Source organism: Apis mellifera, linkage group LG7 (genome assembly GCF_003254395.2).
Source record: "Apis mellifera strain DH4 linkage group LG7, Amel_HAv3.1, whole genome shotgun sequence".
NCBI classification, from domain to species: domain Eukaryota; kingdom Metazoa; phylum Arthropoda; class Insecta; order Hymenoptera; family Apidae; genus Apis; species Apis mellifera.
This window is the reverse complement of record NC_037644.1, coordinates 8111958-9093449: the sequence shown is the minus strand read 5'-3', so window position 1 is coordinate 9093449 and position 981492 is coordinate 8111958. Positions and strand designations below refer to the sequence as shown.

Genomic DNA, 981492 nt, shown 5'->3' with positions numbered 1-981492 from the left:
CGCTTGAGATCGCGGAAACGCGTTTAAGGTCGTCTTACGTGTACACGGTACATATGTAGATAGAGGCAGGAACGGGAGGGAAATCGTTCGATGAATTGTAACGCTTACGTTATTGATTTTTCTTTTTTTTTTTTTTTTTTTTTTTTTTTGCGAAAAATTGGAATGCGAATAATAGAAATAGTAGGCGGTCGATAACTTGGATCGAAGATATTTTAAAGATATATATTTTTTAACGATACGTTTAATGACGCGATTTGAACGAATATCTGAAGAGTATGTGATTATTTCTTAATTTTTTAGTAACTTTTTAGTAACTTTTGAAAGTGAAATGTAATAAGAAAATTGATCAATTGGCAAGACGTTATGATTTGCTTTTAAATATTGTACTCTTACAGTATGATCGAAGAAATAAAAATAATTGAATGTAATTGAAACGAGATTTCTCGATAGGATCATGCGATCTCTTTTATATTTGGAGTTTTGATACACGGAAAAATGAAATTCTTTTCCAATTCTAATCGATCTTAATTCTATTGCTATATATGTCGTAATCGTTTTTTAACTTTCTCTTTAACGAAATTTCATTATACGAAGAAAAGCCATTATCGTATGTAAATATATGAGATATTATCTAATTTAAGATCAAGATTTAATCGAGTGTAGGTTAATCGATGTTTGAGAGTTTCCAAATTCTTCAAATTCTAACCTCATATTTCCATTTCAAATTTAGAAATTTCTTTCTTTTCTTTCTTTTCTTTTCTTTTTTTTGCTCGAAATGAAAAATCTAACTCGTCGAAATTATCCAAAGTCTAAATTTGCGTAAGTTTCTTTTTTTATTTTTCATTTTTTTATTACTCTAATAAAATTGAATTAAATTAATTTGAATTTCGTAATATTGGTTTGAACAATATTACCAACAATATTATGGTATCAAATAGCAGTAATCTGGTATAAACGTAATAAGAATACATCTACATATATTTATGCAAATCGATCGCATTTTACTAATGTTTCTATTATAGCACAATAGACGAATAATCTTCTCTTTCTTCTTCAGGCGAGAAAAGTTCACGAATTGATAAGATTTTTATTATAATTTATCTATTGTATTTATTTATTACCTTTCCACTTCAACTTCTCTTTTGCATTTTTTTTCTGCCACTTTTTGTCACTAATGCGATCATCGATTTGCCTTACAGGATATGGAGATCGCATTCATGTAGCGTTTCTCGTGCAAACAAGAAACTTATACAATAGATGAATAATTAATTCTCTAATGCAGATCGATCGTCTATGAGCGAGCCTTGATCACGGCGGAACTGTAAACGGAACGTACAGGGGCTCGATTATGGTAATTATATCGGTAATAAAGTCGTCCATTTGTCATTTTACTTTTAATTTTTACAATTGGTTACGTAACTCGCTAAGTCAGAGTATCGTTTGCATTTGTCGTACGATATTTTGATTTATATTTGTAATCAATGATCGAGAATTGCAATTCAATTGTTTGTTAAAAAAATATCAGGATGGACGAATATTAATTTTTTACTCTTCATGATTGATTAAATTAAATAAGAACTATTAAAATTTATATAGCCTTTCGATTTTATAAAGTTTTTTCTCGTAAAATTAAATTCTTTACGAAATTGTATATTATTTCTTTTTTTCTAAATGTTTCATTGAAAAAAACAAGAATTTCTTATCAATTATTACGTACAAATTGAATTCAAAAGTATCCAATCTCTTCATTATATCTCATATTTAATTTTTAACATATGAATTTTTATCATTTATAATATAACATATTATAGAATAAAATAATAAATATACAAAATGATGTTAAAAATTCATATTTCAAATTTCATATTTGCTTTTTCGTATTAATATACAATTTATACAATTCGATATAGATTTTTGAAACTAACACTATATCAATTTAAAAATATATATTCACACATCTAAAACTTGCCAATTTTATCAATAATAATAAATGTAAAATCACAAAGCTCTGTTAAGAATGTTTAAAAAACAACGAAAAATCGAAATTTACTTTACAAAGTGAGAAGATAACTTGTCCACATCAAACCTAACCTCGAATGGCGCTGCAATCGCGTTTCACGTAAAATTACACCGCATTTCTTTCACCCCATTCCAGGACATAAATTGAAAAATCGACTTTTCTTCGTAAAACCTTCGTAAAACTGAACAAACAAATACGTAATCTTACCGAGGAAACGTTTAAACCGCTATAGCTATGATGGTAATCGACGACAAATACCTTCGATCAGGTGATTTGGAAAATAGCCGATGATCATTACGACGAATGACGGCGCGCAACTTTGACGTTCACGGGTAATCACGTTCGCAACAACGTTCGTAATCAACGTGATGCGCAATTTAAATCGCAAGCGCGAAAAGTGTGCTGACCGTGTTAAGCAACGATACATTCGCTACTTTGTTCCAAAGGGTGGAATAAATCTCGTAATAAAGTTAACAAGTTTAAATTAATCATAATTCTGAAAATGCGTTTTTTAATATTTAAAAAAATGTTTCATCGATATTTCTTCAAATAATGAATTTCAATCGAAACACATTAACCTTCATATAGAAGATTATTAAATTAATATATTCAATTATACGATAATCTTCCTCGTCTATTTTCGACATTAAATACATCAATTAACCACATCTTGCAATCTTTGCAAAATCCATCTTGCAGATCAAACGATATTTAATTTTTCCACGTGACTCTTTATCCTATCTTATATCGCTTGGTAAATTATAAAACGTTTTGTACGTTCGAAAGAAATGCGAAATAACGCGAACAATCCCCCCCTCCCCGTGCACTCAGCCCGTTTCGAGATAAGCGAACGACGTTTGTTTCATACTCCAGCCATTTTCAAACGAGAACCATTACCTGTTAGGCATATTTAACATCATCTAGTCCAAGTGCTTGCCGTATTAATTATTCATCATCGAGGGTGTGTAAAACCGAGATTCATAAACGCTTTACATTATACATATATATTTTTAAACATGTGGAAACGAATCGCTGCGTAATGTCGTTTGATGGCCAACAGATTAATATCCAATGCGTCATCCAGTTTCATAAATCGGCGATACAATCGGTTAGAGTTATATCGATCAATCGAAATTAGGCCGGCACTGAGCATCGTAATTGTTGCTGATTGATCCGTGTCGTTTTCCTCGAAGGGATTAAATCGTTTCGATAAACGCCCGAGATTTACAAATAAATCTTACGTATCGAAAAAAAACTCTCGATTGATCCATTGTGACATATCATAACCGTCGCAACTTGGTCGATCGATTGACGATCACATGCGCGACGAAAAGAGAGAGGAGGCGTGCGTTTCATTTGTGCGATTGCACAAAGAAACGGCGCGTGTGGTGTCGACGCGGATCGAATCGAAGCGGAACCGCATAAAAATCGCAACGAGTCTCGTGAAACAGAAATATTACCAACGATACCACATTCCTGGTGGAATTCTACTAGATTTCAGTCGCAAGGTCGAGAATTCGTGACATCGCGCGCGTGCTCTCGCGATCACGTAGGTTTCGTTTCTGCATAGAATTACTGTGAAAAAAAAAGAGAGAGAGAGAGAGTAAAAGGAAAAGTAAAAATTCGATTTCAGGGATATATAAAAATTACACACGATCTATCTGTGTTTAGATTGCTGTGATCGAAGTAGAGAAAGAGAGAGAGAGAGATGTTGAATAAAAAAAAGATAAAGGTATTAGCGTGAAACGAGCGAGAGTATCACACGTGGACCTTTCCACGAAAGAAACGAAACTTTTTTTCAACGAATGAGGTCTGGGTGAGTTCAATGCCTCTACCTCTCTCTTTTCATCCGTGGAACAGACGGATTGTGCCGGTCGACCACCGTGTAACACATGCACCGATTGCTGGACGATTACTCACGCCCAGGCTGGGGCGGATCAACGTAGAACAGAAAGCAATTCGACCTCGGCCGGAACCAAACTCAAGGACCAATTATCTAGCGACTGGTAGACCGTTTTGCGATCCCCGGGTTGCCGGTGGGTGTTTAACGAGGAATTTGTTCCGCTACTGGAATAGAATTGGGTTCGTTCTTTTCTAATTTCTTTTTTGGATTTGTTTTGTCTTTTTTTTGCAAAGAAATGTGGTATCGATACAAATCGATCGATTCGTATCCTATTGAGAATACCTTGAACGCGTTCGAGATGGAAGGAGGATGTGTAAGGAAGTGATGAGATTCGAAAGAAGTGATTTTTGCATTTTGATATGTAAGATACGTTGATATGTTGAATTTTATTTACGTTTAGAGACAAAGATCTTTTCTACTTGAATGAATATTGCGTATCTTATTGATTTTTATAAAAAAAGTATCTAAGCACGAACAATGGAAGAATGAGAAAAAATTGATCAGTATTTATTCATCAAGTGATTAAATTAGATTTAGTTATTTTCTAAGACAAAGATTATAAACTTGTTATATTTCTTCTTTAAGATTATCGATTTATTATTTGTTTCGAACAGAAAAGAAATTTTATAATAAAATTAGAAACTAGATTTAGAAATGCTATCAAATTTAAAATCCATGATTTATTGTACATTTTTACGTTCATTCGTATTTTTTATTTTTCGAAGAATGTTTTATCAACTATAGACAACTAATTACAGATCTATAGACGATTCAAACGTCATTGATGGGATAATACATTTACAAAGTTGCATAGTTTCACTGAGAAAATAGAATCCAAGAAAATCGTGTAGCACGGTGATTTTGCTTTGCGGAAGGTCGTCGTATTGGATTCTTTGTAATTCTTGCGTGAAGAAAAATGTTGGCGCGAGTCAACAACCGGGTATAAATGTCGTAAGTAAATCTCGCAGCTCTACGCGTGAACGATATTTGCATTGCCTTTTTCATCGTGCTATATTTAAATACCTCTGATCTCGTGAATCTCCGTTGATTCATTCCGATTGATTTTTCACGTCGACACGTCTGTCCAGATAATATGGAAACGTGTCTTACAAGTGTCAGACAATGTTCTGCAATTGTTAACACACTTTTCGAATTCTTACATTTTAGAATCAAAAAAGAAGTTAAAAAAGAAGAAGTAAACTTTTTAAGATATTGTAAATATTGATGAGAAATTATGTTAGAAATTATTTAGGATTATGTAAGATTCTCAAATTATTTACAATTATTTTCAATATTTTTAAATAAATAAAAAGGTCTAAGATATAGGATAAATATAAATTAATAAAAAATTGCAAATATTATATGGAGAATTTAAAAATTCAAAAATATGCATGAAACAAACATAATATGCAAAAATAAGATATTGAAATTAAATTATAATATTCATTATTCAATATTTCTGTATTCAAATTCCGTTTCTTTTATATTTTTAAAATCATTAATTTGCATAAATATTCAAAGGCTAAATATTAAGTGATTCAGATTATCTTTATCCCTCAAGAACATTTTTATTAACATAAAAAAAAAAAATGATCATACCGATACTTAAATATCCATTTTGAATCACAAAATAAAATTATACGTATATCTATGACATATATTAAAAATTGCTTCATTAAAAAAAAAAAAAATCCCACCAATTTAATTATCAAACATGCTTGCTTACAAATATAAACCATCTTCCACAATCCTTTCTCCCCAATTCTTCCTTTTTTCCCTCCCCCTTCCCTCTCCCTTTTATTATTATTTTTTTCACTCGTTTAGAAACATCTTCACGGTCGATACTGCGTGTACAATCGGAGTCAAACACGGGTTCCAGAACGCGGGAAATTACTCTGAGATTGACGGGCTAACAATGAGCGTGCCAGTGGCACGAAGGCCACTCTGTCAGGTCAGAGAGGTTTTTAATAATTACGAGGGCTCGCCATCGTCGGCGATCCACCACCGACACCGACACCGGATATTCGAAAATGGCCGGATCTCTGAACAAGATATACGCGTTCCTACGATGCGCGTCATATGGGATGGAGGAGGCGGCTACAAGCCTCCAAGCCTATATCTCGAAGGCAGTTGCAATTAAAAAAAAGAGAGATATATATTTATTAATGCGTTCACATTACCCGGTTTTTCGATAAATCTGTCATTACGATCGTCGATACGTCGATCTTTACTGGCCTATTATTAGAAAATATTAATTTATGTTAATCGGATCTCTTCGTAAGAGAGAGATGTATTCACAATCTGACCTGCATTCGAGGTATGTACCTTTTTAAAAACTGGAATAATGTACAAGGACGTTCGTTTAAGGATTATTATTGTTATTGTATGCATTCCAAATAACGTTAATGATACAGGTTTTACGATCATCGGAGTCATCGTTCACCCTTATTGAACGTAAACGGTTGGATCATTGCTCGCGTGAGCAAATGATATTATCTGGATGATATTATCTGTTGATTAATCATGGAAAATATTAATCGAGCTTTTTGATTAAAATGTTTGGACAACGAATATTCTTATGTGTTTTTCTTCGATATCGTTGCAGTTTTATTAATTAAATTAATATGAAAAGAAGTGATAAAATATATATATAAGGAGAATTTTTGGATAAATTATTGTGTGTCTTGCTTTAATGCAAACTATTAATATGCAAATGTCATTTTATATAATTAAGCATCAAATCTTCAAATAAAATTTTTATTTGAGATGTCAGATATTGATTATTTTATTTTTTCCATAGATGAATAATATGTTAAATGTATAGTGAATCGTACTCTTAAATATTCGATTGGATTTAATATAAAAATATATATCAATTATCATTTATCGATTGTTAGATATCATTGAAATATGTTACGTCGTAAAGCGAAATTTCAATAGGTTTTTACTGTGAGAAATAAACAATGAGTTTTATTTCACATTGTCTTATTTCACAATCGAATAACAGAAGAGAAAACACAATTTATTGTTCATACGCATTATTTTCAAGGAAACTATTAACACGATGAAATGAAAATACGATAGCATAAATTTTCTTATAACGCAATATTAAATGTAGAAATTAATTTATTTAAAAATGACATAACTTTGAAATATTATCTCTTTGTGATTTTCATTCTATCTCTCGGATAATTCCTTGTGATAAGGATTTATTAAATTTTTCTTAAGTACATACATATCTATATTTTAATTATTACAATAAATTAATAAATTAGTACATATTAAGATCTGAATTCTATTATATTCATCTCAAATGAAGGTGTAAGAAAAGGAAAATCACGAGATTGTATCTAGAAAATTTTTAATGATACACAAAAAAGATATAGAGTAATTTGATTAACACTTTTAAAAAGTTCCTTAATCTCTTTTAAAAACTGTATTCTATTATTCTATTCAATTTCGACGATGCAAAATAAATGAATTAAAAAGAAAAAAAAAGACAAGCAAAAAATCTACTCGTATAAAACGATCAATTCCTTGACATTTCTTCTTTTGACGAATATATATGTCAAATTTGCTTCCATTTGTCCTTGATTTTACATTTGCCCGTCATTTCTTATAAAAACCCCGCTGTTACAAGTTCTTCCATTCTTTCCAAATGTCAATGAGTCACAAAATTTCAAAAGTCGATTTTTAGGTTAAGACAAGCGTTCTAAATCCATTTCATTCTCGTCAAAACCTACGTTACCTTGAAACGTAGGCTTTAATCGAGCAAATTCTAGTACGAAACAAGATGAAACAAAGAATCGATTCGAATTGGATCGAAAAAAAATAGAGGCCGTACGACTTTTTATGTAAAACGATCACACATCGATACACAATGATTTTTTTATGTTTATATTTTCGTTCAATTTGTCGTTGTGCTGGTCAAACCTAGATTGTCCTTTTTTTTTTTTTTTGTTATGCATTCAATCCGATCAGTGGTTGTAACAAGCGATTCAGCGAGTTCAAGGAACGCTCATCCTAGTTCTAACCTCTCATTGTCTTGCGTGCGTTAATCAACGTTAGCATCGAAGCGTGATTATTTTCTCGATTGTTTAGATCGATAGTGATCTGACGGGCGTGATTTCCATATTTCGACTTCGATGATCGAATATTCGTAGGAAAGAGAAAGAGAAATAGAAATTGAACCAAGTGTATTTCATTGAAATTTTACCTGTCTTAAAGGTCAAGCAGATGGAGCAATAATGCAACTTTCATATTTCGACAATAATGGAGAACTCGAAATAAAAAAAAAAAAATAATAACAAACCAGATATTTTCCATCGAAATTCGATTCAATAGCAAGCAGTTATAGCAAGACGTCGATCAAATGAAAATGGAAATAAATTGAACGATAATCTAATCAACAGAATTTTTACACCTCGACCATGATCAAAAAGTTCAAAGGAAAGGGGAAAGAAAAAAAGAAGCTAGATCGGATATCTTTTATCTATCTCTCTTTGAATTAATACAATTTTCACATTTAGACGATGATCGAGCATTAAAAGGAGAGAAAAAGAAACTAAATTAAAGATTTTCCATCGAAATTTAATCCGAGATCACTTACAGCGAATAAAGCGATAATCTAACCAATATGACTTCTATATTTTGACGATATTTCGAAAGAATAAAAAGTCCCTAGACTAGGAATTTTTTACTAACATTCGAGACTAATTACAGCAAGAGCTCGATTAAATGAGAATCGAGAGATCAAGCGAGAAGAGAAGAGAGAATTTTTATTCGTGGGACGATCTTCTCGAAATTGTTTCCATGATTCGACGATAATTCCACTCTGGTGACCGAGTTAAGCCGTTGGAACGCCGGCACATTTTATGGCCGACATGGGGTTAAGACTCGACATATTTCATAGGGAATCCAGTCTTGGAATCCTCGCGATCCACGAACCACTTATTCTGGATAAGCAAGCCGTATAAAGATTTCTGTGATTTGCGGTGACGAAAAGCAGGCTGTCTTTATTCTCCATTTAGCCAGCTGAAATCAACGATTTATTTCCGAAGTGATAATGCGAGGCTAGAAGGTAAGGCTACATGGGATGAAGAAAAATATACGAAGGGTGAGGGGGAGAGAATAGTGATACGTGGTTAAAATTATCATGTTGTTACGTAGAAACGAGGAAAAATATGAGAGGATTTATCCCGATCGTGGGAATTGCGGTTATCGATTCAAGTTTCAATTTTCCATATCAAACTAATTATACAGATAACCAATAATAATACAAATAAAGTTTTATAATTTTTTTTTCCCGTTTGCAATATTGTTGCATATAGGAGCCCTTATTATTTACATCACATTTCACCATAATAATTTTACAAATAATATTTTTTTAGCACGTCTCAATACTTTTTTTTTTAAATAATTTAATTTAATATCCAATAATATCCAATAATATATATATTGGAAATATATATTCAATATCGATTAATAACTTAGTTCACAAAAAACATATCTCTTTTCGTGATAATGTTACAATGTTTACTTAATATCTTCAAATCAATCAATGTTAATTATCAACATAAAAGTATAATAGTCGAAATATTTCATCATAATCAATTTCGTATTAGCTTTGAGTAGATTTTTCTTCGCTATGGCCAACGAATCAGGATTCTACGTCCAAGGTGCACCATTTTCTATTTCCTCACCGCTCCAACGATTTTTCAATTGTTTCGCGTTTTCTTTTGTTTCGCGATCGATCCGATATTCATAGATATATAAAAACTCAGATTCTACGTAGAATGAAAAATAAGACGCGGATACATTGTACCGTGAAGTGATTGCGAAAGAGGGAATACATTATTAGAAACGATGTTATAATCGGTGACTAATAATGTTGATATCGGTATATTGCGATATCTTTTCGTCAGTGAAAACCTGGGACGGTGAAGGCGTTTAAATAATCCGAACATTTCAATTTCAATTTTCAGAGAAAGACAAAGGGATCGTGCAATATTTTCTCGTGTATCGCTTTTGGCTTGGTTTTAAATTAACGCGCGTGAGGTGAAACGAAAACTTTCCTAACGAATTATAGAATTATCGATTTATATATAAACTTAATTAATTATAAATTAAAATTAAAATAAACGAATTTTTGACGATAAATTTAATAATTTTAATAATTCTAGTATTAAATTGAATCTAATAGATTTACAATTCTATGCTTTGGTGCAAGAACTATCAATATCAGTCACAAATTATGAATTTAACATGTTCTTGCAAAAATATACACTTGTTGCACCAAGCCATAAAATTTATTCAGCGTTCAAGATTTTCCTAGTTCCTTCAATTACGTGTAAAAAAATCATACCAAGAGATTAGAATTATTCATAACAATTGATAATTACGTTTCAATATACATAATTCATGGCAAATATTTCCTTCATTAAAGTAATTTAAAATTACCGATGATAAAGTGTTTGATGGACAATCTTGATGGACAATCACTACTGTGCATCTCGAATAATTGCTGAAAAAAATCTTCTATTGTCCATGATTTATATTGTCCCTATCTAAACTCAATCGATGAAGATGTGATAAAAAAAAAGAAAATATATATAAAAATCGATCGATCAACAATAATACGAAGAATCACTAAAAATTAAAATCAATCGCTTATATCATTACTCGTACTCGGACAAAAATGATTACAGAAAGACAATGAATCCCTACACTTTTGTTTCTTCTGTTCACTGTTCGCGTATCGTGATCGTGATATAACGAGACACGCGTGCTACGTGTGCTCGGCGACCTTGCGTGGATCTCGAGTGAAACTCAAGACAGGGAGGGATGCAAATTGATCGTTAATTATTGTAATTATTTAGAACGTGTGTAATCGTGAAGCGTTACGGCACGATCCGATCGGTTAAACGTGAAACGAACGAAGTGGCAGTTGAAAAGTTCCGTCACTCTTCCAACGATCAATGAACAGTACCTGTTAATCTAACCTGTTGGATTATTCGAATTCTCAACATTCAGAATTATTTATTTCGAACATTTAAATTAATTTACTTTAAATTAGATGAGTTAGAAATCAAGCGGATTAAGTTAAATGACAGATATATTGACAGGAACACGATCGAAAATCGAATATGATCTATATGGTCTATGATAATTGCGATCACGATGACATACTTCGATCGAGTCGGAAAAAGGCGATTCGGAATTGTAGCTCGTCGTTGGTATTCGAACGGAGAAACAAGCGCATGTCCAATTAAAGAGATTCGTCAATGGGTTATTTATACAAAACAGGTAACTGGGTAATTTAGAAGTTGATAATTGGATCTTTGTCGTTACGTTAATTGAGAGAAAAGAAGAAAGATGTGAATAATGATAAAAATCCATTGTTATTTCACGTTATAGCGTAGAGGAAGAGATGAAATTTATGAAAGAAGAAAAGGGGGGTGGGGGAAAAAAACGATGGAAATTAACAGAATTAATTGCCATTCGAGAGTAAGCTCGAAGAACTCGATTGAATTATATTATTGCTTTTATTTTCGATCGTAAATGAAAAGAATATCGCGTAATTAAATGTTCTTGAAACCTGGTTCTTGAAACTGGAACGCAAAAATAAGATATTTAATTAATTTATCGGTGCTTATTTTAATTCGCTGCAAGAATTTGATAATTGTTTCTCTATTACCATTAATATTTCATGAAAAATTTAATTGAAAAATGATCTATTTTTGAAATGATACAAATATTTTATGAAACATTTCACGTGAAAGATAAAAGCTAATATATTTGCTTTAAAAATTAAACGATTTATTTGTCGTTTCATTTAAAATAAATTACTTGTTATTTGATTTCTTAATATGCAATGTTTGTTACTAAAATATTATTAAATATTTAATATGATTATTAATATTATACATTACTACTCAATCTACTCATTTATAATTTATTCTGAATCTCATTACAGAAATAAATTTTCAATCGAGAAATAACCTAATTCTTTTCTCAAACAATCGATTACCCGATCAATTTTATTTATTCGATCAAATAAAGAACACAACATCAATTGAAATGTACGAAAATCCATAGAATATCCAAGATATGCAAGAAAAACAAGAAATACCCAAAGCATAATACTCATTACGATATTTGAAGATGTACAATTTTTATTTAAACTCTATCTCCTTCGATCTCCTTATTTTAAATTACAAAATTGAAATTAAATATTCTAAAAATTCTATTTAAGTTTTATTGCAAGTTGAGTTAGATAACATTCGTATTCGAAATAATTATTCTTTAATTATTAAAATAAATTCCGTGTGATTCTTCACGTGTGTTTCAAACGAACGATTACGAAACGGTTAAAATAATCGATTTTAAGAAACGCTTTATTAATTTCGCGTTACGAAATGTTTGATAGAATTGATCATATGTCATCTGACAGGTGAATCTGATCCGTACAATTACTCTTTCCACGTACTCGATTTCGAGATGTTTACGTTCTTTCGCCAATTCACGATGATTTTATTCGTTGAATAACACATATGGAATAACACATATTTAATTAACGATTCCTAGGATGGGAATTAAAAACTGCATTTATCAATCAAGGTGAATCGTTGCGGTTAACTCCTGAAGATTTTCATCCTTGTCCGTTGGGCCTTGTATCCTTGCCAAGGATTTTTCAAACAGGAATCAAAAAATAAAAACGCGACGATTTATGTCTTATGACAAGATTCTAAAGCATCTTGAATGGAATGCGAATAATTTTTAATAATAGGGTTTCAATCAATTGAGTTTTTATCGTTTCTACTTTGGGTCTTGGGATTTTTCAATATACACGTGTAATAAATGACACGTGTTTTTGAAAATGCGCACTTAATGCGAATTTTTGCATAAAAAGATTACTCGATCGTTACTTCTGTTGCTTCTTTGAAGATTTTTATTACGAGTTTAACGAGAACTAATGTTATCGAAGCAAAGAGCATTTTAAGGTAGAATGTATTAATATTCATACAAATCGTAATAATGATCACGAATATGGGTTTGCCCAATTTTTGAATAAAATTTTGTATTAAAAAAGTTTTTGCGCTCGAGGAACAAGTTTTGTCCAAAAAAAAAAAAAAAGAAAAAATTACGAAAAAGAATTTCAAAGCTGTTATACACAGCTCTGCATCTCAACTGGAAGATATCTACAGATATTTAGCAACACGTATAATTGATATCAAACTCCATTTGTCTTGTACTGTTTATTCAAAGATATTTATCTTCTTGATCGATCTCAAAAGGTTTATTGCTATTTTACTAATGGTATTTATTCGAAAATTAAATATTCTTAGGAGGAATGTAAAAAAGCGTATAGAACTTGATGCGCAATGCAAAATATTTTGATTTAACGAAGGATTGCAAAACTAGGTGCAATATTCCTTAATACGAAAAAATGCTTCGAAGAAACGATTTAAAATCGATTGACGCGTAGAGGAAGTGATTTTATACACACGTAAAGTGAAGAAGGATTTTTTTTCTAGAATTAAAACACTTCCAAGTAACGTAAGAAATTGTGGCGCCCTTCGTCCAATCAGTTGCTATTGCAAAACTCGAAGGGATAATTCCATTTTCCTTAGACATAAGGAAGAGAATCGCAATTGGTGGTTAAAGATCGTTAACAAGCCTCATGGAAAAGCCAGATCAAATAAAATGGGCGTGTATTATTACCATTGGATTTAAATGGTTTATTCCAATGTTTATTATTACCAGGAATCCACGTTTGAGGAAGTGGATAAGGTAAGGTAAGCATGATCGATCGAATCGGCATCGATATTGTTCAAGGATCAAGCGAGCGATGTGTTTGGATTAGATCAAAATATCATTGATAATCAACACTGAAGCGTGGAAGAATTTGTAATAATAATAAAAGAGATAGGACAGGAGAATAAAATGAAAGTATAATTTCGCATAAATTTATATCATCATTAATAAATCGATTACATCTTGTTTAGAAATTAATGAGATTAATGAGACGATTCTAACTGCACGCATTTAATAATTATAATAAATGAATCGATATAGTTCTTCTTGCACTTGTTGTACTTGTTAATTAATTGTATACAAAAATTATTTACGAATATTTGAATTTAATTATTTAACATTTGTATCCTCGATTCAGTATATATCGACATATATGTAGCATAATGAAACATAAGAATTTAATATAATATAATATTTTCAAAATGATATTATTATTATTGTTCATTAACTTGAGTTTTAAAAATCAAAGCTCACTATTATTTTTACTCGTGAATTTTAATGATGATTTAACGATGATGTCATATATGGATAATTTGATCATTTTAATTCATGCTATAAAAAGAAAAAGAGAATTTTAAAAATAACTTTTCGAAATATCAAAAATTTCGGATATTTTTTTTACGTTACATTCTGCGATCAAAGTATTCTTTTACATATTTTTTTGATTAAACTTAATTTTACAATTTTCATCATCTATCTACGTCATGCTACGCGATTATGTCTTTTTTCAAACGATATAATGACACGTGAACCGGTCAAAGAACGATTTTTTTCAAATGAATGAGCAAGGTGTAGATAGGTGGTATTCTCATTTGGAAGATCGGGCATCTAATAAGGATAAAAGAATTCAAGGTTCGCAAGTGGTTCGCGCAGCTGGATAAGATCCATGGCCAGATTGTCTCGAAATCACGTGCGCCAACCGAAGGAAAAGAAAGAAAGAGAAAATATATCGAGATATAATGGATTGTCACGACATTTTATTCTTATCGATCGTTATGGGAAAATAAATCAATTGCGCAACATTTTAGTTGTTACCGATCAACAGGTTCAATACGAATTATTATCAGACGAATTACATCGGAAAGATTTTATTTCAGATCGATCATATCTTTGTTTCAGAAATGTTTTTTTTTTAAATAACGGATTCAAGAAATTCATTCAGAAATCGAAATAAAATTTTATTTAATATCAAGTAATACGAAGTATGAATTATTTTTGTATTGACACTTTGAAATATTTTCAGATCTTTAAATTAAGTAATTAAGTATATAATTAAATTTTTTGATTGTTTGTAAAATAAAGATATAAATGATAAAGGTATAGTAATAAAACTAAATAAAACTTCAATATTAAAAATTTATTTTAATCATAATTTTTTTTATCATATCTATTAATTGTTAAATAATCATATATATTAAACAAATATCAAAATTTATAATTAATTCAATAATTATTAATCGCGAAATTATTACTCTTTTGATTAAATCAATTTGAGTCAATTTTCAAGAAATATATAATAGAATAAATTAATCATCTCCTTTGATATGCTAGTTTAATTTTTAATTCTTTCTTTCAAATATGTGATAATCCAGTTTTTATAATTCTATTATTTCTATTCTATATAAAAATAATCTCTTAATAGAGGAATTGAAAAAGATAATAGGTTGTTATATATAAAAAAAGAAGAAAGAACTATTTTTATTAATGGATATTGATCGAGAATATTTTAATTATTCTTGAAATGTAATATTTCCAATTCCATTCTAGAAATAGATTTGCTTAATTGATTTGAAATTATTTCTATTGTTTTGGAAAATTTAAAGTTGAAAAGTTATTATTGAATAATAATTACAAATATTATGCAAGATTATTATTCTCTGTTATGGTTATTTGATAATTGTTCAATCCTGAGATAAAAATACAAATAAACGACAAGAAAGTAAGAGAATACAAGTTTCGTTAAGCTTATATTCATAGATTGTTCCATTGCGAATTATAATAAGGAAATATCATTGAAACGTGCAATTACAAAGTTATAAAGAAAACGTCAAATAATGAGTTTCATTAAGAAGTGTCCTTCTGAGAACATTGCGGAAATAACATTAATATTGTGGCCATGTTACTCGGAATATAATGCAGCTGTTTTACGTTATCAAATTTAGAAGAAAAGCATTGATAAATCAATCGAAGTTTATTCGAGAAGAAATAAGTTTATTTGTAAAGAAATGATTCCACGTATTTACAATATATCCTATATATACAATTATATTAACATTCGAACTCTTAAATATATGAATCATTATTATGTCAATTTCTTTTCAAACTAAAAAATGAACAGAGAAAATTTATATTATATATAATAAGTAGAATAATACTTATTAATTCTGTTATATTAAAAATAATTTTTAATATTGTATCAAAACAAAATTTCTTCAAAATAACAAATTCAGAGATACATAATTTCTAATACGATAAAATAAACAAATCGAATCGCTATTCTTCACCATGCAAATGAATATACATTATACTTGGTATTCAATATTTCCTTCCTGGAAGTTAAGTGAAAAAAACTAGAGTTAAATGAATCACTCGCGCTATAGTCACGAAACAGGTGATCACCCGAGGCATTTAACGCGATCAGGGATCATTATCCAAGAAAAATCAAACCATCCTGGACCAGTTGCACAGAAATCGATCTTTAAGGTCGTATCGATCCCCCGACCATCCCTCCTTCCACCCCTCCTCTTCCAATCATATAATCGTCGATCGTTCCTTCCGTTTTCCGTGGATCATGTTTAGTTAATTGTTAACAACAGTTAATTCACGAAGGATACCGGATACATTGTTAAAAACAATTTATTACGCGTGACGTACGATCGATTGCGATAAAAAAAAAGAAAAAAAAAAGAAAAAATACGAACTTGAAAATAAAAATTTCGTGTCGTAATAAAATGTTGAACGAGCAAAAAACAAAAAGGAAAAAAAAAAACGGCAAAATGTATCGGGTTCTGCATCGACGAACAATTTGAATGAATTATCAATTATCGACGTTTAATTACCGTGATCGGTATGCAGATATGATTTCTTCTATTCATTCTACTACGATTCCGTGTTGTTCATATGCGATATCATAACAATTATTTTACATGAATTGCTAGAAGGGAGGGGAATTGTCGATTGCGTAATGGAGTAGTGTGTAGATCGATTTAAATCTTGTTGACAATGATGCTACGTATTGTGTAATTAATTGTAATTTAAAAAGATTGTTCTCTGAGAAATTATTAGATACATATATTACGAGGAAAATCATTCGTCGAATATTCGATGAAAAAAGGGGGGAAAAAAAAAGAAAAAAGGAAATCCCCTTTTCAGAAAGTAAAATCGTGATTTGTTTCAGTTTCAGCTCGATCCTTATCTGATTGGTGTAATTGTGTTGGTGTAATTGAACGTCGAGTTAAAGAATACTAATGTTCATGGCGCTGTGCGAAATAGAATTCGTTTTTCGATCGTTCGTTGTCCGCCATTATCTGATCGTGTCAATGAGCACGGTGAATAGAATCGTGGATTGATCCGATCAAGATATCGAAAAATGAAGTTACACGGATGTTAAATTTGTTTTAAAATGATAATTATTGAAAGTTATAGTGCTTTGTCTCTCTGCCTGTAATTGAAATAATATAAGTATTTCTAGATGTGTGTGATAATCTAAGAAAGGAATTATTTTTAAAACTATATTATGAAATTTTCTTTTTTTATTTTTTTTTCGTAATTTTTTAGATATTTCAATAAATATATTTAAACGAAATAATTGAAATAGAAAAATAATTAGAATTATTTCAATCGTTACGAATATTTTAAAAAAGTATATGGGTCTGAAAATGTAAAAGAAAGAAAAAAATGTTGATAATTTTATTTTGTTCCCATTCAATTACAAAATATATATAAAATCATCTCATGTTAACACTCAAGATTTTTGAATTTAATAATATTTTTTTTAGTAATAAAATTTTAAATTTAAAATATATATCGATGTCAAATAACAACGAATTCAAAGATTATTTGACAAAGAAATAAAAAATTTTTAATTTTATTATTTCAAATGAAAAGGATACTTGAATATTAACATAAGGGATAACAAATTATTTCATAAGATTTATACAATAACATTATATATAAAAAATATAACGACGTGAAAGAAAGATATTCACACGTATAATTAATTATAAAAAATATATGTAATGTTATAATTAAACGCATCCACTATTTATTTTTATCATTATGAAATAAAATTATCTAATAAGATTTATACGGCAATATTGTATACAAACAATATATTCGTATAACATGTGCATGTATGGTCAATTTTAAAAAGTTTCGAAATCATTGAATGAATAGAATGCTATATTAAAAAGAACTTATCATTACTCATCTTCCTAAGAAAATAAAATTATTGTATAAATTATATATTACGTATACGTATATGTATAAAAAATATAACAATGTATGTCTTTTCCTTTTCGTTAATTTCTGCTACTCAACCTGTGATTATACAAAAATTAATAATTACATGTTTAAAGATAATTACAGGTATAGAGATAAAAAAAAAAAATAATTCTCAGTATTGGAAACAGAATTAAGAATCTTAACCGAGATTCTTATTCTGATTCTCAGAATGAAAAATAAATTATTTTATCGACTAAATGTCTTCTTAAAAATTCTAAAAGGATATCGTAACCTTATTATTATTCAAGGATTTCAAAAAGTCAATCAGTATAAATAACACCTCTCGTTATTTAAACTTTCAGTTGATTGGTATCAATTAAATAACTATTTCTATAATCTAGTAATTTAGAAAGTTTAAACAATAAAGAGATTTTTTTTTTTTAATCCATTTTCGGAGAATATGATTTACAACGATTGGTTTTTTCATCATCGTTCCTTTAACTTTTCAACAAATTCATCCGAAACATTTGTTCGTGGAAATATTTTATTCGAGGATTCGTGCTCCGAATCGTTCTGCATCCTCGAGTAATCGGAGATTTGAATATGAGGAATCGATCTTCTCCGCGATTCGAATTTAAAAATCGACGAATCCTCGAACCTTTGACGAAAACTTTTGAAGAAATTCATCCCGAGGCATTCGTAGAAGGATGTGTCCCTACGAGACTCTTCGTTGCTGGGTTGTTGACGGTGAAACCCGATGGAAATAATCGAGGTCTCGTTGGTCGTTACAACGGACGTCGATATCCCTTTGCACTCGATGAAATCCAACACCTCCGACTCGTCCATCCTTATATCCCTGATCGTTATGTCGCAGATTGCTTTCGGCGATCGCTTCGAATTTTCCCCGATTTCTTCGTTACGATTTTTCGAACCATTCGCGTTTATTCTTGTCGACGTGGACGCGTCGACAAGTCGTGTCTTCCTCAGCATCGTCGAATAGGCGAGTGGAGAGAGTTGATTTCCAGCCCTCGTAGTAATGTTTTGCCCGTCTTTCTCTGATCTGGAAATTTTTGCAATGTGCGTAAGATGGTAGATAATACGAATTGAAAATAATGAATAATGATAAAGATTAAGATTTTCGATTTTCTTAAATAATTAATATGTCAATGTATATTTACTTATTTTTTTTTTAAATTACTATATATTTTTCCATAATATTATTTTAAATATAAAGAAAGAATTGTTTCGATGTTACGAAATTAATTTTTATTAAAAATTGTTATCGAAGCAATGAATCTTATAAAGATTAGCAAAAAAATTAACTGTTCATATTAAAATTTAATTAAGATTGGTTAATAATATATTGCTCGAAAATATTGGATTAGATTTCAGAAATTTATTAGAATCTTTGGCTTATAAATTATAAATTATAAACCTCGAACAAATCAGCGTGTTCTTGAAATTCTTCAATTTTTCTACGACAACAGATTTCCTGGAATTTTCACCGATCGAATTGTCTTGATTGGGAGAATGTTGTGAAGATTTGTCGTTGGGAGAGGCAGAAAAGCTATTCGATTTAGGATTCTCATGGATTTGATATCTCTTCGAGCAAGAACCAGCAATGTTTAATTGGTTTTTCAATTTAGGTGACCAATACCACTTCCTGTAACATTTTGTCAGATTAAGCAATACAAATTTCTTGTTGTTATATTTGAAGATTTTTTTTTTTTAATTTAACAAATTTGTATAATTTTGCTTAACAATTATGAATAATTGTTATGAAAATAATTAGATATATTCAATGTTTTATTTCAATGTTTGAATAGAAATTAATATTAATTTTGCCAAAAGCAAATTGGAAAAAATAATAATAATAGTCTATTTGATACAATTTAATAATTCTAGTTAAGATTTTGTCTTATCTGTTTTATAATACGTACAAAGATGATATAAACAATATAACGTGTAATTTAACTCTTAGTCACACTTATTTCGTGTTTGTACGCTTGTTACGATGAATCAGAGTTAATGATTGATTGAAGATTATGATTAATGTGAAATCGTATGATTATTAAATAATTAAATAATCAGTAATAATTGTATTAATAAGATAAATAAGAGAAATAATCAAAGTTATAATCAATAATGCTCATGATTAATTTAATAATCACGAAATAATTACACTTTTGATAATGACTGAATCGACAATTCTGTGAATATTTTTTTAAGATATGTTTTTTGTTTACACAATTTTAAGAATAATTACTTTGAATGATAAATTATCTCAAGATGGGTGTATCTATAATTAGTTTTTATATATATTGTTTTATATAATATAGCCTTCATTTCAAACATTTTATATAATAATTTATGCTTTTGAATGTTTCGTATGTTATATATGAGAATAATCTATCGATAACATAATAATATGATAATATGATAGCATTATATAAAAGAAGAATTATTTTCATCAATTATTGGTCGAGAATAATTAAATTTTATTATTATAAAGTATTTTAAAATATGCTTTGAACGTTATAATAAATATATATTCTAATTAAAGTAAGTAATTGAATCCTATTATTTCGTTTCTAATTAACAACTAAGGTTTAATATAATATTCCAATTCTATGATTATTCTTTTTATATTTTTTTGATAATCTTAATTTAGTTGCAAAATAAATAGTTTTATTATTTTTTTTGAAAATATATATATAAAATTTTCTTGTACATGTTTAATGTCAAATTAATTCACTAATGAAGATTTATAGACTTGTTAACAAAATCTAATGATTGCTTAATGATTGAATAAGTACTTACGGTATTACCTGTTTTGATTGTGAGGTAATATTATTTTTAAGATTTGTTGTTCCTGTTCTCTCTCTTGCACAATCGATCGTTTCGACCTCTTATCTTCGTTCGAATCGATAAAATGTTTGTTCTCATTATCAGATGCATTTCTATTCAAAGTTTCCTCTTTAAATATGAAGCGCGCCAAAGTTGATTCGCTGTCCGTTGATTTATTTCTATCTAATTATACACGATTATAAATTAATCAATTAAAAATAATAAATGAGTTACAACATTGATATCACTTTAATAATATCACTTTCGATTCGATTTGTATCTCATTTTCTTTCTAGAGATTCTTATGTATAAAAAGAAAGGATGCTTACCATGTTGTGTGCAAAATTTTTTGCAGTATGGTCCAATATAAGTCACTATGACACCGAAAGCTAATAAAGCTCCCAAAATCACGATCATTATTACGTTAACGTTCCTCTAAGCACGATTCACTCTCCGATAAATGACACGACAACAGAGGATCCTACGATTATCAGTCGAAACAGACAATGTCGAATTCATAAATATTATGAAATATGTGTAATATATAGACATTAGACAGCAGATAAACTTTGTATACGAAAATTATAGGATATAAAAGAGGTATAACAAAAATATGTAATCCTTTTTTTTTCTGGATGAAGAACTTTTAGAGATTTCATTCTTCAAATGGTTGGCTATAATTTTTTATTCTTTCTAACAAAACAAATATTTAATTCTTATATAGCGATTATTTTTAATTTGTATTTTTCAGTGTTAGATAATCGTTCGACAAATATAACAAGATGTGATTTTAATTTCTCATTCATCGATTTATTATAGAAACTTTAACGTGAATAATAAAAAATGATCTGATATTGATTACTTTTGTCAATCAAACTGTCAGTCAATTAGACAGAAGATTAAACGAGAGAAAAGGTTATTTTTCAATCTTTTATAAAGTAGAATTATTTTATAATAATTTATAATAATTAACTTAATATCGAACGATCATAGATTAAAATTCTTTAAAATCATGTGAACATTTTCTATTTTACTATTAGTCATTTAAAATAATGATTGCAACTTGATATCATATAAATTCTGTTTATAACATATGTTTTATGTAACTTATGCATTTTATATATAAATAATTTAAAAATGGCAGAATTTGATGACTCATTTTATTCGATAATTACGATAAGTTGTTACTTGAACTCTTATTTTCCAAATGAATCAAACGTTTTATTTTGATCAAACGTTTCATATCGAGTTTTTGTTGTTGTATAAAATATTATTAAATTAATAAAAATATTACTAAATAAAAAAATATGATATGTTTGAATCAAATTTATTAAATTTATTAACGTAAATGCTATTTTAAATCAAATATAATCATATGCAAATATTTTTCTTATCCATTATACAACTGATTATATGACATCATAGTTGAATTTCATATATTACTACAAACATATATTACATACATATATTACTTCAATTACTACAAAACAAATATCATTATCGAGGATTATACAAGAAAAACAAAGAAAACATAACATGTGGAAAAAAATTCATTAGAAATTTATAGAAAGAAAACATAAATAAATTTGCATTTAATTCACAACATTGAGTTCTTGATCGAAATCTCTGGAAATTTTCGACGAATCAATGAACGTTTCAACGATCATTAACATTTGAGATCGTTTATCAATTGATGATAATTGACGCAATTGCAAACAGGAAAATATATATGAAATTTAAAATGCAAATTATTTTATTTTGATTAAATATTATACAATGTGGCATGATAATAAGTACAATATGTTTTTTAATTAATCAAACAATTTTGCACAACTCGTGTGATAAAAATTAACAAAAAATCTATAGCTTGTTTATACACATACGTGTATAAATGAAATGATCTTAGTACCTTAAGTCATCTTTTTTATAGATATCGGTACATAATCCATGTAAATTACACGGTGTACTTTAACATTTACTTAGATTAATAAGTTACTTTCAAAGAGATTGTTCAATCTGTTGAATAGGATTGTGACGTTAAAAATAGTAAAAGAAATATGAGTTTAACGTAATAATTCATTTTAAATATGCCCTTAATTACTTCATTTCAAATTCACCTTTCTATTTCTAGATCAAATTCACTCTTTCACACAAATAAAATTCACACAAATTCACACAATCATATTTCTACTTTAAAATTTTTTCTACAGCAGCAATGATATTAGTTATTAATTAGAAGTTATTGAATTGTATAAATCCCATAATTTACTTCATATTAGTAGCCTAAAATTATAAATTTTTCAATTTTCAAATTAAACAAATTCTAATCCATCCCTTTCTCTCTTTCTTAGTTCTTAAATTATTCATCAATGTCTCGAACTTTTATCCTCAACATTTATGATTTTATCTCGAGTCGAGAGAATGGTACAAAAGACCACCCATTGTTTCGTTTAAGCTTGAGGTCAAGTTTGAAATCAAAGAACGAATTTTACCCATTTAAAAATCATTATATGTTTTTCACTTTGTATAGTGTCTATGATTCGATACCGGATAATATTGACAGAAAAGAGGCACGTGGCGCGATAATTAGCATGATCGTGCCTTCAACACAAGGCGTATCGAGAAACGGTAGGCTTCGCTTTCAAAGTTCAGATTTATGCACTGGAAAAGGAGATAATTTTTATAGAACGTAGCGCGATAAGACACACAATGAGAAGTGACGAAAGGGAATTGTACCAACGGAAGCAACAATGGTGATGTAATTATGTTATTCTTATTTTTCGTTTTCTCGATCTCACTTTCATTTCCTTCTTTAATTCTTCGCTAATTTTTTTTGGCTAAAAGAGTTGAATGACTATTTGAGCTAGTTTTAGATTTTTGGCATTATTGTTTGAAATAAAAATCTAATATTTAAAAAATATATTATTTTCAAATGATTTTAGTAAATATTTGATAATTTTACAAACGATAATTGGATGTAAAAGGTTGCAAGGAACACAAGTTTCTTCTCAGATCTAATAAAATATGAAATTTCTTAATTAAATTCAGTAAGTTGTAATTTTATTGATTTAGTTAAAATATATTGTTAAAATTATAAAATGCTTTTATTAATCAATGCAAACGAATAATTATTTTCGAAATCTTCAAAATATATAAATATTGATATGCAAATTAATAATTTTATATGCAATAAAAAAAAGATTACAAGATCAAAGAATACAGGAAAAAGGAAAAAAATATATTTGAAAAATATAATACGTATAATAATAATTTTTTTAAGTTTAACTTATATTCTTTCCATGCTATTGGTTTTTAATGAAGGTAATTAAAAAAATAGAGATAATTAACGATACAGTTATTATGAATTACAAAAAATAATCGTGCAGGCTTTCTAAGTGTAAAAAGTCCTTGATTTATGTTCTACATATCTACGTTTATACTCCAAGGACTATACGTACTAAGGATAGCGTTTCTACATTTTCTAAAGTTTTCGAGAATTTTATTTTCAAATCTTTGAATTTTCAAATTCTTAAACTTCAAAAATATTCAATTTTTTAATTTTAAAACTATAAACTTAATTTTTAAATTTTTAACAATTTTTCTGGATTTACATATTTTAAATTTCCAAAATATCTATAAAATTTCTTAATAATTTTGAAAATTATAAATTTTGTAATCTTTCAATTTCATTTTCAATTTATTAATTTTAATAAATCCGTAAAATTTCAATTTTTTATTCAAGCGTTAAATTTTAAGTTAAGGATAAATTCGTTTCCCTTCTTTAAATTATTACGAACCGACGTTTTCTCTGCAAATTCATTAACACAAATCGTTATGAATAGAAAGCCGAATGTCTGAGGTGATCCATCAACCAACTTCGATGAATCATTGAACGTCTTAATTATTTCTTAAGTTTTCGTGTTACACAAAACAAAGACTTATGATTGTCGAAATCTTTGCATAATCTTTCGATACGAAAGTAGGTACGCTTGTGAAAAAAGAAAAAAGAAAAAAAAAACAAGAAAATGACAATCATTGATCAATGATCAATAGAAGATTTATCGTTAATTTCATCATGCAATAGATTTATTTTATTTAAAATGAAAATTTTAATTTTAGTTTTAATATTTTTTCATCTTTGGATATAATCTCATTTATATTTTTTTTAAAAATAAAGTAATGTAATATTAAAATCTGAAAATTTATATATTTAAAATTTTATTTTTAATCTATCATTACAAGATTATATTTTAAAAAATATATCGGAATTTCAGAAAACAATTTCACCTTCTTCAGTGAAAAAGAATAAATTTGCATAATTTATATAATCTCGATGCATGTATCTTAATTTATTGTTCCAATGTTAATAATTTTATTTACTGTGATAATTCGAATTAGAATGTTTTTGTGAATTACTGTGTGCATAATTCCATGATTCGATGATTTCATTGAATGAAACTAAACGATAAAATTAAATTAAAATTATTAAAACTACATCAAAAAAGTAGCGATTTGGAAAAAAGAATTAATTACAACTTGGATTCAATTATTTAATTATTCAAATTGCATTGAAAAACTGTATATAAATCAGCAAATTAAAATTGTAATATTTAATTTGCATATCGCTTATTTCAAGGTACGGATAAATTAAATCATTAGATTTTCTAAAGTACACATTCCATTAAATATACGTAAATATTACTTATATATGTATCATATTATAAATTATATTTTTAATAAATATTTTATTGTTTTACATTTTTTTGAATAAATATAAGATAAATATAAGATAAATATATAAGGAAAAATTAAAACGTGATCTATAAATATCATAATTGACACCTAAATAATTGAATATCTAATCTAGTGAATTATGAATTATTATTATCAACATGTTTGCAATATTGTGTGTATATCTCAACGATTATTTTGTATATCTAAATACTTGTTTTTTTTTATGCTAAATAGTAGTTTCTATTTTACATAATCATCGGCCTCGATGTTTTCAATGTGTAATAATTATCCTGATGCACTCTTCAGTGGGAGGATCTACATATCTAAATTCTTATGATAAATAAATTGGAGGAGGATATGTGTATATCTAAAATCACAAGGCGGTCTTATAATATGATAAATCGACTTAAACGACTTTATTAATTATTAGTATTAATATATTCACGAATAGGCACATTAATAATTTCATAATCAATCGAAGAACAGTGTTTATAAAACTTGTTATCTCGTATTACTGTTATTATATATAAATACACATATATACGTTCAATTTTTTGATGTTTTCGCATGTATAAGTCTCAATTATTAGTAATTGCTACGAGTTTCATCATTGTAGACAATATTTTTCCCCTTCTATCGGAGTGTTTGGCCTCCACTTTTGCTCGAGGTTGAACATAGACTGTTCAAAGAAACGATCTAGAACAAGGGCAATATTATTGCGCCACGAGATATCCTTCTTTTCTCCAAATCTTTACTATATTGCTGGAAAACTTTTTAGCCAAGTCTAATTTTCCGTTCGTTACTTTATCTTCATAAATGTTTTTTTGCCAATCGCGCGTGCTTAATCAATTTGAATTATGATCTGTTTTTCGATTGGTATCAATATAATTAATTAATTATATCATGCGTAAAGGTTAAAAAACGATGGAAGAAAAAAGAGAAAGGGAAGAAGGAAGAAAGATAGAATGTTTTAGCGTTTACAGGGAATTTGAGTTGAATGTTAATTGCAGTGCAATTTTCGAATTATTATTCGTGAACGAGCGAGAATCGACTGATAAAGTCGTCGTTACTCATATCGCGGCAACACCGTGAAACCAATGTAAAAATTATACTACTAGACCACACCTGCGATGCAAGGCTAGATTTTTATCTGATTGCCAATATGCCAATACGTTGAATTTATTTTACTTTATTTTACTTATTTTTATAAATACTTTTGTAAGTATATTCTCTGACAAAATGATATACGATTTTAATGGACAAAATTATATATCTCAAAAGAAAAAAATCATATGATTATAAGTCAAATTTGATTCATTTACTACGAAGAAAGATTAATATATACGATACAGTTAACAAGAATGTTGGAAATTATTTTTTGAGTATTTTGTTAAATATAGCAAAACTTGATATATTTTATTCATTTATTTCTTACATAATACTTTTGTGATTATATTTAAATTCAGCATATAAAAAATTTTTCATTGTTAATAGATCAAATTTGTAAAAGAAATTAATAAAAATTGAATATATTCCATTAGTCTCAAGAAATATTGAAAATCGTAGAATATTATCATTTTATCATGGATTTTAATTTTGATGATTCTCCGCAATTATTTCATTCATTAACAATATATTATAAAAAAGATTATTATCAATTGTTTATGACTCATCACGATTAAAATAAAAAAATTGAATAATTCATTTAGATTTATTCGATATACCATGAGTAATATACACCATTGTAATTTTAACTATTAATTTGATTAATCATCGTGTGTAAAATTAAAATTTATATCGATGGTTAATTGTTAAACACTTTTAAGTTATGCGCCATTGTTTCTCTTCTTAAATCACCATATAAAAACACGTTCCGCATAAAACAGGGATATGGTTTTAACGATATCCATCATAAACCCGTTCTTCCCAAGTGTGAAGTTCTCTCACGTGCTAGTAATTTATTATCCTCGATTTCATTCTACGTTTAGAGGCGTGACGAACGAACACATTTACATTGCATGTTTATTTTTACAATACAACTGCAGAATAACGAAAGTATCTCATTCAATGACAATATCACTTTAATACGGAGGTAAGATTAACTTGGTTACTTAAGTTTAAACGGAATTGACAATATTCAACAGGTTTCATTAATGTGTTAAATGTGATTGAAATAAGAAACAAAATGAAAAGTAAAAAAGTTAATTGTTGGAATAATTTTATATTTCAATGATTTCTTGACCTTTCTTTTTTTATTCAGAATTTAACATCTTTGCAATCTTTTGGGTATAATTTCGTCCATTCGTTTTCACCCTCTTTCCGAGATCTTGAATCACTTTCTGGTCACGTGGCTAACCTACTTTCCAAGCTCTTACACGGTAAGTGATTCTGATTAAGTTATTCTGAAGTAAGTTTGTATTTATAAAAATCATTATACTTTGTTCAGTTTAATAAATGAATTGATAATTAATTTTGTAAGTAGTGTTGAAATTGAATATTTGATAATTAAAATTAAAAAAAAATTTAATGAATATATATGTAGAATATAATAGATTACACGTGTGAATAATTTTTTTATGGAAAGTGAAATCAAATTTTAAATACAAATTTGCCTAGTAATTTTTCTTTTACTTAATATTAAATTCTGAACACTCTTTTTAATTCAAAATTTTAATTTGAAATTAAAAAAATTATTTTATATCATACTATTACAAAATTATATTTAAAAAATTGAAAATATATATAAACTGAAATTTTCAGTGTTGATTTTCCAAAAAATTGCTCAATATAAATTCCATTATGTTGTATACACTTACAAAATTTCATTAAAACTAAAAACTATCCATTAATATTTCATTAAATAATAAAGAATAATAAATTTAAACAACTACAAGTCATCATACGTTTGATAAATGTTTAATGCATAACATTGTGCAGCATTAAAAATATGTATAAATTTCTTAAATATTTATTAAGATTGTCATATAATACTTAACTTACAAAAAAAAAAAAATGATTTGAATACATATCGAGAAAACAATCAAAAAAACATCATTATGCATATTTACTATAATTATTCTATAATTATTCTATATCACGATACTATTCAGAATATTATTTACATTTTTATATAAAAATTAATATTGTTTAAAATATTATTCTAATATTCTAATTAAAAAATAAGATTATAATTATAAAATACTGATTGATATGAAATTGGAATAAAAAAAATTGAATTAATATAATTCAAGGTAACAGATGAAGATCATCACCTTTGGTAATTATCGATTGGCAATCATGTGAATCGTTCACACCTATGGGCGTGTCATTATTTTTTTCTCGCGTATTATCAATTCAAATAAGATTGCCACAATATCATGTACCGGAGGCCTGTCTGGCTAGAGACCAATAAAATCATCGATTGTTGAAAAAATCGTTCGGCTGAATACGCGTTAATTGTTCATTTAAGAACTATGAAAGATGTTTGTCAGAAAATGCATAACATTATCAGATGATTAAAAAAAAAAAATGAATATCCGTATACATAATATATAATATTCTATTGTTCTATTCATATATGTATATATTATAATATATTAGCTATATATCACAGAATATTATATTGGATATATTAGTTACTTAATAAAATAATTGATTTGTAAGAGATTGTGTAATTATCGTTCTACATGGAGGAAAATATAATCTAAAAGTAAGTATGAGAACTATCCCTGGAAAGGATGATATCGAGAAGAAGGAATGAAAGAACGATAAGAGGATTTTCTTATGGATTTATTTTATTCCTGGCTTTGTGTAATTAAGTTCTTCCTAAGATATGACGTTCATTGTTTTATATTTATAGAAAGTGAAAAGTTCATACAGTTATTTAATCCATCTTTCAAGTTCTTTCATGTTTGTGGAAATAATTAATATATGCATAAAAATATTCAATATATTAATTTAAATTATCAATAAAAAAGAATTTTATCTTAATTAATATATTTTCAATAAATAATTAATATAATAAATAATAGAAATGCATATGTAAAATTAAAATATATAAATCAACAAAATTGATTAATTATGGATAAACCTTGAAGAACTAATAATAAAATAATTACTGTTAGCGTTGCACTATATATAATTGAATCTGAAGGTAATCTATCATAAAATAACACAATTTCCATTCTATGCATATATAAAATAATTTTATGCAATCGGAAAAATTAAAAGTAAATAATATTCAAATAATATGTAGAGTATAAAAAACTAATCTGTGAAATAGTTAAAGTTTTTTCATTAAAAATAATGTTTCATATGTATTTTATTATCTTAATAATTATAATATGTAATAATAATATGTAAAATGTAACGTTATTGTAATAATACATCTATAATCTAACAGTGTATTTCGAAAAATTAAAAATCTAAATTTATTTGATTTTAGAAATCAAAATGATGATTATATCGTAAACATAAAAAAAATCTTATAAATATGTAAAAATTCTTAATTCATTTATCATAATTAATAATTATATATCAAGTAATAGATATTGATTATTTTTTCAAAATGAAAAGATAGCATATTAGAAAATCATCTTAATCATGTTCATTATTTTTTTTATACAAAAATTTACTGATTTTCGAATAAATTTCTCTCTTGATAAATATTCAAATTTCTCATAGAAAAAAAGGAAAATCATTGTGGAAAGCTAAATTTGAAGATAAAATTTAAATTTAATTTTAAACTAATTGTATAATCTATTAATTCTATACAAAACAATATTTTACATATTTATTTTCTTGGAAAATAAAATAATAGAAAAAAAAATTTATTAATTAGAAATAAATAGAAATAAATTATTTCTTATTTATTTAAATTCTAAAATCAATAAAATTAATAAATGTATTTTTTTGTAAATAGTTACATAAAATTATTAAATAATTATTATTTATAAGAATGATTTTAAATAAAATTAATAAATTTAATGAATGAACAGATTAATCATTTTATTAGTATTCATTAAATTAGAAATTAAAATTAATAATTACAAAAAATATAAATATTTCATACTTAAATATGTATTCGTTCGAATATCTTGTCTGTGATCATTCGATGCAAGTTAGATAAGGACAGAAAATAATGAAACAAAGATAGATAGTAAAAATTTAGCAATTAGCGCCATCTTTAAAATGTCACAAATTAATTAAATGTAGAAAAAGATGCAAACAATAAGATAAAGATAAAGATAAAGAATCAACTTTTAGCGCCATCTTTTGAATATTCTATTTGTTTTATTTGCGGCACTCTAGAGATGGCGCTAATTTCTTAATTTTTATTCTATCTCTATCTTTTACTCTATTATTTGCTCTGTTTATTTTATCCTTTTATCATAGCTGTATATTGAAAAATTCAAACGAACATTTGAATATGAAATACTTAAATGTTATGATATTTAATTCTAACTTCTAATTATAAATAAAATGATCTAATGAAATAATTTATAATTAAATTATAAAATTATAAAGAATTTAAAAAAAGATATATGCATTTTATTCTCATTTCCATATTCTTTTTTATAATTTTTATTTTATCTTACATCATCTAAGATCATCATTATATTTTTATAATTATAATATGCATAAATTTAAAAATCTAAAAATAATAAAAATTTATAAATTTTTGACTATTATAATTGCATATTTATGATTATTTTATGACCATTCTTCTCATAAAATACCAGATAGAATATTTTATCAAGAAATGTAAATTCAAAATTAATCAAAAAACAGTAAATTTAATTTTACTCCATAAAAATATTAATTACAATATTAATTATTATATATAGCATTGTAATAAATCATTAGATTTATTAATTAATAATAAAAATCTAAGAATTGATAAATTCTTAATCATTATATTAAAAAATTCGATTTTAATACATTGACTTTTGATAGTCGCGTCGATCGTCGATATAAATACTACATAGGTTGCGCGAAAGTAAGTCATTCTTAACGGAGCCTTCGTAACATACAGATCGCAATTATAATACATTAATTAAATTTTTATAACATAGCAATAAATTTTCAATATTTAAAAAATTTTTTTTAACATTTATTTTCAATAAATAATATATAATTTTTTTATAAATTATACATATATTTAATATTTATTTATTTTAATTTTTTATTAATATTTATTGTTTTACTTACATATTCATTAATTTAAACATTTATTTTTTAGTTTATTTATTTCTTTAATTACATATTTATACATATATATTTATTCATTCATATATATTTTTTTTATATATTTCTTTATTTATAAATTTTATTTATTCATTTATTTTTAGTTCTCTTAATTTATTTTTTATTTAACTTATACTTTCATTTATTTAGTTATAATTTTTATAATTATAAATTTGATTTATTCATCTATATTTTTAAATTCTTTATTTATTTATATTTTTATTTCTTACTTATTTTTTAATTATTAATTTCATTTATTTATTTATAGATTTACTCATTTATATATTTATTTATTTATTTATTTATGTAATGTAAATATATTTTAATAATTAATTTTTATTATATTTTTTGTTATACGAGTCTCGATGCGTAATCATCTCCTCATCGGTGAGACCCGGTAATTGGTATCGCTTTTCATTTATTTTCCTTCTTCAAAATTTTATTACGTATTATTTTCAAATTTTTAATATAGTATAAAGTTAAATAAATTTCATTAAGACGTTAAAAAATAATGGACGACGATGGACGACGTGGGAATCTTGAATTTTATTGTATATTTCTTGTAATTAATTATAATGTTTTATATATATATATATGATATACGTATAACACGAAGCGAAAAAGGTAAAAATATTTTTGTAAAAATTTATTGCATGTTTATTAATTCAAATAATTGTAATGATTAATATTTATTTTATATTTCAAATATATTTGTTGTTATATAATATTTTTATATACTTTTTATTCTTATTTATTAATTTGTCTAATTTAATCATTAATTTTATTTTTCTTTTTTTTTTTAGCTTTTTAGATCTCGATATATACAAGATTTTCTTTAGATTATTTATTGGTTATTATTTATTTATTTTATTTAGGTTATTATTTATTTAAATATCATATGATTTCGGAGTGATTTCGGAATATAGACGACGAAAACAAATTGAAGAAGAACAGGTATTAAAAATTATGGGATTATCTTTAAGGTACTACAAATGAAGCACAAAAATGAATAAAAAATTAAAAAAACAAATAAAATAAAATAGAATAGGAATTAAACATTCGCGCTATCTGTTGATTATTTTGTTTGTTTCATCCACGGCACTCTAGATAGCGCTGATGCCACAATTTTTATCTCTGTCTTTTTTCATTATTTGCTCTTCTTACTCTGCATAATAAAATATCGAATAAATTTATATAATAAATTTTGAATACAAATTATTTTAATTTTATAACTCTAATTTCTAATTTCTAATAATTCATTATAAAAATAATAATATAATAATTTACAAATTTATTAAATTTGTAAATTTAATTATTAATTAGCAGTTAAAAAGAAATAAAAATCAACAATATAAAAACAAATTCAATATTGTTGAATGCTATTTATAAAAATAATTAAAATTTAATATAAAAGAAAATTTATTGGTCTGATATTAGAAAATTCCTTTTATCAGAACATTTTTACCTTTTTATTAGTACAGATATTTATTTACATACAAATTTACTTATATACACAACAAGGAGAGGAGAAGGATACAATAATGAACAAAAGAAAAAATCAAAAGTACCGTTTGCAATAATTTAATTCGCAAAAAAAAAAAATGATTTTTTACAATATAACGCGAAGTATGCGACACGCAGTTGGTGAATGTTGCTGTTGTTCTTGCACCTATATTTTGTTACGTCTCGCGACACCAACCACGCGTGGCATTCCCTCGTTTTTTCTAGTCTCTTCAAATAACCAGTCGCACGAGCATCAGCAATGATGCCGATCACATTAACGAACAATTTTAATTAATTAATTAATTAATAACGGTAATGGTAACGTGTAACAATTAAACATAATATTATACATTTACGAATAAATACTAAAAATAATCCTCGCAAACTCGGGTAGGAGTAATACGAACGTTTTTTCCGTTCGTATTCATAATATAAATAAAAAAGGTGATGGATAGGGGGATAACGAAAGGGATAATAAAAGGATTGGTGGAGAGAGGGTTGTTCAACTAATCATTCTTAATCATTCTTGTAAATCGCTTCTTTACACATGGTACTCGATCGATTCCGATCGTTTATCACATTCACCGACGAATCAAGTCTCGGGGGAGGTTTAAAATTTTCTCGTCGAATGATTGATAATAAAGCTTCTCGTTTACCGAAAGGAATATCTCGAGGAAATCAGGATATTCTTTTTTTAAATACAACATATTTAAATACAATTCGATGCGACTGAAAATTCGTTCGCTCGTGATTTGCGTGATTGAAAGATAAAATTTTAATATTTTACCATCTTTAATAATTCAAAAAAAAAAAAAAAAAAAGAGAAGAAACGTTATACCTTATATTCACGATATCGATTGATATTATTTATTTAAAATTAAATTTAATTTAAAATTAATTAATTTTAAATAATGATTATATTTAACGAAATTTAAATTAATTAATTAAAAATGCTTACTTATTAGATATCATGAAAATTATCGATAAAGTTTCTTAATTTTTTTTTTTTTTTTGACTTACGAATTTTCAGTTCACACAGTTATTAAATCGTGGCGATTATTTCGTGAATCGGAAGAAATGTAACTCTTCCGTTTGTGTTTGATTTCAAGTATGCGTGAGGAAGTCTTGGTCCGTTAAAAGATGAGAAAGAAAATAATAATAATAATAATATCATTATTCTACGCTGACTAGATTCTACACCCATCCAATATCGATCCTTAAAATAAATCTAGTCTCTATACGTGTGATTCTAAAAGAGGAACGATGTAACAGTGTCATTAATCTTTTGTATATTATACGTATATGCGGTGTTCACGTGAGAGATCAAACGTCGAAAATATCTACAATAAAAAGAAAGTGAAAGAAGAAAATAATTTTTATAGAAATACGATTCTCTCAAATTTCGTTGAAAAAAAAATAGAAGAGAAGAACGAAATATCTCGAAAAACGCGTTAAATTAATAAAAAAAAATCTGTCCATTATTGTTTCGTTTTCTTTATCTCGCTAACGCGTTAAATTATATGGTCCTCGATAAGACGAAGAAAGAATGTGAATTTCGTTTTTCGTTTTTCACGCCGTTAAATCGTAGAAATGCTTATTCGAAAAGTTTCTTAGCATAATGCCAAATGCGGAAGAAGTACTCGTCTTGTCTAAGAAGTCTTGCTCTCGCGTACGAATGGATGTCGGCATCCATGTTGTGTTCGCGTAGCCAAGAACTCGTGTTCTCTGTGCTGAAACTGACTGATGCGGTTTCACCCTTTTCTGTCATTTCTGCGATTGGCTCCACTACGGCTAATTCTAGAAAATTAAATGAGAATATAACGTTGAAACATTTGCAAAAATTTGTATGCATTGGTATATAAATTTTTGAACATTATTAAAACATTTTTCGAGCATCTTTTGTTTTTGAAATTTATGAAATTTGAAAATGGAAATATTTTTCAAATAATTCAAAATTTCCTTTTCAATGTTTCTAAAAAATTTCAAATATTTTCCAAATCTTATTAAAAATGTGGATTCTTAAAAATCAGTAAAATAAAAATATTGGAAGCTCACCGGAAGCTGGTATGATTTTGACAGGTTCATCAGACTCTAGAGGATCACTGAGACCGACTTCGTTTTTGGCAAAAATCCTGATTAGATACATGTGATTCTCCTGAAGATCCCTGATATTCAATTTCTGTGTATCTGCATTCACTCTGCCTACTTCCATCCACATGGTCTTCTTTGCATCTCTAATAGCAATTTTGTAACTTTCCAATGGCGCACCGCCATCTGATTCCGGCCTGCCCCACGAAATAACGACCGTGTTTGCTGCAATCTGCCTGATTTCTAATGGTGCAGTTGGTGGTGATGGAACATCTGTGAATACGGGATTAGATTAAAATTTATACGTGATTTTGAAAAGCAATTTTGAAAGAAACGAAATAAAAATTTTAATTGAAATTAAAAAATTCAAAAGGAAATAAAAATTTTATTAAATAGTTTATATTTAAAATTAAATATTATTCAAAAAGGATAATGAATATTTACTGGCATGTGTCATCAAGGTAACTGGTTCTGAGTTTGTAGGTAAACTGAGTCCCATGTTGTTCTCAGCGAAGATTCTGAAGATAAATTCGCTCTCTTTCAAATTCTCTATACAATATTGAAGTGTGGTAGCGTCCAAGGTGACAACTTTCGTCCATCTTGCTCCTTTTCCAATCAATGGCCTCTTTTCGATTATGTATCCTATTGAAGTAAGTGAACATTGTATTATTTTTTTTTGCAATTCTATACGTACAATTTTAATATTATTTAATCATTGATTGTATGTATATTTATTAGTTGATGTTTTTCAAGAAGTATTAATTCTTAGTAAGAATGAATCACGGCATTGCAAGTATATAATTCTGTGGCTATTAAATGAAAGATAAGTAATATTTATACGATCGTTTCGAATTTTTATAAATATCTTAAAAGTAATCGATATCGATACATTAGCATTTACTATTTTGAAGATACAGGTATTATATTTTCACTCTATCCTTGTTTCTCATACTTGATATCAGTATAAACATAATACATGTGAACTTGTGATTTGATTCTTTTCGATTTCAATATTTTTCTTGTCTTTCGTATTAATTTAATGAAATTAATAATTAATACATTAATAATTTTTCGACATACACGGGCTAATTTTTTTTTTTAGAAAATGTCGAGCTGAATCAAATAACATGTATAAAAATATGTGATTCTATTTTAAAAGATGGGGCTTGAAATCTCCAAAACTTCTATAATTGTAGAAAAATCCAAAAACAATATTAGTAATTCAAATTCTATATATTATTTGATCACTCAAATATTAAAAAATTTAATTAATTTAAATACGATAACATTGATACAATTTAATATTACAATATTAAATAATATATCAATTCTAAATCCTTATTCTTTTGATATATAATAGTGAATCTTCAAATAAATACTTGAAGAGTATTTAATAATTATACATATTTTATATATTTTAATTACCTGTGAGTTCTGTTCCTCCATTGCTGGCTGGTGGAGACCAACTGAGTGTCACGCTCTTGCTGGTAACATTTATTACTTGCACATGTTGCGGACTCGATGGTGGTGCTACAAATCAAATGTTATTTATTAAATAGATCGAACGATGTTTAATAATAATAAGTTTAATAATAATGAGAGTATGTTTTGTGAATAACTTACTTTTGCTGATAATTATTTTCGTCGGCGGAAATATACCAAGCAGAGCGTACATAGTGCTTTCGGTCATTTTTGTTATTTCTAAGCGATAGCGAAATTAATAAATAAGCAGTAATAAGCAATTGAAATGCTGGATGATTTATATTTGAAATTGTTAGAAATGCTAATTAAAACATGTAATAGATATAGAGTACTTCGAAGCTTTGCAAAATTACTGTATTATTTTTATATTATAACCCCTCGAGTGATTACGATTATTTGTATCATTACATAGTTAAAATAGGAATATATTTAAATTATAAAAATTATCATATTATTTATTTTATTCAATGTATGTATCAAATAAAAAAAAAAGAATATGATAAGAAATATAACAGCAGTATAATATAATAATATTATATAAAAATTAAATAATTAATAAAATAATTTCTAACAGTATGGAATCTAATTTTAATAATGATTTTCGAGAGGTTAAATTTCAATTACAAATTATATCATTAATTAAGCTTAGGCAATTAATATTATAGTTTTCTACATGATTAATTTGACTGCTGCATGACTTACTGATTCGTCTGCCTGGTGCAATTGGTTCTTCAGCTACATAAGGAGGTCCAGTGCCAACGCTGTTTTTAGCTGTTATCCTAAAGTTGTATGGCACATCTGTCTTTAGATTCGATACGCCGAATTGTGTCGTTTCGTGCTTTGTGCTGCCAATCTGTAAAATATTTTAATGTGAATAAAACAATTGAATTTTAATTTCTAAGAAAATATTCGTCAAAAGCGAAGAATTTTTATCGACTTTTTGCCAAGCTTTCTTCGATTCTTCTTTAATCTCGATGATGTATTCTGTTATTGGTGTTCCACCATCGTTTTCTGGAGCCTGCCATTTTATCGTGAACGATGTTTTCGTCATTCCTGATACTTCCAGAGGTCCTCTTGGTGGTCCAGGTGGTTCTGCAAGAATATATTGTTCGTAATATTTGTACAAACTTCAAACAATCACTGCTTATTGTTTTAAAAAATTTAATAGAATTATAAAAAGCAAGGAAAAGAACGAATTAAATATAAAATAATATTTATGTGTGTATTAAAATTTGATCCATGTATTGTTTAAAATTTTACTAAAAATATAAAAATTTAATTTACCGAAGGAAGTCCTCATCTTGACCGTTTCCGATTCCAGTGGTTCAGAGGCTCCAACAGCGTTCCTGGCGATGATTCTGAACTTATACTCGGCATTCTGTTGCAATTTATGCACGCAGAAACTTTCTACTTCTTTATCGATATCGACCACTTTCGTCCAAGTCTTGCCAGGTTCGTACTTTTCGATCGTGTACTTCTCGAGTTCGATTCCACCATCGTCTTCCGGTGGCCGCCATTCAATAGTGACACGATCTTGCCTGATTTTTTTGAAGACCACTGGTCCTTGAGGCTTGCTAGGCTTATCTACGATAATTTGAAAGAAAGAAAAGTAGGAAAATTACGAATTAACAATTTATAATTAAGATATTAATTCCATTCCATTTCTTCTTAATAATACGATCAATGAACCGAATTAATTGATAATCAATATAATACAATAGTATATAATATATAATAAAATACTATTAAATAACAGTAATACCTATTACTCTAAGATGTAATTCAACTGAAGAGCTGCCAGCTTCATTCACAGCCTTCACCGTGTAAGTGGCGCTATCTTCCCTGCTAAGCGAAGAAATAAAGATGGTAGATGTATTTTCTACTGTTTCAATAGACACACGTTTGTCGACTATCTTCTTGTTGTTCTTCAACCACGTTATTTCTGGTTTTGGAAATCCGCTCATCTGAATCTCGATCTTCCATTGACCGTTCACGGGAAGATTTTGGCTTGCCAATGTTTCGTCGTAAATGATCTTAGGCGGCTCTTGCACCTTCAATTCACACGTTGTCTCCGCTGTTCCTATGTCGTTCTTCGCTTTCACAGTGAAGCTTGCCGATGAAGTTTCCGTTGTCCTCGTGATGGTGTACTTGGACACACGGTTTTCGTATGTGATATTGATATCTTCGAAAATTTCTCCATTTCTTAACCTGATTGAAATTATTAATTTTATTGATTGCCATTTTAAAATTTTACTTCTTTATGGAGGAAAAATAATTTTGACTGATATTCAATTTCAAAATAATAATTTAATAATGAGTAGATTGTCTGATACGGATGCACAATCAAATTAAAATGTAAAAATATAGAATGATAAATAAATGAAAGAAAATTTAAAAAATACAGACACATATTTTCGATTCAAAATTCATACCAAGTAATCTCAGGAGCCGGTGTTCCACCAATGACGCAAGTTAAACTGACGGTTTCCCCAAGGCCAACGACAACACTCTTCAGAGGTTCTAAGATAATTGGTGGTTCTGCAGCCGATGGTTTTGTTATTTTTATGTATGGAGAAGTTGGTGATGTTTCGCCTGGTCCAGCTTCGTTTGCAGCTGTTACACGGAAGGTATATTCTTTGTTCGTAGTTAATTTTGTTACTTTGTGAGTTGTTTCTTTTATCGTTTCTGCAATTTTGGTCCACCTTTAAATTACAACATAAAAGAATGTAATCTTTGCCATTTACGTTCATCATTATTAAAAATAATTTATAATTTAAAAAAATTCATTAAGTAGAATTAATTCATAGATTTATTTTATTGATATTTATAAATATTTTGTGGAAATTAAAATAATTAATTAATTAATTATACTCACGTAGTTTCAGTCTTTTCTTGGTGCTCCAGAATGTACTCGACAATAGGTGAGTTTCCATTTGAGTCTGGTTTCTTCCAGTGAAGCGTGACACTGTTCTCAGTTATTTCCAATGGTTCTGGTGCACCTGGTGCACTTGGTACCTCTGCAAATACATATATAAAAATAAAAATAAAAATATAACATAGAAGCAGAATTTCTCGATAAAAACACGATTGTTTAATTTTAATTTCAAAAAAAGAAAAGAAGAAGAAAGCAGGAAAAAAAAACGTAGGATACTCACGAACGATGACGACGTTGATTTCTATGCTAGCCTCTCCAACATTGTTCACCAGTTTCAGAGTATAATCACCAACATCTTCTTCTTGGATCTTTCTGATAGTTAAGATCGCGGATTCTTCATCGATCGAAGGCACAACACGTTTCGATTTCGTAACCACATGGCCATTTACTGTCCATTCGTCATTTGGTTTCGGTGTTGAGCTGAATTTCACCACTATTTCGACGTCTTCACCTTTTCTTACCTTGTATTTCTTGGGTGTGTCTGGATTAATCTTTGGTGCCACTTCAATGACTAAAATTTTAAAGAAATCATGATAAGTGTTATTTCAATTGATTAAATTACTTAAAAATATTAAAAGTGCCATTTGACAAAGAAAGGAATATTTAAAAACTTAAAATATTTAATTCTAGATATTACCTTCGACTCTTAATTTCGATGATGTTTTCACATTTGTTACAGCAGCTGTGTATTCTGAAATATCTTTAGTGGTACATTTCTTCACTATCAGTTTCTTTATTGTGCCTTCATCGACGATGCTATATTTCGATGATTCCTTAATTACTTCTGATTTTCTGTAATATTATTATATTTTATTTAATCTTCTTTATATATGCATATATATTTAATTAGTTTTATTTCAATAAATAATATTTTCTGAATATATTTAAACGAATCTCAAATTTATTTATTATTATTTTTTCAATAAAATAATGTATATCATTTATAATTCTCAATGAAATTTCTTTTATACGACAAATTTTACAAAATTCATTTTTTAAAATATTTAACCAAATGATTTTTATTTTATGAACAAATTAATATTCATATATAAAAATACTAGATCGATTAACATAATATATAATACAATTTTATTAGAAAAAAAAGAAAACTAATTTTATCTTCACTTAATATAAATAAAAGAAAAACTATCAATATTCATGGAATAATCAAATTGATTCCATTTACACATTTACGTGTTTTACCTTGTACATATTGAAATTGCTTCTTTATTTGTCATTATAATATTTCTTCTTACCTCATCCATGTAACTGGAACGTCCCGCGATATTTCAATGAGGAAAACGGCATCTGCATTCAACGGTACAAGTGTGACATCTGGTAATCTAGTGATGAAGTCCACGCCTGGTTCTTCCACGATCAATTTGGCAGATGATTTTTGTTGACCGACTTCGCAGGAATAAACACCTGCGTCTTCTGGTTCTGTATCATATATTTTCAATCTCTGCCTCTTGCCATCTATCGACAGTTGTACGTGTTCGGAAAATTGTAATTCTTGGCCATCTTTGAACCATCGAACCAAAGCATCTCCTTTCGTCAATTCTATTTCGAAAGTCGCTCTCTCGCCTCTTGCTATCGTCACGTCTTGCATCTTTGTGATGATTTCTGGTGGTAATTCTAAAATAATTTATAAAATATCGATAAATTATTATAAGAATAAATGATAATAACAACGGAATCATATTAATTTATGAAAAAAAATTTTGTAAAAGTAAAATGGAATTAATTATATTAGAATATTTATTCTAAATGCCAATTAAATTCTATTTATTTTTTGGAAAAAAACAATAAATAAAATTGGAAATGATTTAATAATTTTGGGATAAGGAGAAAAAGTTTCAAAATTTCTTTATTGTGAAATTTTCATTTTTCATATTAAATTTGAGATTGAGTTTTAATTCTAAATTTTAGAAAAAATCCAAGAAGAATTTTAGTAATTTCGTTGATTAATGAAAAGGGTAAGCATAAATTTAGCTTTATGATTCATTAATTTTTACAATAAATTAAATAAAATAAATAGAAAGTTAATTCTTACCAATAACAGTGACTTCCGCTGTACATTTCTCATCCATAAGGGTGCACGTGTATTCTCCTTCATCATGGACGGACGTGTTTCTAATTAGTAATTTTCTAATAGTGCCATCTTTCACGAATTCTAATTTTTCTTTACTTGGTCCCAAGGACTCGCCATCTTTGAACCATTTCACATCTGCTGTCTGTGACGTGATCTCAACTTCCAAAATGGTGACGTCACGCTCCTTTACTTCGCAGTCTTGTAACTTCTTCACGAATTCTGGTTTGGTAGCTGTAACATTATATGTTTAAATCATATAAATGTTATAATTTCTTTTGACAAAAATTGTTCAAACAAATTTTAATCAATTGTATTACTATTTACTATTATTATTTATTTATATTACTTCTATGAAACGCGTATGTATCAATTAAAAAATATTTGTTTAATTAATTAATTAAACAATTCTCACCTTTTACAGTAACTTTGCTAGATGTTGATTGATTCTTTACAGTGCACTTGTAAGTTCCTTCATCAGTAGGACTAGTTCTTTTGATCACCAATTTGTGCACTCGTCCTTCTTGAACAATTTCACGATGATCCATTCCACTGATCTCCTTATCGTTGTGCCACCATTTCGTCGATACCGTGTGCGATGTTTCGCAAATTAATTCCAAAGTCTTGTACTCGTCGACAATCATTTCCTTCTCCAGAGTTTTCGTGAACGTTACCTTTTCTACATCCACCGTAACTTTGGCACCATGAGAGGCTTTTCCAACTGGATTACTAGCAATGCATTTATAATCTCCTGCATCCACCTCTGAATCCGCGTTCCTGATCTCCAACACGATGTTCTCACCATCATAAGTTTCAATGATATTCGGCGATTTTTCTAAGGGTTTATTATTTCTGTCGAAAAAAAATTAAATAATGTTTTTTTTTCTAACTTTATATAATGTTGCATATTTTATTTAGTTTTAATTTTCAAATTTCAAATTTCGATAGAATTTTGAACAATGAAGAAACAAATCAAAGTCATATTATATAAATTTCGGGATAATCTTTTAATTAAAATTTCTTATTCTAAGATCTTTCTTTTTAAATAATACCTTTGTATTTTTTTGTTTTTTCCGGTTATAAAGGATTAAAAATTTGATCTTTAAAGATAATAAAATAAATAATAATACCTTAACCACGTGACTTCCGGTACAGGATTTCCAGTAACTTTCGCGACCAATTTGAAGGTACCTTTTTGCGGAACAGTAAGTTCTTGGAATCGTTCCGTGAAAAGTGGCGGTTCTGGTGCTCCGCTTGGTATCTCTACAAAAATATTTATATATTTAAAAATTTCCAGAATTATTCAATAAATGTAGAATTATTGAAATATTAAGATACACAATGAATGCAAGCAGAAGCATATCCTACCCTTGGTTAAAGTGTAGTGTTCGTACGCATGTTGTTGGAAGCTAATGGTCAGCGAAGGATTCAAGTTTACTGAAAAAACGATGTAGCGAAGCAATGAATTTTGCAGCATTAATATATTATAAGCATGACGTAATATCCTTTAAATTGAAAATTTAAAAAATGTTAAAGAAAATTTAAATAGACTCTCTAACAGAAATATGAACCATTCAATATCTAAATTGAGCAATTTTTTGATTTTTGTATCACAATATATGTCATGTTAATATATTTCAATTTTTTAAAAATCAAAGGAATTAATTTAATAAAAATTGATCAGTTTGGATATCAATGTAACTCGTATATTGAAATAATTTTAATATGAGAATAAAAAGCGAATAAGTAAGCTTTTTATAGCAACAGGTTAGCATTAACATGTTCAATGTTCTTACTTTCAACTGTCAATGTAGCTTTCGTTTCAACCTTGCCGAGATCGTTAATAGCTGTGACAGAATAATCTCCACTGTCAGATACTTGAGGTTGAATCAATGTTAATGTGTTCACGTGGCCATCTTGTTTCGGGATCAGATCCTTCAATGGTTTACCATTCTTGTACCAAGTCACTTTAGGAGCTGGATTTCCTACGATTTGTGTCGATAACACCACGGTTTCACCCTCTCGTATCACATATGATTGCAATGGCTCTAAAATCTCTGGTGGTTCGTGTTTACCAGTCTTCACCTGTGTGATGTTAAATTTAAGTTATTTCAAATTTTGTACCTTTAGAAAATAGAATTATAAAAAAAATTATTATATATTCAAATTTAAAGAGAAATTAATTTAAAAATATTATATTATCTTAAATTTTTGTAAATTTGTGTATTTTCAAAGAAAACTAAAAAAAAATATATTTTTGTATATTATATTTAAATAGAAAAAAACTTTTAAAATATAATAATCTACTAAGATATATAATATATAAGATTAATAGATAGACATATAAAAAAATTAATTGGAAAAGAATAAATATTCAATAATAATATTATCAAATTAATAATTATTGTATTCGAATTACAAACCTTCATAGGAATCTCAATGGTAGCTTCACCTTCTCTGTTCTTAGCGATGATGGTGTACTTTCCTTCCTGTTTCTTTTGTACTTTGGTAATTTTAATCACGCTGCAGTACATATGCATATCACTTTCAGTAGCAACTACGATGTTCTCTTTGGTTGTGATCTGCATATCCTTGTAGTACCACGTTATTTCAGGTTCCGGTACTGCTACCAATCGACATTCCAGAATCACATCTTCACCTTCGTTGACATATTTCGCTTTTGGTTTTCGAGAGAATGTCGGTGGTATTCCTTCCAAGATATCGGCAAGCGATGATTCTCTGCAGAAATTGTACAAAATGTAAAATTCGGTTTCCATATATTTTCAAAAAATAAATAAATAAAGTTAAATAAAAATTTTGAAAAATATTCATCAAAATAATAGATGTGAAATAATTCGTAAAAAAAACTAATGTGTGAAAGAAATTAATTTTTATTTTATTATATATTTTATATTAAAAAGAAGATTATAAAAATATTATAATATTGTATATTAGATGTAAATCAGATACATCAAAAAAATTAAATATTAAAGAAATAATGTAAAATAAAAATTATAAAATTTATTAAAAAAAATTTAGTTTAAGAAAAAAATTAAGTTCATAAAAAAAAATTGATGTTTAAATTAAAATAATTTCCATTTATAAAAAAGAGTACCTTGACAGACTTTTTCTGGATGGACCAGTCAGATCTGATCCATGATCAGAAAGAGGCGCTTCCACGATCAATTCCGTAGTACTGGAAGCAAAACCAGCAGCGTTTTTGGCGACACAGGTGAAAGTGCCAGCATCTTCAGGGAATACTTCCCTGATTATCAGAGTTGCTACATTATCATCATCGTAGTACATTTGGAAGTCAGGGGACGGTTTAATGATGGCAGTTTGTCGGAACCATGTGATTTGAGGCCTTGGTAAACCTTCCACTTGACATTCAAATTGAACCGTGTAACCATCTGGTGTATGAATTGGCTGCAATTTTTCGATAAATCTCGGTGCTGATGTTTTCTCTCCAGGACCAGGTTCTGTAACATTAAAGATTAATTTATCATCAAATTTATCTAATTAATTAATATATTACGCATGTATTAAAAAAAAGATAGAAATATTTTCAAAATTGTTTTCTTCAAATATATTTTTTTTATATACGCATAAATAAAATACGACATACTTTCAAATACAGGTAATTTGTCAATTTTTTCATGTAATTTGCGTTGCAGATAATGAGTATAATGGACTTCGTTGAGAAGATATTGCGCTGGAACCCAACCTTTTTCTTCTGTCAAATGTTTTTTCACGAACCACCAATCCTGATTCGTGTGATCTGGAAAAAAATATGCACAACGAATAATAATAAACGTTGACCCAATTCTATGATATTATACAATATTATTTTAACGCGTAAAAAGATAAATACTTACCGATAATGTAAACTCTTTCTCCTTCAACGAGGTTAATAGCTTCGTCGGTTTCTGCCACATACGAGCAAATCGAGAACATTGTGTCGCCATCGCGGACAACATATTCGATTTCTTCTATAACATTTCGATCGTTTTCAAATATTTATTGATATTCAAAATAAAATAACAAAAATAAAAAATATTCCATGTGTTTTATGCGAACAATAAAAATACATACCTCCCTCTGAAATATCTTCTTCTCTGGTGATACTAAGTGACGCCTCTTCTGCAACGCGTTAAACGAAGTATTATAATAAAGGTAAGCAGTATTAATCATACAAATTGATTAACACAATCTATTGACATAACAATTAAAATTGAAGCGGCGATATACTACACAATATTAATCATACTCGTTCTCAACGAGGTATGAGTATCGTTAGATCTATAACTATTCTCGCTAGAAATTCGTTACAATGTTCTAATGCTGTTCAAGTACGTTATACAAAGTACCGATATGCTTTTCATTCGCAATGGATTAAGAAGCAGGACATTTTTAGGCTTCGTTTCGATGGCATAGGGATATTAGGGGCAAGCATACTCACTAAATGCACCTTATAGCCTGATGAAGCATGTTAATGTTTCTATATTATAGCTGAAAGCACGTTATATCAGATTAAACGTTATCTGCAAAATCGGTAATTGTGAAATCTCTTCCAACCTTCTTCATAAGTGGACACGCGTCTTTTGGCCTTCAATTTCAATGCCAATGTTTCGTCAATTTCCTCTATGGAATATTTTCTTTCATGTTTCAATTTCAGTTTCACATCACCCTCCTCGACATCTTCCACTTTATATGGTTTAGGTTCCTTCTTCTTCCTCTTTCTGAATGGAAGCCTCATTTCATCAGTTTCCAATTCCTCAATACTATATTGATCCTTGGCCTCTTCATCCGATTCTATGATCTCTTCTATGATAGGTCCCGAATCATCCTCGATTTCCTGTATTATTTTGATCGTTTCTTCTCCAGCCTCTTCAGAATATGTCATTGGCCGTTTCTTGGGCTTTAGTCGAACTTTACCGGACATCGAAATATCTTCTTCTTCGTAGGTGTTCAATGAGATCTTGAATTCTTGTTCTACGTCTTCTTTGGTCTTTGTGGACCGTGGTCGGAACGTTACGTTTTCCACCTCGGTTACTTCATTGATATCTGGCCTTGGTTTCCTCTTTGGACGTAATTTTCGAAGAGTAACATCTTCGTAGATCTCTTCGATCGGTTTAGGGGGCTGCTTCGGAGGTTTTCGTTTCACGGTGAATTCTTGCACCTCTTCCTTTTCTTCAGGTTCTTTCAATTCTTCGAATTTTTTAATAGTTAACTCTTCAGTCGCTTCTTCTTTGACTTTGCGTTCAGGTTTCTTCTTCTTTATTTGTATTTCAGTTGATACTTCCCCTTCTTCTTTTCTTTCCTCGGGACCACGAACTTTCTTTATGGTTATGGCAGTTTCTTCGACTTCCTCCGGGACCGTCGGTTTCTTTTCTGGTTTTTTCTTTTTCTTGATAGTAAATTCTTCGGGCACTTCCTCAGCTTCTGTTGAAATCAACTTTTTGACGGTTACATCGGCAACTTCTTCCTCAACAACCGGCTTCTTCTTTTTCAGAAATACTTCAACTTCTTTCGATTTCTTTTCTTCTTCGACCGGTTTTGGTTTTGTGATGGTTACTTCAGTGACTTCTTCTTCTTCTTCTACGATTGATTTCCTCTTCGATTTTGGTCTTAGTACAACCTCCTCAGGAGCCTCCTCTTCTTTCGTTTCTTCTTCAACGATTTTTTTGATCGTTACTTCATCGGCAGCTTCTTCTACTATCGGTTTTTTCTTCTTAGATTTTTTCACTTCTATTTTTTCAGTTACTTCTTCAAGTACTTTTTCTTTTTCTTTTGGTTTTTTGAGTGTAATTTCTTCCGTTACTTCTTCTAAAACTGGTTTCTCTTTAGGTTTTTTCTTTTTCAATGTAATATCCTCTGTAATCTCTTCTTCTTCTTTTTCTACAAGCTCAGGTTTCTTGATAGTAATTTCATCAGCTGCCTCTTCTTCTACAGGTTTTTTCTTTTTCGGTTTCTTTATCTCTACTTGTTCGGTTACTTCTTCCGGCACTTTTTCTTTTGGAATTGGTTTTTTCAATGTAACCTCTTCCTTCACTTCTTCTAAAACTGGTTTCTCTTTAGGTTTTTTCTTTTTCAATGTAACCTCCTCTGTAATCTCTTCTTCTTCTTTTTCTACAGGCTCAGGTTTCTTGATAGTAATTTCATCAGCTGCTTCTTCTTCTACAGGTTTTTTCTTTTTCGGTTTCTTTATCTCTACTTGTTCGGTTACTTCTTCCGGCACTTTTTCTTTTGGAATTGGTTTTTTCAATGTAACCTCTTCCTTCACTTCTTCTAAAACTGATTTCTCTTTAGGTTTTTTCTTTTTCAATGTAACCTCCTCTATAATCTCTTCTTCTTCTTTTTCTATAGGCTCAGGTTTCTTGATAGTAATTTCATCAGCTGCCTCTTCTTCTACAGGTTTTTTCTTTTTCGGTTTCTTTATTTCTACTTGTTCGGTTATTTCTTCTGGCACTTTTTCTTTTGGAACTGGTTTTTTCAATGTAACCTCTTCCTTCACTTCTTCTAAAACTGATTTCTCTTTAGGTTTTTTCTTTTTCAATGTAACCTCCTCTATAATCTCTTCTTCTTCTTTTTCTATAGGCTCAGGTTTCTTGATAGTAATTTCATCAGCTGCCTCTTCTTCTACAGGTTTTTTCTTTTTCGGTTTCTTTATTTCTACTTGTTCGGTTATTTCTTCTGGCACTTTTTCTTTTGGAACTGGTTTTTTCAATGTAACCTCTTCCTTCACTTCTTCTAAAACTGATTTCTCTTTAGGTTTTTTCTTTTTCAATGTAACCTCCTCTATAATCTCTTCTTCTTCTTTTTCTATAGGCTCAGGTTTCTTGATAGTAATTTCATCAGCTGCCTCTTCTTCTACAGGTTTTTTCTTTTTCGGTTTCTTTATCTCTACTTGTTCGGTTATTTCTTCTGGCACTTTTTCTTTTGGAATTGGTTTCTTCAATGTAACTTCTTCCTTCACTTCTTCTAAAACTGGTTTCTCTTTAGGTTTTTTCTTTTTCAATGTAACCTCCTCTGTAATCTCTTCTTCTTCTTTTTCTATAGACACAGGTTTCTTGATAGTGATTTCATCAGCTGCCTCTTCTTCTACAGGTTTTTTCTTTTTCGGTTTCTTTATCTCTACTTGTTCGGTTACTTCTTCCGGCACTTTTTCTTTTGGAATTGGTTTTTTCAATGTAACCTCTTCCTTCACTTCTTCTAAAACTGGTTTCTCTTTAGGTTTTTTCTTTTTCAATGTAACTTCCTCTGTAATCTCTTCTTCTTCTTTTTCTACAGTCTCAGGTTTCTTGATAGTAATTTCATCAGCTGCCTCTTCTTCTACAGGTTTTTTCTTTTTCGGTTTCTTTATCTCTATTTGTTCGCTTATTTCTTCCGGCACTTTTTCTTTTGGTATTGGTTTTTTCAATGTAATCTCTTCCTTTACTTCTTCTAGAACTGGTTTCTTTTTCTTTAAAGTCACTTCTTCTAGGATTTCTTCTTCTTCGTTTTCTACAGGCTTTTTAATGGTGATCTCACTAGTTGCTTCTTTCTCAACTGATTTCTTTTCTTTAGGTTTCTTGATTTCTATCTGTTCTTCTTCAGACACTTTTTCCTTTAGTTTCTTTAATGTAATCTCTTCTTTTATTTCCTCTGGAATTGGTTTTTCTTTTGGTTTCTTTTTCTTAAGTATTATTTGTTCAGGAATTTCCTCTTCTTTCTTTTCTTCCACAATAGATTTTTTTACAGTGATTTCATCACTAGTTTCTTTCTTCACAGGTTTCTTTGCCTCAGGTTTCTTTATTTCTTCAATTATTTCCTCAGATATCTTTTCTTCTGGTTTTTTCAATGTTACTTCAGTAATTGTTTCCTTTTCTTCTATTTCTTTTTCCTCTACAACTGGTTTTTTAATAAATATTTCTGGAACTTGTTCCATTGATTTCTCAGGTTCTTTCTTCAGCGTGATTTCTTCAATAACTTCTTTCGGTTTCTTTTCTTCTGGTTTTTTGAATGTAACCTCTTCCTCTTTAGTAGCTTTTTCTTTAGGTTTCTTTAGTTTTACTTTGCGCTTCAGAATAATCTCTTCTGCTTCTTTTTTAGGCGCTGTAGGAGCTTCTTCTTCTTCTTCCTTTGCAGGAAACTCTTTGATATCTTCATCCTCAGGTTTATCTTTCTTCCAGCCTTTCAACGTTATTTTTTCCGGTTCTTCCTCTGGTTTTTCTTTCTGAGGTATTCTAAACTTAACTTCCGGTTCTTTATCTGGTTCTGGTAGTTTAGGTTCTCCTTTTATTAATGGAATTTGTTCTATTTCTTGATCTGGTTTTTTCTTTTTTTCTCTTTCATATGGTTTTGGCATTGGTTCTGGTGGTGGTTTTTCTGATTCCTCATGCTCTTCAGGCACATATTTTTCGAGCTCTGATTTGTCAAATTCCAATGGTCTCAGTTCTTCATGTTCTAATTTCATCTTTGGTTTCTCCTTCTTTTCTGCCTTAATTTTCTCTTCAGACTCTGGTTTGACTGGTTTCTTCAACGGTTCTTCAATTTTTTCCGGTTTCTTTTCAGGAATCTTTTTTAATTTCATCATTTCAGGTTCTGCTTTCTTTTCTTCTGGCACCTTGCCTTTTCCAACAACTAACTTTTGTGGTTCTTCTGGTTTTTCTGCAGGTTTCTTTGGCGGACGTTCATATATCAATTTGTCCTCTATTTTTTCCAAAGGAACCTTTTTCAATTCTTCGAATTCTTGATCCAATTTTTCTAATTCTGTGACTTCTTTCTTGGGAAGTTTAATCTTCTTCACTTTCCTTTTTAGAATTTCAAGAGCTTCTTCCGTATTTCTAGACAGAATACCCGTTTGAACTGGATTTACTTCCAGTTCGCTTATCTTTGGATATTGTATTTCAGGTGGATAATCTCCGACAAATGTAATTCTACTTCGTAACATAATTTTCGGGAACTTGGATTCTTCAATTTCCTTCTTTTTCGGAATCACTACTTTCTTTAATTTAATTGCAGCAAACTGAACAGTTTCTGTAGGTTCTGAATATTTTAACTTCATGGGTTTGATCTCTTTTCTTTCGATTTTCTGAGGTACCAGTTTCTGCAAGGATTCTGGTAAAGGTTTCTTTACTTTCTTCTTTTTTGGTTCCCATTGTATCTTTTCAGGCATAGGTTCCAGTACAGGTCGTTCATATTCTGGTTCTACCCATTCTTCAATATTTTCTTTCTTAACTATCTTCTTTTTCTTCTTCTTCTTTATTTCCTTTGGTTTCTCATGAATTTCCTCGATCGATTTTTCTTCTAATATTTCTTTCTCTTTCTTTTCTAGATCTTTTTCTACTAAGACTTCTTCAACCGTAAATTTTTCATCTGATTTTTCTTCGACAGATATTACTTTATGTTCCTCAGGTTTTCTCGTTGATAATTCTTCGGCAACAATTTCTGAAATAGTTTCTTTTGATATAATTTCTTTCTTGGGCTCGACTTTCCTTGGTTTTTCTTCTACTATTTCTTCTATTTTTTCGTCGAACTGTTCCTCTTCCGTAATAATAGGTTTCTTTTCTGGTATTTTTTTCTTTTTTAATTTCTCTTCCTTTTCTTCTGGTTTTATTTCTTTTGGTTTCTCTTTTTTGAATTTTTCTGTCTTTGGAGCTTCTTTTAATTCAGGTCTTTCTTCAGGAATTTCTTTTACTTTTGGCTTTTCTCCAATCTCACCGTTCGTTATAATTTCTTTCTTTTCCTCTTCTTTGGGTACTTTCTTTACGGAAACTTCAGTAATTTTTGCCTCTTCTTCCACTTTCTCTTCCTCTTTAGGAACAGCTTTTTCTTCTTTTGGTTGTTTCTCTTTTATCTCTTCTGTTTTAATTTCAGGAATCATTTCGGTTATCTGTATCTCTTCCTTAGGAAGAATAGTCTTTTTAGCTTTTTTCATTTTTAGTTCTTCTGGTGTTATTTCTTCTATTATTTCTTCTATTTGTTCCTCTTCAGCTTCCGTTGGTATAAGTTTCTTTTTAGCCTTTTTCACAATTACTTTCTTCTCTTCTACTTTACCTTTCTCTTCCTTTTCTTTGATTATTACAGCTTTATCTTCTTCCGGTTTTTTTACTTCTAACGCTTCTTCTGCAGTTGTAGAAATGACTTCGGTAATTATGATACTATCTTGAGACATGACTTCTTTCTTTGCTTTAGTTTTCTTTAGTTTCTCTGTAATTAATTCTTGTACTTCTTCTTCTAGCTGTTCTTCTGTTTGAGGTACAGCTTCCTTCGGTGCTTCCTTTATTTTTATTTCCTTCTTTATTATCTTTTCTTCCGTTTCCTTAATTTTAGTAGCTTTCTTTTTCATAATTTCTTCAGGAAGTTTTTCTGTTATTACTTCAGAAATCACTTCAGTTATCTCAACGCTTTCTTTCTCAGTTGGTTTAGCTTTTTCTTTTTTCATTTCAGGCTTTATTTCTTCTATGATCTCTTCTTTGTCTTCTGGCTCAATTGTTGCAATTGGTTTTTTCTTCTTTGGTATTTTTTCCATTTCTATCTGCGTGATCTCTGTTTTTTCTTCTTCCACTTCTGAGACTTTGCTCTCTTCTGGTTTAAGTTTCTTTTCAGGTAACTGTTCGATAGAAGTTTCAGCAATAATTTCAGTGATTTCTATGCCTTCTTGAGGTACGACATCTTTTTGGACTTTTTCGTTAACAGGTTTTTCAATCACGATTTCTTCAACTTCCTCTTCAGGGGTTTTTCCTTCTGTGAAAATCGCTTTCTTCTTCTTGATTATTTTCTTTGTCGGTGTTTCAATGATTTCCACAATTTTACGTTCCTCCATTGCCTTTGCATCTTCTATTGTTTTCTGTATAACTTCTTCCACTATCTTCTTCTTTTTATCTTTTGATTTCTTTTTAATGATTTTTTGCATTGGAGTTTCAATAATTTCAATTATTTCTTCTTCTTCTTCAACTATTTCTTCCGGTTTTTTGGGTGCTTGTTTCAGATCAATCTTCATTACTTTGACCTTTTCCTTTTCTTCTTCAATAATAGATTTCGCTTTTTCTTTCTGTGGTTTCTCAATTACGATCTCTTCAACAATCTCTTCGGGAACACCGTCATCTTTTACTACCGCTTTTATTTTCTTCACTACTTTCTTTATAGGTGTCTCGATCACTTCTATTATTCTTTGTTTCTCCATTTCTATTGTTTCCTCGCGTGGTTTCTGAATTATTTCTTCCACCACGATTTCTTCTCCTCCTTTTTTCATAGGACGAATCTTTTTTCTAATAATTTTTTGAGTAGGTGTCTCGATCGTCTCGAAGATTTCTTCTTCCTCTTTAATGACGACCTCTTTCTTTTTCTTCGGTATATTTCGTACATCGTGTTCAGTGATTGTTACTGTTTCTAATTCTTCCATAATTGGTTGTGCCTCTTGTTCATCAGGTTGCTCTATTATTATTCCTTCTACGACTTCCTCTGTTACTTCATTTTTAGCTTTAAGAGGTTTTTTCTTAATAATCTTTGGTTTCTTGATTTCCTCGACAGCTTTCTGTTATTTATAAAAAATCAATTTCAATAAATTTTATATCCATAATTAAAATAAAAAATATAAATAATTTTAAAATCGATTATAAATCTTACCTGTTCTACAATTTCCTCCGTGATATCTGTGAAAAGAATAAAATGCTTTAGATTTGATCTTAAAATAAAATATCGTTCCAAGCTTTTCTTTATAACATATCATAAATTATTTAACGAATAAACGAAGATAGAAAATAATAGAAGCATATAAACAAAATGCTTATAAACATATACATCGATTACAAGTTATGTATATAGTATAACATCAAGTATATTTGTCCTTCATGTCTTTGTATTTTGTATTGTTTAAATCGTATATCATTTATGCTCGATAAGTGAAAACTGGCGTATATATATAATATAATTGTAGACTATGGTGATGGTATAATTGTAATAGGTAAGAAATGGGCTTACCTTCCGTCACTTTCTCGTCAGCTTTTGGTTTTGTTGGTCTTTTGTGTTTTGGTTTTTCGTGTATTTCTTGTGTAGTGTCTTCGTGAAGTTCTGTTGTTGCTGTTAATGGTTTTTTACCTTCCTCTTCCACGATCACCTCTTCGGTGATCTGTTCTTTACCTTCGCGTTTTTTCGTGACGCGCTTTTTGCGCACCGTTTTCTTTGCTCCGTCCTCGCTCATGATCTCGCTCGTTACTATTTCTTCTTTGATTTCTTCGATAGGCACAGGTTTCAATTCGATCGATACGGCTTCGAGTTTATCCTCGACAATTTCTTCGACCGTCACCATAGGCTCTACACCCTCTTCCTCTATCGTTATCTCTTCGATAACTTTCGGTTTCTCGTCTCCACGTTTCGTTGTGGTTTTCTTCTTTTTGATCTTACGTTGTTTCTTTTCTGGTGTTTCTTCCATGTTCACGGTTGTAACAATCTCGACAGTCTCGACAATATCGTCGTCTTTGGGAACGAATTTTAAATAATACTCAGGTTTCTTTTCTTGCTCTTTTTCTTCTTCAGGTTTCTTCCAAGGTTTTAATTTAATTTTCTCTGGCTTTTCTTTTGAAGCTTCAGATTCAGGAATTCTTCTTTTAATTTCTTCTTCTTCTTGAGGTTCTCTCGGTTTTGGAACACCGGGTACTATTGGAACAGCTTCAGTTTCTTGAACTGGTGTCTTGTGTTCTTTCTTCGGTTTCTTAGTTAGCATTTTCTTAGGCACTTTCTCTGGTTTCTTTGGATATTCTAATTCTTCTAGTTCTTCTAATTCTATTTCGGTTGTTTCTATTTCGTATGGTTCGAATGGTTTTAATTTAGGATATTCTTTCTCTTCTTTCTCTTTTTCAGGCTTATCTACTTCATCTTTCTTTTTTGCAATAGGAGCAAGCTTTTCTGGAACACTTGGAACTTTTTCCGGTATTTTTTTCAATTTGATTATTTCTGGCTCTTCCTCTTCTGCAGACCGAGGCTTTCCTTTACCTATTTTCAATTTTTTCGGTTTTTCTTCTTCGGATTCTTTGGATTTAGGCTTACGTTCGTATGGTGCTATTTCTTCTCCTTTTTCTAATGGAATTTTCTTTAATTTCTCGAACTCTTGATCCACTTTTTCCAATTCTGTTATTTCTTTTTCTGGAAATTTTACCTTCTTGTGTTTCATTTTCTTTAATTTCAATGCTTCTTCCATTGTGCGAGATAGTTCACCATTCTGCACATAATTAGGTTCAAGTTCAGTAATAATACAATATTTGATAGATGGTGGCCATTCGTGTTCCGTAATCCGACTGCGTAATAAAACCTTAGGGAACTTGATTTCATCTTTGTCTTCTTTCTTTTTTGGTTTGACAGGTGCTTTTTTCAGTTTAATCTGTGCAAACAAAGGAGTAACTGATTCCTCAAATTTCGGTTTGATAGGCTTTTGTTCTTTGATGCTAATTTTCATCAACTGTGGCTTTTCGCCTTTAAGCTTTTCAACAGGCTTCTTTTTCTTCACTTTCTTTTCTGGTTTCTCTATTAGAGGCTCTACAAGTTTTTCCAGAGGTAATTCTTTTTTCAATTCCTCGAATTCTTGATCCAGTTTTTCCAGTTTGGCTATTTCTTTTTCCAAACGTTTTACCTTTTTCTTTTTAGATTTTGATAAAATGGCAGCTTCTTCAACATTGCGAGACAAAATACCATTTTGAACTTCGTTCGGTTCAAATTCCTCGATTTTCAAATATTTTATAGCTGGAGGCCATTTTATGGGTATAATTCGACTTCGAAGAAGAACTCGAGGAATTTTTTCTTTCTTTTCCACGGGTCGTTTCATGGTTGGAGTTTTACGCAATTTAATTTGTGCAAACTGAGGTTTATCCATAGGTATTTTTTGTACTTCAAGTTTCGTGGCTTCGACTTTAGTTACTTTGAGACGTTCAAGTTTAACTGGTTTCTTAAGTTTTCTTAATGAAATTTCAGGAACTTCTGGAATTTCTTCTTTTTCTTCTTTAGGAATAGACACTTTTTTAGAAACTTTTTTAGGAATTTTCCTCTTAACGATTTCTGGTTTACCTTCCTCGGTAACAATTTCAGTAACAGTTACTTCTTCAACTACTTCTTCTACTTTTATTGGGTCCACACGTTCTACAGTAGGAAGTGCTCTTACAGTTTCTTTCACAATTTCCTCGATAGGACCTTCAGTAATAATTGTGACAGGAGATTTGCCTTCCTCTTCAACTAGTACAATTTCTGTCACTTGTTGTTTCTTTCCTTTGCGTTTTATGGCCTTTTGCTTCGTAATTTGTTTAGATTTGCCTTCCTCGGTCATTTCTTGTGTGATAGTAACTTGTTTACGAATCTCTTCTAGTTCATCTGGTTTAGCGTATTCTGGAGCAGACAGAACTTTCAAAGTTTCTTCAATTATTTCTTCTGTAGGACCTTCAGTAATCGTTATAACTGGAAGCTTTCCTTCTTCTTCAACAGTGATAGTTTCGGATACATGTTGTTCTCTTCCTTTTTGTCTAATTTGCTTTTTCTTAGTAATCTTTTTCTTAGGTTTGCCTTCCTTTATTTCTTCAGCAACAGTTACTTGTTCATGAACTTCTTCTATCTCTGTTGGTTTCATTCGTTCTGAAATTGGTAAAGATTTTATCATTTCCTCAATCACTTTTTCAACAGGGCCTTCAGTGACAGTTGTAACAGGTTCCTTTCCTTGTTCTTCAACAGTAATAACTTCAGTTACTTGCTGTTCTTTGCCTTTATGTTTGATAATTTTCTTCTTAGTTGTCTTCCTTGGTTTATCTTCTCTGTTTTCCAAGGAAATGAGAAGGCAAAGGTACAACGACTTCTCTCGACGAGAAGGCAAGAGAAAGGATTCGACACCCGTCCCACCAAGTCTATTTATACGTTACCTGATAAGAATTTTTCGAGATTTCAAGTGGGAATCGGTCGAGTCGTTTATCGCGCGATTCGTTTAGATTTATCAAGCTGGTGTACGGGTTTACCTTTGCGCGACTTTTCCGATCTTAGGAAATGCCCACTGAACTTCCACCACATTGCGATTATCGTCTGGCGACTATTTTGCAATTAATTCGACCATAGGTCCTCGACCTTGAGATGCGTTTTGCAACTCGTTCTAAGGAGTTCTTAATCTTATCATTTTCATCGACGTAATAACCGTCTTAGTATTCATGGGTAATCACCTTTTGTTCTTCTGCGCGTCACTTGTTCGAGTATTTTCAACTTCATGGATTTAAAAGAAGGAAGGTTGGATCGATTCAGAATCCTTGGAAAGGACTGCAAGAAACTTCAATTGTATTGTGGCGGACATGCCAACGGAGGGCTTAAGTACCGGAGGTCGTACCTCTCGTATGAAATTTCTCGTAATTATTCGTCATTTTCCCTTCCGTGTTCCTCCTCGTGGCGATAATTTCTTCAGAACACACAGGCCGGGCGCGTATGCCAACGACTTTCGCGGCAAGCGTGTGCGCCCATAGCTCCCAGATATTGTAATAGGCAGGTTTTCCTTTTGTTCAATAGAAACTATTTCTGTTACTTGCTGTTCTTTGTCTGCAGATTCAATTATCTCTTTCTCTTTCGATTTCTTAATAACATCTTCGGTAACGATTATGTGCCTCTGCATCTCTTCCACTTCTGTAGGCTTGATATCCTCAAGCACGGGAAGCGATACTACAATTTCATCAATTATCTCTTCTAATGGAGTTTCAGTAACAGATGTAACTGGAGCCTTTCCTTGCTCTTCAATAGTAACGAACTCAGTAACCTGTTGCTGCTTTCCTTTACGTCTAATTACTTTCTTTTTCGTGACTTTCTTAGGTTTGCCTTCTTGGGATACTTCCTCAGTGACTGTTACCTGTTCCTTTACCTCCTCTACTTCAGTAGGCACCTTTTCTAAACCAGGAAGAGGCTTTATCGTTTCTTCAACTATTGCCTCTATAGGCCCTTCTGTTACTGTCGTTTCAGGTGCCTTTCCTTCCTCTTCAACTGTAACCACTTCTGTAACTTGTTGTTGCTTTCCACGTCGTTTGACAATTTTCTTCTTGGTGGTCTTCTTTGGTTTGCCTAATTTTGTTATTTCCTCTGTGACTGTTACCTGTTCCTTTACCTCCTCTACTTCAGTAGGCACAACTTTTTCTAAAACAGGAAGAGGTTTTATCGTTTCTTCAACTATTTCCTCCACTGGCCCTTCTGTTACTGTCGTTTCAGGTGCCTTTCCTTCCTCTTCAATTGTAACCACCTCTGTTACTTGTTGTTCCTTTCCACGTCGTTTGATAATTTTCTTTTTGGTGGTCTTCTTTGGTTTGCCTAATTTTGTTATTTCCTCTGTGACTGTTACCTGCTCCTTCAACTCCTCTACTTCAGTAGGCACAACCTTTTCTAAACCAGGAAGAGGTTTTATCGTTTCTTCAACTATTTCCTCCACTGGCCCTTCTATCACTGTCGTTTTAGGTGCCTTTCCTTCCTCTTCAACTGTAACAACTTCTGTTACTTGTTGTTCCTTTCCACGTCGTTTGATAATTTTCTTTTTGGTGGTCTTCTTTGGTTTGCCTAATTTTGTTATTTCCTCTGTGACTGTTACCTGTTCTTTTACCTCCTCTACTTCAGTAGGCGCAACCTTTTCTAAACCAGGAAGAGGTTTTATCGTTTCTTCAACTATTTTCTCTATTGGCCCTTCTGTTACTGTCGTTTCAGGTGCCTTTCCTTCTTCTTCAACTGTAACAACTACTGTTACTTGCTGTTCCTTTCCACGTCGTTTGATAATTTTCTTCTTGGTGGTCTTCTTTGGTTTGCCTAATTTTGTTATTTCCTCTGTGACTGTTACCTGTTCTTTTACCTCCTCTACTTCAGTAGGCGCAACCTTTTCTAAACCAGGAAGAGGTTTTATCGTTTCTTCAACTATTTTCTCTATTGGCCCTTCTGTTACTGTCGTTTCAGGTGCCTTTCCTTCTTCTTCAACTGTAACAACTTCTGTTACTTGTTGTTCCTTTCCACGTCGTTTGATAATTTTCTTCTTGGTGGTCTTCTTTGGTTTGCCTAATTTTGTTATTTCCTCTGTGACTGTTACCTGCTCCTTTACCTCCTCTACTTCAGTAGGCACAACCTTTTCTAAACCAGGAAGAGGTTTTATCGTTTCTTCAACTATTTCCTCCACTGGCCCTTCTATCACTGTCGTTTTAGGTGCCTTTCCTTCCTCTTCAACTGTAACAACTTCTGTTACTTGTTGTTCTTTTCCACGTCGTTTGATAATTTTCTTTTTGGTGGTCTTCTTTGGTTTGCCTAATTTTGTTATTTCCTCTGTGACTGTTACCTGCTCCTTCAACTCCTCTACTTCAGTAGGCACAACCTTTTCTAAACCAGGAAGAGGTTTTATCGTTTCTTCAACTATTTCCTCCACTGGCCCTTCTATCACTGTCGTTTTAGGTGCCTTTCCTTCCTCTTCAACTGTAACAACTTCTGTTACTTGTTGTTCTTTTCCACGTCGTTTGATAATTTTCTTTTTGGTGGTCTTCTTTGGTTTGCCTAATTTTGTTATTTCCTCTGTGACTGTTACCTGCTCCTTCAACTCCTCTACTTCAGTAGGCACAACCTTTTCTAAACCAGGAAGAGGTTTTATCGTTTCTTCAACTATTTCCTCCACTGGCCCTTCTATCACTGTCGTTTTAGGTGCCTTTCCTTCCTCTTCAACTGTAACAACTTCTGTTACTTGTTGTTCCTTCCCACGTCGTTTGATAATTTTCTTTTTGGTGGTCTTCTTTGGTTTGCCTAATTTTGTTATTTCCTCTGTGACTGTTACCTGTTCTTTTACCTCCTCTACTTCAGTAGGCGCAACCTTTTCTAAACCAGGAAGAGGTTTTATCGTTTCTTCAACTATTTTCTCTATTGGCCCTTCTGTTACTGTCGTTTCAGGTGCCTTTCCTTCTTCTTCAACTGTAACAACTTCTGTTACTTGCTGTTCCTTTCCACGTCGTTTGATAATTTTCTTCTTGGTGGTCTTCTTTGGTTTGCCTAATTTTGTTATTTCCTCTGTGACTGTTACCTGTTCTTTTACCTCCTCTACTTCAGTAGGCGCAACCTTTTCTAAACCAGGAAGAGGTTTTATCGTTTCTTCAACTATTTTCTCTATTGGCCCTTCTGTTACTGTCGTTTCAGGTGCCTTTCCTTCTTCTTCAACTGTAACAACTTCTGTTACTTGTTGTTCCTTTCCACGTCGTTTGATAATTTTCTTCTTGGTGGTCTTCTTTGGTTTGCCTAATTTTGTTATTTCCTCTGTGACTGTTACCTGCTCCTTTACCTCCTCTACTTCAGTAGGCACAACCTTTTCTAAACCAGGAAGAGGTTTTATCGTTTCTTCAACTATTTCCTCCACTGGCCCTTCTATCACTGTCGTTTTAGGTGCCTTTCCTTCCTCTTCAACTGTAACAACTTCTGTTACTTGTTGTTCTTTTCCACGTCGTTTGATAATTTTCTTTTTGGTGGTCTTCTTTGGTTTGCCTAATTTTGTTATTTCCTCTGTGACTGTTACCTGCTCCTTCAACTCCTCTACTTCAGTAGGCACAACCTTTTCTAAACCAGGAAGAGGTTTTATCGTTTCTTCAACTATTTCCTCCACTGGCCCTTCTATCACTGTCGTTTTAGGTGCCTTTCCTTCCTCTTCAACTGTAACAACTTCTGTTACTTGTTGTTCCTTTCCACGTCGTTTGATAATTTTCTTTTTGGTGGTCTTCTTTGGTTTGCCTAATTTTGTTATTTCCTCTGTGACTGTTACCTGTTCTTTTACCTCCTCTACTTCAGTAGGCACAACATTTTCTAAACCAGGAAGAGGTTTTATTGTTTCTTCAACTACTTCCTCCACTGGCCCTTCTGTTACTGTCGTTTCAGGTGCCTTTCCTTCCTCTTCAACTGTAACAACTCCTGTTACTTGTTGTTCCTTTCCACGTCGTTTGACAACCTTCTTCTTGGCGGTCTTCTTTGGTTTGCCTAATCTTGTTATTTCCTCTGTGACTGTTACCTGTTCCTTTACCTCCTCTACTTCAGTAGGCACAACCTTTTCTAAACCAGGAAGAGGTTTGATCGTTTCTTCAACTATTTCCTCCACTGGCCCTTCTGTTACTGTCGTTTTAGGTGCCTTTCCTTCCTCTTCAACTGTAACAACTTCTGTTACTTGTTGTTCCTTTCCACGTCGTTTAATAATTTTCTTTTTGGTGGTCTTCTTTGGTTTGCCTAATTTTGTTATTTCCTCTGTGACTGTTACCTGTTCCTTTACCTCCTCTATTTCAGTAGGCACAACCTTTTCTAAACCAGGAAGAGGTTTGATCGTTTCTTCAACTATTTCCTCCACTGGCCCTTCTGTCACTGTCGTTTTAGGTGCCTTTCCCTCCTCTTCAACTGTAACAACTTCTGTTACTTGTTGTTCCTTTCCACGTCGTTTGATAATTTTCTTTTTGGTGGTCTTCTTTGGTATGCCTAATTTTGTTATTTCCTCTCTAACTGTTACCTGTTCCTTTACCTCCTCTATTTCAGTAGGCACAACCTTTTCTAAACCAGGAAGAGGTTTTACCGTTTCTTCAACTATTTCCTCCACTGGCCCTTCTGTTACTGTCGTTTCAGGTGCCTTTCCTTCCTCTTCAACTGTAACAACTTCTGTTACTTGTTGTTCCTTTCCACGTCGTTTGATAATTTTCTTTTTGGTGGTCTTCTTTGGTTTGCCTAATTTTGTTATTTCCTCTGTGACTGTTACCTGTTCCTTTACCTCCTCTACTTCAGTAGGCACAACCTTTTCTAAACCAGGAAGAGGTTTGATCGTTTCTGCAACTATTTCCTCCACTGGCCCTTCTGTTACTGTCGTTTTAGGTGCCTTTCCTTCCTCTTCAACTGTAACCACCTCTGTTACTTGTTGTTCCTTTCCACGTCGTTTGATAATTTTCTTTTTGGTGGTCTTCTTTGATTTGCCTAATTTTGTTATTTCCTCTGTGACTGTTACCTGTTCCTTTACCTCCTCTACTTCAGTAGGCACAACTTTTTCTAAACCAGGAAGAGGTTTTATCGTTTCTTCAACTATTTCCTCCACTGGCCCTTCTGTTACTGTAGTTTCAGGTGCCTTTCCTTCCTCTTCAACTGTTACCACTTCTGTAACTTGTTGTTGCTTTCCACGTCGTTTGACAATCTTCTTCTTGGTGGTCTTCTTTGGTTTGCCTAATTTTGTTATTTCCTCTGTTACTGTTACCTGTTCCTTTACCTGATCTATTTCAGTAGGCACAACCTTTTCTAAACCAGGAAGAGGTTTGATCGTTTCTTCAACTATTTCCTCCACTGGCCCTTCTGTCACTGTCGTTTTAGGTGCCTTTCCTTCTTCTTCAACTGTAACAACTTCTGTTACTTGCTGTTCCTTTCCACGTCGTTTGATAATTTTCTTCTTGGTGGTCTTCTTTGGTTTGCCTAATTTTGTTATTTCCTCTGTGACTGTTACCTGTTCTTTTACCTCCTCTACTTCAGTAGGCACAACCTTTTCTAAACCAGGAAGAGGTTTGATCGTTTCTTCAACTATTTCCTCCACTGGCCCTTCTGTCACTGTCGTTTTAGGTGCCTTTCCTTCCTCTTCAACTGTAACAACTTCTGTTACTTGTTGTTCCTTTCCACGTCGTTTGATAATTTTCTTTTTGGTGGTCTTCTTTGGTTTGCCTAATTTTGTTGTTTCCTCTGTGACTGTTACCTGTTCCTTTACCTCCTCTACTTCAGTAGGCACAACTTTTTCTAAACCAGGAAGAGGTTTTACCGTTTCTTCAACTATTTCCTCCACTGGCCCTTCTGTTACTGTCGTTTCAGGTGCCTTTCCTTCCTCTTCAAATGTAACAACTTCTGTTACTTGTTGTTCCTTTCCACGTCGTTTGATAATTTTCTTTTTGGTGGTCTTCTTTGGTTTGCCTAATTTTGTTATTTCCTCTGTGACTGTTACCTGTTCCTTTACCTCCTCTACTTCAGTAGGCACAACCTTTTCTAAACCAGGAAGAGGTTTGATCGTTTCTTCAACTATTTCCTCCACTGGCCCTTCTGTTACTGTCGTTTTAGGTGCCTTTCCTTCCTCTTCAACTGTAACCACCTCTGTTACTTGTTGTTCCTTTCCACGTCGTTTGATAATTTTCTTTTTGGTGGTCTTCTTTGATTTGCCTAATTTTGTTATTTCCTCTGTGACTGTTACCTGTTCCTTTACCTCCTCTACTTCAGTAGGCACAACTTTTTCTAAACCAGGAAGAGGTTTTATCGTTTCTTCAACTATTTCCTCCACTGGCCCTTCTGTTACTGTCGTTTCAGGTGCCTTTCCTTCCTCTTCAACTGTAACAACTTCTGTTACTTGTTGTTCCTTTCCACGTCGTTTGATAATTTTCTTTTTGGTGGTCTTCTTTGGTTTGCCTAATTTTGTTGTTTCCTCTGTGACTGTTACCTGTTCCTTTACCTCCTCTACTTTAGTAGGCACAACTTTTTCTAAACCAGGAGGAGGTTTTATCGTTTCTTCAACTATTTCCTCCACTGGCCCTTCTGTCACTGTCGTTTTAGGTGCCTTTCCTTCTTCTTCAACTGTAACAACTTCTGTTACTTGCTGTTCCTTTCCACGTCGTTTGATAATTTTCTTCTTGGTGGTCTTCTTTGGTTTGCCTAATTTTGTTATTTCCTCTGTGACTGTTACCTGTTCTTTTACCTCCTCTACTTCAGTAGGCACAACCTTTTCTAAACCAGGAAGAGGTTTGATCGTTTCTTCAACTATTTCCTCCACTGGCCCTTCTGTCACTGTCGTTTTAGGTGCCTTTCCTTCCTCTTCAACTGTAACAACTTCTGTTACTTGTTGTTCCTTTCCACGTCGTTTGATAATTTTCTTTTTGGTGGTCTTCTTTGGTTTGCCTAATTTTGTTGTTTCCTCTGTGACTGTTACCTGTTCCTTTACCTCCTCTACTTCAGTAGGCACAACTTTTTCTAAACCAGGAAGAGGTTTTACCGTTTCTTCAACTATTTCCTCCACTGGCCCTTCTGTTACTGTCGTTTCAGGTGCCTTTCCTTCCTCTTCAAATGTAACAACTTCTGTTACTTGTTGTTCCTTTCCACGTCGTTTGATAATTTTCTTTTTGGTGGTCTTCTTTGGTTTGCCTAATTTTGTTATTTCCTCTGTGACTGTTACCTGTTCCTTTACCTCCTCTACTTCAGTAGGCACAACCTTTTCTAAACCAGGAAGAGGTTTGATCGTTTCTTCAACTATTTCCTCCACTGGCCCTTCTGTTACTGTCGTTTTAGGTGCCTTTCCTTCCTCTTCAACTGTAACCACCTCTGTTACTTGTTGTTCCTTTCCACGTCGTTTGATAATTTTCTTTTTGGTGGTCTTCTTTGATTTGCCTAATTTTGTTATTTCCTCTGTGACTGTTACCTGTTCCTTTACCTCCTCTACTTCAGTAGGCACAACTTTTTCTAAACCAGGAAGAGGTTTTATCGTTTCTTCAACTATTTCCTCCACTGGCCCTTCTGTTACTGTCGTTTCAGGTGCCTTTCCTTCCTCTTCAACTGTAACAACTTCTGTTACTTGTTGTTCCTTTCCACGTCGTTTGATAATTTTCTTTTTGGTGGTCTTCTTTGGTTTGCCTAATTTTGTTGTTTCCTCTGTGACTGTTACCTGTTCCTTTACCTCCTCTACTTTAGTAGGCACAACTTTTTCTAAACCAGGAAGAGGTTTTATCGTTTCTTCAACTATTTCCTCCACTGGCCCTTCTGTCACTGTCGTTTTAGGTGCCTTTCCTTCCTCTTCAACTGTAACAACTTCTGTTACTTGTTGTTCCTTTCCACGTCGTTTGATAATTTTCTTTTTGGTGGTCTTCTTTGGTTTGCCTAATTTTGTTGTTTCCTCTGTGACTGTTACCTGTTCCTTTACCTCCTCTACTTTAGTAGGCACAACTTTTTCTAAACCAGGAAGAGGTTTTATCGTTTCTTCAACTATTTCCTCCACTGGCCCTTCTGTTACTGTCGTTTCAGGTGCCTTTCCTTCCTCTTCAACTGTAACAACTTCTGTTACTTGTTGTTCCTTTCCACGTCGTTTGATAATTTTCTTCTTGGTGGTCTTCTTGGGTTTGCCTAATTTTGTTATTTCCTCTGTGACTGTTACCTGCTCCTTTACCTCCTCTACTTCAGTATGCACAACATTTTCTAAACCAGGAAGAGGTTTTATCGTTTCTTCAACTATTTCCTCCACTGGCCCTTCTGTCACTGTCGTTTCAGGTGCCTTTCCTTCCTCTTCAACTGTAACCACTTCTGTAACTTGTTGTTGCTTTCCACGTCGTTTGACAATTTTCTTCTTGGTGATCTTCTTTGGTTTGCCTAATTTTGTTATTTCCTCTGTGACTGTTACCTGTTCCTTTACATCCTCTACTTCAGTAGGCACAACTTTTTCTAAACCAGGAAGAGGTTTTATCGTTTCTTCAACTATTTCCTCCACTGGCCCTTCTGTCACTGTCGTTTTAGGTGTCTTTCCTTCCTCTTCAACTGTAACAACTTCTGTTACTTGTTGTTCCTTTCCACGTCGTTTGATAATTTTCTTTTTGGTGGTCTTCTTCGGTTTGCCTAATTTTGTTATTTCCTCTGTGACTGTTACCTGTTCCTTTACCTCCTCTACTTCAGTAGGCACAACCTTTTCTAAGTCAGGAAGAGGTTTGATCGTTTCTTCAACTATTTCCTCCACTGGCCCTTCTGTCACTGTCGTTTTAGGTGCCTTTCCTTCCTCTTCAACTGTAACCACTTCTGTTACTTGTTGTTCCTTTCCACGTCGTTTGATAATTGTCTTTTTGGTGGTCTTCTTTGGTTTGCCTAATTTTGTTGTTTCCTCTGTGACTGTTACCTGTTCCTTTATCTCCTCTACTTCAGTAGGCACAACTTTTTCTAAACCAGGAAGAGGTTTTATCGTTTCTTCAACTATTTCCTCCACTGGTCCTTCTGTTACTGTCGTTTCAGGTGCCTTTCCTTCCTCTTCAACTGTAACCACTTCTGTAACTTGTTGTTGCTTTCCACGTCGTTTGATAATTTTCTTCTTGGTGGTCTTCTTTGGTTTGCCTAATTTTGTTGTTTCCTCTGTGACTGTTACCTGTTCCTTTACCTCCTCTACTTCAGTAGGCACAACTTTTTCTAAACCAGGAAGAGGTTTTATCGTTTCTTCAACTATTTCCTCCACTGGCCCTTCTGTTACTGTCGTTTCAGGTGCCTTTCCTTCCTCTTCAACTGTAACAACTTCTGTTACTTGTTGTTCCTTTCCACGTCGTTTAATAATTTTCTTTTTGGTGGTCTTCTTTGGTTTGCCTAATTTTGTTATTTCCTCTGTGACTGTTACCTGTTCCTTTACCTCCTCTACTTCAGTAGGCACAACCATTTCTAAACCTGGAAGAGATTTTATCGTTTCTTCAACTATTTCCTCCACTGGCCCTTCTGTTACTGTCGTTTCAGGTGCCTTTTCTTCCTCTTCAACTGTAACCACTTCTGTCACTTTTTGTTCCTTTCCATGTCGTTTGATAATTTTCTTTTTGGTAGTCTTTTTTGGTTTGCCTAATTTCGTTGTGTCCTCTGTGACTGTTATCTGTTCCTTTACCTCCTCTATTTCCGTAGGTTTAACTTTTTCTTGAGCAGGAAGTGCTTTTATTTCTTTTTGCTCTACTTCCTCTGCCTCTTCTATTCTGGTTGGTATTATTTCTTCTACATCTATTGTTGTCGTTACTTCTTCAATCGGCATAAATTGTTTCTTTGGTATTGATGGTATTTTTGGCTTGATATCCTCCAATTCTTCCTCAATGACGACGACATTGTCTTCTTCGTTCTTTGGCTTTTTCTTACGTATAATTGTTTTCTTTGTTTTAACTGCTGCAGTTTCATCTTCTTTGCTTCCGCGTCTAAATTTCGTCGTGTATTCTTCTATTACCTCTGTATCTGATTCAATCAACTGTGGCGTATCGTGTTTTGTTGTGTGTTGTGTGATTGTGATGTGATGTTGTTGCGCTGGTACTTCTGTAGTTTCTGAAATGTATACAAGAACAAGTGTGATATGATTATTGTGTCGTGATATAATCGTTTTTGCTCTATTTGCTTTTTTCGTTATATTTATCCTTTTTTTTTGGTTTGACTTCTCACATAATCGCGAATATGTTTGAGCCAAAGACTCATTGAGGGCTTTTAAAATGCTAATTGTTAATTGTTTCTCGATTTTATCCGATTTTTATACCCGTTACGTAATAAAACTGTCTCGATACATTGTTTGCAACTTGTAATAGGATTGAAGTATATATAGAATATATACTGTGCATATATATTGGCTATATGATATTTACTTCTATATGTTGTTTTCTATTTCCATTTTATTTTGCTTCTATTCCTATTACTAGTCTCATGACATGTCTCGATACAATTTTCATTACATAAAGGATATTAAAGAAAAATTTTTTAATACGTTGCTCATTAAAATCGTCTTATGAATTATTTGTTTTATGTGTGTGACATGAATGAACTGTTGTGTGTTCTGTATGTGAAGGATTAACTTGTGTTGTTTTTTGTTTCTTTCTATATAAAGTTTGACTGATTTATGTTTGATTTTGTTGTGTTCACATACTTACCTTACATAACATTTTACAATTCTCATTCTACAATCATTATCCTATTCATCACGACCCTATCAAATTCACTTAGATTCACGTAGATACGAATAATCATTTTTATCAAGTTGATCGTTCATCTGCTTCGATTGAACTATTCCTTGCGACCTCATGAATCAAGTCAACAATCGATATGTCAAAGCGTCTCCTGGTCCATTCCTAATTGTCTACGTGCTCGTCTGTCTTGTCCATGCCAATCGCATACCTTGATAGCAATAATACTCACCCATAACGTGTTCCAGGTGTTCTGCTTCGACAATAATGTTCGCTAACTTTGCGGAAGGTAATACAGACTCGGACATTTCTGACTCAATCTCACCGGCATTCAGTGGTTCTGTAACGATTACACTCTGTTGAATCTCATCTACACCTTTGGCCATTTTGCCTTCCGGTTTTATCACTTTGAATTCATCAGCTACGTCTGCTAACTGGACTTCTGTTTTCAAAGCAACCTCGTGTTTGATTACATCAGGTTGAGCAGAAACTTCTTTGGCAACGCCTTTAATCACCTCTTTTGATTCTTGTTCCGTAGCCATTACCTGCGTCACTTCCACGCTTTCAGACACGCGGAACGACATCTCAGCTTTAACTGATTTGCCTATTTTTTCCACAACAAAGATATCTTCGCTTTCCTGGGCCACTGCTTGCAATTGCTCAATACTTTCGAATGGTATTTGTTCAGGAATTATTTGTTTGGCAGCTGGTTTCATCTCTTTTTGCAATTCTCCAGCCGTGACTGATGGAATTACTTGAGATTTCTGAGCAACTTGGATGCCTATTAAACTAGGCTTAGCTGTTTGAATAGTGGGTTCATCTGGAGTAGCGAGATTCTTTTCCATTTCACCAAATGCAATTTCTGAGACAGATAAAGAAAGCAATTCCTCTAATTGAGGTTTTCCTTTTTGTTCTTCAGGAATTTTAGATTTTGGAAGTTCTTCTGTATTTGTTATTGTTAATATTTCAGATGTTTCTGCTACTTCGATACTATCCAATTGTGGAAGCGCTTTATGTTCTTTGGGAGCTTTTGGAGTAGGTAATTCTTTTTCTGCTTCTGTGGACACCACTTCGGAAACGGTGAGAAAGCTTAGTTCCTCCACATCCGGTCTTCCTTTTTGACTTTCTGGTTTCTCCGATTTTTCCAATTCTTCGACATTAGTCACTGTTAAAATCTCTGTTTTCTGAGCTACTTCTCTGCCAGCTATCTGCGGTTGTGCGATCTTCTCGCTTGGCTTCTCAGGAGATGGTAATTTGTCTTCTAACTCAATTGATACTATTTGAGAAATAGTTATGGATGTAAGTTCATCCAATCTTGGTTTTCCCTTTTGCTCTTCGGGCAATGTACGTTTTTCTAATTCTTCTATGCTAGTCACCGTAAGAACTTGACTAATCTCAGCAACCTCTCTTCCTAATAATGCAGGCGTAGCTGTCGCTGCACTTGGAACTATTTGTTTCTCCAATGTCTCTTCTGTCTCATGAGATACTGTTTGAGAAACTGTAATAGAAGTCAGTTCCTCCACATTTGGTTTTCCTTTCTGTTGTTCCGGTAGTTTATCTTTTTCTAATTCCTCTGCACTAGTCACAGTAAGAATTTGACTGACTTCAGCAACTTCTCTACCTGTCAGTGCAGGTTTAGCAATCACTGTACTTGGAACTATCTGTTTTTCCAATGTTTCTTCAGTCTCATGAGATACTGTTTGAGAAACTGTAATAGAAGTCAGTTCCTCCACATTTGGTTTTCCTTTCTGTTGTTCCGGTAGTTTATCTTTTTCTAATTCCTCTGCACTAGTCACAGTAAGAATTTGACTGACTTCAGCAACTTCTCTACCTGTCAGTGCAGGTTTAGCAATCACTGTACTTGGAACTATCTGTTTTTCCAATGTTTCTTCAGTCTCATGAAACACTGTTTGAGAAACCGTGATAGAAGTCAATTCCTCCACATTTGGTTTTCCTTTCTGTTGTTCCGGTAATTTATCTTTTTCTAATTCCTCTGCACTAGTGACAGTAAGAATTTGACTGACTTCAGCGACTTCTCTACCTGTCAGTGCAGGTTTAGCAATCACTGTACTTGGAGCTGCCTGTTTTTCCAATGTTTCTTCAGTCTCATGAAACACTGTTTGAGAAACTGTGATAGAAGTCAGTTCCTCCACATTTGGTTTTCCTTTCTGTTGTTCCGGTAGTTTATCTTTTTCTAATTCCTCTACATTAGCCACAGTAAGAATTTGACTGACTTCAGCGATTTCTCTGCCCGTCAGTGCAGGTTTAGCAATCACTGTACTTGGAGCTACCTGTTTCTCCAATGTCTCTTCAGTCTCATGAAACACTGTTTGAGAAACTGTGATAGAAGTCAGTTCCTCCACATTTGGTTTTCCTTTCTGTTGTTCCGGTAGTTTATCTTTTTCTAATTCCTCTACATTAGCCACAGTAAGAATTTGACTGACTTCAGCGACTTCTCTGCCCGTTAGTGCAGGTTTAGCAATCACTGTACTTGGAGCTACCTGTTTCTCCAACGTCTCTTCAATTTCATGAAACATTGTTTGAGAAACCGTGATAGAAGTCAATTCCTCCACATTTAGTTTTCCTTTATGTTGTTCAGGTGGTTTATCTTTTTCTAGTTCCTTTATACTAACTTCAGTAAGAACTTGACTGACTTCAGCAACTTCTCTACCTGTTAATGCAGGTTTAGCAATCATTGTACTTGGAGTTATCTGTTTCAATATCTCTTCAGTTTCGTGAGATACCGTTTGAGAAACCGTGATAGAAGTCAATTCCTCTACATTTGGTTTTCCTTTTTGTTGTTCTGGTAGTTTATCTTTTTCTAATTCCTCTACATTAGCCACAGTAAGAATTTGACTGACTTCAGCGACTTCTCTGCCCGTCAGTGCAGGTTTAGCAATCACTGTACTTGGAGCTGCCTGTTTTTCCAATGTTTCTTCAGTCTCATGAAACACTGCTTGAGAAACTGTAATAGAAGTCAGTTCCTCCACGTTTGGTTTTCCTTTCTGTTGTTCTGGTAGTTTACCTTTTTCTAATTCCTCTACATTAGCCACAGTAAGAACCTGACTAATTTCAGCGACTTCTCTACCTGTCAGTGCAGGTTTAGCAATCACTGTACTTGGAGCTACCTGTTCCTCCAATGTCTCTTCAGTCTCATGAAATACTGTTTGAGAAACCATAACGGATGTCAATTCTTCTATATTTGGTTTTCCTTTTTGTTTTTCTGGTGCACGATCAGCTATTAATTCCTTAGTAGCCATCATAGTTAATATCTGCATTGTCTCTGCCACATCGTGACCGGTCAAACTCGATTGAGCAATTTTCTTTGTCGGTACTTTAGGACTGACTAACACGTCCTCCGTTTCCGTAGAAATCGTCTGTAATACGGATAAAGGAACAAATTCCTCCAAACCAGGAACACTTTTTTGTTCTCCAGGCTTTTTATCTTCAGCTAAAGTATCAATATTTGCCATAGTCAATATTTCCATTGTTTGTGCCACATCTCTGCTTATAAGGCTGGGTTGGGCCTCTCTTTCGACCGGTATTTCCGGTGTAGGTAATGTTTCCTCCGCTTCTTGAGAAATTACTTGTGAGACAGTTAAAGGTGCCAATTCCTCCACTTGTATCTTACCTTTCTGTTCTTCCGGAGCCTTAGATGCTACGAATTTCTCGACACTAGCAATAGCCAATATTTGTATGATCTCCGCAACATCTCTTCCGGTCAAACTTGGGTGAGCTGTCTTTTCTTTTGGAACTTTAGCCAATGATAATGTTTCCTCTGCTTCTTCGGATACCACATGTGAAACTGTGAGAGATGTCAATTCATCTAATGTAGGTTTTCCCTTTTGTTCTTCGGGTCTTTTCAATGCAAGATCTTCTGTTTCTATTATAGTGGTTACTTGAGACGTTTCTGCGATTTCATTGCCTAAAATATTAAAGTTTGCTTTCTGATCTTTAGGTATGGTTTTCAAAACAAATATATCTTCGGTTTCATTAGAGATTACTTCAGAAATTGTGACGGAAGACATCTCTTCCATTTCTATTTTGCCTTGCTGTTTTTTCAATTGAGTTACTTTTTCGAATTCTTCAGTAGTCGACGCAGCAATTACTTGTGTTACTTCTGGAACTTCTCTGCCTGTAAGAATAGGCTGAGCCTGTTGTTCTTTGGGTGTAACTGTTGCTGGTAAAACATCTTCAATCTCATTAGAAACAATTTCCGTGACAATGACAGTGCTGAGTCCTTCCATCTGAGGTTTGCCTTTTTGCTGTTCAAGTTTAAAGTTTTTTCCTTCGAACGTATCTTCTCTTTCGCCAACAGTTGTCTCTATTTTTACAGCTGTTTCTATCACAGTTTGAGCCATTGTGGCTTGAGACGATATTCGTTTCTCTTCGTGAATTTCCTGAATACTCTGAACACTTTCTACTAAAGATCCAATCACGGTTTCGTGCAAACTGATGTCCTGGGTAGCTTTGACCTCTTCTCGTTTAGGTACCACATCGAAAACACTTTCCTTATCTTCCGTGATTGTTTCTGATACCTGAAGAGATGTCACTTTTTGTATATCGATATCTGCTTTTTGAGTCTGAGGTTGGAACACATCTTCGAACGTGCGCTCGCTTTCTTCCACTATATTTTCGTTCACTATGATGCTCTCGAAAGTATCTTGTTCAGGAACAGCTACTTGAGGCTTCATGCTTATTTGTTCTATTTTATCCGGTATGCTAATTTGAGATTCGATCATAGATGTTTCAACAATATTACGTTCCATAATAAGAGTACTATTAGCTGTCTGCGAAATATCCATTTTCTTTTCTTTCAGCACAGACTCTACTTCCGCTGAAGTGACTTCCGTTATCGATATTCCATGATCTTGCTCGAACGTTTGTATTGCTGTAGAAAAAACTGTTTTTGGATATTTGTCAAAAACTCCTTCACTTTCTGCACTTGGAATTTCTTCCACAATAATCGGTTCTAGAGCATCCTGTTTATGATGAGCTTGTACTTCGCGTTTCTCAAATGGCTGAACCAATCCAGTGCTCTGCTCAATAAATACCTGAGCTTTTTGTGCTACATCCATTCCAACCTTTGTCAGAGTCATTTCCGCTGTGCTCTCTTCACGTTTTTGTATAATCATTGTATCTTCCTTATCTTGAGAAATAACATGAGAAATATTAATGCTCTTTCCTTCAACAAAGCTCACTTTCGCACTTCGTTCGTCTACCTTCATCTTTTCTTCGAATACTGTGCTATGTTCTTGAGGAATAGTCTCACTGATATCAACGCATTCTAATGTGATTTGCGTCGGATATGCTTCAAATGTTGTTGGTCGTTGCGCTACAGGTAAGTTTCCCAATTCTTCTCTGAGACTTACTTCCATTTGTTCAGCAACTTCTTTACCCTCCATCGATGATTTTGCCATTTCTTCGCGAGGTTTCTTAATTATCGACATTTCAGCCTCGACATCTTGTGCTGTGGTCGCTTCTGTGATAGCAATAAATCTGTTTTCGTCTACGGTGATTCGAGCATTAGTCTTCTGTGGTGATATTTCCTCGACCTTGTCTATTTCTTTTTCTGCTAGAACTTGTTCTATCATCTCGATCGTTTCAAATGGTTTTTGCCCTACTTGTGCAGTGGCTGTGGTAGGCTTAATGATGTCCATTTCTCCAGTACTCAAATGTGGTATAATTTCAGATCTTTCCGCTACTTCGTGTCCAGAGACAATAATCGGCACTACTGATCTTATTTCTTCTTGGACTGTCTTTAATATCTCTTCTTTATCGGCTGCGCTAACTTCGATAACATTAGTCACACGTTTGCCTTCTTCGATAGATACTTCTATCTTTTGAACAGTTGGCTTAAACTTCTCTTCAAAGGTATTTTCTTGATCTTGAACGATGTCTTGCGTGACCAACAAGCTTTGATACAATTCTTGAGTAGTTGATGCTTTCTTGGTGTCCGGTTTCTTTAATTTCACTTCACTTATTGAATCCTCTACAGAGATAGTGGTTGTTTCAGCAATTCCATGAATGGTGTCTAATCCAAACGAGGCTGCATGCTTTGATGGCAGTTCTTCAGAAATATATAAAGATTCTTTGTCTGCTGGAGTTACTTGAGACACAATTACGATTTTTTTACTCTCTTCAAGATCTACAATGGCGGTCTTGTTTTCTGGTAATTGGCCTGGTATGAATTTGTCTTCGCTTTCCTGTATAATTGGTTGAGATTCTATCAATGAAATGAACGGAACATGTTCTGATATAGCAATAGCACCTGATGGCTTTTCTTGAATGAATTCTCCAGTGCTGAAATCTACAATCTGCATAGTCGTTTCAGCTACTATATGACCAGAAACAAGGCTCTTTCCAGCAGTCTTTATCTCTGGTAAATTTTTAGACTTGTATTCTTCTTCTTTATCTTCCATGATCACGGCTGATACTTGTACACTTTGCTCTTCTACTACAGATAAGTCTGCTATAGCCTTCAATGGTCTTTTATCTTTGATAAATGGTCCTTCAATTTCAGTTGGTTGAATTTCCGAGCTAATTACAGCTTCTAAGGGGATGCTAGATGGCACTGCTAATGCGGAGACCGGTTTTATCTTCTTCAATTTACCAGCACTGGAATCGACAGTTACTTCAATCTTTTCCGCAATCATGTGTCCAGCGAATTGTACACTAGCTTGTTTCTCAGATGGTTTCTCAAATATCTGAAGAATATCTTCTTTATCAGCTGGAATCTCAGTAGTTGTCGTTGCACTAATGATTTCATTGATAGAAACCTCCGCTTTATTAGTAATTATAGGTTTATCCTTAAATTCCTTTTCAGTTTCAGACACAATGGTTTCTGTTTGAACAATGCTTTCAAATGGTAATCGTTCTTCCTTAGCAGCTACTGTAATTGGAGCAAGCATAGTTAAATCTCCAGAAATAGAAGCTGGATTGATTTCTGTTAATTGTGCAACCTTATGTGCATCGAAGCTTGCAGTAGCCTGTTCTCCTTGCATTTCTAGCTTCTTGAAGTACTCTTTCTCTTTATCTGATGCAATTGTTTCAATGACTGTTATGCCTTCTTCCTCCTGGAAAGAAACATCGATCATTTTCTTCTCCGGTTGAATGAAGTCTTCCATTGGTTTTTCAAGATCACCAGTAGCTGTTTCAGATGTAATCACACTGCGGAATGTGATATGATCAGTTATAGCTGTAGCTACATGTATTTCTTCTCGTTTAAATTCGCCTACATTGTCTGTAGTAGTAGTCTCGATGGTCTGAGCTACGAAATGCGTTGGAATGTCGAAACTGGCGGATTTGGTTTTTGGTTTTTCAGTTTCTGGAAGTAGACTCTCCTTATCTTCAGTTGTAATCGCTGAAATAATCAAACCTTCGCCTGTCACAAACTCGAGATTCGCTTTCTTATCGTTAGGTTTAATTTCACTGAATGGTGCCTCTGTTTCTCTGGTGTGTACTTCTTGAGCAATTGCAGCTTCGATAGGTAATATCGTAGTTTTAGGTTTCATCTTTTGAACCGTTTCATCCGGTAAATCACTCAAGCCTGTATCACTCAAAATTTCAAACTTGGATGCTACTCCTTGCGTAATGATATCTACTGTAGCTTCTACATTTTTTGGTTTTTCTTCTGGAGTGAATATTCCCTCTTTATCCTCAGGATGCGTTATACCTACCACAATACTCTCCCCTTCTTGGAATGTAACTTCAACGATTTTGATATCAGGTCTTATGTCTTTTTGAAGAGGAGATTCTTTCTCAGAGATTGATATTTCCGTCTGCTCTACAACTTCTAATCCACTTTGTTGTTGATTAGCGTGATCTTCTTTGATTTTTTCTTCTTTTAAAATGTTAACATTACTTGCTAGAACAGTTTCCTGCATTTCAGCCACTTCATGTCCTCCAGTGATACCCAGAACAACTTTTCTTTCCTTTGGTATCTTTTCTATTTCTAATTTTTCTTCTTCCTGGATACTTGTCACCTCGATCACGGTTAATTTTTCAGTTTTCGATTGAATTTCAATCTCTGCACTTTGGATAGTTGGAAGAATATCCGCTTCTCTAATCTTTTCAGTCTCAGCAATAGTTGTCTCTGTTACGATCAATTCTTCCAAAATATCTCGTTGTGGTATGGCCTTTTTTGATTGAGGTTTATCGATGCTCATGTTAGCAGTGCTTTGTTCCACTAAAGTCTCAGATTTTAATGCAACTTTATGACCAGACACTAAAGTTTCAGCAGTGTAATCTTGTGGTTTTACATTAGGATTGTACACATTCTCACGATCATGAGAAATAACTTCAAGAATAATTGGACCAGGTCTAGGTTCGGTCAATTCGACAATCGCAATCTTCTTATTTGGTTGTATTTCAGTCATGTACAAGTCTTCCTTTTCTGCCAATTCTTGCATAGCAATTGTTACACTTTCTAATGGAATGTGCGACGATTGAGCCACGCTGGAGATTGCTTTCTTTTCCGAGATATATTCTTCTGTAGGTGAGTGAGTTCTAATCTCTTCGAAAATTGGCGCTACCTGTGTAGTGAATTCTGTAGTAGCATAAGCTCCTTTCATTTCAGAAATTTCTATATATTCAGCTTCTTTTTCGCTAGCTATCACCATTGTGGTGTGTAAACTCTCGATCTCGTTCATCGTCACTTCGGCTATCTTGAATTCAGGAACTTTGTCTTTTTGAACCGGTGCCACATCTTCAGCGATCACAGTTTCACCTATTATGGTTTCTTGCAAAGCAATAGGTTCTATTTTAGCGATACTAGATGATGGAACTTCCTTTTTTATCATACCTAAATTATCTTCCGGTTGAGTCATTTCGATTTCCAATGAAACAACAGGATGAGTTGGTACTGTCTTTCCACGATGAGATTCTGGCATTTCGAAGATTTTTAGATCAGCTTCCTTCTCTATGGATGTAGTTTGGAATACTTCGACACTTTTAATGGCGTCATAACTTGTCTTTACAACACGTTCTTCTGGTTTTATTAATTCCTCCATCTTTGCTTCACGATCATGGGTCATAGTTTCCTGGATCATTTTAGCCTCTATTAATTGTACAGCAATTGTTCCACTTTCTTGCACATATTTTAATTCTTCCTTAAAATCAGATGGATAATCCGCTGTTTGAATCTCAGATATCTGCACATATTCTTCAGGTTTGATAGAAGTTTCTGCCAATACTTTAGTTGGTTTCTGATCAGGATGATAAATTCCTTCAGACTCTTGAATAATAGTGCTCGCGATGGAACCGATTTCCAATAAGGAAATAGACGTCTCAGCCGTTTTGATAGCAGGTTTGTCTTCGAGTTGATATTCTTTCTCTTTCTCAGATGGCACAGTTTCACTCGTCACTGCTGATGTGATCTCAATGATGTTCAAATCAGCTACTGCTTTCTTCATCTCTTCAATCGTTAAGTCGCTTTCTATATCTTGAGCTTGAACTGTGGACACGGAAATTCCTTCAAGTACAGTGACATTGGGCGTAGCTTCAAAGGTGTCAGTTTTTCTTTCTGAAATAAATACCCCTTCACTTTCCTGTACGATATTCTGCTGAACTGTAGCAGTTTCGTTTCCATAAGATATTCCAACTTGTGCTTTCTGACTAGGTGGTAATCTTCCTGGAACATACATGCCCTCCTTTTCAGGTGCGTACATTTCCTCAGTCACTCGTTGTCGTTGAGGAATTACGGTCTCAGTGGCGACCTCTGTCGGAACTACAAGTTCTGGGTAATACTTTCCTGGTTTGTCCTCTGCTCTAACTTCTTCCACAACTAATGGTTCAACCGCAGCGATGTTCACTCTAGGTTTAGTTGGTAAAGTCTTCAAGGGTTCTAACTTATCTTCTGTTAATCCTTCCTGAATCTCATACACAGACAATCCTATTTGAGGAAGAATAATGTCTTCTGCTCTAACAGTCAATGGTGACACGAAATCTTCTGTTGGAGCTTCCTTTTGACTTACCATGGTTTCATAAACAGTCGTGGCTTCCTGAAGAGCCACACTAACATCTGCAGTTTTACTGATTTCCTGTTTATTAATGATTAAACTGGATAATCCAGCGTCGTTGGCCAGAGTTTCGCTGATTACCAAACTTTCGGATGGCACGATACCACGTGTCGCTTCGTAGAATGTAGGTTTAAAAATACCCGCGAATTCGCCAGTAGAAGCTTGGACGGTTGTTTCCATGATGGAATAAGGTTCTATTGGCGAAATAGACAAAGATGCTTTTCGTTCTATAAGTTTAATTTGGCTAATATCATCGATTTCTTTCTCTTGAATAGGGACAAAATGTTCAGTTAACGGCGTAATAGTGTCCATTGTTAGTTTGGCTTTTTCCAATTCTGGTTTACCAGGTGCTTGTTCGATGGTACGATCCAAAGGTATTATCTGATGACGTTGGCTAGGAACATTTAATATGAGGGAAGGCATAGATCTGTCTTCTTTTATCTCGAACTCTTCGATTTCTTCCATTTCAACTTCATTTCGTCTAATATGTGGCCGTTTAGGTATCAATTCCTTTCTCTCTTTTTCTATGATTTCCTCTTCTTCTACATCCACGCGTTTCTTTTCTTTTTGAGCCAGTTTGTGCTTCGAGTCTGTTTCAATGATAATTGTCTCGATTTCTTCCTCAATCTCTTCCGCGTCCTTTGTCTTCTTCCTCCCAGTTTCGGTTTCCTCAATTTCCTCGATTTCTACAACCTGAACCCCCACGCCCCTATCTTCTTTTTTCTCCTCGATTTGTTCCTTCGGTTTCGTTAATTTTCGTTCGCGCAGTGTCGTGTGTGCCTGCCGTGTGTCCTCGTATTCTGTGGAAAGTATGTGAGAATATTCGTGTCATAATCATGAACGCGATTGCTCTCTCTTTCTCACGTTCTGCCTTTCGCTCGTTCGCTCGCTCGCTCAATCTCACTTGCCGTTAGATGTGAAAATATCATTCCTTTACTTTTAATTCTCTCTCTTTTTTTTTTTTTGCAGCAGCAGCGTTTCATGCGACGAACCATTGATGCAGATGCTGCTTGCTCAGACAACATAATTCAACGTGCTTCAATACGATACAGGAGTGAGATAAAAAACCTACTATTACGTACATTGCACGCCGGACGGAACTTGTGTAAAAGGTAAAAAATAAAATAAAAAATAAAAAAATTAAAAGAAAACAAAAAAGAAAATAAAAATAAGTGGATTACAGCGGATAAAGTGTGAACAGCGTGTTTTTTATTTTATTCTACGCGATTTCCAAAGGTATCGTATAATTTCCTTTCATTGTGCTTTCATTATGCTGATATGAAGTGTTGGTCTTTTGAGGAGAATATTTAAATATTAAACCAAAAAATATTAAACCATAAAATAAACATTTTATATATATATATAGGATATTTCATTGTGTATTCTTGAAATGAAATCTTTGAGATAAAATGAAAATATGTTAAAATAAAACAAAGCTTTACAGAATGCAATATACTCTTCATTAATTTTTAGATATTCATTCATATAAATTCTACATAATTTTTGTCAAACTAGAATATTATCTTATTATAGAATTATCTTTTACAATAAAGTTTACTATTTAGAGTTTCAAATTATTTAAAAATTATTACAATTTAAAATTTGCTAATTAATCAATTAGTAATAGAAATAAACATAATTTATATTTTAAAGAATAAAGAAGACATAAATAATAATAATAAATAAAGAAGACATAAAAAAATATTCTTTCATTTAAACAAAATATATTCTATATCCTATATCCTATATCCTATATAATTTTATTGATAGCGCAAAACGAAATAATACAAAATTACAATTTTTTATATCATCTTCAATAAGTCAGAAGAATATAGAATAAAACCTTATCTGTCAAATAGTATAGATAATGTGCTCGTTTGTACAGTGGATGGATCGTTTTACAGTGTTTCTATTATGTCATGGTACAACTTATTATATTGAGAATTGAATATTGGGTTTTATTTGGTTCGAATTACGATGTCTCTGGAATGTTTGCTGCGGTATCTAAAAGAGTAGTGTGACTAGTGCTTGAGTCGCAGGCACCCGGGGCATGCGTTGTTTAATAACAGTGATATGCGGTATGTAAATATCGTGTAGTGGCAGTAAAAATAAATATATATAATAGCCGGCCAGAAGTCAAACCAACATAAACCACAAAAAAAAAGAAACAAAAAAGGAGACGCTTGTCTGTTACACATCGTGCTTTGCTACTACGGCGATAAAATTAAGAAAATAAAAAAAATTGCAAAAAATAAAAAAAAAAGAGGGGAAAAAATAAATTTTTGGTATAAAATAAGTCGCTAATATATCTTGTATGCAATATTGTTATAGATTCATGTGAGTGTGTAACTTGAATGTGTAACAGTAACAAGAAATACGGTACATTCTAATATTACAATATTAATTATTATGTAGAGAATATCAATACAAATGGATGATGTGTTATACGTTGCATCTAGAAACTATGAAATATTACAAATAATTTGGATAAATTTCTCAAAAATTGAAATTGAATATTTTATAACGAAATTCTTCACTTATTAATTATTTCAATTCACTTATCAATTTTCTTAAAAATTATAGATGAAAGAGAAAATTTAAACTTCTTAAAAAATATAAATATTGCAGATAAATAAAATTTTATCGCACAATTTCATAATGACGTTTTATTTTATTTCATAGTTCCTGAAGAAAAAATGTAAAACGAAATACGAGAAAGATACAATGAAAGATGAAACGAAAAATAGAAAAATTATGATAATTTCATTGCCAAATGCATATATGTGTATATAAGATACAATGAATCGAAGCCGAAAACAAGTTCTACTTACATTGAAATTGTGATTAGCAGAGCGAAGCTCAAAACGAGAAGCTTTATGATGCTGGATCATTGATTTGGTCATGTGGATCGGATTATATGAATAATTTAGGCGATTAAATAATAAGGAATAGGGAGGATTTATATATAATAGAATAAAGATGGATACGGCGCGTGGAAAGCATAGCGGCATAAGCAGAACGATTTTACTGCTATTATTCGATCAAGTAAAGCTTCATGCATCTGAAAGAATAATAAAATATAATCATTACGTAGAGACCGTATCGTATAATTGATCACGCACATTTTTTTCTCAACGATTTTTTTTGATCTACAATAACCGATTAGTTAGCATAAATGAGGTTTAAAAACACGATATGAATTTTTTTTATCATTAAACAATTAAGATGATCGATTCAAGCTTATAGCGGAATGTTTGATGAAGAATTTTGTATCCATTCAGAATCACCACATTTTTTGATTTAATGAATTTTTGATTAGCATCATTGAATCGTGATATTCAAAATTAAATATCACGAAAATAAATAATTTAATTATTTACAATTATGTTATTTATAATGGTAAAAATTAAAATGAAGTAATTTTTTTTCTTTAAATAAATACAAAATATTGTCGCAATAACATAATTCAATTTATATTGAAATTTATTAAAATAATATTTAATTTTATATTTGTTTTTATATCATTTTATATTTAAGCATTTCATTTCGATGTTTATTTTGTATTATACATAATAAACAATTCAATCTTGATTAAATATTTTAAAATTATATAATATTAATCAAGCATTAAAAATTATCTCTAAAAATATTAATTTGATTATATATAATATGAATCATAATATAAAACTATGAAAAGAAAATATATATCATAAATTTAAATTCAATTCAATTCAAAAAAATTGAATCTACAAGGAATATTTTAAATAAAATTAAAAATTGAAAAATAAATAAAAGAATTGAAATGTCGATGTGGTGTCGACTGTCTGGACACTGAAATCTTAGCGTTGAAGAAAATGATAAAAGATAGTATTAATGATGGTATCCATTCGTGATTCGAATTCCGAATAATACGAATGTATATTCCATGCATTGAAACTCGTTGCTTCAAACCTTTAATGTCTCGAATATCCTGCGTGCGGATGGCTTTTCTTTCGTCCCTCCTCTCTGCAATCAGAAAATCCATAGTTTCTTTCGTAGGAGTTTTTGGGATCGGGGTGAAGACAAGTGAAAAGTGCGAAAAAAACGTTCAAAAGAAAAAAAAAAAGAAAGAATACACACAAAATTATGGCACGTGGTAAAAAAATGTCTTTTATTCAATATTATTCAAGATGTACAATACGTAAAATACAAACATGGGAAGAAACGTTTAGTTTCTTCTTTTCTATTAAATTATATTTACAAAAAAAAGAGGAAAAAGAAAAAAAACGAAAATAAAACGCATGCTTATTCGAGCTTATATTAGCCTTGGACTATATACAAAAAATTAAAATATAAAAAGAAGAAAACATGTACAAGTTTGTATATAGGCAGCCACGCAAGCACACACCAAAATATGATAATAAGATGCTTTAAATGTTTATTAAAATGGAAAAGACAAGCTGCAATGATTTCGTAACATTGCATTGTTCGTGTTTTATATTTTTTATTTATTTATTTATTTATTTATATGTTTCAAACTTCACACCGCATTCTCCACTTACCCATGAAATGGACTTCCGTTTTGTGTATGACATCCACTCGTTCCGTAATCCGTTCCTCCGTTTCAACCTATAAATAATTAGTATGCTTCTAATTAAAATTTATTCAATAAAAATTGTCGATTGTACTTAAATTTTTATTAAAAAAATTTTTTTTTAGTTGTTGTAGAAAATTGTTTAAAAGATCATTTCATAAATAATAATTTTTTTAAAATATTAAAAACAACTTACTAATTGATACAACTTTGAATTAAAAGAACATTAAATTTTTAAAAAATCCAAATCGAATTTCAAGCGATTCTAAAATCTTTACGCATAGCAAACATCGCATAAAGAAAAAAGTAAAAAAACAATTTCCTTACTTCCGTGGCTTCTGTGACCTCCCAAGCTCGCGGTCGAAAGTCCTCCGGTGCGAAATGAGTGAGGACTTCTTCAACGGTGACGTGTTGCAACTCGATCATTCTCATGAAGGCGCGGAAGCCGACGGTAGCAGCCACCACACTTTCGTCAGTAGTTGTTTCTTCTGTCAGAACTTGGGTAATCAATGGCCCATGACCCTCCCTCTCGACCAATTGGACAAGCGCATTCTGAGCCTCGGGGGTTTTCAACGCAGGGAAATTGTCCGTTTTGTATAAGCTCTCGTTGATCTCGTTCACAGAGACACCCTGGCGTACCAAAAAACCGATGGTGGCCAATTCTCGAAGAGGAGCCTCTCCTGGCCCGAACTCTTTCGCGTGAAGTGTTTCCATAATTTCTTCTACCTCTCTCGCGATATTCTCCTTTTGTCTCTCCACTATTTCCTCGATGGTCACTTCTTCCCTCACTTTCAGCTTCTCCTTCTTCTTCTTTTTCGGCTTCTCCTCAACTACGATTTCTCTTGGAAGCTCCTCCTCCTCTGTCACCACGGTTTTCTTTGCTTTCCTTTTCGTGTCCACTCGTCTGATCTCTTGAACGCTGGCCTCCGTGTGCACTTCCGACACGGAGACAGTTTGCAATGTCTCCGACGTGATCTGTGCACGATCGACCACCGATTCTATCGTGAAATCACGGGCCGTGTCTTCGATGGCCATTTCTGAAACCACCACTCCTTCTCGCTCCTCCAACACCCTCTTTGCGCGTTCTTCCGTCTTTAGTATAATTTCCCGCGCTTTTTCATCGTCGATTTTCTTCAATGACGCGGTCGCCTCTGTTATTAGTGGCTCTTGGATCGGCATCACTTTCTTTGCTCGTGTTACCTGCATCGAATAGGATTATTTATCGATTTATTCGGTTAGAGGAGAGGGAAGGGATGTTGATTAATTAAGGGAAAAGAAGAAGAAAGTTGTGGAAGAAAAAAAAGAATCGATTGGAAATTGAAATTTTTTTTTTAAATGATGTATGATTTTTAATATACTTATTTTCATTTACCTCTGTCGGTTGTTCTTCAATAATTTCTGTCGTTTCAAGCGTTTGAGTTTCTTCGATATCCACAATTTTCCTGAACAACAAATTGTCAATGTAATTTGCACATATTTATGCTCGTTATAAATATTTAATAAGTAATTCAACTAACTTTTCTTCTGGCTGTTCCTTGGGAATCAGTTTCTCTTTATGCAACTCCTTCTTGTCTATCTTTACACGTTCCCCTTTCACTTTTTCCTTCGTCTCTTTAGCCTTCTTCATTTCTGGCTTCTTCTTCTTGTGAGGCTTCTCTTCTTCCGGTTTCTTTTTAGGTTTCTCTTCTACTATTTGCTCTTCGAATTGTTCTTCGTCCATGAAGATTTTCTTGCCAGTTATTTCTGGATAATTATATATTATAATTAAAAACGATATTCGTATGCTATTTATTAATATAATTATTTATTAATATATTCGTATTCGAATTTATTAAACTTAAAAGATGAATTTAAAGAACAGTTACCTGTTACATGTAATTTAGCTTTCGTCGTTGTTAAACCTATCTCACTTGTAGCTTTGCACACGTAAGTGGCATCGTCTTCTTCGGTCGCATGTTTAATTGTCAATATTGTCTTTTTCTCCTCGTCCAAGAGACGTATTTTCACGTTCGGGGTATTGGTGATCATCTTATCGTTCTTATACCATACAACGTCTAGAAATTATCGATGTTAATCAGTAAAGATAAACTAGAAGTTAAGATTAATATATTCATTTTTAGAAATATAAAAAAATATAAAAATCGAAATTATACGAAAAGTAATATAAGATATTTTTATAATACCTGGAACAGGATTGCCAGAGTATATGCATTCGAACACCGCGGTTTCACCTTCCTTCGCATAAACATCGGTAATCTCTTGAATGAATCGTGGTACAGATTGCGTGGCTAAGAACAGAATACATCAATTAAAATCATTAAAATGAACAAGTGGAAGAAGAAGAAAAAAGAGTATATAATACACAATCAAAAATCTCCCACGAATAATTTACCTGATCTTTTGATTGGTGATTGTGCGACTCGCGTGACTCCGATGTCAGTAATCTGGTTAGAAAGAAGAACAAAAACACACGTACACAAAAAGATTCATCATGCGAAAAAAAAACAATCCCGTGAAGAAAACACAGAAAAAAAAATCGATATTAAATTATTAATGATTCGATCGACAATAATACCTGACATGGTGCCTCTTTCATCTTCGCTATGATGCTCGTTGCACGATACCTCGGAAGTTGACATATTTCCAGCTAGACCGAGGTTTCCGCTGCACTGACTTTCCAGCAACAAAAATTCTTGCAACTCCTCTTGGCTATCCGCCGTATGCAATTGTTGGAATGCCTCCAAATCGATCTCTCTCGGCTCCAAAGGATACATCTTCGGGTCCATCATCAAGTTTCCGAAACGACGTTCCTTTGACCATCTGGCCACGGGTATCCTCGATTTTGGATAAGTGTGATACTTCCTTACATGATCATACTCCATAGACGTTTCCATCATTTTTCCATAGTGCTCAATAACTTGTTTGCTCTGCCCACTTCCGGTCGAGGCTTCACTGTTCTCCTCGATAGGCGAAAGATAAAAACCAGCCTCTTGGATGTTCGAAAGATCGGATCTAGCCTGATTCTTCCTCTCGGATTTCGGAGGCGGAAACTCGTTGAAATCCAACACGATCTTCTTTCTTCTTTCACTTCTATTCTCACTTTCAATCGACATTTTGTTCATGCTCTCCATTCTTCTACACGCGACTTCATCGTTAATTATAGAGGCCTCTTCTTCTTTGAATTTCGCACATTTCGTCGCGATCAATTTATCATTGGATCTTACTTGCCTCGATCTCGTCGGTGAAGAAGACTTCACGTTTCTGTGTTTCTCGCTCGATTCGGTCATCTTTGAATACTTCACTTGGTCAGGGGATAGAGATCTAGCTTTCACGTTTACATTCGTTCCCTTTATCGATTTTTCCACTGTCAGAGGCCTCGACAATCTCATCTTGTGCACATTGGAATATTTGCTACTCGTACCACTTGCAGAATCTCGCCTGTTCTTCACAGGATGCGATTTCGTTTCTGTGCATTTTTTCGTGACAGTCTTCTCCTCCATACTCTCCAATTTCTTCTTTCTCACCACTTTACTTACCCTCTCGGTTCTTGTCTTTTTATCCATTTTGCCTCTCTGCTCTCCATTTTTCGATTCGCGTTTCGTGTTTTCGAACAACGCATTTTCTACGCATTCGAAAGAAGAAGTTTCTTTGTTAGATGCGCTCATTTCCCACGAATACTCGGTGGTGGTAATCTCTTGCTCGATTTCCAGAGAGTCTGAGAATCTTCTCGACAGGAAGAATCCTTTTTGGTGAGGATCTTCTTCCTCGAAACACCTCTTACCTTCGTCATCGATATTCATCAAGGTTCTTGTCGAGGAGAATTCACTGATCATCGTCGAGCTGTCCCTTTGAGAACTTTCCTCCCTAATGGCTCGATCCAGGCTATCCGTGGAAAAGCTGCACTCCGCCTCACTCAACATGCAATCGATCGCCTCAGATTGGCGACTCTTACCTCTTAGAGCTTCTTGCATCTCCTCCATCTGGGTGACCCATGATGGCTTTCTGTACTCCTTCGTTCCGACGATTCCTAAATGATAAAACTGTTGTTAGACACGTGTGTAACGTTTCGACCCTTCCAGTTCCATCTTTCAAACGGTGCTAAAATTTTTTCAAGCTTTCAAGTTATACAAAGCATTTTCTCTCGTTTCTTGACTTTCGAATTGTTACGTGAAATTGTTTAATATTTCATGAAGTTTTTTTAGAACATATTTGCTAACAATTTGTGTTGAAATTTGGTTTGGAAATTATTGCTATAATTAATTGCAACAAATCTCGAAATTTTGCTGGAGAATATTTAAAACTACATTTATATAACTTATTAATATTTTATAATTAATTTTATAAAGTTTAAAATTATTACTGTAAAAATTTCAAAAATATTAGGATCAGAAAGTATCGATATTTTCGTTATTATGAAATTTTGCATGAAAATAATTTTCAAAAGTCTTAAAATTCTTCAAAATTTTAAAAAAATTATACGTAGAAATTTCATTGTACGAGATATTTTTAAAAATAAATTAAAAATTTTTTTAAATTTGAAATTTCTATTTTTTGGGAATCTTAAAATTTTTCATGATTGTAAAATTTATATCTTTGATCACAATCGTTCAACAATCATTCAGGGATCAATTTTACGCAATGATTCGATGGCCAACAGATGGAACTTAAAGAGTCACAGCTAGTTGGCGGAAATTTTAACAAAATAATAGAAAGAAAAAGAAGTGTAAATGATAGGATGTAAGTGTTCAGTGTGAGTTTCAAGATATTTATGAGGAAGGTTTGGGGGAGAGCGTTGGGGTATTCTCGATGACGATTCCGATCGAAGAAGAGCGCAGCTGAAAATAACTTTTGTCAAGCAGATTAGCGAAGCATCCACTACTTTTTTTTTTTTAATATCGTCTTTCACGTTCAGGATTAATGAATCGTTACCTTCTACCGATAGATAGGTAGTCGTGGTCGATACGCCGAGTGGATTGTGCACCTCGAACACAATCTCACCCATGTCGTCTGGATAAGTTTCGGCTATCGTTAACACAGAAGTGCCATCCTCGAATTCCTCGATCAAGAATTCTTGGGACGACACGATCTCGACGCCCTGCTTGTACCATTTTCCTTCTGGTTTTGGTTTTCCTTTCACTTTCACTTCCAACCTAAAAAAAGAAATAATGCTGCAATTTTTGAAATTATTTGAATTTGATTAATTTGATTATTAGGATAATCAATTTTTAGGTATATTATGTATATTATGTATGTATGTTTTTGATGAATTATTATTAAAATAATTTAAGAAGGTTTTAAAATAACTGAATAACAATTAAATACATATTAATATTGTGATAACGTTAATTTTTAATATATTTAGTAGTTATTAAAAATATTTTAATAATATTTTTTTTTTAATCTTTTACCTAGTTAGTTCTCCAACTTTGGTAGGAATTAATTGAGGAAGTTTTTTCACTATTTCTGGCGCAGATTCCTCGTCCGTATCGAACAAAGGTGTTTCCTAGAAATGGAAAGAAATGATTACGAATTGTAATCAAAGAAATATTGAGAATATATTGAAATTCATATAAAATACCTTTGGAGATAAAAGATCCTCCTCTGAACCGCTTTGCCCTGTAGTAAGAGATGTTGCGACAATCGAAGAAGCGATTTCTGAATCCGGTACGTACTCGTATGCTAAAAATATTTCTCATTATAAAATTTTTTGACATTCACTAATAAACAACAAATTCTTTTCTCCTATATATTTTGATACAAAATCTAACCTAATCATAATTAATTAAGAATCGATCAAACAAATTCGAAAGTCGATTTCTTACCTTCCACGATAAGTGACGATGTGCAAACCGCTTCCCCAACAGGATTCACGGCACGACAAGTGTATTCTCCAGCATCCTCTGGAAATACTTCAGTTATGGCCAAACTGCAAACACCTTCTGTGTCTTGCACGATCGTGATCTCCTTGCCCTCCTTGATCGGTTTGTTATCGTGATACCACTCGACCCTAGGTGTGGGTTTTCCCTGAACGATGCACGTCAGGTTAGCGCTTTCACCATCCATGACCCTGACCGGCGACAATCGTTTGACAAACGTCGGTGAAACCAGCTCCACAGTTTCCTCCCAAGGCGTATCCAGTAGATTTATGGTTGCCGTGCAAGTGACAGATCCGCCAACGTTCTCGGCACGACAAGTGTACGTACCCGAGTACTCGGGCTTGATCTCCTTGATCATTAGGATCGATTTGTTCTCTTGAGTTACGATCCTCACCTGTGGCGTAGACTGCGACAGAAAGTTATTATATTTTTATTATATTATTATATTTGCGTGATAAATTGTACAATTAAATCACACTTTTTGTAAATTTTTGGCATGATTTTAGATATGAATCGGGACTTTTCGTATTTCTTATTTTTAAATCAAGTATCGTTTTGTTATATTTATGTTTGTACATTGATATCTTTGTACATGGATATAAAAAAAATTTTTCGTTATTTGATTACACAATATTTTTCTAGATTTATAAAAATATTAAATGTAAATGAAATAAATGAATTCTAATAAACTATTATTGTAAGTATATAAAAATTTTGAAAATAATAAAAATATCAAGAAGTAAAAAAATTTATCAATGCAAAGAAAATTTATACCTCCAGAGGACGAGTATCGTGGAACCATTGGAAAGAGGCTGTCGGATAGGAATCGACACGTGTTTCCATGATCACGACTTCTCCCTCGGTTACGATTTGCGGTTGCAGCGGCTCGATAAATCTCGGTGCTTTCACCTCATCCGTCTTGTCCTCTCGTTTCTTCACCGTCACAGAACCAGAACTTCTCGCCTCACCTACAGGATTTTCCACTCGGACCTCATACTTCCCTCCATCCTTCTTCGTCACTTCAGGAATGTACAACTCCGTCGTATTTTCGTAAATCTTAATCACACGCTTGTCAGACGGTACGATCTCGGCTCCGTTACGGTACCATTTCACTTCCGGTGTAGGTTTGCTCTCGAAATCAGCGGACAACGTCAAAGGCTTTCCAAACTCGGCGACCAAAGCTGGCAGAGGTCTAGTGATCTTTGGCGACCTCAGAACTTCCGGTTTGCTCACCCTCACCACGTTACTAATGACCAGATTCGCTCTGCATTCAGCGCGTCCGAATTTGTTCACGGCTCGTACGCGATATATTGTCTCATCCTCCTCGGTCGGTTCCAATATGTGCAACTTCGCCTCCCCAGTTTCCGGATTGAACGTGATCTCTCTGCCCTTTTCTGGTTTCAGCTCTTCTTCACCACGGTACCACTTCACTTCCGGCATCGGTGTGCCAGTGACGATGCATTCGAGCAGAGCTGGCTTGTGCTCCTCCACCATGAGAGGCTTTATTGGTGTCGCGAAATGTGGCGCTATGCCCTCTTCTTCTTTTTCTGCAGAGAAAGAAAACGTTATGGTAAGTTTATGCCAATTATGGGGGAATAGTTGATACTGTAAAACTTCGTGCAAATTGTATATGGGATTACAGTTTATTATTTTGATTATAATATTGTTGCGAGTAGCTGAGAATTATTTTTATTTACAATTGAAACTGGAAAACAATTACAAAAAACAAAATTATCAATAAAGGTAATGATTAATTTTTTTTATGAGGTGCAATCTTGACACTTGAAAATTTTTAATTTTAAAGTGTCGATATGAAGTATATAAAATATTATCCTGTAATAAAAAAGAAAACACGCAAGCGCAAAAAAAAACAACATTTAAACATCTCTCTAAAATATAATAAATTTAAATATATTAAAAAAAAATTGAAAACGATCACACAGACGTCACAACACACAAATCTAGTACCAAATATCACGAGATTGACGGTGGACGTAGCTACTCCAGCCGGATTTGACGCTCTGCAGGAATACATTCCAGCGTCCTCTTCCTTCACCTTCGTTATCTCCAACGATGCGGTCGTTTCGTAGATAGTCATTATGTACTTCTCACTCGCGTGAAGTTCCTGCTCGTTTCTGTACCAGGTAATTTCAGGGAATGGATTGCCAAATACTGTACACGTGAATTTCGCAGTTGTTTCAGGTTGCGCGATAACGGGTTGAAGTTTCTGAATAAATCTCGGTGCAATTTTCTTATCTTTGTCCGTGATAGATATCTCGACTTGCGTACGTTGCTTGTGTTTCCTCCTACGATCCTCGACTTGGACCTTTTTCTTTTCAACTTCGACTACATCTTCAACAATCTTTTCTACTTTAGTCGCTTCGATTACTTGAACTTCTTGCGTGGAAACTTCTTTTTCTACAGGTACAGGTATCTCTTCTGGTTTCTTCCATAACATTTCGGTCACTTTCTCTTCTTCTATCTCTTCTTCTTCAAGTTTCTTTGGTTTTTCTAATTTAAGCGGTTTCAATTCTTCCTCCTTAGGTTTTTCCTCGAATTTCTCTTTTTCGACAGGTTTGAGAACAATTTCTTCTATTCTTTCTACGAATTCCTCGTGTTTTTCGACTGGTTTCAATTCAACTACTTCTTTCTCTTTTTCCGGTTTCTTTGGTTTTCGCCTCTTTCTCCAAGAAACTTCCGATGATTCAGTGACATCTTCAATAACTTCATCTTCTTTGAGTACCGTTTCAGGCTTAATTTCTTCAACTACAACTTTCTCTTCAATAATCTCTTTTACTTCTTTTGTTGTTCTCCACGGAAGTTCCGGTTTCTCTTCTTTGAATTCTTTTATCTCCGCTTGGACTATTTTTTTAGCCTCCACTTTTTGTTCCACAATCTTTATCTCTTCGTCGTGTATCTCTGTAATCACTTTCTCTTGATCGATTGGTACCACTGTGACTTCTTCTCGGAAATCAACGATCTTTTTCGTCTTCTTGCCACGACGCCATGGTAATATTTTTTCCGCCTCATCTTCAGGTTTCTCTTCAACTTTTTCAGAAACAGACTTTGGAATTGGTTTTAATTTCACTTCTTCCGGTTTCTCCTCTTTTGGTTTCTCAGGACGTTTGACTGGTTTTAATTTAACTTCCTCGGGTTTCTCTTCCTCTGGTTTTTCTTTCTTTATTGGTTTCAGAGTTACCACTTCTTTTTCCTCTTCTTCCTTAGGAAGACGTTTCACAGGTTTTAATTTCACTTCCTCGGGTTTCTCTTCTTCTGGCTTTTCTTTCTTTACTGGTTTTAGTGTTACCACTTCTTTTTCCTCTTCTTCCTTAGGAAGACGTTTCACAGGTTTCAATTTCACTTCCTCGGGTTTCTCTTCTTCCGGTTTTTCTTTCTTTATTGGTTTCAGTTTTACTTCTTCAGGTTTCTCTTCTGTCGGCTTTTCTTTCTTTACTGGTTTTAGTGTTACCACTTCTTTTTCCTCTTCTTCTTTAGGAAGACGTTTCACAGGTTTCAATTTCACTTCTTCAGGTTTCTCTTCCTCTGGTTTCTCTTTCTTTATTGGTTTCAGAGTTACCACTTCATTTTCCTCTTCTTCCTTAGGAAGATGTTTCACAGGTTTTAATTTCACTTCTTCCGGTTTCTCCTCTTTTGGTTTCTCAGGACGTTTGACTGGTTTTAATTTAACTTCCTCAGGTTTCTCTTCTTCTGGCTTTTCTTTCTTTATCGGTTTCAAAATTACTTCCTCTTTTTCTTCTTCTTCTTTTGGCAAACGTTGCACAGGTTTCAATTTTACTTCTTCAGGTTTTTCTTCCTCTGGTTTTTCTTTCTTTATTGGTTTCAGAGTTACCACTTCTTTTTCCTCTTCTTCCTTAGGAAGACGTTTCACAGGTTTCAATTTCACTTCCTCGGGTTTCTCTTCTTCCGGCTTTTCTTTCTTTACTGGTTTTAGTGTTATCACTTCTTTTTCCTCTTCTTCCTTAGGAAGACGTTTCACAGGTTTTAATTTCACTTCCTCGGGTTTCTCTTCCTCTGGTTTTTCTTTCTTTATCGGTTTCAGAGTTACCACTTCTTTTTCCTCTTCTTCCTTAGGAAGACGTTTCACAGATTTTAATTTCACTTCCTCGGGTTTCTCTTCCTCTGGTTTTTCTTTCTTTATTGGTTTCAGAGTTACCACTTTTTTTTCCTCTTCTTCCTTAGGAAGACGTTTCACAGGTTTCAATTTCACTTCCTCGGGTTTCTCTTCTTCCGGCTTTTCTTTCTTTACTGGTTTTAGTGTTATCACTTCTTTTTCCTCTTCTTCCTTAGGAAGACGTTTCACAGGTTTCAATTTCACTTCCTCGGGTTTCTCTTCTTCCGGTTTTTCTTTCTTTACTGGTTTTAGTGTTACCACTTCTTTTTCCTCTTCTTCCTTAGGAAGACGTTTCACAGGTTTCAATTTCACTTCCTCGGGTTTCTCTTCTTCCGGCTTTTCTTTCTTTACTGGTTTTAGTGTTATCACTTCTTTTTCCTCTTCTTCCTTAGGAAGACGTTTCACAGGTTTTAATTTCACTTCCTCGGGTTTCTCTTCCTCTGGTTTTTCTTTCTTTATTGGTTTCAGAGTTACCACTTCTTTTTCCTCTTCTTCCTTAGGAAGACGTTTCACAGGTTTCAATTTCACTTCTTCAGGTTTCTCTTCCTCTGGTTTCTCTTTCTTTATTGGTTTCAGAGTTACCACTTCTTTTTCCTCTTCTTCCTTAGGAAGATGTTTCACAGGTTTTAATTTCACTTCTTCCGGTTTCTCCTCTTTTGGTTTCTCAGGACGTTTGACTGGTTTTAATTTAACTTCCTCAGGTTTCTCTTCTTCTGGCTTTTCTTTCTTTATCGGTTTCAAAATTACTTCCTCTTTTTCTTCTTCTTCTTTTGGCAAACGTTGCACAGGTTTCAATTTTACTTCTTCAGGTTTTTCTTCCTCTGGTTTTTCTTTCTTTATTGGTTTCAGAGTTACCACTTCTTTTTCCTCTTCTTCCTTAGGAAGACGTTTCACAGGTTTCAATTTCACTTCCTCGGGTTTCTCTTCCTCTGGTTTTTCTTTCTTTATTGGTTTCAGAGTTACCACTTCTTTTTCCTCTTCTTCCTTAGGAAGACGTTTCACAGGTTTCAATTTCACTTCCTCGGGTTTCTCTTCCTCTGGTTTTTCTTTCTTTATTGGTTTCAAAGTTACCACTTCTTTTTCCTCTTCTTCCTTAGGAAGACGTTTCACAGGTTTCAATTTCACTTCCTCGGGTTTCTCTTCTTCTGGCTTTTCTTTCTTTACTGGTTTTAGTGTTACCACTTCTTTTTCCTCTTCTTCCTTAGGAAGACGTTTCACAGGTTTCAATTTCACTTCCTCAGGTTTCTCTTCTTCCGGTTTTTCTTTCTTTATTGGTTTTAGTGTTACCACTTCTTTTTCCTCTTCTTCCTTAGGAAGACGTTTCACGGGTTTCAATTTCACTTCCTCGGGTTTCTCTTCCTCTGGTTTTTCTTTCTTTGTTGGTTTCAGTTTTACTTCTTCAGGTTTCTCTTCTTCCGGCTTTTCTTTCTTTACTGGTTTTAGTGTTACCATTTCTTTTTCCTCTTCTTCCTTAGGAAGACGTTTCACAGGTTTCAATTTCACTTCTTCAGGTTTCTCTTCTTCTGGTTTTTCTATATGTTTTACGGGTTTCAGTTTAAGTTCTGGTTTTTCCTCTTCTGGTTTTTCTTTTTTTATTGGTTTCAATGTTACCACTTCTTTTTCCTCTTCTTCCTTTGGAAGTCGCTTTACAGGTTTCAATTTTACTTCTTCAGGCTTTTCTTCTTTTGGTTTTTCTATGTGTTTAACTGGTTTTAATTTAATCTCTGATATTTCTTTTTCCTCAGGTTTCTCATCTTTATGTTTAAATATTATTTGTTCTTCGACACTTTTAGATACTTGTTTTTCAAGTTTTAGTATTTGTTCAAGTTTCACTTCTTCCTTTGCTAATTTCTTTTTACCACGTCGCCATGGCAATTCAGTCTTTTCTTCAAGAATTTCACCATTTTCGAATGTTTCTGGTTTCTCCAATTTTTCTGATTTAAGTGTCACTTCTTCAATTATTTCTTCCTCTTTTGGTATTTTCTCAATCGGTTTCAATACTACTTCTTCCTTTTCTATCTTTTCATCTGGTCTTTTTTCTTTTCTTGCTGGTTTCAATTTAATTGCTGTGAAATCTTCCACTTTTTCTTTTTGTACTTCCTTCATAACTTTCTCCCGTGGTTTTCGCCAACTAACTTCCACTTGTTCTTCTTCTACTTTTTTCTCTTCAATTGGGATTTCAGTAACTTTTTGTTCGATAGATTTCTTTTTGTCACGTCGCCAAGGCAATTCTGATTCAATTGGTTTTTCTTCTTCGATCAATTTCAAAGGTTTCTCTTCTTTCTCTTCTATCTTCTTCTCTGGTTTCTCTACCGGTTTCAATTTAATTTCCTCAGTGCTTTCTTCCTCTTTCTTAATATGTTTCACTGGTTTCAATATAATTTCCTCCTTATCTTCCCGTTCTTCAGGTTTTTTCTCTCGTTTAATTGGTTTCAAAGCTATTGATTTGAAATCTTCGATCGTTTCTTCTTCTTTTTTGATTACTTTTTCCTCCACAATTTTTTCTGCTACTTTTTCAACAGGTGATTCTTCAGAAATCGACGGTTTCTTTGGTTTCCTGCGCCATGATATTTCTTCAACTTCCTTTATTTCTTTTTCTTGTGTTTTTTCCGGAAGTTTTTGTGAGATTATAGTTAGTTTTTCTTCCGGTTTTTCTCGTTGGAATGGTTTTAACTGTACTTTTTCCTTTTCTGGTGCTTCAGGTTTAGATTTCTCGAGTGGTTTCAATTCTGGTTTCTTCGATTTCTCTTCTTCCTGTTTCGGTTTTTGGAATGATTTCAACGTCACTTCTTCACGTGGTTTCTCTTCAGACTTGCGTTTCGGAATGGGTTTCAATTGCACTTCCTCCTTCTCTTCTTCTTCACGTGGAATGCGTTTGACAGGCTTCAATGTTACCTCTTCTAATTTCTCCTTCTCTTCCGGCACATGTTCGCGCCTGACTGGTTTCAATGTGACAGATTTGATATCATCAGCCAGTTCCTCTTTCTTTTCTGGTATTTTCTTTGTCATCTTCTTATCTCGAAGCCATGGAACTTGCATTGTCTCCAATTTTTCTTCTTCCTCTACTGGCTTTTCTTCCACTTTCTGTGGAACATCTGATTTTTCTTTCTTTGCTTTCTTTCCTCGTGCCCATGGAATCGGCACTTCCTCTTTCATCTGTTTCTCAGTCGTCTTTTCAGTCTTTTCAATATCAAGGAGAGTAGTATCCTCTTCTTTGTGATAAGGAACTTTTTCTGTGAGCTTCTTCTTGCCTCTGACCCAAGGTACTGGCATTTCCTTCTGCTTCTCCATGAATTCGATATCTTTCTCTACGTCCAATATCGTTTTATCCTCTTCCTCGTGATATGGTTCCTTCAGTTTCCTTTCTTTTCTCCAAGTCGCTACTTTCTCTATTTTGTCTTCTTCGATTTTTTCTTCTCTGTCTATTTTCAAGACTTTTGTATCTTCTTTCTCTACGAATTGAGTCTTGTCAGTTACTTTTTGCAAATCTACTTTCTCCAATGTTTCTTTCTTTATTTCTCTTTTTTCTGTTTTAGTTGGTTTCAAAATCACTTCTTCCAAACTTTCCCTTCGAACTTCTTTTTGCTCGACTTTAGCTTTCTTCAAAGTTATTTTTTCTTCAGTCCAAGGTTTAGTTTCCGAAGTTTTTCTTTCTGTTTCTTCCTTTTTCTTCACTTTTTTGTCGATCTTGACAGTAGTTTCGGTATCCTTGGCGACCTGAAGAAGAGTTGTGTCATCTTTTTCAACAACCACCTCTTTTTCTTCAGGTTTTTTAGGAATTTCTTTCTTAGGAATAGGTTTCAAATCTATCTCTTCGAGACTCGATTTTTCTATATCTGCCTTTTCTGGCTTAGATGGTTTTAATTGTACAGTCTCGAACGTTTCTTTTGATATTTCTTTCTTTTCAGGTTTGGCTTTTTTCAATGTTATTTTCTCTTCTGTCCAAGGTTTAGCATGTTCCTTTTCTACTGAGATCGATTCTTTCCTTGTTTTCTTCACTTGCGTATCCTTGGAAATATCAAGCAATGTCGTGTCTTCTTGTTCTATATAATCAGTCTTTTGCACGATTTCTTTCATCGTTTTCTCTCTTTCCTTTTTGACAGTTTTAAGATCCACTGTTTCTAAACTTTCTTTTCGAATTGAAGTTTTTGTTATTTTCGATGGTTTCAATTCAACTGTTTCTATTGTTTCCTTTTCAACTTCTTTTTTCACAGGCTTAGTCTTCTTCAATGTAACTTTTTCTTCAGTCCAAAGTTTAGGCTTCTCTTCCGGTTTCTCTTCAACCTTGTCTTTCTTCATTTTCTTCAGTTCTTCAGTCTTTGATACCTCTAACAAAGCAGTATCCTCTTCTTCAAAATATTTAGTTTTTTCAATGATTTTTTTCTCGGTGATTTTCTCAGTCACTGCTGTTGGAACAGGTTTTAAGTCCACTTTCTCTAAACTTGATTTTCGATCAGGTAATTTTTCAATCTTCGATGGTTTTAATTCCACAATTTCTATAGTTTTTTTCTCAATTTCTTTCTTTTCTGGTTTAGATTTTTTCAAAGTGATCTTCTCTTCGGTCCAAGGTTTCGTTTGTTCCATTTTTTCTTCTATCTTCTCTTTCTTTAATTTTTTCACTTCTTCAATCTTAGTCACATCTAACATCGATGTGTCTTCTTGTTCAAGATATTCACTCTTCGAAATCGTTTCCTCAGTAATCTTCTCAGTCACTATAGGAATAGATTTCAAATCCACCTTTTCCAAAGTAGCTTTATCGACTTCCTTCTTAACAATCTTTGAAGGTTTCAATTCCACAGTCTCTAAAGTCTCTCTAGGAATCTCCTTCCTATCAAGTTTCGATTTCTTTAACGTAACCTTCTCTTCGGTCCAAGGTTTAACTTCTTCCTTTTTCCTTTGAACAGTTTCATCTATTCTTTTCGAGGTTTTGACAAATCTAGAGTCCTCTTCTTCCACGTAAATTTCTTCCGTAGTCTTATCCAGTTGAGTGATCTTCTCTTCTTCAGTTTTTATTTCTTTTGTCATTTCTCTAAGAACAGGTTTCAGATCAACCGCTTCGAGACTAGCTCTTGCAATATCTTTCTTCTCAATTTTTGTTGGTTTCAACTCGACTTCCTCCAATTTTTCCCTCGGCATTTCACGAGGCACTTGTGGAGTTTTCTTCAACACTACCGCTTCCTCTGTCCAAGGTTTCACTTGGCCTTCCACGGCCTGCAATTTGTCTAAAGATGTGTCGCGAGATTTTGATTTCCTCCATGGCGTCACGTCGCCAAGTCGAGGTCGATGATGAACCCGTCCCTTTCTCCAAGGTAACGATTCATCACCAGATTGCAAGGGTAAACTTTCGAGTGGCAATCCATTCTCGTCTAGAGTCAATGGCTCTAGGATAATATCTCTTCCATAATTTGTCGATGATTTTACACCTGGTCCCGTCTCAGTAGGAACCTCGTAATACGCTCCTTTCCTCTCTGCAATGGTACACACGCGCCAGAATAATTTTAAATCGCATTTCAGGATGGCAATCGTTGAATCATCACTCGTTTCAGGGAAAGAGATATCTGATTATCATGCTAAAAACAAACTGGCAGACTGGTACGCGAAATGAAATGTGGATCGGGTAAGTGATTTATTAGTGTATGTTAAATTATCATTTTAAAGATTTAATGATTCGTTTCTAGTAGAATATGGAGTAACGAATTATCTTTAATTAGTTATAGATAGATATAATCATATATTTATAATTAATTAGTTTGTTATATTAGAAATTAATTTATTATGTTATTTGTATTTTATTGTAAGTTAATACAATACATACTTAAGATTAATTGGTAATATGTAATAATGATTTTCAATAATCATTTTGTAAAAACCATAAAAAATTTAGAAGTTATATTATTGATTGATTTTTATGAAAATAATTTACAAACTTATATAAATAATATTTAAATCATTTACTATATAATAAATTATTCAAGAAAAATTCAGTTAATCAAGAATTACAAATCATTTAATCATTTTATTTCTCTCATAATATCTTTCATTGGAACTAATTTTTTTTATTTGCTATTGTGACTCTCCGAAGAATCAAAAATATTAAAAAATTATTTTCTAGAGTAAAATTATTTCAATTTTGAAATATCATATACAGAAGAAATAACATATGTCATTATATGAATCATGCACATGAATCATAAATACATATATCATTATTTAATTAATATTTTATAGAATATGCAAAATATTGTATTCATAATTACAATTATAATAATTATGTATCGTTTGTATACAAATTCCTATTTAATATTCAACGAATAATTACTTAATCGAATTCAAAAATTGAAGTGCCGAGTAAAACGATATCAGGATTAGATACGCATAAAAACAAAAGATTTACTTCCATTTGTAAATCATGTTAAAATTCCTTTACGGATCCAACAATAAAAAATTCTTTCTTTCTTTTAGTTTACAACTCTACACTAAACACAACTTGTCAACTGTGAAATGGAAAATTGAAACAATCCAAAATGATTTATTTTCAATTTCTATGCTCCCCTTGTATCTCGATTTCATGAACAATGCCGTCATTTGTGCTGTAACATGCCAAACGAGAGCCCATCCAAACGGAGGATATTTTTAATTATTACCACCACAGCCACTGAACAACTCGAATAAAATGAACGAGTCTGAAGGAAGGTTGGAATAATTAGACTAACCGAGATTGCAAACAGGAAACGAATCATGTTTCATTTTAATATGATACATATAGTTAGTCACAGAAGTCTTGACAGACAAATCCAACTAATAAATTGTATTATCAAAACCAGCAATAATTCTGTTTCATATGAAACACTGTAAACAGATCACAATAATCTAAAACTCTTCTTTTATTTCTTTCTTTATTTATTAAATAAAATGTTAAAATTTCAATCAAATAATAATAATAATAACTTTTGTTAATATTAATAAAATTTTTGTACATATAAATGATTTAATACAAAATTTGTCATAACTATAATAGTAATATTAAATTTAATTATAATATTATAATTATAATATTAAATTTAATAAATCTATAAGACGATGAAATTTTTGTTATATATAAAATTGCAACATAAATAAGATGTAAATAATTTAATCAGATCTTGGATAAAATAAATAATAAAATTGGCAGTAATAATCAAAATCTAATATTATTCATTATTAATCATTTTTATTCGTTTAATAACTTTAAAAGGATGAAATCAATCTTTGAAATATTATTTTTTTTTCTTTTTCAAAGTAATAAATTTTAAACTGAAATATTCAAATTTTAATACTCCTTAAAAAATATCTCGAAAGAAAATTCTACATACGAAATAAATTGTTTCGTGTATATAATTTTATACAACAATAAGTTTTCATTAAAATCCAATTTTTCAAAATAGGCGAATTCCCATTACAATATTTGAAAATACTTTTGTGATTGACTGTAATGTAGAAACAATGAATGACGACACACGGCCGGTTTGCAAAATAAATTTGCCAATAAATCACGATTTCAATTAATCATAATACGGTCATACGGCAATGTAACCCGGGTCTTATAAATTTTCTTTGGTATTCGCGTGTAAATGCACTTGAAAATTTACGTTTCGCAACGTCTGGATGGGGCCTATGGACCGGGGCCAAGTCGACCTCGCAAAAGAGAAATCAAGGCAGATCGCCAACGGATCGGCCTTCGAAAAACCGAGTTATTCGGATTGTTAATATTCTGACGTGGAATAATAATCTTGATGAAGCGGGATTTATTTTTAAAAATAAATCACATCTGATTCCACGATTCTCCATTTCAAAACAGGCTATACCTTTGCGTAACGAATTTACGGCATCGTAGTTATACGAATCAAATAAATTTCATTAAAAAATCATGAAATTTGTTTGTTTTAATGCCATGATTTTTTCTGTTTTCTTTTCTTCTCTTTCGTTTTCTGTTCCTTTTTTTTTCAAGAAAAGAGATTGAATTTATGACGATAGTTATTTTCAAAAGGGAGGATTAACTGATTCTCGAAATTGGTCGGCTCAGGCACGATGGTTACTTTGATTTCTTTTTCATCCTCAGCGGGAGGCTTTGCCGTAATATCAACGAAATCGTGGAACACAGTCTGGTCTTAAACTTTGCGTGACTTTATTTTTAAACACGACAAACGAACGATTCGTCATCGACTAGGGAGAATCCGAATGAAACTTTTTCGCAGTTCTATATATTTTTTTTTTATTTTTTGTATTTTTTATGAGTATTTTTGAGTCATTTGTGTTAACCATAAACAATCTTTCCTATAGGAATGAATAATTAATAAAATTCTTTCTTGTGTTGAATTAGTTTAATAAAACTGTATGAATAGATATTATTAATTTTATAAATTGCATTTCTAATATAATTTACAGATTAATTGGATATAATACTGAAATATGATCTGATATATCACGAATATAATAATATTTTATTCGATTATTTGCTATTGAATTTCGAATCTTTAATTCGAATAATAAAATATGCAATTTAAAGATTAAATTGAAAGTAATTTGTTAGATATTTGTGATTTAATGATATCAACTAAGCGTTATTTCTAAATTTCTAATTTTTTTGAAATTTTTTTTCATTATAAAAGAATTCCTTTCTTCATTGTTGAATTTTTTGGTATTCATTTTTAATTTATATTAAATTATTAAGGAATTCTTTTCTTCATTGACAAATTTTTCAATTCAAAATATATTTCATTAACATGCAACATGTACGATTTTCTTTTCAAATCACAAAGAAATTTCTTAGCATCGAAATCGTTTTTATTATTAAATTCTCTATGTTACTATTTATTATTAAACTTATTTTCTAAATTATTTTTAAATTATTCTCTACTTTCTTCAACTATTTCAAAACTTCTTTGAATAACTTTCATTAACAAATTTCAAATTTTTTAATCATTATAATTCACTGTTTCTTTCAGTCATAATCGCAGAATTCTCTTTTAAAATTTTTAATCTTCTTAATTTTTTACAAAATATTAAGAAGTCCTACAACAATTCTCCAATTCGAAATTTTCTTTATTTATAATCCCAACATTTGCAATTTTTTAATAATTTTTCTTTTTCAAACTTTCATATTATCCCTATCAATATCTTCTTCCAAAATCCCTTTCAACATCGATTCTCTAACTAAATCTTTACAAATATTAAAAAAAAAAAAAAAATTATTCAATCAAAATTCTAATAATTTCCTCTCCTCTCGAATCTCTATCTACAAATTAAACGAAATCAAAAATAAAAAATTTTTTTCCAAAAATTTCAACAAAACGAGTGCATTCCAACAAAGTGCACAGCCAGAGTTGGACATTGACTCATCGAAAAAGTAACTAATTAAAATTTTCGAATAAAATTACTTTAATCGTAATCACTTATTAAAATGTTTGAACTACATTTATTCGTAGCTATTATAATCGATTCGTTTTTCGTTATTCAAATTATTAAATTTATTCTGCCCATCGCTGTGCACAGCCTTCCAGCACGCAAGTGCACGCTCCCCGTCTCTCGTCTGTTAGACACCAACGTTTCCACGGAGAGTAGGTGCAACGCGGAAGCATCGTCTAGCATTCCAAGCTCGCTAATAACCCGGCGGCGGGTCATTATTCTAGAGAAGGAGGTGACGGCGGTCGCCACGCAGTTTCCCACTCAAAATGAAAAACCCGAACGCGAACACGTGGAGGGGATGATGCATGCAGAGGCTACTTTCAGTGGCCGACGACTTCAGTGTACGTTGGTGGGGTTGGACTCTCGTGTCTCACGCACGCACACTCTCTACCCCGAGCTTAGTCTAGCCTTAATAGTCATCCACTGGAAGCCGGAGACGATCGAATCTGTCCTCCGCCACAATCACGCGTCCGTCTTCTCTGAATTTTCCATCGTTTTCATCTTCGATCGTCGATCGTTCAAGGTTCGGTGAATACGTTCGAAGAAATATCGTGCGGTGTTTCAGTGATATACGGAGGGTGAATTACTTAGTGCTTAGTTAGTTTCGTTGTATCAACATTCGGTCTTGTTGACAGCTGGCTGCCTTCGATCGGATCGCATCGGTTTGTTCTCGAGACGAACTCGAGAGAGAAAGAGAGAGAGAGAGAGAGAGTTGGTTCGATCGAAGTGCAGCCGCGATTGAACTGGACACGTCTAACTCTTTGCTCGGATCGAGCGTCGCGAAGGTGGTGTGCTAGTTTTTTTTTTTTTTAATTCATTCGAGAATTTTGTGATTTCGAGATTTTCGAATATATACAATTATACGTTGTATAATCTTGGTAGAAAAGTGAAGAAAAAAGAGAGACTCGCCGGGTGGAAATATACAAGTGGTGGTTCTTCTCGTTCTTTCTGTGTATTTGTTAAATTTTTAATTTATGGGTGATATATATATATAATATATTCTTGTGATAATAATTATTCGCAATTGAGATTCGTTTTTTTTTTTGAGGTATGAGACTCGTTTCATACGTAATTGCTCAAGATAAGGACAATTATGATTATTCTTTTCTTCTTTTTCTTTTTTTTTTTTTAGGAGCGTGATTCATGATATAGGTGGGCAAAACAATGGTTGTTTATTATGCCGAGTCTCGTTCCTCGGTTGACACGTGATGACGGATGGAGTGATACAATAACGCTACGATTTAACGGATGACACACGGAAATTTATTCGATGAATCATTCGATTGGAGTGGTCATGTACAGAAATAAAAATAAAATCAACGTTTAGCGAGACGTGGTTGTCCCTGACCTTCTTCTTTCCCTCGTTCACGCTAATTTCATTCAATTTCTATTAATCTCTTTTATGTATAACAATGTATATTTCTAAAAATTTATGTTTAATTCAACAGTGTATCAAGGGATATAACATATCGATTTATAATATATTATAATTATATATTTAAATTCCTATTAATTCTTATTACTATTTACAAAAATTTATTAAGTTATAGAAAAATGTATGTATTCTTATATTTAAAGATATAGATTAAGTTATCTAGGATAAAATTCTACAGTATATATATACATATCTTTATTATTTATTACTACAATTGTCAAAAATTTTTTCCAATACTTTTTTCAAAACGATTGCCTACTTTAAAATTCCTTCCAATCATATCCCGCTAAAAGTTAATTCCTCGAGGCGAGAATCGAGCCGATATATTTCACCGATGTATCGTCGAAAATAATAAAAAAAAAAATACAAGTTCAAAGTCGAGGTAACGATAACAAGGGATTAACATCGATTCAGCTCGAAGCCAAAGCTTGGAAGCGGAGCCGGAGCAAACCGACCGATCCGTGACGACGGCCAACACTGTGACCGTGTATCTCGACGTTTCTCTCGGGTGTTGAATCGAGGGCCTCCCTCGCCGCCACGCGAGGAGCGATCGAGGGGCCGCGGATCAACCAGAAATAATTCGTTCCCGTGTTCCAGAGTGCGCTGACACCCGCTCCACCGTATTATTTCTAGCGGGTCTGAATCACTGAGGCAGCTGGGATGGCCGAAATAGTCGGCTTCGTCGGCGGCTTCTGCCTCCCTCCATCGACGCCTGGCCGAACGGGCAAACAGTCGTCGACGATCGAGCAACGGTTGGAAGCCGCTGTGGGTGGAAGATGGAAAAGAAGGGCCCGAACACGCACGCACAGGATGAATCATTGCCCGTTTCTTTTTCTCTCCCTCTCTCCATCCCCCTCCCCCCCCGCCGTCCGGCAGACGAGATGTTTGGCAGTTTGTCTTCTTCTTGATGGCGGTTCAGGTGGTTCGGTCGTCGTTGATTCAAGGTCGTGCGAATAAATCGATGGAGGAGAGTAAATGATGTGGTTGGAGCAAAAACAGGAATTTGTTCTTCTTGGAGAATCCTTTTGGAGAATGTGATTAGGGAGGAGGGAGGGAGAGATGGATGATTATTGAACATTTGTGAAACGAGGAATCTAGTTTTTATGGAATTCTCCGAGGATTATATTGGAGATGAAGAAGATTGAATTAATTTTTTTTTTTTTTGAGGGGAAAGATATTTTGGAATTTGTTTTTTTAGAATATTGGATTGTTGAAGGAATAAAATTTGTATTTCTGTTCTTAAGATTTGGATTTGAATATTTGTGTGTAAAAAGGAATTTGTTTTAGAAACTTTGGGGGATCGTTAGTAGAATTCAAGGAATTAATCTTGAAAATGCACGATGAGAAATTTATGGATTTCTGGGATTCTCTAACGATGCGTTTTTGTATACGAGAAGGTATCTTGAATAGTAGATGGAAAAATGGAAGATGAAGAACGAAGATCAAGGGATAAAACCAAGGGATGGAATTTATTTTTCTTTCGAGGATTCTGGATTAAAATTAAATATCGTATACAATAGGAATTTGTTTCGAGAACGAGAAATATCTGTTTCAGATTCAAGAGACTGATGTCATCATTGATTTTTCAGAGAATCGTTTTGTCTCTTTTATGATAATTAATACAAATAAGCATGGAATATATTTTTCATAAGGATTATAATTTTGAAAAATCTTTTATCATAGTCAGTTTCTTGATCTTTATTCTTTGTGTACACATGTGAAGAGAAATCTATTTTTAAAGAATTTTAAATTCGACACGTGGCCTTATGCTTCTTATGATCAAAGCAATGGAATTTTTCTTCAAGAGAAATAAATTTCTACTTGATTCTACTATTCAAATAAGAATCCGTTCTTTTTTAAAATTCTTTAACGATTACATTACATTTTGTATAAATAAAATTTTAAAATTTCTCTCGATCTAAAAAATTCGTGTACACAAAGAATTTTGTCCAGGACGCGTGATATCATGGTGGATGGAATCTTAAGGGTCTCTGAAATTCTCGAAAAAATATTTCGCTAAATATTTCGTCCGACAATCTTCTGTTGTTGTCAAGTTGGTTATTTCGGCATCTCGAATTCATTAGTTCACAGGGACGATAATTACCTCTCGTATAGCGGCTTAACAGCCTTGATCTCATAGCACGATCACTCACACACGCTCGAAATAATCTCATGCACGATGTAATTTTCTTGGTTCATACCCAGCTAGGCCGAATCTAACATTTATTTATGATCGATGAAGATGCCAGGATTGTTTCTCTTTTTCTTCTCCCTTTTCTATAATTATTTCTCATCGATAATTATTAGAATTCGATTTTTTTTTAAAATTCGTAATTGCCATTTATTTAAAAATTTTTTAATTATTCATTCTTCATGAAACGTTCCCCATTATTTTCCTTGCTTTGTTCCATCTTCTTTCTCAAAATGAATTTTGAATGAAATGAAATTTTTTCCAAATATTAAATAAAAATGATTAAATAAAAATGATCCGAATAAATATGACAGATTAAATAAAATCAGATTAAGAGAATAATCCATGCATAGAAGAATTTCTTATTCCATTCCATTTTTATAAACGATTTGCATCGATAATTTCAAGTTTGGAACAAATCATGTTACAAATATATCATTATATTCCTTCTTTCCCTCATTGAACAGCATATTACAATAAATATCTAAATTAAATGTAAGAAAAATTCTATAACAAAATTACAAATAATGCCATTAAATTATACCAAATACAATTAAATTCCAGCTCGTATCTAACGATATAATTCTCACGTTAAGAACAAAATTAAAGAACGTCTTCGAGACTTTGGCACGTTGAAGAAGATGGCGGATTCATTACGACGGACCCGTCCCTACCCTCCCCGCGATTAATCAAACGGCCGTGCAGACCGGATTCACGGTCTAATTTTGCATCAGGTCGTCGGTTCGTAACGGTGTCGTGCGAGGACCGGTCAAGTAATATGACGATGATCCTCCTCGCAAGGCTGAAACGCGCTGGGCAACACGAGAATACCACCGTTCCGTACACGGAGCATCGTGCGCTGGATGCAGGCCTGGTTCACGCAATGGAACGCGAGGGAATCTTCTTTGTTTCCGGTCACGCGCGCTGATCATGGAGAGTTACGGATCTGCTCCAGTTTTAATCTTTCTTTAAGAATAATTTCGAGACGGGGATAATCTTTATTCTGCGCTTTGAACGAGAAGAAATTATGAAATTGTTTGTACGAATCGTAGAATTTCGTTTGTTCTTTTCTTTTTTTTTAAAAAAATTTAGAGAAGACGAGGACTCTATTATGATTCTTTTTTTTTTTATTTTGTGAAAAAATTACTAGATTTTAAATATGAAATTAATTGTATTCGTGTAATAAATTTTTATATAAGTTATATATATATTTATTATATTATTGGTATTTAAATTATGGTTTAATTCTTTAATATTCGTGTAATAGAATTTCGTTTTTAAGTTGTAAAATGATTTCAATTTTTAGAAAATTATAGTTGATTATTTAAGAAAACTTTTATTTAATTGTATCCATATTTAATAAATAGTCATCTGTTTTCAACTCTCATTTCCCATACAAATTTTTTATTCAACTTATACTTGATTTGTTAAAAATGTATTATTATCATCCTTTATTTTAAAATCAATTTTTAATTCATTACTAGATTTTTCATTATTTGTTATTATTAGATAATAATATAATGATAATAATTTCAGTTTCATCAAAGAAATTAAAAAAAAAAGATATAGTTAAAATTTGAATCGTATTATAGCATTAAATTTATTTCATTTAAACATCAGGAAAAAGTGAGCAATTAAATAAATTTTCCAGTTGGCACTAATTATTGCTAGATATTTCTTGAGTTTTATTTTCACTCTGCACTTTCTATAAATTATTATAAAATATCTTTCCATATTTTAAAAATTTAAAAAAAATTTCCTCAATTAATGTATATCTAATTTATTATTATCCACTGTAACATCTAATTATCATAATTTCATAAAATCAATCATGAAATAACTCGAATCGAGGAATAAGCAGCGAAAATGTTGAAAAACCGATAAAAAACCCAATATTTTTTTATAGAAAATTTCTCGAAAATAAATTTAATTGTCATGTCATTGAATATAATAGAAAATTTTGCAATAATATAATTTTATTTATTAAAGATCAAAAGTCAAATCAATTCGTAATTTCTCAATTTTTCAAATTAAAATAACAAAATCTAACTAAATTAATCTTCAAAAAAAATGTGTTGCATTTCTCAACTATTATAATAGTATTTATCTTAATAATGTTACAAAATAAAATCATTTAAAATAATTGCAAGATATCATTCAATTAAATTCAATTATATTTATTTCTATCGCAGAATAAATTCAACTCTTTCTCATACATGATCGTGTCGCATTATCTATTTAAATACGAATTGCAATGACAACAAAATTATAAATTGCACTGTACCCCATCATTCAGATAATTCATATTTCAATCACAAAAAAAAAAATTGAAATTCTCCTCACAACTATATATCCTCTATATCTCGAATGACAATATGAAATAAAATAATTCGTTGGATCGAACTCGATGATGCTCAATAACGATACGACACGAAGAATCCATCCAATCGAATCGTCTCTCGAGCAAAATATCGAAAAGTGGTATCGTGCACTCGTGTGCACGATATCGAAGCAAGAAGATTCTAGACCCCACGTGAATTTTGCCGTATGTTCGCCGAGTTCTTCATCGGCGACCAAATATAGCCGGGTAATGTTATACACGTCACGTGGTCAGAAATAGCCTAAGAAGAGGGCCTAGCCGAGTGTGCACACGGCACTGTGTGCACCCTCCGCCGTCCCTCCGTTTTGAAACGAGGCGGACTACCAGAAGCGATGAGGAAAATACGTTTACCTCTTCACGCTCGTTAAACCAGTTACCAGAGAGAAAGGTGATACCGGGTACAGACAGAAACGTGGATCGTAAAAGACGAGTATATAAGCGGTATACATCGGTGGAAATCCTTCGCGTCAACGAGCGACATATAACGAGGGAGCCGAAACGAACATTTTTTTTTTTAATCCCTTAAGACTTAAGGCGGCCATGATTGTCGAATGGAAAAATAAAAATTATACGAGAAAAAGATTTTTGTATTATACTCTCTAAGAGGAATACATTTTTTTTTCCTTTAAATTATTTTATTATGTAATATAATGAGGAAATATTGAGATAGAACAATGGAATTTAGAATAACTGGATCTTCTTAATTGTTTAAGAGTTTTGTAATAAATTTTTAACTTTCGTTGTGTTATTTGATTAATTTTAAAATTGGTTTTAAAATTGGATTTATTACTCTATTTGTAATTGATATCAATTAATTTAACTATACATGATTATAGATTTTTTATAGATTGATTTTTATAGATGATATAAGTAAAATATACGTAATTAAAACTATTTTTTATTTAATTTTATTTAAAATATATTTGATAAAGAATTAAAAAATTGTGAATATATTTTACTTTTATATAGAGAAAAAGATTCTGATCGAAATATTTAATGTTCAGATTGTTTATTTAAATCAATATATAATTATTTTTATTATATGTATGATTGATTTGCAAGCAATATGAAAATAATTTTATTTAAAAAAAATATATTATCGAGAAAATTTGTTAAATTCAATGTTAATATACAATTTTAATTACTCGATTATTATTATTATTATTATTATACATGCTGATTATTTTTTATCAAATTTTTAATTTTTTTTTCTCTTTCCAAATTTCCCACCTAAAATAGATGCGAACCAATAAAATTTCAATTATTATGTGCCAAACATTTGTTATCAAATTCCTAATTTTATCTTTAATCTACTATTATTATCTATCCACGAATATTTTTCATCCAATTGCTAATATTCTCTTTTCAAAAATTCCCGCCTCGAATAGAAACGAATCGGTGAAAGGTGTTATATACTACCCCGGCCCGTAACGTCGTCTTAATATACACGGCCAACTCTGAAACAACTTGAACCTCCTTCCAAGAACCTCCCGAACCGGCCTAAACTCCTAAACTTCGCACGTTTCTACACTCTTCTCGAACGAAACTCATCGGATTTTGCTTTCGTTTTTCGATGTCAAATATAGCCCTGCATCTGGACTCGGTTTTCAAAGCAAAGTAGCAACACTTCGGCTCCTTCTCTCCCCTTATTTTAGCCGTGTATAAATCTGCCAAGTGTTGCACCGTGGGGATCGCTCGTTAACAATCCTCGCGACTCATTGTCCGATCGATCGTCACGCTGATTAAGAACAGCCCGTTTCTATTTCTATCCACCTCGATTTTCATCCAACGATTCACCCACCCTGTTACGAAAGTTTCATATTATTTTCAAGGTGGTGAGCCGGTTTACGAGCCGTGATTCATTCCGTGTGTACCGCGATGTTCTCGGGTACACATTTCGTAAGCAAAACGCGGACAAATTTATGACGCGGGAAAACGTGGCTGGCAATTACGTTGCGGACTGCAAAAGTCAATTTACATTCGCTGCTCCTATATTTGTCCGCAGCCTGGCGCATTCGTGCATTCCGAGACGATAATCTTTTATGCGGGAGAAAGGCTTTCTTTCGGTTCAGAGTTTTGATTATTCTTCTGATTTTTTTTCTTTTTCTTTCTTTTTTTTTTTTTTCTTTGATTTGGGATGATGCTTGATGATTTTTTTTTGTTGATTTTTAAATTTATTTGGAATGATTTTTAGAATATTTAAGATCTTTCGTGAAAAATTCTTTTGAATTTATACGATGATTTTTCTATTTTTGGGATAAATTTTGAAGTGTTTAGTGTGTTTCAAGAAAAATTTCTTTGAATTTAATTGCGTTGACTGATTTTCTTTTGTTTGAGGTAATTTTTAGAGTATTAAAGTCACTCGTGGGAAATTCTTTTCAAATCTAATTTCCTTTCGACACCTTTTCTTCTGTTTCGAATAATTTTGAACATTTAAAGTATTTCATAAAACATTTCTTTATCCTCACTCTTCTTAAAATTGTGTTTATAACATTCTTTTTCAATAATATATTTTAATTTTGATATTTAGAGAAATTTTATAATTCAATTTTTCCTTACAATTTAATTTTTATGTTTAATATTTCAAATTTTCACTTATATATATATGTAACTATGAATTTCGAGATGCCATCAATGATAAACATTTCAGTAGACCCTTAATCAATCCTAATGTGATGTATGCAATGCTAGATCGTATCGAATCGGCAACAAACGAGGCTTGTATTTAAAACATTGGTTTTTATTGGCCTTTCCATTGTACAATAATAAATAATCGATTAGTAAAACGTTAAAGGAGAAATTATTTGCGTGTAGGCTGTGTAACTAAATAAACTTCATCATCACGTCGGTGTAGAACTAACTAACAAATCATTCCTAATATAATAATATATTTAATGCATCGTGTGAATAATGTATACACTTATACGTATATATTATATATATATATTTTTTTACGATATATATATTTTATCATATTTTTTTTCCTTTTTTTTCCTTTTTTTTTTTTTTCAATGAACATCGACACTAAATCGAACGAGTAAACGAGTTACGTGTTCGTTGTACCGTTTCCAAAAGATCAAAATTTCTCTTTTCACCCATATTTCCTTCACCACAATATTTTTTTTTTTTATCTCGATTCCATAGTCGATATTGTTCGAAATTCCCGCCATTGAGATTTATGTACAAAGCGGAGCAAAAGAGGAGAATTCGCAGCGATTCAAAATTCTCAAAATTCTCAAGCGATTCTTATCCAAAGCACCACCTCAAATATCAAAATCAATCAAAAAGAATCGAATTCGACCATTCGAAAAGACGCTCGTAGTATTGTGTGTCTCGCTCTCGCACCTTGGATGGAAAATCGGCTACGCTCGTCTTACAGGTCAAATTTCGACACGTTTCGATTTTTTTTCCACCTTAAACGAGTTCAATTCTACAAAACATTTCACCATTTTTTTAAATTGAAACCGATCTCATTTTCAGCACCACCTCCGCGATTTTTCATTTTTAATCTTAATTTTAAATTTGTTGCATCTAATAATTCTTTCCCTCTTACGTACGTTTATTAATTATAATTATATCTATATTTCTATATATAATTATCTATTTCTTTTTGTTCTGTGAAACAACACGTACACTCGAGACAAAAATTTTTTGCCTCTCTGCAAAAACATGTATCACTTTCCTCGTTTCACTCGCTCGTCTACTATTTTTCTGTATTTTTTTTTTCTATTTTATTTTTTATTATGTTTTTTTCTTTTTGAAAAACAAAAAGAACAAAAAAAAAACACGACGAGTTAGTACAAAACTCCCCGAACTCGCTCGTGACTTTGATTAAAAAAGGGTCGAGAGCGGGTAACAAGGGGTTGAACATTGGTAACAATTCGCTTGGTGGATTAGGTATCTTCTTTTTTTTTTGTAGAGAAAAACAACAAAAAAGCGAAAAAAAAAAAAATAAAAATACGCACGGATGTCCTCGACGAACCGCGATCGACGAAAGAACACGTGATTTTTGAAACGATTTATTGTAATTAATTCGTCACAAGATTAATTATTTCTACATATATATTTGTTAAGTGATTCAATCCATATTATCAATCCATACAATTATTCAATTTTTGATTTCAATAATTCTTTGATAATAAAATTTTAAAAAATAAAAATTCTAATGAGAATATAAAAAATTGATTTTAAAAAAAATTATATAAGATTTATATAAGAAAAATTATTAATGGATATTATAGGTATTGATTACATAAGAGTTAAGTGAATTAATTGAATCTTTTGAAATTAATCATTATCTCATCAGATTATTATTATTAATATTAGTAACTTTTTGAATTTTTCTTCTTTTAATTTTTTTTTTTTCTCTTCTTTTCCTATTCATAACATGGAAGAGAAATCGTTTCACGTATGCACGTGTTCCTCCGTAACAGTCTAAAGGCAAATCCCATAGATTCAATCGCGTCTCGTGTTAGCAATTGAATTTGTATCTTTTATTCAATTCTTACTTTTTACGATGAGTTTGGCAGATGTTTCTACGGTACCGGCTGATGTGGTAGCCCGGCAGGTGAAAGTGCCAGTGTCTTCTTCGTACGTGGTTGCTATCAGCAACACGGCGTTGTTACCTTCGTGAATCATCTGAAAAATTCAGACGTTTTGATTTATCGTTAAGTTCGAAATTGAATCGAAATTAGAAGAGAATGAGATATTTTATTGATTTTATATTCAAATTTAATTATGAATATTTAATATTTCATTGTTTAAGAAGAATTAATTCGAGTTTGAAGATTAACTCACCTGGAAATCTGGTGACTGAGGAATTAGGGCACCTTCGCGATACCATTGGATCGTTGGCTTTGGTTTAGCTGGAGTAACTTGAGTCTTGAATTGTGCCGGTTGTCCTTCAAACACTATTTGATCTTTCAGTGGTGACAATTTGGGAAGAACATCAGTTGCATCAGGGGCTAAAGATAACGATTAATTAATATATAATAAGTAAATATAATTTATAACTAATTTTTTAAATTTAGAATTAAATTTAGGATTTCTTCATATCGTATTTATTTTGAATGCTATACATAAGCGTGATATGCCTGAATCACAAAGTTTCTAAAAATTTAAGAGATAATTCTTTAAACAAAAAAAATTAGATTTATAATTTTGTTCGATTAATTCTGAAGATAATGATCTCTCGTCAATCAATAAAAAATCATTAAAAGCGTGAAACTTTGCTCTTTAAGATGCCTTTTTATTTATCTAAATATGACTTTCGATTCCTGAGATATCGTCGTGTAAAGAAAAGATAATTCCTAATCATTTACTTTAAAGATAGATAAAATGTTTTATAAAATCTCAAATTTATTTAATTTCACATTTTCATTATTTAAGATATAGAGTTGAGTTAAAATGTTATTGAAATTTTTGCATTAGTGTGTGCATGAATGATGCTAAATTTCTTACCAAGAACTCTGAGGTTTGCTGAGGTGGTGACATCACCAGCTGGATTTTTGGCAATGCATTTATAAACTCCCTCATCTTCAGGGAATGCCTCAGAAATCCTCAGAGTGCAGAGGTCACCATCTTTCTGCATTTGGAAATATTTAGATGGTTTGATAACCTGCAACGATAAATCAATTTTAGTTTTCCGGACAAATCATCTTTTAACTCAATCCTATTATTTTATCATGCATACCTTGTCGCCTTTCTTCCATTGCACCGTGGGTACTGGTTTTCCAGTGATCCTACACGCGAATGCGACGGACGTACCCTCTCTGATAGTTTGATCTTTCAACGGCTCCAACACTTGCGGCGCCTTCTCGACGCCAGGTGTCGTTGGTTTCGCAGTTTTGGCGGGAGATTGAGGGCCACGGACCATGCAGTCGGCATCGCAACGCGCTTCTCCAGCGCTGTTTATTGCAACGCATTCGTATTTGCCTGAATCTTCTGGTATGGTTTCCAGAATCAACAGAGTGTAAGTGTTGTCCTCTTCGAGTGTCTTGTAACGAATGTCTGCCGTCACTTTCTTGCCGTTCTGTAATTGGTTATAATTCGTTTTAATGTTCTGAATAATTTCTACATTAGTGATATATAATAATATAAAAATGTGTCTTTGTATAAATCTATTATTTAAATAGTACTATAAGAAAAGAATTATTTGTAAAATAAAATTGTAAAAAGTTTATATAAAACTTTTGCAATTCTTGTGATTATTCATTAACATGATTAAAGAGTCCCTAATTTCACTAATTAAATTATTTGTCATATTATTGTAACGAAAATTTAGCTTCGATATTCGATATTTTTTATTGTTTCAGATCATAATTATAAATTATTCCATTATATTAAATCAAAAAGAAGAAGAAACGTCCATTACCTTCAACCAATAAACATCTAAAGGCTTGGTTCCGGTCACTTTGGCATCAAATCTAGCCAGTTGGCCAGTGGTGACGGAGGTGCTTTGAATGGTGGACAGGAAGCTAGGTGGCACCACTCCACCTCTGCCCGGTTGCCTTCTACGCTCCTCGACTACCAAATTCGCGCTGCATTTCGCCTTCCCACCGCGATTCTCAGCGATCACGGAGAACACACCGGAATCCTCCATAAAAACTTGGCGAATGATCAACACTGATTTCGTGCTGAATGTGTAAATCTGAAGATCCGGAGAATTTTGTATGGGGAAATCCTCGCGGTACCATTTGATGGACGGCAATGGATCACCGTCGAATTCGACCTCGAATCGTGCTTGTTCCTGCTCAAACGCTCTGCAAGGTTGAATCTTCTTCGTGAACACAGGAGGTTTGGCAGGTTTCGTTGGACCTTGAACGATGCGCTCCTGAGTTTTCGCTTTGTGCTCCACCTCGGTCGTTTCCGTGGCCGTTATCTTTCTGGTGATCTCCAGATCTCCTTTGACCTCTTTCTGGATCTGCTTTTGTTTAGCTACGTGCACTTCGCGCCCGTGCACTGTGGATTCCGACGGCTCTGGAGGATACCTTCCTTTCACGCGCTCCATATCGATGTCCACTTCCGTCGTGTGTGGCTTCTTCACGAATTTCGTAGTTGTCTGTTGGGTCTCCTGAATCTTCTCGTCCTTCTTGTCTTCCCTGGAAATTTTCAATCGTTTATTTATTCATTTTTGAATAATGGTTTCGTAAATTGAATTAGAAAATATAATTCGTCCATTTTTTAATATGTAAGAACGAGATATAAAGTATTTGAACTTAATCAATTAGCGTATAATATGTAGTATGTTATAACAAATAAATAATAATGTACATACATTTTTGTGATTTTATACAAAATTAAAGGAAAATGGAAATGGTTACTTACAGCGTCTCCTCGTATTGTTGGGCCATTCCCTTCGCCACAGAATGGGCGACAACTTTTTCGCCAGGAATGGCGAACTGGTGGCTGGATTCTCTCAATCTACTCTCCTTTAAGACTTGCTCCTCCTCGAGGGTCATCAGTTTGTTGTAATAGTCCTCGTTTTTCTTACTCTTCACAGACTTTTGCCATTCGGTCTCTGGTTCCTTGTAGACCTTCTGTCCAAGGTGTTCGGTGGCGATCTCGATGCCCTGAGAGATATTGTGATGCCTCTCGTCGAAAACTCTCTCGAGCTCTGTGTTCTGTCGCTCCGTTTGGTATTGGGTCAGCCCGTAATCATACCAAGCTAGGGAAAATATACGTTAGACTTCCATCCGTTTCTCGAATCTATGTCACAACGTATGCCAGACGAACTTCGGAAACATTCAATTTTTCGACTGAAAATATGGCGTCTTCTCTTTGAATTTTTATATCACTTTTATAATTTCAAGTAAATAATTGAGAAAAGAATAATTTCTTTTTAAAATATCTTAATATTTTATTTCATTCGAATATCAGCAAAAATTTTTTAAAAAAATGTTGAATGATGTATAAATATAATTTCAAATTTTTATTAAATTATTAAAAAAGGATTAATTATTTATATGAAAATAATAAATAAAGATTAAATTATAATTAAATAATTATTTATCAAACTTGAATGATATCGAATAAGAGACAAAGTGGAATCGAGGAGGAACGCTATATTTTAGACAGAAAAAAAACCACGGGGAATACGACACAGTACTTCATTGGCGATGCAACACATAACGACGCCAGTTGCGCGAGAGGGACAGGACGCCCGGAAACCAGGCAACCGGAGACAGAGGTGGACATCCGGATGATTCAAGTTAGATCACGTGGAACCACGGTTCCAATCTCGTTGGAATTACATCGAACAATCAACAATACTGAACATTTCTCATTGACAAATACAGAGATCCAGTAAATACTTATTTCTAAATTGCAAAATTTATATTTTAATAAATTAAAATGATTAAATAAAGACGATACTTTTTTTTTTTATAAGACACTGAATCTCTGCTGTTTGAAAATATCATTTTAAGGGTAACGAGGGGTTTTATATACACGTTTTTTAAATAAATCCATCACGCGACGAATATTATTTACATCGATATTGAATAGCACTTTGAGAAATACGGACCCTGCTTACAACTAATTTTACAAAATTAATAATAATGAAACCTATTAGATGAATGAATGTTATGTAATGAATAATACATTAAATAAAATTGATTAAATGAAATGATTTTTTAATATATATATATTTAAATAAATACAAAATATTAAAAATAATAGTTGAGCAATACACCCGTTTTCTCCAGTGCAATAAAAATTGGCCACACGGAGGAAAATATATCGTATAAAAAAAAAATACAAATTAATATAAAAAATAAAAATAAATTTGATGATCCACCGTTACTTCTATTAATGATAATCAATATTTTTCTCCGTGCACAATTCATTTCATGTTTGGTAAAACATGAAAGAAAATGAAAGACAATGACAATATGTGTGTATACACATACAGTATACATGTGTATATATATATATATTATATATACAAAAGTAAGCAAAATAATCTATAATAACGACTTGGTTTCTCTTTGGTTTTGTTTCTCATACCTGAAAACGCCGAAACGAAGATACCTTTTAGCCGAGATTGCTCGAATATGCCCGTCGAAATCCCGAACCCCAAAGACGAACAGGAAGAAGAAGAAGAAGAAGAAGAAGAAGAAGCTGCTTGTGTCGCCCGAGGACGATCTTTCGAATCCTTTCGTAACATTTTCTTTCTTTTTTTTTGGCGGAAGAAGGAGAAAAGGGACAATACATGGGTAAGGTATATATGGTCGAGTGTTATTATTGTACTCGAATGGAAATGTATGTGTCGTATCGATATCTCATGTAGGTACTGTGTTGCGATTGTCGTTTATATAATATCTTTCGATTGCATATATACGTAATGCCATACTATTTTATTTAATTTTAATATTATTTTATATTTATATTTTTTTTTCGTGTAGTATTATATATAGTGCCATATGTTTGATATATTGACGAAATATATCTAACATTGTTCTCTGTTCTATGTGCGTGCATTCTTTGCGAGGTGGTGGATCGATCGATCAATTTATTTGTTCGAATAATTGATTATTGTCTCCATGTATTATAATATTCATGTGTTCAGAAGTTCATAATAATAGAATAGAATATTATGTTTCAGTGAGGTATAAATAGGTTTGATGAGACGCAAAGAATGCGACGACATGTTCATGTATTGGGATATATGTTTCGGGATAGGTAACTTACGTCTTGGCGAGTTCTTCAACACGCCACGATAATCGTCGCTTCGTGGTTTCACTGTCAATGTGGTTTCAGTACGTGCCTCGCCTACTGAGCTTCTCGCGATCACTTCCACTTTTCCGTGATCGTATTGCCTCGTTTTCGGGATGTCCAGGTGGTACATGCCGTCATAAGTCAGTTTATAACGTGATCCCTGTGAAAATTTATAGATAAAGGGAATTTGTGAATTACAAAAATTTAATATATTATTACAATCGTAATTGTAATTTAATTTTAAATATAGAATCTTATATTATAGAAGTTCACGAATGGAGGATTTTAATAAAGAATCCATCCAGAAATTAAATAATTTTTTTCCTTTAAGTTCGAAAATATAAAAATATTGATGCTCACATTGACCACAGTATGTCCATTGATGATCCACATGACACGGGGTCTTGGATGACCAGTGACACGACAGCAGAATCTGGACCAATCGCCCTCTTCGACGGTTACTGGTTCTGGTTTGCTCACAAATGTTGGGGGCGCCCTCACCTTCTCTTCTTCACCTTCTTCCTCAGGTACTCTGTGCAGAATATTCATGCATAAGATAATGATTCAATGCCACTAAAAGTGTACTATATATAAAACTATTCCACACATTTCTTGAAAAAGAGAAATATTGATTAATAAAAAAAAAAATGTTTATTACATTTGCCATGCAGCTTCCATTTCTCTGATCTTTTCGATACTCTTCATGCCCTTCGGTAATTGGGACTCGTAAATAATTCCAGGCTTGCCAGCCGTTCGAATCACCGCCCGTGTCTCGTCCATTCCATAAAGATTCGTGGCCCTGCAAAGGTATTCGCCGCTGTCTTCAGGATAGACCCAGCCGAAGTTCATGGCCACATAACCAAAGTCGTAAATAGGGGTAAATCTGTTCTTGTGCGGTAAAGGTTTGCCATTGAAGAACCATTCGACTTTCATGTTTGGATCGCCAACAGGAGCCAATTGACATTCGAATTTAGTGCTGTTCATCTCGACCAGCTCGGTTTGATCTTGGATCTGGGTGACGAAACGAGGCGGTTGTTTCTTGTCCGCGTCATAAAGATCATCCTCCGTAAGATGGACTTCTGAGGTGTATTTCTTGATAGTTGCTTCCATCTGCATCAACGCTTCCGACTTTTTCATACCTTTTGGCACTTGGTTCTGTAGAATGATGTTGGGCAACTCTGTGAATAAAAGAATTAACGATTTTTGAAATTCTGTTTCATAGAATGTTAGATAAGTTTTAATAAAAATTTTTAATTTCGTATTATTGAAGTAAGAAGTATCAAAAAGTAATTATACTTTTTGAAAATTTAATAGCAAACTTTTAAAGATTTAAAATATTTTATTTGATATATTTTTGACGACGAAAAAGATAATAAAAATTTTTTATAAAATATTAGTAAAATTTATAAAAGATATACAATATATAAACAAATTTTAAATTTTTCTGAAAATAAAATCTTACTTTTGCACGATACTGATGCCCTAGTGGTGTCTTCTCCGAGATCATTGATAGCTTTGCACACATATTCTCCTGAGTCTTCAGGATAAACATATAAGATATCCATAGACACGAATCCCATGTCATACATCGTTCTGTATCTGTGTCCAGCTGGGATCAATTTTCCATTTCTGTACCATTCGATACGCAGATTCGGATCGTCCTTCGGTTCCACGCGACACTCGAACCTGACCGCTTCCGATTCGTCCACTGTTGCTGATTGAATATGCGTGATGAATTTCGGTGGTTGACGTGGTGGTTCTTCAGCAGGCGGTGGTTCGCTGACTGGACCACGTTCTAGTTCCTTCAGTTTCTCGCCACTCATGCCTGAAGGCAGCTGCGAGTCGAAATCTATGGTTTTCTTAGCTGGAATATTTGAAAATTGATATATTATTATTTGATTGGAAAAATCTTGAATACTTGTTTATTTGATTGACGAAATTTCGAATACTTTTAATATCTAGAAATGTTAATTTTTTAAAAAAAAAAAGTCTAGAAAATAAGTGAGTAACTATTAATAATTCTACTTACATTTACAAGTTATGGTAGCTTTAGTAGTAGCAGAACCCCACTTATTGGTAGCTCTGCAAATATATTCGCCGCTGTCCCTGGCATAAGTATACGACATATCTAACGAGATAAAACCAAAGTCGTTTATCTGGTGGACGCGAGATCCAGTAGCAAATGATCTTCCATTGTGGAACCAATCGATGCGCATCGTAGAATCGCCGACAGGTTCGACTCTGCAATCGAAATGACTGGGTGCGCCTTCTTCTACCTCGATATCCTTTAATTCGACAGTAAACTTGGGAGGATTGGGCGTCTCTTCTTCGGTCAATATCTCATCCTTCTTGTACAAAGCCTCTTCCAACTTTTGGATACTCTCTGTTCCGGTCTTGAAATTGGTAGGCAGCTGGGGTTCCAAGATGATTCCTTGTCGTCCACGGACTTGAAGTTTGCACGACACCGTTGCTTCGCCATGGCGGTTGGTCGCTTTGCACGTGTACAGGCCTGAATCGCGTTGGTAACAATTGGCCACTTCTAGGATGACGAAACCAAAGTCGTGGATAGTCTTGATCCTGGTTCCAGCTAGAAGAGGTTTTCCATTGTGGAACCATTCCACCCTCATGCTAGAGTCGTTGATGGGTGTCAATCTACACTCGAAATGCGCCAAGGAATTCTCAGTTAGCGTTAAGTCGGACGGAGTTGTGATGAATTCCGGTGGTTTCCCCGTATCGTCGTCTGGGATCACTTCGCCTGGTTCGTTTCCAAGACCTTCTAGCTCAGCTATCTTGTCGATGGTGCCCTCCATTCCTTTTGGCAATTGGGATTCGAGGATAATGCTTCGTTTCCCTGTGCATTTCATGGTACAGGTGGTCACTGCTTCGCCGTAATCGTTTGTTGCTCGGCAACTGTACTCGCCAGAGTCCTCTGGATAGATGGGCGAGATTTCGAGGATCACGAAGCCGAAGTCGCAGAAGGTGCGGAAACGAGTACCTGTTCGTAGCGGTTTACCGTTCCAGAACCATTCGACCTGTGAATAGTTTTTATTTTTTTTTAATTTATTTTCCTTCTTTGTTTGAAGATATTTAAAATTGATTATTTTAAATATCGAGATAAACGAGAATAATAATGAATAATACAGTTACCTTTAGTTTTGGATCGTCAGTGGGTGTAAGTCTAGCTTCAAAGTGCGCGCTCTCTCCCTCGCGAAGGCCATCGATATTGCTCAAGGGTACGGTGAAGACAGGAGCCTTTCCTCTTTCCTCGACGACTTTTTCGTCTCTTGTACGAATCATCGAATCCTCCAAAGTCTGGATCTTCTCCAATCCGCCTTCCATTCCCTTGGGAAGTTGAGATTCCAAAATGAGACTTGACTTGGAGTAACATTTCAAAGTTGCCTTAGTCGTGTCCTCGCCGTATTTGTTGAAAGCTCTACATTCGTAGACTCCAGAATTTTCCTCGTAACAATACAATATATCCAAGATAACGATACCAAAATCGTGGAAGGTTCTATATCTATGTCCATGAGGCAGTTTCTTTCCATTGTAGTACCATTCGACTTTCAAGTCTGGGTCATTGACGGGTGTAAGTCTGGCCTCGAAGTGAGCGGATTGTCCTTCGACTAATTTCGTAATATCAGAGATTTGCGTGATGAATTTAGGTGGTTCTGCCACTGGTGTCGTTGGCGTGGTAGGTTGTTCACCACCGTAACTCTCCAATTCCCTGATTCTGGCTAAAGAATCGGGTTGCAATGAGTCGAGGTACACTCCGCTCTTTCCAAAGCATTTCAACGTAGCTTTGGTATAATCTTCGCCGAATTTGTTGCTTGCCTTGCACACGTACTCTCCAGTGTCGTGAGCCATCACGCCAGCAATGTCCATCACGACGAATCCAAAGTCGGACACCATCTTGAACCTGGATGAGTGTCTCAGAGGTTGTCCGTTGTGGAACCATTCGACCTTCATATGAGGATCTCCGACTGGGATCAGAGTGCACTCAAAGTGCGCCGATTGACCATCCTTCAAACCCTCCAGAGACTGAATATGGGTAGTGAATTTTGGTTTCTGTCCTTTAGATTTGTCCACGCATTCCAATTGCACGCTGATCTCAGCCTGGCCCCATTTGTTGGTAGCCCTGCAGGAGTAGGTGCCAGAGTCCTCTATCTTGGTTCCAAGAACTTCAAGAACGACCATGCCAAAGGCGTAAACCGTTCTCGTGCGATGACTGGCCTCTAATGATTTTCCATTGTAGAACCACTCGACTACCATTGTTTGATCACCAGTTGGCGTAAGAGATGCCTCGAAGTGAGCTATCTCCCCTTCAGATAGATTGGTCAGGTTCTCGAATTGAGATGTGAACACAGGTGGATGACCTTCCTCGCTCTCCGGTGGAGCTCCTTCTTGTCGTTTCAATGATTCTTCTAAATCTTGAATGGCTTCGAGACCTTCCTTGCCTTTTGGATGTTGGGATTTCTCAATGATGTTCTCCTTAGTCGAGCAATAGATCGTGGTCGAAGTGAAGGCCTCTCCCGCTTTATTGTAGGCCTTGCAGGTGTAAATTCCAGAATCACGGTCGTATACATCGGTCAAATCCAATGTAACGAAACCAAAGTCACTGGTCATCTTGAATCTGGACCCATGCTCCAGAGCCTTTCCATTGAAATACCACTCGATCTTCAAATTTGGATCATCCTTGGGCTCAACTTGACCTTCCAGATGAAGAGGTTCAGATTCGCCCAGTTTGAACTCCGGCTGCAGAGGCACTGTCCACACAGGTTTCGGATATTCTTGTTCCGGTCCAGCATCCGGTCTTTTCAATTTGGACAGATAAGCGTCTTCCACTTCTTTCACCTTCTCCAGTCCAGCCTCTCCTTGGGGATGCTGAGTCTGTAGATAGATGCTCTGCTTGCTAGTGCATTTCAAAGTGCCTGATGTTTGAGCCGATCCCTTCGAATTCGTAGCCTTGACGATCACCACTCCCGAGTCCTCCTCGTAAGCGTGGGTAAGGTCCAAAGCTACATATCCAAAATCATAAGTCGATTTGAATCTTGCTCCAGTTGGAAGCGGTTTTCCATTGATGAACCATTCGATCTTCATCGTTGGATCTTTGGACGGTTCCACGTTACACTCGAAGTGCGCATTGTCACCTTCCACGCATTCGACGTTGTTTAAATGAGTGATGAATACTGGAACTTCGTATATTGGCTCTGGTTGCTCTACTGTGGTGACATGAGGTTGTTCCAAAGCATCAATCTTTGGAAGTGCATCAGGATGAAGAGTATCTCCAAGCAACCAATGGCGATCGACGATCTTCAGGCTGCAGGTGGACACAGCTTCACCGAGAAGATTGGTGGCTTTACAAGTGTAGATGGCGGAATCGTCGGATCTGAGGCCATTGATGGATAACGTGACGAGACCAAAGTCGAAGGTACTGCGAAGTCTGGTTCCAGTTTGAAGAGCAATCCCGTTTTTGAACCATTCTACGCGCAGATTTGGATCTGCTCTTGGTTCTACCTGAGCCTCTAAGTATACATGTTGACCCTCCACGAGTTTATCGTAGCTTTCTAGATGTTTGGTGAATACTGGTGCTTGTTGAGGCGTCGTGTCCACGAACATTTCCGGCACTTTGTTCATCTCTGCCTCTTTCAGTTGGATCTTTTGCCACGCATCTGGTTGCAAACTTTCAGCATCGATGGCCGAGCGCGCTTTCACTTTCAAGGATATCGAGGAAACCGCTTCACCGGCTTTGTTAATCGCTTTGCAGGTGTACACACCTGAATCCTCCGTGATTACTTTTAGAATATCTAAGGTTACGTAGCCGAAATCGTGGCTTACGTGGAACCGAGATCCTGTTGAAAATATAAATTGATATTGAATTATTGGAATATATATTTTGAAAAAATATTAGAATATTTAAGTTTTATCTAATTTTTTAACAGTATTTTGTTCAAAATACTTTTAAAAAATATGTGTATAATAAAAAAATTATTCTTTGCAGAACAACTTAATAGATTATTTAATCCTTTCTTATCGTTGCAAATAAAGTTCTTACCCATTTTTAGTTCGACACCATTTATGTACCACTCGAATCTTAAACTGGCATCACCAACTGGAACGACTCTGCATTCATATCTAGCCGTTTGACCTTCCCACAATTCTGTGGGTCCAGTCAATAATTGCGTGAAGATGGGTTTGTCGAATACTTTTTCTGGCTCTTCAGTGCGACTCGGTCCTTTGTCGGCTTCAAGTTGGGCGATCTTACGTTGCGCTTCGGGATGTTGGGTATCTAATTGAATACTTGCTTTACCTAAATATGAGAAATCGAGAATAGAAATTAATATAGATTTAGTTAAAAATATATTGGTAAATGTAGAATTAAATACTGACTTCTGATCTTCATCGAAGCAGTTGTAACTGCTTCACCAAGTGGATTGGTAGCACGACACATGTAGACACCTTCATCTTCCTCTCTAACATGAGTAATATCCAACGACACGTATCCGAAATCGTGAACTTTGGTTATTCGTGAACCTGAACAAATAAATGTTCATATAAATTTTCATATTTAATTTTATTTTTACAATTTTAAATTTAATCTATGAATTTTAAAATATATACATATATTAATTTATATTAATTTTACTTAATTTTCAACTTCAATTTTCGAATTTTTAAATTAAAAAAATGAAAGAACTTACTTGTCTCAAGAGGAATTTCATTTCTGAACCATTCAACCTTCAATGTGGGATCTCCAACAGGAATCAATCTGCATTCGAAGTGAGCTGTATGTCCTTCGGGAATGGCATCGATGTTCTGCAACGGTTGAGTGAACACAGGTCTCTGCCTGGTTTGCGGTTCTGGCACTTCTGGTCTTTTCCAAGGTTGCTGAGCTTCCAATTCGCGGATCTTGTCCATTCCTTCGGGCCGTTGCGAGTCGAGAATAATATTATCTCTTGGAATTACCCTCAGCTCGATCGAGGATACGCATTGGCCTAGAGCATTGATCGCTCGTACGGAGTATTCTCCTGCATCTTCAGGGACAGCATGGCCGATATCCAGAGCCACGTATCCGAAATCAAACGTCACGTGGAACCTGGAAGCTGATGGAAGCGGCTTGCCATTGTGGAAGAACTCAATTCTCAAGTTGGCATCGTGAAGAGGTTCAACTTGGCACTCGAAATGGGCTGTTTGTCCTTCGTAGACTTCAGTGGTACCCTGGACAAAGTATTTTGGAATTTGAAAATACTCGTCAAATATGCCAGATCGTATTTTCATTATATAAAAAAAAAATTTATTATATTTATTGAATATTATATATTTATAATTAACTGTACAAAAAATTATTGATTGAAAATACAAAAAATTTGAAATAAATTTCTGAAAAATATTTACTCTGAGTTCTGTAACAAATCTCGGTGGCGTCACTGGAGGTTCTTCGACCTCTAAACGGGCTGGACGACCTTGGGCCTCGAGTTCACGAATCTTTTCAAGGCCATCTGGATGTTGCGTATCTAGAAGTATGCTACGGCGAGCTATGGAAAAATAAATTATTATTAAAAACAATCACACCAATAATAATAAGAAACGTAAGTATATAAATTACTATTTCAATTTATCAATCAATTATATCCTTCTCTTATTGTAAGCACAACAAATATCGACTGCTTCTATCATATTTTCTACATTTACTTCTACATTCACTTCGTGGTCTGTCTTCCAATCCTTCAAACGTGACACGTCGATTAATATGACGATATTTCGGTTGTTTACACGTATTACAAAATTCATCTTTCTCACAATCTTTATTATCTCGAAAATTTAATTCAGATTTTCTTCCCCTTCCGAAATAAATTTCATCACCGGGACATGATTTATATGAGGAGTTAGCATACTCGTATTGATTCTTGTCGTATAAACGATTTTTATGCACTTTACCAGAATCCATGAATTGCTTGTCACATCTAAACGTGGTTAAAGAAAATGGGCCAAATCTAGGTTTAACGGCCGATGTGTCTCCTCTTCGAAAGTATGGCGGTGAATATATCTTTCTACTCTCGTAACGTTTAACATTGCAAGCTCTTTCGGGAGATTTCAAAGGTAGGAAACGAGGGGGGAACGATCGTTCTTTTTTTGCTAAGAAAGATACAATTTTTCAATTTTTAAATCTTTAAAATTTATAAATCTACGAATTTTTTTTTATTCGATATTAAATATTCCCTATGATTATAAATTCAAAAAAAGATTGCTTACAGCCAATTTTGATGGTGCATGTGTTAACAGCCTCGCCAGCCAAATTTGTGGCCTTGCACATATAAGTGCCGGCATCTTCAGGATAAGTGTAAAGAATATCGAGAGCCACATAACCAAAATCGTGTGTTTTGCGAAAGCGATGTCCTGTCTTTACAGCAACTCCATTCACGAACCTTTGATTGTAAAATCAGTTCAATTTTATTAAATCTAATATTTTTGCACGATTCGATTAAATGGATAATTTAATTAATTCATAATATCAAGTTACCATTCTATTTTTAGATTTGGATCGTTGATAGGCTCGACGCGGCATTCCAAATGAGCGTGTTCACCCTCCTTTAGATGATCCAGATTGTTCAATGGTGTCAAGAACACAGGTTTTTGGTGTACAACCTCTTTCTCAACTTCTTGCTTCACCTCCACGGTTTCTAACTCGCGAATCTTCTGTAAACGCTGAGCGTCAAGCGTGTCCAAATATAGGCCTTGTTTCGCTGTTTAAAAGAGCAGATAATTTTTAGCTCTGTTATTTCTCGAAAAATAATTTAATATATAAAAACAATTACTCGACAACTTATAAATTTGGATACGAATCGAAAGGTTATAACGCACGTTCTGACATATACGAGATTGTCAAATATTTATAATTTTTTAAAATTTCGAATAATTATGACAATAAAAAAAAGAACTATGAAATTATTTCGATATCATTCTTTATTAAAATCTCTAGATTTTATTATTCTCCAACTTTTTTAAAATTTTTTTATCAAATTATCACGATATTTTTTAATTTCCAAAATTTCTTTCTAATTTATTTAAGAAAACGTTATATTTAATTTCATATAAGAATTTATTTAAATCTCTACTCACAATCGACGCTGATGACGCAAGTGGTAACAGCCTCCCCAACAGCGTTTCTTGCCTTGCACATGTAAGTTCCAGAATCTTCCGGATAAGCGTAAAGAATATCGAGAGCGACGTATCCAAAGTCATATGTAGTCTTGAACTTGTGTCCTTGAGGAATAGGTCTCCCATCCCTAAACCATTCCACCACCATAGTTGGATCATTGACAGGCGTCAGCGTTGCCTCGAGGTGAGCGCTCTTCCCCTCGGGCAAATGTTCTATGTTCTTCAATGGCCGTCCGAATTTCGGTCTCTCGGCGACGATCAGATCCTCTTCTTCTACCCGTTTGTAACGCGAGTCGTCTTCAAGGTATTGTATTTTCTTCAAGGCGCTTTCGTGTTGCGTTTCGCGAATAATCGAGGAGCGAGCTGTAATTTAGCGTTTTTATTCAATAATCCTAAATTCCTTTTTTTTTTTACATATATTAAATATTGCGCTTGGAGGACAGAAGGGTCGAGAATAATCATCGAAAGAAGATTATTCGTTCCTTGATGAATCGTAAATACAAAAAGTGAACGAATATAAATAAAATAAAAAAAAATATAGAAAACAATAGGACAAAAACAACACGATGAGACATTCAAAAAGAAAAGGGAGAAAAAAAAGGTGATTATACATCGTGTATGCATGTGTGTATATAATATACAAAAAAGCAGAACTACATTTCGAAGCCACGTTTAACTAATAAGCATTACAAAAACAGGGATGTCTAGGTAACACAAAGTGCCTGGTTACATCCACCTGCTGTCCCCGTGCGTGATTTCTTTCTTGGAAGTTTGTGGAAGTATGATCGATTTCAAATTGAATTTTATATTATATTCGTCTTATCACGATATAATAATAGTTTAGATAATAACAATATACGAGAGAAGATATTTCAAACGAGATTGGAATAAAAAAGTCTCTGCAAATTTTCGTAACTTTCAGATTAACCAACAGTTTCTCTCGCGAGATAATATTTACATAACTATAAACTCAAAAAAAAAAAAAGATACTAAATCAAAATTTTCTAAATCACGATTCTTCCATTCCTTCCTCTTTCTCTCCCTCGACTTACACACGGTGTACGAAAATCCTCGAAGGCAAGAAATCCTCGTTCCACAACTTCACAATTCGGCTTACTTACATTTCACATCGAGATTGATCGAGCTCTTCGCCGATCCCAGTCTATTGGTTGCCTGGCAGGTGTAGGTGCCAGAATCCTCCGCGTATACCGTGAGCACGTCCAACGCGGCGAACCCAAAGTCACAAGTGGTTCTGTACCTGTGACCGGTGGACAATGGTTTCCCGTTATGGAACCATTCCACCTTCATGGTTGGGTCGGGGTAGGGCTCGATGCGGCACTCATAATGTGCACTTTGACCCTCGACAAGAGCGGTGGGCCCGTTCAGTTGGACCGTGAACGATGGCCTCTCCTTAACCACGATCTCCTCTTCCTCCCGCCGTTGGTATTTACTTGTGTCCTCCAGCGCCTGGATCTTCGACAAAGCGCTCTCGTGCTGCGACTCGAATTGCAGGGCCGCCTTGGCTGTGTTTGGGAATAGGTTTTGTCAGAGTGTCGTTGTACACGTGTCGTGGCATGAGATATATGGCGAGATATGGGAATTTATTTTTATAGTGCGTGTCTCTCTCGTGGAAATTGGATTTTGTTAGGGGTGTTTTTGGCTCTGCTTAGAGTGGTGAGGTTAATTCTTTCGCTATTTGAGTTTGAGGTTGTTTTAGATAGTAATTATGTATCGTTAGTTATTTCTTTTTCTACTTATATATATATATTTTTTTTTGTAACTCTGTGTTTCGGTTTAATTTCTTTATTGATTTATATTTAGAATTTAGAATATTGTCTTGTTAGAAGTTGATATTAAGTTGATATATTTATTATTGACAAAGATATTTAATAAGATTATAGGATATAATATTCTCGTAGAAAAATCATATTCTTATGAAGATTTCTAGTAGAAATAAAAAGTAATTCTGAGGTAACAAGTTATAATGTAAATTGTGAATCGTGAGTTTATAGCAAAAGGATTAATTACGATTTATCATATGTAATTTAGTTTTATTGCAAATATCAATCAATCAACATTTGAAAAATATTAAGTCTTTTTAAAACATGGTTATGCATATGAATTATATGATATATTGAGAAAATTTTACATAATTGCGATGTGTGATTGGCACATGTTGATGTACGTGAAAAAGAAAAAAAAAAAAAAATAGTTGAAAAATGTCTGTTGCGGCCAAGATCAAAAAATCTTCTTCTGCATTTCTTCGCGAATTTCATCGAAAGAAAAATCCATCGAAATGTTAAAAAAAAAATCTAACACCAAAAAAGCGAAAAAAATCGCTGCACACAAAAATACAAAAAAAAAGTGATCTACGTAAGCTACGTTGCTTCTACGCATTTCGAAAGCTGGCTCATAGCTTACGAGAAGCAAGATTGAAGCCTCATTTTCAAAATGATTCTGTACTTTGAGTAGATTTTTTTCGACTTACATTGAACGAAGAGCGTTGCTGATGTTACTGCCTCTCCAAGATCGTTCACTGCACGGCAAGTATAAGTACCTGAGTCTTCAGGATTAACGTACTTCATGTTCAAAGCGACGTATCCGAAATCGTGCATCGTTGTTACACGATTAGCTGTTAAGATAGTAATTTATCATATTAGAAAAGATTTTTTGAAAAATCAAATCATTTCAAAGTTTTAATTTTAGCTTTGCAATGATAAACTGTTCCTTCAAATTATTAAATGACATTCTTGAGTTCTGAATAATTTTTTTTATATGTGATTATTTTATCATACTAATAATGTGAATATACCAATATAAATTGCAGTTAATAATATTATAGATTTTTTTTATTTTATAAATATGTAATATTTTAAAAAATCAGGTATATAAAAATTAAGAATTTCTTAAAATTTAGAACGAATCGAGGGAAGAAAAATAATTGCAAAATTATAGATTGGAAAGTAACGTCTATTATATCACTTACAAGCTGCAATCGGAACTCCATTTCGAAGCCATTCTACTTTCAGCTTGGAATCACCGACAGGGATTACACGAGCCTCGAAATGAGCCGCTTGATTTTCAGCAACTTTCAGGTCCTTGATGGGCATCGTGAATACTGGAGCTTGAGTAATGATCTCTTCAGTTGTGGTTTTGCGTTGGTATCGCGAGGTATCCTCCAAATAATGCAGTCTTTGAAGAGTCTCCTCGTTTTGGGACTCGGTGTAGATTGATTTTTTCGCTATTTAAAAAAGATTAGATGTGTAATAATTAGACGTTAATTGGATTAAAAGTAATTCTATTATCGAATCCTATATTTCTTCCAATTAATTCAATTTGAATAATATACATATAATTTCTTTTTAACAATTTAAGACACTACAAAGCATTATTGATGAATAAAATAATGAAACTTTTTAAAAAATTATCCAACAAATCAAATTATACATCAATTACACTTACTTATTTTTAAATAAAATTTCTCAATTCAAAAAGAAAGGTATAACAATAAACTTGTTAACGAAACATTTAAAAATCACAAAATAATTAAATGATAAAGAAACTTACAGTGTACAACTGCGCTTGCCGACGTGATAGCCTCTCCTATAATATTCTTTGCTCTGCAGGTGTACGTGCCGGAATCTTCAGGATAGGCGTACATGATATCCAACGCCACGAAGCCAAAGCTATTTGTCTCGACGAATCTGGAGCCGGCCTTGACCGGTTTATTGTTGTGGAACCATTCGACTTTCATCGTTGCGTCGGAAACCGGAATCAACCTGCACTCGAAATGCGCCCTTTGCCCTTCCTTGATCTCGACGTTGTTCAAAGAAGTGGTGAAGATAGGGGCTTGGGTGGTCGTCTCTTCAACGTCCTCTCGTCGTTGATATCTGGATCTGTCCTCAAGATAATGAATTTGCTCGAGGCCAATCTCGTTTTTCGAATCGGTTAGAACCTGTGCAGTTGATCGACAGGTTAGAGTGCAGGATACTTCGTCGCTGCCGACCAGATTGACAGCGCGACAAGTGTAGGTGCCCGAGTCCTCGGCGATCAGGTCAATCACGTCCAGAGCAACGTAGCCGAAATCGTGTATTGGACGGAATCGGTGTCCTGTAATGAAATTTATTGATCCAATTTATGATTGTTTTAAAAATTTTAAATTTTCATTTCGATCCATGATGAATATACTTTAAAATCCGCGCATACCTATCGTAACCGGACGACCATTTTTAAACCATTCAACTTTCAAATTCGAGTCCGTCACTGGTTCCAATTTGCACTCGAAGTGGGCGTGTTCCCCTTCGCGGAGATTCTCTTGACTTTTCGGAGCCGTGATGAATCTCGGTTTAACGGTGACAACCTCGTCGACCATCTCCTGCCTCTTGTATCTGGAAGCATCCTCCAAGTATTGTATTCTCTCCAAACCCTCGGGATGTTGGGACTCCAAGAGCAAATCTTTCTTCGCGTGTACTCTCACTGAACAGGATGTGACTGCCTCCCCCAATTGGTTCCTCGCTTGGCAGGTGTACACGCCTGAATCTTCCGGATAGACGCCCAGGATGTCGAGGGCGACGTAGTCGAATTCGTAGGACGGTCTGAATCTGTGGCCCGTCTTCACCGGCCTCCCATTCACGAACCATTCCACTCTCATTGTCGAGTCGCCGACAGGTTGGAGACGACACTCGAGATGCACGTTGGTGAGCTCCACCGTTTCGATGTTGTGCAGGGGGCGAGTGAATTGGGGTGCCTGCATCACCGTCACTTCTTCTTGTTGGGTCTTGCGATATCTGTACATTATTGAGAATATATCTCGTTATTTAGCAGTTTTTTTTGATCTAAAATCTAGAGATTGATTTCAATTGAGATGTATTAAACTATATATTTTATTATTTTTTTGAAATTATAATTAAAAAAGTTTATCTATTATTTGTCTAATGGAAAGAAATCAATTGCAATATAGATGTATATCTTATTTTTGCACTAGGATTAAATATAAATATAACAGATGATTGTAATTAAAATAGTACGATGAAAATAAACGTAAGCGTATAATACATTCTTATCGTGATAAAAATAAAAAATTAGAAACATTTGTATATCATACATATGTATATATTAATAATTGCAAAACAAGAATAAATATTATTTATCAGTTACTTACTATCGAAAATGATTAACCATTTTTCATTTCTTATTTCTTTCTTCTTTTTATATTACACACATTACGTTAATACGATTTATATTATTCCAACACTTGTACAAATACTATTTCAAATATATCAAAGAAATGATTTCCTTCACTCCGTAAAAATATTCTCTGTCATTTTGACAAATATCTAACTTAATCCCAATTCTCCAAGGTTCAAGGTTTAAATATCACCAACCTTGACGAATCCTCGAGCATTTGAATCTGCTCGAGGGACTGTTCGTGCTGCGTTTCCGTGACGACGTCTGACTTTCCTATCACTCTGACGCAGGCGGAAGTGTGAGCGGTGCCAAGATGATTGGTGGCTCTGACGGTGTATTCCCCAGAGTCGAGCACTGTCGAATGCACGATGTCCAAAGCGACGAAACCGAAGTCGTAGTAAGTCCTGAATCTGGAGCCAACGGTGACCGGGCGGCCATTTTGGAACCATTCGACCCTCATTGTTGGATCGCCCATCGGTTCCAAACGGCACTCCAAATGGATGTTCTTTCCCTCGCTCACCGGCTTAGGATCGCTCAACGGTTGGACGAAAATCGGCTTCGATTTCGATATCTCCTCGATGTGATATTGGGGCTCGACGAATTTCGACTCCTCCAAACGTTGCGTTTTCTCGTAGGAAGTGCGGTGCATGCTGCTCGTATCGACGCTTGAACGAGCTGAAATTATTTAATTTGATATTTTTTTCTTATTATTGAAAAATATTTATTGCAATTTATTCAATACGAAATTTTATAAATTGTGTTAATCAATTATTCCAATTAAAAGGAAAATTTTTAACAATTTTAATCAACCTCAATCTATACGCCAAATCTACCAAAATTTAAATATGATACGAAAAAAAAAAAGAAAGACTCTCTTGATCTTTAAAAAGATTAAAGATGATGAACTTACTTTCTACAACCATGGTGGCCGATAATCGAGCCTCTCCAAGAGAGTTTCTAGCGACGACAGTGTAAGTGCCAGCGTCCTCTGATCTCACTTGAAGAATATCTATAGCCACGTATCCAAAATCGTGATAAGTTTGAATTCTATTGGCCGCGGTGATCGGTTTTCCGTTGTGGTACCATTCGATGGCCATGGTCAAGTCGCTCTGAGGTTCGACGCGGGCCTCGAAGTGGGCGCGTTGCCCCTCGACGATCTTGTTCGTGCCCTTCAGGGTGCCCAAGAATCGCGGCGCCTGTGTCACTTGCGTCTCCTCTTGGAGCTGCCGCGAATATCTGCTCGAATCTTCCAACGTTTGGATCTTCTGCAATCCAGTCGGATGTTGACTGTCGTAAATAACATCGTTCTTGCTTATCACGCTCAACTGGGCGGTTGTGTGTGCTTCACCGACGCGGTTGTAAGCGCGACACGTGTAAATACCGACGTCGTGAATCGTTACGTATTTGATGGTAAGTGCTACGTAACCGAAGTTGAAGAATGTCGTGATCCTTGAACCTGTGGAAACGATTTGTGATAAAGTCTCGGTTCAGTAAGATGTTCACGAAGAAAGTAATCGAAGAATCGATTTATTTTTCAAGCGTGAAAAAGGGCACTTACTCGCTTCTACAGGGCGTCCGTCCTTGAGCCACTCGACTCTCAAGTCGGAATCGCCAACTGGTTCCAGACGTGCTTCGAAATGAGCGAATCCTCCTTCTCGTATGCTGTTCTGATCCTTGATAGGAGATTTGAATTCCGGTGGGCTTGTCGGTTCAGGCTGCTCCTGCACGTATTTCTGGTGCATAGCCTGTTGATAGGCTTCCAACTCCTCGGCAGCCTCGATGTACCTCTGTTGCTCGGGGATTCCCAGATCTGTTGTAACGCTTGTGCGTGCTGCGATAATTTCAATGTGAAATAATTAATGTATTTCGAATTAATTGAAATACGATAAATTGTATTATTCCATCTCATCTTTCCAATTCTATCTTTATCGATTTAAGATATATATTTATTTATTTTATTTTACAGATAATACTCAAAAATGCGAAAATGAATTATTAGTTGGAAAAAAATAAGAAAATAAAATAGCGAGTCGAAATAAAACGTTTATAAATATAAATAACTGTGCATAGGAATAATTTTTCGAAGATATTCACCAAAGACACGAAGAGATGCGGAGCTGACAGCCTCTCCCAAGCGGTTCACAGCTCTGACAGTGTAAGAACCCGCATCTTCAGCTCGTAGGTGCAATATATTGAGCGAGACGTATCCGAAGTTGAAGATGGTTGTGATTCTTGAGCCTACAAGTAATCGTTATTTTATCAAACGTTTTTCAACAAGAATTAAAATGTTAAATATAAATCTGAAAATTATAGTAGCTAAATAAATAAAATTCGTAAGAAATTGAAAGGCTACTTACTAGCTGTGATCGGTCTACCATCCTTGAACCACTCCACTTTCATCGTGGGATCGCTTACAGGGGTCAGTTGCGCTTCGAAATGAGCGTTACGACCTTCCTGCAACTCTCCTAGATCCTGGAGTGGCCGGATGAAGACCGGCCGCTGTGGAGAGATGTCCTCCACACTCTCCTGCCTTTGATACTTGCTGTAATCCTCGAGCTGTTGGATGTACTGGAGACTGTCGGGGTGTTGGCTAGTCTGTTCGATTGTTGCGCGTGCTGGAATAAAATTATTTATCTCTATCGAATCGAACATTCTTTTCAATAATTTCGTTGAAAAGCAATAGAAATTTTAATTTTTAATTTTTCTAATATATAGGGAGAGATAGAAAATAGTTTGGATTATTAAATTAAATGATTAAATTAAACAATATTAAATTAAAACTCACGTGTCACGCTGAGGGTAGCTCGAGATTCAGCGACTCCAGTCGAACTTACGACGCGGCATAAATATTCGCCGCTGTCTTGGAGAACGATGCTAATTAAGTCGAGAGAGATGAAGCCAAATCGAAAGATAGAAGTCGCCCGGGAACCTGAAAGTTTTTTATTTCGATTGAATTTTAACAAATTTGTAAAAGAAGAATATCATATTCAAAAAAGTAAACGATTTCTTCGATTCGAAAAGATTCAATTTAAGATGTTGAATAATTGTTCCAATATTATCAATTATTAAAATGACCGATGTTATTATAATTAAGAAATTACTCACTCGCGTCAAGAGCTCTTCCATTGACGTACCACTCTACCCTCATAGTGGGATCACCCACCGGTTCGATTCTGGCCTCGAAGTGGATTCGTCCACCCTCGATCTGATGGACGTCCTTCAATGGTATGATGAAACGCGGCGGTGGATAAATTCTGTCCTCCTCGGGTGGAGGCAAGTATGGCTTGGCGCGTTCCACGTGTCTCAAATAAATCACTTCGGGGCCAGGCGCTGGTCTGCAATCAATCTCATTTTTATCTCGTTTCCTCGTAAATGGAAAGTAAGTTTGATCCTTTCGTTTATTATATCATTTAATTAACACTAAATTCTGATCATTGAAACTTTATCGAATAATATATAATTATACATTAGTATATTTTAATACACCATACGTTTTATTCGATAAAATTTTATCACTATTAATTGAGGATAAAATAATTGATTCCTACCATCTTTGTTCCTTCGGCTCGCGTAAAATGTAAAGTATTCTTATTAAGATTGTAATCATAACTTTGATATCGAATGATATTACGTATGATGCAGATGATTGAATTCAATCTTTGAGAAACAAATGGCGTAAAAACTCACTCTGGTTCGATGACTTTCGTCGGTCGGGGTAAGTTCAGGCGTCTTGGTTCGGGGGCTGCTCCTTTCGGTGTTTCCACGAAAAGCCGCGCTCTGGTCGCAGTAGAGCCGGCCACATTCTGCGCCGTGCACTGGTACCAAGCTGCATCCGATAATTTTGCGTAAGGTATATCCAAAGTCGAAGCTCCGCTGCCATCCGTTGATATACGCACATCCGGTCCAGGTGTAATCGGCACTCCATCCTGTACCAATGAATTTCAATTTATATCTTATACATCTCGTTAATCAAAATTTATTTCCTAAAATAGAGAATTAAAATTCCACTATCTAATTGAATATTTTATTTAATATAAGAATTAATTTTAAGAAATTTTTATCACTTTCTTCATACATCCTTTTTCTCGATTTCTCGAAATTCTTAAGATATTGTATTCATTATTAATTAAATTAAAACATTTTATAAGAACATTTTATAAGAACATTTTATAAAGAAAAGAAAATATAAGAAACTGATGACAATTTTATTAGATCAAAAATCCATATGAATCAAAATAGAATTTTAATTATAAAACATTAAAATTTCAATAGTAAAGATATCCTTGCTGAGCTCAAATATATTAAGAGAATATAAATCGTCCAACTAATAATTCACGTGATAATAAATATCAATTATCCTTAATTTTATTTCATAAAATTTTCATCAAACCTTTTGCCAGGTGATACGAGGTACAGGAGTGCCAACCGCACGGGCCATGAAAACAACCGGTTCTCCTTCTTTCACGTTCGTGGTCGTGAATCGTTCCACGAATTTTGGCGCGACCACTTGCTCCTTCTCGATCACGTTCAAATTGCACTGAAACGAGGTTTCGCCAGCCTTGTTCCTTGCGACGCAGGTCACGACTCCGGCGTCCGCTCGGCTCACATTCGTGATCATCAAAGAGTTGTTACCAGACTCGTTCACGAGGATCTTGTGGGTCAGATCATTGGCCACTTGTTGGCCGTTTATGTACCATGTCACTTCGGGGTACGGGCGGCCCGTTACTCGACAATCAAACCTGAAAATCACGTTTACGTAATCGTTTCCTTTATCTATTCTTTGAGGGAAACAATATTGAAATGTTAGAACGAATTTCGTAATTTATAATTGATATTGTTCCATCTATTAAAATAGTAGCCTTTCAAGTGCAAGGAATTGAGACATCATCTATCAGAATATTGATATCAAAAAGTCAATTATTCATTATTGTCAATAATATTAATCAAACTTGGTAAATTCTGATGGAAATTTAATATTCATGATTTAAAAAAAAAACACGTCTATAATTATTTTTAATATAAAGATAAAGATTATTTTAAATATAAAGACAAAGATAAAGACACGAAAGATAATAAAATTTATTATTTTAATAGCGTATAAAAAGTGATCTCGATATTGATAAAATTTAGGGAATTTAATTTAATCTTTTACCTGGTCATTTTTCCTTCGGTGGCGTCACGGTCGGTACAGGTGCGAACGAAATTCGGCGGCAGAACTTTTCCAGAATCGGTTTCGCCGATCGTTTCAACTTGCTGAGTTTTGATCGTCTCTCTTTGGGCCTGATAAGCTTGATCCACCTGATCGCTCGATTCGATAGCCAAATATGCAGAACTGACGGTGCACCCTTGAGGATTTTCCGAGAGCAAGGTGTAATGGCCACTGTCTTCAGGCAGGGCGACTCTGATCCTCAAAGAGGCTTGTTGATTCGAATAGCTCATCTCCACGCGTTGCGATTCGCGGATCCTCTGGCCGTTTTTGAACCAAGTTAACTGGAATAGAAAAATAGAGGAGGAAATTGAATTTACTTTTCTATTTTAAAATTATATATATTTTATTGACTATAATTGAATTAAAAATGCTCCTTTGAATGCGTCGTCGAAAAATTTACTCTTCTTGTCCTTTTTTTAAATATTTGACAAACGATCTTTTGTAATAAAATTAATAAATCCAGGTGCATATGAAAAAGCACATGTCTCGATTTCTCTTCTTGAAATATTTTTTAAATTCTTTGCAATTTTCATCATTTAATCAATCGTAAATAATTTTAATTTTAATTTTGTTATCAAATTTTTCTAGAAAGATACATCATTTAAATTATTTCTCTTATCAAATCATCCATTAATTCCACTTATTTTTTTTCACGTCGAAAGAAAAGAAGAAAAAAAGAAAAATATACGAAGAAAGTTTGAAACGTTAGAGGAAATAAAAAAAAATATACAAATTAAGAGTTTGCTTACTCTCGGTTTAGGATTGCCAGAGATTTTCGCAGTGAAAACGGCGTCGGATCCCTCGACGAGCTTCGAGTTTCTGGGCTTCTGCGTGATTTGCGGAGGTGCAACCGGTCCCAGGTTACGATCTACCACCGTCGAAATTTGCACGTCGGATTCGCCCACGAAGCGGCGAGTGATCGACTCTCGAAACTCTGTTTCCCGCAATAATCTGTATTCGAACGTGTCCACCTGCAAATTAATCATGTTATTAATCCTTGTTCCAAAAAATAAAATTTCCGAAAAGAAATATTGCGATATGCATCATTTATAAAATATATATCTCTCGGCCTCCTTTTACGGGCAGTTGATGCATGATAATAAAAATCTTGTAACAATCAATTTGCAAAAAAATGAAACTTGTGTTGGAGGAAAATATGTAAAAATAATTTGAAATAAAGAAATTTAAAAAGTCGAGGAAAATGAAGGAAAAATGATATTTTCTTAAAATTATAAAAAATAAATAGAACGTGTTAAAAATTATTGCGTAATTGAATGAACAAAGATATATTAAAAAATTGTATAAGAAAGTAACATGTAAAAAAATAGATCCAGATATTTTGTTTTGTATTTATTTTCTTCTGTTTAAATGAAAGATATAGAAACCTTGAAATCTTCGATGCTGACGGAAGTTCCATTAACGTAGCTTCGTTTATCGATTGTTTGTTGATAGCTACGTTGTTGAAAGCTCTGTGTTCCCGTTTGGGTCTTCTGTTCGGTGGATTGGAAAGTCTGCGCGAATTCCTTCCTGTAACCACCCATTTGCTGTTGCGGAGGAGGTCCAAATCCTTCTGGTTGAATGTAAACGGAGCAGATTGCTTCGCCTGGTCAACAGAAATCATTGTACTCTTTTTTTTTTTTGTAATTTTATGAGATAGTGAAGTGACAGACAAATTCTTAAAATATTCATTTAATAGAAAACAAAATCAAAGAGTGAAAAGAACAAAAAACATTTATAAAAAAATAATAATCGATAAGCTTCGATATTTATATTCTTGTTCTTTTTCTATTGAAAATTTTAAATTTGATTTTTATGAGTCACCAGTATTTTACAAGATAGAAAATATATAAGAAAATTCAATTTCTAGATTTTAAAAATAAAATAAAAAGTATTCATAATTACTAATATTAGAATGCAATGGAATTTTTATTAAATACTTGCAAAATTTCATATCTTATAAATCTATTACGTATGGAAGATTAAGATTATTTTAAGATTAAATATATCTAATTAACAGGTAATTATTCATGTTAAATAAAAATTAATATTATTTCCAGATATTTGAAAAATGGTTTACCGTATTGATTTTTGGCACTGCACGTGTATTCACCCTCGTCTCCAGGGCCAATCTGGTTGATTTGAAGCGTGACGGCCCCGGTCTTCTCGTCGTAAGACATGTGAATCTTCCATGACTCCAACAACGGTGCACCCTTGTGCGTCCAACAGACGATAGGTTTTGGATTTCCTCTCACGCGGCCTTCGAAAATTGCGTTTCCACCCTGCGCGAATCTGGCGTTTTTGAATATCTGTTCGAAGACCGGCGGCGATGGATCGCCTGGTCTGCCGGTAAATCTGTGTCCAGAAAAAGGAATTCAAATTTAATCTTCTATTTAAATTTATTAAATCTCCAAGAAAAGAGAATTAATATTCTGAAAATTTCTCTTGATTAATTTTTTTTTTTCGAAATCTTTTCGATGTACGAGTAAAATTAAAATTTAATTTTTCAAAATTTATTATACGCAAGATAAAAATATTAAATTATATTAAATTTTTTATATAATTAGATAATAATTCTTACGTAAATTATTGTATCAAATTGTCTTTTAAAATTCTAGAAAATACAGTTTGAATTACTTCTTTCCTTTTGTAATCTATTTAGAAGAAAGGCAAGGAATATATACCATAGGGATAGGAAATCGTTAAAGTACTCACGTTGGTACGGTGGGCGTCGTCTGCATCACAATCTCCCCTTGAACTGCAAATAAGAAAACAAACGAGTCATTAATCCCTTTCGCACATCTCAATTCACGAATAAAAATAAACCTGATGACAGTCAGACTTTCAACGCATGGTCATCGATCTGATATTTCTAATTTTTATCTCCCTTTCACGTGATGAAAAAAATTTTCGTCTCTCTTTCGTGTAATGATAAAATAATTTCCGTATGATCTTCGACCATTCGAAGAAAAATAAAAATACGCTACGAGATTCTATTCATTCGAAATTCGTCGCTTTTGTTTCCTGCTGGTTTATGGGATACTTCCTACTAATGCATTTCCTCTCGTTCTCCCTAACTGGGCCAGAACGAATCGAGGAAACGAACCGTTGACGCCGTTTTCTTCTGTCGTCGTCACGCCCCATGTCGACGTGCAACTTTTTTATTAGACTTATCCACGCTGGAACCCGACGCAATTAAGTCTATTTGCTAATTAAGCTTGTGATCCGTATATTTAAATTAATATTTTTGTTATTATATTAATTTTATCCAAATAAATCATTTTGAATTTTAAGTTAGAATACTTTTTAAGAAAAACTTTTTCTTCGAAAGATTTAGATCCAATAAGTGTTTGAACATATAAGACTATATAAAATTGAAGAATCTACAAAGGGAAAGAATGAAATATTTTTCTTCGATGTGGAAACTGTCAATACAATAGAAATATGTACAAAGATATATTGCATAATTCTGATTCTTCATCACACAAATCTAAAGAAAAGAAAAATGTTCTTCTTTAAAGATTTAAAATTATAAGAAGATTATTATATTCCTATACATAACATGAATGAAAGAAATATTAAAATCTCCTTTTCCCTCTCTTTCTAAAAAAAAAATTTACATCCATCAAATCCAAACATCTTTGCTTACAACGCAAAAATTCGAATATAACCGATCTTTATTACCGCAAAGTTTATTCTCACGGATTCCTGGATTAAGTAATTTCGTCTTTTACCAAAACTCTCGCCGACTGAATCATCCGCGCCAACATCTGTGCCGCCTCACCACCCGTGGAAAAATAAAGGATCGATCTTCTTCTAGATCGTGTTTTCTTTCCGCTGTTCGTCGACGAAGAGAGGCCAAAGGACTCTCTCGATCGAGATTGCGCGGCCAATATACTCGACGATTAACGGGCGCCAGCTACAGGAAATTAATTGACAGAGGGTGGAGGGAGGCGAGACTTTCGAAAATAAACTTCCGACAATAATCTCGCGCCTTCGAGCCACTCTCGCGTTATCAATGGTTTCAAAGAGGTCTGGAGCGGATTCTGGAGGCGGTGACGCGATCGTTCAGAAATTTAAGCCTCGCGGATAAATTTCGAGGAAAAAGAGGGAAAGAGCGAAAGGAGAAATGTTAAGATCATTATAAAGATGATGGCAAGAAAGTGATGATTAATAATGAAAGTAAAAATAAAGAGATGGATAATTTGTAAAATAATTTCGAATTGTTATTCTCGTTTATCAGATATTTATCAATTTGGAGGAAAGTTGTATTGATTGAGTGAAAAAATAAAAGGAAAATACAACAGTTGAATAAAAATTATTAATAAGTTAAAGATTTAATTATCTTTCAAGACTTCTCCTATTTAATTTTTCTTTTAAATTTATTTCAATTAAATATATATGCAGCAGCTAATTTAAAGAAATTTTTCAGATTTTGAGAAATTTTTCATTTTTTTTTGAACTATATTTGAGACGAGAAGCCTCTCGTACATTAAACTTTTTATACCTGATACCATTTCAAGACGCCATATTAGTCATCCAACAATCAGTTAACCTCCATTAAGGATTCGTGTTAAGATACCAATAAGAACAGTTGAACTTTGTGAGCCAGTAAAAAACGCAACTCGATTACTCACGCCACCCAGAATATGCAAATCGATCATACCGAAACCGAGCAGAGGAATCTATCCTTAAATCCATCAACAGCTCTGTTCAGTTCGTGACAACGAGCCATTCATAACCTTGCCAGGAAGAACTACTATGAGGTCACGTGTGCGAAATACATTCTCGGTCAAAAAGTCTTTGGAACTTTGATTTATTTTTGAATTTTTAAGGAACTTTATTTTTTATCGTAATAATAATAATAATATCTATTTTTAATCCTTAGGTCAATCGTTGAATTACAGTGATCTAAATTAGATTGATTTTTGAATAATTTTAATTCAGAATGGTCAATTGGGATAATTTTAATTCATATTTCATATTTTGTGAAACGAATAATTTGTAATTAATTTGTAAAAATATAAATTTGCTAAATTAAATTATAATTCAGATAAGAAAAAAAAATGTTAATTACAATAAGATTATTTTTTTTAGAAAGAAGATTTTTTTATTTTAATTGAAAAATATTTTAATTATTTATATTTTAAATATTATATATCTTAAATATTTTGTTAAAGTATCTCATAATATCAGTAAAATATATTAGATACATTAATTTAACTTAAACTTTTTTATTTTCAGATTCATTTAAACATTCAAAAATACTAATTAAGGAATATTATACTAGATTTCATTAACTCTATTAAAAAATACTATCGCAAAGATATAATATTTTCACAGTGATCAAATATATTTTTCAAATTACAAAACAAACATTAAAAAAATACTAAATCAAAGAAATAAAATTTCTTTCTTCGCATTTTTCGATATCAAATACTTTCCAAATTCAAAACAGAAATTTAAAGAGTATCATACACACAGATTAACCTAAATAATTTTAATTCACTTTATTAAACTAACATAATTCTATTTCTTCGTAAAATAATATTTCTTCTCATCAAATAAGATTCAACTTTAATATCAATATTTAAAAAAAAAATCAATTCTCAAATACTTCAAATTCAACAATAAAAAAGCCTCGATTAACTAATTCCAAAAATTTATTTTTTAACAGGAATATACGCATACGTGGTGCAACAACAACAAGAAAAGGACGATGTATAGACTATAGCCGAGAGAAAAGGAGATCGGTACCATTCTCGCTTGGAACAAACAAAATGGGGGCGGGGGGGCAGACAAAGAGGAACACTACCTAGGGAACAGAGGTGGCAGAGAGAGAAGGATACACATACATAAAGAGAAAGAGAAAGAGAGAGAAGGACGTAACGTGGTCGGATAACCGCGGGATCCTATTTTTGCATCGAGATGGGGATCGCGTTACCGTGGGCCATTTTAGGAGCAACTATCTTTGCGCGGCGCCCAGCGCCGCGACGCGTCTACTACATGCACCTCGACCAATAGGCGGAGACGTTACGCAAAACCAGTCACTGACCAAAATAAAACAGCTCCAAACGCTGTATTACATCCCTCCTCCTTTCATCCTACCCCTCGCGAAATCTTTCTCCGATCTTGTCTTGGAAAATATTTATAAATCGTTTATTGCAAATAACAGTGGGAACAGGTTAGGTTAGGTTAAAGTGAGAATATTATATATACACGATTTGGATGGATGTTTTTTTCGTGGGTATAAGTTAGATAGAGTTAATTTTGATGATTTTTCGTTCATGCATGTTGATGGCGTGGAACCATTTTCCTTCTGGTAGTGGGTTGACTGATCGATGGTTGGGTCAGGTTATTGTTTACGAGGTCGGCTGACTGCTTCCGGCACGATCAGCTGATTTCGAGTGGGGGTGGGGTGTTTCGAGTGATGTAAGAAGGTTGGCCGGTTTTGAGTAACGAGGTTTGAGTACGGTTGTGGTAATTAGATTGGTGTTGAGAAATGAATGATAGGGAGAAAAAGATTTCTTTTTTAGGGTTTATTAATTAGGGTTAATACTAGTATCAGTCGTGTCATATTTTTGTGATTTATAGTATGAAATGAAAAATCTTATGCAATAGTATTTTATAATAGACGATGTTTGTTTGGTTGAAAAATGTGTAAGATGTTTAAAAGATAAAGATGTGCTTCTCTTGATTATTTTTCACTTTAAACGTGATAAATGAGAGATAAAATTATAATAAATATAAAACAATTATACGAAAAATATTATAAATATTTCAATTTCGAGGAAATAAGTGACATTTTGGAATTAAAATTAAATTTTACATGAAATTGTATCTATATACATTGTGCATTTTGTGTTATTAAATAGTTATTCTTAGATAATTACTTAATTACGATCTTTAGACTAAGTAGAGGAAGTGACATCTTGATGGATGCTTTAATTTATGGATTGATGATACTCTTTACATTTAATCTTTTGATATATTTAGCATCATCATAATCTAAATACAATTATTACTTGTTTAAATTAAAAATTCTACAATCCACTATCGATTATCAAACTACAAATTTTCATGCTAATTCATATTTTTATAAAGAAAAACTTTTAAAGAACTTTGAAAGAAGAATTTATATAAACGAGAACGAAAATTTTAATTAACTCCACGTCCTCGTATATAAATAAACGTAACCAATCAACCGACCGTATTTATTATACAAGTAGCATTTCATCGATTCGTTAATGGATTGTTAACTATCGAAGATTAACGATCGAAACTTCGTCGTTGGAACGTTCGCAGATTTTAAGTTCGTGCAACTTAACTCAAGGTATCGCTTTATTAATAACGATGATTTAGCATTTTGAAAAATGCGAGTTTGCCATGGTTATGAGTGATCACGAATTTGTCAAAGTCGTCTAGGATCGTTTTTCGCGTGCGATTTCACGCATCCCACACGCGACCAGTATTTTTCTTTTTCTTTCTTTTTTTTTTTTTTTTTTTTAGACGTGATATTGTGGATGCCTTCTGGCACTCCTCTAATTCGACTGCGCGAGACAGATACGCTTTGTTGGCAGACACAGAGAGAGTCAATGTCGAACGGATTGAAGGAACAATAAAGGGGAGATTATTCGTCCGTTGACATTGCTTTGGGACGATGCAATTTAACGAATTCTCGAGAAGAATTTAAAATTGTTTGAGATATTTTTGCGAGAAGATATTTTGTTATTTATGATTGAGTGTAATTGAAATATTTATATCTTTTTAATTGAATATTAAACTAATAAATGATATATTAAAAACTTGCCCTCTTAAACACTGAACATTAATTATTGATTATTTTATACAATTTGAATATTATTTCGAGCTCTGACACTTTGAAATTTGTTTATTTTCTAATGAAATATTCTTTTTGAAAATAGTATTTATATAATTATATATTGGTTTTAAATATATGTTTGATACTTGATATTATTATTTATTCATGTAGCTATTGTTTAAAAAAAAGAAATATAAAAATTATTCAACGAAAATAAAAATATTTATTTCAAGAATTTATTTTTCTCGTGCTGTTATTGTTTAAAGTGAAAATTATTTAGGTGTGTCATAAAAAGGATTGTTTGTTGAAAGTTATTGTATTTCTTAAGGGATTTACATACAACCAATAACGTTATTTTCAACACATTTCAATTTTCTTCGCACGTATTTAACAATATTACTAAAAGATTTCTGGCAATATTGTTGAAATGTTATTAACACATGTTTGTTTAGAATTTATTTTAGATTTATTGCAACCAATTTACGAATGGAAATTTAATAATTTGTTCATTGTTTTTTTGAAGTTGTAAAATTTTAGGAAATGTTTTAGAATTTAAAAAAATTAAAAAATATGATCCAAAAATTTGTTGCAGTTTATATAAGACGATTGAAAGAATTATTTAAATGTTATTTATATATTAATAAATATATAAATCGTGATCTAATTAGCTTTTGTTTAAAAATTCGATTTCTAAATTATTGAAAGGAATTTTTATAAAAATTCATTTGATTTCGAAAAAAATTCATCGATTTAATACGAAAATTTCATTTCTTTCATTTTAAAATTTTCCAATATAAAAAATTCCAAATTCGAATTCTTATATCGTATATTATATATTTTTTAATACGTCATAATTATAGTTCATCTTTCTTTCGTTTCGAAATTCGATCTTTTATACGAAAAATTTCCAGAAAAAATTCATCGAATGATTGAAACAACGCAAAATGCTTTAAATTCTCAAGACGAATATAAAATTACAGATATATCAACTTCTTTTTACCATCTTGACAAAATTCTCCGAAATTCTTAAGTTAAGTCGACTCCGCTGTTCAATATTTTATTCATATTTTAACAATATTTATTCATATTTTATCTAAATTTTATTATAAAGTTTCAAGTAAATTTGAAACGTATGCAAGGTTGATGAAAAGATAGATTTTCGACTCTCCAAAAATATCGTGTATCAATCATAGTTGATGCTCAAGCGTTTAAAATTATAAGTGTTTCGAGGATGCAATTATTGTTTTTGAAAAGTTGGTCGGAAATTTATTATAATTAATTAGTTTGGTTTGTTCGAATGTTGACAATTTAAACGATGACAATTCCAAACACGACTTGTTGGATCGCAAGAGGATGAATCGAATTGGCGAGAATATCACCTGTATAAGAAGGAATGTTCAAATAAAATAAGAGGAAAGCTGCTGGTGAATACGTATGTCGTTGTTGTGACATTTGGATTATATATTTCTTTTCTTTTATATTAGGACAGAAGAAAGAATTGATACGTAGTAAACCCGTATTTATCTTGAATGGTAATTTTATTAGAATGCACGTTTGTTTATTTTGTTAAGATCTAGTTAAAGTTTGGAAACTTTATATGTTGTTCAAGTTTGCACAAACATTTGTACATTCGTTTATTTTGATGTTGAAAATATTTATCGAAGGAATTTTACGAATCTTATGAAGAACACTTAGTTGATAAATTTATAAAGAAAATTATCTTTTACTTTCTACTATATGTATATCATAACTTTCAAACCATAAATCACTCTTGGAATATATGAATGACAATATATGAATTATTGCTTTATATTCTAATTTTAACTTCTTCGAAATATTCAAATAATGACAAATTACTATACTTACTCGACAAATAAGCAAATGATTTCAATATCCCCCTTCAATATCCCGCAGTATCCTGGCTATTTCCATTAACTTGCGAATAAATTAATACACATAGATATATAAAAATATCAATGCCTATTCTCACTTACTTCTTAATGTTTCATTATTTAAAAATTAAATTATTTCCTTCTATCCTTCGATCTATGTTAAAGAAAGTAACGTAATCTTCAATTCACACGATGTGGATTGAAATTACATAAATAATTAGAATTCAAAGAATTTTTGTTCGCCAATAAAAAAGAAATAAATATTCATAAAAATATGTCTAACTAAAAATTCGTCTTGAAATCAATGACAGGATCAAATATATCGAACAATGAGTATTAATCTCTCCTGTTTCTGTATAGCATATAAACGTGAAATTCGTTTTTAAAACACGTTATAACGAGGCCAACAACGTTTATATACGCAACACGGATGATGCTGTCGATAGCTACTATGATCTCTTATTAAACGAAAGCGCGCAGTTGGCACGGGCATTGTGGCTGAACGCCTTAAATCGCGTTTAAATTCACAGTCGTAAGCTATAACCGTGACTCGTGGAAAATTACGTTACTTTCTTCACGGTTGTTCCACCCGCGTGACCGGCGGAAGAAATGCGCAACCACTTGAAAATTCTTACATCAACCGCACCGTGTGCGTGTCACTCGATATTCCCTCTTGGCCGAGGCGGTTTCTCACGTTCGCTATCGATGGAAGCGAAAAAAAATTTTACACGAGAACGTTACATAAAATGTTGTACAATTTAGAAAGATAAAACTTGACGAATGTATACACTGGATGTACAGATCGTTTCAAAATAAATGTCACTTCAAGCATTTGTTCTAATAACAATGGCATTTGTTATTTTCTTTCATTTGATTATTTATTTATTTATTTTTTATTTGACGAAAGATGAATGATTGAAATTTCAAACTGCATAAAATTATGTTGAAGATAGAAAGAAAAAGATAATTATTTTTCTATATTAATAATTTAAGAAATTGGAATTTTAGCTGATGACTATGATATGTACAGAATTTAGTTTTATAATACATTTATATGTTATGTAGTTTCATTTTATTTTTTATGTATTCTACATTAATTCAAGGTCAAGTTTATTGTTCATAAAATATTTTTAATAAAATAATCTGATAAATAAAGAACAGATTGTAAAAAGATTATTTTACATAAAAGAAATCTTTATCATAAATATCATACAGGAAAGACGCTTATTTTGAAGCAGTCTGTATTCATAAGACCTTGAGAGAATAAATTTATGTCAGTTTTTATTGGCCATTTCATTATGATCTCTTAAATTTCCTGTCTTTTTATACTCTACCACTTTTATCAAATTTCTAACATTCATATAATATCTCACATTATTTTCAAAATCCTCAAGAGAGAGAAAAATTTACAAAACAAATAAAATATCCATTTTCATTTTTTCTAATCAACCAAAACTATTTCTAATAAAAATATCTTTCAAATATTTATTGCAATAATATATAAATTATATATAATGTAATAATAATAATATAAATATTTAATCATATCAAATGTCAAATTGGAACAAATTGAAAATATATATTTTCAAGATTCCACGATAAAAAATACAAATAAGGTTTCTTCTGTATAAATAATTGTAAATTTTCTCATTAAATGTGCACAAAATATCTTTAATAGAATTCTGTCAAGGTAATTATGGATCAAAACACGATTCTTTAATTTAGAATACAACACGAATCTATTTTCCTATCAATTGTCAGAACAAGGCTCAAGATCATGGACGAAGAATTGAAAAAAGTGAAGATTAGTGGCTCCATTGCTGGTGATTAAAGCGACGAAAATATTGCGTATGAGAACAGCCCTATTTTGACCAAATGATTCACTGAGAACGACACGTACACAAGTTCAACCATCCCTCCTAATCTTCCTTTTGTCCCTTTATCCGACACACAGAGGATACTTCATTTCTCTTACATTTCCTTTTCCCTCATATTTCTGGCAACTCGATTTTTCTTGCATGGGATCGCGCAACAAACGTAAACAGGGCAGCAATGAAAAGATTTTATTTTCATCCCCATATTGGACCGCCTCCAATCTTGTCTTCCGCGGAATTCGCTTAACGGCGATATAGAATCGTTTTATATACAGTGATTCATGAAACTGATCATATTACTAGAAAATTTAGTTAATTAGAAAATTAGTTTTTTGTTGCGGAAAATTCGAAAAATCTATTGAAACTCTGAATTCTTGATTAATAAATGTTTATGATCATAACATCAAGTTGAATTGAATTTTGACTGATGGTGTTTGTGCAAATTAAATTTTTGTGAACATATATGTAAAAATAAAATTGAAATAAATAAATATAAACTCTATGGATAATTTTCTTTTTGATATTTAGATATCATTTAAATTTTCTATTAATGCATAAAAAATTCGTAATTTAATAATGATAATGCAAAATAATACAAACTCAATATCTGAAGAAAAACTTTCTTTAATTTGTATGTACGATTAGTACTGATCACGCAAGTATGAGTATTTCTATGTGAAAGAGGTTTAAATGGCTCCGTCATTAATTTTCGTTACTTGGAATAACGATCCTGCGTCTGGCAATACGAATTAAACACTACAGGATAGCTATATTCGAAATGTTTTGAGAAGATTTCACGTGCATGGATAGTTTGTGTATACGTTGAATTCTCTTTGACGTTTTGTTGCAGAACTGTCAACTCGCGTTTCTAGCAACATGCGTCACGGTTTGTATTTAGAGTTGCAGAAGATGCAAAGTGAGAATATTGAAGGTATTAGAGTTAGTCGAATATTTTTGTCCCGAAAGGAAACATATGTAAGTACTTACTTTAAGAGAAATAGGAAAATATGTTGCAACGAAACTTCTGTATTTTAAAGATCTATAATTCATTTTAATCTCAAAAAATAAAATATTATGTTAATAAAGATAACGTTATTAGAATATTAAATTATTATCCAAAGCATCGTTTATATTTATTGATATTTATTGAACATTTTAAAACTCATTCTCGATGGAAATAAATGTTTTAATGTAATTTTTGAAAATAAAATATTACGAGAAGTATTTGTAAATCATTATATATGTTTTTGATTATTAATTTCAAGATATATTTATAAAAATGAATCGAAAATTTCTTATGAAATTATTAAATGTCTGTTATTTTTTATCCTTATAACTTTTGTTTTTGAAAAATTTTGTTAAATTGAATTGCGATTCTTCTAAAATTATTTTCGTTCGACGATCTAAGTTATTTAGTTTTTAAATTTTACACGAACTTGTTATTTATGCGAAATTGAAATATCCTTTCGAGTGTTTCCAAGTGCAGTAGAAGTTCTTTGAACTTTGCCTGTCTCGAAATATGAAGTCTAATGGTGTGAATGGACGAACAAGTGTAAACTTGAAGTAGTGATTACAACCATAGAAATGAATAAGAATAAGTGGAGCAACGATAAGATTAGTAATTTACAAGTAACGTGGTGTTCTATGAAATAACCAAGACTTCGTTTATAAAAATATTCACATTTTCTAATTTTTAATAATTATACTCCTATTTACTTCATTAAACATAAAAACGTTGTAATAAATTATATCATTTATGACAATAAATCGAAAAAATCAATCTAAGAAATTCAAATACGAAATTTAAATGATGTATTTTTCACTTTTTTGACCCAAGTATAATTTTTCCATTCGTTGAAACATTCTCGAAAGAATCGTCATCGATATATTTAGTTCCCTGCCTCGATTTTGCTCTACACATTGTTAAAGCATAAAGAAATTGACGATACAAAAAATCAAGGGCCATTATCAACCAAGTGTCATTATCAAAATACTTATTACTCTGGAAAACAGCTGTTAAAGTTTTCCAAATCAGACGAACATAAAAACGATAAACTACAATCCTCAAAAAATTCACTCATAATTGTCAACATATTTCATCAACTACTTAGCTCTTTTAATTTTTACTATTTTTAATTTTTTCCATTCAATTATATATCCTTTCTTCCATCATATTCTCCTTATTTTTCGATTTTAACGAACAATATAATAATTTATATATACAAATATTTCAACTAATTTCAAGATTCTTAATCGGATTCATGCAATAAAATAAATCACCAATAATAAAAATAAAACATTGATGATAAATAAAATTATTGAATTTCATTCAATAATTCTTCATTCCTCACATTAAAAAAAAAAATCTTTTGGCAATCATTTTTTTTTCCACGTAATCCTTCAATTCCCGAAATTCACCATTTCGACGATTTCATCTTCGATAGCCGCCCTATTTTCCCCAATTAGCCATCAGCCATCATCATTGAGGAGCACGATTCTCGAGGTAACGAGCGCTCGGCAAATGGTACCCCGTGAAAAGTGTGTCTGGCCGAATTTAGAAGCCGCATTTTTTTTCCTCCCTCCTCCCCTCCTCGCGCCGGTCGAGCGTGCGCGCGCGCGAGAGAGAGAGAGAGAGAGAGAGGAACCAGGACGCGATCCACGGGCCAATGACAGTTATGCAGGCGAGCGAGATGGCCTCGACACGGCGGCGATTTTGACAGCTGCACCGCGCCGGGTTTTTACACGATCCTCCGGGCAACCCTCTTCGGGGAGGGCTGCCCTTACGGAGGGGGAGGGCGCGTTTATGCGTCGCGCGTGCAGGAATTTTCGAAACGTTGGCGTCGAACAACGTGGAAAACTATCTTTAGAGCTCGCGCAGGGGCGGTGCTCTCGCTCGAAAATAGAATATTCGTCGAGGGGATATAGAGCCTCTGCTGAGAAATCTTACGGTTCCTCTGGATTTCGTTCCTCCCGTTTTTCACGTCGAAAAACGGTTTCTTTCATCGGGGCAAATGAGAAAAATTAAAAAGGATTAGATAGATAAGTTGAAATTTTTAATTTTGGTATTGAACCTTTGATCTTTTGTCAACAACCGGTTCAAACCGGTTATAGATATCGTTAGACTTGGTAGTTGATTGATAGTGGATGAAAGACAAGGAATTTTTAATTATTAAGCAGAAAAATATCTGGATGTGATATGTTAATTTCTAAACTGTATTAGATCGTTGCAGATGAAATAATCTTGATGAAGAAGAATTTTGATGATAACATGTTTAATACATTTTGCCCAACAAAAATTTTATCAATCAATCTTTTTTGATTGCAATCATTTCTTAATTAATTAATATCATCATGTGCAACAACCTATTTCTACCAAACTTCTATTAAACGAGTTCTTTTAAAATATATCCCAGATCTGTCAATCCTGTTAAACGAATCTTCGAATCTTCTAAACCTAGATTTAGAAACGACTATTTAAACGATTCTTGCCACTAATTTCCCTTGATGATTCCGAGGAATCCCGAGTTCTTTTCCACTTCGAGCCATATTCTTTCTTACGCACAGAAATTTCGAAAGTGGATCGAACAATATCGCGATAAATCATCGGCAAACTGACCTCTCTGCTGACTGGTGATCTGCTGCCGAGTGACGTGTCGTTCGGTCCTCTGTTGCATGCTCATTTGCTGCTGCTGTTGTTGTTGCTGCTGCATGATCGTCTGTTGTTGCTGCTGCTGTTGCTGCTGCTGTTGCTGTTGTTGCTGGGACGTTTGTCGCTTCATCTTGGATCAATCGATGGAATCCAAGTCGTTCGGTCGATTCTTCGTGTGGTCGAGCACAAAAAAAAAAGATTGTACGCAGAAGGGGCCGGAACAATCTCACCCCGTACTTTCCTTCCCCCTCTTCCTTCCTTACTTCCCTCTTTTCCTTCTCCCCCCAGAAGAACTTACGTCTACGAACTTCCGTCACTGGCCACTCAACAACAACAAAAAATATACGCAACGCAGCCGAGAAAAAAATTCGAAGAAAAGGAAACAGATCCTCGCGTGTCACTCGCGAATATATATATATATATATAGTATATATATATATACTCGAAATAATTAAATCCTCTTCTTCTTCCTTATCCCTTATTATTCCCTCTTTAGTTATCAATATTTCTCTCGTCTTATCGTCTTCAATGTAACTATTCCTTCTTTCAGTGTGTATTTGTGCTTCGGTGTGTATTTGTGCTGCCTGAGGCCGCGGCTCACTCCAGTCGGCAGAAGTCAAGTCATCATCGAAAAGTCTTCTGTCCCCGAGACTCTTTAAACCAAGACGTCGGTCGAATGCGAATTGCCGGCTGATGCTGCCGCGGAAAACGAACACGGCCTTCCACGAGGACGTGGGTCGAGTTGGTGGGGGTGGGGGTTTTTAGAGATGGAAAAGGGGTAGGGTGAACGTCGAGCGTCCCGACGCTTGCAGAAGATGCGCGAGTTCGTGGAACGAGGACGGGACTATACGAAATTTTTCACACCCTCGTCATATGTTTAGAGATTAATCGTTTGGATGGAAATAGAAACGCTTTCCCTTTTCCACTTTTCTTTCCTGGTCCTTTTTTTCTCCCTTTTTTTTTCTTTTTTTTTTTTTTTGGTAAGTCTGCCGGTCTCCCTTCTTCTTCCTTTATGGATGTTTCTTCGTTACGAAGGGAAGAAGAGAGTTTTGGGGGAAACTTTTTTCTTTTCCCCTCCCCTTTTTTTATGGAAAGAAAAGAAAAGAAAAGGAGAGAGCTTTTGATGAAAATAGAACATTATTAGATTATTCGAAGGTTGTTTATTCAAATGATAGATGAATCTCATAAATGTCTAATAATTCTTACATTCTGAATATTGTTTAATTGTTAATCGTTTCGTGACAATTATAGACAAATTTGATGATCAATTATCCAAGAATTAGATGAGTTTGTTTCTCAATTAATTTGAATAATTGATATATAAGAGAAGATGTTTAAAAATTTTGTTAAAGATATATGAAAATTCGTGGAAACATTATTCAGAGTTGGAAAGTAGTAATTCATTATTGAAATTAATTATAATAATTATAATAGGGAATAATTTAATAAGCACGTATAATATTTATAACCTGTAATTTGTGAACTTTCGTGTGATAAATAATTATTATGTATGCATATTTTATTGTATGCATTTTTTATTATAATGTTAAACCTTAAATATAGATTTTCAAATAAGTAGTAGTAGTTTATGTAAAGCTTTTTAAAAGAATAAAATATAAAAGCAAACTTTATATAATATTAAAGTAAATAATTTACTCTATTTTAAAACTATGTAAATGATAAGTATTCTAATATTCTAAATTTTTAAAAGAATACAATTATTCGTTATTACAAATGAACTTATGATTACAATCAAAAATATGTTTCATATATAATAATGATTAAATTATGATTAAATCATGAATCTTTTAATTACAATGAATTAACTATTCATTCTATTCATTTACTAATTTAAATATTCATCGTTATACAATCGTTTGAATTCAATTTCTCATATTCTGTTTTCTAAAGTTATTTCGAGAAAACTTCGTCGATGCTGCTTGATATATATTTTTTTGGCATGATGAGCATTTGATGATAAGTGTTTATACTTGCAGCGACTTAGATCACAAGATTGATTAATGATGTAAAGATGCTCGAAAGTTTTCCAAAGAATTTAAAAAAAAGGAAAGGGAAGTTATGACGATATGATGATATATTCAATGGAACTAAATCACTTTTAGAACTAGAAGAACTTAGAATCTAAGAATATACAATTATTCAGGAAAGTTATTTTGAATTCTATAAAAAGATTATTTTTGTTCAAATAATTTTCAATTGTGCAATTAATTTATAGATGGATGTTCATTCTTGCCTGAAATATCTTTTTTTTTGTATGAATATTTTTTAAAAAAAAATTCAAATGATTGATGTATAATATTATAATTGAAATAAAAAATCAAACAGACGATTGTTGAATAATTTTAAATTTTATAAATTTTTATTTCATCGTAGGAAATTAAATGGAGAGTAGTTATTGAAGAGTTTTAAATTTTAATAAAATAAATAATATAATTCTATATAATTTTTCAATTATTAAAACTTATTTATAAAACTTTTTATAAATTTTTATATATAAATGTATTAAATTTGAATAAGAATTATATTAACGACAGTAGATACAAAAATATCGTGAACTTAACTGTTCTTTTAAATTTCTTGTACAGTGTTAAAAATTTATTCATCTGACTTTCACGTTGTGTCGGTCTTTTTAATGATAAAACGTGTATTATGCTAACAGTATCATGTTGTCCTAGTTATTTGAAAACGTCGCTCAAAATATACATTTCTTATTCAGGAATTTCAATCTGATAATCTTGAATTAATTAATCCTTAAAAAAATTCAAAGCTCTTATATGTATATATAATAATTAACTATTGAGATTGATTTGATGATATTGATATCTTAGAAAAATAAAATTGATATTATTATAATGAATTAATATTCATAATATTTTTATTTTAAGTATATTTAGAACATTTAAGTATATTTAGAAAGAAAATAAAGTAGAGAATCTATTATTACTCTCTTACTATTAATATACTCTTTGTTCATCAATGAATAATACTGAATAAGGTATTTATATAAATTCTCCTTGAAACAGTAAAGGTAATGATTCAATTGTCACCAGCAATTGCTTACTTATTTCCCTAAATAACCTATTGAATTAAACATTAAATTATAAATCAATTTTTTCTTCACAAAAAACACACAAGTGTCTGCAAGTCATAATGTAATTTCATCTTCAAATTGATTTTTATATTCTTAATGATTCATATTCATCTAACTTTCTAATCGTTTAAAACCAATATTCAAATAACAAATTCCTATTATATTTTATTTGTATTATTATCAATAACTCTATTTCTAATTTTCCAAATGAATCTAAATCATAAATCAAATCAACTTCCTCAAAAAAATTTATTTAATTATTAAATCTTGATATTTCAATATGAAATATTTTTCTTTCGCGCATTTTAATATTAAAATAAATTCTCACTTCAAATTACTTATTAAATTGTAAAAAAAAGAAACCCTCAATTGGAACAAACTACGATCAACAAAAAATTTGAAACAAACATTTCTCTTTACAATACCAAACACGTAATTTATTTCAAAAGTTCACTGAATCACCCCCAATTTCAATCAGAATTCCTCGAATCAAAACTTTCTTTTCTAATCCTCGTGGAAGACCATGCTTCAAACAAAATTCGCATTCGAATCTCTTTCACCGTTCAAAAAATTCTCTCTTTTGAAAAAAAAAAATCTCCTTTATCGATCATTCCATCGAATATGAATACCTGTTACTCGTACCAAATGAGAGAATGGAAAAATCAATTAATAATCGTCGTACTGCGATAAACGATTAATCGAAATGAGAAACCCGTGGCACGAGCGGAGCCGCAAGTCGACGCGCGGCTCACGCAGCGTTCTCGCGCTCACTGACAGACGCCCACGCATCTACGCACTTCTCACACACCTCTGTCCCCTCGAACCGTTCCACGATCGCCCCAGCCCCTTTCTCCTCCGCGTTCTCCTTCCACCGCTACTCGTGTCTAACTTATACAGGGTGTTGATATATTTTTGGGCACGTATTTCGAAGCTATAAAAATCGAGGAAACATACAAAAATTGGTGCGTAAGATATGGATCGATTTATGAAATTGTAAATCATTTAGTTGGATGAAATAGCTTTATCTTTTCAAATTAGATTGAGTATTATTATTTAATTTGAATAGAAGTTGAAGTAGCTATGGAATTTTAATTATCAGGATTGTAGGAAAGTACTGTTGGCAATTATTATTTTTATAACAATGCTTCGATTTTATTTATTTAATATTTTTAGGTCACAGTGATTCTAATATTAATAAATAAGAAATTTATTTTAATCGATCGAAATTTTTGTATGTGATATATTAACCATCTTATAATGTTTCGTATAATTTCAAAGTAAGACTTATGCTGATAATGTATTATTTCGTTATTAAGACTTGGATAAAAATATATCTGTATAATAAAAATATGAAACGAAATGAAAAATATTGAAATAATTTTTGATTAAAATAAAATTAAAATTTGAATAATCATAAGAATTTCTCAAATACTTCTAATGAATTACAAATAAGCTAAAAGAAATATAAAAATTGATATATAAAATGTCGATTGATTATTTATTTAATTATAAGCAATTTAGTATTAGATGAAGTGAAACAGTACAGTGTTTCTCTGTCTTACCTCATAGCACTTATAACTTATTAAATAATTCTCGACATTTTTACATACGAATTTTTTTGGCTTTTAAAATTGACCTTTGAAGTTATCCCACACTGTATAAACATATCAACACACTATATAAAGCGCGTTTCTCTCAACCGCTTCTCGTATTTTTCTCCATCTCCCTCTTTCTTTCCTTACTTGTCTCCCCGTTTCGTTTTTTCTTTCATTTAATTTTCCTGCTCGCACGACACCAGTCGACCACGTCTTATTCCCTCACAAAGCGTTGGCGTATGAGTTTTTACAAGTGACACACCAGAAACGCGTGTCGTATCGAGAACACCGTTGCTGCTGTGTCGAATCTGGGGCAATTGTGATCATACAGATGCTACGAATAAATAATTCCTTCTTAGACTGAAGATTTTCTTGATTTTCTTGATTTTAATGATTTGACGAATGTTATATCTCCGCTCAATGGTTGAAGAAGTCTTAATTTATGTGCAGACGTAGGAACAAGTTCGTGAAGAGAATAAATGTAATTGAGGAAGTACTTAAACTTAGAAAAGTAAAGTGTGAGATACTTCCCTAATGTTTTTATTGTTTTACCTATTATTTTCTTATTTATATATAGATATTAAAAAATTATTCAAGGAAATGTATATGAGTTGATATTAGAGTGGAGGATAGTTGTTCAAGATCGAATTAAAAATATTTTATTTTTAAAAAAATAGATATTGTATATAATTATATCAAATTTCCTTTGAAATTTCAAAATATTTTAAAAATTCTTTTCTATCAAATACTTTCTATTCAATCAAAATTCCTTTTGTAAAAAGAAAGTGGAAGAAACAAGTTTTAAATCAAGTCAAATAAAGGTGGAAGAACAAATATGGAGTGAATAACTAGTTGGTACACTACTTTCTTCTATTCTTCTTTCAAAATCTTCAAGTGATTTTTCTGATAAATTTTTAATCATAAAATGATCCATTTAAAATTCGTTATTGTCATACGTTTTAAGCTCCAAAAATTTCTTGTTTCATTCCTCTCTATTCCAACGTCTCACGAAAATCATTTATCCCGCTTATACACATTTCTCACCTTTTCTTGAATTTGTACGTATAATAATACAAATCATTCAAACAGATTAAGTTTGAACAACCTCTTGTTCTCATGCATCTGTGTCATGTATGAAATTTGTGTCTTCTAAAATTATATAAGTTACAATCAACGATAATCTCAAGCAATATGAACGAGTTCACTTTCACATTATGAATAATGAATTGCTATGGAGTCGTTTGATAAGAATAGTTACAATAAATATAAAAAATTTAAAAATGTGATACACATTTAAATTTTTAAATGAAATGAATATATATATTATTTTTTAGTTAAATTTTTAATTAAATTTTAATTTTTTCTTATATAATGTAAAATAAAATAGTTTTGAAAAATGTACAATTTTAAAAATCATTTCATTTAATAAAATAATTGAATTATATTTTTTGAAATTGCTAATTGCAATTTTAAATATTAAATTACATTTTAATAATAGAATCAATTCTGAATCATATATTTCTTATCAAGATTCAAGGTAATTAAAATTTCTATCATAGCATTCCAAATATATTTTAATCTTACTGTTATCTCATGCATAAACTCAAAAAAAAAAAAAAAAAGAATCAACTTTCAAGAATTTTAAAGAAGAACGAAATTCTTATACGAGAATTCATTACGTTTGAATAAATTTTGTCATCATTGAACAAATTTGAAATTTATTATCTTCACTTATATCTCTCATAATAATATCTGCATATAAATAACTAAAACTGATAATAAACTAATAAACTAATAATCATTCCTTTTCTAATCATTTTTTTACCTACAATTCAATATTCAAACAAAGTAAATGAAAAATTAAAAATTTAAAACTTAATTTTAGATATAAAAATTGATATACAAAAATCTTGGTCATCATGTAAAGAACAAAACTGTCTTCTCTCTTCGAAGCAAATTTTTTAAAACTATTTCAACGTTATTATTTGACTTTGTTACTAGTGATAAATTACATAAATTTTCGCGAGTGAAACAGATCGAACGAATATATATAATGTCGAAGGTCAACTTGTCGAATATTTCCAACCGATATTCTCTCTTCGCACCGCCAATAAATTAAAACGCGACAATGAAACGATTTATCGGTTTCGGGCGGGCATTGTACGTGCCAGACACGCTATTAGCCCGAGTCGAACGTTTAGATTCGTCGAAGCAACGGTCGTAAATTCGTTTTCATTCCTAAACTCTTCCCTAGAATTATATCCCGAATAATATCACGAGCGACCAATTTGTATTAATTGTTCGTTACGCCGGCCACGTATACGCGAAAAATTCTGTCCAACCGTTATAGCGTCGAGACGAATCGGAGCGAGACTCGAGCGGGCAATAACGAAGGTGCACGTGTGTTTTTCGATGTAATACAAAATTTTCATATTAATAAGAATGGAAGAGAATACAATGTTCGAGGAAAATAACGTTAGAAAAATTTCTTTTCGATATTCCACGTTTTATCGATAAATTTTATAAAATATTGATGTACTGTATAAATATTTAACAACAAAATATCCGAAGAGGATAATACGATAGAAATAGGAATAAAGAATCCAAAGATGATAATTAAAATAATATTACATTATTCTAATTTTTCCTTATATTTTTCTCGATGCATAAATCTATCAAAATGTAGTATTTCATGAAAATTAAACTCATATTTAATTAATATAATCGTGTTATCAAAAGAAAATTTTCAATTTCTTTCATAATCTTCTTTCAAAAAGAAATATCAATCGACGAAGAAACAAAAATTACATTGAAAATAATATAATATTTATTAATTTTTAAACGATTCTTCAAGGAGATATGAATGAAATTGACAAAGAAGGTATTTATATCAAGAAAGTACAAAATTCTATAAGATCGATTAGGGAACAGAAGAATGATCAAACGGTAACCTCTGCATAATCCGACACTGGAGGCGCGAGTTGTGGGTCAAATGCAAACCGCGCGACCGTGTAATTCAGACATTACGGCAAGCAAGAATCGTATAAAGCGTACAATGCGTTCGGTTTCACGTTACGAGGTGAGAGAGGCACACGCGTGAACACACGGACTTACGCGAAATACGGTGATCTTTTGCAATCGTGACAAAATAGAATATTCTCTGCCTCGTTTAATTGTTTGTTTTCTGAGCGTTTCTCCAGTGTTTCGTTGAAAGAAAGAAAGAAAAAGAAACGTTTTTTTTATTAAATTAATAAGTTAAATAATGATATTGGTATCTCGTTTAACAAATCCATATTAAATTTCTTAAGATCTCTGCAAATATTTTATAAATGAACAATGTTAAAAATTATTGAAATTTGTTTATTATTTAATAATTAGCAAATTTTTGTATAATTATTTCTGAATAATATACATAACTTTGTTATATCTGTAAATTTTTAAACGATAAAATGTTATGGTATAAATATCGATATGAAATAAATATTTAAATCTCTCTTTAATTTACCAGTTGATAATTTCAATGGCAATACAATTATGTGCATGAAAACATTACAAAATATTGGAATTAGAAAATAAATTCAAAAAATAATATTTATTTCTTTGCGAATTCACAATAACGGCTATTTGTTCCCGAAATTACGAGTTGAATAAATATAATTTCTAATTTCATATAATATTTCATATCTTTCACTCGTGAAACTATCATGTAACGACTAGATCGTGAAAGATCGAGAAGATGAGTCTTGGATTTTGTTTCGTTTATTTCTGGCTTGTAAGTACGCGTAACTCGTCGAGAGTTATGTTCACGCAGGACACTTTAGAAACTGGCAGTGTTCACTCGATAGAAATATTCGTGAAACGTTTTGACGCTCGTTTGTCCTCGGGCGAAACTTTGGAGGTTAGGTTACCTTAGGTTAGGTTAGTAAAAGTTTAAAAAAAATTGTCGGGAGGGTGAAAGTGAAAATAAAATAGAAAGAAGGGAAAGGGGAGAGGGACAAAGGCTCGAAATTCTCGATGGATGGATGGACAACGGAGACGATCCACTCGAAAGATGGGTCATCAGATGAATCATCGCGTTTCGCCAAGGTAGCGCATAGCGACGCGTCTATTTTCGAGTTCTCGATGGATTTCTAGGGACGGAGTGGCGGAAAGGGGTGGTCCTGGTTTGTGATTCAACGATCACCAGCCTCACCAACAGAAAACTTGTGCATCGTACACACCATCTGCCCTCTGTATATACGCGCGAAATCAGCAACGATCGGAGGATACCCACCTGGCCACGACACGTATGCTATTTTCGCGGACGGCCGAGAGTAATCGCTCGAAGGACCCTGAATGTGGGTTAGCCAGCTACTCTGCAACGTTCCTCCGTGTTCGAGGCAATGGAATCGAGATTAATGGTCGCGACATCGCGAGCAGGTTGACGATGCTCGATGTCTTTGGGAACCCGTGGTCGATGCTCGAGAACGAATGGCGTCGAACTCTTTTCGTTTCGATTATATTACACAAAAATGCACTTTTAATTATTTCGAAATTGAAATGAAACGAATCAAGAATAATAAACGTTTGACATTTGGTGAAAAGTGTTGTGTTTCCTAACGTCTTTCATTGGTTGAATAACCTTTGATCTAATGATTAGATCACAAAAATGCATTTTTAATTATTTGACAGTATAGTAGAATTACGAAATTATGAAATTAATGGAGATTAATTGATATTTCTTGTTCGATGGCCAAATAACTTTCAATGTCTTTCTCTCATAATTACGTAAAAATTAGAACTAGCATTTGATTTAATGCTTTTGTTACTTCGTGATACTAATGAACGAAATTTAAAATTTTCTACATATAATTATAAATAATTGAAATGAAGAATAATTCTAATTGAAAAATAATCATCGTTTTAAGATTTACGATTCAGATTTAGAATCTATGATATAAGATTTAATGAGAATGGACGTTGTTTGAGACGTGGGTGGATGAGTTTGTTCGAATTTTTCCGATTCCAAGAATTATTCGTTCGTTATTAAGATTTTGAGAAACAAACAAGAAAAAAGAACGATTACGCGAATAAGTGTAACGCGTTGAGTGGTATCAAGATGTATTTTTGGACCTTCTGAATTTGATTCGCCATTTTGCGGACGCATTGAATCTCTTTTACAGATTCGTAGTCGAAAGAGGTGTGATTTTTTATGAAATTGAGGAATTTTCAAAGAATTTCTCCACTTTCTTCGAAGCAAGTATAATTTAGATCACGTTCGTACTTTTGCAAATATTTCCCTTGGATAAGACAACTTTCTAATTAACATAAATATATATTTGTCGAATATTTTTAACTGAACAAATATGTGTGTCTGTTGTAGGTACATTATCATTATAATATTGAAATAAAAAAGATGCATTCTTTTTGAAAAATGATCAATGGAATTTAATTTCGAAAATTAGAAACTAATGAAAATCCAAATAAATAATTATTTTTCCCAAATCGTATTTATATACTTATGTACTTTATAAATATTATAATTATATATGGAATAAAATATTTCTTGTTTCTTTTAATTAATAGAAAAGATACATTATGTAAAGATCATCTTTTTCAAAAAGTGTTATAGATTTTTCCAAATCAAAAAATCTATACTGATTTTGCATATAGAAATAGAAAAGAATACTATTTCTTATTCAACAACAGTTAAAAATTAGAAATTTCATATTCATAAAAATCATGAACTCAGTTCATAAAAATCTAATTTAATAAAAACATGATAAGAGCCTGATAATAAAAAATATCATCCCGTTTCTTTAAATCGAGATAAAGTATTCGAGATAAATTTACATATGGTAAAAAATAAAAAACGATAAGAAATTTTACATAGGTCAAGATTTTCCAAAAATCGAAGAGAAAAAAAATAATCTCGTTAAATTTAAATAAAATATCATAGAAAAAAAAATACAAATTCGAATCCAAAAATAATAATTCTATAAAATTAAATCGTGAATCAAATTAGGGTACACATAAAGATTAACCAACAAAATACAACGAAAATAATAATTCCATGAAGGAATGGGAAGCGGATAAATAAAAAGCTTACCTCCGTCCTCCGTCCTCGGCCTCGCGGAGCGGCAATACTCGCGATCGAAGCAGAAATCATCGCGAAACGAATCGTTCGCCTCGAAATCGGAATACCCGAGTCGCCGCGCTATCGTATTTCGATCCGTTATCTCCTCGCATTCTTCCGTCGTAATTCGCCTCTCGCGATAGCCGCCACCTGCGCAACTAGAAATCAACCAGAACACGTCTCGATATTAGTCGAATGGACGACGACGACGACGACGTTCAACGATCGATCGCGATCGATCGCCACCTACCTGGGATCCGCGTTCAAATTCCACGGGACCGAGTAATCGTGTCGCGTAGAATGTTGACGATCCGCAGGTATCGATTTCACGTCGTTCTCTTGCGGAAGAAATAGGTCTTTGAGAGCCACGTACCTGGGCGGGCTCTCCATAGCCCTCTCGTTGATGTTTTGGTCCCTGTACGTTCCATAAAATGGCGAAGGTACTCCTGGAATTTAGGTTCAGGCGTTTGTTGTGAAACGAGAGATTGAGAAGTTGAAAAGGGGAAGATTTTTGTTATTTAATTTCGTGCGAATTTTATAAAATGGTAATCTTGGAATTACAAAGAAGAATTTTTGTCATTTTGTAGAATGGAGAAGATGAAATTGGAATTAGATTTGAGTGTTTGTTAACTGAACTTTGTTATTGAAAGAGATTGAAATTATTTTATAAAATGGAAAATGCTTGTTGAGATGTGGTTGAAAGAGGTGGAATTTTTATAATAAGCATTGTATGCTGTATTTGGAGGCACGAATGTGTATATTGTTTGTTTGAATTGAATTTTGAAGGAAATATTAAAATAAGTATTTTTTTTTATATTTCACATTTATATTTTAGATTTCTATAAATGATTGAATTGCGCAGTATATATTTTGACATACAGGAAAAGATATAATACAAAAAAATTTATTTTGCAAGAATAATTAGATTGGTTATGATAGACTTGTGTGAAAAAGTCAACTATCTTTATTTGTGTTTAAATAAGATATTATGAATATTTAAGAAAAAATTAATTTGTATAAACTAGATTATATATTAATTTCATAATAACATAATAACAATTATTTTATATACTATTATGATGAGTATTATATTATATTTAATATTATGATTCTACTTTTAAAAAAAAAGGAAAATGTTTTAAAAAATAGACAAATTATATATTATTTAATACAATATAAATAGAGATTGTAACAGAAAAAAATAAAAATTTCTTATATTATTGATTAGATAAAATTAATATATATTATCCTTGACACTCTTTTGAAGAAAAGTGGACAAACTTATTATTTAACTTTTTAAATGTATGTAAATATATCTTGTGAATTATTTAGTTTCTTTCCAATAATATTTTCCTTATTATTTCTATTACATTGATGCAAAATAAGAATACATGCAATGAAATTTAACATATAAGCAACTACAAGCAATGATATTTATAGAAGAAAACAAATATAAATCATATATACATAAAATAACATTTGAAGCAAGTGTATAAATAAACATGCATTTTTCTCACACAGATTAGTTAATAATTATAATTATTAATAAATAAATTATAAACAAATATTAATTTGAATAAGAAATCCATTTCAGCACATGAAACATAATAGTTTTACGTTTTTTAAAATCCACAATAATTGGATCATAAACTCTTATTTTCATTTTTATTTAAAATTCAATTATACAGCAATAAAGTATAAATAAAATTAGATAAAAATATTTATTTCATCGAAATGTTGAACGACAGAAACATCTTAGTCGATAAGAATCATATCAAGTGTTGAATTAATTGTCATTTCATTGGAACAGAAAATTTTTATTCGCAATTTCCGATCAAACAAGAGGATGCAACAACGTTTTTGCTCGATGAACAAGCGTTTTCGTAAAATTTAGTCGAACCAAGACTATTTTTATCCAAGTGTTGCATGCCAGACCTCCCGGAGATTTGCGATCGCATCTTATTACGTTTCCTTGAATTCCGTGCGGAACGATTAAACGAAACTTCTGTTTTGTAATTCGAACAATGACTTCCGCTTTCGTTACGTCACTCATTTAACGAGAGAATCGAAACGAGACAATCTGTCAACATGAGATTTCAATCAATATGTTTTTCGAATTATAATGTAAAAAATTATTAAATGATTTTATAGGTTCACTCAACTGAATATAATATTAGATATGGACAAAATTTTCAAGAGATGCTAATTGAAAGGAAATTGTAAACTTCCATAAATCTTTAATTTTTTTTATACGTATTTTTAAATTTATAATAAATATTCTTTAGATGCATAAAATGTATCTTGTGTATTCATTTTCTTTGTTTGTCTCACTTTTGAGAATTTATTATTTGTGTCATTTTTCTATTGAATCTTTTAGACAATATTATATCATTTTTAATGTGAAAATTGTATAATTATATTATGCGTAATTTTTCTTGGATAAATTCTTTATTTATTTTATATTTATATGTTTTTGTTCTTTATACTTTATCGGCCTTGCAAAAAGAATTGCATATCAATCATTTTTTTCAGTTAAATCGACTTTGATGTTAGTTCGATCATAAAGTATCTATCTATGAATGTACCTATTAAATTTAAAAGATTGGAAATTTTTTATGACATAGCTTTATTGTTAGTACATATCTTTAAGCACTCTGTTATCTTTATAGCCTTATTAACATTCCTTAAAACAGTTTTTAAATTATATAAGGTGTTTAAAAATTCCTCTACTATATTTTAATTAAATATTTCTTTTTTTTTTTTTTGCAAATATATCGTTCATAAAGATGCTAAAATATTTCATATCCTCTTCATCATTTTCATGAAAGTATTACATCTCTTAACTTCATATTTCTATACTATTCAGTTAAATAATAATTTTTGTATAGAATCAATTACTAGGTCATAAATAAAAAAAATAAATTATCATATTAATTATAATAAATATAAATATTTTTATGTTAATAATAATAATTTTCACGCACAACTAATTTAACAATTCTTTGAAAATCATGGGGAAAAAAAATTTGACAAGAATCATGCAAGAATCGAGCAGACGAGATTTAATAACACGAACGAACAGTTATGACGCGTTTTTTTTTTTGTGAAAAAAGAAAGAAAAAAGAAATAGTAACAGGATCTTTAACAATCGCAACCGCTTGTTTTTCTCTCGTTTATTCTTGGATCGTCGACTCATATTTTCCATCGCATTCCGGGATTACCTTACCGTCTATTTTCATACCGCATCATCCAACAATCGTTCATCCTGCATACGAATGTTCGAGCATTCGAAAATATTAATTTCTCCAAATCTCTAAAAATATCTGTCGTTACATTATGCAATTAAATTGCAGTTTATATAATTATATCACACATCATTTTCCTTATTATCTTCTTTCATTATTTAGCTATCAAATTTTTATCTTAGCAATTTTTTTTGATTTGGAAGAAGAAGTATTTTTACATTTTGAAAATTTGATTAATTTATTTTTAATTTTTTTTTTTATTAATTCGATATTGAATATTATCTTGCCACGTTTCATAAGGAGCGCGTGAATTTCATCACTTTTGAACGTAATAGTATCCTGCTTTATATATTACGAAATTCGAAGCAATACAGCAGAATAGCGTTTCCAAACTTACGGACAATGTAACGTGTGTATATATATCGAACGTTGCTAATTTTAAAATTAGATATATTATTCGAAGAAATATTACGATTCGATAATAAAAATTTTATATAAAAATGAAATTTATCTATATTGGTGATTTTAAAATTCTTTTTTTTTTTTTAAGTTAATATTATTCCCTTACATTTCCATTTTTAATAAAAGTAATATGGAACTTATATTTTAAACAAATTTTTTTAATTTTACGAATTTTATAAATCTAAATTTTATATTAATTTTTTTCAAAAAAAAAAAAAGAATAAAAGGCAGATCATTGATTATGAACTAATTATCATTTTTTCGAAAATATATGTACTCAAAAATAGATTAAATTTTGTTTCTTTGAAGACATTTAAAATATTCACAAATACAATATTAAATTTCATCAATTACGAATCAATTACTATTTTTCCAAAGATATTCAACTTCAATAATAATAATAATTTTATTATAAAAATATTTTTGGACAATACAGTCGATCATTCAGAAATATTCTATATTTCTATTCTATATTTTCTATATTCTATATTTTTATATTTTATTACAAATATAAATATATTGATTCCACGATGTGATTAACGAAAAGCTTAATTAACAAGCTTTATACGGAGCCACGATGATGTTAGTAATCCGAATGTTAAGCAGTGACGTTGCGCTCTATATATTTCTTTTACTTTCCGAAAATAAGTGGATGCCTGAAATACGTATGACTAATCGTGCAACAAGAACATGAAGACGGAAAACAATGCTTTTCGATACATTATTGCGAAGTTCTGTTTATTTACGACATTTTATTTTCTCGATTGTCAAAGTGAAAATTATACTATTCTAAATTACGTTAATTCTTAACGCAATATCTTGTCAAAAAAAGTATACATATTGACAGTTTATACATTTGAGAGTTTTGACAGTTAAAGTACTGTCAAACTGTATGCAAATAGCTCGTAAAATTATTTGAACATATTTTATAAGGAAATTCATTCGATCTCAAAATTTTGACTTGTTGAAGTATGTAGAGCATAATAAATTATATGTAGAGCTATTTTTTCTTTGTCGACGAAAAATCTCTTGAGGGGATGAAATTAAAAAAAAGAAAAAAGAAGAGAGAAAATATCATATCATCTTTTTCTATTTTGAATACAATTTTATTTTTTTTATTTTTTAAAATGATAGAACAATATAAATTATGAATACTTCGTGATTTTATTTTATTTTGCAAAGTTATATTTAAAAAACAAAAATTTGAACGTTGATTTCATCTTCATGAAAATGATATTTTAATTAAAAAAAAAATTATTTCATTTATATATATACTTATAAGATTTTAAAATAGAGAAAATTCGAATTTCATTAAAAGTTTAAATAATTTCACGAGCTATATATCGATGCTTATTCTTCGAATTAGAATTGTTCGTAAATTTTCCACGTATATCACAGAATAGAATAATACGAAAACTGTATTATTACGTACGAAATTTACGTACGATTTAATGTAATCAAGAAATGATTATTTTTTCTTATTATTTCTTTTTGTTTCTTGAGAGAGGATACTTCGGTTTATTTGATCCGAAAATATTTTCGATTATTTATGAATAAGAAATTTCTGGAAAAAATTTGATTTGGTTTTCGCTTTCTGAGAATTTTTATTTGAACTCTATTTTTATTATTATCGTTTTATGAATTGTCGAGAAAAACGATTTTAGAATTTTTAGAGGAGCCACTCAGTAAATGTAAATTATGATTGAGTAAGAGTTTGGAACGAATTGTTTTTGTTGGTTCCAATATCATGACTAATTTGTTGTTATTTAAAATATAATATATACAGTTTATACTATTATTACCAATTTATGACTGTACTTATATTTATTATTAGTGATGATTACTTGTTAATGCTTTTAATAAATTTTATTAGATTTTGTGAAATTTTATCTGACAATATTTCAACTGTTTTTAATGTCCTGTAACTGTAATTTAATGTAATTTACATTAAATTAATATTTTTTCATGCAAAAAAGTATATATAAATAATAATTAATTGAATATCATAATTATAATAAATATACTATATTAGAATCTTTATCTCATAATTTATTTAAGAATTTTATATTAATACTTCTATCCTACTGCAATAGTTTTTCTTTTTTTTCTTCTTTTTGAAAAATATTCAAAGTATAAAATAAATTCTTTTAATATGAAAAATTAATTATTGTCGCAATATTAGAACGAATTTAAAAATAATACGAATACATTATAATTAGACTGCAGACGTTTATATTATTACAAATAAATGGATCTTAAACAAAGATTTGACTTCCTCAAATCTTCAAATAGAATACAGAATATTTCTGAATATTTTATGGATATTTCTCTTCTCGTATTACGTTATCTATTCCACGAATCTTTGTGCATTAAATTTTTGCATGAATTAATAAACATCCGCGATACACTTATAATTAACAAATTAAAAATAAATTTGAAACGGAACGAGAAAGCGTTAATTACTCCACTCCCTTACTGGCTACATCATGCTGATACCCAGTTAAATTAGCATAAAAACACCTACCATTTCGTAACCATAACCAACGATGCTCAATCACGGCATCGTGTGTATAAAAAATCGCACCATTGCCATAAGAAATAACAATCAGCCATAGAAATAGAGATAGAGAGAGAGAGAGAGACACAGAAGAGGAGCAGTGGGAAAGTAACAGGGGATGAGAAAATAATTCGTTACACCATAGTACCCAAGTTTTTTTTTTGTATTGCAGAGGAAGCACACGTTTATTTACACATTATACCAATAAATTGTTTGCTGCGATGAGTGACAAGTATATGATAACAATAAACGAATCTTTTCGTTCTTGTGTGTGTATATATATATATATTTATATTTATATATCTTTATTTCAAAACTGAGCAACGAAGCGTTTTTTCTTCTTCTTCTAATAATAATAATAATGCTATATATCTCAGACTATAGTTGAAAGAAGATCGATAATCGATACCTTCCCTTGAACGTTTCTCTCGCTCGTTTGATAAATAAATTAATCGTTCTCTTGTTCGAGGACAGCTTGACTAGCATCTGTTTCGTGGAGAATCACGGTGTATATTGAATAATTTAAAATTTAACATTAACATCGTACATTTCAAATTACTATCACTTCGAATTATTATAATTTATAGAAAATTAATTTCTCGTTTCAATTGCTCGATTCATAATAAATTGATTCCTGTATCCATTGAAAAATTTATATACTCTTACGTAATTTGTCGTCACGATTAAAATTTAAATTTACCGCGATTCTAATCTATAGACAGGGCGGGCGAAAAAATTTCAAAAAAAGAAGAAAAAAAAAAGAAAAGAAAAAAAGGAAGAAAACGGGGGAATAATTATAAATACGTATGCTACATGCCTAATAGAGAATGATAGATAAAGGGGATAGAAGTGCTCGAGAATGAAAGAGGATGAAAAGGGGTGAGAGGGAGTAAAGAGTGAAGAGAGGAGGATGTAGAATAAAATCAGTCAAAGAGAAACGACCTACTGAAAGCGTGTTCCACGGCAACAACGACAGAGAAAAATGCATTCGAGAAAGCTCACTACGCGCTGATCAAAGAAAAGAAAGATAAAATTAAAAAAAGGAAGAAAATAAAAAGCGTATCCACCAGCGTTCGCGAAATTATATTTCTTCAACTTCTCACTATTCGATTATCGTACTTTTGACTAGTTCTCCTCGCCCTTGTCGTAAAATCATCTCGTGTTTTCACGTAAAAAAAAAAAATGCAGGAAAAAAAAAATGTCGCACTCTTCGAAAGAATAATGATATATTCTTGCTTTGAAATAAAAAATTCTCGTTTTTTTCTCTTTTTTCTCTTTTTTCTTTTTTTTTTTTTTTTTTACGCTCGCATTTTATCTCATCGACGAATAATGAATAATTTTTTGCTTATATACGAGCGTATATTTCTACTTTCCTCGATTACTTTCGAATAATTTTTTTTTCATTTTTTTTCAAAAATTGAAAACTTTCTTCTCTCTATACGATAATAATGCATACGATAATAGGAATATATATGTATTCGTTGAATTCGTTTATTCGATGTTCATCGAAGATGGAAAAGATCGATTAAGCGAAATGATGGAAAGTCATGAGTTCGGTTGAAGTTAGAGGCTTAATGTTCCACCACCTTCGTATTAGATTTTTCTTTTTTTTTTTTTTACTTAATCCCTTCTCGATCGTTATATTTAAATAGGTGCGTATACTGATCGTCTGTTACCTGGCACCTGCAAAGTGGCAGAAGTTACTGTCGAACCTAAGCTATTCGTTGCGGTGCACGCGTAAGTGCCAGCATCCTCTGGAAAAGAAGAAGAGAAATTCGTTTCGTAATTAATCAATAATAATTAAAAAAAATTCATAAATGTTTTACATAGAAATCCCTAATTAATCCTTAAAATTCTAAGAAATTTATTAATTTTATTATCTCGTGAAATTTTTTTAAAAGAATTCTAATACTTTATTTTTATCACTATTTATAAAATTATAAATCTTTACTCTGTTTATAAAATTCTTATCATAATGATTTTTGTTGTACATATAATATACATATAAGTAGCACTTGCATTAAAACTTTTATTTATTTTAATATTCCTCTCAATTCTTGGAAATGGAAGCAAAAGAGTGAATTTTTAAAATACCAAATCAAACAATCAAAAATCATCTGTCTTTTGGATGCTCAAAATTTCTCGAAATTTTATAAAATATAAAAGTTTCTAATTTAAAATTAATTCAATTTCTCTATTAAACAATAAAATTATAATCGTACCAGGAAAAGCTCGCACTATGGTCAGACGACAAACGCCATTTCGATAATGGATCTCGTAGCACGAAGAATTCTCAATAATCCTCCCGTCCTTGGACCAAAGGATGTTGGGCTGAGGTTCAGCTTGAACGATGCACTCGAATCTTGCTGTTTGTCCGCTCACCACCGCTATATCTTTTAAAGGCTAAAATTTGGTGAATAATTAATCAATCGTTGAGTCAACGACGAAAAATGTCACGTTTAATTGTGGATACGGTACCGTGATGAAAAGGGGTGCCTTTTTCGGTAGTATTTCTAGGTAAGGCTGAATCACTTCTTTGCTCGAGGCCACTCCATTAGTGGTTGGCCACGGTGATCCTAGAATAATCAGCTCGATTTAACTCGATTAACTAGAACAACGTACGAGTATATATCTCGAGTATAGTGGGAAAAAAAGTAGTAGTACTGAATCGAGATAGATTCAAGAGTTGGCAGGAACTGGAAGAATTGCTTTAAAGAAAGAGAGAGAGAGAGAGAGAGAAAAAAAACTGAAATTGTTTTGCACGTGTATATTTATGCACGATACTCTTTCAATGAGAAAGAGAAAAGCAGAAGAAGAGATAAAGATTGGAAGATGCAGAGGAGTAGAGAATAAAAAATAGTTGATCAAAAAGCGGGTCAAAACTCGAATTTTTTCAACACGAGGAAAAACATCGAAAAAAGCAAACAAACAGAAATGTGAAAGAAACGAAAAATAAAACATTGCGTTCCATGTAACGTTTTCAAATTCATACATCAAGATAAATCCACAAATATTTCTTTTTCTTTCTCTCCAAGTGTAACACAGAAGAAATTGGAACAGACAAGTGAATTTCTCAAAATCGTTTGGGGTAAACAAGAATAAGGTGAAACGAAAAATAGAAATAACACCCTGAATAAATCATATTTCATGTAACACATCAAACACCAGGATGAATCATTAAATGATACGTGAAATCAAATCCTCGCAAGCGAAGCCTCCAAACAAATACCAAACTCCTTTTCAAACCCAAAAAGCGATCTAAACCAAAGCCAACATAAAATAGTACATACATAACTCTTTAACACATTCAATGCAGCATCAAAAATCGAAACAATTCTCGTAGTAGATATTTAATTTTGATAAATATAAAAAAAGAATAATAAAAAGTGAAAAATCCAAAATGTGAAAATGAAAAACTCCATCCTTCGTGTATCATATATGACGTGACCATATGCACCATCAACCGCCATGAAATAGATCTCTATGACGCGTACATTCACGTCATCCGTCATATAATAGGGGATCTCCATAAATTCGCGTCCCATTGAACGTGTTAAACTGAAAGCAAATACTGCTGAAACGAACGATGCAAATGCAAAGTGAAAAATACCCGAATGAGCAAATAATGAAAAGAGATAAAGAGCTCGGTAGACAAAACAAACGCGAGAAAATGAAATAATAGGCTGATTAATATCGGCGCAGAAGCAGGTGAATACCTGCGGAATCGACGTTGCTAGGTGGTCCCGTGGCACTACTGTATCTGGGGGAGAGACTTGGTAAGCTTGGGCTCAGGGAAAGTGGACTGGGCGTCGTGTGGTCCCATCTGGACGGCGATGGTGAACAGGGTATAACGAGGCTAGGTGGCGCCATTGCGCTACCGCCATCTTGCTGCCTCTTTCTCGCGTTTCTCACGTCCTCCGCCTCGGAGAACTCGCTCTCGGATGTCGGCTCCCATTTCACGGTCTTTGAAGTGCCGAATTTCCCGGTCGGTTTGCCCTGACGCGTCGAGGATGACGTCGAGCTGCTCCTCTTCGCGAAACCGTTCTCCCTTCTGGTTGTGGTGAACTCGTGGACGATGGGCACCTCGATGTCGCTTGCTCGTCGTTGACCTTGGATGGTCCTGTTCGTGCTGGTCACTGTTCTCTTGCCCTCGCCGGGGAGCACAATCCCGAACTCGTAGCCGAAGTCGTACTTGAAGTATATGAGGCCGGTGTCTGGATCGATGTGCTTCGTTCCTGCGTTTTTTTTTTTTTTTTTGGTTTTGATGATTTTTTTATTGCGTTGTTTATGATATTTTTGTAGATTGTTAGCAGCGGTTCTATTCGAAGATGTTTTACTTTGAAGATTCTTTTTGAAGAAACGAGGAGGGAGGGGCCATTGTTGAACTTCTTTTATGATATAACAATATAAATATAACAATGTAATAAAGATTCTTTTTTCGAATCATTGAAGGGCATCGTTGAGATTTCTTTCTAAATGTTATTTTAGATAAAAATTTAACGTATTCTTTGATAAAGGGGAGTGGTTTTTCAAGATAATATTTCCTGAATCGTTTGTGGAAATCAGGGATTCGATTGTACCCTTTCTATTTCTCGATAATTTTAATCGTACATCATAATCCTTTATAAATTTAATTTCTTATTCTTAAGCAAATGCTTATTCGGTTTCGTTTATAATCAAATAATTTCTGTTACATTGATTAAAATTTACACTTAATTTCTACGTTGTAATTGGAATTATACTATAGAGTCTAAATCGATTACCATGTTCCGAGTGTCGAGACTCCTCTCTGTAAGTTCTGGGCTCGTCGCCATCGCTTGCTCGACTGTCGGCCGGATGTTTCAGGATCGGCTTGCCTTGCTTCAGATCTGACTGGATGTCGCTGACGAATTTCTCGGTTTTCGACTTGAAGCTGGTTGTCATGTCGCTCATGTGTCGCGACGCGACGTCTGCGGATGTGTCAGATTTTTCGTGTTACGGGATAACAATGCTCGCCAGCGGGATATTCTTTATTTTCGTTTCTTTTAGAAAGCGCGCGAAGGAAGAGAGACGGTTAGAGAAGAATGATCAAAGACAAAATGAAATTTTCTTTGGATATGAAAATGAATATGAATTTTAAATAATTGAATTCTCTGATGTGAACAGTTCTCTAAAAAGTTATTGAATATAAAAGTTTTAGTTTGAACTATGAAGAATTATGAAAATATGAAAATAGATATTTTTTAATTATTAGAAACAGATATTTTGTTTCGATATCAATTAACATTTATCATATTGTTTTATTTTATATATTAAGAATGTAATATTAGATATGAAAATAAATAGATAAATTTAAAAATTAAATTGTCGCGTCAAGTCATAGAATCATTAGACAAAAGCCCCAAATTTCAATAAATTATTCAAATATTTCTATCAAATAAACTCTTTCCTAATATTAATCTTTTTAAATCCTTTCACAATAATTATTCTTCAGAATTTTAAATTATTGCTTTTATAAATTAAAGCTTCTACAATCCATTTATAATACATACGTATAATATATCTAATCCTATCATTTATCAAGTATTTCCACAACAATCTCTTCAGAAACACTATAAGATATCATCAACAATATTTTCAAAACAGTGTCAAGTGAAATAAAATATCTTATTATTCTATAACAAGGATTCTTCATCAGATTTCCTTTTCTCCCCTTTCCTACTAAAATAATTTCTTCTTGAAGGAGTTAAAAGCAAAAACTTTACATATACAACGTGTACAAATTCTCTCCGAATTGTCAAACAACGAAAGCAATTCCCGCCGGCAAGCGTGCGCAAAAATATAGACATCAATCGTGATCCTTACGAGTAGCCGCTTTCTTCACATCGCTCCTCGAGATAAAACCGAATTCGGGAGGCGAGCCGGGCTTCAGCACTTCCTCCTGCCCCGAGCAAACATCCCTCTTCACCTGAGTTGCCCTGCCCTCGTCCCGAAGTTGGGTCATCGAGGTCTGCCTCTTCAACACGGGTGGCCCGGTGTCAAACTCCAACGGGGACACCACGTGTTCCTGTCTGACAGGGGCGCTGGCCGACCTTGGCGCTTTCGTCGTGGGCGCTTGGACCTTCCTGTACCTTGGCTCCTCGGTGTCGCTCTCGGGCGGAGCCCATTTCGCCCTGATCCTCGTGTCGATGTCGCTCTCGTAATCCGATTCCCTGAACTGACCTTGAACGAACTTCTTCGGGGTCGGCACCTTGAACGCCGCCTTCTGCCTCTGATCGGAGCCCTCGAAGCCTGTGAAGTCGGTGGCGGTGGGTTTCTGATCGCCGAACTTGATCACCCGACTCGTTTGCTCGACAGTGACGATCCTTCTGCTGTTCTCGGTCGACTCGTCCATCCTCACTGTCTTCTTCGTCTCTGTACCGATCGCGTTGTGGAAAGGTATGCCCGATCGAGCCTCGTAGTAGGTCGGTTGAGGGGGTGCATAGGCTATCTCCGGCGGAGAGCCGGGAAGAAGAACTGTTTTCGGTTTGGTCGGGGTTGCGACCCTGTCCTCCTTCTTCTTCTCGAGCTCCTCGATGAATGGCGCTCGAGGCTCCTTGGGCTTTCCTATCGGTACAAAATGATTGACCCCAGCTGACCTCGTCGACGAGGCGAAGACATAAGCGGAGAGGGCGCGCCGACTTTGGTTTCACTCATCGTTGATCGAATTTTTCCTTTTTTCATTCTCGATGGACGATCGAGCTTCCGTTATCCATGGTGTTGTGGTTTCAATTCTTTTTTCTTTTCTTTTTTTTTTAATTTTTCATTTGATTTTGCGCGAAGCATCGTGCGAAACGCGGGTGTCTTGAAACGAGGGTGAAACCAGCGTGATATAGAGTGGAAAAGAAGAAGAAGAAAAAGAAGAAGAAGAAGAAGAAGAAGAAAATGAAGGTTAGCCACAAAAGATGATGGGAGAAAGACTCGGAGAGAAAGCTGGGGTACACAAAGTACGTACTTCGAGTGGCCGAGAAGAAAAGAGAGAAGCAAGCGAAGCAGGAAGAGAGGAGAACTTGTCTTGCGAGGTAAACAACGAGAAGGGAAGAAAGCTTGCCAGGAGGACTACTTGTTGTAAGCTGGAAAAAAGTCGTAAAGAGTGAGAGACCCATCGATATTGGCCAGTCGATTGTGTTCTGTTTGACGCTGTTGGAAAGCAATTCTTATTTTGACATTTCCCATAACCAATGTTTTATAAATGTTAAACTTCGTTTACACCAAATAACAAAATACTATTATTTTATAATATCATTTATAATTGTAATTTGGATACTCTTGTAATAATTTCAGAAATGCAGAAATATATTATTTAACACAACATATTTTGAATTAATTTTTGATAACTTTTTGTTTCAGTCAATACGAATTATACACATTTCATTTATAATTAAAATTTTACATACATTTTCTTATACAAAAGATTTCGTTACTTAGTGTAGACGTAACTTTATATGGTATTTATGGAAAAAAGAACTACTAGTGTGATTGATACTATGCACAATTTTTAATAAATTCGAGTGTATTCAATAATAATCGTAAGAGGAAGTTCTTGTTTACGTCAGGATTTATAAATACCTGGACCAGCGAGATTCGGTTTCACGGATCTGAAAGATTGGTCGTCGCTTTCATAGCCTCGCGGTTTCCAAAGGGGTGGTATTCTGCCGTCGTAGTCGCTCTCGTAGTCGCTTTCGCGAAATTCGCCCTTCACGAATTTGGAAGGACTCGGAGAGGGCGGCAGAATTTTTTTCGTTGTCTCTAACTTCTTGTGCGATTGATCCGTGGTATAAATAGTTTCCTGGAAAAAATTAAAGATGTTATTTTGATGTAAATACATTTCAATCGTTCACAAAATAGTAAACAGTAACGAAAAACACAAAAACACACAATTAGTTCTCAATCAGTTTTTGCACAACTAATTTTAGAAATATTTTATCTATTATTTTCTATATTTTAATTTTTTATTATGTAAGTTTCAGTATGAAATATATCGCCATATTGAATTTATATATGCGAAATAAAATGGAGGCATTCAAAACTTAGAATATCCATCTCGAATAATAAGAAACTTAAGCAAAGCATTGGAAATTATTATAGAATAAAAAATACGTATCTCAGAACAATTTCAGAATTCTGTTAAAATTAATATTCTAATATAAATTTCATTTTAATAAATAATCAAAATATCTACCGATTGAGAACTGATTAAAGCAACAGAACTATATATTTAACTTTTCGTGTGTATGTGTATAAATAAATTGGTTAAAAGTGCACGACATTACAAAAATTAGCTTAACACAAAAAATTAAAAAAAAACGACATTTGTTAGACGCATCACTTCATTCGATTAAACAAAGAACCGTTCTTCTTCGTTCCAAACAAATCTACTCCGATCACACTGCCCTCTATGTAGATCAAACGGTGCAAACACACTTCTCGAACCTTCGTGGAACTGAATCTCGATGGAGACGTGGAAGATATGTAGCTCTTCTCAACGAACGAACTACGTTGTTGTTGAACCGGTGGTTGTACGGGTTGTTTCGTAATCAAGGGAGCGGGTGGCGCGATGAACGATTCTTTCTTCTGTTGTTGCTGTTGTCGGCTGTCGTAACTTTTGCTCTCGAAATATTCCGATCGACTTTCCGAATACGATGTGCGAGATTCCGTGTGCGAGGTCATGGATGATGAAGATTCGTGTTTGCCAAAACTTTTCTGCACTGATTGAATCGATGACTTCTGTTGGAAAGGCTCATCCGTGTCTGCCATGTAACCACTTTCCTGTTGGAACGTTTTCACCTTGAATTTAGGAGATTCTGGCTTTTTCACAGGTGGACTCTTTGGAGTTGGACTCTTCACTGGTTGGACGTAGATAGGTGGAGAGCCTGGTTTCAATTCGATAGCAGGCGGTTGACCCACTTGGAACTTTTGTTGCTGCTGTTTTATCTCTCTCTCTTGCCTCTTGACAGTGGTGGCGATAGTCTTCTTGCACACTTTTTCCTGTTGCTCCTTGGTGATCACCGGTCTAGGTGGACCTACAGTCGATGGTGGCACCTCGAATTTAGAGGGAGGAAGTGGTTCAGGCTCGGTCGATCTAGGTCTGCTTGGCTTAGGCACTGGAGCTTGAACTCTTCTGTAACGTGGCTCCTCGCTGTCACTCTCGTACGGCCTCCATTTTGCTTTCATGTGACCGTCCATGTCCGATTCGTAGTCGCTTTCCTGGGTGAAACTTCCTTTGACGAATTTCGTAGGAGTTGGTGGGGGAGGCACCTTCTTCATCGGTGCAGATGAAGGAGAAGGCTTGAATGGAAATGGTTCCAGAGGTTCGATAGGTGTAGGTTGTTTGGCTGGAATCGGTGGTGGAGTCATTTTGACGTCTTTCGGAGGCAACGCTGGAGGTTCCTCCTTTTTCGGCACAGGAGGAATAGTTCTGATTCCTCCTGGAGGGATCTTAGCTGGCTGATGCTCCAACGATACTTCCAAGTTCTTTTCTATCTTCTCGATCTTCTTCTCTTTGACTACTGGTGCTGGAATATATCCGATTTCCGGAGGTGGGCCAGGTTCTAAAATAATTTGCTCACTAGGTGGAGTAAGATGGTACAATTGAATCACGGGTCTTTTAGGTGGTTCCACACTTCTGACAAGACCAGGAGCTTTTAAATCATCTGAGCTTGTCCATTTTTTCGAATATTTTTCTTCGAACTTTTCAGACTTTTCCAGCTTCTTAATGTCGCTCTCACTAGTGTACTTCTCATACAGAGATTTCTCTTCCATCTTGTTCACCACGTGATCTACTTTAATTGTTTCCGCGTTGTAGATGATCGGTTGCGTTTTTAGTGGTGATGGAGCTCTCTTCGATTCGATCTTCTCCATCGATTCCTGTTTCGAACTCCAGGATCGCCTCTCAGTCGTGCTGGACGATTCCATGCTGGTCTTTCTGATACCGCCTTCAGGCGTCTCTTCGACTTCCTTCCTAAACTCCTTCGACGAACTCTTGTACTCTTCACCAGGGGATTGCCATTCTTGCTTGAATTTCGACTCTTCCTGCGGAGGCCACGATTTCCGACTAGACTCGGCACACTTCTTTGCCCAGGATTTCTCCATAGCCAAGGCGTCAGCCGATGGTCTTGGCGACGTAGATCTGAGTATCTCTTGATGACTCGACGCTGCAGAGTGACACCTGTATTCTGACAGATCAGTAGATACATGCGATCTGGTTTCCACGTCAGACGACGATGACCAAGGTCTGCTAGGAGACATAGCTCTGAACGAAGACACGTAGTCCCTTTTCTCGTGGATTTCCTTTCTCACGCAAGGCTCCTCGACTACCTCTTTCTTCTCGAGCTCAAAGGATGATGGTGGCATGGAAAACATTGGGGCCACTTTTGGAGAAGGCGTGGGGAAAATCTTCACACCGCCAACAGGCGCATCTATCGGGGACAGGGTTCTATCAAAGGATTCTTGGAGCTGTTTAGCCTTAATCGACACTTCAGGGCGTTTTTTTTTTAATTCTTCCGGCTTCGGCATGTAACCAATTTCCGGTGGAGGCTCTGGCACCAAATTAAAACCCTCCAATAATTCTGACTTGCTTTCCATTTTACTTTCCACTTTGCTCTCCATTTTTGACGACATTATCAGAGATCCTTGAACGGATGACGATCCTGAGCTAACTGTTTCTTCCACGACTGTCTTCTTGATCTCTGAAGGTGGCTTGTACGGCTCGTACGGAAAATCGAACAGTTTATTGTCAATTCCACGAGAAGCTGTACTCCCTTGCTCCAATTTCGTGAATATCTCGTGGACAGCTTTCTTTGTCGTTTGAATCTCCGCAGGTTTCGGTTCAGGTTTCTTTACCTCTTGGAACGTAGTGGATCTTTCGTAGTTCTTCGTCAATTTTCCAACCTTCACTTCGTGCCCATCAGCATCGTCCACTAATTTAATCATCTCTTTGGGACCTTTAGGCGTAGTTTCCGTTTCCTTCGTCATCGATTCGAAGAAACTCAATGCATCCTTTTTGGCTATCGTCGATGTTTCTATATTTTCGTTCTCGATCTTCGTCCTCTCCTCGATCACTGTAGCCTTCGGCTCGGCGCCTTTCTTCTCGACTTCTTCGCGAATCACTTCCCTCGTTACCATCTTTTCTTCCTTCCTTGGCTCCGGTATGATTGGCGTCTTGTGCTCCAGCTTCATGTGGAACTTTTGCTCCGATTTTGATTGCGATTGATGTGATTCGACCGTGGACGAGATTGTTTCCGAACGACTCATCCTGCTTTCCGGCTCCTCTATCTTTTCTACGGTTTTGGTCGTTTCCGATATCGAAGTGGATGACACAATAGGTGTCGTTTTTAACGGCGGAATCTGTTGAATTGTCGTTGATGGAGGAAGTTTGCTAGAAGGAACCTCTTTCTTCTTTTCGTCGGACTAAATACGAATACAGTGCTTTATACTTTGCCTCGTATTGAAAATTTTAATAAAATTTATTATTGTGGATTTTTAATTATTGCATTCGAGTTTTGTTAGTTTTTTTTGTAAATAATTAGAGGGATTTGATCTTACATTTATAGTTGTTTGTTTTATTTCAAATTAAATATTAATTTAAAGATTGTATTCTATATTTGGAAATACAAAGTTGACTCGAATCTTTCTTTTTTTTTTATTAGAAAATTAATTATATTGAATTTTATATCGAGAAATATTGGAAATTTTTATTGAAAGATTAATTAATCAGAGGAAATAATTACCTGAGTGACTTTCTTGTCTTGCACATTCTCGTAAATAACAGTTTTATGAACTTCTGTCATAGTATCAGGCGTTGGCTCGAAGACAGCAAAGTCTGCTATACTTTGGGCTTCACCACCGGCATTTGTTGCTCGAACCATATATTTTCCTGCATGCGCTTTTTCAGCTAAAAATCCATTTCATTTAAAATTAATAACTTTAAAATTGTCAACGTAAATAATAATAACTTTTTAAAGACAGAAATTACCTTTGTCGATAATGAGCATGTAACAATTTCCTTGCTGTTTAATCCTCAATTCAGGTGGACGTTCTTTGATAGGGACATCGTCCTTGAACCATGTAACCGTGGGTTCCGGCGTTCCTGTGATTTCTACCTCCATGTTCACTCGTTCTCCACGTTTCACAACTTGAGCTTGCAATCTTCTGCCAAATACCGGCGGGAATATCGTTTCTGAAATTTATGGGATAACATTAATCATGTTGCAGAAATTAAATTAAATTGAAATAATAAAAAGAATAAATTTATCGATAAATTAGATCAAAAAATAAGTTCAAGTTCAAAATATTAAGATAGAAATATTTTTAAAATTCTTTAATAAGATTTCTTTCAATTGAAAGTACGTAATCATAAAATTGTATACTTTTTACGACAAGATCGGCTGTGCTACTAGCAGAACCGACTTCGTTGCTCGCCGTGCAAGTGTATCGTCCCGCGTCCTTAACATTTACTTTCTTCAGTTCCAAACGGACATGATTATGAGCGTAAGTGATCGTTATTCCATCTTTCGTTTTCAGTTCTTGCCCGTTCTTCGACCAGCTAATTGAAGGTTGAGGAAATCCTGTAATTGAAATAAAATTTCCTAATTTATCATTCAACTTGCCAAACTTAATCCGTTAAATCCATTTTTATTTTTCAATGTAATTAGAGAAAATTATATTAGTTCAAAATTAAAAATAATCATATTAATTAATTAATGCAAGATGATTCTTCCACATTTTAATTATATAATAGTGAAATATAAAATTTCCTGAGGTGATTTATGAATTAAGATTTGTATATATTTACGATATACTTTTTTTTTTATATATATAATTATTATCACAAGTTAAGAGAATATGATTCTTATTTTTTTTTTTTTTTTACCATCGATAATTCCTTCGAGGATAATATCAGTGCCCTGATCCACGATCATCCCTGTGAGAGGCGAAACGAATCTCGGCGCAGTCGATTTTCTGGTTGGTTTCGATATTTGCGCAGCTTTGACATCCCTTTGTTTAATCCCTTCCTCGTCTTGAGATACCACCACTGTTTTTTCTTGACGAATCTCGCCTGGTTGGTCTTGAATGATCTTTTCGTGTTCCTCGACTTTGTACGACTGTTCAAACAAAGTAACATTCATCGTCGATATTCCTCTTCAAAATATATATATATATTTCTTTGCCAATCACAGATTGTATATTTTTCAAAAATAATAGAATTCACAAAATAAACTATTCTTATCCTTTTTACTTGAAAAGAAAAGAAATTTATATCTTGTTATACATTAAAACAAAATTTAACGATGCACAAACAGAATATTGAATTTCCTTCTTATAAATCTTTTAAATTACTTTTATTAAAAATAATTATTATATATATTCTCATTTTATTTTAATTTAGATATCCACAAAAATTTCACAACTGCTTCGATTGAAAATCCAATATTACTATTTCGTACAATCTACTTACAATTTTTAAAAATTTTTTAATTAAAATTCAAATAATTATTACACGAAATTAATATTGAAACATTCCTATTTTATTTATTGTATACTTTAAAATTAACAAACCTGCACAACAGGAGGCGCTCCATTCTCCGAGGACGATTGTTCCGTGCTATGTACAGTAGTCTTCACGGACACGCTGGTGGGTTCCTGTCCAGGTTTCGACAAGGTGGAGGACGTAGTAGATGAGATGTACTCCTTCTTGGTCGTCTTGTGGGTGGTCGTGGACTCGGTGATGGTCTGCGACATCTTGGTCAACACCTGGCTCTCCCCCTCGCCCTCGGACTTCTCCGAGGAGAAGTGTTTCTCGCTGCTGCTCGCTGCGTGCATTTCGTCGGCGGGCGATCTTTCGACTAAGTCGACCACCCTCTTTTCCCCAACTTTTCTCACCTCCTCCACTGACCTGCCACCTGACGAGCATGATTAATTCGGATATCAATAGATCGCCCTCTGATTCTTTCTTCTTTTTTTAACTGTGAGACTAAGTGTGGCTCTAAGAGTCAGGGGGTTCGTCAGCTCTTTGCCATCCGGAAAAAGGAAGTTGCGTGTGAATTTTAGTTAGTCTACGTATGGAACCAGTAATGGTGTCTATGTAATTAATTTAAAATGGACAATTATTATTTTTTTATATTTAATTTGTTAATTTAGGCCAAGTTTGATTTTATTTTTTTTTCTGCTTTTGATTTATTGACTATATATATTATTGAATATATAAAGTGTCACGTGAAAGAAGTGAATCATTGAATCATTGAGTTGTCATGCCAAAAATGATCTCATAGAAAAATTTGCTATTTTATTGTTAAGATAAGATAGATATTAATTATTATTTGTTTCATAAAAATAATAAATATTTATAATATATAAACTATAATACAATAATTCAATAAAATATATGATATAAAAATATATGTATAATTAAATATTTTATAAGTATTTGTCTTATTAACCGATTTCATCAGAATAAAACTATAATTTCTGTATACACATAGAATTTATGTAATTATAGTAATGAATGAAAAAATAATGGATTTAATCTTTGATTAATATTTTGATTGTATAATATCTAGTAAATATATTTGCAAAATATCTTAAATATAATAATTTAAAGTAATAAAAAATGAAATAATTATTAAAAATAACAACACTATTAAACAAATAAGAAATAGAAGTATAAAAAATCAATTATAATCAATTATTGCAATTAGTGTGATTTTATAGTCCAAGATCATTACACAACAAATCGTATGAAAATAACTTAGCTACAAAGTAAACGTGGAGCATAAAGAGGTTTAAAATATATAAGGCACAAGACGAATGTCATCGAAAAATGCCCCGAATTTCATTCACGTTCTCCGGTCAACCTAAACTCCGGACAACTTGGCATCGAAGGAAGGCACGCATACCAAATATAATTTCACTCAACAAAATGGAGCACATTTGTCAAAAGAAAAAAAACAAGTCGTGTGAAATACACAAATATATTATACCATGTTATAAAGACAGGAACAAAAGGTCATTAAAAAAATATTGAATATTTCTTTGAATACTTTAAATTGGTGGATTTTGATCAATTTTTATTTTTGTCATGATTTTTGAAAAATATTCAAAGCAAGACATTAATTTTTAACTTTCTGTTAGAAAATAGAATAATAAATTCATATTATAACTTTTTAAATATTTTTTACTATTTTGAGAATTTTAAACTTGAATCTTACTGCATTACCTATTTGAGAAATTAATCATTATACATATTATTAAGCTAAAATAATGAAAAAAGTTCTAATTTATCTCAATCTCCAAAAAAGACAAAAGCCAGAATTATCTTAAAATTCTCCTTAACTGATTGAAAAAGAATTTTTAATAATATAAATTAACAAGAAAAAAAAATTACAATGCATCAATTTATATAATTGAAAAGAACCCAGAATTTTTATAAGACTACAAAGAACTCTCTTCTTTATTATTAAAATTATTATTAAAAAAGCGATGTAAATATATCGATCGAAAATCACAAATGTTCGCAAATCGAGTCACATTAATATATTGAATCATGGATGTATTAATAGTTGGCCCGTTTTAATGCCACATTAGAATCGTCGAATTGGAATCCGCGTGGATGGTGCAACAAGAAATTACCCTGCAGAAATTCCGCGCCTATTCGATTCTGAGCGGCAACCGGAAACGGAACTACGAGGATTCGTAGACGTTAGTCAAAGCGTGAGCGAATGAAAAAAGTCGTGTCGAACGTGGGAATAGGTCTTCGATCCCCTTTTAGAAATATCTTCACACCTTTCTCTTTTTTTTCGAAAGATAGGAAAAAGGTGTAATTGGCGTGTAAACGAAAGAAACATCGAAGAATCTTAATGAGAATCGCGTGTTTTATGGGCATGGTTATGGAGAGTACTAATTCTTTTTTTTTTTTTTTTAATGGAAATTTATTCCTTTGAAATTTTGAGATAATAAGAATGACCTCGATCTCGTATTTTTCTTCAAAGAAAGAAGCAGTTTAGTTTCATACGGTTATTAAAAATGAATGAGACTCTATTACAAATAAGTTAGATACGAGCTAATATTTTCTTTTGTAATATTAAATTACACTTAGAAAATTGTGATTCTATAAGATTGTATTTATAATGAAATTTAATGCTGCTTTGCTAATTTAATTTATTTGCATTAATTTGATCTAAGATAAACTCTTAGATCTGAGAGAAAAAGAATTACTAATACATGTATATTTATATATTATACTACACAAAGAAAGAATTATACTATTGTTATACTATTAATAAATATTATTACCAAAATGAAAAACAAAATGTTAAAATTTTTATCTTATTTTTATCTTATTTTTATCTCTTTAAATTTTGCTCGTTCAAATAAAATAGTATTGTTATTCATACATATCTGTGATGTTATAAAAATTAAATTTTTGGTACACGAAGAAACAAATATATGTATATTTAATGAAAAATATATAAATTTATAACTATTATCCGTATTTATAATTCCACTTATAAATTGATAAAATGAATTTTTTAACAATCATTGCATTCTTTTTTCAATTATGATTAATAAAAAAACACGAATAAAAATTTTTCCAACTTTAATTAATTTATATTAAAATAAATAAATTAAAATAGTTTGCTAACACACTTAACTTATTCCTAAAGAAAGAATTGATTAAAATTTGCAACAAGTTTCACGCTAATCGAAAGAAGTGTGTGTATATTGGCCAAGAACCAAAAAGCGATACTCTCGAACCGAGAATTCATCCCGACATATCTGGACCGCGAAAATTCGGCACAACTCGTCCTGAATTTATATACGAAATCACGAAACATCCGAGTTCAAGTCATTGGTCCAGCGAAAGCGTTATTTACGGAGGATCTAAAATTTATTCCCTCGCGTTCATCGTTGAACTTCTCTCTTTCTCTCTTTTTTCTCTCTCTTTCTCTGTCTCTGAGAAATTGGAAAAATTACACGATTTTCGAACTTTATCCATTTTGAAAGATCGTAAAAATTGTGTATTTGAACTCGTATCGCCTGTTTTTTCTGTAGGAACCCTTCGCGCGGGCAGAGAAAATACCTTGCCCGCGAATCAAAGACAGAAATAGTTCACCTAGCAGACGAGATCGAAATCCACCGGGACATCCGATTTATTAATCCGGATTTCGAATGACATTTCGAATTACGGTCACCTGTTTCAACGTGAAAAGGATTAGATTAAATTCGAGTTTCGAATAAATTTGATGAAAGCTTTTGCGAATAAATTTAATAATTGTTGAATTAAAAATTCAGAAAGAAAAAAGAAGACTTGGCAAAATTCTCTATATAGAGAGAGATAAACTCGTTCTAAATTTGCAATAGTTAATCTCCTATAAAGTTATAATATATTTTGACCTGCTAGTAAAATTTTTAAAATATATTTTGATTAAAACATATAATAAATATGTATTCAACGATTATATATAATTCTATAATAACAATATTATTTTCTTTTATAAATTATCACAATATTCTTATATTTTTCTGATCAACCTTAAACACTATATTAATAAATATTACAATATTTACAAATTAAATCACCAAAAGTCCAAGATTAATTATAATTTTTGATCTAAAATTGACCAAAAATTGCGACGATTTAAACTACACTCGAAACATCACAAACCGATCACAAACTCCTCGTTCCATTTACCTTGAGCACAAGTTCTAGATTCGTAAATCACCCGCGGCTCGAACAAATCTCGTGTCGATTTATGGGGTGAGTCGATGGTCGAGTCGAATGGGCACGATAGGAGCGAGGCTCCCCGAAGAAGACGCGCTCGAATTCCCTGGGTTAGCGACTCTGGACTAGGCTACGCGCCGGGTATTCGTGTCGACAAAAATAACGCGCTTTATGCGTGTGTGCACAGACCGAGAAAGAGAGAGAGACAGAGAGAGAGGGAGGGAAGGAGGGAGAGGGAGAGAAAGGGAGAGACAGGCCTCCTCTTCGTCACACGGGGGCTAAGAGAACACGGAAATCGAATGGACCTGACCTGTCCTCGAGGGGATGGTGCATTTCGTTCAAGTGATTTCGTTGATAATTTGGAAGGAGATTTTTGTATTGGTAATAGGAGAATTGTGTGTTTTTATCCTTGATGAAATTTTGGGAAAGAAGGAAGGGTGAATGAATTTCGTTGTATTTTTAATTTGTCTAATTTCAATTTTCGTCACGGTTTTATGAATTAATTAGATGTGCATTTAGATTATTTATACGTATTTTAATAATGTATTATAATATGTTTATTAAAGGAAATTTAATTCATTAAAGTGTTTTAAGAATTGGCAAGGTTCATACATTGTATACACTTTTTAATTTTGTTATTTATATTATCTGAAGATTTTATATAAAAGATAAATATTGATAAATTGAAAGAGTAGATTATATGTCTGTTTTAAAAATAAATAATTTCGTTGAAGTAATGTTACAATTTTTAATAAAGATTTTGCATTAGAATTTGTCAACATTTTTTTAATCCCTGTTAAAAAATTAAGTTCTGTATGATTTAATCTTGTTATTTTTGGAGATAAATGGAACGATATCTCATTAAAAAATAATAATGTTTTATAATAATCAAATATTTTAACTTAAAAGTTCCTTCAATTTTCATGATAAAATGTTCAAAACAGTTAGATTAATGAAAAATACAATAACAAATGATATGATATATTCTTGGATGTTAAATTCATCCTTATGTTTTCCTTTGGAATGTTGAATCAGACTGAACCATAATGATGTTATTTCTGGAGTTCAAACTTTGGAGGTACACTAGCAGTTTGATGGTCACGTTGCTACTAATTCAGTAACATTGACTGTTTACATTACAGAAATTAATCCTGATTCATAAGCATAAACTTTCTAAATATTAAGAGTTCAATGTGATCCACGTGAAACAATCGTTACTCTTATGTTATCGATAATAACTAAAGTATAAAGAGAAATACATATATTCGTACAAAACTATGTACATTATTGAAGGATTTAGAATCTAACATTTTCTATATCAAAATCGGAATCAAAAATTTAAGAAAAAGAAAAAAGAATTAGAATTCTTTTAAAAATATAAAATCTAAAATCTTAAAAAGAAATTAATAAAATACTTCTTACTGGTAATAAATAACTCATAATAAATAACAAAATTATGAAATAATATCATTATAAAATATGCAATACACAAACACAAGTTTGTTTATCATAGATCAATGATCTGTATACACTTACTCAAAAGTATTACAGGATGATAGATATTTGCTGGAGATTATAAGCATTAAGTTGGATGAATATTTTCATAAAATTATCACAGAGAATTACACAATTAATTATTAGAAAAATATTTCTTCACATCTAATAGCTACTTAAATTTTACCTATTTTAAATGAACAGTACAACAATTTTTGAGTGAGAATGTACATATGAATGTTTATATAACAGATTGCATGCATAGAATGTTTTGGCCACTATTTTGCCAAATTTTGGAAACATGTGAATTACATATGAAAATTAAAAAAAAAGTTATTTATACAAAAATTTGTGTATAAATGCTTTATTGCAAAATTATAGGACGATATTAAAGTAATCTGAATCTGAATATAGCAGTGAATCCTGCTATTGCATTAGAGAGCATGAAACAAATAAAAATATGCGTTCAATATTTGTTTATAACAAATTTGTTTAATAACAAATCATACTAACAAATTTATATAAAACACGTTTTTCTTATTCTCACTTGTACACCATGCTCCTATAGAGCATGCAAAACTCTAATCACTCAATAAAACTCGATCAAAAAACTCTCTCACTGTCAGATATACATGTCAATTTGAAACTAGCACTTTGAAAGAAGGAAAAATCAATCGAATCGAAGTCATTATCTTCACGAAACTGTGAATATTGCAAAAATCACGGATTTCACGGATAATTTGCGGAGCATACGTTATAAAATCAGGAGTAAAGCGAGTCGATCGGGCAGACTAATGTTTCTACACGGATCGTGTTCTACATGGACACGTACAGGTGGGCGTAGAAACGTCAGATTTAATTGCCGCGGCATGTGCACCGACCTAATATTAGTCGTGACTCAAAGTGACTTTTCGTCGGTGAAAGAAGAGAAAAGAGTTTGTTTAGTCGCCCTGGTTAAAAATAAGACCCTCCCTTCTATATTACAGGCTGGTTCGCGGTAATGGATCATGGGATACGGGCGTACCCCGTCGAAAAGAGTTTACTCGATGGCGAAACGGAAACCAATATTTACCATTTCGGTCCACGCACGAGCCGAGAAGAAGAATGGCGCTACCGTTCGCTCATGTTATTTCGATAGAAAAGTTATTTCCCGTGAGAAGATAAAACATTATTTTGAAAGATAAATGTAATGCGTAGAAAATATTTAAAAAAAAAAATTAGACGGAAAGAAAACTATATTTAAAATAAACACGGCAAAGAGAAAATGAAAAACAAAGATTTAGATATAAAGAATTAAATTTATTCGATTTTTCTATGGATATAAAATATCAAAAACAATCTAATTATACTTGCAAGATAAAAAAGCACTTGGATATTAAATTTTTTTAAAAATACAACATTTGATGGATGGTAATAAATGTCGTGCTTAACCTTCTAGAAAAGTAAAGAATAAATGCGGCCCTGAATTTATAAATAAAGAAAAATTGGGGAAAAATATTCGTATTAAAATATCGAAGCACAACACGAAAGAAAATTAAAAATTCTAAAACCGAGGAAACGGAAGAGATATCAAAAAAAATTGCTCTCAACAAAAGAAACCGAATTTCCAAAGCCGTGGGTGGTCGAGCTAATTTTTCACGCCAGGAGAAGAGAGAGAGAGAGGTGTCGAATTTCAGATAGTTCGTCGCTGTCGCAACATCTCGCCGCTGCTCTTATCCGCGCCTACGTGAACCATCCATCCCTTTCTCGATCATCGAGGTATCTCGCTTTCGCTATGACAGCGCCTCGTAGATCGGCCAGCTTGGTGAATGAAGCTGCCATTCGACTTGGATAAACGCGTATTAATAACTCCGTGGCACCGTTGCCGGTCTCGACCGATATTTTGGCAACGCGCGCTAACCAATTTACCGTAAATTGCGGCTGGCAATAAAAAAAAAAATCGTAATCGTCTCCCGCGAAAAGATCGGGGATATTTCTATATTGTATCGTGGAATTTGTTGATTTGTAGTCGAGCATAAATTTCAAAGATAGAGTGTTGGTATTATTTTTATTTTCGAGAGAGAAGCGCGATACTCGTCCACGTGGAAGAGTATTTATAAGTTAATGTAAGTTAGGCGTACGAAAGAAACAAAAAAATTATTAAATTGAGAAGAAACAATAATAACAAGATAATTATGGTAAAAATATGGGTAATGAAAAATAGGTGGGGAAACAAAATGATAGAGATGATAGAGAAAAATTATAATAAACGAAAAAGAATATTTTTCGTTTTTAATGAAAAACAATAGTTGAAGAAATGATTTTCGAGATTAAATTAGATTAAGTATAAATTGCTTACCGATCTCTAGACGAGCACTGCAAATCGCTTTTCCAGCAGCGTTCTCGGCCACGCAGGAAATCGTACCGGCATGCGTACTTCCGGTCTCTGGAATCGTCAGCACTTGTCGATCCCCGCTGACCGAGACCAAGAAGTCCTTGCCGTGGACGGGGCGATCGTTAAATAACCATTGAATCTGAAATTACATTCTACATCAATTAATATCCGATATATTTGTACCATAATTGTACCAAATATGTATGTAAAATTACACATTTTCACGATTAATAAATACATTACATAACGATAATTAACAAATATCGTCACTGCGAATCACAAATTGAATCGAAAGAAATTTCAGAGCTTTTTTTAATACTTCGTGAAAATAAAATTAAACAGTTAAGGAAGATAAAATCGAACGCGTTCTCGTACAGTTACAAATGAGAGCACGTATTCCAAACGGATTGCATCACAAAATTCTGAAATATAAACTACTACGATACTCGACCCACGAGTGGCACAGAAAATTCCACGAAATGGTACTCGACGAACAAACCAGTTTCCACGTACATCTTCGAACTACGTACAACTTCTCATAGAAGATCGATATCCACGAGAAGTTCTATCGATACTGCACGTACTACACAAATTTACTAATAATTTCACGAAAAAGATGTCTCCTGCCATTACTCCTTAATTTCTCTTACTCTGTGAAAAGTATATTTCGAATAAAGAGAGAAAAAAAAATCTTCCTGTTATGAAATAAAATCGACAATTGTTTGACAAAAGATAAAAAGACGCAAAGGTGAAAGTTCACGTACGATATATCGATACCTGTTCAACTTATGATTATCACTGAAAATTTCGCGGAGAACCTCGCGGCGCGGCTGCACCCGCGAATTTCCACATCAGGTACATTGTTCCCGTTTAAATATAACCCGGAGGCTAACGAAATTACTCTTGGTTGGCCACCTCCTGTCAGGCTGGCCAACTCTGAGACCCATCTTCCCTCGAAAAACGATTCAACAAATTCGAGACGCCTCGATTCGATTTAATAGAATAATTATTGCTCATCGATCTGTAATTGCGAAATGTTTAGAGACGTTTAACGCGTTGGTGCGAGTTTGAACGCGTGTTTTGAAGGTTGGTGACGTGATGCGTGTTTGTTTGACAAAGAGTTTGAAGTTTTTATTGGGTATCGTTTTATTCGGATTACGAAGCTTCCAAATTATGGTATCATGATGCTCGTTTCGTGGATAAATTTTGTAAAGTGGAATTGTACGATCTCTTCTGTTTCGAAGATTATCGTTTTTCTTTTCTCAAGAATGTTTGCTTGACAGAAACTTCAACGTCTCTGTGTGTGATTTTGCTTGTTTTTTTACTGTTGTGAATTTTCTTTCTTTGGAAGATTGTATTCTTTCCTCGTTTAATTTACTGTCAAGTTTTGTTTTCTCTTTTGATTGATAAATAATTTTTCTTTTTACGATCGAGAATGATATATAGTCAAATAATAGTCAATATTGATGCAATGATATCGATATCGAAATGTTTATTATTTTGTCTAAATAAATGTGACAAATTGTAAAGATAAATAATTAATTTTATAGCAGCTTGTAATTAAAGAGATTCTCAGTTGTATTAATTTGTATATCATCGAAAATATGATAGCTATATATTTGTACCTTTGTATTAAAATTTTTTAGAAGCAAAATTTGTTAAATAAAAACATAAAACATATAAGGCTTTTTTATGAGCCTCAATATTTGTTGATAAATTGAATTAAGAAATAATAATTTCCATGTTTATATATAGAAATTATTTTTATAAGTATTCATTCTAATATAAAATATAAATAATTAAAAGATATTCTATATTCTTTATACTTGTGCTTCAAACTTATTTCTTATGCATACAATTCACATCCATATAGCTATTATCTATTTTCTACGCCTATATCCTATATTCTTTTATCCCACATATATTTGTTGTTTACCCAAGTGTCTCATTATTAATAATTATGATTTGCACGATCGAAAATAGAACGGAAGAATAATAATATCTTACTTTTGGAGATGGTTTTCCAACCACGATGCACTCAAATTTCGTGGAGACACCCTCCATCACTCTTCTGTCCTCGAATCTCTCCTTGAACGTGGGGGCAATCAGTTTCTCCTCCATCTTTACAAATTCTTCCTTTCTTCTAAAGTCACCCAACGATCTGATGACCAGTCGAGCGAAAGCTTTCGCTTCTCCGTGTTCATTGAACGCTTTGACCACGTAATTTCCCTTATCCTCGGGAATCGCCGAAGAAATCTTCAGGATGCTCGTTCCATCCTCCTTTCGCTGGATCTGAATGATGAAACAAAAATTACGATTGATTTAACGACTGCCGTTAAAGAAGAAAAACATTGGAGATCGAAGAAAAATAAATTTTGAATGGTGGAAAATAAATATGTTATTGCCTTTTCACTTTTCAATTCTTTGAAAATATTTTGAACTTCCTTTAATTTCCCAAAGTTTTGTATATATACTGATATAATAGTTAAAACAAATGCATATTTTAAAGAATATATTGAATAAATTATTATTTATCTCTTACTTTCGTCAAAAATTAATTTAAAAATAATATGTATCAAACAAATATAGTATTTTTATAAAAAGATTTTCATATATAGATCGTAAATTTTAAATTGATAAATTTTTTTAAAACTCGATTAATGTATTAATTACCACGTATTCATTTTATTCTGTAAAAATAAATATTTTCTAGAATGATTCATACTTTTCTAATTTTAAAGAATACGATCCTTCTTTCATTTTTAAATTATATAATAAACATACGTTATCTGTTTCGAATCGTACAATACAAAAGAAAAAGCAGGAATTTAATGAATTTTATTTCAGAGAACACTCACCAGAATACGTTCATTCTCAGTGACTTCGCCACTGTCGGAGAACCATCTCAGTTCCGGTTTCGGCTCTCCAACCACTGCGCATTCGAAAATGGCGGTCTCGCCTTCCGCTACGAGAGAATCGGTCGGAAGTTTGACGAATCTTGGCGGCGAACCCGCGACGAATGTTTCTTCGATCTCTGTTCGCGCTCTATCCAATTTCTCCGAAACAGTAACCGCTGAAATATTTTATCGTTATTTATTCAGAGATTGAATAATTATACAAGATTAAAACGAGTATGAAATTTTTAATTTGTAAAGGATAATTATTTCGTTTGATGAGCTTAGTAGATCGAATTTTGAAAATTATAATGTATGAGTTATTAAAATTAAATTTAAATTTATTTCTTGAAAAATATTTCAAATAGAAAAAATTGATACACGTCATCAATGATCATTCTTTCCTCGTTCTTTGTTCTTTTTTTAACAGTTTAAAGTATTTTTAGGGATTATTTACGTTTCATTGAGGAATGGATATTTTTAAATATCACTAATAATCAAAATTTACGATAAATATAATAATAAATCTACAATTATTGTAATAAAGATAATTTTAAAATTTATTAAATATCTACTCAATGATTACTTACGTGTCACTGTTAATGTGCATTGACTAGATGCTTCACCGCCAGAATTAATGGCGACTACTTTGTACACACCAGCATCGTCTAAGAAAGCTTCGTGAATGACCAAGGAACACTTGTCACCCTGGAACAACAACTGGAAATCGGCCGATTCCTTTACAGGTTGATCGTCGTGATACCAAATCACCTGTCCCAACAGATTTAACAAATATTCTGTTATAAAAATAGATTCAACGAATAATTCAATAATAACATTTCTCTCGAAAATTTAAAGTTTATTTTTTGCGGCAAATATCGAAAAAACGAATTCTCGAAATATCTCAATACCTTTCTATAATGAATATATAATAAATTACACGAAATCCAATTTTCAAAATAATAATTTTAATGGAATATTATAGTATCTGAAAAATTGTAAAATTCTCAAAAGTTATTTTATCTCTTCTTATTAAGAATCTAATATCTTAACCCAATCAATAAAGACTTTCAAGAGAAAGAGACTTTCAAATCATTTTTAATTGCGAAGAATTCGAATTCGTTTCGATATTCCCCAATAAAACAAATGGAGAATAAACCTCTTCGAGCTAACAAAACACTCACTTCCGGCTCAGGTTGTCCAACGATCACGCAGTCAAGGCGAACGGAGAGGCCCTCCTGAACCTTGAGGTCCTTCAACGGCATCTGGATCTTGGGCACGACGGGCTCCATGTCGCTGCAGGCGAATTCCGAGTCGCTCGTCTCGTGCGGAAGCCGCCCCTTCACGGACACGTTGCAAGTAACCGTTGCCTCGCCCGCTTCGTTCTTGGCGACGACCGTGTAACATCCGGCATCCTTGGCGAACGCCTCCGAGATGACCAAACTGGTCCGTCCACCGTCCATTTGTATCTAAAACAGCGAATCCCTGAGCGCACAAGTTTCAATTCTTCGTTTTCGGATCGCGTTGCTTTATTTCGAATTCGGCGCGTGCACGATCCGGCTATAATTAACGCTGCTTCGTTAGGTCGCCTCGCCTCGAATGGAGGAGATCGTGGAAGCGAGAGAAGACGAGGAAACGAAGACGATGTTTCCGTTGAAAAATTGCGTCGTTTTGTTTTTTTCTTTCTTTTTTCTTCTTTAAGATTGATTTGTTTATTTTTGCAGACGGTATTGGTTTTGTTTGTAATTGGATTGGTTAATGGGCGAGTTGCTTTTATTATCGTGGTAATATTAAAATGTAAAATAAGTTGAAAGGGAGTGGAGATGAAGGAGATCATTGAAATTAGAAGATCTTAAATTGAAGTGAAATGAAAATATTATTCTTTGTCAATTGTTTTTGGATTATATTAAGATTGCAAGACTATATTAAGCTAACTAACTAAAGGTATTAATAAAGAAAAAATTCAATGGATGTCTAATTTTATGAGAAAAAAAACAGAAATTTATATTAGTAATAAAAATGAAAACAAGTTTTACATTATGTTCAAAATTCATTGAAATTGAAATGAATATTAAAGAAATTTTTATATTTTGCTTTTGAAATTAAAAATATTTATTGCATGTAAATCAAATATAAAATTTTGTGTAAATTTTAATTATTATTATTAAAATGAATGCATTACCTTCAAATTCATGCTTTCTTCAACGGGTCTTCCATCGTGATACCAAGTTAAAGCGGGCATAGGATTCCCTTTTGCCTCGCATTCGAGTTTCACCCTTTGACCTGCTCTTCCCATGGCATTCGAAAGAGGTGTGACAAAATATGGTTTCTCCGAAGTGAATTCCGCGGCTGCAAGTAAAATAATAAAATAAATCTTATTTCTGAATATACAATTTTTTCTTCAAACACAAATTTCAACGATAAAATGTATAATTCCTCACGTTCAACGTCGAGAAAAGCGGAAGTGGAGGCTTGGCCCAATTTATTCGTGGCCTTGCAAGTGTATGTAGCTTTGTCTTCTAAGAAAACTTCCTCGAATTTTAATACAGCCTCGCCATTATTATAAGTGATAACGTAATCGGGAGAATTATCGATGTTCACGTCGTTCTTGAACCATTGGACGGTTGGCAGTGGATTACCTTTGACGGTGCAGTTCAATTGATGAGAAGAATTTTCTAAAGCCACTGAGGCCATCAACTCTTTCACGAAAACTGGAGAACTCGGTTGCTCTTCAGGTGCAGTTTCTAAAAATCAAATCAAATTTATAAATCGATAAATGTATAAAAATCAGCAAGTGAAAATTAATTTTGAAATAAAAGAAAAAAAGATTGTAATACACATAGCTTAAATTTAGAAAAATAAGTTAAAATGAAACACTCTCGTTTACTATTTTATGATATAAATAATTTTCTTTCGAAAAGAGCTTTTATTATTTATATTTTTCGCATGATATTACAAAGATAAAATTTTAAATTATTACAGAGGAAAATAAATTTTAAAAATATTAGAAACAATGGTTCAATATTATTTCATATCAAAATAGATATTCAATTTCTCATAAAAAATGAAATGTTAAAAATTGCAAAATCACCTTTGACAGTCAATGTGGCGGAAGTTTCCGCTGATCCAGCTATATTGAAAGCTTTGCAAGTATATTTCGCAGAATCTTCGGCAAAAGTTTCTTCGATCGTCAATGTGCAAATTCCGTGAATGTAAGTGGTCAAGTAATCAGGATTATTCAAAATCGAGATTCCATCCTTGTACCATATTACTTCCGGTGTTGGTTGACCAATGAGATTGCACTGGAAGGTGAATTTCTCTCCTTCCTGTACAGTGGCGTCGTGTAAAGGAATCGTAAACTCTGGTGCCAATGGTGGAACACTTTCCTTGTGCATTCTTTCAACTGATTTTTCGCGAGTTTCTTCGGTGATGATTTTCTTTTGTGGGCTCGGTTCGCGAGACGGTACTCTTTTCTCAATTTCCGTCTGGAATGCAAATTCAATATTTAATTTATATGAAACAATTCCAATATATCATCACAATTATCTTCAAAAATTATGAAATATCAACATAATTAAACACAAATAATTTATTTCAATTGAATAACTTTTTTCTTTAAAATCTTCAATATATCATTGATAAAATAATGTGAGCAATGTTCTTCCAGAAATTAATATATTTATACAAGTAATTTACCTCAAAAATTGATTAAAATTCTTATTAAAAATTAGAAAAACTTTAAACCGCTATAACTTTAAAGATAATGACTTCCAATCAACGAATAAACGATCATTAGAATCGCGAAAGCTTGCCCTTTAAAATGCTTTTTTATTTATCTCGATACGACTTCCGGTTCCCGAGATATAATCTTGTAAATAAAATGATGATTTTTAACCGTTTACTTTAAACTTGATAAAACGGTATTAAAATTAAAAAAAGTTTAAGTCGCTATAACTTCGAAGATAATGATTTTCGATCAACGAGCGAAAGATCATTAGAATCGCGGAAGCTTGCCCTTTAAAATGCTTTTTTATTTATCTCGATACGACTTCCGGTTCCCGAGATATCATCGTGTAAAGAGAAAGGTAATTTTTGGTCGTTTACTATTTCCATCCTTTTTCCTTACTAGGATCTCTCGCTCGCGCCTCGTCTCACTGACCTATCCCAAACCGCAGACAAGCGACAGACGCGATTCCTGGAAAACGTAGTACGCATTTCCAGGAAAAAATATAGGTCACTGACTCATTCATAATCTCCGCGCAGTATTAAAGTATTACGATAACTTTGAGTGCTTGTATCTCAACGACCGATTGAGATATCGAGATAAAACAAAAAGGAGATTCAATGGTATGGATTTCTCTATTTCTCGAGTAGGTTTTGATGACAAAATTCCTAATTTCTTTTCATTTTTTTTTATGTGAAAAATCGATATTTTGTTTAAATTGTTAAAAATTTTGTATTAATGATATGTTGTAAAGATATAATTTGTCTTACATAATGTTATACATTTTCTTTATATTAATTGAATAATTGAATATGTTTGAGCTCCATAAAAATTGGCAGTCTATTGTATTTGATATAACATCATATAATAAATTGAAAATATATTATTTTCCTTTTAGATTTTTTGGAAAAATAATTAACACTTATTTTAAGAATCTGAAGGTCGTATCGACGATTAAAATTGTTCAATTAAAATAACTTATTATCGATTGTCACCTTCTGTAAGATGTGTATTTCTTTTTTGATGGTGGCTGAAGTGACCATTTCTTTGACGTAACTTTCGTCGGTTTCGATCTTCTCCGTTTGTGCCGAAACCGAAAACGACGGAGGAGCAGAAACTTTTTGAATCTTCCTCTCTTCCTTCAACCTTTTCGCTTCTATCGTTGCTTTTTCCAATGTTTCAGCTGCTAATTTCTCGGCAATTTTCTTCGCATTCTCCGCTTCTTCCCTCGCTGCCTCCGCGGCAGCCATTTCCATTTTTGCGGCTTGTAATTTCTCATCCGCTTCCCGTTTTTCTATTCTCAATTTCTCTTGTAAATCTTCGGCATTTTTCAAATTTTGGGCCAGCGTTCGAAGCTCGGATGAAATGACGGCAAAGGAATCCAACATCTGCCGATTCTCGACGACGACTTCGTTGAATTGTGGTAATCTATCCGTGTCTAATAATATAAAACAATATTAAAAAAGAAAAATGTAAAAATTTAAATCGAACATTTTTCTCGCTTACCAAAAACAATCGTAGACAATTCTTTTAATTTTTCGATTCTCTTTTCCTGCATCTCTTCACCTGGTTTTAGATAATTCTCAATTTCTTGAAGCAACACCATCGCGTCTTTAGGGGTTTTTACCGTGGTCGCCTTCCTAGCTATCACCACCAACAATTTACTACCCTCCCTATTCCATTCCTTGGCTTCCTCCAAGAGCATGAAATACTCTATGGCCAAATTCGTTCGTTTCCTCGTTTCTTCGATCTTCCTCTTCAAATTTCTCCATCTTTCTCTCAACGAGGAAATATCCTTGATGATTTGAGGCGTCAGAACATTGATCGACTCTTCTGTCGTTCTCACAAAAGTCTCGATCCTCTCTTCCAAAATCTATAAAACAAGAAATAAATTTAAATTACCTTTCAATTGTTCTATCAATGAGAAAAATCGAAAATATATAATATTCCATATATTATATTCGTTTCATTTATTTTAAACATTTCCTGCTTACCATTCCCATGTATTTGCCTATGATAAGCATAAAAAAAAATGTTGATACTATTAATTACATTAAAAAAAAAAAGTTAGTAAAATATTACTTAGCAAAATGTAATGTAATATGTTTATAAAAATTATTATAGTAAAAACTTGCAAACTTAAAAATTTTAGATAATATCTAATTATTATTAATAATTATTAGACATTTTTTAAATAAATTGACAAAATAAAAGAATCAGTTCATTAAATATGAAACGTTATTTCCAAATTTAAATTATCTATTTGGATAAAATATTTCGTGAAATCTCAATTTATATTTCAACGAAGAGAATTAGATTGGATTTCTACTACATGAACAACTTGATTGTATAAATCTTATCTATCTCTCTGATTTATACAAACAAAATTCTATTGTTATCCATATCCAAATCTGAATTACCAGAAACAATAATTTAAAAATAAAAGAAACATTGCTAAAATTGTCCTCCACTCCAAAAGAATTATAATAATTCTTACCGTGACAGTTTTCTCGAACTGCACGAACGAAGAAGCGGCGGCCCTTGCCGTCTGAAGATTCTCACCGATCTTCGTATCCACCTTTTTCAAATGTTCGTTCAAATCCAGCAGCTCATTGTCGATCCTCTCCAGATCCTCGGCAAAGGTGTAAGTTCGCCGATACTCTTCGATTTTGGTAGTCGTCTGTGACCAAAACACTTCGAAATCGGTGGACAACGAGTCCAAGGCGCGTCTCAATTTCTCGATGTCGTGGACACCAGCCTCTCGTGGTTCCTGCCGCTCGATTTTAACCATCGTTTCTCGCACCTTCGATCCGATCTGACTCTGCCTCTCGGAGATTGACCATCTCATCGCGTCGAGCTCGTTGAACAGAGCTTCCACTTCGGATAATTTTCTCAGGGACGTTACACGCGATGCTTGACTCTTCAGCTGCTCGATTTTGTGCTCGACCTTTCGTGAAAAATGCAAATTTTGTCGAAATTAATGGATAATTTAAAATTTACTTACTGCTATATATATATGTATGTTAGAATGGCTAAATTTGTATGTGACAAATTCTTGAGTATTGTTATAAAAATATAAACGATATATTATACCTCTTCAATATTCTTGAAGATAGAGATCAACGATTCGAGAAGATTTTCATAATCCCTCGCGGTCGTACGAAGATTCTCGTGCATCTGACGAAGTCTCTTCAAGATTTCATCCTCAATTTGCACTTCGCCTTTTCAATATGAAATTTCATTTAAGATTTTCGAATCATCAGAAATATTATTAATCATGTATCCTTAAAATTACGTACCTTTTTGTGCCAAAGCATTCAACCCTTTGATCCTCGAATCCAACTCGTCCACTGCTTTGTTCAACTCGGGGAGGATACGATCTTTGGATCCAGCAAGATCTTGAAGAATGTTCGCCGTTTGATGAGAAACAGACGTGATCACTGGATACAATTGCTCGCTGAATTTAGACACCCATTCCATCGTCTGGAAGAAATAAATAACAATTAAATAATATTCGTGAAAATAAATATTAAACGATAAATTTCTTTTCTTTCTTCGAGCATAAAATTCGAGAAAAATTTACCCTCGTGCTTTCTTCTATTTTTCGTTCATGCTCGATCCGTTTCTCCCTCAAAATCTCTATCGTGGTTCGCCATTTCTCCCACGATTCCGTCACGGTCAACTGTTTATTGGCAAACTTTTCTAAAAGCATCTGAACGCATATGCAGGCCCTCTGCACATCCAAATAGGGGTCGTCGATCTGGAAAATGAGATTATTTTAGAAAAAGAAGATGGTAAAAGATTAAAAAAAAATTAAACGAATCTAGTACCTTGACAGCAGCATCCAAGAACGCCTTTCCTGTACCAGTTAATCTCACGTAAAGTGGTTGAAGATCCTTCCAACGTCTTCCAATCGATTCGATCCTTCCCTCGTCCAAAACGTCAACGTGCCTCTTCAACTCGGCTTCGATGGACTCGATCTCCTTCGTCAACTCCTCGACGACCACGTGGAATTGAAGGTAAAGGGATCCCAAATCGATTCTTCCCGCCACCAAATCCTTGGTCTTCGACCAAGAGTTCTTCAACTCCTCTACCTTCGATTGCAATTCCAACTTCTGCGACTCGTCGAGCCGTTCCCTGATCGGAAGAATTTCGAACTCGAGATGCTCGACCTCGACGGTTCTCTGCTCGAGATCGGTCAACAGTTGGCGGTGAAGCCTGCAGAAATCCTCAGCCATTGTGACGTCGCTGCCCATGTCTTGGTGGCCCTGAAGAAACGCTTCGGGTATGCTCATTAACCACTTTCTCAGCTCGTCGTGCTTGTCCAGGAACGTGTTTATGATCCTCGATATCTCGAGATTCTCCTTCTCGTGGGCCGTGCACCGTTCCATCAACCGGATCTTCCGGTTCTCCAACTCCTCCACCGCCCGTTTCACACCCTGTTACGAGAGGAAAATTGTGAGACGCGATCGTTGAAGTTGAGTTTTCAAATTCGAACGAGAACAAGAGTGAGAATTTTTGAAAATTAAACTCGATTGTTATTTTATTTGATTAAGATCGATACTCTTGATTGATTTCTCGTGATTTTTTTTATTATACGTAATGAGATTCGTGAAATATATTTTGAGAGTCAATTTTAGAGATCGAAGATTCTAGGAGAAGGTTGGCGTGCAAAAATCGTAGATTGACGTTTATTTATCGAGTTAATAAGTAATTTAAGCTTGCGTTGTTTAAACTCTGTCTTCGTCTCGCTTTATCTAAAGCAAACGTAAAACGTATTTATAACTTCGTAAATAAGCCTGAATCGGAATTTTTGTACACCAAATTTTCGCGTTTGTTTTAGAATCTACTCACCAAATCTGTGTCCTTCGAATATATTAATACCCTGTATATTTTCTTTAATCTATCTTTTATACTTATTGTATTTAATAAATTCTGTATTTGTATATTGAAAATTATATAATTTTATTCAAAAGAGAAATATATGCTTTGCATAAGAAGTAAAACGAGATGTATAATTCATTTTCATCCTCTGACATTTCTTTCGTCTCTTACAATTTTAATAAACGTGAAGGAATTCTCATAATTCATCCATCATTCTCGATGATGACTATCCTCAAATATATTCAATATTAATTAATTAGATTCAGAATCTTAAATTTAAGAAAAGAAAATATACAGAATATCTTCAGAATTTAAAGTAAAATTTTTAAAATAAACTTTTTAAATTGCTTAAAAGTTATCGAAAAATAAAAAAATACAGACTTGAAAAATAATACTGATTAAAGACTGCCAGGAAAAACTACTAGTAAATCGATTGAAAATTCATTCTCGGACGATTTTTATTCACTATGCATGCTGCGCGTGTGTCGCAATTTCAACTGTCACGGATTAATCTCTCGATCTCTAACCTCAGCCCCAGGCGCTCCTCTTCCCGTGATGTCCAAGAGGGCGTATCCTTCCGCCAAAGGTTTCGCTGTAACGTCTTCGATGGTGGCGACGGTCTGGGCATGGAAACGAGCTAATCTCGTCGAATACGGGGGATGCTCTGTGGTCACCAGTTGAATCTCCAATTGATCTAGCTTCGTGATTGCCTTTGAAAAAAAATAATTGCAAAATTTTTAAATAAAAGAATTATTTTCCCCATAAATATGATTCTTTTTTAAAAATTATTTTCTATGCATAATTCTACTTTTTCTGAATAACAAAATTATTCTTTATATTTGGTGATAATTATAATTTTGATATTTTTCTTCTTTTTTTTTTTTTTGTTCTTTTTGCAGGCGATGCGTGACAAAGTATTTAAATGGAACAAATATAAAAAGGTCAATGCTCACCGATCTTGCCGAATCAAAGAAGGCCACCGCTCTATTCAACAACGACTCATACTGATCTAAATCATTGACATAATCAGCCGCGGCGCCAAGGATCGCATAAGCTTGTTCTGTCGCCTGTTCACCGGCAAAGTGTCCCGATGACACTAATCGTTCGGTCGATTTCGTTATTTTGATCGATCTGTCTTGAAATTCCTGTGATCATTACATAAATGGAATACATTAAACGATATTTTTTTTAATTCAAACTTCTCTTCGAATCTAAATATCTTTCTCAATTTATATATCTGTAAATTTCAATATGATTAAAGATTAATTGGACTAGAAAAATCGTGACAGAAAATTAATAACAATAATTGTATCTTTAAATGAAATATATAACAATAAATTCAATAAATTATTCAAATCTGTCTCTCTGTCCCTTTCAAAAAATATTATCTCATAATTTCAATTAAAATAAATTTAAAAATAATTACTAGGAAAGAAATTATATATAAGATAAAATATGTGATAACAATTCCTGATATAGATCTTTTATATCAGATTGTAAAATAAATAGAAAAGAAACTAGAAATGTGGTTGTAAGAAAATACCTTAGCCTCAGCCTGTAATTTTTTCAATTCGAACAGGAGCAATTCCGCGCTCGACGCGGAATCTCCCAGTTGATCGCAGCTGCTCGACAGAGCAGCGATCCTATCGTTCAAGATCTCCTCGAGATCGCGTAGATCGGTCGCTAGCAGAGCTAAAGCCAGACATTGCTCCAATTGTGTCTTTCTACTGCGGAACGACGCCTCGATCAACCGTCTCCTATCGTGGAGCTCTTCCAACCATTTCTCAACCTTCAACACGGCTGCAAGATGCGAAGAGATTGATTTTATTATTTAAAAAAACAATATAATAGACTTTGCTGAAAAGAAGAATATTTTAATTATAAAATTTAATTATTGAATATACGTGTCTCTGAATAAGACGATTCATAGATTTACGATTAAAAAATCATTTTGAGAAGAGATTATTATTATTTTATTGTTTAACTCTACAAAAACAAAAGTGATAAAAATAAACACGTTGTTAACAAGCCTTATCTTAAGAATGAAAATATAATCGTATTGATTCGAGAACTCGTTAAGTATTTCTGTAATTATGAAAAAAATATAAAGATTCTTAAACAGATTTTTGTATACAGATTTTAATATATGTATTGTTTAAAAAAAAACGAATATTATTTTTCATGACGTTAACAAATCTCAAAAATTTTTTTATCTCAAAAAATCTCTAACTCTGTCTCTGCTGATTATTAAGTATCAATCTCACGTTACGTTACTTCTCCCGCATACCAAAACGGAGGCGAAAGGAACACACGTCGGTTGTGTCATCAGTTAAAAGCGAAAGGTGTACGTACAATGGATACGTGTAATTGTGTTTCACGTAACAATTAATCGCGACAACTAACCGTGATCAGCTTCGAGCTTAATTCTCTCGGGCCTGGAGTCCAATGTGCCTTCGTTCGCAATCTCCTTCAGCCGGTCCAATAAATTCTTCCCCTCTTGCAACGCGCCCATCAACGCCTCGAGCATGTTCTTTCGAAGATCGTGGATTTTCGACAAGAAATTCTTCACCGCCTCGATCTCGATCGGCAACAGCGTGTCGTTACAAGCCATCTCCAATGCCCTCATGCTCTCTCGACACTCCTCCGCTCGACTGTGTAATAATTTTATCAAAAATATTTTCTTCTATTTATTTCATACTTGCGCTCAAGGAAGAATCTTTTACTTTATGCGTACAAAGATTTAGAATCTTTAAAATTCAATCAATCAATTTTGAGATTATGAGACATCTCATTTTCAAAAATTAGTAAGCCACTTTTGATTAATTTTATTACTATATTAAATATTTAAATAATTATATATTATTTATTTATATATATATATTATTTATATATTTATTTATATATATATATAAATATTTAATAAATATAAATAAATATATATACTTATATATAATTATTTATAAATATATAAATAATATATAATATATATTTATTTAATTATATATATATAAATATTTTATTTGCAATAAAAATAAATATAACAAAAAAAAACAATAATACATATATATATATATATATATATTATTTTTAATCAATAAAATTAATAGAAAATTAAAAAATATTTATAAATTTAATAATTTAATTTAAATTTATGTTAAAATTTTATATTAATTAATAAAATTGTAAATTTGAATATATGAATAAATAGATAAATAAAATTTAATTTAATTTTTGAATTAATGGTATTATTATTAATTTTATTATTAAAATATATTTATATTATTATTATTATTAATTTTATTATATACTCCTATATTAAATATTTCAACAACTTTTAACAATGTTTAATATATATTATGTGTATAGTTTGTTTTATCATTAGACTGTTTATATATGTTTGTATTCAAGATGATTGGAATACGAACCATTGGAACAATACGTTCGAGTCGAGGATTTGTTTTCGACGTTCCAAAAGCTCGTTCACATCGCGCCAAGCTTGGCCCAACGTTTCCGCCATCGCGGCGTACACTTCCGCTCTTGGCCTTTGGTTCGAGATCAACTGATCAGCCTGCCGGAGCAATTCCTCCACCGGGCTCTGTTTGCTCTTGTGTCGAGAAAAGAAGAAAAAACTTATTTACTCTCTGTGCATAATAATCACAAGATCCGTTACGATCTTCATTTCATTTTGCATTTAATTATATTATATATTTAATTATATTATATAAAAACAAAAATATATGAAAGTTGAAATTCAATATCAATGAGAAATTGTTGAATATAAAAATTATTTATAAGAAATTGAATTTGAGAAATCTCTTTATAATTTCGTGATCTTCGTGAAAACATTATTTTCCGATAATACGATTAAATTTTGAATAATTAAACTTGCATGTAGATACAATAAAATTAACGATGAATTTTAAAATGCAAAGAATGAAACGAATTTTCTAGAAGAGTTACCTGCAATCGAAGCAGAACTTCGTCGTGCGCATTCGAGAGCTCGGTGGCTTCCTCCACCGTGGCACCGAGCTTCGTTAGTTCTGGTTGAACCTCCAGGACCTTCAATCTCAGCCATTCTCCGCTCTAAAAAGGAAACAAACGAAAAAAAAAAGACGTAAGTTATTAACATAATAATTATTATCACGAGTGATTTCGTTATACACAAATAATATTTCTCAATAATTCGCGGTCGTGATACTCGTAATAAGACAGATACGCTGGGATGCGCAATACGCGAGATGTTATTGCCATTTTAGGAAACCTCAACGCAAGATCCAACCTGCAAAAACCGACTAGTCGTTGGATCGAATTGGAAAATGGGAACACGTTTCATTGAGCTCTACGAACGACCTCGTTTCCAACGTTATGAGATTCGATTTTTCTTTTTAATCCCTTACGAAGCGAAAACTATAGTTTAAATCAGTTTCTTTGATACAAGAAAATATAAAATATCTTTTCGAAAAATTATATATAGAAGTTTATATTGATCATTGTGTTTTGTAATTAAGATTTTAATATATACTATATGTAAGATATAGTTAGAAAGAATTGTAATCAAAAAATATGATTAAAAGAAAATTACGATACTTTAACTCTAATTGTAACAAAAATTTCATTTCCTATCTTCTTTTAAATTAAATTAATTACGTGCTCCATTGATATTTAGATTTCTATGTTTTAATTATTAAATTTCGTGTCTAATTATCTAATTAAAAATTATCGTGTAATAAGCGATTGATATTTAAAAATAGAATTAAGTCGATGTATAATAAAAAGTAGGATAAATCTACGAGAGACGAGACGCGTCAAGAGTCCGTGGAATTTTCCTTTTGTACCCCGGATCTATTTCAAATCGTTTTCAAGAGACGTGAACGAGCATCCAGAAACCATCTTGACGACGCGTTTGTTTATCCAACGTGCTGAAATATCGTCGACCCAATTTTTTTCTGCCTCGAGGAGCGAGACCGGGGAGATCAATCTTTCGCAAATCTCAAGGAGGACCGTAAAATTTCGATCGTGTTTGCAAATTCGTGTGTGCACAATGACGGGTTAACGAACGATAAGATAAGCAAAAGAACGAATTAACGATTCACATTAAATTAAAATATCTTTGTTTATAAGTTGAAAGATTTGATTTTAAAATGATCGAAATGGAATGAAGTTAAGAAGATAATATAAAAAAGTTTTAATAATAAATTTGTTGTATGTATAATAAAAAAAAAAGGTGTTCGTGTGTCTATTATATCTATATGCAAATAAGTCTATTTGTAGAGTCGAAGGTGTACGTTCTACTTCGTTGCGACAAGAAAAAATATGACGAGCTGAGTCGAACAGTGAATCTATTTTTATTTGTTTTCTTTCTTCTACTTTTCCTTTTTTTTTTTTTTCAAAAGAATTGTAACGTGATATGAACTATTGATAACGATGAATCCTCGTTAATAATAGCCTCGAGTTATTAAAAATTATATTTTTTAAAATTATTATTAAATTTAGTAAATTTATTAACAGAGATTTATAAACAGAGAGAATCATATATTTAAGAATAACCACCGAGATTTACATGCAATCAATGCTAAAATATCAATCGAATGCATTATTGATCGAATTGTAATGTTTTCTCGATTTTAATGCATCAAATTATGAAGAGTTTTTTTTTTAATTTTCATTTACAGTAACAGTAATTTGAATCATTTATGAGATTTCGTCACTGAAGGTCGATAAGAAAAAGCATCGATAAGAAAAAAAGAAAAAGAAGATATTTCAGATATGAATTATGATAATTGTATTAAAAATAAACGAGGAGGATTAAAACTTGAGACCTTGTGTTCTACAGGCTTCGTTAACAACGAAAATAAAGTTTCTTTTTTGTGTAAGTTTTTTTTTATAATTTATCATCGAGAAAATTTAGCATTATATTAATTATAATAATAATTTGAATTTTATACGTTGCGTATACATGTAAATTTATTCGTTGGTTGCAATATGATAATTTAACGAGAAAAATTGTTACATTATTCGTTCATTATAAAATTTTTCATTTTAATCTTAATTGTAAACTAGTTTTAAAAATATCGAATAATATAAATGCAAAATTTATTTTATCTTTGTAATCTCTGTTACACTTGTTGAATTAGCAATCAACATGTTAGAATCATCAAAGGTATAATTAAATAGGTAGATATAGTTAACTTTTACGTGTGGAAGAATTGAGTAGAGAATACGTACGTGTTTGTACTCTTTATGATTAAAGTCCATCGATTTATGAATGTATTTTGAATATAATTTAAAATATATGAAAGAAAATTATCTGTTTGTCTATAGAATATGCAAAAGCTTTACACATAGATAGATAAAGTTTAATCTAACAAAACTATATATTTTGTGAAATTAAAAGATAAATCTAATAATAAATATAAATTATTTACAATTATTCAATATTCCAGTTATAAAATTAAGAATTTCATTAATTACAAAATAATCTATGTGGAAAAATAATTAATGTAATAATCCAAGATATGTTCTCATATCAAATATCTAAATACTGTAAATAAAAATATCATTTTACCCTTATCATATTAAAAAATCCAAAATATTTTATTATTCAACTTTAATTGTAAATTAAACTATTCCCAAACATAAGGAATAAATGTAAATTTAATAAAATAAATTTTATTATATCGTTCACCATGTTATATATAGAATCTTTTATGAATTGTATAATGTGTTTTTACAACGAATTACAATTTCGTTCTAGAATCTCGTTCTTCACAGCATCCATTCGTCATAGCACACATAGATATTCACGTGCATGGATAGATACATGGTATTTAAAGATATACACATTCCAAGCCAAACAGATTATAGCACAGTTACTACACTGAATACAATGATTTCACATAAACATAAGAACATATAAATATTTTAGAAATTTAATTCATTATGTTTAAATTTCATACATTGTAAAATGTGAAAATTTATAGAAGCTGGATAGTAATGCAAGTGTACATTTAATCCATGTTAATTTTAGATATTGTGAAATAAAATGTAGAAGATTTTATTGTACTTGGAATAAATTATAAACATTTGAACTACTTTTTATTACGACCTATTTATAAATTAAAATTTGTAAATTACAATTAATTCGAAACGCGAATGAGATTTAATTTGTTCTAATCCATTATGGTTCATTAATCTAAATTAGAAAATTAAATTATTTTTGAAAATATTCGATGATCAGAAATATTCTTTGAAACACAATATTAAAAATTGAAATATTTTTATCCTGCAAATACTAATATTTGAAAATATTCTTTAATATGCAAATATATCGATTATTTATTAAAATTATCCAAAAGTTACAAATTTCAATGCAAGAATGAAAAATTTATATATTAATTTGAACTTTGATATATTACTGTACTATAAATACGTACACAACTTCAAAACATCATTCATACGTATCAATATAAATAATATACTTTTGAAATATTGTATCTTTGCTTAAATACTATTTCATTTTCACTTGATCATTTGGACAAAACCCACTTTCTTTTTTTTTTTTTTTGGAATAATATCAATAAAAGTTAATCCCCAATAACTACTAAATCCAATATCTATAACTAACTAATTTCGTTTCATCGCTCGGACAAGATCCCCGTGGCGCTACTTTCTAATTACATTTTAAAATTAATTAAGAGACATCTGCCCGACACAATTCAAATGCAAATTTCTACGGATGAAACGTGTATAACATTTTTCATACGAGATAACGGAACTTTCCACAGAGGACAGAAGAATAGAAACTGCGGTTATCCTCGCGCTAGGCTAGCCGCGAAATTTTATTACGCGCAAACGACATTGGTACTCGTTCGGTGGTGACATCACGCATCTCTGCCTCTGCCAACGAGTTTATTTGTAGCGAATCGTCGTCGTCGTCGTCGTCATTCTAAATCCTTCGTTTACGCGCCGCTCTCTCGGAAGAATTTTGCCGCCCACGATCCCGCCACTTTTTTTCCACGTCCAAGTTCAACCGTTACATCCTCCACCTCCTCCTCCTCCTCCTCCTCCTCTTCCTTCTTCTCCTCCTTCGAGATTAAGTTTCAAAAGGGGGAGAGGGAGAGGTATTTTCAATTCGCCTGAAATTTTCTCACGTATGCTCGACTCTGGAGGAATCACGTCGTTCGAGTGATAATCGAGTTATTGTTCCATCATAATTTTTCTAATTATCGATCGTGACTTTCGTTATTATTATACATTTGTACGTATTCCATGTTTTAAAACATTCTATTCAACTTGTTTATAATAATTAAATCCATTGGTAATTGAGAGTAATTATAATCAGGTATATTGGATAACGTTTTTTTTTTAATTCTTCCTTTTCTTGGAAGCACAATCGTGGAAATCTGAACGGTCTTTTATCGAGAAACGATACCCAATTTCGTTCTAATCAAACTTGAAACTCCAGGTGCATGAGAATCCTTCGAACGATACAAAATATATCATCAGAGGCCTCTCCGTCGTTTGGTGGAGGAAACATTTGGAACGAGAGCGACGACGGATTTCCGGAGCGGCCAGGGATGGTTCTAAATCTAAATGCGAGCTCGCGGGTAAAATGCGCGAAGAGAAAGAGGAGAGAGAGAGAGAGAGAGAGGAGGGGGAGGGGAGAAAGGTGGCGCAGAAACTAGAGAGATCTGTGCTGGGTTCGTCGACCCGGCAGTTGGGCCACAGAAAGACGAGATATGCTTCCATTTTCATCTTTGGCAGCCTGCCAAAATTTCGTCCGGGCCGATCTCATCTCTCCAAACTGTCATCCGTTTGCGACAATATTTCTTCCCTCCTCCCTTCCCCATATCTTTTTCTCTCGTTTCTTCCCCTTTCTTTATATCGGCCCCCCCATAAGAAATTTTTAGAATACAGGCTAAAGTTCGGTTACCTCCTTACCTCTATTTATACTAGAGACAAATGCAAGCAATTTTATGTGCAATGGAAATCCATCCAATCCTTATTTATGATTTTTCGTTAGATTAATAATAAGATTTTGTTTTCTAATCGTAAAATTTTAATTAATGTAATTAAAATTGTCACGTATTAAAAAAAAAACTTATTATCGTAATTCCTTTTCAAAGATTTCTTCTAAATGTTGTAGTCAGTTGAGACTCATAAGTAAAACCTGGTAATATCTGTACAGAACTGAAAACAGCATTTATCTCTGCCAACGAACTCTCTCACGATCGAATAATCAATTCAACTCGCTAAACCTCCATAATCCCCTATTACTTATGAGGAACGCATCCCTCTAAGAAACATCCATCACGAAAGAGCACCTATCGCCTGGTTCACGCGAGAAACCACGAAACAAATTGCTCGAGTCGCAAGGAATAAACCGAGGTATCCTTATCTAAAAGCTAAACGATCCTAATCCATCATCGTGGCGATCTCTCCTTGGCGCAAAAGTGATCCTTGAAAATCATTTCTCGATTTTTCTCAAAATCGGGCCGGCCTCTTCGTCGAAGAGGGAAATTTATCACGCCAATGTGATGGATTTAATTTAAAAATAATTTATTTCACGATTTTCGAATTTCTTTTTCTTTCTCTCTCTTGAACGAATCTTTTTTAACAATTTCATTTTCTTTTAGATAAAAAAATTTTTGAAGAAACCATTGATCAATTTGACGGAAGAAAAATTTTCAAAATGTGTTTTAGAAAGATTGAAGAAAATTGATTAAGAAAAATTTTTAAAAATCTATAATTTAATCATCATTTATTCTAAATAATAAATCTTCAATTGATTTATTCAATAATAATATTAATAAATTCGATATATTCGAAGTTGTTTCGATAATTTCAAACAAATGGTGTAAAAATCTATAAATTTTTGACGTCTCTGTGCATAATCCACGCACACGCGGATGCGAGAGAGATTTCAACAGAGGAGCATGCTTGAGGAGGTAGTTCACTATGGACACTAACTCTTCGGCAAACCACCGCAATTTCTCTTCCAAAGGCGTTGGCATGCCACGACGAGGAGCCCGATCGAGATACCCCGCCGAGATATTATCGCAAAACGAGTTTTAATATCGGCCGATTCGGATCGCGCGAAAAACCGAGCGAAAAAAAATTCTGCGGGAAACACTTAACACTGTGACGTGTCCACGAGTTGTTTCTTGTCATGTCGCGTTATCGTTCCTTCTTATCTTCTTTGGAGATTGTTTGTGTTGTGACTTTGATCCGAGTTGTAAATAATTGTCAATTTTTTTTCTCTTTTTTTTTTTTTGAAAATGAAAAATCGCGTCATTTGTTGCAATGTTGTTATTATAATATAAAAATCAAAGGATTTTAATAAAGGATAATGAAATTAAAATTTCAAATAAGCTCGTTTTTTAAATTTTATTGACAAAAGATATAGGCAAAAAGGATTTCTTCTTTTATATAAAATAATTAAAATGTTGCAATTATTTCATTATTGCAACAAATGAGTGATATGTTAAAATTGTAAATACGTGAAAAAATTATGTCTACTTGTATAAAATTATAATTTCGAAAATGGAAGGATGTATATATAATCATTTATACATGTATTATATAAGAAAGTTTTGTTTTTTGTTCTTTCTTCAATTTGACTATGAAAAGAAAGAATGCAAATATCGTTATTTATAAATATGTAAATTTTTTCTTTCTTTCTCGAAAAAAAAATTGTTTTCTATAGTTTGAAGCGCATAAAACTTTTCTTATTTCTTCTTGATTGTTATTTATGACACGACATTGATTAAAATAAAAACAAAAGAAAAAATAGTATTTGTTGTCTATAAATATGCAAAATTTTTCTCTCTTTTTTTTTTTTCTTTTTTATACGCTTGAATGTAATATTATATCATTTACAGGTTTATGGAATTTTTTGCAATTGTTTTTTATAATTCAGATATTAATTATTATGCACGCGGGTCAAGGTAAGAGTTAATAATATCTCTCGTGAAAAATAAGTAATACGGTGATCAGACGGAATATTGAATTACTCCAGTTTATACTTCGTAAAACAGTAGTGAAACTAGTATTATCAAATTACTCCTTATTTGACATACTGAATACTAAATCATAATGCATAATGTATCTTTAAAAGAGCAAAAATCCATCTTTTAAATTCATGTGATACTATAAAAAAATATGTTTAAAAATATTGTAAAATCATTATTATTATAATTAGTAAAATGAAAGTTTTATCCATTCCATTTTTTATCAAAAAACTTTTTCAAATAATATTCAATTTTATATAATTTTTCGAAGGAGCATAGAGAATTTTACGGAATTAGAAGGAATTTTAATATTTTCATTCAGGAAGAAAATACATATAACACTTGTATAAAGGAAAATCATATAAACATAAAGAAAATAATTTTTGAACGAGTTATTATATAAGTAATATTCGTTGTAAAATTAAAAAAAAATTATAAATCGATATAAATTATTATATGCATTTCTTATAATTGTTGAAAAATTATTCACAAGGATAAGGTAAATGTGATCGTAACTCGACATGGAGAAATCGGGTCACGTGCTATGCGTCAGTATAATACATATGTATATATATATATATACATTATAAGAAGGAATTACAGAACTCGAAGGATTACAAATCAATAGAAATCTAAACCTTCAACTATCTCAGACTACGCTATAATCTAATAATCAATATTACTATTCATATATGATTTTATCTTCACCACCTGTTTTATTATAATAAACGATGCTCAAATAGAGATCTATTATAATACATATAATTTCCCCCTTTTCTATTCTTCTCTCTCGTACAAAACAAGAAACGATATTATTAACCATTAAATGAGATCAATAATTGTCGTTGATGATCAAATTCCACGAAATTCCAAATTCTTCGATAATTAAAAAAAACGTACATATTTCTCACGAAATATTCCCCCAAATGAAAATCTGTATACCATTAAATAAATTTATCAGATCAAAATCCAAAATCATCTCCTCTTGATACCTCTCGATCTCGAGAAACGAAACCCTTGGAAAACGACCGGCTCAACCTTGAACCCCGCGAATTTTGTGTTCAAGCGCGTCGAAACGTAAGTGTGCATATGCATACATCCGCGTTTCCACGCGACGGCGATGACAATGAAAACGGATTCCACGGCGGGCAGAGTGAAAGTGAGGGCTTGCAGCGAGTCGGATTGCGCGCGGTCTCGCAAAGTCACGCGTGCACGCCGCGTGTACCGCGTACAGCCGCGCGTGTCCTCTCGAGAGGGAACGATGGAAGACCAGTCGAGCTGGACCGCGGCCATATTCGGCGGCCAGAAAATTAGGACGAGCGGGTCTGCGTGATTACCGTTCGCGTTCACGCTCTTTTTTATCCACGCGCACGGTTCCCTTCCTTTAAGTAAGAAGCGGCCCGGAAATCGAGCACTTCTGGTGACACGAATTCCTCGCAAGATTGAGAAAGATTCTTGTTATGCGAGTGAAAGTGAAGGATCTTTGTTAATTTCGTTAAAGTTTATGGAATATTTTGGTTGCAATTCTTGCGAGAATATATCATTGTCCATAGTAGATTTATATTATTCGGGGTAAAAATTTATTCTGTTGCGATCTTAAATGAATCTAGGGGTAACTAGAATACTTTTTCTTACATATTATTCTTAAATATTCATTTCTTACGTGTGAAAAATTTCTACATGAATTATACTACCTTTCAAGATCTATATCTATATTTTTTTTCAATCAATCGAAGGATAATCTTTTCAAAATTTCAATTTTCGAAAAATAACTAATCTACATATAAAATACTAATTTAAAAAACACTGAAACATCCAATTCAATTTTTCGAAATACTCGAAAAATTTCTAAGAATAAGCTTCAATCAAGGCTAAATTAAGACGAAACTCGTTTTCACGTCGAGGGAAACGAAATCTACGGATGAATAAAATGGAGTTCGACGATCAGGTTGTAAGGGACGAATTAACATCGAAAAGAGGCGAAGGTACAACGTCCTCGCGCGGCAGCACGAGGTTGGAACCCAGCCTCTATCTCGATCCCAGATCGAAGGCGGTACTTGAAGATGACTGTACCGCCACCATGGGGTCCCGTCTTTGGGCCGTCCACCTTATTTCCCTTTTTCTTTTTTTCTTCGGCCCCTTCGGAGGCAGGAGTCAGTGTCGTAAGATCGTAGCTACGATACAGGCGGAGGTGCGGAGGAAGGATCACGCCCGCCATCTCCTATAATACCGGTTTGTTAGATTACACGAGAACGTACAGCGGATCCATACCACCGGTAGATCCTCCTGGATCGATCTCCAACCACCAACTAAACGTGTCTTCCTACCTGCCTGTCCTTTTTTTTTCTTTTTATGTGACAAGTTTCGTTGACAGAATTAATATACCAATGGACTATCGTATAAATATTTTCACCTCTTCTTTTTCGAAATCTAAGTATTTTGTACGGAATTAATATTAATATTATCAATAGTAATTGATAATTATAATTTTTCAATTATTTTTTCTAATTCGAAATACGCTGTATTTTTGAAATAATCATAGTTTTTCATCTCTTTTTATGTATGCTATGTATACATTTACTTTGTAAATTTTGTTAGAAATAATATATTCATTGAATTGTCGTTGAATCTTTGAGTTTATTTTTTCTAAAAAAAAGAAAATGTTATAAATAGGTGTAAAATATTTGTACAATAAATCATTACGGTACAATAAATCGTATGAAATAACGATAAGATTGTTTCATTATTAATATCTGTAAAATAATTAAATGAAAGGTTGATAAGAATCAGAATAAATGTAACAAGTGTAAGTGTCAAAGTACGTGTTGATTACTTCACTCGACGGAAGGAAGTTATAAATTAACGCTGATTTATGTCGAAATAGACACGCCGTTATAAAAGAGAAGAAAAGTTAATAAATACAATAATTAAGAGTGTATAGGTTTATAACACTTCTTAAATAGTTATACTACACTGTTATCTATATAAGTATAATAATAGGTAATATAATTAACAGTAGGTATTTAACTTCCATAAAAATACAACCATAAAAATATATATGAGTAACACCGATTTCCCATCTTCCACAATTCTGTCTTTTTTTTTTCTTCTTCCTTTTCTTCTTCTTCTTCTTCTTCTTCTTTTTTCTCTTCCTCCTCTTCCTCTTCTTCTTTTTAATACTTCTTCGAAATAATAGTTAATAAAACATCGACTATTAATGCTAACAATCTTGCTAATCACCATTCCAAGATCATCCAAACAATGACCAGCTAATTGCTCTTCATAATTATCCGACAATTCGTAAATTACCCAAGCAAAGTAATTAACTGATCCACGGCTAATCCGGCAAAATCCGCAAGAACGAGCGAAGTCGTGAAAACAATGAGTCATTATTTCGACACGAGGAACTATTCTGGCTCGAAATGCAAATGAATATTCCGAGAGGCGTGTAATCGATAACGTTGTGATGTAACTTTAACCGTGATACAATATCGTGATGAGAAGCAATGAACCACTTGTGCCTCTATTATCACATGTTTTCGCGATAACATCGTTCATTGTAATCCATGAAGATGTAGAAAAGAGAAGGAAATGAAGGAAAGGAAGAAACGGGAGAAAAATAAAGAAATCTTAGAGAAAGATAAAAAAAGTGAAGAGGAAAAGGAAGATAATGAAAAGAAGAAAAGAACGTAACGATGAAGAAAATAGAAGAAAGATGAGAGGAGTGAGGAATGAGAGAAATGAGAAAAAGGAAAGAAGATCCCTCGGCTGTCGTTCACTGCGAGTCACCCCTTATCCTTGCATCGTCAGATAATATCTCTATCGAGGCCGCGAATCAACCGCCACGAAACAAATTGGTAAATTGCTCGGCCGTAATCCAACGCGTCTTAGACTAACTGTTCGAATAAACCAGTGGATGCCAGTCCTTGGTCTGACATGTTCGTTTCACGAATCAAAGTTGTCTCGGAGAGTAAAGGAAATCCTCTCGATGGGAGGTGGTAAGGCGTGACAGACAGATTCCGTTGGTAATATTTCGTATACTTCAAAGCGACAAGCTAGGATAACGATCGAATATAAATTTCTTTCTTTTTTTTCTTTTCTTTCTTTCTTTTTTTTTTTTTTTTTTTTAACTCCACCCCTCACGATTTATTTTACGGCCACGGCCGTTAAACTTATCTACGTATTTGCATTGAAAGCGCTGTGACTAACACGAAAATCACCGAGATACCGTATTGTAATGTAATTTAATGCCGGGTTTAATGATTTTCAGTTTTATCGACTGAAACGAAATTTGAGAATAAAGATTCAATTGGTGTATAATTTTTGTTTAAATACGTAAGAATGAACTATTACCGATTCATTTTATAAATACGATGAAAACCTGTTGCAACTCGATCCGTTTCGGATCTATCCTTAAAATTTCTCTGCACTCGTTGGAAAGGGGCGATAATTAAAATTAGAAGAGCGAATGGGACAGAAAGATCCAATTCAAACTTAATTCAAACCAAAAAATAAAATACTCGGCCGGTTCCAGGTCGACGCGAAGAGATAAAACCCCGACTTTCCAAATCCCCTCCCAACCTTCCACAAACCTCTTCAAACCTATTATAAAATTAACCACCGCCGTGTTCGACACCATGAAACGACACGAAATCCTTCGAACCGAATCCCTGTCCATTCCTGAACGATCGACAACGCGCCTCCAAAAAGAAAAAAGAAAAAAAAGAAGAAAGAAAGGTAACCATGCCTATAAATACCTGGAGCAAGTACGCATACGCAACTCTCGAGTACCTACCGTACTCGATCCGTAATCCCCCCCAGAGAATATTACATAATCGCGTGCAACAAGTGCGTTTTCTCCATACGAATCCTTTCGACGAGCACACTCGTTGGACGAGAGAAGTTTCTCTCGCGCGAAACGCGCCCCGGCGGCAATTATTTTCGGTGGCGTAACGAAGACGAGACCACGGGTTGGCGGCCACGCTTGACGATATGGCGGCGCGATTTCACGAAGGGTAGGAACCGTAGCGGTTAAATTTATCCCTCGCGGGGTTTCCAAGAGCTCGTTTTGCTCGATGGGATGCCTAAAACGCTCACGGTTTCGAGAGGACTCGGAAATAGCTATGGACTACGGGCTCCCGAAATATCTAACGCCATAGATCATGGACGCGTGTGACCGGCCACGTCTTTCCTCCTCCCCCCTCTATATATGTCTACCTGAATAGATCGCGATCGAACGGGACTCGAGATCATCCCTTTTGACTGATATGATATCGATAACGCGTGTCTTTGGCAAAAATAAGGTCAATGAGGAAAATGGCGTCCCGAGGATTTAATGGGTTTCGTGTGGATTCGAGAGGGATGAAATGAAGGTATTCCTTTTCTGACAATGATTTCGAAATTGTTGTATTTTGCAATAATAATAAGCTGGCGTTGATTGTGAGATGATTTAAGAAGAATTTTGGAGGTTAGGTATTTAGATTTTTGCAGGAATTTTGTGTTTTGTAGGAATGAGTAAATTGATTCTGAGGAAATGATATTTCTTATTATGTAATGTTTTGGAAGAAAGTTTAGAAAAGATATATTAAAAATTGATGAAAAGCACGTTTGATGTCATATTTGATGAAGATAAAATATGGTTGGAGAACAATTAAAATGGAGCATTAAGATAACAATCGTTAGAAGGGAGAATGGACTTGATATGCCTTTGTTTAATTGCCTTTACGAAAATTATAATCGTGAATCATCATTATATTATCGGGCATTATATTCCATTGTATATGTATATCTAAATTTGATACAGAATTGATCCTTCATTTTTTTACCATCGTCTATCAAAGGAATGATATCCAGTGTTAACAATAAGCTATTTTAAATGGAAAATGTTGCATTGTCTTCTTAATCGTTTATTTCTATTGTGAAAAATATATTTTCTATTTTCATATATGGATAATACGCAATAAAATTATTATAGTCATTGCATTATATACACGATACCTAAAGATATGCAAGAAAAATAGATTCTAATTTTATTTATTAAACACTGATACAAAATACGAATAAACAGGACATCAACTTTAAAGATAAATCTACAATTGTTATCGACTATTCATAACTTTATCCCAATTATTTAACAGATTAAATTAAATATCAAAAAAAAAACAAAAACAAAGACTGTGTGACTTATTTGTAATTATAATTGGATTTGTATCTAATCGAATCGCCAATTTATGGATGGATTTTATAATCGAAATTGAACAGAAATAACAGAGCAAAGCGATAAATTTTCGTTAGATCTAGAGTTTACTTGGGATACACCTATTATTTCTTCGACGTGGAGATCAAAATCTGACGAAACTGTGTGAACGGATTTCATTACCATATTTTCGCACTTTTGATGGACAACGACTCATCACGATGCAACGTTTCTCGTGTACACTTGACGATACTTAACCATGCGATATGATACGATGATACGCAAGTGCAGACGTATCTTTATCAAAATTGCGTTTTCTGTTTCGCATAACGTAATGAGGGTACGTGCAGAAAATCACAATGTATCGTATCACTGGCATAATGGTATATTCTGTCTTTATGATTCATTCGAGATTGAGATAAAGCTTATAAAGCTATATTGTAATTTATAATAATATATGTAATAGATATAATAGATTATAGAAATTATTTATTCGCGTTCAAATGTGTTAAGAATTGAGAATTATTTGTATAAAATAATTGTCTAAATAATAAAGATAATTATGAGATTTTTTTATTTTCATTATTATAGAATGAAAATAATTTATATAAATTTTTTCCAACTTAAAAAATAATAAACTATTTAAAATAATTCAATTATATATTACGAGAGATAATTTTTTTATTTTTATTTTGGATAAAAATTATATACTAGAGAATCTAATAAATCTTAGGATAAAAAAAAATGATAAGATATGTTTATCATTTGTTTTTTTTTTTTTTCGAAATGTATAATCAAACGTCTACTTCCAATGAAATATGAGTTTACTTTTATATTCATGTTTCTTTATGACTTTTTTGTTATATTATATTATGATATACTATAAAATATCCGTATTTCATCCAATTTCAAAAAGCAACAGATAATAACACTCAAATAATTAATCTTAAACGAGGGAAAAAAAGCTAGCAAAAAGCACATAAAACTATTCTACATAAAAATCACCCAAAAGTCAATCAAAAAACCCATAAAAATTAAACTTAAGCAATATTTTTGGATCCATTTCCAAAATCATAAATACAATATCTTTTTTCTAGACTTTTTCTAAATTTTCGTAAAATCGTAATGATATATAAATGAAACGAATCCAAGAATATTATAAAAAAAAAAAAAAAAGATTAATGAGCAAATAGATTGTTAGATGGTATTAATTCTCTATTTAAAAATATTCCAGGAAGAGAGATTTTTTTTTTTTAGAAAAAAAAGAGAGAAACATTAATACATTAGTCGTGTACGATAAGGTACGATGCCCCTTACTTGAAGTAGAGCGATCACCAGACGCGTTTCACCGCTCTGCACTGCTATGGTGCTTATGGTGGTGGTCGGGCTGGTGGTTTGTTGGGTTCCATCCTCGTTGCTCTCCACCATTGTTCGTGATTCCTTCTCACGAGGACCCTCGCTATTCTCCGCCGTTTCCATCGAGTCGTGCCCGTCTACCATTCTCGCAACTCTTCTCTTTCGCGGCAAAACAAAATCGTTCGAGATATGGGTGTGGATCGATTCGGTGATCGACTTTCGTTCTTTTCCTGACCCCGTCACTTTAATCGTATCGAGAGTGGGGAAGAATAATATATGGGCGAAGAGGATTAACAAGGCAAGATTTGGATTTCACGTTGAAAGGATGAGTTAATTTTTTAAATGTTTGGACAATTAAAGTCGAACCTTTCTTTTTTTCTAATTCGAATTTCTGTAATTTGTAATTTTGTGAGAGAGAATAGCTGAGAATAGATGAGATTAATGTTTCGAAAATATAAAGTTACGATGATGCAAATTATTTTATAGTTCGATTTATAGACTCGTATCTCGAGATTTTTATAACGAAGAGATGATCTTATTATAAATGAAACTTTTATCATTGATGTTTCGTAGAATTCAAAGTAATTATGTGTCGTAATTTATTAATATTTATTCTTTAGAATCGTCTCGAATAAAATGAATTTTTCTTTCTTCACAATTGAAAAAATATTAAATTTTGTGTATATATGGATTTATATCGAAATTTTTTGTTAAGCATGTGATATATATAAAAATGTAACAACTCGAAGTTACTTTCATAATTTTGAAAAGATATTAGACAAAATATTTTTGAATATACATATACATAATATTTAAAATATGAAATTTGAAATTTGAAATTTCGAGAATATTCAAAACATCTGAAAATTTAGACTTCATTTAATACATCAAATCCAATTCTCACTAACCCTTCAAACGTTACATTATCGACTCGAGCAGGACAAGTTACTTACGTAACTCAACCCGCCACTATAACATTAATAAATTGTTAATTCGCTGTAATGATATACGATATCAATTTCTCTTCATTTCTAGCAATATGTCAACTATACAGCCAATCTGGTAATTTGAAATCAGAAAAACAAAATTAATAATCTCTTCTTTCTCTCTCTTTCTCTCTTTATGTATACATTTATTTCCCTCTTGTCCAACTAAATTCTAAAACATTATTCTCGAAGAACAAAAGAGACGAGATAAAATTTAAAATCGAACAAATTTCCTTTATCTCTTTAAAACTACTCCCCGTACGACGTATTACGTTACACAAAGAGGGCAGACATTTTACACCCACGAATCGCAGTTCCGACTTTCTACCTTTGAGATATATCAAAGTTCGTGGCGGGGGAATTCGACCGGCAGTATTTCAGCGAAAACACGGAATTCGATTGGCCTGTCTCCAAACGGTCGGATGGATATGCAAAAGGAACGGGCGAAGGTTTAATAGCCAAAGCGTCCATCCACCACCGAATTAATTTTGATCAACGTTCCGCATTCCGTTGAGGGGCCGCCTTTATCACGCGGAAAACGTTTCGAGACCGAGATCGAACCCATCTTCCTTTCCTTTTCGCGATCGGCGAATCGTTTACGTTCTCCTCTGATTAACGTTATTTTTGGCGATTCGCCAAACGCGCCGAGAAAGTATCGAGTCGGTCACGCCGACTCGAGTTATCTCTCGAATTCTCGGAGAAGAAAAAATCGTCTGGGCGGATGGATGATTCGAAACGACAACGGAGAAGAAATGCATTGAGAATTGAGCGATGGAAGAAATTTTTTGAAGTGGAGAACGAAAGAGTTTGGAAATTTCTTTGTAAGAATATCTTTATTTAAGGAAATATTTGAGCGTAAATTTTATAAAACGATTTTGAAAAACTTTCATTTCATAGAATTTTGTACTGAAACTTGCTTTTGTACTTTTTGAAATGGAAGGTGAAGAGGTTTTCAAGTATTTCTGATTTAAAATTGGAAAAAAATTGAAGGATTTAGAAGAGATTCGAAATTATTTTGTCCTTAAGATGAATACTTCCATTCAGAAATATTTTAATTTATTTTAAGTATTGGAATAAAAGTTTGACAGATGAATGGATTTATTCATGAATCTTTCAACTTATTGATCGAGATTAAGAATTTTTAAAGGAATTATTTCAATTTTTCCAGTTTAAAATGAATGCCTTCGTTCAGAAAATTTTGAACTTGTTGTTAAGAAGAAGTCATCATCAAACAATCTTCTTCGATGCTTGAACGAAGATTCAGAATTTTGAAGATATTTTGAAATTCTGTTATTTTGAAATGAATGCCTTTATTCATTATTTAAATGTGGGAAGCACAATGATTGTAAATGATTGTACGTTCAAACAATCGAGACTTTCAAATAAATCTTGAAGCTTTTTTATTTTTAAGATGAAATACTCTATTCAAGATTTTTTCGATTTTCCTTGGATATTCGAAAATAAATGTCTCTCGAGTTTCAATATTTCAATATTCTGAAAGAAAACTTTGTCCGAACGAAGCATTTTTCCTTAGAATTTTTCCATAAATATCTCTACTTCAAATTTATGTTACGTATTCTCCTATTTACCTATCAAACGAAACTCAATGAAAACAAGTGTAATACCTAAAATTAACTCCAACATCTTTCAACGAAAATAAGTCTAACGATCCATCCAGAAATCAATCTTCCGTCCAAAAGAATCAAAATTGAAACGAGACTGATAAAACCAGTACCCAATTATCATTAACTATATCGATCATGATTAACTATTTCGATTCTGATCTAATAGTTAAATATATCCGTTACTCATCCCAGTCCACCCAACAAACTACACCAACATCTTTACAAAAAAAAAAAAGAAAAAATTAAACTCCATCCAAAAACCAAGAACCGGAGGAACCTCTCCGGTTCATCACCTCCGGTCATTATAGAGGCGCGCCACTAATCACTGTGGCGTGTACGATTAAAACGCGTTTTCTTGGATTAAAAAAAACGCAACGAGCGTACAGTACCACGTTTTCGATCGAACGTCAATGTGTTTATGCCTCATAGGTATCTTTGTAAGGTGACGTCACCGACACGGACGAACGAATGGTAGGATAAAACCGGACTGACTGGTGGCGTTCTCCGAACGGTGAGGTTCGCCACACCGCGACCCACGGGGATCGGAGACGATCCCTGGTTGAAAAAGAAGAGACGAGAAATTAAGCGAGATCGCGCGTGTACAGTCAGGTTAGAATCGTGATTCCACGGTTCGAGGATTTCGAGGACCCCTCCCCCTCTCCCTCCGGAAATCGCGCGTACTCTTCCCCTCTCCCCCTCATCCGCCTTCTGCGTGTAACAATGCGCGATGCCATTGTTGCTGTTTATGGTATTATCGATGGCGTTATGTCAGGCTAATTACGCGTTATCTGGCAACCAAGCAGTCAAAGTGCTGCTGAGAGATTAACGAGTGGAGAACGGTAGTTACGTACATATTATGTATATATTATTCTCTTTCCTTTCCTTTTCTTTCGATGTGTCTTTTTTTTTTTTTTTTTCGTAAGTTGGGCAAAAAGACGATGACCACTTTCGCCGAGTTTCCTTTCGAGACAGAAAGAAGAATTTATTTCGAACGAGACGGGAATTGAGTTTTGAGATGGATTACGAAAGAAAGATGATATTACGATCAACGTTTTCAAGGTAAGACGAGCTTCGTGAGCAGAATATATCCAAGGACAGGATGAAATCGAGGTCGAGGGAAAATCGTGACAAATCGGACGGGTTTTGGGCAATATTTTGTTGCTCTGAGTATAAAAAAAAATTCAATCAAACCGAGTACGTAATATTGGGGAGAAAATGGGATACTACGATTCGTGGGATCGATGATTAAAAATAAATTTTACTTCGTTGATCAATACTGGTCTCCATCTAATTCTAAGTGATTTATATAAAAATTGATATCTACGATTACGAAAGAAGGCGTATATATATATATGGGACACGAATAAGTATCGAAAAATATGAAAGATTCTCTTATGCTATTTTATCTGATTAATTATCGGGCAATCACCTAAATCGACCCACGTTCAAGCAATGACAGCCACAACGTAAACCGCAGCAGCAACAACACTCGCGTGACACATGTCACAATCGTGTCACATCACCGGTCGATCGGTCGTAGAAGCCAGTCGACTCAAGACTGACGGATCATCCCGTTTCGAATGCCGCCCAAGTGTTTTGCCGCGCATGCGCGTTCTCGAACGCGCACGAACGCGACCGAATATCGCCGATCATCCGCGAAGAGGTAGCCGATTACCCGTGACCCGCTACATTCGAAAAAACATCAATGCGATAATAAGAATCGCCTGTTCTAATTGTCGATAATTTTCGTTCCTTTGAAATACGACGAGTTTCCTTTATGTTAGGGTATAAAATACATGTTTCCTGACTCTTGGGTAACGCTTTTATTTACAAACGTAAGCCATGCACGCAACGTTATATGTTTGTTATAATGGTTATACACACTTTAGCCTAAGAAATTTTGATTCTCTAATATTAATCGAGAATGAGTTAAAATAACAAGTTTAAGATAATAACAAATTCAATATATTTGTTATCTATAGTATAACAAAGTAAAAATCGTGTACACGTATTCGAAAGTAATTTTTGGTTCGTTATTAATATAATAATTATAGGAATGTTTTTATACTTCGGGATATTTTTGATTATGCATACAATATTACTTATCAGTACTTTATAGATTGCGTTTAACAACATTTAACGAATGATAAAAGTATCATCAGACTATAATTAATTGGTAAAAAACAATTACAAAGTAATGTATACATACTTTCGTAATAACTTATTTCATTCTTTTATAAAAAAAAAAGAAAGAAAATCGATTGAATGTTGAACGCACGAAACATACGTAAAAAAAAGAAAAAGATACATTCAATCCAAAACATAGAAACACATAAAACACATAGAGAAACACAACTAGCTTGCGTTAGGTAATGGCAAACAACGATTGTCATTGACACTGTTAAGCTCGATAAAATTCTGTTGTATGGAAAAACGATCGAAGCATGCAGCTTCGTGGTTACAATTACAGTTGCAATATCCGTTCCTTCGATCACCATTTATCGAGATAGCCTCGATCGAACTCACCTTCCTCGCCGCTTCGAGGAAATCTTGGCCCTCGAGGTTTTCGTCTTTCTTCGTCGGCGACATCTCGATCCCACTGTCCTCGTGACGTCGCCTGTATTCCTTCAAGGACAGAGCGATATCCTTCGCCGATGTATCGACAGAGATCGTGCGCGATTCTTGATTTATTTCGCAGATCTTCGCGAATTTTACCACGCGCTCGATGTCGTCCGTTTTCGTGGACAATTCGTCTCTGCGACTGTACGACTCCGCTGTTGAACGATATAAATTTTTAACAAATATTATAAAATATGACAAACATATTTGTTATTATAAATATCATAATATCACTTAAATAATTTCATCGAGAGATTTTCAAATTGGATCATTAAAATTAAATTAAATTAAAATTTAATAATGTAAACAATTTTGAGCATAGTAAAGATTAAATTATTTTTATATAAATATAATATCACAATGATTAATTATGATGCCAATGAAATAAACACCAATGCAAATTTGAGATTTTAGAAATTATAAATCAAGAAATCAGAAATCAATAAATTTAAAAGATTAAGAGATTTTAATTTGAAAAATCCTTAAATCCTAACCTTTAAATCGTGTGCAAAAATTTGTTTCAAGATATTCGTGTTAAAGAACAGTATAATAAAATAATTTACAATATATATTACAATTATTGTTTTGTAATTAATAAAGAAAATATCGATAATGAAGTATCTCACATTTGCTAACGGAATCCATCTCGTAGTGCGATCCATTCGTTTTCTCGTGGACATCCGGCAACACGATGCGTTCGAGATCCTTGATTTCCTTAACATCTACGTTTTCTCGATGATCTTGCGTGGTGTTGGATATCACCTTGTAAGACGCAATATCTAAACGAGTATCGTGAGACACTCGTAAAGTCGTCGTTTCCGTAACTTCTTTCACTATCTTCCCGGATTTCTCCTGAATCGACGAAAGATAAAACACAACGCATTAAAACAAAATTCAAATTCGCCAAAACTCGTATCACTGTGTAATTAATCTGCACATTCTTTAATACACACTTCGACTCTTTTTTCCATCGACACGAGCTTCTCACTCTGTTTTCCCTCGTTCTCCGTCCCCTCGACTTCCGGTTTTGGAATATCCATCGAAGCGTCGATTTTCTCCGTTTCCAAACTTTCCGTCCGTTTAAGCTTAGTTTCTTCGATGTTCCACCTTTGTAAATTAATGAAAAAAAAAAGAGAGAAAAAATTGAAAATTGCGATATCATGAAATTTAATTAATACACTTGTTTTACAATGATACGTTTCTCACCCAGTATCGCAACAAGTATGTGTCACGGATGTTGGAGCAGCGAGATCTTCCCATTCTGGAGACGTAACGAAAGATTCGCTCCTCGAACGAACTGTCGGAGTGATTGAACATTCAGTCGCAGTTACGTATTCGTCCATGTTCGAATCTTCGGCTAGATTATCGTCGAATGACTTTTCGATCACGTCCTGCACCCAAATCAAATATAAATACATTATTGCATAAGATATTATTGCATAATATATACATCGTAGAATATCATCTAATATTTTAAACTTATATGAACTAGAAAATATTCCTTTTTCTTTTTCTTCCTATACTTTTTGAATTATAAATTATATTATCAAGATGTATAATATTTTGTATTTAATTCATTGTCTTTTTCATTTTTCTATTTTTTACAATTACTATAACTGTAAAAATAATTATAAACATATCTACGAAATTTATACAATCAAATAATCAAAATGAAGTTGTTGCAGACCGAATTAATTAACGAAACTATTAATATCGATCAACAAGATTTAACTATCACAATTAGAATTGCTCGTTATTAATAACTTGATGATTCATTTTTAATATTTTAAAGCCTGTTTCGAAAATTCTACTACTCTTCACTGACCATTTTACTAAATTTCTTCTTAACAATCTTTCTTCTTAACAAGTTGTACTACATCTTTACATAAAATAAATTTCAAAATTTCAATTTTCACTCACCTCCACAACTTCTCCCTTCAACTTCTCATCATTCATCCCGCTCAAATCATCCTGTCTATTCTCTTCCCCTGTTCCAGCCTCCCCCTCATCCTCCACCTTGCTCTCCACCTTTTCATCACCAACTCCCGTGCCATTCACACTCTGCGCCGAATCTTTGGTCGTCGTGCCAACGTTCTCGTTGCTCGTCGCCGAGGAGAGTATCGTGGACACGCATTTGGGCTGAAGCTGCACCGTCGAGGAGCTGATCAACGGTGCTGTGATCCCGATCGACGAAGTTGTGACAGCGGAAATCGTGTGGATTTGACCCGAGGCGGAAGTGGGGGGCGCGCTCGAGGACGAGAGGGGGGAGGGGGTGGAGGAGACGGCGGACGAGGACATCGGGACTGGACGAGTCCTGGCGCCAGCCTCGCAAAGTTTCGCGTCCAACTTCTCGGCGAGACGAGTTACTTCCGCCAACCTCGCCGAGATCGCCTCCACCGCTGTCAGGTTACTGCCTTTGCCCGAGGAGGCATCCTCGGCTTCCGACATTCTAGAAAAAATAAATGTTCCTCGTTCAAGCTATTAATAAACTTTTTCCGGACCGACTACTGGCACATCGACTCCGTCTGAAAGAAAGATTTCGAGTGTGGGGATAGGCAATCAATCGTTGGAGATCGTTTTTCTTCTTTCATTGAATGAATCTTTTTTTTTCTTTATTATTATTACAGGATTAATCAAATGTTTATGGATATTTCAACGTGTGTGTGAAATATTATTGGAAGATAATTAGACGAAGAATTATTTTCGTAATAAATATTATATATTTTGAAAATTAGGGTTGTAGATTAAAGGAAAATATATCTAATGAAATTAATTATAACAGTTATAACAATTTTGTAATCTTTGTAAATCTTATCTTGGAGAGTATTGCATATAAAATATTCTGAAATTTTCAATTTTCATCATGAAGTATATATGATATCGTTATGATTTTATGATTTTCTATGGTATATTTTCTTTTTTTTTTTTTCCTGTATTTAAAAAGGCGCGAAGAAAAATGGATTGAGTTGATAGAATATTGAGAATTTATCGCTGCTGTTATTTTTAACTTTGTATATGCGTATATATCTTTACAGAAATACATGTAAGGGATGGATGTATTTATATTGGCTTATGTTGGAAACAGTGTTAAAAGCAAAAATAAAACTGATACGTTAGAAAGTTAATACAACATCTCTCTTTTGCTTCAAAACAATACTTTTAACAGCCTGTTAAAAGTACCATTTTACGACCGTGTTTCTTTTCTTAACTCAACCTAAAACTTGAACCAAGATTGCCTACTACGAATTATTCTTAAGCCATCAGCGTACAATATAGAATAAAACCTATTCACTTTTCTAAAAAAGAAAGAAAAAAAAAGAAAAAAGTGAATAATTTGATTTTAATAAACCATAAATAATTACCAATATAATTTTTCAATCGTTTTCAAATAAATATTATTCACAAAATTAAATTTTTATATATATATATCATAACAAATGAGAAACTAAAACGATTATTTTCTCCCTAAATTTTAAAATTAATTCGTCAACTTGTTTTTTTACGCACTAAATAATGCATCATCATCCAATTCTATCCAGTTACATAATACAAACAAACAAATAGTCAACATGCATCAAAATATGCGCGACTCCATATCAATATACGAATCAATCTCGTTTCGCTTGGTCGCAATAAGAAAATACAATCGGTGCCAAATTTCTTATTCGCGATTCATCGATGCACAATATCGATCCTAATGCATCGGCAAAATTAGCGTGGAGAAAACGTCAAAATTTCTAAGGAATTACGTAATCGACAGTGACAGCGCCACGACGAATGGTCGAAGACCAGATGGTGGCTTCAATGTGGGGCGAAGTTCTAATTTCGGTGAACCAAGAGCCGGCGAATCTGCAAAGCGTCACTTTTAACCGGTATTTTCAATCTTTGCCGCGCACGTCCAACCAATTTCGAATCAATTTAACGTTAAATTATAGAAGAGCGACACTTTTCCTTTCCTTTCGCGAATAACGTGAAATAGATAATTTGATGCACAATATATTGCGATAAAAATTGAAAGAAAATTCAATTGCAATTTATAAAGTAATGGAAAAAAATATATTTTTAATCCCTTGTACGTGTTTGTGTTGTACCAAAAATTATATTTTTGATATCAAAATGATGTTGTGATGATGGATATTATAGTTTGGATATTTTTCATATTACATGCATTTTGTATATTTTTATTCAGTAATATCTTTGTTCAAAATAAATTGAAAAAGACGTATCTTCCAAGATATTTAATCGATGAAAGACTGCATAACCTTTCTTTCAATTTATGCAAAAATTTAATGCATTAACACGTCAAGATAATAATAAATAATGAAGAAGAAACATATCGACATTAAAAAAAAAACGAAGTAATTTTATTTCAATTTTAATTTCTTTCTCTGGAATGAAACAAGGAAAAGAAACTTTAGACAATTAACTCTAAATTTCCTTTAAAATTTAAATAGGATCAAACAAATCAAAACATGCAAGAACGTTCAAGAAAAGAATCTCCAAATACTAAGTTCAACGAAATGATCGATAATCCTTACGTAAAAATTACGCGAAACAGCATTTCGAAGATCCAAAAATAACGAGCGGAAATCGAGCTTCGACCGATCGAACCTCGATTCTGTTCCCGATCAAACATTTCGAGGTTCGTGGACCGCGGCCAACCGCGTTTCACTGACAATGTCTGTTGAGCCGCGCACGTGCGCGAAACGAGAAACATTGGAGAAACGTTGGAGAAACCGAACCCTTCCCGATAACAATTTTCAACAAACGGGCCGATATTAATATTAAGAGAAAAGGTGGAGGGAAATAAGGGAACGTTTTGGGGCGAGATTTATTTGTTTTGGCAGGATGCCGGATGATTGCAATTTTTTTCCAGCAATCGGAATAATCTATCCTCGCCGCTTTTCGAAGCGCGGGATCTCGAAACGAATTCTCGTGCGCGTATATTCGAAGCGGTGTACGAGTTACAATTTCTTGGCCCTGACCACAAGTCCCTCGTGTGGGTGAAAATAGGATAGTATTCGTATCTGCACACGCAACTGACCCATATTTAACATGTGGGTGAAGCTCGAATGAATTGCATATTTATAAAATTTCGACGAAATGGAAAAAAGAAGGATCGATTCTTCGAAATTTAATCTTTTTCTTGCAAACGTGATAATTGATTTTGACATTTCGATGCATAAAATATGTCGTAACGAAAAAAATATATTTCTCTATCTGGTTTTCTTCCTGCGTGTTCAACATTCATTCACGAGTTATAACAAAACAAATTTCAGAAATTGTATTAATAACAATAAATATTTATCTTCTTCACTTATTACTTCTTGTGTGGCTCGCTCGTCGGATTCCGGGCGTCACAATTATTTACACGTTCGCGGCCAGAAAAACCGACGAGCCATCAGCGTGCCATCAGCCATTTTGGATTTTCTCTTTCGTTTTACAACATAATCGAAAATCAAGATCGACGATCATCGAATCTCTTGGATCTTTTTTGAACGCATCGAATTATCCCCATCTCCCAATTATTCAATTTCACGATCGAAAAGTGTAATGTTGTTGACACGAGATTAGTTTGAAAAAGGGGAAAAATTTTTATCAATTATTCGATTCGATTTCATAACGATCGACTTGGAATCGAGTCTCGATCGAATTGGTACACGGTTCTAGGAACAGCAAGATCGAGAGCAGGGCCACGTTTATATCGTATTTCGAAACTGACTTACATGCAGCGATATCAAGGTGTAGGTATCTGGTCGACGTGCAGCCATGGACTGACACACCGCCTCCGTTAAAAACGGAGGTGGCCGTCCACGTTACAGTGCCCTCCTCGCCTCTTATATTACTCTCGATCTTTCTCTCGACAACACCGTCTCGAACTCTTATCCTGCTTTTGCGGTGCGCGCTGTTTTATTGCCCAATTGCACCAGATATAATGGCGGAGGAAACGCCAAGGACGCGTTAGAGGAAGCTTGGAAGCGGGAAACCTTGCCAGAAGTGGGTTCGATTGAAAGTGGGTTATAAAGACTGATTTCCTCAACGACGGACATAGTATGAGGTTATTATGTTTTTAAATTTTTTAAAAAGACTAGAAAATTATTTGAAAAAAATATTGATACTGGAATTTTTTTGATTCCATTGAAAGAAAATCACTCTGCATTAGGGAATCTGATTGATCTGATAAACACAAACTTGTCATAATTAGTCGATGATGGAACTTTGATCATATTGTATATAAAAGTAAAAATTATCCTTTTCAACGTGAATTGAGTCCAACATGGACGATGCCACTGCCTAAACATTATGGCAATGATTCATTGTTTTTGTATACATTGCTGTATACAAAAGTTTGTCTACGAAGAGGGGTGAAATTGCTGGCTATATTCGCATTCACAAACATTTACAACATCTAATGGGGTCATCTTCGCGATATTTAAGTACTAATTTCAAACTCCAATAGAATTCGCTTACATCCATAAAAAATATTATTGTCACGTTGATTTGTAAATAAACAGACTAATTCCGAAAAGAAAAGAAAGAAATGGGGATTTTTTATCGATTTACTAATTTTTTTTTATCCTCGAACCCAATCTCTTTCGAAATAATCGCTGTCGTACTTGCCGTTGATGACACAGTGGCTCCTTCAGGCGTGTCCTCAACAGGCGGCCAAGCCTCACCATTCGACCGACTTCGAGGAGGAGCTTTTCGCGATTGCCCAGGATGTTCCTTATTTCGGCCTTGGCTCGCGCCTCCGCTGCTAGATCCTCGAGCCTCAACGAGCGACGCAGAGATACCACGGTCTCTATCAAGTCGTGCAGCTTGGAACAATGCTTGAATAAGAAGAATAAAAATTGAGGAGATTGTAGAGGAAATAGAATTTCTTGAATTTAAAAAAAAAAATTGTGAAAACAAGAAGCTTGTTGTGTAATGGCGATTGAATTCTGTGATGAAAATTTAATGTAGTTAGGAGGATTAAATTTCTAAATGACGGTCACCGTGCGTACATCTTCGACGCTTCTGTGGAAGACGGCGCACACTCTCAGTCTCGTTAATTGTTCCTGGCCAACGGATCGAAGCCGTTTCCAAGCTTGTCTCAACCTTGAGAACAGACTCGCGTTACTTTCCAACGGCAGTCTGCACGACAACCTCAACACTCGTGCACCATTCACCAATTGACAACCATAGTCGTACGTTCCCTGGAATTTTAGAAGATATTAAAGATACGTAATTTTAATTTAAATAATTTGTAGAATTCTTTACACTGTTTACTTTGTAAAATAAATTTCTGATCTCTGATAAAAAGTCTCGTTTCATTGAGAATCTAATAATAGTTTGTATGTTTTATAGAGAATTTAATTGATTTTATTTTTTTAAATAAATTTTCAATTTTCAATCGCGAATTTATATTATTTTATTCCTCACCTTAGCGGTTTCTTGAAAGGATTGATGTTCCTCTTTCTGAGATTGTATCTCGATCGCGTTGCAACCAATCTCCATATGATTTTTCAACAAAACATTGTACAAATCGTTCAACCATTTTACAGCCTGAAAATTGGAAAAAAAATTTTTTTTCATAATACGAGAATTTTATTAGAAATTTGTTCTAAATTGCATTCACCTGTTCGCCATCGTTTTCGTAAATGTATATCAATGCTGTCTGCTTTAGGGAGAGTTTCTGCAGCTCGACGCTGTCATTGAAAATATTCTTCCTGGCGTTCGTCGCATCCAAAATATCTCTGACATTGACTATATCTTCGCCATAGTCAACATGCACATCGCGTCCAAGCGCGTCCTTCACTGGCATCGACAAAATGTCCGATAATTTTTCACCTTCCTTTACCAACTCGCGTTCCAAAGATTCTAAAATAAATGAAATATCGTCGTACACATTCTTTTCTTCTATCGTTATCTGTTATTGTATTCAATGATTTTCAACGTAAATTTTTCAATATTTTTACTTCCACTTTCGAGTAAAAATGAAGAAAGAAAAAAGGAATATTATTTTTCTTCGATAATTGGAAAATTTATAAAAATCATCTTCAAATTTCTAAATTTTTTTATTTTCATTATAAAGCAAGAAAGAGAAAACGACTTCTTTTTGGAAATTAGACAGAAATTTTTAAAAAATATAATATATTTTTTCGTGTTATAGAATTTTAATGAAATTTAATAATTAATAATAATTAAGAATATTGAAAATCATTAATTATGTACGACAGAAAATTATTTACCCAAGATTCCTTGGCTTTGTTGCAACTTCAAAAGATTGACTCCAGCTTGTGAAAAATCGTGAGTTCTGTTGCCCATCACTAATTTATCGAAGACCTCGCTCGTTTTGTCAAAGTACTGTAAATAACAAGAGATCGTAATTCGTTCGTAAATTCGACTCTTCTTCGTTGCCTAATATTTGCCTAATATCGATAATACCTCGGAAACTAGTCTGAAAAATCTTTGCGAAGTGATTAACACGTTTCGCCGTCTCTCGAGCCTGTTTGCAAAACTTCTGCACACGAAATCCATGAAATCCCTCTGAGATTTCAAATCCTCGGATAAACGCGTGCTTGGTAAACTGTCGATCTTGTGAAGCAGTTCCGCGTATCGTCCATAAGTTTCCTAAAAAATTGAAATTAACGTTTCATTTTCATTCCTCGAAGAATTTTTTAAATTCTTCGAATCTTCTTTCACAGAAAAATTTGACACATTATGATTAAAAAATTGCAAATATTTACAAGATTTTTTTTCGTAGTTTATAAATCCTCAAATACATTAGAAATTTATCAATGAATAATTATGATTGAAAATGTAACAGGATCAATTAGTTGAATTCATGAATTTGATTCGAGATAACGAAATCATGAAATATGTATATAAATGGAACTAATTATTAAATATGTAAGATAAAAAAAAAGAAGAAGAAAAATTTAATAATAATTCAAATTTTATTTCTACATATTTAAAAGCAATTGAAATGATTAGAAAATTGAATGAGAAATACAAACAGGAAATACAAAATAAAATAATAACAGAGTTAATGAAAATTGATTGAAGTAAGAAAATTTGAAACTGAACAGTAGAATGAATATTGGACAAAATCGTTAAATTTTGGTTTAAAAGTATTTGTATTATATATTCGAAAAATTCTATAATTTGAACAGTCATCTCTTGCTTTGGTTTGGATAATAGAGAGAATAATTTGAATAATTAATATTTTTTATATTTTTTTATATCATTCGTCTTTACCCTGCATTCTAATTCGAGTTCCTCGTGACGTCTGCGAAGCTCTTCCGAGGAAGAGACGTCAAATCCAACCTGGCAACAAGAGTTCAACATGGCGTCAGCTGGTCCCAATATCCAATCTGTAACACGTGACACACCTTTCTCGAGATCACCGATCACCCTCGCCGTATCCAAATTCTTCTCCATTTCTGACCAAGAATTTTCGATGTCCAACTAAAAAATAACGTTATTTAATCCTCTTTGAAAATATATCTCTGTTCTTTTCTTTTTCTTCTTTTTCCTTTCGCTTTTCATTTCCTCGTTTTTTTCGAAAACGATACCTTCTTCAGCTCGATGGAGTCGATAAGCTCGTGAATTCTTTTCGTACTGTCCAATGTATCTTTCGAAGATTCTCTGGCCATCGAACCGACTAAATTTCTTCCTAAAATCATAATAACGCACGATCTTAATTCTCTATCTGAAAAAATGCTATCAAAAAAATTTCTTCGATTAATGTAAAAATGTGTTGTGATTATAAAGTCTGCATTGTTTGATCACGTTTCCTTTTCTTTTTATAAATAAATCTATTTGCTAGAATTGAAGACAATTATTTTTAAGAAATTATTCAATATAATCAGTGTTACCAAATTAGATAGAAAACAATTTTATATACAAATAATACAATATGATTACTTGTATCATTTGTATTATTGGCTTGAACATAAAAATAAGTACAATAAAATTCCCTGTGAAACTCTCTACTACTATTAATACTATATAATTCATTGTATTAAAATATTAAAATCCAAATTCCTCAAAATGATTGATTTTCATGAACTCTGTAAAGTTTCTTTTATTTTTGCAATTATTACTAATTATACTTATCATCCCTTACTTAAAAATATGATACACCAAAAATTCAATGATATAATATAACAATATACACAACGTAGAATATAGAAAACAATTATTTATTTCTTCTATATAAATTCTGTCATCCAAAAATCTCTGCCAATAATCGAATTACGAGAAAGAGATAATACATCTCTATAATAAGATTCATAGCGGTATTCTATGTCAGAAAAAATGACAGAGAAGTAAGGGATAAAAACGTATACGACACGAGCTCGGCATTGTCAATGTTTTTACACTCTTGCGCGATCCATCGAGCACGCGACTCGATTCCAAAGAAATCCTGTCTAACATCCGGTTAAGCCGGTTTTTCAATTTTTCCGGCCAATCTATCCATATCCGAGTGTCGATCCTTCTGCACAACTGGTTGATTGTATCGTAGGCCAGGAAATAGACGTTCGAGGGATCGATAACGATGACACATGTCAACCTTTGAGCGACTGGCAGTGAATGGGATTTTTTGATCGATAATCGGACGACGATGGATAAATGGATAAATGGAATTAGTTGAATTGATCATAACTTTGGATTATTCTGTCGATTAAAATTTCTTCTAAAGAATTTTTGCAATAAATTTCTGTATCTGCAATCTTATTCACTTTCTATAACGTTTCATCTAACGTGTATTTGAGGTGTTTATAATTTAATAAATAAATTTCAATCGACAATATTTTTATATAATAATTTTTCTGGAGCTTGATTTAGCTCTACTAGAATTGATCCTTTAAAAATGTCCAATATAATTAATATTCTGTATATATTATAAAATGAATAATATAAATATCTCATTTTTTTTCTTTGAATTATTTATATTGATTTTTTACAAAATATAAAAAATCAATGATAATTATTCAATTATTTAATTAAATTATATATCCATGGTTTTCAATTCTTCCTCAATAATTTTCAATAATTCATTATATAAATCATTTCCATTATTTTATTATTTTATATTATAGTACTCACCTGATTGAAGAATGTGTCGTGCATGAGCTGTTAATTCGTTGCTCATCCCCCAATAAGATTCCAAATCGTCGTCCGACTCTGACATTCGAAATCCATCCAAACTGATCAATCTTCGGTGCAGATCTGCCATTTTAGTGATGAGATCGGATGCATCCTTGGTGTAATCCTCCACTTTCTGTGAAATCGACACAGAAAACCGTGTGATAGAAAAGGAAAATAGTGAAAGCGATATAGAACTTCCGTTTCCTCGCAAGAAACTTATTAATACAATGGTTGCAAAAAGTAATTGTATACCGATTAATTAATTAACTGAACCATAACCAATTTCTATAATCATATTCGACTAAACTGCATCAAACTATAGCAAAATTCAATATTCTACTACAAATACTTACACATATATATATACTTTCATTTCACAATATCATCATTGCTTCATTATCTTACATCTATAGAAAAGAAAATAAATTAACTAATTTATTTTCTATCAATTTCTATCACAGAAAACCTATATCCATTCCGAATATTCTAAATTTATTACATTACAATTATCCATCTAATACTTTTATATAATAATTAAAATATTAACACCACCCTTACTATATATATTTTTTATTACACATATATTTAATACTTAATATATAATCGATAGATCTTCGTCCAATCTTCTAAAAAAAAAAATTGTCCAAATAAACCGTGATGAGTTCACACAAATCCGAATCCCCGAATAAAGTTTCCACGATTTAACACGGATTCCCCCGACACAACGGTTCGTTTGAGCATGAATTATAGATCGATGAGAAGATTACCACGCGCTTCTGGATCCAATCCACGTGATCGTAAAGTTTGTTGCCACCCAGCTCGTACGGCAGCTGTGCAAAGTCGACGTGGAGCTGGAGCCTCGTCAGGGTGAGGTACGTCGGCTGAAACAACAAACTAATTAATTCACGTCACGTATATATATATATATATATATATATATATATGTATGTTCACAAGCACGCTTGCAATTAAACCCATCGCGCGAATATATGTACATTTTCGTCACACGGAACGATTTTGACAAGTAAGCGTGAATATTTCACGCGATAATCGAGCGTGAATATGTGCCTCGAATCGGCCAATGCACCGAGCGACTCTTGCCGGAGGATTGATTAAACGGCAGGGAATTATGGGTTGGAAGGAAGGAAAACTAGTTTGTCGGGTGGGTGTACATACGATTCGATAAAAAAGTCGGGAATTATGTAAATAAGAATAAAATTAGAAACGTTCCATTTCACCGGTGTTTGAATGGTATTTTATATATCTTGATTCTTGATAGTACGTGTGTGTTAATACGTGTGTGTGTGTAACGTTGTGTTAGCGTCGTGCGATTTCTTTTCACGATCGATTTATGATAGTGGCTTCTTAACATTTCGAAGAAATTTATGCGAACATCAGGATAAATGGATTCTGGATTTTTTTTATGCGGATTACGTGATTTACGTATGGAAATATATTTCTTTTTTTTCTTTTTTTTTTCTGTTTTGCATATATTATTTGAACAACCATGAATGGATCAGATATTTTTCTTCTTATGCTAATTCATATATATATATTCGTATGATAATTCGAAGAATATATTTGAATGTAAATTATGCGTAAAATAATTGTAATTCAAGAGTATTATGTAATGAGAATAAATAAGGATACGTATCGATAATGCATCGAAAATCATAATCCGATTATTTGTAAAATTATGAATGAAAATATATATGAGAAATATGAATATTCCTTTTAAAGTAAATATCCTAGCGGCTTTCATAATTTCGTGAAACAAGTTATTGTAACAAGTTATGTTTACTCTAGTGACAAGTTCATGGAATACTAATGTTCCAATGAATATCAATCAAGAATCACTAGCTTAGATATTTCAAGAATAACTTGCATTTGAGTTTTAGAGACTCAACTTTCGAAATGAAAATAAATATTTGGTGTACATTTTGATATAATTCCGTTTATATTCTTATTCTAATTTTTGCAGATAACGAACCTCTCCTTCCTTGTGCGATTTCGTGCAACTGTCCACCCTTTTGTCCCAGAAGCCATCAGGGCGCACCACGATGACGGATGCGGCAGAAGCTCCCAGAAGTACAGTAGACAACCTGATGCAAGACCTCGCCACCCTCCACGCGCCCTTTCTCGCGTCCACTATCAAAACCAATCCATTCTTCTTCGTCTCCTCGCTATAAGGCCATTAAAACACACGACAAGTCATTTGCATTCCAATTACGCAGAACGTCATCTTATATCTGACAAAGTATTTAAATTTGATTTTAATTAATCGTAAAAAATTATTGTTTGTATTAGAAATCGTGCAAATGTATCGATACGTATTAGAAGTTAATTTCTGTTCCATTACTTATGTAAAAAAAAATCATGCGAATTTTGTTCTTTTAATATTCGAATTCAATATATTTAAATATCAAATGATGTCGAATGGATTGATTTAATGGATGAGAATCGAATAAAGTTGGGTTGAAGTAATCTCTATGGATTTTTTGTTTTAATGGAATAAATAAAATATTTTATATCTCTTTGCAAAGTGAAAAATAATCTTTTGCTCTCAAGTTTATTACTTTTTTACCAATCGATGCTGATAGCGATACACCATTGGAATAAATCACTACTATTCAATTCGTATTTTGCAAAAGAATGCAAATATTGCAAAATTTTAAATCAAACTTATATAAAGATTTAATGTAGAGACTTCCAGACTTGACTATGTTATAATAAACTGATAAATATTCATATCTGAATTCCAAAAAAAAAAAAAATTACCTAAAAATGGACAAAAAATAGGCGATCAATACTTCCAACCTTGGCTTCGTGGTCGGTTGAAGTTCTGAGGGAACATTGACCACCATCAAAGGTCTTCCTTCCCGATCACGTCCTCCTGGAATGTACGCGAGCTTCGATTCGAGGGCTTCTAAAATATCCACCACCTCCAGATTCTTCGTGGGCATGGCTGAATCTCTTACTTCATCGTTCAGTTTTCGATTTACATTAAATTTACATTTCGAGGAAATAATTCCACAAGAGGCTCCAAAAATATTAAAATAAAAGTGACATCAAGGATATTTTTTTAATTCACGAAAACTAAACTATCATCGTTTCAATATATTTGTTGCATCATATTTGATGCGATATCTTTCTGCTTTTTCACGAAAAATATATAATAATTTCCATTAAATTAATTAATTTGCAAATTCCATTAATTTGCATTCCAATAAAGATGGAGAAAGTGACTCGATCGAATCGATCGTCGAACGAGACGAATACTTTATTTCTTTCCTATTGAAGATAAACTTGCTCACGAGTGTAACAATCGATTCTCCTGATTTATGGAAAGTAGAGCATCGTGTAACACGTAACGCGAGATGTATCGGCCGGGTGAACGATCGATTTCACAAACGATCGGCGGAATTGTGTTACGCGCGATCAGGTTCGTTGACTGCGTAAAAAAAAAAAAAAAAAAGGAAAGAAAAAAAAAGCAACACCTCGTGGTTTTGCATACCGCGGCACGTTCACAGTAACACGATCCTGATTTATCTCGCCTGTCGGGGAGACATTTCGTTGCTCCCCCTCCTCCCCTCCTCCACCCTCGGATTAATAGTGCGTTTCGAATAGTGCGTCTCGAGTAATTTGCATGCTCGAAGAAGCATAGAGCACAGTGAAAGTTGGAACGTGGTTCGTGCTTCTCCTTCCCTCCAAAAACCTTGACCAACGGATCCTTCTCGAACTTACATATTTATCGGTCGGATCGAATCAATTGAAAAAAGAAAAAAAAAAAGGATGGAAGAAAGAAAGAAAAGGGAGCGAGCAAATAGATTGAAATTGGATCCCAATGCGTGAAACATGCGAGAAATATCGGCTGACAAAGCTAAACGATAAAGCGCGCGATTAATCAAACCATCGATTGCCGGTTTGAGAAACGAGAAACGTTTGTCCCGAAACCATTTCAAAACCGGTCACGTCGTGTCACCTTACGAAACCGCGATCCTTCACTTTTGTCCTCTTGCACTCCACTTTTATCCTTCACCTTTCAAAATTCAGGAAAAAACTTCACAAACTCACAAACACCTCGAAATTATTTCATCCATCCTTCGAAACTTCCTTGGAAGCTCAAACCCGCCTTCAAACCATGATGAAACAAACATAAGGGTCCCGAACGAATATCTTCCAATTTTTGGAAGATCGGCCGAGGATCGATGCACAGTCGTTGACTCACGGACAAGGTCTTTACAAGGCGAATGATAAGTCGGCCAAACGGGCTAGCAGCTGTTGGTCTGTCCCCGGGTGCAGGTGCACGTGGTTGCCAACCCTCGATCGAAAAAACGGAGGCGGATATGCGATTCCTTAGCCCGATTCGGGGAGTGGAAAAACTGTGGCGCGCTTTCGCGTGTATACACGCGCGGCAGTCACGTGTTCCGGTGTTCGAAGTCGCTGGTCGAAGAGAGCGGAGCTGCAGCTGCGACGGAGGCTGCAGGGAAACCGAAAGCCATCTCGCTGCTCCATTCAGGTACAACGGTACTCTGGCACCGATTAACCGTCTTCCCCTTCTCCTTTCTCTTCCTCGTGCTCTTCCGTCTCTTTTTCCCGCCTCGACGACCTCTTTCTCCGCGCGCCTCGTCCTCTTTTGTATTCCGCGCAGCGTTCGGCCGCGAAAATGCCGGGTGAAACAGGAAAAAATGGCTAATCCTTTGTAAATTTTATTGGACGCACGGGATCGGGTTTCGGAATTAGGCGTCTGGTTGAATGGGAGTGGAAGGTAGGGAATTTTGTGAAGGTTGAACGTGGTTTGAAGGTTGGTTGGTTTCGTTTGATTTGGTTTGACGCTGTGGTTCGCGAAGTGTTGTATATATTTCTTCTTCTTTGTTTTTTTTTTTTTTTTTTTTTTTTAGATGAAAAGAAGGTTCTCTGAGAGGCTAAGAGATTTTTGTTCGATATTGGAATGTGTATGTGTATGATATAATGGATTTTTATCAAAATTTTTTTAAAGGGGTGAAAGTTTATTCTCAAAGCATTCACAAGAAAATGATAGAATAATAGGTGAAAGAGGAAATAATGGCTAGTTTTTTGTCAATTTTATTGATTACACGAGATCAGATTTTAAATTAGATGTATAACTGATTGGAAAAGTTCTGAAATGACCGAGATTTGGAGATGTTTTCATTTGTTTGATTTGGTTTAATGGTTTAATGGAATATCTCGTTGAATTATTTGTATATTGTTTCATGAAAGAAGTTTGTATATATGTAGAATATAATGAATTGTACAAGAAGCAATCTTTTTTTTTTTTCAAAGAGAATTTTAATCTCTTCGTGTTTTGAATACACGAGTTTGAAAATATTTATTGTAAGAAAAAGATAGAATAAAATTTGAATATTTTATAATTTTAAAAGGAAACATTAAAAATTTATAAATTCATTTCAACATAGCAATCATATTGATGACTCATTATATAAATAATTTTTTAATATTCATTTTTTATTGAAATTTGAGTTTTTATACGCAACAAAAAGTTGATTTGATTTTTCTTTATTTTGTATAAAAACCACATTATTTTATAAATTTGTTAAGAATAATATTTTGGTTTATTTTATAATACAATATTTGTATAATCTATCGATATCGTACTTGAAATTAAAAATTAAAAATCCTTTTGAATATTATTTAAAAATTGTACCAAATTTAAATATTGATAAAATCAAAGATTGTCGCGAATTCCATATAATTTTTTTTTTATTGAAAGCTTATATCTTTTACAACATTTTCCTTTCTAATAAATTTTATATCCGTAAAAACATTAAATTGCAAATTATTTTATATTCATTTTAATCGTTCTTACGATTAATTGAAATCATAAATTTCTAAAAATTTTGTCTACTTACTCCTCTATCGAAATTATGAGAAGTCAAAGGAAGATGGAGACCATGACGTTCGCAAAAAGAGAAGATCGTAAGCGATGAAATCACCACTATCCAAGTGACGATATGTTTCTCACAGTCGTGGAGAAGAATATTTCTTCGCAACGTGATTTATAGACGCGATTAACCTCTCCTACTAAGGTCACGTTACTAAAATATTTCCACTTCCAGATAAAACTTCGAATATCTCCAAATCCATTGTATATTTGATGAAACCAGAAAACAAAGTAAATCAACATCTACTATTATTATTAATAATTATTATATCTGTAAAAATATTAATTAAATAGTTAAATTATAGAAATAAATCAATATCTCATTACTTATTAATTAAATAATATTATATGATTAAAATAGTAATCAAATAATCGTAAAAATAAATTAATTTTCGATTAATAATTATCGTGACAAGAAGAAAAATTATGATTTATCATAAAATTAAAAAATTTAATAAAACGATTATATTCAAGTCACGCCTGATTGAAATTTTATCAATTTGTGAATTGAGCACAAGGACAAAGCAATTTTCTTTAATATTGATTTCAACTTGATTTTTTAACTTGAAGAAATTAATTTTGTTTTTTTTTTTTTTATCATCTTTGTTTATAGGTACGAGATACCACATGGCCTCTCGATACCTACTTCGAGGCATACAAGATGACCACGAAGGATGATCAAGGCTTGTTCCCATATCCAGTATACGAAACCTCAAATTCTTTCAACATTATTGAAGAGAGAAGCATGTACATCGATACCTAATTATATATCGTGAGATATCGATATCCCTATACACTTTTTATCAATTTTAACCTTCCTTTTAAATATTTTCTTCTCAAATTTTTTAATAAAAATCAAATCGATCCAATAAATTTTGAAAATTTCTGAAGGAATAAAGAAAAGATAATCAATTTTTAAATAATAATTATATTTTACATAACATAATAATGAAATGATTAATTGTATAAAAAAAGAAGATAGAAATGAAGAAAATATAAAAATAATCAGAATTTTATGTTTCAAGAAAAGGAAATAATTAAAGATTGCCTTTTAAACAATGATGATATTACATTACAGAATGATTAAAGCTATAATTAATTGTAAAAGGAGAATATAAAAAAGAAAAGAAATAATCAGAGTTTCATGTTTCAGAAAAAGGAAGTAATTAAAAATAATCTTTCAAATAGCGTTAATGCTATTTTACATCGCGGAATGATTGAAGTTACGATTCATTTTCAAGCGGAAGATAAAAATGGTAGAAAAAAATGATAGAAGTAATTATACAGTCTCGTGTGTTACTTTGAGAGATAATTAAAATTATGAACGGAAGAGGAATGAATATATTCTCGTTATTTCGCATTGTTCCTTGATTTGAAATCGTTTAACAATTAATGCATAATGCATAAAAGTATCATATCTGTTTGATGGCTCGCGCGAGCTGCAAGGTCGGTGACCGGCGTTGACCAAATACCGTGAAAAGCAAGGTGTGCCTTCGTAAATATAAGCATATGATACATTCCAGTGGGAGTATCGGAGAAAACGAGAGAGAGCCAAAGAGATCAGATAGTTAAAAGAAGAAATATCTGACGATGATGACATCACGATTCATCTTTTCACCAAAAATTCGAGGACCTGTTATATCTGATTTTTGATTCGTTCTTTGATTTGAAAATATTTCAATACACCATTTTTCTTCACAGTTTTGAAAACTCTAAATTAATTCTACACTTTTTCATGCCACTATTTATATATTAACCAGCTATTTATTCTTTGAATAAAAATCCTTTCCCACTCTAATCAGACTTTATTTAACTATGATGCATTTGGAAATTAATTTTCAAACCTGATACGAACGAATTTTAATCTTCGTCACTCGATTCGATAAATAAACTGTGCTTTGCTACATATATACATATAGTAAGAAATTTATTCACACAACAATAGTACTACAATCTTCAACTACTACAAACTTCAATTCTTCTTTAACTCTCTTATTCCGCAGGAGGTGTCAGCAACGGTCCATTCCGGCCGCCATCTTCCCGAATATCACTTACATAACCCCAAACAACAACAATGGAAACAAAGTTAAATTTCAATCATCCCGGGCGCAAAATGAACGACAGACACGTTTCCCTTCACGTCTACGTGTATTTCGTGAAATTTAGGAAGCGCGCCCGTTCGAGGCGGGACGAAGCGAGCGAGAGACAAAGATAGCCCGACAAGAGGAAGCCCAAAGAGGCTGGCGTCGCCACGGTCGTCGGCCACGAAGAGGTCCGCCAGTACTGCACCGAGCCTCGTGCTATATCGAGCCGAACACGCTCTCTTTCTCTCTCTCTTTCTCTCTTCCCTTATTTATCTCTCTTTCTCTTTTTCTCTCTCTCCCTCTCTCTCTCTGTTTCGACTTCTGTTCAGCCATCGTCGAAGACAGTTCGCCGTGGATACACCTCGAGGCTTTCCTCCGATCGATCCGTAGGATCATCCGGTGATCGATGAGGATATTTCGAAGCTCGATGATCGTGGAACGGTGGAAAAGGTGGCCAGCAACGGAGTGATCGTCGAGCGAGGCTCGACGTGGAAGAGGAAGAGGAGGAACGATCATGGGCAACGCCACCACGAAGAGCCACTACTCGAAGAGCCAGCCTCTGGCCGCCACCAGGAGGCCACGTTGGGAGGGATCAGGTAGAGAGAGACACACACACATACACTGATACTGATTTTCGTTTCTGCTTCTGTTACGCGTCGTATCCGATACTTGTCCACGCATCTCGATCCCTCGAAGGGATGATCAGGATTCGATGCGTCATCCGGGACGGGCTGTCGATCGCCATCTTGATCGAGCCTTCGATTCCACTCGTCAAAGTTTCAGTTTCAGTTTCGCGCGAATAATTATATATATATATACTGTTCCCTATGTATTTGTTTCGCCTCGAATATTTTTTTGCCTCGAAAGAAAAGGATATTGTTATTTCGATTTGATCTCTAGAGATCTATGGGATCGAAATATCGTGGTTCAGCTCTCGTAGAAACGAAGGGGGTGTAGGTGAGACGTGACGATCGTAGGGCGCGTCTTTGATGGGACAGAGTTTCCGGTATAGAATGATGTAGATGCCTCTCTCGTGCCTGTCTCTTGATTGGCTTGCCCCGATAGTGGGATGATATCTAAAATTAGGCTGCTTCTGCCGACATATCTATCAAGCCCGCGCAACGTTTGAGTGATCGTTAGATGGACGGGGAATTGGGGTAATCGGCAAGTTCATTGGGTCAGTGGTGGAGATGGGATGTCTAATGTTGTGACGAGAGGGAGGAAAAGGAAAGGGGAGGGATGAGGAACGATCGAGTTATTAAATCGGGAAATTGGGAATTGGAACGATCGTCGTTGGAAATTTTCGTGGTAAAGTCAATGAGGGACTGTATTTCTGTCAGTGGAAGATGGTTCTATGGTTTATTCGAGGAGATCGTGGATTTATTTACTATCAAATCAACCGGTAATCCAAAATTAACTTCCTCCGCGTTGGGGGCGTTTATTTTAATAGACGATTGGTTGGTCGGCCGGTTGAACGATGGAACGTTGTGCCGTTTGTGAAGTTTCTTCGGATTAAAAATATTCTTCCATTATATTCCTATTGTATTTTACTATGGTGGATTCGGTATAACTTTAATTGTTGACTTGTTTATTAACATCTTTTTTTGTCAAATATAATCATTCGATGGTTCAAATGAAAGGAATATTATTAGAAATAGATGTATATGTAATTGCAACTATTTTTATTTTGATAAAAGAATTGGAAACAATCCTTCTTTCGCTTTAATAGAGTTCTTCTCTTGAGTTCTTCTCATATTTTTATTTTTAGAACGATTAAAAATATTCAAAAGAATGTTGGATTCTAGATTTTAGATCTGTAAGATAATTATATGTAAATGGTAACACTATTGTTACTATTAATCTCTATTTTATTTTTCTATTTATGCATTTATTTGGACACTTTCTTATTTTTTAATTATATTTTAAGTTTTTAATGAAACTTTGTATAATATGAAGAACATAATGAATTATATATCATAAATAATTTCTTTTTATTGAAACATTTTAAAGAAATCAACAAAAATTTTCATTTCTTTAAAAATATAACTTTATAATAATTTTAAAATATAAACCAAAATTTTAATTTACAAAAAAATAGATTTCCAAAGAAAATTGTTTGCTTATTCATAACAATTGAAAGAATCTTACAATTTTGATTTGATTTCATCCTCTATGCTCCACAAACATTCATCAAAATCATAATTTTCTAATTAATTTCCAATAAATTTCTTTTGTAAAATAATATTGATTTAAATACTTCTTTGAATCTATTATGTACGAACATTTATTACAAATAATTTTTTCTTCTATTCAATCCACATGTTCGATACGTGATTGATTGGCACAACTTTTAGATAGGAATCAGAGAATCGATTCAAAAACGATAGACACGTTGTAAAAGAGTGACGAAGACATATCGGGCCGATGTCTGATATCGAATTCTCGCATAGTGCCCTCAGAACAGCGAGGCAGCCGCCCTAGGATTGCCAAAGAGTTTCAAATTTTATTTTGGGAGCACCACCTGCGTGTATTTCGTTCGCGTGTGAGCATCGCCCTGGCACGTGCTAACTTTCTGTGAACTTATTAACCAGTTAGCCCCATTTCACGCCATTTCTCGAGTCGAATAGACGTCGTCTTTCTAAAATAGAACGCATCGCCTCCGATCTTTCAACATATTAAAAAGTATATCGAAAGTAGACAGAAATTAAAGATTGTTGAGTGAAATAATCAATGAGAAAATAATTCGAGATGTTTGTCCGTTAACCATACGGAGCTGTGGTACGTTCGAAATTAAATAAACAGTAGTCTAAAACTGGATGTCTTATTGGATTCTTTTCGTATCATCCGAATCATTGGAGAAGTATGAAGGAAAGTGGATTTTAAAATATCTCATTTCTTGATTAATACAGAGGGAATAATTATATCTATAAATATAAATATTGAAAAAAATTTAACAAATTTAATTGAAAGAAAATAATTGCTTGAAAATAATTCAACAATTGTTATATATGTTACAAAATTCCACTCTGCACAATTGTAAATCTCGAAACATCTCTGTCATTTTCATCATTTCAATATCCAAACGAATCTCGAGAAAAAAGAAAATAAATAAATATCCACAAAAAAAAAAGGGTGAAGCATTCGATTCGGCTTCTACAGGACTTCCGGCGCCACCTGGGAAGCCAATTTTGATACCAGGAGCGGACGAGTCTCAACCGGATGTTGTCGCGATTCGTTGGGAGAGGTCACCGAGTAACGGTGGCTCGGCGATCGTCGGCTACCTGGTGGAGCATCGAAGGCTGGGCTCGCAGCATTGGGTGCGCAGCACGCCGGGTCTTTGCACCTTCCCGGAACTGACCTTGAGCGGCCTCGAGCCAGGATGGCGCTACCAATTCAGGGTCAGGGCCCAGAACGCGGTTGGCCTGTCCCGGCCCAGCGAGATCTCCGATCCTTTGACCGTCACCTTGCAGAGATCTGTTGCGTCCGCGCCCCAGTTTGACCTCGAGGTCAAGGACACCACCGTTCTCGAAAACGAGCAGGTAATTTCTCCCCTTTTTCCCCCTTTTTTCGCGTTTTTAAAGAATAGCGTTGACTAGATCATTATGTTACTTTTTTTTGATAAGTTAATAAGTTTAAGTATGAAACAAATTATCTGGAGGAATTTTGGAAGATAAATTTATTCGAATGAGCAATATAGCTGGTAGGAAAAGAAATGTATTATGATAAATTAATTATTTCTATTTTCAGACACGATCTGTGTTCTGATATGAATCTTGCTCAATAATAATTTTGAATAATCGACGTTTTATTATCAATTGATGAATAGAATTCCATAAATATCGATTATGTTAAACGACATTTCATTTTGAATATACAAAGTTATATTTCTTGTAACAAATGAGTAACATATTCCATGAAATAATGTTTTTAATAAAAATTAAAAATCTTCTTACGATTGAAATTCGTACACAATAAATTTTACAGAAACTAAATCATCTAATTTTTCGATTTCTTCCTACTGATTTTCATTTATATAAAAAATGATAATTCTCTTGATCAATCCTTATTATTATTTCATCTTAAATCCAGGCCGAATTTGTGGTTCGATTTACGGGATCGCCCCTGCCAAAAATCGCATGGTTCAAGGATGGTTTCGAGATCTTCAGCAGCAGGCGAACGAGGATCATCACAGAGAGTGGAAAAAGCGTTCTTCTCATTCATCAAACAGCGCTCAACGACGAGGGAGAAATAAAATGTACAGCGACGAACCGAGCTGGCCATGCTAGCACCAAAGCGAGATTAATCCTAGAAGGTTAAATTTTCAATTTTTAAAAATTTCTCGATGATGAAAATTTCCAATAATATTTTCTATTATCCGGGAACAGCACCTCCAAAGATACGACTTCCGCGCCAATACGAGGACGGCCTTCTCTTCGAGCAGGACGAAACGATCAGATTAAAGGTGTCGTTAGCTGGAAGGCCTCCACCTTCTGTGATTTGGTACCACGATGGCGAGGTGGTCTCAAGCGACGAGAGACACGTCTTCGAGTCGATGGACGGTGAATCGATCTTGAAGATACCCGATGCAAAACGAGTCGACAGAGGAGAATACGTGGTTAAAGCGATAAATAAGCTTGGGGAGGACACGTCGTCGTTTCTGGTGACTGTGACAGGTTGTTATTATATTTGAGAATAAAAATTAATAAATCGTTTTAAATTAAAAAATGAAGATAAATGTGAGTGTCGAGTATATGAAAGAAAAACGTATTTTATCTAATTTCGAAAAATGTATTTAACAAGATACGAATTACAAGAATGAACTTGTTAAATTTAACAATATTTTATTATATAAAAATTGCAAGACAAAAATTTTAATTTTTTTGATAAAATTTTATTCAAATTGATAAATAGACGTTTCTCTCTCGAATATCGTTACAACTTTCAATTTCTTCGAATTTTTCTATTCTTCTTCACAATATAAGCAGATGATTTTACATCGTGAAATCGTGTTATCGTATTATAATCCAAATATAAAAATAAAATTTCTTCTTATTTGTAGATCGACCTGCTGCGCCTGGAAAAGCGACAGTTACGATGACGTTGGGAAGATCGGTGTCATTGACGTGGCAAGAGCCGGAAGACGACGGTGGTTGCAAGATCGGCACATATATCGTCGAATATTATAGAGTTAGCGATAAAAAATTGCAATGAAATTCTTCTTTTCAAATTTTATATTCTTATTCTTCGTTTTCACTGATTATCTTTGAAACTTTGTTTTACAGATCGGTTGGGACGTGTGGTTGAAGGCGACCACGAGTAGGCAAACTAAAGCAACGTTGTCCGAACTGATCGAAGGATCCGAGTATAAATTTCGAGTGAAAGCAGAGAATCCGTATGGAGTTAGCGAGCCAAGCGAGGAGAGTGATGTAATATTCATTCCAGATTTGAAAAGAGGGTATGTTTGTTATTCTATTAAATAACATATAATAGTGTGATGTAGATATCGATACTTTGTGATATATTTTTAAAAAAATATAATTGTCAATATTTTAATTTTGAATTTAAAAAAAAATTTCTTTAACGAAACATTCATTGTAAATAATGTATATTATTATTCGTTAGTTATATCGCAAAAATCATGGAAGATGTTGATTGAAATAAGAATCATTTTCATTATATAAATTTCTCTTAAAAATAAAGTTTCAAATTTTGGTCACATATATTTTATCAGAACTATTAATATTTTTATGTAAAAAAATATTTATCAAAAAACAAACGTGTCATTTTTATATTTCTACTTCACAATATTTATACCTCACTTAATTTCTAATTATAAATAAAAATAAATAAAAATAAATAAATTTCTTGGAATATTCAGTATAGTGGCGCCCTTGTTGAGCGGAAAATCGCAGAGTCAAAGAGAAATTAGATCGCGAGAGAAGCGAGAAGTGAGTTTCGCCGTTCCAACCCAGAGAACCAGAAGTTTGACGAGAGAGGAGGCCCGAGACGACGATATTTTTGGGCCGGCTAGTCGTTCGATATCGGCTCAAAGACTAACAGGAAGGCCGTCCAGAGCTGACAGCAGGGTGACTTTTGCTTTGGACACAATGGATAAGTCGAAGCCACCTATTCCACCGGCCAGATCGAAGGATCATTCCAGTTCGAGGCATGAGAATCAGGTTGGAAATCACGTGGATCGTTCAACTGTTAACACGAATCTATCAAACACCGAGGCAAGTAGTTTTACTGTAACAATAAAATTTAAGTAATATAAGTAATAAAGAATATTGATTCAAAATCATTAGATTTTAACATAAAGTTCAAAGAAATTAGAAGCTTAAATTTGTTTAAATTTTAAAATTTATTACAATATAAATTTCTTTTTTTATATGACTAAATTTAGTTTTTTTTTTTTTTTACTTAATATTAGATATAATTAAATATAAGTGATTAAGTAAAAGAAAAGAAAATTTTGCGTTTAGAATTATTTTTAATTATATCATTATTGAATCATCCATAATATTAATTATATGTTTCGTTCCTTTAAAAAAAGTTTATTTTTTTTCATATACAAGTTCAATTAATCTTCAAAAATTAACTTCAAAAAGAGATTTGTCATAAACATTTCATAAACATTGTAATATAAACGTAATATAACAAAATATTGTTGTAAATAGGTTTTAATTCAAAATAAGGAACCTCCATCAATTCAAATACCACTGACAACTGTGACAGTGACTCCACCTACAATGGAAGAATCTAACAAGCGTTCAGCGTTCAGAGAATCGCGTTCCCGATCAGTTTCCATGTCCAGAGAGCGTAGCATGTCGCCATTGTCGATGCCCAAGATTCAAGAACAGCACGAAGAAGAAACATTCAACTATTCGCGTCCATCTTTAAGTTTAACTTTGAAGAAGCAGCAAGCCGACGAGGTTGAAACACCACGAATAACGAAAAGTGATATTTTGTACGACAAATTAGGATTGCCCATCTCCCCTAGAGAGGATGATGTCACCGTTATGCACGGAAGTTCGGAATTTATGCTGGTTTTGTACCCAGAAGATGAAGAGAAGAAAGTGGATGACACAACGCGAAAAGATTTAGGTATTACAATATTATTTAATTGGAAAAGAATATTCGTTGCAATTTTATTTTTCAGATATGAATTGAAATTACGTGAATTCGCCATAAAATCATATGAAAGTAGTACTAGTATTTTTAAATGATCATACATGATCAATAATACTAACATTAATATTTTGAAATTACATTGCTATGAAGATTTGAAAACTGATAAATGAAAAATTTGTAATTGATATAAAATTTATATTGAAAATATTAATTTAGCTTAAACAAATTGAGAGCTAAGAGGAAATTTACAACAGAGAAAATAATAAAATATTTGTAAATGATCTCACTTCGTTTCGATTAAAAGAACACTGAAAATATCAATAATACATTGCTCCCATTATCAGAAACATTTGAAACGATAAAAATTAATTTCCTTTCCGATAATTTCCCAATTTTCAGAGGCAAAACAGGGTGCAACAGAGGGGGCAGAGGATATCGAGGACCTGATACCACCACCTATGTCCCTCTCCCTCCCAGAACTGTTCAGCGCTGAGCACCAAGTGGTAGAAACCCTGAGAGAGGCGGTTAGCTCCACTGAGCTCCTTCACGAGCGTGCCATGGAACGTTTCTATCGTGCAGTGGCGGCTGAAGAGGCATCGGAACTGGCTAAAAGAAAAAGCCAACTCGAGAGAAGAACCGGGGAGCTGGCGACAACGATAGCGAACAAGACAGGCGCCGAAGACATCTCGGACAGCCAAAGATCCTCGTTCAAACGGCGACTCTCCAACCCGAACGTTCCATCCTCGAATCTGATTACCTGGCAGTCTAAGAAGAATCGTAGAAGACTGAGCGACAGCCAAACGGAAACCATCAAAGCGCCTCAGAAACTCTTGACCCCTACCACCTTCTTATTGGACGTGGAGGCAAGGTCTGATCCCAATATACCCAGCGATTCCGAGTCACCGATCGCGACGCAATGGGGATTGGAGAATAAACCAATTTTGGAGGACACGCCATTGCGCAGGTGGCACGACACCAACGTCTCCTCATTGGTCGAGGAGAGGCAGGAAGAGAAATCGATAGGCTGGCAATCAGCGAGCAACGAGGATGCGCGCATCGAGGAACCGCCTCGAGATCAACCGACTCAACAATCTCAACCGGGAACGAGGCGAGAAGAGGAGGAAAAGGAAGAAGAGGAGGAGGAGGAGGAGGAGGAGAGTGTAGAATCGTCGGAAGAATCCTCGGAGGAGGTCAGCAGCGCCGACAGCGAGGATTTGAAGCTTCTAAAAGCAAGAATCCTTGCCAGACAGGTGCTCGACGAGGAGGACACTTATCATCCAAGGGGGAAGCCGATTCTTCACGTTGAAACTGAGCAACCGATCCGATCTGTAGCCCTCGTCTCTCCCAGCACCGTGGTTCCAAAATCGATCCTGAAGAAGCCCAAAGAGGAGCTCCCGATCCCCGTGAACAGTTTCGGCAGACCTATCCCGCCCGAGAAACCTATTAGAAGATCATTGCCTCCGAACGTTCATCCGTTGAACAGGAACGAGCAGGAGGAGGAGGAAGCTGGCGAGGAGAGACAGGTCACTCCAGAGCCTGCCAGGGTACCGGTTATGTCCGAGTCTGACACGGACAGCGTGTTGTCCGCGGGCGAAGCGGCCAAGAATCGCAGGATTCAGGCAAAGATGAGAACAGCGACACCTGAGGAGGAGGTGGACGAGGAGGACATCGAGGCGAGGATGGCGGTGGTCAATCACTACACCGAGATAGTCAGGGAGCACTCCTCCCTCGCTCGTTATCACAATTACAGAAACTCCGAGGAGAGGAGACAGTTTGGAGGGGAGACAGCCGGTTCTAGGAGATCCTCGATCTCGGACGATCAGGAGGCAAGTAATCGAGGGAGAGATCGTTTCGAGGGAAGGCAGGAGAGCGTCGAGGGGAGAAAGAGAGTTGAGGAGAGGCAACAAACGAAAGTTGTCGCTGGTTCTCGAGGTACGACTCCGGCCAGGGACACGAAGGAGAAACGATCGAGCAGGCCGTCGTCCAGGAATCAGTCCCCGGTTTCGAGGTCGAGGAACGTGTCCACCGAAAGAGGAGGAGTTTCCTCGAGGTCCTCGTCGAAGAGCAGAGTTCGTGCACCGTCCCAAGACAGAAGGCCACCTTCGAGGACCGGGTCTGAGGAGCAACGATCCGTTCGAGAGTGGTCCGTGGAGGAGGGTAGAGGTGTGAGTGGTCGATCGAGGAGATCCTCTTCGAAGACACCTTCCAGATCTAATTCGAGGGACAGGAACAGAGCTGGGACTCCCGTCGAGTCGAAGATGGAACGTCTCCAGAAAGCTTTGGAGAGCAAGAAGTATCGATCCTACTCTAGACGTGGATCCAGCTCACGTGGCAGGGATTATCAATCTGAGAAAGGTTGGCGGGAGAGCCGTTTGAACGAGGAACAACTTGCTATAGAGGCGAAACATAATGTGAGATCGACGGTGGAGTACATAACTGATCTAACATTGTTGCTTGCCGCTGTCTACGTTTATCTGTTCAAGAAGGAGACCCTGGCGATTCCCTTCATAGCGCTTCTGTTCTATAGAAGAATCCAGCATGAGATCAAGGGAAGAGTATCGAAAGGGTGGTGGTCGTCGAAACGAAACTCATGATACGACAAAATTTTACATTTTGAATGGGGAGGAATATTTATGGAAATTTTGGAAATTGTACGTACATATGTATATGCGTCGAAGAGACATTTTTGAATCTTTGATATTGGGGATCGTCGTGCTTACTCGTGATGATCGCTCGAAGAACAAATTCTTGACCTTCGATTCGACGGCATTGCAACATGCCGATTCTCGATCTTTAGGGTTGTAGACTTCGAGATGCATTCGTATGGCAATCTGTCAAGTGCAATCACGGTGCATCGATTGATGGGTTGTTCGATGACAGGCCAATTGTTGTATTTCATTTGAGAATTTCACACTGTCAACGAGTATCAAAAATGATAGTATATGTTTTACAAGAGAAATATATTTAATAGTGTATGATTATAAATTATTATTATTATTATTATTTGTTGTAACTATTATTTATTCCTATTTATTATGGATATTCTTACGTGCAATAAATGTTGTACATAACTGTTGAATTTAAATTTATTCTTCTTTCTGTTTTATTTTTAGATCTTTCTTATGATTTTGAATTATATTAGTGTACAATAATTAACGATAAAAATTTAGGAAGAAGAGATCTTTCTGTTTATTATTATTTAAGAGTTAAGAAATAAATTGTAGAAATAAAGCGATCGGTTTACAATTTTAGCCAAGACGTTTATTGTATAAGCCTTACATTCTATTTTAATTTCATCTAGATTTTAAGCCTCTCTACCGATATCATGACCACGACAATTACGTTTCTGTTGGCCAAGAATCTACTCTGTTCCTTATTTAAGTCTGACGCTCCACTTTAACACAAAAGCAAGTCTTAAGATAATAATCATGATAACGGAATTATTGGTATCCGTACTGCTCATACTTGAATTCATTAGTTTCAAATTTTTTTGATTAAATTTTCACTTCGAGAAATCTTGCAAAAATCTATCAATCACTGAATTCGTATTATTAGTCAAGAATCTCGAACCTCCTGTTCCAAAATTAACATCCTATTTCATCATTATTACTATATATTAGCTGGCAAATCAATCATTCCATTTTAGTCAATTAAATATTATCTCTTCCAAATTCAAGAAATTCATCCCCTTCGTTAGAAGATAAAATGATAAAAATGGCTCGAATATTTTATATTCGATTCAAATATTTTTAATTTAGCTTTAATCAGAAATATATATTTATTTATACTTAAAAAATGGTGGAAAATTTAAAATATTGTTATATATTGTAGAATGATGAATTAATAAAAAAATCTTTTATTTCAATTAATAAGAAAATCATTCGAAAACTCGACAGATATAATTACAGAATAGGAATATTATGCAAAGAAAATAACGAATTTGGATGAAAATTAAATAAATTAATTCCTCATAAATATTATGATTTAAACAATGTAAATTTTGTGTAAATAATTCTCCTAAGATTCAGTAAATTATAATTCTATAATAATATTTAAGCTGTTAATTTTTTAAAATACTCCAAACCGTTTAAAAATTTTTAAATTTCTCTTCTCTTTGAACTTTATTACTTAGAAAAAGTCTAATATTTTACAATTCAAAAACGAAATTCAGATCGAAAATAAAATAAAAAAAAAAAGGTCAAAGAAAGAAGAAAAGCGTAGCGCGAGACAGAGAAAGAGAAAATTCAAAATTATTCGAAGCAACGCGCCAGGTCACGTCAGGGATAGATAGGAAGCCATCACAATAATAACCAATTACCTACAATCCAAAAAGAAAAAACGAAATCGAAAAATCGAAGAAAGGAAACCAAGGAAAAAAGATCAAGAGAAAAAAAGAGAAGAAACTCCACTTTAAGAAGAAGAAAAAAAAAGACTAAAAATTATTCCAAGTTACGAAATACACCGGGACGCATTAGACCCACAATAATAACCACTGTATACCGATTATCTACTTAATCCAAAGAAGAAGAAAAAGAAGAAGAAGAAAATCCAAAACAAAGCAGGGGGGAAAAAGAAGAAACAAGGTCGAAGAAAGAAGAGAAAAAAGCCAAGTCTCGCCGCTTGTAAGAGAGAGAGAGAGAGAGAGTGAAAGTTATTCAAAGATAAAAAAACAACGATGCGCCGGGTTACATCAGGAGAATAGATAGGAGAGCGAAAGAAGAAAGAGGGGCGAGGGGCGTTCCTCTCGAAAGGGGAGAAAGGGAGAAAGAGGCGTATAGGAAGCTTGGCTCGCCCCTAGCGCGCATGTGCGCGTTTCGTTAAAACGACGAAGCCGAGAGTGGCGTGTCGAGACGATTTTAGACCGGAGCAGGGCCTCCCGCCGTCAGATTTCGTGGCGCAGGGTGTGCTTGTGCCACGGGTCACCAGAGAGGAGCACGGAAGCATCTTTGGCGGCCGAGGCGGCGTAAGCCGTGACCGGAAGGACAGGTTGTGCAGGTTGCATCCCAATTCGTCGTCGATCGAACGCGAGTGTTCCCTCCCCTTCGCGAGTGATGTCAATTCGAGGAAAAATCGGTCTTACCATCGTCTGACGAGATGACCTTAACAGGTAAGCGGTTGCCGCGTATTAGAACGCTTCTTAGATTCGCGAATATGCGTCTCAGATAGATAGAAAGTTCTCTTGAAAGTTTTTCGAGAAAGAAAAGTCTTGGAATGGAAGAGGATATTGCGTGAACGAAAATTTCAACGATTTTGTTATCTTTCTTGTAAATTTCGTTACGTAGAATGGAAGAAAAATCGGAATATCGTGAAACGTAAATTCGATACGATCGAGAAGATGGAATAGAAATCGAAAGTTTCGAACGAAACTTCTCCGTTTCCATAGAAATCGTGCATCGATGACGTTTCACGAAATTTGCTTAGATCGAACCTTTTGATTGATCCTTTCCGTGTCAATCAATTGTAATTGTAATCGTAATTCAACGAATCGTTACATAAAAATCTCGAGGCTTGCCGGTGGTCGAAGGCTCGGTATTTATACGCGGTAATAACACGCGTTTACGAATCTGCGTTTAAAAATAAGAGTAAAACTGTTTTTAACCGGGCATTTCAATCGCGGCACGGAACGACGACGCGAGTCGGAGGGAAAAAAAAAGAAAATGTGATGAGTGTCGCGTTGAAAATGGAACAAAGTGTCGCGGCCATGTTTATTTTTTTTTTTATTTATTTACAGGGATGCCGGCCGCTCGGAATTCCTTCCGATTTCGCAAATTTTTTAACGGGATTTAATAAAATGTAATACAAATTCCTTGAATGGGAAGAGATAGGCCAAGTTTTGTATTCTTCCAAAGCAATTCCCATCTTGGCTTTCACCGCTCAGACTATCTATATTTACGCCCGCGATTTTCGTCTGCGCGTACGTTTTCCGTGGCCATTTTGGAGACCACGTGAGCGGCCGAATACCAGGTAGCGATCGCGAATAATAAATTTTCGCCTACTATCGAACGTCGAATATATCGGATCTCATCTCCTCTGATTCTTCGAATCAACATATTTGAAAACCATATCAAAAATCGAAGGAGATTCCTCCAATATATGGATATTGATTCGAAATTGCAATCGATAAGATTATAAAAAAAAATTACAAGAAATTGGAAATAGTTGCACGTAAAAAGAAAATGAATATATAGAAATGTATGGTACGGTTTCCATTAAAAAAATTCATGAAAATATATAATAGTTATTCGCCATAAAATAGGAAATTTTCACGAAGTATATGTTGCATATTATTTAATTGAAAAGAAGACACGATTCTTCTTTCAAAATGTTCCTTTCAATTCATCTTCCAATAAATAGTCAATTTAATTAATTTATTATTATTTATTATGGTATCATTTTATCGATTTAACAACCGAAATAGTCTTTTATATATTTTATGAAAATAGAATTTCTGTGCAAAATTTTTTATTGTAAAAAATTGCAACTAAAAGAAGTTAGAGATTATTATTAATAATCTATTTCATTACACGTGCAATTGGTTACAGACAACATGACGAAAGTTAAAGGACCGCCACGATGGCTGGACCCGGACCAGGCACTTCCGGTTCAGGGACGCGTCGGTGAAGACATCGTTATCGAGCCGAGATTACGATGGTCCGATGTTTTCGACGAGCTACGATTTGAACTGTAAGGATTACTTCTTTATTTTAATTTATCTCGAATATATTTAGATATTGGATAAAATGATAGAATTGTTTCCAACCTTCTAACGATTTCGATAGTTTAATAATAACCAAACATTTGTTTATTGAATTATTTGTTCTTTTCGAATAATTTGTAATTCAATTTGGATTAATGATTTCTGTGATAAACTCGTTTGATATGAATTATTTTTAATTTATTAATTATTCTGCTTTTTATGTGTTATTTTTTATAACAACAAATAATCCATCCATCTTTCTTTTTAAAGAAATTTGTACATAATAAATTAATCTTCGACACATTTATTTAATTTTACAAATTTTAAAAAATTTGTTTGTCTCTTTTAAATAAATTTTTTTCTTTAAAATTTCTAGATCTAGTATGAAATTTAGATTCTAAATAAATCGATAAATATTTATTTAAAACTTTTCAAATAAATTCCACGAATTTCACAGTTTACATGATTGCAATTACAATAATAAGAATAATTATAACGTGAAAGCAGTATCTACGAACATTGCTGTTCGAATGGCGGGTTCACGGCCCCTGTTTTGTTTCGCCTCGTACTACAATGATCGAGTATCGTCGTTTACCCGTTATCGTTCATTCTCGACTATTGGCCCTAATTCCGTGGAAACCTTGAAACGTGCCAAGGATCGAACGCAGTTTATTTCGAGCTGTCGCGCACTTAATTTTCGCGAAGTTACCAAACCGCCGTCCCGTGTAATCTTTGCATATAATTCCCGGTTCAAATTTTCCAATGCCAGAAATGAAATAATCGATCGATTATTTCCAATTTTCATAATGGAAAGAGGAATAAAAAAATATTTCTTCGTCGAATTTTTCTTCAACTGAATGACAACTTTCAAATGAAAGAAGAACACCAAGAAGAAAAAAGTACACTAATTGTAATATTGTGTTGATTGAAAGTTTGAAACTGTTTTAAACATTTTAAACGTTTTAAATTATGGCTTAAGTAGGAATCTTTCAAATTGTTTCAAATAACAGAATTAAAATTTTTTTTTTAATATAAGAAGAGTCGTACAATAAGATTATAGTTTGACTTATTATGAATGTCAATTAATTTAGTTTATTAGGTATCATCGTGTCTGTTTGGGGATTATAAAGAGAATATACAATGAGTGTAATTTTTTTTAAAGATATTAATATTCAAAAATCATATTTTAATTATGAGCCTATCAATATAAAGTTACATAATAATTTTTGAAAAATATGCATTGGGTTACCAACTAACGAGTTAAATTTCAATTTTCTCAAATTCGAGATAGTTTTTTAGCAATCATTAAGATAATAAATTTCGTCTAGGAAGGTGAAAGATATTGAACGCTTATTTTGGGAACGCAAAACATGACCTCATCTAGCCTCGCCGCTTAAATAAGACAAGAAGAGTGACGGATCGATGATATTTGTCGTCTTTTTTGAACAATTTGTCATCTGAATCATGTTACTTGCTCCTGCCTCAATCTTCTTATTAATCCTTTTTGTCACAATGAAAAATCTCGATATCGGACAATTTCTTTTCCAAATTTGCCCAAAATTATTTTAGAAACAGATCAAGCAATAGCAAATTTAATAGAATTCTGGACATATAAAATTTTCTAGACACCATATATTAAATAAAGATCTAATATCGAAATATCCATAAATTTCCATTCCAAATAATTCATTAATCTAAAATATCCAAATTACATTTAAAATTCAGACTAAGTCTTATTATTACAAACATAGAGTGAAAATTATAATCACAACTCTGACTTGATCCAACGAAGAATTACTTAGAGTAGCCAAAGAGTTGGAAAGAAATTTCTTTCAATCTCAAGAATGAGATATTTCATCAGAAGAATAGGAAACCGATCGTACAATTAATTTCTCATACAAAACGTTCGAAAGAATCGTAAAACCTGCCTTCGCCAATTCCAACGAAAAATTCCTCCCATCGAAAACATTCGAAAAATCAAGCCTCGCATCTTCTTGGCAGCGTACACTTCCCCTGACCATTCAGACGCTACGTCATACCGACGACGGAAGCTTCCCTCTCGCCTACGTGGTTAAGAAAATTCCGGCAAGCATTGACGCTCCTCCACCCCCTCCGCCTAATGCAATCTAAATCTAAACCTAGCTCGAGAAAATTTTCGCGAAAAGACGAAAGTGGCGCTGCCCATTGGCGTTTCTCTCTCTCTCTCTCTCTCTCGTCTAGGATGGTGGACGCTTGCTTATAGTTTCCTTCGAACTGTAGCGGAAGGTGGCTGTTGTGGAGGTGGAAAATCGGGCGCGGACGATCCTCCTCTGGCATCTCGCTATCAGTCTTCCGAGGGAGCGTCGCGACGATCGACGAGCGGCCAAAAATCAGCTCGGACCTCTCTCTCTTTCTCTCTCTCTCTCTCTCTTTTTCCTATTCTCTTTCTTTCTCTCTTTCCTCTTCTCCTCTCTAAAAAAACATTTTACACGCATCCAACAGAGTTAATTGGAACAGAGAGAATCCGAACGAAGAGATCGAGACTGACAGATCGCTCGACGATCGGACGCTACCTCCCCCTTCCCCTTCTCTGGCATCTCTAAATATCTAAACGTTTCTTCCCTCCCCCCTTCCTCCCATTTTTGACGCGAGTGAAACGAATTTGTATTGTAAATATATCAACGCGAAGTGGAAGAAGAGACCAAGGAAGAATCTCGAAATTAATTAAGTGAAAATCGTCGAATTGATGGAACAGTGTTGAAGTGTTCGAATATTATCGTTTATCATTGACAATGGGACGGAACGATAGAATGACGATTGTAGGTGCGATGTCGCTGTTCCAATAGTCGAGGTGAAGTCATCGAGAATACGTTTCGGGCACGAGAGGACGCTTTTCTCGGTTTTATTTTTGCGACACCCCTGTCACCGTCGATATCGCGATCGATAAATAACGCATTGGCGGTGCCAATGCGTATGAGGCGTCCGTGATCATCGACGTTCACTGATCGAATAAGCATCGATGAGGGTGGGCGAGAGGAAGGATCGATGCATCGGTTCGGATTTCATCCGCCTCTTCGACCCTTGCTCGACCCTCGATCCACCCGGGACATTTCCTCCTTGGGACTTGTTGAGGTTCAAGGAACTCGCGAGTGATAAATGATTCGAACGCATGTTGTGAGTGGTGAATCTTCTTGATTGTGTGGTGGGAAAAAAAAAGAAAGGAAAGAAAAAAGTGGAGAAAAAGTGTGTGGCAAGCCTCTCGTGTGGTGGGAAGATGGGAAGCGACTGTTGCAAATGCGCCAATGGCAACAAACAACACTCCATTGCGGGATCGTTTAGGGAACGTTCTGGATACCGGTAGGACAACATTTTCATTGTTGTTTCGTCTGTAATAATCTCGAACGAGATTAATGTCACTATTTCAATTGTTTATTATTTATTTGAAATTGATCGATTTAACTTGAAATATAAAATTCTAGAAAGAATTTCAATTTCATTTATTTATATTACGATGCATCTAGAAATTAAAATTGAAATTCTTCTCTATGTATAAATATCCTACGTAAAATAAGATTCTTAAAATAAGAATCATATCATAGTTTAGAGAGTGCGCATCAATAGGAATGGTTTTATTGACATTGTTTTTACGGATCCTCATAAACTATATCGAGAGATCGATCTTGCACGTTTCCATTCTCCGTCTAAAAGCGTCTAAATAAAAATCGGTTGCACGCTTCCAACGTATTTCGAGCAAACAAATGATCTAGAGCGCCTCAAACACTTGGCATTGCTCTACTGCCCTATTTTCGTCGTCTTTTTACACGGCCGTGCAAGCATGGCGACGCAAACGTGTCGTTGGACCGCGGGAAACGCGCGGATTTTTTGGAGGGTTTGGATCAGATATCTTTCTACGATCTAGAAACATCGTCTCTTTCTTCTTTTCCTCCTCTCGATGATACGATGTTGTTCCGCAGATTTCGAGCAAAGTTGTGATCAATTGTGATAGATATAAAGATACATATCTTCTTTCTTCTTGTTGTTGTCGTCGGTGAAAATAAGATCGAATGATACATGTATAATAATATTTTTATTTATATCGAAATAAACAAATCGAAAATTGATTTCATAATTAAAATTGTATATAGATTTCTTCATTTTAAAAGAATATTATTATACAAGTTTTGTATAATATTATCTTCTTATTGCATTTTATAATAAAACAATCTCGATCCCTTGGGATACTCGGTCCCAAACTATTTCAAACTTTCTCAAATGATTCTCCATTTTTTTTATTCTTCCACGAGATCATTCATCGATCCCCGCAGCGTTGGTAAACGATCAGATCGATCACGAAACGTTGAATTTATTTAGTTAGACGAAATAGACATTGCATCACCTCGGCGAGGAGAGGCGCCTGTGCACGCGCCTCCCCGAGGTCGAGAAGGGCGCGAATTTTACAAGGTGTTGCGCGCGTTGCGCAAACGAAGATTTTCTATACGAGCGAATTGAATGAGCGGCGCAAATAATAGAATCTTTCGTCTGCCACACCGGTGAAAAAATAGAAGAAAGACGATGATCGCAGGTCCGATTGGACATCGGCCATCGCCCCGGCGGCAGGCAGCATTTGGATATTGCAAAACCGACCTCATTCCGTTAGAAAGTGTTCCTACTTGCGCTTTCTTGCTGGCAATCGAGTCGTCTGTGTTTTCCAATCGATCATTGGTCCGATCTTTTGGTATCTCTATCTGTTTCGTCTCTCTTTCTCTCTCGATTCGTTGTCAATTAATCGATCTGTTCGAATATTTCGTCGTTCATTTCGTACTTTCTATACATGGAAATGTAATTTAGTTAAAGATCGATTCATGGAACTTGTGAGTTCTTTCGTATCGAAAATTGAAACGGAATAATTAAAGATTGCACAATGTTGTGAGAGTCGTGAATCGATCAATAAAATTAAATTAAATTATCTCAGTTAAGTAATTCAGAAGATCAGATTGGATACAGAAATTTAAGATATACATACGTGTGCGATCTTTTGAGCAAGGAAAAAAATTATGATTTCTATCATGCCTTTATGATTCAAGCATCATTCATATAGCAGTGCGGTTTTCTTGAATGAATGAAAGAGAAATGTGACTGGGAATAATTTTAACACGGATGACGAAATGAAGGATTCAACGTTAAATGTTGGGAAATCGAATGTAAATTCTTTTTACGATACACGTAAATTAGTTTCTTGTTACTTGCAAATGTTACGTGACTATATATAAATAGTAGTTTATGTTTCTATTGATAATAAAAAATTTTATTCTTTCCATTATTCGTCCATATCCTTTTTAAACAATTGATACTCATTTGTTATAATTGATTATTATTAATGTATTGTCGATGTGTTTTATGCATGATTTGCATTACTACTGGACAAAAAGTTCAAGGTTTTTCTCTGATATTGATTGATTATTTGTTATTGTCATTACTGCTGTCATTCCTTAATTCTAAATAATCTTATTGCTCATTTATTCCTGTCCAAAAAAAAATTTAATAAAATTTAAAATTACCTTCTTGGAGATCATTAAAAATGCTAAAGATGTATATATCTTAATGGATATCTCTTTGAATATTCTTTCAATTTAATTTTTGTACTTTCAAAAAATTATCAAGATTAGGAAAGAATTGTTGTTATCAAACACTTTTTTCTCTCTGAAATGAAATCTCGACGAGTTGCTAGATTCGTAAAGCTAGAAATGTATGGAATGTTCGTATACATAGGATGTTAGAATTCGTTTCCATTGGTCTGTTGTTTCAAAGCAAAGATTTGTTCCACTGTTATTTATAGAACGCCCACGTATACCGAGAAATCGTAATTCACTGGTGTTATCCACGAGATCTTACCTGTCTTTCATGTGATTCCGTCAATGATCGAATGATCGAAGAAAGAAAGACGAGGGTTTATATTCCATTCTAACGAAATTGTGATTTCGATTGTGAAATGTAAATCTTACGATTTACAAATTAACAAATAGTGAAAAATGGCGTATTTAATATCTTGGGATACTTTCAACGATATATGGTTGTATTATATATTTCGTGAAGATTAAATTTCGTTTGAAATTTATTCGAATCGTTAAAAGAAATATATCACCGTGTTTCGAACAATATTGGGATAATTTAATTGGAAGAGAATTTAAAGGAAATATTTTAGTCCACCGGTGTTTATTTTAACTTATTTCAAATTTTCCTGCCTCCCACGTAATGTCTACGAATATTATAGCAATAGTAAATATCAAAGGTGGCGTGCACCACGATGATCAATTAAGTATTAAAACCGTTTCTGTTATTATTAAATAAAAAATATATTATAAATATTTCTTTTTACAATACGATGCAATTTTTAAATGTTTTCTAATCCAGAATAAATCATCGTTGAACTATTCGAGTGCAAATTATTAATTTTCAAGAAATTACGAAGAAAAATTGTTTTATCAAAAATCAAAAAACATATAAAATACTTAACTTCTTAAATTTTCAAAATGACTGTATGAATAACATATTATGAAGATTCTTATATATCATTTAATTATAATATTTAATTATAATAAAAATAGCATAATGTAACATTCAGAATCAAGTTCAATGAGGAATTTTCGATTTTCAACAACGATTTTTGATCTAATTGCAGAATACGCGGGGATGTACCGATACCGTCCGACAGATACAGGGTACAAATGAGAGGGAACGTGGTCCAATTGACCCTGAAGCAGTCGCAGAAAGACGACACTGGGCATTACGCTCTTGTGGCCACGAGAGTTGGCCAAGGATTCGAGAAAGGATCCTCGAAGAAGATTCATCTGAGCGTGGACGAGGCCATCTCGGAAGAGGGTGATCCACCGATCTTCCTTCGAAGATTGACAGACCTTGCGGTTAAAGTTGGAACCAGGACCAGATTCCTCGTGGAAATTCGAAGTTCGACCACACCGAAGGTAATTACTCATTGATTAATTAATTAATCAATTAATTTTAACTTTACTCTTAATATACTCGAGAATATTTGAATTATTAAATAAATAAATAATTAAATTTCAATTGATAAAATATAATCCTTTTCTTTTTTTTTCTAAAAAATTCTTAGATACCTTTATTTCTTAAATTACCGATCGAATGGAAAATAAATATTTGATTTAAAGCATAGAATAATTTAATAATAATTCAAGACTTGTTAAACCAAACTCATTACGATTTTTGTAAATAAACTCGCGAACGAAAATAACCCCCGTCAAATAAATAATCTTCAAATCCAGAAAAATAAACGTGCATAATTTGTAAAAAAAGAAAAAAAAAAAAAAAGAAGAAGAATTAAAACTTATAATTACAAAATAAACCCGATACGAAAAACAAATAAAAACGAATAAACTGATCAAATTGGTGAAAACACCGAGAAAAAGAAACCCTCTCGAATCTGAACTGAAAATTAAGGAGCGCCTAACGTTCCAAAATTGGTAGGCCGGGCTAAGCGAAGATGGAATCCGTGCCAACCCGTCGGTGATTAACCCGGAAGGGTTGCGATCGAAATCACCCGGTGACTTATTACGGATCTCTGCTCCCACTTTTTGCCTTCGAAGCGGGAAACGCGCGCTAAAAGGGAGCCAAGAGGTCCATGACCCGGGATTCGAAGAGACGGAAGGCGAAGAGAACGAACGGTCGTTACGCGTCGTATTACGACTATTATTACGCTCGCGCGTATACTATGGCCCCCGAGGTATGCCCCCGGATCGGCTAAATCCGCGTTAAGTCTCTGCTCTCCGCGAGAGAGAGAGAGAGAGGAAGAGAGAGACTGTTGTAAACTCTCGTTTTCCGCGATGCTCTCTTTGAGGGGATTGCGTAATCGGTCGGAGGGATTGTGGGAAGGAAGATTGGAAATTATTGGAAATTATTGGAATATGGAATAAAATGTGGCAAAGGGAATTTGTGAATTTTGATTTTTTTATAGATACAATTATTTAAGTTATTTTTTTTGTATATATGAAATAATATTTATCAGAAACATTTTTTGAGAGAAGAGATTTGGGATGGAAAATTATCGTAAGGATTCTTTATTTGTTTATTTATATTTGGTGTGAATATTGTTAAATAATATAATTCTAAGGAATCTAAAAAATTATAAATAGTTTAAGATTGTTCTTCTCCATTTTCAAAAATTAATCTTGTAGGAACTATTTATTGCAATTTGAAAATGCAAGATTTTGGATGATAGAGGAGATTGGGAAATTATTGGAATGGAAAGGAAAAAACATATGGCAAAGAGAATTTGTGAATTTTGATTTTTTATAGATAGTTGTTCAAGCTTTTTTTTGAAAATAATGTTTCTTCCTATACGAAATATATAATTCTAAAGAATCTAAAAAAATTAAAATTCTTAAAATTCTTTTTCAAAAATTAATCTTTTAAAAACTATCAAATTTTCAATTTCGATTTTTCGAATCTAACCATTATCTCAAAACCTCAACAATAATCCATCCTCCCTAAAATTAAACTTCGTTTCTAATCTTTGTTGCAACTTCTAACTATCTTAATAAAAAGATATATATACAATTTTAAAAATCAAAATTCTTCCATCCCTATCATAAGTGACAAAATGATTATCCCACAAAAATACCAATAATTCTCCAGATATTACTTATATCTTCTCTAAATTAAATTTAAAAAAATCAAAAATCGAAAAATATAACGTATCTACCGTTTAACCTGTCATTTATTATTTCCACGAGGCCGTGCTATCGTTTGACTGGTCGTTGACGTCAACTCGCCGCCGTGTTAAATCTCACAACGGTGTCCTTCTTCTTCTCGAATTCCAGATCACTTGGCACAGAAATGCCGAGCAGATACACGCCGGTACGAGATTCTCCTTCGTCCACGAGGGAAACTTCTACTGCGTGGACGTGGCTCCCGTCACGGTCGAGGACGAAGGGCACTGGACCTGCATGGCGGAGAATCGAGGGGGGCGATCGTCCTGCACGTCTCGCCTCACCGTGATCGGTAAGGATAAAGCGTGTCAAATTCGACGAGACGTTACAGAGAGACATTTCCAGAAACTCGGCTCAGTGGCTAAACGCATTCCCTTGTTGCCGAAAATAGAAACCGAGCCGAACGGTGGACAGCGTTTTGGGATTCGGAGATAGAGAGATAAATTGTGGCCGAAGAGGTTGCAAAATTCTTATAGTAAACTTGCTTCCTTAGAAAAAAAAAAAAAAAGAAAAGAAGAAATTAAATTAAATTAGTATTGGAATATTTAAAATTTTTTTTATTTATATGACGAATTTGGAAATTTATCAGAAATTTGGAAACATAAACGAATTGTGGTTGATAAGATTAGGAATGTAATTTTGTTTCCGTTGAATTTTTTTAATTCTAAAGATAAATTTGGAAGATATTGATATATTTGGATTCGTAGCTTTCTCTAAAGTATTTTTTAAATATTCTTTTATGAATTGGAATTTTGAAATGTAGATATGGTACTTTCAAGTTTTAAACACTTATTTCTTTTTATCAATTTATCACTTTTCTTATTCTTTAATTTAAATTCTTGATCTAGAAGAATTTTTATGTACGAAGAATCATTAAGAAGAATATTTGAAATAATTGAACATTTGAAAAGGAAATATTTTGAAATTTATTTTTATCCTACGTAAATTTATTTTATTTCAAATATGATCATTTTCTATTTTCCATTTCAGTGTTACACATGCAAGAAAAAAATTCTGAGTAATATTTTGTAATAAAATAATGATTGTTATTTACGTCGCACTAATAATTCTTAAGTTACTTCTTTATAACTCTTTCTGTCTTTTTTTTTTTTTATTTTAATTTACAGTCCCAAAAGCTTACAAAAGACCAGAATTCGTGGAGGAGCTACGGGCTCTCCTTACAGAGACTGGAACAGTGTCCTTGGAGTGCAAGGTAGTCGGTGTGCCCACCCCCGTGTTGAGATGGTTCAAGGACAACAAAGAAATCAAGGCTGGCGATGTATTCGCTTTAACTGCCAATCTCGACGATCCAACATCCCTTGGAATTTACACTTGCGAGGCAGTGAATTGTATGGGAATTGCTTATTCCTCTTCAAAAGTAAGTAATTACTTAATCATTCTTCAATCCATTCTCGAAAAAAATTTCTATTTTCGCCTAAATCTATTTAAACTATTTTAGATTATAATAATAAAATAGAAAGTTCAATAAATTCTAGAATATTCTCAAATTTTTTAATAAAAAAATTTTTTTAGTAAAAAAAAGTAATAAATATGCTTGGAAAGTTAAAAAAAAATTCAATCGAAACAAATAAAATTAATTAAATTATTGTGCAATCTAATTATTGTGTATTGATTCGTTTTCTCAGGTACATGTAGTCGGAAAAGGTAGCAGGGAGGGTTCTCTGAAACCAGCTGATTCCTTGACACCGTTCGGTCCTCTTCCTATCTTCACGAAAATTCTGCAAGACGAGTGTTGCAGGATTGGAGACACTCTCAGGCTTTCTTGTCAAGGTACAAAAATCTTCCTTCTTTATTTTTTTATTATACACGAATACTTTTAGCAAATTTATTCAAATACAAACATAATTATATGTTTCGATATATAATTATAATTTCGAAAATACGTATTGTAGATTAGACATTTCTGTGTTTATTGTTATTGAGTTATTTTTTTAATTAATCAACAAAATTTACTTACGATTTCAATCTTTATGCTGCAACAGTTCAAGTACCACCATGGCCGAAAGCAATTACGTGGTACAACAAGGAGGGGCGCATCGAGGCCAGCGAAAAATATCACGTGATGGAGGATGGCCTTGGTGGATACTCTATAGAGGTAAACCCTGTCGAAGCCATGGACGAGGGCGAGTGGAAGTGCGTCGCCACGAACGCTGAAGATATGAAACAGTTTACTACTTGCCACGTTGCAATGTCCAGTGAGTAGAAATGTTATCTCTTTTTAATTTAATTCGATTTATTATATATCTAAATTTATTTGAATATTAGATAAATTGATATTATATCATTTGATAAAGAATTTTTAATTTGAGAGAAATATATTTTTTCTTTTGTTCTATAATCGAAAAATTTAAAATACATTTCTTTTATTTTTTTACTAGAGATGATATATCTAATATGCATTGTAATAAAAATTTTTAAAAAGTAGATTAAATTTTCAAAATGAAATACAACAATTTCACAATCTTTATAAGAATTACTTTGGAATGTATTATCCTATCAGTCTTGAAAAAATTAAATTCATTTATATAAATTTTTCAACTATTCTTGATAAATTATTGCATTAAATAATAATAATTAAATCAAAAATAAATTTTTTCCAAGCTTTTTAGGAAAATTAGAAAATAAGAAATGATCCTTAAAAATTCTAAGATTTCAGAATTGGTAATGTTAAAAATTCATCAATTAAATAATTGTTTTATTCAAGTTCCAAAGAATTATAGGAAACCACGCTTCATGGAAAGCTTGAAAGCTGTCCTAACTGAAGAAGGTCTGGTGTCGTTCGAATGCAAAGTCGTAGGATTCCCTACGCCATTGCTCAGGTGGTTCAAAGATGGTCAGGAATTAAAACCAGGAGATGTTTATCAATTGACTGGGACTAACTCCTTAGGTATCGATTTTAAAAAATTTTAAATATCGAATTAATTAGATTGATTGTTCAACCTTATAAATTATTAATCATTTAATCTTAACACTTTTAAGAATTTTAATATACTTTTAATTTTAGAAATTTTCAATTTTATTAATCTTTTATTTTTCAGAATCTAATTAAAATGGGAAAACATTTTTCATTTCATATAAAAACAAATAAACCAAATGATCAATTATTTTATCTTTTAGATTAATGAATTATTATTTATTTTTAATTATTAATTGTATTAATTCATTAACAATTATAATTTTATGATTTTTAATATTTTTCATTTTCATTTCGATAAGGTTCCTATTGTTGCATTGCAAGAAACTGTATGGGAGAGGCAAAGAGTACAGCCGAATTAACGATCGAAGATATTCAAAATCAATTAAACGAAGAAGAACGCCTGCAATTGTTAAATACGAATCAACCACCCATTTTTATCAAAGGTCTTAGAAGTTGCGAGGCGAGGATCAACGAAGATTTTCGATTTACAGTGCAAGGTAATGATTGCAAATTTCCATATAATTTTAATCATAAATCGATTGCTAAAAATGGCAAATCATTTTTTTTAAATAATAATTGCATCATTATTATAGATTCTTTTATCAAAATTATGTATAAAAGTAAAATTTCCTTTCTTTTTTTTCAATCTTATTTATAAATAAATAAACTCGATCGAAACAAATCATTTTTTTACTCATGAAATTATAAATGATTTTAAATTAAGAAACATAAAAATATAAACAAATATCATAGATATTATTTTATTATTAATTTTTAATTATAGATTTAATATTTAATTTCCAAAGTCATTTTTATATTACTATAATTCTAAAATTAATATACTAATTTTTATTTTTATTATTTTTATTTATTTTAATTATTTCTTGTAATATACTTAAATTCTAATTTAAATATAATGAATCTATTATCTATTCTTATTCAAATTTATTATATTCATTTATCAATTCTCTAATATATAATTTCCAATTTTTTTCTAAATCTTTCAATTATTAATTTAATTATAAACATAAAGACATGATTTTTTATGAACGCAATATTTTAAGTGACATTTATCCTCCAAAATTTCGCAGTCAGTATTTCCCCAGAGCCAAGCTTCTCTTGGTACAGGGACGATACACCGGTGGAGGAGAACGAGAGATACCGAGTTGCCAAGGAAAATCTTGGCATCTGCCACCTTGATGTACAAAAACTCGAATTCGTCGATCAAGTGAGTGTATTGTCTCGTTTAAGAAAGTAATATCATAATTAAAAAAAAAAAAAAAAAAAAGAAAGAAAAATTACGAGAAATTCATTATCGTATCGTACAGGCCGAGTGGAAGTGCGTTGCTTCCAACGATCACGGTCAAAGCATCACTTCCTGTTTTCTGAAACTAATCATTCCCAAACATTACAAGAAACCGAAATTTCTTGAGAGTTTGCGCGCCATATTGTCGGACGAGGGTGCCGTAAACTTGGAGTGCAAAGTGATCGGTGTTCCGCAACCGATTCTCAAATGGTACAAAGATGGCGTCGAATTGAAGCCAGGAGACATTCACAGGATCATTTCCGGCCAAGATGGCACCTGTTGTCTTGGAACTTACACCTGCGAAGCGACCAATTGCATGGGAACTGTCAGCAGTTCTGCCTCTCTTCTTGGCTTTGAAGGTATTTGAAATTTTGAACTAAAACTTTTATCAAGTAAATAATTATAGTATAAAGAAGAACATTTATTAAAAGATATTATAGGTACAAGTGATAAGTGAAATTGATTTAAACAACACTTGATAAAATTGTTTAAAATATTCGAAATACTTGTTTAACAGATAAATTGCCAGTTCGAAAGGAGATAAAGGAGCCACAATCTCCAAATGGCCACGAACTTGCCAGAAATTTGTCGCTCTCAACAATTCATGAAGAAAGAACGTCTCAATTATACGATACACCCCAAACCGACCATTCCGTCACGTTAGATGATCGAGGGGAAGTATCATTCAGCTTCGATGGTAAAGAGGTTTCCGTCAGCCTCTACGAAACTCCTGATCTCACCGAGGAAGAAGCTCTTCAAATTGTCGAGATGTATGCTGATCAATTGTCTGAACATGTTACAGGTAAATGCATAATTTTACTATTACTTACAAAAATATATAGAAATATTTATTTTCAAATAAAATTCTGCATTATTATATAAATTATTCTCTATTATAATTTTAAAAATTACATACTATTTTCTATATCCTCCTATTAAATTCTACAAAAGAAAAAGAAGATAACAAAAGTGATTATGAATTTCAAATTTCCTCTCATTCCTTACTTTTTAGAGCACAACGTGATCGAACTTCCGCCAATGCGATTCGTAAAAGAGTCCTCTAATTCTGGTAACCTGTTGATGGAGGCAGTGGTGATCGATGTGTCTCCAGACTACTTCGTCAGCGCGGAAGACGGCGACGACCTTCGTACGGAGGCCGACTTTGAGGACGTCTCCATAATGGACGACGTGACTCGAGTGTTCTCGTCCCCGGAACAAGATTCTCGCAGCTCTCTGAAGAGATCTGCCAGATACAGTTTGGACGAGGACGACAAACCGCCAATTAAACCGCCCAGGAAAAAGTCGAGCTCCTCGTCGAAGAGCGAGAAAAGCGAGAAGAGTCAGAAGATGGAGTCGGAAAGCTTCCACAGCGCCCAAAGGGACGAGCCATTTTCACCAGTCTCTCCTATGTCTCCTGTATCCTCGTTGAAACAAGATGACAGCGACACTTTCGCCGACGCTCTCTCCTCCGCAAGATTATCCATCTCTGAGAATCAAATCCAGAAAGGGAACGAAGACATTCGAGAGAGGAAACGTAGTCTGAGCGGGGAGAAAACGACCGGTTCCAGCGTGGACGATGGGATAGGCGGCGACTCCTCTTTCGACTCTGTAACCGGCGCTGCAAAGAAGAAGAAGAAGCATCGAAAAAAGAAGCACAGACGAGAGAAAGGTAGCTCGGAGGAATCATCTATTGCCAGCGAGATCGATGGAAAACGCAAAGAAAGTGGACCGTTAAGAGCCAACATCGAGACGCTTCAACGCATAGAGTCTGTAAAGAAGATTGAAAAAGCGTACGTAGAAGAAGCGGCTGAAAAATCTGACGAAAGGAAGCAAAGCGTCGATGAATCTGATAAATCTTTGTCGAAGAGTAACAAGGAGAGATTGTTGGACAATATGAGAAAAATGAAAGAACCCGTGCTGATAGTTCGCAACACTTTGGTTAGCATCGACAGCTTGGAGGCCAAATTAAACAGCGGTAGCGAGGAAGAATGTGAAAGAATTGTGAAGGAGAACGTGATTAAACCGATTCAAACGCTGTGCGAGGAAGTCTCGTCCATAGAGTCTAAAGCATTGAAAAGTGCAGGAGACAGATCGTTGAATCAGACGGTACGAATCTCCCTTTTGGAATCCATCGGAGGCCCGACTGAGGAACTTCTTCGCGGCATGGAATTGATAGAACGCCAAGAGAACGTTAAGAACCGTAAGATGGATTTAATCGCGATTTTAGAAAGCCTCACGGATCCCGTCGATGAGATCCTGATGGGGATCACTAAGATCGAGCACGAATTGACAGGTCGTGCAAAAGGTGAGAAACCTATCGCTCTGATCAGGATGACATCCGCGGTCTCTAAGCTCGACGAGAACGTGAGAGAGGTTTTGACCGTGGACAGAAGAGCTTCGCGATTAGTGGCTAGATTCGACGAGATTCTGAACACGTTGGATTTCTTCTTGAACGACGTTTCCGTGGATCCAACTAAGGGAACGATTGAAACTGTAGACACCATTGTGGTTGAGTCTCTTTCGAGGTCTGTTGAGGACATGGCTCGAGTTTTAGCTCGTTTCTCCGCGATCGAATCAAAAATTGAAGGAGCGTCTAAAGTCATAGACGAGTTAATACTTCCGACCCGTGAACTGAAGGCAAAATTGGACACGCTGAGATCAGCATTGGAGACTTACGAGACGAGAGGAATTTTGTCTGAACATCGAACAAAACTGATAGAATCTTTGCAAGATTCTGTCGGACAGATCATCGAGGAAATTAACAAGGTGAAAGACGAGAAGCCGGTCGAAGATCATAAAATAGCGCTGAAAGAATCTAAGCAAGATGTTCTGAAAGAGGTGAGGCTCACTCTTCAAGAAGCTTTGAGATCATACGAAAACGTGGCGGGTAATCTTGATCCTCGGCTGTCTTCGATTTTCGATCGAATTGATGAGATGTATCGAAGACTGAAGACTCCTCAGAAACGAGAGATAGGTGTAGAATCGTTGGTAAGCCTGGAAAGTCTTCTCTATTCCCTCCAATGCACTCTTACGTCGACCGAGAACTGTGAAACAGTGTTTAAGCTGTTAGAACCCGCGATCTCTCAATTGAAATCGACGATAACGAACCTGAACGAAAAATCCTTGCAATCTGTACTGGACATGGTGAATAATCTTGAAAAAACTGTTCGTGGAACTGAGGACGAACAGGAAGATACGATATCTTCGAAATCGATTCAAGGAGAGCCACAAAATTTGACTGATAGAATTTTAGATTCATTGATAGACGTTCAATCGGCTCTGAGTGCTGCTCTACAGAGCATAGAAGACGTGGATTCGGTTACAAATGGTGCGACGAATTCTCAAAAATTGCTAGCTTCCTCGGACATAACTGTTTGTCTTGTAGAGCTTAGACAATATGTGTCTGATGTGGCTCACATAGCGATGACACTGAAAGAAGATCAAACATTGAACAGTCTGTTGGACGTGAAAGAACCGTTGATGGACCTTCAGGAAGCTCTTGTTTCGAAGGAAAGAACGTTCCAGGAACTTGAAATGATACGTAAAATATCGATTCCCATAGAGAAATTAAAGGTAACGGTATCGAAAGTGTTGTTCCATTGTCAATCACAAGAAGCCATCAACTCGATAAAAGATTTATCGACGATATTGGAAGAAATCGAAACTCAATTGCCAAAGACTGAAGCCCGATTAGTGGAGGCTGAAGAAGCGACTAAACATTATTTGCAAAGTTTAAACACGGATCAGAATCTTAGCAATGTTCATTTCGCTCTTTCGTCAGCCTTAGAGAGACACGAGAGAAGTTTTCCTGCACATACTTCGAGTCTAACCATTTGTGTCGAAGATCTTCGACAAAATATTGGCTCGACAGCAGTGGCAATCGCCAACTTGAAGAATCCAATAGACGAACAGATCGTAGCTCAAGTGTATTTGCTGAAGGATAGTCTGTTGAGCCTTCAAAGATCTCTGTTGACTCAGGAACACGAGCCTGAGGAGGAACAGATCTTGAAAGATCTGTTAAATCCAATCGAGAAGTTGAAGAGTTTGATTCAAAAGATGGTAGACAGCAAGGCAAAGACAGATTTAATTCTTCCCGTTTTGGAGCTTTTGGAAGAGATAGAAAAGGATACTCCATTGATCGCTAAAGAAGCGTCGAAGAAAAAAGCTCGAAGAGAGGCAGAGAAATTAATTCCTAAGAAGGAGGAACCGAAGGAAGAAAAAATTAAATCGTTTGCTCTGGCTAATAGAATCAATAGATCATTGGATCCCATGAAACACTGGCTATCTACCATATCAGATGACAGTGCAAAGGATGAAGAAGAATCTGTTCTGAGCTCAACTGTCGAGGATTTGAAACGAGATGTGAACAAAATTGCTATCGAGACCTCATACTCAGAGCCTCCTAGTGATGAAAATTTGATAGAGGCCTTGACTGGACTCCGTGAACCTTTGACAAGATTACGAAACGCCATATCGATGTATCACGAACCAGCAGACTTGTCTACTTTAGAAGGATTGAGCAGACCCATGAAATATCTTCTGCAAACTGTCATGGATGTTCTTGGAGACCACGCTGAAGAAGAATCGTTAAGGCCTATAATTGATATTGTGGAAGAAATCGAGAATCAAATACCTATTTCCATCAAGGAAGTGCTTTACAAAAAGGAATTGAAAGAGATGGTAAAATCAATGACACAAGAAGAAAAGGAAATAATTGGAACAATGACTTCTCAAGACGTCACCATTCAGGAAGAATCTATTCCCTTGGAAACCATCATCAAAGAGAAAGAAGAGATTATATCGAATATTTCTCAAGAAACTATTCCTGAAGGCACTCTAATGGAGAGTACTACGGTATTACCTGAAACACAATTCACTGAATCGATAATGGAACAGACTATAGGTGAAGAAATCAGCTCTCAAAAAACGGAACAGTTGCTTACGACGATAGAAGAATTACCAAAAGGAAAAGAAGACGCGAAGAAAATAAAGAAGGAAGAAGAAATGAAGAATTTGATTTTCTCGTTGTCGAAGACGTTAGATACAGTTCAGATGGATATGACGAGTATTTTGGAAGATTTCGAGGAGCCTACCACTGGAGCCATCATTGTTCCAGTCTCTCTGTTGGCCAATTCTTTGGAAGAATTCAGAAAAACGATCTCTTCGATGCAAGTAACGATTGAAACTCGTGGAAAATCCGTAGAATCTCGTGAAGAAATCGTCAATGAAACCGTTTCCATAATACAAAGTCTCGTGCAGCCATTAAATAATCTCCAAAAGGTTCTCCAACAATCTCATCAACATGGCGCCCGAGAGTTGGTAATTCTAAATCATTTAATCTTACCTTTGAACGTAATCGAGACAGAAATAATTAACTATGCAATTCAAAAGCTCGATCAAAACTCTGAATTGAAAAAAAATTGGGAACCAATTCTGAATCTTCTCAGAGACATCAAAGACACGATACCAATCATCGTAAAAGATATACATTCTAGACAAGAGCTTCTTGGATTTCTTCGTGAGGTTTTGAAACCCTTGAAGAATATCGAGGAACGAATGAAGATTCTTGAGAATCAAGCTGAGGACACATTAGAGACAGACGTGGCAAGAATTCTGGTAGAACCTTTAGATCATTTATTGAATACCATTAATATCACATCTCAGGAACTTGAGCTATTGGATCAACGAAGAGTTATCATCGTAGAGTTTCGAAGCCTCGTTGGACCTCTGGTGGAATTTCTAAGTAGTCTTTCAATGGTTCAAAGCAGTCGAAAAAGCTTGGTTCCAGAGGGAGCATTATTGGATGAAAGAAGAAGCGTTATTTCGAAAGCTGTGGAAGGTCTTCAAAGGCAAGCTTCGGCCATCTTGGACAGAATCTCTAATCTAGAAGGCGCCACGATGTTCGAAAGTGCATTGAACTCCTTGAAAAATGCTTCCATTTCTGTTCTGAAGCAAATTGGCAAGACTGATTATTCACGAAGATCCAGCACTGCTGAGTTCACTCTTCAATACAATCTTTCGACCTCGTTTAATCACTTGAAAAACACGATTGCAACTTTGGAAAAAAGCGTAGATAAACCGATCCATGAAATAATTATCAAATCTTTGGAAGGTTTGCAGAAACAAATTACATTGTCGGAGACGCATTTTATGCAAACGTACATCGAACAACGAGTTGACGAAGAAGCTATCGTAGAGGGATTTCTTTATCCGACTAATCAGCTTCGATCAGCTCTGAATACTTTAAAAGAAAAAATTGAAAAGAAAGAAATATCGATGGTTTCGAGTCAATCTGTGACACTTTTTCAAGCTTTGGCTAATTCTACGACTGAGCTGGCTTCTTCTTTGTCGCTTCATCGAGCCCAATTGATTCGAGAAGGAGAATCTGAAGGATCTTCTCTTGTGGAAACTTTGTCTGCCATGGTGGATGTTTTAGAAAGTGTAAAAGGTTCTATAATAGAAATCGATAAAATGATAAACGTAGAGAAAACAATGACAGAAAAAGAAAAAGTAGAAAAAGAAAAAGACCAAAGAATCGAAGAACAAAATATTTTACCGATTACTATTACGCAGATTGAGACAATTATTGACGAGATTATCGAAGTTTCGAAGGAGGAAGTGGAAAGTGTGTTAACTATCGAAAAATTATCACCAGAGAAAGAAATGGTGACGATAGAAGAAATGAAATCTGAATCTGAAAAAGAAAGAAAGAGTGTTTCAAAAATTGATGAAGATAATGAAGAATCTTTAATGAAAAAAATTGAATTAAAAGCAACTGAAAAAATTGAAATTCTTGAAGGAATGAAAGAAGAAAAAACAGATGATTTTCAAGATGTGAAAACAGAAAAGATTGACACTCTTAAGACAATGAAAGAAGAAAAGGCTGAGATAATTGAAGAAATAAAAGAAGAGAAAATGGAAACTTTGGAAGAAATGAAAGAAAAAAAAATTATTGCTCCTGAAGTGCCAAAAGAAATACAACTTGAATCGCTCGAAAAAATAACAGAACAAAAGGTTGAAATGCACGAAGCAACTCAGAAAAAAGAAGAAATTAAAACTATCGAAGAAAAAATTGAAGATATTGAAAGAAAGAGAGAAGAAAAAGTCGAAACTGAAGGAATGGCAGAAGAAAAAATTAAAATTCTCGAAGAAAAAATTACAGAACAAGAACAAGAGCAAAAAATTGAAACTATTGAAATAATGGAAGAAAATAAAATCCAATCTCTTGAAGAAATAAAAGAAAAGAAAATGGAAGATCTTAATGTAAAAAAAGAAAAAAAAACAGAAGCAATTCCTAAAACAGAAGAATCTTTACAAACTGAAAAAATAGAAATATTATCCGAAAAGACAAATGAAATAATCAAGAAAGAAGAAGAAATTGAAGCATTGATTAAAACAAAAGAAGAAATAATAGAAAAGAAAGAAATCGTTGAAGGAAAAATAATTGAAGAAGATAAAAAAATAGAAATATTAGAAAAAAAAGAAAAAGTAGAAGAACAAGTACAAGAAAAAAAAGAAATAGAAATAACAAAAGCAGATGAAATAAAAATAGAAGAGGAATCTGAAAGAGTAGAAGAAAATGAAGAAAACACTGAAAAGAAAAAAGTAATAGAAATAAAAGAATACAGTGATGAAACTGTATCTCCAAAAGTAGAAAAAGAAATTATTGAATCATTGATAGAAAAAATTGAAGAGCAGAAAGAAATAGAAGAATCACATGAAAGAATAGAAAAAGAACAAATACAAAAAGAACAAAAAATAGTCGCGATATTAGAAAAAACAAAAGAAGAAAATTTGGAAATCTTACCTCAGGAAGATGAAGAACTCACTCAAAAACAAAAAAAATTTGAAAAAACAGAACTAATAATAAAGAAAGAAGAATCTGTAGAAATATTAGCTGAAAAAATTGAAGAACTAGCAATAAAAGAAGAAAAAGTAGACATTTTATCTGAAACGCCACAGGAATTGGAGAAGATTGTGGAAAAAGTAGAAGTTTCCCCTGAAGATAATCAAATTTCATTAATAAAAGAAGAAAAACCGGAAATTCTAATAGCAAAGACGGAAGAAATAATTAAAGTTCCGGATAACCAAATGACATTATCTGAAGAGACGAAACAATTGATAAACAAAGAAGAAAAATCTGAAGTACTAGAAAAATCGCAAGAAATATCTACTCTTGAAAAAAATGTGGAAGAACTAAGCAAACAAAAAATAGAATTAAAAAAGGAACAAGAAGAAATTCATAAGCCAGCAGATGAAGAAATAGAAAAACAAACGAGTAGTGAAATAGAAATAGAAAAATCTAAAAAAATAGAGGAAATATTAAATCAAGAAACAAAAATAAAAGAATCCAAAAAATCAGAATTATTAACGGAAGAACAAAATATAGAAAAAATACAAATAGAAAAAAAAATTGAAGAATCTTCTGATAAAATAAAAGATGAGATACAAAAAGATGAAAGCACAGAATTAACAACCAAAAAAGATAAAGAAATAGTAAAACAAGAAGAGATGATAGAAACTTTGACCGAAAAAATAGAAGAATTGACAAAAATTGAAGAGGAAGCAAAACAAGAAAGGAGAGAAGAAGCAAAAATAAATTTCATACAAAATACAGCATTGTCGATCAATATTATGCAACAACCCTTCAAAGAACTAACTAATCTCGTATCTGTAGCTTTAGAAGAACCACTCTCTTCGAGATCTGAAGAAGAAAAACGAAGAATACGAGAATTAACTGCCCTGATACAAATTCTTTACGATTTAAAAGCAACGAGTACATCGACTCGAAATACATTATCTTCTTCTTCAATCCCAGAATTAGAAGTGCAATTTATTCGTCTATTAGATACCTTAATAAACGTTGAACAAGCCACAGAAAAAATTCTTTATTTAACTCAAAAAGATTTAGCTCCAGCATTGAAGGAAAATGTGATGGTGTCGCTGCAAGTACTTTTAGAACCATTGAAATCTCTTCAACATGAACTTTCTTCTCTTCAACAAACAACTTTGCAACTTCCTATGGAATATTTCTTCTTGTCTACAAATGCACAAAGCGTAAATGAAATAATTTCCGAACTTGTAAAAGTGATACTAAAGACAGCAGAAATGAAGAGTATGAAGGTAGTCGAGGAAATCAAAGTAATGAAATCGAAAGAAGAAAATCTCAATATCGAAGAAACCACAGCGAAACCTCTGGAAGAACTCATAGAAGTCCTCATGGTTTCTCAGGAACAAGTAAAACCTGTCTCTCTAATTGATTCTGTTTCACCTTCAATAGAATCAGTCGAATTAATAGAGCAACAAGCATTAATTAGTGAAGAAGAAATAAAATTAGACACATATCTCATGGAACAAATAGTAAGTCCAGTACAAAATCTGCGTGAAATGATTGCGAAGATAGAGGAGCAAACATTGGAAGAGACTGAAACATTAGATTTACCTACAAAAAAGACAGCTGCTGTTATCTTGAGTAATATTATCCATCCTCTGGAAAAGTTGGAGCAATCTTTAAATGTTTCTGTTCAGCAACAAGCATTAGCAACTGAAGAAATCACGGAGGAAATAAGACAACCTGTTCAATCGTTACAATCAATTCCAATGGCTAATGTTCTAGAAGAATTGAAGAGATCTATCGTCATGATTCAAGAAGAAATGATCCTAGAAAGTGAGGAAATGAAGAATTCTGAAGGCAAAGCACAAATTACAAACGAGATACAGCAATCATTGGAAAATCTTAAATTCTCTGTTGGTGCAGTACAAAAAGTCATAATGGAAGTTGAAAATGTAAATACAGTATCCAATATAGAGAAAGCATTGGCTATCCAATCCTTCGTCGAATCAATGAAAGAATTGGGAGACAAATGTATGGCAATTGTCAATCAATCTACAGTAAAAGTAAAAGTTTCTGAAAAGATCCAAAAAGAGGAATTGGAGCAAGTTTTAGAAGTGATGGTCCAGCCTATTCAACTATTACGCGAAACAGCTGTCGAGATTGAAGAACAGAAAGTCGAAGAAATTCAAAATCTGGACGAAACGAATAAGGATATAGTCGAGGTTTTGAAACCTCTGATCCATCCTCTAGAAGAGTTGGAAGAACTCCTGTGCACTGCTGTTCGCGAAGTGAGCGCATCAGAAATAAAAACAGCTGAAGAAGTAAAGAAAACTGCGGGAGAATTGAAACTAAGTCCTGTGTTGGAAAAACTACAAAAGTCTATTGCTGTAATAGAGGAACAAACAGCATTGCAACCGAAGAAACTCGATGTGTCTGCCACAAAAGTGGAAGCATCCGTTGCTGAATTAATAGAAAGTCCATTGGAGAATCTAAAATCGGCTGTGGCAGCCATACAAACTCTCGAAACGGAAGAGGCTAAAGAATTGTCAAATGAAGAGAAAACAACAGCTCTGAAAACGTTTGCCAAGTGCATGGAAGAGATAGCAAAAGTGTGTTCAGTTGTCTCTAGCGAACAAAAAGTTCAAGTAAGCTTGGTGCAACAGCCACAAATGGCTAAACTCGAATTTAGCCAACAAGCTTTGGAGACTATAGCAAGTCCAATTCAAGTTTTGCGCGAAACCGTTTCGAAACTTGACGAACAACAAACACAAGAGGTTGAAACTCTAGTTTTGACGGAAACAAAAGAAGCAGCGACTGTTTTGCATACTCTGATCGAACCATTGGAACTGTTGGAAAAATCGTTATCCATAACTGTTGAACAGATGAGCACGATTAAGGAAGAAGGACAAGATTTGAAGGATATTGAATCTTTAGTAAAATTAAACGTGGAGCCTGTTTTGGAACAATTAGAAAAATCGATTGCAGTGATTCAAGAACAGGTATCTTTAGAACCATCCAAAGAAGAACCAAGCGATAAATTAGAGATGTCAGTCGTAGAAGCTATAGAAAAACCATTGGAGCACTTGAGATCTTCAGTAGCGACTGTTCGAGAAATAATGTGCCTTGAAACAGAGCAAGCTGGTGATTTAATTGATAAAACATCGATTTTGGAATCATTCGCAAAATCCATGGAAGAAATTGGTCAAAGATGTCTGGCAGTGGTATCTCAACAGCAAATAAAAATACAACTGATTCCTAAACAATTGGAAAAATCACAAATAGCAATATTGGAAATGGCAATTAATCCTCTTCAAGTTTTAAAAGAAACAATTAATAAAATCGAGGAAGAAAAGCTGCAACAAGTCGAAGCTCTCGATTCTTCCAAAATGACTGAAGAAAGAATATTTAAAACAGATATATTAAACGTCTTAGTAGAACCGTTACAGAAATTAGAAACTTGTTTATCCTCCACTGTTCAACAGGCTGTCTCGATAAAAGCTGAAAAGACGGAAGAGATATCAGAAGAAACACTTTCCACGGAAAAATTGAACGTGTCACCTGTCGTAGAAGAACTTCAGAAATGTGTAGTAATGGTGCAAGAACAAATGAAACTGCACGCAACAACAATACAATCATCAGCTCCTTTCATGCAAACAGCTGAGAAGTCATTGGAAGAACTGAATTCTTCTCTTAAGATCATTCAAAGCGTGATTACTGTTGAATCGAGCGAAGAAGAAAAATTATCGGATATTGAAAAAGTGGCTGTCTTGGAACATTTTGCCAAATCAGTGCAAGAATTTGAAGAATGCTTGGCTGTGGCCAATCAGCAGCAAGTGGAGGTAAAGGAAACGGTAAGTGAGCTGAAGGAAACTGAAAAACTGGATGCACGAGTTCTTAAGACAATTATTGCACCGGTTCTTGCATTGCGCCAGACTATTATGAAGATACAGGAAGAAAGCTTGGAAGAGATAGAAACACTGGATACGAAAAAGATAGATGTGCAGACGTTGACTTCATTGGTGCATCCTCTTGAAAAATTAGAAAGATCTCTGATACATGTTGTTCAACAGGCGAGTAGACAGAAACTCGAAACTGTGGAAGAAATAAAAGAAGAAATTCCTCGAACGATGGTTCTTCAACCAATTTTGGAAGAATTGAAAGAAAGCATGGTTAATGTTCAAGAACAATTAACTGCGAGTTCAGAAATGTCTAAATTAGAAGCTGTTGAAAATATCGTTACAGCAATTGAGGAATTGAAGACATCTACCAGTGCTATTCAGCAAGTGGTCGCAGAAGAAACCGAAGAAATGAAGATTGAGAAAACATCTGTATTGGAAGCCTTTACTAGATCAATACAACAATTAGAAGAACAATGCTCGACAATAGTTAAACGACAGAAAACAGAAACGAACTTGAAAGAAGATAAGAAACAACAAGCAAAAGTAGATGTAGAAATTCTTCAGAAAATTAGTAACACGGTTCACATTTTACGAGAATCATTCACACACATCGAAGAAGAAAAGGAGCTTGAAGAATTAAAAATACCAAAAGAACAAGAAATGAAATTGAATATTCTTATAGAACCATTGTATATCTTAGAACAAGCTTTGTTGACTGCGATAGAGGAAGGAAAATTCGTAGGAGAAGAAACTGCGGAAAAATTGAAGAAAAATGAAGTGGCTATCGAAAAATTGAATTTACAACCTGTTCTGGAAGAATTACAGAAATCTATCACCATCATTCAACATGAAACGAGTGAATCAGCTTCAACTTCAGAGACTACTAGTGAAATTGGTTTAACGAAAGCGTTGATTGAAAAGACGTTGGAAGAAATGAAGTTATGTGTAGCAAGTGTTCAAGAAATCACAATTGCCAAGCAAGATGAAATGAAAGAATTGAAAACAGGAGAAGAAAATTCCCTTTTGGAGGCTTTTGCAAGATCAGTGGAAGAAGCTGGTGAAAAATTGTTGGGTGCAATAAAGCAACAGGAAGTGAAGAAGTTTGTAGAAGAAGCCTCAATAAAGAAAAAAGTAAACGAGGATTTTGCGAAAATCATAATAGAACCGATTAATGCGTTGCAAAATACGATTATGAATATAGACAAGGAAAGCGAATTATTAGGAAAGAAGACAAAACAGGAAGCTGTGATCTTATTAAACATGGTGGAGCCGCTTCGCAAACTCGAGGAATCGTTCTTATCAGCCATGAAGAAAGAAACAATAACCAAATACGAGATTATCGAAGAAATTTCTCAGGCAATTCCAGCGTTGCAAGAATTGCCAGTCAAGTCTACGTTGGAAGAATTGAACGAGCAAGTTTCAGAAATACAGAAACAGTTAATCCTTGCCAAAGAAACCATAAGCTTAACAGGTGACACCGAAGATTTCGCTGCCATAAAAAATTTGGAAAGATCGTTGAGCGATCTAAGAACGTCCGTAGCTATTGTTCAACAGTTGACAACAATAGAGAAACCTGGCCAACAAATTCTAGACGTCGAAAACGCATCCGCATTGCAGGCATTTGGAAAATCCGTGGAAGAGTTCAAGAAACAATGCACCGCCATTGTTTCGAGACCAAAAGTGATTGCCACAATTTTAGGAAAGATAGAATCGCAACAGGCAATTAAGCTCGAAACTGAAATGGCGCACATTCTTGTTCCTGCTAAATTGTTGCAAGAATCCATTTCGACGATAGAGGAGATCAAACTCCAAGAGGTGAAAGCATTGGAGACACCGGAAACGAAGAAATCTGTCACGATACTGAGCGAGCTTATACCACCACTGCAACAATTGGAGCAATTTTTCGTCGCTGCCATTCAAGGGGAACACGTGATGGAGCAAGCAATAGAGGAGATCACGAAGGTTGATCGAGTGTCGTTCGAGAAAACGACATTGAAACCAATACTGGAAGAGTTTCAAAAATCAATCGCAACGATCCAAGAGCATATAACGATCGAGGAAGGTGTGGAAAATTTGTCAGAAGTCGAAAATGCTTCTCAGTTGAAGACAATGGCGCAAACGTTGGTAGATTTGAAGACTTCGGTAGCCGCCGTTCAACAAGTCACTGAATCCATTCCGGAAATAGCGAGTGAATTGTCCAAAGCTGAGAGTGTGTTCGAGACGTTTGCCAAGTCTCTTCACGATTTGGCAGAACGCGTGGCGGCTGTAGATCATCAGCAGATGATCATTGAACCGATAGCAGACACCATATCAGAGGATGTGTCGTCCTTGAAAACTTGGGCGGATGTTGTGGAAGAATTGAACATTCAGGTGACAGAACCGATGGTGGTGGATCAAGGTACGGTGGAGTCACCCTCTGAAATGGCTCTGTCGATTTCTGAGGAGGAGACACAGGCATTAAAAGGCTTGGCCAAACCTCTAAGCGAATTGAAAGAATGTTTGGCGATAGTTGTAGAAGAACGGAAATCGATGGACGCGAACGAGGTGACATTTGCATTGTCAGAGAAGGAGGATCTATCTTTATTGAAGACTATGGCGCAACCATTGCTGGAACTAAAAAATGCAGCAGCTTCCGTTATCCTCGAGCAAACCACTATCGAATCTGCTAAAGAGAAATCGTTTGATAGTGAAGAGAGGATGGAAACTACTCTGAATCCGTTGATTGAACCTCTGGAAGAACTTTGCAATTCGATCGCGTTGATCGAAGATCATATGCTGATTGAATCCGCGATAGATCGACCTGTTGATGAAGTATCCTTGCTGACTGCTTTGGCTGAGCCTTTAATGACACTTCACAGAAGTATCTCGATACTTGAAGAACGAGTAATGTCGCCTGACGTAGAGCCAATTCCAGAGGAATCGACTAATTGGATCACGGAGTGTTTAGCGGTCCCATTGCAAGAGATAGAGAGATCTATAGCTGAAATTCGAGAATGCGTTGTGGTAGAACCAGAACCTGGAATTGCTGAAGAATTCTCGAGGATCGATACACCAGATTGGACTGTGGTTGAAAAATTAGTACAACCAGTGGAAGTTATAAAATCAACGATCATTGAAATGGAGAAAAATATTATTGAAAATAAAGAGATGGAAAGAGAAATTGAATATGAGACAATCAAAATACTGGTGCAGCCTCTGAATGATGTGTACGAAAGCTTCATGGTGTTAAAAAACAAAACTGATATGAGTGTTGAAGAAGAAGAAGCTAGTATCGATGCTATCGTAGATTCTTTGTCAAATTTGGAAAAAAGTATATCATTAATTGAGGAACAGTTTGCTGAGAAGAAACAAATTTCAAGTATGGATGAAACTATAATTGGAATATTGAGTGAACCTCTGATGCAATTAAAGGAAAAGATTATGACAGTGGAAGAATCGTCAACCGCATATCTTGAAAATTTGGAGAAACCTTTGAAGAATTTACAAGCTTCTTTGAAAATTGTTTCGACGATTCAAATTAAGAAAGAAAAAGAAAGAAAAGAAACTATTGTCTCGGTGGAAGAAGTGGCGAGAATATCGACAAAATTAATGAATTCTATTAAAGAGATGAACGACTCTATCGAATCAATTGATAATAAAATAGATAGTTACAAAGGTTTACTGGGTATAGAAATTCAAATCGAGAATGAAGCTTTGAAGGCATTAATTAAGCCTCTTGAACAATTGAAACAGGGAATTCAAAATATATTGGAGAAATCTGAAATTGAAGAAACTTCGATAGATACTTTAAAGAAACTTCGAAGAGCAATTATTATTATTCGTCATCAATCTGTTGATAAACCAATGGTTGAACCATCACATTCTGAAATATCAGATATTTTCGGAATGTTGAGAATATTAACGATAAGCTTGAATGAGTTGGAAATGTCCAGTGAGAAGGTTGAAAAATTTTGGAAAAATAATTTAACTGGAGAAGGTCTTGTGGAACTAGAGATACCCATTTCAAATTTAATGACAGATATAAATCTGCTTCGTGATAGAATATTAAATATGGAAATAGTATGGGAAAAAGATGAAGAGAAAAAAAAAGATAAGAAGAAAAAGAAAGAAAAAAAGGAAAAAGTGAAAATAGATAAAGAAGAGGAAGAACATGAACAAGAAGAAGTTAAAAAACAAATACAAGACGAAGATGAAAGAAAGAAAAAAGAAACTGAAAAATTGAAGCAAGAGAAAGAAGAACGTAGAAAGATTGAAGAAGCTGAAAAATTAAAACAAGAAGAAGAGAAACATAAAAAAGAAGAAGAAACTAAAAAGCTAAAACAAGAAAAAGAAGAGCAAAAAAGAAAGGAGGAAGAAATATTGAAGCAAGAAGAAGAGCAAAAAAAGAAACAAGAAGAAGAAGAAAAATTAAAGCAAGAAGAAGAACGTAGAAAACAAGAAACTGAAAAATTATGTCTCGAAGAAGAAGAGCATAAAAAGAGGGAAATTGAAAAATTGAAACTTGAAGAAGAGGAAAGTAAAAAGAAAGAAGAAGAAGAAAAGCGTAAGGAAAAAGAGGAAGCTGAGAAATTAAAACAAGAAGAAGAACGTAAGAAAAAAGAGGATGCCGAAAAATTAAAACAAGAAGAAGAGCAAAAGAAAAAAGAGGAAGCTGAGAAACTAAAACAAGAAAAAGAGCGTAAGGAAAAAGAGGAAGTTGAGAAACTAAAACAGGAAGAAGAACGTAAGAAAAAAGAGGAAGCTGAGAAACTAAAACAGGAAGAAGAACGTAAGAAAAAAGAGGAAGCTGAGAAACTAAAACAGGAAGAAGAACGTAAGAAAAAGGAGGAAACTGAAAAATTAAAACAAGAAGAAGAGCGTAAGAAAAAAGAGGAGACTGAGAAACTAAAACAAGAAAAAGAGCGTAAGGAAAAAGAGGAAGCTGAGAAACTAAAACAGGAAGAAGAACGTAAGAAAAAAGAGGAAGCTGAGAAACTAAAACAGGAAGAAGAACGTAAGAAAAAAGAGAAAGCTGAGAAACTAAAACAGGAAGAAGAACGTAAGAAAAAGGAGGAAACTGAAAAATTAAAACAAGAAGAAGAGCGTAAGAAAAAAGAGGAGACTGAGAAATTAAAACAGAAAGAAGAACATAAGAAAAAAGAGGAGGCCGAAAAATTAAAACAAGAAGAAGAGCAAAAGAAAAAAGAGGAAGCTGAGAAACTAAAACAAGAAAAAGAGCGTAAGGAAAAAGAGGAAGCTGAGAAACTAAAACAGGAAGAAGAACGTAAGAAAAAAGAGGAAGCTGAGAAACTAAAACAGGAAGAAGAGCGTAAGGAAAAGGAGAAAGCTGAGAAACTAAAACAGGAAGAAGAACGTAAGAAAAAGGAGGAAACTGAAAAATTAAAACAAGAAGAAGAGCGTAAGAAAAAAGAGGAGACTGAGAAATTAAAACAGAAAGAAGAACATAAGAAAAAAGAGGAGGCCGAAAAATTAAAACAAGAAGAAGAGCAAAAGAAAAAAGAGGAAGCTGAGAAACTAAAACAAGAAAAAGAGCGTAAGGAAAAAGAGGAAGCTGAGAAACTAAAACAGGAAGAAGAACGTAAGAAAAAAGAGGAAGCTGAGAAACTAAAACAGGAAGAAGAACAAAAGAAAAAAGAGGAAGCTGAAAAATTAAAACAAGAAGAAGAACGTAAGAAAAAAGAGGAGGCTGAAAAATTAAAACAGGAAGAAGAACGTAAGAAAAAAGAAGAAGCTGAGAAACTAAAACGGGAAAAAGAGCGTAAGAAAAAAGAGGAAGCTGAGAAACTAAAACAGGAAGAAGAACGTAAGAAAAAAGAGGAAGCTGAAAAATTAAAACAAGAAGAAGAGCGTAAGAAAAAAGAGGAAGCTGAGAAACTAAAACAAGAAGAAGAGCGTAAGAAAAAAGAGGAAGCTGAAAAATTAAAACAAGAAGAAGAACGTAAGAAAAAAGAGGAAGCTGAGAAACTAAAACAAGAAGAAGAACGTAAGAAAAAAGAGGAGGCTGAAAAATTAAAACAGGAAGAAGAATGTAAGAAAAAAGAGGAAGCTGAGAAACTAAAACAGGAAGAAGAGCGTAAGAAAAAAGAGGAAGCTGAAAAATTAAAACAAGAAGAAGAGCGTAAGGAAAAAGATGAAGCTGAAAAATTAAAACAGGAAGAAGAATGTAAGAAAAAAGAAGAGGCTGAAAAATTAAAGCAAGAAGAAGAGCGTAAGAAAAAAGAGGAAGCTGAGAAACTAAAACAGGAAGAAGAGCGTAAGAAAAGAGAGGAAGCTGAAAAATTAAAACAAGAAGAAGAGCAAAAGAAAAAAGAGGAAGCTGAGAAACTAAAACAAGAAAAAGAGCGTAAGAAAAAAGAGGAAGCTGAAAAATTAAAACAAGAAGAAGAGCAAAAGAAAAAAGAGGAAGCTGAGAAACTAAAACAAGAAAAAGAGCGTAAGAAAAAAGAGGAAGCTAAGAAACTAAAACAGGAAGAAGAACGTAAGAAAAAAGAGGAAGCTGAGAAACTAAAACAGGAAGAAAAACGTAAGAAAAAAGAGGAAGCTGAGAAACTAAAACAGGAAGAAGAACGTAAGAAAAAGGAGGTAGCTGAAAAATTAAAACAAGAAGAAGAGCGTAAGGAAAAGGAGAAAGCTGAAAAAGCAAAACAAGAAGAAGAGATACGTAAAAAGAAGGAGAAAGAAATTGAAAAAGCGAAAGAATTTGAGTCGGAAGCTTTAAAACAACAGGAGGAAAAATTACGAAAAAAGAAAGAGGAAAGAAAATTACAACAAGAGGAAGATGAACGCAAGGAACGAGAAGAAGCTGAAAAACGTAAAAAGGAACAAGAGCAAAGAAGACATGAAAGAGAACAGCGTGCCAAAAAAGAAGAAGAAGAGAAGCTCAAACGTGAGGAAGAGGAACGTAAGAAGAAAGAGGAGAGACTGAAATTGAAGAAAAAGGAAGAAGAACACAGGAAAGCTGAAGAAGCAGAACGATTGAAGAAGAAACAGGAGAGGGAGGAACAAAAACGGGAGGAAGTTAGACGTCGAAGGGAAGAACAAGAGAAGCAGATAAGACAGGAAACTGAAAAAGTGAGAAAAGCGGAGGAAGAACGACTAAGAAAAGAAGATGAAGCTCACGAACGTAGGAGAATGGAACGCGAACAAAGAAGGCAGGAAGAGTTGGCCAAATTGCGTAAAGAGGAAGAAGAAAAAGTCAAAAGAGAGGAAGAACGCAGAAGAAAGAGAAAAGAGACGGAAAGGCAGTGGAAGGAAGACGAGGAAGCTATGAAAAAAAGAGAGACAGAACGTTTGGAAAGAAGAAGAGCTGAGGAGCGGCAGAAACGAGAAGAAATGGAACGTTTGCGACGAGAGGACGAAGAGAGGAGAGATAGAAGGGATGCTGACAGGCAATTAAGAAGGGAAGAAGCAGCACGAACGATGAAAGAGGAAGAGGAACGTTTAAGAAGGCGATACGACGAAGAAGCGTCCAGACTTCGAAAACGAAGACAAGAACAGATAAGGGACGATACTTGGTCCCGAATGCGACAAGGCGAATCTGATCAATTGTTCCGAAAAATGACGGAAGACATGTTCAGAATTGAAAAATCAAAAATCACGTCTTCTGATATGGATCTTTGGCGAGACAAACGAGACAAATCTTATCGGTATGATTCTGGTTTCGATTCTGGACTTTCCAGCACTTCCAGATCGTACAGTTGGAGAGATTCTCTTACTTCTTTAACAAGAAAGAGGATCGACGATTTTCTCGATTATAAATTGAGGGATACTTCGATCGACAGATACTATTTCGATACAGGGACATATTACAGGAGAAGGAGGAAAAGGGACGACCGAATTACTCGAGCTAGATCCATCAGTTTGTTAAAGTACGATGACTATTCGACGGGGGATAGTGACACGACTATCACAGCTGTCAGTGTTAGCAAACCACCGAAATATGGCGGAAGACCAAAGATGACGTTACGAATGGATCTAGATGGATCGAATCTTCCCATATATTTGCCTCCTATTAAAGACAAGGTAAGAATATATAAGTTCTTTATTAACAAATAAAATAAGTTAAATATTAATTCAAAGATATTGAAAAATTACGTATATCCAAACCTATAAAATCCAAGAATGAGATTATCTCGTGAAGAATGATAAAAAAAAAACTGTCAAATATCAAAAAAAAGAGAAAATTTATTTAAAAATGATTTTCTTGTAGCTTGCTCCGCGCGAGAAAGGAAAAAAGCCGTCATTCTGCACGAGATTGACGAATAGGACCGTAGGAGTTGGTATGAAGACGAGATTGACCTGCACCGTCCTTGGTCACCCGGAACCGAGGGTTTACTGGACGAAGGATGGAGAGAAACTCGACATAACCACGAACAAATATAAAACTCGATTCGATAACGGTATGGCTTACTTTGAATTGCACGAACCACTCCCCGAAGATTCCGGATTGTATACCTGTGTTGCCGAGAATGTTCATGGAATCGCGAGCACCGAATCCGCGTTAAAAGTTTATCCCGATTTCCAACCAACATTGTCACCCCCTACTTTCACAAGATCGATCAGAGGTGAGTAATTGTGTGTTCTAACTGAATATTTGTAAGAAAAAAAATATTAAGAAGAATTAACACGTGGTGTTAACATCAAGATCTATCTTTCGACTAATCTTTTAACTAATGAATTTTGAAACTCTAGCACTTTAGAAATTTTAAAACCTTTAAATGTGATATTTACAGGCTATATAAGATTTTGTAATTGTACGTAAAATAATATTGCTAGAATTGTAATATAATTTGAAAATATAAATTTTTATATTCACAGTATATATCGTATTAATATAACAGATACTTATCGATCATCTGACAATGAGTTGATCCTGGAGTGTCGAGTTCGTGGCAACCCAACACCTGTCATCTCTTGGTTGAAAGACGGTTGCATTCTTCGAGGCGATCGTTACAAACAAAGTTATCTGGACGATGGTATCTATCGATTAGAGATTGCTGCGCCTAAATCTACGGATAATGGTCGTTACACTTGCAGAGCGATGAACGATCTACGAACCGAAGAGATATCGCACATCGTTCAATTCAATGGTAACACGATTATTCCTTATTAAATATCTTTGACTAAATTTTCATTTAATAAAACGCATATTTTTCAAGAACGAGATCGACGAATCGTGAATAAACACGAGAAATTGTTCGACGATTACTTCAGCCTTGAAACTTACAAAAGGCCAAGATTCTCCAGTTATTTGAGCGACTACAGTGTTCCCACTGGCGGCACCATTGCCCTCCAAGTTGAGGTCAAAGGTACTAATAACAATTAATTGATCAATACTAAAATTTATAAAATTCAAAACTCACATTCGTTTTGAGAAAAAATATCTAATATAAAAATATTTAAAATTTCTACATACATGAAATTCAGATTAATAATTCATAATAATAAATATTTTATTACGCAAATATTGTGCAAGATCACTCTCTTAATAATTAATTACAATTATTAATTGATTCCAATAATAATCGCCAATTTTTATTAATAAATTCTAACAAATTGTAAAAAAAAATATAGACAAATATTTAAAAACAAATAATGGATAATTGTCACAGGCGTACCGGCACCGGAAGTCAGGTGGTTCCGCGGCGAGAGGCGGGAGCCAGTCTCGATACCAAAAGCGAAGACATTTACAGAATCCGGTGTTCACACGTTGGTTCTGCCCGAAGTGACTGAATCGGAGAAAGGCACGTACATCTGCAGAGCAATTAACGCTTACGGCCACGTGGACAGCATTGCCACGGTCGAAGTAATTTCACCGAGTGCGATCGATGGCGGGAAACCGGCCATGTTCGTTTCGAGGCCCTCGGAAAAATCGATCACGGTCAATTCTGGAGAGGACGTCAGTGTCTCGTTCAGAGTCACTGGAATTCCCAAACCACGAGGTGAATCCAACCACTCTTAATAACAGCAACAACTATTACAAAGTTAATAAAATAACACTGATAATAATAAATTATATAGAGACACGTCTTGTGAACATTGTGTCTTTCAATTCGAACATAATAAATTATCGATTGACTCGATTCACCAGTTAACAATTAATATGCTTAAATTCGTATTCAGTTACATGGATGAAAGGATTAAAAGACATCACGGACGGTCTCAGATCTCACAAGGAAACGATCGACGATTACGTGAGATTAACACTGAAGAGAGTGGTGGCAACGGACGAAGGCACTTATTGTATTCTGGTTAAAAATAGATACGGTTGCGACAGAAGTTTCTTCTCGATCAAGGTGAATTTAATTCTAATTCGACGTATTTAATTGAAATATTTAGTGCAAACGTGTGTGCATTTATTATAATCGTTTGTTTCAGGTGAAGCAACGTGCCAGGTCGCTGACACCCGACTGGAGTTCTTTGAGCAGCCGCACCGAGACCGGAAGTTTTCTTGGTCTGTCCAGTGAGAGCCGCGACGAGGAACTCTCTTACGTGAGGAGTAAGTATTTGTTCTGTTTTAATTTGAAAATATGAAAAAGAAAATTAAATTGCTATAATCAATTGGAGGATTGAATCAAGTAAGAGTGTAAATTCAAGAGGTAGATAGAAACTATGTTATTTTAAGTCATTTTAATTAAAGAATCTTAAAAATATATTTTTTTTTTACATGTACAAACAACTTACATTGTTAAAATTAATGGAATCTTAAATATCTTGTAACAATCATTGATTTCCAGTTATAAAGTTTTATTAGAATTGAATAAATATATATTAACGATGATAATTCGTTTAATATTCGATATTTGTTAATAATAACAAAAAGAAATTTTGATATCGAAAATTATGCCCTCTCCATAATAATTTTTCGTGAATATCTCTTTGCAAAATCGTGAATAATTTTACGGTTCTATCACATCGAAATGTCAAGCAGTATTAATTGCATTAAAACGTATAATCAAGCAATTATAATTAGAAGTTCTAGTGACAGTGACTGGGATTTTACTCATACACTTGGCTCAGATTTAAGTGGACATAATCCAAACGAGACCTGGATCATGACTTTACGCGAAATGACGTCAATGTCTAGGCTGATCATATGTCAAATTTATTCTGCCACCTCTCAACCATCAAAAGTTTTTTTGAGACTTTGATAAAGATACAGCTAATCTATTTTAATTTCGTCAATTTCATTTTTCTAATGAATTACATATTGTTAGAAAATTTTAAATAAGACAAAAATGTAGTTATACGTTTTCTAACAATGATTTTGTATAAACAAAAGTGAAACGTTAATAATGTTTAATTATTTTTGAAAAATAATTTTCATTTCTATATATAAAATTGTTGCAAAATATTTTTTTGATCGCAAAAATGCAAGAAGATGGATGATCATAATTTCCATTCCTTTAAATTATTATTAAATTTCGAAATATTCTAACAAAGAAATGATTTCTATTAATAATTAATTAATTATAATTAAAGGATAAATATTTTGAAAATTCGCCAAAATTCTTTGATTAAACATAAAGAAAATATGTTTTACATGGGAATATGGATAGCCTTAAATTTTTCAATGACATTTAAAATAAAAATTGCAATAAAAGATAATAAGATAAATTTCAACTGAAACGTGATGATCGTTCGAATAAAATTATATAAACATTTTTCGATTCACTCGAATATTTGAACTCGATGCTGGAACAGAGCCAAATGTGACGGTTCCTTGACCAAACCTTTAAAATATAAAACGGTATACTAAATAAGTGTAATACATCACAATGACAATGAAACGGAGAAGAAACTCGGATGGCATGATTAAATGCATACACAAGGAAGAGAATTTACAGAGGTTGGAAGGGAATCGCGATTCTCAAATTAGACTCAAAGGTCTCGAGGCCTGTTGTAAATTAATTTCAATGCAAATATTTGCATGATTCTAGATTGCACGAGAGACAAAAGTCCACCCTTACGCAAGTTTGATTAACAAGCTTTTATTATTATTAAAATCGAAAATCCTGGTTTTGGTTAAACTTTGGATGTGCATGAAGCAATTTTGATTTATTTGAAATGATGAATAAAATAAAGTAATACAATTTTTGTAATTCTTTTTGGGATGCTTTAGAATATCTTGAAATAATGATACATCAAAGACATCATCTTGAAAAATTGAAAAACTCTATTGCATGATGAGCTATATTTTAAAAAAGTGAAATCAATTCTTACAGTTTTCAAATCCTTATTTTGGTTAAACTTTGGATATGCATGAAGCAATTTTGATTTATTTGAAATGATGAATAAAATAAAGTAATATTTGTATACAATTTTTGTAATTCTTTTTTGTGATGCTTTAGAATATTTTGAAATAATGATACATCAAAGACATCATCTTGAAAAATTGAAAAACTCTATTGCATGATGAGCTATATTTTAAAAAAGTGAAATCAATTCTTACAGTTTTCAGTTCTTTTTTCCATTTTTTAATAAAACTTCATAATATAGTATGAAGTAAAGTAAAATATTCAAAATTTTGAATATTAATTTTACTAAAAAATAAATTACTTATGGTCCATTATGTTTATGGTCCATAAATTTTTATTAAAAGTTATTTCGTGTGAATTTCATTATAATACTCCTATGTCCACTGAAATTGCACGTAGATTTTATTTTGATAGATACAACTGTTTGAATAACGATATAATATTTCGATAAATCTTATGTTTAGATTATATATATCAGATATTGTAACAACATTATTATTCTTTTGTATTCATGTTTATATTTATTAGTGTTTATTTATACATAAAAACAATTATAGCAAAATTAAATATTCTATAAGAAATTACAATAGATTATTTGATGATAATATGCTTCCCCTCCCCCAAAACGTGCAAAAATAAACATAGCGAACTGTAGGAACACCTGATTCCTACAAAGTAGGCCATTCAATAAATAAACATTCTAGATCGTATTACGGAACTTGTAATTTTAGAGGCAGCGCACTTTCAAATACATCTCTTCTCTGTAAATTTAAGCAAAAAAATAATAATAACAATAATAATAAACAAATTTTCGTCTCATGGAAAGAAACAATAGAAATTGAGCTTAATCCAGGTTCGATAACTGTGAATAAAATTATTTTTTATTCGTTTTAAACACATTTGGAAATTGTATCAGCAACGATCAAGTAATCATGAAATTGACAAATATTTGAATATGAAAAAAGCAACTTTTCTTTTCAAAAAAGCAATTAAACACCTTAAAGATCAATACAATTAATAAAAAGCAACGATCAGTGAAATTACAAAACAGATACTTTTCACAAAAATTTGTTCACCATTCGAATGTGGATTTAATCCAATTACAAAAGCAAATTTACCATTTTTTCTACCTTTTTTTTTAATAACAATAATATTTATCATTTTTGATGTTGAAATTATTTTATTTTTACCAATTATTTTCTATCTAAAATCATCAAGAACAATAACAATAAACTGAATAATTTCAATTTTTCTTATTTTATTAATTATTACACTAATTTTAAAATGAATAAATAATTATTTAAATTGATTATTTTAATTAAATAATTACAATAACAATTACTAAAATAACATCACATTACAAGTGATAATAAATTATTCTCCCCTGAAAAACTGGATGAAAAAAAAAAAAGAAACAGAATAACTCAATTAAAATTAAAATAATCCAAAAAACGATTGGCCAAAAATGGACGCATATGTGCATATATCGATATCTGTCCTCTGAACTGTTATTTAATTACATTGGAAACAGTTGTTGCATTAAATCATCTTCAATGCCATAATGCGCGAGCACAATTGCCAACGAGTCGACAATAGTGTAACAATAAACGTCAACTCGTCGTCAAAATCTGGCGAGAATCTTGGATACAAAGTGGATCGTGGATCGACGATATGACGATCCCATCGATCCGTGAAACAAGCGACATCAAAATTCCAACAAAGTGTAACGATCGAGCTGCAGTACTGCGGATACACCACCTACGTGTACCTGCACCGATGGGAACACCTCACTCGGGTTATTTTCGGTGATTCCCCTCCTCAACATCCTCCACCGTCCACAAATTCGAAATTCAGTCGGCGTCGGGACGCGAGTCATCCCGTACGTCATCCCACTTTTTATTAACCGAGGCGAGGCTTCAAGGCAAATAAACATACGAACGCCTTGACACTTTTCTTCCCTCGAAAAAAATCGCCACGCAAGAAAGTAAAATTCGCAGTAAAATGAATAGCGTCGACGATTTTTGGAACTTTGGTTGTTGAAAGTTACGTATACGGGATTTTTCGATCTAGTGGAGGAATAGTAACGCTGATTTCGACGAAAATGATGAGAAGGGTGTGAAATGAAGCCGCACGATCATGGGATCGTCGTGACCGACGACGAGGACATGACGATCTCCCGTCTGAGGCGGTCGTGGTCCGAGAAGGATTGCTTGATCACGGATTTTTTGGAGTGTCTTTACGGGCATAGAGGTTAGATTGTTAAATTAGAAGAATTTGGTGAAAAGTAAATTTAAATATATTGGTTTCTTTTTCTTGTGACATCGTTTACGATCTTCTCGTGAGAGAAATTTCTTAAAATTAACGCGATTTTTATCTTGTCTTGGATCTGTTTTTAAGTGGCGAGAAGATTGTAAGCAGTACTTGGTTCAAGTTAAACAGTGAGATCATCGTGATTACGGTATAATATATGGCGATGCAATTATCAGTAATAAAATCAAATTCAACGTATACTTATAAACTGAACGTAAGAGGTTCATTTCATAAGATTCAAATATTATTAGTAAGATGTATTATTCTATTTTGGTATTTGGGAGTGTTAAGTTCTCGTAGAATTCTGGTTTCGAATCAGAAGAATGAATACTTGCCAGTTTTGAAAATCTACTTCTAACTATTTTGATATTAGAATCAAAATTTTATATAGAAAAGTATATATATTACAAAAATTTATATAACAAATAGATAAAATTCCTTGTAATTCTTTCTCTTCAGAATAATATTTTTCACTATTCAAATTCAAATCCCAATTCGTCTCCATTCTAGATGTTCCAGGGCCAATCACAAGCGAGCCAGTGGTGGTCGATGGGGGAAAGAATTGGCTGTCCTTAAGTTGGGGAAAAGCTGAAAGAAGAGGGCCAGCGCCTGTCATTGCTTACAGAGTTGATGCTTGGTTGTTGGGCAGTGATGGCGGTGCACGATGGGTCGAGGTATCACAGATATTCCTTATCATTCCCTCTCCATGTATAAGATTTCGAAAAGTTAAGCAATACGTGTGCTGAGAAATTGAAAAATTAAATTAAAACTTAACTTGAAAGGTATTAAGCATTAAAAAAAAAGTACCAATAATGGTAATGCAAATGCCAATTGGTATAATGTATGCAAAGCAGAGAATCGTGCCACGCTAGAAGTAAACTTGTTGACACGTCGAGGTCTCATACATTAAAATTAGATATTCTGAATTTTTATGCAATAACATGAGTTTTTTTTTTCTTCTTATTATGCATCTTTTCAAGGAGAACAAGTAAGATATATATATATATATATATAATATTATGCCATTTCAAAAATTATATGTATTTAAAATTTTATTTTATTTACTTATCATTGATACACCTTATTTCCATGTCGTTTATTATAGTATATAGTAACTTAATCAATGTTAATTTATTATAGGTATTATCGAATCAGGATAATTAATTATTGATTTTCTCCTTATTATAGAGTGAAATTTTATGCCTCTTTTTTTTTCTGACAGAAGAAAATAATAATAGAAGACTTGCAAGAAATTTAATAACCATTTGTCGTTAACTTAAGTTCATCTTCTTTCTCTTCCTGTTTAAAAATTCCAATTAATAAAAAATTATCTCGTGCAAGATTTTAATCACAAATTCACTGTTCTTTGATTCTTAATTAACTTTTTTAATTCCATTTATTCTACTAACCATTTCTCTTCCTCTTTTTCCAAAAAAACAAATTCTTTAATTAATTAATTAATTTTATTTCATTTTTTCCATCCTCGTCTATATTTGTTCCTCTCTTTTTCTCAATTCGATTTTATCCGAATATCAGCTGGGCATGACACCGATAAACGCGTTCGACGCGTTCAATTTGAAGCCTGGAGGCGAGTACAAGTTCCAAGTGACACCGAGAAATCGTTACGGATGGGGGGAGTCTGTCACCATGACGAACTCCGTCAAGGTCAGCGAGACCGTCGACCTTCCAGAGTTCACCAAGATCCTTCCAGGACAACTGAAAGTTCTCGAGGGTAGCTCGGTCAAATTGGAGTGCGAGGCAAGTGCACTATTATTAGCCAAGCTCCGTTTCCCCACTTTTGTTTCGCCCTATTTATTATTAAACTCGACACACAGATACGATTTTCACGCGTGAGTAAAATTTGGACGTGGCGGCTAGGAACAACAAGGATAATTAATCAGATGATTGTTGAAAGGAAATTTGTAGATATTATTTTGCAAAGGAATTTTTAAATTTAATTTCTTTACCATATATATCTATACAATTATTTTTCACAATATTTTTCACTGACATATTTCTCTGTTCTGAGTAATAAACAAGATAAATCTACAATTTGTTTAAAATAATTGATCTTAATGTAAATAAAAATACAATTTGTTACTTGAATCGTAACTGTGATTATGTATCTTTTAAGAATCGTGCTTTAAATTTATTTTTTTCATAGATAAAACTGTCACATCAGTGTGTCATAAAGTAAATACATTATATACACGTGTTCTCCATTGAACAAGTACTTTTCAATAAAATCAAAAACATTTATATCAAACGCAACTTTGCCACAAATTCTTTAGTTTAAAAAACAAGTTCCTGTGAAAAATTTAAAAATTTCTTTTTTCTTGTTTTTTAAGAAAGAGAGAATATAATTGTCACCAAAAAGATTCTTACGACTGGCCACATGAATCTGTGTAAAACTTTTACAGATCCGTGCTGACCCAAAGGTGGACATAAAATGGTACTACGAGTCGATGGAAATCGACCCAAACGGTGACCCAAGATGGTCGATCTCTCGTAGCGGGTCCAAATGTTGCTTCGCGATTGAGAAAGTTGAAGAGAAAGATAGTGGAAGATACGTTTGCGAGGCGGGTAATTCGGTCGGGAAGGTTTCGTCGTTCGCCAGATTGCTCGTCGTCGATGATCCAAAGATCATCGAGGCTGATGAGAAATTTAAATCGAGGTATAAATAATCGAGATCGGTGTTTAAATTAGTACATAATTTAGAGTTGCAAATTCTCTGTAACACTTTTTAACCAATAGAAAGCAATTTTAATCCTCGACAAAATCCTGGTGGAATAAATTAAGATAAGATTAAGAAAGGAGGGAAGAAAACGTGTAACGATAAATTGAAAAGAAATATTTCTCATCGATCGTATTTTTTTTTTAAAATTAATATTAATATCGTTGTCAGTTTCTTTTAATTCATATATATGATTTAAAATTCAAATTTTAAATAAATAATATTCCAAATTAAATATTCCATAAATAATAAATAGAATAACAAATGCAAATAATTTTTGCAAGTACGTCTATGTAAAATTTTTATTCATTCGCAGAGCTTTAGGGGACGAAACGGAGGACAGGCCACCCCAATTCACGATGAGAATTCGGGACAGAAGAGTGCAGATGTCTTATCCTGTGAGACTCACGTGTCAAGTGGCAGGGCATCCGGCTCCTGAGGTCACGTGGTACAAAGACAGCGCAGAGATTCGACAAGACGGTAAATAAAACTCTTTTAATTCGATGAATAAATATTCCGATCGGAAAGAAAAAGCGTGATCTCGTGATTTTGAAGAACGCCACGTATTCTGGAACAACGACTCGAATTTCCACACGTTGGAAATCATTCACTCGATGCTCGAGGACTCGGGTTGTTACACCGTAATGGCGAAGAACGCGAGCGGCTCTGTGTCCTGCCGATGCATCCTGGTCGTGGACAAAGGAATTCGCGCCTACATAGCCCCGGATTTCCTGTGCGGCCTGGATCCGGTTTATACCGTGAAATTAGGGGAAGATCTGAGGATGACTGCTCAAGTAGAGGCGTATCCCAGTGTCGGTATCGTATGGTAAATATCTGTAATTGGAAAAGGGGGAATCGATAATAACGATAATTTTCATGAAATAATAATTACAACAAAACATTTTATTAAAATCGATTTTTAAAATCATTTTTTTTAATTTTAATAAAATGTAACTTGATGTTTTTTCTATTATATGAAATTTAAGTTTTTAAAAATTCAAGCTTAAATAAAGAGTATAAAGAGATAATACTGAATGACGTTAAATTTTTATCAAAAATCAATTCGATATATTCCAGGCATCGAGACGGAATTCGTTTGCGGCCAAGCAGAAGAGCAGTGATGACCTTGAACCACGATGGTACGGTCGAATTGTCCTTGGGCAAGGTCACAGCAAGGGATGCCGGTGTTTATTGTTGCACAGCGACGAACGAGGTTGGATGCGCCGAGACATCGACACGGGTCGCCATTATTGGCGCTGAATCGCAAAATGATGAGGTGTCCGTCGATGGTGTGCCAACTTTGACGGTCATATCGACGCCGGACGTACCGTGAGCTCGATATAATATTCATCTCTCATGACGATTATTTTTCATTCGAGATAAAATATTAAAATTAGATTCAATGAACTCCGATAATTACATCTGATTATCGTGGAGATAATAAAGTAATATAGTTCCTTTCATGTTATGTAAAAATATTAATTTCGTTAGATACTTTAAGAAATATCTAATACAATAATAATAATGGAATAATATTTTTATTTTTTGATTACATAAGATAAAAAGATCAAAAAGATTGTTTTAAAAAAAATTATTTACTTTCCATAAAAATTCTCAGATACTCGAAGGAGCCTCTCTTCGTCACAAAACCTTTATCCACCGAGGCAATCGAAGGAGACACCGTCATCATATCCTGCGAGGTCGTCGGCGACCCGAAACCGGAAGTGATGTGGCTGCGCGATTTCCTCAGGGTAAGAACTTTAATTTTCATTTTCGTCACTCGAACGTTTCACACGAATAATTTACGTGATCTTGCGTGCAATAAGTATATATATATCTCCTCTCTCAAAATCAAAATAAACGATCTTGGAATAGTTCACGAATTTTATATGATCGCACGAAACTCACGACGTGTACGTGATCAGAGTACAATTTTTTGGGAAGAAGGAGGGAGAGAAGTTTTACCAATTAATCATCGTCATTCTGGAATTTATTCGAAATTGGATCATGGAAAATTATTAAAAGAGATTCCTGTAATTTCATAAAATTGTGAAAGTATTGTCTTTGAATATTAAAAAGAAACAAAATATCAAGTCTATTCTTTAAAAATGGATGATCACAGCAATTACACATTCAGTATATGAAATCAAAAACCACAAGGCGAAATTTATTCGAAATTGGATCATGGAAAATTATTAAAAGAGACTCCTGTAATTTCATAAAATTGTGAAAGTATTGTCTTTGAATATTAAAAAGAAACAAAATATCAAGTCTATTCTTTAAAAATGGATGATCACAGCAATTACACATTCAGTATATGAAATCAAAAACCACAAGGCGAAATTTATTCGAAATTGGATCATGGAAAATTATTAAAAGAGACTCCTGTAATTTCATAAAATTGTGAAAGTATTGTCTTTGAATATTAAAAAGAAACAAAATATCAAGTCTATTCTTTAAAAATGGATGATCACAGCAATTACACATTCAGTGTATGAAATCAAAAACCACAAGGCGAAATTTCGGGTATAAACCGAACATACAGCTATGTAATAGCTGATGCTGTATGACCTATATAGATAATTAAAATACACATAAGAAGAACGCATAATTTCGTAACACTGTTACGAATCGCACATCAAAAAAGAAAACGCGTAATTAATAATAATGATAAATAAATTTGATGTAATCGTTTACATTACCACACGAAAACGGACACGTACGCTGGATCTGGAAAATTCTCAGGATCGAATAGATGATCCATGGATCGGCGGGTGGTTGATCGAACGATCGAAAGAGAGGCGCGAGATTGTGCAATTGGTGAAATGACGTGTCCCTAATGCTCGTGTTGATGTGGGTCAAGGTGATCGCGAAAAAGAAATGACAACGTAACATACGTAGCATTATACCCATAAATGGGCCAAGCATTATATGCGTCGGGGAAACGGCATTGATATTGGACGGCTCTTTAAAAGGTAAGTAAGTAAGTTACGTGAGGTTAGACACCCGACTCCAGAAGAAAGAAGAGAAATTTATTGCTCAATCGAGTGGAAGCCCTGCTCCTCCCCCCTCTCCCGATGACAATGGATACGGAATTGTTCGCTTCGAGCTGAAACTCCTTATACGTACACGGTATTGTTATTTGGGACGGAGATCGAAAGGTATTGTAGCTCGATTCGATCGACGAGCAAAAGAAAATATTGGGCACAAGCCGATACGAACAACTTACTCTTAAATGTTGTTAATTGCTCTTGAAAAGCACCATCACCATCATCAGAGAAATTTTATCTCGTTAATTTTTAACATTTGGCTGAAATTACGTCTCTTTTTTTTTTTGTATATATATATATAAAGATTGTAATTGGAGTAGTAATTGTAAATTATTTAATAATCGTTGGTTTATTTATTTTTAATTAATGAAAGTGTGTAAATGTGTAATTATATGATTTTCGAATTTAAAATTAACGTTAAAAGATAAAGATAATATTCAAGTATTGAAAAATGATAACGTTATTTAATCTACAGATAATTAATAATAATTAAAAGTGATCGTGTTATATTATAACACAGCAAAATTTGATTTTTAAACGATCAAATATAATTAAGCGACAAGGTATTATTAAATATTAGATGAAAAATAGAAAAGTCATTGTTTTTTGCAATTGCAAAGATTAATAAGTAAATTGATATATAAAGAGATACAGAAGAAAATACGATGAAAGAATAGAATCATCGTGCATAGTTGAAGCGATATGTCATTCACGTCTCCATCGCCAGTCTCGAGTATGAACTCTTCCGAGTTTATTCCGGCGATAGCGCGCGCGAAACTACGGTCAACGAATGCTAATTAATAGTAATTTTAAATACGTTGACGTCATTCTAGCGATGGATCATAATTGCGTCTGATTGTTGAAAAGCATACCTGAAACGAAAATCATCGAAAGACGTGAACGTAATATTGACAATTTGTGAAATCTAGATTCATTTGTTATGAGTATTACGTGTGCAGATTTTTCCAAGATATCCAATCTTTGCTAGTAATCTTTGCTTCAATCTTTTCTACGAGTAAAAGTAAAATAATAATTAAAAATTCGTGTAAATTATTCTATTAGTGATATAGATACTTATATCATGTTAGTATCAATATATTATTTATTGAGATGTGAGATCTTGTAATTGATATAGTTTACAAGATAAATTAAAATTGTACGTATAAAACAATTTAATAATAAGATATATATAATATTCAAAAAGATAGGAAAAATTAAAAAAAGTACATAATATTTAACGAAGAATAGAATAAATCTCTGTTTTAAAGTCGATATTGTTAGTGATGTTGATAAAAATTTAAATTTGCATAAATATTCGTAGATATATTTACTTATATAACATATTTATATAATATAACATAAATATTAAGTACGTAGCTTGCTGTATAGCAAGTAAGAAAAATAATAATTATTTTTCTTAATTTTTTATATATTTTCCGTATAATTTCTTAATAAAAAAAATTTTTTATTACATGATATAAAAAAACATAGAATATCCATATATACGTAGTGCTATATATTTCAGAATTATTTTCACGTAATATAACATACGTTTAATTAAAAATATTAAAATAAAAATATTTTAAATACGAGAGAAAATATTTTTAAACAAGTATATTTCTCATTTAAACAAGTATTTTCTATACAAAAATATTTCACAATTATTTTTATAGGTTCGTTAAATATACATACGATCACGAAATAAAATATTTCCAATGGAAGGAAAGTTAATTGTCGATAAATAAATTAGGCCTATACGTAAAAATCGAAAAAGAAACCGGAAGCGATCGGTGACCGGAAAAACAGGCGCGTATTTGGTAGCCGCGTCATTAATATCTGCATTATCGAAAAGAGCGCGGGAGAAGAGGCTCCCCACTTTTCCTGACGAAGTCGACTTTCTTCGTCGATGGATCGGTAGCGCAAAACCACGGGCGGCAAAACAGTCGTCTCGTGTCTTTGGCCAACGAATAGCCACTTCGTCCACCAACGATCCCTCCAGATAGTGGTTTTTACGATTGACGAGCGACATGGATATCTCTTGTCCCGACTATTCCGTGTATTCGTTGAAAAACTCCTGACCGAAGGAAGTGATCCGATCTATCAAACCGATTAAAACCCACTGATTTTTCTATTTTGGATTTGGAGTGTGTTCGATGTGGATATTTGAAACGTAAGCAGAAATTAATAAATTTTTCTTTCTTTTTTTTTTCTTTAAAATTATGGAATATTGTGGAAAATTATGGAATAAAAATTGTGTTGTATGAATATAATGTAAAATTGAATTTAATTTATAAATTTTTTTTGAATTTGATTTTTCGAATTTTGATTTTTTTTTCCCTTTTTGTAATAGATTTTTTTTTTTGAATAATTGGTGATTGGATATTTTTTTCATCTTAAATATCAAACTTAATTTTATTATATTATATGTTGTGATAGTTGAATTTTTTAAATTTCGTTCTATTAATTGTTGTTTTGTTTGAGTCTTTATGCTATTTTTTGCTAATTGATATTGCATAAGTCTGTCACTATATATAACACTTAATATTGTCTTTTCTACTTGACACCCAATTTGCAAAAACTTGTAAATTCATTTATACAATCTTATTTTTATTTGTTTTATGCACAATACTTCATTTTATTTAACTTAACGTTTAAATCTATGAATGTACGTACAACTTTCTTGTTTACTTCACGGAAGACATTTTCTTTTTTACTTGACACCTAATTGTCACGTATTTGAAAAACTTTTTATCTCGCAAAATACGTCAAATTTGATACAACCTTTTCTCTTCAAATCAGTATTATTATTCTTCTTTTTATCGAAAACTCCAATTTTTCAATTTTAACACGTGAAAACTAGCATACTATCAATCAAATGTTATTCAACTAATGATAAATCAAAAATATAAATTGAAAAACTATTAAAATTATCCAATTTAAATATCTATATAATTTTGAAAAACATATCTGATCTGCTTCAAAAATAACATCATCCCTTTCAACTACACAATTAATCTCAAAATACGTATTACAATTTATTTATCTTTATTACAATAAAGATAATAAATTTTGAATATTTCTAATTTCTCTTCTTCTTCAAAGTCAAATTAATCTTCGATAATATTTTTAAATTTCTTATTCTTATATATTATACTTTTAATAAAAAAAAAAAATCAAATCTGTGCGATTTTATCATGAAATCAATCGTTGAACAATGTTCCTTTCAAGTTTATTGAAATATCATCTAATCGGTCCTCAAGATCTCAAAGCCGCGATCTCCGCGGCTCTGAGTCATCGATCGATCTCTTAGGGCATTTATCGAGCTGGTCGACGCTTAAGCGCGAATGTCAGCGCCTGTTCACAGCAATATTGGCCGAGTTCGAGTTTCCTCTCCTCGTTCTTTCGTCGACCTGCACGCGTCTCGACTGCGAATGCGCGCCAAATACGTCCAACTTTGTTTTCAACTGCAGCTGCGGCGCTGTTAAATGAAACGATTTCGCGATATAGATATCGACGATTGATCGGTCAAAAATATATTTGGAAAATTTATTCTCCCCGTTTCCGGCCGGTGATTTGCTCTTTCACGCGAAATAAAATTCTTACACGATGGAACTTAAGTTTCTTGTTCTTCAAATATCGTGAAATTTTTCTTAAATACATAAACAATTGTTGATTCCATTTATAAATGGATAATGTAGAAATTGTCAAAAATCTCTCTGTTAAAGATCGATTAAAAATTATTATATTGGCTTTAATATATCGTTCGATACTTTAAATAAACGTAGTTTTTCATATAGATCGTAAAATTTTGTTAAAAAAAAATGAAAAGAATTGTTAAAAATAAGATTTTAAATGCAAATTTTTCTTTTATATCTTTTCTGAATTAATATTATTTTTCGAACGAATTGCATATTATTATGTACTAAAAAATATTAGTACTGCTTCTAAAAATTAATTGAAAAATTATTACAATTTTAATAAAAGAATCGTCATTCAATTTATAGTGTCAAATATAAAATTTAGAATTTTTGAAGAAACAACAATTCTAAATTAAATAAAAGTTAATTATTAATTTTAATAAAAATATCTATGTTCCATTTATCATTTGATTATTTATTGTCGATTCGTGTATAACCATGGAACGAACGTAATAAATAATACTTTTGAATTTAATTATTATCAGTGTTTCGTTAAAAATTATGAATTTTAATAAAAATATCATTGTTCGATTATTTATTGCTCAACCAACTCGTAAAAAATATTGCATACATCCCCATCTTAGAGTTTGATTAAGAATTATCACGCTGAATTTAATAATGTAATAATGTAACACGTCAAACTTTATAATTAAATGATAATAATTGAGTTAATAAATTAGTTGATAATTACGAGTTTTCTCGAATTCGATTATAAAAATTATGACGCCATTATTCATACACGTACGTACAATTACAAACAAGAGGGGAAAAAATCGAAAGTAATATTGTATCGTGATCGTTTCGTGAATTCGAGAAAAAAATATTCTGAAAAACGCATGAAGTAGAATTTCTGCTCGCAATTCAATGTTTCCTGAAAACAGATTCTCTTTTATACGGCCAGAATTATCCGTTTTACACGCGTAAATATAGATCTGTATAAGATGACATTGCAACAAGTCCTTGCAGCAGCCGGCTCTGCCTCGGTTTATGGCGCCTCTCTTCCGTAACGGGAAGTGTCATCCGCATAAATTTCATCGTAGGCGAACCGAGACAGATGAAAGACAGATGGGTCTCAGAAGGTCCATTATGTCACGATACGAGTTCTAGCATTAGAGATACTGAAAACTTCATTTCTCTGATGACAATCTCTCGATAAATCAATGCCAATTTTCGTCTTAATCGTACTCGCGTCGTTCGATATCCCTGAAAAGTATAAAACTTACAGCTGCATATAAGAAAATTAAAGGTTTAAGTTTGTACTCGATGAAGAAACGAAATGAAGATATAAGAGAAATGGATATCCTTCGAGGAGAGTTATTTTTAATTATATCGATGCGTTTCAATTTTAAAGAACGAAAGAGATAAGAAAAGTTGAAAATTTGAAACTTGTTGTAAATAAGACGAAACGAAATGGAGTTAAAGCGAGACGATAATTCGAGGATAATATTTTTTTAAATGTCAAACTGATATATTGAATAAATAAATTTCGACTAAATATTTTTTATTTTGTAATCAACTCTCTCTCTCTCGAAAAATATCCCGCGAATACGTTTATCGAATATATTTATTAGCATCCAAGAAAGGTGAATCTTTTATCAGAGACAGTGAGGAAAATTGAGGTAATAAACGAAGGCAATTAAACGCACGACTCGAAGTGCGATCGAATTGAGGATATTTATAATTGTTAAACTCGCAAAAGGTAAATCAATCGAGCCTTCCTCTCTTTTTTCTTTTCTCAAACGACCTTAATTTTTCAAGGGTTTTAAGAGGGCGTGCCAGGCGGAGAGACGTGCAATTAGTGATGAAAAACGGTAATATGCGTTGGCACTCGTGTCATACGTGCAACGAGATCAGTCTCGAACGATCCGTTCAACTTTCGCTCCCTATATGGACTAGAGACCCGACGAAGACGTTTCCCATCTCACTTTTATCACCACCCTTCCCTCTCTTTTTACCTGGTCTCTATGTATCTAGAACGTTTTTAATTCAATTTCGATCCCCTGAAGGGGATTTCAATTAATCGATGGAAATATAATGTCGTGAAAACATTGAATTATCGTGAGGCAAAAGATCCACATAGATTTTTTTACTTCTTGGGAAAAAGAAAAAAACTTCAAACTTCCGTGATTAACGAGAAATTTTAATCCTAAAATAGGAATATTACATTGATTTCGATCAATTTCGTAAAAAATATTAAAATAATTATAATTTCATAAAAGAGACTTTGGAACAAGAATGAAAGATCGATGATAAAAATATAATAAAAGTCAATCGTGGAATAAACAAAGGATGACCTCAATGTGGACTCAACAGTCACGGAAATGCGGGAATTCAGGTCGAGGCCGTAAGAACTTCGTAAGATCGTCGAAGTTAACAGGGTAAATTTTTTGGACTTTAAACTTCGCAGCGGCTCTCGTAGTTTTCGTACTCGATGGTCGTATATCACGTTGAGTATTATTTATACACGCACTCAAGTTACGTGTTATCAGCAATAAAAGTTGCGTTTGGTAGCGAAAGATTTCAGAAGAGCAAAGCGTGTTTAGAAGAGCAAAGGACACGGTGATGATTCAGGGTACGATCTCTCGTGATGTTATTCAAATCCATTTAAAATCGATCCTCCTCGTCTAAAACTTTTCTTTTACAAGTAACGATTTCAATTTTCCTCAATCATTTCAATCTTTCTGAAAAATCACCAAGACAAGTTTTTTTCTACGACTCTTCTTTTCTGAATATAAACTTCCAAGATTTAATTTAAATCACTCATCGATGAACAAATTACAATTTATATTTTGATATTATTTACGAATTAAACATCGTAATTTTATTCAAAACTTATCACACACGTACAATTGTTGAATTTGTTAAATTTTATATAATAATTCGAATATAATCAGCCATCCGGAAAAATGTGCGACAATTTTCCAATCCACGCTTGATCTCGATCGCTCTTTTCTGGCTTCTTCCAGGCCGATTACTACAAGGACGCAGCCCACTTCCGGCTGGTCGGCGAAGGATCTCAATACCGTCTGGAAATACCGTACGCGAAACTCGACTTTACGGGGACGTATTCCGTAATAGCGCGGAACTGCCATGGGGAGGCCAAAGCCGTGATTTCTTTGCAGATCTACGCGAAAGGTAAGAAGAAAAAGGGGGATGGCGATTTCGTTTGGGCGAAAATCGATCTTTCTGCTTTCAGGTCAAGGAAAGGAGGAGAAAATGAAGAAATCGGGGATCACTCACGGGTGAGTATTCTTCTGGAAATCTTTTAAAAAAAAAAAAAGATTATTACGAAAGAAGAAAAGGAATAAAAATTATACGAAAGAAGAAAAGGAATAAAAATATTCGATTGGACAGGAATGTGCTCACTTTGCCGATGGTTACGAGGGAGCTTCGAGATCTGAGGTGTTGCGACGGCGACGCCGTCACCCTTGAATGCAAGGTCCACGCTGCACCCGAGGCGCCGTTGGTACGCTGGGAACGTGGAGGGAAGGTAGGTGTTAACTCCTCTCTTTCGTAGTGAGATCCTAATTATTCTTTGCATCTATATTGAAGAGACACTTTTTGAAGTAAAAAAATACCGAAGTATTTTTATTTACCAATTCTTATTCAACTTTGAAAAAGGAAGAATTGTGTACGATTATAATATTCAATTAATTTATTTTGCAATTAATTTCTAACTCGTAGAAATATAAATTAGTACACTATTTTTATATGATGTGTACAGATTCTTCAAATGAGTGGAGATTTCTCGGCTGAATTCGACGGTGAAACGGCACGTTTGTGCATCCAGCATGTTTATCCGGAAGACGAGGGCGAGTACACCTGCGTGGCGTATAACGACCTCGGCAAGGCATTCACGTCGGCGTGCCTAATAGTGGATGGTAATTTCGCGTTTGTAATTGTTCGAATAAGGAAATATGGAAACGTGGGCGATATACAAATACACGGTGGAAACCTTCGTCTCAAAACCTGTTCGATCGCCAAGTTGCGAAGTTTGATTTTATTTACCTAAGACAAGTAGACTTGTTGTTGCGCTACATTTTCTCTTGGAACGAAATAATCGGTTGAGAAAACGAAGATGAAAGATAACATTGACTTTTTGAGCTGCGAAAATTAGACAAAAGATCGCAAATTTATCTTTCGTTTCGTTTGAATTCCTGTGTTCAGTGCCTGAAGGGAAAGAGAATGTTTTGAGCCAAAGATTGACGAGACCAGCTGGACTTCTCTCGGCAGGATCGACGCCTAGATCGACACCTAGATCGACGCCAATCAGGAGTTTGTCTCCGGCAGTTTCGCGTAAGTAACTCTTTTCCTCTTTGACAAAGCAAAGTAAAATTCACAATTCATTTTACTAAACTCTAATAATCTAATTTTACATCATTCACAATATATGAACTTTTACAACTATTGAATTCAAAGATATTACAATTTGTAACTGATCAAAAGCTTTAAAAATTCTACTTTTTATTCCAAACATTTTTTTTTCTCTCAAAAAAATCGATAATTATTTAAAATATTCTGAATATATATAATCATACTATTCTAATATACAGATTCATGCAAGAATTATTATAACTATTAAAATATAACTATTTAAAATATCCTGAATATATATCATCATACTATTCTAATATACAGATTCATGCAAGAATTATTATAACTATTAAAATATAACTATTTAAAATATCCTGAATATATATCATCATACTATTCTAATATACAGATTCATGCAAGAATTATTATAACTATTAAAATATAACTATTTAAAATATTCTGAATATATATCATCATACTATTCTAATATACAGATTCATGCAAGAATTATTATAAATATTAAAATATAACTATTTAAAATATCCTGAATATATATCATCATACTATTCTAATATACAGATTCATGCAAGAATTATTATAACTATTAAAATATAACTATTTAAAATATTCTGAATATATATCATCATACTATTCTAATATACAGATTCATGCAAGAATTATTATAACTATTAAAATATAACTATTTAAAATATCCTGAATATATATCATCATACTATTCTAATATACAGATTCATGCAAGAATTATTATAACTATTAAAATATAACTATTTAAAATATCCTGAATATATATCATCATACTATTCTATTATACAGATTCATGCAAGAATTATTATAACTATTTAAAATACCTTGAATATATATCATCATACTATTCTAATATACAGATTCATGCAAGAATTATTACAACACGATATAAGAAATATCGATTTTGTTGTGATCGATGCATAGATAAGATTTAAATGGAACAATTAAATACAGATGGCCGAGAATTAAGGTCTCCGCAGCTTCTCCCGCGGAGCACGTTGTCAAAGCGGCCAAAGATCAGCCCACCGAAATTTTACGCGGTGCCCCACAATCGTGTGGTCGAGGAGGGTGAAACGGTGCGTTTCCAGTGCGCTGTGGTCGGCCACCCGTCGCCCTGGGCCAAATGGGACAAGAACGGCACTATGGTCACCCCAACGACGAGAATCTCGATAAAGGAGAGGGACGACGTGAAGATATTGGAAATCGTCGAGGTAACACTGGAGGACGCGGGACTTTACAGGGTGATCGTGGAGAACGATTACGGCCGTATAGAAGCGAGCGCTCGTCTGGAAGTTATAAGTACGTAAATTTCGCCAATGTTTCTTCTTCTTTTTTTTTCTTGTCGTAAAACTTTTTTTAAACCTATCCTATCACGAGAATTTTATTGTCATCCTTTACTTTTTGTGCGTTCAATTCAATTTTATTATTTAGTGGAAAGAAAAAAAAAAATAAGGAAAACATTTCTGTCAAATATGCAAATAAGAATTCACGTATTTGAAAAAAAAAAAAAATAAATGAGATATTGTTCTAACGTTTAATAATTGCATTTCTCATTTTAAAATATATATAATGTTGAGATTCTATTGTTACTTATTTATTGTTGGAGAGAGAGAGAGAGAAAATTAAATGCATGAATTTACGTACATTTACATATATTATTTGCAACGTAATTATTAATTATTGTGTTATTATTGTTACGCGCGCAAAAGAGAATTAAAATAATATAATAATATTTTTTAAAATTTCGAAACACACTCCTCTTTTCGAAAAGATCGTCAATTACTCGGATCGGTTGCCCGCACGATCAGGATAAGAAGTGCGTCGCCGAGAACGTATCCATCCTTCAGCCGAAGTCTCCTGGACACGAGCGGCAGAATAAACGGGAGGCTGTACCTCGAGTGCGGCATCAGAGGAACGCCCAATCCGACACCGACTTGGTTCAGGTATGAAATGAAAAAGGAGGAAAAAATTAATCCCAGTTCTCCTCCTTCTGATCTTTCTTCTCTGATCTTCTTCTTAAAAAAATATAACAACGCGATTTCCAGGAATGGAAGGCCGTTGGAACGATCGATCCGAATAAAAAGATATTTCGACGGGAAAACTGCAAAAATCGAGATATCAAAAGTGAAATCGAGCGACGCGGGCGAGTACACGTGCGTGGCAACGAACGTACTTGGCTCTACGAAGAACACCTGTCAGGTGATAATCCTATCCTATTTTTATTTGCTTATTCGTCTGGAAAATTATCTCGTTTCTTTTTTAAATCGTTTCTAATCGTAACTAGGTGACCGTTCTTGGCCCCTCCAATCTATCTACGAGCGACAAGGATCAGCCGAGATTTCTTCATCCACTCGCCGAAGAATCGATCGTCGTGGAAGGTCATTGCTACGAGCTACAGACGAGACTCACGGGTACAGCGTGGCAATGAACGATAATTACTCTAATTAATACTAAAGGAATTTCACAGCACAATTTTCCTTACAACACTTGAATATTACATTTTTGATAAAATTTAAAGTATTTAAAATATGTAGAAATAAAATATCAGCTGTTTCGTTAATATAATCGTTTCTATCTTTCTTCTTTCTTTCGTGAATTTATTTATCAGAATGATTAATTTCATTCTTCAGGTACGCCGCCCTTCTCGATGATCTGGTCGAAGGACGGTCGCGAGATACTCGACAATGATGACCACAAGTACGTCGTGTACAGCGATGGCGGTATCGCTCTCAGATTATCCAACGTTCGTCCGCAAGACGCTGGCGAATACACTTGCCTCGTTCGTAACAATTTCGGGGAAGCATCCAGCAATGGCCTGTTTATCGTTCAAGGTATATTTTCTTTAAGAAAAAATAGATATAGTTATTTACAATCCTTAAAATTTAAAGATATACTTGAAGGATTATCTTGAAGGATTATATAAAACATTAAATGTATCGTTGAACACATCACTTAAATGCACAGATTACAAGGGTACAACGAAATTGGCGCCACAATTCACGAAGACTCCGATGTCAGTCGTCGTATCGAAAGGAGACACCGCCTGTTTCTGTGCTCGAGTGCAATGTGGAAAACCAATGGAGATCGCGTGGACGATGAATGGAAAGGACGTTAAAGAAAATCCAAGGTGCAAGGTGCGTCGAACAATTTCGAATAATTTCGAAATATCTCTAAGAACATATTTTATTAAACTTCTTCCTCTTTCCACAGATCGAGAAAGACGACAGCGTGAGTATTCTCAGGATACACGACGTGCAACCTCGAGACGTTGGCGAGATTCGGTGCACAGCATCTGTGAGTGGAAAAGGGCCGTCGATCAGTTGCGCGGCCGAGTTGAGATTGAATCGAGCAACGAGGAATCCCAACGAGGATTCGATTCAATTCCAAGGAAATCGAAATGAGAAACCGGCCAATCGCAGCAACTCTCTACGAAAAACGAGGAAGAACGTTCCTCCCCTCGTCGAGCCTCCTGCGCGAGCCTCGAGGTCGTCCTCGTTACCTCGAAGATCCACGCCGAGTCCCAACCTGTCCCCTTTGCCCGTGAGGAGGAACATCCCTCGAAGCCCGTTGCTACTCGACTCGAGAAGGGCGAAACTGGCCGAGAAGAGGAAAGATCTGAGTGCGAAAAAATTCTCGCGCAAAGCTACGCAACGGGTGTACAGGGAACCGGGCGATCGAGTGTCGTCGGACGAAGAGGAGGCGAGGGAGGCGACGTTCGAGGGGGGGCGACGTTGCGAAACGACGATCTCCAAGTTGTTGGAGAACGAAGGGGAAACGTTGGTAAAGGGGAACGTTCGTAAGACTGATAAGAACGACACGAGACAAACGCAAGATAACGTTAATAAGCACGATAACACGCCGATAATATGCGTGAAGCACGTTCCGGAAGAGATGGGGGAGACGGAGGAGGAGTGCTCGATTCAGAACGATGGGATGGAGAGGGAGAAGGAGGAGAAAATTGTTGGCGGAGAGGAGGAGGAGGAGGAATTGGTGGCGGCCTGCATCGCGAAGGTACCGGCTGATGTCACCGTTTTCAGAGGAAACAGGGTTGTCCTCAGGGTCACGTATCGAGGTCATCCGGAACCGGCGGTCAAGTGGCTTCGAGCGGTGAATATCTATCGTTTATCTATGTGCAGTCCCTCGTTCATTCTCCCGTTTTCCAGATATCGAAGGTTTGTTTAATCGAGTTTAGAAGAAGAGAAAAAAAAAAATACAAGAAATTCTTGTTATTAAGGAAGGATTAAAGACGTTATTGTTTTGGACAAGAGAGTCATTATTCCTATTTACATTCATTGAATCGGTTATAAGTTTAATATCGAGTTTAAATTCACCTTGATAGGACATAATTGCAACTTAATAAAAGTTAAAATGACGTATTTAATTTCGTAATAATCGTTTGTAGTTGGGCATGATTTATATATAGGGTGGACTGAAAATATAAGTGTTGAAGTATTTTTTTAATTTTTTTGGGTTAGATAAAGAAGATTAATAATTAATAATTAAATAATAAGTTTTTTTTAACTATGAAATGGATATAAAATAATAATATTGATCAATCTATTAATAATAAAATTAATTAAAATTTATTAATATAGTAGTATTATATAAGATTATACAAAATCGAGATACTATTGAAATTTACTTATTAAATATAAAATTATTTATAATTGAAATAATTTATTTGTAATATGTCAGTGTTTCTTAAAAATATCACTCGAAAATATATCAAGAGGCAATCAAAACTCGTAATTCGTTGCAGAGTGTTAATCAATATTAATTAAATTGAAATACTAATCTTTTTATTTTTAATTGAATAATTTTCAACTTTATCGTTAATTCAAAAAAAAAACTAAGAAACTATACTGCATGTCCATACTTTTATTATTCTTATTTTTGACCAAAATTTTTAATTAGGATCAAACGTTATCAAAATGAATATTAATATTAACAAGTTCCTTTTGATGACTATTTAATCGAAATTTCTTATCTAATCTTCTATAAAGATTAAATCTACGTTTCTTATAGATTTACAAAAAGCCTCATTACTTACCTTTTATCTTCTACTATTGAAACATTTGATAAAATGATAAATCGATTAAAATATAATTTTATTTTTCAAATCAATTTTTGAATATATATATATTTCCAAATTTTATTTAGAGTTTTAAAAGTCATTCAAATCTACCTCTACATAAAACTTCGTCCCATCCTATACATATATCTATAGTCACTCACGATTAAATACACGATAAGTATAATGATACGTGAGCGATTATCAGTCGCTGTCAGTTCACTGTTCTTCAATCGTGCATGGCCGAATCGAATATATTTAATCGAATATATTTTCTGTTGTAAAGGGGCGAGAATTAATTCCAAACAAAAAGACTGCGATCACGTATGGCGGAGGTGTATCTTGCTTGATATCCGACGATGTGACGGCTGATAATGCCGGGAAATACGAGGTATCCGTGGAAAATAAACTTGGAAAAGATCGACGATGTTTCAGCGTTGCCGTTGAAGGTACGTACAGCGAGATATAAGAAATTATTAGCCAACGTTTGTTAGTCATGTAAAAAAAAAAAAAAAAACCAAACAGAAGTGATTCTAAAAGAAATTATATTGGCATTACGTAAGTGGGTCTCGAGTAATAAGAAACAAGATATAAATTCAAGCAATATGCATATGTGTTTAAATACGGAACACGAACACTAGAGAACGATTCATGTTTACAAAGCTATGAAATGAGCTTACATCATTCGCTTAACTTGTGTGCGCGCGGCGATATGCGCTCTCGTGTATGACATAATATCCGTATTTGTGTGATATAAAAACTGTGCGGTATAAATAGATAAATATAAAAAAATGTCGGTAATTAGAGTTATCGGTGTATATGTAAAAATGTGTAAAGAAAATCGTAAAAATTATGTTATCTTTACCAGAAAATTAGTCTAATTAAAAAAAATGATCCGATTTGAAAATTTGTTCATGTAGAACATAATAAATTCATAAGTACTTTATCGTATAGTAATATGATGTATTATGTAATAATTTTTTTTTTTGATAAAATATTTATTTTTTATATAATTTCTTCTGAGATTTTTTTTTACAACAGAACATTACAAAATTTGAAAATTTATAAAATTATATCCATTTTTAAAAAAATGGAAGAAAATACTGAAATTTTGAAGTTTAATTTTATTTCTTCAAAATGATATTCCAGAATATAGAAAAATTATTCCATGTAGATCATTTGTTTTATAAAATTTATAAAATTTCATATAATGCAGAATTGTCGTTTATTTTGATAACATAATTAGATGAAATTATAAAGATTTTGACTGTGTAAAAAAAACTGGAAGAAAACAATATCTTCTTCCAGTTCTTCCATGATAGTAATGTAAAAAAAGATGAGATAAAACATGAGATAGCAGATATATAAAGCATCTCCCTTTCAAACCTGAATATACACGCATAATCTAAGTAAATGTAAGTAATTGTTCGTTGAGAATCAGTGCATGAAACAAAAATTTCTTCATTAAATTAGTAAAATTGCTTATGTTATTAATAATAATAGACTTGTTGGTGAACAAATTTCATACGGACAATAAAAGCAAACAATTAACAATGCAATGATTAATCGTGCCAATTTCAGAGTATAAATAAAATCGTGAAAACATAGAAGCCATAGAAACAGAAAAAAAAATTAATTTCAATTTCTTGATCAAATCTATTTTTTTTTTAATTTGTCGCATTTCTTTAAACAGCTAATTTATTAAAAGTTTAAATATTTTATTTTTTTTAATGTACATATCGTGACTAATTTCAAAAGAATTTTTATTCGACAATGATAATAATCTTTTCAATTAATCTACCATTGTGAGAAGAAGAAAAATAGAACGTTTTAAAATTTAATTCCTCGTAAAAAAAAAATGGCATGATTCTTTTCTTCGTCGTTCCACAAACCCAAGTTTAAAGAAATCAAACAAAAACCAAACGTTTTAAATTAAAATCTTTATTTCTTAACAAAAGTGAAAATCCTCAGAAAAGAAAGAAAAATAAAAAAAAATTCTAAACAATATTAATTTCGAATAAAATAAATTCGAGATCTGTCAAAATTTTGAATTTGAAGGAAAGAATCAATCGATCGTGAGATTGGAAAAGGTACAAAGCTCGATAATATTCTCTCACTGTTCCGATATAATGCCTAAATAACGAATGATTATCACGTAACTCGGCGTCGCCAAACGCAATTTAGAACGAAACAAGCATTGTTCCACGTGCGTAAGCGCGTGTCACACGGTCCAGTTCCGCTTCTTATGTACAAGGTAGACGGCAGTCTCACGTGACGTATCGCGCAATAATTCCTTTCCTCGTTTTTCGCTGCGTCCCCACCATCTGTCTCGCGTCTACGCTTCCTCTTCGCTTGGGATCACGGGAGGACGAAACAGTGGTGAAAAAGTACGTGTACCGTGTACGTGAATCGATATTCGTCTAGAATGACAGGAGGCAGTGAAACGACAGGGGGATTTACACTACGTGTCTGATATTCTAATTTATTTTAGATTGGATTTGAGCGATTGTAAGGAGAAGAGACATTCTTGACGGCAAGAATGGGTAACGGCAAGTTATTTATTATTGGTAATGTAATTACTGCTGACAAGATGAAATAATTTATTATATAAATGTTTTTATCTTTAATGAACGATTGTCACGGTATATAAATAGTATAACGATTTTAAAAATGTGACGTTTTGATAAAAATTGATGTAATTAAATGGTTTTTACATAGTGCAATAATCAAAGAGTTTCGTTTAATTTCATAAAGATAAAGATAAAATAATTCGTAACTTAATATTCATCCTCTTCTAATTTTACAGATTTTAATCGATGTAATTAGTAATTGATGAATCATCATTATATTCGAGGAAAAATAACTGTGCTTGTTTATATAATTTAAAAGGAATCGTTGAACAAGAGGTCTTTCATTTACTGTTTATCACTGATTGCTTTTAGAGGGAAAAAAAAAAAACTAGTCGCTTGAAAAATAAACGATAGGGAAAAAAAACGCGTTCCACGTGTTTCTAACAAATCGTCTTACTAATAGATCTCATTAAAACCTATTTACATTATGAATATACATTTAAGTAACGTTTAAAAAAAAATCTAATCAATGTTGCTTAATATACAAGTACAATTATACAAGTTAATTAGAAATTTAAATGAAAGTTTTTAATATATATATATATATCAAAACGTTCGAGAGATAAATACACGATAAATAATCTGAAGAGAAATAAAGTAATAAATTCATCGATTATTTTCAGAAAATTTATATATATATACATATACGACGTTGCTTAATATAAACAAAATAAATTTTATTAACAATTTTCTTATCTATTTCTATTTTTGTTAACGCAAGATATAATTAATATTTTTTTCAAAATTTGTCAAATATATTCGACATAACGATATCCAATTCAAAATTTTGATTTCATATACAACAAACGACCTTTCTTTTTTTCTTTTTCCTTTCTTTTTTTTTTCACAGGTCCACCTGACCCACCGGCAGGTATTCCAAACATATGTTGTTCCACGGGTACAGCGACCATCAATTGGCGGTCATCACCTTACGATGGCGGTTGCACGGTTACCGGTTACACCGTGGAGATGAATCGTGCCGGTGAAAATAGCTGGGCAACGATCGCTGAATCCTGCCTCTCCCTCAGCATCACGGTTCCTTCCGTCGGATCGGGCACCGTGATACCTGGTGAGAGATATCGTTTCCGCGTGAGAGCCGAAAATATCCACGGGGTTAGCGAACCCGGTGACGAATCTCAATTTGTTCGAATTCCGAAAGAAGGTGAAATGTGTCTCGAGGAGGATGAAGAAGGTAATTGTTCGATCAATATTCCAAGATATAAACTACTTTATTCGTAAATTATTTCTCAATAATTTCTCGTTAATTCTCATGATAAATCTTTGAATATTTTCATCTCATAATTCGAAGAAAAAATATTCTTCTTATTTTTCCAAATTAATAAAATTCTTATTCCTACGTATTCTCTCTGAATTATCTATTTACGAGAATGAAAAAAAAAAATAAAGAAATGTTTCGTGTGTCGAAGAATTCGAGCCACCGTTCGAAGCTCGAACAGTCGAAATGGAGGATGGACATTTGTTCAACGATCGATACGAGGTGTTGGAGGAACTGGGGAAAGGAAGATACGGAACCGTGAGGAGGGTAATCGAGAAATCTTCGAATACGAATTTCGCGGCGAAATTCGTGAGAACGATTAAAACGAAGGATCGTGAACAAGTTCGAGAAGAGATCAGGATCATGAACATGCTACGCCATCCGAAACTTCTCCTATTGGCCGCCGCTTTCGAGAGCCCTCGAGAGATCGTGATGGTCACCGAATAGTAAGCATTGAAATTGAATAAAATTTGAGGATTATTATTTGGGGAAATTTATCGAAATATTTGTGTACTCGCCAGTATTTCCGGTGGAGAACTTTTCGAGAGGGTGGTCGCCGATGACTTCACCCTGACCGAAAGGGACAGTATACTGTTCATGAGACAAATCTGCGAGGGGGTGGAGTACATGCATCAGAACAAAGTGGTACACTTGGATCTGAAGGTGAGGGAACGGAAGATGCTGCGATGAATTTTTTTATAAATATAAATATTCTTTCCGTTCGTTATTTCTTTAACAAACTATATGAAATTAAAGCTTAAAATTTTCTATTCGATCAAAAGATTTGCAAATATAATTGGATCAATTGTTCACTCAAATTTTAAGAAATAGAAAAACAATTAATCACAGTTGCATTCCATTTTGCAAGAATCCAATATCTCTCGTTTTGAAAATATCTCTTCGAATCTCATCGAAACAACATAATTCACGATGATTCTCAATCTGTATTATTATAAAGTCAATGAAATTTAATCACAGAGTAGACTCTTCTTTCTTTCTTTTTTTATCTCATTGATTATTAAAATTTGAAATAAATCCTCTTTCCAGCCAGAAAACATAATGTGCAGGACGCGAACGTCCCATCAAATCAAGCTGATCGATTTTGGCCTGGCGCAGACGCTCAAACCTGACACGCCGATCAGAGTTCTCTTCGGCACCCCGGAGTTCATCCCTCCTGAAATTATAAATTACGAGCCGATAGGGACCGAGTCGGACATGTGGAGCGTCGGTGTCATCTGTTACGTCCTGTGAGTGGATTAAAGTCTCGTATACTTTTAGGAAGGAATAATTGAATTAATAATCGTGAAACGATGATCAGATTAACCGGTTTGTCCCCGTTCATGGGCGACAACGACGCCGAAACCTTTGCCAACATAACTCGAGCCGACTACGACCTGGAGGATGAGGCCTTCGATGCGATCTCGAACGACGCTAAGGACTTCATCACCGGTTTGCTCGTCAAACGAAAGGAGTACGTGATAAAATAATATTCTTCGATAAGTAAATAGTTTGTGACGATACTTAAAATTTGAAAGAAATATTGAATTTGAACGTACAGGATATTGACACACTCGTGCAACATTTTTAGAAAAATGAAAAACTGATTAAATATCTACATTTGAATATCGTTTAATTTTAATTATTTCATAATTTAGATAAATTGAATAGTAGTCAACTATTTATTGAAATACAACCAGAAATTATATAGTTAAGAATATTTCTTTTAAGTGTTACCATTATTTAACATACGAATGGATGATTTATAGATCGCGAATGTCGGCTAGACAGTGTTTAGAGCATCGTTGGATGGCGCAACACGCGGAAGCAATGAGTAGGATAGCCTTGCCGACTGAGAAGCTGAAAAAATTCATCGTACGAAGAAAATGGCAGGTAAGAATTGCTTCTTCGTCATTGAGAGGAGACAAGATCAAGAGCGATCTCTGTACATTCTCACGCCATCTTGCTTATACTTACAATATATTTTATTGCATTGCTGTGTTTTGAGTTTTTGTCTAAACACATTTTAACTTTTCTCCTCAAACCTTTCGATTATTTTTCAATGGAAAACAAACAGCATGATTTTTTTCTTACCTCAATCATAGTTTCTGATTTATTAGAAAAATTTGATGTAACATTGTTTATTACTCGTTCCTTTAAAATTTATTTCAAAATTATCGAGAAAGAAATATACAATTATAAAAATTCTCAAATAACTTAAACCTCGAAAAATCGAAAAATATTCCACCCGATCCCAGCCAAGCATGGATTTGACTCGTGTATTTGCGTTTCGTGTGCGCTTTTCGTCTGTTAAAACAGAAAACGGGAAACGCCATTCGTGCACTCGGAAGGATGGCGATCCTTTCGGCGAACAGCAGACGGGGCCCGACCACGATAGGATCCTCGCCAACCTCCTCCCCCGGCCACCCCTCTATCGAACCGCCTTCAACGATCGATTTCGAGGGCGAAGACGAGTCGAGATCGCCGTGCATCTCGACAGCGGAAGAGAAGAACGGCAGAGGCGCCGTTTTTCTCGACGCCTCTCGTGTCGAAACGAACGTGTACTCGTTCTGTTACAAAACCGAGATGAACATCCTTCCGGAAGAAAGCGAAGCAAACTCTCCTCTGGATGGATTCTCGAACGTGATCTCCTCATTGAAAAGCGAAGAACCAACCACGGAGGATGTATCGACGAATGGAGAAACAATCCGGGAAACTGATACCTCGAAGGAGACGAACGGCTTGGTCCAGAAGACCGATGGCTCTCCTCGGCCCACGGAAGAGTCTGCGCGTCCTATGGAGAGGATCGAGGAGGAGGAGACAGAGATTCGTATCGTCGAGGAGCGCGTGTCGAAGAAAGGAGAAGAGGCATCGTCGATCGAGAGAAGTTTGATCGATGACGTCCGCCCGAAATCCGTATCCTCGGCCGAGGAGGGGATCGATTTCTCGGGGACGAGGATTTCGTGCAAACGGGAGTCGTGGAGCGTGGAGGACGAGGACGAGGACGAGGATGAGGAGGAGAGGAGGAAGGAAGAGAAAGGGGACATCGTCGGGGAGATCGAGAGGGAATTGAAAGAGAAGATGGACCAGGAGGCAGGGGGCAGTGCGAGCTCGCAGAAGATCCGCCGCGTTTTCAGGGGCGACTCCCGCGATTCTGGAATAGGCGACTGCGCATCGAACTTGTCCGCGTCTTCCCAACAGGTGAACGAGTTGGGTATATCGGCGATCAAGGAGGAGGAGGCGGACAACGAGAGTAATAATAATAATAATAATAGTAATAATAAAGGATTGTTGGAAAAGTTGGAACGGTTCGAGGATCGAGGAACGTTGCTCGTCGATATCGGGGAAATATCGGCGGACGTTAAAGTTTCGGATCCAAAGAGGCACAACAAAGGGAGTATCGAGGTAGCTGCGCTGAGCGGTGTGAATAAAGCTTCGCGTGAGATTAATCGGCAGCATGAAGGTGTGTTTTTTCAATGTGTTTTTCCATTTTTTCTTCTTTTTTCTTTTTTTCTTTTTTCGATCACGTTGGATCACGAAAGGATTGAGATCGGTTTCTTTTTTTCAGTGGCCGGCGAGATTGAGGACCCGAGGCTATTAATCGGAAGAATTCGCAGCAAATTCGTCCCGACCGGAAACGTGAGTCGTACTGCGAAATTGTTCGAGAAAGAGGCGGCGGCCGCGGCTGCGGCATCCACCAAGTCGGCATCCGGCAACGTTCCGCAAGCGTCGGAACGCGGTTATCCCTCGATCGCCGCGAAGAAACCGAATAACGAAAGGATACAAAAGGCTTTCGCTTTTTGGAATAAGTAGATTGTGAAAAGAGACGAGTCGGAAATATTCTTGGCGGGTAAAAATAATTCGAGGATGATCAAAAATCGTTCGACTGAAAAAGAAAGAAACTCTACGCGGTACCTATTAATTACACTTGAAAGTGTAATTTTCTAGTTCTTTTCTTAAGGGAAATATAGTATATACGTAATAAAGTAAGTTGTTTTTTTTTTTTTTTTTTAATCTCGAAACGCACCGTACGTTGTTAAGACAGGTTAATTTTAAAAAAAAAAAAGAAGAAACACGTGCACATACGAGAAAAAAAAATGTTTAAGCAGTTCACTTTTAGATTCAGTAAAAAGAAGAAAAAAAAATTATAGGTATTTAATTTAAGAAAACGTATAATCACGCTGTACTTTCAATCTTGTATCTCGCGAAAATAAGACTCGATTTAATTTGAGATTTACATTTTCTTCTCCAGTAGATTCTTGTTGTTTGACGATTTCGAGTTTCGTTGTTGTCAAATGTTTATCGGGGCGAACGAAACGAGATCGATGACTCGTCTGCTTAGTCGATGCGTGTAAATAGCTGTCAAATAATATTTTACAAGACAAGTAGAAGTGTAACAAGTGTATTTATTTATATTATCCTTTGCATCATCGAGCCATTCTGCGAGGGCAAGAAAGAAGAAAATTAAAAATTAAAAATATATTATATTTATATATATATATATATGCATTAAATTTATATATATATATATAAATAAAATGGGATAAAAATTCAACGAATCAATCCTAAAAATTATAAATTTCGTTCGAAGAATAATAAGTGTTGCGGGACGGGAAGAATTCGTAATTCCTCTCCAATGTCCAAATAAGAGAATTCGTCCGTGGTTATGGGATTCCAATCTATATTGACAAACTCGTCTTTAATGGAGACGGGATCTCTGGAATTGAAAAAAAAATATATATATAACGTAAGAAGAAATACGTAACGAAATTTCAAAATTCACAATCGTTTACCCCGTTTTAGCGAAATTCGTCCACATCCTGGTCATTCGTTCCAACGTGATCCTGTCTTTCGTTCCAACCGCGGGTGGATCCGGATTCTCAACTTTACACTTCGGCAGATATAACAAGTACGCGATATCGTCCACGTGAGATGTTCCTGAGATAAATCATTTGATGTGACATGGATGAATCTCTTTCTCAAGATATTTAATATTACTTTTAATATAATTGTTTAATATTATTATACTTTCTCGAGTTAAATTAATATTTTTAAAAGAAGAGATTAATTTGCCACTTGAAACACGATTATCGTGGAATAGTGACGAAGATATATAAGGTTAAATGTGAATAATTTGGAAGAAAAATATAGTTACCAGAAGCTTGGCGTTTCACTAGCAAATCGGTGGGTGTCTTCTCATTGCCAACGTACGAAAATTTGCAAAAGTAACTAGGCGAGGTTACCCTTCTTACTCGATCCTGCAGCCACACGATCGCGGGAATGGCGAAGTAAACGTGGCCCAAAAATTCCGTCAATTTGTCGAAATCATTGGCGGTGATCGATTTCCCGTTGAAATAACGCTTCTTCACCGATACGTATAAATTTTTAACCTTCTCATCGTCCAACATTTTCAACGATCCTAAGTTTCTCACGTGCGTCAATAGATATAAATTGAATATACGTACGAGTTGTTCACTTTTATCTGAAAAAGAAAAAAATATACATTATATATACATATGATTTTATTACCTACAGTCGATTTAACTCTTCTGTTTAAATAAAAAATTACTTTGCAAAAACATGATGAACTCGTTGGACGTATGACTGGCCATCACAGGAATGTCTACCTCTTTTTCGATTAATTGTTCGATGGGCTCTGGTAAAACAGGATTCTCCGCTATTTCGTCGCTGTTCATCCCAAAAGCAAGATTGAAACTTAATTTCTCCTAAAGAAAAAAAAAAAAGTAAGATATATTTTAAGGATGAAATCGATAAATTATTTTTGATAAAATAACAAGGAAATAGAAAGAAAGAAGATATTAAGTTTCGAAAATTTCAAGAATTTCCTTCGTGATTGTTGTAATGATTAAAGAAAACAATTAAGAGGTAAATATGAAAGGAAGAATATATTTGCCTCTTTGGACAGGAGAGCAGTCTGAGCGCGTGCTATATCTTCAGCTGGTACTGTCCGCAGGAATTCGACCACCTCGACAGGATCGTTTGACAAATTTCCAAGATACTTGGCCAAATTGAAGCCACGCTCGGGAAGGCTTTGATTAACCGCCCAAAAGCTTTTCATCGATCCACTTTGCATGATCGCCTTGTGGAATAATCCTGAAATATTGGAACGACCAATTGAGCCAATATAAGCTTGACGAACAAAGATTTCATCAAATAGAATTACCCTTTGCTCGCGGCGAAATTAGCAAAGCGTGGGTTAAAGCTGCTCCTGCGCTAACCCCAAAAATCGTCACGTTGCCAGGATCTCCACCGAAGCTGGCGATATTTTCTCTCACCCATTCCAACGCCGCGATTATATCCTTCAACCCTTGATTACCTGGCGCCACTTTGTCACCCAGATTTAAAAATCCTTCAAATGCATACGAAAATTAAACTCTTTAACCTTAAAGATCATTTTTCTTTTTAATTCGATTGGATATGGAAACTTTCTTTCGATTTGAACAGATATTTGGATTCTCGAGCGGCTCGATTCTCTTGAATAAAATCCAACAGAGAGAAATTATTCCAAAGTTATCGAGCCACTCGAATCTGTATGATTTTAGATCACTGCAGATCCGATAAACGGATGAATGATCGAGAAAACTGACCGAATGCTCCGAGCCTGTAATTAGTCGTGACGACGACGACATCTTTAGCGAGCAAATAGTCAGGTCTGAAGTGTTGAAAGCTCGAGGAGCCTATCGTAAATGCACCGTCATGGATCCAGAACATGACTGATTTCTTTGATTGGGAAAGGGAGTTAGTGTAGACGTTCAGATACAGGCAGTCCTCGTTGCCGATAATCAATGGTGGAGCATCTTGGATCTGGGAGCAGATGTACTCGTTAACGTCGGACGTGTCTTTCACCCCAGTCCATGGTTCAGGTGGTTGCGGATCCTATATTTTTTTTTCTTTTTAATAAAAAATATATTCTTGATTGAAATAATATCGCAATTACAATTCGAAAGTGTATATTTAAATTTCAATAAATATTCTCGACTCGACAATTTCATTGAAATAAAATTCGTTTCCAATAATTTATTGGTTAAATATATTTTGCATATAATAATTCTCTTCAATTCAAGAAGGAAATTATTATACGTAATATGTATAAAATTCGAATCGTAAGATGAGATTAGTTGTTTGATTATTGATGATGATTAAAAAAAAATTGTTAAAGAAAAAATTATTGTTATCATACCTTGAATCTGAGCTCTCCAACGGGGGATGCAGCGAAAGGTATTCCTCTGAAAGCTATATATCGAGAGCCTAGGCTACTTTCTAACTCGGCACCTTTTAATTTGCCTTCTTGTACGATTACTATTAAATCACTCATTTTTTTTTTCTCACTAAAATTCTTACTCAATTATTATTATCGCGATTATTATCGTTGTTATCTCGTTAAAAAAAAAAAATGTTCACAAATGTTTTGACGAGAAATAGGGTTCGAATTAATTCTAATTTTTATAATATAATTTTAATTTTTAAGATTGCGTATTTTTAAATCGTTTTAATTTCTCTTTAAATTTGGATTCACTTTAAGCCAAACCATCACTATTGTAATTCTTAAGAACTTAACTGTTAATAATGCGTACTCTTACTAATGTAAGATTAGATTATTCTCGAATCTTATATTTATATAAAATTTACATAAAAATATAATATCTAAATATTGAGTTTTATATACACAATGAAACTTGCCTCTTATATACATTAGGTAACCAATTAATTTTAATGTCGATTTATACTGGATTAAAAGACGTGCGTTTGTTATTTATAATCTGTTTATCTTCCATCTTTTTTTTTTCTTTTTTTATTCTTATCGCGTACTTTTTTGTCCATTTCCATTGTAAAATGAATATATAACCGACTTGTAAAGATTTTAAAATAGTAAGTAAAAAGTTGAATAAATTGCAAAAAAAGTAATTATAGTTTAAAAAAAGAGAAAAAAATAGGTAGACGACCGATATATACATCAAATCGCCAAATAAAAAAAGAATATTAAACGCGGAAACACAATATAGATGCAGAGATGCCGATGTCGCTTATGATGTCATCGATTACAAAAAAAGCAATATATCACTTATTATATTAGCATTTAACATCTGAATAGGCAGCATTCAATATATTAGTCGTGTCTGTATATAAAATATTTTATTATATCGTAAACTTTTTTAACATTATTATTTTTTTTTTCTTTTTTCGCATAAAAGAATACGCGTGTAATAAATATATATTGTTACTTCGAAGCTTTTTTTTTCTTCAGAATTGAATTTATATTTTTGCATAATTCGTTTTATGCAGCAATGATACTCTTGTATTTAATAAACAATTTCAGGCTTGATTCTTAATAATAAATATTCCGAATTTAATTAATTTAATTATTTGAATAATTCATTTTCAATACTATCTCGATATCAAAACGATAAAGAGATTTCTGAAAAAAAATACTTATTTACACATATTCTAGATTTGTGCAAATCGATTATCGTTTGAAATGAATCACAGCGATAAAATGATGAAGAAATTTTCAAGATTTTTTTTCAAGATTTCTTTTCAAGATTCGAATTTTCGATTTATCAAGAAATTGCAAAATTACATATATATTTTAGAGAGGAAACGATTTCTTACAAAAAAATTATTGAAATAATTTATCAAAAAAATTAATTATGGAGCAGACAAATGTGGTCTTTATATGATCGTAAAAATCATGGATGGATTTCACTTACAAATTGAACGTGAATGATTTTCATATGTCGATGATAAAATTTAAAAGAAACCTTGAATTTTAAAAATATATCTATCAATTTCACAAATATAGGTGATATATAACACTGTAACATTGTTAACAACTTTCACGATGTACTACTTCATATTGATAACTTCAATGAATGACTATTACTTTTTCTTTTTTTTTAATGTACAATTATTCCAACAATTTTGACAACAATCGACATAATTTTTTTTTTAAATTTGTTTCATTGATAAAACAACGAAAGCATTGGAAAAAAATATCATTTCGTTCATTTTGTTTATTACAGTTTCGAAAAAATAAGGAAAAATTAATATAAAATAAAAAATAAATATTATTCGATAATTAATCTGAATTCCTTTGAATGCTTCACACATTGAATGTAGAATAATAAATAATATCAAATTGTAATTTTCAATATGATATAAATGAAATCAAAGCTCAAAATTTCAATATTTTTTTGTTCTTTTAATTAAACTTGACAATTGATACATTTTATAACTATTATATATTTAATGATAATAACTTTTTTATATGATAATTTTGTAATAGTATGAGATAAAACAAAATTTTAAATCAAAATATTTTTTGAAAATGATTTATCACTTTGTCGTTAAAAAAATATTGTAATCATTCAAGTTGTAAATATATTCAAAATTGAAAAAAAAAGACTGAAGACTGAAGAAAAAAAAGACTTTTCGAGGACTTTATTCGTTTAAAAAAATTTTTCATCGATTTAAAAAAATTGCTTCATTAAATAAATAATGCAACAATGTCATCATATTTATACAAATTTTCGAAAAAATTTTAATTGAATTTCCTTACATTATAGAATATTATAGAATATTAATTTGGAATATTTTTTGTTGCTGGCTATATCTTTAATGAAAATAATATTAATCAAAGTTTGATCAAATTCAAATTTAATTTTATCCAGGATGCGAAAAACAAAAGTTAAAATTGTTACAATTTGATTTGATTAATTTTAATTGATTATTAATAATTCCTTTGTTCATCTTTTATAATTATATTTTCCAATCGAAAATTGTTTAACTCTTTAATGAAAATCTTTTCTAATAATAAGTCGTTATTAATAGCAATTTTTTGCTAATAGCAATTTTTTATATCGTTATATTGAATTTTAAAATCTATATAGATCGATAAAATAAAAAATATATGAGTATTCATCTATTTTTAAACTTTAAATTGACACGTGCAACATGTATTATTCAACTTTTGAATTATTTTTTTTAAATTAGTAAAAAACTGATCGTTTCATAATATAATAACTTAATATGCAACAATTACTCGAGTGAACAATCGAAATTACAATGAAATTATATTATAATTTATATATAAATTATAATTAAATTTTAATAATATATCTATTTTGATATCTATTCAATAAAATTCTGTTAAGATATACTTTTTGCCGATTTTTATTACTGTATTGTAGCAAAAAAAATAACAAGTTTAAATTTACCTTTTAATTAACGGATAAAATTTACAAAAGTCTCTCCATTGGCTTAAAAAAAAAAACTTCAAATCTAATATAAGTCAAAATCTTGAAAATCAAACCTTTTAATGCGTATAATACAATACATACACGTCACAATACACATACAATACGTGAATTTCTACATGAGAATATAATAAAAAAATCAGATTTTTTTTTACTTTTATTCCCTTCACCTTGATGACTCTACATGCACCAAATCAAGTGAAAAACATTTCGAAATATATGATTCTTTCGCACTTATTTTACATTTATTTCACACGATATGTCACACGAAATTTAAATACTAGATCTATCCTACACCTCGTCTACGATATAACTAATTGCAGCGATACGACTACGGCACCATTTTACCATACCTTTTATACCTTAATCTATACTTCTCTAACGGTTTAGCAAGATTAGATATAATTATTTACAAACAAATCGAACGAATCGATTTCGATGATTCTTAGAAAACAACATTTTGGATAATTATTATACATATAACCGCATAATTTTCGAAAATATTTTCAAATAAAATAGATTGTTTTGTTACATTTCAATATGATATTATATTAATAATTTAATGTGTATTGCTTGTTACATCAAATCGATCAAAATTTAAAATGTAAAATAGATCAATTAAAAATTAACTTTACGAGTTTTAGGATTATCTGTCTAATTCCACCTGAGAAGAAAATAAAATATAAAATAATTCTTGGAATTATTCTTCCGAAATAATGACAAGAATAAAAAAATTTCTGTCATTTATTGCAATTTGTTAGTCAGATTAATTTTTTTGATCTGATCACTTTGTTATCGTAATGTATTCACATTGAGAAGAGATAAATAGTTACATACTTGTATTAAGAATGATACAGATGAAATTCTAATAATAGTATAATTTTATTATAAGTAATTATAAGTAATTTTGTTTTTTTTAAAGGAGCACTTTAGATAAAAAATACATTACCACTATCAATACTTTTCCTTCTTAATACATTTATCATTTTAATACTTAGTTGTGATAACTATTTATAAAAAGAATTTGATAAAAAAATATATTACTTTATCAATCTTTCCCTTTCATTTATCTTTTTAACGATAAAATGAAAAACTTATTTAAAAAAGGGATATAATAAAGGATGAAATAATAAATAAGATCGAGAAAGATTACTAAATTGCACACAAATGTTTGATGTTTCGATTTTGAACTCACTGGATTCTGATTTTAAAAACATAATTATAAAATATAATTATAAACTCAATAATTTAAAATTTATAATTTAAAATTATATGACAAATATTTTTTATAACAAATCGTTAAAATATTGAATATTTAAATACATTTGAATGAATAATAAAACGATATATTAACAATGTGCATGATTTAATAATCAATATATGTAACTAATATATGAATATGAAAATATATGTAAAATATATTTGTATATATTACATATATGCTGAAAATAATATATATAAAAAGATTATTTATAAAAAGATTTAACATTTATTGTTTAAAGAAAATTAAGAATTAATCGATTCTTAATTGATAATATAATTGATAAATCTTGATTAAAATCTGTCAAAGAAAATATGAGAAAAACAATCTTTGCAATCTTTTTTTCAAATGATCTGAAATTTTAAGGAATAGGAAAAGAGGGGGGAAAAAAAACTTGAATATAAAATTTTAACTTCGAATCTTCGTTAATTTCTGAGATATTATCAAAAACTTTTGATATGATACCCTTGGCAATAAATGCCTCATTGCGAGCTTATCTATTTTTTTATAAAGATTTATGTATTTTCTTATGAATCAACTTCAATGTTATCAACTTTCTAAGTTTACGTATTATACATATTATTTACGTATTGTTTTTTGCAAATTGCTTGGCCATTTGAACATAAAAATTCTTTGCTTTATTATTTTTTATATATAATTAATTCTATAATATAATAATGTGTATTTCGTTATTAAATATTACATTAAATAAACACATTTCTGTAATTTTTATTAGAATTGCTTTTTTAACATTTCATTTTTGCATTATTTTTGCATTATTATACATTGATATGATTCCATTATATTCTCGAAATAAGATATAATATATACATAATATAAATGTATAAATATATAATAAGTGTGTAATATTTGTTTTATGTTTATTTCCATAGAAAGAAATACATAGCAATATAATTTATTTTGATAGCCATGATATTAATTTTAAAAATTTTTATTTAACCAGGATTTTTTTTATATGTAATGGGCAAATAAATCTTGTCAAACAACATATTTCTTTTTTCTTGTTCCATATGAAATTCTATATTGGGCAAAATATCGATTCTCTAGGACCATCACGATGAAATTTTAATTAAACAATCTTTATTAGATATCTTTAGATATAATAAATCTTGAAAGTTAATAATTCAAAAATGATTTGTAAAAAAATACACGTCTAAATGTTAATTATAAGAACATATAATAAAAAATAAATCCAATTTTTTATACATGTAGAGTTTTCTATCTGAAACTTTAATTCTAATTTTTCTAAAATTTTCCAACAACTTATATAATATTATGATATTTTCTTTTTCACATAAAATTTTTCATTTGATAAATATTAATATTTTTTTTTTTTCATATTTCTGATATTTTAATATCATGTTTAAACACTTAAAACTGTTATATTGTATACAATATAAAATTAGATAATCTAGATACTTTTAAAAATATGATTACATATTATTCCATATACATAATGAAATAAAGAGAAAAATGAAATTTATATAAGATTAAAAATATGATTAAAATTTTAAAATATATATGCATAATGAAATATATTATATATAATAGAATATTAATACCATTCAAATTCGAAGATAAATTTATTATATTATATTTTCTATTTATATTTATATTTTTTTTATCTTCCTTATTTAATTCCATCTCTGCATTAAACAAAGATAGAGATGCAATGCAATCACTGAAATAAATAACAGTGTATTTATTTTTTATTTTTTATTTTTTTTTAAGTTAAAACTGATTTAAAACATCAAAAGAATCTTATTCTCAAGAATGATTTTAGATCCACCTATTGACCCCTATTAAATGACAAAAACTAATAAAAAACGGAATTTATAATTGAGTTGAATCGACACAATGTTTTTTGTTTAAAGTTTATCATCAAATGAACCTATTATGTATTTATTATACCATAAATCCAAAATAAAACAAGATTTTGATTAATCAAACAAATTATATGTGGATATAAATATAAATAATCTTGTTGTTTTATAATTTATTACCAATATATTTTTAAACAACGTAATTTTTCAAAACATCTCATCATTTATGAACAGATATATTCATTAATTTGTAATTATGTTTTTTTTGCCATGGTTCAAGATTGTAAGTTTTAAATTTTTTTAATAAAAAATAATATTTCACGAAGAAATTAAACAACACTTATGAAATCGATAATGTAATCTTTCGATATAAAGTATTATTAGCATTATTATTATTTAGAAATACATTATTTAATTAAAATATCATTATGTTGCATAATTTATAATTAAAAATGATAAAACATCAATTAATATGATAACAGTTTTGCTTCATAGTTTTGATATAAATGGAAATGTATAATGTATATAAAAAAAATAGATAAAAATACAAATATAAGAAAACGTATTGATCAAAAGCAATATTTTATTATTTGAACGTTTTATTAATTGAACATAATAAAAAATTTTTCTTTGAAAAGATTACTAGCATCATATCAATTTATAATCGCTTGTGAATTATATATTATTGCTAGAAGATTTTTTTTTTTAATATATTAATAAGTTATTACATAAAATTAGAATTAAATTCTATTTTATAATATTTAATAATAAAAATTTAAGTTTTAATTGATAAAATATTATTGTATATATAAGTTATAAGCGTTTAAAATTTATTTTTTAATCTTACTTTTAATCACTTCATTCCTAATTTGTTGAGTTAACAGATGATTAGAAATTTGACATCAGTGGGACAATTTGGATGAAAGAATTAAACAATATTTACGACATAATTAAACGTAATTCAATTTAATTTATCTTAATAGAATCTAAAGAGGACAAAAGGAAGATCAAAAATTTATAAAAGAAGATTATATACTATAAAAAAAAAAATATATATATATATATATATATATATATCTATTATCTATCCATAACAAAAATCAATTATTATTTATTATCTTATGAATATATAAGACATAAATATATAAAGACAATATATAAAGACATAAATGTTATAATTAATCATTATTATTGCACATTCAATATTCATAACTGTTCATTTAATATATTTTTTCATTTCATTCATCATGATTGAAAAGTTATATGTTATCTTAAATGAAATATATTGTATACATATAGTGAAAAGAATCTATCTTATCATTTACAATTCTTTTAGAGATGTTTTTAATATAAAAAGTTTTTAATATAAATGTTTTCATGTAAAAAGCATTCCAAGTATTGATAATCAAAATAATCTAAATCTAATAATGCTTTAAAACTTCCTTATTTATATATATGTGTGTGTGTGTGTATGTATTTTATATATATATATATATATATGTATCTAATTAAAATAAGAAAATTAATACAGGTACATATATATATATATCTAATCAAAATAAGAAAATTAATACAGATACATATTGTTGTAAATTATATATAAAATTAAAAAATTAAAATTATATGAAGGAAAAAAAATTAAAATTTGAAAAATATTAATTTTTCATTCATTAAGATAATTTGGATGATAAAAGATGGGATGGAAGAGGCAATAGGCACAATTCATTTCCTATATCCAAATAGCAAAGATCATTCGCCGTTGCAGGTTTCCAATTGACATTAACAAACTCGTCTTGAATCGAGGTAGGTTGCCTAAATTAAACATACAAAATATAATCGTTAATTATATTTTTTTCACAGGACATATTTTTGTAATTTTTCTTTTTTTTTTTTGTAAAATCGATTCAAAATATAAATATTAATATATATAAAAGTTTCAATTGAGATTCATCTATTAAGTTAGCAAATAATTAAAGCGAGAAGAAAATAAGATAAGATGAAAAAGAGATAAAATTGTCTAACTCTACTTCGTATCACTTCTAATGCAAATTCACAATGAAAGAAAAAAATTACGAAACGTTAGAAGATATTTAGTATTTATGTATACGTGTCTTACGCAAATTTAAGATCAACTTTTATAAGAACTATCATTTGATAAAATATTTATTAATTAATTATACGATTAAAAGTAAGTTAAAAACAAAAAAATTAACAATTCTTTTTTTAATTTGTTTTTCAAAAAAGTGAAGTTTTAACAATTGAAATAATAATTATGCAATATAAAATACAGTCAAATTTCTTTATCTTTTTTTTTTATGTTGAATATAAAATAATAAAAGAAGATATTTGATTAATGAAGAATGATTGAATAAAAGAAACATGGATAATATTATAAATTATTCTTCATGATGATAAAATTTTTCAAAAAACATAGGAAAATTTCCATACAAGTTTTTCGAAATATATGAATTATACATCAGGCAATTATATATAGATACTTCTACGTCTTTCTTAATGTAATGTAAATATTTTTACATGTTGACGAAAGATACATACTATTTTGTAATGTAGATGATCGGTTCAAGAGTTCAATAATAAAATTTCAAAATTTTCTATTTGCTAATCGCTCATTAAATAATTCTTTAATTAATAATTTTTTAGTTGAATAATTTTTTATGTTAAATATGAAGGTTACATAAACGTTCGACTTAAGTAAAAAATAAAAAAGTTTAATGATTATGTTAAAGATAAAAAGATCTTATAAAATATTTATAATGTATAAGTTTCTTTTTTTTCTCATCTGATTGATCCAATGTTTAATAAAAGATAGAAGTATATAATATTAATTATCCTATTTTTGAAAATTCAACAATATATACTTATTAAAAACAAAAAGTATTTATTCTGTAAAACTTTGACAATTTTTTTGAAAAATAAATTTATCAAAAAATTATTAATTCATTTATTTTAATAAATAATTAATAAATGTTTCATTAGACGATTAATCCTTATAAAAAAAAAAAACAATTTTTGTCTGGAAACTTTCTCTGTATTTCTTATTTAGTTTGCGAATTGATTTCATTGATTCCCCTTGAAATAATTTTCGATAGCAAAAAAAAATTAGGTAATACATATTTACAAGTAATATTTACATATTCTAAGAGTTTTTGAATTTCTTAGAATTAGGGATATTTACTTGTTAAGACTTAATAAATAAATTTTTAATTTTAGATATTTTTGTATATGTAAATTTTTCTTGTCTCTCCGATCTCTATTAATATCACCAAAAATAAATTAAAATTTAAAATCATGTTTCACATTTACCCTGTTTTAGCAAAATTTGTCCACATCCTGGTCATTCGTTCCAAGGTGATCCTGTCTTTCGTTCCAACCGCAGGTGGATCCGGATTTTCAGTTTTACATTTCGGCAAATATAACAAATACGCGATATCGTCCACGTGAGATGCCCCTAAAAATTCAATATCTTTTAATATCTTGACACAAAAATTAAATATTTTGCTTTTCATGAAAAAAAGATCATAATGAATTGAAAAAAAAAAAAGAAAGAAAAATTACGGCCTCACCAGAAATGTGACGCGTCACTAGGAGATCCGTGGATGTTTTCTCGTTGCCAATGTATGAAAATTTACAAAAGTAATTAGGCGCAGTTAATCTCTTCACTCGATCTTCTAACATTAATATCGCTGGAATACCGAAGAACGTATCGGTCATAAAATTTGATAGACCGTATAATTTCTCTTTATCGATCGGTTTCCCCTCAAAATATCGATCTTTCACCACATTGAATAAATTTTTTATCTCCTCGTCTCCTAACTTCTTCAACGTTCCCAAAGTTTTCACGTGCGTGGGTAGATATTCGTTATAAATGGACAACGATTTTTCGCTTATATCTGAAAACAATAAAAAATAATAATAATAATAATATCGATGCTCGTGCATTAATGATTTCTTAGAACAAAATTCACCTTTCATAAACATAATGAATTCGTGCGACGTGTAACTAATTATGACCGGGACATCGGCATCTTTCTTCAACAATTGTTCGATGGGTTCTGGTAATACAGGATTCTCTGCTACCTCGTCGTTATTGATTCCAAACGCAAGATTATGGGATAACGTTTCCTACAGAGACGAAATTTCCCTTCGTTTTAATTAATCGTTTCTGATAATATATCGAGATATAAGTTAAAGAAAAAAAGAAAAAAAGAATTGTTTGCCTCGCGCGTGAGAACAGAAGCTTGAGCCTTGACAATATCCTCGGCTGGCACCGTTCGTAGAAATTTCACCACCTCTTCAGGATCGCAAGAATCTTTTCCGAGAAGAGAAGCCAGTTTAAAGCCACGTTCAGGAAGACTTTGATTCATGGCCCAAGAGCATCGTATCGATCCACTGTGCATAATCGCTTTGTGAAATAATCCTAATAAAAATCAGCATTCCATTAAGAAGAATTAATTAAATTAATTTTTTTTTCTTTTTTTTTTAGATAGAAATCATTTACAAAAATCATTTATATAAAATTAATTAATCGAAATCGATTGTTACCGCGTGCACATGGCGATAAAAGCAAAGAATGAACTAAAACTCCTCCAGCGCTGACGCCAAAAATGGTAACGTTATTAGGATCTCCGCCGAAGTTGGAAATATTCTCCTTAACCCATTTCAAAGCAGCGATTATATCTTTCAGCCCTTGATTTCCTGGCGCGACTCGATGGCCAAGATTTAAAAATCCTTAAATTAAAAATTTTTAAGTGAAAAATATTTTTTTCGCTGTTTTTCTTTGTTTTATACTTTTAAAATTTGAAAAAAAGTATATATATATATATATATATATATATATATATGAGTAAAATAAAACTAACCGAATGCCCCAAGTCTATAGTTAGTTGAAACAACAACGACATCTTTCGCGAGTAAATAATCAGGTCTTGAACCTTTTTGAAAACTTGAATTGCCTACTACAAATGCGCCACCATGTATCCAAAACATAACTGGTTTCGATTGATTAAGGGAATTGGTGTAAACATTTAAGTAAAGACAATCTTCATTGCCGAAGAATTTGAAAGGTTCAACCTCCTCTTGCTGTGAACATATATATGTTTTCAATTGGGAGGTGTCCTTGATACCAGTCCATGGCTGAGGTGGTTGTGGATCCTAATTTAAAGAGAAAAGAAATTAAAAATCTAAAATTAACAAATATTACTTATAGTGTGAATTATTAACTATATTACTTAAATATAGTGTGTATTATTAAAATTAATAAGGGATTAGAAATAACAGAGAACATATTAATCGTATTTTGCTTTTTATCACGAAAAAAATAAAATATATCAAGAATTCGTTAAAAGATTATTAGAATAGAAGTTAAATTATTATTTTATTTATGAATAATTCAATAATATGATGTGTACATGAAAACATAAATATTTTCATACTCATCACCTTTTCATATTCAAATAATATAACTAAATTAACTGTAAATTAATTGTAAACTGAATTTTTAAATTTTTTTTAAAGTGTCTAAATGAATTTTTGAAATATCAAATATCTAAATTATTTAAAATTATCAAATTATTGGATAAATTTCATTTTGGAAGAGATTTTGAAAAATTCATTTTTTTTTTTTTCTAAGTTTTATATTACATATATATATTTAATGTATTGTATAAAAGAGATATTGCAAAAATAAATTAAAATTAGAAAGTTATTTTATCAAGTCAATTATGAGTTTTAATGTAGAAGAGTAAGTAAGTAGTAGTAAGAAATCATTTTATCAAAAATTATAAATGTTTAAATATAATTCAATGTCTAATCTTGTCTATTTTTAATATAAAGCATAAAACCTTCAAAAGATAAGATTAAATTTTACTAAAACAATTCTTTGATAAATTGTCTATAAATTGTCTATTTTTAATGTAAAGCATAAAACATTCAAGAGATAAGATTGATTAAATTTCATTAAAACAATTCTATGATAAATTAAACCTAATTTTAACAATTTTAATTTTATTTTGAAATGTTTTGTGCCAATTTTGTTTTGAAATGTACATTGTTTTGAAATGAGTATTTTTTTAAAATGTACATATTATTTTGAAATGTACATAAAAAATTACAATTTCAATAATGCGCCGATGAATATTTCCTTATCAAGATAAAAACATCATTTACATAACATAGACCTATTTATCAAATTTTAAATGATGTAAATAATATGAATAAAAAATTGAAGTTTAAAAATTTTTAAATGTAAACAAATAAAAATAAATAAAATTGGCTATTTTTTAGAATAAATAAGAATAAATTAATCATAATTTATTATTTATAACATATAAAGATAAGATAAAAATATGTAGAATAATTTTACAAGTAATATTTACAAGTAAGTTTCCAAGAAATTTAAATTTGAAAATTCGCTTACTTACAATTCTTTTTTTAAAATTATATATTATTATAAACAATTTCAAAAGAATATAAATGATAAAATTATATTTTACATTTTGCTTATTTTTATTTAAATTAATCAATAATTTATTCGTATTTAATTTGTAAATAATCAATTTTAATTATACTTAAAAATTTTTCAAAATTGTTTTATTTGAAAAAAAGCCTCAAATTTTAAAAAATTTTATTTTTACTTTTTTTTTATCTCAAAACTCTATCATTAATTATAGAATATTCTGAATATAAATAATCTGTTATTCATAAAAAATTCAAAAATATATTTTTCTAAATATAGTGATACATGATACAAATATAAATATTTTCATAATCAACATTTAAGTAATATAATATAACTATAAATTGATATAAATTGAATTTTCAAATTTTTTTGAAATGTCAAATATATATATCTTAAATTAAAAATTCATAAATCTTCCATGAGTTTTTTTAATTAATTAATATTATTATAATAAATATATAAATAATATAATTAATATATACATTATATTATATTTAAATACATATATATAATAATATATTAATGCATAAAAAATATAATTATATTAAATTTGTATATATAAAATGTATATATTATATATATTAATACAAAATAAAATATATTTCGAATTTCTGACAAATATTTGAAATATGGCTGCTATCATAAGCTCTAGCAATGTGAAGCAATATAAAATATAAAATATATTATATATATATATACCTTAAATCTGAGGTCTCCAATAGGAGGAGCTGCAAAAGGTATTTCTCTAAAAGCGATGTATAACGATCCTAACGCACTTTTAAGCACTGCTCCTGCTAATTTCCCTTGTTTTACAGTTACTATTTGTTTGTTCATTGTTAACCAAGTTTCTTTCTTTCTGTTCCTCGATATCTTCTGCATAAAAATTACACATTTAATAGAAAATATGTTTTTATTATTATTACAAATTTTATCAATTATAATCTCACATTTAGAAAAAATTTAAAAATATTGAAACGTTATAATATACTGCACATATATAAAGAAATAATACAATTAACTACGTATAAAATATAAGATATAATTATATAATTTCCATTTGTTCTTATAGATATATCAAATTGAAGTTTGTTTAATATGTTGTTGAATATGTTATATAAGAACAGAATAGAAGATAAGAATTGAAACTAGAAATATACTTACAAATCGAGTGGGGAGAGGGATAGAGTGGGGCAATAGTAAATTTTGATTAAATTTGATTATTTTCTATTTTTAGAATTAGAAGAAACTTCATATACTTCATATAAACTTCATATTCATGTGAATTTTATGTCTTTATGTATATTAAAAAAAGATTCATAATGTGAAAAAGATCTTTTTGTTATAAGTAAAAAATTCTCAAAAATAATTTCGATTTTTTTTTAAATGCTATATTTTTCTATTATAAATAAAAAATAATAGTAATATAAATGATTTCAATGATTCTTAATATAAATTCGTCAAATAATAAATTTATATTATAAGAGGTTTTTAAAATGATATAGTTTATATTGATACAATTAATATTGATTGAAATCATCAAATTATTAAAGTAAACTTGTCATTTTAGCGCTAGAATCACTTCAATCTTTCATAATTTTTTTTATATATCTTTTCATTATTTATGTTTCTAATATTATTTATATATATTTTTAGATATTATATGTATTATATAAAATATAAATATATTTATATATATATATTTATATATAAAATCAATATAAAAATTTATATTAATTATAATTGTATAATTTTTCATATTTATTATATTAATATGAAACAAAATAATAAAAAATATTAATATCAAGTATATATAATATCAACACTATAAAATGACAAGAAATTTAAATAATAATTGATATTAATTAAAAAATTTTTATTTCTATTAATATTAATTTTATTAATAGTATTAATTAAATTTTTTTTAAGCAATGAAATATTGCTAATAATTTTATTAACAAGTTAAATTTTAAATTAAAATAAAATACTCACTAGAACAATGAGATGCGTGTTTTATCTTTCAACGATTTCGATGCAAATGTACTTTGACCAGCTATTATAGTCCAATATATAAGTATTATAATGTAAATTTTTTTTATTATTCGCTAGGATAAAATTTTACTAGGAATAGAAAAGTATAGTACATTGTTTACAAAGAAAAAAGTGGCTTTGAAATCTTTAAAATAATTCCAATTAATAAAAAAAATTTATTTCTATATCATAATTTTCGTCAAATAACTTTATAAGAAAATTTTTTTGATATCTTTAATCTTTCAAAATTATATAATACGAATCTAAATAAAACAAACATTCTGTAATTTTATTCGTTTTAATTTTATAATATACAATATTTTAAAATTACAAGATTTAATATTGTTTAGATAAATTTTTAACATTAATATAATATATTAATATAATATAAGCTGGCCATATTTGAAATAAAATAATCCAAGAAAATTGTTATATTAAATATGCAAACTTATATAATTAATATTCAATAAACGGTAAATAAAATTAATAACTATATAAAATTGATTATTGTAATATATATATATATAAAAAATGAATTAATATTTATTTCAAAAATATGAATATAATTATAAAACATATATGGACGTTTTAAATAATGAACAATATTGCTTATAATATATGAATATTATATTATGAAAGTTTTTCAAGGCACATTATTTATTCAAATACGATTGTATAAAAATATACTTCAGTCATTTTAATCGAAGCAATGAGACAATCTGACACAGATTAATTGAAACTAACAATCGAGACGTTTTATAAGCGCAATCTGATTAAGCTCTTTACGTTTCTTTGGAAATATATAATTCTTTTCCTTCTTTTTTTAATTTAACGATATAAAAAATTTTTTGTTCAAAAATTAACGTTTCATCTTATCGAGTATAGGAACGACCATATCAAAAGATGGACGTTTCCCTGGATCTTCATTCATACAAATCCTAATAAGCTTAGCAAGATGTGGTGAAATTCCTGGAGGTATACTAACGCGTAAATCTTCTAGTGCGATCTATAACAAATGCAAGAAAGAATTTATACTAATAAAGATTTATATAATAAAATAAAAACTTAAATTAATTATGTATAAAAATTAACCAACTTTCATGCCACATTCCATTGGCGAAAGATCTGCAAATGGAACTTCTCTAGTCGCAAGTTCCCATAATAAAACAGCGAAACTCCACATATCACTGGCCTCGAGATTTATATCTGCTGGACGTTTACTTAAAGCTTCTGGAGACATCCATGCTGGCTCATAAATTCGACCTACTTCTTGGAATGAAAATTTCGAGTCCGCCATATTTACGCGAGCTGTTAAATCTTCATCTATCTGCAAATAGAAATATTTTTATTTTGATTTTTACATATTACTAAAATATCGTCATTAATAAAATATGTACCATTATATGTTTACTATTGAGATGAAATCTGCATCTATTTTGTCTTTCAAGCCCATGAAGAAATGCCATAGCTCTTGCAACATCAAGAGCAAGCCTAAGTGCACGCGCAGTATCAACAACGACACCTGTACCTCCATGTAAAAGCCTATGCAAACTTCCACGTGCCATATATTGCGAAACTGTAGCCAATTTTGGTGGTTGATTAACACAACCAAGTACAGGTAGTACATTGGGATGTGAAAAAATTCGTAATTTCGGAAATTCTTCATTAAAGTCCCTTGAAATTCGAGCCGTGCATTCACGTATATTCAAAATTTTTGCTACAATATCATTATTTTGCCAACGTCCACGCCATGTTTCACCACTTGGTGTACTAGCTAATCGAGTATGTAAAGATAGATCTGCCATGTTTATTCCTTTATGTCGCGATAATGTAGCATCACCTGAATATAAATAAAAGTTATTATTATAGATTAATAAATTTATTATTATAGATCATTAATTATATTATTTTTTGATCTATTCTCTGATTTAATATAATCATTACTTACGACTTCTAGTTTTTAGACCTAGCCAGCTTTGATCTTTAAATTGAATTTTCTTTAAATCTTGTCCATATTCTACAGCTAAATCTAAATAATCAATAATGTAATAATTTGTTAATCACAAATATACAGAATATCCTGTAAGAAAATAGATTAATTTTATATAAAAAAAATAATCTGAATATCTAAAATAATTTTACTTATAATACTTATAATATATATACTATATTTACTATATAAATTTTTTAAATTTGATCTTGAAAACAAAACTTCAAATAAAAAAATTTTATTCTACATTTTTGACTTATTTTCTCATATACAATCAATTAATATTAATTACAGTATTATAAGAGATTGTGTATAAGTAAATAATAATTAATTTATCATTTGTGAAATTAGTCAAGTTCATTGAGACTAATAATTTCCTAAAATTAAATATTAATTATACATTTTAAATTTTAACTATTAATCATATATTTTAATTTAATTTTTTCCAAAATTTATAATTTAAAAAAATAACTATTTTTTAAAATTTAAATATTAATATTTTTACCATGTAATCTTTTGGCTAAGTGACCTCGTGCTTTATCTAAAGGAGTATCTCCATCTTTATTTGCAATGGATACAAGAGCACCAGCAGCTACTAATTCTTCAGCAACTGCTTGATCACCCCAAAAGCATGCATAATGAAGAGCAGTGTTACCATGTTCATTTGTAACATTGACATCTGCACGATTTCTAAGCAACTATAAATTTCATTAAATTTTTAAAAATTTATTTTTAAAATCTTTTTTCATTTTATTTTATGCATTAAATATATTTTACCAATTGAACTATTTCTTTGTGTCCATGAGCAGAAGCAAGATGAAGAGGAGTATCATCTCCTCTATTAGTGGCATTAATACGTGCTCCTCTACTAACTAATAATTCTGCCAATTTTAAGTGTCCTTCTTTGCAACACCAATGGAGTGGACTAAATCCATGATCATCTCTATATATAAATAATGAATGAAATTAATCCTATATAATTAATTAAACAAATAAAAATTAAAAAACAATTTAAGTAAGAGCAATAAAAATGTTTTTAAATTTAATCCCAAAACAAGATAAAAAAAAAACAAAAAATAACATTTTTTTTTTAAATTTCTTTTATTTACCCTTGATTCATATCATGTTCAGTGTCATCCAACCAAACACGCACTTGCATAGCATTGCCTTCACGACACCATTGAAAAATATCTTCCATTTTTCCAATTATCAGATACAATAAAAATATTGTATAAATATTATAAGGGAGTGGCACTGCTCCGTGCTCCAAAACACTGAAGTCGTCATATACTAAATATAACCATATTTCTGAGAAAACAATAATGACATAAAAACTTCATTTCTACATTATATTTAACAGATCGATTTGTAATGAAAAATAAATCTATTTAATTATCGAAATGCACATATTAATTTATAATAATACACAATATTTAATATAATAATTTTATTGCAATGAATACAATTCTACATCTGCCCATATATGACGCGTAGAATTACGAACTATCACTACCACAAACAAACTATTGGTTATTTCATATTACCCACACTATAAAAAATTCTCATACTACCATGTTTTACTAGATGATATACAGAAACTGACTGTACTCACATATGTGTAGAATATAGGTAATATAGCATAGATTATAAATCTATAGATAAGAAACAGAATATACATGACAGAAACAGAATATAATATTATGTTATTTTGTGTTATATATTCTAAAATACTCACTTCAAAAAAAAATTCTTTATATTTTTTAACATATTATAATCTAAGTGATATAAAATATCCAATCCGTGATCTAAAATTATCAAATATATCATGGACGAATACAAAATAAATAAATAAATAAATATAAATAAATCTAATATAATATGTTTTTTTAGATTTTAAAAATTTGGTAGTTTACTAATAATTCCCTTTTCAATTTCATTTTGTTCCATTATCAATTCAGTATAAAAAACAATTGAATGGCATTTAATAATAAAAACTAATTTAAAACTTTAAAACTTCATTTTATTATAAAAACTATAAATAAGATATAAAAAAAATTAAAAAATTTATTAAGATGATAATAAATAATATTTTCGTTTCAATTTTTAAAATTATGAAATATATAAGCACAAAATTTTTATTTTTTATTTCTTGAGTAATTTAATTTTGTATACATATTTAGATTATAACATATTAAATCGCGTAAAAAACACTATGATTATAAATGCATCATGTATATATAAATTATAAATAATATAAAAATTAACTATCAGCGTCATCTCTTAAATATCCAAAACAACTTTCTTACATCTTTCTAACAATCAAAAGATAGCGCTAATCCTAAATTCTTATTCTATATTACTCTATCTTTAAAGAAATATTTTTTGTGTTCAATAAAGCTAAAATTTTTTTCCCATTATTTGCTATCTTTGCTTATATATCTTTCATTTATAGCGTTAAAGATAAGATTAATTCTCAAATTATGTTTTTCTTTATGTTTATTCTTTTTCCATATTTTATTTCCCTATTATTTCCATATTAAATTTTTTATACGTATTTATACATGTCTACAAACGATGTACGAAATGTTAATTTAACGCATTTTCGATTCTTTTTCAAAACTATTACGTGTCTTATTATATACATACTTATGTGGATATTTTGATTTATAATTCTCCTTGTCAAAATTTACAGATAAATACAAAAACATAAAAAATCGAAATGTAAAAAATACTTTTCATATAATTCATATTCATATATTGTGTAATTCAAAAATTGCATATAATTAAAAAATTAGAATTGAAGATCATAAAAAATATATAAAAAAAAAATAACTTAAAATGATTAACTGTTTAACAATTATTCAAATTCAAAAAGAGATCAATAAAGATCAATAAAAAAGAATATATTGATATAATTCTTATTCTTATTTTTGTGATAAAATTTTTTTTGTTTATTTTTGTTTATTTTTTTAATTTTATAAAATCTAATATAAAATATTTTGTTATACATGTATTTCATTTATAATTTCATAAAACTTAATTTCAATCACTATCAAATTTTATAACATCAAAATGATATTAAAATGATTCTCTGAAACTTTTTTAACTATAATAAAAAGTAAATTTAAATATTGTCTATTCTGTAATATGTAATATCTATTCTGTTTGCTATCTATGGCCTGTGGCCGTACAATTTATAATAGTTCATAAAAGAATTTTTCTTTAAAAAATTTTATAATATAATAATATTATAAAAATTTAAATGAAAAATATTTATATTAAAATATCTTCAATTTAAACGAAATATTCATTATATAATAATGGAATTAAAAAAGGTTGTACGTATTTTATTTTGTGTTTTTATATATATTTTTTATTTGAATTGCAACGATGTGATTGTGATGTATATAGATTAAAAAATGTAAAGATATGTAAAATAAAAGTTTTAAAAATTTTAAAATAAAACTTAAAAATAAACATTATGAATAATATATATTTGAAATTATATTATAGTATTTGGTTATGAATAAAGCTTTTTAAGATTTTTATAAAAAAATATATTAAATATATTTAATTAAATATAATATTAATATTTAGATATAAAAATTACATTACATATAAAATTGTTTATATATCTGATTTAAATTTTAGACACACATGTTTAATTTTTTTTTTTTTAATTAATGACAAATTTTTAATACAAAAATGTCAGATGAAATAAAAATAACTTTAAAAGAAGCTCGTGCAGCATTTAAAGAAAATAAATATTTAGATGTGATTAAAAAATGTAAAAAGATATTAAAAAAAGATCAATGTAATTATGGTGCACTTATGTTATTGGCGGCTGCAATGAAAGAAATAGATGAATATAAATCACAAGTACCATTAATTCTTCAAAAAGGTATACAAATTCAAGCAGATAATCCATTAGCTTGGCATGGTTTAATAACTTATTATGAAAAAAATTTGGATGATAATGATTGTTATAACAAATTAATATTGGCTTATTGCAAACTTTTACAGATTGAAAGGTATAAAAATATTCTATATATTTCATAAAATTATTCTAAGATTTATTATTAAATAATATTTGCATATAATTAATTAATATAATATTAAATAATATTTAAAATTATATTTATCTTTTAAATCTTATATTTCAAATGTATTATTTAATAATTTATTTTCAGTGATTCTAAGTTTACATTTATTTTGAATAAAATCTCAGAACTTTCATTACAACTCAAAGATGTTGCAACTCTAAATCAATGCATTGAATATTTAAGTGAATTACAAAAAGAATTGGATGATAATAAAATTAAAATGATTGATAAAGTACTTGGAAGAATTTTATTAGATAATATTAATAAGTTAGATAAATATCAAGATTTATTAAAAAATGTTTTTAAATCTTCAATTACTGATCTTGATGCAATTGAACAACAACATTTTTATAAAAAATATTTGAAAATATTATATGACAAAGATGAATTAACTATTTTAATGAAAGAAGCTATAAATATGCATCAACAATTTCCACAAGATATAATATCATTAGGTAAAATATTCAAAATAATACATTAACTTTTTTAATAATTAATGTATAAAAATATAAAAATATTTTTTATTATTTTTTGAAAATTTTTACATAGATTATATTAAATTTATATTGAATATTTTAAAATATTATTGTTATAGTTTTGTTTACAATTAATATATATTATAAACACAGAATAATTTTTTTTAACTTCTATAATTTTTAATTGTATATTATTAAATATCTCATTATTCTATATTTTTGAAATATAAAATTATAAGATATTTAACAATTCAAAAATTCAGTTATAATTGTTGCATTATTATTTTTATTACAAAAATTATACACAGATACATAAAAATATATATATATATATATTGGCATATTCTATATTTAAAAATTTAAGAGATTATAAAGAGAAATGAAATAAAATGAAATTGAAAATTTGAAATCTAATATCAGACTAAATGTCTATTAAAAATTAAATCATTTTTATAATGAATGTTATATAAAAATATGTTTAAAATATATATAAAAAATATTTGTTTTAAAACAAATATAACAAAGAAAAAAAGAAAGAATCTAAAATTTATAAAATATTTAATAGTTATTTTGTGATTTCTTTTAAATTTTAAATTAATTATATATATGTAAGAATAATCTCATTATTTTTTTTTTAATTTCAGAATATATATGTCTTATTTATTGTGAACAAAATATATTAGGTGAAAATTTTTCTGATATTGATATGACACAATTTTATGAATGTCTTCTGAAATTAAATAAAGAGTCTGAAATTGCTACAGTTACTAAAGCAATATATTTAAAAAAATCAAATGACTTGATTACAGCACGAGAAATATTAAAAGATATGCTTGTATTAAAACCGCATTCAATACATGGTTGGATGGCACTAAGTGAAATAAGTATGAAACTTTATTGTTGGGAAGATGCAGAAATAGCTGCTAAACGAATATTAGAAATCAAGGAATATAAATTAAAAGATGAATTAAAATATAAAATGGAACTAATATTAGTTGAAGCAATGAGTAGGTGTAATGATAAACATAAATGGGAAACTGCTTTGCAAATATATGAACAAGTAAGAATTTCTTCCATTTACAAAATTCATTTTTAATTGAATTCTTGATTTTCTGAATTTATTAATTAATACCCAAATATAGGGTACAAATGGAATATTTGTAGTATTAAAATCATACTGAAATCATCTTTAAATTGAAATAATTTAGCAATTGATTGTGAAATAAATTTCATTTCTAAGAAAGGAAATAATAAAAAATCTCTTGGAAACAAAATATACAATTTTTTAAAATGAAAAAGTGTCTTTCGGCCCTTTATAATAAATTTTTTAATATTTATTTATTATCCGTTTATATGCACTTATGTATTTGTTTAATTTTTAATTAGCATTTAAAAACACATACTTCAATGCAGTTGGATCTTATTCATGCACGTCTCAGTATATTATTAAATCAGCCAAATGCATATATTTTGTTGAATAATTTGGAATCAAAACATGAAACTAAATCACAAGCTAATATTCTTCGAGCGTTATATTTAAAACAAAACAAACAATTAGATGAAGCTGTGAATGTTCTTGATTCAGTCTTAGAAACTTCTGAAACATGGTTATTTTTGGGTATAATCTATTGGGAAATGGCAGAATATAATTACAGCTTGATGGCTTTTTTAAATGGAATAAAAGCTGATCGTTATAATTGGAAATGTCTAGTTTATTTAGGTCATTATTATCGCGAATATGGTAATGATATGGAACGTTCTAGAAAATGTTACCAAAGTGCATTACAAATTAATCCAAATTCTGAAGAAGCTGGTATTGGTCTAAGTACAGCATATAGACTTCTTAAAAATCAAGTAAGCGCAATGAATTTTATCATAAAATATATTTATTAGTATATTTTTATAAATATATATTTAATGTTTATAAATATTTATAATATTTATAATTGTTTATTAATATATTAATGTACTAATATTTTATCATTTTTAAATCAATTATTATAATGACATGTTATTTATAAATATATTATAGGATGCAAATATCAAATTGCTACAAGTATTAACTGTACAAGGTAGTGGTCCTAGATGGGCATGGTTACAATTAGGCTTGCAATATCTAGATCAAGGAAATGCAGAACAAGCTATTAAAGCATTTCAACATGTTATTAGAGTTGATCCTAATGACAGGTAATTTTATAAATTAGTAACTTTCAATATTCATAAAATAAACTATTAAAATTAAAACTAAAAAATTCCAATATTATTAAAGTATTTTATATACAGAAACTTAAAATACAATTACATAAAATTTTGTAATGACAATATTATAATTCTGTATATTTCTTTTCAATATATTGTAAAAATCTTTATAAATTTTAAATTTCCTACAAATTATTTGCTATATATATATATATATATATATATATATATATATATATATATAATTAATTATTTAAAAAAAAATACAATAAAATTTACTAAGATAGTTTTATTAATTTTATCTTAAAGTTAAATATTTCTAATTTTATTAATATATCATTTATTTCAGTCATTGTTGGGAATCACTAGCGGACGCGTATTTTATACGAGGTGCTTATACATCGGCATTAAAATCTTATCAAAGAGTGTTAGAATTGTGTCCAAAATCATTATATCCAATGATACAATTAGCAAATATAAAATTGGTTAGTTATAAAAATTTTACTTATTGGTTGCTTTTAAAAATTTCTTTATTATATTTATTGCATTTATTTAAAATATTACGGAATTTTTAACAATTATTTTAAAAAATATTATTTTATTATTTTATAGATTATTGGTCAATATAATGAAGCAAAGAATGATTTTGAACATATATTAATATATGAATCACGTTATATTCCTGCTTTAAAAGGATTAGCTGAAACTTGTTTAGCACTAGCAAAAGAATATACTGCAAAACAATTTCTGGGTCGCGCCAATGATTGTTTACAACAAGCAATGAATAGTTTGATTGTAGCTATTAAAGAACGTAAGGATACATCCTGTATTTGGAAGTTACTTGGTGATATATGTTATAGAGTAGCAATATTACCCGAGAAATACAGTTATTTAAAAGTATCATCCATTTTAATAAAATATGAAGATATAGAAAATATAATATTGCTTAAAAAACAAGATATGTTCTCCTTATCTATAAGGTATATATAAAACATTAAGATTTTTTATATTATATTCTAATTCTCTGAATAATATTAGTATTCTATGGATTATCTGATGTATTGTTTGTTGCTTATATATGTGAATTTAGGAATTTAATATTGCAAATTAATAATATGAAATTGTATATTTCTACAAATATTAATATATTAATATTGAATTTTTATATATTATATATGAATAATTATCAAATAATTTTAGCATATAAATTAAATTTTCAGTTAGTTTTATTTTTCTTTGTGCATTCTTTTTCTTTTCTTTTTATATATTTTATGGTAATGTTTGATAATATCAATCAAATAATTTTTCTTTATTGCATGTATATCTATTATCTATGAATAATGGAAATTCAACATAATATTTTTTTGAAATTATATACTTTTTTTCTTTCTTTCATAATTTGTTTTAGTGTAGGATTTATTTTACTATTATATTCTGGCATAATCTGTGTCAGCACTTTCATTTGGCACTATTGGTATTTTCGGTATTTTTTTCTTAAATATATTTTATGTACTATTTCTTATGTAATATTTCAATATTTTGTAACTCCATCTTTTGCTTATATGTATAATTGCAACAAATGTTTATCTATGGATTTAAATAAATTTTTAACAATGTTTAAATCTAAAATATATATTTTAAATATAAATAAAATATATATTATATTTTTCAGATGTTATTGTTGTGCACTATCTCTTTCTCCACAATCAGCTTTACTATGGCATGATTTAGCTTTGTGCTACTTAATGCAACTACAATATGATCCATCAATTAATCATAAAAATCTTGCTAGTAAAAGTCTTGCTGCTGCAAAACATGCTATTAAATTAAATCCTTCAATATGGATACATTGGAATCTCTTAGGAGTTATTTGTATGTCACCATATATAAAAAACTTTGCATTAGCACAACATGCTTATATCATGGCAATTGATACAGAAATAAATAATGCCATAGTATGGTGTAATTTGGGAACATTGTATCTATATACAGGTATTTAAAAATAATAATATTTAAAAATATAATATTTAAAAATAAAATCATAATATAAACTTTAAGATATGTAGATTCATCAGATTTCTTTAAGATATGTAGAATCATCATAATGTTTTTCTCTTATATTAAATAAATTGCAATTAAATGTTTAAATAATAGTCTCTATAATTATATTTTCATGAATAATTCAATGATATAATTGTATATACTTTTTGTAACAGAAAATTTATATAAAGCAAATGAAGCTTATTCTCGAGCTCAGCGTGCAGATCCAGCATACATAAATAGTTGGATAGGACAGGCTTTAATTGCCGAAATGATGCATCGAAAAGAAGCAATGGATTTATTTAGACATGCAACACAATTAGGATATCACAGTCAAGCTGCCATAGGATATACTCATTGGGTACTTGATATGATTTTAAATTCTGATACCAAAAAGAACAGTTTAAATATATGTGTTACAGAAAATGCTGTATTTGCTGCTACTGATGTTATGACATGGTATATAGGTAAGTTTATATTATTTATAATATTAGAATATTGATTAACAATCGATTATAATTATTGATAAATTCGATTATTCGAATAATATCATTAAAAGATAAATTTGTCAAATATCCTTTTATTATATTATTATCTTTATATTTTTATTTTATTTTTCTTTTAATTATTATTTCATTATTGTTTGTTTTATTTATTAAAATTTAAAAATATAAATATTAGTTTTATACATTCTGTTATATTATATATATATATATTTGTATTATATATTATAGAAAATCATCCAAATGATTGTTATGCTCGAAATGCATATGGATTACTATTACAAAGACAAAAACTTTATAAATCAGCTGCAGAACAATTTGCAGTAGCTGTATGTAATAGTATTAATAATAAAAAAGATCTAGTCTGTGTAAATTTAGCACATGTATTAATAAAACTTAAAAAATATAATGAAGCTATAAAATTATGTCAAACAGTTCAAAATATCAATTATAATTCTCAATGTCATTTAGCATTGGCTTTATTCAAAGGTAATTATATTTTTATATTAATATGTATTTATTAATATATTAGTACGTGAATGATAATATTCTGTTAAATTCAAAATAATACTTTTAATATCATATTTGAAGAGACTTTAAAAGATTTAATAAAATTTATTTTATTTTTAGCTGCAAAATATGAAGAAGCATATACCACATATGAAACAACACTGCAATTTTTGGCGAATACAGAAATAGAGAAATCATATGCACTGTGCGCAATGGGTGCAATAGCATATACTTTTCAAAAAGTAAATGATGCAAAAACTTTACTTTTTCAATGCATACAAATACAACCGCCTGTTATAACTGGCCTTTTAGCAGCTGCATCATTAGGAATATTACATGGTGATATCAATTTAACTACATTGGTATTAAATGAATTGCAATTATATGAAAATCATCTTGAATATGGTTATCATGTTGTGAATTTATCTGCATATTTTTATTTAATTGGAAATGATGTTAAAAAAGCTATTACTATTCTTTCTAAAGCAATTTTTACACATCCTAGTAAGTAATATAGTATTATTCCAAAATTAACAATTCGCTCAGGATTGATTAATTATTTATTACAAGCCAAAAATATAATTTGATTTGTTTTTGTTCTCGAATAGAATTTTTTATTTGCAGGTAATGTAAAAAATTGGATTCGATTACTCAGGATATTATTGGAAACTAATGTACATATGTTTAGCAAATGTGCTCAGAAAGTATTGTTCCTTAATAAATATATTACTTCTGAAAATCATGCAAATGTTGCATGTGCTCTATCTTATAGTTATTTTATGCAAAATTTAGTACCAGCCAATATTATAGCTATGCAAAAACTTGTTTTCACTTATCCTGGTAATATTGAAAGCTGGGCTATGTTTATTGCAGTATTTTTATCAAGGTTTGTAAATGAATTTCAATTTTTGAATTTTTTTTATTTAATTTTCTAATTAATTTTTTTATTACTAAAATACCTAAAATTTCGATAAAATATCATAAAATATCAATTAAAATATCATCTTTTATAAATATATTTTTTATTTCTTTCACTTTATTATTATATATGTAAGCGACGACATAATTTTTAAGAATTGTTGGCATTACCCTAAGCTTATTCAATTTAAAAAATTTATGATTATGTGCAAATATGCAATAATAACTAACGATTTAGAATCGTATAGTTGTCGAATATTGATTGTTCAGAAATAAAAGATTTTAAATTATAAGCGACAAGCAATTCACGTTTTCACTATCTTGAAAAATAGAAATATTGTTTCTGAAAGATTTAATAATAGAATGAGGAAACTGAGAATATCTTTTCTAAAAAAGAATTATGAAAAACTTTAACGCGACATTTATCTCAAAATTTTAGAATCATATATAAACTTGAGTAATTGACGCATTATTTTAACAAAAATTATGTTCTAACATATAAAATATTTGAACAAAATAATTTAAGGACTAATCCTTAGAGATTTAAAATAAACATGAAAATTAATATGCACAAATGTTAAATCTTACATATTAAATTATTTTATTATAATATATAATTTTATTTTGTATTAAATGAAGGAAAACAGAAATAAAATCGTTTAAAGTTAATTCTATCTGTGAATAAATTGATAATTTGAATTTTTGTTAAATCAAATTAAATGGATCACTAATCTCTTAAAATATAAAAAATTTTTGAAAAGGGAGGTACTTTTAAGGGTGAAAAACATATATATATATATAAACAATTGAATTATATGATAAAGCAAAGAATGAAATGATTGTGACATTTAATTTAATCTCTATTTTACTTTAATGCAAATTTAAATTTCTTTATAACTTAATAAATAAGTCTTAAATAATAAAATCCAAAATTTTTGTATATTAATTTTTGTGTTTGTTTTAATCTCTAAAATAAAAGAGAAAAATATTGTACAAATATATTAACATCGAGTATATTTAGATTTCATCTCATTTGTACACTTCCAGATATTTTTTTTCTTTTCATTTATGAAATATATATGCTATGTATATTTATATTCATATATGTTTCAAAAATTTTAAAATTGTTTACAGGTCTGCAATTAAAAGCCATAAAGTTGATATCAAATGGCTCACGATGCTCATAACTAGCATACAAAAAAATTATGAATCTACAAACTTGATGGCTAAGTGGTTAAATGACAGCAAAAAAAAATTAAAAGAAATCTCTATTAAATAAGACAAATTTTTTCTTATTTATAAATTTTAAAATAAATATAATATAAAATGTAAATAATTTGATACATAAAAAAAATTTTATATATTACGTTTATTATATTATGTTTTAAGATTGATTGAAATAAAGATATATATTTTCTTATTAAAAATTTAAAATATTATAAAAATGTTACTTACATATAATACTTTACATATATCTATATTATCGATTATTTTATTACGTTTTCATGTTCTTAAATAAGTTTTCTATTTATCTCATTCCTAATTCAATTTATTTTCAATTTATAAATTTAAAAAAAATATAAAGTTAGTAAAATAAATAAGTTAAATTAACAATATATCTTTATATTACGTATAAATAATTTGATATCTTATATCGAAAACTCAACAAGACCAAATTTATTTTGATATATTTGTATATTTGGTATATTTATTTCTTTAAAAAAGATTCTTACAATTTGATATTTCTTATAATATTTGTTTCGAACAAATTGAAATTTATTGAACTTATATATTTAAGTGTATATTTATTATGAATTTTATTTCATGTGAAACTGTTTTAAAAGTTTAGTTATTTCTTCTAAATTTTTCTCAGCATGTTGAGCAATTTTTCCTTCTGGCAGAATTTTTGGTTCATATTTTAACAATTGATAGCCATCAATTAAATATTTTTTTGATTCCTGCTATAAAAAGAAAAAAAAATTTTTTTATTTAATCTTGAATTCAAACATAAATAACAGTATTTATACTCGTCCATAAATTAAATTTTTTATAAATGCATTAATAATTTTTTTTTTGTATTTCTATAAATATAAAATGAATGTTTCTTAATTATCCAAGAAATATTTTATAGATATTATAATTATTAAACTATGAACTTTTATGAAAATACATATTTTTGATATTATGTTTTGCATATTTTACATAATCAATATAAATATAATATTTGCGATTTGTTCGACTAGATATCTAAAAATTGTAGAAAAAAACCACAAAAACCTGTTTAATTAATTCAGATAAATCAGAAAAAATATTCGATTAAACAGAAAATTGAAGATTCAATTTACCTCAATCAGGAGGTACTCCATCAAGGATTTCTTAAACTAATTTAAAGTCTATAATATATTATAAATAAAATTATGTTATAAATAATATTTTTCCAGAAATAAAAATTATTTTAAAATTATTTATTTTGTAATTTAAATCACGATTAAACCCTATTAAATTTAAATATTATATTTAACTTTAATATTATAATTTTAAAGATAATGATTCTTGATCACTGAACGAAAGATAAAATCGCGAAATCTTGTTCTTTAAAACGCTTTTTTATTTATCTTTATATGATTTCCAATTTCCGAGATATCATGTAAAAAAAATTTTTTAATTGTTCACTATTCTATTTCTGTCTTTATCATTTCTTAACATTGATTTATCTCAAACTCCATATGAATGATAGACACAATTCCTAGAAGAACGTAGTATTTCCAGGAAAAAATAAGTGAATCACAGAACCTATTCATGATCTTTGCATTATATTAAGTGCTATGGATATTCTTTATATAGCGGCAACTAATTGAAGTATAAAATATTAAAAAATATAAAAAAAAATTTCAGATATAATTTTCCTGAATTTAATGACAAAATCATATTAATTAAATATATATTAAATATATATATTCATACCAGTAATGATATCATGGTTTCCTCGTTTTTATATCGTCTACTTAATTCTGCAAGAGCTGCATGCAACTCGAAAAGAATTAAACCACGAATTCGATTTTCAGCTGAAACAAAAGATACAAATTATTTGTCAATATTAATGATATTTTACATATCAAATATATGTATTTGTAAATTGATGATTCATAGTGTAAAAAATATGAAACAAGAATAAAATTTTCTTTGCAACTTTTGTTTTGTATTGATAATTATTAAAAAATTTTAATTGAATATTATCTGCAATTATCTGCAATATTATCTGCTATTATAATGTAAGATTTATTAACAATATTAATAAACTGATATATGAATATTTATAATCTATTTTTACAATTAATGGATCCTTATACCTCTATTTACCGATAGCCAAGCATGTTGTGAGATCGGTAAGACGATTGATTGACGTCCAACTTCGTTCAGTCGTCGTAGAAATCGGTTTAGAACGAATAGGGTTTTCGAGAATTCTTCACCTAATATAATATATTAGGTCAAGTATATTTATATACAAGGTGATCCAAATAAAAACTGACAAACTTTGCCGATATAATTATTTTAAAATAATGTTATATATAGCATGGGTCGATTAGTTATCTTCATTTCTGAGATATAATAAAATGAAGAAATGATAAAATTCGCAAAATTCACACACAAATAATAGCATGCATTTCTACTATTAATTTTTAATGATAATCGTACGTTTTAATATATTTTTGATAAGATGAAATAAAATAAATATTAAAAATTTGATACAGCAAATATAATTATTCAATATGACCATATAATGAATCTTTAATATTTTTTCTATTTATTGTATTCTATATAAATGATTATATTGAAATTACCGAGAATTTTTATTATTAAATTTCGTATATAAATAATTACAAATAAAAATAATTATAATGATCCAAAATTCAAAGATCAATTTGTGATCCAAATATGGAGGATTCATGCTTTAAAGAGATATCAACGATTAATTCTTAATTCAATAAATTCATTAATTCAAAACACAAAAGAACAAAATTCATTAGTAGTTCAAAGTTTATGAGTATAGCTCAACTTTCACATTAAGTTACAATGACGAGTCAGACCCATCATTCGAGAAGGTATCAAAGTAAAAAAGTAACACGAACCAAATATGGGAAAAATCTATAGGCTGGTCCAAACAATTATACAAAATTTCATCAAAATCGGCGTGTATCAGTCACCGATATCATTTTCCTTGTAAAAATGGAATTCGCATTCGAGAGAGTGCACAAATAGTTTTCTTGTTACTTCGTCACAATGTAGTAGTGACCTTAAGTGTCCAATTAAAAATAGGATTAATTTAATTTTATATTTATATTAGTTATTATATTCTGGAAAAACTGTATATCACATCTCATATACCTGGAACGAGTAATTTAAGCAAAGTGTCCAATTTTTTGCATAATTTTATTTTCTCAATCAGAAGATTTTCCTCGATTACCGCCAATCCACCAGTTTGTTGCCCGATCAATTGAGCCAAGGCGATCGTTACGTCGATGTTATAATAATGATTTGGATGAAGATCATTTTTATATCGGTCTAGAAATTCTTTACATGCAACAATATCGTTTTTCTTCATATTTGATAGGTCTATACCAATGTCTTCCAATACTTTTTCAATCTCTGTACAAGAAACGACTGATTCACAAATTTTGCATATGTAATCTTGTTCCTGTTCAAGGAAAGTTTTTGGCAATATGTATCCCGAACAATTTCTGAAAATAAATAAATCAATTCTTATACAAGATTAGAGTAGTAAAATAAGAATAATTTATTCTTCAATTTCTTATGGAAATTCTATTAAATGTTTAATTTAAAAGTTTGACAAATTTTTATTATTTTCTTCAATTTCTTCAACTCTATATGCATATGCATATATTTTATTAAAAATATTCTTAATAATTTATGTTATGAAATTAACATTAACTTACATATTATTGCATTTTAAAGCATTAAACATAGTTTGAAATTCTGTAGGATCTTGACATCGATTACAAATACATTCAAAAAATTTTGTTTTAAGAAGGTGATGTCTTCTGTTTGCAGTACCCCATAATGGATCAGTGTAACATATAGAAATGTGATCTCCTAAAACATATTTTTTACAATTATAATATTATATGTATTTATAAACAATTAAAAATAATTCGTAATAATTAATGAATTAATGAATTGATCTCTGAATAATTTACAAAAAGAGAAAATCTTATAAGTTTTATAACATACAATCGTTTACCAAGCATCGATTTTTTCGTTCTTTCTAAATTTTCCTTTTTTTTATTTCATTCTATAAATATAACGTATGAACAACAGGCTTTATTTCAATCTAAAAATACATAAATACACGAATCTATTTATATTGCATTCTTATAACACGAAAATATTAATTATTAATTATTATTATAAGAGAATATAATTAAATAAATTATCTGAATTTTATGTAAACATAATCACCCTTCGTAATAGGTAGTGCAGCACGAATAATCAATCCTCCCATATCAGTGAAACTTTTTGAGCAATTGGCTCTACAATTATGCTCAATTAATGATGCCATTTCATAAACCGCTACATATGGTGAATCAGTTAGTGGAACTTCGTGACCATTAACCTGTAATTTAAGAAAAATCTATTTATTATTTATTTTTAAAAAACAATGATTGACTATTCAGAACTATTAGTCTTTCAGCTTCCAAATATAGAACATAAAAATAAAAATGAAATTTTATTGTATATACCATTGGAATATATCCTTCAATCCTTCAGATCATCAAGAAAATAAATGGCCAAAAATTTTGATATTACAGTATTAAATTTTTACCTGCAAGATACCAATGATTGTTGCAATTTCTTCTTCCGATATGTCATCTGCCTTGAAGAATCTCTTGATGAAATGAGCAATATTTAATGGCTCTTTAGAATTATTCATTTCATTGCAATGACTTTCGAGGGATATTAACTTTTTATAAGATTCTGGATTAGTATCCTTCAATGACAAAGCTCTTATAACATTTATGCATTGGTAACTCGGATGTGGATAGCCAAATTCGGTTATTGAAATCTGCGATATTACGTATATTTCTTCTCAGTGAATTTTAACAATCTTGAGGATAATGATTACCTTAGAATCTCTGCGAGAAGAAGAAAATTTACATTCCAATCCATGTTCGTTACAGTTTTGACAAAGAGGCCAGCCACATTTTTCACAAGGTATTGCAATCTCTTGATTTAACACCGTATAACATTGAAGGCACACAGGGACAGTGTTGTACATAAGACCTGTTATCAAGGGTTGATCGTCCCGTAGAATAATTTCTCCAACTTTGATATTTCTCGTAGCTATATAATGACGACCCAACGAAGGATTTTCTGCTAACTTTGAAATAATAAATGTATATATAATTAATTGATCATAAATTATAATATAATTTACGAAAGATAAAATAATTGCAATATTTCATGAAAAATAAAATAGTTTAATAAATAAAATAATTTTTAAATTTTTATTTTATGTAAAAAATATAGTGGTAATATGAAAGTAAAAACAAATAAAATTATGATAGAGACTTATTTTTGAACAAATGACATTATATGACCTGCAATAAAAAATATTGAAGATTTAATAATTCAACTCAAAAAAATTATAATAGGATTAATATATGATAATATGGGTTGTTGGAATTATTTAGTAAATGTCGTAGATCAAAAAAATGTTTTAAAATTTGGATAGTGTTATTAAAATAGTATAAAAAGTTATCGAGCTCTATAATTAGTCATGATATTATTTTGTTATATTTTAAAATAATAATAATGAGAAATTGATTAATACAAAAATATTAATAAAATATTTCTAACCTTAAAGGATTTGCAAATTTTTGAATGTTTTTTCCAATCTTCTTTTTGATGTTTTTTGCTGCAGTAATAAACATTTTCACAGGCACTGCATTTATGAACTGAATGTCCTCCACAAATCACACAAGTTTGAGATTCCATTGCTTTTAATAGTTTTGTTTTGTACAAAGATATTCATATATTAAATTAATTATATATATATATAATTATGATGAAGTAATCTATTATATATATTAAAAACTTTAAAAATTTGTAGTAAAACTTAAACAAATTAATTAAATAATTATTAAATAATAATTTAATTATACAAAATTGAGCAACATTTTTAATAAATAATTAATAAATTCATTTCATACATATAAATATATTATCATTATGTTTATATATATATATATATCATCTAATAATATAATTTACAAGAAATAATACATTTTTTTTAATTATTCCAATTCCAAGAAATTCTAAATTCTAATAAATAAATTTTCTTTATTTAGAAGAACTTTCAATATAATATAAAAATTCGATAAAAATATATTTTTAATATTATAAGAATTATAAAAAAATTTTAAAAAACTTTTAAATGTAATATTATTACTTATTCCTATAAAACAAGATTAGTCAAAATCATCTACTTAAATTAAATAAAATTATAATGTTCAATGTTTTATAACACACTGAATAAAAACTACTTTGTAAAGTAATAACTATCCGTCTTTACAGTGAAATATATTCTAACTGCTAAACGTACCTAACAATTTGCTTGAGAGCAAGTTGAATTCCAGAGTAAGATCTATTTATAGAAGAATAAGTACTTGTGCATATATCTACAATTATATATGCCTTGATAGAATGTATACAATGTATTATCTTACATGATTTAACGTTAATTCATAACTGTTATAATTTTTCATACAAGAAACATATTTTGAATATAATAATTTACGTGGATCAAGATTAAATTCGTAAATCTTAGAGGAATCTAAGATGAGAGATTATGAAAATTATAAAAAACGCTTCAATAAAAAATAAATAATATTCTTTATTATATATATTTTTATAATAATATTGTGAAGTAAAATATTAAAGACATAATTACATAAGGATAAATAAATCAATATTGTTAATTTAATTCTTTCTATTTTATTTACACAATGTTTAGAATCAATTGGAATTAATGTCATGGAAAGATCAGATCCATTTGGACGTTTCAAAAAATTCAATTCCTTCAGCTTTTAATCGATTCAATATAGGCCGATAAATGTCCGGAGTAAATGGAAGGATCACGCCTCGTTTTTGAATTTCACCTATTATTCACGAGACGAAAAATAAAATAAAATAAAATAAAATTTATTGTTTCGAAAAATTCCGATTAAAAAAAGAGAAAGAATAATACCGTCAAGGATCATTTTAACTGCGATTGCTGTCGGATATCCGACCGTTCGTGCCATAGCAGAGTAACCTTGTCTGTCGCCGTATAATACTAAATTAATTTCTCTGTTTTCTCTCTTATTGTCGGGCCAGAGTATACCCACGTCATGCCTTAAAATTACCAGATCCCGTTCGTTTTGATCGTAGCACAGCTTCTTCGATAAGTAATGGGTTAACGTGTCGAGCGGAGTATTTAACTTTAATACTAAATCTTCTTGAAGAAGGCCTAAATCTTCGATTGCCTTCACCCCTTCTTCCGAATTTAACACTTCTGCCAATTTTCTCTTTAAATTTTCGTAAAAAATATTGTCATTTGCCAAACCAAGCAGGTTGCAAATTAATACTCTCTGGAATAATAAACACGATTTGGATATTAATATTAATATTATTCTTCCACATAACGATTCTAAACATCGAAGCAAAGACGACGAGTTAATATACAAAAATATTAAAATTTATGTATCAAATAATTGAAATTTTCCATTGGAGATAGAGATAAATTTAAATATGTTTGCAACTTGATAAATCAAAATTTTTAGATATAGTAAATTTTGTCAGCCTTTCAAATTTATTTTTTCCATGATTATAGTGATACTCTGTACATATACACATACCCATGTAATATCTGGACCATTTGGATGTAAACTTGGATGTGGATTGGAATCGGTTAACCGAAGATATTGTAAAGTTCGTATGGTATTGGCGAAACCTTTGAATCTTAATGTGCCTCGTAGAATCGTGTGGACGTTATTAAGTCCGTATAAATCTTTATAAATCGTACTGTCTCGATTCGGAAAACCTTCCAGCGCAAAACCGGGCAAAAAATCTAAATCTTGAACCGCAGACATGAGACTTCCTCCTGATTCTATTTCTACAACCTTTATAAATGGGAATAAAATTTCAAGATTTCTCTTCATTGAGGGAAATATTCTGATGATCAGGTAAATGTTTGACGAGCCATTTTTGTTCGAAGATATTTTTTCAAAATTGTTAATTTTTGCTTACTTGTCTATTGGAATAATATTTGGCAGATGCCAAAGTATTGAGCAACACTCCTCTTGGCGACCAATTGAATTTATATCGTAGAGGATTGGATGAACATTCTGGTGCAGGTAAACCGCCGCACCAGGAAATGAAAGACTCGATTTTCCCACCAGCTTGTTTAACATTGTCGAAACATTCTAAAGCTAGCAAGTGATCGATACCAGGGTCTAAGCCTATTTCATTAAGTATAGTTACTTCTGCTGCTACAGCCCTAATGCAATTAACATGTTAATATATTATATATATATATATTTTTAATTCTATCATTATTTGTATTCATATCAATGATGTTTTTAAATATATAATATATTGTATAGAGAAAAGAATGGTAAAACGAATCTCCAATTTTATATTTTTTAGTAATTGTTAATTAATTGTTCTTAATATTCTGAAAATTATTGACAATGTCTTCCAATATCTTCAACATATTGCAACCATTGATTCAAACAATAGTATTAAATAAATAGCTACACAATACTAGAAATGATATTTACACCAATATTTTAATTCAGTTTCAATGAGCTATTAACTGAAATTCTTTTGATCAATGTTTTTTATCTATCTTTATGTGTCTCAAAAAGTAGAATTCCAATTCCAGGAATAAATAATTAAATGAACAAAAAAATTTTTTAATTCAATTAACCAAGCAACATCTAATAAGTAACATCATTTGGTATTAATACAGATATGTCTTTATTATAAATAAAAATATAAGAAAATCATGAAGGGATCAATTTATGAATCAGAAGATCAGAATACCATCCTTTTCCTCATTTTTGTTAATATATATTAAAATTATTTATTTATTTATTTAACTTACTCTTCGTGTAAGGATCTAACATCTTCGTTCATGTAACTTGCTGTTACCAAATGAGTTTTGGCGTGTATACATGCATTTGCAACGACGTGGTGTAAAGAGTAAGGCAATAGGGAAACCACTACATCCGCCGATTTAACAACGTCGTTCAACGTATCGGGACGTTCAACAACGTTCAATAAAACTGGTTCCACGCCAGGGAAATTATTTGCTAAAATGTCTGCCTCCTCTTTCAATTGAGACGCAACAATTAAACGTATGTTGTTATCTCTGTGTAAATATTCGACCAACGGGCCGGAAACATGTCCAGCACCAAGGACAACAACCTATTCACAAAATAATATATTTTAACGTATCACAATTAATTATTAATTGTAATTAGTATCTATGATATATCTAATATTAAAATATTTTGTTTTTTTAAATAAAAAATTTAATTCAATATAAAATATATACATGTGTGCATCGATTTTCAAAGTAATTAATTTGAAAATGTTGCTTCTTAATAAAACTTGCTATATGGAATAGCAATTCTTAAACAGAAATCTATAGACTCCTAGAAGTCTTCAGAATTAATTAATTGATGCAAGTGATTTTTCAAATTAAAATTCTTTTTTATTTAATGATATTATGAAAAAAATATAAAAGAAATATTGTTCAATTAATCTTTCATTACAACCAGCCAATAATATATTTTTTGTAAATTCAATTTTTAAAAAACTTGATGATCAGGTCTCCAATTATAAAAATTACTTTTACACTTGCAAAAATATATTTTTTGAAAGTGAAGAATGAAGATTTTGTTTTTAGTTTACCTTTTTAGTTTGTGCTTTATCGTCTGCTTTATGTTTACAACGATGATTCAACAATCTTAATTCTTGAATATATTCAAAATTAGGTGTTAGCCGCCCGTTAGATGCGATTATTGCACCGTGTACAGCCGGATTGAAATTATGTTCCTCCAACGGAGCCTTTGCATCCGACTGAATAATATCTAACGCATAAGGATACAAAAGATTTCCAAAGAAATCTGTAGATTCTTTTGGTAATTGAGTTGGCATGTTGTCGATTGAACAGACTAACACACCGGGTCCTTTGAAAGATTTCGTATCCTTGTTACGATCAGCATCGTATAAACAAAATGGTGTGTCAATAGTTGTGCATTCGTTCATGAATCTAGGAAAATTTTAGAAACGAGCATTTACATTTATTTAAGTTCTAAAATCTTCTAAGCATCTTTATAAATTATTGACGTTTCAAACTTGATGAAATTTATTATTACTATTATACTATTCATATTGCAAAAAAAAAAGAAAAGTTTTAAATTAATATTGATATTGATCTTACTCACTCGATACTGCCTCCAGGGTCTGCAGATATATCACAGATAGCTAACATTCTGTGAGGTAAAGAAGGTGCACCAACGCTTGATGGTAGCCAAGGTGTATAAGCTGGTCTTAACAAGTATTTTGCATCTGGTATTGTTACTAATTTAGGCGAATCAACTGCCCAATAAATACCATTAATTATCACTGATGCGTATGGTGCAATCGTTTTGCTGAAAGTCGAAATATATCTCTCAGGATGCTTGTCACATTCTTCAGAATCAAATCCACCTCCATCTTTCCTTTCTAGATGATGTCTTCGCCTTACCTCACATCCATATATCTTTGTCGTATCTGAAACAATTATTTTTAATGTTTTAATATAAAAAAAAAAAATATCCATAAAATAGTTGCAGAATTAATTTGCATATTTTATAGAATGTATAATATCAATGTATATTTTCAGGGAATCAGAAATAAATACTTGCAATACTTACCACCATGTTCAGCAACCTTTTTTAACATTTCAGGTGGTACATATTCGTGTGGAAGCTCTTGAAAAACTTCTTGTCCTCCTTGACTCACATTACCGCTACCGGTGAAGATGAAAGTCAATGGTCCAATTGATTTTGGCATTGCACCTAATGCTATTTCATATCCTGCATCTCGTATAGCTTGTCGTGCCATAGATGAATCTCTGTAATTGTGCGCTGGTCCAATATGCTGTAAATAATAATTATTAGTTATTTAGATATGTATAAATTTATACGTATAATTTAATAATAATAATTTAAAAATATACTCCTTTATTTTATATAAACTATAACAATTATGCTTTACAAAATATATTGATATTATTTTTGATAGTGTTGATTTTTTTGTTATATAAAATTATTATATTATATTATATTATATAATATATTATAATAAATTTTTATTCCATATTATTTTTCTCTTTCTTCTATTATTTATCTCTCTTTATCTATATTTATGTTTTATTTATAATACTCTGATCTGAAAGATGATGCTAATTTCACAATTTTTATTCTATCTTTATTCTTCCTTCGCAATTTACTCTCCTTATCTATATTTAAAGCTACAAAATTTGTGCACTTAAAAGACGATTCCAATATCTGACTAACATTATATATATAATTTTTAAAATAACAAAAATATATATAAAATATATTAAGATATATAAAAATAATATATATATATGTGTATGTGTATGTATATGTATTGATAAATATCAATATAATTCTTATCATGATAAAAAATATAATTAATTATATAATTATACAATTAATTAATTTATACAGGATATTCCAGATAAAAACTATCAAAATTTAATAATAATAAATTTAAGAACAAAAAATATTATTATGATATATATATATGAGTCTATTCATCTTCGTTCTAAAGATATGGAAAATGAAGTAATATAAATCATAAATAATCAAATGCATTCAAACTCTTAAGGAAATATTTATTTCTGATAATCTAATAATTGTTTACTTAAAATAATGTTTTAGATTAATTTACATAACATAAATAATAATTATGGTATGAGCAAGAAGATCTCTTCTCCACATCTCTTTCTATATCCATTGACCAGAAAAAATTTCATTCAGAAATGTTATATTTCTCTTATTAATTATTATGTAAATATAAATATAAGTTCATTAATCATTATCAGTATAATGTAAAATTTTAAATAAATTTCAAATAAAATCATTAAAAACTGAAATGCATTTAATTAAATCATTTTATCTTTCATATTTCGACAACAAAGACTAGAACTAATGTAAAATATAATATTTTTTGTTCAAAATATAACATTCCAAATTTGTTAAAAAATTATGTTAGAAATTGAACATTAAAACACATCAGAAATCAAGATTTCTTTCTTTTTTAAAATTGTATAAAAATATGAAAAGCGACTCGATACAGTTCTCTCAAAAAAGACATCCTTTTTCACATTTCACGATTAAATCTTCTAAAAAAATTAAATCAGCATTTCTTAATTTAAAAAATCGTTTCGTTATATTATTTATTTTGACAACTTGTAAATTTTGTCATTTTCAATTTTAATTCAATTATTTTTCATAAAAATCTCTGTAACAACTATCTATAATTTACAGCTGTAAAGATCCAAAATGGTCATTTAGAATCTTTCTATAATAATTAAATCTGATTTCATCCAGGACATCATATTCATTAAATTCTGATTCCTATCATAAATCATTCGATGACAAAATAAGAATAGTCTAATTTCTTTTGATGTCCAAAAAAAATTCAACGACTTTTAAATTTCCCGTTACTAACTTCGGATATTTGGAATACTCTATTTTAAAATCAATTTTAAAACTACAAAATATAATAAAAGTTAATTATTTATATAATATATCAAATATAAACAGAAGAAATAATTTGAAAAAGATATCAATCAAAAATATTTAAAAAATTCATTTTATTCTTAACTTGACTTAATTAATTTTTTAATTTGAATTAATCTTACCATGAATGGTGTATGATGTCCTAATGCAAGTAATCTTAATCCAAGTCCATGTAATATATTTACCATGCCTGCTACACCAGCATATTTTCCAAACGCAACCACTCTTTGCCCGTTAATATCTGTTAATTTTTCATAATCTACCAAACGTATATTCTTTTCAAGTATAGCATCTAGAAGTGGCATATTACTTTCTTGTGCCTTAATGGTATGAGAAAAAAAGCAATAAGTTTTATTGGAAATAAGTTGATCCACAGGAACTTGTTTCACTCCGAAAATAACAGAAGCAGAACTAATATCCTCTTGCAATATAGCGCCTGCAGCTTGATAAGAATGTGCAGGATAAGCCCTTCTATTACTAGGTTGTACAATTACTTTTACCCCTGCTCTAATTAATCGACGAACATTCGCAGGTGCTAAAGGAGCTCTTCTTTCCCATACTGACTGATCTTCTCTTCTAATTGCTATTATTTTACCTTTCAAGTTCTGTGAAAAATATTTTTAATTAAAATATTTTATAGTACATTTTATAAGACTAATTTTTGTCTATTATTAATCATAAAATATTATGTACAATATTTATTTATTTTTGTATTATATAATATATTTCTCTTACATTAATACCACGAATTGAAGACATATTATGTATTCTCAATAAATTCACATTAATTTCACAATTGCGTAATTAAAGAATCTTCAATGTTTCTATATATAATGTTTTTATATATAAGGCATATAAAAAAATTATAAAAACAATATTTAATATTCACTAAATTCATTAAAATCGCGATAGTAAGACAACAATTATACAAAATGTAATATGGTTACTTCTATTTTAAATTAAAGTTACTGTATTACTATGTGATAATAGTTGGGTCAGTGAGGGCAATACTGCAAAAACTCAGAATTATAATATCACTGATAAGCTCAAAGTCATAACTTTATCAAATGATTTAAATTTCTTCGATCATGTGATTTCTATCATTTTTCATTATAGATTTGAACTTCATATATTAGGCGTATTATTATATAGGCGTAGCTTAGTTTTTAGCTTCTTTTAACATAATAAAGAACATAATGAATGAAATTTTTAATTATTCATGTGTTAATAAATTACCATTCATTATTTTTGTATAAATAATAGAAATTTGATTTCATATTATCATGGATCAATAGAGAATATATTAATAATAATTCGTATTTGCAAAAACTCTTTCGCCTTGTGTATATTTTTCTGTTATTATAATTATCTTATTTAATTATAATTAAATATTATAATAATAAATTAAATAAAAATAAAATAAACTAGAATAAAGTAAAAATTAATGGTAATTTTAATCATAAATTTTTGTATAACTTTAATTAATATTAATATTGAATTATTTATATAATTATAATAAATTAAATTAAAATTTTTTTTTCTTATCCATAAAGTGATTTATTTTTATACTCTCTGCATTCATTTTCTTCCTCTTTTTTTATCTTTTATCCTCCTTTTTTTTCAAAAATTTCCCGCCATTTTCTTTCTTTTCTTTGAATTTTTTTACATGCTTCCATTTTTTCTCATTTTTGTATATTTTTTTTAATTAATTATTTTTTTTTTTAATACAAAATTAATATTGTATATTTTTTTTAAAACATTCTTTATTTATTTCATTTTTAATCTAAATCTAATTAATCTATCATTCTTTATTATTTAATAATAGATTAATTATTAAATAAAAGAAAAAATATTTTTTTATTCCATATATTTTATTCTTATACAAAGTGTTACCTTTACATATGACATAAAATAAATAAGATATTAAGATTTAAAATAGAAATTATGCTATAAATTATTTTACTAATATAAAAATATTAAAAAATATCAATTAGATTGTGTTTTAATAGATAAGTACATTTTATTTTTTATTGTCTGTTTGGTTGGATTAATTTTTTTCAGAATTTGAGTCATTACGTTAACTAACTGCTCAGAAGTAAGACCAGTTTTTTTCGATTTGAACTTTTGTAGAAGTTCCGTTGTTGTCATTGGTTTGCGCATAAGATATCGTCGTACTGCATCTTCAGTAATTCCAGATTCACTGCAATTATATTAAAAAAAAATTATATATATCTTTAAAATTATAAATATTTTTCTAAATTATAATAATAAAAGATTTGTCATGATATAAGAAAAAAAAATAAAAATTCAATAAATATGCTTAATCCAAAATAATATTATGATAAATTATTTTATAATAGTACTTTGTTAAAAATGATATTTTTAAATAATATTATAGAATAATATCTGAAAAACTTACAAAATTAAGAAGTATTGTTATAATATTTTTATAATTTACAATTATATTTATATTAATTAACATACCTAACTCCTGGAATGTAAGAATTTACTGGCACTAAATTAAAATTATCCAATTTTAATTTTTTTGCTTGTGATAAATCTGGAGATCCTGATTGTTTTCTTTTTAAAGAATCTGATATTCCAGCAGGTGTAGGTGTTGCAGATCTTGAGCTATGTGCACTATTAGATCTTTTATTATCTTTTTCTTTTACTGTATCAGATTCTGAATCTGAATCACTAGAAAAATCACTTGAAGAATCTTTTCCTGATGTAAGTTTTTTTAAATCCTTTTTCTTAGATTGTTTTTTCTTTTTCTTTTTATCTCTTTTTTTATCTGTATCTTTATTAATCTTATCTTTATCCTAAAAAAAATCAGTAGATAAAATATTTTATTTAAAATAAATATTATTATATTCAAATTTATTTTTTAATTTTACCTTCTCATCTTTATCTTTATGTTCATCATCATCATCTTTTTCATCATCACCATCTTTTTTATCTGTTTGTTCTTCATCATCTTCGTCATCTTCATCAGAAGCAAGCAATTTTCTTAATGCATCTTCTTCTGCAACTGATTTAATCTCTTTTTGTTGTTCCAATTCTGATTCAGAATCTGATGAATCAGAAATATAATCACATTCTCGACCTTCTTCATCCCCATCATCACTTTCTTCAAATGCTTCATCGTCCGAGGCATTTTTCTTCTTCTTTTTCTTAATATCAACTAATATAAATATTAAAATTTATTATTAAATTAAATTATAAAAATATGGAAAAATTTATTGCAAATTTTGTTATTAAAATAAATTCATAATACAAACGAATCTCAATAACTCTAATTTTTATAATTCGAAAATTTCTTTAAAATTATAATAATGTTCATTTTCTTTGGTTCAGCTGTGAAAATCTTAACATGTCTAAGTTTAAACTAATTTTAATTCAAACGGATTTTTGCTACGTAATTTTATTCGATTATTTAAAATTATTTAAAATAGTTTAATTTCTATAAATCGAAATTTACTTCAATGATTATTATATTATATTATATTATTATTTTACTCTATTATATCATATTATAATTTTAATTTGAAATTTTAATTATTTTAATTATATATCACAAACATAATCAATAAGTGATCATGACTTCATTTTTTTTTTAAATTACCTAAAAAAATAAAATAATACATACAAATTTTTTTTTCTTACAATGAAGAGAAGAAAATATTAACTTTTATATAATATCTCTATATATTAAATTTTCATTTTTTAAATTTTTTTTACTTAAAAAGTTGAAATCTCTACTCGAAAATTTTAGTTCTTTTGAAATTTGAGTTATTGAGATTCAACTGAATATCTATTTGTATAAATTGAATCATATAATCTGTTATAAATTATTTTTTTCAAGATTATTGGACATATCAATTTACTATGAAAATATTAATACTATGCAAATGTGTAAAAAGCATAGAAATAGAAATTAGATAAAAGTTTTATATGAAACATCATATAATAATCATATAATAAAAAAGAAAGAAAAAAAATAAAAGAGAATAAATATTGTAACTCTATTTTTATCTGTTTTCAAATGCATTTTTTTGCATAGTAAAAATATTAATTTTATAAATATATAATTAACAATCTTATCATATTATTATATTAATAGCAAAAATAAAGAAAATGTGGTAATAACTAGACAGCTATTAAGAATAATTACCACATGCATTTCTTAAGAGTATCAGATATAACATCCACCTTTGCCTTTCTTTTTCTTCTTAGTATCATCTTCTTCATCAGAATTTTTTTTACTTTCATTATCATCACTAAGAGAATCATCATCGTCGCTATCCATCCACTCATCCATTTCAGATATTTTTAAATCTTTCTCTTTCTTACTCGGCTTTTTACCCTTCCCACCTTCTATTATTTCTTCATCATCTGCACCTTCTTCATCATTTCTAAGTCTTTTCCGTAACATTAATGAAAAATAATTCATTACTTTATTTCTACGACTAAATTCTTGTTCTGCTTCTTCTGCACTCAAAGCTTTGTATCTTTGAATTGGTTGAAAATTATACCTAAATATAAATTACATCCATTAAAATTTTAATAAAATACAGTTTAAATAATTCAAATAATCAAATCACCATTCATGCAATGGAAAAGCTTCTATAGCTCCATCAGCAGCATGTGTAAAAACATAATATGCAGCATTTTCACTCACACCACCTTCCCTTATGCCTTTAAATTTTTTTCCAGTTTTTCCTCCAGATTTTAAAATCCAAGGTTGATCTTCTGGCTTATATTTTCTGCTTGTAATACCAAATTTTTTCCTTCTTGCTTCTTCTCTTGCATCTCGTCCAAATTCAGATCCAGCTCCAAATTTTGGCATTTCCTCTTCTATTCCTTTATATTCCTTCATATTATTTTCACGTTCCATTTTCACTTGAGTCCATTTTGAAAAATCAACATTTAATGTTGCATTAAAACGCATCACATTGTGTTTTTTTTTATTATTTCTAAAATAACAATATAATATTTTATTTAATAAAATTAATTCTATAAAAATATTTATAATTAAAAAAAAAATTACATACTTTGGTACTCTGATACTAAATTCTTGGATGGAAGGTGCAACTGAAACCTAAAATTATAGTATATAGTTATAGTAAATATAGTTATAATAAATAATATTATTATCTAATTTTAATAATGCTTTTTTTATTTATATATTATTTATATATTAAATTATATTAGAGATAAAAAAAAGTATAATTTTTTTAAATATACATAATACTATTGTTCAAAATTAATATTTTATCATTTATAAAAATAATTTTTAACTTATGAGAATAATGATGAAAAAGAATTATATTCTAAAAAAAATTAAACATAAGCAAAATTAAATGTAGGAATAAAAAATTAAATAAATTAAAGTTTTGAAATGTTAAATATTCAAACTTTGATTTAATAATGTAAAATTAATAGTAATAAATTTTATTAATTGAATATTTTTGTTTTTAAGATAACTTTATATAAATTTATAAAAAAATTTATTTAATCATACATTTAATAAAATAAAATAAAAAACATAATATTTCATGCTTTATGCTGTAATATATTTTAAATAAAAAATAAGTAAGGTTTACAATCAATTATTTACATAATATAATAAAATATAATAATCAATCATTTTATTAATATATAAGTAAATAATGAAAATGTAAATAATTTAAAATTTATATTTATTATTTATTTTATTTATTTTGTACAATAATAATTTCTATAAAGCATTTTGTTTTGATTCTATATAATATCTATATAATATTATAATATATAATATCTATATAATATTTCCTCTTTAATTTGATAAAATATAAATATATCTATAATTTTAGAATTATAAAATATACCTTTGAAACTGCAGGCGATGTCATCTTGATAATTGATTTTAATTCAATAATAACAATTATAAAATCATCACGTCATATTAAAATCTTCATATAAAACAAATATGCAGGTTATTTACTGTTAATTAATAATTCTTAATAAAAACTATATTATATTTATGCAAATATATACGTTTTGAAAAGTTAACAACTTTTTTAAACCAATACTTTTATATAAATAAAAGTACGAAAATTTGTCACATTGATATGAACAAAAAAGTAAGGTAAGTACATAGCATAATTTAATATTAGATAGAATTTACTCAAATATTACAAAATATAACAATTGCCAGATATCAGAATAAAATGGCTATCAATAACATTAGAAAATAGCAACGTGATGCAAATGATGTTCCATTGAACAGAGAAATGATAGTTATTTTGTACTCGCGTTGTTCTCATTTATTCTAAATTAATAAAAATGACGAACTTAAACCATATATATTTATAGACACGACTTCAAATAATTCTAAATCTTGAAATAAAGATAAAATCATTTTCATGATATTACATATGAACAAAAAAAAAAAATTATAGAAGTTTTTATTTTTAAAGCAATATATAAATATTTATAAAATACAATTTAATCACTGTTAAATTTGAAATATATATTTTTTTATTTTATTATGTATTAATTTTTATTTTATCTTTAATTTTAAATAATATATCTTATAAATTATCATTTCGAACGAATTCAATTTTAATTAATAATATTTAATATTTTATAGATTATTTATAAATAATTATTTTCTTATATCTTATTAGTTTAAAAAAATAGCAAAAATGATAAACACATGTTCAGAGAAAAATAAATTAATTAAAAATAAAAAAATATTTATTTTATTTTTTATATTATATCTTTTTTTATTCTATTAAAATCTATTAATAAATTATTTTCTTTATAATATAATCGTAATTGCAAATTAATAATGTTGCATCATTATTAATTATTATTCAAAAATTATTTACAGATATATATGTAATTTATAACTGCACATAGTTATACATTAGTATCTGAGGTTTTAAATTTTCAATATATAATTTACATTTTTTCTTATTTTTATTTCAATTTGAATTTTTATATAAACTCATAGATTCCTATATATATATATATAATTCTAAATAAGTATGCATATCTAAAATCTAAATTATCTTAAAGTTTTAAGAAATATGATCATACAGTGCAGCCAACAAAACGCGGGAAATATATAACAAAACTTGATATATTTGTGTTGTCAAGATTTGACATGTTTTTGTAAATTTGACACAAATTTTCATACAAATTTACTATCAATTTATTAACATAATTTGATAAAAAATTTTGTAATCTTGTAATAAATTTTAATAATATTTTTATAATCAAATTTGTATAAAAATAGACAAAAATAAATTTGGTTGATAAAATATATATTTTTTTGCATTTATTATTAAGTATAAAATTTAAAAATATTATAATTTAATGTAATTAAATTAATATTGTTCTTATAATTTGTGTTAATATGTTCTATAATAATAAAAAATATATAAATGTATTTAAAATTTATTATTATAAAATTTATTAAAATAATACGTAATTTACAAATATTTAATTAAACAATGTAAAATGTTTAAAATCAAGATATTAAATTTATATAATTATTTTTTTTATCAAATTAATTTTTATATATTAAAGTTTATTGAAATAAAAATTGTTTATTAATATATTTATTAATATATAAAGAATTTCTTATTGAATATTAAATATTGAATAATATGTAATATATACTATATATTTAATATGTATATATTTATATATATATATATCAGCCTTAAATTTAATCTAGTAACAATTCAAATATAAAATAAAATTTTTGTAATAATATATAATTTTTTAAACATAACAATATTTTTTAAAAATGACATGTGATAAATATGTGCTATATAAATAATATTACAAAATTATTAATTAAGATATTTATTTAAAATATTATTTAACATTTCATATATTCTGTATTTTTTTTTCTATTTTATTATAATTAATATCACTATCATTAATCTAATTTTGAAAATCAAAAATAAAATGTTTATATTTTGTATACGTTTGCGTATATTTATTGGGGACATTAAAGATGTAACTTAAATGTTGATCGGTCAGCCATCTGCTGATGTTGCAGCCAAAGCCACGTCATATTTTGTATGCTTTGTGACTTAGGAGTGTGGAGTATTTCTCGATCCTCTTATAAAATTTACTTTTAAACATCCGAAAATATGAATATATTTCGACTCTTAGGTGACTTATCACATCTTCTTGCAATTATTATTCTTCTTCTCAAAATATGGAAGACACGAAGCTGTGCCGGTATATATCATTGATATAACTTATGTGTTTATTATATCTAAAATTGTTTATATTTTATTAAAATAATCATCAATTATTAATAGCATATTTTTAATAATATTTTTTGTATATTTTATAGGTATTAGTGGCAAATCGCAAATTTTATTTGCAATTGTATATACAACGCGTTATCTAGATTTGTTAACAACATATATATCAGCATACAATACATTTATGAAAATCATTTTTATTGCAACTTCCTATACTACAGTTTTTTTAATGTATGTGAAATTCAAAGCTACATATGATCATAATCATGATACTTTTAGGTATGTTCTTTTTATATAATGCATGTACTTATTAAGTAATATATAGTAATATATTAGTATAATGTATATATAACTTTTAAAAAATTTGTTTATAAAATCTAATCATATTTCATTTCATCATTTAATAATATCTTAATCATTTTCAGAATTGAATTTTTAATTCTACCCACATCACTGTTGGCATTATTAATTAATCATGAGTTCACAATTATAGAGATTCTATGGACATTTAGTATTTATTTGGAATCTGTAGCAATATTGCCACAATTATTTTTGGTATCAAAAACAGGAGAAGCTGAGAGCATTACCAGTCATTATCTTTTCGCTTTGGGATGTTATAGAGGCTTATATCTGTTAAATTGGGTGTATCGTTACTATGCAGAAAATTATTATGAACTAATTGCTATAGTTGCTGGTTTAGTGCAAACAATTCTTTATTGTGACTTTTTCTACCTCTATATTACCAAAGTATTGAAAGGCAAAAAATTACAACTACCTGCTTAGTTGTATAAAAATATTATCATGAAAAATTTTATATTGCTCAAAAGAGCAATATCATCATTAATTAAATTTATATAATATAAATTTTGGCAATCTTTAAAAAATCGAGGAATGCTCGTGTACAAAGTATACATTTTATTAATTGTAAAGCATTCCATTTTGTTGTATTTTCATCACAAAACATCCATGTATAATTTTTCATCTTTATCCTATATAGTTACATTTATATTTTAAACTGTTATTTTCTCATTGGTTTTTCAGCATATTGCATCTTTAAATAATATATAATGTATGTGTGATACTTATTTCATTTCAATGATAAATAACATATTAAAATACAAAGTACATAATTGGAAATGAAGATTATCATTTCAAAATTTGTTACATGTCCTAGGAATTAGAAATTATAATTATATTAATAATATATTTTCAATTTTTGATATATTAATTTTATTCAAATGATCATATTAGTTGGTTAACAACGCAGACTTATATATTTTACTAAATCGGTTACATGTATTGCTTCACTTAGAGTTGTTACTCTATCTTTTATATATATAATGCCATTTTCAAGACTAGTCGTATTAACAGAAATTATGAAAGGTACCAAGCATGTATCTATAATTTTTTCTGAACTGGTTAATATTGTATTCAGGCCTTTTGTCCTTAAGATGTTATTTAAGTAAAGTACAAAGCGATTTAAATCATCATTTTGAATGTTCTCTTTATCATTTAATTTTTTTATATGAAATGCAACTTTGTGTGGTGCTAATTTGGAATGAAGATGCATTGTAGTCGAGTTATTCATATCACATATGTCACAAAGTAGTGCTAAACATCCCCAATCTAAAGACATTCTTTGTTCAACCATTTGTATGTTGATAAAATCTTTTTTACTATTAACCTAAAAATAAAATGGTCCATAAAAATAATTGTTATTTTTAAACTTGTTAAACTTGTGAAAGTTAAAACAAAGTTACTTAAAAAAAAAGAAACAAAATACCTGAGAGAATAGTTTTTGAACATCTGTATGGTAAGTTATTCTTTCTAATATAAGATTGCCAAATGAAAATTGTGCTTCAATATCAACTATAGTATAATTTTTTATTTTTTTTACTTCAGAGAGTTTAAATCTAGAAGGATTTTGTGCTAATTTTCGCCACCAAATTTTACGTTCTTTTTGTATTTTATAAAATAAATCTTTTGTTTCTGCATCGTTAAAAATAGCTGTTTCTGCAACTCTATGAGAATTTGATTTTTGTATTGTAGTTGCTATATTAGAATCCCATTGATATTTTACATTTTTTATTGTAGCTAATCCAAATGGTATATCACTCATTTTAGTTTTTGTAATAAAGTTTATAGAATCATTAAATTCATCTGATAGAAACATATTATAACGTGACATTGTAATACAATGTAAAAACCATTGTTCTTCAAGGTTTTTCAATAACATTTTGCCTTGAGGTCCATATTTAAGTCCTTGTGTTGTAAAATTAATAAAATGTGGACTTAATTCTTTTAATATATTTGCTATATTCATTATGTTTTTGAAATAGTTTGCAATGGTGTTATAAAATATTCTTCTTCTAAAACAGCAGCATTCTTTAAAATTTCTTGTTTAGATATATTATTTTCTAAATTATCATTTCGTAAAAAAATTGATTTTTCTTCAAGTGGATTGTACATAGGTTTGATTTCATTATCAATCTTTGTATTGCGTAAATGTTCTGTAAAAATAATTGCAGCTTTTAAAACAGAAATGCTATAATCTCTATCAAAATTAAGTAAAGATAATTGTTCTATTTTCTTTATTGTTTCTTGTGTTATAATTGGCATTGTTGAATTTGAATGTACATATTTTACATGAAAAGAAACTGAATTCAAAAATGTTGGTAAAAATATATAACTCAATTTTTGAGTACGTCGAATAATTTCCATTTAAATAATGTTATTTATAATTAATATTTAAAATTACTATTTAATTAAAGAATTAAATTCTTTTCAAATAATTATTTTATAATATAAATATTTTATCACTTTATAATTAATAAAATTTCACAATTGTTTTTAACAGTAACTAACTTTCACAATTCATTTTCAGAATATGAAATATCAGAAAGTTTAAGATGTATTTTATGGTTATGTAATACGATATATATATACTTAATGTGAAAAACATCACAATGAGATATATAGTGACATTTCACGTTCATTATTAGAATTTTCGTTAGTCATGGAAATTTTAAAAAATAATACTAGTTAAATAATTGATTGAAATATATATATATATATATATATATATATATAAATGTAAGTATTTAAGTATATATACACGTATTTTATTCTAGAAGTCAAATTATATATATTAGTACCAATATTTGTTTGAAAATTTTATTGAAATATTATTGATAGATCAACAAATTTCTATAAAAAAAAAAATATATATATATATATATGTACATTTATTTTTTCTTTTAATTTATAAATTATTAGGTTATGCCACTTATATTTATGTGAAAAAAATTATAAATAAAATGAAATAAAAGTTGCACTTACATATTATTATTAATTTAGCACAATATAAAATTATAATATTATTAATAGATGGAATTAAAAAATTATATGTATTAATGAAATTATAAATGAAATATAAGATAGATGTAAACCAATGATATCCATCTGTGATAATAATAAAACTAGTAATATACATATACGATCTTTTAAAGTTCTCATAAAACCAAATATATATAATTATTACAAATCCTTTTTGTTATATAACTATATTTTTAGAAACAAATTTTAACTAATAAATATTTCGTAAAATATTTTTTAAAATTATTAAAGAAAATTTATTTAGTTACTTTTAAATTTCTATATATTTTTTCTAAAATATGCACTTAGTATTTAAATAGAATTTTATTTTTTAAAATTTAAAATTCTTATATTCTATATATTTAATTTTTTATTATAATGTTACATTTTTAAATATATATATATATTTATATTTATATATGTGAAATTTTTATCTTTTCATTATATTTATCTTTTGATATATTTACAATTTTTATAAAAGATGTAATTTTTGATACATTCTTTGAAATTATTATTTTTCATATAATATAATTTTTTTATATTTATTTAAAAATTTAAGTTTTATAAATTATTTTTTAATATGAAAAATAATTATTATTATATTATTATTACATATATATTATAAATTTGTATTTTTAATATTATTGTTATAAATAATTTTTTATTTTGTATTTTTTATTATATAATATAAAAAATTTATAAGAATAATATTATATTTCTTGAAATTTAAAATTTGATATCATATAAATTTGATTTTATGAATTTATCGATTTAATACGATTACTATATAATATCATAAAAAATATATTATACAAGCAATTATAATTACAAATTTCAAGAAATAGTATAATATTTCATAAATTTTTATAATGTCTTTTTAAAAAGTAAAATAAAATAAAAGAAAAATATAATTGTAATTTTCACATAAATTAAATCAATTAAATTATTCATAGAATGATATACACATAACAAAAAATACATTGATATTAACGTTACATCGCGCATTAAAAAACTTTACAAAATGTTATGTTAAAATAAAACAAGATATTCAATAATTTCAATTAATCTTTCATTGTAATTAGCTCCTAATATTTTTCATATATTCGCATATAATAATGTAAAAATATCATATAATATATAATAAATATATAATTGTATAATATATAAAAAAATCTTCGAACTCATGATTTATTTTTTAGCTTATTTTTTATAAATAAAATATTAAACTATATATATATATATATATATATATATATATATATATATATAATAGCAACTGTGTATTTATAATATATATATTTACCTTTTTAAATATAGATAAGACAAAGTACTTTTAATTATTTATTTACAATTATAACATATATTTAGATTGAATATTAGTAAAATCCATATAGTATAAGAAATAATAATCCATAAGAAATAATAATATATATATATCAAAAACAATCATTTTCGTCTATAATTAAAATTAAATAATTAAATGTAGATATTCAAAATCAAAATTGAAGATGATGAATAATATTGTTGTTACTTACTTTACTTTTTCTATCATATTTTTGAAACTATGTTGAGGAATGTTGTAAAATTGTTCAATTTAATAAGTGATTGCAATATTTTGATGTTTTTGTTGAAATTCTTTTTTTTTAAATATCAAAAAAAAATGTAATGATTTAAATCTTTCATGTTTTAATATAATATCCTTTTATATTTTCACTGTATGCTATAAAATATAATTCAAATTAATTAATCAAATGATACTTAAGGAAACACTTTAATATATAGTAGTATACTATTTACAATTCTATATTTTTAAAATTTATAATTTAAATTAAATAAACATTTAATTGTAAAAATGAAATTAGTTTCATTTTGTATTTATAAAAAAATTAATATCATTGTTTTAAATAGTTATTGTCTCTTATTTATATATATTGTCTTGATAATACATAAATTTTACTTTGTAAATGTATTGTTTAATTTGAAAATCAAATAAAGAAACAAAAAAAGAAAAATTTTAATTCAGAATCTCTAATTCTTCTTCGATATACGAATTTTATATTAAATATATTTAATATATACGTGTATATATATATTTATTAGAATTATATAATATACGTTAAAATAGTTAAATTTTAAGAATAATTTCATGATTATCTCTTATCTTATCCATCTTCAAATCTATGTTATCTTTATATACTTCTTATAAAAATAAAGCGTATTTCTTTTTTATTAAAATTTTCAATACATCGATATAAAATCGATAGATCGATATAAAAATTTTAATTCAATACTTCCGATTTGCAACACATTTCGATTTGATAATGAGTGGCATCGATGATCTCGAGAAACTGTTCCTTTATTTCTTTAGCTTTCACGTAAACATCCTCTTTCATTAAATCGTAACACATAGCGATGAGTCCCATACCGAGTAACAAATAAACAAAATTAATTATCAATTTGGTTTGACTGTCAGCCGTTAGATCACCGTGCGTCCAACCAGGTACAAGATCGCCCATCCCAATTTTGCATAACGATGTCACGCAGAAATAAGCGCTGTCCAAATAATTCCATCCTTCCCACTCGGCGAACATTATGGAACCGCTCAATACGTATCCGAATATCACCCAAAGGCAGGCTGTCGACGGTACCGTGATCCTTTGGCCAGGCTTTCGTTTACCGGTGCATTCGTGTAACCACGTGTACAACGAACGAAATGTCTGCGCGAGCACTTTTCCCATGTTAAGAAAATATAAAACGTAAAGTGGGATTCCCAATACGGCGTAAATAACGGTGACTACCTTTCCCCAGGTCGTTTGAGGCACCAGTGTTCCATAACCGATCATCGTGAATACGGAAAGACAAAACATCATCGCAGCTGGAAATGACCAGAGATCGGACGGAGAGGTTAACCCGCTACAATTCTCTTTCTTATAATCACCGGTGAAATTGTCTTGATACCGGCGTAGAATTCGATTTGACACCGAGTGAAACGCCGTTTTATTGAACACGTTTATGGTTTGATTGCCGGCAGTGCCAAGCCATAACTCTTCGGCGAACTGTTTTCTTATTAATTCGCGGATGCAAACTGTGGACGGCGGCGAAATCTGACCTTGAGATTCGATCATCATAAAACCGAAAGCACCTATTATAGCGTAACCAACCACGAGCCCACCAACGCCAACCTGAGTGCACATAAACGCGACCAATTTTCGGCAACAATCCTTTATTCGCTCTCTCAGATCCGGATCGGTCAATGTCGAACTCGAATCTCGACTTTTCAACGAGGATCTTATCGGGACTCGCGTCATTTTATTCGCGCATACAATACGGAATACGAATTAAACGAGGGACACAGGGAACTGGGGTAGCGGCACGTTTGGCTAACACTAAATGATTTTCGTCCCGCTTTTCTATTTTCGTACGAACGCGCCGTGTTCATTTTACATTCTGTCCTTCTCTGTTTCATTTTCTTGCTTTTAGTATTTACAACAGTTACATATACACTTGCTTGCGCGAGTTCGGAGGTATTTCGAACTTCCTTAATAGATAAAATGGTAAATATTCAATCATATATTTATGTTATATAAATTCTTAGAGAAATAATGATAAATAAAATGAATAATAGGAATCAATTAAAAAAAATTTTTATTTAATAATGATGATTATTCTCACATGCATGTATATATATATATAATTGAATAATAAAATATACTGTGTAAACATAAGAAAATTTGCTTGTAATTTCGTTTCGTTGTATGGAAAATACTTATTTGTATAAAATTTAAGTAGTATTATCCATTCATTGAATCGACAAAAATTTTAATGTAATATTTTAAATATATGAATTCTATAAATTATAAGATAATTTTTTAAAATTAAATTTTATAATCTATTTTTATTTGAAATTATACATATTTATATTTACATAATTATTTGCCATAGTATAATCATTTGATAAATTAGAATTTAATAATATCTCTTCAATTGTGTTTAAGAAATAATCATAAATATATTCTGTTAAAGCAAGCAATAGTAAAACATTGTTTTAATATATTCCACTTTTAAGGGAAAATAAAAATTTATTATGTACTGAATATTTAATAAAGTATAATGCATTTCATTTTATTATATTATTAATATGACATATATACATATACATATATTAATATACATTTTTCTATAATAAAATTATTTTTTTAACACTTTATTTAAATGAATAACATATTTTTATATGATATCATAATATTCAACATTGCTTTATAATTTAATTTAAAAGTATGTACATAAATATCAATCATTGGTTTGATTGTGACAATGAATAAAACAACACATTTATAATTTTGTATTTTTTATCGTTAGAAATATTCTTTAAGAAGGAAACGAATATTTTTACGACATCTTTGCTGCAAAATGTAACGAAATCGTTGAAATATTTATATAAGTACTCTGTATTTATAACTTTGCCTCAGATAGATAGGAAGAGCATAGTCTATTAATTCAGTAGCTTGTGCAAACTCCGTCTAATACTCTGTCGACGTTATCAAGAAATTTGCGAAAAAGTAGAAGTTGTTGTTAATGTTATGTCATTAGATAAAAACAATATTCGTGTTGTCTGTGCATATATTTACAATGGATTTAAAATATTCCATCCTTTTATTGATATTATCTCATCATTTAGGTAAATTGATATCTTTTTCAATAAATTAATATTTTTACTTGCATTCCTTTTTAGAACTCAGTCTTGTCTTAAAACATATCAATTGCTCAAAAACATTGTCAATATCGTTTTATATTTGAATAAAGATTTAGAGAAGATTTATCTTATTATATTAGGAAAAGAGTTTATCAGATGGAATCGTCCATCATTGAACTACAATGACATTATATTATATTATATAATATAATATAATTTATTATATAGTCTTATGGAATTATATAGTTATTATATAGTCTTATGGAAAATTTAAAATAGAGAATTATCTAATCTTTATTTTTAAATTAAATGATTGAACTTTTCCTAACTTTTTACATATTGATACTATTTGTCTTTGCACCCTGATTGTCTTTCAAAGTAATCCCTTTTTCATCTCCTGTTTTAACATTCATAAAAAATATGTTGGATGGATTAATAATAATTAATCAAGAGATGTTAATCTAATTTTCTTTTTAAATTATATGTATAATGAAAAATGACAAGAATTCAAGATTTATTTTTTGAAATTTGACTCGATATCACATAAATAACATTAATATCAAAATTTAGCATGCTTGTGATGCTGAAAGAATAAGAAATTAATTTTTTATTTATACATGCTGTAATCACAATGCTTAACACAATGCACAAAGTAAATCATACATAGTAGGGTCTCGTCAATCTCGGGGCTATCTAGCTAAATTAACGTCGTGTACACCAGTTGTATGCTCATCGCTATCACGTTCGTGTCATCGAGTTCTGACAGTTCCAGGTAGCGTTTTTTACAATGAAGAATTTTTACATAATCTTTACAACTATCATAGGTAAGGAAAGAATTATGTTTAGATCGTATAATATTATAACTTTCACTGATATTCCAATAATTTTCATAAAGGAATTAGTTTTTCCTACACAACGTTTGAACATTTGAACTTTTGCAATCTAAATACTCACATTATAGAAATTTCTATTTATACGCTCTTTACAATGTAAAGTCTGACTTTACTGTTCAAAAGTTTGGAAGCAATAAGGAATTTCAAATAAAAACATCATCAAAATCACATTAAACTTATTTATTGCAATTGAAATTTGTTGAATAGTAAAATAATATATATTAAAATAAAAAAAATAAAATGTTGAGTTGACTTAAAATTAATCTTTTGCTTCTTCAATATGATGATCATATGAATGATCACTTTTCTTTTTTAACTGTTTCTAAACAAATTTTTTTTCTTTTTCTAAAATAGTTATTAATAAATATTTATTACGTATAATTACAAGAGATTTTTTTATGCAAAAATTTAATTGCTTCCAAATGTATTAAGTGTATTTATTTAGAGAAGAAGAAATCCAACTTTTATTCTTCGAGAAAAATCCGAATATAGAATTTTTTAAATTACTTTTAACGAAGAACAATTTTACAACACAACAATAAAGTTCAGATAATAAAACAAATAAAAACAAAAATAATGTAACAGTACCAAAATATAGCAAATAGATTTTTCTTTATATCGATCATTTTTCACTAATACAACTTTGAGATTAATTAAAATAATTAGGGAAGAAAATTATTGAAAATACAATTGACTCTAGGAAAATCCTTTCTACAATAGCCGGAAGCTTAATTTATGCTCATTACAAGTCATTTAGATTCTTCATCAACGTGAAAAACAGCAATTTAAAAGCACCAACACTCATTTAAGGATCGATCGAGTGTCAATTTTTGGAACGTGCATAAATCATCGCATAAGTTTTCTCAGAATTTCAGCATCATTTTCCATTCTAATCGCGTCATTAATAGAAACGTAAGTACATATAGTAGTGCTTACTTCCGTAATGTCCAGTTTAGTCAACGATCATCGAGGTTAATTTTATTTCCTGCCGCACGCATTACTTATCGAATTTATTGGGTGATGAACTCTTGTAACACATTCATAATACAATAATATCGAATTGTACAAGAAAAATATATAAATAAATACATCCAATGCGAAATTAATATTTTTAGAAGGCCAAAATATTTAAGAGATTTTAAAATCCTTTTATACGTAATGTTTGCTCCAATGTTCTTATATTATTTTTGTTAATCTGATACTAATAAATATTTCGAAAGTAAGAATTAATTTTTAATTGCAATATTTAAAATTATAAAAGAATATATATTTTTATTATCTTGATATAGTATATTTTTGATTTTATAGCATTGTAGCTGATGTCAAGGCGAATTTAACAATAAAAAATTTTGTGAAAAGTTGTAAAAGAAAATTTCTTCAATTTCCCTAATGATATGCTTAATATGATATGCTTATTTCGTTTACTGCAAATTCAGCTATGATTTTTGCTTTACATATGAATATATATTATTTATCGACAATCTTTGATTATTCTATCAATAAACGTTCCCCTCATGATAGATTGTAAATACTTACTACTCTGTTCTACGAGTATTTCAATGTACATATACATATATATATGTAGAATAGGATGTGGTACATTAATAATTTGCTTCATATACTCAATCATTGGTTTCCGGACCTCTTATTTCCGACACATCGATGAAATTATAAAATTGAGGACCTTACAGGAGGGAGTGAGATACATTTTTATCAGATTTTAAGTTAAATATATTTAAAAAGAAATTCTATATCAAATAATTATAAATGCAGATGTATGATAAAAAAGTAACAATTTATTATTACAGATTTTAAATTTTTATGAAATAAGGATGCAAATAATTAATTATTATGTGTAATTATTAAATATATTTCACTTTTTTTTACATATTTCTTTTGAAAACAAAATTTTGAGAGAATTAATATTGTTTTATATTTTTTATTTACTTTTTACATATAAAATGATTCATCACTGAAGCAAAATTTAATGTATAGAAACATTGGTAGGGGTTTATTTTTCAAGTTATAGTTTAATTTTGCCCTAGAAGCTTCTATACATAGGCAAACTGACGACCAGGCTCAAAATGATTAGATTTTTTTCTATAAATATCATTTTTATTAGCATGCATTAGAAGAATTATAATTCTATAGAGAAAAATTTTTATTTTATCTATCATATGCTTTATCTTTTTCAATAAATTTTTGAAATTAAATAATTGTAATCAATTTTGATCATGTTTAATAGATGTTAATAAAGTCTTTCTTTTATTTTGAAAAAGATCAAAGATTAGTAGGATATATTATGATTAAATGATAGTAGTAATAAATATTATAACAATTATAAGAAAAGAAATATTTGGATAGATTATAAAAAAACATATTCTTTTATTATAATATATTTACAGAGTTGGGCAATAATCAATAATCTAAAGTAATTATCTAAATAGTATCTAAAGTATCTAAAGTGATCATAATCATAATCATTAATCAAATAATCAATACTATTAATCAATACTCTATTATTAATAGTAATTATTTGAATGATTATCATGCATATTATTATTATTATACAATCAAAATTTTCAGAATTGGAAATATTACATTTTATATGTGAACAAGAATAAAATTTAAATAAAGATTATTTTTATCAAAAAAAATTAATAATAAATACACTGAAAGTAACTTTATCAAATAAAATATTTGAGAGATATAAAAATAAATGAGAGATATATTAAAAAACACTGTATTATCATATCACAAAATAAATAAATAATTGATTTAAAATTATAAATAATAAATGATTAAAGATTATTGAAATAATTATAGTTTTCAATTTTACAATTCTCGTTACTTTTCTTCTTTTTATTATTATTTTATTTTTTCTTAATTATTGATCAATAATTATTGAGAATTGATTAACTATTAGACTGAGGATTTTCATATATTATTCATACTACTTATTCATACATGTTTTGCATATTTTACATAAATAATATTAATATAAGACATTCGGTTACAGTTGTTGCACGTCCAGAAATTATGGGACCTGTAAAAACCAGTTTGAGCAATCAATATAATTAAATCCGAACAAGTCGATTAAATACAGATCCAACTCATTTTCATCAAAGGACTTTTTAAATCAATTTGAAGTTTACAACACGTTATAAGGATATATTGTGTATAAACGATAATCTTACAGAAATAAAATATGTTTATCGCGTAATTCACATTAAGCTCTATTAAAATTAAGAAAAATTTAAACTGCTATAACATCGAAGATAATGATTTTTGGTTAATAAAAGATCATTAGAAGCGTGAAACTTTCTCCTTTGAAGTGCTTTTTTTATTTATCTCGTTATCACTTCCCGAGATATCATCTTGTGAATGAAAAATATTTAATAATTTATTATTTCTTTATTTCAACCCCAAATTCCAGACAAATAAAAGATACAATTCTAGGAAAAAATATAAATAACTAGATCTAGATTCAACTTTGAGTGTTTCTATCTCAACAACCGATTGAAACATAAAATAAAAAACTACTTCAATGCCATGATTTTCTCTGTTTCCTGACAATTTTTAACTTCTTTTCACGAAAGAAGTTATTACATGAAAAGTTGAAGTTTCATTCCTGTGACTTTGCATTAATAGAATGATTTGTTATCACGACACAAAGAAGAAATTATTTCTATAAGATATAATTTACGTTTTATATAATACGACATGTTTTTGCACTTAAATATTTGAACTTAATACAAAAAAATCTACAGTCTACTATTTAATCATCAGTAATTTATGACTTTAATTTAATCAGATTTTGCCCAATTCTGTCTACGTTGATGTATGCATGCTATAATTTTCGATAATGAAAGAAGGTAAGTAATTTTCTTTCTTTTTTTTTAAATCGTATTTACGTACCTGTTTCATTTCTTTGGATACAATTATCTTGTCATTATATGTTATAACCATAAGTTTGTCGTGTTAATGTTAACATTTCATTAGAAGCGACCTGTCTTTAATACGAAGCACACGTCCGGACGTATTTCAGAGAGTTACGTCACGTGCGGCAAAAACACAACTTCAACCTTTCTAATTCGAAATTTTATAGGGATGCGTTTTGATTTGCTCCTGCGGATTTCGGCAAGTAGGCAGGTTGACTGTTACACAACGATTCGTCTATGGTTTTAGATGACTTTTATGTAAAAGTCATCATACAATGCTGAATGTCGTGGAATTTGTAGTAACTTACTCTTCCAGGTAAGATTTTTTTAAATAACAAATTACATGGATTTCATTATTAAATATTAATACAAATGTATATACATTACATTGCATTCAAATTCAAAACATGATTTCAAAATCATGCGTTTTAAAATAATATGGTATTTGTTGTTGAAGAAGAGTCTGGCTTGCCGTATAGTTTGCCAAACAGGCATTTTTAATCAGAGAAATTCAATTGCTCAGAACTTGAAAAATAAACCAACCCAATAGAGATTTTTGAATATGTTAGTTTTCATGATTTTTTTTTTTTTATATCTCAAAAGTCCATGTAGTCTGATATGAATATTTTTCTTTCAGGTGGAATAAATTTTCACAACCATATCGTTCTGATTATTCTCACGAAATAAAAATGTTCTTTTTGATACATGATAATGATAGTATATATAACGTATGTGTTTTCTATTAATGCAAGAGTATTTTTTAAGAGTTCTTGAACTTGATTGTAATTTAGTATAAAGTTGTTATCCATTTTATCGAAAACCGGTTTAACAGGTTCAACATATACGACTAATTCTATCTAGGATCTCTGTTCAATTTCAAATCTATACAGTTTCGTTTCTCTTTTGTTCATTATCATTAAAGGATGAAAATGAAAATAATAATTAACAAAAATTACGACGTAACGCTTTATAGGATTTCGTACAGGGCGTTGTTGCGTGCGAACATTTCTTGATATTTTGCTCGATATTCAAAAAGTTTTAAGATACTTTCGCTTGATTCATGTATCTTATATATATATATTATTATCACTATTTTGCTATTATAGTTTCAAACGATCAATAAAACTAGGAATAAATTTTCAATTTGCTTAAACAGCTTAAATTTCTTTAAATAGTTATCCAATTCAAATAATAGACATTATTAAGATTTCAATTTTCAACTTTTTAATTATTATAAATTCGTTTTGTTCCAGTTTTATGCGCGGCTAGAACGTCTGATTGGTCGTATTCGGGGGAGCATGGTAATTATTTTTAAATTTACAAAAAAAATTCCAAATATTAAAAACAAAAATTGAAGTTTATATTTTAAATTACAAAATAATTTGATTTAAAACATCACATAAAGTGAGACGTTTCTATCTCTATTTCTTCTTGTTTCACCTTTTTTAAATCTTCTACTTATTTCGTCAAAAATAGTGTCGAATCCTTAATCCTTTTCCATTTCTGTTCGTTTAGGTCCGACATATTGGCCAGGTCTATGCGTGACTGGAAAGAAACAATCACCGATAAACATCGTCACTGAAGATACCTTCAATACAGACATTGGTGAACTTAAATTCATAAGATACGATTTTGCGTTTGAATGCAAAATCACGAACAATGGTCATTCTGGTAAGTATCAAAATTTAAAAAACATATATCTCTAACTTTCTTTCTTTATAAATTTCTTATATTTATATTTATAAATTTCTTTCTTTAGCAAAGCAAAGATTTTTTCAAATTCATTAAAGAATATTATTATCTTAATGAATAGAATAAAACTGTTCAACTTGAACTTGTCCAATTATAAAGATTGGACCTCACCTCCAAATAATCCTATACAATTTTCTTTATTATTATTATTTTTATCAAACTCACTGAAATATCTTTTTTATAGTACAACTTCAATTATCCGGTGTACCGGTTCATCTCGAAGGGGCAAATCTTGAATCCACATATATCCTGGAGCAAATACATTTTCATTGGCCTGCCGAGCACACCGTGGATAACAATCGCGACGCATTAGAGTTACATTTCGTGCATTACAAGGAACAATATGGGAATACAAGCGCTGCGTCCAAGCACGAGAATGGAATTGCCGTTGTCGCCACGTTATTCGAGGTATGTATGTTATTCATTATTAAATATTTATTACGAGTTTCCTCATTGTTATTATGCTTATAACTTGTACATATATATATATATATATATATATATATATATATATATATATATGTATAAATAAGGATTATTTTTGCTCACAACCTGAAATTGCCATTTCAGTTGGATAACGAAGACAATATGGAGATAACGCCAATACTGAAAGCAACGGAATTAATATCTAACGGAATCGGGAAGAGTGCAGAGTTAAATGAAAGCAAGTTTATCCCTTCTCTATTTTTACCCAAGGATCATACAACGTATTATCATTACGATGGATCTTTAACTACTCCTGGATGCCAAGAAACAGTGATGTGGTATATCCTTACTGAAAAATTGTCGGTATCGGAACAGCAGGTAAATTTAACAGTGATATAAGATTCGGTTGTATATATTTGACGCTTGGCATTATTAATGAATATTTAAATAAGCAACGAGTGTAAATATTAGAAAATTAGAATCTAATGTTGTTTTTCTAGAAATTTTTTTAGAAAGAAAATTAAAAATCGAATATTTTTAATTTTTAAATTATTTTTCTTCATTTCAAGAATTTTTGAAGAATTCCAGAAATTAATAGAGAGATTTAAAATTCTAATTATTGACAAAATAGATTATGAATTTTAGGAAATTTCAAGAAGAATTGAGAATTTCGAGTACTTACTGAATTTCTTTCACGAATGTAAGAATCAAGCGACTCATCTCTGTTTTCACTTGTTCCGTTTCATATTTATGAGAATAATAAGAGAACAAGAACTTCTATATCGTTTAATTCGAGAAAAAAAGAAGCATTCTGAAATTTATTGCATCCAAAATAGTTAATTGTTATTTAAAAATTAAAAAAAGTAAGTTGATATCTGATAATTTATTATAAGAAAATATCTAGACAAATTGTATATATAACATATTAGTAGACTTATTTTTATCTATGAATCTTGAATATGAAAAAGGAAATCTATATGATAATCAAAATCATCGTTCTATCATTAATTTTTTTTTTTCTTTTTTTCGTTTGCAGTTAAACGTTTTTAAAAGTGTAGAAACAAGCAATGGCACTTTGAGTTTCAATTACAGGCCGACTCAAGCAATTGGAGAAAGGACAATTTATCACCATCTGCTTGGATATTCTACCGCAGGTATTGTTTCTTGCAATTTACTTAATGTACACCTTGGTCTTTTCCTAACTAAATTTTTATTGTACAATTAAATTTAAAAAAAAAATTTTTAATCAATCTTACAAGTGACAAAATTTAATGAATGTTTATTACTGCGTACATATACCATTAACCATTTGAAAATTCTTTCTCACATCATGCAGAATAATAATATATTTTTTATAGCGTATTAAATTATTATTCCTAAAAGAAATTGTATGTATTCGTTTGTATATATTATTATTATATTATTGTATATTATTTGTATATATACTATGTATAAGTACATGTATTTATGAATGTTTAAATAATATATATATATATATAAAAATTAAGCAATATCTATAACATAAATAATATAATTCAGTGCTGTGTTGTAGGTATATATATCTATACATGTGTAATATAATGTATAAAATGTTTAAAACAAAATCAACAATAAACAAAATATGATAATTGTTAAAAGAGAATATTTGTCCCTATAAATTGATTATGAAACAAATAAGGAGAAAAATTTATTAAATTCAAATGGAGACATTTAAAGTCTCCATTTGCAAGTCAATTTTAAAAAACACATCTTTAATTAATTTTCCATTTTGTTTTTTAGAATATAAGAGATTCTTTTGAAAAATCCATTTTCATTTCAACGAGCAGGAATTGATTATCATAAAAATTTTAATACACGACAAAAAAATATTATTTATGTAAAAATATGTACAACTTACTTCGTGAATGTTTCCATGATGAATGATTAATACAAAGAGCTCTGAAACACTTTAATGAAATAAAATAATTGGCACATTTAAAATTGATTTAATCCACTTGAGAATTATATTTATCAGACTATCGTTGAACAATGTCAAGTTTTATAGTTCTTCTTGATTGCGTGCTTCTGAAAGAAATAAACTGCCACTTCAATCAATAATATATAATGACAAAGATGAAAAGAAACTTCTACTCTTTCTTTTCGCACGATTAATCTCTTTATAAATTCATCATTTTAATTTCTACATCAAAAAAATGGGAAACCACGAGACTATATTTTAAGCAATTTGATAATAATTTGTATATACACACAAAGATTCTTTCTTTATATATAAATACAATTAAAGAGAAAGATATTAAGTTCAATTGTATGACTAACGACCGATAATTATATACTGAAAGAATTTTAAATTGCACGATACGAGATATAGTCAGTGTATAGTAAAAATAAAAAAAGAATAAACAGATGAAGAATGAAGTGACAAGCAACATCTTGAATTGATAGAATAGTCTTAATAATTTTACCAATATATATGTATATAATACAACATTAAAAATAAAAAAAGATCCTTGTATATCATTTTTAGTGCTACTAAATTCATTATAATATAATAATTATCCAAAGTTTATTGCTACCTGAATATTTTTAAATTCAAGATTTCTCATGAATTTTTTCAAATTTATTAAAAAAGATACATAACAATTTTCCTTGCAGAATTTTTCTCGTTTCATTCATTCAAAATTATTATATTTCTCTATCCATGAAAGAAGATTAAGTAAGGAGGAAATGAATTTTCAAAATTTGAATCGTTTGAACGCCCTAGCAAACGTGGTCTCGGGAAACTTTTTGCCGATGACGAATATAAATGAGAAATCGTCCGTAATTTCGAAAATCTATTTCGTCATCGTTTGGATAATACAACTGATGTACCTGGCTTCCTGCACCCTCGGACTTTTCAACGTGTCGTGGGAAAGAGCGTTGAAGGATGGCACAGTGAACATGGTGCTCTTGCTCGAAGTGATAATCTTGAACGTATATTTGCACAGTCGTAAAAAGTTGTTGCGTGAATTGATCGGCAAGTTGAATCAGATTCTGATCAACGAGGACGAAATATTTCGTAACGTGACAATCAGCACGACGAAAATGTTGGAAAAACCTTCGAGGATATATATAATTGTTAACGTTATTTCGATTATCGTTTGGATATCGTCGCCTTTGATCAAATTGTTTCAAAAGGATGAGTTTTATCACGAGGATTTCGTAATGCCAGCCGTTTTCTCCAACCAACCTTTCTCAACGGGTGTTTTTATTTCCGGCGTTTTCCTTCAGTTGTTCGGCGGTGAATATTTGTTGTTTAGGAAGATCAGTCTGGACCTGTACACGATGCATTTGAACCTTTTAATAACGTCACAATACAAGTATCTTAGAATCAAATTTGCTACTATACTCAAAGAAAATGGTGAAAGTGCAAAGGACAATGATAAAACGATCAGGCAGGAAATGAAGTTGTTAATCCGCCATTTTGAAACTGTAATCGAGTAAGTATCCATGGAAGTTTGAATTAATTTTATTGTCTATATTTCGTAGAATAAGCAACGTTATTTTTCTCCATTATAATTAACATGTATTTTAAGTGTAATTAATTCTTATACTGTAAATAATTTAATGTATCGATAATTAATCATATAAATCTTTAAATCATATCTAGATACATAGAGATAGATATATATATATTTTTTGGTTGTCATAATGTGTAATTACATTGGAAAAATGATAATTTACAAGACACAATTACAATAATTTAATTACACAATTTACAATAATTTAATTAATTTACAAAATGATAATATACTTTAATTTATTGAAATAATAAATTTATAATTATTATAGGATGACTGGTATATTGAAGAAATTGCTTTCTCCGAATATTGGAATTCTTTACTTAAACTACGTTTTTCGATTCTGCTTTCTCAGTTTTATGTTCGCAACGGTATATCGTAAATTTTAATTTTTTAATTGCATTTTCTGTTCTTTTTCGTCTATTTGATCGACAGAAACAGAATTGCACTATCTGATCCTTTTTCTCGTCTATTTCATTCAGTATTAAAATCAGTATTTATCTTTTCAGACTTCGCTTTCGGAAAAACTTACGTATACGATAATTGTTTCATATACAACCGGTGCTTTGATACAATTTTACATATTGTGTTATTGCATTCAAGATTTATTTGAAGCGGTATGATTTATTCAATTATTTGCAAAAATATTATCAAAGAAATTTTTATTGTAATAACAATACAATATTATTTTTATTAACAATAAAATATAATTGTTTCAAATTATCAGAGTACATCTATAGCAGATGATGTGGTGTATGAAAAATGGTACTCTTACGACGTACGCTTTCAACGCGTAATTCTTATGATAAGTTTGGCTAACGAATTAAAGTGTAAAATATCCAATTTTCAAAATATTGATTTAACGTTACCATCTTTTATGTCGGTAGGTCTTTATGATTGTATTATATTAAAATAAATTAATTAATATTATATTTTAAAATTTTAGAAATAATAAAAAATGGAAAGAAAAAATATTATATATAATAAAAACATTTAATAACAAATTATAAATATATAAGATGTTAATATAGAGATATATTAAGATACTTTTGAATAACTGATTTTAGAAGCTAAATAAAGAAACAAAAATATCGAGATTTATTTATTATGTTATAAATAAATTAAAGTTCAGTAGTTCGATTTTAATTATCTTTTTCTATATATGTATTAGTTTATTCATATTTTTTCTTTCATACAATCAATCGATTTAATTTAATATTGCTAAGCTAATCTAATAATTTTGATTACTAATATTAATAATTTTTCAGATTCTAAACCAAGCATATTCGATATGTTTATTATTTTTGAAAACAAAACAAGATTAAATCAAATTATTATAATATAATAACATAATATAATCAATATAATATATTCTTTATACGATATATGATATTAATTATTGAAAGTTTCTTACATTATGGAATTTTTATTTAATTATGATACATGATGAAATCAATTTCCAAAATAATTAATAAATTTAAAGATGCAAAAATAATCTCGATAAATGAAACTATAATTTCTAATATAAATTTAAATGTAAATATATATATATATATATTGAAATAACTGATATGAACTGGATAAATAATGAATTAATAATTGATAATATCATTTATATTAAAAATATATATAAAACTTACTTTAAGAATATAAATCTCGTTTTACAATAAACGAGAATAACTATAAACAATTTCAGAATTTCTTAAAGCATAATTATCACGTGTAAAATCCATCTCAAAGTTGTACAATTTTCCATTTATCAGTCGATGAATAATGTTAAGCTTCTCTCTTAGATTTTTGAAATGTTTCTAGAAGTAACATAAATTATCCTCTTAATAATACAACGAAAGAAAAGAAACTTAGCCTCTTTCTTTTCATGTGGCTAATTTCTCTATAAATTTATGATAAATTTCTACATCAAAAGGGAACAACTAAGTAGATATTTTAAACAAATCTACAATGATATACATTTATACGTACGAATGTATACATACATAGGGATCTTTTCAGATAAATAATTGTTCAAATTAAAGAGAATGATACCGAGTTGTAATTGCAACTCGACTAACGATCGATGATTATACACTGAAAGAATTTTAAATTGCATATGATATGGTGCACTCTGGTGGTATAGTAATACTGGTAAATATGAAAAATGAATAAACAGATCAACAATGCAACGACGAGCAACAGTTGCATCCAACATGTTGAAACGATAGATCATTCCCAATAGCAATAACTACACTAATAATAGAAAAACTATAACTTTAAGCAATAATAAATTAATACTAATGAACTCACCAATGAATTGTATCAAAACCAATACAATATTATATTATTTTTATACCGATAAAAATTATTAAAAAGAATCAATAATAATGAAAATGAATTTTCAAAATCTGAATCGTTTGAACACTTTCGTAAACGCTGTCTCTGGGAACATCTTACCAATAACCGACATGAAAAAGAGATTATCTATCGTTCTGAAAATCTATTCGATCCTCGTTTGGACGATAGAACTGTCATATCTGGCTGCCTGTATTCTCGGCCTTTTCAACGTGTCGAGGGAAAGAGCGTTGAAGGACAGCACGGTGAACATCGTGATCTCGTTGGAGGTGTTCGTCTTGATCGTTTATCTGCACAATCGTGAGAATTTGTTACGTGAATTAATCGGAAAGTTGAATTGCCTTCTAATCGTGGATGATGAAACGCTACGCGACGTGACGATTGGTACGGTGAAACCGTTGGAGAAGCCTCTTAGAGTGTATATAATAGCCAGCGTCGGTTCGCTTATGATTTGGGCATCGTTGCCTCTCGCTAAAATCTTTCGAAAAAGTGAATTCTATTACACGGATTATCAAGTGCCTGCTGTCATATCGAACGAACCTTTTCCAATCGGTGTTTTCATTGGCGGAGTTGCCCTACAGATTTTTGGCAGCGCGTACACGTTGCTTAGAAAGGTGAGCCTGGATCTCTACACGATGCACTTGATACTTTTAATCACGGCGCAATACAAGTATCTTAGAATCAAGTTTGCCGCGATACTCGAGCAGGAAACACCGAAAGATTTCTTCTACGGCGGTATTATTTGGCAAAATGTCCCCTGCGAGTACGATAAAATGGTCAAACAGGAGATGAAGTTGTTAACCCGCCATTTTGAAATTGTAGTCGAGTGAGTATATTATATTATACGATTAATATTGAATATTTTGAATTATTAATTATTTATATATTAATGTTATTCATGTAATTAAATTTCATGTGTTATATAATAAATCTAAATACTATTGAAAATATAATAATAATTTAAAAGATAAAATATTTTGTGACAACTTTAAATTTTTGTAAAATTTTATTATTATTGAGTGTATACAATAATAATTATATAATCTCAAAATTATCCACAAATATTTTTTTTTCATTGAGAAATGAAATTGTCGATTACCAATATATAATTTCCAAATTATGTAATTTAATTATATAATTTCATAATAAAAATTTATTATTATTATTATTATTATTATTATTATAGAATGACTGTCATGTTGAAGAAATTACTTTCTCCAAATATTGGAATTCTTTACATAAACTACGTTTTTCGTTTCTGCTTTCTGAGTTTTATGCTTGCAACGGTACATATTCAATTCTTTAATGCGGAATCACGTTTCCGTTGTCGTTTATTTATTCCTTTATAAAGAAAAAGCTATTTATTTTTTTTTTTCCAGAGCTCAGGCATGCATTTTGAAAAATGTTTGCTTGTATCGTATACAATCGGTGCATTAATACAATTTTACATATTGTGTTATTGTATTCAACAGTTACTTGAAGCGGTATGATTTTTTTTTTTTTTAGTAATTTGCGAAACAATTACAATTTAATTTACATTATTATTTTTGTTTAATGAAAATGCAATACATAAAAGAAAAAACTAATTAATTACGTTTAAGAATTTAAATAATATAATTTCTTTCAAATTGTTAGAGTACAACTGTAGCAGACGATGTAGTACACGAAAAATGGTATCTTCATGACGTAAAGTTTCAACATATAATTCTTATGATAACTTTGGCTAATAAATTAAAGTGTAAATTATCTAGTTTTCGAAATATCGACTTAACATTACCGTCCTTTATGTCGGTGAGTTTTTATCTTGAACGATTATTATATCAAAATATAAATTTTTTTTTTAAAATAATATTTATATTAAGAAATCTCAATGTGAAAAAAAAATGTATTTCGATTCTTGTATAAATTTTTTCCTATTTTTATTCATATAATAATATAAAGTTTAATAAGATTCTTCTTTCACTTTGAAACTTTCTTTCTATAAATAATTTATTAATTTTGATTATAGATATTAATAATATTTCTGTATTACTTTTTCAGATTTTAAATCAAGCATATTCGGTATGTTTGTTATTTTTAAAAGCAAGACAAAGTTAAATTAAATTGTTGTAATAATAATCAATACATCCATATTTTTTACACAATTTTATGGTTAAAAGTTTATTATAGAATTTTTACTTATACTTATAGTACATATATTCTAAACGAATAAGAATAGATAGAAACCATTTTTACTATAATTTAACAAATTTAAAAATGCTAATATTTCTAATATGTATTATAATTTGTATTTAAATGTGGATCAATATATATTAATAATATCAAAATAATATTTAATTATTAAAGAATTTAATTTGAAGTGAATAATTAATGAATGAATAAGAGAATGTCAAAATATAATTGATACATTTAAAATACAATATATTATACAAATATGAATAAAGAGAATATTAAGTTACAGTTATACAGATAATGATTGGTTGATGATTATATATTGGAACAATTTCAAATTGCACGATATGAGACATGTCTGTGTATAATAATATGGAAATTGGAAATGTTTGAAACAAAATCAACAATAAACAAAAATAATTTTTAACAGATTAAATTGTAATAATGATGCTTACCTTTATAAGTTGTGAAACAAATAGCAAAAGAAATTTATTAAAGTTTATATAGAATACTTTTTATCTTTCCTTTTCCATTTCTTTTTCTATGATAAAATGTGCCTGGAAAATGCATGAAAACAGAGATATATTATTATTATATTTCAAAACAAATATTATATATTAAATAATATATTATACAATATTTCCTTGGACAATTGGATTCCAATCAACAATAATATTAGAGATATTGTGTACACATAAAAATATATATAACTTAAAAAACTGTTTTATGATGAAATGAGAATAGAAACATTAATTTAGCTGAATAAGCCAGCTGTAGAACACACTTTATAAAATATAATTGGCACGTTTAAAATTGGTTTAATTCGTTTAAGAAAGACGTATTTTCCATTCACAAACAGATATAATATCAAGTTTTATAGTTCTCTTAGTAATCCCATTCTAGAAGAAATAAACTATCATTTCAATCAATAATATTAATGACAAAGGTGAAAAGAAACTTCCACTCTTTCATTTCACTTGATTAATTTCTTTATAAATTCATCAAAAAAAAAAAGAAGAAGAAAAAACTATGAGAAATTTTAAGCAATTTAATGATAATTATGTAAATTATACATTGCATACACAAATTCTTTCTCTCACATAAAGAGAAAGATACTAAGTGGTAATTATAAGACTAACGATCGATAATTATACACTGAAAGAATTTTAAATTGCAATCTGTATATAGCAATGGTGGTAAAAATAAAAAAAAGAATAAACAGATGAAGAATGGAATGACAAGCAACAATTGTATCCAACACTTCGAATTGATAGAGATACTCGTAAGCTTTTAGTGACTTGTATATCATTTTTTAGTGCTACTAAATTTATCATAATATAATAATTATCCAAAGTTTATTGCTACTTGAATATTTTTAATTTTCCAAGATTTCTTATGAATCAAATTTATCAAAAAAGATACGTAACAATTTTCCTTGCAGAATTATTTTTCTCGTTTCATTCATTCAAAATTATTATATTTCTCCATCCATGAAAGAAGATTAAGTAGTAAGGGAGGAAATGAATTTTCAAAATTTGAATCGTTTGAACGCGTTCGCAAACATGGTCTCGGGAAACTTTTTACCGATGACCAATATAAATGAGAAATTGTCGACAATTTTGAAAATCTATTTCGTCGTCGCTTGGATAATAGAATTGATATACGTGGCCGCCTCTTTCCTCGGACTTTTCAACGTGTCGGGGGAAAAAGCGTTGAAGGATGGGACGGTGAACATAGCCATCTCGTTTGAAGTGATAGTCTTCAACATATATCTGCACAGTCGTAAAAAATTGTTGCATAAATTAATTGGAAAGTTGAACCATCTTCTGATCACGGAAGACGAAATATTTCGAAGTGTGATAATTGATACGGTGAAACCTTTAGAGATGCCTTTGAAAATTTATGTAATTGCCAGTGTTGCCTCGCTCATGATATGGATATTATCCCCGTTGATCAAATTGTTTCAAAAGGATGAGTTTTATTACGAGGATTTCATAATGCCAGCCGTTTTCTCCAAACAACAACCTTTCTCCAACGATGTTTTCATTTGTGGGATATTTCTTCAATTGCTCGGCGGTGAAGATACGATAATTAGAAAAATCAGTCTTGATATCTACACCATATACTTGTGCCTTTTAATTACGGCTCAATACAAATATCTTAGGATCAAATTTGCGATTATACTTAAAGAGGAGCGTGAGATAACGAAAGATCATTACAAGAATATTATTTGGCGAAACGACAATGTCAGACAGGAAATGAAGTTGGTAACCCGCCATTTTGAAACTGTAATCGAGTAAGTATCCATGGAAGTTTGATCAAGTTAGTAGAAATTTTTTATTAATCTTTAATTTTTATTAATTTAAATTTCGTAACACGAGCAATATCATTTTTAATTTGCATCATCGATGATGATGAATGACATAAAATTTTTAGTTATATACATAAAATAATATTTAAATTGTCTGTATGTGTTTATTTTATTTTTTTCGATATCATAACAATGTTTTAATAATAATTTATATGAAAGGAATTAATTTATAATTATTATAGGACGACTACTATATTGAAAAAATTAATTTCTCCCAATATTGGATTTCTTTACTTAAGCTACGTTTTCCGGTTCTGCTTTCTGAGTTTTATGTTTGCAATGGTACATTTTATATTCCAATTTTTTAAAGTAGAATCGTATTTTTTTTTTTTGTTCTTTTATCGTTTTTGTTTTTATCATTTATTTCTTAAAGAGAAAAGCTATTAATAATTTTTTCAGACCACGGCCAAGTATTTTGAAAAATGTTTGCTCGCATCGTATACGATCGGTGCATTAATACAATTTTATATATTATGTTATTGTATTCAACGTTTATTTGAAGCGGTATGATTTATTCAAATTATTTGCAAAAACATGCATTACATATCAAAGAAAATTTTAATTTAATTTAATTCACAATAACATTATATTTCTCTTAATGATACAAATAATAATTCTTTCAAATTATCAGAGTTCATCTATAGCGGATGATGTGGTGTATGAAAAATGGTATTATTACGACGTACGCTTTCAACGTGTAATTCTTATGATAAGTTTGTCTAACGAATTAAAGTGTAAAATATCCAACTTTCAAAATATTGATTTAACGTTACCAACTTTTATGTCGGTAAGTTTTCATAGTTATGATTGTAATTATATTTAAAAATACAAAATTAATTAATACTATCTATCCTAGAAGATAGATAAAAAAATAGTGAAATGAAAAAAAAAAAAAAAAAAAAAAGGAGAAATATCATAAATATCAGGATATTTGTGAAGGTAGAATATCTAATGAGAGATTGAGTATATAAAAATATCGTGTAAAAGTTGTTTGGTATGTAGATATAAATATAGAATGTTAATATATTCGTGAGATATACCTTTATAGATAGCCTCGATTCTAGAGACTAAAATAAATACAAAAATTTGTGTTCAAAAATATCAATCTTATTTATTATGTTATAAGCAATTCAAGTTTGTGTTATATAAACCTAGGCAAAGAAACAAAACGATATAATGCAATGGCATGCCGGAGATAGAGCCGTTTTATTCTATTTTTGTCTCGTTTCCTTTATAACGAAAATTTCACTTGTTTACAACTTAATAATTAAATCCCATTTTTAGTAATTAACTTTTGCGTTTATTTCTGAAGTCTTATTTTGTTCAAAGTGTATATTGACATCATATATATTGCATACAGAAAATAGCAATAATGATAAAGATATATTCATATATGTTAATTAAAATTTTTATTTTGATATTCTATCTACACTTATAATCATTTTATTAATATTAATAACATAGCTGTATTGTTTCTTTTTTCAGATTCTAAATCAAGCATATTCGGTATGTTTATTATTTTTGAAAGCAAGACAAGATTGAATCAAATTATTGTAATATCTTGTATTAATCAATAGTACATGTGATACTTATGATTAAAAAGTTTCTCATATTATAATATTTTTATTCAATTATAACATGATATTTTATTTAATTATAATTTTATTCTTTTTTAAATAATTAAAATCAAGAAAGAAAGGGAAGAAAAATAAACTATTTTATATTTTACAGCATTAAATTATATTTTCGTATTAATTGATATAAACTTATAATATCACAATGAATATCTTCTTTTTTTTTTTTGAAAGTAAATACTCCAAAAGATAAGAACTCATTACAATAATAAAATATACATATATATTCTCTAAAAAACAATTATGATATATGGAATATAAAAATATAATATATGTTTATGTGTAATATAATTTTTTATATACTATTTAAAGAATATAATCTTAAAAATCTAGCTCTTTATTATAATAAAATCACAAAATTATTAAGATGTAATTGTAACATATAATATGATAGAGAAAGAGAATATTGAATAATATTATATAATGTTTTATTTGGAAAAATAATTTATTAATCTAACGTATTAAAAATTCTGAATATTGTAGAGAAAATAATATCAATCTATATAAAAAATTTGAAATTTTGAATATAATTACAAGTTGAGAGATTATTATTTTTACAAAGAATGTAAAATATAAATTTTATCATTTCTACACTTGTGATTATTTTATATCTATATATTTTTCCAAATGAACATTGTTTCCATATAGTAACAAATGTTTTAACAAAAAAAAAACAATTGATCACATTCAAAAATATCAATCAATATAGTTAATTTGTTATCAACACACACAATGATATATTATAGAATAAGAATCTTGTTTATTATGAATGAATTAGCAATATATGATGAATATATGGCTTTAAGTATTTAAGAAAAACTAACTTTTGTTCCTGTAACATTTGAACGTGTAAGATGGCAATCATATACTTCACGACATAAACTATTTATAATCAGAAATAAGTAGCATAGTGTCGTTTCCTTTTTGACAATTTACTATTAGTTTTACATTGCGTCGTTCTACCGTGTGAAAAATTGTTATCCTTGACTTCTTCTGACTCCCCCAAACAACCGGTAGTGAAAAACTCTATACTGACACCATTTTCGTCGTTACTACTTATCTCGTTGAATATATTTCGTACGTTCACGTTGTATGTGCATTCACTTTGAAGATGTTTTATTTCAAGATGGGATGTCTGCAAGGGATAAAAGTGTATCTGCTTCTCGAAATTCAAAATTATATTATATACTAATAATAATTTAAACTTTATTTCTCATAACTTTAGATTATTTTAATTAATTCCTATTTAATTAACCTATTACAACATAAACTTGATATTGTTAATTACAAAAAATAAAATATTGCAAATCAAAAAAACTCCTGTTATCATCAATGGATTATAAATATTTAAATATTGATTATTCAAATTTCTATTATTCCAATCATTTAAACACAAATATTTAATAATGTTTATGAAACATATCTTGAAACAGTGTTAAAAATATACTTATACTCTTTTACACGATTTAATAAATCATCCATATTTAATCGTAAGTTTGAAAAAAATTTCAGAAATCAAAAAGAATCGAAGCTAATTCTGATTTTAGATGTAAGACGATTAAAAAAAAATCAAGTTTCGAGATCTTATTTCATTAGATATAGATATAGATACCTGAACAACTTTCCACCAAGACTTCTTTCGATGGGATACGAGTTTTTCCTGCGATGTCGAGCAGGATGCCTCCCTCCAGGAGACGTTGTAGGCCTTTACATCGTGGTTCATCGGCCAAACTAAACGTGCCTTGACCTCTCCGCAGTGACAAGTCATTCGCCGTAGATGGAGATCGCCATGGTATCGCTCGCATCTGCGAGATCGTCTCCCCATATCGGCTTCAATGAAAGGGCACTTCTTCGTTTGTTATCCCAATTATTAGGCTCGACAGAAATACCAGTAGCAGATGGAAGAAGATCAGGCTGGAATTTTATCTTACCGTATATCATATAATCGGTGCTATTGAAAACTTTCGAAGCCTTTCGCGAAACTAATCGGCGGCCACCGTATAGCGCGACAGCTTGCACCTGAAGGAAATACTGGCACCTCACCTCCAAATCCTTCAGCTCGTAGCAAGTTTTGTCCTGAAATTCGACAAGGGGAGAATCATTTTTCTTCTCAATTTTCGTCCCATTTCTCTTTGTATTCGCCATACGTGTTTCATACACGTAGAGATATCACTTTTAATTAATCCAAAATGAGATAAACTTGTGATTTCCAATATTCAAATGTGTCACATTAAATTATTAATTGTTATTGTATCATTTGATGAAACGATTAAATTTAATTTTTAAAATTTAAAGTGGATTGTTAGTGTAAGCATATATGTGAAACTTACTTTGAGAATTGTTTTGTGATAAACAAGAATGGAATCATTAGTGGGGCCATGGACAAGACGGCTCCAGAACACTTTGTAAAACGTAATTGGCACATCTGAGGCTGGTTTAATCCATCTGAGGGTTATACGTAATTTTCCATCTACCAGTCGAGCGTTGGATAAAGTTAAATTTTGTGGCTCTTTTGGATTTCGTGGTTCTAAAATTAATATAAATTCAATAACTTCTTTATATCGATTTAGACGAGTTAATATTCATTAGAGTTGTAATTGATTCATGGAATTTAATATTAAAGAATAAAAATAACACGAGAACGAGATGAATTATTAAATATTTCTTGGAATGAAAATTAAATCAAAACAGTCTATTTCCATGAAAATAATCTTAATTTAATTTCAGTTAATCGGTTAAAATATTTCATGTGTTGATTTAATTTGATGCAGATATCTTGATTAGTTTGATTAGACGGATATTTAGCATTAAGAATAATATATCTTACCTCTCGTTTTGAACGGTCTGGACGGTTGAGAATATCCTCGAGAACCATTCCCATTAATAACTGCTACGCGAAATTGATACCAGTGTCCCGTTTTTAATCGTTCTCGTATCGTTACGTGAGATTTCGTCGATATCTGACGAACCATCCAAGAGCTTAATCTAGATTCTATATACCTGGGCCCAAGTAAATGTCGTTCTTCCACCAGATATCTTACATCTTCGTTCTCGACGGAATCATTCGTTCGCTGGGTATTCGAGTTTTGCCAAGACAATAGAATTAAATTGTTTTTCTGTTGTCTGATTTGTATATTTTCGGGGATCAGAGGTAAATCTGGAAAAATACAAAAATATGGAAAAAATGAGAACTTATAATAATAATTTATTAATTATAATATAGAAGATTAGGACTTCAAAATTTTTAATACATTTTATAAATAGTATATTCTTTATTTTAAAAATTAATTTTTAATCCTTACAAGATTTAAACAATATAGATGAAATATATATATATATTTTCAAAGTAGTTTCAAAAATAAAAAATTAATATTGTATATGAATAATCGCAGTATTAAATATTTAAGTACATTAATTAATTGATAATTTATTTTTGAAATTTATGAAGAGTTTGTTATTTTCAAGATAAATTTACAAGGAAACGTGTCTTGACAATCCTGGGAATTATTATCGCGGGTGAATACCTTTTCAAGTGTTCACTTAATGCTTCATATTGATAATATATCATGCCTGTGGCTAAAATTTTTTGTCATATGCATCTCAATTCAGATAAATGAAATGCAACGTTTCGACAGGCCTTACTTAAGTAGTTGAGCCGCGATTTGCTCATCACTATTTTAAACTTCATTTATATCTTACTTGTATCTTACATGCACAAATCTAACATCTATTCGTATTATTAATTGTATAGATTTTTATCGTTAAAATAGATGGGGTATCATTATCAAAATTTTCATTATTAATAAACCGTTTCTAAATGAGGATCAATTAGATTATGAATCTTGCACAAAAATTTGCAATCTTGTGAAATTGCAACAAATACTTCATACAATGTATATACATTTAATTTTTATGTTATATGTATATAATTTAATAAATTTGTAAGTACTTACAATAATGTGTAATTATAAATGTGTAATTGTAAATTGTATTCATAATATCATTAATATTTTAATATTAACACAGTCTATTTTAAAGTTATTTTGAAAAATTGATCTGAATTGATCATTTTTCTTGTTTATCAAATTTCTTTGAGTCTAAATCAAAAAGTAAGTAATTTAATTAATCCAAAGATTTGTTCACAATAAGTGCAAAATCAATGTTAGAAATAACCTATAATTTATGATATAAGGAGATATAAAAATAAAAAATTGTTGTATCGACAGTGACAATAGACAAGTAACAAAATCCAATGCATACCAGTTACATTGTTCAAACCGATGGGATGCATACACGTGACACCGCAATCATGCCTGCAACATTTTGTTAAATCTGGACAACGAGAGTCATCTACGCAAGCTATTAAACAAACAGCTTCGAAGGGTGTCATGGATGCTTTATCAGGACAGTAACCAGGTTTTGTATAATTGGATTCCAAGCAATTTTCCATACACTAAAACAAAGTAATATATCACAATACAAAGGTACAAATACATATACAATACATGTACATACACACATAGATAAAAGAAAACAGATACATTCATAATTATATACATATATAATATTAATATACATATATATATATACACATACATGTACACATATACTTTAAATATTATAATACATTTAATTGTACTGTTTAATATCAAGTTTTCTTTTTTTTTTTAAAAAAAACTTTATGTAAAATATTTATTTTTATTGGAAAAAAATATATTAAGCAATATATGAATGAGTAATTTTATTAATTGTTTCAATTTTATATTAGTTTGTTTTCAAAGATTGATTGAAAATTCATAGAAATTGAAATTTTGGAATTTTCGAGAGAAACTCTCAGAACTCGAAATACAATAATAAATATGTATATAGGTATATCTTTTTCTTCTTTTTATAACAGATATTTAAATATTATTAACAAATTTCCATTTCTAGAATTTTTTAAATTCTGGAAGTCAATAAAGTAATCACCATTATTTGACATGCATAAATATTTCGACATATTTTAGAAAATGAAAAAATGTTTTAACCTAGATAAGAAAAATTGTATAGAAGAAAATACTCATCACTAATATCTGCTTACAATTCTAGCTCTTAAAACTGTGATGTAAAGTGTAGAATAAATATTGTTAGCTTAGACAGCTCAATTGACAAACTTGACAAACAATTGCATAATTTTTAAAAATTAAAAAGAATTAATTTTTAAAAAATGCTAAAAAGATTAAATTTCTCTATGTTGTGAAACATTAAATAAATATAACAACAATTTATTATTGAAATTTCATATATCCAGTAATATTCTAATATCCAGTAAAAATTTTGTTTTATACTTTGATTAATATTTTTTTATTTATAAAAAAAATATATATATAATATAAAAATATATTAAACAATTTCTTACAAATCTAAATGTAAAAGAAAATTAAAATACCTTCGAATTATTTAAAAAATTTAATTCCAAGTTACCATTAAAATATTCATTAAATCAAGTATTTAATCTAAATAAATATCTATTATTAGTACCATGAAGCAAGTGTCTTTGATTTTTACATACAATGTACGATTATTTAGATAAGATTCTAGACATTTGAAATACAATGACGAGAAGTTTTAAACGTTTGAATTAATTCATAATTATACAACGTTCTATTTATTATATTAGTTAATCTAAATCCAAAAACCAAATAACTAGAAATAAAATTAAAAATTATAGCGTGTTTTAGTGCTCGTAAATTTTCAAATTTCTATTTTCTTCATTTGTAACGAAATTGTTATTTGATCTACATCAAATGTAGTTTCAACAAGAAAAGTAAAATTATTCTAGGAATTACTTTTGTTCCAATTTGTTACATTAATATATATGTTACATATAAAAAAAAAAAATCACAATTTTCTAATTCTAATAAACATTCATTTAATTTTTCTGTATAATTCCGATATTTGCACGATAAATTAAATTAAATTAATTAATGTAAATCACACTTACTTTATCAGGATAATTACCACCACAATGGACATCGCATCTAGCAATATTGATAGAATCGTACTCCTCGATGTATTTGGTCCAAGATGCAAAACATCCTGGTACAAGCAACCACCAAAGCCACCATTCTGCAAAAAAATTGGCAACAATATTGAATAACATTGTGACTGAAATAAATTGAAATTCCAATGAAACAAAATGCAATGAGCTTACATGGATTAAATTACATGCATTTGCTTTCATGCGAAAGGTTGATACTGATACGAATACTTGGTAAATGTATATAGCATACACTACTGTCCAAAAGTTTGAAAGCAATGAAGAATTCCAAATAATATCATCAAAGGTTATCTATTTTAATTTAATAAAAGATTTTTTATTTCGTGCAAAAATACGATTATTTCTAAAATTTTTTACAATCTATACGAATGTAAATGTAAACAAAATATCGGGTAAAAAACGATTAAAATTTTATAAAAAAGTTTTGTTTTAGAAAATTATTAAAAAATATAATAAAACGTTTGTGATATAACAACATAATCTGTCAAGTACATGTTCATAAAATAATTTATCAAATGGTAAATATAAAATTGAATAAAACAAAATATCTAAACGAAAATAAATAATTATATCAAAATATTTACATTTTAATGTATAGATATGCAATAATTTTTTGAATAAACGTTTTATAATCAATGACATAAATTATAAATCATATTGATGAAATTCTGATCACGTATGTACATACTTGGTAACAAGACGTCCAACGACATGCGTGATTAATATGTATAAAGTACTTACTAATACTTGCATAAACTGGTATGTGTAGCATTAACGAATGCAAGCGATTATGTACAGTAATTAATGGTGAAATCCGAGTTGCTTAAATCGAAATACACATTGTGGCATGTATGGTATGTATGTACATTCGTTACACTATCACGCAATTTTTTGCAATTAAGACCTTACATTTTTTTCATTTAATTATATTTATTTTTCATTTATAAATTATTCTCTTATTTTGAGAGATTGTTTGTGTAATTTATATAATTTATATCCATATATAGATATCTATGCATTTATACAAATATGAATATGAGTTATATACTTTAAAAAATTTATTATCTATCATCAATCCTATTACAAATGTTACTTTATAATAGGAAAAGGAATCAAATATTTTGTATTTGTACACCAAAAATAATTTTATTTCAAATGATTATATCAAAATTATTCCTTTTTGTCTTTAATATTGTGTATTGTTGTTAATATTGTGAATATATTATAGGATAAATTATTTATATGTATGGTGATTTATTTCAGGAAAAATTAACAAAAAATTCTTTATATCTTCGAGTTCGTTTGAGAAAAATAAGGATATTCAATCATTATAACATAATGATATAACTTCACTGATACTTGGTGATGCCAAATAATAAAAGATTTAAATACATTTCATATTATTTCTGGAATACTTTACGTAACTTTATGATATTTTTATAACGTAGCATTTTAAAGAATTTATATTTAAAAAAATTTATAATGTTTCATAAAGAAATGATAATGAGATTCGTCATTAGCAATGAACGAAAATTTTTACTTAATATATATATATATATAATGAAATTACATAAGATTAACTATACAAAAAATGAACAGATCTAAATACTAAAGTTTGGTAAAATAACATTTTATTAATATTTAATTGAAAGAACGATGCATTTATGTAAAAGAACTTTCACATTTTTATATTCATGGTTTTTTTTCTGTTTAATGATAAATATATTTAATTATCCATAAAATGAAATTATTCATAAGATGTTTTGTAAAATATATTTTTAAATCAATTTTTTCAAAAATTAGAAGTTTTGCATAATTTATAAATTTTAAATAATATTAATAGGGAATTAAACAAAAATAATATTTTGATTTTTTTTTTCTAAGATTAATATCTATGTCATACAGATTTTGTTATTATTTCTCTCAATATTTTTCACGTATAATTAATAATCAAACGTATTTTCAAATGATTTCTTCTATATAAATAAAATTATGCTTTATATCTTTTTTTTTGATAAAAATTTCATCAATAATATCAAACAAAAATTAAATAAATAAATATATCTTCATCGTTTTCTTCATATATATACATAAATTGTTAAACTAAAATTGATATTGTTTCACTTAATCTTGAAATAACAATCTTCACAAAAAATCAAATTATTTCTTAATTATATAATCCAAAAATCTAGATAAACAATAAATATATCAATCTCATTTGTTTTTTTTTTTATAATAAAATTATACCTAAAATACAAATATGATTCCAAACATTCCCCCTAAACATAACATTTTCTCAACTTCCCTCCAAACTTATAAAAATCTGTCATCTCCCTGTTTTCCCACGGAACCCTTCAAAAGAGGAAAAAAAAATTTTCAAAATACATCTATCACGATTCCTAACGTTGTTCGTGCCCAACTCCGACAATCCAACGTTAGAGCGAAAAGACGGTAACACGATAACGGATACGAGGTCTATTAGCAATTCGACAATACGTACGTTTGAGAATAGTCGGTAACCTAAACTCAACACCGGACAACTTCACACCGGGACTCGAGTGACCAGCCACGGGCATCAGGGGTGTCAAACGATTTCTGTACGTGAGGCGAGGCATCGTGCAGATTCCGTGCTCCGGCATTATCCCTCTTTTAAAAGGACGTCGCCTCGTTCGTTAGCTGATAAATTAAGCGGAAGGACGTCGAGCCGCGGCACCGAACCGGTAAAACCGAAGAAGACGTAGCGAACCGATCTCGGCGAACCGTTCGAACTGAGATCGGGCTTACTTTCTTGCGCGGACCGATCCTCTCCTGTACTTCTCTGGCACTTCTCCTACTACTTCGACCCACGCCATTCGTTCCCACCACCCTGCTACCACCCATCGCAATGATCGAATCATTAACTTTGGAAAGGGTCCTGCCAGTGGCGAATACAAGCCTTTCCGTCCCTCTCCTCCTTCCCTCGCTCTCTCTCTCTCTCTCTCTCTCTCTCTCTCTCTATCTCTGTCCGCGTCAGTGTGTGCGCGCGCGTACACGTGTCTTTCTCTTCCTCCCTTCCTTTTCCTCCTCCTCGCTTTGTCTCTCGCTTTGCCCTGTGCTGCTCTTCTGTGTCTCTCCGCCTCACTTTCTTTCTCCTTTCAATCTTCCTTCCAGTCCAATATTATTTCGCATTTCCTTCCTTCGGATCAACTCACCTTCGCCTTTTTTTTTCCGCTCTCAGAGATAAGAATTTCCACCCGGCGCATTAGATTATTGAAATATCGCGTTTCTTTCTTTCTTTTTTCTTTCTTTCTTTTTTAAACGAACGCGAGAATATACTTATTGGAAATAAAGTAAAGCAGGTAACGGATGATAAAAGTGGAAGGAAGGATAATGTAAGTGTCGTGCTTGTCCCAGGGATTTCTGCTTTTGTTTCGATATCTTTGGGAAACAGGTATCTCGTTAAAGTACTCTTAAATGGCTTGTTTTCGTTTATATTGTTCTAATATTTTATTTTATGATAGTCGATGAAGAGTTTTCGAATAATGTGATACGATGAATATTTTTGATACATTTTTTTTCTCTCTCTCTAGTTTTTATGGGTCAATTTTTTTATTTAGATATATTGTACATATGTAATAGTGAGAAATGGTTTAATATAAAAATCGAATAAAAGAAAGAGGTAAAACAATGACATGATATTTTAAAATTGGAATAAAAATAATTCCAAAAAATAAATCTGTAAAAATATAATTTATAAATGTGAATGAAAAAAAAATATCAGGTAAAATATTTTATATATGCTTTGATTGCAAATCATATATTTGGTATCACTAGGAATTGAATAGTACAAAATCTCATTTTAAAATAAAAATTTAAATATTTTAAAGATCCTTAAAAATTTTGAGATAACATATAAATATATGGAAAAATGATTTTTCATATTTCTTAATTTTGAATTGTTGCTACATACAAAATGTCCAGGTTGAATATTTGAAAAATAGATTTAGAAAAACATAAAAGTTCGTAAAAATATCTGTTAAAGTTTATTTTTCTACTATAAATAATTTTAGATGAAGTGAGATAACAATGAAGGAAGATTATCTCCTTTATCTTCATTTCACTTTATCTAGTTTCACAAAATTACTTATAAATTGAAAAATAAACTTCAATGAATACATTTTATATATATTTTGTATTTATTTTAGTTTTTGTAATTATTCTTTAAATTTTCTATTTATCTAAACTGTGTATATTCAAATTGTATTGTATCAATATTTATCTATAATTTTAACAACATGTTAATCGACGAACTTCATGCAGCATTTTTTTTTTCACTTGTACAGCAAACTCTTTTAATTTAAAAAAATAAAAAATTTTATTTATATTTATTTAAAAATGAGAAAATTTATGTGATAAAATATAAATCAATTCGTTCTAATAAAAATCATATAATATCCCATAAATTTGCTAATAACATTGCATTATGCAAAATAAATAAGTATTTTTTCTTTTTTAAAATGCTACTCAAACTTATATGTTTCGTTTAAGAGGATATCTGTTCCTGTGGAATTTTTATGGAAAGAAACGTTATCATTAGGAATGTTTCTAAGAAGTGTTCTTATGGAGTATATATTATAGAATCTATATAATAAAAGTTTTATACAATCAAGTTATTTTAAAATATTTATTAAATCAAATATCAGTTTTACTTATCAATATCGTATCATTAATATGTTTCTATAAAACAAAAGATTGTTACACTATTCATAATAATAGACAACTTTTTTTATATATTAATGAACAAAATATCCATTTTCAATTTCAATAAATTTTATAAATTTTATTCAAACTTTAGATAAAAAAAAAATATAAATAAAAATAAGAAAAGGAAAAAGTTTTCGAAAAATAATCCTCACCTCTTCAGCTCAAAATTTTCGTACTCAAAAAAAATAATGTTTTAAACAGAACCTATTAAGAAGTTAACTGTTAACCACAACTCTTTCGATCTCTTTACATTTCTGCAACGATTGATCTCTTTTAATCCGTGTGTACACAGCTCATGAAATTAATCTGTAAACCGAAGCGATTATTTCGTTTTTCGATTAAATGAATGAACAGCGTGGATATATCTATGCGTTCGTTGCGAATCTCTGGGTCCAAGCCTGCCGCACAGGTATTGCAACTTGCAACCTGTGTGGCATGAGAACGGGGCCTTCTCTTCTCACATAATGAACGACTTCGAAGAACGGTAGTGGCATTGACCTGAATCTATTAGGGCTTTGGTTTGGCGGTATTATAGCTGCCCGTGAATCAATCCCTTACTTAGCAACATTCGTAGACCACACGAAACTTCGTATACCTCATTATACCGGTCCTTATTCCGCCTTGTACCACTTCTTATGTCGATAAAGATACAACTTTATTCTTTTCGTATCCTTTTCATATAAAATATCGATTGTACAAGTGTTCTTGTTTCATTCTCAATGGGATACTTTGGACCTTTCATCGTGTTTCGTTTATATATTTTCGTGTTTCGTTCGTTTATTGTTTATTCTTATATGGTAGTATCATTAATTGCAAAAGTTTTTTCATTTTAATTAAAAGTAAACAGATATTTTGAATATTTCTTCTTCGTAATATTTTCATATTTATTGTTTTATATTTAAATAAAACGATTCATTATGAAAGATATTTAAGAGGAAATGGATTGAAAATTACACGATAAAACATCAATACGTGCACATATAATAATAATGTTTTTATTTACAAATTTTTAATTAAATTTTATTTTGATAATTGATAGATTAAATGGAGAATAATTTTTGAAAAACATATTCAAAATGATACTAACTTTATAATTTTTCTTTTTACTTTTAATTAAGATTTTGTTTTTTAAATTTTCAACTTTTATAATTTTGTTACATCTTTCTTAAAATCACTTTCACTGTTTTAAAAATTTTTTGTTACAGATTCGATCGAACAGAATTCGTGACATTAAGATCAGGAGACATCTTTATACAAGAATTCCGTAAATAACTCTTTGTATAACTCTTTGATCGATGATTTCATTCCAAATGCAGACGACAACGCCCACTCGTGTTAAGAGATCAAATCCCTATTTCGATATACGTAATATTTCTTATTTGTTGCTGACAATTAATTGCATTCATTTTGATGATCCATAAAATTTAACAATATTCATTTATAATTATTTATTTACATATGAATAAAGACTTATTGTAAAGTAAACATTTCGCTTCGATGTTCGAAGAATCATAAGTATTTTCACTCTGTTAAACTTCTACTTTAAAGAGAATAAACTTGAATCTTCTCTAGTTAAAAATTTTAAATATATCTTGATAAAAAAAAATCTTACAATGATGAATCAAATTTAATTTTAACAGTATAATCAGATTATACAAGTTAATAAAAATATTGAAAGAAAAAAAAATTATGAAAACAATATAAATTTAGATATTCATGAAGTAATGATAAAAATATTAAAAATATGAATCTTGTAATGCATGTATAAAAAGTGACATAATTGTTTAATGTCAAATGTTGCGTCGCTCATATAATGTAGATGTGAATACATATATTTGTACAGTAATATATATAACATTAATTATGATATATCTAATAGAAAATATTCTTTCAAAGGCAATAATAAAAGTCAAAAATAAATCAATAATAAATTAAGTGTGCTTACAATTTACTGTGAGAAAACAAATGTTAATACATTATTGATAAAATATATAAATTCTAACACAATAAAGATTTGTAATGGGATAGAATAGAAGAAAATTAAATTTCTTCTTGTAAAAGGAACAAACAAATTGATAATCGTTGATAAGTATAATTTTCATGTTTTATTAATTTTTGTGACCTTAAACGCAATTATTCATACAAAAACTAAATATGGAAATGTTAAATTTTCAGTTTCATAAATTTTACACGTGTAAAATTATTTATTTAATTAATTTATATTTTGTAACTATAGTGTGAAGAATTAATACATATTTAATTTTTTTAATATTTTGGTGTCATTGCAACGAGTATGTGTAACTTCTAGCTTGATGATATGCGTATATGAATAAATGACTATTCTTTATGGTTAATGAGAAATACAGGCAGCAACTACGGATTTATATACCTAGAACGAAATTTAAACTCATCATATTCAGAAGCTTTGTGAGAAACTTGGATATCATATCTAAAAATATGTAACTATTAGAAATATCTAAATATGTGAATGAAATAAAAGTAATTCTAATAGATATTTATAGATTCATAAGTTTGAAAAGTACAATAGAAAATTTATAACATGATAAATTATTATAATTAAAAAAATTCTATTAGACTCTATGTTATTTATAGATAAAAATCAAATTTTAATACATCTGTCATGTTATAACATTTGTAAAATTTTTTCCATAACATTTTTTTATTCACAGAATTTATATCACAGAATTTAAAAAATATTATAAGAAGAAAATTCAAGAATTTATTGCTTTCTTTAATGTCCATTATTTATTATCCCCAAGTTCAATGATATATGTCACAATGATAATCATTTTTCCATAAATAATTATGCAAAATTTTCATTTATATGGATAATTCATAAGAGATTTTAAGTGGATATTTTCAAATGAATAATAATGCATTATTATTGTATGTTAATGCATTACTCATTGGTCTGAAAAAATTTTCTGAAAGAAATTGCAAGATATTTCTTATATGTATATGAATAGATATCAGATAGATATACATATTGAATGCAATCATAAAAGTATGCACATTTTATATTAGCCAAAAACATATGCAAATAATATAATATTAAAGTGCGCGACGAATTAATCATAACGAGTAAAGTATTCTCCAATCTCTACAATCAGTCATACAAAAGCATTCATTTTCACACTATCTTATGAAAAATCTTTTATTTTAATAAAAATTTTGTGCATATAGAGCATAATAAATTATACAAGATTAATTTATTTTTTAATAAGCACAAATTTTTAATATTTTTTCATTTAATTGAACAATTTCAATTGGGTATATTTTATAAAGCATAATAAAACATTAAAACATTTGAATATTTTACAATTTAATATTTTGCTTTATCTTTTATTGTTATGATTACATTTAAAAAAAGAAAAATAATACTGAAACTCTAAGGATTGATTTTCGCAGTAATGTTTTATATATAATTCTTATGATCTTCATAATGTTATTATATAAAACAGAATATATAAATATTTTTGAGAATGATATATTTATATAAATACAAATGATAAGAAAGTAATAAGACTAATAAAAATTCATGTAAATTTTTTTAAAAAATTTTTTGAAAATTCAATGCAACATCTACATCAACTATTTAATTGTTTTAAAATATTTTAAAAATTATTCTATTCGAATGTTTAATTATATTTAATTGCTTCGTTATTTTATTGAATATCAAATTGAAATTATTTAATTTTCAATTTCATTTTTAATTATAAAATAAACAAATCTGCTGATGCTAAATCTAGAGAGTAAATAAAAAAATACTTAAATATAGAAATCTCTTTTTATCTAAAAATATCATTATTGATGTATTATACATTATTGTGTAATAGTATCTATAGAAGTTACATATTGTTAATAGTAATAACAATTTTTACAATTTTTTCAAAAATCAATTTTTGTATTTAACTTACAATATAATCTTTCTTATTTTCTTGATATGAGCATCACTAATCTTTTTTTAATTAATAACTTAAAATTAAAATCAAAAGATTAATGATTCTAATCTAAAATTGATTTTGAAATATGACAAAACAATATAAACAAAATATAAATTCTAAAAAATATTATGTTTTTAATAATCTCGTTACTTTCTTGCCATAGTATATATGTAATCTCTTTATATGTATTTATTTGCTTTTTACTTACTTATATGTGTCTCCACATATTGCATTTAATAATTTCTCGTTTCATATAGAAGATTTTGATCAAACGGATGTTGAAAATATTCAAAGAGGAGAAGTCCTTTTCCAAGCATTCAAGTTGAAAAAGGAAAGTAAACAATACCAATGACTAATAGGATCTTCGTAGTCACCCTCTGAGAAAGGAAACCAACCCTCGAAAACACGAAGAACGAAGATTGCTATCCATTTTCATCGTCCCTATTCTTTCTCTTGTGTTTTCTTAGGTGGAGCCAGAATTGACTTATATACTCATTGACACAATAATGGTTGACAATGAAAAATTGTATTAAAAATACAGTGATTACATTTTGATCTATTTATTAATTAAATATGTACAAAACTTAATTATACATACAAAACTTAAGTAAAATGAAAAATATGAATGAATTTTATAGTCATCGTTTTTTTCATAAATCTATTTTTATTTAATGGACGTTTCTTGTAACAGGAAATTTATGAAATGCAAATGTAAATGAAATAAAAATTTATTCTGGCTTCTAAAGAAAAACTTCCAATAAAAATAGAATGTATAACAATTATATTTTCAGAATATATAACATTGTGTTTTTCTGTTTTTTATAGTACAGGAGCAGAAAAAAAGCAATAATATGGATTATTCATTCAAAAAAATATGTAATCATAATATATGTATATATATATTATTTTATTTTCACAGTAAAAAAAGAAACCATAATTTTAACAAAATCAATAATAAAAAGTTAAAAAATAAAATAATTAATAATATAAAAGATAGAAAAGATTGATAAATTAAAACAATATCTGATCTTTTTAAATATAAGAAGTTACTCTAATTTGAAAAATTATTACATAAAATTTTACTAATGATAATGGTCCACATGTGTATGTATATATATGTATATATATTACAGATTTAAATTACAAAATAAATCGTATTTGTGTTAGAAGCCTTAGATTTAAAAAAAAAAGGACAAAAAAATATGACCAACGTTCAAAGTAACCGAAATCTCAGAAATATCGTCTAGTTGTTTCTTCTCGTGTTGATCGAGATCTGTTCGGATTGGTTGGACTTGACAGAATAACTCTCTAACTCGAAACATTTGTCTGTCCTTTCAGCCCTACTCCATCCCCACGACTCTCATGTTCTCCAACTACATGTTTATTCGGATCTTCACTAGCCTGTCGCAGAATGGTCGTATGTGCTTGTTTGACATTTACAAGTTGGTGCTAATACAATTCACAAGTAGTGGGTGATCTTGTAACTACTTTAGGAGTAAAATTTATCTCGACTCTAGAGCCATGCAATTATTAAATATTTAATTCTTTAATTAGTGATCTTATGTGATTTTGTGAAAATTTTATAGATCTTCATATTAATCTGATAATAGGATTGTTAACACTTGTGAGTTGTGTTTAGGTGAGCATTAAAATATTTTGCTATATTTTTTTTTTCCTTCCTAATAATTTAAAATTATATATTTTACTAATTATATATTTTTTAATCATTATACATATTTATATTCATTTTTTAATTAATTTGTATAAATTAATTTTTTTGTTTTATATGTGTCAAATATAATATAAATTTTATTATATTTATATTATATTTATATTTATTATCTTGTAAGTCATCTCCTGAGTGATGTTTTTTTAAAAGGTCAATTGCAAAAAATTATTTATATGTTTTTAAAACAAAATTAAATCATTACAACTATAGTTTCTTTCAAAAAATCACAAATAATATCATTTTTCTTAAACTAATCGTACTTGTATAGAAACACCAATAATAAAAAATTAAACAATATGACATACATAAATAATATTAATACACTAAATTCATCATATTTTTCTAAACAATGTAATCACTTATTATTTTTAGTTTAAATTTTTCAAATGGCGAATCACAGAAATTAACATTAAATAAATTTTCTGAATAAAAAAAAAATAGAAAATTATTCTATAAAAATAATTATTTATATAATGATCTAATATTTTTTAAATAATTATTTTATTAATTATATATCGTATATATTTTAATATATTGCAGTTTTATTAAAAAATAAAAGTAACGTAAAATTTTTTTGATTTGATTTTAGATGAAATGTCTTGGTTAGAAAATATGACTACAACAAATCAACAATATAGCGAAAATATTTTTGAAAATCCATCAGTATCGCTGACATCATCTTCTTCCGAATTGAATATTCAGAATACTTACTTTCATGGAAATCGCGAGTCCTCGTTCACTCATGGATACTTTTGGAACAATTTTTCAAATCCTTGCAATATTTCAACATCGGTTAATACATTAAATGAAATCAATCTGTCGTCGTTTTGTGCCACAAACATCCAACATTCTAACGCAAATCGAAATTGCCGAATATACAGGTATATAAAAATAATTATTTATATTTTATTTATTTATTGGAACACTGTGATTATTAATGAAAATTTTTCTTTTATTCTTCATTTGTTATAAGATACATAATTAAAAATTAAAAATTTTTAGATTATTAATAAATACAGAAAAGATACGTCGTTATTTTAATTTTTTTTTAACAATATCTTATTCAATTGTCATTTAATATTTAGAAATGAAATTTTTAGAACATTTAATGTAATTTTCATTAATTAATTAATTAATTAAAAAATGAACAATATATTATACTATATATAATATCAGTAAATTTATCCATTTAATATAAATGATTATTTTCATTTCAAATTTATGATTAATAATTTGTTTAGATTTTATTTTAGAATTCTTCTTGTGTTATATTTCTTATTATAAAACTAATAATAAATAAGAAACATCAAATTGAAAACAATCAAATCAATAGAATAATATCCAATGATATTTTATTGAAATTAATATATTAAAACATGAAATTATTTGAATAAAAAGAATCAATTTTAAATAGAATCGATGAAAATCAAATTAAATAGATGTGACATTTTAGAAAAATAAAAATAAAAATTAAATAATTTTTAATAACTTCTATAAAGAACATCCCATGAATAACTTTAATCTATTCTAGAAAATGAAAGAAAAGAAAATGATTATGATTATCATTTTGTTTTAAATATTTAGGAATAAACAAAATATTATAATTTCAATTTTGTTTTTGCAAATTTCAATGCTTTTTTGTTTAAATTTTTATTAAAATATAATATATATATATAATTCAAATAAATTTTACTATTTTTTTTATCTATACTCAAATTTTTTTATCTATGTAATGAAAACATAATAATCAATGAGATGACAAATTTATATTATTAAATAATTAAAATAGTTAATATAGTTAAAGAATAACCAAAAAAAAAGAAAAAGAAAAATTCAAATACATAACATTCTTACAATTTTTTTAAAAATATCTTTTTCAATTTTCTCTACAATTCAATTTCAATTTTAAATTCTTCATATTATTATTAACTTATTTTATTTTTTAACTAGAAAGTGTCATCATTACATTAATCAAACAATCATATTAAAATTGGAATAACGATTTTGTTATTAAATAATTTCTTCCTCACAAGAAGATGGCAGCAATACTCGCATCAAAACTCCAGTATCGATGAAAAGGATATAATAGATGGAACGATAGAAAAAGTAAACGTAAATTCTATGGAACAATCTTTAGATTTTGTTTGCGAAAAAACTCAAGATCGTCAAATTTCTACGACCACGAAAATATTTCACGCTTGGGAGATTCCATCGTGTCAAAACTCCGAGCAAAACACTGAGAATGAACAAAAATATTATTTATGGAGCAACAATTCCTTTGAGAAAGAGGTGTGCTCTGTAGAACAAGAATGTGGTAAGATAATTTTATATAAAATATTATCAGCATGCAAGATTGAAGCAAAAATTCGATATAAACATTTTGAGAGAATGTAATTCAAAATATTGCATGGGAGGATATTTATAATATATAATTCGAACATACTCACCATTTCCAATGGTTAATAATGAACGCAATATTAACTTCATTTATGGCATTACCGTCGCCAATATGGCTATAATGGAGCCAACGTAGTCTAAATATTTATCAAGCAACATAACTACCATTCTCATTTCATATCATTACATGTAATAAAAGATGAAATTATCATAAAAATTTATCCTTATAGTAAAGAATTTAATACGATAAAATCAAATAACACGTGTAATTGTTTTAATATGTAATAAATGTAATAAGGATAAACTTTTTTTTATTTCCATTTCAAATATTTATTTAAACTGTATATATAATATTCATAAATAAGCTATATATTCATAATTTTCAAAATAAATAATATATAAAAAAATGAATTGTGATATTTTTGTATATTTTTATATATTTAAAGATGTATATTATTATTAAAAAATAATTTGTTTATTTCAAATATAATTTCCTTGAAAATTGGAAAATTTAGAAAATTCAATATTTAATTATTTCTTGAATGTATATGTTCAATCTTGATTTTCTTAAAAAATATAAATATAATATAACATATAAAACAAATTACATTTTGCATTTTTCATTTGTTTTCGCTCATAAAATAATCTCTTTTCAATCTACATATTATATCCAACCAAAAATTAAAAAAAAAAAGAAATTGATAATTATTTATTCGAAAACAAAATTTTATTTATATTATAAATGAAAAAATATTTTGTTTTTTAGACTTATTTTTCCCACATATCAATATCATTCTCTGCTTATTTGTACCATTCATCCTTAATTCCTTATACAGGGAATAAAATATATTTGTGAAAAAATGATTGATTCTTCAAAGATCAAAATAAATTTAAAAGTTAGTATACAAAAAAAAAGATCTTATTTATTAATAATAATAAAGATATTATTTATTAAGTTATAATCAATTGAAAGAATTATTAAGAATATTATATTATAAGCAATCAATATGTTTATATATCAATTTTTGTATTGTATATCTTGATATAAAATCGATCCTTCAAAGATATTTCACAAATATATCAATATATTCCATATATTTGAAATTAAAATAGACACAAAAATAAAATTGATACTAGATTCTTATTGAAAAATTATTCAATTCTTTGAGAAACTATTCTGTAAGATAAATATACATTGATCCAACAGAGAAAGAACGATATTTGTTCTTTCAAAAGTATCATATATACTTGTTCGATTGACGTCAGTTAATAAACATGGTAGATTTATTTGAAATAGAAAATAACATTGCGATATCAATTGCGATTTTCATTGAAAAATTAAATTCTTTAAAATTGATATTGAGAAATCCAATAGAAAAATATGATATTTAAAAAATTGCATATACCATACTTGTTCGATTGACGTCAGTTAACAAATATAGTGAATGAGATAGCGGTACGGAAGCAAGGCTAAGGGCTTTACCACCGATCCGACCATGTTTTATACATCATCGCCCGTAGATAATCCTGTGATTCCGACAACCTACATTATAGCGGCACGTTTATTAACTGGTACGCGGGAGCAGCTTGGTAATGACGCATTGAATATGAAGCTATTTTCATCTGACCGCCGCTTTCTGAATAAAAAACACACTGGTTAAAATCTTACTAGGATTATGTTATATATATATATATATATATATATAATAGAACGAATGCAAGAAATCATTGGATAACAATTTAATAATATGTAAAGTGAAAGTATTCGAACATTTTTTTTTATTTTTTAATGAATTTTCTATTTTTAATGAAATTTTGCAATGAGTTGTTTGAGCAATTCTTTTTGTCAAAATATTAAATTTTAAAATGATAAAATTAAAAACTCAAATTCAAATTTTTATATATAATACACTTTTTGTAATTTCATAATGATGCAAAACAGAGCAAAATTATAAAATATTCAAAATTTAATATTTTATCAAAAATTTCAAAATGTGAAAAGATATTGAAAATTTGGAATTGAATTTATCCTATTACAAAAATTTCTTATAAAAAAAATCCATGTTTGAAATTTCTTCATTATGCTGTATATATATAAGTTTTTATCAAAATTAAAAATTAAAATTCCTTAAAAATTAAAATAGTTTAAATATTTTAGAAACAGAGATACAGTATATCAAATATATGATATACAAAATGAGTCTTCTAAATAATAATAATAAAATAACTAGTAAATTAAATTAATATTTGTTGAAAAAATATTTTGTATAAATGTTACATGAAATAGAAGTTGCATGAAATATAATTTAATATTGTAATTTAATATTATTATTTTTCAAGTGAACATATAAAGAATATATATTTTATAAAAGTCAATATTTTTTTTAGAATGATATTTGCACATAAATAATACGATACTGTTACAAATTTGCAATAATAATTCGACATTATTATATTAGTTATTTTCAAGATTGTACAATCGTATACGTTGTATTATTAAAAACATCCTTTTATACACAAAGGTTGTCACATAACCTGCCGAATCGCACGATATCACTGCAATGAAATCAGTATCGTGTAACTCATTTATATTGAGTCTTAAATTCAATATCATTCGAACAATAATAGACTGATATATGATTCAGGAAAATTTTTTTATGACAAATTGAAATTTAATAAGTCTAATCTGATACTTTATTGGAAAAAAAGTTTTGAAAAATTCTATTATTAATTAATTTTAAAAAAACAATGATGAATCAAATCTACTTACATGATTATCCATGATTATTAAAATAAGATGCTATTCTTCTATAATTTAAATTTCAACTGTATCACTGTTTTCATGTATACTTATATGATCATTTTTAAAATGTAAGATGTTATTCTATTTCTTAAAAGTTTTGTATCGTTTTTAAAATCATACCTTTATTACAATTTATTATAATCATTAATTCTTATTTCAGAGACAAATAAGAGATTAACTGGCGATAAACCTCGTAAAGAAAGAACTGCATTTACGAAACACCAAATTCGACACCTTGAATATGAGTTTGCGCATAGTAATTACCTTACACGTTTACGTCGCTATGAAATAGCAGTTGCTCTAGATTTAACAGAACGTCAGGTAAATTTCTAATTAATTAATTCACTTTAATAATCTAATATTTTTAAAATGATATAAAATATTTTCAACTCATTATTAATAGAAATTGAATTGATTTTGAATATGTATATTTATTAAGAATTTAAAAATCTGTGTTATTAATATACGCGTACATTGATTATAAAATAAATGCACAGATTATAAATATACGCTGTAAAAAATTTTTAAAAATAGAATTTTCATATGCACTTCTCGAATTATATTTTTTTAATATAGAATTAAAATTTTTTACAAGAAATAAAAATTCTTATACAAATTTATAATTTTGTTTATGAAGATACAATAATTTATTGGAAGGAACTGATTCTCGAAATATCGTGAACATAGACAAAATCTTTTTTTTCTAAATCTTATAATTTTACAGGTTTATAATTAAAATAATATAATTTGAGAAAAAATAGCATAAATATTGTAAAAATTTTTTAGAACTTGATATGTTTTTATGTTTTTTTATATTATCACGAGAATTAAATTTAATTATTTTTTATAAAATTTTATGTATTATTTATTTACTTTATATTTATTCCGTTATTTTTTATTATCTTATTTATTTAATATTTAAAACGCTTATTATATATAAAAATATATAAAATATACGAAATATAAAAATATATGAATAAAAATAAATATAAAATAGATGAATATAATAAATATAATATAATATAATAAAATATAATAATATAAAAATATTTATTTTCATATAGAAATATATAGAAATATAAAGTGTATTTTAGTTATAGGCTAGATGAACAAAAATCAAAAAATTTATATATCCGTGGCTCCATCTCGCGTTTAAACATTGAAAGCTTCAACTTGTTACTAGTATAGCAGAACATGCAAGGAGGTATTCGTGACGTCACAATACAAAAAAAAGCAATATTATAGAGAGGGAAATGTCTTCAATTTTAAAAACGCAATATTGAAAATTAATAAATAATGTTTTACTAAAAATTTTTACATTTTTAAATTTATTTCTTAAAGATGAAATTTCAAAAAAGCTTCTTATAAAAATTTTAATTTGAATTCTTTTCAAACAAAATTAAAAAATTTATTAAATATTAATTAATTTTTAATATTTTTGAAGTAATATCAAAGCATAATCAAAAGTAATGATATGTTCGTTCTTCTTGCACAATATTTTCTTTGCTGTGATGTCACAAATACCTCTTTCTACATTTTGTTATACTAGTAATAAATCAAAATTTTCAGCATGCAAACACGCCATTGGTATTTAATTCTTTTATTTCTAAGTTTGTTTAAAATTCTGTCAATAATTTAAGATAAAGAAAAAAACAATAATTTTATATTTAGAGAAAATATTTGTTTAATAAATATCGTAAATAAATCTATATCTGTTAATAAATATCGTAAATAAATCTAATATCGTATCTAAATCTATTTCAAAGTGAGAAAATTGCATAAATGTTGAAAAAATTAGGAAAAGAAAATTTTTTTGAAAAAAAGAAAAGAAAAAAGATACAAAAAGTAATTTCAATTTTAAACATTTTTTTTAAACGATTGTTTAAAACAATTAAAATTTATAATAATTTTTAATAAAATTGAATAATATAAATAGAATAATAAAATTCAAATAACTAATTACTATAAGAATATTATTTATTTAATATAAGAATAAAAATAATATAAGAATAAAAAATACATAATAGTAAGAAATCCTATTTTTTAGTTTAACTTAAAAAAAAATATGAAATGAACAAAAATAAATGATTTAAGATATATAATTGCCTTATCTTTGTATTAAATACAACAATATGCACTTGTTTGTTGCATTATAGTAGTTGTATTATTCTTTTAGTAAAACATTTTTTTTTGTATATATTAAATCCTTATTTTATATAAAAAAATATTAGAATATTAACATTGTTCAAAAATAATTTGATGTACATATGTATTAGAGCATTTATGAAAAAATATAATGCAATTCATCTTAAACCATTTATTTTTTTCTAATCTCAACAAAAAAAAAGACAATTTATTATCATTATATAAATTATATATAAAAATCATAATAAAAATTATTATAAATGTTAATAAATTACAAAATGTTTATTTTAACTATAAAATTTTCTTGATTTTTTAGGTAAAAGTATGGTTTCAAAATAGACGCATGAAGTGGAAGAGGACAAAAGCAGGATTAGTAAATGAATCAAAGAAGTTTAATTTATCTTGATAATTATTTATAATTTTAAATATTTAAAATTTAATTGTAAATATTAAATTACATTAAATCATGTAATCAAATAACAAATCTCTACAATTCTTAATTATAATATGTATTATAATTTTTATTGTGTAAGTTACCTGAGATTAGAAGTTGAAATATTTTTTAAACTATTAATTATGTTGGAAAAAATTTTCAATAAAAATTAAATGAAAAAAATATAATTTTACAATTTTATGCTTTTTTTTATAATTTTTAGATACATGAAAATTGGATTTGATATTTTAAATGAAATTATAAATTTCTTAATAAAACAATCAAATATATTATTTCAAATAAAAAGCTTAAAAGTTAAACTATTTATATTGCAAAATCATTATATTTTAAAAAATATTTTATTCTAAAGTGATTTGCTATTTATAATATATAAATACGAATAAACATGTAATTATTTTTGTTTTTAATAAAAAATTAATGTTAACAAAAATATTTCTTAATATTGTTTAGAATCATCTATTGGTATAAATTTCATATCAAAACCTTTTTCTTTTAATTTCTTTTCTAAAATAGATAATTTATCTTTTGTACTTTGTACGAATCTTATATGCTTTTTTTTGTCAATATTTCCATTTCTTATCTTAGTAACTTTATTTCTATTTATTATTTTAGGATAAATTTCTTTTGTCCATGATCTACCAACAAAAAAACCACTATGTTGTTTTTCAGGTGGGATATATGTAGCTAAATAAAAAAATATTACATTAATTTAGTTTAATTAAAAAATTCATTTAATAATGTTGTGTAATTTTTATAATACCTTTTAATAATCTTCCACACATAAGATAATTATTCATTGTTTCTGCAGCTATTTTAGCAACTTCAGGATACATAAACTCCACATATCCATAACCACGACTTCTACCAGTCTAAAAATATATTATATATTATGAGATTGTATTTTATTTATTATTATTATATTATTATTATATTATTATTATATATTTTATATTATTTTTATATTATTATCATATAATAGAATCATATATTAGAAATTGAACAAAATATTATAATATAATATTTTATGATAAATTTAAACTAAATAAAAAAAATGTTTATTTATAAAATAATTGAATAAGTTATAATTTATTTTTATTTATATTATATATAAATTAATAATTATGATACTTACATTTTTTGACCGAACAACACGTACTCTAGTTACATTTCCAAATTGTTTAAAATAATCTATCATTTGTTCTTCATAAAAGCCATGAGGTATATGTCCTAAATATACTATACCTCTTGGATAATTTTTTTGGAATTTTGTTTGTCTAATTTTAGCTTTATTAATTTTATATGATTTTTCTACTTTCGGAGTTGAAGCTGTATTTATTACTTCAGCATTTTTTTTCTATAATATTAAAATATATTTTAATTTTATTATTATTTTAACTATTAACAATATTATTTAAATACATAATATATATTTAAACACCATCTAACCTTAAGTACTTTTTTAATATTTTCAATTGCTTTGGATACAGTTGATTCTTCTTCTAATTCTGATGATTTTCGTTTAATTTTTATTGCTTTTTTAAGTGGTGGCACTCTTATTGCATTAGATCTTTTTTTAATTTTCATTTTAAATTTTCAATAATATAACCTATCTAGAAATATAATGTTATAGAAACTTTTAATACAATATGGTATAACTTTTAATACAACTTTTAACCGCTAGGTGAAGACACATTAAAAGAACATTTTCATGTAACATAAATTTTGATATTCATGATATTAATTTCTCTATTTTATTCCATAACAAAAAAAGTATTTATATATCAGTATTAATATCTTTCAAATAATATATATATATATATATTATTATATGAATTTCTTTTTGCTACGAGAATTTGGAAGTCATATCATTGTGGCAGTATTTATATATTTCATTTTTATAGGTAAAATTTATATTATTTTATTTTATTCTTGAAAACAATTCTTTATCTATTATTCACGTTAAAATTTTAAACTAAACGATTTCATATTTTAATTATAAGATTTTAATAACTATAAAATCATATGTTAATCTAATATAAAACTTTATTTTAACTTTAATTTTATAGTAAAAACTATTAATTTTGACATCACAGATATAATTTTTATTAATTAATATGATAAATGTATCGATAAATTCCAGAAATAAAAAAAATAAAAAATATAGTGCATCAGGAAATGCATTTAATGTTTACTATTAATATTAATATTATACTATTAATATTATATATGAAAAATTAAGTGATGAAATCTTTATACGATATTATTCAATTATATATGTATGTTGTATATATATATGTACCATTCAATTTAATCGGTGGTTAAGAAATCATATGATTCGGCATGTTGTTTGATAAACTGCGATTCTAGGATAAATTACAAGAATTCATTCGTTATCATTATTTCGTAACTTTCTCGATATTCAAATCATAAATTCGATAAAAAATAATATCACATTAATATTTCATCATTATGTGCTTTTCAAAAAATAATTATGTTATATGTAATCCGTCAAAAATAAATGCTAATAAAAATGTTTACTATTCTAAATAAAAACTCGATTTCAAATCATAGAATATTTTAAATATTAAGAAAACCATAATAATTTGTATCCTATTTATACGTAAATAAGACATTCAATAATATTATGTTACATACATAAACATTTTTTTCATTCCATATTAAGAACTCTATATTATTTAAAAAAAAAATTTATTTAAAAGAAACAAAAATTTTTTAATAATTTTTTAATAAAAAAATTCTCATCTCTTGAGTTTACACTCGTAAAATAAATAAAAATAAGAAAATAAAAAGTATATAAAAAAAGAGTAAACAAAAAGATAATGCAATATGAAAAAAAAGTTAAGAATAGAAATGTAACTTTTTAAAAAATATAGCTCTTTCTTTAGTAAAAGCATATTAGTCGAAATAAGTTCCTTTAATATTTAGAAGACTCCTCATCTATTTCGAGCAGCTGGTTGCCTCGTTGAACATCGATCGCATGGTCAGCTTTTTCTGTGTGAAAGACACCAAAATATACATATATGTATATACATTAGGAGAAAGAGAGAAGGAGAGGAAGAGAGAGAGAGAGAAAGAGAGAGAGAGAGAGAGAGAGCAAAGAAGAGTTAGAGAAAACGAGTCAAAGTAAGAAAAGAGACAGAGTATATCTATCTTTTGTAAACGAAGTGAGGCGACGGAACCAAAGGGTTTTCAGGGTCAAGGCAAACTACTCTTTCCTTTCTCTGTCATTTTCTATCTTTCACTGTTTATATTCTTCTCTAACATACATAAGCTCAGTGTCATGTATTACTCGAGTCAGTGTCAAGGGTCACTGAACTTTTGATTCGAACTATCTTTGTCACCGTCTTTGCGTATAAAATTTGAATTTTTCTACTAATCTCAATTACAAACAATATGGATAACAGTTTTTACAATTTTTACAATTACTTAAAATTCTGGCTTATTTTAAATTTAATTAAATATTAATTGTCTAATCCCAGATAAAGATTTGTAATTAAAAATATATATAGGATTCATTTTTATTAAATTAAATTAATTAATTTTTTTATTTTTTTTAAATTTTAAAAAGGAAAATGAAGAAGCTGATAAGTTCTCCAACAAAATTTTCACAAGAAAAAAATTATAAATTATATTTTATATAAATTACTTTTATTGAAATGAACATTATAGAAATTGATAATAAATATAATATAAATATTATAAGAATGATTTTAGGAATTAAAAAAATTTTTTTATTTAATTTGGTTTTTTTGTTTTTTTTTTATTTAATAAAATTTAAAAAAAAATAATTTGAATTGATTCTGTTAATTTATTAATTTTCAGATAATAAATTAATAAAAATCAATTTGGCACGCAATCATTTTTTTGAATCATTATCAAACAAGTTGCGATAATCAATTTTTTTTGTATTAAAATTTATTAATAAATCTTACTATTGATACTTTCTTTTGTAATTGTAATTTTTATTTGTATAAATAATGTAATAATGATATACATTATATATATATATTACATAATTTTTATTTTATTTTATATTAGTCATCTTTAAAAGTAAGTTTTTATTAATTTAGATGATTCAAATATATTATAATTAAATCTTATAATTAAATTTAAATTTTACAATTTTGCTATATTTTTGCTATATAAATGAAAAGATATGATGTAATAATGAATATGCATATAACTCATTGTATACTTCAGAGATATAGTATCGATTTCTATTTTCAAAATTGATTCAAATATTTTTTATATACGAAATTATTTATTAATTGCTAATAAATCTTATTTATATTTTTAAATTTTTATTTTTAAAATTTTTTATAATGATTTATAGATACTATTTAGCTCATCATTTATATAATTTTTTATTTAATAAGAAAAACTTAAAAATTAGATATAATAATTTACAATTTATGACATTAAAATCTAATTAAATAAATTCTAATCCTATTATTCAAAAGTTAAAAATTATAATCTGTTTTATTTCTAGAAAATTCTTAATTACTTAACTTCTTAGTACTAAATATTATAAAAAAGAAAAATTTTTTTTTCGCTTTTTATAAATAATTTGCGAGTGTTTTTTATCTAGTTTATCTTTATTAACATACTATTAAGCATACATAATAAGCAAGTTATTACTAAGCATTTAAATAATATATAAATACATTTACTTCCGTCTTATTATTCTTGACGTAACAAATACAAAATTATATGGATTCATTTATTTCTATTAATAATCTCTCTTTATTGATAATATTATACATTTTTATAATCATAATAAGAAAAAAAAACATAGAATAAATGTGTAACACAACACCCTGACCTATTTCCATTGTAATAGTGATTAGTGAAAATTTTATCATTTTCTAACCGATTTATATTTTTTGATTTATATTTTTTTCCTACCGTTGAGATAATAAATTATGTTTTGTTAATAAAAATAAGAAAGGAAAGAATTGCTTTGAATGATATAGCAATCAGTTAATGTCAAACAATATCTTCTTATATGTGTATATAAATTGACCATGAACTACGAACGTTTATAAATTAAATATAGCAGTAAAGAATAAGATGGCGATACTAAGCGAAAATAAATGTAACTTTTTCATTTTTTAAATAAAAAAAAAAATTAATATTTTTGTCATAACGATCTTGCACGTTTTACAAAACAAAAATATATGTATATAAATAATTTTATAATTGTTTTTAATAAAAATCATAAGGAAACTAATTTGTGAATAAATTCGTCGTCTAAAAGTTCGTCATCCAATCTTTTAGTATTTAACCGACAATGATTGATGGATAACTGGCATCAACATATCCGTAAGTATCGCCAATTTAACAGCATCACGACATCGGTACAGAAACTTTCAATTGTCTAAACATAAATATAGACATCATATACATTTCATAATAAGATGAAATGAATAGAAAGTCGATGTCAACGTGTGTGCAGCACACGATCGTACTTTGATCGGCGAAAGATTCAGGTTGCTAGCGAAAAGATGTGAGACCATGTCGATAAATGATTGAATTGTTGCCGTTGAATTGGCGCACTGCAATTAAAATACATGTAATTAACATGAATATGCCGATACCGACTGGTTGCCGATCAATTGAGGTGCTGTCAAATGGGCGACGACCTTTACCCAAGTATTGGGTAAAATGGCGGAGGTACGGGGGTAAGATGATCATATTAATTTAATGAATACGATTTTGATATGCGAATAAGTCAATCTTATTATAGTTGGTGTAAAATTTGTATTGAAATAGTTAAAGCATTTGTATTCGGTATTCTTTAAAGATATATAATTCATATATATTCGTTATATACTTATTATATCATACTATACTAATGAAACAATAAATAATTTTAAAATATAAAGTGAATTATAAATCATGGTAAAATAAAAAGTTCATCTTACCCCATTATTTTGTTCCAACCAAACACATGGATAAATAAAATATCAATATATATATATCAAAGTAAAATTGAGACTTAAAATTCCATTGTTAATTTATAAAAAAAATATCAATGTTTTTGTGATATCAAAAATTAAAAAAAAAATATTAAATGGATTAAAACTTATGTAACGTATGAAACTGAAATCGCTACTTTTTTCAAAATATCGATTCATTTTAATACCTATGTCTGACATTATTTGGTATACAAAATTAAAATTTGTAGATTGATATTAATGATTGATAGTATCGATATGATATCGATCTCAATATTAATTATGTATACATATATTATGTATATATATATTATTGGCCATGAATATTCTGATGTTTTATTAAATTTAAAATAAGAACACTACATGAATATAATTAAAGTTACACAAATTAATAAGGTATGAATTAAAGACAAATCAATTTTACTTGTATTATTTTTTTGTCACTGTTTGAATTAGTCTTTGTATTAATTGTTTAAAAGAACAAAATCATTTTTGTAATATTTAACATACAATAAGCATACATTAATAAATATAATATTACAACATGATAGATAATTTATATGTATATATGTAGAAATTCTTATTAGAGATAATATTTTAATATTCTTATTACATATTCTATTATTACATGTGTGTACGTATACTTGTGTGAGAATACATATGTATATTAATCAAAAATAATGTATTAAAAATGAATTAAAATATAAATACATTTAATGTATTCTTACACGATCTTTTTGATATAATATAATTGTAAATGTAGTGTTGAAATACTAAAATAATAATAAAGAACCATTGACAATACTAGATACATATAGTATATATGTCATTCAAGTTAAAAAGTCAATAAGTCAACGAAAAATCAATTCAACAAAGCGTTTGGTACAGTTAAAATTTTAAAGTAAGATACCTTATGTCAACATATGCTATGTTCTTCTCAATACAAAAAAATGATCTTGTCTATATGAATATATATTGAAGGTAGGATATTTTACTAACAATATACTAACAATATATCACATTACTATACAAAATGTATTATATTTTGAGAATAATAATAATAATTCGATTGAAAAATGTTCTGTTGAATGAAATATTTCTACATTGATATTATAATAATATATAATTTATTTATATTAATAATATTAAAATATATATTTTGTTAAATTGAATTTAAAACATATAAACAAAATATAAATAATTTTTAATAAAATTATTTAAAAATTAAATAATAATTTTAATTTAATTTTAATTTTATATTAAATAATAAAGTTATGAAATTCGTATGCAATAATATTTATCAATAATAATGCGATATAAATCGTTTTAAATAGAATTCTAAGAATGCTAGTTCAAAAACGTATCAGTTCAATGAACTCCGAAACGATATTGATTTCATACGTCCAAGGGACGTTTAATATGATATTCTTAATCATCAACAGTGATCCAATGAATTGAATTATCTTTTAAAAATTATTACTAAAAGAATGTTTCATTCAAAGAATAAATATTTGAAAGGAATCAATGAAATTTTTAATAATGGAACTATATTTATGAAAATGATTATGAACTTAATATAATTTGTTTGTATAAATATAATTAAAATGATGGAAATAGAAAAATATAAAATATTTTCATATTTTCTTTTAGATAAATAATTCTTAATATTATGTGTTATAATATTTGAATACAATTATATATAAATATATTAAATATATATTAATATTATTATATATATTATTATATTAAATATATATTCAATTAAAAATATATATATATCTATTATATATATCGAAAACGAAAAAATTACACATAAACTTTATCGTAAAACTAGAAAATAAATCTTTATGAAGATAATAGATAATAAAAATAAAATTATTAATTATTAAAATATTTTTCGACAAATTTTCAAAAGATACAAGACATCGGAAAATATAATTAGAACAAAAAAGGAAAAAAATCTTGCAAGCTCATAAGAATCAATAGAATGCGAAAGAAATAAAAAAAAATTATTTATATATTAATATGAGATTAAAGAAAAAATTATCAATTTGTCAATAGGGATCGCTCGGATTAAATTAATAAGATAACAATCTATGACTTTTTCCAAATTGTTAAAAATTAAAAAAAAGATATTATGTCATAGTTTTTCTGATCACTATAAAATACAGATATTAGATGTAATGTATTAGATCAAATAAGCCAAATCATTTAATCAAATGAATTAATTAAAAAATTAATGTTTTGAAACAAGCAAAAATTGTAAAAAATTAATATGTATAACATCATTTATTAAAATGTTGATTTACATTTAGAAATATTGATGTTTTTTATTTTGTTATATACAATGGTATAATTTCATTTAAAATTAATATCTATATAATTTTCAGTATGAATATGAATAAAAAATATTTATTTATTCCATTATTATTAAAATCATTAATAAATTAATGATTTATTATTTAATAATTATTATTAAAAAATAAATAAATTTTTTTCATAATTTATTTTTTTTACTTTTTTTAATTTTCATTAATATTTTTTCTTGTTTTAATTGAAATAGTAAGCGTTAGTTTAAGTATGGAAGTAACTTTATATTGCATATTGTAATGCAATTTTAGTCGTATTTTTACTAACAAATCTATAATAATTGATTATATTAATTGTCATTTTAACAATAGTTTTCTTATTTTTAAATATTTAATATGATATAAAACTTGCATCAAGAAAGTATATTTAATTAAAATTCGTTGAACCATACAATCAATTGAACATAAATCGACCGATATCATTACATTAAAAAAAAAAAAAATGATAAAAAATAATGATTAAAGTAATGTGTTAATATTTATTATTTGTAAAATATTGAATTTATTTTTCACACGCTTTATTTAATGAAACTTATTAATTATTATAATATCTAATTTCAGATAACTTTCAATTATTTTTATAAGCATATTATATAATATTTATAATAATTATATCGATTAACAAAAATAAACTATATGTTGTAATACATATATATATATATATATATATATATATATGTAAGTAGTTTGTATTTCTCATCTCTTTATTTTTTCTAACAAATTCTATATTATGTACATAATCGTATAAATTTCGAAAAGATAATATTTCACAAAATGTAGAAATTCATTTTTAAAAATTATTTAACAATTAAGTTGATAAATATTATCTATATCAATAAGTATATAATAAGCGAATTGTAAAAAAAATAAAATGCTGTAACACAAACTGAAAATCTTAGAAGAAAATTCCAACATAAGATTTCACAGACATTTCATCATTTAAATAAAAAGATATTTAATTGCAAAAAAAGAAAGACTGCTTGCTTGCAGTTTACTCATGTCTCATGTTTAGTTGTCTCAGTGATATTCAGACTATGTTCTATGATTTCACCCTGTGAAAAGATTACGTTTCTTTTTCCTTTTCATTAAGAATTGCATGTTTATAGAATGAGATAATACAGATATAAAATAATTGAGATTGTATAAATTGCACGTGTCTTCTACAAAAAGGAAAAACCGCAAGTACAATTAGTATAATAGAATGTAATTACGTAGTGAATATGTTATAGTATCGTAAGATAACTTCAATTTGATAAAGAAAGTTGCATTACGAACATTACAAACATAAATTAAAAATTAAAAATAAAATATCAGTGATAAATTAATATGAATCAACAGTTTTAATACATTATTTAGTTTTATTATTAAATTAAATAAAATTAATAAAATAAATAATTTGAACTTTTATTATTTATATAAAGAAAAAAAATTAATACCAAATATTAATTTAAAAAAAATTATGATTTCATTTCATAATTTAAAATCTTTATATTATTATTATTATTATTATTAATAAAATAACTAAATATAAAATTAATTATAATAATTAATAAAAATTTAAAATTTTCAGAAAAAATAATTATATATATATTTATCGTAAATTTTATTGTAAAAATCTAAAAGATATAAAAGTTTCTACATATAGAAAGATTTATAAAAAATTTATTCAATTTTAAATAATTTAATGTTGATAAAATATTATTTTATTATATAATATTATTTTATTAATAGAAAAAGAGTAAAAAGATAAAGCTAAATAATGATCTTTAATTTAAATAATTCAAATGAATGATAAAATCTATTTTTATCAATTTTTCAAATAAAAAAAAAATATTAATTTTAAAATTTAAATTGATTTATTTACGAACTGAAATACTTTACAAATCGATTTATGATTAAATAATATGATGCAATAATAATAGATAATAGAAAATTTATTTATCAATCTTTTTATTTGTATATATTCAATTATTAAATTATTCCAATATTTTTTTACTATTAATTTTTAACAAGATTTTTAACAAGAATTTTTATGAAAACTTTTATAAAATTAACTTTAAAAAATAACTAAAAGAATGGAAACATTTGCATTGAAATACATTTTGAAATATATATTATATAGTATATAATATTATATATCATATATATATCAATGTTTTGTTAACGAAACATGTTTACTAAAAATAATTAAATTGTATTGATTATTTTTCATTGTTCATATTTCATCAGTTTTTACAAATTTTCTTTTTTCTTTTCATTTTCACTATTCACTTTCTTTAATTATGTATAGAATTTTTCTTTTTCTTGAAAATAACAGAATTTGCAATAAAAAATATCTTATCGCTTTATTATTTTACTCTAGGATTCTTTAATATTTTGTTAAAAACTTGTGCAATTATATCTATATATATATATATATAAATACTTACATCCTTCAACATACATTACTATATGAATGCTTTCTTCAACCCCACTCAAGTATTTCTCAACTTGGAGGGAGATGCTATAACATATAAAAGTCCGAATGATACATCTACTCAGTAGCAATTCTGTTCTTTCGAAGAAAATATACAAAACGTACAGCAGCTTGATAATTCAAGTCGGCTTGAACTCAAAGCTCAAAGTTCAATATACAATTATCCGGTTATTCTTTGAAAGTTTTCCATTCGAATAACCAGTGATTTTCTATAGAATCAAGACGCTATATTATAACGAGGTGACGAATATTTTTAATTTGATTAAGATAATGGTTAATATGGGAGATTATAAATTCAAATGAGTGTATTATCAGTGAAAATATGTGATCATTAAAAATCACGAATGTTTCGTTATATTAATTTTATTTAATATAAAAACTTTTAAACTTTTACATAAACATAAACAGTTTATTATATATAAAGCTATTTTGTTCTTACAGATACATACATTCTTACAGATTCATATATATATTAAAAAAAAAAATGTATTGATAAAAAATACAACTCTAGATAAGAGATATTTTTTTTTAAATTTTTCTTTTTTTAAATATTGAAAAAAATATATATATTTTATATTCTTATTTTTATTAATATATAATAAATAAATATAAATATCATTAATTGACATAATAATATATTAATTATTATGATATAAACAATTTTCAATTATTTTTAAAATCATACTATTAATTAAATCATTGAATTACAATTGTAAAATGTAGAATAAAAATAAAATATGATTTTTTTTTCTTACAGGAATATTAAATATCGGGATTAAACATCAAAACGTGAAAAGTAAAAACAAAATCCACACAAATTTAATCGAATTCCGCGCCGATCATCATCTCCTGGGTGATAGAGTGTCACGTGACTCGAAATTAGCCGAACGAAACGAAGGTACCGAGGTTATAAATAGCGGTCACTACAGAGTGGGGAGTCTCTTTTACTTTCTACACTGTACAATAGTGCATTTGCTCCGCGCTTGTCTGACTATTACGTTTTGTGCTGTGCTGGTGTAAGGTTCGCTCGTGCGAAACCAAAGTAGGATATAAAGTTCGGACTAAACTTTCTCATTTTCTCTAAGTATTAGCGACATCGAACGAGCTGAACGTGTCAATAAAATTGCAACACGTGGCCAAAGTATTGGAACGCAGACAAAAGAAACCGAAGTCTATATCCACGATCACGAAAAGAAAGAAAATGCCGGAGACCGCTCATCACATGAACGGATATGCTAACGGGCATACACCACCCGAGCTACAACAGGAAGGTAGTTTTCTCTTCACTTCGGAGTCCGTTGGTGAAGGCCATCCAGGTAGGAACCTTAAAAAGCATGCGTTCACCTCATGACTCTTCTGTATTTCCGATGTTGTACGACTTCGTCTTGAGTTCCATGTCGGAGAGCCGCGTGTGCCGCCATGAAACTCGATGAACGGATCATACATATATACCGTGTGCGCACGCCGCAATTCTACCCTTCCTTCCCGCTTTCTTACTTTCCTTAAAAGCTTCGAAATGTGGGGATGGTATTATATTGCGATTTATTCATTGTTCAATTATCTTTTTAATATCTATAAAATATCAAATATTGATTCATTTAGATACTAAAACTATATTTTTTAAAACTGATATCAAGCAGAAGCGAATATGTACTCCGGCGTCGCCATGTGCTTCTTAATATTACAATTTATGATTTTTAATTTTTTATTATATGTATTTTTTCTTACATATATATTAAAATTTTTTTCTTAACCTAATTGTATATTTTTAACTTATTAAAATTAAATATAATTATATTTTTATATAATTCATCAATTTTTTATATTACTTATCTACTAATTATCTTTTACACGTGTAAACTCTAAAGTAGTTAATATTTATTTAATCATGAATTTTTATTGAACTATAATAATTTTTTTAATTCACATTATTTATTTTATATAATTTAAAATAAAATTAAAATTTTTTATTGAAAAAAATAATTAAATATTGTTCGATTTATTGTAGAATAGATCTTATAATATTAGTTTCAATAATCCATTTTAATAAAATTTTGTAAACGTGTATATACCAAATTTGAATCAATTAATAATATAGCATATATTTGATTTTATGATTATGCAATTGTTTCTATGAATATGTTTTATTTATCATGAAATTCACACATATATGAATAAAAACAGTCAATTATTCATAATTTTAAAAAAATTTTATTTATTTTATAATTATAAGCTATTTTATTTTTTTTTTCTTTTTTTAGATAAAATGTGTGATCAAATAAGTGATGCTATTTTAGATGCACATTTAAAGCAAGATCCGAATGCAAAAGTGGCTTGTGGTGAGTTTTCTCAAAATGATTTTAATTTTTTTAATGACTTGAAACAGTTGGTGCTATAACCTCTATTTATAAATTAGTTACTATGACCTTGAGTTAATTTTGAATCATAGAATTCTGAAGGGACCTAGTACTTAATATAATATATATAACTTAATTTACTATTACTAAATATAAAATATTTTCATCAAATTATAATCTTTATATTTATATGTGTATATATATATATATCATATTTTTAAATTATTTAGAGACTGTGACAAAAACAGGGATGGTTTTATTATGTGGAGAAATTACATCAAAAGCTGTGGTAGATTATCAAAAAATTGTTCGGGATACTGTTAAACACATTGGATATGATGATTCTTCAAAAGGTAAAAAATATTTTTATTTATTCTTTAGGTTTCCTCTTTTCAGTGATGTATGTTTGTTAAATCCCTTATAACCCTAATTTTGTTAAATTTATTTTATCTATACATCTAAAACATTTAAAAATTTCCTTGCTAACAAAAAATTTCTAACTTATATATATATATATATATATATATGCCCTGTGGCCGGATGATATTTTTATTATCTTATCCTTCATAAAATTCGCCTCATTTGGTTCTTTAGAATTAAATTTTATAAATACACGATCGAATCATGGCACGAAAGTTTCCAGCTCTAAATATAAAAATTTTTAGAATGCTTCGTTTATTTATTAAATTAAAAAATATATTTTTGATATGTACAATATATATGTATATACACACACATACAAACGCACATATACATATATATATATATATAAAAGAATAATGAAAAATTTCAAGTTCTTATAAAAAGATGTGCTTTACGCTACATACACGTTAATAAATTGTTGGAGAAAATTCCATGACTCGATCGATTGGATGACCAATATCCTGTTCATTATCTTTCGGAAAAAATAAATAAAAGAACACGTATGAATATGTAACGTAAGCATATCATGATCGTGGCAGGATTCGATTGGCATACGTTGAACCTTTTGGTGGCGATCGAACAACAATCTCCAAATATCGCTGATGGTGTTCATTTGGCCAGGGAAGAGAAGGACTTGGGTGCAGGTGATCAGGTACATAACCCATTCTCAGCCCGTGCCGCAGAGCAGCCATATAATTCATTAACATACTCTCTTTTTTATTTTTTGTTTTTTTTTTTGTTTTTTTTTATTTTAAAAAATTTTTTTTGTCCTCTTCTTTCTTTCTTATAATGTATTTTATAGAATTCTTACACATATATTTCCTTATGTTATGTGTGAGTGAGTGAATCTGTGTTTATAAATAAGTATTATAATTATACAAATATAAATTATATATTTTATAACATAGAAATTTTATTAGGAAGTTTCATATATAAATAAATTCTATGATAATTATTATAACATATAAATATATCAATCTATATAAAAATATTTCAAAAAAAAAATATTTTATTTTGAATATTTTAGTTAGGCTTAAAATTATTATTAGCTTTAAAATTATATATAATATTAATTGTAAGAAAATTTATATGGTATTTATATATAATTACATTAAAATAACTTATATTTTCAATTTCTTTCCAAAGCAAGAAGGTAACATTATTATTGTGAAATATTATTGAAATAGCAGAATAAACTGGAATATGATACAGTGAAACATCAGTGTAATGAAAGTGTTGATATTCATGGTAGAGAATATTTATATCTCATTCATATAATTTCTGCAGGTTTTGACTTCAAGCTCTGCAGTGTTTTATTGGCGCTTGATGCTCAATCACCAAATATTGCAGCAGGAGTTCATGAAAACCGTAGTGATGAAGAAGTTGGCGCAGGAGATCAGGTCAATTAGTATTCTGATCTGTTCATTCGAGTTTTCTGTTCTTCTTTTTGTTCTATTGCCTAGCATAGTTGCTTCTTTTTAGTTTCCTGAATAATGTGTATATATTTGTTTTCCCTATTTTCAATTGTTTTCTATGTATAGCAGTAATAGAATATTCTTATATCATTATTATATATTTGTTGTACAAATATTTAATTTTAATAGTAATATTGTATAGCTTATTCTTTTTTCATGTTTCTTCTTGTTTTATATATAGGTTTATTATATCAACCTTTCATTTTTTAGTAATAGTTAATTGTTGTTCATAGTTATTATGAAAGCATGTATAAACTATTAGAACTTACCTGATAACTTAGAATATATTTCTTTTTTAATATTTCTTCTACTATCTTATTAATTTTATTTAATTATCTGATTGTTTGTGCTAAAAAAATGATTTTACAATATGTTATAATATTTGTTAATATTTACTCTTTCTTAAAAATTCTTTATAAATATTTATTAACATTTTATTTATTTCATGATTATATTTAAATTTTTTCTATATACTGAAGTAATTTCATATTGTTCTTCTCATAATTGCTGATTCAAAATCCAATATATTTTAATTAGTTTTGAAAATCTCATTTTCTCAAATTTATATTATTATTTTATTATATAACAAAAATTATTAATTTAAAAAATATTGTATATAGTTATCCCAATATTGATTAGTAATTCTGCTCTGTGTGACACCTTTCTTGTATTTTATTAAGTTTCTTATATTTTATTAAGAATCTTATAGTATATCATATATTTAGTTATGTGCATATTTCAAATGTGAATTAACATATTGAAACTGTATGTTGTGTGCACGTTATTACTTTATTAATGCTTAATCTCCTATATTAAGAATTTACACAATATTGCAAATTAATTAAAAGCACAATAAATCTTTTTCTAATTGCTTCAAGTTTATATTTTATAAATTTTAGTTTATAACTCAAATTATTATCTCAGGGTCTGATGTTTGGATATGCAACAGATGAAACCGATGAATGTATGCCATTAACTGTTGTCCTGGCACATAAATTAAATCAGAAAATTGCAGAATTAAGGCGAAGCGGAGAATTATGGTGGGCAAGACCAGATTCAAAAACACAAGTATGATTATTAATAAATTGAAGCAATATATATTTTAATAATATTTAAATAAATTTAATAATTTATATTAATATTTTCAATGATGTCACATAGTATTTGCTACTCTTGAGTGCCATGATGTAATATATATTACTGAGAATAATAATAATTATTATAAATTATATATATATTTTTGAATATATTTTATTTCTAATATTTTGAAAATTATAAAATAGGTCACTTGTGAATATGTAATGGATCATGGTGCCTGTGTACCTATAAGGGTTCATACTGTAGTAGTGTCATTGCAACATAGTGAAAAAATTTGTTTGGAAGATTTACGTAAAGTAGTTATGGAAAAAATTATCAAAGAAGTAATTCCAGCAAGGTATTTAGATGATAAAACAATCTTCCATGTTAATCCTTGTGGATTATTTATTATTGGTGGTCCACAGGTAAAGTACATATTTTTTATATTCAATTAATTAATAATTTTAAATTAATTTTTGTAAATTATATTAATATTTGTTTATTTATTACATTAGAGCGATGCGGGTCTTACTGGTCGGAAAATTATAGTTGATACATATGGTGGTTGGGGAGCTCATGGAGGAGGAGCATTTTCTGGCAAAGATTTCACAAAAGTTGATAGATCTGCTGCTTATGCAGCAAGATGGGTTGCTAAATCTTTGGTGAAAGCTGGTCTTTGCAGACGATGCCTTGTACAAGTATGAATTACCGATATTTTTATTATTATTATTATTATTAATGAAATATTTGTTTAATATCTTTGTTTAATATTCTTAATGAAAATATAAATATTTACAACAAATTTTTAGGTTTCTTATGCTATTGGAGTAGCAGAACCTCTTTCAATCACAGTTTTTGATTATGGTACTTCTAAATTATCTCAAAACGAACTTTTAGATATAGTTAATAAAAATTTTGATTTACGACCTGGGAAAATCGTTAAGTAAGTATGATATATTTTTATATCATAATAATATTTTAAATATAAATAATTATAAAATTATGATGCATATAATGATGATGCACTGCATATAATAATAAATAATTAAATTTGATTAAATATTATAAATAGCAATATAATCATTTTTTAGAGAGTTGAATCTTCGTAATCCAATTTATCAACAAACTAGCACATATGGACATTTCGGTCGAGAAGGATTCACTTGGGAACAGCCAAAAACTCTAATTCTCGATTGATGAGAATATAGATAAATCAGTTTGACGTTTCTTATTATAAAACGTCGTTCTCAATAATCATATATCTCGTAAACGTTCTTCGAGATTTTCCGACCTCCGCGCTACTTCGCCAAGTCCATCAATTCCTTTTGCCAATTTAGTACTAGCAAGAAGAATGACATATTAGGTTTTTCCACATCATGAGATACTTGGTATTATGTGGTATTATAGTACAAATTTTGTTTATCCAGTATGCAGACAAGAGCAGTCAATTTTTCTCTACTATTTGAAAACTGAATTGAAGTTTATCGATTATTAGATATAATGAAACTATTGACAATGAGGAAAAATAAACTAAACTAAACCTGTTATGAGTATCTTATCCTACATATGTATTCGTAACAGTAAAGTAGTTTATTCAGTGATGCAATTCATTACTGTGGCTTGTAAGTGGTGTGTGTTGGAAGTAAAAAATGATAAAAGAACAATAATACTTAAAATGAAAAACAATCTATATTTCAAAAATGTATAAATTGGCAACATCGGGCCGTGCCTCAAAGCAAATATTTGAGATGAAAACGTTCTCTCAAATTTTTAACAGTGTTTTAGTACTTTATATGAACGTACATGAAAGTTTGACCAACTTCCTTTTAGAGAATATTAATGTAATATTTTAATAACTTGTGTTTTTACATATTCTAGCAAATTCAATAATTAATAATAATGGTGCTTTCATGTATGTTTCTTCATTAGAATTATTTATCGTTCGAGTGCAAATATAAACTGGTAACGACTATGTACATTAATTTTAGCAAAGTGGGAAAATGAATTAATTAAAGCGACCAATTATAAACGAACTTACTTTTTGCATAGTTAAACATTTGTGACATATGCAGTATAATGTTGACGAGGAGTTAATAATATCGCATTTATTTAAATCTGATTGTTAATTAAAACATAACAAATTTTTTAATTATATTTAAATTTAAGTAATGGCGATACTACTAACTCTCATATATTTATATACATATATATATATATTTTTTTCCCTCTTTGCTTTGTTTAATTAGATAATTTTAATAGACATTTTCGATCTTGTAATGTATAGCAAATAATACAAAATCGAATGTTAGACCTTATTTTATGGAGGTCTAATACAGATCGTGTGGCGGAGCTCGAAAATTATACGATTTTTCCAATTTAGAGTGCGAAGATCTGTGACGTTATCGTATTTTGAACAACAGAAGTGTAAATGTGAAAATTTAGTAAATTCGTTCCGTTAGATTGATGTACCGATCTATCGTGTAATGGTATTGGCAGTGTAAAGATGCACAAGATTATATGCAAATCATAATAAAAAAAGATTTTTTAATAAAATATTAAATTGTCACTGATTTTATTTATTTTTTGGTCCAACTATTTATAATACCTTCTGCGATTCCTCCTGATATTTTATAATTAAATAATTATATAAAATTATTTACATATAAATTGGAGCTCTGTTGCACAGATTACAAAATTGCAAATTGCGATTAGCTGTAAAAGAAAGTCAATAAATAACTTTTGCATTTTCATAATTATTTTTCTTAACGATAATGCAAAGAATATAAAAATAACTTTCTTTATATATAGCCTATTAGTATTTATTTTCTAATATTTACATTTTAATGTGAAATATATATGATGTAGTATTTTAAAAAATTAAAAAATATAATATTATATAATATAAATTATAGAACATTAAAATTTATTGCAGATACAATAATTTAATATATTAAATAAAATATGTTATTTATTTTTACCACAATTGTATTATATAGTGTCATTTAAAAATTGTATAAAATTATTTATCCTAGATATATCTTTATTAATATATTAATTATCATTAATACTAATTATCAATTATTGATATTTAAATACACTGCCTAAAAAGCAGAAAAATATATCGATAAAACTTTGAATATATAAATAAATGATTAGTAAATTGTTATTGTACAAATTTATGTAGTATTCTTAACATTATATATCGAATGTGAAATATATCTATGGAATAAATCTCATAATTTTCTGAATATAATCCTTTCTGATAAATTGCAATATTATATTATGATTCAACATGTATAATAAATTGTAGTTAAATTTTGTAGATGAATAATGATAAAAATAACAATTAAAATTAAATAATTTGCATTTACTTTTTTCGTTTTAATAATTTCATCCATTATAAACTTTTTATGAATTTTACAAATTTATTCAATATGTTATGATAATATTCTATAATGAATTATATCATGTACATATGAAACGTAATACTATATATTCGTATCGTTATATTTTTAGATATAAGGAAAAATAAAAAAAATATATGATTTTTTTTTGTTAAAATATATTTGCTCTTTTTAAATCACATTTTTTAGATCAATTTGTTTTTAAATAATTAATTATAATTTTAGCATAAATTTACGAATTATTAATTTTATATTTTTACTATAATATGTACAATATATTATGTATAATTATATTATTTTTAAATTTAATTGGGAATAATCAAAACAATGTAAAAAGACATATAAGATATTTAATTATATTCTTATAATAATATATATATATACATAGAAATTCACGGAATTATATACAATACAGTCATGAAAATATGAATAAAGAAAAAACTTTTTATAAAATATGTTAAAATACTGTTACTGATTCATAATTTTAACAATATACATTATTGAAATATAATATATACATAATAGTATATAATGAAAAAGAAAAAATATCAAATTTGAGATACATATATAAACTTTACATTTCTTATGAAATAGAATTATATTTTATATACTTATAATTTTTTATGTGATTTTAAATATTCAAAAATAATATGAAAATAGTATTATTAAAATTCCAAATATATATAATACAAAATAATAAATAATCAAATTTTGAAATCATATTATGCTTTTCTTAAGAATAAAAAAAATCATATAAATATAGATGATATATAAATATAGTTCTTTTTTCTAGACGTAAATATTATTTATTTATAGGATGAAAAAAATACTTTGCTGAAAATTATATTTGTTTTATAAAAATACACTTTTATATTAATGTTTCATAATATTTCGAAATATTTAAATATTGTTAATTTCGTTATATGCAATATAATTTGATAACTTTTCAAAACTAATAATTATAACTATAAAATAAAATTTTAAGGTGAAAATGGGACATACAGATTATGTAAATCTTTTTTTATCATTTTACTAATATTTAAAATATTTTTAAGCAATTATTAAAAAACTCAACATATTATTGTATATAAACTAATAATTAAGTCATATTGTTAATGTAATAATGTTAAAAATTTACTTTTTAAAAAATTATATACATTATATAAATTTTTTAACTTTGAATAATGAATTTAAATAATAAATTAAAAAGAAAAAATTATGTAAAAAAAAACTGTAATATATAAAATTATAATAAATAAGAAATGTTTCTATCTTAAAACAGAAAAAATTCTAAATCTATGTTTATAAGATTTTTTTTAATTCTAAAGAAAAGCAGAATATGATATTAAATTTTGGTTTTCTATTTCAGTGATATAGACATAGAAAAACATAATCAACATAGAATATAGAAATATATCTGAAATTATAATGAACAAATTAGTGCATAATTATCATTATAGTTAAGATATGTTTTATAAATTATTCTAAGAGATTAAAAAAAATTATATTATGTATTTAAAAAAATGTTTATAGAAATATTGCATAATTTTAATTTAATGTTGACTGATATTGTAAATGAGATAATATTTATATGTTAAGATAAATTTAATTTGTTAATATTTTTTTAGGTGCGTGAATACGACTGTGTCTTAATAGTGAACTTTTGTCGGTAAAAGATTTTTCACATTCTACACATTTATATGTTCTACCAGTATGTGTAACCAAATGTCTGCTAAGTCCAGATGCATGACAAAAAGCTTTAGGACAAAGTTGACAATGATGCAATTGAATATCATTTGGATCTAATTTTTGATGCCTTCTCATATGTACTTTTAATGCTTCTCTTTGAGTAAAACTTTTATCACAATGTTGACATTGGAATGGTTTTTGACCAGAATGAGTCATGAGATGGCGAAGTAAAATTTCTTTCTGTGCAAAGGCGCGATGACAAATATTACAACCAAATGGTTTTTCACCTATATAAAATATAATTTTAAAAATGAAAATTTAAATGCATATAATAATTATTCAATTTTTAAAATAATTAAAATTACCTGTATGAGTACGTTCATGTCTCACCAAAGCTGATCTAGTAGGAAACCATTTTTCACAAGCTTGACATGTAAAACCTCTTTGTGTAGAATGAACAGACTGATGACTTTTTAACATTATTCTTCTGGTGAATGCTTTTGGACATTTATCACATTGAAATACTTTTAATTCTTCACTTGTTTCAACTATATAAAAAATTTAGATACATTAAGAAAAAAAAATTTCACAGTATAAAAATCATTTATATATATATATATATATAAAATTTGTATTACCCATGGTATCACCAATTGGTTGTAATTTTAATGTTTCTCCTTGACTTGAATTACTTGTAACTTCCATCATATAAACATTTTTATGATCAGCATTTGCAATTGCTCTTTGTACTTCTTCTGCTTCATCTTCTGATTCTTGTTCTTGTTTAATACGTGATGTACGTATTGTGCAACGTGCTTTAGCAGCACGTTCCTCTGCAGGTACTAATGTGATATTTTCTGGATCTTCTGACATTGTTTCTTCCATCTCTATATTTTCAGAATTCATTCCTATATTTAATATAAATATAATAATTTATAAAATAAACTTGGAAAAAAATTATATATTAATTAAATTCTAAAAACAAATAAAAACTTTTAATATACCTAAAATATAACCACCAACAAGTTCTTCTTCTGTCACTTCAATCGGATCTCCATCTTTTTGTCCACTATTACCTTTAATTGAAACTAAATCAGCCAATAATTGTTTAACTTGTTTAGATTTTCCACTGTTAGAAGAATCTTTTAATTCATCTCTATTGCTATCCTGACTTTCTCCTTCTTCACTTTGGCCAGTTAATTGTTGAATTAATTTCATATGTTTACGAAGTTTTGCATCAGCAGCTTCACATTTTTTCTTAAATTGATAGGATTTTTCTAATTGATATTTGCATGGATGACAAATCATATTTGGAAGACCATCTTCTTCATAAACCTACAATGTATGAAATTTTATTAATTTTCCATTAATATATTAAATACTTATATATAAACTTCTTACAATATAATATATCTTATAATATTTATAATAATTATTTAAATATTTGCAAATCATTTTTTTTCAGCAATATATAAAAATAAGTTTGTATACATTTTTATTTTAATTATGTTAAATTATATTAACTTATATTTAAATTATGTTTTATGTTTACTTATATCTCAAATCTTAAAATTTTGAAACAATGGAGATAATGAAAATATTGAAAAATTGTATAATGAATTCAAAAAAAATATTCATTATATAGTGAAATATTAGTAAAAAGAAATATTAGATATTTTGTCTTTTTTATATTTATATTTAATTTACAACTTTTATATTACAATTATTTATATCTAAAAAGAAAAAGTTCAGTAGACATATATGAAGTGTCAATATTAATACATTGGCTATAACATTACAGATTTCTATAAATCCATAGGGTAAATGATCTGTAATGCAATGATACGCCTTGTCTAGATTCCTGTAATGAAAGGGAAGGTGGCGTCGACATATCGTGAACGTAAAGTCGATAACTCGGTAAAGCCGGTAGTTGCTTTGCGCAGTGTGTCGCGCGTTGCCCGAGACCTAAAGTTAAATCATAGACGGTTCTATACCTCGTCTGTGGTTAAACGTTTCCTTTATACCTACATCGAATGTGTAAGTGACCCTCACAAATACAGAGCAAAATCAAAGAGTGGGGTAAAAATGAGAGAGAGAGAGACAAAGAGAATCTCACGCAGAGAGATAAACTAGATTCCTATTTTTCGATAAGATTCTTATGTACATACGAAAGATGATTAACTAATGCAATTTTAACTTAAATTTATCACATATTTATTAAATTAAATCTTCAAACTTACCTCCAGATTAACACAAGCCATTATTCGTAAAGATAAGGGAATAGTTTCATCGTCGTAAATCGGCACCATCTCCTCCTCCTTTGCCAAGCACAGTCGGCACAGCTCGTTCACATGAATGATTACGTTACTCGTGCTATCACCCTTTTTTCTGCTATATGTTTTCATTTTGATGTTCTTTGAAATCTTCTACACGTTTGTTACGTAGATATTTCACCTTTAATATCAAGGAGAAATAGAGTTTTCCCTGGAAAACTCTGGAGAACGAGACTCAGTCACACACAACGGAATCTATAATGGCGGCGGCGTCGGTTGCGGCGGCAGCGACGATTGACCAATGGCGGACATACGGCGCTGTAGTATAGCAAAGATGGAGAATTGTGAATTTTCTACACGCGGGAAGGAGAAAGATGGTTACGTATAAAAGAGAAACTGCGTCGTTTAGGGTCTTCGTCATCGTAAAGTCGGTAAGGCCGGTAACTATTATTGATTTTCTATTCTTCCCAACGGCGGGAAATAATCTTCCATTTGCTATTATAGCGGTATATTCGAATTTTTTTGTATTTAATGTTTTCACATTATTATATTTCTTATTTCTTATATTAAGTTGTTAATTAAAGAAATGATTATTCATAATAACAATAAAGATAGCAATAAATGCATTAATTCGTATTATTTCATAATACTGACTAAAGAAATATGTTTCGCATTGGATTGCATTCGAACAATGGTTTTCGTAGAATATCGACCGTTCAGAGATACGTATTATAAAAACTTTAATACTTTCTTCATTAATATTATTACAAATAATACAAATAGAGATTATTATTATGATCAAATATATTAATTATGATATAATTTTTATATTTTTAATGTATAGCAATTATAGATAGTAATATTAACATTTTCATTATCCGACTCTCTTGGTAAGAAATTAGATTATATATATACATATATATATATAAATGTTTAATTGCTATGTTTTATTTGTAAAATTGCTTAAATGAACATATAAACATATTAAACTTAATATACTTAATTATTTTTATTTTTCCATTAATAATTTATTTCGTAATATACTATTTGATTTTTTTATATTAATTAAATTATCGCGTATTTATAAAAATGATTAAATAAATCTAAAACTATCTCAATTATTATTTTTTTTATTTTTAGAGAGAAAATTATATATTATAAAATTATATATTAAATAATTTATTTTTCATAATTTTATATTGTTATTATAATTGAAGAGTATAGAAACTTTATTTTTTGTTTTAAAAATAATTAACGTATTTAAAAATTTCAAAATAATTATCATTGAAATTTATTTATTTAATCATAAATAACTTTATAATTAAATTTTTTTTACCCGAACTAAAAATTAAATTTTATAATAAATTTTTAAAAAAGATTTTTTTATTTTATGGTTTTTATAATTGATGCAATCGATTTTTTATAATTATGAAATATTATAATAGGAGAATTATATTTCATTAATTTTTTATAATTATGCAAAAATCTTTTATCCATTATATTTTTCAAGATGAAATTTTCTAAAAATATTAATGAGGAAGTATACAGATATCTAAAATTAAATTTCCGTTTTGACTGTAATATAAATATAAAATTTTTACTATGAGCATGTATGTGTCACATATATTTATGTAAAATTTATATATTCATTAATCGAATAAACAAGCAACAAACAATTTAATATTTAATATTGGATAATTTATATCAAGATAACATTATCATCAGGTATAAGTGCATGCTAGGTAATTTCAAAAGAAAACGGTATCCATCGCATCTGCGATGGTAAACAACAAAGTTTGTTGGAAAGTTGTCAACAATTTAAAAAGAGAGAATTTCAGGAAACGCAAAACAATTTCCTACGTTTGCCAAAAGCATTGTCAGATATGAAGATTGGTGGAAAATAAGGGTCGAAAATAACTAACAAGTCAGAAGAGGAAAGGAGAGTGATTCGACGATTCTTCCGATAGAGAGGGGATGATTCCCATTACTTCTCTCGTGCTTTCGCTTTTCCGTCCAGTGTGTTTCGCCACTGAGGAACCCGCGTGCCTTGCGTTTTAACGCGAAGGTAGGTGCTCGTCATTGTGATCCTCATGCTTCGTATTTTCGTCTTGTAAATCCAGAAATTTCATCAAGTGATTTAGGAGATGATTCATTTATATAATAATACAGCGAAACGAAATTAACTGAAAAAAAATGTGTAAAAAAAAATTAGAAAAATAATACAAGTTTCTGCTATAATACGTATTTATAACAAAAAATATATATAGATACACGTGATTTAATTATGATTTAAAATTTATTTAACAATGTATTTCGATGTAACATTATGTTTCGTAAAATATATTTGCGATGAGGTTTCATAATACAAAATAATATATGAATCGTGTTATTAATAAAAATTTTTTGGTAATATTAACGATGAACAAAGATTTTATATTCGCATAATTCATGCAAACTAAACAATGTGATATGTGAAAATCATTTAAGTGTATATATTTTACATACTTGACATTTCATTATATCATATATCATATTCATTTCATTAAAAAAATAAAAATATATATATTCAAACACATTTTTTTTTTTATTTTTTTCATAATAACTTTTCATGATTTTTGTATAAATAAATGTCAAATGATTTCCGTTTATTTTATCCGAATAAATAATTTGTTATCATACAATTCGAAATATTTAAATATTTGCGTGAAACATATGATAAGAAATATGCTCCGCCTATTCCATTAATTTATCTATACGTTCGGTTTTTTTCTATATTATACAAAAATTTAAAACGTCAAATTATTTACTTTCACTTTATGTTTTATTTTATGCTTTATTATTATGTTTAAGAATGATTAAATTTTATACTTATTATAAAAAGAAACTGTCGGTAACAAACGATTATGGAATCGACTGAATATATCAACGATTGTATATCCAGTTGCGATACGATACAATTGATTTTTAAAGCGGTCGTTGGTAACTCGTTTTAAACGATTATCGACCATGATAATATTATAATATCGAATAATATTATTTGTGTCAGACGATCGATTCGAATAACGTTTTAATTTTTATTTATCGATATTAAATTATACAATACGTAAGTATAGTTAGATAGTCAGAAAAATGCAATTTTATCTATATTATTTTTGTTTATTAAAACAGAATAAATATCATAACTTTTTTTTAAAATAAAAATCTCAATATTATTCAATCTCATTTTTTTTTTGAGTTTTATAAAATATTATTTGTAATTTAAAAAAAATAGTTATAAAAAATCATTATATACAGCATAATTAAAGATTTTTATCAATATGACATTGTAATACGTATTAAAATAGATAGTGTGTATCTATTTCGTAGCATAAATATATATGTGTTTATTTAGCAAACAAGGACAAAGTTTCAGTCAATTTTGAATATTTTTTGTCGCGTTGTCAGAGACATTATTACTATGTAAATACATATTTATAATTAAAGAAATATCAGTATAAATTAAAAAATATGATTGTAAATTTTCAGATACAATGTTAATCGAAATTTTGATATGGATAATTTTTTGAAAAACTGATACGATGTTTCATTTTACAAATTTTTAATAGCAATTTGTAATATAATGTAAGTATTGTTCAAATATTAAAAAGCTTAAATAGATATCGCTTACATAAAGAAAACGGAGTTATATAGATTGTATTTCAAAAAATAGATTTCCGAAATTAATTGTCGTCTAAATCTTTTGGAAAGGTTTGGCTAGTTTCTCGATATATTGTCGAATCCGCAATTCCACTGTAATCTAATACGATCCAGAAGTATCATTAGGTGCTTCGGGTCACGAAGTGAAAAGAGGGAGATGTAGAGATTTTGCGGACGATGTAGATATATTCGGAGGAATTTCGTAGCAAAAATAACTTCGGTAGACTACCGGTGGCTGCCCAGCAGTGACGCGTCAGAGAGAATCCGAAACTTTCATAAGATAAACGTGCGTTTTGCCCGTGTACATCTTCGTTTTTCAATTCTTCGCTGTTTTCGTTCGAGTTTCCGGCCATTAATGACGGCGTAACCGAGTTCCAGACTGACAGTTTAACTAGTACAAAGTACTTCTATTTAAATAGAAACAGTTTATTTACTATTTAAATTTTTATATTAATTTTATTAATTAATTTATAATTACATAATTTTCGTTTTAAAAAATGATTTAGATTTTTTTTTTGTATCCAAAAATTGTTTTTTTTCAATAACAGATATTAAAAACATTTTTTAAAACAGACATAATTTTTTTTTTGTTCTTGACTATTGAATAAATCTATGAATCTTGAAATTTATTTTATTATTTACTAATAAATTTCAAATTTTTTATACATATATATTACTACTAATTAAACAAGAAAATATTAATGAATAATTATGAATGATGCATTATTTATAGAAGATCAATCTATATATAAATCATTCTTTTACTATTTTATCTTACTACTATGAAATAATCTATTTCAAAATGAAAATATTTTTGAATAATAATATTGTCGAAAAAATTTAAAATATTATAGTAACAAAATATTCATTATAATTATAAATATTTTCATAATTTTTTATGAAGGAAATATATCTATCATATCTTTGAAATTCCTGAGTTATGATCAATATTATAATATAATTTCATATTTCAATTAAATTAAAATAAAATATACGATTTATTTATTATTACTTTAAATTATATTTCTAAGGAGTTTAAAAAGTTTCTATTTTAAATATAAAATCATAAAAGATTATCCGTTTTAAAAAAATTAAAATATTTAAAATATTTTCATTTTTTTTACATGTCAGTTAAATAACATAAATAAAATATTTTTCAATTTTTAAAAATCATATATATTTTTTACGTGCCAAAAAAATTCAAAATATGTCTTATGAATTACGAAAGAAGCAAATATAATGCGACAAGAGTTAATGTATGTAAAAATGTCTGATTACTGCTTTTCCATTTCATGATTCGGATCTCATTTTCATGTTACGCTCCTGACTACATTTCTTGGCACGAATTTTCGTACAACCATCATCGGTTTGGATATCAAATATCCAAACATTCGACGAACGATCCCGAAACATCGTGACGATGATTCGTGACCTACTTTTTGCGTTTGTACTTTACTTCGTTACAATATGCGATCAGTTCGACGATGAATCATCGTTGGCTAATAGTATTTATGTTACAAGATCGCACGTTCGATCCTCTTCTTATAATTATTCACGTGCCAATCCGCAGTAATGTACCGTCCAATCAAGAATAACTGTAGTTCAGTGTTTCCCAATATTTTGTCGAGCAATATTAAATATCTTTTCTAATATTAAAACTATTTGCAACTCTATTTTGTCATATTTAAAATTATTTACGATCCACTTTGCAATATTATTTAAATTATTTGCAAATAGTCAAATGTAAATTATTTATGAATTCGATATAAATCAAGAAACATTTTAAAAAAATATAATATTTTTTTTGATTGAAAAACAAACTATCTTTGAATTAACAATAATATTAAAATATTTAGTTTTTGTTATTTGCAAATTTCTTGATTTATATTTCAAGTTTAGAATTTTATTAATAAAATTGAATAATATTTTAATTATTGATGTAAAGATTAAAATTATCGATTAAAATATGTGATTCTTTTCATGATTCAGATTGAAAACTACTGCCTAGTTAATTACTGTCAAAATTACGACACAAAAGTTGGCATAAGAGATTCATAAAATTTTCTAAATTAGTAGCCATAAATGTTAAATTAAAGCTTGTTTAATAGAATGATTTAGTCGAAATCTTGTGTTAGTTTGCCAAATGATAATTATACTTTATGCCTTATTTGTTTCTCCTTAATTTGACCCCATTTATCGAAGCATATCTCAATATATTCATAATATATCGTTTTATACGTATACGTATATATCATTTGAAAAACAATTTTGTTATTTAACATAACTATACATAATAAATGTTAATTATTTCTGTTTTTACTAGTACATTAGTACGAAGGTCATTTGCACATTTTATCACAATATAAGCCGGAATGCAAGTTATTTATTATCTATTATTTAAAAAAATGAATTTTGTTCTCTAAGTAGTTATATGTAAAATATAAAATAAAATGGTTATAATAAATGGTTATATATTATAAATAAACCATTATACCATATTATAAACCATTATAAATATATTATATAAATATATAATATAAAAAAAATTATAGCATGAATAATTTAAAATTTTTATTTTATTCTAAATAATGTCTTAACATATTGTGAATAACTTGGTTGTTATGATAACAAAATTCCTTTTGACATATTTTATAATTTCTTATCATATTTTGCATTTAAAAATTATATAATAAAAATTCAATACTTCCACAATATCAATGATAAAAAAAATAATTTTTATACTATTGAAAAAAATGCAGAAATTGAAATTTTTATACATAAAAATTTTTTATATTATAAATTTGTTACTTGTTATTTTTCAGAATTAGATATTAATTATACAAAAGCGCAAGTATGTCCGCACAAAGGACAATGTTCGTGAATAAACAATTCAACTCTCCTATCAATTTGTATTCACCTCAAGCAATACAGGAAGCCTTGGACAGGCAAACTCAAGTTTTATCTAATGGCGCAGTTGGGTAAGTCGATTTTCGTATTTTTAAAAATTAATAAACTTAATGACTCATATTATCTATAATTTTATCTATAGTTATATCTACAGTTAATTTTTATGCGGAAATTTGATATGCAATGTAATTTTTAAAATTATTCTTTGTTTATTGCATATAATAAGAAGTAATTTACGTCCAATTTCCAGTTTAAGTATATAATTTAAATATAAATAAAATTTTCAAGAAACAAATAGATATATACTATATACTATTTTCATACATTTTTAATATTACTATATTTTTTTCATACATTAATAATTATATATTTATGTTTTAATATAAATTATAAAATTTTCTAATTTTATTTCAAAAAGATTGTACTAAATTGTACTAAAACAATTTTATAATGATAAAAAGAAACTTTTTCAAAAATAATTCTTTTTTCGCAAAAATCATTCAAATATATATATCATTAAAACAGAATTTACATTAAAATTTGTATCTAATCTAATTCTTTACTTTTATAATTTTTATTTTCTTTTCTTGAACATATACCTTCTCTCTCTCTTTCTCTCTCAAAATTTAATACAATTTCTTCAATTAATTAAAATGTATATACTTATGCAGGTATAGTAAATTGAATACATTTTTAGTTGAATTTTGAAATTTTTTTAAACAACGTTATTTCAAAATTACTTTTTTTAAAGTTATTTAAAAATTAATCTATTTTTTAAATAATGTAAATATTTCATGAAGTATACATAATTATTTTCAAATTATCATATATTTGAAAACTTTTTGTCCCATGTGATATGTATTATATAAACTCGGAAATGAGAATTTAAGAATCAATAGTAAAACGCATTGAGAGAAGTGATTGATATCTGAGACCACTTTGCATCAATGAAAATAGAGGCTGCACCTGGTCTACGAATGTGCCGTTCGATGGATTCATATCGATTCTCCGTCAACGTGTGGATGCTGACCGGTTGCAGGTCGATGAATCAGCCTTCTCGTCGTCATTGGCGCGCGAATCGTTATTTTCAGAGGTCCGAATCACACGAGTTAGAAATAAACCCCTCTCAGAGCCTATAGCTGTTGCGCAAAATCCACGAACACTGTCGTACTTGACTTAGTTTTGCGTTTGGTGGCCTCGGGGTGTACCGTTCACCACCGGTTTTCGCGTGTCAGTTATACGACTTCCCTTCGATATCGTGCGCCCTTCCCTCGTAACGAAGATGCTCGCCCAGACCAGGTGATCCTCCTACATATTTCATTCTTCTTTATAATCGCATCTCTACAAAAAAAAGAAGTGTTACTACAATTATAGTCAACTAGTGTTACTACAATTTTCATTTATCAAAACAATTTTCATTTTATAGAAAAAAGAGTTTGTGTTACAGAATTTGATACTAATGTTATCTTGTTCGATATGAATTTGTAATATATTAGCGAATTTTTTAATTTCAATATTTTATTTTTACAAAAAATGTGCAATTTTGTTTAAACAAAAAATAATTGATTGAATAGAAAAATTGTTAAAAAAATGCTTTTAATATTAACAAATTGATTGTTATATTAATAATTGATCAATTTTTGTTTTTAATATTATTGTAGATTAGGAAATGTATATTTATTTTTATAATATTTACATAATACATATAAATATCAAAATTTTGAATTTTTATCATATTTTTAGATTAAAAGATAAAAACGAATTTATTCTGTTAAAAGGAATAATATTTATAATTAAGTTCTATAATAAAAAAAAAGAAATATAGAGAATAGAGAGAATTTTATTTTTACAATACAATAGAATATAATATAATCAAATGAAAAGTATAATTATAAAAACTTTGTAATATTAATAATAATCATTCATGTTATTTATTTATAATAATTTGTATTTTTGTGGATTTTTCAGAATTGATTTCAATCAGCTCGCAAAACCAGCAAATTTACAAAATAGCGCGGTTCTACGAATGCTCGAAGAGGAAGAAGCTAGGCAACGAGCTGGTCAAGCTGGTAAATAAATAAAAATCCTTCAATTTCTTTCAGATAAATCGTTTCTTGCTATTGAATAAGTTCTTCTCTAATATGTAATATCTATCTTTTAAATAAATAAGCAAGTGTAAAGTAATAAACTGGTAAATGATGTTATATAAGAGAAACATTAAATAATGAAAATTTTATAGTTATATATATATATATATATACAATAAATAAATTCCACATTTTAAAATATTTTTTAAGAATATAATTAATTTGATATTAATTCAATGAATCTCTAAATTATCCATTTAATTCTTCAAAATCAACTGTATCACTTGACTTAAGATACAAATGTTTTTCTGTCGTTTCATATATTTGGCGAGAAGTCAAAATTAAGACGTAAGAAAATATTTTTTTAGCCAGATCGAAGTAAAAACTTAAATATTTTATTAATTCGTATCACTTTAGTGAAAGATACACTTAGTGAAAGACACTTAGACAAATTAGATTTTTTAATGAATTGTTCTTTCATGTTGTTTAAAAATAACATGATTTATTCGCAAGAAACGATTTTAAATTTTAATTGTTACGAAAAGACGACGTATGCATTGTATAAAAAGAAAATTAATCAAAAGATTTCAGCCACTGAAGCACGAAGTCGCGCATTAACCTAAATGAAGAAGACTAACAAGAAGCGAATCTTATGCTGCAAGCTGTTAATCATGAGCCAGGGAGACTAATATCACTTTCAGTCAAGCCAGTTTAACGTATCTACGGAGAGGTGAACACTAACAATATCACTTGCACGAAAAGCTTTGAGAGATCCTTTCTTAGATTTTGCTTTCTATCCCTGCTTGATAATTTGATCATAGTGTCATATCGCGTTGATCCAAATTTAATAATAAATAAGAATATGATCATTCTGTATTCATTTTGAATGATGACTCTTTTTGCTCTTTTAATAGCAAAAAGGATTTCATTTAATTATCATAATTATTTTTATGATTAAGAAAAGTTAAATTCCTTTTCTTTCTCTTAATAACGTTTAATAATCTCTACAAAATGTACTAGCCATTTTAAAATCAATATACATGTGATATCTAAACCATAAATATTAATTTTTAAATATATTAAAATAAAGATATATTTTTTTTTGTTCTTTTAAAATAAAATTTTTAAATTTAATAGAAAAATTAAATATTTTAAATATTTTACAAAGTTAAACTATCATTATTTTCTTATTATTTAAATCTTTGATATTTAAAAAAACTTGATACAACCAATACAACAAAATATCTTGATTAATATATTTGGATAACAGCATATGATATGATTATGATTATGATATATTATGATTTAATAGAAAATAAGGTATCACTCTTTAAATATATTAGTTAAATAGTTAAACGAAGTGTCATTCTTTAAAACTGATACTCGTTAAATTTATAACATCACTTCACTTCTTTATACTAATCCCCAGGTATTGGCCAGTTACCAAAAATTCACCAAAATCGGTGGTTAGAATAATCTGCGATAATGAAAAGTATAGGTGACTTCGGGATAGCATCAGTTGTTGGCGAGTATTCGTTTTGGCAATGTCGTTTTCATTTCTTCTTCTTTCACTTCTTCTCTGTATTTGACTAAGTGATTTTCTTGTACAAAAACGTGTAATTCTTGTAGAATAACGGTACGTTTTGTGGAGAAACATATTCGTTCCAATTGCTAGTTACCAGTGAAAGTTTAATATGTAATGTTCGGCCTGTGTATATGATTTATAAATCATGATTTCGTATGAGTGATGCAATTTTTGTGGTTTTATTGTGTCAGGAATTTAGCATTATTATAAACTGTGATTTGTGCAATGTTCATTGAGTGCGCGAGAAATTGCATTTTTATAATTTTTTTTAACATATTACATATTATACAAGTAATTATACTTCAGACTATTTTGAAATAGAAATAATATGGAAAGAATTGAAATATTTTTTATTAACAAAAGTTTATTTTATAAAGTTTGTATTAAAACTTTATATGCATATAAGTCTTTATATGTATTTGTTTCATGAAAATACACGAAACTTTTAGATTAAAGTTTCTAAAAATTAATATAACAACTTAATATTAATTCAAGTGTGATACAATACAGAGATATTATATACATTCAAAATATAATCTGTTTTTATTAAAATTATATTTATATAGAAATAAATTATATTTTTTAATTTTATAAGGATTTATACATAAAAAGACAATTATAATTATAAAATTGAAAATTATTAAATGGATAAATTTTTTATTAAAATTTACAAAGTTTTTTAATTTTTTTTTAGCTTTTTAATAAAATTTCAATTAAAATTGCTTCATCATATTGAAATAAATAATATATTTTAAATATTTAATATAATGTGTTATCCAAAATATTTAAAAATTTTATCTATCTATCAATACCGTATTTTTGAAATATATACAATCAAAATGGAGACAAGGATCTTTTAACGGTGCTAATCATCTATTGAAATCTTAAATTATTTAAATATATAAGAGGTCCATTAATGACAAATTAATTTCTATTTTTTAAAATATATTTTTGTATTCGTGTACTTGATATTTAATATTCAAGGCTCCAAAATCAAAGATCCTAAGAATATTGCAAGGTCGAGACGAAATTGTGAAAATTCTTCGGTAATAATCGCGCAAATATAAACTTGGCCGGTATCACATTGCGGTGTAGAATAATAATTCGTTTTATTGACGCAATAACTACTCTTTTCCACGGTTCTTTTTATCAAACACGAGGAATGAAATTCGATCCAACGTTTCTAGCCAAGTACGACGATATAAATATGAGATACGATGAAAAGTAGTTGAGAAAAGTTGATGAGAATTTATTATATTATTTATTATTATTATTTATTATCGATATAGTTAACAAGAATTTATTATAAAATATAATATAATAAATTGTTCAATTTACTTTTAAGATTGACGTATTACTGTATATAAGAGATACATACCGTAAAAATATTGGATAAAAATAAATCATATATGAATGTAAATACACTGCTTTCTTGTGTACATTTTTGTAACTAATATAAAATTCACAATATATATGTGTGTGTATTATATACTGACTTAATGAATTTTTCAATTTAAGTATTATAATAACGATTATTTGATAAAAATTATTTGAATTATTTTCAGGTCTCAAGCGCGTAGCTTGGCCACCACCTCCAGAAGATCAAGATTTCGACTTTGTAGAACAAGGACCTGTACAAGCGAAGGTAAATTTTACAATTTTTAAAAATCATATTGAAATATAGATATGCTTAATGATACTAAATAGAATGATTACGTATATTATTTATAATATGAATTATATCCTTAAATTATAATTATCGAATTTTATAGAATTTTTAAACGCGATTTCAATTCAACTTTTTGTCGATGTTTATTGTAATGAATGCCAATAGATTTCTGCATTTTTGTCCGTGTGATATTTGTCTTATTTTTTTTTTTTTTTACCTTGTTATTTATTCGTATATCTGTTATGCAAATGTTTCCTTTTTTTTCTTTCTTTTTTCTTAATGAATATATGTATGTACATATTTCCTTTCGTGCTTGCTGTGAAATCGTAATTAGATAAACCTAGAACGATACTGTGAAATCACTGATTTCAAGAAATTTAAAATTTATAGAAATGTAAATTTTAAACAATAAATAATATTATAAATACATATAACTCGGATTTGAATTGGATTGAAAAGGATACCATAATATCTTTGAAGTAATGAAATGTATATTCTAATTATTTTAAATATCTAAAAGTATTTAATAAAATCTGATAATATTAAATTAAATAATTTAATTATTTAAATTCTTTATGTATGACATTTTTAGTGCTTTATAAAATTAAAGTTTAAATAAAACTGAAAATAATAAGGTGAAAAGTATTAGTTATAAAATATTGAAAAAATTAATAATCTAAGACTGTAAAGACTAACAGAAACAGAACATGGTAGATACTAATGAAAATAAAATTTACTTATCTTGTATTATGTATGATTTAGTAAATAAATTATTGATAAAATATATTCTCTAATACAATAACATAACACAAAAATAAAATATAATAACATAAAATTTAATAGAATTTATTCATAATTTTTAAAGATAAATAATGAAAATTAAGTATATATAAACAAGAGAATGGAAAATAGAAACATTTTAAAATAACTTATTTATTATTTTTTATTTTTTTTACCTTTTTCCTTTTATAAAAATAATATTCTATAGTTATCGCATAGCATTTCTCAGATACATTTTTCATTTAGATTATTTTGAATCAACCGTGATCTTACACCATGCAACTATATACAAATGTTTGAGAAACATAATACAGTCTCGTTCTAGGATTTCGTGCACGTTGCTGATTCGTACGTCCGTAAAACATTAATACGTATTGTAAATGCACACTTCACGACGCGGTTGACTACACCACTGTGGTTGTCGAGGCAGATATCCCGAAATAATAAATTCTTCCAACGAAAACTCTTCGAATGTTTCGCACAAAACAATTCAAAAGGATGATCAAAAAGTAATCACCGTTCGACACAGAAATACCTACAAAAGCCTTTGTTTTTCCCTTTTATTCTTCCTTCGAAAGACCCGTGGAATCGGTGATCTCGCCTCGTACCAGAGCAGTCCTTCATCAGGTTCATCACCTCAGCCGCCCTCAACGATAGCTCGTTCCTCGATTCGGAGTGCTATACCATCCTCTCCATCCCCGGTTAGTCCTGGTGGAACACTGCGACAACCGTCATATTTCCAATCAACGCCAAAGGGCTGGCATCCGGTTACACCACCGGCAACTTCACCGATCTCGCAACAATCGATTCAGCCAAATTGGTACAATCAACAGCAACAACAGAATCAGCAATTTCAAGTAAGTAATCGAAACATAGATGTCGACTTACGTCAAACTGATATATATCGATATATATATATATATCGATATGTATTGTATAATAATAATTGAAACAAATATGAAAGAACAAAATGTGGAATAAAATTTTCTTTTATTTAATTTCGTTTACTTATCGTAAATATAATAATATATTTCATAAATGATATCATCATTTAAAAATAAGGTTACATAAAAATCAATTATATATAAAATAAAAGTGATATGCTAAAAAAATTTATAAACTATAAATGTAAGAAAAAAAATGAATATAACAAAAATTATACATATAAGATTAAACTTCAAATTGATCTTAATTTTAAAAAGTCGACACCTATGTTTACCAATTGATAAATTCAACAGGTGGCTTCGAAGAAGATATGTGCGATAAGGAATGTATTAACACCTTTCTCCTCTACTCTGGAAACAAACGTGTAGTCAACGGCTGTTAATTTCAAAATGTTTCTTTTAGATATTTAATACGTTGATCTGTCATGATTTGTTATTACAATTAAATATAATTTATAAGATTAATCTGATCGCATTACTAATTACAGCAACACTCTCAAGATTATACTTCTCTACGATCGATACAAAATCAAGCTCCTACGACATTTGAAGCACCACCATCCACAATTATACTTCGCCCGGAGCCTCCAATCTCACAGGTATAATATTATACGAATATTTCTAATTTCTAAATCTCGTATTTTCTGTACGTATCATTTAATAAATATATTTCGCTATTAATTTTATTTATTTAAAAAAGTTTGTTTCATTATTAATATTATTCACTCGAGTTATCGAAATTTAATGGGATATTAATCCTGATTTTAAAAATTGGTAATAGTGAATTAATTTTTTAAAAATATAATAAAATTATAAAAAATTCAAAAGATAATTTAGAAAATAATCATATATTTTAATATTTATTCTTTATTGATTATATTATATTAATAATTAAGATCACTTTTTTTATCAATTATTTATATTTTACATAGAGTGTTCGAAATGGAAAAAATAATTTAAAGTGTGATAATTTTAGAAATTAAAACAATATATATTTATGATAATATACATTTATAAATAATTTAATATTATTTTAGGCACCAGCGCCAGTTTATCAAGCACAACCTGCTGCAACTAAGGCTCCAATAAGTGGAAATATGAGAGGAGATCTGAAGTGGCCGCCACCATCAGTTAAAGCTCAAGCAGAAGCTGAAAACAGAGCTAGAATGGAATTGGCAAAAGGTCCTGCTTTTAGGCCTCGTAGGGTGCAGAAGGACTATTCCGGATTTTTCGCTCAACATGCTTTGAATAATACGTATCCAGGTTATCGAGCTCCACCAGGCACTCAATATTTTACTCCTTCTTATCATCATTAGCAAATTTATTCAAAAATTATTTACTTTTCTCGTAATTTTGTCCTGAGGTCGATTTTTTACAACTTTTGCAAGAACCATGACGCATATTTTGTTTCTTATTTGAATGCTGCAGAAATTCTTTTAAATTTTAAATGAAAAAACAAAAAAAATCACTCAGGATCATTCTCATTGAATTTCGAAATTTGTGCATTGAAAAAAAGAACCAAAAATATAAATATAAATATAAATATAAAGATAATTCAATGTTTGGTTAATATATATGTTTCGATTTATTTTTTTATATTAAGACTTAGAACTGTACACGTATAATTTATACGTGTTTTGCTCTTCCAGTTCTTAGTTTAAAATAATAGAATTTTTGCGAGATATATAAAAGGTTCTTAAAATATTCATATTCTGTCCAAATTTCGAATTTCAATACACTTTGTATATATTGAGACTGATGGAGCACTGGCTTTTTATTGCCATGACTTGTACTCTCATATTTGAACAATAACTGAAAATAACAATAGTACATATTTTAAAAATATTTATCATATTCTTTTCCGTCTTTCTCTTTTAAATATAAATAAAAATTAATGTTTTCAGCAGAACACTGTTATTTTCCATAGACTAATCACAATTAAATGAAATACATATTTCTATAGAATATTGATAAAAAAAAAATGTCAATTCAGATTTTTCGACGACTAACGAAGTTAATGTTAGAATAAAAATCGAGTAAAACACGAAAAATATTAATGAATAAATCATTAATATCGAAAATATTTGAAAAGAAATTGACCATGTGTCTATTAAACGATTAACGAAACTTTTTAATAATGTAATATATCGATGTGTATAAATAAAATATATTTACAAATAACATTATTAAATATAATTTTTCTTTTTTTAATAAAATTTATTTCAAGATACAACATGAATATAAGATAAAATTTTTTTACTTCACAAATATGTTGTTGTTATATTGGTTTTGCTTTGTGAAATGTTTATTTACTAACAATGTATAAATTATTTTATACAATTTATAGAATGATATCCAGTTTTAGAATAAATCATATTTTTTTATTTATTTATTATGTTTATTCTAAAGTAAAGCAATAAATTATTTAAATAAATTTTAATAATAATTTTCATTTTTTTATAATTTAAATAAGCTTTTGTCATGTACAGTAGAATAACTTCTTAACACTGTCGTGTAAGTTTTTTTTATCAAATAATTAGTACAATTAAAATAATTTAATTATATTTTTAATTTTTAAAAATTAAACTATTAACAAATATTTTTTACATATTTACTAATAATTTTCCCTGAGTTCATCTCTTTTTTGAAATCTAAATATAATATAATAATTTTAAATACTATTTTATTTAAAATAAAGCATTAATAAAATTATAAAATTAAAAATTTAGTAAATCCTATTTGAATAATATTTAAATAACATAATATAACATTTGCATGTTATTTTTTGAACCAGTTGCTTACATTTTGAAATATATATCTATTCCTTGTACAATCATGATTACAAAATATTATTAATTAGATTTAGATTAAATAAATTGTAGAAAAATAGAATAACAATAATGTAAATTTTTCCATTTAACCACTCAGATATATAGCCTCTAAAAAAAGATATAGAATGATTTATAATTTTTCAATATAAGTAAAATTTCAATTTAAGCCTGAGATAAAGTTATATATGGCATGATTACAATAGTAAGTTTATACTAATGAAAAGCCATGAGTTTGTTGAATTGCTTGTAATAATTTATATCGTAATCTTTCTCGAGTTTGATATCGAGGAAGATCAAGTAAATTAAAACATGTATGAGCAACAGGTAATAAACGTTCATCATTCATTGGTTGTATTGTAATCTAAAATGAAAAATATTATAATACTACATTAAATAATATGAAATGAAACATACGAAACGACTTACTTTGATTGCTTTCATGCCTTGTATAGGTATTCTATCACTTCCTGTTAAAAATAGTAAGAATTTTTTCTTTTCTTCCAATGGAAGTTCACGAAATACTTGCCAAAATAATATAATAGTAGGATTATCTTTTGTATATCCTTCTTTATATGTTGCATTCTTTTCTAACTCTTCCCAATCATAATCTTCATTTCCTACTACTACAGCCATAAGTTCATAACTATGAAATAATTCCAATACGCGACCACCACAAACTTTATGAAAACCTTTATAAAATGCTTGAAAATGAGGATCTACAGATTTATTTAATGTATAATCTACATACAAATCAACAAATTGTTTTCTGTAAACAAAAATAATTTCATTAAAATATAAAATTTAAAATAAGAACATAAAACAAAGAACTAAAAAAATATGCATACTTATTTTTCCATGTAACAGGAACTTTACTACCATCAGGTATGAGTTCATATATTTTCTTTTCACCAAATACTTCTCTAACTATTTCAAAATGTAAACCAAAAACTTCTTCAAAATCTGCTTCTTCATAATCTAATATATTTTGCATACTTCTAAAATAATATTAATTATATTGAATAATTATTAAAAATATTATATATTATATATTTTGTTAAAATTCATTTTATAAATTTATTTTAAATTAAGAAAGAAAGATATAATAAAGTATAAAATATAATATAGAGATATTTATGATTAAAATATAATTTACTTGGCAAGTACTGGTGACATATCTTTCATATCAATTAAACCAACTGGTTCATGTAACAATTTCTTATATAAAGCTAATGGAAATGGCAAATCAATAATAATAAAATTATAGATAACTAGTCCACAAAGGATTCCAATTAAAAAATACATATTTTCATCTTCAAGTGAATCTTCACTAAACCATATAATTCTAGTTTCTTCATATTGTTTAAACATGCCATATTTAGGATCTAAAATTTCCCTTAGTAATAGCATAAAGAATTCTTTTTTAACTCCACCTGCATCTTCTGCTTCTTCACCATGAAATTTTACCTTTATAAAGTAACTTTATCAGTTGTGTGTTACAAATAAAATATTTAGAATAAAATGATGTACTAATACTTACTCGAAGAGGCTTTTTTAAGTCACTAGAATTATATTGTGACAATTCTCGCAAAGTATCAGCTACAATATTTTCCCGCGAAACATTCAATATTACAAACTGATTATGATGTGGTATAGAAAATGGATCAAAAAACATTTGATTCATTACAGCTAGGGTTGCTGCCTCATTCATTGCTGATTGCATCTAATACAGATAAACAAATTTAATATAAAAAATATATAAATTTATTTAATATAAACTTCTATTTTACCTGAATAGCTTGATCCGTTTCAAGAAGTATAATTTTAGCATTTGCATCAAGAAGAAAAGGATAATTACAGAATACTTTTTGAGACTGAAAAAGATTGTAATTATGTAAATAAGTTATAAATATTTGATTAAAAGAATTTTTAGAGGATCAAAAGTTTAATAAGAAAACATTATAATAAAAAATTAAGAAAATTAAGAAAATTAAGAAAGTATTATATGCATAACGTACAGAAAAAGATTCTTTTTCTGAAATCCATTTTATATAATCAGTTCTTATATCTATAAGTTCTATTAATTCTGGCAAATGAAATGTAGAATAAGGTACTTTATTGCCTTCATCGCCTTCATTATTCAATTTATTTAATAAATGTAAAGAATCTAAGATAACTTGTAATGTCACATCCCATGATACAGCCTATATAACAATTTTTAAGATGTATTAATTATTTATTTATAATGATAAAATAAATAACTCTTGAATATTACCTTATTTGATTTAAACTGTTTTACATAATGTAAAACGACTGATTTATGAACTCTAACTAATCTCTCAAAATAATGGGGTGGTGTCTTAAGCCACCAACTTGTAACAGTTTTAAGAATCTCTGGCTTTAATGCTAAAACAGCTTTGCAAAATGGCTTATGCAATGAATTACAATTAAGAGGATTTACAAAACCATGATATAAAGGTAATATTAAATAGATTCTTAAAGATTCCGTACAAATTATTTTAGATGATAAATTAACAAAGGAAGGAATCAAACTGTCTGTTATGCAAGTAAATATCTGAGGAAAGAATAATAAATTTGTTGTAATTTCAAATATAATAATATTTCATAAAGTCTATATTTCTTATATACCAATTCTTGAATTGTCTTGTTATCCAACTCTCTAATAATTCCAAATAATCTACTAGCTTGATCAAGATCCACCCCATGATGCTTACTTGAACATCCATAATGAGCATCATTTTTAAGTAAGAATGATCCAGTTACACAGGACAAACTTTTAAATACAGTTTCTAAATATCTATAAGTATATTAATTCATAAAATTTATAATTTATATTACTATTTGTATATAAAAAAAAGCAAAATCATAATTTTTTATTATCACTTGAAAAAAGAAATTTGAAAAAATTCAATGAATTCTATACATCTAAAATAGCTTTAAGTACTAACTTTTCTACTCACGTCATAAGTTCATGATCAATAGATGAATTTGGCGGAACTCGTTGACATGCCATTAATTGATCTTCAGTTATTGTAAGAATTTGAGAAGTGCTTTCTAGTATTCTACAGTCATCTGGTTTTACAATATCCTGAAAGCAATTGAATATAATTATTTTATATATATATATACACACACACTATTATTACTATTAATAAATTATATTCATATGTATTTTATTATTTCTAGTTGTAAAAAAATATTTACATTCTGTGAAATTACTGTGGCAAAACAATGATCTCCACCAGTGAAAATATGTTTAACAATATAACCAATTGTACGAGAATTAAATTGCTTATTAACATCCATTATTGTTGAACCATTTGGTGCAATCCATGGACCATGTACTACTTGTGGAGTTGTTACGCTTCGAGTAGAATGATTACCTAATTGTCCTGCACCACCTAAACCCCATGCATAAACTCTACCTCTTGATGGTACTAATGCCAAAGTATGTCTTTTACCACATGAAATCTTAAAATTAAATATTTAATAATATAAACATGTTATATTAATAGATACAAGATATATTAAAACTATTTTTTTGTATAACATACTTGTGTAACTGTGCTACCCATAAGTTCCATCACTTGACGAGGTAAAATTTCATTACTATTGCTTCCATGTCCTAATTGACCATACATTCCAGCACCACATGTAAATACTCCACCATCCTAATTTAAATATTAAATGATATTATCGATAAAATTATTTTTTCAACTGAAAATACTTACTACTGTTAAAAATACAGAAAATTCTTCTCCACAAGCTGCATAACATATTTTTGCATTTTGTAATGTTTGTAACTGACATGGTAAATTTCTATCTTGTGTATCATTTAGTCCTAATTGACCAAATGTATTTTTTCCCCATCCAAATACAGCTCCTGTAGTAAAATTTAATTTTCATTATTATAAAAATAACTTTTTATGTATTTCATATCTTTATAGTACCTGATTTTGATATAGCTATGCTATGATATCCTCCACAGGCAATAAAAGCAATAGGAATTCCAATAAAGGCACTGATAAATTTAGGCTTTATTTCATATTTAGTATCAGTACCTAAACCAAGTTGTCCTTCACTGTTAGAACCCCAACTATATAATTCTCCATTATTTGTTAATGCAAATGCATGTTTCATTCCACAAGCTATTTGTACCACTACACTTGTTCCTAAGGTTTTTACCATACGTGGTGAAGATTCCATAAAATTTTTGGAATTTAAACCTATAATAAAATTATAAAATATAAAAAATAATAAATAAGAACTTTTAAATACAATATCTATGAATAACTTTTTAATATTTACAAATTACCTAGTTGGCCTTCTGTATTAGATCCCCAACTAAATAATTGTCCCCATTCATTTATTGCTAAAGTATGATATGCTCCGCAAGCTGCTTTTTTGAATACAAATGCATCCAATCCAGGTATTAATTCTAAATATAGAATTAATTTAATTTAATATAAATTTAATTTGATTATTTATATTTTTTACTTACGTAATCTTTTTCTTCCTTTTTCATGACCAAGTTGTCCATAGTCATTATTCCCACATGAATATATTTCACCAATTTGAGTAATAACTACTGTATAATTTTCACCACATGCAACTATAAAGAAAAATTATTTAAAAATATAAATAATAAAATAAAAATATATATATATATATATTTATATATAAATATATGATTCTATAAGTAAGTTTACTTTGCTGTATTTCTGCAGCTTTTTTAAAATCAAGTTCACGGGGAATCAAAATATTTTCATCTTCTATACCACCCAAACCCAATTCCCCATGTATAGTACTACCCCAACAAAACATATCTTTTTTTTTATGTAAAGGATATTCCACTGCTATAACAGGCTCGTTGGCCAACCGTCGCTTTTTATTCCAGTTTGCCTACACAAATAATAATATAAAATAGATATCTTTGCTTAATATTTTTATATATATTTTTTATATTTTTTATATATATTATAATCAATGTAAATAATAAAATAATTCATTATTTATATATATATATTCTTTTTATAATCAAAAGATAATTTTTTCAATTGTTTTCAATTGTTTTAATATCTTATTAAACTAATTTTTTTATATCATATAATTAATACAAATTTAATTATAATATTATGTATAATAATTAAACGAAAATCAAATGAATTATATTATGATTAAATCAATTATCTTTTTATATGTAACAAAAATTATATTATTTACATTGTATGCTATAGTTTTATATATAATATGAAATATAAAAATATAGAAATTTAAAAAAAAAATGAAACTGAATTTGATAGATTCAAAATAAATGATATGCATGCTTATATATACATACTTTTTGTAATATTATATTGGAAATAATAAAAAAATAATAATTAATGTTTATGATAATATTTGGGAGAAAGCAGGTATTAGTAACTAACCATATTTTTCTATTTCTCTCATACTGAAAGCATCAGAAGTGTGGATGGGATATGCTATTTATGAAAAACATGTGGTACATCCTAAAAATAACACATTTTCTTTTAAATTCTCTTATTTTTTCTTATTTAAAACTTTAAATACACAATATTTATAATAAAAACATTATTTTGATATTATATTTCTTTAAAAAAGATATGTCATTATCATCATTTAAAATTTTGTTTTTTAGAGTAAAAAGATGAATAAAATTAAATTATATATAAAATTCAATTTAGAGATAAATATTTCAATTTATCGTCTCTAACTGAAATCTGAAAAAATTTAATTTGCATTAAAGATGATTGTGCAAATATATATTAAGTTAAAATCAATATTACATTAAACTTTATTGTACCTGTTTTTCTTGTCATAAGCAGAATTTTATCAAATTAGGTTAAGAGAAATGAAAGATATTTGATATTAAATAGTTTAGATTATGATGGTATTTAATGGATTTAAAAAATAACAAATTAAAAATGAAGGAATGAAGAAGAAAGTGAAATGCAGCAAATTTCACTTGTAAGTCGATAAGAATTTATTTTAGTATTATAGTAAAATGATTTATCACTATTACAATTTTACTATCATAATTTTACCATTTACTTACATTTCTTGTGAATACAGTGTTTCAACACTTAAATATAAATACTAGAAACTTAGAATGTACTATAATTTATTTGTAAATATAAAAAAAATCTTCATTCTTACGAACATTCATTACCATAAGATCACAATTTTAAGAATGTAAAAATTTGATATACAATATTAAAACAGAGCATTAAATTTATAAATAATAATAAAATTTATAAAAATATTCATTTAATACATAAAAGAAATAATAAAGAAATAATAAAGAATGAATAATGATATTTTTAATATTAATAAAAATGCAAAAAAATATTTATATATTATATTTAAAAACAACAATTATATAGTAATTTTTTACTTTACAAATATAAATGCATATAATTTAACATTAATTATTTTTATATAAATTATTTTTTATAAACATTAAAATAAAAGTAAATAATAAATTATAAAATTTTATATGTACACGATAAAATTTATATTTATGAAATATTGCAATTTAATTTTAAATATGAAGAATATATATAATACTCTTTCTGTTATGATCTAGTAAATTTTTAATAAAAAATTTTGAAATTGAAAAAGTTATAATATATTAAAATTAAAAATAAATAATTTAATAAAAATAAAAATACAAATATTAAATATAAAATTATATATTAAAAAATTTAGGAAAAAAATGTTATATATTCTTTGATTGTATTTAGTATTGAATTATTATTTTATAGTGGATTTCATCTATCTCATATACATAGTTCGTGATTTATCCCTCCTTTTTAAGAAAATTAAGCGAGCGGGTGGGCAGGCGGCAGCCATATTATCAGTGAGGTGTCAGTATTGTCCGAACGTGACGAGATTTTTGGGTGTGGATCGTACAATTTCCTGTCATTTTCTTTAACGGGCATAGTGCAAGTGCAAGTGCCACTGGCCTACTGTGAATGTGTGGCACATGTATCGTAGAATTTATATCTCATAATCACAATAATGTAAGTTTTATATACTGAATTCTAATTCAGTATATTAAGTAGATACACATTTTATATAAATTTTAGAATAGATTGTTTTTTAATTATCTTCAAAATATCACATGTCTCAATATTAATATTTTTATAATAGTAGATATATTTGCTTTTCATTTTTTTTTGAAAATTTTTTGCTTATTAACTATATATATAGGTTATTTCTTTAAATTATAAGTTATCTGATAATAGCCTTGAATAATTTCTAATATGAATACATTTCTCATTCATGACTGACATTTCAATTTTACGTATTATATTTATATAATAGTTTCGCAAACATATTTGCCTTATAATTTTATTTATTGAAGGTGACATACCACATCCCTTTTTTTCGTATGAAGGACCATGCAGTAAACACGTCATGAAAATAAAGATTCTGTAAATGTAGATAAATAATTATTCATTATAAAATAAAATATTCAAATAATTCAATGTTACAATTACCGATATATAAATTATAGTTTCAATATAAAATATCTAATCTCATATATTGTTTAGCAATCATTTTTTCCTTTAAAGTAAAATGAGACGATAGAATACAGAAGCTTACGTTTCTGTTAATCCTACGCATTTCTAGCTAACCTCAGCAATTAGCTACACTACTTTACACAATATATAAGTATGCAAAAGTTTTTTTCCTATAATTTTTTTTATTAATTAATTAATATTTTGATATCTTATTTAAACTTTGCCTTGTATGTTATGTTAATATACATATAAAATTATTTTGATTTTACGTAAATTATGACAAATGTATTCAATGTTTATGAAATAAAGGTATATAACCTTTGTGTAAATTACTATTTACTATATATTACTATAAATTACTATATATATTACTAAAATTGTATATATTTCGCGTTAATGAGCAACCTTGAAAGTGATTTTTCGTCATAACATTTTCCTTGTATTCATCATTTTATGTGAACATTTTTAATGTATAAGATTTTTACATATTTTAAAAAAATTTTTTTTTTCATACAAATATTTTAAATTTGATCATATACATTTAATTAATTTTTTTTTTTTATAAAATTATGCTTAAAGTTAAAATAAAAATATTAAATTTGTGCAGTATTCGCGAAAGCTGCTTTAGCCATTCACATAAACAGAGATTTTGTGATGAGTATTTTGGACTTCGAACGCAGTAGTCGGAAATGGAAACTTTATTAATAGATACTTTCTATCTCTATGTTTCGTGAAAAGTTGGACATATACATCGTGCAGAGCTTTTTTACCGGTATTAACAAAAAGTTAGGAGATATCAATGGTTCAACGAACGTAGTAGTCCTAGATAAAAGGGGAATGCTAGACACAGTGCGCAGGCACTCCTTGCTGTGAGCGGATGTCGGTCACGCGGATTTACATTGTAACCTGTCTCTTCTTCCAATATGGAGACTTGTATGCAGTTCTGTGCTACTTCTTTTTTTGTTGATAAGAAATTTTGTAGTAAATTCTAATTAATCAGTTGTGAAAATTTAATTTTTAGTAATGATTTTATTATTTTTCATTATTATCAATAATTACCATTAATTACTATTATTTATTTGCAACTAGTTAAATATATATTTTATATAAAAAGTTTTATAAAAAATATTGTAAAAATATTACTGAAAATAATATTCATTTTATAAAAAAGAATAAAAATAAATTTTAAAAGCAGTATATAAAAAATATATAAAAATATTTGACATTTTTTCAAATATAGTATTTATAGTTTATAATATTTTGGAACATCGTTTTTAGCTTTTTCAATTTTATTTTTTCTGTATCGATTTAATATTTTAGAATTTACTATTAATATATATTTTATTATATAATTACAATTAATTTATGTTACAGATTGATTACATTTTCGTTGTTTGACACGAAAAAACAAAAGTGCCAATATGCCGAAAACGGTATGTATATATATTTTATGAAATGCAACAAATTATTTAAAAAAATTAAATTATTATATTTATTAGTTTTATTTTAAATTTTATTTTGTGTTAAAAATACACAATAACAAATATAATTTTGTATAATTTTGTGTAATTTATAGGAATAAAAAATTATTCTTAAAAGTTAAAATTAGTTAAATTATTTAATGTATATTACATATAATATAGTTATATAGAGTATATATAGAGTATATATACAAAAATAATAAAATTTATAAATGAATAAATATATTAATTTGAATACGAAATTTTAATAAATTTAATTTTCAGTAATTACACAAAAATAAAAAAAATGTAATCAAAAGAAGAATAGAGTGTATAACATATATAGATAATAGATAATGAATAATAATAGAATAATATCTAGAGTAATATTCTAATATAGTTTTATATATATCAATTGTAAATTATAATAATTATTTTATAATTATTATATTATATATGAGAAAAAATAATTAAACTAAAATATTAAATTTATAAATTACATATTATATAGATATTTAAGTAATTATTTTATAGTATTTTATAGTATTTTATAGTATTTTATAATTTTTTAAAAATTTCATTTATGTCAACTCCATATATGAATATAAACCGTTATTGAAAAGTTAATTCCTTTTGTACACCCGGTATTTTAACTAAACGCTGATTGGCTATGGCTACGCGCACCGGCTTCCTCACGTGATCATTTTCGTTCTTCTCCCTTTCTCTTACAAATTCTACCTATGATTCGAAAAGAGAAGAACAACGATGCACTGCTTTAAAGGAGAAAAGTGGGGGGAAAGACGCTGCCGACTGCACTTGCCCCTTAGCTCATTGTATGACTTGAGACCGGCATAAGTCGACAGTTGAACGGTTAAGTTTTGTGATATTCAGTGTTTATCTAATTTGATCAATACATCTATAAATTACAGTGCACTATTCGAATTATTCGTGTTCTGACCTGCAATAAGTAAGCATTTATCGACATAGATCGTTTTAACGGTTTTGATCTCATTTGAATTTGCGTTTACGTTCTCGTATCATCGTAGCCATGGTTGCTGGTGCTAAAATGGTAAGCGTTATTCTGTTCTGATTTTTTCAAATTTATTTTAAATGATATTTTCAAAAGAATATAATTTAAAATCATAATTTTTAATGTTCTTATTAAATTTTTATTCGTTTTTAAAAAAAAAATTTATATTCTATATAACGAAAAGAATTAAAAGTGGCGTCCTTTTCTCTATCGAATAATATTATTTATTTTAAACTTTACATTTCTTATTCTTGTTTCTTTTCTTATATGTGAAGATGAATGTGAGGGTGACAACGATGGACGCCGAACTGGAGTTCGCGATCCAGCAGACGACCACAGGAAAACAACTCTTTGATCAAGTTGTAAAAACGATCGGATTGCGTGAGGTGTGGTTTTTCGGACTTCAGTACACGGACAATAAGGGTGATTTAACGTGGATAAAATTATACAAGAAGGTAGGATGACTGGTTATTTATTGCAATAATTATTACTTATTTTCTATATTTGTTTACAATAGCTCTCTTTTATATAAAATTGAATTAAATTTGTAAATATATGAAAGCTTTTGTAGTTGCTTTAATGTGAAACATATTCTGTATAGCATAAATGCTAAATATTTATTGCTTCGTATAGATAATAATAGATATACTATTATTATTTAGAAATATAATATAATTACTTTCACGATTTTAAATTAATAAATTTTCATAAAATAAATTATTTAACTATTATATATTTTATTATATATATAAAATATAATTTACTTATCATTTTTTTTTAAATACAATTGATAAAGATTAGATTTAGAAATTTGTCATCATGATAAAAAAGTGACCTAGGTAGAGATGTGACGGCGGATGCTGATGTCATCGACTTTTGTAGGCTCGCTATGTATGACCATACGTTCAACTTTACAGTTGATCCTTATAACATCATTCGATAATTTTAATTTTTTTTAATAAAAAGAAATATTTTTATTTTTTATAATATATAGTTCATAAATAATTTTATATTTTTTTTGCACCGAATATATGATTAGGTTAATTGTTTAATCATTATAATATATTAATAATTTTATATTAGTTCATAAAAATTAAATCAAAAATAACCAAAAATATTTTTTTAAAAATTATTTCACATAAATAACTTTTTTAATTTTTGCATATAAATTAAAATTCAAACTGATCGAACTATTCATGTCATTTTATCATAAATTTCAATAATAGATAGAAAAAATATTCAAATTAAAATTTTTGAAATTTTTATTTTCAATTTAAATTTTCAATTATCTAAAAAAATATATTTTATTATATTTTAGATTTTGATATAAAAATATATGCATTTTTCTTTGTAAAATATAATTATTGTATGCAAAATATTTTTCAACTCGAGATATTTTATGATTCACATTTTAATAATTAATTTTTAAAAGATTTAAAGATTTATATGTATATTTAAGAAAGTAATTATGAAAAATGATTTTTTCGATAATTTATTTAGAAAATATTATTTGATTGATATTTATATATTTATGAAAAATTTAAAAATATAAAAATATATAAAATGAATACAATATGAAAAAATACGTAAAATCTATAATAAAATATACATCTTATATTTAGAGAAAAGAAATTTGAAAGCAATTTTTATATAGATTTATTTTTCTTTATATTGATAAAAATAATAGATTTGCATACAAATTTGGATTTTTTTTTTTAAATAGAATTTAGTATTTAGATTTCCAACACATGATTTGAAAGAACAGTTACAATCAAATGGATGTTCCATTTGCTTTCACCAAGTGGTTGATGAGACGCGCCTTCACCTTGACACAGTCGTAGTATATCTTTATTGTCTCCTTGTCGTCTTTTCTTTCAACATTTTTGCGAACCAACTAAATATAATCAATTTTAGGCGACTATAGCATTTCGAATCATCGTTTTTTTTTCCTTGTTTTCATTCCTAGAACAGGATACATATATGTAATTTCCAGTAGGAAAATTAGAAACTTGTAGAACGACATGTGGTCGCCAGGTGAAATTCGATTTGATTCGACATATAGAAACATATGCAATGGATAATGATTTTCTGAGAAAAGTTCGAGATTGGAAAAACCGTTTATAATGCATCTATTACATAAAATTATCTTTTACAATATAAGATCCGTTTGTTAATAATCTCTAAATTTTTCATCTGTGGAATCGTAATTTTCCTCTATGTTTTATGTAGACTTAATTGAATATGATTAATTACGCGCAATTACATCCGCGTTTTATTTTGTAAAAAAATATATTTTTATAATTTTATTGCGAACATTGAAGTTTGCATTGAGTAGTTATTAATGGCTTAATTAATAAATTAAAATCAATAATTATTTATAATTATTTTGTAGTATCACTAGAAAAATTGAAAGATATTAGGTTTGGATTGTAATTTTTTTTATTTTACTTATTAAATAATCATTTGATTTTGAATTTTATCTTTGAAATTTAATTCAAATTCTAAATTAATGATATTTTAGAATTGTATTTAAAAAATATTTTGAGTTTATATTTATTTTTTCAATTAACAACAAAAATGAAGATTAGATAATGTAATTATGTTATCTGCAATTGTAAATAACAATGAATATCTTCATTGTAGTACATTGATATACATAAATGAATGTGTATATATATAAATGAAAGTTATATGTAATCTTATTTTAAGTTGAATTTGTAGAAGTCATAGTATAATAGAAAAATTATATGACTATATTAAATATTTTGATTATGCATAGAAAAGAAAAAAGCGATACATTTTTAGATTCAATGAATATTTTATTAAAAACTAAATTTTAAAAATTCAAATACATAAATGAACTTTATATTTAACATTGAGATAGTTATAACATCAAATATTAAACTTTTATTTTATAATTTTTTATTTATTTATTTTTTTTTATTTTTTATTTAATTATTCTTGATAATTGCTGAAAAATTATGAAATTTATTAGTTAAAAATTTTTTCAATTGTAAAAGTAAGTTATATTTATTAAATTAAGAGAGAGAAATTAAATTTGAATATTCATTAGAAATACAAATATGATATTCGTTGAAAATCGGAGAAACAAATCCTCTAAATCAGAGAAGAATCTTAAAAATTCTAAAAAAAATATATTGTACATTTTTTATACAATGTATTTTTTTATTTCTCAAAATCTTCAAAATATTTCCAATGATCAAGTATATAAAATAAATATATAAAATATAAATACAAATTAAAAAATTAAAATTATTTAATTTTTTTTTTTTAAATTTTCTTTTTTTATATACCGACTGACTGAATCTTGTTGAAATATCTATATAGTCATAATAATAAGAATTAAAAAAAATGACGAATGTATCGCTAATTTATCAAATCGGTAGGCGAGATATCCCAGTACATAGAGAGATAGTTAAGCTAGTCAGCGTCCGGTTGAGTTGATTGGTATACTTTTGATAGAGATTTTCTTTAACAACCGACGAATGATTGCATGCAGCCGGAAAATGTGATAACGAGGGTGGTGAAGAAAGAGGTGAAAAAGAAAGTTCGAAAGCTGAGAGGTCGCTCGGACTCGGATACCGATGACGACGAGTTTGAAGATGACCTGGTAAGCGGCGGGAAAGAAGGGACTTGGTTTTCTCACGTTCCGAGATTCTTCGATGTGAAAATGAAACAAGGATTCGGATGGAGACAGAAAGAACGAGACAGAGAGAGAGAGAGAGAGAGAGAGAGAGAGAGAGAGAGAGAGAGAGAGAGAGAGATGGTAGGAAAGGCAAATAGGTCACCGTTTCTCAAACTTCTTTGATGATAGAACGTTTAGCTAAGTTGACGAAGGTACCGTTATTGTTTCGATGTTATTTCTTCTCGTAAAATTAAATATTTATCTTGTATAAAATTAATTATTAATTCAAAATATGTTCGTGTAGAAATGTAATTGTGGTAGAAAATAGTTTTTTGAATATTTTTTTTATTATATTATAGTAGTTAGTATTTAATTTTTTATTATTATTATATTATATATATATATTGTCTTTTAATATTTCAAGTAATTTTTTAATTATTATCTCAAGATTTATCTTTATAATGATTATGATACAAGATATTTTCTTGAAGTTTTATTGTTATTTTTTTGTTTTTTATATTAATATAATCTATGAAATGATATTGAGAGAAAACTCAGATATTAAAAGTATTATTAAAAGTATTATTTGAAATAATTAATTATTTTATAAGTTAGATTTATATAATATAGAATTTAATTTTTTATTAAAAATATTTTTCTATTAATATTTGATTATAAATATTTTAATATTTGAAAACAATTAAATTGATTAAAAATGAAATATATAAATATAGAATAGATAGATACAATTAAAAATTTATATTGATAATAAGATAAAAAAAATATAAATAAAACAGTAAAAAGAACATAGAGGAAATTACAGTAAAACTTTTCTTATTTAAATTAATATGCTTAATATTGCTTAATATAACGAAGAATAAATTATGTCTATTGAATTATGTATATTGTATACGCAAATTCTTTCTAAAGCAATTGTTGAAAATAAATCATCTTATCCAAGCACTTCTATATCCGCATCTATAAATTTTCAATATTTATGTTAATGTAACAACATGTATAATCTATCTCTAATAATATTTAGAGATAATATAGGAGAAATTTTTTGGAAAAATAATTTGCTTATTAATTATAGTGACAATTTAATTAAAAAATTATAATTTTAAATTTTAATTATTAAATTTTAGTTACAAAATTCATTTAATTCAACTTTATTATCTTTTTTAAATATCTTATTATCTTTTTAAATTGATTGTGAATAATAGCAAATAAAATTTATTATGTCTTCAAGGAAGTCGATTATCAAAAAGTTTTAATATAATTCTATTTATGATATTACAAAATTCTATATTAAAAAATAGAAAAATAATATTAAATTTGACAATATGAAACAAAAAAAAATTGATATATATTAAAATATATAAAATATATATAAAATTGAAATGCTTTTTTCTATAGAGCTTTTCAATTGTTTATTAAATTATAAATTATTTTTTGACCAAATTTGATTATTTAAATAAACTCATAAAAAAGGATTAATTGTTTGGTTGTGTTAGATAATTTTCAATATTTTTTTTTCTTTATCAAGATTAAATGCATTTTATGGAAAGAAATTTTCAAAAGATTATAATAACATCAAAAAAAATAATAGTATCAAATAAAAAATAATCATGTTCTTCAAGTTAAATAAATCAAGTATTATTTTTTTTATCAATATCGATAAAATCTTACAAATAGATGAGAATAGTTCATAACAAATAATTTGTAATAATTTTAAAGAAATTAAAAAGATTAACGGTAAAATTATTGCTTTATGATTTAACGTTAAGAAAAATTTTTTAAAAATCACTTATAATAATAAACAAAACATAATTAATTTAGTAATTTATTGTTTTTTTTCCAATTAAAGATATTTTTATTAAATGAGATAAATAGACTTGTGTATTATATAAAATTATATTAAATTGCTTTTTTATTGAGATCTCATCCATATCTGGTAGCTACATCATGATATAGAATATTTTTTTAGATGGCAATAATTCAAAAACTATAAAACTTTCAAACCATAAAATTTTTTTTATTGAAAAATCCTCAATTATATCCTTGTATCAAATTATATACCATATTTTACTTAATTTTTCTATATTATGTATTTATATTGTCCACGGTTTGATCTATAATCAATATATAATTTTTCTATAAAACTGTCAATCTATAATTTTAACGTAAATATATTACTAAGAAATTAGATTTCCTCGAAAAGATGTTAGCTTCTGTGAATTCTCAGCTTATCTTCGCGATATACCTGCCGATGACGTTTGCCTTTTAAAGCGCCAAGTATAAATAGCGGTGCAACACGAGGTGATGTCGTTGACTGTTCTTTAGGAGTTTTAGTAGCTTCACCGCTTATCATCAGTGTTTTACAGTGTTTGATAAGAATGGAAAAGGAAAGAAAAAGAGAGTGCACGCACAGATTGTGTGCATTCTGCTTTAAGAGAAGGGAAACTACTTTTGTTTGCTCCAGCCGCGAGTCTGTTACGTCAATTGGCATGAAAATAACGCGGCTGATGACTCATTATGTAGACGCCATTTAAGGAAACAAGAAAAGTACTCGCATCCCAAAGACTAATCATCTTTATTGCGTGGCCTTGCCGATTATGCTATTGCCCTTGGTTACCAGTCGGAAAAAGCAAAAAGAAAAAAAAAAAAAAAAAAGAAGAAAGAGTTTCCTTCCTTTTTACGAACAATGATGCAATCATATCATTGTTTTAATATTCTTTATTAATTCGCTTATCTTTTTATCTAAGCTTTTTGCGATGATATCATTTATTATGATTTTTTTACTTTTGAATTAATTTTTATCGTATATTCTTCATTTTTTTTTTTTTTTTAAATGTATCATTGCGTGTAAAATATTTTAGTTTAGTTATAATATGCTACTTCTCTAAATGATTATTCATTATTCGAGAGCGTATCAAAAGGAAGATTAAGATATATATTTCCTCGTTAACTTTCTTCTTGCATGAAATGACATTCCTTTCCTTGTCTTAAGGTCTTTTTCACACGGCAACATAAATATCTTTTGATATTTATGATGGATACTGTGTCCTATATACAAACTCAATAAGTTTAGATAGCGATCGTTTGAAAGATTCTCTTTGAATTTGTATATGCAATTGGTATTTATCATATAAATAGGACGATAATAGTATTGCCGTGTGAAAGAGGCTTAAAGTTGCATTTACAGTAAGTGTGTTTTCTAACGATTTAACGTTCTTACTTCGTCAAAAGAATCAAATAAATAGGTTTTTATGAGAGTGGTTATGCGATTCGTTTTTCAGATATTCCGTGAATTTATCCTATAAATATTTCAAGCGCAGCAATCGTTAGGATAACAAATAGTCAGAAAACGTATCCACTGTAACCATACTTTAAAGTGTCGTATGAACAAGATTGCATAAGGAGAGATATCTCTCGTCTATAGATGAAGCCAATAACGATTTGTACAATTTGAACCGTAAATCTGGAAAACTATTTTCAAAACAATTTACATTAAATAGAATTATATAATAATTCATTGAAATTATGTGCAGAATATTCTATTTAACGTGATTAATACATAACATTATATAATTTTTCAATTATTTGTGATTGTATAACAAAAGAATCATTAATGTCATTTTTAATAGGATCATTTTTCCTTATTTTATTATACAATAGTATTAACTAAAAATATATTTCAAAATTAAATTATTAATATAAACAATGAACATTCTTCTGATTGATTTTCATTTGATTTTTTGAGAAAATATTTACAATCAATAATATTGAAATTAATTTATTATAGTATAGAGTTATGTATTCAGTTTATTATGTAATATAATATACAGTAAAATTTGAAACTTCTACAAAGGAACAAAATATTTTATTAGGAAAGACATTTTGAATATGTATCAAAATAAAATATCATTTTTTTACATTTAATATTCAATTATATTATATCATATAGAGCATTATTAAATAATAACTGTTTTCAAATTTAAATTATTCACAAATAATCTGAGCTTGAAAAGCATTATTATTTTCATTATTATAAATCTTGTATTATGTTAATCAAAATATTATATAATATCTTTTTTGAATTCATCTTAATATCTTTTAAAATATAATAAAAAAAAAATATATAAATATGATTTCATTTAGAAAATGATCTTGGTTTTACTATAAAAAAAACTATTTTTGAAATTTATTATTGTTATCTGTAGAATCTTAAATACTCATAAATTTTTATTCAATTTTTTTTGTTACATAAATGCAAATTGTTCAGTTAAAATTGTGAAAAATTGTATATTTATAAATTATGAAATTGCTTATTGATACAAATAACATATATTTTATTCAATTTTATTGGTAAATATCGAATTATAAAAATTATCAAACTCATCTAAAAAGATCTGTCTATGTAATCTTATGTATGATCTGATAAATCATGTTATTCAACGTCATATTTCAAAAAAAATGTTATAAAAAGGAATTAAATATGTACATAATATGTGTAACTCATTTTATTTTTGTCACTTTTCATTAGAATTTGTATGATTATGCTTTCTCTTTAATTCTTATAATCATTTAATACAAGAGTCGCAAATACGCAAGAATAAGATGAATCATGAGTGTGTCGTACGCAGTGTTCTTATTCTGATTATATTGCACGTATTCTTTTATGAGATGAACGACGTTAATGTTTCATTTTATCAAAAGGCATTATTAAATAAGATCTTAAAATAAAACAAAATATTCTTAGTCTTTTGAGAGAATCGTTTTATAATACATATAAGTAATATTTATTATAATGATTCATATGCAAAAATATTTTTTTTATATTTAGTTAAATTTATTCTTTTTAATACTCTTAATTAATTTTATTTTTATTTTAAGATTAATTCTTTGCAAAAGAATTTTATGTATTTTTATTTAACGTGCATTATAGTGTTTTTAAATTATAAATAATTTTATAAATTAATACAATTTAAATCAATAGAAAAGGTTACAAAATTTATCTTACTAATTACGTAAATAATTCAAAATAAAATATAAAAATTATTGTGATAAAAAAAACAAATTAAAATTAAATTAAAATTCTAATTTTTTATTGAAAAAAAATTAAATTAAATTTCAATAAAAAGTTTTGAATGAAAAATATTTCAATGATAAACAACTATTATCAATAATAAACAGATATGTTCGAACGTAATAGTTAATAATATTTCATTACTTGATATGATGGGTTTGTTATTACTCGGAATAAAATTGAAATTTATTTCATTATTTTTCGAAACACAAAAGTATGAAGAAACAAAACATTAAGTAGCAATTAACATTTATCTTGAATTTATGATATATATATATATATCATGTTGGACGATTTTACACTTTGTACACAAAAATGTTTTCGTTCTTGGATCTTGCAACTTCGAAACTTGTTCATGGTATATAAATTGAATATTCGCTTAATTTTTTAATCAATATCATCATTAGAATTCATCTCATTAAAAATTTTTTTCAAAATTTTTATAGTAATTTTTTTATAATATATTGCAATTATTTATTTCCCCTTTATCGTCTTTCGAATTAAATTTGAAATATGAAAAAATTTTATTGAATATAATTATTAAATTTGAAATATTAAATTTGAATTAAATTTTAAATATAAAAATTAAATTTGAAATATAAAAAAAATTTTATTGAATATAATTATTCAAAGAGAAAAATATATTATACTTTATTATTACTTCAAATAATTTTGCTTATTAATTTGTTAACAGCGCGTCAAATATAATTTATATAATCTTTTCATTATTTTCTTTATACTTGTGAAGTTTCAAGGATATATAACGGCATAACGCTTTGAATATACATGTTTTAAAGAGTTGTTGAGTTGTTGATCAAAGATTCCGCGAGGAAATTAACTTTATCCGAGAATAAATGGTACTCCGCAACAGGCTGTGAATCGAAAATTGCAATACAGGTGCTTGTTTTCTTACATGTAGACTGTTGATTATTACGTAATGTTGCAGACTCCAGCAATTGGTCAAACGGTTATTCCTTCTGTGTGACTTTATAACCAGTTCTTCGATACGATGTCTCTTTGATCTTGTTTTTTTATCCTCGTGCTATTTATATCACTAATGTCTATTGCAAGGACAGTTCAATGATTAGAAATTTTTAAATACCAGAAATTTTTAAGTCGTCTTATTTCAGATTTTTTTATTTCGTTTATTCTTATGTATATTTTAGACCATATAACATTGTATTTTATAGTGGATTTCATTATCAAATTTATCTTTCAATAAAAAATTATCAAAAATCTTTTAATTATCATAATTATTAGAATTGATATAAATTTTTATTGATTTATAATAAATGGATTAAATATATATATACATATAATTTATTTATATCGTATACAAGAATTAAAAAAATAATTTAAAAAAATGATTCAGATAAGAATTAAATGGTTTTTGATATAAGATTTAATTAATTTCTCTGACATGAATGCATAGAGGTCATATGAAGGTGACATATGTTTTCTGAAATAGGATTATAATATATATTAATCCTACAAAAAGATATTAAAGATATTAAGCTGTTTATGTTGAAAAATCATTATAATATATGAAATTGTTGAAACTATTAAAGATTTCTTGATTCTTTTCAGCATTTTTGTTTTTCTATAAGAACTAAAACTGCTTTATCATTTTCAATTTATCAACACTATATCGTTTCCTTGTATATTTCAGTAATTGACTCATCTCATATAAATAGTAGCAGGGTAAGAATATATGAATCAATGTGAAGAATATAGGATATTTCACAATTATATTGAACTAGAAATTTTTTATTAAAATAATATTTATTTTTTTTTAAATAAAAATATGATAAAAAATTAATTTTTTCAATTATATTTCTAATAATATTTCTAATAATTTGTAAAATACGAAAAAAAAAAAATATAAAATATATCAGTAAAAATAATTTTTAAAAAAAGATACTCGATGGTCATAGTTTTTAAGGTCCGAATAAAATTTTCTTATTCAAGTTGAAGATCTTTATACTTTCATATCGATATTTAAATATCTCTTTAATGAATTTTTTTTATATATGATGTAACGAAAATTTCAAATCTTAAGTATTAAATTACACAGTTTAGCATGTTGTGGAAAGAATTTCTGTGATAAATTTGGCGATAATATTTATATTTATTTATCAAATTATTCTTAATATTGTTTTTTTTATTTTAAATGTTAATGTAAAGTGAATAATTCAAAGTGAAGAAATTTTATTACACATTTAGCAATACGTATACGTAGCTTATCTGTAATATGAGATTATGCACATGTCTTGCGTTTCAATGTTTTCTGTAAAGTATCAGCATTCTTGAATATCATGACTTGTGTCAGAAAAATTTTCTTCAGATATAATTATTCTGAAAAATATCTTTTCTATGAAATTATGATCTTTGATTATGATGATGATATTTTGATAAAAATTATTACATTATTTCAATGTATTATTTACTGAAAATATAAAATATTTTAAAATGGTATTTTTTTTTTTAATTTATCTCAATGATTGTCTATATATATTTTTTAAAATTTTATAATGATTTTGAGAAATTGTAGATGAATTTTAAGAAAAAATTTCTATATTAAAAGCACGAATATAATTAAACTAATAATTTAACTTAACGTGATCATCTACGCATAGTACAATGGAAAGGAAATATCTATATCAAAACGTTTATGATATTAACTTTATCATGGAAGATATATACTCTGCGAGTTTCGTTTCAATGTAATTTTTTTTATTATAGTTAAGTGTTAATAGTAAGATGCATGATTATACTATTTTAATATAATAATATTTATTTTATAACTTTATTACAAAGAATGAAATATAGTTAAATTCAAGTAAAATCATTATTAAGTTCAAATGACTTAAATTATCTCTGTAGTATAATTTTAAAATAATGTGTATATATCAGATTAGTAATCATATACTAAACTAATTTTTTTTCTTCATTTTCAGTTTATTCAACTAATCTTTTGAATATTTTTATCTGTTTGTCATTATAAACAGGATGGATTAAATTAATTCAAAAATATTTCAAAAGTATTTAAATATTCTCAAAATTATTTATTATGGTAAAAATATCTAAAATGGTTCTAAAAAGAAAATAATTTATTTTATTAAATAAAGAAATAATTTTTTTTTTTAATATAATAAAATTTTTATAAATTTTTTGTAGAGGACATTTGAAGGTCAATCTTGTTTTTTTTTTGATGATCATATATTTTTAATTTATTTCATTTCGTTATTTATTTCATTCATTATTTAGTTATTTATATTAAGAATTGTTTAAATTTTAATATTATATGTCTAATAATAAACTATTCTTACCTTTTTATATAAATATTTAAATTAATTTATATTCTTATATATATGAACATGAGCGCATAAGTTTGTTTTGTGAAATAAACTATGAACTTTTTCTAGCATATGTATAAAAAATATTATAGAAAAAAATTAGTGAATCATTATGAATCATTTAAGGCCCCAATAACTTTTCTAGTTGAAGATCTTTATATTATCATATCAGTGTTTAAATATCTCTTTAACAAATAGCTTAATATAAAAAATAATTGTTGAAACAATTATATTTAAAAATATATGATTTTATTAAAAAAAATTTTAAATAATTAACTTTTTATTTATTACATGAAATTATTTACAATTTATTTTTTTCAAAAATATACAATTTCTATTTGAAACATTTTTTTGTAAATAATTTTGAAAATATATAAGATGATAATACTCATGCAGGATGTTTATATATATTCATGAAATATTTTTGAAAAATTGATTTTAATGATCAAAATAAACAAAAAAAATTGTATATAAAAATATCAATTAAAGCTTATTTATTAAGTTATAAGCAATTTAAATTTTTATTAGGTGAAATGAAATAGAATTTTTTCATTTTATTTTTATCAAATCATTTCAATGCAAACTTATATTGCTTATAATTTAATAAATAAGTCTTAATTGACATTTTTATTTGTTTCAATTTCTAGAGTAGATCCTGCAAAAATAATTGAATATATATATGATTGGATTATTTTTCCCAAACACTTAATAATTTAATTCCACACAGAAATACAATGATCATGCTTAAAATAAATTCACATAACAATGGTATTTTGGTATTTTATCCGTTTTATAGATAAATTTCATACGTATGGACAATCTTTGAAATTAATGTGTTTTCGTACGATTTTTTATTGTCTTTTTGCTTCATTTGCTCTGAAGTCGATGCTCTCGAATTACACAGTAATTTCAAGGACAAGCATGTAACAAGGACGAACATCCAAATAGCTTTTTTGTATATTTAACTTTAACGTATTTTCATTCTTTGAACGCATGCTAACCGCAATATTAACAACTGGAAGAGTGGACTACTTCCGTTCTTGTCTAGGGTAAGTTATGAGTTTAATCAACAAATAATAAATCATATTGCAAATTATACAAATATTTTCAAATTATACAAAAGCATTATAGATTATAGATCAAAGATTTCATTGATCTATTTTTTACTCAAGATAAACAAGTAATACTAAGCATTTTGTTCATTATGATTAATTGATAAATAATTTCAATTTCATTATATAGTAAAGTAATTATTTTGCAATGTTATAGCTCGATTATGCAATTTTCTCCTTTTTTCTCTTTTTTTTATTTTGATTTTGATTTTATAATATTAAAAATAAAAATATGTCTATATAAAATAGAATTAAAATATATTTAATCACAATTTAATCTGTTATTCAATAAAAAATTATACATTGATGAACATTTATTTTTATTTTATATAAATTTTATACAGAATTTTATTTAAATAATCTGATGAAAAAATTCGTTTTTGAATCTAAACGAATGTAATTTTAAAATTTTGTTCTTTATTATCTTTTTAAATTATCCCCCCTTTTTAAGTAAGATAATAACTATTATATTTTTTTACTTCTTTAATTTTTTACTACTTTAATTATAACTATTATTACAATTGTAAAAAAATAACAAATTTTCAAAAATGCATTTAAATATAAAAATAATGAAAAACATATTTGTTCTACTATCTTATAACATGACTGTTAATATTATATATAATCTTTTCATTATAAATTGCAGATTTCATAAATATGCAAATATTCTAATAATATAGAGTATTGAATGAAATATGTAGTAAACATAATATATATACTAATGTAATTTGATGTGGATTATTGTGTTCTAGAAGTTACCTGATAGTTATTTTTAGTATAGTTCCATTTAATATTGAGTTTCATATAAATTGTAATTATATAAATATCAATTTATTATTGAAATAAAATAGAAATTCATAATCATATTTGTTCACCTTAGTATTTGAACGCATGCTACTAAAATTTAAAGGATAATGCTGCTAAAAATTTTAAACGATAAAAATATATTGAATTACTTGAATTTTGAAAATATAAATTGAATAATGTTTATAGAATTTACATTCATATTGTAAGAATATAAAGAATCAATTTATAAAGAATAATATTTCCAAAAAATACATTTTATGTTATTATAATGAATTTTGGAAAAGAACAATTTTTATGGTAGAATTTAAAAAAAAAAAAGAAACATTTGCTGATACGATGAAACGAAAATTATCAAAATTATCTTCAAAAGTGAAGTGTAATATATTTCTGTTATTAGTTATAGTGCGCATTCTAATACGTTCATGAATCAAAATTATCGTTCGAACGAAGTAAAAAAATCTAAGGAATGATTCTAAAGACTAAACAAATATAAAAGTTAATCTACAAAAATTATAATTTTTTAAGTTATAAAAAATTTAATGCAAAATTAAATTCAAATATTAAAAATAAACTTTAATAACATTTTGCACATCATTTTTTTTTTTTAATTTCTAGAATTTTCTCTTAAATCTTTCATCATTTATATTAATTTATTTTAAAAATTCTTTTCATTTATTTACATGTTCGGTCAAAATTTGAGAAAAATAGTTTTCATTGATATTCAATTATTTATTATTTTTTATAGATATTTAATTATTTTTTAACATTAATAATAATGAGTTTCTTCACAAAAAATTTATAGTTTTCTTACATAATAATTCACTAATTATTATTAAAAAATTAATAATAATAAGATGCAGCTTATAAAATTTTTTTTCATAGTTTTATAATTAAATATTTAATGAAATAAAAAAATGAATTGATGATTCTTAGTAAATAAATATCATTGTTTAAATGACATTATGCATTTATCTTTCAAATAAATTAATATCATAGTTTAGAAATTGGAATAAAAAAAGTTTCAGGAAAATATTGATAGATATTTATATTTTAGATTTTGTATATTGTAAAATGTAAAATCTTATAAATTTCAAATGATAAATGATAAAATATAAAAAATCTAGATTTGTATTTTATGTAATCAAAACTATTTTATTTTGGAAAACTAATATAATAAAAACTTCTAAAGGAATAGATTTGTATAAGGAAACGAAAAGAATTTTCAGAACCTAACTTAATCTAATAAATATTAATACTTTATCTTGTGATAAAAACAGTTCATAGCATTTTCTAAATGATAAATGATGCTATGTTATTTTCTATCTGTTATGTTTTTATCTAATATCCTTAGAACATTCTTTATAATTTATTTACACACTTTATTCCCAAATGAGGTAAGTGCAAAAAAAAAAAAAAAAGACCAATCATTCACCTATAATCATTTGGTGTATATTATAATAATATTAAATAATTAGTTTATATGTATTTGTATTATAATTTCACAGTGGTACGACATAACATTTTCAAATCGTGACTAGTACGATTTATCGATGTCCTTGGAACACGCTTTTAATATCAATTGTACAATAGTATAATTTCGATTCATAATTGAGCGACATGTTTTGGAAAACATATCTCGGAACAATTTATACGAAACACATTGCGCATTTATTTTTTTTCTAATTAGCATTTTTTAATTATAGTTTGTTTCAAATTAAAGCTTAAGCGTGAATTTACGTTCAAATTTTAGTAATGCGCCATTGTTGAAACAGAAAGAAATATTTGTTGAATGATATTTTTTTTCCTTTTTATAAATTTTATTTTATTTTTTTTTTGTATTTGAAGTTAAATAATAATTTCTTTTTTTATTGATTATCAATGATAATGAGTTTCTTAAGACATCGGACCAACATTTTGTCACATAATTTTTGTTAAAAATAGAATTTAGAAATTATGATAATGTCAATATATATATTATCGATAATGAATTGATTTTGGATAGTTATACACAATAGTGTTATATTAATAAAATTTTATTTATTATAGCTTTTTTTTTTTTAGTATTAGATTCTAATTATATTAGATTTTTTTGGATACATCAGGAAAAAATTATTCTTTATAAAAAGATAAATTGATAAAACAAAATACTATTTTTTTGTATACTGGGATTTATTTTCATAAAAATTACTTTTTACTTATTATATCTAATCTTTGCTCATGTTAACAAGATGCATTTAAGTATATCTTCATAATAACATATATCAACTTAATGAATGATATTATAATTTTGAATCTATTTAAATATTTTATTTCTATTAAATTAAAATTAAATTTTTATTTATGTTTATTTATTATATTGAATAATTGAGAATAAAATACATTTTTTCAATATTTTTCAATATTTGTTAATTAAATATTGAAAGTTAATTTTCTCAAAAATCTTTATTCCACTTTTTATATAATACTTTTTATATAATATTTATGTAATACTTATTTATTTTTATCATTTAATAATAATATATTAAATTTGATTGGTATTTCTACTTATTATTGATAATACTGCTTATTCAATATAAAGTTAAAAAAAAATAAACTTGTGTAATGTAAAATAAAAAATAAACTTCTTTTATACAGACATGTATGAAATATTTATAATTTTCAATATTTCAAAAGAAAATGTTCAGATAAATCAATGTTTTATTATTGATTTCTAAGTATCTTTCAATAAATCATTTTGAACTATCCTCTATCAGTTTCATTCTCGACAATAAAATTACAAGACCAAGAATAGTATGTGACAATATTGGCAAATAATTGCAGGTGCTACCGTGTGGTCTTCGAAAATTCTGGCACGTAAGACTGTAATTAAAGTTTTTTTAAACCTTAGTAGACATGAACCGTGAGATAATTGTCCCAGCGCCTAGATTAAAATCCTCGAACTAAATGATAACACCTTGATTCATTTTATGCAATAATAAATATTTTTAATGTGTTAATTTCAATTTTCGAAAAAAATTCGAAATTTTTTAGCGTGTCTTTTCCGAAGAAAATTTAATAAATTCAAATATTTTGTTTACTTTTTTTTTAAAATAAAAATTGAACCATGTATCTCACAATTATATAATTTTAACTTAAACATTTTTTTTTTTACGCATGTATGATTATACATATACGTATATACATGTGTGTAAAATTTGCGTATCATGAAAATTAACGAGTGATTTTCTACGTAAAAATAATAAGGAATAATTCATACGTGATTTAACAAATTAATAAATTGAATTATTTATCAAGATGTAAATATAATAATATAATATTTTCATAACGTTTTTCTGAGAATAACAAATTATAATTAATCGAGGATTGATCTTGGCGTTTACAGAGACGCTTGTATTATAAATTCAAATCGAACACTGCAATTAATGCTTTTTTCCATCACGTATTTGTCTAAAAAAATAAACATTTTTTTTTACTGAATGCAAAATTAACAATTACAGCTAGCAAAAATTACGCACACAGTTTTTTCTTTCGTTTGATTTTTATTTATTTCTTTAGTTTGATTTCGATTATTTGCAATTTAGGCAATTATAAATTATTATAGGAATTTATAATCTTTATTAATCTTTAAATGCATTTATTATTGTTTTTATAAAACATATATATATGTGTGTGAATGTATAACGATAATTCAATATCGAAACTATTATTTAATCTTCTAAATTTATTATAAATTAAAAAATTTAAATAAGGTAAAGTTTTTATAGTTATATAAGTTTAAAATATTTTTATTATATATTATATGTACATTATTATCATAACATATAATATTTCTTATTTGTATCACAAAGATATCAAGATAATTAAGATCATTTTTTTTATAATGTTTAAATATATTTTTAATAAACACAATTTTTAAATTTTAAAATTGGAAATTTAATTGGTAAATTAATTTATTTTTATGCATATTAGATAATTGTATTTTAATTAAATAATAATTGATAAATTTATATATATGCACTGATCATTAAGGAAGCATGCATTATATAAAAATTCTTATGTAAATTTTTAAAATCTTATTATAAAATTGTGTATATAATAGTTTTAAAAGATCTTGAATGATATTTATGTTGAAATATATTCCTTCTGAAAAAAAAGCAAGCAAAGATTTTTATTTAAGATTTTGCATTTAAATTTAGATCAAATTTTTAATATATAATATAATTATTTAGTATAATTATATTAATTGTAATTCGATAAATATGAATTAAAACAATAATTATGATTTGCAAAGGTAAATCTTGAAAAAAATCATATTTCTTTAAAATGTTTTTAATTCTCATTAGAATTAGTTTATATAATCTTAGATATATTATTCTTAACGATTTAATGTTATCAATGATATTTATATTAGTTATATTCAACAAACAACTATAAATCTATCAAAAATAAATTTTATAAAGAAAAAATTAATGCATTTAATGATTAATTAAGATAAATATAATTATAAGAAGTTGATGGAAAATAAATAGTTAATATTTACATTTATAATTGAGCATAATCATTATTACATAAACCATGCTTTTTTTTTTTATATTAATTTATAAGATAATGCATTTTTTTTTAATTTTTAATGGCCATCGATTAATAAATATTTTAAAAACTGCGATTTTTACTTAACTTTTGAATTTTATAACAAAAAATATAATAGCACATAAATTAAAAGAAGAAACAAATAATGGAATTTTATAATTGTATTTCAATTAGATTTTTTAATAATATTTTTCAGTATACGAGAATAATTTATGTTCACATTGGAAATTTCATATGAAAAAATTTGAATTAAATAGAATTAAATATTTTTGTATAAAAATATCAAATTTTTAATTTGTTATAGTCCAAACAGTATTTGACATTTCATTCGTTTTACATTATTTAAAATATTCATAAAAAAATTGTTTATGTGAATATATACTTTCATAATCATTAAGTAGTTGATTTATAACATAAAAAAATATGTTTCATATGTAAAAAGAAATACAAAAAAAATTAAATAAAATAAAGTCAAAAAGTCTAGTTAATTTGAGGATTAACTTTAAAATTCAACTAACAAAAAATGAATCCAACTTTAAACTTGAAACTTGATTACAAATGAAGTGAAATAATATAATACTAATACTGTAAATAAAATGATTTCAGATTAATTAAATTTGTTACGTCTAATTTCCACTTCTTGTTTTTCCTGACATTGACAAATTAATATAATTATATTAATATGTATTCATATCAAAATTCTCACGCTTGTTATATTTGCAATCTTAATTTCATAGTATTTATTACATTACATTACATTACATTACATTATTTCCCTCTTTATCTTTCTTTTTTTTTTTTTCTATTTTTTTTTTTTTTTTTTTTGAATAAGTTTTTTGTTTCTGACCATGAAATTATACAATCATGCTGAGATATCAATAATAATTATGAAAAAATGGTAGTACCAGCATAATGCGATGTCAGCGGTGTGATGATCAAGGCATATCCGGGAATTCGATTGGCATTTCCGTACGAGGTCTACGCATTCGTAACGCTCAACCGTGTGTTACGAAACTCGAACATGACTGGAGACCACCATAAACTTTTTTTTTTACCATGAATCTCTAAATAATTGCTTCCAATTAATATTAAATTATGGATTCTTATTCTTAAATTCTTGGATTTTTAAATTTCTTAATTGTGAAATTTTTACTTTTTTTTTTTTATATTATTTTCGTTTATTACAATAAGTTTATTAATTTTTTTTAAAATGAGTATATTATTTTTACAAATACTATAAATGAAATATTACAAATTACTTATGTATTTAGAAAATATTCCAATTAATTTATAATTATAGAAATTTTTTTTTAAATTTTAAAAGTAATTATTAAAAAAGTATGGACATTTTTTTTAATATGTATGTCACTTTTAAAAATACAAGATCGATCTTTTCTCATAAATTAACAAAAAATATATGTATATAAATTTTATTTAAATTTTCAAAATTCAGAGATTCAATTTAAATTGAATAATTTTTTTTGAAATTATATTTATAAACGAGTAATTCCTTTTTTAAAGATTTTTTAAAGAATGCAAAACAACTTTTTAGTTAAATTTTTTACGTTAAATATACTACTTTTAAAAAACAAGTTTTTTGAAATCTATTTATATATAAATGAAAAATAAATTGTAAAGAAAATTTTAATGAAACGTGAATTACGAAATATAACAGATAATGAAAATACTACTGACATACTTTTTTATAATATTGTAGATATTACTCGTATTTCTTGATGGATTATAATAATATCATAATTTAAAATTGTGTATAATTATGAAATATGTATGTTTTCTTAATTTACTTTCAAATAATATTATTATAAAGTTAAAAAAGTATTTGATTGCAATTGTTTTCATATTTCAATTTTATTCTATTGTTTGAGTTAAAAATCTTAAAATATAAAAATTTTAACTATTTTTAATATTTAAAATTAAAATTTAAAATTAATTAAGTAACTTAACTAGAGTAATTTAACTAATATTTATTATCTATTTTGAAAATTGTTGTAAAATAATTACATTTTTATAATTAAAATTGTTGTATAACAATTGTTTTATTTGTTTCTTCTAAAATAAAATATATTTTATTTTACATTAATATATTATTATATTTAATGAATGTTTTATCTGCAATTGGTTAATATTAATGTAAAAAATATGCAAATCACGATATATTTTAATTAAATATAATCTATTATTTTAAATATTTTCATGGAGAATTTTCATAAAAATATTTCATTCTAAATCTACATATTTAATTATGTTGAATAAAATATGCATTAAATAAGAATTTATTTTTATCTTTATAAAATAAAATGGTGGTCTCTAATTAAATGAAAAAAATTATATCTTAACAGATCTAAAAAGCGAAATCCTATAATTAATATTATGATTAATGATTATTTAATCAAATAAGAATATTCTTTAATTAAATTAAATCAAATTTCACATTAATTTCTAATTTTTACTAATACTAAATAACTTGATTATGAACACATCATCGGTAGTTTCAAAAAGTCTATATGTTTTTTTATATCTCATCGTATATCCCCTATTTTTCTTTTGTATCAGATAAGATATTCACATACCTGTGAAACTATAATAAATAATCTTGTCAATCAAAACGTCATTCCAATAATCACTTTCCATTTATAAAATGTTTAGATAGATAATTATCATGTTTGTATCTTTTTAATAAAAGGAAAAATCCAATAAATGTTTTAAGCATTCCATACCCTTTTTTGGACCTTCAGAAAGATATATCGGACAAAAGATATTTTAGATTATAATAATCTTATCGCAAGCTAAATCAGAAGTTCATGTGGCAATGTATTATTTTAATGCTTGTATTGTTATATCACAATATAATATGACAAAAATATTATATTTATTACTTTAATATCACGTTTATTACCATTTCTGTCATTTAATTATGCTATAAAAATGTTTACGCCGATATTTTATTTTGCATGTGAAATATCACTATTCCATCATGTATACCGATGAGAAATATCACTTTGCACGTTTTTCAAACGATGGGATGATTTAGATTGGCCATTTATTTTTTTCCAAATTTTTTGAGTATGTTCCTACCAAAATTTTTTTTTGCGTGCCTATCTAATTGATTCAATAACATTTTTAGGTGATGAACCAGGAAGTCAAAAAAGAGACTCCGTTGCAATTCAAATTCCGCGCCAAATTTTATCCCGAAGATGTTGCCGAGGAATTAATTCAAGATATCACCTTGCGTCTTTTTTATCTTCAGGTATGAGTGAATGTAATATTTTTATTTCCAATTGTGTATTATAAAATATTAAAAAATATATATATCTAAATCTTTCAAGATTTATATATAGATATAATAAAGATATAATAAAGAAATTAATCTGTAAAATATTATATTGAAAAGAAAGATTATTATTATTATAAAAAAGAAATAAGAATTACATATATTATAAATTATTATTTTTTAATATTTAAATGTATACATATATAAATAATAAAAAAAATAGTTTTTATTTTAATTAAAATAAAAAAAAATATTATTTTTTATGTTAGTTATAAGTATATATTAGTATATAAGTACATAATATATTTTATTTGACTGTGCAAGTTTAAATTTTATAATATAATAATGAAGTCAATTAAAAAAAATCAGAATTATTATTTAATATATATATACATACATGCATATACATATACATATATATATGAATTATATTTAGGTGAAAAATGCTATTCTTACGGATGAAATTTATTGTCCTCCGGAAACATCTGTATTATTAGCCTCTTATGCAGTTCAAGCGAAACACGGAGATTTTCAAAAAGGTACGCATACTGCTGGTTTTTTGATAAATGATCGATTATTGCCACAACGAGTTGTGGATCAACATAAAATGAGCAAAGAAGAATGGGAAAGTTCGATTACTAATTGGTGGCAAGAACATCGTGGAATGTTACGTGAAGATGCAATGATGGAGTATTTAAAAATCGCTCAAGTAATGATTTGATAATTTTTTGCGTTAATTTATTATATAAATATTATAAATATAATATAATTTATTCTATAATTAATGTATGTGTCTAGGATTTGGAAATGTATGGAGTAAACTATTTTGAAATTCGTAACAAAAAGGGTACAGATCTATGGTTAGGTGTTGATGCTTTGGGTTTGAATATATACGAGAAAGATGACAAATTGACACCAAAAATCGGTTTTCCATGGTCTGAGATAAGAAATATTTCATTTAATGAAAAAAAATTTATAATCAAGCCAATTGATAAAAAGGCACCAGATTTTGTCTTTTTTGCCACTAGAGTTAAAATAAACAAGCGAATTTTGGCATTATGTATGGGCAATCATGAACTTTACATGCGTCGACGTAAACCGGATACAATTGACGTACAGCAGATGAAAGTATGTTTATTTATTTGTTTCTTTAGTATCTTTATCTATTTTTTATTGCAAATAATGAGTTGTTGTAATTACAAAATATTTATAATCTAAAGGCGCAAGCAAGAGAAGAGAAAATTGCCAAACAGCAACAAAGAGAAAAGTTACAATTAGAGATAGCAGCAAGAGAACGTGCGGAGAGGAAACAGCAAGAATATGAAGAAAGGCTTCGAAATATGGCGGAAGAAATGGATAGGCGGCAAGCTGAGTTAAATGAAGCTCAAGAAATGATTCGACGTTTAGAAGAACATCTTAAACAATTACAAGCTGCTAAAGAAGAATTAGAAGATCGCCAGAAAGTATGTATGGTTTCGTGTGAAATGTAATTTTCTTATGATATACGTTTCTACATGACTTATTTTTATATGAAGGAACTTACGGCTATGATGGAAAAACTTGAACTTTCACATGAAATGGAAGCTGCTGAACGTGCTAAACTTGAACAAGAAATACGAGCCAAACAAGAAGAAATACAACGTATACAGTCTGAAGTAGTAGCAAAAGATGCAGAAGCAAGGAGATTGGAAGAAGTATTTGAAGCTGCCAAGTATATAATTTCTTTTTTCTACATTTAAAATACATAAAAAAATAATTATATTTTACATTTTAAATCAATAACTTTTTATATCTAGATTAAGACAAGAAGAAGCTGATCGAGCATTTCAAGCTAATACAACACCCCATCATCATCACGTTGAAGAAAATGAAGAAGGTGAAGAAGAAGGAGAAGATGAAGTTTCTCATGGTGATGTTACTAAAGATCTTGCAACTGATGAATCAATAATTGATCCAGTCGAAGAGCGACGTACCTTGGCAGAAAGAAATGAACGTCTTCATGATCAACTTAAGGTACTGATTTTTATTTATATTTAGTAATGGTATTACAAATAATGAATATTTTTTAAATTTATAAAACATTTTATAAATTCGACAATTTTTTTACTCAATTATATTTTTCAGGCATTGAAGAAAGATCTTGCACAATCACGTGATGAATCGAAAGAAACCGTTATGGATAAAATTCATAAGGAAAATGTTAAACAAGGTCGTGATAAATACAAAACGCTTCGTGAGATTCGCAAAGGCAATACTAAGCGCCGTGTTGATCAATTTGAGAACATGTAAATTATGTATGCATTTATCTATTTGCCTGCCCATTTCATCCTATCTTTAAATTCTCTTTCAATTTCATGTACACATGGAACTCAGTAATCATTTATTCTATGTGAAAGACGTACAGATTCGCTAATTCATATATAAAGACAATTTAGAGCTTCAACATATTATTTTATAATATTTTTTTGAAGATGTCTCAAGATATAAGTCGCTTACAATTTATAAGCGAAATGTAAAGTTTATAATATGTATTACTATTTTTTGAAGACGATTCTATAGTCTGAAGTACAGCTAAGTAAAAAATTTTTCATAATTGGCAAGGAACGCGACGAGCGACCAACTTGCGCCGTCTTCCATATATGCTTCCACGTTGATCGCTGTTAAGCAGTTTTTCGTAAAGCAAAATATTTATATATTTTTTCATAACAAGTGTAAATTTTCTTGCTGTTTTAGCTATAAAATATTTAACGTTAATTCGTAATAATTTGTTATTTTAACTATTAATATATATTATTAGCTACTGTTGTTTTTTTTTTCTAACAATATCCCTTTTTGCTAAAATGTCAAGAAAATGTGTTACATAATTTGTGAATATTATTTTATTTCTTCAAAACATTACATACAAGATTATGAGCACCGGCGCACTAGTATTTTCTTTTTCGAAGTATTACTGTCGGTCATTAAACATAACGTCACATATATAATTTCGTTTCAGTAATTATCTTCTCGTCGTGATTCTTATCATGTCGCATATTGTCCGTCCTTGGTAAGGATTTGCCGAGAAATATTTTGTATTTTTATTTGCTTACTTCTATTTACGAATTATATTATTTTGTTAATAGCGGTCGCTATGTATTTATATATACATATCAGTTTCATTTTTATTCTGATCATTTTGCAATTTACAGTAAATATTTACAGTAAATATAAAATATAATATAAATAATAAATAAAATTATTTAACACATTGACATTTTAAAACAGTACGAAATAATCATCATTATTTTTTAATGAGTTATAAGTAATCTCTAAATATTATTCTAAGTAGGTTAATAATGTACAAGCGACCGCTTGATTTAGAAAACATGAAATCAACGATATCCGTCTTCATAAAAAGTAGATATGTAAGCATTTCATCAAATCGTTTGCGAAATTATACATACTACTTAGTACGAACGAATTTGAACTAATGTTTAGTAACTTTATATTGATACACACTCGTGGCCTTTATTGATATAATGAAATAAGTATATTGAAATACTAGATATAATAATCGGTAATATAATAATATATGGAATATAGGAAAATCGCGTGACTCTTTGTATTGCATACCTTCAATAAGGTAATTGCGCGGTTCCTATAAAAATGATAGGTACCAAGATTTTTGAAAGTATGGAAGAATGAATGTAAGAAAGAATGGGATAATAAAAAATAATGTGTGTATGAAAGGTCGAATGCTTGAAAAACTATAATATGTGGCTGTCTGGTACGCCATATATAAGTTTTAGAACAGTTTTCTTTTTAAAAAAAATTTAGTACGACAATGAAATTTAATCAAGCTGATACGAGGGAAAATATATAATGCCTTATAAATGCTGCCAATTTTTTGACGGAATGCAAACAAAGAGCGTTATTATGAAATGACATAGTTTTTGCAATGAAATAAAAAAGATGATGAAAAACTTTAAAAACTGATCAATGTATCGGAATTCACTTTGTATTATCATCATCAATAAATACGAAAGGAAAAGTACAGGAAAAAGAAATATGTATAACAATAGATATTTTTTGATTATATTTAATACTACAATTTACAAATTAGTAGTGTTATTATTATTATTGTATTATTATATATTATAAATATTAATATTTACAATCTAGTACCATTATTATTAATATTATTATTATTATTATTATTATTATTAATATTAATATTATTATTATTATTGAAATAATATTAAATGAAAATTGAAGCAAAGGATTTTATAGTCGTCTATTTGTACTATTAAAAAAGATTATTGAATAGCAATAACAAAGTATTTTATATAATAAACGTCAGGCTCTAATGTTCAGACAGACAAAAATATCATTTTTATAAAAACTTATTTGGATATTCATTAATCGCTTGGTTAGCATAGCAACAAAGTTACTTTTAAAACATTCCAAAAACATTTGTAAAATACTTGATACGTTAGGATTTTTCACTGAGAAATTTTTTTATAAAATTTATTTTATAATACATATAAAAAATACAAACAAGAATTTTTTCTATATATATTTTAAATGTACTTAAATATATTTATATTGAAAACTAATATATATACATATATATATATTTTGTTTATTGACGTAAAAAATTTATGAATCATCCTAACGTAAATTGCTAAATAATTTAATTTTTTGTGAAGGTAACAAATACAAAATTATTTTAACATTTATTCGTATATTGTAATTTTATAAAAAAATTATGTTATTAAACTTTTGATTTGAAATAAAATTTAATAACCAATTTACATATATTTATATATTTACCTTCATAAAATTATTAAAAAAACCTTTAACGGTGCGCATATATTCAAGGTGTCACGGTGCTATAATTTTTTTTTTGACATATCCAAGCGTAAAAAACATGGCAGAAAAAAATGTTTTTTTATATCTTAAATAAATTTTTATAATTATTGATGCTTGACGATATTTCATAAATTTGCTACAATTGTTTTCGAATATTCCACTTTTATATTGAGAAAAGTATCTTTATAACAGTATTATTGATTAATTGAAGTACACATAAAAACACACAAGATAAGATCACAAAGCTAGTAAACATTGTATTTGTTGGTGCGAAGATATATGAAAATCTCTTGTACTTTGCTGAAAAAATTAGATATTGTTTAAATAAAAAAATCATATCATATATACTAAATATATTATTCTGATCCCGATTTATTCTTTTTTAATATAATTTTTTAGTATCAATTTTTCAACTTATTCACACTTGCCAAATTTTTTTCCAATTAGTGATTAAATTGTATGTGTAACTTTTTTTTCTTTTAGATATATTAGATATATTGAGGAATATATAATATAATTTTATAATTAATATTACTTTAAAAATTTTTCATACTGTAGAAGTATGATAATTATATATATTAAAGTATAAACTATTTATTTTGTATTTGATATTTTATATATTTTATAATGTAGTATTTATAAGTAATTATATTTTTTTATTTGAATAAAATTTTATTATCAATCTAATAACTTGTATTTTCATATCGTGTGATTTTCTTTAAACAATTATAAATAATGAAAAAATTAAATAATATATATTTTAATTAAAATATTTGTATGTATGTATATTTACATTTATCTTCAATATAAAAAAAATAATATTTATTTTATATATATTTTACATATAATTATTATATATATATATACTATTATAATTACTATTATAATAATTATTATAATTACTATTATATGTAATTATACGTGAAATGATAAATTAGAACTTAAATGTATGTATTTTTATAATTACGAAATTAAATATAAATAATTAAAAGCGATTTAAAATAATCGGAATTAATAATATTTATGTTTATGATATGTACATGAATATAATTTAATATATTCGAGACATTTCAAAATTACCCGCGCTATTATTTGATTACTTTATTTTTCAAACACCTGTTTGTCAAGTAAATGGCAACAGCGCAAGTTTATTGCATCTGCGCGAGTTCTTTAATGAATGACGACAACGTTGTCTTTGATGTGATGCGTTTGTTATGTATGAAGAATGTTGCGTTACGATAAAAAAAATTATATAGAAAATCCATTTTCAGGTCCATCTTCTGATGATGATACTGGTAATGTCAGGTAAGTTTTTTAAGTATTCATAATTTTACAATTTATTATAATATCACTATTGTTTATACAATTTATAATCATACAAAAATAGCACCGGCGAGAATCACGAGTGATACTGTGTTTACACTTTGTTTATATGATGCATTCATTATTTGATTTTTAATATTTAAAAATGGTATATTTTTATAGTAAATAATAAAATAGGCTGTAGAAAATATATATCATCTACGAAAAACGAATGTCGATTTTGAAGTGACGACATTTATCAATATTTCGTTGACGATATATTTCATTCGCCATTTATTCATAGTAAAATATTGATATTCTGTGAATAAAATGATTGCAAACTTTATATAAAAAAACAATTGTTAACTTTATTTATCAAGATATTTATTTGATTACAATGTGAATAATGATATTATAATACTCATTATTTTAATATTTATATTGTTATATCAAATATAAAATTACAGTTATTTAATATAAAGTTAATCATGGTTATATTTTTTTTATATTTATGTATTTAAAAGATTTATTTAATTATATATAATATAATATATTCGAATTAAAAATAATACTAAATATACTATATTTTTATAATATATGATTTAAAATATATAGACATATTATATTATTTTCTATTTTCATTAACTAAATTATAATTTTTTAAAAAAATAAATACTTAAAATAAAAATGTACTAAATTTATTATTGATTATTATTTTCTTAGTATCATGTTGAATATAATATTCAATATTACATATATTTGTGAATGTATATATATATAATTAGTAAATTGAGTTAATTTAAATTTAAAGATAATTGATTTGTTAAATATTTAATATAAAGATTTAAATATCTAAAGTTATTAGAATTTTTTATAATTGCATTATAAAAAATTTTGATAAAATTTTGATAAAATTTTTTATTTTATATATCGTTCATATTTTTTATGATATAGTTTTGATTTTCGGTATTAAAAAAATTTTGACTATATTAGAACAAATCATGTTTCCAGCAAGAGTTCAAAAAATCAGACAAATGAATCCGATGAATCGATTCAAGAAATGTGCGATATTTATGGACAAACACCTCCAAGAACTCGGTTAAATCGTAAAAAACGGTACTCAAGACAAAAACTCAATGGGGGGTAAGTTTATATAAAAATTAAATCAAATTAATGATCAATTGAATTATTTTTGTTTTTGATGAAAGAATTTGATTGATAGAAATTTTTTTAAAAGAGGATTGATTATAATCAAAATAAAAAAATATCATAAAACTTTTAATCATTTTAAATAATCCAATCGAGAAATATTTCTATATAAAATATTATTATGATACAAAATTTTATAAATAATTACAAATAATAAAATATTGTCTTATATTTGATTAAATAAAATATATTTTCAATTGTTCGATTTGAATTATATTGTCATTTGAAACAAATGAAATTGCATACGATGATCGAATTAGTCTCATTGATATCGATAATTGATTAATTTTTATTAGATTTTTATATAATAATGAATACTCAGAAATAATAATAAAATATATCTGCAATTTATTAAATTCGTGTGACTCGTATTATTTATTAATAATGTAGTAAATCAATCCTTAGATTTCTTGTCCAAATACAATCAATTATAAAAATCTTTATATATCTTTAATTATCAACAAATTATATTAGCAAAATAATAATTTTATTTTTTATGAAACATTTTTAATATAAAGAACGTAATGAATTATATATAAAGTAATTTTTTTATTAATAAAATATCATTTTGAAAAAATAAATTTTTAAATTTCAATATTTTTAAATATAATTATATTATAATGCAAAATAGTCTAAAATTTTAAATAGTTATATTTTAACTACGAAATATTCCTAAACGAAATCATATTTGAAATTTAATTTTATAAAAATAATGAAAATTTGAATATAGATTTCATGCATTTAAAAAGATTTTTTGTCAAAAGAAATTATTCTATATATAACCTATGTATTCTGCATATATATATTAATAATTAAGATTATTCAATTAAATAATTAAAAATTCATTAAAATCATTCATTTTATTATCCAAAATATTTCTTTCATGAACTTCTATGATCTTGAAAATCATGATCATGAGCATAAATGAAGTCATTTTGAAATATAGTTTCATATAATGTAACAATATATATATGCAACATTTCATTTAAAAAAAGTCGAAGATTATCTTCGAAAAATATTGAAAATATAAAAAATTGAAGTTATTATATAGCTAATGGAAAATAAAAAAAATGTTTTTTCAAATATTCTTTTTTTATACTTATCATTTGTAAAAAAAATGTTAGCTAATAATAATAATTTAATATGTATAAAATGTAAATATGTATAAAAATTGTTACATTGTTATAAGTAATTCATGATTAAATGTATTTCAAACTATATTATATATAAAAATCATATTTATGAAATAAAGTGGAAAGATTCTTTTAATATAAGCAATATTTAAATTTTTTCGTAAATATTTTGTTTAATATATATTATTTTAAAGTAGAAATATAAAATTGCATTAAATAACTTTTACAATTGTAAGACATATTCATTCATGATATATATTACATTATATTCTATTAATTTAATATTTATAAATTTATTTATTTATATATTTAATTATTTTTTAAGAGAAACGAAATCATGGGAAAAAGATACACAATCAAAAGTGATGATTCGCAGACGTAATACTCTAGACAATATAATTTTTAATGAGATGTGTGACAAAGCAGATAAAGATTATGAAAACGAAGCAAATCGAGATATAACGAAGGAAGGAAATAAAAAATATAAAAGAAGTTTAAAAATGTTGCGTGGAAATGAAAGAGATTTAAAATTAGATATAGAGGCAGCTTATAATTATATGGAAAAATTTAATCCTTGTGAAGTATCAACTCCTAATCATATAAAGGTACAAATAAATAGAAAATGACGAAATTATTTTAATCTATTTAAATATTTTTTTGGTTATTATTCAAAACAAAATTAATTGAAAATATTTACAGATTGAAACTCGGAATAGATTTCGTAGTTTGCGATCAAAGCCTATTGATATAGAAGAAAAAAAGATTGAAATTAAAATTAATGAACAGATTTCGGATAATAAAGAATTAACACCAAAGACGCTAAGTTTTAAAGAACGAGAAATATTTCATGATACATTTTCTTTCTTAATTAGATTGGTAAATAATTATTTTGTTACAAATAATTTAATATTTAACTTATTAATTTTCATATTAAAATTTTTAAATATTTCTTTTTACGTTTTATAGGGAAGTGTAGAGCGAAATTGTCCTCGTCAAATTACTCATGAAGAAACATGTTGGCAAAATGAATTAAAAGATTTAATATGGCTAGAATTACAAGCTTATTATGCTGATCGCAGTCCAATGGCTCAGGATGAATATTTATGTAAACAACGGGAAACTGTAGAAAGTTTACTTAAAGAAATAATGGAGTACAGGTAAATTATGTGAGAATTTGATTAATTTGATGTACTATATTATTATAGTTATTAAAACAAAAGAAAATTAAAATAAACATATATTTTTAGATATGATCCTGTTGCAAATGTAAAAAACGACAATAAATCAAGTCCAAATATAGAATTAGGTATTTGTCCAGGTTGTCTTTCAATGTATTGTAGAGCATGTGCACGAGCACAAGGTGAAGCATTACAACAAGTAGAGACATTATTGTCTAGATTAGAGGCAGCAGAAGCACTTTATCCTTCATCACAAGCTTTTGCTATACATTATCCTTTATATAAAAGTACAGAATTCACTGATAGAGTGAAAGCAATGTGTCTTTGGTATAACATGACTATACATCATCAACTCAAATTACAAATATTAGGAAAATTACTTATGAGATCACATATTAAAAGAAAACATGATGATGGAGATTCTGGAATAAGGTATCAAAAATAATTATACTCATAGAATAAAATGATTGTTAAAAAATAAAATTTATATATTTTTCATTTCAGTTCACGATCTTCAGATACAATTGATTCTTTAGATTGTAAGCAAACTTTAGTACGATTTGAAATATCAAATCAACAAAATGAAAATTCTAGTCCTTCAGATAGTAACAATAGTAATAATTCTTCTGATTTATCCTTTCCACAATCTTGGCCTTCTACACCTGAAATTTCATTTACAAGTATAGAAAATTACAAAAGCGATTTTTATTTAGTTGAATTTGATCGACAAGCTTACAGGTTAATATAATGTTGGTTAATATTATTCTTATTAACTTAATTACTTCTTTCATTTCTTTTTTTATTAATTAATAGAAAATATATTGAAGATGAATTAAAGACTAGAGGTCTAAGAAAAAGTTTATATTTTCTTGAAAGATTGCATACTTATGTCTTAAGAAAAGCAAGATTGACATTAGAAAAAAATGATATAAATGATACTTTAAATGAAGAATATGAAGGTGATGTAGAATTGCGTCGATATGGTGCATGGAGTCCTGAAGCAAGAGAATTAAATCTTCCATCATATAGGTATGAAAATAAATTTGTGTATATTATTTATATACTTTATTTTTATATTTTGATTAAATAACAAATTTTTTTAGAGCTGCTTTTGTGTTCTTATCTCGAGTTCCATTAGATGTCGTTCATGAATTTTTGAGGATGAGATTAGAACAAAAACCAGAACAACCCAGTCCTTTATCAGTTCGACAACTTATGCGTGAACTTAGAGAAGGTCTTAGAATTGCATGTATTCATCGTGATAGATTTGCTGCCCATTCTTGTGCAGCAGTTAGTGATAATAGTTGCGAAAACTTATTTCAAGAAAATGTAAAAGATTTTGATGAAAGTTTAAAAGCTGTTTTTGAAGTATATCTTGATTATCTACAACAATGGGTTGATATGGTACAACATGATAGCTTTTATAAAAATTTAATTATGGATGAATGGATATTTGTAAAATCAATAGCAGGAAATATAATAAATGGATGTGAAATTGGAGGAATTAAATTTTGGTAAGTTATATTATAATATTATTATAATGCATATTTCTCCATATTTCTTATTTTATAGTGAAATTGTGAAAACCATGATTGAGCAAGTTAAAGAATATCTTAATGAAAGACCACGAGAAATTCAAGAAACTACTGAAGATTGGAATGATAATGATTGGTCAAACAGGTAAAATTATATTGGCTTATATTAGAATAGTTTTAATTATTTCTAAAATATTCTTATTTTATTTTGATATAATTTAGATTTCAGCGAATATTTGTAGAACGTGAATGGCAAGGAATGTTTGTAGAGGCTCGAGAAAAAATAGTTAAATGTATTATCCTTGCTAAATCTATAAAACGTGATATTGAAAAATGGCCTACATTTAATGAAAAATTAGAAAAATCATTAATATCTGTAAAGGTAAATATTATTAAAAATTAAGTTAGAATTTTATATATTTGAAAAAATTTTTTTTTTTATATATATTTATAGGATTCAGTTATGAGTCTTAAACACGATATCACGACTGTAATTGAATATTTTCAACATAATCTTAAAAATATAAAAGAACCAAATTATGAATATGATCGATCTGCTATGCGATCGAGAATAAGAGAAATACTTCATCAAGCTTATCGAATGGGTTTTGATTATCATAAAGAAACATATAGATTATTTGCATTTGAAGAAAAAGCTACTTTAGCAAGAAGTTTAGTTTCTTTTGCTTTTTTATGGATGGAATTTGTTAAAACACGATGTGAACGTGGAAGAGGTTTAAGACCTAGATGGGCAAATCAAGGTTTAGAATTTTTAATTATAGTATGTGAACCACAATATACCAAACATTTAACTGATGAGGAATTTGAAGAATTAAAAACTTGTATGGATCATTGTATTTCACATGTTGTTGGAAGTACAAATACTGCTATAAATATAGAAACAGAAAGTAAAGTTTTATTTTTATTGTATATTATTTTATTAAATATTTATTAATTATTAATTATTATTGAATTAAATGTTTGATTAATTATATTTTAGATTTAAAAAGATTATCTCATTCAAGAGCGTCTTCACCTTGTCATACCAGAACTGCAAGTTTTTCCCAGAAGGCTAGAGATATTCTTAAATCTCCAGATATTCCATCCTATTTTAAAAAAGTTTTTTCGTCAAATGTTGTAGATGGAAATATAAATACAAATAATTTAGATCAAATTCTATCCAGACAGGAAAGAATCAATCGAGGTATACAAAAAATAGAATTTAATATTGATGAGAAATTAAAAAACAGTGAACTTATTGGACAAGTTATAGATAGAAAAGCTGTTGATAGAGTTTATATTAAAGCAAGAAGAGTAACTTTTACTTGGCAAAGAGGTATTAAAATTGGTAAGTTTAAATGTATATTAAAATGTTTTCATTTTAGTTTAATATTATAAATTAAACTATAAAACAATTATAGGACAAGGAAGATTTGGTAAAGTATATACTATAGTCAACAATCAAACTGGTGAATTATTAGCTATGAAAGAAGTTCAATTACAACCTGGAGATCATAGAGCAATTAGACGTGTTGCAGAGGAATTACAAATATTTGAAGGAATTCAATACAAACATTTAATCCGATATTATGGATTAGAAATTCATCGCGTAAGTTGTATATGTATATATAATATATATGAAATATTTTTATTTTTAATAACATATATAAAAAATATTGGATAATAAATATATTACAGGAAGAAATGTTAATTTTTATGGAATTTTGTGCTGAAGGAACTTTAGAAAGTTTAATAGCGGGTAGTGAAAATGGTTTATCAGAATCACTGATTAGAAAATATACATATCAACTCGTTTCGGCTGTAGTAACACTTCATTCTCATGGAATAGTACATCGTGATATTAAACGTATGTTTTATAATTTTATAACATAAGAATAGAATATTTTTAGTGTTATACATATTTTGATTATACAATATTTATGTTTTATAGCTGCAAATATTTTTTTAACGGATGAAGGTAATTGTTTGAAACTTGGTGATTTTGGGAGTGCTGTGCAAATTAAGGCACATACTACTATGCCAGGTGAATTACAAGGTTTTGTTGGCACTCAAGGTTAATATTTTTACTTAAGAATAAAAATAAAGGACATGAGTTTTAATTTGCATACTTTAGTAATATAATAAATAATTTTAAAATGATAATTAAAATAAGATAAAAAAATTATTAAAGAAAAATAATGAAAATTTGTGGCCTATATTTTAGTTGTGATATTATATTTTTGAAGATGTTTTAATATTTAATATTTGTATACAGCTTATATGGCACCAGAAGTATTTATGAAATCAGAAAGTAGCGGTCATGGTAGAGCTGCCGATATTTGGTCAATTGGTTGTTGTGTTATAGAAATGGCGAATGGTCGAAGACCTTGGTCAGATTATGACTCAAATTATCAAATCATGTTTAAGGTATATAGATTTAATCTTTTTATTTATATTATATATTATATTACATTTTTTTTATATAATATATATATTTTATAATACTTCTTTAGGTGGGAATGGGTGAAACACCAGCATTGCCAAAAAATCTTTCAACTGAAGGCATTGACTTTATTAATAAATGTTTACAACACAATCCAAAGAAAAGATTGACAGCAAATGTTTTACTTACACTTCCATTCACACAAACAGAAGATGTTAATGCTGATTTATTGTTACCGCGATATCAAGCGGTATAATTAATAATTAATAAGAATTATTAAATTAAAAATCTTTTCAATTTGAGAATATTAAAAATTTAACATTAATACCTGTATCAGGTTAAATATCAATTTTCAATATTAATTTTTCTTCATTAGAATTCTTTCTTTTAGTATTATTTATATTATTTTTCAATTTTCAAAAATATATATTAAATACATATCAAAAAGTAAAAAAATTAAGGATATAAATATTGAACTAAAATCATTGTGCATTATTAGAAATATAGCTTAAGAAAAGATATTTTTAAAATATAATTTATATTTTTAATAATATAATAAGAAAATATTATATAGTAATTAGCATATATTTTTTCCTATCTTTTAGAAAAGTACTTAAATAATATGTATAAATGTATATTAAATGTATAATTAAATGTATATATTTAATTATTGTATAATAAAGAAATCAAATTATTTCTTTTTAATTGAACATTATATTTTAATTGAATTGTATTATTAAAAAGAGAAAATAAAAAAAAGATGATGTTACAATAGTGTTTATTTTTGCACGAGAAAACTTACATATGATACAACATACTTGCCGCAAATTAAATAATTACAGAGGTATGCTGTGTATACTTTCCATATGAACAGAAAGTGAAATGTGTTTAATATTATTAGATATTATATTGCATACGAAGACAACTATTTTATGAAAATTTTTTTTATCCTGATTTTGTTATCTATTATTGTAAATTTCATCTATTTTATTATGTATTATAAGATGTACATATAATTTTACATTAACAATAGCAGTCTTCGTAAGGAATGCATTTTATTTCGAAATAATTCTAACTGAACTTAATTATATTATTTTAGTTCAATTGACGCACTCTCTCTCTCTCTCTCTCTCTCTCTCTCTCTCTCTCTCTCTCTCTCTCTCTCTCTCTCTCTCTCTCTTATAAGTACTTCATGAGTTTAAGAAGATATGTTCTATTCGATAAAGTCATCGCTATGATGGCTTTCGCTTGATATGCGCGATATTCTTGGCCGTAAAGATATTGCAATATTTCTGCAATATGCATAAATACTTTCAATGATATAATATCCAATTCTATCTTAAATATATAATAGTAATTTGTATCTTAAGAAATTAAATAATACAGAACACTTTCATATATTGTACACATATACGCGAAAACATATATAGATTTTTTTTTTACATGTAAATGTGTCTTGATATGCGTGTAAATACATTTATATGTAATCATAATTATATATAATTTTATTTAATAACAGTACATATATAAAGGAACCAGGACAATTCCTCGTATTATTCGAAGATTTATTCTACGTTAAATCAAAGCAAAATTGCTTAGACTTTGAATATAAAACTCCTGATTTAATGTAATAAGATTTCATATTTTCAAACAATCATGATTTAACGACAATATATATGAATAAAACTCTGTTTTCGATAAAACATTTACGTTTTAGCATGTGAAAACTTTGCTAAACCTCAATGACAATCCTAAAACACGTGTATTTGCACAGTGAAAATAGTATATAATTTATAACAAAGCTAACAAACAGCTTCGTAAAATATGAATAATTTCAACAGATGTGCCACAGGATGTAACATGTGTTACACTATGTATATAATGTATATAAATGTGTATATATAATTTTTCTATCTATAATAAATTACAATAAATTATAATAGTTTGATATAATAGGATGAGTGTATATAACGATGTCACTGAGAGTAGCGCCGACCAATTAATATTTCCATATCTTGGGAAAAAAATCGTATTTGACAGAACATGGTATATAAGAAAAGTAGCATTAATACAGTAGTAGTTAATTAGACGTAGAACTTTAATGTGATAGAGAGATAGAGCTATTGTCAACGTTTGCTTGCCTATTAAAGAAGAGCAAACCGCTGACCTATCTAAGAATTGGACAAGAGTTTACTGTGCGGGCGCCAACACACGAATGATTGGCCACGTTTAGAATGCGTTGCGACAGACGAGATCCGTGCGCTAGAAATTTTTTCTCTATCTTATCGAATTATTTAATTTTTCAACTTCTATTTGTATATTCTGTCTCTTTATTATGTTTTTATCATCACACCACGAAATAAGTTTAAATCATGAATTTTTAAAACTTTTATAATTGATATTTTTTGTTTTTATAATTGAGAATAATTTTATAATTTTTATCTGATATATTTATTAAACATATTTTTTATCTTAAACATATTTAAAGTTTTGTATTTTATATTTATCTTTTGTTAAGAAAAAAAGATTTTTACAATTTATAAAATATATATTCTAATAATAAAAATAAATAAATAAATTATACAAATTATATGAAAGAAGAGTATAAAATAGAGTATAAAATATGTTTCATTATAATCAAAATCTTTAAGTATTTCATTGCTACATAATATTATTATGATTTTTTGTAGTTTTAAGATACTTATTCCTAACATAGTTTCATTGATAATATTTTTAATAACTACATATTGTAGAATATTAAATATATAAAAATTGGAATTATCAGTAACATTATAGATAAGGATAAGAAATATTTGCATATTCATTTTTCGACAAAAGTGATTGAAATATTATTTTTTTGAATATATTTTTATGTATCTGTAACATTTGTAAATCTTAAATAAAATATTCACGAAAACAAATAATTTTCTATCTACAAATTGAATTAAAAAAGTTTTTATATTCCTATTTGAAAGTGTATTGAAGAAACTTTGCCAAGTAAACTTTTCTTGCGAGACAGAATATTATATTTCAAATACATGTTTTTTCATTTCAATTACATGCATAGGTAGTCAATAAGATATACGCATCATAATGAAACAATAAAACAACAATAAAATCCATAGAGAGTCCTCATAGAGAGCCAACAATAAAAGAAAATTTTAATATTTTTTAAACATATTAATATATCTTTTTTAATAAAGCTATATATTGTAAGTAAATATCTTATTAACATTTTTGTATTTCTTAGAAATAGATTCTAAATATCACTAACTAATCATTCAATTACACTTATATATCATTATAGAATACTTAAAATCTGTTAAAGCACCGATAGTTCAACAATAATCAATTAATGATTAGAAGTTAACTATTATTCAAAGTGCGTTATTGAAAGTAGCATAATTGATTTTTCTTTTTCTTTAACAAGATGAGTCAAAACATTATGTAACTCTGCGAGAAAAAGTATATTCATATATGATTTAAAAATGAAATATATCATCTTTTATCATAAAAACTATTCCAATAACAACGCACATTATTAATTTATAATTAAAATCAAAAGCCATATGAAATTAACAAAATTGTTAGATTTCAGAGGAAAGAAACTTCCAGCGCTCGGACATTACTGTTATATAAACGTTCGAGGATTTTCATAACATACACAGAGGACTAGAGTTTTACAATAACTGATTGATCTAAGTATATAGTTGTATATTGCCTACTACACGCAGCGACTACCGTTTAAACATTTTCGTTACAATTTGTTCAGGCTAGGTCGCCAATTATTAGATAAATATTTGTATGTGTGTGTGTTTTTTTTTTCAACAACGGAGAACAAGATTCTAGTGATTTGCATAATTTGCAAAGAATTCTTCAATTTTATTAATAATTAAATATTACAGATGACTATGTATTAATTAACTAATAGAGTGATCTATAAATGTGATATCTTTATTATATTGCATGTATTAGAAAATTTTATTAATTAATTTATAATTTATTAAAATAAATTGTGCCATTTTATGAAAAATTCTTTCCTCTCTTGTATTCAAACAAAATATATAATAAGAAATTTTTTTAAACAAAATACTGTTTTTAATATATAACATTTACCGAGAGTGTTCATTATAATATTTTATTATTATTAATATTTTAAAAAAGAATAAAATACATTTTATTAAGTTATATGAAAATATTTTATTTTGTGAAAAATTTTTTTTTTAAATGGCACAATTTATTTGCAATTTTTATTCATAGATATATGGATGGAATAGGAAAAGAAAAAAAAACAAAACAAAACAAGACAAAATATTATTACAAAAATAAAGAAAATAATATCTATCCGGTTTATTATTGAAATATTAATATTAAGCTAAATAAAAAGCTATTTTTTTTATTTCTAACAAAAACAAGATTTGTTACAACAAGAATTATACGTTAACAAGATTTATACGTAATATATAAATTTATCTAACAATAAAATGTATTCGTTAAAAATAGATTGTTTAAAATGATAAATTTTGGTTAAGATATTTAGATATGTCTTTGCATACTTATTTCCTTTTTTTAATTTAGAGATAATGTATCATATCTAGTAAATTGTGCGAGTTCAAATACTTACACGTAAGTTTGTATATAGTAAATTTTAAGTAGATCTAATGTAAATATATCATTTCAAACACCTACTATCAATACTACGATAAATACTTTTCATAACAAGCTTAAATATGCCTCGTTTCGATATGATTTCCAATTTGGAACATTTTTTTTTTATTCCTAACTAATAACATTTACTGCTCAACTATCGAAAAAACTAGTATATAACTATGTTTGAAGAATTCATTCGTGGCAGAGTCGACACAAATTGAATTAATTTTTTAACTTTAAACTATTTAATATTTTATTATAATATACTTTCTATGCAATTATCTTAACTGTATTATTCTAAAAACAATAAATATAAAGCGAAACAAGATGTAAAATGTTAACAATTATCTAAAAATAAAAAAGAAAATCGCTTTGAATTCTTTTTTTTTTTTTTTGCAATTATTGCCTTCTTTTATAGTTATGAATATTTTTCTTTCAAAGCTAATTCATCCTTTAATTGTCCGTTTATCTTTGATTCGCCTTGTTCAACATATCTGCCATATCCCGCAAGCTTTGTTCGAGCGTTTGAGCGAATCGTGTCGCGTTTGTTTTACCATCACTATGAAAAGCGGACACCGAAAATATGAAACCATTGCTTCTGAGATTATAAGCGCAACCATAACCATCTGGAACAACTGGCCCGTATCCGATGATGGCATCATTTTTCGAAGTTACCTACAATGGTTTTTGTCAATTTTGTATATTTAAAATATAATATAGATATATTAGAATCCATTATTTAAATTAAATGGAAGACAAATACGCAAGAAAAATGAAATTTATCATTATGAAACAGTTAAATATTAAATAATTTTCAAATATGAATATTTATTGAAATTGATTAATAAATTAATATTTACTTTGTTATAAAATCTTGTAATTTTATTTCTATTTAATAAGAAACTATTTATGGAATTATCTTAATAAATAATAATTGATCATGATGATTGTGTATTAAAAATTGTATTATATATTTATAATCATCATGTAATAATAATCTTTTTAAAAATAAGAAAGAATCCAAGAAGTATACACGAGAATCTTGAACATTGATTAATTGTTGATGACTAATTAGGTACTTACCTGTGATGTCGAGAGAGCAAAGTGATTCACTATCTTGTAAGCTTGATCCGTGAAAATATCCGGAACCGGTTCTCCAACTTCCTGCGCGGCATAACGAAGGCCCATTAAATGGTTGTCAATTCCATAACCATTTATGTTATCGTTCATTTCCTTAGTTTGTCTCTGTACTGCTAGGTCGAATAATTCCTTGATTCTTTCTTGCTGTAAATATAAATGGACCGTTTCATTTGCAAATAAAAGTAATGTATATAATATATACTGTTCAAAAGTTTGGAAACATTTTTGCATGAAATGAGAAATATTTTGTATATTATAAAAGTAATTATTTACAATAAATTTCTCTGTTTCTAAATTTTTGAACAGTGTATATCTTTATTATTTATTTTCATGCTAAATCAATCAATTATAGATCTTTATTGTTTTAAGTGGAAAATAATAATAAAATAGTAAAATTTGTATATAATGTAGTATATATATTGCAGAGAATATAGATTGTAGAGAATAATATTCTTCGTTAAAATATTACAAATCATTGTTGATTGTATATATTACTTAAAAAAATTATTTGAAACATTTAAATAGTAGCAATATATTTATATTGCGAAAAAGAAACAGAAAATGTGTTAGAGATTAATATTATAATTTATAAAGCAGTGCTTTCAAAATAGATAATTACAATAATTATGTTACAAGCGAGAGAAAAATTTCAAATTAAAAATACCATTTAAATAGAAATACTTATTCTTAATTTCATGCTGATAAAGTATAATTTCTTGCATACATGTTATCTCGTATCTAACAATTAAAATTTTAAACATAAGTATAATATATAAAAGTCGAATTCTGTAACGTTTTAATCATATTTTTTCTATTTTCAAAATAAATTTTTCACTTGTGTTATTTTGTTGAAAGATATAATAATAAGAAGAGTATATATATATATATATATATATATATATATATATACATATACGTTTCTTGATAATAAATCATTATTTTAATTTATTGTTTCTAAGAATTATGCATTACATATACGAGATATTCTGTATACAGTTTTATAGAACGAGCGTAACCATGGAGACATAGATTGTATCACCATATTAGGATAGAAAACTATACTATATATATGGAGGGAATGAATTTCATTATCGTGCATTTTCTATGAAGACTCGTGTAATTCCGGAGAACGAGATGGCTGAAATAACATCGTGATAAACGAGAAACAACAATCAACTAGCCGTGCCATTTTCCAAACGAGGGTGAATCGTGGAAAGAAAGCAAACGATAAACCCCTATGAAATTCGCCAAGGCCACTCGAGAGATCGTGCAAATACTTGAATGGGAAAAGGAACATTGGCTGATCTAATTGATTCCCTTTTTTTTTTATACTTTCTTTTCTTTATAACAAATCCCTTTTATTACTTTTATATTATTTATATTTATATTTACTATCTTTAATTGTGTGCAACACATAAAAGAATATGAAAAATATATTTATATTAACAAGTTACAGAGTATAATTATAACAATTTTGTATCACTGTTTTTGTATTTTGTTTGTTCATTCTGTAATTTCCTACTATAATATTATATATATATATTTCATTAAATAAAATTGAATCTGAAAGAAATAGAATATTCATTTCCTCTATAAATACAAAATTTCTTTCAATTTATGAATATGTACTAGTTTTCCTTTCATTTTTAGAATTATTTTCTAATAATGAAGAAAAATCATCTTATATATATTGAAATAATATATGATCTCAGATTCAATTTCAAATTTAATCAAAATTTTACGGATAAAAAAAAAGTTTATATGGATGTTTTGATTACGAGAATTAATAAGATGGATAACAATAAGATCATTATTTTCGAAATTGTCTCGTCTTCCGAATGTTATTCCGCCTTGTTATAAAAGACAAACTACAAAATACAGCCAAGTTTCAGTTACACTGTAAATGGTGAACTGAACTCTTTTGGTGCCTTCGTCTTGAGTGCTCTGTTGAGTTTGACTATCAGGATCCCCTTGGCACATTGCTTTCGCCCAGTTTAGAGCCTCGGGACTGGCCGCTCTGATACAATCAACCCTTCCTAGTGCGAATCTTCGAATACCCGCGCTTTCGTAAGTTGCTACTAAGTTTCCATGCAATCTACACGAAACGAGAAATATTTAGAAATATTAAGAACTAAAAGAAGATTCAAATTAAAAAAGTAGTACTATCTTGCAGATTTTTCGTAATATATAAAATTTGTATCTTTTCTTTTTTTATAGTTTTAATAAATACAAACATTTATTTATTTAAGAAGCGCTCACCTAAAATGTGTAAATTGTAGGGCTAGTTGTATATAAACATCCGGACTAATTTTATGCGATTTGATGAATTCCTTCGAATATTCTTGGAACCACAATATGCAAAGGTCCAAGTCTTCCACTAATCTGTATTGTTAATGTAATCATATGAAATATAATTTTAAGTATATTTTAATATAAAATGTGATAAATATTTGTCAAGCTATAAAAATAATTAAGGAATAAAAATTTATTTTCTACATTTCTTGTCTCTTCTTTTTCCAAACTTTCTTATATATATATATGTAGATGTATTGCGACTTACGCATCAAAAGATATCATTGCATCTCTGATATCGTTAAAACTTTGTTCGGATAGATGCCACTCGAGCTTTTCAGGTGCAGGCAAATGCGATGGAACGGTGTTTTCCTCGGGTGGTGACATGGCATCGACTTTCTCTGTTAATTCCTCGAATGTGATAAAAATCGCTGGACCTTCGCCAGCCGAATGTTCGTAATTCATGCCCCACATTCCGTCCTTGGATCGAACATTTTATCAAGAAACACGTATAATTGAATAAATTTGATTAAAAAGAATCTCTAATATTTAATTTATGATAGTTTTTATTATTTCAAAAAAAAAAATAAGAAATTTTAACAACAACGAAGTTAAAAAAAGGGGATGAAAAAATAATTATTACAAGAAGCATATTATAACAACTATATCCGTACAGGTATCTTTTCAAAGTTTTTTATTCACCTACGCGAAATCGACCTAGCAACTTGGATAAAAAAAATCGTTCAAATAGGAATAACTCGCTGGAACAGAAATAACATTTTATCGAGGAAAAGTTTCTGTTCCAATATTGAATTTGAATTTCCGTCTTAATCATCGTGGCTATAGTTATACTTTATATAGATATATATATATATGTGTGTGTGTATACCTTTCCAAGAATGGCGTGGAATGTTTTATCGAACCATCGATTCGCGCCCAAATGTCTGGAACCTCCGCCATGAAGAACGTGATGAAGTACGTTCGCGTAATCTCGATCATCGATCCATCGATCCTCTTTCTTCAGAGGATTGTTGAACGTCGCTGGTAATATATCATCGTCGATACACACCACGCACAGACATCTTTCCAACAATTCCAAATTGTGCCGATTTTGTTCGTCTGTAAAAAAATTCTAATACTTCTTTGCTTCTGACTATGTTTTTGTTTTTATTCATTTATTATTGCAATATTATTTTCATTATTTTTATATATTGTTATATTATTTAATTTAATAAACGTCGAAACTGGTTCAAAATCATGTCTTCACATGGTAATGCTTCATTGATAATTTTGTTATTAAGTTAATGTTGATTAATATCCTGTCTCAACATTTCTAAAAATTTTCTAATATTTCATATTACAAATTAAATATTTCTATAGAATATTTAGTAATTGAATCAATTATAATTTTTAAATATAGAATTTTCAATTTGCAAATAAATTAAATATATTTTCTAAATGCTCAATAATTTAATAAATATTTCAATAAATAATCTTTTATCAATTATATCTTTTGATATGATTATTCTTGGATAATAAATGATAATGATTAATAAAAAATTCGATGGACTTGGTTTTTGTTCGAAAAGAAGGAAGAAACTTGATGTTTTATCGGGTCATCGTTAACTCGTTTTACGTTCATTCGATTTGTAGGTCGTAGATTGTCGTTGGGTAAGATCGGGTTAGGGGGCTAATGGGAATATTGCGAATATTGGCGAGAGTAGAACAGCCGTTAATTATGGCCTAGAAGGGTACGTGGTGGAAGGGTTGCTGGAAAACTTGCAATGAGATTACTTTAACTGGTTGTAAATGCTATGAGTCACATTTTCACTTACGTGTTCATTTAGTTCATAATATTAAGAGCAAATAAACGTAAATGTATTCTTCTTTTAATAATGAGAGGAAATGAATAATTAAAATTACTTAAATAATAAATATATTTAATAAAATTTATAAACTTGTTTTATTTAAAGATTTTTATTTGCTTCATTTATTTGTGATATTGTAATTATTTTATCAACATTATTGTTGAATTAATTAATTATATTAATAGTAGAGTTATAATTAAAAATAATACGTACGTTTAAGTAATTCTTCCCTTGCCTTTGCCCAAGCTGGTCTCTTCATCGTTGTAAGGATACCAACTGGTGGAGTTCGAGGATCAGCTTTAGTTTCCATAATTTTTAAAATTTGTTGGGCCAATTCGGTTTCGGTTATACGGTCTCGATCAGGAGCTCTAACAGGAACGCTATAAAACTAAAAGAATATTATTTCGATTTATATTAGTCGAATTAAAAATTTATGTATCGTTACTCGTCGAATAAAAAACTTAAAGATGAATAATTGATGATGAATATAAATATTTTATTACACAAATTTATTTTATCGAAATTGATGTAATATTCGATATGAATATTTCAGAATAGATTCTTGTGACATTATCGTGACAATTGTCATTGTTTCTTAACGCAAGTTTCTTTCTCTTTATTTCTTTTTTCATTTTTCATTGTATATTTTTAATTTTTAAAAATTTTCAAATTTTTTTCAATTTTCTATTACTTTTAAATGAAAAATAATTTTATATTAATGAAAAACATTTTGAGATTATTAAAAATAATATTAAAAAAATGAAATGAAATGCTCGTGCAACTTACTTAATGTTGTATAATTTAAAATAAGTAAAACGTAGATGTAGAACAAATAGAACAGTTGATTTCAAGTGGTGTTTCTGTAAAATAAATATGAAATGAAATGAAATGATGGAAAATGAAAGAATAAAGAATTTCTAAACATTGAGAAATTGTTTATAAAAATTTATAATGTAATATACATACATGTGTATAACAAATAAAAATTTCAAATTCATGTTGGATATCATTTAAACAATTTTTTATGCAAAATCATGTTAAATCTTCTTATAAATATATCTTTCTTCTCTAAATAATTTTATTTGCAATTGTAAATAAATAATATATTGATAAATTTTACAAAAGGATTTAAAATAAGGAAATGTTTTTCACAAAATCAGAGAAAAACTGAATAATCTAATATCAATGAAATTAAATAACAAAAATAAAATAAATTTTTAGAAAAAATGTATACATATTTCATTATAATTTCATATTCAACTATATAGAAATCAAGCTTTAGAGTGTTAAAAACGTACCAGATTGTGATGAGCTACTATGATGTGATTCCCAGATGTAGTTCTATCAAGAATAATTTGTTCATCACCGTTTGCACCTGGTCGTCTGTATATCCGATACATTTGATAATGCTGAGCCATGCATAAAGGTTGCATACTCTTTCCATCTTTTGACTTCACTTCATCAACATCCAATTCGGATCTAAAATTAGAAAGGATTATCTTAAACAGTTTCGTTTCAAAATTCTAATTCTAATAGAAGAATTTTTTAACTTTCTAATGTATATATTTTTTGCTTTTTAAATTAGAAAGTAATTAATATTTATCTTCTATAGTTTTAAAGAAATTTTGCTATTTTGTATAAAACAAAAAATAATAAGTCCTTAAGTAGTTAGAAAAATATGATGAATATCAATAAATATCAATTACATTATTTAATTTTTTCCTTTTGCCTTTGATGCTATATTGAAAAGAATTGAAAAGAATTGAAAAGAATTTTTTAACAGCTATTAATAGAGAGTGTAATATCCTTTTCCTAGACATTCGTTCATTTTAAAAATACTACAAGTTAGAATCTACAATATTCTTTAACAAAAGAAATTTTCGTTAATTCCGGAAAAGAAAATAGGAGGCATTCGAAGTGGTTCCTTGGCGAGCGGATACAGGATACCGAGGGGTTTGAACCTTTCTGCAGGAGCATCCTTTGCGTTTTACTCGCGACGAGTCTCTTTACGGTCGTGTTCTATGGATCCTACAAGCCGGATTTCCTCGCAGACGTGCTCCCTCGTTAAATTGATTTCGGTGCGGCTTCTTTTTGTCCTCCGCTCCGCTCGAATCACCGTCTCGAATGACGGAGCTCCTTCCTTCGAGAGCTCACGCGCCTTCCATATGCGTTTGCCTTTCTTCTATCTCGGTTCCGACTGCTAAGCCTTCGTGTCGACTACGATTAGCTTAGTCAGCTTCTTCCAAGTAAGAGGGTTACGAGAAGGGTTCGAGGAGATTTTTAACAAAGATTTCGTTTCATTTCTTTCCATTCTTTCAGCTTGATTTATGTACTTATGTACTTTTAAGTAAATATATATCTGATTCTAAATTGTAAATTATACATATGTACAAGTTAAATATTGTTTGACAAAGAGATAAGGTGTCTATAGTTGTTAAAAATTGGAAATTGTTTTTAATATCTTATATTGTTTATACAATATATAGAATTTTAATATTTATGTATGAGTTGTAATATTTAATTGATTTATGATTAAATTTTATTTAATGTTATTACAATTAAATTTTTGTATGTAAATGGAAAAATAAAAATTTTGTATTATTTGTTTCAAAGATAATATATATTTTTACCTATCTAATATTTCTTGATAGTTAAGTAGCTCTGTTAGAAATCTGGCAAGGAATATGGCAGCTTCTTTTTGGTTGCTAAATGTTTTGGGCCTTGCTGCAAGGCCAGGATTACTATTAATTGGTAATGCCAGAGGCACAGACAGGTACATGTCATTTAACCACCAATCAGTTGCCTGTTAACAGATAAAAGAAGAATTTTTCAATTACAATAATGTATAAGTAAAATATAATATAATAAATAAATAATATATACAAATGGTTCATAATACAATTATCCATTTTTGTTTGCAAATTTTTTTGAAGAAAAATTGATTGTATATATTTTAATGAATATATTACATTTAATGAATATAATAATAGAATATAAATAGTTAATAATAGTTAATAAAATATGAATAGTTCTTTAAAAATTTTTTACCATTTTTTATCATTTTATGATGTATTTATTTGCCTTGATAATTAATTACAAATGAGATATAAACCATAACGAAAATATCCTGCTCTTGTTTAATCCATATTTAATGACGTGTCACGGTAATCCTCGTTGAAATTTGGAAAAAGTGTCAGTTTTGACAAGTACTGAACAGCGATTATCTTTAAATTCCCTTCATTATTGTCAGGCGACTCATCTGGTATTAAATACCGAATGCAAAATATCAGAATTATGTATTATATGATATTTATATACATATATGGAAGTCCACGCATAACATCATTATATTCAAAATTTCAAAGCAATAAAGACAATTGAAAAGAATCTTAAAAAAAAATTCTTTGAAAGTAGACAGATAAATTGTTTTATAATAAGAAGTTAATTTTTATTCCTACAATTTATTTTTCTCAATATTAGCTGTAATAAATAGCTTGAGTATTTTTCAGTGACAAAGTACTTTCAATTCATTGAAAGCCTATAATTAAGAAATATAAGTGCACGTTATATAGTATTTATATATATATGTATATGTAGCGTATAATATAGTAAAAAAAATTTACATACAAGTGCTTACATATGAGTTGCTTACCTCGCTTTAACGTTCATTTATTTTCGCATCCTGTTTTTTATTATAATCGTAAAATCATCTTAGTTCTATATTTTTTATATGTTTTTTTCATATTCAATTAGTAGCAAATTCTCTTTTGATTAAATACGATGATTCAGGAGAAGCATGACTCGATCATATTGCTGCACATTAATTAACGTACAAATTTGTTTTTTTAATGCCTTTCATTGCCATCAAATCGTTTACTTGTTTATTACCAATAAATTGAATTTTGTACACATTCGTAAAATACATATTTTTTATTATTAATACTTTTTTACAATTATTCATAATTATATATTTGTCTTCTAATAAATAAAGAGTTTAAAATAATATTTGTTTATACATATTATATATCATATCTAATCATTCTATTTTATTTATTTTTCTTTCAAGAGAGAAGAAATGTAAAAGAATAAAATAGATTTTTAAGTAATTTTTCACAATCTTATAAAATGATTCAAACTATTTTATTTTATTTTTATAATTATGTGTTAAAAATACTATGAAATGATATCTAATAATATCAGAAATTAATAAAATATTTCTTACTCTTTATTATATTATTTTTATTTTTATTTTCATCATTTTATTATTTACTTAGAATGTTTAAAATGCATTTATTTAGAAATGCTTGTAAAAATTAAAAAATTAAAAATTAATTCTGAAATTTATAATATCAGTGTTATCCTTTATAATGTTAAAGAATTGTTAATAGAGATTGAAATCTGATCTTAAATTCGTTTGAAATCCAGAATGCCTTTTTTCTTTTCATTTCATAAATTTTTTAACTCACTCACTCACTCAATTGATAATTGATTAATAATAACAATCTTATACTTTGTAAAAAAAATTCTATATATTTTTGAATATTACAATATATTTTATATATAGAATATATTTTTATCTTCTTCTTTTTTCTTTTCTTCCCAAAAATCTTCTTTTCCTAATTTTCCTAATACTTTCTCGATGTTTTCAAACATTGTTTTGTAAATAATAGAATTTCTATCACGTTTCTTTCACTACAGTAGCTTTATAAATTGTTTATGAAATCCATTTTGCCGATAAAGTAGGTAAAAATCGAAAAAATTGCAGATCAACGCCATCTCGCGTTTGGATCATCGAAGCTCCGACTTGTTATTAGCATAGTAGAATGTGCAAGGAGGTATTCGTGACGTCACAGATAAAAAAGGAGAGCAATATTGTGCGAAAAGGACAGAAAAAACGTGCCACTAACTTTGGTTATGCGGTTCCTGATACTATCTAACATGTCGGTAATGTAAATCATAGTTAATTAATAATTTTCTATTAAATTTCTATACTTTTAGATTCGTATTTCAAAGTTGAAACTTTAAATAACTTTTACATATCGATTTTAACATGAAATTCTTTCGAAATTTTAAAATTAATTATTTAATAAGGATTAATATGTTATATTAAATGACGTTACCGACACGTAACACTACATTGAAAATTAATTAATTTTTTATTTTCTATTAAAAATTTCTATACTTTTAAGCTTCCATTTCAAAGTTGAAGCTTTAAATTATTTTCACATATAAAATTTAACTTGAAATTTGTTTAAATTAATTATTTATAAACGATTAATATATCGCACGTGGAACGACGCATTGAATATTCAATTTTACATTTTCGATGTATTGAAACATATAATATTATTATTAATCGTTAACAAATGATTAATAAAAAAAGAATTTCACATTAAAATTGATACGAGAAATTTGTTTGAGATTCTAGCTTTAAAATTCATGCTTGAAAGTGTTAAAATTTTGCGTAGAATAATAATTAATGAATTTCCAATATGGCGTCTTCGATATGTTAAAACATATAAGGTATTAATCATTAATAAATAATTAATAGAAAAGGATTTCACATTAAAATTGATACGAGAAACTTGTCTGAGGATCTAACTTTAAAATGCATGTCTGAATGTGACGATATTTTCTGTAGAATATGAGTAATTAACGAAATTTCCTTAAAGTGATGGGAAATATTCTCTGTCCTTTTCGGATAATAGTGTTCTCTTTGTTTATGACTTCGCATACCTCCTTGCATATTCTGCTATGCTAATAACAAGTTGGAGCTTCGGCGATCCAAACGCGAGATGGCGTTGATCTTAAAGTTTACAACTTTATCGACAAAATGGATTAAAATTTAAAAAATTTATATTAAAATTATTACTTTTGCTATTTTAAAAATATGTCGTACATATTTTATTCATTTTATTTATAAATTGTCGCAAAATATTCACAAATATTCATCTAAATTATATTATTAAATATTTTGCTTACTTTTAAATCTTGTATATCCATCATAGTTTCGAGCGCTTAGCTGCGCATAGCGCACAATTGCGCAACCAGCGTGCAACACGATACGCTCGATGCGCGTTTTAAAGTAATTATTTCGCGCAAAAGATGGTTCGGATTATTTTTTTTCGATGTTTAATTCATTTCGCACAAATTTGTTGTAAATTCGTCGTAAATCGTAATGTAAGATGCTTAAAATTTGTAAATAATTAATAAAACGAATATTTAAGAATAATTTAAAATCAACGTTTGTAAATGCTTATTACAAGCTCATTGAAATTTAATATATGTGGTTATTAAAAAAAACAAAATAAATAATAATTTTATTATCGTATTAAAAATTTTTATATTCAAAATTTAATCAATAAAAAATTAACTTCTTCATATCACTTGTTCAATTTGTTCGTTTTCTTTTCTTTTTTAATTTAATTAAAAATACAAATTTAAGGAGAACGACAATGATTTTGACTTGGAAGAATTAATATCTCCATATAATGGAATCAATTCAAAATTCAATTCACAAATATAAATGTTGACGTGTGCAGACATTCTCCTAGGTTAAACTAAATAACTCCTACTAATCGTGTCGAGAAAGTATCATCTCGTGTATCATTGCAACATGCGCACCTGCATCGCAATGGGGATGCTGCACACGCAGTGTAAAAGCGTATCATACGCAAATCAGAGAAGATATCAATTTTTCGAGGGGAAAATTATGCGAGTAATACGTTTCGTATTTCTTATTTGACATTATGGATACATCATATCCACGTACTCTTTTAGAAACATTACTACTACTAATATCACATTGTCGTGTCACTTTGCACGCTGATTTCCGTTTATTTCAATGATTGGTAATGGATTTTGCAAGCTTTTTTCCCCCTTTTTCTTTCTCGATGTGGCAATTGAGGAGTGAAAGGTTTTTTTAATTGCTCGTATCTAACGAAATAATATGCAAATCTGATAGGGAGAATTGTTTTTATTAATTTGATTTGTAACGCATTTATCGTCTGTCGATATATGTTGGAGTTGGAGAATAATCAAATGCATTATACTCTCCTGATACAAAATCGAAAATTTACACGACAACTTTTATTTCAGAAAATTTTCCGTGCCATCTTCTGTCAATTTATATTCTTTTGATACGAAATCAAGATTTTTTTTTTTTTTTTTATAAAAAAATTTTATTCCAATTTACGATTGTAGGATATGGAAACAATAATACTTTTATATTTATATTTCAAACATAAATAATTTTAACATACAACTTCAAAAATTAATTTCAAAATAACGATATATTTACAATTTGAAAATTTATTGAAACGACGAGATTTGTATAAATACACGAATATCTTTTTACTCGATAAAAACACGTGTATCGTGATGTATCGTAATAATATTATTACCAAATACAGGAGTATTGAAAAAAAATCAAAGACTTTTATCTACAAGTTTTTTATTGTACATTTCTGCAAGAGGAATTGGTTGGTAACCAGAAAGCGTGTATTGAGACACATCTTTGGTAACGTGTTACGCCAGAAGAAGCACGTGCAACCGTTTTAGCAAAGGAGCAAGCAAAATGTAGGCGTAATCAAAGCGTTCTCGAAAGGATGTACATAAGGGTATAATAGATTTATTGGATATTCAACAGTATTCACAGAAATTATTTTAAAAACTCGATATTGGGATAAAGGATAAATCATTGTTACTACATATTGAACATACGTGTATATACTTTGTATATACTTTGTTCAAGTTTAATCCAAATGAAAAAAGAAATAGAATCATTTTAAGAGACTTTTAAAAGAATAATATATATATAACTCGAATAATTTATTATTATATATATATATATTTATACTACTATTAAAAATATTAACAGTCCATAAACGTTAATTATATTTTTACGCGAAAAAACGTGAACAATGATTTATTGGATATCTTCTATAAGATGATATAAAAATTGGTCATAAAAAAGTTTAATACTCGTCCGAAGAGTATCCATAAAACAGCGGATTATAATGGATCACAATGCTATATATTATCGTGCAAATATAATATAAATATAATATAAATATTGTATTTGTCATATAAATAACATTTCCAATAAAATCTCGTATGTAAAAAGATCAGCGGAAATAATAATAATGATAATAATTTTTATTTGCAAGTTTGATTAACGATCATCGCTCGTTGACAATGAAGCGAAGCGCGGTAAATCCTTCTTACCCGCGTTAATCTTTTCCACCTATCTCCGCTCCGGTTCTCCCTTTTGGCATCGAAACCCACGATCCATTACGAAACGAAGTGTGTTTCGTGAGGATTTGTGAGCATCTCCTCCGACTTAATGAGACGTCGTTACGCGTAGCCGATCTCGTGCAATATGAATTACCTATTGAACCAGTTTTGCGATACGCGATGCACGAGGCCCGTGATCCTTTCGATCTTGCGTCGATAAATTTCGTCATCCAGATATTCACTGACAGTTCCAGACAACGGGTAATGACGAGGATTTTTTTTTACAACACCACTTTCGCTTCCACTTTCATTTTCAGCTTTTCTATAGTTTCATCATCGGTATGATAGTTTTATTCTGTTTTATCGATCGAGCGGCGCAGATGTTGTTTTGACTAGCGATTCGCTTTTAATTTTCCACCGAATATTAGGACTGAAATGAGAACTATGATAACTTTGTATTAATTTGCATTAAATCTCTCTTTATCTTTTTAAATATTTCTTCTCAATTTCCAAATTATTAATAACATCTCATTTTATTCTATCTGATTTAAAAATGTTGATATTAATTTGATAAAAAAAATTCATTTAAATGCTATATCATTTGTATATTATTTTCTTTCTATTCTTGCCACGAGTAATTTCATATGATATGTTTTGTTATCCCATGTTAATACATCCATATCCACTTAATGCGAATGTTTAATTCATCTTAAATATGATATCATCATTAATCTTGATTGATGATTTCTCGTCATTCTTTAAATTGAGAACTTCTTTTATGAAGCTTCTTTCGTAATCGATTCGTTAACGATTATCTCTATCGCATATTTTTCTCTTCTTCAGGAAAGCATATAACATTAAAATATTAATGATATTAAGTTCATTTATCATTAAACCAACTGAAAAGTAGAGGATAATATGGAAATATCAAAGATAAATAATCTTATTGCTCGTTTATCTTCGTTCTCTTCGCGAAACAGGAAATGACAAGGCAAAAGAAATTTAATCATGTTTCCATTCGTAGCGTATAATCTTTATCTTTTTCTTCATTTTATTAAATAGCTCGACATTAATTTGATTGATTGATCATTATTAGAGATAGAAATGAAAGTAGAACGAACTCGAATTATCAAATTAAATAAGGATAATATCTTTTCTCGTGTCCGATTGAAAAATTAAATTCTCTTATTTTCTAATAATATTTTATTTCATTCTTTACGAATGAAAAATTAGATTCAGATTTCATTTTCTCTATAATATTTTTCCCTAATTCTTTTCTAATATCGATTTTTCTATTTATTTTTCTATTTTGTATTTATTTTTTTCTTTCAAACACTTAAACCTGGATTAAAATAACTCCATGGTTCGAATAAAGGCAAAATAATTTTCAAACCTGTGCTAAAAAAAAAAAAACTAGTCCACGTACAATGCGCGACATCCTGCACGTTTTAATAATAGATCTTTCGCCGTGAGAAGATTCTGCAAACGGATCGTACACGTTTCTGATGAATGTTATCCCGAGCTGGTGTTCTGTAATAGCGGGCACGAAAGTATGTAAGTAGTTCAACAGAGTGCAGGTGGAATTGTACGAGGAGAGTTTCGTGCGATGTAGGTAAGTACTTGCTTTATTTCGAAGTGCCGTGTTAGAAACGGTTAATGCAATAACCGGCGAATGATTGGAATATCCTTTCGATATCCTCCTCGATACGCGCGTATCTTTCGTTTTGCAACAATGCTTAATGATTAAATTGTCACTCGTTTCAAAATAATTCTGTCCTAAGAATCTTGTTATAATTTTGAAGAAAGAAAATAATAATAATAATATAATATTTTTCGTGATAATAAGTTAAACTTTCTATTCATTTTCTTTCTCCTTTTTTTTTTTTTGCAATTCATATCGATTACAATTAATCTAACATTCGTAACCGATTTTTACCTTGTAAAAAATCGGCCGATCGATGGATATAAATAATTATTGGAAGATCTTGTGTCATTGTTCTTCGATTATTCCACGGTGTATAATGGTATAATGATATAATGGCATATTTAAACGATTATGTAATCGCATTACAAAATCGGTTTTGATTCATCGACTATGGATCTATTGTCGAGTCATCCCCGTGAAGATTGCGGACAGCCATGAAATCTTCTTTGACCCATCTTATGGCAAATTATGACATAAGCTATTTTTGCCTATAAAGACTCTGAGCCGTGAGATAATATTAAAACATTCACAGTGTAATTCACTAAGAGTTTTGTACACGGTTCGAATCATCGTGTTACACGTAATAGGCATTATCGAGATTACAAAAGCCTCCGAAAACAATTGTGCGTTTCCTTGTTAGAAAATGCAACTTATGTATCCGTTGTTATGTTAAATAACTTCTTCTTTCGTTTTTTTCGTCTTAACTCACTATTTTATTAATATTTATTGAGTAACTAACTATCGATTTTTATATTGAGCAACTACTTCTTACTCTTCTCTTGCGTGTTAAATAACTAACTAATTTATCAAAAATTGTTGTTGTTAAATCGAGAGTATTCGTGTAACATGATTTCATCAATTGATTCTGTACAATTTTATTATCATTATATTTATAAGATAATATATTTAAATGGACATTTAAGTTTAATTCTCGATATTTATATAAGAAATAGAAGAATCAAAAGAAGACCTTTCTTTTAATCCTTTCACGAACGAATACGTGGCTTAATCGAATGAAAATACTCGAAAGCAATTCTCTCAATTCTTCGGGAAATTTCTGACTGGGCATCGAGCACAAGTGGAATCACTAAGCTCGGAGACATCAACCCTCGTTCATCGAAGTTCACGGGGGTGGGTGTCAAGTTACGGAGATTTCAACAGAAGCTCGAACACGATACCACATTCACCTCTCTCTCTCTCTCTCTCTCTCTTCAACCGATTATATCCTCCTTCTCACTTTTCTTTCCTCCTCTCTTTTTCCTCCACCCCAGAAATATTCATATATCTATCTTTTTCTCGATCGTTAACGATTAATTTTTCGTTAATTTCTCTTCTCAATTTTCTTCCTTCCTCCCGGATATTTCTCGTTTCTTTGTCTTTTGCACATGCAATACGTACGTACGTACGTACGTATTATACAATAACTGAGACTCTCTCTGTCAGCGCAAACTCGGCGTTATCGACCACTCGGCGGGACACGGCCACGTTTGTGTACCTTCGTGCCAGTGGTTTCCAAAGTGCACCTCTGCACACCTCTGCACACCTCAAACGGATTCAACGGAACGGACCTTGATAATCCTTTTGCATTTCACATTTTTTTTTTTTCCTCCTCTAGACTTTTTTTCTCTCTTCTCGTGGTTTGGAATTGTTCGTGGACCATTGGAACAGGCTCGAAAAGAAGGGGTTCTATTGTTAGGATTTATTATTCCAGATTTGTTTCTTCTTCTTGGAATTTTTTTTCGATCCAAGTAAATTTCTGGAGGACGATAAATATCAAATTCGTATTAATTTATCATTCTTCCACATTTATTCCAAAAACAGAATAAATAATAAAAAAAAAAAATGAATATTTACCTTTCTAATTAATTCTCAAAAACGGTTGAATATGTTCGTAGAACGAGTTTGTAAAACCCGCAGTTTATCGTACAGGAAATATTCGAGGGTTACGATGAGGGTTAATGATCGATAGGGTTCGAGTTTGGATTTCCATCGATTTCTGCGAAACCTTTTGTACGACAGGACACGACCCACCGTTTTCACCACGTGGCTAATGAAGTATCGCGTTAAACGGGAAACTCGACACCTCGGAGAGAGAGAGAGAGAGAGAGAGAGAGAGAGAGAGAGAGAACGTGAGCGCAAAAAGGATGGGAGACGCAGTTTGACAAACCGGGGTCGAACCAATCCAGCGTTGATTATCGGATCCTCTGAATTAGTTGCTTGACAACTTTGAGTTTCGAACTTTTTGAGTGAGTTATGTTTGGTTTCTTAAGATTTTTTTTCTTTATATCTCAATTTAAAATCAATTATAATCGAACGTAATGAAAATTTAAGTTAGGTTTTTTTTTTCTTCAAAGAAAAATGATATCTCGTGTTAACCCAATTGAATCTGGTTTTGTATCTAGAGAGAACATTGCAGCATTTTTCTGCAATGAAAATATTGAAAATTTATGCGAGGAGGAAATTGAATGTTGTATAACCAAGAACCATTTCTTGGAAGTATTGTTTCTTTCCCTCGTTGGAGAAAAATAAGAAAATGTTTGGATAACAAAATTCTTCTTGCAGTATGTATTATTCTTTGAGGAAATATAAAAACATTAAAAATTAATTGAAAAATTTATATTACAGCGTTTTCTTTTTCCCCTCCTCATTGTTATTCTTTACAGGATTCGAGAAACAACAAACTTATATTTAAAAAAAGAAAATGAATTGTAATATATTCCTTCTTTTTACTTTTAAAATATATACTTCAAACTTTATTCACTTCGAAACATAAAACGTAACGTAATAAAGAATCCGTTATATCGTTACGCAAAAGGAAACTTTTTAACATTTTTTTACACGTTTTTGATCCATTATTGCAAAGGATTAATATTGCGAGGCAATTTAAATCGTTTCGAAAGAAAATTAAATATTTTATTCGATACTTGTTCGAAATCGATTTATATTCAAATATTGTAGAACTATTTGATTTCGACGCTTTACGACATGCATTTAGCTCGAGCGAGATTGGATTTTGCGGAGCAACTGATATGCCGTAACACGGCACGGCATTTCGTATCGCACGGTTGCCTATCTACAGGCGTTTCCTTACAGGCAAAGTTAAATTACTTAAATAATAAAATAAAGCGCGTCAATTTTTGCGCGTCAACTTTTCCATTCGTTTAGAAAACTTTCCAAAGATATTCCATAAATATTATAATGATGTCTTGAATACTTTCAGTCTATGGACTTTTCAGAGTTATCGATTATTACGATCGCAGTACGTAAACGTTCTTCCATTCGAAGGAATCACTATTGAAATCACCAGCATCGCGTACGTGACGGTAATGCTTATGTTACGTGTTTCTACGTAGCAATTGGACCCACGTTGGATCGATCGTGGAGACCTCGACGAGGAGACTTCGACAGCGTTCAGGGATTCCTACTGACCCACGATGAAAACAGGATCAGAAAGTTTCTCGTTTCTCGTGGCAACTCGGCATCCACGGAGATTAACTAAGCGTGCGTCGTTCAATCTTCTTCGAAAATCTTCGAATTAATTTTCTTCCTTCCTTCCCTTCGTCTGACCATTTATTGATCCTTTTCACTTTTGTAATATCGAATTTTATTCTTCGCTAGTGTATCGTTTTAATTTCCTTGCATTTGAGGAAGTGTTAATGATATTTCTTATTGAGACGTTTGTCTATTTTATTTTTTGTTTGTTTTTTTATACGGGTTAAAGAAATATAAATTGAACACCGTGTATGAGAAATGGAAATTTTTAAATAATTCATATTTTGCAAATTTTGTACATTGGGTAATTTATACAGGTATTTGTCACGTTTATATTTTATGCAATGTATATTTTGTTCTGTAAAGATAATGTCATTGATAATAATTTATTATTATTATTAATGAATGTTTCGCATACATTTGTATTAAAATTTTCTCGAAAGATAACAAAGAGATATATAGTTTTATCCATTCATATGTAAATACATGTTTCGAGAATTTTTAATTAATTGTTATGAATTTCTATATGATTTATAAACATAATTAATTTATATTTTATGCAACAATGATAAATATTTTTGTATTATATTTCTCATAATTTTGATATAAAGTAATTTATTAGAACAAAATCTTGTAATTTTTAATTATAATTTACTTTGATAAATATTATAATTTTTTAAAATTAAAATATATTAGATAATTGATTAACATTTTCGTATAAAAATTTTCACTGCAAATGTATCGATTTTTACGTAATTCTATTTCAAAATCAAAATGTTATCACTCCCAATTTACTCAATTAATAATATTCACAGATTAAATGTATACAAGTTAAAAATTCATTTAAATTTTTTCGAATTAAACGTCAGAAAAACTAATGAATCCAAAATCCAAGTGAAATCGCAATAATCCATCCTACCACGGATTTACCACAACCGTAAGCCCATAACTCCACCCTGATATCGTACGAATTTCTTTCAGATCCTCTCGTCAAGCCGACGATCTGACTTCCATCTCCCTTCGAGGAAGCCATATGATTTTTCTCTGTTGCTGGTGAAATTTAAATCCAACGAATCCACTGATATCTTCCTGGATTTTTATGATTTTTAAATATACAAGATAACAATAAATATTTTCCAAATGATTGAATTTAATTTTCGTTTTTTTCGTAAAGAAAAATTTGCTATTTTTGTTATTTTGAAATTTGCATATTTTTGGATGCAAAAATAAAATATGAAATAATTTTTAACGAATCGAAGTGACAGACAGATTTTTTAATTTTCTTTTAAGTTATAATTAAAAATGTTTATGCATTTGAATGTGTAAAAATCTATAGAATACGCGTGATATCACGTGAAAAAGATATAAAATATTCATAGAACACATGATATTCGAGTATTATTTAATAATGAATCCAAAATTATGGAGATTCGAATCACTTTGAAAGCATAATACTCTTAAAAGTATCGATAAATCTTACAAGAATTTGAAATCTCGATAAAAGTTTCGATCAAATTTTAATAAAACAGAAACAGGCTTGAAATGACAAGGAATTCGAATCTTCTTATCCTATTCGATTCTCCAAGCGAAAAAACGTTATCATAAATTCTCAAATTCTCATTCACTCCTCGACTTATCAAGATTGTTATTAAAATTTCCAAGAATTCGAAGAAATTAAAATAATACGCGTAACAAAAACTTGTTCAAAATCTTATTACGATATACCCAATACTTTATACCGTAATATTTGAAAAAAATCGTTCGAACCTAACCTCAAAATCCGTCTGTTCGAAACAATGATCTGACAGGTGGGACGAGTTGCGCGAGTCGGGATAAAACTCGTCACCGGGTCAATCGATGGCGAATCGAGCGGCTATTTAACCGGGTCGTAACCTCTAGCAAGTCTAGCCTTTGGGACGAGGTCGTGCTGATCCAGATCAGTCGGTCTCGTGCCTTACCTGTACGTACGAGCCGCTCTCCTGCAATCGTTACCCCGGATTCTGCGCACTTATCGACCAGCCAGTGAGGACACCTTTGCATCCTTCTGTGTATCCGTAGAGTACACTATTCGCCTATACGAATTCTCTGTCCAAACAGAGGAGTAGGAAAGGTAAATTTGCTCCACGAGTTGTTTCTGATCGCTCGTATTCGACACGGTATTTCGACACCGCGTGCAAGGTATATATGTACAGCGCTGGTTCTTTGTTAAGCTCGATGATTTTCCAGGAAAGTATCGAATTTGTAACGATTGTTTGATAGTTGATTCAAGAGATTGAGCTTAACTTTGATCGCCTTTCGAGAAAAAGATTCGGTCTTTGATTCGAGTTAGGTTATGTTCGATGTGTATATGTGTGTACGTTTGCTGGAGATTTCAATTGAGCGTTTGTGATGCAATATCTTTATAATTCTAGAAAAAAAGAAAAACTATAATATCACTTTAAAAATAATATGGAAATTATATGGATACAATTAACAAATACGTAATTTAACACGTTCGTAAAATTAAGATCCAATTTCAAGCAATGATAATTATAAACACGGGCAAGCATATGATGTGATTAAAAATGAAACGAAATATTGAATATCCATTGAATAGATTCGTGCACTGTTATTCATAATCTCGAAATTGCCACGTTTAAAAAAAAAAAAGTATCGGAAATACCGTGAATTGTGAATCGAATTTACGAGACAAGAGTAAACGAATTTAAATGTCACGGTATTTATAATTTCGTAGAGAGTGATCAAAGAAATGTCAGGCTGGAAGGAATTTTTTAGTGCGTTCGATGAGAAATATTTTTGAAGCTAAATAATAGCACCGTGTATTATGGTTTATTCTTACAAAGGATCGTGGTTGTGGGAGACGGTAAAAAGGTGTAGGTGTTCGTAGGTAACCTGCATCGATCCACTTGACCTGGTGTTGACGCTTCTCTGTGTTCACGCCCAAAACATGAAGCCAGCTTCCCCCTGTTACATTCGTTTCATTTATCTTCCCTACCATGTCGATATATTTCTCTTCTAAATTAACACCGATTGTTCTATTTCTTCCTCTTCTTTCTTTCTTTTTTTTTTGTTCATCTCTAAATAGCTCTTGTTGTATTTCTGAATAGTACATCTGTAGGATATTTTCAAAAATACTTTGACATACAATATAATATTTATAAAAAATTATCGTGAATCGAAGCATAATAAATTTTGATAATGAATTGATAATGAATCTTTTACGATACTGAAAATTTGTTCCAATTTCTTCTTCTAAAATCGTTTCTCCAAAAAATTAAATATAATCCTGTACAAATCTCAATGTGATGTAATTTTCAATTATTCCTTCCTCGAAAATTTTCCACTCCCTTCGTGTAATCTTGGAAATATGACAGTACGGTTACAGAGAGAGCACGTTACTATCAGACAGAAGATCAATTTTCGAAATTTCATTTTGATCTGGTTACCGTTCGATGTTGGAACTTGAAGAGCGTTTGATGTGCACGTAGCAGACCCCTGCTCAAGGACGAGGGGGCTGTCAAGTCAGGATAGAATTAAAGGTTAATCCCGCCGGGTATACAGTGGCTGCGAGGGACGGATTTCCCTCTTCTTTCCACTTTAACTCATCTTCTGCATCGATAGAAGCCTTTGTTTTTTGCTCCAGACTTCAAGATACCATAAATATTTGTGTACTTAAGTGCCTCTGGAATATAAGAACAGGCTGTTCGACACGAAACATCTTTGTCCCTTTGAGACAATTGTTGAATTTTATTTTTCAATTTCACCATCGTGTATTTAAAGTTTTTCTTCTTTCTTTCTTCTATATTAAATGTACATATATATTTATATATTTTGAATATAATAATTGAATTCGAGATAAAATTTTATTGGTTAATAAATCTGTAAGAATTTTAGATTACAAGTGCTGCAATTAAAGCAATAGTATAAACCTTGATATTCATATCTTTTTGATTTATGAGAGTTATATGTAGATGCACAATTCAATCTTTATTTTATTAGCTTCATTATAATTTTAAATATTTGTAATAGCATTTAACTTTCGATTGCATGTTTCTCATATCAGTCAGATCTCTCAGCATTACATACGTTCGTAATAATTTCTGATCCATCTTTTAATTCGTTTAAACAAGTTTATATCACAAGTTTCCTTATATTATTGCACGATATGATAGAAAGTTATGAAATTACAGAACGATTCATTTAAATAGAATAATACAATTTACGAATATTAGAGGTTTCAAATTTAGTTTGGATAAAATATTTATTGAAATAATATTAATGCACAAATCAATTATTGCTCGTTTAATACGTTTGAATAAATATTAAGAACGTAAATATTAAAATATTCAATCAACGTTTAAAATTTTAAATTTTACTTTTAAAATTATCAATATTGCGATATTGATACTCAATGTACATTTAATAAAAAGAATATTTAATTTTAATTAATTTTTCATATCATATAAAACGATATAAAAAATATATATTATTTACAATTATTTCACATTGATCTTCATTGATGAATATAATAAAAATTATATATCACACGTGAAATTTGTCACGTATATAATAACGGATATTTTTTTCAGTATTGCCTCAGGAATTCTGGAATTAGTCACATTTCACCGTAGATTACACGAGAACGGACATTTATTCGATATTGATGCTCGTCGATTTACCACGAATCTCTTGGGTAAAATTGGCTTTCTGCTTTCTGGATTACACCGAGACCGATATCTCAGCCACCTAGGGAACATATTCGAGCAATTTCGAGTACAATTCCTTTTTGTCTATTCCAACGTTATCTCGTTTCCACGCCTCATTTAATACCTTAACTTTCCATTGTGTCTGCTTTACAATCTTATCAGCTTTTTTTTCCTCTTCAAATGGAAACAATAATTTACCATAATAAAGGAACATACGATACACTTTTACTTTAAAATCTTCGTCTCGATATAAATTTATTATTATACACAATTTCATTTGTTACATATGATATTTCTAACTTTTTTCACTCGTATTCTTGACCACTCTTAACTTCTCTTTCTTTTTCTTTAATTCTATGAAGAATTCTATGAAGTCTACGAGAAATATAATAAGAGAAGGAGAAAAGAGGAATTGGCGGCGAGAACTGCGAAAGAAGGGTGCGTAACCCTCCCAACCGTTTCTGTCGTATCGTTGTTGCAATCCCGCAGACAATCCGTAAGGGCTTAACGCTGTTTCAACAAGGGATTACCAGCGCTTCCCTAACCCGAACGATACGCGATCCTTTCGTATCCGTATCAGGGACAAACATTTAAATTGCCAAGATTACGACGTGGTCGAAACTTTTCTCTTTTTCCCCCCAGTTAAGATAAACACCTTGGCCTCCAACTTGGCAAAGCTATTTCGGAAGGATTTTCCAAAAAAAATTCCTGGATGTTTTCTAATTAAATTTAATTGATTGATTCGTCCTGGAACTGCATCAACTTTAATACCTAGGGATGGAACTGTTCATGAATGAATTACGTCTGTTGATGTTGTAATTAAACGTAGTGGAATTTTTATTGGAATTACTATTCGATTATCAGTTTCTAGTAAACGAAATTGATTTAAATTATTATAATTTAGCATATATGAATCAAATTCAATATTATTAAATTCTGGGTATTCATATGATCAATATCATTGATGACCAATTGATTTAATTGAAAAAAAAGGATTTACAATTTCATCAATTAAATATAAAATTTTTAATGATGGAAAACAAATAATTAATAAAATAATAATTGGAAGGATCGACACATGGCGTACAGCGAATATTTAAGGAAATTTATCTCTTTATCATCTAGGAAAAAATGTGTAAAAAGATATATAATATATGATGAAATATTATCAATTATTTTTTTTTACACAATGATTCAATTCAACAACAGAATAACAGAATCCAGTTCCAATCGTGTGTTTATTCGAAGGATATCTGATTATATATTTATTGTCATCTTGATTTGATTTTTCTTTCTTTTTCTCACGAATCCTGAGTCATCGAGGAAATTAGCTCTTTATCATCTAGGAAAAAATGTATAAAAAGATATATAATGTATGATAAAATATCGATTATTTTTTTTTATACAATGATTTAATTCAACAACAGAATAACAGAATCCTGTTCCAATCGTGTGTTTATCGTTCGAAGGATATCTAAATATATTTATTGCTATTTGATTTTTCTTTTTTTTTCTCACGAATCCTGAGTCATGGAGGAAATTAACTCTCGAAGGAGTTCGTATCTAGGAGTTAATAAAGGCTGGATATGGAAATTTTCTATTCAAATGCGATATCACTCTGGGCGAAGATACGTCAGGATGCACGAACGGGTCGCTTGTCGCTTTAATCCGTGTACGTGTTTCGCTCGGGGCGATCTTTCACTACAATTTGCATCTTTGAATATTATTATTTCGAGGAATACTCATCGTCGAATCGCGTGTTCGTAACGTTTCGTTTTGATCTTTTTTTCTTTTTTTCTTCGTGGGTCGAATCGACCTTGGACCTTAAGAGTCTAAGGTTTCGCGTTTTTTTTTCAACATTCGTGCTTCCTTTCGTTTCATTTCGAATATAATTTCTCTCCTATTCTGTTCTAGAAACAAGTAATATAATATTGAAAAAGAATTTTTGAAAAATAAGTTTGTACGAATAAAATTTCCATTAATTAATAGTGCAGATTAAAAATTTGTAATAATATGTGAGAAGAAAATAAATAAAGAGAGAATCTGAATGCCAGAGATATTTGTATTCGTATATTATTGTTAAATCTTGATTCTACTGTTGGAAAGGTTACAAAAGATCCATTTGTTTATTATTCCACATTATCTGTAACAAGATAAGAAGATCTATCATATATAAAGATCTGAATATTTTAAATGAAACATTTTATATTCTGCATAAAATGCACATAAATGATAAGAATTATTTATATATTATATATTTGTGTTATTCATAAATGGTTTTTCTCTCATATATTTTTTACACTTTTAAAATGTACAAATTTTTTATTCACACGATATTGTCGAATAATATTGGATTAGATTTAGAAATAGATTTTTATATTATATCTTTCTTTATATTCCTTTTTTTGTTATTCAAATAAAAAAGAACAAACAGTAAATGCGATAAATAAATTACTAATCTATTTCTATTAAATTTTATTTGTGTATAAATATTTTCTATATTGAGAGAGGATTTCATTTGCTTGTTTTTATCCATTAAGAAGAAAATTTCTAAAGAATAACGACCAAGTTCTATAATTTATTATGTATACGTTTATGGAACGTGTTTCTCGTTCACCCTTCTGTTCACTCTTCGAAGGGCAGTGTTTGCTTCTAAGATCATGCCGCAAAAGAGGCTCTCGTGAAAATACGATTCGCTTAAGATCAAAGGCAAAGGTATTGGCAAAGAGAAAGTCGCTATAATTCCGTTTGGTTGTTCATTCGACGGTAATATATTAAATACAAAGGTGATCGTTACTTAAAAGAACTTTGGTATATTATACATTTAATAATTGAAAAATATATATAAACAACGTGTTTATTTTTTTTATTTCAATGAAATTTATTGGAGAATTCCAAATATTTGATAATTTGTAATTACAAAGTTAAAATAGAATGAAGTTTTAAAACATTCCTGATTGCAAGAAATTGAAAAAAAAAAACTTTAAGAAAATTCCTACAAACCGTTAAAAATTGAAAAATATATATAAACAACGTGTTTATTCTTTTATTTCAATAAAGCAATGAAATTTATCAGAGAATTCCAAATATTTGATAATTTTCAATTACAAAGTCAAAAATATATATAAACAACGTGTTTATTCTTTTATTTCAATAAAGCAATGAAATTTATTGAAGAATTCTAAATATTTGATAATTTGTAATTACAAAGTTAAAATAGAATGAAATTTTAAAACGTTCCCGATTGCAAGAAATTGAAGAAGAAAAAAAAAACTTTAAGAAAATTCCTACAAACCGTTAAAAATTGAAAAATATATATAAACAACGTGTTTATTCTTTTATTTCAATACAGCAATGAAATTTATTAGAGAATTCCAAATATTTGATAATTTTCAATTACAAAGTCAAAAATATATATAAACAACGTGTTTATTCTTTTATTTCAATACAGCAATGAAATTTATTGGAGAATTCTAAATATTTGATAATTTGTAATTACAAAGTCAAAATAGAATGAAATTTTAAAACATTTCTAATTGCAAGAAATTGAAGAAAAAAAAAAAAAAAACTTTAAGAAAATTCCTACAAACTATTAAAAATTGTTTCGACTTATATTACTTATAATTTTTATCTCAAGTAAAATTCCTTTTTTAATTACGAAACGATATTTTAAAACGCTTCCAATGACCAAAAACCAACAAAAAATAAAAAACCTTGAAAAACTCGTAATAATACAAGTCATTAACTCGTAACAAAAAGACTCGTTAAGCTGCCAAAAAAAAAAGCGTTACGTTCCAGACATTCCGGAGGCTTCGAATAACCTATCTAATGAAGTACTACTAAATCCAAGCTAAGAAGGGGGCGCCTCATCCGACAAAGGCGGTCTCGTACCTACGCTTCTTTTTACCTTGCTTGTCGCCTCGAAAAAGGCGCGTTGGAAATTGCTCAAAAAAAAAAAAAAAGAAGAAGAGAAAAAGTAAAGTGAAGGCTCGAGTAGAAAAAAGAAGCCGTCTCTGATTCTGGAAGGATATCGATTTACTCGAGCCTTCGACCTTATCGCTTCTCAACCTATATATATATATATATATATATATATATATATATATATATATATACATATCTACATCGTTTCTTGTTGCCAAGAGGTAAGAAAGGTAGCGGCGAAAAAAGTGGCTCGACAATCTACGATATTTCCTCGCGCATCAGGTTAGGCGCGTCCTTCCTAGAGGGAACGATCGAAAGAAAGTCGTGAGAAGATGGAAAAACTTGGACCGCCGCCCCTTATTCCCCTCGCTCTTTCACCCACCATGTCCGTGGGGATTCATAAGAAAAGTTACGTACTTCGAGGTGATTTCCAACGTCGGCCTCTTTCTTCTTCTTCTTCTTCTTTTTTTTTCCATGTACAAACCCTCCTTCTGAAAAAATACCGACCACGCTTTAGCTTTTCATCCCTTCCCTTTTTACGTAAAGCGCCGTCTCCTCGTTACGGGATCAACCACTTCTTGCTTGCCTTTCGAGAAAAGTTTCACCGAGAAATTTTCAACTTTTTTCTATTGTCCAATGATATGAATTATATATATGAATTCGTTTGAAGAAAGGGAATGCGTGTATATTGAAGAAAAAGAATTTCAATCTTTTATAATTTTTTCGTTTATTATTTTAAAGAATAAAAATTATTCTCGTTTATTCTTTCCTTTTGAATAAAATTTAAGAAACAAGCTAGAAACATCAATTTTCATTTCGATTTCATTCAAGATTAATACGCAATGAATGGAATCATTTTGAATGATTCTCCGTTAAGTAATTAATAATAACAAGCGCGTGTCATACGTCGAGCTATAATTTTTCGAATTTTATGGGACGGTAAGGAAATAAGTTATATCGGTTGAAGCGTTTGGAAAGAGGATTCCTCCAAGTCTGAGGAACATTATCGGTCGAGCCATGAAACTTTATTGCCTCTTCTCCCTTCCTTACTCCTTTCCTGTTTGTCCATTGAAGGAAGTGAGAAAGGGAGCTACTTTTCCCCCTACCGCAGAAACTCCCTGCAACATCCCTCCGAGTCTTAACACACACCCATTTGCACGTGTCTACGATATTTCTGGGGAAATGTCCATCTGGTCACGAGATATCTCTTTATTTCCTCCCCTCGCGTACCTTGCGTAATAAACGTTCCAACTTTAATCGTAAACCGCTCGCGTAAACTTTTCTCGATTATTATATTTTTTTCGCTTACTTTTTTTTTTTTTTTAAAAATTATCTTACGCTGTAAGATAAATGCATTTGATGTTAATAAAAAATAATTAAATTTTTTATTATGCATCCGTGTATCGAAATAGCGATAAAATTGAAATATCATTTTATATAAATAAAAAATTATGAATAGCTCATAAGAATCTATTTATTTTTAACATATTAAACACGATTCATTAAATATTTATTAATGTATAATAACAATTTATTTTCAAAAGAAGATATTTTTACATACGTACGTATCCTTTTATCCTTTTCTTTTATCCCTTCTTCCTTTTCATTTCCGCATTTACCTTATCTTTCTTTTCGTATTTTACATTCTCTTTGAGCCTTTGTGACCATTCCTCCCTTCCCCTCCTCTAAGTACATCGAGCTTTAATACACCTTCCGTCTACATTTTTATCTTTGCCCTCCTTTCTTCCTCATATTTCTTTCAAACTTATTCCCTCTTTAAAATTATTATATATAGCAAAATCTTCAACGTTTCCTTTTTTAATAAAAAGTTTCTCTGTTTCGATGAATCATCAGAAAATTAATATTTAATTTAAAAAAAAAATAATCATAATAAATTGCACTGCAACAATTTCCAAAGATTCATTCATCGGTATTTTAATCAACCTTCCCCCTCCCCCAATTCCACGCTTATTTCCCCCGATCATCCTCCTTTGGATTCCCATTCATCCCCGGTTTTTCGTCCAGTCGACAATAGACCCGCATCCTCCGAGGCGAGAGAACCTTTCTCTCTCTCTCTCTCTCTCTCTCTCTCTCCTCTATATATATATATATATATATAAAATCGTGGGGTGGACGCCAGTGGGGGCTTTGGTTGTTGGAACCGTAAGCTAATATTACGGTGCCCCGCGGCGAGCTGGAAAATTTCATTGAAACTTCCATTATTCATCCGCGGAACGGGTCCGTCCATCCGTTCCTACCTTTCCTGGCGGTAAATTCAATTCGAATTACAAGGGCACGAATTAGCCGGCCGTCCCTTCCACCTTCGCCCTCTCTTTCTCCATTTCCTCCGCGATTTCCTCCAATTCGGATTGCGCGCAATTAGCCGACGAATTTTCCTAATTCTCCTCCTCCCGTTCCTCGCGTTCCTCCGTGTCGTTCGACGATTGTCGCGACTCGGACAATTCGATTGCCTGCGAATTTGCGCCGATTCTTCCACACCGTTGTTTGTGTCAAGCGTTGTCGCTTTAGATTTCTTTCAGATGGGAATGAAAATTTTATTAGGATAGGAAACGTTTAATTTGAAGTCTCTTCTCCGCTTTTCTTTTTTCCATCTTGGTTATGATTTGTAAAATTGACAGACTAATGTTTTTTTTTGAATGATTATATTTTATTTTATATATACATATATTTATTTAATTATATATATATAAATATTTTATTCACAATATAAATAAATACAACAAAAAAAAAACAATAATACATATATTTTATATTATTTTTAATTAATAAAATTAATAGAAAATTTAAAAATACTTATAAATTTAATAATTTAATTTAAATTTATGTTAAAATTTTATATTAATTAATAAAATTATAAATTTAGAATGTATGAATAAATATAAATTTAATTTAATATCTAAGTTAATAGTATAAATATTTGAATAAATATGATTATAATAATTTTTAAATAAATTATATTGTGGTTTTAAAATTAATTGTATTAATTAATTATATATAAAATATAAAAATTATAATTAATAGAGGATTCTGAAACAATAAATAAAAGTTTTATTCGGAAATTAATTTTAGTAAAGATAAATATAAGCCAACTATAGCGGTTAAACTTGATTTATAAATTAATTTTTTCTAATACGAATTTAAATTAGTTGTTAAAAATTATAATTAAATTTATTAATTTTAGGTGAAATTTGTAATTAATTAATAATAATTATAAATAATTTTTTTTGTCATTAAAAAATTTAATGAAAAACTAGGATTAGATATCCTATTATAAAAAAGTAATAATATTAAGTTATTAAATGTTGAACCATTAAAATTAAATGATATGGCGGCTTTTTATATCTAATTAGAGATGCTCGTCGATTAATTCGAGCTAAATAATTATAAATTGTTGAATCAAAATTTTAAAATATGTCGAAGAATAAGTTTATGTAATTATTGTAACAAATAGTGTATCATTTGTATTTTTCGATGCAAATTTGAATTGAATATGCAAGGAAAATATGATATTATAGAAAATTAAATTTTTATTTAAAGTAAAAAAAAAGCAAAATTAACTTTCATATATAAATTAAAAATTTATAAGGTGTAATAATGAAACATGTCGAATCAATTGTTCTCTCCTGCAAAATATTCGTCATCATCCTTGATCGATACGTAACACGTACGAGAGATGGACGATCGTAGATAAGGAATCGACTATATATAATCGACTCGATTTACCGGCATACACATCCGGAAATACATTTTCGTTTCTCGTGTACGAGGGGAGGGACAAACGATTCGATCCCCCCTGCGAAATGTCGCGAAAGCAATTTTCTCAACAGAATCGAACGCGCTACGAATTGCCATTCCTTCTCTCCTTCCTTTGCCTCCTCGACTCCTCGATGGCCTGATCGATGGTCCGACCGGCTGCATTATTCACTTCTTCAGTGACGAGAGTCTCTCTCTCTCTTTTGAGAATGTCCCTCAAATTTTCACGAATTTTTAACAATTTTCAGCCTCGTTTTGTGCAAATATTAATTCCAGTTAATCTTAATCTTAATCTGTTAATTTTTGTTGAGTAAAAAAATAACGATACGTCGGAATATTTGATAATATTGAAGTAGATTTTTAAGAATAGAGAGTAAGTATTTTTATTCAAAATGGAAAAGGAAATTGTATTTTAGTATATTTACAAATAATATTTTGTATTTATAATTTCAAATAAATCTTTTAACTCGAATATTACTACACTGTTTAAATTTTATCACGACAGAAGCTAAATCATAAAAAATATAACAAACTGAATAAAATAATATTTTAGAACAATATTTGTTCTTTCTAATACCTTTTAATCCATACAGCATCATCACACCGAAAATTGAACACGAGAAATAGCAATTTCAATCAAAATTGTATCAATCATTTCGGAGAAAGTCGCCCGATATTCTCGGTTTAACCCGGATATGTTAACACAGGTAATTGTTTAACGTGGAAAGTGAAGGCAGAACAAATATAGCGATTCGTCGAAACGCTCTTATTTCTCGCCTCGTATCGCGAATTTATTTGAAATACTAATAACATACGCCGCATATTTCGACTCATCGTGTATTATTTTCAATCATAACGAACGCTCCGCACGAAGATTCCATGGCGCAATTCGATCATGCAACACGGTATTGCTACCGTAACACGAGAGCCATTAAGAGAGGGAAGAGAGTTCATTCGAGCCTAGATATAACGATTAATCAGCGCTAAAAATATTTTCAGATTGCGTCGACATCCGCGTGGGCGAATCTGGATGTCGATTAATCGAGCCACGAATTTTTCTTTTTCTGTTGCACAATGCGACATATGGCGAAATAAATTACATCTAGTTTTTCACAAATTTCAATACAATTATCTCGATACGAATTTTATATAAAAATCATAGATCATAGTATTATTTTTGGTGGAATCATTGAAAGGATAAAGGAGCATCAAATGTAAATAATAAAAATGATAATTGGAATTTAATGGTGTTCGATAAAAATTGAGCGAAATTCTAAATTTCAGATCATAATAAATAAATAAATAATGTGGAATAAAGAAGAAAGAAAAATATCTGTCAGCACGTTCGAACGTTTACCTCGCTGTTTCCTCAGATCACGTATCAGGAATCAAAATACTCGATCATCGAGCTCGATTCAATTTGTTCGGTTGGAAAATTGCATGGTTGTGCGCATCATTCCAAAGATTTTACGAAACACTTCGAGGGATTAGCGCAAGTCTGCTATTAATTGCAGCATGCTTTTTTTTTTCATAGCACGCGGATCAAACCATCTTTTTATGCACGTTAAGTGTTTCACGTGATGCGATGAATCTGGTGCAACGAGATGTTGGCACATCTCTCTCTGTCAATAATTATTCTTTATTTATGAGGAAATGATAATAAAAATTTTAATGGATATTTTTTCATGTCAAATTTACTTTTATATTTTCTCGATAACAATTATACAATATATGATAACGAAGCAAATATTCCATTATATTCATATGGATATGATTTAATTTAGGTTAATAAATTAATTTTTTCAAATTCTTGTCGTTGTAATAATTTGTAAAATTATTAAAAAAGTTTTATACTTAGAAAAATAATGCATTATATATATATAATTAATATAAATATTTTCTAGTTAAATATTTAAGTTGAATAAAAATACACACATTTTAATTATTGCATTTTAAATAGCTCTAATTAACTCAATTATTATTTGATAGTTATCTGGTATTATCGTATATTATATATTCACCTGGCATTATTATATTCCTCACTAAAATTAATAGCAGTTGTATATAATAGAAACTCATAAAATTTGTCGACCAACTTTTACAAGTTTTCTTTTTTTTTTTTTTCATCCATTTAACCCGGCGGATATAACTTTCAAAAGGAACATTGTTCCTTTTATTAATATTCTTTGCAAAACGTGTCATCCATCATTAATCACACTTTGAATTAGAAAAGTCTTTTTTACAATGCGCTCATGTATTAACTCATGACTCATCTATACGTGATCACGAAAAAGAGGCACGTTTTCTCAGCGTTCACTTCTGTATTTCACACCTTCATAGTCTTGATAAATACTGTGTCTTGAATTATGCAACCTATAATATCGCTTTCCTTAGCTAAAACACGTCCTAGCTAGAAATTTGTTATTTTTCAATATATGTACATTGAGCATTTTAAAATTCTACACTGTTTCTTAAACTTTTAAGTTTAAATTGGAAAAATTTGTGTTAAATATAGAAATAAAGATTTAATTTATTTTATATGATGGAATGATATAAATTTCTTCACACAGTTATATTATTCATTTGCTTGCAATAATTGACACAATTGAAAATTTGCAATCTTTAAATAGTATTTTATTAATAGAATCATATAAGTGGATTTTCATATTGTACATTTAAAATTTTTATAAGGTTTTGAAGTATAAAAAATAATATATTTTTAATTCTAATGCTAGAACAGAATATTTTAAGATAAGTAATAAATAAAATAAGAATTAAGAATTTATTTTATAATTTCAACGAATACAATGTTTAAAGAAAAAAATCTATTGAAGATCTATTTTAAATCTATTGAACAAGCATGTGAAAATAGAATATCTGCTTTATAAAAGAATTTTGCTCGAAATATATAGGATGTTATCGATAAAGATATTGGATATGTGAACAAGATTACGTACAAGAATAAGATAAAACAAGTTTGCAAAATCTAATTTTCAATACAGTGGGATAGTGGCAAATTGTTGAAATTGAACTTTCTACGTGTTATCCCGAAAAAGTTTTAAGCTTGTTAAAAAGATAAATTTCCCTGAAACTAGCCTAGAAATTTATCCTCTCGTAAAATAGATTTATGTATGGAAAAAACTTTGCTACAAGTCCAAGAAAATATACGTACGTTAATAAATTATTATCTATTATATTTTTATGCAACTTTCATTCGATTCAAAATTATTTACAATATTTTCTTATATTCCCCAAAATATATTATCCATAAAGTAACAATTCCATTCACTCACTCAAGAATTGCAGATTTGAAAATTAAAATAAAAATACAATCGTTACAATAAACAATCTTCAACATTTCACCAATTTCTCTATTTATCCTGTAACAATAATCTAATCAAACTCAAATACAAAATCAAAAGATAAACACTAACATATTTCACTCTCGTCCTCCTAATATTACATTAACAAAATCAACACAATAAATAACACAAGTCCAAATAGAACAAATACAAACCAAAATTTCAAACGTGTCCACACACACATAAACACACACACCTCGATATCGAGACGTGAACATTGTTGTACATTCTTCAACCCTTTTCTTCTGAACATCCCTCCCCCCTCCTCAGGAGTTTGCTCGCGCAATATTTGCATTGTTCTAGTAGAACGAGGCTCTACGCGTCCTCTCCCCTTTTGCAGCGAACCGTGACGAGACGAGCCGGTGCCCGAGCCCTCGTAAATCCATTTATTTATTTATTTATGTGCCACGGGAGCTGGAAACCGGATGGTCGTGGGGACCAGAGTGGCGGAGAGGCTTATAGCCACGCATCGAGCCCTGGGGATTCCCCTGGGACCGGCTCGGATGGGGGAGATCGGAAAAGTCACGGAGAACGCGTGGATATAGGCCCGCGTTGATGCCTATTCCAGAAGAAGTAAATTCTCGGGAGGCAACGTGGGTTGAAACGAAAATGCTGTTGCGCCACTTATACGCACGCTGGGACGAGAAAAAAACCGATCGTCGCGCTTTTGTCCATCCGTAAGAAAGTTGCACAGAGATTCTTTGAATGTTTAATTTTGCATTTATTGATTGGTGATATTTGTTTTGGTGATTCTTAATGAAAAAGATATTTAATATAAATGGATTTTGTAATTTTTCAGAGTTTGTTTTGGCCTCTAGAATGTACTTTTTCAAAAATGATAAATATTCTGTAGAATAAAATTTTGGGAGAAATTGAATGTACATGTAATCGATGGGTACATTCAATTTTTGATTATTTTTACACGATAGATTAAGCTTTTTTCGTTCATGCAATGTTATGAATTGTCAAATATAAATATTAATATTTAATGAAAAAAAAAAAGATTTACGAGCGATATTTTCATATTGGATATTAAAATTTGTAACAAATTAGCAAAGGCAATTTGAAATATAGAGTAATTTTTAATTATTCTCATTTCAATGTAAATTAATGTTCTCCGCGGTATTTATGTTTCGTAACAATGTTTAACGGAATAAGAGATGAGAGAATTGTTATTGTAAGATGAACAGGATGGTTAATTTATCACTGATGTTTTATCAGAATATCTCATAAAAGATTGTCTAGAAATGCTATTTGCCTCGACCAATTCATTCTGCATTAAGTATAATCAAATCGTCGTAATGAAAACGTAACGATGCTTCAAACAACTAAGAGATATGATATTAAATGCAAGAGAAATCATTTCTTTCAATGAAATGTTAAAAGTTAAAAATTTAAATAGTTGACATTAATAATATACAAATATATTAATTTATTTCTCTACGCGAATAGAAATTATTACATACTTTGACGTCTTAAAAAAAATTACATCCACTATGTTTTTATTAATGTGAAATAAAAAAAAAAATATTGTTAGGTTAAAAGATTGATGACGTTCGTTATTTTAATTTAGGGGAAAAAATAGTTTGATTATAATAATTTTACGCGATATAAAAATAATATAAAATTTGAATTAAGAAAAAATATTTATTTATATTTATTTAAAAAAAAATAACTTCAAATTTGATTTATTATACTCGATCCAGAAAATAGGGAATAAATAAATGTTATTAATATTAAAATACTCGATTACTCGATCATTCAAATGTCCAAATTGGGGAAACGAAGCGTATTCTCACGAGGCTAACTACTATACTATAAACGGAAATGACGATACATTCAGGAAGTTTTCTTTCTCGTTATCGTTTGACTTTCGCGTTTCGTACTGAAAAACCTTTTACTTTCTGAATATTTAATGAGACAGCTTACATAAATTTCTCATCGTTTAAAGGTTTTTGAAAATGACAGTTCTATCTAAGACTAATCCATTTACGTTCACAATTGTAAAATATATATATAATGTCCATTAAATTATCATGGGAAAGGATAATAAAAAAATCGATATTCTTTTTGTGCAAAATAAATAGATAAATAAATAAATAATTTAATATCGTAATAAAATGTTTAAAATTATGATACCAAGATTATTAAAATATCCATTTTACATTTTAATACTTAAATTAATACTCATCTCAATTAAAATTTATCTATCCCATAATTTCTAATAAATCAAATTATAGTTACAATAGATTTATTTATCTATCTATCAACAGTTTTGATTAATGATATAATACAACGCACAGATTTATTACGTCTTGAAAATATTAATTCTTTTTTTTTTTCAAGATATTATATATTATAGCATGTAATTTTCTTTTGCCATATATATATTCTTTACCCATTCATGCATAAATTTTATATAAAATACTATAATTCAAACAAGATATTCAAATTAAATAAAACTAATTAGAATGTAATTAATTGGTTGAGTACTTTGATTTTACTTTAATAAAAAACATTTTTGTTAAATTATAGCATCTTAAAATAATTAAATGATTACAAATTGAAAATTTTTTTATCACCAATTCTATTAATAATTAATTTTCTAATTTCTAATTAAAAAAAATAAAACTCAGCTAATTCGTTATAAAACAGAATTATTGTTACGCAAAAAGTCGACGAATTTCGAATAAAAAAAATCGATCGAAGAAATTGGCGGAAGGAAAATGGTGAATTCACTCACCCAGTTGGTCGTCTTTTGTCGGCGTTCCAAGAGTCGTTGCTGGAGCTTCGGCCCAGGCCCAGAAAGGAAGGCTTTCACCAGACTTCTGGTCTTGGGCAAATGATTGGGTGCGATTACCTCGACCTGGGCCAAGTATTTCTGCAAGGTTGATTCCAAATCCGGAACCGGAAGGCTCGGTAGAATGGCTTCCTTCTGTAAAGCGAAACGCGGGGAAATGGATGATTATCGGGATAAGAATCGCTGATCTCGAATAGAATCGTTATTGCCAACTCGTGAGAAACGGGAAACGGAAGTGGAAGGAAGGATGAATTTATCCTCTCGAAATGGATCGATTTTCGCACAACTGTTGTTCAAAGATTAATGACATTTAACTTAATAACGATCGATCGAGTCCAAGTGCTTTGACCGTGAATGATTGCCGTTAATGTTGCAACATGTTTGGACGAAAACAAATGAGTGAGAAGGTTCGATGAGCAAAGGGCATATTTATCGGAGTTTTTATCAACAGAAACTGTGATGTAATCTTGAATTAGAATCGATGAAAATTTAAAGTTTGTAAGATTTTTATCGATCAAATTCGAGTCTCATTCATAAGAAATTTTCGAAAATCTCGAAAGATTCGAAATTCTTGGAAATCATTAAGAATGCTCGAGAAGAATGAAAAGTACATTATTTATCAATTGATTCGATCAATTCGATTAAAAATGGCAATTTAACCTTAAAAAAGTAATAAGAATCGTCGATCAATGAGTGAAAAAACTGAACTTAAAGATAAATAATCTTTTATTAAAATTAATAAATTAATATATAATAAATAAAATATAACTATAACAAATTATTAAAATATTATTTATTAAAATTTCCACATGATTTATATTTATATTCCAAGAATCAAATTCATACTATGTTGATAATTTAATCTCATTTCACAATATAGTTATAATAATTATTATTATAATTTCAACATTCGGCGAGGGATCGATGGAATCGATCCCTTGAACAAGTTCAGGGGTGCAAATTGTTGGCGCGCACACTCGAGGAACACGTTGCCCTTTACGATGTCACGGCGATTGTAAAATAAAGAATCAATCGAGAAACGAAGCGTGTCTATGGGAGCAAGGGCCCTTAAGGCCGCCACGGTTCGTTGATCAGAACCCCCCCCTTTTTACCGACCGAGCTAACAAGAGCGGAGCGAGTCCAACTCGACCCTTTCTTCTTCTTCGTTGCTTTCGTTCGAGATGTGTTTCCGGCAAGTGGAGTCGCGGGCACAAGGAAAGAGATGAAAGAGAGAAGAGCGAGGGAGAAAGAGAAATGGATTATTCGATCTTTCCACACAGTATATATATGTATATATATATATATATATACTCTTCTCGCCACGGTTGTTCGCGTATTTAGTTTCATTAACAAGCGTGGCTCGATCCGTATGCTCTCAGGATGCTTAACGGCGAGGTTGTGGAATCAACACGCGTCGCTTCACTCGTGACCAACAACGAGGAAGCGGGATGTTGGTGATTTATGTGACAACCGACGCGGCGTGAGGAATGACACGCTTTCTACGCGACAAAGTGATGGCACACCCTGTGACTTTCTGTGTCTCTCTGACACTGATGGTATCTAAATATTATATACATATATATACATATGCATGGAAAATATTTTCTTCTTCGATATATATATACATTTAAGAAAAAGATTTTTAATATATCGTTTATTTAGATTTCTTCTTCCTGTATTCACGTGATAAAATAATAGATACGAAGAAAGAAATAGAAAAATTGTTTTATTAGAAATTTCAGAAACATTGAGAAGAGACATAATGGAGGGATAATAAGTTGTAATATTTTAATCTTCATTTCTGCCAAAGGAAAAATCGAGAAATCACTGTTCAACGATCGATGGAAATCAATGCCTTCTAAGAGGATCGTTTAACAACGATGGAGGAGGAGGAGGAGGAGGCGATTGAATTTGAAGCGGAGAAAGGTGCAAACTCGTATTATTCGACGCACGAAAACGAATCAGGAGAATGCTCGTAACGAGTTCGATTATCTCGGTTGCCATGAGTCAGTTTCTGTCCCGGAACCTGGCCTCCCTCCCTCCCTCCCCCTTCGTGTTGCGGCCCAGCCAGTTCGTTCGTCTCGTACATGGAACGTAACCGGGTGTCCGGGTTCCCAGGAGGTTTTCCACCCCCTTTTCAAGCCTCATTGCTATGCACCGCTCGAAACTCTGCTAACGACCTTTGCACGCCCAACATCCACGGCCGACTTTTCGATCCGAAACAGCTTATCGGGGCCCTCTGGATTTGAAATATTCGATACCCGGATTTCCCTCGATTCGAAGGGGGCTTATTTCGGAAATGGCTTGAATCTTCGCAGGGGAGGGAAAAGGAGATCGCAGGTAGAATTTTAGATTGTTTTGCGCGACTTTATTATCGTTGGAGCTTTTTGCCTTTCGAAATTTCGCCATATTGCGATATTAATACAGGGTGTCCTCGAAATCATGGTACGAAAAAAATAAATCGTGAAAAGAATGACAGTTTGAGTGAATCAAGAAATAAGCGGAAAATAAAGTAAAATAAAATTTTATTGCTTTTATTCTTTAAGAAAATGAATATTTATTCGAGAAATAGCTTCGATTTCATTCAAAAATTTTTTTAGTTGTTCATATTATACAAATTATTCTTTGAATTGCATTCACCAAAATTGTTTTCACATATTCCACTTATATATTTTCATTAAAATGTACATGAAAATTTCACTTGTTACCTTCTAATCTCTAGAATTCTAACCATGTTAATCTACGTTAATCTTCTTGGTCAATTCGAAACGATTATTCTATCCATCTTATTCGTGCGACTTTCCACGGCAATATCCAAAGATTTTCCCTTTCCTTTCTCTCTCGAGCAATCGTTCGCTCGGAACGTTCTCAATGTTTCCCTGAGATGGATCGTTTAATTAAACGCAATTAAAATTCTCGCGCGACGGCTGGAACAACACGGCTGGAAATCGGAGGAGGATTTCGATCGAGGATGGCTGAATGGCCTCGATCAAGCGGACCTCGTTTGCTCGATTCGATAATAATCAATCGGATGCGGCTTTCATTCGAACGCACTGAATTCGAAATAATTACCCTTCCTTTCCAACCAACGAATATAACGTACACATCGAGTTCCAATTTCTCTCTCTCTCTCCCTCTTTTCTCTCTCTCTCTCTGCCTCTGGTTGCAACACAGAACATCCCGTAAACGTGATCACACGTTCCCTGTCACGAGAGACTGGTCGCTAATTGCGAAAACAAGCCGTATCGTCCTCGTGTCTGCCCATGTATATATATATATAAGAAGAAACGCAGGCAGACGTTTCGACGAGGTTTTATGATGGTTCAATTAACGAAAATTCGCTATTTTATTCAATAATATAATCACGTAATTTTAAAAATTTTGTATATTCAATTAACTGCTTGATATTGATCGAAATTCTCTTCCAATTTTTATATGCAAATGTATATATTGTATATATTTTATTTTTCTAAACAAGATAAAAAGAATGGAGTTTGAAAAAGGTTTCCTTGAATATAACAATACTAAAAATACTAAAAATTTCCAAATACGTTCCTTTAGCAGCAACTAACTTTTCTAAAATTGACCCTTCTCAAAGGGTATGCTGTAGAGCACAACACGTGAATAGAGGATTCCTCACGTACTTCCTCCGAGCGGAAATTTTACGTACGCTCAATTTCCTTGCACACAATTTCCCTCCGCTGTGGACTCCGCGCCGGATAATATGTATCCTCCATCACGGCTGCCACCTCGAGATCCAACTCCCTCCACCCGATTCCCCGCGGACCTCTATTCTCTATGCAAACAGGCCAGGAACGGCCAAAGGAGAACCGACATTGCGTTGGGGTGGGGGGACAAATATCTAAGATGAGAATAATTTTTCTGTTTTTCTTTACTTAGAAGAATTATTCATTTTCTGTGAAACTTAAAATTGTACTCGTATCAGAGAAATAAAAATTGAATTTTATCAATAATATTATTATTACTTGTTGAATTTATTCGAGAATAAAGGGGTTTCTTGAAGAAGTGGAAAAATCTGCAGGAATCTAGAAGGAAATAGGAAAGATGGAAGGGGAGTGAAAAATAATTATGGGAGGGGAAAAAAGCGAGGAAGGAACAACGGGGTTGCGGGAGACGTGGAGGGTGGTGCAGCGGGTATAAAGGAAGCCTAAGGGGGTTGTTCCTGGTCTGTGAGTGGCGAGGGGGGGTCCGTGGGTGTTACTAATTGGAGGGGTGCCGAGGGAGAAACCTTGTTATCTCTTAATTGCTACGACCCTCCGCACTGTTTTGCATCGATAAGAAGTACCAGCCACTCCCTCCCTCAACTTTTGTTTCATCTGACTGTGTGCCCCCCCTAGTACCTGGCGGCGGTGATCGATCGAAATGGAAATTGCTCGTTGTATCAAAATTGCGGTGACCCTTTGCGCAACTCGACGATATTTGCATATCCGCCCGAGTGACGAGTCATCGTTGCAAATTATTCGATCCCATTGTTTCATGCGTTTAATCCTTTCTTTTTTTGCAATTATCGAATTATTAATAATCTCGTATATGAAATTACGAATACATTACAAATTTATTAGAAATTATTGTATCGTTAAATTTTCGTTCGTGCGTGATTAATTTGAATTGTAATTGAAAAAAATTAATCCAATTTCAGAGAAATTGTCGCCCTTCCATTATTTTTAATTTAAATTAACAGTAGAAATATGGAGCTTTTTTTCAGAGTGTTATTTTGTACATTCTAATATTTATCTAATAAAAATCGTATAATAACAAAATTTTATAAATATTTTTTATTCCTTTTAATTTATGAAAAATATATTTAAATGCGTCAAATTTTAAAGATGGATTGTAAGATTGAACGAAGAAGAAGAAGTGTTGGTTCAATTTCTTTCGATGGCTAATCGGTTCGGGTCTTTGATATAATCGCGCCTGTCCTTTGGGAGCATTACATCTCACGCTTTAATAAAGTCTTACTTTGCCTCTTGTGGGGAGGGGACGAGGGATAAATAAGTTTTTCCCCGTGTTTTTGAAAAGATAAAGGGAGTTGATTCTTGAGCAGCTGCGAAAATTCGCAGCAAATATTTTCTGTTACGGAACGACGATCAAAACGCATTTACTTAGACAATCTTCCTTGTCTTCAATACATTTTTATATATATATATATATTTCATTCCAAATTAATCCAAGATTTTTCCATTTGAATTTGAAGAATCAAAAAATCGAAATATAAAATTTCAATTCTTGACAGGGATAAATAAATATTCCTGACATTTACATAAATATTTTAACACTAATTTCTTCTCCAAAATTCCTTGCAAAATTAATAAAAATTTATATATATATATATTTCATTCCAAATTAATCCAAGATTTTTTTTTACTTAAGTTCGAAGAATCAAAAAATTGAAATATAAGATTTCAATTTTTGACAGGTATAAATAAATATTCCTGATATTTACATAAATATTTTAACACTAATTTCTTCTCCAAAATTCCTTGCAAAATTAATAAAAATTATATATATATTTCATTCCAAATTAATCCAAGATTTTTTCACTTAAGTTCAAAGAATCAAAAATATAAGATTACAATTCTTGACAAGGATAAATAAATATTCCTGACATTTACAAATGTGACATTTAAATATTTCAACATTAATTTCTTCTCCAAAATTCCTTGCAAAATTAATAAAATTATATATATATTTCATTCCAAATTAATCCAAGATTTTTCCATTTAAGTTCAAAGAATCAAAAATATAAGATTTCAATTCTTGACAAGGATAAATAAATATTCCTGACATTTACAAATGTGACATTTAAATATTTCAACATTAATTTTTTCTCCAAAATTCTTTTAGCAAAATTAAATTACAAAGTGTCGTATGTGCAATTTAAATCCTCACGATACAATGCATCGTAGTTTTCTAATTCATTAGCGACAAATAAATTCCAGGCTCCCGTGGAAAAAAAAACGGTTGGAAATAATCCGGCGTTCTTCCAGCGGATGGTGAAATCCTCGAGGCGAAGGAAGAAGGGTCCGGTATTTTCAGCGGAACGCAAACAACCGGGAAACCGAACAAATTGGCAAACAGTCGGCGATGTGCAACCGTGCGAAGCAATTACGGATTTTGCGTGAACGAAGTGCGTGCAAACTCTTTATACACGCGTGGAAAGGGCCGACAGAATTTTCCCGAATAAACTCCGCGATACAATGGCGTAATCCGGTGACTTTAATTTAATTGAAAAGGGAACACGGATTTCGGGGAAACGAAAATAATAATAATAATAATAATAATGGAAAGATATAAATAAAAGATGTTACGATTTAGATTTTCAGATGAATTTGATGTTTGCTTCGATTCCATTGTGTTTCAACGGAGTTTATTCCGTAAGGAAGTTATAAATAAATTTCAGAATATTGACAGAATATCGATGAATATGAATATACTGAATGTAATAAATTGTACATTGTATTTTCGATTGCAACGTCAAATATGTAATGAAATTTATTAACAAATAATATTTGTTATCAGAAAAACGAAAAGGTCTAAGGAAATTGGAATTTGAAATCCAATGATTGATTTTCGTTTTCAAGGAAAAGTTACACTTTTAGGTTGTTAAAACTTCTTCGTTAACACTTTGTCCCCCCAGATATTGGAATCTCGAATTTCCCCTTGTTTGAACTTGGAAAAAGTTAATTTAAAAGTTTATATTATTTACATAATAATTTTTAAAACTTTCCATTTCGACTCAAAAAAAACAAGAATATATATATCTCTCCTATTCCTATTTGTCCATAATATTTATAACACATCATGATTCATGTAATACAAAAATTGTAAATAAAAGTATCTGAATATTTCCATCCTTTAAAAAATAAAAAGTACAAGAAAGAAAGATTGTTATTTTTGCATTAACTTAAAAACTTAAGAAAAAAGAAATTATACTAAATAACATAAATAACATAATACCGTTACTAATATACATACAATAGCATCATCGTAAAATACATGCACAGCATAATATCTAATTGTATGCGTAATAGCATAATCCGTAAAGATACACGTGTATTAATATTAATTAAGCGTAATATTGTTATATCTCGATTATGGTTGCCTACGCCACTGAACCTGCTCCGAACAAGGAACGAGCGAACGGTAATTGGAGAGCGCGAGCCGGTAGGGGATTATGCTCGCGTTTCTAATGAGACGACCGAGAACTTGACCCTTGCACAAGTATGCCCCCCCCCCTCCCCTCTTCCAAATTATTTTCGCTATTTTGCGCCCCAGATCGATGATACAAATCTTCTTCTCACGCTTCAACTTCCTCTTTAAGTCTAAAGTTAAAGAATTTTTACTTTAATGTAATTGACATAACTCAAACTTGATGAGTTCAAAGAAGATAAAATGAAAGAACGAATAACAAGAAAGAACTGATTGTAATAGATTGTATAAGATTATATGTATTTGGAAAAAGAAATTAAGAGAAAGAGTTGTATAAACTGAGCAAAAAAAAAAAAAAAAAAAAACGGGGTGTAATCTATTTTTACTTTAATGTAATTGACATAACTCAAACTTGATGAGTTCAAAGAAAATAAAATGAAAGAATGAATAATAAGAAAGATTGTAATAGATTGTATAAGATTGTATATATTTGGAAAAAGAAATTAAGAGAAAGAGTTATATAAACTGAGCAAAAAAAAAAAAATGGGGTGTAATCTATTTTTACTTTAATGTAATTGACATAACTCAAACTTGATGAGTTCAAAGAAGATAAAATGAAAGAACGAATAATAAGAAAGAATTGATTGTAATAGATTGTATAAGATTATATGTATTTGGGAAAAGAAATTAAGAGAAAGAGTTGTATAAACTGAGCAAAAAAAAAAAAAACGGGGTGTAATCTATTTTTACTTTAATGTAATTGACATAACTCAAACTTGATGAGTTCAAAGAAGATAAAATGAAAGAACGAATAACAAGAAAGAACTGATTGTAATAGATTGTATAAGATTATATGTATTTGGAAAAAGAAATTAAGAGAAAGAGTTGTATAAACTGAGCAAAAAAAAAAAAAAAAAAAAACGGGGTGTAATCTATTTTTACTTTAATGTAATTGACATAACTCAAACTTGATGAGTTCAAAGAAGATAAAATGAAAGAACGAATAACAAGAAAGAACTGATTGTAATAGATTGTATAAGATTATATGTATTTGGAAAAAGAAATTAAGAGAAAGAGTTGTATAAACTGAGCAAAAAAAAAAAAAAAAAACGGGGTGTAATCTATTTTTACTTTAATGTAATTGACATAACTCAAACTTGATGAGTTCAAAGAAGATAAAATGAAAGAACGAATAATAAGAAAGATTGTAATAAATTGTATAAGATTGTATGTATTTGGGAAAAGAAATTAAGAGAAAGAGTTGTATAAACTGAGCAAAAAAAAAAAAAACGGGGTGTAATCTATTTTTACTTTAATGTAATTGACATAACTCAAACTTGATGAGTTCAAAGAAGATAAAATGAAAGAACGAATAATAAGAAAGATTGTAATAAATTGTATAAGATTGTATGTATTTGGAAAAAGAAATTAAGAGAAAGAGTTGTATTAACTGAGCAAAAAAAAAAAAAAACGGGGTGTAATCTAAGAAATCTAAGAAATCTTGGAGAGATAAATATCGTAATTCTGACGTTCACTTCCTGCTCGCGCTTCATGCGATATTCCTTGGAGAGGAGACACGGTGAAGGAGCATCCGGCCTTTATCGAACGGAAACATAAATTTCCGCGCGGGAAAAGTAATTTGTCCAACAATTAAGGGAGAATGGCGAGAGTCGAAGAAAGCTACTAAATAATGCGGAGAGCCTCCCTTCAATTATCCCTGAGCGCGAGTTTTTATGGAGCGGCGCTCTCGCCATTAGGAACCCGATATCGGCGGAGGGAAACCTTTTCGCCTTTGATAGTTCGTTCGCGAGAAGAAAATCTCGACGCTGCTTCGATTTTAGAAACTTTTCATCCATTGAATTCCCATAAGTAAAAATACGTATAATAATAATTTTTCCACAATTTCTCGAGTCTCTCCTTCGATACACTTTGAATACATTTTAATATAAACTTAATATAAACTTTTTAATGTAACATTTTAATATAAACTTTTTAATGTAACATTTTAATATAAACTTAATATAATAATTTCTCGAAGAACTATATATTAATTGTTTGCGATTAAAAAAGGAAAGAAAGAGGGAATGTAGAGTATGTTAAAAGAAATAAAGATAAACTTGTGGGTGAATGAACGGGAGGAAAGAATATTGCACGGCATTTGATGCTCATCGGGAAATGGACAATCCTCTCCCATTCATGAAAACAGGCGGCCCGTGTGTGTACGCGTTGTTATGTTTGCGTACGTCCTCCGGGGCAACTTCAGAAGTTTACACTTAATCACGAAATGGACTTGGATTGGAAATGGCAAACTCTCTCTCGCTCGCTCCACCCCGAGCGTCGCTCAAACTTTAGTTAGCGACACTCGACTCGCTTTGAAGTCGAACGAGCTCCCCATCCTTGATCATGCTTATTAACGAGAATGCTTCGATTCTTCCGGTTTTGGATGGAGAAACGGGTGGGTCGTTTCAGTCGTTCTGTGCAACACTGTTTGAATAATAATTGGAAAGGGTTTAATCAGATTAATTGGAATCGATAGCAGTGTCGATTGATAATTTCGAACATTTAGAAGAATCGTAAGATGTGAATATTGATTATTGTACAAAGTAAGAATTTAGGAAGATATTGATTTATGATTTTGAAACAATTTCATTGATAATTGCAAGTCGACGAGTGGAACGCTTTGGATAAAAATTGATCACGACTCGCGTGTTCCACGGGATCCTGAGAATTTAAAAATAGTAGAAATCTCTATAATTGGTTAGATTCGTGATCGAATTTCGCGAAACTTTCCTCCAGAATGCAATTTATAGTTGGTTACAAAGAAAATTAGATAATTACACGCTGTGCAAACTTTCCAAACTTGTTACCTTATTCGACGTTAAATTCCGTATCATTTGACTTCAACTAATAATTCACCATTGCGTGAATTATATATATATGAAATTTTTTAACTTGCCTCAATGAATTATATTATATTTGAATTCTAAAGCGTCAAAGAAGAAAATAATATATAAATACACAATTTTTCTAAACAAAGAATAATCCCAATTTCGAACGAGCACAAGGCCTCAAAATAATCCCAGGAGGCTAGCTTCGTATCCCTAACAAATTAGATTAATGTTTAAAGTACCACCCCTTAAACACAATCTTTATCTCCTAAAGATAAATGTATTGGATTGGCAACTAAGTAATTGCGGATTTTTTTTAGAAAATCAAAGACAATAAATAACTTTATTCTGCAATGTGTTGTTCATTTTGATCAATGACCTTTTGCCATCTTTCAGACAGCATCATAATCCCACGTTCATAAAACTTCTGGTTTTTATTAGCAAAAAATCAGGTACGATTTGATATTATCATCATTATTGAAATTTTTACCATTCAAGGAGTTTTGTAAAGATCGAAACAAAAAGTAATCAGATGGTGCAAGGTCAGGATTATATGGTGGATGTGGCAAAACATCCCAACCAAGCTCCAATAATTTTTGCCGAGTGACCAAAGATGTGTGTAGCCTTGCATCGTCATGATGGAATACAACACCTTTTCGATTTGTCAATTCGGGCCGCTTTTCTTCAACTGCATCGTTTAATTTCGTTAGTTGTTCAATGTAGACAACAGAATTGATCGTTCGATTGGGTGGTAAGAGTTCGAAATAGACAATTCCTTTGTAATCCCACCAAACTGATAATAAAATCTTCTTTCGACGAATATCAGCTTTTGATGTTGTTCGAGCTGGTTCACATGGCCTGCTCCACGATCTTTTCCGCTTGATATTGTTGTAAACAACCCATTTTTCATCGCCAGTTATCAGTCGTTTTAAAAATGGATCATTTTCATTACGTTTCTTTAGCAAATCGCAGCTGTTAATGCGTTGCGTTAAATACTTTTCTTTCAGTTCGTGAGGAACCCATGTATCGAGTTTTTGAACATAGCCAAGTTGTTTTAAGTGGTTTTCAATGCATGTATGCGATACATGAAGCTTCTCTGCAATCTCACGAGTTGTACTGTGACAATCCAAATCGATTATTGCTTTGATTAGATCGTCATCAACTTCAACTGAAATCCGCAATTACTTAATTGCCAATCCAATATATATATATATATATATATGGAATTTTTTAACTTGCCTCTATGAAATACTAATTGAATTATAAAGCATCAAAGAACAAAATAACATATAAATACACAATTTTTCTAAACAAAAAATAATCCGAATTTCGAACGAGCACAAGACTTCAAAATAGTTCCAGGAGGCTAGCTTCGTATCCCCAACAAATTAGATTAATGTTTAAAATACCACCCCTTAAACACAATCTTTATCTCCAAAGATAAAGTAGATGTACAAAATGAATCTCTATCTGTTTAATCTTAACCCGCAGACAATTTTTTCTTTTTCTTGCCGATCATTATCTCCGAAAAAAGGAGCGAGTCATCGAGGCGTATACAATAATGAGTGGAGAGTCGATGACGATAGAGTTGGAGACGGCAGATGGCACGTGACTCACAAGCGCGAATATACACCCCCGTGATTCGTAAATAAATTAACCTCTATCGGATCTCGAGATAACGCGTTATTTATGGTGGGGCCGTGACGGTGCACCCTTAGGAAAAAGTGGTGGGCCGCAGGTAAAGCTGATCAAGCTCGGCTAGCTTAATGCAATAGAAGGGATCGAGAGACTGGATCCTCGGGGTTGGCGCATTCAGGTAGAATAAGTGGACTTTGCGGTTCGGCTTTCAACCGCCTCCCCCTTCCTTCCTTCCGCTTCCTTTTTTTTTTTCTATTGGAAAAAATTGGTTCAGAGAGTCGAAACAATCGAGATGTGTGAATTTATTATTATATAAATTTGTAAAAAGTGTTATACGATGAGATACACGATGGTGTTTGGGATTTTTTGAAGTTTATCAAAGTTTAGAGAAAATATTTTTAATTAATAATTGGAATGCTGCTTGGAAATTTTTGAAAATTAATGAAACAGGGATCGAATTTTGATTGCATGGAATGTTTTAATTTTAGTGCTTTATGAAACTTATTCTAAAATATATTTAAACCTTCTTCTAAATTCATACTAAATAAATTATCTAATTGTTTTATCTAGGATAAAAGAAGAACATTTTAGTATCGTGAAATGAATTTGTCTAACTTTTATAAAAAATTGAAAAAATCAACATATGCAGGAAAAACAGATACAATTGAATACAGTGAAAAAATCATTTGTGTTAAATGTCAATTCAGATTCGAAGGTGAAATTAGATGATGGTCTTTTTCGATGAATGGAAGAAACGAATAGCGAGAGAGAGGAGGTAACAGAGGTAGAAACTGGATAGAATACGTGACTGTAGGGGCCTCTGGTATCGATCTGCAAACCAGGTGCACCACGCCCAGCTATTAATTAATAACTGTTCAAACGGCCATGACGAAACTTTTGGCAGAAATGGGAACCACTGGTTCCTTTTTCTCTGAGAGAAATATCTTTCAGATATCAAGTTAACTCGATCATTGGTAATCGTTTGAAATTATTTTCAGTCGAAGTAACTGTTCGTATAAATAGAAGGATATCAAATTTTTAAAAAAAATAATTGCCATTTTACTTATTTTAAAAATTAAATTAAATCTCTTCGAAACTCCCCTTGTATATTTCTCTCGAAAAGTAATTGTTGTATCATTTTACTACATCGAATAAAAATTAATTTAATCAAGAAAGGAACAACTTCATTTCAACCTCATTCCTCTTATAATTAACGTAAGACGTGGAGACAATTAGTCAAGCATTAACATTAGTGTCGGTAGTATTTTTTTTTTTCAATTTAATTTAATAGCCCATTTAGATTTATCGAAGTCGTGAATTATCCGCTTTCTTCGCAATTCGTCGATCGAAATAAAAATACGTATAAATTATGATATTTCATTTTCCTTCGAGTCTCGTAAAATTATAAACGAATGTATGGGATAATATATATATATATATATAAATTGGCAAGCACGTTTATAACAAATTGTCAAACGTTTACGTAATTCAAATATAATTATTATTATTTAATTGTTACGTACTCGTAATAGCTTCATATCGATGGGTCGTAATCGATTTATCACACTGCGGTAACAACAATACTCCTTTTTTGCACGAACAGACTTACAACACGTGAAGAGTGACGTCAATGCCTGAGCATGATTAATTAAAAATGTAGCTCGAACGCCTTCGTGACCTTCGACCTATCCTTCCAATTTTTATTGGGCGATAATTATTCAGCCTATTCCGTATCGGTCTTCTTTTCTAATTTTTTAAATTCGTCGTGTGATAAAGTTTCATTTCCATTATTATTATATCTTTTTCTTCTTCGATTCAGATTGGGATTTGAGATTAATTTTTACTGTTGAAGAAGAAAATTTCTTTTGGAAGATTCGATGAATGGAATATTTCGTTAAATTTTAATCGTATCTTGAATCGAAAATTCAGGAATGTATGAATAAAGAGAAATCTTTCTTTAATGCTATGATGTAATAGTGTGTGATAATAGTAATATGTATGGTAACGTTAAAGAGAAATTTTATATTCCTCTTTTTATCTTTGCATAGAGGAGAACACTTTTTAATATTTCACATTTACATATTTTGAAATTTTAATTCCAAATTTGTATTATCCCATTTTATTTTTATTGCAGAAAGATTATACGAAAGTAATAGATATATAGATTTTTATAAAATTTTTAAAAAGAGTGTGAGGATGTGAAATATGATATGAAAGGAAGAATAAAACTTTTTCTAATAAAATGTAATATGAAAAATTTTTTTATCACAAAGGTGGTCAGCTGGATTTAACATATTAAAAATTTTAAAACGAAAGAAAAATTTATTCTATGGAATGTTTTGAAACTTCTTTAATTAAAAAGTTTCTTTGAAAATATTTTCCATATACATTGTAAAATTATTTCTTCCTCCATATTTATTTTATTTATTCTCCTTTATTTTATCCTCATACAATATTAAATTAATAGGGGAAAAATGACTGATAGAATGAAGCAAGGGAAAAAAGAAAATGGTGGAAAAGGAATAGTTTAAGTTTATAAATTTTTAAGAAATAAAAACAATTATATTTAACTCGCAAATATCATTTTATCATTTTTATGTATCAAACTGTCAAATTATTGGAGAGAATTCATTTCACAAGAATATTATTAGATACGAAATATAATATTTAATTGATTACTAGAACCAAAAAGATACAATTCTAGATCTTTCTAAGATTTTTAATAATTTTAAATTTAATTTCGATGGTATTATCATTATTAAAATAAATTGTTAAACGAAAAATGAAATATCTACTCAAAAATAAAAACACAAATCTAATTCAAATCTGCTTGCAATATATTTAATTAATAGGGAAAAAATGTGTGAAGCAAGAAAAAAAAGAAAATGGTGGAAAAGAAATAGTTTAAGTTTATAAATTTTTAAAAAATAAAAGCAATGATATTTAACTCGCAAATATCATTTTATCATTTTTATGTCAAATTATTGGAGAGAATTCACAAGAATATTATTAGATACAATGATTCGTTTTTATACTTGTGAAATATAACATTTAATTGGTTACTAGAACCAAAAAGGTACAATTCTAGATTTTTCTAAGATCTTTGATAATTTTAAATTTAATTTCGATGGTATTATCATTATTAAAATAAATTGTTAAACGAAAGATGAAATGCCTACTCAAAAATAAAAAACAAATCTAATTCAAATCTGCTTGCAATATATTTAATTAATAGGGGAAAAATGTCTGATAGAATGAAGCAAGGAAAAAAAGAAAATAATGGAAAAGAAATAGTTTAAGTTTATAAATTTTTAAGAAATAAAAGCAATGATATTTAATTAGCAAATATCATTTTATCATTTTTATGTCAAATTATTGGAGAGAATTCACAAGAATATTATTAGATACAATGATTCGTTTTTATACTTGAGAAATATAACATTTAATACTAGAACCAAAAAGGTACAATTCTAGATCTTTCTAAGATCTTTGATAATTTTAAATTTAATTTCGATGGTATTATCATTATTAAAATAAATTGTTAAATGAAAGATGAAATGCCTATTCAAAAATAAAACACAAATCTGATTCTGCTTGCAATATATTTAATTCGTCAAAATTTTTAGAATCCGTGATATGACGTTATCGTGAAACAAACTTCTGTTTTTTAAAAAAAAAGGAGAAAAATTACGGTTGTCGCGAGGAAAATCCGCACGTTTAAACGCGAAAACTGTTATGAAATTGGAAGGGCGGGGAAGAAGGATTGCAGAATTGTAGGAAATATCGTGGACCGTTGATCTCCCTACGATAAATATTATCCACCCTCGCGTCGCGTTGGTAACGAGAGATCGTATCTGACGGCGTTGCGTGTCATTTGCATATTTCAGCCGGAGGCGTCGGGTAGATCCTTGCTTTCGGCAATTTGAAATGCGCGAGGGTGGCGGCCGCGGTTCGATTTACATTTCAGTATCGAAAATGTGCTGCCCCTCCCCTTCCCCTTTACCCTCAGGTGGCCAACGTGGCACGTAGCAAAGTGGCGAGAGTAAACAGGGTTTGCTCGATTTCCATCGATGATGTTTCAATTATCCTTCGAAATTTTAACCGAGTTAATTGGGGGGAAAAAAAGGGGGGGGCGATCATCATCCCCTTTGAGCTCCCCTCTCTTGAAATTGGATTGGAGACAAGGTTTTTTTTTTTTTTTAAAGAATAACGGCAAAGAGAGAAGAAAATTTATAATTTGTTCGCAACGATGATGAATTAATTGAATTTAATTTAAAGTTTCTAAAGTTTAGAAAGATTGGGAGTTTACTTTTAAAGATCGCAATTTCTTTGCCTTTTTCTTCGCTCGAATTGTTTGCTCGAGTAAGTTTATTAAACCTACCCTTCCCTACGAGTTTTCCTACAAAGGATAAACAATTGTGATGACTTACCCTGGCAGGACATGGAGAACTGTCCCTGGAGAGACTGCCGAGAGTCACCAATAAACGACGCGAGGCCCCCAACACCGAATCCCGCCATCCCTCTGCAAAAATAAACGTAGAATCCTGTTGTTTATTGTAAAACATATATCCTTTTTTTTTTTTTTTTTTTTTTAGAATTTATGTGCAACGATTCCAACAGCGAGTGAATTTGAATACAAACAATATTATTTATTCTTCTTTTCCAATAATAAAAATTGCATTAAGGAATGTAAATATCATCTGTTTACAGTTTTATCTAATGCAAATTTCAAGAGAACTTAATAAATAAGCCTCAATTTTCTTGTGTCTACTTTATTCTCTAAAATATCCTCCAAAGGCATTCCATATTTATAGAAAACATTAACACTTAACTACCAATTTCACAATATAGAAAATAAAAATAATAAAAACAATATATATTTTCATTCATTTATCATAAAGCACTTATATATCTATAATAATACAAGATACATCAAAACTTAAACTAACAATTAGAAAATAAAAATAATAAAAACAATGTATATTTTCATTTATTATAAAACACTTATATATCTATAATAGATAATATCTATAATAGATAATCTATATATGACACTTATATATAATAAATACAAGATACATCAAAACTATTAGAAAATAAAAATAATAAAAACAATGTATATTTTCATTCATTTATCATAAAGCACTTATATATCTATAATATACAAGATACATCAAAACTTAAACTAACAATTAGAAAATAAAAATAATAAAAACAATGTATATTTTCATTCATTTATCATAAAGCACTTATATATCTATAATAATACAAGATACATCAAAACTTAAACTAGCAATTTCATAATATAGCAATGGAAGAACACATACATTTGTATACACAAGAAACAATAGGGATACATGGCAATAATTTATAATGGAACTTAGTATAGCTAAAAGTTTTTTGAATATATTCTGGAATTTCTTCCACTGGATAAACATTATTTATCCGTTTTACCACTTGGAATATTTAGCATCGCGTGGCATAATGCGAATAAGAGAGGAGAGAATACAAGGGTAGGGAGGGTGACAGGATAAGCCACAGGGGAGTTTCATATTGCTGGATTAAGCGTAACTTCCACCTTCGACTATGATTCCGTCTTTCCTTGGCCGGTGTCTTAAGCCTGCTAAGTTATGGCCACGACTTTCATTAAACGGCTAGATGACGGATCGCTTTGTCTCGTTTAGATTACGGTCGGCGATGAAAACGGATTTAATCAGGGAACATCCAATATTAGGTGGCGACCATTTCGCTCGAGCCACTTTATCGAATCACGATTCCCTTTAAAGATTGGATAATATTAAGATTAATTTTAATTTGACGCTTTATTTTCTTTTTTTTTTTTTTTTGCTCTCGTTATTCATCACTTTTTATTTATAGCGTACAGTTTGGTGTAAATTAAAAATGGTAAAAAAATATAATAGCAATAGTGGTAGTATTTTCTTACTAAAAATGCTACTAAAAATTATATCATTTTATACATACACTCAACGATGCATTCGCAACGAAGATAGAATTTCACTCGAAATTTAACTCGAAACATTGTTATTCCATTTTACTTTAAAGTTCAAAGCAATTTACTTCCTACCAATAAATTTTTCCTCTCCAACAAATTATACATTTATAACAATTTAAAACGCAGAAAAAGAAGAATCTTATACCTCTGGATTATAACTCGATGGAATTTACTTGCGATTTTAAGCACACAATGATAAAGTTAGAGGAGGATGGAAAAGATGGAGCGAGAGATATATGGTTGCAGCGTGGCCACAGCGCGGCCTCCGGATTAATAAATCTCAATTACGCGAGTTAATACCAGGAGGGGGGAATTCCCTTCCCCAGGCAAGGAACCGGATACGAGAGTGAACGCATTTCTGCCGAGGCATTGTCGGTGGAACAATGACGATGACGATTCCGGGGAACCGCCTTCGCTTGTGTAAAGTGCGCCGCGACGCTTCGTTCAAATTTATCGCCGTTTATCGATCGTCCCTTTTTCCTGTTAACGCCCTTCATCGCTACGCGATGACACGAAAAGAAAAGAACGTTGTTACGTATATTTCTCTTAGTTTAGAAACTTTTCACATAATTTTCTTTTTTTGTAATTTTATTTTCGTTATTTTAATTAAGATTGGACAAGATTGGAATTTAATACGATTTATAAAAAAATAGGGAAGCATTGATCTTCTTTGATATCTATTTTGAAGTAAATTATTTGTTATCTGAAAATTAAACTGATGAAGTTGAAAATTGAATAATAAGAAATATAGAATTCAATATTTTAAATATCATAATTAAAAAGGAAACGAGTTTAAATGTTTCTAATTCCTATAAGATAGTTAAAAATATTATTACATATTAAAATTTCAAATTCGAGGCTTAACATTTAAACTCGCTCGATAAAAATGTAAAACTCTATCGATAAAAAAGTACGATTATTTCTGCAACTAATTAACAATTAAAAAAATGCAATATTCATGTCGTTGCAGTAGACAAACGATTATACTTGTGCAAAATTTCTGCAAATATCTTAACATACATTCGAGATTCTTTCTTCAAAAACGTTGGAAAAATATTTCAATGGAAAAGTTTTTCTAATCCCGTTCCGTGCGTCAAACATCGCGGAATATAAATGCGTGCTCCCGTTTGCACGTCGAATTAAACCGAAATAAATCATAAATATTAAACGAGGCTTTCAGTCGCGGGATTACGAGGGGTGCACCCGTCCCCACGAGCATCTCTCTCTCTCTCTCTCTTTCTCTGACTCCCCCTCGTTTCCTCCATGCAGCCGGAAATTGCGCAAGTCCTTTCCTTCCTTCCTTCCTTCCTTCCTCTTTCACAGACTGGACGATTTCAATGACAATGAAACCCGATAAAGGCGCAACTCTCTCTCTCTCCACTTTGCGTTAGACCGCTGACCACAGCACGAGATGACCTTAAGATCAAGTGGCGCCACTAGTCATCCTTAAGGCTGGAACGCGCTTGGCTAACCTCAAAATTTCTTCTCGGATGTCTTTCGATCGCGAATAAGAAGATTTTATTTTCGTTTCTATAATTATTGCCAAATTTCTTTATATCCTTTTTTTTTATATATTCTCGTATATTTCGAAAAAGAATAATTTAATTATTCTTTTATTACGTGTATGTAATTTATGATGTGCATGCACAAAAATTTTTATCATTAATCAAATTTTTTTGAGAGATACGTATTCGAAATGTTATTTCGATCGTTAATTTTGATCGATTACTCGAAATGATATTATTTAATTGATCGAAACATCACCGCGCGTTATTTTTTTTTTTTATCTTTTCCAGCAAATTGATTAACGATGTTCGGTGTCAAGTTTGACGAAAAATAATTCGTTGGTGTATGCACGTCAAGGACAGACTTCTAACGAGCAAGTTAAACAACGCTTGACAAACGGATAACTGAGTGCAAATTATGAAATCACGAGTTTCGAAATTAAAGGAACATTCAGGGACTAATTTTCGATGCAAAGTTTAATTACTCTACGAGGATTAGTGGAGAAATTTTGCGATAAACGTTGTAGTGATAAATTTTTGTGACCGTTTATGAGCAAAGTTTGATTGAGATATTGTTTGATATATTGGAAGTTTTACTTTCATTTCGAATCGTTTGCATTGTATTTAATTCGTTTTGGAATTATAAATTTTCTTTTATTTTATTTTATCTCTAATTTCCTCGTTCAATCCAGAAATGATAAAATTTCAATACCAATAAATCTGTAATAAATAAATAATTGAGAATTATAGTGATTGTATAAAAATATAGCGATATAAAAATGTTAATAATAAAATTACCATTTATTTTTTAGAATTTCTCTTTCAAATATTCTTCTTCATACACGAAACTTAACTTAAATCCCAAATTATACATCTTAAAATATAAATAAACAAACAAAAATAATATAATAAATAATATATAATAAACAAATAATAAAATAAAATAAATAATAAAATAAAATAATAAAATAAAATAATAAAATAATATATAATAAACAAACTAAAACTTTACTCAGAAATTAAACGAATTTTCAAAATCTCCATTTTAACATTCTCTTCCCCCGTGATGTCGACGATAAGAAAGAGTGGAAAAAGAAGAATAATTTCGCACCTGGAAGCAAAAAGCGCAACGAGCAACTTTCTCTCTCACTCTCGAAAGCCACGAAGGAAAGCCACCCCCGAGATTGGTCTCGTGGAGGGATTTCCACGAGAGAATGGTAAGAAGAAAATCAATGGTCGTTCAAGCCGTATCCTCATTCGCCTCTTCCCGGAACGAAATGGCTTGATTAACTGACGACGCGTCGTTACTGCGGCCACCCTGCCCCCGGTCCACTATTGCCTTGCAGCTGGGGTGGTCGTCGTCGATGCTTTTGGGGGTGCACCGGCAAGAAAATGCGAGGGGGCGTAACCCCCTTCCCTCTCGGTCTTTATTCGCCTTTGCGCGGTTTTCTCGATGAGAAAAAAAAAAGAAGAAATCCCTCGTTGCAACGTTAAAAAATGCAACGATTCCCCTCTGAGAGGATCCTCTTTGACGAGCTCTGATCGATTTGATTCATGACTTCATCACGAGGAAATTTTAAATTTATCACGATTTATATTTTGAGAGACTTGTGATATGTATAGTTATCCTTTGTACAAGCTTATGGTTATATTAATATTATATAAGTCGTTTCCATTCGAGAGGAAATACGATACGATTGATACATTTTATATATATAATAAATAAATTATAAAAAAATAAATAATAATAAAAAATAAAAATAAATTATAATAAATAATATAATAAAATTCTCTGATAACAAATGTGTATAATAATTGGTATACGTATATGTATTTTGTATCAACAGACTTTAACATCATGTTATCTGAGGTTGACCACGTGGTTTCCATCTCAAAAAAAAAAAAAAAAAAAAAAAAAAAGGAAAACAATCCGTAATGCGACATGCTCGAATAAATTCGAGCATCGGGGCAGAGCATATGGGGGAAGCGCTAATACCGTTTTATGCGATGCTTGATACCCGTAACGCAATATGGTGCCCTCACGGTGTCTGGAGAAGAAGAAACTCGATGTCGGGCCGAGGATGGCCGGATGGTGGATGATGCTCGAGAGGGTGCACGCGTGCGACGAAACTTGCTACTTTATTCATAAAGTAGGGTGGGACGGGGAAGTGTATACAGGGTGTTTAAAAAATAGGAATCTAATCCTTTCTATATTTTAGAATTTATTTGGTGGATTGCTCGTTTAGTATTAAACATATTGTTATTTATTATTTATCACTTCGTTTCTTTTAAATAGATGTATTGTACTTTTTTTTTTAACACTCTATATATATATATATATTATCACGGTGATAGAAGATTGGAGAGAGAGAGAGCTCGTCGTTGAAGAAACGATTTTTTTAAAAAATGTGATTTCGTTAAAGTGTCTCGACCAGACACGATTTTGTAATTTTCAATACGAGGTTGGAAAAAATGGGATGAGAATTTTAACAAGTTTTGCACGTGGGTTGGAAATTGGGGAATGAAATGAATGCAATATTTTTGTTAAACCTGGGACGAAAAAGTTTTCCTCTATAAAACTTACGAAACGGATTCCATCATTATGGAAGGTAAACGTGTTCGAGGAAATATGGATTTGGAATTTTTAAAAATCTTCGATCAATCGTAGTAATCTATTTCCCTTTTCCAACTGTGGAAACTGTTATTAAAACTTTTATTTTCTTGACAATAGAACAAAAAGTTCTACTTAAAAGTTAACATATTGAATTGTGAAAAATTGTAGAAAATGAAGAGTTATATACATAAAGATAGTGAATAAATATCTCTGTATAAAAAATCCAATTAATAATAAAATTAACAGTTTGAGTAAACTAAGAACTAGTGTGATCGAATGTCCGGGAAGCGTGAAACGGCCGTGCTTCCGGTTCGTGCGCTAAAGTGTTTCCTCGGTATTTGGAGGGAGGGAGGGAGGGAGGGAGGCAACCCCTTCCGTCTCATCGATAGAACGCGGAGGGTAAAGGGCAACAATGCCGTGAGCAACCACTCAAACAGTGGCCTTTGTCTGAAAATCTCACTTCAAGTTTTCCTTTCTCCTCTCCCCCTCTCCTCTCGCCCCTCCCATTCTTTTCTTTCCTCTCTTTTCTTCTTCCCTCCCCTCCCTCTATCGTCGCTTTCCCCGATGACCCGGGGACACACTTTGCAAGCTTGTAATTATTCAACAACACCGTTTACACCGAGAATCTTTTGCACAATCGAGTTGTCTAGTATCATCGAATCGAAGATATTTCATTCGATGCAAATTTTATGTACTCTTTCTTCTATAATATTCTTCTAAATTTCTTCCATAATTCTATAATACTCTTTCTTCACAAGATGAATAAATTATTCACAAATTTGTTTTTGATCAAAATATATATATATATATATATTTTATATGATACAATTATATATAAAGAAAAAGATATATATAAGGAATAGGAAGATATATATATATATATATATATATATATATATATATATATATATTTTGATATATATAAATAAATTATTCACAAATTTGTTTTGATCAAAAACAAATTTTTCTTTATATATATATATCTTCCTATTCCTTATATATATCTTTTTCTTTATATATAATTGTATCATATAATTTATACAATATTTACTTCATTATACAGAACGTATATGAAACGAAAACAACTTTATTAATTCATACTTTACCTTACTGCGAAATACGAAACTTTCGTTTTAATTGGTGGTTGCACGAATCATCCTATCTAGTGACTTTTTCCTCGAAACGTAAAAAGAATCGTTTGCAAACCGAAATGCAGAGAGAGAGAGAGAATTCAAGAAGAGAAGTCTGCGGTTCCTCGCCTCGATGTACCAATTTCTTTCATCCTACCGTCTACCACCCTCCTCTCCACGCCCCGAGACACGATCTCGTTTTATCCCCACGACCCCTTACACGATCCACGTTTGTTACCGTAGGGGAGGAGGAGGAGAAAGGGGAGAAAGACCCTAACCACGGCCAGCATAGCAGCTCGCCGCTGCTATCAACCGACCCTCCCCTCTTCCCGTTCCTTCCTATTTTTCGCCCTTTTCTTCTTCTTCTTCACCCTCGGCTCGAGGGCGGCCAGCCTCGAGCTGGTCGGAGGGCTAGATAGGGCACGCGAGCAGCGCCGAGTGCATCATCTCTCCGGTAAGTGGATTCTGTTCTTCGGGGTTAATGTCTCTCTCTCTCTCTCTATCTATCTATCCGTTTCCGTCTCTTTCTTTGCGTGTCTCTCCTCGTTCGAAGGTTGGATTTCGACGCGGCACGCGATAGGAAGGAAGAGGAGGAGGAGGAGAACTAACTTTGAATGGAAAACGTCAGATACACGACTTTCGGTCGAAGTATATTAGAGGATATCTGTCGTTTGTGGGCTTAGTTAAAGGGACAGATGATGCGTTTTTCTGTTGGTTTATTATAAATGGAGAGGAAGTTTGGTGGAAAGGATGAGTGTTGGATAATTTATTTATGGAGGGAAAGGTGTGAAGAAATTTGGAAAATTTGGTTTGGGAAAATTAATTTAATATTAATTTTAAATTTGGTTTTAAGATAATTGTTTGTAATCGTTCAATAAGATTATTGTTTTTTTCAATGCGAAGAAGAAATTTAATTTAAATTAATTTAATATTAATTTTAAATTTGGTTTTAAGATAATTGTTTGTAGTCGTTGAATAAGATTATTGTTTTTTTCAATGAAGAAAAAATTTAATTTAATATTAATTTTAAATTTGGTTTTAAGATAATTGTTTGTAGTCGTTGAATAAGATTATTGTTTTTTTTAATGAAGAAGAAATTTAATTTAATATTAATTTTAAATTTGGTTTTAAGATAATTGTTTGTAGTCGTTGAATAAGATTATTGTTTTCTTCAATGAAGAAGAAATATAGAATTGAATATATAGAGTGTGTTTTATCTTGGAGAGAGAGGATATTATTGTTTTATCAAATACATAATATTTTTGTTTCTCTCGTTGTTGCATTCTACATTCTTTTTTTTTTAAATAAAATCTATTCTTCTGTAAAATAAATAAATAGCCACACTTAAAAGAAAACCTCGAAGAATTTCAAACTGATAAAACTTATACTATACCAAGATATATAAATTTTTGTTTCTCTCGTTGTTGCATTCTACATTTTTTTTTTTTTTAAATAAAATCTACTCTTCTGTAAAATAAATAAATAGCCACACTTAAAAGAAAAATTTGAAGAATTTCAAACTGATAAAACTTATACTATACCAAGATATATAAATTTTTGTTTCTCTCGTTGTTGCATTCTATATTCTTTTTTTTTTTTAAATAAAATTTATTCTTCTGTAAAATAAATAAATACTTAAAAGAAAACCTCGAAGAGTTTCAAACTGATAAAACTTATACTATACCAAGATATATAAATTGGAATAAATTGTTAAAGTTAATCGAACAAAATCTAAAAAATAAAAAATTCCAAAATACAGTTAATACATCGTGTTTGCAGAATGCAAAATTCTCCTCTTCTGATCCTGAAACGATGCTCACCCCAATAAGTGTTACACGACGAGGATTATTATCGCGGAAACAGATGTAGGCGTGCATAGACGCTTCACCCTCCACCGACAATTTGTCACATCCGCGACAATGTCGCCTCCTTCCTCGAGTGCGCGACACATCGATAAGCTTATGCTTGATAAATCGTGCGATACACGACCGCTATTACCGGACACGAGCCTCCCCTTCCCACAGTGGCGCTATCGTAGAAATAGGATAATAGGCACGCGATCGATACATCGATAGCGAGCGATGGATAAGCGAAAGTGTAAGCAGATGATCGTGATAAAATCGTGATACCCCGGTATTGGACGTAATTAAATTGTGCTTGATGATGGAATTGCGATGGACTATGTTATAATTTATTTCCTTTTTTCTTTCCTGAAGTGAAATTTAAAATTTAAATTAAAGTGTATTTGGAAAGATTAATGTGTCGAATATTCGATACAGGTTTAACAAACTTTAAACTAAAGGATGATTTATTTATTTTCAAACGAGAGTACGCTTTGTGTACGTTTATTAAAATTAGAAAGAATGAAATGATAATGTTTATCTTCTTCTATTGCATTTATCGTGTTGTCACTGATTGAGTTGATACAAATTAAAAGCTTGATTAAAAAAGTATCACTTCGTTTTATAATTCGTTTAATTTAAATAATTCGTTCGTAGCTTATAATTAAATGTATCACATTGAACGTGGACCATTTGATCGAGGCTTCCAAAGAAAGAGGCTATTCGTGTTGAAAGGCTACATCGTGCATAAAGGAAGCTTTCAAGCTTTGAAATTCCGCTAGTTCAATATCGATAAAAGCAATTTGACTAATGAACTTTAACCATCGTGTTTACAGGATCTACTGTATAAATCTGTCTGAAAGAAGTTTTTAAAATTTAATACTTGGGTTTAATTTAAAAAAGAAATCAAAAAATTCGATGAAACTTGATAATTAATTGTAATAATTCGAATAAATAATTTTCATTTACAAAAACACATTAAAATTTTAATAAAATACGATTTTATTAAAAATTCAACTTGATTAAATTTGTTAAATTATTCGATGATTTTGTTATCAATTAATCGTGAAGAATATTTTATTACCAGGATGGACGTGAATTTGTATCGAACAGGGATGAATCTATCATATCTGAGAAACGATGAGGAAACAGCGAGTCATGAACAACGCATCGACGATTTGTCATATCCTTGAACCTTTTCCTATCGCTGCAACCCTCCTTCGAGTGTACGACACATCGATAAGCCTACGTTTGATAAATCGCATCGATAGGCGACCGTCATTATCGAAACCCAACCCCCTACCTCTCTCCTCCTCCTCCACCTTCTCTTCGAATTCTCGTGATAAAAATGTCGGACAAATATTCCTGAATCGGATAAATTTACAAGCGGGGATAAAGTGTAATAAATTGAATCGAAAAAAGAAAAAAAAGATTGCCTAAAAGAAGTGATCGTGTAATAAACGTTGCACAATAAATGTGGATTAAAGTAAATTAAAAATCAACCTTTGGAATTTTGTTTGTTATCATTTAAAAATTTTACAGGAAACATCTACACGTGACATTAATTAAAAATTTCCTTTTAATATTTCATTTTTATTGAGCTAAAAAATAATTGCACGTGCACGACCTTTATTCAACGTTTCCAAGAAAAAGAAGAACAACGAACGAAGAGATTCATAAACATCAAACAATTTAAATTTTCTTTTTCCTCCACGTAATAGAACTTGAAATATCAATCCTTAATTCTATAATTCTTCAACAACGTTTCACATATCATTTATCGATAAAATACAATATTTTATTAAAAATTTCATCCAAATCAAATTTTGTAAAGAGAAAAATATTATTATTCGATACGTTGAAATACCACGATTAAAAATTTCGTAGAAAAATCGTATAAAAAGATAAAAAAGTCTCTCATAAAATTATATAAAAATATTATCGATACGTTGAAATACCACGATTAAAAATTTCATAGAAAAATCGTATAAAAAGATAAAAAAAATCTCTCATAAAATTATATATATATATATATATATATATATATATATATATATATATATTGCAGAGGTTATAAATCGATGAAGAGGGAACTGAGGGGTTGCGCCGTCGAACTCGGTGTTAGATTATCCAGATATCCGGCAAGGATGTATCTGAAAGACAAACGAGCCGACAAATCGGATTCACGGGATGCCGGACATCAGAAAGGCACGTGTATAGAGGCGAATTACGTTTTCGCGCCCCGTCTTCCTTCTCTCCTTCGAGTCCCTTCGAGATTGGCCAGCCACGATTAATTGACAGCGTAGTCCCTTCGTGAGGCTCCTCGACGTGATTCGAAACGACAGCTACGAATTCCACGAGGGTGCGAAGAAACGCATAAAGGAAGGGACAGGATTATCGAAGGAATGCCGTGGGATTGAGCCGTGTGTTTTAACTTGTTGATCGGTTAACTTGCCTTTGATGACCGTTAATTAGCAATTTCGCCTGGGAGAATTTGGATCAAAGTTTGAAGGAAGAGAAAGTTTGAAAATCGTCGACGAGTGGAGAATCTGAGGATCGAAGTTAAATGAACTATATTGAAAATATATACGAATAAAGATAATTTAAAAAATATACAAGAGGAGAACAATGGAAAAGGAGTGTTATTATTTCGAATACAGATTTGTGTATGTATCTAATTATTTGAAATTATTTATAAATAATTAATTCGTAACTTTTATTCCTTTCTCGAAAAAATAATATCTCTATGTAGTAATTTATTCCATAATTTTCATTGAAAATTGACAATCCATTACTCCGGCCGGTTTATTAAAGTGAAAAAGTGCCAGGTGTTCCGGAAGCAATTGTCAGACGACAATATGAGAGCAAAGGCTGGAGCGGAAAAGACGAGCTGCAGAAGGGAGGCATGTACGGTGGCAAAAGAAACATTGATTGAGCACAGAGGGTGGCAGGTTGGTGTTGTCGAGGACCGATGAGGCGAATAATCGGATTTAGGGATTACCAACGCTCTTCGTATTGCCTGCAACACTGTTAGCTTAGGCATCGTCATCGTTTTCAACCATCATTAACGCGATTATAGCGGCTGTGTTTTGATAATCATACGATATAACGATGATTGAAATTAACTGTTTCAAATTAACAATAATTTATATAATTTTTATATTTCTTATATCTTATTATTGCCTTCTTTAAACTATGATATTTTACGAATAAAAATAAGAAAAAAAGAAACTCATAAAACGTAGATCTGATTTTTTTTACGTACTCAGTGACGTATTTTAAAATTTATTCCACGAAAAAGCATCCATGTTATAATAAAAATCGTTAGACTACGGTTTTACGTATTTCTTATATCTTATTATTGCCTTCTTTAAACTATGATATTTTACGAATAAAAATAAGAAAAAAAGAAACTCATAAAACGTAGATCTGATTTTTTTTACGTACTCAGTGACGTATTTTAAAATTTATTTCACGAAAAAGCATCCATGTTATAATAAAAATCGTTAGACTACGGTTTTACGTAAGAAAAATATTCGATTAATACACAGAAAATACTAATTACGCAATAAAAAAAGTAATAAAAAAAATTTTCTCATTAAAATTTATTCAGAAAATAGAGAAGACCACGCCGTTGAAGCCCGTTTTTGTTTCATGCGGATATCTTAATTGGTTGCCGAGATATAAGCGTTCAAAGTTTCCGTAACGCTCGAGACAAATTACGAATGGGTCCACGACTCGGTGGCCTACATTTTTTTCATGGAAACGCGTCCTACGTTATTTCCAGGAATCGCGTCTGTCGCTTGTCTGCGGTTTGGGACAGGTCAGTGAGACGGGGCGCGAGCGAGAGACCCGAGTAAGGGAAAAGGACGGAGATGGTAAACGATTAAAAAATTACCGTTCTCTTTAAACGACGATATCTCGGGAACCGGAAGTGGTATCGGGACGAATGAAAGAGCGTTTCAAAGGGCCAACTTCCGCGCTTCCAACGATCGTTCACTCGTTGACCGGAAGTAATCGACTTCGGAATTACAGCGATTCAAATTTTTTTCTAATTTTAATAGAGTTAAATAAGACTCGAGGCAAACGCTCTTTTCTTTAAGCGGCGATATCTCGGGAACCGGAAGTCGTATCGGGACGAATGAAAGAGCGTTTTAAAGAGAAAGGTTCGAATGATGTTTCACGCGTTTGAGAATTGCCAACTTCCTTAAGTTGTGGCGATTTAACATTTTTCTAATTTTAATAACATTTTGTACGAGTTTTAAAACAAATTATGCGATGAGATTGATGTTTATTTCTGGGAAAATATTACTCGTGGAAATTTTACTATAATGATACATCAACTGATTCCAGTTTAATTGATGTAATTATCAATTAGATGATTATTAGATAATCGAAATTGAAGTAACTAATTTAAAATAATTTTTTACATAAAAAATATATCGATATATCAATATAGTATAAAATCCCAGGTTAAAAATCTTCGACCTGGTAGTATCATGAGCGTACGAATTCATTGAAATCATCGGCGAGTTCGTTGAAATCTCCGCGAACGTTCTCTCGAGCCAACGCTTTCAGATATCATCGTTTACATTCTCTTCGTGGAAATAAAATAATCGATAATACTATGCACTCTAGAACGTTCGGTGATAAAATATTCTATTTGTAGTCGAACGAAAGCGAAACTTTTCATTTATCCTTCTAAAAAGATTTTATACTCGACGAGATGGACAAAAACAGACAAATTGATAAAATTAAAATTATTAATTGTTATCCTATTCGACTAATAATAATTAATCAATGCAATTTAAAAATTATTTCACAGAAAGAAATTCATTTTGAAATAATTATATATATCCAAACGTACATTTCTAAAATTCCAATTGTACCTTTAACATCTTATCAACAACAGCAACGATAACGAATAATTAAATATATCTTTCCTTTCATCCCTATACAATATTCACAACCCCTAAATTCCCCAAATTAAAAAAAATTAACGTCTCGCTCGCTGGAAAAGATTCGTGGAAAATCGCGGGGCAAGGTTAAAAATAAAAAGATCGATCGATACCCTTGTCTCTGAGAAAAGCCAAGGGTGGAATAACTTTAATGTGGGGCAGGCATGCGATAGGTGAAACAACACCCTGGATTAAATCTGGACAGGTTGGCGAAGATCGATATCGCGCCACTCCAACGCGGATATATCGATATTATTCGAGCCTAATTACCATCGTAGATCGATATCTCGCGACATAGAGGGAGCAGAGTCTCCGCAGCTCGTTAGAAGATATCCAGGGGTGGATACGCACGTCGACCCTCGAACGCCTCCTCCGTCTCCCCCTCCCCCCTCTGCACGCACCCCAATCGATCTCCCTACCCTCCTCGCTCGGCCGCTCCCTAATATAAATATTATTACAGTTTGATGGGGTTAGGTTGACATTGGGCCCCGCAGACATCCCATCAATGCGTTCTCGCCTCCCTCTTCCGCTCTTTATACCTTCTTTTTCATTAGGCCCGAATTCCTCGCGGCGCGTGCCGCCGCTTTTCTACGGGGCTTAAGCCAGGATGGGAACACCGTGGCTCGGACGTGGAATCCACCACGTGGAAAGCCGTTTAAATATTTCATTCGGCGCCGAGAAGTTGTCGGGGGGAGGGGGGATTGCGAGGAAACTATGCACTATGGTGGAGATAACGTTGGGATTTTTGAGAAAATTTGAAGAAGAGAAGAGAAATTGAAAATTTTGAATTTTGAATTTTCGAAGGAATCTTTGGTACGATATATGGAAAATTTTTTAAAGGTAGAAATTTAAATGATATTGGAGTTTTTAGAATTTTGGAAGAAATTTTCAGAGGTAGAAATTGAAATAATGTTGAAATTTTAGCGTTTGGTAGAAATTTTTGGCTTTGTCGAATTTTTGGTTTGGTAGAAAATTTTTTGGTAGAGATAGAAGTTGAAATAATATTGTAATTTTTTAACGAAGCAAAGAAATTTTGAAAAAAGAAAAATTTTTGTAGATATTAAAATAATGTAGAAATTTTCTTTTATTTTAAAAGAATTTTTAATCTCTAAATAATATTGAAATTTTTAGAATTTTGAAAAAATTTTCAAAGGTAGAAATGTTGAAATTTTATCGTTTAGTAGAAATTTTTGGCTTTGTCGAATTTTTGGTTTGGTAGAAAATTTTTGCGAGATAGAAGTTGAAATAATATTGCAATTTTTTAATAAAGCAAAGAAATTTTGAAAAAAGAAAATGTGGAAAAATCTTTGTAGATATTGAAATAATTTGGAAATTTTTTTTTATTTTAAAAGAATTTTTAGAATATTGGAAAAAATTTTCCAAGTAGAAATTGAAATAATGTTGAAATTTTATCATGAAGGAATTTATTGTTGATATAAAATCTGAAATTTCTTTACTTTGAAGGAATTTTTGATAGAAAATTTTTACGAGATACAAATTGAAATAATATTGCAATTTTTTAATAAAGCAAAGAAATTTTGAAAAAAGAAAATGCGGAAAAATTTTTGTAGATATTGAAATAATGTAGAAATTTTCTTTTATTTTAAAAGAATTTTTAATCTCTAAATAATATTGGAATTTTTAGAATTTTGAAAAAATTTCCAGAGGTAGAAATTGAAATAATGTTGAAATTTTTTTTATTATACAAGAATGTTTGGTTTACGAAAGAAGAAATTGAAATAATGTTGAAATTTTATCATGAAAAAATTTATATGTTGATATAACGTTTGAAATTTTTTCACTTTGAAGGAATTTTTGATTTGATAGAAAATTTTAACGAGATACAAGTTGAAATAATATTAAAATTTTTTAATAAAGCAAAGAAATTTTGAAAAAAGAAAATGAATTTTAAAATCTTTATTTTAAAAGAATTTTTATTTCCGGTAAGAAATTTAAATAATATTGGAATTTTTAGCGTGGAAAAATATTGTCCAAGATAAAAATTGAAATAGTGTTTAATAGTTAGGAAGAAAATTGTTCAGATAAAAGTGGAAATAACGTTTATGTTTATCTTATCACGAAGGAATTTAAAAGTTGAAATAATGTTGAAATTTTCTGATAGCGAAGAAATGTTTAATATGAAAGAAAATTTTGCAGATTGTCATATAAATTAATTTTAAAATCAATTTTTGAAGTATAACATAACTTAAAATATCACGAAAAAATTTTTAGTTTTATGATTATTGATTTTAAAATTCATTTTTCATTTTAACGTTATTTATAATAATTCACAAGAAATTTGTTTGATAAATGAAAACGTTACCTTGTAAAAAAAAATTATTAAATGTTAAAATTTCAATACTGGAAATTGTTCAAGATATTAATGCAATAATATAATATCTGATAAGAGTTAATCGATACGAATTAAGGAACGAGTAATCTCTATCCTTGACATAAATATCGTCGTATAACGAGAATTAAACGAGGATTTTCTTATAATTTATTCATACGTTTCACGACAATCGTTCTCCTCTGATGCTAAATATCAAATCTAAAATTATCGATATCAAGAAATATTAATGTAATTTTAACAATCCTTGCGTAACTAAATTTTTGCTAAAGCGATATATATATATTCATAAAATATCAAATTTTTTAATATTGTCAAATACTTCATTCAACGATGATATTTCTTCTTTTTTTTTAATATTTTTAATTCTATATACACAACGATATATTCAAAGGATCGAGTACAGAGATAAGAGCAAAAATATCGATCGAACCTTATCCCCTAAGTTGTAAAAAAATTTAAGTTCAAACGAAGATAGAATAAGCAATCTACTTCTATCTCCCTTCACCAAACTCATAATCAAATCATTCTTATAAATAAATAAATAAAATAGAAAGAATAAATAAATAAATAAATAAATAAAAAGAGCAAAAATATCGATCGAACCTTAATCCTCTAAATTGTAAAAAAATTTAAGCTCAAACGAAGACAGAATGAGCAATCTACTTCCATCTCCCTTCACCAAACTCATAAACTCAAATCATTCTAATAAATAAACAAATAAAATAACCCAACCAACTTTTTCATCGATCTTTCAAAAATCGATTCCAAACCAATTTAACCGTTTAATCCTCCCGCAACAACGTAACACGATTAATCGAAGAAATTGGAAACTCTTTTAAATTAATTCTTTTTTTTTTTTATTCAATCAATCAACAACCGCTCTCGCTGCGAGTAATTAACCGCAACATTATCGACGTATACATGGACAACGTTTCAACGCAATCGAAGAGAAAATCAAAATCGACGGAGACACGTGATAAAACGTGATAAATCGCTACTACGGAAAAATTAATCGATTAATAAAAAAAATGGTGATCGAGAGCACAGCACAGCACTCTCGTGATATCGTTCGTTAACAATGAACATCTTTATAATAACCGGTTCAACAACATTACATAGGTATCATAATCGGTTTTCTCACAAGTAAACCGATAGCAGCTCGATTACACTTGATTCCTCGAAATATACATACATACATACATACGTGTTCGTCCGTGCGCGCGTGTGCGTATTCCTTTTTCCTCCCTTCGTGCATCTTTCTCCTCCTTTCTTATTTATTTATATATATACTCGTGTCTCGTTTCGTCATATACTTTTATAGATATAGATATACTTGTACTGTGTACTGTCATTAATGCGTGCACGTGCGCGATTTACGTATTTATACTACGCGGGCGTTTGGTTTGGTCGCAATTATTGCGACGCTTCTTCTCCCCTCCTTTTTTTTTTTTCCTAAACCGCGTTATCCCTTCTTCGTATCGTGCAATATTGCGATATATCAGATTGACGCAAGATAATAGAAGTTTTCTTCTTTCATTAGGATAAGAATAATAATAATTAAGCTGTACGATTTCTGAGAGCAAAAATATTTAATTAAATATATCGATGATTAAACGAGAAAAGAAAAATGGACGTTCGAGCAGTTCTTATAAAACAGTTCTTCGAGCTTGCATCTTGGAATCGGATTTCAAAGATCGAATTATTCATCGTACAGAATGTTTTTCGAAATTTCTATTAATTTTGCATCAATCCAACGCGATTTTCTTTCTTTCTTTCCTAAAACTCTTCTCGCACCTTTAAACACCTTCTCCTCGTCAACCACGAGAGGTTTTTCAATATATATAATTGTTTTCCTTTTATTCATTTATTTCTCATCTTCGCGCGTTTCACTCGCCTTCGTCTGCTATTCGTCACATTCGTTATAATACACATAGGCGAGATGATACGATAATTTAAATATTATTGTTACGCAGGTCCCTCGTATGGAAAAAGGGAAAGATCGCTATATATATATATAATAATTTGTTCTTTTTTTTTTCCTTTTCTCTTTTTATATTATAGTTGGCGCGCGCGTAACGTATTTACAATGAAGAAAAAGGAAAGAGAGAAACGCGCGATAACACAAGTTTATCATAACGTATATGTAAATATATATATATATATATACATATATGTATATCACGTGTATGTGTGCAATACAACATTGTAGATGTATACACTACGTTTTTATCATTTTCTTTTATTAATTAATTAATTCTCTGATATGATATAAAATATTCTTACTATACTTTCTTTTCAATCAACACTTTTTTCTTTATACCATATTTATATTTTACCAAAATTTATTGCAATAATAATTCATATTAAATATTTTATATTTTTATTAATCAGTTAATTCTCTGATATGATATAAAATATTCTTACTATACTTTCTTTTCAATCAACTTCTTTCTTTATACCATATTTATATTTTACCAAAATTTATTACCAAAATTATTAAATATATTGAATACTAATTCATATTAAATTAAATAAAATTTTGTATACATATATGTATATATATATGTGTGTGTGTGTAGGATTATTATATGTATAGAACAATTACTTGCATAATATAAATATATATTAGATATGTATAATATTATATGCACTGTTACATATACAACTTGTAACGCGATATAATATTGTACATGTAGTTATGATACAGTACGATATTAAATATAAATATATATATATATATGCAGAGAACCAGTGTAGAGAAGTATTAGAATTTCCACGTTCTATACACGTTCTATTCTACCTATTTATTTATTTACGAAAAATAGGAAAAATATTCGTTGTACTATGCGAAGATACTACAGGGACGATGTTTGAAAAAATCATTGAGATTACAATTAATGTTTAACTGTTGTTATATAACGAAAGAGAAATAATAATAATTAATATCTTTATCCTTAAGAGGCTTGACAATGCTTGCTCGTTTATTACGAGGGATACAATATATTCCGATACTTCTGCTACAACAATCTCTGCCCGTTACACTTTTAAGATATATTTAAACAATATTGCAATGTTTAATCTTGTAACGTATGTACACACACTCATCAGTAGAAAAATTCTAGAATAATCGATCGATAATTGAAAATATTGTAAAGGAAAGAGTTTTAATTCTTTTTTTTCTTTTCTTTTCTCCCCGATGCAATGCATAATTTGATAAAACAATCTTACGTATATATCACGAATTTTCATGGATTTTCGTTTCATCGACGGTTTTATTTACTCGCTTTAAAGCTAAGGATCGTTTGTTAAATGGAGGCCAGCTCATAGAAACGAAATTATCAATTATATGCTTATATACAAGTCGTGTCGTGACGAGTGGGCAATATTGAATGGAAAATAGTTGAAAGCAAAAGTGTTTGAGTAAATCCATTTTCCTTTTAATATCTATAGCAACTGCATTCATAGGTTATGTTTTACCTTGAGGACAAATATCAATACTGAGAAGCAACAGTAATTAGAAATCTTTTATCAGCAATTCTTTATAATTGGTGATGCAATTGTATTATGAATTTGAGGAGGATTTTCGATCAATAATCCTACTTTAAATCGATTTTTTACATTTCATTTTATCATTAATAATTCTTCATTTATTTGCATTACACTTAACATCCTTCAAATCCATTAGGATCAAATTTGAATAATTACAAAATCTCATTTCATCCATATTTTTCAATTAAAGATCTTTTAGGATTTTATTCATCTTTAATTTCCTTATCACTTTGGAGATCCAGATAACTTTAAAATTGCAAATCCAATAAATACACATTAAAAAAAAAGAAAGGAAGGGAGAGAAAAGATCTGTTAATAAACTATTTTCTACGAAAAATAATAATGCATCTCGAAATTAATCTCATATAATAAAAATCTTATTAAATCTTCGTTCTTTTCTTAATTTCTTTCTTAAATTTAACGAATCGAGATAAAGAAAAATCATCTAAAAATTCCAAAAATATTTATCAAAAAAATAAAACACGTGCGAAAATAAATAAAATATTATTCCCCACTTGCCACGAGATCCTCTGTACATTTATACGTGTATTATATAATTATCTACAAGTCTATCGACGAGATGAAATCTTCGTCTCTACGGGGGAAAGATAAACGAAAGATACATCCTATGCCCTAAAAATACAAGATATAATTCCTAATTCCTACTATCTGCTGCTTTTCACTCGAGTGTACACGCCATATGTTTCAGGGACGATTTGCGAATTTTCACGAGAACAAGGGGGAGAGGAGGGGAGAGGGGGGGTAAAAACTCGAAAGTTCAGGCACTGTGAACTCAAAGCACTCATTTCGAACGATTTCGAGGGATGCGAAAGGAACGAGCAACGTTCAAGGATTTCGACCTGTTTCTTCTCTTTTTCTCTTTGAATTATTCTAAACTGAAAATGCACTAATGTTGTGCATTTATTTTTCGAAAAATTTTGCTGCTTCGATCAATGGTTGGAATCATTTCGAAAGCCTTGGGCTGATCGTTTGCCATCGTTTGCCATCCCGCTGGAAATCGTCCAATTTTTTTTTCGAATCGCGCGCCGACGACACGTTCCGCTCGCGGCATCTCTGAGTATTGACGAGTAGGTACGAAAATGCGATTCGGACACGAGCGTAAAATTTAACGAGCCTCTTAAATTTCTTCTTCTTCCTTCTTTTATTTTTTTTCTTTTTTTTTTTAATTTACGATAATCTTGTGAGAGACGTTGCTCGATTTGTGAAGAAGGAAATCAAGAATATCGAATCAAGAATACGATTTATACGATTTTGGATATTTGGTATCATTTGTTTTTTAATTCAATCATTCTTGGACATATTTCTCAACAGAGTTTGAAAGAATCATAAAAGATCGAAATTAGGAATAGATACGATTGATTGATATGTATAATATCCCGTGAATGTGAGAGATATAATTTTGCACGCCTCGAGGGAACAATTTCGAAGGACTCGTGAAGCTTTACGTGCGAATCTCTGACGCATGGTATAATATTTAAATAGTTGAAATATGCATACACGTATTTACATAATAGATAATAGGAGACTACGTAATTTTGCCTAAATATTGCACGATTCTCCATCGAATCGAATCGAACGAACCTACGTACGAAACTAATTTCGTTAAATCATTTATCAACGATGATTTAAGTGAGAAAAAAAAAAAAATTCTAAACCGAGCCAACTAACTAAGCATCCCGAATACGATACTCGATATTAAAAATTATAAATATCAAACTGTATATAAAATTTCTGATAATTCTTTACAACGATTCGAAATCGAAAAAATTCCTTTCCCTAAAGAATCAACTATTATTAAAACTATGATCGACTTCGGGGTCGATGCAAACAATTCGCGATAAAGAATCAAAAATATCGACCGATGGTAATAAGGAGATGCGATGATTCGTGGATATCGATCGATTTCCAACAGTATCGATATGCATCGCGCGTAAAGGGAGGAGACTGGCTCCCTCCTCCCTTATGTACAACTATACAATTACCTACGTGAAAGCCTCCTCCATAGCTGCTAATTTGTCGCCTTAATTAGTGATATGCTTGCTTCCGTTTTTTCAGCAATTGAAACATTGAACGAAAAGAACGAATAAAAACTAAACGATTTTGCCGATCTCTGTGGCAAACGCGCAAACACGAGGGCCCTTGCTGAGGAGAAGCCTCCGATTGCGATTTTTCTTCCTCTTCTTCTTCTTCTTCTTCTTATTCTTCTTAAATTCGATCCTTGACATTTATCGATGATATCCTATTATCTCTCTTTCGTTTCGTTTCATCGAAATGTCACGCTCCTATATTATACTTCATGCTTTCCAATCACAGATGACGATTTTATATTATCCTCGATATTTCTCCGACAGCTATCCATTTGCTTCACGATTCTTTTCAGGAAAGTGTTTCGAGAGAAATTCTTATTGTGTGTTTTATCGCATTCGTCTCTCTTCGAAAAGAAAAAAAATAAAATAAAATTCGAGAGGAAAAGAAGAAGAGATATTAATCCAACAGTTTCGATTCATCGATCGTTAAATTGAATAAAGAAAGATAATTTATTATTAAAAGGATTGAAAAATAAACACTCGTCTCCCTTCAATCAATATTTTTAATTTCGAATCAAGAAACGTAACAAGATCTGACTAGATCACGGAAAAATGATAAAGTCTCCGTTTCGAATAACAATTCACGCGAGGACGAGGTGCACTTGTCGATAAAATCATCACAGAACAACTCTTTCGTAAAATTCTCGAGATAGAGATAGACAGACAGACAGACAGAAAGAGAGAGAGAGAGAGGATCGATACCTAATGCGAGGGATAATAATAATTCTTGACAAGTGGAAGCCTATCTCGAAGACTATTTCGCGATATTCCAAATGGCGAATGCATAATCCAATCACGAATTAATACATCCCTTGCCTGAACGGATTGCTATCTCCGGAGGGTTTCTGATCGACATTGCCAGGCCTCCTGAACGGATTCACGTCCACTTGATGACCTCCAGCCTGCTCTTGCTGGGCGTACGTCATCCTCTGCTGGGTGTACGCCACAGGCTGTTGGTAATTGGCCGTTGGTTGTTGCTCGTACACGGGCGGTTGTTGCTCGTAGCCTGGCTGAGTGTATCCAGCCGCGTTAATATTCTGCCCGTAATCGTAATTCTGTCCAGCCTGGTAATTCTGCTCTTGGTAACCTTGGTCGACGTTCGTCTCCATCCTCGCCTGGTTCAAATGGTTGCCCACCTCGCCCGAGAGGGGCCTCTGCTCCTGCAACACGTACGTCTGGTACTCCTTGTCGGGCGGGTTTTGCATCAGCACGTCCGCCTCGTCCTGGAACGGCTTGAAGTCGTAGATGTGCCTCAGGTACATGAGCACGGGCGCGTAGAGGAGGTTGGAGAACGCTATGCCGATGTTCAACGCGGTGAAACCGATCGCCTCGACCACGCCACCGGCTATGATGGGTCCGACGGCGTACGCCACGCTGTACGAGATGTCGGCTATGGCGTATATGCTCCCGTAGACCGAGACGTATCTCACGTCGACCAGGTAGCCGAGAGTGGGCAGGAGAGCCGTGTCGATCAACGCTATCCCGAAACAGATGCCGCACAATGGGATCATGAGGGCGCCGTAGCTGCTGCAGAACGGTATTATGAAGCAGCACATGCCCTCCAACGCCAACCCCGACGCGGCCATCAACCATTGTTGCTGGGGATACTGTTTGGCCATCTTCACGGTGATCATCACGCCGAACACGTGGGGGAAGAAGGCAGGTAACCAGATCATCCCCATCTTCCAATTGTCCCGGGTTATGTTGTCCTCCATCCACAGGGAGATGGTCGGCTCGAGGAATGCCAGAGCGACGTTCGACATCATCAGAGCTCCAGCGCAAACGGCAATGTACGGGTCCATGAGCAATCGCCAAATAGGTATCGTTTGACGCATCTCCCCTTGCCTCTGCTTCACCTGCTCCTTGACCGGCTTCATCACCAGGAGCAGCATCACTCCGTCCGCCAGGCTGATGAACGCGAGGATCAGAAACGGGACCTCTTTGCCGGCGAACTGGTAGAGGGCGCCGCCGAACGGAGGCGCGACCAGGCAGCCGAAACTGATGAAGGCCAAGGCGATCCCGAGCGCCTTCGATCGTTCAGCCTCCTCCGTGTAACGGTCAGCGATCATTGCAAGGCCGCTGGTGTCCGCGAAAGCGGAACCGACGCCCTGCAAACTCCTCGCGAAGAACAGGACCCCGTAGCTTCGGCCGCAAGCGAAAACAGCGGTGGACAGGAACATGATGCACAGGCCTATCATCATGGGTATGTCGTAACCGATCCTGTCTATCAACGCGCCCGAGAACGGGTTCACCATCAGTTGGACTATGGCCTTGGAGGCGAACAACACACCGGTGGCCGAATCTTGGCCGTGATGGGACGGCGTCCCGGTGGCGTTCACCTCGTCCTCCTCCTCCACGTCGCCGAACGCGCCCACGTATTTCAGGTAATCGGGTATGATAGGCACTATCACCATGTACAGCATGTTGTCGAGCAGCAACGCTATAGAAACGATGATCAGTACCAGCTTTCGCTGGGCCTTCGGCTCCTGCAACTTGGCCCACACTATCTCCTTGAGCTCGCTCAGCTCAATGTTGAGTATCGGTATGGTCGTCATCGTGCCCGGCCGATCTATGTATATATCTCTCCTTAATGACCGAGCCTTAACTGGCACGTCCTCCGGCAGAGGGGGGGCGGGAGGAGGACTAAATCACGCGATCACTGGATGATCGACCTTGGGAGCGATCGTGACGAAGGAATCGTCGCGATTGGGGCGGCGCGCATCAGGCCGGGCCGGGGGTAACCTACAACAGATCACCGAATTGGCACGGTTAACTCGATCATCGAAATCATCGCGCTGATATATATCTCTTCCTTCCTTTTTTCCCTCTCTCTCTTTAATCATTTTTTTCACGTGGCAAGAATTTTCTTTTCTTTTCTTTTTTCGGAGAAGGAAAGGGGAGCCCTGACCCGGCCTGATCGGTTTCTCATCAACCGATTTTTCGTGAAAACCCAACCCGATATTTTTCCAACGAGAGATCGTCCATCATCTTCGTATCACCGACGATTTCGTTTGTCGATCCGTAGTTTTCTCGTTTCGCCGCGCACTCGATTCCTTTCCTTCGCTCGTGGCGGGTATAGAAGCGAACATGACACCGGGTGGAGGCTCCCCCTCGACAAGGCAGCACGATCTGTAGCCAGGCTACCTACATACAGGCCTGGTACTGCGTATCGTGTTACGAAGAGATAAAAACACGGGGGTCTCGGCGGCGAAACGAGGGTGAAGGTCGAGTTGGTATGGACGGTATGGCTTTATTCTATAAATGGGGTGCGTGGTAATTATTTAACGAACCTTGCTGGTCAAGGAAAGAAAACACGCGAAACAACGATGGGAAAACAAATTTTACGTGATTATAGATGATGAAAATTTATTCAAAGTTGTATACGCAAGATGAATAACTGATAAGAGAGAAAACAAAGTGTTCCAAACTGTGTATTATATATATATATATATATATATATATATATATAATAGATGCAAATTAGTCGACACATTTTGAAAACACAGGGTTGAACAGAGCGGATTAATTATTTCCGTTGGAACGATTCATTCGGTAAACTGACATCCCTCCAAACATCGTTCGATGCGTGTCCGCACCCTCGTTTATTAATTAACGATGACTGGTCGCCGCGCGGGGACCACTCCGTTAACTTCGTCAACGATCGTCAACGAGGGCCTCCACGAGGACGTGGCGTGCACGAGGAAGGGGAAAATTCGTAAACTTACCGGAGTTATTGGCGAATTTCTGCCTGAGGGAAGTGGCGAGGCGTTGGGGACCCGCCAAACTGGGAAGTCCGGCGAACAAACTGCTCAGTTTGGAGGCGACGTCCGGTCCGACCTCGGCCCTCGAGCCGTTCACCGACTCCTTAGCTTCTTGCGTCCCCGGGCCCTCCACCTTTTCAGCCGAATTTCTAACCGAGCCTGAAACCAAATTTCAATTAGTTCGATTACTTCGAGAAGAGGATTTTCGATATCGTGATTATCGAAAATAATATTTCCTTTTATTCTCGAGGAATGGTGTTTGAAGAGGATCGACGATGACGATACTGGGAAAGAAAAAGGAGAGAGAAAGAGAAAAGGAAGGGACGAGTAATTTCCAGGGAAGTAATCAAAAAGTTGTCGGTCTTTAGCGTGTTCCACCTATGCCGCGCAGCCAATAATTTTGTCCATCTCTTCTTCCACGAAACCGACACAATTTTTCCTAACCTATCTATTATCTTATATACGCGTTCAACTCCCTGACCAATCTATATTTAGAGTTTAAACATCTATCTATAACAGTCCCTATACATACACCCTCGCGTCCCAAGAAGAATGTGCACATGTGCCCGACTTCCCAAGATAATTTCCCATCATTTGCCATCGCAGCAATATCATTATTTTCAACAGTATCATGACCTTATATTATTATTCACCGTCCTTCCACCATTTAACGTTCAAACAAAACAGCCGATCAATTTTCCAACGATTTTCGAATTTATCCCTCTTTCTCTCCCCCCTCCACCTAGAATTCTATATTTCGAATCATACATATACATATACATATACTCTCCAAATACAGTCCATCATCATCACTTCGAAATAAAAATCCAAAAAAAAACACGAGTACTTGCAAACAATCTTATCTTACGTGTACTTCCTCCCCTCCCCCTCCCCCTCTTTTAGAATACAAAACCTGACCGGTGACGTGAACGATGATCGTGACATCATTGATGTACGAATGAACGAATGTTGACGAAGGATAAAGGATTGAAAGAAGAGGAGGAAGAAGAAGAAGTCAGAGAGAACTCTTACTTACTGAGACCGAAGGGCTCCCGATGGCAGGGGCGTCTCGGCGTGTCTCTCCGTTGGGGTAGCTTTGGAACGTCTGCCCTCAAAGTTCTCCCCGCCACCGGCTTCTCGCGTCACCCTCTTCCCGTCCCAATCAACCCCCTCGCTCGCCGAGGAGGCCTTTGGAGGAGGCAGCGTGATGGCAGGGCGCAGCCGCCGTTTCCAGGATCCTGGGATTGGCCGCTGCCGCGCGTCAACCCCCGAACCAACCCTCCACCATCGCGTCCGCAACCCCCTCAGAGGGGAAAGGAGAGCGAGGAGGGCGAGGAGGGGAGGGGAAGAGGAAGCGCGCACCAGGTATAACTGACGACGATGCCGGTCGATGCTGCGCGGTATTTCCAGCGAGGCAGGTCGATATGTGCCTCACCTGTGCAAACGTGGGCCGCTGCCTGGAGGAGGGGAAAAAAAAAGGGGTGAAAGCGTGGCGAACACGCGAGAGAGAGAGGGGCCCCTTCCCTCCCCGATTTTTTAGCGACGATTATTTCGAGTTGGTAAGTGAGGTGTTGTAGTTGTTGGACGATAGGAGAGTTTGGATTTTTTTTAATTCTCTCGAAATTTTGAATATTTGTTAATTTAAGAAGGTATTTTTTTTTTTTCGAAGATAAGATCGTTGTGAAATGTCGATATGATAAATTAATATATATGTATTTACATTTATATTAAGGAATTTTTATGTATTTAATGTATTTATTTAATTTTAGTAAGTGAAATTAAGTTAATAGAAAGTTTTATTTCTATATTATATTTTCAAAATATATACTTATTCAAGTTCATTAACTCTTTTTTATTCAATAATTTTTTATTTAAAATTTTCAATTTTCAATTTGATGATGATTTTTATATTAAGTATATCTCATAATTTTCTTAAATAAAAGTTTAGGATGAAATATAAGAAATAAGTTGTTGTAAATAATATATTAATATTAGTAAAAGGATATTCAATTAATTGTTTTCTCAAAGTCAAGTTATTATAGAATAAAATTATTAATAAAAATTCAGTGATAAATTTTATAACTAATCCAATTACACCACCTAATTTATTTGGAATTGCACGTAAAATTGAATGTGCAAATAAAAAATATCATTCAGGTTTAATGTGAATTGTAATACTAAATTGAGAAAATGTTGTTTTTAGTCGTGATATTAAGATCGTTGTACAATGATATAGTATTTTTAATCGGATGTTTAGTTTGTGTCGAAACGAGTTGTAAATTTGATCTCACTCACACGTGTATTGGAACAAATTAAATTGTTCCCAGCTTCGACTATAGATATCTATGTTATTTCGATTGGGTTTGGCGATTCTATTTCAATTTCGTTTTTCCCATTGTTCCCTCATAGTTGGAATTTTTTAATGGATATTGTTAGATATTTTTGATCGAGTAGAATATATTATATTGCTCATTATATAATAACATAAATCAAGATATTGAAAAAGAAGAATACACTTGATGATAGGATTGTGCTAATGAATTTTAAAATTACGAATTTAAATTTTTTAACGCAATTGTTTCTCTCTATTTTTAAAGGATAATTTACATTCTTCTAATTATTTCTTCGACTTCATATCATTTGAAACGTGGAGATGCTGAGAAGAATGAAAAGAAATTTCACGAGTCTATAAAAATTGTCTCTAAGAATATCTTATAAATAAAATATTTATATTTACATTCTTGCACGTATAAATTGTCTCTTCCTATTAATAAATAATTTATACCTCGATCTGGTGGATCCAAAATGATTTGTCGTCAACAAATTTTCTTTTTTTTCTACTTTCGTATATCTCGATGAATGCACAGATATTTCACAATACTATCGATCCCCTTCTCCCCGTATTATTCTCACCAACCGGTCGACTCTCACGCTTCTCGCTGTAAGGCTGTTTAACAGAACATGAGGCTCAAAATGCACGAGCCAGGAAACTGGTAAAGCTTCTCGCGAAACTTGGTCACGAATCCTCTTCCCGTGGTCGAATCGCATCTGATTACCTGCAAATTAAAATACCAGCTTCGATGAATTGCTAAATCAAGTGTTTACACACTGGTAAAAATTGGAGTTAATCCATTGGAGATTCTTTCTTCGTTGAAACGAAATCTTCCTTCCTTCCTTGATTAAATTAATTGATTAAATTAATTGAAAAGTTATTGACTCTCGTTTTTGGAAAAGGGAATTTTTTTGCAAAATTGAGATATCTAGAATTCTAGAATTTTCTGTGTAAATATGAAACGAGGAGAATAAAAGTAGGACAAAGAAGAAAGAGTTTAAATTTTTGTGCATTTAGAAGAGAGCGTTTGATTTTGTGGATATCTTGAGAAAATTTTCGTTAATTCTTGTGAATTCATGAACAAGGGATTTCTTTTATCAATTTAATCGTGTTTCCTCTCTTTTTCTCTCTCTCGTGTTTTTTTTCTATAATGAATCTTAGATTTCGACAATTCTTAATTTTAAGAGATAATTAGAAATAAAGAAAAAATAAAGAACCTTCTCTGTGCCAATTAAAACTACTGTACTAGCATTAAAATACGTTAAAAATACAACAAACTTTCTCTCTGGTGGATGATTTAATGTAAAAATACTAACCGTCCATTCAGATATCACGAATGAAAAACGTATTTTCAAGACTGAATTTCATATAATTTTACACAAAAGGCAGAAGAGTGCATTTTCTTTTTTTTTTTAAAAAAATAATTGAATCCAACCCACGTATTCATACATTGTGATGTGCAGTAACAGCGAAGATAAAAATGCAGGATGAAATTCACTTTTCCAAATATTTTTTACATATTTTAAAGTATAAAAAAATACGAAGAGAAGAAGAAGCAACTTTCAAGAAAGGGATTAAAATAATTCTAATTTCCATGCAAATTAAAAATTTTTAAATTCCCATTTTCCCCCAAAATCGAATTCAATTTACAAATTCAATTAACTGTTAAAGATTAATTTTCATCAGATAATTTATCGAGAATCTTAAAAAAAAGAAACTAAGAATACACGTTTATTTAAATTATTATCCCAATTGAACAAAGAATTTCTCCACTTCTTTCGAGCAACTGTTTCAATTTTTTTAAACAAGATTTAATCTCTCTTCTTCAATCTCGAAGAATTTCACTTGATATTAAAAATGGAACACCCTGTACATTTAAATAGGGAATATATTTTCGGATAAATGGATCCTTCTCGTGGAAATTCGTTCTGTTACACTCTGCTCTCATTCGTTGAAGTTTCCAGCAATAGGAGATCCCTCTTGGAGTTGATCTCTCTGAAGAGACATGGTTGAAAGAAAAAATATATATATATACTTTATCATCGTTATAAATTTAAAAAAAAATTAAACCGAATAAATTAAAACACATTAAATAAAAAATTCACAAAAAATCAATTACTCCTTATTATCACGATCCCGAACAAAATTCGCATAAATTGTTCATTGTCTGGCTCGATTGCGCGGTTTACATTGAATGAACTCGGAGAAGCGTGAAACAAAGTTGTCTTCTTTCAATCGGCCCGATTTAATCAGCTTGGAAATTGCACAGCGGCGAGAAGACCTCCGTGCACCGTGTTGGAATTTCTCACATTAGTTTGTTCGTGCCTCTAGTGATTTATGGCCGTTCCTCTTAACCCGTGTTTCCATAGTTAAGAATCAAAATACAACGAAATTATGTATTTTTTCATTTATACGTATAAAAACATTTATATCATGCGAGATCGGTTGGAACTTTTTTTTCGTCGTGAGAATTAATTTAATTATTTGATCAAACTTTTAAAATCGAGGTTGAGGTCGATCTGTATTATTAATATATAAAAAAAAGTTTTAATTTATACACGAATTTATAAGTTTCGAGCAATGAATCGTGAAAAGTCAAAAGTTTTCAACTTGAGAGATGGAGAACTTAAATCACTCGTAAATAATAATCTTTAATTATAAGAATCTTCAATTAATGCTATTTCAAAAAAAGGAAGAAAAAAATTATTAAAATTATTTTCAAGCAAAAATTGAACATTTTCTGTCGTTTTTAATCTTATTGAAATTAGTTAGCATTAGTTTTTGAACGAACGATTATATCTTGCTAATAGTACAATGGAATCTCCATTATCTCAAACTTCTTTTTCTAATGAGAATCAAATCAAATCAAGAATCTTCACATTTCAATGCGTTCCTCCACCAACGATATCTTTCTCATCACGATCTTTTTACCATATTGGATTCAATTCCTGTTCCCCTTCCATTTGTCTTGAGCAATCTTCGTTAATCTCTTCAATTTCACGGAACAAAAGCTTTCTCTGATGCGTCGTTGCGTCATCGATATAAATGAAAATATTACAGAGATTTTTCGTAATGAAATCTTCAGATTCGTTAAAATATTCCGGGCGAGAGGAGAAAAATTAATTCTTCCTCGCCAATTAATCTGCAAAAATATATATCATATTGCATTATTCAAAACGTCTTCCAAAAAGAAATTTCGAAACGGTGATAATTAAATTAATTGAAATGTTGTAAACGATCCAATAATCTTTGAGTGGAGTAACATGCAAATGTTCCACGAACGGATCGTATATTTTGTTTTTTACGACAGTGGAAGATGGGCTGTAACCCTTTTTTATAACCGAAATCTCGGCCGAGATCTCACCTCGATGCTTAATTACGTCGAAGTGATAAAAGTCAAAGACTCGGACGTTTAACACCGTGTCGACGAATCAAGAAGAAATATTGCAACGACGACGTTGCGGAGATTAAAATTATTCCTGCTGGAAAGATTTAGATCAGAAGATATATTGTATACCGTATGATCTGTATTTTGGAAGGAGAAGAGAATGTTGGAAATTGGAAGAGATAGAAATTTGGAAAACGTTGAATAGAAATTGTTTTTATGGACTCGATGTCTCAAACTTTGACAAAGTTTAATTGTTATCCGAATCTTGATAATGTTACGAAATAAAACATTGTTAAATTGAAAAAATTAAATGTAATTTCTATCTCGTTACAAGATTGTTGATATATTAAATTGATATATAAAATAATTTGAAATTATTATTGAACATATTATTTTTCACTTTCTAAAATTATCTATTGTTATTATTTACCTGATCGGAATACAATCAATCGTACTTTGCTTCTTTTTATAATGAATTGTTTTAATTACACCGTTTCTTCTAATTAATAAATGTAATAAAATCTTCAATTATTGCTCAATTATTGAATTTTTCAAACTTTTAAACGTTACTTTCTAACAAGCCTCGTCGTTAATTTTACCTCGATTATAAAATTATAAAATTATAATTTTTCAATTCAGTGGCCAATATCGTTTATCATTTTATATTAACGTGAAGAGATTGTTTCGTTTAAAATATCATTTCTAAAGAAACTCGATACTGTAATGTATACTTTTTTTTTTTTTTGTTTTGTAATAAAATATTCGTCAAGTCATCTCGATCGATCGTAATTGTATTGTATTAATCATAATAATTATTTTCTACATCGAGTAATATTCAATTTGTAAAAAAAAAAAAAAAAAAGAAAAATAGAAGTGAAATCATGCGTGTACAAGAAATTACAAGATTTCACTGGTGTGTAATATTTAGAAAAAGTTCATTAGTGCTAACGAAGCGAGATTTCACATGTTGTGAGAATTTAGGATTAATTCATCAGCTATAATAAATCTTACTTATCTGGAATATAATAAAATGTCACATCGTAAGATTACCAACAATGGGTAAATTCCTTGCTTTTCTTCATTATTCGTCAAATTAAATTTAACTTTTTAATCTCTTTACGTTTTCATTGAAAGAAATTAAAACGACAACGGGATAGAAAAAATATCCATTAAAATTAATTAACTGCTTCTTTTATAAAAAAAAAAAGGCGCTAAATTTAACCCATTTTCATTTTATGGAAAGTTTAAGGATAAGTAGAAAAGATTTTATTCCTTTACAAACAATCTATATTTAAAAAATAAATAAATAAACAAGATCTTGTATCTTTTTCGATAAAACTTGCAAAGAAATATCTCTATGATTAGATTCACACGTGTCTTACCTTATAATCTCTTTAAAATCTCAGTATTTCGAACAAAACACGATAAAATCGAGAAAAATTCTCTTATCCTACCAAAATAAATAATAACAATAAGAAGAAGCCATTGTTAGAAATCACTTAATAAAACTGAAACAATTTTTGAACGACTTGTAATAAGATTACATAAACAAGATGCCACTCATTACAGACATTTAATTCAATTCTTTATATAAATATTTCCCTTCTCAAAATTAAAAACGATCCTTCGCTTGAATAATATCTGATTAACAATTAATCAACAATTATAATAAATTATAATAAACAATTAATGCAATTAATCTACGAGTAATCGAATATCGATTATTAAAAAAATAAAAAAAAAAAACAAAAAAATCTTCAAGACGACGTCGACTCATTTTTTTCATTTTTTTTTATTATCGCACGAAAGATACAGTTGGAAAAAAAAAAAAAACTCAAACTAATCCGAAGAGATACCGAAAGTATGAGGTACGCGACGAGATGAGTCACGTTCGCACCACGGTTGCGAAAATTCTTCTCTCGCGAGGAGAGGGTTTCAAGAAAGAGGAAGAGAAAGGAAGAGGAGAGAGAGAGAGAAAAAAAAGGAAGCGTTTCAGGTCGAAACGTCGTCGACGAGGCGAGCGGCCCGTGTAATTCGGTTCTGTACGATCGAATTCACTTTCAGCCACTGAATGGGTCGACACAGCGCCAAATCTTTCGCAAAATCTCGTTACAACGGAAAAGAGGGAACGTAATCCGGCAGGATTTTTGCCAGCCTCTCGTCGATCCACACATTTGCCTCTAAACTGTTTGCCTGTTTTTTTTTTTTTTTTTTTTTTCTTCTTCTCGATGGGAGAATTTTTCAAAAATATGAGAAAACAGACAGAAATTGTATTACTTTTGTTTATGACGCATCAATCATTGAAGGAACATTTTTCATACACGTGAGAAAAGATTTTTATGAATTTATTATTGTACTTGGCTTAAAAGTTCATTTACATGCAGCTCTACTCCTCGAGATTCGAGAACAGTTTTCTATATTCTTGCAAATTTCATTTTGCAAATAAGAGAAATTTTAAGGAAAGATTTTAATCGATGAACTGGGATAAAAAGAAAAAAAGAATAAAATATTCGAGTTTTCATTCTCGAATGAAACAAATTGTGAGTGATTAATCGAGAATAGAATTCATCGTTTGAAACGATCATCGAAATTCAAGAGACTGCGATCTCCAGACCATCCAGAATGAACGAATTCAAATTGTTGAACGATCTTCTCGACGAGTTTAATTTCAATAATAATTGCTCGTTAATTCGATGAAAAGGATTTAAACAGAAATGGAGAGAGAGAGAGAGAGATTGTCGCTTCCCTTTTGAATGCATCGCGACAATTTCGAGGGGAAATTCAAATTCGAAAGGAGCCCTTTTATTAATTTAGAGAAATTTCGAGGCCATTTTGAGCGAGACAGGATTAAATCAGGTGGCGTTGAACAATGCGCGAAACGAGAGGGAAACGTATTTTGGAACGAGATTATGGGAACCTGGATGAGGCAAGACTCGCATTATACGAGAGGAGAGAAGGCGCAACAGGAGAATATAAATCGCGCGATACGCCGCGTCTGGCGTTTTTCCTGGCGCAATTAAAAACTGGAACAAGCGCCTCCCTCCCCCCTCGTCCTCTTTCTCTAACGAAAAATCCTGGAGAAAAAGAAAATGGAAGGAGATTGCACCAACTAAGTGAGAAATCACACGTGGTGACTCCTCTTCTCTCTCTTCCAACTTTTGTCTTCCCTAATTTTATTATACACAATCGATGTTAAATCTTGTAATTTTCTGCCTCAGAAAAATTGAGAAAGGAGAGGAGAAAAGAAGTAATTATTGAGTTTGAATATCACAGAGAATTTTTTGTTTAAATAAATACTTTGCATTGGCTCAAATATGACGATTATCTCGTGTCTGGAAACGCGGGAAGAATTCTGGAACGAGGATTTCATCGAGCAAATATTTCCTTGCTTGAAAATTTATCGAGCTTGCCTGTCGATTAAGCGGCGGATTCCTTCTAGGCAACTTATTCTGACAACAAACACTCGGGATTCCTTGAATCATTTGGCGAATCAACAAGAGAGGTCTTGCTGATTAAAGAACATGTCGCAGTTTAGAATTGCTTTCCAAGCTGCAATCACGAATAACTTGCAATTTACACTCCTCAAGTGACGGATGCATTTGACTTGTAAATTCGTACGATTTAAATTACAGAGCCGAGCCGACTTTCTAACAGATTCGAAGAAATTTTTTTCACCAACGTTCGTTTAAGCAAGTTTCAACAAAGAACACGCACTTTTCTCTCTCTCTTTAACTATATAACTATATCACAGAAGCATCATAGCTGATCCAATAAAAAAGAAATTACGTGAGATTCCGACTAAAAAGTCAAAAATATCATCCTTGAATTGCTAAACTCGTATTTCACATTTATTTATTCCAAACAACGAGATGTGCAACACGGATAACAATGTTCAAACATTGCTGGAAAAAAAAATCTTCTTTTCTTCTACGCTTGGAATTGCGCAAGAGAACGTGCCTGCAAACGCACGTTTTTATTTATACAAAAAAAAAAAAAAAAAAAAAAAAAAGAAAGAAAGAAAGAAACAAAAAGAGTCGAAGAGAAGAGAAAATCGGCCCCGATAGATCCCCGATGCATAGACCCTCGTTTCCAACGTCTGCCATCCGCGTGATTCTCACCACCCCCTCCCCCTCCCCCCGCTCACACGACGTCTGAGCGAGCTGGTGGAGGGGGAGAGGGGAGGAGGCAGCGAGTTACGAGGGAGATGAAACGGAGTCCCTCTGTTTGATCCGCAAACACTGTAATTGCCTAGAATATTATATTAGGTAGGTGGTGGTAGGATAACGGGAGGGAGGAGGGGGAGGGGGGGAGAGGTGTACGGAGGTGGCATGAAAAGAGAGACAGCGGAGGGTTGACGGCACCCCGGCGAGCAACGAATACTGCGGGACAATAATTTATTTTAGTTTCACGGAAGGGAGGCACGGAGTGGCACGCTGCCTGTGGCAGGTATGCATTAAACAGAGTTGCACGCGTTTTTTCCTTTGCACGCGCCCTTCCTCCCATTCTTTGTCCTAGCGTGAATAGTTCGGAAGCCTTCTCGTCCGAGTTTCTTTGAAAAGTCGCTTCTCTTCTTCTTTTTGAAAATTTTTTGAGGCGAACAGCGACGATCGATGTATTAATTCGATGTATTGAGAAGTGTATTGTAAATAATTGAATTAAATGCAAATGTAAATTTAATAAGATTTAAGACTCTTTATAATATATTTGATATACAAGTTTATCGCGAGAATGTAATTCATACGTTCCGATTGGAAGAAAGAACGTGGATCAGAATCGAGGAAAGTTTGAGAAAAATAAGTTTTAACCCCGCCTTCCTGCCTATGTTTCTTCTTCTCGCGGAACGTAACGATCATTTACCACGAAGAAGTGGCGTGTTTACATCGACACGATATATAGGTAAGCGCGGTTACGTAAAGGCCCATTAGTCGGCCGACAGGCGATTACCATCGTCGCGATGTAATCGAGTCAGTCTTTGTTGGTATTATCGAATTAACGGAACGAGATTCGATGTAACGGATAGTTTCGTAATCAGTTAACACACACGATTTAATTTTGGGCCCGATTGATCATTAGGATCTGGTTAGACGTTGATGATATATTTTTCTTTCTTTTTTTTTTTTTTACGTCTCGCTCGATATCGACCGAGCCGTGTACACCATCGGTTAAACAGAATCACGATCGCGAACGCGAGCACGTCGAACGCTCGTTAGCTCTATCCCCACTTTTCTGACGCAATAAGTGTGAAGACCCTTCTTTGCTTTACCGACGGATCATAAAGTGAAAGTTAATTAAGTCGAGACGTTCGAATCTTCATTTTGCACGGTTCTTGTTCATTGTACGCGTCCGTTTTATGAGAATATTCGAGGAACGAACTTTTTTTACCGCAAGACTCTTTTTATTCTCGAGGAGGATAAATGTTATACATGTATATAAGTGTGTGGTAATACGGTAATTATTGATTGCCGAATTGCAAGAAATGGATAAGACAATGATTATTTATCCTAGAAATAAAAGTATATAATAGATTAAAAGATGGAAAGTATAACAAATTTTTACTTCCTATTTAAAAATAATAAATAATTTTAATTTTAATTAATTTTAATTCTTCCTAAATAATTTTTTTATTCTTTTTTTAATGGGAGAAAGATATATAGAGATATCAATTTTCTAATTTTTTCTTCGATTTTTTTGTAATATAGAAATCCAATTTTAAATTTCAACTATATGTTCGTATTTACGATTATCGTTATATTAAAAATTATTTATTCGAAATCAATGTTGTTAATGTTTCGATCACGTTTACATTCGATCTTTCTCCAAAAAAACAAGCAGCTTTACTTTCCTGTTTCCCGGAGACTTCAATTCTCGTAATACGTAACTTATCTCGTAGTCTCTCATCCTTCTTCTTTCTTATCCCCCATTTTCTCCATTTATCCGTTCATTTAATCCATTCTATTGTATGATAATTTTTTTTTTTTTTTTTAATCAATATACTCTTCGTTCGCAAATCACAAACAGAAAATTATAAAGCGTGATTGAATAAATGACGAGGTTAAAGTCAAGTGCAAGGAATTTTTAAAATGTTAATACCATGACCCGTGATGAATTAACGATCAGCTTGGTAAGACGTAATAAATACCAAGGTCAATACTAATTACTCTTACGACAAAAATGACAATGACATACCTCGTTGAATTAATTTTATTCGTCCAATCGTTAACATTTATTTATAGATTTTTTTAATTGATGATATCGATTTTTAGTCAAAATACGTGAGACACGTGTTTCTCTAAAGTTTTCAAAAACTGGAATTTTTTTTTTTTTTTGTGTACACATATATCAAGTGAGTATAAAGAGGTTTTGTGCAGCGATTGTTTTCGTATCTTGAAAGCGTGCTTGCAAGCGCTTCAAAAATTTCGTTTGAATAAAAGAAACTGACGTTCGAATTGTTGTCACGTTTGTCCTACGTGTCGTACAATATCTAGTTGATGTATGAGCGTGAATCTATTAGAAATGATATAAAAAAGAAAAAACTGGTAAATTTTATTTCAACAAAAATATATTTATTGATACAAAGTTGTTCGAAATATATTATTATACAGAAAAGAAAAATTAAATATTAAGAATATTATGTAGAAAATAAATTGTATTGATTTTAATTTGATGAATAAATAAAATAAATAAAAACAAAAGAGTAATTGTTTCACTTTTTGCAAATTGTTTTGCAAACTTTTTGAAATTTGTATTTTAATAATAAATTTATTTAACGAATAATTAAACGGATGTCGTGTGTTTGAACGTTTTAAAATTAAAAACGTTTTAATTCAAACCGATTAAATGGAGAAATTCGAAGATCGAGAGAGAAGGAAGAGGAGAGGCACGTGACGGGACTGTGTACGATGATTTAAACGAGTGGTTAGAAAATCAATTATACGATAAACGTGTATTCCTTCGAATCGTTACATATGCTGTACGTGTACACGAGCAGGATAAAAGTTCGTGCACTGTTCGATCGATAGTCTCACCATTTTCGGTGAGATTCGTGAGAGTTTCTCGACCTAAAAATGCTAAAAACTACGGAATTCTAAGGATAAAGTGCATTTTTATAATTTCAATCGTAGACGAATTGTTTACGGATAATTAAAATAATTATTTGTCACGTGAGTGACAATGAAATTAAATCGTGTTGATGAAGAAATAATTTAATCGAGAAAAATAAAAATTTAAAATCTATTTTACTTTAACAAAGAAGCAAAATTAGATTTTTAGTTAATCAATTAGAGAAAAATTATTTTATAGTAATTTCAATTATCTAAATATATTTAAAATATTCCTTTTCTATTTGTATATATTCATAAGGAATAAAAACAAATTATATTTAATTAATCCATTAGAGAAAAATTGTTTTATAGTAATTTCAATTATCTAAATATATTTAAAATATTCCTTTCCTGTTTGTACATATTCATAAGAAATAAAAATTGAAAAAATTTATCATCAAGGATTTGTATAAAATATTTAATATTTTTTATTATTCTCATATTAAAATATTTCTAAAAATTTTAGATCCCTTCTTTCTATCATTCTGTACAAATATATAATGTTATGATTTAATGAATCTTACGAATAAAAAAGAAAATTTAACAAAAATTATAATTTCTAATTATTCGGGTCAATTTAGATTTTATTTGCAAATAAAAATCCTTGCTCTTTCTTTCACACCTTTCTCTGCATCTGCTTTGTATGGACTGAGTCATTTCGTGATAGTATCAAAATGTCTGCGTGACAAGATTCGACAATACCAGTTTACTTTTGCTGTCTTTTCTTAAGGTTCTGTTGATTTTGAAGAAAATGGCGTTAACACACGAATCGATAACAGATAAAAAAAAAAAGATCGATAGAATAAAAGAATAAGAAGAGTGTTGTTTCTTAAAATATGAAACGTGTCCTTTTGAAGGAAATCGATTTCAAATGAGTCATGGTCATCTAAATCTATATCACAATGTATGTACATGTATCTGGAAAAATAGGAGAAATGATATTATCAATAAACGTTATTTTTCTTATATTTCTTTATTCATATAATTTGAAATTTAAAATTTTGTAATTTTTTTGTACCGTTTGTACATATTTCGATACAAAATTTCATATTGTGAAAGAATAAGAAAAAGTTTACAAATATTTTTCAATAGAAAATCATGAGAATAATAAATAATACATTTTATTATATCGTGAAAATTTTCCAATTCGTAACTACGAATTTTATTTCTTCGAAATATCTTTTTCAAAGATTTTATTAATTGCATGAAATTTTTTTCAAATTTTTTCTCTGTAAATAAAATTTAAAAAAGATATCTTATCTGTATTAATTGAAATCTATGTTATAATTTTTAATAACTTTAATAGAATATTTTATTTAAAAAGATACATATTTTTGTATTTCTATTCCATTGAAAATATTTTTGTAATGAAACAATACTGCATACTGTCATTGTTAACATCAAGTAATAAAATTGATTTATATTATTTGTAAAAATTTCTGAAAAATTATCAAGTGGATAAATAAAAGAAAAATACTAATTCAAAATTTCTTTTAAAACAGAATATTTTGTTAATAAAAAAGGTGATTTAATTGATTAATATTCAGTATTAATTGAATTAATTAAATTTTAAATTGCTGCTGACTATAACACCTAAAAAAAAAAAAAAATAAATTTGGAAAAATTTATTTCAATCTTTATATAGATACAATATTTTTTGAAATACATGATGAAATCATTTTGGAAAAAAAACTCTTCAGAAATATAATAATACAATGAATAATATCTGTAATAAATTATAACATTGAAATCATAAAAAAAACTTCGATAATTATACACTTTGAATATTAAATATAAATATTCGTACAAAAATAATTTAGGTTAAATTAAAACAAAATGAATGAAGAGAAACGACGAGAGTATTCGTGAATTTTCTAGAATTCATTAATCATTGAGAATATTTATTTATAAATCGTGAACGTACTATTAACAAAACCCAGAACCCATTAAGTCTAGATTCTCGTGAAAAATAATGTACGTCATTTCAGAATATTATTTTCGTCATGTTAATGATAATATAATTACGAGCTGCCATAGTGATTCAACAACACGTTACATTACAATACGTTGCAGGTACATTAAGGTAAAAAGAAGAAACAAAGTTTTTCGCGATATGGATATATCGTTAATATATGCAAATTTATATCTCTCTTCATTCTCGTTCCAAAAAATCGCATGACTTTTCAATCGATGGATTCGTGATGGATGACGAACACGAAGGCTAAGGATAGAAAAAAAAAGAAATAAAGAAACGTGAGGTCAAAATAACGATAAAATTGCACGACCTGTGCGTGATTTCAACTGTTTAAATTCCATCTCGTATTTTTTACCAAGAAATAAAAACAATTGCGTGATCGAACAATCCGCGTGAAATCTGTTGCAACAAGAATTATAAGAAAATGAAAAATAGTTAATTTGCCATTTGGTATTTCTTTAGTGAGAAAAAGAATTTACAAGAACTTTGTTTAGATATATATAATATATAATATTTATATAATAATTTATACGATCAGAATGATATATATTCCTTGATTTAATATGAAGTAAAAATTACAGCACCAATTATTGAACGAGAAAATGATAAAAATAACATCTATAACGTTGAAGAAACTTTGAAGTATTTATTTCAGAATACATACACATATAATATAAATAATTCAATATATAAAATCAAAATATCCAAAAATTCAGAACCATTGACGTATTCCAGAATCTTAAGTTAAAAAAGTCGTAAAATTAAACTATATTATCCTCGTAGAAAGTTTAAAATCTGCTAGAAAGCAAAAGAAATTATTATCGACCGCCATGAATTTCGAAGCAAGATAACAAAATTACCAGAAAATTCAACATAACTCGATTCAAACTTTTCTATTATCATGATTATTATCAAAGCAGAAAATAATACGTACGATCGATCGAAACGAAAAAACAAAAATAAAAAAAGGAACAAAAATGATAATCGATAACCAAACTGACCGAATTTAAAAGCGAGAAGAAGAAGAGAAAAAGAAGAGAAATAAATCTCGACAACGTTCGAAGACAAAAAAAATTATTTATCGACCGCCATGAATTTCGAAGCAAGATAACAAAATTACCAGAAAATTCAACATAACTCGATTCAAACTTTTCTATTATCATGATTATTATCAAAGCAGAAAATAATACGTACGATCGATCGAAACGAAAAAAAAAAGAACAAAAATGATAATCGATAACCGAACTGACCGAATTTAAAAGCGAGAAGAAGAAGAGAAAAAGAAGATCAAAAATAAATCTCGACAACGTTCGAAGACAATGCAGGAACCGAGACGACAAAGTGTAAACGCGAGAGAACGGGGTTGCGTGTTCAGACGTGTTCACGTGGCTGCGTGCCACGAATGAAGTCTCCTGCGTAATTCCAGAGGCCATGGTACTTTCAACGAGATGTGCAAGAGGAGAGAGAGAGAGAGAGAGAGAGAGTCACTCGCGGAGGGAGCGGGGGAGGGAGGGCGGCTGAGGGATCGATGTGGTTTGGCAGAGTCGATGCACCCCCCTCCGCTACCACCTCCACCGCCGCCGAAACCACTTTTCGTAGGCAGCTCCAACGGCGAGGATGGCGGGGGTGGTTTTATTGATCGCGTCTAACCACGCCCTCCACCCCTTCGCACCACGCCTACGCGCCTCTCCCTCCCTCGCGGGGTACGCGAGCACGCTGGTGCATCCGCGGGTGCACGACACCGTCGACCTCCCTCGCATCGACCTTACCATACCACGAAACTCGAGGTAGCACTAGGTGACTGATCGAATTCGATAAGTCTTGGAGACGATCCTCCTCCTCCTCCTCGTGGTTAATCTTGGTTAAAATTTTAGTCGAGCCAGTTTTCACCTTTATTATGGCGAGGAAGGGTTGAATGCGTAAGTTTGAAATTCGTGGAGTGCAGCAAAGGATGAAAAGAAAATTTTCGGATAATGGAACTTGTGGTTGACATTACTTTTATTTAAGATGGAGTGAATATATATTGATTTCATAAATGAATAATTTTTCGTACATGTTTTAACATTTAAGATAAAATGGATGAAAGTAAGTACAATTTGATTCTTGAAACTTCATTCGTACTGGTTTCGAAGAAAAGGATGAGATTGAAAAAGTCTAGAACTAAAATTAAATAAATTAAATAAATCAGTTGAGCAATGTAATATAAATTATTAAGATTACGAAAAAGGAAATAATTTTTAATTTTAACCAATGTAAAATAAATTTAAAACTAAATTTATATATCATTGTTATTCTTTCTCTCTCTCTCTTTTTTAATAAAAATACTTGACAATTTCACAAATATATATATAACTATATATAATACTATATAAATATATATATAACTTATATATATATAAGTTATATACTATATAGTTATATATAAACATATAACTAAGGTATATAAAAAAAAATAAATCTTAATCAGTAAATTTTTTGAAAATCGTGCCATAATCGTTTTCACAAATGCCATTGTACCTTTGCAGTTTACGCAAGTTATTCTCACTTAATTCTATAGAAACGAGAGATTACACGAAATTCTCGTGACGATTTTTATCTCGACAACAGAATCATGCAATGCTACTCTTTCTTTCTCTGTGCGTATAAAAATAACACGAAGGTGAAGGTAATGTATTCCAATGGTGCTAGATTTCTTTTTCTTTTTTTTTCTTTTGTCTTTCAACATCGTTAAGAAAAATACCGAAACCGAAATAACATTTGCGCGAGGATTATGGTAATACGTTCTCCGATCGAACGTCTGACTATAGATCGACTGTCGTTACTTATGTAAAACTAGAGAAGCCAAAGCCTCGTTCTGCGTGCAAGATTAATGCGTGTCATTAGCATTTTCTTGTAACGTTGAATTTGTAACAAATTTTTTCTGAAATATTCGAAATAAATAAATAAATTTATTTAAAATAATGAAATAATGATTACAAATCATATTCGAATACTTTGAAGAAATTGGAAAAATATTATTTCAAATCAACTTAACTTTCTTAATTAAGAGATTATATATTTATCAATTAATTGATTAATTGGAGGGAAAAAGAAGTATTTTCACATAATTTCAAATATACTTTTTACTTAATAAATGAAAAGCATTTTTAATAAATATTACTTACAATTACAATAAATTTTAAGCGATTAAAATTTTCTTCTTTTATCTGGGTTATAATTTTCGAAAAAAATATCCAAGGCATTTATTGATTATGCCAACAGAAGTTCCATTGAAGACACTATAGAGGCAAGCAATGCTTTATAATTGGAGTGTTCTTTGTCAATACCTCTATCAATAACTTTGAAGATCTGACGATATTTGCATTCAATATCGGAAATCTGAAATAAATCGGAGTTTATCGATATCTGGGGCGATCGATGAAACGACCCCATTGAGGGGCTGCTTTCTTTCGAAGTGGAAGAATTACGTATTTACAAATTCTTCGTTCAAAGCGTTTCGTAAGTTTATTCGGAGCTAATGCCAAATATTGAAACAGAAGAGGGGAAAATAAACGTTTTAATAAACGATACTTGTCCTACTCCCTTGAATGATCTAGAAATATAAATAACATCTTAACTGCAAACGTATAATTAATATTTTCTCCCTGTTTAAAAATATAATCACATAATTATATGTAATTTGATTTGATAAAAATTACGAGAGAAATATTTAAAAGAAATTTTCGAAAAAGATGCTCCATTTCTCTTTTGACAATCATCCACGATTGAAAAACATATTTTTCTGAATATCTTGCAAAACGTTTTACGATAAAACATTTTTTAAAACAAAAATTGCATCCTTTTTTTATAGATTCAAATTTTCAAAAACGTTTATTCGTTGTGAAAAATTTTATAAAATTAAAATTACTTCGTTCACAAGGAAAATTATTACAAATTAAATTTATAGTTATATCCTCGATATAGAATTTTCAATCGAAATAAATTGTTAGGGAATTTGAAAGAGAGGGGGGAAAAAAAAAAAAAGAAAAGAAAAAGGAATCAAGGCCAAGGAAACTCGCGATAAAAGCAGGAAATTCTGTGAGTATTGCATTTGTTATTAAATCATAGGTGTTTGCCATTAATTATCGCATACTTTCTCTGCTCGATCTTCGACCACCAATGGACGAACGGATTCTCCAACCGGAGAAAGTAAAATGTATTCACCCATTTCTGACTTATTGTTAGAATTGGTAAACAGATACTTACACAAACAATGATTTTCTACGATTTCTTGTTTAAGAGGATTGCTTGTTTAGATCTCACTTTCCACCAGAGGAAAGATCCTCTAACAATGTTGCAATCTCAATGGTTGGAGAGAAATTTTTTTTTTTTCATTCGTCAAATTCTTTTTAATATTTTAATAGGATGATCAATTATGTGAAGATAATTGTAATTGTAATTTTTTTATATTCGATATTCGATCAATGTTGAAACTATTTTTTTTTTCAATGAGTATCATCTCATCGAAGAAAATTTAATTTAACTTCTTAATTAAACGTAAAGCAGTATTTTACGTTTTGTTTAGTTTACTTTGAATCGAAAGATACTTGAAGAAATAAAAAAAATCTACCTTGGCAAACACAACGTATCGCAAGAATGGAGGCGGTGTGGCAAGATTTCACGTGTAATAACCCTTCACGTTTTTATATGGCTATTTTCATAAGAGCTCTTCCATGCATTTCCATGCAGCAAGACTGGTTTTTATTAATTTTTTTTATAATCTTCAATGTTACAATGGCAAAAGTAAATTATTCCTTAGAGATAAAATATATAATAATTTCTTTTCTTTTTTTTCTTTCACTGAAATTTAAAAGATACAAATTTTAAAATATATCACAAATGTATAGTTTAAAAATGTTAACAAGTAGAATATTATTAACTCGATTAAAGATAAAGAATAACTGTGTTTTAAAACTTATCTCTTCGTTTATTTTTGGTAGCTATATCTAATCATCGTATACTCTTCTCTATATTGCTCAATTCGCGAGGAATTCATCACTTTATTTTCTTTACCTTTCCTATTTGAGCCAAATGACAAATAATCAATGTGTGCAATGGCATACTTTCCTTTTAAGCTTATTTTTGTAGCTATACATCGTGGATTGTTTTCAATAATATTTGTTATTGTCAATAATCTTGTCTTGTTGCATAATACAACTCATAATATCTATTCTACACTATACTCATAATGTTTATTCTATAATTTTTAATTTTTTAATCGATGATTACATTTTTTGCTCTTTACGAAATTTCGAGAAATTTAGATCACAATGAATTGAGTATACAGAGCATTTTTTTAACATTGCATTAAATTCAAAATTATATTTTTATTTCTTTAAATGTAATAAATTTTCAAGATGGAGTTTTAAAATTTTAAATTACAAGTTTAATGCTTTTCTATTATTCCATTGTAAAATGTTCAAAATATGAAAACGTGTTGAAATTTTGGATTGATTTCACACCCTTAAAAAAAGAGTTTCACTTTGACAAAAAAAAAAAAATATCCTATGTGTGTAATTCTCTTGTAATATTCAAATACTTTCGCCAGCCATTCTATTGTACATTTCTTAAACCTGTTCTTCTCGAAAACATTAAAATTAGACATGTATTGATATTCAAAAGTTTGAAAATAATAAGAAATTTCAAATAAAAACATAATCCAAAGATGCATATTAAACTTATTTATTAATCGAAATTTGCTAAATAATAATAATGAAAGTATAATGTGACAAATAATAAAATCTTAAATGATCTTAAATAATCAAAATTAAATTTTTGTTTCATCAACTTGTTTAATCAATTATTATCTCTGAAAATTTGAACATTCTATTATTTTTTTTCTTGTTTAAATCAGTATTATAAATACAAATAATTACTTTATATTAATATGTACTTTCAAACTTTTGAATAGCAATGTGTACACACAATATTTGTGTATATGAAATGAATCATCATCTTTCAAAAATTCTGATAATTTAAACGAATATCTATAACACGTTTAGTAATTTATGATGAAATGAATTACAATTTATTAACAATAATCTTGTTAATTAAAGGGTATTCGATTGCAAAATATCTTTGGAAATTTCTTTATTTTAACATAATTAATACAATTTACAACAAGAAGAAGATTTTCAACAATATTCACTCGTCAATGTCAAAAACTTTGGGAAAACATTTAATCTCATATATTTTCCTCGGATTGATTAATTTATCGAGTTTTACAACACTTCCTCTTTCATTTATCTATGAAATCACTGGATATTGATGAGCAATAATATTTACAAATGCAAAAGAAAGTAATATCCAGATAACATTTGTTTGACTATTTCAGTGAAAGCTTGAAACATTATTTAACTTTATTCAACTTTTACCATATTTTATGATTCTTTTAAGATTTAGCTGACAGCTAAACATTCCAACGGCACGTGCGGTAAAATATGAATTGTATACACAGACATTTTGACTACAATTATAATTTTGTTCTAATAAGCGTTTAAAAAAAAAAAAGGAAAGGAGGAAAAAACTACCGAAGATTACACAGGAGGAGTCGTTTAAAACTGTTGATTGTTTGAATGAAAAATATTTAACAGGTAATAATAAATTTTAGAAGAATAGACGTGTATTACGTTCGATACATTATATTTTGCATTTTGTGTATAAAAAGCATATTGTGAAGATCAATTTTATTGATCAATCAATATATGCAATTGTGTTCCTCTAAAAAATTATTAAACTATTTATTTAGAAAAGAGTTATTAATTTGAGAAATAGCTTTGGTTTGAATTTTATAAAATTTACAAAGAATTATCCACTGTTTATATTTTTTTTTGCATTAATTTCTTATATCTGTGATTTAATTGCTTATTAAAAAATGCGTGATTCAGTTTAGAAAATATAGTTCATCTTAGTATTTTAAACTATTATTATAACAATTAAAATGATTAAAAAATTTAATTATTCAAAATTACAAGAATTATCATAACATCATGTCTGAATTTGTAATATTATTTCAAGAAAGATTTAATCTTATTATTAGAAAGGAAAGCATGATAGAATTTTATTACAGGATTATAAGATTGTATCTATGGTAAGAAACATAAAAATTATAAAAAGCTGAATACATCAGTTAAGAAAATGCAAGATCAACACCAAGGAAATTTTCTTCCTTCTTTGACCTCATTATCCTTTTAAGACCAATTATTACTTATAATGCTGACTTTAATAAGAGTAGTGGTGAAACTTAATTGATTTAGTTATTTTAACACTTCAAATATTACTACGATCATTATGATTTCATTGTTGACATAAAAAAAAAAAACCTTAAATTCACAGTTTCTCCTTGGCTAATTTATACGCCGCTTTCATATGATTAAAAAAAAGAAGAAAAAAAGATACTATTTTGATTAAACAACTTGTTGCAAAGTTATTATATAAAGCGAGCAAATTAATATTTACTCATAAGTATGTTAAATTCTTCAAGTTTTTAAATATCTTGAAATAAGAAAAAGCGACCATTAATATTTTACAAAAAAGAGCTATTTATTTCCTTGCGCATAGATGGTTATGTGACTAATAAAAAATTTGATAAAAAAGCAATTGTTAATTTAAACAAATTATTATTGCTCATTATTGCTTTTGCCATTTTTACAATCCTACTAAAACCCAAACCGTTTACACTTAAAAAAAAAAAATTCATCTTCTCTCATAAATAATATTTTTAAAAATATAATTAAAAAGAAGTCAAACGAAATTTCAAATCAAATTCAAATCAAATAGTAACTAAAATTAGGAGAAACAATCAATCAATTATTTAATACACATTTATAAACATTCCAATCTTACTCCTTTTTTTTTTTTCAAACTCTTCGATTCCACAGAATGCGTTTATTCCAAACTTTCCTTCTCTCTCTCTCTCTCTCTTCCATTATTTACTTTCCTCGTCTATACCTGCTCTGCAAAATTTATACGCTCAAGAGACAACTACGACTATCTCATTAACTTTATCGTTCTCTTTTCCCGCTTTATACACAATGTATAAATATACTTCTATACCGCACATTTTCTTAATTCTCGAACGATTTCAATCTTAAAAAAAAAAAAAAAGAGAGACCATTTCACGAAACATTTTATTATTCAAATATCCGATCTAATCTGAGGAGAACAAAACGTCTCGATCAATTAGAATTAATTAAAAGAAAAAGTTGAGAGTAAAGAAAAAAAAAGAAAAAAAGAAAACAAAACGACACGAAACCGGAAACTCGTCGCTCGCAACTGCACGCAACGCGCTGCACGTGCATAATCGCGCGCGGTTGGGATGCACCTCGTATTCGTTGGGACGCGTGCAACATGGGAATTACGATCGATCGCGCCACGAAATACACTTCAGGTGGACATTTAATTACGAGGTTACCATCTGCCGATGACATCGTGCCGATCACCACCGGTGACGTAATCGTTATTACACAGCGTGGATCGTGTCACGCTAAAAGGAGAGGAGAGACGCTATATAGGGTGTTGGTATATTCGTGGATCAGAGATCGAAAAACAAAAGAAAAGCAGAAATTGTATATAGCATCGAAAATATATATTATATTTATAATATATAGGATATTATGTACTATTGACTTGTAGACAAGGATTTTAGAATAACAATTGTCTGCACTATTGTGAAGGGTATTAAATTGTTGAAAATGTTAAAAGTATTCTAAACAAAAATGTCTAAACAAATTCAAGTTTATTTATTATAAGTTATATTGAGTTATATTTTCTTTGTCACGGTTTTTCTATTTTTTATCAATAATGTAAAATTATCTCAGCTACTATTCATTAAAAAAATTAAAATTTTGTTGCATATTATTCTTAACTTAAGAAAATACCAACTTTTGGGTGTGTATAACTGTTTCAATTTCTACAAAATATTCTACAGACATATTATTCTATGTATATCTACACAAAGTGTTCAAAATAAATGCATGGAAAATTTAAAGAATGGTTTCAAAGATTGAAACTAACAGGAAAATTTGTATTCAAGCAATTAAATAAGATGAAATTAATCTTATATTAGATGAAATATTTATCTTTGTCACACTCGCTTCATCAAATGAAATTATAATCCTACCGTAGATGTTTTAAGAATCATAATCAAGAAATTTAAATTAGATATCTGTCTTATTTCTTTAAATAATAATAATTTGAACTTTACTAAATTCATAAATACATCTCCTTAATAAGTAAATTAAATTGAATTAATACTTTTATAACATCAACATTTGTGTTTATTTTAGTTTCTAGAATCTTAATTTTTCTAGAGATGAAAGAGTACTCAAAAAGGATCCTTTTATCCTCTCAAAGAAATTTTGCTCCACATCATGCTTCACATGTACAAACACTTTTATTAAAATTAGAATTTTGAAATTAGAACTGTATTATAAATGATTCTATTCATATTTCTAAATATACTTTTAAAAAAATATTCCATCATCATTTATTATAAAAATTATCTTATCGATCAATTTGTAAAAATTGTAAAAAGTCAATCTTTATTCTTTTCCTCAATTTTTTCATCCGATAAACCAATCCTTCTAACTTTTCAAAAAGTCTCATTGTTATAATCGATTCACTCTTCTCAAAAAGATTACTCTATTTTGAACAAAACGCTTGGAGATAATAATCCTCTTCTCAAAATTTCATCGTCGAAGCAAAAGTCTATAAATTAAAGAAGAAAGAAGGGGAAAAAAGAATAATCCATTACACATCGACCAGAATAAATCAATCAAACCGACTCGTATTTTTATTTCTAGATTCGAAGCGGCTATTATGACGAAGAGCCGACCTTTTGAATTAATCGGCGATCATCCTCGCAACGATTTATGATTGCGAAAAGAAGACGATGGACGACGACAATGGACGAGGCCGCATTTTCTAGAAGAAAATCAACAAGTTTTGCGATTTACATTAATCCAAGATGTCTCCCACCTTGTCGAGTGTTCGTGGGAATCGAACGACATCTTATTTTCTTTATATGTCGTGTCGAGGTATGATCGTCATATTGACGTCGTCAACTTTCAGATCTCACGGTAAATAGGCTGTGATGGATATAATATTAAACTCGCGATTTTCTTCGGGAATTTCTCTATTAATATGAATTTTTATGATATCTTCCTTCGATTAGCAATTTATTTATCAGTGAAAGTCTATATCTTCTCTCAAAAAATTCTTTGTGTAATATTATTTCACGGACGGGATATAAAATAAATAAAGTAATAATGAAAATTATTTTTGCGTGTAAAAAATCGTACGAATCCTCAGATTGCAAATACGATATAAAATATAAAAATATAAAAATATTCAATAAGTGACGATATATTTGAAAAGAATTTTAAGGAACTTTTTATAAAAAAATTCGTGTTCTTTTAAAAAGAAATCTATAATTTCTTCACAAGATTCAAAAAGGTTAAAGAACATAGAGAGCAGACTAGTAAAAGGATCACCTTGGAAATTTTCACAGGTAATTCTTTCGATCACGGTCTGTGATTAGTGAAACATTTTTTTTTTTAACAATCCTCGAATCGAACCGTAACTGTTCGTGAATGGTAACTGTAAAAAAAAAAATTATCGACGAATTATTACTCATTAATTATACTTTGAAACAAACAATTCAACGTATTGCTTAACCAAGGAGGAAGATTGTAATTATAAAAAGTTATAAAACGAGCTTTATGTACTTTTAAATAATTATATTGTTAATATTATGCGTTTTTCTTTGATGAGAAATAGCGATAAAAATATATTTTTTGCTAAAGAAATTAATTTCTCTAAAAGATACAGTAGAGATTTTTAATATCTCTTTATTTTTATCGCTTTGAAATACAGCTAATAATATTAACCGCATACAATGCAGAAATCTCTAAAGCATTGTTTATCACCAATTTTCATTAATTTCGCGGAAACAGAGGATTCGAGCAATATTATTTTGACGATAATAACGACTGCATCCAATTAATTATTCTACATAGTTTAGCATAAATCCGTACGTTACACGAATTAAATTTAATTCAATTAACAATTAAAACTAATCTTCCACTTAATCACGAAAAAAATTAATTTTCAAAATCTTGAATAATAATCTCAATAATATCTTTTATTCATTTCAGAATGGGTTTCTATGATATCTTGTATTAACATGTTACACATGTTAAATACATTATTCAATATTTTTATTAGCATTGAAATTATTAATTAAAATATAAAAGGGAAAATTTGTATAATTAACCGTTTCTATTTATATAATTCTATTTATAAGCTTTGCAAATAACACACAATTTACAATGTTGTTTTACAATGAGTGTCGAGCTAACACTCATTGCCATTAATATTTAGTGCATATGTTATTCCATAAATGTTGGTTAAAAACGTGATTGATGATTCACTGAAATGAAAAACCGGAGAGATTAATTATGCTTTTCACTCTTCAAACTCGTGTTTTAGATTTGTAATTTCAAATGTATTTTTATCTTCATTTATTATAACAACGTATTCACCACTTTGTTAATTTGATATTAAGTACTGATTATCCACGAAGAGTATCTCTGATTATCTTTGCAATTATGAATTTAAAAATACATTTCAAGCAAACTTGTATAATCACTACATAAATTTAATCGTAAAATTCTTATTGTAATTTGTATATTATGTAAAATGGAGATGTAAAATTTTATACATTGTATACATTTTTTTCAAAAAATTAGTAGAATGTGTTTAATAAATGATAATATATGATGAGCGTATGCCACAATTTCCATTTTATCCATTTATTATTCATATTTTTTCGCATATAATGAAGATTATATTATCATAAAAACTAAACAATAATTTGAATTAAACAATTATCGTAATAGCTATTACGAGGTCTGAAAAAGAAATTAATTTTTAAAAATAGAATATTAGATTATTTTTACTTTTTCAAATGACATACAAAATTTTACAAGTAAACTTTTCTTTGAAATATTAGATTTATAAAGAAAATATTTCAAAAGCACTACCAGCACTTTAAATAAAAAACTTTCAAACACTAATTATTATTAAATAATTAATTTTTAAAAAATTTTTTATCTTAAAAAAACCAAAATAATTTTCACTCAAAAATAGAAACATTTAACACTATATTTCAATTCCATTTCATCTTTCAATTTATCCCAAATTTTTCCTACAATACAAGAAATCATAAATATCCAAAATAGATTATTTTTACTTTTCCAAATGACATACAAAATTTTACAAGTAAACTTTTCTTTGAAATATTAGATTTATAAAGAAAATATTTCAAAAGCATTACCAGCACTTTAAATAAAAAACTTTCAAACACTAATTATTATTAAATTAATTTTTAAAAAATTTTTTATCTTAAAAAATCCAAAATAATTTTCACTCAAAAATAGAAACATTTAACACTATATTTCAATTCCATATTTCATCTTTCAATTCATCCCAAATTTTTTTTACAATACAAGAAATCATAAATATCCAATAGATTATTTTTACTTTTTCAAATGACATACAAAATTTTACAGGTAAACTTTTCTTTGAAATATCAGATTTATAAAGAAAATATTTCAAAAGCACTTCAAATAAAACTTTCTAACACTAATTATTATTAAATTATCAATTTTTAAAAAATTTTTGTCTAAAAAATCCAACAAAATTAACAAAATAAATTTCACTCAGAAACATTTAACACATTTCAATTCCATATTTCATCTTTCAATTTATCCCAAATTTTTCTTACAATACAAGAAATCATAAATATCCAAAATAGATTATTTTTACTTTCTCAAATGACATACAAAATTTTTAAGTAAACAGATTTATAAAGAAAATATTTCAAAAGCACTTCAAATAAAACTTTCTAACACTAATTATTATTATTTGACACTATATTTCAATTTCATACTTCATCTTTCAATTCATCCCAAATTTTTCCTACAATACAAGAAATCATAAATAACTCCAAACACTTTTTTCTTCATTATTCCTTTCTTTCTTTTCAAATTTTCAAAAGATATATTATTCACGAAAAAATCGAATGTGCCAACGAATCGATCAAGAAAAAGAAACTAAATCGAAACAAAAGGGTGGAAAAATGATCGATTGCAACAGAAGGCGAAGAAGGCGAAGGAAATCTGCTCGGTCGAAAGAACACATCCTGCTCTCGCCGCCGGCTCTCAGTGTATATAATAATCCCTTTTAATCAATTAGCTCGACAGGAAAGTGAGGCAATCGAGGAGACGATACGCCGCTAAGGCAAAACTACAGGCCACGGATATTAATTATCTGGGGCACAAGACGCGCACAATGCTCGCCAGAGCCTCGCCGCCTCTGATTGGCCCGCCACGACTTTCGCTTTTTCCTACCCCGCGGATCACATCTATCTATCCATCCATCTGTCCGTCTATCCTCCTTTCCATCCACGCCGGGCACCCATCGTCCATCCTCCGTCGTGGCGTTATGGAAATCGCGGATCGAGGCCGAAAACGGGAACACGGCTCCCTCGTCTTTTCCTCGAACAATCGCCCTCCCCCCCTCCGTTATAGCTGGCGCCATTGTCCCGAGTATGCAAATCGGTTATAGCTGGTAAGCAACAGCGGCTCTTTCGATAAATTCCAATGGAATTAAAGGCGATTTAAATCGATTACGGATGATGGAATTATCATTGAAGTTTTGAAGAAGATGATAATGATTAATTGCCGCTTGTTAATTAATTTGAAATTTTATCATGTGAAAAAAAGGGTATATTATTCTTGAAAAATTGACGTAATTTTGAACATCTTTTGCATTATTATTATAAATGATTTCTCAGAAAATCGATTTAATTAATTCCTTTAAATTAATTTTTAAAGATATTCGTTTCATGTAAATTATTCCAATCTTTTAATAATCGTCGTGAGAAATGAAGATATAGGAATAAAACGTATAAAACTCGTCGCCACATTGTCAAACGTTGATATGAATTTTTGATAGATAAATCGAAGGAAGAAGAGAGAAGAGCCGAAAGCTCTTTCCACTCCTGAGAGATCTTATCGATTTAAGAGGTAAATGTGGAACGGTTTTGATATTTTCGTTACGCAGCCGCTGTTGCAACGGCTCCAATCAATGCTACACTCGGCGATAAACGCACCGGCGAATCTGGGCCAACAATTCATATTACCGCAACGTTGTCATAGCGGGTGCATCCCAGCAACCGTGGTACACCGTGGTGCATTGGCCACGTTATTGCTACACGGCCGATAATAAATCGCCGATTTAGCAACGTTCTTTCAGCAATCAGTGAGAGCGTGTTAAGTGTATTTCGAGAACATCGCGTTTTATATCGATTCGAAAAGGGGGAGGAAAGGGACCAAGAAAGAAGCGGAATGAGATAGGGATTATTTAGTTGGAACGTGTACAGTGAGATCATATCTTGAGATTCTCTCTGTTTCACAGAGAAGAAGATAAAAAAAAAATTGGAAGAATTCGAAACTCTCTCTTGTCAGAGGAGGGTAGTTTTCAACAATTTTTAAAAAATTGAAAAAGAGAGAATTATTATATATATTTTGCATGATAATTATACAACATTATTCTGTTTTACTTATGAATATTCGTGACTCTTCAACAATAACAATTTCTAGAAATTTCGAGCATAAAAATCTTTCTTTGCCTCCTGAAAAAGGGAAGGCAAAGAATTCGATCGGATTTGAAAGGAGACGTAAATCGATGCATCATATCGTTCGTCCAATTTGCAGCGTCTCAACCAGGCGAAATAAATTTTCGCGGGAAAGCGCAAGATGCAATCGGCCGTCGTAGATCATCGAGCGCGAGAAGATCGAGCAACGAAACGGGCGACTGGCAATAATACGTCGATTTGCAAGCATCTCGAGACGAGGTATATCGTTTCTTTCTTTCTTTCTTTCTTTCTTTCTTCTTTTCTTCTTCAGCCTCGCGTAGACAGATCGTGTCCTCGGCCTAGAAATCATCGTCATCCGTGCTCCGTATATCGCAACGGGTCAGAGCGAAACGTGTTCCGGGCAAGTGCTTGCTTAAGTAGCAACATTAATCGTGCTCACCCATGCAGCCAGTTCTTAATTTAAAGCCGCCACTTTCGACAAACCTTTTCAAACGGTTGCGCAAAAAAAAAGAAAAATATTTGCCAATTTGATCGATTGCCATTCGGATCGATCGAAACTTTTTATTTTGCGAATGATAATAAATATAATATTTTTCAGATACGTGAGAATTTGAGTTCGAAATGGGCTGGCAGCGCCATCTATAATAACTTTCCGTAAATCGATCGTGTTTGTTAAGTAAAATGAAAATTCATGTTGTATATATATATATATATATTTGTTGATGTTTCCTTTTCTCATATTATTGTTATTTATTGATGATGTTGTTATCGGTTTTGTTATAGGTTTGGTAAATTAATTAATAAATTGAACTAATAGCAAGGAAGAGTAAATAAAATGTAAATGGAATGTTAATAGAGTTTATGCACACAAATAATAATATATAAATTTTCCACAAATTTTCTGTAATTTGATATAAATACACGTTAATGAAGCAATTGAAATTTTAATAAATAAATCTGAATAAAAATTTATATCGTTTCTTAGAAAACAATCGTTTTTCAAGAATGAAGAGATCGTTACAGATAAAGCGTTACAAAGTGAAATAACATAATAATCGTAATAATTCTTCGAGCGTAAAGGGTTTCGTGTAAAAGATATGCTTATATTATTCACGTTGCTTATAATATTTATCATATCACAATTATCTGATGTAAAAGATTTCGTATCAAAATTGAAACAAGAATTCGATGAATAATAATAATAATAATATATAATAATAATTTCCTGCAATGTCTGATACTGGTACTGTCATGTTGGCCAATCTACTTACAATTCAAAATGCACAGAGCGTTCTATTAAGAATGCAACTACTTTCCTACTCGATAGTCCAACGCGCAAGAACTTTTTGGCGTATTCGAATCACGATTATAATAAACGGGTGTCTAAAATTTGACCAACAAGAATTAAAACCGCGTTCTGAATGCGATAAGATCGAAAACTAAGGGCAATGACATCGTTAATCGAATCTCACTTCTACACATTTTCACTCGTTCCAAATTTAAATATGCAAAATATATATCCATCTATCCTTTCTTTAATTTTCTATTTTAGAGGGGTAAAAAATTGTAGGCCAAATTATTCTGAAAAAAATAAAATATCCATTTATCCTTTCTTTAATCTTCTATTTTAGAGGGGTAAAAAATTGTAGGCCAAATAATTCTGAAAAAAATAAAATATCCATCTATCCTTTCTTTAATTTTCTATTTTAGAGGGGTAAAAAATTGTAGGCCAAATTATTCTGAAAAAAATAAAATATCCATCTATCCTTTCTTTAATTTTCTATTTTAGAGGGATAAAAAATTGTAGGCCAAATTATTCTGAAAAAAATATCTATCTATCCTTTCTTTAATTTTCTATTTGAAAGGGGTAAAAAATTGTAGGCCAAATTATTCTGAAAAAAATAAAATATCTATCCTTTCTTTAATCTTCTATTTTAGAGGGGTAAAAAATTGTAGGCCAAATTATTCTGAAAAAAATAAAATATCTATCTATCTTTTCTTTAATTTTTTATTTGAAAGGGGTAAAAAATTGTAGGCCAAATTATTCTGAAAAAAATAAAATATCTATCTATCCTTTCTTTAATTTTCTATTTTAGAGGGATTATTTAAAAATTATTCTAAATTTTTCTGAAAAAAATAAAATTGCAAATGTAAATATACAAAGTACACCAGTATATTCTTTTTTCTTTGCTTTTTTTTAGAATCTTCATATATATTCTGTGCCTATTCTTCTTCTCTAGAAAATAAAAAGAATTAAAACTGTTCTAAATCTATCTAAAATATAAAATTCCAAAAACATTCAAAAACATACATAATACAAATATTCAAGATATCATTATTACTTTTTTATTTTTCTAGAAAATAAAACTACGCCATATATTTTATTTTCTTTTCTTTTTTTAGAATCTTCATATATATTCTGTGCCTATTCTTCTTCTCTAGAAAATAAAAAGAATTAAAACTATTCTAAAATATAAAATTCCAAAAACATTCAAAAACATGCAGAATACGAGTAAATGAAAAATTAAAAAAATTTCCAGTTTCCAAAAATTTTAAAACTTTCTCTCGAGGGAAGAAAAAAAATAAATAAATAAAAACCCAAATCATTCTGATGCAAAGGACATCATCCCCTGTTGAAAACTCGAACGAATAAAATCAAAACGCCAAATTATCGAATTATCAAAACGCGAACAATCCGCGCAAATATTTTATACAAAATGTCGAAACATCAAACTAGCCGATGAGTATGCATGTCCGCGCCTCGGGTGATCGTTACCATCATCATCTCTCATCTGGTCGCTCTTCCATCAGCCGTGACATCAAGGCCGTATGTGCGGCTATTCATCATAACTCGGAGAGCTTTGAACGTGTTCCGTGTGACGTTGAGTCGAGAAAGGATTGAAAGGGAAGGTTAAAGAATAAAAAATGAAAAAGAACCCGCTTCAAAAAAGAGAAGAAAAAAGAAGGACAGCCTGACCAGGGTCAACCGAACAAGCGATCCCGTCAACGACCACGCGTCTCCTCTTCTTCTTCTTCTTCTTCTTCTTCTTCTTCTTCTTCTTCTTTCATCCCCTCCTTCCCAGCTCCCCCTCCCCCGTGTCTCTCACCCCCACGCTCGAGCACCAACGTTCACCAAGAACCACGGTTTGCCTACCTGGTGAGGCATCCACTTACACTCCCGCGAGGACTTTCTCCGAAAGACTGGTTAACTATATAAGCGAGATCGGCGATGTTTGAAGCACGTTAGACGAAATCTCACGGATGCGGCGGGAACAGGCCTCCGCATCTCATCCGCGCAACCAATTCTGTCACAGAGTTGGTTTCCGTTTCGTACGATAAACACGTGATAAAGAAAAAAAAAAGAAAGGACCAGCCCAGGTGATAGCCCCTCGAGAGGGTTCGTGCATGTGATTCGGCCTGCGAGAGTTTGAGGGAAAGAAGAAGAGAAGAGACTCGAATCGGGGATCATGAGGCCCGGGAAGAGCTGGGCCCCCCTGGCAGCGACCGTACTCGCTACGGCACTGCTCCTGCAACCTATCCACGCCGATGGTAAGAATTTGAGAATTTCTGGGGGGAGTGTTACTTTGTGATTATACAAAAGATCGAGATTAATCTTTCTTCGTCGAGATTTTGGCTTCTCTTAATAATTAATCGAATTTTTTGTGCAATATATATATCTAACAATTGCTGTTCGAATTATACAGAATATCGAATATTTCTCTTCTCGCTGGTGTTACGATAAACAAAATTGAGAATTGATGAAAATTTCCTTGATATCGTGAAGCAATCTCTGTTCTGTTTCACTTGCCCTCGATAAAAGACGAGAACTAAATGACGAAAAATTACGTAGGGGAAAGTACGAAATATTCGAAAGGATTTCTTATTATCGCGTAGAAAGTGGAGAGTCGCGAAGAAAAAAAGGTAGAAAGTGTCAAAAAAAGAATTGAAAGCAAAGTGATACCGTGATGCTCCCTGACTAGGTAGCACTATCACTCTGCACCGATTGATGAACCAAAGTGAAAGATGGATTTTCACGCCATGATAAATTTCTCCCAATCGATCTCCTGGATGGACGATGTTTGGTGAACGAAAAATCGGTGAAAAATCGAGAGAGAGAGAGAGAGAAAATAGAAATCGCGATCACTTCGAGAATGAAATATTCAAACGATGAGACGCCGTGAATTATCGATACGAATTTCTTCGCCCGGAATAGCGGACGGTGTGCAAATTGAACCGATATCTCGTGATCTGACACACATTTTCTACTTATAGCTGCTGAATTTAAACTGGACTCGGTATATTCTTTATTTTTATTTCCTTTTATATATATATATATATGAATGATTTTGTAATAGAGAAAAAAAATTTATATTATCCTTATTATATATTTTTATAATAGGTTTCTGCAAAAAAGAAAAAAAAAAAATGAAAATTGTAAGAAACGTTCATTTTCATATTCTGAATAAGCGTGTAATTAAAAAAAATATTATAGGCGAATATTATAGGCTCGTTCTAACGATGGATATTACGTTACGATCTAATTACGATTGTGTCGTAATCTATACTTTATTTCAGAAAAATTAAGAATTATCTTTAATGAACCACGCCGCTTAAGTATTTCCGCGTTTTGCTTAATTACCTATTAAAATTTACTAGTTTTATGTAAGGAATTACGATACGTATATTATATACGGTTATGCAATAAAAATGAAAAATTATGAAATAACAAAGTATAGAGAGAGAAAGAGAGAGAGAGACGAGGCGAGAGGCATTTTTCTAATTTTAATCGCGACTAAAGAATACATTCAACGGAGAAAATAAATTTGAAAATAAATTAGCGAAAAAAAACGACAACTTTGTGTTTAAAATAAGTAGAATTAAACATTTTGCAATTACTCTAAAGAAAGCGTATTTCAAATTGTCCTTTTCATCTTTTCGATTATATTCATCCCGAAAGGGGAATTTGTTGTGGTTCTTAAACAAGTCATTAAGAGAACCTTGAATATTCAATTACAAATATTCTTATTCCTTATAATGGAACAATAAAGAGAGAGGATAAACAGGGAGGGGAACAGTCACGAACTTGATTAAAGACAATGCGAACGGATCGTGGCTCTTGACCTCGTGGCAATTTCAAAGATGGTCGTCACATCTCGGCAAATTTGCCGAAGAGAACGTTGTATAAACGGGTTTAGAAAACACTCTTCGAAGTCGTAAACTATGAATCTCACGGGACGGAGATAATGTCCCGAAGACAATGTCATCTCCCACACTTTCACCGACTAATAATGAATACACAAGGACAAAAAGGAGAGTCATCAAGCAATAGACAAACTCGTCCACCGGCTAATTTTACCACAAATATGAAAGAAAAAACTCGAGAGAAATACTCCTTCCTTAAATTTCGAATCGAAATTATTTACTTCTCTAACCAGATTAAAACTCATTCGAGTTTCAAATATATTAACCTAACGAAACGTTTATTTACAGCGCCAATATCTGGTAGCTACCTGCCACCGTCAACCAGTTACGGGACACCGAACTTAGGCGGCGGAGGTCCGTCCTCCACCTACGGTGCCCCGTCGGGAGGCGGCGGTGGCCGTCCGTCCTCCAGCTACGGAGCCCCGTCCAGCACGTATGGGGCGCCGTCCAGCACTTACGGCGCGCCTTCGAACGGCGGTGGAAGGCCGTCGAGCACTTACGGGGCACCGTCGAACGGGGGCGGCAGGCCGTCGAGCAGTTACGGTGCACCTTCGAGCAGCTACGGTGCACCGTCCAGCACTTACGGCGCGCCTTCGAACGGCGGTGGAAGGCCGTCCAGCAGCTACGGCGCCCCCTCCTTCGGAGGCGGCGGCGGGTTTGGCGGTGGTAACGGGCTCTCCACCAGCTATGGCGCACCCTCGCGCGGCGGCGGCGGAGGCGGCGGCGGCTCGATATCCTCGAGCTACGGTGCACCCACCGGGGGAGGCGGTGGTGGCCCGTCCACCACCTACGGTGCACCCAACGGAGGAGGCAATGGATACTCGAGACCATCTTCCACTTACGGTACACCTAGCACCGGTGGTGGCAGTTTCGGAGGGTAAAGGATCTATCTACTTTTTTCTTTCTCCCCCCCTCCCTTCGTAGATTTCAATTCACGGCACAGCATAGTTCTGGTGAAAGAAGGAATAGATGCGTGGATTATCTCCTTTCTCTAAAAATGAGCCATCCTAAACACCTATCTGTATCTATTCAAGTCTCTTCCATTTCTTATCCATTTGAGAAAGATGAGCACACGATAATAATTCAGTTTACTTGAAATTATTCTCATAGTGTTCCTATCTCTGTCTCCCATCTTCTTATTAATTCAAAGGTACTTATATTTCACGATTTTCGATTCCAGCTCCGGTGGATATTCTGGAGGCGGAGGTGGCTACTCTGGAGGTGGAAATGGGTACTCTGGAGGCGGCGGTGGTGGCTACTCTGGGGGGAACGGGGGTGGATATTCCGGGGGCGGTAACGGGGGTGGGTATTCCGGGGGCAACGGGGGAGGCTACTCTGGAGGCGGCGGAGGTGGTTACTCTGGAGGAGGCGGAGGTGGTTACTCTGGAGGTGGAAATGGCTATTCTGGAGGCGGCGGAGGCGGCTATTCAGGGGGGAATGGCGGCTATTCAGGGGGGAATGGCGGCTACTCCGGAGGCGGAGGTGGCTACTCCGGAGGCGGAGGTGGTGGTCAAAGCTACGCTAGCAACGGTGGTTACCAATATTAATCGCGAGCAGCCTTCACCCAGCGCGGCCATCCTCAACCGGCATGTTGTTTCACCGCGTTTCATCGAGACGAGGAAAGATCTTCCACCCCCTCTTCGTCACCCACCTCCGACCAACTCGTCCGAGAGGAGCGGCGAGCCTCTCTGCCCTCGGATCGACGGGCAGACGGCAGTCGATGAAACGACGAAGGGGGGACGGATCGAGGATGGATCGCGAGGGGATCGAAGACCGTGGATCGAACCTCCCCCCTCCTCCCAACAAGCGTCCAGGAAATCCGGTAAAGTTAAAAAAACAGTTTCGAAAACAGTTTGAGCAGCGGCGAAGACCGCCCCCCTTCCGTCCCCGTGAAGAAAACAATCTCCGTAACCACGATGACGCGGTTCTGATATTCCTGAAAGTGAAGAAACGAAAGAGGGAGGAAATCACAATTTGCCTTTCTTTCCTAATTGCTTTTTTAAGGAAAATCGTCTGCTAATAATAATAATAATGATGATGATGATAATAATAATAATAATAATAATAACGATAATGAATAATAATAATAATAATAATAATAATAAATTTTCCATCGAAACGAAAGGAGCGGAATTGGAAAAGCGCGAACCGAATCAACCCCCCCATCATACCCCTCGAAAGGAGGAGCAAAGTTTCGCTCCTTCGTTCTTCAGAGCCTGTAATTTATTTATTTTGTAAAAATAAATGCTTTTTGTACTAATAATAAAGCCGCTACGCTGAAAAAAAAAAAAAGAGTCGTTGGATGGATGCTCTCGTCACTGCCTACCTTTTCTTTTCTTTTTCTTTTTTTTTTTTTACAGCTGCACACACATAGGGACGAACAGGAGGGAGGACGAGGGAGGAATTGTCTATAAGACGATTCCGACTACTCGTCGAGTTGACTGGGGAGGGGGGTGGTGTGTACGTTCGGTGTGTGGTCGATTTATCGATTCCCCTAACTCGAATACCGGGAAGGCATGAATAAGTGAGAGCTCTTCCTATTTCCGTCGTAACCCGGCTAAAAACACCTATCAATATCACAACCTACGTCCCCTTACGTCGATTCGATGGAATTACAACACCTGTGTGTCCTGACCTATTTGCCCATTCCTTTCTTCGAATCCATTATAATCCCCTATATTTAATTCAATTTTTGATATTAAGAAATAAGTCAAGTTTAAGTTTAACCTCAATATATCCTTTTCTTCTTTCTTGAACATCAAAGATATTCAAGATCTAACCGAATATATCTACATCTCACTATTTGAAATTTTTTTTCTTAAATTATTCTCAAATTATTCGTTCGCCTCGAGGTAATTTGATTGAAGAGTGACAGAAAGTGCGTTTTTATACACTGTTTTTATTTTTAACATTTACAATCAACATCGCGTTCACTTTCTCAATTATACACGTATAATATGTCGTATAATACAATATAACGCTTTCGTGATACATATACATGGATATGCTCTTATGGGGATGAAGTCGGGCGTTTTTTTTTTTTTCTTTTTTTCTTTTACACATAGTATAATACTCTCTCTCTCTTTATATATATATATATATATATTTATATATATTTATACATACATATATATATATATATAATAGATAGGCGTCCCAGGCTTGCGAGATAGGACGAAATAGGTATACAATTAACATTAGGTTTCGCGAATTCAAAGCGGTGGAGCGTTGAGCTCCATGCGTAACACCGGATTTTTTTAAATTATTAGTTTCGCGCCCATCGATCAGTTTCGATTTCAGCCATTTTTTTTTTGTTCGGCGTTCAGGCAGCCTTGTTCATTGCTCGCAATTTCTCCTTTCTTTATCTCTCGATCTTTCTCACGATCCTGCCACCCACGAATCGTTCGGTTATTAAATTAGGAGGATACTCGTTCGAAAAAAAAAAAAAGAAATTGAAAACTAGAGAGGATCCTCCTAATTCCCGAAATAAAGCTTCGAACCCCATCGATCCCTTTTTTCTGCGAGAGGATATTAACCACGTTTTATATATATATATAATACGTATATACATATCTTATATATATATTTATCTTCTTTTTTCTCTTCTCTCCCTTATCTTATCTAATTATATTATACCTAAATGTGTATATGTAGAGCACGCATCGTGATATAGGTTTCCCGTTACATCGTTACAACGCACGATATTTGATATGTATATAGTAACCGTTATAGTGGCCGTTTCTCTCTCTCATAATTAACACTTTATACGCCACTACGAATAATAACGGATGCTTTATCGCACGGATGCATCTAAACGCAATATTTGTTCGCATATCGCGAGACAACTGTTTTATCTCCCCATATACATGATGATATATATATATACGATACACGACGAAAGATGGAAGCGTGGATAAAAAGAATTATTTTTCTTTTTTTTTTTTATGCTTGCGAATCCGTCAACTTGTCAACTCTGTTTGAGAAATAATATCACCTTTCTTCCATTTCTGAAAATTTCAGAGAAGTGAAAGCAAAATAAATTTCACAATCCGTATAAAAACTAGTAATTTATATATATATATATATATATATATATACTTCTTCTTCGATTCGACGATATTAAATGTATCTTTGAATTTTTCAACTGTTTCCTTTTATTATCCCTCATCGAGAATTTTTCCATCGAGCAATTTCTCTCATCAAAGAAACGTTTTACGATCATCTAGCTCTACTTTTCATTATATGTATATAAAAAGAATAATTGTTGACTATAAAATGTTTTATGTTTTTTTTTTTTGCGCGTGGAAATGTTAATAATTTCCAACGATCTCGATATCATCGAGTGAAAGTCTTTCGTAACAACCGCGATCGAATAACAACACATATCAGAAAAGGAAGATGGGTTTGCGAACGCGCGAGACGTACACACGTGATACATGAGATCCTTCGTATAAGTCTGAACACGGTAATTTCACCGTCGTGCCAAGACGCCTCGCTTAACAAGCGACGAGACATCACTTCCGTCCGGAACTAACTCCCTCGTTTTCTTGAAAAAAGAAAAATCGTACGTATTTCTCACGAGTTGACAAGTTGAGACGGCAAGACAACGTGTGTATACACGTTTACTTTCAATTTCTTTCTTTTTGTGAATTTGTAACGATGAACAATAGATGAGAATTTAAAAAAAAGTAATTCTTAATGCAGTTTCGATTTAGAGAAATGAAAAGATTTATTCTTCTTTCTTTTTTTTTTTTTTTTCTTTTCATTCTCGTACGATATCGTCAAATAATTTGTACAATACAAATGCAATGCATTCTTTCGAGATTCATCCATGGATAGAATATTAACGAAAACGGGGTAGGTGAGAAATTTGTTGTTAAAAATTCCATATACTTTTTTTCATCCGCGAACGAGAGAAATATAATTCGGAGATCGAATAAGTAGGTGTCTTACCTACTCGATTAAATAATACGCCACAACTTGGATTTCTCTCTGATACATTTTTCTTATATATATATATATATTTTTTTTTTTTCTTTTTTTCTTTTTGGTAAAACAGATGGGATGAGCAACTCTATGCGACGAGCAGTATAATACCACTACATAGGCGTTACGATCGTTTCGCGAACAATGTGACGGCTACGTTTATTAAACGATATAGTTACATAAGTCATCTCTACTCTGATAAACCAATTTCTCGAAACCAATAACAGCAGCGATAATTCGTATCTTCTTTCACGTTAAAAACTACGGAGTTTTAGTCTTCTTGTATGTACGTGTGTGTGTATGTATGTGTATGAGAAATCACTCGTCTCGCCGATAATGTCAATTATATCGTACAATGTGTATGTATGTATGTATGTGTGTGTATGGATATATATATGTATATATACTATATAATAAACACAACGAATCCGATGCAACAACCGATTCGTCCGTGAATCTCGATCCTTCACGCCGACTCACACGCATCGTGATTCATTATAGAAAAAAATTTATAGTTGAAGCAATATTTGTACAAAATTGTTCAACGCGTATTATCGAATAATGATATATTTTTAAGGATCGATATTATTTCTGTCCAAAGTTTATTTATATTATTTTATTATTTCTGTCAAAAGTTTATGCGATTAGACTCACACGTGAGTTCAATTTTTTAGAATTGTTTTAGAGTCGGGCGAAGAGTCTCGAACAGCTTGGACGAGCGGCTAACTTCGTGATAACGTAAACAAAAGGCGCGTACCACCGTCGCCTTTTATCTCCTTCGCGCGTGACCAGAAGCAGAACGGGAAGAACGATCGATCGCAGGTAGTAGAAAAAAGCCTGTTAATCGTTTGTTATCACTTTGTCCACTTTCTTCCTCTCCCGCTCACTTTTACCACAACTCTTCCATAACCGAGACTCGACGCAGTCTCGAGTGATAAAATTTCACATGGGGGATGCGACATTTATTAACATGGTGCGAAGATGAAGAAGATGGAGTCGAGTCGTACAATGGAAGAGGTTCAAGTGAATCTAACAATCGTTAAAAACAACAATTCTAAAAATTCTCGATATGTATAACATTAATTTATATAAATCCCTATACGTAAAATATCGATCGAGTAAGCCGCTCGCCACGATTCAACTCGTAGAGGATTCTTTTTAATTATCTCTCTTATCATTAATTGTAATAAATCCTCTGGGATATGGGGAAGAGGAGGGAGGGACGGATCGGTCGTGCATCAAGACGTTAGTTTTTCTCAAGCAATTCGATAAAACTCTAAATACATGGCGTATACGTGTATATGCGCGATTACGTGTGCGATTACGCCCTCGTAATTGCGTATATATATGTACGTGTTTGTGTGTATGTATATATATATATATTATATTTCTCAAAAAAAAGGAAACAGATCACTAGGCCTAATTGGCGGCACAGGGGACAAACAAAACCTCACCAAACCGTCCAAGAAGCTTCGATTTCTCTCTCGAGTATTGCACATTTCCCCTCTTCCAGTTCCAGTTTTCGCTCATTCATCCCCTTTCACGCTTCTTTTCTCTCACAGTCGTTTGAAGAGGACGAATCAGCATTTTCGAACGCAGGTACATGAGCTACACAGAACTGTGATCACTTAAATTACGCGTAATTACGAAAGGAAAATTCGTAGAAGAACTTGGAGCAGATATTGGCATATGTGTTTCGTAGCTTCGTGGACGTAAGGGGATATATAATAAGAAATGTAATACGAAAAAATAATTTGAAACTATTGAATTCAACTCGAAGATTATTTTTTGAATAAAAAAAGAAAAAAAATAGAGACACGCGAATATTTCTTCCATCTGTTTCTCGATTTAATTCCAATATTTCTCCTTTTTAAATTTTCTCTATAAATTATTCTTCAACTTCGTCTCTTCCCAGAACTCAACAATGCGAAGACAGAGAGAGAGGATAAGAATGAAAGAAAACTATTCGATCGACGAAGAAAAGAAAAGAAAAGAAAACAGACCTGCACCGCCGCACTTATTGTTGGTCACAGCATCCGAACACGGAACCAGGGATTAGAACGCGGTGCTGGATTGCGGCTGTCGTGGCACGTTCGGGCCGTGGGGCACCAGGTGGGCCCCGGCCCCGCCGCCGCCACCCCCGCCGACAACAGCTTCCGGTTCCCCGGCCGCCTTGTCGCATCCCGGCTCCATGTCGTAGTCCGGCTCGAGCGCAGGATTCACTCGGCCGTTCGATTCGTCCTTGCTCCCGTACAGCCTGCCTATACCGGCCGCGAGCACCGCCATTTGCTCGCCCTCGGCCGGGTCAGGGCCGACCCTCTCCACGTCCTCCGGTATGTTGACCACGCACCTGAAGAAGTCGTATCCGGGCGCTAGCCTGCCGGTAAGGAAGGCCACCTGGGTGCCGTACGAGACGCCTATCAGCGTAACCAAGGACATCAGCATGGCCATCGTTCGGAACGGGAACGCTTGAGTGTTCGTCTCCTCATCGTAGCCCGGATAATGGATTAGGGCAGGTAAACCCATCAATGGCTCGCCGCCGCTGATCCTCACGATGAACGCTATTATGTAAGCGGCCAGGCTGCCGTAAGTGTTGCAGTACTCTTTGAAGTGGACCACCATCAACAGTTGGGGGAAGAGGATCACGTAGACAAGGTCCGAGCACATGGACCAGAGGCCGTAGATCGAGGGTATCGTCAACGCCATCACCGTGCTCAGCACCCCGACCACGCCTATCCCAACTCTCATCACCCAGATGATCTCCATCTCGGACGCCTTCGGGTGGATTCAGGAGCCAGGATAAGAATTCACGTACAAATTGAGCATCGTATGTTCGAGTTTTTCGAAATTGTGTGCGTGTGACTAGAGATTTCTTTTTGATTGATGATGGATGCGAGATCCTCGATTCCTCGAACGGAGTTATAATATTTCGAAGGGATGAGAGAATGAAAGGATGAAAGCATGATAACGATAGTGAATGACGATGGTACGTGTCTCTCGACACGCATACGATGTTTGTCGAATGTGGAATGCCCGGCCGTCTGTGCAAGAACTTACCCTCTGGCGGAAGATCAATTTATAAACGTTTCTGGCGAACATGGAACTAGCCGAGAGGATGCTACTGTCCGCCGAGGACATCACCGCAGCTGACACCGCACCTAACCCGAAAAAGGAAACGAAATCCGGCGTCAAGTACTGCAAGACCATTGGCAGAATCATGCTCGTCTCTGCCTCGGTGAAGGGATACGGGCCTGTGTACCCTGTCTCGTTCCAAGCTGGAACAAAAATTTTTTAACGCCTCTTATTTCCTAATTTCTTTCAACTTTAATTTAAACTTAAATTGCACGAATCATTATAATAATTAATCAATTTACATGTTAAGTAAATTGTTACTTAACATTTAACAAAAGAAACCTGATGGTATCGTAGATAAAAGAAAACTAGGAGATAAGAAACTATTTGTCTTTGTGCCCGGTGAGTAAAGAAAAAATAAACGCGAGATAGCGATACAGTGTGTTCCGCATTAGTTCCAGCGGTTCCATTGTGCTCAACTCGTGTAGCGCACGAGCCGCATTATCACCCTCGCCCTCGCGCCATATGACAGGATCCCACGCTATTGTACACGCTGTGGGATATCAAGCCAACCCTCGCCCACACACCCTTCCGTTACAACACCGGCCCGCTTAGACCCGTGGAACCTTGTAAATACCAGTAGTCCTCTGTCTGCAGTGCCACCAAATGTCAAGTAGGCTACGAGCGCGAGTTAGGTAGAAGGGGATGACGAGCAAACCGGGTCTAATTCAATCCCCCTTCAACTTCGGGAACCCATGAAAACGTGTTTCTCTTCCCTTCTCCCTGGTCGAAACCAGCCAAGTAGGAGAGAGAGAGAAAGAGAGAGGGGATGAGTCGTTTATTATTAATACAATGAAATTGGAATTTACTACTCCTGAGCGTAGAAAATGAACAGCTGGGGGCGTACCTTTTGAAATTTTTATTCATCAAGAATCTTTTTCTTTTCGGTTCTTCTTTTCGTTGGGAAAATTCTGTGTGAATTATCTACACGTTTTTTTTTTTTTTTTGATAGGGAGAAAGGTGAAAATAATTTTGTTCGAAGAAAAATTTAGAGATTCTTCTTTTTCTTTTTCTTCCTTCTTTAAATGACAATTTCAATGTGCAGAAAGGATGTTATAATGTGAATTTTATATTTGTGAAAAGTATATCTTTTTATCCAATCAAGATAATTTTGAACGAGCAATAAGAGAGATAGTTGATTAAAATTTGATAAAATGGAAAGAGATGGATACTCACGCGTTGCTTTGGCGATTGCACCGATCAGGACAGGTGGTATGGCCATGATAATGCACCCTATCGCGGCTACGTAGCTCAACACTTGCGCTCTTCCAGCAGTCTTCGAGGACAGGACACGTTGAAAGTATACTTGCCAAGGGATACCACCGAATATCAACAAAAGACCATAATCCACGTAAGACCAGTATTCCCCAGGCTTCACTTCACCGATCCAATCCACCTCCATAGACTTGAGAGATTGCACCTTTGGATTGGTCCAAGCGAATGGAATGCACATCCACTATGTAATGAAAATTACACGTCTTTTCTTATTAAATATACTTTAGAAATTTATATTTTTAAACGATTAATCAATTTCGCAAGCTATCACATTTAATTAAATGAAGTTATGAAACATATTTCTAGATTTCGAATTGAATTATAAAAAATGTAAAAATAGATGTAAAGTGAATATTACAAGTGATTGATATTTATAATAGTTATCTCGAAAAACAACCTAATTTTTCATTACAGCTAATGAATGATTGCCAAAATAGATATAATTAAATCAGAAAAAATGATTTTTAAAATGGAGGAAAGAAATTTACAAGAAAAATATGCCGAAACTTTGGCGAAAATTAAATATAAGATAAAACAAAAAATCGATAAGAGAGAATAAAAAAATTCGGGGGAGGGGAAATATTGTAACGTTTCTGCGAAAAACTATATCTAATACGAAATATAAAATGTTACATTGCTCGTAAATTCTTCAATCTGATGAAGTTCGAAATAAATTGATAATCTGATAACGTTCTGGAAGAAAGAACTAGGTCACTGTCTACACGGAATGAATTTGGTAATATATAAATACTTCCAGTACTTGAGCCTCTCTATCGATCTGCAAAACCAACTTTTAACACAAGATAATCAAAGTACAACATTTCGTAATCCAATGACACTTTTCTCTCTGTTAGAAACGAAATTTATTTCTTTTTTTTTTTTCAGACGATTCGTGAGCTTATTGAATCTTAAAGCAAAGAAAAGAAAGTATAAAGTGTTCGATTCGAAATTTTGAGATGAACTTGGCTTACCAATCCTATGAAGATGCAAAAAAGTTGAATAACATCGGTGTAAGCGACAGAGTAAAGACCGCCGAATAGCGTGTAGAAAACGGCGATACAGGCGCTCAAAATAACCGAGGCACTCTGATTCATGTCGATGATGACTGCCAGCGTCGCGCCCAGAGCTGCGAGGATACCAGCTGCCCAGAACACCTCACCGCAGAGCGCAGGAAGGAAAAGAAGACCTCCCATACGCTCGCCGAACGCGTCTTGAAGAGGATCTAACATCGTGATGTACCCCTGTTCTCGCATTTTGTTCGCGAAGAATATTCCACCTGCGTTGCAATCACCGATTGAACTTATATTAGAGGATTAAAGGTATTTATGGTATTAGGATTTTTTATAAATTTTTCATTTAACAATTTTGGATAAAGAAAATGGTTAATTGTTAAAGCAGATATTATATTATTTTCGCTGTTATAGAAAATTGTCATACATTTTTTACACGATTGTTCTGTAAATAGCTCGCACATAGTTTCAACTATGGACTATGGTTGTAGTCACATGTTTATTCTTTCTCGAGGCCACGTTGGAAAGTTAGTTGCACGTACAAGTCTTGATTGCAAGTGTTCTATACTACGCCGTTAAGAATTATCAAGTTCTCGAGCGACTATAAACTTCTTCCAACTACGAAGGAATAAACATTGGGAGATGTTATCAATTTATCCAACGTTTTATCGTTATAATAGAATTAAATTTAAATCGAAATTCTCGATCAACTTTGAACCAGTATTAATTGCAAGCTTTAAAGAGAGAAGAGAAGTGAGAGTTCTTTTATTTATAATATAACCATATTGGATTCTTTAAAATGCATTTTTAATAATTATTTGCCTTTGTATCTAATTAAATATCATCACAAAAGTACTTCTTCGAACAAAGACAAGCGACAATCAAAACAGCTTCTTATTTTAATTCAATGCAATTCATCAAAACTTAAAGAACCTCTTTAAATTTCCTCTATCAAGAATGAATATGCACAACAAATAATACATAAATTTATTTTTTATAAGAAAAATACCAATGTTACAGATCGATATTTCAATCTTCTCAACACAAATATATATCCACGAGGATATAATAAATAATTTCTAATTTCAATAAAAAATAATAAAATAAAATAATAAATAATTTTTAAAGAGAAAATCGAAGAAAGGAATCGATTGCTTGAAGGAGATTTTAAAAGGGAACTTACCGAAAACGAGGCTGAGCGCGTATCCGAAAGGCGCTTGACACCAGACCAGGCCCCTCGTGTAGATGGCTTCGGCGGTGCCGTTGATGTACCCGCCTCCTACCCAGGTCGCCGTCATCGTGAATATCCCTACGAAGAGGCCGATCGAACGGCCGGCAAGCATCACCTCCTCCTCCGAGTCGTTGCCAGCTTCCTTCTTCCTTGCCGCCCATATTCCGACAGCCAGGATGAGAACGTAGAAAAGGACGATTGACACGATACCGGCGAAGTTGATCATCTTCGGTGAGTACGGGTCCACTTGCGTGAACTCGAACTGGCGGAGACGCAAGTCCGGCAGGTATGGCGGTCGATCCGATTTTGGGAGATTCGGATACCTGCCACCACAATAATGTATCGATCGATCCTCGTTGAAAATTATATATTTGCATTTCGAAAGGGAAGGGAAGAGATATTGGTTGCAGGATCTTTTATTAGGTATATTTATATTAAGGTTGATTCATAAGGGTTGCAATTGGTTGGTCGAAAGAATTGTTCAATTATTGGTGAGGAGTAGAGTGAACAATGTGATATACAGATATTTAAATTTTCTTTATTATTAGCTTTATAATGTTAACTGCACTATAAGTTTTCTTGAATTTATATTTTTATTTGTCCTGAAATATCTGTTTACTCGTTTCATAATTTGTGTACTTTATAGAAATATTAATTAATTCTGTTAAACAATGAATACTTACAATTTAACGTAGACGATGGAAGTAATTTTTATTGTTATTTAATATTGCTGTTTATACTTATATATTGAATTACTAAGAGTATTGAATAAAAATTTTATTCTTTTATTGACAATTTACAATTTGAAAAAGAAAAATATTAGAATATTAGAATTGGATCTTTCTTTCAATTATCATTCACTAATCCCAAATTTCAAAATGAAGTATAATTCTCCCATTTCAGCAACATAAATTAATATAATCCCAAGGAAATTAGATTTGCTGATTGATAGTGAATTGATAAAGTTCAAGGTCGAATATAGTAGTGAATTTAAGTCAACTAAGTGTCTTAAGAACAATACATTTTTATTTCTTTCATCATAATTAATTATTTGTTCCACTTTGAGCATTCGAATGTCATTGGACGGATACCATTAGAAAGAATCTATATATTTTTATTGAAGGATTCGATCAGCCTGGTGAAATTACATTCCGCTTTCCTAGTCAATTAACGCGATCCACTCGCGTCTAATGCGTGCAGTTAACTGTAAATTCTACGTTCTTACCCAGAAGGCATTTAATCGCTCGGTTGAGTTCACCCTCTAATCCCATTAGCCCTGCTTCACACTATGCAGGGTTAAATTTTCTATTTAAAAAAAAAAAAAAAAAAAAAAAAAAGGAAAAAGAAAAAAATACTCACAGCTTGCTAACGTAAAAAAGCATGATAACATAAATAAAAGAGAGAAGACGTTCAAGGCCTCGCCTATGGATTTACAACGAAATTAATTATATTAATTTGCGTTACGATTTAATTAATGGATTAATTTAAGGATTAATTTAAAATTCCTATGCTACAGTATAAAGATGATGATCGATTGGAATTAAAGGAATTGAGAACTCTTTGCTGGGATCATCAGCTTCAGATCGTTTTAAGAAAGTATATAGTCTTCATACAGTTCGAATTATATTGAGAGATTTTATACAGGGTGTTAAAATATTTGAGAGGATTAAAGATCAAAGCGAATGTATAGAAATATATGTTAGATAAATCGAGGGGGATCTCGCTCTAAACTTCGATTACTCGTAACTTTGTAATAAATAAAGTTTAATCGTCTATTTTTGCTTGCAAACTTTTTCATTCGTTTTCAGTCTCTAGAATCGATCTTTCAAGAATATCTCTACAAGTCTGCGATGATGAAAATATTTATAACATAGATTTTTGCTAATTAAAAAAAAAAGTAGTCCAAAAGGAAAGGATTCTTTAAAAACCCTCGTTTAATTTAATTTAATAAAGTTTCATTATCCCCAATCGTTTAATTACTTCCAAAGTAGAAACCTTGGTTAATGATAAGATCGTTCTGATAAAGAAAATTTCTCTTAAATTATTTCACATTTTCCAAGGAAATTAACAATTAAAAACCACCACCAAATATCTCTTTAAATTTCACGAAACTGAATAAAGTTCATTTCAAATTCCAAATGATCGAATCTAATTCCACCAAATTACGCCTAATTAATTATTCTATTTACAAATAATAAAAAAAAGAAATATTAATCCAATTCCATCTCTCGAGTCTTGGACGATCAAAAAATCTTACAGATTCCTTTATCCTCGAAAAAAGAGAGGGGGGAGGGGGAGAGAAGGCCACGTAACAACAAGTGAAGCTTATAGCAACGAGACATGCGTGATTAAATAGAATCTTCGTAGAGGGATAGAGATAGAGACAGAGAAACAAAAAGAAAGGAAAAAGAAACAGGTGTGTTTCCGTGCTTGGGTTGCAAGAATGAGCGAACAGTACCTCTGAAGACCCCGCGGGGTACAATCACGAAGTAGTGGGGGACAGCCTCACACGGGTACCGGAGGCATGTCCTGATGACGGTCCTTCCAGACGGCCGACGACGACGGAGGGTTGGGATTTGGGGGGCAGCAGTCACCCCACCGTAGCGAGGTCTTCTGGGAGGGGCTATTCCTTGTTCTAAACGCGAGGCCGCCCATGGGCGCTGATGGCCATCGATTTTCACCCAACTCACCAAACTTGCTGCTTCCCTTCTGCTGCTTTTCCTTCCTCCCCGATATTTCCCCCTCGGTTATTCTTCCACCGGCACCGATCACGGTACGGTCTTTCACCTGAAATAGATCGAGCTGGATCTTTCCACTTTATGCGTGTGTGCGCGCGTGTGTGTATTTCTGAATGTATTTCATCTCTCTTTAATTTTTTGCATCATCGAAATTGTACACGAGGAAGATCAATCGAATTTTATCTTCGAATTAATAGAAGCTCGTCTTACGTAACTATTGGATCGCGAAAAACAGAAAAACTATTTTCGATATACTCTTTTGTTCATCTTAACGAACTCGTGTACACAAAGAAACAATTCTATCCAGATTTCAAAGCCACAAAAGGAGGGAGAGAGTGGAGAGAGGGAGACTTTTATGGAAACGTCATTCTTCGAACAAGTCATCGAATTTGAGGAGGAAAAAAAGCAAGAAAGAGAGAGAAAGAATCATTACTTACTCGCTTTGCTGTTCGACGAACGAATCCCTTTCCAAAAATTCCCTATCTTCCACCACCTTTTCCACAAATAATACTTTCCCGCAACATTCAGAGATCAATCACTTCGACTCAGCGCGCGCCAACGGAGAGAGGGGGAGGGGGGCGGAGGGGAGGAAAAAAGCCGAGCAAATTGTATTGGCGCGAACGATATATCTCGTCGAATTATTATTCGCGTGATTTCGGTCGACGAGGATCGATGGATCGAGGAGGACTGACGGAGGACGACTTTCCTCGCCCTCCTCTTGCTCGTCGTCGTCGGCGGCGGCGGCGGCGTGGTCGGCGGCGCGCTCTCTAAACGCGTCGTTAACGGTCGTGGAGGCCACCCCGTACTGAACTGGTCTGTATCTCTCACGTAGTCAAGGACCGGCGTCGAAGGTATGGCTCCGTTGATATTGATTCGGCCCTCGTGACGTCACGCGGCCCCACGGGGGGCGCGACCCACCCTCCTGTCTCGCTCCCTCCGCGCAACCTCTCTCCCTCGCCCCACCACCACCACTCGCCCCTCTCCAACCGCCCCTGACGTGATCGAAGTCGGGGGGGGCGTGGACTGTGGAGACGGAGACGAGCCTGCGCCTCGAGTCGTCACTCGGGCTCCCCTTCTGGTCCACGCGTCCACCACCTGGACAGGTATCTCGGGGGTCTGCCAAGGTGAGTTGGGATAATTGTTGTTATGGTGTTATGCAAGTTTGGATGAGATTCGTCCAAGATTCGTTCTATTAGAGATTGTTGTTTGGTTGATTGAAACTTTGGCGTCCACCACCTGGACAGGTATCTCGGGGGTCTACCAAGGTGAGTTGGGATAATTGTTGTTATGGTGTGCAAGTTTGGATGAGATTCGTCCAAGATTCGTTCTATTAAAGATTGTTGTTTGGTTGATTGAAACTTTGGCGTCCACCACCTGGACAGGTATCTCGGGGGTCTGCCAAGGTGAGTTGGGATAATTATTGTTATGGTGTTATGCAAGTTTGGATGAGATTCGTCCAAGATTCGTTCTATTAGAGATTGTTGTTTGGTTGATTGAAACTTTGGTGGTGGTGTGTTTGTACAACAATGAGTATATATTTTCTAATTTTCATCTTGGTGTGGAGGTCGAGTTTGAAGGAAAGGTATGGTATTTTTAATAGGAAAGAATTGTTTTTTTGTAAGGTTGATTTTCTTTGACCTTTGAGCTGAGAGGAATAATAATTCTTCTAATTATGTAAGATGTATTTTTTCAAGTTTAGAATTTTTAATATTGAAAAATTTTTAAAAAAGAAGAATCGTATTGTATAATGGAAAAATTATTTTTCCTAGAAATTAAATGATATTTTTCTTATTCGCGAATTTATTTATACCGTTGGTGTGGAAAATAAGCAAGTTGGGCGTCATTGATCAGCTGTACGGGTCCTCCAGGTGAGACTGCGCGTACACGTAGGTAATGGTCGAGGGACGCGTCAATGAAGGTGAAGAGGCATATGACCTCGTAAACGAAACACTGTAAAACGCACGTTATATGATAATCGTTTTATCATAACGATGAATGAATCGATCGAAATAAAGTTTGATTGAATAAAATTTCGAATTTCTTTTCTTTTTTCTTTCTTTGGCAAACGAAAATAAAATGGAAAATAAAATTCATTAAACATTATCTATTTTTTTCTGCTAACGAAAAGAATCAGAAAGTAAACGAAATTGAAAACTTTTCTGTTCGATATTGATTAATTTGTCTTAATTTACGAATAAAAAAATATTCAAAGTATAATAATATATACACGATATTAAAATAATTTAATAAATTTAATTTTAATAATATATTACAAAAAATATTACTTTATTTCATAATTGATAAAATTACGTACTCGATAACTCGGTTCGTTCACCACGATTTATCACATCTTTCTCGAATAATCTGTCATAAATCTTTGCAACAATGGATAATTCGAAAAAAACGTGACGTAGCATAAATTCATCGATGGCGTAATTGCAAGGTAAACTCAGTGAAAAAAGTTCGAAATAGAACCGTTAACCGTATAATCATCGAATATGAATCATTCCGAATTGACGTACGAGTTTCATCGGCAAAATTCGTTCAAGAGACAATGCTTGGATGTGGAAATACAGCGAGGAAAGGGAAAAAGAAAAATCTGGGAAAAGCTATTAATGGTTGAGCAACGAATTGCACGGTGCTGTGAGCCAACAGAGGCAAAGTATGGACAAATATAGTTTGCCTTCTATGGTTCTATGTCGTCTCGATGGACGACAATGTCGAAGAGCAAATATAGCTGAACAAAGATGAAGGCAGAGAATGAAATCGAATCTTCCTGTATAACTCTTCTCTGCTTCTCTGCATGGTCGATACCCACTTGACCCACTCTCTTCAAAATCTGAAAACTGTACCTTCTGCCTTTTACATCACATCGCCCACTTCATCCCTTGTATCATCCCCGAAAACCCGATTTCATCGTAGATTAGATGTGCTGGAATACGGATTGATTAAAAGGGAACCTCCATTGTTCCAATTGTACATCAGATTATTTCGAAATAATATTTTTCGCGAGTTTTCCTTTTGTTTATTATAACAATAGTGGAAATAAAATTTAATTCTGAATAAGCAATAATAATTTTGATATTTAGAATATTTCTTCGAAAATGGAGAATTGGATGGATTTTTAATATTTCGAATACCTGAATATTCGAAAATTGTGTTTCCATTATGTCACCATTTCTATTTGCGACAAAATGTAAGCAAATAGAATTTTCTTTATCATAAATAGAATTTAATTTGAAATTTTATTTCTCAATGTTACTTTTACTTGTTGAAATATAAAATCAGAATATTTTTAATAATCGAATTCATTAATTTAATCCTATCCAATTTTTCCAACCTGTTACTACTTATAAATCCAGGAAAAAGATTCATGCATCACTTTATCCCTAACAATCTAAAATAAAAATCAATAAATTAATAATTAAAATAATTCTATAATTTTTCAAAATATATACTTATTATATACGCGATACACAATTTAAGTAATGCTTCGATTCATTAATTTAAAAGAAACCTTTAACCTTTTTCCATCATTTAAAAAAAAAAAAAAACTAGATTCACTCCGATATAAAATTTCTCGTATCATTTCCCTTAATCTCGCCCTAATTAAAAAAAAAAAAAAAACATGAAACAACGCGGCCCTTTTTAGGGAAGGGGTTGAAGCGAGGTCACCTCCTCTGTCAAGTGTCACATCAAAAAGTCAAGCAGCCCGCGTCGCGGCAACTTGGGGAATTGAAAATTGCCACGTGTCAGGTGAAGCACCGGACGACAACAACGAGGCACGTGCACGTCCCGAAACGTGGTAACTGGATACGTTGGAACCGGGTTCCACCGTGGTGGATTCGAGGGGTGATTCGAGGGTTCATGGCTGTTGGCCCATGCACGATGCCCATGCACGTAGAAAGGGGTGTTCTGTTTCAAGATACGAATCGCAAGTACACCGTACACGCTTGTAAGGAAGGTTAGGAAGCGTTGTTACTAAATTTCGTTCGTTGCGGATCGTCGTGTTTATCGTTGGGATTGTTGGAGGAAAAGGATTCGTTTTCGTAACAAGTGTACGCGAGAGACGAGATTTTTAACGATGAATTAAATAAAAAGTGAGTATTAAAGTTGTAAAGTTGCTTGTGAAAGTATTTGGACAATTTTTATTAGTTTTTAACTTAAAAAATATTATTTAAAGAGGTGAAGTTGTATTTATTGTATGATCTATCTTATAAAATAAAAATTTCTAGACGAAATTGTATATATAAAACGTGAAAGAAATTGTATTATTATTCTATATGTGGACAAAGTTTCATTTAAAGTCAGAATTTTTAGGTTAGGTCTAGGATTTCTCTGTAAAATAATCTTCTAATGCTTTCGATGTGATATGTTGTTTATAATAAATTTCGTTCTATGTAAGATAGAAGGTTTTGATTTATAAATAATAGCGATTTTTTTTTAATTAATAAATTTACTGTTACTTTTATCTTCGAATAAATTGTACAAAAAATTACGATTTATTTGAAATTAATCGATATCGAAGATTTTTTTGATTCAACACGCTGTAAGCAATCAAAAATGAGGCAGAGAAAATATTTTTCTGTTGATTTTCTGCAGTTTCGACTCGTGGACATTCTGGCATCAATTTTTCGAGAGATGACTTTGAAGATCACCTGGTAGCAGTAATGGCACTTGAGCGTCAACGAAAGTGGCAATTAGGCAAATGCAATGAAAAGCAAAGATCAATTTCATTTTGAAATTGTAGAACCTCTGAAAAAGATGGGAAGGAAACAAAAATTTAAATTAAATTAAGAGTAAATAAATTTAATATTATTAAATTATGGTTGATTATATTTTTGATGGATTTATTGATACTTTATTAATTAAAATTTTACACTAATTAAATTTATAAACATACTTTAATGATGATATAATTCTCACATTTTTTTTCTAAATAAATAAATTGATATTTTGATAAATTCAAAATAATTCGTGAAAAAATATTTATTTTAAAATGAAATGTTATAAATACACATATATATTTTAAAGATATTTTTTCAAATTTATTAAATATTTATAAAACTGTTATATTATCTAAATTATTGATATATATTCTCTAAATAATATTTAATTTATCAAATAAAATTAGTTTCTTTAAATTTCATTCCTATAATTATAGAAGACTGTACACGACCTAAATGATTATAAAACCATAAATCATTAAAAGTACCAAAAGATTACGCAAAATTGGTTATGGGAATTTGTGTACAAAAATGGCAATAGGAGAAACATGAGAAAAGTGGTAAAGATATATCTACTTTCAGTTAGAAATGAATATATGAAATAATTACAACCATGTGTAATTTAAGTAAGCGTCAGTATTATCATGAATAAAAATTTCCTACCAAATACGTATTTAAATCCCACTGATTTTAACTCGTCCTTAATTAAAGATATAATTACTCGAATTTTTACACCATGAATTTGTCAATTCTCTTGAAATACGTGTATAATTATTTCAATAGTGTAATTAAACATCATAATTCACATATTTAATTAATTACACTCAATAACATTCTTGTTCTTAATAGTTCAACAATAAGACAAAAAGAAAAAATAAAATATTTCCTATATCACATAAATGAAACGATTTCACTGCCATCTATCGTATTACAAAAGCTTTTTTCTTATCACCGAATTAATTAAATATTAAATTGTAGAAAATTGGATTAATGTCATTCCATACAAAGATGTCGAATGAGGTTAGGTTATAGGCATAATTTGATTTCGGATAAAGGTTAGACGGAGCGAGACGGAGATATTGTATTGACAGAGACAGAGCGATATTAATCCAGGATTGAGAAGAATATTATTAGATCGAAAGCAAAGAAAAAGGGAAGCTCCACGTGTAATTCGTGAATGATCGATGGCCGTCAAAGTTCTCGAAAAGATGTTCGATTACCGCTCGACACGATTTTTCTAAAGCAATATTTCTTCGAGGCAAAGGTTGCCTACGTTTGCTACGTTCAACAAGGGAAGAACAAGATGTTCTCCAAGTAGGAAGTAGTTGTCGATGGGCAAAGTGGGTCACGAGCTCTGACCTCCGCGTCTTTTTACACAACCTCTAGGACCCCGCTTCTCCACTTAATTACCTCCACGTCCTCCATGCGAGGCGAATTTTAACACGTAAAACGTAATTTACCGTGACGAGAAAAAATATTTCGGATAATGGGAGGACAAGGATTCGTCGTTGGGAGGAAAATTGTGCAACATCGTATTTCGATTCCATAATAGTTGTAAAGTAACTTTTCAAAAATCCTGATTTCATCCAACTTCTACTATTGTGAAAGACTTGGACAGAGATTTGCTATTATAGAAGATTGAAAAGAATCGTAAAAAATTGAACTTTTTCCATAATATTTAACAAAGATGAATATTCCTCTTGGTATGGAAGAAAAATGATTCGATGATTTATAGAGTGTAAGAGAAGATTTGGAATTTTTATCTTCTAATGGTACATTTATCTTATGAAATCATCAATTGAACTAGATTCTGTTATATGGGGACAAAGTTTCTTCTCAAATATTTTTCAAAATTTTATGCTATAAATTAATTTGAAAAAAATTAAATATATATATCATCCTAGAAATACATTATAAAACTGAGAAATATAATATTTATTTTTTGTATCAAACATTAAGATACATTGTAATCTCAAAAGATAAATGATGAAAGTACTTACATCCTCGTTTGTAGTCACGCATGGACTAAGTATAGACAAGGAGAGCAAATAGCGAAAAAAGGACAGAGATATGGTAAAAATTAGGGAATCAGCGCCATCTCTAGAGTGCCGCAAATGAAACACATAAAGAAAGGACAGAAAATAATTAGAAAAAGATAAAGATATGTTAGAATTTTGTATCAGTACCATCTGTTGAGTATCAAGAGTATCTCTTTAAAGAAAGGTAAGGTAGAGTAAGAATTTACTATCAACGCCATCTCTTAGATATTAAGAAAAACATCTTTAAAGGAGGATAAGGTAGGACAGGAATTTATTATCAGCGCCGTTTGTTATGAAAATATTTTGCAGTGTATATAACAGATGGCGTTAGTAGTGAATTCTTACTCTATCTTACCCTCCTTCAAAGAAATACTTGAATAAATAATTTGAATATTTAAGAGATGGCGCTGATTGTTATTCTTTTCTCGTCAATTTTTCCTTGTTTATGCTTGTTTTAGAAAATTATTGCTTGTACTTGATTTTATTTGATTTTAATAGTTTTTTGTCTTAATTTATTGATCTACGAAATTTATTCAATTAAATTTTTATACATTATAAATATTTTTATCATTTTCTACACAATAATATTCAATATTGTCATTGTAATAATTTTTAATTGCATCTTTAAAACATTATAAATATTCACATATAATATCTTTTTAACATGTAACATCTTTATTTTAATATTAATTTTTTAATTACTTTTCAAATTAAAATAAAGGAAAATATATGATCAATTAAATATATTTATGATATATGTAAATAATATTTAACAGCTTATCATTAAACGATTAAAAAAAGAAACTAAAAAAGAATTCAAAGTTGTTTTTTTTTTTATTCATCGGATAATCCATAAAAGATCTTTTATCTATAAATAAACGTAAAAGACCAAAATAATCAAAGTACACATTAACATTAAGATTGCTTGGCAAAAAAAAAACTCAACAAACGGATTTGTAACTCAGGTAGAAAACGATCGAAGTTTATTACTGCTAAATCAAATATCCAAGGTCCAGGGGGTCGGATATTTAATCCCTTTAAGAGAGAAAGTTTCTATTGTCCCTTCGTACCACTAACGTCAGGTGTAGCTTAGAAAGAAAATGTTTAAAATTTCTAAATCATTTTTCTAAACTAGCTTCAAATTATAACTCTACTTTATAATTTTCAAAGTAATATTAATTAATTAAATCTTAATAAAATTTGCATAATATATATATGTATATATTAAAGATATTTAAAAAAATTCTGTAAAATATTTCAAATAGATAAATTTGGAACATTCTTACTTCATAGAAACATTTTGAAATAAAAACAAAATGCAATAATTAAATTGAATAATTTTTAATATAATAGTTACAAACAAATATATTAGTAATGTATTTATAAAAATTAAAAAAATCAATTATATTTGGATTTTTAAAAGAATAATATAAAAATATACAATTTAATAATATAATATTAATCACAAATATTTAATTATATTATATATATATATATATAAGAATCGACAACATAATCTGATTCACATAAAATATTTTACATATATATAATATAATACAACGACACAATTTTTATTTTATAATAAAACTTATATGTATAAATATATATATATATATATATATATATATATATATATATATATAAACACAACAACTTAGAAATGCATATATCTTCTGTTCTCTTTCATTAAAGATAAAGCACGCAAAAATGCTCGATAATCGATTTCCAAACGACCACCTCTTAGTACAGAAAAACATTTGTGCATAGCATCCAGTTCTCTCATGGTGATTAATTCTAGCATATCTCTAATAGACAAAGCTTTCATCAAACTTTCTTTTGAGACTGTACCAATATTTTCTTTATCGAAATTCTGTAATTTAAGAAGAAGATTATACATACGTATGTAAAGATATATAATTTCAAATCCAAATGAAAATTATTTAAAAAAAAATCCATTCATATTTAAACATTTGATATGAAATATGAAATACTATGAAATATTAATTATGCGATATTTAATTCATTCTTAAATATATAATCTAAAGATTTTAAATAGTTGTATAGTTGTACAGTTTGTTGCAGACCTTGAACAATTCTTCGAGGTTTGGTTCGTGTAATCTGCTTAATTTGTCTATTGCCACCGTTGCCATGTGCCTTTCCTCGAAATTTAAGAATGTTTTAGGGGAAGCTTCTGAAGGCACGTGTTGTACAGGCACTAAAAGCGGAGCCCTTTCCAAACTTCCCGTAGTAACAGCTTCTTCAACCGTTTCCCCAAATTTGACATAATCTACATAATCTGGCCTGCAAAAAAAAAAAAAATAATAATAATATATTGAAAATTAAATTAAACGATATTTTAACCTCGTTTGATCAAATATTGTAAATTACTTGAAAAATTAGATCTATTTTTATTAGAAGCTATAATTGGAATCTTGAAAACATAGAGGTTAAAATATTTATAATCACTTTGATTATATAAAATATATTATCTTAAGATAATTTAATTATTTATAAAATATATATATATATATATTGTATACCTTAAAGGCGACTGAAAAATGTCCATAATAGTTCCCATTTCTGTGCAAGACAAATTACAACGTAGTTGATCAAGCCCTCGCAGAAACTCTGTTCTTTTTATAACGTGTTCGTTATGTACGTCATATTGACGCATAAATTCGATAACCTTCCCATGAAAGTAAAAATATTGAATATAAAGGAAGAATATAAAAATATATTCACATTTTATGCTTTACCTTTATCCTTTCGCGCACAACTTTCGCTTTAATTTTGGCTAAAATTAAAAGGATATTTGTTTCATCATCTGTGAGCACCACTGGCGGTTTTTCAGCATTTATCAATCTTTTTTCTTTCAACATAGACTGATATAATGGTTCCTCGATTGGCAAAGCTTCTAATTCTTTTAAAAACCAGTTATAATTGAACCCTAAATCATTATTATATCTCTGCTCTAATGCAAATTGTTCTTCTTCGGATAACAATATAGCAGCAGTCGTTAAAACTTGGCGTAATTGTGAACGCGACACGTGACCTTTGTTATGCCTAAAAATTAATTAAAAAAACGTAAAAATATCTACTTTTTTTTAATAATAATAATGAAATGAAAATTAAAAAATACCGATCGTAATCCTTGAAAAATTGTTTTATCAAAATTCGTCTTTCATTGACGCGATATCGAATTTTCAACAATGTTTCCTCGCAAAGATCCCTTTTGCTTTTTTCTTGGCATTGCCAATCTGAAGTTCCTTTCCGATTTAACTCCTCTATTTCTTTTGGCGGTGATTCAACCTTCAAATTCGGCAATTTTTCAAGTTCCTTCACGGTAAACACTGGAAATGAAACGAAAAATAAAAAAAAAATAAAATAAATAAATCAATCACACAGTGTATAAAATAAAAAAAAAAATACCTTTATCAATGTCATCTTCAAATGTACGCCAGCACACACGATCTGGATCATTTGGATCTTTGTAAAGCGCAATAAGCGAGTCAATTTCCGTTTCCGCAAGATAAAGACGCCCCAAACTTGAAACCTGAAGACCGTCCAATCCTCTTCTAAAGTTAGAAACTGTCGTTTTACCCGCATTCAGAGGATCAAAATCCTGTTATCCAATTATAACCGTTAATTATTTATTTACTATTTGACATTGTTTATCTATGAGATAAACAAATTTCAAGTATGAATTCTGATATATTAATATAAATTGTATACACACATATATATAAAAATATCTTAAAAATATGAAAATTAGATTTTTATTGTTACTAAAAATTATATTATTTTATATAATATTAAAAAAAGGAAGAAGATTTTATTGTTTACAAATTATTATCACCTTAAAAAATTCCGAAACACGTATTCGATTTTCTAATATGTGTCTTTGAATACGTTGAATTATCTCCATCAAAGGCATTACAGTTTTTTGTTCTTCCATCACCGGATGAAATACCGCTTGCTTTCCAAATACTTTGCTTGGTATAACTCTACCAATTTCCGGCCTCGGAAGTTTCGGTAATTCAGCCGTGATAATACGACCAGGAAATTGATCAAGAAATTCCTTTTGAATAAGTGAAATAATTATTGTAATTTCACTTTGCAATTTATATTTGCCAATAAAATAAATTAATCTTTAGTGATGATGAATAATAAAGCAGAAATAAGTATCCATAAAATATTTACTCCGCCAAGAGCCAGCATTTGATGTTTATCAAAATACGATTGGACTTCGTCGATCGCCTTTAAGAAAGCCACATAATTGATCGTGTATGCATCTTTTGCGAATCTTTTTACGAGCAAACCAAATTCCTCGGAAGCAAGAAGAATACCTAAAAATTTTAGGATCCGTCCGAAATGAGTGAAAGTTACGGTTCCAGCATTTTTTGAAATCTGGATAAAAAAAGGAAATAAATAATAATAAATATTTATCATTCAAGGATAAAAATATAAGAGACGTAAAATGGGTTAATTTTTTTTTATTAATAATAAAAAAAGTTATCTCTTACGTACCAATTCGTAATCTTGGAAATAAGGCCTTAATATGAGCTTTCTTTTGTTCACAAGAACGGCAATTTGAGTAAGTATAAGGCATAATTTTCGAAATTCTGTTGCACTTAATCGATTTACGTGTTCTGGATCTTCCCATTCCAATCCAGTTACAAGTGGTTTGTTCTTGTCAAATTCAGGAACTATAGGAAAAAGCTATACTTTTTATTTAATTCTTTTATTTAATGTGTCGCAAATAGTAGTTAAATACGAATATTTATGAGAGAAAATAAATTTTGTCCCAACGATGAGTTCACTTAACGGTACCGAGTCATTATGTTAAATAAATACAAATTCTTTTCATGTATTCAAATTTTCAAAATTTACTTTTCTCATTACTTTATTATTTACTTTATTTTCTAATTATTTGTTTTAAATGAATAATAAAATATATAAAATAATATAATTATTTATGTATCATATAATACATAATATATAATAGTTTGTGATAAATTTGTAATATATATATATATATATATATATATATATATATATATATATATAATCCTTTTAAATATTCATAAATAATACATAAATAATTAAAAAAATTTTAAATTTATTTAATATTTTACTAACATTCTAACATTTTATTAAATTTAAATTAATCATACCACTATTGTGAATTATTTCGCAAAACTGTGTGTAAAATATTCGACCATCTTGAACACGAAAATAATCGGCTAAGTCACAAATTTCTTTGTCAGATAAACCAATTTGATCCTTTAGTGGGCCAGCCAATACCGAAATAAATTTTGACTCTGTGTATTAATAACATTATATAGTTCATATTCAAATTTACAATCTTCATTATATAATATTTGTAAATACTAAGTACATATCTGTTAAAAATCAATAATAATAAAATACAAATATAATATTGAATAATATAAAATTTTAATATGATAATTTAAAAAATATGTGCAATTGAAAAAATATAATTAAAAATGTTATATGGAAAAAAATTGATTATTAAAATTAAAGTGAAAAAATGAAAATTCGTAATTTTTATACTATATTATACTATTATTTATATTATATTATATTATATCATATTATTATACTATACCTGAAATCAAAGAATTATTATTAGGATCTAACGGTTTGTAAAAATCCCATAAATTAAAACCCACGCGAAATATTGCCGCTCGTATTTTATTACAAGTACGCCAAACATCTTGTAGCCTCAAAATCTATGGATTATTTATTAGATATGAAAAATTAAAATAAATTAAAATAAAAATATTTTTCTTTATTTTATAAAAAATAATAAAAATCTGACTTTACCTTTTGTTCAGGCATTTCAATAATTGAAAGAGAAAATATTCAAAAATTATATCATTACAAAAATTTTATTCTATCTAAAAATTTTACGATTCGCAAACTTATACTTCCATTTATAAACAAAAAACAAACGTTAATTGATAAAAATATAAAATATCTATTCAAAAAATAAATTCAATCATTTGATTATTTGTTATGTGATTATAAATATTAAAGAAAAATATTTTAAATAAATAAATAAAATATTTAATTAAATTTGACGAAAGGATAAATAAACATCAAATAAAAAGAACGTTCTGTTGTAATTATTATTATAATAACGAGTAAATAATAATATATAAAGAATTTAAAATACGAAAAAATTTCTTAATTAATAATAAATATTTTATTTTAATATTGTTTAAAAATTTTATTTTATTATATATAAATTTACACAGTATATTTTTATATCATTGAATGACTGAAGTACATACAACGACATCTAGATTGATACTAGCGCCAACTGTTAGCGTCTACAATGAGAACGCTGAATCAACGGTAAATATTTCCCGCTTTTATTAGATATCAACATGAAAATAAAATCTCATTTTTACTTAATCATTTTAATAAACATTGATACTCAAGTAGTAAAAATAAAAATATAATGATACAAAATTATTAAAATATTTATATCAAAATTAACTTAGAAGCAATATTTTATTGATTTCTTAGAAATTATGCGCATAGAATTCTGGGAAATGATATTGAATGGAGCTGGATCTTCTCTGAATTCTTATTGGCTGGCATATATTACTTAGCATTTACCACGAATCTTATTGGCTCTACATTTTCGCTCCATTCTCCACACAAGGCTAAAATTTTCGTATACATGCCATTATATTCACTATTGCCCCTTAACATCACTAAAATACTCGGCAACATTGATTGGTATAATAGGAGCGTAACAATGTTTTAAATTATTGGTAATAATTCATTGTTTTCTTGAAATTAAATTTTTTATGATAATTTGTATTCTAAGCAAAACCTTTTTTTACTTAATAATTATTAAAATATTTAATTATACATATAAATAAAATAAGGAATCAATTCATTAAAAAAGATTATTTAATGTTAATCATTTATTATTTTTCACAATAGTAACTATTATTTTTAATTTTCAAAATTTTATTTAATTTTATTTTATTATATTTAAGTTTAAGAAATCAAAAATTAAAAAGTAATTGTAATAAACAATATTTTGTGAGAAAAATATTAATTTCTTTTTCTTATAATTGTATAAAGTTTGTTATAAATAATATAACATATTTGAAAATTATTAACTAACCTGGTATTATATACTAAAGGTACGGTACTGCATGATGAAATCTGATTGGCTCAGATACCTATTATGGGGGAAGTAAAAGAGATTCCATGATGCTTTGCGCGGAATCTCCTGAGTCAAACTGAGCGCAAGTCGTACCTCTCCCTTCTCCATTCGGCGGCCGATCAGTACGGACGTGAGAGTGTTGTTAGCTCGTGTAGTGTATTTAATTACTACGTTAAAACGCGATTTATAATTGTGTTTTAAGTGTTTCATAAAAATAATAAAAATAAAATATAATAAACTATGGCCGATCAGGAGAATAAGGACTTCAGCGAAGATATTGCCGATCAAAACTTCGAGCAGAACGGCGAAGCAGAGAACGGCGGCGGGGACGCCGCAGAAAATGGCCAAGAATCGCAAGAGGAAAGGTAACCCTTTTCATCTTTAATATCGATCTTGTGATTAAATAAAACGTCGTTTTACAAAATTATCGATTTCGATTCACTTGGTACTTAGAACGCGCGGGAATATAAAGCTTCCAAACGAGAGTTGCTTTGTGCGATACGATTGTCGCGATGACAAAATGGCGGATGCGCGAGGTCCCGAAAAATTGTAATCCGTTCCCATCAATTCTAAAGCGAGCGTTCCTAGTATTGCAGTTAACTTCTTTTATATTGCTGCAGTATAAAGAAATCCTAGGTATCAATCATTTTTTCTAAAACCAACAATAAATAAGAATAAAAGGAAGTGAGTCGGTCAAATTGAAAGGAATGCCGGCCGCAAGTTCAGAAAGGGCGCGCCCACGCATTGTTGTAAAGTTTATAAAGAAAAAATAAATTTTTATGTTTAATCAAGAAATTTTATATATAGATTTAATACGCTTTGCTTGGGTACGTCTTTTTTTTAATTTTTTGTCACTAATACATCGTATCACGTCCTCGTGTTTTTCACACGCAACACGCATTTATGCGTCAAATCAGAACATTAAATAATATATCATAAATGTAATGAGTATATAGATTATTCAGGGAGGGTAATGCGTAATGATCTTTGGTTATTTAGAATTGTCGTGATGTTTATTAGAATTATTAATAGATTGTAAGAATTTTTGGTGGTAGGGCAGAGCACTTTGCCTTTCCCCTTTTTCAGCGTAACGAGATCTCAAGCTGGACGATTTGCTCATCGACGAATTTAGATGTCAATGTTGATGTACGGACACAGTCTATGTAAATATTTTGTAATGTCGCATATACGTTCGTTTTTACTTTCTTCTACTATCACAGCATTTTTAGTTCTATACCTAAGGGATTCGACTTTTTTTTTTCTTTATATCCCTACAGCTTTGGATTATCACAAACTCTTACATAGTATGGGGTATGTTTTTGCAATATGGGTAAGCTACTTTAGATTGTAACTTGTAGAACTACTTGAATTGATACTGGGAAAGAAGATGTAACCTTCAAATTTATTAAAATATACAGTTTTTATATCTGTTATAAAAATTTTTTATAAATAATAGGTAAAATACAAAATTATGTTATCATTATCATACATAAAACAAAATTTGGAGGTATGCTTCCTCTCACCCAAATACCAGAAGTACAAATGCGTGTTAAAGGATGTGATATATATGTATGAAGTAACAAAAAATAACTTAAAGCTGGCATTTCCTTATTTATTATATCAGTCTATTATACAGTAAAAGAGAAAATCAAAAGTAAATATTGCATGTTCTTTATTGCAAAATTATAATAAGGTAACTATACATATATGAATAATAAGTATCTTAACTTTATAAGTGCTGTTGTTGCGAGGTATACATTTATCTGTTTAAAATTTTGTAATTTTGTGTAAACTCCTTATTTCTGCTCTCCTTCCTAGTTAATTCTATTCTAGTTTTGTAAATGATAAAAAGAAGTTATTTCATCAATGATAAAAATTTCTACACATTACGCAAATAATAATTGTAATATTTTTATAGAGCATAAACTTTGAAATGCATTTTTGGCCAGCTGAGTCTTCCTCATTGATTCATTGCAGCAGAATTCTGGTTAGTCAATTCTTCATGATTGACAATATGTACGCTTACCTGGGATCTGTGAACTGAACCGTGAAGCCTTATGATTGACTTCTGAGTCTGAATTATTGTGAGAAGTCTACTTCAAGTTCAAGTCCGTCATGTTTCGTCACAACACAAGCACTGGAAGTCGAGTCAATTACGTCAGATCAATAAGTCTCGCACAGACACACACTTGCCTGCTGGGTCACGCGTAGAGTAATTTCTGATCAGATGTCAATGCTGTTTGGGCGTGATCAAAGCACAGAGTCACTAGGGCCAATGCGAAAAACTCCTATAGGTCGGAATGCCATTAACCCAGTTTATGTGGCTTGATCTGCAGGTGGCAAACGACCCAGTGCGATTATGGCGGGCGGCTCGCAACCGGCTAACCGTGACCCGACCAACAACTGATTACCGGCGAGTGACTGGTGCCTACGGTATTTATCACCAGCCCTAGATGATATATGAAAAGATCAATCTAAGTACAGACAACTATCATCACACTGCCAGAAAAGTGAAAAATTGCAGCTTATTATATTTGTGTATGAAAAGGCTGAAAAGCATATCAGGACTTGAAATATAATATTTTGCTGATGAATAAACAAAAAGAGAGAAATACTATACATATATAAATATACTATAAATAAACAAAATATTATGTGCATATAGATATTTAAAAAATATCAAGAAGTGACCATCATTAACTTGTAATATGGAAACAATTTTTTTAGCTTTTTAATAGAGTTGCAGTCTATCTACCATATGTCAATTCTTTGGGCCAATCAGCAGTCAGAGTTCAACTTGGAAAAGATAAATTTTATTTCCTTTAGGAGCAGCTGTATGTCAACTGGAGTTATAACTATTGTTCGGGTTCACATGAACATCGTGAAAAGTACTTTGCTCTCTCAATGCGTTAATTTTTACATATCTACTTTTTTCCAAGTTTTTTCCTTTAATTTTTGTTGATAAATATATTTATCTGAAGTTCAAATCAAGGTCTATGTGGTGTGCAAAGCAGTCTTCTCATGGTTGTTTCTCATAATCCTGTTTTTTTTATTAAGGACAAACATAATTTTCATACAATAAGATTATATCAGTGAGTTCATTTATTCTAGGTAATTTTATGTCCTTATTAATATACATAACTATCAAATTAAGATAATTTTATTCTCGCAAAATTATTTATTCTTCCAAATTTTAAAGTAGACATTAATGTAGGTCACTTAATTGATTATAGATTAAATTTACATGATTTATATATATACATGAGTATATATTATATATTTATATACATAAGAAGCATTTAATAAATTACGTACATTACCTATTGAAAAAATTCCTTACCAAAATGTCTTTTAAAAGTTTATCCAGCCCTTTTTCCAAATAATATTATTGATCTATTGCATCTCTTATATATTGTCAATATTAAATTTTAATATTTTAACTTATATTCTAATTTTTCCAGGGGTCAAGTCAAACTCCTTTTTTCAAATATAAATGGAAATAATTTGTAACAAAATTTAAATTTTTGCTTCAAACTTAGTCCTTAAAATATTTATATAAATTTCAAAGATCATTATAATAAAATATATTACATTGCTTTGCAGGTCAACCGGGGGTAATCAGGATTCTTTAAATGATAGGTACATTTTTTTTTATTATTATTATTATAAATTAGTATGTAAAATAGTTTTTTAAATTTGTATATGATAATAAATGTTTGTTCAAAAAACATGCTAAATTCTAATAATTTTATGATTAGAAGAATATTTTGTTTTAATTAAAATTAAAAATTAAAATATAAATATCATTTAAAAGTTATTTATAAATGAATAGTTATGCGATATAATTTTTATTTAGTTTTTTTTAATGATGTATTTGTGGAACATCTTTAAAGAATTGATTATAAAAAATCAAAATAAAGTTATACAAAATATACAAAGATATACAAAAAAATTTATTTATTAAGTTATAAGCAATTGAAGTTTATTCGAAATGCACATGAAGTGAGATTTTATATGATCTCCATTACAGCATCAAATATATATTTTATTTTCATCTTATTTCATCTAATGCGAATTTACAATTTAATAAATGATAACTAACTAATTTTATATTTTTGTTAGTCTCTAGAATTAATTCTTTGAGAGATGTTTGACAATATATAATATTTTATATAAAAAAAAATTCTCTTAAAATTGATTTAAGTCAAATATCATAACATTTTTATTTTTTTTTTTTTTATAGGAAATTATTTGTGGGTGGATTAAGCTGGGAAACTACAGACAGTGAGTATTTTTTATTTATGTATTTTAAAATTTATAATATTATTATTATTATATAATATTACTTAAACTATGATGTTATTTTACTTAGGACACCTTCAGATGATATCAATCATATGAGATCAAACTTAATACTGAGTTTTCATAAAAATTAAACGGTGTAAATAATTAATAAATTTAATTATTAAAATTTTAAATAAGCATGTTAATTTTCAGAGGAATTAAGGGATCACTTTGGTACATATGGTGATATTGAAAGCATTAATGTCAAAACAGATCCTAATACGGGACGATCGCGGGGATTCGCTTTTATTGTTTTTGCGAAAGCTGAATCGTTAGATAAGGTAAAATTATGAAATAATAAGTTGTATAAAAACAATATTTGATTAATATGATGATAATTATGACCAGTTCTGCTACTGAAATCATTTGAAGATATTCCAATTTCTGAAAAAAAATTATTCGGAGATACCATTTCTTAAGATTGTAAAAAAAATAAATTTTCATAAAAATCATTTATATTTTAGATTATGGCAGCTGGTGACCACGTAATTAATAATAAGAAAGTCGATCCTAAGAAAGCAAAGGCTAGACATGGTAAAATTTTTGTTGGTGGTCTTTCGACGGAATTGTCGGATGATGATATCAAAAATTTCTTTTCTCAATTTGGAACAGTAAATATTTTAATTTTTTCTATTATAAAAATTATTCATTTATCCTTTAGAATATAAAAATATATAATGAAATTAAATATTTGTTGTAGATTGTCGAAGTGGAAATGCCATTTGACAAGACAAAGAACCAAAGGAAAGGATTTTGCTTCATTACTTTTGAATCTGAACAAGTAGTAAATGAATTATTGAAAACACCTAAGCAGACAATCAATGGTAAAGAAGTACGTGTAGCATCGATAAATTAATTAATTGATTCTAAAAAAAAAACTACATAGAAAAAAATATTAATATGATAAATTAAATAGGTTGATGTGAAAAAAGCAACACCAAAACCTGATGGCATGGGAGGTATGCGTGGCGGTGCTGGTGGTCGAGGCGGCCGTGGCGGAAGAGGAGGTAGAGGACGTGGTTTTGGTGGTCAAGGTGGTTGGGGCCAAGGTGGATACGGAGGAGGTTATGGCGGCGGTTACGGACAAGGCGGTTATGGCGGTGGCTATGATGGATACGGAGGAGGCTACGATTATTACGGCGGTGGGTACGGCGGCTATGGTGGTTACGACTACAGTGGATACGGTAATTTTATTGATTATTATTAAAAGAACTTACACGCGCTTATCGCTGTGTAGGATTATAATGAATTTAATTTCACTTTTTTCTAATAATCAGTAGCAGATGATTTTTTACTGCTACCGTCCCAGTGTATTTGGCAAATAACATAACATTATAATTATTATAAGTATTATATTTTATTTATTATTTATTTTATTCTTTATGCATTTCATTAGTTTTCTAATATCTTAAATAATATAGATTTCTATTAATATTTAAAATCATTAAAATTTTTAAAATTTAATATCTCTCTGATGTATTATACATATAATAATTTTTTTATTATACACATAAACCTAAATTTTATATAAAGTAATTTTAAAATAAATTCTTATTATTAACTATAATTTAATATAATATTTTTTTTATTAAAATACGATATAACTTATATATTATTATATTTTTATGTTTTTGAATTTTAAATTTTATTAATAATAAATATTGAATTTTTTATAATTGATTTAATTTAATAATTTCAAATTAATAATATTGATAAATAATTTTAGATTAAAACTATAACGAAATATTAATATTAAAAAAAATAAATCTTTTTATCTTTTCAATAAATGTTTTGAGCTATATACATATGGGACGAATTTTAAAAAATAATGATCAAATTTTGAATAAGGTTTTCAAAATTACCTGACACGAAGTTTTAATTATCCATACCTCCTATAAAATTTTTCTTTAAGTAAAATTTTATAGAAAATTTTTTATTTATATTATATAAATTTAAATTATTTATCTTGGTATAGTATAATATTAATTTAATATTATATAAATTAGTATAAATTATATTAAATGATATAAAATTAATGTGATACGATTAATACTGCAAATTGAGCGCTGGTTTGCAGGTAAATCAGCGAATCTTTATTTTTAATATTATTTATATTATTAAATTTTAAGTATTATTGAAAAATTAATTATAAATATAATTAAATAAATATAAAATATATATATTTATATAAAATTAAGAGAGTAAACCAGCAGCTCAGATATTTATAGGAACTACATTCGGATTATGTTCTTTTGTTTTAAAATATATTTTACATTTTTATGTTATAAAAATAATGTATAGTACATGTTGTATAATATTAAAAAAAAAAACATAATCCGAAAGATAAACCCCTACTTCCAGAGGGTTGGCTGTTTTTGAGCTGTGATCAAATAATTTATTAATTCTAACAATTTCCTAAGTTAAATTTTTTAATACCTTATTAATATTTAATTTATATATACATATATATACACACATACATATGAACGACATTAAATTCAGGAAAGCAGGATATCATATAATATGTAACAGTGAATGTGTGAAGATAAATAAGATTATAATTTTTTAACATTCTTTAAAAAATTTAATTTCTTTGTATATATTTAATTAATGTAATATGCAGAACTGGAAAGGAAACCAATAAAAAAAAATGCAAATCTTGTTTTCACTAAATACATTCATAAAATAAAAATATAGATAATTTAAATAATATTAATTAAAAATGTTATTTATAGATAATATATAAAGAAGAGAATAATGCTGTCCTATTAATCTTCTTTCCAATTCTGCATCTTACAATTATTTCTTTAATTCTTAATATTTATTAAGAATTATTACAATAAAAAATTATAAATCATTTTATTAATAAAATATTATACAAAAAGTATTGATTTCATATGTTCATTGATGATGTGAATATCAATGAATCCATGAAATAAATTCTTTTATATTTATTATCATATATTTATTATCATAACTCTTAAGTTCTGATTTAAGACTTGCTAACTTCAACACATATAGTCACTGTAACATAGTTATATGTGAACTTTAAATGTGTGGAGAACATAAAAGCAAAACTTATACAGGACAATGTCGTATGATATGGTATATTAAACCTCCAATCCTTGCTTTCAAGTCCTGCCACGTAATCCTAATGTGCATGCTTTCACATATTTCACATAACCACTTCATTCATAAAACTAACACACTCTTTAAACGATAATAATTATCAATACTTGCAATAATTGTGTTTGATTTTTTTTTAATTATGTTTCATTGTTTTTAGTATAATTCTTTTTTCATAAGAGAAAACAAAAAAAAAATATTGTTTTCATTATCATTTATAAAATTATTTTCTGTTATATATTAAATAAAAATAAATTTTTAAAAACACAATAGCAAGTCCACGATAAACTTACATATATATCTATTTGCGTGTTCGACCCTGCACACACTTTTTTCCTGGGACTGTGGCAAATAATTATAAATTATTACACTAAACTTTTTTGTCATAAGAAGTTTAAGTGCATGCCACTTCATGTTAACGGTATAATAAAATCATAGTATTTTTCGATACATAAGTTTATGAACAGCCTCTGCACTAGTATTACATATTAAATGTGCAAACAATAAACCCTTTGGAAGATAAGATTATTTCTTAATATTGTTGAATATTGTTGAATATTGTTAAATATTGTTAAATATTGTTTTAAATTCATATAATATACAAATTTAATATAATTTGAACTATATATTTTTATAAGAAGATATATTTAATATTAAAGTTTAAATTTAATAATTTTTTTTATAATATAATTGTATTTAACATATATTATGTATTAAATATATTGTACACCGGCGATCATTATTATTGTTATCATAGATATATTATTCTATAAAAGCACAATTGCCGGTTTATACTGACCCCATTTGTCTCTTATACCGTGTGTTCCATGAAACGCAGACGGCTATGGCTATGGCGGTGGTAGTTACGATGGTGGCTACAGTGGTGGGCGCGGTGGTGCACGCGGTAAAGGTACGCATTAGCGTTCCTTCTCTATTTTGTATTCCCGAACGTGTCCTCTACTTTATTAGCAAAATTCCAATTTCTAAATTCACATTCATTCATCAAATATTTTTCATCAACCATACTACTTTGCATCTTATTTTCGTTTATGTTCTTCCTTCATCATTTCCCTTTATTTTCTTTCTTAAGTATGTGTGTACATGTACGTGTGAGCATATGAAATTTTACATTTATAGTTACGATACTAATAAGAATAAATTTTCAGCAGTTATGGATATATATTATTAAGTATATTTGTATACAAATACTTTATTTTTATACTATTTTTAATAATATTTTTATTTTATTTTTTTCTTATTATATTATTTAAATTAATATCTATTTATTCTAATTTTTTTAACCATTTTTCAGAAAGTTGTATGTTGAATTATTGAAATATTTTATATAATATTATATAATTTAATATTTTTTTTTATACATACAAATATTTTTTAATATGTTCTTAATAGTATCATAATCATCTAACAATTTTAATAATGAATTTGTAAGCACAAAAGGTATTAATTTTAATAAAAAATGCATATAAATTCATAAATTCATAATATTCACAAATAAAACTAGAAAAAAATTAGTTCAGGCCATAATATATTAATTTATACAATATTCATAATTTACTTAAATTAATTTAAATCTTTATGCTTAAATTATAAATGCTAGTATTTTATTTTAAATAAATTATATTTTTCACGCATTTCTTTAAATCAAATATTTAATTATTATAATATCATTAATGATATAGAAATATAAATTAAAAAAAAGTTTCACTATTTGAAATTTTTCATTTTTAAGATTTTTAAAATTATCATACTGATATATTATTAATAATGATATAACTGATATATTTCTTTTGTATGAAATGTATATTTTTATTGATATTTTTCTGAAAAAAAATATATAAAATAATATTATTTTGTGCATACAACACAACGTAATTAAAATTAAAATTAATGATTAATTAAGAATTATTTTTCATGCTGATACTAAACTCATTTCATCTTTTTCATTTTTCACATCCTTAACCTTAAACATTTCTGGTTATATACAAAGCAATTTAAATTATTATAATATTAGTGATATATTAAATTATGTTTTGGTAATAGTATATAAGAATTATTAATATAAGTTTAAAATAAAACCTTAGCAAAATAATTGTAAACTATTTAAGTAAGTTGAAATTTTTTAAATATACATACAATGTAGCAATATGAAGATTTCAGTATTTCAGCATATGCAGATCCCAGAAATGTGTAAGGAGAAAAGGAGAGTATGAATCAGAACGCAGCCTTGCAGCTTACTACCTTAGCCTGTAGCCTCTATGTAGATTCTTCGTAGTTTTATATCCATTACGTTAGTCTGTATATCTATATATATTATTTCGTATTTTATTCTGTTATTAATAGAAGTGTGCGTGCGGTAATTTCTACAAATAAACCGTTTTGTAGTTAATCTTTTCTAATTTCTCCAAAAAAAAAAAAGAAAAGAAAAAAACTACGGGAAGAAGAAAGCGGAGAGATATATCCAAGTTGCTGGACTAACGTACATCGTGGATATTGTTTCAGGAGGCTCAGGCTACGGCGGAAAGCAGAGGGGAGGTGGTCGTCAGAACCAAAGGCACCAACCCTATTAATGGAAATCATTCATTGCGACCGCAATGCAATTCGCATTGTAACCGCTGGTGAGTCATCATAGCTTCCTGACATCTATAAATTCAACAACCTTTCTTTTCCTTTTCCAGTGTCATTTATGTTGAGCATTATCAATGATTTCATGTGGTTCCACAATAAAGATATTTATAATAATATAAATATTATATATAAATAATATAATAAACATTTAAATATTCTTCTTTTCAGGTTTCCTATCTCATCACTCGTTAAATCATCATTCCATTAAACCACGTCACTTTCAGCAAGATTTTCAACAACGCAGACTACTGCCGCAAAATAAAATGAATCATCAGGAGTCACGACAAAAACTGTAATAGCTTCATATTTTGCGTCTAGCAATACATCTGTATTATGGAGACAACAAAAGCAAACATATATACATATATATATTATATATATATAGGTACACAATGCTTTCTTCCATCTCTCGTTTACCCTTTTGTACAAAGTGAAAAATACTTCATATTTCACATTGGTCTCTTTCCTCATTTCATCTTATTTATCACTAATTTTTTACTGTTAGTACGTTACGTTGTTCAACGTAAGGCAATTTTGTAACATAGTACGTTTGAAAAATATTAACATTATATGCTGATATAAATATAAATACAGCATAATGATTATTTCAAATGTATGGATGATTACATCGATGATATGCCTTACGATGAGATATTGTAACGTAATATTTTTGTGCAAATGGGAAAGCAAAAGATGATAGGAAATAATTTAAATACAGATATATTAGGAACAATCAAGTTTCTCATTCATCGCTTGGGACTATTAAAAAATAACCTGTCCCTATTTTTAACATTAAGATTATTTTAATTTGTCTATAAACTAAACTTAATAAGAGGAGATCCACTATAGAAGAGTAAGCAGGCAATGTACTTTTTACACGGCTACGATAAGACAAAAATGAAAAGTACCGAGTTGTTTATAATGATTGTGTGAGGTATGAAATAAGAGGTAAAAAGATTATTGCTTCCTTATTGGTAAGAAGAATAGGATAAAATAAATTCATTTTGTGTACATAATATATACCGCGTATGTTTGTATTTGTGTTAACCGATCCTAATAATTTAATTTTTGGAAAATGATATGTACACAATATTTCATTAAAATATAGTGATAAACATCTATACATTAGATTTAAATAAGACTGACACGAGGATTTAGTGAATTTGTATTACAAACAATATTTTGCTGATTCTACCACAGTACATGCATCGAGCTAGGTATTCTTTCAGTTTTTATTCTACACTCAAGAACAACACATGTACATTATATTTATATATCGATAGTTTCATTCTAGGCAAAGAACATCGTAATAAGATTTTTAAACTAAAAGAAAATATTGTATTTTTCTCAAATTCAACACTGTTCTATGTCACAAAAGTATTACATTAAAAAAATTAGACAAAAAATAATGCCTTTTTTTAATTTCACAGTTTAAAATGAAATGTACAAAATGCATTCACAATAATATTAAATATTTTCATTGAATAGTATTGTATAAATTCTTATTGTCTAATTAAATTGTAGAAAATAAGATATATTTCAATTAAATTTTCTATTAATTAAGAAAGTATATTTCAATTTATTAAGTTTTATAATTTTTTATATGATTCATTAAACGATATTTTTTGCTTACTAATTTCTATTTAAAAAATATAGAGAATTTCTATCTTGATGTGTATATAAAATGGGGAATTTGATATTTTTACTTATCTTGTATTACAAAATATTTTGATCATTAAATTAAAGAATTTTTTAACAGCTTTAATACAGAATAAAATTTTACAAAATTCAATTGTATGAAAATATATACAATATAATATTAAAATAAACTATGAAATTTATTTTTAGGAGAATAATATATAAAAAATCAATTTTAAAATATTTGTTTTCCCCGCGTAGAGAAGAAATGTTTAAGATAATTTTCATAACGTACAATTTAAGTTTGTTTCACTTATTTGTAAAAATTCTTTGGTATGTAAATTTTATGAGTTTTTCATTTGTGTACTTTATATAATTAAATGTATTATGTATTCTAACACTTTGTTTTATTATAATTAAACCTTAAAAATTATTAATTTTTAATGTTGTAATTAAATAATATGTAATTAAATAAAATTATTGAAAACATTTTTTCATTATGAATCATTATTAAATATTACAAATTTTTATTTTTATAAAGTATTGTATATAAAAAATTAAAAATATTGCTTGTGAGATCTAATTTGGTTTATTTTGTTTAAATATTTTTATTAATTTTTATTTTATTGTTTTATTTAATTGTTCTTTAAAATTTACTATTATAACCATGATTTTTTTTTAGATTAAAGATTTTGTCATTCAGATAGATTTATTTGATGTTATTAGTTATTATTTATTAATAATGTTTGAATAGTTAAGAATAGTTAGAAATAGATAATAAAATTATTTCTGAAAAAATATAAATAATACTGAAATAAAATTTCTCTAGGAGAAATTTTGATATTTAAATACTTTTACTTATTATTTTTAATAAATATTATTTATTAATATACAATCAATATATAAAAATAAATATAAAAACATTTCACAAAATAAAAATAAATAATATTTTTATGATTTGTTCAGGTTATAGCTTTAAGTTTTATACTTTTTTAAATATTTTCTTCGAATTAAAGGTGTAATAAAATAAAAAGCATTTTCTAAAAAATATATTATTTTTATTTTTAATTATATACAAATAATTATAATAATTAACTTTAATCATATTTTAATCTTAAACAAAAACTGGAAAGATAAAAGTTTTATATATGTATATAAAATCAAAGTAAATAAATGATAAAAAAATAAAACATAGATTATGCTATTAATACAATCATTTTAAAATTTCAATTGTTTTATATATAAAATAAAATAAATATAATTTATGGAAAACAATTTATATATTATATATAAATATATACTATAAGATATTAAGCTGATTTTAAAGTGATTTATTTGATATATCATCCAATAATGCATCATTTACAATAGAATGAAACATGTATTGGTTCAGTATATATATGTTTAGTCCAATAGAATTTTTCTATTTAAGCTATCTTATAATTGGTTGATTTTTCATATGAAAAATGAAATAACCAATCAGCGATTTAGTAAGTGCAAGGAAGTGCCCTTCTGGAATTTATTCGATTGATGATGTAGTTCCTGTAAAATCCGCATAGCTTGGCTAAGAAGTCAGCTTCTGTAAGAGAGTCGTTTATCTCTATACGACCGGTGCTTCTGTGCAGGTTCCGCTGCATGTGCTGACATCAAGGTGCTTGGAGGACTCATACATTGTACTGTTTTTATAATTAACATTATTGTGGACTGTTGTTATTCGTGAAAACTTTCTGTTTTCTTCGAAGCATCTCGTTTTGCCGGGAAAAGCAGTGAGTTGTGTCGCGCATAAGTGATTCCATCGGGTGAGTGTATAACGCCATAAAATCGGCTTTGCCGATGTTCTTTGATTCGACTCCTCATAGGGAAGACTTGAGACCGTACCAGGAAGGCAAGCATGATATGAGACTGTGAAGAGTGCTGCCCATTGTTAACGAATTAACTAAATTTGTAGTTCGTAAATTATTTTTAAAATTATTGAAAGTTTTGATGCTTGTGATAAATGATATTTGTTGAAATATTTTATTAAAATTTTACGCTGAGAAGTTTAGCGTTACTATTTCTCAGATCAAGAAAAATCGCCATGCTTGCTCATGCAACCGGGCGGCCCCTTTGCCCTCGACCTCGCACTTCGCACAGCACACGAGTTGAAAGATGATCTACAGATTTTTGTTTTCAAGTAACTGCTTTGCAAGAGAGATTCTCGTAATTTTTATATTTACGCAAGCACATGTTTTTATAATCGTACATGTTTTTGATTATAATTTAATGCAGAAATTACCGAAATTATAAAATATTTTATTACATACATTTTTAATATTTATATTCTAACATTATTGTCTTTATTTCTCATATAAAAAATTATATATAACAGCATGAATTGCTCTAATCTAAAATATCACATAGTTTTTATAATGAAATTGTTTCAAAACAATTTAATAAAATTAATTTTAAGCACATTATTCTCATGTGATATCCATAGATAGCCACTTTGATTAATGTGCATATTTTTAATTTTTATCTGATTATATATTTGTTTTTTATAATCAGTTTTTATGTTTATTTTGTATTTATATATATGAATATTTTTTATATAATAAATAAATAAAAAATATATAATAAATTACTTAACATATAATTTTTAAATATATTTATATCTTTTTATGTTTTATATATATATATATATATATATATATATACACATATGTGAATATATGAATATATATATATATATATATGTATATATATTTAATTTAAATTATTTATTTTGAATTTAATTACTATATATGATTTAAATGTTTACAATTAGTTTTAAATAAATTAATTAAAATATTTATATATTTTGTATATTATATGACAAAAATGTATATTTGTATAACAATATAATACATTATGAGTATTTGTTTTCTGTTACAGAAATCTAAACTTTTAATTCTCACGATTACTACATACTATTGCTGTTTAAGCAAAGTACTATTTTAGAAGTTAGAAATAAGAAAATGGTCATGGAGGCATCCCCTTCTCCACAAAATGTCGGTCGTGAATTTGTCCGACAATATTATACTTTACTCAATCAAGCTCCTGCGCATCTTCATAGGTAATTTAATAATTTTTATAAAAAAAAAATTGTATTTTTATTTCATATATTTCACTAAAAACATTATAATTTTAGATTCTATAATCAACATTCTTCTTTTGTACATGGAGGATTAGATTCAAATAGAGAATCTACTCCTGCTATTGGTCAAAAACAAATACATCAAAAAATTCAACAATTAAACTTTCGAGATTGTCATGCTAAAATAAGTCAAGTTGATTCACAATTAACTCTTGAAAATGGTGTTGTTGTACAAGTAAGATATATTAATGATTATAAGAAATTTAATTATTTTATATTTTTTCTATTATCTGTATTATATTCATTTAAAATATTAATTTATAATTAATATTTAAAAATTGAGAAAAATATATAATAAATTTATTATTAATAATTAAATTATTTATAGGTATCTGGAGAATTATCCAATGCTGGACAACCAATGCGCCGTTTTACACAAACATTTGTTTTGGCTATACAAGCACCAAAAACATACTATGTACATAATGATATATTTCGTTATCAAGATTTGATCTTTCCTGATGAAGAGGAAACAGATGTAGGTGTTGTAGAAGGAGGTGTAGGTGAATCTGGAGAGAGGGAAGGGGAAGAAGGAGGTCGTTCTGAACCAGAAGAAGATGAACATCAAAATCGAGGGCAGCAACTTTCAGTACCAGCTGCATCTACTGAACCTCAAGCTCAGCCACCGCTTATCCCTGCACAACAACCTGTACTACAACAGCAGCAACAAATATATTATGCTCCACCACCGCAACAAACTCATGTTAGTTTAGTATTGTGATTAAATCATTTAAATCATTCGATTCAATTCAATTCAATTCAATCACTATATAGATTTAATACTTTAGGTACATCCCGTAATGCAACAAGTACTAAATGGATCGGTTCATGAAGAAACACCATTGATCAATCAACAACCACCACCTGCACAGCAGCAGCAACAGCAGCAACAACAACAACCGCCTCCACCACCTGCTCAACAACATCAGTATATAACTGAAACTACATCACAAACACAATTTGTACAAGAAACAGAATTGGATTCCACTACTGAGCAACAACAACAAACGGAAAACGAGCCACAAGTACAATCAAATGAGACTCGAGAACAACCTGAAACTGAAACATTTACTACATCTGTACAAGAATCTGAACCAGAACATCAAGTGGCAAATACAAATGTAACTAGTAGTGGGCCGAAAACATATGCTAATCTTGTTAAATCATTCCCCAGTACTACCGGAGCTACCAGCCCTCAAGCTCCCAAATTATCTATGTCACCGGTATATATTTTAATTATGATAGTTATTTTTAACAACTAATATCTCATTTATCTTATGATATTATATATATATATATATAAATTGAATATTTGTAACAAAATATGAATATAAAATGCGTTATAACATTTGTTCTCAGCCTCCATTGACAAACTTACGTTTAGACGATAGATCACCATTACATCCAACTAATAGTGGACCTACACTTTCTACATCAACTAGCGTTTCCACGCCTCAACAACAAACTCATAGAGTTGGTAATCAACAACCACAGCAACAGCAACATCAACAACAACGAGCTCCAAGAGGAGGGGCAGTGCAACGAGGTAAAAATGTTTATTAAGAATATAAATAAATATTATTTTTTTTATACTTTATATTACATTCGTAATAATATTCATAATATTATTAACAATTAATAATATTCATATTATAAATAATAAATTCTTTAGATGGCGATCGTCGGGGAACGAGACAAAGTCAATATAGTGATGCTCATCAACTCTTTCTTGGAAATTTACCACACAATGCATCAGAAGATGATTTACGTCAAGTGTTTGAATCTTATGGTAGAGTGGTAGAGTTGCGTATACACAGTAAATCAAATGATAGGTGCAAAGGTCCACAAGGAAATAATACAGGAAAAGTGCCTAACTATGGATTTATCACTTTCGAAGATCAGCAAGTTGTTAGCAAAGTGTTGCAGAATTTGGTTAGTTTTTTTTTTTTTATATAAAATATTTCTTTTAATCAATTAAAAGATTCATTATGTATTTTTTTAATTTTAGCCAATTTATTATCCCGCTGAGAATGGACAAAAATTAAATGTTGAAGAAAAAAAAGTTAAGCCTAGAACAATGGAGGGTAGCGGTGGTCGATTGAATTCGAATGATGGTAGTATGAGAGCAATGGGCGGACAACAACAACAGCAACAACAACGTGGTCCGGGTACGTAATAAAAATTTACATAGATTTTAATAGATTGAAATGGTTTATATTTAATGTTAAGTAAACATAATAGCTAAACAATATAAAATATAAAATGTAAATAATTAATATAATATAATATAAATAAACCTAAATTAAATGATTCATAATTGTTGTTATAGTTAAATTATTGTAAGCTTTAATTATATATATTTTTTTTTTTTATAGGTGGACCTGGAGGAATGATGAGAGGTGGTCAACATGGTACAAGAGGTGGACGTGGAGGATTTTCACGAGGGGGTGATGGTGGAAGGGGAGGTGGTGGAATGCGGCAATCTGGTAATCCAAGCAATTTAAGTTACCAAAACCGCCGCTAATACTTGAAGCAATGTTAAAGGCACACCCCAGTTTCTTTTTTCTTCGGTCATCGATATATAATTATCATTATCATTTTTAAACTCAAAATCCAGGACTATTTCGTATGCAACATAACGTGATTAAAGGCGCTATCCTTTTACGCTTAAACATCGCTTGCATCGTTCGTCAAGCAACAACTATAAATGACGCAGCTCAAATTGTATGGAATACGAACTCGAATAGGATTATCGCATTTATGCTAAGTTCGTTTGTGGATAAGGAATAATGATTTAATAAAATAATTCATTGAACATTCAACTTAATCGGTTGGATATTTGATGAAATAACTACGAGTTCGTCCTTCATACATCGACGTCAGACAATTTACAAGACTTTACGATGAAAACAAAACTGCATCCATTTGCATATGTACGTATAACAGAGCGACGTGTGATATCCTGTTTTGAGATATGGGTGTGTTTTTTTGTCTCCTAATACGTAGCCCACGTTTCTTGAAAAGCCAATATTCAAAAAAAAAAAAAACAAAATTGTTGCCAATTTTTGTGATAGAATGCAAGGAAGGAAACGTTATCGAGCTAAGAAAACGTTTATCGAAACATATATATATATATATGTGGCATATAAAAACAAGATATAATGATAGAAATATATATCATATACACGTACACGTATAATATATATATATATAATATATATATATCGAATTAGGATTTGGTAATATTTTTTGTTTTCTATTGGATAAATATCATGAAAGTCATACGTCGCTCTTTTAGTTTTCTTCGTTTGCCAATCGTATTCAGGAGACATAAGCGGTGCGAATTCCGCTCTCGTATAAGTAAGTCACGAGCCAAATTAAACGAAATTAAAACGAGAGGATACGAATCATTTTAACTATGAAATATCGAATATACATTTCATATGCTCTCGAGTTAATTCATTGACTGCCGATAAAACGTTCCACCTACATGTAGAAAGTCGGCAATAATGTTTATAGGTGGTAGTTGGTCGGTGTTGGTTAACGAGTAGAGAACTGCGGCTGTTCTGTGGTCGCATACAAAAAAAGACACAGTCGATTTTTTCACAAAACATGGCCAATTATCAATCGACCGGTATCGATTGATAGTGGGGCAGTAATCCTTAGACTGCAGCTGGTCTCGCCGTTTCCTAATTCATCCGCGTGTCGCTTATGCTCTATTTTGTTCCAATCTGCTAATTTTTGTTCGATTTTTTTTTTTTTTTTTTTTTCTCTTTCTATTCCTATACGTATCTTTGCATATTAAACTTACTCTTGCTTTTTCTTCTTATGTTATAATCATCATCTCTTTCTTATTTACTCTATTCTTTCTTTTTGTCAATCTTTGTTTCTTTTTTTTTTCCTTTTTTTTTTTTTTTTTTTTTTCCCCCCCCCTCTTTCTTTTTAGATCATAAAGAAGGGCAATACTATTTCCAAAATTTGAACTCGAATAGTTTCAATACTCAATTTATTGAGAATTCATACAATTTCCAATAGTCTTTAGTCTCTAGTGATCGCAGAACTCGCAGTGCGCTGCTATAAATAGAGAGACCTAGTACCATTATAACAACACAAAATTATTATTATTATCTTTGACTTAATGCAAAAATGTCGTAATTACAGAAAAAATTATTGGGAAATTAACGTATTGTATAATATTGAACAAAAAAATTTGCCCGCTTAACTAACATAGCTAGCTGTTATTCTTGTAACGATTATACATACGTAAATAGCAATTTTTCAAAGTTCGATCAAAAGTGATAAATAATATTCGTATAGAAATATTATAAAACTTGTTTCATCAGGCTTCTTTTCTTCTTGATATATTATTCGAAATGACGAGATCGAAATATACGTATAAATATTTTTTTTTTTTTTTTTTTTTTCTCGGAAGATCGTGTTAGTTTTCTGGCACTAAGATTACATACACTTTTTAAATGTTTCTCAATCTACATATATATTTGTCGTATGGACGAATATTAGTTTTATTCATTAGCATGAAGTAATAATGACAGCAATTTAGTGAAATTAGATTGTCGATTTAACTTATCTTTTATAGAACAAAGAAGAAGAAGAAAAAAAAATAAATAAATAAATAAATTCAGCACGTGCACTTATTCTATATCACCGAACGGAATTGAGAAATATTTTAATTCTTGTAAGTACTCTGATATGTAGATAGTATTTTCCTATCTGTATTTTCGACATGTGTCCGTATAAAGGTGCTAGGGCAGATGAAACGAAAGGAGAGAAAGAGAACGAAAGGGGATGTGTGTGGATGTGTAAGGGAGAAAGAGAGAACGAGAGAAAGAATTATATGTGTTTATCAAAAAAAAGAAAAGAAAAGAAAAGAAAAAAAAAAGAAAAAAAGAAAAGAGAAAAAGAAAAAAAAAAAAAGAAACATTAGAAGTATTTTCGAAATTTCTAGAATTTCTAGAAAACAAGTTTGCAAGATCGGGGTCCTGCGATTATTAGAGACAGGGCGATATATTTTTTCTGGCCTATTTGTCATGTTCTTCCTTTTTCTTTTATTTTTGTTAACCAAAAAAAAATATCGTTTTTTTTCTCTCTCTAAATTCTTCACATCGCATATTATAAGTCATCAAGAATGAATAATAAATAAATAAATCAATCAATCAGGATAAGATATTTTCCAAAAACCAACATTGCAACAAAGTGTAGAAGAATCGTGAGTGCAAAGTAATAATAATAATAATAATAATAATAAAAAAAAAAGTAAATACAAAACTACCAACATCGTGATAACGCAGTGGTAGTAGCGCATAGTAATTTATGTGCCATCTCGTACATATAAACACCTCGCCCTAACCCAAGTGCACGGATGAAAATACAGATTATGAATAAATAAATAAAAAAAAAAAAAAAAAAAAAAAAAATGGACAAAAATTAACTGTTTTTTAATAGTGCTGAGAACACACACACACAGAGGTGATAACGATATGTTGAGAGGTGATAAATTAACTACTATTTAATAATATTAATAACGAATTTGGCAAAGGAAAAAAAGAAAAAAAGAAAAAGAACTACAAAGTGCACGGCGACTACAAAATGCTACGATATTTAAGGCTGAGAACATGTGAAAAGTAATTATTTACGTTTCTTATTAATCCATTAAATTGTTACGTAGTCTACATTAAAAACATCCGCAATAGTTTGTAATCGAATGCGTTACAAGTACTCTATGCCCGGGATAAAGCAGAATTATTGAACGAACGACGTGTGGTCTTTGTTTTATACTTTTTAATGTAACACCTTTCTACAAAAGGTGTATATATATATATATGTATGTGTATATATATATATATATATATATATATATATATATATATATGTAATTTTATTTTAAGCAGAGTTTCACACGGTAAAAACATAAGTATTTTGTGTAACAAAATTCAATGTTTCTAAAACATTGTTTTTATATTATATAATCGCGATGATGCTGCTTTGTCTCGGTCATGGATAAAGAGGTAATTTCGCGTGATTAGTTGGCCAAATTATTCGTCTCGTCGAATAATAATAAAATAATAAAAATACTTTCACGAAGTAAATGCTCGTAAATTAAAGAAGTTTTCCAGCCAGTTCGTAGATGAATTTTAACGAAAAAAAAAAAAAAAAAAAAGAAGAACGGAAAGAAACGATTTATTTATTATTATCAACTTAATATTTATATGGATTTAAAATATTTATATATGCCCTCTATCTCAATATATATATATATATATATAATTGAAAATATAATATATATATATATTTTCAATTGTACAAACAACAACAAGTATATATTCAAATTTTATATATTCAAACAATGATAGGATATTATCATTACTATGACTAATTAATTTTAAGCATCGAATCTCGTTGCTAAGTTTCTCCTCTTTAAATCGTAGAATAATCGTAAAAAAAAAAAGAAAAGAAAAGAAAAAGAAAAAAAGGGATTACGAATTTTTATGGCTAAATATTTTAAACGAGCTCCTCTCCTTCTCAAACTTCGACAAGTAGAACGTAGTACACTTTGATCTTTCCTTTTTTTAGTTAAATTTTCAATATGTAAATACAGTTTTTAAGTAAGTTCATTTGTACCTTTAGGTATATACGTACACACACACACATATATATATAAATATATATATATATATATATATATATATATATATATATATATATATATATATATATATATATATATCAATATGCATCTCATGTATAACTGTATTAAAAAAAAACAAAGTGTTCAAAAGCCACGCATGCGCGAGATCACCTCTTTATACCTGAACGAAAGCTCTGCAAATTTTTAGTGTGAATGTTTTCGTTTTTAAGTGACTATTAATAATAATAATAATATTAATAATAATATTAATAATAATAATAATAATAATAAAAAAAAAAGATAAATATAATGAGCGAAGAAAGGAATATGAAGAAACACAAATAATTATATAACAATATAATAATTAGAGGATGGCGAATAATAAGTTGTGAATTTTTGTAGTATACATTTTTATTTCGGTCTACCAGGCCAGTTTGTGTGTACAACCATGGTCAACGTTACTACGACAAAAAAAAAAAAAGAAATAATGTTAAAAGGAAAATGAAAAAAAAAAAAAAAAAAAAAACAAACATCAAATGTATTGTAACTTTTTGCATTTAGTATAATATACCTACCTTACTACCAATTCCTATTTAGTATCTCTTTATTTATAAAAATATTTCACCATTTCTTTAAAGTTTCAATGAAATTCTTGATCTGCATACTTAAGTTAAATATTTTATGTGTGTAAGTCTATAAAGATAATTATCCGATAGTGATAACGTTTAATAAAATGTTATTATTTGCAATTGTTTAGAATGGTATTTTAATTTATTTAATAATAAAAAAAAAAGAAATTATTAAATAAGTTCTTAGCGTTTATTCAAAGTAAAGTATTATTATTATTATTTATCTCGTTGATAGTCAATTTCTGTTTATATTAATATTATTTTATTCTCTTGTCAATAAAGTCTATGTAAGAAGCAAAAAGATTAAAAGAGAAAAGTATTTCTGCTTCTTTCTTTATACAAGGATATATCGGGAAAAAAATTTACTTAATTTTATTTTACATTGTTGAAGTAACTCGAATAAATGTATTAAAATAAAAAAAAAAAGAAAAAAAAATTCAAAAAAATTTTAAAAAAAGAAAAGAAAAAAATGTTCTACATTCATAAAATATAATTTTAATTCCATTTATGGTGAATTATTTGATCGATTCATATGTACATATAAAAATATTTTATTTGCAAAAGAACATGCATACATACAAATTTTTCTATACATCTTGTGATATAAGTTCTGTTATTTCAATTAAATATTAAAGTTAATTTACTCTCATTCATTTCTCGAACGAAAATATAAATACGATAGATCTTATTCGTATTAAAATTTTTCTTTATAACAAATGACCTGGTTAATCGAACATGAAATTGCGACAATATACGATACCGAACGAAACAAAATATAGATTTATGTTATTAAAAAAAGAAAAAAGCTGTTCTAATAATTTTCTAACATATGTTGAGAGATTAATATATCGCATTAAGATATTTTAACTTTTCAGATAAGATATATTGCCAAATTGATTTCGATTTTTTAAATGGAAGTGAGCGTATATATATACATATAATAACAATTTGATTGTATTATTTGTAACATTTTGAGTAGAATATATAAAGTTTTATAGAAACTAATTGAAATAACGAACGAAAATTTCGTATTGCTTATAAAATATAACGATGATTTGTATTATATATATAAAAAAAAAAAAAAAGGAAAATTCGAATTATAGAAATAAATCTATGGTATAGATTTTAAGTAAATTTTTACGCATAATAATATGACATGACTATGTTTATGTATAAGGAACTTTATTCTTTTCAAAAAAAAAAAAAAAAATATATATACATATATATATAATTAAATCTATATCTCGAAATTCTGACTAACTAAGTGATTGTGTGAACTTATAATTAATAATTAATAAGAAGTAAAAGCAAGCATATCGGTTGATTGACAATTACGAAGAGAATTTCACTTGTATGAAAGTAAATGTATTGGAGGATATTTGTCTGTGCCATTTTTATTTAATTTTTGTCATCGTGTTAAATTATCACAATTTCGATATTGTCTTAAACGATTCAGCGATCTACCGATCATTTTTATGATCAATAGTATAATTAATATTGAACTTAACAATAAGCTTAATTTTTATATGGAATTATGATGCATCTACCTCATACATTTTTAACTTGTAATTCATATAATATGATTTGCATGTGTAATAAGAATCGTTTCTTTTTTTAAAAAATTATTTGTTTTCTTTCCTTTAATAAATTACTTGAAATTTCATTTTACAAAAAAAAAAAAAAAAAAAAAAATAGAAAAATGTGGAGATATATAATTTAATATTCGATATTTATGTACGATATAATTATTTATTATTTTCAATTATTATACGATTCGTTCAAATGTTTAATATTTATCGTTATTATTAAATAATTTGATTTCATATTTTAAACAAATTTTCAAAAATTTATTAATATTAATTTATTATAAAATTTGTATTGTTTTGTATTGTTGTATTGAAAATTGTTGGAAAAACGAAGATATTGAAACGAAGAAAAGCGTAGAAAAAAAGAAAAAGAAAAAAAAAAAAGAAATAAGATAACAAGATATTCCTTCTTTTAAAATATAAAATTGACTGTTTTGTATGAAATATAATCCGAGTAAAAACTCAACTTGCATTTTGAACATTGTGTATTTTTGGTAAATAAAATTATGTAAATAAATGATCTAAAAACATTGTTTATCAAGTATTTATAGCCATAAGTCTAACAATCTAACACAACCACAAATATATAAAACACGCTATCTAAATTTATTTAAAATATCACACTCGTACAAAAATTCGTATTTCTTTTCTTCCCTGTATTCCATATAAATCATTATACTTAATATAAAATTATCAAATCAATTTCATAGTGAAAGTAACGAAAGATGAAGATGAAATTTACAATGTTTCATTTTTTCGAATAAGAACGCGACGAGAATTTGACGAAGGAAGAGTGGAAACCGTCGCGTTCGAAAGATAATTTCGAAAAAGAAACTCGGAGGCGCGGTTGGTTTACTTATGGTGCACTGGGCGTTACGTAATTTATCGCGCAGAAACTCGCCTCTGAAGCGAGGCAGAGGGAAGAGAAGCGGTGCATATGGCAGAAAGATCAAACGGGGGTGTCGGAAGAAAGAAAAACGATGAGATCATCTCTGCTCGCTCGCTCTGTGGAGAGTTGACCGTTTCTCCCGTACGCTGTTGCGCGCAGTCAGTACCGGTCGTGCGACCGATTTGGAGGGTTCTTTTGAACAGTTCCGAAAACGGGCCGAGAAAGGAAAGAAGTGTAACGCCGGCAACAAGGGAAAGGAAGGAACGATAGCGTAAGTCCGTGAGGTACGTGAAGTATCTTTATTGCACGGGCAGGTGTGCGCACCTTGGTGCGACCGCTTTACGGTTTATAGGCATATGCACCGTGCGCGTACCATCGCGATTACACGATTTCCGAAAATAAATACTTCGAGCGCGTAACATTGAAATCGACGTACCAATTTTTTCGAACGAAGGATGTTTAAAATACAGAAAATTTTCTTTAATTTTTGGATATTGTTTTTTTTTTTTCAATTTTAATTTATATCGAGATTATTTTTTATTAATGAATTAAATCGTCACATTTTTTGAGATTAGGATAAGGATTTATATTTTTAAAAATTGATAGAATACTTAATATTGTCAAGGATCATACGTTTTTATTAGAAAATTTATATGAGAGATTTTGGAAATTTTTTTACGATATCATTGATTAGATTGTTTCAAGAAATTAACTCGATAGATTGAAAGTTATCGCAGAAGAATGAACGAGTGTATTTATATTAAGTGTGACACATGAATTACTTGAATGTTGTAATTTTTTTTATACGAGTAACAGATTTCTCTTCGATATTTAAAACATTTTTTTCAATAACTAATTTTAATTTTTAATCACTTTTCATTAGTTTTGTAAAATAATATTTTACGATAATCAATACGTGAATTGTTTAAGAATTACTATTTATCTTAAAATAATATCTAAATTTATTTTAAATTATCGATTTAATTTTTTAATTTTAGTTATTGCTAAGATAATGCCATAAAGAGGTCAAAATAATATTTTATATTCTATTTTTAGAACGTGCACTCAAGATAAAGTTGAGATAATTCGAGATAAATATTCAAAGTTATAAATTTAATTTTCTAACAATAGGAAAAGAAAATATAAAAAATTCCCCGTTTCATTAAAACTATTAATTTCCATACACGGAAGACGTTAATAAATATCTAATTAAAAATCATCAGAGAGGGAAGGAAGTTGCTTTGAATCCGTTTCTGTAATTAAATAAATAGCAGCAGTTCGATGCGTCTATAACACGAGCGGCAATTATAATACTTTGTCTTGGGATATATATATACGCTTTATTAGTGGGCGTTTGTCACAATTTTATCTTGTCGCGAACTCCTCGGAAATTGTTCCTTTCGGAACGGAAATCAAACATCCTCTTTCTGGACGAAAAAGATATCATCAGAATAATTCGAATAATTTTATATTTTCGATTCATTAAATTTATTAGCAAAGATCGTAAAAGAAAAGAAAAAAATTAATAAAAGTCTTCCTCCGCAAATGGAAGAGCATTATTTTAAACGTCGCATAATTACGCGAAATTTAAAAGCGTTACTTCACATATTGAATTGCAAATACTCGCCACATGGAAATCTAAGATCTCGAATTTTTGCCGTATCATGACACACGATCCAAACCAATTTCACCAACGACGAAGCAAAAAAAAAAAAGAAGTTTTCCTCGACTTCATAACGAAATAGCCACGAGCTATTCGAAATATTGATTTTCAAACGGATAAGGAATGAGCTCTATTTCACTGTATCCTTCATCGATTTGTTTCAAAAAAAAACAGGTATCTATCTTTTATCACGAACAAGCGTTCAGATAATAGGAAATAGTGTCAATAGGTTTCGAAGATTCGAATTATTATATCATCATCTCTTGTTCGGTTTGTTTGTTGAATGTTTTCATCGCGAAAATGGGGTAATTGTGTAAAAGATACGACGTTTCGAATGACGACAATTACATAATTTCGTGGGCGCTGATCAAAGAAGAGATAAAAACAGGGCTGTTTCTGCCTCCACTCTGCTCTTCATAAACTCCTCGCTATATTGCTCCGTTCTTCTTGCAGTTGCGACACACTTGCGAACTCTCGTTTTATCAAAGGTCGTTCGTACAACATCTCGAAAAAAATCTTCATTTCTTAAGCAGCGTTATTATTGCAGATACAATCGAAATTAGGATAAAATTGTAGAAATTTTTATTTTCTCCAAAAAGTTATTAATGTTAAATTTTTGTAGAAAAGGCAAATAATGAATATGTTTCTTCGAGGAATTAATGCGTACACGCAAAAGTTTTGTTTCATTTGGAGGTAACTTTATACCGTAAAATTCTTTTTTTTCCATCATATTTGCACTTAACTTGTTTGAGAAAGAATTTTGTGACGCGCGAGTATAATAATTTGAAAAAATAAAAAATAAGGAATTAAATCCGTCCAGGAGTTTCTTTGTCGAGTTAAACGAATAATTGTTCGTTCGGTGATAAATTCGCGTACTTTTTTCTTTTTTATTTAATACACAATGTGTAATTGATAAAATCTAGGTTTACGATAAAAAGGAAATAATGGATTCGTAGAAAAAGCTGACGTGTAACGGAAATTCTGCGCTGCAAATACAATCAAACCGAATGAACCTTACGCGTAAACCGACCGAGGTTATATTTAACCCAGTAGGAAGCTAGAAAAATGTGTTTTAATTTGCTACAAATCATTGTACAAGGACTATAGTTTTATTAACTACTGTATATTTTATATTACAATCTTTTCTTCAAATTAAATGATTCAACGTGAGTATACAATATTTCGATTAAACTCGTCTAATGATATCAACCATTATTAATTATTTATCCTTTACTTTCACTCCCTCCTACAGTTTGCAATTAAATTGAAAATTCAATTAATCAAAAGATTAATCAATTTCATTAAACTGGACGGAAGAAAATTACTGAGACGCGAATGAAGAAACTTCATAAACATAAAGTGGGCGTTTCATACTTAGCCGATGAGTTCAACGCCGACCTTCGTTTCTCATCAATTCAAAGGAAGAGACAATAACTTAAATAGGTTTTATCGTTCCTATTCGCGTATTTACAGGCGTGGAGAAAACGGAGGAGGAGCCGCGTATACGCGTATACGCGTTCAAGTTTGTGTTGCGTTGAACATTTAGTAAAGAAATCGTGATTTCCAAGTATCTGGGTTATCGCTTCGTTGCTCCTATTAAGGCCTCGGAGATTTATCGTTGGTTATACGTTGACCCAAGCGTTGCTTCGTTGCGCGTTATTATTATTGGGAATTTTCGAAATTAAGCCATCGTACATTCTAGACGAACGATCCTCAATTGAGAGAACTCTTCTGATTGATACGCGCGAGCATTAGAACAATAATTCCTTTCCATCAAGTTTATAAAACAGGACCCGACTATTCGTTGCGCTCATCGCTTTGGGCATATTGAGAAAAGGAATAGAATGAGAGGAAATTAAGAAATATCTCAAATTAACGTTGCATTTAAATTCGATCGATTCTTTGCCGCAGAGATCGCAATGCGGGCGAAAGTGGAGCTCCTCTTATTTGCGTTGCTGTTAGTGGCCCTTTTGGTGGACGTCTCGGCTCAACAACAGGTAAGATAAATATATAAAATATATGTGTAGATATATATATGAATTATTAAAGCAATGGAAACGTCATTTGATAAAAACATTTATTTAAATAATAATACGATTCGAGGTCCTCCATTTTCTTTCTCTCTTTCTCTTTTACTTAGAATTTTTACTCGATTCGTCAGTTAATTATTTTAATAGAAATTGTGTGCAGGATTATAATCGATATATAATTATTGATTTTTTTAGCGACGAAGGAAACATCGCCGTCGCACGACCACGACGGAAGCCAGTATTCAAGATGAGGTCATGAACATGCTCGAGGCTGATGAAATAGCCGAGGAGGATGCTGAGGTCACCGTCGAAGATGGCAGAAACGAGGTTGGATCGAAGCGTCAGAGTTTGCTCCGTTTGGATCCGTGCATGGATAAACACTGCGATGCTGGGCGGGTTTGCAAGGTATGAGATAACGAAACAATTTAATCCGTTATTTTTAAGATTATGGATATTTTAACGTAATTCAATCATCAAGTAAATAATACTTTCTTGAGTAAAGATTATATTTGCATTTAAAAATTTTTTCTTTTTTCTTTCGGAAAAAAACAAAACATTATTCATCTTCGTTTCAGGCCGTGGACGATGAAACTGCCGAATGCGTTTGCATCGAGATATGCGACAAAGAGATCGATCCGAGACGAAAGGTTTGCACTAATCACAACGAAACGTTCGGGAGCGATTGCGAGGTATATCAAGCGCGTTGCTTCTGCGACACCAACGATCCCAGATGCAGAGGCACCAAATATCAACACGTTCACGTCGTGTACTACGGTGAATGCCGACAGATGCCTGTATGTATTTATCCGTCCTTCCGTTGGCGGAATATCAAAATAGAAATTGAAAAAAAAAATTAATTCGTATTTTTTCTTTTGCAATACGTTATAAATAGAAGTAAATATGTTAAATAATACGTTGTATATTATCGTGCAATGTTTATATATCGTTTATTTTAGCAAAATGTTTCCTAGTTATCAACCATTGATATAATGGAATACTATCTGTATTCGAAGGTATATCTTATCTTATTGTGTATTGTTGTTTTACTGGAGGAACGATTTAATTATAATATTATATTTACCCTCGTATTCTACACATTTAATCTCATTATCTGGGAATACGAGTTATGATATGGTATATTATTATTAAACAAAGATTATGTATAGGAAAAAAATAAAGTAAATTGTAGAAGATAATACATTTACCAACGTTAAAATTTTGTTTCTATATATATATATATATATTATATTTATGTAAAATATAATTTTTATTATATTATTAAATCTTTTAAAATTTATCGATTAAATTTTAGAATAATAAGATTCGGAAAAAAATTTTATCATTTTTATCTTACAGGAATGCAAACCAGAAGACATGGCCGACTTCCCGAGGCGAATGCGCGACTGGCTGTTTAACATTATGAGAGACCTTGCTGATCGTCAAGAATTACCGTCGCATTATCTGAAAATGCAACGGGAAGCGGAAACAAATCATACGTTACGCTGGACTAATGCCGCCATTTGGAAATGGTGTGACTTGGATGGTCACCCTCATGACAGGGCTGTTTCCAGGCACGAACTTTTCCCCATCAAAGCACCGTTAATGGCTCTCGAACATTGTATTGCGCCGTTCCTAGACTCATGCGATATTGATGGCGACCATAAAATTACCCTCATCGAATGGGGCAAATGTTTAGAACTTAATGAGGTAAATTTTCTTCCTTTATATGAATAATATTATAAATTAAGGATTCTTAAGTGTTTAGAATTATTGCTTTGGATACATTTATATATTATAAAATTCAATATTTAAAATTTGCTTATATTTTATTAATTGATAATAATAGGAAAATTTAATATTAAATAATTATTTCTTAATATCCTGTTTACTTTACAATTTCACACAGTTTTATTGTTTTATCTAAATTTGACTTTTGTGTATACAAGATTTATTGTTATCTTCTCATACTATCTTTGAGTATTTCAAGTGAAAATATATCAATTTGAAAAAAGGAATAAAACAAATATATCTTATAAATGTTAATTGAGAAGAATAATAATGTTTAGGAATAGTGGTAGTTTTTAAATTTTTAAAAATAATAAGCTTTTTGCCTCATTCCGTCTGCCAAAATATGTCGAACCGTCATACCGAAATGATATTGATTCCCATTGTAGGAGGATTTGGACGATAAGTGCGACGAGCTGGCCGAAACGAAGAATTCCGAGCAATAATAATTACGATAAATTCCAATGATAAGCGTGGTGGTTATGACCACGGGATATATGTAAACGGGTAGAGCAAAAAGAAGGGTAAACACACGACGTAATGTACTAATGAAAGGGCGAGGAATGAGAAAAATGGCGGGAAAAGTTGCAAGTAAACTGCTGCACTCGGCAACGCGCATGTCTGCGCAGAGACCTCGTCGATATTGCAACCCATCCGTAATGGTCGTGCCAACCGCAGTTTTAGACAGTGCTCTCTAATAATATAGAGACGTGTACGCTAGAAATTAAATCGCGATAAATTCGACAATAATTTTTTGAATATTTGAGAATTAATTTGTTGTCATATGATGGTTCAAATAGAAACGCGTTACACCTGCTCGTTTCCTCTCCCTATAGTATAATCTTGATATTATCCTCGTAGCAACAACGTACGTATTTTCTATATATATATATATATACATATATATATACATACCTTTTGTATAAATTTATTATGTGACTGCCTTTCTATCAATAAAGAGTGATACAGTTTCTTTCATCTGCGCAATACTAATCCATTATATATTATGCTTTATGATGTCAACGGTTAAATCAAAGGAAATGCAAAATGTTTCATTTAAAATGTTTTATTTCAGGAATAATTTAGTTTCTGTAGATAATGAAGATCGAAGTATTAAGAGTCATATTTCGTCTTTCGTGTTAAAGAGATTCCTTCGTTACTTTTATTTTAATATTAATGATTTAATATTTAATGAATTATATATTGCTTATATAATATTTTTCGTTATTTAATTATAAAAAAAAAAAATATGAATATAAATATGCATTACGGATCTATTAAAGTTTCGATCTAAAATTAAATTTTTGATGTTATTTCATTTTGTTGTACTTTTATCGAAGAAAGAACAAATTATTGAAATTATATATAATCTGAAGTTTATCAATTATTTCAAAATTTAAAATAACCGGTATTGCATCGTTAGCATGTTGAATTTTTTTAAAAAGGCAATTACTTTTTTACGATAATTAATATAAATATATTTGAAAAATTATACTTTCATATTATTATATTATCTATAATGTTCGTTATTTTATCGAAAAATATATTTTAGAAATATCATGGAGGTGAAATTTAAATTATTTAATTATGTATGTATAATATTATCTACTGGTAAGGTAGTAGATACGAGAAAGTTACTTATATAAAAAAAATAAATTAATTCTTTTCTCAATTTTTATTAATTTTATATATATTTATCATTTATAATATGTAATTATATTTCCTGCTCATTGTTATAGAAAAAAATTTTATATATATATAAAAAAATATAATAGAACAGAAAGCTCGGATTTAAAATTTTAAATGAAGCCATTTTGATATAGAGATAATGAGTAGAGATCATACGTGGAAAAATATGAAATTAAAATTAAGTGACCATTGGATCTAAAATTATAAGAGTTTAGGAAGTGTCTGATAAGTTGAAAATAAACGGTAAGTGGCCGACGTGAATAATAACGCAGTGTACCTTAGACAGTATGGAAAATTACTCTGTATACGATGCAATGTTCAAGTGATACAAGATAGAAACGTTAGTCTCCTACCAGAACCATAGTAACGAATCAAGACCAATAGATGGCGAAGAGGCATTTCATTGTGTCTCTATAATTGGTGTGTTTTAGTCACGTGGGGTGATCGCGGGACGCGCCGACAGCGCCAAGCGTATTTGGCGGGACCGCGCTTAGACGGCGTCGTCTGTGCTTCAGGCAAGTCTGTCGTGTAGTGAACCGCAAAGGCTCTTGTCGGACAATGGTGAGTATCCGCAAGTTTTCAGCGGATCCTTTAGCCATCCATATTTTCTAATCACATCATTATATTCTATGATGTTCATACTTTCTTCTAGCGAAATTTCGTGCTTGTATCTTGCAAATTAACCATGATTTTCGTTTCTGAATAGGCTGGCGGAAAGGCGGGCAAGGACTCTGGTAAAGCGAAGGCGAAGGCGGTCTCTCGTTCGGCGAGAGCCGGCTTGCAGGTGAGTTTATTGCTTGCTGCTCAGTTAAGTCAAATGCGTAGAATATAATTTTGTCAACATTATTTTCTGATAAATAACATTTACATGATTATTTTAGTAGATTTTAATGGTAAACAGGTTAAAACATTGTGGTTGGCGCGAAAAACTGAGGCGTTTTTAGATACCTAATGAAAAATTCATTTTTTTGAAGTTTTTGTGATTTTTGTGTGAATAAAATATGTGAAAGTGATCTATTTAAGTTCAATTTATGCATATTGTGCCAAATAGTTAAATAATACCTCGAAAAAGTCTATTATTTTTTGAATTAAAGTTATGGTGATTACGTCTAAGTTCGGAAGTTTTCAAACGAGACGGTTGAGTTTGTACTACACCCCCCCTCCTCTCATATCTTTCAATTCAGTTACTAATATGACTTTTATTGAAATATATTTTTTTTCAATAATTACTAAAAATAGCTTGATACGAATCATCGTAATTATTTTCGTTTCAATCATATTATGTCAATTCTGTCAAGATAATTTAAACTGACAGTAAATGTAACTTATTTTTGTATTCAATCATACTTATCTATCTTGAAATTCAGTTAATATTAATATTTACATTATATTTATGTTGAAATTACATCTTTTTATTTATTTATTTATTTATTTAAATATTTGAGTATAATTAATAATTAATTTGATTTGAAAAATTTTATTTTTTATGCAAGAATTTATATGCAAATAAACAAACATGACGGTAATTAAATATGAATATACTTGATATAATTAAACGTAATATTTTATAAAAAAAAAAAATATTTTTTTGATAATTATTCATATTCAATGTGATATATATTAATAGTTTCTTTCGGGTAATTATTTATATACAAATAAATAAAACACAGGGCGTTTACTAACGAATGACGAAACCACGTACTAAACTGGAAAGCTCGGGAAAGCCGAATCATCGTGTGTCGCTCGATATTCGTTGTATTAAAAGAGAATCGAGTTATGTATGCTGTTCTATGTGTGTGGATAAAATTGGTTTTTGTTTTAGAAGAATTGGATATATGATGAATTTATAAATAATTATTGCGGGGAAAATGTTAGAAACGTATAATATTACGAAAAATTGTGTCATTTCTCGTCGTTCGATATTTGTTATACGAAAAGCTGCTGACGCTGAGTGACCTCATGTTATTTGAACAGACATTATACATGATGCGTCCTAACCCAAAAATATTTACCTTGCCACGAAAGCAAAATTACTGTCAGACATAATAATTTTTACCTAATACTAATCATAGTACGAATGTTTTTTCCAGTTTCCGGTTGGTAGAATTCACAGGCATTTGAAAAACAGAACCACAAGTCATGGTCGAGTCGGTGCTACAGCAGCGGTATACAGTGCAGCTATCTTGGAATACCTCACTGCTGAGGTGAGTGAGAATATATGTGAAAGAAGAAAGCATTCGCAAAACAAAGAGAGAAAGACAAAGAAAGAAAGACAAATACGCACATAGGAAGATCAGCCGTTATAACCAGGACTATATGCGTTGGCATCACTAGCGACTGATGGCGTCACTAACGCCAAGCATCATGGCCGATTTTTCCCGCCTTTTCGTCAACCGTAGGCAAATAAGGAACAACATATTTTGCTTATCGTGTTATATAGAATTTCACTTTTATCTTTTTCATTTTTTTTTAAAAGGAACTTTTTCCATTAGAGAAATATTATCATATAATTACATGATAAACAGTATTTTTATAGATAAACAATATTCGAACAATATACGAACAATATTTATAATTTATAATTATTTTTGCGATCTTAAGATATTTCTAATATTATTATTATTATAATAATAACATTAATAAACATTCATATGCGAACATTTTTTATACATTTTTAAGTTTTCATATTATTATTTTTTTTTTTCTATATATAAGGTTATTGTGTTTTGTAATGTGCTAATAGTCTCACAAAAAAATATATATATTATTATATATATTATAAAACAACATTTTGTATGTTTTAGGTTCTTGAATTGGCAGGAAATGCATCAAAAGATTTGAAAGTCAAACGTATCACACCAAGACATCTTCAGCTTGCTATTCGTGGTGATGAAGAATTAGATAGTCTCATTAAAGCAACTATTGCAGGAGGAGGTACGTGTTTTCTGATTATTTACATGCTTAGACAGTCATTTTGTCATAACAAATCAAATTTAACCTATTATTTTTCTCTTAAAAAATAATTAATTTTGATTTTCAAGTTAAAATATATAAAATTTTAAAAATTTTATTTTGTAATTTGAATATTTGAAATTATTAATTATTTTAATAGTATTATTAAGATATATACTTAAAGATTACTTACTTATTTAATATTCTATAATTATTATATAATATATTAATAATATATTATTTTTAATTGCAAAAATTATTTAATAATTGCAAGAAATTTTATTCTTATTACAAATAAGTAATAGAATTCTATATTATATATTTATAATTGAATTTAAGTAATGATAATTTTTTTTATTTAAATTTTTTTTGTTACAGGTGTTATTCCACATATCCACAAATCTTTGATTGGAAAGAAAGGTTCACAGAAACCAGCATAATTATTTAGTGATTCATTTAAAAACATTTGAAGCTATGTAGACAAAACAGATGCGAAACAGCAGAGTGATTGTTGACAAAGTGTACCTACGTTACTAAATTGATGACGAGACTGGCGTGATATACATACGTATATATATATATATATAATTATATATATATATATAAATATAAATATAGATATATATAAATATATATAGATATATAGATATATAAATAAAACAAATATTGATATAATTTAATATAGGTAATGAGAGCTAAAGAAGAAAAAAATTTTCACTATGTAATTGGCATTTGGAAAAGTTAATAATATAGGTCTAAAAATTTTAGTGTACGCTACACTGTAATTAATTGACGAGCGATGCGTTGTAGCATGGCTTGTTCAAAACTGTAAAAGTTTCGATAGTGTGCGGATACTAAATATTTTTAAAGTTGGAGTATTTAAGAGCTCGGATGTGTCGTAAAATACTTTTGAAAGAAGAATTTTTTTTATTATCTTTGTCTTCATCAAAACTATTTGAACTTTATCAAACTTTATCTCTTTAGACTATTGCTCTTAAAAATATTAATATAAAATAGCATAACAATTATAGAAGAAACATGTAACATGAGCAAGTATTATATAATAATAAAAATTTCTTAAATTTTTTTATTTTTAATTTTTTAAATTTTTAGTCTTTACTCACACTTTCTTACAATAATTATAAGAATCGTATAATTGTAATTATCAATAAAAATACGTACTCATTCTTGTTATTAAATACTCTTAACTATCTTACAGCAGTATACAGTGTGCATAACACCTTTAGATTAAATTTTTAATTTTGGACACTTTATATTCTAAAATTTGTATTGCCAAATATGTTTGATTAAATTTTTAAAGTTTTCAGTCTCTGTAACATTAATGTAGGTATATAAGATTATAGTGAGAAATAATAGTTCTGTGAACATTGTTTCCATTTTTCTAATTTTATGAAAGTATTCTCATCCGAGTCACATTTAATGAAGTTATGCAATAAAGTGTAATTTGTGGCATACTGTATTTATGCTCACGATTATGAGACTGGAATCTTTGAAACTAATAGGCTTTTACTCACATAAAGGTAAAAGAAAAATATTTCGGCATTGCAAAGCCTTTGATGTAATATATAATCTTTATTCCAGTAGTGTTCAATCAACGTGAAATCCATAGTAGAAATATTGAATCAATCTAAAACGGAGCAATGTATGTTTTTAGTTAAAACAATTTCTTCTTTGATTCTGTTCATATCATTTTTCATTTTATTCATAAAACTATTGTTACTTGTGTCATTTAGTGTAATGTTCGCTGTACGTACGGTATTATACCGTATAATAAATACCAGCCATATGTAAAATGTTCATTTTCATAATAAAGAGCAATTTTACTATTAAGTATCGTTTAATCACTAAAAATTAATGGATTAAGGTAAAATATAATTATGAATTTTGTATTTAATATCTTTTTTTAAAAATCGTTAAATTTAATGTTCATTATATCAAAATTATCTAATATATATAATCAAGAGGCTGTAACAACGAATAATTTTTATAACTGTATTATTATGTACACAAATATTTTCGTATTATAAGTAAACAAATTATAAATACATTTTTTGTTTTTAAAAAGTAGCGTTTTTAGTTAAAATTTAAAACTATATTAGTTTTGGTGTTGCAAACGTATACACACATATATAAATAAAAACTTTTTCAATTATTAAATATTAAAAAAAAGGAAATTTAAAGTTATTTAAAAATTTAACGATCGTCTTATAGTAATGTATAAACATAAATATAATTTATATAAGGAGCTTTATAATGTACGCTATTTTACAAATATTCGCAATACTGTAATATAAATATTGTTATTTAATAATATATAAGATGATAATTGGGAAATAATTATTTTTTTCATTTTTTTTTTTTTAGTCCGTCTTCAAATTGTATCAACATTCACGTTCAGTGCTGCCATCATACTGGGAGCGGTCTCCTATTACTTTTCCAGTTCCCCCACCAGCAACCAATCCCATGGCTCGTTCAAAACCTTGCGGCTTTTCGCCGAGTCCGCTCATAGTGGGGTACGGTGTAGCTCCTTGCATTTGTGTAGGAGTGAGATAGCAGCAAGGAAACCGCCCCCCTCCCTACAAAGCCGGTCAGAACCTCAGTCGCCTTTCACGAGTTCGGTAGATTGGGCGGCTTGTGTCGTGAACATAATTGTAAACGTGAGCATCAACCGCTTGATACATAAATTCCATCCGTAGCAAGAACGAACAAGCCCGTTTATCGACTTTGCAACAGGGAACAGGATCTCTCGACGGATCGTCCTCGGATCCGTTGTGAGAGAGCCGCAAGATAGTGCACACCGGTGACAGAACGCGTGGGTAATGTCAAGCAGTGTGGTTGTATGATCAAGATTTTGAATAGTATCTTCGTCTCTGCGGATATCGGAATTTCGGTTGCGGAAAAATCAGTGAAGAGGACTTGTTTCCGTTTCGTTCACGTTGCGCTGTTGCCGGTGTTTATTCTTTCTAATCGAATTTTTACGCGCGCGAAAAGGAAACAATCGATTCGAAAATCAGTGATTCGTAATTATAAACGTACCGTATTTTGTTTCGAAACGGTCTTCTTGGTTTCGTGACAAGAGTCAGCGGTATGATATCGTTGGCATAACTTCCCACGTAGAACACCTGAATCAAGATTCTTCAAAGATGACGAGTAGACACGCGGAACAAATTTTTATTCGTGACCGGTAAGTCTTTTCTCCGTTTTCATAATCTTTGCGTGACATTGCTTTTACTTGATCAAGCTGTTAGTGAAGTTATTACTTTTATTCTGTTACGGTGAAAGGAAGATCTCGGTGTTGCATTATGGTTCACTATGAATTTACTAACGTCACGTTCCAAAGAAATCTTCTATAAAAACTTTGGAATTGTCAATTCAGTGAAAATTTACTTACGCTTTTCGTATCATTTCACTGATTTTATGAGCTCCATTATTCATTGTTATTATATCGATCATAGAAAATTAATCATACAGTACATGTATGTATGTATTTGAACACTAGTTGCTTCAACGAAGGTCAATGAACAGTATTGACACCTGGTTTCGATGTTTTTACGATCGTTTCCTTTCAAAATATTATAAATGCGATAATATACGATATATACTTTTCAATTATTATACTTTGCAGTGTATTCATTTATGAATAATTCATTTTTTTTTTTTGGAGTTTTCTTAAAGGAACATTTCCTTTCCTCCATATTTTATCTAGTGAATTTATCTAGTGAAAATTGATACAATTGTTCATTTGAATGTATATCAATTATTAAAGAACATATACGATAGGTAGTAATTTTTTTCTATAGTTATCAGAATTTGAAATTTAATTTGCGAGAGAATATTTACTCGATTGATTTGTTTCGTGATATTTTTAAAGCAATTTCTTTAATTTTATCAAAAATATAAAAGGAGAAAAAAAACAAAACAAATCAATACAATATATATAATGTATTTCGGAGTAATCAGAGTAATCTTCATTTTTATATTTATCTATCATTAGCTATTTTAAAGAAAAATGTAGATTTTTGCATGATTCCATTCTTGTGATATTACATGATAAGATTCGTAAAAAATTCACCGATTTCCATTATAGAATCATTTAATATTTAGTATTGAACATGTTAATGCTATTGAAGAATTTTTACTTGATAAAAAATAAATTATTAGCTGTTCTTATATAATCCATTTTCAAAATAAACAATTAATAGATTTTATTTAAAATTCTAAATTACTAAGAGAACTTAATTTAAATATATAAATAAAATATTTTTCATTATAATATATACGTAATTATTTGATAATTATGTAAGAAATAGACGAAAGAAAAATCACAGACAAATTATTACTCTTTATTTGTTCCTTTTAACATTACATTTAGAATTTAATTAAATAGTTTATAACTTTGATTTAAATATTTATAAGTATAATACTCCTAAGTAAACGGCCATCAACATCAACTGATTCTTGATCATTTACTGATCTTTGAAATGTGATTACACTTTGCAAAAAATATCTATTTCTCTTAAAAAATCAATTAGTCAAATTATTCAATTTACTGTTTGTAATGAAAAATAAGTGTGATCAAATAACTTAAGAAATAATAAATTTATATCCGTGAGAATACTCCAAAGATGATAATTTTTATCCAATATAATTAGCAACTGCTAAATCGTGTAGTACCTTAAACGTAAAATCAAATTTTTATTTATCACATAATCACACGATTTCCTTTTTTTGAAATATACTCGCTTTGAGGCACACTCTGATATCATACTTCCATCACGGAGAATACACATTTTCAAACATGAAAAAAAAAAAAAAGAAAGAAAGAAAAGACCGATAACTTCATTACATCAAAATCGCCATCTTTCCCTTTGTCCCCGGTACTCGAAATTTATCCGAAAGATGGGACAAAGGCATGGAAAGTACCGACGAATATTTCAAAGGTATAGAAGTCGTGTAGTCTCCTCTCTTCAAACAAATGGTAACCTTATTTCAAAAACCGAATTAACTTCCAGATCTAATACGTTCGAGGCAAGTTTTACCCGAACTTGTGATGTATATTCATGAAGTTTCTTTTCAGTCTCGATAAGCGAAATACGGCCTTAATTTCGCCGGATTTTGCTTGGTATTTTCCTCTTTGAAAAATTTCTTCCACCCATTTCGATTTTGCATACTTTTGCCGGGCGAAAAAAGAATGTTTTTCTGTGTGTAATCTAAATACCGGTACTTGGAACGCAAGGTCGGTCGATCGGCAACAACGTCATCGAGGCGATGGCAAATGTTGCGGTGAAAGTTTATCCCGCGCGTGGTAGGGATCTCCACGTTCATGCTGGAATGAACACGGAATCGTTTCTTACGTGGAACGCCTTCGCCACGGCTCGAGAATTTCACGTAGGTATATATATATATAAAACCACGTGAAAATAATTGTTCGCGTTATTATTTAACGCGAACTCGAAAAGCACGTCGTTCGTTTATTTTTTTCCGCGTCGAATGATTAATTTTAATCGTCGTATCCGATTCGTGTGGACATCTTCTTTCTTCTCCCCGACGATTCACGCTTCGACGAATATTATTCAATTTGATTTCGCTCGAAACGTTCGACCAACTTTAAAATTGATATCCCTTTGTCCCCTCGTTATCATCAATTTGTAAATCTGCCACAACATTGTCTTTTCGTTACGTGTCATGTCATTAGCGTCGTGCGTTTCTTATCGTTCGTTTCCTTCTCGATTTATGCGAGAGATCGCAACAAGGATGCATACATACGCGATGCATTTACGATTTTTATTTATATTTCGACTGCAACGGAAAAAAAAAAAAAAAATATAACGTTGAAGAATGAAACTTTCGGATGTGTGTGACGTGATAAAGTGATTCTCTTTCAATGGATTCGAAAGCAGTGTTTACACATTTTAGCCTCGCACATACGCTCGTACATACGTGATAACATTACGAATTTGCTAAGTTAATAGTAACGGTAATAATAATATAATAGTAATAGTTATTGTATGTAACTGTTTCTATTGTTCTCGGCTAATCGATGATAGAGTGGAAACGGAATGGAACGTTGGCCTCTTCATCATTTTACATCGTGAAAATCAAACGGTATCGTGATATATATATATATGTAATAAATGATATTAATTTTGAATAAGGATTACTTTTGAGAGTAAAAACTCTTGAAAATTGAAAGTTTAATAATTTTTGAGTGTTTGATAATCTTAAATTTATATTCATAGGTTAGATAGAAAAGAAATCACAATTCTACAGAATTAGGTTAGGTTTTTCAATATGGCGGCTCAGTTATTTTCTGTATTATTTATATATCGATAAAATTGATGTATTTAAACACCATTCGATTTATACAATTTACATATAATGTTCTTCTTTAAATCAAACGATTTTTGTTAAAATTTTAAAAATAGTTATATGAATAATTATGAAATTTTTCACATCGTTAATTTCTTTTAAAAAAAAGAAATGGATCTTTTTTTATAATATATCAGAATATAACTTGAAATTTTTTTTAAATTTACGAGAAACGAGAAAGTCACGATTTTTTCTTTTTCTTCAGATTGATACATATATTTTTTCTTACATTTTATAACGTAAGTGATTGTCGAGATGAATTCAACGACCTATTACACGATAAGGTTTAATGAGCGCGATAGCAATAGAGGAAAGCGAGAATATCGAATGTTTCGCGATTCGTTCGTTGATGAATTTTCAATAACGAGGATTGTCACAATTTTCTTGCCACTTTTCTATCCAAGCAAGATCGTAACGACTTTTATAAGAGAAATAATTCTTTTATTCTTTATCACGTCTTTACACGCCATGTTGAATTTATCTTCTGACAATTGTTTATCGCATTTATTTAAAAAAAAAAGTCACGAGTGGTATTGTAAATTTATTAAGTTGATTGTTGATTGGTATTGTGTAACATAAAACAATGGAACTTATGTTTTTTCTCTTCCAAATTTTTTGAAAATTTATCGCTCACAAGAGGGACACTAGGAGGAATTTATAACGTGAACACTTTGTATGGTATTGCTCGTCTAGCGAGATTTCTCAAGAAAAATTTACGGTGCAATATACTCGTATCATTTTATACACGTACTTCATTATACCGAAACGTGAATGTAAATGTGATGCACGAAGAAACGTGTGTTGTTATAAAATAAAAAAAGTGTATACGTGTAACATACGTTATTAAAATTTCTCATTCATTAATTTTATCTCTTGCAAAAAAAGTGCAAAAATTCTAGGTATTTTGGAGTTACAAAATGATAAAAAATTATACTTGGTCTGTTTATCGAAATCCATAATTGTATTGAAAAGGTCACTCGAATCAGCTGTTTTCTCTCGCTCTCGTTCATTTGTTTTATGCGCGAAATATTTTTTTCTGAAATTATTATTACTTTGAAATCAACGCTGATGAGGGAAAAATTTTAAATTAACAAAAATATACAAAAACCAGGCCAATGACTAGAAAATGACAATTATATTTCTTTTACACAATAATCGCATATGCAAATTTTATCCTGAATCCACGATTCTAAATTCTTTTATCGTTTCGTTCTTTCCTCTTAATAAATTCTTAAATCTATTCTTATCCGAATGAATGATCGAAATTCATTTTATCATTAATTAATTAAATCCAAAGAATCTCTTATTCTTACCTTCGTCCGATAAATAGTTCGAGAAATTACTTCGATCCATTTTTCCAACATACGAACTTGCTTTACATAGTGCACTCTATCGGTCAACTTTGTTACGAAAACAATATAGAATCGTATAGCCGAGATCCACCATTCGTTTTTCGAAAGATGTTCGAACGAGTAGGTATCTGGTTTCTTGATTCACCGTTAGTAACTTACATCCTCTGGGTCATCGGCCATATACGATATAGAATAGAAGCGAGTAGAGTCCATAAGGCTGACTCTGTGAACGCCGTATGATACTTCAACCAGATCCCTCCCCCCCCCACCACCAAAGTTTCTTCCGCGATAATATACAACGTCAGATGTCCTTTTAGAAGCATCGGACTGGCACCAGGCGTGCGCGCAGCCCATCTAACTTTTGCGCCTGGTATTAATTTCTCACTGGTGTATACACATTTTTATGGAAGTCGTCAGAAGCCTGTTCTTTCAAACCGCGAACTACTCTCTGGATGTCGAAGCGATAACTTTCGTTTCCTTTGCGCCGAGAAAGTAATCGGCGAATGGTTAAATTGACTTCTCGTAAAAGGGTGAAAAGTTTTAATTAAGGTGTCAACGGGAGTTGCATACACTTATTTTCGCACTGGTTTCGCGCGGGCAAAAAACGGTGCGAACGCTTTTCTTTTGTCCTCTTGGCGCTGGTGTCGCTTCTATTGTTATTTATTCTCTATTGTGCCACGTTTCCATTCGTGATATTATAAATAAATTGTATTACGACGGACTCTTCTCAACTTGGTAATGTCTTACCGAGGAGAGGTATAATTTTATAAGTAAAATATTCCTTGTGGTAATGTTTTTTTAATGCAATTATTGAAATTAGAATAGGAGTGTTTTTAGTCGATATTGTTCAGTATTGGAAAATTTCAATTTAATCTTAATCGTTGATTAAAGAATTGAGAGAGTTTTTGACCAAATGAGCAATTCAGTAATATATATATATATATATCATTAAAAAGTTTGGGAAAGGAATATTGACTTCTTCTTTTTATCATGTCTCTCTTTTGGGATTCAGACTACCAGGAATGAAAAATAGAATGGACGAAGTCTGAATGCATGCAATCATCGAACAGTACAGATTCTATTCTTAATTGCAGTTTTTTTTTTTTCTTTCACTTTTTGCATAAAGTTTATTTTCGTTATCTTCAGTAGTTTTGATTTAAATTTACAAAACATTTGCATAATTTATCGAAGTAATAATAAGTTTTGACAATCAAAAATATTTTAATTTTTATGAAGTAAACAATGTCGAATCAATGTGATGTGAGGCAAAATATATATATATATAAAAAATAATAATTTAAACTTTTTGTACATTATGATGGAGAACAGCAAAGTGGAAAAAAACAAAATGGAAATTAGAAGCAAATATTTACCTAACCGATAGAGATTCTGGAAAAATTATTTTCTATTTAATATTCTATGACCTTTCCGTATCCACGTATAATTGCTTTTATGCGCGTTGACATTAAAGTTATTAAATGTATATCCATTCCAGCTTTTCTCTTTCGTTATTTTCTCTCTGACTGGAAAAAAAAAAGAAAAAATAGAAAAAAAAAATTTATATCATTTTCCTTCTTTAATTTATCTCGTATCAGATATTAACATGCTCGGCGTTCATACATCTTTATTCCTTCGAATTTCAAAAATTGCATTTTATATACGGTGTTCGTTGAAAAATTTTTCGTAGGGGTTGGTTATCGAATTTGCACGATAAATTTAAACAGGATTAAATTTTATATATATATATATATAAAAGAGGAGAAGATTGAGAAAGAGATTTTTTTTTTATAAAAATTCCTACTATTACTAGATCATCATCGTCCTAATAATCAACCGCCACGTCATTCATGTCACGGATTCTTCATCCGCTGTACAAGTTTCTAATAATAATTATATAATTTTCAAGCGATAATAATCCTCGTTCAACAAATTCCTTTCACTCCACGTTGTGGAAATACGTTTCACGATTTTACCACGATTATTTTGGCTTTGATAAATATCTAAGTGTCGTGCGATTTCTGATCTCTTGGCCTCCTGCCGTATGTGGAAAGTATTTATATGCAAGTAGGCTATTCTCGATAAGGATGCTAGCGGAAATGAATCTTTCTGAAAGATGTCTCACTCTTTTTTCCTTTTCGTTTCATTCCATTACGTTGTATCAAATTGAATGTATCTTTCAATGCGACGTATCGTTTATCTTGTAAAATTTATAATAATAATAATAATAGCAAAATAAATTGTTAAAATTATTGTTGAAAAAATAGTTTCTGTAATTTATATAAAATTGAAACGAGATATATTTTTTAGAAAGATTCATTTATTTATTACAGATTTAGAAATAGAGTTTTTTTTTCACTTATACTTAGTGACTTAAATGCTCCAATTTTTATAAAACTTTCACACACAGTGCTATGTTAGATAGTTTTTGAAAGTTGTCTAGCAAGTATCATAATTGTAACAGTTAAGTCTTTCTCTTTTATTAATTGTTTTATCACTGTTCAATTTAAAGTTAAATGTTTCTTTTTCTTTTTTTTTTTTTGAAAAAGATTAATAAATTACAAATTGTTGAAAATTTTATTTATACGCGATTAAAGAAGCGCATAATATAAATAATGATGATAAAAATTGAATAAAATAAAAATGAATTAAAAGTAAGATAAGATTTTCATTTATAAAAGGTGAATAGGTATTTTAAATCTCAGCATTTAAATTTTATCTTCTTTTACATTTTCCATATTATTTCCATTTTATTATCGAAAATATCTTTCTTCATTGTTTTCTGTATATTTCAAAAATATCACACAGTATGTACCACACTTCTTCTATGCTCGGTTGAAAAAATTCGATGAAAAAGGAAGAAAGTAAATCCGTAAAGTTTTTTTCAAAGAAGAGAAAAGATCGATCAATATATAATAATTATTAACGTAATAATTATAACGTTAATAAAAATATATATTGTTAACGTAATGTGAAATTTTTTTATTAACGTAATAATTATAACGTTAATAAAAATATATATTGTTAACGTAATGTGAAATTTTTCAATTATCTATATCCTTTTTCTTTTTCGACCGATCTATCTCTAAAGATTAAATATGCGCGTGTAATAATATACATTCATGTTCACAGTTGAGAAAAATTCTGAGACCCATAGCTTCATGCCAAACTTGTTTCTATCCGGCGAATGATAAATCACTTTCCGGATACTCGTACATCTGTTTCTCTGGTTTCATATCGTATCTATCATATTGCTCGCTAAAATACCAACGTCTACGCTTCATTACAAATTCCATAGCATAACATATCGAGCATAGCTTTTTCTTACGCCTCTACAATTTGTCTTCGTGTTTGTCGTATTATTATTTTAAGGAATATTAATGGTTAATGTTATCTATTAAAAAAAACTCTTTTTTAAAAATTATCCACATTGGAAGATTAAAAATTGCATTTTGCAACTGGGAAAAATTATTACGATAGCATAACAGAATATGTTAGATAGTGCAATATTATTCTTTATTTCGAATAAAGTTAGTCTCAATTATAATGATTTATCAAAATCACAAAAAATAATTCAAAAACAGAGAAAATGTACGAAAAAAAAAAATAAATAAATAAAGAAGAAATGTTATCTATATAGGATGCAATTGTAATGAAGTATGTCGAGGATCGAAGCAGCGAAATGGCGGTAAATTTAAACCGATGTAATATAAAATAAAGTTCTATTCGTTCTGTTATAATTTTAAATAGAACTGAAGAATTGAGATAAGATACTTTATTATATTGCAGCTATTTTGCAAAGCAAAAGGCGACACTCTGAACATCATCTTTGATGTTATTAATAATTTACATTAATCTTATAAAAGCTTAAGAATTAAGCTCACGAAAATATACGTTATTAAATATTTATCAAACAAATAAATATATTATAAGTAAATCTAGCCAATTTTCAATTCTCTATTCATCGATGATTAATCCGAAGGAAACTGAGAAACTTTTTGCCGAATGGACATGGTATTATTTCGTCTCTTTCTAGAAGTGGTTTTTTGTCGCTCTCGTATATAATCCATAGTACCTCTATAACGGTTTAACTCAGCGTTGCCCACACGCGGTGGTATACATCGTTGGTATCGAGCATGGAGAAACGAGATACGCTTTCTACGTACTTGTGCACGCGTATACGTACTCTCGAGCCAGACCGTTGGAATCGCACACGTTTAATTCATCCGTGTACATCTACGCGGCGACACGTGCACGTTGCAATATTCACTGGTGCGCACCTTCGCCTCTAAGATCGTTGCGCACGTTGTGTCCCACGGCTTGGCCAAACAAGTCGTAACCGACGCTTAAGTGTCCTTGATAGGATGCGGGATGCAAACGCCATAAAAGGATCGAACGTAGACGCGGCATTTTGCCGGGTATGCAAAATAGGGAGACATTTTACAGGTTATTACGTTCGAAAGTGAATATCGGAGATTGTTATTGTTCGTGCTGGAATTAGTTGAGCAAGTTTTGATGGGTATAATAATGGGAAATAAATTGATAAATTTTTCTTGATTCTTTGAAGAGATTTTATTTATTTATAGTAAAAGTATATATAATATTGTTCCAAGTAATACATTATTTTATTCTTTATATAAGATGTATTCAATTTTATAAATGATTAATTAATTTATATATATTTAATACTTATAATTATATAAAACAGATTTCGTTGTGTTTCAAATACAAAAGTTTCAATTATGACACAATATTGAAAATTGTGAAAGTTTATAAAAGATCGAAGCGAATTTAAATATTAAACGTTTTATTACTTGTGATATAAAACAATCTACTTCAAAATTTATTTTCTTCAATTAAAAACACAATTTTTCAGACAAGCTTGAGGAAACTATCTTTACAAAATAAAGAAATAAAAACTATGATAAATAAACTTCATAAATATACAACGTTATTATTACTTGAATACATATTATATATCATTCGAATATACGAATATTCGATATTCATATTTTTTTATCTGGATTTCGTTAAAATCCTATTGATTAATAAAATTGATTTATAAAAGGCTTTGTAAAAGTCATAAAAGTGATTGGAGTTGTTGTTTCTTTTTTTTTTTCTTCCTAACATCGAGGTCGAGATACGCCATATTTAAAAAAGGAAAAAAAGAAACCAATCTCCAGTAACGGTTTGGTGCCCGGTGACGAACGAGAGAATTTCTGGAAAGTCTGTTCCGCGGTTGTTTTCATTTTGTTATCAATCGGTGGCACGGTATCGCTCTATCGTAGGTGGAAATTGGAAAAAGGGATGGAAACAAGTGTATGCACAGTTACACGAAACGTATATATATATATATATATATATATATATACGAGAATTCAACTGTTTAGCAAAAAAAAAAAAAAAAAAAGCGTCGTTACAGTTAACGGTTTCATCAATCGATTAACGGGTCTCACCCGTTTCACGGTTGGACGAACACGGAAAAACTGATTTCACCTATTTTCGCTCAAATTATCCCTTGTTTCCTAGTTTTTTTTTTTTTTATCTATCCACCGCTCGACCGTGTCACTTCCACTAGCTAGTGGAAAATAGCTAGTGGAAACATATGAGCAAAGGAATACTGGATAATTTTAACGATACGTTTCAATCAGATAGGCCAACTATCAAAGGATAGTTTTATACTGAAGGAAAATAATTTTAATGTGTATGTTTGCTGAATCAAAGGAATCGAATATGCGCTCGATTAAAAAAAAAAAAAAAAGAAGAAAAAATAGATTCTGCGCGTGAAAAAATATTTTGTTTTGCAGATGCTTTATTTACAAGTTATATACAGGTAAAGTTTATTTCCTCTTGGAATATTTGTTTTTTTCTTTTTTTTCCCATTCAATAAACAAAAGAGAATCATAGAGAGAATGTAGAATGATAAGATTGTTTCGATTTCTGATGTAAAATTTTTTCTTGCTATGAAATGAATAAGTTTTTCGTAAAATATTTTAATTATTTTGTTCAACTTGTTATAAAGAGGTTTTATTCATTCTAGTTCTAATCTATAATATTCTCTAATAGACAAATTTGTATAATTTTTGATAAATGTTATTTTATCTTGGAGTTAATTAATCTATTAATTTATTATTTACTACTTGACTACTTTAAAGAACCCATTCCTCTTTTTAAATAAATTCTCAAGATCAAGATAATTCGTAACGTACGCAAACCTTGGTGTGAATGTGAAGATAAGCCGAGATAAAGTCTCGGGTGAATTGTCGAGGGGTGAAAACTTTGCGTAACATACTTTACACATTCCGATAGAAATCTGCGATCAAATGAAATTTTTATCTTGGGAGAAAACATATTTGTACAAGTTAAACGATCATCCGTTTGTATTTGACGATTATATTCGATTCGAGATTTCTTAAAGAAGCCTTCTCAATTTAGAATTTTCAAAATGAAAAAATAATATAAAAAATAATAATAAAACTTCGAATCTATTGAACTGCATAAAGATTAAATGAGAAAAATTCTCTCGAATCGAGAGATATTTACATAGAGAGATTCATCCCTTGAGAAACAAAAGGGAAGAAACTGTTGCTCTAAACTAACTTACACGCGTAAGCTAATTTCCCAAAGACGTTTTAAATACGAACTACCCGGCTAAATATACAACGGCTGTTTAAAGGCATTATTGTGGAATTTAGCGAGTAAGTAGACGTTGTGTATGTCGCGGGAGGAGAGGGACGGGCGTGCAACTTTCCTCATTAACTTGAACTCTCGTTTTTCAAACGCGGCAAAAGCGACGGTGCCGTATCCACCGCCGCGCCATCTCTAAACCCGAATTGCGCAACGCACAAGATTTCGCTTCTATTCATATACACTCGCGCGTGAGAGAGAGAGACTCGTGATTCTCGAAATTCTGCGATACAATTGTGGAAACCGTTCATTGTTGGCCGGGGCAACGCATTGTTCTCCCCCTTGTCTATCGCCTTCTCTCTTTCCATCTTATCGATTTACGTATACGTGCGTATATATATATATATTTATAGAAGATTTGGGACAATTTTCCTCTTTTTTTTTTCCAATCGTGTGGACGAATAAGAGGAATAATTGAAAGAATATGACTGATTGTAAATGTTTATAGTTGGGAGAATTATAGTGGAAATTGTAACACGATTATTTAATTGAATTAAGTTAGATTGGAAGAAATTTTATCCTGCTCGTGAATTCGTTAATTTTAACAGTATTGATATATTATTACAGCAGTATATAAATAATACCAAGAGTAATTAATTGAAATAGGTTACAGGATTAAAAGAATCAATTGTTATCGTTAATTATTTACTATTTTTCTTACGATATAAAAATTATTCATTTTATAAATATCTAATGGATTAAACCAATGATAAACTTTTTATTAAATTCGATCTATCTTTTCGAGATTGATCAATTCAAATTCGCAAATGAAAGCAAAACGTATCATATTATCGTTTAACAAGATTTTCCCACGCTCGGATTTAAATAATTCTTCCAACAAGAATTTCCAATCTCGTAAAATTTTCTTTCGCTAATTAACGTTGCATAACGCAACGAGACGAAACGTTTCTTTCGCGTGCTCGATGCGGCTCGAAGATTGCGGCTAAATATCAGTAAATGGGACAAAAGCGATGAAGAAGTTACTTAGAGCGTTCTCCAATTCGAAAGAGGGGAAGTCTCTCGTTTCGTATACGCAAAAAAAAGCGCGTTACTTTTTTCAATTTTTTAAAAATCGTAAATTAAACCCTCCTTGTCATCAGAGGCACGAAAAAAATTCCATTCTACATTTGAAGAATCCTCCTCCTGATTTCACTCGTGAATTATTTTACACACAACTTGGTAATTTTATAATACAATAATATATAGTGTATTATATAACTTGATTTACAACTCTTCGAGCAATGTAAATCAGAAGATTTAAATAGAATTTTAATTATCCAAAATATATATATATATATATATATATATCCCGCGCAGAGATGGAAGCAGCGCCGATTTCCGCTGCACTTTCCTCCCCCGTTTCCTTCCCGTTCGAGTTACGGTTCCGTAGCATTGGCACGTGTCGCCTAGCCAGTTCTCTATTGCTCCATTATACGGGATAAATGAAAAGGTACGAGTCATGAATGCGCGGCACGTGACTTCGACGCGTCACGTTTTTGATCCTTCCATGCGCACACCCCCCACCTCGCCCCCGCTCGCTCCCTCTTTGTCGCCCTCGCTCGCTCCCTCTTTGTCGCGCTCGCTCGCTCCCTCTTTGTCGCGCTCGCTCGTCCCATCCACGAAATAGACGCGTTAGACGGGCGGAATATGGTGTAACGTTGGATATCCTGGCGGAATACCTGGCGCGCCCCCGCCCCCCTTTTTGCCTCGCTCGGGAACGAATTTTGAATTTGTCGGGCGTGCCACTTCCTAAAAATACTTCCATTAGAGCCCGCGTTACGCCGCCACGCATATAAATTTCGCGAAGGGCGCGTTGAGATTCCGCGACGGAAATCGGTCAATGGACGAAGATCGGTGTGGAATTTTACGGGGGAATCTAATTTCCAAATCTTTTTAAAATTATTTCGATTTTAGATTTTAGATTTTTAGAGAATATTACTTTATATATTCGTCATCGACAGTTTGAAAAATGAATCTCATCAAGTGTAATAAATATTTGGATAAAGGCAAATCAAATCTAGGATCTTGATAAAAATTTCTCGATTTTGAATTAAATTTAAACACCAAAAATTTAAATTTGATTTTTTGTTTTCTTTTGAAGTACGATAATTAAAATAATTTTTTTCAAAATCTTCGATTTGACAGGGAAAAATTTCGAAAAGTATAATAAAATTTTAATAAGTAAGAAAATTTTTCTTTCGATCGAAGCATTACGTTATTTTACATACCTCTTTCATTATGTTGGTCGGTTTGCGAATTTGTGTTTTCCGCTCGTTAACTGGAAATCTCTAGACGAGGCTTCCGTGCATATTCAGATCTCGTGCTGTTATGCTAATGTTATTATCATATAAGCATTTACAAAGGTATTTAATCGTCAATTAAGTAACCGTATTATTACGAGCTCTTCTTGTACAAAGAAAAAGCGCATTTGTTTATTAATTACAATGGAGCGTGGATTATTTAAACGTCGATTACCTGAATTATTTGATAAAATTTAAATTTATCATCAATCTAAATCTTTAAGTTAAATTCTATCTTTTTTCCAATGCATTTCTTTCATTAGATATATTTTTACAATATAAATATCCATTATTTGAAAATTGTTTAATCATCACTAATTTGATTCTTCTTATTTATTCATTGATATTCGATTTTTTAAAGTCGTAAGTATTTTTTTTTTTTTTATATTTTTATTCTGTATTCATAGTTCGTGTAAACAAGTTCAATCGTATGCGAATAATTCACGTCATGAATTCCACGTTGCGATCAAATGTTAATATATCGATATATCGAGATGTCGAGAATGATGTCAAAACGGAAGCTTAGATAAAAACTTCGATGATAAAAGTTTCTCGATATGGAAAAATTAAAATTTTTATATATAAAAATGTGTATATAAAAGAATCAAAGTATCAAAGTTTGATCATCCATTTCCTTGTGATGTAACTATATTATTCATCGAATTCTTTAACAATATATCATAGATTTGGACCGATTTGTCGAGATAAACGAAAGAAATGAAACGCGACATCGATATGTCACGTTTTCGATCCGATGCTTTCTTTCGTGGGGATCCCTGTCGTGTCGAAAGTCCCTAGGGAATCTGGGGAAAATATGAAAGGAGGTTATGTACGTTTGCATGTATCTTACGCATACCTTACACGTACGTCATATGTAAAAATAAGTATAAATATGCAATATCTGTAAGCTTGTGAATGTTATTTTGTACACAGTGCAGTGGAATATCTATCTCGTGACATTTAAAACAAGCTAGTTGAATCTCTTTTCATTGAACGAAAGAAGTTGAAGATAAGAAAAGTGTCATGCGGTTGAATGAGCTAATGTTAAAAAATGATATTCGTTTCAATCTTGATCTCTTTGAAGTAACAATTTTTAAATAATAATTTTTAAAACCTCATCTTCCTTGTCATTTTATATTTTGCGTATCATAGAATGAAATTCACTAAATTCAATCAATCATTAATAAGAATTTTATTCTTGGAATAAATATATTTTTCTTCTTAAATAACAATCGCAAAAATAATGTTTCAAATAATCAATGGATGTTTATAAATATATATATAATTATTTTAAATCTTGGAAAAGAGTTATTTCAATTAATAATTTCATTTAATATATTTTAAATAAAAATATTTTTTAAAACTACTTTTCAGTTAAAATATTCAGTATATTCAGTATTGGTTATTTAACATGATTTTTCTATCTTGAAAAATATAATTTCATATTTTTTTCGACATGAAATTTTATACCTTAGGAACAATAAAATGACTACGAAATTTTCGTACACTTTATGCGAAGCTCAATTAACGAGTTGTGTTTTATCAAAATTAATGAAAATTCTGTTTTTAATGAAACCCTGTGAGTTATACATGGTGCAATTATAAATCAACTCTTAACGTTTCCATATGTCTTTTTTTCATATATGTAATGGCGCAAAATAGAGGAAAAAATTTAAATAATATGCTTCTTATTGTTATATTACTTTATTATAAAATAATACATCGAAGAAAATAAGTTGATAAAATTTTTAATAGAATTCATTTCATCTTCGTCAATGAGATTTTTTATTGAAAAAAAAATTTCTATATAAATACACGTAAAACTTTCACCATTAATTTTCCTTTTAATTTGAATTTTATTGAAAAACTAAAACTTTTGCGATGAATCTATCATTATATAATAATATAACAGAATTTATTTTATTAATCCTTTAATTGATCAAAAAATGGATCATTTTGATCTTCGTCAAAAGTGATTTAACAACAACAATAATAATAAGCAGTTATTAAACAAACAAACTTCCAAACTTCCAATTAAAAAAGGAATTTCTTTGGGAAAAGAACTCTCCTTGTTGAAATTTCAATTTAAAATAATCTCATTATAATCCCTTTTCCTAAACGAATTAAATTAATTCAGTTAAATCCGTGGTTAAAAAAAAAGAAAAAAATAAATCCGACCGAATCGATTTCTCATGTCCCATTCCGCTACTACATTTTCTTTCTTTCCGCATATGTCTCCTCTTTGCACGTATACATGCAGCCATACATACGTGTATATATATATATATATATATATTCATGCGGAATACACGTGCTCGTGTGAATGGCTGACGAAGGGAAATTTCGAGTTGGCGAAATGTCACTTCCCAGAACGTCTCCATCAATTTCTCTCGGTGCAGTTACACAGAGTTCACCCGAACTACAAGTAGCGAGGTTAGGATAGGTGTATAGTTGGGATGACTGGGAAATTATAATGCAATTTTCAGCTAATGGAGTTAAAATAACGTCGCAAGTTACCTGGCCGGAGTTCGAATCGATTTGTTAACTCATTAGCGACACTGTTCCACCTCACTGTGTGTCGTTCCTTTTCTTCTCCCCTCCCCCTTTTTATAACGGTCTTCCGCCTATGATTAATTTGAATATTATCGCCGACACTTTTACCATGCAACTTTTATCGACCGAGTTGAGTGAAATTTGAACTTACATCGCGCATATATATATATATATATATATATATTCTTTTCTTATGGATGAGAAATCTTTCGTTTGATAGAAACGTTTAGAATGTTTTTCAGATTTGACGCGTCTTTTTTCATGCGTTTAAATTAAACATAATCAAACTTTCTTGATTCTTCTTTTATTTGAACTTTCACTAATTTTCTCATCTGACAAATATCGTGATGGAAAAAATTTAATCGGTAGTTTATTAAAAAGTATACACGAAGTAGTATTTGTCGGTATCAAATATTACATTGTTTAATTATTATCATTATTATTTTTACCGTGTACGTGTATATTAAATGTATTTTTAATAAATTTGTTCGTCGTGTATAAATTCGTACTATCGATTTAACAATTCTACATTCGTGTATATATATATATATATATATATATTTATCTTTAATGATTACTTTTAAATAGTACGACCAAAGAGAATTATCAAAATTATCGAGTAACGAGAATAAAAATCGAGAAAGAACGTTTTATTTAGTTAATGCATCTCATTACTCCTTTTGAGAAACATTTTCCAACCGATCGGCTCCTCGCCTTTAGCCGATGATATTCGTCGAATTTTGTTTGCCTATTTATTCTCCTCCTCGCTATAATTTCTCGTATTGGACGAGAGTTCGTTCGGGCGGTGGTGGGGAGGGGAGGGAGAAGGAGGGGGGAGGCGCAAAGAAACGGCAAGGAACTATGCGCCTACGATATCGCTTTACAGGCGAATGAACGCGAATTTCTAGCTCACGAAACATCGCCGTCGAGAAATATCTCTCCGCCAATTTCTACCGCTGCTTGCCGACCAAGTTTATACACTTGCAGCAAAGTGTGCGCCATTCGCCCTCTAAACCGGAAACGTTATAAAATTTTAGGGGGAGAATACGTAGTCCATGTAACAGGCGATCTCTAAATCGGGTTAATATTCAGAAGAAAATCTGATATTCGGATGCAAATATTTCCCGATTTATTATTATTATTATTATTGACGTATATCGGTCGGCGCGTTGATGCGTTTGGGTTATTCGACGCAAGATGAGGATTTGGATCTAAATTTTTTTTAGATAAAAAATATGAGAGTGTAATATTTTTCCAAGAAACTTATTGTTTTTTTTTTTCATCTCGGATATAAAATTTATAAAATTTACTACTGGTTGATAATAACAACCTCTCCATTTTTTTTTTTTTAAATTACGATCATTTTAAATATTTTTGAACCATGCATGGAATATGGTATTGAATAAAATAAAATAAATAATACACGTATATTTCGTAATATTTGACAAATGATGGCGACGATTTGAAAAATCATTTCAAGGAGTGTTTATTCGGGAATTAAAAATAAAATGAAATAATTTCAATAGAAATTATTAAATCGATAGGTAAATAATAAAATAAATCGGAGAAATGTAATTTCCCGAATAAATCGGATAAAATATATTATGAATAAGTAAAATAATATTAATAATCGTTTTATTAATGGTGTTTTTTGACGCTTTTGAACGTAATTATATTTTTAACGCGCGATATTAAAATTTTTATTTCTTATTATTTTCGTAAAATATTGATCATATTTAGAAACAATGAGAGGATTGTACCGTTACCAAAGAGAACGGTATAAAGTGTTATAAATAATAAGGATTTCAATTTTTTAATTACTTGGGAAATAGGAAGAATAATAGACTTCTCGTTTAACCGTTCCTCGAATATTTAATAATTTATAATTATTATTTTATTCACTTCTCGCATACTACATCCTTGAAATAAAATATATTTCCCGCTAAAACAGTAATTCAATAATGCCATTTTATTTAATTTTGTCAACGAGTGATTTTAAATTTTAATATCGTCAGACGTAGTCATAAATAATTTGGATAGACTATCCTCTTCTAATTTCAATTTTTCAAGGAATAATATACATTTAAAAAGTAATATTTTTTACTATTTTTTTAAAATTGATCAATGAAACTTTTCAGAATTTTTTTACTTTTCCTATATCTATTCATTACCTAAATATATAGATACACGCAAATCTAGATATACTAGATAGATGTATTACATTAGATGTATAAAAATATACGTTGTGGATATATGTGATTTTAAAGATACACTTTTACTCGTATAATTTCATTTTCGAGGAGAGTTGCATCGATTCCCGCCACGTCTTCGTAAATATGTTCGTTCCAGCGCGGTTCGTAACACCTGCACCGCATTGCAACTCGGAATTTGCGGTCGTACAGCTCTAAATAATCCTCGAGTTGGTAATATCACTTGGTCCACTAAATTCCCGCAGGCTGAATAGGTGGAGACTCCGTCGGTACTACAGCCAGCGGCGGCTGTTAGGCACACTGAGAAATGCCTTATCCTCTTCGAGGGGCTTATAGCTTACCACGCATAATCGTCGTAATGAAATTTAAACTGGCGGCTTGGTGTGAACCATTAAATGCAGGGAGGGGGAGGGTGGTGTCGAGCAGTTTTGTGCGATTCCGTTTGAATTGAACGCATCGCGCCTACTCAATGGAACGAATTCAAAGAGGGTCTATGGAGCATTTGGCTGCAACCGTTTTCAAAGGATAATCGCTTCTCGTTTAAGAAGTGGTCGTGTGGTCAGCGGCGTGCGCATGCGTACAACGTATATGCACGTATACTCGTAGAAGGAAATGTTCTCGACCGTACGATTATTTTTCCATTCTAGCGGAAATAAATATGCTTTTGATCTCTTAATATACTGATTTTAAGATCAATTTTGAGCCTCAAAGGTTTTCAAGTTCTTTATTTTTGCAAGAGATGAACTTATGTTAGAAATTCATGTTTTCAGATATTTTTAGACGAACGTGCAGTTGCTTTTAATGTAAACGATCAAACGGATAATATTTAGACAAGGAAAGTTTATAATTTGGCGATCTTAACGTGAGATTTTATCGTCTTTATTATAAATACATTTTTTTTAGCACGCTGTTGTACACGAATAAAAAAATGCTCGATGAGCATTTATTTGCTGAAATACTGTGTATTCGACTAAGCGATTTTGCAATTACTTCGAGGAATTTCATATTGTATATAAAATTAACGAAAGCAAAAGAATATTATTTATTAAGTTTGTAAATAATTTATTATAGCAAAGGACATCTTATTACATTTCATAGATTATCGACAATTGTTAATTGACAAATTTTAAAATAATTTGACATTAAAGTGGAATACAGAGACATTGTATTTTTCGTTTGAACTGAAAAAGTGTATACCAAAGTAAGTGGAAGTTGGAAAATTAAAAAATTGTTTCTATCTAGGTCAAAGAAGTTTCTATAAAATTTGATATTAGAATGAGAACAAAGGAGAAGTGAAATAATTTAATAACAAGCTGACAATTATTTTTCTTTTCATTAAACCAAAAAAAAAAAAAAAAAAAAAGAAAAAATATATGTAAAGTAAGATCGTTGTTTCTATCTGGATCAAAGGAACACGCGATTCGTGTTTCCATAGAATTTGGCAATTGATATAAAAAAAAAAAAAAAAAAAGGAAAAAGAACCTTTGACGTATTTCTCTACGTGATGGAATGATATGGACAAAGGGGCAAAGGGAAGGATATTGCAAATGTTTAGAGCTTGATACAAAGCGATTCTTTGCATCTTTTCGCCGACATATATAAAGGATACAGAATCGAAGCGCGTGTAACTCGAATCAAACGTTTTGAACATTTTGTTTTCGTACATCGTTCAACGCTCGTCCAAACTTCAGGCAGGATGGAACGAGTAGTTTTCTTTCTTCTCTTCCTTTCTCTGTCAAACTCTTTGATGAATCAGGTGTTACGAGGAGCAAGCTTTGGAATTTTTCATCGAAACATATTCATCGTGAAAGATCAATTAGATAAACTTTGCGGCTGGTTGGAAAGTTTCGAGGGAAATTGTAGTAAGTTTTCGAAACTTTTCCAGGTATGTAACTACAACGATATAATCCAGACCGCCTAAATTAATTAAACTTTGATAATAAGCTTCTCATCTTCCTAAAAAAAAATCGTGCAAACAATTGTTCCAAGCCTTTTTTTCTTTAATAACAAGAATTGAACAATTGGAATATTTCAATTTCAAAGTTTAGAAACATGTTTGGTAAAAATTTTTATTTTTTGTTAAAAGAGACTTCCTAACAATAAAACAAATTGTTCCTATACCTCATCTTTTATTCAAATTTTCTAAAATCTATAAGGAACTTAATAATAAAATTATTACTGAGATATAATTTATTATCATTAAGATACTTTTTGCACTTGATAAAATGAAAAGAGATCAAATAATAAAATCATTCCATCTATCTATGCTTTACTTCTACATTATATAAAAATTTTCAAACAATGGTGATGATATAATAGGTAAAATAGTAAATCAATCATATTAATAAAATATAATAAATTAACAATATAAATAAATATAAAATATATAATATAATATATAATATAATATATAATATAAAATATAAATAAATTAATAATATTAATATTAACTCTTAACTCAGTAAAATCAGAATAACGATTTAAACGGAAAATCCTTCTTCCAAGATATTTTTTTCTGTTACCATTGGAGGACAACCATGCGTGGGTCATCCGTTATTTCGCACCGTTAAAATTAACCAGTCCAGCCGTCGTCGGGGTTACCGACTGATAAGTTGTTCATCGCCCCGTAAAAGGGATTTGCATTTCCGCCCGCGAGTTTTTGGTTAATCCTTCGGTTGAAAAGTTTGCGGATACAAGGGTTACGCGCAAAGTCTCGTCCAAGTTTTTAATCCCCCGTGATGAGATGAGCGTAAGTAGGGCTTACCAGGGTATTGAGAATTTTCTTCTTTTTTTTTCTCTCTCTCTCTCCTCCCCCAACACGATCTCTCCTCGAACACGCGTATATCGTTTAATTCCCGCGAATAGCGGATACCTTAACGAAATTCGAACATATACGTACAAGCTTAAAGCCCCATCCCTCGAGAGACAAATTTCCTGGCCCATTCTGAGGAGCTACGTTAATCTTACCTTTGTACGAATAAGTGAAGCTGTTCAAAATCTTGTTCAATTGTCTTTGTCCTTAAATCGTCATGCTTGTCGTGATTTTTATTAATCGTGGAAAAATTTGCTCGAGTCATTTCATCTCGTTTCTTCTCATTCGATTATTATTTTTGGAAAGATTTGTGTGTAAAAAAAAAAAACAATCAACTCAAGACAAGAAGACTCGTAATTTTATTATTTCTAAAATAGTTTAACATGTTATAAATAAAATAGAAATCATAGATATTTTCTGGAATCAAAAAACAAAATCTTTCCTCTTATAATTAATAAAAGCGAAGAAAATATAAAAAAAAAACAATCGTATAAGAAACTCGTAATTTTGTTATTCCTAAAATAGTTTAACACATGTTATAAATAAAATAGAAACCGTAGATATTTTCTGGAAAAGCGTGACGAAGGAAATATAATTCTTATAGATACTATTAAAATGCGTCTAAAAATGCTCCAACAACAAGAATAAAAAGAATCTTCTTTATTATCTTTACCTATAAAGAGACTATTTTCGTTTCGAGGAGATGGACGCGTCGAAAGAGGTTAGGTTAGATAAAATTTTTCCCACGAAACGGGCAACGATCCCAACAATTAATAATAAAAAAAAAAAAAAAAAAAAGGAACACGTAAATATTTTGCGTTCATTTTGCCACATAGGTAATTCGCTTTTATCGTTCGAGTACTTAACGCAGTGTGTACATTAAAGTTAAATGTGCCGTTGGTTTAACGAAGCTAAAGGTTTAATGGCATCGATCGTTTCTGTTTCGTATCTCGCCCCCCCTCCTCCTCGTATAAATGAAGAATTTAATTAAACGAGGAGCGTTATACATATCCTGTCACGAATATATTCACGAAAATAAAATAAATTGCTCGAAACTTGGGTATTTTATTTATTTATTTTCTGGAATACGAAGAAGGAAAAATATAATATAATAAACTTGGCTTCGCGAAAATACGAGGGGAGAACTCTCTCTTTCTCTCTCTCTCTCTCTCTCTCTCTCTCTTTCTTTCTCTCTCTCTCTTTCTCTACGAGACTTCGAATTCCTCGCGGTTACGCCGTATCGAATTTGCTTTTAGAGCCGCGGAAAATCGGATGTAACCTTGCTAGGCGTGTTTAGGTAATCCTGGACGTAAACGGGGATTAAAGAAAATCCCTAGAGAGATCCACGGATCCTATAAAACGCGGTCGAATCTAGGCAAGTGTTGATCCCTTCGACGGACTTTCGAAGGAATGGTGCTTATTCTCGTATATTCTTGAAGCAAGATTTTCGAAAATTCTTCTTCCCTTTTTTTCATCAACCAATCGTAATTAATTGTAACTGTACATAGAAATAGAATACAGATCCTCGAAATATTCCGGTCAACAAATATACAATTCCATTGTTGGGAATTGTTATTTTGCAACAATGCGAGCGAACCCTTTCTTTCGAATAGAATCGAATAATAAAAATTCCATTGCACGCCATTTTAACTAAACAGATGCGGCGCTTTTTTCCATCCTCGATTATTTAACACGCGATATCAGAGAAAATTCTATCATCTTGCAACAATGAAAATATCGAAATCGAATTTAATTTGGCCATATTCAACAGTTTGTGCACGACGAAACAGTCGAAATAGGAAGTTTTCTTCTCTTTCGAAGGGAGGAAGAATTTTTCAATCGATTTTAATTTTCTCAAAGAGGATTTTAAATTTTTTCTTTCCACTTCAAAGTATTATTATTTAATTTCATTAGATTATCGTTGATCGTTTCATCAAATCGTACTGGTGAAATAAATATTTCGAGAAACTTACTGGTTTCCTGGTAAATATAACATAGGCAACATAGGAAATTACGTCATTAATTAACGTGCAAGGCGATGTTGTAAATTGGTGTTGTAAATGTGCGTTTTAGGCACCAGTTTAACTCACTTAAGAGAACGTGACACACAATAGTTTTCTTCGTCTTCGTTTTTAAACACGTAATTCCCTTCTTTCATGTGTTTTTCCATTATTATTATTATTATTATTATTATTATTCATAAATATATGTACGTCTATTACGTATTATTGCGTATGTAAAATCTTACAAAATCTATATATATATATACATATATACATAGAGGAGAGTAAAGTATGTACTTTTTTTCGGTAAAAAGGACGAAATAAAAATTCAACAACTTTTGTATATTGTAATTAATTCCCAATCGTAAAAACTCTTTGTGCCTCTCTTCGAGAATTCACCTCGAGTCCAATTCCAACCGCTGCACACTTGATATTGAATAACTATTACGCGTGAAAATATTACATTAATATTATTTCCGTTTCAGGTAAGTAAGACCGATGGATATCACTTCTTGGAAATATATATATAATATATCCGATATATAATGGTAAGTGAAATTGAATAATGAAATAAAATATTCGTTCGGAAAATAATCCCTAAAAATTCACAATATCCTTGTATCTATCTATCGAGAAATTTTTTTCGTTCGAATCGATGTATCTATAAATATCTTGCGTATTTTTGAGAGGGGGATGAGAGAGAGAGAGCGTATCGAGCTCACTTTTCGGCACTTTGGAAGAAAGAGAGAAAGAAGAGAACCGATCCGCATAGTAACGAATAGCAGAATGCATCGCTCAGAAAACCGGTTTTTCCCTCGACTTTCGCGACAGGAGTAATTTCCATCGGAGGAGAGACAAGGAAGGAGAGTTTCTCGAGTTTCGTTCTTATCTCTCTCTCTTCGACTATCCCTGTTTCTACTAACGGAAGGAACGCGATTTCTTTCTACTCTCCCTTCATCGCTCTTCCTCTTCCTTCCTTCCTTCCTTTCCTCGCCGAAAGACTTAATTCCTCGGACGTCTTAATTAAAAGTTACGATTCCGCCGCTTTTGTTACAAACGTCATAGCTACGTTTGTAATAAGAATGGATTTTAATTCGACGAAAGTGAAAAGTGAATTGTTTTGAATTATGAAATACACGTTCGATTTTCTAGAATCTCACTTCTTTAAATCACAATTCGATGTATCCTCTCGTTTTTTTCCAATCATTCTCACACGAAAATTAAATGTTTTACAGGAGAATAATTTTTAAAAGTCGTCTTCTTTATTTTAAATACAATTGAATGCAATTGGATTCGAATTTTGATCGAAATTTTAGCAGAAGTTTTTCGTTAAAATAGGGGATACGAATATTAAAACAATCGTCCACCATAGATCTAGTACTCGAAGCGGTTAAGCGATCGATTCTCGATATTTTTCCCCCCCCCTTTCGTTACATTTCTCCATTCCCTCTCCTTCTTTGTCATCAATTCTTTCCTCTGGCACGCCAATAATCCGGAACAACAAGCTGGAAAACAATATTAAACAATGTTATTAATGAAATAGAGCCGTTACAAATATGAAATATCGGAGGAACGATATATTCGCGGAATTAAAGAGAGAAGTCACTCGGATGATACATTAAATAACTCGTGTTTCTATCTCGATTTAAAGATTCAATGATTAAACGAATTGCATTTTGAAACAATAATCATAGATCTTTATTTGTTACAAATTCAATCGATACGAATTTGTTTTTCTTTTTATTGAAACCGAGAATAATTCTAATATTGTAACAGAATTGATTTCATTTGAGGAAGAAAAATATATATTTCGATGTATAAAAAGTATTCATCGAAAATCAATTTCTTCGATCGATGCTTGTTGCACCTGAGACATGAAAACAGAAAGATAAAAAAAAAATATCCTCCATCTCTTTCCATCTCACCTTCTTTTCTGTCTTAGATCGGTTTGTTCAAACTTGTTACGGTTTTCTCCGTAACCGAGGGACAATGTTCCCATGATTTTTTTTTTTTTTTCATCCCGGAACGATGACGAGAAGTTTCCGCAAAAGCGTTGTTTCTCGTCATCGTTGGAGATGGTAACGTACGGTTAGCATGAAAGAAACTTTCCACCGTAATAGTTTTTTACTTCACTCTTGGTGGCCTTTTCCATTTTCGGAGTTTCCGTAACTAATGACACGTATATAAAGTTTGAAACGAGCGATGCATGAAGTTTCAACGGTATTATTTTTTTTCCCCCCTTCTCTTCCTTTTCTCCCTCCATCATTGTGTCGTGCGTCTGAAAAAAAGGTACGCGATGGATGCTTTGCTACACTTTGTTCTTCGAGAAAACATAATTTTTCGTTGGAAAAGTTTTCTTCGTTTATATGAGGAGGTTTGTTTATTTTATAAAAAGGTTATCTGATTTTAATGAGTGTATATAATATATATATATATTTTTTTTGCATTTTGTATATAGTTATGTGTGGTTGATTGAAAAGTTATTGTATTATTATTCTCAGAGTTAAGTTTGTATTAATTGGGATATTAATTGGAATTTATTCGATTCTTTCTTCCCAAATGTGCATGATTTTTCATTAATCGTGTCCTTGAGGTTATTATTATTATCAAATAATGGAAAATTTCTGGATTAAGATCAACTTAAATAAATAATTCTTATTCCTAATAAAGATGTATTGCAATATTGTTATGCAATATTGTTTAGCTAGGATATTGATGAAGTATAATATTCTCTCTTTTCAAAAATTATATGTAAAATTCCATACAATTCATTGACATATTGATGAAGAATTTCCCAAAAGTTTATATTGATAAAAGGAAAAGGAAGAGTAGTGAAAAAATTAATAAACAAAATAGCAAAGGATAGTGAAAATATAGATGTGAAACTAATTGTAAGACTAGTATTCATAATAAAAATGCACTGCAATATTTCCATGCAATCTATTAGCTGAGATATTAATTAAGAATAATATTTTCTCTTTTGAAAAATTTATATTGATAAAAGCATAGATATAAAATTAATTGTATTAATGAAGAATTGATATTAATGAAGAATAATATTTTCTCTTTCCAAAAATTTATATTAATGAAAAGAAAAAGAAGAATAGTGAAAATTAATAAATAAAATAGCAAAGGATAGTGAAACCATAGATGTAAAACTAATTGTAAGACTAGTATTCCTAAAAAAAGATGCATTGCAATATTTCCATGCAATCTATTAACTAAGATATTGATGAAGAATAATATTTTCTCTTTCCAAAAAGTTATATTGATGAAAAGAAAAAGAAGAATAGTGAAATAGTAATTAATAAATAAAATAGCAAAGGATAATGAAAACATAATGTAAACTAATTACTAAGACTAGTATTCCTAACAAAGATGCATTGCAAACATACAATCCATTGACACATTGATGAAGAATTTCCCAAAAATTTATATTAATAAAAGGAAAAAGAATAATGAAAATTAATAAATAAAATAGCAAAGGATAGTGAAAACATAGATGTGAAACTAATTATAAAACTAGTATTCCTAATAACATGACAATCCATTGACATATTGATGAAGAATTTCCCAAAAATTCATATTGATAAAAGGAAAAGAAAAAATAGTGAAAATTAATAAATAAAATAGCAAAGAGTAGTAAAAACATAGATATAAAACTAATTGTAAAATTAATATTCCTAACAAAGATACATTGTAAACATTATCATACAATCCATTGAAGAATTTCTCAAAAATTCATATTGATAAAAAGAAAAGAAAAAATAGTGAAAATTAATAAATAAAATAGCAAAGGATAGTGAAAACATAGATGTAAAACTAATTATAAGACTAATATTCCTAACAACATTGCCATACAATCCATATTGATGAAGAATTTCCCAAAAATTCATATTGATAAAAGGAAGAATAATGAAAACTAATAAATAAAATAAGAAAGAATAGCATACTATTGATAAATAAAAATGGCAACAAGATATCACAAAAAGTATAGGCGTGAAAACGAATTATTAAAACAAAAAAATAAAGAAGTAATTATCACTGCATCTCTTCTCTAAGATAGATCCTTCCTTCCGATTATCCTCGCGATTTACCTTTCGGTTTCTTTTTTTCCAGTACTTACAAATTAAACCCTCGATTCCTTGGTCTAATTACATCCGATCGACTTCCGTTTAATGATCAGCTTCAGGTAAATAGGTGAGGGGGATACTCGGAGCTGATAGAAAGAAATTAGAAAGATAGGATCGGGTTTTAATAGGAGAGAAAGAGAACGTTAAGCCGAAGCATTTATTGTGGTCCACGCGTTCTCGATCCACGCGGATCCCTTAAATTCTCGATATTATCCTCTTAAGAGAGGATTTTTTTTGCCGGAAGATGAAGAGAGAATTAAAGCGGAACGAATCTCGGCTCGCAACAGATAACAAACTGTATCTTCTGCTTAAGGGCCATCCGTTAAAGGGAGGGAAAATGCGGATCCGGGAGAGGATGGATTTATTTGCATAACTTGTAAAATATTTAGTTCCCAGTTCCATTTATTCCTCCTTCACCCACAAATAAAAGTTTATTCAGTCAGAGCTTGTGATATTTGGATGTGTATCAAATTGCAATTCCATAATGTTGATGCGAGATTGGAATTGAATTATTGTTAAATTTTTCTCAACAGTGTATTGATTTGAATTTATTCAAAATTTCTTGAACATATTTTATATCGTATATAATTAAGCTATTGGAAAGAAGCAAACAGAATTTTGGAATTAAAACGTTGGCAATGAAAATTTAACAGGAGGATATAATTGTTATAACAAATGTAAAACTAAATTTCTATATTTAATCTGTTCAATCATGCATTCAATTATGAGTTATTAGTGATACAATTTTTGTTTTGGTGAGCTGTATTGTTAATACAAACTTCATTGAGTGTAACAAGCAAAAAGAAAGTTTCTTTCATTAATGGTAAACTTTTAAAAAAGAAATTACTTATATCTGTCAAATATAAGAGAAATTGTAAATAAATAATTAGATAAAAATCATTGATGAAACTCATTGCATAAGTTATTAATTTTTGTGAGTCTATTTTCACAATATCAACAACAATTGGATCATTTTTATTTTTGTGAATAAGACATCTATGATGAAGATAATTTTTTATTTAATTTATCCCACGTACTGTAACTCAATTATAAAAATTATATTAGTGAAAAAGTTTCATTAATCATAATTTGATTTTTAAGAAAAAGAATTGGTATCAGTTTTTTTCCAAAAATAATAACAACTTGTGAACATAAAGAATCAGAGAAATTCTAAATACAAATAATTGGACAAAATATGAAAATTATTACAATCTTCTCTTGTCTATCATACAAATCCATTATAATTCAATTTTTCTTTTTCTTTTTTTCTTTGAAAAGAGAAACAATCCATCTCTGCTAAAATTATCCCTCCCCCCCTATTAAATAACGAACATTTATTACTTAGTTTCTTACAAAGTAGCAAGTTTTTCCCACCTTCTCGCCTTTCATCCAACGAAATAATAGCTCCCCCTACACCTGAAATTTCCCAGTCGATATTTTACAAGTTTACAACCGGCAAGTTTTGCCTCTGTACACACTCTTCCCATGAATTCGGTATTATTAGATCGTCGCAAGAGATCGTCGATCACCTCCTCCTGTGTTAAACGAGATCCGAAAATCATCAAGATGATACGTTCGGATTAATTCGAACGAAATGGCCCTCCTTAGAAGACAGATAATACAGGATTAAATGGGAGGGAAGTTGAACAAATATTAGGAAATGCAAAACTAGGCAAAGTAGTGGAAATTGGACCTCGTGTTCCACTTATGTAACCAATATTGTTGATTTTAACCAGGGTTTCACGTGCTTTTACCTGCTTTATCACGTTTACGTTTTCCTACGTTTCCAGAGCAAAATTTATTACTCTGTTATTTATGCCTTGTTAATGCTTAAAGGAAACGCTTAAAATTACCGATCTCCAATTTCTGAATATTTTTCTTTCCTCCCCTCCTCTCGACAAAATTTATTATTTCGATCGAATTCTTCCTTTTTTTTTTTTTGAACGAAGTAGATTTTCCTCCGAAAATTATTTTTTGGCGGCCATCATGTGTCTTTTTTTCATTTAAATCAAGATTCTATAAAATAAAGATATGTGAAAAAATGTAAATTTTGTATTTATGTATTAATAATATTTAAAAAGGTAATTCTCGTTTAGGCTCCATTTAATGTGTTCATAAAAATTTCAATTTGCATTAATATATGTCTTATAAGCAATTTGTACTTGCATTATATGAAAGGATGGTCTCATTTGGTCCAATACAAAAAGAAAATTAAAATAAATAACTTAATATTGCATATCATGTATATATTTTTATTTTTAGATATTCTCAATATTCATACAATGATAACAATCTTCAAAGAAATTATTTTAAAATCACATCAGAATGCATTAATTAAAAGTATGAAATAATAATTTGCCCTTTTTTCCATTCTTAATCAACCTTTTCCCATTTTAGAACTAGATTCAAGATTGAAAGGGAAATTTTCTGAGATAATACGTTTGACGAGAAACTGTATTTGCAATATTACAACAACGAAGTTAGAGTTTAATTCCAAACGATGTAAAAACTTTTACTCGAAGGATAATGTCGAGCACGCTAAACGTTTCAACATTTAAATCTCGCAAGGTAGCAGTTCCAAAAGTAATATTTGTGTGTAACGTAATACCCTCTGGATGGGTCAATACAGTTGAATCTCCATGCACGAGCACGAACTATATCCAAACTTACTAACCGAACATTCTATTATCCGAATTGTACACTATCTGTACACTCGCAACATAATGTAAATAGTCGCCTTTACAAACGATGGAAGTAGAATTTAATTTGAAATTGACATTGGTCACGTTCGCATTGATATCGAAACGGAAATTGTTAATTGTTAATTATCGAAGATCGAAAATGTGTTCTCTCATTTTGAAGTTTGTAAATCTTGATTTTTTAAAAATAGAATATTTTTCTATATCATTAAGTGTATTGGATATTTCCTCGATTATATCTAAACTCTTATTTAACAATGGGAGAAAATTAAACTTATTCAAAACTTATTTTGTCTTTCAATTAGTTTGGATAATGGAGGTTCCATCGTAGTTAACGTTATTTATTTCGTTGTGAAAAAAAAAAAGAGAGAGATCTCTTTATCTCCTCCTGAGTGTACGAGAGATAAATCGTTTTGTAATTAATTGGAAAAAAAAAAAGAAAAGAAAAGGAAATTAAGCTGGTAATTAAAAATACTTCAAGTGAAGTAATTGAAATACTTTCTTAGAGGCGTGTTTCATTTTAATTTTTAGATTAAGGTTAACCGCGTATTTCAATTAAATTACATATTGCAAGCCTCTTTTGCTCCTCTCTCAAGCTCGGTCGGTTAGTTAGGAGAGATTAATTTTTGAAAAAATTTAATCTTCTTGTTTAATCGGTAGTTAAAATATTATATTTTTAATTGAATTTGTCGAGATATCGCGATTATCATTTTATCATTCCCGTTTATCCCACGATACGATATCCTTACGATTTTTTTTTCTCTTCCCTGAAAATTGTCAAAGAAGAAAAATTTGTGACAATACGATATGCAGTTTTAATTATTATTTTGAAAACTTGTTGTTAAAGTGTATCGGTGTTTTGCGTAATTAAAAATATACGCGATAATTTATAAGTTTTAAAGTTTTAAAGTTCCAATGTTACGAACAAATTGATATTTAGAAATTCTTCTTTTGTGAGAAGGCAGACAATTGCGATCTCGATTATCCTGGGACAATTGACTTTAACCATTTTACCCTATCTTCTTTGTATTTCTAGAGACGATAATTAAATATCCTATTTTCGTCGCTCTGTTTTATGTAAACTCATTGCAATAGTGATAAAGAAATTTAAATATTGTATATTGTATATTGCAGTTCCATTACCTACCGAGTAAAATATCCCTAGTGAATATCTAGTTAATTTCTTTGCCCATTGTTACACATAACACGATGGTAATGATCCTTTCTGTCGGTGTAGAATTTTATCATGTGGTGTGCATCATTGTAAGAACACATTGTTGTTTTTTTTTCAGACTGCCATTGTCCTGACACAGAGATTTATTCGTTTTTTTTTTGTACGAGAAAATTTCACTTTTCCCTAAGATTGATTCTATCTCTACATTCTGCTCTACATTCTTTCTTAACGTGTGAATTTGATAAATTTTTCCAAAATATTTACAATGTTTTTAAATTTTATCGCAGATCTTGTTGAATAATCGTCGAATAAAAGTAAAAACGAAAAATAAATTGATATGACACTTGGAAAATTATTATAAATTTGGATATTCTTTTATCTCTGCTTCAAATTATTCCGAGAAAAGTTCTCATCTGCTTTGGACAGATTCATTTGAGCAAGTTTCATGAATTTTTAATATTCTATCTAAAATGTTCTTCTTATTCCTCTTATTCTATATATATATGTATATTCTTGAACAAAATGGTGGCACATTCTACTAATTTTTCATATTGTATAAAATATATTCATAACGTGAAGAAAGATTAATCGCAAATCATATTTTTTTTCTACAAATTTGACCAATTCTTTCTCATTAGATGAAATTTTTTTGTACAAGAAAATTTCCTATTCGAAAAATAAATTTATTAATAAGTGACAATTCTATTACAAAATCTATTACAAAATCTATTACAAAATTACTTTTCAATTATTTTTTTTAAAATAAAAATATAAAGGATAAATATTTTTAATTGTTAATGCATACAAATCATACGTAAAAAAAAAAAAAAAATAAGCGTGAATAATAATATGCTTTAAAGTTGAAAAATTGAAAAGATAATTTTTCCCATGCAACAGTATTTTAATAGCATATTTTATTATATATTTCGAATTTTTTTTTGCGCACGATCGCGTAGAAAAGAATTAATTTTTATTGGCCATTGGCTTTTAATCGATGTATCGAGAAAATTTCTCTTTTTATTAATCGATCGAAAAATGAAAAAAAAAAAAAAAAAGAAAGAAAAAAAGTTCATTATTCAACCTCATTTTCAAGGAACTGGAATCAAAGCTGGTATTGACACCTTAAAATAGCTTTATTCCTGGGACCGACGTGCGTCAATAAAGTTTATGAATTATGGAAAGAAATTTTTGACGTCCGGGTTTGCTTAGGGCGGGATATTTGATAAACGGTAGTCTGTAATTATGATGAACGAAGGGTTCGTAATATTGGAAAGGTTTGCTCAATCGATTGCTTAGCTTTCAGGGTATCGTACATTCTAATCTAATTTGTTAATCGATCGATTATTTTTGTTCATATCCTCTTCCCTTATATTTTTCTTCGTTCGATTTCTCTTCCCTCCAAAAAATGATGTATTTAATAATAATCTCCGATATCGATACAACTCTGCGAAATTGAAAATGAAAAAAAATATTATTTATTGTCCACATAAACAAATTGGACGAAAAATTTCTTTAAAATGATCAAAAAAAATTTTAAAATAGTTTAAGTAAGATTAATTATTGATAAATGTTTCGAAATCACACTTTTCACGAAGAATTTTTTATATTATATTAATATTAATAAGATATAAATATTTGATATCAATAATTCATTTCCATTTCGAATAACAAATAAGAATAATTTATCTCGTAGAGAATAAATTATTACGGAATGATTTAAAAAAAAATTGCAGAAATGGAATAATTTTTTTTTTTCGAAAAAAAATATTGTTGAAAATTACACTTTGAAAATCATATGTATAAATTTACCAATGTAAAAAATTTCTTTGTGATATGAATGTAATTAAATATACTTTTCGCTTTCTCGAAAATACTTTATTAAACAATGACATAATTCGTTAATATTTGACCAAATGCACCGTTGCAAATTGACTTAAACGAACAAATAGCAACACGCGCAATTAAACGCCTGTTCCGCTGTAAAGCGTGAAATTGAATTCAAATAATGGAGCTTACTTTAGTTTAATCCATGCAAGTTTGACCCCGTATTATGAAATACGCTATTTTCCAAATTATACGTGATCGAAATCAAGTTGAATCGGAGTAGAATGTTATCTGAATAATTTATGGAACAATTCTTACGAAATATCTTTTGTTTAAATTTGTATTCGACATGTTTGAAAAAATTGTGACAAATGTTTCGGTTAAGGAAGAATTATTAAAATGGATGGAATATTTGAAGAATAATTTTAATTGAAAAATTTTCGGATTATATTTTGATATAATTTACAACAATTTTTATTAAATTAACAAATATAAATATAACTTTTTAGAAGAATATTATAATACAAGCTACGTAGAAATAAATTTGCATGATAAAATTATCGATATTTTCTAAATATTACACGTAGTTTGACACGTTTGAGTTTGAATAATGTATTTTTTTACATATTAATTGAATATTTATAAACTTATTACTATTCGTATAAAGATGTATATAGTTATTATATTACACTCTTTTCACTGAGAATATCATAAAAATTATCAATGCTTCTTTCAAATTGACATGCCCATTTGTCACACCAAGTAGAAACTGCCTCGTGAAACCGAGTGATCCAGCGACATCTGTTCCATATAATCCCGCCTCTTTTCTTTTCCTTTTTCTCTCTCTCTCTCTCTCTTTCTTTATTCTCTTATCGATCGCAGCAAACGAGAAATTTTATATAAATAAATTTTTTCTCGAATTGAAGAAGACGATTCATCACGATAAGAATAATCACAAAATTTTCTCGAGCGTTAAAATTCGAACGACGCGCGCAACCGTTTGGCGCGCAATTTTCAAACGAAAATGGCGAACGAGGGATCCATTTCTCCCAATTACGAATATCGCGAAATTTCGTTGTTACGCTAATTTTTAATAACGCATTCCGCTTGTTATGTTTCGTTGAGAAGTAAAAAAATGCAAATGCAAATTCATGGATGTGCATAACCCGTGTCGTAAATTTTATATAAACTTGCAAAGCTTATGAAACTAACGATATAAGAATACGGTTGTCGCTGGTAAAAGGTGCTTACAGAGTTTCAAGGATTTTGTTGGGAGTGGTACTTTGCATTTGTCATGAATTACGAATATTACACCCCCACTTTTTCGACGTGGCCATTGTACGAAATATAAAGTTTCTGACATGCCTCAAAAACTTGGTAGAGACAAATGGTGGTGAATTATTTCTCCAGGATTATTGTTCCTCTGGGGATCCAACGTTTTTTCGACTTGAAAGAAAAATAATATATTTCTGCTTATATATACGTGGACAATTTAGAAGGATAAGTTTTGATCATACAATTTTTCTTTGATACATCATTCATCGAATTTTAATTATTAACTCTAAATTAATATCATCATCGAACATTCCACTCTTTTTCAATTATGTTCGTATGAAATACAATTATTTGGAAAATATTTTCTAAAGTAATCGGCAAATTAATTAAATGATAAAATTATTATGATACGCGTAAAATCTCTATGTAATTTTCCCAATACTTGTCAAATAAAATAAACACCATCCTCGAATCATTATCTTATTCGAATAAAAATACTTCGATTACTATTTCCAATCATTATCGACCGTTCAATTTTAAACTCTATTGACAATACCCTCCTCCCCTTTAATTATTTTATTTTCCAATTATTATTACGATTATTAAAATACAATTTTCATTTCATTATTTAAACCGTATAACAATATCAAAAAATATTTATTTATCAAAATAACGTTGTTATGGAATACGATCATATCGACCGAGCAACGAGATTGATGGAGGAGCGAGAGAGATAGAGAGACAGAAGAAAGGAGACAGAGTTCTTCCAAGTAAGTTATGGGAAACAGTTTCGGCTGGCTGCGCCTATTGATCACGGTGGATACCTGTTGTTGAACCGACATATAATTAAATTCGACTATCGTGAAACTGTGGTGGTGTCTGTGCCGACATTATTTCTTAATTAATTAAGACGTCTACCTTATCAACGTGCTACCTCCTCCTTCAACGTTAACGTTCACTTATGAAACTCGGCGACACACAAGCGGACTAATTAATTAACCCACGGATTCGTACCGTGGGCCGCCTCGAGTGGAGCACAATAGTTTCCGTGGATAACGGTGCAGAGAGGTGAATGGAAACGAGAGAGGAGGAGGAGGAGGAGGGGGGGATAGAATAGGTATTTTTGCGTGGTATCGACTTGCATCACTCGTTCCTGCTCGATGGATCCGCATTCCTCCGACGGAATTTCGCCTCGAAAAATATTATTAATTTATTAATTCACTTATTCCCAGATGTTTATGCGATTATTGTTACAAAATCCAAGTATAAGGAGTGGAAGGATTTAAGATGGCTCCCACGCAAACGGTTAATTAAATTTCATTGTTTGTATTAATTTATTGTAGTTTTTTTTTTCAAGTGTTTTGTAATAATCTGCGAATATCGTGCGTTGCAAATATTTTTGAGAATTGGAGCTGTCGAACTCGACGATGCAACGTTGCGTTTTCTTTTTTTTATTTTTTCTTCTTTGGAAGATTAATAATTGTCGCGGTATATAATTAATTCGTTAATTCGAATAATTAAATATTTTAAAGGATAGAGTTTAAAATAGTAATCTGTTATTGCGAAATGCTTCTGCCTAGAGTTAAAGATGAATTATTATCTTATTATCTGTTAATTAATATTTTAAACCGAAAGTAGGAAGATATTAGATATTTTTATTCCGTGACAAACGAACAGCACGTGTATATATTTATATACGTAAACTGAAACTACATATACAGATAATAGTAGTTTTATTATATACTTTGGAAAGTTAATTAATTTGTCTAGCTGAGATGAAACGTTGTCAAAACGAGCAGTTTTATATCCCTATATCTTTGCATGTGCTTTTGTTTAAAATTAATTAAACAAAATGAAGATAAATATATTGAATTAAGTAAACTTTGAATAGACTAATGAATGATTTGATGATGATGATAAATCTTGGGAACGTTGATATATTCGGACGAATAGGTCGTTGTTTCATTCTAAGAGATAAATTCGAGCTCTCTCGAAGTGAAATTTTATTTCAATGAAAGAATAAATAAAACTTTAAAAAAAAAAAAAGAAAAGAGCAATATTATCGAAACCATCGGAACAAGTCGCTAAACTAGCAATTTTCCGATTTCAAATTCCCCTTTTACGATCTTCAAAAAATAATCCAGTTAAAAGTATCGATCCTGTTCATGCGACTGGTTGTTCACTCGGTTGTATATTCCAGTTAAACCATTTGGAGCGAAAGAAGAATAAAAATCCGTTTGTCCCTTCGTCCTCTGTTCTCTAGGCGGTAGAGAGCTTCACGCTTGTAAAGGCTTCCATTAAAGTTCGTGAAATCGATTTTATTTGGCAAATAACGAAACTTTATTTCCCGATTCAAAGATACTTTGAATTATCTTATTTTCAAAATAATGGACAAAAATGGAGAATTCGGACAAAATTTCAACGTTCGAAAGTTATTCTTGATCTTAGCATGTCGTTCGATCTTCTTTGTCCTTTTTTCACGGACTCTTCGACTTTCATGTTCTTCTGTTGCGGGGGATTTCTTCCGCTAGGGAAAATTTTGGCAGAATTGATTTTCTTCGATGGTTCGTGTCCATTCTGTCAAATAAAAAAAAAAAAAAAAAAAAAAAGCTTCTTCAGAAAACGATACTGATTCTAGTGGTTGCAGTTAAATTTTATCTCCTATTAACTGCTAACTGCTTTCTAGAATTAAAGATACTTATGAAAAATATTAAAACGTACTAACACGTTATACGAAAAGAAATACTATTCTCCCATAATTCGAAGTAGAATGAATCAATTACACGTGTACGTGAAATACACGCGAAACGAATAATAATGAATTTGAAAATAAATTGAGCATCAGAGAGAAAAAACCCTCTCAATCTCGAGGATAGAAGTAGATTAATTTTCGATCGTATGCTTCGCAATTGTTTGCCGAGCGAATGTTTTTATTTCGGCCGGACACGCGCGTAGGTACAAAAACCTTGGACAGTTCGCGCTATTATCGATCGAGCGCGACGTGAATTTCAGATCGTTATTTACCTTGGCGGGGAGTTGGGAGACTGCAGCAAGATCTGGTCTCGTATGCAAATAGATATTTCATTCCTGTCTACGGGAACAGGGATTGAGGTTGGGAGGGTAAGGTGATTTTCTCGAGGGAAATTCAGCAAAGGGCACTACCGACTCGTGTCGTCGTACATGAAACGGAGCCGTGTCGACGCATACGAAGCAACGATTTTCTTTGTTCTTCGACCACGGACCACGATCTCGAGAATCTCGTTGTCCATCGTCTTTCTTTCTTTCCTTCTTTCTTTTTTTCTTTTTTTCTTTTTTTCTTTTTTTTTTTTTCTTTCGATTACAGTTCATTTCCCTCGATGATTCGTCGTCGCATCCTGCCCTGTATGACATCTATCGGATCATCCCATTTTCGATTTCCCTAGGAAAGTTAAATTACTAGCGAATGTAGGATGTAATACCTACTGCAGGTAATTGCCATCGCCCGTTATAATCTTCGGATGAGCGTAATATATTAATTCTGATTTTTAATTAATCTTTGTTGCTAATGGATATTTCGTATCGCGTACACCTCGAAAGATGGGAAAAGATCGATGCCTCGATTGTTTGATCGAGAAATAATAAAAGTAAAACGCGTGATGTGAAAATACGAATTCATTCAAATTTTCTAATGTTATTTATAAATGTTATACGTATATTTATAAGAATTTAAATCGTGATAATTAAAAAAAAAAACAATACTCTTTACAAATAATGCAAAATTTGACAAAATTTTGAATTATATTATCCGATATAACTTGATTTCATTTTGGAAATGCAATGTAATAATTTATACGAGAGAAACTTAAGTGAAATGGATAAGAAGAAGTTGTCCAATTTCTATCTCTGATAGTAAGTTGGAACTATGTTAGTTCTAATGTACGTTGTTGTACGTGGAACAGAATCTGGTTGTGTTTCGGTGGTGGTACTTTAATTCTTCGGTTTTAGGCATTATCACTTGGTTCTCGGTGGTTTTCGCCATGGCTTAGACCGAGATTACAGTTTGTATACGTACATTATAGAACATCTAAAAGGGTGTCTCTTTAGAGACACGTAACGTGTAATGTTTTGTAAGATTAGTCGTTGAACATTCATCTCGTTAATAAATATTTATGAGTCACAGGTTCGAGGATATTTAGAGAATTATCTTTTGATCGTATCCAGAAGTGTAGCGTGTTACGTAGAAACTTAAATTTCTACGTTAACATGGCCTTAACCATACGTCGATTTATTCTCTCTAATCGTAAATGCAAAATTTAAAGTAAAGATTATATTAACTAGTGTTACGTGTTTTCTTAAAAATGTTTACAATATGATTGAAATAAAAAATATAATTGCGCTATTAATTCCAAAGAAAATGAAAAGATAGAAATATCGTATATATATATATCTATAGATAATAAAAAAATAATCATTAAATATTATAAAAATAAAAGGAATGAATAAGAACGAAAAATAAAGAAGACACCGTGGCGCAGGGGATAGAGTCCCAGGTTTTGGGCCTGAGAAATCGCGGGTTCGAATCCTGCTTGAGACGTGTTTCCTTTTTCTGTCAAGTATTAACTACAATAATAATGGTTGAATCAATTATTAATCAATAACAGTATATTAAACGTAATACTGATGGTTAAATATTATAGTATTAAACTGATGAGTAACAATGAGCAGGTATTATTAATCAATTATTAAACACAGTGTATTTAACTAACCGACGATAGCGTTAATCGTAATAATAATGACTCGATATTATCTGTTAATTTTCACAATATTTAAAACTAGTGTTGATGAATTCTAGTTCTAGTTAGTCGAAAGTTTGTTATCGATCGAATTGTGAATAAGATAAATGCGTTTTATAGAATCATTATCCGCGCAAATATCATTGAAATTCGAAAAGATTGATTTGATGAAAAATTCACATCGAAGGAGAGAAATAGAAAAAAATAAAAAATAAGAAATAGAAAAAAAAAATTTATATAATAACACAAGTAGAAATATAATATCGGCGCCAAATATATCGGAACTATTGTTATACAAGATATGTTCTCTCTACGTTCCGCGTTAAATGACTCCTTTCATAATTAATTAGGTTACTCAACTTCGAGCGTATGTTAAACCTGGCTACAGTCATTCAAGTAATTATAAAATAGCACGAACGAATATCTGTCGATCATCTGCAGTTTTAGTTATCTATTACCAATTTTAATTAAGCTTAAGATATTTTTTAAGCATATTAGATATTCCTAGGCTATTCCTTAAAATTAGAAGTATTATTTTAACTTTCGTTCATATATTTACACAGAGAAATAACAAACTTAATATCAAAATAAGAAATATTATTTCGTGATATCACTTTTTCATCATTTATTTGCAAATTAAATCGATACTTTTATATCAAATTCGTAATTAACAATGAAAAAAAATGATAATCTCGTAACCCGTAATACCTTCCTACAGTAATAACAATAATACAAGAGAGAGGATATATTTATGAATGCGTTTATGAATAATTTTACATGACTATATACGTATATTACGTACGTATGCAAATAGGATTAGCGAAATTGGAAAGATTTTGCCACGTATGGAACTGCCATTTAATTCACATCACGTTTATATACGTCATTCTCGAATTGAACGCGGCTTCGTAGGAATGACAGGATTATTTAAAAGCCAGCCCCTGCTATTTCCAAGTATACCGTATTCGCAACTGTTCAGTTGCGAGCAAACTTGATTAACCTCGAAGAAGGGTTGTCGCTCGAGAGCATTTGTTTAGGGGGTTCGAAGGGTCGAAGGGTGTTAAACGTAAACGGTGGCTTTTACTCCCCTTCTGTATGCTCGATTTACGCTTAATACGCATAATTTTTGCCAACTCGAGTTATGATCCTGTCGTGGAAGGGTCATTTTTATACGATTTCCATTTTTCCTCTTTTTCAAATGGAATCAAATATACTTTTAAACAATTTATTACATATTCTTTATTATATAAATATAATTTTTTCACGTATAGCTAAAAGTTATTAACTTAGAAGATATTTTAATTTGAATTTTGTTTGCAATTGACTCATTGACGCGTTTCTTGTCACTCGTACGATAATTTTTGTAAAATTATTGACAAATTATTAGAGAATGAAAGAAATTTAAACTCGTAATAGAACAATCTCTTTATATCTCCTCTTCATTTATTCATTTTTTTTTGAAATTACCCATCCATCAATCGATTACACGCATGATCGATTCAACTTGAAAAAAAATTCTCGAATGGATCATAATTGAGGTTAATTAACGCGCCATTGTTGCCGAATCGAACGGAAATTCAGTCGATGTTTCCAACAACGAATTTTTATGTTTTTCAGGCAAAAGTTTGAAAATCGTGGTTTCCAATTTTTCGTTTTTTCTTTCTTCCCCCTCCCTCTCTCCCCTATTTTTATCCACTCACTCGTTCGTTTATCGCGCGCACACACTCACACACACTTGCTTAGATCGCTTTTCACCAATTGGTCGCATTCGCCAATTGTCCCCTCACTGTTCTTCCGGTTTTGCATACATTGTCACGAACACCATTTCCCGAACAACCCTTTCGCCACGGAACCACGCCACCGCTATCTACCAACACCGTGAATTTATCACCGTGTACCATCGTCCGTTATATCGGGACGGTGCAGAAATACCCATTTCCCCCGTTAAAATTGCATTATATCTCTCTGTATAATATATGTAAATAATCGTTTAATCCAAGTGTTTTAAAAAATTTCTTTTTTCCCCTTTACTTTTTTGTTTTTCTTTTTTCGCATGCAACGCGAAGATAAAGGTTTTTCTCTCCCCCCCAGCGAAAGAGTTATGGCGTCGTTTACGGTTTACGCAAAAATGAAAATGGCGAAAGTGTATTTATTAATTAACTTTAGGATTTATTTTCACCGTTACTTTTAACGCAATTTGTTCCAATTCCTCTGCTCCGCGGGAAAAGATTTATCGCGAGGAATTATAAATATTTTTAAAAAATTCAAATTTCCTTATCTCTTCTAATATTATTGAATCTCGTTTAAACGTATATAACTGTCTTTTTTTTTTATTTTTATAACGATCAATATCCGTGAATAATCTAATGATTAAATTATTTTTCTATTATTATTATTATAAAGAAGTTCGAAATTAATTATTTTACAAATATATCCATTTTAATCCAAGTTAATTACAGAGAACTATAAAATGAATCTATCCAGCATAGATAATTCAAATTTCCTCTACTTTAACACGTAATCCAATTTATCCTATCAAATTCTCGTTTCATATATATACTATATTTTATCACACTCACATTTTTTTGCTCTTCTTCCACGATCTAAGCAAAAATCATCATCAGTCCTCGAAACGTTTGTTCAGAGGGGTGGGCGAGGGCGGCGGCATCGGGCGGTGACGGCTAGTCAAGCACATCTCCCTTCTGGGCCGAGAAGTTTCCGGGGCGCTTGAACGTCGTAGAAAACATCTGCCGCCCCGTTTAAAGGGCGAGCTCCAGAGTTGCCGCGGCCGGAAGTGACAGCGAATGGGACAGCGGCGGAAAATTCCCCTACCTCTTTCGAAAGCGCGCCCCTCTCCTATCTTATCTATCGCTTCGTCATTTCCCTCCTCTTCGCATCCCTTTCAGCCAGTTTCTCGCTCTCAACTTTCGAATTCCCCTTAAAACCCGACCTTGGAAATCTTCTATGGATTAGCAGCGAGCTCTCCTCCTCTTGTCCAGTGAAATATGTCCAGAGAGGCGGAAAGTGGGATAAGCGAGGCGCGACGTTGGAATGAAACGTGCGTGGAGATCGGTGGGGAAGGAAGGGCGCGCGTGTATCGACAGGGTGTCGCGGCGAAATTTAATTCCACCGCGTCCGTTTGGTCGTCCGGCAAAATTCCTGAGAATTCGATTGCCGAATTTGCATTGCGTGGTGGACGAGGGTGGATGGGGGGAGGTGTTGTTTCGTGCAAGCCTGGGCGACACGCAGCCCCCGAGACTGATACCGAAAATGTATTCCGCCCGACAACGCCTCGATCCAGCCGATAGAAAAGGTATTTCAAGCCTGTATTTTTCACGCTACGGCGGCAGCGCCGCCTTGATCGATGGAACGGTCGTTCTCCTCGAATAGACTCGTGCGTACGGTGGCAACGAACCGGCCGGATCTCGATTCTTTTCCACGCCGCGAATGGAAATGTCATTGTATGATTTTTTTTTGAAAAATTTCTCATGTAATTTGGGATTGTTTTTTACGGAGAATCCTTTGAAACGAATCTATTTCGAGAAGTATTTTTTGATTTCAATCATGAGTGTATTATGATAGGTAATTGAAATCTTTCGGATCTTTATGAAATTGAAACTTTTCTTGCGTAATTTTATTTTACAACGTATTATTATTGGTAAATATTTTTGATAAGTGAAAATAGAAATATTAAACACCAAACTTTTTGATCTATAATAATAGAACTCATATTTAACATGGACCTCATCATTCGATGTAAAATTTTTTATAATATAATTCGAAATATAAATTGAATTCGAATCAATAAAGAGAAATCATTTCTCGATACTCGTTTTATGCACTTTGCAAAAAATGTTGCTCGAAATTTTTTCGTATGAATATCAACTTCTATCGATTGAACAAAAAAAAAAAAAGAGAGAAAATAATCGATCGAGGAAATTAGATGGAAGCAACGTGGTTACACGAACTTACTTGTCCTCCGACAAATTCAAATGAAGTGATGTTGCAAGCTTAAGTAGAACGAAGATTACAACGAGCTTCCACAATAGTTGCTGTCGTTTATTAATGTTTTTTTTTATTTTCATAGACTTTTTTTTTGTTCCATAGACTCCTCGCAAAAGCAAGTTTTTGCATATGAATATTTAAATGAAATTTATTCCAGTCTGTATCTTTTTGCCACTTTCAAAGAACAAAAGAAGGCAAATTATTGTACACACGTATATATATATATATATATTCCAATTTTAGAATTTCAAATATGAATGTATGTGTTACATACATACTTAAATCTTAATACGAATGAGTCATGGAATTTGGAATTTTAAATCTATAATGCAGAATTTTAATTACAAATTAAATATTTCTATTCATTCAATTTTTCATGTAAAATTTCACACTAAATTTTTATTTTTTCAATTTTGTGTGTTCATACTTCGTTTATTCCGAGACTCCTTAAATCACAAAAAGAAAAAAAAAAGGATATTTTATATTCCTAACTCTTCTCCCTACCCCTCTCTCCTCAAAAAGCAAAGTAAACAGCAAAATATTTTAAAACGTAACCTTTCCATGCTAAATGGAACGCGTTTACGTACACGGTCAACAACATTCCAATACAGTTATTTGACAGAGAAACAAGACAGTTATTTGACCAGAAACAATCGTAACCAATTGTCAATATTAGATTTGTTTTACGACATTATACAATCGGAAACGATAGATAGGAAGCGATTCGTTATTAGTCCCCAGAAAATTGAGTTAATTACATCTCCGGTTTTCCATTATATCGGCATCATTATATACCACGAAACTCATATATATTCGTATATATATATTGTAATTCATACTCCGTGTTCACAGAGCGCGCTTCGATCGATATCAGTTAACCTGTTTAACTCGTGTTTCTTTATTCGTGTGCAAAAAGTTAAGAAATAAATAAGAATAATTGATCTAAACACTTGACTCTGTCACTTAATTTGATTTATTCTTGTATCATTTTTCTTTCTTTTCAATAATCTCTATTTCTTTCTCACGTCGGAATAATTATCGTGCGAAGTTTAATTCGAATTCGATCGTAATTTTTCTTTCGTAAGTGAATAAATAAAGAAAAGAGAAATGTGTTCATCATCGAGTGATACGTTTTCCTTATTCAAGTTTTATGGATTTGACGAGTGAACTCGATTGATTTTCTCCTAAAAGTTTCAATTTTGGTTAGGTGTGATTAACTAACTGCTCCGGCATACGTCACTTAAAGCACTCGACTTGAACGTAGGTTAATTTCGTGCCATCCACGCCATTTCAACTATTTCAACCGTTCGATTGGTGTCTTTTTTAAAAGAACATTTGTATTTATTTTTATTATATTTTTAGTAGTATTATATAGTATTATATTTTTCCAAATAAAATAATGTTTTATTTAAAGGAGAAAAATTAAATTTAACCTCATTATGTGTTATTTATACGAGAAAACAGATATTATAATTTTCCTTTTGGCAATTTATCCTATTATTCTATACGAGGAATCAAGGGAAAAAATTGTGAGAATAATTATTTCATATTTCTGTTGGATTATTTTATTTCAATATTATTTTAAATCTTTTTCTTAGAGAGAATTATAAAACTACAGATTTTTGAATATTCAGATTTCTTTATCCATTCTATTTTATATAAATCTTTCAAAATTTTTTTCGAGCAAATTGCAATGTTATTTTACAATACAATTTGTATCCTTATATTCTACACGATAAATTATACATTTTATAAAATATAGAAATTCTTCCCGTAGCAAGAAAATCAAATCATCCAATTGAACAAACATGGACGAATAATAATTTGTGTAATATTATTACAATTTTCATTTTCTGTTCGTATTACGAAAAAAATATCTTTAATTTAAGATAAATTTTTAAACAAAATCTAAAAAGAAGGAATAGGTCATTTTACAGATGTAAAAAAAAAAAAAAGTCACTTTTATCAGTCCTTAAAAAAAATCACATAAGTTCGCGAATAAGAAATGGCGGCGATATGGCTTTTACGAGGACAATAAGTGGAGTGTTCGCGCGTGAACGCTTTTCCACTTTTCCCGCCGATTTGCCACGCTCCAGAAAATGCAACGCGATCATTTACACGCAACATTTTTTTAAACCTGCGCTTCCAACCATATTGCCACACGGATTTCGTGCTTGTGTAAGTCACGCTATAAACTTGAAAGATACCTCCTATAAGAGGCCCTATAAACACGAGATTACTTGTTTTCTCACTCGATTTCCCCAACTGATCGTTTTCCTATTGGACTTTCAAAATTTAAGCACCAAGGATTATCGTGTGTTTTACACGTAGCTTTTCAATTTAATTTCTTTGCTTTTTTTTTGTCATCGTATTCAAACATAATTTCAATTATTATTAAAGATAATGTTACGATCATTTATCTTATTTTATTTGTTGTTATCGAATATTTTTACACATGTATAAAAATTTTTGTAATAAATTTACATAACACAAGGCTGATTAAAAAATTAGTATACAATTTTAAATAATTTCCTTTCATTTAATAATTTCAATAAATTTGTTTTGCCTGATTAACGATGGAATAAATTATAATGATGGAGATTACTCTATCAAGAGTTGAGAGAATTTATAAATTTCTCCGTATATCGATAATAAGTTTATATATCGTGCTCTTGACTCTCTCCAAAAGTTATAGATTAAGGATAATTTATGAATGTAAACTACCTTGTTCTCTCTAGCTTTAATCACGTAATTACTATTAACATCGTTCCCCATAAACAGCAAATATTCCTTAAACGATAAGGGAAATTAAACGAATGTAAAACGTTATAATTTATACAAAAAATTAAACAAATCCCCCATAATTCTCATTCTCAAACGAGAAAAGAAAAATGAAACAAAATTTCCAACCTAAACAATATTATAACCTAAAAAAAAGGAAGGAAATAAATTTCCATCTCAAGCGAGAAAAAAAAACAACAAAGAAGAAAGACAATAGAATCGAAGGACACCGGAGAGGGAGGGGAGTTGCTAATGGATGCAATTAAAACGCTATAATGCCCTTACGACACGGACTGTTCACCGACCTACTCGAGGCGAGACCGCAAACGAAGTTACGGCTTCGAGATTTTCGGTGGATCCCGCAACCGAAGTGTTTCAATCCCCTCCCCTCGCGTTGCAACAGACAGGTGGGAGGGTATTACGATATGGCGCGCGGGCGAGGGAGACAACGCGACGACGTGGACGGAGAAACAGTTCGTCTGCCTTCCCTCTCGCTCTTTCTTTCCTCTCGCAAGCTGCCGGCATCGATTTTCGCGTCTTTCCGTGAGCTCTGTGCAGCCTGTGCAAAAGCCTAGGCCGAACGGTTGACTCGAAGGAGAGAGAGAGAGAGAGAGAAAGAGAGAGAGAGAGAGAGAGAGAGAGAGAGAGAGAGAGAGAGAGAGAAGAGTCTTTTCGAGTATATACGTTTCGTGGAAAAATGTCTCTTTTAGCTCGGTGTCGTGGATAACCGTTCTTACGACTCTCTTTTACGACTATGCCTTTCCTTTTTTATCTTTCTGTCAATAACATAGCATTTCTTTAAACGTGTATCCAAATCTGGATGAGATTCCGGTTTATTTTTTTTTATAAATTATGTAATTTGATTATTTTGTTTATATACGTATATTTTTAATATGTTTTTATTATGATTCGAATGACTTGTTTTTATCGCAGAGTGTATTCTTTCTCGCTTCGTATCCTTTATTTTTCTCTGTTATTTTAAAGCAGTTAATGTGATGGGTATAAATTATAGAGATATCTCGATCGAATCACGGATTTTATTTAACGGAATAATTAAAACATATCGAATATGCGAATAAATTTATGAGCTTTCATATACATCACGATACGAAAATTATTATATGTGAAATGTATTCTCATTTTAGCAGAAATTTCTCAAAGTTAAAGCACACCTTTCAATTCGAACACGAACACGAAGATTTTACTTTACCCGTGTAGTATCCCGTGAAAGTTGTAATGCCTTTACCGGTGTACATGTCCATTACGGGGCAAAAAGTTGGTAGAATGTTTCGTTTTTCTCCATATCGGTTGCAGCAACGTCTTCTATTTGGCTGTGTAAGTTATAGTGGTTTCTACTTGCGGCTCAAATTTTATGGTTATATCACTTGCGCAGGGACAGTCGTCGTTTTATCGCGCTTGTTGTTCTACTCACTTCAATGGCGTATTCCTAGGATGGAGAACTATTTCAAAATTTTTAAAACTTGGAGAGTGGAACTTTTCCTTCAAGTTATATTTATGCCATATTTATTCCACTCTCTTTAATATATATATCGAAAGTTATATTTATCTTGATTCATATCCTCGATCTTTTCTCCCGCAGAAAAATGTTTAAAATTCTTCTAAGTGGAATTCAATGCGAGTCACATCGAGTGTGAAATTTGAAGAACGTCGAATACGAGAAAGGGGAGGGGGAAATGATATTAATCCTTCTATTTGACGTATTCTTCAGAATAAGATCTGAATAAAAATCTCTTTATTTTAAGAATCGATGTATCTTCTTCGTTGTCATCATTAATGATTTATATTAAAAATTTATTAATTGAATAACTATATAGTATTGGACGATAATTACGATTTTTTTATTAAATTTTCTTTATAAAATTTTTTAAAATTTGTATTGCACAAATTAAAATTATTCATTATTATCATCATTAATTACTCATCAATCTTAAGCTTTAAATTTTCGTTTCTTTCTTTATTATTTTCTCTCCTAGAATCAGTGAATCAGTTAGGAATCAATTCTTTGATCCTGAGTTTATAGAATTTTGTTGTGCAGAAACTAACTAAACTATTTTGAATTCCATTACAGACAGATTTTTCTCTTGAAATTACAGTGTCAAAATATAGATGAATTAATTGAAAATCTAAATCCAAAGAATTTGTTGTTAAAATTAGTTTGGGATCCAACGTAGTGTCGAATTAACTTCGAAAGGGTTAAAGTTCATTTTGTTAATCCTTTAGAATTAGTTTTCTATGCTCCTAAGCTTTTAAGCATCAACGGGGAATAAGTTGTAAAGGTATTGGAGGATGAAGTTTGTGCAAAGATAGTTACAGTGTTGAAAGTTGTAAAAAATTCTTTTAAACTAAAACTGAAAGGAAGAGCTCGAATCTTTTTTATGCCTCGAAAATTTAAATTAAGTCGAAATTCTTGATTTTTAAATCACTCACAAAATTATCTATACTTTGTTCGATGATTCCTTGATTCAATTCTGCTTGATTCTTGCATTTAACACGTTGATTGCCAATTATGAATATTACTCTTTTTGAAAAAGAACATGAAGGTTTGGATAATGGATTGGTAAAACTGAAATTGAAATTTTTTATTCCGAATTTTTGATGCAAGAGATTCATTGAAATATTGAATACTTTATAAAGTTCACGAGTTTATAGAACAAATAATTTGATTTTTTCATTCAATGGGTAATAACGATTCCCTCCCTCGCAATTTCAAAATTTCGTCGAATAATAAAACAAATTTGAACATTGATGAAATCCAAAATTTGTTCGATCAATTTTTCAATTTAAAAACTAACACAATTTTAATAATCAATTTAACGAAACACATTTGATCAAATCAATCGACTTTTCAACGATTAATAAACGGTTAATCTCATCAATCAATTAAAATAAATCAATCTCCCTATTTTTCCACGATTTATTCTTCCAATTGTGAAACTTTAATTAATCAATCAAATTAAAATGAAAAATTTTAATCGATTACCTTCAATTCTCTTTTTTTTATTCAAATATTCAAATACTTTTAATTTTCTTTTTTTTTTTTTATAATATACTTTTAAAAATTATTCTTCCAAAATTTTTTATATACGACGAAAGAATATACATATATAAAATAATTCTAAAAGAAAAAAAAAAGAAACGATCGATGCGATCTTCTGTTCGAACAAATAAATCAAAATAATTCGCAAAAGTGGAAGATAAAGGATACCTGCATCGAATAAATATATTCATCCCACGACCACTAATTTATTCCTTCGATCGAGAAGAGATATATCGAGGGGGAGAAAACACTCGGCGAGAATTCATTTTATTTTATGCCTCAATAACTTTAATCACTTTCGAAAAGCAATTTGCGAATTCTAGTTAACTCCACTTGATACGCCACGGTTCCGAAGCATTCGATTAATTAAGAACGTTTAAGCGAGAATTTTTCCCCCCTTTTTACTTTTTTTAATTTTTGTTTTAATTTTTCGACGTATCCCGCAATCGGGCAAGAATTACGAGGCTGTGGAACGAAATTTTGCTTCGGCCGTAAGAAATCAAGAGAGGAAATTTTGGTGTGTTTTTTTTAAAAATATTGGCAGCTCGGAAGGAAAACGGAAGGAACGATTTCCCTCCTTATTTTTAAGAATAACCCTTGCATCGATAAAGGTTGAACGATCTCGCGGGATTAAATCAATCTTCCGTAGCCGTGATACGACGCTCGATAAAGGTGGAAGCGTGTCACGCCATTTCTCGAGCTATTTTATTTCAATATCTGGATAACGTTTGAGAAAATCCTTTTCTCAATTTATCATCCAATAAATGGAACAATACACTGGAGTGAAATTAAATTCGAATATTCGAAAGGAATTATAAACATTTTTTCTCCCTTTCTTTTATTTTTATTATCGAGCGATGATGACCTTTCTTGAATTTTCTTTTAATTTAAGGATTTATTCTCCATTATGCGGATGTAAATCGTGGATGGACGAAACTTCGTTACATTCTTTGAGATTTAAAAGTTTTAAGTTTTAAAATAATGGTTGTTTTTTTATCCTGTATTAATAAAAAAGAAAAGGAAGATCACGTTATTGAAGATGTTATTTATTGGGTTATAATTTACAAGTAATTGAAGTTTGCGTTACACAGAGGGGCGAGGATTGGGATAGCGAGAGGAGTGGAGGGTGATTTAAGAACTCAATAAGCTACGTTTAAAGGCATGATTTCTGCACAATAATAACTTTTCTTTAAAATTGATCCTTCGAAGGATTCGTTCCATTATACACGGTGTCTCCGAAATTATGATACAAGCATTAATTTAACATGTGTAAAAATAAGTAGAAAAAGAGAATAACTTGTGTCTAATAAATTTACACATCCTTTACTTATTTGCATATTATTTTAATTTTCCAAAACTTTGTTAGCTAAGCAATAAAAGAAGAAAAGAAAAATTATTTGAAATACTCGTCAAAGAGTGGTTATTAAGAAATTTCATTTATTTAAAATCGATCCATATACAATTTAAATTTGAAAGAAAAGGAAAGAAAATTACTTAAGAAATGTCCATAAATGAATTCACAATTTTAGAAAATTGTTGTTACGTTGGTTGAATGGATGTTCATAAGTTTTGAGAATAACTTGTGTCTAATAAATTTACACATCCTTTACTTATTTGCATATTATTTTAATTTTCCAAAACTTTGTTAGCTAAGCAATAAAAAAAAAAGTTACTTGAAACACTCGTCAAAGAGTGGTTATTAAGAAATTTCATTTATTTAAAATCGATATATAATTTAAATTTGAAAGAAAAGGAAAGAAAATTACTCAAGAAATGTCCATAAACGAGTTCACAATTTTAGAAAATTGTTGTTACGTTGATCGGATGGATGTTCATAAGTTTTGACAACGTGTCGCGTTTCGATTGTGCATATAAAATTACGTACACGCGGCAGGAAGCGTGTGTTTTCCTGCCTGTCATCCTTTCATGTCGCACCAATACAATCGCTCCAACTCCCCGTAATACAAGCCAGATGCTATCGCTTGTTATTTCGCAATTTATAATATCGCTCTGGGATAAGTCCACTGTCATCCTTCTTCCTGCCTTCCACTGCTACTCTCGAATGGGAGTGCATAAGGCAAATTGATCACTTTGTGCGTGACGATTGAATGGATTTGATTTTACTCTTCCATCCAGCCGAGAGTTCAATCTTTACCTTTTCCATCCCTTGGATCTGTTTCTTAATCCTTAATAAATTCTTAATAATTCTTAATAAATAATTAATTTGTGTTATTTAATTATCTGATATTAAATATTATCTGATATTTTAACCATTGATAAATAAATATTTTATCAACTCAGTTGGAAATTTTTCTTTTTATTCTTAACAAAAATTAAATTAAATTAGAAAATTTGAAAAAGTTATAATTACATTTCTTGCGTAGAATTTCTCTTCACTGTCTGTTTAATTCAAGATAGAATTAGAATTATAGCTCACAAAAATTCGAAAAACAAGGCTTTTAAACTTTTCTGTACATTTTTCCACGCTCAACTTAGTTCCAGCCAGAATTTGGTCCGCGAATTATCATCACAAACAAAGTTAGTGACTGCGTAAAAATATGGAGAAAGGTTGCACTCTAACCCTAACAAATTGTACCAACTTTATCATCAACGATTCACGAGTTGTGATCACGTCACACATCCTGGAAAATGTATCCCGTAATAAAGATAAGGGGGTTGTTCCAGAGTTGATACAGGAGGAGCCGAGTAAAAATGAAATCGTTCGCACGCGCGACAGGCCGTGGAAGAAAGTTTCGCCCGCAAGGTGAAGGGGAAGGAGGAAAATTTTTCAACGAAGCGGAAACGTTCTGCCCTCCCCTACCCCAGGATAGGAGTTCATTATTGAGTTTTACGAAGAAACGTCTCCCATTTGCGAGAGGTTGGAAACAAAAGAAACAGTCCTTTGTTCCTTTCGAGAAATTTTGTAATAAGGGAGTAACCTTTCCTCGATGAAAATGTCCTCATCGTTCATCTCTTTCCCTTCTTGTTGCACGGAGTTCGAGCTTCGATTTCCTTGGATATCGTCAACGTTGTGATCTAAATGATTCATCGTGGAAGGGGAATACTTTCGTATTCAAGCTTTGAATATTAATTTTCGAGTTATTGTGATCCGATAAGCTACGTTCTATTGTGAGAATACTTTCGCATGGACGAGCTTTGAATGTCGATTTTTCGAATATTTCTGGCAAATATTCGATCGAGAGAATTATTGAATCGGTTTAGTTATTTCGTATTGGAGATATTTGGATTATGAATATTGTTGTGATCCGAGAATATATGAAGAACGAGGTTTAAATATTGTTTTTTTGGAATATTGTCATTGTTGTGATCCAATAAACATTCTATTGTGAGAATACTTTCATATGAACAAACTTTGAATATTTTCAATATTGTGATCCAATAAACATTCTATTGTGAGAATACTTTTATATGAACAAGCTTTGAATATTATTTTTTGGAACATTGTCAATATTGTGATCCAATAAACATTCTATTGTGAAAATACAAGCTTTGAATATTATTTTTTGGAATATTATCAATGTTGTATAAACATACCAATAAACATTTGATTGTGAGAATAATTTCGTATGAACAAACTTTAAATATTGTGATCCAATAATATATGAATATGGTTTAAATTGTTTAAATTATTTTTTAGAATATTGTTATGTTGTGAAATATTCGAGAAATATTCGATTATGAGTTTATTGCTATATGAAAGCCTTTGGTTTCAAATATTGTCAATATTGTGATCTAATAAACATTTAATTGTGAGAATAATTTCATATGAACAAACTTTGAATATTGTCAATATATTATTATGATCCAATAATATATGAACAAGCTTTAAATATTATTTTTTGGAATATTGTCAATATTGTGATCCAATAATATATGAACAAGCTTTAAATATTATTTTTTTGGAATATTGTGTCAATGTTGTGATCCAATAAACATTCTATTGTGCAAATACAAGCTTTGAATATTATTTTTTGGAATATTGTCAATGTTGTGATCCAATAATATATGAACAAGCTTTAAATATTGTTTTTTTGGAATATTGTCAATATTGTAATCCAATAATATATGAACAAGGTTTGACTATTGTCAACATTGTGATTTGATTATGAGTTTATTCATATTATATATTTATTCATATGAAAGCCTTCGATTTCAAATATTGTGATTCAATAAACATTTGATTATGAGAATACTTACATATGAACAAACTTTGAATATTGTCAATGTTGTGATCCAATAATATATGAACAAGCTTTAAATATTATTTTTTGAAATATTATTGTAATCCAATAAACATTCTATTGTAAGAATACTTTTATATGAAGCTTTGAATATTGACTTAATAATTACTAAGATATGAAAGTTATTAGGCAATTATTATTTATTATCATCGTAAGTTTTCTTTTATATGAAGAATTTTAAATATTATGAAAATTATTAGCATTGTAAACTCTGTTTATAGGCGTATAATTTTTATATATGAAATTACGATTTGTATAAATCTCGATTCACGTATGATGTATACCGATACGTGTATACTTATGAAAAGGTCTATTCAGATTCTGATGAGATTAAAATCGCAATTCCAATTTCGTGCATTCTCAGTCGGTCTATTTTATTATTACTCTAGATAAAATTCTCAGATCCATTGAAAATCTTTCGTCGACCGATAAACTGAAAGAGAACTCTGAAAGAGAATACGAAATTGAATCGTAGATCCATTTGAGAATAATCTAGAAAATTCTCAGACAATCACTCTTGCTAACGCAATATCCATTAGAAATATTCCCAAGTGGACTCGTACATTTTTATTCTCGATATTCTCTTTCTCGATCTCTCCCAAGTTTCTAAGAAGAATCCAATGTCGTGATTTTTCCTTCCTTCTTTTTTTTTATTCCAATCCGTATATAATTTTCGAACGATTGTTTTTTTTTTTTACACAATCTGTTCAACATCTCACGGATGAGAAATTCGAAAGAGGGGAAGGCACAATGTAAAATTGTTCCCGGTGTAACTTCGGGCCGGTTGGATTATTCCGAATACCGCACCCGCTTACCTGCAATTTGTTCATAACATCGGCCATACTTGGCATTCCACAGCATAAATTCCGTCGCTCCCAAACTTCAAAGTGTTTGAACAATTTCTGTCAGCCCCCTCCCTTCTTTCGTTAAATTAATGCACGGTGAAAAGCGTTAAAAGGGCGTAAAATAATTTCGACACCCCTCCCTATCCTCCCTCCCTCCCCGCGGATTAATTTCAATTCCGAATTAAACGATCGTGAATAATACGGCCGATGGATAGGGGAAGGGTATTTGAATGCGTTTTGAACACTGGTTCATTCCTCGATGTATAGAGATGTTCATTCTTCAAATTGCACAATTAATCATCGAAGCGATATATCTATAATTAAAAATAATGACAACGATCGAAATGATTTCATTCATCATCAGACGATGGAACTTTGGAGAAGAATTTTATTAGAAAAGCGTTTGAAATATTTTTAACGTATCGTGGGAAAAATTTCAATTTTAAATTTGTAGTAATCGTCAGATATTTCTCAGGAGTGGATAAAAATTAATTCTACGTTAATTGATTTAATCGATTAAAAACAATAACGACGAGTAATTAATAAAAATGTTGATAAAAAACTTTCTGAGCGAATTTTTTTTTGCCAGAGAAACTGCACTCGCCGGTGGATACTAGATGGCTCCACCGTAATACATCACGAAGGTTTACGTACACGTTTAACAACGATTCCCGTGGAAACGGAAAAAACAGTGACGACAGCCAGCGCCTCCCTTGACACGTGTGAAAGCGCGACGCGTGCACTCGATTCGGAAAATATCGAAGCAAACGTAGCGAGAGGTGCTTTTCTCTTTTCGCCCGGCCGAAGTTTCCATTCTCGCCGTTTTTCACCATCTCGTGGCATTATTCGGAGCGCATTGTATTCCTCGTTTCCTCGAAAGGGCCCAAGCCCCGTGAAAGTTTCGCGACTATTCGAACCCGATAACCATCGAATCGAGCAACGTCAAGAATCGTGTGCGCTACACCTACCTGCGTCTCCCGTTTACCCGTGTTATACACCGTGTACGCTATAAACGTGTGTATTTACCATTCCAGCCAGGGATTTTCTATGCAAATGTAACGTGGAAAAGGAATGTGTCGACACTCGAGTGTATTTTCATCGCTCGCGAGAGATGATTCTGTGATGCTGTGAGAAACGAGGAGAAAGTTAGGTTATGAAGTTTATTTTTGGGAAGATGGTGCGACAATTGTGTGGATAACTGTTACGTGAGTAATATATTTGTACAGGATTATTCGATTCTTTTTCTGAAAAAGGAATGAAATTTTTCCATTTCAAATTTCGTTTTCGATCGAATCACGCAATTGAAATTGGTTAATTCTTTAGAATATGCGTGGAATAAAATTTTAGTTTTTGATTTTTTTTGGGAAAATTAATTTTTAAATGGAAAAGATTTATTCCATACCTTTTAAGTATATTTTCATTTATTGTTGAAATTTTCATTTATTGTTATCGATATCTTTGAAATTATTATGCATTTGAAGCATGTAATATGCAAAAAGATAGAAAATATCCAAAATGCAATATTCGTTCATTATATTTAAAGCGTGTTAAAATAGTCTCTAATAATATTAATCTAAATTTTGAATATTCATATATTATAATATTATAAATATAAATCTATCTATTACCAATAAATATTCAACTAATTCAATTCCAATCATTTCATGATTATTCATTTAATCATAACTTTTGATTACAAAAATTATTTGTTCCCTTAATTATTGATTACTGATTACCAATTTAATAATCAGTAACAATTATTATTATAATGATATAACGATATTTGATGGAATAATTTTGCATTAATTTTAATCTAGACTAATGAAACTTTGCTTTATCCAACTATATAGGAAATGCAGATAAGAATATACATATATATATTGTTTGAATGGTAGATACTAGTAGATATTATTCCAATATTGGAATTATCATTATATCATTCTGTAATACAACTTAAATATGTCTGATTAGGAATACTTTTTTAAATTGACATAACATAAATCCTAAACTTTTCTTTAAAAATATGTTGTTATACAACAAAAATTCAGAGAAACTTTGAAGGAATTATTTATATTATTTTTATTGGAAAGAAAAATTTCTAAAACAAAAATTTTGTTTCATTTTCATTTCTCTTTGACCAATTAATCCTAATGAATTTTGAGGAGGGAGGGACGCAATAGTGCGTGGACAGGCGAGTGTCAAAAAGGCCTTGAATTTCGGGCAATTTCACCGTAATTGGGGTGCGCGATGTTCCATTGTATGGAACATGGAAGGGTTCCATAAGTTCATTTTGGATTTTCCAAATTAAGTGCTTGTTGTTCGTGTTGCCGATTCAATTTGAAATTGCATTACGAGGACATCTAACCTTGTTTAAATATTTTAAGGATTACGTAATAACTTTGATAAGTGAATTTTAGATTAATTAATGAGCAAATAAATTTTACTATTATTCATTCAAATATATTGGAATATATTTCTAGATTACAAATGATCGCCATCCAAATTTTCTGATCCGAATAAATTTATTTATTCTTTTTCTTTAATAATTCGTTAACAAAATTAACGCGTTTGTACGAAAGAAGTGTTGGATTCCATTGGATCCGAATAAAAATTAAATGATTAATCGACATATAATAAATATAAATATATCGACGAGTACGACAAACATTTTCTTTCTTAAAATCCATTAATTTTAAAGAAACAAAAGTTTATTTCGTCTCGGAACGACCTATATTTACATTGACGGAATTAAACGACCAGTTAAAAATAAACAATGGAAACAATGTAAGGTGGGTCTTTGCGCTTCTTGTGTTGAAGCAACAATGCGCGTCTAGAACAAGAGAAAGCCGTAACAATTATATGAAAACAAATATTCAGAAACGAAGTATTCGCTCTTATACGTAACGTAAGAAATAATCCATCCATCTCTCTCTCTCTCTCTCTCGACGAGATAATTGAAATTACACATTGGTCATTAGCGCGGGAAATATTCCATAACGAACGAACCTTTCCCGATATTTATTTCGGAACGAAAACCCTTTCAACTCGATGTATTTATTCCCCTCCTCCCCTCATGATTCGATTACTTTGATTTGCATCTCGCTCCGCTCTGCATCTGCTCGCGATTCCTGTCTTATTTTACGTGCAGAGTTTAACAAGTTTATAAAAGTGTGTTAATTCTCACCTCTCCTCCTCCTCCTCCTCCCCTTTCGTTGATTAAACGAAATCAATACGAACGAAAGTATCGAATTATCCTTCCGTATTTTGTCGATAATAATTAAAGGGAAAGGAGAGGAGGAGAGGAGAGAGAGAGAGAGAGAGAGAGAGAAAAAAGTATAAATTTTCAATTCGCGCATATTTAATCGTATTTCGTTCGTGTCGTATTCCGTTGTGTATCCGTCGTTCCGGAAGCGAAAATTGTTTTCATTTTATTTATTTATTTATTCAAAAATGTATCGCGTCATGTGCATTTGTTCCACTTGGTATTTTTATCGAAACCTCTTTCTCTCTCTCTATTTTTTTTTTTTTTTTAATTATCTCATTCCTTTCAAACTGTGAAAGTTGCGTTCGGCATTCGAATAATTGTTTCTTTGAAAATGATTTGTCATGGAAACACGATTTTTTTTTTTTTTTTTTTACGTCGAATACTTGTACAGGTGTCTCGACATCGCGGAAATGGAAAAAAAAAAAAATCACATCACGATTCATGTAAAAAAAAAAAAAAGTGTCATGTGCATTTGATTTGATTAAAAAAAAAAAGAAAAAAATGATCAAGAGATTGAATTTTCATGGAATTGTCAGGAATAATTTCACACGTGTGAATCGAAACGAATATTTTTAATTTCGAGTAATTCGAGTTTGAATACGATAAAACAAACTGTTTTCTTTGAAACGAAATGAAAACAGTTCCATTTTTTTTTTTAAATCGTGCAATGATACGTTGAAAAATTATTTTTAACGATAATTATATATATTATATTATTAAACACTCTTAATTTGCAAATTTCTTCATAACTGAATTAGAATTAGAATTAGAATTTCCTAAATTAAAATTATAATTCCTCGCGATTACTAAATTCTCGGTGAAAATCTAACCAATCGATTAACCTAATTCCTATCGAAAAATATTCAGAAAAAAAAAAAAAACAGAACCTCTCGAAAATTTCCAAAAGAAGGAAATTGCACTCCCACACGCGTAAATTCGCGATTCAATTGCTGCGAGCAACGATCTCGTTCGTCGAATCGTTAATAAAACGGACACGTGTGAAAATCAGCCGGAGCTAATTCGCGCTACTAACGCGCCCCCTCGCGATCGCTTTATCGAACGTTTTGCGCGCCAATTTTTCGCGGCCCAATTATTCAGCGGGCGAAAAGTGTACCGGATGCGAAAATATTTCACCGAGCCCATACCGACCGAGCCTCTCAGGGTCAATCAACATCACGGAGTCAGATTATGGGAACAACTCTGCCAGTTGTGGTCGTCCCCCTTCGATTGAAACGGATCGGACCGTGCGAGTTCCTGCTTAAACGGATGCGTCTCCCCAATAATCGCGCGCAAATAATAACGGCCGATTCATTCGTAGCTTCAATACGGTCCGGCTGTTTTATCGACCGCGTATCGCGATACTTCGATGTGCAGCTTTTCGTCTCGGGGAAGAAAGAGGTTTCGTTTGTTAATTTAATCGGTGATACTTTGTACAGTTCTTTTCCTTTGTCAAACTCGTTGCTCTTTCTATTTTCATATATCGAGAATCGTGGAGCGTAAAATTGTTTGCACGAACGAGAGACGCTGCTGTTAATAATGTTCGACAATTTATCGTGGATGAGAACCATATTGTTCGAGTGGACGATAATGTTGATGGAAGAAAGAAGCGAAGAATTAGGTTAGGTTAGGTTAAATTTTGTACGAGTTTGCGAACTTCGTCTCGATTGAATCGAATATATTATATATATCAGGATGAGACAAAGTTTCTTTCAATAAAGTTAAATTTTTTTGATATTTGCTTTTTTGATCGTCAGTTGTAAAATACAAGTATATTTGCAGGAATTCGTTAACCAATAACGATAAGAATAAATTATATCTTTCTTTTCTCTTTTTTATTTTTATATCGTTATTTCTTGAAAAGTTTGGAACAATTAGAAGGAAAATTCGTGGAAAAAGGATTTATTTCATCGATTTCAGGTCGACGTATGAAATATATCGTAACATGTGTCGACGTATTTTTTTGAAATTTATTTTCGAAATTAATTTAAATTAGTTAACAATCTTCGAAAAACAAATACGATATTTTTGGCTTAACTTCGTACTCGTATTTTTTTTTTCTTTTTTTTTTTTTTTTCAAATAAAACAATACACTTCGATTATTGCCAATTTATTACGCATTTCATACTCGTTTAACATTGTGCATATTTGTACAGCAATTTATACGAACCGGTATGTAACACGAGTTATATCGAAACGCAGTTAAAATATTCATTTCATTTCATCCCATAACCAAACACGAGAATTAATTCTTTTCCCAATTCTTTTCTTCCCTATATTTCCAAAACACGAATTGAACAATTCTTCCTATTTCGAAAATGCTCGATCACTTTTAATAAATTACACTTTTCATCTCATAGCGATTCTTACTTTTTTTTTCTTCCTTCTCTATTACTTTTCCACGATATTTCAAATTTTCCCCTCGCAAGAATGAAATTTAATAAAAGTTAAATATTCCGTTTCCCAGCGTATTTCGCGCGTATTTTGTAAACAGAAAATGAGAAAGGGGACGAGGGTGTCGTGGCAGTTGAATTTTATCTTCTCGAAAGTCTAGTCTCTGCTATCCTTCGTCGTGAAAGGAGGAGATAAACAGTCAAAAACGTGTAAGTTTCGCGCAAACTCGACGATTCAATTCATGATCGCGCTAGAATTTTTCCCATAAGCAGACCACGTACACAGAGCAGTGCAATTATTTCTTTCATTCATCTTCCTCTAACGTTTTCCTCTTCGTTAAAATTTGTTCGTTAAAGTAAGAAAAAATATATATATATTTCTTTTAAATTAATCCATCCACGGAATATTCCCAACATACGAAATATTATCATTAATAAAGAATCTAACGAATGTTTAAAAAGCTTCAGCAACGATATTTCGCGCATGTACCATTCCTCGTGTACACAGATGACCCAGTATCCAAGAGTTTCGAAACTCTGTCTCGGATAAAAGTTTCGACTGTCGAGCAAATTTCTCGAAACTTGGCCCGTATATACGATTCCAAGGGTAGCGCTGGATATTCAAAGCGTGTCCCATCCCCATACGGAATATCAACGAATGCCTGTGATGTCGCGTCAATCGCTATTCAGTATTCAAGTTGGCGAGAGATAAAATTCGCGCCAAAAATCGAAGACAATTATCCGGTTGGTGAAAAGTTGGCAAATTTTTTTCTTCTCCTTTTAACTATTCCAAATCTAAAGAAATTCTATTTAATTATTATTCATTTATTTATTCATTATTCGAAGATAGAGGGTGTTCCTAAATAAATCTATTATATACTATAATACTAGTTGGGCAAATTTTTTTCTTCTCCTTTGAAAATTTAACTATTCCAAAACTAAAGAAATTCTACTTAATTATTATTCATTTATTTATTCATTATTCGAAGATAGAGGGTGTTAAATAAATTTATTATATACTATAATACTAGTTGGGCAAATTTTTTTTTTCTCCTTTGAAAATTTAACTATTCCAAATCTAAAGAAATTCTACTTAATTATTAATACTAGTTGGGCAAATATTTTTTCTTCTTCTTTGAAAATTGAGCAAATTTTTTTCTTCTCCTTTGAAAATTTAACTATTCCAAATCTAAAGAAATTCTACTTAATTATTATTCATTTATTTATTTAGGAACATATTCGAAGATAAAGGATGTTCCTAAATAAATCTATTATATACTATAATACTAATTGGGCAAATTTTTTTCTTCTCCTTTGAAAATTTAACTATTCCAAATCTAAAGAAATTCTACTTAATTATTCAATTATTAATACTAGTTGGGCAAATATTTTTTCTTCTTCTTTGAAAATTGGGCAAATTTTTTTCTTCTCCTTTGAAAATTTAACTATTCCAAATCTAAAGAAATTCTACTTAATTATTATTCATTTATTTATTTAGGAACATATTCGAAGATAAAGGGTGTTCCTAAATAAATCTATTATATACTATAATACTAGTTGGGCAAATTTTTTTCTTCTTTGAAAATTTAACTATTCCAAATCTAAAGAAATTTTACTTAATTATTCAATTATTTATTCATTGCTCGACTCATAAAGTGTTCCTAAATAAATCTATTATATACTATAATACTTATATAATCTACTATATAATACAATACTTATATAATCTACTCTAATCTACTATATTATATCATAATATAGTATTATTATACTATATTATATAATAATATACTCCTAAATAAATTAGCTTCGAATTTTCTCTGAAATGAATACGACTCGACAATTACCTGAATATCCACCGATTATTATTAACCAAAAATATCTATTTCATAAAATTACAAAGGAAAAAGGCTTATATATCGAGAATCTTGTGTATCCACGATTTCGGATCTTCCATTTACCCTTCGTTTCGTCTGCGTGTTGAATTATCGGCGGCTTGGCTTCTCCGCAACAAGCCGTAATTCGTAATTTCTCGACGCGTGTGGATAACCGCTGCCGATCGAAATATCCCATAATCTGACAATTGGCCGGGCCGAGCATCGATCGTAAAAGCTTTTCACAGGGATCCGGCGTTGACCGGGATTCTATCACGTCACGCAGCGCTTCTATATCGAGCGTACTACTCCTATATACGGACTGTGTAACGGAGGATAATGGCCGAGGGGAGGCGAGCCTCGAGGGGAGGGAGAGTGTAGGATTATGGCCGATCCTTGGACGAATCCTCCATTATCGAAGTAGCTCGAAATCTGTATTCTCTCTCTCTCTCTCTATATATATATCTTTCTTCTTCCTCCTCTAATAATCTGGAATTTTCGACGAATTGGATTTTCGTGGATGTACGCGAGAATATATAGCGAGGGAGGTTTGCAGTTTGTCTTATTGGCTCAGCTCTGTCGACTCGACGTTTCGACGTTTCTTTTGGCGTCGAGTATGGTATTTTCTCGGGTATGGTTTGGGGAGAGGAATTTTTGACGCCGGTATCTGTGCACCGTATCGAGGGAGGTTAGGGAGAAGTGGAAATTCTCGATGCAAATTTAGTTTCGTTTCGAAATGTTTTTTCACGTTGCGTGAGCTGAATTTTTCGCGGGGAGGGACGTGGCCGGAGTTCACTGTCGTCGTTTAGAGATACGTCTTGGGAGCAGAATTTTTTTTCACGGTTACAATGATGGTATTGAAATCTTTCGAATTTGGGATACTTGGGATAGATCGAAAGTGGTTCGAATAATGAATTTTATAGTTATTTATAGGAATTAAGAAAAAGCTTAGAATTAATAGGATTCTACGTAATAGAGTGACGATATAATTTTACTGAAAATCTTTATTCGAAAGGAGAAAGGATCCAATAAGAAAAGGTTTAGAATTAATAGGATTCTACATAATAGAACTCAAACAATTTTAGTGAAAATTTTTACTCGAACCAAGAAAGAATAAGAAAATAGGAATCCAATAAGAAAAGGCTTCAAAAAAAAAGAATTCAAAAAGGAAAAGTGTGAAATTCTAAGTAAGAGAAACAATTTTACTGAAAATTTCTACTGAAACCAAGAAAGGATCCAATAAGAAAATAGGGATCCAAGAAGAGAAGGCTTCAAGGATTCAAAAAGAAAAAGTTTGAAATTAATAGGATTCTACAGGGCCTAAACAATTTTACCGAAAATCTCTACTGGAACTAAGAAAGGATTCAATAAGAAAATAAGGATCCAATAAGAAAAAGTTTAGAACCCAAACAATTTTACTGAAAATTTCTTTTCGAACTAAGAAAGGATCCAATAAGAAAATAGAGATCCAATAAAAGAGGGCCTAAACAATTTTAATGAAAATCTTAACTCGAGCCAAGAAAGAATCCAATAAGAAAAAGTTTAGAATTAATAGGATTCTACGACTCAAACAATTTTATTGAGAATCTCTACTCGAACCAAGAAAGGATCCAATAAAAAAAGGCTTCAAGGATTCAAAAATAAAAAGTTTAAAATTAATTCTAATAAGGATTCTAATAAGACCCAAATAATTTTACTGACAATTTTTACTCGAACCAAGAAAGGATCCAATAAGAAAATAGGGATCCAATAAGAGAGGGCCTAAACAATTTTAATGAAAATCTTTATTCGAACCAATAAGAAAATAAGGATCCAATAAAAAAAAGTTTAAAACAATTTTTACTGAAAATCTCGAACTGAGAAAGGATCCAATAAGAAAATAGGGATCCATATATAATAAGAGAAAGTTTCAAGGATTCAAAAAGAAAAAGTTTAGAATTAAAAGGATTCTACGTAACAAAATCCAAACAGAGATTTTTTACTTCAAAAATTTCAACTCGAATCGAGAAAAGATCCAATAAGAAAATAAGGATCCAATAAAAAAAAGTTTAGAATTAATAGGATTCTACATAATAGGAGCCAAACAATTTTTACTTGAAACAAGAAAGGATTCAATAAGAGAGGGCCTAAATAATTTTACTGAGAATCTTAACTCGAAGAGAGGAATCTTAACTCAAGAAAGGATCCAATAAGAAAAGGCTTCAAGGATTCAAAAATAAAAAGTTTAAAATTAATTCTAATAAAGATTCTAATAAGACCCAAATAATTTTACTGATAATTTTTACTTGAACCAAGAAAAGATCCAATAAGAAAAAGTTTAGAATCCAAACAATTTTACTGAAAATCTCTACTCGAACCGAGAAAGGATCTAATAAAAAAATAGGGATCCAATAAAAGAGAGCCTAAACAATTTTACTGAAAATCTTAACTCGAACCAAGAAAGGCTTCAAGGATTCAAAAACAAAAAGTTTAAAATTAATAGGATTCTACATAATAAAACATTCTACATAATCCAAATAATTTTACCGACAATTTTTACTCGAAGGATCCAAGAAAGGATCCAATAAGAAAAAGTTTAGAATCCAAAAAATTTTACTAAAAATCTCTTCTCGAATCGAGAAAGGATCCAACAAGAGAAGGAATATTCAAAATATCCACGGAAGCTTTTATTTTATACCACATAATTCAACGCACTCATTGTCTCTTGACAAAAGTTTCCACCACCGCAACCGTTCAACCTCGCATCCATACTCGCGAAAATAAATTGGCGGAACGGAACAATACCGCCCTAATATTTCTTCTTTCCATCCAGAAACGCGCGCACGCACACCCTCGGACAGGTTTAATTCAAGTTAATTGATGTATCATAGTTGCTGCCATCTGGCGGATGATTTATGATTCCTGTATACCTCCCCTGTTTTTTCCTCTCCCCCTCCCCCGCGCAGGCACAGACGTTGATGAAAACAACCCTCCCTTCCCCCCCTCCCCCCGTATAAGTCGTAAATGGCCTCACTTTTCCCCGGGTAACAAAACGCCTCCCTCCCTTTCTCCCTTCCCCCTCGACGTTTGAAATATGGCCACCACCTTATTAAGGCGGTGGATGAATCTGACTCTATCCTCCCCCTCCACCTCCCTCCACCTCCATCGTATCATCATCGATGTAACCGAGCAGCTCGTTCGTTATCGCTTTCGCATGCGGGAACGTTGTTGGCAACAATGGCCGGCAATGTTGCGCGAGATCTCTCTCCCCGTATAATAAATGGCAGAAACGTGAGAATTGTCCGATAAAAAGTGGGTGGAAAGTTGCTCTCGATGTAAAAACGAAAGGCGAGTCTTTAAGAGGCAAAAAAAAAAAAAAAAAAAAAAAGAAAAGGAAAAAGGAAAAAGTTTCGACGGGTTCCTTGGAAAAGTTTGATAACTACGCTCGACTTTTACGCGAATAATTCGAAATGAACGGATGGCGGAGGAGGAGGGAGGAGGAACGATGACGTTTCGTTCCACTCCCAGTGGTCGAGGAACGTGATGGATCGGACCAGTAGTGTCGATCGCCCATACCTGCTGCAATTAACGAGCGAAAGTTATTCGTTTATTATTTTTTTCCTTGATCTCGAATCGAGTGATGGGAGGCATCTTTTCGAGGCTTTTGTTCATCGAAAATTTGAATTTGAAGTGGTAATTAAAAAATGCTAGTTAGTCAAACTTTTGGAAATTCGTTCAGTTCCAAGGAATTTTCTTTGAAGCGTCATTATGATTAAGTTATTGATTAAAGATTTCGATTTTGTGTTCCTTAATTATTTCTTTTGGAACGGAAATAGAATAGAATTATGTTTGAAAAATGATCAGGCGAATTTCAAAGATATATGAAAAATTATGTTGCTTCTTTTTTTTTTTTATAATAAATTGACTTCAACACTCTCCTTATACTCGTTAATTGAAGTGAATGAGTTGTTATATTCAATAAAAAAAAAAAAAGAAAAGGAGAAACGATTGCAGTGACACTTTATATTAGACACTTTAGATTATATATATATTCCCTATTAAGATAATTAACTGTATTTGTATGGTGTATTTTTGCGAGATATAATAGAAAATTTATGAAAATACAGATGTGAAAATATAAATATCCCGCGCGTACGTGAGATATTTAAAATTTTTTTTTTTTCTTTTTTTTTTTTTATATCATCCTCCGCGCAGCTACTACTACGAAACAAGAGATTTCTATTTTACGACTTTTGGGACGATGGTTTTACGAGTGTTTCTGAAATCATAAACACTTTTACAAAAGTTTTATCACCTAGGTTCTAAAGAAGCTTTTCATTCCTCCAACAATTATTCCCCAGCTTTTATTTTTAAACAGACTATTAAAATTCATAACGAACGATTCCATTAATTTTTAATTTCAGTTAACGCACAATAAAACATTCCTCTCCTTTGTTCCCTCCTTTTTATTAACGACAATTAAGCAATTAAATTGTGAAAAGGCTGTTAAATGTGTAATATCGAATCAATCTTATATATGCATACGTATATTTCTTAATCGCGATACATAGAAAATTAATTTACTTTTCAATATAACTTTTTACTTTTTATGTTAAAGAAATAACTTTAGAAAAAAATATAACGATTCCAAAAAATCAGAGAAAAAAAAAGACGAGCAAAGTCTGGTCTAGTAGTTAACAGTCGCGTGGCGCTAGTGTCGCCATCTTAATTAACCGTCGTAGTAGTCACCTACTAACCTCAAAATATTGTATCGACAACAACCCCTAGTCGGCAAGATTTCCCTCTGCAAACAGGTTGAAGATAAGGATCGACAAGAAACGGGTAACTTAGTCAGCACATCGAGCGAGTGGAAGCAGTCCAGTCGTCTCTCTTTCTCTCTCTTTCTCTCTCTCTCTCTCTGTGAAAGGCGTATAAAGTGGCTGGTGCTCGTGCAGCGACGCATCGAACGAAGCGAAAATGGGCGGAAAAATAAGAAAATGGTATTCGAAGAATCGGCGGGTGTGACGTGCGCGGAGGAATATTGAAGATCGTAAGCGTGATATAAGATGGAAATATTACGATAGGGGGGAGGGAGGGGAGGGGGTGGTGGTGCTTTGCTGAAAACTGAAAAAGTTGAAACACGTTGGAAAGTTTGAAATTTCGTTTGGAAACCAACACGATTTCTTAAGTTAAACTTTCTTCCCTGTCGAGAACATTGGAAATTTTCGACCGACAATGCGAATTTCACCGCACTTTCCGCAACAGCTTTCTTTTTCTTCCCCTGTTTCTCTCTCTCTCCCTCTTTGAAAGATGACCCCGCCAAGAAATCCGCGGGAAAAGGAAGTTCGAAATTATGCAACTCGTTCAATTAGCGCGAATTGAGAAATAAATTTTTGTGGTAAACTTACTCCTTTCCTCTTCCAAAGAAAATTTTGAAAATTTTGAAAATTTCTCCCCTTTTTCAAAGAGGATATTGGATCGGCAAGAAATTAACTTTGATTTTCGAGTATCAGCTTTAAAGTCTATTTTAGATCTTGATGTAAAAATACATTTTTTTTTTAATCAAAATAAGATTAAAATTTCCATGTTTTGAAGATTCGAATAATTTGTCGAGGTATTTGAAAAAATTTGAGGAATTCTTTGCAATAGTTTCACTCGTATTCAAATTAGCACAAAATTAAAAAAAATTGGAAAATTAAAAATATATACAGTTGGATGGTTGAAAAAATATCTAGTAATATATTTGGATTAATATTTTACAGAAAAAAGTATTTTTATTATCAACAATATATCTCTTAAGTCACATATTTTGTTACTATTTCAAAATTCTTTAAATAATCTTTAGGCGATGACAATATTTTTGGCTGTTATTAATTTAAAAAAAATTTATTCAATATTATTTTATATTTTATCATATAATAGGAAACTTTATCGATATCATTTTTTGGCCTCCATTTTTAATTAAAATCTTTAGCTAGCAATTCAACTGGATATTCCAGATTCTAAAATTCTGGCCACGATGTCGATCGATATTTTAAAATTGGAATAAACTATAATAACTATAACATACAATTTGTCATTAATATCACGCACTTGCTGCGAGAATGACATAATTGAAAAATTATAATAATAGAAGAAACGATCTTGATTAATTTAAATTGTTATGAGTGGAGTGCAAATGCATTTATGCAAAAAAAGAAAAAAATATTGAAAATATATAGTACGCATTATTTATATGATTTTTTCGAAGAATAAAAATTTATTTATTTTCTTTCATAAATATCATCAATTTAATTTCAAATTGAAAGTTTGTTATATGAAACTGAGAGTTTACAAGATTTTACTACCAAAAAATATAAAAAAAAAATAGTCTTTTTTTTTGTAGAAATAATCAAATGCAAATTTTGAGCTATGTTACTTTTCCAATAAATAAATGATCAAGATGACGATCAACTAACTTGTAATCTTGAATTTTATTTATTATGTCATCTAACGAGATGAATCAACTGTGAATTATATAACAGTTTTCTATTATCTGTTGAAGAGAAAATCGAAAAGTTGGACAATGTGCGTTATATAATTGGATTTATTCAAAATGATTCTGGCACATTTCATAAAAAAATATACGTGAAAAAAGAAAGATAATTTGATATCAATGATACACGTGTTGTTATTTCATTCCACAACGATGATTCAATTGTTAATCTATCTAAAATAGAAAATGCATGAAAACAAGAAATCAATTGGACAAAATCAAATGGAATTTTTCTGAAACAAAAGTTACTCGATGAACTTTTAACTTTTCCTTTTTGTGTTTTTAATTCATGTTTCGACACATTGATCCTCTATTGTTGAAAAAGTTTATATTTAACAGATATTCTATATTCGATTAATAAAACAACTTTATCAATAGGTCTGAATAGTTTTAATTTCAAGCTTTCAATATATTTACCTCATAATAAGAAATCTAATAGTGTGTAATTTTGTTAATAAACGTTTCTTTTTAATTTTTAAGAAAATAAGTTTCCTATTCATATATAATATGGAATGTTAAAAATATATTTAATAATCGTCTTCTCGAGAGAAAAGAAAAAATAATCAAGAAATTATTTTTATCTTAGACAACATAATTAGACACTGTAAATATTCACACAGAATATTGAAGAATGTAAAATATCTAAAATTCAACTAATAGAACAAGTATCCCTTTAATCTCCTTTATAAAAATTTCATTATAAACAATCATTTGTGATTAAATAAAAATGTATCAACAATTTCCCCGTTTTAAAACTAAAACATTCATAAAAGATTTTTGAAAAAGTTTTTTGAAACGAATTTATCACGGAATCGATGTGTACAAAGTGTCTGTATAAAAGGTTCGATTTCCAGTAAGAATGTATCGGCGATAATACGATTTTCTCGTCCACATGACGTTTCTCTGGCCGTTTTAAAATCGGGCTTACCCTCGAAGAATATCGAGGAGGGGGATGATGGTGGCCTCGGCTCGTGTCCATTTTCCTTTTCACGCCAGCTTTCGAGCTATCGAGCAGACGTTGTTATAAGCTGTAAAGAAAACCGATTGCCACGCTGGAATCGGAAGAAAAAAATATCTCGATTAAAAAAATCGAAAGAAATTCAAGAATTGTTTGTTTATGATATTATATTTTTTATCGATCGTTTCGAGTCTTTATACTTGAGTATATCAAGAAGAAATATTGATACATTCGTAGTTCATTTCCATTACTATTTTCAAGGTGCCATTTTTCGATTTTATAAAGAACATCCTCAAGATTTAACTAATGATTCCTGAGACGATTTCAAACAACTTTTTCCTTCGTGAAAAGTTTCATTTTTCCTTTCTTAACGAGTTGTTAACTGTTGAAAAATATTTTGCCGAGTCGCGAAGGTAGTGTCGGGTATGCGCCGCCAACGAGTCAAGCTCGAACAAACAAATATGAAATAACATATGTCGAAACTAATTAATCTATTCATTGCTCGAGTAAATTAATCGATTTCTGGCACGTTCGTTCACTGCACAATTTTACCATTGTGATAACTCTTGTGATAACTGTATCATAAATATATAACATAAATTCATCGTTCGAATAATTATAATTATCAATTAGAAAAATTGTTTGAAAACGAACGAGAGGGAGGCTATATCGGGCTATCTCTACTATCCCTCTATTTTCTTCACAATTCCAATTCCAAGGAAACTTATCCTGCCGAGAATACCGAGAACCTCTGCTCGTAAATAGCCAGTGATCCGAATCCGTGCGCGATCTCACGGTCTGACAAGCCGATCTTTAATTCTTTCCTTTCCGTACGATGTATTCGATTCTTCGAGTATAAATAGCGTGAAATCCGTACGCCGTGGTCCTCGCTATTTTCCCCTCCCCCGTTCGTAAATTTTCTAGATCCCTCACGACGTCGATACGATTTTATTATTCTCGTGTTTGTTTTTCGCGCGCTGTAAACCGAAGCAACGTGTTGGTCGAGCAGGAACCGTTCGAAATGGATGGTTAGATATTTATCGATCGATTGCAATTCCGGTTTGTTTGTCGATATGTTGTTTGGAATAAAAAGATTCTTCGTCAACGGCGAATATCCCAATTATCGATCCGTTTATTTCGATCAATAATCCGAGCTATTTTCCTTTTCTTTGAAATGATTAAATTCTCGCAAATTCTCTTCTTATGATTCTCCTCACAGAATTCACAATCTCCTCGTCCGATATTCGCAATCCATGCATCCGTAAAAATTTCACAAATACGGTAAAAATAATTTCGAATGCAATGTTAATTGAACAATTATATAATTAAATTAATTTTTCTAATCAAAAGAAAAAGAAAGAAAAAAGAATATTCGTAAATTAAAAATGTTATTTCCATTCCAAAAATATACGAGTCGACGTGAAATCGATACAAGTATATTTACTTCTCCTTGGACTGCGTTCTTAAACTCATCGATACAGACCTCTCCCCTCCTCCTCGCTTGTTGTTCACGCTTGTTTTCCGCGCGATCGAACCGAGTCGAAAGATGTGTTCTTCGGTCTCTTCGGTTCGGGTTGGCGGGAAACGGGGGGGGAAGGCTTTCGATTTACCGAACCTCATCCCCACCCACGAACGTGGCAAATGGACTCTGGAACGCGAGTTTATCCACCGGATAACGACAGGGGGAACCGAGATACGCCGACGGAACGGACACGGCGACTAATTACGACACGATTTTTAAAAGATCTTTACTTTGCACTCGTTCCACTTGCCTCGACGGATGATGGCTCCCCTCCCTCCCTCTTCTTGGCTAATGCGGAAGCGATTTAATTATTACGATGAGATTGAGCTTAACGCGAATTTTTCTTTCTAATTCGAATCGTTCTTTTTAATGCGAATATTTTTGGATGTTTTTTGTTGTTGAGTAATTGTGATTAATTTCGGTGATTGTTTATTCTTGTGTGTAAAATTATTAAATATTATGAAGATTAATATTTGAAAGACAGAAATATTAATTTTTAAAGGAAAGGAAAATTTTCAAATTTGGGGTATTCGTTTTATATAGTTATAAAATTTGGAAATTCGAGCAATTTGATTTTATTGAAATACTTTTGAATTATGAGAGTGTGAATTATATAATTATTGAAAGGTTTTTCTTCGTTGAATTTTTGTGAAAAATTTAAAAGAATTAAATAGAATTTCTATAATTTTTTTTTTAATTCTTAATAATTATTATGAAAATTAGTATTTCAAATTAATTTTGAATGGAAAAATTTCGAATCTGTTTGAGCAACTAAAAGTATTGATTGAAGGTATTTTTTTTTTTTTCATTTCAAAAGTTCAGATTCAAATCTACATGCTCGAAAATACTTTTTTCTTTTTCTCCAAATATGAAGAATCTGATCTATTCGAATTGATTCAATTAATTCTATTCTCCTCATTTTCATTTGATAAAATACTCGATGCATTTACAAAAGAAATTCAGATTATTTTGTCACGTAGATTATTCTATTATTATATGAAAATTTTTCGTCTATCAAATTTTCTTATAGTATTTTAATCGTTTTCGAAATTTCTCTTCGTTCGTCGTTGTGTTAAGCTATTAAAATATTGTATTTGGCATTATACGTTAATTTTAAAAGCGTCAATGCGTATACCAAAAACAGTTTCGAAGCTGGAAAATTAATTGGAACAATAATTCCTCGCTCAAAAGTCAAATTTTACATTTCAGAATTCTATTTTATAAAAATTTGTCACACCAACGATACATTTCGTCGAATCAGAAAAGGCATTTCATTTTAATGAAAAAAAAAAAAAAAAAAAAAAAATGACATTTAAATAATTGGAAACTGCAAATGTGTCACAGATACTGTTTAAAAAAATGTTTTGAAAAATTCATGAATAATTTGTCGAAGCTATTTTTCAAGCGAATATAAAAACTGCAAATTTTATAAATTTTGCACTGATCGAATGTTAACATGGAAAAAGTTTACAATTTATTTCTATTCATTCAATTGAATCTTATATGTTCTGTTTCGTTATATTTATTTGCAATAAAAATATTGCGCACAATATTTCCTCATTCTGTTTTTCAATAATTCGTCAAACAGAATGGAAAAAGTAAAAAGTGAAAAAAAATCAATATTTTGATTAATATGTTTTTATTATTACTATTAATTACAATAATATCTATAATAAAGTGAATGATATTTCAACAAAGAATATCTCAAAAATTTTCCTTTCCAAAATCTCTATCCAAATCTAATTTCAAATTTCATATATTATTAATTACAATAATATCTATAATAAAGTGAATGATATTTCAGCAAAGAATACCTCAAAATTTTCCTTTCCAAAATCTCTATCCAAATCTAATTTCAAATTTCATATATTATTAATTACAATAATATCTATAATAAAGTGAATGATATTTCAAAGCAAAGAATACCTCAAAATTTTCCTTTCCAAAATCTCTATCCAAATCTAATTTCAAATTTCATATATTATTAATTACAATAATATCCCAAAGTGAATGATATTTCAGCAAAGAATATCTCAAAATTTTCCTTTCCAAAATCTCTGTCCAAATCTAATTTCAAATTTCTCAAACCATTCCAAAATTATTTTCACTTTAATAAAAGTTATCCTATTATTACAATCTACCAAACCAAAACAAAAATTCAATCACTCTAGAAAAATAAAAACATCTCTCCAAATCCTTCCCCTTTCTTCCCTTCCCTCCAAATCCTTCCAATCGTCCAATATTTCATTCAAATCGCCAAATATTTCCACTCCCCTCCCCATCTCTCAACAAGGAGATTCTTATTTCCATCACCGTTTCTTAAACTCAATTATCGCATTCCTACGGCGCGAGGATAATTCGTCCCGCTTAACAACTCGCAAGAATTCCGTAATGCGCGTGGGTGGAACCGCAATACGGTGCGGCGACAGTAATGAAACTGTATGCTCGCGGCCGCGTTACTCTTCTCACAGAAAGGAAGAGCTCGAGAAAAGGGTTGAGAACGAGGGAGAGACAAAAGAGGTGGCGAAGGAGAACGTCTTGAGAAAGGAGAGAGGGAGGGAAAGGAAAGTGGCTTTTCGCCATTGAGAAAAGGTAAAGATGGAATCGATCACGGAGGGGGCGATTATTTTTTGGCTTTTGAAATGATGGAATAAGCGAATTCCAATTTTGCGCGAAATGGATTGAAATAATCGGAAGAGGGAAATTGAAGATCCATCTAGAGTTGGAGCGTGACTTCGATAAATAAGCTTGATAAGATGGAGAGAGCGTTGTTTGCATATTAAATTTCTTTTGTTCGACTCGATTAATAGGATTATGGATGTAAATTTAAATTAATCTGGAAATACGAAAGATTACAAGTTTCAGAGGATTTGAATATTATTTATTCGTCTGATCGAAAATTATTTGGATCGTTTAATCGAAGAGTAATTAATATATTATTAGAACGAATCGTAAGTTTCGATTCATTTGAAATCTATATATTTCTCTATTTTTTTTTTTTATTTCTGTATCTACTAATTATAAAAAATTTCGATTAATTTTTTCAAAATTTTTCTTACATTATAGTAATCCTCGTCAAATTTTTTAATTCGATTTTAAAAAAAGTTATTCTATTTTTAAGAGATCGATCGTTCTTTGCCAAGAGTCACAGGATTCTTATTATTTCAATCCCAGCAATTTTTATTAACCTCTTTTTATTCACCCGCTGAATTGAATCCTCGATTTTCCCCTTTTCCCCTTGAAAAGGAAACGACTCGTCCGTGGATCGAGCACGCCTCAGGCGTTGTTTCGGTGATCACTGGATCAAATTCACGAGTATCGGCGCAAGTTTGTGTTACGTGCTTCCTGTTACGCGTCAGGAATGTCGATGGATCGGTGCCCGAAGAGAGATTTGTTCCCTGTGTTACGTAATTCTGATAGCAGTAAGTTACAACGAACGATAAAAATAAGGAATAAAAGAAATCCCGAATTAACCTTACTTTATTTGACAACTTTAAATCAATATAAAGAAGAATAAAAATATCATTTCCCTGGATAATTATTAAATAAGAATAGTTTCTTTAAAAATTATCTCCAAAAAACGAAAGTATTTTCACAATTTTTGATCAAACGTGTTATTGTTGAACGATAATCTCGTACGTGGTAAATTAATTTAACATAACCTTTATAAACAAGCGATTCAATAAGCGACGACAGTTTTACACTATATATTGAACCACTACGCACATCCAATAACAAAAAAGAAGAAGAATTACACAACAATTTTCACACGAACTCGAAGAGATCATCGAGATAGATGATATTTTGCTTTCAAATCAAAAATAGCTTTTGCACGTTACGCGATACGACGCGATATTTTAATTATCCCGTGTTCCGAGGTTAAGAATTCCTCGGGCGTGAATTCTTTTATCCTTAATGAATTCGGTGTTCGCATTGCACGAGCATTCATTGCTCTCATTAATTATTTTCGTCTCGCGTATCTACGACCATCGCCACGGGTCGTCTTAATTAATGAATCTTCGACACATCGAGGGTTTGAGGTTAGGTCGCGTATATACCTCCGATTCGCTTTCAGACTTGATATCGCCTCACCCGTGCTCGTCGTCCTTTCCTTTCGTCGTTCTTTCCTTGTTTCCTTTGTTTCCAAACGCCGCCACCGGCCTGATCGTGTTTCTTGCTTGATGGAACCTTTTCCGGGCAAAATTTCCGGGAGAAGAGAAGCGAAGAGAAGGTGAAGGCGAAGGCAGGGGGGGAAGTGTCACATTGTTGGACGTACGGTGGCAGCACTGTCGTTCGAGAAGCGATATATTTCGAATCGAAAAGCGACGTTATTTATACAAGTTTGGTGGAATGAAGTAGAAACGTGTTAAATAAATATTTTTGATTCGTTAATAATGATTTTATTATATAATTATTGTTATTATTTGTAGAGTTTTTTATTTTGTTTCGTGCGAAAATGTGTGACTGCTTCAAAACTGCTTTTTTGGACGATACAGTAAGTTGATATTTCATTTCGTTCAAGTGAATTCTTTCGTTGTTGTGCAAAATGAAATTTAAATTGAAAGTCGTTAAGGAAAATTAAAATGTGACTTAAAAATAGGTTATTCCTGACGGAATTCAAAGTTTCGAAACGATACGAAACTTGGACGAAGAATAATTTGGGAAAATTGTTTCTGGAATTTGGTTAGATTTTTAATTTTATTATTTATACATTCGAATTTTTTGAATATCGAAACGAACGCAAAAATTATTATATATAAAAACACCTTTCGATTGAAGGCTAGATTGGAAATAATTAAATTTCACTCGAGACAACATGAATGCATCATAGGGATTTTTTTTTCCACTAAATGTAAAAGAATTCATCCACACGTTTGATTTCTCTTTTGCACACACGTTCATATATATTGTAGTACTGCAATTTTTCAATTATTTTTTTTTTGTTATCCTTATCGAAAATCAATATCTACCCTTCGATTTCCCTTCGATAAAATTGTTCATATCTAAAATAATAATAATAAGCCTCAGAATCTTTTTCTCCTCCTCTCTCTCTCTCTCTCTCTCTCTCTTTTTCTCTCTTTCTCTCTCTCTTTCTCTCTCTGTAGAAAGATATCCGCTCCAAGAAAATTCGCGGAATTAACATTAAATCGCTTATATCTTAATATACCCAGAGGATCCGATTCTTTTATCCTCCGTTAAACGTATCCGTTCTTCGAGAAAAGAAAATTCCCAAACAAAGCGTTTCCCCTTGATTTCTCTCCTTTTTCACCACTTTTGTTCGGCGAAACCTCTCGTTTCCTCCTCTCTCTCTTCTACGTTTTGCCAAACCTCGGGGTCAAAGACCCCGTGGGCAAGATCCAATCCCACATCTATTTACGTGTATCCAACCTCGCCTTCGTTTAGATACGCGCGCACGTTCCCTCGAACTTTTCGATTCTCTTTCGACGAATTTTCTTTGGAAAGGAATCGAGGAAACCGCTTTCCTTTCCTTTCCTTTCTTTTCTTTTCCTTTTCTTTCCGTTCGTTCCACTTCCCTCTCCCTTCCCCCCTCATTTTTTTCTCCTCTTCTCGAACGAGCATCGTCACCTTTCTCGCTTAACCGCGATTCGCTCGGCCCACTCCGCGCCCATCATCCCGTACAGCTGTTCCTTCCCGAGATTTTGCTGAAGGGAAGTCGAACCGTGCCTGAAATCAGTCAGATCTCGATTCGAAAGTTCTGAATCGAAATTCTGTGGAAATTCTGTTCCAACAACGAGACCGATTATCTCTCGAGCCTGTGAGCCTGTGAGGGATATTCGATCGGTCGAGATTCTTGGGGATAGTGAACAGGATAGGAGTTTCGATCACTGCTTGCGAACTCGAATCACTTGTCTGATAAGGATTTGGTATAAGTTTGCTTCGGGTGGAAAAATTAATTGATTAATCTTCACGATACAATTTGTTGAATAAATAATATTGAATTTATAAAAATATCATCGTAAAAATTATACTTTTCTCGATAATTATCGACTTACGAGAGATTCCAATATTTGAAATAATTACAAACAGATATTCAATATTTTTCATCGAAGAAAATAATTCTACGTATATTAAAAGAAAAGAAAAAAAATTATTTCGCGAAAATATTCATTTTTTCTCTTTCTGTAAACATATTCCATTATAAAATAACAATATCGAAGGATTTCAACTTGGATCTCACATTCTTTTCTCTACACGAGAATTAATTATGAAAATTAATTTTGGAATAAATTTCCATTCTCTAATCTAAATTCTATATGGAGTGTAATATTCTTTTTTTTTTCTGGAATCATTCGTAGAGAGCTCGAATTTATTTTAAAGTATTCTTCCTTCAAGATAAAGGATTCGAATATACTTGTGATGCACGTTTTGGATCACGAAGCGAGTGAAACGATCGATATTTTTCGCTCGCAATCGCGCCGAATTTCATCTTTCGATGTGGAAACAATCGGTGGAAATTCGGGAATAATTAGAGTTCGTGACATTTCCTTGTTGGTATGATGGCTGTATGAACGTATGAACGATTTATAAAGCAAAGATCGAACGGAACTGTTTGAAATTTTCTGTTTGACCTGGGGATTTTCTGCATCCCCAGGGAAAACAGGAATTATTATCTTTTTTATGTTAAAAAAAAATAATAAAAATATATATATATACATTTTTGAGTAAATAGAGAAATTTTATTTTCTCGAAAGTAGAAGAAAAATTGTTGGAATTTTTTGTTCGATCTGGAAACGGTAAATTTTTTAGCTTTTTTGTATCGAGAAAAACAGAGAGGAAGGGGAAAAAATGGAAAAAGAAAAATGAAGCGAAACATATACATTTTTGTGGAAATAAAGAAATTTTATTATTCTCGAAAGTAGAAGAAAATTCTTCCAATTCGATGAGGTGTGGAGTTACAGGTTTTCTGTTGACGAGATAATTTATTACAAAAGTTGTTACAAAATATCAAGATATTAAATTGGATAATGAAAATTTTGTAGTTTGAGAAACACACGATAAATAACAATGTAACAATTAATAATTAATTAATTAATAATCAATTAAATAACAATATAGTAGTAATAGTTTAAAAGAAACCACTATTAATTCAATTTATTTATATTTTATACGTACGAAGTTTTTATAAATGGAAAAAATATAGGGATTTTTTTTATCGAAAAATTTAAATTTGCGACTCTTTTGAATTTTATTTCTCGTCTGACAAACAATTTCCAAAATACAATTTTTAATCAATTTATCTTTACATATATTAAATTATACGTTAGATCGCGTGCTATTCTTCATTTTATTCATCGAAAGCGGTGTGATTAATTTGCATATAAAGAGATATTATATGCGTTCAATCAATTTCCAGGCTAATATAACATTTTGAACTGAAACACGATTGAAAATACATTGCATTTGAGTAAATCGAAAATATTTTACTCTTTTTATTTAATTGTTGTTAATTTTCATATCGTTCACATTTTACATTTTTCATAAAATGTCATTTAAATAACGTGTAATCGTTTAAATAACGAGTAATCGATATCTCAGAAGATATTCCATTTTTATTAGATCAATTATATTTCCATAGCTGATTTTCTTGAATTATTATTATTCAACGAATTAATAAAAGAAAATAATTTGTAACAAACAATTTTTAAATTCGATTATACTCCTCGTCATTTCATTTATTTAACAACAATTTTAAATCAAAAAAAAAAAAAAATCGCGAATACGAAAAATTGCACAAGTGAGACATTCTCTTTACTCTTTCGAAGCTGAATCGCGCGAAATTGAACGGCGATGAACGCAAGAAAACTTTCTGATTTTCGTACAAATGGGATCGAATGAATTTACATAACCCCAATTAAATGAGAATCGGGCGAATGCAAAACGGACGAATGAAAGTATTCGTTTAGGCGTTTAAAAAAGTTTCCATCCACTCCAGATGACTCGGAGGATTCTCTGGAAAAAAAAAAAAATTATCGTTTCGGGCGTAAAAATATTCGAAAGTTCATGCAAATGCAATGGGACGTCGATTATTCGAACTATATATATATTTTATACCATTTACGTCCATCAGAGATAAATTCATTTTTTTAATATATCATTTTTTTTGAACGAATATAGAGTGGGTTAATTAAAGATTTTTGGATTAATTTCAAAGTCTCGAGGAACTTTTTCCTTTGCAAAAGGAAGTACATAGATTTTTTATCTTCAATCAGGATCCCCTTTGCAAAAATTAAATACACTTTTTTTTGAACATCCTGTATATTTACTTAAAAAAGAAAACTCGTTGATACTTCAATTTTTGCGAGAGGAAAAAAATTGCCTGATTGAAGCTTGAAATTATCTAAACAAAAAAAAAAAAAAAAAAAAAAAACTTCAATGAGAATATACTCATATTTGAAAAAATAGTGAGAAGAATAAATTTGTTAAGGAATAAATATCTCTCTGACGATTGATTAATCGATTAATTTAATTAAATCCCGTTTTTATTGTTATTTGGTAAGAAAAAGATTTGAACGGCAGATAAGAGAGAACGTATCGAGCTGTCGATGAGCATTGAACCAACCAGCGTGGTTATCGGTGTGTATCAAGGAAAGCCTTAACGGATTCTCGTTCCGTATTTAGAAGAATGCGTAATCGAGTTCCGGTCACGCAGTGCGTACCGTTCGATGCACTCGAAGACATCCTGAACGCATTGTAGACGCGGTTAGACGTTTTAACATATTTTCACATATATTTTCTTATTCGAGTTCCTGTCGTGAAATCGAATTTTTTTTTGGTAAAAATTTTAATAATAGATTTTTAAGCGAGAAAGAAAAGAGGTGATGGATTAATGGATCGATTAAAATTTTTATTTTTTATTTTGCACTTTTCACGATGCGATATAATGTATGCTTTGCGTATTTGTGTATTTTAAGAGTAGATATATATATATATATATAGGATATGTAACTTTCAAGAAACGAAGAATTTTTTAATCTTTATTTCTTACTTTGAATATAATACACATTTTTTCAATGTGCATCATTTTAATTATTGGTTTAATATTCAATTAAATTGATATCTCGTTTCGATTAATTTCGGACGTCTCTCTATTCGTCTATTTTTTTATTATTATTCGATCGAAGTATAAAAAAAAAAATGATATTTTCATTATTGATTTAATTCATTGACTAATTGATACGTCATTTCGGTTAATAATGTAAATTAAATCAATAATGAAAATAATAATGGTATAAGAATCTTGTTGTTTCGAATAACACGGAAGAATATTGTATATTGTATATTTGCCCTTGTTGTACATGTACGTATCATATTAATCTGAAATAACGTGGAACATCAATTTCGTTAAATTAATTTAGTCTATCGACAAACCCTCCCCCCTCTATCTACAACTGTGTAGTATCGATAACAATAATACGCGGCCAATATTGATTATAAGTCATATTAAATCGTGTCTTTATAATTTTCACTTGCTAATTTTTAAGCTTTAAGTTTCATTTTGTACTTCGAATTTGTCGAACAGTAAGTTCAATGTAATTATTGCAATTGTGAATTTTCGAAAAAGTGAGGTAAATTTCAAAGTGAAAAAAAGTTTTATTATAAAAATTACGATAATATTACAAAAATTGTTAATATTCCTCGAAACTAGAGTTTTTTACTACGTTATCTAATAATTGGAAAAATTTTATATTCGCAGATAAATATTTAACTTTTATCTTGTTCGAGAAAATTTGTCGTTAAACTATTGAAAAAAAAAAAATCACTTGTAAAATTGGAATCGATTTCTTGCGGTTACGTTTCGATATCTCGATATCTAAAATCGCGAGTTTCTGCGGAAATTAATTTCTCGCAACTGTCAATACGTATAACCGTATCAAAAGGGGAAAAAAAAAAAAAAAAAAACAAACTCGGATATTAGTTCTCTTAGCAATCTCAAGCCGTCTATTCCTCGGCTTCGAGCAGAAATGCGTTCTTCTTCTTCGCCAAATATACAGGGTGTCCTATAAAAATATGGAAACATTCGTTAATTTAAAGAATTTTAAGATAATTTCAAGCGAAACAATTTCCATTGTAAAAACTTTTCTTACTAATCAACGAAAATTACGAATCGAATTGTATATATAATACTATATATAATAATAATAATAATATTCAACATTCAACTTTCTTCGTCACGTGTGTAGCCTGGACTCGTTCTTATTCCATGATTGGTCAGTATTATAATATAATAACTCGTTAACAAAGTTATAATGAATTGTAGTCTCGGCAATCTTCAGTTAACGAACGTTCCCATATTTTTGGGACATCTTGTATAGTATCTTGTGGCGCATGCACACAGTGATTTCACGCGATCTATTTAAAAGAATGGGAGAAAGAGAAAGACGGAGAATTACAAGTGATCGTGCTCGGAGGATAAGGTAGATATCTCTCACGGATCGTTGATTCGCTGTTGCGCAACAGTTTCGTTACTCGAGTAAAAACGATAAACTTTTATGGAACTGCGTGATTATTTCACGGCAGTACACGAAGAATTAAATTAAGAATTGAACAAAGGAGCGTATATACGGCTACATAGAATCAAATGAGCTCGTAAAAAATACATTCGATAAAAAGTATATTTGATCGAATCGAATGATATATTTTCCTTTTAGGTTATGTTTCTGCTTCTTTGAAAAAATTTATACGATAAAACATTCGATTTGACGAATATTGTGAATTAAGAACAATATAGAGAAAAATTTCAAATTATATTATTATTATTATTTAATTTTGTGTAAATTTATTACGTACGTAATTTTAAATTAAAAATTATTTTTTACCATAGAATATTGGATTATTGATTTAAAATTTTTTAAAGAACGAAAAAATCAAATCATTGATATTTATTTTTTTAAATTAAATATTGTAAAAATAAATTGTCTAAAAAATTAATTACGCGTGTTTTACAGATGGATACAACGTAATTCTTCGAGATTGCAAACCGAAACGAGAGCCCATTACGGCCGCGTATCTTCGAAAGGGTATGTGATTTTTATAAAAATATAATTAAATTAAATCAATAATACAAATGAAATAAATGCACGAAAGATCTTATCTTCTATTCAACCGTAATATTTTATATAATTTTATCTATTCAATTTTGGCCAATTTTCGATCTTAATCTATTTTAATCCTCTTAAGATTTAGCGTACAAGGTTAGCCAGAATCTTGAACGAATTACACGTGTATAAAACAAGATAGACATACTAATAGGGCCATAGAAAAGTTCGAGGCAGTTTACTAATTTTCATAACTATGAAAGTGAATATTATGCAACAGTTTAGCCTTGCATAGTTCTTGCAAGATCAAGAGCTTAGAAATTGAATTGTCGAGCAACAAGTTATCAGTTGTGTGCAAGTATATTTAGAAGATGACAAGTTTTAAAGAAGATAGTGGCACTTGCTCCATCTTCGTTTCGCTTTATGTAACAGAAGCTTAAATTCTTTTCACAACTCGACAAAATTTATCGATGTTTCGCAATTTTTATGTTTGTTTCGATCTTTCAAATTCGATATATATTAATATTCTTTACATATACATACATTAAGGATTATCGAAAGGAAACGAACAAGTAATTATTGAGAAAAAAGAATTTTTCGAAACGAAGAATAAATTTTTTATTTATTTATTTTTTTTTTCGCAAACATTGCTTGAGAAAATTTGTAAAACGTAAATAAAGTCATGTATTTCTGTGACCTCGCTTCAAAAGCTACACGAATTTCGCAAAGCATTTGTGAGAGGAATTAGACCGTTAAATAAATCAGAATGAAAGACGTACAAAATTCATAGAAGCTTTTGAAATCAAAATAAAATTAAATCGGTTATAATTCGTCGGGGGGATTAATTCGAAATTAATCGTCTTTCAAATTTTATGACAGCAAAATTGTGTTTTTATTGAACCTTTAGATACCGAATCACAAATCCGCACAAGTTTCTCGAATGATATTTCTCGATCTTTTCTCGACACAAAAAGTTACAATTATTTCTACAATAGTCGAACGATTTTTTTCCTCTAAATGGAACGAAGTAAATTTAATAAACGAATAAAGAAACCTGGCCACTGATTGGTCGATCGATTTATTGTGCAAAATAATGTTTTAAAAAAAATATTAAATTTACTTTTAAATTAATTATTTTCCAATAATTATAAATATATATTTTACGAACGTAACGATGAATAATTGAAAAAAAAAAAAAAAAGAAACGTAATTATTCATCATTGAAATTTTTAGATTTCTCACAATTGTTCGTATAACAAAAATATATAAATATTTTGGGGAAAATTGCTGAAAAATGAAACAAACTTTTCTGATGCAAAAAAAATCGAATACGATAAATCGATAGTTCAAAATTTATTTTCAAAATTGATTCGTTATGTATAATTTATTTCTCTGAATTATTGCAGAAAAATAGAGAGAAAATGGTCGCGATACAGCTCTACCGATAATATGATAAAATTATTTTTATTCGTTAAAAATCTTATTTACCGATCGAAACAACAACGTGTAATCGCAACGTTATTACACAGCGTATACAATCGACGAATAATTTTCGTTGTATTATCACGTTTTAAACGATCCCATCCCTTCCCCTCCCTCCTCCTCGTTTGTTATAGACGATATTAAGATCGTATTCGATAATATCGAGGCAAGGCTCGTTATTTTTTTTTCAATTAAAAACTCGATCCGATTCGAGTTCCAATCTCGAATTCATAAGCAACTTATTCGTCCGTATATCAGCCGAAACTTATCATCGGCTCTCTTGATTTCCGCTCAATCGATAATACTCGCTACGAGCTCCGCCCATATCCAATACGTTCATTCTCCCCTTTGACATTTAATCTGTCTTCACCTGTACGCGAAATCTCGCCAAACATTCCCCCCCCCCTCCCTCCCCCTCCTCTTTTCTCTCTCCCCCCCTCCTCTGCTCCTCTCCGTGTAATAAACTTTCGTAATTAAATTTCCGGCGCATTCGTTGATATTCACGAACGTGGGCAGTATGCCCACGGATCTCGACGAATTTGCAGATGTCCAATACGATGTCTCGACGCGATATCGAAAATAATTATCATCGTTTATCATCATGGTTGCGCGATTAAAACGAGGGAAAGTGTTCGCGGAATGTGTTAATTTTCGAAATGTGTAACGCGAGGAGTCGCGTTTATTGTTATCGGATTTCGAATTGTTCTGATCGCGTATTCCTTGACGGATAATTATCGTATAATATTCGGAGGGAAAAATAAAATTTTATCGCGTTATTTGTTTTATTTCTATAGAATAATTTTTCAAATTCGATTGAAAAAAAATATATAAAATAAAATAAAATCGATCGATGATTATTGTTGTTGATGAGAGTATCGTTACGTCGAAGCAATTATTTGAATAAATTATAATCAAATCGAATATACATATAATTATATATATATTCAATAGAATAGCTTTTATTTTTGGACTTTTTCATTATCTTCACGTCATATCGTGTTTCCAAATTTAAATTTTTATTCACTTTCACGTCAAATCATTACTCACGATTTCTTCTCAATTCTCGAACAATAAACAAGTTCCAGATATAAACACAAGAGAATTAGAAAATTTTATTTAAACTTCTCATCATTCGTTTAAGAAAATTTACAACAAATCTCTTAAAACCTCGCTTGATCAGTTCGACAAATCTGAAAAAATTAAAAATCTAAAAAAATCGAACCGTCTCTCGATAATCGTTTCGTAATTTTCAATTCATCGTCTCGCTTCAAATCGACGAGAAAATGTTTCGTTGTCTCGTTTTAAATAAAGACAAAGGAGGAGGAAGGAAACGTTCCTCGCGCCGCCCGTTCAGGAATGCATAGAATTTTTCAGCGCCCAAGACGGTTAAATTTGCATACATCTTTCATTCCTCCGTCTAGTACCGTTGTCCGCCGCGTGTAAAATTGTCTTGAGGTTGGTACCAATGAACGTGCGCTTCCCCTACTTTCGTTCGACGGTATCGGCCGGTGTACACACGTCTCGAGCGATAATCACTCGACGCCACGAGCGACCATTCCGCAGGGAAATTTGGAACATTTCCATGGGCGAGGAGAAGGTTCAATGATTAAATACGGTTCCGTTTCTAAGGCGGGAAGCTCCATAAAATTTCTGTATTCCGCATAACGCCTTGAGAATTTTATTATTGGAAAGGAGAAGTGTGCGATAACGCGTAGAGAAAGAATTTTTATATCCAAAAATTGTGTATAATCTGAAAAGATATAGTTTTATATAGTTTTATATACGTGATTACGAATTGTAATTATCGATGCATTTGTTTCTCATGTTATATACGAATTGCTTGAAACTAGAGACAGGAAGAAAAATTTGTTGAAAAGAAACTTTTGAATATTTTTTAAAATTGTTTTAAAAGAAAATATAGTTCTTTCTAATATTATAATCTTCTAAGTTTCAAGATTAATTTTATCTTGTGTGAACGACTATTCGAAACATCTTTTGAAATTATCTAATATAATCTAATTCTTGTGTGAAGAAGGTTCATTATTCTACTCGCGTGGAATAATTTTTTTTCTATCAATTCTTTTTTTTTTTTTTGAGGGGATCGAACGATTGGAAATACGTTTTGCAATTAAAAATTTCCCCCCATCTCGCAACACATTACAGAATTATATATATTTTAAATTGTATTTTGAGCATTGATTTCGCTCATATATATCCATTTAAAAAATAAAAAAATCGATCGTTAAAATGTCATTAAACATGTTTAAACATTTTTTTCTTTTCAAAATGTTTGAATAATTTCCCGTATATACGAATATTTAATATATCGACGAAAGAGCAATTATCGTGAAAATCAAATAGCAAACAACAAGAAAAACACGTAACAAATAATTTATTTCGCGAAATGAGAAATCGTTTAATTTACAAACGTACTTATTAAAATATTATCATTTCAAGAATAGTTTAACAAGGCGATTTTTAAAGCAACTTTTTAAAACTGTCAGAGCAATAATTTATTTCGATTACTTGATACATTTGAAACATGAAATTTTCGATGTTCATCCTTTTCCACGATATTTTCATCATCGTTAATTAACAATTAGAATATCATCTAAATAAAGATCGGAGAAATTATTTGATCGTTCGATTATTTATCATTAATATTTCCTGATATTCTAACGAGTAATTATAAATTATATATTTTGTAAAATTGATATTTGAATCATCGATACAGGATCAGTTATTTGTTTACTTATTCATCTCCAATATGGAATTTAAATTGAATTAAATAAAAAAAAAAATTAATCGATAATTGTTTAACGATAATGTCGATTTCATTGGCTAAATTAATTGCTTTTCTTCTTCTTCTTCTTCTTTTTTTTTTTTTTTCCGTTGAATTATTTCATCGAATCAAACGAAGCTGAAACGCGTTGTTACACGATTTATTTATTATATTATTTTTATTGTTGCATTATAATGAACACAGGTTGCCGATCGTCCGCCGAATAATTCCACAATTCCAGTTAACATTTTATTTGCGCAATATTCGAACAAGTTGATTTTCCAACAATGGAGATATTTTATTTCGTTTAAATACAGGGAAAAGAATTTCTATTCGAGAAGTAAAAACGGAACTTATGTTTACACAAATTTGTAATTAGGCGGTGAGTAAATAGGTTCGTTCAGCGTAATATTCATGTTCGTGCAACCATTCTTCACCGACTTTTCGCTCGGTTGATGCAAGTTTATGTAAAAAAGATTTCATCGAAAAAATTTGTTTAAATTGTACCATATATATATATATATATATATATATATATATATATATATAAAATGTAAAACTCATGGACAATATATATAAATTTGACGAAATAATTGGTTTAAATTTTAATCAAAATATATACACTTGTACAAACATTTTATTCGTGGATATAATTTTTCGAGAGAATATCTTCGTCCAAGAGAGTTTCAAATACCGAGATACGAAAGAAATTTCGTATATCATATTAATTAATAATATCATGTCGATAAACCGCTTTTCATCCTTTGATTTTCCCGCCAAGAATCTAAAGCATCTCAATGAAAAAAAAAAATCTCCATTATAAAATTCTTTTCACCCCTTTAAAAAAAGCTGTGCGTCAATTCATGAATATTTTTTCCAATGCTTTTTTCACGAGAATAGAAAAGCAACATTAACAAATATACATTCATGCGCAAATGATATTACGCGAGGGGGGAGGGGGACACGTTGAAGAATTTGAACATCGAGGCAAAGGTATCCGCCTTTTGCGCTCGAGGGGACGATAAAAGGAGATCAAGCATTCGTGGATCACTGGAGAAAGATGCATCCTGGATATGCATAAGGATAAACTTCATTCTCGTTTTCGTTTCTCGAGCAGGATTCCATCGCCTCGAGATATGAACTCTCTATTTGCTTCTCTTTCTCTCTCTTTCTCTCTCTCTCTCTCTCTCTCTCTCTCTCTCTCTCTCTCTCTCTCTCTCTCTCTCTCTCTCTCTCTCTCTCTATTGGACAGTTAGTCGCGAGGTACGAAGCTGCAGGATGGAAGTATGGATGGAGGGAAGAGGATGTCCGTCCAAAACTGTCTTCGATCGCTTTATTTTCCCCCAGCGAGATCTCCTTTTAAGAGATCCTCTTAATTTCGCAGTTAACGTCGCAATCGAGGATTTTTTCGGTTATTCGAGGGGGAAAACACAACTACGCTTTGCGAACTCTCCTACCCATTAAAGATCTTTCTTTTATCGGGCTATAAACTGGTGTTGCTTCAAGAAGGAATCTTTCCGTTCAAGTTAGTCCTGTTTTCCTTTGTCTTGGATTAATTTTCAAGAGAAATTAACCAATTTTGTCGATTTACTTATTCGTATACGCGTTATTCAAGTTAAATTTCGAAAGACAAAATAAAATTAACACGTATTGAAGTTGTTTTCTTAAACACAAATGATTACTACTCGATGTAAACACGAGGAAATTAATTTTCAACAAAACTGAATTGTCGGTTGAGGATCGAGTAATTTAAATTTATTTAAATTAAATTGCAGGATGGAACAATATATATAATACGTTAATATCGTATATATTAATATATATGTATTTTACAGATAACGGTATCTTTCATACTTCTTTCTAAACCGAATTTATCCCCCACGAATATGACGAATATACACATTATTCACAAATTCTTTCGACGCATGTTTCCAAGTGTCACGATAATTGAGACAAAACGATACCACGATAGAACACTATAAATAATACATATACATATATATATATATATATATATATATATATATATATATATATATATATATATATACACGAAATACGTATGAATCGTGCTCGAATACGAATCGAGTACAATATAAAATTTCCTCGATCGCGTTCCACGTAGCAAGAGGAATAGAAAGGAAGGGAAATCAGGAGTGGGAGGAAGGGGAGGGGATAAGAATAACTTGGAAAGCGGGGATCAAATGCGCGAGATGAATATTTGCCACTTTATTCCTCTGGAGAAGGTGGAAATATTTGCGAGAATCGGCGACGCGTATCTCATCGCTTGTTTTTCTCATTCGGTTATATAGCGGAATAACGGGCGAAAATATTTTGTCCCGTGTGTTTACATCGAACGTTCGTTCGTTCGTCCTTTCGTTCTTGTCGCGTTGTTGTCGATCGGAATCATTTTATTACACCATCACGCTCGCACGAAATTAGTTTTCATTCACTAGGAAACGCGATTATTCCGTTGTTAATATGTATAAATAAAGTGTTACGTCTTATTTTAGATTTGCATTTTCCAAAATCCAAATCGGTTTATATTCGTTCTATTCGTTGTTATCGAATTCTTGTCGAATCAGATCGGGAAATTTTCTCTTGATTAATATTTATACTTTCAACTTGTCGTTTTAATAATCGATAAGTTGAAGTTGTTCTTTCGAAAGAAATGTAATTTAAACTGATCCTTGGCACGCGTGTTTTTATAATATTCTTTTGAATATCTGTCTTTTTATAATAATTTTTTAATTCGTTTTAAATCAATTTTACACGGAATTCAAAGCGTCTACTTCGTTCGACAACGGATTGTAAGATTGTACCTCGTGAATTATCGAGAAGGGGAGAAAGAAAAATATATCGAATGTTCGAATTTTAGAATTCAATTTTAGAAACGAAGCTGAACATTCTTTCATGTGAAGAATTGATACGGGAGCATTATTGCGATGAAAATTTCAAGATAAAGCAGCCTCGTATCGCCCAATCCTCTCTGTCCTCTTTTTCTAAAACTCGAAGATACGTAAAACTTTCTTCCGTGGATGATTACTTTTCCTTGCTTTGATATTATATATACGAAAAAAAAATCTCTTCCATTATTGATTTAGAATAAAATGGACAAAACGATAGAATATTCGTCCATTTTGTTTTTTTTGCGATGAAATATCGTAAAACTTGTATATAATACAATCTGATAATATTCAATTCCAAAGCACAATTAATTGAAATTATTTCAATTCCAAGAATAAATATCAATAAACAAAATATAACATATGTTATATTTTATACCCGTTCGAATCCTTTGGAAAACTCTTAAAAATTGTTATAAAAACTATAATTTTTGTATCCACTCTCGTCTCGAGAGAAAGGAAAAGTCGGTATCGCAGCTAATAACTCTGTTCGCCATCATCTCGTCTCGCTAAAAAAGGGTTGCAATTGGAGGAGAAGATCGGCCGGAAAAGTTTTGCAATAACGCGATGGGGGGAGGGGGGAGCATTTTGGGCTTGCATTGTTAACTCTGTCGCTGTCGTAACTTTTCCCTCCTCCTCCGACGAAAGAGCAGAAAAACGAGAAAGAGAGAGAGAAAGAGAGATGGAACAGAGAGAGAAAGTGAAGTGGAACGAAAAACAAGAGCGAGGAGAAAGATACAGACAAGGATTGTTCAACCACAATGATTTGAGAGATGTCCACGAGTTCCATGCGCAATGCGCGATCGATATGGCTGTTTCTCACAACCTCGACACGGGTACGTGATCCCCGTTATCGTCCTTTTCCTTCGTCGACATCGTCGTTTATACCGTTGGAATGTTACCGTCTCTACCTCGATCTTCTCATCCTCGTTTCGCAGTACCCGTCGTTGCTGGCGTCGTTCGAGAGGAGATAAAGGAAATACCCTTATGGCGATCGGGTCGATCGACGACGTCTTTACGGGAAATGGGATGCGTTTGTAGAAATGGAATTTCTGGGGAGAAGTCGAGGAGAAGCATGGAAGATGTGGAAGGGTTTTTCTCTCTCTCTCTCTCTCAGCTAGGTTAAAAAGATCGATTCGGTTTGATTAATTTAAATTAATTCTCGAGTCGAGTTTCTTTTATACAACTTTGTGCAATTGTCGGTATCCGTCTCTCCTTTGTTTATTCATTTTTGTAGAAAAAGAAGAAACAAATTTTTTAAATTATCATGAAATAATTTATATCGACATTACTAATGAGTAATTATTGAATCTGTGATACAATATAATTGTTATTACCATTGTGATTTTTTAATAATTTTTTATTATTTTATTAATTTTTTTTATATCATTAATTAATTAATTAATGAATAAATAATATTAGATTTTGATTATTATCCATCCATTAATAGATACTTTGTGCTACTATTTTGTAAACGAAATATTTAACAATATGTTAATGGATAATCGATCTCAGGGGTTAAAATAAAATTGATATACAAAAATATAAGGTTGAGAGGTTATTCGTTAAGTTATAAAGAGTTTAAGCGAGGCAATTCTATTTCTGTCACACTGTCGTCATAGTCTCGTTTCTGCAATAGTTAAGTAAACACTGGAAATTATTCATCGCGCTGAAAGATATTAATAAATCAATTTATCCTTCTATTATAAGTGAATTTAACACTTTTAATTTAACACTTCTAATTAAATGTATTTTTATAACTTGTAAGAACGATGAAAAAGAAGATTTTATATCTTCGATATCTCATAATCCAATCGTACGTTTTATCCCAATGCAAGAGGCTCGTATTACGTATAAAGATTATCATTGACGAGGTGATCCTTCCTGTTAAATGTCGAAAGAACGAAAAAAGATTACCGTGATAGAAATTGAAAAGAAAAAGAGAAAAAAAAGAGAGATGGAAGAAAAGTAATGTAGGTCATCTTATTTTTCGTTACATGATACGAGGACGCCACTAATGCATTGTTCTTTCGGTTCGAATCAGACTTCAGATGTTTTGAAGAAAGAGCTTTGAAGAAGAAATTCTTCAATTTTTAAAATTGTTTGAAAAATAATATTTTAGAAAATATTTGCAATTAAATTCTATAAAAAGAATAAATTACATATAATTCTTCAATTTATTATTTTCTCAAATATTTCCTTCTGCTTAAAAAAAAAAATTTAACCGAAACTTGAAATTGTCTTCGTAACACGTTACGATACTTCGAACTTTTTATCATTAAAGTAAAGAGTTCTTCGAGGAATTTTAATTCTTTCTTTTTTTTTTTTTTTTTTTTTACTTGAATTATTTTTAATTAAAAAAAAAAAAAAAAAAAGAAAAACTGAACGTGCACATGTCAAACATACAAACGTATCCTCTCGAGAAGAGGTTAAGTTCCATTTCGGGTTCTGTCACGTAAGACGTGTAAAATAGGGCGCAATCTCCGCCAGAGAGCGTTGGAGTAAGGAATCGTGCATACGGAAACGTATCGAAACAGCACGAGTCGGCCGACACAGAATGAATTCGTTCCAGCAAATGAAACACGATTACGCATTCCTCACGCGGAACCGTTGGAAATGCGATTGAAATTTCAGATAGGTTGTATCGATCGGGCGTGATCAGTCAGAAATTTAATTAAACGCACGGTCTCGTAAGAAAGGATCGAATCGTCGAATGATGTTGGTGGAACGACACCGTGAAATTAATGGATTTCAGCATCGATGGATGCAGAGCCGATCAAACATGGCGACCTTTCGAATCGCGCGCCTCTGATACTTCTTCTATGTATATATATATATATGTGTATGTATATATGTATTAGATATACACTATTAGATTCAAACTATTATTCACGATTAAGTTCACTCTCGCGTTCAGAAATGACAGCAATTAATTATAGTTTTGCCGTCATTGCTGGTAATTCCCGATGATTCGAATGAATTATGTACGTATTAGATGTTGAAATGGGACGATTTCGCGTATAGTTATTTATGTAGGAATTTGATAAAAATTAAAAATTGATCAAACAATTTTGCGACATATTTAATTCATCTTAAATCTCGATGTTAAATCGAATGTAGAGTTAGATTTATCAATTCAACATCTTGAAATGAAATTCTTTTTCCTTTATTTTTTAAAAACCGAATATATTAAATAAAAGTGCACGTTAATTTTTATTAAACGGATTGGCACACGAAAATATCGATCGAGAAATTTATCCATCGAGTAATTTTATAAGCTTTTTTTTATTACATTATATCATTACATGAATGCAAATATTCAGATTTATTTGAAATGAAACGATTTTTGAAGTTGTTATTGCAGAAAATGAACGATACGTGCAATTTTGTCGACGATCTGTTTTAGACACCCGCCAAAAATTAAAATGTACCCGGTTAATTTTAATAATTATGACTTACTGTGTGTGTACGTAATGCGGCATCCTAAAATTCGATTTTAATTACCTCGTTAATGTCTGGTACGGCGTGTCAGCAACGACTATTGACATTGGTAACTAAAACAGAATCAATATGAATTACTCAGAGAAATAAATAAGTATTCAAATTGAATCCGTGATTCGAATGTGTACACTCTGCAAAATGTATTTGATGCAGAGTGTACACTTTCGAGAATGGGAGCCACAGAATGACAAACAGATGTATGTTTGGAAAATTTTAAAAAGAATTAGATCCACAAGAAAATCTTAATCTCGCGAGGAAAAATAAAATTATTAATAATACTTTAATATTTTTACATTTTTTTTTCATTACTCAAATTTTAACAAATTATTAATCTAATTTATCAAATTGTTTCTGATAAAAAGTATTAATTCGTCGATATTATTTCGTTGATAATATCGTTATTAATAACTTCTTAATCCTATTAATAATTGTAATAAAGCATTCCAATCAAATATTCCTTTTATTATTCCTTTGAATCGAATCACTTCTCCATCGTTCCATCTCCCTTTTCGCATAATTTCAATTCATAATCTTCGAACATATATCCCCTCCCCCACGTAACACGAACACGAATACAAAAACACCGTGGATGGATATAACAAGTCCATCCCCCCTCCTAATATGTCCCCCTCGAATATTTACCGCTTAATTTATCCTTTCGAAACAAGAAGCCGCTTAATTCGCGCAACGCGTTGTCTGTTTTTCTTGCTCGCACTCTTGTCTAACACGACACGAATCGGCTCGATTCCCGTCGCCCCATTTGCATCGAAACGAGCAACCTCCCTCTCCCCCCCTAATGTTAACCCTGTTTCTTATATATCCACCCCCCTCTCCTCCCTTTGGCATCGTCGGCCCGTTTATTAGTTGTGTAGAATCAGTGTACAAGCATGTTGCTGCAATCGTTGAGGATTATTACTCGAATATCGTGTGTGGAAATTTGTGAAACCGACCTCCTGCAACTGGATTATCTTAACAAAAAAAAAAAAAAAAAAATAAAAATAAAAATACATTTTCGTTCGTCCCTCCTTCGTGTAAATCGATATAAGTTTATTGTTAACGTTTGCATTTAATCTATGCGTTTTATCGTATCTGTTTTCCCTATATAACATTTCTCGTTTTGTTTTTACAAAAAAAAAAAAAAAAAAAAGGAAAAAAAGAAACGCGCAGATTGAAATAACACGGATGTGTTTCGTGTTGTATCGTGTCGGTTCGATGTGAGTAAATATTGGCCTTGTCCAGTAGTATGGATGAAAAAAAATTGAATTTTTACAGGGGATTTCTTCTTTCTTCTTTTTCTTTCTTTTATTTCGCTCGAACGAGCGAAAGGAAAGGGTAGCAGAAGTTTCCTTGGTTTTCGAAAAGGAAAATTAAATTTTAGAAACTGTCGTTAACGATGATTGGACAACAAATGCGAATCCACTTTTGGAATCGTTAATTGACAATAAAAAAAAAAGATGAATCGTAACGAATTAATAATCGAATAATTCACGATGTTCTTAGCTGTCGAAAATGTCGAATCGCAAAAATTGAATGATAAAAAATGTCCAATATTATTCGTCCATCGAATATTATTAAAACTATAAGAAACATTATTCTAAAAAAAAAAAAAAAAGAAAATTCACGACAAAAGAAAATTACATTTCCTCTTCGAGAAATCGTTCCACTTGTTGCGAGACCGCTCGTTGAAACGATAACCGGCCACAAAATTACCGGTTTTAATCGCTGATACGCGACCGTGAACCACCACAGATCCTTAACAACTCGATACATCCGATACTGACCTGCGGCAACGAGAATTCGAGCATAATCGATGTTTTGATCGAAACGGATTCAAAGGGTTGATCGAGCGCCATAATCGTCCACCTATGCCAAAGGTTCAAACGTGCATCCGCGATATCTGATATAGGCATTCATGCGTGGAACGCAGGTGCGTGGAACGGAAATTCCGTGTAGATTAAATTCGTGCATGCGAGATGGTTGAGAAACGAGGAGGAAGGTGGAGGAGGGGTGGAGGGGACAAAGCCGAGCGCTCGAATCGGTCATTCGAGAAGGCTAACGGTCGTTCTCGAAGGACAAGACACTGTTTGTAAACACAGTGTTTTTACGTTTCGCGAATACGATGTTGGAATCGAAGGAGAAGTACGATCGAGTCTCCGGGGAAAGTGAAAAGAATTAGGAGTGTATACTTTGCGCGGAAGTGAATTAATTGAAATGGAAAATTATGCTTTGATAGTTTTTGAAATTCTTATTTCGAAAAGTAAAATAATATTATAATAAATAAATTTCATTCGAGATGAACTCTTTGTGTATTTACATATTCTGATACGTTTGAACTCGATTTAGATTTTTAGATTCCTTTGTGGTTCACAAAAATTTTTTTTATTTCAGAATATTTATTATTTTTCTTTATTCATCAAAATATATTAAGTTGTTTATATTGAAACGTTACTTTTGAATTTTGTAAAATGATTTTTTTTCGTTTGGTGAAATTTCCTTTTTGGCATTTTATACTGGAATCATTGCTTCATATTCCATGCGAGGTGTTAAATTGTCATCATATTTTAAACAATATCAAAACCGGAAATAGGAATTTGTTCGTCAAACGCGCACATTTCTACGCATTTCAACACATTTTTACCTTTATGTATCTTCTCTGCTGGTAAAATATCAGGACAGCAGGGAAGCAATGAATACGTCCAGCCATGCATAGTGAAAAATACTTGCTATTTAATCGTGAATGAGTGAATATAATAATAATGTAGAATATATAATATAATGTAATAAATAATAGGAGAATTAACAAATTGATGTAATATGAATGTACCATTTTTGTTTTTATGTGACAAATGTAAAATAGTTATTTTGTATTTGAAAAATAATATTTCAAATAAAATCTAACTAATTACAGATGAATTAAATTTCTGTTTTGATGCAATTTTTTTTAATTTAAAACTAGTAATTTTGATAATCGTTGTGAAAATGTTTAATTGAAATTTCTAAAATATAATGTTCTTTAAGCATATAATAAATCCATATTGCATTCTCTGAAAATAATTCCAAACAAATTACAATTTAAATATTTGAACAGCAATTATGATTCGATTTAAAATTATTTTTATTTCGTAATAAAAATTATTATATTGAATTTCAATATAAAAATATATAAATATATAATTAAATTTAATAATTATAACCACTAATAACTATCATGAAAATAATTTTAAGAACGTTATTGTTTGTACAATGAAACAAGAGAAGCAAAAAGTACTAAACAATTTTTAGCAAAAATTTTAATATCGAGTCTCATTTTCTCGAATAATGATTGTATAAACGAATATAAAAAGCCGGATGAATAGTGCACGTGAAAAATATTTTTCTCACTCCATATCAATCTACGTGATAAGATTCTCACGTTATATATATATCTCTCGATAGTGTAGACAATTTTTCAACGGCGCATTCATTAATCGTACAAGTATACGTGCTTACGTATACATGGAAATATGGTTGCCAGGGCGAATATTCAAGATTCATCCAGAGATTGAATTGACCCGTACCGTCGTAGTCTCAACGAGAGACACTTTCATTCGTTTCAGCTTTTTATAGATATTAAACGTCGCGAGATGGAATTTTTTTTTCTCCCCCTAGATGTGGCGCGTGGATCGAAATTCATCGTGAACATTTTGGCCGAAGCCGGATTCTGCTCCCGGAAGAGGAATCTTTCACCTCGAGCGTCTGTGTTTTTTCTTCAACCATGTGTTGTGCCGAAACGTGACGGCACTACAGACGAGTCAATATGTCAACGGCTTTGACGCAACACAGCTTTTAATATTCCTCCTTCGGATTGAATTCGATTGTGTGTGTGTGTGTGTATGTATATATGCATATTTGGAATCGCGTACCGACGTTTCTTTTCTGGAGAAATTGATAAATTTTGCGGTACATGTTTTTATTAGTGATTTTAAATCGTCGATTTTATGAATTTAATATATATATATATATATTTTAAAATAAAAAAAAATTAAGAAAAATTTGAACTCCAAAAACAATGATGAGTTAATGGATGAAATATCCTTTAAAATGCTTTTTGATTCATTCTGATACGATTTCTGGTTTTCTAGATATCATCGTATAAAGAAAAGACTAAGCGCATTCGGATCTTTTATGTAATTTACCTTAAAACTTGGATTAAAGCCTATTAAAATTAAGGAAAATTTGAATCGCTATAACTCCGAACATAATGACTTCCGGTCAATGGATGAAAGATGGTTAGAAGCGCGGAATCTTGCCCTTTAAAACGCTTTTCGATTCATCCTGATACGATTTCCGATTCCTGAGATATCGTTGTATAAAGAAAAGAGTAATTTTTAATCATTTTCTATCTCAATTTACGCTTTAAGGTAAATCGCATAAAAGAGCGTGCAACAAATCCTATTAAAATTAAGGAAAATTTGAATCGCTATAACTTCGAACATAATGACTTCCGGTCAATGGATGAAAAATGATTAGAAGCGCGGAATCTTGCCCTTTAAAACGATTTTCGATTCATCCTGATACGATTTCCGGTTCCCGAGATATCGTCGTGCAAAGAAAAAGGTAATTTCTTAATCGTTTACTACCTCCGTCTTTGTCCGTTTACTCGAATCTCTCGCTTGCGCCTATTAATTCCTGGACGTACACATTTCCAGAAGATCGCATTCATGATCTTAAACGTTATAGAAACTTTGAGTTGTTATATCTCCGCAACCGATCGAGATATCTGGATAAAACAAAAAGTGACTTCAACGTACTAGTTTTCTCTATTTCCTCATCTCGATGACGAAATTTTCAATTTCTTCTCACACTTTTTACATGAAAAATTCAATTTCCATTTGCGTAATTATGATCGTCTAGTAATGTATAAAATATATCGGATTGTAATTCGACGCATACTTCACGCATACTTCATAATATGATACATTAATCGAAATATTTGCATTGTTTATATGCAATGATGAACAGATATAGAAAATATCTTGCATTTCAACTCGGTTGTTCCAGTTTAGTTAGAGAATATATACCGCGTCTCGGTAATTTTTATAAAAATCAGCGGATAATTAAATGAATTTCTCATGCATGCATGTAAATATCCACGAAATCTCGTGCCTTCGCAATAACCGCTTCTCGAAATTAATTGTACGAGCGCCCATTAAGATTCACGCGCACGCCTCGTACCGAAAGAATAGTCCGTTACATTATCTCGTCACGCAAGAGGCTATCCATTCCATGGAATAGCTCAATTATTTCCTTACCAATCTTCGTAATCCAGTTAATCTAACGATCTTATCTCCGTCCTACAGATTTTGGCCTCACTCACACAGGGAGGGGAGAGCGTTAGCGTTTGTGCACTTTATCGCTCGTAACATTTCAATTTATTTAAACGAACCTTTTCCACACGTTACACACATAACGAATCTTACTTGAGTGAATGAAATAACCGAGAAATAAACGATCCTTAATTTTTCGAATTACCAATGAAAAATACACCTCTTTCTCCGCGCAATAAAAACGATAATTAATTCCAATTTAAAAACAATTCTCCTTGTTCAACAATTTCCAAATTTTCTTTTATGTAATCTTAACATCTTGACACGCTCCATTCTAAATCTTTTTGTCGTTTATGTTTACAAGTACAGTCGGGGAAAAAAGACTTACTCTCGAAATTTCCCCCTTCTCTCTCTCTCTCTCTCTCTCTCGCAGGTGATACGAATCCTTGCCCACATCGTAGGACATTTTGGCATCTCTGTCCACGAGGAGGAAGACTCGGCCCCCGTTTCGAGGCGGATTATGCGCCATTCGTCGGGCGGCAGGAAGCGAGCCGAAACGGAAGCCGGTTATCTGCAGGACGAGTGTCAGCCGCAGCCATGACAGTCCTTTCCGTCCATCTATATCATCGCCGTAGTTTGGACATTGTTTTGACTTCTGACAAGGGCTAGGGAGGGGGGGAGGGCGACATGCAAATCAGGATTTCGATAATTGCTGGGATTGCTTTGAATGGCCTTCTAGAGCGTGGACGTCAGCCGTTTCGCGTTTATCCGCCCGTTTATCGCTCTCGAGGGAGGTCGCCTCGAAGAGAGATGTTTCGATTCTCGCGCAGCGTGAAAGATTCTAAGATAATTTTACGAGAGGAGGAGTTAACTTATTAGATTGATTTTTATTTTTTTTTTTTTTTTGCACATTCGCGAAATCAATTATTCGTATTATTCCGTAATTATTCGATATTTCTGTCTCTGTCTCGTGTTATTAATTCATGTCGTACACCTGAAAATATACGTGCTCGAAATCCTATCCTATCCGCGTCTATTCTATGAATTAACATACGTATTCGTTGTTATTGATAGACAATATGCTGATATATTCACTGGTTTCCATATATTACCTAAATAATTGAAATTTCTGGTGAGAATAATGCCTGTATTAATGCACTGCATGTTTCCTCGAATTGTTTGATGTCGGACAATAGATCGGTGTTTAACTATAATTAATCTTCGTGTACCAGGCAGTAAGTTCGGATGATCCGAAATGTTTCATCCAGATTTACAGTAGGAAAACGAAACGATCTATATTATTCGAATTAACGAGGAGATAATTAATTTAATTTTCTATTTTTCTATTTTTAATTCTTTTTTTTTTCCCTTAGATTGATATAATCTACTCAATTAAGAAATTAAAAATATCTAGAGTAATTGTAATTCATTTTTAATTTAACGAAAAAGGTGCGGTTAAATTTTTTAAACGTTATTTTTAGACATCGAGAATAAAAATGAAACTTTGAGTAAGCGGTTTCTGTTTCTGAAAAAATATAATTTCACTTTATTCATTTTTCATTGAATACTCGGCTCGATAACAATAATTATTCGCAAACAATTGTTTATTTACAATATGTGCAATTTTTATTTCTACATTTCAAATTTTTGAGAATTGAGAGAGCTCATTCCAACGACAAAAGGATTTAATTCAACGCGTTTGTCTCGTCCGCCATATTACATTCATCGGCGAAACTTCTCGGAGCATCGCTAATTTACAAAAGCAACGTTGAAATTAAAATTCTGTTTCGTACTTTTTTTTTTTTTTGCCAGAGCACTAATCAATCACAATTTTCAATTCGATCGACTGATTCTTAAAGCTTTTCTGGATCGATAAAAAAGAGATTAATAATTTTTAATGAATATTTCATTTGAAATTATTATTTTTTACTTACCACGAGTTATTATTACAATCTTAATAATAAAAGAATCTAATCCATAATATATCGAATATAATTTTACGAAACTTATAAAATAAAATTTCACTTTTCAATCTCTATATATATAATTTGCTTCGAACAATTTCAGCATGTGTTTTCCTTTCGAGCGAAAAAAGAAAATACATTCGGCAAAACTACTTTACCGACGGGAAGGGAATAAAAACAAATCGATACGTTTCAACCTTTACGACGTCCCTTCCCCGAAATTGATAAAATTAATCGAATACAAATACGAATAGCTTTCTGCGCGAAATAAGCTTTGGATTAATTTCAGCCGGTTAATAAAGCAAATTGGCGATCGCTCGGGGAATGAAGTAAGTTTCGCGGCAAAAAATCGAGGGGGCGGTTTCGCGGCTAATTACCATCCTTGTGAAAACTTCTGTTCCCCGGTAAATGGGTTACGGGAGAAAAATTCGCGTGCGATGGAATTTTTTTCGCCTCGCGTCGAGAAAAATTACGTTTCCTTTCTGACCCCCTCGCGTGGACAAATTATTATATTTTAATACCCGTTGTTGCTTCAACTCTTCGTTGAATTAAAATTGCGGGGCGTCACGGGTGGAACAAATGGTGAATGATTAAAAAGTAAAGTTTAGAACCGTGTTTGCCTGTTTGGAAAAAAAATATATATATATATATATTAATGGCATCTGCTATCTTCTTTCTCCTATTTTTGGAGGTTAGAATATTCTTGCCTATAAATATTCGTTCATAATTTAATTAAGATTAATTTTTATTCGATAAGTAATACGGTGATTTTATTGTCCTCTTCTTGATTTGTTTCTTAAATAATGTAATTTAAAAATTTCCACAAAACTTTTTAGACTGTTGTGTAAATGTATCTCGACCTAAAATTTTATCTGATTAAATCTTCCTAATTGTTAGAGTTGATTTGAAAGAAGAATTTTACTTGAATTATTTTAATTCTTCCAAGATAATTCTGACAATAAAAGGTAATCGTGATCGCTTCGTGTCAATGAAGATTCAACACCCATAAATCATCACAGCATTACGTGTCGATACAAGCTGATACAAATCCCTGTACATCGCGGCTACCAAGCGGATTAAAGTGACGTTAGATAGAAGATTAAATCTAATTCTACTGTAAAATGATATTTGGCATAGCGAAAAACTGCGTAGAAATGATATAAAAACGAAATAAAGATGCTTGATACTAATTGAAAATAAATGTCGATCGTTGATTTTCAATTATTCGTTCATCCACTGATGCGTGTTGAGTGACATCAGTAATTGAGTGATGTCAAGAATGAATTGTAAAAAAAAAAAGGAAAAAATAAAATAAATAAAATAATAATACAATTGAGAGAACAAATCGAAAAATTATATCGATGAAAATGTACTAATTTTCTTTTTTACTCGATGAAAAAAAAAACAGGACAACGTGAAAAGGCTTTTATACAATTCAACCAACCCAGAGAGAGTCATGCGTGTTTGCAATTCCATAGTTCTTCGTCATCAGAAATCGATATTGTTTCAAAAACATCCATTACTATGTGTGTATAGAGGTCGATGACATGAAAAACTATAATCCATTCCACGCTAGAGATTAATATTTACGATATTCTGCTTTTATAAAAATATTCTTCCTATTCCATTTTTGTCTTCCAATCGAAGAATCATGCGCGCCTCGTAATTCTTTGTCACCGGAAATCGGCATTGTTTCGCGAGAAACATCAATTCCAGAGATAAGGAAAAATCGTGGAAGAAAACTAATGGAAAGAGAGAAAGAGAGAGAGAGAGAGAAAGAGAGAGAGAGAGAGAAAGAGAGAGAAAGAAATTCAATTCGATTAATATTTACTACGATTCTCTCCTCTTTGCAGAAATTCTTAATACCGAGCCGATCGCCATTTTGAGCCGGGATATTAATTAAGGGTAATACCAGTAGATGGCTACTAACATCTATCCATCTCAATTCCCCTGTGAGGCATTACTCTGCAAGCTTGCCTAACTCCAGCCGTATTGTACGAACAACGTCAAGGCTCATAAGCTTCACACAAATGTTTCGATTTATCTAATTGATCGATCGGCAAGTATTTCCTCCGGACGTTGCAACATCCTTCGTTTCCCCTTTAAAGTAAATTGCGGAAGCTTCGGGGGATTTCTTTGGTGTAAGATCTTTCTGGATTTTCTTCTCTAAAGAAGAACACTATTCTACTATTTTCTTAATACCTTTGAATGTTGCATCCTTGTATCTTTTTTACCTTCGTTTCGTAGAGATTAAGGGATAGGAGAGATTGGAGAGGTTCTTCAAAGGGAGGATCGTCTAATTTTTATAACATCATTAATCGTAGAAATTGTAGAAAGTTTTAAATAAGGGTTAAACGTTTGTTACGTGAAAATGATGAATCCATTTTGAAAATAATAAATGATTTGTGATCTAACTTGGTTAGTTTGTTAGATTAGATTATGATGAGAATACATCAGTTTAGAATATGGATCTTTTACTATTAAAATTGGATGATTACAGTTTCATTTTGAAGCATCTTCAATGAATTAATTTGAAAATATCAAAATTTTAAATGTTATGTAAATTTATTTCTTTCAGTTTAACGGGATATTTATGTGATGAATTAAGAAATGAAATTGTAAATCAATTATAAATTAAAGTATGATTAATTCTTATGGAAAAAATATTTGTATAATCATCATTAAAATAAATCAAAAGTAAAATAATTTAAAGTATTAGGCAAATAGCAATTGGGCAGCATTAAAATTTTTCGAAAAACAATTTTTAAAATTGTGTAATATATATGAATTTATATTATATAATAAATTATAAAATTTTATCTATTATCTATTATGTATTATTTATGATATTTATGTACTGTTAGATAAAATAAATGAGGAGAAATATTTGAGAAAGTAATTCCAAGTAGTATAGATCCGTATAAGATCAGACATTCTTTTCTACTCACATAAACGTTAGTTTTAACTATAATTAAAAAAAATATTTCTTTCATTTTGGAATGTTAAAATGATTTATTAGTTTATTTTAATACAAATTACATTTTTACTTGAACATTTTAGATAAAAATCACTATTATATAATAAAATCACGAGTTATTATATCTTTTAATCGTGAAACAAAAATGATAATATCATTTCGATAGATTTGATAGTTTAACCAACGTTAAAATTATCAAAATCCCTATACCGATCGAACACTTTTACGCATCACAGAAAATAAATTTCCTATAAGTTCGTTCAAACATTTCACGTAAAATTTCACGTAAACTGTGTTATAGATTACCAAGCCATTAAAAAAGTATTTGTACAAAAAGCAAACTTTTTTTTTTTTCCTTTTTTTTTTTACACAGTTTCAAGAGACGACTCAAGTGGTTTATAAAAATTTTATGGCGGGTCATTCGGCCATCGGTCCTCCTCGAACGACACAGAGGGCAGTACGTCGAGCCTCCATATTTGATGAGTTGTTTACGGGTATTTTAGCGCACAGTTTTCGCGAATTCTGTCGGAATCGTAACGCGAAAGTCGATTGCGGATGTATCTATTTTCGGCCGATAAGTAAACATCATTAAAATTTCGCTCATATTTGATAGCAGGAGCGATTTAATACGGTAAATTTGCGAGGTGAAGCTCGCACCATTTAATTTAATTGTAAGCGGTGATGCGTCGATAATTTTTTCCCGAGATATTGAAATTTGTATAAACTCGAACCGCCGGTGACCGGATAAAATTTATTTACAGGCGTTGAATCGATTTTACTGAAGTTCGATTATGTTATATACGTTCGAAAAGGGAATAATAGATTTTTAGACAGATCTCGCGTAATTGTTTCGAGTTTAAAACACGCTCGATATATATGATATTATCGGAATAAATGCGAAACGTTTTCTCCCCTCCCCCCTTTCGAATCCCTGTTTTAATATTGAATTATGCGAAAGAATTTAATAATACTTGATACCCGCGCGTGAATCCGCAGTGTGATAATAAAATTCTTGTGTTATTTCGGGGGGAATCGAATTCTGTACGCCTCTCTCGTTCTCGACATATTTTACGGAATAATATTCCAGATTTTTTTTTTCTTTTTTTTTCTTCACGTTAAGCAACTTGTATTTTTTTGTAGTTTTCCACAGTTTGTTATTGTCACGAAGTACGGGAGTAAACGTTTTATTTCAGTAAATTCTTTCAATCGAATCGATTTACCTTTTTTTTTTTCTTTTTTTTAGGTTATATTCATTTCAATCGATCGATCGTCACATTATTCAATTATTATTCGTATTCGTGCCCATTACATGTAAAAGAAACATTGTGTTTTTGTGAAATGTGATTTAACAATAAAGCGAATGAAATGAAATGTACGAGGAATTTTTATTCTTTTTTTTTTCTTGTTTTTTTTATTCGTCTCTTAAAATCTAAATTAAATTAAACCGTCTTTAAATCTGTAATTTATACGCGTACTCATTCGAGTATCTTCTCGAGAAAGAAACGGGAAAAAATTGAAAATATACGCTCTCGAATGGCAATCGAGCAAATCAAAATGGACCCTCGACCCTTCGAATAAATATTTTACGCGCAATCACGTAACGCAAACAGTAAATTATCCCAGGGGAGCAGATAAATTGGGATCATTGATCACCATTTGAACAGGATTTTAACCGTAAAGTAAATTTAACTCGTGATAAGAATCGTCTATCTCGCTCTCTCCGCCTTCCGTTCTCTGCGATTTTTTTTTTTTTCCTTTTTTGGCAGAAATAATCGTCATTTCAATTGCACATTTAGATCGGCGTTGAAACGGTGTAACTACAGACTGTGTAATTGAACCAAGTCGATTGTTCCAACTTTGGTTATGTTCGAAATGATCGATTATCCAAACATGAAATGAACACAACAGAACTCGATCGATCAGAACGAAATTCAATGATCAAGCGAACTTTATGAATTTGTATTATCCGAATTGCTACCAATTACGTACGAAACGCGTATCATTTCAATTATAGCAATCGAACGCAATGTGAAAATGCGTTACATTCGATTCGAAAGTGTTTGAGTTAAATAATCGAATTTGGTATTTTTGAACGAAAAGATAATATTTTTGATCGCTGTCTTTCTAAAAACTGTTCAATTTTATTCATCGAATTTATTATACTCGTATAAATACACGATTCGTGATTAAAATTAAAAATTTGATTTGCATTTTTAAACGCACATTTTTAATAAATATTGCTTTAAACTTTTTTCAAAAATCAAATTAATTTTAACCTTTGTCTTATGCACAATGTATCATTCATTGCCATCTTAAAAAAAATTTCTTAATACGATTCTATCGAAGATCGTTCACAAAGAAAATTCTATTTTTTATTCGTAACAAATCGTCGCAACCCAAAAAAAAAAAAAAAAACTAAAACTTGTCCGAATGTTGAGCTCTCGATATTTTTGGCGCATATGTTGGACACATTGGTGGTATATTATAAATATTTCTCCTTTGTATCATTCATTGCCATCTTAAAACAAATTTCTTAACACGATTCTATTGTTCACAAAGGAAAGTCTATTTTTTATTCGTAACAAATCGCAACCCAAAAAAAAAAGAAACTAAAACTTGTCCGAATGTTGATGCTTTTCGCCGTGAAGGTGGTGCATATGTTAGACACATTGATGGTATATTATAAATATTTCTCCTTTGTGTATCATTTATTGCTATCTTAAAACAAATTTCTTAACACGATTCCATCGAAGATTCACAAAGGAAATTCTATTTTTTATTCGTAACAAATCGTCACAATCTTTCACCCAAAAAAAAAAAAAAAAAAGAAACTAAAACTTGTCCGAATGTTGAGCTTCCGATGCTTTTCGCCGCGAAGGTGGCGCATATGTTGGACACATTGGTGGGGGGAACGGTCGGTAAGTGTGCTTCGAAATGTCGTTAGCCGTTAAAGCGAATGGGCCGTGGCGAGAATTACGATCGGTGTCGAGGAGATAAATCATACATTGTGTTTTCGTGGATGCATCCTTTCGCGCCGGGAACGATCGTTTTCTGGAAACGCGATGTAAAAGCGGAATGGATATATGCATTCGAATTTTATTGCGTGACACGTGTACGTATATTTCCATGCATGTTTTGATGGGTTTCCCCCTCCCTCTTCTCTTTTGTTTCTCTTTTTTCTCTTTCTTTTTTTTTTTTTTTTTGTTCGATTTCGAAGCGCGGATTCAATGTGATTTATAAACAGATTTCGCGCATGAAACGCTACGCGAAGACTAATAGAAGTCGACGTGTCTGTATATTGCGAGCGAATTCGAAGATAAATCTCCTTTTTTTTTTTTTCGTTCTTTCTCGAACGTGAATACGGAGATGTTTTGATTCCAGGTGTTTCGCTCATATTCTTTTTTTTTTTTTTAAATATCGTTGTAAATTGTCAGTTTTTATCAAAATTTAATACATTCCTTTGAGAGGCCGAAGTAAAAGTACAATTGAGGCTTATCTATCGAGTTACAAGGAATTTAAAGTTGGACGAAAGGGATCAATGAGAGAATTGAAAAGCTAGTTTTCTCAAGTTTATTTTATTAAATGATATTTCAAAATTTCTCTATAAATGTTTTCAACATTTTCAACGGACTTCTCTTAAGCCAAGCGACGAAATTTCTTCTCTCATAATTTGGCCAAAAAAACTTGAGTCAAGTAATTTAAATCTATTAAAAACCTGTGTATATATATAAATGAATCGCAAATACGCAGCATTATCTGATCCTGCATAATAAACTGGGAGAACAAAAAGTAGAGAATATACGAGAATGCGGTGGAGAAGAATCCTTTAATGAGCTGTGAAAAAGTGATTCACGAAAAAACTGTGTATAATATATACCGAGATTTTCTGGATTTCCACGCGAAAACTATAAAATGGAGAGGGAATAATAAGCTTTCGTAATGCTAATTTTTTTGAAACATTTTGTAAAAAAGAAAGAAAAGAAAAAAAAGGACAAAGTTGTCTGGATGTCTTCTTCACTCGATTTTTCTAATTCTCAGCAACGGATTGTAATAAATTCCAAACGAACGAATGTTTTTAATTTGTAAAAAAAAAAAAAAAAATTGTGAGGGATCTTTGGAGTAGATAATTGAAAATAGAAATCAGTGGGCAAAATGGATTGTGATAAACTTTTTAAACTTGAGAAATATATATTTGAATTGTGTTGCATTAAAGTTGACGCTTCTTTACACTTTTTCCAATGTTTCAAAGTGACGATTTAAATACGTAAATAAAGTATTTTCTTAAAGTTTTTTTGTCATTCTTCTGACAAATATAATGAAGAGTTGGAACAATTCTAAATAACTTAATATACAGGAATCAAATAACAGATTTTAAGCAATATTTATTATTATGGGATTCTAAAGCAAAAGTACAAAAATATCGGCTCAAGTTTACTTATTGATCTTATTTTCAAAGTATGATAAGTTTTATCAGAACTTCGACTTTTTCATTTTTGTTTTTTTTTTATTTAAAATATTTTTAATCGAAACAAGAAAATGAAAAAACCAAGCACTATTTCTCAAACGATTTCGATTCCCATAATTCCATCCTCAAAAATTGTCTTACGAATAAATCAACACTCTGTAATAAATGATTCAGAAAAATCCTTATTTTAAAAATGTTCCATCGAAAAATACTTCTTCAACTCGTACAAAAATGGATAAAGCGCAAGAGAGAGAGAGAGAGAAATAAAGAGAAACGAAAATATTCCAGCGAGAAATACTTATACAAGAATAAATCTCGGATAGAAACGAGAAAAGAATCGAGAGGAAGTTAAAAAGTCGAATATAAAGAGTCGAACAGTTTCGGTTAATTATACAGGCAAAAGTGTTTCACTCGCAGTTGATCCATCACTGGGCGCGTCATGGCGGACAATCGGTCGTGGCCACCGTGAAAGAAGCAATTTTTACGGATGCCCGGAATCGACGGCCCACTCTGTCGATTGTGATTTACGATGGGAGCGTTAGCGCCACGGAAATAGTCACTTCGTCAAGCTCGTCGTTCCAGAGGCCGCCACTTCGTCAGAGAGCAATGCATCCTCCCGCCCTCCGGTCGCCTCTCGATTCGATTATCCTGATAAAGGCGTTGATAAAGTCGATTCTTTCTCGAACCGTGACCATTTCGACCATTTCCTGGTTAATGCAGAACCTTGATAAGGGTTGGGTGAATAATCGCTATCAGTGGACAGAATTCGATTATAAACGGTTATTTATCGGATGTGTAAATAAACTGTTGTAGCGTGTTATATAAAATATCGGTGGTTGGATTGCAATTATATTATGTGTTTTTATCCGAGAATAATTGTTAAATAGATAGATAGATAATAGATAGATAAATAGATGTAAAGATAAGATTGGTGGGCAAATTTTAGTTTAGTTAGTTAAATTTGTTAAATATTGTAAATAGAAAATTAAATTTATGAAAATTCGACGAAATGAAACGAAATCAATATACTTATAAGCTACTCGTAAAATTTTCCAAATATTTCTAACAAATAAATATCTTCGATTTAAATCAATGAATCAAATTTAAATCGAATCAATTATCCCATAAGAAATTTTTCCTGTTTTTGTTAATTTTTGATACTTTTAATTACCGGCGAAATGCTCTCTTCTCGACGAAAAAAGAGAGAAAAGTAAATAAATAAGATAAACAGGTTGCAAGAGAAGCCACTTACTTCTTGTGACAACTCGAAGCAAGTCCAAGCAATTCTCGCGCTGAAGAGGAGAGGAGGTTATTTTGCTACTTACCGCCGTAAAAATAACAAACTCGCGTGAACAAGGGAATGCGTGTAATTGCAACAAAATTGTGACTTCTCTCGCTCAAACTTTGAAAAGAATTCATTCGGCATTCGGGTGAAGCGAGCTCGTTTCCACCATCGTTGCTCCTCTCTCTCGTAGAAAGAGACATAAACGTCTTTCACGTTGAAAAAAAAGTCTCTCCCTGTCTCTCCCGGTCTCTCCCCGTCTCTCCCGGTCTCTCTCCGTCTCTCCCGGTCTCTCCCCGTAATTTCTCGTCTCTCCCCGTATTTCCTCGTCTCTCCTGGTCTTTCCCCGTCTCTCCGGGTCTCGCCCCGTCACTCCCGGTCTCTCCCTGTCACTCCCCGTATTTCCTCGTCTTTCCCGGACTCTCCCTGTCTCTCCCGGTCTCTCCCCGTATTTTCTCGTCTCTCCCCGTATTTCCTCGTCTCTCCTCGTATTTCCTCGTCTCTCCCCGTCTTTCCTCGTCTTTCCCCGTTTCTCCTGGTCTCTTCCCGTTTCTCCTGGTCTCTCCCCGTCTCTCCACGTCTCTCCCGGTCTCTCTCGATCTCTCCCTGTATTTCTTCGTCTCTCCCCGTCTCTTCCGGTCTCTCGCCGTCTTTCCTCGTATTTCCTCATCTCTCCCGATCTCTCCCCGTCTTTCCTCGTCTCTCCCCGTTTCTCCCGGTCTCTCCCGGTCTCTCACCGTCTCTCCTCGTATTTCCTCATCTCTCCCGGTCTCTCCCCGTCTCTCCCTGTCTTTCCCGGTCTCTCCCGGTCTCTCCCCGTCTTTCCTCGTCTCTCCCGGTCTCTCTCTGTCACTCCCGGTCTCTCTCTGTCACTCCCGGTCTCTCCCTGTCTCTCCCGGTCTCTCCCCGTCTCTCCTCGTATTTCCTCGTCTCCCGGGTCTCTCCCAGTCTTTCCTCGTCTCTCCGCGTCTCTCCCCGTCTTTCCTCGTCTCTCCCGGTCTCTCCCGGTTACTCCCGGTCTCTCCCGGTTACTCCCGGTCTCTCCCCGTCTCTCCCGGTCTCTCCCCGTATTTCCTCGTCTCTCCCGGTCTTTCTCGATCTCTCCCTGTATTTCTTCGTCTCTCCCCGTCTCTTCTAGTCTCTCCCCATCTCTTCCGGTCTCTCGCCGTCTCCCCTCGTATTTCCTCATCTCTCCCGGTCTCTCCCCGTCTCTCCCTGTCTTTCCTGGTCTCTCCCTGTCTTTCCCGGTCTTTCCCTGTCTCTCCCCGTCTTTCCTCGTTTCTCACCGTCTCTCCCCGTCTCTCCCGGTCTCTCCCCGTCTCTCCCGGTCTCACCCCACCTCTCTCGGTCTCTCCCCGTCTCTCCCGGTCTCACCCCACCTCTCTCGGTCTCTCCCCGTCTCTCCCTGTCTTTCCCGGTCTCTCCCCGTCTTTCCTCGTCTCTCCCGGTCTCTCTCTGTCACTCCCGGTCTCTCTCTGTCACTCCCGGTCTCTCCCGGGTCTCTCCCGGTCTTTCCTCGTCTCTCCTCGTATTTCCTCGTCTCTCCCCGTCTTTCCTCGTCTTTCCCCGTTTCTCCTGGTCTCTTCCCGTTTCTCCTGGTCTCTCCCCGTCTCTCCACGTCTCTCCCGGTCTCTCCCTGTCTCTCCCCGTCTTTCCTCGTTTCTCACCGTCTCTCCCGGTCTCTCCCGGTCTCTCCCCGTCTCTCCCGGTCTCTCCCCGTCTCTCCCGGTCTCACCCCACCTCTCTCGGTCTCTCCCCGTCTCTCCCTGTCTTTCCCGGTCTCTCCCCGTCTTTCCTCGTCTCTCCCGGTCTCTCTCTGTCACTCCCGGTCTCTCTCTGTCACTCCCGGTCTCTCTCTGTCACTCCCGGTCTCTCCCCGTATTTTCTCGTCTCTCCCCGTATTTCCTCGTCTCTCCTCGTATTTCCTCGTCTCTCCCCGTCTTTCCTCGTCTTTCCCCGTTTCTCCTGGTCTCTTCCCGTTTCTCCTGGTCTCTCCCCGTCTCTCCCGGTCTCTCCCCGTATTTCCTCGTCTCTCCTCGTATTTCCTCGTCTCTCCCCGTCTTTCCTCGTCTTTCCCCGTTTCTCCTGGTCTCTTCCCGTTTCTCCTGGTCTCTCCCCGTCTCTCCACGTCTCTCCCGGTCTCTCTCGATCTCTCCCTGTATTTCTTCGTCTCTCCCCGTCTCTTCCGGTCTCTCGCCGTCTTTCCTCGTATATCCTCATCTCTCCCGATCTCTCCCCGTCTTTCCTCGTCTCTCCCCGTTTCTCCCGGTCTCTCCCGGTCTCTCGCCGTCTCTCCTCGTATTTCCTCATCTCTCCCGGTCTCTCCCCGTCTCTCCCTGTCTTTCTCGGTCTTTCCCGGTCTCTCCCCGTTTCTCCCGGTCTCTCCCGGTCTCTCGCCGTCTCTCCTCGTATTTCCTCATCTCTCCCGGTCTCTCCCCGTCTCTCCCTGTCTTTCTCGGTCTCTCCCGGTCTCTCCCCGTCTTTACTCGTCTCTCCCGGTCTCTCTCTGTCACTCCCGGTCTCTCCCTGTCTCTCCCGGTCTCTCCCCGTCTCTCCCCGTATTTCCTCGTCTCCCGGGTCTCTCCCAGTCTTTCCTCGTCTCTCCGCGTCTCTCCCCGTCTTTCCTCGTCTCTCCCGGTCTCTCCCGGTTACTCCCGGTCTCTCCCCGTCTCTCCCGGTCTCTCCCCGTATTTCCTCGTCTCTCCCGGTCTTTCTCGATCTCTCCCTGTATTTCTTCGTCTCTCCCCGTCTCTTCTAGTCTCTCCCCATCTCTGCCGGTCTCTCGCCGTCTCCCCTCGTATTTCCTCATCTCTCCCGTTCTCTCCCCGTCTCTCCCTGTCTTTCCTGGTCTCTCCCTGTCTTTCCTGGTCTCTCCCTGTCTCTCCCCGTCTTTCCTCGTTTCTCACCGTCTCTCCCCGTCTCTCCCGGTCTCTCCCCGTCTCTCCCGGTCTCTCCCCGTCTCTCCCGGTCTCACCCCACCTCTCTCGGTCTCTCCCGCTCTTTCCCCGTATTTCCTCGTCTCTCCGGATCTCTCCCCGTCTTTCCTTGTCTCTCCGGGTCTCTCCTCGTCTTTCCTCGTCTCTCTCCGTTTCTCCATGTCTCTCCCTATCTCTCCAGGTCTCTCCAGGTCTCTCCCGGTCTCTCACCGTCTCTCCGTATTTCCTCGTCTCTCCTGGTCTTTCCCCGTCTCTCCCGGTCTCTCCCTGTCACTCGCCGTATTTCCTCGTCTCTCCCAGTCTCATCCCGTCTTTTCTCGTCTCTCCCCGTTTCTCCTGGTCTCTCCCTCTCTCCCCCCGTCTCTCCCTGTCTGTCCCGGTGTTTCCCCGTCTCTCCCCGTATTTCCTCGTCTCTCCCCGTCTCTCTCGGTCTCTCCCGGTCTCTCCCCGTCTCTCCCTGTCTTTCCTGGTCTCTCCCTGTCTTTCCTGGTCTCTCCCTGTCTCTCCCCGTCTTTCCTCGTTTCTCACCGTCTCTCCCCGTCTCTCCCGGTCTCTCCCCGTCTCTGCCGGTCTCTCCCCGTCTCTCCCCGTCTCCCCGTCTCTCCCCGTCTCTCCCCGTCTCTCCCCGTCTCTCCCCGTTTCTCCCCGTATTTCCTCGTCTCTCCCTGTCTCTCCCCGTCTCTCCCGGTCTTTCCCCGTATTTCCTCGTCTCTCCCGGTCTCTCCCCGTCTCTCCCTGTCTTTCCCCGTCTCTCCCTGTCTTTCCCCGTCTCTCCCGGTCTTTCCTCGTCTTTCCTCGTCTCTCCCCGTTTCTCCTGGTCTCTCCCCGTCTCTTCCTCTCTCTCCCCGTCTCTCCCTGTCTGTCCCGGTGTTTCCCCGTCTCTCCCCGTATTTCCTCGTCTCTCCCCGTCTCTCTCGGTCTCTCCCGGTCTCTCCCTGTCTCTACCGGTCTCTCCCCATATTTTGTCGTCTCTCCCCGTATTTCCTCGTCTCTCCCGGTCTCTCCCCGTCTTTCCCGGTCTCTCCCCGTCTCTTCCCGTCTCTCCCGGTCTCTCCCCGTCTCTCCCGGTCTCTCCCCATATTTCCTCGTCTCTCCCCGTCTCTCTCGGTCTCTCCCTGTCTCTCCCTGTCTCTCCTTAATTATACAATCGTGCTTAGCCAGAATTAATTCCGAGACAGCATTGGAAAAAGCGACTACGCATCCAAACACGTATTAAAGTTAAGCAAGAAAACAGAGGACATAGGATTGATCTTTAAAAATCGAGTTGTTATTTTTATTATATTATCTCTTGATAAGAATGATTTTACGAGAAATCGTATCGCGAGAAAGTATATAAAATTTTACACGATGGAAATTTAAATTCATTCACAGAAGATGTTCAAACGCAAGGTTAGTTTCGTATACTAATCAACTCTCTGCAGAAATTTCGATTGTTCTTTTCTAATAATTACACAGATAGATTGCACACTCTTTTTTCCTTCCGTGATTAAAATACAACGCAAGATGCACGACAATTCGACTAACGATATTTGCAATATTTTCGTTTCACTTTTCGCAGCTCGAAGAGAGGAGAGGGCGGCGCCATTTTCGATGCTTGTGCGATCCCACGAGTTAAGCCTCGTGCCGGGACGGTAATAATCTATGCAATCAACGTACAGCTTTATTAAACATGTCCACGTTTTGCGTGGTAGTTACTTACGGCACGATGAAACGTGATTCGGCCGTGCTCACTGTCGTGCAGAAATCCTCTCGACCTGCTGTCGCCCTCCTGTGCTACCAAGCCAACGCTGTCTCGGAATTAATTCTGGTTAAGCCCGATGGTATAATTAACGGGTGCCACGTTATAGGTGCCGCCATTTGCAATTTGATTTATTTCGCTTATCTGCTCTTATCTGATCGCGCGTGTTATCGCGGAGAGGCGCGAATTATAAAAGATAAGATGAGTTTATCGCGAATTATTCGATATTTTATTATGCGACAATTTAATCGTAATATAAAATTCGTATGAAATAATTTTAATAAATTTTTTTTAAAAAGCATTTTTTAAAAAACAAAGTGCAGTTTTTAGGATACACTTTTGACGAGAAATTTGATAATTTTGATTGGGTAAAAAATTGAGATGTTTATAAAATATTATTCGCTTGCGTCGTTGTGAGTCAAATCAAACCAGATGTCCATTGATTTAGATACGATCGAAGCAATCTGTCCCTGAAAATCGTAACATCTAAATTAATCTTCATAATGTAATAACTAATAATCGTGGAACAAATTAATCATTCAGTTTCACTGTGTACAACTTTGAACGTTTACATTTTAATTCTAATTTAAACTTCCTTTAGAAGATCTTTCAAAGAAAGATCTAGAAGAGAAAGTGTGTGGCGTTTGGAACAGATAAACTTTCTGCACGCGTAATTTATTCCATTTAAGGATAAAACAAGTTGCGCGACTTGATTTATGATAATCAGAGTCAGATCGATGCATTTTCCAACATGAATTCTGTTAGATTAAAATTATTCAGATATTGTATATTATTATTTTTTTTTTTAAATATCAAGCTTGATGTAATAATTCAAATTTGATTCTATTATTATAATCTAGTTAATGCACCAATTTAATTATTTAATTTATGTATAATCACTAATAAAAATTAAGAATCAAATTTTTTTTTCCTTTAATTCTTTTCATTATTTTTTCAATATTTACAAATATGTTTGAAAAAAAAAATTATTGGTTATTCATCGATTAATACATTTCTTATATATTTCTACCTATAATTATTCGTTAATTTTTTGAATCTATCGACACTGTGTGGTGTTGATTAAGAAACTGAAATTCTACGATATTAGAAATCCTCCCGCTATTGGGCGGGGTTGTTTAGATTAGTGCATCATTGCAGGTGTGGAATCTGATTGCAATTATAACGAAAACAATTACGAGCATTGGATGCCTCGTAGCTGGATTTCAATTATAGGAACTCTGTTTACGTGATTCTTGGATTAGAAATAACTTTCGCTCACATGCTCGAATAATTCGCGTGGATTATTCGAATCGTATATACTTTTGAATTTTCTTAATAATTTTTTAATCTTATAATTTATCACATCGATATTAAAAATTAAGTAATTGCGTAATTTTATAAAACTACTAGAATAATAATTGCATTTTGAGAGATAAAATATTTGATATTTATTATTTGTATTTATCTATGTTTTAATAAAACTTATAAATTGATAAACGAATCCATTTAAAAATAATTTATTTTTTATCTGTAAAATTATTTTTTCATAAATAAAACTGCAACGATCATAACGTTTCTTAATAATTATGTTCCTTTCGATTCATGAATCGAAACGCACAATACGAGGGGGGGGGGGGGGAATTATAATTAATAACCCTTTAACAAACCGTTTCGCTAATGAGAAACATAGAACGATCGATATATTTAATGAAGTTAGCTCATTTCAGGGAGGAAAATCCAAGAGCAATTATTCACAACACGTAAAAATACGTGAGCAAAATTTCACCATTTTATTCTGACTGCTATATATATATATATATATATATATATATATATATATCACGATATGTGAACGTAATCGTGTTTATAATAAGCATGGATACAGAGAAGAAAGGATTCATTTCTTCGAATGTTGGAAATTAATTGGACAAAATTATTTATTCCTTTTAGTATTATAATATTTTTAAAACGAGAAAGAAATATTTTTTATCGATTTTCTTCGAAGAGGAAGAAGAAAAAAAGTAAATAAATAAACGAAAAATAAAATAGATTTAAGAGAAAGAATCCTGTTTATCTCCGCGTATTATCGGCTTTAAGTGCGGAAACCCGCGTAATTTAAAAGTGCAAGCATGGGAAGGAAAATGATAAGGAAATGTAATTTAACAACAACGCGCAATTAGTAAGAATTTATTGATACACAGGCCATTAACCAACTCGCGCTGTTTTATTATTTATAAAATTTATCTTTCACCACCGTGAAACGTGCAAACAATTTTATTTAATATCATAATAGATTTGTAGAGTTTGAAAGAAAATTTGATACGAGTTAAAACGAGAACGTTGGAAATGTATTTTTATACATGAAAAAAAAAAAAGAAAAAAGAAAAATCAATTATCACCATTTTGGAAACGCAAGATATATTGAATATCGTTGCACGGTGGAAAGATGTTATTACCGCATATCTCTCGTCGCTAACATGCAAATGTGCAAACTCTCTTGTGTGCGGCAACGCTAATGCAATCGCGAACGTAACGTAATTAACACGTCAGAATTTATATCCTCTCTTGTTTGCGTGTGTGTTTGTGCATGTAAGGCACACGTGACACCCTTACGTTTAGCAAACCTTTAATTGCCAATATAGAATTTCGAGCTGTTCACTTGCGTTTCTGTCGAACTTTTATTATTATATGTGACAACAGTGATTCTTAATTCTCACTTCGTTTTGTTGGTAAAATAAAGATCGAGTGAGTTTCGTTTCGAGAATCTTATTCGTTCGATCAATTTAGAGGTTATGTTCTTCTGCTGTTTTCTTTTGGCGAGAAAATCGTAAAATAAAGTGTGTTATATTTAATATATAAAGTGAAAATATTAATGAATATTAAATTTAAAGTTAATTTTTGAAGAATATGATTTTTTTTTCTTAATGAAAAATAAAAAATTGTTAGAATTTTCTAAACATTAAATAATCTGATTATAATATTTTAATAATTAATGTAATTAATAACCTATATATATATATATGTATATGTATATATATATATATATATATATATATATGAATTAATATAAATTCCTTTGTTTAATATTTATTACGATATTCTTAAATTCATATTAATACATCGTTCAATATGTAACATATTTTATTCATAAAATATGTAATCAACATTTGCATATTGTACAATTTGTTTGTACATTCGTATTGAATAATATATAATAAATTAATGAATATTCATTATAGATTACATCAAAACTTGGAATATCTCTCGATAAGTTGTATTTTTCCAATCTTCCATCATTTTATTGTTTCTTATTCTTCCCATACATTTGTGTTCTTTGCACATACTTGAATATTAAAATTTTCAAAAGACACAACTATCAGATGGAACAAATTATACAAATCTTTCAGAATTGTATATAATCAAACAGAAACTTACTTATATTCCTCCGCTTCTTCAACATTTCGATGAAATGTCCAGCACAAATTCATAAAACTGATAATAAATAAAATTTGTATTAATAAATTCAATATTACTCAAACTTTCTTCCATCTTCCAAATCTCGTTTGATATTAACGACTACTTACTTATCGACCGAGCATCTCGAAAGATACGTATCTTCTAATGTCAATAAACGTATTTAACTCGAGCGGATATCTCGAGTGGATATTTTCCCTTGGAAAGCGGAATCGCGTTGCTCGAGCAGCTGTAACTTGCACAATATACGCAACGTGGTTACAGCTTTATTAAACCTGTCCATTTCGTAGTATGAAGTAAGTTAAGTTCTGGGTTAATGTTACGCTGCTAGGGGCACGCCGGTTTAGGTTAGGTTTTGATAAGTAAACTCGAGCCCCTGTTCACGTCGTACGATCAGGGTATAACGCTCGTTATACCGAAACGAAAACGACTCGTGAAAATGTTGCGAGAAGTGGAGCGGGAAATTCAAAATTTTATTTCTCGAAGAAAAATAGAATAGCGAAATTTAAATTTTTTCCAGAAATATATAAAAATAGAAAAATTATTTTATAGATATTCTAACGACTCGCAGAGTAATACGATTATTATTTTCAAATAACGTTTCTTGTTATTATACTCGATTAATTTTCGACCAAGAAATTCAGACTTGTGGATTTGTAAATTTAGAATAAAATCATTAAATCGTGAAAGATTACCTCAAGTAAAAAAATATTTTCAAAATTATATACCGAAACACATCAGAATTATTGGAAAAGTTTTTCAGATTTTGATAATTTTCAAGTTTTCGAAGCTTCGTTATGATAACAAGAAATTAAGAAAGTGGGAAGAAAATTGAGAGAAGAGTGGCTGGCGAGTTTTATAACCAGCCAGATGTCGAGCAACCACGCGTAACAAATTCTCCTGGAGTCTAAACCTGGAAAAACTCGGAATCCACTCTCCTCCTTCCGGCTACGTCAACATCCGTTTCCTCTAACCCCTTATTAACACTTACACTCCCGCCCGTAAATCTCGAAAATACTGGCAAACTTTGCGTCAGATAATAATCTTTATATTAAAAGAGGCGAGATTTTTTACACCATCAACAGCAGTCGGGCCACTTTTTTTTTAATTATTAAATAATAAAAAATTCTCATCAAATCGTGTCTATATATATATTTATATACTTTTCCACAACAAACCTTTTACAATGACTTGAATCTTAAGGATAAATTATTTAAAAAAAAAATTTAATCATTCTTTCTCCACTGTAATAAATATTACAAGTTAAAGATTATTCACAAAAATATTTCGTTGGCCGTTTTCACAATTTTTCTTGATGAACGTACAATACACTTATTTCATTTATTATTCACGGGGCGTAATGTTGACGGGGCAGACATTTTGACAGGTATATTTTAAGCTGGAAAGGAACAATGGCCCGTCCCCATACTTCTCTATTTGCACACTTATCCATTGTTCCGGGGCTGTAATGCTTTTTCTAGCGTATGCATTCTTCACGCTCTCGCCTTTGTCTAGCTGCGCAATTCACGCCCCCATCTCGCCGCAAAATTCACTTTTCGACACGCGACAAGGCCTCTCTTTTTTTTTTCTCAAATCTGGATCATGTTAATTTTCTTTCTCTTTTTCCTTTCGAATAATTAAACAATTTTAATCGTTGGTGCATTTTGAATGGATTTATCGATTTATCGATTTTTTGTGAATTTAATTTGACGAGTTAGTTTTTCTTAATAATTTGGTAATAAAATGCGCGTCATTTAACTCGTTTAAAGTAGCAGAAGAAAGAAAGGAGGGAAAGATTTATAATTCGAAATGTAATTCGATCTGGATTGGCCAATTGTTAACCCGGATGTTAAATTATTCATCCATTAATTATCACTTGGTTCCAAGTTCTGATTTTCCAGTTTTGCACTCCAGTCACTTGAAATTTTAATTCTACGATTCAGAACAGAATCATCGATTCGAAAGAAATGTAATTCTTCTTAATTATACAAATTTCGTCAAATTTTTGCACATTCTCTTCATCTTTATTCATTCTTTATTTCTTCATCTTTGGAATTGAATCTCCATCAAAGATCCCGTTCTTCTTGTTCGTTGAGCAATACATGTTGAAATGATCGATTCAACATCGTGTATTTTTGAGTAATAACGAGAAATGTAAAATCAACGTAGTTCGCATTGAACGAACACAAGTCGCCCATTCTTTTAACGAAGTTCGAGCGTTGCATCGAAGAACGTATCTCTATTATCTTCTTCGTACAAATAGCGAGATGCTTCTTGCTGATATGGCGTTTTATCAAAAGGTTCACCGACCGTGCAAAATCTTCTCACGCCCTCTTTTCTTTCTGCATAAAGAGATCGAAACGAAAGGTGAAACTTTTCAAAGTGTTTCAGTAAAATATTTTTCACCCAAATCTGTTAAAATAAACGAATTTTGTATTAATTTCCCCGAAGAATTTTTCTTCTTCTTTTTTTAATCTTTATGAAACACATTTGAGAAAATGTAAAAACTTAATCGAGAGGAGAATTAAAAGAAATAACGCAATGCACGAAAATTATTCAATTTTTCAAAACAAATAAAATAATATGTTTTCTTTATATTATAAACAATTTATAAATAGACGAGAACGAAAAATTCCATTTTCCATTTTTAATCATAAAAAGTCATGGACGATCGATGGTGGAAAAGTTTAAAAATTAGAACAATATGCGTTGCGTTTGAATTAAGTTTCGTCGAGTGAAAGAAATAATGTAAAATCCGTGAGTCCATCTTGGCAGCAACGCTTTCCCGCGCCTAAATGAAAATTGACCGGTGCTCCATCAAACTACGTGTCTGAAACTCGCCGTTCTTGTCCCCAAAACTTTGAGTAATTATCGAAACTTGCGGACGAACAACGATGATGCGTGATATCTCTATTATACTGTTGATTTTTAATAGACAGCTGAAAACTTTTCTTCATTTTTCTATCCAATTCTTGAGAGAAAAAATAATAATTCAATTTTTTACATTTCAAAAAAATGTAAGGATCAAGGCATTTCCTTTATTTTAATTTAATAATCGTGGAATATAAATAAGAATATAAATTACAAGTTTCTCAAATTGTGAAAAGATTTCCACGATAAAGTTGTTGTTACACGTTCGAAACTTTAAGGAACTTTCATCCCTCCAAAGAGATTATTCCACGTATAATCTATTATATTCTACAAACTTTCGTTACAGAACTAGAATTTTCGTGTTACCTTCGAACACCATCCTTGTATAGGATAGGATATTCGAACACTTTCTGTAAACTAGTTACAAGTACAAATAGCAGAACAATTTCACGAGTCGTTCTCTCATGGCTTTCAACTTCTACAACAATAAACCTGGGATAGGATTTATTGTTAAAAAGAAATATTTATAGAAAGATATATGATAAATACAAATTTCTTTGCAATAAAAGATAAAAATAGTTTACCTAACACGATATTATATTTTATGTCAATCGATATTTCCTTGGGCGTCAACGATACACACACATCTTTATATTATATATACTTTTAACTATTCGATAATTTATATGATTATTTATCCAAACCTTTATCTTGTCCTTATCAATGAATTTAAAGTTTCTATTATTATCTATTTCTATTATTATTATAAGTATCTCGTTCGCGAATACAAAAATTCCAAAATGGCGTTTTTATCGAGTACATGATTTGAGGGGAGCGAGATTGGTAAATATCGGCCGCGTTAATTGGTCAGCGGCTGCATTAGCGCCGCCCCCCTCCCACGCGCGCAAGAGGTGTGCATAACTCGGTCATCGCGATGTCATCGTGATGTAACGGCAGTGCTTCATCGCGATAGAACTAAACTAACTTCCCTTCTGGTTGGACATGTTTAATAAGGCTTGGGCTAATTGCATCAACTATTAACGTTGCAGTTACCCGGGCAACGCGAATTGCATTAATGTTGCGGACTGGTTTCCGTGACGTTCGACTTCCGTCTTCCCCGATCATTCGAATCCGGGCAGGATCTATTATCGATTATTTTCCTCGATTTGATAGTGATAGAAAACTTGAATTTTTTTTTTTTAAACGAACTTTAAAAAATAGAGGATTGGTGCGAATTTAATGATGAGAAATGAAAATAGTTTAAAATAGTTTAGAATAGTGTTGGAGTTTGAAATAATCAACGAAAGAATATTGAAATTAATAAATAATAATAATTGGCAATTTTTAATAGTCTTAAATATTGCTTAAATATTAATTTATAATTTTTATCCTCGAGTTCACACGTGTTATCTCTCAATAATTTATTTCTTTGTTATATATATATCTTCTTTCTATTTCACTACACAATTACAAATTGATCTCTCGAACTGCGATTCTACACAACGTATGAGTAGTTTCGATCGATTTTCAGTTTTCGTAAACCCATCAAACTTTTCCAGGGTTGTTTAAAGCTCGATATCTCGAAATGGCATCGTGATTCAATTATTATTAACTATTGCTATTTTCGATTTTACACAAGTTGACTATCAGAAATTTTTCAATCAATATCGATTAAATACGTGTATCCAGTTTTTCAAATTTGCAATATGTAATATTTAAAGGAACGTATATTACAGTAATTACGTACAAATTGGTTCGCCTCTGAGAGAATCGACGATTATTATTTTCCTCGTGTGTTAAACTTGATTATTCCTAACATGTCCATATCTGCTGATTCCTGTGTACATATGTATATGTATAAGTCACATAATCAATAGGATATGTACAATATATGCGTGAAATGCGCAGAATTGTGGGATATTAATCGATAACGTGAAATTACTATGAGATTATTGCTTAGAGATAATATACAGCAAGGGTGATAATGAGATCCTCCTACCTGTAGAATCTCTCTTCGTCGAATTCATTCTCGTTTACAAAATATCGTAAACAATCCAATTTACGTACAATTAAATCCTTTTCTCTCCTTTGATCTTCCTTGGAATTTCGTCCAAAAATTCTTTTCTCGTTACAATTTCATTCATTCAATTCACGAGACATTCCATAATTCGATTTTATTCATAGTAATATAGATAATTTTAGAAAGAAATCAAATTAAGCCAAATTGTTGCTTCAAGCGGTTGTTTGTTCGGCGACTCGTTAGCGGTTCGTACCCAACATTACCGTCACAACTCGATGTGTACTTCCTCGTTGAACTTGCACGAAGCTTTCTAATTTAATAAATCTTCACGTTATTGCAACACATCGAGATTGACAAAAAGCAAAATATCATCGAATTTGCTACTCTATGCGAAGCATTTATAATAAACGTTGCTCCAAGTAGTTCTACAATTGCTATGGGTCGACCATCCTCAATAAAATATCGTAAAGTCAAAATCTTACAAACTGTCTATCTCGACATTGGAGTTAGTGTAAGAAATAATGTGATATCGAGCCAAGTATTTCTTTAATAAGAACTTCTTAATTAATTTACAAAAAGGATCTAAAAATAAGAATCTCAATAAAATAAATTATCTTACAAACTGTTTGTGAAAAAAAGGATTGGAGAAATTTTCAAACCTTTCCATTCTCTTTCCACAAGTTACGTGATATGAATTATTCATTCTCTTCCCCTGAAAACTTGTCGTCGTTGAAATTAGAATTATGGTTTACCCTTAATACTTACTTATTTCGACAAACCTTTTCTCTTAAACTTTATTTTCGAATAGAATTAAACTGTTACATAAATCAAATTACGTATCTTCGTCGTTAATTATTATATTTAATAAATTCGAGAATTTTTCGTAAAGAGAATCGAGCAATTTTCACGTCGTAATGTAATATATATATATATATATATCTGCATCTATATTATCTCCATCGTTGGGATCGTTCCAAGCTCGTGGAAATGACAGGCGGACGTCCACCAATTTCATTAGTTAGGTATACGTAAGGTATAAGCGGAGGGGATATCATGATACAGGCGCATAGAGACGTGCGCGCATCGACTGATCGACCTCTCGAACGTGTGTGTTTCGATAAGTGAACGGCTGTGCGTCGATCCTCCTGTGCGTCGCGGTTTCCATTCCGCGATGGCCAAAGCATTATCGCGGCCGCGGCCTCGATCCATCATCGCGGGGTATAAAGTTCCATAAATCAAATCCGTGAAAATTGGAACCGTTGCTTCTGTATGAAGCATTTGATCGAACGGTTTTAATTCAATCCCTCTTCTTTCGTTTCGAAAATTTCCACATATTTGCTGAAAATTTGTCTCGACTTGCTCCTCGAGTTATAAATATCGGAATGTTTTTTAATTCTACTTTTTTTTATTTAACATCTTTCATTTACGTTATTTTTTATTATAAAATTTGTAATTATTTCAAAATAATTTAATGTGTTTTTTTTTAAACTTTTAAATATTACAAATTTATTCTACAATTTTTTGGGAGGAGGTTATGGCTATTTTTATTTTTATGAAAAATGTTGGAAAAAGATCTGCAGGGTGTAGAAATTTTTAAGTGGAATAATTTAATAATTTTTTAAAGACAAATCGTGTAATGATACGTCAATTTGTTATTGTAAATTATTATTATTATTAATTTAATTCGAGAAATAAAATAAATTTATACCTTCCCCGAAATTTTTCATTAATTGAAACTACCTATTCAAATGAATATTGAAAGGAATCCCTCATATCTCGTATCTGTTTTCATTATTATTATTTTTTTCTTTCTTAATTAAGATACATTTGGTTTTGTAATAATAACGAGAAATTCAATATTTGGGGGAAATTTCTCTGAAACCAAATTTTTTCAAAGTTACTTTTTTTTAAACAATCGTTATCTTTATGTTAAAATGAAGTTAATGCAGTATCATATCTACAATTAAATTGTAGATAACAATAAATAACTCTTTCTCATCATGCATCATACCTTGTTCGAGAAAAATTATTATTTCTCTATTTCATTTCAGAAGAATGTAAATATCAATGGATGGAAAAAAAAAGAAATAAAAGAAAATTTCGTCAAATATTTTACAAACTGTTACTTATACATTTAAATAACGTATTACAACGTCTAAATTATCCTTAACGTGTCTCTCTTTCAACGTGGTATGCTTCTTGCCAAGCCCAAATGTTAAACCATTACATTCGGCTAATTTGATTTTCTGACACGTGTATACAAGGTTTTCGCATACGATTTAATGGCAGACATCGACCTCTTCCACCGACAATATCACCGTGCTCGTTTCACCGTGATAACGAGGCATTATAGCCAGTCATATCGTTACACTAACGATGCTGCCTTTTTCTCCCTCCGAGGAGGAGGAAATACAACGTTACGAGAAATTGATCGATTTTTTATTTCATGACAAGTAACACGTTCGAAGTAAATTTAAATTTAGATCTCTTTTTTTTTTGTCGTTAAATGATTAAAGGAAGAAAAGAATTGGTCAACGAAATTCGAAGTTCGATCTTTCACATCTTTTCGTTTATATTTTCGACGTGTTTTAAAAAATTACTACACATCATCCTTTAATTCACTTGTTATTAAAATTTAAATCCACTCGATATTCACGATGCAACTCTACCCTATGTTAATGCTATCCATACTTCATACTCGTTAATATTCCTCCACTATAACAATACCACCAAATTTTATTCACGATCATTCGTTATCGTTAATTACGTTTCGCAGCAATCGAGTTCAAAAATTCTGTATTATATCGACTCTTCAGATATACATATATATATATATATATATATATATATATATGTAATATTATCTCGGCTGTAACCGCTAAGCCGCAGGCAATTAATTAGTTGAAACGTTCAAGTTCAAATTAGAGCAGAGTGGTAATAATAATACGCCAAAATAATAGAGGGACGTGATTGTTGGATTAATGAAAAAAAGAATGGTAATAATAACAATAATTAAGAAAAAGAATAAGATATGATACGTAAATAATGAAATATTTATTTCTCCAAATTAATAGGAGGAATTAAATTACTTGATAATTAAAAATATATATAAAAATTATTATCTCCTTGTGAATTCATCAATTTTTTTTTTTACGTTTAATTCCCTTAATTCGCACAAATTTCGTTCTTCTCGAGCCGTTACACCACCAATTAGGCGGACGCCAATTCGATCAATTAGATAGGTTTACCATTAAATAGTATATACGCAGAAATTCATGCGTACAATTGGATTCGTATGTGGACCGAGGCCAGAACGTGCATGCCAACCTCGCGGATAGCTCGTGGATCGATTACGTGACAGTGGCCATTGTGGATGCACCGGGCCGCAATGTGTACACCGGGGTACCAAAGGGTGTCTACATCGCCGTCTCCGCCATTTACCGCAAGGAAACAGTCCGCTTCCGCTCGCATTCCATTACGTCGCCTTTGCCGCGATTTGTGCTTCGTCGCGAATTCTCGACGTAATCTGAGATCCTGCCTCGAAAGTGTCCAAAAGACACGCGATGTATAGAAGATGTACGATGAGAGTATACGTGTATATTTTTGTCGATCGAAAAAAATGGTAATTTGAATTTCAAATGTGTGTGTATATATATATATATATATATATATTTCTCTTTTTAATTTGAACTATTCTTTCAATTACTTTCATGTTCAATTATATTTGCAATTAATTTTTCAATATTAATAAAGGCTTGCCATTTATCGATCGAAAAAAATGGTAATTTGAATTTTAAATATATATTTCTCTTTTTAATTTGAACTGTTATTTTTTCAATTATTTTCAATTATATTTACAATTAATTTTTCAATATTAATGAAGATTTTATTATTATTTGTGCTTCGTTACCTTGAAAATGTCCAAGAGATGCTAAAATATATTTCGATTCGAGAATATACGTATATTTTTATCGATCGAAAAAAATGGTAATTTGAATTACCAAGGTCAAATATTCGAATTATAAATATAATTTAAATTGTTGTTTTTTTTTAATTATTTTCGTGTTCAATTATATTTGCAATTAATCGAAAATATAAAAAATTAAAATAAAGATACTAGTGATTTCTTTCCATCAATACTGCAGAATCTACTATCAATTAATTTATTATTACCTTTGAAGCATTCGTTCTTGATTGTTAATTGGCACTCATTTATCACCGTCTTTTAAATTTTATTTTAAAAATGTCGATTAAAATGTAGAAGATATATAATTATAAAGTGCAAGAAAATTAAATTACATTATTTCTTACTGTTTTTTATTTATTTATTTTCCAATTGAACGAAGGATCCATCAATCTCAAATATTTCAGAAAAAAGAATTTTTTCAATTAATCCCAATTCATCTTACTGTTACTGACAAGACTCGATCAATAATTAACGCGTTCCTTTTATTTGCAGGTTTTCCAAGAAGCTTGCAGCGCTTCTAACGATTTGTCTTTTGGCAACACGAACTGGTAAGTTCTTTTTTTTTTCTTTACTCGTAGAATTCCAATCGTCTCGATTTTATTTCTCGAAATAAAAGATTATCTTATTTTATTATTAAACATAATATATCCTCTAAAATAAAATAAAATATTCAAGAATTCCAAATAATTCCAAATTGTTTTCGCGATGTTTCAAGATAACGAAAAATATATTTCGAAATCTCTTATAAATCTGAAAGATTATAATCACAATTTTCACCAATTCTTTATATTTATATAAATTTCGTATACGTATCTGGAAAAACGTCCATTTTTATTTTTTCCTCCACGTTAAAAAGATATTTTATTTACATTCACCCCAACGAGAGATGAACTCGCTTCGTCCATCTCTGAAAACGAAGATTTACGAAGGAAAGATGGTTGAGTAAAAGTGTGAAAGAGAAGAAGAAAGGGAGGCATTTCTCGTTTCCTGTTAGGGAAAGCAGCAAACCTTCCATCGCCTTGCTTCTCTTTCTCCCTCTCCCCCCTCTTTGAAAAACCGCGGCTGGAAAACGTCGCACAACGTGATTCGAATAATTGTGCGTTCAACAAAATTCATTTTCAAATTTATCCGTGTACAATGAAATTTTAAATCCTCTTCTTTAAATAGATTAAAATCGTTAAACAATTAATCGGATAACAATAGAAAGAGAAATATTCTGTAAATTTGTCAAGAAGCATTTAAATTTCAACTTTTATAAATTATCATTTATCGATAAGTTTTTTATTTTTGTAAATTAAATTTAATTAAAGTTAAGTAATAATAGTTAAGTAAGTAATAAAAAAAATAAATTAAAGTTAAGTAATTATTTAAAAGTGATAAGAGTTGAATGCACGAAAAGTAAGAAAATTTCTATCTTTCTCTCGTTTTTACTGCCATATTTGATTTGCAAAACTTTACGTCGTCTCGACCCCTTTTCCTTGCCCCTTCTTCCACCCTATTTTGGTTATTTCGGTTGCACGCGTCGTTGTTTACCTTTCACTCCTCCACGAGTTCACATTTCCCCTCCTCTTTGTATTCACCACCGTCTTCGTTCTTCGAGATTATTGAAAATTTATGGGATGGAAACTGTAAAAAGTAAAAATTAATTTTAACTTTGTGGAAATGATATTTTTTAAAAATTTAAAAATTAAATTTCCCTTATTATAATTTAAAGCAACTTGGCAAATATATTATCCTCCATGTTTATCTATAAAACATGTTTTATAATTTGATCTTCATGAAAATAAAATCTTTAAATAGTTAAACAGAATATCCATAAAAATAGCGATTTAATTGAAGAATGAATGGAAATTAAGACTGTGCTGTTTGAGAAAATCTTTTTTCTGATTTGATTCTACCCCCCCAAATTCTTTTGTAAAACATGTAAGCAGTGATGCTAATTAGGCAGAAGTGGAATTCTAATCAAGAATAATTGAATTGGAAATTTCGTTTGAAGAATTTTCAAGTACCAGAGACACTGTTACAAGTTGCATTGACTAATTTTTATAATTGACAGACTCCAAACCTTTTCATACAATACAATTAATTATTAAAAATTATTCTCTTATCAGAAGAAGAGAAAATAAGGTTAGATCAATTTCCTTTTTTCTCCATCTGAATGATCCACACAATAATGATAATTTATAAATAGAAAATTTTGAGAACTATAATATAAAACTTCAATAACCAGACTTCTGTATTTCTGCATTTTGAATATTTTACGTCACACAGTTTAACCAATAACTGAGTTTATGAATCACTATGAGCTGTTGTATCACCGTTCTCGATTATTTCCCCGCGCATGATGTAATATCACAGCTTGTTTACCACGCCAAGATATTACCTACTATTACGGCACAGCCAGGATTCATTTATTCGCAGAAAAATAAATTCCTCTCTCTCTCTCTCTCTCTTCTCTTTTCATCGAAAAACCAATATCGCATCGTTAATAAAAACAAGATGTGATACACCACGTTAAACTTAGGTTAGAAAGAAATATCGCTTTGTTCGGATAAGTAATTCCGTTTCTTCACACGAGTGTCGCTAGTTTGTTTATCCAGCCAACTTCGTTCCAAACCGTCGTTGATAATTATATAATGTTTCGCCGTTTATTTATAAGAATAATTCGTTTGATTCTTGTGCAATTTGTCTGTGATAACAAACAGCATTTTTACTTCTTTATTATTTCTTTATTTCTTTATTTCTTTCAAAATTTCGTAATTTCCAATAATTTCGACATTAAAGATACTTTCACGTTCTTCGAAGACAAGAATTGAATTCAAAGCAAATACAACGAATAGCAACTCGAGAAATTGGTATTATTATTAAAAACTACGTTTGGATTTTCCAAATCAAATTCCAAAACTCGATCACGATCCTCTTTAGTAGCATTCGAAGAAAGCCACGTGTCAGAGAACGTGTCCCTCTGTGGTTGAAACAGATTAGGATATTTCGACCATAATTCCTCTTAATTGCCGCATCGAAAGGAGGCATCCCTTTTTAAACGCTTCGAAAAAAAAAAAGGGATAACGTTGTAGAGGCCCGCTGTTTGCCTCCATTCGATTGATCGACTCTGGAGGACAACGTTTGCTCGAATACGTTTGCGCGTCAATCACGTTCTAACGATGCATTCAAGTGGCGAAGCGTATCCCGTAATTGGACTGGAAAAACGTTCGTCGAATAATTTTCAAAAATATACACGCGCTTCATTCATCCACACACACACTCTCCCCTCCCTTCTTTCCAGAGATCGCAACACCGAACGGAAGTGCGTGGATGGAGACAGATAAGGAAAGTTTTTGTGAATGTGTTCGTATTTGCATATATAAATATATAATTATATATATATATATATATATATATATATATATATATATATATATATATATATGGATATATTGTTTGTAATATTGTGTGATATAATTGGAAATATATTTTATTTCCTTGATGCAAAAAAGTGATGAGGGATTGATTCATTAAGTATTAAGAAACAGTTATTGGATTTTATAAATATTCGTATGTAAATTTTGAAAGCGGTATATTTTTTTTAATTTTCGTAGAACGAGAATATTTGTAAACGAAATACCTTTATTTCTTTTTTTTTCCAGGAATCATTATTGATTTGAATGATTAATAATATGAATTAGATAAATTGTTAAACGATTTACACGAATTTGTAATAAATGTACTGTAATTTAGACATAGTAAAAAAATTTACTAGAGATTTTGTTATAAAATTTTCCGTTGTCGTTTAAATTCCAATATTTTTTTAAATTTTCTGTTCTTTCTTTCTTTTTTTTTTTTTCTTCTTTTAACAATCAAAGTTTTTCCAACAGTTTTTTCGTCAAAAGCTTGTTATTTTCATGCCCACTGTTTTGACAAGTAATTGTGGGAGTAAATTTTTTCAACAACCAAAATTTTCTAACGAGGGAACATCTGAAACATCACAGTTTGTTAAATATTTTGAAAATAGCGATTCAAGAAAAGAGATTACACACGAAATAACAGGATATTTTTTTGTTCCCAAAATGTTTTTAAAAACATCGATATATAAATTTTCTATAATTTCCAATTTATTCGAAATTTCAAGGTTAAGATAATATTCCATTCACTCGAGAAACTTTTGTATCTATTTTATCGCCATGTTATATAAATAATAATATAATATATATATTATATATTATTTATATTATTATATTATTAATATAATTATATAAATAAATAATATAATATATATATTTATGTTATATAAAATTTTTCAAGAATACGTAGAAAAGGAAATTATTGTCTAAATAACTCGTTGAACGATACGACGAAGAGGTCTGATCTTTACTTATTAAGAAAATAATAGAGGAACTGGGAGAAAAGCAATAAAACTTTTAAATAAATAAAATAAAGTTGGCCTGGATAACTCGATTGATAGTTTAGTTCTTTAAAAGGAAAATCTTTCTAGCTTTCCAATCTTTTTTCCCCCTTGCAATTTATGAGATTTTACAAAATCAGAATTGGTTATTCGATTCGATCGAAATCATGATTAACTTAACAAAAATTTCCATCTGTCTTTTTTCATTCTTTTTTTAACATAAACGACACAAAATAGATATATAAAATTTTTCCAAATCGAGATATTAGAAAATTGTGAAAGATTTTAAAAGAAATTACTCCAGATACGATTATATGTGCACACGAATTTTCGAATTAAGATCAGAATTTTTTAAATGGTAATTATTAATGGATAATCATAAGCATCCTCCATGAGGTAATAAAATAAAAGATTTTCTCGATTGACAGAATACGTCGTAATTTCTTTTCTACGTTTCACGTTGAAATTCATGTGAAATCTTTTCGTACGAAATATTATATCGCGAACGAGAGGAAACCGAATTATCAAATATATACAACGAAAAATTCCATTTTCGACCTTATGCGCATTGTTATACAATTGTAAATTCTCGTTTACACGAAAAGTTTTCGTCATTTCCTCGTTTTAATAAAGTAATTATTTCATTCGTGCAACGGATTTTTCACGAAACGGATAAATCATATAATTACTGGGGGAAAGTAGGTTATAACTAAAAAAAAAAAAAAAAATTACCTTCATTTCGAAAACTAAAATTTACCGTGTGAATTTTTCATGCATAAACTTTTTCGTTCGCAAAAATTCTTAAAATTATTTTTCGAATGCAACGAGACGTGACACTCTTAAGCCCGCTATGATCCTCGAATATTTCCAGTTACAAACGAAGGAAAAAAAGAAAGAAAGAAAAACGAGGAAACTTTTTAATAAATGTGTTTCGAATAAAAATCTCAACGTATTAATATTAAGATATTAATATATTTATCGACAGAATAAATTTCTCATTCCTTGAATCATTCTAATAGAACCATTGATAATTATACGAATAAACGATTATATTTAATGAATATAATTATATAAAGTGATGTACCAAATATAATTACGTATAACAAAAATGTAAATAAATTTAAATTATCTCCAAAAATCTTTCGATAATTTACCAAAAAAATTACATAAAATTATATAAAATTCCTGTTCTTTAAATTTAAAAAGTATTAATATTTGCTTCAAAAAACTGATTAACTTTTCCATCCGACACAGTAAATCGTGTATATAAATTCCTCTGCACGCGAATTTCTCCAAACAACGCCTCGTATCGAAGAGAAAGACGCAGAATTAATCGAGAACCCGTTTCGACGTTCTGCGTGTCTTGATGAAACGTGATACGACGCTCGAAATTATCCACGGGTCACGAGTTGGCGCACTGTCATCCCGTGAACGGTGAACGGTGGCTCGGGACTCGTTCAGGAGGCCGTTAAATACGAGCAGCGCAGCAACGAGTTTCCGATAATGGCGGATCCAGTCGGCCGTATTACTGGATAATGCGTCGCTCAATAATACGCGCGGCATTCTCGTGTCTGCTCGATCACATTTCTTGATCGATTGAAAAGTCTCTCTGCCTTCGTTCGCTCTTCTTTTCTTTTTCTTTCTCTTGCTCTTGCTTTCTCTTCTTTCGCCACGATTTCGTATCCATTTCCTCCCTTGCCATCCTTCTTTCTTGGAGAAGTAATATTTACCTCGAGATAAATGTTTCAAATGCTAAGCAAGTTATATATTGGACTCTTAAAACGATTAATATTTTGATATATCGATGTACCGTTCGCTCGGTTTTTGGTTTCAATTAAAATTATTCCGAAGAAAAATTGAAGAAGAAGTCTTGGTTAATTGAATCTTTATAAAATAAAATACTTTCTTAAATCTTGCTTAAAGTATTGCAATCTGGATCAATGAATTTTTATAAGTTCAAGTGAATTGAAAAAAATTGAATAAATTGTGATGGTGGAAAAATTTTGTCAGTTTGTATTGGGATGTGAAAAGAAAGATTGATATTCATAAATATTTAAAATAAAGAAGATGAATTATTATTATTATTATTATTATATAAGCTTTTATTTTAACAATTTCTGTTTTGATAATTTTACGTGTGCTGTGAAATTTCACTAGCACATACATATTTTGGCTTCCTTCATTGTTGCAAAGAAGCGATAATTTATATTTTTATGATAATTGAAAGATCTTTGATGAAAAATTTTTATCGGTGAAATTTTGAATTGAAATGATAAAAAGAAAATTCTTTTTACAATTAAAGAAATAAATTTATATATAGAATTAGAGAATGTATCGTTTTAAAAGTGAAATTTTAACCATTGTCTTTGAAATTAATCGTTTTAAAGTCGCGAATAAGATTGTACGTGTGAATCAGTAGTATAAGTCCGTGTTAAGTCAGACATCGCAGTATTCTACGAGTTGAGAGAAACTTCCAAGTCGAATCTTTTCAAATTTAAATCGTTTAATAGTCTACATTTATCGATATTAACATAGTGCATAATATTAACTAAATAAAATCAGGGATTTAAAAAATTTTTTTCGACTTTTTTTTTCAGTCATTCAGTGATCACTCCCTAAATTAAACGACTTTTTATATTTTTCAAAATTTAAACATAAAATAAAGAAGTAACTTTAATAATAATAATATTAAAAAGTAATGAATTAATAGAATTTTTATAAATATAATTTTTCATATTTATTGCAAATTATGAGGTCTAAAAATCGTTAAATAATTCTGATTGATTGATTGATTTTTTTGTTAATAGTAACAAACATAGTATAATTTTAAAAAAATTTAATAATTCACTTGCAACATCTTTCTTCCGCGAAATTAAAAGAATTGTATCTGAAGAAACATTATGGAAATATGTCGATTGAAAATTAATTATGTAAAAGGGAATCGTCGCGTATTCCGCGATAAGATTGACATAAGAATACGAAGAGTTTACAGAGACGTAATTGAAAGAGGAGTATAAATCATATTTCTTTTGCAAACATCAAAGAACTTTCCAATGTATTGTTAAGTTTCAAAGAAGAAACTAAGAACTCATTTCCAAGTCTATCTCGAAGCATGTTATCCAAGTTTGAGGAAAAAGTTGTTCAATTTTCTTAACGTTTTTTCCATTTCGTTCGATTAAAATATTTGTCGAAAGAACATTCCCCGATTTCCTTTGATTTTTACCAAACTTATTTACTGCTACGATGGTTTCTTTTTAATTAATATTATTCTTTGAGCAACGTTAAAAAAATTTACTTTTATATTTCTTTTTAATTTTAATTTCAAAATTTTTCTTCCTTATTTGAAAATCGATAAATAGCGAGGATTTTTATGTTACAATATGTTACACGTGTTTCGAATATTTTGCATAAATGAATGGACAGGATGTTCCAAAATTTAAAGGATCGTTCTTTTGGAAGCCGAAATAAAACCAGTTTAAAAAATAATATAATATTTATAAACATGGACGAACAAACGTGGACAATTCACGGAACCGAAAATATTTAATTAAGTAAATTATGTAATAATAAATTATATATAATAAGTAAATATTAAGTAAAATATTTTAGTAATTCTGTAATACAAAAATACAGGAAAACATTTATTTTATACGAATCGTATGAAATAAAATATCGAATATTAATATTTAGTTAAAATACTTCTAGCAATATAGAGCAATGGATTTTAAATACCTTTGAAATCGATCTAGAATTTTCATTGGCGTGCTATTGGCAAAATTGTTATTTTCAATCATTTATCTTGTAAACCTGTTGAATTAAATCCTATTGAAATTAAAAAAACTTTGAATCGATATAACTTTAAAATGAATGACTTCCGGTCAATGGACGAACGATCGTTAGAAGCACCGAATCTTACCCTTTAAAACGCTTTTTTAATTTTTCCGATGCGACTTTCGGTTCTCAAGATATGATCGTGTAAAGAAGAAGATAATTTTTAATCCTTTGTTATCTCCATCCTTGTCGCGCATTCGCAGTTCCTACGTTACTTACCTTAAAACTTCGATCAAATCCTATTAAAATTAGGAAAAATTTGAACCGTTATAACTTCGAAGCGGATGATTTCCGGTCAATGGACGAACGATCGTTAGAAGTGCCGAACCTTATCCTTTAAAACGCTTTTTTAATTTTCCCGATGCGACTTTCGGTTCCCGAGATATCGTCGTGTAAAAAAAAGAGTAATTTTTAATCGTTTACCATCTTCGTCCTTGTCGCTTACTCGTGCCTCTCGCTCGCATCTCGTCTCACTGACCTATCCTAAACCGCAGACAAGCGACAGACGCGATTCCTGGAAAAAACATAACGCGTGATTCCAGGAATAAATATAGGTCATCGAGCCGCGTTCGTAAACTCGATAAACACTACGATGAAAACTTTGAATTCTTGTATTTCGGCAACCGATTGAGATATCGGAATAAAACGAAAAGCTACTTAAACGGCACGGTTTTCTCTGAACTCGATATTTCGATGATAAAATTTCCACTCCTTCCCCGTACGTTTCACGTATTTCACGACGTAAAATAATATATTGGAATGTAATAATTTAAACACGCGTTTATATATCAATTTTACATTAAAATTTGAACTGCATACCACGTAATAAAATACAATCTCAATACGCAAAAATATCGGATCGACGGTGAGATCCCCTATATTTTTTTTACCACACCTATCTTCACCTCCCCCGTCCCTCCTCTCTCTCCCCCCCCCCCCCCCCCGAGTTTGACAAAACTGACCTGGCCACAAATTAACATGTCCAACGCACGTAATCAAAGAACATGCCACCAGTTGTTGCCCGCCGCATCCGCGGAAAATAAATTACCTGCGCCCGCGCTGCCCCGACATCAAAGCGATCCTTCCGACGCTCATTTAATTTCGCCGTGCCGGTTCGCAGCTCGGCAAGGAACGCGAGCAGCGGGGGGAGAGGGAGAAGGGAGAGAGAGAAGCGAAGGAACGAAATAACCGGGCAATGGACGAAGTATCTCCATCCCAACCCCCCTCCTCCTCCCCACCTACCCCCCCCTCGTTCCTCCTCTGTTTCCAACCCGAGGATTACGCTTGGTAACCGGGCAAAGGGGAGGTAATTATCCAGCGACGGTCCTTTATCTGCTGCGCCGCAGACGCGACTGTGTGCCACCACCGCCGCACCACGTTTGCTCTCCGCTCCCCCCACCCCTCCTCTCCCCCGCTAGCCACCGCTCTGGTCCGCGAGCGGTACGCGATTCCGCATAATCCATGCGGCTGCTGAAATTACGCATCGCTCTCCGATAAGAAATTTTAACGCGGGGGCGGGAGGAGGGAGGGAGATGGCTTGCCTTCCGGCTAACGGCGAGAAAGACCGGAAGCACGTACCGGGAGAAAGAGCCGAGTTTTTTTTTTTTTTTGGAATTTTTAAGCTCTTTTTTTTTTTCTTTTTGAAAGAAAAATTTTTATTTCTTGTCTTCTTGGAAAAAAATTATTGATTTCACGATTGTTTTGTTTGTTGAAGAATGGTGTTTTTATTATGAAAATGTATTATAAAGTTTTATTTATGAGGATGTGCATTTCTTTGCGTTTCTTTGTACAACAGACGAGAAAAAAGAATAATTTATAAAAGTAAGTATTTAAGTGTTTAACTGTATCATTGTCATTTCTCGCCAATTATTAAAATCGATTATTTCAAAATTTTGAAAGGTGTCATCTTTCTGCATGGGATTATATAATGATAAAAAATGAGAAATTCTTTTTCATTGGATCGGAAAAGGATGTAAGAAGGAATCTTCCGTTCCGTAAACAGTTTTATCTTAATTGCATCATTGCCAACATGCAAACGGCTTTAAACTGAAATACAAGTTTAAGTCAAACTTAGATTCTGGAAGTTTAATTGGCTGTAAATGTATATTCAATATGTTCGCGATAAGCTAAGCCTGAAAATTTTAAGCGTTTGCGTTAATTTAATGTTAATCTAATATTTGGGCAACATTTGAAACTGGAATGGAAAAAGAAGAAGATAATTTGAGAGTGATTAATTACAAAGAGTTGATTACAATGTTTCTATCTGTATTTCAAGATACTTTATCTGCTATAATTTATTTTCACTTGTGTAAATACAGGACGAAGAGTAGATTATGAATAATTTTATTAATAAATTCTATTTGTCGATAATTCTCTCCGTTTCGTCTCCAACAAATGATGAATTATCGATTTGATGAAAAAATTTTTTAAATAATTTTCAACGATAATAATCTTCCGTTTTTTATAGATGATAAATACTTTTCAAAAAAATTTAAGCAAGTTTGGTTTAATTTTGAAAAAAGTTATTCCGTTTCAATCGAGTTTTATTTTATATTAATTTATGTATCTCTTTATTGAATATATTATTGCTTATTAAAAAAAAAAATCTTTTCTTTAAAATATTCTTAAACACAACACGTCTATACATTTTATAAAACTGAGTTAAAATTATTTTATAATATCCAAAATAATTTGGAGAGCAATAGAAAAGTGAATTTTGAAATTATTTTTAAAAAAACTTGATATTAATATTTTACATAAAAAAACTCTGATTAATAATTTTGAGATTTATAATGATACGTACCATTCAATAATAATAAAAATCATTAATAACTATCTCACCAGCAGTAGCATCTCTATAATGACACCACAAATTTACTAAGCTCCTTTTCAAAATCAATTCCAGAAATATCAAAATACAATATCAAAAATAAAAGAAATTAAAAAAATAATAAAATCATATGTTCAAATAATTATCCGTATATAAAAATTTTCGACAGACAAATACCCCCACCACTGTACTTTATAAAATATTCCTTCTCAAAAATTCACTTCTTCAAAACCCAACATCGAAACTATACATTCTCTGATCAAAATCTAAATCGTATCCAACTCGATCGATAATATCTTAAGTCGAACTTGTCCTTCGACTTACCGATCGAGCAAGGAAAAAAGTATTCCCCTTAGGAGACGCGAAAAGAACGGCGAGATCCCCGTGCGTTGTGCATCCGCAACGGTAATCGCGTTCTGATAACACGTCCGTCGGTCCTAAAAGAGCAGAAGGGTTGGCCGGCCGGGCAAAGCGGGGGGAGGATCCGATGGCGACCGTCCATTCGAAGCGCCGTTGAAAAGAGCCAATATTCCGCTCCGCTGCACTATGCAGAGTTCGATTCATCGGGGAATTCAATTAGCGCCAGTTGCCGGAAACCTCAAGTAATTTGCGCTCGGTCTCCACTCCTCTCTCTCTCTCTGTCTTTATTTCTCTCCATCTTTGTCCTTCCCCCTCCCTTTCTTTTCTCCGCCTACTCCTGTGTTTATCTCCCCGTGTTTCTCCCGCGTCTGTTTCGAGCCCCGTTTGATCCTTCCACTGCGAATCCTCTCTCTGTACATACATATATATATATATAGAATCTATCCACGTGATATTCCATTTCTGTACGTATCCGTTGCCGCGCAGCTAGAGTGACAGCAGCGATTGCGTACAGCTTGATAAGGATACAGGTAGGATTTTCCGGACCAGTTTCTTTCCTTGAATCGTCTCGAGATATATATGTATATATAAAATAGATTTGTTTGTGGAACACGCAACGTTCCAAACAATCGAGAATAATGGCGGGATGATAATAATAATAATAATTTAATATTTTCTGAGCTTCTTGGATTGAAATTCAAATATTTTTTTTTTTTTTTTGGAAACTTTAGAAAACTCGAATTTTAAACAAATTTAAAGAAAGGATATAGTAATAGAGGGAGAGAAATTTAAAGTAAGGATATAGTAATAGATTTTTAATGAAATCAGTGAATTGAATAAAAGAAGGAAAATATTGTTAATTATCACGAAATGAAGAAACGATCTTTCCGATTTGAAAAGTATGGTATAGTGTTGTGAGAGAACAAGTATACACAAGTATGTTTTTCACGGTTAACGATGCCACTGAAGACGCAGAAACGAGAGAAATAGAGAGAAATTTCCGACGGTTGAAAGTAATTTTTCCTGGTCATCCCAGTATCGTTCTTCTCCCCGCTATAACTTCTGGTTTATTTCGTTCATGGGTTCGTGTTACTGTTTCGTACCTGTACAGGAGGAGGAACAGTAGGAGATTCGTTATATACGGTGAATTTTCGCGAATTTAAGAATTTTCAAAGAAAAAAAAAAAAAAAAAAAAAAATTGTGCTCCTCCTCGCGTGAAAATAATTCGATCTATCGAAGCGTCATAGAAAACAATCGAATGATATCGGTGAGGGAAAAAATTCGTGGAATGTTTTTCCTTTCTTTTTCGTTTGTCTTTTTATTGGCGAAACACTGCACCCAATATTTCCAACTATTGGAATTCGAATTTTTATTATCGCGTTGCTTGCCTCATTTACAGTAGTTGTAACTTTGTTTCTTTCTTTTTTTTTTTTATTATGTATTATTTATCGTTTGTCTCTCGAAAGATATTTGTCTTTTTGTATATCGAAATTTTGCATTATTTATCTTGGTTTATTAAAGAATTAGTAATTAATTGATTTATTAATTGTTCGTGCTTGGATGTGACACGTATCCATCGCTACCATCGTTTTGGCCGATTTTTAATTTGAAAATTTCTGCGAAGGAAAAAGTTGAAATTATCTCAAAAATTTTATTACACAGTAAGATCGTCGAATCAATTCTTATCTACGATGATTTTAATATCGATACGTAATTTTTTGGAAATCATGATTTTGAACGCTGGTAAAGATAAAAATATGTTATTTCTAAAAATGATAAATTTTGCTAAGAATAAAAATTAAACGATTCTCATTATTTCGATATTTCAGTTTCAACTATAAAAAAGTATTTTTGATACGAATTTATTCTTGCTTTATTGCAATATAAAAGCATTAAAACGTGGAATAATGCGATAATAATTATCAATTCATCGTTTCCAACTTCTTTTAATAAGCACAGTTTATATTTTAGAGAAACACGAGTTTACGAGAGATAAATATTAATAAATTATATCACTCCTTCTTTTTCACGTTTAAACAATTTGCCCGGAAATGGATAATTTATTACATTTTTACCCATTTTTATATCTCGTTTCACTTTCCTTATGAATAAACAATCTCAATTAATTACTTCATTCCATCCTCATCAGTCTCAATTTACCCAGCTCTTACCTTTCTTCTTTCGTTCGCGAGCTAAATTATCGATCCACTTCGTGCACAACTTGCTCCCTCGTTTTTAAACGAATTTTATTTGCAAGATATTCCAATTTTTCCAAGTAACTTAACCTCTTTAAAAATTTAAACAAACTTATTCTTTATTCTCCCTCGATTATTAATAATATTGGAAATATGAGTTTAAAGGTGTATTTAAATTTTGAAATTATTTTTGAAACAGACAATACTCGCAATTTTAAAAAGGATAATAATTTGAAATATAGGAAATTATTTATATTTAAGAATAAGAAAGAATTAGAATTAAAATAATATTTAAACGAAGATGTAAAATTTCTGTCGATATCAACGACTCGATCAATAAAGATGTCCATGCATAAAGATGCGTACGCTTTATCCGCTTCCTCCAAACCATAAATTCATTTGTTCCTCGCCATTTACCCCTCACGAATTATCCTGCACATCCATCATATTCTCCTTGAAAAGGTAAAAGTTTTGTTAAAAAGCTAGGTTAAAAGTTGAAATTACACTGATTATTTTAATAATAATAATAACTCGACAAATTTTCTTTTCTTTCACGTTTTCAATAACACTTTTCCACGTATTATTATTCTTCTTTTTAATTCTTATTTCCATTGGAATAATCCAAAACCTAAAATCATATTTCTTTTCAAAAATTATTTTTACACAAGCATTTATAAGGAAAGTAATAATTTCAAAGATTAAAATTTGAAAAGACTGTTGTCTGAAATGAAAAAAGTGATTCGATACACAAGCATTCCCTCCGAAACCTGATCCGATATATATATAAACCTATCTCTATCTCGATGCCTCAGAAATGCGCGGATTAATTGTTTACATAGCGTGTAGGAACAGCAGGGAAGGGACAAGGGGCTCTCCTCCTGTGGCTCGAGTGCGGGAATACATATCTTCGAAAGCACACGGCCAATGTGGAGTGGGAGGCTATCGAGGTCCCCTAGAACGTGCATGTACGTGTTGGATACGTAGGGGAGGGGCACATGCGGTAACCGAGGTCCAGCGAGGTTTGTCCGTATGGAATTTAGCATCAGAAGCCGGTAGCCTTCGCTTCATCGATCCGGCGAATCGACCGAGCCTGTCTGTCAAGACCTCTTGTCTGTCGCCTCTTGTTTGTCCAATCTAAGAGCATTTTTCGACGCGACAATATATATATAACGTATCGCGTTTGGTTTCCTTTCTTTAATTAAAAATTGTACGCATATTGGTCGATGCGATTTTTCCCCCATATTATTGTATAAATATTCCCTTTATTTCGTTCGAAAAAAAAAGAAAATATCGTCAAATATCCAAAGCAATTTCTCCAAGTATTTATTCTCTCCGTCGTGAAATATGAATATATATATCTCTCTCGCGGAAAGAAGAGGAAAGAAAAGGATGGAGAATCGAGACTCGAGAGGTGGCAGGATTATATATCGGCGTAATAATAATGCGGCCAGGAATTTAATAATTTCGATGGAATAGCAGTTGTCAAGGGTGTTCATTCTTCGTTGACGCATCCGATAACGTCGAGCTGGATATCGCGTTAACAAATATCGCTTCTTTTTTTTTTTTTCGATCCGCGTTACGAAAATAAATAATAAACTGAGAAACGTGGAATGAACGAACGAGGTTATGTTACGAATCGAAAAATTTTGTATCTTATCCTTATTCATTTTACTTCTTCTTCTTATTTCGGTTATTGCATGGCTGAAAGGGGAGGGGAAAAAATAGTCATTGTTATTCGCGCAAGCGAGTTTCAGCCGGTTTTTCGCGGACAATACGGCTTTGCATCGGGTTTTATTCGATGGTTGTATTGAATTGTCGGAATACCGCGCTCTCTCGCTCGATTCCTCTCTTCTCGTCCATTGAGAAAAAAAAAAAAAAAAAGAAAAAACAAGCGATAACGTAAAAATTGTGCGATTTCAGATTATGGACGTGTATTGTATATGAATTAAATTGAATAATTGAATTAATGGGATTTGGTAAATTAGAAAAATTAGAAACTCGTATATAAATTGTTGCTCGAGATAAATTTTAAATAAATTATAATAACTGTTTGAAATAAAAGGATAATAATATTTAATATTTAAAAAGGAAAAAAAAATCAGAAAGTGATATCTTGATAAATAATTAGACGAATTTATGGGATTGATGTAAATTTGTATATTCTCGAGGATCAAAAATTTCGATGTGTCGATGTAATTAAATTTTAATCGAGCTATATAATTATTTTATTTATTTTCATTTAATAGAGCATAAGAGAGGGAAAATTTATTTGGAAGGGTAAATTTTCATTCGTCTGAAGCTCTGTTTATATCATAATATAATATCCGACGTAGTTTTCGAGTATTTGTAAACCAACAGCTTAGAAAGCGTGAAAGAGAAAGAAGGGGGAGGAGGCATTGTAGCCAGCAGATTGCAGGGAGAAGTTGAGAGAATTAATTTCATTGCTGTGCATGAAAAATAAAATGCTTGCTTGAAATATATTTACTCGAGAATGTTGGTTAAACATTTTGTAATATATGCAAAATATTTTTATAATAATATATACGAATGAAAAAAAAATATATGTATATTTTTCATATAATATAACTTTTCTTCGAACCAAAAATACAGCACAATGTTGTATACATGTTGAATGAATAGAACAGCTTTATCGCGTGGAAAATCTCATTGGCTTTTGTTAATATTAAAAAATATTTTTTGATAAAAATTAAATGATACACGTAGAGGCATAACTTCGTATCAGTAATCTTTTAACAAGAATAGAGTACAGAGTGTATAATAGGGAGAACAAAAAATGTTAATTTAAAAATTTAAATAAAAAAAAAACTTTATTTTCTTGACTTTCGTAAAACTTATTAAAAAACTTTTTTGGAGAATAGATTCTAAAACATTGATCGAGTTTTATTTATTAATTTATTAAAATATTGAAATATATATTAGATGAAGTAAGATTTATTCCAATTTACAAGAATTTTTCTCTAATGGCACATACATTTCATAAAATATATTTAAAAATAAAATTCCTTGTATCAATATTTATAATTGTATTTTATTTCTATTTCTTGCAACAATTATTTGATCCAACAAATGGAATAAAAAATATATCCAATACTTCTTCGAACGAAAAAAATCAAAACTTTGTAAATTAATGATTTTACGCAATTGTGCGTTTACTTTTTTTTTTTTTTTTCGAAAGATACATAATTCAAGTCTGGAAAGTTTCGAGATCCTGCGTGTCGATTTTATTGTTATCGACTTCGCCGTGCAAAATTGATTTTCACTGACTTCGCTTCGGGTCATAACTCACTTACGGGATGTATTCGATTTAGCACTTTTCACCACGATTCCCTCTTAATTGTATCCCCCCGTTCCAGAACGAGCAAGTTCGACGAGCATGGCAGAATCAAGGGGGGGAGGAGAGGGGAGAAAAAGTTGTAGAATCGAAGTTGTAGAGATTTCTTTTGATCTGATCCGGTAATAAGTTTCATTCCTCGATGACAAAGTTTTCTTCAAAACGAGTTATTCTTTCATACACAAATTGATGCCGGCCTCTCTCTCTCTCTCTCCCCCACTCTGAAATTTACATTCATATCCCGAGACCCAGTTGAAAACTTTCATCGATTCGATCATGATAAGAATCGTGTATCGGCGGAATAAAAGCTTTCCTGTTCCAACGAAACTTTTCTCTTCTCTCCAAGGGAAGTGAAGCAACTTGGAATGAAATCGCCAATCTTCCACGTTCGAGTTTGCATTCGAGTATGTATGTATGTATGTATGTATGTATGTATATATAGGGTGTCTCGGGGTAATTGATGCTGAATTGAAGAGTACAATTTTTTACATTCATATATATATATATAAAGGAAAAATTTTACAAGTAGAGATTGGTTATTGTATTATTATATAGTGTTGTATTTGTTATGTTTTTTATATAAGTTTTATTTAAGTTTATATGATTAGTAATCTTAATAATTTTAAGAGAAAAGTTTCGATTTATCGAGAATTCGATGTAAGAAAGAATTATAAAAAAGAAAAATAATAATTTTCAAATTTTATTAAATAAAAAAAAGACGATTTGTAAATTTCAATTGAGAAGATAAAAGTCTTATGTTATCTTATGAAGATATATAATTCGAATAATTCGAATTAAACTAATAAAAATTTTATTTTGACATGTAGAGAAGTTCGATTAAGAAAATTTGAAAAATTTTCAAATCCACTTTACTTAAAAAACAAGATCTCAAATGGAAAAAATTCTATTATTTTAACGGGATATTCTATATAAAATGATGATAAAATTCGATTCGAATTATTCGAAATTCGAAAAACTTTAAAATTTTACTCAAATGAAATTTCATTTTCGACTTCTTTCTTAACATAGAATCATTATTTACAAGACACTCTATATAAAGCGATGATAAGGGATTCGAATTATTTGAAAAATTTTCAAACTCACTTTATTCGTAAAGAATTTCAGTTTCAACTTCTTTCTTAACATAGAATCATCTCCATAACTTATGAGATACCCTATATAAAGCGATAAGAGATTCGAGTTATCATGATTTGAAAAATTTTGAAACTCACTCAAAAAGTGAGTTTCTTAACATAGAATCATCATTTACGAGACACCCTATATAAAACGATGATAAGAGATTCATCATGATTTGAAAAATTTTCAAACTCGCTTTACTCAAAAAGAATTTCACTTTCGACTTCTTTCTTAACATACAACCATCTCTTGTCCCTTACTTACGAGACACCCTACATAAAATGATGATAATATGGAGGACAGGTGACGATAAATGCGAAAGCGTGATACTCGCAGGGATGGTTTGGGCGCGGTTTACCCTTGCGGATAGAGAATGGAATTCAAATCGAGCGGAAACAGTGGCGGGTGTTCGTCACGGGCAAAGTTGTTGATCGTGATCGAATTGACAAGGTGGATATCGCGTGGCCCGTTTCGACGATGGCCAATGGGGGTGAAGGGGTGTGGGCCGAGGAAGGGAGAAAAATTCGCTGTCGTCTCGTTTGCCAGGCAGCCTTGTCGGCCGGGCTGACGTTCGAAAATCGATCCTGAAACTTATCGAAGCTTATCGGGTAATAACCGACGAGATGACGAAGAGCCCCCCCTTGAATTCGACGCGCTATATACACCGATTTTCCTCGCTCACTCGAATCGTTTATGCGATCCCGTAAAGATGGTTGAACGGTTTTCGACCCTCTTTGACGAGCGAAGAATCTCTACAACTGTATCGATCGTACGAATGAACGTTTTTGTTTATCATAACTTTTTACATGAATGTTATAGCGTAATAGATATTCACGATTCAGAATAAATTTATTAATTCATTGATCATTATATTTTCGAATTTGTAATATGTGTATCCAACAAACCATTCATTATTATTATTTTCTATTGTTGATATAAGAATCGGTATATGTACATATTTAATTAAGCTTACCGTAATTAAATTATAAAAATTCTAATCAAACGAGCAATATTTCAAAATAAAGATTCAACCAATTCCGAAATTTCTATACCTAATTCGTTTAACTCCTCGTCGTACATAAATCTGGAACTATAATATAAATCACGAGAACGTGTCGAAAATGTCAACAAAAATAGTAGCGCGATGAAAAACATTCGCGCTACATGAAAGTTTATTAAGCCGTGGAAATCGTGAATACAGGAATATCGCGTTACGCGGCAAATTTGTGCAATTTTTGCACCGTTGTCATATCGAGACCACGTTATAAGAGCGTATATTAAATGCGACAATGGATATATATGTGTGTATATATATATATATAAAGTAAAATATGTTATTTTTGTTGTTGAAAATGTGCATGCACAATCCGGTTGGATTATTCCGGGAAAATTTGAACAAGGTGGATTGAAATATTGACCCTTTCCCAGTGACCGATATATCGCGGTATTTATCGAGGAACGAAATCCGATTCACGTCCCCCGGCCGATCCCGCCGGATTAATTAAGTTAATCACGACCAATCACGGAAAATTTACATTTTACAAATGATCGTACAGCAATTTTATCACGACAGATTTCTATCCATCAGCGAATCGAAAATCGCTGAGGTTCGATCGCGGATGGTCTCTCGACAAATGCTTTCTCGATTAATTAATCTCACGAAGGCATCGAACGAAACGTGCAATTTCGAGGGTAAAAAATTGTTTTTGAAATCGAACGCTTCTCTCTTGGAATTTTTTAAAAAATTTTTCCTCGATCGATTATTTATTTCGACGCTTTAAATTCGAAATAGATTTTTCGAAGAGTCTCGTATATTAAATCTGTTGAATGCTATATCTTTGTTGAAAAGTAAGTTCGTTTATCGAAACGAATACTTTTTATTCGTCGATTAATTAAGAGTTCGTTTAGAGACGTTTAGAGGTTACTTTATCGGTCGTACGTTTCGAGGAAACGTTTATCCAATGGGCGAAGAGAATAAAAAGAAACTGTTTGCACGAATGTTGTACGCGTTTACTTTGAAAGCAATGTTTCCTGGCCCATTAAAGGAAAATAGTTGGAGAAAATGTTTCGGGCGTATGCAGTTTATCCGCGATATCGTAAGCGCTGTGCTCCCCTCTTTAAAATCACTTAAGAGTGCGAATTGAAATTGTCTTGAAACTCGTGAACTAGCAAGCGAGTTAATTAAACGATATCCATCTGTTTCGAAGTTGGAAAAAAGATGAGTTCACACCTAAGTGTTACTACGATACAAATTGTTAGGATGCACAATTTTCGAGGGTGTTGGTATATTTAAGTTCAAAATACTTTTGGGAAAAATTGGCAAAGAATTTCTGCTGAGGATTATTTAATTAAGTTTTAATTAAAGTTGAGTTGAACAAAGTGGTATAGAGAAGATGGAGTTAGAACAAAATCAAATTCTTGATACAAATTCTAGTGAAATAAATTAGATTAGAAAATTGTAAAGAAGTACTTTTCCATTTTGATAATATATTAATAGCCTGTATTATACTTAATATTCATTAATTTTGAGATGTAATAGAAATCTGTTTATCTTTCCAATCTATCTGAAATATAATTCTGAGCTTTTGTTATATGAATTATTATTGACCAATACTTTGCTATATTTTATTTACTTGTATGAATATCTTTATGATTCTAATGTAATTGAAAATATATTTTGATGTAAAGTACGATTCCATGTATAATGCATTAAATTTTTGATATATAAATTATTACCATCACAAGATAAATAGAATTATTGTAAAGTATTTTTTAAAATTATTTAGAATCGTATAAAAATTACAAGATTATTTTCATAATTTTTGAACTTTCCATAATATCTCATGTTTCAAAGTGTTTCCTTTCTTGTGAGATCGCAAAACTTGTCTTTATGAAAAAGTTTCATAAAACTTACATCGAGGTTTTTTAATGAGATGAAACAGTAATATCTGCGTTAGTACGTAACCTACAATTTTTCTACATTATTCATTTCTATATTAATTTCGAAATTATTTTTAAAAGCAAAAAGATATAAATAAAAAGTAATTTCTTGATTAAAGATACATGTAACAATTTCAAAATTTTTTTAATCTTTTTCAATTTTAATAATTATATTAGGTTAAATATTATTTTTAGTGCTATTTGTGTATATATATGGCATTTAATATTCCGTTCAATCTTTAATAACGAAGCGAAACTCTTTTACTTCTCGTTTCTTTTCATTCGTCAATATTTCTGAAACTTTTTCAATGCTTAAAGCACCGTTTGCAACGAATTGCTATCGATGTCCGTTCGTTCTGAGCGGTACAAACGATCCCTATATATCACTTTTTCCTTGCGCTCGCTTTTACCGACTCAGCGATCGTTTCTTGCAGATTATTAAAACACGATAGTTGATCATTCGCATTCCTCGTTCAATGCTGACACAGGCGTCCTCTACTTCACCACCACTCCTATCTATTATCTCAACGCTTTTGAGTTTTATTTTTTTTGATATCGACTTTGTGATTTTTAGACAAAAATTTTTCATGGTAATTTATTGGTAAATGTTTAAAAAAAACTTTCATCATCCTTGTAATAAAATCTACAAAAAATAATTCTACAATTAAAGATGCATGTACACTTTCAAGATTTTTAAGTTTGTTTTCAATTTTTTAATTAATCTTGTTTGTTAAAAATCTAATTCAAAGCTTAAGATTGAATTTTAAAAATAATACATTCTTGCTGATTTAGAAAAAAAAACATGGTCTATTTTTCTGCAACTACACTGATAACAGAAAAAAACAATCTGTATTCTTGTTAAATCTGAATAATTGTTTCTAGAATCAAGAATAGAAGCTGCTGAAAAAAAAATCTTTCCACTTATTTCTATTATACCAGTTAGTTTGTTCAACAATGTAACTAGTTTCACCCTTATGTACATTTACCAATCTCGAATACATGTACACAATTACAAAATATATTATTGATTCAATCAAGAGGATCGAATTATCCACCAACTTGTCCCCAAATATTTTTCTAAATAAATCTCTATACACTTTATTCTTTGAAATAATCACCTACCAAACGTATCCTGAACCTAAAGAAACCAAGCCAGGAATATTTTTAATTTCAAATTCTTCCTAATATTATATAACTAAGATTACATCTCGCGTGTTGATTTTTCTTAACGCCATTTCACGTGGCGGTTTATATCGCGTCAACGTTTATAAAATCGGTGTAAAATATAACTGTGCCCCCCTTTATACAAGTATCCTATTCTAAAGAGGTCGGCGAAAGATGGAACGAGGCTCCTCCCGAACGGCCCATAATTCCAACCTTTTAATCCCGCAACAAAGAATGGATTAAGTAAAGTCCGCGAAACGAGTGGCCGGCCACCACGCGCCGCCCTTAAAACTGTTTCTGACTGCGCTTGCACCACTCGCGCACGCAACCGGCCGGCAATTTTCCAGCTGAATACCCGGGCTTACAGGTATCTAAATTACTTTTCACCGGGTATACCCTCCCCCCTCCCCCTTACGTGTACGCCTCCCCCCTTTGCAAACGTCTGCGGGGCAAGATTCGACAAGAGGCAAGGAACGAAAGGGGTGTGGCTTTGAAACCAACGGATCACGTGCCTCTCTTGCTTCTCCGCGATAAGTGCAAATGAACGTTAAACGGCCTGATTAACGTTAGATTAGACGAATCGATTTTACTTTTCCTTTTCAAGAAATAATTCCATTAAACATATTGTAAAGTTCCCAATTATTTTAACTCTAATTAAGTTTTTTTCTAATGTTTGTTAATATTATATTGTAATAATTTAACACATACAATTACTTTAAATTCGAAATAGATTTTTTGAAAATTAGTTTCATATATTAAATCTGTCGAATATTATATCTTTGTTGAAAAGTAAATTTCATTTATCGAACGAATATTTTTTATTCATCAATTAATATATAATATTAGTAAGCCGATAATTTTTATGGATACATGTCATCATATCTGTCAAGGGAGGTTAGTATTCTTGAAGGCGGGAAATTTAAAAAATGTTTCCTCTCATCGAAGAGAAGAAGTAACGGGTCCTCGATCGTTTTAAGGAGGGGTGAAACGGGCTGGGGGTGAAACGAGCGTGTCAAAAGGGGTCGCTGCTCTTTTCGTCGCGGCCTGCTAACTCGAATTTTGCTCGAGAGCCGAGGGAACGGAATTGGCCGGATGAACAGGGTCGGTCGAACGTCGGAGATAATCGCTTTGCCCCCCTTCCGCCGCACGTATCTCTTTACCCTTAATAACGATGAGTGAACGCGTGGCTTGGGATCAAGCCCCGATCATTTATACCTCTGTTTCTGGCGCGATTGGCCAGAAACCATGGGTCAGGAGGAGTGTGTGCGACGCGGTCGCTCGATATATTCTTTGTGCAATTCTCGCCGCACGATCCCCGTCAGTTGTCCGAGCAGTGTTTGTGCAAAACTGTTGCTTTTGTTCCGATGAAAATGCATCGGGATGAAGGTAAATTGATTCGTGATTGACGCGGATGGATTGTTTGATGTGATAATGTTATATGTTATCGGTCGAAGTTAGTTTTAGTTGAAAAATTATCGATTTTATTTATTCATTGTTGTATACTAAGTAAGTAATTAGTTTATGCCAAGGTTTTGAATTAATATGATACAACTGATTGATTTATAGTGAATTATTTATAGTGGAAATGTTTGAATACTACTTTTTGTTTAAAATATATTTTTAAAGAAACTGTATATGCATCCAATGTATCAAAAGGAGATTAATAGATTATTTAATAATAATTATTTATAGTAGAAATGTTTGAATAGTACTTTTTGCAAGAAGATTTTGTGCAATTTATTATATTATTTAAAATATATCTTCAAGCAATTTAAGTTTTTTTCTATTTGGATTAATATGATACACTGGTTGATAGTTTGAACGTAATTATTGTACAGTCAGTTGGATTTAAAATATGTATATATTTTTAAAGAAACTATATATTATTTAATAATAATTATTTATAGCGACTCGTGGAAATGTTTGAATACTATTTTTTGCAGGAAGATTTTGTGCAATTTATTATATTATTTAAAATGTATCTTTAAACAATTTAAGTTTTCATTTGAATTAATATGATACATTGATTGATAATTTAAACGTAATTATTATACAATCCGTTTAAAATATATTTTTAAAGAAACTATATATGCATCCAATGTATCAGAAAGAAATTAGATTATTTAATAATAATTATTTATTTAATATATTATTTAATATGTATCTTCAAGCAATTTAAGTTTTTTTCAATTTGGATTGGGATAAAATAAAAAATTGTTACACAAAATTATTTCTCTCTCTCCTAATTTTCCTCTTTCCAAAAATGAAAAGTCGTCTCAAAAAAAAGAATAATATTTTTCATAAAGAGGAACGATGTCTACCTTTTTTTTTTTTTCGTTTTCAAAAATTTATTACTCTCAATTCTTTCAAACATCCGGTTTTGTATTGGCACAGTTCCCGTCGGATTAGAAATTATTTTTCAAACAATAATATACCAGCTTCGTTTTTTTTTCCCCCATCAATAGCTGTCAATAGCTACGATGCGTTATTCGATTTTTCCTTTTTTTCTCTCTCTCTCTCTTTCTTTTTCCAGCTCGAACAAACAATTTAACAGTGTTTCCTCGCAAATACAAGCCTCTCCGCAAATAATGAACGTCGGCACGATCCTCGATACCTAGGATCGAAGTAAATATACGAATGAATCGTGTTTGTAAATATTCTTGCGAATATAAAATCGTCTCTCTCCGATGAAAACGATTATTTTCCCTGGAAAACAAACTTGTTCGATCTTATTATTAACCGATGTGATGAATCGAGAATCGTATATACAATAAGTTTTGCAAAAGTATCGACACATTGTTTAAACTATTTAAAAGTGAAATATTTTAAAATTTTTAATATTTCAAAATTGAGGCGAATTTTGATTCGATTTTTTCTTTTTTAATCGAAGATTTTGACGAAGAAAATAAATAAAGGTTGTATTTATGTCAGTTATACCAGGAGACAAGCCTCTTTAATATATCTTGTGTATCAAACTTGCTTTATATCACAATTTGAGGTAAATAAAATTCAATTTCATTTTTGTAAATAAATTCTTTCTTCATTCAAGAGTAATATTCAAAATAATTTTTAACGTTGCATTTAAGAAATTAAAAAATTGATTAATAGATACAAGCTAATCTAAATTATATTTATTTGATTAATTTCAAAAAATGTGCAGAATTTCAAAAACACTTGACAAATATATATAACAATTTAAAATTAAAAAATGTATTTCCTGTAATTTTCAATTACACTACTTCAATTTCTTTTTCTCTTTCTCTCTCTCTTTCTTTCTTCTATCTAATAAATCGATCCTTTCAATGTTTCAAAATTCAACGAAAATTGGACACGAAATGTCGGATCGAATTTTAGAAAAGTTTAAAGGAAGCAGGCGACACTTTGAACGAAGCCGTACATTATATGCAAATGTTGGAGAGTATTTGAAATATCGTATATATAGGTTTTCCATCTCATCGTTGTCGTGTCAATTTCATTTCGCTCGGATTCGACGAATTCTGAGGACAAACAAATCGGCCACGGAATAAAATGCGGCCGAGATCTTCTTTCCTCGCAACTCGGCTCTCTCCGATCTCGTGTAAACATTTTGATATTGCTGTGTACCGTGTGCGCGCTTCCGTATAGAGATTCACTACCGGTATCTGCCCACTTTTATCGGCAGGATAAAAAGGAAACCGTGCGCGCGCTTCGAGCTCTTTCATTTGCACAATCAACTGCTATCGCTTGGCAAACAACTTGTTGGGAAAACATATTAGTGCATCTTTGCTTTTTAAGACGGATCGGTTGAAAAATATTGAAATTTTTTTTCTTTCTCTCTCTCGCTCTCGAACGAGTCGTGTTGCGATTTATCGTGAAAATTATGAAGTAATTATTTCTTTTAACTTAAAGATAAACTTAAAGATAAAATATTACAAATGTCGAATTATTAATTACAACATGCGAGGTAAATAGATTTTTGTGGATTTTCGTATAGAATCAGAGTTTGTTTCACAATGTAAATTTATACTTATTTTTATAATTTTTTATATTTAATTTTTTATTTATTTTTTTATCCAATTTCTCGTTCTTTCTACATCATGTATGAGAAATAAATTTATTTTTTCCTCGCTTTGTAATGTTATAATATTGAATTCGTCGGTTCGATTCTTAATTCGAAATGTTCGATTAATTAAGTTGTGTTAATTACGATTAATATATTTGGACAAATTTTTAGTTGAATTTTACCACTTTTCGAGGGCTGAGAAAAATTTGCTCCATCTCGAGCTGGAAGTGACCGAGGTCCCAAGCCAGAATCACAGTTGATTGTGCAGTAGGGGTGATGGATCCCTTGAGAGTATAACAGAGCGTAGACTCTGTTATCGTACGTAAAATATATTATACGTTTAAAAATTTATCCTTGAAATTCGTAGGAAAATAATAATATCAGTTTCCAGTTGACGAAAGAATAATTCGATTTATATTTGTACCATTTGTTCTTATTGAATCTTTTATATATCAATTAATTACTACGCTAATATTTTATTATTCGAAACGAAGTAAACTTTTCTCTTTCAAATTTAAGTTCATCGAGATTCAAAAATTCGTCGTAATATCATCGTATTTTTTTTTTATAAAATATCTCGAAAATTTGCACAAGAAAAAATTGTACGAGATTTTATTATTTTCTTCTTATTATTATTATACTTTTCTTTCAAGTTTAAGTTCATCGAGATTCAAAAAATCATCGTATTTTTTTTTATAAAATATCTCTAATATTAATATCTCGAAAACTTGCACAAGAAAATATTGTACGAGATTTCATTATTTTCTTCTTATTATTATTATATTTTTCTTTCAAGTTTAAGTTCATCGAGATTCAAAAAATCATATTTTTTTTTTTATAAAACATCTCCAATATTATTATTTTTAAAACTTGCACAAGAAAAAATTGTACGAAATTTCATTATTTTCTTCTTATTATTATTTTTATTATTATTATTATTATTTTCGAAATCGTAAATTTTTTTTTTTCTACAAAATAATTATTCGCATATAATAACGAACGATCGGCGTGAGAGAATTTCGAAATTTTCATAATTTGAAATTTTCGAATGGTGAAAATTTTTCCAGCCCGTTTTTTCATTTTTTTTAACCGAGGAAAAAACTCGATACATATCCTCGCATCGGTACTCGCAGACACGCGTCTGGATTCATGAGGGAATAATGCCCTGTCCTTGCAATCGATAAAACGCAAAGTTGACAGACTACTCGGGGGAATGGGTTTGACAGGTACAAAATTCTCTTGTGAAACGGTTACACGGCACATCGGCTCGAATCAGTGGCAATTTTTCCTTCGTGAAAATTAACTTTTTGTTAATTCCGCGATGCGACGCGGCGAAAAAGAAAAAAAAACTCGTGGATAATTTTCACGTTTTTTATGCCATAGAAAATCGAACGTGTTTTAATATCTATAATTGATAATTTTGTATCCAATAATTGTAACGGTGTTGTTTTCAGGGGAGAGGAAAGAATTATTCTCAAAATTTGTTAATTTAAGAAAGAAATGTCATATATGATGACAAATTAAAATAAAAATTTTATAATTTAAAAAAATAGAGCGGATTATTCAAAATATATAATTTTCTTACAAAATTTTCAATTCTTCTTCCAAATGTATTAATTGTTAAATAATTTTGAGAAAAGAATTGTCTCTCTGAGACAATTAATTTTTGAACTTTCTCGAAATTCTATATAAATTGATACAACAGAATTTTCTGACAATTGTACGTTTCGATTAAAGAATAAATTAGTTTGTACTTAAATATAAGAAGAGAAGAAGTTTTGTTTAAAAAAAATTACGCATCTATTTCGAGTTTGTATTCAAACACGATGATTTATAAAACCAATATGGGAAGAATGCACTATCTCTGCGAGAGATTACTCGGCGAAATTGCATTGCCGTTAGCTCAAATTCCTCGGATTTCTTCTAGAAACGTAACCATATTTTCCTCTCCTTCGCGCCTTCTCTCTTCTTCTATTCTTTCCTTTATCCTTCTTCTATTATCCTCCCCTTCTTTCCCCATCAACTCAACGTTTACGAAATTTCGATCCTAAAAATTCATCTCATCTTCATCGAAATTGTTGGTGGGAATGATATGATAATAATAGTTGCGGTTTTCTTTTTTCGAATAAAAATAGTGGTAATTTTCACCATAGAGTAAAGAGATATCGAGTAAAAGTGTTTTGAAATTTTTTTTCGTTACCGAATATAATTTCGTTATTGGATTCTGAGAGATGATCGATAATCGATATTTCGAGGAGTAAGAGATTTTTTTGATTAATAAACGAACGTGGAAATCCATTTTTTTGAGAAAATTGAGAAAACGAAGGATTTATACGAATCTTTTATTTATAAATAAATTAAATTTTAAAGTATTCTTCTATTTTGATCCATCAAAATTTTGTCAATAGTTGAATTGGAATAAATTATTTAATCTGTTCTTCAAACAATTGAAAATAATAATCAAAAAATGATTATGTAATTATGTAATTTATGTAATTTGTTGACTAAAATAAAAACTATTTATTATACCATTATTTCAATTCTTTTCATTGTGAAATATGTATAATTATTTTTCTGAAGAATAACTCGTCTAAGAAAAATCTTAATTCAGAGAATGGAATGTTTACTTATTTATAACAAAATTGAAATAATAAAATAAAAAATAAGTAAGATTTCTATTATGAAATTAGAGATCCACAAATTATGCAATTCTTTTTCAATAATAAAAACCTTGAAAATAATTTTTTATTTCATTCTTTTACAATGTCAATTTTATTACTTATAATTTCTCCAATATATTCTTACTATTTTCAATCTCTTTCCAATAATTGACACATATAGGAAAAGTTAAAAATTGATCAAATTATTAGATAATTTAGATAACAGAACGTTCACTTAACAGAACATATTAGGAATATAAGGATACATATTTTAGGATAATGGAGGTTTTACATTGGCTGTACATTTCAAGTAAAATGAACCCAATATATTGATTTCCAAGGGATGGCTATTCTGCCATTTTTTTCCCTTTCTTTCTTTTTTTCACTCGATATTGTTAATTCGGGCTTAATATCTAATAGACCTGATCCTCTCCCGTTATTGATTATATCTTGAAAAACGTTTTGCACATTTTTCATCAATTTTTCCACGCGCATATTGGGGATAACGATCTCGTATCTTTCGAATATGGCGGATTAACGTTTTCAGCTTTTATAGTCCATCCTCCCCCAAAGTTTTTGCTTCATCAGAGATTGCACGTTTCCGATGGAATTTGCCGCTGGGAAGTGAGATAGCCAATTCAACGAGTAGCGATATATTGTTTTCTTTTTTTTTCTTTTATTTATTTATTTATTTTTATTTTGTATCTCGTGTTATTCTCGCAAAATATCCAATTATATACGTGGATTTGTCAAAGAAATATTTGATCGATCACTAGCCTTCAATTATTCCGTTTCAATTATTTTATCCGCGTTTAAATTATTTGAAAATATATGCAGTGGTTGTATAACTATATAAACACGCTTTTTTCTTTTTTTCCATTAAAAAACGTTTCGTCGAATGTTTGATATTTGATAGAATTATTGGATTTTTTTAAATAAGAATGGAATAGAAACAGAAAGTGTTTTCACTCATTAAATATTGTATTTGTTTGAAATTATTATATTTTTGATAAAACTTCTTTGTTGAAAGTCGTAAATAATTTTCTATTTAAATAATTGTTAATTAAAATTAGATATTGAAGGTTCAAACTTGGATATTCAGTTATGTACTAAAAATTAATAATATTATTTAATTATATATCAAGTAAATATAAAGTAATAGTTAATTATATAAATAGAGAATAATTATAAAAATAATCATCAGAATTATTTTTACTTTAACACATTTTACTTTTTATCTTTCAATCAGTTTAAACTGTTAATTTTCTATCACCATTGTTTGAAAATCAAAAAGATCAATGTCTCTTCTGAACAATATATTGAAATTATCATGAGAAAGAGAGTAACAATGATAGATTTTACATCATGAAAGCAAACATTTTTATTAATTATCCAAGTTTAAATAAGAAATTCAAAAGTGGAAAGGATTCTAATTCCAGTAGAATTAAAGTAGAATATCTATTTCAAGGGGAATTAAAGATGAAACTTTAGAAGGGTAGAGAATGAAGCATAGATAAACGAGTGCTTGGAACGATTGTTGAAAATAGGGATAAAGTTCTGATCAAGTTTCTACAATCATCGAATTAGTGATGAGCATTCTATAGAGAATTGAATTTTTTTTTCATTTGAAATGAAAATGAAAAAGAGAAATAAATAATTATTTCAAATAAAATGAGAAACAAATTTATAAAGATTAAAAAAAAAAAGAAATAAAAATTCTAAAGATTTTATTTGAGAAATAAATTATTCAAATATATAATTTTTCTTTTCCTAGTATATTGTAAATGATACTGAATAAGAAACTATTATTGAAAGTTCAAATTTGATTATTGAAGAATATATGGCAGGCATAATGATAATTTCTGTGTAATAAGATATAATATAATACATTCAATTCAGTACGTATCGATTTCTCGTTACACAATATCAATTATTAATAATCACTTCTGCACGAAAGGTACGTCGTGCATAGACAATAAGAGATTCACTGCTGTGTATATATATATATATTTCTCCCCGTAAATAATTTTCCTAATAATTTATTAACGTGCAATTTTTCCAATTGTTATTAATTCCAAGTAAATTATTGCACGTTAAACTTCATATTTCTCGTGTTAACTCCTTACGTTTTAATTCTAATTTTTATTTCTACTTTCTGCAAGAATATATATATATGTAGAGAGAGAGAAATAATATACATATGAATGAATAATCGAAATTCTCGGCATAACAAATGATCATATTGTGTTATGAATTCATTAGACTGCACATAATTGTTCAATAGGATCTATAATACAATTGCTTTGTACCGTGAAAGCAAAGCATCTGTATTTTATGTACGTGGTGTAATATATATAAGCGACCAAGTATCGTGTTTTAATAGAAAATATCATACTTTATTTTTCATAAAAATCATGTTTTATTCTCAAAAAATGATCGTCATATTTTATGACACGATATTTGATCGAAAAATTTTTCTTGTCATTCTTCCTAAAAATCTCTCTAAAGTCAATTTAATTAATTCCATTTTTTTTTAAATTTTTAAATTTTAATAGAGATATATATATAATTATTTAATTTTCGAGGAATCAAATAATTTAGAATTTTTGGATAGAATTAATCAATTTGGCCATTTTAAAAATGTGCAAAAATGTGAAAAAAAAATTTATTTTATAGATGATGATAATAGAGAATTAAATGTCCTAGTTTTAATTCATGAACATTTATAGATGAAATTTACTTAAAAAGTTTATAAAAAAAAGAAATCTTCCAACGATTCAATTAATTACTATTTCTTATTTAACTATTCCTTCTAAAAATTGGCGAATGAATATTTTTTTCTTTTGTGAAATATTTTAAAAATTTAAAAAAGAATTTTTCTTAACAAGTTCCTTCAGGAATTCATTTTATAATTAATTTGTAGATGGAAATTTCCTCTTTGCAATGGGCCCCTAAAAGTTGTAATACAATTTTTATTAATATTTTATGGCATTTTGTGAGTGAAAAGAAATAAATTAACTTTGAGATTCATAGAAACTTGATCTTTACATGACAATTATTTTTTCTTTAGAAGTCATAAAAGATCAATATATATATATAATATAAAGAAACGACTCATTATTCAATAATTTCAAATATTTTTCAAATATAAATTAATATTACTATAGCTATTAATAGTTATATTAATATAATTACATTATTATAGTTGGAGGACAAATTAATTTTAAAATTTATAAATTTTTATTCACAACTTTTTCTATAAACAAAAAAGTTTTTAATTATTTCCTCGTTCAATATACATCCTATACATCCTATTTTTAATTCATTTCATTTAACACGAATAACAGCGCTAGCCATTTTACGCAAGCAACGAGGTTTCCTCTATTTACTCGCTGTCTTGTAATACGGCCAATTGCACACAAGAGATTTACACAAGCCGTACGCTACAATTAACAGGTTACGATGTTCTAACTCGATGAATGAAATAAAAAGCCTCATTAATTATCGAGTCTGTAACAAAGTCTGGAAAAAGAAATATCATGATAACCGAGACTTTCGTTTCCACGATAAGAAAAATGTTCATAACGCAAGATTATTTTCCAATTATCTTTTCACGGATATGAATTTCAATGTTCTCTTTCTTCTCAATTTACACGGTGAAATATCGTTTAACATTCCATCTTTATTTTTATCAATTATTATTCAAAGTTCGTTATTTTATTTTTTTATACTTAATAATTTATCTCTTTGTATCTAAATAAGTTTGTTTTATTTTATATAATCAACTTCTTCGACAATTTAACAATGAGCAATTAAAGAAATAGTTTTGCTGTAAATTTTATAAAATATAATATATTTTTAAATATCTATTCATTTTATCGATAAAAAAAAAATAGTATTAAAAATTTCGTACGTGTTCTTCTTCAATCATCCATTTTAATAAAACTCATATAAAACAAAAAGAATCAATAATAACAATATCTCGCTATACATATCGCTTGAATATTTAATATTCTCGTATCTATCGATACGTGGTCCATACATCGACGAAAAATAACGATCGAGTCAAAACCAGTTATACGCGAATGCGATACGCTAATTTCCAAAGAATCATTGCACTTTTCCGATGGACACATCAATACGATCTATCAGATTACATTTTACATTTCGATAGTATCGTCATAAATATTACCCTCGGGAAAAACGTTCGGATCCCGATAATGGACGTCGAGATGAATAACCATGCTGCGAGTCGTTACGCGGTTTTTCGGTTGAAAGTCGCGGTTGAAACAACGCTCGGCCATGTGTCGACCATTAGAAAGTCGTTGTCCTCATACACGTCCCGCTTTAAAATGGAACGGACGTCAATTTTGCGCGGAAATCGTTAAAAATATCCATGTCGAAAATATACCGTGTGACAGTTCGACAGTGGGAAAGAATCGTGCAAATACAGTAGAATCTCGTTCTATTAACGAAATCTCGTTCGTCGCATTTCCGCGATTCCCACTAGTTCCAAAACTTCTGACAATTTAGAGAGTGGGAAAATATGGAGTGGGGGGTACAGATCGTGAGATTAGATACCTTTTCCGTTGTACATACCTCGATTTTTGCACGCATCTTCGTTTCTATTTCGTGCAACAGCAGGTTATGTTGTAACAGAATGATGTATCGCGATCCCTGATTCCGAAAAAAGCACAGAGTGGCACTGAGAAGAGAGAAGGGACGAGAGGATATCGGAAACACGTGTACAAGCGTGCAACGGTGCGTACATTTTCGTATTTATGCGGCGACGAGCACGGACACAGCCATGCAACGCGACAACGTGTCAAACGACGCCATCAAGCCGAGCGTGCGATTTTAATAAGCGAACTGCGCGCGCAGCATGCTTGTAACCGACACGACAGTAATGGCGGACATCGAAACGCGGGAAGGAGGTAATACGCGAAACATAATGTTCGAACCTAGCCAATTAATAACGCCGTTCAGATGTCCTTTGTCCAAATTTCACGCTATCTTCTGCGTCAATTCTCCCCAGTTGTGTTGTGGAAAGTTATGCCGTGTCCATGTTGTTTTGTGAACATCTCGCGCAACACGATAATCGGTAGTGTGGTGGACATTTGAGTGAAATTCGAGCAGGTTAGAACGAACATTCATGTTCGAATTCTAAATATGTATTATATTAGCATTAAAATTAATCAAAGAAATTCCGTTTTATCATTTTATGATACTAATATACTTGCATTTTTACTATTCTCTTAATTATTTCGATTTTCTTTTTATTTTTTTATGATTAGCATATGTTAATTTTTTTTATTCAACTAATAACAATTTTGTTTAAGATTAATTCTCATTGATATAATTTTACATTACGATACTTTCTCTTTCTTTGAGAAAAAATAAAATATAAAAACAAATATTTAATATTTTACAAGCCGAAAATATAATTGATTTAATATTATTATAAATCTTAGTTTGAAGAATTTCAGAAATTAGAATTTATTAAAGTTTTAGTTTATGATAAAATATTTTTCAAAAAAAAGAAAGAATAAGCATTCTATCTCTCTAATTAATACTATTCTCTATTAAGAAAAATAAAAAAATTCTATTCTAATTAGTAAAAATTTTCTTTAAAAGGAACAGATGCAATATTTATTTCTCTATTTAATATATTTTATTCTAATTAAATTAGAAACTTTATAATTCCAATAAATATAGAAGAAAAGAAAATATAAAAATTAAAATTATATGTTAATGCGAATTAAATATTAAAGAGAATTATTTAATTTAAATTTTACAAGATATTAATATATATACCTTTAAAGATTTAATTTCAAAACAAACACCTTATACATTAGTACTTTAAAGTTTTTATTCATTATGTTACAATCACTTAAAATTTGCGATAGACTTGTATTAATTGAAACTGATTCTGCCTTCATTACATCATTTAACGCGAATTTAAATTTCTCTTAATTTAATAAATAAGCCTCGATCGATATTTTTCTATTTAATATTTATCTTGGTTTCTAAAATCGACCATGTGTGCCATACTTTCCAAAAATATTCTACGAATATCTAATTGTAAGAGTTAATAAAAAATGAAATGATAAATATACATCGAAAAGTGAAAAATTGGCGATTCGGTTTCGAATAAAGGAAGGGAGGGTATATCGAAAATACATAACAGCAATAATGGAGATCCGTTTACATTCATAGAGCGCAATCAAGCGGTATAAAAGCGAAGATGAACAGGGGAATCGATGCGCGGATGTGTATAGCTTCCATTTTTATTTAATACCCGTGCCATATATGAAAGTGACTAAATTTATTTGCGGAGACAGCAAGAGCCGTTGATACCAAGGTTTGACGAACCAGTCCAATCTGGACGTAGAAAGGGACGATCGATAGTGGCCTGTGTCCAATTAAATTCATTCAATTCTATGACATTTTGCCGTTTCATACAGTATGTATACAACACCGGCTATTATTAACGGATTGCCATTCCTTTGTTCGAATCGAGATCCAGAAAAATTTAACGAGGCTTACTTGGGTAATTGGGTTTATCATTATGCAAAGTTTGTGTACGTTTAATCATGGAATATACATTATATACACAGATAAAATATCTGTGCAGATAATAATTTATGATTTTAAAGTAAAGAGTAATTTTGAGGATAATGGATATTTTTGAAAAAGATGACTATATCTTTTTAAATATCTTTTTAAATATATTAGATATATTAAAATTATTAATTTACTTTTGTGTTACGCTAATATTTATATTTAATTAATTTAAATATAACACAAAAATATGAATATTTTTTTAACTTAACTGTTGAGTGCAAAAATTTATTATTTATATTTTCATTTTTATGAAATATAAAATTAACTTACAGTTATTTTGTTTAAAGCATTTCTAATGATTTCTAATTATTTATTAAAAATATGAAACTGGTTAAGAAGGTTGATCATTTTTGAATATAAAATATATGAGAAAATATAATAATATAAAAATTTTGAAATAAAAACAAATTTACTAATTTTTACTTTTTTTATTAATTTATAGTAAATTATCAATATTAAAGGAAATAGATATTAATTTAACCAACAATATGATACAAATTAAATATTCATTTGAAATTGGATAGAAATTATCTAATGAATAATATAAATTTGAAACAATTGCAATACTTTATACTTGTAATCCAAAAATCGAACACCTTCAAAACCAAAACTATTCAGAAACATTAAAAGCCACGAATGATAACAGGTATTAAGTGCAAAATTGGTTATTTCCAAGTGCAAAATTCAACTCAAAATTTGAATAAACATTGCATTTAATTCGAAATTCCTCGTTGGTGAAATAATTCCCACAATATTGATCGAAACCAATCGGATAATAAATTTTCACTGATTCCTCATTAATATACCGTTCTTTGTTAATACACGTCTGGATCTCGTCTGATCGTTTTTCTTTTTTTGATCAATTGATATCTTAAATAAACATTCGAATATTTATTAATCATTGAATCTTCGTGGGATTATTTTGAAAGTATATTTGAAAGCTAAATATAAAATAGAATAATGGATTGTTATATAAAGAACTTTTTAAACATTTGAATTTTTTTAAGAAAGTTTTCTTCATTTTTCTTTATTTCATCAATGTAAAATGATTTTCAAAAAAAAATTTAAGCTAATTATATAGAAAAAGTCCCATCCATTTCTAAATGTATCATAAAAAAAGTATCAAAAGCTAACAACAGAATAATGTCATTCTATTTCTGTTTGATTTTGTTTAATACAAATTTCAATTGTTTACCATTTAATAAATAAATCTTAAACGATACACTTTTGCATTTATTTTAAACAAATATTATTGACATCCTGTATCAACAAAAGATAAATATAATATAGATAATAATATATATAATAGATAATAATATAGATAATAATATATATAAATAAGATAATATAATATATACGTACATATTTCTTGCAAGTATCTTGAAAAATGCCTAAGATTATAAGGAAAAGTTATTCAAAATCTTATTCTCTTTCCATATTTTATTTTATCACAAGATATATTATAATTATCACAAGATTAATTATATGAAAGTAAAGGATTAGCTTGAAAGCTTTTCCAAATTTCAACAATTCAAAGATCGACAAATTCAGATATCCAAATACTTATATAAATATTCCAAGATAACCAGATAAATAAAGATTGTGGCGGATATTACAAACCATCAATTTGTCTCGAATCGTTGCAATTTGCAAAGTGTGCGCATATGCATCACGCTTAATTTTCGTTATAGGAATGAAGAGAGAGAGAGAGAGAGAGAGAGAGAGAGAGAGAGAGAAGGGAGTGGGTATGCTCCATTGAGTCGACTGAAAGCTCCGTAAAATTTTCCACGGTGAATGTCGACCCGCGTGAATCCGACCGCTTATCGCAAAAGAGCAGTCGATCCACTCGGGGAAGCCTGGTCATTAATTCACTAAGTAACGACGCATTGTGTCCCCCCATAATTTCTGCACCCCCTTCACGCATTTTATCGCCCCTATCTAGCCCCCGTTATTTTACGTTCGTCCACCGTCGTAACGAACCGATGTTCCAGCATCAGATAGACTTTTGGGTAATACCTTCTGATCTGCTGGCGGAATCTCTTGTTTGATTGTTGTGGATGGATAGTGGACAAGAGTTATAGAAATCCGAGTCTGAGAGAATTAGATTGAAAAATGAGGTTTCTATTGTTTTATTGTTTCTTAATTTGAAATTATCAAAATTTCTCTTTAAATTATATATATATTTGGATGATTGTTTTCTTTAATTTTGGAAGAGAAAGAGAGAGTTGTGGAATTTTTGTAATTATCAAAATTTCTCTTTAAATTATATATATATATATTTGGATGATTATTTTTCTTAATTTTTGTGGAAGAGAAAGAAAGAGAGTTGTGGAATTTTTGTAATTATCAAAATTTCTCTTTAAATTTTATATATATATATATATATATTTGGATATATTTTGATTGTTTTCCTTAATTTTTGTGGAAGAGAGAGAAAGAGAGTTATGGAATTTTTCTTGTTTGTTTGAATTCAATGTACAAAAAGAATCCTAATTAAAATATTTTGTGACAATTTTATATTTCAATCTTTCTTTTGATTCAATTTTCAAATACTGAAAATAAAATGTATTTCTAGAACTTGCATATTAATAAATTTTGAGAAAAATTGTGTGATTAACTAAACTATTTTAATATAAACATTATTTCTCATAATTATATTTATTCAATATATTTTATCAGAACTTGTGCTATTATTTCTATTTATGTTTCATACTTGAGATTGATTTTATTCATTGAATAAATATATACTGTTCAATTGAATGAACTATCTTCTTTTTTGAAGATTTAAAAAAGCTATAAATAAGATTTTCTTGAAAATAATATATATGTATAATTACCATTTAATAATAAAATTTTAAACTTTTTCTACTTTTCTACTTGATAATGGAAGATATTTTAGAGAGAGACACGTAAGGATATAAATCATCTAGAACTTTCTAACTTCAAAAAAATCGAACATTTCACGTATACTGGTATCAAGAAAAGGATAGTCACGATTTTTAAGGTGTCTTAACTTTTAACTTCTTAACTATCTTTTCGACATTTTTGTTCGAGCTAAAAATAAGAAAGTTTTCGAAAATGTATTAAATAAAGTTATATTAAGAGATAAATAAAGTTATATTATAAGAGATGCAATAAGAGATAATTTTCGTTGTGACAACAGAAGGATAATAAGAGGAGGGGAAAGGATTCGTTAAGGGTTTTTTTTGCTTCACATGGGACAGTTGGCGATTATCGATGTTTACGTCCAATCGTTGCTGACAAGTCGTTAACTACGTGTCCAGATAAGAAAAACTGTTACGAAACGAAATAGAACATCAGATATCGTAAATCTAGGTTTTTCTCGAACAATCAGGCGGATTGATCCAACAATTCTCGGTAGAATATGTTACTTGTCACTTTTTCTTATATTTATCATTTTGTTAAATTTGGAAAATTAAAAAAAAAACTTTAGTTTAGAGTTAAAAAATAAGATCTTTTTTTTTATACTTGGATCCAAGATTTGGATATTTCGAATATTTAAACAGAAAATTCTAATGTATTCATCTATTTAAAACAATTTTTAATTATTTTAATACAAATTATCATATATAATTATTGCACATTGTTTGTCTGTCAATTATTGAAACTTAAATTTCATTTTTTAAGATATTATAACAATTTCAGGACTATGATTTCGCAAAATGAATTACGAAATCTAATTTGGATAGGAAAACTGATACAATATTGTTAAATTAAATTTAAATTAAAATTTTATTTCATATATATTCTTTTTTCAAATTTAAAATTCATAAGAAATTCTTTTTCCTTCAGCGAGGAGATCAAAATCAAAAAAAAGGTAGTCAATAATTTTCAAAAGCAATATTGCTCAAGATTATTGTTACGTTTCTGTATAGTTATTTAAACACTTTCATAACAAGATAAAATGAATAGGCAGTTGTTATCGCTATGCGAATTGCAGGCAATCGTGCCAAAACATTCAGGTTGCTAACGAAATAGTCATCGATGTTGTGCCATTATTGTTAAGTGGACTTCTGAACGCACTTCTGAAGCGATCATGCACCAACCATGAATGACCAACGATTATTATTAATCAACCACCAAAATTAACAGAGCGGTCATGTACTGACCATCGATTATTATCAACTGTTGTATGACACTCTAATAGTGATTGTCATTTCAGAAGAATATATTTTAATATATTAAATTAAATAATCATTAATATAATTATTAAAGAAGATATATGAAAAAGAAAATTGTTTGTATGATAATCAGATTACTGATAATAGATGTAATCGCCATTGTATGTCAAAATTTAAAAAAATATTTATTTAAAAGTCGTTAAAAGAAAATGCAAGATATTACATTTATATTATGTTATATTATATTATATTCTTGGAATATCTTTGAAGAATTACAGGTGTCAATAAATAAATACAAAAATTGATATATAAAAATATTAACTAAAATTATGACCTGTTTAGTTTATTAAATAGATTGAATTATAAAGAGAATGAGATTGTTTTGTCTTTGTTGCACTACTGTCATTTTCTGTTCCTTTTCATGTTTGAATTCTAGAATTTTAAAAGCATTTTCACTATATATTACGCAATATATTAATTTGTATATCTAATAAAAAATTAAATATGAAATAATGTATTTTGTAAATTGTCCATATGATTTATTTAATGTAATTACGGTATTGAATCTGTCATTTCTATATTTAAAATTTGATTGATAGTTATCGATCGGAAATATGATTGAACTCTCAATTATTGAATTATTATATTATCTAATCTCATATTACAGATATTACACATATAATTAATGTTAATATGCCGATTTGATACTGTTGCAGTACAGCAGTTAAATTGACGATGAATGTTACTTATGGAAACGTTGAATCAAACGTTACAATATGTTATTACTGCTTGAGAAAATAAATACGATGTTAGATCTGTAAATCTAATAAAAGAAATAATAAAAGAAAATTAGTTTAGGAAAATTTTTTTTGAGTATAATTTATCCTGACAACATATTCATAAATCTAATTAAATATTTAGAAATAATAGAGAGAAAAAAAGTGAGGTTATAATTCTTAAATAGAAAAAACAAAATAATATTTTTATTCATCGTTAATAATATATAATCTAACCTAACTTAAACTGTTTCAAAAAAACATTTTTGTCAATAATTTTAATAAACAATTATCAAATTTTTTCTAATAGAAAAATATCTAATTTCATTTATATTGTACTTAACAATTTTTCGAATTTGTTTTATTCGAAAGTCTCAAAATGAAAAAACTTTATTTCATGCTTTTCCACATAGAATCTCTTCCACCAATTATATCAATTCAAATGATTAATCGAAAGTTAATCGATATATTTTTCGCACTTTCTTTCTGCTCGAGAGGTTAATCGAATTGCATTATATTCCGTCAAAATTCTAAGTGGCGCTGGTGTCGACCGGTAATATTTGCCAGTAACTCGGCTCTCGGCTGTGTATCGCCTCGATATTCGTTTGCAGAGCATCTGCAAATACGCCTGTTTCACCGATATTTCCAACGCATTGTTTGCCGGACATTTTCGAGCGAGCGCCCTCTCGAGTGTGCGGCACGTGCGTCTTTCTCGAGTAGGTAATACACAGTGGTAAATTATGGGGGGAAAAAAAGAGACGGATGATTCTTTTTTACGAGTGGCCGTTTAAAAGAGCGGAGTGGACACACGACGAACACAGTCTGAATAAAATATTGAAATGGTTTTCTCCCGGTTTCAACGTTAATTCCGTCCTTTCGGCTGTAGACGATAAACAGTGAAACCTATTTGTAAGTCTTTAAGGGGATTCAACGTTGGGAAGCGGTGTCGTGAAAGTTATTGTTGACACGCTTGCCTACTTTTTCTCTAAGAAATAACGCTCTGTTTAATTAAGTTGTTACGTGTGAAATGACGTGAATTTCATTAAATCTGTAAAATTTATATATAAATATAAATGACTGAACTTATTGTTGAATTATATCAATACTTATTTAATCTTTATTGTGAAAATTGTAAAAAATTGAGTTTTTACAAAAATTTACGTATATTTAATAAATGAATTTAACGAAATAATAATTCTTTTCGATGAATCGTAATTTATTATACCTTTACGTGATAAATTATTTTTCTATCTAATACGTTCGTATATTTATTAATATTGTATTTCTTATTATTATAATTATATTAACATTAGAATTATATATACAAAGTTCGTTTTAAACAATGAGAATGTTAAAAACGAGAGTTCAAATAACGAGAGATGTTTGAAAAATATTTATAATCAAGAACAAAGATTGTAAACTAAAAAGGAATTCTATTAGAAGTTATTCGCGTTAATAACTAATCCCCTATTGAATAGAATACTTTGAAAACAAGCTTTCAAGTAGAAAAGTCGCTAATTAGTTCCACTTTGCGATATTAATAGCCTGCTTTTATACGTATATTTATTTTATAATTATTTAAACTTAAAATGTTAACATTAAAACTTCATTGAATAACGCAAAATTGTTGACAAAATTTTTCGTTCGCGAAAATATAAATAAAATATATAAAATACATATGGATAATTTTTAAAACGTATAAAGGAAAATGTTTCTGAATATTATTAATGAAATTTTTGTAAAAAGCTCTTTCAAAAAAATATTCCACATCTGAAAGATGAAACGGTTCAAAGGTTGAGGATAGAAAACATATTTTTCATATTTTGGGAAATATTGGATTTATCATGGGAGGAGAAAAAAATTAATTTTTAATATACTCTTTAAATGAATAAATATTTTAAAAATCGATTTTGACGAATTGAAAAATAAAAAACATTTCTTTCGAATAACAAAGACACGACAAATGTTTCAACTTTTTCATCAGATTTTTATCATGATCCACGAATTTCTGTATTTATCCCATCATATTTTTTTTATCATAAAAGAAATAACGAAAACTTATTTAAATAATTCAACTCTAGAAAAACAACTAAAACAATTTCTTACCTCCAAACCGGTACAAATCAATCGAATCGTTTAACATTCAATCGTTAATTAATCGAAAATAACACGCATTGTATAGAGAAAAAATAAAAGGTTTGTTCCGGGCCAGAGTGACGAACGGTTAATTTCCGAAGTTTATTAAAAGACTAATTGTTACTTGTCACCGATTCCATTACATTAATTAAAATGGAAATGTTCACCGTGCGCCTCGCCTACTGCAATTTGTTCTCCACTTGTGCCGGTACGCGTAATTAACTGCCTGCGCTTGGAGAACTTTTATCGAAGCCGGTTGCGTTTTACCGAGCCACGCTTGATTATCGAAACCGTTCTAAATCTGTGTCTTTAAAATTGCTTTGAAGAATCCACACTCGTATATATATATATATATATATATATATATATATATATATATACATACTTTTGCTTTGCTTCGGAAGATGCGAGATTTCAAATTTGCCGCTCAAAAAGCATTTCGAACATTCTATAAGTAAACATGCTCCGCTACTTAGAAAGTGAAACAAAGCGTTTGAAACTCGTTTCGATCCTGTCGATGCTATAATTGAAAGGTATTGCTATAATGGAATGATACATTTTCAAAGGTGATGAAGAAAAAAAGTAATATATATTTTTCTTAGAAAATTGTGTGTTTTTTTGAAATTAAATAAATAATAAAATGGAAATAATTCAGAAATAAATTTGAAGTGGAAAATTTGAAAAATTTATAGCAGTATATATTTTTTAAGATTCATTTTATAATTATCCAATTTTAATTCTTAATTCCTCAAGTAAAAGTAAAAAACTTTCTTGAAATTCGCAATATTTATATTCGTACATTTCTTAAAATTGTTCATTCTTTTGAAAAAAGAATTCTTGAGAAAAGAATACTCACTCTTTCCTTCCAATATTCGTTGGACAAAAGAATTCGTATACCTGACCGATTAAAAAAATTTTATTTATATAAATTTTTATATAAATTATTTATATAAATATATATAATAATTTTATTTATATAAATTTTATTTCTATATTTATTTATTAAAATAAATTGGAATTGAAATTTAAAAATCCGAACGAGACAGGGGCTCTTTAATCGAGACAAAAACGGATAAGGGCCTGGAAGTGGATGGAGGCCGCGTCGGTGTTGCCAACTGCTGCGCTTTGAGCGGTTCGATGTTGAATTTCATGAATGACACCGAGCCTCGTTCTCCTCGGTGTTTTGAAAAGAACAAGCGCGTTGTTGAAACAGATGGTGCAAATGCGTTTTTGAAACGACATCATGACGCGAGTTAAAGGGCTATAAATTTGTGTAGGCCGCATCATCTGCAGGGCAGGGCCCTCTCGCGCGCATAACTCCGCGAGCGGGGAACTCGTGTAATAGAGATTTATAATTGAATATATCTGTGTAATAAATAGCGGGGAAATATGAAAATCCGCGTGAAATAAATTACGTGAGATTTTCAGTATCGGAAAATATTCCATCTCGATTTATCGACTGAGCGAAAGATGGAATTTAGCTTATGCGAAGCATATTTATTTGTAAAGAGAAGAAAAATTGTAACGATAAGTTGGAATGTAATAATAATAATAATATTGTAATTTTGATTCTTTTTCTTAATATTTTTAAAAAAATCTTCTCACAATTTGAATTACATCTTGGAATAATAATTGAGATAGAAAATTATTTTATTGTATTTGTTTTATGAATATTGTTGTTAATTATTCAATTATGGAAATAAAATTCCTTTTCACGATTTGAACATAACTTGTTTTCTAAATTGGAAATTCTAAATGATTTTCTCAAAGTATCATAAACTAAAAGAAAAAAAAGGGTATTATTTCTTGATTTTATAAATTTTTGTTCTCAGTAAATACTTGATGTTTCTTGAAATTTTGGAGGAAGAAATGTGAAAATAGATTAAAGAAAATCATCGTTTCACAAATATTTCTAATTTACAATATCCATACTATGAGTAAAGTTATTAAAAAATATCACAATTGATATAAATAAAAAAAGAATTAATGAATCAAGCAATACCTTCAAAAATATAAAGCTTTAAAATTCCTATTAGAATTTTAAAAATTAATTTATACAGGAAATATATATATATATAAATATATGTAAATTTAAAATTAAGAATAAATATTTTTTCATCACATAGATACACATTATAGAAATATTCACGAACGAATACCACATTTCCTACAAGTTCGATAAATTGATTCCCTTTCCTTTTTATTAGTTTAAGCACTTTTAAAAAACCAGCCAAGTTTAAATCGAATTTTAATAGTCCCTCGTCGAACTCATCGAGGATTATCAAATATTCGACAAACTTCATCCTTCTTCTCCGTTCCACTTTGCTTTCTTACACGAAATTTTGGTAATTAACAGCGAATGCCATTTCCAAGGAAGAAGTTTCCGTGTCTCGAGAAGAACCTATTAACGAGGCCCGATAATAAAGACGATTATGAGACGTGGCGAGGAAATTGGTCGAAAAAGCAGGAATATTAAGAGAAATCACGTCCCGTTGATAGAAATTAAAATTGGCGACAAGAAAGAGATGGAAAACTACGAATCGTTAAGAATAGTAATGATTCATAAAATTGATCGTATATTATATTGCGAGAAAATTTAATTACTAAAAAAATTAATCCGATAATTGTAGTCTTAATGGATATTTGTGTGCGTATAGAATATTACGAGTTCTTTTTTTCTTTTCTTTTTTTTTTTTTTTAATTTTATTTTATTAAGAAGAAACAATAACTTTAAGGGAAGTGAAATCAATCCTCGAAATTTCAGGATTTATTCTTTCTTTCTTTTTTTATAGATAAACCATTAAAAATGAAATATTTTTTTACGTGAAAAATTCTATTCTATCTCGTTACAAATTGATATTAAAAAAAAAAACGAAGAAATAAAGCAAATTTTTATTTTTTAATTCTTTTTTTTTTTTTTTCTATTAAATTTTATATAAGTACATAAAGAATAATATATTAGTGTATTTTGTAAGTTTTGGAATAATTTTTTTTTCCAACAGAATATTATTTTAAAAAGATAAAATCAACTGAAAAATCAATTTTCAATGCTTTTTTTTTCATTTTTAAAGTATAACTTTGTAATAGAATTTTTTATAAAAAAAAATTTTCAATTTTTAACGTTCTATCGGATTTTAGTGAAAAAAAAGGGGGGGGGGAAATGAAAGACAATTTCCAGGATAAAATTACATTCCAAAAAGGGGAAAAAATGTTGAAAATTTAATTTTTCAAAAAAATCTCAAGTTTAATTCAATTTTTAAAAAATCATTCCATTTTGAGGGATGATCAAATACTTTTTGCCAAGGATTGTAAATAAAAATTGTTAAAAATAAAATAACTTTTTTTTTATATTAGGTATATACTGACAAAAAAAAATAATATAAACAAATTAGCGAATATTAAAATTCAAAGTCAAACCTTTTTTATCTTTCTTATTCATATTCGAAAGAAAATTTTAAATTTCCATTAATTTTCGAATTAATTTAATTTATAATTTATATACATTCGTTCGATCAATTGCAAGATAAATAACATTTACTCTAGATTACGTATCCCATATCCCATATTTAATTTTTTTTTCTCAAAAATAATTAAATTTTAAGATCGAGATAATTTTTTTATTTAGACTTTCGCCGATTTAAAAAATCACATCCTTTACATTTTATCTTTTTACAATATAATACATTATAATATTTTATACAATATTATAAAAATCCATATTTTGTATACATTGGATTTTAAATAATGTAATAATATTCTTCCTATAAAAACGTGTACACGATCAATTTCACGAACCGTTATATATATATATATATATATATATATATGGATGATGAAATTCCTTATCTGTCCTACGAAATTGCAGGCAATCGGTGACACTTCTTGCACGGAGCCTCGATTCAATACGTAATCTATCTTCCCTTTTCGGCCAGAATGGGATTCCGGAACGCCGGAAGGATTGTCGCGAAGCAACCGATTTGAAATTCGGTTACGAGCTTCGTTACCCTCGTTTCGTACCCCCTCCGGGCTGTCGAACGCCCCTCCCCTCCTTCGAAAACGAAGCTTCGAAAGTCTTCCACGAAAGGAGTTTCTCAACTCGTTTTCACGAACCGTTTGTGCCAGACGTTCGCACGGATATCTATATCCACCTTACTTTCCGTCTCATTTTGCATCGTATTTTCGGCCAACTGTTATCCCACCTTTCGCTTCCTTCCCTTCTAATTGTTGTCCCTGTGCAAAAGGGGAGGGAAGCCGGGCGGATATTGGACCGTCTGGAGGGTGATTACTATTCGTATTTGTCTCTTCGTTTTGGCTTGGATTTTCTGGGGATGGGGATACTTATTTCATCTGGAGAAAGAAAAAAGAGAAAGAAAAATAATTAAAAATAATTTTTTAATTCATATTGTTTGAAAGTGGTCGAATGAAATCTTCAAAGTTGTTTTTCGTTTTTGTAAATGATTTGTAAAAAAAATTAGGATTTTTTATCATAAAAAAGGATTGCTCTATGTGTAATTTATTGTTTGTTTTATATATACATGAAATTTTTGGATTAAGAATCAATCAAAAATGTAATTTAAAAATAATGTGCTTTTAAAATTTATTTGTTTGAGTTTTGAGTTCACAATTGTATATTATATTCTCCATCTTAATTCTTGTCTCTAAGAATTTTGATGATGTACTATAAAAATAAAAATCTAATAATATATTAAAATTTATTAAATAATTAATTAATGAACGATAAGTAAGTAGAAAGATTGGTAAAAGATCTGTAAAAATGGCAAATTAAAATTATATTGTTCGATATAACTTTTTCATGGCATGTCGACGTCATCGTCCTTGGAAAATGCTCTTATCGAAGAGAGAGGATTTTCGTAACATTGCCGACTAAATCCTCCATGTTAGACGTCGTAAAGGCTGAACATCTAACCTTCCACCCATCTCCCTAATCTTCTTTTGTCCGCCTCTCCCTCCCCCCCCGTCTTACGTGCCTCCAAGCTTTCCCCCTTCGCCTCTCGTTGGAAAGATGTTTTCCTTCTAGAAAACTATCGCTCTGTTTACGGTATTTATGAAGAACGTCCTTCCTTAGCCCATGCTAATCTGGATGAAACGACTTTGTTGTTGAAACGGGTATGTTGTATGGAACGTATTTTGCCTATATTTTGATTACAAATATACTTGTGTAAATATATTCTTGTCAAATATATTCTATAGAAACGTTATACAGGATATGTATATACAGGATCAGGCTACTTCATTTTATTATATGGAAAATATTTGAATTGGTTTCAATAGATCAAAGGTCAAATATCTTTTTTGAAATTGAAACTTCACTTGCTTGTAACACGTTCAATTAATTATTTCTTATAATTACATTTCAAGTGTAATATTAAAAAGAAAAGGTAGAAAAATATCTAACTATAACAAAACAATATTTAGATAAAACTTTTCTATTCTATAGATATAATAATACTAAATTTATCTTCAAATTTTAATTAATTTTCAATACTCAATTTTCAATAATCAATAATCAAGCCATCTTTCATAAGAAAGATGCCAATAATCTAGGATCAGAATAACCAGAATAAGATGCTAAATTATATATCTAATTATAGAATACAAATTTTAACTAATTTTCAATACCAATCAATAATCAATCTTTCATAAGAAAAGTGATAAAAATGCCAGTAATCTGGAACCAGAATTATACATTTAATAATACAAATTTCAAATTTTAATTAATCCCCATCAATCAATAATCAAGCAATCTGAGGATCAGAATAAAACCAAGATGCAAGATTACACATCTAATAATAATACAAATTTCAAATTTTAATTAATTCTCACAATCAATAATCAAGCAATCTTTAATAATAGAAATACAATCACAAAAATGTCAGCAATCTGAGATAACAAAATGCTCAAGGATTATAGGCTCAATTTTTGATTCTCACTCCCCTTCATCCTACTCATTGCCCTACTCAGAATAAAAGCAAGATGCAAGATTACACATCTAATAATAATACAAATTTCAAATTTTAATTAATTCTCACAATCAATAATCAAGCAATCTTTAATAATACAATCACAAAAATACAATCACAAAAATGTCAGCAATCTGAGATAACAAAATGCTCAAGATCCAAGGATTATAGGCTCAATTTTCATTCTCACTCCCTTTCATCCTACTCAGAATAAAACCAAGATGCAAGATTACACATCTAATAATAATACAAATTTCAAATTTTAATTAATTCTCACAATCAATAATCAAGCAATCTTTAATAATAGAAATGCAATCACAAAAATGTCAGCAATCTGAGATAACAAAATGCTCAAGATCCAAGGATTATAGGCTCAATTTTCATTCTCACTCCCCTTCATCCTACTCATTGCCACTTTTGTTCCCTCCCTTGCCCCTTCATAAAAGTCTCAGAAATCCAAAAGAATTTTTCCACCCCGTTTCTTCGAACCACCCCTCCCCCCTCCCTCGAAGCTTGAAACTTTCCCCACTTACATTCTCCTCCACCGCCTCCTTTCTTCCCTCCTCCCGCGCTTTACATCCTCTTCCACCCCTCCCCTCCCCCCTGTACAACAACGAACAGCCAGCCACGCGCCTCGAGCACAAAGCGGCATTCAAATTTTCTCCACGGAGAAATTAAGGCTCGCCCATTCCTTCCTCCTCCTTCTCTTCTTCTTCTTCTTCTTCTTCTTCTTCCGTGGAAGAAGCTTTTCAATGGGGAAATTAAGGTGGGAGGCCCGTGCTCGCGGAGAATCGAATTTCAATGAAAATCGAGAATGGGCCATGTTGGCCGGAAGCGACGCTGCTAATCCGTGCCATCGTTTCCAACATGGAGGAGGAGGGGGGGGAGGAGCCTGTGATAACGCGAGGATGAGCTCCATTGTTCCGTTGGGCATTCATTTCCAGGCCTAATACCTTCTCCTTCCTTTCTTTCTTTTTCGTTTTCCAAGCTCGAAGGATCGATCTCTTTTCCTTCCTCTTCGTAAACATTTTTGATTTGATGATCATGTGTTTATTATTATTATTATTATTATTACAGGAGATATAAGTTTGATGTGTTTTATGACAGGTCGTTCTTGTAAACCGAATCGAAAAAATATTTGCGACTAACTTTTTTCTTTTTTTTAAATTAATGAATTCGAGAGGATTAATATCGCGAAATTGAATCGAATTGGTGGAAAACAAACAATTTCTCACCGGCTTTTTCAATCTTCCCCAAATAAATTCCGTAACGAACGAGATAAATTGTATTGAATCAAGCAAACTTGATAGAGGGTGCTTTTTTTTTATGCTACCTTCTTCTCGTCGTGACATTCGTCAAACTTTTCAAAAAACATATAAATTTTTTATTACACGTATCAGATTGTAGAAACGAATGGATGAACTTTTTCTTTTTCAAATAATACAATTACGATTTCTTGGAAAGTGACTTTAAACTGGTATGATTTGTATAAAGTTTAATGTCGGTCCATGATACTCTCTGCTATTTAATTTCACATAATAACGAAATTTTTCGTCAAGTAAATGAATAATATGTTTGTATATATATATATATATCATCATATCGTGAAAATGAAATTACGCTATTCAAAATTCATTTTATATAATTTTGCAACAAGTTGTAGAAAAGAATAAATTAATTATATATCCGTTGCAACATCTTTCTAATTTTTAATTTCTCCTATATGTCGATGTAATTAATTTTGTAAACAAGAAGGGGAAAAGTTTTTAAACTAACTGACTTACGACTTCACAATTTTTCATTTCCTTATCGTATAATTAAAAAACACGTTCCCCATCCTACGTAATTAGCGTAGAGATTATTATTAAAAACATACGTTACGTTCGTTCTCTTTAATATTCTCCTTGACAGACATATTCCTTTGTGCTTAAAAGCTTCTTTTCATGATAATACATTGTATAATTATGTAATGGAAATTCTTTAAAACCACGAAGAAGGTACATTTACACAGCAAGAGAGAGAGAGAGAGATTGTAATTAAGTAATAAAATGTCTGGGATAACAATTTTTCGCTTGGTATGAATAACGAGAAAATTAAATAAAAATTTAATAAAAGTATTGAAAATTATACCTGGTTAAAAATTCAAACAGGAATCTGTTATGTAACAGATTTTAAATATTAATTCATAATCATCAATGATTCTAACGTATTCTAAATCTTCGTACATTTTTAATATTCAAAATAAATTCGTATATCAGTTTAATGTTACAACGCTTGTACACTCTTGTATATATTTTTAAATATTTTATATCAAAGGACACAAATTATTTTCGATTCCATGTTATTTGTTCATCGAAATTTTATCAATATATTCTCTATCCTTTTCTTTTCTTCATTAAAAATCAATCTAACTTCTTTTCACACTGACTTATTCCTCTCCCTTTTTCCCTATTTCAATTTATAATTTTAATAAAATTATCAAAATGATAATTTTCTTATCTTAAACACTGATTTTTATTTTATATCGATCAAAGTATATATCGAAAAATTCGTTCCACGTATATCAATGTACAAGCTCGAAAAAAAATACAATTATTATAACGATGTATTTTTTTTTTTTTTTAAGAGGAGAGCGAGGGTCATTATTAAAGTTTAAAATCCAAATAGATGGGAGAGGGGAATTTATGCGACGACGAATTTAATTTCTCGCCCAGCTAAACTTTTAACATATCACGATTTCGGCTTTCATTTCAGAGCCGGGAAATTATATATTTCTTGATTTCTGTGAAATGAAAATTTTGACACGAGGCAGAGTTGGACGATTCAACGCTTAATAAAAATTCGATAGCCGCGCTTTTCTCTCGTATTATATTAAAACGAGTATATACGTGGGGGGAGAGAGAGAGAGAGAGAGAGAGGGGGGTTTCGTTTTCGATATTCGTAGGCGAATTTTTTCTCTTCCCATAATCGACATCGTTTCCGGAAATTGACTTCTCTTGTTAATCGAACTATTATTATCGAAAATTGCGTTCCTTTTAATAATACAACCAGAGCTCTCCTCCTTCCACGGTGTGAAAATAATGAACGAAAGAGAGGGAAAAAAAAGGTTATATTTTTTTTTTAGCTCAATTGGAAAGAATCTTTTCGATATATTCATTCATCTCGAGAAATAATTCTTAATCGAAACATTTGACAAGAAATTTTTATTTTTCGTGATGAGATTGAAAATTAAAATCTTAAAATAGTCGCAGAAACTTAACTCGGCAGAAATGTAGATTGAAATTATTCCTCGAGCAAGTTATTTTTCATCGAGAATTTGAAAATTTATCTTCGATAATTTTCGATTCGTTTATTACAAAAATTCGTATTAGGAATTTTTATAAAGATGAAATTAAATTATATTATTTCGAACGAATTGTATTATTATATTATTTTTTCATCGGATGAATTTTAGTGTTCAAAAACGGTATTCAGTACTCGTATTTTGTATGTAATTGCGTGGCGTCCTACGTTACAAGAAATTTTTACGATCGAAGGATGCGCAAAGAAATAAAAAAAGAAACTTCCGTTTCATATCTTTCATTTCCATTTTATAGGATAATCCTACCGTACCGACCGATCCACTCTTTTTTCTTTTTTTTTTTTTTTTTTATTGATTATTAATCCTCGTTGACTGCGCGATACACCTTTTATACCCATGAAATTCGTATTTTCATATTTTAGAAATCTTTACAATTTTCCACTCCCGCTATATTGCTTATTTGCATGCACTTTTTCCATCAGTTCCGTTCGTTCGTTCGTTCGTTCGGTTTATACAAATATTACACCCCTCGATAACGTTTTTTCTCATGCCCGTTTCTCTGGAAATTTAACTGGAACGAATATATTCACGCGCTCGTGCATTCGAAGTATCGTATCCACGATTATCATCAAAAGAATACCGAGAATTTATTTAACTCGTTTGCGCGAATGTGAAGCAAGGAAAAATTTCCAAGCAGGGGAAAAAAAGGAGAGGAAAGAAAGAAAAATAGTGAAAAAAAAAAAAAAAGCGAGAAACGTTTCCGGAAAATTTTTCGTATTTACTTCGTTTTCTATTGGATTTCTCTCGAATGATTAAAAAAATCTTTAAAAAATATTCGCTTCGAAGCATTTTTTTTTCGTTTCTCCATTCAAAATAATTTATAAGAAACATTGCACGTACGCTGAATTTATACGTGATCGCGTTGACTATTACTTATCCGTCATTTTTTGGGATCGAAATGTACGAAAAATAATTGGAGACGTGCAATGACAAAAAATGAGTAAAATTCTTTTTCACTTATCATTCATTATTCATTATATTTCTAATATAAAATATAAAATAATAAAAATTGTTTTTTATCCACACATTTATCTATCACGTGAAAACAATTTTAATTAGAAATAAAATAAAAGTGGAGTACGAAGATTAAATAACCGTACATGCGTGTCATTTCTTTATTTACATTTCCCATCACATTGATTTTCCACGTGTTTCTCAAGGAAAAAATATCGCAATTTCTGTAAATTTGATTCGAGCGTAGCGTCGTGTGTGTCACGGGCTGCAAACCTGCCCCACTTATTCGCTAGTAATTCGTTGTTAAAAAGAGGGAGGGGAGAAAAAAAAAGAAAAAAAAAAACGGTCCATTTCTGCCGAAACTACAAGGGAAACCTTTCGTTCGAGGCGTGTTCTTCGTAAAAAAATTTCCCATTCCCGCACGTTAACCATAAATTCGGCCAGGAGCCACGGCATATCGCGAGCGGAACAATTGCCCGGAGCATGACTCGTTGGCAGAAAGTCCATTTCGAAGGGGCTTCCCCCTCCCTCCTCCTCCTACTCCTTCCCCCTCCACCTTCCCCCCTTACATCGATGATAAACCACGAGCGAAAAAAGGTTCAATTTCTTTGGAGCCGGAGAAATGCAGACATCATCGATTCCGGTTGTGGAAGAAGGAAGGAAACTGTTCCTGGAGAGGCAATTAAAGGCTCTCGCTCGAGTCTGGACCCGATCGAATCTTGGAAAAGCGTGGAACGAGCTCCGAAAGCTCGCGCGAAAAAAGAGAGAACGAGAGAGAGAGAGAGAGAGAGAGAGAGAGAGAGAGAGAGAGAGGAATAGAAGTGAAAAGAGAAACGCGCTTTCCTTCCTTTCCCCCTCCCCCTCCCCCGCTCTTTTCCGACTATCCCATTTCCTGTTCGACCATACGAGCCGCAGGAAGAAAGCTTTTAAATTATTGCCGACTTACGGACCGCTTCTTTCGCGTTGCGTTAATTTCACGTCGTAAAGGAGGATCGGGGAGGGGAGGGGGAAGAGGCTCTTTTTGTCGCTTATCCGGGGCGAGGCTTTGACCAGGAACCGCATCGATTTCTTTCGAATAGAGAGCCCCGTTCAATTCCGCCTGTCACTTCATTACCGACCGAGCCAATTACACCACGCTCCACCGCGAAACGTAATCAGTTCGTTTCGCCACTCGTCGCTCCCCCTCCCACGTCGTCTCCTTCCTTCCAACGTGAAATTTCCATGAATGCGATTAAATATGTACGACGAAACGCGAAACGGAATGTGCGTAGAGAAAATGAATGTGTATACACGGTGGTGAGAGAGAGATACAAGTGTCAAAGATACTTCGATTAAGTAAATATATATAATATGTTTTTAATTTAAGAATTGTCAAGGATAGTAGTAGAAGATTGTTATTAGCATTGATGACAGATTTCAATGTATATATTATTCTGGTAGGGATTTGTGGAATTTTCTTGAGGAAGAGGAAAAGGATTAGTAACGAATTATGACTCGATGGTGGTTTGACGATCGGTAATGTAGATGGCGTAATGGTGCCAATGGTGAGAATTACGAATAGGGAGAAATACTTCATTGAGGGATTTCTTTCTTGAAAGGTACGAATATATCTTCCTGGAAAACGCGAATTTTTAAAGATGCTTTCTTTGTCTTTTGGAAAGACTGAGATGGAGGTAGAAAAGAGGAAGAAGAAAAGAATATGGAAAGGAAAAATAGATGTGTAGGGGAAATTGGAGATGGCGGAAAAAGATTATAAAGAAGGAAAAGCAATTTTTTTGGCTAAGTATGTTCTATTGAATATTCACATCATTTTCAATGCATACTTGAAATCTAAGATCACTTATCTCTAAAATATCTCCATTTTCTTTTTTTTTTTGTGAAAGACCGTCAGTCACTTTTAAAAAAATTCCACACGATTTTTATTAATGCACATTGTTTTGAACATTTATTATAATGAAATAACTTTTTCATTCGTTCGATGTATTATAAATTTTTTATACTCATTTGGAGACCATTAGAATTATAACTCATTGAATTCTCCTTGACTTTGGCTATTACGACAGAAATAAAATGTAAAATTAAAAAAATAAATTATAATGTAGATATTGAAATTTCGAAAAAAATGAAACAACATCTCGACCCATATATTTTCATCGTCCGATGTTTTTTCTATCTAAAAAAAAAAAAAATATTTATATTATTATTTTATACATTTATCGGAAAATTCAATAAATACTTCATCTTTTATGCACGTGGATTATTATCCCGATACTATATTTACTTGAAAAATCACAAATAGAATCTTTTATGCTCGCTTTTGTGCATTCGACTCGATAATAATCTCGAACAAAGAAACGGATGCTTTTATGTTAAGATCAACGTTGAATCGTAGATCCGGTTTTTCTTTCTTTTTTTTCGCCCAGTTTTAACCTGGAGCTGGAGAATGAATGATCGCATCGCGATGAATATTAAGCTGACGCGGAAGTCTACTGACAAGCTGTTCGATCGATTTCTATTCTACTCTCTTTTTTTTTTTTCCCTTTTCTTTTCCTTCTTTTTTACATCTCTAAACTGATCGAGGAAATCGGAGGGATCAATTTCGAAGGCGACTGTTTGAAACCCGTTTTCAAAAATGTTGATTTTATGGAAAACAAATTATCCATAGTTTAAATAGTTTTAATTAATTTGTCTCGAAATAAATATCGGTTGAAAAATGAATTATATATATATATAAATTCTCGTTTTCCACGATACTTTGTTATTTTGTGCTCTTTTTATCTATTTATTTTTTTCTTTTTTCACTTTGCATATCATTCGATTAACGCGTAATCAACATGGCGGACATGGAAAAACGATTATACCGATCGAACATGGAATATCGATCGGTCGATATTCATTTTCAAAACTGGATGGATATCGAACAATATGAAAAAATTCTTGCGCAAAAATTCGTGTATTCGTCTATTATTTCGAAAATGTGTCGATATCTGGAATGAAAAAATGAAAACTAGGTTTTCATCGATTCTATAAACTGACAATTCTTCTTTTTCATTACGAGTAATGATATTAATTTTTGAACGAAAAAAATCCCGCTTGAAACATTTTCATATTTGATATTAATTAAAAATTTCGAAATCGTTGCGCAAGAAAAATTGATTTAAAAAAACTTTTAATTTTCCAACGAAAATAGAACAAACAGATAAATGTTATTTTCTTCTCGAAAAAATATACACGTGTGCAACGATATCGAATGATAAATTTCTTCCCTTTTATTTTAAAATTGACCCGATTTACCCGATAAATTTTGAAAAGGTAATAAATATCTGAAATAGAACGGATAAGTCTCACTTTTCGGACAATTTATAGTTGTTTTATTCGGGATGGGGGGGAAAGGGAAATAGCCATATTTGGAAATTTTGATTTTCAGTTTGTCGGTAGCGTGATATGTGTACTGTCGCCGAGGTTTGCAAGCCCAGACAATTGCAACGATCTATCGTACATGACTATGAAATACGAGAGCGCAGAGTGTCCTGTCTGCAACGATGCCATATCTTGCATCAAAGTATTCCATTTTTGAAGAATTAATGACAAACGATCCCCCACGTCGACATTGCTAACTTTCAGAGATGTAAGAATATTTGAAGAGAAAGAGTGTTAGAAGAAACGGCTGATATTTTAGACAAAAATCAATAAATGAATAAATTAGAATATATATATATGTATCGTAATATTTAACTCTTTTGCAAAATTACAAATGGAAAAAAATAATTAAAGAAATCTCATCATTAATTATCAATACTCATAAAATGAAAAATATGAAATATATAATCATCCAAATATCAATGTTTAATTTTATTCGATGTATACATGTCTAATTAATCCCCAATAATATAATATCCAAAAATTAAAAACATTTACATTAATTACTTTATTTTTTTCTACGATGCATCATTGAAAATTCAAAATCTGATTTCCCTTTCAATTACCCCAAAAAATTAATTAATAAATCATCTTTCGTTACAAAATAAAAGAAGCCAGAAAAAGTCAAAGTAAAAATATTCAAAATTTATCCCTCGGATTAATCATCCACCGATGAGGCGTTCAAAAATCCATCTCAAACTTTCGCATAAACACGGTATAAAAATCAGGACGATTGATCGTCCATCTTGAAAAATGGGGCGACGCTTTTTCTACGAGCATTTAAAGGATTAATAATCCAGAGAGACCACGAGAAGTGGCCGAGGCCAACCAACCCCTATTCCTCGACGAAACAATGCGTGCGAGATTAATTTCGAGACGCGCGGCTTTCAATGCAAATTCCCTTAATTCGCAGCCAGGCCATCGTTGGCCGGCAATTTGGCCGGCAGTAACAAGCTGGATATAATATTTTTCTCTTTTATAGTTTGTAAATGTTTTTTTTTCTCGATATCGATAATTAGATTGGATATTTGTGCAAAAGTAATCTAAGAATTTGCATTTGTGGTATTTGAATTTGCAAAATTTCGTTTATCAAGATAGTGTTGATAAACAATAGTGCAATTTTCTAAATTGTAATTTCGATATTTTTGAACGAAAATGGAATTTGGTGATGGAAGGGAGGAGAAAATCTTTCGAATCTATAAAATTTTGGATCTGAAGAAAATTCTATGGAATTGTAAAAGAGAAATATTCGAAATTAAGTTGTGACATTTGAGGAACAAGATTACAATTTAAGTTTCTTTAATCGTATTCGTACAAATTTTATTCTGAATAAAGAGTCGATTGATAAGATTGTAATAATTTTTTCGAAAAATTTTCGATCGTCAATTTGGAAATTTGGATGATAAGAGAGTTAATATCCACAGAATTTCTCAAGAATAAGGAAATTTTCGTTTCAACGTTGTTGATGAAGATATAATAGCCAATTACAGAATTCGTAGCGATAGGTATGAACCATGGTCGAGTTCGAACAAACAAATTCAAACAAGAGTATTAAATACATATCGAATAGAATTATATTATATTTTACTGACAAACAGTGAATAAACTAATTAATCATTATTAGAACGAATAAATGAACAAAATTATAATTTACATCGTAATTAAAATATTTTCATTTAATTTACTTTATATTTATTTTTATTTTTTTTCTTCTTCCTCCTATTTCAGATAAAAATACCTAATCCTGTTTAAATCTATTATTTGTTCATTCCCTGGTATTTTTCAATTTAGAATTAATCCTATCAATTTTGATCTCGTTTCACACGTATCACGCTTTCCATCTAAATTGCACGTTATGAGTTATGAGCAATTGAGATCCCCGAGAGGCCATCCAGTTGAAATTTCGGAATTAGTTGAATTATGCCGTTTGATTTAACTTCGAGAACCACGAAAGAAATGGCTGGAGACGAGAAGAAGTGCAGGAGGAGAGAAGTCCAGGGGGATTGTTCGTTGAAAACTGGTAAATAAACCGTGTCTCTCTGCATGGAGAGTTTACTTTTCTGTGCCGTCCAACCTGAATATCTGTGTTGTATTCTTTGTTGGATGCGTCGGTGAAGCACCGTGAAAATGGTCTTCGGGGCTTTCGCTCGTCTTTATTTGCATTCAGGATTGTCGCACTTTTCGAAAGCAATTAAACGACAATTGAATGAAACCGTTTTAAAAAAGAGCAATGTCATTCGCCGAATAATCGATATCAATTTGTTTCCCTTTTATATAACGATGAACGTTTTTGTGTCTTTGAAAATTTCAAACTATGAAAATTGTTTTTATTTTTAAATAAAAAAAGAAGTGGAAATTGGTAAATTTTAACGCGTGGATTTATGTAAAATTTGAAAAGTTTCTAAGAAACGATGAAAAAAAAATTTATGTCGATATTTAATATTATTCGTAGGAAATTTCATAAATTTTTTTTTTTTGAAAGTAAATTTTTCAAAGCTCGTTTGTTATTTTCGTACATTGAAACAGCTACGTCACTTTATCATCATGGTTTTGTTCTTTTAAAAGGTTCTGATCCCTTTTGAAGCTCTCCTATCTGGGAGATGCGTCATTTTAATAAGAGATAAACTGAAAACGAAGAAAGGTTCTCTCTTTAAAAAAGAAAAAAAAAACAAAGAATGAAAGAATAAAGATGGATATATATGCTTTGGAGTTCAAAGAGGAAGATGAGAATTAATTAATCTGTAAAGAAAAATTTAATTATTCGATTTAGAAGAAGAATATTTGCAAAGAGAGGAGAAAAATGATTTATTCATATAGAATATTTTAGAATTTTATATTCTAATACTTCTATTTATAGAATTATTATCAAATATGTTTTATACATAATAATTTGTATGTTATGGTGCATGACATCTTATTATTTTTTACTATAAAATGATCAATTTTTTTATATGAATTGAAAATTGAAAACATTTGGAATTTATTTAAAACAAATCATCAGCAATTACATTAGTTGATTTAAAGACAAAAAAATTCTGATATTATCAAAAAAAATAAAGGATATGATAAAATCTAATTATCAAGGAAAACATAAATTATTAATATATATTTACATGTGTTATATTATTAATTAATATTAATAAAAATAGTAGTTAATTAAATAAGTAATAAAAATTGTTATTAAAAAATATAGAAAATTGTATGAATGATTTCAATTCTTTTTATAATAAATTTATCTCCTAACTTTTAATATTAGCTTCTTTCTAAGTATCAACTAATCAGCTTATTTACATTTAATTCAACTATATAAATTGAAATTAATTAGCGTTAATATTAAATTGTATAAATAAACTAATATGCATCCATACGCTGTTATTTTCCTATGATTTTGATAATATTTACACGAGAAGTGAGCATTGAGAATTAAGCTGATTTCTGAAATTGCAATTTATAGAAATTTTCAGGAAATATTGTACACACGCTATTATATTGTATACAATCTATACTATACATATCATGGATGATGAAATTGTACAAAATTGAACATAAATTCCAAAACGAAACTAATTTCAGAAATTAATCCATCTAATTAGAGAAAATTCTACTGTTTATTAGAAAATATTACAATTTCCCTTTGAATGCATACATTTCAGAAATAAATTGAGAATATATTTGCTTATCAATAGATTCTTGATTTTACACGTTCATGCAAAATTTGAATAAATCTACAGAATGTACGTGACAAATATTCAAAGTATAATTCGCATTATTTGAGGAATAAAATAAACAATTCAGCAAGAATATTTTTTTAAAAAACAAGAAATATCTTCTAAAATAATGTTTTTTTTTTAATGTAAATAATTTTTAGTAATACCTTACAAGATATAAATTAAATAAAATATAATTACAATAATTATGTAAACTGTGATACATTATGATTTATAGAAATTTAAATTTTTATGAATATAGAATTAGAATTGCATATACCTTGCCTTTTTACGCATCATGTGCATTTTATAAATTTTTGTACATTAAAATTTAACAATTAAACTTTTATAACTTACTTATAACAATTCTTATATATGATATATAATTTCTTTCACAAGAATAAAAACGTTCAATACAAATTTTCATGCTTAATTTTTATAAAAACTTACATATTAAGAAATTTCTTACTTCAAATTAACAATTTAAATATCACTACAATCATTAAAATCGTGTACGAGAAATTTTATTTCTTCCTGATATATTCCTTCTTCAAAATTCATGAATATTAATTTCCAACAAAATCGAGAGATTAAAAATTATAGTTACTATTTGTAGATTTTCTCTTTTAAGCATTTCTCTCCAATGTAACAAAACACCGAACTTGATAAGCTCATCCTACGAAACTTGCCTCGCGAATTTCACGAATACATAACTTTCTTCCTTTTTACAGAGTTTTGCCTCCGATGGCTTATCCATCGGACATCCAATACACGATAGCGGTGTATTGTTAATAGTCAGAGCCTTTCGCTAGTAAATACGTTTCAATCTTCTTGAATGGCACGTGTACCGAAACTTCTTCAACGAAAAGAGACAAGTTCAAAGAACTAATTCGTCTTCTCAAAAAAGGAGTTCCTACTTTTTCTATCCTCTGTCGTTGGTGTTCGCTCGACCATGAGCGTTACAGATCTCTTTTACACGGCAGTAAAGAGCAAAAGTGAACCAATAATCGATGAAAAGTATTATAAACTCGAGTCGAATACTTTAAATTGTTATAAATCATACGATGAGATTCCTATACCATTATAATACTTTCGAATAAAAACGAGGAAATTTTTAATAGTTAAAGATAAATATTTTATTACTTCAATAATTTATTACTCGAAATTATTATATTATCGAGGAAAACTGCATGTAATTGCAGGTTATATAAAGAGAAATTGTATAACAGCTGTATAAATTTTATTTATCAAGCATTTCAAATAACTTTATTCGAAATTTACTAATTAACTTTATTTTCAAAGCAATAAGTGTCAGGTAAAATAAAATATTATCAATGTTTTGAATTTTTTATTATTAAAAAGTTCTTTATTACTAAAAATCTAAATTATACGTACGTTCGTTCGGAGAGGTTAGCCATACGATAAATGGCGTAGCAATCGCTTGCTTAGTTCCTTCATTTATCTCATTCTTTTGCGACGTCACCTACTGAAAATTTAAAGTTCCTTGTTACCACGTGAACATTACTATTTGTTTTTACGTTTCATCGATCAAAAATGAAAATCATATTAAGATAATCGCTATCCATTATACGTGAAAATGTACCTTAAGGTATACACTACAATCATATATTTCTTCTTTTTAATAAAACGAAGTTGCTTACGTATCTAACACACGCGTGTCCCGATAGAAGGCGTAGCGATCGCATCTCACTTTCGTTAATCCCTTCTCACTTTTTCCCCCTCTACTGTTCTCGAACGAAAGCATAACCTCATAACTGAAGATCCAGAGCAATCGCGCTGAACATTATCGTTTATTTATAATTAATCAATCGTGTCGAAATCGCTTTTCAAAAAAAAAAAAAGAAAAAAGAAAAAAATTCGCTGACGAACGAAAGAAAAACAGAGAAATTATGCACGAATATATTCGCTCTGTAAGGAGTGCTCGTAACACGTGAAAGAGAAGTTTCACAAGCGAAAACCGTTCCGGCTGTTGAACTAATTATTTTCGAGGTCGGGTATGGCACAATAGAGGAACAACGACGTTCGTTTCTTTCGTAAACGTGCGCGATTAATTTCGCAAAATGGCACCCGGGAGACTGCGATGGCCCTCTTGGCACGATTCCTCGGTCCGAAAACCCCGTTTGCCATGCAAATCCATGCGCCGCCCCTCCCCCACCCCATTAAACCTCGAACTCCTCCATCTTTCGTTCGCTCGTCTTCAGACCGACTATTTTTCGCCGGTCTACCCGTTTTCTTTTCATTCCGCCTCCGCCGGTTCCGCTCCAGACGATGTCGACTGGGGTTCTCCTCGTATATATGAAATGAGGGAGGGGAAGAGAAGTTTCCAAGCTCGCGATAACAGACGAGTAGTGTAGGCACTAGCGGGAACGAAGTACTACTAGCGACGCTTTTTGTTTTCACGGATTTTTCACGCTACGACGAATATTTGTTCGCTCGAATTATTCTCTCGTCTTGAAAATAATTATTATCTTTTTTCTTTCTTTCTTTCTTTTTCTTCTGTCTTAAAGAAAGATTTTTCGGAAAGATTCGAAAGCTTTTGTAAAAATTTTCCTTGCGTAAAAATGTGATAAACTTTTTACGTATTTTTTTATTTAATTATGTAATATTCCATATGGTTTATTCATTCTTTTTATGCGTTTTTTTATTAAGATTATTGCTTTTGGGATTTGATGTTTGTATATAAAAGAATACATGTATAAAATTGTAAGTAATTCTTTTTATATTTTTCTATAGTTTTTGAGGAATTGGAAAGAATTTAAAATTATCTTCTAAAAATAATGGATTTTAATCAAAATAACGATAAGTTTAACGAACGAAATTTTAATAGATTCATTCGAACTTCTAATAAAATAAAGTATCAATTCACGAAAAATAAAATTTATTTATTAACAGTGCAGCATCGCTTTTTCTTTCTTTCTTTCTTTCTTTTTTTTTTAACTGATCTCTCGAAGTACCAACAATTTTCACGGAAAAACAAGATTTGTCGCGTACAATGTCATCGCAGAAATTGCGACATTAGCGACATTAATTTCAGGTAACAACGCCAACAATGTGATTGTCTCCCTAGACAAACGATAGCACAGCTGCGGCTCAATTGTATGACTTCCTCGGCAATATGTATGCTTTGCCTACCGCGTTCGTCGCATAATTCCACGACGCTCCCCCAGTGCACGTTTGTCCTGAAGTCTGAAGCGATTCCATCGGGACAAACTTTGAACAACATGCACGAATTGGCCGGTAGAACGACCGTTTCTTTTTAAAGAAATCTACATCTGTGACTCTGAGCGTCCGGTGGCGCCCTCTGCGCACAACCTATACTCTTTTTCTTCGCGTTCACTATGTATCTCTTACACTGTGAAGATATTGTGGACGATCGAAATTTGTTAACCTATAACTTTGTATTAATTATTGCTGGAATAACCAAAAGTCAAGATTTTTTGTTTTATGATTATTGAGAATAAAAGTGAAAATTAATTTTATTATGATAAAAGAAGTTATTAAGGTTAAAATGTGTAATTCTATGATATATATGTGAAAATAAAATTGTTGTTTTCAGAAAAATCAAAAGGTATAAAATAAAATATGTAAGATGATGAAAAAATACTTTCATAACAGGATCATTCTTTAAAAAATTATATCGTTACGTTATGAATTAATTATTTCCACAAAAAAATTGATTGATTTATTAAATTTAAATTTTAAAAATACAAATATCGAACTATATGAACTGTCATAGGAAAATGAAATTTTATTCCTATTCTTGGTTACGGAAAGTCTTTAGAATATTTTATTTATTTATTCGAAATTATAATACCGCTATGAAATAGCAGTGTTTCTCAACTGTGAAAGTCAAGAGAATTTCACGTAACTTGTTTACACCAAGTTTGCAAAGATATTTGCCTCAACACTTGAATTAATCTTGTACGACAGGTTCGATAAGAGGGATGATATAACGAGACTTTATACATGTTTAATAAAGTCATAAACTTTAATAACAACATTCTTAATCAAGAAGAAATACTTAGATAGATAGTCTTAGGAGACAGGAGATGTTAATAACTTCAACATTAATTATCGAATATTTTAGAAACTGTTTCATAATTACAGGAAAAGTATATCTTTCCTTTTAAAGATGAAAGTTGAAAAAAAAAAAATATTATCTAATTAATTATCAAACATTTTAGAAACTTTCCTTACATCCTCCAACTTCTCTTTTAGATCAAACTTGTGCAAGGGAGTATTTCCTCGTTAATGAAATATTTTAACAACTTCGAGGTTGCGGGACAAGTATATTTATTATTATTTTTCTTTTTTTATACAAATTATATAAAGAAAGTAATTTCAAAAATTGCAACAAAAGTTAGTGGCAACATTATCCTAATTACGCTTTCTCAAAATGTAGAATGTTTCCCAAGAATTATTTATTGTTGAAAAACAACTAATAGTTAAATAACCAACAATAAACCACAAATAATGATATTTCCATATCATTATCCAATATTATTAAAAAATTCAATCAATTTCAAAGCATGAAAAATGTTTAAGAAAACGTATCTATTTTCACAACCAATTTTTGGTACAGACAGATATACATTCCTATAATATAACACATATAGAATATTATCAATTTTTTTTTTCAATATATTTCAAGAAAGAAAATGTGTCTTCATAATTCTTTACTATTTGATATACTCGTATATACTTATCTTCTACAATCAATTTCTTTTGATAAATAAATTTTCAACAACAAACAAATAAAAGCTACTTAATGCACATTCTAACATTGCGCCCAAATGCAACAATTATTACATTAATTCATAAAGCATTCTTCCATTTCCTTCCCATTCCACGATTCAACGATATTAATATTCAACGATTTCCATCGAACGTGTTATTTCTTTTTTCTCTCTCTCTCTCTCTTCCATATCTACCTAAGCATATACCGAAGACCGATCTCATAGTCAACAATTTACCGATCGTTTTTCCAATCGTTCCCGATATCGTTTCCACGAGACATAAATCTATTACCGTGGCACGTCGTACGTTGGCGTATAATGCATTTCGCAAAACCTTGCCCGGCTGCCGGAAACATCGGTTTTATGCGCACTCGATATTTCGTGATTTACGATCAAGGAATAATTCATCGAGGCAAGGAATTGCGAGGAATGGGTAATAAGATAGAAAAAAAAAAAAAAAAACTTGATTTTATGGACAAAACCTTTTCATTTTCCGATCTCCTCGAAGATTCGATCGATCCGATCTCTTTCGCGCTCCGACGCACACGTGCACGTGTTTCGCGTGGACAAACGACGAGGAACGTTTGTGTTACGTTGCGTTACAGTTATCGATACAGTACTCTCTATCGATAAATTTGCAAATGAAAATGTAGGAGAGGGGGGGGGGCAAAAATAGATTCTTGTCGAAGAATGTCTGGACAAGAGAGGGTGGATATAAAAGGGAAATTTCACGAGCCACCTGCCACGATCCACTTATTCTCTTATTGTCTTAATCCAATTATTGGGAGAGCGCGCATTCCAATTGGAAGAGAGTGGTGGCGCATGGAGCGAGTGGTGAACTCTGGTGGACGTTATGAAAGTTATTTTGACCAGTTTCGCTGGAAATAAATTCGCTTGTGGGACAAGTGAAGTTTGTTGTTTGGAATTTTGAATGTTGAAGGTATATCTGATATATAATTTTTAGAGCAGGTAAAGTTTCTCTCTTGGTTAAAAAAATATATTATTGAGAATTTTTTTTACAAAAAATTTCAACATCTATATATGTTGATGTCCAATATTTGAAATTTTACTTTTGGGTTTGTTTTTTTTTTTTTTTTTAATTCTAAAATAAAATTCTGAAGAGAAGTTATTAAGTTATTAAGTTAAAAAAACTTGCCATTAAATTCTATCCATTCTTCCAGAAAAAGGTCGACGTTAAACGAGAAGTCAATTATTCCACGATTAATTATTTCTGAAAATGGCCTCTACTTTTACTCAAGTTTTTAGATCAATTCATTAATCTCGATCTGCTTCTAAAAAAGGAAGAATCCAAGAAGAGAACGTTTCCACGTTTTTTCTTTCTTTTTTACATGAGAATTGACCATCAGATTCGAACTATGAGGAAAGTTTTTCCATTATGAACTTGTAATCCTTTCACTATTGGTTCTGAAAACGATGCAGAACTTTATGAAATTAAAATTACAATCTGCGCGTCAATTCTGTCTTTTATAAGTCGTGAGTTAATTCGATAAATAAGGAAATATTATACAATTTTATAAAATTATTATTTTCTTATTGTGTGAAAAATGATTTAAATGAAATAGTAAACGTTGAATAAATGAAATTATATTTTTCAACAAAAAAGAAATTACACTAACAATTGAACAAATACGTTGGAAATTAATGGCGGATATATTGAATGCACAGTAAAAAGTATGAATGATAAAATTTATATTAAATATTTCTCTTCTCAGTTTCATTCAATGTCATATTTGAAGATCAATTTATTAGATCTTCATATATATCATTAAGAAAAAAGGATACAAAAAAATTTAATTAATCATCTAATGCTACATATTTCATCATTAAATCATTACTCGATATTTCTTATTGACACTTTGCAGTAAAATTTATATTTGCATTTTACTTTTTATTTTTTATTTTTAACAATACTCAATATTATTATTATTATTATTATTAATAAATTGAACGTGTTTTGTACAGAATAGTCTTGCGTTATACAAGTATTTTATAAAGAGTTTTTATCGTAAAGAAATCGCGACATTTTATTTGACAGGTTTATTTCATAAACATATTCTTTCGAGACAAGAATCTCTTATGCATACCTTTCTCCATTTTTGCTTTGTTCGTTCTTTCCATTCAACGTTTCTTTTTGCTCATTCTCAACATCTCGTCCTTACTCCTTTTTCTTTCTGTTTAAACTACAAAAATATTTCCACAATATACAATTCGTACAAGATTTGTGAAATAAAAAAGAGTTGTTACTTAATAATTTGAACGGAAATATTTCAAAATTGTGATTTATAAATATATTCCATCTGTATTTATATTCAAGAAAATCGTACAAGAAAAAATAAAACGAAATATCATTCTTTGCAAATAATAAAAAAAATTATTTATTTACAAGTATCACAAAATTGCGAAATTCATTGAATTATCATAAAAATAATAATGTAATAAATATTAACGCAATTGCAATAAAAATCACATTCGTAATTATTTTACACATATCGATACATTATATTCAAGAAAATCGTACAAGAAAAAAATTTGTACTAGAAATTCACCATTTTTTATATAAAACGAAATATCATTCTTTGCAAATAATAAAAAAAATTATTTATTTACAAGTATCACAAAATTGCGAAATTCATTGAATTATCATAAAAATAATAATGTAATAAATATTAACACAATTGCAATAAAAATCACATTCGTAATTATTTTACACATATCGATACATTATATTCAAGAAAATCGTACAAGAAAAAAATTTGTACTAGAAATTCACCATTTTTTATATAAAACGAAATATCATTCTTTGCAAATAATAAAAAAAATTATTTATTTACAAGTATCACAAAATTGCGAAATTCATTGAATTATCATAAAAATAATAATGTAATAAATATTAACACAATTGCAATAAAAATCACATTCGTATTATTATTTTACATATATCGATACATTATATTTCAATGATCCACGGATCGACCGACTTAAACACTTCCAAAAACTGTACAACGCATCCTTACGTCATTTCCGAACACAGTCCAAAACTAAAACTTTCACTTTCTAAAATTCCAATAAAAATCGCCATTGTTCCACATATCTCGATAGAAGCGCGACACGAGGCAAAGTAATTACACTTTCATTTTACACATTGTTCAACACTGGAATCCACGATCCACAATCCACTTACGGACTCCATCATCGCGAAGATCTCATTTTCAGCGATACCCGGCGAATTATTTTCGCATTGGAAACGAGATACTGTTAATCTGTTATAGAAATATATATATATATATATGTATATACCGAATTGCATCGGGTACGATGGCGGCCCATTGCCACCGTATTCCTCGATGAATGATGAAATAATCGTGTTTAGGTTCGCCGTTGGACAAGGCCGCGCGCCATTCCGAAATTGTCTCAATTTGCGACGGGTACACGCGCACAATGCCTAACAAGTTCCACCGCAGAGCCACGGTTTCCACAGAGCAACTTTTCTGTGTCTGTGCGCGCGTGCACGCGTGTGTTCGTGGGACAAAGTTAGCTTTCAGTGATCGAAACTTTACTGGAATAACTGTGGCAACTATGGACCGGCGGCTTTGGCCGCACGGGAACTTGTTCCACGGTGCGCTCTCCCGTCTCGTGTTACGAGAAGAAGAAATTCTGTCTTCTTGAAAATCGAATATCATTATTTTTTTTTCGCTTTTATTTATCGTATGACTATTATATATGCATTTATTCAAAGCTAGATATTATCGTATTTGAGGAATAAAGAAAATATTTATTAAAATTCAATCTAATTATTATATATCGAATTGGTTGAGTTAATTTTGATCTTTCAAGAAGTAAGTTAATTTGTAGTAAAATGTTGAGGAATAATAAAAGGAATATTTTAATATATCTACGATGAGTTATAATTATTTAGTTATATTTTCTCGAATCACGTTAAAACATGAACAAGAGAATATTATTTCAATGATAGAACATATTACGTAGAGTACGAATAAATGTGTCGTTAACAATAGTGTACAAGCCATTTGAAATTATTTATCTTGCCAATTAGACGTGTATTTAATAATTCATTATTCGTAATATTATTATTACCACTCGTAAATGGTAAAATTAACGTTTCAACTCTTCGTTCGCGAAATGCACGTTGCAACCTATTACCCGGGACACATTCTTGCCCGTTATGAAAATTAACGAAGATAATGAAGATTTAAACATTTATTACGGATAATTATCGCGGCGGGCGTTTCTAAATTGATATACCGCTTATATACCGGACTGTTTTACAATAGTTGAGGTGGACCAAATCGATGCTTGCACAATTTGTCATGATTCGAGGATGAATACGGCGATCCCCCCTCCCCTCCATTTTGTTGTCTATTCAGAACTAAATCTTGAATATCGCGCTATTATATAATACTTTTGCGCCGTAATTTTGAGAATCTCGCTACGAGAGAGATACGCAATAGCTTATATTTATATTTATATTTATATTATAATATTTTTTTCTATATAAATATAATGTTTGATGGATTAAAAAATTATCTATGAAATCAATGAATCATAGAAAGAAATGTACATATCTCGTATAGCAATATTCTCATAATTTTTTCACAACGACTCGTGATATCATATTTATTAATTATCCATTTGCTGGTGGATAAAATTCTCGATTCTTTTCCATCAAAGTGCTTCAAAATTCGCCCTCTTTCTCTCTCTGTTTACTCTTCGGTCTTTTTTTTTTAACGATCTTAGCTTTTTTATCGCCTAATTCCACCAAGATCCCCAAGTTTGTTCCTTCTCCTTTCATCCTCGACTCTGTACCTAAAACTTTATCGATGGGAAGACTCGAATTCGTTTAGATTTCCATTCGAATCGCTGCCTCTTCCGTTTTATTGGTGTACGATAAAAGGATAGAATTGTGTTGGAGAATTTAATTTCAAATAGGTATAAGTTTTTGATTTTAATATTCATTGGTAATGTGATATTAATTCGATATGATAAGTGTAATTTTGTTATTCCAGGAATTTGGAAAGGATTTTGTATATTTATTCACATTAAAATCTTCTTTTCTTAATCTTAATCTTCCTCAGTATAAAATTAACTCTTGTGCAATAAATATAAATTCCAATAATCCAAATTTCCTAAATTAAAAATTATCTAATCCCGAATTTTAATTAAATTTCCCTGTTGCAAACTTTCAAAATTCCAAATCCCTCGAAAAATATCTTCGCAAGCATGGAATTTCAGTTGCCGGATGGAAGATTTCTTTGCAAATTCCTTCGGTGGAGGGGGAAAAAAAAATAGAAGAAATCGGATTTTCGGCGACATTTTTGCACCGCCGTCTTATTCGCCATCGGGCAAAGTGGTTCGACGAGAGGAAAAAGACAAAGAAAGGAGAGGAGAGGAAAAAAAAGGAGCGAAAGCTGATGGAAAAGTATGGAGACCCTCCCCCTCCCCTTCGTATCGGCCACCGAATTATTTTAGACTTGTTAATGCAATTTTCTTAAAAGCTCGAGCTGTGTATCAAGGCTGTGTATATTCGCGTCACATTTAAGAATACGTGGAAGTGGAGTAGAGTTCTATGTTTTTTTTTTTCGTTGCATTAAAAATTTTAATCCTTTTTTTTTTGTTAAATTAATATAATTGGACAATGCACCTCGAAATAACGTTTTTACTTTTTATTTTCTTCTGATAATAAGTGAAAGTAATAAGTAAGTGAATTATACATAATTATACATTTTGAAAATTAAAACTCGAGAATTTAATGCAATTTGTATAATTTTTCTGATATTAACGTAAAATTTAGTAGATTATTAGAACATAATAAAATATTATTACAAATTCAATTATTCGTGGAATTTTGAAAGAGATTCTGAAAATCAAAAAATCGATAAATCTTAATTAAGTTTAAGGATCAAGTTAGAGATGAAATATTAAGGAGATGTAGCTTTCTATCTTTGTATCTCTTTAGAATCCAAACTCCTCAATTATATTTATAACTTAATAAATGAATTAATAATGTCAATTAACATCAACTTTTGTGCTTGTTTTTAGAATCTTTCAGAAGAATGTATATTCCTTTGTTGCAACAAAATGGTAGCACAGCTTATACTTTCAAACGTTTCTTGATAAATTTATTTCAAAACGGTATATCTTGGCAAGGAGAATGATTATTATCATATCGAGTTCGATTTCAAAATAATAAATAATGTTTGGAATATTCTGAAATGATGCAACTCAAAGATATTTTTAAAAAATAAAAAAAAATAAAGATTAAAAAATAATTATCCAATCTTTCTAAAAAAACACGCCAGCGAATATACATTTCTCAGTTCCTCAGCAATTCAGAAATTCAGAAATCTTTCATCGAAAAATGCTTAAAATTCCCCAAACCTCGTCCAAATGATTTTTAACATCTCGAATTATTGCTATTCTACGTATCTCTATATATCTCTATTTGATCGAAATTATATTTAAGTTCCGTTTCACTTGACGTATCGAACGTATCCAAAGAGGCCGATTAATCATTCATTCGCGGAATTGGCGCGATGCAGCTCGAGCGATCATAAAATAGGTCGGATATTTGTCTCCCTGTTAAGCAAGAATAGATTTCGTTCGTCCATATTCAATCGATACTTTGCACAAGAGGAAAACGTGAAAATTTTCGAAAGAAAGAAAAAAATGGATTATCATAATCGATATACATATAAAATGATAGAATAGTATTCGAAGATCGAATCAATTGTACAATATTAATCGAACACGCAAGATTAACAATAAGTTCTGGTGTGACTTATTATTTACAACATTTAATTGTAAAATTAAAGAAATTCAAGGAAGAGAAGAAAATTTCTTGAAACTTGTCAAATGTATGATAGATGTATATATAATTAATGATTGCAATGTTTAAGAAGAAGAAGAAGATATCATAAGAAATATTCCTTTCATAGTGCATAAATTAAAACTTTTAACACTTTGTTTATTTAATCAATAACTAAATGAGTATATCGAATGAAATACCGACTGAGCACATAACAAATCTAACATTAAACATAACCTAACATTTTTACATTTAATTAGTGATAAATTAAGAATAAATAGAAATTAAACCGCGTGTAATTAACTCTCAAAAGAAGATTAATACACCATTCATCGAGAGGAACGAAGAATTTAAAACCATAAACCATTTATTTTCAAAAAAAAAAAAAAAGGAAAGTGTAACCGTGTAATGCAGTTTTGAACTTGTGTCGTCCTATGTTTTCACGTTGTGAAAAACGGTGTCTCCGCTGTTGTCACGCGTTGTAAATCGTCGATACGCGTCATCGCTTTTCGTTGCGCATGCGCAATACCGCCGCCGCCGTGTTCGACGCGGCGGCGGAAATGCTTTAAATGATTTTTTGAATATTGCCGAAACCTTGGAAACCGGTGAAATTCGGCTCGCTCCAATCCCGAAACGCTGCCACCCGGTGAATGTTTAAAACAGAAGCGTGAAGGGGAAGGGGAGGAGAGGGGAATTTCGAAGCGGGGCCCGACAGAAGAATGTCAATTTCTGATCGGCCGCTACGCGTCGCGGCCTCTGTGTCGCGTTTGTGATCCGTTGCGCGAGTTTTGAATTCCCTTTCATCCCGTCGTTCGTTTCATACGGAATCGACGTACCATCCATAACGATAAACTCGTGTCGAGGCTCGAGGAAAGCCTCGTTAATTCTTCGCATCGCGAAAATTGTTTCCAATGTTGTATGTAATATACAGGGTGTCCCAAAAATGTTGGAACATCCGTAAACTTAGAAGATCGCTTAGAGGAATTATTTTCCTTTGCAGAGTTGTTGAGGAAAAATTGCATCGAAATATCGTATTTATTTAATTATTCCGTCTGATATAATTTTTTTTATGGAAAAAAAATCATACACACAAGTCGATGATTCTTTCTTCAACTTTTCATACATTTTAAAAAATTAATTATATTAATTACAATATATTAAAAAATTAAGTGGATTCAAAGAAACTAAGCTTTATTTACTGTGATGTTTCCTTTGCAGAGTTGCTTGTTGAAGAAAAACTGAAAATATTGTATTTATTTATTTAGTTATTCATTTGTTCCGTCTGATATAATTTTTTTTATGGAAAAAAAATATTCAATTCAGGATAAAACTTTCTTAATTTCTCTTTCGCATCTAAAAATTTCAGATAAGAGAAGAGAACATTTATTTGGAAAACTTAATTTTTATTTATTATTTTATTATTATTGTCTAACTTTTCTTAACTTTCGAACTATTGTAACTCCTTTCTTTATTTACTTTTTTAATACACAATATTTTAATCTTATCCTTAACAAAATTGGGAACATCATCTGCAAAAAATTAATTATATCAATTATAACATATTATAGAAATTAATTCAAAGAAACTAAGCTTTATTTACCGTGATGTTTTCTTTGGAGAGGAAAAACTGGTCGAAATATTGTTCTGATACAATTTTTTTAATGGAAAAAAAAATATTCAATTCAAGAAAATAAAACTTTCTTAACTTCTATTTTTTATCCATAACTCGTTAACCAAAACGTGAGAAAAATTTTCGCAAAGTTCCATCCCAAAATTAAATGTCGATGTTACTTATCTCTATCCAGTTCGAAGGAGGACACCCTGTATATAAGAGCAGAGCTTGGCGATTCTTCGCGCATCGATGATATTTTGGACGTTATTGCGCCGGCTGTATATCCAACCGGCCGGTTATCCTGCGCATTATCAAAGTCGACGAGAACGATTTTCCACCCTTCCCCCGTCGAGCATGTATCACGTTTTCCTTTCAATCAACGCCCCTCCTCCAGGAACAGATTCCTGGCACGTTTGACGCGACACCTCGAGGCTAATGATTTTCCTTTTCCCGTCAAACACTCGGTCGCTTTTCCCTTTGATCCTTCTCCTCTCTCTCTCTCTCTCTCTCTTTGTACATCTACACATCCTTTCCACATCTTTTCGCAAATCGTTGGAAGCCTTTGACTGGAAGCAGACAGAATCGATTGCTTCTAATGGCTTCTTTTCCTTACGACGTAAGGCGTGAAACTCCTCCCTTTGTCTGGCGATATCATTTAAGATTTATTTTTACACTTCCCCCGGATTCAATCTCCGGATGATTCTGATGGATAGGTTGGAGATTGGTTGGAATAAGGAAGCAGTTGGAAATCTTGTTTCTTATTGGCGGGATATCCGATTTGGGAAGCTGTTTTATTTCGTGAGAGGAGGTCGAAATTGTTTAAGTAATTGTGCATTCGTTTGAGTATATCATTGTATCCTAAAAAGTATTTTTGTAAATGATTTTATTATCATTGATGTGAGAAAATAAAGAATCAAGGGAAATATCGTGTAGTTAAATTAAATTTGCTTTGTCTTTAAACAATCTGAATCTTAAAATTTGTCTATCTATACATTCATTATACTATAATTTAATTTATATTCGGAAATTGTAAAGGAAATATCGAATTTCTCGGTACGAAATTAAAAAAAATTTAAAATTATAATAGCTTACCGAAACCGAGACAGAAATTGTAATAAAATCGATAAATTTCTACATAAATTTCTTCAGCATTATGTGATACTTATTCAACTCTATGAATAATAAATCGAATGTAAAAATCTTGTCCTAAAGAGTATCTCTCTGATATTAAAAAAATAATATCCCAAGCGAAGAAGAAAAATCTTTAATAATAAGTTTGTTATTAAGTTGGGATATTACGTTGCGTTCAAACGTTGGTGTTCAAATATTGTTTCGAGAGTCGAGAGAATTACACATGGACCGTCGTAGAGAGGCATCCCAATTCGACCCTCGAAAGCCTCGATTTTATGAGCTGCACAAAGCTAGTGATAATAACGAAGTCGGTCTGAAAGGGTGCGCCACCCTGTTAGTTTATGTAAAGGACGGCCCATAAACAGAGATAAGCAAGCTAATAAGAGGCGGCTTTCGCCTCGTGGAAAGGTTACCTCATCGTTCGCATCGTAATTGGAGGGAAGGAAGGAAGGAAAATGGTATTGCATAAAATATCGAATGATCTCGTCGATATATCACGATATTCGTTGTTTACTTATTGTTTTAACAGCGATCTTATCGACCGAGGCCATTTTTGGCGCGAAATCAAATTTTCGCGAACGCACGAAAACGAAGTTTGAAAAGGAAAAAGTAAATGGAGATAATTTTATAATATTCTATCGATTATTTTTATTTCAATATTGTTTCGTGTATGTACATTTTATTATTAATGCGTATATATTGATATTTTTCATTCGTTGCACTCTGATGTTTCGCTTATAATATTTTATCCTAATGAAAAGTAATGAAAATAAAATAAGTAAATTGGTGAGTAACGATGAAACTGATATCGAGATAAAAAAAATTGGATTGATTAAAGCTAATCATAATCTTCGTTAGATTTAACGAAGAAAAGTAGAAGGAATAATTAATTGTTAATTCCATTTCATTTTCTGCTTCAGAAGTTAATTAACGAGAAATACATGATAAATAATAGTTACTTTTGAACGTTTCCATTGTTCGATCGGTCCATGTTATATTTTTTTAATACAGATTTCGATTATTCTATCGAAGATTGTATCACGGATTACTACAAATGTTATTTATAGCTTGATTGAACGTTAATAATTCATGTATACTTATATTATTGTCTGTCTATAAAATATTTCTTGACAACAATATGTTTCAATGTTTTGCGTATATATAAATTATAAAATATACGTATATTCATATTTTCTACATCGTATAAATTGAATCCATCTTTACGGATGAAAACGGAGAGATAAATACAATATTTTTAAATTTATAGAAACTTTTACACATCATCTTATATACACTGATAAATCTTTAATTTATACCTGTATAAATTTTTCACGTGTAAATATAATATAAAATGTTTCACACTCTAAATATTGATTATAATAAGAAAAATATTTTTCTTCTTTTCTACAAAAGTTTACACCTGCAACTTTTTACACAGAACGCAACAAAAAAAGTTTACCGGTTACTTCAAGTGATCACGTTACGTGACTCACCTCCTCCTCCTCTTCTTCTCTTTCCCCTCCCTCCTCTGCATGTACGCGAAAATATAACTTGAATATAGTAGATACCACGTCTCCACGATCTTGTTAACGAGGTTGAGAGACTGGATGCAGCGTTAATTACTAACGAGGAGGGAAGCTGAAAAATCATGGACGCATTAGACGCCACGATGACCTATCGTTATATCTTGCAACGTCACGAAGCAACCATCTTTGGTACACGTATACAGTGGACCTGTGATTCGTGGTAACGAACGAGGAAGATTACGATCGAAATGTGGAATAACATTTTTTTTTATAAATACATTTAATTCCATTCGTTCTTCGAACAAATTAAATTCCTGTAATATAGGGATGACTAAATATTTCAATTATTTTTCCATTTATTCAAAACTAAAACGAAACGTAGCATGAATTACGAGTCACTCTACGTCTAATTTTAATCTTGGTTTTCTCTTTCTATCATCACTCTCGACGAAAACAAAAGAACGAATTATGTAAAAAGTATCTATATAAAAACGTATATAGTATAATAATAATAATAACCATCCAACTTCTCAATTTCCCAAAGCATGGAATAACAAAGAAAATCAACAACATCCTGCGCTTCTTGCGAATATACGAGACGAGTAAACACGATTAACCGTGTCCCGATAACGAGAAAAATCCGCAGGAACTGGGAATCATCGTTGGCAAGAAACTGGATCCGAGAGGAGGAGTATACCCGACGCCGCTTTAACGATTATTGTGGGCCTTCTAACGTTCGTTGTTTCCTCGAGAACGAGCGGTAGAATGTATACAGTGGAGAGTGGCGGTCTCTACTGTTCGTTTCACGCGATTCCACCGTGAGGAGTGGGGGGAAAGAAAGAAACAGGAGAGCGCAAGAGAGCAAGAAGAAAAGGAATACGGTTTTCGAATAGATGGAACATCTAGCTTGGACGTTAAAGCTTGATGTATCTATTAGGTATAGCTTGGCCTGGATTTCGAAACTTCCGCCAACGTAGCGATGACGAAGCTACTTTGCCAACTTTCTAATAGTTTTATGACTTTTCGGGCTTACGTATCCCCCGCCTTGTTCCCGTCGAATTAGCGACTCAGGGGAATCTACGCGCCACCATCGGCGAACTTTCTTTTGCTTCCTTTCTTTTTTCTTCTTCTTCTTCTTCTTGTTTTCTGTTTTGCGAAGGAAACTCGTGGTCCTCGTCCAACTGCGAAAGATGATTTCTCTCTTTTTCTTTTCGTTTTGTTTGTTTCTCAACCGGTACAGTAGTGATCTGTGTGTGTATGTGTGAGGGAAGGAAAGTGCTCTCCGCGACTTTTGTGGACAACAGTGAAATTTAATTTGGCTACGCTTCCTAATTAAAATATTTTTAACCTTAAAAGTTACGCGTGTTTGAGGTTAGGGCGTCTTGGCAGGTGAAAATTGAATTATTCGCGTGTAAGCACGAAATATTTGTTTCAAAGACGATTGTTTAATTAAGATATAAGCTTGGATGGAATAAATTTCAACAAATTCTTTTTTTTTATACGATATTATCGCGATACGCTTTCGTGTAATGATATATATATGCAGATAAAATATTCGCATACTTTCCACGAGTGTTTCAAATTCCAATTCAGACTGCTAAAACGTCATCAAAAAAAAAAAAAGGAAGAAATAATAAAAAAAATCGATCGATGCGAGATATTATGTTTCCTCCACGTCCATAACCTCGTCCAGTTTATTTTCATCCACGTCACGCATCGATCTGCTCCTCGGCCGGTACACGGATCATTCTAATTCCATTATTACAGGGAACATATCCGTGGTGTCGGATGCATCATCGATCGTCGATCAAATCGTTCGAGGATAAAGTAGGGAGGATTGATAAAGGCCGATATTTCTCAAAGCGGAATTGGTTATCGACAGGTTTAAGGATATTCCGGTTGGGGGCTTAAAAATCGATGTCGATGCCGAGGTGTGCATCAATCATAATCTGTTGTCCATGCACGCGTTGTTAATCGTTGGAAAATCGATGGGCACCATCTGCAATCGAACGTACTTATCGCTTAGTGTTCCCTTAATTAAGGTATGCGGTTCGGCCAATCCGCCATATTTTTTAGAGTCTCTCGAGTCTTTTATTCTTCTCGATCTCGGTTATTCTTTTTTTTTTTTTTTTTTTATTAGACCAATACGAAAGTTTGGTAAGAAAAGTAATCAATTGTTGGGGATAAGAATTTCAAATATATTCGTAATTTAAAATCAAGAGAATATTTTTCGAAGAGATTATACGAGAATAATCGTGGTGTCTAAAGAGAAATGATTCTCGAGAGCTGTCGATAATTTATTTTCTTTCATAGATAAGAGCGAAAGGATAGATTTTGTTTTTTTTTTTTTTTTGAGAATGAAAAACAATATCCGTGGTTTCTGATATCTTTCGATTATTATTACAGAGAGAGCAATGAAACTAAATTCGATTTATATCGTATCTATAAATTAAAACGAGTTTTATTTAGCAATAAAGCGAAAGTTGTACGTATAATCGTTATGGAGGAATTAAAAAACTCTTATTCTGATTATTTTATTTTAATTAGAGTTTTCGATCGATATCTTTTAAAGAAATAAGAAATTTATTGGAAATTTTATTTATCAATTGAGGAATTAATTTAATCGTTGTGTGTAACGAAACACGAATATTTTGAAGAGAGATTGAAAATATCGTTTAAGTTTTAATCAGAATATCAAACTGTACGTTTCGATGTGCTGTGACTTTCGTTAATGCTCGAATATCACCGATGATTATTTATTCATTTATTTATTTTATTGTAATATCATCGAATCATTACAAGAAAAACTCGCTGTAATCGGTAGAAATATGAATGTTATTCGTTTAAATAATTGTTTAAATTGAATAATAACTCATCATATTTAATTTATCATTGCATTCCACAGTGCTTAATAAACATAAATATAAGATTCCTCTCCCATTATTAAATTTATTCTAGAAAAATCTATATACGTGAAGAATTAAATAAAATTTATAGTCTCCATAAATTGTAAAAAGAACGTTTTACAAAGCAATAATCTTCTCCATCGTGGAAACAAATTTAACAATAATAGTCAGGATTCTCTAATTTCAGTTACGAATTCGTATTTTTATTAAATAAAAATAAAATAAAACAAAGACACGATCAATTAATTCGATCCTAGATTGAACAATTTTTTTGTTCACAACAGGAACTATAATAGCATATAAAGTTTTTAATCGATAGCCAAAGTCTTTGAAATCTGACAATAGCAGGTCCTCCTCTTCAAAAAGTTTATCTTTGTTTGGATAAAACATTAATAGTTTGATTTTATTCTTTGAAGTCAAAGTTCCTAATAATGGAACCCAATATCCCCCCTCTCCCTCTCTCTCTCTTTATCTCTCTCTCTCTCTATCTCTCGTAACTCTATGCCAATATCAAGTAGAACCAGTTGTTAACGTTTTAACAAACGAACGTCTGTTGAAACAGGATATCGTTATTTTCGAATTGTTTGTTTCATTCCCTAAATTCTCTCTAGATTTTCCTTATATAATTTTTCTAAATAACATGAATTCGTTCCACAAATTTTGTATATTTTTTTAAAAATTAAAATAAATCTCAATAATTATTATATGAAATAGACATGCAAACATGTATTATTACGTACCTATTTTTTAATTAAAGATTTGAATTAAAGAATCATTTTTTCATTTTTTAAAATAATATATATAATGATAATATATATAATATAAATGATCTTGTACCTACAATTATTATAACAAAAATTAATTTAATTTCGTACGTATTGCTCGAATAAATGCATTATCATCGTTATAATAGATTAATAATACGTGTATAAAACGTTAACAATTATTCTTGATCTGATATTCCCCTTGTTTCTTCAAATCCTCCTCGATTTGAGAAACGTATGTGCAAGTAGTGTACGTAAGTAGCTTACAACTCGTGTATTCACGAGCTACAAAGCTGCTTTGTATGAATTAAAGTAAATATAAATTAAATTAAATACCCGGTATAAATAATAATTATCATGTTCCAACGATAATATACAGGGTGTTAATATTTATTCGTGCAACATCTTTGAGGAAAGATCCTCAAAAAAAAAAAAAAAAATAATAATTCTCTCGAAAGATATTCCACGAATATATTTTAATAATGTGATATATTTCTACAATTTTTTCAACAATTGTTTTACAATCGTAACGAAAGTCTACAATTTTATCTACAATTTTCACAATCACGCTTTCAAAGATTTTGTCATGTACAGTTTTATCTACAACAAGATTTTTTTTTTTTTTTTTTGGATCACATTATTCCACCACGGTACGAAGAGCTGCGAAGATTGACAGGGCGTTGGACACGTACTGAAACGTTGTTATTCAAATTGTATTTACATGTTGGTTCAAGATTAATGGACATTATCGATTACTTACCGAACAGTAATATCGTATAGTGAGCTCGGGCAATAGAACGTTGATCGAGACTGCTATCGGTTTTTGAAACGCCAATACGGTCAACAAAGCTTTTTGCAAGTCCAACCTCTGCTCGTACCATATCGAGTCGTACACGCTTCTCGAAATGTTCATGCTCTGCGAATTTTAAAATAATGGTTTTTGAATGGAAAGGTATCGACTCAAATCAAGATTAATTAAAAAAAAAAAAAAAAAGAAAATCATCTTGAATCGAAATAATCGAGTTTAAAAAAATTCTTTTTAATTTTAAAGATAAAAATAATCTTAAAAAGAGAGGTTATATTGACATTCACAACTTACCATATCGTACATGTAGTCGGCGGGCAACGCGTACAAATAAATTTCCAAAAGGATGCACACGCATATGATTATAAACTGCGCCTTCACGATTAATGGCGAATTCTGTTTACGGAATTGGCGGCGGTTAATCCATATAATATATCGTGTGAAATCGTCGTCGTGTCAGTCTCTCCACTTACTATGATCAACACTATGCCGCACAAGGTCAACACAAACGTGCCTAACAGTATTGCGTGAAACACTAGGAAACGAATACAGCTCACAACTTCTTCCGCGTATCTGGACAACAGAACTTGCGATAATAAATACTGTCTCTTTTTCAAATTTATTAAAAAATAACGATGCATCGAAATTTTTAATCCTCTTTTTAATCGATTGAATGAATAAAACACGCGTAATCGATTTAAATTTAATTTAATTTAAAATTAATTTTGTAAATTAAGCTTAAAGTTAAGTAACCATTTTTTTTATACGTTCCTTATATATTGTAATATTCCTCCTAAAAATTAATTCAAACTCGACAATCTGATGTTATTCGAAAATAAAATTAGCTGAAATCGACGAAAAGTTTCATTTTGGCATGCTATAGTGAACACGGATGATAGAAAATATCCCTAGCGAGATATAAAATTTTACGTTGTCGAAATCACTTGTTAGAGTTACCGACTGAGAAAGTTATCGATCGGTGAACAGTGAAAAAACTCGAAAACTCTTCTCCTCCTTGCGATCGATGCCTAATTACACGGAGAAAAGGAAATGTTTACCTCTTCAAGCGCGAGTGTTTCTCAAGACATACGACTAGCGTATCGACACTCGTTACGCCCCGCAACTCGCCGATCAAACACTCGAATCTTGCGGTCGTGAACCATAGCAGCAAGGCCCCGAACATGCACAAGCACATATGGGCTGTGCCTTGAAATATGACGAGGACGTGGCTCGCGTATATGATAAAAATTCTCGTTGTTGTGTTAACGTGGAACGGGTATTCCGTTTCAAAGGGGAAAGGATTTGGGAGGAATAGGGGGGCGAATATAAAGCTTGTCCCGCAGACGTATATCGATGCTATAGACGCCCCGTACAAAGTGTTACATTTCGACGCGTATGCGCGCAAAATTTCGTACATCCTCCTTTCTTCAATTAATCCCATCATCTCGTCCACGACTCGCTGCAATTAACTTAATTACGATTAAACAGTGATTAATTCCTCCTCGTCTCGCGAAACGAGAACAGGCCTCAAAGAAATCTTTTATTCATTTACTGTACGTCTATCTTTGAATTTCGTGGCGAAAAAAATATTGAAGATATACCGACGATCGATCACGCGTTATAATCGAGGCCTCCTCCCATTCTCTCTTCTCGCGAACTTACTTGCAGCGTGTCATATTTCACGAGGCACACGATGGTCTGGGCGACGTACTGGACGAGGCAAAGGGCCACGCAGATGCATTTGAAAAGTGAGATGATATCGTCTAAATGCAAATGGATCCAGTAAAGCATGGGCAGGATCACGGCGCAACCGTTGACAATCGAGATGATTAGTAAAACTTTCATCCCCACGATCCTTTTTCTCGCGGTGTCTGGGGGCAGGGGCCAGCAGAAGGTCATGGCCACGCTCAGCCAAACGAGATAAACGCTTTTCTCCGGCCTCGCTCGCCTCATTCCTCCTCGCTCCCTCGAGAAATAAAATTTTCTCAACTTTATTCGTACCGCGTATATAACCGCGTGTATGTATTATTCGAAACGTTTAATAAATCATCGTTTAATAAACCCGGGAGTTTTCCGATTTCTTCGTAAATTTCTTGCCATTGTAAAAACCGATAATTATCGGTTGCATTATGCACACGGCGCGCGCTATTATAGACAGCTGCGAAGAGAAATTATGGCGCTGACTGGGGATAATGTTTTTCTATTAATCGGCGTGTAGCAAAAATTTTTTTATTATTATTTCACAGGGAAAAATTGCGTGGCACGCGTGAATTTAATAACAATTGCTTCTTCTTCTTTACACGCAAAACACGTAGGTAGGTAACGAAAAAATTCAACCAAAAAATTTCAACAAAACTTACGTACATCTTATACCGTATTTTTAATCACAAACTTGCATCGAAAATACATTTGTGATTATAAATAATCAATATATATAAAAATTCAACCAAAAAATTTCAACAAAACTTACGTACATCTTATACCGTATTTTTAATCACAAACTTGCATCGAAAATACATTCGTGATTATAAATAATCAATATATAATAAATATATATAATATATTTAAGAATAATAAAAAGATATAATAAGATAATAATAATAAGAATATATAATAAATATATAATAATATTTATTACTTAATATCGTATTTAACACTCCCTGTCCAAAAAATTTCAACAAAATTTACCCCCACATGTATATTTTATACTGTATTTTTAAGTACAAACTTGCATCGAAAATAAATAAGTAAATAAGTAAAATACATTCGTGGAATAAATATTTACTACTTAATACTATATTTGATATTTCTTCTTCAAAAAATTTCGACAAAACTTAAAAACCTCCACACGTGTATCTTATACTGTATTTTTAATCACAAACTTGCATCGAAAATAAGTAAGTAAAGTAAATTCATGGAATAAATATTTACTATTTAATATTAATAATATTTGACATTTCTTCTTCAAAAAATTTCGACAAAACTTATCCCCATATCTTATATCTTATACTTTATACTTGCTTTCAAAAAATCGATAGAAAAATTTTTAATCAGAAATTTGCATCGAAAATAAGGAAAGTTTCGTGGAATACTTAACACCGATCGTATCCAGCATGAAAGCAAGTGTGTTGTTGTTCCAGGAGCGAACAATGTAAACGAGCCACCTATCCTCGAGCCGAACGGATACCCCGCGGGCCTCACGCTCTCCGAATCAACGAAAGTCGGAACCGAGGTGTTCGTCCTTAAGGGCCATGATCCTGAGGGATCGCCTGTGAAATATGGGATACAACTCACGGACCATTTCGTTGTAAATCCACGAACAGGCGTTATCACGTTGGCGAAACCGCTCGACCGCGAGGTGAGTACGAATTTCTTTTCTTTTTATCATCTGTTTTATCATCAGTCGATACGTACGAAAATATGGAATATATAACACGGAGGAGAGATTAAATGTAAAATTGTTTCGTATTGATGAGAATTTGTTTTTTCACGAGTATCGTCGATGATGGAAATTTTAGAAATTGTGGAATTGCTTTTTTTATATATATATTATTTAAAATCGGGGTTGTTTCTCGTTTAAGAAAATGGATTAGATCGATTTTGAAGAATAAATCATAATTGGTGAAGTGTAATAAAATAAAATGGAGGACGTGTTAATTGGATATTATTTTAAACTATGAAAATTTTGCAAATGTTCTTTATTAATATTATCATTTTTGAACACGCTCGCAAAAATTCTCAATTATTTATACCTCGACCTATATTTATAACGAAACTTGCTCCATAACCGAGAGTATATATCTATCCATGTTTAGCTAAAGTTTCGCGAAACTGCAACGAGAATCCAAACTTTGACATCATTGCATGCACAATAGCATCGACGATAACAACGAGGATAACAACTGATCGAATTTTGTTAAAAATCTCGTGTCATTAATTTAATAACATTTAAATTATTCGTTCAATTATTTGATGAAGAAAGAGAGAGAAAATTCTCGAAAAATCTCAGAATAAAGTTGAAAATAAATATAAAGTAATTTTTCAATTGATTCAATTTGTTGTTATTAATAATTTTTTACACGTATATTAAATTTTCTCTAAAAATACTATGATATATCATTCAATGATAATATTAATATTAATAGATATATTATTTTCATTCATTTCGTTTTACATTAAACACATGTGGCCTCGATTGTTTTACGCCACCATTTTATGAATTTGGTCCCAAACGTATGATATTAATAAACGATCCAATAAATGGGAAACTATAAAATTGAGATCGTATTCACATCGTATTCACAAAAGTATATTACAATACATGTAAATAAAATCTAAAAAAAAAAGATGGATAAAACGTATTTTCAATTTACTTCGATCTCGCCTTTAAACCTTTATTTATAAATGCCACGATATTTTCAATAATACGCCATAATCGCGTGTAGTGTTTCTAACAAAGATAGATCGACGATCTGTTCGAATTATTATCGAAAAGCTATTTTCAAAAAGTCCGACCGATAATCGATAACGTTTAGATAAATGACGCCAATGAAAACGTGAATACAGGGATGTTGGCAATTTACTACATAATCCTAGGTATTCATATCCGAAAATCGTAATAAATATCGCAATATATCGATCGACTCGCTCGAACGAGATTAGAAACTTTATCATTGGATAAAAATGGACGGAATGTTTCCGCTTAAATGGATTATCTGCACGAATGTTTATTTTCATTTTTTTCCCTTAAAATTGAATCGATATTCGTATTTCTATCAGCAATTCCATTTTTGAGAATGTTTATATCGATTGGTAAAATTAAAATGTTTAAAGTAAAAGTTAGGTTATGTTGGATAAGATTAAAGTAGAAATTAGTTAGATTAGGTTAGAAGAAATTAAAAATTTGTAAATTAGAAATTAATAAATGATTAGTTTGTTGCGAATAATCGATTGATTGAAAAATTATTGAAAATTGATTTTAAAAAAAAAAGAAGAAAGAAGAATTTAATTTAATTAGACTTGTTCAAATGTGTTGATAAAAACATTCATTTCTACAGTTAATTTTATGATTTAAATATTTATCATTTCGCGTATAATGATGAAATATTTAATTGCATTTTATATTTGGAAGCTTGAATTATTCGATTTATAAAAAGAGAAATGGCGAAAAATAATTTAAATAATTTAAATAAGAATGCTTATTCCCTTTTTATATATATTCCAGTAAAAATGGAAAACTGACCTGTATTATCCAATTCGGTACATTATGTACATTTTCGAGGGTGTACTTTATTTTAAATAACTCCACTCTGCTCCACTTTCATCTCCTCAAGAAAAAAAAAAAAGAAATACGAAGCTAGAACTGACGATAAATATGATCCCTTTTGTCTTACTACTTCTTGCTGCGGATCCTCTTCTCAAAAGAGTCGAACTTTTTTTAAAGAGATTCATATATAGAAACGAGATCTTGTTATTTCTCATCTTGAAATTACTTTTCATCCCTTTTTAAGTATTAATTCTTTTCTTTTCTCTCTCTCTCTCTCTTTCTTTCTTTTCTCCCTAAAGAAAACGAAACATGTGTCGTCGTTAGCGATAAGATAAAGACCAATTCGAAATTAAAGGGAAGAAAAGGAAGGAAAAAGATGGTGTATTATCGCATATCGCCACAATCGTTTTCCCATAATTCGTCATTAATTTCGAGATATATCGATTCCGATCAATGGTATTTGTAACCATAATAATAATAACTCGTGGCTAAATGCCTTCCGGATTCGCGCACAATTTATTGACATTAAAGTATCATACAAGATTCGCATAATAATAATTTTGCCTCTCGCTGAATATCTATTCCGCGCATGCGCGTACAATTTATCAACGTTAAGACACAACCTGCCCCACGTAATTATTATTGAGCGTACCGAATGAATTGTAATTCGTATCGAAATATAATACAATTTCATGATCCTTTCTTCTTTCTTTTTTCATCTCTTCCAGTCAAATTAAACAATTATCTCCGTAAAACACACAGAATTCTATACAGTGGTTCTCAACTTGTGAATCGATGATTGTTTCCTAAATGTTGAACAAAGTCTCACAATCTCAGTACAGTTACGATTAATTCCTATCGAAATATAATACAATTTCATAATCCTTTATTCTTTTTTCATCTCTTCACATAAAAAATTTCCAGTCAAATTAAACAATTATCTCCATAAAACACATATAAATTCTATACACAGAATTCTATACAGTGGTTCTCAACTTATGAATCGACGACTGTTTCCTAGATATTGAATAAAATTTCACAATCTGAATACAGTTACGATTAATTCCTATCGAAATATAATACAATTTCATGATCCTTTCTTCTTTTTTCATCTCTTCACATAAAAAATTTCCAGTCAAATTAAACAATTATCTCCATAAAACACATATAAATTCTATACACAGAATTCTATACAGTGGTTCTCAACTTGTGAATCGACGACTGTTTCTTAGATATTGAATAAAATTTCACAATCTGAATACAGTTACGATTAATTCCTGTCGAAATATAATACAATTTCATGATCCTTTCTTCTTTTTTCATCTCTTCCCAAAAAAAATTTCCAGTCAAATTAAACAATTATCTCCATAAAACACATATAAATTCTATACACAGAATTCTATACAGTGGTTCTCAACTTGTGAATCGACGACTGTTTCCTAGATATTGAATAAAATTTCACAATCTGAATACAGTTACGATTAATTCCTATCGAAATATAATACAATTTCATGATCCTTTCTTCTTTTTTCATCTCTTCCCAAAAAAAATTTCCAGTCAAATTAAACAATTATCTCCATAAAACACATATAAATTCTATACACAGAATTCTATACAGTGGTTCTCAACTTGTGAATCGACGACTGTTTCCTAGATATTGAATAAAATCTCATAATCTGAATACAGTTACGATTAATTCCTATCGAAATATAATACAATTTCATGATCCTTTCTTCTTTTTTCATCTCTTCACAAAAAAAATTTCCAGTCAAATTAAACAATTATCTCCATAAAACACATATAAATTCTATACACGCAGTTGTTCTCAACTTGTGAATCGAACTATTCAGTATATGATTAAATAATTTAAAAATTTCCAGTCAAATTAAACAATTATCTCTGTAAAACACACGTGAATTGTATACACACAGTGGTTCTCAACTTGTGAATCGATGACTATTCAATATAATTATGATTAAATAATTTAAAAATTTCCAGTCAAATTAAACAATTATCTCCGTAAAACACATGTGAATTTTATATGCACAGTGGTTCTCAACTTGTAAATCGACGTCTGTTCAGTATAGTTAAGATTAAATAATTTATAGTATTATGAATGAAAGAAAGAAGAGAAATTCCATTTAGTACAAATATATCGAATTCTTCCTTACCTTTATCCTTATCTTCCTTCTCTTTTCATTCTGCTCGAAATAATTTATTAATAATTCGCGCGCATCGAAATATCGAAGCTTCTCCTCTCGAGAAGAGGAAAAAAAAATCAGAAATCACCCCCAACTGTCATTTATCCGACACAAGAAGAAATCTTTTTCTATCGTTCCATCATTATTAGCCGCTCGTGGTTCCCCCGTGCGGGACGGGGCACGAGGATGGAAAATTCTTGGGCGCTATTAAATGGTGGCCCAGCCACGTAATTAAGTTCGGACAGGCCGGTGTGACGGGCGATATTACTTTGAAGCGTGAAACGATGCGGGGAGGTCAAAGGGAGAGCGTTGGATAAGCGGTCTAATGCCGCCAGCTATTACGCGCATTCGTGAATTGGCAAGCGCCAATACGAAACGCGCCCTGCCTTGTTTGGCCGGATTAAATCGATGCCTATTGGCCGCCCGGCCTGGTAATTTGGCCGAGGCCTCCGTTTTCCAAAACTCCCTATGGAATTAGTGGAAATTAATTCGCGACCTTCCCTCTACGGAATCTTCTAGGGAAAAGTATTCTACTAATATTCGACGATACACCAATTTTTGATATATGATATATGTTCCAATTTTTGATATATATATATATATATATATATATATATATATATATATATATATATGTTGGTATACAAAAATTCGCTTATGAATTAATTAATACTTTTAATTTATAATTTTTTTTTTTTGGAGCCATTAAAAGATAACTCGTCATCAATCTTAAGAAATTGAACAATGCTCCAATTTTTTGAGAGAGATATATATATATATATGCTCAAATTTTTTGATATATATATGCTCCAATTTTTTGATATATATATGCTTCAATTTTTTGATATATATATGCTTCAATTTTTTGATATATATATGCTTCAATTTTTTGATATATATATATATATATATATATATATATATATATATATATATATATATATCAAAATTGGTATACAAAAATGATTGAGATTCGTTTATGAATTAATTAATACTTTTAATTTGTAATTTTTTTTTTTTTTAAAGCCATTAAAAGATGACTCGTCATCAATCTTAAGAAATTGGTACTCCTTTTAATTTAAGATTCAAAATATGATTAATATAATTCATTTAATTAATATAATAATATAATAAATTTCAATATAATTAATTTCATGAGGGATACGTGCAGGGAGCAACTTATCATCGATCTCAAAAAATTTGCACTACTCGTTAATGTGTATTGGCATGTAATACTTGTTATAATTTCTCAAAAATATATAAAAATATTGAGATAATATTATACAATCGCTATAAAATTTAAGACAGAAAGGACTGTCATTAAAATTCATTTCAATTGAAGTCATTTCGATTGAAAATATTGAAATCTTGAATTCGAATATTGCGATAAGGAAACGTAATACACGCAAATCCTTGTGAAATTCGAGGCAGTGTATTTCCATATTATATACACTTTTTCCAGTAATAACGCTTCATGAGAGTTTAACCAAGCTTTATTGTCGTTTGAACACCAATAACCTTCTTTCTCTCTCTCTCTCTCTCTCTCGTCTATAAGGATTTAGTTGAAACGGTACCAACCCGTTAGTTTCGTGCGTAACGCCGCAGTTGTTTGCTCACAAATGAAAAAGGAAAAAGGATTATGAGAATGGAGAGAGAGAAGTAGATTTTAGTAGAGAGAGTATATTTTAAAAAGTTTATTTTAAGTAAATTTGAATTTTGTTATGAGAAAGATATAGAAAATTCATGAAAGAAAAATTGAGAAGATGATTTAAATTGGAGCTAGATCAATTTGAAATTGAATCGAACGAGGTTGTGTTGTTTCTTTTTTTATTTTTGGAAAAATTGAATTAAAATGTTGACATCGCTTTTTAACATTTCTTTTTTTCTTTCCTCTTTCGCCTGTAACGAAAAGTTGAACGATAATTAAATTTTGTAAATTTATATCAGTTGTAAATTTCATCAAAAGATATAAAAATCAAAAAATTTTCAAACTTATAAAATTGAAATGAAATCGAGAAACACATTTTCCTTTACTATAACCTTATAACATAACTATAACCTTCAATTTATAATCTCTTTTTATACAATCATAAAAAAATATCTCCAAAAAAAAATCTCCAAAAACCAGTTAAAATCGATCAAGTATATATTCTCTTTTCAAATTTCCCGCCTCGAGAAACAGCCTCTCAACAGAAGAGAAACAAAAAAAGGAATATGGGGAGAGAGAGTTGATGTTGGTGAGGGATAAATCGAATCGGCCAAGTGTGGAAAGAAACAAAGGATTTTCTATCTGGAAATCCAAAAGAAAGAAAGAAGAAGAAGAAAAAAGAAAAAAAGACGCATAATTAATTATCGTTGCAGATGTCGCTTCCCTTCCCCTTCCATCCCCCTTAGGAAAAGCTCCTCTTCCCATGCGATTCGGTTCGAACGCATTTCGCCCATAAATTTCATTTCGCAGTTTATGCAGAGGCCGAGACACGGATCCGTGTATAAATGAAAAAGGGGACGGTGAACACGGGAAGAATATGGATCGACTTGGCTATTTCGGGCACGTAGCGATCGTAGCTCACCTCACTTCCCAACTAATTCTGCTCCTGCCACCAAGGGGAAAGGGAAGAGGAGAGGAGGTTCTCTCGAGGTGGCGGCTGAGAGAATTCTTCGAGACGGACGACGTATTGATATCATATTTACTGGAAAATCGGTTCCTCTCTCGACATGGTTCCTTCCTCGATTTGGCTGCCCTCTCGTGACGAGCAATGATAGGGGAAGAGGGAAAGGAAGTGTAAAATTTAGTTAAAATTTAGTCTTGAAGTTTGTACTTTTTATAAAAAGTAATAAATATTAGTAAAAATAAAAAATAATAAGTAAAATATTAAATATAATGTAAATTATATTTAATATCATGCATCTTTCCAAACAATAAAAATTTTAAATTTTAAAAGAATAAGAATTTTCTTATTGTATTATTGTTAAAATATTTGTTAAAATATAATTCTCATTGTATTATTGTTAAAATTTTATTTAATTGATCATCTTATATCTTTCCAAACAATAAAAGAAATTTTTAATTTTAAAGGAATAGGAATTTTTTTATGATCAAATTGCAAAAATTAAAATTAAAATTGCTCATTGTATTATTGTTAAAGTTTTATTTAATTGATTATGCATCTTTTTTTTCAAACAATAAAAGAAATTCTAAATTTTAAAGGAATAGGAATTTTCTTATGATTAAATTGCAAAAATTGCTCATTATATTATTGTTAAAGTTTTATTTAATTGATCATGCATCTTTCCAAACAATAAAAGAAATGTTAAATTTTAAAGGAATGGGAATTTTCTTGTGATTAAATTGCAAAAATTAAAATTAAAATTGCTCATTGTATTATTGTTAAAGTTTTATTTAATTGATTATGCATCTTTTTTTTCAAACAATAAAAGAAATTCTAAATTTTAAAGGAATAGGAATTTTCTTATGATTAAATTGCTCATTATATTATTGTTAAAGTTTTATTTAATTGATCATGCATCTTTCCAAACAATAAAATAAATGTTAAATTTTAAAGGAATGGGAATTTTCTTGTGATTAAATTGCAAAAATTGAAATTAAAATTGCTCGTTGTATTATTGTTAAAGTTTTATTTAATTGAGCAGATGATTGATGGGAAGATGATTTTTTTTTCTACGAATTTTCCTCCAATTCGTAGAACGATTTTTTTTTCTTCCTGTTAGATGTTTGTCTCAATTTTTAAAACATGCTGACGTGTTTTTTGTAGAAAAAAGGTAAGAAATTATTTTATAACAGGATTATTATTATTTCAAGTAAAAGGAAAGAAGAATGAGTTTGCTTTTATCCAAAATTTGGTTAATTACTGCGTCAAAGTGAGCGTAAATAATCTTCGAAGAAAATGGATCAAGAAAAGTTTTCGAAAGTTAGTTGAAACGATTCGAACTTGGATTCCTCTCCTCCCTTCGAAAACTTTCTTCTTCACGGTTATAATAAACGAACCGTGAACCGATGACATCTACGAAACTTTTTCTCTATTCTCGCGTGAAAATATATTTTTTCTCTTTCTTTCCTTTTCCTTTCTCTCTCTCTCTCTCTCTCTCTCTCTCTTTTTTGCTTCGAGTTTCCTATGTAAATCTCGAGCGAAAACTTGATTACGAGAATCGAAGTTGAGCGATGAAAATGATGAAACTTGATTGGCCATCGCGTCTATGCGGAAATATCGCTCGTAATTCTCTCTCTCTCTCTCTCTCTTTCTCTCTCCTTCCGGATGAACGGAGAGGCTCGAGGCGAGTCTTCGATTTTTAGAATTGACTTTTCCCATCCGCCATCGATGGAATTTCGAATCTTCTATTGCCCTTGTCACTCGTTTTATAACTCGTTTTTTCTCGCTTTAATGCCTGCTGCAATGATTGCTTTATCGTTCTGAAACTTTAAATATCATTTCATCGATTCACAATTTCAAATTTTCCATTAATACAAAGATACTCCTCTCTCTCTCTCTCTTTCTCTCAACTGTATCAAAAAAAATAATAAAACTACTCTATGCTCTTTCGCACGAAATCCAACTCGATCTCGAATAAAACGATGATAATAAATCGAACGATCCTATCCCTATATATACACACATTCTTCGTTAAATTGGGACAAATTTTTATTCGTATTTATAAAGGATCGTTTAAAAAGAAAAAAAGGGGGAGGGGGAGGAGCAAACGAAATGGAAAACAACGTGAAATATCGGACGTCGTTGGTAACGACGTTGTTCGACATGGAGCCTGGGGCGGTCGAAAATAGAAAATAGGGAGGGGAGGGGGGGAGGGGCGCGGATTCGGTGAACCGGTGCGAGCGAACTCGCAATAAAAGCGCGCCCCTTTGTCGCAACGGGGTCGCAATGCGAATCGTCGAGCATTGTTTACACTGGTCGAGGACGAGGCCGGCCGGCTACCGTTAAATCATTTTGCCACAAAGCTATCCAATATTGCTATCCACTGTTGGCTAAATAATGAGGGGACGTATCTTGGACGTATCTCCCTAAAAAAAAAAAAAGAGTTGGGAGATGAATTTTTTGAACGAGCAAATTAATTGGCCGGTTTTCTTTTCTTTTTTTTATTTTATTGGAGGATTCTTAAGAGCGTTAAGAATTAATATCGTCGATGAAAATCTGTTTCCTATTTCCTTTTTTCTTGTATTCTACGAATTTTATGAAGATTTTAATGGAAAATGGAGAAGAATTTGTATATTTGTTAGGGACGATTCAGTTGAAAAGAATTATTGTAAAATCACTTTCGTAATCACGTTTTAAGAATTCTTTTCTTAGATTCTTGTTGTTTTTGGATCGTTGTTGGAAAGTTTAGAACTTCTCTTTCGAAATCGGAACTTTGGAAGCTCGAGTAATTAACGAGGGACCTTCGTCAGCATGTGAACTTTGCTTCTGATCGAAACAGAACTTTGCACGATGAATCGTTGTACTTCGTGGATCCAGCAACGGGTTAAAAACAATCAAAAGGGATCAAAATCCCTTTAAGTGCGTACGATTCGATCATGGAAATAATTCGTCCGCAGATCTTGAATAATTTCCATAATAATCCAATCGTGCCTTGAATAATTAAGTTACTCCTCTCAAATTTTTAATTTTAATCCCTAATTCAATAATTAATTTCAATGTTAATTTCTACTATATTAGAAAAAAAATTAAAGAAATCTAAAAAATGGATGTGGATAATAGTTGCACGAGATTTGTAATATTTGAATAGGATATTAAAGAAAATTTCTCGATTGTTGAATCATTAATCAAAAAGACAATAATCCGTAAAAGTCAGCCATATGATTGAGGTGGATCACTTAACAAGTAATATCTGTTCCATATTACGTACAAAATAGTGTTACAGTTGTTATATCTACTCAAAGTTCGTTTAATTAAAATTCAAATAACAATCGTTCAAAAACAGGATCGATTGGACCTGAAAATTTTTTTTTTATTTAAAATAAAATTGATTAATATGAATTTACAAATAAATTAAACGTGACAGATATTTATCGTTGATATCATGGCTGATTAGAAAGTTTATTGAATCCGAAAATTATTAATTTATTAATTTAATTATAGAAAAAGTATATCTTTATTTATCATTAAATAAAATGACGACTTTTTAAATACTTCTTCAATCTGGAGTAGAATGTTCGAAGAATGTCAATTCAAAAAATGTCTCTAAACTAAAAAATTATTTTCATGCGCAATTTATTTCTCAAAAAAAAAGGAAAGGAAAGGAAACAGATAGTTCCCCTTTACCCGAATAATCGATATTGATGGAGCGCGTCTTGAGAGGGCATTATTTATGATTTATCGCGCTACTTGAACGCGCATCCCGTCCATCGATCGCCGATGTGTGCGCGCATTTGCGGAACAGCATCGGTCCCCGTCATCCTTTGTATCTATTTACGATAAGCTTTTCTAAAGCGGCGTGTCAAACAATCGTACCGGGAGGATCGATAAAAAGACCCGAAGAAGAAGAATTTAGCGCGCGGTTTTATGGACCGTGAGATTTCTCATCTGTTGTTCTCTTATCGGGCGAGTGAACGAGTTTCTGGAAAATGTTGGTTTGGAGGAAGTATGGCCACGTAGATAAGAAGAAGAAAAAAATAAGAAATTTCTCGATTTCTCGAAATATTTTTCGATCGAATTTTCGAAAGGAGGAAGAATTTATTTAAGACGATTCGTATATTTATATATACAATTATGTATTTTAATTTTGGATATTTGTAATTTAGAATTCGAGAAAAAGAGTGCGATAATTGCGCGTGTACTCGCGAGTGTATAATTTAAGCGGCGTGCATGTATCTTAATAGCGAGCATGAACACCGGTCTAAAGAGATTAGTGGAGTGGGGCTGAAATGCGAGGCAAAATCGCATTTAGTCCGAGTCACGTCGCATCGCGTTGCTGAACGTTTTTAGACGTGACACGGAGAAGTATCATTTGCATTCCTCTACCATTACCGGCCGTGTATGAATATATATATATATGAAAAAATAAATATTTTTGAACTTCTTATCGCAAGTACATTGCAATCTTTTTTAATTCGTTCGTTTTAAAAATGATCGTATAATGCATATGAAAAAAGTTTCAATGAATAATCTAATACGTGTTTTATATAAATGAGGATAAATGAGGAGATTAAGAATTTCAGAAATAAACATATCGAAAATTCGATTAAAACTCTAAGGATAATGATGTCAGGTCGACGAACGAGGAACCATTAAAATCTTAAAAAGAAGATAATATTTAATCGTTTACTCTAAACCCAATTAAATCTTATTAAAATTAGGAAAACTTGAACCGCTATAATTCCGAAGATGGTGATTTCCGGTTAATGGATAAAAGATAGTAGAAGATAGCAGAAACTTTACCCTTTAAAATACATTTTTAATTTTTCCGATGCGATATCTGGTTCCTGAGATATCGTCGTATTAAGAAGAGGGTAATTTTTAATAATTTACCATCTCCGTCCTTGTCCCGCGTTTAAACTTCTTACGTAATTTAGCTCGAAACTTTGATCAAATTCTATTAAAATTAGAAAATATTTGAATCGTTGTAACTTCGAAGCGGATGACTTCCGGTCAATGGACGAAAGATCGTTAGAAGCGTCGAACCTTAACCTTTAAAACGCTTTTTTAATTTTCCCAATGCGACTTTCGGTTCCCGAGATATGATCGTGTAAAGAAGAGGATAATTTTTAGTCCTTTGTTATCTTCTTGTCGCGCATTCGCAGTTCCTACGTTACTTACCTTAAAACTTCGATCAAGTCCTATTGAAATTAGGAAAAATTTGAATCGTTACAACTTCGAAGTGGACGACTTCCGGTCAATGGATGAACGATCGTTAGAAGCGCCGAACCTTACCCTTTAAAACGCTTTTTTAATTTTTCCGATGCGACTTTCGGTTCTCGAGATATGATCGTGTAAAGAAAGGGATAATTTTTAGTCCTTTGTTATCTCCTTGTCGCGCATTTGCAGTTCCTACGTTACTTACTTTAAAACTTCGATCAAGTCCTATTGAAATTAGGAAAAATTTGAATCGTTACAATTTCGAAGTGAACGACTTCCGACCAATGGATGAAAGATCGTTAGAAGCGCCGAACCTTATCCTTTAAAACGCTTTTTTAATTTTTCCGATGCGACTTTCGGTTCCCGAGATATCGTCGTGTAAAGAAAAGGGTAATTTTTAATCGTTTACATCTTTGTCCTTTTCTCTTACTCGGGCCTCTCGCTCGCACCTCGTCTCACTGATCCACCCTAAACCCCAGATAAGCGACAGACGCGATTCCTGGAAAAACACGTGATTCCTAGAAGGACGCATTTCTAGGAAAAAATATAGATCATCATTTATAATTTCCGCACCGTCTTAAACGTCAACTCTGAATCCTTGTATCTCGGCAACCGATTGAGATATCGAGATGAAATAAAAAAGGATTTCAACGGTATGGTTTCCTCTATATTCTGACTGGATTTTGATGATAAAATTTTGAATCTTTTCTCGCGTTATTTTTTTTTTTTTTCTGTATGAAAAATTGAAGTTTCGTTCGTATCTTTGCATTAATATTTTGTCGAACAAAAATACAAATTTAAATATATAATCGTTATTCGTGAAGTTGAGATTTTATAAAATCTACGTGTCTCGACAAATTATTTTTTTCTTCTCAAGTATTATATCGTTTGTCTGTATAAAATAAACGGATGCTGTTAATCTAAATTTCTATACAAGACAATAATATAATACGAGGTATCACAGTTTCGTACCAATTAAAACACGAATGAAAACCAGTTCTTATAAAGTGTATATCTGTACAAAGATCTAGATAAAAACAGAATAAGCAACCAGGGCTGAATATTTTATCGATTGTCAACCTACATTTTCATGATATTTTTAAAGAGGATTCTTTTCCGCAACAGCAACGAAGCGGTTAATGACATCCCCGATAAAACTGTTTCGAAACATTGATTCTCATTTCGATAATACCAACAATAAGTTATATATAAATATTAAAATGATACTGGAATAATCTATATATTTAGAACGAATCAAATCCCAATTCGATATAATTAAAAATTAAAATTGTTAAAATTTATAAAAATTGCATTTTTTACTTTAATAACATACTCTTAAATATCATTATTAAAATTATATAAACTTAATGATTAACATCAACTTGTGAATTTATTTTTTCTAATATTAATTTTATAAATTTTTCACAACAATTTCTCTCCTCATGTAATTATACGATTTATAAAATTTGAAAATATTCATAATAAATTATATTTTTCTTAAAAAAATAACATTCTCCTTTCTATTATTCTAATAATAACATCTTCAATTATATTTAACGAATCAAAATATATCAAAATATTGAGATTTGTTAAGATTTATTAAAACGTGATATTTTCCTTAAAATACAATTGATAAATATTATTAATCCTCCATTTCATTTCACCCGTATCGTTAAATATCGTTTATTAAGAACGCGGAGTTAATCGATAAGTTTCTAACAACGAAAAATGGCCGTTAAATGAGCCGTACCATGGCCAAATTATAATTCCCTTTACCGTATCCCATTTACCATTTACGTTGACGGGAAATTCGAATGATGAATCATTTATGACCGTTCTGATTATAACTTCCCCGTTAATTGGATGATTCGTGATAATGATTCCCAATATGCCGCTAATGAAAGCCGCCACAGCGCGCCGCCATTTCTTTGCGTGGCGTCATTGCAATCGAATACGGCGACGCGATATCGGCACCCCCCCCCCCCCGTTACATTTCCTCCCCATTCGTTTATTAATAATCGCCATTACGGGCGAAACCGGTGAAACGAACGAAGAATTTTCGAAGGTTCGCCGATAAACGCTTGCCAATTACGGATTCGTATCAACAATTAACGAATTATCGAGAAATTTTTCTACATCTCGGGAAACGATCGCGTTTATCGTTATCAGTATGATTGGTTTATTAAATGGTTAAATTATATTTTTGGAATTGTTAAATATGTCCTTTTGATTGTTCTTTCTTGTTGTTCGAGACTTTTAAAAAATTGTATTTATTAAAATGTAATATTTGGTTGTTTATTTAATTGGAAAGGAGAAGTTGATATAGTTTATTTGGAGTGAAATATTAAGTAATCATTTAAAAAGCAATTATTTCGTCCAGAGTTTGATTGCGTCTATTTTCACTTCAAATCGAAAAAGCGAATTTATATTATAATTATTGTGATAAATGATGTGTAGTTATATTTTTAATTAAAGAAATTTTGTTAAAATTTGGATAGCACTTTTCAGAATACAGAAGTTTGCATTTTTGTAATGGATAAAAGATAATCATAATTATTTGAGAAATTATTTAAAAAGAATTATTTAAAATAAAATAATATAAGGTCAGATCAGGTAACATCTTTATAATTATTTTTTAAATAATTTATTTGAATAACAGATTCAAGTTTATCAAGGAAAAATCCTTTCAAAAGGAACGAATCTTTTCTTATTGTATTCAAAAACAATCCAGTTTATTTTTTCAGAAGAGTCAATCAACAATAAAGATTGAAAATTATGGGCAGAAAAATATTTTAATCAATCAATTACTAGACAATTAATATCAAAAATAAAATTTATCAGAAATCTGAGTGAATGAAAAATGGATATTGAATTGAGAAAGAACATCTTGTTCCTTGCTCTTCTTTCACACTGTCGTTTCACAACTCTGCTATTCGATGTGTTAACAATACCAGAGTTTGTTGTATTCCTAACGTTGCATAAAACACGAGGTGAAAAGAAGTACAGCAACTGTATAATAGTACCAGTGCTTATTTGGTTTGCAGAATAAATAGCTGTGTGCCGTAGATGCTATCATGAAATTTTCTCGAGCTTTCACAAATTTGCGTAAATTGATTCTTTTTCTATTTTTTCTGTTTATTAATTACAAAAACTGAATAATGCACAAGAGTAAAAGAGCACAAAAAGAAGTGACAATTTTATCGTTTTAATAATTGTAACAAAAGTTTTCAAAAAGTGTAAAAATAAAATAGATATATACCAACTGTAATTATATTATGTAAATTTTTCGTTCAAGATCAAATTTATCATGCTGGAATAATTTAGAAAAAAATATTAAATACATAATGATATCAAAGAAGAAATAACTCAAAAGAGTCAAAGGTAAAATAGAAATATCTCATTATTATTGTGATTACAAAATGAGTGTCATGAACCAATGGATAGTTCCAAATTATTGTTAAAGTTAATTAATTAGTTCTGAGACCCTAAACTTATCTTGATAAATGGAAGATTGATAAGATGATGACATAGGTCAGCAGGAGAGAATAGTCTTGAGGGAATTGCTCTCTGAACATTAGATTTATGGCACATTAGATTATGGCACATTGACAACAAGATAACAAACGTTGAATCGTTTATAATAAAGATTCAGAAATTTGAATGAATCAAATTTTATTCTATTTTCTAATTTTAAACAAAGGAAATATTAGGACCCTATCTCTTTTTGTCTCTTTTTTAATATGACTCCCATCAACTATTATATATTATAATATTATATATTTATAATTAACAATTGAATGAATCAAATTTTATTGTATTTTATAACTTTAAACAAAGGAAATATTAGAACCCCAAGTCTTCTTGTCTCTCTTTCAATATGATTCTCATCAACTATTATATATTATAATATTATATATTTGTAATTAACAACTGAATGAATCATTGTATTTTATTTTTAACTACTAAACAAAGGAAATATCTCTTTTTGTTGTCTCTCTTCCAATAATGACTCCAATCAACGTGTCAACTATTATATATTATAATATATATTTATAATTAACAATTGAATGAATCAAATTTTATTCTATTTTTTAACTTTAAACAAAGGAAACATTAAGACTCTCTTTTTATCTCTTTTTCAATATGACTTCCTTCAACTATTATATATTATATATTTACAATTAACAATTGAATGAATCAAATTTTATTGTATTTTCTATCTTTAAACAAAGGAAACATTAGACTCCATCTGTTTTTGTTGTCTCTCTTTCAATAATGATTCCCATCAACTATTATATATTATAATATTATATATTTACAATTAACAACTGAATGAATCATTGCATTTTATTTTTAACTATTATAAACAAAGCAAACATCTCTTTTTGTTGTCTCTCTTCCAATAATGATTCCAATCAACGTGTCAACTATTATATAATATTATACATTTACAATTAAAATCATCGTATTTTATTTTTAACTTTAAATAAAGGACTCCATCTTGCCTTGCTATCTCTCTTCCAATAATGATTCCAGCCAACTATATTGTCACCTATATTTTAATAAATAATGCTCATATTCATTCAAAAGAAACTATTCATTAAAAAATAATAATAAAGAATAATCAATAAACAGAAGAGATTTTTCTAAAAATATATAAGAAATTAATTAAAATTCTTTACATAAATTTATATAAAATTTACAAAATGATATGATAAACAAAAATCTCCTCTATATAAAAACTCATCTTTTTTCCTAATCAATCATATCAGGCAATCTAAAAATCGAGAGAATAGAAAAAGACTCGAAAATAAAACGCCAATACTGCAATTGTCGCGAAAATTCCACGAGCAACACTTGGTTATATATCCTATCGATAAAGATCCAAGAGTCACAGTGATCGCAATGGCGGTTTCGTGATCACACGGCGAAATAAAATTGGCAAAACCGGGTCGAAATACGATCCTGTCTCGCTTTTGTTGTCCCCTTCAGAATCGCGATTCCGTGCACGTATCCGCGATACACGATGGCGGAACAGCGAGAGTTCGTATAAAGTGTATCTGTGTGTGTGTGTTTGTGTGTTTATGTGTTTGTGTACCGTGTTCCTCGAAACTGGCTATATTGTCCGTTCTGTCCGCAACCGATGCAAGGAAATTCAAGAATGAAAGGAGAATTAAGATTCATACGTTCATGTAGACCGTCATATCGATAACTAAATTACGTCTATTTTCGAAAAGTTATATATCTATATCTGTTGTGAGTTTCAATCAATCATAAACTGTTGTAAACATGAAGCGACATTTTTGTATTTATAAAGTTTGAGAATTATAATACTTTTAGTAGATTGTGAATATTCTATGAAGCTGATATACAATAGTATAATATTAATATTAATAATTAGTATTTATAAATATTTGAAATTAAAATTTTGTTATCTATAGTTTTGATTTTTGTGTTTATAAAGTTGTCTTGTTCTAATTTTTTGAAAATTATAATATTTTTAGATTATGAATATTTTATAAAGTTGATAGGAATATTATAGTATTAGTATTAGTATTCATAAATATTTGAAATTGAAATTTTGTTATCTATAGTTTTGATTTTTGTGTTTATAAAGTTGTCTTGTTCTAATTTTTTGAAAATTATAATATTTTTAAATTATGAATATTTTATGAAGTTGATAGGAATATTATAGTATTAGTATTAGTATTAGTATTCATAAATATTTGAAATTGAAATTTTGTTATCTATAGTTTTGATTTTTGTGTTTATAAAATTGTCTTGTTCTAATTTTTTGAAAATTATAATAATCAAATTTTTAGATTATGAAGATAGATTATGAATATTCTATGAAGTTGATAGGAATATTATAGTATTAGTATTAGTATTCATAAATATTCAAAATTAAAATTTTGTTATCTATTTCAGTTTCTACTTATTTTAGATTTTTGTGTTTATAAAGTTGTTTTGTTCTAATTTTTTGAGAATCTATTCTATTTTATCTTTCTATCTATTTCAGATTTTTGTATTTACAAAGTTGTTCTAATTTTTTGAGAATTATAATAATCAGGTTTTCAATAGATTATGAATATTTTATGAAGCTGATATACAATACTATAGTATTATTAATATTTATAAATATTTGAAATTAAAATTTTGTTATAGTTTTGATTTTTGTGTTTATAAAATTGTCTTGTTCTAATTTTTTGAGAATTATAATAATCAGTTTTTCAGATTATGAATATTCTATGAAGTTGATAGGAATTAAAATTTTGTTATCTATTTTAGTTTCGATTTTTGTATTTCTAAAGTTTCTAATTTTTTGAGAATTATAACAGGTTTTCAGTAGACTATGAATATTCTATGAAGCTGATGTGAAAACTATAGCAAACTCATAAATATTGGAAATTAAAATTTTGTTATCTATGATTTATCTTCTTTTCTCTATCATCCCTCCAAATTTCAGTAACAGATTTCTCTCGTATAAGAGTTGGACATTAATCCGTTGAAAAAGTAATTAGTTAAAAATTTCGAATAAAGTTACTTGAAGTAATTACACATTAAAAATAAGTGAATAATTTTATCATTTATTCTATAGCTATTATAATTGATCCGCTTTTCATATGGCCATTTTGAACAATAAATTATTGAAATAACTTATCAAAGTAACTTCATTCCTAATTTCAACTATTAAATTTTGCCTATCACTGAACACATAAATTATCATCGTTTTCATACTATTAATGATTTAAATTCTTCCAAAAGCGATATTTTTAATAATATGATATTCTAAAAATTTTTTAAATATTAAATACAAAAATAATTGTTTATTATATCCATAAGTATAAATTATATAATCTATCTTTAATAATTTCTTAATATTTATCATTCAATAATCAATTAAATTATATACAACACTATTAAATCTCAAAAATTGATACAAGAGATATGAAATAATTGAATAATTAAAATTACAAATAACAAATTCTTTCGAAATCCTGATCACAAAATTAATAACATAATAATTTTAATATTCTACAATAAAGAAATATCTTCCATCACATTTTCCTTGAAACGAACTCAATGAACTGAATTATTTTCTCCAACGATACCAGAGCCATCAAAATAAATAAATAAAAAAATAAAAAAATAAAAAAATAAAAATGAAAGATAAGATGCAAAAGAAGTAGCACAATACCAAAAGAAAAAGAAGGATTCAAAGAGACGAATGTTAAGGAGAAGGAAGGAAAATTTCGCGACTCTCGCAACGCAACGTTGAGGAGAAGCCCGTCCAAGGTTGTTCAGAATCAGAGATGTCAGAAGCGCGGGGGGAGGGAAGAGCGGATGCTCTTTGGACGGAAGAGGAAGCTCTCCTCTGGTCCGTCGAGTCGAAATTACCGTGTGTTGCACGGGAGGAGACGTATGCGTGGCGTCGCGCATGATAAAACGCGTTGTATCCTTGACCTCGGCGTTGAATTACAGTCGTCACGTTGCTTTCCGTCTTCTTCCTCTTTTTCTCTTCTCTTTTCTTCTCGCTTCCTGCTCCAATCCGGATTCACGGTGGAATAGCGCCCTCCTTTCTTGCGGTTTTTATCACGGGGTGGAACTATTTTAAAGTTTAAAAATTATTCGAATTTTTAATCTAATTTATCGCAACCCAAATATTAACATCAGCGTGGTTTTTTGTTCGAATGATAACAAATTATAATTTTCTTTGTCAATTGTGAACACGTTTTGAGGGAAAAAATAGATATTGGAGAAGAAAAATAAGTTCTTGTAGTTGAACAAATGTAAATTATCTATTTCTGTTTTTCTCTTGTATTTGTATCATTGTGAAATTGAAAAAGAATGAGGAAAAACATTTATTTTCTATGAAATAAATGTTTCGAATGAATTAATATAAAAAATTATAATTTATACTAATATAAATAGTAATACATTATCTGTTTATAAAATTGAAAATTAAATTGTAATAATTAAATAGAATACTCAAGTAATAAATTTTTAAAGAACAATTAATGATAATATATTCAATTGTTGGAATAGAAGATTTTTATTCAAAATTTAATATCTCTCCATTCTATGCATCCAAATTTATATTTTATCCTGCAGAAACTCTAGCTTAATTTTAATTTAATTTTAATAATCACACAAACAAAAAAATATATAATAGTGTTGTATATAATTTAATTAATTATTGAATGATAAATATTAAGAAATTATTAAAGATAGATTATATATATTTTATACTTATGGATAATATAGTGAACAATTATTTTTGTATTTAATATTTAAACAATTTTTTAAGTATAATAAAAATCTGATTTTTAACACGCATCTAGAATTACAGAATAATGAACAGGAAATAGTAAATGATACACGATTCATACATTTAATTTAATAAGTGTTCGCAAACTCATCAGTTATGAAACAACGTGTTGGCGGCAAGAACCGACTTTAAATCGAAGGAGTTTCGGAAATTTTAACACGAAAATCGAAAACCGAAGGAGGCGTTTATCGAAAGGCAAATTTACTAAGGAGGAGTTAAACAATCCGTTCAAGTTTCCAACTTGCTATTTTAACTGTGAGAAACGTTCCATCGACTTGAAAATCGATCTGCGAATGATCGATCCTTCGCGGAACGGAGGCAACGACAGAGCCAACCGTGTTTCAGCTCGGATCGAATGAAAAGGTTTCTTTGAAGGATCGTAGTTCGGGATAGGCAACTTCCTACCCTTTGTATCGTAACCATTTGTCCATGAGTAACAATGTAGTCGGTTGGCAACCGTGTCTCTGAGTCTGAAAACTTAATCGGAGAAAATTTGGAAATAAATAGGAAACGTAAACAAAATTTCTTCCCTTTATAATAAATTAAATGAATGGGATTTTATCGTGATATAATATATGCAATAATCTAATTTGATATTCAACAATAGATGATAAAATGATAAAATTGTAGTTTGATCCTTTCCAATGAGAAAATTCAAAATTTTCTTCCTTTTTATAATGATCACGTGATTTTTACCGACCAAAGATTACAATTTTATCGATCAAGGTACTCTTGAAACTATTCTAGTTGAAAAGAAATAGGCTATTGGATTTTATAATTTGAAGGATCGTCGAACGAGTTTTAATGGCAGTTTCTGGCAAAAGAAAAAAAAATTAGGACGAGTCATAATATTCGACAATTTTTTTTAAGTAAAATTTTATCAATTATCAATATATTTTTCACATATACATTGTTAATAATATTAAATTCTGAATGTTTGAAAATTATTCAAAAATAAATTATTAACGATCCTCAGAAATATTATCTTGTAGTCAATGAAATTCTTGTTATGAATTAACAACTAGTTTGGAAATTGTTCATCATTAATCTTGGTATTATTCTCTATATCCATGCTGTGGATATTTAACGATTAAACGCGTTATGTATCCGCATTGTGGTTCCTTAATGAAAAAGGATCTCTCCAACTCGTGTACTTGCTTAGCTTCCCTCTTTAGAAGGACAACAGAGAGAAGTTGGAAGAGAATTCGCAACAAACACTTAACGTGCGTAACTGCTACACCTCTCTCAACACTTACTCTCTTGTGAGCTTTAAAAATTAAATTTAAACTTTGTGACGTGACAACTCGTATAAACAAACTGCACATTATATTTTATTATTATTCCTTCATCCAGTTGGCAGGTAAATATTTATATATAATCTTAATGTATTTAATTGTTTAAAATTTGTGTTAAAATTTAATAAAGTTAAGAAAATCACACAATTTCTATTTATCAAAAAATTATTCCTTTATTCTTATTATTTTTAATAAGTAACTGTTTGTCAATCTAATGTTTATCTAATCATTTAAAATTTGTGTATACAATAAGATTATCATTTTGTACAATTTGAAACGATGGAAATTATTTCATTTATTTTTCTATAATAGGATATCTAATGTCCTAGTTTTTTCTATTAAATTTTACAATTCTAAATTTCACCTAAAATCAATAAATTTAATTATAAATTAAATTTCTTATATAAATTTTATTGGAATAAATTAATTTACAAATCAAGTTTAACCTTTATTGTTGGCACTTGTATTTATCTTTACTAAAGATAGATCTTGGATGTTTTATTTTTGCAAGTTTTCATTTGATACTAATTTGTGTTTTTCTTTTTATTGTTAAAATATTTCTCGTTGAAGAAAATATTTATATTAAAAAATTTCTCTACTAGTTGAATGAATTATTATTCGTTAAAATTCGAGGAGACGTAGCAGGATTAAAAACTTAAATTTTCGTTCATTAAATTTAAAAAAAATTCAAACGAGAGTTATATAAATTATTCTTTAATGATATTTGTTTTCCTCTCGATTAATGTTCATTATCCAATATTAATCGATCGATTATAAGATAGTTTCTAAGAAAAAACAGAAATTTTTGTCTCGTTGCTCATTTCAAAACAAAATGGCGTCTAACAACGAACGATTTAAATAAAATAAAGAATTTATTTAACATAAATTCTTATAAATTTGTGTTATAAAAAATATTCCTTGCGTTCGAAAAATTATGAAACACGTACATTCTTTCTAATATAATAATTCTTAAGTGATAAATATTTTCGAGTATATAAAGATATCGATCTCTCGATAATAAGATTAATGTTAACAATATACATTACATATACTCAATTATGATTTAATTATAAACATTTATATAGAATTACGATACAGCTGTCACACAGCTGCTTGCTTTTATTGCCAATAATTAATTAATTAATATCTTCAATCGTTCCCGATTAAATAAAATATGCAACGTGATATTCTCCTGTAATATAATCCGATATAACAATATCCCATATGAAATCATTACGTGACAATAAGAAACGTAACGTGATATAAATCTAACCCTCTAATTTAAATTTACTACAATTTAAATCGTGATAAATATATTTATTAAAATTATTACAATTTTTTTATCGAAGAGAAATAATACCTTCATAAATTGCAACTTTACTTTAAAAAAATTTAAAAAACATATTTCAATCTCCATTCCTTTCTTATTTGTACGTGCACGTTATGTCTCGATTTCTCTCTAAAAATAAATACACAACATCCTCTTCTTACTATTTTCATTCATTAAAAATTCATTAAAAAACGAGAGTTATAGCAAATTATCCTTTAATGATGTTTGTTTTAATTTATTAATTTTCGATTAATATATACTCTCGATTAATTTATTAATTTTCACATTTTACATAAAATATTATTTCACATCATTTTCATTTTAAATCTCTTCTTAAAACCGTGTTATCCATCGTCATTGATATAACACTTGTACTTCTTGCAAAGTTTATTTAAATATATGTATATATAAATATTTTATTCCAAATAAAAATAAATATTACAAAAAAAAGAAAAAACAAATATATATTTATATTTTATAAAATAAATAATATATTTAAAAAATATTTATAAATATTATAATTTAATTAAATTTATGTTAAAATTTTATATTATAATAAATATAATTATAAATAAAATTATATGAATAAATGGATAAATAAAAATTAAATTTAATTATATAAATATTATTATTTATTAATAAGTTATAATAAATAGATTAATTAGTTATATTATTAAAAATTGTTATTTTTAAATAAATTATATTGTAATTTTTAAATTAATTATATTAATTGATTATATATAAAATATAAGATTTATTAAAAATTTAAGTAAAATTATAATTAATAGAGAATTCTGAAACAATAAATGAAAGTTTTATTCGGAGATTAATTTTAATAAAGATAAATATGAGTGCCAGCTATAGCGGTTGAAAACTTGATTTATAAATTAATTTTTTCTAATATAGATTTAAATTGTAATATTTAATAATTAAATTTATTGATTTTAGAATTAATTGATAATAATTATCTATAATTTTTTTTTCGTTAAAAAATTTAGTAAAAAACTAGGATTAGATACCCTGTATTATAAAAAGGTAATTAATATATTAAGTTATTAAAATTAAATGATATGGCGGCTTTTTATATCTAATTAGAGATGCTTAATTCGATTAATTCGATAGAAATAAAAGATTGCTTTTAATAATCCCCCGATTAATTTTCGAATCGACTCGTTTCAGGAAAATGGCACGATACGATTTCGAGTGACGTTGGAAGACGAAGTGCCAGCCGGTCAACAACCGAACATAGTGGGCGTCGATGCATACGTGATCGTGCTCGACGACAACGACAATCCTCCCCGTTTCCTGAACGTGCCCTACGAGGCAGTAGCCGAGGAAGACCTCCCTGTCGGCTCCACCATTCTTTCGGGTATCAAAGTAATAGATCCTGACCTGTTGGGCGACACCATAGATCTGACCTGCGTCCCCCAGCCACAGGTGAGTCATTAATTAACTCGTTACACTGCTAATATCCCGCAGTATCGTTCACAACCGAGTCACGGATCCAACTTTCCTTTTCCTCTTTTCGTTTCGTGATCTTCGATATTAAATATCATTCGTAAAATTTTGGATACAGTTTTGGAACTGGTTTTTCCTTCTTCTAGGGAAGAATATTTTTGCACTTGTTCCATTTCGTCTCTAAAAATCTAGCTTTTAAATCGTATGACACGAGAAAGATACGAGTTAAGTTTAATTTTTAATATATCGGATTGATATACGATTTTCGAGTTTACTTTACAACTCGTGTACGAAGTGTATTCTTTATTTCAAATTGGTATCAAGTTTTTTGAAAATTTTGAAATGATATGAAATGAATAAATATTTTTTTGGTTTGTTTAAAAAAAATATATAAATATTGTAATTTTCTCCAGTGTTTTGTTAGAAGAGTTAAAAAAATTTGTATCTCTTTTTTAATCGACGCAGCTTAATATTGAAAAGGAAATATTCGTTCTGATTCAAAAATCAAGGGAATCGTGATATTATTAACATTCCAATCATTCAAAGTGAGATGGTTTATCATTTTTAAATTCTTATCAATTTTTTTGAAAATTTTGAAATGATATGAAATGAATATGATTTTGAAATGAATAAACTTTTTTGGTTTGTTTAAGGAAAATATATAAATATTGTAATTTTCTCAGTGTTTTGTTAAAAGAGTTAAAAAAATTTGTATCTCTTTTTTAATCGACGCAGCTTAATATTGAAAAGGAAATATTCATTCTGATTCAAAAATCAAGGGAATCGTGATGTTATTAACATTCCAATCATTGAAAGTGAGATGGTTTATCATTTTTGAATTTTTTTTTTTAAATAGAAACTGTTTCGATTCTATTTATAAAAAAAAGAAACACAAAAATTTTCGAATGATGATGAAAGTAAAAATGATACCTTTTTGTGTATGTATTAGAATATTGGGTTATATTGGTAAAAAAAAGGAATAAAATAAATCCTATCCAGTGAATAAAATTATTGAAATTAATTCTTTTTGAAAACGAAGAAATGTTAATTTTTAAAAACGATTTTAAAAACACGATGAAAAAAAAAAGGAGTATCGATTAATTCCATCAATTCTTCCTTACATTTAAAATTTAATCTTTACTATGAAAATCGAAACGTTAAATTTCACCAGAGCTTTCGCGCGGGAAAAATATTTTTCATCCAATAGTCACGAACAATTTAACTGCATCTACTGTTTCAATCATCGACAAATTCAAAATTGAATTTGCATATATATATTTATTTCATTATCCTCAACGAACTGTGCAAACTCATTTGGAAACTGAAACTAGGGGACAATTTCCACGACAAACTTTGTTTTTCATTGATAAAATAGTTCGTACGTTCAAATCAATTCGAAACTTGTACAATTACTTTTAATATACGTCTAATATTATTTACAGTACGTGATTTTTATATACATTATAGTAATAATATACATTATAGTAATAATATAAAATATAATGGCAAAATTCATATACACTTTTTGCAATTAATCTCAATTACTCAATTACTTTATTTCATGATTTCGTGTGTCAAAATAGTTGTTCCTTCGATAATCACATTATAATTTCACCTTTCACGAATAATTATTTTTGAAGGAATGCGACGTTTAAAAAAATTTTGATCTATCTTTGTGCCGTTTTCATGAAAAGTACAAAATCAAAAAGATCAAGTTAATCGACTTACGTTTAATTAATTCTAAACGCGAAACGTTAAAAATTCTCGACGAATAATTTAGATAGAGATACTTTTTTTCGTTTAATCGTCCCCTCGATTTTTTTTAATGCTCGATTTAATCAACTAACGATTACTTTTTTTTTCCTTTTCTTTTTTCTAAAGTTGTCGTGCCTGCATTTTATTTATATGGCGCGGAGAGAGTTTGCAGCGAATCGAGTTCGCGTGTAACATTTTCGAAACTCCCGCTTTTCACGTAACGAGGTTTTTAATTTTGAACAGCGCTGATTAAAAAGCAGCTTAACCTCTCGGTTCTTGCGAACGCTCCTTCGCCCCCCGAAATTACGTCACGTGTCAATTTATCGTGGAAAATATTTGCCAATTCGACGAATTCGATATTCGATATACAAAATTATTACATATCGATATATATCGATTGACATCGAATAAATATCGATTTTGAAAAATCGTTTTCCTCGTAAAAATGTCGTATTATTCGTACAGATTAATTAGTTTCGTGTAAATAATTACATTTTAATTAACTATTGTGAAAAAATAAAATTTACCAATTTTGTGGAATTACTGAATATTTTTCCAAAAAATTTCTGCAAATTGAAATTTTTAAGATCGTTCCATCGCATAATAAATAATTTGTATTTATTATTTATTTTATTATAAATAAAATTTTATTATTATTTTTTATAAATATATATCGATTTTGAAAAATCGTTTTCCTCGTAAGAATGTCGTATTACTCGTGCAGATTAATTAGTTTCGTGTAAATAATTACAATTTAATTAATTATTGTGAAAAAATAAAATTTACCAATTTTGTGGAATTACTGAATATTTTTCCAAAAAAATTTCTGCAAATTGAAATTTTTAAGATCGTTCCATCGCACTAATAAATAATTTGTACTTATTATTTATTTTATTATAAATAAAATTTTATATGAAAAAATAAAATTTACCAATTTTGTGGAATTATTGAATACTTTTCTAAAAAATTTCTGCAAATTGAAATTTTTAAGATTGTTCCATCGCACTAATAAATAATTTGTATTTATTATTTATTTTATTATAAATAGAATTTTATTATTATTTCTTATAAATCGTGCAGATTAATTAGTTTCGTGTAAATAATTACAAATTAATTAACTATTGTGAAAGAATAAAATTTATCAATTTTATGGAATTACTGAATATTTTTCCAAAAAAATTTCTCTTTCAAATTGAAATTTTTGGGACATCGTACTAATAAAAAAAAGTAATAATTTGTACTTATTTTTTATAAATAAATTATTATTTTTATATTTAAAATTATTATAAATAAAATTATAATCGAGATATATATATATGACAGTATATAGCGTTGTAATGTTGCAGTGGCCATGTTATAATTCGTGAAAAAGTTTTCAACAGTCGGTATCAATCGTAAATAATTTCGTTGCCAAAGAAAATATCAATGCTCGTTTTAATTTAATGCATAACGAAATCCGGTGGTAATCTCCTTCTTTCGTGCACGTTTTCGACGTCCAACCGGGAAGATTAATCGTCACGAGATAAATTCCTCCTACCTTCCTGCCTAGTGTCTGCGAAATTAATCTCGGGGACATTTGACTATTTAATAGGACGCGGTGCATATTCCCCGCTCTGTGTCCTCTGTAATATATTAATACGACAATATAAAGTCAACCGGTTCAGAAACTTCACCTCTTAATCGCTTGAATTTTCTATGCCGGCCGCCCCGCACAGGAATACGGAAGTATTCCTTTAAAACAGCTATTTCACGTCAAATCGGCTACACCCGAGATCCTCCTGCCCTCTATTATTTATTTTAGCAAGCTCTACGGCATTTATTGCGGCGCGGAAGGGAATTCATCTCTATGAAATTTCAATTTTACCGTTCGAGCGCGTACGTACGTAGGTATCTGGAAAAGTTGATTACGGGGTTTCTTTTTTTTTTTCATTCGTGTAAAAATAAACGATCGATTAATTTTTTTTTTCTTTTTTTTTGAAAATTGAAAGAGAAACGGGAAGTAATCGAATCGAATGTACATATATTTTCGAGATAAAATTTAAAAGTTTTTTTTTTCCTTACAAATATGAGAAATATTTTATATGAAGTTGAAATGTTGTTTGGTAATTAATCGATGTAATTATTTAGAGGGTTTTTTTGGTGGTTAATAAAATGAAAAGTCTATCGTAACTGTGATTTTGTTTCGAAGAAAAATAATGAATGAAAATAATTAAAGAATAAATTAAAGAATACTTTTAAAAATTTTCGATTTGTGACTAAATCCTTCCTTAAATGAATTACGTATGTTTAACACTTTAAAAGAACTTTAAAAGAAAGTAAATATCTTTTTTTTTTTTTTGATTTAATTAAAAAGGACAATGAATATTGTATTGATTTTAAATGACTAAATAAAAAATTAATAAGTAAAAATATTGTTATAAGAATAGAAATTAAAAAGACAAAATATGAAAAAGCAATATGTAAAAAATTGGATAATTTTTAAAATGTACTAAAACTATACTTTCGCAATATTAAAATTTCCATTATTGGTAAAGTAAATTCTTCTAAAGTGATTTCTTCCTTGATTTCACTTAATCAGAAGCCTTGTAATTAAGTACTTTCCATACATCGTTTAAACAACTTAAAAAAGACACATTTATAGAGAAAAGTTTTAATAATGTTTATTTTGACTTATGCTCTAAACAATTCGAAATTAATTAATCTTGCATAAATAAAAACTCGATAAGTGAATTCAAAAAAAATCTTTTTCAAAAAAAATCCAATAAAATTCCTCTATTTTATCCATTCAACAAATGTATTGAGGATTAGTGAACATTAAAAAATTACATGTTTTCAATATAAATATAGAAAGTATATTTTTATTGTAAATAATTTTTACAATAATACATTATTTTTATAATAATTCTAAACACAATTTTTTTTTTTTTTACAATTCCAATTTCTTCTTCTATACGATAATCCACTTTTTTCAGTGAGAGAAATACACTCTGTATACGTTATAAAAATAATATACATATATTTCTTTTTTAAAGAAAAAGCATTTTTTTTTCTCGTAAAAAACTTTAGGGAAAACACTTTTGACGTTAATTAATTACATGCTTTTTCGTGGAAGAGATTTCGTTGTAATTATTCTTCCTGTGATAAAAGAGACTAAAAGTAATATTGCTTCGAAAATATAAAAAACGTAAGAAAAATAGAAAAGAAAATAATATATTCTTTCGTGATCGTTACTGAAAGTCTGATTACTCATCCATAAAATATCCATTATTTATTATTCGCACAGATATAAAATTGATAAAGGAGAAATTTAAGCGAAAAAATTATGAATAAATTGAAAAGATATATAATTTTCTTCCATCTGATTAATTTCAATCAAAAATTCTTACAACAATATTGATTAACTGGATTAGTGGTTTTTAACCTATGATTTGTGAAGTCTTTACACGTAACTGAATATTTTAAGAAAGCTGTTTATTTATAAAAGAAATCTTTTTCTCTTTAAATTTAAAAATTATTAACGAACGAATATCATAAATATTCATATTCAGTATATTTAAGATATATAATATAATATTTATAATATATAATATTTATATTTGTATAATATATATATATTTATAATATTTATATTTATATAATATTTATTAAGATTTAAATTTCGACTTTTTACAACAATAAAAAATTATTTTAAGGATGATAAATTAAAGACTAAAAATTTCTGGATATGAATTAATAATATGAACTTCTTTGATTTGAAAGAGAACTTTGTTTTTGAATGGTTTCTTCTACTTACTCGAATTACCAAAGAGTGGAGTTGATTCCTTATAACTGTCTAGTTCCACAAAATTATCAGTTTACCATGCATTTAATTATGTAATATAATCCAAACTGAATACAAGTATGGATTCATTTGATAATCTTGATTTTTTATTAAATATTATACGTCCCCTATTACCAAACTGATTAAAAAATTGCAGATAAAATAAACATTTCAAAAAATAATAAATTGATCGTTTAATTTATGATTTATAATAAAAACTATTTTTTTTTATATTATTATTTCAATTTTATTTCTAAACAAAATAATAAATTATTCTCAAAATATACAATAATTTATTTTAAAAAATGTATATTTTATTGTATAATTTAAAAATATTTCAAAAAAAGCAAGTTTGATAAATAAAAGAAATCGAGAAATTTTATAAGAAGTGACATAAGCTCATAATTTGAAATTTTTCATCTTTCATGTTGACACGAGTTCTAATAACAAAAAAGGTCACAAACTTCTTGAAATATTATTTATATCGCGTGAAAACGTTGGTATCGTGTTCTAGGGTCGATAACGGAACATACTGCGGTCGGACTTTAAAACGATCAAATCGGGAGAAAAATAGCTGGCATATCGGGCATTTTGTTCGAAAAATATCCAATACGTTTATCACTCAAAATACGCGGAAATTATCTAGCCTTACCAGTTCTACGCGACGATCTCGAAGGATGGGGCTGGAATATTAGCACGAAGACGCATAACCTCTATGTCATATCCGCTCGATAAATTCATGGAGCCCGTTAGACGACCAATAAAACTGTAAAACCTTTTAACTAATGGCTCGCTGGCTTTACGGCAGCGAACTTTAATACCTCTTTTCGTTTTATACAGGCCGTGGAACGCGCCATGCCCTCGATCATTAAACGTAACTAATGTTTAAAACACACGTGTGTCGTTTATTTACAAAATAATCGAATTTTTGTTATTAAAAGCAAAGTCGATAAAGAGATAAGTTATCATCAGAGACAATTATCGACAGAGTTGATGTATAGAAATATTCCAGCATTTAAACTCGTGTTGTCTTTTTTCTTTTCTTTTTTTTTTTTTATTATTATTGATTCATCGAGAATGATTTAAATCAAAAATATTTGTTTTTTTAATCGCAATGTTTATGATATAAACTTAACTTAACCAGTTAAAAATAGTTACAATAAAATGTTGGATATTTGGAATATATATAATTAAATTAATAAATAATATATTTTCATTTGATTTATTTAAATCTCTATTTTAATTTTAATTTTCAGAAAAAATTGTTGAATCATCTTTTTTTTAAGACATTCTTTATAATATAAATGTTCATAAAACATCTTTAACAATATTATTACGTTTATAATTATTTTTAAGATATCCATAAGACATTTCTTATGGAAAAATATATATACTTATATATATATATACTATATTATATATATATATATACTATATTATATATATTATATTACTTATAATATATATATTAAATATATATACATAACTTACTTATTTGAAAAATATCTTTCGCTCAAAACATAATTATTATTATATTATATTTTTCGTACAATTAATATAATATGTATAATAATTCAGTGGAATAATTACAATTATAATGATTATAATTGACAATGTTTAAATCTTTACTTCCACAATTAATTTAATCTTCTAAACTCTGTCGTCTATCATCGTATCAATGCAATCATATCATTAAAAGATTTCACGATCTCTAAACGATTTTATCTTACGTAGGTAATACAGATAGATACATCACAAGACGTTATATGAGAACACACGTATAGACATTAAAAAACAACAAATTGATGCACTTTCAATATAATCATTTTGTTACAGTTTCTAGATGCTTGTGAAAAGTTTGGTATAGTGGATGTGGAGAAAAGACAGAATTCGTACACAGGCGCCCTCGTGTTACGTCAACCACTCGACTACAGAGAGAGACCCTTTTACCAACTACTGCTCAGGGCAAGCGTGAGTACTGCTCGAAAATTGGTTTTAATTATACCACAGCTACGCCAGAACCTCTAACCTTCACACTCGTCCTTAAGATAAATCTATTTACGACAAGACGCGCTTCTGGAAAGCATCTAGCTTGTTATTAGGCTGGATACGCTATTGTAAATCATACGAATTAATTCTAGAATTTCTGAACTAAGCGAAATAATTTCTATTTAACAGTGGAATTTCTTGTATGTATATAGATATATAAGATGTTCAGAAACTAGTCAGCGTTTTTTTCGTAAAGTAAATTAGGAAAAAATATTAAAGTAGGAAATTTTTCTACAAATTAACAGTGTGCATCAATTTTTCAAGAGAAAAATCTCGATCTTTAATTTTTTAAATATAATATCATATATGAAATATATGACAAAACGAATTCATTCGTGCACATGACCATGATTTTCAAGGTTATGTAAGATCAGGAATGAAGATGACATTTTGTCTTTTATCATGTAATATTATATTTATCGATATTTCTTGATATATTTACATTTTGTATTCGTAAATAAGAGATTCTATTACAAAACAATAAAAAAATTCGAAAAATAACAATAAGAAATTTACTAATAGTTTTGAAGAATGCGTTATTTTTTATCTATTAATCTAGGATATCTCGTTACTGCACTATTTCGTTATACTATCATTTATCATTGTCATCAGATACGAGCTCGAAAACAATGTTCCCAGCAATTGTACGGTGTTTAACACTTTCTTCTTCCTCGATATATCATAATGAAAAATGTTCCTATAATCTTTTTTTATCCCACTATAATCTCGAAAAATCACCTCCCAAGTAATTTATCCCCCAAAATACAAGAATAAAACAAGATCAGATCGGATTATTGAATTTAAAATGCTCTTTGACGCAGCCAGTTGCGAAACATGAAATTCAGTTTCCATTAATTTCCGCGAGCAAAATAGGAAGTGAATTCTTCGAAAGCGAATTTTCAACGAATTGCGAGAAAAAAATTTTTTCGAGGTTAATAACGTGATAACAAAAATGAGAGGACGCGTCATGTTTTTGATAAATTACAAATGTACCATCGTTCGATCTGAATGATTTTTTAATCTTATAATATTCCAATGTTATTATTATTTTTCTGTTGTCAAAATTATCCATTAGGTTAGGTTGTTCATTAAAAAGTTAACCTAATTATGAATATACAAACTTTAAGTTTAATTAAATTTCAGTTTAAATCAAAATTAAGTGAAAATTTATTTAATCGTTAATCGATGATTTGCATTGGATTTAGATTAGTTTCCTTTAATTAATTATCTGTAACAATAAACTTAATTAAAACTAATCTAATTTAATCTAACCTGAGTTTCAAAGGACGCAATGTTTTGTTAATAATTTTTTAACGAACAAATACTAAAATATATTTAAAACATAAATCAGATGATGTAAGATTGGAGGATGGTAATTATAAATAATTATCAATAATTATTATTATAAATAATTTTTATTAAATTTTTATATTTTCCCCCGATTTCTTCAACGAATGTCATTTTTTAAGCGTAATTTTTTGCTCTCTGTTTCTTAATAATTGTAAAATAAGTTTACCGTGAAGAGAAAAATGGGACAGTTAATTATCTTGGCCGCTAAAGAAGATATTTATGCTTCGAATGAGCAGGTAAATATGGCGAATTTAGGAAGTCTTCGTGGAGGTTGAAAACAGGTATGCGAGCCAAGGTTGAAAATTGATTTTAATTACGTAGTCTTGGAAATGACTTTGTGCCACTTTGAAGACCAAGTTTATTTATAGTTGAAAGTGCAATTATTGTAGTAATAACGTGTTTTCACAGGAAAAAACCTATCTTCTTTTACCAACCAAACAATTAGTTTTTAGTTAACAATTTAAAAGTCTGAACAAAATTTAATTGCAAATTTTATCAATTGTCAATGTATTTCTCACATACGTATTAATAATTTATGTATCGATACATAATATTTTATTATTTTTTATACTCTTATAGCCAGTAATTATTTCAATATGAAAATTGAAAATCTTTGGAGTTTATTTAAAACACTTGTATACAAATCACCAATATTTTTAATTGATTTAAAGGAAAATTCTAGTTATTTAGTAAAATTCAAAAATAAGGGATATAATAAAATAATACATGGAGCAAAATATAAATGCACGTTGTAATAAAAGCAAAGTACATATGTTTTAATAATTAAAAATACTATAATCATTAAATTTCACTTTAAAAGCATTAAAATTGCGAATTTTTTCAGCTAGAAACTATAAATACCATTTTTGTATTAACTTCAATTTTATTATCTCGCTTGTTCATAGAAATATTAATAAAAATATATATATATCAAATAAAAATTGAATGATTTTGAAGAGTGTATAATATCCTGCTGTTATTCATTTTTCTTCAATAGATTGATGCCTAAATATTTTGTGAAGTTGAAAAATAAATATTTTTTAATGCACCAATTGTCTTACAATCAAAGAAAACAATGTCCAACGCAGGGAATGAATTAACATCATGAACATTTTGAAAAGTTTCCCAATTCGTTCAACTTACACTTAATAAATAAATTTCGGGTGGAATTGAATTGACAGACAAAAATAATGGCGATTAAAATAATTGGTAGGAAAGCCAGGATCACAGGCTACGAATCATTTTTGTACAAGTGAATTTTCCTCGCAGGATGGGTTGAACAATGAGACCACAGGAGTGGAAATCAAGGTAGCAGACATTCAGAACAGTCCACCGGAATTTCTGGACTCGTTAACGGGTGTGGTACGGGAGGACGACCCCATTGGAACCTTGGTCATGACCGTCAAAGCCAGAGATGGCGATAGAGGAATGCCAAGAAAGATGATCTACGAATTAGTTACCAGTGAGTCGGATGCCATTTTCTTTTGCCAAGAATTATCTACTATATGCTTCAATTTATTTTTTCTATTTATTAAAATAATTAATCTGAGATTCTGTTTTTATTTTTATTTTTTTAAATATAAAAATAAGAAAAAGTTAAAATTAATTAATATGACAAAATATGAAGAAGAAAACAATAGAATAGAAAAATAGAATTGAATAGAAGAAGAATAGAAGAGAATAGAATTGAGAATAGAAAACAAAAGATTATTTAATTTTGGAAGTTTTTAAAATAGTGGAAATGAAATTGTATTAACTAATATGACAAAAAAATAAAAAAAAAGAAAGGAATAGTTAAAATCAAAAGACAAGAAAATAATTAATTTGTATAATTTCTCGAAAAATAAAAATGAAAATTAAAGTTAATCAACTAATATAAAAAATAATTTTATATTTTCCTTTTTTTTTTTACTTAGATCCATTCGACTATTTTCTATTGGACGATGAAACAGGTGAGCTGAGAACGGCGAAGCCGTTAAACAGGGAAGCATTAAAGGATTCGACGGGGGTGCTTACCTTGAAGGTGAGGGCGCGTGAATTGATCGACGGTATGCCAGGTAACGATAATCTGACAGTCTCTACGGCCGAGGCGACGGTGACAATCAAGGATGTCAACGACGAGCCACCTACTTTTAATCGTCGCGAATACAATATAGAAATTCCTGAGAATGTGCCTAATGGCACGCCTCTGCCTCATTTGGACATGACTGTCAAGGATCCCGATGTGGTGAGTAATTTTTAACAAAAATAAAATCAATTTCTGAAAAAGCCCATGTTTTAAATAAATAACTCGGAAAAGTTTATTATATTTATCTGAGTTTTGAGTATTCTGAATCAATGATAGCCATTGAAAATATCACTTGGAATTGTTGTATAAGCATTCTGTTAATTATTATTACAAATGTTTAAAAAAATCAGTAATTTGTGTTGTAATGAGTAATAGTGAGTAATTTTTAACAAAAATAAAATCAATTTCTGAAAAAGCCCATGTTTTAAATAAATAACTCGGAAAATTTTATTATATTTATCGATATCTGACTTTTGAGTATTCTGAATCAATGATAGCCATTGAAAATATCACTTGGAATTGTTGCATAAGCATTCTGTTAATTATTATTACAGATGTTTAAAAAAATCACTTATTTATGTGACATAAATAAAACATTAATAAAATATTTCAGCACAATAAACATAATTATATCTATAATCTATAATTTTAAACTTTATTATATTATATTTATATATATGATGTATATTATTTTTTACTTTTTAAATTTTTTTTTTATTGGAGATGCTCTAATGTCACAGTATCAGATATATTAACCGCCATTGATAAGAGTATATTATAATCAATTCTTCATCTATAATCAATTTATTATTTATTTGAAAAAAAAAATAAAGAACATAACCTTAATTGAAATGCATTATCTATCAAAATTTACGTTATTTGAAATTATTTTTAAGTTAAAAGTTTAAAATAAATTTCATTAAGTATAATTTAATATGAACAATTTATACAACTTCATTTGCAAACTTCATAAAATCACGTCGTTACAGGGCTTGAACTCGGTATTTTCTCTACGTTTAGAAGACATTACGGACGGTGCATTTACCATCGAACCGACTATGGCAACTGGAAGCACTTCCGTGAATATTCGCGTTGCAAATGGTTCGCTAGATTATGAGAATCCCAACCAACGCAAATTCATTATTCTGGTAAGTAAATAATCCTTTTTTATGCTTGAATTATATCCTTGCTTATATCTATCAATATGCTGTAAAAATAGAATTATACGATATACCATTGTTATCGTTCAGGTCGTTGCGGAAGAGGTCCATACAGATCCAAAACTTTCCTCCACGGCAACCGTGACTGTCTCTATCACAGACGCAAACGATAATTCACCCACTTTCAGTAATCCCACTTATACTGCTGTGGTACTGGAAACTGCACCTCCAGGGACGCCGGTTATAACGATCACTGCTAAAGATCGTGACAGCGGACGGTAAGAAATATCTCGAAATATTTTTCTGGAATTCCGAATTTTCCCGAATTCAAAAGTTTAATAAAAATATTGTATTTGCAGTTTTGGCACAGCTGGAATAGCTTATCAATTGCTTGGACAAGGTGCGCAACATTTTTCTGTTGACCGGAAATCTGGGATCATTACAGTGGCTCCGTGTGCAAATCCTGGAACATCACCTTGTTTAGATTACGAAGAACAAACGGAATATTTTCTTACATACAAGGTACATCATCGTCAAAATTATTTTACTTAGTTTATTAAAAAATAATTTTTTCGAAAAATTTTTCCCAAATTTTTCCAGAATTCGTAAATCTTTAAAACATCTACATGTATAATACATGTAAAACGTCTTTTAAGAAAATAATGTTATGAAAAGAATATTTTTACTAAAAATGTTTAGTATAAAATAAATAAAATAAATGATATTACGCAATATTAATGATTTTTCGGTAAATGGATGCATAAAGGTCATATGAAAGTAAAATTTAATTTTTTAAATAGAATTATAAAATTTTTAATGAATTAATTTGAGCAACTCGTTATTTTCTATAAAGAAAGCATGTAATAAGATATTGCTTTGCATACTTTTTATCTTGTATACAATAAATTTTACAAAGTTTTATAAGTTTTAATTTTTTCTAAAAAAATTCCTAAAAAAATTAATAGAAAATTAAAGTTGATCATATGATTTTTATGCATCTATTTACAGAAAAATTATTAACACTGCATAATTTATGTTGAATGCCTCGGATAAAACAAATATAAACAAGGAGAGCAAATAGTAAGAGAAGAATAGAGATAGGATTGACCATTAGCGCCATCTATTGAGTGTCAAAGACATTTCTTCAAAACAAGGTAAAGTAGAATAAGAATTGAGCATCAGCACCATCTCTTGAGAACTTAAGATACATTTTCAAATTCCTAACAGAGAGCATTTAGTCTTCAATTTTGGCCTATCTTATGCTGGCTTTGTAGAAATGTCTTTAGCAATCAAGAGATTGCACTAATGATTAATTCTTGCTTTACCTCTATTTTTCTTCTACATTTGTTTTTTTTTTTTTTTTTTTTTTTTTACATGTATTTCATTTGTGACACTCTAGAAATGGCGCTGATTCCCAAATTGTTATCCTATATCTGTCCTTCTCCTAGCATATACTATTCTTGTTTGCAACGTGACGAGGCTTTGAATGTCTCTGTTTATTTTATGTTTGCAAAATTTATAAATTTTTAATAAAAAAAAAGATAGTTTTTACTTTATGTATGCCATACATAATCTTTTTCTTTATTATGAATTATTATTATACCTTTTTAAGCTTTTAAGCTTAGGAATTAAATAGAAAAATTAATTTATATAAAAATATAATATATATTCACATAATTTATATAAAATATAATTTCTATAATATATACATGTATATATTACTTATGTATTAATACATTTGTAAAATTTAAAAAATCTAGATATCAAAACAAATACAAAAATTGATATATTAAAATGTTGAGAGATTATTTATTGAATTATAATTATAAACAATTTAAATTTACTAGATGAAACAAAATAGAAATAAAGCAATAATGTAATCAAGATAGAATTATTTCACTCTATTTCCATATTTCTTCTAATTCAAATTTTTTATAACTTAATAAATTAAATTTAATTTAATTTTTTTGATCTGTATGATTAATCCTCCAAAGATATTGTATAAATATATTAATATACATATAATAACTTTATATATGTAATTATATATGTAATTATATATAATATACGTAATTATTGAAATATTTTATTTCATTAAATATGATGTGCTTTTTTAATTTTAATTAGAAAAAAAAATGAAAAATATAAGCTTACTTAATTAATTTTCATTCTCCTTAGGCAACAGATGATGATGGCCAGGGACAAACAACTAGTGTTTCATTGCGTATTAGTTTATCAGACGCGAATGATAGCCCACCGCGATTTTTGCAAGATAAATATCGTGCCGTTATAGACGAAGGAGCTGAAAAATTTGAACCTGATTTGAAAGTGCAAGCCCGAGATAAAGATAAAACGTCAAAAATTACATATGCAATAGTAGGCGGCGATGAATTAGATCTTTTCGCTATAGATCAAGATACTGGTGAAATTACCATAAAAAATAAAGGTCCAGTTGATTTAACCAATTCAACTCACGATTGGATTGCGCTTGTCATACAAGCAAGCGATGGAATATTTGTCGATTCCGCCATTGTTAATATTACAATTCGCGATGTTAATAACAACGCACCCGTATTTCCTCACGAACTTTATACTGCGAGTTTACCAGAAATATCACCGATTGGTATATAATTTTTTCCATAATAATTCATAAAAATTTTTTATTACATTTCAATAATGTCATCTAACTTAATATGTATATTTTAGGAACGGTCGTAGAAGAAGTTACAGCGACTGATGCCGACACAGGAATTAATGCAGAACTTGTTTATAGAATTCAGAAAGGAGCTTTTGATGATTTTACTATCAATGAAACGACAGGCATAGTAACGGTGTTTAGGAAACTAGATTATGATAATAAAAACACGTATCACGTAGAAGTCATAGCATTCGATAAAGGTAGATGAATATACATATATATGATTAGAGTAGTGCTTGGTTAACTATCACATTTTTTGCACATTATTTGTAAATTATCACGCAATTAATCACGCATCAATTCTTAGAACACTAATTTTATGAATATGGATATAAGAAATCCAAAATTGATAATTTGTTTTATATAAAAACAAAACAAAATATGAACATTTTTTTCTGTTTTTTGAGAATAACTGAGATATTCCAATCTTGCGACAGTTATCTGCACACTATTATATTACGTTACAATAATTAATTATTTTTTTAAACTTTTCTTATAATTTCATTATATAACTTTTTATGACTAGGAACTCCTAGTTTAACTGGTACAACAACGTTGATGATTAACGTTGAAAATAGCAACGACAAAGCGCCTTATTTCACGCCAGAAACTCAAAGAGCTGAAGTTACAGAAGACACTCCTATCGGAACAGTATTTACAACGTTAAAAGCTACAGATCCAGATAGTACCAATGTGGAAGCATTAAATTTTGCTATTTCTGAACCTATTACTGCGATCGATAGAAACGGTCAACAAGTCAATGACAGTAAATCTTTTAAAGTATGATCTGATATTTTATTTTGTAATTACAAAAGTTTAATTTGTGAAAAATATATATTAAGTAATACATTTAGGATTTTTTCGCTGTTGACCGCGCAACCGGGCAAGTTTCTGTCGTTAGATCGTTGGATCGTGATATTGCAGCAACAGTAAGCATCACTGTGGTTGTCAGTGATACAACTGCACCGACGTTGCAACAGGGAAGAGGTATATATATTTAAAATTATTTATATATTAGATATAAATAGTTAGATATAAATAGTTATAAAATCTTAATTTATGCATGCGCACATGTATAAAATCTCTAATATATTTCAATAAATATAATTAAGGATATTAAGAATATTAAAATATCGAAAATATTATTTGTACATATTTAACATATTATATTTAAATAATTCTTTTATTTATAATTAGGTACTTTAGTAGTCACAATTATTGATGTTAACCATATGGCACCAGAATTCCTAAAACCATGGACAAGAGAAAATCCACGATATTTAATAGAAATGCAAGAAGAACAACCAACTGGAGCTATTGTAGGAGCATTTACAGCAGTTGATGCAGATAGTAATATAGCAGGATATGCAATTATACCACCAAGCCCTTATTTTAATATAGATAATGTTACAGGTTCATTATATATAATTATTGCACTTAAATATAAAAAAAATATGAAAAGTATATGATAAATATTATAAATTTTACAGGAATTGTACGAACAAGCCAAGTTATTGATTATGAAGAAACAAAACAATTGGAGTTTACAGTAGTTGCATATGATTCTGGAGTGCCTCAATTATCTGCAACTACTAAAGTAATTGTTACTGTAATAAATATTAATGATCAAGATCCTAAATTCGAGAAAGAACTGTATAATGCTTCTGTAAAAGAAAATTCACCACCAGGTACTCATGTTATTGTTGTTAAAGCAACAGATGGAGATGAAGGTCCATTTGGAGAAGTTAGTTATAGCCTTATAGGTGATCATGCTGCTGATTTTAATATTGGTAAGTTAAATTCTCTATTCATAATAATATAAAATTGTATTTTATTGTATAAATATATATTTTTATAAATTATTAGGCCATGAAACAGGAGAAATTACTGTTGGTAGTGCTGCTGTTCTTGATAGAGAAATAACACCAAATATTACTATAACAGTAATGGCCAGTGATGGTGCCCATATAAATTCACGTCGAAGTACTACAGTTCCAGTAGTTGTAAAACTCATTGATGTTAATGATAATCGACCAATATTTACACAACATAGTTATAGAGCTTCAGTTGCTGAAAATCTGCCAGTAAATCCACCTGCACCTATTTTACAGGTAATTCCAATTTGAACATGATTCTAAAGAATTGCATAGTTGAAAAGATTGATATTCAATATATATCTTATAAGGTCAGAGCTGTGGATCATGATGAAGGAATCAATGGAGAAGTTTGGTATACTATAATTCATGGAAATGAAAATGAATCATTCTCCTTAAATCATGAAACAGGTATTTTATATCCTGGAGCAGCACTTCTTGGCAGAGCTGGTTCTTATAGAATTGAAGTAGAAGCAAGAGATGGTGCTGGTAATGGTCCACATTCAGATAAATGTTATGTTGATATACGAGTCACACCAGTAAATCAACACAAACCACAATTTGTTCTACCTGAATTAACAAACGCTACTGTTGAAGTACCTGAGGTGTGTGTAAAAATACTATCATCATTAATAAAATTTATTTACTTTGTTAAAATTATAGCAATGTAATAATAAATAAAATTTTTTAGAACACAGGTGTTCTAAATTACTTAATATTAACCGTGAAAGCGATCGATAGAGATCCTGGTGAAAACGGACGCGTAAGTTATCATTTAAAAGTTGGAAATCGAAACATTCAAGAAACAGAAGAATTTTCTATAGATCAAGAAACAGGTGAATTAAGATCGAAAATTATTCTTGATCGTGAAGTAAAAAGCAAATTTGAGGTAAATTTTCGCATATTTCTAAAAAATTTATAACATTCATATTAAAATAATGATAATGCTTAATTTTAATATTATTTCAGCTTGTTCTTGTAGCTGCTGATCATGGTACACCAACAGCATATGAAACATTACGTCTACTTACTGTACAATTAGTCGATACAAACGACAATACGCCACAATTTTATGATGAATATCATTTTCAAATATCAGAAAATCGCCCAAAAGATTACTTTGTAGGAAAAGTAATTGCGGAAGATAAAGATGAAGGAAGACACGCAAAAGTATATTATTACATAGAAGCTGGTAAATAACATATATTATAATTTAATTATATATAATTATAATTTAAGATTATAGAAGTACTAAGTAGCGATAAATAAATTTATGCAAATGTCATACTCATTTTTCAGGAAACGAAAATTATGCATTTTATATAGACAAATCTGATGGTAGCATATATACAAATAAATCATTCGATCGTGAAACTCGAGATAAATATGTTTTATCGATACTGGCTTCTAATGATCCTGATATTTATATAAGTCCTGCAGATGCAGGACGACCATTAATGCACAATACGGATCATGGATATGTAAATGTTACTATAATTATTTTGGATGAAAATGATAATTCGCCAATATTTGAACGTAATGATTATTATGCTGGTGTTAATTCAATGGCAAATGTGAATGATTTTGTAACAAAAGTAACAGCATCAGATTTAGATGTTGGAGATAATGGCACACTTCATTATTATGTTGCCAGTGCAAATCTTTACAAATATGGATCAGAAAAACCTAGTGGTTCTATAGTTCCAAGTCCTTTCATTGTAACACAAGATGGTAAACTTGTTACAAGTGGATATATGGCTGAATACAATCAAGATAGATTCATTGTTGAAGTTATAGCGAAAGAAGCTGCTATTCCAGAAAGATATGCCATGACTAGAGTCCATGTAAGTTATTTCATATGCGAATATGTTTTTATCTAATTTTTTAATTATTTATTTATTATGTTAATGAAGGTTTGGGTATTTGAAGCCTCACAATTAATAAGAGTTATTTTATCAAGACCTCCTGAAGAAGTAAATCGTGAACGTGATGAAATCGTATCAGAATTATCGAATGCAACTCAAAGTAGAGTCGTTGTCGATGATATACGATATCACGTAGACGCATCAGGTCATATTCGTAGAGAATGGTAAAAAAAAATATTTTGAATATTTTTTAAATTAATATAATATTTAAAAAACATAATATCTAAATATAATTTATAGGTGCGATATGTATTTACACGTAGTGGAATCAAAAACTCAAACTATTGCTCCAGTTCCACAAGTGCTTAAAGTTATTGATGCAAAATATGATTTCTTGAAAGATTATTATGCCGGTTTTGCTATTGAAAATGTTGTGGTAAATATATATTAAATTTTTATATTAAATTTTGTATACTTAAAATTATATAAATATATTAATAGAATTGGATTTTGTGATATAATTTTTCAGCCTGCTTATGCTGGAGTACAAGAAGAACCTTTTGATCCTGCATTAGCTGCTTTAATTGCCTTATTGGTAGTTTTATTAGTTGGTGCAGTTACAGTAACAGTAGTTTGTTGTTGTTTACGACATTGGTAAATATCCTTATTTTAATATAGAAAATATAAAATTATATATTATATTATATAACATATTTTAGGGTAATCACTGTGCCAAATGATATACGAAAAAAAGATGGCTTAATAAAAAAACAAATTATTGATGAATTAAATACTACAGAAAATCCTTTATGGATTGAACAGTGAGTAAAATTATATTTTATAAAGATATGTTTCAATATGATATATTTTTATAATGCTCATTTCCAGAAAACTTAAATTATATGAAGAGCAAGAATTAACAATGCAAGTATTTAGTGAACCTGAAGGTGGTCTAGGTACAGAAAGACGTGGAAGTGGTGTAAGTGTTGGTATGGGTGATACATCTCAAGATAACACTTATGCTACTATTCAACGTCCCCTACCTACGAGTAGGCATCGTCCTACGACGCCAGATTATACAACGCTTCCAGGAAACCACAATGTATGAAGAAAAATTATTAAATATATACATTAGATAAATTGTTATATAATTTAAAAAAATATATTTATATTATATGTTTTTACATAGCTTTACGAATCAGCCATGGGTTTCCAAGGATCAACATTTCAGCCATCTTCGAATGTAATGCCTCAATTTACACTTGATCGTGATGGCCAACCCCAATTCGTTTCAGGGCTAGTATAAATTAAGTTTTATGCCAATCCCTCTTTTTTAATTAATAATATAACTTATCATTATACATCGTACCTCTCTAACCACTGCTCTAACTGTTGCACGCGCCTTTCTGAAATTACACTCGCATGCACACACCTTTTCGACAATAATCGGATAATATCGTTAGGTTTGTCTGCGAGTAGACGCGTGTACAAGAAGAGCAAATTATCCCGAATTATGCAGAAAAATCTACCCTGACTGTGCATCTTTTGCAATTTCAGTTCGAACTCTTCAACAGCGAAGAATTCAAGATGAAGAGTAACAACGAACAGTCAATATTACTGGAATAAATATTTCCCTGTAGCTGGTGTGTGCATGTATATATGTGTGCGTTGCCAACCTATGGTCTTATCTAACTAATTGTTAGGTTCATTGTTAGAAAAATCAAAATTGCTAGATAATAGACACTGTGAAATAGCTTAATGACCAAAGCTTGGCACGACAGATATATGTATATAAATGAATGTGTAGACTCCGTCCAGCGCAGTTTTCTGATTACTTCCTCACTAGTTTAGTATTTATATAACTTATGTACGTTTTGCACGCGTAACAAAAAAAGAACGTACTTATAGTGTCATTATCTTGTGAACAAATCACTGCCATATTATGGCATTAACATACAATAAAATGTTCTAATAATAAAGAGAACATATTCATAATGTTAAAAATATTTGTAATAAGAAAAACAATTCAATCGAAATATCAATATATATCATAAGTTCATGTACAATTATTAATTTTCAATATGTTATATTTATTTAAGTTAGGATTAAATGACTGATTTTTATCTGATTAATCTGTGATTTGATTACGCCCGCATATATACGTGACAGTTAAATTGTATTTGAGATTTTTTACAACTCATTGGCGATGGGCGGATATAGTCATATCATAGCTAGTGAAATGGAGACATTCGCATCAAATTTCAATGTTATGTAAAAACATAATCATTTCGCGCTGCGAAGACCACACTGTTTTTCATCATCTAAACCGTCCTCAACGAAACATATATGCATTGGGGTCTATGAAATTTATTGCGAACGGCTCTAAACGTACAGTATATCATATACTCAAAAACAATAACTTAATTACAATCATGTTATGTCTATAAACATTTAATGTAAAACTAATATCAGTATCACAATATTACTAGGTGGTTACGAATATTATAGTTAGTAAAAGTATCTGTTTATTGGTTATAAATTTATTGTAACATATTTTATGTAAGTCATTGATAAAAAAAAGTATTCATATATCAACATTCATCACATCTCACATCATGTGAAAATAAATATTTAAATCTGTGTATATTTAATTCTTCTCAATATCCATATGTTCTTTATCTAAGCTATTTTTTTCTTTCTTATTAGATTTATCATCTAATAACTTTGGTTCATAATTGAAAATTTGGACTATCGAATTAGGTTGCTCTATCCATAATTTATATCCTTTTTTTGTAGGATATCTTTTAATACTTAAACATGTTAAACATGTCCATTTTACACTTTTTATAGGTTTTGATACTAATCGTACTTTTGCAGTTTCACCAGGTATAAGGGGAGATTGACAACATTTACAAATTGTTCTCTTAATATCAGGTTCTCTTAAAGAAAAAAAAATATATACATTTATATTTTTAGTTTCTAAAAATTGATTAAAATTATGATTTTAATCATATATATATAACCATTATATAACTATAACAAATATATAGTTGAGCCTGAATTTTCATCTTTTTTTTCTGTATTGGATTATATATAAAAAAACAATATTTTTTTGAATCTGAAAAAATTACTACTAGTCTTATAATTTAATGTATATAAATAAATTTAATTATTAAAAAATGAAACATTTTTGCAAAACAAAATTTATGAAAAATATATTTATAATAATAATCTAACTTATATTATACCAATTAAATAAATATAAACTATTTTAATTTTTAATTATTTTATAATTAAACTTACATTCTTAAAACAGATTTTTTTGCACAGCCAACCATTATGTTTCCATAATATGATGCTGCTACTCTATTTTTCAAAGCCATTAAATAACTTGCCTATATAAATAATATTTTATTAATAATTCTATTTTAATAAAACAATAAAATATAAATTATCAAGAATTATTATTACCTGGTATAGGTAATTCATTCTTTCAAAAATATCCTTACCCTGGCATAATTTTGTATTTGTATCTATAACAATTATAAATACGATAAATATATAATATTTATAAATATAAATATGTTTTAATAATTTTACATTAAATTTAATACCAACCCATAGTACTTATAAGAATTAAAAGTATTTATTACAAGTTTATTTTATGATATTTTTTAAAAAAGAAAATGGATAACATGAGGGTTATGTTGTATTATTTACATTTATTTGCTTCATCGTTTTCATTGTCAACATAACCATATTGTTGTCACATAATTATATTGTTTATCACTTATTATTAATTAAATAAAAATCATTTTTTTAATAATTAATTAAGTGAAAAAATTATATTTTTATTATATTTTTCAATATAGAATATAAATATTAAATCGATTATAAATAAAATATATCTTAAATTTAAATAAACATACGAAAAAATGAACAAATAAGCACACAGTGTAAAAAAAATCTATTTTTTTACTAAATCTAGTTAAGTAAGTAACTAAATAGTTTTATAAATGCAATGATACACTTGATACACAAAAATTATACTTTTTTTTAGATATATTTTTGGAACATTCTATTGATATATAATATTTAAAAAATTTAATAATAATTTAAATTTAACATTAAATTTTGTAAGATATCTTTAATTTTTTATAAATTATTTTTATAAAAAGAAATATATATAGAAATATATTTTTATAAAAGAATATTTATTATATTATATACCCATAAGTACAAATACTTATGGATATAATGTCAATTGGTAAATAAACTGATGAAATTCAATCATTTAAAATTCTATTATTCATTTCAAATATATTTAATAGTTAACAAAACAAAAAATATACAATAATACATATAATACAGATCTTAAACTATGTGTCATAAAATATAGAATCTTGAAAATTTATTTTTTTAATATGTTATAAAAATGTCTAGAATAAATTGGTTCTTGTGGACGTTCTCTTCCTGGAGTACAAATAAAATCCTTATGTGTAATAGAAATATCATTAGAAATTGATGCTAAACTATTACTTAATGTATGAGATGTGTTGTTATCATTATATGTTGATGTTAATCCATTTTGTTTTATTTTACATTTCCAACTGAGATTGGGAGTAAATTCAACTTCTAAGTTCTCTATACCTTCAACTAAGTTCTGATCAGAACTTTCATTAATATTTACATATGTTTTATCAGTTCTATATAATTTAAAAATAAAATATTAAAATAATAAATACTTATTATTATTTAGAATATTTTTAAAATATTACAAATTACAAACTTACTGGTTTAAAATATTATCTTCATTATCTTCATTATAATCATAACCATATTCTGCAAAAACACCTTCCAAATTATCACAATCTTCTTTTAAAGTTTCATATTCTTTTCTAGTTTCTTGAAGAAACTCTTCCATATGTATTGGATTTTCTATGCTCCAATCTTTCGTTTCTGATAAAATTTCCTCAATTCCATTCTATTTATATAATAATACATTTAAAAATTAAATAAATATATAAATATTTTTTTTTAATTTTAAATAAATAGTATTATAATATTTATATGATATAGATCATATTTGATGTTACTGACCTGTGTATTTTTTATAATATTCCATACAGATTTAATATAATTAATTGTTTCTTCTGTACATTCTCCAAAACATCCAATTAAAACATGTGGCAATTTCCATGTTGTTATTAATTTTTCAATACCATCATCAAGTTGCCGTGCTTGAATTATTAATTTTTCAAAATTATTTGAATACATTGCACAAAAATAATATTAATGTTTTTATTTTTTTAAACAGTTTGATAATTTCAAATGTCTACATAACGGTTTTTAAAATAAACATATACATTTTAGCCAACATAACATATACAATTCCCTATAAAATATATTCGTTTAATGAATTAAATTATCAGATATAAATAAATTAAATCAAATTTAAATAAAACAAATTATTATATTAATTGTTCATTTTCATGTAAAATAAAGTCTATTTATCTCGAAAGTTATTCCAAATTGAATTTACTTCTTTTTCATTTTAAAGCATTATTGATATTTTCGAATATAAAAAAAATATATCTTAAAATTATAAATTTGATTTTATTTTCTTAGATTTATAAATACTTAATTTACATACAATGAGTTATATTATTGGATAAATTTTATATTAATAATATATAAGCAAATGAAATTTATTGTATAAATTCATTATATAAAAACAAGTAATTTATTTTTCTATTATTTCCTATATTAATTTTGTATAGTAACTATATTTTTTTTTATATACAATATTTTCTTAAATTTTAATAAAAGGATATGTTCATTTTATAATAAAATAGTTTTTTATATATAAATAATCTAAAATATATATTTCATCTAATACATATTAAACAATAATATAATAATGTTATTATATATAATATTTTATTATTGTAAAAAAATTAGTTATATATTTAAAAACAATATAAAATTACATAAAATATTTAATAAAATATATTTAAATAAAATTTAAATAAAAATTCTTTTTGAAATTACTATAACAAACAATATCAAGATTTTTAAATTTTATAAAATTTTTATATTAATTTTTCATTATTAATTTATTGATAATTCATTTGTAAGTAATAATGCATAAAAAATGGAATTTGCAAAATTGTTATAAAAATAAGTCTTTTATGTTAAAAGAAAATGCGAATTAAAAATTATTATTAATATAAGTTATTATTATTAATATTATAAATAATAATTCATAACTTAATAAATAAAAATAAAAAAATATTTTTTGCAATAAAATACACATAAAAAGAAAAAAAAATAAATACTCAATTATTAAAATAATTGCATATATATTTATTATATATATGTATATTTAATTACATATATTTTTTTTATATTTCTTTATAAAAAATTCATATAAAAAAATAATCAATACAATTTTGTAAATTAACTTTAATATAACATACTTATATTTAAAATATAATATTAAGAAGTTGTATTATTTTATAATTATACAGTATTAAAAATCTTTATTAATCTCTATTATTAAATATATAAAAATGATATAATAGTATAATAATTATTTGATTTATGCATTTATCATATAATTAATTTTATATTTTTATAATTATAAAAAAACTTACAATAAAAAAAAATGAGTTACTAATATTAAAGTAATAATAAAATATTCTTAAATTTATTTGTATTTTAACTAATATGAAATTACTTTTGATTTATTGAATATATACTTATGTCATAGTCACACCAATCTCCATTTTTAGACGCAAACGTTCGTAACGGGTTCTAGGGAAACGTTAATGACGGAAGTGTGAACAATATAGGAAAAGCTACGTAAATGTGAAATTGTAATCGCACATGAACGCGATTCGTAAATATATGATATTAGGTGCAACGAGTAATGGCTACTGCAATATTGTAAAAAAAACTGTTCCGCCTGACAGCAGTAGAAATGTAGTTCGTATTAATCGAAGAATATTTTGTGGTTTAATTGTATATACAGATTTTTTCAATTAACTAAGGTTAATAACAAACTCATTTGTTCCATGACTTCCCTACTAAATACTACGTAAGTACATAAGTTTTAAAATCTATATATTTATATAATATGAATTAAATTAATACAAATATTTTTCTATATAAAAACAATATGTATATATATTGTGTGTATATATATATACATATAATTGAATTTCTAAATTTAAATTCCTATATATATATATATGTATATATATATATATACATACACAATAAAAATATATATCTTTTCTGTGAAAGTAAATTTAAGTTTCAAAAAATAAACTTTTTTAAATAAATTTATATTAATATTTCAATTACATTAATGTAATAAATTATGTAATTTTAATTATTATTTTAGGTCAACAAAAAATGACAGTATTAGAAACAGAAGAAGATGCAGATAAACGTTCAGTTCCTCCTAGGAAGAAATTTTGCTTATCCCTTTCTGGTCGTGAACGTACAATTTCTATTAATACTTCTCAGGCTCCTCAGACTTCAGAGAGGGAGGGCCTTTTAAACAAAGATACCTGTACTCATAGTATGTAAACTTATCTAATTCTATTATTTTATAAACTTTAAATATATTTAAAAAATATGTTTAAATTGTATGTATATTTATATATAATTTAATATATATTTATTAATTATGAAGGTATAAGCAAAATGTTGAATGGTTATCGTAATCAATTGAGCAATCATCAAGATGGAAGTTATGATGTATCAAATAGCGGTACAGAAGGATTAAGGATAGCTACTTTATGTAATTTAGGGAATACATGTTTTTTGAACAGTGTGATATATACTTTACGATTTGCACCATCATTTCTACATAATTTGCATCATTTGGCCACTGATTTGTCTAACTTAAATGATAAACAAATTCAAACTAAAGTAAGTTTTATTATATTAAAAATAAAAACTTTCTATAATTTTATATAGTAATAATGCCATAAAATTATATGATTTTTTTTATATTATAGATAAAATCATCATCTTTGGGTAGAACTGGTGTATCACTTACATCAAGTGGCAGTCGGAGTTGGAGTAGTAAAGATTTATTAGCTTTGGCTGGACCTACTGGAGATAATAATAAACACAGAATACAAATAGCTACTGAAAAATTACATGAATTATTTATGGCATTGCGTGCATCTGAAGCAAGAGAAAATAGTGAACCATATCAGCCAGATGCGTTTTTACAAGCTCTTAGGTATATATTATTAAAAAAAATATATATTTAAGAGAAAAATGTATATATTACATATATTATAAATATATATTATAAATATATACAATATATAAATGATATATAAATTTCTTTCAGAGATGTAAATCCTATTTTTGAGGGAAATCAACAACAAGATGCTCATGAACTTTTAGTATGTTTACTTGACAATATTAGGGAAACATTCCAATTGTTGGTCAGACATAGAGAAAGTCAATTTGGACAAAATAATGATACATTATCAGACTTTTCCACTGAACATTTAACAGATGTACAATCAGAAGGTAATAATTCTAATAAAAGAAGCATTCGTAAATCAAGAAAAAAGAAAAAAATAACAACAAGAGGAAGTTCATCTTGTCTTGTACAATCAAATTTAAATGGTGTATCAGTATCTTCTAGACCATACGAAAATGTGAAATATTATATGAAATATTGTATGAAATATGAAAATGGTCACGCCGAATTTCCGGAAAGTAATGGAGATATAAGTAGTCATAGATTGGAAAGCAAGAAATGTTTTATTTCAGAAGATTTTGAAGGAATTAGTCTTTTGCGAACTACATGTCTTGAGTGTGAACATGTTACAGAACGAAAAGAAACATTTTGCGATATATGTGTGCCTATAGATATAGACAGATCAAGTGAAAAAGGTACGTATTATCTTTTATTAATTACATTACATTAATTAACTTATAGAGATTAAATTATAGATATATATATATAATAGATTAAATTATAAATATATTCATTACAGATAAAGAAGTAAGACCAATGGATAGTAGCGAAGTATATAAACGTGCAGTAGTTACTAGTGAACTTCTTTGGGGCCGAGATAAATATTGGTGCGCTCGTTGTCTTCGATATAATGAAGCTCGTAGAGCTGTATGTTTCCCATCTTTACCAAGACTACTTATATTGCAATTGAAAAGATTTTCTACTGCAGCAGGGTAAAATTATTTTTTACTTTTATTTATTGGTAATAAGATAATAAGATAAATAAGATTTTCATATTTAATATAAAGACGTATATTACATTAGGTCAATGGAAAAAATCAATAATCATATGCCAACACCATTAACATTACAATGTTTTTGTGAAGAATGTAACAACGATCAATCACGAACTACAGGTGGCAGATCAGAATCACGACATGTGTATAAATTATATTCTGTAATTATGCATCAGGGTGCAACAATGACAGCTGGTCATTATGTTGCTTATACTCGTTTGCCCGATGAATCTGCATTTGCAGAATATTTTCAATGCGATCGAGATAGTAAGCGACAAACTTCTGGTCAGAGTAGTAGCAGCACAAATACAAATTCGTCTTCATCGGATAAAACATCTGGTATATTAAAATACTTTAGAAGTAAACCAAGTGCTAGTGAAACTAAGGAACAATTAATCAGGTTTGGTTGCCGCAGTATGGATTGTTGTGGTATTCGACGTCATAAACATCCTAGCACGTGGTTAGAATGTGATGACGAAGCAGTGCATGTAATCCCATTGCGAGAATTAGAAGATAAATTAGCGCCAAATCCACGAAATTCCGCCACTCCTTACCTCCTGTTCTATGTAAGATCTGTGACATAAATATTTCTCTTTTAAAAATGTAAAAAAAAAAAAATATGTATTTCGAGTATTAAAACTAAAAGTGCAATGGGCCTTGTTCCTTCTTGTTGATGACTGCAGTGTCACACATTCCACATCTGTTTATTCTGTACGTATTGTATCAGGTTTAGATGAACGTGTATAATTTCGTAGAAAATAAATTATGTATTGACATCATGTTAAATGTTAGAATTTGATAGTTGAATGATACACAATAAATTCTCCACTCAAGCGATGATTCTATTCAAATCTTGCTATTAATACCACAAAATGTCAATTTGTATTTAGATAATTAATGTTAGCTGGGACGTGGAACGTATTATTTTTAAGTTATCTCTGTAAAAATAAAAAGTGTATTCTTCGTTTAATTTCCTTGTTCTTTTCAGCTTTAGCTACTTTCCAATTTAAATAAGAAAATAAAAAACTGAAATTTATAATGATTAAATAATCTATATCATAAATATCATTATATATATATATATTTTCATTATCCGTATTGCTTTTTCACATATTATTGAAAATATATATTTTTTTGTCTTATTCTTTATTTATAAGATATAAATAAAAAAGAAACAATTAACATATTTAATAGATAATATATTCTTTTTATATTTTTTATCAAGATTAAACTATAAATATATTTCCTTAATTTTTTTTATTCTATTTCCTAAAAAAATTATTTGAATGATTTCTCATATATTTTAATAAATAATTCGAAATAATATTTTTCAAAAAAAATATAAATTGATATATCATTAAAATTATTGAATTTTTTACTTAAATATAATTGCATTAAAAATCTCTATTTCATTTAATTAATTAAGAAATTAATATTAAATATGCAAAAATTAATACATACATATAATTTATAATAAATATCTATATGTCCAAAGAATAATTAAAAAATTTTGAATATGATTGTTATTAGAAAATAATATTAAAATAATATTAAAGAAAGTAAATAATTAATGTCCTGTTCAGATTGAAATATTTGTAAGACGTCAGGACGTCAGTTTAATAATCATACGTGGCTATATCCATATATCGATTGTTTCGATAGGGGTCAGTAGTGGATAGTTGTGTTTCACTTGTCAGCCTGACGTATTCGACGTTTCTTCTACTTTCTACTCGTGTTACATATGACTTTTGTCTTTTTTTATATAAAAATTTGACCTAACTTGGATATGATAATATTATTTTTTCTTTAAAAAAGGTAAGTTGAATATAGAAAATATACATAAATTTAACGTCATAAAACGAAATCAAATTTGCGCGCTACGAGTAAGCAGAATTCAAATGAAAGTAGAACATCCGTATAGTTATAGTATGAATATATATTTTTCATATTCATATGATATTCATTGTTAAATACAATGATATTATAATATATTACTCAAAATATATTATAAATTAGATAAAAACATTGAAAACTATGAAAAATAAAAATAGTTATAATATTGTTTCTGTAATATTAAAATATTGATAATATTGATTGATAATTTTGAACTATAATATTTTATTGTTATAAAAATCTTTTTTTTACTTATTTAATTGTTCAAATATTAGAATGAGTAAGTATAAAAATCGGAATATAATATAGTAAAAATAATTTTTTACTATATTAAAAACTTTTTATTTATTTTTTATATGTATGATTATTATTATTTAAAATAATATTCTTCTTTATTTACATAACTTGTGAGTAAACTTCGTACCTGCGATTTATTCAACAATAGTGATTTAACATCGATTTTTATAATAACATGGTGAGTGTAATATCTAAGAATTTCATTAAATGTCTATATTTCGATGTGAAATATTATTAATGCAAAAAAATATTCATATTATGATATCTTAAGAAGCAATGTTAATTACAATTGACACAACTAATTAGAAATTAGAAATAAAAGATGTAAAATGTAATGAGCATTGAAAAAAATACATAAAGCATAATGCACATTTATCGTTTTAACAAAGTAAGCATAATCGATACACTCATAGTGTATCATTGATAAGTAAATGAATGTCACAATATTATTCACATTTATTATATGCACTGCACTAAATATTATAATTTTCTTCAAAATAGATTTATATTATTAGCTATAAGTTAAATTAATATAATAATAAAGATATCGTAAATTTATTAATTCACATTTCACTTATCTATTTTATCACTCACTATATTATATTTTAGCATTAATAATAATACAATCAAAATAATAATAAATACATTTAATATACGATATTTATAAACTTATTGTAAACTAACATAATTCATATAACAAATATTGATATTTACATAAAAATTAAAGAAAAATGTCTTGAAAAGATATAAATATTAATATTAATATTATTAATATCAGTATATTGATCATTGCTGTAAATTTGAATATTATAATATATTTATAATAGCATTTATTGTATACATCGATTTATTTATTCTTTCTATAATTAAATATTACATGAAACAAAATCGATAAAAATCAATCATTTACTATCTGTTATTTCAAGTTTTTATCAAAAATAGTCTTATTTTGATTTATTTGATTGCAGATTTTATTAAAAATAATCGATTATGAAGTATCAACAGATCACCGTCGATTTTGTAAATATGGTGTTCACTGCTTGTTCCTATTTGGCTCTTGCTGGAGCTGTTTGGATATTTTTACGACTCATCCAAGCATGCTTTTGGTTACCGCGCCATTTAAAAAGACAAAATCATGTCCAACGAATGCTGCAAGATAAGGTTTTTATACATTTTCTATTCGTTCTTTTAAATTCTTTTAGCAAAATGCTAATACATTACATCTTATTGATGTAAAGATTCATTGATGAAGACATATACTATATATATATATATATATATATATATATATATACAGAATAATTAATCTGAAATCGATAATTAAATGAAAAAATTTTGAATATTTATATTCGATTTCCATGAAATAATTATCTGTATTTATTCTTTACTTTAAATATACATATATTTCATTAAAATTTTTACGATGCTTTCTCATAAATAAATAAAATTAGTTAAAATACGAATAAAGATTAAATTATATAAATAATTCACTATTTATGAAATTCGCAAATTTATTAAATTATCCGAAGTTAGAACTATAAAAAAAAATTAGTAAGATATATATATGAAAGAGAATATATTGAGGAATTTTAAGGAATATTAAAAATAAGAATAAATGTGATGTATTGATATTGAGGAAGTTTAAAAAATGAAATTATTGTGAATGAACCTTATTATTTATTAGAGAGATGCACGATAAAATTTTATGAACGAATTAGTTGTGGAATTGGATAGTTGTAAATATTTCATAATTTTAAAAGTTAATATGATTCGAGCAATTGTGTGAGAACGTTTAATTGCGTATAAAGGTTATTGGATAGGATTATAGGTTTTTCGATTCTTATCAATAAATATGAAATTACAGACGCAATTTTTGATTCTTCAAATATTACATTAAAGAGTTTAAAAAGAAGAAAGAAAAAGTTAAATTAGAAATTTGAAAAAATAATAGACAGTAGATTTTTATGCAAATTTATATTTTTATATAATATTTTTCATAAAGTTCTCTGTATTGATAAAAAATGAGGAGAGATAAGGATATATCGTTATTATTTATTCATTTTTGCTTGAATTATATATGCTTATTTGATTTTTTTTATTTGACAAATATTTATTCATCAAGAAATCAAAATTCTATCGTAACAACCATTTTCAATGGCGCTCAATTTGAATGTAATACTTTGAAATGTTCAAAAAGAACAGTTATTTATGCAAATATATTACAATGGTTATAATAGACTATAATTTATAACAAGCTTAGATATGCGAAATAAAATTTAAAACAATTTTAGAGTGATAAAAATTATAATTTCAATCATCTAAAATTGTTTTATATTTTATTTTCCCATTTCACAAGGAACAAGAATTAGTGAAATGCCAAAATTTGTTGAGATTGGAATGAGATTCCAAACCTAATTATGAGCAACTATTTTTTGATAGATTATATAATCTTGGTTATTTCAAAACTGTTGTTGTAAAAAGCATCAACATGACATAAATATTATAATAGACAGATGTATGTAAATTCAATGCAATAATAGCAATAAATTTTTTTTAAATATCTTAAAAATTAAGAAAATCCTATATTTTCGTGAAAGGAAAAAAAGTTGTTTGTTCAAAAAGATATATAATTCAAAAGTCATTAAAATTAATGAAGAAGAAGTTAATTAGAATTTGAAAGGATTAAATTTTCTACAAAATTTTTAATGATGACAGTTAAATTATTTATATATTTGTGATTTCTATCCAGTTGATCAATCTCAAGTTCTCTAGTATTATTTGAGATACACATACACAGAAGTGTTCTAGAGTATTTTCTTTTTTAGTAGCAAGCAGGGAAATGTTCTCCAATCTCTTTGATCTGACATTGATTAATTGTACACGTAAGAAGTTTATGTTCATTCGTCTTTTATACAGAATAATTCCTTTCTTTTCATCATACAAAACTTGATTAAAAAATGATATTTTAATCCGAATGATTAATTGATTACAAACTATTTTGCGATTATAAATTACAAAACATATATAAACAGACTGTTAATATAAATATGAAATTCGTATACTTTTTGAAGGTCGATTCTAAAAGTAAAAATAAATACAAAAGTTGGTATACAAAAATGTCAGCAGAGATTTATTTATTTAAGATTACGTTAGATAAAGTGAGATGGAAAATCAAGCAACGATATTAGATAATAGAGTTATTTAATTTTAATAATATTAATTATTAAATTACTTATAATTGAACGAATATCTATGATCATAAACTTTTGTGTAGATGGAGAACTATGAGAAGTACATATTAGAATGTGAAAAAAGAGAAAAGATTGAACAGGAAATGCAAGGCGGAGATGCCAAACCAAATCCTGAACAAGCTGAGAAATGGAAGGAACGAAGGGAATGTTTGGAAATGTTGAAGAGGGAATTAAGTAAGATTCGAGATGGTGGTGATGATTCTCAAGACTGGGACTATCTTTTAGAAGAAGAGGAAACAAAAGAAGAAAAAGCTAGTATCACAGAAATTCAAGATGATAAAATTTCTAAAGATGGACATAATGATAAAGTAAACACAAACACAAGCACTAATCCAATAATCAATTCAGAAAATAAAAAAGACAAATAATTACATTTTATACTATTTCTGTAACAAATAGATGAGGTTTAAAACCTTTTAGATCCGTAAAAAAAAAAAAAAAAAAAAAAAAATAACAGAATTCAAAATATTTATAAGAAATATGCGAAATACATATTAATAGTTATATTTTAATCTATTAGTGAAATGCAAACAGAGAAAGTATTAATATCATTTCTAATAATAATTATTCGATAATAATAATTAACATATTTCATCCATGTATGAGGCACTTATGAGGCACAATGATTTAATAATTAATCTTAAGTATTTGATTATATATTTATTATATTACTAAGATATCAGAATAATTTAATGCATTTTACTGGTAAATGGAAAGTTTTATAGCAAAATTATTCATCATCATAAAAATATATTTAAAAATGATCAATTTTAAAGAAATGAAATTAATATATTTAAAAAAGAATGAATTTATAAAATTATTATAATAAAATGACTAAACGATCACGATATTACACGAAGAGAATAATTATGATATTTTTATATTGAATTTTTATTAAATATTACGTAAAGTATTTAAGCTTTATATAATAATATTTAAACTTTCGAATAAAAACATTTTAAATTAAAATATCAACGTACAATTTAATGAAATTTGTAATGCAATTAATGCACGATATTTTTTAAATAGATGTATTTTAAGAATATTGTATTTATTCTTTAAAATTTATACATATATAGTATTATATCTACATATCTTTGAATTAAATATTTATTGAAAGCAAAATATTGATAATATCAATTTCGAAATTTTATACTTACTTCTTATATAAGGAGCCACTTTTTTGAACTACAATTATAATTTTAAAATAATATACACGATGAAAAAAAATTATTTATGCATCAATTAATTTACATAAATTATCGTAAAGTATTGTAATATTTATCGTTAAAAATTTTACAAATTGTTTGCTAAATAAATACATCTGAATTTTCTATGATTATTAAAATTTCTTATTTAAAGACAAAATTTAACCAGATTTTTATCGATTTATTTTCATAAGTATTTTTAGATAATAGACATGAACAAATGCAACTATATCTAGATGTTCCAATTACGGTATCTTAGGAGACAGGTGCAAGGTACTGACTAGAGGTATACATATGTAACCTGAAAGTCAAGGCTACGTTTGAAGGACAAACTTAAAAAGGAGCTACATTTGCTGGCGCACATCCAACTGGAGCAACGATTATTTTCTTTGCCTGTGAACAGTGGAGGTCGCTGCGCCATTCTAAACACATAGTTACATGTTGTGTTTAATCCCACCAAAACGTATATATGTATCATTTTTCTTTCACTTTCGATCACAATCAATTTTTCTTTTGAATATTAATTTTAATAAATTTTTGATTTGATTAACTTGTCAAAAGAGAATTTTCCAATATACTATAATATAAATAAAATAAATATCCAAATAATAGATTAATTCTTAATCAAATATAGAGATTTATAAATTTTAATAAGTAAAATTTTTTAATTTATTTTTTATTTTTAAACGTTTTCTATTCATATTTATAATGATAACACGATATTACATTTTACAGAATTTAACTAACTTTTAATTATTTATTGCTAATATTTAATGAGGATTAACGAATTTATACAATTATATATTTGTATATAGATAATATGCATTAAACATCGGTAAGATTATTTGCTAATATTAATAATAATTTTATTGATGTTTATTATTAATTATCTTTTTATATTAAACGTTTTTATAAAAATATTTCTTCGATATCGATAAATTTTTGCAAATGTTGAATCATAAAAATGTGGATATGATTATTCTTATTATATTATTGAGAAATAGTATCTATATATATTTAATTCATTATCATAAAAATAATTATAAATATTCACATATATTATATTCATTGTTAAATTTTTGTTACTTTAATAAAATTAAATAAAAAAAATCAATTTTATAATACGAATAAAATATATAATATAGTTATTAAATTGTTATTGTTGTCATTAATTATTAATCAATCTTTTAGATGAAAATATATTTTCACATGATCATGCAACTAATCTATCTGAATCGATCACCAAATGACATTACGAGTTTTCGTTATTTGAGCACAAGGTGGTGCCACCAGCGTATATTTGTACACAATCAGTCAGTTTAGTGGCGGGAGGGCGCTACTTGCGATCGAGTGTACAAGGGGTTTGTGAACGAAATTGGCCCTCTTCGTGGACTCGGCGAATTACTTTTCTATTGTATAACGCGAGGGACAATACGCGGAAAGTGATTCGTACATCGATTACAAATTCGACAACAATGTCGTTAAGAAAACGACGTTCTGCATTTATTTAAATATCGTCGATGTACACTCTCGTCGCTGACCTGGAGACCGGCGACAGGAGCCATGCCGCAGCACAACCCCTTTCAGAAGAGGTTGATGACAATGACAGCGACGAAACGTCATCGTCTTGTCAGCTAGGGAACGCCGATAGCAAGTAAGTAAGTAGATGAACCTCACATTTTTCGCCGTGTTTCATTTTTCAGTTTTATTTCGTCTATCTAGACAATTTCATGATCGATAACATTTTCCCACCTGAATATATCTGAATATCATCGCGCGCATTTTTTGATTTTTTGATCATTCAAAACAGTTTCTTCGAAATCAAATGCTAATCAGTGATGAAAATTAATATACACGTGAAACGTGATTGTGTGATTGATTCAAGTGATCAGTGTGCTTAATAATTGTAGAAAATCGATTATGTATTGTGTAAAACGATTGTCTAAAACAATGGTATTGATGCGACAATTAGTGCGATAAAGAGAATAGGATTAGAATAATTGAGAGAGATTCGGTAGTTTACGACGAGTGACGTGTGTATATGTGTATATATATTTCTCGTGTAATTGTCGTGGTGCTCAATATGTGGATCAATTTGGTTTTCGTGTACACTATCGCTTGGTTGAATCGTTGATCTACTAAGCATGCTACATGAATTGTTCTCAACGGAAGGATTGTACAATTGAAATATTATTTCGCGAGCAAGTACAACAAATCTTTTGTCACTGCTACCAGGTGATTGGAACGAATAGAAGTCACTGACCGATGAACTCTGACCGAATGTGACGTCATTGATTGTAGCCTCTATCCAAGAAGTTTATTTTTGTGCCACTGTATAGCTGCGTCATATCTGAAGTATCTATAGCCTTCAATCCTTACTGCACATTGTTACACCTATATTACGTCAAATATATATATTTGCGTTTTCCTAATGAAATAGGAATGACTGACTGAGTCTATACTGTGAATCAGTGTCGTTATCAGTTCATATTGATTTATCCTATAATTTTAATCAGGTATATAATGCGGGTAATAGATATATAATTGTTTGAATCATTAAATATGGAGTTAATCAAATATTTAGAATAAATAAAAACTATTAAGATAAAAATAACTAATTTATTGATAAGACATTGAAATATAAAAATAATAATAATTCCATAACGGAAATTAAAATATTTGTATTATATTTTAAACAATTTAAAATTTTTAGTGTTTATGTTAATAATAATTTAATATCTAATATATTAAATTAAAGATGTGCATATACATATACATATATTTATGATTAAATTAATTAAATATTATAAATTCATATACAAACAATTCTTCATTTAATGATACATGATAAATTATATTTATTATAATTTCTAAAATATTATAAAAGAAATGTAATTTAGAAAATTTAAAAAATTTAATTTTTAAAATATTTATTTATTTATGTTACATATATTAAGAAGAAAAATATATTTTATTATCATTCTATTTTTTTTTATAAAAGTATATGATTCTAAAAAAGTTACAAATATCTTTAATAACAACTTGATAAGAAATAATACTTTCATAGAAATAATGAAAAATTTAATGTATGATAAAAGATAAAAAGAAATAAAATATTTGTGATCAAATTTTATATTTTGACTTCACTCAATTTTAGCATTATTAAATTGTATCAAATTATTTTATCAAAAAAAAAAAATTGATATATATAATTAATTATTTTAAAAAAATCTAATTTAATTATTCGAAACACGTTAAATCCCGAAGCGAAATGTTCCCATTATTCGAAATAATGTTTCGATCAAATGTATATATACATTTTCACAGACCATTCTGCATGGCACACTTGTTATCAGTTAGCGGTAAGAAATTTACGAGTAAACCTATAAAACGCGAAACTCGATGGAAAATAAAAATAATCGAAGTTGCCTCGCTATGTTTGAAAAATCATTAAAGAGTAACATATTGCACGATTTCGCGGTGAGACAAGTAATAATTTAATGTATACATAGAGCGTGACGTCACAAGTTATTCGGACCTGAAAATGCAACAGTTTTCAGTAGTGAATTTGTTGGCGGATTACAAGTTCCCAAGCCGTAAAACTCATTTTATGTTCGGGACCGGAATAAAAACAGTGGAGGGGGGCGGCTCTTTGTATCGCAACGACAGCAGCCTCCTATATGCTCTTACTTGTGTGTACGTATATAATTTCCTCGAAGCGTGTTCATCACGTAACCACGTATCTCATTCATGGCGTTCCAACGCGTCTATCGGTTTCTCGTGTGGAAAACCGAGTATATATGTATTACGCAGCTCCGTTCTATCGATCTGCCAGCAACCAGGAGTCTTCTCCCTTCCCCTCCCCTCTTGTCTTGCTCCTTCTTTATCTTGCTCCTCGTCACAACTTTCGGTGTCTTTCTTCTTCTTCATTCGTTCGTTCGTCCAAGCGTTTTCTCTCTCTTTTTTTTTTTTTTATGATCCATCTTCTCCAGTTTCTCCTTTTTATCTAATTATTTATCTCTTCTCGATCTATTTCCATCTCACGGTTCATATTTTCGTGTACGTTTCCTGCCCCTCTTTTCCCTCTCCTATTCTTCTTTTTTCGTCTGCTTTCGATCTCTATCCTTCTTTTACACCTCGTCGTCTATCTTCTACTCTCTTTTTCCTTGGCTCCAAGAACAGGGGCTTTAGTTTTGCCTTTCGACATCTTTAAAAAATTTTTTTCGTATCAATTTTCGATATCTTTTTTTTTTTTTATTGCTCTTTATGCTCTTCATCTTACTTTGTATCTCTTCGATTTTTTTCTCTAATCATCTTTTATTTTCTTTTTTTTTTTTTGCTTTTCATTTTATTTTTCTCTCTGTTTCTTTATCTTTTTACACTCTCTTTTCCCGTTTCTATTCTATTGTAAAATTTTTTAACTTTTCATTTCTTCTATCGTTAAAATCCCTTATTCCTTTCACCTAATCTAGTCCTATCTTTATTTCTCTTTTTCGAGCATTTTTTCCTCTATTTTTTTCTATTCGTCTCTTCTGAATGAAATATCCTGACAGTGATTAGCGAGGAATAGGATTATTTTTTTTTTTTATCTCAATTTTCTACCCATCATTTCACTGATTCATTTATGAATCCTTTCATTTCACTTCCTTTTTCCATCCAATTTCTTTCTCTGTCCTCTCGACTGTCGATCTCACCATTCATCCTTTTCGACCTTCCCCTTTAACCTCCTTATTTCCTTTAACCCCTCTACCCCTATCTCTCTGTCTTCGACAATTTCCCTATCCTCCTTCCGTTCGTCTCCTCTCTCTCTCTCTCTCTCTCTCTCCCTCCCGGCTTCAATCTGTCCTCGAGCGGAATATCCTAACGCAGGAGGAACAGAATTTCTCCGTCTCTGTTTTCCATCACTTCACAAAGCTCCCGAGAATTGGATAGGATAGTGGAAAGGGGTATTATGGGCGGAGAGAGGTGAAATCAATCTCTTTGAATTGTCGCGTTTTATTCTTCATGCGGCGCATTGTACCTTTTATACACGACACCGTCCGGTATCAATTGCTACGGAATAATATCGTGCTTTATTATTATTATTATTTAAACAGAATCTCGCGTCGAGTTGATGAAGATTTTGTACGATTTACTACCCTTTATTAGTAGTAATTAATCGAATGGATTTTAATCTCACTGTGAAATTTTCATGCGTTTGAATGAACGAGTCTGTTTCTCTTGTAAATCTATCGATAAAAGTATTAAACGCAAATAAATTACGTGAGCATGAATTTGTAAAATACAATTTATTTCCTTACTCGATATATTTTCGTTATAATTATTTGGGAAAAAACAGTTATACAGATATATGATATCATGAATTTGATATTTACATTGCGTTGTATAATTTTTAAATTATCATCAAATTGCATCCCCGGGTCGGTTTATTTACTGGAAAAGAAAATGTTGAAACTTGAACTTTCACGCAACATAGTGTTATTCACCAATTAAGATTGATGAAGCGTGATTAGAGCGGAGTCCCGATAGCGAGAGTAGAATATTTTCCGGCTTCGAGAATTCTAGAACTCCCTTTCGCGAAGTCAGCGTTTCCTTTCTAGGTTGAAATCAGCTCGACCTTGCCGGCTGAGGTATACCGTTTCACGATATATAGCCTTGACACAACAAATATCTCGTTCGCAACCATGAACCATCATGGTTTCGCCCTCGAAAAAAAGCGAATCTTTCCTATTCAGAAGGAAGGAAGGAAGAGCCAAGGGATATTGTATACGCAAGAGATTATACGCGCATGCGCAGGAACGCCAGAAGAAAGGACGCTTATTTGAAAGAACTTGAAAAGTGGAAAGTTTCTTTCCATGCGGGCGGTAATTTTAAAAAAAAAAAAGAGTTAAGGTCAAGGTCTCGACCCTGGAAATTGAGCGCGAAAGGGTTAAATTTGCCGAAAAAAGAAAAAGAAAAAATTTTTTTTTCCAATCCGAGAGTCAAGGAGCTTCTCTTTTCGAAGAGGCTTTTAAAAGCAATCCAGTAATCGGAAATACGTATAATATTTAAAATTGATATATAAGAGGGGGGTGAAAAACAGAGTTTAATGGTTATCGAGCAAGTTTTTTTCTTCTTTTTTATTAATAGATATTGGGGGGAAAATTTTTACCAGACGCTATTAAACGAAGTTTAATAGTCCTTGGCGATTTGCCATATTACGGTTAGTAAAAAGTTCTTACGGTTAATGGAAGGCATAAGTTTATTACAATTGCCAATTCTCATTCTTTGATCATTTATCCCGTGTCATTATCGAAGTTGAGAGAAAGAGTATTGAAAAGGTTAATTTTCTTAAGCGATATCGCATTAATTTTTTTCTTATTATTTCTGCGTTATTTTATTTTTGAAATTAAGATAAATCTACCGTGAAAAATCTTTATAGGTTATGATTATACCTCGAAAAATTTGATTTTAATAGAGCAATTTATTTTTTGATAGAAAATCTCTTTGAAAGATAAAATCTCCAATTTTTTTTTTTTTTTTCATGTCTTCTATATAATTATACCTGTAAAAATATGTTTCACAGCAGAACAATGAAAAATTATAAAAATAATAAATATTTATATAAATTAAAATCTTGGTCTATTTTCTGTTGATAATAATTTTTTTATTCCAATAATACAATTTACTAATCGATTTCTCTATTTCTGATAAAATATCTCGAAGAGAAAATTAGGAAAATTTCTTCAAATGTATTTGTCCACGATTACTCGTTGGTACTTGTTGGTCCCTTTGTTATCAAGCGAGATTCTTTACTGTTGCCTGCAACGACACGTAAGAAGTCGTTCCATTTTGTCCCGACGACATTCTCGCTATTTTAGGAACATTCGAGATCCTAGAATGCACCCCTGTTGGCCCTTTTATTTATAGCAATAACCCGGTGTCAACGGCCTAAATAATTCCTACGTGAGTTTGCGAGTTTTATAACAATGTTACTAAATATCTTTTGCATAAAATTAAATCTTGTTTTTCATTCTTGTTATTATTTAATAATTATATTGAAAGATTTTTAAAAAATATAAAGATAGTTTTTCATTTCCGTGTCATTTCGATGTTTCTTGCTTTTTATTGTTTCGTTGCTCGTTAAAAAGTTTAATTAACGAAGCAGTTGCTCCCTCTCATTTCTCTACAGTTTAATCGATTTTAAGCAACGGACTGAAAATCTGAATTTTTCTGAATGGAAAGTGTACTCGTGTGTAAAACATGAAGCTGAATATAACGTTGCTCGATACGAAAGCTATTAAACAAATTACAATTTCAGTTTGTGGATCGAGTTCAATGCGGTGAAAGGAAATGGAATCCAGATTAAATCGATCTAAAAAAATATGATTTGAAAAATTTGATATTTATTGTAAATTTATTCAGTGAGTATTTTTAATTTTAATGTATTTGTGTGAATAATATTTATAATGTTGTGACATCTAGATATTAGAAGAATTTTTTTATATTTATTAAATATTTTCAAAAAAAGTTATAAAAATACTTGTTGTGGATGTTTATGTTTGATAAAATATGTAAAATGAAAAATATCATTTTATTTAAGTATGAAATCTTATATCTTTTAGTTATGATTTTATATAATTATATTCTTGCTCTTTTTTTTTACAATTAATAAAAAAATTTACTTTAAGAATTATGGATTAATTAATTTTTATAATAATTTTACAAATTTTATGATAATTGTATAAAAATATCATACAAATCTTTCTATTGTTTTTTTACACGATTATTATTTATATTTTTTTTTACTTTGTAGTTAATTCTATTATTATCTTTGATTGGAAATCTTTCACTTCTTAGAAATGATGATTAGTGATCTGTAAGCTAAACTTTTGAGAAAACGGAGTCAGAATCTAAATTAGAATTTCTTTAAAGTGTGAATCATCCAATTTCGTTTTTGCTCCAAAACAAATAAAAAAAAACTACTAAATAAGAAGCTTCATCATTTTATTTAATTCAAGAATCTGAAATAAAAAAATATCTTTATTAATCATTCCAATCATTTATATTCCTTCTTCTATCGTAATCGTGAATCAAGATTTTCTTTTGTCTGTAAACAATGGATTTAAAAAACACGTTTATACAAATAATATCAATTTTTTTCTCAAAGTATTTATTATTTCGTATTATTTATGAAAAATGCTACACGAATGACGAAAAAAAATCAGGAAATAATATTGTATGCACATATAGAAACTTTCAATTATATTTTAATGGAGATACTTTTATTCAATTATAACTGGTATGCTTCTATCTTGAATTGATTTAAAACGGTCGAAAATAGGGCATCGGTTCAGTCTTGTCGTTACTTTAAAATAGGGCTTTTATTGGAAAAAGTTTTTATTCGAGAAATTATTAGAAGATATTATTAGGAAAATGATTCTTTTAACAAATCAAATCAGTCTTTCTTTTTATCTCATTATTTGAATTAGTCTTTTATTTTTCATGTATTTATAGCAAATTTGAATCTGTTAAAAGTAATTATTTATCTTGAATGCTACAACTTTCAAGAAAGGTTTACAAATAAAAAATTTTCCAATAATACAATTGAGATTAAATTTTTAATTGATTGGATATAAATGATTAGATATAAAAGCAATAATGGAAGTTAATTGCTTTACAATTTTTATATATTTTTAATAATAAAATTTTTAAATTTTAACAATTTTCTTTGTTAAATTTATATATAGATGGATTTTTTAATAATTTTATTTTTAGAATATTATTAATTAGATATAGAGATAAGTACAGAGAACAATATTCAGAATTTATATGAACCAATATGATCAGTCTAAATAATTCTAATGTAAAATAAAATTGCATTAAGAAAGTTTGTAATTATTTTTTTAGAAAAATTATGATGTATATTGATATATATGATGAATATATTGAATTTTGTTTGTAATAAATTTTCTGCTTTAATTCTAATTTGATCCTTTTTTAAATTTTTGGATTTTATGGAATACATTATGATTTCAAATCCACGTTTATTTAGAAAATTTTGTTATGAATCCAAGTCTTTGTGAATACAAAACCACTTTTCCTCTGGAAGCATCTCACTTACCAAATGCAATTAATTTTAATTATAACTCTTGTAGACTCTTCTTGTGTAAAGTACAGAAATACGGTAAAAAATATTATTTATCAGCATTTCTTTTATTTCATTTATTTAATATTCATATAACATTTAATAAACAAATAGTAAAAAAATATGCATTAAATATTTAAAACTCAAAAAATAAATTATTTTACATCTTTGATGATTTCAATATGATTAAATTCAATTTAAAATTTAAATAATATAATAATGTAAAATTTCGTAGATATGAATCAAAAATGATTTAATAAACTTTATTTTATATATAGTGAAAATTGATTGAAAAAATTATGAATAAATTAATGAAAAGCATAAATATATCATATTTAAGAGAAAATTCCGTCATATCAATAAATAAATCTCATTTGATATTTTTGTATATCTTTCGTATTTATTTCAATCTCGTAATATCGATCCTCTAAAGATATTCCACGAAAATTTGTTCACTATATTATTCGTTTTCACGTAGAAAATAACATTCAAAGATACATTTTATAAAATATAATACTATATATATCTCTCAAACTCCACACGTGTGTCCTGAAAGGTTAACACTGTACACAATTATGAAACTTTCGCATCTCGACGAGCGGGGCGCCACCTATTTCATAACCAAACGTGCTGATGTTAACCTAAAACCTGCTGGTCATGCATATACACAACAGTTTCGCAATTTGGCGGGCACTTTTAACCGATGACGATTCTAGAGCGGTTAGATAACCGAAGAATACGTCAAAGTTGGCATTCGCAACAGGAATTGTGGTTCAGTTATTCGTTGGTTGTGCCGATGATAACTTTTCGACGAATTATCGCGCACCCATCGTAAGTAATCATGGGTGAGATCTATTCGATCTACGAGGCGGTCGAAAGTTGGATACAAGAGTTGAAAGGTTCGAACAATACGATCCGCAGAACCCGTATACCCGAGACGAAAATCACGATCGAAACGAACGACACGGTATACGATCACGAGATGTGGAGGCAATCGTTCCTTGCCGAGGCGCCGGCTCTTCGTGATCTTCTGTTCGGTGTGCCGACCGAGAACAACCTCTTCGAGATCGTTTGCACGATCAATCGGTTGATCTTCTTCTACGTAATCATTAAATGGATCAATTTCGAGGTATGGGTAGCAGCTGGCGCTGAACCTTTTGTTCTCAACCGATGAAAGCGTCGTTACGTGTAAACGATGCGAATACATACTCCTTAGTTGATTTGTGGTGGCTATTCATGGGAAAAGTCAGTGTGCCTTTAGAACTAGAGAAAGAAGGAAATCGATTTGAGGATCAGTCCGAGGAAAAGAGACAAACAACTGAAAGATATAAATGGAAATAAAGTAGAAGTTTTTGTGTAAGAAAATAAGCAATGTTTTATGAAATATTATTTTTGTATCGTTTCTTTTTTTTTTTTTTTTTTTTTTCTGTAATTTTTGAAAGCGTTAAAGCGTTTTCTCATATGTGCTGTAAAATGTTTCTTTTGTATAGTCTTTTTTGCATTTTCTTGAAAATTGTTCATACTGTTGTGCTGTTTTATATTTGTTTATCGAACAAATTAAATTGTGATTATTTCATCGCGAGAGATTTTAACGAATAAAAAGGAAAGTAAGTAATTAATTAATTCAAACGAGAAATTGTTCTTTCATTCTGCTAATTTTATTGTCAATCAGATACGTTGATTAAAAAGAAACACGATACAAAAATGTTTTTGATTTCAATCTAAAACCTGATTATTGAAAAATATCCTGATTATTGTAAAAAAATATCCTATTTAAGTTTTGATTTTATTATTTTATTTATTTCATTACAATTTTGTTTCGAAGTTAAAAGTATTTAATTTCATCATATATAAATAAATATTTACCTAAAGAAAAAAAATACTATTGATATAATATTAATCATATTATATTATATCAAAAGCTATCATGATTTATGCTGACCATAAGTCTTATTATAAAATCAGATAAAATTCATATTCATATTGGAAATGGCGTGAATTTATATTCAAATTTTATAATTAAAATTATTACACAAATCTAAAAATCCGCTAATTTACATTAAATGGCCTTTATATTTATTTATTATAGAATTCAAAAATACAGCAGCTTGTTCTATGTCTGAATATTATCTTACAAAAAAATTCACCTAATTTTGATTTTAATAAAAATTTATGTTTAATAAAAGTTGTGTATAAAAATATATTCAGAGTAAAGTAGCAGAATCTTTTTAAAGACAAATTTCCTATCTTTCTTTCCTTGAATATAATTTTACTTATGGAAATAATTTTTACAACAGAATATATATTTATGGAATATTTTTGAAGGATCAGTTTTAGAAACAAAATACAAAAATTGATATACAAGAAAATTAACTCTTTGGGGTATAGATTGAAAAATATTTTCCTTGAAGAATTGAAATAATTAGAAATACACAAGTTGTATAAGACTACTAATTATTCCATTTTATACTCAAATATTCAATCAATTTATTTATTAATTTTAATTATTTTCATTTTTACATGTATAATAATTGAAATGATCCTATTTATTTTTTTTTTATATTTCATTGAATTAAAAATTTTTGTTCAATTTTAGAGTTCTTTCAACATTAAAAATTTTTATTTCAAAGAGTTAAGATTTATTTATTACAAGTAACTGAGAAAAGATGAAGATAGAATGAAACGATGTGACGAAGATAAAGCTTTACATTGAACTTCGCTTAAATTGTTTTTACAACTTGATAAACAATCCTAATATTTTCTCGATACTTTTCAAATTAATTAATTATTATCACAATTTAGAATTCAAGCTAAATGCATATTTTATCAACAGTTTTATTTACAGTAAGAATAAGAAATAATTTTCTTGAGTCACTGTACATGTTTTGAAGTGTCACGGGAAAAGAGAGAAACGCACTAATATTTTCAAGAATCAACGTACGAAGAGAAACGCGCTAAAATTAAGCCAGAATATTTTCGTGGAATATGCGCCAATAATTATCATTCAGAGTATATTTTCAGCAGGAGTGACGATCTTTTTTTAACAAAAATAACAAAGATTTTAGATATATATATATATTTTTTTTTTTTTTTGCATCGATTGTTGCATCGCTAATTGCACGAAATTCCCGGAATAAATGTGAAAATTGGGAAAGATCCGATTCGAGATGAAATTTAACCGCGATCGAATGCAATTTATTTCGATATCCATGCTCCAAATCCTGGTCGTGAAAATAGATTGCAATTTCCGTCAAATGCAACGCGTACGTCTTCTTCCGTCTGTCGAAATGTTCGACTTGTTTTGTAGAAAATCCACTGTCTCGTCTTCCACGATTTCATCTCGCTAAAGAATTTACGCGAGCGGCGTAATTGTAGTAATGGGTTTAAGTATATCGCGAGTCGATTTGAACATTGAACAAACTGATTTCAATCGATGATATTCTTCTTTTTTACGAGTATTTCGAGAAAAAGAATTTCAAATAGATGAATCGAATTTGAACATTTTATGAATTCAGAAGTGATTCGATGATTGATATGCAATTGTAAAGTAATTTATTAGCAACTTATAATTTTTTCATTTACAAAAAGATTTAAGAGAAAATTTGATTGAATGTCTTCATATCAATAAAGATTAAATTTCTTATTTAAATCATACTTCTCTAGTAAAATCGTAAATAACGTGTGCAAATAACGAAAAAAACTTTCTAATTTAATATTATAATAAAATTTAAGAGTGATCATTAATAACACACAAAACTCGAGAATTATTTTTAATATAACTCGCTATAAATTTTAAAATCGTTAACTTGATAAGATTAATAAAATTATTAACGCTATCTCGTATTTATATTTCACAGAATTCAATATTTTCCATAATTAAAAGAAATTTTCGTTTTTCGATGTACGAATAATTAAAAAAAATAAATGTAATAAATGCAAAATTCATGCAGGACGTTTGAATGTTGAATGTAATTGAATTGATATCGTTACGAAATTGATAGTTATTGTTATAGTTTATTAATTCCGTGCTTGGTACTACAAGGTGACTCACCATGAAAAACACGAGGGTTATAAAAACTTATGAAAGGCTTTTAAATGTGTCCACATGAGGGAACATGTGATGCTGCTGGTTGCTGCTGCTTATTTTCTTTTACTTTAAAAACTATGTTTTCCTTTCAAAATATCCGTTCTTTCGATCGTATTAGGATTAATATTTACGTGTATTTATAAAAATAAAAGAGCAACAGCTAATAGTTAAAAAAAAATTTTTAATTATCAAAGAATAATCCAAATTTTGTTTTAAATAGGAGTTTAAATAGGATAAGGTTCATCTTATCATTTAATTAATTTTATTATTATGAAAATCGATTAGGAATTTTGTTTTAGGATTAAAGATTTTTATATTTCCAAATCTAGATTTTTTATTTTTATATTTATATACATATATGGAATTTATATGTTTGTTTTCATAAATTAATTTTTATTATAAATTGATTTTTAATTTGTGCAACTATGATTCATTGCTTGTTTTGCTATTGATATGTTTACCTTATTCATTCATATTAATTTCTTTTTTTATATAAAATATTCGATATAAAATAAAATTTCTCTCACCATTATAAATTTATATTTAAAAAATGAAAAAGACATTGAAACTTTGAACATTAATTTAATTTTTTCAAAGTGATATTTCTATAAAAAAAGAATTGCTTCATATACTATTTATTATACTATCTATACTCATAAAATTTCATTAAAAATAAAACATTTGTTTAATATATTAAAAAATTAAAAGATAAAATTTTTTTTATAAAATAATTGATACTTTATGATATGATACATTATGATAATG

General features: G+C 30.1%; 46 protein-coding genes, 3 long non-coding RNA genes and 1 other non-coding gene across 118 annotated transcripts in view; 27 read left to right on the top strand and 23 right to left on the bottom strand.

Moving 5' to 3' along the window:
* Nucleotides 1–18391: 18391 nt before the first annotated feature.
* LOC100577510 lies at nt 18392–21535 on the bottom strand. Its single transcript, XM_003250533.4, has 4 exons — nt 21359–21535; nt 21011–21212; nt 19618–19845; nt 18392–19242 (listed from the first exon to the last, which is right to left on the bottom strand). The coding sequence occupies exons 1-4, from the start codon at nt 21444–21446 to the stop codon at nt 18669–18671; spliced, it is 1092 nt and encodes a 363-aa protein (XP_003250581.2). The 5' UTR covers nt 21447–21535; the 3' UTR covers nt 18392–18668.
* Nucleotides 21536–34483: 12948 nt separating this feature from the next.
* Nucleotides 34484–240526, bottom strand: LOC551259 (titin). Of its 30 annotated transcripts, XM_026441835.1 has the most exons (134): nt 240204–240526; nt 239416–239608; nt 238193–238306; nt 237384–237558; nt 235847–235947; nt 235530–235739; nt 234717–234902; nt 234521–234635; nt 233908–234149; nt 233712–233834; nt 233285–233485; nt 232911–233119; nt 228210–228738; nt 227496–227680; nt 227243–227396; nt 226916–227141; nt 226197–226444; nt 221021–221218; nt 206459–206581; nt 205924–206102; nt 204902–205149; nt 204042–204298; nt 203452–203643; nt 203026–203208; nt 201445–202053; nt 201198–201374; nt 200914–201097; nt 200708–200835; nt 200112–200561; nt 199121–199487; nt 198610–199052; nt 196982–197375; nt 196332–196634; nt 196073–196239; nt 195075–195359; nt 194481–194667; nt 193855–194069; nt 193004–193288; nt 190961–191135; nt 182967–183310; nt 182281–182512; nt 181778–181975; nt 181384–181587; nt 181139–181302; nt 177843–180818; nt 176979–177198; nt 175236–175976; nt 174155–174340; nt 173108–173626; nt 171870–171967; nt 171614–171794; nt 171068–171145; nt 163378–163573; nt 163101–163285; nt 139784–139826; nt 139149–139423; nt 138457–138674; nt 137821–138042; nt 137015–137352; nt 136253–136601; nt 135550–135788; nt 134968–135197; nt 134648–134791; nt 134220–134477; nt 133957–134100; nt 133421–133693; nt 132773–133318; nt 132060–132537; nt 130882–131462; nt 130243–130785; nt 129662–129916; nt 129164–129307; nt 127797–128198; nt 126637–127038; nt 126038–126260; nt 125770–125942; nt 124912–125051; nt 124218–124734; nt 123907–124050; nt 123572–123826; nt 120667–123368; nt 119549–120551; nt 118982–119383; nt 118178–118697; nt 117880–118051; nt 117493–117679; nt 115129–115468; nt 114176–114902; nt 113495–113833; nt 113263–113419; nt 112600–112766; nt 112311–112440; nt 90189–97820; nt 88995–89767; nt 88167–88626; nt 87923–88023; nt 87753–87847; nt 87274–87494; nt 86297–86371; nt 84528–84632; nt 84210–84398; nt 83862–84087; nt 83717–83786; nt 82672–83544; nt 82313–82379; nt 81723–81776; nt 67985–78571; nt 58115–67126; nt 54071–56824; nt 53717–53742; nt 46682–53624; nt 46199–46246; nt 45982–46095; nt 45732–45884; nt 45222–45585; nt 44530–44845; nt 43903–44191; nt 43237–43369; nt 42522–42958; nt 42071–42340; nt 41274–41652; nt 40655–40809; nt 40238–40528; nt 39958–40099; nt 39515–39784; nt 38845–39290; nt 38367–38666; nt 38020–38174; nt 37785–37935; nt 37224–37301; nt 37026–37130; nt 36045–36242; nt 35568–35873; nt 34510–35309 (listed from the first exon to the last, which is right to left on the bottom strand). In XM_026441835.1, the coding sequence occupies exons 1-134, from the start codon at nt 240386–240388 to the stop codon at nt 35107–35109; spliced, it is 75615 nt and encodes a 25204-aa protein (XP_026297620.1). In that variant the 5' UTR covers nt 240389–240526; the 3' UTR covers nt 34510–35106. The 30 variants fall into 30 exon arrangements, 28 of the variants coding, with proteins under 28 accessions (XP_026297606.1, XP_026297605.1, XP_026297608.1 ...); XM_026441807.1 differs by lacking the exons at nt 54071–56824; nt 58115–67126 and adding an exon at nt 43475–43543; XM_026441808.1 differs by lacking the exons at nt 54071–56824; nt 58115–67126 and adding an exon at nt 43475–43543 and having other exon boundaries at nt 45982–46092.
* On the top strand, nt 89675–99279 carry LOC113218902. Its single transcript, XM_026441836.1, has 3 exons — nt 89675–89790; nt 97867–97969; nt 98815–99279. The coding sequence occupies exons 1-3, from the start codon at nt 89739–89741 to the stop codon at nt 98987–98989; spliced, it is 330 nt and encodes a 109-aa protein (XP_026297621.1). The 5' UTR covers nt 89675–89738; the 3' UTR covers nt 98990–99279.
* On the top strand, nt 101278–103630 carry LOC102655685. The gene is made up of 2 exons (XR_409939.3): nt 101278–102844; nt 102929–103630. It is a non-coding gene; the product is annotated as an uncharacterized LOC102655685 (long non-coding RNA).
* A 98-nt stretch (nt 240527–240624) lies between the features above and the next one.
* On the top strand, nt 240625–244207 carry LOC113218903. Of its 2 annotated transcripts, none has more exons than XM_026441837.1 (2): nt 240625–241944; nt 243962–244207. In XM_026441837.1, exons 1-2 carry the CDS (start codon nt 241676–241678, stop codon nt 244011–244013), a joined length of 321 nt encoding a protein of 106 aa, XP_026297622.1. In that variant the 5' UTR covers nt 240625–241675; the 3' UTR covers nt 244014–244207. The 2 variants fall into 2 exon arrangements, 1 of the variants encoding a protein (XP_026297622.1); XR_003305047.1 differs by having other exon boundaries at nt 240630–242193.
* A 1604-nt stretch (nt 244208–245811) lies between these two features.
* Nucleotides 245812–325727, top strand: LOC725936 (titin homolog). Its single transcript, XM_026441700.1, has 58 exons — nt 245812–246028; nt 248592–248971; nt 249522–249744; nt 249818–250105; nt 250492–250619; nt 250715–250887; nt 251311–251665; nt 252110–252536; nt 252963–253612; nt 253703–255118; nt 255369–255378; nt 259121–259247; nt 265919–266219; nt 268092–268272; nt 269108–269358; nt 269627–269771; nt 269984–270196; nt 270706–270888; nt 271218–271415; nt 272010–272146; nt 272247–272583; nt 272742–273026; nt 273237–279418; nt 279728–291979; nt 292167–292521; nt 292798–293046; nt 293116–293265; nt 293569–293898; nt 294080–294252; nt 294335–294455; nt 299035–299198; nt 300061–300282; nt 300945–301198; nt 301575–301738; nt 301814–302084; nt 302336–302587; nt 302877–303009; nt 310973–311141; nt 311203–311248; nt 311361–311496; nt 311731–311887; nt 312174–312302; nt 313320–313664; nt 314137–314308; nt 314411–314564; nt 314650–314776; nt 314996–315196; nt 315330–315499; nt 315576–316472; nt 317723–317885; nt 320917–321258; nt 321494–321788; nt 321864–322005; nt 322390–322589; nt 322661–322813; nt 323109–323232; nt 323659–324802; nt 324908–325727. The coding sequence occupies exons 1-58, from the start codon at nt 245947–245949 to the stop codon at nt 325150–325152; spliced, it is 33273 nt and encodes an 11090-aa protein (XP_026297485.1). The 5' UTR covers nt 245812–245946; the 3' UTR covers nt 325153–325727.
* Nucleotides 325334–331959, bottom strand: LOC411223 (esterase FE4). Of its 4 annotated transcripts, none has more exons than XM_026442007.1 (9): nt 331769–331959; nt 328541–329209; nt 327948–328236; nt 327524–327709; nt 327254–327453; nt 326909–327065; nt 326495–326821; nt 326133–326277; nt 325744–326056 (listed from the first exon to the last, which is right to left on the bottom strand). In XM_026442007.1, the coding sequence occupies exons 2-9, from the start codon at nt 328673–328675 to the stop codon at nt 325912–325914; spliced, it is 1584 nt and encodes a 527-aa protein (XP_026297792.1). In that variant the 5' UTR covers nt 328676–329209; nt 331769–331959; the 3' UTR covers nt 325744–325911. The 4 variants fall into 4 exon arrangements, with proteins under 4 accessions (XP_026297794.1, XP_026297792.1, XP_016768459.2 ...); XM_016912970.2 differs by having other exon boundaries at nt 328541–328904; XM_026442008.1 differs by lacking the exon at nt 331769–331959 and adding an exon at nt 331575–331616.
* A 4429-nt stretch (nt 331960–336388) lies between these two features.
* LOC726134 (carboxylesterase) lies at nt 336389–343233 on the bottom strand. 2 transcript variants are annotated; one of them, NM_001142609.1, is given in 9 exon segments: nt 336389–336530; nt 338043–338187; nt 338303–338629; nt 338705–338861; nt 338957–339156; nt 339282–339467; nt 339599–339890; nt 341896–342069; nt 343186–343233. In NM_001142609.1, coding segments are annotated over 8 exon segments (1584 nt in total). In that variant the 5' UTR covers nt 342031–342069; nt 343186–343233.
* Nucleotides 343234–344042: 809 nt separating this feature from the next.
* Nucleotides 344043–346806, bottom strand: LOC413354 (integrin-linked protein kinase homolog pat-4). The gene is made up of 7 exons (XM_006564290.3): nt 346324–346806; nt 345992–346157; nt 345720–345912; nt 345173–345253; nt 344622–345064; nt 344321–344551; nt 344043–344230 (listed from the first exon to the last, which is right to left on the bottom strand). The coding sequence occupies exons 1-7, from the start codon at nt 346410–346412 to the stop codon at nt 344084–344086; spliced, it is 1350 nt and encodes a 449-aa protein (XP_006564353.1). The 5' UTR covers nt 346413–346806; the 3' UTR covers nt 344043–344083.
* Nucleotides 346807–348907: 2101 nt separating this feature from the next.
* On the top strand, nt 348908–357385 carry LOC412454 (tetratricopeptide repeat protein 37). 2 transcript variants are annotated; one of them, XM_026442006.1, is made up of 14 exons: nt 349017–349115; nt 349238–349245; nt 349405–349772; nt 350438–350853; nt 351180–351647; nt 351826–351980; nt 352342–352477; nt 352605–352972; nt 353665–353984; nt 354209–354499; nt 354767–355024; nt 355166–355549; nt 355670–355931; nt 357098–357385. In XM_026442006.1, the coding sequence occupies exons 3-14, from the start codon at nt 349538–349540 to the stop codon at nt 357240–357242; spliced, it is 3438 nt and encodes a 1145-aa protein (XP_026297791.1). In that variant the 5' UTR covers nt 349017–349115; nt 349238–349245; nt 349405–349537; the 3' UTR covers nt 357243–357385. The 2 variants fall into 2 exon arrangements, with proteins under 2 accessions (XP_026297790.1, XP_026297791.1); XM_026442005.1 differs by having other exon boundaries at nt 348908–349245.
* A 284-nt stretch (nt 357386–357669) lies between these two features.
* On the bottom strand, nt 357670–363602 carry LOC552157 (SET domain-containing protein SmydA-8). 8 transcript variants are annotated; one of them, XM_006564282.3, is made up of 10 exons: nt 363585–363602; nt 362840–362979; nt 362106–362360; nt 361806–362045; nt 361442–361595; nt 360919–361075; nt 360350–360702; nt 359314–359433; nt 358928–359028; nt 357671–357924 (listed from the first exon to the last, which is right to left on the bottom strand). In XM_006564282.3, exons 2-10 carry the CDS (start codon nt 362975–362977, stop codon nt 357781–357783), a joined length of 1662 nt encoding a protein of 553 aa, XP_006564345.2. In that variant the 5' UTR covers nt 362978–362979; nt 363585–363602; the 3' UTR covers nt 357671–357780. The 8 variants fall into 8 exon arrangements, with proteins under 8 accessions (XP_006564347.2, XP_006564345.2, XP_006564346.2 ...); XM_006564283.3 differs by lacking the exon at nt 363585–363602 and adding an exon at nt 363512–363528; XM_006564281.3 differs by lacking the exon at nt 363585–363602 and adding an exon at nt 363432–363449.
* Nucleotides 363603–363956: 354 nt separating this feature from the next.
* On the bottom strand, nt 363957–370844 carry LOC552130 (alpha-aminoadipic semialdehyde synthase, mitochondrial). The gene is made up of 10 exons (XM_624510.6): nt 370582–370844; nt 369969–370451; nt 367948–368173; nt 367477–367804; nt 366941–367301; nt 366129–366451; nt 365270–365519; nt 364879–365142; nt 364230–364611; nt 363957–364140 (listed from the first exon to the last, which is right to left on the bottom strand). The coding sequence occupies exons 1-10, from the start codon at nt 370603–370605 to the stop codon at nt 364025–364027; spliced, it is 2757 nt and encodes a 918-aa protein (XP_624513.2). The 5' UTR covers nt 370606–370844; the 3' UTR covers nt 363957–364024.
* An 852-nt stretch (nt 370845–371696) lies between these two features.
* LOC727088 (general transcription factor IIF subunit 1) lies at nt 371697–376175 on the bottom strand. Its single transcript, XM_026441738.1, has 7 exons — nt 375717–376175; nt 374901–374947; nt 374451–374822; nt 374059–374381; nt 372744–373030; nt 372331–372668; nt 371697–372046 (listed from the first exon to the last, which is right to left on the bottom strand). The coding sequence occupies exons 1-7, from the start codon at nt 375738–375740 to the stop codon at nt 371833–371835; spliced, it is 1605 nt and encodes a 534-aa protein (XP_026297523.1). The 5' UTR covers nt 375741–376175; the 3' UTR covers nt 371697–371832.
* A 1685-nt stretch (nt 376176–377860) lies between these two features.
* On the top strand, nt 377861–379831 carry LOC113218566 (ER lumen protein-retaining receptor). The gene is made up of 3 exons (XM_026441690.1): nt 377861–378090; nt 378209–378398; nt 378545–379831. The coding sequence occupies exons 1-3, from the start codon at nt 378000–378002 to the stop codon at nt 378900–378902; spliced, it is 639 nt and encodes a 212-aa protein (XP_026297475.1). The 5' UTR covers nt 377861–377999; the 3' UTR covers nt 378903–379831.
* Nucleotides 379326–380481, bottom strand: LOC100576960 (DNA polymerase subunit gamma-2, mitochondrial). Its single transcript, XM_003250402.4, has 2 exons — nt 379903–380481; nt 379326–379803 (listed from the first exon to the last, which is right to left on the bottom strand). The coding sequence occupies exons 1-2, from the start codon at nt 380440–380442 to the stop codon at nt 379375–379377; spliced, it is 969 nt and encodes a 322-aa protein (XP_003250450.1). The 5' UTR covers nt 380443–380481; the 3' UTR covers nt 379326–379374.
* On the bottom strand, nt 380405–380877 carry LOC113218895 (glutamyl-tRNA(Gln) amidotransferase subunit C, mitochondrial). The gene has a single exon (XM_026441691.1). It carries the CDS (start codon nt 380838–380840, stop codon nt 380442–380444), a length of 399 nt encoding a protein of 132 aa, XP_026297476.1. The 5' UTR covers nt 380841–380877; the 3' UTR covers nt 380405–380441.
* Nucleotides 380878–383615: 2738 nt separating this feature from the next.
* On the bottom strand, nt 383616–385107 carry LOC725219 (TWiK family of potassium channels protein 7-like). Its single transcript, XM_001121096.5, has one exon. The coding sequence runs from the start codon at nt 384800–384802 to the stop codon at nt 383774–383776; it is 1029 nt and encodes a 342-aa protein (XP_001121096.1). The 5' UTR covers nt 384803–385107; the 3' UTR covers nt 383616–383773.
* An 886-nt stretch (nt 385108–385993) lies between these two features.
* On the top strand, nt 385994–394454 carry LOC725261 (carbonic anhydrase 6). Of its 2 annotated transcripts, none has more exons than XM_016913275.2 (6): nt 385994–386172; nt 392275–392322; nt 392537–392692; nt 392958–393181; nt 393344–393577; nt 394236–394454. In XM_016913275.2, the coding sequence occupies exons 1-6, from the start codon at nt 386124–386126 to the stop codon at nt 394422–394424; spliced, it is 900 nt and encodes a 299-aa protein (XP_016768764.1). In that variant the 5' UTR covers nt 385994–386123; the 3' UTR covers nt 394425–394454. The 2 variants fall into 2 exon arrangements, with proteins under 2 accessions (XP_016768764.1, XP_001121133.2); XM_001121133.5 differs by lacking the exon at nt 385994–386172 and adding an exon at nt 386864–387011.
* Nucleotides 394455–395827: 1373 nt separating this feature from the next.
* LOC102654878 (odorant receptor 22c-like) lies at nt 395828–397672 on the top strand. The gene is made up of 4 exons (XM_026441699.1): nt 395828–396675; nt 397028–397127; nt 397266–397373; nt 397484–397672. Exons 1-4 carry the CDS (start codon nt 395924–395926, stop codon nt 397670–397672), a joined length of 1149 nt encoding a protein of 382 aa, XP_026297484.1. The 5' UTR covers nt 395828–395923.
* A 721-nt stretch (nt 397673–398393) lies between these two features.
* Nucleotides 398394–401187, top strand: LOC102654841 (the record flags this gene model as incomplete). The annotated part of the gene is made up of 5 exons (XM_006564278.3): nt 398394–399928; nt 400289–400388; nt 400482–400586; nt 400738–400893; nt 401143–401187. Coding segments are annotated over exons 1-5 (1200 nt in total), but the record flags the coding sequence as incomplete, so codon positions are not given.
* A 1307-nt stretch (nt 401188–402494) lies between these two features.
* Nucleotides 402495–405267, top strand: Or170 (odorant receptor 170). Its single transcript, NM_001242993.1, has 5 exons — nt 402495–403570; nt 403828–403927; nt 404045–404149; nt 404277–404432; nt 405131–405267. The coding sequence occupies exons 1-5, from the start codon at nt 402795–402797 to the stop codon at nt 405185–405187; spliced, it is 1194 nt and encodes a 397-aa protein (NP_001229922.1). The 5' UTR covers nt 402495–402794; the 3' UTR covers nt 405188–405267.
* A 613-nt stretch (nt 405268–405880) lies between these two features.
* LOC725366 (anosmin-1) lies at nt 405881–414123 on the bottom strand. 2 transcript variants are annotated; one of them, XM_006564272.3, is made up of 8 exons: nt 413820–414123; nt 411263–411387; nt 409540–409732; nt 408107–408436; nt 407610–407806; nt 407211–407355; nt 406892–407109; nt 405881–406414 (listed from the first exon to the last, which is right to left on the bottom strand). In XM_006564272.3, exons 1-8 carry the CDS (start codon nt 413956–413958, stop codon nt 406172–406174), a joined length of 1590 nt encoding a protein of 529 aa, XP_006564335.1. In that variant the 5' UTR covers nt 413959–414123; the 3' UTR covers nt 405881–406171. The 2 variants fall into 2 exon arrangements, with proteins under 2 accessions (XP_006564335.1, XP_016768760.1); XM_016913271.2 differs by lacking the exon at nt 413820–414123 and adding an exon at nt 411473–411595 and having other exon boundaries at nt 405882–406414.
* Nucleotides 414124–421161: 7038 nt separating this feature from the next.
* Nucleotides 421162–429560, top strand: LOC725407 (homeobox protein Hox-C6b). Of its 2 annotated transcripts, none has more exons than XM_006564277.3 (5): nt 421162–421666; nt 422346–422637; nt 423793–424070; nt 427117–427277; nt 429418–429560. In XM_006564277.3, the coding sequence occupies exons 2-5, from the start codon at nt 422351–422353 to the stop codon at nt 429505–429507; spliced, it is 816 nt and encodes a 271-aa protein (XP_006564340.1). In that variant the 5' UTR covers nt 421162–421666; nt 422346–422350; the 3' UTR covers nt 429508–429560. The 2 variants fall into 2 exon arrangements, with proteins under 2 accessions (XP_006564340.1, XP_006564338.1); XM_006564275.3 differs by having other exon boundaries at nt 423790–424070.
* Nucleotides 429561–429971: 411 nt separating this feature from the next.
* LOC552509 (MKI67 FHA domain-interacting nucleolar phosphoprotein-like) lies at nt 429972–431213 on the bottom strand. The gene is made up of 4 exons (XM_006564270.3): nt 431002–431213; nt 430688–430909; nt 430316–430424; nt 429972–430239 (listed from the first exon to the last, which is right to left on the bottom strand). The coding sequence occupies exons 1-4, from the start codon at nt 431137–431139 to the stop codon at nt 429992–429994; spliced, it is 717 nt and encodes a 238-aa protein (XP_006564333.1). The 5' UTR covers nt 431140–431213; the 3' UTR covers nt 429972–429991.
* A 9229-nt stretch (nt 431214–440442) lies between these two features.
* On the top strand, nt 440443–448280 carry LOC551102 (S-adenosylmethionine synthase). 2 transcript variants are annotated; one of them, XM_006564268.3, is made up of 10 exons: nt 440443–440618; nt 441136–441694; nt 442640–442717; nt 442966–443088; nt 444446–444558; nt 445558–445701; nt 445917–446135; nt 446226–446408; nt 446520–446653; nt 446802–448280. In XM_006564268.3, exons 2-10 carry the CDS (start codon nt 441580–441582, stop codon nt 446905–446907), a joined length of 1215 nt encoding a protein of 404 aa, XP_006564331.1. In that variant the 5' UTR covers nt 440443–440618; nt 441136–441579; the 3' UTR covers nt 446908–448280. The 2 variants fall into 2 exon arrangements, with proteins under 2 accessions (XP_006564331.1, XP_006564332.1); XM_006564269.3 differs by lacking the exon at nt 444446–444558 and adding an exon at nt 443698–443810.
* A 2367-nt stretch (nt 448281–450647) lies between these two features.
* LOC725515 (zinc finger protein 543) lies at nt 450648–453393 on the bottom strand. Of its 2 annotated transcripts, none has more exons than XM_006564267.3 (5): nt 453044–453393; nt 451808–452138; nt 451442–451690; nt 451169–451351; nt 450648–451090 (listed from the first exon to the last, which is right to left on the bottom strand). In XM_006564267.3, the coding sequence occupies exons 1-5, from the start codon at nt 453206–453208 to the stop codon at nt 450720–450722; spliced, it is 1299 nt and encodes a 432-aa protein (XP_006564330.1). In that variant the 5' UTR covers nt 453209–453393; the 3' UTR covers nt 450648–450719. The 2 variants fall into 2 exon arrangements, with proteins under 2 accessions (XP_006564330.1, XP_006564329.1); XM_006564266.3 differs by having other exon boundaries at nt 450649–451090; nt 451442–451711.
* Nucleotides 453394–454993: 1600 nt separating this feature from the next.
* LOC725594 (PDZ and LIM domain protein Zasp) lies at nt 454994–468925 on the top strand. 6 transcript variants are annotated; one of them, XM_016913192.2, is made up of 9 exons: nt 455097–455141; nt 459595–459750; nt 461648–461748; nt 462351–462496; nt 463196–463291; nt 464917–464996; nt 466379–466657; nt 467233–467343; nt 467782–468925. In XM_016913192.2, the coding sequence occupies exons 5-9, from the start codon at nt 463252–463254 to the stop codon at nt 468058–468060; spliced, it is 789 nt and encodes a 262-aa protein (XP_016768681.1). In that variant the 5' UTR covers nt 455097–455141; nt 459595–459750; nt 461648–461748; nt 462351–462496; nt 463196–463251; the 3' UTR covers nt 468061–468925. The 6 variants fall into 6 exon arrangements, with proteins under 6 accessions (XP_001121420.2, XP_016768681.1, XP_016768682.1 ...); XM_026441599.1 differs by lacking the exons at nt 455097–455141; nt 459595–459750 and adding an exon at nt 460781–460978; XM_001121420.5 differs by lacking the exons at nt 462351–462496; nt 463196–463291 and having other exon boundaries at nt 454994–455141.
* Nucleotides 468926–468946: 21 nt separating this feature from the next.
* On the bottom strand, nt 468947–475819 carry LOC411750 (probable E3 ubiquitin-protein ligase HERC4). 3 transcript variants are annotated; one of them, XM_395217.7, is made up of 19 exons: nt 475418–475578; nt 475023–475103; nt 474303–474495; nt 474095–474205; nt 473909–474031; nt 473544–473819; nt 473325–473476; nt 473148–473264; nt 472798–473064; nt 472554–472681; nt 472222–472390; nt 471848–472147; nt 471591–471776; nt 471363–471446; nt 471113–471295; nt 470729–471039; nt 470421–470570; nt 470002–470341; nt 468947–469936 (listed from the first exon to the last, which is right to left on the bottom strand). In XM_395217.7, exons 2-19 carry the CDS (start codon nt 475023–475025, stop codon nt 469784–469786), a joined length of 3246 nt encoding a protein of 1081 aa, XP_395217.4. In that variant the 5' UTR covers nt 475026–475103; nt 475418–475578; the 3' UTR covers nt 468947–469783. The 3 variants fall into 3 exon arrangements, with proteins under 3 accessions (XP_395217.4, XP_006564310.1, XP_026297383.1); XM_006564247.3 differs by lacking the exons at nt 475023–475103; nt 475418–475578 and adding an exon at nt 475670–475819; XM_026441598.1 differs by lacking the exon at nt 475023–475103 and having other exon boundaries at nt 475418–475574.
* A 614-nt stretch (nt 475820–476433) lies between these two features.
* On the top strand, nt 476434–505552 carry LOC412799 (moesin/ezrin/radixin homolog 1). 3 transcript variants are annotated; one of them, XM_006564261.3, is made up of 10 exons: nt 476434–476636; nt 478515–478573; nt 479906–480085; nt 501376–501498; nt 501959–502231; nt 502321–502650; nt 502743–502985; nt 503058–503233; nt 503319–503535; nt 503647–505552. In XM_006564261.3, exons 2-10 carry the CDS (start codon nt 478562–478564, stop codon nt 503809–503811), a joined length of 1719 nt encoding a protein of 572 aa, XP_006564324.1. In that variant the 5' UTR covers nt 476434–476636; nt 478515–478561; the 3' UTR covers nt 503812–505552. The 3 variants fall into 3 exon arrangements, with proteins under 3 accessions (XP_006564324.1, XP_006564321.1, XP_006564323.1); XM_006564258.3 differs by lacking the exons at nt 476434–476636; nt 478515–478573 and adding exons at nt 479429–479669; nt 492744–492770; XM_006564260.3 differs by lacking the exons at nt 476434–476636; nt 478515–478573 and adding an exon at nt 479430–479669.
* On the bottom strand, nt 481349–486526 carry LOC113218888. Its single transcript, XR_003304983.1, has 2 exons — nt 485540–486526; nt 481349–481592 (listed from the first exon to the last, which is right to left on the bottom strand). It is a non-coding gene; the product is annotated as an uncharacterized LOC113218888 (long non-coding RNA).
* A 1983-nt stretch (nt 505553–507535) lies between the features above and the next one.
* On the top strand, nt 507536–515507 carry LOC409125 (mitogen-activated protein kinase kinase kinase 4). Its single transcript, XM_392650.7, has 18 exons — nt 507536–507678; nt 508687–508818; nt 510343–510622; nt 510717–510893; nt 510984–511174; nt 511265–511627; nt 511700–511933; nt 512009–512224; nt 512299–512709; nt 512768–512875; nt 512953–513112; nt 513185–513638; nt 513731–514078; nt 514152–514339; nt 514429–514597; nt 514682–514804; nt 515006–515157; nt 515244–515507. The coding sequence occupies exons 1-18, from the start codon at nt 507599–507601 to the stop codon at nt 515427–515429; spliced, it is 3972 nt and encodes a 1323-aa protein (XP_392650.4). The 5' UTR covers nt 507536–507598; the 3' UTR covers nt 515430–515507.
* A 4715-nt stretch (nt 515508–520222) lies between these two features.
* LOC408934 (choline O-acetyltransferase) lies at nt 520223–557190 on the bottom strand. Its single transcript, XM_026441587.1, has 10 exons — nt 557065–557190; nt 527754–527926; nt 526422–526602; nt 525337–525511; nt 524145–524374; nt 523524–523735; nt 523223–523345; nt 522881–523058; nt 520907–521107; nt 520223–520498 (listed from the first exon to the last, which is right to left on the bottom strand). The coding sequence occupies exons 2-10, from the start codon at nt 527900–527902 to the stop codon at nt 520289–520291; spliced, it is 1659 nt and encodes a 552-aa protein (XP_026297372.1). The 5' UTR covers nt 527903–527926; nt 557065–557190; the 3' UTR covers nt 520223–520288.
* Nucleotides 557191–593954: 36764 nt separating this feature from the next.
* LOC725064 (vesicular acetylcholine transporter) lies at nt 593955–599823 on the bottom strand. The gene is made up of 3 exons (XM_006562557.3): nt 599686–599823; nt 598614–598808; nt 593955–597630 (listed from the first exon to the last, which is right to left on the bottom strand). Exon 3 carries the CDS (start codon nt 597441–597443, stop codon nt 595689–595691), a length of 1755 nt encoding a protein of 584 aa, XP_006562620.2. The 5' UTR covers nt 597444–597630; nt 598614–598808; nt 599686–599823; the 3' UTR covers nt 593955–595688.
* An 8897-nt stretch (nt 599824–608720) lies between these two features.
* On the top strand, nt 608721–624082 carry LOC102656007. The gene is made up of 2 exons (XR_003305028.1): nt 608721–608815; nt 623287–624082. It is a non-coding gene; the product is annotated as an uncharacterized LOC102656007 (long non-coding RNA).
* A 7299-nt stretch (nt 624083–631381) lies between these two features.
* Nucleotides 631382–635030, top strand: LOC725019 (pro-resilin-like). The gene is made up of 3 exons (XM_006562558.3): nt 631382–631694; nt 633636–634224; nt 634528–635030. Exons 1-3 carry the CDS (start codon nt 631613–631615, stop codon nt 634892–634894), a joined length of 1038 nt encoding a protein of 345 aa, XP_006562621.2. The 5' UTR covers nt 631382–631612; the 3' UTR covers nt 634895–635030.
* Nucleotides 635031–636650: 1620 nt separating this feature from the next.
* Nucleotides 636651–648546, bottom strand: LOC408935 (high-affinity choline transporter 1). The gene is made up of 7 exons (XM_392464.7): nt 648157–648546; nt 647440–647768; nt 644934–645304; nt 643712–644016; nt 642642–642921; nt 641391–641608; nt 636651–641108 (listed from the first exon to the last, which is right to left on the bottom strand). The coding sequence occupies exons 3-7, from the start codon at nt 645205–645207 to the stop codon at nt 640389–640391; spliced, it is 1797 nt and encodes a 598-aa protein (XP_392464.3). The 5' UTR covers nt 645208–645304; nt 647440–647768; nt 648157–648546; the 3' UTR covers nt 636651–640388.
* LOC100576263 lies at nt 646489–653170 on the top strand. The gene is made up of 6 exons (XM_026441698.1): nt 646489–646577; nt 647437–647519; nt 648727–648843; nt 651372–651683; nt 652322–652518; nt 652884–653170. The coding sequence occupies exons 1-5, from the start codon at nt 646489–646491 to the stop codon at nt 652459–652461; spliced, it is 741 nt and encodes a 246-aa protein (XP_026297483.1). The 3' UTR covers nt 652462–652518; nt 652884–653170.
* Nucleotides 653171–656105: 2935 nt separating this feature from the next.
* Nucleotides 656106–660347, bottom strand: LOC551661. The gene is made up of 12 exons (XM_624050.6): nt 660333–660347; nt 660115–660238; nt 659660–659806; nt 659013–659191; nt 658686–658892; nt 658342–658563; nt 657915–658107; nt 657625–657835; nt 657242–657548; nt 657026–657171; nt 656570–656786; nt 656106–656355 (listed from the first exon to the last, which is right to left on the bottom strand). The coding sequence occupies exons 1-12, from the start codon at nt 660345–660347 to the stop codon at nt 656140–656142; spliced, it is 2184 nt and encodes a 727-aa protein (XP_624053.4). The 3' UTR covers nt 656106–656139.
* A 1425-nt stretch (nt 660348–661772) lies between these two features.
* LOC408936 (RNA-binding protein squid) lies at nt 661773–673216 on the top strand. Of its 8 annotated transcripts, none has more exons than XM_006562563.3 (10): nt 661773–662060; nt 665299–665334; nt 665939–665979; nt 666193–666320; nt 666504–666650; nt 666740–666871; nt 666956–667181; nt 670004–670075; nt 671686–671801; nt 671980–673216. In XM_006562563.3, the coding sequence occupies exons 1-9, from the start codon at nt 661936–661938 to the stop codon at nt 671751–671753; spliced, it is 975 nt and encodes a 324-aa protein (XP_006562626.1). In that variant the 5' UTR covers nt 661773–661935; the 3' UTR covers nt 671754–671801; nt 671980–673216. The 8 variants fall into 8 exon arrangements, with proteins under 8 accessions (XP_006562626.1, XP_006562624.1, XP_006562629.1 ...); XM_006562561.3 differs by having other exon boundaries at nt 666956–667223; XM_006562566.3 differs by lacking the exon at nt 670004–670075.
* On the top strand, nt 666363–666430 carry LOC113218914. Its single transcript, XR_003305081.1, has one exon. It is a non-coding gene; the product is annotated as a small nucleolar RNA snR61/Z1/Z11 (small nucleolar RNA).
* A 1825-nt stretch (nt 673217–675041) lies between the features above and the next one.
* On the top strand, nt 675042–680208 carry LOC551602 (ras GTPase-activating protein-binding protein 2). The gene is made up of 9 exons (XM_623993.6): nt 675042–675248; nt 676360–676540; nt 676616–676796; nt 676950–677324; nt 677410–677844; nt 677981–678167; nt 678294–678553; nt 678630–678789; nt 678997–680208. Exons 2-9 carry the CDS (start codon nt 676443–676445, stop codon nt 679143–679145), a joined length of 1845 nt encoding a protein of 614 aa, XP_623996.3. The 5' UTR covers nt 675042–675248; nt 676360–676442; the 3' UTR covers nt 679146–680208.
* Nucleotides 680209–686443: 6235 nt separating this feature from the next.
* LOC408937 (SPARC) lies at nt 686444–692827 on the top strand. 2 transcript variants are annotated; one of them, XM_623076.6, is made up of 6 exons: nt 686444–686642; nt 689946–690031; nt 690260–690469; nt 690640–690858; nt 691421–691771; nt 692239–692827. In XM_623076.6, exons 2-6 carry the CDS (start codon nt 689954–689956, stop codon nt 692293–692295), a joined length of 915 nt encoding a protein of 304 aa, XP_623079.2. In that variant the 5' UTR covers nt 686444–686642; nt 689946–689953; the 3' UTR covers nt 692296–692827. The 2 variants fall into 2 exon arrangements, with proteins under 2 accessions (XP_623079.2, XP_006562631.2); XM_006562568.3 differs by having other exon boundaries at nt 686444–686655.
* A 1125-nt stretch (nt 692828–693952) lies between these two features.
* Nucleotides 693953–698341, top strand: LOC551779 (histone H2A.V). Its single transcript, XM_006562569.3, has 5 exons — nt 693953–694099; nt 694245–694322; nt 695629–695742; nt 696343–696472; nt 696869–698341. Exons 1-5 carry the CDS (start codon nt 694097–694099, stop codon nt 696928–696930), a joined length of 387 nt encoding a protein of 128 aa, XP_006562632.1. The 5' UTR covers nt 693953–694096; the 3' UTR covers nt 696931–698341.
* Nucleotides 698342–699014: 673 nt separating this feature from the next.
* On the top strand, nt 699015–954222 carry LOC409212 (cadherin-87A). Its single transcript, XM_006562570.3, has 29 exons — nt 699015–699695; nt 781113–781184; nt 825366–825421; nt 908373–908590; nt 932659–932916; nt 940349–940483; nt 943181–943373; nt 943828–944138; nt 944969–945127; nt 945230–945417; nt 945499–945661; nt 947318–947762; nt 947846–948037; nt 948364–948617; nt 948692–948824; nt 949035–949250; nt 949328–949627; nt 949704–949948; nt 950023–950316; nt 950403–950600; nt 950681–950903; nt 951011–951555; nt 951625–951800; nt 951877–952012; nt 952106–952230; nt 952296–952397; nt 952465–952678; nt 952766–952872; nt 953134–954222. Exons 1-29 carry the CDS (start codon nt 699655–699657, stop codon nt 953165–953167), a joined length of 5733 nt encoding a protein of 1910 aa, XP_006562633.1. The 5' UTR covers nt 699015–699654; the 3' UTR covers nt 953168–954222.
* LOC107964732 lies at nt 905027–905882 on the bottom strand. Its single transcript, XM_026441978.1, has 3 exons — nt 905527–905882; nt 905188–905343; nt 905027–905118 (listed from the first exon to the last, which is right to left on the bottom strand). Exons 1-3 carry the CDS (start codon nt 905536–905538, stop codon nt 905065–905067), a joined length of 222 nt encoding a protein of 73 aa, XP_026297763.1. The 5' UTR covers nt 905539–905882; the 3' UTR covers nt 905027–905064.
* LOC724659 (ribonuclease P protein subunit rpr2) lies at nt 953990–955198 on the bottom strand. The gene is made up of 4 exons (XM_001120551.5): nt 955195–955198; nt 955048–955109; nt 954880–954971; nt 953990–954515 (listed from the first exon to the last, which is right to left on the bottom strand). Exons 1-4 carry the CDS (start codon nt 955196–955198, stop codon nt 954224–954226), a joined length of 450 nt encoding a protein of 149 aa, XP_001120551.1. The 3' UTR covers nt 953990–954223.
* Nucleotides 955199–955920: 722 nt separating this feature from the next.
* LOC100576492 lies at nt 955921–958416 on the bottom strand. Its single transcript, XM_016913244.2, has 4 exons — nt 958316–958416; nt 956677–956971; nt 956370–956560; nt 955921–956282 (listed from the first exon to the last, which is right to left on the bottom strand). Exons 2-4 carry the CDS (start codon nt 956851–956853, stop codon nt 955988–955990), a joined length of 663 nt encoding a protein of 220 aa, XP_016768733.1. The 5' UTR covers nt 956854–956971; nt 958316–958416; the 3' UTR covers nt 955921–955987.
* Nucleotides 958417–958472: 56 nt separating this feature from the next.
* LOC409389 (ubiquitin specific protease-like) lies at nt 958473–961834 on the top strand. Its single transcript, NM_001134668.1, has 7 exons — nt 958473–958675; nt 958985–959164; nt 959279–959517; nt 959607–959836; nt 959951–960504; nt 960609–960801; nt 960893–961834. The coding sequence occupies exons 2-7, from the start codon at nt 958996–958998 to the stop codon at nt 961446–961448; spliced, it is 1941 nt and encodes a 646-aa protein (NP_001128140.1). The 5' UTR covers nt 958473–958675; nt 958985–958995; the 3' UTR covers nt 961449–961834.
* A 2210-nt stretch (nt 961835–964044) lies between these two features.
* On the top strand, nt 964045–966741 carry LOC100188904 (uncharacterized). The gene is made up of 2 exons (NM_001134669.1): nt 964045–964215; nt 966329–966741. Exons 1-2 carry the CDS (start codon nt 964045–964047, stop codon nt 966671–966673), a joined length of 516 nt encoding a protein of 171 aa, NP_001128141.1. The 3' UTR covers nt 966674–966741.
* A 2089-nt stretch (nt 966742–968830) lies between these two features.
* The window catches only part of LOC100576528, a 107040-nt gene continuing 94378 nt past the window's right edge, over nt 968831–981492 (top strand). For 3 of the 5 annotated variants that reach the window (XM_026441995.1, XM_026441991.1, XM_026441990.1), the window contains exon 1: nt 968831–969167. In XM_026441995.1, coding sequence (XP_026297780.1) covers nt 969034–969167 — 134 coding nt within the window. In that variant the 5' untranslated portion in view covers nt 968831–969033. Of the gene's footprint in view, nt 969172–981492 lie in introns of all 5 variants that reach the window. The other 2 variants (XM_026441996.1, XM_026441993.1) reach the window with 1 other exon arrangement.

Excerpts from the sequence above, each read along its gene's own strand:
- LOC100577510 (XM_003250533.4), bottom strand. The coding sequence starts at position 21,446 with ATGATCGTGATTTTGGGAGCTTTATTAGCTTTCGGTGTCATAGTGACT. Across the intron at positions 19,846-21,010 it reads TTACCTCACAATCAAAACAG|GAAGTGGTATTGGTCACCTA; the intron begins GTAATACCGTAA and ends AAAATGTTACAG. Across the intron at positions 19,243-19,617 it reads AACACGCTGATTTGTTCGAG|ATCAGAGAAAGACGGGCAAA; the intron begins GTTTATAATTTA and ends AAAAATTTCCAG.
- LOC113218902 (XM_026441836.1), top strand. The coding sequence starts at position 89,739 with ATGTGGCGCTATGCCCTCTTCTTCTTTTTCTGCAGAGAAAGAAAACGT. Across the intron at positions 89,791-97,866 it reads CAGAGAAAGAAAACGTTATG|GATGGCAATCGTTGAATCAT; the intron begins GTAAGTTTATGC and ends ATCGCATTTCAG. Across the intron at positions 97,970-98,814 it reads CGAAATGAAATGTGGATCGG|TTTACAACTCTACACTAAAC; the intron begins GTAAGTGATTTA and ends TCTTTCTTTTAG.
- LOC551259 (XM_026441835.1), bottom strand. The coding sequence starts at position 240,388 with ATGCCCACGAAGAATCTGGAGGTGGTGGATATTTTAGAAGCCCTCGAA. Across the intron at positions 136,602-137,014 it reads ACCGAAGGAAAAATGACCAG|GTTTGATTGTCGAGTAACGG; the intron begins GTAAAAGATTAA and ends CGTGATTTTCAG. Across the intron at positions 117,680-117,879 it reads ATGGACATACTGTGGTCAAT|GGATCACGTTATAAACTGAC; the intron begins GTGAGCATCAAT and ends AAATTTTCACAG.
- LOC113218903 (XM_026441837.1), top strand. The coding sequence starts at position 241,676 with ATGATAAGTCGGCCAAACGGGCTAGCAGCTGTTGGTCTGTCCCCGGGT. Across the intron at positions 241,945-243,961 it reads CATCTCGCTGCTCCATTCAG|GTACGAGATACCACATGGCC; the intron begins GTACAACGGTAC and ends CTTTGTTTATAG.
- LOC725936 (XM_026441700.1), top strand. The coding sequence starts at position 245,947 with ATGGGCAACGCCACCACGAAGAGCCACTACTCGAAGAGCCAGCCTCTG. Across the intron at positions 270,889-271,217 it reads GACTGGGACTAACTCCTTAG|GTTCCTATTGTTGCATTGCA; the intron begins GTATCGATTTTA and ends CATTTCGATAAG. Across the intron at positions 294,456-299,034 it reads GGAACTCTCTTACGTGAGGA|ATGTTCCAGGGCCAATCACA; the intron begins GTAAGTATTTGT and ends TCTCCATTCTAG.
- LOC411223 (XM_026442007.1), bottom strand. The coding sequence starts at position 328,675 with ATGAGTGATTTAATAGTAATCGTACAAGAAGGCAAATTAAAAGGTGCC. Across the intron at positions 326,278-326,494 it reads AGTGAAACGCCAAGCTTCTG|GAACATCTCACGTGGACGAT; the intron begins GTAACTATATTT and ends GATTTATCTCAG. Across the intron at positions 326,057-326,132 it reads ACGAATTTCGCTAAAACGGG|AGATCCCGTCTCCATTAAAG; the intron begins GTAAACGATTGT and ends TTTCAATTCCAG.
- LOC726134 (XM_006564244.3), bottom strand. The coding sequence starts at position 342,030 with ATGAACAAACAAATAGTAACTGTAAAACAAGGGAAATTAGCAGGAGCA. Across the intron at positions 339,157-339,281 it reads TTTATCGCCATGTGCACGCG|GATTATTTCACAAAGCGATT; the intron begins GTAACAATCGAT and ends GATTTTTATTAG. Across the intron at positions 338,630-338,704 it reads ATTCATTATGTTTATGAAAG|ATATAAGCGAAAAATCGTTG; the intron begins GTGAATTTTGTT and ends TATTGTTTTCAG.
- LOC413354 (XM_006564290.3), bottom strand. The coding sequence starts at position 346,412 with ATGGAAGATATTTTTCAATGGTGTCGTGAAGGCAATGCTATGCAAGTG. Across the intron at positions 346,158-346,323 it reads GAACATGATATGAATCAAGG|AGATGATCATGGATTTAGTC; the intron begins GTAAATAAAAGA and ends ATTTATATATAG. Across the intron at positions 345,065-345,172 it reads AGGTCTAAAAACTAGAAGTC|GTGATGCTACATTATCGCGA; the intron begins GTAAGTAATGAT and ends ATTTATATTCAG.
- LOC412454 (XM_026442005.1), top strand. The coding sequence starts at position 348,920 with ATGTCAGATGAAATAAAAATAACTTTAAAAGAAGCTCGTGCAGCATTT. Across the intron at positions 349,773-350,437 it reads ACAAGATATAATATCATTAG|AATATATATGTCTTATTTAT; the intron begins GTAAAATATTCA and ends TTTTAATTTCAG. Across the intron at positions 350,854-351,179 it reads CTTTGCAAATATATGAACAA|CATTTAAAAACACATACTTC; the intron begins GTAAGAATTTCT and ends ATTTTTAATTAG.
- LOC552157 (XM_006564282.3), bottom strand. The coding sequence starts at position 362,977 with ATGGAATCTCAAACTTGTGTGATTTGTGGAGGACATTCAGTTCATAAA. Across the intron at positions 362,361-362,839 it reads AAATTTGCAAATCCTTTAAG|TTAGCAGAAAATCCTTCGTT; the intron begins GTTAGAAATATT and ends ATTATTTCAAAG. Across the intron at positions 361,076-361,441 it reads TGCACTACCTATTACGAAGG|GAGATCACATTTCTATATGT; the intron begins GTGATTATGTTT and ends AATATGTTTTAG.
- LOC552130 (XM_624510.6), bottom strand. The coding sequence starts at position 370,605 with ATGTCTTCAATTCGTGGTATTAAT. Across the intron at positions 365,520-366,128 it reads GTTAGATCCTTACACGAAGA|GGCTGTAGCAGCAGAAGTAA; the intron begins GTAAGTTAAATA and ends TAATTGCATTAG. Across the intron at positions 365,143-365,269 it reads AATATTATTCCAATAGACAA|GTTGTAGAAATAGAATCAGG; the intron begins GTAAGCAAAAAT and ends CCATTTATAAAG.
- LOC727088 (XM_026441738.1), bottom strand. The coding sequence starts at position 375,740 with ATGACATCGCCTGCAGTTTCAAAG. Across the intron at positions 374,948-375,716 it reads CATCGCCTGCAGTTTCAAAG|GTTTCAGTTGCACCTTCCAT; the intron begins GTATATTTTATA and ends CTATAATTTTAG. Across the intron at positions 372,047-372,330 it reads TCTTACATTCCAGGAGTTAG|TGAATCTGGAATTACTGAAG; the intron begins GTATGTTAATTA and ends ATATAATTGCAG.
- LOC113218566 (XM_026441690.1), top strand. The coding sequence starts at position 378,000 with ATGAATATATTTCGACTCTTAGGTGACTTATCACATCTTCTTGCAATT. Across the intron at positions 378,091-378,208 it reads GAAGACACGAAGCTGTGCCG|GTATTAGTGGCAAATCGCAA; the intron begins GTATATATCATT and ends TATATTTTATAG. Across the intron at positions 378,399-378,544 it reads CATAATCATGATACTTTTAG|AATTGAATTTTTAATTCTAC; the intron begins GTATGTTCTTTT and ends AATCATTTTCAG.
- LOC100576960 (XM_003250402.4), bottom strand. The coding sequence starts at position 380,442 with ATGAATATAGCAAATATATTAAAAGAATTAAGTCCACATTTTATTAAT. Across the intron at positions 379,804-379,902 it reads TTCAAAAACTATTCTCTCAG|GTTAATAGTAAAAAAGATTT; the intron begins GTATTTTGTTTC and ends TTTTATTTTTAG.
- LOC113218895 (XM_026441691.1), bottom strand. The coding sequence starts at position 380,840 with ATGGAAATTATTCGACGTACTCAAAAATTGAGTTATATATTTTTACCA.
- LOC725219 (XM_001121096.5), bottom strand. The coding sequence starts at position 384,802 with ATGACGCGAGTCCCGATAAGATCCTCGTTGAAAAGTCGAGATTCGAGT.
- LOC725261 (XM_016913275.2), top strand. The coding sequence starts at position 386,124 with ATGGATTTAAAATATTCCATCCTTTTATTGATATTATCTCATCATTTA. Across the intron at positions 392,693-392,957 it reads CACGAACAATGGTCATTCTG|TACAACTTCAATTATCCGGT; the intron begins GTAAGTATCAAA and ends TCTTTTTTATAG. Across the intron at positions 393,182-393,343 it reads TTGTCGCCACGTTATTCGAG|TTGGATAACGAAGACAATAT; the intron begins GTATGTATGTTA and ends TTGCCATTTCAG.
- LOC102654878 (XM_026441699.1), top strand. The coding sequence starts at position 395,924 with ATGAATTTTCAAAATTTGAATCGTTTGAACGCCCTAGCAAACGTGGTC. Across the intron at positions 396,676-397,027 it reads CATTTTGAAACTGTAATCGA|GATGACTGGTATATTGAAGA; the intron begins GTAAGTATCCAT and ends TAATTATTATAG. Across the intron at positions 397,128-397,265 it reads TCAGTTTTATGTTCGCAACG|ACTTCGCTTTCGGAAAAACT; the intron begins GTATATCGTAAA and ends TTATCTTTTCAG.
- Or170 (NM_001242993.1), top strand. The coding sequence starts at position 402,795 with ATGAATTTTCAAAATTTGAATCGTTTGAACGCGTTCGCAAACATGGTC. Across the intron at positions 403,571-403,827 it reads CATTTTGAAACTGTAATCGA|GACGACTACTATATTGAAAA; the intron begins GTAAGTATCCAT and ends TAATTATTATAG. Across the intron at positions 404,433-405,130 it reads CGTTACCAACTTTTATGTCG|ATTCTAAATCAAGCATATTC; the intron begins GTAAGTTTTCAT and ends TTCTTTTTTCAG.
- LOC725366 (XM_006564272.3), bottom strand. The coding sequence starts at position 413,958 with ATGCCGGAGCACGGAATCTGCACGATGCCTCGCCTCACGTACAGAAAT. Across the intron at positions 408,437-409,539 it reads CGGTTTGAACAATGTAACTG|ATTTACCTCTGATCCCCGAA; the intron begins GTATGCATTGGA and ends GTATTTTTCCAG. Across the intron at positions 407,110-407,210 it reads CACCGATTATATGATATACG|CCGATATGGGGAGACGATCT; the intron begins GTAAGATAAAAT and ends CTTTCATTGAAG.
- LOC725407 (XM_006564275.3), top strand. The coding sequence starts at position 422,351 with ATGTCTTGGTTAGAAAATATGACTACAACAAATCAACAATATAGCGAA. Across the intron at positions 424,071-427,116 it reads CTCTGTAGAACAAGAATGTG|AGACAAATAAGAGATTAACT; the intron begins GTAAGATAATTT and ends TTCTTATTTCAG. Across the intron at positions 427,278-429,417 it reads TAGATTTAACAGAACGTCAG|GTAAAAGTATGGTTTCAAAA; the intron begins GTAAATTTCTAA and ends TTGATTTTTTAG.
- LOC552509 (XM_006564270.3), bottom strand. The coding sequence starts at position 431,139 with ATGAAAATTAAAAAAAGATCTAATGCAATAAGAGTGCCACCACTTAAA. Across the intron at positions 430,425-430,687 it reads GTGTTGTTCGGTCAAAAAAT|ACTGGTAGAAGTCGTGGTTA; the intron begins GTAAGTATCATA and ends ATATATTTTTAG. Across the intron at positions 430,240-430,315 it reads GTGTGGAAGATTATTAAAAG|CTACATATATCCCACCTGAA; the intron begins GTATTATAAAAA and ends TTTTTTATTTAG.
- LOC551102 (XM_006564268.3), top strand. The coding sequence starts at position 441,580 with ATGCCGGAGACCGCTCATCACATGAACGGATATGCTAACGGGCATACA. Across the intron at positions 444,559-445,557 it reads AAGTTGGCGCAGGAGATCAG|GGTCTGATGTTTGGATATGC; the intron begins GTCAATTAGTAT and ends TTATTATCTCAG. Across the intron at positions 446,409-446,519 it reads GCAGACGATGCCTTGTACAA|GTTTCTTATGCTATTGGAGT; the intron begins GTATGAATTACC and ends ACAAATTTTTAG.
- LOC725515 (XM_006564266.3), bottom strand. The coding sequence starts at position 453,208 with ATGAAAACATATAGCAGAAAAAAGGGTGATAGCACGAGTAACGTAATC. Across the intron at positions 452,139-453,043 it reads TGGCTTGTGTTAATCTGGAG|GTTTATGAAGAAGATGGTCT; the intron begins GTAAGTTTGAAG and ends CATACATTGTAG. Across the intron at positions 451,712-451,807 it reads TGTTGGTGGTTATATTTTAG|GAATGAATTCTGAAAATATA; the intron begins GTATATTAAAAG and ends TATTAAATATAG.
- LOC725594 (XM_016913191.2), top strand. The coding sequence starts at position 460,627 with ATGAAAATAGAGGCTGCACCTGGTCTACGAATGTGCCGTTCGATGGAT. Across the intron at positions 460,773-461,647 it reads GCGAATCGTTATTTTCAGAG|AATTGATTTCAATCAGCTCG; the intron begins GTCCGAATCACA and ends TGGATTTTTCAG. Across the intron at positions 467,344-467,781 it reads CGGAGCCTCCAATCTCACAG|GCACCAGCGCCAGTTTATCA; the intron begins GTATAATATTAT and ends ATATTATTTTAG.
- LOC411750 (XM_395217.7), bottom strand. Across the intron at positions 473,065-473,147 it reads TGGGTAGCACAGTTACACAA|ATTTCATGTGGTAAAAGACA; the intron begins GTATGTTATACA and ends TTTAATTTTAAG. Across the intron at positions 472,682-472,797 it reads CCACAGTAATTTCACAGAAT|GATATTGTAAAACCAGATGA; the intron begins GTAAATATTTTT and ends AATTGCTTTCAG.
- LOC412799 (XM_006564258.3), top strand. The coding sequence starts at position 479,649 with ATGGTTGCTGGTGCTAAAATG. Across the intron at positions 479,670-479,905 it reads TGGTTGCTGGTGCTAAAATG|ATGAATGTGAGGGTGACAAC; the intron begins GTAAGCGTTATT and ends TTATATGTGAAG. Across the intron at positions 492,771-501,375 it reads TACTTCCGTTCTTGTCTAGG|GTGATGAACCAGGAAGTCAA; the intron begins GTAAGTTATGAG and ends TAACATTTTTAG.
- LOC409125 (XM_392650.7), top strand. The coding sequence starts at position 507,599 with ATGTTGCGTTACGATAAAAAAAATTATATAGAAAATCCATTTTCAGGT. Across the intron at positions 512,710-512,767 it reads ATTGGAGGAATTAAATTTTG|TGAAATTGTGAAAACCATGA; the intron begins GTAAGTTATATT and ends CTTATTTTATAG. Across the intron at positions 514,079-514,151 it reads GCAAAGAGGTATTAAAATTG|GACAAGGAAGATTTGGTAAA; the intron begins GTAAGTTTAAAT and ends AAACAATTATAG.
- LOC408934 (XM_026441587.1), bottom strand. The coding sequence starts at position 527,902 with ATGTACCTGTCTGTGCCTCTGGCATTACCAATTAATAGTAATCCTGGC. Across the intron at positions 523,736-524,144 it reads TCCACGCCATTCTTGGAAAG|GACGGAATGTGGGGCATGAA; the intron begins GTATACACACAC and ends GTTCGATCCAAG. Across the intron at positions 520,499-520,906 it reads TTGCTCTCTCGACATCACAG|GTAACTTCGAAAAATGATGC; the intron begins GTAAGTACCTAA and ends AAACCATTGTAG.
- LOC725064 (XM_006562557.3), bottom strand. The coding sequence starts at position 597,443 with ATGACGACCATACCGATACTCAACATTGAGCTGAGCGAGCTCAAGGAG.
- LOC725019 (XM_006562558.3), top strand. The coding sequence starts at position 631,613 with ATGAGGCCCGGGAAGAGCTGGGCCCCCCTGGCAGCGACCGTACTCGCT. Across the intron at positions 631,695-633,635 it reads GCAACCTATCCACGCCGATG|CGCCAATATCTGGTAGCTAC; the intron begins GTAAGAATTTGA and ends GTTTATTTACAG. Across the intron at positions 634,225-634,527 it reads GGTGGTGGCAGTTTCGGAGG|CTCCGGTGGATATTCTGGAG; the intron begins GTAAAGGATCTA and ends TTTCGATTCCAG.
- LOC408935 (XM_392464.7), bottom strand. The coding sequence starts at position 645,207 with ATGATCAACTTCGCCGGTATCGTGTCAATCGTCCTTTTCTACGTTCTC. Across the intron at positions 644,017-644,933 it reads CGCGCTCAGCCTCGTTTTCG|GTGGAATATTCTTCGCGAAC; the intron begins GTAAGTTCCCTT and ends ATTGCAACGCAG. Across the intron at positions 642,922-643,711 it reads TTTGCATCTTCATAGGATTG|TGGATGTGCATTCCATTCGC; the intron begins GTAAGCCAAGTT and ends TTCATTACATAG.
- LOC100576263 (XM_026441698.1), top strand. The coding sequence starts at position 646,489 with ATGCTACAGTATAAAGATGATGATCGATTGGAATTAAAGGAATTGAGA. Across the intron at positions 646,578-647,436 it reads CTTCAGATCGTTTTAAGAAA|TACCTCTGAAGACCCCGCGG; the intron begins GTATATAGTCTT and ends ATGAGCGAACAG. Across the intron at positions 647,520-648,726 it reads GGAGGCATGTCCTGATGACG|TCGGGGGGGGCGTGGACTGT; the intron begins GTCCTTCCAGAC and ends ACGTGATCGAAG.
- LOC551661 (XM_624050.6), bottom strand. Across the intron at positions 658,893-659,012 it reads ATTTCCAAGATTACGAATTG|ATTTCAAAAAATGCTGGAAC; the intron begins GTACGTAAGAGA and ends TTTTTTATCCAG. Across the intron at positions 658,564-658,685 it reads AAATGCTGGCTCTTGGCGGA|GAATTTCTTGATCAATTTCC; the intron begins GTAAATATTTTA and ends CTTATTCAAAAG.
- LOC408936 (XM_392465.7), top strand. The coding sequence starts at position 661,936 with ATGGCCGATCAGGAGAATAAGGACTTCAGCGAAGATATTGCCGATCAA. Across the intron at positions 662,061-665,298 it reads CAAGAATCGCAAGAGGAAAG|GTCAACCGGGGGTAATCAGG; the intron begins GTAACCCTTTTC and ends ATTGCTTTGCAG. Across the intron at positions 665,335-665,938 it reads CAGGATTCTTTAAATGATAG|GAAATTATTTGTGGGTGGAT; the intron begins GTACATTTTTTT and ends TTTTTTTTATAG.
- LOC551602 (XM_623993.6), top strand. The coding sequence starts at position 676,443 with ATGGTCATGGAGGCATCCCCTTCTCCACAAAATGTCGGTCGTGAATTT. Across the intron at positions 677,325-677,409 it reads CACCACCGCAACAAACTCAT|GTACATCCCGTAATGCAACA; the intron begins GTTAGTTTAGTA and ends TTAATACTTTAG. Across the intron at positions 678,790-678,996 it reads GCAACAACAACGTGGTCCGG|GTGGACCTGGAGGAATGATG; the intron begins GTACGTAATAAA and ends TTTTTTTTATAG.
- LOC408937 (XM_623076.6), top strand. The coding sequence starts at position 689,954 with ATGCGGGCGAAAGTGGAGCTCCTCTTATTTGCGTTGCTGTTAGTGGCC. Across the intron at positions 690,470-690,639 it reads ATGCTGGGCGGGTTTGCAAG|GCCGTGGACGATGAAACTGC; the intron begins GTATGAGATAAC and ends TCTTCGTTTCAG. Across the intron at positions 691,772-692,238 it reads AATGTTTAGAACTTAATGAG|GAGGATTTGGACGATAAGTG; the intron begins GTAAATTTTCTT and ends TTCCCATTGTAG.
- LOC551779 (XM_006562569.3), top strand. Across the intron at positions 694,323-695,628 it reads CGGCGAGAGCCGGCTTGCAG|TTTCCGGTTGGTAGAATTCA; the intron begins GTGAGTTTATTG and ends TGTTTTTTCCAG. Across the intron at positions 696,473-696,868 it reads AGCAACTATTGCAGGAGGAG|GTGTTATTCCACATATCCAC; the intron begins GTACGTGTTTTC and ends TTTTTGTTACAG.
- LOC409212 (XM_006562570.3), top strand. The coding sequence starts at position 699,655 with ATGACGAGTAGACACGCGGAACAAATTTTTATTCGTGACCG. Across the intron at positions 940,484-943,180 it reads AACTACTGCTCAGGGCAAGC|GATGGGTTGAACAATGAGAC; the intron begins GTGAGTACTGCT and ends TTTTCCTCGCAG. Across the intron at positions 951,801-951,876 it reads GGTCATATTCGTAGAGAATG|GTGCGATATGTATTTACACG; the intron begins GTAAAAAAAAAT and ends TATAATTTATAG.
- LOC107964732 (XM_026441978.1), bottom strand. Across the intron at positions 905,119-905,187 it reads CTATACGATATTACTGTTCG|TACGTGTCCAACGCCCTGTC; the intron begins GTAAGTAATCGA and ends ACAACGTTTCAG.
- LOC724659 (XM_001120551.5), bottom strand. Across the intron at positions 954,972-955,047 it reads GAATGAATTACCTATACCAG|GCAAGTTATTTAATGGCTTT; the intron begins GTAATAATAATT and ends TTATTTATATAG. Across the intron at positions 954,516-954,879 it reads AAAAAATCTGTTTTAAGAAT|AGAACCTGATATTAAGAGAA; the intron begins GTAAGTTTAATT and ends TTTTTCTTTAAG.
- LOC100576492 (XM_016913244.2), bottom strand. The coding sequence starts at position 956,853 with ATGTATTCAAATAATTTTGAAAAATTAATAATTCAAGCACGGCAACTT. Across the intron at positions 956,561-956,676 it reads ATATTATAAAAAATACACAG|AATGGAATTGAGGAAATTTT; the intron begins GTCAGTAACATC and ends TTATATAAATAG. Across the intron at positions 956,283-956,369 it reads GAAGATAATATTTTAAACCA|AACTGATAAAACATATGTAA; the intron begins GTAAGTTTGTAA and ends TAAATTATATAG.
- LOC409389 (NM_001134668.1), top strand. The coding sequence starts at position 958,996 with ATGACAGTATTAGAAACAGAAGAAGATGCAGATAAACGTTCAGTTCCT. Across the intron at positions 960,505-960,608 it reads AGACAGATCAAGTGAAAAAG|ATAAAGAAGTAAGACCAATG; the intron begins GTACGTATTATC and ends TATTCATTACAG. Across the intron at positions 960,802-960,892 it reads AGATTTTCTACTGCAGCAGG|GTCAATGGAAAAAATCAATA; the intron begins GTAAAATTATTT and ends ATATTACATTAG.
- LOC100188904 (NM_001134669.1), top strand. The coding sequence starts at position 964,045 with ATGAAGTATCAACAGATCACCGTCGATTTTGTAAATATGGTGTTCACT. Across the intron at positions 964,216-966,328 it reads AACGAATGCTGCAAGATAAG|ATGGAGAACTATGAGAAGTA; the intron begins GTTTTTATACAT and ends ACTTTTGTGTAG.